The sequence below is a fragment of the Peromyscus californicus genome, unplaced genomic scaffold (genome assembly GCF_007827085.1).
Source record: "Peromyscus californicus insignis strain IS unplaced genomic scaffold, ASM782708v3 Scaffold_23__1_contigs__length_62951481, whole genome shotgun sequence".
Taxonomy (NCBI): domain Eukaryota; kingdom Metazoa; phylum Chordata; class Mammalia; order Rodentia; family Cricetidae; genus Peromyscus; species Peromyscus californicus.
Genome location: NW_026294534.1, coordinates 8,817,233 through 9,794,264, shown reverse-complemented (window position 1 = coordinate 9,794,264; position 977,032 = coordinate 8,817,233). Strand labels below are relative to the sequence as shown.

The window sequence follows — 977,032 nt, the reverse complement described above, 5'->3', positions numbered from 1 at the left end:
AACTGGGCACAGTGCTGAAATCGCCATCGATGTTCTGCCAGGCTTCCTGTCCAGTCACTAAGTTAACGGGTGAGACATGGATTCCAGCAGGCCGGGGCAGAAAGTCCTTTTATTCTAGTTTGCTTTCTATTGATAAAACACTGACCAAAACCAACTTGGGGGTGGGGGGGGGGATTGAGATATTTGGCTTATACATCCCAATCCTAGTTCATCACTAAGGGAAGTCAGGGCTTGAACTCAAGAAGGAACATGGAGACAGGAACTGAAGCAGAGGCCATGAAGAAAGCTGCTTATGGGTTGTTCCCCAAGGCTCACTCAGTCTGCTTTGTTGTTGTTGGTTTGTTTTTAATACAACCCAGAACCACCTGCTCACGAACAGCACTGCCCACAATGGACTGGGTCCTCCCACACCAATTATCAATCAAGAAAATGCCCCAAAGACTTGCCTCCAGGCCAATCTGATGGAGGCATTTTCTCAAACTGAGATTTGCTCCCTCTTCCCAGATGATTCCAGCCTGTGTTAGCTGATTAAAACAAACAAACAAAAAAACCGAAAACTTATTTGACCCCTTGTCAACTTGACACACATCACTATTAAACTCTAACCTTTCCTTTCTTGTTTGTGCCCAAGGTGTCATGTTAATATTAACATCACGAAATAAAACACAGTATAACTTTAAAAATACCACAGCCTTTAAAAAATTCAAATACTTTAAAGTTCATTAAAAAAACAAACAAACTACTGTTTCTTTAAAAGTTCAAGATCTCTCAACTCTCCAAGGGCTCCTATAAAATAAAAAAAGTTAAATACATCTTACTTCAAGAAAGAACCAGGGCACAGTTACAGTCAAAGTAAAGCAAGACTAACATCCAATAGTATAAATTAAATCGCGTGGCTCAATGCCCCTCAACTATGATTCAGTCACGACCTTCTGGGCTCCAAAGTGCCTGGGGAACGTCGCCTCTCAGGCTTTGCAATTCCCCAGCACATACAACTCCTCTCATAGGTTCAGGCTGGCTCCACTCCTTAGCTACTGCCAACCTCAGTGCTTGTCCCACCCTCTTGGCGTCTTCAGGATGCATGGGTTTCCACTGCCACTGAAGTGGCACCTTCACCAATGACCTCCTGGCCTCCCACAGTGTCAAGGCCCCGCTCTCACCATAACCCCGGAAAGTCTCCAGCTTTCATGCCCCCAAATCCAGCTCTAGTACTGCACAGGGGACTCTTAGATGTTACCAAGGTTAGCTGCCAGTTAGAGAGAGAGAGAGAGAGAGAGAGAGAGAGAGAGAGAGAGAGAGAGAGAGAGCAATGGCCACCCTCACACCACAGCTTCGATGCTGCTGGTCTCTTATTCATTATAGCTGATTCTCCAACCCCAGAAAACCAGCACTGATTGTCCCAGTAAAGCAAAGGTTTCATTTTCATTGAATTTAATACAAAACACCACACGGACAACTATGGCATAGTCTTTGCTTCCTTCTGAAACATACAAGCCAGGCCTCTAACATCAGCATTTCTTTTAGAACTATCTTCCAAATTTCCACAACAGCTCATTTCGTCCTCAGCACTCAATGACTTTTCCAGCCCAAAGCTCTGAACATTTCCTTCGTCCTCCCTGAAACAATCATGATCAGGTCTGTTCGAGCAGTATCCCATGCTCTGTTAGCAACTCCTAGCCTAGTTAGCTTTCTGTTGCTGTGATAAAACACTAACCGAAAACAACTTGGGGAAGAAAGGTTTTATTTCAACTTACAACTTCCAGGTTACACTCCATCACTGAAGGGAGTCAGGGCGGGAGCTCAAGCAGGAACCTCAGGCAGGGATTGAAGCAGAGACCATTGCTGTAGAATGATTTTAAGGTGTGCTACTTTTGCTTATGCTGCATTTGTTTAACTCTGTGAAGCTGTGTTACTGTGCCTGTCTAAAACACCTGATGGTCTAATAAAGAGCTGAACGGCCAATAGCAAGGCAGGAGAGAGGATAGGCGGGGCTGGCAGGCAGAGAGATGATACAGAAGGAGAAATCTGGGCAGATGGAAAAGAAGAAGCCAGAGAAGGAGGAGGACTTCAGGCCTCAGCACCCAGCTACAGAGCAAGCCACGGATTAAGAGCCCAGAGGCAAAGGGTAGATGGGGCTAATTTAAAGTTAAGGAAATGCCAAGCTAAGGCCAGGCATTTATAATTAAGAATAAGCCTCCATGTGTGATTTATTTGGGAGCTGAGTGGTGGGCCCCCAAAGAGCAAAAACAAACAACAGACCATAAAAAAAATGCTGCTTACTGGCTTGTCCCTCATGGGTTGCTCAGCCTGGTTTCTTATACAACTTGGACAACTTACTTAGGGGTACTACTGCTCCCAATGGGCTGGCCTTTCTCGCATCCATCATCAAGAAAACGTCCCACAGACATGCCTACAGGTTAATTCGATGGAGACAATTCCTCAATTAAGGTTCCCTCTTCTGTGTGGTGACTCTAGCTCGTGTCCAGTTGATACAAACCAGCGGTTCTCAACCTTCCTAATGCTGTGACCCTTTAATATGGTTCTTCATGTTGTGGTGACGCCCAACCATGAAATTGTTTTTGCTGCCGCTTCGTAATTATAATTTTTCTACTGTTATGAATCACAATATAAATAAATACCTGTGTTTTCTGATGATCTTCGGTCACCCTTGTGAAAGGGAGTTTGACCCCCAAAGGGGACTGTGGGCACCAATGTTAAACTTCAAACTAGTTGATGAAGAGTAAGACTCCACGCCCGATATGCAGAGTATCAGAGTCAGGGTGGGACTCGGTGGGCTGCTTCTGATGGGACAGAAGTTGTGAGGAGGCTGAGGGGTTCTAGGGGGAGTGGCCATTCTGTGCGTCCTGTGAGTTTTTTTTCTCTTTTTAAGATTGATTTATTTATTATGTATACAGAAGAGGGCACCAGGTCTCATTATTGATGGGTGTAAGCTACCATGTGGTTGCTGGGAATTGAACTCGGGACCTCTGGAAGAACAGCCAGTGCTCTTAACCTCTGAGCCATCTCTCCAGCCCTCCTGTCGGTTTTATTAGCCTAGTTCTGTGCCTTAAACTGTTTTTGGTGGTGGTGGCGTTTTTTTTTTTTTTTTGTTTATTTTGTTTTTTTGTTTTTGCTCCCTCAACAACAACAATCCAAGCAAAAGTATAAATGGTTTTTTGCTAATCTCCTATTTTGAGACCAAACACCAATGAGGAGTAAGTGGGAAATAAGAGTTTTAGATACTTTCCACTGTACAGAAGGCATCTGACAGTTTTGTCTCCCCACTACTTCCTGTCTCTACCTCTCTTTCTTTGTCTGTTGTTCCTTAACCCATTATCTCCCTGCTGTGTAGAATGGTAAAGATGGTTGGCACTTGCTAATGGACCCAATAAAATGGTTAATGACTCAGACTGAGACCTCAATCTCATCTGACCTATGTCACAGAGCACAGGAGCCTGTGTGGGGACTCCAGGAGGTATGCAGCATCATGTGTGTGCATCCACCACGCACCCCTGACAGACAGAGTGACTTCTCCTTGGGCAATGGAAGATGCAGAGTGTTTGGCCTGGTCCAGTGCCAGTCAGTGAGCATTTTGCACACACAGAACACCAGGGAAGATGAAGAAATTGATTAGTAGTTTGTTGTTTTAAATCGTGTATGTGTTGTATGTGGTTTTGGCTCCCAGCGCAAGGTTTGTATAAAGGCCAGAGGTCAACATTTGGTAACTTCCTTCATTACTCCTTGATTAGACAGGGTGTCTCACTGAGCCCAGAGCTCACTGATTAGCTAGGCTGGCTGGCCAGCAAGCATTGGAGATCTACCTGCCTCTCTTCCCTGTCACCCGGCTCTAGAGTTACAGGCATGCACCGTACTGAGCTTTTACAGAGGTCCTGGAGAGCTGAACTCAGTAGGCACTTTACTGACTTAGCCCACCCCAGCCCCCCTCCCTTGCTGTTTCTGTTGTTTTGAGATAGGGTCTCCCTAGGTTGACCTTGAACTTCGTGTAGAATCAAGGGAACACTTGAATTCTCGATCCTCTGCCTCCACGTACCAAGGCTGGAATCTTAGGCTTGAGACACCATACTTAGTTTTGAGTAAGAATTAAAATGAAAGTGTTCAGCCACACCTTACTCTTATGTACCATATTTATTTCTTATTATTCTGTCATGAAACTGACTTTCTATGTCAATGCCCATTCCTTCAGACAAGAATTGCTAGTTACTGGAGATACTAAATATTTCATACTTAGCAGGCAGCTGTGACTGGTAGCTTATATCAAAACCACTCATATTTAGAAACACCATGCTATTTTATTAATCCGTGTTTATTCGGGATCTTTGAGCAAAACTCAAAAAGATAAAATTGGCTTATGTAATTGAATTATCTCAGTTCCAGTTGCTGATTGCAGCAGAAGCAGAGATATAAGAAAATATATGGCTTGGGATGTTGGCACAGTGCCCTCTTGTGAGAGATCTTCAGTGTAGCAGAGTTGTTTTTTTTTTTTTTTTTTTTTAAACTTGCATCTAATTTGCACAGTCTAAGTCAGTGGTTCTCAGCCTTCCTAATACTATGACCCTTTAATACAGTTCCGCATGTTGTGGTGACTCCCTCCCTCAACCATAAAATTATCTTCGTTGCTGCTTCATAACTGTAATTTTGCTACTGAGTGGTGTCTCAGCTCCTAAGACAATTAGAATATGTGTTCTCCAATGGTTGTAACCCACAGGTTGAGAACCACTGGTCTAAGTAATTTCTCTGGCCAGGGGCCAAAAATAGCCTTAGGCATCTATGATAAAATGTTTGACTTTAGAGATAACTTGACGTCTATTTCTCAAGTTACTGGCTGCTGCTCACAGCTCTCCCTGACACAGCTTTCTTGCTAGTTACCCAGGTCCAGTGAGATGTCCCTGTGTCTCTTTGTGGTTATGAAGGAAAAACATGGCCCGGCATTTAAGAATGAACTGGGGCCGGGTCGTGGTGGTGGTGGTGGTGGTGGTGGTGGTGGTGGTGGTGGTGGTGGTAGTGGTAGTGGTGGTGGTAGTGATGGTGGTGGACGTGGACACCTTTAATCCCAGCACTCTGGAGGCAGAGGCAGGGAGAGCTCTGTGAGTTCCAGACCAGTCTGGTCTATTGAGTGAGTTCCAGGACAGTCAGGTTATCCAGAGAAACCCCATCTCAAAAAACAAAAGAATGAGTTGGGTGGAGAATGAGACTCAAATCCAGTCCCTTGTCTCATCTCTGAAAGCTTCCATGGATCATGCTTAGAACAGAGATGACCTAAGGATATTTCACGAGCAGTTCCTAGTGCCACTCATGGATATAAAGCCCCTAGAAAATTCTGGAGTGTCTGGTACAGCTCATGTAATTACTTTTTCAAAAAATACACTTAATACTTCCAAGGAAAAAGTATAACAACAGCAACAACAACAAAAACCCAACACAAACAAAATTTAAAACTCACCTCCCTGATACAGCTTGAATACCTTATTGCAACTAAGCTTTGGAAACAATGGATATTTACAGAATTCTAGGCTAATGTCCTTAGGACGCACAAGAGTCATTGAAGGCATGGGCTAGGGTTCCTCCTTCCTCTGTGAAGAGAGAAGAGGCCCACGGTGTATTTGAAGCTGGGAGCAGGAGCCCACGCCTGCAATCCTGTCATTCTGATGGTTGGGGAGGAGACTGTCAAGCTGAAGACCAGCCTGGGCTGCATGGTGAGTCACTATTTAAGTGTAAAAACGAAAGGACCAGAAATGGAGTTCTAGATGTTAGTAAAGGAATCTGAAGCAATCATGGTAGTGCTTGCCTGTAATCTCAGCATTTGGAAGCTGAGGCAGGAAGACCAGTTTTTCCTTCCTTCCTTCCTTCCTTCCTTCCTTCCTTCCTTCCTTCCTTCCTTCCTTCCTTCCTTCCTGTTTTTCAAGACAGGGTTTCTCTGTGTAATAGCTCTGGATGTCCTGGAACTCACTCTGTAGATCAGGCTGGCCTTGAACTCAGAGACCCATCTGCCTCTGCCTCCCACATGCTGGGATTTAAAGGCATCCACCACCATGACTGGCTCCTTGGAAGATCTTTCAAAGCCAGCCAACATAGTGATTTCTAGGCCACCTGTGCCACATGAGACCTTATCTCAAAAATGAACAATCTGGGTCCTTGAGCATTTTCACTCTTGTGGTCCACGGCTGATCTTTTCTATTGCTTTGCTTTGAATATTGTTTCTATGGTACTTTTCAATCTGTTTGGGTTTTATTTCCTACTTGAATAAAATGCCAAGAACCTGGAAATATCTGGCCCAAGCAGCTACCTGACCACAGTTAACATGCCCGTGCAGGAGTCATGATTTGTTTTTAAACTATAGTATTTTTAGTGTAGTGCTCATAACATAAAAGTTGTTTAAAAATGTTCACTGACTCAGCATCAGATCCCCAGGGGAACTGGAGCCATATATCCTTTTCTGGGTAGGCTCTGTTGATGTCTGAGGAACCCTACATGTGCCTTCAGGACCTTCAGACTTACCTTAATTAAGGTGAAGAAATAAGAGAGCGATATAAACAGGAAGTCCATGATGTTCACAGTGGATCACAAGCCAGTTAGCAAAAGCTCCCTGCGTAGTGGGATGCACCGTGGCAGTCATCAGGCTGAGTGACACTATGCAGAGGTTGGAAGTGAGAAACTCACCAACTGTGGAATGTGAGGACATAAGAAGAAGCCATTGAGGGCACTTGCTGAGTCCCAAGGACCAAAGGAGTGAGGACAATTCTCCCAGAGTCAGGGCAGGATCCTGAGACTGATGGACAAAACACTCCGGCGACATGTCACAGCTAGGATATGGAGGTAGTAGGTGCAGGAGGAGGAGGAGGAGGAGGAGGGGGAGGAGGGGGAGGAGGGGGAGGAGAAGGAGGTGAGACATGCTCAAATCTACGACCTCCAGGAGGTACCACTGCAACATCTCAGATCTCAGGCACAGCAAGCTGGCAGTGACTGGGATGAGGCCCATTGCAAGCTGCTGGTTTGTGTGTGTGTGAGGAAGGGCCAAGAACCATGGGCGGCTGTGATCAGGAAGCCAGGCAAGCGAGGAGGGCACAGCAGCTGCGTGGAGCGCAGGTGCCTACCCCATGGCACAGTCTCAGTTCCCAAAGGCTTGGGGACTCAAGATGGGTTCTGTGTTGAGGAGGAAGGAGGCAGGTGGAGCAGTGGCTAAACCAGTAGGACAGACCTTCAGAGACCCAGAGGAGGCGGCTGGCTGGGTATGGTGACATGCCTACTTTTGGGCTCCTCCACACCAGAACGTCTGTGTATGCAGAGACGGGGAAACAGGACAAGGTCCGGCCAGCCAAAGGCTGGCTTAAGAGACCTATAGGGTGGGGGCTGTGAGTTTTAAATGTGGTCGGCCTCTTTACCTAATCCTAGGCATGCTAAATGTGTTGCTAGAAGATTGAATTTCTCTCACTCCAAGTTCAGGGAGACCTTTCCAGTGTCATGAAATCATTCGGAAATGGGTTTTCATCTGTCTTGGACTCTAATTGTTTAGGCAAAAAAAATCTATGCAGTTGATTTTAAACCCTAATGAAGGCTGCAAGGAGCACTGCCAAGAACATGTTATGGCACTGGGCTGCAGAGCTCAAGCCAGCACGCTCTAAAATCTTTTCCTCTTTCCTGCAGCACATCGGTGAAGTGCTCTCCACTTAATTAAGAAGCAAGTAACCATCTTCAGAGCGTAGTAAGTGACAGTAAGGAGAGAGCTCGCAGGAAAGAAAAAAAAAGACTAATAAAAATAGGGGCGAGAAATCCCCAGAGTCCTTGTCTTCACAAGGTAGCCCATTCAAAAATGTCAACTATCGGAAATGAGCGGAAAACCTTGAAATTGCCGCAGGTGACATTTTCCAAACATCGCCTCTTGTATTGCTTCTTCTATGCAATAGATCATTCATGTGGTGGCTTACATGTGTGTAATCCTAGCACTCAGGAGGTGGAGGCAGGAAGAACAAGAGTTTAATATCATCCAGGTGTGTGTGTGTGTGTGTGTGTGTGTGTGTGTGTGTGTGTGTGCGCGTGCGCGCACGCGCGCGTGTGTGCATGCGTGTGTGCGCACATATATGTATACACACACACAGATTAGATTATCTTTCACTACAATAGGTTAGTTCTACAAACAAATTGAGCAGAAAGGTCAAGGGGTATTGGGGTCCACAGAGGTTTCCTAGTGAGACCTGAGCTTGCTTTACACAGCAGGGCTGCATTAGGGAATGGCTTGACCACGTGCATGGTCCAGGTGTCTGAGATGGTCTGCACTTGGCTGTAAGGGGTGTTTTGCTACACCCCTTGGCATTCCTTTAGAAGCCCTTTGGCAGAGACAGTCGGCTCGATGGATTGAGGATCCAGGCCCTCCGGAGGCTATCCTGTGTTTTCTGTCTGTTTCTCTCCCCTCTAAATTTCTAATATTTCCTGCTGTTCCTGCTCGAGTACCCTGGGAAAAAGTGGGGGTGGGATGGCCTCCCACAAAGTGGTTTCTGTTGACCCTTCTCTCTTGTTCTGATTTCATTCCTGTCGCTGTAACAGAAGGAAAACTAGGACAGAAAAAGTTTACGCTAGCTCACACGGAGAAGAGGGCTTGAAGCAGCTGGTCACACCACATCCCACAGTCAAGAGCAGAGATAAAGAAACGCACGCACATCTAGCACTCAGTTTGTGTCTTCTACTCTCACATAGTTCAGGAGCCAAACTGAGAATGGTATGGCCCCCAGCAGTCCTGGTCGCCTCCCCACCACAATTAGCACAAGAAAAATATTTCATGGGCATGCCAAAAGCCAACCTGATGTGATGATCCTTTCTTGAGACTCTTCCCTAGGGGATTCTGGTTATACCAGAGCTCTTGAAAGAAATACCATCCACAGTACATGGGTGTTCTCAACTTATTAGGTACATCCTCAGATTTTTTCTCTTCCCTTTCTCTTCTTGAGGCAGGGTCTCATGTAACCTAGGCTGGCCTCAAACTTGCAATATAGCTAAGAATGCTTTTGAATTCCTGCTTCTCCTGCCTCCCACATGCAGGGGGTTATGGGTGTGCATCACCAGTTCTTCAACTCAATTTCTTACCTGCAAACTTTCAAAAATCACAATTGTAACTGAGTAAAATAAGCAGAAAGGTTTTGTTGATGGATTCATTTCCCTTACAGTCTCAGAATTCATACCCTTCATCCTCTTCTTGCTAGAAATTGTCAGCCAATTGCATCAATCTCATTGGAAGGGATGTCTCCACCCCTCTGACAATCATCTGTCATACCACCATCAAGCTTGGTGGAGTCTGGAAGAGGCCAGGACACTTCCTGTTGGGAGGGCTTTGGAATGGGTGTGGTCTTTCTCCAGAGCTGCTGGGTCATGGTGCCTTGGGGGCTGGAGAGTCATGATCTAGGCTTGGTGACTTCGATAACTAGCAATGGGTAGAAAGGGTAGGAGTCAGCTATCAGAATCCTCATTGGGCTGCTAAGATCAGCTGACAACTGGAAACAGGGAGAGATGGAGGGACCACATAGGGCCCAAGCAACTGGAAGGGATGGAGTCAGCGCTTGGCAAGAAAAATGAACTCCATCTTCGTCCATTAGGAGAGACCTACACCATATCTGGGCAACTTGGGTCCTTGGGTAGTGGAGCCTTTCTGTTCTTCTACACAAAGGCCTGGGCACTGTGCCACCAGCTCCCAACTCTGTCTCACTGCAGCCAGAATGTATGGGTCTTTGCGGTTATGTGACCCCCGTTTGTTCCCCCTGTAACTTAACTGTGTGTGAAAACCATTAACTAAACACTGCAGTGTTAACTGCAGGATTATGTTAATCCATGCCATTTCACATACACATTAAATGCATAGCAATGAGGAATGTCTAGTTCTTTTTATGCATGTGTATGTATGTATGTGTGTGTGGGTGTATGTGTGCATGTGTGTATGCATGCGGAACCCAGAGGTTGATACAAATGCTTTTCTTGATCAGTTTCCACTTTATATATTGAATGCAGGGTCTCTCACTTGAACCCAGAGCTCACAGATTTGGTAGTCTGTTAGCTAGCCTGCCCTGGGGACCCTCCACCTCTGCCTTTTAAGTACCTGGTATTCACATGGGTGCTGGGGATCTGACCTCCGATCATAAAGCCTACTTGGCATATAGCCATCCCTCTAGCCGTCTATTTCATCTTAATAGATATATCAAGGATATTAAAAAGATAATGGAGGAAGAGTGTAATTTTTTTGAATAAAATCCTCTGATCTATATTTTCTGAATTTAAAATAACAAAGAAATTTACTCCAAGAAAAGTAAATACTTTTCTCAAAAAATTTAATCGCAGAACTATTTACAGGAGGTGAATATTGGTGATACAGACATCAAATGAAAGGGAAGTTACCAGCGAAGAGTTCTAGACAACAATGCTTTTCCATGGTCACCTAAGAGTGAAAAGAAAAAAGTCACAGAAGAAAGAAGACACAAACAAAATGAGCAGTCTTTTAAAAATGACTTAAAATAATGACAAACCATTAATGAGAAGGAAGAAATCGTGTCGGCGACAAGAAATACATCCGATAGGGTACTGCATGCTGGGAAGTAGAATTTATCAAAAGAACCCCAAAAGCATGAGTGAGAGAATTACATAAAATAGTTCTGGTGAAGGTAACTCTGTACAGATTTGAATATTTGGCACTCTGTCGATCCTCATCGTGGGTATTATTTTGTATGTATATTTATTTATATATATATTTATATACTTTGAACCTTTAACTAAAACGCTAGTCTCCTGCTCTGGCATTCCTTGAATCCCTATAGGAGGCATTAAACTCAGTCCTTAGGCCACACCTGGGTATTTTGGCACATGGTATGGAGGGAGGGCAGAGGGTTGTCTCTCTACAGAAGGGTACCTGGCCGGAGGTAACCGGCTTATCATTGGGAATAAGTAGCCCCGTTCTCGATGCTGATTGGGGGAGGGAAACCTTCCTGAATGCAGCAAACTAACCGAAAATGGAGGAAGGTGACAATTCTCTGGAGCCCTTTGAAGGTGACCGAGTTTGTGTGATGGCTGGAGTTGGGTGGGGTAGTGAAGAACAGGGGTTATGGACAAGTGGCTTCCTAAGGTCCCACAACCGACCTTGGCTTCCATCCTTGAATTTGCAGACATGTATCTGAGTCCCCCCACGGAGACCACTGCTCAAAAGATAAACACGTGTTCACGAATCCTGCCATAACTTCCTCTGTGACCCTCTCTCTTGCACGGCACATGGGAAGTCTTGGAGCCCAAGTCTTTCAAATTCAGAATAAGCACCAATGATTAAGAGTCTCCTAAAATCTAAGAAAGTTGGGAGGTAAACCACTGTTACCTGGGTTTGTGTGTATACAAAATCCTTTAAAAAGTAGTAGTTTTGTAGGTAACTAATATGTCCTCAAGGAGTCAGCTGTCAGCTGTTGAGACGGAAGCAGGGTAATTTTTTTTTTTTTTAAACATTGGATCAAAACGTCAGAGTTAGGACAACAACTCATAACATAGTGGTGTTTTTCGGTGTGGTGAGAATGGAAAGGCTTCTTCTCAGAGTGTGTGTGTGCTCATCTCTGCAGTGGGCAGGGGAATGATGGCAGAATGGGGGCTTGGGGCGGAATCCACACCTCGGCAGCGACTGTGCTGCAGGTCTGGGTCCATCCTGGTGCTCGTCACATGCACATCCTTCTGTTTACCATACTGTCATCACATCACAGTACAGATAACATCTGTTCCTTTCATCTAGGAGGGAGCTGAGCTGACGAGATGGTGAGAATGTCACGCAGTTCTTGGTGGTGGTATTGGTTCTTGTTCGTGGAAGAATATAGAAACGGAAGTCCCAGCCAGCAGGAAAAGAAGTTCCTGGCACTTATACTTCATTTCTGTGCCCTTCTGCATTCTTGTTTGACCTTGTGCCTAGGCAGGACAGGACCCTAAAGCAAACGTCCCTGCCTCTTGTGCCCTGCCTGGCTCTACCAGCCTCTTGCACAGAGTGGGACCACAGCACACATAGTAGGGCCAGAGGATGAATCCCAAGCAACAATACACATTCACCATAAACCTCTAAGCTTAAAGATGCCAGAGGCTGTATGTCATCAGTCCTTACATTGTGTCTGTCTGTCTATGAGGGAGGTAGGGAGCGTAACACTAACGTCACATGGAAGAGAAAACGGGGGGGGGGGGGCTGAGTGAAGACAGGTTACTAGCCATTGCATGCATAAATTCTGGCGGCTTGGCTGGGCCTCGGGGCTTCTGGCACCTTCTTGTTGACATCTCAAACTTCCCGGAGCCACTCCGTGTAGAGGGCATCTAGCCTGACAGGGAAGTTCACAGCCTTCAGTTTGTGGGACCTTTCCACTAGCCACAGGAGGCACACGCAGCACGAGGGCACAGGGGTGACGTCAGCTGATGTGGCGTGCTCATGACAGGTGGTAATGGGGGATGAGTTAGTGCAAAGTTCATTGCTCACCCATGCAGCTGAGGCCACTGCCAATCAGAGGCCATTCTAGTCTCGCTCTCTTAAGCTTGCGGTTGACTGGATTTAGAACCCTGGGTTTGATCCACACCTACTTGCAAGTATCAACAGCGAGTGGGTAGAAATAAACTTGTTGAAACTTCCAGCAAATATAGTTTGAAAAACTATAAAAATGACGGGGGGAACCGTGAAGGGAGTCATATGTTAAATTTGCAGTAAGAACATGAAGACGCCCAAGGCTGGAGAAGAAAGTGGCTGGGTGAGGCGGGCACACTAAAGCCCGTGACTTGGGAAAGTGTGCTTCAAGTCTGCAGCTGGTGGGGTGAGCATGGTGCTTCAGTACCCCCTCATGCCCAGTATTGCTCCAGCCAGCCAGCTTCCTTCAAGCCAGATACAGGTCCTCAGGGGACTGCTGCCGCTGCCTCCAACATCTGCGGGAGTTCCTCTGCCAGCAACAGGTTCGGTCCTGCTAACCTGTCAGCCTGAGTCTATCTGAGCTGCCACTTGTCCTTCTGAGCTTCTGTCCCTGTGGACATCCTGGAGCTGTGGTCAGGGAACCCTGAGCAAGGTGACCGACACTGTGGGAGAAAGCAGCTGAGACCCGACCTGTGTGCCCCTCAAAGGGTGACTGGCTTCCAGGTCTTCAGAGACACCGGAGGGCCGGCTCAAACCTGATTATCCCGTAATAGATCGCTAAATCCTGTATGCCTCTGTCTTTCATTCCACTCCATCCCTGCTGCCCAAAATTTTGGATCAAGGCTGGGTGTGATGGTGCATGTCTATAATCCCAGCACCCAGAAGAAAGAGGCAGGATAATTGCAAATTTGAGGCTAGCCTATACTATACACAGTGAGACTCTATCTTTAAAAAAAAAAAAAAGGTTTGGCCCAAACCAGACAGCTGTTTCTAAGGCAGGGAGTTCTATGGTTGCTCCAGGCACTTGGGCCATGTGTCCATGATATCACTATTTCCACAGAAATCTCTTCCTTGGGGCCCTGGGGTTGGGGGTGTGTGGTGAACACACAGAGGCAGCAGATTTAAGTTAGGATGGTTAAAAAACAGTGCGTGCTCAATATGCTAATCAAAGGCAGAAATCAAGATGGGGTGCACTGGGACAGACACCCCAAGAAACAGGATCCATCATATGCATTGTGTACTTTTGGTGATCTTCTAATCATAGCTTGGACATCTCCATAAAGGCTGGCTGGAAGATCGCCTCCACTCTGCAGCTTCTTGTTTTGGGTCGTTTTCTGAGGCAGTCAAATAATTTGTAATTTTTTTTTCCCTAAGGATTTACTTCCTATTAAATGTGTGAAGTCTTCAGATGTGGTTTGAAGTTAAAAGTGTGGGCATTTCCTTTTCAGTGAGGTGATTTCTTGGTATAAAACAAGTTGGCTGCTTTCTACACCGTTCTAGGGTGACGATAAAAATATGGCAATGATAATCACCACAGGAACAGATAGAGATGCGCAGGAAAGTACATGGAAGATACTCGTGTTGCTCAGTCTCGTTCTCCCCCCCCCCCCCAGGTCCTGCTCTTCAGCTGCGCCTTCTCTCCCACTGTTCCCGAAAGCTCAGCACAGCAGAGTCCACAGCAGCCTGACGGTGTGAGAAAGGGATTCTGAAATGAGGACATTCAAGTCTCTCCGGTTGTCGGAGGCATCTCTGGGAACACAGGTGTGCTGGGGCGGACAACATGGACGGCACCGGGTTACAGCCACGTCCGTGTACCAGTTTTTCATTAATGTCCTATTTTGGATGAGATGAGAGGCCCACAGGAGAATTCCACACCATGACCCTCCTGAGTGCAACTGAAATATAAAGGAGCCGGAGGGAACAGCGTGCCCACGTGACCAGTGCCGCTGGCCTTTGCTCGGATGACGCAGTGTAAACATGGCTTATCTTCTTGTTCCACGGTGGCTTGTCACCCACATGAGAACCGAAGGTATTGCACTTATGAGGGGACTCGAACAGCTAACACTCCATCAGAACTAGCAGCACGTGTTTGTTCGGTCATTAACGAATAATCTTTGGAACCTAGTGAACCAGATAGGGATACATTTTTTTTTTTTCACTTTGAAGAGGGGCCACCATGCAACTCAGGGAAGGAAGTTTTGTTCAGCTAGGGGAAGTTTAGGCCAAGACTTTGGGTAGCATCGGATGAACAATGAATATAGGCAACATAATTAACTAAAATTGAATGGATACTTTGTTCAAGTTGGGTCCATAGAATTTTGGGCTTAAGACAAACAATGATTGTCTAATGATACAATTTGTTTCTATGTATGTTGTGTCGAGGAAGTGATGGGGAAGGCTGCCAGAAACCTCACGGGTGTGGGCAGCAGGGACATTTGCTTTTTGTATTTCCTTCAGCTAGGGGGTGTACATCAGACCTGCTTACCTCTGATTACTTCTAGATAGTTCCTCTAGGATACATCACTTTCAAAGTCTGAAGTACCAGTGCTTACAATATATATATATTTTAGCACAGTGGCATGAATACAGGAGGAAGCATCATTATTGTACTATTCAGGATTTACGTATTTATTTAGGTAGAAAATGCTTTGAACACTCTGGGGAAATAGGGTTCAGTGATAGAAGAATATTTTGGGGAGTTTTTTTTTTTTGCATTTTTTAAAGGATATACATTCATATGATTTTTGCTTCCAAATATATTTAAGGCTGTTTGGTAAAATATATACCAGATACAAGGCTCGATTTATAGGATTTTGCTATTACAGGGAATTCTTGACTACTCGGCTTAAAAAAAAAAGTAAAACTTTGAGGCTTGACATGCTGTAACATCAACCGTGCCCCCCCATGCGTAGAGGAATGGAGAGGATGAGGAAGAGGCCGGTGTCGTCTTAGCAACACCCAGCTGCAAGGCTGCCTCGATGGGTACCCGCATGCAGTGACCAGCGATGCAGTCAGGCTGCAGAGGGGGCCCTGGGGACCGTTTAAAGTGCAAGTCACGAGAAGAACACAGATGGTACAGGGGATGTCGAAAGCTTTGCTCCTATGGCTGAGTGCATGGGGCTCCTTATGTATTAAGAGGGAAGGCCTGGGATGGGGTGGGACCCTGCCTGAACCTGAACAACAGAGACCTCTGAGATCAGGGCCATGGGCAGTCTGAGCGCTCGGTGTGGCGTCTGAACTTCTGTGCAGATGTCTGGTAACGTCGCCTCTTAACGTGTAAATCTAATTTACACAAAGCCTGTTAATCAGAGCCAACTTTTCTCTTCTCAGCACCCTCAGAGTCATGACTACTGACAACCTTTCTTAGATTCCACGGCTGGAAATCACCATGCATGGCCTTTCCCCCTCCCCTTTTCATGCCTAACACAGGCAAGAAATATATTCTTAACTTCAGCAGTACTGCATAGGACCAAAAGAATTCTGGAAAAATACGAGTATAAACTAATTTTTTTTCTTCTTTACCATTTTAACTGATATACTTACCACTCACATTCATATTTCTTATATGTTTTACAACCATCACAACTGTCATCATAAACAAGCAAACTCCTTTAAAGGTACCCTGGAAAGTCAAGTGATAGCAGTTTGAGAACGCATGTAACATACATAAAAAGTACATGTAGCTTAAGCAGTTGAAGTTTAAGAAAATGCTATGTGTAATGGTTTAGGTTACGAAGGGATAAAAATACCATGACTATTTCTTAGTTTTTTCCCTCTTTGTATTCTCTGGGCTTCTGCCAGCCCTTTCCATGGGTCCCTCTCTTAGAGGAACATACAGCTGAGCTTTGAATATAAAGATTCTATGCTAGATATTTTTTTTGGGGGGTGGGGTGGGGTTCAGCCTTGTCATTTCCTTTTGGAGAACCACGTGGTGGGGACCTTGGAGAGACCCTCTTCTGTCGTCACAAATGTCAACCAAGGAACCGAGTGCTTCCTGTGGTGGCGGGACCAGTGAGGACAGCAGGGTCTTGGGGCAACTGAGCTGGGGAGAGTAACTCAGATGAGAGGGAACAGGCTTGTCTGTCTTTCCTGCCCTTCGAATTGTAGCACCTTCCACTTGGATGTCTAATGCCTCTCGAGAGTGGGGAGATGCACCCGTTTGTAGTGACCTCTGGTTAATCACACAATTTATAAAAATATAAATAACAAAGTGAAAGCTAGGTTCCATCTCAAGAGGCCACTGGGCGGCCCTCTGCGAACAGGGAGGTAAGTCAGGGCTCACCAAGCCTGTTCCTCAGAGCCGATGTCCTTCAGAGTCAGTCTTGCCATGAGCTCAGCAAACTAGGAATCAGAGTGTCCACTGTCTACGGTGCAGAGAACACGGCAAGGGTGAATCCGGTGGAGGGTGAGACAGAAACTACCAGGTAGGCAATAAACTGTACAAGCATTTTGTGTAAAAGAACAAAACCAGGCGCGCGTGGCCACCTCTGGTCCTCAGAGCCGCGTCTGGGCCTCGGGGATGTAGATCTCAATGCTGTCTGCCCTCTCGGTGGCAGAGTTCTGGCGGAAGGAGGCGGCTCTCTTGGCTGCCATGAGCCGACGCCGGGCTTCTTGGCGCTGTCGGTCCGGCAGGTCCAGGGACTTTTCCCTTGTGATGGGGAATTTCCCCTTGGGGGGCTTCTTTGGTATTGGAGGGGGGATCTTCCTTTCTTCCTGAAAAGCATCACAAGTCAGACTAGGTCAGGGAAGGTCATGGAGAGGTCTCGGAGGCAAGTGGGAGGAAGTCTGGGGAAGATCGGGGGAACATCAGGAGAGAGGTCAGGAATGAGAGGGGGGTGTGTGTGTGTTGGGGGGGGTCATGGGGAAGTGGAAGGAGGTCAGAGGAGAGATGGGAGGGGTCATGGCAAGGCCAGGAGGATCATGGAGAGTCATGAGAAGGTAGAGGGGAGGTCATTAGAGGTCAAGGGGGGGGGGACTCAGTTAAGTCAGGGGGAGGTCAGGGGCAGACCAGAGGTGCTGAGTCCTGGAGCCCTGGTTCATCCAAGTTCTGTTGGATCTCCCGCCCTGGTAGGCACTGCCAAATTCACCCCCACCGATGCCCAGTGAAGCAGCTTCATCTTACAGCATTCACTTTTTTTTTTTGGGGGGGGTCACCTTTCTAAACTTCGGATTTTTTAGTGGAGACTGAGGAGTTTAAGGCAGTGTCTGCGGATAAGAAAATAAGCTGCATCTCAACACAGTCAGCCCCCTAGCTCTGGCATTCTACAGTTCCCACTCACCCCCATACTTTCCAAAGCACTGTCCTACCTGAGTGGTAGCAAATGCCTCGAGGGAGTATGGAAGTGGTCGCCTGATGTTTGTGGGAGAGGAAGCATGTTCATGAAAACCATCTTATGCGGACAGGAGCCCCCAAGGATCCCTGAGCTAAATTCTCAAACCACGAGCCTAAACCCACACTGACTTTACTGTAAACACACATATAATTACATATCTATGCACATACAGTATGTCCCTTAGCTTCGATTCTCAATTCACATCCAAAAATATACATGCATCTCGAGAGAAGGAATGTGGACAGACTGGAAACACATGTGATGCAGAAGGCTTTCGAACTAGAGCACAGGGCTTGCACTCTGGGATGGTGTTCCTGAGAGCCAATCTGGACCTCCCCTGGCTATCGTGAGACGACTCCTGCCTAAGTAGAGCGCTGTCACCTGAGTCTCCATGTTTGAGCTGTATGTGGTACAGGAAGCAGAGGAGCGTGTGCCCATGCCCACAGTGGCCTGATGTTGGAAAAAGCGAAACGCTGCCTTGGTGTCTGAAATTTGTTCCTAAGGTCGGAAGCTATGGCCCACTCCTGACTACCTGGTGTGCCTCTTAAGCTACTTAGAAATGCAGCTCTCATGGAGGACACAATTGTTCATCTCTCTCCTCTCACTGTAGCAGAGTGGTGGGGGGAGATATGAACCTTGCAAGGCTTGGAACTCTGTCTTCAGAAGTACCTAGAAGGCACAGGCTTTTCTTTAAGGTGTGCACCTGCCACTCTGCATGGGGGTGAGTGTCCTGAGCAAGAACACATTTCACAGGAGACTTGGTCCGTGTGCCTTTGTGTGGGCTGGATTGGGAGCACTGCTTTCATGGGAGCACTGCTTTCATGGGAGCACTGCTTTCATCATTCCATTCTTGTGCCATCCTCTCATTTCCTCGGAATCATGGGTAGTCTGGATTCTCTTCTGTGTTCCGACACCCCTCCCCTTATCTGGTAGGAGGAGTTTGATCACCGTCCTCAGGGAGATCTATGGCTGTTGGCTTTCAGCCCCACTAGCCCCAGCAGTGTCTTTGAGGAGGTTCAAACAGTGAGTAGTGAGTGCCCTCACTGGCTTTCATTCTAATCACTTAGCTACCCATTCTTGCTCACACGTGGAATAGCACTTCTCCAAACTATGAGTAATCTGTTTTCCTTGTAACTTTGTTTTCTTTCATTTCGAGACACAGTTTCACTATTTATTCTAGGCTGGCCCCAAACTTACAACCCTCCTGCCTCAGCTTCTCAATGTTGGGAATTCAGGCATATACCGCAACATCTAACTGGAACTTAAACATAGTTATTTAGCGTGTGTATGCATGCTTGTGTGTGTGTGTGTGTGTGGTGGGGGTTTGCACATATGCCACAGTGCACTTGTGGAGATCGGGGGACACCTTGTAGGCATTAGTTCTCTCCTCTCACCAAGTAGATCATGGGGTCAGCCTCGGAGCTTCAGGGTCAGTGGCAAACACCTCTCTCTACCCACTGGGCCATCTCACCAGCCCCTCTAGCTGTAACTCCGTTTAATGGATGATATCTGTCTAGAAAATTCAGACCATGATTACTTCTCTGGGGAGCTCGTCAGTAGGTGCATGTACTGCTGACTTAGACCATCTTCCAGTGCTCTCCTGAGATGATCTCATCACGAAGCAGAGAGCCAATATTCAGATTTAATGCAAATTTTCAGCCTAATTACGGCTGGGGCTCCATAGGAAGATCACACCCTCAGACTGCTTGGAAAGATTTAAATGATGCCTTGTCCTTCACTCCCAACATGCACCAGGGAGGTATATTTGACTAGAAGATTGCCATCTTAGCCAGACCTAAGATCTTACCTGTGGGAGATCGTCTAAATACAATGCAAGCAGAAGTCAGATGAAAATGAGCCAGGATTTATCCCTGGAGGAAGCTAGATTGTAGATGTAGGGATTTTTAGTGGTTTGTCTGAGATGTTTGTGTACTGGAGATAGAGCAAGACACCCCTGCTATTCACATACCCAGGACCCCATCCTGTCTATTTGTGTATGCGCCTGCAACACACACACACACACACACACACACACACACACACACACACACACACACACACGGAATTCGATCCTGTATCAATGACTAAAGGTGGAGAAACTGGCCATCATCCAGCACTACAGCAGGTACCAGAAGCCCACAGGCACAGTGCTCAGGACCCACCCAGCACACCGTGTGACTTCATTACCTTTCTCTCTGGTGACTCTATTATCTTCCAGTCATTGAGCTTCAGCTGGTGCAGTTCATCAAACTTCATGCTGACATCCTCCACAGACAGCTGCAGCATATCCCAATAGCCAGCTAGATCCTGCGATGTTGGCCTTGGCATGGCGCTGGGGTCCTGTGGACACACAGGGACATTACAGGGCCTGCTCTTTCTTACTATGTCACTCAAGGAGTCTGACTAGGAGGGACTCCACTCATTGGAGACAAGGCAGGAGACGCTCCATGACCCCATAAACGTTAACCATAGCCCAGGTATGTGCCAACTGCTTAAAACCACGCATCATAACCCTTCAATGTTTCAGCTTGAAAATCCTGGGGGCTAGGATGTAGTTCAGGGGTAGAGGACTACTTGCCAAGTATTTGCAAACTTTCTGAGTAACACCCTTCAAACGGTTTGCAGCTCATAGACACAGTAGAGCCCCATGGCTTACTCAGAAGGGACAGGGCTGCACGTGTCTGGTGCTGAGACCATTTGGATTGCAGCCATTTATTTCATGGTGTTTATTTTGATGGGTCCTAGCTCTAGTTCTGAGGATCAAGTATTACTTCAAAAGGTAATGTGAATGTAGTTTCCTCCCATGTAGAGCCAAGCTGATCTCTTGAAGGAACAGAAGATTCAAGAACACCTCCCCCCGCAACTTAGCCTGCCCAAGGGGTGCCACTCAGCTACCCACAGGCAGCTCCTGGGCTGGTTCTGAGTCCAAGATGCACATTATTTCTGCACAATGTATGGTCCAATCGGTTCCTACTCTGACAATCGAGTGCTAATTCTGCGTGTGGTTCTTTTGATTCAGTGTGAGGCTGACTCCTACTGTGGTCTCCCGAAATCAGACATTTGTTTGAATGCTTAAAGTATCCAACTTTCATCAGTAGTTTGAGTTGAACATTGTTTGGCTCACAGTTTCTTTAGCCCAAGTTGATGCTCACATAGAAATTATACCTGTTTAGGCACCATTTCAGTCTCACAGTTACCCAGATAACAGCTTATGGCACCAGGGAGGGTCACAGGGGTGGGGCAGGGAGAGAGGATAGAAGGTGAACTCACAATGTGTCTGTCCATTCCTCCTAAGTAGGATCCAGAGCTGGACTTTGCTGTTTGAGCCTGTTCTTACATTGAACCACTAGAGGGCGACTTCTGTCCACACTGAAGCAGCGTCTGGCCATGTAAGCTTCTTTCTGAGATACCGGGCTTTCTGTCTGTCTTTTTTTGCTTGAGTGTGTAGAGTGAAGAGGGATAGCTACACTGTAGCTAAATCACGAGCTGCCCACACCTGCACAACTTCAAGACACCTTGTGGGGGGGGCGGTCTGGTTTTCCCTAGGGTTATTTCTTAGACTTAATGATTGGCAAACTACCTAAAATGTCTACCACCAGCAGAATCCCCCAGCAAGCGTGAACCACAGCTTGGAGGGCAAATACCATTGCTCGGTCTTTTGCCTGTGTCTCCTGACTTCACCATTCCTCAACAAGGGTCTTAGAGATCCCCCAAGAGAAGCCAAAAGAAAAGAGCCAGCCAGATGCTTTTGAACTTGAGAGGCATCAAAGATGGTTAGGGTGGATCATTTCAAGCCTAAATCAGCTGCATCCAGTGCAGAAGAGGTGAGCATTTCATAAGCTGAAGGGTGAGCTTGGTCCTGATGCAGCAGGGGCTGTACCAAGACACCTCAGAGGCTGCCAGGCCACCCTGACCACAACTGCACGGCACACAGCGTTCCTTACGATCAAACCGTTCGTCTGGCAAAGATAGTATGGACAGGAAGGTAGGGCTACACATAAGAGCCAAACATTTTTTTTCTACCCAGCTTCATCTTTCAAGGCTGCAAACCTTCCAGATCATCCGTTAAATGTCGACAGAGCTTCATGCCAAAGGTGCCATGATCTAACTCTACACCTCATGATGACCTTTAATGGGCTGGCTGGAAAACGTTAAGAGAAAGCATTATCCTTAATGACCCCAATGAAAGACCCGGATCTGCACCTCGGAGGGGCTGCACTTGCATATGCAGCAGGACATGTAAGTTCACTGTCTGCACACAAGCTAACAAGCAGGGCACCGTCAGAACACCGGCTGCCTCGGCCATGACAAGCCCCACAGCGGCTTTTGCCTTTATGGAAAGTGTTTGGTATTAAGTATCTGGATTGTAAAATTGCCTAGAACTATGAATACGATTCAGCTGTTTCTCATGAAATTATATGCATAATTTAGTCAGACAAAACCCAAACATTGTGTGCGCATACAATAAATGGGTACATGCATATGTTGATATATGAAGATTCGTATGCATGAACATATGTACAGGTATATAAACACACACACACACACACACACACACACACACACACACACACACACACACACACATACACACACACACACACACGGGTTTCTCCTCTCTTTTCCAGGAAGACCCAGGATCGATGCCGAATGCATTCATAAATCTAGCTCAAGACACATCAATTTCTGTTCTGCCTACAAGATATGCAAAGACCAAATGACTTCTAAGATCTCTTCTTAATCTCTTCACATGAATATGTCTTTGCTCAACACCCTCATAGATGACTTTCTTTACTTGTGACCTTGGCCATCATAGCAATGACTTTCCTACCTCCTCTTCTGGGATTTTTCTGGGAGAAGAGCCAGTAGTGGAGGTACACCCAGACTCTCCCTCTCACCTGCATGCTCTACTCAGCCCCAGCCCCAACCCCAGCTTCCAGCTGGATCCTGGGCCTAAGGTGTGAGTTGCTGGGGCCTGAATGTAGAGAACTAGGGGTAGGTGTATGAGTCCCAGATGGGGTGCAGGTCCCTAGGGATGGGATGTTGGTCCTTGGAGATATGTGTGTGGGTCTCCAGAGCAGAAGTATGGGTCCCCAGGGCAAGATGTGTGGGTTTCTGAGCCTTGGGTGTGTCTTCAGGGCCAGAGTATAAGTCCCCTGAGGTGGAGTGTGGGTCCCTAAGGCTGAGGTATGGCTCATCAGGGATTATTTGTGGGTCTCCAGTGTTGGGAAGTGGGTCCAGGGCTGGGTTATCTTCTTTCTCACCCATCTTCCTGCTTAGGGGCATGTCAACGAATGAGGAGTGTGGGGGTCTGAATGAAAACACCCCATGGGGTCGGTCATATGTTTGAATACTTGTTCCACAATTGGTTGAACTGTTTGTGGGAGGATTAGGAGGTGTGGCCTTGGTGGCAGAGGTATGTCACTGGGGGTGGGCTTTGAGGTTTTAAAAGCCCAGGCCATTCCCAGTTAGCTCTCTCTGCCTCTAGCTTGTGGATAAGGATATAGGCTCTCAGCTACTGCTCTAGTGCCCTGCCTGCCTGCCTGCCTGCCTACTGCCATGCTCCCCACCACATGAACATGCCCTCTGAAACTGTGAGCCCCTAGTAAATGCTTTCTTCTATACATTGCCTCGGTCATGGTGCTTTGTCATGAAAAGTAACAAGGAGTCTGTGAGAATGCATGCACACCACATCTCAACACCCACGGGGTGGGACGACCGTGCTACTTACCATATTCTGCTGACAAAGCCAGTAAAACTGCTGGAACTTCTGGGACATGAGCAGCTGGGCACTTCCCACAGCGCTCCTGATCTTTCCTAGAACTGTGAGACACAGGACAGATTAGGACCCGGTCCGTAATGACAAAAGAGAGAATGTGCAGCATCCAGTGAGCTGGGACCAGCACGGCCACCCATGCCTTTTTCCTGGGGTTGGGGCTTAGGGTGGACCATGTTGAACACACCCATCAGCTGAAGTTTCCATTCCTTCCCAGCTCATGAGAATACACAAAGTTAACCAAATGCCAGCTATGAGGGTGTTATCACTGAGGACTGGGGATGGTTTAGCTCACTAAGGTGGAAGGCACCATAAGATCTTCTTTTTAGGCCCTGAGTTTGTTTAGCTTTGATGCTCAGGTGAGGCCTTGTTGAGGAGCCATAGGCTCCAGAAGACCCAGTGAATAATACTGAGATGGTCACCCCTCAATTTTGAGAAAAGCACATTGGTTATCTTCCATCTCATTGAGTTTAATTAAATACTCCAGTGAACTGAGGGTACTGTCTCATGGAAATGACATGAGCTGTGTCTCAAATACAGAGGAGCTACACAGAGGGCAGCCACATATGAGGTCATGCCATACCTCAGAATCAGCCAAAGAGTCATGAGCCACACAGTAGATCAGCCTCGCTGGCTTGTCAGACCCTTTGTGAGGTTAATGTTACCTGACTAACCATGCCTCCAGCAGGACTCGGCTTTGGGCTACAAAGGATTCCTGATCCTCAATGGCTTTATGTGGGAAGCTAAATATTAACTTTTAAAAATAGTAAAGAATGTGTTTTTATCCATGCGGAGGATTTAACACACGGCGACGGCTTCTAGATTTAGACTGGGAAAATGGAAGGCTTTGTCTAGGAAAACATAAGGGACAGAGAAGCTATGGCTCTTGCCCTTGAACTTCCTCATTGTCCCTCCTCCGCTTTCCCGTGAGTGCAGCACCATCCTGAAGGCAGTTGCTTTGTGGACTCAGGCTCACACAGGCCTCAGAGTCATCCGGGAGCCAATGGAAACCTTTCTTCCTGCGGGACCCTTTTATCTCTGCCCAGCTTCCCTCAGCAACTCCCGCTCATATGCCGCCCTCAGAACTCATACAGTGCAGTTTTCTAGACTTCTCTCTCTGTCACTACTTGATTATGAGGCTTAGCTGCCATCTGTGAGTTTCTCCTTCAAGTTTCCATGCAGAGCACAGACATCCACCCCATTCCAAGTACTTGAAACAAATCGTTGCGGGTTGGATCCATTCTCCTAGGCTTTTCTGGAAAAGAGTTGTGATTAGCATCTGTCTGTTGTGTGCCAAGGTTGGGGGGCGGGGGACAGGTGTCCTGGAGTTCTGTCCCTCAGGGAAGCAGAGGCAAAGGACCCAGTGCTATGCCTTGGAGAGCTGTGCAGTTCAACTGGCTGTTCAGACCCTTGAGGTTTTATCGAGTCAAGTCAAAAGAACTTCCAGATCAGTGGAAGACCAGCAAGCAGAACCTATGGCAGTCTATGGTGCTCTCTACCACCACAGCCCAACATCCATCTCCAGGAGATGAAATTGAGGGTCAGAGACAGGGACTGAGTTACTGTAGCTTTATTCCTCACAGGCTAGCTCCCCAAGGACCAGTGGCGGCTACAACTAGTCCCAGGGCCAATTATTGGAGGGCTGAGGATGCACTCGGTGGAAAAGTCCACTGTTAGCATTAAGTGAGGAATGGCTTTGAGTACCAAGAATGCAGAGACAGAAGAAACATCCTACATGTGCTGAACGCTGGCATCTGGCATCAAAAACTCTGACCTCACAGGCCAGCTGGTGCAGCCGCTTCCACACTCTTCCCTAGCCAGACTTGAGGACAGAAAGAGCAAGTGCTCAGAGGGATGCGTGGAGACTGCTGAAGACTGCAATGCTGTAGAAACAGTGGGCTGATAAGCGAGGGAGTGTAAGAGTAGGTGATTCAGAGGGCAATCGGAAAGTACCGTGCAGAAGGCATTCTTCGCCGGTTCAAAGCCAGGGTCGACCCCTGAATATCATGTGCTCTTGAAAGTGATTAAACACTTATTTGGATGTGTTTTCTCCCTCCCTCCGTCCCTCCCTTCCTTCCTCCTTTCCTACCTTCCTCCCTCCCTTCCTCCTTTCCCTCCCTCTTCCTCCTCCTCCTCCTTGTACATTTTTATTCTCTAAAAATTGATCATGGAAAATTCCACATTTGTGGAAGATCAGGAAGAGGAGTCTAGCAAGCACCTCTGTCTGTATCTCTTACAGCAAACAGCCGAGGCTGTGAGTGACTCATTAGCCACCTGAAAGCATGTTTTAACCCACACTTCACTTTCACCTTGTCGAACGGCACACATCCTCACTTCTCAGCACGGATTGATTGCCTGCTATGGTCTAATTCTAGATTGCTTCTAGGATGTTCAAAAAGGTAAACCCCAGAACATTTCATCAGTGGGCGAATGAAACCACACTGGTTTCCTTTCCGCCGCAAGAGAAGGGGAGGTTACAGGTCTTGATAGGCGGGATCTCCATTAGACTGTGACGGGAAGAAAGGAGGGGAAGAAGGGCTGGGATATGGAGGCCCCTGGAGATGGTTCAGGTCCGACATCCCTCTTTAGAAATGCTTGGGGAAGGAGAGAGGTGAACTGCAGATTACCTTGGATTTGGGGATGTTTGCTTACATATAATGAGACATTGAGGGATGGGACCCAAGTTTAACCACCAGATTCACTTAAGCTTCATTATGCCTTCTCCGCATGGCCGGCAGGTGCTTCCTACACCATATTAGCATTCACGTTTTGCCTGTGGCCTGTCCCGTGAGGTCAGGTGTAGAATCTCTCACTTGTCAGCCACTGCTCAAGGTGTTTTGAATTTTCAGATTTGGGTTCAGGCCCGTAGTGGGGGGGGGGTGTAGGGATAGGGAGGTGCGTGTGGGCAGCACTTTGAGCAGAGTCTCAAAGAGGGACAGAAAACACATCATCCCTCATTCACACCTGATGCCCTACAGGAGCATGATGAACAGTCTTGGTGTCCAGAAGATGAATGTTTTGCTTCTGGAAGGTGGAATTTCTGTTTCATTCTATCCTGTAGCACAGGTGATTGATAGTATTTAGAAGGGCTCATTTTAATCAAACTTGTGCTATAAAATTAAAGAAGCCATGAATGCATGTATTTGTTTTACTGCCTTCCTTTCTTTAGATTGTAATAAAAAGCTGATTTGTTCTTCAAAACTTGAGGCTTAAATACCTAATCTTTGTGTTCCTCTTAAAACAGAATTCTGCTGAAGTATCCATAAAGGACTGTGATTTATAATCTTTAGCACAGTGTGACTGTATGGTGATTCTTGGTATGGATTAATGTGGTGCGGTTTTTGTCGCAGGTATAAATTAAACAGTGCCATGGAGATGAAGCATGGTGGAACGGGGCTAATGAGCAGCTGCTAATGGTAGGTGAACTTGGCCGCTTAGTGAATGGGAGTGATCCTATCCGAGGCCTATATTGTAAATAGCTTCCTGTAATTGCAGGGAATTTGAAGCGAAAATTCAATTTATTCTTTACCACTATACTTGCCTAATTTTGTCAGAGTTTCAACAGTGTCCTCTTAAGGGCTGCAGATAAGGACTGGTACTCATCAGAATGCAAATTTTCAAAGAACCTGATGTAACCCTGGCCTTTGGTGTACAAAAAAAAAAAAAAAAATTAGCTAACTTGGCTCTTTGAATTTATTTTTCACCTGTCTCATCTAATTTAATTCTATGAAAATTTCCTATGGAATACTGGCACCACTCTAAGAATCTCAAGTGGACTTTTGTAGAATTTGCAGAGTTGAAAAGGATCGTCTGGTGTTGACAGCCTCTCTTGGGACTCCCTGGCGATTAGTTTTGCAGCACTGGAGGTGGGTACTGCTCCTGAAAATTTCCCTTCAGGCCCCAGGCCTCCTCTCTTTCATGGCATGAGCATGTAACCGAGTTGTTTAGTTCCTTACAGGCTCTCCTCACACCCTTAGTAAGACTCTGACCAGCTAATGACATTGCCAGCTTGACCCTCAAGCTGGGCATACTCTTTGGCCTGGCTCTTGCCAGAAGTCTATAAGCAAGGGGGACCCCATCAGCCTATGCAGGGACTTGCATATAACATGCGCACATCCTCCCCATACTCAATGCGCTGTCTGTACCCTGGAATCTGGTTTGCACAGAGGCCATCATCCCTCTCACCCTCCACTCTGTGTGCTTCAGGTATCCTGGCCAAATGGAGAGGGTTAGAGTTTCTCTTCAGCGCTGTGCTCCTTACCCGTGTTCTGTTCGTCTCACACCTTCCCTGTCATTTGCTTGGTCCTATGGGAATGTGCCCTGTAGCTGGTCATTCCCATCCATAGACCTTTGTACCCTTCATGGAACATGGCCCGGGAGACCCTGTGACAGGCATCTGATCCCACTGTGGTATTATATGACCACACTGGTGGTCATTTGTCCTGACTGTGAGAGGGCATCCCTTGGATAACTGATCTCTAAAGGTCCCTCCGATTGCCTGGAGCTCTCAGCACCCAATGGGGGAATGCTCAAGTGAGCAGATGTTTGGGGTGGGAGGAGTTATTTAGTCAAAGAGCCCCAACACCCATCACAAGACCTGATGGTACATGGGCTCCTGTGTGGGGGTCATGAGAGAGCCCCAGCTCCATGCAGTCATCAAACAAGGGATTTTTGTTTGTTTCAAAAGACTTAGTAAGTTTGGGCTTCACTTCACATCCTTATCCATTTGATTTAGTTAATACAAAAAAACCCCAAACTCTAATTCTCCAGCACTTTCAGTATCTCCTAAATATTTCCATTTTTGTATTGAAAGTAGGAGGCCTGCACGGCAGGACTGAACCCGAACCAGTCTGTATTTGGCTCTGGCTAGCCTTTATTAGCCACACAGCACTGAGTAAACTAGATCCATTCATTCAGTTCAGTGAACTGTGATTACAAAATGATAGTTTGGGCAAAAATGATTTCATGTAATGGAAATTTCAATATTCAGAGCTCAGAGTTTTGGCTTAATAAGCCATTTAATTTAATCTTAATTTTAAAAGTGTGGAGACCAATGACTGTTGCTAAAATAAGAACTAGACTTGGAGGTTATCTTACTTGTAAATATTGTTAGGGAAAGGTGAACTTGATTAACTCTGGGATAGCTGTATGGGCAAGTCATGCAGGTGGGAGACACAGTCAGTCATGTCATCTCTGCTCACAAGGAGACACAAGTGTCCAAGAGATTAGAATTTAGGAATGTACCGGAGTTTGCACTCCCTATCCCCCATGCTCGAGGCTTACAGTGTTAAAGTCATGTTCAGTGGAGAAAAGAACATGTAAGTCAAAACCAATAGCTGCTATTTTAGGGTTAGGACCATGTGATGCTCCCACCCCACACCTGAGGGCACAAACCAATGCCCTGGAATTCTGGAAGGGCATACAGAAGATGGGGTGGACCGTGAATGTTGCTGCTCATGAAGCTTGCCCACCTCCCCACCTTCTCTCTCTCCCCAATTATTCTTTGCAGAGGTCTTTGTTAAGGTACCAAGGATGCGTACAACACACCAACTGTTCATCTCAGCACTCAAAGACCCATAAATCTCCAGGGTGCAAAGGCAACCCTTGAGAAACATCAATCCCATCATGCTACTGACACTTCGGCCAGGCAGGTGTAAAGGGCAATGCTTAAGTGGTGGTCTTCTCAGGAGCCAGGCTAGAGCTTCCTGATTCTAAGCTCTGTGTCTCTTTTGTGTCGGAGTCTCCTTTTTTTTTGATTCCATCTGCTTTCTGGGATCTCAGAGTATAGCACAAGTCCACTTTGTCCACGAAAGCACCTCTCGGATCTCTGAGTTTTTGAAGTATTTTATCCATGCTTCTCTCATTGTCCTGGTGTCCTGCTCCTCCTGCCTATGGCTTCTCCTGGTCCTACCTCCCTCATCCCTACCTTCTATGCTGAAACCTACTCATTCTTGTATCATTCTGGCCTACCAATGGTGGCTAGTCCATGTGAGTACTCAATAAACACCCAATGACCACAAACATCACTGACAAAGAGTCCAGAAGATGACACTCAATCAAAGCCCCTTAAGTGTTAAATAGTACATTTAAGAGAATGTAACCAGGAGGTGGGGGCAGTTTACTCTGATCTATAGTTGGCCTAGAGGGGTGTGCTTTCCCAGAGCCAAGGTCAGTCAGGAACATATCTCATACACGGCACAACTGTGATGATGGATCGTACGGCCACTTTAGTTACACAGAAGTGCTTTTGGGACACAACAGGAAATTCATAGTTTTCGTGGATTCCCCCAGAGAGAAGAAAATTACAACCTGTGGCCACGCCTCAGCCTGGACACTTTCCTTCTCAAGTCTTCATCCTTCATTTAAGAAAGAACTGACCTCCCGTCTCTGTATTTATTCCCACAGCCCTGTTGCAACGACCTAGCAGCCTAGGCATTCTCCATGGACCACACATGGTGTCTCCCCAGCAGTGGTCAATCATAAAGACCTACTGTATAGGAGGTAGGGGCTCCACATTCTCTCAAACAGCAGAAGAAAGTGGACACAGTGAGGATGTCTCCAGAAACGCAGCAGTGAGATTCAGAATTGTAGACATGCGATGCAGACACCCAGCATGGGGCAGGGTGGAAGGTGAGAGGGGACCCCCACTGCCTTCTGTGTTTTGCTGGTGATGTCACCTTCCATCTTATAATGGTGAGCACTAAGATGCGTATGTGACATGGTTAGCACAGACCTTGGCGGGCAGTGCAGGGTCAACAAGCATTGCCTTTAAAGAATGTCCAACCCTTGGGAAGAGTAAAGCGTAGTCTAAGCACGGAGAATAAAATAAGGAGGGATCTATTATTCTAAAAACAGAGCAACCACTGTATCCACACCTGCATGTGCAAGAGCAGATCGGAACCTTGAGGATGTACAAGAAGAGCGGAAGGTCCAAATGGTGCAACTGTCCTGGCAGGGGAGGAGATGTTCTAAAGACATGGATGCCCTTCTCTTTGGTTGTCAGATTAATGGACTCCAAAGAATTGAAAAAAAAAATGTCCTAGGAATCCCGTGATGGCGGAAAGGAAAGCCTGGAGAGCCGGCCAGAGGAGGACCTCACACGCAGTTCTCACAGCTTACACAGGCACACTCACATCTTCTGGTTTCTGTTTCATCTTTTCTACGAATGTGACATTGCTACAGAAAAAGCTGAGAGAAGCCAGGAGCTCTCTCGTCTTGATTTGGCCAAATTAACTGAATCCACTTTCCTTGATCAACGTGCTTACTAATTTAAGGATTGGTGGGTTTATTAGGGTAGCTGCCTCCTAACAACATCAGGATAAAACAGAGGTAGAATAACAGTTTCTGAATCCCACTCTCTGTCCCCCTTCTCCTCCCTTCCCCCCTCTTTCCCTCTCCTCGCCTCTCTCTTCTCTCGCCCCCCCAGCCCTCATTCCCTCCAAGCCTTTCTCCCTCCCCATCTCATTCTTTTCCACCCCCTTCTCCTCTTCCCCTCCCCTCACCCCACCACCCAGCCTCTGGGGAACACATTTCCACCTTACACCACCTGATTCCACTTCTTGGTGGTGGATTTCTTCAAGTAGAGGAGAGGGAGGTGGAGAACGAGTCTTTAACTCTCTCTGTGGAGAAGCAGGGACCTGAGAGCCTGAGGGTTTGGACAGGTCTGCATTGGGCACGCTCAGTGGAGGGTCTCGTGGGTAGAGTCCTACTGCCCCCGTAGTGGGGAATTCTTGCTTAGCTTCAGTGTTCCTTTAGCATAATGTTGGGGAGTATAAAAATGGGACAAATAATAAGAATGCTGCAAATTAAGTGATCAGAGAACTGGTTAGTGGAATAAGAGGTGTAGCACACCATCAGGGGAGAGTTAGTGCGGTTAATCTCATACTCAACCCATAGAATGAAGCAAAAAACCAGTCAAAGGGAGAGCATGCCCCTTGGAGCCTGAGAACTGCCTTTCCTTTCATGGTTTATGTTGCTTCTTGGGATTGGGTGGGGGCAGCAGAGAACATTTTGTTTCCATGGCCTCAAATGCGAAAGAGACATCTCCCTATTGATATACTGGTGTTTGTCCATTTGCCTCACTGAGAAATTACCAGTCCAGCATACTGTGAGGAAAGACAAACTCTTACTTTCTTCCGAGAGGTCGTTCTCCTCCGCCTCCCTCTCCATCTCTTTACACCAGCCTTCCATCCTCTTCGTCTCCGTGTGCAGCAATTTCAGAAACCACGAGCCATCCCTTCGGCATGGAGACATCCTCCCGGTCTCCACTGTGTCCAGTGATGGCTCCAGCCAGGGGTCGGGTGGCGGCAGGGTGGAAGTGTCCACCTGTGTCCTGTAGTCCTCCCTGTAACTGAAGAGGCCCTGCGTCCGCACAGTCCTCAGTGCCCCATACTGGGTCGGGGTACTGGGCTCTGAATGTCGCTGGAAGGAGGATCCAAACTGCAGGCCCTTGTCCTCCATGGTGATATGTCCAGGGAAGCCCTCCAGCTCCAGGTCAGCCTGCACAGCAGCTGTGACGCTGTTTGAGCGCTTGAAACGACCATGTCTGGAAAAGGAGGGAAGGAGAGAGAAAAGATGCAGCCTTTTTTCCCCAGACCCTTCACTGGACACTCCCCAGCCTCAGCGCTAACACCTACTGACAAGTTCAGCTCAGTGTGCTTCAGTGTCCCTGTGAGGAACACAGGGTGTGACAAATGAATGGACCCATTTACCATCCAAGTACACTGAGTGAGAACAGTGTTCAATGGCTACTTTCTATCCAGCACAATGGTTCTCAACTTTCCTAATGTTGTGACCCTCTAATACAGTTCATGTTGTAGTGACCGCCCTCCCCCCAACCATAAGATTAATTCTCTGCAACTTCATAACTGTAATTTTGCTACTGTTATGAATCATAATGTAAATATCTGCTATGCAAGATATCTGATATGTGACTCCCCAAAGGGTCACGACCCAAAGTGGAGAGCCACTAGTCTAGAGACATGCTATGTTTATGAACTGCAACCTATATATAAAGCAATGCCCTCTGTAGATCTTTAGGTTATAATTTGAATTTCTTTGCAGTTCAGATCTTTCTGGTGGGGTCCTGAGACCCGTCGGGAGGACTGTCCCCAGCACAGTACCTGCAGCTTTCAACACAGAGCCTGGTACTTTTTTGCTGCTGTGTAGTTGGCAAATATGTTCCTTAATACTAAGACAATAATTTTTCTGCACTGGTTCAAAATAGTTCACCTAGCTGTTGTGGTGGTGCACACCTTTAATCCCTGCACATGGGAGGCAGAAGCATGTGGATCTCTGTGAGTTCAAGGCCAGCTTGGTCCACAAAGTGAGTTCCAGGACAGCCGGGGCTACACAGAGAAACCCTGTCTTGAAAAACAACACACACATACACATAGAAATAATAATGTCACAGATGCACATGTGTGTTCTATACTTTTAGGTAAAACTTGTGAAATGGGACAATTCCAGGACATGGCTGACATCTGGCTTTCTCCCTCCCTTCTTCCTGCCTGTCTGTGTTTCTCTTTCTCCCTTGTGATTTCCAGCATTAGGAGGCGAGACACACATCTGCCCTGCCTCCAGCCTGTTCTCCTTTTGAAAATGGATTCTGGATAAAGGACTTTGACCTTCCAGGTCTGTGAGCTATGATGCAATTTTAATAGGTGGTAAATCATTTTGAAAAGAATTATTCCCTTCCCTCTTTAAAAAAAAAAAAAAAGAAGACGCGACCCATGTTCATTCATACTTGAGCGACATAAATGGGGAAAGTAGAAATGAATGGCTTGTCTCTGCAGGCAGCATGAATTACTGACGGCCAGTGTGGCGGGATCTGGAATCTTACAGCCCAGGATTAGCGAGCAGCTGGCTTGGGGGACACAGCCAACCTGGGGGGCGGGGGGAGTTACCGCTTTCCGTCTTCGACTTGTACACCAACAGAGTGGTACTCCCGTAGGCCTCTGCTCTCCGTGTCGGAATCCGTGGCTGTTTCTACCTAATTCAACACAGAACATCTCGCTTTAGACCCAAGGCAGGGAAGCTGTTCAGTGACTACTTTCTTCTTGTTCATTTGCTGTAATTAATTGTATATTTGTTTATCAATGCAGAAATGCACTTGATCCGGGGGGGGGGGGGGGGGAGAGAGGCATTCATTTTTGTATAATTATGTGGCTACCAGGGTTTCACTGAATTTTTTCGTAACTGCTTGAACTCAAGGCTGCACTTGAGTCTTTTAGACATATGCAGATAAAATTGCTTAGTTGAGCTCAGGCAAAAAAAAAATATATATATATATATATAATAAAAAGTCTTTGCTGAGCGCATTGTCACAGGACGCGAATGCTCTTATCACACTGTGCAGTGAAGGAGGTGAGGACCGTGTGAGCCAAACACAGCTAACAGTGACAAACAAGCAATTTCAGAGGACCGATGGCTGCAGCCGCACACAGAACGACACAGCACGGGATGAGAGCACCTTCGGGGACATGAGGAAGCCTTGTGGCGGCTGGGATGGCCAGCAGGCTGCTCAAGGTGACAACAGAGACAGGCATCGTGAAGAGGAGGCTCACCATGGCCCTGTTTGCTAAGAGGTTCCCACAAACCCACCAGGCATTTGAATGACTGTCAGCTATGGGAAGCTGTTACACAAGGGGTCCCCGTGGCAGGAATTCTGTGAGGCCAAGGCTGGCAAAGCTGTGGAGATCCTTGCAGACACCAGACAGCCTCCTCTTTACCCAGAGCATCATCGGAGGCATCGGCAGGACGGTTGAGCGCAAATCCAAATGTCATAATATAAAAACACATTTTCTTAAAAATCTAACAGTCACTACCAGGGAGTACAAAGCAGTCAGCACCTTGCCACTGTACCATGTGTTGAGGAGGAGAAACCACTGGCCCAGGGCTGACTGTGATCTGAGGCTGCTCTTCCAGGCCCCATGAGGCCAGGGGATATGTGGTCATGTTTGTGCATAATTTGCTTGGGTAGGAGCCAGATACTGACTCAATGTCCTAAGTTTTTTATCTATTTATCTGCCTGCCTATCTATCTATCTATCTATCTATCTATCTATCTATCTATCTATCTATCTATCTATCTATCTATCTAATCGTCCACCCAAAGACCCCAGTGGTGTTCCTAGAGAACCAGAAAAGGTGAGTAACTTGCCCAAGGGCACTCAGCTTATTAGAGGCAGTGCCAGGATTCCAGCCCAGGTGCCCGTGACCTCAGAGCTCTGCTCTGCACCCCTCATGGCCAAGGAAGTCTCAGAGCTCCCGCCATTTCTAATCAAAGGGTGGATTTGATTAGACTTCCTATCCCCATGAGACAGCTTTACAAGGAGACAGATGCTGGATGAGAGAACAGTGGTGCCAGGTTCTGACAGCTGGAAGGAGGAAAGGATCAAATGCAGAAAGAACATTCTGGAATGTTCTTCCTGTTAGGGGGTCACCCTTCTGCCTCCTATTTCTAAGTGATCATGGCCCTATTCAATTGTATGTGCCTTGCTGGCCATGCAGATTACTGGTACTTCACACGAAAGACTTTACTATAAATGAATATGTTTAAAATTCTATGTCAGGACACAGGGAGCTACCATTTATTCATTCATTTATTTTGCCAGGGGTAGAACCCAGGGGCTCTGCATACACTAGACAACACTCTACTCCTGAATTCCATCCCAGTTCTGCCTTGTGTTCTGACTATGTACAATTCTATGTTGTGAATGAAACCTAATTTACTTATTTAGTCTTCAATGGGGGGATAATTTGGTTAGTTCTAGCTTTCCAACATTGTTTATGATGACTCATATAACTGTACTTGAGCAAACTTTTGAGAACATCAAAACGATGAGAACATCGTATGATGATCTGTGGCTGTTGAGTCATTTTTACAGCTTTTGAAGATTTCACCACTTATTTTTTTGAGACATGGTCTTACTACATCACCCAACCTGGCCTCAAATTTAAGATTCTCTTGTCTCAGTCTCCCAAGTTCTGGCTTATAGGCATGCACCTCCACGTCTGGACTTATATTGCCAAATTTGAGAGATGAATAATGTGAGTGACATGAATTAGCATGAGTCCTCTCAGATTTTTGAAGTGGAAACAGCATACATTTTTATCATAAAAATATTGAAAATAGTTGTCTAATTTACTTCACTCCTGAGAATGCAGCTGAAAGAGATGGCGATACATTCTGACCCATGTGAGGTCTTCATTGCAGTATTATTTGTAAGGGGAAATATAGGAAAACAGAGGCCACAAAAGGACTCTTCAGTAAATCATTATTTAGTCATGATGATGGATGTCCTGCAATTATTTAAATGATGGTTGTAAAGTTAAAAATATAAAAAATGCTTTTGATGGAGTTAGACTAAAGTGTATGGATTGGCAGGCATCACTGGCCACAGTATTAGGAGACATATGTATACACACACACACACACACACACACACACACAGAGAGAGAGAGAGAGAGAGAGAGAGAGAGACAGACAGACAGACAGACATGCACACACAAAGAGATATATCCTACATAGTGATTAAAGAATAATAGCCAGGTGGTGGTGGCACACATCTTTAATCCCAGCACTCCAGAGGCAGAGGCAGGCAGATTTCTGAATTCAAGGCCAGCCTGGTCAACACAGAGAAACCCTGTCTTAAAAAAACAAAACAAACAAGGGGCTGGAGAGATGGCTCAGAGGTTAAGAGTACTGCTTGCTCTTCCAAAGGTCCTGAGTTCAATAATTCCCAGCAACCACATGGTGGCTCACAACCATCTGTAATGAGATCTGGTGCCCTCTTCTGGCCTGCAGGGATATGTGCAGACAGAACACTGTACATAATAAATAAATCTTACAAACAAACAAAAAGAACAAGACTCCTCAAGCCTTCCAATTTTTCCTTCTAATGCAAGTCACTTTTAGGGTGACCTAGAAAGGCAGAGCTTCTGGACACCTTCAGTTCTGCTTAAAGCTAGTGGTATAACTATTAGGAAACTCTCTTCGGTTCTGTTGGATTTTTGCTTCTTTGTTTAAAAACGTGGAACTATCCAATACCTCCCGGGACAAAGACCAGTCAGGGAGATTGGTCAGATGCAAACTCTATGACTTCTCAGGGCCACCAAGGACCCCCAGGAGAGTCACATGCACATGAGGTTAAAGGGATGCCCATTGGATGAGTCTTGCCATGTTTTTAGAAGTTGTCATATGAAATGATTCTAAAAAAAAAAAAATGAAGCTATCCTTGGTAGAAGGCAAAGGCTGAAGGGTCAGGACAACATGCACCCAAAAGGAACTCAACATCTGCCAACATCTGCCGCCCCGAGAGGAGAAAGGCAGGGGAAGGAGAGAGCTGCTATGATCACAGCGAAGAAACACCAAAGAGCTTCCTGAGGAAACTTGCTCACCAGTGTGGATAAATTGAAAACATGGTGCAAAATATCTGCATATATCCATGTCGAGAAGGTTCCCCCTAGGACGGAGAACGAACCCAAAGAAAGACGAATCAATAAAGCCCTTCTGAGTGAGGCTGGAGGCAGGAGCTGTATTGGGGGTGGGAGTTCCCCAATTAACAGTGAAGAACACCACATAAACAAGTAATTCTGAGGTGACTGAGAGGTGCCCTTATACTCCTAGGAATGGCTACTCGTAGTTCTTGCAGGGCTATATACAGAGGGAAGCAGTGAGCGGGGAGCCATGAGGCTAGGGTGAGCATGGCATCTGTGGATATGATCTGCTTGAGAAACAAGGAATTTGATGGAGACGGTCTACACGTGTCTCTGAGTATGTGCATGTATGCACACACTATGGGTGTCTGCAGGCCCAAGAGGAAAAGTGACAGGCGTAAGCCTAAGGCATTCTTTCCTATGCCCATGTTTTCTCTCACACCAGACCAGGTTTGGCACCAAACTGTAGCAAAGCAGTCTCAGCCTGAACTGCTGCTGGATCCTGAGGTGGAAGCCCAGAGCACACCAGAGCTTCCATCTGGAATCTGTGCTCTCTAAACAAGCTCTTTGGGCTCTATCTTGTAAGCCTTCCTCGAAGCAAGGCAGAGGTATTGCTTTTGAGATTAAACTCATGTTTCCTTCAGGGGTCCATTCTAAAGTCCGGGAGCTAAACAGGATGGCTTACGGAGGAGCTTGGGGGTTCCAACATAACAACAATGGAAGCGTGCATGCGTGCGTGCGTGCGTGCATGTGAGCACGCGTGCCAGGTGCTGAGTACAGTATAGGGATAGTCATCTCAGTAGGACCCTCCCCGCCCCCCCACCCACACACACACAGGAATTGTCCCAAAGGCTTCCGGCGATGCTGCTCATTGTGGCAGCTCGGGAAGGACCTTGTGGTGATTGTTCCCATGGCAGAGATATGCCTAGGCCATGGGAACAATGACTTCCTGCTTTCTCCCGAGGCAGTTTCACAAGTACGCACACCCACACAAGATGAAGACCTTTCCACAACAGACACTCCATACACTGATAAAACTGAAAACCAAACCAGACAAAAAGGAAAGGGTTAAATAGGCCCTTCGTGGTGAAGAGTGAGGGAGCCAGATGACAGATAGCTCCAGGTCTGATGACCTGTGAAGACACTCCAGAGGACGCAGCCTCTTCTTCTCACCCCAGGGCTGGAAAGGTCAGCTCCAGATCTGGTTTAAAGTCTAGAGCTCTGAAGAACCGACCACGTGTTCCTAAGGCTGAGTTCACCGTGTAGGGTCCAACCATCTAAGGAACAGGGGGTGTGGAGTGCATGTTTACTCTAAGCTGGGCAGAAAGGGAAGATAGGGTGAGGGACGTGGCCACGGAAAGAGCACTACAGGAACCACACTGTACAGAGCCCAGCAGGCTCCATTTAGATCCTGGACCCTAGTTTTTAAACAGTGTTCCTTTATTTTTAATTCTGTGTATGTTTGTGTCGGTTTGTGCATGTGTGTATGAGTGCAGTGCCTGTGGAGGCCAGAGGCGCTGGATCTCTTGGAGCTGCTCTAGGCTGCTGTGAGTTGTCTGACATGTTCCTATCTTCTACAAGAACAGTACATGCTCCTAACCATTGAGCCATCTCTCCAGGCCCCCGGATCTTAGTTTTGACTATACAGGGTCACATGATACCTGTAGACTAGGAGTGGTTACTCCAGGAGCCAATGGTTCATCATGTTCATCAGAGAGGGCAACGTTTACCAACTGTATGCTGTGTGCATTCACAGGCTCTGCCCAAGTTCCCCCAGAGAAGGAAGGCTCTGGGTATGGTGGTTTTAAAGAACATGGCCCCCAAAGGGAGTGGCACTATTAGGAGGTGTGGCCTTGTTGGAGGAAGTGTGTCACCATGAAGGCGGGCTTTGAGGTTTCTTTCCTCAAGCTTCACTGAGTGTGACAGTCAGTCGACTTCCTGTTGCCCTGAGTCAAGATGCAGGACTCTCAGTTCCAGCACCACGTCTGCCTGCATGCCACCATGCTCCCCACCATGATGGCAATGGGCTGAACCTCTGAAACTGTAATGGAGCCACCTCCAATGAATGTTTTCTTTATAAGAATTGCCATGGTCATGGTGTCCCTTCACAGCAATAAAACCCTAAGACACTGGGTAACTGGGCAGGGGTCTGGGCCAGGCAGGAAGCAGTGTCCTTCAGAGCTGGACACCATGTTGACGGCCCTTCTCTATAAGCCAAGGACAGAGAAAGGCTGTTCCTGGGTCAGGCAGGTTGGATAATCCCAGCAGGGTACATGAGGGATGTGAAGGCAGGCTCCTCTGACACAGAATTACTTCCCAGTTTAGTTTCTAGTCTCTGGGCAGCATAGCTCTGTCAGGGCCGTGGGAGGCCACTTCCGGGGCTTCATCCATCATGGTGGCACTCACAGCCATGCACTCTTAGGCAAGACACTAACCCTCCCTGGTCAACTGTTTCCTCTCCATTGGTTGGGAATAATGACACCTGGTCCACAGGGTTACTAGAGAGGATTAAGTGAGGACATGGCAGAGAGGCGGGGGCAGGGACAGGACACAAGCTTCTTGTTTATGTCCGCTTCATACGCTCCAAGCATTGGCTTGTCTCCAGTACCTGGATGCCTATGAATGGTCTTTCATTTCTTTGAAAGGCTACTCCTCCGAGTCTTCACTCTTACTGGTGAAGCAGGGACCTGGCCACATCTCCTTGTTACCCTGACATTTATGTTTCTCCCACTACATTTTGAGGTTAGCTTTTCAACGGATTTTATTTAGACACCTGTGACGTTCCAGGTTCATGTGATTTTTTTTTTCTTCTTTCTCCACTGAGAAAGGAAGTTGAGTGAGTTTACCACCTGGTGTCATGGCGTTCACGTGTATCCCCACGAAGCATTCACCACCAATACAGCCATCCACTCCATACCCAACATGAACTGAGAGCTGGCTATGAGCCAGGCACTGTGCTGGGTGCTGGGGTACCAAGAGACAGGAGGCATGGGCCCAGCCTCCACAGAACACAACGAGGGAGGGCAGTGCCTGGAAACATTCACAGAGGCACAGACTTGGCCAGAGGTATGTGGGGTCCAGCCGTGAAGGAGGAGACACTGTGTGTGAGTCCAGGTGCAGGCCCAGCTAGGAGGAGCACCAGGAAGTGTTGTGTCCCTTTGGAACGTGACGATCCATCTTTATAAGCTCCTTTTAGCTTCTCAGGGGTGAGACTTTCTCCTCAGTCCTAGGGAGGGCCACAGATGGACAACCGTGGCAAAGAACACCAGGGAGAGTTAGAAGACCTGGTAGTGACTATGTCCTGGTGTATCTGGAGAACTCTGGCTCTTTACTACAAATGTGCCTAGAGAGAGAGAGAGAAACGGCGAATGTCCCGCACTTTCCCCGTTTCTAGGACCCCTCAGGCTTTTAAGTTGTGTGTTTACCTGGGGTTGGGGCTGAGTTATTCCTAAGGCTTGGTGAGGGTTCTGTGCAACTGTGTAAAGCACCCAGCAAAGTGCCTGGCACATAGAGCCAGGACAGAGAGGTGACAAGAGCAGTCATAGGAAGAATCCAAAGAAGAGAGAACAAAAACAACTTCATGCGAACTTGGATTTGGAGATGTTGGATACTTACATCTGACCTTGGGTAGGGTTGATGATCAGGGAATTCAGAATCCTAAACAAAACAATGAAGCCACAGTGTGGAGACCTGGCTCAAGGACCCAGGCCAGTGGGCTGACACCCCCCCTGGTTTCTGCCTGTTCCCCCAAGTCCTGTATGGGGCCGTTACTTCCAGCTCTGTGCACCTCCTCCTTGTGGGATGTATGTGTGTGTGTTTAGAATTAATCGTTATGACTTTAAAACCTGCCAGACACAGGCTGAGCGGAGGTGCAAAAAGCAAGGGGCAAATTCCGACAGCAACGCTTGGCCTGAGCACCCATGTCCCCGAGGGCTTGGATGGAGGAGGTCACCTGAGACCACTCGGGAGGCAGGATCCCTCCTATTCTGTATTAATTAATGCTTCCCTACACCCAAGCCAGGCTCCCTGAGTCAGTGGAAGAGTAGCAGGGCCAGCCAGGTTGCTAGGCCTAAGGGGACTGTGGGGCAACCTTGCAAGGTCTGAAATAACAGGGTGTTGTTGCTCTTATATGTAGAGGTCTCTGGGGCAGATGGCTGTGTGAGAAAGGGCCCAGCCACACGCTGCCCCAGTTGGGCACATCCTTCCCTCACCCCATAGCACTTGGATCTGTTTGCTTCATTATTCTCAACACTCCTTGAGGACTGAAAACTGAAATGTTTTCAACAAATCACTGTGACAGGATACCCTCACCCCCTTTACAGGCATCTGGATAATCTATCCAAATCCTCTACCTAGCTGTCAGCCCTGAGGGCCACACTAGGTATGGGGGCAGTGGACTGTGCTCTGGGCTCTCTCATGCTGTAGCAGGCATATGTGGCCTCTCAGCATTTACTATCCTGCTTCTGTTAAGGGGCCAGACTTGGGGCTGTGACTTGAATTTTGACTCAGCCTACGCCGGTGTTAGAGAGGGTGGTCAGGGGGAGACTACCTGGACCCCGATGGAGGAACAGCGACTTTTAAGGAGCTCTTCAGCCTTGGACACCAGGATCGTCTTATCGCTGGCCCTCGTGGAGCTGCTCTGCGTGTCAGCGGCATGGCGCTGAGCTGCAGCTGTTTCCAGAGCCAGATTCAAGGCCTTGTTGCTGTCCAGGCTGTCCATGGAGTTGTAGAGGCCACGGCTATCTTGGGGCCATGGGGACATCCTCTGGGCACGGCTGTCCTGGTAGGCATCCTGTGTGGATTCTGTGCTGCTCTGGGCCGTCACTGAAATCAGAGGCTTGGAAGTGGTCCTCGGGGCACCGGGGGAGGTGTCTTCTTATAATTTGTGTAGGAGACAGCTGCAGGAGAAAAGAAAAACTCAGTCAGTTGAATTCCTCCATGGAGCTGGTCTACAGCTCTGACATGCGCACTCCTTACAGCCCGGTTAGTCTGCTTCTGGACATCTGGCCTTAGAAAATCAGGCAAAATAGGCAAGATCCTATTGTGCTTAAAGATACCTGTATGGATATATATATATATATATATATATATATATATATATGTATATATATGTATATATATATATATATATATATATATATGTATATATATGTATATATATATATATATATATATATATATATAATGGTAGAAAAAAATTATAAAAGCACCTAAGTATCCAGCAACACCAGTTAGAAACGGGTGTGTATGTGTATGTGTGTGCGCGTGTGTCTGTGTCTGTGCAAGACAGAACAACTCTACACCACTAACTTCACAGAGGTCATGGTGTTGTGCTAAAACCCCCTTTTACCACACTAGGTGAGGCCCCACATCAGAGACAAAAATGCAATACACACGCAGGGAATCACTGGTGTGAGAAACCCGTGTCAGTCCAACAGCTGAGTGACAACATCTGCCGTCTTCTCTCTTCTGATTGTACAGTCTAGAAAGATCTTTATAATGAGTAGTTGTTACTTAACACTGACAAATGAAGTGTAGTGAGCTTATCACGGCAGCGTGTTCAAGTTGATGAGTGGGGATGTTTTTTAAAAGAGTACTGTGGGAAGAGTCAGGATAGAAACTGGTAGAGAGATGCGTGCCACAGATCACCCTGAGCTTTGTCTGCCCCAGAGGAAACACCTGAAGTCCCTTTTCTTTTTCTTTTCTCCAAAGATCTTTTGCTCACAGGGATTCATCATCCCTTAAGGAGAGTTATTAAACACTGAAAACATTCTCGATACCATTTTCAGATTCAGATACGTACATGGTAAGATTCCTGCTCCACCCATGCGGACATTGCCCAGGGCTACCTTTCATAAATACCCCAAGGCTCACACTCCTCACGCTCCACTCCCTTGGCCCCAGGTTCCCAAACTGGAAAGCCCATGTTATTGTCTGCAGTACCATTTCCTGCCTGTGATTCACCCCGTGGGATGGCATCCCGCTTGGAGATTTTCTGGATGTCTCTTGGAATCCCAGCTCTCCCTCGCCTCACACTAAATTGGTTCTGAAGTGTGACAGATGGAGACATCTGTGTGGTGTCTCTTTTGTGCCTCATTTCTCTGGTCGCAGAGTCTGGGGTCCACGTGAGTGACCAGGGTCCTGTGATGGATGGGATGTCCGGGCTTTTGAACCACTGCCCTGTCCCACATCCTCCCCAACCAGCTCTGGGAGCTCCCTGTCCCACCCATGTTCTTCTCACTCTACTCCTTCTCCTTAGAATGTTTCCTTTGCTTTTTCCCGTCTCAACTCTGCCTCTGACAATGCTATCTCCACAGGCCTTTCCTGAGTCCCTCCTCCAAAGACCAACACCCCCATTCATTCCCTCCTTTATTGGTGACCATATTTGGGGTCTGGGCTCTCTTTAGTCTTGGAAACACTGACCTTGGTTTCCTCTATGCCCCATGGGTGGAACATAATTACAGCCCAGATTTGCTGAAGATCCAATAACTTCACAGTACAGCCAAAGTCACCAAGCAGAAGACCACAGGAATCCCAGAGCTTAATTCTAAAATAGAAATGCTGTGCTTTCAATGTGGGACACAGAGAAAAGCCACATGCCTTGAAAGGTGTTTTTTTTTTTTTTGTCTATAAAAATTTTGAGAATTGGTTTGTGCTTCTCAGATAATGAAGGTAAAAGGCAGTAACCTCAACATTTTAAAGCTCATTCAGAACACATTTGGGGGGACACGGGAAAAACACCACAAAAATGCAAAGTCCAGCTAGCAAGCCGATTAGGCTAGAGAGGCTGGCGGCGGCTGGAAACACACTGCTGGTGGGCCTGGCCTTTGGCCTCTCTGAGTCTCCACAGGGTAATATGTGTGTGCGTGGTCTAGGAGAGTAGAGAAGGTATAGAAAGGGCAATGGTGAAACCCTGTGTGATAGGGTCCCGCTTCAGAGGTCAGTCTGAAAAGGGAGGTCACCCCACTCAAGCACACATAAGAAGAGACTTGGGTGAGCTGGGCTCTTCCACATGGATTCACGGGGCTCGGTCACTGGCAGTTTCTGGGACGAGGACTCCAGCATTTGTCAGGGGTTGGAGCAGAAACAAGCTGGGGCTAGCTGCTGGACTCTGAGAGCCCTCTTCGGAAGCCTCAGACACGAGGCTCTAGAACCGCTCTGACATCGGTGTGCCTCGCCGGGGCTCTGGTCTCTGATCAGATTTAAGGTGAGTTAGAAGGCAGCGGCAGGAGTGTAGTGACCTGTCAGAGAGGGACTGGCCCAGCTAGTAGGACACGTGGGGACTAGGCCAGGCTCCACCTTTCATGCACATACAAGGGCACAGGACACATCTTCCAGCTACCACAGTTTCTAATTTTGCCCCATCTCTCACTTGTGAACTTGAGTGGGATCTGGGTTCAGCAGATCTATCTGAGAGGCAGGGTCACTGCCCTGTCGCCAGCTCACTTCATGTGGGTCAGGGAAGGCCCAGAAGTACTTACTTGGTCAAGGTGCAAGCAAACAAGGCCCTGTCCTCATGGAGCTTTCCCGATAGGTCTCTCACCCCTCCGTGTTGGAAGAACGTATGTGCACAGCTGTGGTGTGCCTGTCATTCCTTTCCATCAGGCGACCTTGGGAGAGTCTGGTGACGCTTTTGAGGGTAGAGATGGGGTGCTCTGGCATCTCTCAGATATAGCCTACTGATACTTCTGAATACCCTGGGTGTTAAGATCCACCCCACCATGGGGACTTCTTCATTCCAAATGTCAACAGTGATGAGGCTGAGGACCCCAGAGGAACCAATCGCTCTGTCTTTCTACATGACTCTTGTGCTCTGAGGTCAAGTGTAGGAACACATGTGTACAGGCAAATCACACTGCCTCCTGGCTCTCAGCTTGGTTTACAATGGTCAGCATGGGTCTTGCCAAGTTTGAGCAGACTGGACTGGAGCACATTTATCCATCCTTGGAGGCCACAGTCCATTTAGAGTCTTCTTTTCATTATGCCCTTAATAGCTTTGTAGTTTATTTATCAAGGACACAAATACTACTTGCGCACACTCACAGGAGAAGTGGCAGGTCCACCTTGGAAGAGCACTTAGAGCAGTGGTCCTCAACTTTCCGACAGCTGTGACCCTTTCATACAGTTCCTCATGTTATGGTGACCCCCAACCATAAAATTATTTTCCTGGCTATCTCATAACTGCAATTTTGATACTGTTATGAACTGTAATGTAAATATTGTTTGGAGACAGAGGTATGTCAAGGGGGTCATGACCCACAGGTTGAGAACCACTGACTTAAGCGTGTTCGCATAACAGTACTGGGAACCAAGTAGCCATCCTCATGCCACCCCCTTTGATGTGGTTTGTGTGTAGGAGGAGAGTTGATCCTTTCTGGGTGCATTTCTGTCTTGCTTGACTGGGAGAAAGCCAGCAGAGCCATGTGGAAACATGGAGCCTGATGGTAGACTATGCTCATGGTGACTGTACACAGAGTCCATACAGCCTTGGGTCTCTCAGCGGGAATACTGATTTTAGGGAAATCTCATGTCCCCACAGATGCTGATGGGAAAGAACACAGAATCAAGAAGCATCAGAAATTGGCATGTAGGGCTGGTGAGAAGTCTCAGTGAGTAAACCACCTACCATACAAGCATGAGGACCTGCTTAATCCCCTAGGCCCATCTAAACAAAAATCCAGGTACAGAGGATCATGCCTATAATCCTAGAACCTGGGAGGTGTAGTGACAAATCTTGGGGTCTAGTCAAATCAATGAGCTCCAGATTCGGTCAGCGATCCTGTCTCTAAAAATACAGTGAGTTGAGGAAGGCACTTACTTGCCTTCTTATGGTGATATTTTATTTGTACTGAAATGTGGTTTTATTTGTATGTTAATAAATAAAGTAGCCCGGGGGTCAGAGCTATTAGCAAGCCATAGTGAAAGCCGGGCGGTGGTGGTGCACGCCTTTAATCCCAGCACTTGGTAGGCAGAGCTAGGTAGATCTCTGTGTGTTCAAGGATACAGCCAGCATTGGAGACACACGCCTTTAATCTCAATACCAACCATAGAAGACCTGGAGGTCTGTACAGACAGGCAGTGATAAGGCGGTCATGTGGTTGGGTTTAGAACCAATGAGAAGGCAGACCAGAAAATCTTTATAAAGATAGACACACAGGAAGTAGGTCTCTTGCGGAGAGGTAGGACTACCGCGACAGTGAAGGGTAAGGTTTTTAGCTCTTAGCTATTGCTCTGACCTCTTGGCTTTCATCTCTGTATTGGCTCTGTGTTTCTTATTGAATAGACGGTTACTTCTACACCTTCTTGTTTCCACATGGCTCCAAATCCACACGTGTATGCACACGGACACACACACACACACTGTGCATATCAACACGATTAAATGTTTGTGTCTGTCCTATAATAGTTACATTTATCTTCACACATGCTGGAGAATATCAAACCTCCTATCAGGTGAACTCCAAGAAAATGAAAGTTGTTTGCAGTTGGCCTTTCCAGGAAATTTGAGGAAACACTCAAATTCTACCTCATACCAATCCAAGAAAGCATCCCATACCCCAGTTCACAATGCAGAGCCCATTATGTGTATTTTAGTAAAAACCAACATCGGGAAAATATAACCAAAACTTCATTGCTTCATGGCCCTTTAGCAAATTGGTAACATAATTATGGGGACTCTTAGGACAGACCTTAGAGAGCCCAGAGAAACCGGGCACATGCCTTCCCACTGGTGGCACATTGTTTATAGGGTAAAGATAGGAATCTTGAACCTGGTCTTATAGAATAGGAGCCACATAGCATATGGGGCTAATGAATTAGTGGGCATCTCTCCCTGCTGAACCCAGAGAAGGGCCTGCTACGCTATAGCAGGGAGGCAGGAGTGGTGACCTTTCTTGAGTGACAAGAAAAAAAAATAGCCTGACAGCTTTCAGAGCTGTGTCTGTGCGCTGAAAGTCTGTGTGTCACCGACTCAGGCTGGGACACAATGCCTGTGTAGAGGGGCAGAGATAATGTCTACCTGGGTCCAGTAACACAGTGTCAGGGAATATCCTTGACTGGTTACAGTCAGAACATTTGAAGAGAGATCCTTCTTACTGCAGAAGTAAAATGCATTACTTCAGCTACCATATTTTCCTATTAAACCTTTTTGAAAGTGAATCCAAATGCATGTATTTTTAATTGCTAGAAAGTCAACTGTACTGTAGCAAAACCATATAATTACTAATTTTCACAGTCAATCTACACCTGAGTACTTTTTCAACCCACCTGTGACCATAGATACCATCCCTGTGACATCCACAGACCCAGGTGAAGGGCCCAGAGACGCCTGAAATCTTTGAGGTTTATACAACAGGCCCAGACAAAAATGTCACAGACATCACATGTGGGAATCATGCTGTTGATTTCTAGAAATATTTTTTGTAGGGCCCACGATCCTGGTAGTGCTTCAGATTTTGCTTTGATACAGTTTAAAATGTTTATTATTTTGATATCTTGAATTAATTATTATAATTGTTCAGCATTTTGAAAATGACGTGTTGTTTAATATCTGAAATTCACCTCCATGTAGTCACAATGGTAGAATCAGGCTGAAAGACAAGTTATGACTGTTAGGCCAAAGCTGAGCCACCCTTCAAGCCCTTCAAGCACGCTGTATACACACAGCAGCTTCAGCAAGGCAAGCTTCATGCACCTCCTTGCCTGTGCTATGAGGAATAACTACACCATCCTTTCTATAGACATGAGATGATGTGGTCTTCTGGCCTTGGAGAAATTATCCCCTTCCATCTCTGTGCTTGCCTGTGTTACTGCTAAGCACTCAGAAGAGTAGTTGTTATGCCATGGTCACCTAATGCCTCTCATGATCCATATTCCTCAGTGAGCAGGAAGAATAAATACCATGGCAACCTGGAGCTTGGTCCAAGTCCCTTACTTCTTCAGAGATTGCTATCAAGTTACTATATGTGTATTTATGAAATTCAATCATAAGAAAGAAAATTCTATCCATGCTACTAATGGGATACTTCCAAACACACACGACATGGCTCCCGAAGAACACAGCATGCCTCCACTGGGGATAACCTCATACCAATGTGGTTCCACTTAGGATGCTCACACACATGCAGTGTGGTCACATTAGAGACACCAGCATGCATAATCTGACTCCACATGGAACAACTATGCATACAGTGTGACTCCATGCTTACAAGCATAACTTCACATTGGATTAACCAAGGTCTGAGCGGAGAGTTGAATCAACCCCCTTTGTTGGAAAGAAGTTAATTTGAATGAAATGGAACAAACTGCCCCATTCTCTTTTCCTTATAGCAGTGCCATGTCCTAGCTTTCTAAGTTTATTTAACTATCAATCTACACCCAGACTCCAGGAGACCATTTCCGAATTCAAACCCAGAATGTCATTTGCAAGCCAATTCTGGTGTTCTGTGGTGTGAAGCACAAATATATAATCAATGCAGAGCATACTCTGAATGGCAGGCATCACCATTTTGTCTGGATGTACACACCATCCTGTGAGTCACAGCACTCCCTTAATTAGATCTTTAAGTATAGCAGCATAAAAGGAATTACAGTAATCAAGCCCAAGACTGCCTAGATGAGAAGAGGAACCAGAGAAACCAAACTCTGAAGGGAAAAAAATTGACATAAAAGATTATAGACATTTTGACACTTTAATTAATGTTAGTCTCAAAACATAAGTATAAATCAACCAAGACATTGAAATCACTTCCCACAGGCATTTACACAATGGTCTCCCTAAAGTTTTAAAACAATTATGTGGCCACACAAGTTTTGGGGCCACACTGAGGGTTAGCAGCTAAGATGCCTGTTTAGAATGTGCTAATTAGCAAGAAATTATAGTGTAACCGGTGCTCAGCATCTCCCAGATTGGGAAATGAGGCAATGGCAGCTGCTTTACTGTTGAGACACTTCCTGCTTGTGTTTTAACTATTTGCAAATCAATCACACCACACAGAAAAAGCTTGGACAGGAATCTGTGATGTGAAGAACCAAGCAATTTTTTTTTTAAATGTATAGAATCCACTAAGGGCCAGGTAACCCAGAAGGGACTTCATCAGCATCGCTGGCCAGCAAGGAACTTTGTAATGAGACCATTGCACAACAGAAGTTAAAATGAACAAGCCACATACGCTGTCTCCCTTCCAAACCTACAGAGGGATGAAGGTCATGAGTAGAGACTAGAATGGGTAACACAGTGAGACTGTTTCAAAGAACCAAGGATGTCGAACAGTGGTAGTCATGTGGAAGGTCCTGGGGCTGATCCTTAGTGCTCATGAAGACCTTAAATTTATAAGGGAACATGTGAGAAAATAAACCCAGGTGTAACCCACAGGTTGATAACCGTGACACATTAGGTGGCAGCTGGGGTGGGGGTGTGGACTGTGTTGGTGACAAGTTTTGAACTGTGCGGTGGTGGATAGCCCTGCCAGTTGTCTCACGGTGTGTATCCATGTGCACACACCTTAGTTTCACTCAGACCCTTAATATGAAAGGGGTCTCTACTTGAGTGATTCTGGAATCCTATTTGTCTCATGGGAGTTTTGAGGGAAGGCTAATTCTGTGTGGATCTTTGCTGATTTCAACTCACAGGTGCTACTGACCTACAGAGGCAAATGTATCTAGATATTAACGTCTCTTAATTAAGGAAGAGATGGCGCTCTACAGAATTCACGAACAATAAAGCAAATGCGTCTTGCATGGGCAGACCCAGTGCATACCTGACTTACTGATGTTTCAGAGCAAAATCAACATATACTAAATAAAGTCTGTTTGGAGGCCCCAAGCAGACACCAAGGACTGCATAGTCATAATTCCAAGGTGACTAGAACGGAAAGGAAGATACAGATATTGATTCTCCCTATGGCACAGGCAAGTGTTGATTAGTCTTCTGCCTCATTGAGACTGTCTGGGCAGACAGCCGATGTCAGCTGTGACAACAAATCAGTGTCCTTGGAGTGTGGTCCTCCGAGAATCTTCAAGGCCCGGGTGAATCAATACATGCCATCACTTTGAGTTGGCCAAGCATGGCCGTCCAGTGGTCTGGAGGCCCACAGCTGTTAAGAGAATGAGGGTGCGGGTGTTGGAGGGCGGCTGACTTTAGACATCACAGGCATCATGGCTGCAGACACCTCACTGTGAGAGGCAAAGGGTCATGGCTATCTTGCTGCATCCCACATGAAGTGCTAAGACAAACTCCGTGCAGATCCGGAGCGTCCTCATAATAGATACTTTCTGTACCTTCCAGCTGTTTCTTGGCAATGGAAGTTTATAGGCTTAAAATTCTCTGCTCACTATGGCACCATGAAAAAAAAAACAGAGCTTTTCACAGAATAGACAAGTTCACTACACTCTCAGTCTCTATAAAGTCCAGCCCCTCCCTGGCCCAGGCAAAGGGGACTTGGGCAGAAGATGGAGTCCTGGAGATAGTGACTCATCATGGCTCTGCTTGGTATGGAACCCGGAGGCACGATGTATGGGCCAAAGTGGCAATGTGCTGTGCAATCGAAGGGGTTCTCGGTGCTGTCTGCCAGCTGGCTCTCCTTATGTCGCAAATGCTATTCTTTATTTAAGAAAATCTGCCTATAACCCCAGGGTATATAGAAACAAAGATGCAAATTCATAATGAACTATAAAGAATTTCTACAGAAGCCCACACACAGGAGTAGCTTACCCATAGCTAATCAGCCCACAAATCCCAACATTTAAGGGCAGCCTACTGTATACTGGGTGCTAGAGACAGAATAAGACACTAGGTCTTCCTCTCTTGCTTCTCCTTACCTCCCATCCTCTTTATTCAGAAAACTCATCCTTAAAACCCACAGTACCTGCAGCTTATGCAAGTCTACCCAGAGATGGAGAAATCCCATTCATTCATTCATTCTCTAATCACACATTCATTTATTCACTATTTCATTAAGTAAGTACACAAAAATTTAGTACATCGCTATAATATGCTACATGCTATTTCAGGTACTATGAATGTCGTTGCAAGAAACATCCTTGCCTCACAATGCTCATATTCTAGTGGAGGAGAGAGACGGTTAATAAAGAGGGTTAGTGACCTGTCTGTCCTAGGCTGAAGGACACACCGGAGAGTCCAAATGCCACTGCACCAGGCATGTAGCAGGCACTGGGCATGTAGCACCTTGCTGTCTTCCCTGCTAAGTAAGGGTCTGACTTACTGCCCAGTCAGTCCTAGATGAATGGAATTATTAAAGAAAGAAGGACACATGTTTTTCCCAGTTCCAAAGCTACTTGCCAGTGAAGACGTGATGAAGGAAACCACTTAGTTCTCAAGGCAAAAAGGGAATTAATTACTGAGCAGATGGCTTTGCAACATGAGCTGTGTAGGCATGTTGGCTTTATGCCATGGCTTTATGAAGAGTTATGTTCCACACCAAGTTTGGGGACTAATAAACATCTGGCCAGATGTGGTACTAGCTTGTTTTGGGGTAGTCACACCCTGGAAAGCATCTCATCTTTCTCCTTTCTTACAAAACAAGTTTACTTCTGATAAGCACCGATCCAGACAGGGAATGGCAACAGAGCTCTTTCTATAGCTGGGATTTGTCTTGCAAAGCGGGCATCGTTCCATGCTATTTGACACAGGAAAGACTTCATTTTTAGGAGCTGTATGCATGTATTAGTGGGTATAAAGAAGAAAAGCCACATATCTAAGCAGCTGGTGGCCAGACAGTGGCTCCAAAGGTTGTGGCAGGACATTTTCCAGAAGAGCTGTTTGCCCTGGGGACCACGTGTCTACTCCTGCTGCATCTACAAGTGGGGACAGTGTGATGGAGATCCTATCTGTATTCATCATGTCTGTCTGGGATGGGCTCAGTCCTGAATACATCTAGGAAAGACAGAGATCCTATCAAGTCCTTACATGGAGCAAATGCTGGGTCTCTGAATGATCTGTGGGTTCTGGAAACCCGTGAGAACGTGGCCACATGTGGATGTGAGGAGTATCTGGGAAGATGGGGCCACAAGAACTAACGAGATCATGACTTTCATCCACATTCTTTTGTCCTTCAGCAACTCTGGCTTCTTCAACACTAGCATGTCCTCAAAATGTTCCAAGAGTGTCCAGTCCCAAAGGTTTGTGAGGGGAATTTTCTGAGGTATTCATGATTCACAGCACCAGTAGTAGGGGTCACGGCCTTGCTGGTTTGCCTGGGCATCTTTCCAAAAGCATCCAATGTTGCACCCCTAATGACCTACCATGCCTACTAAGTCCCAACAGCAAAGAAAATAAGCCTTGGAAGATCCTCACAAATGTAGCTCCACTTTACTGCCTTAGGATTTCTATTGCTATGGTAAGACACCATGACCAAAAGCAACTTGGAGAAAAGGGTTTATTTCATCTTACAGCTTGCAGTTCATTGTCCAGGAAAGTCAGGGCAGGAACTCCAGGCAGGAACTGGTGCAGATACTATGGTAGAGTACCATTTACTCCCCCGCAAAGATTGCTCAGTCTGTGTTCTTCTATACTTCAGGACCACCAGCTCAGGAATGGCACTACCCACAGTGAGCTGGACTCTCCCACATCAATAAGCAATCAAGAAAATGCATCACGACCTTGTTCACAGGTCAACACAGTGGGGACATTTTCTCAACTGAGGTTCCTTCTTCCCAAAGGACTCTAGCTTGTGTCAAGCTGATGCAGAACTTACCAGTACATCTACAGAAGGGGGCTGGGAGGTAACACTTGTGTTCTTACAGTTAAAATCCAAGATCTCAGCTCATTCTAAAAATATGCATAAGCAAAAGGAATTTTGACCACATTGTGAGTCCTAGAGCAATTTGTAACAATTGACATTAATTAGAAGAAAAGATTAAATGTCAGCCAGCAAGCATTCATACAGATGTTTCTGAAGGTAATGATTATTATATATATTTGTACATGTCTGCAGCTTCTAGATCTGTCTCAAATCTCATTTGGTTTCCTCTCATTCCATAGAACATCCTTACAATATCTTATGGACATTAGGTACTAAGTAAATATTTGTAAATTTGATTCAATCAACTGTATGATTGATTAGAATGGCAGTGAAGTAATGACCTGCTATAAATCAACACAATGAAAAAGAAAATGTCAGCTCTCACTAGAGAAAGCGAGGAAAGTACACACTGGCATTTACAGACTCAGATGAGCGAGCTTGCTCATTTTTGTGGGAATGGGGCTTTCCTCCTGGATCCCAGCACCCCTTGTGGGTACCTGCATCAGTCAGGACCAGTTAGGTGCCTTAGGTGCTCTTATTCATGGCTGTGTCAACACTCAGATGATTGACTGGTTTATTTTTTCCTATTGCTTTTCTTACTTGGCACAAAAAATAAGCACATAAATGGACGGCTATACAGAGGTGTTATGAATATTCTTAGTAATGATTCCCTGATGCTTTTCAACACTTCCCTAGCACTTGTGTTGAAAAGACACAATGTGCTACTCTGAGGTGACTCGGTCAAGGTGGAATAAATCTGAAGGCTCACTCTAACAAGGGCTGCTTCCCACGTGCCCACAGACACTCCTTTCTACATAACTGTTTTCGTGCTTTGTCTTGCTGCCACCTTTTCGGTCATCTGGAAATATCAACTGTGGCACACATTTTACAACTCGAGTCCCTAAAACTGTTCACCAAGTCACCATGCGTTGCTCAGCACTCTACACATCTGGCATTTCAAAGGGACTGAAAGACGAATTTCAGAGTAATCAGCCTCATTCAGCTCTGGCATCAATCTTGGAAATACTAAGTTGGCTTGAGAGAGTCTGTCTTAGCTCAATATTCTGACTGCCGTCAATAACAGCTGATACTCACAGAGTGTCGGATCTGAGCATTCCTGATGGCTGTCAAACGCAAAAGGAAGTTATTATGGGTTTTTGTTATATTAATGTTTTTATTGAGACATGGCTTCAATGGAGTCAACAATCATCTTACTTCAGTCTCCCACGAGATGGCACATGCCACCACATCTAGCTTAAAATGTTTTTGAAGCATTTGCTTAACTTTTAAACAAACATCTTTTGTTTTAAAGAAAAGCAGTTCAATCCAATTAAGTTCAGAATTCTAAATAATTAGTACTTTTCCAGAGCAGACGCACGACATTTTGAAGGGTCTGAGGCAAGGGTTTTGCATCGAGGAGGCTGCTATGAAATCTGCATCAAAACTCAACCCTGAGTCAAGAGTTGGAGTGGGCTGCTGTTCTGGGAAAATCCCGGCCTTTGGACTTTATGCTTTTGTGTGCCCCCATGGAGGTGTACATATCTCCCTCACAAACCTTCCCGTGTCAACTGGGATCAGGGGCTCCTCGTCTGTGTGCTCTTTTTCTGGGAAAGATGATGTCGGTCCTGGGGAAGATCACCTGATCTTTGGTGAGAATGCAAGGTTCATTGGAGAGGGGAGAGACGTAGAGGGGGGAGGTGCAGAAAGAGGGGTCACAGAGGGAGGAGTGCAGGGGGAGGAGGCACGGAGGGAGGAGTCACGGAGGGAGGAGTCACAGAGGGAGGAGGCATGGAGGGAGGAGTCAGAGGGAGGAGGCATGGAAGGAGGAGTCAGAGGGAGGAGGCACAGAGGAAGGAGTCACGGAGGGAGGAGGCATGGAGGGAGGAGGCACGGAGGGAGGAGGCATGGAGGGAGGAGTCAGAGGGAGGAGGCATGGAGGGAGGAGGCACAGAGGGAGGAGGCATGGAGAGAGGAGGAACAGAGGGAAGAGTCAGAGGGAGGAGGCACAGAGGAAGGATTCAGAGGGAGGAGTTACAGAGAGAGGAAGCACAGAGGGAGGAGTTACGGAGGGAGGAAGCACAGAGGGAGGAGGCACAGAGGGAGGAGGCACAGAGGGAGGAGTCAGAGGGAGGGGATCTTGTGGGCAATGAAGTAGGCTGGGAAAGGCTGCAGTGGAGCTCCTGTGTCTGAGTACAGCCCCTGCAGATGCAGTAGACTCACAGGGTCCCATGCAGAAGGAGGCACTGAGAGCCTAGGGAGGCTGCTGTGGCCAGTGGGCTAGAACAGGAGGTCTCCTTCAGCCTAGAGGCCTCCTGGGGCTCTCGGTGATGATGTCATCCTACATTCACCTGGGATGACTGATACTGAGTTTCTTCTGGGGCTCAGAATCAGAATCAGGCGACTTATAGAAAATGGTCCTATGTTGTTTCTTGAACATCATTGTCTCAGAGGGTCAAGTCATAGTCCTTACAAAGAGAGTCTCTAAAGAGAACAGCACACCTCGAGGTCTGAGACAACCATGGAGGACAGTGGAGTTTAAATACTTGGACACAGAGGGACCCAGAGACAGTGTAAATCTTGGTGTGTCATTATACATAAATTTTCTTGTCAGTCACTCATCTTGCATCGTATGGGTATCAAGAGGAGTTAGTATATATCTATGCATCTTTAGAGATGCCTTTAGCACAGTAATGCCTGCTTAGTGCTATGAGAGATGCTTACCCCCCCCCCAATGATGAGGCCTGTGGCTGTGGGATGGATCATCCACCAGCCTGTGAACTCAGTATTGTTCAGTAATCAGAATGGGACACATTTTCTAAGTGGCCTCATGGAGCCTTGTCGGTGGAGGCTGGATCCACAGCTGCCGGTATCTATAGACAGCTCACTGGCAATGGCATCCTCACCAGAAGCCAAATCCTGACTTTGCACACCCAGGCACTTTATAGCAAGGTGCCTTGAGACCTGGACACACATGCTATGTGTCCGGAGCTGGAGGACCTTGAGATGAACTCACACCACTGTTTTGGTCATTCTGTTCCAACACCCTTAGACTCTAATAATGTTCTGCACAAATGCAACATGCTCCAGTCCTTAGTCCCATCCTTCAAATGCTTGGATAACCCTACAAATGCATCAAGATGGTGTTTGTGTGCAAGAAAATGTGAATGACTTGGGTAACCCTACAAATGCATCAAGATGGTGTTTGTGTGCAGGGAAACGTGAATGACTTGAAAACAAGATTACACTGAAATGTAATGATTAAAATGTTTAAATTTCTGTGACACGTCTGTGTGTATTAATGTGGAAAATGAAGAGGTTGCTATGGACTGAATGTCTGTGTCCCACTAAATTAAGGTGCTGCAGTCCTCCTGAGCCAGGAGCTAGTTCTCCCTAGGTGGTAAGGGAAGAGGACCCATGGTGAGAACTGTAAAGTGCTCACATATGCTGCCATGAGAACACAGGCTGGAGTTACAGGAAGGTTAGGGGTTAAAAGAGCAGAATCTGAAGCACTGAGGAAGAGGAAGGAAGGGACTGTAGATAGATACTAGCTGATTAAACTAGACAGACAGGAAGACAGGGCTCTGGGCCAATGATGGGAGGTCAGTTGGCCCCCCAAAGGCCTTGATGAACACATGCAATGCACTATGGTCTTTTTCTAGATCCTTGCATCTAAAGAAGGTAATTATGACACATTAAATTATAAATAAGGATGGCTTTTAATGAAGATTCCACCTAGGAGATCATCTCACTGACAATGAGCTAAATGTGAGGTAACCAAGAAAGACCACAGCTACATCCTAGTGGCTGGGACAGAATTAACTCCGCCATGATAAAGCTTCAAGCTCATCATGTAAACGTGAGAACATGGGGCTACAAGGTTGGAGGAGAGTAATGCTGACTGAGAAACTAATAGTTAGCAGATGGTCCAAGTCAAAACTGGAGTCACAAATAGACAGAATGGGGCTTCACCTACCCTACCTTGCTGGGAAGTGCATGCACAATGCATTTTAATTTCTCTGGTTGGGCCAGAATGATGGGCATTGGGCATAGAGCATGTGGGCTCTTCATTGCCTTGGCCCATGATAGCCCAAAGAACTAATTAGTCTCTATTAATAGAGATTTTTGTTAAGTTTCTACCTTTGCCCCATAAAACCCCTAGGCATAGGAAATCCAGTGGCTTTTACTCCCTCTTGGAAACCTGTTCCTCTTTTAGAGTTTCTTTCCCTTTTCTTCATTTTCTCACCTTTCTTCAATAATTCTTAATCAAACTTGCTTCCTCTTTGATTCTGGCCATGGCAGTCCATGTCTAATTTTCACTGGTATAAGACAACTGTTTCAGGTTGATCCTTGATGACTACAAACATCTCTAACATCTTAGGTCCTTGGGTAATGTACAGCTGGGCCATGACCATCCCGAGGTGATGGTGTTAGGAGGAGACTTTGAAATGAAGCCACGAGACTGGAGCCTCATTGTGGGATTAAAATGTTAACACAGGAGTCCCCAAGAGCTTCCTTGATCCCTCTGCCACGTGAGGGCATATAGCCAAGGTGTCATCTATGAGCCAGTAAGCAGCCCTCACCAGGTGGTGCTCCGGATGCTCCCTAATCTTAGGACCTCTCCTCCAGAGATGTGAGAAATGTGCTCTGTTGTCCATCAACTGGCAGTCTCTGGCCCAGACGGGACAAAGACAAAGACCTGACCATGATGTAGTAACTGCTGTGACACTGAAGCATGTGTTCACACTCTGAGTTCGCTGCTGATGAGGTACCAGAGTTGGAAGAAGCTAAGGTGAAGTTCACAGCTAGCAAATGAGATATACACTTTTACCCTAGCCAAGCTTGGGTTTGTAGAGTCTTTGGGGGATCTCTATGGGGTCTATAGACAGGGGTCAGGATTCAGTTTGGAAACCATGTACTGCTGTGAGTGAGCATGGTGTACTTGGCTTACCTCAGCTGTTACTGCTGGTGTTGTGGTCTGGATATGAAGTGTCCTCCAAATGGCACATGTGTTAAGTTTGGCTCTTGTACTGTTGAAGCTGTTAGACCATAAAGGAAGGCTCTGACCCACTGTGTGACCCACTGAAGGGTCTGTATTGAATGGTCTCTTTGAAAGTGGGGTCTGGTTGGAAGAGAGGGATCACTTGAGGTGTGCCTTTGAATGGTCTATCTTGTCCTTAGACCTATCTTCTCTCTACTTCTCTGCCTCCTCTCCCCCATGATACTCTGCTCTACCATACACTCTCTGCCAAGATGTTGGATTTGGTCACAAGGCCAAAACCACGGGATCAAGAAACCCTGCTGAATCCTAAAACTCTGACCTAAAATAACCCTTCTCGCCTTTAAGTTGGCTTTTTCACAGCAACAAAACCCTGAGACACAGTCAGAGACCTTCTTGGTAAGGGAAGCAGCCCCTGCACAATCGTTCTTTCATTGCCATGACTTCTGAGCTCCTGTGGCTGTGTCAGATGAGCCACGGTCTGAAGCCTGTGGCCATGGGTGCTGACCCTCCTCAGTGGCTGCTTCTCTCAGTCCCTGAGCTGCAGCCTCTTGCATTCCCCTCATGTGATGGATATAGATTTTCCCAGCTCACCCTGTCACATCTTGTTTCTTAGTAATTTCTGAAGGCCATGCTAAGCCGTAGCCCTGACAACAGGACCTGCCTTGGACCTGAGTTCAGACACAAGAAAGCAGTCAGGTCCCTAGTCCTAAGTATATTTATCTAAACTTCAAATACAGGGGAGAGATTTTAAACATGTGTTTTAATACAATACAAAGATCCTCCTGGAGGCTTCTCAGGATTCCCAGAAGCGATCGGTGCTGGCAGCTTCTGAGAAGCTGAGAGGTGGACCACAGCAACTGCAGAGACACCTTCGACATCCATGGGAACTCTTTGGACTGCCCTCTGCATGGGGTCATCACTTCAGGGTCTATGATTCACCACAGACTTAAGCTGCAGGAGAGGGCAGAAGATGTGGTCGGGGCAGAAGTTCTGATAGAATGAGCAGGAGCAAACATATGAGTTTTACAGTGTGGGCTCTGACCTCACAGGATTTTAGGTTTTAATCCTGAGTGTATTTTCCAAAAAGAAAAATGGGTCCCTACAGACCAGTGTGGGAGAGACAGCAACCCTCACACTTGTCCCGACGTATAGAAGACCTCATTCGTGCACACGCTCACTCACCTAACGTTTCCTGAAACATACTGAGTTAGACAAACACCACCACCCCAAACCTGCCATGTCTACAACCTGGAACCTGGAACTGTGCACATGGGGAATGGTACAGAGGTGACTAAGCACAGGGTCTTGAGATGGCACATGGTGCTGGCTTACCTAGTGGCCCACTAACATTACCGGGCTACCACTTGCAGGGATAGGAAGGCCAGAGTGAGGAAGGAGTGGTGACTATGAAACATTTAGGACCGTGTGGCTGGTGCTGCAGAAGGCAGGAGACTCCGCTAGGTGAAAAGGCAAGGAGGGGTTCTTAGGTTATCATTTGGATCCTAGAGAAACAGTGTCTGGCTATCACCTTGAGACCCAAGTTAGATATGAGATCTCTACAGTGGTCATGGGATGGGTCTGTGTGGCTCTCGGACACATGTTAGGGCATCAAGCCTTCCTCAATCCCAGTGCCTTCTTGCTACTTCAGATTCTGCAGCTGTCCAAGAGATACTGGATGATCCCAGACTGGCTTCATCTCTGCAAAGATCTGCACTGTTGTACAGAGGATCTATGCTGTCCAGGGCCTTTTAGCAATCTTTCCAACTTGTCCCATTGCCAGAAGCCAGTGGCAACCTTGCCTCCTGGCTTGTGATGGGGGCCCTGTGCTCCTTCTGGTAGCCCCATACCTATCTGGGTCTCAGTGCATAGAAGCGGAAGCTCTCTCTTCTCTCACATTCTCTGCCTCTTCCTTGAGGCTGCTTCACGCTTCTAGACTTCCACGCTTGTCACTGAGCATTAGGCCCACCTGATGTGCCACTAGGGGATGTTGTAAAGTGTTCTCTATGAATTTAAATGTTCAGTTCTGGAGGGATTTCTTAACACTCAGAGAGTAGACTAGAACTTCAAGGATTAGGAAGTTCCTGAAACACAAGATTTATGAGATCCCCTTTCCCTTGCACTATATAAGCAGTAAGGACTGATGGAGATTCAGGGAGTGGAGGGCTCTCCTACCAGCTGAGCTGTCTGTGAGTCATGCAGGGGGCTCCAGGGACACAGCTTTGGTGAGCTGTCACCCATGCTGGGCTAAGCTTTTCTGTGATGCCTCTGCCTTTGAGTCCTCATCCATGCTATTGTAAGTTAACACCTTACCCATACTCCTCACAGGGAACCCCGACAAATTTCCTGGTTCACCAAGCTAGGCTTGGATGGATCTTTCTTCTGTCTGTCATTGGTGCTCTGTGTGGGGTGACATCACATGTCAGAGGTGCCTTAGCTTTCACAGATATCTCTCTCTCTCTCTCTCTCTCTCTCTCTCTCTCTCTCTCTCTCTCTCTCTCTCTCTCTCTCTCTCTCTCTCGTTCCTAGCCTCCCACTGGTGCTGTTTGGTGAGGGTACCATCTGCACCCAGCACCCAAGCTGTTCCCCAATCCTTGGCATACCCTAAAGGAATTCTCTTCCCAGGATGGAGCTGCTCCTTGTGTTCCATCCTGTTTCTGCACTCTGACACTTTCAGCCTTGCAGGGTGACTTTAAGAGAGGTTGGCAGTGGGCCAGCAAGGCCAGTCTCTGGATTTAGTTCCTCTCCTGTTTCTCTCAGCATCTGGTCTGTCTCCATTTGGAGCTGGAGCTCCTGCAACTACATCTGACAACCGGGTAATTCGCCTTCCTTGATGACGTCATCCATGTCACCTGGCCAGCAGCCTTTTTGAGTCTCATGGGGGACAGAGCTGGAGGCTAAAACTTCTTTAGTGTGTCCCAGACTGTAACCAATTATAAAGGAGCATCCTCCGTAGGCTGTCCCAGCTGCTCCGTGCTGCCTAGCCCTTGTCCCCCTTACCTGTATGATTAGGTTTGGCAGTCGTCTCTAGAACTTTCCATGGCAGGGCAAGGTCATGCTCTTCAACTCTTTTGTGCCCACTGGCTTTGGCTGCACGAGAAACTATAGCCCTGGGCCATTTCTTCTCACACTAAGAAGCGTGCACTCCGAAGTTAACGTGCCATGGCTGGCTCCTCCTTAGGATGGCATTGTCTCTGTGTTCCCATGATCATTCTCCTGTGTCCTAATATCTTTGTCTCATAAGTACCAGCCCTACTGGACCAGGGACATCCAGGTGACCTCATTTTAGCTTAAGTACCTCAGTAGAGGCCCATCTCTAGTCCCAAGCTAAGAGCCTGAAGGTAAGGTATTCAACAGAGTTTCTGCAGACTTGACTTATCCTGTAATTCTCTTCTGCCGGAGGTCACTCAGCCACCTCTGAACTGTGGCAGTGCTGATCCACAGTGCAGGGTACCTGCTCCATAGCTCCTGAACCCTTTCTGCCATGCTTGGTTCCCCTCTCCTCCTGCTCAGTGCTTCTGGACCCCTGGCATCATGGGCCTTCTTGGCTCCAGGCTTGTGCGCCTCCCTCTGCTGGCTCATACTACCCACTCTTGGACTTTCAGCCAGTCCCACTGCAACTGGAGGATTCTAGATGCTGCCATGGTGTCTCAAGCATCCTTTTGACTTCCATCACCTCCCATACACATCTTCTTGATATGAAGCCGGGGGATGTAGATGACTGGTGCGTCACCTGTAGCTGTTCCCAGGCTTTATGTCTGAGGCTGACGCTCAGACCCAAGACAATTCTACATTCAAAGAAAGTTATCCATGACCGGAACACAGCACACTCCTCATAAATGCTATCAATCTAAACATAGCACAATGTTTTCTTTGATTTGTAAGATGGCTTTATTTTATTTTGGACGTTTGTATCTTGAAATTGAAAGTGACCATGTGTGATCTTTTGTCAATGTTCTCTGATCATTTGTTTATTAAAGTATTTATGATTCTTCTTTACTTTAGTAGGAAGTGCTTGGATTGGAAGAAGTTGGGGGACTAGATCACAAAGCTCCAAGCAACACTCAGGCCAGAAATTTGGCATACCTATCTGTAAAGATCTAATGTTCACACAACAGAGACTTTTGCAAAGAAGTACAGGAAAAAATTCATAGTATTGAGCACAGTTTTCCCTCTGTCTAATATTCAAGACACAAAATATAAGGATTGCTTTCCTCTGGTGTGGTAGCGAAAATCTGTCTTGGAAACAGAGTTATTATGCACCCTGGAGAGAGAAGTCACTGTTGAAATATGAATAATAAGATAAAGTAGGTCTGTGCTGTTCCCTCTGTCATCCTGTGTGGCTTTCCCTTGGTTCTGATGACTTCTAGAATCAGCTGTGACATGTGTGGAGACAATTTCTGACCCAGAGAAAAGCCATTATCACCCAATTTTATACTGCTTCCCTCCACAGTACCAATATTGTTCCTTCCCTCAAAAAAAAAAAAAAACCCGGGTGAAATGAGTATTTAGACAAGCAAATCTACCTGATAAATCATTTCCTAGATGAAAGAGAAACCAAGTGTGAAATGGAAGGTAGATGTTTTCAAAACCACTTTATTTAAGGAGGGGGTCTATAATCAACACCCACTGCTTTTCATAATGAAAAGCATGAGGGCTGGGGATCATCCTACCTAGTGCCATGTTCCACGTTTTCTGGGGACCACAGAGATAGATGAGTGAAGCTTGGTGGGTTGGACTCCCTGCTCCCCACATTGCAGGTGAGAAGAGAGGTGACCTGATGGGCACATGGGCTGGTAGCATGCACCCACCAGGGTCTAAGTTAAGCCTGTCTACTATGCTCTTAAAAATCTATAGTAATTCACTCACCTGTACATTTGACACTTGACTTATTGCATGAGCACTGTGCTTCGAGATTTACATGTTTATAAGGTGAGAGAATCTAATCCTGCCAGCCTTCATTTTTCAAGCCTCTGTAAAGAACATGTTTAAATGTATCTTATACTGCAAAACAATCACTTTAAGATGATTTTGAAAGTAGATTTTCTTGAGCCATAAAAGAAAAGCATTTTTTAAAATCCCTTTCAGTCCTGGGGACAAATCCCAGAGCCTCCTGTATTCCAAATAAACACCCTACTGCTGACCTGCACCCCAAGTACTCCAGGACAATGTAAGAGTGTTGATTCACCAAAATAATCTCCCTTGTGAATGAAGGTAGTCATCAAATGCTAGTATAACAGTTTACAAAATCAAGAATTACTTAAGAATAAAGTTATTTAAATCTGCCTGCCTTGCTGACAGGAAGCTCTGTTCATAGGTGGAGTTCAGCTCTCACTATCGGCATGGGTAAAAAGAAGGCAGGGTCCTAGAAGGAAGCTGATATGGTTTGCCCGCCACATGAACTTTATTAGGAGAGTGGCAACATCAAGTCCACAAGGAGCCATGTGTAGCCCTGAAGGAGAGAGACTGAGCCCTCGGGTCCAAAGAGCAGCTTGATAGGCGGCAGAACTGTCATGGGTAGCCTAAGGGAGATACTGAAGGGAGACACATGCAGTCCCAGAATATTGGAAGAGTTACAGTACCATGGCTGGAGGTGGCCATAATGGGGCCGTGAAGGGAGAGGCAGGTGACTCGGATCCTTCCCTTCAGTTCTATGACACAGGGAGTTTCTCCATCTTACAGATTTCCAGGGATTGAGGGTGGGGGTAAGTTCTGCATGGAAGTCACAGGGCAGGAAGGTGATGAGAACAGGGGAGAGAATGGGCTAGGCAGTTTAGGGTAAATGACTATGCAAGTGCAGTTTTTCTTTGACTAAAAGTGACAGATGTCCTCAGCCCCATGGATACCCTTGCCCTTGCTACAGGCAGGAGAGGCTAGTGGTGCTTAAGACAAATATCTTCGCTTCTGCCTTGGCTAGAGACCTGGGATCTCAGAACAGCCTGAGTTTTCTGTATCTTTCCACCTAAATGGATATCTTTCCTGAAATCCCCATGGGAGGGTGTGGCAGAAACCCACAGACATTGGACAGCTGAACTGGGAACTTGACTGACGGGCTCATCTCCCCTCCCATGTCCCCATCCAGTAAAGCCTTAATGACTCCAAGCCATTGACCTTCAATAGTATCCCACTCTCTGGGGATCTCTCCTGTCATCTTTCTTAAGCTCCCAACAATAAAATGCTTCCTAAAACCCATCTTCTATGAACGTCATCCTTCCAATTGGAAAGGCCAGAACCCGGAGGCTACTGACTCACTCCAAGTTCTGTGTGAACATGAATGTCTGGCACCCTAACTTCTGAGTGAAAAGCCCACCTAAGGCCTGAGAAAGGCTCTGTTGCTCTCCAAAACACCCCCAAATTTTCATGTCTCAAAGGCGCCAGAGAAGAGGAGAGTATAATTCAAGTTGTCTTGAGCTTTTGCACAGCTGCACGGGGCTGGAGAAGGCAAGGCCACAGCTTTCGTGGCTCCCCCGCTCTCAGGAAAAAGACTGTGAGGGCTATGTGAGGGCTAGAGAGGCAGAGCTGCTAGGTCTGCCACGTAATAGTAAATTTGAATTCTGCGACTTGGAGAATTTTCCTCTATACTGCTTTTTCAGATGAACAAAAATCTTTGACATGGTTCATAATCTTATTAACCAGACCATGTCAGGTGTTATCGAGCATCTGGTGAGTGAAAAAAAAAATCCTCAGCATTTAAGGGGCTGTCCTCAGAGTGGCAGCGGTGGGTCTGGGGGTGATCTGAGCTTTGGCTTCTCACAATGGTGCCCATGCTACCCCCATGATGTCAGCACTCCTCTCTCTGCCCACCTTTCTGCTTACCTGACCCCCTGTTTCTTCCGTGATGCGGATATTTATCCCATAGTCTAGAAAAGATTTCGACTCGGTAACTAGGCCAAGATCCATTGGAAACTCGGAATAGAAACATTTAAAAATTTATTTTGTGTGTGGATTTTTGGAATGCGCAGTGTGCCTGGGAAAAGTGATTTACTGTGTACATAAATCAGAACTTCAGCCTGAGTTCGGTACTGATTCTTATATTATCTCTGTGAAATCTGTTCTATTTCCATTCTCTCCATAACGACAGCTCTAAAAACAGCAAAGCCATTTTCTACCACATAATTATTGCTTCAAAGCCTTTCTGAAGACCATGAAAATGCTTAATTGTTCATTTGCTTGTAGGGGGCACTCAACAAACACCAGTGAACATGAGTAATTCTCTTTGAAGGGGTTGCCTTTTGATTTAATTTTTTTTTTTTTTTTGAGACGGGATCTTACCAAGAAGTTCAGGCTAGCATGGGACTCATTATGTAGCTCAGGTTGGCCTCAAACTCTCAGTCCTCCTGCCTCAGCTTCTTGGATGCCAGGGTGACAGGACTACACTGCTCAGGCCTAGCTTCCAAGTGTTGCATTTCAGTGTAGTGATTGCGAATCTCATTCCTTCCCTACGTTTTTAATTAGCTCTATTCTCACTTGTAGGTAGAGGATGAGCAGCAATCTATGACGTCACTAAGGCAGAGGAGCACACGACACAGGACATGTTGACATGCATAGTTCCGCCTACTTCAGGTCACAGACCTGGGCTGTTTCCCTGCTCTCCACAAAGCTGTGATGAGGATAGAGTGCCATGTTCCACTGGACATCTCTCATCAAGGCCCAAGGCTTATGGTTCAGTGCACTGCAAAAGCCTCTGTTGGGGTCACCAGGTCACAGGAGAAGACAGTGAGTTTAAGGAGTTTTCTGTCCTGACAGCCAGCTCTCAAATAATGACATGGAGACTTCTTATTAATTATGCAAGCTCAGCCTATAGCTTAGGCTTGTTCCTGACTAGCTCTTGTAACTTAAACGAACTCATTTATATTCATCTATGTTCTATCACATGGTGTTATGTCTCTTCGATCTTGCACCTCCTGCTTCCTCTCCACGTCTCCTGGCTTCTCCTGAGAGCCTAGATTCCTCCTCCTCTCCCTTTCTCCCACTGGAAATCCTGCCTATACCTCCTGCCTAGCTATTGGCCACTGAGCTTTTTATTACACCAATCCCAGCAAATACATCTTCGCACAGTGTACCAATATCCCACAACAAGTGAGTTTCCACTGCTTCTGTAGAACCCATCATGTTCTCTGGAACACGTTACTCATTGTTATTACTTCTTTTGAAGACCTCAACAACAGACTCAGAGAAATGAACAAGTCCAAGACCTCACCAAGGTAAGCAATGGAAAGAAACTTGAATCAGTTTATTCCTCATAGACTCCAGAAGGAAATATTTCCTCCTAAAGTGCGAACCACAGCACAGAATGTACCCCACGACAGAAATCCTTCAGCTTGTCATTTGGCAGTGTGTGGGTCCATGGGTCCTGGCTCACATCAGCACTGAACAAAGAGGCCTGTCGTGAGCACCCTGCCTCCTGCCTTCTGAGTTCTTGATCCTTCTCGGCACATCCCCTACCTGACTTTCAGCTCCTGACATCATCTAATATGGACAAAGTACGCTCCTTTTCTTCTTAGGACTGTATTTTAAATTCTTTTGATATGGCCACAGCAGTTTGAATCTGAGGCTATCCGAGACACCTCGTTTTTTGACACCGGGATGTTTTACAGCTTCTCTCCCCAGCCTTCACCTGGAGTGTGGCAAACTTTTACTGCTCACTGTGTTTTATGGGTTTCTCTGGGCCATGGATATTCATTGTGTTATATAAATAATAATTGTGCAGTAAACTAGTGGGCAGTGGTGTTTGGTCGAGGCGGTAAATCTTCAAAGGGTGGATGTGGTTTTCCGTAAGAATTGAAGGAAACTGTGACAGTGAATCCTCCAAGCTGAAGTCAATGAGGGAATTTACACTAAGCACTAACTGGCTTTGTAGTGATGAATCACAGTTATGGATCGGCTCCCGAGCAGCAGTGCCTGGGCTCTGCAATGCAGACCCACTGCAGGGGTCATTGCATATTCCACCCAAGCTTCACTCCAGCCTCCTGAATACTGGCGTTCGGATGCAAGTACTGCCCAAATGTCAGTACTTACAATCCTGTCTGCTGCAGAAACCTTAATGAAAGTTTTACCTGATTGTTTTAAAGAACGTTTGATAATTTATAGAGTTCATCCTGAGAAAAAGGCAAGGTTATCTCTGAAAGGGATGCTTCAGAATGCTATTGTGAATGTCGTTATGTGATGCATGATCATTTCAGTGAGTAAACTTTACCTGTGGGTGAAGGTGTATGCCAGCTCCCTTCTAGGAAAAACACTTAAGCACACCTGTAGGTAGGTGAAAAAGGGCATTTTCTTTACCTGCTGTTGACCTGATGGTTGAGGTCATGTTGGAGGGTGTCATCACGGGAATACATTCATCGTCTTGGGAGTAACCAGCTTGGATGGCTCGAAGGTAACTGTGGCTCCTTGTTCGGAAACATCCAGGAAGGTCAAGGGCATCCATGGCCTGAGATTCAACTTCACTGAAGACAGATTCACACACTGACTCGAACTGCCCATTGACCTCTGCTTCACTCATCTAGAAGAGCAACAGCATACACGTGACGCCAGGTTCCATCAGGGTGGTCGCAACCATGTCACACAAGGACCAGGGACAGAATGCACGCACAGTACTCGGTGACAGCTTTCTAGTTTCGGCGCAGCTAGTTTGAAATCCGCCCTGGGAATCCGTCAAGCTTGGGGGATGGCTTCTTAGGTTCTTTCTTACGAAACAGGAAGGTACCTAACTAGCTACAGATGGATGGAAGTTCTGTGGACTCACCAGGCTGACAGCCATCACACAGACTAGGAGACAGGGCTGGCGAGAGCCTCCCCACACACCGGGTACACAGCCAGGGTCCACGCTGTCGGGCCTTCCTCCTTCCCCAGTGACCCTTCTGGCTTTCCCCAGCTACCTACCGCTCAGGCTGACTCTGGGGCGGAGGCTGGAGAAGTAAGCACACACATTCGAGCGCATCAGCTACTTTTAGTTCATTTTCAGGACGTGAGAGTCAGCTGCTGCTCATTGTCATGGAAACGAATCCCAAATTTGGCAGAGGCAACTCCTGCCCTCATCACCATTACAGCATCATGAGCGAAGTCAGGGCGGGGAAGACATGGCTGCCTGGGAGGAGTGCGGGATGCGTGAAACATGGTATGTGGACTTGAATCTCAGGCGTATTTCCCCCTCTATTAGTTTGAGACTTGCAAGTACAGCAGATAAAAGCAATAAATTTTCAGCTTGTGTCTTCAGTTGCATATATCGGTTTACCCTGGGAACTTAACTTTCCCAAATACTCTAGAAGAAGCAACGTGTTGGGCCTGTCAGCCCTGGTGAGACCACAGGCTAAACTGACATGGGCTGGGCCATCGGCTCAGCCGCAGGGACTCTATTTAGGGTGGGCAGCCCAAGAAGACATGTTTTTCTTGAAGTTCATATACACACATCATACACTGTTCACGGGCTGAAACTAGAGATTTTTAAACTGGAAATTCAGTCAAGGGAGCTACAGAAACCAGGCTGAAGGGTTAGGTGGGAGAGGCATGATCGAAGCTTAAATGGGGTTAGTGAACTCAGGGTTCTGTCCGGTGCTGGAGACGAGAGGCTGGGAGCTCAGTCCGTGTTCATCCCGGGGAGTTCTCCCCACTCACTGATTTGGTTTTGGCAAATGACTTCTGAGAAGGTAGACAGAATCTGGAGTTCCCTGGATAATGGGCTTCTGGGCATGCTTGTGGGGGACTACCTTAACTGTGTTTATTGAGTCGGGAAGACTCACCCACTGTGGGTGGCACCATTCCCTGGTTTGGATCCTGAAGTGCATTAACGGAGAAAGGAGCTGAGCGGCAGCAAGTATTCACTGCTCTCAGTGCCTGCTTGTGGACACCATGTGACCAGCTGCTTAAAGCCCTGCTGCCTCGACTCCTCTACAGCAATGGGCTGCACCTTGAAGCCGGAACCAGAACAAACCCTGTCCCCTTGAAGCTGCTTCTGTCAGTGTGTTTCGTCATGGCAACAGGAAAAGAAACCAAGACACAGTCACCCTCCAAGTTCTCACGCACTACGGGTCTCTCTCCTCTCTCAGGCGTGTCCTTCTATAGTGACACACATGTACAGATGGGACATTGGTCAGTGGCATGATGGGGATCTCTGGGGATGCAGCCAGCCAGAGTTCAGGACACAGAATGGCACCCCTGATTGCTATCTGTTCCCCTACCTCTCTAGGTTCCTCTTTCTGTCCCGTCTCTCACACCATGAGCTTAGTGAGGACCTACATTCTGAGATCTGGTGTTTAATCTCAGTGCCTCATGGACACAGGCAGACCCATTTGTCTGTCTGGAGTCTTAGACGGCCATTCTCCATCTTGGCCCTCACCTTTTCCGCTACATCTTTCCAGCTGCCATGACAGAGTCTGTCTCAGTGAAGCATGTCTCAGAATCATGTCACTGCACACAAGTGTCTATAGCTACAGTGATCAGGCTTAGAACAGATTCTTAAGTGCGGCTTTCCAAGATCCAGACATGGCCCACCCCCAAGCAGACTTCCTAGTCTACTCTAACTGAGCCACAGGCTAAGGCCATGAAAATATTCTCCTCTAAGCTCCTCCTCTCTCCCTCGTTCAGGGTTTGAACAAGTCTCCCCTCTCTGTCGTGACCATCGCTACTTCAAATGCCTCACTAGATAGTTGTAGACCGGTTGGAATGTCACTCCACCAGATCCAGGTCCACTGGGTTAGGATTCCCATGCGTTCCCCATTCCAGTGGGACGTCTTTGCCCCCAAGGCCAGGAAACTCTGGCTCCTCTCTATTCAATGTCACGTCCAAACCAGATTTCATCCTGTCTTCCCCCTCCCTTCCCCCTCCCCCTGTCTTCCAGTGTTACCCCCTCCACAAACATACACAAACAGATGAGAACTAAGATTTTTTTCCCTTTCTTGTTCTTTCTGGTCCACTACAGCTGGTCCACCACAGCTTCTCAATACTTGGATCATGCTGGCAGATAGAGTAAAGGAAGATACTACTTTAAAAGTCTGTCTGTCAAAGACTCAGGGACAGGTTGGGGGTGATTCATGAAACCAGTTGTAAGAAGGATGGAATGGATCAGAGCATGGCTGACCATCAAGGTGCATGATATCGGTTAGAGACAGACCTCTCAGAGGGGACAGGCTACAGCATGCCACCATGAAAACTTCAGATCACAGCAAATCAACACCCAGAACACATGGCTGCAACATGGATAAATCTGGAGGACAATGGGCTTAGCAAAATAAGCCAGTCCCAGAAGGATCCCTGCTGAGTAGTTACACTAACGCCAGGTTTCTAAAAATAATACAAAAAGTAGAATAGGGGTGGTCATGGGCTGGGGAAAGGAGATAGGGCTTCAGTTTGGGATGATGAGAGCATTCTGGGGCTGAATGATGGTGATGGTCTGTGTACACCGGAACACGGTTGAAATGAGACACTTCAAATTATGTGGCTATATTATGTAACAACATTCCCTCCTGGAGAACCCAGGGAAGCTCTTAAGACTCAAGCAACAAACAACTAACAAGTCTCAGCAAGTTCCTGAAACTTAAAAGATTTACAAGACTACTTAGCAAGGTTATATAAGTGGTAAGACTTCTCAGGAGAAGAGACTTTCCAACCTATCAAACTGACTGCAAATTGTGCAGGGATCTCCAGGGAGGCAGCATTCCTGGGTCGTTACCCATGCTGAGACAAACATTTTAAAGATGGGGTTGTCTTTCAGCTACCCATGCTCTGGTAAGTAACTCAGATTAACTCATTTGTTCTCCAAATTGGATTTTGGCAGAATTGAAGGGGCGTACCCTTGAGTGTGGAGGAGAGTTTCTCATCTCAGGTGAGTAACCCAGTAGTCAGTGGTTCTAGGTCTCTGCCTCACAAATTGAAAAATAAATTTCATGGAGAAATGACGGGTGGGTGAGACTGAAAGAGGACTTTTTTTATTATTATAGAAAGAAAGTTTAAAGGAGACAAATTAAAGATTTATGGTTGAATTCATGATTCTTCTGCCTTAGTCCCTGAGTGCTGGAGTTACAGGCATGTACCATGACTGGCTTCATAGCACTACTAAAAATTGTATTTGGAAAGCTGGGCTGCAGTGGCACATGCCTTGAATCCCAGCACTCGGGAGGCAGAGCCAGATGGATCTCTGTGAGTTCGAGGTCAGCCTGGTCTACAGAGTGAGATCCAGGACAGGAACCAAATAATTACACAGAGAAACCCTGTCTCAAAAAAAAAAAAAAAAAAAAACCAAACCAAAAATGTGGCTGGGGAGATGGCTCAGCAGTTAAAAACACTGATTGTTCTTCTGGTGGATTTGGGTTCAATTACCAGCACCCACATGGCAGCTCACAACTGTCTGTAATTCCAGGATCCAACACCTTCACACAGGTATACATACAGGCCAATGCCAATAAAATAAAAAACTGTATTTGGAAAACGAATTAACTGTAAGGGAAAGTGTTGTAAGCCGGGCGGTGGTGTTGCACGCCTTTAATCCCAGCACTCGGGAGGCAGAGCCAGGAGGATCTCTGTGAGTTCGAGGCCAGCCTGGTCTACAGAGCAAGATCAGGAAAGGCACAAAGCTACACAGAGAAGCCCTGTCTCAAAAATCCAAAAAAAAAAAAAAAAAAAAAAAGATGAAAGTCTACCTCAGCAATCTTTATCCTGGGATGGGAGCTGTTACAGTGTATACCGACTTCACTTGACCTGTGGGTACCTTCCAAAGCCATATTTGACCCTTCTGTGTGGAAATGGGGAGCTTTGCTGGTGAGTCGGGCCACCACAGTAGCCTAATTCTTAGGATCTGAGCGTGTTCTAATAGAATAGCAGGAGTGGTAGTTACGGACACAGGGGTCCTCTTCCAGGTGGTAACTGAGGACATGTAGAACATGGGATTTTGAGAGCTAAGCCCCCACGGTCCTGACTAGCAGAGCAGGGGCAGTTCTTCTTCCCATGTTAGTTTCCCATGGCAACATGACCTAGTTTCTAAGAGGAAACCATCGCTAAGGTAGGCTAAAGTGTTAAAATCCTCAAATTAAGCACAAGGGCAAGACGCCCACCCCCCACCCCCCAACAGCGTTAAAGGAAAACCACCTGAGTGTAACTTTCTGAAGAGAAGGGGATGTAGGAAAAGACTCATTACCCCGGCTAGTCAGCACTGTCCATAGCCAGGGGGATGGATGTCTTAGTGCCTGGGTTACCTGCCAGGGCGATTCATCATAGTCATAGCAACAACAAACATGGCTGGTATCGAATGCGTACTGTTTGCAGGACTCTCCCCTCATCAATAAGTCCATTGACTTCCTTGTTCTGCCAACTGCAAAGAAGAGGGACCCCGAGCCCAGGCTTCTCTGCTCCTTGGCAAGAGAATCGTGGGTAAAGCTAATGGTAACTATAAACTCTGCCATTTTTCTGTAAAATTTTAAAATTATTGTGAGAATTATTAGTTTTCGAGATGAAGCCTTGCTGGTGGGCTGGAATCTCTGCTCCTCCTACCCCAGCTTCTTGTGCACTGAGGTTATTGGCATTTAACTTCTCTTTTTAATAGCAGTTCCCACGAGTAAGCAGGTGTTTAATCAAAGCTTGGAAATTCAGTTCTTGTTTGCTGCACATCACAGGACACATGACACCAGCATTTCCGGCTAGTTATTAGTGTGTGCTGTTTGGTCCGTTTACCCAAGTGAAAAACCTCGTGCTTCTCCCTCTGCTGGGTCCAACCCCTATGACTCCATGGTGACCCTGGATCCTGCTTTGAGACTAGGTATCTGGTGAGAGATAAGACCTGTCCCAGGAGCAAGTGGGACCCAGTTCCTCTGTCTGCAGTGCTGGGCTGTTAGAAAACCAAGGCCTTGCCTGTGCCAGGAAGATGCCCTCTGTGGTGTCGCACTGCAACCTGTGACAATCACTAGATTGGTGGCTCTGTTAGGAAGGTGTAGCATAAGCCAATGAGGCCATTTTGTTGGAAGAGGAAGAAAGTCCACTCTAAACCAAGAGAAACGGTTGCATGTTCTTTGCAGGAAGAGTGCTGCCCATGGGTGCCTGGGCACTGTCTCCCCATGGAAGCCTCTTACTCAGCACAGCCCCGAGACTGCATCCTACATAGAAAAGCACAGAAGAGGCCCCACCTGGCTCACACAGCTGGCCTGGCTCAGGGTGCTCACGGCCCGCATGTAGCTCTGGTTTCTGGACCGGAACTTCGGGGAGTTGTAGTTGACTGATGGGTCCAGGCTGTGACCAACAGGCACCTCACTGGCAGCTTGCAGGTAGCTCTGGCTACAAAGACAGAGAAAAGAGAAATGTGGTCTGTGAGCATCCGGGGAAGGGTGGGCGGAGTTGGCTGCCAGTAGACACCTTAACTCCACACTGTGGCTGGTGACGCTTCCAGCTGAACATCTTTGTATGGATGACTTTGCTTTATGCAAATGTTATGGGCTTTGCATCGACAAATGTGAATTCCATCAAAAGTTACAGGGCAGGTAATTTAGCAAATTGCTTTGCAACCAATTTTTTTTTTTTTTTTTTTTTTTTTGGTTTTTCGAGACAGGGTTTCTCTGTGTAGCTTTGCGCCTTTCCTGGAACTCACTTGGTAGCCCAGGCTGGCCTCGAACTCACAGAGATCCGCCTGGCTCTGCCTCCCGAGTGCTGGGATTAAAGGCGTGCGCCACCACCGCCCGGCAATTTTTTTTTTTTTTTTTTATGGCTGGGCCATGAGGTTAAGACCAGCATCCGTTAAAGAGGAAAGAAAACAACAACAAAACAAAATGGAAGCCCTCATAACTCAGACAGCAAAATAGCAAACTCAGTGTCTAGATTTAAGCCAGATTCCTCCAGAGCCTCGTAACAATCTTGCTAGCTTACTGGCAACTTTACATACTTGGAATAAATAAAGGCACCACTTTATTTTTTTTTAAAGATATGCATTTACTTTTGTTTCTGTGTGTGGATGCCTACCTGTGTGGGAATATGAGCACCCGAGTGAAGGTGCCCAGAGAGGTCAGAAGAGAATACTGAATTCCCAGGAGCTGTAGTGACTGGTGATTGTGAGTCACCCAACATGGTTTCTGCAAACCGAACACCGCAGGAACAATAATGCTCTTAAATGCTGAGCCATCTCTCCAGCCCCTCAGTTACTTCTAAAGTGAGCAGATTATGCAATGCTAGCAAAGAGGTACAGCAGGGAGTTTGGACCAATGTGTTCTCATGATAACCATTTTCCCCCCAAGCTTCTTTAAAAGCAACACTTCCCAGTTTTCCAACTTGATGTTTTGTAAAACATTCAAGCGTGGGAAAACACCGAGGATGTTCAGCAGCTAGGCCTGCTTAGCTTAAGTTTCTGGAAAATTTGGTACCTTCCCTTTCAAATTCTTTCGTCAAATATTCCACTGTGCCATGAAAATTCATGGAGTAGTGTGGGAAGACATTATCAATCACTTCCCCCCTGATTTCGAGCACGATGGAGCATTTGGTTTGCCGGTGCAGCTCATATGTAGAAATACTTACAAATACTAAACAGATTCTGACCCCACGCCTGGGCAATAAACTAAATACTTTCTTTCTACAGTGGCTCTTTATATAGCTTATTTTATTATTTATTTCTTTGTAAGTGGGGCACCAGGTGCTAATGAGAAGGCTGAGCCAGAAGGGCTGGCCAAGCCCAAAAGCCTGAGTTTGATCCCGAGACCCGTGTGGTAGAAGGAGAGAAACTGTTCCTACAATTGTCCTCTGACCTCCACATGTACCACGCATTCTCTCCCACAAATAATAACAAATAACAGAGAAAACATGATTTTATAAAATCAACTTGGCAGTACTTACTAATTGTAGACTTAAAGTAATTCCGTTAAAAGTAATTTCTTCTTCGTGTCTCTTTCTTCTGAAGTTTCTTTTGGACCTCTCATTTCTTGCTTGTATGTCTACCAAATGCTCCTGGTGTCTTTTCCACTAGATTTCCCTACTGATTGATATCACCATTCATACCATCCAACCATACCATCACTATCCATTCCATCCAACCATACCATCACCATCCAAACCATCCATACTGTCCAACCATACCATCACCATCCACACCATCCATACCATTCAACCATACCATCACCATCCAAACCATCCATAATGTCCAACCATACCATCACCATCCACACCATCCATACCATCCAACCATACCATCACCATCCACACCATCCATACTATCCAACCATACCATTACCATCCACACTATCCATACCATCTAACCATACCATCACCATCCATACTACCAAACAACCAGGTTGTTTTCAAGTCTGAGAACCATAAGAAGAACCAATGTCCTCTGGACCTTGGTACCCACTGCTCCTATCCAGTGTCTGGCACCCCGAATGAGTGTCAGCCTCACAGCACGGCCAGATCCCTGCTGGTGTCCTACACTAGCATCTAAGAACACAGCATTCAGGATGCTGCAATGCTGTGTTTCAGATAAAGTTCTAAGTTTTTCCAAAGTTCAGTGAGCACCTAAAGAGAAGTAGCCACTGAAAAACACTTAATAAATAAATGTACAATGTTTACCATTTGCTACTGACTATCACAACACAATCTCTACAGGTTTTTGGGTTTTTTTTTAGTTTTTTTTAGACAAGGTTTCTTTGTGTAGTTTTGGTGCCTGTCCTGGATCTCACTCTGTAGACCAGGCTGACCTAGAATTTACAGAGATCCGCCTGGCTCTCCTGGGATTAAAAGCATGCACCACCACCACCCGGCCTCTGTAGGCATTTAATTAAGCTATTAAGGTAGGTCTAGAGACCACATTTCAGGAGTCTATGTATGTTCACTGGAGAGTAAATGGTAAAACTAGACTCTGAGCCTGTTCAGACTGGATGCAAAAGCTCACCTTTTAACTCCAAAATGAAAGCTGCTGAGTAAGAGCCGGAGCACTGGTGTCCCATCCTGTCACCACATCTAGCCCTCCCTCTGCACCTGCAGGGAACTGGTCCCAGGACCCCAGGTTACCAAACTCCAAGGATGCTCATACATATTTCCTTGTCCATTCACTAATCATGTCCGATGACTTACATGCTGACATCATAGAAGTGGCCTGGCATCTGCATATAACTTACTCACATCTTTCTATACACTTTAATCATCATCAGGTGAGTAACGTGCCTAACACAGCGTAAATGCTAGGTGGCTGTCGGGCATCATTTAGTAATGCGGAGAAGTCTCTTTATGTTCGGCACAGAGGCCATGACACAGGTGGCCATTCATGCTGGAGTGTCAAGGGGCCACAGCAGGATGTGTCTGCTGGTCGTTTTCCTCTCTCAGTTCCAGCAAACCACTTCCCTTGTGCTAACATTCAATTTTGCTTTTGGAACTTTCTGGAATTTTATTTTTTTTTTTAAATATTTCTATCTGTGGTTGGTTGAATCCATGAATTGGAACCCAGGTAGAGAATGCTGATTATATTTTTAAGACAGCGATAAAGCCCCCTTTAATCCCACTAGGGTTAACAGTGATTTTGAAAGTATTATAATGGTTTACCTTTGTATAATACTGTGCCTCAGATGCCACCATCGGGGAGCTGGGTACAGTGGCTCACAGTCTGTACCTCAGCACATTGGAGGCTGAGGCTGGAGGGTAATTATAAGTTTGGGACCAGCCTGGGCAAGAGCCTATTTCATAAAACTAAAACCAACAAAACCCCAAATAAACAAACAGACATCACATTCCTGAGGACTCAACACCAAGAGCCCACTGTGGGAGGCACGGTGAAGGCTGAGTGTGCACAGGGGAGGGTCATTTGCACATCATGGAGGTGGCAAGTCTCATGCTCTTTCTGGTAAGGTCTTGCCATTGCTCATGCATGGGAGACTGTCTTGGAATCCCTCTGACACTCTGAAGTGGACTTTCTCCCCCTTGGCCTATTCAGAGTGGGAATTTCTACTTTGTCATCTTGGTTGACAGAGCCTTGGAAAACAACATCCTACATGGACGGGTGGTAGCTCTGGAAACTGCAGAAGGAGACCGTTTTCTAGAATAATGTGGGATATTTTTGTTCTAGTTTTTGCCTTTCAAATGTTGCCCACATGAGATCATCATCTATGCATAAGTGAGACAGGAACCTCATTTTGGAAAACTTCAAGTAATCATCTGAAAGAAAATAATGGGCTTTCTAGCATTTTACCATTTTCCCCCATTTGCAAAATTGTTCCAGGTTATTTACTGGATTGTAGGACCACAGACTTCAACAATTATTTTAGATCTTTGTAAAAATGAGTTTCCATAACAAAATATCTGCATGTGCAAGCCTTTGAATATGGCTATTTAGACCCGGGTTGATATCCTTGAAATAAAGACAAAAGAAAACACCCTCTTCGAGTCACCTTAGAAAACAGTCAGGGGTTGTACTAAGGAGAAATATAAGAAAACAAACTTTCTGCCCTCAGTGTATTCATTGCAGACGCAGAGAACACCTTTTCACGTTTATAAATGGAACGGGACAGGAATAGCACCCACTTACAAACAGCCACGCTTCCTCTGCTGCCTCAAATGGAACACATAAACAGCATTAGGTGTGAGTGGGATTCCTCCCAGAAAGCAGAAATTCCTCTGTCTCTTAGCACACATTTTAGAGAAACCCTAGTCAGTGCCGGTCGGTCCTCAGGCCATGGCATTTTCCTATTATCCAGGTGCTTGCCGCACAGGTGGTGGTTGGTCCTGGCTCATGGTCCCTCTGTGAGGACAACCTGCCTGCTGCCACTCCACACGTGACCTCAGGTGAACTCTTCCATCACAGTGCTCAGGGAATTGTTCCACTGTTTTTGCTACCCTTGTGGAGCTTGGGGTGCAGAGTTCACAGAGGGCCTGCTCATTTGATCATTGATCAAAATCAAATGCCTTGAGATGTATGGTTTTTTTTTTCCCTCAAAAGATACACCCCTCCACTCTGGTGATGGCTGCTCTTTGAAAATTGGGGCTTGCAGCACAGGATGAGGGCTCAGCCTGCAAATCTGGAGTGCAGACCAGCTGACACTGGTGCATGTGTGTGTACCTTCCCAATACAGAGAACTCAGGGACTCAGGCCATGTGCTCCATCCACACTCACTGCTGGGACATCTTCAACAAGACTTGCAATAAGAGCATCCTGGGCCTGGGGGTTCCAGCTATGACCAAGGACACTGTGACAGGAGGCCTCCCTGGAGTGCCAGCAGTGGCTATGGGGTACAAATCCTTTGCAGAGCCATCTATGGAAGCTTCGGAGGCAGAGCTTGGAACTAAGGTTTGTGTCTTAGGTGGAGCCTAGACAAGTGTTGGAAGAAGTACTTCACCCTGGAAAGTGCCAGTGATACAGCAACAGAGAGCCTTGTAAGGGATGAGAACCGGTCTCCCATGCTCAGCCTTACCACCCTCCCTACTGATGACCTTAACCCTAAGCCTGACTCTAAGCTTAAACCTACGTCTAACTCTACACCTGAACGAAACCTTAACCCGACCTGAACTCTAACTCCGTCTCTTTGCTATACCTCTCTGGTGCTTCATCTCATCACCTGGCTGTCCTGTTTCTGTGCGTGGCATACTGTGTCACCCCATCTCCCGTACATTCTGTTGCAGTATGCAGAGTCATCTGCCCCACAGAGGGAAATTCTGTAGAGCTGTCCTGAGCCATGTGCCAGGCACAGTGTAGGGTGCTCAAAATAGCTGAAACCATAGAGGTACCAGATAACACACAGGGCTCCAGTTATATTTGGATTTCAGATGAGAGATGGATCATTTTAAAGTCCAGATGTTATCCCAAGCATTGCTTCAAAAACGCCCCATAGAGGACATATTGATAGAACACAAAATGCGTCGTTTTTCTGAAGTTTGAATTCACATGGGCATCTAGTGACTCCATCAACCTGGAAGAGCTAGGAAGGGAGGACGATCTCTCTTCTTAGGGAGTTGACACTGTGTTGGGACTCAGATGGAAACAACAGCAAACGGAAGCTCAGTGTATACTGGCTTGGGCGGGATGGGTATTAGGACAGGGTAAATGAAAATCTACACGTTCGCCCCCAGCCAATGAGTAAAGCAAGAGTATGGGGACTCCTGTGTTGGTCCTGGGGTTGAGGAGGAGTAAGAAGAGGAGACAGAGACCCAAGAGACACTATGGGACCAAAGTTAAAGTCACTTCATACAGGACACTGCTTTGGGGACACTGAGCGTATGAGAGTGCCTTGAACTGGGAACTGACTGGCTGGACATCAAGGAAGACAGGAGATACTTTACATCTTCTAGAATTTCCCTAAGTGTGACAGGCACATCACAGGGAGAGAAGCTGGGCTGAGGTTGAACACCATGGAGCATGCCCATTCTGTTGCAAGATATATATATATATATATATATATATATATATATATATATATATATATATATATATATATAAAATCTGATTATAGAAATTCGAAGGTTTTTAAAAAAAGATGTTAAGCCTTGCTTTCACTGTCCTTCTGTGTGTCCACATCATTAACCATCAAAAATTTGAGACAAGGAGCTTACGAACCTCTGCTTCTGGTTGACTTTTGATGATCCCTGATTCCCCAGCACCTAGGGCCCTGAGGCACAAGCATGCTTAGAAAGGCCCTGTCTCAAGGATGTGCATCACACTCATGCTAATGGTCCCCTTCTCACAATGGTCAAGTTATGAAATTAGTCTGGTTGGCTGTGTATGTCTCTATTGGTCACCAACCAGGCATATGTGTACCTATCAATGATGGAGTTATTCAGCCACAGTGAAGAATTATATCCTCCAATTTAATCCCATCAGAATGGATGGCACTAGAAAACATTATATATATTCAGTGAAATCAAGCAGATGTAGAAAGACAAATACCACATGTTCCCTACCATCCACTGAAGATCAAAAACAAGCTGACTTGGCAATAGGATAGCGAGTGCTAGAGCAGCAGGGTACCCAAGACCAAGATGGGTAAAGGAAGCAGGTAGGGTCAGTGCATGTGTGCACATGTGCTGAAATGCCACAGCAAACCCTAGTAAGTTAGACAGCGACAGCATGCTAACCAAAATAAAGCAATTAGATAACCTTATCCTTTGAGAGCTTCAACTATATAATGACTGTTTTATACCGGCAGGAGATTATAGCACCTGCCTTAGAGTTTTTTCAGTTATTCTCAGATTTGCTTTGATTGGACCCTTGCTTCCTCCTCCCTTCTTCCTTCTTTCTCCCTTCCTCCTTCCCTCCCTCCCTCCCTTCCCTTCCCTCCCTCCCTCCCTCCCTTCCCTCCCTCGCTCCTTCTCTTCTTCTCTCTCTCCCTCTCTTTTCTTCATAACAGATCCATTTGGTAGAGGATGTGGACTTTGTTACTTTCTTCTTATGAATGCTGTCATTCACTCTGTCTGGTGCCTCAAGCTACCTGGGCTTGTGCTATGTGAAATACACCTATGGGAAGCTCCAAGCGTTGCCCAGCAGACACTCACCATATTTTCATTCTCTGTGGCCCTCAACTGAGTCCTAAACTTGGTTTAGTGACACACATTTTTTACATAGGTATTAGGGTCTTCTCCTGTGTGGTTCCATCTATCTGTCCATCTTTCTTGACACTATGGCAGCCCGAATGCCATCCTTTAATACATTAGTCCAATAGGACAGTGGCTTCTGCTCAAGTCCTTGCTGCTTAAACTTCTTGAGAGAGAAAACATGGAGGTCTACGATTGTGGAGAGCAATGAGAGGGTAGGGCTTCTCTCTTCCAAAATATGAGCACCCTCCACTCCCTGCTTGCTTTTGTTTTGAACCAGAGTTTGTCTTCTGTAGGTAGGGTTAGTTCAACACAAGCCATTATTCTAGAATCCAATCTACATTTTAAAGCCATGTTGGCATTTGCTACTTGTTTGGGCGGCTTCATTTCCATTATTGGCTGGCCTGTTGTGTGCTGGTTTTAGGGAAGTCTGTGCTGATTCCTACCAGAGACCGAGATGCTAAACGATTCCTTCTCCTTGTGGTAAAGTTTAGACATGTGCCAAAGTCCCACAAGGTGTGTGTGTGCCCAGGCTTTGACAACTTGTCACACGAAACAGAATTGAGCCATTGATCAGAGTCACACACACACACACACACACACACACACACACACACACACACACACACACTATGGGTGGCTATGCCACCAGCTCTTGCCTCTGTGTCCCTGTGTGACTGAGGCCAGCAACATTCCCTGTGAGAACATCGCCCACACTGGCAAACTGTGTACACTAAACCAACTCCAAGCTGACTTACTTTCCTGGTCCAAAGCCTTCCGGCAGGGCTGTCTATAGAGGTCCCTGGGAGTTTGCCAAGTCCATCACAGGGTCCTCTCCTGCATGTTCAGTCTGTTGCCTTTCTGCTTAGCATCCTGGCAGAGCCCACATGTGCTCCTGGAGGACATGTGTAGGGACCAGCTGGTTTCCTAGACAACAAGCTCTTGAGGAGGCAGGTAACAGCGGGCATTGTCTTGTCTTTGGAGGCCTCTGGGCTCTGCTAAAAGGCTCCCTTAGGTCCATTTCCACTGAAAACACTGTTGACTCCAAGACCTTTTGAGTCAGGCCTCACAAAACCTGTCTCGCCGCTAATGCCTGTTGAGCCTAACTCGAGTAGAAGGCAGAAATTTAATCCTGTGACAGCCATTATTTCTGAGACATTTTGTAAAAATTCAACTTGTGAACAACTTTCCCTATAATCTGTTTTTCTAGGAAGGCACAAAATAGAGAAGGGTGGTATTATTAAACTATATAGTTTCCTCCTTTGAGAGTGGATGTGACCTCAGTGGAAGCTATATCCAGTCTGATTTTGTAGAAAAGAATGGCTTCATTGAGAGGTGACCACATGGTTGAGTCCCTGAGCACAGAACAGAGCTGAGATTTTGGCATAATAACTGTGTAATTTCAAGTTATGTTTTTACACACCTGCAGGGGTTGATCATGGCTACACGGTGAATTAATAACGTAATGGGCAGAGACAAGCCAGCAGGCTGTCCCCAGAGCTGAATGGTACTGGCCTTAGCTCACTGCTGTTCCCTTCTCTGTGGCTGCAACACTCCATTTTCCCCTTAAATAGAAATGTCATGTCCTGGGTCATGGGTTTGCAGATGGAGCAGCCCTGAAATGACTGGGGCGTAAAAATCCTAAGTTGCTAGCTGAACAGTTCATCCTGAATGATACCCTAGGGCAAACAAGGCCACCGCCTGTGCCTATAGCCAAGCATCTAGCGTGTGCTGTCTCCACTTGGCAACAAGCTGCCATGCTAGTGAATTCAGAGCTTTCTTTACCTAGTGCCTAAGTGGTGAGAAGACCCTTGGGAAAAGACAGACACTGCTTGATTCTCTGGATCTTGAAAGATCATCTGAAAATCCATGCCAACGTCTGCTGGAATGTGGCAACCAAGTGCAGAATGGTTTTACTACCTTCTCTTCAAAGGTGCAAGGAAAGGGACCCCTGGGGTGAGGTCAGGGGATATGGGCAAATCTTGATTGCTAGTTCCAGATTCCAAAGAAGGCCACAGTTCCACAGGGTTTACCCCCCCCCCCCCACTTAGGGTGCAGTGTTTGGGTAAAGTAAAGGTGATACTTTTCAACAGTGGAGGCTATGGAACTCCTGCATTGCACGGTGATGGGCTAGCTCTGGCTGGCTCTGGGACTATGGCTTCTGTAGACAGAGGTGTTGGCACCATATCATCTTGTCACAGCTTCCAAGAAGGAACAGGAAAGCTACAGCTCCCTGCAGCAGCACTGTGTTCAGGAAATCCTGTTGTCACACCAGACCTGCCATAGACACTGCCCACTTCCAGAGAGGACCGGGAAGGGTATAGCACGCCCCCAAACTCCTTCTTAAAGAGACATTGCAGGTGGTTTACAGACCAGACCACATGTGAGGAATACATTCTACTTAGATAGACTGTGAGGGAGCCACTTAGGGACTGTTCAGAGATCTAGATTTCCTTCTTTCTTTTTTTTAAATCATGTCATCTACAAATCATAACAAATATGTGGAGTCTATTTTATGGTGTTGGGAGGTGAATTTTTTTTCTGCATTTACAGGAAACAATAATTCACTTAAGATGTTTCCCCTGATAGTAGAGCCATATTTCCTGGAGAGTACGCACATCTGGAGTGGTTCAGAGAGCCACCACAGCACACGAAGAGAGGAGACAGCCACTGACTGCCTCTCCTTGCTGGTCTATGCTTCACTGTGTATGTTATCTGATCCAGCTCTGTCTCAGGCACCTGCAGGGAAGGTGGGCGCTGGGACACAGGCGGGGGTGACGGGAGTCTCCTGGGCTGGGAACACAAGACTCAGAAGACACTGCACACGGAGGTTTAATAACTCATGGAATCTCATCAAATATTAAATGATCAAATATTGAACCACAGCTTCCTGCCAGGAAACTCTTGATACAGAAGCTTCCTACCCCTCTCCAGGCCCCGCTCCTTGAGAAAATATCACGGAGATGGGAAATCTGAATGGCTCAGATGTAGGAGCTGTGATCCAGGCCAATCTGTGTGTGGGACCCCAGGAAGCCAGGCAACCTCTGCTTCCAGGCTAGTGTGTGGACACGATGATGGCTTAGCCATGACATCAGTGTCTCATCTGAAGGTTGTCAGCCTCAAGCCAGGTCTCAAAGTGTGGTGAATCAGATTGGATGCACAGTGAGATATAGTTCTCAGAGCTCAGAAAGGCTGAGGGATGGAGGCTTTCTGTGACCCCCATCCCTCCCTCAAAACCATACTCGTAACTGAGGGCAGCCACAGACAGCACTCAGGAGGTACTGCTGTCGACATAAGCAGTTATGAACCACAGTGGACAGGGGGATGAGCTCACAGAATACTTGTCCCTGATCTTCATAACTGGCTAGAGACTTGGGGTATCCACTCTTTCCATGTAGTTTGATTCCTTTTAACTTCATTCAATCTATAGTGAATGGCTTTGAAAGTTGTTTACTTGGTCCCAACCAGTACTTGAATTGGAGACACAGTCCTAACCATCCTCTACCTCATTGTCCTCCGCATGCTGGAGGCTTAGGTATACTCCATTGTCTTCTGCAAGGCTGAGAAGAGTATGTCCACCCCATTGTCTCCTCTTCATGACTGATACCTGTCTATCCCACTTCAAAGACTGAGACATAAATCTACCACATCGTTCTCTGCAAAGCCAAGGCCCCTGCCTCCTCATGGTCCTCTGCATGGTTGAGACCCTTGCCTGCTTCATTGCCGTTTTCAGGGCTGAGACCAACAGCCATTCCACTGTCCTCTGTAAAGCTGAGGTCCATGCCCACATTTCTGACTATGGTAAGACATCTGCAGTGTCTTCTCCTGCCTATTTAGGCTTTACAAACTGAGCCTGGGCTCCCACATTTCCCACCTAAGGTCTTCGATTCAGGTTGCTGGTCCCTCTATCTCTTGTTTTTGACTGAGGTTCCAAGCCTTGGTATCGTCACTGGTTCTTTGTTTCTTGCCTTCCTATCCAAGACTTCAGGGAGGTCTTCTGGCTTCATGGTCACAGTATCCAGAACACGATACATCCCATTTCTTTGTTGGCTGTGCTGGTGAGGACTCTGTCACGTGAGGAAGTGGGCCTGTGTTTCTGGGGACCCTACAGCTGGCTTCCTTGCCTCTGCCCTTGTGGTTTTCTCTAATGTTTTCACTGGAAGACAGTTCCCATTATAATTGAAACAAGATGCTTATATCAATCTTCTCTAATCACCGGCTCCTTTTCAACCTCCAATGAAGATGGCCATGGGTATGCAAGAACATGACCAACATACTCTGTTCTTCCACCTCCAACCTGCTGTGTTTATAACCAATGTCAACTACAGACTCCTTTGGGGTAACTGTTCTTATCAAACTAGACTCTTCCTCCCTTGAATAGAGAGAGATATTCTTACCTTGGGTCACTGGTTACCATGGACTCTGACTCCCCTGAGTAGTGAGGCACATTCTCATCTTAAGTCACTGTCCACATTTAACTCTACCTCTCATGAAAGGTGAGGTAGGTTCCCACCTTGGGTCACTGGCCTTGCCTGACTCTGCTTCCCCTGAATAATGAGGAGTATTCCTATCTGAGGGCTCTGTCTTCTCCCTGGAAATATCCAAAGGCTCAGATTCCTGTGCTCAATGCCACCTTTATAGTGAGTTCCAGCAAGACTACACTATCTCAGACTTCTGCTTTCCATCACACACACACTCACTTGAGCTAGCTTGATCCCACCACTCTGGAGCTTTCCCCATGCACCTTTAGATTCAGGAATTCTCTGCACTCTATATGGATTGTTCTCACATTCAATGCCTGTTACAGTCAGTGACTTTGATGGCTGAGATTTGTCTATTCATTATATGTAGAGAGCACTCTAGCCTTTGTGTGATATACAGGAGTTTCCAGGAGTCAGAACCCTATGACACATAGGAACTGAGTGGATGCCTATGGGATGAAGGAGCTAGCTGCTGCTCTTTGTCAGTGAAGATGTGCTCTGCTGCATCAAAGTCTCTGAGCCTGTAGCCTGGTGTGGTGGTTTGAATAGGGATGGCCCCCATAGACTCATGTTTTTGAATGCTTGGTCCATAGGGAGTGGCACCATTAGGAGGTGTGGCCTTGTTAGAGTAGGTATGGTCTTGGAGGAAGTATGTCACTGTGGAGGTGGGCTTTGAGGTCTTACATGCTTAAGCTTGCCCATTGTGGGACACAGTTTCCTGCTGCCTACAGATCAAGATGTAGAGCTCTTCAGCTCCTTCTCCAGTACCAAGTCTGCCTGCATGCCATCATGCTTCTTCTTCTTCTTCTTCTGATGATGATGATGGTGATGATGATGATGATGGGCTAAATATCTGAAACTGTAAGCCAGCCCCAATTAAATGTTCTCCCTTATAAGAGTTGCTGTGGTCATGGTGTCTCTTCACAGCAATAGAACCCTAACTAAGACACCTGGGATAGTTAGAGGTACCCTGCCATGGCCCAGGCAGGTCCGATGAAGCAGAAGCATAGGCAACAAGAACTAGGTCCAGGCAGCCTTGTCTGAACTAGGAATTCACACCTCCAGCTGCAGATGCCTTGGACAGTAGGTTGTACGAGCTTGCCTGATTCCTACTTTGTTTGGGACTTTCATTTTCAGAGTAAAGAATCTTTTTTTTTTTTCAAGACAGGGTTTCTCTGTGCAGTTTTGGGGCCTGTCCTGGTTCTTGCTCTGTAGACCAGGCTGGCCTTGAAGTCACAGAGATTCACCTAGATCTGCCTCCCAAGTGCTGGGATTAAAGGCGTGCACCACCACCGCCCGGCTCAGAGTAAAGAATCTTGATAATGTACAACCTGTCTGGAAATGGATTACTTTAAAAGAAACCCACTTTCAATGGCATCTACTGGCCACAACTTATCATTAATAAGAAATATCAACTGCTCTCTAATAAGACAATACCCTACTCTTTATGCCATATTAATACAATCAACAAAATTTGCTGAGCATTGGCCATATGGTGTGAACACGGTGGGCCTCAAAAATTAATTTCTTCTCTTCATACATTTGCTTATTGGATGAGCCCTTACTAAGGGCCTCAGTGCAGTCTACCTGGCTCCAGGTAGACGAGACAAAGCAACAGACATGACAGACAGGGTTTGGAATGGGGTGGGTACACAAGGACAACCAACAACCAGGAAACTAGCAAAGAAGAACAGGCAAGGAGAGAGAGAGAGAGAGAGAGAGAGAGAGAGAGAGAGAGAGAGAGAGAGAGAGAGAGAGAGAGAGAGAGAGAGCAAAACAAAACCACAACTAAGATCTTTATGATAAATGGCCAAGAGCCACAGTTACCCTCTCCATGTTCCATTGACATGGAATATCATTCTCCACTCCTTAGCCTGCGTGTCTTCAAACTGGAGGTGTGTTTCCTGTGAACAGTCCATAAGCACTCTTTACTCTTTTTTTTTCATCCTTTCTCTGACTGAATTATTTGTAATGACTATGTTTTTGGATTTTGCTTGACCTAGTCTGCTGTGGAATCCTCAAACAGCTTCAGTTCAGTTATATTTCATGATGCAGTTTTGTGCTTTTTTTCTTCTTCATGTGTTCACTTTGTTGAAAGTCACATTCGTTTCCCATTTTCTTGACTATGGTGATAGGCCCTTTCATGACACGTATTTTGAATTCTCTGTCCAATAAATCATGTAACTCTTTTTCACTGGTGTTTGTTTCTAGTTCCATTGTTACTTTTACTTTTTGTCTTCCTTGGCTTTATAAGTGGCATCCACACCGTGTGTGTGTGTGTGTGTGTGTGTGTGTGTGTGTGTGTGTGTGTGTGTAGGGGGTGGGTAGGGCTCTTCTCCTAACCTTGACTCACATGAAAAGAACTTCAGTGGTCTTTTTGACCAGAGATTCTGAGCGCCTTTGTCAACCTTCCCTTTCCAGTGAGAAGCAGGCTCCTTTGTCCCTGCTCGCTTTCTGCTGAGTGGGAGGAAGGAGCCATAACATCGATTAGCTCAATTCATTAACTCTCTTCCAAGTTAGCTAGAAGTTGCTGGACCCACCAAAATTCCAAGTGTTGAAGAGAGATACTAGCCTTAGCAAAGTAGGAGCACTGGGAGCATGCACCAATTCTGCTCCCCAGAGGAAGTTGATTGCTGGTATTGCTGCCATGTGCTTTTTGCTAGGCAGGGTGAGGATGTGTATGTATGTGTATGTGTATACGTATGTGTATGTGTGTGTGTGTGTGTGTGTGTGTGTGTGTGTGTGTGTGTGTGTGTGTATGTGTATGTATATTTATGTCCAATCCACCATTTCCATCTTCTCCAGGCAGCTGAACTATGTAGATCATTCAGATCTCCAAGGATTGCAAGTTAGAAGCCAGACCTTTAGGGAACCAGCTGGAGAAGCTGGGGTGGTGTCCATGTCAATCACCCCTTTTATTTCCTGAGATGAGAGGCAGGGAATCTCTTCTGACCTTGTAGTACTATGTCAAGGGCAGGGATTCTAGGGAAACTCTTTCTACCATCTTCCCAGTTTGGTTTGAAATGTTTGTCAGAGATGTTCAGACAACTTTCTCTTAGTTTCTGGATTTCTCATTGAGGGGAATTATCCATAAGTCACTCCAAGATTGTGTTTAGTATAGCGTTATTTAATGACAAATGCTGAATTTAATAAACAATTTGCATAATCCATACCACAAATGTAGGGGCCAACAGCAGGAACTTCCATCCATGCCCTCTATGTTAGATGACCAAGTATTCGCTCACTGCGTGCACATTTAAGCTAAAATGCCATTGTATCACTATAGCAAAGCCACTATGCTGCTGCAGTCACTTAGCAATGCCCCTGAACAGGACAGCCTGACAGTGACTGTGGGAGAGAGAAAGAAATGAGTGCACCCGGACTTTACATCCAAAGAAGTATCAATTTCATCAGAGAGTAGAGGGACAAACTAATGAGCCAGGCATGGCGCTGCAGAGCTGTAATCTTAAATCTTGGAGGCTACAATAGGAGGATAGAACATTCTAGAATAGAAGGGCTATAAAGTGAGACCCTGCTTCAGGAAAGAAAAGGAAAGATGGAAGGAAAACTCCTGTAACTAAAACACTACAACCACACCACATGGAACACTAGGAGATGACAAGGAAAATACTCACAGTAGAGACATCTCGTTTGGAAATCCTGTGTACAAAACAAGGCCCTGGAAGGAAGTCCTTGTGGGAAGCCCCAGCTGAGGACAGAAGGTGTTACTATCCTTGAAGCCATGCCTGGATGGCATTCTGAGATGCCAGGTTGAGCTGTGAGAGACCCTGTGCTGTGGGATCATTTCAGTCTCAGGGATGTCTTTCTCGAGTAAAAGAGCAGGAGTAAAGTCAGGAGAGATGTCATTTTGGGGGAGGAAGGAGAGAGGATTCTGGGACACTCATCATTCCATAAAGACTTGAGAAACTGGGGCTGGTTTCTAATTCCATCATGGTGACGGAGCCAGGAGAGAGCTGGGGGAAGATGGGCATCAAATGGGTCTTTGCACATTGTCTAGACTGTTGAAAGCCCTAGGTTCAATCACCAGGACCGGAAAAAAGAGACACACACAGAAAAAGAGATGATAGAGACAGAGATAGAGAGGGGACGAGAGGGAGGAAGGGAAGAGGGAGGGGAGAGGAAGAATAGAGAAAGAGAGAGAGAGAGAGAGAAAAAGACACACACACAGAGACAGAGATTGGAAAACAATGCGTAAAGAGTTTGCACAGGTTTTTTTTCCCCCCCGAGACAGGTTTTCTCTGTGTAGTATTGGTGCATGTCTTAGATCGTGCACTGTAGCCCAGGCTGGCCTTGAGCTCACAGAGATCCACCTGGCTCTGCCTCCCGAGTGCCGGGATTAAAGGCGTGCGCCACCACCGCCGCCTGGCTTTTGCACAGGTTTTATGATTGGAGAACTTTGCTGAGCACAATTGACCGTAGGGTAGTAAGAACAGATAAAAAGGAGAATTTTGTGAAGATTTGTGATAAATACAAATTGGTCAGAACCAGTATATGGAACAATCAGAGAGCTGTGACCACAAGGCCCCCAGCTGTTTGTCCAATCAGCTTGGTGTGTGCTGAGAAGCTGTGGCCAAGGGACCACCAAAGCTGGACACAGAAGACATCAGGCACAAGGGGAAGTATACGGCTGGGTGGAAGATGATGTGTGAAGATACACAATACACTGATCCACGGTACCATTAGGTACCAGATGGAATGAAGAGGGGGAAGAGTTCTGGTCTAGAAGGCCCACGTGATGCTCATCTTCCCCCATCCATCCTATAGCTCCACTGTCTCATGTCTATGTAAAGAGGTCTCTGCTCCTCTGTGAGACTCAGAGGCTCTTGGCTGTGATACTTTCCAGGGCATTGTTATCTCCAATCAAAGCTTTGTCATCTGCATCATAATTAGGTATATAGATGCCAAGGTATAAAGCCCAGAACTATCAATGCATATTGACAAAGTGAATATAGGGTTCCCTTATTTTGGTAAAGTGTATAGATCTGATCTTGAAGGTGATCGGGGGTCCTGCAAGGTAGGTAGGGACAGGCAAGTGGCCATAGGTACCTGCAAACTTGTCTATGTCCTCCAGGGCACAGCATCTCTGTATACATTCTACAGAGGTCACAACGACATAGAAGAGTGTCTGGGTTTGAGCCACTGCCCCATCTTGCTGGGCCTAGCATGGTGCTGGAAGCACAGGACTCAATGATGCTATGGGAGGGAACGCTGGAGGTAGCAGTCAGGAAAGAGGTGCTGGGCAGGAAGGAGAGAACAGCTTTCATGTTAGAGTATGAAGAGTAAGGAGTGCTCAGGAGGCCATGTGAGCAAAAGACAAGAGACAGACATAGGCAGGTCTTGGGAGATGAGGCCAAGACTCGTGTGCTATGGCTACAAGGCTCTGCTGCTGGAAGGACCAAAAAGGATAATTCCTGGAGCTTGTAGAGGAGCTGGCACAAGCACACCCAGACCTGGGGCTTTGGGACTCCAGAAGTGTGGAGTCTATCCAGTGTAGATAGATGACCATAGAGTAGTAGGGGCTACTCTGCTCTGCAGTCCCCAGAAGCCACGACAGCCTGCCTCCCAAAGGGAGTGGTGGTCATGGAGGCTTCTGGCTCAGCCCCATCCCAGTGTTTATTTCTCTCCCAGGGGAGGCTACAGAGTCACCGTTTCCTGGGATACACGTCTGTCTTTAGTGCTCTCGCACTTTCACAGTGGTCTTGGGGACACAAAATGAGGCTGTGTCCTTGGAAATCAATCTTGTTTTTGAAGCTTCATCACACATGCTTTAAATGACAACTCTGCTCATAGCTTTTAAAATGTAACGTGACTGTCTGGGAAACAGATTTACAGGTTACCCATATCTCAAAAGACAACAGTCTCCTTTTGAGTATCTTGTCTTATGTTAACATGACACACATTTTTGGTAAAATAAATAAATCAACAAATAAATAAATAAATAAATAATAAATTAATAAAAAGGGAAAACAATGAAAAGGAAATAAAACTCACTGGCTAATTCACCACCCAAAGACAGCCATGGTTAGAATTTTGGTACCCATTTAAGTTGATTTCCTAGAGTCAAATATGATTTCAGTAAAGCAGATGACCCTCTGGAATGGACTGGGGGACTCATCCAATACTCATCAGCAGAGTATTTAAGAAAAAAAAAAAAAGACTGGATTGCCCAAGCAAGAGGGAATTCAGTTTCCAAAAAGCCACTGGCCTTCAGACTCAAACTGCAACATCATTTCTTCCTAGGATATTCAGCCCGCACCTGCCCTGTGGATTCAGACGTCAGTCTTTGATATGCACATTTCTCTGGATGCACACTCACCAGCTCTGTGTGCTTCTGTCTCCCTGTGACAGTCATGCCGCTGAGTGGCAGGTTCTAGGCTCTGCAGCCTAAGCTGATCTGTACAAGAGCTCAGTGTTGTAATCCTTTTCTGCACAGGATCAGGGCTCCCTTAAGTCACACAGATGGGAAAAACATTTGCTTTTCTGTCCCCCCCCCCCCCCCCCCCCCCCCCCCCCGCTCCATCAATATGGATGTGCTACTCCAGGCTTATCTGAGAGTTAGTAAACCAGGTCCTTTCTGACCCAGGAAACTCAAATTTTTTTCTACTTGGACACACATCTTTGAGGCAACAGCAGTGGGACACGTTTTTCTCCTGTATGAATATCTACTCCCTCTCTGGCTGCCATGACAAGGCCAGGGTCCCCAGGACACTGCTCATATGTCCTATGGTATACTTAACTGAAGGAGTCATTTCTGACCAAGATGCTACCTCTGTACTCAGTGAGTACCCTCAGGTTCCCCACCCAAGCTTCTCACAAAGCCTTCATAGTTCTGCCAAGCATATCCAAGGCGATCAGCCCTTAGCAAGCTGGGGATGATGGTATCTTCAATATAACAATGCCACAATTTTCTTCATGATGAAAACATTTTGATGACCTTTGGAAATTGATCACAAATAAATGACTCATCATTTCCTAGCCCAATGAGGACTAGTATTTGTAATTCTTTATCATAAATAACAGTGAGAGATTCAACTTCTGTCGAGATTTTCTGCTTTGCTTAAATATTTATTACAGTCTTCCTGCTTCCTTAGGACCCAGAGGGAAATTAAGGTGTGCATTTTAAAACACAGGTTGCCAAACTGCTCACTGGAAGAGACTTTGAAAGCAGTTTTAATTCAAATCAAAACACTTACTTCACAAAGAGAGGCAATTATTAAAATTTCACTTTTTAAAAAAAACTGTGAAGATGGCTTTTGTCATTTTTAATTGAGTATCTTGGTGTGGGTGCCCTGCTGGTGTCCCCACTGCCTTCACACTTCTTTATTGGCTAAAATCATTCATGTGATGATGTACAAAGTCAGTCTTTGACGCATTCTTATGAATAAATACATGAGTTGGTATAACTAGGTATCATACTCCAAAGGCGACAGTGAACTACACAGATCCCATTGTCTTGACCATTCAAGTGAATTCCACATAGTATGACTTAGTAATGCCCACCACTGCTTCCAGCACTGGGTTTACTATCATTCTGACCATGCCTTAATCTTATAGTTTGAGGCTGAATCCTTTCTCAATGTCTCAGCTGGAATCTTGAGGGTCAGGCCTTCAATAACCATCAGGTTACAGGTCATTAACAGAAATCCTAAGTGCATGGCCTCTGGCAGACATCGTGAGGGTCTGTGAAACTAGAACACCTCACCTGTCACACATAAGGAATGGTTGCTTGGAACACTTCATTGTTTGATTTGACTATGTGTGTGCAGCTATCTGCCAGTCATCTTGGGATGAGCCTCCACGGGTCTGGGTCCCCTGGAGAAATATATAAGTTACTAGTAGATGAAGATAAGCCAAAACATGTTCACTGCATGACTGATGGCACAGAATGCATTTTGTAGCTGTGAGTGTCACATGAATGAAAAATTAGGACCTTGAATTGGATCAGAAGAAGAAAGGGAAATTTTATGTAATGTATCTAAACAGATTTCCCTCTGAGAGGGTTAAAAAGAGGCACGTATTAAACACATTTACATTTCTATTGGTAAAGATAATAAAAAAGAAGAGTTATTAAGAGTAACTGTGTTTCTCCCAGTACTTCTAGCTCACCTCCATTCATTCATTTAATTCCTCAGTGAAAATGGACATCAAAATAAAAATTGCAGAATATCTAGAAAATAGAAGCATTGCATGCCAGTGCATCTGAGATCTGCTAAAGATGCATCCCTAGGAAGATTTATAGTCTTTAACTTTTCATAACAAATTAATTACTAAGCACTCACATCTGGCTGAAGAACAAAAGAGATATAAGGAATTCACAAAATGGGTAAATTAGGAAACGGGAAAACAAAAGAAAATTGGAAATTCAATCTGAGCTTGTTATGTGATGTGGTCCTTAGCACTGCTGCTTCCGGCCTCTCCCTAGAAGGCCACTTTTCCTCTTGGGATAACCTCTGAGGCTGACAGATCACTGTACCCAATGTTATCTCTCCTTGGAAGCAAGTGCAGAGGGAGGTTCTAGGCACTACTTTGTTTTTCTATTAAGAAAATTTTCTTAATGAATTTAAAATTAAAATTATCTTCCTTCCTCCTGCCCCTCCAACCTCCCCCCTCCAATCAATCCCCTCATTTCCCACTACGAGAAAGTAAGGCCTCCCATGGGGAGTCAGCAGAGCCTGGTACGTTTAGTAGAGACAGGTCCAAGCCCCTCCCCCTGCCTCAAAGCTGTTCGAGGTGTCCCATCGTAGGTAGTGGGCTCCAAAAAACCTGCTCATGCACCAGGGATGGATTCTGCCAGGGGACCCCTTAAGCAGATCAAACTACATAACTGTCTCGCTATGCAGAGGGCTAGGCACTATTCTTAAGATGGAATGATTTCTATGGACAGATGAATTGACAATGGGTTTCTGCAGAAGGACAGATATTATGTCCAAAGCTAAATGCCCTAAAAATTGAGAGATTCCCAAGAAGCTCTTCAGCACATGTATTTCTAAGAAAGCATCTTGTTAGTGTTTTCAGGGAGATAGGCAGTCGGCCAGCCTGGGATGCGTCTCCGTCCCTCTCCCTCAGGACTTCACAGAGACAAGGTGCTAAGCTGTGGATGCATTAAGCCGTGTGGAATTGCTTCCAAGCTATCCAGAGCCTTCTCCCTTTCCCTGACAAAGATGAAAGATTTGGAGGCAGACACACCCCAGGAGAATTCCTTTGTTGTGTTGCCAAAGAGAACTGTGCAGGTAGGAAGTAGGTCAGCATCATTCACAGCATCACTTGCAGCTCTGTTGGCCATCATGGAAACTTAGAGGCAGTTCCCCAGCAGTGAAGTGCGAACTTACATTACAGCTTAGCTATTCACCGAATCCAGATTGGGGCGAGCTAGATTTACAGGCTGTGAGAGAAGGCTGCTCAGGGTTGTTGAGGTTCTGACCTTATGACCTTCAACTCTCACTGATGCCATCTACAAATGTGCCATAACTAGGTGGCCGGAGGGAAGACAACTAGATGTAACCAAGGTCCTCATCAGCAGACTTTGAGGTAGAAGAATAACCCAGATCATCCAGGTGGGGCCACTGCTCTCTCAGACACCCTGAAATCAGAAGAGGAAGGCAGGAGAAGCAACATGGAGATGGTACAGGAGAGGTCTGAAGGGTGAAATGGGTATTCCCTCTCTAGCTGGCTGTGAGTATGAAGTCGAGGCCACCAGCCAGAACATGCTTCTGTGAGTGCCTCTACAAGTGGGGAGCTAACCCTGGGTGACTGTCAGCAGGGACTTGAGGGTCTCTAGCTTACAGTGCAGCAGCTTGACCTGAGGGAAAACCAGCCCCTACCCAGAGCCTCCAGTAAAGAGTGAAGTGTACCGACACCACCACGGATGCCACCCAGTGGGAGCCGTGCCAGGCACAGGACCCAGCCTTTTCCGATGGTAAGTTTGTTTTGTGTTAAGTTGCTAACGTGGTAGTGTGTTGTAGTTGTAGCTGAAAGTTAATAAAACAGTGGAGAGGAAAACAGTGCACAGTACACTTATGATCCCATCTTAATTTTATAATTTATACCTGCATGTACATGCTTGCATGCATGTGAGAGCATCTAGGTGGTGGGATCCATGGAATGTCAATGACACAGCACACTCAACTTCCTGCAATTATGTTTGTGCAAGGCTTTTACCACGAGTGTAATTATTTTCACAATTTAAACAATTGATTTAATAGTTCATTTAATTAGCTGGCTGATGTGTTCTGAAGCAGGCCCTGATATGGCACAGAGGGCTGACACTGTGTTGAAGAACTCTCATGACCTTGGGTTTCTTACAGACATCCCTTTGGGAGGATTTCTCACTGTGACTAACACATAGGACAGACTTCTTATGCTGCTCTTTTGGTTTGTCCCTGAGTCACACAATGGGTCATATGTGACATGTCTTGACAGACTATAGGTCTGAAGTATGCATCACATACTTGGGTTGGATAGTTAGTGAAGTATGCATTACACACTTGGGTGGGATAGTTAGTGACAACATCTGCTGTAATCAGTGCTGTGGCTCTTCCTTGTATTTTAAAAATGTTTAAATTTCATTTATTTATGTGTGTGTGTGTGTGTGTGTGTGTGTGTGTGTGTGTGTGTGTGTGCACATCAGTAGATGAATGGATAATGAAAATGTTGTACATTTGTACAATGAAATCTTGTTTCGCTGTTAAAAAACCAACATCAAATTTCAGGTAAATGGATGGATGGAGTTGGAAACAATCATTTTGACTGAGGTAACCCAGACCCCAAAAGGCAAATGTTGAATGTTTTCTCTCATTTTTAAGATGTTATATTTGAAACTTCAGATGTGTGTGTTTCAGCTGGAATATTCATAGGGACCAGGAAACTAGTAAGGTGCCATGTGGGGCTGTCAAGGGAGAGAAGATAGAACACAGTGATATGAAGGTGGGTAGGAAAATAATTGAACTGAAGTTGATTAAATAGGGTGGGGTGGGAAGGCAGGGTAGAGGAGGTAATACAGGGAGGGGCAATTAACATTAAATACCTCTAGACATAATCATATGAAAAACAATACTGCAGAAGCTTCCATATACATATGTACACATACATGCATCCATATATAAAAGAGATTAAGTAGAGTCCCTATAACAATGTCCCTACTAGCTACCACAGGCTAACAAATAAAATACCGGGTATCAGGAATGATCTACCTCTTTTCAAGGTTTTGACAAGTGAGGTTCTGTAGACCCTTTAACATTACAGACTAGTGCCATCGCTCTTTGTTACCTTCTAGAACTCGATGGTAAGACTTATTGCTGGAGCCACCATCAACTTGAGTTGCAGAACATGGGGAAGTCAAGCTGGTGCTCACCCTGTAGCTTCAAAACTGCTGGCGAGCTTTCAAAGTGCTGAAGGTGCTGTCACGCTGCCAGAGGAGAAAAGGAAACACCAACCTTCTCCAACAGTGACTCCCATGAGCTGTGACAATGACTGGCCTGGCAATACATGACTACTGGTATAATACTGGCATGAATATCAGAAAAAATAACCAATTACTTTCTGATTGGATTTAAGACCTGCTTCACAAGATAAAATATGTACCATTATCAGTCCAAGAACTTGTGGCTAGACAGGTCATAGGCACTAGAGGAGAACCTACTATTACTATAGCAAATGGCCATAGTATTAATTGACATTTAATGTCTTATTGCTATACTCTTAGATTAAGTCACCTCTCAAATCCCATTAGAAAGGTAAAAGTAAATGGCAGTTCACACAGAGGCCCACAGCTGATGAAGGTGTGCAGGATAAGACTATGGAATGTTCAGTCCTAAATGGGCTATCTCTAATATACCCTGCATCCCGAGGCTCCGAAATCACTGCCTAAGAGAGAGCAGAAGGTGCTAACGACCAGAGACAAGAGGCTACAGTGAAACAATGTTGTACAGCAGAACAGTGTCAAATACACCTCACAGGGGTTGTAAACAGCACAGGGTCTGTGTAAGCTCGCTTCAAACAGACTCCCAGCACGGATTGGGGAGGTAGGCATGAAGTCTACCCCTAGCTGAGGAGCCATTGCTAACTGATAGCTGCTGGGAAGGGGAGACTCCATTTTCTCTAAGGGTGTGACCCCTGGCGGTCAACCACATTCAGGCAGGTGGCCATACACCTAAGAGTATATACACGGCACAAATGGATTCAGAGGGTTGAGAAAAATACGGACACAAAGTTGGTGGGTACGAAAGGAGGAGGTCTGGAAGGAGATGTGGAGGGGTGAATATGATCAAAATACAGTGTATGAAATTCTCAAAGAACGAATAATGTTTTAAAATCAATGAATGAACATATACATGTGTATGTATGTATGTATGTATGTATGCACTCATGTATGTACGGACATCCATATGTGCATGCTCACGTCATGTCATGGACATAGATGTCAGAGGACAACTTGTCGGAGTCTGTTCTCTCCTTCCATAATTACGGTTCCAAAGATTGAACTTGGGTTGTCAGACTTGGTGGCAGTTGCTTTTACATGAGACACCATCTTGCCAGCCCTCTCTCTTTTTTAATTATTTTTGGTACGGGGGATCAAATGCAGGGCCTCACACATGATGAGGACATGCTGTACCGCTGAACTGCATCCCATCTCCAGCCTGTATTTGCTTTATTGTTTAAAACTTAGGTGTGTGTGTGCACATCAAAGGTTGAGGGTTATTTGTATATGCACAGACATGTGTGTGCCTGTGGGTGTGGAGGCAGAGGTCAACATCAGGTGTCGCTCTTCAGGTGCTGTCTACCTTGCTTTTTGAGGTCAGATCTCTCTCCGCTTGGAATTGCTAATTGGGCAGGGCTAACTGGCCAGTGAACCCCAGGTCTCCACCTTTCTATGCCTCCTCCAATACTACAGAAGCAGTGTAGGGTTGGGGCCTCCTGGACTTCCTCTGCTCACCGTGGCATGACTACTGTCACTGTCCATGTCCTGCTTATGTTTAGGCAGTGATGTGAGCGAGACATCACGGGTGTAGCTTCTGACATTACAAGGAGACACAGTCTCACAGCAAACTCCTTGATCCTTTGGCCCTTACGATCCTCGATGCTCTTTCAAAACGACCTCTGAACCTTCGGTGGGGGAGTTGTTTTGGTAGATGTATATCCATTGGGACTGGGCTCCGCAACTCTGCATTTTGATTGTTATGGTTTTCTTTAATGGTTTGTCTATTTCACAGAGACATTTCCTTGATTGAGGACTACACTTCCAGGGCTAGTCACTAGAGAAGGATGTCACACCTCGTTAGTTGATGTAGGTTCTGGGGATTGAACTCAAGTCCTTGTGCTGTGCACAACAAACAACTGAGCTATCAATCTAGCCCGGGGTGCACATGAAAAATGAAGTCAGGAAGCATGCGAAAGATCTACAGAACAACTGGAATAAGGTCGGAGCTATGCAGCCGGGATGCCTGGAACAACCAGGGGACGAGACCCTGGCAGCACAGGACCACATCCCAAGGTGCAGACCCAGTGTCACAGACTGCCAACGGTGCTGAGGCATTGCTTCCTGATGGCAGGGACCTGAAAGACATACGCCAAGTGCTCAGCCTCCTCACAGAAGTCGTGTCCCTGCTGGGGTCATCATGAGCTGCCTGGCATCGGAAAGCTGGACTCAGAGATGCAAACACGGGCACAGAGCTGGCAAGCGCTTCACACGGCCTGGCACTGAAATCCACCCTGGTCTCCAACAGAAATTATGAATCTGGAAGCTATCAGATAGCCATGGAAACCATGGGAGGGGAGCCTTCCACCAGGGAGCATATGGCTTCCTGCTAATTGAAACACTGCCGGTCTAAGGTGTGTGCTATCTGGAAGGCATGGGCTCCCTTGACTAATAGTACAGAGTGTAAGAAGCTGGCAAGTGTGGCTTGGATGCACAGGCTTCTCCTGTCCTGATGGTTACTGACAGGTGTCTCTAGTAACAGTGTATTAGTTAGGTTTACCAGCAATCGTCCCTGCATGTGATTTCTAAATTACTATTTTTATATATTCAGTAATGAGCTGAGCAATGAGTCTATGACAGCAATGCTGTAGAAGATGGTCCCCGCCTTCCTTGGTGTGTGGACTCACGGGAAATGCAGAAAGTAGGTGTGCTGGTTAGCTTTGTCAACTTGACATGGCCCAGAGTCATCTGAGGAGGGCATCTCAGTTGAAGAATTGTCTAGATCAGGTTTGCCTATGGGTGTAACTGTCACGGGGATTACCCTGTTTGATAGTTAAGCGAGGCAGGAAGACCCTCTCGGAATACAGGCAGCACCATGTCATGGGCTGGGCCCTGAACAGGACAAGAATGAGGAAAGGCAAGCACATAAGGATGCAAGGATGCTTTCATCACCTTCGCTCTTGACTCTGGATATAGTGCAGCTAGCTCCTTGAGTTTCTGCCTCAACTTCCCCCAAATGATGGGATGTTACTTGGGCTCATAAGCCAAGTAAACTGATTTCTCTCCTCCGTTGCTTTTGAACAGGATATTTTTATCAGAATAATGGAGAGGAGACAGGATAGTGGATGGATATGACGCGCTGTGTTCCCATGGACTAGATGGCAAGGGAATCTCCTCCAGAGTTTCCAAGAGGACCATCCTGAGCTTGGGGTTGAAAGGAGTGTTCTCGGGAAACAGCAGGGATCAGGTTTGGCAATAAGGACTAACATCTCTCAGATCCTCGGAGGTCAGGCTGCTCATGAAGAATCTGCCATGAATGGTGCAGGGTGCTGCTGGGAGTGTGGCTGGTTAGAAGCACAAAGATGAGAGAGCAGCCTGTGATTCGAGTGTCAGGGTTGGGGGTACCTGGGGGCCGATCTGAACAAGGCTTTCTAAATTTTTTTTTTTTTTTTTTTGGTTTTTCGAGACAGGGTTTCTCTGTGTAGCTTTGCGCCTTTTCCTGGAACTCACTTGGTAGCCCAGGCTGGCCTCGAACTCACAGAGATCCGCCTGGCTCTGCCTCCCGAGTGCTGGGATTAAAGGCATGCGCCACCACCGCCCGGCTAAAATTTTTTTTATAGACAAGAGATAGGAACTCATGTAGCTTAGGCTGGCCTCAAACTAGATATGTAGCTGAAGATGACTTTGAACTTCTGATCTTACTGCCTCCTCTTCCTGAGTGCTGGACTACAGGTGTGTACCACCACTGCCCCCAATTTACATGGTATTGGAAATGGAACCCAGGACTTTGTGAACGGAGGCAAGCATTCTGTCCACTGAGCCACATCTTCAGCTCTTGAAGGTGGCTTTCACAGCCCACATGTACAATGGGGACTCACCAGAAAAAGCAAGTGAGTCAGGGCTGTTAGAATTTTGAAGGGATTGCCAATTCACCTTCCAAGACAGAGTCTGAGCCAGGGAGGAGTCTTTGCAAGGCTGATATTCAATCTGGGATGAAACCCTTCACTATTCATGGCAGATTCTTGACAAGCCGATTCTTTCTCAGTTTTTTGTTTTATTTTGTTTCGGGAAGTCTTCATAGAGAATAATTTTTGCTGGGTCTAGGATAGAGTATGGCTAGTAGACCCTCACCCCTGCCATGCTAGAAATGTCTCTTCCATGCCTCCCAACCTGAACAATTGGCCATGAAATGCTTGCTGCAATTCTTTGCTTCTCTGTGTTCAATGTGCCAGCTGTTTTTCTCCGTATCCTTTGGTTCTGATACAGTGTGATATGCATAACTATGCTGGGGTTTGCATTGGCTCTGGTGTCCATCAGAGATCCTCACAATTGTTGCATCTCATTAGTCTGGGAACTTCTTAGCCATTATTTATTCAGGTGTCCTCTGCCTCACTCCCTTTTTGTCTCTCTGGCGTTCCCACGGTGTGCTGGACCACTGCACATCTCCCACATTTCCTACATGCTCATCTCCGCTTTTGCCCAAAGGCAGTTTTTCTCTTCAAGCTTGTTTGGTGATTTCTTTCTATTCTGTTTGTTAGGTCTCTGTACCCGCTCCCATCTGCTGTTGGAGGGAGCCTCTCTGGTGATGACTGGACAAGGCACCGATTGATGAGTACAGCAGACTATCATTAAGAGTCATTTCATTGATTTCTTTTTCCCAATTGAGTTTGGTTCTATCCTAGGTCTCTAGTCTACCCAGTCTCTGGTTCCTGGCCATCCAGGTAGTGTAGGGCATGGGCTCCCTCTTGTGGTATGGGCCTCATGTTAAACCAGACTCTCACAATTCTGTGCCACCATTGCCCCAGCACATCGTGCAGGCAGGGCAGACTGTAGGTGGAGGATTTTGTGGCTGGGTTGGTGTCCAGGGTTCTCTTTTCGCCGCTTGCAGAGTACCTTCCCACACCAAAGAGACTAGAACATAGGGGTGAAGGCTCCACTTCTCTAAGTTCAATGAGCTGTGTGGATGTTGACCTGGGCAATAGCCCTCCCCCCATCTGTTTAAAAAGTATATGTCTGTATAGGTATGTGCATAGCACATGAGAGCAATTGCATGTGGAGGCCAGAAGAGGGTGTCAGATGGCTGTGAACCACCTGATGCCTGGTCCAACTTGGGTCCTCTCTCTGAACAGCTGAGCCATCTCTCCAGCTCCTGTTTGGATCATTTCCTAGGTATCCCAACTCAGGATACCTTCACATTTGTGCTCCAAGCAGTCTATCTACCGAGTCTTGTCCCCAGTTCCTTTCCCCTTAAATTTTTCTGTCATTTGTGGAACAGAAAAGTAAGGTGAATGGTATTCATGCTTGGAGGTGGAAATGCCCCACCCCCTGCTCTGCCAGGTGCTTGGCGCTTATCAATAGGAGACTCTGGCCAAGAGCTGAGCTGGTAGAGTATGCCATTCCTGGGGTATAGGAGCCAGCTTGCCCATTTCCCTGCTGGGAGCTACCCTGTTGAGGTTTGTCTTCAGCAGCGCGCTCACCCACCTACCCCAGGGTGGGCACTCAGGTATTCCAAAGCATTTTCAGGAGCACACAGTCAAGCAGAGGACACTGCTATCTTCTTTTATGTTTTTATAATCTATAGAAAAATTTTCAGAATAAATTTTAGGCTGGGTGGTGATAATGGTACACTTCAATCCCAGCACTTGGGAGGCAGAGGCAGGCAGATGTCTATGCATTCAAGGCCAGTCTAGTCTACAGAGTGAGTTCCAGGACAGCCAAGGCTACACAGAAACCCTGTCTCAAAAAAAAAAAAAAAAAAAAAAAGAAAAGAAATTTTAGGTTTTTCAGTTCCAAACTCCGTATTCTCCAGAAAGATTTAATTATTTATACTTGTTTTTATATTAACTTCTTTTTTGATTCTAAGATGTCTTTATATAGTAAGAATATGAGCATGTGACTTCCCATGAAGAGTTTCCTCCCAGGTTTTTTGTTATCATTTAGCCCGGTGACAGCACTTTTGGTTTGCTGGCTTCTTTGTTTTGACCTTGAATAAGTTTTTAATTGTATTAAAGTTAATTCAAATTGGTCAGGATCTTATAGCTTTTTCTCATGTAAAATGTTTAAACATTTTTTTCTATTCCAAGGCTATAAAATGTTCGTGTGTGTGTGTGTGTGTGTGTGTGTCTGTGTCTGCGTCTGCGTCTATGTATCTATATTAGGAATGATCCTGTAAAGGGACAAAACTAAAAGGAAATACACACACGCATATATATATATATATATATATATATATATATATATAAATTGCCCATATTACTAATTGACTTTCACATGGGGCTGGATAGCCCAACAATGGCGGCCAAACAAGGACACTCAGTAGGTTAAAGGAAGTGTTGAGTCTGGAAGTTCTCAGAAGAGTCACTGGCGTTGAGTCCACCATGGAAGGTTGGAGAAGCTTGAGTCTGGTGTCTGTGAAGGACTGCTGCAGTCACAGACACGCTTGCCCAGGAAAGAAAGCAAAGCAGCTCACATGCTCTCCCTCAGCCTTTGCTTCCTTCTGAGTTGTTTACTAGAAGTTTCCACCCACCTTGGGGGTGGGGGCTGACCCTCCCAGTCACTGCCCCACATGGCTGTCCTCACCGGTCCTAGTCATGTCTCAGTTCAGTCCAGTTGACCACTAAGACCGAGCCTCATGGGACTCAGGTGTCTCTGAAAACACAGGGATGCATAGGCAAAGACTTTGATGCTCCAGGAAGAGTTCATCTTAAGAGGAGTTCAGAGTATGGCTCTTGAGTATGCCTTCCTTTCTCGGCAGATGTAAAGCGCTGCCTTCACCTCTGAATGGCTCAGGTAGGTTCAACATTATTAGATTTCTGATTTTTAATTCAACTAAGCAAAACAAAGCAAAAGGCTCAAATTAAATTATTAGCTCTACTTTTCATAATAACAGACTTGAATTGGTAATTCAAGTATCTCAACGCTGATACGTAAGCTAATTAAAAAGTGCAGTAAATTGGATTCAGTAGTAGCTTGGAATTCATATTTAAATGAATTGCTAAGAACTCTGGTTGGCACTCTGCACACAGCAGGGGCTGGTGTACAGATGGGCAGGCCTCCACCTGGCCTCAGGCAGACATTCGGATCAGTGAACCCAGCAGCCGAGAGGCGTGTGCTCCGAGGCAAGAAGACAGTGGCAACAAGGATTTCAGTGGTCACTGCTGGTGATACTTTTCTTTGACGAAGACTTTCTAGGATCATGCACTGTTTTAGAGACATTTCTGGGGACGTGAAAGTGCCTTTGTGAATAATGTGGATGCACTGTAACTCAGTAATGAGGGAGTGACTCACTCATGATGAACGACAAGACAGCTTTCAGCAGAATAATTCTGGTGTTGTTCCAAGAGGTACGGCCTCAAAAGCAGAATGTCCGCAGCTTTCACAGAGGGGATTTTCTATTACATAGCTCAAAAGAAGACATATAACTGATGACTAGAGTCCCAGTCTCCACCCAGCCACCCCCACCCTAGGCTAGGCAGCTTTAACAGCCTGCGTACACCTTCTAGTGTACGGGATTGCAAAGCGATACAGGAAGTGCCGGAACACGAATGGTCCCAAGAGCGCAGAAAGATGAAACCATGACAAGACTTAAGACCTTTTCCCAGATAACTGCCAAGTTCATCCCACCATCACATTTGCTGTTTTAAACACTGCCAAAGGTCACCAAACTGCCTGTGCATAGAAGAGAACAGACTCTCATAGAGATGAGCAAATCTTTGTGCCTGTTTCCAGCCTCCGGATCACTCTGTATCTAGGAAGCGTTTGAGAGTCACTCCTGCTGGGAAATTCTATAGTGTGAAAAGGAAACAATGATGAGAGCCCTGTCAGACCTGGATATTTACAATTATATTTTGAATGCCATTTTAGAATAATCAATTGTATTTGAAACAGTCTTTGAATATAAATAAACTCAAGAAGAAAGATGGTCTGTTTATGTAGCTCATTAGAAAATAAAAGCTTTGGTTAACTTAAGTAGTTTCTAGGTCTGGTCTCAATGCAGCCCAGAGCACCCTCCTCCTCCATACCAATGGCTCTGCCCCCAACTCAGTTGGACCTGCAGTTAAGTTGAGGAACAAGGTTAGTTTAAATTACACTAAGCACCTCTATGTTCTCCAAGAAAAAGGGCTCCTATGGGCCACCCTAGGCTGCACGGCTCCCCCAGTAAGATTCTGCGGCAATTCAATTTTTCAGTTTTCATTTTGTAAGCTAATGCTCCTGAGTTATTGGGTTTAACGGGAGAAATGATGATAGTGTTGCCTTGTTATAGTGAGTACCAGGCTAGGTGGAGGAGACACCAAGGTGATTCCTCTGATTAGAGCTTTGATGTCTCACTGTGCAGCGTGGGGAGCTACTCTAAGGACACACAGAACCCTGAGTGGCTTGTCACCTGCTGCTGTCACTCACACAGGACAGGCATCTATCTCAAGATAGGAAGTGAGGTGGCACCGGGAGGCTCTTAGATTTTACAACCAGACTCCCTGACATCCTGGGCACGCCATCAGGGAGATGCTGAGAACAACTGTGGTTTGCATAGTTCAACAGCTAATTTCCCAAGTGGGTTTTAGCTGTTTATATTATCAATGGTATGCCTTTGAACACACAGACAAAGTCTATTGATCTTATGTTTGTGAAAACAAGCCATTTCCTTCACCTTTACAAAAATCTGTTCTCTACCCATGCACTTATGAAGTGAGAGTCTACAGAAAAGCCCCTGTTCAGATATATCCTCAGACATTCACACACCCACACTGTCATTTGAATAGACACATGTCCCTCTTAATGCAAATGTTGGAGTGATGTGTCAGGTCCTGATGCATAATGGATGCTTTAAATCAGACCCAGGTGGAGATAGGAGGATCAAAAGTTCTGGGCCATTCTTGGTACAGAGTGAATTTCAGGACAACCTGGGCTACATGAGATCCTACCCCAACCACCCCAACTCCTCAAAAAACAAAAAGAACCAATCAGACACAAAAATTGCCCAAGCATATTTCCACAATTATGAAATAAACAACCAAAGGTCCGATTGGTCATCCAACTGGTTATCCAATACCAAATGATCAGCCCTTAAAACACACATACAAATAGCATTATATAGACTGAGCAGGTTGTACTTATGAAACAATTAATGAAATCAGAGGGCACAAATTTGGAAGAGAGCAAGGAGGAGTATGTGGGAGGGTCTGGAGGGAGAAAAGGGAAGGAGAACATGATACAATTACATTATAATCCTGCCAAGTAAAAGAAATAATTTTTTAAAATATTGTAATAAAAGTATCATAAGATATCAACGTGACAAAAAGGATGTGGAAACTGAGGGCTTAGGCTCTAACACTGTCAATTTAAATTCAAAGTGAAGATAGCTCACCCACCCACGGCTAACCAGCTGTGAGGAGGGAGAGAGGAGGTCAGGAGAGAGAAGACATCTTTCTTACGTTTGGTGGTCTCCAAGTGGTCTCTGGACAATGGACTTCAGCAGGGGCTCTGGCCGGAGGGCCACCTTTGGAGACGTTTTGGGGCTGGAGTCTGACTCTGCACTCTCCTCATCACCCATGGCTTTGATGTAGCTGCCACTTCGCATCCTACGGCAGGGGATCTCTTCCTCTTTGCCACCTGTGGGGTACGCACCCCAATCATCCTGAGGCACCTGGGAGGGAGCAGAGACAGCACATGTCAACTGTGCCCTCGAGAAGTGTGTCCTACAAGTTCTTGGAGACATAGCTCCTTTGGCTGTTTATCATTTTAAGTCATGCACACAGAAAGATGTGCTTTTTCATAGTCTTCCAAATCCTGAAAGGGTCTTAATAGGAAATCGTTGATTTTTTTCCCCTTTGTAAAAGTAAAAGATAAACATTATGGAAAAAGTTGAGAAGGTACTAGGAACATAGGAAAAATAAAATGAAGAAATGGAAGAGAAAATGGAAAGAGACACCTACATTATTGCTAAATGCCTTTTAGTGGTAAATGTTAATAAAGATGAGAATTAATCCCCAAAGCAGAATCATAGCACATACACAGAACACATGCACTGGCCAATAAAGGAAGACATATCTATCCATCTTATGTACACAGAGCTTCATAACCCTGTACACAGTGAATTCCAAATAAGACTCAAAGGATGCCAACTCCAAACTTCTCTGCTGTGTCCCTGGCCTGAAGGCTGACTTGGTCAGTAGTTGACAAAGCTGGTCAGCATTCTGGCTCCACACCGGCAACTCAAGAGTTGCCTGTCTCCAATAAGCTAAACCTCACAGGAGTGAACATGGTATTTCTCAGAGCAGCAGCGTCCCCTCCACCCCCACCCCTGACCCCCTGCCCAACTCAGTGCAGCTCCTTGGTGAGACACATGGCCCAGTGTGGGCAATTCTGCCAGCAGCTCCAAAGACTGGTAAAGGGCAACCCTGGCTGGAGAAGAGGGGTCTCAGCTGCTAGTGATAGAGGAGAATGATAAAATTTCACACTTAAAAAGTCTTCAAAGTGTTTTTTTTCCCCACTGTAAAACGTTTAGATTTTCTGTAATATTCTGAAATTGGCCTGCGAAGGATCCTGCTTTCCTTCCAGCCCCAACACTGCATGAAGCCAAGCACTCTGGCCCTTCTAACAGGAACCCATATGGCTGATGGGATGGCAGGCTCTTCAGCAGACGGCACCAGGGTTCCTCCCTGGACAGCATGGTGTGTGTTGTGCCTGTAGATCTGATCACTGTGCAGACTGTTCCTACAGCTAGTCTCCACACCCGGAGTCACGGAGAAAGGAGGCTGCGGGCCATGCATGCACCAGCCCCTAGACTCTACATCTGTGTGAGCGCTGATGGTAGTCAACAGGCCTGTCGGGGTTCCAGACCTAAGTGGGGCCATGATATCTTCCATGTTGTAGTCAGGACTTGCTCTGCATTCTTCTCCCACTCTGTACCTCCTGCTAGGCTGGTTGGGCAGGCCTTGTATTTACCACTCATCCTGTGTGGCAAAGTGTAACATAATACTCACAAGGTCTAAGAGGGCGTGCATGATTCAGCTGGCTCTCCCTGATCAGACATAGGCACAATGAAGCCCACCAACTCTGTAGCCAGGCTCGACAGGGCTAGATGCAGCTCTTGGATCGAGGAGAGGGCTTAACAGACAGAATGCTGTGGGCTCCCTACAGGCCTGAGCTGGGGTAGGTGCTGCTGCTAACAGGTTAAACACTTTAACACTGTAATGACCTGGTTCTGTGCCACACTATGCACAGGTCTGAGGAAGAATGCAGACTATCCCAAGAGGGCCTGGAAAAATTTTAATGACCACATCAAACACCAGCCACACAGATCGCATGTTGGAACAGCTGAAGTTTTAGGCAGACTGACACAGAGGCCAATGACACAGAGGGTTTTTTGTTCAGCATGTAATAGGCATTAACCCACCCATGGAGAATCTTGGTTTGTAGGGAGATATCATGTCCTGACAGGGAATATGCCTCAACACTGGGAAAATGACACAGGATGTGTGAAGAGTTCACTCTTGGGGCACCTGAGAGCTCTTATCTGGTGCTGTCTTACTGGAAGCCTCTTCAGTAACCATACACTGGAAATCCAGGCAGAGGAATGTCATCTCTGTGGCACTAACCAGAAGACCAGGATGTTCACACGATGACCAGTGTCCTTGTTTCTCTGGCAAGGTGTGCCAGCCCATTCAAGCTCTGTGTAAACCTTGTGAGTCAGTCACCAGGACAAAGGGGAGAAGCCAGGATGGTAGTCCGTCCTCGGGAATGGCTTCACATGAACTCTATTTGAATTTCAGAAGAATCTGTCCCAAGCTCTGGAAGATGGTTATGAAGGCATCATGGTCTGTTGACTAGCCTGTCTCTGAATATCACAGATGCAGTAGATTTTAAAGAGGTTGATTCAATTTGTAGTTCTGGAGGTTTAGAAGTACAAAAGCATGGTGCTGGAATCTGTTCGGTTTCTGGTGAGGGCCTTTTGTGAGACGGGGCAAGCAAGCCTCTCCTCTGCTCTTCTAGACTACTAATTGCATCATGTGTGTCCTATGGTCATGGCCACACCCAGGACAACTTATCACCCCAAAAGGATACCTCTGAATACCATCAGCATGTGAATTTTGAGGACTCACTTTCCAACTCATGAAGTCTCGGGGATGTATGCAAACGACAGCCAGGGAAACATATAAAGCTGACAGACTTGCCTTCATGTAGGAACACAGTGGTAAGTTGCATGGCAGGTGTCAACAATGGGACAGGGGGAATGGGGACTTTTCGATGATTTCCCCATCTAGTCCCATTTTCTAAGCTTTCCAAGCTTTCCTAAGCTGTATAGTACTTTTGCCAGAGCCCTCAATGTCACAACACTTCAGTGAAGGTGATGACTACGGTGTGGCGAGGCCATAAGCAAGTTAGGGTAAGGGACAGTTCCAGGGAAAGCTGGTGACTGACTGGTGGCCAGTAAAGGCTCCTGGAAGGGAGGCATCGGGGCCACTGAGTCTGAACTTGGCCAGAGGAATAGTGTAGGCAGAAGAAGCAGGATAAAAGATGTGGTGGCCAGCCCCTGGGCTGGGCCAGGGGAGCTTGCACCCTTCATCTCTCAGTGAGCACTCAGGTGGTGGTCACAGAGAAGAGGACAGATGGAGGAAGAGGCCAGCTGTCACCAAAAGAGAGGCTCACACTGTCAGGTTTATGGAGAGGTTTTTTTTTTTGAACCAAAAACATGTTTCCATAAAGAGCAAGGTAAAGATTGTTTTTTATCCAGCAGCCTACAAATTAACTAACAAATGAGACCAGCTTGTATGTTTCTGTTTCTGATTTAAGAAGCCAATTTCACAGCCTTTGACAGAAAAAAATTCAATACAGAAGGAGTGTAAAGCAGTCGATTTCCAGAGCATATGCCTGGGCTATGAAAAGCCACCAAGTCTCAGTAAATAAACCTTCCCCTTATGGTGGAAACATTAAAACCCGCAGCAGAACGCAGAGGAGTGGCCAAGTGTGCACCTGGCACTCGCGTGTAGCAGCTTCTCAGCCTCGGGGAAACAAGCCTGAGGCATCCAGCCTCTGCAGAGCCAACCCCAGCCTTCGCTATGCCAAGGCGATGAGCTACCCCCACCGCCGCCACCAGCATCATACCCCAGTGATGAACAGCATTCATAAGTTCTATAAAAGGGGCATTCTCCTGCGATTGGCATCTGTGTGTGTTGTGATGCTGTGCTTTAAGCATGTCTTAATACTACACATGAAAACGTCTTTCCTTCAACTGGCGAGGTGGAGCATTTTATAATAAGGTTCTTTTTAGGTGAACTAAAGAGAAACGCCATACAAAGCTGTGTTCTCCCTCTGGAAACATTTTCTTCATTCCGTCAGCAACGTGTGTGTGTGTGTGTGTGTGTGTGTGTGTGTGTGTGTGTGTGTGTGTGTGTGTGTGAATGTGTGTGTGAATATGTGTGTGTGTGTGTGTGTGTGTGTGTGTGTGTGTGTGTGTGTGTGTGTATGTGTGTGTGTTTTAAACAAGGATCAAGTACATGAGCCACAGGGGAGAGTAACAGAGCAGGACAGTTGGGCCCTGCAGGCTGTGAACAGAGGACAGATGAATGACAAGGGACCTAGGCAAAGCATCCCATGGCATCACCAGTCATTCTGGAGACCCATCTGAGGAAATTCAACTCACACAGGGAGTTCATTCACATACCCAGGGGTCCAAAGATGCTTGTTATATGGGAGCCATGTGCAACCCCACCCAAAGAATGACTGCCTACATCCTGCACAAACCTGAGTCAGCTTTCCCTGAACCTTGCTATGCTTTGTGTGAAAATCAGGCTTTTTGTTCTAGCTGGCAATTTTAATGAGCGATGGATTTTATTTTTCTAGAGTATAACTACCATGTAAATCAAGGGGAGCGAGAACGCTGCTCAGTTGGCAATTTACCAGGAATTGTTTACCGTTTCCAAATCCCCCAGGGCTGGCAGAGCCTTGCTGGAGTCTGATTCCTCATTACAACACTCCTCTGTTGGTCTAATTTGTAGCTCTCCAATTACTGCGACCCTTCACTCAGAAACAAACGCGAGAACATTTCATTCTGCACAGACTTGCTCTGCCCCAACATTGTTATCCTAAAATACTTTCACTTAAAAGTTACTTTACTTTTATTTCTTTTACATGAGAGATCAGGCCGTGCGTACATATTTATCTCTCTCCTTCCCTGCCCTATCTGCTTCCCCCTCAATAATGTGTATCTAAATAGGTTATATGAGCTTCATTTTAGAATAATCAGAGAGATGCTGAATGTCTGGTAAGTTCGTGAAGAATTATATGGGCAGAGAAGGAGAGTAAAGTGTGTAGATAGCATTAACTGTCAACTTGACACAGCCTAGCATCCCCTGAAAGGGCAGTTTCAATTGAATAATTGCTTTTATCAGGTGGTTCTGTGGGCATGCCCATGAAGGATTGTTAATTAACGTAGAAAGGTCTAGCCCACTATGGGTGCACCATTCCTTGGGCAGGTAGTTCTAGGCTGTATAAGAAGGCTGGCTAAGCACAAACAAGAGAACAAGCAAACAAGCAAGCAGGCAGCATTCCTCCATGGTTTCTTCCACACTTCCTTGGTGGTGAGTGAGTTCCTTGATTGGAGATAATATTACATGGAATAGCAAGTAGCTCTGCCTTCAGATTCCTGTCTTGAATTCTTGCCCTGACTTCCCTCAATATAGACTATGACCTGGGGAGTGTAAGCTGCAACAAGCCCTTTCCTCTCCTACATCACTTTTTATCAGTGTTTTTATATCAACACAAAGGAAGCTAGAACAGGATGCATGGATGTATCCCAAGGGCAAGGAAACTGTGCAGAGCTCCTGCTTGTGAAAAGACTTCCAAGGCCAAGATCTTCCTAGCCAAGCTGAGAAGTGTGGTGGTATTGTATTCCCCAAAATACTGTGCACCCTAATAAACTCATCTGGGGTCAGAGACAGAACAGCCACTAGATACAAAGGCTAGAAAATGGTGGCACTCACACCTTTAATCCTAGCACTCCAGAGGTAGAAATCCCTCTGGATATCTGTGAGTTCAAGGCCACACTGGAAACAGCCAGGCATGGCGACTCACACCTTTAATCCCAGAAAACCAGCCTTTAATCCCAGGGAGTGATGGTAGAAAGCAGAAAGGTATATAAGGCGTGAGGACCAGAAACTAGAAGCATTTGGCTGGTTAAGCATTTGGCTGGTTAAGCTTTTAGGTTTTGAGCAGCACAGTTCAGCTGAGAGCCATTCGGATATGAGGACACAGAGGCTTCCAGTCTGAGGAAACAAGACCAGCTGAGAAGTTGACCAGGTGAGGTTAGCTGTGGCTTGTTCTGTCTCTCTGATCTTCCAGTGTTCTCCCCAATACTTGGCCTCAGGTTTGATTTTATTAATAAGGACTTTTAAGATTCCTGCTACAGAGAAGTGGAGATCTGGTTTGTGCTAGTGAGTTTTGGCTGATGCTGAGAGCTATAAGATTTTATATATATATATATATATATATATATATATATATATATATATATGGCAGAATGTAGGGCATCTAGGGCTGGAAAGGAGGCCTTTGGTACCCATGGGCACTAAGAAATTATGTGGAGAAAGATTATCTATGAAGGCCAGCCTCAGACCCATGTCTGTGTTTCTTTCTACACCATGGCGTGAACAAGCAAGTCTCATCTCCATAGATACACTGGAACTTAAGTGCATGCAGAATTCATCCCTCCAGGATCTGGGCATCATCTTCTTGCTCAAAAGTCATTTTGAGTCATTATATCTTGGCTAAGTGTTCCTTCTGTTCCCTAGGAGCTCTCTGTCTGTCTGTCTGTCTGTCTGTCTGTCTGTCTTTTCCTCTTTGTTTCTATCTGCCCCTCTTCCAGTGCTGTTTTGGAAAGTTCTTTGGGCATCATTACACATGAAATGAGGCCCACTGGAGCCTGTGTGGGTTGAAACTATTCTTGAGACAGTAAATGCAGCTCCACAGCAGGCCAATGCTGAGAGGGTTTGAGTGCTCAACGTCAATCAACTCTTGCCTAGTGTCGGAGGCCTCAAAGCAGCTGGTGTGGTACCTGGGGTCAGAGAGACAAATAAGAGCTTGTGGGAAAATTGTAGGTCAACAGTCTCTTGTGACAAGAGGTCAGCAATGACTGAGGACACAAGCTGAGATCTCACATCTGTTCTTCATGAGAAAAGTGGGCCTTAGGTAGCCTGGGCTGGGTACCTAGGTGGGCTCTATGGAGAATAGGCAGGAAGACAATTGACATGGGTTCTACATTTCTGAGTCAAGGATAAGTTGGGGGCAGTGTTCACATCCTCTTTACTTATTAAGCTACAGAGGAGACCTATTTCCTAGGACTCCAAGGAGAATGTCCAGGAAGAATCTTTGATACGATCCCCATATCTCTGAGCCAAGGTTAAAATGATGGTGCTCATGCTCCAGCTTTTTCTTTCTAGGCCATGTGGGGACACTTTGCTCAAGGTAACTCATTGCTTTGGGGCTTCCCTGTCTTCTTTGCATGTCACCTGACTTCCTCCCTAGGGACGCTACTATGCTCTTGTGTGTTAGACCTGTTTGCTTTCAGTATTTGTGATGGTTTGACTTTCGTGGTTTTGATAGCCATGGAAACACAGCCTTATTCAGGGCTTGTCAGAGCCAAGAGATAGTAACTTTCAAGCTCAATTTTTACAGCAACTTCATAAAACCAGAGTGTCCACCCCAATCTCTCCTGTGGGCCCCACCCTGAGGTCACTGCCCCTCTGCTGCAGACACTCAGGAACAGAGCTTAGTTTCCAAACTGAACTGTCCTCTCCTCACACGACCCACCTTGCCTTTCCTTCCCATGGGATCACAAGGCTTCTGTGAGCACTCCCACTTCTCCTGACTGCCCTGGTGTGGCGCTCTGTGCTGAGCCAATCCCCTTCTGGCATCTGTGATGAATAAGCCATCTTTAAAGCTGAATGCTATTTTTAGTTAAGCTTATTAAGAATAAAAGGAGAGAAGATGAAAATAAAATCAAAGATGAAGAAAGAACACACTACAACTGGTATCCCAGAAACACAAAGGCGTTTTATAAAAAAACTGACAAACTGTATTCCTGACAAATTGGGAAGCTTTTGGGATGTGTATGAATTTCTTAATACATATGATCTACCATCATTGAACCACAAGGACATAGGAGACGTTAATAACCAAAAACAAGAAAGAAAAAAAAAAAAGACCAAACCAGCAGTAAAACATCCCCAAACAAAGAAAAACGAAACCAACCAACCAACCAACCAAAGAAAAAAACTCGATCCAGGACCAGATGGATTCAGTGTTGAATTTTACCAAACTTATAAAGAACAAATGTGAATGCTTCTCAAAGTAATCACAAAATGGAAAGACAGGAAACTCCATTCATTTCGTGAGGCCAAGCCAGATAGAGCCAAGCCAGACAGAGCACAAACAAAGCACCAAGGTCAACATCCCTGACAGAAACACGTGGAAACATTCTCAACACAATAATAACCAAATCCAAACGAACCTCAAAAGCTCATTTAGCGCAGTCAAGAGACATTTATCTCAAGACTACAAGGATGGTTTAACATATGCAAACCAATACTCCACTACATCAACAGAAGGCAGGAAGAAAGCCACGTGACTGACGAGCCCAGTAAACACAACTTCTAGGTCTCTTCATGATAAACCTCAACAAATCAAGTACAGTGGGGACATGCCTGAACATAGTAAAGACTGTGTACGACAAAGCCATAGCCAACATCCTATGGATATGGGTCGGGGAAATGTTGAAAATGTTTCAAGAAGGATATCTATTGAGACTGTTCTCATTCAGTATAGTATATAGTACTGGAGGTCTTAGAACAACTATATCAGTGAAAGGTGTGAAAGAAACCAGGAAAAGTAAAATTATCCCCCTTTCTCCATGTAGAAAAAGCTCAAGAATCCACCAAAATCCTGTGAACACTGACAAATGAACTCGGTAAAGCTGCAGAATACAAAGCCAACATGCAAAAATCAGTAACACTGTTACAAATCAATACAAACTCACTAATAATGAAGCCAAGAAAGTGATCTTATTCATAGCATCTACAAGAAGATAAAATATCTAGGAATAAATTTAGTGAGGAAATGAGTATCTTCTATAATGAAAATTGTAAAAGGCCAATGAAGGAATTTGGAGATCCCTCTCTCATTCTCTCCCCTCTCCCCAGCAATATATGGGTACAGACATTCACACAAATGGAATGACCTCCCATGTTAATGTGTTAGAACAATTAATATTATTAAAACATATATATGACCCCAAAATACACAAACCAAAGCAATTAATAGATTTACTGTAACCATCCCCAGAATATCCATTACTCATTAAAATAGAAAAAAATTCCTAAATTACAAAAGTTACTGGATAGTAAAGGTAGTAATTGTGCAAATGAGCAATGCCAGAAATATCATATATACTACAGAACTACAGCAATCAAAACAGTATGGTAAACTCATAAAAACTGACACAAAAATCAATGAGACAGAATAGAAAAATGAGAAATACAGACTATTGATTTTTGACACAGGTGCAAATAACATATCCCAGAGAAATGGTAGAATCAACAACCAGTGGTACCTGGGGAACTGGATAGCCCCTTGCAGAAGAAAAAAGCTAGACCCCTGTCTTTAACTCTTAAAATACACTCAAAATAGATCAAAGATCTAAATGTAAGATTTGAAACTCTGAATACAGAAGCAACTCTTAAACTAGAAGAAAACACAGGGGTAACTTCAGGTGTCAGTGGGAGAGATGGTTTGTATATGACTCACAGACACTAGAAATAAGAGCAATAACAGCAAATGAGATTATGTGACACAAAGAAGTTTCAGAGCTGCAAAGGAAGCAATCAACAGAGAATAAGAGCAACCCACACACTAGCTGTAAGCTCTCCATCTGTGATGGTTAATATTGATGTTCAACTTGATGAAATCTGGAATCAACCAAGAGACACACCTGTGGGCAGATCCATGAGGGCATTTTCAGGAAGGATTACCTAAGCTGAGAACACAATCCCTCAGAGTGGGCAGCATCTTCTAGTGGTGCTCCAGGCACAGAGACAAGACTCAAGCAGTGCTGCTTGCCTGACCACCTTCACTTCTCAGTGATGAGTGCTTCGACTCTGCCGTCTGTTGCTGTCACTGCCATTATTGTCCTCAGTTGGTATCAGGCTTTAGCTCCTTCAGCCTTCCAAGCAACTCTTTTGGAATCCTGAAGATTCTCATCACCAGGTTGGAACTTTGGAGGCATCCAGCTCTGTGAACCCATCAGCTAATATGTCCTCAGCTTCTGGAGTGTGCAGACAGCCATTGTTGGACTACCCAGCCCCCATGACATAAGCCAATCAAATGGGTCTCCTTTCTAATAGGAGAATATTTTCCTTCCTCCCTTCCTCCCTTCCTCCCTCCCTTCCTTCCTTCCTTCCTTCCTCCCTTCCTTCCTTCCTTCCTTCCTTCCTTCCTTCCTTCCTTCCTTCCTTCCTTCCTTCCTTTCTGAGACAGAGCTTTGAAGTCACTATGCAGCTAAGGCTGGCCTTGAACCTCTAATCCTCCTGCTTCCATCTTATAAGATCTTGGATTAGAGCCATGCAGTATCATGCACAGTGATACATTCCAAAATACACAAATAACTCAAACAATTCAACAACACCCTCCCCAATAATCCTATTAAAAGTTGGAGAAATTAACAGAGCAGTTCCTATAGAGGATAGTCAACAAGTCTATGAAAAAGTGATCAATGGCTAATCATCAGGGAAATGCAAATTAAAACAAATGTGAGATGCCAGCCTACCCTGCCTGACTTTTCCCAAAGGTAAACAAAACCACAAATTTGGCCAAGGGAACAGAAAGGCAATGGTCTTTGCTCACTGTTAGTGGGAATGTAAAACAGTACTGCCATTATCAAAGACAGTGTTGGAGTATCCCCCCCACATCCAAAATTAGATCTACTTATAAAGCAATCACATTACTGGTATATACCCAAAGAGAATGAAATCATATGTTAAAGGGTTACCTATAAAACCATGTTTACTGCAGCCTAGTTCCAATAGTGTGGAATCAATATAGGTGACCATTAACTTATAGATAAAGAAAATATGATATATTAATATAGGTAATATCCAGTGATATACACATAAATAGATACAGTGGAACACTGTTGGCCAAACATGAGGAAATCTTACCATTTGCAACAATATGGAGTATATTATGGTAAATAAAACAAGCCAGGAAAAGAGAGATGCACACCACATATCTCACTCATTTGTTGAAGATAAAAAAAATTGATGTCCAAGATGAAGACAGTTGAGCAGTGATTAATGAAATCTGGGAAGGGAGAGATGAAGGGGAGAGGAAGGACAGGCAACAGGTTTGGTGCAGGAGGAGTAAGGGCTAGTGCTCTGCAGAGCACAGCGAATGCCCATGGCTTACTTCAGCCTCCGATCCTTAGGAAGAGTCAGGTAAAAGGAACCCGAAGGCTATGAACACGAGGTGATGCAGACATGGAGATGATCTACGCCTTGATTTGAACCCTGTCTATTTATATGTGTTGAAGTGTCATACTATTCCCCATAAACATACAGCAACTGCCTGTCAGTTAAAGACAGCAAAACAAGATGAAAGGAAAAAAAAAAAAGGATACAGGAGAGGTTCTGTGAAGGCAACAAACAAGGGGACATGATGTGACCGTGTAGGGCCTCTGCTGGGATGCTCAGAGCTGTCAACAGTCTCCGAGTTCACTTCTGGGCTTTGTGGAAGCCAATGGCCAGAACTGTGTGCTTCCTGATATGTTGATTGAAGCAAATTTAAATATAAATGTAAATGTGAATGTGAATGTAAATATAAATGCTGCTGGGATGAGCAAAGTAACTGGGGAAAATGGGATTTTTAAGCTGTAATTTTTTTTTATGATAAGTGGAGACAATCTTCCAACTGTGTATTCATCCTGGGCCCTTGAAGGGAAGGAGCTGAAGAGGGGCTAAGGCCCTTTTCAGTGTGTAGATATGGAGGGGAAAGAGCTCGGGAGGGCAGCAGGCTGTGAAGACCTGAGAGGAGAGAACACTGAACCATGGGTAGAAGCAGAACGCTCCCAACTGCTCAAAGGGAACGGGCCCCCTAGCCTTGTCCCATCCATCGTCTCTCGAGCTTTCAAAACTTAGGAGTCTCATTTGTTAAAACAAAACAAAACAAACAAAAACCCAAACATCCCCGGCTACAAACATAAGTGAAACAGAAACACTAGGGCTTTTCTTCACTTGGAGGGGCCAAAAAAACCAGAGTCACATGGTTACAGATTACAGGTGAGGAGACAGCCAAGCCAGAGAGAACATGGGGGCCAAAGAGGGAGGTGATGGCGGGCATGGGAGAGACAGGGGTGTTGTGCTCATAAGGGTCAAGGGAAGAAAGTATTTCCCACAGGGCAGAGCAATTGCGACCTCCTTGACTGGTACCAGGTCCTCTCCAAGGCCAGTGTCTCCTCCTCAGGACACAGGGAACCGCTTGGCCCCTAAACAGGATGTAGTGAATCACTGGCCCACGTGCCTGCCACATTATTCCAAGTTTGGCCTTAAGACAGTTTGTCTGCTGAGGCAGAAAATACAAGAACAAAAGCCTTTTCAGAGAAGAACACGGGCCAGAATTCCCCGTCAGTTCTATTTGCTGTGTTTTGACCTACTTACAAACCAGAGTCTTCCTTGAATGTTAAGTACATATTCCATACAAGCCAAAGGTGGGTATAGAGAGGTGTCCTTTTATTCAACTGCAAATCTCTAGTTTGGGGTGAAAAAAAAAAAGAATGCTGCCCCTGGGCACGGACTTCTGGTCCTTTTAGACCATGTCCTTACAAAGCACCATGGGCACATTCCTTTAATTTTTCTTTAATTCCCAATGCTGGTTGTGAAATGAAGTCTGGGCTTGTGAGGCCTTTCCACTGGAAAGTTCAGTGCCTCCAGCGTGAGGGACAGCCCTGTGAGGACACCTTTGAATGCACCCAGACATCAATTTAGCTGGGTCTGGGGACAAACGCTGCCGGAGGAGCTGTGTGTATTTCATAAATCTTTCCACAAGTGACATGGCATGACAGACAGAGGACAGCAAGGAAGGGGAGAAGGACTTCGTGGAGAGGTGAAAACGGATGGAGGATGGTATGTGAGGGAAGTTTCTTCGTAGATGAGGTATTTGGGGCTGGGGGAAGAGGGCCCTGTGAAAGCCATAATTTCCTTCAAGGGTCCTTAAACCTCTCACCCCACAGGTTGACTATTTAGACCATGGTTGTCCATATGAACAGTGGGAGGAGATAGGTCTGTGTCCCCTGCAGGTGCCATGCTTACCAAGGCCCAGCCATGGCCACCACGCGCCACCAAGGGACTGAGGGAGGTTGAAGAGAGGATTTGAGACTGTTGGGGCTTGTAGGTAGGATTCTACAACTGCTGTCCTCTCCTTTTCAGCTGTACCCTGCTAAAGTTTTATGGAGCACCAGGGGAACTTCACTTTCAATGCTGCTTTCTATTGAGTCTCATCCCTTCACAGCACTATGCCAACCTAGTTGTGCTTTGCATGCTACTGTGAAGGGACACGAACTGCTGACATTTCCAAAATACGTTTTGGTAAGGTAACAGCTGGACCTGTCACTGACTGTTTGGCCAACTCTCCCAGTTGGTGTCTAGCTATAGGCAAAGAAGTAGGCAGATCCAGGGGGGAGGGGGAGGGGGAGGGAGAGGGGCCAACATGGCTTTTACCCTCGGGGCTTGGAGAGGCAGGCTGAGAAATGACTGATTACAATACGAGTGCTCAACACCCAAGCACAGCTGAGAAGCTATTGAGACAGGGAAGTCCACAAACTGGTGGCTAGCTCCAGGTCTGTGGAAGCTGGAGGCCAGAGAGGCATCTGGGATGACACCCAGGCCGCAGGGGCTGGCGGAACAAAGACGGGTTCCAAACCCAAGGTTTCAAAAAGAAGTCCCAGAGTGAAGGAGAGAAGAGAGAGGCAGAGGGCTCTATGCAGATCACAAGATGCAGACAACAGATCTGGCCCAGGACAGAGGTCCGTTGTGTGGCTCCCAACTCAGGAGAGAAGTGAGCCCTTGGTGAGGCCTGAGGAATGACTGACATGTGTCCGACAGCGCGGCAAGGTTCTTGCATTTCAGTGCCTGGCCACACAGTAGAGATGGTCTACCTAAGCGGGAGCCTGTATCTTCCAGTGTGCATCTTCTTTTTATATGTACATACATGATGGTGAGTGCTTTCATGTGTGCGTACTTGCACGTGTGTGCACATGCATGGGGAGGCCAGAATTCGATGTCAGGTGTCTCCTTCAATTACTCTCCACATTAAATATCGGAACCCAGAAATTGCTCTTTTGACTAGTCTGCCTAGCCTGCCGACTTTGGGGATCCCTGAGCTCTGTCTTCTGAGTGCTGGGATTATTAGCAGTCCATCATGCTCATGGGTGCTGGGGATCCGAACTCTGGTCCTCAGATATCTGCGGGAAGTACCTTGCCCACTGAGCAGTCTTCCCAGCCCTGTAGCCTGGACTTTTCAGAGACAAGACTGGATGAGATCGTTACAGCTGCAATGATGTCGTCTGTGGAGCCCCTTTCCATCTCAACCGGTAGGGAAGGGGTATGGTATAGAGAAAGCAAAACCACCAGAGTTTAAGGAGGGGGCGGTGGAAAGTAGAAGATGATGTCACACTCCATCTTTGGATACGACTGACATTCCACAAGCAGAAGCACTGGATAGGGTGTCTGGAGGGTGGAGAGAGCACGCGCAGTACTGAACTGGGTGACTGGAGGGCACGGAGAGCATGCGCAGCACTGAACCGGGTGACTGGAGGGCGGGAAAGAACATGCGCAGTAGCAGGGACAGTAAACCCAGGGCTGGAGGGTGATGAGCAGGTGAGGGTGGTGTGCGGAGCAGAGAGCTCAGGACTGGAGTGGGGAGAAATGCCACAGTTACAACCCTGCCTTGTGCTCAGGGAACACTGCAGGAGAGTTCCTAGGCGCAAAGAAGAGGAAAAAAAAAGACCAGATTTTCGCTTGTACAAGAGTGAAAGAACCAGACTGAGCCCCAATTTTACTCACTGTGTTCCCTCAGATAAGCAGAGAGAACATTTTACATTTGGATGTCATTAAGGTTTGCCAACTACAAGCAAAATTTAAGCCTTTTCTACTGCTATAAAAATAATACTTTATCTAACTACCAATTTGTCTCTTTGAATAAATCTGTCTATACAAGCAATTTGGTTAGCATCTCCTTTCAAAACAGAACCAGTGAGCCTTGGACAATATACCAGGAGGGGCTGGCGCTGCTGGAAGCCTCTGCCACCTGACTCCCAGAAAGATTCGCAGTTGTTCATCTGTTTCGTTAATTGGCCACTTGATGACGCAGCCGATGATTAGCGCCATTACTCAGGGTCTAGGAGGGTGTCTCTAAGCCAGCACATGGCCAGGCCAAGCCTTGGTTCTTAGAGGGTAGGGATATGAGATTTGTGAATTGGATATATACTATATATCTCTGAGGAAACCTGAAGTGCTGAGGTTGTGTTAATGCCACCGGCTGGTAGGAGCTGCAGAGGCTCCCTCAGGCGCGGCTGTGTCTTCGGAGGCTAAGGCCTCTCCTGTTCTTGGTGAGAGAACTGTCAGAAGATAGGGAGGGCAATTACATAAAATGCAGAACTGCACAGTGCTCTGGATCCCGCCAGCACTGTGTGTAATACGTTTTTGTCTTCAGTGACGCCATCTCACCCACACCGTTGAGGACAGTTACCCTCACCACAGACAAAACTTCCTGTCATCACCACATGCCACACAGCTTGGGAATGCTGTTGTCACACGACAGGAGTGATCGCGTGCAAATGGCAGACCTGTGGGCTCAAGCATCTATGTGTTCAGGACATTTGTGTTGTTACGCTAAGTCCCTGGCACCAAGGGATGGGTTGTCACATTGGAGCGATGTTTCCAGGGACCTCCCAAAGTCACCCACGGCCATCGGTTGTCAATCACATTGTGGCTCTGTTCACAGAAGCCAAGGCAGGGAGTCAACCTGATGCGCATCAGCGAGTGGCTTGGGGAAGGGATGCACACGCAGCATGGGATGCTGTTCAGCCCCGAGGGAGAGAGGAGTCCCTGCCATTTACAACAGGCACAAGCATGGCGCACAGGACACTCAGTGAAACAAACTAGACTCAGAAAGACACACTCCGCCCAGGCTCCCTCATACCGAAGCTCAAGATCTGGGGTGTATAGACGCAGGGAATAAAGGGTGGTTATCGGGGGCTGGAGCGGGAGTAGGGGGTATGGTTAGAGGATGCTTGATTCCAGTTACACCAGAAGAGTTCATCCAAGAGATCCATTGTATAGCATGAAGACTGCAGTTAGCCTTGCATTACATACTCAGGAATTACCAGACAATCCACAAGAGTATTGGGGGTGGGGGTGAACATGATCAAAGTATTATGTACATGTAGGAAAATGTCATGAGACCCATTATTATGTAAAATTCATATATGCTAATAAAAACTTTAAAAGTTATGGCAGGTTGAGCCAGACATAGTGGAACACACTTATAATCCCAACCAGGCTGAGGCAGGAGGATTGATGAGAGTTCAAAGCCAGCTTGGTTTACATACTGAGTTAAAGGCCCACTTATATTATAATGTGAGATTTAGTCTCTAAAAACAACCAAAACTTTTAGCAGGGTAATTATTAGTTACAATAACTTCTAGTTCCAAACAGCTAGAGGGGGGGAAAAGCTGTCTAGTCCCCATAAAAGTGACCGACACTGAGGATCACCATGCTTGCGGCATGTGTACCAACCAAATAAGATGTGGATGCAACAATATTACGTCTCAGCAACAACATTTTCGAAGGGAGAACCAGTTCTGCCTCCTGTCTCTGGGGTTCATGTGAACTCAGAGAGTTCTAGCTACAGCACAGAGGGATGGAAAGCAAGCACACTGGCTTACTTTGGAATCCTAAAAGGCAAACATGCCTTCAAACTTCACTTTGTATGCCACACGTTGATACGACCCTTTTGGTCAACTACAAAAGGCAGCAATGGCTAAAACCTTCTGCACAAGGACACAGTCACCCGGGCCTTACCTGGAGGTAGTGGCATGGCCGTAGCGAAGGCTTGATCTCTGGGTGGACCAGGGGCTTGTCCAAGTTCAGGGAGCTCTTGCGGTAAGCCTCCTTGGCCTGGCTCACCGTGAGAGTGGACCAAGAGCTACGCTTCATGTACCTGGTGTTTGGCGTCAGGGCCAAGCCTTCACAGGCTGAGCACTTAACGTCACTGTTGCTTTTGGAAGTCTTTAGCGAGAGGTCCCCAAAGGGGCTCTGCAGCGCCTCGGGGTAGCAGTGAGAGATGTGGTCCATGTGGTGGCGGGTGGCCACACTGGGTGTCCGGTATGTGCTGTCACTGTCCAGGTTGTCGTCAGAACTCCACCAGCTGCTCCCGCCGGACTTGTGCTTGCTCTCTGGCTTCCGCTCCTTGCTTTTGCTCCTTTTGCTGTGTTTAGAGTGGTGACTGTGGTGGTGGTCCTCCACCCGACTGTCGCTCTTGGTCCCGTTGATGTTGCTCTTGGACGACCCCTCCAGAGAATGAGACTTGGTGAAGAGCTTCTGGACAGAGTGGACCAGATGCCGGATTCTGCCTGGGCTCTCATTTCTCTGCTCGGTGGCAGCCGAGGCCCTCTGGTACTGCAGTGTGTGGAATCCATCCCGGTGCAGGGGTAGCTGTTTCTCAAACTGGTCCAAAAGGTTGGCGGGGATGCGATTTACCTTCGTGTTTGTGTGGGACATGGCACAGTCATCCCTGGTGTCATAGTGTGAACTGTAGTGCATTCTGGGGAAGGTGCTACTGGACACGTGGTCGCCCAACATTACAGGCATCATCATACACTCCGAGTGGACGGAGCTCCTGGGTGAGCAGCGGTGGTGGTCCATCGGGCAGCTCTCAGCTGGGCTGAGAAGGTAGGGTTGCCGCACATCCGGCCCATGGTGCATGTGATCGTGGGGGTGCTCGCAGTCATCTGGGGGTGACAGGCCGCAGGTATGGCCCGCACATATCTGAGGCTGGTTCCGGCTTCCAGTTAACCCTTTCATGTTCCTGGGTGCGGGTGAGTACCTCTCCTCATTGAAGTGCTGCGTTGGAGACCATGAGTACTGTTGGTCTGTCAACAAAACAGAAATGGGATTTAGTGCCTGCCTGGTGAAGCACTGGGGTGTGACAGAGATACAGGACTCGTTCTCCCAGTAGCCAGCGCCTGAACTGAGTGAACAGCCACATAGTTTAGATTACGGTGACTCCTCGGGATTTGGGGATGCTAAGAAGCAGACACTTGGTTTTCCCCAGGTGAGCATCGGCAGCAACAGGTACCTAACATCTGGTAGATGCACTGAGGTTCTCAACGCGAAGATTATGAGATCTAAAAAACCAGGGGTGGAGAAGACAGCTCAGTGAGTGAATTGCTTGCACAAGAACCCCTGTTCAGACTCTAACACCCACACCAAAGCAGGGCACAATGTGGGCATGTGCTTGTCATCCCAACTTTGGGAAAGCAGAGTCACGGTTCCACTGAGGGACACTTTAAAAAAAAATGGTGGAACCACACACCCGAGGAACCACACCTGATGTTGTCACTTAACAACTATATGCATGTGCATACATGTGCACATAACCGTTATATACATGTGTACTCATACCCACACATGAACAAGCATCCATACACCTATATAATACACACACACACACACACACACACACACACACACACACACACACACACACCACACACGGAAAAATATAGCTGTAGATCAACTATAGTGGAGCATTTTGGTTTAGCTTAAAACATTTGAAAACTAACATCTGATATTTAATTAGTAACACTGACTGGTGAAGTAATGTACAGAACTAATGAATTAATCATGAAATCATTGTTTAATGTCACATGTTACCAGAAAGGTAAGCTGTGGAGGCAGCTTTCTCATCCCCAACTCTCTACAGTTTAGGGTCCTGGACAGAGAGGCCTGACTAGGAGATCACCATGCCTCAGTGCTTCCCCTAGATTCTGTTCTGTGAGTGACACAGCCGGGGACCACTGGGCACCTCCACATAGCCAGGCACCTCCACACAGCCGGGGACCACCGGGCACCCCCACACAGCCGGGCACCACCGGGCACCCCCACACAGCCGGGGACCACCGGGCACCCCCACACAGCCGGGGGACCACCGGGCACCCCCACACAGCCGGGGACCACCGGGTCCCTCCACACAGCCGGGGACCACTGGGCACCTCTACCCTCCACCTACCAGACCGTCTGGCAGCACACTGCGGAAAGCTTCCTTCCCACCCGTCTTCCTCACTGACCTTTGTCCCAGTCTCTTTCGTACTTGAACTCGGGAACCTGAGAAGCATCTGCTTTGGTAATTGTGAGCTGTCCACTACTCCTAGAACATCACCGTGAGTTCTTCCCGCATTCTGACCCCAGGCTGGAACCTCTCTGAGCCGACTCGGTATGGTGGCTGAAGTCAACTGGGCCTCGACACTCAGGCCCCTTCTTGAGTAGCTGGATGTCCCCACCAGCCGATGCTCAGACAGGAAGGGGAAATGGCTTTCATCAGGAGGCATCTGTGACTCTCAAGTGTCAGTCCCCACTGGGCCACTGTCACTCCCCCCCCCCTACCTGCCCCCTGTCTCTCCACGGACTCTTCTCCTACACTGACGAGGCTAGTAATCCTAGCTTGGTCATTCCACCTAGAGTTCACGGGGAGACCAGGGAGAGCCCTACCCACATGCCCGTGAACCCCAGAGACAGCAGGCAGAGGTGGTTCTCCCTCTGGCCATCCCAGCTGCTCCTCTCATGGCTGTGAGGAAACAGAAGTGACCAGCAGAACGTGGCCAAGTAGCCGCTCTAAGGCCTGGCACAGAATGCCCCGTGTCAGCTCCAGAGTTCAACTGTCCAGACCAGCTCAGACACAGAAACGAAGGACGAGGAAGGGGCCTGAGTGGCAAGGCTCAGGCACTGGGACATGAAGGGCGACCATGAGAGTGCACACCACTGTTCTTGGAAGAATCCCAACAGACGGCTGCAGAGCTAGGGACAGGCCCAGCCTCTTGGGGAGACAAAGGGGGCCTTCCCCTTTGCATGGCAAGTGGTCGCCAACTCAGGGGTGATTGAGCTCCAAGGAGGGCTTCCTGGGTGGTGGCCTGAGGTGTCCCCTTGGTACTGCAATGGCTGGAGTGGGGTGCCTCTAAGTACCCTCCTTCTTCCAGCTAGGATCCAGTCATAGCACTGATGTCTCAGGTAGGAGCCACGAAAGAACATCACACTGACAATGAAGAGGAAGCTTTCAAAGGAAACCGAGCTAGTAAGTGGGTAAGTTGCAAGACCATGCTCTGCAATCCGGACTTAACCACGCCACAACGTTGTTGCCCTTTTATCTTTTGCTTTATTTTTCCACTATCGTGTAATTTGATACAGCGCCAATCTCTTTTCACACCAAAAGCAAGCCCATTACTGCTCCACTCACATGTCTTATTTCAGCCCGATCGTCAGCCCAGTAGCTCTGCTTAGGAATGGGGCCACATCAAAGAACAGTGCGAGAGATAAAAGTTTAGCTGGAATAATTAAATTTGATTACGCAACATGTCTGCAGCGCAGTCTCATTTTCGCTGTACGGAGCTGAACTTCCTCATGTAGGCGTGGAGTCCCCCATCACCTTTCATAAGCCTCACAATAACAACAAATGAGAGAGGGATGGGCTGCGGATGACAGCGGCTCTGGAGAGCATAGTGAGGACACACGCTCCAGGTTTTTATGAGTCTATGTAACAGATAATAAAGTCTTAGGAGCCGTGTATTATTGTTTTTTGTGAAGATGAGGTAGCAAGCATAGGGTGTACGAATCTTAGTTGCTTAATCTCCAGCTATTCATAGCAGCATTTTGTTATTAGGAGAAAACAGCAATTAGAGGTGTCATTCAACAGCACACGCTTGTCTCTGCGCATTGGAAACAGAACGTAAACGAGTCTTTTACAGCAGGACTTAGGAGAGCATGGATCCACCCGTTCCACAAGTCTATTGACAGTTTTACAAACATCACTAACATTTCTGTGCACCGGACGTGTGCCACGGGCTTCACTGGGACATCTGCCTGAGCTCCTCTAGGGCACAGAGCTGACCTGTCACAAGCTGAGGAACTAAAGGCTAAAGTCAGGGAGATCTTCCACGAACTCATCACCATACCAACCCTCCTCAGAAGTTTCGCCTGGAGTTGAAGAGTGTGAGGTAGCCTTGGTCGGCAACTGTCACCACACCAACCCTTTCTCTGCCACTCTCGCCTGCTGCTAATGTTATCATCCTTCCTCAGTTTCCCAAGGAGCACATGCTCAGATGAACTGTCTCATAACACCTATCAGCCCCTCCCTCTGGAGACGCGGGAGCAAAACACAGTGCAGACCAAAGAGCACAGACGGAAGCCGCTATGTGAACCTTGTGTTCTTCTCATTGTACTGGCGTGAAGACAAGTCCCCACACACCCCGGAGGAGCCTGTCTTCATTGAAAATGTTTCCCTAGGACCTGGGGAGAAGGGTGCATAAAGTGCTTGCTGCATAACAAGAAGACCTGAGTTCAGATCCCCTGAACCCACGTAAAAAGCTAGGTGTGGCTGTACTTGCCTGTAACCCACTGCAGAGGCAGGCAAATCCTCTGAGCTCACTGTCCAGTCAGTCAAGGCAGTGACCACCAGGTTGAGTGACCCTGTTTCAAATTCTAAGGTGGAGGGCAGTAGATAGACACCCAGTGTTGGCCCCTGGCCTACACACACACACACACACACACACACACACACACACACACACACACACACACACACATGCATGCACACAAAATAAAACCAAATAGGGAGGAAACCTGGAAGTACTGTGCCTATGCCTAGTTAGAAATGTCCCCATTCCACAGGTAAAATGCAGGTAATCCATATACCTACCTCCAGGGTTAGTAGGAACAACAGATAAACAAATTAAACAGATGTTTTAGACCATATCAGGACCACACTAAGCACATAAAAACATTGTGGTCATCTTTCTTCTAAAACTACCTTCATATGTACTACTGAGCTTGTCTGAGACCTCCTATGGGGATTAATGTAGCTGTGTCAAGTGAGGTGTCTGAACTGGAATGCAAATAAAAGGTAGTAAAATGCAGGAGAAAGGAAGTGGTAACTTAGAAAAAAAGGGAGAGCCAAGAATACATATATTTAGATGGAAACTGCTGAGAGCAATAAGGCCAGGGCTGCTCTTCACAGCATTTCTCGAAAGAGTGTTCCTAGGGGCTGCCACTGCCATACATGACCCTCTCCTCAGCCCTGACCAGTCACGCCTATATACAGGACCTTGCAAGTGCTATTCATAGCTCCATGTTTAAACATATTGCTTCAGGTTGAGATGCTGGAGAATCCCATAGCAGTGTGTCCCCTTTCTAAGGTGGACAAAAAGGACCCTCCCTGTCCAAATAGTCATGTCAAGGGTAATGTGTTGAATGCCCTAAAATAACCTAAATTTACCCAAACCCATCATATCTATACATCATCTACAGCCTCAAGCTGATATTTAGGGTTTCATTAACTCTTTTCATTAATACAACTGTATATCATATCAGTATACTCATGTGCTTACACACACACACACACACACACACACACACACACACACACACACACACACACGATTCCTCTTGGTTCTCTGATCAGCAGATTCAATGGCAGTATCAATGATTTGTAAGGTATACAAGTATCTTTAGAAACAAAAGTCCTGGCTGATTCATATATCAAAGCCATAATACAAAAAGAAAACCCTCACCCAGATGTCTCCTGGTAGCACAACGTGAGTCCTGAGAGTATGTGATTCTGAGCTCAGGTGTCCAACCTTTCAGCTGTTTCTCCTAATTGCATTGGTGTTTTCTACTGAGTGGAATAGTGAACGCATTTGCAACATAACTGCACTTAATTACCAAATGACATCTTATTTATGGGCTTAATAAACAGCTTTTAAACAACTCCTCATTGTAACATTAAAAAAAACAATGGCTTCTAAAGCACAATGGAGAATTACTGTTTGCTGTAAAACCTGGTCCCATTATTCTCGAGGCCAAAAGCCAGGATTTACTTTCTGTGCTAGAGAAATCTACTCTGAAATGGAACTTCAGGGTCACAAAAGTAATTATAATCATTTTGTAAACCATTTCTCCTATCTGGATTCCTTTTCTTACAAATCAGAGGCTTCCTCAACTTTAACCCACCAGCCTTCTCTTAACTTTTACTTGGTTTTGGGGATTATTTTACATTTCAGCAATGGGTTCATCCTGAAATGCATGCTCCAGAATCCAGCAGCAAAAGAGGGCTTCTTCTAAGACAGCTGCCCTTCTAAGACAGTTTCACAAGCAAATAGAATTTGGAAATACAATTCACAAAGTGGTGACCCCAACTTCCTTATTTTTAAAACATAAAATTTAAGACAGCAAGCCAATAGTAAGTTTTACTATAACAGATGTATACTACAGTCTTTGGCATAAACAGTGTGACTGGACATTAACATTATTCAACCTGGAAGTAGCTGGATGGTTGTGACTTTCTGTTGAGAAATACACAGTACCATTTTAGAAGCTACATACTCTCTCACTAAACTGAGAAATAACTAGGGGATGTTAGTGTATATTCATATATTCATGCTCTAATCTTATTTTTGTTATTTGTGACTGTTTAAATTTTTCATTTCATCTATCTATTTATCTATCCATCTTTTTTTTGTTTTGTTTTTCAAGATAGGGTTTCTCTGTATAGCTTTGCACCTTTCCTGGATCTCACTCCGTAGACCAGGCAGGCCCTGAACTCACAGAGATCCACCTGCCTCTGCCTCCCGAGTGCTGGGATTAAAGGCATGCGCCACCACCGCCTGGCTCTATCTATCTATCTATCTATCTATCTATCTATCTATCTTTCTATCTATCATTATTTGTGTGTGAGTGCGTGTGTGTGTGTGTGTGTGTGTGTGTGTGTGTGTGTGTGTGTGTGTGCGCGTGCGCATGCATGCGTGTGTGCAGGTACACACATGCCGCAGTGTGACTAGAGAGACGGTTCAATGGTTAAGAGCACTGGGTTTGGTTACCAGCACCTCTATGGGATCTGACTGCCCTCTGCAGGCAGTGCACACATGTGGTGCAAGACACACATGCAGGCAAAACACCTGTACACACATGCCACGGTATGCGTGTGGAGGTCAGAGGACAACTTGTAGGAGCTGGTTCTCTACATCCACCGTGGGTCCCAGGGAACTCAGGCTTGCATGGCAGGTGCTTTTACCCACTGAGCCAGCTCGCTGGACCTAAAGTGTTTGAAAAGGGGAAACTTGTTAGGGAGAGGGCACCTAATTTGGAAACGCATGGGTTAGGCCTGTGAATGCCAATAACTCACTGGAAAATAACTTGGGTGGATGACAGGGTAAGAGGCACACACCTCTGCACCCCAGGATCGTAGGTGCTCCCCCTGCTGAGGGGCGGGAGGAAAATAACTCAGACACCACACATAAAAGGCCATCCTCAGTGTCTGAGTGTGGCTTATATTTTCGTTCTAGAAAGAGCCAGCCTGGGCGTTAGAAGCCTTGAAGATTCTCGAGAGGATTGGAATGGAGACGTCAGGGAGGTGCTGCCATGAGACATGCTTTCCAGCCCACCCATTTAAAAATATCTGTTGTAAATTGAGGTTGAAGCATTTCGTAGAGTCAAACAGGCACATTAAAAATTAAGGTGTGCTCTGAGGTCACTGCGTGGCAAAGCATGACTCTCTTGTTACTTAAGGGCATTTATAACTGAGTGTGACCCAGGAAATAAATGAGGCAAAAATCTGAGACGTTGTAAAGTGTTCATACCCGTTGGCAAGGCAATTACAGTTACTCTATGTTTAAAAAGAAAGAAAGGAAGGAAAAAACCACTCTTAAATGGAACAAATCACTCTGCACAGAGTGTTTCTGTAGGACCAGGAACCAATTTCATGTTGCTTACTTGTTTATACACTGCCACCATCGCCAGAAAATTTAACCTGATCTTACAAATGTTAATGGGAAAGTAAGGTAAACTATTGAAGTGCTTTTATAATGGGGAAGAGAAGGAAGGTGAGGACTGTGCTTCAGAACCTCAGGCAAGACTTGCAGGCGGCTTTCAGCCTTCCTCTTTCTATAGCCAGCGGGAGCAGAGAAATACAAATCACACTAAGCCCAGAGACATGGTCAGAAAAAAAAATGTGGTTTCAAAATCAAAGAGGGTCTTCTTAGAGAATATAAAAATATAAGGAAAGATTCTCAACACTGTTGTTACTGTTTAAAGTGACTATGGAAGGATCTCTGTGAGTTCGAGGCCAGCCTGGTCTACAGAGTGAGTTCCAGGACAGCCAGGCCTGTTACACAGAGAAACCCTGCCTCAGAAAACAACAGCAACAATGAAAATTAAATAAATAAATCGCCCATGGAAATAAGGACTGTGAGTTGGCTTAGGGGTCAAGGACCTAAATTCAGATCCCCAGCACCCATATAACAACAACAGATCACACATCTGTCACCACAGTGCTAGCATGGTAGAGACAGGCAGAACCCTTATGCTCCATGGTCAGCAAGCCTAGCTACTGGCTGAGCTCCATGTTCAGTCAGAGACCCTGTGCTGTGGGATGTTCTGTATGGCTAATGTGTTGCTAATTAGTCAATAAATAAAACACTGATTGGCCATTGGCTAGGCAGGAAGTGTAGGCGGGACAAGGAGGAGAATAAAGCTGGGAAGTGGAAGGCTGAGGCAGAGAGACACTGCCAGCCGCCACGATGACAAACAGCATGTGAAGATGCCGGTAAGCCACGAGCCATGTGGCAAGGTATAGATTAATGGAAATGGATTAATTTAAGCTGTAAGAACAGTTAGCAAGAAGCCTGCCACGGCCATACAGTTTGTAAGCAATATAAGTCTCTGTGTTTGCTTGGTTGGGTCTGAGTGGCTGTGGGACTGGCAGGTGAGAGAGATTTGCCCTGACTGTGGGCTAGGCAGGAAAACTCAAGCTACAACCCTGCCTCAAAAATGACACGGAGAGGGAGCCAGGATGGTGTCTGGCACTGGTCTCTGGCTTCCACAGGTACACATGTGCTTATACACGCACCTATGTATGCATGCACATCCACATGTATGCTGCAAAGAGACAGCTCAGCCCTGGAGGGCGAGGTATCTCAGACACCTTGAGCTGCTCAGGACAGCTCAGCCCTGGAGGTGTCCTGGACACCTGGAATTGCTTAGGACAGCTCTGATGGCTGGAGCTGTAAAGAGACAGCTCAGCCCTGGAGGGCAAGGTATCCCGGACACATATTCACACAAACACGTTCACACACACAGGCAGGCACACATGCACAAACAGGCATTCACTGGAATAAAGAAAGCATTTTCTCAAAAGTGTTAGTAAAGAAAATGAAGGGCATCTTATAGACACCAAGATGATATAAATTACAGATGTGAAGAAGTTTCAACTTCTCCAATACATTATAAAACTATAGGAATAAAGGATTTTTTTTTTTAGAATAGATCCAATTAATTTGTCCTAGGAAAGCACCAGGACGAAGAAAGGAAGGAGCTGTCATTCCAGCGTTATCATTTGTGAAATATTTACCAGGCTAAAAACACAAAGATAGACACGACGTATGCCGGTTCCTGGAAGGCTGGTTAGCGTTTTCCTGTGGCTGCCATGGTTTTACACTGGGACTTACAGTATCTGCTCCACGAGCCCAAATTTTCACATTGTGCAAGCTAAGCATCTCTTGCTTCTGAATGCTCACCGCCCCACAACTCGTGCAAGCTGAGCCCTTTGGGCCCCCCCTGGAGAGGGCACCTGGCAACAGGAGGCCAATTCCTAGCACTTTTCAGACACCAATCAACCACCCCGTTTTCACAGCCCCACGGTGGACCAGTCTCAACTCCCCTATCATCCTGGGGCCTCAGAATCCAATGATACAGGGAGCACAGCTAATACACACACATTAACACGAGTCTAGTAACAAAATGTTTGCTGTGCACATGGCAGAAGGGCACGGCAGGCAGGATGGCAAAGTTGCTGGCTGAGGGTTGAGAGAACAGGTACTGGCATGGCTCTCGCTCTGGGCCTTGGTCACCTGGAGTCCTCCAGGCTGCTCTTCTGTTCCTAAGGAAGCTGGCTGTGGTTAGCTTTGCCCTGTACTGACGAGTGCTGGAGTATCCTCCTTTCCTTGACTTTCTCCCTAATCCATGTAGAGTTCATGTCACTGAGCTGTCATGGGAACTGTTTCCTAATCCCCACAATATAGGCCCAGGCTGTGAGCTAACACTGTTCTAGGCTCCCAGTTCCTTCTCTGAATATGCTTACACCTGGCCAAGATGTGGCCAGAGGTCTTTGGGAGGAAACCTGGCAGGTGTTGGGGAATGCATCCTACAGATCTGGAGCCATAAGGAGGAAGCAGTGCTCCCGCAGAGCAGCGGCATGGGAGAAGGTAAGCAGGAGTGTAGTTGTGTCCTTGAGCTTTTCCTCTTGAGAGGTGATGCTTTTCATGGTTAAAGCATTGGTATATTATTCAGAAAATGCCCAGGAAATTCATGTTTACTACATACAGTCTGCTTCTGCTGAATGCTTCCAAAAACATTTAAAATCATAGGCTCAGACTTAAGGCTCATTGATATCTGTCTATCTCTACACTTAGGCCAGTTCACACAGTTTCCACTTTAGACTGGGCACTGATGCTTCTTAGGGACCAAGCAAGTGTCAGTAATACTGGGGCACCCTTTGTTGGTAGTAGCCGAGTGAGTGACACTTGGCTAAATGGACATAATAGGTCACTATTATAAAAACTAAATCAAGTAATAACTGAACCCAAGTCAACCAGCATAAACCTATGTTCCAGATGAAGAAGGCAACATGCAAAGAAGCCAGTGGCCTGATGCCACACAGATAGCATGGGGCATTTTGTTTCGTATGATGAGGCTCAGACAAATCATTCAAATAGAGACTGAATCAGAGAACACATCCAGCCATTACCCTTGGAGTACAGTTTTTAAGATGCATGCTATTTCTATCACACACTTGTGGTTGTGTTTGGGAATTCCTGAAGTCTTGGGAGAGGCCACGAATTCTAGTGTCATTTCTGTTGCTGTCATAAAATATCCCAAAAAAACCAAGTGGGATAGATGGTTTATTTTAGCTCATGATTCTAGGTCATGGTCCACTGTAGCATGGAAGTCAAGGCAGGAACTTAACATAGCTGGCCATGTCACATCCACAATAAAGAGCAGAGAGAAATGAATGGATGTGTACTTATTTGTGCTTAACACTCTACACTTTAGAGTCCAGGATCCCTTGCCTAGGGAAGGTGCCACTCACTGTGGGTCTCCTCACATTAATTAATGTAATCAAGACAACGCCCCATAGATAATGCACACAGGCCAATCTGATCTAGATGATCTCCACTGAGATTCTCTTCCCAGGTGACTATATATTGTATCACGTTGACAATTGATCGTGTCATGATTTCTGCACAGAGGAAGCAGCAGGTCCTTTCCCTGTGTCACTCGTTGCTAAAAGTGGACGGCAATGATTATGACTGATGTCAGAAGATAACTGCCATGCTTGAAAAAAATGTGGAAAACATTCTTGCTACTCCAAGAGCTTTAACAGAAATATACCTCAACAATCCACCTCACAATCCAAGCAAAAAAGTACCTCACTCAAGGTCATAGGCTTGGATCCTCAACCTGTCCTAAAGTGAGTTTGTTCTTCAGATTTCCAAAGGTACCATGTGAAAGGGGAGTTTCACAGCTCTAGAAGCAAACAGTGAGCTCCCTTAACACCGCTGAGGGGTGGGGACTAACAGTGACTCAGGGTCTTAGAGCTCTGTAAAAGATCAATAAATCTGACCATATTAAAAACACTTTTCTGGGGGGGCACGGCACAGCACAGGGTCCAAGTGGAAGCTAAGTGACAAACACATGGAGCAGTTTGCTACTCAGATCACCCACAGAATGCCAACTCTCCTGAAAGCTGCTGAGAAACTGGGAAGACAGAGCTCAAGGAATTAATTAGGAAAGTAGGCAAAGGGCGTGGCACATTCACATAAGCACAGAAGATCAGTGTCCCTTCAAGGCTGCAAAGAAGTTCAGTTCAGAGACCGTCAGAGCTGCGGATGGTTGGATCCTGGGTCAGGCACACTGCGCAGTCCCATGCTATGTGGAAGGACTGTGGCAAGAGTGACGTGGGAAGACAGCTGCTCATTTTCACCCAGTATCCTCACTCACTCACAGAAATGAAAGCAGGGTTCTTTCTGTAATTATGCGGGAATGGTGGCAGGATTGGGAAGCTGGTAAGAGCAGTGGTGGGATGGGAAACAGCTTTGCTTGCTCTCCCCTGCTGTGGACACTTGTCCTCTGGATACAACATTGGCTCTTCATCTTGCAGTAGGAGGAGCTGTCTACTTACATAGACACTCACAAGAACAAGCCTAGTACATTCTGTCACAGTAGTGGGGGTGTGGCATCAGACCCTCCCCTGAGATTCCAGCTGCATGTGGTCTTCAGAGATTGTTAAGTATCCCACGAGGTAGGAGGTTGACTGGGTTTGAGTATCCTAGAGACACAGTGTCATTACTCAGGTTGGGGTGGGGCTTTGCATGTTGCAGATGCCTGAGTCACCCATACTCCTGGAAGTAAGCTCCATAAATTCATTGGTTCTCCAAGAAACATCACACACTTCCTGAGCCCAGGCTACAGTTCTCTCTGGCTTTTCTGGTCATCCAAATGGCTGTTGATGACATATACCCACTCCGATAGTCATGGAAAATCTCACTGTACAGCCAACACATTAGTGATCCGGTTTCCTGTCGCCACTTGACCCCCCTCTTCATGTTGCCTGACACATTTGCAGGTTGGGGGACTAGGACCAACACCTGGGGTGGGCCTTTATCTGTTACATTGTTTTCATACTGTCATCTCCCCCTTCATACTTCAGAAGCCATTTCTGGGAGTGTCATCATGGAGGCTCCCCCTCCCCCTAGTGCTTGCTCATTCTGCCTGGCCATAGAGAATGATTCCTCTCATGGTGACTAGTCAAGCCATGGATGCACAGATCTGGCTGAAGAATTTCCTTTATGCTTATGAAATACATCCATCAATTATGATGATCAAACACAGTATGCATCTGACCCCAGCAAACCCAGGGAGATTGTCCTCTCTGCAGGGTCAGGAGGAGGCCACAGTACACCTCTTCATCATGCCCAGCCCTGGCAGTTTCTCTTGGGTAGTTGAGACACTGTCTTTCACAGGCTGAAATGGCATAGGATGCTGACACCATAGTCATACCCTAGACTCTGGTGTGAGGACAAACTCCAGGGATCTGCTCTGGAGTCTGGAATTCCCTCACACCCATTTCCAAAGGAAGGGGCTGAGCCTTCTAGAAACATTTCTATTTGTGTGCAAAACATGCATCCAGCCTGGAGTCAGGGAGATGCCAGGGCTCTTCTACCCACTCGGGATGAGAGTCTGGCTTTGCTCAGCCAGCTGTGTGTGAAGTCCTGGTCCATACTGAGCCCACAGACTTGGCTTTTATGGTCCAGCACACTGACCTGTACCTGGAGGAGGCAGAGGGAGTGGCAGAAGAGGGAAGAAACAGTGATCCAGGGTGATGAAGAAGCTGACTGGCCTGGGGTCCTTCCTTGGGACACGAGGTGCCCATGTGGCTTCCTGAGCAACAGTTTTGGTTGAAGGAGAGATCAAATGCCCAATGGAGAAGAGTCTTCAACTGGTCTTCTCAAAGGTTCCAACTGGGATTCCAGAATCCCTGTCTCAGGCCTGCATGGATGTTCCAGAAACCAGGTCAACTAACTTTAGTTTGCACGAATCTTAAATTCAGGTGGAGAGAAAAACTCAAGGCACTGTATGGAACAGTACAGGGTTCCTACCCTGATATTTTGAAAAGATTTCTGTGTAAACAGACCTGCTCACTATGAACTTTTGGTTTTAAGATGCATGTACAGAAACATGTATGCAAATATATTGTTATGGCACAATGTCCTTTGAATGAAACATTTCCATCTTTGAAGGAGGAGGATGTGAGGGTATGGCAGAGGAGGGGGTGAAAGAAGGGATAACATTAAGAATGTTTTAAAACCAAATGGAAACCTACAATAAGCACACATACACACATATAAAAGAGTTTAATTGGAACTACCCTAGCCAGAGGATAATATTTCTATTCCTAGAAGCCACAGTCTGCCAAATAAAAAGCCCACTGCCTGGTATGGGATATCTCCCCTCAAATTGTTTGTAAGGGTTACTTTACTGACCCCCTCAAACAATACAGGCTACTGCCATTGCTATTGGTTGACCATGAGAACTTCACAGTATGTACCACTTGCTGGAGATACCTCATACTGTGGTCACAGAACATGGATAAATTAAGTGGTTTCTGACAGGGAAACCTCCTCTCTTCTGTCTAGCTTTCATAAAGTACCAGAATGTTCGATGTAGTGTGCTGGAGGAGAGAGGTCACAATAGTCTTACAACAGCTATGAACCCTGCCAGCTACAATAATGACCATGGCAAGACATGCTCATGGGTACAATAGCTACACAAATGTTTTGGGGGGTGACCAGCTATTGTTTGATTGGATTTACGGTCTGTCAGACATGAGAAAACACATGCCTGGAACTGTAAACTTGACCAAGAACTCATGGCTGGGGAGATCATAGGCCTCAGATATGAACCTAATAATATTATTTTGCTAAATGGACATGGTACCAAAATGTCCTTAAAATACTATCTCTATACCCACAGATTAGTGCAGGTCTCAGACCCCAGAGAAGTTTCTTTGTGCAGAGGATTGTGGCAAACTCGGAAACTCACAACTGGTCAAAGTGAAGGGAGTTAAGTGTCAGTGGAGTGCTCAGCCACAAATGGGACACCGACATCACATTTACTTCCCCCACTCAGGCTTAGGGAACAGGACAGAAGAGGAGGCAGACTGTAAGAGCCAGAGGTTGGGAGGATCAGGGAAAAACAGTATATTCTGGACCCCACAGGACTGATGTTCTCATGAACTCTCATCAAATATGATTGCCTGCATAAGACTTACACCATATCAAGCCAGTCGACATTCCAGGATGAAGGGAGGAGGGGCTCGTGAGTTCCAGCTCCTAGCTGAGGACTGTTTATTGACAGTTGATGACTGCTTCGTGGAGGATAGTCAATTTTATAGGGTTGTGGCCTATGGGAGGTCAACCATGTTCCAATGGATGACCTCCACACCCATTTGTATATAGATGGCACAAACTTGACTGAGTGGGTTATAAAAAAGAGGGTATGAAGTTGAAGTGGGTAGATTCTGGAGGAATTATGGGGAGCAGTGGAAAGTAAATATGATTAAAATACATTACATGCATACATGAAATTCTGAAGAGTTAATAAAAATATTATATGTAAGACTTAAGATATATACAATTTACAAGTCTCAGGAAGTTCCTGAAACATACAAAACTCACAAGGTTGCTCCCTCCTTAAGGGTATATAAGCAGTAAGTACTGCTGGGGAAACGATATTATATGATCTGTTAAACTGTCAGTGTATCGTGAAGAGAGCTGCCAGGATGAAGCTTTTATGATTAATTACACAGGCTGGAGTAAGCTTTTCAGTCATGTAGCTGCCACTGAGGAATCTATGCTCTTGTAAGTAACCCCAATAAACTCACAGGTTCACCAACTTGAACCTTTGTGGAATTGTTTATTTTGTCTGTTGGTGTTCTATGTGGGGTAAGAAAACATTTGCTCATATCACCCCAGGAAAAGTCACACTACAACGTACCACTAAAACACTAATTAATTAAAATTATTTCTAGTAGCTGAAACTAATTAGAATAGAAATCCTTAGGATTGGTCTGATTTGACTGTCAGAACAACTATAAGTTTATGCATCATTATGACAATTTTCAAAAACTAACAAAAACAAGTACCAAAGATTCAATAATATAATAACTGTAGCAGATGGCAGGGAGAACCAGAGTGTATATAATCTGAGTTCAATTCCACCAAAAACAGCAACGGAGTCAGGAGGCCTGGGTCCAAACCACAGCTTGCTCTCTTATCAGCTGACGGGTATGAGGAGTCACATGACCCTTTAGGTTCCATTCTTTATATGCAAGAGACTGTCAACCCCACCATGTTGCTGTGATAGACACTCCAGCTCTGTTCTGTGCACATCACACAGACACTATCTAAACATACCCTTACTTTTCCCCTTTGTACAACACAACCATATGTGGTCCGCCACGGCCAGAGAACAGGCAGTGAAGACAAAGACCCAGAAAACTCCAGGAATGAACACACTGTACCCTGGCTCAGGAGGGTGTAATTCACAGACCTTTCTGACCAGAATGCAATTTGGGAACGGCAGGCGTTCCAGTGAAAGGTACACATCAGCAAACTTGATTTTGTGCCTGATTGGGAGGCTAAATAGTACAGGCAAGCTGCCTAATGCAGAGATGTCATGCTGCATAATGCTGACATATCCCTCAGCTGGTCTCAACTGGGGCTGCCTGAGATACACCAGACTCCATCATCAGCCAGGCTGCCAGCTTTAATGACTTTTTCTATGGACGTCATTTCAAGGACAGTCTACGAAGCTGCCTTGACTGAAATCCAGTTATTGTGTTGTTACTCAAGATGGGCGGATGTTCCCTTCAGTTGCCTGGAGCCGTCACTGAGTGACCCCTAAGACACATTGTAAATGCTGGGTTTTGTTTTCAAAACAATCTCCTGATCCAATAAGCAACAGGATGTCTACCTCCTGTCTCACTTCTAAGCATACCTGCAAGTCTTGGTCAAGCCCCTCTGCAGAAGTAGGGACAACCATGTGCATATGCCTTCTGTGTTTCAAAACAGGGCACATTCTGGGAGTGTCCCTGTATGCTCTGAGAGGGGTCCCTTGCTATTGGATGGGACAGGCATCTGATTGGAGAAGAGTTGCTATGAGGCTTCTTAAAGGTGAACAACTCTTTCGTTCTTTTTCCTTGAGGCCACACAGGAAAAATCATGAAAGGAGGCACTGCCACCAGGGCTGCAGTTTGAGACCCCAGGTGAAGCCACAAAGGGAGTTACTGTTTCCTAGGGCTCCAGGGAGGAGAGAGAATCACTTTGGAAAATGATGTGTACACATGAAACACAGAGAGGGGCACTGCTCTATGGTGGGTACCAAAGGCTGCAACCTCCACAGTAGCTGCTCACACATCTACTGTATGCACTGGCCCCAGGTCCCTCCTTCTTCCTCATAGACCCTGCCTAGTTCTGATGGCCCTAAGGCTTCCCTTGATGGCTCCATACAAATCAGACTCCATGGTTGCCTCGGTGCCTTCTGCACCATGGCACCAGAGTTCCTGTCCTGACGCAGTTTGCCTTACAGATAGGACACTAGCTACCAGTCTGCCAATGGTCTACAAATCAGTATGAGTAGGCAACTCATCATGTGACTTTATGGCAGGGGCTGGCATGTTTATTCCAGGAGATACAAGATTCCTTGAGGTGATATAGTCTTAGGAACAATTTCTCTAGGTGATTCCCTCTCCTCAGCTGAATAGAGCTAAGGAACTGTGGCCATGAGCTCCATCTGAGACAGATAATTCTCACATGCTGGCCAGGAGGCCAGGAATCCTCCATGATCAACTGCTCAGCTGGATGTGTACTCTGTCCTGATAACATTGGCTGGAAGTGGCTATGACATTGAGCAGTGCTCATGGGTGCTCCCTTGATCAGAGCCATATAAACTTGAACGTAGAGGACTCAGTTTCTCAGGCATTTGGGCTCTGTGTCTAGCGTGAAGAGTCACACATGGCTGATGGTGGCTGTGCTAGATGGTACAAAAAGTATTTCTGCCATCTCAGAAGGTCCGTTCTGGATAGATTTATCTGAAAGGAGGGAACCTCAATTAAGAAAGTGCCTCCATAAGACACAACTGTGAGGCATTCTCTTAAGAATGATGTGGGAGGGCCCAGCTCACTGTGGGGCCATCCCTGGGCTGGTAGTCCTGGGTGCTATAAGAAAGCAGGCTGAGCAAGCCATGGGGAGCAAGCCAATAAGCAGCACCCCTCCATGGCCTCTGCTTCAGTTCCTGCCTCCAGGTCCCTGCCCTGCTTGAGTTCCTGTCCTGACTTCCTTCAGTGATGGACTGTGATGTGGAAGTGTAAGCCAAATAAACCCTTTCCTCCCCAAGTTGCTTTTTTGGTCATGGTGTCTCATCACAGCAACAGAAACCAAAACTAAGACAAGGTCCCACATGGCAGTGCCCAGAGGCGACCAAATTCCACAGAACAGAGAGGCTCGGGCCTTTCTCTGGGTCCAGCAAGTACCTTACACTGTCTTTGGAACTGTACACTAGTAGTGACCCTCTCACTGCTAGCTGGATGGAGGGTGCCTACAGCTGGCCCAAGGTCGGAACCAACTGTGTTTTCACACCAGCAAACAAGACCACGACGGCTCATGGTCTCCTCTGTAGGAGAGAGACTGGACAGGTGTGGCTCTCCCTCAAAGTATGTTGGCTCAGCAGTGCATGTAGCATGGCTTCCGTGTGCAGCAATCTTGGCTGGCTATGTGAGAGTAGAGGACACTTTTACATCTCGTGGTATCTTATTTCTGAATCAAGAGTGATGCATCATTCATCAACTAGGGACTGTAGGCTTCAGACTCACAAAGAGGTTTTATACAACAAAGGCAAGAGCCTGATGGCCATCAATGCCCAGGGCCCAGCAGGGATGCTCCCACAGACAGTGAGGAGGAGGTGGAAGAACTGTCACAACCTTTTCACTTCAGTGAAATGTTTGCACTTTCTATCTTTCTTCTTTTTAGAAAAAGGAGGTTCTTTTTCTATGAGGCTCTTATTACCATGTGTCCTAATAGACACACCAGCCTGGCTCCTGCCTTGTCAGCCTTTCTACAGATGTCCTGTGGCCACACTGGCTCTGCCCCAGTCCCCTCCCCTTATGCTAAGATCGGTGACTGCTCCTGTCCGGGCCACATGGCTCCTTGTTAAAGTTGGGGTGGAACAGGTTGAAGAGACTTCCAGTCATGTTTTCAAAGTGTTTTTTAAAGATCACGTTGAATACTGTTAGTATGAGGATCAGTTAGACATAAGGAGGGAACCAGACACATGCCAGTTACATGTCTTCCTGTCCTCTTGAACCTGAACCTTTAAACAAGTCCAGGCCTTTGTTGACAGCGAAAGATGGGATCAATGCAAGAGCCCATTGCCACACTGGGTAGATAAGAACAGGACTAAGACTAGTGGCCAAGTAGTTAGTGTGTATGTCTGTGTGCCTCTGTGCATGCATGTGTGATATGCCTACATGTGTGTCTTTGTGAAAACATGTGTGAATACATGTACCTCTGTGCATACATGTGTGAGGTTTATACATGTGTCTCTGTGCAAACATGTGTGAATGTACATGCATACATTCAGGCATTTGTGTATGTAAGTGTTGTGTGCATGTCTACATGTTCACACATATATACATATGTGTAAGTGCTCATGTGTGTGCCTGCATGTCTGTGTGTATCTGTGTGTACATTCTAATATACATATGTGTGCATGCTTGTGTTGACTGCTGTGTCTCTTCCTCACTGTGCCTAGGAACCCTCAGTGGTTACTCTTGCTTCATCATTTTTGGTCCATCTAGTAAATGGAAAACACCTTGGCCACTAACTCCCTGCCATGGTTTGGCTGCTCATCATCAGAGAAATGCCACGTCTACCTCCTTGCTCCTCCTATGAGGTCATTCACCACCTTCCAGACAATGTCTGCATTCTCATCATGCTTCCATGAATATCTGACCTTTGCTAATGTCACAGAGGTCTCACCATACTTTCCCCATCATTGGGTGCCAGATACATCTCTCTGAGAGCACCAGAACAGACGCCATAACCCAAGTGCCTCTCCTTGATGCCCTGTAGGTGACCAGAACATCTATCGGTAGAAGCTCTTGGGCCTTAGGGTCACCACTACACAGAAACACGCACATTGCTGCACTTGCTGGCTGTGTGCCAGCCACTGTGGACATGATGAGCAGTGCTGCATTCGGTGGGGTGTTCAGGGCTCTCTACCACGTGTTTTTGATTCCATTGGCTGTATATCCAAGACCAGTTTAGCTGGATCATACTGCAGTTCTCACTTTAGTTATGATGGACGTCTATATTGATTTCCAAAATGTCTGCACTCATTTATATTCCCACCAGCACTACACAAGGGATACATTCCCCTGACTTCCTCAGGAAGATTTGTTGTTTTCTTGATTAAAGCATTCTAACATTTAAGATGTAATTTTAATGTCATTTTGACCTGCAATTCCTTGAAAGCTGAAAGTGTTGCACATGTTTTTTCATATATCGATTGGCCATTTGTATTTCTTCTTTTGATAATGACTGGCTTATTCGTTCATCTTGTATTAATTTTGAGTTCTTTCTATATTGTAGACATTAACCTTCCAGGTGAATATTTGACAAAGACTGTTTCTAATGTCCAGGTTGCATCTCCTATGTTGTCAAAAGAGTTTTGTTTGTTTGTTTGTTTGATGTGGTCCCATTTGTCACTGTTTTGCTATTTTATCTTAAGGGACTAGAGTTCAACTGAGAAAGTGTTTGTCTATCTTCTGAAGTATTTCCTTCTAATACCTTCAGAGTTTCTGGTCTTAAGGTCTTTGACGCCCCTTGCATTGATTTGTGACAGGATAAAAGGCAGCGCTGTAGACCTCATCTTCTACGTGTGGCTCCATTTCTCAGCACCACTTGTTTCTGGTATCTTAGTCAAAAAGCCAGATGATGATATATGTGTGGGTTTCTTTTTTTTTATTTCTTTTTTTAAAATTTTTATTTATGTGCATTGGTGTTTTGTCTGCATGTAAATCTGTATGAGGGTGCCCATTACCCCAGAACAGAGAGCTGTGAGCTGCCATGTGGGTGCTGGGACTTGAACCTGGGTCCTCTGGAAGAATAACCAGTGCTCTTAACCACTGAGCCGTCTCTCCAGCCCATATGTGGGTTTCTTTATGGGTCCCTGATCCTATTTTCTTGGTTTATATAGAATAAAATGTTCGTGTTTTGTGCAGTGCCATGCTGCTTTTGCCCTTGTTTCTGTAATAAAAATTGAAGTTGGGTACCATGTGACCCTTAGCATGGCTCTTTCTCCTCAAGACTGTTTGGGCTCTTCAGTCTTTTGTGCTTCCATAGGAACGTTAGGATTAATTATTTCATTAAAAATTTTAGTCCAATTTTGATGGGGAGTAAACTAAATCCATAGATGGCTCTCAGTAACAAGTCATTTTTCACATTAGTTATGCTTATCCATGAACATGAGGGACTTTCCCACATGGCAATGTGTTCTTCAATTTATTCCTTCACTGATGTATCAGTTTTCGTCATAGGCATCTTCTTGTGTTTACCTTCTTGTGAATACCTAGGACATTTGGGGGTGTCTAAGAGGGATTTTGATAAATGGAATTGTTTTCCTGGTATCTTTCTCATCAAATTTGTTGCTGTTGGTGCACCGAGAGAGTATTTAGTGTTTCTCAGTTTACTTTGCTGAAGATTTTAATATCAGATGTAAAGGACTTCTGGAGGAGCCTTCATGTGTACAACCATCTCATTTGCAAAAGGGATATTTTTACTCCTTCCATTACTATTTTCATTCTATTTATTTTCTTACCTCGTCCCTGTGGCGAGTATCTCAAGTACTACAGTGAATAAGAGTGAAGACCATGCACACACTTCCTTCACGTTGGATCTCAGAGGAAATGCTTCCCATTCCCCCCATTCGGTATAAGATATGTTGCAGGTTTAGGAAATGTCCTTTAAAATCTTTTAATACCATCACTCTATTCTGAGATTTCAGGGTGTTTATCATTGAAAGGATGTTGAGTTTTGTTAAAGGGACTTTTGGCATCTATGGGGGATGATTGTGCGATTTTTGCCCTCGATTCTATTTAATATTGTGTTTATTCATGTTCATATGTAGAACTACTCTTGCATTCCTGAAACAAATCCAATTTGATCACAATGTATCAGTCTTAAAATGATTTATTTTCAATTAAAAATAAAAACATAAATATTAAAAACCTTCAAAAACGTTCTTGAATTCAGTTTGCTAGTATTTTATTGAAAATTTGCATCTATGTTCATAAGGATACTTCTTTTTGTTTATGTCTCTATGTAGTTTTGAAATTGGGCTAATCATGGCTTCACGGAATGGGTTCGGAGGTGCTTCAGTTCTTTAGTTTGTGGTCTTGATTTTTAACACAGGTTGCTAGTCTGGATCTCTTCATTAGAAAAGTGAGATCATGAGTATCTAGGGTTACTATTAAAAGGTATGTGTCAGGCTGGGAAGATGTCTTAGTGGGTAAAGTGCTTGCTGTGCAAGCAGTAGGAGATGAGTTTGGATCCCAGCTCCCACCTAAAAGTGAGGCATGATGTTACACACTTGTAACCCTGGCCCAGGTGTTAAGAGTCAGAGACAAGTGGATCATGGGGGCTTGTTGGCCATTCAGTGTAGCTGAAATCATGAGCTCCAGGTTGAGTGAGAGGTCCTGTCTCATTAAAGAAGGTGCAGAGTGTAGAGGAAGACAGGAGCATACCTGGTGTTAACTTCTAGCTCACACACACACACATACACACACACACACCCCAATCATTTTGTAATGTGTATTTCCTCACGCCCATTTGCTTCTTCTCCAGTTCACTGGGAAGCATTATTCTTTCCAGAGTCTCGTGTTGTTCTGTTCTCTTTGCAGCATTCCTTTAAATAGTTCCTGCGGTGCCAGCATAGCGGTCATGGATTTCTTTCGCTTGTGTTCATTACAGAATGTCTCTATTCTTCCTCCTATTTGAAAAATAGCTTTCCCGGATATAGTAATCTAGGTTGGCAGTTAGATATTTTAGGTCTTGAAGAAAATTATCCCATGCCCTCCTGGTGTTTAGAATTTCTGTTGAGCAATCTGTTGTTGATCTGATGAGTTTGCCTTTATATGAGATTTTATGCTTTGGTTTCCTTAATCTTTAGGTTCAGAAATTTTGCCTAGTTATTTTCTACCCAATATCCGCCTCTGGAGACTGGCTTGTGGTATGTTAGGATAAGCCAGTGGCAAGCAGTGGCATTCAGAGGGTAGACATGGGTTTTCACCTGTCTCCATCTGACATTGCTGAAACATACAGATCTCCCCATGGCCGGGCCTGGGTTCTTGGACCAACTTTATGCACCACCATGGTACATGGTGCATGGGTGGGTTGCTGAGATGCCAAGGCATATCCTCCTAAAAGGTGCAAGACAGCAGTGTTTGAACTCCAGGTACTCACTCTCCAGATTCAGCGTCCTGAGAAGCCATACTAGGAAACTGAAATTTGAATTTTTACCAAAGAATGCTAAAAAACAGCCATGCACTGGTCCAGTGAATCTTCAAAATGTACTAGAGCTTGAGGAGGTCTCTTCATGCACACAGGGTATTCAGGCGTTTGCATTCAGACATTTCAGAATCATCATCAGAACAATTTCTTGGCTAGATCAGTTTCTATGCTACTTGTTCTTAACAACCTGGGGTTTTCCTTATTGGTTCAGGTTGTTTCCAATTGGGACTTCACTTGTTAATGTGTAGGAGTCACAGAACAACTCCTGGGTTTGGAGGCTGGGGTTCAGTGTTCTCTGCTGAGCTTTAGATTGGAGAAGCTTCAGAGGGTCGGATGGAAGTGTCCTGTGTTCACTACTGAAGCATGCCTCCCCTACCACCATCCCCGGCACTCAGTTAGCACACTCTGTTATGATGAATTTGGCTATTTAACTGGAGAGTCTCCTCTTATGAAATTGTGCAAAAAGAAGCAACTTGAGTCATGTTGTCATGGTAGGTTATAAAATTCATGAGTTATTTTAAGAGATTTTATTGCTGTCTTTGAAATGTTTGTGTTGAGCTCAGGTTCTCTTTGCGTGGGATCTGTGCAGTGTGAGCAGGTGACCTCAGATCCGGGTGTCTACTCCCCTCCTTCTCCTGGGAGACAGGGATGAAATGGGCTAAGGAGACCTCAGGTCTCAGTCCTTCCTCTGAGTCAGATGGCTCTGATCACAGGGGACTTCTAAAGATGGTGAGTTAAATGTCCAATTAGTGCTAATTATAGCTGGTTAACTGTTGTTCATCTTATGTCGCAGTCAGGGTTTTTGTTAGACATTAATAAAACTTGGAGAGTATTATTTCTCTTTTCAGTTCCTAACCAGATTTAAGGGTTCACATTTGTTCACATAGCAGATTAGTTATTATAAACTGCAAGTTCTCATTTCCAAGGAAACTGGTTTCTTCCTACGGAAGTTTCATATTTGCAGTGAAAAGGTTGGTACTTCCATTATGAAAAAGGTCTTAAGCTAAATTAACTAGTGGACTCAGATGAAACATTGAGAGAGTTATACTGAGAATTTAGTCAACTCACAGATGCATGCCAAATTGATTTAGCAAGAAAACATGCATTGCATGTATATTGGTTCTGTGTTTGTTCCAAGCACACCTTTTTTTATTAATTAGATAACACCTGATTCAATACCATGTGTCAAATACACTGAATGCTGTTTGTAAGTTGGATACTAGAGAAGTATGGGTACTAGAAGATCCCACAAGGTCTCTCTTAGCTCACACCTGGAATAGTCACTCACCCATTAATGTCCTTGGACAAATCTCTAGTGTTCTACACTCCTACTCTCCTGACTAGTGGCTACTGGACAGTCATTCACTATACTCACAGGCTTGCCTGAAATGGAACATGCTGACCCAGGGTGCCCGGATCATACAGGGTGTTCATGTATTACTCCTTGATAAGCACCTGGGACCTTTTAACCCCTGCCACCTCTTTCATGGAAGCCCAGAAACACCAAAGCTGACTCTACTTAGAGAGTCAGACTCTCAAAATCCACAGAATAGCATCTGCTGCTTTACTTTCCCACACACTACAAAGTTTCCTGGAAGTTGAGGATTTGGCGGCAAATCCTGGCTTTCTCCTCCTGCAGAGACCTTTGCTTGGGTCTGGAAGCCATTCTCCCCAAGCACGGCCAGCATCTCGTACATCATCAAGTATACCATTAATCTCCAGAGAAGGCTCACCCAATTCCATCTGTTTCCATCTGGAGGATAAATACCTTGCACAAATGTGATCTTGGTTTTGAACACTCATTTTACAGTGCCTGCCGATAACTTGTACAAGAAGCAAACACCTGGTTGTAGAGAGTATTCCAGATATAAAAATGCAAGTCTGGGTTTTCAATTTGCAAAGGGCCTCAGTCATCATGGAGGAAGCAAGACAAGTGCCTGATGAGGGCACTGAGCCATCTTCCCTGCACTGTGTCTACACTGTAGTCCTGCAACTCTGATTGCACTGACTGCTGATGATGTCAGAACATCTGGTCATAGGGCAACAGTGGTGCAGAGACAGTGGCAGTGAGCCATACCTTGTCCTAAGGTCTTGTTGTTTTTTAAATCTATCTATCATCTATCTATCTATCTATCTATCTATCTATCTATCTATCTATCTATCTATCATCTATCTATCTATCTATCTATCATCTATCTATCTCTATCACCCATCTATCTATCATGTATCTATGTATCTAAGTATCTATGTATCTACCTACCAACCTATCTACTATGTCTGTCTGTCTATCTATCTATCTATCTATCTATCTATCTATCTATCTATCTATCTATTTATCTATCTCAATCATCTATATATCTAGTGTGTGTATGTACTATGGTGGACAAGGGACAAATTGTAGGAGTCAGTGCACAATTCTTGCTTCATCTGAAATGATGCTTTTCCATGGGAACAGAGCTAGGTGCAGAAGGCACACTTTCTATCCATACAGCTTAGGTGGTACATCCACATCAGAAATGCAGACAGAGGTACCTACCTCTGGTGTTCACACCTGAGATTAATAGGCAAGTGGGTCTCAGAGATGCATGCGAATGTGGAAGTCACTGTCAGGCAGAGTGCACCTGAGGCTCTAATCTGGCTGGCTGACTAGTCACGGAGGGAAAGGGGGTCCCCAGGGCACACACCCTCTGGTGTTAGTCTTGTCTCTTACTGACAAGACAGGTAGAGCTTACAAATTGGGGATCTGTAAACACCAGGGACCTCGCTGACTGAGCACAGTCCACCAAGGACTTGCAGCTTGCATTGGTCTCTCTCCTTTCTGAAGGACTCTAGGGGAATCATATAAAGTTGTTTTTCTTTACTTTGCAAGGGCCCGAGATTGAAAACAGCATCTGGCTGATGCTCCCAAGGAATCCTGAGTCATCTCTCCCTCTTGGCTCATCCTCTCTGTCATCTGTCTCCAGGGCCTGGTGAGCATACAGGCCACCTGTTCCAGCCCTGGTCATGACATGACCTCCAGCAGAGCACAGCCGTGTGTGGTCCCTCTGGAGCTCTGCTTCAGAAGGTTAACCCAGCAGCCAGCGCCACGCCATACCCAGTGTCGTACCGTCCTGAACTCAGTCTTCAACATTCCCAGACAGACCCTGAGATGACTGCCCTACTGTGACTGTGTATACACAGAGCTTATGCATCCATCCCCAGATCAAACCATTGCCCACAGGAGACCCCTTCCACCTCAGACTCAGCTCCGACTGCCTATCTACATACACAGGCCGAGTGGCTTCTAGGGACACCATGACTTCCAGAAAGCCACTCATTCCTGCAACTGTCTTTGTTGCTTTCCTGTACCTTCTTGGGTCTCAGCTCTAACATTGGTTGCTGGAACCTTTTCCCTTCCCAGACTCGACGGTGCGCTAGCTCTCCTTACAAGTCCTCTGGTTGCACTGAGCCGCCAGCCTGTCCTCTGCACCGCCATGCCGACTCTGTAGCTGAGGCATGAGGGAAGGAACCAACAAAGGTCCTGAGTGGCGAACGGAGTCTGAAGCACCACACTGGCCAGTGGCCTAGGCTCAGTGCAGCTGGACACCGACACTAGATAGCAGAGTGCTAGTCAACGAAGATCCACTCTCCTGACTGCCCTAAGCATTCCACATGTCCGCCTCTAAATTCTATTTTAATTTGTTCGCATGGGAACAAGACTGTAAAATGGAGTTATAAGCTGGGTGTGATGGTTTATAGCTGTCATCCCAGCCCTTGGGAGGTTGAGACAGGAGGGTTGCTGTAAGTTTGAGGCCAACACAGCAAGAACCTGCTCCAAAAAAAAAAGTTGAAAATTTAAAAATTAAACTAAAATGGAATAATGAAAATAAGTACTCTTGAATTACCCAACTGGACCTCCCCTGGGGTGAGCTCCTCACTCCTTTTCCATGGCATATGACAATATTGTGTCCCATATCACACACAGAGGAGGGGCTTTCTCTGGAGATAGCTTTCTGTAATCCCACTGGTGGTCTAGGGACCAGGAAGCCATAGAGTAAAACCATTTGGAGGAGGAATAGATGGGGCAGGGCTGTGTGAGGCAGAACTGGGGATGCTTGGCTGCTGGGGAAGAGGCTAAGTGAGGGCCCTAAAGAGGATGGTTACCTTCCTGACAGAAGGATGGCACTCCACTACTTCCACTGACTCTAGAAACTGAGCTGAAGAATAAGTGTGAGCATTAAAAAATGTTACAAAGTTATATGGATATTGTCTTTGTTACTATGATAAAATACCCTGATTACATAAAGAAAGAATAGTTTATTTTGGCTCTTAGGTCACATTACAGTCAATAATGGTGAGGAAGTCAAGCCAGCAGAGGTTTGGTCACATGACATCTATGATCAGGAAAGAGACAGTGATACTTGTATGCTGTTGCTCAGCTCCCTTTCTACACTTACACAGTCCAGGATCCCATCTGGGGAATGGTGCCACCCACAGTAGGCAGCTTTGCCTACCTCAGCCAACACAAGATAACCTCCCAGAGGCCTGCTCTTTGGTGGTCCTAGACTCTGTCAAGTTGTTAGTTAAGGCTAACCATCACAGATATCTATGCCTGCTTATAAAAGAACACTGACATGGATGTCTGAAAGGGTATCCTTGTGAGATAAGGTAAGCATCCTCATTACTGTGGGGCATTCATGCGCTGAGTACTAGACATATTAAGATGAAGCTGTATAAGGTTTCATGGTATGAAGATGTCTCTTGTTCTATTTTCATGTGTGTTATGAGCATGTGGAGGTGTGAGGTGGATGTTGAGACTCATCATTGATTATGCTTCCACCCTAATCAATGAGGCAAGGTCTCCCAATCAAAACCAGAGCTTGCCAGTAGCTTGTTTTGCTAGCCAGCTTGCTCTGGGGCATCTCCTGTTTCTGCCATCTGAGGCTAGATTTACAGGCAGACTGCCATACCCACCCAGTACTCACATGGATTCTGGGTATCCAAACTCTAGTCCCCACACTTAGGCTGTAAGCACATAACCACTGAGCCATCTACTCAGCCCTTAAGATTTCACAGTATGTATGGTTGCCCTAGAACAGACTCTTAATATCAAGAGTTGTCATGTTAATGTATTTCAAAGTTGCAATGTAAGCAAACCCTCCCACTTTTGGTGTTAGGTTTCATATGTAGTATGATTTTAAGAATCTTAGATCTTGAAAGTTCTTTTCCCACTTTACTTTGCAAATAACCTATCAATACAAACTGTGTATGCTCATAACACTCCATTAATATAAGCAAACCACAAGTCCTTTATAGTTCAACACAACATGCCAGAAAATGAAGAAACGTCACTTTTAGAACTAGAGCTAGCCTTCCATATTATGGGGGAATGGCTCCAGGAGCACCAAGAACACCCAGCAAGAACGTTCAAGCTCCAAGTAGGACACACAATGTAAACCTCAAGCAAAGAGTTGCTATATCTATTGTTTTTTGGGAAATGACAAGAAAGGAGTCTGCATGTGTTCATCACAGGTGAAATGATTCTCAAATACTCTCCAGCTGTGGTTGACTGATTCCACAAGTGAGGACGGCCAACTATAACATCTTATGAAATAAGCCAAATCTCACAAAAGTCACTGGGAGATCAGTTTAATACCCGAGGGTGTGTTAGTTAATTTTCTCATTGTTATGACAAAATGCCCAGCAAAAGCAACTTAAGGAAGGAGGAAGGAAGGCAGGAATTGTTGTGTTGGCTCACAGTTTGAAGGCATAGTCCATCATGGTGGGGAAGGCATGGCAGCGGAGTGTAAGGTAAAACTGCTCACACCGAATCCTCAGGTGGAGCAGAGAGATAATGCTGGTGTTCAGGCCACTTTCTCTCTCCTTTCTTCCTTTTTATTCAGCCTGGGATCCTGGAGCATGGGACAGTGCAGTCACATCCAGAGAGAGTCTTTCTCCTCATTCGCAGATATTTCTGGAAACATCCTTATAGATACACCCAGACATGTGATGCCTCAGTGATTCTGGATCCAGTCAAGCTGATAGGGCAGATCAACCATCAGAGAGCAGCTTCCATAGAGATGGATTTTCTGTCTTCATTGCAGTCCATTGTCAATGAGTCCCATCAGTCCCAGTTACCAACACTGGAGGTATATGCTGTAGAAACCTGTATCCTCCTGAACCCTGCAGCTCTGTATCACACGATTATATGTCATACAGGAGCATCAGAGAGTTCAGATACTCTCAAATGGAAGAGACACTTATTCAGACAAGAGTTTTAGAAAATACCCTTTACTAATGTAAAACATAAGAATATCTTAGTTGTTTTTTTTTCCAGTTAATTGGAGTCTTCTCACCTGGAAACATCACATGGAAGGTTCCTCAAGAACCCTGGGTGCATATTATCATCACGTGGGATGGGTGAACCAGTACAATATTTCTGGGTGCCCTTCTAAAGGAAATAAAGTTGGTATGTTTAAATGATACCAACACTTCAGTGTTCACTGACACTGTTCACAATAGCCAAGAAATAGAAACAACCTAGTACCCATCAATACATGAGAGAACCAATAAAATGTATGCGTATGCATCCACAATGGAATACTATTCAGCCTCAAAAAGGATAGCAGCCCTACCATTAGTGACAACATAGAATAACCCAAAGGACATCATGTAAAAAGAACTAAACCAGGCACAGAATGACAAGTACCTCATGGCCCCACATAGATGCGTCACCTTTAAAAGTTGATCTTGGAGAGTTGAGGACAGAATGTAGCTACCAGGGGCTAGGTAGAGAGTAGGGAGATACAATGGCAGAAATCTCACCATCTGGACTGTAACTATAGTGACACATTGTATACTCATAGAAAGCTGCTACAAGATTAGTTCTTAATTTCCTCATCACAGAAAATATTCAAGTACGTGAGGTGACAGGTAAATGGTCTGTATTTAACCATTATTCAACTTAACTATATATTGATAGTCACACCATATGTTGCAATGTATATAATTTTTAATTTTCAACGTTAACTTAGGAAAATAACAAGTGAAGACAAATGCAGGGTTTCCTTCAGCAAAAAGGCAAGTAGAGGGATCTCTGGAGACGACAAGCCCCAGGCACTGCCCACCAGATGCAGCAGGGCACCAGTTTCAGGACCCATGGTCATGATGCCTTAGTTAGGTTTTATTGCTATGCTAGAACACCATGACCAAAGTGACTCGTGGAGGCAATGGTTTGGCTTATGCTCCTGCCTCACAGTCCATCATGGAGGAGAGTCACAGCAGGAACCAGAGGCAGGAATCTGAGGCAGGAACTGAAGCAGAGGCCATGGAGGGACACTGCTTACTGACTGGCTCCTCGTGGCTGGCTTAGCCTGCTTTTTTTTATACAATTCAAGACCACCTGTCCATGGGTGACATTGCTCATGGTGAGCTGGGCCTTTCACATTCATCATTTCTCATTAATCAAAAAATTCACTAGGGACTTGCTTACAGACTATCTGATGGAGGCACTGTCTCAACTTAGGTTCTTCTTTTCAAATAATTCTAGCTGTGTCAAGTTTACAAAACAAAATAAAACAAAAACACAAACTAAAAAAAAACCCACAAAAGACTCAAAAATAAACTCAACAAAACAAAACAAAAAATACCAACTAACTAGCATAAATGATTCCTTGTCAACTCAACACACAAACTTATCACTTATTAAACCAGGACCTTTCCTTTATGATCTATATCTAATATTTGATATCAATATCAGAATATAAAACACATATCAGCTTTTAAAAACCCCATAGTCTCCCAAAATTCAAACAGTTAAAAAAATTCCCTCTCAATTATCCAGAGTCTCTCCACCAGGGCTCCTGTAAAATCAGAAACGGGTTAAACAAGCTCTTCCTCCTGGAGGGAGGGATGAGTGTGGAGTCTCAGTCAAAGCAAAGGCCCATGGGGTAAAAAGCTCGAGCTTGACATCTGGAATGCTTGACATCTGGAATCCACTCGGATCCTCCGGGCTCCAAAGGGCCTGGGCAGCTTCACTTTTCTGGCTCTGCCATCCACAGCACACACAGCTTGTCCCTTAGGCTCAGGCAGGCTCCGCTCCACAGCTGCTGTTGTCTTTGGAAGTCAACACATGGTACTGGCATCTCCAAATGCTGGGGTCTCCGCTGCCACTGGCTTGTACCCTCACCAGTAGCCTCTCCTGAACTCTCTTCAGAGGCTCTGACCCTGACACATGGTGCCAAGCCTCAACTTCTCTCCAGGACCCCTTCAATCCTGGGGCTTCTACTGCAACTGAGGCTGCACCTTCCCTCGTGGCCTCTTGCCACTAATCCAAGTGGCTCTCCATGACCTTGTCACGCCTCCAAGACCAGCAGTACCTGAGTAACTCTCACACATCACCAAGTTGGTCTGCTGATATGTTGCACATCCTTGGCCACCTCTGGACCACAGCTTCTGTGGGCTGACTTTGATGAAACACTCCCCAGAAGATTTCACCTCAGTGATGCTGGACTCTTCTTAATCACAGCTTAGCCCCCACTGACCAGTATCAACTGTCCCAGGAAACCAAAGGTTTCACTTTAATGATTATGAACTCTTGTTAATCATAGCCAATTCTGCAGCCCCAGCTGACCAGAATCACAGATCCTTTTTTTTTCTTCCTGAGACAGGGTTTCTCTGTGTAGCTTTTGGAGGCCATCCTGGAACTCGCTCTGTAGACCAGACTGGTCTCAAACTCACAGAGATCCACCTGCCTCTGCCTCTTGAATACTGGGATTAAAGGCATGTGCCACCACTGCCCAGCTGAACCACAAATTCTTAATCGAAAATATTTTAACAGCCCCATAGGGCCTCTCAAACTTCTCTCTGAAACTTAAGCCAGGCCTCCATTGTCTGTACTACTTCTACGTTACATTCTAAGTTCCTACAACAACCTATTAAGCTCTGTGGTGGTTTGAAAGAAAATGGCACCCAAAAGGAGTGGCACTATTAGGAGGCGTGACCTTGTTGGAGGAAGTGTGTCACTGTGGAGGTGGGCTTTGAGGTCTCTTTCTCAAGCTTCTCTCAGTGTGACAGTCAGTTGACTTCCTGTTGCCTGAAAGATGTAGCACTCTCAGCTCCAGCACCACATCTGCCTGCACGCTGCCATGCTCCCCTTCATGATCATAATGGACTGAAATTGTAAGTGAGCCACCCTCAATTTCCTTTATAAGAGTTGCCATGGTCATGCTGCCTCTTCACAGCAATGAAAACCCAAACTAAGACAAGCTTTGAACACTCTATCTTTTCTAGCCCAAAGTACCAAAGTCCATTCACAAATCCTCTGAAAAACATGGTCAGGTCTGTCACACCAATATTCCACGAATGTTGGACCAATTTCTGCCATAGTTAGGTTTCTATTATTGTGATAGAATGCCATGACCTAAAGCAACTTGGGAAGGAAAGGTTTTATTTGGCTTACACTTCCACAATACAGTCCACCAGAGAAGGCTGTCAGGACAGGAATTGAAGCAGGAACCTGGAGGCAAGAACTGAAGAAGCCACAGAGAAATTCTGTTCACTGGCTTGAGGAGAATGGCTTGCTCAGACTGCCATCATCTACAACCCAGGACCACAAGCCCAAGGGTGACACTTGCACATCAGTCATTAATGAAGATGCCCTACAGACAATCTGCAGGAGGAATTTCCCCAACTGAGCTTCTTCTTCCCAAATAACTAATTTCTTCTGTCAAATTGATAAAAACCCTAACCAACACACATGGGGGGCTGGGATCTGGGGGTTCAGACAGGGCTCCCTAAATATCTACTTCTCCTTGGGGCCTGACAGTGCTGCACAGGCACAGGCTTACCCCCCTCCCCAGACCCCCAGAGAGCCCACTTGTGCTTTTCCTAAATCTGTGACCCCCCACCTTCTACCCCACCTCAAACAGGAACCCTGGGAGAAGTTGGAAATCAGCGATCACCACACCCCCCTGCTTCTTTGTTCCCGAAGCTTCCAGAACTGACTGCTCCTTCGCATTCTCACAATGACCAGTGGCACTCTATCCCTGATCAGAAGGGTGGGGCCTGAGGACAGGGAGCTTAGGTTTATCATGTAGATCCATGAGATGGGAGCAGAGGAGGAGAGATATTGGCACACTGTGCTCATGTAGTTCCGTGGACAGCAGCTCAACTATTGAGACAATCAAATGGCTCTTGATGGATGAGCAGAGGAGCACAATGTAGTCCAGACACTGTGGGATGGATATTACCGGGCTCTAAATATGAAATCCTGTCACGTTACCACAGAATAATCTTGAAGACTTTATGCTGAGTGAAACAAGCCAGTCGCTTAAAGACCAACACAGTGTGATCCCACGCATTAAAGTTCTTGAGAGTAGGCAAATCCATAGACACAGAAAATAAGATGGTTGGTCCTGGGGCTGTTGAATGGGGACATAGTTTCAGTTGGGGACAAGTGGTAAGCTCCATAGACACACAGGGGTGGCAGTTGCATACTGTGAGTGTATCATGCCCTAAACTCTACAACAACAATGGGAATTAATGGGTGTGGTTAATCCTGTTCCATCTCTGGCATCATGAAGTGCTTCTACTCCAGCGGCCAACCTGTGCCGCACTCTCTGCGCGTGACAACAACCCCAGCTTCAGCCTGCTTCAGCCCTCAGCATCGCTCTCTGGGATTCTGGGATAAGCTAATCCTCCTCAGCCAAGGCAAACACTGGCTCCTGGATTTCCTGAGATCCACACTCTAGCTAGATTTCTGTACAGAGGCTGGGGTTCTTGATGTCTCCATACCTGTCCCTGGAGACCAATGCGCCAAGCCACAAGCTCCTGCTGCCTGGAAAACTGGCCCTCGGGGGAAAATTCCCACCTGTTTTGTCTGTCACAGGGAAAACGGGGAATTGCTGCCACAATGGCCACTTCCGGTCTCAATGAGAAAAACCGTGTATCTGATGCTCTTCTGGTGGGCTCTAGAGCCCCCTACTACCATGAGTTCCCATGCTGTTGCAGACCTATACACCTACTCAATAAGTTTAAGCTAAAAAGCAAGCTATTTTGGAATGTGGAGGGGGCAAGGTTTTCTTTAAAATACACCTCAGTTCATGCAAAGTGGGCTTCCTGAGTATCCAGTATTCCTTTATGTCAACAGACAAGCCACACAGTCCTCACATGTGGTGGTCTGAAGAAAACTAAGAAAAAATCCCTATTGAAAGGTTTGCTGAGATTGGGTGTGATGGCTCAAATATGTAAATCCCAGCTCTCTGGAGCTTGTGGTAGGAATATTACATGCCTGGGCTATAGTATAAAACTCTGTCTCAACAAACAAACAAGTTGGGGCTGACTCCACGACATACCTGTGTAGTCTAACGCTCTGGAGTCATTCAGGGAGCACCTGGCCCTGCAGGTCTGCACACAGAATATGAAGTAGGACAGAGCCCGGAGCCACACAGGGGGTCTCTGACTGATGTTTGACGTTGGATTTACTCAACTTTCTGCATCTGTGACAGTGGTGGCTGCCCTGATGAGTGGAAGGCTAACTCCCTGTCAATTGACCAACCACCCAAAGTGGCACCAGCCCCCTGTGCCTGGAGTGACGTCAAATGGTATTCCCTCATGGGGCTGACCTGAGCACTTGGGGAGGAGGGGCCAACAGTTACTCTTGTTCTCCAGGAGAGAAGGGACCTGAGGAGCCAGCATCTGCCTCAGCCTGCGTTGTGCTGGCCCAAGGGCATCAACTTCTTCCAGTGAAGAGTAGTACTGCTGGCTTCCTTAGAGCAAAGGAAGGCAGGTTCCAGCCAGAGTCAGAGGAGGGTTTTTTTCTACATGTGGCCTCTGCATTCTTGTGTCTTTAACCTATCAACATGAGGGCCCAGGGAACCCCTTTCTCATAAGGGATTCACAAGTTGTTTACTATTGAAAAACATCAGCATGGCTTCTTGCTTCTCACTGGTACCATCTCCCAGGCCCGATGTGCTTAACAAGTTTAGCGTGAGTTTCCCAGTGATGGGGTGTGATAAAGTGAGCAGGATTCTGGGCAGTCATTGCAACCCCCAAACCCCCACCATCCGATTTACTCTACCTATGTCGTCTTCTGCTGGTCCCGGGAAGCTGAGGCCCGGCTGGGCCAAGTCTCCTCCTTCTTCCTCTGCAAGACACAAGCGAAGACATGTTTACTATTGTTCCGCTGAAGTTGCAGTCATTCTCCATGCCTGCGACACTTGACAGTCACTGTGGTTCACACACAGAGACACTTTTCTGTTTCTTCTAATATTAGTGCTCAGAGCTCAGTGACAACCTCAGAGCGACTGTCACTTTCTGTAACAGCCCTGAGATCCCACTTGTGCCCCGTTCTCCTTTGAGGTCCCTGCACAGACAGCTTTTGCAAACCCACCTCAGCTTCCCTATATAACTTTGCGTTTATCTTGTTAGCATCGGTATAGACTGTTGAGATGTCCTGACCATTGCTGGTCTGGTTTCCTTGGATCAGTCATGTCCTAAGGAGTCTGAGTCATCCCTAAAGAGAACCCCCCACTCTAGAGATTGCAGTTGTATGCATGCCATTCTTCCACGTTCAAAGTCTGCAGTGGCTGCTGCAATGTGTCCTGTAAGTTCATTCTGGGTGGGTTTGGCTAGCAAATCAGTATCTCCTTTTGTGAAAGGCTAGCCTGGGCTCCTACACTCACTCTTAGTGACGTTCTCGATCTAGTGCAGCAGAGATGCTGCTGCATTAGCATGGACTACCACATGGTCATGACACCAGGGTCATGTCAACTCTCTACCCTGCAAATATGGGGATACTGGGCGGGAAGGTGAATGGATGTGTGCTCATATCCAATCCGTCCCCAGGGAGCTGCACTGGGTGTCTGCACCCCACCTCCATGTCTGTGAAGAACTCTAGGGTCTGGTTTCAGGAGCTGCCATGCACCCACATGTGCTGAGCTCAGTGTCTGGCTGCCCTGCATTGATATGTGATTGGCAATATGCAGTGCTCATCTGAACATGGAGATGCAGCTCAGACAGAGGATCTCCTACACCACATTGCACACATATAATTGTCTCTATACCCATGGGGTGTATATCAAAATTATAGCATCATGCATATACAGATTCTGGCATACATTTAAAAATATAATTGCATTTTTAGACTCTAGTATTTGTGCATTCATGGAGGGCTTCCAACATTGGTGGGGAGGCTCTGAATCTGAATATACACCTCTTCTGGCATTGAACACCACCAATCATGTTATAGTGTGAACAGAATCCATATGAGTGTCTCATGATTGGATCTACATACTTCACTATCATTACCCCGAGTCAGCTCATCGCCACTTGTTACTTCATAGAAAGAACTAGGAAGAAAGAGGCAGGTTTGTCATGGAAGATGCTAGAGTGTCCTCACATAAAGATGAAGTCAACTGTCATTTCATGGGTTCTCCTGACACTGAGAAAATAAAGGTACACAGTAACCACCATTGGATTCAGGTTCAGTGTTTCATTAAAATGGTTCATTGCAACTTTGTAGCCATCTGGGTAGCCTTTCTGCCTGGCCAACTGTGCTTTCTACATGTTTCCCTACTAGCAGGTAGACATGCCTACTAGGGAGACAGTGGGTCCTGAGACCCCACTAAGGACTAGAAACCCAGACCCAGCACCGTAGCCAGTGCTAACCGAGAACAGTCTCCTTGGAGACAACTCCTACATAGCATTATCTCAAAGCCAGAAGGAACTTTGCGACAGACCCACAGACTCAGATCTCACACATTCCCCCATTTTAAACACACATGCATATGCAAAGTAAGAGTTTTAACAAGAAAGATTTGGATGTGAGCTAACATTACATTGTTGAATGCTTAGATAACAACACCACCAAGAAAACAGACAGAGAGAGGGTATGGAAAGGGCAACAGGCCGCACACTGAGCACACCATCACGTTGGTGTCACAGCTCACAGCCCTGAAGGGGGAAAGCCATTGTTTACTCAGAGAATAACACCCCAAGGAGGGTGGGCAGGTGAGTTTTATGGCCAGCTCTGAATTTTAGGCACAGAAGTGACTGTATAATTTCCCTTGGCCCTTGTTGCTCAGGTTATGCTAACAGGAAGTCTTGGTATGTGGTTCATCTAAGGCCACGGGTGGAAGGTGAGCACACAGCAGGTCTTTGTGTCTGGTGTCACCTCACAGCTGACAAAGCTTACCTTGGTGTAGATATGATGGCCCTCCCATGTCCAACCAGGCCTTAGATTTTCAGGCCAGGTTTTATTTCTACCACATTCCTACTCCAAGTCCTGATCTGTGCAGGCAAATGTCCTGCTCTAATGGAAGGCCACAGATAAGATGAGGGTCCTTGTCCTTCCCCTCCCTACAGTCTGTACAGTGGGCACCAATGGGTGAGGGGTGATGGATGACTGAGACAGGAAGGCTGCAAAGGACTGTCAAGTCAAATGGCCATTCTAATTATATCAGGGATCCCATATCTGTCCCTTTACGGGCTAAAAGACTGCAAACACTGACTGATCAGCACCTCTCTCTCTCGGTTTCTCTCTCTGTTCTCTCTGTCTCTGTGTCTCTGTCTCTGTCCCTCCCTCTCCTCCCCTCTGTCTTTACACTTATTAAAGGAAACTGCTTCCCTCCAACTTTAATACAAAAGGTGAGCCATACAATCTAAGAACAAGCTGTGGCCGGGCAGGAGAACAATGGTGCCATTAGCCGGGCTCTCACGCATTCTGAATCTGGGTGATTGCAAGCCTCCTTGACCCAGCCTCTTCATCTTCCCATGTTCAAGGCCAATAGATCTTGGACAGGGAGAGCTGTGAGACTGTGTGTGGGATTAATCAGTGCTATAAAATTAATAGTGCCTATATCTGACACCGTGCTCAATTTTCTATCACATTCTTAATAAAAATAGGAAAGTGCTCTCTACGGAAGGTTCCAAAAGCCACTTACTCATCCATTAGACTGAATCTCATGAGCATCGGTCCACACTAAGGACACGTCACCATCCTGGCTCTTTGAGTTTTTCTCTCTTCACATTGCTCCCTCATAATGTTTTCTGGCGAAGTTTACTTTATATCTTATTTTTCTTTCACACTGGAACTCCATGCTGGCCGTGCTTGGAAGAGTGCAACCTGAGACTCTTTGAGTCCCTTCTGTGTGGGAACAGGCCTTTCTTTTTTTTTTTTTTTTTTTTTTTTTTTTTTTTTTTTTTTGGTTTTTCGAGACAGGGTTTCTCTGTGTAGCTTTGCGCCTTTCCTGGAACTCACTTGGTAGCCCAGGCTGGCCTCGAACTCACAGAGATCCGCCTGGCTCTGCCTCCCGAGTGCTGGGATTAAAGGCGTGCGCCACCACCGCCCGGCCGGGAACAGGCCTTTCTAAAGTTCTGTGTCACAGTCCCTCTTCCAACGTCCAACCTTCCAACTCTGGGAAAAGTGCTTCTCCCAGACGCTGCAGCAGGAAGGAACTGTGGACAAGGTGTTTCCAGAGCATCCATATGACAACAGACAGGTGATGCCATCCTCCAGACTGGTGACATAGTTTCAACTTCTTCCCTCTCTGAACATGTTGGACATTTTCTCCTTCCTTTGGATACAAGACACAGGTGTGTTTTCTCACTTCTCTGAAGCCACCTGGAAGTTACAGGCAAAGGCTCTCCTGCATCACTAAGTTCTCAAGGTTCTCACACAGCTCTGACACGAGTGAAGACCACATCTAACGGGATGCGGCTCCGTCTGGCACTGTAGGAGCACACCGAGCTTGCTTCCACTTTTCACGGGGTGAGGTGTCCAACAAGACTATCCACTCACCTGTGGAGGCCGCAGGCACCATATGTGATGCCTATGCACCATGGGACATCTGAGATGTCCGGGTTGTGAGTCACAGTATTCATCTTGGACACTGGACACTGCATACATCAGGATGGCCACTGTACAGGGAGCAGCATAGAACCAGTGACCAGAGCTATGGGCTGAGCCTGGGTGGCAGAGGCCTGAGCTGCGGTCCCTGGGCCAGCTGTCTCTCAGCCCGGTACAGGCAGCATCTCCTGTGCCCAGAGGCTTCCACAGGCATGAAGCCGACTAACACAAGCGCCACTGTCTGCTCCTTGGTATGTGGCCTCTGGTCATGCCTTGCTTTGGAGAGTCAGTAGAGAAGAGTGACGTGAATAGCCGCTGTGCGCCATTTGCCCCTGATGCCTCTGCTGCCTCACTTTACTGTCTGGTCACTCAGTAGTCACACCAGGAGTCATCACCTCACTTTACTGTCTGGTCACTCAGTAGTCACACCAGGAGTCATCACCTCACTTTACTGTCTGGTCACTCAGTAGTCACACCGGGAGTCATCGACCTCTTTTTACTGTCTGGTCACTCAGTAGTCACACCAGGAGTCATCACCTCTTTTTACTGTCAGGTCACTCAGTAGTCACACCAGGAGTCATCACCTCTTTTTACTGTCAGGTCACTCAGTAGTCACACCAGGGGTCATCACCTCTTTTTACTGTCAGGTCACTCAGTAGTCACACCAGGAGTCATCACCTCACTTTACTGTCTGGTCACTCAGTAGTCACACCAGCAGGAGTCATCACCTCACTTTACTGTCTGGTCACTCAGTAGTCACACCAGGAGTCATCACCTCATTTTACTGTCTGGTCACTCAGTACTCACACCAGGAGTCATCGACCTCTTTTTACTGTCAGGTCACTCAGTAGTCACACCAGGAGTCATCACCTCACTTTACTGTCTGGTCACTCAGTAGCCACACCAGGAGTCATCACCTCACTTTACTGTCTGGTCACTCAGTAGTCACACCAGGAGTCATCACCTCACTTTACTGTCTGGTCACTCAGTAGTCACACCAGGAGTCATCAACCTCTTTTTACTATCTGGTCACTCAGTAGTCACACCAGGGGTCCTCACCTCACTTTACTGTCTGGTCACTCAGTAGTCACACCAGGAGTCATCACCTCACTTTACTGTCTGGTCACTCAGTAGTCACACCAGGAGTCATCACCTCACTTTACTGTCTGGTCACTCAGTAGTCACACCAGGAGTCATCACCTCTTTTTACTGTCTGGTCACTCAGTAGTCACACCAGGAGTCATCACCTCACTTTACTGTCTGGTCACTCAGTAGTCACACCAGGAGTCATCACCTCTTTTTACTGTCTGGTCACTCAGTAGTCACACCAGGGGTCATCACCTCTTTTTACTGTCTGGTCACTCAGTAGTCACACCAGGGGTCATCACCTCACTTTACTGTCTGGTCACTCAGTAGTCACACCAGGGGTCATCACCTCACTTTACTGTCTGGTCACTCAGTAGTCACACCAGGGGTCATCACCTCACTTTACTGTCTGGTCACTCAGTAGTCACACCAGGAGTCATCGACCTCTTTTTACTGTCTGGTCACTCAGTAGTCACACCAGGAGTCATCGACCTCTTTTTACTGTCTGGTCACTCAGTAGTCACACCAGGTGTCATCGACCTCTTTTTACTGTCTGGTCACTCAGTAGTCACACCAGGAGTCATCACCTCACTTTACTGTCTGGTCACTCAGTAGTCACACCAGGAGTCATCACCTCACTTTACTGTCTGGTCACTCAGTAGTCACACCAGGAGTCATCACCTCACTTTACTGTCTGGTCACTCAGTAGTCACACCAGGAGTCATCACCTCTCCTGCAGATGGAGAACAGAGACCTCCCGGTTCCCTGCGGCACAGAGCTGACAAGCTACCATGAAGGATGACCTCCGGGTCCAGATCCAGCCTACTTTACGCTTTCTTGTGGTGTCACCCGTGTGTTGGGTCTACACTAGCGGTTCTCAACCCATGAATCTCAAACCCTTTAGGGGTCAAATGACTCTTTCACAGGGGTCACCAAAGACCATTGGAAAGACCATAGAAAATACAGATATTTACATTATACGTCCTAACAGTAGCAAAATTACAGTCATGAAGTAGCAACAAAAATAATTTTATGGTCGGGGGTCACCACAATATGAGGAACTATTTTAAAGGGTCTCAGTCCTATAGACCATCCTATATATGCTGTGTACATTACTGTAGGATCTGTAAAGAGCCAGAAGAAAGAAGAGACATTATTAGCAGTGCTCTTGAAAAACCGAGGTAAGAAACCGAGCAGTTTGGGACAGCCATTACTCTTCCTGTCCTCTGGCTCCACCACTTCTCTGCTGACCCCAGGGCTGCATGGCGCCAACAACTGTCAAGGATGCGGGCGGGGTCAACCTAGAGACATGATGGAGTCAACCGTCATGGAGAGAAGGGTGAGGTCAATCCAGTGAGACGAGAGTGTGGAGTTGACCTGGGCAGAGTCAACTCAAGGGGGAAGAGCTATAACGCCCAGGTGGAGGGCAGAGTCAGCTCAGGTCAAGGTGATAAGCCAACCCAGGTAGAGGTCAGAGAAAGCTACAGGAGAGGGCATGTCAGCTGAGGGACAGGGCAGAGTCACTGAAGGCTCTTGGCTTCTCTTTGTTTCTAGAGGGTAGGCACTTAATTTAATTGCTGCATGATATATTTTTGGTCCAGTGCCCATCTTTGTTCACACTGGTACGAAGGTTTGGAACTTCTGCTACTAAACTGAAGTGTCAAAACCTGACTGATCTGCATCACTCAGGGCTGGGTGGGCCCCATACCTGACTCAGTTGTATGGCCCTCCCTTTCCTGGAGGATGATTCTGTAAACTGTGTACTCTTGGTGTTTGAGCTTCTTCAGGGCTCTAAGGTGGTAGGGAGGAGAGGCGCCTTTGCTACTGTGGTGAAGCTTCTGGGCCCCAGACCTCTACTGTAGCCTCGGGCCTGCTCAGCACTTTGATGCCTGACTGACACAGCCTACCACATCCTTCAGTCTGGCACATTCTCTGTCTGCTGAGGATTTTGCTGTGACTTTTCTGAGGAATCTCATCTTCTATTTCCTTGTAAGGCAGAGAGGATTGAGGAGGGTCAGGCTGAGGTCAGAATTCTACCCATGAACCATGCCAGCACACATGTGTGACATGCCTCTTTGAGCCGTTCCCATGTCCCTGCCCGTGGTTACCTCACATATCTATTTTCATTTCCGATCTCTCGTGTGCTGTGTAGGGGGTTCTCTACGAGAGAAGTGACCTTACGGGTTGGGGATCTGTAACTACGTATGCCTCCTGGCGTGCCTGCCTGTATCCTTGCCTATGTTCATGAAACTCTCGCCTGGGTGCACGGTGTGGTCCTGGGGACAGGGCCGTTAAGCCCCTACCAGCCGGGGCATCGTGCTCCGGGCGAGCCACATGGGCCGCGGCCATTACCGAGCTTGCAGGGAGCCGTTCACGCTCACTTTGCTGACTCTTTCACCTTGTTCCACAAACTAGTTTCTCTGTGTTCTCTGAAAAGTTTCCTCTGAAGACAGCACCCTCAAGTCTACATTTTGGCCAATTTGCTAATGATAGCATTTGGAGGTTGCTTAAATGAAGGCTTCATCTCGGCTCAGCTAGTACAATGACGCTGATGAGTCTTAATGCTGGCTTCCTCTCGCATCCCAGCCACAGCTGCGCCGCCAGGCTGCAGCCGGCCTCTGCCTCCATGAGAAGAACCAGGGCTTCTTATTTTCTGTTAATTTTTTTTTGACAACACAGAGGGGGCTCATCATTCTATTTTGGACGGAAGATTGAGTCTCAGCTGAAGCTGCCCTGAAGTCTGCAGAATCTTTACCAGGAGTTCAATGTCACTTGAATCAGGCTAAGAGGAAAACTCAAAGGCCCTGATGAGGCCACTCCACTTGGCTGAAGATGACAAGGAGAGGCTCTCTCGCACAGCAGGTGGCATTCAGCACTGACAGCTGAATGCCCACATTCCAACCCACACATGGGAGGGTTGCCTCTGGTCTGGTTTCCTACCTTTGAGGGTGGGTGGGTCTAGTTCAGGTAGCCTGACCTGACTATGCCTTCAAACAGTCTTATAAAAAAAGCTCCAAAGCAACACACACTTAATTTTGAATTTCTCTGGGCTGAAGAGAGAGAGAGAGAGAGAGAGAGAGAGAGAGAGAGAGAGAGAGAGAGAGAGAGAGAGGTGCTGAAGTTAAAAAGGCAGACTTTGTTATTTAAATGTCTAAAAGCTTCAAGAGATTATGTGTCTTCAGCTAAACTTGAACACTATTCACTTGAAAAGTGACATTAATTATATTTTATATAACATGTTTTACACCCAAGTTCCAAATACATGAAGTGTTAAGTTCTTTGCACTACCTCAGTATTTAATAGGGTTTTACATCAAAGACGTTTTGAAGACATGCCTATCATGTTTGGGTAGAAAACACAGGCTCACAGCCAGAGCAAAGGTCATTTCACAAATTCGGGAAGCATGGCTGTTCAAATGGAGTCACTGCTGTTCCAAATGATGCCATGCGGCAGTCTCGGGGACCAGAGTGAGGGGTACTGAAACTGAACTTGCTCCTTGTCTGAGTCAGGAGTGGACCTAACGCCATTCACATTAGCAGGTCTGTCTTAGCCAGGGTTTCTATTTCTGTAATAAAACACCACGACCAAACGCACCTTGAGGGGGACAGGACTTGTTTTAGCTTACAGGTCTTGATCACAGTCCATCACTGAAGGAAGTCAGGGCAAGAACTCAAGCAGGGCGGGGACCTGGTGGCAGGACCTGAAGCAGAGGTCACATTACTTGCCAGCTTGCTCCTCGTGACTTGCTCAGCCTGCTTTCTTAGAGATCCCAGGATGATTAGCCCAGGGGTGGCACCACCCAAAGTAACCTAGGCCCTCCCATATCAATCATTCATTAAGAAAATGTACCATAGGTCTGCCCTCAGGCCAATCTGGTAGGAACATTTTCTCAATTGAGGTTCCCTCTTCCAAAATAATTCTAACTTGTGTCAAGGGGGGCATAAATCTAGCTAGTATAAGGTTCTAGGAAGGCTACTGGACAATGTACAAGACTTCAGATATATCACATTTTAGGGGACCAGGATGAGTTTCAGAATAAGTATGAATACCCCATACAGTATGAGATGAATGTAAATGGGAGTCCATCACCATCAGTGGCTGAATCTTGTCTGGCTCTTCCTGCTTGCATGGAGGAGGGCCTGGGAAATTCCTTTAATGGCCACAGAGAAGAACCTGAGTGTTCAGGGCTGAGAGTCACTAGCCATCCAGGTAGCCTTCACTTTCTCTAGACCACCCCTTCCCTGAGCATGTTTTAGTAGTAACCTGAAGCTAGATGGAGGCCTGAGCTCTCTAGTTCAGTCCAGACCCTCTCTGCAACACTTTGCAGAAAAGCTACCACATGCTCATTTTTCTTTATTACTGTGGTGGTTTGAAAGAAAATGGCCCCCACAGGGAGTGGCACTATTAAGAGGGCGTGGCCTTGTTGGAGGAAGGGTGTCACTGTGGGGGTGGGCTTTGAGGTCTCATATGCTCAAGTTACCCACAGTGTGGAACACAGATTTCTGCTGCCTGCAGATCAAGATGTACAACTCTCAGTTCCTTCTCCAGCACCATGTCTGCCTACATACCACCATGTTCTACCATGACAGTAATGAAATAAACCTCTGAAACTGTATGCCAGGCCCAATTAAATGTTTTCCTTCATAAGTGTTGTTATGGTCATGGTGTCTTTTCACAGCAATAGGACAGTGACGAAGACAGAAGTTGGTACCAGGGACTGGGGTATTGCTGTAATAGGCCTGACCATGTTTTTGTTTGGAGGAATCTGGACTTTGGGAGTTTGGATTAGAAAAGCAGTTGAATGCTTTAAGTGGGACTTAATGGGTTATACTCACAGGAGCATGGCAGACAGTGGTGCTGAGTGGGATTTGAACTGTGGGGGTGTGTGGCTCAAGAGGTTTCAGAGGTTTAGAGAATTTTGGTATGTTGCCTAGTGGTTGTTCTTGTGATATTTTGGTCAAGAATGTCTTTTAACCTTGTCAGAAGAGTCTTCCTGAGGCTAAAGTGAAGAAACTTGGATTAATTCCATTGGCAGTGTATAAAACAGCCTAGTATAGACTCTGTGGTGTGGTTACTAGTGTTCATACTTATAAAGATCTGTAATGAAAAGGAGCAAGTTGAGCATAGAAAGTTACAAAATGTAGAGACTGAGGACAAAAAGGGCACCAGGAAGTGGAACAGAACTAAGTCCTGTGTTCAAGGAGAAAAACAGATTAAAAATGGAATAAAGGAAGTGGTGATCCCAGGGCAAGACCCCACCCAGCCAAGCTTCCAACTTGTGAAAATGAATTAAAGAAAAGCTCAGAGCCAGGTATGGTGGTATACAACTTTAATCTAAGCACTGGAAGGTAGAGGCTGGCAGATCTATGAGTTTGAGGCCAGCCTGGTCTACAGAATGAGTTTCAGGACAGCCAAGCTTAGACAGTGAAGGAAATCATTGGAAACAGAAAGCTGGTGAAGATGTAATTGAATGAGGGGGCCATGTTCCAGACCCAGCAAGCAGCAGAACTTGGCAGCTTCAGCCATGTGGTTCTGGCTTTAGAGTCAAGGATAGAAGAAAGGTGTCATGGAACCTTCCTCCATGACTAAGGAAAGCCAATGAGGCCAGGCATGTGTCACGGGTATCCCTGAATGGAGGCCTAGAGAGCCCATTGCATAAAGCTGTGAACTTGAAGCCTGGATTGCCTTAGAGATCCCAAGATGTTGGAGATGTCAGAGCCATGGGACACATACTGAGGGGAGCTGCTAACAGAGAGTGAAAGAGAGAAAGAAGTGTGTTGCAGTCAACAAAGCTGAGAGAAGTTGAAGATCTGAAGAGCATTTTGACATCAGACATGGAGATGCAGAGTTTGGAGTTTACCTGGCTGGTTTTTGGTCTTGCTTAGGTCCAGTATTTCCTCACTATGCTCCCTTCCCTACGTTTTGAAATGGTAATGTATATCCTGTGCCATTATATGTTGGAAGTACATGACCTTCTTTTTGATTTTGATTTTACAGTTAGCAGATTTCATGAATCTCAGAAGAGATTTTGAACTTTAGACTTTTAAATAAGTTTGAGACTGTTTTAGACTACTGGGACTTCTGAAGTTGGATTGAATGAACTTTTGCATTATGATATGGCTACAAGCTTTTGGGGGCCAGGGAGTGGAATGTGGTGGTTTGAAAGAAAATGGACCCCATAGAGAGTGGCACTATTAGGAGATGTGGCCTTTTTGGAGTAGGTATTGACTTTGTTGGAGGAAGTGTGTCATTGTGGGGGTTTTGAGGTCTCCTATGCTCAAGCTACACCCAGTGTGGAACACAGACTCCTTCTGCTGTCCGCAGATCAAGATGTAGAACACTCAGCTCCTTCTCCAGAACCATGTCTTCCTGCATGTCACCATGCCCTGCCATGATGATAACGGACTAAACCTCTGAAACTGTAAGCCAGCCCCATTTAAATGTTTTCCTTTATATGAGTCATAGGCATGGTATCTCTTCACAGCAACCCTGACTAAGACAATTACATAACATGATTTCTTGAAGTTTTGATTGTGAGCCATAACCTTTAACAGTCGAGCTATCTCTCCAGCCCATGACATGCTTTCTGAAAAGAAAATTTCAAGCTTTTGACAGGAAAACCAACAACGTTAACATCTGAACACACTTGAATTCTTAATTTGAAATACTATAGATATGCTCTTTCTTTCTTTCACAGAAAGATCTCATGTAGTCCAGGCACACTCCAAACCCACTATGTAGCTGAGCATGACTTCGAAATTCTGATGATCATCATGGATTTCCATGCCTGGTTAATATGGTGCTGAGATTTGAACCCAGGGACTCATGTATGCTATGCAGGGATTCACTAGCTGAGCTTCATATGTTAGCCTGGACACACTGTCTTAATTTCCTACTTGAGGATGCCTGGACACTAGCATTGCCTCTTCCACAGGTGTGAGCAACACCAGCCCCTGGTGGTGTCATTGTATGGAATGTGCAGGTCTACCCAAGTTATGTCTCTCTCTGGATTTTGGGCAAGACCTTAGGGTGACTTAGGATGTTTTTTATTTTTATTTATTTTTATTTTTACAAAAACAATGACAAGTCTTGATTTTCAAAGGCCCAATTAAGGCAGAATGGCTAAATAAATGGTAGCATGATTATAGCATAGAATGCCAAGAAGCTCCAAGTGATGTAGAAACTCCCAGCACAGTGTTAGTAAGGACACCTACGAGGAAACAGTTCTTTATGACCTGGCCTCACTGTGAAAAGCAGACCACAGGTGATTCAGTGATGCTCACAGTGATTCTCTCTGATTGGAGGAATTATGGCCATGTTTTACTTCCCCCTTGTAACTCTTTGCAACAAGCCTATATACCTTTTTATAAGTACTGAGAACACTTGAAATCTTTGTTATTAGGATTTGATGGTCTGGCATGAAAATGGCTGGAGGTGAGGATGTGCATGGTCCTTCTCCTCTAACGAAGATCAATATCATCACCTTCTTCCCTCAGGGATGCAGCAGCGGAATTCAGATTAATCAGGAAACTCACAAAGTCAAGGCTGCTCGCTCATTCATCCACCAGGTTCTCGATGCTACTAAAGAGTTGACATTATATCAAGACCTCAGTAATCACCACGGACAGGATCAGGTTTCTGCTCTGGAGCAGTGATGCCCTGTTTTTCTGTGGCCTCCATCTTGCCTATACCAGGCAACATATATGCATGCAGCTCAGAAAAGACGCCTTCCAAATGCTCTCTGCCAATGGCACATGAGAGGGACACAGTTGCTGGAAGTGACCGGGGTTCTTGGGCTCCTTGGAGAGCAGACGCTCCACAGCAGAGGTGCCTGCCTCTGTCTGGAAGGTTCTACCTCATGTTTTTCCAAGGGTGTGTGGAGGAACATGTCATGTTATAGTGCTGGATAACATACTCATCTACCCTAAATCCAGGACCTTCCATGTACCCTTCTTGTTCCAGCTGTCCTGGTACAAGAGTTGACCTGTCACCCTCATGTCCCAGCTGTGGACCCTGGCTACAGAACCTCAGAGAAAAGAGTTCACATCTGAACATTAAAATAAAACGCTATGAAAACCAATTGCAAATGAGAGGTGGTTGTGTAATTAACCTAAACTCCTGTGGCAGACAGCTCGGCACAGGTAAGAAGAGACCCTGAGCTCCAAGTCCACACTTTTCCCTCGGCCTCACATAGGTGTGAGCGGCTCACCTGGCTGCCCACACTGCTGCAGCTGCCCCGGGTCACACTGGCTGTGATCAGGATGAAGCCGGTGTGCTGTCACCTTCCTGTCATGCCTGAGTACTCGGGTGCCTGAAGTCATTTTCTCTTTATTCTTTAAATCATTCTTTTCCCCAGCACTGACATGGCTCCTAAGATGCTAAACTCATCAACACTCACGGACAGGTGGGTCCCACTAAGCCCTCGCAGACCTGAGTGCTGAGGGGATTCTGTGTTGTAGGAGGCCAAACCTGTAGCCCTGTCTCCATGCTGAGTGAGGTGAGGTGGCATGCGCTGTGTGGTGCAAAGCTATGGTATACAGAGCAATGACAGAGCAGATTCCTCATGCCCTTTATCTGGTGCTTCTTCTGGGGTTTCCTATCAGTGGATTTGTTGAAAGAAATCCTGAGAATATCAGGGGCATGGTGTGGAGCCACTGTTGGAACTGAGTCCCCTGACCTCACATGAGGTACTCACAGTAGGTACTAGAATTCCATATAGTTGTGTGTGTGTGTGTGTGTGTGTGTGTGTGTGTGTGTGTGTGTGTGTGTGCCACCACATATCTGCAGGTACCCATAAGGTCGTGGATCCCTTGGAGCTGGAATCACTGGCCGTGGTGGGCTGCCTGATGATGTGGATGCCAGGAACTGAGTTCGGTCTTCTGAAAGAACAGCAAAGTGCTCTTAACTGCTAAGCCATCTCTCTGTCCCCCTGAAATTCCAGTTTGAAGATATTATGTAATAGCAACAGTAATGGCCCTCACACTTCTTAGTTCATGAAATCTAGTGTGTCCTAGAAATGGATGTGGAGAGGGCTCATCTAAAGCATGGCTTTAACCACCTCTGAGGACAGTTGGTTCACAGGGTTTGTTTAACTCTTGGTATCAGCTAAACACATGGGATGTGGTGTGTGTAGGCACACAGTAGTGTATGAGGAGGGTGCTGTTTTGGGGTTTCTGATCCTGCACAGTAGCATGCACATAGGTGATTCTGCCCCAAGCAGACCTTCATGCCACCTGGCAGAGGGGATGACCTCACACAGTGATTGCAGTTTTAAATATAAGCTCTCATCGGTAGCGACACTAGTTAAAATATATTCAGTCATTACATAGAATTGAAGAAACTCATGCAACGACATACAGGATTCATTATATTAAACCTCTAGATTAAAATATCTCCTAGCTAGAATACTGTTGGTTCACTCTCATGTTCTAAAAGAAACCAACTTCAGAAATAATGATTTGTGGCTGTTTCGTGCCCTGAATCTTTGTAAATGGCCACTTTCAGTACTACTGAGCTGAAACCCTGAATTTTGATCTATATCCCCGGGCCTCTCCGTTATTCACCTATTTCACTTTGGATATTAATAAAACGAATAACATTTGTTAAAAAGTGACAGACGAAACTGGTTACCTATTACTCATTGACAAATCATGCCCAGGCCATCATTCTTCTTTTTCTAAATACATCACACACTGGGTTTAGTGCAGGAAACCAAATAAATACGAGGCGGCGCAGGAGCAACAAGACTGCAATTCATTTTTTAAAGTCCTTGGTTTCTGGATCGATTCGGTTTAACAAATTTTATAGTTCTTGACATAAATGCAACCTCCCTCCCCCACAAAAAATAACTGCTCCATGCTGGGGTGGTTTGCTGGTCCTGGTGTGTTTCTGCCTCCTCCTTGTTGGCGATGCTTGAAGGCCACATCAAGGCAGGGGACAACAGAGACCACTTAGAGGCAGAAACCAGCTGCACAGCAGGCGCCTGGGAGCTTGGCAGTCACAGACATGCACATATTTTAATGTCACCTTGTGACTCTCACAGTGGTGTCCACATGGTCAGCTTCCCTGGCAATCTCTGCTCTTTCAGCATCTTATGATTTTTGCCAGTGAAAAGCCCTGGCAGTTTTGGTCCACTTGGCATGAGCCTCTCAGATGTTACTCAGAGCCCCAAGAGAGAGAAGCTCAGCTCTGTTTCCATCTCTGGTCCCCTCTGACTCAGGGGTCACAGAGCACCCCAGATGACCCTGAATTGCTCTCGAGGAAATCAGGTGCCCAGAACCACTGTCTTGAATGTGCAGAGTGGGCAGCAACGCTCTCCTCTTTAATGTAGTTGCCTTCTGGAATTATCTGAAAGCAACACGCTTTATAACCAGCCTGGGCAACAGTGCTGAGTCACAGAGACCTTGCCCCTTCAGGAGCTGTGGCTTTGCACCTTCCCCAGAGACTTCCTGGCCCCACTACTGCTGTGTCTTAACTGAGTGTTCCTGTGACTGGCACAGTTCCCATCTGCCGCACTGGCCAGCTTGGCTTGCTCAGATCCAGGCTGGAGCAGTTTCCAAGCCTCTTCCACTTCAGTTGCCCCTTATCTGTAAAGCCGAACAATTATTACTCCTGTCAGAGGTTTCGGACTGAGGGAAAAAACACACAAGGGACCTTGGCAGAGCAGCCGGCATTTAGCAGACATGTCTCTAAACAATGTCTGCAAGGTGCCGATCACTTCGGAAGTCCCTGCCAGAGTGAAAGCTCAAAAAGACAGGATGTCCTTGGCTTTGGGAAGCCTGGAAGATGTGCATGTATGTGGCTTGCAGATGAGGAAGATGCTCACTGTGCCTTGATTGGCTTCGTGGGGTGCCTGTGCCTTCAGAGGGCTTTCCCCTGCCCTCCATCTATGAAGTAACTCCATGTTCCAGACCCCTGCCCTCCGTCAGGTATCTGCATTCCAGCTCAAGTGTTGAGAGGAAGGAGTATGTGTGGCTGCCACACTGCCATCTTAGTACACAGATGTGAGGTTACAGGCTCCCCCGTATTTTACTGTCCCCAGCATGAGAGTATACGTTGTTAAATAAATTGCATAACCACGTGCTAGTTGTCTTTGCTTCCTGTTCATACATGGCGTTCACAGCTACATCTCTCAAGTGGTTTTCCATGAATGCTGAATATGCATGACCGTTCTTAAAAACATTTTCTGCATTTCAGTAATGATAAGTCCTGCCCTGCCTCTAAGGTGGAAAAACTATATAAAAAAAAATCTGCAATTCATTAACTTCGTTTATAGCAAGAGCAGGCCTGGCTAATCAACCTCATCTAAATTATACTAAAAGCTTATAATTATCCGGCAAGATGAGAAGAAAGAATGCAGAAATAATTTCACAGCAAAATGGCAGGGCAGCACATTAAAGGCATCTCAAAATCCAAACTCGTTTCTGAGCTTTCCTGTCAAGGCATGCTTCTAAACGTCCACATGATTCTCTACAGCTCTGTGAAACAGGCCATGCAGATGCCTGGCGTTAATGCCCAATTGTTCACCCTCAGTGTGTCCATTCTCATGAAAATGTCAGATTACATCTGATGCTACAGCCACAGCAGCCGATGTTGTTCCAGTGCGGCGGCAGAAAAGGCAACAATGAAGTTGAGAGCGACATACAGAGAGCTGGCAGGAGAACTAATCTGATTCCCTCAGGAGAGGTGTGGACACAGCCAGGGACTCAAGGAGATGGGCACGCAGAAGCCACCAGAAGACCTGCTACCATCTCCGTGAATGTTACAGGCGATTCAGGTTGGCTGAATTGTTCACAGATCTTCCACAACAGTTTCTGAGCACGGGTGTTTCCTACCGGGTAATCTGGCCATTTTGGCCTGAAGTTCTGGCCCAGCCCACAGCTCCTATCTCAACCAGTCTCACCCTGATGGTTCCAGACCCTAGGGCATCCCTTCTGAGTTCTATATTGCTGTTCTGCATCCCTATCCATTGATGCTTCCATCATGACCCCTGGAGTATGGCTCCACAGAGGAACCTTGTGGCTACCTGGCAGCGCCATCCCCTAGGTTTCCAAGGTTCCTTTTCCTTATGGAGTGTCTTCCACAAGGAGGATCCATAGACCCCACTTTTAATGTTTATATTGGAATAAGCGTTGGCTAAGTTTCTTTTTAGAACTGTAACTGCTGAGTTCTGGAACCACGAGGGCTATTTTGTGGGGCTCAGGCATTCACACAGGGGTAATACTGCCAAGAGCCACTGGCAGGCCATCCTTGTGGCTGAGCTAGCTCACTGTTGTCTACATGTTCCTGGTCTCCCAGATGCATAGCACATCACCCTCCTCCCGTCTTCCCTTCTTCACCAGCTCCAGCTCCTGTCACAGTTCATTTGGGGACCACTGCTTTGGTCTTCCTTGCATATCTGCACATCTTGCATATCTGGAAAAACATTTCTTAAAGCTCTGGCCTGATGACCACCTTGCAAAGTCCTGGATCTCCATACAGCTCAGACCCCTTTAGCTGCTCAGGGGGCTTTAGACTAACAGAAAACACTTCCTTCAGAGTCTCATACAGCAGCTGTGCTTGTTGAAGATCTTGCTGCTATCATGGCAGGTCACAGAGTGTGACAAGACACACCGGAGAGGTAGTGTGTATTTCCTTGTAATTGAAACATTACTTCCTAAAGGAAGGGAGAGGGATGCTCATAAAAAGAAAGATGAAAGGCCCGTGGAGTAAACAAAACTTACAAGGCACAGGAATATCCTCAAAGTTACAGGATTCACTAGGTCCCTTCCCAGAGTTATATAAATAGAAACAGTTGATGAGAAGAGGGTACTCTAATTGTCTGATCTGCCTGCAACTTGTGTAGGGAACTCCAGACATGCAGCACTTGTGAGTCAGAGACCTTGTTACTGTGGGATTTGGGGTGATACAGATCACCTTTGAGTAAGTAACCCCAATGAACTCAGTAATACACTAAGCTAGAGGGGTGGAATCATTTCCTTGGTCTGTCATTGGTGCTCTATCTGGAGCCAAATGAGCCACACTGGTGAGGGGTATTCGGTGAAAGACTGCCCTGGTTGGGGTATGAGGACAAGGACACACTCCTAGGTGCATGAGTTGGGAGACACTGGTGAAGAAAGTGATCCTGGGGACACAGGGGAACCCCTCTAGCCCCGGGTATCTGTGCCCCGAGAAGTCATGATCTGCATGAGTCACAGACAAGGCCAGCCCAGTGGACCCAGGAAGCAGTGTTGTTTCCAGGGCACCCAGTGAGTCAGACGTGGCTTCATGCATCATCTGAAAATTAAGTACCTTCGAAAATAACATCTAACAGAAGAACATCATCCATTGCTCACTCCTCCCGCCCCCCCCCCGACATTTGTTCAGAAAAGCCCTATTTACTGGGTCAGATCAGAAGTATCTTTCCCATTTCGGCTCAAGGCCGCAGCATTGGTCAGTGGCCAGTCTCATTTGTTCAATGTCACTGCACATCAGCATGCAAGGAGATCGTAAAACTTACTCTGGCGATTTTGAAATGCACCTTCCCCTTATGCTTTATTTCTGTCGTCTTACTGTCTCATTAATGTGAACTCTGCTTGACAAATTATTTATAAATGATTTAATGGATCAGTAAAATGAACTGTTGTTTTTTTTTTTAAACATATTTGCTTGAAAACTATTTTCTTTCTTGGTGTAAACTGTTGTTTTAATGCAAAATGTGTGTATACATTCTTTGCACGGTGGCTGTTATGTAAAAAATATGATCTTGTGCGACGAAGGTGAGTCATGTCAGTCCCCAGATGTCCCCATCATCCATTCTCTCCAACTTTCAAGGAAACGTGGGCAAATTCACTTTTGAAGAGATGGGGGGAAAGCTACAGACAGTCTCTGTGTCATTAAAGGTGACACCATGGTTAGGGGTAGAGTCCCTGCCGTCATCTGCTGGGATCAGCCCTCCACGCTCTTATCATATCCTGGTGGGATCACTGTACCTGTCTTATAGAGTGCTTGTGAACATTAATATATGTAAAACAGTTAGAGCAGGAACAAGGCTCTTAAGGAAATTAAAGTCACGCTAGCATAACTCAATTTAGATAAGCAACTGAGATATTTTGCAATAAATCTTACTGGGACAAATAATTATAGCGTTCAAAACTTCTATCCGAAGAAAGGTTTCCACGCTAAAATTCTGCTTGCTATTCACATTACTTTATTGCAAAGTGCAGACACCAAAAAATTAAGAGCCAGCATGGACCACAGGAAGCCACTGATGAGATCCAGGGAGAAGGCTGGCTGCCTTGAAATCAAATGTTTTCTCTGCCACTCAGCTAACCGAGGCTTGACAACAGGAATATTATGGGAGACAGAATCTGGAGACGTATCAAAAGGAAACAGAGAATTCCACTGCCAACTGTTTCAAATATCAAAAGAAAAGGCAGCACATACTTTTCTGCTCTTGGTGAGTTTCTTCCTCTATCAAGCAGGCATTATCCATCTGCCTTGAGGGATGGGCCCAACTTTCATATCTCCATTTACAGCTCATTAGCAACCACTGTATTTTAGCACCCTGTAAGTCAACCCTGCTGGCTTTTCAGGAAAAACTTCCTCAGGTATAAACACACAGAAGCCATTTTCACAGTAAGGAGAAGTCAGTCCTTGGCAAAAGCCATCCACATTCTGCTGTTTCTGACTCTACATGTCTTTCTCTGCGAGACCTGATGCTGAAATTGGTTTAGGAAGCCCCATTGGTTTTGAAATGGATTTCATCTTGAATTTGATTGGCTCTGAGACCTGTGGTCTCTTTCCTTCAAAGGTCACTGAGAAAATCCTCTTGGATCCTTTGGGTTCTGCGGTCTGAACACTGCTCATCTTCTTCAGTTCTGTCCCTTTGTGCTACTATTGGGCTTTTTGTGTCCTACAGAGCCTGTCTGCTCTAGTTCCTCTGGTTCTATTTAGATGGTCTAATGCAATAATGTTTTTCCAGAGATTATTTTCTATGACTTGCATGGGACTAAACATGCACATGCCGTGCTGGGACCTGCTCATTTCCTGGCGCATACACACCCTCTTCTCCTGAACTATACCCTGTCCCTATTATACCTGCCCCAAGTTTTGCACCCTCCTTCCATTCACCATGCACTGAACAACTGTCACTAGAGATTATGCAAAGACATCAGCCCCACCTTGATGAAGTCCTGCTGAATTACCAGGCAAAATGACATAGGCTTTGTCCACGAAGGCTACCTCAGCCACAACATCATCATGGAGAGATAAACACAGTCAGTGGCCCTGAGGAAGAAGAGTGGTGAGCACTGGGGCCAAGTGAAGAGAGCAATCGCTGTAATGAGCCGGCAGGAATCTTCTGGACTGCCAGGCAAACATGCCATTCCTCCACACCACGCTGCATGTGAATTTGGCAGGCCTTGCACTCCCTGAAGCACAGATGTCCCCCTGGATAGCAGTCCTCAGGGAGGAAGGACAGGAATGTGCAGACAGCACCTAGAGTCTTGACCTGAAACTGAAACTCACTAGGAAGAGAAGGCAGAATGGCTTTTACCACACAAATGCGAAACTGAAGTGGTGGGGTTCGGAGTAGAGAGCGGATCCAGGGAACAGCATTTCTTCTAACCAAAAACTTATAATCAAAACTTCTAGTCAAAATTGCCTAGGCCACACCTGCAAATTTGTACCATTCTGCAGAACGACACATGAGGGTTTCACTTAGAACTGGGCCAGAGACACTGTCAGCCTGAAACAGTCTACTTCCCAATACCATTACCATCCCCATATAAGTTACCATCCACTCAGAACACATTCAAATGGACTCTGTGATTTCAAGTGCTGGGTTAAATCATGTTGATGACAGTAAAGTTTGAACTTAAGAGAAATAACATGGCTGGGGCCTAAAATTTACCTGAAAGATTAGAAAGAGCACAGTGGGTAACGCCTAGGGTAACACCCAGAACCAAGGGCAGAAATGTCTCCTGGAACCCTGATCCACATGCTTGTCTGACCAGCCTGCCCTGGTAGTGAGGACTGAGGACTCCAGCAAGCTTGACACAACCCAGGTTTACTCCACAGGTGCGGGTGAGCATTTTGTTTGGCAGTATTTATTCTTTCCCATCTTTAAAATCACTGCGGCCATATCATCTAATTTCATATGAGATCTGAACCCGTGAACCCACATTAGTCCATACGCTTAACCACAAGGAACTAAGTGTCAGTTAGCTGCTTCCGATCTGCAGCCCCCTGAGCAGATGGAAGAAGACTGCTGTTTGTCACTGCCACTGACAGGTGACTCGGGAGAACTCAGATGCCACTCTGGACAGACGCTCTAAAAGCCATAGTGTCGCCAATGGCTGGTACATATTGAAGAAGTGTTTTTGAGACAGAATGTCCACCAAAGAGTAAGCTTCCTCGGAGACAGGAATTGCTAGAGGAAGTTCTCTTGAGCAGAGCCACAAGGTGGGGGCAGGGGGTGGTGGTATAGGACAGAGGCTTATCAGATGGAAGGAAATCTTGGTTTAAAAGGCAGAAGCATGGGATATAGAGACAGCCAGATCTCTATGGGCTCAAGGCTAGCCTAATCTACATAGTGAGTTCTAGACCAGCAAAGGCTACATAGCAGGGACCTTGTCTCAAAAGAGCAAAAGAAAAGAAAAAGGCAAACCAGAGTGTTGGAGAGACAGGTCAGTAAAGTGCTTGCCTTTGTGAATGAGGATTCCAGTTCAATCCCAAGAATCCACGTAAAAACGCCAGTTGTGCTGGTCCTTGGCTTGTAACCCCAGCACTGGGGAAGGAGAGTCTCTAGGGCTCTCAGACGGGCATACGTGGTGAATTTCAAGACAGCGAGGAACCCCGTCTCCAAACAAGGCATAGAGTACCTGAGAAGTGATGCTGAGGTTGTCTCCTGCCCTCCATATGCACAAATATACATATACAGGAACATGTGTGAGTGTATGTGCAAACACACACAACACAGAGAGAACACGTGTGCATACACACAACTCACAAACACAGAGTGCATGTGCACACATACATACAACACAGAGAGAATGCATGTGCATACACACACACACACACACACACACACACACACACACACACACACAGGAAGAAACAGACTCACTCAGGCACTCATACCAGGTATAAAAGCTCCACGTGTCTAGACTAGATCTAGCGCATCTGTCTTGATATTCAAGTGATAGTCTGCACCTTCCATTCCTTAACCAAAGACTATGGCCTTATCCAGAGGCTTGAATTTGGAAATGAGCATGGGGCTCAGAGCTTGGCTACATGTGGCCAAGTACTTACCCTGCTCTGGGCAGTCTACCTCACTGCACCCCACCCCCAACCTACCATGCTTCCAGTGGGATGAACCAAACCTTCCTTAGCAAAAAAAGGCTCTGTCTAGAGAGAATGAGCAATTCTGGGCACAGCAGATGTTCTATTCTGCACGAGTTACCTAAAAATCAACCTTTCTTTACAGATATTTGGATCCCTGGAGTCCGGCAGGAAGCAAGTAGATTTCCGAGCAGAGTTTGACTCAGCAACACAGCTAGTGAGTTAGATGAGGACTCTCAGCCATCACGCTGGCCCTTCCGCAGGGAAGTCACTGAGGGGTGACATGGACTCCTCAAGAGCATCACGCTGTGAGAACAATACTAAAGTTACTAAATTTTGCAATGGAGGAGGAACCGAAAGGAAGTGCGTGATGAAAATACCCAGGCTGGTCTCAGCGGAAATTAGCTTGACTCAGCTCAAAATACACATGCTGTGCTCAGCTGAACTACAGAAATTAGTGAGAACATAGGGAATAGACCCACGGACATCTCCAGGAGCTAGAAAGAGAAGGCCATTAGTATGACTAGAGTAACTTGATTTTTTAATGTGGCCGAGCATGTACTTGCAAAGCTATTATGGAGATGGCCATGCTTTCCTCTCACAGATCCAGATGTAGACAGGACTGTGGAAGGAGCTTTACAAGCATCTCTTCAAAGGGTTGTTAGAACTGAACAGTAAGTAAGAGGCAGGGAAGGCGAGTTGAGTGCCAGGAGACCTCCAGGGAGTTGTCACAATTGAGCCTCTTCTCTGGTTTTGTCAAAAACTTCCCACCAATGACAAAAAAACTGGGGTTTTTATGTTCCTTTTAAAGGATATGTTTGCCCTTGGGACTCTCATTGCCTCTTAAACTAAAGGAAAATTGGCCAGCTCTGTCTATTATAAGATCAAACTTAGGAAGCAAAACTTAAAATATTTTTCACTATTTAAAAAATGTAGACTTATTTATTTTACATGGGTGAGTGCTTTGCCTACATGAATGTCTGTGTACTACAGGAATGCCTGGTACCTGTGGAGGCCAGAAGAGGGTGTCAGATCCCCTGGAATCACGTACTTGGCATACACTCACTAGCTGTCTTAAGGTCCCTGGGAGCTTCTCCTAACATGCATAGACCATGCAGAGGACTCGGGTTCACCTCTGGTATGGGCTCACCCTGCAGTTCAGGGTTTATGTGGGCCAATGACATTGTGGCTTTGTTGATGAATTGAGTCTGCATGGAAAGCAGTTAGCTCTGGACCTTCATTGATCCTGATGATTGATCCAACAACAAAGTAAAAAGTCAAGCTAAATTTTTTTCCCACCCAACTCACAGTCACCGTGGTACAGCTTTGCATGCACAGGGTGCTTACTGAGAATAAAGATGGCTGGTTGCTCTGTATGATTTTCAGAGAAGTCACTGGAACCACAGCACCAAGGTGACTTCTGGTCGAAGTTATCCATCTATATCATCTATATCACTGAGCTATACTTTCTCTCTCTCTTTTTTTTTTTGAGACAGGGTTTCTCTGTCCTGGATCTCACTCTGTAGACCAGGTTGGTCTTGAACTCACAGAGATCCACCTGCCTCTGCCTCCCGAGTGCTGGGATTAAAGGCGTGCGCCACCACCACCTGGCTGAGCTACCCTTTCTTAAAAACTAAACAATACACCAAAGGTGGATATTAGTGATGAACAAAACAGCTTGCATTCACACAGCTTTTAATTCAATGGGAGAGAGAAAATGCATATGGTGATGATCAACCTGAGTTAAGATGGAGAAAACAGTGACAACACCCATTCATGGGAATATACCAAGAACAGCTGGAGGACAGCTGTCTGTGAAGTTAGCGATGGCAGAGGTACCACTAGTTTCAGAAGCTAAGAAAGGAAGGAAACTTCAGAAAGCAGAATGGAGGAAGAGTGTTCAGAGTACATTCTGGAGTTCAGGCAGCTGCATGCTGGGAGAGGAGCAGTGACCAGAGAAGGAACACCAAAAAAGCCAAGGACTCAGAAAGCACAAGCAACGCTGGACACGTCACTAGGCAAACTTGCTGTCTTTGAGGGTTTTCGATGCTATGAAGAGACACCATGACCACGGCAACTCTCCTAAAGGAAAACATTGAATTGAGGGGGCTCGCTTACAGTTCAGAGGTTCAGTTCATTATCATCATGGTGGGGAGCGTGGCGGCATGCAGGCAGGTGTAGTGCTGGCTACATGTTGATATGTAGGCCACAGGAAGTCGACTGAGACACTGGGCAGATTTCTGAGCATAGGAACCCTCAAAGCACACCCCCAAAGTGACACACTTGCTCCAACAAGGCCATACCCACTCCAACAAAGCTACACCTCCTAATAGTGCCTCTTCCTATGAGCTTATGGGGGCCAATTACATTCAAACTAACATACTTGCATTCCAACCAGACAGAAATCTTGGGGTCAGCACACCATATTAGATGCTGGGAAAATCCTTTCTTCTCAGCATATGGGTAGAGTAGTGGTAAGAAGCAATTAAAAGGAACCCTGATGAATCAGCAGCTAGATGACCCTACAGGCAAAAGTCCTTTCCTGCATGGTCCTCTCTGGGACCTCAGGGCAAGTGTCAAGGGATTACTACCTTAGTCTTGGTGTGTAGAATCCCTCTAACAGGTTGGGGGAAGCTGAGTCTGAACCATACCATGTCCCAACGGGTAGAAATCTGAGCAAAGTGATACTGATTGAGTCTGGAGTGAGACTTACTAGCTTCCAAACTGACAGGTTCCATAGATTCCCATTAGATTCTAATGAGAGTGATTTAGATGAAATCCCAGACAAAGAATTAAATGAATGATTATAACAGACTCTGAGAATTGATGAATGGGATTGAATAGGATTAAAATGCCCTGAAAATTAAAAGATTTAGAGATAGCCTGTAGAATGAGATTAATATCTAGAGTATTTAAAGAGAAAGAAAGCATCCCAAACAAAGCCAAATAAACAACACAATCAATGAATAGGCCAATGAAATGAGCACACAGTTTTCAATAAAAGTCCAAATGGCCAATACACATATGAAAAAATGTTCAACAACCTTAGTCATTAGAGAGATGTAAATTAAAACTATTTTGAGGTTCCTCCTTACTCTTCAGAATAACTATTATTCAAGAATAAAAATAACAGTAAATGCTAATGAGGATGTGGAGAAAGGGGAATCCTCATACAATACTGGTGGAATTAATTGGCCCAGACATCATGGAAATCAGTATTAAGTGTGCCATAAAATGAAAAAAAAATAGAACTATAACATAAGACTCAGCTATACCACTTTTGGGCATATGCTTGAAGGGCTCTAAGTCAGCATGCCGCAGAGATACTTGCACATCTATGTTTACTGCAGCACTAGTTATGATGGTCAACCTACAGAATTAGCCTAAATAGCCATCAACAGATGAATGGCTAAAGGAAATGTGATACACACACACACACACACACACACACACACACACACACACACACACACACGGGGCTTTATTCAAATGGGTCACAGAGAAGAATGAAGTAATACTGTCTACTCGAAAAATGAATGCCACTAGATCATCATATAAAGTGAAATATTTTCTCACAAAGACAAATACTAGACTTCTTAGGGATTCATGAAACCATATATATGGCCTGAAAGCATTAGGAAAACCAGGGTAAGGGAGAAGACTGGTGGGAAGTGGCAGTGGGTGGAAGAAGTGGTGGAGGGTAATGGAGGGCAAATATAGTGGAAACATATGATACACATGAAAGAAATTGCTTTGTGAAACCTGAAGGGTAAAAAGGGCCAGTGAAAGAACACCCTGGCCCTGGGACCAGAACTATGAAAACACACCCCTACCCCTAACCAACTCAAGAATTGAAATCCAACCAGTCCCTGAACACAAAAACCAAGTAATTCCAGAGAATGAAAACCAACCAATCCTAGAGCACTAAATCCAACCAATCTGAGCTTGTCCCAAGCTCAGGAACTGAGATCCTACCAATTCCCCACCCTGAAAATCTCCACTCTGGAAAGCTTCACCCCTAAGAAACCCTATATAAACCCTGTATCTGTTCAGTTTGGGCTGCCTTTTTTCCACCCTGGCAGAGGCAGCCACTCTTCTGGATTCCTCCGTCCCAATAAATCTTTTGAGTGAGGTTTGTTCTAACAACTTCCTTTTTTTGCTGTAGTGGAGCTGTGTTGTAACAACTTTCTCCAGAGCAGAGCAGAGCTGTAAGGGCTCTGGCCAGAGCCAAGCGGAGACAGAGAGCAGAGCTGTAACACTTCTCCGGTCTCTTGCTAAAGCAAACATTTCTCCACAGAGCAGAGTGGAGCAGAGCTGTAGCAACCTGGCTGGGGAAACCCTCTCCTGCTGGAGCAAAGTTGTTACACTTGCATTAAGGAAAACTTTCCTGGAGCACTGTAACACTTTGGGGGGAAACTGTCCCCCACCTGAACAGAGCTGTAACACCTGTGGGGATACCTTTCCCTTCAGAGCTGTAGGTATTCCTTGCCTTCCAATTACCAGGATACCTTTTCCTTCAGAGCTGTAACACTTACTATATACTATATGTATAAAATAACCCCAGGAACTCTGCTAATCTCCATTGTCAATTAGGCTATATTTAGAATCATCTAGGCAATGTTGAGACACAGCTCTGGGTGTCTATGTGAGCATTTCCAGCAAGGACTACCTGAAGGGAAGACATACCTTGGGTGTGGATGTTACTATACCCTGGCCTGGGGAACCACAATAGAATTAAAGAGGTGAAAACTAGTGGAAAGGTGGCCTGGCCCTTTCTATTCTTCCTGGTCTATGTGATGTGAACTATCGGATCCTGATGCACACTTCTGCTGTAAGACATCCTACCCAAGTGCATGGGGTCCAGCAACAAAGAAATGGGATCTGAACCCAGGATCCCAAATAAACCTTTCCAATTTTAACATGTTTCTGTCAGGTACTTTGGCCATAGCAAATCAAAAATAACTAATACACAAAACTGATGCCCGAGTACAGAGGCCATTGCTGTGACTGAACCTAATCATGGGATCCTTAGGTATTTTGGACTGGTTTGTTAGGAATTTCAAGGAGTTTTGGCTAAGTAAACCTTACAACACAAGAGGCAGAGTTTAATAAGCCACTATGGTGGGAGCTCAGCAGACCAGAACACTGATTCAAAAGGAGTCAGGAAGATCCATGCTCATGAGTGTGGCATTCCTTTCCCTCTTCTGGGAACCAGAGGTCATTCATGCTCCACTCTGACAAATAATTCTCCCACATCTTAAAAATTAAGAGTAAAGTTGAATTCAAAAGGAGAGGAGGAAGATTCAAGATCACACAGCAGTAATACTGTTGAGGATATCACTGGATGCTTTTAAGTGAGTTTACAGTGAGGACTGGCCACAAACATGGAGCAGAAGGATGTAACAAATGTACTTTAAGTCATAGAAGGAACTCATCTAAAGCTGCAGCTAAGAGCCCATAGCTGTTAAAGAAGATAAGTACCATTAATGACAAGACAGACACTTTACACTGTCACAACAGAAAAGGTGACAAGAGAACTTTAGGAGGTGGAGAGACACTTACCCATCATGGCTCCAGAGTGTAAAACTGCAAACTCAGTTGACTTTTCTTTGACACGGAGTACCCGTCAGACACTGCTAGAAAAGGGGAGCCTAGAGGAGTATTTTCAAGGGCTCAGCTATCAAAGGCTGCTGAAGCTGTGGTCCAAGGGGTCCTGGCTATTGCTTGAGTGGGCAACAGAACTTGGTATTATCCACATAGTGCTTGTTTTGAAGGCACAAAGAATGCAAGAGCGATGAATTGATGGAGGCATCCACCATGATTCTAGACAAACATCTGTGAGGATAAGCGATGTGCAGTAGGTTAGAGTCCTGGCACAGAGCTCCTGAGAGGACAGTGTAGGAAGCTGTGAGGGTGAAACTCAAGTTGCAATGGAGACCCAAGGATGCAGAGTGTCTGTTGAAGGAAGCTGAGGATACTGAGTGAAGTCAGTCTAAAAGAAAGGGCACGTGGGTTGAGAATGGTAAGGCCACAGAAGAAAGAACACTCAAGTATCCTAGAATTTCACTGATGCTACATGTGCCCTCAATTACGGACATAGAGTCAGAAGATACAGGGCTTCCTCTGCTAGATTTTGGCCTTCTTTGGGTCTCATTATTTCTTTGGATGTCTCCATGCCTCCCTTTTGGAATGGGGATATTTACTCTGGCGCATTGTATGTTGGCGGTGTATAACTCAGTTTTGTGCTTCCATAATTTTTATAGTAGCCCACAGCTAAGAGTTGTCTTGAATCTTAGAGGAGACTTTGAAGTTATGTTTTCTGAATAACAATGGAACTGGTAAGACTGTAGACTCAAGGATACAAGCTGAACCATTTTTGCATTAGAGACAGAGGTAAGCCTTTTGCTTAGGTCAAGTTGACAAGGACTTAGAGTGGCTAATTTCCATTGTCACTTCATTGGATTTATAATCACCTAAGAGACAGTGAAGCAAACATCTGGGTATGCTTGTTAGAGGTTTCCACCAAAGACTAACTGAAGGAGGTCCTTGACAGAATAAAATGGGAAAAGAGGGAAGGTAGTGGAAATCTGACATTCCTTGCTCTGGCCTCCTGTTTAAGTGATGTAAATAGTTGTCTCCTGTCACATACTCTTGATATCATGATGTCTTTCCCAAGTGCATGGGGCCCAGAGATAACAAGAAAATCCTCCAAAGCCATGAGCTAAAATCAGCCTTTTTCTCTTAACTTGTTTCCCTCAGGTGTTTTTGTCACAGAGTATAAAAGTAACTAATGGATCACAGAGCAAACATAGGATGGTGACAGTTCCTGCCATCACAGTGAGGACTATGACAACACCAACTAAGCATTTTCTTGTTCTACATGATGAACTCTGAGCTTTATATGATCTTTGCATGTGACTCATATGATCACCCTAGCACACAGGTTGTCCTTGGTTCCAGGTCGTAGACTGAGCACACAAGGCCAAGAAGGCACATATCTATGTCCAGAATGCACATAGAGACCCAAGGAAACCTGCTGTTCCACCTTCCAGACACAGCCCAGGTGTTCATGGGGTTGGAGCATGACATTCCCTTGAGAAGGAAGATATTGCCAAGTTTCATTTCTGAAATGAAAGCAGCTATCATCTGTTGAAAGACTTCTATGAATCAAGTCCATTATATCATGAGCTCATAATAACTCTCAGATGTCGACATGACCCCACTTATGAAATGAGGAAATTGCAGTCTAGCAAGGGCAGAAGAACTTGGACCTGGGGGACAGTGTGAGAAAAAGTGCAGAGCAAATCATTGTCACCAAGCCTTTTCTTTTTTTTTTTAAGCCCCTCTCTGAAGCTAGCTCAGAGGGTATCACTCCCCAGGTTTCTTGCCTCACAGTAAGCCTGCATCTCCTCCAAGAGGAAGAAACAGTGAAGGGATGGTAGGATATGTTAGAGTAAAGCTTTCCCAGGTATAGTTGAAATATGAAGAGTGTACCTTTTCAGGTGCACAGAGATATGGATTTTGGCCAGTGTAGTCAGTTGGGTAACCACACCATCGTCAAGATCCAGCACATCCCAGAAGTCCCCTTACACATTTTTGGTAGTTGATTTCCAGTTCCTGGAAACCATCAAGATGGGTTTTATTGCTTTTGTTTTGCTTTTTCAAGAACGTAGGCCAGAAGCACATAATCCATAGCCTTCCTGTTCCTTAAAAGCACCCACCACTGCAGGCTTTCCATATAGAGCGTGTGTGTCTCCATGCAGCATATATCAGTGGCTTGTTCCTCTTACCACATTGGATAGGAGCAGTATATTTTCTTACCCTTTCATCTACCAAAGGACAGTGGGTAGTTTTCAGTTGGTGCTTAGAGATGCAGTTATTGTAAGCAGTCACATAAAGGATTTTGTAATGGACATGCCTTCGCTTATTTTCGGTTAAGCATCTGTAGAAGGAATTGTTGGGCTACACACATTAGGGCATCGTTAAACATGGTTCCACTCTTCTTCCTGTGGACACTTACTGGCTTCCATCCCTGGCATCCCTCAGCAGTAGCTCTTCCAATGTCACTTTAACAAGTTCTGTTCTCTGTAACGTGCTCCTGGCTGGCCTCTGACTGTGTCTCTATGCTTAATTTGGAGAAAGTATGTGTAGAGCCTGAATTCTGAAGTCTTGTGAAACTGAACAACTGTCTATATGCTTTCCTCCATGGACTCAGTGTGGTCTCCTCACAGCTCTACTGTAGGTGCTCTGGGCTCAAGACACTGCCATTTGCTGCTTGATGACACATCTCCCCGATTTTCCCTCAACTTTGTTTCTTTAATTCTAAAGCAAATGACATGTGAATCTGATAAAATATAAGCCATACCATATCTTTATTGTTAATATATATTATATATATATAAAATATATATATATATATAATATATATATATATATTATATATATATTCTAAAAAGGCAAAGCAATGTCCAATGTTGGCATTCAGGGAGACCTGATGCTGGTTCCTCATTGCTCCTTCTCCTGTGTCTCTGCTGAGGCCATTCTGCTAGGGCTACTCTAGCTATGATCTCCTCAGGCTAGTGGTACCTTCCACAGATCTTACTTCAATGGTACCTTCTTCTTTTTTTTTTTTTCCGAGACAGGGTTTCTCTGTGTAGCTTTGCGCCTTTCCTGGGTCTCGCTCTGTAGACCAGGCTGGCCTTGAACTCACAAAGATCCACCTGCCTCCGCCTCCCGAGTGCTGGGATTAAAGGCATGCACTGCCGCTGCTGCCGCCGCCGCCGCTGCCACCACCACCACCACTACCACCGGCTTCAATGGTACCTTCTAAGCAGATGCCCAGCCATGTCTGAAACTGCCCCCACCTGCCTGTCCTTCTTTGCACATTCAGGGTGTGACAGTTTGAACAAGAATGCCCCCCCAAAGGGCTCATATATTTGAATACTTGATCCCAAGTTGGTGGAACTGTTTGAGAAGGAGTAGGAAGTGTGCTCTGTTGGAGGAAGTATATCACGGGGTAGGGGGTGATGAGTTTTGAGGTTTTAAAACCCATGCCATTCCTAGTTAGCTCCGTGCTTCTTCTGTGTGTCTCATGCCTATGGATCAGGATGTACGCTCCGGCCCTATGCCTACCTGCTTCCACACTCCCCACCATGGTGACTATGGGCTCCAACCCTCAGGAACTGTGAGCTCCAGAAACATTTTCAAAGTTGCACTGGTCATGGCATCTTATCACAGCAACAGAAAAGTAACTAAGACACAGAATCATGGAGGTCATCTGAGAGGCTTACCTAGTCATATGGAGACAGCTGCAAGGACATGGACTATCTCAACATCACTGCTAGACTGTATATCATGCCTGGCATGGAGTGGGCTGCTAAATACCACTTACTAAGTAAATCAATGACACCTTATTGGATATAGAAGTGGAAGAGACAGAATCATTCACAGAGGGTAGAATGTATGGGGCCTGATATGACCATCACAACAGCCTAGAAGGTGGAGAAAGAAATGTCAAGTTGGAGAGTATATTTGAGTCAACATAGGATAAGGTCCCAGAGGTAGAATTTGAGCTCAGGAATAAGAAATGGACTACTATAACTGACACACTGTCCTTCCAAGACATTGTACCTGTCATATCTTACTCATATGGACAGAGCCCTTCTTGGTATTGAAGTGCTATCCATTGCAGAAATCTGGTACCAGAATCACGAGGGATGGTCCAAGTGGACAGGGAAGCATAGGGCTCACATGATATAACAGGTGCTATGAGAGAGAGGGGAATTAGATACTCCAAAAGAGAGGAACAAGGTAGACCTGAAAAGGTCTCATCTGGAGGTGGGCATGAGACCTTGTCAATGATCTGGTGACATGATGGTGGTGACCAATGTCTAGGTCAGTATACTGATGGGATGGTGGAGACAACGAAGGAGAAGAAATGGTTGGGAGGTAATGCCTTCATCACAGAACCGCAGCCCAGAAGGGAAGACTTGGAAAGTGACTGTCTCACCAGCCACTTCCACTCTGACCCTCTTTAGCTAATATTACCTAGTGACTTGGAGAGTTAGTTGAACGTTGACTATGTAGACTGGTATGAGCTTCTGCAGTTACAGGTTCCCTGGTTTAGTCACTGGTGCTCGCCAATGGAAGCATTCGGAAGGGATGATGTGACAAAAATGGTACATTTGGAAGAAGTGATATTAAAAATATTTATCAACCATTATGTCACAGCGCCAACCTAGTAGATCGAATTCCAGCTCTCCCTGGAGGGGACACTGGTCACAGGGCTGGATGAGGCCATCTTTCATCATGGAGCTGGAGGGTGACACTGGAAATGAGGGGTGGCACTTACCAGACCATCCACTGCTGAGAATCTCATTTGGTGGAGATTACATAAAAGAAAGACAACCCACAGCACAATGGTGGGAATCACACATCCATCACACAGACATGATTAGCTTGACTAGCCAGGGTTGACTCTGACAGGATTTCTTACTTGTATAGTTCTTGGATAAATAGTCCTGGGCCATCTGTTGTTGGGGGGGGGGTCCAAAGTGGAGTTTTCAAATCTAGTTCCTTTTAGTTCTGAAATGCCTCAGCAAGACCTGTTGCTGGGGTTTCCTTCTGGGAACCCAGTAACCAACTGAGCAGAATTACCAAGCAATGAAGAGCAGGTATTTCTAGCCTTGGAAACAGTCTTGGGGTAAAATCAGAGTATGATTATACTGCATGACGTGTGTGTATTGCTGGGGAAACTTGCAGGGAAAATTATCCAAGAGCGGGTGAAAGCCTCAACATTGGCCATTCACGTCCAACCAACTTCTGTTACCCTCTTAAAAAATAAACAAGAAAAAGAAAAGAACACTTTTTCCAGAAGTCTCCTCCAAAAAACTTATCTGGGTGGACCAAGTATGAACCCTAAGAAGGTGGAAGGGTCCCCAAATCCTGCCAGTAGTAGCTAAAAAAAAATAAAAGCCATTCTGTATTATTGGCCAGTATTCTCTCCATACACTGTACATGCAGAGTACATGGCCATTCCATGCTTCATGGAAATCCAGCTGCTCTCTGTGATGCCAACTGCTCCAGTTCCCTGGGCAGGAACTGGCATGAGTTACTCACTCCAACCTGGAGCATCCACCAAGCCATCAAGGGGGTTGGGAGCTACATGGGCTTCACCTCCTTAGCCTTCCCTGCCCAGTATGTCTCTTTCAAAGGGTGAGTGGTAGCATGCCATGTGCCCAACTCTGCTCAAAAAGATATATTGTAGCCTTCATCTCTGGCACCTGTGATACGACCTTGTTTTTTTTTTTTGTGGTATCCAGACAGGACACATAGGACAAAGGTGATTCTGGTTAATAACTGGCATTCTTATAAGGAAAGACCCACAGAAAGGCAATGAGAAGGCAGTGGCAGAGGTGAGGGACAGGTCCACAGCTGAGGGACACTTAGGAAGGTTGCTGAGAACACAGAGGAAGCAAACAGATCTCAAAGCCTTTTAGGTACCACCAGCCAATACATAGTTTTTTGGCTTCTTGGTTTCTATAATTCTGAAGGATTATATTTCTGCTATATAAACTAGACAATCTATGGTCATTTTCTACGGTGGACTTGAAAAGTACAGCTAGGAAAGCCCTGGCATGTGACACAGGTCCTGGGGTTCCTTAAAGAGGACTGGGTATGATGAGAAGCCCAGGGTGCAAAGCCAGACACATGGCTGCGAGGCCTCTCTGCCTTGTGAAGCTGGCCCCTCACATGGCCTCCGGGCTCTTCTGTCCCCTTTGATTGCCACATTCAGATCCAGCAGAGATTTTCTCTAGTCTGTTTCCCAGCCTTCTGAAACTTCAGAATGTTTAGCCTTTCAGCCATGTTTTCAGAAAAGTCTAAAAGAGAATTCCCTAATTAGCTCTAGTTTGAAATAATTTCTAAAAGACAGGTTTAGATTGTAGTTTAAGAAAAAAAATTCAATATATCAAACAAATCTACCTGCCTCAATGTTAGCTCTGATCTACACTGTGGCCAGCACAAAGAGAGTGGCCGTGATACAGATGTTCAGTCTCACTATGATCCCGAGACCATGAGGATTTTCTCCTCAGAACATGCCCTATCTAACAGAGAAACACAAACCAGGTAGATAACACAGCTATTACTTTAAAATTTTACCACTCTGGATTTTGGTTAACTACTTTTCGCTCTGTCTTGGTCACTGTTCTGTTGCTGTGAAGAGATGCATGACTTCTATGACAACTCTGATAAAAGAAAGTATTTAATTGGGGCTTGCATACATGCTCAGAGATTTAGTCCATTATCATCATTGTGGAGAACACGGCGGCAGGCAAGCCGATACGGTGCTGGAGAAGGAGCTGAGAATTCTACATCTGGATCTACAGGCAGCAGGAGAGAGAGAGAGAGAGAGAGAGAGAGAGAGAGAGAGAGAGAGAGAGAGAGAGAGAGAGAGAGAGAGAGAGACTGGGCCTGGCTTGGACTTCTGAAATCTCAAATCCCACCCCAGTGACACATTTCCTCCCAAAAGGCCACACCCACTTTAACAAGGCCACATCTCCTAATTCTGCTCAAGTAATGCCACTCCCTGAGGACTAAGCATTCAAATATATGAGCCTATGGGGGGGTGGTCATTCTTGTTCAAACCACTACACACTCACATCTTCCAGGAAGAGCTAGAACTAAGATTCAGGCAGATCCTGAGCAAAAAAAAAAAAAAAATAAGTTTTGAGGGCTTGGAAGAGTGGATCAAGGTTGACAATTATTATGCCAGGTAGATATTACGCCTCTGGTGCTGCTGCATCTTCACCCTGTCCTGTCATGCTCAGCTCTGATGGGCAGATTTCCAATGCAGAAGGAAAGTGTGTACTTGGCTGTCAGAACATGGAGGCCAAGGTCAAGTGCACCCTCTATTACTGCTTGAGCGGCTAGCATGGTTGGTGCCAAGCTGTCATTTTAAACTGTTCAAGTCAACATGGTACAACCTTTTCTAGGGGAGAAGCAAAGTGCTTCCTACACATTAGTAAATTTTGGAATGCGTTCTTTCACTATCTGGTTTGACCCTCTGACTGCTTTTCCATACGGCTCACAGGATGCATGCTGGGTAAAAGCTGTGCACTGATGTACACATGGCTAATTGATTTCGGCAACAAGCAGAAGGGCACTAATTGTTTTTGAAGAGTGGTTCACTTTCTTCAGGGACACTTGTTCAAAGAGGCCAGCTCTTGAGCTCTAACTAGCACTTTCCTGTTCCTCCACATTTCTCTTTCTAAGCTCTGCATCTCTCATGTTAGCAGGGAAAGGCAGGGGATAGGGCATATAGATGTTTACAGTGAGGACAAAGGAGCTGGAGGAATGCTCTTTCTCTCTGAATCCACCCCAGGCCTGTCCTGTGCTCAGTGCTCTGTTCTCATCTCTGGCAATGAAGCCTTCTGAGGCTGGACATCCACTGCTGCCCCACAAAGGTGACTTGTGGGCACCAACACATCTGCACTGACTTATTCTTCTTTGTGTTTCTCTCCTGAACTTTGGCTGTTTCCTCAACAATAACAAGGCCTGAATGTTTTTATTTCCTTGGAAATAGTATTAAAAGAACTTTCATGTCTCTGAAGGTCTTGGCAGCCTCTTACAGTGTTTAGGCAATGGGAAGAAACTCACAAGATATGAGAACAGTCCAAACAGTGCTATTAGAACACCACTGGCTGGGACTTGTTCCTTCCTCCACCTTCTGCATGTACCACGCTCATCCTTCACAGAACTCTCCTGAACAACATGCTGCTGGCCAGCTGCTCACTGTATAGTCATACCAGTCCTCAGATGGTTCTAGAAGCACTTGGTGGGTGATTTGTGCTATGGTGATATCAGTCCTGTTGACTGCATCCAATTGCCTTGTCTGACTCTTTCATTCTACAACCTGTACCCTCAGTGAAGTCTGAGATACCTACCAGTCCTATGGGGCAGAAATATATGAGAACCATCAGGAACCATGTACTAAAACTGCCCCTACCTGTTTCTGTTCCCACCATGAGTAGATATCACCATACCACAAATCACCCACTAAGTGCTTCTGGAACCATCTGAGGACTGGTATGGCTATACAGTGAGCACCTGGCCATTAGCATGGTGTTGGGGAGAGTTCTGTGCAGGATGGGCGTGGTGCACGCGGAAGGTGGAGGAAGGACCAAGGAGCCCACAGAGAACACCTAAAAGGGCTCCTGGGAGTGGGCACAACCGTGGGATGCAAAGGATTACACCAGTACTATCTCTTGGCTCAGCCTCTCTCAGTTGCTTGTGTGCATGTGCTAGAATACACACACAGCACAGCGGTTCCATGATGCGTGTTACCACCAACAAACACTCTCTTGTTGGACCCCTCATCCACCATAGCCTTGCTAGAGGCTCAGCTGACTGCTGCTTCAGACTTCCTGCCATGGGGCGTGGAGAAACATCTGCATGAGTCACTTGAGAGAAGAAGTATTTCCTTTGCAGATGAAATGGATCCTGCGCGTGGTGGCATCCATAGGGGCCAGCAGCTCCCAAGGCAGGGAGTCTGGAGTGTTCTACAGAGATAATGTCTCTCCCAAGAAGTGGCCAGCGACCCACGCTGGATGTGGTTCTGTGCCTGTTTCTTCATCCTATGAGCACCTGTTGCCAAGCAACGTGGGCTGTGGAGCTGAGCCTACAGGCTGTGTGAGGTGGACAGAAGAAATCAATTGGATGACCCCCACATCTGCCTCTGTGCTGCTGGACCTAGGGTAACAGCATTCTTTTTAATGAGACCCTGACTAGCATCTCTGCTTCGTGAGCCCCTCTAGCATCCTTCATCCTAGGCAGCATTGCCAGTCATTACTCATGATCAGCATGCACGTGACCTCCCTGCGTTTATGAGACAGAAAACCCAGCTGTGGCTTCCCCACATTTTCATGCTCTATGTACGGCTGACTGAGGGCCCCCAAGATTTCATGTGGAGACAGCAAAGAAGGTCACACAGGCTGCACAGCTGAGCAGATGATACGGCACTACAGTCTCTACCTGCAAAGCAAAAATCACTCTGGACCCCAAATTCACTGAAGAGCCTGTGCACAAACTACAAGATACCCGCACTTTAAAGTTGTGGAAATGTTGCCTTAATCCAATGCAATGAGAATACAGATAGTCTCCAAAGCTGATTTATTAAAAGGGCCAAATGTGACATCCCAAGAAATTAAAGCTCTGCCACTAAAACCATAAAGAGGTGTCACCTATGATGGTGGCTGCAACCTGTGTTGCTGGCAAAAGGGGCAGTTGCGGTCAGGTGGGAAAGAAAGGTGCTCAGTCCATCCTACACTTATTGCTGCAGCCCGCGACAGGACACGGATTTTTCACCTCTTCTGACCTCCACTGGCTTTGCCAGTAAACTATACCAGCATGCTTTTCAAGAGGTCACTTTGAGCACTATGCACAATAAGGCATTAGAAGGCCTGGCAAGTGTTTGACTATATATCTGCTCCATAAATATAATACAAGTTTTGGAGTTAATAGTCTGATTCCTTCACAGCTACTCAAAACAATGAGCAACATTCCCCATACTGAAGAGGAAGCCTCTGGGACACGGGGGAATTGGGAAAAGTACAATTAAGCAACTAGTCTTGAATATGACAAGCGACAGACTCCTTCATTATACGGACAGCACTTTCTGTTCAAAGGTAACATGAATGGGACCAGAGATGAGCAATTATCTCTGGCTGTGTGTGTAAGCTTCTTCTTGCTTTGTCATTGTTTATCTTCAGGGTCCCAGTGCTCCAAGGCATCCCACCCACACTGCAAGGCAGAAGCATTCTCTGATTTCTCTATTTACCAAGAGACCTTAAGGGACACACCTCTGTCAGCTCACTTTGCTTCCTATTAAGAAAGCAATATAATTACAAAATGCCCAGAGAGGGACTCCCGTGTGAAACTGACATGTTCTCCCGAGTGCCGCCTCTGTTCATATTTCATATACACATGTGATTAATCAATTTTGCAAGTGACACATGCTTGGTATTGCAGTTAATTTGAGGAAGCAATGACTTCAAGCCCAGTTAAGGTTTTCCTGACAGTGACAAACAAGTGCATGCAGAATAGTGGGTTTTCAAACATTTCTCCATGGTAGTATTCACTGTAGTCTCAATGTCAGGACTTCAAGACAGTTGCAGATATGCCTGGTGAGTGTACATCTTGTTGCTTAAACTTTATGATGCTAGGAAGATGCTGCCCCAGGCACAGCTTTTGTACTTTCAAGTTCTCTCTAGGGCAGGTGCATCTTCCTCCTGGAAGTTGTGGGAAGGTCACCAGGCCCAAGAGCTATGTAGAGCCTGCAAGGTGCATGGTCATTACAGGAGACACTGGCCTTTCATGCCGTCCTAGGCCACCCAGGGCTCTCTTCTTTCTTTCTGGTTGAATTTTTTGTCTCTGAACACATGATCTATGTTCTCTTGATAGTCCAAGACATCATAGTCACATCCCCAAGGCTAAGTGAGGATGCTGCCTCCTGTGGGAACACATCACAACCCTGGGCTCTGCCAAAAGCCTGCACAACACTGAGGTCTACTCTGCTAAAAAGCAGAGGGCCTCTGAGATAGATAAAATGCCACACATGTTACACACCAGTTTGCAGGAAATTTTTAACTTCCTGAATCCCAGCCATTATCCTGAATAGCAGTAATAGCCATTGTATAAACATATTAGGTTGAGCTATAGGAAGCTGCCAAATTTGAAAGTCAAAAAAAGTGAATTATCAGTCATCACATCCTGTCAAAGGCAATGAAAGAGAAGGCATAATACTGCCAGAAAGAACAAAACGCAGCAAAGGTTTGGTCCCTGGCTGTGCAGAAATACACATGTATTCAGAGCAGTAAACCTAACTGGCCAAGTTACTAAAAACTCACAAATTACGTGTTTCCAAACACACTCATAGGAAGACAGCATAGAAGGTCACATGAGGGGCTGAGAATGAATACAGTGTGCGGGAATATTTTGCTTTTATAGTTTCCCTGCACCACCGTGCAAAGTATTTTTATGAGCTATTGAAATACACATGCCTTTGAAAAACAGGATGAATGGAGAAAACGGCAAATAGCAGAGTTAGTGAGTTTCGAGACCCCAGCTATGCTGCTGCTGTGAGCACACGCTGGGAGGACAGGGAGCACCAGGAAGAAGCATGAGACGACGGGCATGCGGGACGTGTTTGGCTTTAGCTGATAACGTTACACATTGCCTCAGAGAGAAGACAAGAGATGTAAATGAAGAGAAGTTGCTTGAAAGATGACTTTTCAGAGTTAATGTCAGTATCATTTTTTTTTCAAAGTGAGGTGGGTTTAAAACACATTTGCACAGATAATCTGTCTCATCAGAACTGAAGTTCTAATGCAGTGCCATCTGCTCATCCTATTTGTGTTAAGGATGCTAGAGAGGCTCGTTAGGACCCAAAACCGTGTTTCTAGAGACAGTATAGACTCATAGCTGCAGCACATCTCTCATTAGAGCCTTCTTCATGCCTTATAGTTTCCCTGCACCACCGTGCAAAGTATTTTTATGAGCTATTGAAATACACATGCCTTTGAAAAACAGGATGAATGGAGAAAACGGCAAATAGCAGAGTTAGTGAGTTTCGAGACCCCAGCTATGCTGCTGCTGTGAGCACACGCTGGGAGGACAGGGAGCACCAGGAAGAAGCATGAGACGACGGGCATGCGGGACGTGTTAGGCTTTAGCACACGCAGCCTCCACGGAGATCAGAGGGCTATTTCACAGGGACAAAAAAGAAATCTACCTGGATTCTATGCTCTCTTTCTGCAAAGACTCTCATGCACGCCAACCAAGGAACTCCTTGTGGGTTATGATTATCACTTAAGAATAATCTCTCCAACTCAGATATTGTTAAGTGTAAATATCTAAAACAATTAAGATGGAGTGGAAAAATCCCAGAAGTGTTCAATTTCATCTATATGCAATGTTTGAGGTCAGGAAATTAGTGAGGGGCTATGAAGGTGGTGGCAGAATTTCAAGGGATGGAGATGGACACCAGTGGTATAAAGGGGTAATGGAGACTAATGGAACAGGAAGGGTTAAATGGAATAGGGAGAGAAGGGCAGGGTAGAGAAAGGAAAAAAGGAGCAGCTAATACTAAAGACATTTTGAAGTATATGGAAGCCTACTACTTGAGCAGCTTCCTAAATACACACATGCACACATGTATATAAAGTGTTTTAAATGGAGTCACCCTACAATGGTTCAACAATGCCCCAACTAGACACTACAGACTAATAAACAAAATACCCAGGGGTTACTTCTTTGGGAGATGCTGGTCATTGAGGTCCCATAGATCCCCAAATATTGCAGGCTATTGCTAGTGATGTTGGCTACCCTCCAGAACTTGGTAAGTCCCTATTGCTGAAAACAACATGTACTTGGGTCATAGAACCTAGAGCTACCAAACTGGTGCTGACCTGGAAGTGTTATTCTTACTAGTTAGCTTTCATGGTGTCGGAAGGTGCTAGTCACATTACCAGAAGATAAAATTAGCCATCAAACTTACACAGCTGTGAACTACCGGTCTATAATAATGACTGGCATAACAAGACATGCCCATGGGTGCAATAATGGCATGAATGTCATCTGAGTAACCATCCATTTTATGGGTAGATTTAAGGCTTGCTTTACAAGATGAAACCAATACCTGGCACTATTATCAGAGCTCAGAACCTATAGATAGATATATCATAGGCTTTAGTGGAGAACCTACTTTTATTACTCTGCAAAGTGGGCATAGCACTAAACCAATCCCTAATGAAATCATTATACCCATAGTTTAGTGCAAGTCTCAACCCTTACCAGAGAAGCTTCTTTTTTTTTTTTTTTCAGATGGGGATTAACACAGAGACCCACAACTGGTCAAGATCCAGAGAATAAGATACCGTGAAATGCTTAAGACATAAACAAGATATTTGCATCATACCCCCCCCCCTAAGATTCAGAGCTCATAGAGGCATAAAGAGTGTAAGAGTCAGCGGCTGTGGATGTCTACAGTGAGACATTGTCTTTCAGATACAACAAAGAAGTCACACATAGGAACTCACAGAAGCTGTGACATCCTATCCAGGACTTGTGGAAGCTAAAGCCAGACACAATTCAGGCATGGAGAAGTGAGGTGAGAACGGAGTGTCACCCATAGCTGAGGAGCTATTGGCAACTGGTAGGTTTTAGGAGAGTCATTTTCCTTTAAGAGTGTCACCCCTTGTACATCAAACTGCTCCAGCAGACGATCACATGACCAAGAGTATACAGGCAGCACAGATTGCACTTGGTGGGTTTAAAAGAAGAGAGGACACAAAGTTCGGTGGGTAGGGAAGCGGGGGTGGATCTGGGAAGAGTTGGGGAGGGTGTCAAATATGATCAAACTATATTGTATATAATTCTCAAAGACTAATGATTTTAAATGTGTGACTACAACACACACATATACACATGAGAGAGAGGTGTGGACAGAATAGGAATCCTGTGTGTAGGACCAACCAGGGGTATAGAGACAGAAAAGAGGCTCCTTTGAACAGAGCTCCTGGTCTATAGGACTGGTGTGGCAGGGGCCACTGAGCCCAGGAAAGGCACACTGCAGCCTGCTAGCCAGCGCTCACTTATCCACTGCAGTCGTGAAACCCAGGACTCCTGAGCCCATCATTGCATGCAGACTCTTTACAGTGACCTCATTAATGCACAGACCATGACAGCTCAATCACAGAGTCATACAGTAGTTGGTATTTACTGAGTACTTCTGGACAATCATTTTATGTGTACGAATGTCTGTGCTGTACATGTGTATGTATGAATGTGCACCACATACATGTGTGTAATGAGGCTGGAAGAGGGCACTTGATCCCTTGAAACTGGAGTTACAGAAGGTTGTGAGCTGCCGTGTGGGTACTGGGAACTGAACCTGGGTCCTCTGGAAGAGCATCCACTGCTCTTAGCTGCTGAGCCATCTCTCCAGTTCCCATTTTCATCTTTCTTTTTTGTTTTTTGTTTTGTTTTTTGTTTTTCAAGACAGTGTTTCTCTGTAAATAGCTCTGGCTGTCCTGGAACTCACTTTGTAGACCAGACCTTGAACTCACAGAGATCCACCTGCCTCTGCCTCCCAAGTGCTAGGATTAAAGGTGTGTACCACCACTGCCCAGCTACATAATGTGTGGGGCTTTCTGGGTTTGGTTTTGAGACAGGGTTTCTCTGTGTCACCCTGGCTGTCCTGGAACTCACTCTAGACCACGCTGGCCTTGAACTCAGAGATCCACCTGCTTCTGCTTCCCAAGTGCTGGGATTAAAGGTTGTGTGCCATCACTGCCCAGCCATTTTCATTTCTTAATGAAAACAATGTATTTCTTTAGATGGGTTTTTCTTTAAAACCTTTTATTTATTATGGTTGTTGTTGTTGGTGGTGTGTGTGTGTGTGTGTGTGTGTGTGTGTGTGCATGTATGTGCATATAAGTGTGCATGTATGATGTGCAGGTATGAGTGCATCCATGCCATAGGATCTGTGTGGAGGTCAGAGGACAACTTTGCAGAGTAAGTTCTCTCCTTCCACCTTTACATAGGTTCTAGGACTTGAACTCAGGTCATTAGGTAAATGCAGCAATGGCTGCATTGGGCCATTGAGCCATCTTGCTAGCCCTTAGGGTATTTTTCTATTACTTGAAATAGCCAATTTACTGGCTGGGCAGTGGTGGCACACGCCTTTAATCCCAGCACTTGGGAGGCAGAGCCAGGTGGATCTCTGTGAGTTCGAGGCCAGCCTGGGCTACAGAGCGAGTTCCAGGAAAGGCTCCAAAGCTACACAGAGAAACCCTGTCTCGAACCCCCCCAAATTAATAATAAATAAATAAATAAATAAATAAATAAATAAATCCAATTTACTGAACAACAGGGAAGATTTTTATAATTTGTTCCCCCTTTTTTCATTTAAAAAAAATGTAGCCTAGGTTGGCCTCAAACTTATGTCCCTCCTATTCCAGCCTCCTAAGAACTTGGGCTATAAGTATAGACCATCATGGCTAGCAACACTGGCAAGTTCTAAAAGAACAGTTCCTACTATTAAATTGGCCACTTCTGAACCCACTCTCTCCAGTGTCCTCTGCTTTCGAGAAATGAAATAGTCATCACGGTGGATTCTGAACAGCTCCGAGGCTGCCGAAGGCATGCTGATGCAGGAGCCACAGGACCATCTCCATTTGGGATCCTGGTAGGGCTACAGCCACTCTTCCCAGGATGCAGCGCATCTAGCAACATGGAGGCTTAGAGAAGCAACCCATGGACCATACCCCGCCCCCTGCCACACTTCTGTCATTGAAAGACACGGTCTTCAGAGGTGAGGGGGCAGTACCGAGCCCTTAGGGAAAACACAAGACAAAAAACCCAATCTTTCTGATTTCAAAATGATGCGATGCTCTGCTCTCTTGAAAAAGAGGTTCTTCAAGAAGCCAGTGGGGTCACTTCTGGAGTAACTGTAATGTGTGGGCATTTATACCATCGATGTCTGCTGGCAAAATCTACCAGCCAACTACCGTGATTCCTCAGAATGACATCAACAAGGAACCCTTGGGCCAATAGTCACAATACTGTCAGCTCTTTCTAGAACCTAGGTGACTTATGACAGATCTGAAGTCACATGATCCAGACCCCCAGTTGAACTTCTCAGGTGCGTGTATTGATCTAGAGCCCAGATGAGGCTCTGATCACAAGTGAGTGGTGTAGAGTGCCTGTCTTCATGGAACCTGTGGTCTAGCTTATGTCAGTGACATCACATGTAAGCAACCATGTAAACTACTATGTAACGCAGCTGAGGCCAAGAGTCACAAGTCCTGCTCTGTGAGAAGTCATTCAACTCAAGGTATCTCTGTGCCTCTGAGCTGTGGTCCCTGGGTGGGGAGGGGGACTGGGGGAACATCCAGTACATGACAGAAGGATGACACTCATTCTGTTCCAGGGAAACCTGGTCATAGGAAGGGCAGAAACAGGTAGGTGCATGAGAAGGCTGGGGCTCACACGTGGTTCTTCTTTTTCTAAAATCAGCTATCACGGAGGACTAGACAAAAGTCCGCTGGGACCTTGTCTTAGTCAGGGTTTCTATTGCTGTGAAGAGACACCATGACCATGGCAAATCTTATAAAGGAAAGCATTTAACTGGGGTGCTTCCCTTATAGTTCAGAGGTTCCGTCCATTATCATCATGGTGGGGAGCATGGCGGTGTGCAGGCAGATGTGGTGTTGGAGTAGCTGAAGGTCCTACCTCTTACAGGCAACAGGAAGTCAACTGACAAACTCACTGGTATCCTGAGCACAGGAAACCTCAAAGCCCGCCCCCACAGTGACACACTTCCTCCAGCAAGGCTACACCCATTCCAACAAAGCCACACCTCTTAATAGTGCCACTCACTATGAGATTATTATGGTATTCCAACTCCCACAGACCACTCTGCTCAAATGGGCACACTTGCTTCTCAGATCCATTTCCCAACTCTTAGGCCTCACAGTCAGGGCTGGCCTGGGGCCTGGGATACTCACTGAGGTTCAGGCAGTGAATGTATGGTATGCTCCTGCTGGCCTCTTCGGTGACTGAAGAAGCTGTCCATAACGGACTTTGGGAGAAACAAAACCTCAGCCGTCAGTCTAAGCATGTAGGGGAAATGTGAGGTTAGCACCACCACTGAGGTATCTGGAATGTCCCATCCATTTCTTTTTAGGACCCTGGAATGGAGCTCAGAAATATGTAGGCATTTGATTTAGATGAATTTCAGGTTTGCTTGGGGTAGACAGGTACTCTAATAGATCTGAACACACCTACCACAAGATAATACTCTGTTTTAGGTAAGGTTTTTACTGCTGCAATGAAAAGCCATGACCAAAAAGCAAGTCAGGGAGGAGAGGGTTTATTTGGCTTACACTTCAGCATTGCTGTTCATCACTGAAGGAAGTCAGGACAGGAACTCAAATAGGGCAAGATCCCGGAGGCAGGAGCTGATGCACAGGCCATGGAGGGGTGCTGTTTACTGGCTTGCTTCCCATGGCTTGCTCAGCCCACCTTCTTATAAAACCCAAGGACTAATATTCTAGGGATGGCACCACCCACCATGGGCTGGGGCCCTCCCCCACTGATCACTAAATGAGAAAATGCCTTACAACTGGATCTCATGGAGGCATTTCCTCAACTGAGGCTCCTTCCTCTGATGACTCTACCTTGTATCAAGTTGACACACAAAACCACCCAGTGCATGCTCCAAGGCTGTTTATTGTGACACTGGGATTTCTGGACCACATTCTGCCCTGGCTTCAAGGTCCTCTTCTCTATGCAACCTCACATCATCTGGATTAAGGGATTATTTCGTCAGGCAAGGCAAACTTGAGCTCTGCCAACTTACACAAGAGCAGCAGGTCTGAGTAGGGTCAAAAAAGGAAAATCAAAAACTTTATGGAAGAAATCAAAGCTCACTGAAATCAAGTGTGGGCCCAACTGGGACTCTGCCATGGACTCAGTCACAGATGTACTTGTCCTATGGACACAAGGCACATACACTACTGCCTGTTCCTGAGACCTACGGTCTACTCTCACGAAGCCTGCAGGGTTTTCATCCTGAGGCAGGTTCTGAAGCTGCCGTTCAACAGTGAGAGTTTCATTGCCTGGCACTGGCTTCTCTAATTGCCACCTCATAGGCTGTATACCACATCTGGCTTTTTGTCTGTGCACATGTCCAAATTCCAAGACATGCAAAAATTCCAAAGACAAAAATATCTGCATGTATCTGAATATCCAGTTTCTATGGAGACTGAAATCAAAGTGAACTGTCTAATGAGAGGTTTTCTCCCATTTTTTTTTTTAAAAAAGACATAATTCTTGCCTGATGCCTTACAGTTTTGGAGCATGTTGAAATGCCTGCTGGTTATTATTCCAAACACATTTTGCTAATATGCAATTGCATATTCTAATGAGAATAGTTGATGACAGCTCATTTTCACGGCTGTGCCCCCTGGGACCCTCACAAATTCTCTGATTACATGGAAAGGCAGTGTTTTCAGAACTTCTGGAACTCTGAAGAGGCCTTCTCTCAGCCTGGATGGAGTACTAGTCTGGGTGGATGCTGTCTTTGGCACAGATTGAATTATGCTCACCTCTTTGAAGGGACCCGAGAGACATTTTGTAAGTTGTCACCAAATTCAGTTTGCAAATGACTTCAGTCAAGAGTAATCCACTTAATTCCTGGGTGCTTCATTTAGAATGCATAACGATTTTCAAAGCCACCCCATGAACATACTGGCGCACGCTCAATTTTGTCACTTGTGTGTAGAGGAATTGGATTGACCCTACCAAGAACCCAGTTAGAAAAGTAAATTTCATTATGGCCTGCACGGCTCTCAAGCTATCTTTGGGGACACGGACAGGGTTGCCCCTCACACTCTGAGGAAGGAATATTCTCCCTATGGCTGCTGCTCCTCTGACCTTGGGCAGCTTCTCCTCTATCTCAATATCCTGATTGCTTGGAACAACCCCGTGCCTATCACAATGCTACAAGCTCGACCTTACATGACTGAAAACCACATTCATCCCCTGGGTCACTAGCTGTCTCCAGATGTCTGCCCAGAATGTCCTCCCCTCAACCCCCTGTGGGTACTGCCAGTCCTCAGCAATGACACATGGTACCTCTCATAGAAGACCTTTTTCTCCCTATTACATGGGTGCTGGTATCATGTGTGTTCTTAGAATACACACAGTGCCTCACTTTCTGAAACTATGTGTGTGCTTCTTGTCGTATTTCACATCAGTACCCAAGTTCCAGCACAGTCTTGATAAATGAAGATTTATCAGTTTCATGGCACAGGTGAAAGTCCATGCTTCCAGTGACATGTCTACCACCCCTCTCACCAACATGGTGGCTTCTGGCTATTAGTTTTCCAACTGGGGGGATTGTTGTCCATCTAAGGAATTCATGGGGTAGTAGGGCCAGTCTAAAGACCCCACTTTGAGGACTCAGCCCAGCTGAGGCACCGTGTTAGAATGCCACACGGGCTATCCTAAACATAGGATGCTACTATAAGCTGGCTGTATGAGGATCTACTGTGGTCCACCAAGCCATCCTCATTTAGATTAGATAGGGGAGCTGAAGAATATGACTGGGTTGGGTTGTTGGCAGGTGTGTTCATTCTAGTGGAGGAAGTAATGGAGGCAATAAGGTCCCCATGAGGGTGGGGCATTGGCCCGTGATGGAACATATAAGAGTTGTGTGATTTCACTTGCCCCCATGGCCAGGGAACTATGGTCCACACTGTACAAGTCCCCAGAGGAGAGGGTGAGAGGCACTGAGCCTGGACAGACACAAAGACCATTTATGAGCGAACCCTGGGCAGACATGAGTCTCAGAGCATATGAGTGTGCCTCATCCTCTCGAGAGGACAGAATTAACTCCACAGTCTTCCCACGGCCAGGCTGAGTCATGATCAAGGGGATGGGAACACGAACACTGCACAGAGAGCCGATACTGAGCCATGCACTCAGCCGGCCACCTTCCCTGCGTTGTGTCAGAGCCGTCCTTCCTGACAGATAAAGAAATGATGGCGCTGTGGAGGGCTGAGCATACTGCAGGAGGCAGAGTTGGCCGAAGACACGTTTACTAGACATAAAGTCAGCCTCTCCCTGCCTGTGCTCCCAGAATGCTCTGCTGCACAAGGCTGTGTTGGGCTGAGCTGGCATGGACCACTCCAGAAGCCCCCCAGAGAGGATCATAGCAAGGGCATGGGCATAGGAGATGAGGAGTCTCATATTTAGCTAGATCTGGCAAGTGCAGAGCATGCTTTAAAAAAACAAAAACAAAACAAAACAAAAAAAAAAACAAGCATCGCTTTGGTTGAGTGGTGGATGGCGGTGGTCTGTCCTCTATACAATTCACCAAAAGAAAAGAAGATCAGGTCCTGGGATAGGTGGGTTAGGACTTCTCTAACCCTGTGGACATGGAGAAGACCTCAGTAGGTGAGCCAGATGGTAGTGGGCACACACACCAAGGAGGCTGGGATGGCTGCAGTGAGGAGGCCTGGTTCTGTCACAGGGCCCCGAAGAGACACTGAGTCTTGGTGTCTCTGGGGATTTGTCCTGGTTTAGGTCAGACTGACCTGGAAGGGGAAGTTTTAAGTCAAGACTGAAATATTGGTTTTCCTCCTTGTAGGATTTAAGGGATTTGGGGTGTTGTTAATCCAGAGACTTAAACCCATAGAGCCCTTTATATATGATCATATCTCGGTGTCTTCACTATAGGCAGCAATAATCCAGACATTAAGACCACACTGCTGCTTATCCAACTTTGCCTGTTTGCCTTGACTATGCTCATGCATGAATCTTGTCTCATTAGCTCTTCCAAGTTCTGGCAAGCTAGCATTTGTTCTTATCCATGACCCACTACAATGGGAGCTGAGATGATTACAGACTATGGGGCAGCCATCCATTCATCCAGGTGGTAAGTGATGCAGCTCCAGCACAGACGAGGCCGCCCTAAAAGGCAAGGGCAGTGTATAGGAGGGGGCTGGAACTACATGCTATACCTGGACAGCGTTGGGAAGGCCTCGGGAAGAGCAGTTCAGCAGTCTAAGCTAAGCCTCTGGTGGCTGAATCAGTGAGTTCCTGGCCTCTCTCTTCTAAGTCTGAGGTCAGACTTCTCAGGAGGCAAGCCATTACCTCTTGAGTCCCTCCATCAATGACTGATTCTATAGACACCAAGCCCTTCTTACGTGTGTGTGATGGATCAAAAGGAAAAGAGTTTAACAACACTTAATGTACCACTAAAGGGACACCTAATAGCTTTGTTTATCCATGTCTGAATAAACAACACTCTTAACGTAATTAGCGCCGCAGTAAGTCCCTCACTTACAATCCCTCTGTGTAAATGAAGAGTTCTCCACCCTCTGAAGTGATCCAGCCTCTCAAGCCATCCAAGAAAAAGCCCCCGTCTTCTCTCCACTAACTCAGTGTGTGTCTGTGCATGTCCGAGCACGGGAACTGGAGCCATGTGGAGACACTGAGTTGGTCTGTTTGCATAGAAGAAGAAGAAGAAGAAGAAGAAGAAGAAGAAGAAGAAGAAGAAGAAGAAGAAGAAGAAGAAGAAGAAGAAGAAGAAGAAGAAGAAGAATTAGGTATGGAGCACGCCAGGCAGGATGGTGCCCATACTGACCACAAGAGAGCAGAGGAGGATGCCAGGGGATGATGAGGGCACTAGTGAAGCACAGGACTCCTGGTAAGGGCTGGAGCACTAGGCACCTGACTTGGGTCAGTTTTATTCAATTGAGCAACACTCATAAGACCACAGAAGAAACCCCACTGCATTCAATACCAGACCGTAGATGCTCTGTGGCTTTCTCTTAGATTGTGTGTTGGGGCTCAGCCAAGCACCAGAATGAGGAGGGCTTGGAAATCCACGCACCATTTCTGCACATCTGTTTTCCAGATGCATACTTCACCACCCCTATCATTTTCCCGATTGAACCCATGTTGCCTCTGTGGCTGGTGATCTCAGTGCATTATCCATCCTGTTCTTCCCTGAGCACCTAACACTATGCACCCATCACAATGCTACACGCACTTCTTCTTCTTCTTTTTTTTTTTTTTTTTTTTTTTTTTTTTGGTTTTCCGAGACAGAGTTTCTCTGTGTAGCCTTGTCTGTCCTGGAACTCACTTGATAGCCCAGGCTGGCCTTGAACTCACAGAGATCCGCCTGCCTCTGCCTCCCGAGTGCTGGGATCAAAGGCGTGCGCCACCACCGCCCGGCTGCTACACGCACTTCTTAAAATGAGTGGCTGATGGTTCACTGGGCAGGGTGGCTCCTCAGGAAAAGCACATGTGCATCACATGTTTAGGGCTTTGCAGGGGCTTCCCGTGGCTCTCCAGGCTCAGTCTAACTGATCCACGTGCAGGGCCCCAGAATAGCCAGCTGTACCTATGACACCCTCTGGATATATTCATCCCAATTAGAACCACCATTATCTTCACCTAGAAGCACGTTTACTTAGGTCTTTCCAGCAATTATCTCCAACTCAGCACCAGTTCTGGGGGTTTGAGAATCAGTGTTCTGGTTCCAATCTTTCAGTCACACCTGGCTGCCAAGGAAGGAAAGACCTGGAGTTTCACGTCCACTGGCCACTGTCGGAGTCATTCATTTACTGCCAGGCTTCTGTGCTCTTCCTGGGTGTGACCGACGGCAGAGTGGGACAGAAGGCTCTCTGCCATTTGGTACTGTCCTTATATAGTTACCTGACAACATGCTAAGCATGATGCAGGGGGCCAGCAACCCTGGAGGGTCCTCAGAAGAAACCTCAGCTATCCAGAGGATGGCAGAGGGCGGCAGCTCCACATGCAGCAGACCACCGAGAGCTCAGCTCCGACAACAGAGAGAGAATCGCCAGCTGCGGCAGCCGATCTCCAAATACACGGAAAGATGTTCTACCGAAGGGTCAGAATCCAGTCACCTTGCTACACGCTACTCAGAAACACCAGGGGCAAAGACAATGGAGGAGGAGGTGCTGGAGGGTGCAATGGTTAAGGGTACAGCTGCAGGGTCAGCTGCACCAAAATTACAGCCCAAGGTTTCCCGGGAAGGGACCTGCAACGGCTTTGCTTTGAGCTTAAGTCCTTGGAGGAGGCCACCACTGTCCCTCTCACCCTGGAGACTGGAACCATTGGATGTCGCGATGCCATGTGCAGCACCAGGTAGACCATGTCCACTGTGTGCGCTGGCCCACCTGCAGGACATGAAGATGTCTTCTGCCAAGGGAAATGGCCACTGACCAGTCCCACTAAGTGGAGACGCTGTTATCTCATACAAGGCCCGGGGGGGGGGGGGTAACCCAGGGTGGGAGGCTCTGTGTAATTCTTCTCTGATTTGTACAGCTCAGGACATGGGTTACTGCTCAGAAACCTCACATGAGTGAGTTCGCTAAAGGCTCTGGAGTCTACACAAACTAGACCTTTAATTTTATAATTCCAAAGTAAAACGATACTCCGCAGGGGGTGGGGTGGGGGGACAGAAATCACATATAAGTCAATGTACCAACTTAAGAAAACAACTCACACACAGAAAAATGTTGCACTAAGCAAAAACTTGCTCCAGTGTCTCTTCTAAAATAAAAACTTTACCCTTTGAGCCTTCTGAGTTCTCTGGCTCTCTCTGAGGCTTCTGCCTAAACAGCACTTTTTCTGTCTCTCAGGCTTTTGAGCAAGAGATAAACATCAGACAAAACATCCTTTGCCACTCGGTGCCATGATGACTGACATCCCCACACAGCTCCACTTGCCAGCATTTCCTCATCTGACAATAGCAGGAGTATCTATTATTTAGAACTACAGCGGCTGGAAATTACAGCGCAGGGCCTGTGGGTGCAGGGCATGATGGGAAGGAAAGCCAGCACCGTGAGGAGGATGGACAGAAGGAAGTTTCCAGGCAGCCTCACGAAGTGGGGAGGGGGTGAGTGGCCGTGGCTGATGTGAAGAGGAGCAGGCCAGCGTGATCTTGGCTGTCTTTGTCATCCCACACCTGTAGACACAGTACCTCTCCGCTTTGACAGCTGCTTCCAGGGCGGGTTCTTTGCAGCTCGCTCTCTGTGCCTTTCTGTGCCTGCCACCACCATCTGCAATAGCCTTGGGAGGCTTATGCCTCACTGATGGCGGCTCTCTGGATGTCCACTGCTGTCCCTTTGCTTTGAGCTTAAGTCCTTGGAGGAGGCCACCACTGTCCCTCTCACCCTGGAGACTGGAACCATTGGATGTCGCGATGCCATGTGTAGCACCAGGTAGACCATGTCCACTGTGTGCGCTGGCCCACCTGCAGGACATGAAGATGTCTTCTGCCAAGGGAAATGGCCACTGACCAGTCCCATTTGTCTCGCAGAGGTACGCAGGAAGCAAGCAGCCAAATGAGCTCCCTCACCCCCCACCCCTCGACACCTCCTGCCAGAACCTGTGGCAAGGCAGGGTCTCCTGAAAGTTGTGAGAGCACTGACCACTAGGTGATGTGCATGTGAGCTGTGGCGCCTTCCTCCACCATCTGCCCTGCGAGCCAAAGGCTCACACAGCTTCATCCATCTCAGGTCACCCTGCAAGGCCCAGCTCTCCTAGCTTCATTTCTGCTGTCATGACAAACACCCTGAAGAAAAGCAACATAATGGGAATTCACAGTGTGGTTTACACTTCCCCATTTAGGGGAAATCAAGGTAGAAACCCAAGCAGCTAGTCACACCACCGTCAAGAGCAAAGAGAAACGGATGGGTCCTTACCTGCTGCTGTTCTCATCCCTCCTTCTTCTATCGTACACAGTTCAGGACCCTCTGACTAGGGAGTGGTGCTACCCACAATAGGCTGGGTCCTCCCACAGCAACTAACAATCAAGACAATCCCCCACAGACTTTCCCAGAGGCAAAACTGATATGGAAACTTCCTTATTACGACTTTCTTCCCAGAGATTCTAGGTTGTGTCGAGTTGACAGTTAAAAACTAACCTGTGCCCTGGCTCTCCGTCCCCTCTGTGAAGGGGTCTCTGAGCTGAAGCTACCTTTGCCCCAGTTATTGCCTGAACCCCATCATTCCCTGACCCTGTCAGGGCAGTTACACCTGCATCCTTGCATGAGGATGGGCTGCCGGGTGACTCTCAGCCTGGGCCTGTCCTGAGGATTATGAGGCATGGTTGGGTGACTATGGAAGTTATTTTCTCAAGCAGGATACACTGAGAAGAAAAGAGCACCAAGAATCATGATGCAGACAGTAGGCACACCAATCTGTTCTGGAAAGCCAGGCTGAATGGTTAACACGTGTATGCTGAGACATAGGCTATTTTCTATTGTTCTCAGGCTGTGTTGCTACCTCCCAATTGAACAGGACCATGGAATAATCAGCCTGGTTCCCTACAGGACCTGGATATATCTATCCACAACTACCACAAGGCCTTGGTTCAGATCTGGCCTTGCTGCCCAGCTGTCCCTCAGTGGCCATATCAGACTCCCGCCCACTGGAGAAACAGGCACAGCAAACCTAGTTTTCAAGTTAAAAATAAAAATACAGGCAGAGAAGATCAAGGCTGGCTGGAAGGTGACCACATGATGACGGGAACACAGAGGCAGTCTGGAACAGGTATATAGGGAAGACACTGTCTAGCAATGGTGATGTTGTCTCCAATATTACAGATCATTATTCTAGGAAATGAGGTGCACACAAAAGAGAGGTGATGGGAAAGGGTGGAGTCTTTCCAGGGTGTTCCTTAGGGGGCCCTCTCCTCCCCCCCTCTCCTCCAGTCTCCTCTCCTCTTCTGTCCCCTCCTCTCCCTCTCCCCTTCCCTCCTCTATCCCTCTTTCCAATGAATCACCACATAAATAGTATCAGATGAAACACACCAAAGAAAACCATCAAATACAGAAACATTTATAATGTTAATTTCCAGAACAGAAAGCTAAAAATTTCCTTTTATGTAACAATGTGAGCATTTGGTAGCATTGTTAATAGTTAAAATGTCAGTGCATGCCAGCCTTGCTAATAGAGATGGGAGGTCCTTTAAGTCACACTGAGACCAGAGCAGATACAGGCTTAGGGGATCTTGTCCTCTTTTCTCCACCCATTAGCTAATTTTGATGGGGACATTCATAAATACAGGGCAAGTCGCAGAGATGCCAGGACCATGCTACTGACAAAGCCCAAGTTACAGCTCTACTCGCCTTATTCAGGAGCTAAAATGAAGGCTTTACAAAAATCAAATTCAGTTTTTGCTTTTTATTGGTGCCACTTCCAAGTAACCTGATCCTGAACACTTTGGACATGCTGTGCACATGTTGTAGGAACATGAAAAGACAGCCGTATTAAGTGATAATAGTAGAAATAAGGAGTGATATGTATGGGATGGATGGTTGACCAAAAATACCAGCATCCTAACGCTAACTGTAGCATTGGGTGGCCCTGTTCTATTTTAATGTCTTGCCCTGGTCATCCATGTTTTCTAAGCTCTTCTGTAATAACTTCTGTGATAGGAAAACATTCTAAGTTATTTTTTAAACTGCACACTGGAGTTGCTCATAGATATGCAGCATTAAAATGATAATTAATGGTTGTCTTGAAAAGTGAAATGCATAAGTGTTAAGTGAATGATAAAAGAAGTCAACTTCAAATCACAATTAGAGGTACCACAAACAAACAAGCACACCAGTTTTAAAGCCCTCACTTCCGGGAGAGGGCCTGGGTACATCTCAGGTGCATGCAGTGAGACTGGGATATTACAGTCCTAGTAGTACAGACCCAAGGGCAGGCCCACCAGTGCCAGGTGGATGTACAAACGGTTAGGTCTTTTCTTTGGCTGGGCCAAGTGCCTGTCTGTGGTATTGTGTTCCCCAAAATATTGTGTACCCTAATAAACTTATCTGGGGTCAGAGAACAGAAAAGCCACTAGATACTCAGTTAGGCAGTGGTAGCACACGCCTTTAATCCTAGCATTCCAGAGGCAGAAATCCATCTGTTCAAGGATACAGCCAAGCATGGTGACTCACGCCTTTAATCCCAGAAAGCGAGCCTTTAATCCCAGGGAGTGATGGCAGATAACAGAAAGGTATATAAGGCGTAAAGACCAGGAACTAGAAGCATTTGGCTGGTTAAGCTTTTAGGTTTTGAGCAGCACAGTTCAACTGAGAGCCATTCGGATATGAGGACACAGAGACTTCCAGTCTGAGGAAACAAGACCAGCTGAGAAGTTGGCCAGGTGAGGTTAGCTGTGGCTTGTTCTGCTTTTCTAATCTTCCAGCATTCACCCCAATAACTGGCCACAGGTTTGATTTTATTAATAAGAACTTTTAAGATTCCTGCTACACCTGTCTGCTCTCCGACCCCAAAGCTTAAGAGCTCATGTGATTGGCAAACACATGGTAGCTTCCATAGAAAACGGGTCCCACCCACTGTTGCTCATGCTACTTACTTGGGAAATAAAAGGACCCTGAATAAGACTTTCCTCTAAGTGGGGCCTTATGTTAACAACTCTTTGAACTAGTGAACACTTAACAAAAGTGGAGGCTTAAAGACATTTCTATTATTTAATAAGCGTCTACTTAACTAATGTAATTTTATGCAAATTTTAAATACAATGATAAATAGTGCATACATAATTAATTCTTCTAGAATTTATGAAAACCAAAAATGCATCTTAATGAGGAGATTAACACAGAATAAACACGGCACATCAATTTTATTAATGCATCTCTTCATTCCAACATCCTTCCTCAAAGCTGCTCTTCCTCGGATTACATCCCTAATACACACTTTCCCTTTCAGAGGTTTCTGCATTCCAAGAATCTAACCCCTGCATTTATTCGGTCTTTCGGAGTAAGTCTCAGCCACCCATTTGGAAGGACCACAATGCTGGGAGGGCTGACTGCAGTCTCAGACGCTTGTATGCTATATTCATTTTCATAAAAGATATCCCAGAAGGTTGCCCTCCAAACTGGGCACAGAAGCAGCAGTTTAAAACAAGTAATTACAAGAATGGTTATCAAAGATCTATGCTATAAAACTGTAATAGGAATTCTAATGAACTTAGCCGCAAGAAGATAAAAGAGTGATTCTTCGGTATAAACTGACCGTCTCCTACTATCTCATCCACAGGCGCTGGCTCATCTGCTCCGAGCACCTTTTGTCCTCACTGGCGGTCACTGCTGTGTGAACAGATGTGAACAGTCACCATGAGCCTGAAACAATGTGCATCTAGAATGTCTTCCAAAGGCCCACGTATTGTAGGCTTCATCCCCAACTTGCTAATATTGGGGGATGGTGGGACCTGGAAGGCACATGGCCTAGTGGGAGATCTTAGGGCCAGTGCTTACACCCCTAAGGAGCTTTCCCTCTTGCTCATGGCTAAAAGAGGGGTACACTCCCACTATAATGCACTGCTTCCCCACAGCCACACACAATGGCCCCAACTGTTTACAAGCTGAACCTCCATATCTGCAACCCATTAGTCATTAGTTCCCCCCCTTGTCACTGTGACTAAATGCCTGGCAGAAATCACTTACAAAGGAAAGGTTTATTTCAGCCTAGGGTTTTGGAGGCTTCCCATGCAGAGAAGGTGGAGGGAAACAGGGCTTCTCATCTCATGACCAGGAAACAGAAGTGGAGTAAGAAGAGGCCATGGGTAGGTATAGTCCCTAAGGACATGCCTTCCTGCATCACTCCCTTCATCTTGGCCTTACCTCTCATCATCCCACTACCTTCCCGGAGCTGGCTCAACTTAAGAATCCATCAATACGGTGAACCACTGACAAGGTCAGAGCCTGATGAGGTGATCTGTCTTGGGAGACACCATCACAGACAGACCCAGAAGTGCACTTCACTAATCTACAAGTTTCCTGATCCAATTCCATGGATCACCAGGATTAACCGACATAAGATAACCCTCTTCTCTTTGTACATGTCTCCATTTCATTTCTCGTTGCTCTGATAACATTAGGGCAGGAAGGGTTTTCCCTCTGCTCACAGTTCAGGGTTACAGTCCATCACTGTGAAGGACACAGGTGCAGGAACTTGGAGCAGCTGGTCATTACACAACCAGAGAACAGTCAACTAATGTATGTATGCTCTCCCTCAGTTCATGTTCTCCTTTACATCCAGTTCAGGGCCCGGCCAATGACATGGGGCTGCCTACATTCAGGGGCAGTCTTGCACCCCAATTAAACCAATTGAGAAGAAACAGACATGCCCACAGGCAAATCTAATCTAGACAGTTATTCATTCTCATTCCCAAATGATTTTAGCTTCTATCAAACTGACAGCGAGAAGTAACGGCCACAGTAGCTATTACCACAGGTGTTGGCTGTAGTGAGCAAAGAAGAGGGACACACAGCCATTGCCACGAGTCTGTTGGCCACACGGAACACCACAGATGGTGGCCCATTCTAGGCTGGTCACGACCCACTGTGTTTCTGCTCAGGAGGCCAACAGTCCTAAGGTGGACTAGAAAAGAAGGTGATGGTAGACGAGGGTAGACCTGTATGTTTGAGTCAGCACAGTGACATAACACCTCTGTGGCTTTGAGAGCGTGACTAATGTGACAGCCAGCTCAGGTGAGGAGGTAGGATGAGACACTTGCCTGGAGGGTACAGGCATATGGGCAGGCCTCAGGAAAAAGGAAATCAACTCAGTCAGCTCAGCTACCCTGGGAAAGCCCTCTCGGCTCTTCCCTCCTGCATCTCCGTTACACGCCGGACTCCCTCATCATGGCACACAGGTATCCACAGGCTGCTTCATATACAGAGGTGGGGATCCAACCTCCTCCACATCCCCTGATCCACAGGCTGTGTGGATTTCACTTTTTCATCTACTTATTTAAATTTCCAATAGCTCAAACTGCCCAGCTGAGGTTTAGCGAACCAGCACAGAAGACGGAGTTGCTAACGTCTAAGACTAGCTTGGACTGTAATTTCCCATTTCTCTCTTTTGTACTTATTAAGTCTAAATGGAGGAGGATATTTCTTTATAACCAAAAGCTATTTTTAAGTGGAAAGCTCTATTTTAACAGAACATTCCTATTTTCATGTTGATGCTTAACAATTGTGGAAATGATGTTATTTCTAATAAAAAGTACCACGGAGGCTATTAATATCAGAATATTGGTATTAGATACCATTCAAATTTGACTAGAGTCTGCCTGGGAACATGGTTCCCATGACAACCAGCACTGTATCTTACAGAAGGCTGTGGTCCCCGTCCCAAGAATTCTATCATCATCACAGTCCCAAATGCAGGGGTAATTTTCTGAAGAAGCTCATATTGTGAGGGTTCAAATACCACCCTGGAAAAAAAAATACTTAGCATTTCCTTCCTCATTGTTAGTTTCCTGAAAATATTTTAGACACAACTAATTATTTTTTTTTTAAAAGAAAAATTTCCCGGTCAAAAGCTGTATGAGTCACCACATGCATGTATTGAGGGTTCTCTTAATAAAGCCATGCTTTATGTGTCTTGCTATCATTAAGTTAGATGAATAATTTTGTTCTTTTGAAAACTCCTCAGCAACCCCTTCAGTGCTTCCTGATTTGGACGAAGGGTTTAGTGGAAGGAGACAGACAGCACGATACAGCTGTTTGTGTTCAGAAAGGAGAGACCACATAGGGTATGAGAAAGAGGGAGGGGCCGTGCTAAAATGTGATGTTAAGTACATGTTCCTCAAGACACCGGGATCATCACTTTTACATCTTTGAAGTACTTCCTCCTCACCTGGAGGGAACCCCAACACCCTGTCCTGCATGAGCACAGGGTGGCAGAAGTGTAGCATGAATTCTAATTGATCTTATTAACAAAAACCTGGAGTCAGGTATCAGGGTGAAAGCTGAAAGATCAGAGAAGCAGAGCAGCAGCCACTAGTTCTTACCTCTACGAAATCCTCAGCCTGAAAGGGATCTGAGCTCCTATCTCCTCCCACTTTATATTCCTCTCTCTGCCCAGCCATATCACTTCCTGTCTCCACCTCCCTAGTGCAGGGATTAAAGGTATGAGATCCTAAGGGCTGGGATCAAAGGTGTGCGCCACCACGGCCTGGCTCTGTTTCTCTTTTAGACTGAATCATGTATAGCCCAGGGTGTCCTTGAACTCACAGAGATCTATCTGCCTCTGCCTCCCGAGTGCTGGGATTAAAGGTGTGTGCTACCACCGCCCGGCCTCTATGGCTAACTAGTGGCTTAGCTCTGCACTCTGATCTTCAGGCAGGCTTTGTGTGTTAGATCACAAACCAAATACCACCACACAGAAGTCTTAGCCAAAGAGAGCAGAGAGCTAAAGAGGAAAGAGCCCAGGATTTAACAAATCCTCTAAACCAAGTGTTTAATTTAGGTCTCTTTCCCTCATTTTGGCAACAATACTCATGTTTAGTGCACAAACTGGGTGCTAATTAGTAGGATTAAGTTGATGGGTGACATAATATTACCTCATACTGTCAGGAGCTGCAGTGAGAGGTGAGTGCCCTGAGGTGGGTCCCCCATGCTCTTGCTCTGTCAGGCCCCGAGACCAGAGGAGTTGTGCTCCCATAACCTATTTCATCTGAACCTTAGGAACACGGTCTCATGAGGAGTCGAATGCTCTGAGGCAGGGTGGCTCCTGCTTATCACGATTAGAAATGATCAGTGTTAATGAGGATGGTTGCAGATGTTATCAAGCTCCTGGCTGCTTTGCCTACACCACCTGTGCCACAGGGAAAAAGACATCCTTGCTTCATCACAGTGCACAGAACTTGCTTAAGCCACAAAGCTACTGTGGAAAATCTGGGGTTTAAACCTAAATACCTTGACCTAGCAGTGCTTCTGTACTTGCTATGAGAAGAAAGAAACCCAGCACAGGGTTACAGGGCACAGACCCCAGCATCTCACAGTGGTCACAGATGAAGGTGCCTTCTCCGACGTTGACAAAGCTGCAGTCTTAGTGAATGAGGGTATTCTGTATATATGTGAAGATGGGATGTATAGGAAGGGAGTCAACACCCCTGTGAAAATATGCTATCGGGATATACCTGCTCAGGTTGATGGGGCAGAGGGGAGGAGAAGGAAGAAGACATGGGGGAAAGGAAGAGCTAGGGGAAGAGTGTAGAGCACACACCATGTTTACAGAATGCCTCTGTTGGTCCAGATACCTCACACTCATGGGTAAGCTGCTCAAGGCCCCGTTACCGGTATGGAGAAGGGTTAAGAGCCCCAACCACAGAAGAGAGAGAGAGAGCTCGGCAGGCAGAGAGCTCACAGTCTGACTGTGTGTGTTCTTCCCATGGCTCTAACTCAGGTGTTACTCTCACATCTCCATCACCCAGCGCTAACGCAAGGGCCCTCTCCATGGACTATGGCTGCTAGGTATCAGAGTAGGTTTTCCTGGAGCGGGTCCACCTGCTCCATGCTCAACAAGAGTCAGCCTGCCTAAGAAGAAGACACGGCTGAGCAGTGCACAGTTCCTTCTGAGCAAACAGCACATCTAAATGCCCCAAGCTTGTCCCAAGGCCGTGGGCAGAGACCCAACTGGGCACTGTTTCTTTAATTACCTGCAAGAAATGATTTGGAAAAATCAGAGGGGCTTGGCGAGGTTCTCATTTCTCTTCTTCTTTTTTTTTTTCTGGTAATATTTACCTACAGAATTTGAGCTTGTTTCCAGAGAGGTAGCATTCCCTCTGTTTCTGACAGCACTAGGGTTCCTGGGAGCCTGGAGGCAGTCCTAGCTAACTACACTCCCCTGGTGAGAAACAGAGGGGACAGGCAGCCTTGCTCTACCCACTGCCAAAGTGACTGCATCTCCCAGAACAAGAATCCAATTTTGGCTCTCCTTTATTTCAGTATCTAATATAATTCTAGGCATCTCACCATGCTTAGGTGTTTGCTGGATGTGTGTCTGAAGACGTAGGAAGAACTCCAAATTGTCTGATCTGCTGCTTGCATTGTCCAGGGGTCAGGAGCTCTGCCCTGTTGATTACAACTCTGCTGTAAGTGTGTGGGCTAGCTGGGTGACACCTAGGGCAGGCTCACAGGTCATCAGGTGCGACTGGCTGGCAGTGTCGATGACCACTTCTTTCTAAGGCAGACTTACTGGTTGGCTATGGAGTCTTTTTGCAAAATCATCTCTGAAATGTGCTCTGGAGGCACCAGGCCCTGGCCAGCTGTGGGGCAGCGAGACACCAGGGAGACAGCCTGTGATTGATTGTTTACTCTCCACTAGGGGCATGTGCTTCACAGCAGAGACTGTAACCCTCTCAAGAGGTTTACATACAGGCACTGTGGTTGGGGTTTATTTCCAAGGCATGCTTCTTTGAGAGTTTAGAACCTAAACCTAGCAGATCTCATGGAATGAGAGAGTGGGGAATTGGAACTCGCTGCACAGGCCCCCTGCTCTGACAGTCCCAACAACTGCCGTTGGAAGTCTGTGGAGTGGAACTTGACTGGATCATAGGGTGCTCTCTATACAGAAGGACAAACATCCCTTGGGTGTAGGAATCTGGGTTCCCTTACACCTATGAGCTTGATGTTTCATGTCCTGGGCACAATCAAGTTGCATTTCATGATCCAGATACCCAGGTCCCAGCACTGGGTTAGGCTAGCCCACTTCCACTGAACCAGATCTCAGCTCACAGCGGGAATTCCAAATATCTGCAGGCAACAGGAAGTGGATGGGCCATGGCTGCCCCATCCTTTTGTTCCCCCAAATCATAACATTACCAAAATGACAGATACAAAAAGGAGCAGCATGATGCAAGTGCTTTCAGTATGATGCTTTCAAATGTGTTTTTTCCTTTTTACCATTAATAAACAGTCCTGAATTTAGAAATATAAAAAGAAGATACAGTTTAATAACTTCAACATCTTTCACTCCCTTCCCATCTCTTTTGTCCCTCCGACAGCAATTTTTAAAAGAATATGCCCCACAGATCTTTCTGGGGCAATTAAAAACAAATGTTTAGACAAGACCCATCTCCTCAACGGGGCTAATCCTTGGACTCTAACCCCCTGAATTCAGCGCGTGCAGCCTGTCTGCATGTTTATCTGAAGCTTGGAGCAGCTCTTGAATGCAGAGGCCATTTCTCAGACTAAATTTGGCAGCTGCTTTTGTGGAGAAAGCAAAATAAATCCATGAAGAATGTTGAGTGTTACAGTCTTCCATTTCACAGCTGGTCTTTACAAATGTCTATGCCAAGGGGGAATGGGTGGCGGATAGACATCTGTGCTGGTGATGAGGATGTGTGTGGAAACCGCACTGCATGTTCAGAACACCAGATTCCAGTCCTTCTGACCTCTGTGCGGTGACCAGCCTGTCTGCAGGCTATGGGATCAGAGTTGCCGACAAGCATCAAAGAGCACATGGGATGGATGTAGCGGCAGCCATATTTTATACATAGAGACATCGCATGCATAGAGAACCATTGAGGAAGGTGACCAATAGTATATAGAGTACAGTATGGAGGGAAGTAGACGCTTGCCTGGCCTTCTGAGTTGTATGGAACTCATATATATGAGATACTAAGACCTCATCTCAAGCATGTCAGTGAGTCTGGTGACCACAAATAGACAGCAGGTCTTCAACAACTCAGAGAATGAAGGCTCCCCACCTCTGCCCTTGGAGACAGCTTGCATGGAGAAAGCCTGAGGCTCACCAACAGAAACAGCACCTATACCCCTTGCTTCTTTCCTTGGTGCCCCACCATTGAGGGAGTTGTTGATCCATGGTATGGTAGACTGAACGTAATTGGCCCCCAAAAGCTCATAGGGAGTGGCACTATTGGGAGGTGTGGCCTGTAGTGGGTAGCCATTCCAGCTTTGATCTGGAAGTTCCAACCCCCATTGAGACTTCGGCAACTGCCACGCCTACAAGGCGGGGCCAAGGGAGGCGCGGGGGGACCCGAGATCTGGATCGGCGGGCGCTCTCTCTGTTGCGGGACCCTGGACTGGAGAGGTGGACTGAGCAGAGCTCCAGAGAACACCGCTGGACTGTGATACACCTTCCCCAGACTCCGCGACCTACCTATTCCTTAATTTGTAAGTTACGCCATTAAATAAATCTCCTTTTAACTACGTGGAGTGGCCTTAATAATTTCACCAATAGTGGCCTTGTTGAAGTAGGTGTGGCCTTGATGAAAAAAGTGCGTCACTGTGGGGGCAGGCTTTGAGGTCTTTTGCTTAAGCTTCACTCAGTGTCACAGTCTATTTCCTGGTGCCTTTTGATCAAGACGTAGCCTGCACCATGTCTGCCTACATGCCACCATGCTCTCCACCATGATGATAATGGACTGAACCTCTGAACTGTAAGACACCTCAATGAAATGTTTTCCTTTACTAGAGGTGCTGTGGTCATGGTGTCTCTTCACAGCAATAAAAACCCTAACTAAGACACAAGGGTAGAACCTACTGTCCAGCAAAGGGACTGAACTCACACAGCTGGATGCTGACAGCTGTTTCTGTCAGCCATCCCATCAATGATCATGGGGAATCAAGAGAAATAGACCCATACTCTGCTACTAAACAATCAAATTTAGTGAGTTTAAGTCTCTAAAACATTTTAGAAATGAATCAACACTTGAACACAATGACTCTAGTGATATGTCAGGCATGAGATCTAACTGTTAGAAAAGCTGATAGCTTGTACAAATGACATTTCAGTTTAGTGATTTCCACTTGAATAACTGGTATTCTCCTTGCCAAAAACTGGAAACTGTAATAAGGTAACGATGGTGGCTACTTTGGCTTAACACCGTGCAGCTCCAGTTACACCTAGGTCTAAACACTTCCTTGGTCTTCCTTCACTGTAATTGCAGTATGCTGGCCTCTTTCCAGATGAATATCCCCAGAAAGCAGCAACAATGCCCTGACAAAGTCCCAAAGATCAGAAACAGTGGAGTGAGGATTGGAAAGCTGGACTCTGACATTTCACTCACTACTTCTCATGCCTGCTCTTCCAGGCTGGGATGAAAGTATACACATGGTCTTTCATTTCAATCACCCACCAAGATCCCATTTCTAACCATTATTGCCATTCCTGTTGTTTGTGAATCCCCTAGTATATATGTCCAGAGGAAATGGGTTTACTCCAGGTGTTGGTGCCAGGGGGTGTGTGGGTCCAGGTTTTCTGAACATCTAAATCTAGGCTCCACCCATCAGAATGCAGTCCACCACCCACAGCCCTCAGTCTCAGGTAGCTGCCTAAGTGACCTTGGGGGAAAATGATGCTCTCTTTGCATGTGAGGAAGCACATGACATTGATGTGTAGAGGTGGCTCCTGTACTGAAAGTAATGAGCCTCTTAACATTTAGTCAGCATTATTATTTCCCTCTTATTTTCAGCAAGGATGATTTCAAAAGCTTATTTAGAATCTAAATTAAAATCCAACCAAAGGAACCAGAGATCACTGATAACATATAGGGATTAAAATCTTTTTGCCAAGAATGTCATTTTGAAAGTGAACACTGAAGCCCATTAATGAGCTGTAACATTACCCAAAGGGCAAAATTCCACTTCGTGGTTTATTTTACCTACCGTAACATAACTGTTCTCATTAAAAATGAATTACACTTTTGTGTATCCACTGAATCTCCCTTGTCTGTTCTCACTCTGTGGTACAAGGGTTTCTGCTGAACATCTCCAAATTAAGAGGAGTGCCAAGTACAACCATTCTAAAGCATTCTCATTGTGCCCCCTCACCCTACAGTCACAGGCTACTCCATGCCAGAATCATTTCTAAATGGACACAGAGGGCTCCTCTGCCTTGGTGGAAAATGGGTATGGGAAAGAAATCACTGAACATGACCCAATGTAGACAGAGGCACCTGACCTGCATCCTGGAGGAGGAGCCTATGGAAGGAGAGGTGATGGAGGACACCTGCCACCTTCCCTCTATACTAGAGCCCAGGTGTATCCGTGCACACAATTGACTCCCTGTTTTCTATCTTCATCTTTGTGGCTGCAAAAGCTCACCCTTAGGAATGAGTCTTCACTAAGCTCTATGCCTTTGAAAGATTAGCATTCCACCTCAGAGTGTAACTTCAGTTCACATATCAAAAAATTATTCTGGGATATCTTCCTGGGATATTCATCTTCATCTCTCGCCTCCTGTCTCTTCAGGACTGGGTCTGGCGCTGAACCACAATCATGAATAAGACAGCCTTGAGATCATGAGTTCCCAGCAGGTGAAAGAGACCACTGTCTTACAGAAAACGTAACCGGGAGCCGATTAAATTGGGATGACTCCAACGACCAAAGCTTCTATTATACAAACAAACCCAGTGGAGACAGTAAATGGAAACTAGGGGTGTCAGCATCAGAAACTGTAAGCTGGCTCCTGACCAGAGCTCTACCAACCAGGACCATAACCAATGACTGTGGCTCTACCAACCACAACCCTAACAAATGATGGGATCTCTATCAACCAGAACCATAACCAATGACTGGATTTCTACCAACCAGAACCCTAACAAATGATGGGATCTCTATCAACCAGAACCCTAACCAATGACTGTGGCTCTACCAACCAGAACCCTAACAAATGATGGGATCTGTATCAACCAGAACCATAACCAATGACTGTGGCTCTACCAACCAGAACCCTAACAAATGATGGGATCTCTATCAACCAGAACCCTAACCAATGACTGTGGCTCTACCAACCAGAACCCTAACAAATGATGGGATCTCTATTAACCAGAACCCTAACCAATGACTGTGGCTCTACCAACCAGAACCCTAACCAATGATGAGATCTCTATCAACCATAACCATAACCAATGACTGGATTTCTACCAACCAGAACCCTAACCAATGACTGTGGCTCTAACAACCAGAACCCTAACCATAGACTAGAGGTCTACTAACCAGAACCCTAACCAATGACTAGAGGTTTACCAACCAAAACTCTATCCAATGACTGTGGCTATACCAACCAGAACCCTAACCAATGACTGGAGCTCTACTAACCAGAACCCTAACCAATGACTGTGGCTCTACCAACCAGAATCCTAATCAATGTTTATGACTCTACCAACTAGAACCCTAACCAATGATGGGGTCTCTATCAACCAGAACCCTAAACAATGACTGGATCTCTACCAACAAGATCACTAACCAATGACTGTGGCTCTACCAATGAGAACCCTAACCAATGATGGGATCTCTACCAATCAGAACCCTAATTAATGACTAGATCTCTATCAATCAGAACCCTAACCAATTACTGGAGCTCTACCAACCAGAAACATAATCAATGATTGGGGCCCTACCAACCAGAAACCCCTAAGTAACAAATGACCAGGGATCTACCATACAGAAATCTCCAAGTAACCAATGACTGTGGCTCTACCAATCAGAAACCTCCAACTAATCAACGATCAGGGTTCTACCAAGGTGAAGCGTTCAAGTAACCAACCCTCAGGGCTCTACAAACCAGAAACTTCCAACAAGTTCTTATTAAGGCTTTCTCAAACAGGACCAACCAACTGCCCTAATTGTAGCCATATCAAAGAGAAATAATAAACTCAACCCCCTAACAAGGCACTTAGTACTTCTGTAAATATATTTTTCTGTGACCACCTTAAATAATGTTTGCTCTCTGTATTTGATGGCACACATGTATCATATTACATTTGTTCATGCTGTCTGAGTCTTCTGCCCAACTGGCCTCTTGGTAAATGCCCTGGATCACTCATCTGCTATTTCTGCTAACTCATTCAAACTACATGGGTGAGCTGGTCATGGCAATGCTTTCTGCACTGCTTGGTCATTTCGGTTCTTTTTGACCCACTGTATTTGTGCTTTGCTAACATCCCTCCTCGGAGGACAGGCATGGACAGTGTGCAGGGACATGACAGTCACATTGAGAGACATTAGGCTTCATGGTTTCTTTAATCACATGGGCTAGCTGCTCCTGCTGCCTGTACCACTCCACGCTTCCCACCTACTTCTCTCCCTCCAAACATTTCCTAAATGTTTGTTGGCAGGATTCATAGCTACTATGAACTTAATTGCTCTGAGCATTCAACTAGGAGAGAGCAGGTCTTGCTAATCTCAGCTACTCAGAATCATGAGCAGTCTTGCTTAGGGCTGAACTTTCTGAACAGCTCAGGGTCAGCACTTCCAGAATATAACATGATAGAACTAGCCTTGAAAGCACTGGACCTTACCTAGATGGGGCAGGGGTACAAGAAGTGGCTGACATTAAGACAGCAGAGCCAACTCAGGCTAGATATCAGCAAGCCAGAAATGGTGGAAGACTGAGATTCCTCAGCCCTTCCTGGGTCAGAAATAGGGTGGGGGTTGGGGAGAGTGGCCAGATCTATGTAAGTTCCCAGGCCTCCCTTATTCAGACACATTGTCTCCAGGAACAGTTGAAGACTGGCATGGAATGGTAAGAGCAGAGGCTAACCTGTGCTTACAAGCCCTGCTCACTTTCATTTATGATTTTAAAAAAAGAGAGAGAGATAAGTTCTCCCAGCCAAACTCTAATATGTAGATAAAATCACCACTGAGGTTTAGTTATTCATTCATTATTTTAAAATAGATTCCCTAAAAGACCGTTCCTTGTCTACATTTAGGGGGGTCACCCAAACATCTTTACCTTGATGATTAAAAACACTTGTGTTGCCATGTTATGAATGTATATGTCTTCAGGGAACCCCTCACTAAATGTAGGATGTGGCATGTTAGATGGTGGGGGGAGCAGGTGAGATGGGAGTGGGTAGGAAGGCCTCTGTCCTCTTCTGGGTACTTATGGGGCCCCTTTGTGCCCAGGAACACTCTCTACTTGCCTTTTCCTCCCTGAGGATGAGAAACTGATTGTCTGTGGTGAGTGGCCTACATATCTATGATTCTTTCAATTTCTTAGGCTCTACCTGGGGATAAGATCTCTAGAAAACATTGCCAGAGGAGGAGAGAGTGCTCAAAATGGGCTTCACTGTGTAGAAAAAAAATACTTTAAATCAAGGAACAAAAAATGCACAAGTTGAAATATCCAGGTCCACAGTAAAATTAAAGAGAAATAAAAACAAATAGGACTTTTTTTTTCTTGTTGGAGACTAAGAAAGCTAAAAGAAATGTTTCAATTAGGAAAATCAGGGTTCTGCAGAAAGAATGCAGTCGCTAAAGCTTATGGGAACTGGCAAGGGCTGCTGAGAAAGCAAAGTGGCTTTATGGGCTCCTGGAGCAGACTTCCTAATGAGAGAAGCCTAGGACTGTATGCAGACGGGATCCCATCCAGGGACATTCGTGAGTTCTCACTAAGGGGAGGATTGTGGACCATCACCCCACAAATTATTTATGACTTGGAGGGATCATCTTTTACCTGTGTTCTAGGAGAACTAAGCAGAAGACTTTAGGATTTATTTAATGTATGCTATCGGATATTTTCAGATATTCAGCACAAAATGCAGCGTATGTGCTACTGTAGACTCGGAGGGAGGCACATGGGTGCTCCTTGAACTTTCCTGAACGTCTCTTTCCATGTAAAAGTTTGGGATCACATCTCCAGGGAGGGGTTTGCTCAGAGGGAGTCACTTCCTCTCCTAGACCTGTCCATGATCTCACAGATTCCTGAGATTGTGAGGTTGGTACTGTCTTGTCTTTTTCAGTGGGTCTTACTTCCCCCAAAGAGTTGTGATTCTGTGGATGTCCACCTTAAATGTCCTAACCAAACACCCAGGGGCCTCATGGCACCCCAAGCCTATAGCCACTAGCAGGAAAGCTTCAGTTCTGGTAGGGGTGCACATTTCACAGAGGAGCTTCTTCTGGTCTGGGATCTAGCACCCTGGCTGGGCTCACTTCTCACGTTCTTGTTGTGAGAATCCCCCACAATCAGCATTATAAGAGTGGAGATCACACGCAGCCTGACTACCTCGGCCATCATCTGGAAAGCTGTCAATGGTTGGTAGGTGGTTCTCCTCTGTATACCTCGGGCAGCAGGCACCCACCACATTCAGAGTTTTCTCAGTCCTGCTTTGAATGTACTCAGTCCAATCCATACACTGCCCAAATTCTACACCCTTCAACCTGTTTGCTCCAACCACTTAGTCATTGAACTTAAAGATAACAGGACTCCACCCTCAGTATCTCCAACCCTCAGCAGTTGGAGACCTCAGTGGGGATCAACACGCCCATCCTAAGCTTTTCCTGTGATGAGACACCATGCCCCTCTGCAGCCCTGCTGGACACTCCTCAGCTTTCCTGTGTTCCTTGAGTACTTAGTGGGTACGCTGTGCCCAGATATGCTGGGCGGTGAGGACACATGCCACCGCTGGTGGAGGTGGCAGCGCATCGACCCCAGTGTACTGTCAATCACAAACCACATACCACTTCCCTTGCAAGCCTTTGTCCAGTCTCTACCTTCATGAAATGAATATGCACAAGGACATTCCTTTAGAAAACTGTGAGTGAAGTTCGTTTTCTTAGCAATCCCCAAGAAGAAGCTTCCCTCAGTTACTGATTCTCAAGGGACCCTGTGGGGTTCCTTTGTGGTACTTGTGCCAATCTCAACTGTCACTGCTTTTCTTCCCAGACATTCATGAGGCCTGTCTTCAAGGGGGAAGGAGGGCAGAGCCCCAGTAATGGCGGACATCAGTGTTGTGCCTTTGGGATGATGGAGATTGGGCTGTTACACTCATCAGGATGAAGTCCTTGTCCTACAGTCTCCATGACTCCCACTCCCCCCAACTCCCCCAACCCCACCCCCGCTTCACATGTGCTAATGAGAGGCTACATGGAGGCTCAGCAGGACTCCCTGGAAAGGGGAGGAACAGCCCCAACAACTTGCACGATGTCCTGGGGGCCATTTGGCTGGTGAGTGTCTTCAACCTAGTGCTGTGCATAGTGGACTTTTAACAAAATAACTGACGCCCTCCTCAAATCATGGAGTATTGTGGGATTACAGTAAAATCAAGTAAATAGCACTAGATTGGTTCTATATTTTTGAATTTTGCTGGCCTCTCTACCATAAGGGTATTGATATATTTAGATGGGTGACTTGTGGCAATGTCATTACCTCTAAGAAGTTGATGATAACTGCTGGATCACAGTCTAAACTTTATTCAAGGTACAGAAGACTGACATATGTAAACAGGACACTCTCGGGTTAAAAAGCACTTGGGATAATTAAGAGTGAATGGCAGGCTCTTCTCACAAATAGCAGCTGCTACTGCACACGGGACCAAAGAGCTCGGATGATAAACGGAGCTTCTAGGAATCTGACTAGGATTCCCACTTCCTAATCAGGAAATGTGAATATCAGAGGTGCATATTTTAATAAATTATTCTGTCATCTTCAGCTTGGAAGTCTTTGGAGTGACTTGTGGTTAGTTTATTGTTATGAGATGAAAAGTTCACAGCACGACTTTCGTCTGCAACCTCTATGAAGAGCCCTTATCTCTGGGAAGCTGATATTCGGCGTAGCCTTAAAATGACTGTTCAAATGTCCAAATGAGAGACAGAAAAGATCCATGCCAAACCACGGAAGCTCAGATAACGGCAAGACCACATGAGACCGAGCATGCTGGGAATGGCCCCGACAGGTTGAATGGAGATGATCACAGAATTTTAATCAAGATGGAATCAGGAAGGAAAGTGAGAAAGAATCAAAACAGCTGTGGATATGGTGCATTTGGGAAATAGCAGGTGGGTTTTGCTTGAGTAAAGGGTGTTTTGGTAGAGAAAACACCACAGGAAAGACCAGTGGAAATGAGAGATTTTTGACTCTAACCCAGGCTAAGGTATCAATGCTAAATGAGAATCACTTAGTATAGACTATGGTTTTCTCAGAAATTTCTGAATAATGACATGGATCTATGGTGATATTTTATTTGTATTAAAATGTTATTTGTATGTTAATAAATAAAGTTGCCCAGGGTCAGAGCTATTAGCAAGCCATAGGAAAGCAGGGCAGTGGTGGCGTAAGCTTGTAATCCCAGCACTTGGTAGGCAGAGCTAGGTAAGTCTCTGTGTGTTCAGGGATACAGCCAGTATTGGATACACGTGCCTTTAATCTCAATACCAACCACAGAAAACATGGAGGTCTATAAAGACAGGCCGTGAGGAGGCGGTCATGTGATTGGGTTTACAACCAATGAGAAGGCAGAACAGAAACTCTGTATAAAGACTTTAACACAGGAAGTAGCTCTGGTTCGGAGAGGTAGGACCACTGCAGGAGGAAGGGTAAGGTTTTAGCTCTTAGCTCTGACCTCTTGGCTTTCTTCTTTGCATTGGTTCTGTGTTTCTTATTTAATAAGATGGTTGGTTACATTTACAAGAGAGAGTGCAGAGGCGGGCCTGGAAAAGGAAGACATCTATGATGGTGGGTGAACAGTGGCACCTACATGGAAAGAGGTTGCAAGAAAGAGGTTTTGTTCACATGCATTAATGCATGCACCCATGACACTGGGGCAGCACAACACACCTATCAGATCTTCATCTCTGTTTTTGACCAGACCTCCAATGTCCTGTAACTTCCTAAGTGGAACCAGTTATGGACGTGAAGGGACTGTCTTGTGTCGTCATAACAACCCTTTCAGCTGTATGTCGTAGGTGGATCCTTTTATTGCCATCATGGATGGGGAGGCAAGGAATGGAGGAGATGGGCTCCAGGGAAACAGCCAGGCTACCTACTGCCCACCTCCAGAGAGGGCAAAGGGTTATTGGCTCAACTGACTCTCAGGAGTAAATCAACCATGCTTTTGAACCTGAAAGTCAATCAACCATACTTTTGAAGTCTCCGTGAAAACCTGAACAATGGGGCTGGGCAGTTTCTTGATTGTGGACCATACAGAAGAAGGTAGGGATGGGAGATGTATGGGTATGTCATGTGTCCTCCCAAAACAACCACTCAAACACTTGCATATATACACTCAATCACCCCAGAGCCAACAATGGAATACAGTTATCATGACACTTAGACCTCATTGAACAAGTTACAGGACACTTTAAGTCAAGACTTGCTGAGAACAAAACCCACTGAAACTTGAGTGGGCACTGAAAGTCCTGAGAATATTGCTCACAGGGCACAGCTTAGCAGGTACCCTTCTCACTTCCATGCTGACACTAGCCTGACCTGCATCAGTACTTGACTGACCCTGACCATATCATCTAGTTGCAGGCTCACCCGGAAGTGCTGCTCTATGGAGCTGAAGCTTCTAGCCTTGGTGTCCCACTGTCCATTCAAGGGGTTGACCACTGAAGAAATTCCAGTCTTTAGTTGCATGCTCAGGAGAAATGACTTTTTAGGAGCCATGCTCTAGCATTTCTTTTCTTTCTTTTTTTAAAATTTTTTTGGTTTTTTGAGACAGGATTTCTCTGTGTAGCTTTGCACCTTTCCTGAATCTCACTCTGTAAACCAGGATGGCCTTGAACTCACAAAGATCCACCTGCCTCTGCCTCCCAAGTGCTGGGATTAAAGGCATGTGCCACCATCTTTCGACTTAGCATTTCTTTCATTAGACATTTTACGCCATCTCTGACTATCCACTTCCGCCTAACCACCCACCCCTGACTCTAGAAGCCCTAATGAACACCTCCCTACATGGAAGCATAAGACTATAGCTGTTTTAAGTCTATCTGTTTGGAAAAGTGGCATCTTTCGAATGACATGTCTTTAGGGAATGGGTTATAATGACTTTGAGATTCTTTTTGAGGAAAATAGGCCACACAAGGGCCCATCATTCAGTAAGCACACAGTTGATTTTGCATGTCTTCAAGGGGCCATCATTCAGTGAACATACGCACACAGTTGATACTGTTTGTCTACGAGTGTTTCTCACACTGTGTCCCTCCTGAGGACCGCCACACATCTGCCCACTTCCTGTAGCTTTCCCAGTCTCTCCACATCATCCTGTCACAGTGTTCAGGAGAACTACAAATCTGGGACTCTATGGTGCCCTTCTGACTCAATAGCATCCTCACTCGGGTGATGAATCACCGAGTGCTTGGCTCCCTTCTGTCTCTCTTATTCACGAGAAAGGACTCCAGCGACTTTGTCTTTCCTGATTTGAAGGCAGTATTTATTTTTTATTTTTTTGCATGGCAAAGTATTTTTAAGGTTTCCAGAACAACTTGTCTGATTTAACATGAAATAGTCAATAGCTTTTTGAGACGTGGAATAAAAATGCTTGTCCTTCATTTGAGTCATCTGGAAAAATCTGTTGTTTTTTTTTTTAATGCCTTTTCAGTATCTCAACTGTATTTTCCTTTCTCTGGTAAGATTCATTTTTCACAACAGTCATTCATTTCTTCATCTGTTCTTATGCATATCCATCCATCTCTCTATTCTTCTACTCATTGGCTGTGTCTTTTATTTACTTTATCCATTAAAATGTATACTAAGAGTAGATAGTGAAGGAACTGAACTAGGCTAAGGGTTGGCGTGGTGAGGAAGACCCCCACAAGGACTTAATGAAAGTACATAAAGAAAGCAGATAGGAAATGGGGTGTTATGCTGTGAATCTTAGAACAGTGCCCCCTGCAGGGAGAGGGTGGGGGCTCCAAGACAGTGAGGCTCCTGTTGGTTGCTAAAGGACAGGAACCTTCCACAGGGAAGGAATACTCAAGCTGGGAGTGAAAGGATGCATCCCCATTTAGAGGAGAGTCCAGACAAAGCAACAGTAACTGACAAAGTACTGCACAGTCAGGAAACACGAGGTCCTGGGCTTTTGAAACCTCAGGCTGGCTGGGCGGTGGTGGCACATGCCTTTAATCCCAACACTTGGGAGGCAGAGGCTGGTAGACCTCTGAGTTCGAGGCCAGCCTGGTCTACAGAGCAAGTTCCAGGACAGTCAGGGCTACACAGACAAACCCTGTCTTGGGAAAAAAGAAAAAGGAAATCTCAGGGTGTAGAAAGGATGCTCCAAGTTGGGGAACAAATACTGGAACAAGAAAGTAAGTGCCAGGCAGGGACTATTTGGTGCCTAGTAGGCTCTATCTGTGTGCCCAAGTCACTGCCCATGTCTCCTCCCTCTATCTCCACACAGAGCCCTAGGACAGGTCAGGACCGGAAGCCAGAGAGGATTCAGGGGACGCAGACAGTAGGGTCAAGGTTGTGAAGGATTTGTATGCAATCTAAGGGATTTCTCCCTCTTGTCTGTGGGCCAAAAGAATCTATGTGACCGGATATAAGCATTTGATGTTTTAGAAAATGACTCAGTGGGAGGCAACCTTCTAGAACCTCTACCTCTAGAAAGAAGAAAGAGGAAGGAGTGACAAGAGATGGGAGGCTAAGAGGGAGGATGGCATCTCCAAAGAATGGAAGATGCAGTGTGGAGGGCAAGCTTGAACTGGAATCTAACGTTCACAGCAAGAAGGCAGGATGGCAATGCCCCCCAAACTCCAAGGTCCCAAGGATTGGACAATTCAGCAGAGGGCAAGGGGAGCCAGCCCATTGCAGATTAGGGGTTGATATAAGGACAAGTAAAAGAGATGTCTGCACAGCTCTGTCTGGAAGGGATGTACTGGCCAGAATGGAGCTAGGCATGACTGGGGGGAATGTCACAGTGGAGTGGACCTATCAGAATGGAGCTAGACACTAACTGGGGGGAATGTCACAGTGGAGTGGACCTATCAGAATGGAGCTAGACACTAACTGGGGGAACCTGAGTGTAGTGGCCCCATCGGATGTATTCACCCTCCTAAGCATCCTTGGAGCTCTGCTGTTGCTCTCAGGTTTTAGGAGCATGTGATCAGGTGTATACACTGGATTTCTGACATGTTCACAAATGGAGCTGGGACCCAGGTAGAAGAGAATATATTACAGGTATGGAGGCAGAGCTGAGCAGGAAAAATAAATCACTGTTAGGCAGAGAGTCATAACGTTTGGCTTTCCACACATTGGAGTTGAAGAAAATTCATGAATAAAATTTTAGAAGGTGCCTAGATGAGATAGATCTAAACCAGCAGGCTTGTAACATGAGCATACCGGGCACTCTCTGAAGTTTAGCAGATGGTTCTGAGCAAAAGGGAGAGCACTGGATAAATTTGGCAAGGAGAGCCAGGGTCATAGCTGCCCCTTGCACTGTCTTACTCAGAACCCCCTTGTTTGATCGGCCAGCACTGACGTCACCAACTTCCTTCTATCCTGAAGGCACCACACCTAGGCTTCAGACAGAAAGCCATTTACTAAAGGAAAACGGCAGGTCAAGTGGTCAATGTCCTCTTCCACTTTTCTTTAAATGTAAGGTATTCATTAACATTAAAACCTCCTGTTTTTCCAAACTCTGTAAAAGTTTTTGGTGCTTTGATTAGCCCTAACTCTGATTTCTTCAAGCTACAATGGTATCTAACCTAGCTATTTGCTGCGCATATTAAAATAAGTTCAGACAAATCTAAGGATCGCTTTTCAAATCAAACTGGAATGAGGGGTTGGTTACTTTTTTTGTTAAGCAGAATAGTTATTCTCCGAGAATAACTATTAAAGAGAAGCACTGGGTTTCAGGGGTGGGCCACCAAGGGCTCAAAGTATGGTTGCACCTGCAGGTCTCCTGGGGGTTCTTGCTCCTCCCATGCTCTGTCCATGCCTCAGAGTCTTCATGTGATCTGTGAATATGAGTGTGTGTGTGTGTGTGTGTGTGTGTGTGTGTGTGTGTGTGTGTGTGAACAACTGTAGTATCATTCACCTTGTGGGTTTTTTTGCTTGTTTGTTTGAGACAGGCTGTCCCGGAACTCACTCTGTAGCCCAGGCTGGCCTCGAACTCAGAGACCCACCTGCCTCTGCCTCCCGAGTACAGAGGTTAAAGGTGCACCACCATTGCCTGGCCCACCTTGCTTTTTTGAAACAAGATCTCTCACTGGGACCTGGAGTTCATTGATTCCACTGGGCTGGCTGGCCGGTGAGCCCCAGGGATACGTTTGTCTCCACCTCCCCAGTCCTGGAATTTCAAGCGTACCACTAAATCTATCTCTTTCACGTGGGTGCTGGAGGTGGAACTCAGGTCCTTGCACTTGTGTGGCAAGCATGTTACTGAGTGAACCATCTTCATCACTTCTCAGAGAGTCTTTCATATACTGGAGCTCAATAAAGAAAGGCCAGAGAAATAGTGGTTTATCAAAGGATGTTATAAAACTATGGAGCGGGGAAAAAAAAAAAAACCTATTGGATATCTTGAAAACCTGTTTTTATATCTCACTAAATCCAAAAAGGTATTTTCAGGGCCGACAATTTAGGACAGGGCAATAAAAATTAATTGCTATGGAGCAATACAAGAAAGTTCAATGAAGGACAGCAATTTGAGGAAATTCACTGAACAAAACTAAGCAAAACACAAAAGGATTCCCAGCAAGTAATAGTAGATACAAGTCACAGGGTATTGGTGTTGTGTGAAGCACAAATGTGCACTACCAGCCCTTCTTACTTAGAGGCTATCGTGGGTTTTTACCTACTATTTGGTTTTGCATGCTGAGGATCAAGACCAGTGAATCTCACATACCAGAAAAATGCTCTGCCACTAAGTGACACTCCCAGAATCATTAACAATGAGTTGGATACATGTCACTCCAAGAAGAGAAATGCTTACTTCTTGACCTTATAATGCCTGTTCATGACTGAAAGAATCAGCCTGCAGATAAGCACTAGGTAGAAGCATTTGAAAGAAGAGGCCATGGGGTCAAAGGAGGCACCTGAGTCAATATCTCCAGTATGTAGAAGCTGGTCAACACGGAAAGCTTGTACTATTTGCTTTGCTGTGAGCTCCTTCCTCACAAGGCCAAAAATACTGAACAGTGTTGTCTCCATAATGCTACTTCTGACATTCTCACAATTATCTCTCAAAAGGCTGTAAGATACTGTTTAAAGCCAGCAGGATTCTGACCATTCTCCTGAATGACTGGGTGCTGACTGAAGCCTGAGGTCACAGGATAAGGCAAGCACCAGAAGGTCACCTCCCTGCCCACTCTGTGTGCCAGCCTGTGATGCTCCCGGGAGAGAAGATGCTTTAGCTGATAGACTCACTGTACTCTCCTGCTTATGGAGGGCCTGCATACCAGCAGCTGTTCATCAGAGCTCTTTAGAGAAATAGCACCCATAGGAGACATAGAGTTAGAGAGAGACATAAATACTGATTCAGGAACAGGAGGGGTGGTGTGGGATCCAGCTCACATAGGTGTGGAAGTGGAAAGGCCCCACTAACTCCTAGCTGCAGGCTAGAGAGTCTGTGAAGGCAGTAGCATGATTCAGTCCTGGAGGGGTGCTGGACTACAGAGCAGAAGATGAATGCCCAGCTCAGCTCAAAAAGAGAGCATGAATGTGTTCTTCTATTATATTATGATGGCAATTTCCACCATATCGGTGAGAGCCCCGTCTACTTAATATTCAATTCAAGCCTTGTCTTTTCTGGAAATCCACAGATGCATCTGAAAATCATGTTTTTTCCCTGTTATCAGTGCTCTTAGGTCCATCAAAATGATTCAGTAAGCTCACCCTCACACAGTACATCAGACTGGGTGGGGGAGGGCAGGCTCAAGCCCTTCCCCTACCTTCCTCTCTCTTCCTGAACTTAGGTCTGGGGAATTTCCGAATTGGTGTTTACAGAGGTTTCTCCTACCCCCATCACAATTTACCCTCCACTCTGTTCTCAGGACAGTGCCTATCAAGAGGAGACCAATTTGCCATAGTGAGAAGGGCAGGGTAGGCCACTGAATTTTGCAACTTCAGTAAATGTGGTCTATTTTCCTTGACGGGCTCATGTCTTAGGAAGAGCTAGTGCTTCAGCAACTGAGGACCATACCATACCCATTTTCTTCAGTACAGCAGTGGGCACCAGGGCCCAACAGGCTATCAGGACCCGTGGGCTGCTGCAGTGGGCCTTCTGCCTTCGGCGCCAGTAAAATCTCAAACTTAAAGCTACAAATCTTCTGATCCACAGGATGCCAGCAGAAGATGGCATCATCCTGGTAGAGCTGTGCTCCCTGGCCTCGATCTCACTGGAAAAGGCTTTGCATGTCTGTGAAGATGCTTAATACGAAACTCGCTATAAGGTCATCAAATGCCTGAGATGTATTTTCAAAGTTGTGGGTCACATGGTATTGGATTCAGCATTTAGATTGCCACTTCCTGATGATCAAAACAGAACACGTGTATGCCAGAAGCCTTGGATTCCAGGAAAACAGCATCTCAAAGATCTTGAGAGCCTAAAGATTCTGATCTGCCATTGCCCCCAGAAACCAACCAGCCTCCGTGATCTGCTGTCAGTACTGCTCACGTATGCATTGTACTAGGGCTCCAGGTGCCTGAGGAACCTAAGGGAAACTGGTACTCCTGGAGGTGAGTGGGGGCATCAGGTGATCTACCAGATTCTGAAGACATAAAATGTCTTTGCAGAGAAAGGAGATCATTAAGCACTAAAAGAGGGAACCATCCAGGGTAACTGGAAGAAGAGAAGGTATGAAAATGGCACATGGATGTTGGGATATGCTGGGTGAATGAGGCTAAGGGTACATGAGCTCTTTTGCATTCCTGGACTCCTGGAAGTAAGTCCTGGGGATGAAGGTGATCTGGAAAACCAGTTACACCCAAGCACACATGGGTTGTTCTGCTGGGGATGGTTAGACCCTGGGGGGTGTTGGTAACCTCTGGAGACAGTTTTAATTGGCACACAGTAGGGTAGCTAGTAGATGGAGTCTAGCAATGGAGCTGCCCTATAGTATGCAGGCAGTCCTTCACAAAGGGTCACCCACTCTTACCTATTGACGGCAGCAGTGCCATTCTGAGAGACCCTGAGCTCAATCAGTCAGTTCTCAGCAATCACTCAATATGTGATTTTCTATGACCGTGATGCTGTATGAAATTTCAACAGGCCCCAGTCCCTCTGATTTATGTTTATAACAAGACTAATCTTTCTGCATTTGGGGGGAGAATAGTTGGGAGGATAACAAAGAAACACACCTAACAAACACACACTTGACAAGCGCACACACGTATAGATGCGCAGTTTGGCGAAATCACACCGCAGATGCCCCATAGCACCAAATTGCAATTGCTCACAAGAAGGAGCATGGCGGGGGGAGGGGTGCGGGGGTTGCAGCTCGTGCTGTACAATTATCCAGCACAAGCCAGTGCGTTTGCAAAAGCAGAGAAGTGCTGACCAAGGGCTTGTGAATCTCTCGAGACGGAGGACAACTCCAGTTCATTAGTAGGGCAGTGTGATGCCCAGTTGGTTTCCACAGCGTGTAAGGTCAAAATTAAAATTCAAAGCCAATATGAAAATTACCAGTCTATTTGAAACAACTGCAGACCAAGTCTATTTGCTTTCACTCAGCTCCATCAACAAAGGTGGTTCTCAGGCTCGGCCAGGAAAGGGCACCACAGGCAGGATCCTGCGACACCGGAGACAGTAAGTACAAGGTGGCTCAGACTCTGTGGTGACAGGAGGCTGATTGGATACGGAATTACTTTCAGAGTGCTGAGAGCTTCCCGGAGCAAGGAACCTTTGATTAGGAACCAAGAAAAGGATACCCATTGTACCCTTGTGACTCAATCTAATTGACAGGCGTCATTCCTCACTCACCTCCACAGGGTGGAAATGAGAGCCAAGCTTGGAGTCGGGAAGGCTCTCTAACCCCTCTGGCTTAAGAAAATGGAATCCCCTCTAATCCAGGAAAGTGATGATCCTCCCATGGAGGTGAATGATTCTCTGAATACTGGGATATTTCAGTACTCAGTGCTGATGCATGTTGGTAAGAGTATGTATGCAGAAAGAAGCCCTGTGTTCTGCCGGTGCTAAAAATCAGCACAGCCAATATGGGGCCAGCGTGTAGACCCCTACAGAAATAAAAAACAGAACTACATGACCCATGGCCCCGCTTCTGAGTGTTGATCCAAGGGGTATGAGGTCACCACCTCTGAAGACTTCCATCTACTCATGTTCATTACTGCAACAGCTTTTTGACCACGATATGGAAGCTGCCTACAGAGAGAGGCATACATATACAGAGGAATATAATAGAGTCTTCAGAAAGGGGAGAGTCCTGCCATTTGTTACCATACAGAGGGACCAAGTGAAAACAGTCAGATATAAGGACAAAGCCTATGTGGACTGACCAATATATGAGAATTAAAGGTTAAAAAGGTGTCAAAGGTACTGAGAAAGAAACGCTGTGACTTCACATTGGGTATATGAACCACTGTTTGTGAACTTACTATATTTGAACGCACTATTCAGAGGGTTCAAGGCAGAGCCCTGCAGGACGGACAAGCTGGAGAGCTGGTGTGCAGCTTGAGAACCACAGGAATGAACAGCACCGTGTGAGAGGGCTTGTTAAACAAATGGATCGCAGCTACTTGTATCACAAAAAGTAACTGTGAGATGATGATAAGCCAGCTGACTTCTCCATGGTAACCTTTTCATTGTGTATCTATATCCCACAGTATCACTTTGCAGCCCTCTAATATATACAATACAATTTATTTTAAAGATACCGGAGTATAATATCAAGAACAGAAAATCAATCCCCAGAGTCACCCATGAATTCATGAGTTTCCCTTTTACCAGGCCATCACGCAGTAGCTGGAACTAGCTTAGTGGTGTGTTCAAAGTTGACTGTGTGGTACCGTTCCTGGTACCAGCTCTCTGCCCTCACAGGTCTCTATTCGATGTTCCACAGAATGTAAGGTCACAATTAAAATTCAAACCAAATATATAAAATAACAATAATAATAACCCCCCCAACAGTCTATTAGAGACAACTACAGAAAGAATGTATTCACTTTTGTTAAATTGCATCCTCACAGGTGGCTCTCAGGATCAGCAAGGAGAGGACCATGCTTATTTTCCCAATTTGCCTCCATGTTTCTCTGTATTTAACATCCCCGAATCTTATTATTCATGCACCACCCAGTGTTCCAAAGGTGAGAACCCTGCTCACCCCCATAGAGTGCATTCTGCAGCCTTTCATGCCTCTTTCCCACTCAAAGATCTTTACCACATCCTGATGTCTAACCCTGAGCCTCAGAGTATTAATCTTTGAAACAAATCGAAGCGCCTTGGTGTCAATACCTACTTTTGAATGACTCCAGTTCCGCACCATACACACTCCAAAACACTCAATGCCTGCTGTACCTAGATTCCCCTGCCTCAGAAGTGAATCCTACTTATAAGGGGTCCTCTTTCTTTTGATATCTTAATGCAACCCATTTCTTGAGGTACCTGCTTCAAAGAACCCCAGCTTACAGCAACTGGTCCATCTACATCCCCTTAAGTTACCCACTGCCTGACGCCTGACCCCCAACCCATGGATACTTCCATCTGGTCCCTGGGTCACATACCTATTCATTTTATGAGAGCTAACTGTTGTGTTACAATTACTTCACCTCTCACACAGCATTCTTTATGGGCTTTGTCTTTTGGCTAACAGAATGACAATATGGTTTTGCAAAGGAGGGTTTTGCTACTGATGGTCTTCTAAGGCAGAGCCTCCGCAAGAGAAGAATGCCCCTGCCCATTGTAATCCTCCAGCAGTTCTGATGTAAATGAGGTGATGAGGTAGAAGGAGGGTCTGCAAGCACAGGGCTGAAGTCCAGTCCTCAGGCAAGTGAAGTACCTACACTGGGCAAGCAGCAGCCCTCTGCCACCTGGACACACAGCTCAGACAAGCTGTTTCCCTAACTCCAGGGCAGTGCAGGATGCAGAGGATTGGGAAGGAGAAGGAAGGGGTAGGGGTGCACCTGAACCCAACCCTGAGACTCAAGAGTTCTTGGCCATCTGTGTCACCTTGAGCCTCCATAAAAACAGATCCATTAACTCTAGGAAAGGGGATGGAAGGCAGGGGGAAATGGTACTATTTTAATAAATTGATTTTCAAAAACACATAGAACAGTTTCAGAGGGAAACAGTTTGTAAACTGTAGGTCACATAAATGTCTCCTATGTCCACTACAGAAGTCCTGGGAGGTAAAACACTCCTACTAACATTGCTACTTTAGGCCAAGATCATTCCAGATTAAATTGGTTTGTGCCTTGATAGCTCACACAGCAGGTCAATTCACTTATTGATTTTGGAATGATTTCTCCTGTAAACCAGACACTCCACAAGAGGGTTGTGAGCTCTGTCCAAGAGTTGAAGTATCTTCCTGCTGACTTCTGCTCTGGGACTTCCAGACAAAAACCGTCTTGACTCCTCCATGGTGCATGCTAGAGTTCTACGGTCCTGTTGCTATGCAGTGATGAGAGTTCCCCGTGTCTCCTTTCCACGGGGCACCTGGGCCCAGCTCTGTGTGTTTCTGGTCCCACCTCTGGGGAACTGGGGAAGCTGATCCCTTAGCAATTATGTAACAGGAGTCTGCTGTAGGTGGCTCTGGGCCCAAGCTCCCAGAGAGCGCTTGCTTTGGATCTCGCTATGACCACAGAGCCTCACATTGCTCAAATGTCACCAAAGGAAGGCCAAAGATAAAGAATATTTGATGGATAAGCAGTTCTTGTCTTTCTGTTCCCTTCATTCTGCAAACTCTGAGGTCAGGAAACACTAGCCATTCAGCACTTCCTACTCGGGATGCTGAGCCAAGGGGATGGAGTTCACAAGCTGTGCAGGCTGATGCCATCCAGATCTGTGGTTCTGGCTGCTGTCAATAGCTCTCCCATCCAGTATGTTCCTGCTAAATGTTCGCTTCTTGGCCCACCAAGGCTCATTCCAAATATTTACCTTTTTCTTTGGTCATTACTTTAGATCCTTCTGAGTTCCAAAGATTTTTGTATGTGACAACCACTGGTCCTGGCCTTTGTCCCTTCCTGTCAAGGAGAAAGCCACCTCCCTCTGAATCCTCCTCTGGCTCAGGATGCCCTCCTGTTTCTTGTCCCTGTATGTTAAAGTCCCTGAGCCATGAGAAAGCCAGTTCTATTCACAGGCCTTTACCCTCCACTGGAGTATCTTGCATTACAAGAAGACTTACCCCCCACTCCTCTGCTTCTCTTCAGCTCAATGCTGCTCTCGGCCCCTCCCCCACCTTCTGGCCCTACCCTAGCTGCATGGAGAGAGTTCACTCTTGGCAAGTAAACACACTAGGACACTCTCTGGGCTCCAGGTACGGTCTGTGTGCGTCTCCTTCTCACCTATACTCCCAATGGGCTCTAGACTCACCTTGTGAGTGCATCAGAGCATCAAAGCTTCGATTTGCCTCTGAGTCTCATGTGATGTCACTGACAAGGGCATCAGATACTTCCCTCTTGCTCTTCTCCTCTCGCCTTCCTACTGCAGTGAGAGCAGGGTTGCGCACAGCTGCCCAATGACACGGAGTAACGCTCCTCATTAAACTTTCCACCTTGGCTCCTTCACCATGGACCACTTCCATGGGGCCATGTTTATTACTCATTTTCTCCTATTTAGTGTAACAACACCAAGGGGCATGCAAACATGGAAGGGGAAAGCTCACAGGGCCTCAACCCTAGACAAAGAACTATGGGCAAGTGGGGAATGCTGAGAGTGGGAGAAATGGTCTTCCCTAGAGAAGAGACCCCCAATTAGTTATACAATACCAAGTGGTCAGCCCTAAGACCATATACATACAGGTGACATCATACGAACTAAGAAGGTTGCATTTATGTATTTAGGAATGATAGAATGAATATATAAATAAATAAATATGCACATACTAACAATTAAAAGGAAAAGGCTATGAATTTGAGAAAGATCAAGGGGGTGCATGGAAAGGTGGTAGGAAGGAAAGGGGGAAAGGATGTAATTATAATTTCAAAACCTAACACACACACACACACACACACACACACACACACACACACACACACACACAGAATGCAACGCTTGCCATTTTTTCCATCTCAAAGCACAAAGTTCAGTGGCACAAGGACATTTGCACTAATGTGACACTATCAGCACTGTCTATCTCCACGTCTGTGTCATAGACTGGAACTCTGTTCTCATAACTGAGGTGTCCCAGGAATTTTCTACTGGACACTGTACACGTCATTCAAATTCACTCTTTCACTTAATCCCGTAGCCACTGCCTACATTCAGCCATCTTCTCACCTTTAAAATTTATTTCACTCTCATTTTAAAATGGAATTTTCATCCTCAGCCTATTTGGCGTATGTGTGCTTTTGCACAAATCCAGTGATACTGCAAGGTGAATGGACTCAGCAAGGCTGTACCCCAGACCTCCAAGGTGAAGTCCCAAGGCTGTGCATCTCCTCCCTCCCAGTGTTCCTCTACTGTCCTCCCATGCCCTGCAACCTGCAAGGCCCTGTCGGTCAGCTCTACTGATTCTTCTAGAATTTCAAGCAGAAGTAGATTCTCTGTACCTTATCCTCATGCTCCTTACACAATCTTTCAAGTTGTGAGCCGGAGTTTACAGAAAGTCATTTTTATTCTTACTTTCGTTTATCTTTGCTTTTCTCCTACTTCCTTCCAACTCTCCCTTGCAAAATTTCTGGAACCATATCTTTAATTTCCAGCAGTACTTGCCTGCAAATTGGTCAGAAAGTAATGTAAGGGTGACTGATGCCCTTGGTGGCATCTCATTGGCTCAGAGGAGTTGGTGTGTACACAGTTAGGTGCTGGTGGGTAGCTGGGTAGGCAACAGGAATTCAAAGACAGGGCTCAGCTCACAGTATAGGCACAAGTCATTCATTAGGCCCCTTTCCCATCAAACAGAAAGTCAGCCTTAGAAAGTCCCATCTGAGGCCAGGATAGCTCTTAATAGCGACAGCTCCTTTGATCACAACAGTAATGTGTACTGTTATATAGAAAAGGAGTGCTGAGGCAATGAATTCACCTCTAGAGTCCTTTGTTTATCTGATTTTCCCTTAATTGATGCTCAAAGAAGAGTATATTCTTTCCTAACATCTGAACGAGCCCTGAGTAATGAAAACCCCTTTCACACTCACGGCTCTATTTCACATTAACCCCAGATGCAGTCACTAAGTTACAAGCAGGCTTACGGAATCTTCCTCCTGAACGTATTGCACCCCAAGAGGACAGTGGGAAGCAAAATGACCTTCTATCCAGCAGAATCCGCTGCCAAAGGCATTTGCAGCTACAGCCCCGTGCCCTGTGAACAATCAATAGGTTTATTAGTTTGCTTTACTGGAGGAGGTTTGCTGGCAGCTGCTGGTGGCCCTCTGACTGCAGATTTACTCCATCTTCCTTGTCCCTGTAGAGTTAATAGGGCCCTGCACTGCAAACACGGGCCATGTTTGGGCGACCTTGGAGGGAGAGTTTGTTCTTCTGCGTGTCCAGGAAGGAAACACTTGGGCCAATATATCCAGATGGTTACAGGCTATGTAGCCCTTGCACTTCCCAAACAAGTCCTCAAAATCAGAGAAGCCAGGACCTGCTCAGGCTGCCCACACCTGTCATGGTCACCTCTCAAGTTGTTTCTGTGACGTTGGTACAGTAGGGGCTGTTCTTGAGAATTCTGGCCATAAAAGCTTCAGCCATCCCATCAACTTACACAGACAATGGCAGTGCATTCTTACACATTGTGCCAATGTCAGGACCACACAAGGCACACGTCTATCAAGTGATCCCACTTTACACTTCTAAAAACAGTTATGCTCACTTTAAATTGCCAAGCTGACCCACAGACATATTTAATGTAGAAACCTTCAACACAAGGCAGCTAGCTCATTTCACAGACTTTGCTAACACTGGCTGTGAAGACTGTTTGTCAGTCTGACAGGCAAACAACAGAATCTCATTTCAAAGCACAGAGGCAATTAGAAGTGAAGTTGACTATCTCCCTGAATGCACTGACTGCATGCGCTAATATTCCAAGGCTTCTCATCATCTGCCTGTTCTTGCCCCTTGGTGGTCTTCATGCAGTTTCTGCTGGGCTCTTCAGCAGGTGTGCGGGATCAATTCTTTTCCAAAATGTTGCTAGCAACTCCTCTACTTGGATCTACCTTTAGGTCTACTTTTAAAAAAAGAACAATTTCAGTATTATTATTATTATTATTATTATTTTTTTTTTTTTTTTGGTTTTTCGAGACAGGGTTTCTCTGTGTAGCTTTGCGCCTTTCCTGGAACTCACTTGGTAGCCCAGGCTGGCCTCGAACTCACGGAGATCCGCCTGTCTCTGCCTCCCGAGTGCTGGGATTAAAGGCGTGCGCCACCACCGCCCGGCTTTCAGTATTATTTTAAGAGGTCAATATAACACCTTCTATCACTATCTTTGGGACCACGCTCAAGGCATCCTGATGTGCTCACGATAGTACAAATGGTCCCACAGTATCTTTCTTAATCTTATTTTAGAGCTCCTGTAACTTAACTCGAGGTTAGTAACCCAGTGTCCCCTCCCAAGTGACTATGCCCTTGTTCTATTTAACAACTAATAGTTAGCATTTTATCGATCATAGTGTGCTTTGGATACAAGGTAAACCCAACCCCCCAGGCAAAGGCTGGTGTGCCGAAGGCTTAGTCCCTAGCTGGTTTTATGTTAGAGTGCTGCCTCCATCGATAGAGTAATCTTTCAATGAACTCACAGCTGAATGGACCATTAGGGGGCATATCCTGGCTGGAAGAAGTAGGCCATGTGGGGTATTTTTGAAGGACATAGCTTGTGTCTGGCCCCTGGGCGTCTCTCTGCTTTCTGGCTGTGACAAGGTGAGCCGCCTCCCCTCCACTTTGCCCCGACTGCTCTAACTTCATCCTCACCACAAAAAACATCCTCCCAGCAACACAGCTCCATGAAGGCATGGACCCAAACACAGCTCTCCTCCTTACATTGCCCTTTTTGGGTATTTTTCACCGTGACACAAGCGGATAATAACAAAGCCTTCTGAAGTAGCTGAGTGATGCCGGGAGGCTCACTGAAGTCAAGTGTGTGGTGCCTTTTATCTCAAGAAGTGACTCCGAACACTGAAGCACGGATCTCTCACACGGCTTCTCGATTCGTGACGTTTTGTAGTTGGGGACAGACGAGAGCTCTGGTCTCCACCATGGAGTAGACAAAGCAGTGTTGACAGCGTATCTTCTGAGCAGATCATCTCTTATAGCCACATGGTGAGGTTTTTTGCACTAAGTTGTGATTTCCCCAAGGCAACAGCTTAATTTGGAGACAGGATATTTCTGAGAGAACTTTTCAAATACCGGTAACCACTGTAACTGCTCACCACTGGTCAGGCATAGCTAATTTGTAACGAGGTAAGACTGAATCCAAGCTCCAGAGCTGCACCAAGCATGCACGTGTCTGGTCTTTATAATGCTCTGTGGTGGGGAGTGTCCACGATTCCTCTCATTCCTGTAGGTGCTCCAGGGCTCTTTTTAAACTCTTTAGACAATTTTGTTTGTTTGTTTGTTTTCTGAGACAGCATTTCTCTGTGTAGCTTTGGAGCCTGTCCTGGAACTCGCTTTGTAGACCAGGCTAACCTCGAACTCACAGAGATCCACCTGCCTCTGCCTCCCGAGTACTGGGATTAAAGGCATGCACCACCACCACCTGGCCCTCTCTGCACAAATTTACTTGAAAGCATTTATTGAGCTATTACTGGGGACCATCTGCTCGGCAAGGTCAGGGACACAAGGAAGAATGAAAGGAAGAAACGGCGGTAGCTCTCACCCCAAGAATTCCAGGTAGGTAGTTGAGAATTTCTTGTAGTCTGGATAAGAATGCTGGCACACGGCAAAGTAAACACACCCTGGAAGTCAGGAGGCATGGCACGGTTATCATGTGTGAGCTTCTTCAGAATGATGGGGCTCTGTATATATGGTTCACAGTACCTCTCCTTCACCAGAAAGCAAACTCACCCAAGGCCCACACTGAATTTTCCCATCTTTGCAGTGCAAGGATCTGGGAAGGCTGTATATGTTAAAGTGGCCATCATGACTACGGAGAGCCAAGGAAGGCACCCCAGGAACCCCTGGATGGTTGAATGAGAGAACTGAAGGCGTTGAAAACCCCAGTGGGCAGAGATCTCTGCACAGGAAGGTCACTCCTCTGCCTCTCTATCTTTCAAATGGGGGTGACGGATGTGACTGATGCATGGGATGGGTGTGCCAAAAGAAGAAGCGATGAAAAAGAGGTGCTCAGGAAGCTCCTGGCCCAGAGTCTGCGGTCTGGTCTGTGAATACAGCGAAACTGGGGTGAGGCTCCTCGGGGGAGGCAAGTGCCTTGGGTGGGAGCCGCTCACTCAGCAGGGGCAGCGCCTGGCGTTTCAGGCAGGGGTGGTAACAAGAACATTTCTGCTAATCTATGCTCCACAGTTCACGGTTTATAGTCATAGAAACTAACTAAACCTTTTAGGGAAAGAAATTGATTTTTTTTTCATTTTTAACTCAAAAGGAAGCCTAGTGTTAGCCAAAGGGAAGGAGTACTTCGGTGGATCCCACAGAGTACCTCAATCTTTCCACAGCTTTGAGTTTGTGGCACAGCAGGAGTCCCAGCTCTGAGCTCAGGGCCAGCCCTACAGCAGGTGAGAAGCTCTGTGTGTGTGCATGCCACAGAGGCTGCTTGGAGCAGCCCCCTCAACAGGCCCACACCACTTCTTTCATGGATCTGCAGCTCCAAAGTACAAGCAAATGGGTAAAAACAAGTACCTTGGCTGGGCCCCTCTACCTAGGAGGCAGCTTTCCTGGGACCATAGACAGACAGGTCTGGATTTGTCACCAAGCTAGGGTGACACCCTCACTCCTGTAGGACTTACCAGTATCCAGAACCTCTGGTGGCAAGCAGTGGCCCATGGTTAGAATATCTGGCTTCAATTTTGGTATCGTGGAGAGGGGACTTGAGGATGTTTCCAAGCACAAAGGGTGTTCTAGAAATGACCATTACTAGGGATAGTCCTAGTGGGCTGAGGTTCCATTCATAAGACGAACATATCATTACTAGTGGGCTGAGGTTTCATTCATAAGTCGAACATATCACCAGAGTACAGAACAGAGCCATTTGACTCCTCAAACTAATGCAAACTAGTCAATTAACTAACCAAGTATTTTTCAGTGATTGCAACAAACTAATAAAACCTTCATATCTGTGTTTTCTTAATATAAGGTGAAACCAATGGACTTAGAGAAGATGAGTAATGGCAGAATGTAAAACCCTCAGAGGTCAACTAGGAGCGCAATTCCTTGACTCCTCAACTGAGGCATATTTATGAGCTATATGTACAGTCACAGTAGAAACCAGTTTTAACCATGAGATACATACAGCAAGTAATACAACAGAAGCTCCTTCTCAATGACCCTGGATCTGAAAGTGGAACTGAGGAGAGGGAGTGAGAGATCCCTCTGCCGAGAGTGATCTCTGGCCACCTGAAGAAAGGGTAGAATCAACACTGCTCCATGGAAGAGTCAACCTTCAAGAGGAGGCTGCCACAGTGTCCCAGACATTGAACACACCCATCTAAGATGGACACCAGCCATAGTGAACACGTGCTTTGGGGAGTTTGGGAGACCAGCCATAGTGAGCATGTACTTTGGGGAGTTTGGAGGCTGTGTCCAGGTCAAGAAGAGTTCCGGGTCATCCATGGAGAACAAATCATCTGCAAGTGTCCCCATCCCATCTCACACCTAGGTGGGACCTGGTGATGCCTCAGTGTGCAGTACAGACTTGGCTGCCCTTCTGCTTGGAATGACTTCTCCTAGAGACTACCCTAGAGTTTGCCCTACACATGCCCCACTTTCAATCCTGTCAAACCTTCTCGAAGCTCTGCTGTGAATATGGCCATGCAGATGAGAAGTAAGGAAAACCCCCATGTGGGAAGAGACCTTCCTCTTAGGTGCTCTGTCTGCTGTATCACAGGACACAGCAAGGAAGAACAGACGGCATAAAGCTGAGCCAACCAACTTCCTGATTAGCAGACATCTAGTGGGTGTAGAAATACTATCCCCCTGAGACAGGGACTATACCCAGAAGCCAAATTTGAGTGAAGACAGGGGAGGGGCTTAGTCTATTTGTTGGTTAAGTAACACCTAAATGTTGACCAAAAAAAAAAAATGTCATTTTGGACAAGGGAACAATCCTCTTCTATAGCCTTGGTGGGAAGGTATGTTCACAGGTGACACGTATCTAATCCTAGACATGGCAAACAAGGTTGGGCCCCAGATACTGGTGCTCACACATGCTGTGTAGCAAGACCCCATGCTGCAGGGACTCCGCTTTTCACCACTGCTCTCCAGTAGGCCCTGGGCAGTCATACATGACATTCTTCAAAGGCAGGAGGCAGATGAGCTTCCGACTTTTCTATGTTCCTGGCCCTATCCCCAGTCATACATGACATTCTTCAAAGGCGGGAGGCAGATGAGCTTCCGACTTTTCTATGTTCCTGGCCCTATCCCCTCTGCGGGACACTCAGATCACACATATTCTGTGTGGTGGATCCCCAAGGTGAGGCTTCTCCTCAGCATGAGCTCATGGCGCACGTTCACTCAACTGAACGGAAGTAGAGCCAGACACTGGCAGAGCCAAGACACTGTACTTCTTAGAGTGTATCCCAGCACAGCCCACTTAACGTGAGCAGGGCCTTGGGGACTGCTCCTAGATTCAGTCCCAGGTCTGCAGAAGACGTGACAGGACAGACACAAATTAGGTCTCCAAGGAACCCGAAATCAGAGCTTTACCATCACTTTGCACAAACCACATACATTTATGTCAAGAAATAACCCTACGGTTGTTTCTTCGCAACACTAACACACGTAGAGCATCTTTTATACATGTTTAAATCAAACTACCATTCACATCAAAGAAGAAAACACAGGCTAAGACATTCTTCCACTGGCATGAATTCCAACGTGGTTGTATTTCCCATGCCTGCTTGTGAAAAGGCACCGCCTGCCTCGCAACACAGAGAGTAAGACCCCAGCAACGAAGGTAAGAGATGTGCTAGAGTTTTACATCTGTATTCCTTGAGCTTTCTCTAACCATTCATCTTAATGGAAAAGAGTTAAGCTTAAGAGTTCTGGGGCCCATAGTCCAGTCCTTCACTGGCCATCATTAGCCACGTAAGTCTAGGAAGTGGGCTAAGTTCTCCACCTTCATAGCCATGTTTGCTCTGAGGCATTCCATGATGTTCATGATGCACACAGGAGTTAAGAACATGCTGGCAAAGCAAGGCTAGAAAGCCCTTCTGTCAAGTGTGCCTGCTCAGTGTCTGTCTGCCTCCCACCACTGAGAACCGGGACTGCTGGTATACCGTGAACACCAAGAGAACAAGAGGAGCATCTAGCCACCTCGCTCTCCCACAGCTTCTCTGGAACCTACTGACACATAGACCTATTCCTCTATGCTGACTGCTCCCCTAAGCACTGGTCTCAGAGTGCGTCTCCTGAGCCTCCAGCATCACCCTCAGGGGATGAATTGGACAAGCCAGCTGGAATCCACAAACGGGTCTTGGTGGGCCTGGGAGTCTGGTTTGACCAGTTCTAGGAAAATTTTGATGTGTACCGAAGACCAGGAGCCATTGACTAGAGTTCTAGACCTCACAATCAGACTACCACATGTCTATGGTATCCTCTCATATCTAGAATTATTCCCTTGGCTCTGCACAAGGAGGTTCACAGTGGTCCCCAAACACCACGGCACTTCCCTTGGGTCTTACTGTGGACAGATCTCTCTGATATCGGTTGTCTTTTCTCCTCGGCAAACCCTGGCCTCCTGTAAAGAGCAAACACCACTCACAAGCTGACACATTACAAGACAGCCTGAGGAGCCACTGTTCCTTCTGGTTTCCTACACTACACATTGGCTCGTCCTCCAAGAAGAAGGCAGGAGAACAGACTATTTAGAATTAAGTAGCATCTGCAAATCTTAGATTCTAGCACTCAATACAAGGGGGTCTGATAACATCCAGGATGACTGAGACACTGGGCTTTAGACAGATACATGAGTGGGACAGACACACAGACATGGGCATTAACAGGACACAGGCACAGCCCACAGAGTATCAACATGACATATATACACAGCATGACATAGACACAGATCTGATGATGTGACCTTCATCACTAGTTTTGTTCTCTGGAAAGGAAGGAGAAAGGGCAGAGAAGGAGGGAGGGAGGGAGGGGAGACTTTCATAAACATAAAATTTAATTGTTTCCATTTAGCTGTGCACATTCATTCATGATATGTTTTGAGCAAAAGTTATAAAACTGGTACCCACAGAAAGTATTTCGGAAATCTGCAGCAAATGAGCCTCATCAGATATCCATTATGACATTTTTGATTGTCAAAATGATTGATGATCCGGACACAGCCTATTAGAGGTCCACGCCAGCAGGTGAGGTCACCTCCGTGCTGTCCACCTGTGGACCAAGTCGCCTGCAAAGCACAGAGCGTGCACTGCTCTCAGAGTGGAATGTGGTCTCTTTTTATAAGAAAGCTTTTGTTTGTTGGCTGGCTCCCGTTTTCAGAGCCAAGGGGCATTTTAAAAGGAATTTGGGCATGTGGTTGGCCATGAGACACTAATTCCAGAGTTCCACATCCTAACCTGAAACAGGACACGAACTCCCTTCTCCAAAGGGTAAAGCATTCTTGCAACACACTCAGAACAGGGAAGACATATGAATACTCACACCCTGATCTTCATAACAGTGACAGGATCAAAATGCTCTTACCCAATCCTATTCTTTCAGTCTGAATCCCTGGATATACTGTTATCCATGATTTATTTGTCTAACGTCGGCATTCAGTCTCATTACCATTAAACTTGAGAACATACAAGAGATCTTTAAATCCCTCCTTTTCCAATTAGTCACAGAAAAAAAGAAAACAGAACTCCCCTGAAAAGATTACATTAGAAATGCCAAGACGTAATAAGAATGTTAGCCCTGGGCGGTCAGGCTGTGAGCTCCCAGGGCCACTGTGGATCTGTATCTCCTCTTCATGCTGCCTAGTGTCAGCCCCTGAGCTCTCTAGTATATAAACACAGTCCACACTGGATACAGGACCCAGCCAGCATCAAGTCTACCTAAGGAAGAAAGTGCACATTTGTGGCTATGGTAATTCTAAAGTGCAGGAGAACCACTATTTCAGTTCCTTTCAATCCTCTTAGGATGGACTGCTGGGTGCTGGGCCATTCTGAGACTCAGGACAGAAAATAGAGGATAGAAGAAAAGTGCGTTCCATTTCTCCTTCAAGAAGCCCATGTGCATTAGGAAGAAAAGACAGATACAGGAAGCAGTGAGGAAACCAAACAGGGTAAGTGTCACTGCAATTGCTGCCCATCTCACGGTGCCTGCTGTCTATGCAAAGTACTGAGTACTTTGTGCTAAGTACTAAGCCCACGTACACACAACATGAAAAAATGTGGTTCTCACAGCAACTCTGCACTGTGGGTATCACTCATTCATGCCTGTATCAAAGATGGGCACTGAGGGACAGAGGGTCGTGATAAATGGCTGAGACCAGATGCCGGTGCAGCAGAGTGACCACACAATAGCGAAGCAGAAAAGAGAAGCGAGGTGGGGGTGGGGGGCGGAGACCATTCATGGGACAGTCCTAGAGCAGATGTCTCTTTCTTCCAGCCCCTTACTTGCTCACATGCAGCAAGGGAGGCAATGGAAGATAACTCTTCTTCCTTCTAAATTTCTTCCTTCCTGTTTGATTGTAAGCCGAGGAAAGAGTAAAATAATAATAATAATAATAATAATAATAATAATAATAATAATAATAAATAAAAAGAAAAAAATCTGTGGCTTCACACTGAAGCTACAGCTAATAGAAGGCAAGGAAGAAAAGAATCCTTGTTCCTCTTTTAACTCATCATCCCAGGCATGCTACAATATGAATGACAGATGGCAGAGAGGTCCTCTGGGCCAGGCAGATGGAAAGCTGGAAAAGTCCCCCTCCTCCAGAAGACAGGGATACTTGACTTGATATTTCAATATCGACCTTTAAGGATCCACCCAGTGTGACCAGGACCTGTGATCGGCTACATGAGTCCTCCATTGTCTGGGAAGTGGGGTGAACTAGTCTGTCACTTTGAGGGACAAGACTGAGGGCACTGGGATCTACCATTAGCAGAAAGACTAGGGCTTATTTCTGGAAGAGCTTCTAATTACCAAAGTGTGTGATGATACATGGGGGAGAATGAGCGGCTCAGCCCATGTTAATCTCCCAAGAGATATCTAGAGCAGGCTGGACCATATTTGGGAAGGATACGAAACCTCTGGTCTGAAGTACAACCAAACTCAAGGTACTTGGTTGCAGCACCTTGAGATGACTGAGATAGCTCCATGGCATGCCACATGGCATAGAACGCTGAGTAAGCCCACAACTACATTAGGCACTCCGAGAGGTATACATTGGACTACTTTTCAATCAATAGCCTCCTGAGATAGGCTCACTCTAGCCCTGAATTGAGAACCCCCTCATAAGTGTTGACTAGGGGAAGGAGGTGCTATCTCTATGTTTGTTTCCACAAGGACTCCACAGGATGAGTGGGAGCCCAGGAGCTTGTTCAATATTCTCAGGCAGTCTATAGAACTCAACACCCCAGAGTCTGTAAAATTTTAATAAACAAATGAATAAAATCAATGCTCATAGGAACCACAGAGGCTGAGGCTGGCATGGTTTCCATATACTAAAAAGAAAAAGGGAAGTCAAATTCAAAATAGAGCAATCTCCTACCCACCACTGAGAGCCCCACCCTGTTCTTCAAGGGCCAGGCTGTGCTCTGGGGATGCTGTAGACACACACTGTAGATACACACTGTAGCCACACACTGTAGATACACACTGTAGACACACACTATAGACACACACTGTAGACACACACTATAGACACACACTGTAGATACACACTATAGACACACACTGTAGACACACACTGTAGACACACACTGTAGACACACACTATAGACACACACTGTAGACACACACTGTAGACACACACTGTAGACACACACTATAGACACACACTGTAGACACACACTGTAGACACACACTATAGACACACACTGTAGACACACACTGTAGATACACACTGTAGACACACACTGTAGACACACACTATAGACACACACTGTAGACACACACTGTAGACACACACTGTAGATACACACTGTAGACACACACTGTAGACACACACCCTCCCCTTGCCTGGTGAACCTCTGTCACTACTGCTTCCCCTTTCCTTTCTTGCCAATTTGTATGTGACTCACATCTGGACATAGGCTAAGTAGGCAGCTTGCTACTTCTGATCAAAATGTGACATTCAAGCTGAAATACAACGTGAGTACTTGCACAACCGTGTGATTTTTCTGAACCCTGGTAAAGAATGTAGATATGAGCTCAGACCTTTTTAAAAAGCAAATGCTAAATGAGACACATTCTCATTCTTTTTGTTGTAAGACAGAGCACAGGTTCCGAGCACAGCAGCCCAAACTGCCTTTCCAGATGCTGTCTTTTTGGACACATGTGAATTGTCTTTCATGATGGTTACCACAGCAGGGACGGCCCTTGAGGGAGTGAGAGTGGTTGCCCTGTCCTGCTCAGTCTCCAGCAGGGAGTATGTCTACTTCCAAGGTTTAGAATTGCATCTCAAGCAAGGCTAGGCTTATTAAGTCCAATTTTTGAGTTTGTTGATCGGTGAATTTTATGAGACAGATGTTTTCAATGGATTCTTAAAGACCTTCGAGATTCAGAAGAGAATCCAAAACAGGAGGCCATGGACCCCCACTCCCACAGGGGAACTGTTAGGATTACTCATCCAGCTGTTCTGTATTGTGTTGTCTCAACAACATAGATAATTCCTACATGGCCAGGCTCTTGAATCTTGTTTTAGAATACAAACTTCTTTCCTTACTAACATGCTCAAAATGAAGTGTGCAGTTAGTACACCTACCAGGAACAGGTGTGTGGCTATACAGGGAGGGAGTAACAAGTGTATTTACACACCCCTTCCTCTAGAATATCTCCTATCTCAATAATGCACACTCCAGTGTTATTATCGATTTCCTCCTCCTCCTCTTCCTCCTCCTCCTCCCCTACCCCTCCCCCCCTCTTCTTTCTCCTCCTCTTCTTCAACTTTAGCAAATAGTTTGAAGAATATTAGGAACCAGGAATCTCAGGGATGGATGCCTTCCTTCAATCTGGACGACTCTGTCCAGCTCACATCTCTTCTCCTCTTTCCCTTCCTGGTGCAATTGCACACAAGGAATTCTGGGTTTCCACGAGCCATCGAGGCCCCCATTCTACAGACCTGGCCAGATATCCAGAAACCCTCAGTCCTTCCGCCTCCTCTTCTTGCCTTCCAGTCAGTGCTGGTTTCTCTCTGAAGCCTCCTCCCCCAAATTCCCGGCTCAGACCGGATCCCACATCTGTTTGGTACAGTTCTGTCACTAACCAACACACCCCTGCAGAATTACACCCTCCCCTCACCAGGTACCGACATGGCCAGTCCAGGAATTTCCTACAGACACAAAATAAGCCCTTATTCTACCGGATCCCCAACCCTTGGCCCTGGATCTGGTACTAGTTTATGACCAATGCCTGTTTTGTGGAGTGATCAATGCACCAATGTCGATAGTTCAGAAAATAGGATACTGGGATTCTTTAAAAAAAAAAAAAACTGAAAAGAAAATAGGAAAGGCTAAAGCTCTGTGGTCTTTATGGGTTTCCAGAGCAGAGTCTGATTGTCCAGACACACAATGGTAGACATCAGACTGGAAAGGAAGGCCTTAACTTAAGGTCCTGCACTGTGGCTGCTGCGGAAGCTGTGTGAGACAGTGGGTCAGACTGGATGAACCAAGAGAGCTGGCCAAGCTCTGAGGCAGGAGTCTAAGCAGCGGCTCTGTACCCCGCCACTTCTTATTTTTCCTGCTGGGCAAACATTTGTTCAGGGCATCGAGGGAAAAGTGACACAAGCATTTATATCTGAACCCCTGCGCTCCTCCGGGCCCGCAGCTCAGCGATGTGGAACTGCTCCACCCTCCCTCCTGTGCCTTTTTATGGGTTCCTCCCTCACCCCTCCTTCAGCTCCAGGAGCAATTCAGCAGAGCTAGCTGCATGGCTTTGTCTGCTGGGACCCGAGATTGATTTTGCTCCGTTTGGCACGCCTGGATACTTGAGTTTGGAGACAGGTCAATGCCGTTAATAGCTGGAGGACATTCAGGCAGCAGCTTTTAGTTTAGTGAGAATTATTTTATATGGGTGAGCAAACTTCCAGAAGCTAAACTCACTCATATCCTGAAGCAGTGGCCAAGCCTCTCCTAGGACAGCTACTCAACTGTAAGAGCTTTGGCTGTCTCAAAAAGGAAGCAGTGGCATTCAAATGAGCTCCCCAGGCCCTGTGGCTCCCACTAGGTGACCAGAAGCTCTTCAGAGACACAGGAGATCAATGTTTATCTCAACTAACTAAGAGTTTCCCATGTGCCTTGCTATTTCCCAATACCTGGGTCCCCTGTGGTGCATTCCCTGTTTCCCAATCACCATAGTGTTCCATCTAGTGACTTTCTTAGTGTCCAGACTTGTTCCCACTCAGATTCGAGAACAGATCTCTTCCACGGTCTTGTGAGGACAGTTTTAGTGAAGAAATAGACTAGACGGCAGGAGGAGGACCTATGGCTACTGAGCATCTGTGCAGCGCTCCACTCTGTACCTTAACCGTGCCTGAGCCAAGGCAAGGGTCTGAGCCTCAAGGAAGGGTGAACAAGGTTTTCACAGGGCTCAGGCAGGAGCGTGGCAGTCAGTGAGGAGTTAGGAAACGGCACCATTGACAGGAGGGACCAGATGTATGGGTGGTGGAGAGTGAGGCCTCCGGACACTACTAAAAAAGGTACAGTTAGGCCTGCTGCACCTGTGGTCCCAGGCCCGGCCCTGGGTGCCACTCCACAAGGGAGGTCAGCACAGACCTACCATGGTAGCAGCTTTGCTTCCATTCCCTCACCCAGGTAAGGAAGCGCAGAGGCTGAGAAGCACTGGGGGTTGCAGCCTGCAGAGCTTGCGGCCCATAGTGAAGCCAGTTGCTTTCGCCTGTATCAGACTCAGCAGAGCATCTCCGACAGTGTTGGCGTTCTTCAGCTAACAAAGCAAGGGGATGCAAGCTGAGAGCTCTGTGGGACAGCCCTCTGTCCAGGGGCAGCACTGAGGGGCAGAGGGAAATGCTTCTGGGTGCAGGGAAACTAAGCCTCCTGTCCTCCCGGCCTACAGCATTGCTCTGGGAGGAAGCTTTTCGGGGCTGCTCCTGGGTCTTTCCCCGAGCGCCATCTCCCCTTCTGGAGCAAGGATGGAAGTGGGCTGGCCGGCAGCCATGTGTACCTGCAGATGGATCTCGTCTGGCCCACTTTTATATTTTAATTACTTGCCAACATTTCAGAGGAGAAAATTTCACATTCAAACAGAAACTAGATTGTCGGCTTCCTTTAAAGCTTGGGGGATCCGGCAGCACTGTCCCTGGGCTCTGTGGGTCTGACGCACAGTGTGTTTGTGTACTGTCCACTGCCCCTTAGGAATGCCGCAACAGCAAACAGACATTTGAAAATCAAGAGGAAGGAGACGCAGCAGCAAGAGAAACCAGTTACACACTTTGAAATTGCACTAAACTAAGAAAAGCCCAGGAATTTGTGAGGCCATGCATCTTAAGCTAAAATAAATATCTGGAAGACATGCATGCTGGTGCTCAAAGCTAAAGTCTTAGCTTCCCTAATTAAAACATAAATCTGTGGAAAATCAATGTGAATACTTCAGTGCTCAGCAGGGCCCCCTGTGAAGTACTTTCCAAGAAAGTGACATCAGTGTTCTCAGGAGAGGGAGAGAGGGAGAGAGGGAGGGAGGGAAGGGGGGGGAGAGAGAGAGAGACAGAGAGAGAGGGAGGGAGGGTGGGAGGGTGGGAGAGAGAGAGATTGCACCTCCAGGCAAGGGTTCTCTTGGTGGGAATGGGAATGTGAGGGAGACAAAAGGTGTCAACAGCTTTGGGAAAACTAGAGAGCTCCACACAAGGATGGGATGCTGCAGGCTCCTTCCACTCCTATTCTTCATCACCACAAGATCATAACTGCCCTCTGCAGTTAAGTTGCGATTATCAGACTCAGAGATGTTATGCTGTGAAGGTGGGCAGACTGGAGCCAGACCTTACTGGGGCCATCAGGACGCAGACTTGATCTCTTCTGTCTGTCCTGGTCCAAGGCTGTGCCAACCGAGGGGAGGAAGGTACATCTGTGGCGGCCTCTTTCTCATCTCCTGTCCCTGCCAGTGTAGGTACCGCTGTATGCGCCTCAGAGAGGTCTCAATACACACCTGGCTGTGGATAACCTTTCCCCTAACTCCCGAATGCTCACTTCTTCTAGACTGCATTCTCCGAAGGTTTCTTGGCATGTCGTCTCAGGACCCACTCTCCTGCTGCTTCTCTTTCTGGTTTAGTGAGAGGAAGCCCACAGGGGCCACCATGCAAAGAAGAGATATCCGTGGTAAACAGATGAGGCGCCTGGCTCTGGCCCACATGTCAGGGTGGGAATTCCTGCCTGAAGTCACGCATTGGTTATTTTATTATTTTAGGGTTATATTTATGAACCAGGGTCTGGAGCGTATCACGTCTCGTAGCAGAGTTCTGAGTGGGAATGCCGCTAACCGAGACTTCTCCGGCAGCTCAGATGCTACGGCATGGGAAGGAGCAGGACGTTGGCTCACTGAGCCGGGTCACCGAGCAGCTGCTGGCAGCTTCCAGATGGATTTCTGTTTCTACTTAAGACTACGTAGCGAGCCGAGGATGTAGCCAGCCAAATAATAATATAATTCATTGGATGCCATTCGCCTAAAATGATTATGGCCCAGCAGAGGTTGAAGTGTTTATGTATCTTGCAACAACAGGCAACTGGCTACAGGGCTGGGTGTTTGAATTAATTCTGAAGATAATAAAAGGAAAAATAGAGATAAAGAAATTTTTAAAGTCAACACACATATTTCCATTTTTTCATTTTTTTATAAATCAGTAGGAATGATAAACATACATTCTAGGACTATGCCCTACAGTAGAAACGTCAGATGAATTTGGGTCATCTTAGAACTTTTAAGTTCTCCCGTGTGGGGAGAAGCTGACCCATGAAATGTCAGCTGAGAGAATAGGGCCATGCTGTCCTTGGGAGTCACCTTGTGTCTGGGGTGCAGTGGAGACTGAACACTTTGGTGCCAGGTGGGGGTAGCAATGCTGCTACAAATTTGCTTGATGAGGATTAGGGGTGGGGGCCCACAGCAGCCTCCACTCTGACAATGCTTTGTCTGTGGTGGTTCCTGTTTCATGGACACCTTCTTACCACCTTACCCAATCCTTCAGAGACCGGGAGCACGTCTGGACACCTATCCACCCTGCCTCAAACAGCTGAAAGAGTAGTTCTGCAAGGGTCCAGGGGACCTTGAGCAGAGTGAGGAGGGGCCCGGGCCACCGGGGAGAAGAGCAGGGCTTCATTCTACAGCTATTCAGGCATCACAAGATGCAAGAGAGTAAAAGACCACAAAATATTCCACTGGAAAGTGCTTGGAAGAGGGGTATTGGGGGTGAGTTTGTCAAAGGACATCATACAGATATGTAAAAAAGTCAGAATGAATCCTGTTCTCTGTATATAATAAAAATAATTATAACTATTGTAATTATAATTAATTATCATATAAAATAATTAAGATCCCTTTTAAACAAGGCCAGGAGCAGAGGCCCCCTTGGAGCTTCATACAGCTATTGAAATGATTCCAGTTCCTCTCAGGTGGACAAAAGCAAAGTGACCCTACAGAGAGGGTCTAAACGCTTTTATTTTTCCAACACATAACCTGAACCCTGGCAAACTTCTCCAGTGCTTGGCAGTTGGCCAAGCAACTTCTAGAAGCCTGTGCTCATTTGCTGTGATTACTAGATGACTTTGCACCACCAGTACTGAGACACTTTTTCAACATTCTGGAGTAGATGGGTAGGTATAGCATTCAGGCCCCCGAAGGGCAGGGGCTGGGCATGTGGGGACATCCTGTCACCTCTGGAACTGCATTGAGAGTTGTCAGAAAGGCTGATGTCTTATGCTGTGAGAGCTGCATTCAGTCAGTGGTTGGAGTTTTTCTTTTAGCTATTTTGGAAAATGCGCGAGAGCTCATAAAGAGTGCTTTCTGTGGAAATGTTGAGTGTCAGGGCACCTGGGGGCAGGGATACTTACTGTCACCACTGAAGCGGCCTCATTACTATCAATAACAGGAGTAGTGATGGTAACTGTGTGGTACAGGGCTCACCATGGTCACAGAAATCGGTCTAATAATAAAGCTAAGGAACACCCCCAGGAAACACTGAGTCTGGGGGTGTGGGTGAATGATGGCATGTGTGCCTAGTAGATTTGACGAAGACTAGCCTGGCTGTGACATCTGGCTCCAGAAGAGCCACCCACTGATGAGCGTTACTTCTCTGAGGACAGAATACATGCCTGAGAATCCCAGTGTCCACACCAAATCCAAAGGACCAAGCCTGACCGGATAGTGACTTACCCTGAGGTCCTTCGAGAGCATCTGCATCAATTTTCTCTGAGGGTATTTTGTGTTTATTTTAACACGGCTTGTGTTCGTTAATGTCACTGGACCGGAGTCCAGAGACAGAACAGGAGCGACGGAAGGATAATTTTGCTTCTTTCATTGGATTCTAAGATCTGTATTCTCTGCCTTGCATGCTCCAGATGTTAGCTGCGCTCCCTCTCCCTGTGCCAAGCCATTGCTCAGCAAATTTGCTGAATAAGGAGTGGAGAATGAGGGAGGCTGGGACAGAAAGTCACCCCTAAAGACAGGCTGCTTCCTCATCACAAGGACCAGGAACAGGGCTGTCTGCTGGCTTCTACCATCTATCACATTTGTTGGGACGCCACTTGAGAAACTCTCAGAGTTCTTAGCATCTGCTGAGGCTCAGGCCTCCAGGTTTCTATTCCTGTGAGAGCTTCAAGGTGTCTCACAGAGAAGACAAGGAGGAAGGGGTAGTTTTGGGTCAACTCAGCCTGAGCAGGGTAGAGACAGAACCAGAGTCTACAAGACCTCGCTGCTCAGCCTCTGAGCTCCATGCCCCCAACTCTCGTGGTTTTGGATGGTTGCTTTGTTGTTTCTTAAGGTTTTTTGCTGAGGGGTGTGTTGGGATCTTTTGCCTCTTTTGATAAGACTTTGTACGGCTGTAGAATATGGCCCTCCATTCTTCCCTGGAAGAAGGGCTGGTATTCTGAACAATATGGCTTCAAAATCTAGGGAAAGGGACTTTGCTTCAGTGTCTCTAACAATGAAGGTGAAACTTCTGGCAGATGAATGTTCCAGAGATGACTCCAGGTACAGTCCTCTGGAGAAGGTACTCAGGAGCTTCTTGGAAAAAAAAAAAGTAACGAGTGTGAGCCATGTTGCCACCAAGCCACGGAGGGCTAGGGAGTCAGTGGAACATGCCAATGAACTAACAGAGCCACCCGGTTTGTTGAGCATGCTATAACCATAGCCCCAAGGCTGTATACTGGGACACTGATTTTTGACCACGTGATAGTTAATTCTGAATGTCAACTTGATTGATTTAAGAAGCACCTAGGACATCTGTGAACCATGCCTTTGAATATGTGTCTGAAGGTGTTTCTAGAGAGGATTAGCTGAGTGGGCACCTGCCTGGAATGTGAGCCATGCTGTCTCATCAGCTAGATTCCCAGAGTGACTAACAAGGGACAGAGGCAGCCTAGCATCACTTTTTTATGTGCCTCCTTATCTGCCCAGATGTGAACAAGCAGCCTCACATTCCCGCGGCCTCATGGTTCCCACCAGTCAAAGCTGATCCTGCTACAATACTAACCGTATTGTGACAGACTTGACCCACTTAAACTCTGAGACAAAACAAGCCCTCTCACCCTCAAGTTGCTTCTCATATCTTGTCAATCATGAGAAAAATAACTACTACAGACTACAAAGCCACCATCCCTGCCCTTAACACAGTGACCCTGAAAACTACTAGCCCTGAGTGCCACACAGCGACCCACAATGCCACTGTCCTCAGGACTCATGGTGATCTGGTTGTAGGGGAAAGAGGAGTGGGGAGGTAATGTGCATATAAAATAAGGACCCCTGGTTTTACAGGGATAAAGGACTGGATTGGGCCACGGACACTGGAACGTGAGGCAGAAGGGAAGGAGAAGGATATCTGTGCTCCTGACAGGCTTTGTGGAGGAATTTGGGAAGTCTGGAGCTGTTTCAGACTTGTCCATATCAGTATAGGCTGTTCTTACTCAGAGCATTTCGCTTGGCCATCAAACAAATGTTTTTACAATCAGGGCTAAGGCAGTGGTTCTCAACCTGTGGGTCGAGACCCCCTTGGGGTATGTGTGTGTGTGTGTTGAATAACCCTTTCACAAGGGGTCATCTATCAGATAACCTGCATATCAGATATTTACATTATGATCCAAACAGTAGCAAAATTACAGTGACAAAGTAGTAACAGAAATAATTCTATGGTTTGGTGCAGTCATGGCAATATGAGGAACTGTAATAAAGGGTCGCAGCATTGGAAAGCTTGAGAACCACTAGGCCAAGGCTTGGCTAAGAAGCATTCCTCCGACATCTCATATATTGAAGGTTTGGTTTGGAGGGTGGACCCGGTCATGGAGAGGTGACTAGATCACAGGCCTTTGACCTCATCAATGGGGCAATACACTGATGGGTTCATACTCTGAGGGCATTACTGGGAGGTGAGGCCACTTAGAGGAAGCAGGTCATCGAGTGTGTGTGTGTGTGTCAGAAGCAGGTCTCATCCCTTACCCTCTCCTGTCTCTCCCTGCTCCCTGACTACCTTGAAGTGAGGAGCTTCCTCTACCACATGCTCTATGATGCTCTCCTTCATCACAGCCCCAGACAAACAAGCCAGTAGCCTGGGATCAAACCCCATGAAACTGTTAGCCAAAATCAATCTTTCCTCCTTTGAATTTGTTTCTATCAAGTATTGACCACAGCGAGGAAAAGCTAATAGTCCATTTTGTTAGTACATACACTAAAACATAAAAGCAAAAAGTATCCCTCAAACCTCACCAGCTAGTCAGCCCATTAGTTTTGGGTGCACTAAAACACTCTTTTTTTTCTCTATAATGTGTGTTCTTATATAAATGTGACTCACCCCATGATGGAATCAGCTTTATTTTGCTCACTTAAAATACCAACTCCCAAGTTTTCCTGATTTGCCCATCCACATACAACATTACCTTACCCCTGCATAGTCTTTCCTTGATATCAGTCATACCCTGGCATTGCAGAGATTATTTTGAACCCATCGTGCTGGCAGAGTGCCCATGAAAGTGAGCTTCTGGGCTTACACCTTCAGAGTCCGGTAAATGAGCATGTGAAAGGCTCTTGATTCTGAACTGTCTCCATTTCCTTCTCTAAACAGTGATAGATGTTGAAGCATCCACAGCGAGTAAGCATTCTCCCGACAAGAGAATGCTTGTGAACACTGTGAAATCTAGAAGGTGTGGGTGAACACTGGTGGTGCTTGGTATTTAAACTATCTTCCATCAAGGTGACCTTGATAAGGTTTTAGGAGATAATTAAAGGCATATCTAGAATGTCCATAGGGGGATGTCACAGGGTCCTCCACGCACAACAGGGGACAGGTGAACACAGCCAGGTGCTCCAGCCACATTCAGAGAGCTGGGTCCACAGGCCACTGCATCAATAAGCCATTCTCCAAGTGGGGCCATTTATAGAATCCCAGCCATGGCAGCTCTGTGGAGTCCATAGCTGGTCTCCATGGTCATATTCCTGACCCTTGGAGAAATTCTACGATTTTCTTCCTGGAGTCATTGCTTCTCTCTCCCTTCTACTTCCTTTCTGTAGAAGCATCATTGACATTATTGATGAGGAACATGCTCATTTAGTTTACAAAACCTCTGAGGGCGGTATTAAGAGCATCATTATAATGATCATTATTTTTTTAAACTTTAGGAAAATTAAATAACTTGCATATGAAATAATACTAGTCTGATTCCAAAGTCTTAGCTCTTAATCACCAAACTGTACATGGCTCTATGTGTGTAGAATCATCGCCCAAGCTTCCTGCCTCACACATTGCTACATACAGACCAAAGAAGGCACATGAAAAACCACAAAAGCAATGGAAGTGTATTTATGCAGTGTGCTGGATTTCAGCTGCAGTGTTATTGCTAACAAGAAACATCTATTTTAAAACTAGTTTTGTAATGCATGATCTATTTATTGAGATGGTTTATCATTTTAAAATGTTTAAAACAGAAAAAAAAATCACCCAAAGAAACATCAAAAGCTATTATCAAGGAGGGAGAGATACTTTTAATCTTCAACTGAAGTGAAATGGTTTATATTTTGATCTCTGTTTAGACTGAAGCGGCATGGCAAATGAGGGAATAATAAACTCTCTACAGTGGATAGAAGAAATCCATAAATGTATTTGTAGAGGGACACAGAAGATCTCACTTTCTACTCTTGGAGGGCTTGACCCTATACCTCCCAGCCAAGGACACAGCTGCAACCTTCTAACTGTTATATAACACAAGTCATCCCCTTGCTCCACCAAGGATACCTTCTAAGACCCTATGGGTTGCCTGAAAATCCTACAATTATAATAATGATGAGAAGGTGAGCTGTGTTGAATAAGAATCTCCTTTATTCTTGAGTGTACACCCCCTCTGTGGCTTCATGTAATGGATGCTGTTAGAGTACAAATGTGCAGTAGTTTATGTTCATTTCCTTACTAATGAAAAAAGATGTTGGGAATTCTACATTAGACTCAGATTCTGGTGGAGACTTTTTGCTCATAGAGCATCCAAGTCTTGCTCCACGATGCAGCTTCTCCTGTGTGTTCCCTACTGGAGAACACACGGGTCTTGAGGACAGCAGGCCTCCATGCTTAGCTTTTAGATACTAGCTCCTATTTCTCTTCTGTGCTGTTAATGTCCTGCTGCTGACTGCACATCTTCCAGAGAGCTCTGGCATCTGTCTTTTAGAAAACTACCCTTTAGTATGGCATGGATATGGTTGAATGTCCATCTGGCAGGATCTCACAACTGCTTGGTCTTGAGAGGATTATGAACACTCACAGTGCCTCAATCTCACCTGAAGAGTGTGGCTACTTCCCACTTTCTTTGGTGGGTGTCATGACACTGCAAGAAGTGATTCATGAAACAGCTGCATGTCTGCAGGGACAAGTGTTACATAACACAGAAGGTTGCAGCTGTGTCCTTGGCTGGGAGGTATAGGGTCAAGTCCTCCAAGAGTAGAAGATGAGGTCTTCTGTGTTCCTCTACAAATACATCTCTCTTTTCTTTTAGTAACAGGAGTGAAGATCTTGTGCCCTGGGTCTGGGTCTTGGAGTGGACCTCCCACAGACAGATTATTTCTCTTGATTGACATGTGACCTCTCAGGAGTCCTATCTTGACCCTCCAATATCTGGACCTATAGGTATCATGAAGCTGACATGGAGCCCTTACAGCTGGGGTATCAGTCCCGCATGACTGTGTCTATGAGGAGCTATCAACACACAGGGACATGACCATGATAGCACGTGGGGAGCCCCCAGTTAGGCAAGACTGGGATAAAGTCCTCTGTGGAAACCACACTGCTGTTCTGTGATCTCCCACTTCTGACCTTCTGAGTAGGAAATGACACTGGCATTGCTTAAGATGCTGGGATGTGACATTTGCTCTGGTGATCCTGGCAGACTCATGTAAACACCTCAGATGGAATAAACATACATGCAACCATGATAGAGTGTCAGTGCCCCTGTGTGTTTCTTTCCATGTCCAACACCACTAGGGAAAAGTATCTCTGATACAATTCCTGGCACTTCCCATGCTTAGCCATGGGAAAACTACAAGAACCACTGTTAGTGCAAGAAGAGAGCCCATTTGACAAGGGCAGGCTCTGAAACCTCTGGGGACACTTATGCACACGTTTCTCTGTCCTAGCATGCTCCACTGCCAGGAAGATGGTGCCTGTGACACAAGGGAGGAGAAAAACAGCCCCCACTCATGAACTGGAACATCCATCTTGACTTGGCTGGCTGGAGAATGGGATATAAGAATGTGCACACAGCACAAGGTGATGAGTCAACTCACAGGACAATCCCAGCTCTTTGCTCTCTTGCTCACTGACACTGGAACCATCTTCTGGTGCAAATCCCTCCGGAAATAAACCATTCAGAAGTCACACTCCCGTCTTCACTGAGGAAAAGCACCACTGGCCCTTCCATGCTGTTACACTTTAGATATGAAGCGTTCTTTCCAAAAGGATAGCTGCCCTAGTGGGTGGTGCTACTGAGAGCCAATTAGACTGTGAAGATGCCAGCTTCATTAATGTGTGGTGATATATTGTGTACCCTAATAAACTTTGCCTGAAGATCAGAGGACAGAACGAGCCACTGGATTAAACACAGTGTGCCAGGCAGTGGTGGCACACACCTCTAATCCCAGTAGTTGGGAAACACACATACCTTTAATTCCAGGAAGTGATGGCTGGGCAGAAGAAGGTATATAAGGCATGAGGAGACAGGAACAAAAGCCTTTTTGGCTGAGGAAGTTCATTCGGCTGGAGGCCTATCGGCTGAGGCTTTTTCAGGCTGAGGGGTTGGTGAGGTAAGAGAGAGTGGCTGTGGCTTATTTCTTTGACTCTGATCTTTCAGTATTTACCCCAATATCTGGCCTTGGGTTTTTTTTTTTATTAAAAGACCTTTAGAAATTCATGCCACATTAATGGATGAATCAACTGAGGAATTCCATAGCGGAATAGACTACTAGTAAGGGGACTGGTTGGGAAAAGAGAGCCACTGAAAACATGCCTTAAAAAGGTATGTTCCCTCCTCCATCTCTCTCCTCTCCTTCCTCCTTTCCTCTTTTCTATATATGTGAGACACATCACTCTCCCTACACCAACCATGATATCCCAAATGGCTTTGGATGGTCAGGGAGGCATCAGACCCAAGTGGCGCACGCCAAAATCTCTAAAATGCTGTGCCAAAAATAAATCCTTTCTCTCTAGCATTGTCTTCTCAGAGAGTTGGCCATAGAAATAAAACATGGTTAGCACATGTGGTATTCAGTAAAGGGTAAATAGAGAAGTCTGGTGTTCACACTCTGCACATCCAAATAAGGCTGCCCACCTGAGGCTTCCGGCTCATGGCATCGAGTATCTCGTGGTTACAGAGCCTCGGACACCCAGGCTGACTTCAGTGACACGGATGATGTGGTGTCAGTTCTGCTCCACTGGTCTAAAAGGCAGGCATCTAGGCTTAGTCTTAGGTATCTGGGTTCAGCAGGTGCAAAAGGCAGCCAAATAAAAGCACTGGCCTCAAGCTGGGTGAGCCCCTGTGGGGTCAGCACTACGAGTCTTGTCTATATTTCTGCAGAGTGAATTGTACTATTGATTTCTCCACAAGGGAGGCCTCTGAACTCTCTGGGGCCCGCCTGCTGCCTTCAACCTCTTCTGATTTTAATTGACATCTGGGCTGTAACAAACAGTTTTTCTGAGTCCTAGCAAAGCTCGAGTTACAGTTGGATTGGTGAGCATGAGTAACCACTTGTCCTGCCTGGATGCTGGCGCTCTGCGTGCTCGTTAATGGGAGCAGGAGCAGAAAGTCAAAGCAGGGATGTAGCAAGAACAAAGTTCTTAAGAATACAAGTTTCCCAGCAGCACCCTGCATGTGTGGATACTTGTCAAAGCCTAATATTTCAAAGAAGAGAAAACAGCCAGACCCATGGCCCCGGTGTGCCACTTCACTTTCATGTCTGACAAGATGGAAAGCAGTTCATTCCATGTGCAAAAGGTAAAGAAAAGACTCTCATAGCACTGTATTTCGAGATACCATGTTAGCTTAATTGATGGAGATGAAATGCCAAACATGCAGCATACGACTCCGTCTGGCATTTTGACAAAAAAAACACCGTATTTTACAAGCTCATTAATTTTCATTTTGAAGTTCTGTTTAGTCACTTTCAATTAATGTTAAGGTGGGGGGGGGTAAAGCTAGAAATGAGAAACCTCATCAGAAAATTCAGCATTCATAAGCGAAGAAGCTCTTACTGAAATTCTACCATAGCCGTAAATCCATCTTTCTCTACCTGGACGTGTAAGGAATCGAGAGTGAATGCTGATGCCCCAGACCTGCCGAGGGTATGGAAAATAAGCAAACAAAACCCAAAGTATTCTAATCTCAGTAAATAGCACATGGGTGCCAAGATGACCAAATTTGAGGTAAGACGGCAGAGGTAAGCCTCCCACGGAGGCTTCCCTTCTCTGCATCTGTTCCCCACCTCAGCATTTTATTTTATACCATTACTGAGTGTATGTGTTGTGTAGACCACAGGGGTGTGCAGATGAAAAAAAAAAACAAAAACAAAAAAAACAAGAAAAACAAGAAGCACTGACCACCCTGCTCTCTGAGCATGCTTCTTCATTATATCCATGCACGTACCCCCACCTCTGGCCCCCACGCCTGTACTCCCTCTGCCTTAACCTTATGCCCTGTTTCCCATGTCTTCCACATTCCAAATGCCCTCCATTCTTTGCTGCCATGTTACAGAGCTCTCAAAACCTGTCTCGGCCTCCTACTTCATCCACTTCCTGCCCCACTGGCTCACCTATCACTCATTCTTTAGTTCCTAGGCTCCGGGAAGCCCACAGGTATGTCCTCACTGCCTTCCCTGGTCCAAGGGGCAAGGGGATCCCCTGAGTCACAGCTCTCTGAGAAAGGGCATATATTTCTTCTTTTCCGTAGAGCATGAGGTGAAGCCCGGGAGGAGCTGAGCACAAGTCTCCTGGGAGCTAGCAGAAAGAACTCTGCAGCCAGCCTCAGAGACCACAGCAGCCCATACTTGCAGACTCCTCCTGGAAGACAAGCCTCATACCAAGAGTACAAAGGTGCCTGGTAAAGACCATGCTGACTCCTTTGCATTTCTCCTTTATTCCTTAGGAAGTCTACAATGGATTTTACTTGCATTTTAGAAGGCTCACACTGATTAGCTGATGAGAAGCTTGCAGGATAAGTATTATAGCCTTGATTTTAATGGGAGTAGGGTATTGGGTCTGATGATATGGATACATGGAGCTTACCCACACCCTTACATAACATAGCTTGATGCTATTTTCTTTATTCCAGAGGCTCCCGGGGGTGTTAGGCTTTAGATAGGAACTCAGTGTGCACCTGAAGTCACCGTGGAAAGCACAGGTGACGGGTCACAAAGTCAAAAGTGACCTCCAGGTCCTGTAGCTGCAGGGCTGATGTGATGTGTGTCCAGAAGTGGCCGTGCTCACTAACCACACGCAAACTGAAGAATTGAACCTACAGAGGTGCCAAACCCGTGCAGGGCGAACTCCAGACTCTGCAGGAGTTACACTGGGTCCTCCCAGCATGCCAGGCATTGACTTGAATATCAGAGCTTCCCTACTTAGGAGCCTGCTTTCGATAATCCTTTAAGGGATAAAGACATGGATGAAAACCTGTATGCACAGTTGAGAAGGCACATTAGCTCGGGGTGAGAGAGGCCTGTTGAGAGGTGTGGATGAGCATGTCTTGCTCAGTTCTCCCCCACTTGACTGGTTCTCCCCACTGTCCTTAATCAGCCCATCATCTGATGTAAGCCCTGGGTCCCCCTTTATTGCCCTTTAAGGTCAGATGCCCTAGCCAGCCAGGAGCTGGGTCTCCTCTCCCCTCATTACAATCTCTTTCCAGCCTTACTTAGATGGCAAGTCTCATCTTTCTCTCCTCTCAGCCTTCTTAAAGGGTGGCCCAGTTTGAGTTTCTGGGTAACTGGGTAAAAAGTAGGTATGACTAAGACTTTGAACCTTCAGGGCAAAAATAATTTTAAAAAGTAAGTTTGAAGATATTCTGTCTATGTAATTGCTTAGAAATACCATACTAATGATGGAGTCTCTGCTCTGACTGCCAGTGAGACAACTCAGCAAATAAGCTTAGGAGCCCCTTCCTCCCTAGGGATGGATATAGTATGAAAAGGAATCTCTTTCTGGAGGGGGTGCCAGGGCAGAATAACTGAGTGCTACGGAGTTTCCTCCTCTCCTCTAGGATCTTCCCATCTCATTAATGGAGACTTGCTCAAGGTGTGCGTGCTTTTCCTCTGGTCCGCCTTACTCAGTGTCATCTACATCTGTCTGTCTGTCTGTCTGTCTGTCTATCTATCTATCTATCTATCTATCCATCTATCTATCTATCATCTACCTATCCATCATCTGTCATCTATATTCTATATACTTATTTTTTATTATCTAGTTATCAATCATTTATCATCTATATCTACCTCCATATATTACTACCCATCCATCCATCCATCCATCCATCCATCCATCCATCCATCCATCCATCCATCTATCCCAATCATCAATCTGTCATCTACCTACCTATCTGCAGGGCCACACATTCACATCCACATCTCTTTGTCTCTCCAACTCTTCCCAAGCATCTGTCCTCTAATCAGGAGGGAGGAACACTTATGGCTGTACTAGGACAGAGGAAGTGCAGCACCACCCACCACAGCTTTGTTTTCTGCAAAGATTTCTCCTGTGTAACTTGATCCTCTCTGGTCATTTAAGCAAAGAGACTGAATAGGATTAAACAGACCTTCAACACGAAAAAATTAAATAACTTTCAAAACAGGATTTCATTCTTGTTTGGAGGAAATGCTTGCAAAGGGATATAGCTCATAACCACAGTGAGACTTACACAGTCCTCTGTACAAATAGTCCGACTCTAGCAGTTCTCACCGTGCACTTGCTGAACCTCATGTCTGGGTACCACCCAGCTCAAGTGGCCTCTGGTAACCAAGATGATATCCAAACATTGTAAACCCCTGCCAGGTCCTCCACCTCACCCTGATCCTGTCCCATCACTAGCCATTCCTTTCCTTTCTTTCTGCTGTTTGGTTTGCTATACCAGTGGCCTTTTGCAGATGAGCCTCCTGACCCAGGCTGTCCTTGGGCTCATTGATGGTCTGCATTGCTGTCCTGTCTCCATGTGATAACTATTCACCTGTACCTCTGCACTTGCTCCCCTGTTCCCATATGTGTTGTCTGTATCTCTTCCTGAAACATAATCCCCATGAGTCTCCTTTGATAGGCTACTCTGAGTCCCTGGTGACATCCTAGACAGACACATATAGGTTACTCAGGGATGTGAACAGCCAAGGGAAGGTTCGTTTTCTTCCTACATCCTGCCAGGAGGGGCATATGCTTCCCTATAATTCTCTGATTTCCATGCTAAGAACTCTAGCTTGGTAGCATCCCCAGCCAATGTAGCATAAGAACTGATAGGTAGTCAATAGTGCAGGAGGTTATCTGATGGGCAAGTGGGTCCTTATAACAGAGAGTTGAAGAGTATTTTATGACACATTGAGGTAGAAATTAAGGAAATGCGACCATTATAAGAACAAGATTACTGCTCATTCAACCATTATACACACTTGACCTTCAACTAAAAGTTCCCTTTGTAGTTTCTCTTGGTAACCACATTAAAACCAAACATTGAAGCTATTTATTCAAGGGCATACTCACTTACTCCCACTGAGTGGAAGATGTTAAAGACAAGACACACTGCTGGCCCTACTGTATAACACATCACAGTGTATTTATAATGGAACATAAAAGAACAGCTCTGAATCATAAATCCCCCTATCCAGAGGATGGCAAACCACGGCATCTCAAGGGCCACTGCTTGTTATTTTTTAAATAAAGTTTTATTATTACCTGGTCATGCTTGTTCACTCATAAAGTGTATAAGCTGTGGATAGCAGAGGTAAGTCAATGTGACAGACTAAAATACCAACTTCATGCCCTTTTACAGAAAAAAATTTGGCTGAGATGTGTGCAATAACACTTTGTAGCAATGGAGGGGTTCTGCTATCATGTATGCTATTCAGAAATTTTAAATTAAGATCTGGGGACCTTAACATTTGTCACAGATTAAATTCACCATGTATGGTTCATTGACTTTCTGGGATTATTCAAGGTTGGGAAGTTTTCAATTCAGTCTTGGATTTATGTAGAGCAAGACAGTTAACGTCCTGAGCACTCATCTCCAGTAAGAATCCCAATGTGCTCACTGATGTAAGCTCTCCCACCATAGTTAATGTATAACCCATGCAATAACCAGCCCATGGCCTCTGCAATATCAGAGCTTTCATGGGGGAATATTCCATGGTGTCTGTGATGAGGGAGTGGTCCTGCTGGTACACCTTGGTCATTTACCCCGGGGAGGCAGCCAAAAGGGTCACCACAAGGTCTGCGTCACCTTCCCTGGAGCTCTTGGCGCTTGTCTGACTGGAGGATGGCCTAAGTTCACAGCTACCTGTAAGAACGCGGGGGACAGCTGACAAAATTGACTTCTGTACTAGTGCAGCACACTCTCTCCTGAGTTTTCTGAGATGTGACCTCTACTGCCACATCAAATCCAAAGCGTGTGTAGAGACACTGAGCAAAGAGCTCTGTCACACACAACTGCCTATGTTCTAGAGAAAGGCACCCAATGAAGAGAACAGTGATGCTCAGGAACTATGTGGCTATAAAGTACTCCTGACAAGAATTATCAGGATAAATTAAATGTCCCGTAAAAAGAGAGTCCACTAGAGGACGGAATATAGCTCTACTAGAAAATGTTGGTGTGTGCAAAATGCACTTAATTTTTTTTAAAAAAGGAAAACATTAGAAAATTCATATGTTACCTTTGGGGTGTCTGGATGTGTTCCCCATCCAGTGTGCACACAGTCATGTGACAACAATGGGTGGCTACCTGTAAACACTCCTGAGGGGAGACTTGTCCTACCTTTGCCTGTCATCAGAACGCCTACCTACTTTCCCCCGACAGAGCTGAAGATCTTCCACACGTCACTCAGGTCTGTACCACGGAGGCCCAGAGGGCCAGCGACTTGCTCATCTGCTCTTGCATTGACCTCACTAAAACTCTACATCCCAAGACACCTCAGTAGTCACGCTCTCACCCAAGTCTTCCTGAGCTCTTTGCCTCACCATGTGAACGTGCTCACACTTCTGTGTAGAGTTTGCTACATCAAGTAGCCTACTTGTGGTATGCCCTGGCCCCTCTCGCCTCCTTATGAGACTCTATGTTCTGTATACTGCATAGATTTAATCTTTTGGTTTGATTTGTAGTTTTGTTTTGTTTTGAGATTTTTTTAAAAACTGACACCTTGCCTTCTTCTAATACGATTCATATAGTGGTTTTAGTGTACTCACAGAGTTGTGTGATAATGCCAACATGACTGTGTTTTTGTTTTTTTTTTCATCAACCCAAAGGAGTATTGTGCTGGTGGACAGTTACTCTCCATTGTTTCCCACCCAGTCCGGGCACCACTGATCTGTGGATATCTGCTGTTCTTCACACTTCACATTAACTAAAACCACACAACATGTGGAGTTCTAAGCCTGGCTTCGTTCACTAAGCACACTGTTTTCAAAGTTTATGCTACTTAGTGAATGTACCATGGTGTGTTTATCCATCCAATGCCGATGGTGTCTGGTCAGTTTCCACTTTCTAGCTGTTAGAAACAGGGCTGTCATGGGTATTTTCATATGAATTTTTGGGTAAGTGTTCTCATTTTTCTTGGTTATAGTCTTAGAAGTGAAATTGCTGGGCCATTGCTCTGGTGACCTTTAACTGTCAACTTTGACTCAACCTGGAATCACCTCAGGAAAGAGATGGCCCAGATCAGATTGATCTGTGAGCATTCTGCTAACTGATGTAGGACGACCAAGCCCACTGTGAGCAGTACCATCCCTAGGCAGGAACTCCTAAATTATATAAGAAAGTTAGCTGAGTAAAAAACCAGCCTGCCAGCCAGCTGGAAGGCAGCAGGCAGCATCCTCCATAGTTCTTGCTGTACTTTCTTGGCTGTGAGTGAGTCCTTTGGCCAGAGATAATGCATCGTGGAATGGCAGGCAGCCTTCAAGTTCCTGCCTTGACATCCCTCAGTGATAGGCTGTAACGGGCAGTATGAAATAATCCCTTCCCTCCCTTAAGTTGCTTTTGCTCAGCGTGTTTTATCAAAGCAACAGAGAGGAAAGGAGAAGTCAGTCGTGATGTAGCCATGTTAGTTTTTGTTTAAGAGGGCCTGGTTATTTTCCAGCATGGTTGCACCACTTTACCTCCCCTGTGTGGTTCCGACCTCACCATCTCTTCTCCAGCAGCTACGGCTGCCCATGGCTTTGCTTAGATGGACTGGTTGGGTATGTTGGATTGGGATTTGCATTTCTCTACTAACTACCAGCGTGGAACATGTTTCCATGTACCTACCCCACTGTCTGTGGGTTTTTTTTTTTTTTTGTAAACAAATGTTCTTTTCAAATAACGTGTCCACTTTTATTTTGATGTGTGCTTTTCTGCTAGTTCACTATTTGGGACATTGGACACTTGTATGATCTGTAAACATTTCCCATTCTGGGTTTTTTTTTTCCCATAGTGCATTGTGTCCCTTGAAGATGATGAACTGCAACCTGGCAGGTTTCCTTTCCCGTGTTCCTGTACGGTTGGCGTCACATCTGAGAAGCCCTCCCTGGTTAGAGGTTCCGAGGACTCCCACCTCGTGTCCTTCTAAGGATGCTGCTGTCTCTCTTCTGTCTACGTCTTGATTTCAGTTCATGTTTGTTTGCATAAAATATGCCCCCTTTTTTTTGCCTTTTATGCTTAATCTCTTCATAAGGAGCAAGCATGTTGGGGCTTCTGGTTGGTATCTGTCGACTATATCCAGACACAGGGACGCGAGGAAGCGGAGTCTGCAGCCATTGCTGTGTTTTGAGTTACTGTTCCTATCGCTGTGACAAAACACCCAGAGACAGATGGATGTGGGTTTACTTGGCTCATCAAGGCAGACAAAGCTGGACAGTGGACACTGTCCACGGCAGTGGGCGTGTGACATGGCTAGCTCAACTGTTGGGAGGTAGAGAAGGTTAGACCAGGTCCAGGACTGGGCTACAGCCTTCAAGGTCTGAACCTACTGACCGATGTCTGCCATTTAGAGTGCACACACATAAGATTCAAGAATTGCAACCAAGTGGGGACCAAAAATTCAAGCACAAAAGCCTGTGGGGGAACATTCTAGAGTCATATCATAATACTAATGACATTTAAATTTGGCTTTTTGAGAGTTTATTACAGATTTTATATATATATATGTATGTGTGTGTGTGTGCGTATTTTATATATCTATCCATAATTTACCCATATATATTTACACTGCCTCCCTATGAATCCATCCATATGTTTAAGAAAACAACAATATGTTTAAGATCCAGATGGATCTCTGTGAGTTCAAAGCCACCCTGGACTACATGAGATTGATTCAGTCTAGGAGAGAAACAGAGCCAGGCAGTGGTGGCACACACCTTTAATCCCAACACTTGAGATCTCATGCCTTTGCTACCAGTATTTGGGAAGCACACATGCCATTAATCCCAGCACTAGGAAGGAAGTGAAATGGCTGGGCGGAGAAAGGCATCTAAGGTGTGAGGAGACAGGAACAAGGGCCTCTTCTGCTGAGGACTCAGAGGCTTGCAGTCAGAGGATTCTTGGAGATAGGATCTCGCCTTCCATTCGGCTTGAGGATTCGGTAGTGGTGAGAAGTTTCTCTAGTGGCTTGTTCCTTTGTCTCTCTGATCTTTCAGCATTTACTCCAATGTCTGGTATTATGATCAGTCCACATGAGTCTAGTAAATGGGTAACGGAATTTATTACGATATAAATTGAGGAAATACGTTCACGAATACAGACCAGAGTAGACGGCAGAAGTCGTCCTCTGATCTGACCGGGAGCGAATCCACCTCGAAGGCCAGAGCAGGGAGGAGGGGCATGTGACCCTTCTCCAACTCCTTATAAGAGGTCACAATGGCAGGAAGCACTGCTTGCCTCCTTTGGGCCATATAGCTCAAGGTCATGGGTGGAGCAAATACCACTAGAGTCTGGATCCGGGTTTTTTAGTATAAGACCATTTAGGAATTCATGGAACAGAAATACGTGTGCAGAGTTTCATATTGCTCACTTGGTTATCATAAGCTATTGGTTCTAAACATCTGGAAGTGAAGCACAGTAGAACCCATGAAGAATGTCTCCTAGCAAGTATTCACACTGGCTTGGGAGGGGAAGGCACCTGCCCTCCTCTGGGCAGCAATGTCCTGGCCCAACGGTTTCTTTCCTCCCATGACTAAAGAAGTAAAAAGCATTTCTTACTTTGTGGCAGAAAGGAGCCCATTTCAGACTCCATTCCAGTGGCAATGTCCCTCTGCGCAGCATATACTGGGTCCAGCCCTTGTGAGTTTCTAAAGCAGCAAATTGAGGGAGAATAAGCTGGAAAATTACCTACAAGTATAGCCGGCTCCTTTCATGTCTGCATCCCTGGTGTGTGAGGGCAGCACCCCTAGAGCTTTGGTCCATCAAGAGGTTGCATCGTCTTCTGCCCTCTGTGTGCTCCAGGCTCTACCGAGGCAGCTGCTTTCTCTACTTTTATCCCTGGTGCCTGCAGCACATCTCTCACACTGATTTCAGGAATGGACCGAGATGCCGGGATAATCTGGGGAATAGCAATGAATTCAGAGCCCTGCACTGCAGCCCTCATCTGTCACTGACGTGGGGACCTAAGAGCTTGCTTCCTGTATTCCTAGTGCCTAACACCACCAAGCTGCTCAGTTAAGTTGACTTGTGCGTGAGCGAGTGAATAGTTGAGGAACTCCAGCATGCTTCCCCTTTCCCCTTAGGGCTATCCACTGATGAAAGGAGATGGCCTCCCACCTCCACTGTGCTTTGGTAACTAACAAACACTGGTTGGTTTGGTAGCAAACACTGGTGCATCTCCTAAGTGGCAAGAGACCGGAGGTGGAAGCACAGCAGGTATGCAAAGCACCGTTTTATATATATATATATATATATATATATATATATATATATATATATATATATATATAAATATATATACATATATATATACATATACATATACATACACACAAGAGGGAGCGAGAGACAGATTTTACTTCTTCTTCACCATCACCTCCTCCCCTAAAGGAAGTACTGAAGAACACTAGTGGTCCCACACAGTCTGCCCTGGGACAGGAGGAACACCCTTGGGGCTCAGCAAACATGCATCAGAAAGCTGTGCTGTGGGCGGCCAGCCTGCTTTGCAAGCTACTTCTCTCAGCCTCCTCTGGGCTTTTCCATCTCCCGTATCTCCCTGCCTGCCAGTCCGAGTGCAGCCATTTAAATATTCACTTTGTTTTTGTCTAGGAATCTCTTACAGCAAAAATGACATTCTACATATTGGGGAGAAAAGATCTGAATACCCAGTGACATCCCATTCCCCATGCCACCACGCTTACTCAGTCCTCATGCAAGGGTCCAGGAAATGTGATAGGCACTGGGGATGGTCAATCTACGTGGTTAGCTCGATCGGATTTAGAATCCATAGGAGACATACATCTAACCATGCCTGTGAGAGTATTTCCAGAAAGGTTTAACAGAGAAGGAAGAGTCCACAGTGAGTGAATGTGGGCAGCACCATCCTCCTGCCTGGGGTCTCAGATTGAATAAAATGGGCAAAAATGAGGAAGCCAGCTGTGTACCATGATTCATCTCTCTCAGCTGCTTGGTCTGCCTGAATACAAGAAAGTGTAGATTGCTCACTCTTGGGAGCTGCTGCTGCTGCTGCTGCTGCTATGTTTTCCCCTTGCCATGCCTACTCTACCACAAAGGACTCAAACCATGAACTAAAACACACCCTTCTTCCCTCAAATTGCTTATTTTCAGGTATTTGGTCATAGCAACACAAAAAGAAACAAATATGGCAGCACGACCATCCATAACCATCATCATCATCACCATTGCCATCACTAAATCACAATCATCGTCGTCGTCATCATCATCATCCTTGCCATCACCGCCAATACTCCACCTCCATCAGCACCATGACTATCATCATCACAGCCCCCTTTTCCTCTGGCTTCTTCCACCTTTCTCTCCCAGTATTCCCTCTCTTTTCTCTCCTCTCCATCACCTTTGCATCATACTCTCCAGGTACTACATACTGACCACCAAGTACTCTCCTGGGAACTTGGACACACTGTATTCCCTTGCCTTCTATCATCAGCCCTATCTGATCAGGAAGATCTCTACTTTAGGATGAAATAACCTGAGGTCTGAAAGTTCGAGGTCTTTTTTTTCCCTAGTGAAAAGCACTTCCCCCCACCCCCCAAGAGAAGAGTCACTGCATTAAAATGACATCCCATATTCACTCATGGAAAAATTAGAAAGAAAACATGTTCACCTGCAGTGAATGGTGTTCAAGAACGATGGGAAGCTAAGTGCCTGAGTCTGTTGCTTTGCTGGTAGACCATGGAGTCTACCCCTTCCTACACTGGATAAGCAAGGACAGGGGCCTTGGACACTCAGGCCTCTGAGGTCTAGAAAGACCCCTGCAGCAAAGAACAAGGCAGTGCCAAAGGGTGAGCAGGGTAGAGAAAGTCACAACAGGCAACACGATCAGCCAGTATGGGTGCTCACGAGGCCCTCTTTTTAAACCTCATCAGCACATTCGTCATTCTACATTACTGCTCCTTTCCTGCTCTGGAATAACAAGGAAAACTGCTGCAAAAGGCATGCTGAATTGTTGCTGTGGCAACCTTTATCTCGGACAAGATCTCATGTTGCAGAGTACTGCATGGGTTATTCAATTAGATTGGCCATATGGTCCTCAGCCTGCGCTCCTTTGTACCAGGCATAGAGGCGGGTGGGAAAACTTCTGCCTCAAACACATCTGCGCTACAGATTCCTCCTTGGGGAGCCGCTTCGTGAACCATACCAGTGGATTTTAAAGATTCAGTGGAACAATAAGGTAAAAATTAAAAATCCAGGGCATGCTGTACCAAGCATTTCGGTAAAGTTTTTCGCTCCTCGAAGATCCATCCTGTAGGTGTAGATGGGTTTGTGTAGTTTCTGAGCAGAAGATGAGCAATGGAAGGGAGAATGCAGAGGAGAAACTAGGTTTTCCACAGCTGGAGGCTTAGCCCTGGCTGAGCTCCTGACTGAATGATTTCTCAGTTTAAACTGCTCAGGTTTGAGGCCAGCAGGCTGCCAATCTCCACCTCACTCCAAGTTTCCCTATAACCTCAAGGTAGCCTGGCAGAGCTTCCAGATGGTGAAGGTTGATTCCATAAAGCCCACTCAGCACCCATGAAGTGTATCTGTATGTGGTCTGCTGGGACAGACATCCCTTCATACAGGGTGACTTCTTACCCCAACATCGTACCATTACGATGGCAGAACATGTAGTTTCTAGGGTCTCCTCCCTCCATCTGTAATGCTGGCATTCTGAGAGGTAAGCTTGAGAGAATGGAGGCCGAGAGATCCTAGAATGTCCTTTCTTTTCTGTCTGGGTTGTTAGAGGAGCCTGGATTGGGGCCAGCATTTCCTTAGCCTTGGAGACTCTAAGAAAGACCCGTGTATAACTAGTGGCTGAAGGAGCTACATAGAGTGGATTTAAGACAGATTTCACAGAGCACTACAATCTTTCCTGTGATTACAAAACCCTAAGATAATCACACACATCCCTATATGTTAATAGGACATGGAAGGGACCTACAACTCAGATGGGGAGCGACAGCTGGAGGAATAGATCCCCACACATAGACATCAAGCAAGCTTGTGCCTTGAAGCACTTGGCAAAGCTGAATCCCTTTGGGACCCTGCACAGGACTGGAACAGACAGGCACTCAGTAAGCATTACTGATTGAATCTCCTCAATGTTTGAACTAGAATTCACCTTCTCTTTAAACACACACACACACACACACACACACACACACACACACACACACACACACAGAATAAATTTATGAAGATAAAATTGTAAAAATTCAAAAATCATCATTACATTTGTGTTAAAATAACCCTTCCAAAAATAATCCACTAATAACTTAATCTCACTAATTACTAAAACACTGAAAGCATATTGGGGTCTACAATGAATACCACTTAATCCCAGCTGCCCAGAGTTTTGATGTTGGTGTACTCCTTTGATGGGTGGAGATTTCCAGAAATCAGAGGCACCTTCAAGAGGAACTCAAAACCTTTGTGCTTTTCATCTAATGTTTCTTTCAGTTCTCCAGGACTCACAACGACTGTGGTCTACAGTTTTGAGACTACAGTCTACCGCGGTTTTCTGGGCTTTCTCCCTACCTATTGCTGCATGCTTGACCAAGTTGCCATGGATGCAGAGTGCTCATCTCTCCCAGGCAGCCACCTTTGCCTGTCCCTGGCTCTTTCTTGGGTCCAGAGGCAGCTTCTGTGTAACTACAGTAATGTCCACTCCATGCAGGGATGCCGGGAGGCCCAGGAACTCACCCTACTTCCTCAAAGTACCTACCAGGCTCCTCAGGAACAAGACCATCCCTAGATGGGCAGTGTTGCCCACATTTATAAGACATAGCATTTGAGCATAAACATTCCCACATGCAAGCCAACATTTGACTCCCGTATTTTGTCTACCACTGCGGTGGGACATTTGGCTCACTTGTTCTGTCTTTATTAATAGCTTTCAAGAAAAATGAAATATGGACTTAGAAAGCATATATATTCACTTGAGAAGGCCTCCACTGCAGAGCATTCTCATATACAAACCTGGAATTCTGCTCTTTTCAGAGCTTCCATGAGCAACCCCCATACCCTGAAATAATGGAGGAAGGCTGGGATAGAGTTTATAGAAGAAGGAGAAGTTGATTTATTTACAAGTGTGGGACTTTATGAGCATTTTAGATCTATTCTTCTGGAAATCAAAGCTGCCAAAATTCTCCCAGTATGGAATGATCTCTGTGACCAGGACTGACTGATTTTTCAGAACTCAATGAGGCATGAGATGCAGGACCCTGACAAAAGTCATAAAAAGTTCCATAATGGCAACAGGAAGGTCATGAGGTCCAGCAAGGCCCTTGAACATGAGCTTTTGTCTACTGTGCAGGCTTTAAGCTGGCTGATCTCTTCTGCATATCTGGGAAGACCAGTGCCTGGGCCTGTGTCCTATAGCATGGGGAATTGCTGCCCAGGAACAGAGATGAAGACACTGTAGTGGAGGGAAATGTTACTTCTTTTCTATGTAGCTGTCATTCAAAGTTATAATCCCCTTATGGTGGTCTGAATGAAAATGGCCCCCAGAGACTCATAGGGACTGGCATTATTGGAGGCATGGCCTTTGGGGAGGAAGTGTGTCACTGTAGGGGGTGGACTTTGCGGTTTCAGAAGCTTAAGCCAGGCCTAATGGCTCATTGTCTCTTCCTGCTGCCATTGAATCTGGACGTAGAAGTCTCAGCTACATCTCCAGCACCATGTCTGCCTGCATGTCACCATGCTTCCCACCCCAATGACAATGGACTAAATCTCTGAACTGTAAGCCGGTCCTCAATTAAATGTTTTCCTTTATAAGAGTTGCTATGGTCATGGTGTCTGTTCACAGCAATAGAAACCCTGTCTAAGACACCTCTGCATTAAAAAAATGATCCACATCATTATTAATTACAAATCATTCTTTAAAGAAGTAAATACATGGAACTCATGTAAAATGCAAGCTGTTTTTTTCCCAGAACTCAGCAGCTCTTCTGTTTCTGCTCCAATGGCAGAGCTGTGTCTTCTTCTACTTCAAGCAAAACCATGACACTCTCCCTCACATCCAATATATTATTTTTTCTGCATAATTAAAGTGGACTATATGGTTTATGTTACAGCACACATATAAATACACTCATCCAAATTCATTGTATTTTTTCCTCTTTATTTTCTGCTTTCTAATGATGATTTGTTCTGCCTAAACCTGTCATGTAGGAATCATCCAATTTTATCGTATATTCGACTGGCTGTCCAGTGACTAGAATTCATGGAAACATCTATTCCTTGCATTTCTCAGGGCTGAGAGGCTATCTATGTACTTCTCTCCAGCACCCATAGAGTGTAACTGCCCAGTAGCTACACATTACTCTGCAGAGCTTCAATACACCACACTCAACACTTGAGTAAAGAAAGAATGTGGCCAAGAAAACTTTCAGCATAAGCGACCAGCCTTCCGAACATACATGGTGAGTCGGGGCTCACACAGAGGGCAGCAGAGTCACCCCAGACTCCCTCGTAGTCAGTGACGATTAACCTACAGAAGGCCACCTGCCTTAGAGGCTTGCCTGAGTGTTGTTGTAAGTGTGGGAGGCTCTGTGGGCTCTGATGCTTCCTTCTGCTAAAGAGTCTCCTTCCAGTTGACCCCATGTGCTTTAAAAAAAAAACTCACAATTTCTCTGTTTGTGATAATAAGACCAGAGTGTAGAATAAACATTGACTTGAGCATGGCTGCAATGAACTCAAACTCTGCTATGACCCTGATGACCTTTCAGGTAAAACCCAATGATATCACCAAAATCATAGGTTGGGAAATCCAGAAGAAAGTAAAATCACAACCTGTCCCATCAGCTGGCTGAGCCTGCCTAATCCACTCACTTGAGCTGAGCGTTGCTTCTAAACCCAGTTGTGTCTTCAGAACAGTTACCACCCAGCAGAACTACCTGGAGGGGTGCCCGACACACGCTCCCAGAAGAGCATCTTGTGTTATCCCTCTATGTTGTGTTTTCTCTTGTCACCCTTGGGAGAATGAGAGTACAGGCTCGGGGTGACCTATATGGTGCCCGGCTCAGCCTGGCAGGTCTGCCTTAGACTCTGGTTGTGTGGACCTTGCTGTGGTGATGTTCCCGCTCGTCTTAATCACCACAGCTGTTTAACTGCTCAAGATTCTTTTCACCTGATCAAAGGACTTAGCAGATAGTGTATCATCATTTTTTTCACCTTTCCTACTGATCTCTTTATTTAAACATTTTACAAAACATTATGCATTAAAAAAAATGGGGATGGGGTGGGGTCTGCACCTTGAGGCTTCCAAATCAAGCCCAGTTCGAGAAACGGGATTTGGGGAAGGCCTCCAAGTTAGTTTTCTTAGATGAAGAAACAAGGGGGCGGGGGGACTTGGAATACCAAGGTTCAAACACTCTCCTTTAAAGCCTTTAATTCCCAAAGGGGAAATTCTTTCCATCAGCGAACATGTATTGAGCTAGTGTTCCAGGTACAACAGGCTGGCTCCACGGGAGCCAGCCCGAGCACCTGTGCTGGGTGTGTGAGACCCTCTACAGCTGTGGTTCTCAACCTTCCTAAGGCTGCGTGCGAACCTTTAATACAGTTCCTCATGTTGTGATGATGCTACTTCATAATCGTAATTTTTCCTACTGTTATGAATTGTAATGTAAATATTTTTGGAGAGAGATTATTCCCTGTGTCCCAGCCTGCCAGCGGTCGGGACAAATCTCTCTCACTCGCATCCGCCAAGTGAACACATAGAGGCTTATATTAATTATAACTGCATGGCCTATGGCTCAAGCTTTTTGTGAGCTCTTATATCTTAAATTAGCCCATAACTATTAATCTATGTATCGCTACATGTTCCATGGTTTTACCTGCGTCCCATTACATGTTGCTCCTTGGGCGTCTGGCTGGCATCTCCCTCGCCGTCTTCCTGTCTCTCTCTCTCTTTGAATTTCTTGCCTGCCTCTAAGCTACCTTACCATAGGCCAAACAGCTTTATTAATCAACCAATCAGAGCAACACAAATTCGCAGCGTACAAAAAGACATTCTCCCATCACTTCCCCTTTCTTTTTGGAGAGGTATGGTTGGTGGCTATCACTATTTCCCTGATCTCTAAGGCTTTCACCCCTATATTTGGCTCTGTGTTTCTTATTTAATAAGACCATTTAGAAATTCGTCTACAGAGGTGTGCTAGAGAAGTTGCAATCCACAGGTTGAGAACCACTGCTCTACATACAGACTCTGCCCTGAGCCAGTCCCTGGGATTTGGGCCTTTTGCTGATTTGAGGCTCTGTGATCACACCTTAGAATACCTAATAATCAATCTTCAATCTTGTGTTTTGTAAATGAAGCTCAATGGAACAATAATGCAGATGATGCAGGCACACCAGCGGCATTCTCTCTCCAGTCCAGAAAGTGTCACCATGGAGACCTCTCCCCAGCAGTAGAGTATATGTCACCAATGTCCTCCTTTTCCCCAAATCTGTGAACATAGACCTACAGCTGTGGGAATACAGCAAGATTTCTGATGAGCAGAGGGGGAGTTCACCCTGGGTCTGATGGTCTGGTGGATGCTCAGTACAGCCCCAGGGTACTGTGCACTCTGCTTAGCCCACCTTCTAATGCTTAGAAAAAGTAATGATGGCCTAAGAAATCAATGACTCTTTTTCTTTCCACCCTGCTTTGCCTTCAGCAAGATCATAGGATGCTGCAAGCAGATGGAACCTCCAGACGTGGCAAGACAGTGGTGAACTTCATTTGGTGCAAACACGGTCCAATTGCAGCCCAGTGATGGAGCACAAATGGCCACAGTTCAGTGACTGGACACAAGTTAAATGGCCTTCTTGTATTTACATTGATGTTGACAATGTAAAGGCAAATGCTAAAATTATGCTAATAATAAAAATGTGAATAATTTAAAGATTTATAATTTTTCTTTATTTAGAATGACATTAACGAGTAAAGGAAGGAAAGAAACAAGGAGAGCAGGAAGGGAGGAAAGGAGAAAGGAAGGGAGGGGGAAGGAAGGATGTGGGGAAGGAAGGGAGGGGGAAGGAGGGAGGAAGGATGGATACCCAAAGGCAAAACCAAACAAAACTCAAAACTGTAACAAGTCAAGAGACCACAGCAGAAAGGATTCATTTTACATGAATCCCTTTCACCGCATCTTTCCCCGAGTACTGAGCAGATGGTGGTCCTGGATCTAAATTGATATTCACATGGCCCCAGGAAGTGGGGGTGTGAGAATGAACCGAACCCATGCCTGGTTACAAACGTAAGAATCTGATTAAACCTTAGAAATCTAGGACATGCCTGGGGAGATGAGAAAACTTCCATCTACCCTGTACAGTTTGTCTTTGCAAGACACCAGGTTCAAGTCTGACATAAGTTTTTTGGTGGTGGTGGGGGCTGTAGAAGGGTGGGTGGTGGGGGTGGGAGATGCCTATCAAAACTGCATCACCTGCCCAGAGACAATGAGTACACTTATGGGTAGGCCCTTGCCCACGGCATCTCCACCTGGCTTCTCGGATACTTCTTCCAGCTGCTAAGAAGAACTCCCTCCTTTTCTGCTACTTCACAAAAAAAGACAAGAACACAGAAACGATGCCAGGCTAAGCATAGTGTGTATTTTAAGCCCCCAATAAGTAAAGGACTGAGAATTGGATGAAGGCATAGCAGAAATTAACCCTGAGCAAATGAGATTTCTTTTCTAGAATAAGTCTTTCTGCTCCCCATATCATGAAAGTTGAAAAAAAAAAAAGGAAAACAGACACAATAATATAATGATTAAGATTGTGATAGGAAAGTCTAGAGATAGCACAGTGGTAAATTGCTTGCCTTGAAGTACAGAGACCTACATTTATGCCCAGCACCCATGACAGGGTGGAGGGCCAAGACTTGATGGTACAGGCCTAGAATCGCAGCAGGCCAATCAGAGACCATGTCTCACAAAACAAGTTGAACTGCACCTGAGGATGAACACAGGAAGGTTGGCCTCTGGCCTTTACATGCATGCAAACATAAGTACATGCACCTGCTCACACGCATAATTATTATGAGAAGAATGTCCTTGCTACACAAACTAGAACACGCTGAATGGATGCTGTGGAATAACTGAGACAGCAGTGTGGGCATAAAATCATATTCTGTTATAAAAGGGCAATCGTCTTATCAGTCCAATTGTCTGGCAGTTGAGTACTCGGGGTCAGGGGAGGAGGCACAGTGAGCAGGAGACAGGAGAGCAAGCACAGACAGACTCCCCTGGGGACACGAGGATATGTGCAGTGGTCTTGTTTTTGAGCCACAAACATTGATCTGTTGTTATTGGGCACAATGAAGGTTTATCCTAATTTAGAAAAGGTTAAGTAATGCTCAGAAATGCAGACAGCAAAACAACATATGTCATAGAGAGATGGAGCAGCAGTCTGCCTCACCCAGTTCCTGTCTCTTAACTCAATTGAGGACCCTAGTGCTGAAGCCTGGGCCTGACTTTTCCTACGGGACTCATCTCAGATGCATGCGTCCTCTGTCAAAAGAAACCCAATCCATCCAGTCTAAAACACACCAGCATCTTCATCTACTGGAACTTCATTGATCCCGTGAAACATCAGGACACAGAGCATCAACAAATAGTGGAAAACAAGGCCTGTGCAACCAAACACATTGCTCTTACTGGGTCAGACCACTGCCAGCAGGACAGGCAGCTGAGCAAAACGGTACATGAAACTCGCTTCAGAGCACCACAGGGAAAACTGTCCTCAGTCGCCAAGACATCCCCAGCCTCCTGAGCAGGCAGTGCCCCAGTTACCTCTGATGATTCTCAGTTGTTTCATTACATTCCACCAGACAACGGCTGCCTATGACACCACAGAGTAAAAAGGCGGCGGTGTGGGCCAACTCAGTGTTCCCCTAACCCTCCCCAAAAGAAACTGTTGAAATGGTGTAGGGATATCTCCTGTCATCCACAAAATGAACCAGGACTTACAGACCAAAAAGTATGTGTGGCTCAGACTTGCTCCTTAGGGCTAAGCTGCATGCCACCGCTGCTTTTAAAGGGTTTTCATTCTTTTATTTTAATACTGTCAAACATCAGCTGCCCGTGAACCACATGGACAGGCACGAAGGTGAATTCCTTCAACTGAAAAGCCTGCTTCCCAGGAGTTTTTTACCTATGGGGGGCAGACACGTATAGTGACCCACAACTATAACTATCATACTGTACTGGGTGAGGAGCTCTGTACACACAGGTGGGAAGGTGAGAAATGTTGCAAGGGAGTAACTGGCTTGGCCAGTCATGGCCATGAGATAGGGCTTGTCTTGGTCTCAGGGTGGGCACAGAGCCACTGCCAGCTGGAGGAATATCACAAAGTCACAGAGTCTCCCTATAGCATGATGGATCAGCCAAGGATTTTCTACTGGATATTTCTTTATTGCTAAAGTTTCTGATGTGCCTCAGCTGTACATAATGTGTGTGTGTGTGTGTGTGTGTGTGTGTGTGTGTGTGTGTGTGTGTGTGTGTGTGTAGAGGGGACTCCTAACAGTGGAAATGAGTGTATCTCTTTGGCCTGCTCTTGAGACTCTTCTCCTTCTATTGGATTGCCTTGTCCAGCCTCGATATAAGGGGTTTGGCTTGATTTATTGTATCTTGTTTTGTCCTGTCTAGCTGTTGACTCTTGGACACCTGTTTTTTTTTTTTTTTCTGAAGAGGAAACAGAGGGGGAGTGGATGGAGGGGAGAGGGGAGGTAGAGGGAGGAGCTCAGCAGAGTGCAGGGAGGGGAAACTGAGGTAGGAATATATTGTATGAGAGAAGAATTTATTTTCAATAAAAAGAGAATGAACATTTTGAGAGTGCTAATGTTTCAGTGTACTCAGCTTTTATCTGAATTATATTTTCAAAAATGTGAAACACCATGAATTCTTCATTGCAATGGCTGTGTGAAGTATTACAGTATAATATACTCAAACTCCCAATGTATTCATATTGTGCAATGGGCCCACACTTATAGTTTAATACATCACACTTAGCATGTAACAGATTCACTCTCACCATGTTGTATTCACACTGTCAAGGGTTCACACTCAAGGTGTAATGGATTCACTCTCACTGTGTAATAGATTCAAACTCTGTGTTCATCCAGTATCACAAATCCCTTTTTATCATTAGCTCAGTCTTACCTGGATCTCTGCTGACTGTGGGTCTGATTCACAGTCAAAGCTGTGGGAAACTATAAATCCTAATCCACAGAATCATAGCACAGCTTAGGGTTTATGCTAGACCTTATGCCATAAAAGAAAATGAATGCCTATATTTATCATCAGTTTGCCTAGATGCCTTAGAAATGAATGAATGGCTGAGAAAATTAATTCCACGAGTCAACATAAAAGAACTCCTACTTATCCAAAGCCCAAGGAACCACCAAGCACTACCTACTACAACCTCCCACCCAGCATCAGAGAAGTGATAAGTTTGGGGTACCAGAGACAGAGAAACTGAGTTTCAGAGAAACTCCACCATGTTTATCTGTTTTTAGTCACTCTGGAAATAGCTAGCTGCTGCTGTTTTAATAACAGTGAATACCTAATCCACTCATATAGCATGAGCCAGTTTTAGTGGCACTTAGATGACCTCCCCACCCATACACTTCTCAGGACCATGTCTGCTTCAGTATGAGCTAAGATGGGTTCAAATCGTATGTCACTGGAGGGAAGTGTAACCCGAAAGCGTAACCTGCCATCCTGTGAGCACAGAGGAGCCGGAAGTGAGCGGTTGTGGCTCTCACTGCTCCTGTCCCTCCTTCACCACACGCTGTCCGCAGAGTGAAGTGCAGTAAGATGTCAGAGAGTGTTTATGTGAGCCACTCCACTTTCATCTCCAAAGTAATGAAGTGGTGTGGTACTCAATAGTGCTCAATGGTGGCCGTACAGGAGACCCACTTCCCATACCCGTGACTCCAAGGAACTCACTGGGAGTGCTGGCTGTGGACAGAGGTCAGCACAGGCTCCACGTCCACGGTCAGAAACGACCTGCTACAGGACGGACCCCTCTGCTGCCAATCCCTGAAACGGCACTCATGGATACGAAGAAGAAAGGTCAGTGGCCATTGGATGTGATGAGCACTTTAGAGAGAGCAGCTCTGTGAGGGAACGCATCATCTATTTGTTTTGAAAAATAGCCACAACGTCATAACACGTGAGCAACAACCAGGTACTGCTCAACGATCTGCAAATCAAGTTTGTTTTCACTCTGCTGCTTTGATTTTGAGAAGTTAAAGGCTGAAATGGGGCCGTTCAAGAATTACAAATTTAAAACAAGAGAAGCCACTTCTAAGCAGCTATAGAAGGGTTCTGTATACATCCTGGTTTTGCAGTGAAGAACCATCCATTTTATCTAGTGCTGGGAATTATTCCAAGTCATTCTTTGGTGTCCAGGAGTTTCCTTCTTCTCAAGATGTGGCTTTTAAGCATGGTCCCACACTGTCATTTTCTGAGAGAGCATTTTTGCAAGGTATTGTTTAAGAAACATTGCAAGAAAGTGACACTCCAGAGTCCATATTAGTAACTGTGAAATAAATGTAGCTCCCGACCTATTGGTACATGAGAGATGAAAAACGAAACCATCTTCAAAATATTTGGGACTTCCTGGAGAAATGTATGGGAGATGGCATGTGTTTCTTCTATACAGAACCAGTGGGTGTTCCTCAGGAGCCCAGGAAGAGGGAAACAGTCAGAGATTATGACCACCTGCCCCCAGATGAAGAGGTGGCTGGGGAGGGAGCCGGCAGTGCAGACACCTCACAGAAGCCAGCGAGGGAAGGATGAGGCCTGTGTACACAGGCTGAGCCAAGCTCTGTAACCTGCTGCAACACAGAGCCCAGTGGGAGGCATGATGGGTCAAAACCAAATCAGCAGGGTGCTGCTGACAGGTCACCGAGCCTGCAGGAAGGCGCTTCTGAGAAAAAATCCCACAAACGTTTCCATCACAAAACAGACAGGTCCTAGTGTAATTCTATTAATGGATTTTGAAAATACCATGTGCCTTTGATCTCTTTACTGGCAGAGAGCATAATGTGCTTTTAAGGTGAAAGCATGTATCAGAGACACTTCTAATGGCTATTTCATGAATGTGGCTTCAGTTTGGGAAGAAATTCCCATTTTCAGAGTGTCATTTACCAAAGTAAGCCATATGTTTAATTAACTTAGCAGTGACCGTGTTAAAAGGCCCATATTGCTAATCCTAACATTAACAAATGCGGCTGCATTGTTTTATCATCTTCTGAAGAGAACTACTCAGCAGTGTTTGGAAGCAAGGTGGATTTTGAACCTCCAGCGTTTAACTACTGGCTTGACAGAAATAGTTACAGAGACCCAGCCTCTGCTCTGGGTGGGTCTGGGTCTGCTTCCTTCTCTCCTCACTGTGTGACTCAGAATTTATATCCTTTTTATCTTAAAAAAAAATAAGCATTTTCTTTGATTGAAACAATCCCATTTACGTATATGAGACTAAAAAACTAAATTCCAGGACAGACAGACAGTAGGCATGACATACTATACAAATTCCCTATCACATCTTCCTGACTGAACTCAGAGTACATCATGTTCCGTGGGTGAAAAAGGAAAAAAAATACCATGGCTCATCTATCCTCACTATTGAGTGATTGTTCCTGATTTTTTGTAAAGGACATTATTAACTTTGAGCCATACCCAGAGTACACGCAAACAGGGCTAGGCTGGCAGTCACCTGCAGAGCGAGGCTGTGTTTACTGATGGATGGAGTCCTGAGGCATCTAAGTGGAGAGGATCAACAGCGCCTTATTCTAAAGTGACAGCGTTTTGCTTTATTTGTTAGCTCAATATTGAATGCTAACAGTGCACGTGCATTGTAAAAGAGGAGACGTAAACAATAATCTGGCTACTGGGGATGGGGGGGTCTATGGACTCCTGGCCACAGGCCACTTTTGTGTCAGGCTCTTGGCTTTTCATTTTCGAAGAAATCCAGAATCTGTGAAGCACACAGATAACAAACATTTCCCCCAAGACATAGTGTTCAGCCTTTGTCTCTGACCTTTCCCAGGCAGGAATAAGTGGTACCGTGAAGAGACCACTGTGCACATGCTCAGTCGAGCCTCTGTCCCATTTACTCCCAAGGGAGCACAAGTCAGGCATTAAGTCTGCATCAAGCTTTAGGAAACAGTATCCGTGAAATCAATCCATGCATTATGGTAGCTTGGCCTCACTCACCCTCATAGTACCAGTACCTCAGCTATCCCAGGAGCGGACACAGAGGAACAGCAAAGTAACAGTTTTTTACTCCATGCACCATGATGAAAGAAAAAGCTCCCCTCTGTGCTTGTGGGCATATGTGTGTTTGACAATTCCAAGTTCACAAGCCTGGTCGAAGGGCATGAGCGTTTCATTTTCCTTTGTAAAACATTTTTCACTGTAGTAAAACAAAATCTGCCGGTTCACCCATTTCCAGTGTTAAGTACATCACAGAGCTTCAGCACTGTCGGGGTTCTCATTCTCTGTAGCACCCCAAATGGAACCTACGTACCCCAATATGCAGTAGACCTTTCCCCTAGAACCAAGGAGCCTCTAAACATCTGCCTGTGTGTTTAATTATTAGCCCTCCAGCTTAGAGTTCTTTGTACATTTTAGGTACCATTCCGTGTAGGATAAGGGATTTACACAGATATCAAACTGATGGTTTGTTCTTTCATTTTAGCAATGTCTTCCACAGAGCAGAGATGCTAATTTTTAATGCAAGTAAAATAGTCAATCTTTTCTTTCCTTAATCGTCTTGGGTATTACAACTGAAAAATGGTCACCAGACCTGAGGTTTCCCCTCCCATCCTCCCCTATGGCTGCTTCTAACACACAGTTGTAGAGTTGCGTGTTTTATGTTTATGCATGTGACCTACTTGGAGTTAATTTTCAGCACTCTGTCTAGGGTCTGGGCCTGGGATATAGTCTATCCTGGTATGTGTATGAAGCTGTCACCAGATGCCCATCAGCTCTGATGATGGGTGGTACCCTCCCTGAATCCCTGGATGTGCAGATGGCAATCTCCAGCCACGGGAACAGAGCCGTCCATCTCGCCCGCCTTCTGTAGCCGCCTACGCTACCTGCATTTCAGTCCCACGTTCTCGGCTGCAGACACAGGGGCGTTACGGTGTTTTCGTGACTGCGTTGTCTTTGTATTGTGCTGAACCAGCTGTAGGGTTTCATAAATATGCTTTCTTATGTTGAAGAATTTCCCTTCTATTCCAGCTTTCTGAGAAAGTGTGTGAGTTTTCTCAGCTGCATTTCCTGTGCAGTTGAGATGTCCAGGTACATTTTCTCCCTCCTAATATGATGCTGATTGATGGGCTTATTTTCTTACGTGGAATCTCCTTCACATTCCTGGGAATGGTCCCACTGGGCCACATATTTCACCCAATCAATAGGCTATAGCACTAGGTCTGATAGTGTTTGGGGGAGGATTTCGGCATCTATGTTCACAAGGACTATTGGCCTGTGGTTTTCTTTCCTGTAATCTCTTTATTGGCTTTGATTTCAGTGCGATGGTGACCTCCAAGGATGTAAGGGAGAATGTTCCTTCTTATTCTGATCTCTGGAAGAGTCAAGGGGGATTGGTTTTTGTTCTTTATAGATTTGGTGGAATTCACCAGTAAAGCCATCTAATCTTGATGTTTGTCTTGGGAGATTTCGAAATGAGATTCACTATCAACTTGTAATATGCCTATTAACATTTTCTGATTATTAATCATGTCAGCAATCGCTCATTTCTGAAGGGATTTTTCCCCATTTAATCCAGACTTATGCAACCGTTCATAACACAGTTTTTCAATCCTTACTTGTATATGACATGCAGTGATATCTCCACCTTTGTTCCTGTTGTGTGGTGCGCAATGACACTGCCACCTTCTACACTTCTGTGTAGTATACAGTGACCTCTCCCTCTTCCCTGTTCTGTTTACGCAATTCTCTCCTTTTTCCTTACCACTCCCACTCTGCTAAGATTGCTAATGTTTTCACCTGCTCAAGTTCTTCTCAAGAACTCTTGGTGAGTTCTTCTTGGTGCTACACCATTTTTCTATGCACTAAAACTGCCTCTGATTTGGAGTCTACCATTTCCTTCCTTCTACTAGTTTTGGCTTCTTTCTAAACGCCACCTTTGGTGTTTGGAATGATGTTTGGGTAGTAAACTGTGTGGCACCTTTAGTTCTACATGATATAAAGTTATCTTATTTGTGATCTCTTTCTTCTTTTTAATTGTAGGCTACTAGTTTCTCTTTGAGAACAACCTCTGTACGAGCCTGCAAGTTTTGGATATATGGTGGGTTTTGTTCGTATTCACCTCTAAGTATTTTCTGATTTCTCTTGTGATGGGGGGATAAGGGATATGGGAATGTGAGGGTGTATAAGAACAGAGTATAATGGCAGGGATATAGGGAAATATCATAAGAAACCCATTACTTTGCATGCTAACCAAATGCTTTTTAAATGTAAAAACAATTTCCTTGTGATTTGTCCTCTCACCCAGGGCTCTCCTGCCATTGTTAAGTTGAATCCCACTTCCTTGTGGGTTTTCCATTTTTCTTTGATAACCTACCTAGCAGCATTTTACTGTGATTGAAAAAAATAGTCTCTATGGATTCGATGTTTAGCTCTTACTTATCTGTCTTTGGCCTAGGGAAAGGATGCTCTCGGGCTGCTGCACACAGAGCCGTGGAGAGCTCGTCCTCCCCACAGAGCCCGTCCAGCCCTCTGCTATTTACTGATCTCTGTGTGTCTCATCTGTTTGGACAGCATGTATCCAAGTCTCCAGCCTTACCACTGAGCTGTGCATTCTCTCCAGTTCTGCCAACATTTGCTTTATACATCCGTGAATCCGAGTTTTCATTTTGCGCATCTACATTTAACATCATGCACTCGGGGTGGGGGCTTGATCCTGTCGCCACTATATAAATGTCCTTTGTTTGGGTTGAAACTATGTTGTCACTTATATTTCATGAGACTTAACTTCAATAGTATAAAAACTTCTGCTCCTATAGTTCAACTTCTCATGTGTTATCATAAGTTATCTTTATACACTGTATGCTCCACAGCAGGCTTACAACAATCTTTGTGCATTTATTTTTTTTAATTACTGTAGTACTTTACAATTAGTCACCAACTGAAACCACAGCAAAGCTAGCTTGCCTGCTCACCCTAATCTCAACGAGGCTCAAGCTCTCTGCCCGCTGTACTGTATTCTTTTATTTAAACTTGGTGCTTTTTTACCCTTTGTGCCATTTCTAGTAGAGTAGTTCTCAATGTTTGTTTGTCTAAAATATTCTAATTTCTCCTTCATTCAAAAGCATGCCTTTAGTGGATGTAGGATTCTTGGTTGACTTTTTTTATTCCCTTAGTACTTTAATTACTTCAAGTATTTTGTCCCATCTTCTTCTGGTATCCATGGCTTCAGACAAAAACCAAGAGGTAAAGTCTTTCCACCAGCAGTCTCTCCTCCTCCTGACTTAAAGCTCTTCTCTCTGACCTGGAGTTTGTTTATGGTGTGTCCTTTTGTAGGCTCTTATATTTATCCTCCTTGCTTTGAGAATACAATTATCTACTGGTAACACAGCTTTCCCCTCTTTTGAGAATATGTCCAGAAGTGATAGTGTTAGACCACAGGTAGATCATTTCTTAAGTTTTTAGGAATTGTATTCCATAACGGACATTCCCCTCAGATGACCAAGTATCCAGTTTTTTCACCTCTGTGCCTACACTGTACCCTTGTAGTTTTCTGGTGTGTGGTGTGGGGTTGTGCACCTATGTGTTGGGTGGTGCTTATATTTAGGAAACCATCCTAATGTGTGAACTGCTGTCTTACTGTAATTTCCTTTACATCCCCTAAGGATAAGTGATGAGTATTTTTCACACAATTATTAGCAATGTTTAAATCTTCTTGGTGAAATGTTTTTATTCTTCGGTCCCTTAAGAACTCTATTTAGTGTTTTGAGACAATATTTCTTTGTGTTTTGTTCTTCTAGACTTAAACTCATTATGTAGCTGAAGATGACTTTGAACACCTGATCCTCATGCCTCCACTTCCCAACAGATGCTCATTGTTAAATCCAGCTGTTTTGTTGTTGGGTTGTGTTCATTGCATAATCTAACTACTTACCCATTTCAGGCAGATTTATATTCGCAGACATCCTCTCCACCTCATGACCTTATCCTCTGGTGACAATGACTTCTCTAGAATGAAAGGCTTACTTTTTTAAAATTTAGATATGATGACGTAAAATATATTTTGAAGATATTTTTTCTCCCCCCTCAAGTTCTTCCAGATCCTCCCTACCTCCTGCCCACTCAACATAAAAGGTTTAAACTTTAAATTCTGATTTATCTTTTCTCTGTTGCTGTGTATATATTGAGGGTCCTAACTAGGCAATCATTGGTAAATCTGATGTACTGAATATTTCCTGCCTATTTTCTTCTAAGTTCAATAGCTTTCAATGCTGTCTTTAGGTTTTTAATCCATCTTGTATAAGTTTTATTTATGAAAGAAAAGAGTCCAGCTCTGCAGCTCTGCATACGGATTCACCATTTCTCCACATTATCTGATGGTCAGACCATCCTTCTCCATTGTATGATCATAATATCCTTGATGAGAGCCACGTGTCCATGTGGAAGTGATGTTCTAGCCATCTGCTCCCCCCACATTGGTCTAGATCAGTCTACACAGATGTCTCCCCTCATACAAATAAAGGGTCACATTGCCCCATTCACCACAGCTCTGGGATACATCCTGAAATTAGGAAGTCTAAATCTCCTATTTTGTTCTTCCGCAAGATGGTTTTTTCTATTCGGGGTCCATGCCAGTTCCAAGATGGCTTTTCCTATTTTTAAATGAAAATGCCATTGGAGTTGACAGGGATTACACCGAAGTTGAACGCTGCTGGGGTTGTGGGGACATCTTAACAGGATTGTCTTCCAATCTGTGAACATGGACACCTTCCTATTTACTGCTGCTCCCTTTGATTTCTCCTAATAGGGCCTTTTAACTCTCAGCAGACAGAAGAACTCTGAGTTTTTCTCCTTCATTATGTTTATTTTTAAGCATTTTCTTTTTTCTTTTATTTATCTGCAATGATGAGGACTGAAGCCAGGGTTTCTTACATGTTAGGTCAGCCCTCTACCACGCCATGGAGCTACATCTCCAGCTTGCATTTCATTCTTTCTGATGCTATTACAAATAGAATTTTAAAATCAATTTCTTTTTGGATTGTTCATTCTCGGTCTTTGGAAGCCACTGTTTTTTTGTGTTTTCTTTCTTCCCTGAGATTCAGCTGGAACTATTTGTAAGAGCCATGGGGGTGGGGATTCTCAGTGTTTCCTATGAGATTTTATCATCTACGAACAAATAGGTTAACTACCTTTCCAGTCTGGATGCTTGAAATGTTTTTTCTTTGTTTGTTTGTTTTCGTTTTAGTCTAATATCTTTGATTAGAGCCTCACTGTTGTGCTGAGGAGAAATGGTCTGAGTGGGAAAACTTGAGTCCCTCACTGTTGAGGACAACAGCAGCTGCGGGGCGGGCGTACAGGTGCTTTTGATGGTCCTAATCTCTAACCCCTCCCTACAGCTGCTGCCCCAGGCCTGGGGTGATGCACTGTATGTGGCCATCTGTCTTTTTATCTCAGGTCTGGACAGTATTTTCGGAGTCTCTTACTGTCTTGGCCTGAGCTCTAGGTAGAAACAGAGACCAGGACCTTGTTAGAGTCCCCTGCCACGCAATGACATAATGGAGGAACATACAGCCTTATGAGCAAAGTTTACTTTCCTCTTGCACAGCAGTGCTGGCCTCTCTCTTCAAGGCTGCCTCTTAGGGACAGAGTTGGGGAACCTGCCACTCCTTCCTTCTATGATACCCTCCCTTTTTTAAAAAAGTATTTTCTTGGGCGATGCAAACTTTGGGTTACTTTTCAGAGTTCTGATACCTATCTTCCAGTGGGTGTTTTTGTTTTGTTTTGTTTTGTTTTGTTTTTGTTTTTGTTTTTTGAGAAGACAGAGGATCACAGGTGTCTGGCACCTTAGACACAGGTGTCTAGGGATATCACTGTAAGTCTCCCTTCAGAGAAGTCATATCAGTCATGAGGCAAGTATGTCTACAGTCTGCATGCATAAATGTAGTACACTAAGAAATATTTCAGTATTTGCCAAATCTAGTTTTTAAGAACTTTCTACTTTTTGTTTGGTTACTAAGAGGCTGAGCATCTTTAAATGGTACCCCATTCAGCCATCCATCTAGAAGCAGATCATCTGCAGGAATGAACCATGTGCTAGTCCAGAGTTTCAGATACCCTTCACAGTAACTCAAAACAGGAAGGACAGGTCAGATACAGTGGATGCAGATACACGGGGGATGGGGGGGATGAAGGGACCATGTTTATGGCACCATTCTAGGTCACCACTTTAGGTGTCCCTCCAGAGAAGCCACATCAATCAAGAGGCAGACTGGCTCCCCATGGGTCTGGAAAGGTTCCAAAGACAGAAACATAGCAACTGTCCTTCAAGGACGGCCAAGGTTCGGATGCAGGAGAGAAATTTGGACTTACTACTGCCCTGCAGTTCTCTCTGTTTAATTTCTCCTCACACAGTAACATCTTTCCATGGAGATTTGAAAAGGTAGTGCAAGTCTGTGTGAGTTGGAATAACCCTGCCGTCTGGCTGAGATGCAAGCCTGAGTCACCAAATCCATCGGACAACTATTGGGGGACCAGAGCTGCCCTTGTGTGGCCATCATCAGCTGATGTCCTCAGGTCCTCATTGTGGTGTGGTCTTGGTAGCATGTCAATGAGACCCTCAGTTGATTGGGAATTTTAACATCACAATTTTCCCCAGGAAGCGCAGAGCCAACGCTGGGTGAAACAATCACATTTACAAGGCCCAAATAGACGTTTTGATTTAACGTCTGTCTCCAGTGTAGTAGCAGCTGTTGGCTGTAAAAACAAACCCACAGCACATAAAATAATCCTCGAGTCAGGCTAGAAGACTAAATTCATATGCAATGTGATAACTGGCTGATAAAAATCCAGTAAATGACTTAAGCATTTAAAGATACATTAACACACCAGCTTTGAACACTGATTATCGGTGCTACTTTGCCAGGAGCTTTGAAGAATATGGAACACAAAGGATACATTTTTCTTAAAGGAACAAAGATGTTATTAGTGACAAGACATGATGATTCTATGACACATACTGTCAGTCACGGCAATGTCACATGCTAGAAGCCACTGGATGTTTTTCCACACTCATCTGCCTAACTTCCCACTTTACTAAGGAGAAACTGAGTCTTAGGTGTCAAAAGAACTTGTCCAGGACAGGGACAGAAGTATAACCCATTCTTCTTAAGGTTCAAATTAATATTTTAAATGAATTATGTAATTTAATACTATGTTTCTGTTCTATGAAATGGTGAAGAATCATTTCTCCTAAGCAAAATGAAGAACAAGTGTGATCTATTTAAATCAGAACAAGATAGTACTAAGACCTCAGCTCAGTCATCCAGAGTTGCTATGTATTGAGACCCCCACAGCACTATGTATTGTGACCCCCACAGCTACTATGTATTGTGACCCCCACAGCACTATGTATTGAGACCCCCACAGCTACTATGTATTGAGACCCCCACAGCTACTATGTATTGAGACCCCCACAGCTACTATGTATTGAGACCCCCACGGCTACTATGTATTGAGACCCCCACAGCTACTATGTACTGAGACCCCCACAGCTACTATGTATTGAGACCCCCACAGCACTATGTATTGAGACCCCCATGGCTACTATGTATTGAGACCCCCACGGCTACCATGTATTGAGACCCCATAGCTACTATGTATTGGGACCCCCATGGCTACTGTATATTGAGACACCTCCCCACCACCTTGCTTACTATATGATGAGACCGATAAAAGCCTAGGACATTTGACTGTGCTGTTCCATCCACCTCTCCCTGGGCCTGATGGCCATCTTCATTGTTCAAATCTTAGAGGTGTTAAGATGTATTTGAGGGCTATGGGTAGGAAGGAATGAGCAGACCTGTATACAAGTCCGGGCAACTCCAAAATCTCCATATGCTTTGATGTGTCAGATGTGGGCATCTGCCCAGTGCTGAGATGGACACCTTGCAGAGCTGTGCTTAGCTATATTTGTCTGACCCTCACCTATCACCTTTCCACTGGGCATGTGTATTATCATCAGTGTGTGGTGACCTGAGCCCATGTGGGTGACAGGTGACAAGGCTAAGGTGATTCGGGAAGCAGGAATTAGGTCTTAAACTGAGCCCTGGGATGTGGAGGAGTCCGGCATTCGGTTAACCATGGCCATGATCTTCAAGGCCATGACCAGTGAGCATGCTGCCTGGGGTGTGTATATTACAAGCTCATATCTAGATCAGTCCCTCACTTACAGGTTTTACTGCATTCTTCTTCTTGAAGCTCTCCTCAAGGTATTTTAAACTTTTATTTATATTTGAAAGATAGTTGTGTAAATTTAATTTACTTTGTGGATTCAGAAGAGAACACTTGTCTCTTCTCTGATCCCATTTTTTCATTTAAAATAAGAATAGCTGAACTTTCTCTGTTGTTAAAACATGATGGGGGCAGTTCTCAAAAATACACCACTTCCTGGAGAGTTCTGCTCTGTTTTGAAGGCATGGGGACTGCTGCTCTCTAAGAAACTCCATGAACTCCTTCTGCCCTGAGTGGAAGCCAGTGAGTCCGGCTTCCCCCTGCAAAGGCTCCAGGTCTAAGGACCAGGGTCTTCATTTTCATGCCCTCACCACCATCTGTGCATTTTCGGGTCACACCCACCTGGTTCCCTGCTGAGTGGCTTCAGGAATGTTGCCACCTGCAGTCTAGACTATTCCTTCTGATGAGCTCTCCAAGTATTTTAGCTCCCTTTTGAAGAGGCAGCGCCAGCTAGAGCTGTCACTTTCCCATGGCTTAAGATGCAATTCATGAATATTAAAATGGCCTCTACGCCAGAGAACATGGTGAAGATCTAAAAAGCTCCTCCGGCTGTGCTGCCGACCTGCCCAGTCTGCAGGAAGCTGAGTACTGAGCGTCTTCTGCATTTCTTTCTCTGACCATGAAGAAAAAGTCTGCTTCTTGTTGTCTTCCCTCGAAGAAGCATTACCACCTCACTTACTGGGATGAGAACCATATCTCACGAGCAGGACAGGGATTTCCAGTGGGAGAGACAGCATGGCTCCCCACACTCAGAGTGCTGGACGGAATCTCTCCATCATCTATGGCACCCCTCAGCAGGTCATGAAAAAGCCAGTGAGACCAGAGGTAGGACTTAACACAGCTCACACCGTTAGAGCATTAACCTCCCAAGGTGGGCATTGAGTCCCGGGGGGAGCTGTGTTCTAAGTAAACTGCTGAGGAAATAGGGGGTGCTTTTACCTTCCAAGGGTAATTTGTCTACCTCAAGACCAAGAACTGGAGAGGACAGCACCACTGTGTGCATGTCATGGATATGAGAGCATAAGGCAGGAACCGTCCGCTGAGCAGACTGTAGGGACTTCTCACGAGGTGGGTCAGGAAGAGAGATTCACTTCCACGGGAAAGACTAGACATGCTACCAGGGGACAGTGTGTCCTGTGGTAGAGGTTCAGGTCTCTGCGGTTCTACGAGCCCATGGGAAACACACCCTTGGCTTAGAGGAGCTGCAGCCTTGGAGGGGATAAAGGAGGCATGGTTAAGAGTGGAGACAGCCTCACCAGTAGTTTCATAGTTCAAAGGGACAAAATACCACTATGGGTTGCTCAGCTTTAGAGGACACTTGAGCTCATACAAAACTACCTTCTACTCAAGAGTAGCAGTCCTCACCCCCAGAGAGCACAGAGAGCGAGTGGGCTGGACAAGCTGCTGAAGTCATTGCATTGACTGAAGAGTCCGAGTTCAGATCACACCCCAAGTTCAGGAGCTGCTTTGCCTGACAGTAGCTTAAGATAAAGCTTGTGAAGAGACTGGAGAAATCTGTGCTGGAGTGCATGTCTGTGCCGTTATCTTACAAGCCGGAGGGAGTGCTGGGCCAGGGTGTGCTGCTTACTGTTTTCCCACAATTCTAAGGGCCTCTCTTGCTCGTGTTGCAGTCCTAAAACAGAGAAGTACCCAGAAAGCACCAGCTAACCTACACACCACAGTCCCCAAGAAGTTAAACACTGGCTAAGCCAGCAGAGGAGTCTCAAAGTTGGACTCTGTTTTCCTACAAAAAATTTGTTCCTTGTCTGGGGCTCTCTGGTTTCTGTGGCATCTTGACAGTACACCAGGCAGAATCTACTGCATTCTGTCACTTAACACCAACAGGAGACATGTACCTTATCTAGCTGTTGGAAAAGCAGATCTCTGAAACACGGCTCCGTGTTTACCTCACACTCGGCAGTGACAAGCTGGGCTTAAAGGCAGGGATCTTGCATCTGACAGGTGCCTGGAGCTGACATTAGCTGGAACCTTGCAGCCCTGAAGGTCCAACCTAGGTCTTTTTCACACCTGTAACTTTAAGCACCCCAAAAGGTCTAGCCAGGACCCAGCTCACTTATGGATTCAGAAAGCGATGGCTTTAAAAGTCCCTCCCAACATCCCCAGTGTGACTGCAGTTGGTATGAAACAGAATTAGATTAAATATGGCCACAGATAGATAAGAACAGTGTCCTTTGGGGAAAGAGCCCCACCCAAAGCCCCACTTTTTCGGCTACTGTGTACACAGCTAGTAGGTGGCCAGGAGCCAGGCCTTGCCCGAGTGAAATCTTCTATGAGTCCCTTCCCCTCCCCCATCTCTGCCTTCTCTCCAGACCTCTGAGAACTATGGCTGTGTTGCCATAGCCACCCAGTCTGGGCTGTCTGTGATAAGAGTCCCAGCAGAATAAGGAGGCTGTATGAGCTGCCTCTGGAATTTTACTCACGACAGCAAAGTTGCTTGGGACCAGCTTCTAACCTAATTCAGCATGTGGTCCAGTGGGGGCACAGATGGGAACCATCACCATGTCATTTTGGCTTTCTACAGTACTTGTCTTCAGGGAGCGCACAGCACTTTTTGAAATATAATGTACAAACATCAGGTAGGGGACAGCCTGATTACTTCTCATTTGTAACTAGCATCAGAACACAGGCTCTTAAAGGGAATGTCCTGGTGTGAACTCCTGTGTTAGTCACCAAGCCAGAGATTCAGATGTTTTCTACAATAGTAGAGTCTATGATGGAATATTTTGCCACACGCTTTTAGGCTCCATTCCACAGCTTCATGCCGCTAAGATTATCATGAGGGGTTTTTTTTTTTTTAAACATCCTTGTAATTTCACAGAACTTTAAAGCCCAATACAGAAGAGAAATGAGCCCCATCTTGGCTCTGGAATCACGTGTACCAGGTCACGAAGGGGCCAGATGGAGAGCCCCTGACACCTATGAGATTCTGGGATGGCAATGTCCCAAGTAATGTAGGGAGTATGATTTGCAAGTCACAGCAGCCATCAAAGAAGCTGGGCCAGTATCATCCAATATGGTGGACACCGGCCCCTTCAGGAATTGGGGTTGTGGGTGGGGAAACTTAATTCTGTCTAGTTCTTTGTATCATTTCTACATGTAACTACCAGAAAATGGAAAGGTATCTATGAGTGCAAGTCCTCTCTCCATGAACAGCAAAGCTGACAGACGGAGATAATCTCTGACCCACCCTGCTTCTCTGGCCTCCCTGGAATCAACCATGTCCAGAGTTGGACCTTAGCCAGCAGCCCCATGGACTCCCACCCCCACTCTTCCTGTTCATTGCCGTGTATGCTCACATTACAGTCTCTACCACTCCTTCAAGGGCTATCTCTCATCTATGAGCTTCCACAGTTAGAATTATGCTGCCATTCAAGACTGTCCTGGGGGTGGAAAGAGAAGACTTCATTTTAAAAATTCTCATAGAGGTCTTTGGTCCCCTGGACGGTGTTCTGATGTGATCCAAATCATCTTGTGTATTGTACATCTGAAGTGATTACAGAGTGAGTCACAGCAGGGGCCGTCACCTAATTGTTCTCTCTGTCACCCTATATGTATCTTCTCACACTCAACGAGCACACTGTCATCTCTGGACATGAGACTGCAGGGTCACACGAGGCTCAACTCCTCCTTGGGTCTTTGATGCTTCCCTCAGGCAAGGTCTCCCTGCATCTCCACTGCAGCTCAAGACACTGTGTTATGTAGAATTCCTGCCTGTTAGAGAATGCAGACATGTGGGGAACGGAAGGAGGGAGGAGTGAAGGGTGAGGTGAGCACATGAGGGCATTTCGAAGGGAAGCCATGAACCACAGGAAAGGTGAATGAGCAAGCAATTTTGCCACATGGGCTTCAAGGCTTTAGAGTGTATTGCTTCTGCTTCATCATTTACAAAGAAGGTGACATAAAATTGTCCCCAAGGACCCTCATTAGCAGTGACTCTCTGCCCTCGTAGCCTTGATGCTTGCCAAATTCCCTACATGAAGTGTGTGATTTAAGGTTTTCAATGCGCTTCACTTTTAGAAGGACAGCCAACAACTCAGAAAATCTTCATCGTAAATGCAAGGGGAGAGGAAGGTTTCCCTTATGTCTGTCTGTTAGCAGTGTTAAGACTTGCCCGAGGATATAAACCACCACCTTTCAATAGGCGCTTGCAGCAGATGCCCGGTTGTTTTAACATGTGCTAATCTAATCTTCAAACTGTTCCCCTTAGAATACCCTTACTGAAGTACCCATCTTTCCTCAAGTTCATGAAGTCACCCATAGAGGTGGGCCATGAGACAGAGGGTGGGGTGGAGTGTGACCCTTCTCAAATGCTTCTTTCAAATGCATTCTTCAACAATCTACATGGTTTCAGTGCTCTGTCTTTATACAGGATCCTACACTCTGCTGGAGATGATTCACCCAACGCCATGGCGGCATTGGTCACACATTTATGGGTTCATGTGTCCCAGCCCTGTGCTACAGGAACTGCTCTCACTCACCACACTGGCTCCCTGGAGGGCTGAACTAGATAAATACACCTGATTATACCCGGGAAAGGGAGCCAGGGTCTACTTCTTTTCGAGTTTCCCTTTAAGACCAAGAGAGAAGGCTCCTTTCTTTCTTCACAGGATCCATCAAGATTTAGAATTCAGAAGACCTCGTACAGATTATAAAACTAGCTTTTATGCTGCTCCAAGAAAATGTATATTCATGCAGACTCTCAGGAGAAATTTCACAGAAACCCACTCTGCAGATAAGCTATGGCAGATTCACAGAGACAATCCCACTGCTCTCCTTCCGGATGATGTCCCCAAACAGAGCTGAGAACTACCAAATACCCTTGACTCTTACTGTAAATGTGACTTTGGGAAGTTACAAAGCACAAGCAATCAGAGTTCTGTATGTGATTAAAGGCACTGTGAAAATCTCCCCAACGCTCATGGAATTCATTTACAGGGTTCTAACTGAGGGTCTAGGGAGACCCTAAGCAGCTCAACACAAAAAGGATGGTACAGAAAGCTTCCCACGAAAATGGACGCCATCAGAGGAGACACACAGTCTGCAGCAGCCACTCATACACCACCAGCCCCAAAGCATGCCAACAGTCAGGAGCAAGCGGCCAGCTTCTCTTCACCTAGCCTGTGGACTCTCACACTGTGGCCACCTACACATTCAGGAATAGGCCATTCTGACATCTGCCTTGACCCCCTGTCAAACACTTGAGGGACCTGAAGTAAAATTATACTATAGACTTGGGTGCAGCATTGCAAACCAGTATGAAAAGGAAGGGCTGGGCTACTGTAGCCAAAAGGGACACAAGGCACGGGTGGACTGTGGTGAGGTAGTTCCCCTGTGTGAGCAGCCTGGCCCAGAGCTCTCATTTTGGAAGGGCACAGGGTCTGGAGCACACTGTCACGTTCAGGAGAAGGAGTTCAACTTCAACGTGCACTTGCAAAGACTGAGGCCTTAAAATCTGTCTCTCTAGTCAGGGATCCTGGAGCCCACTAGTCTCCCAGCTTTAAAGACAAAGAGGCATGCCACCACAGGCAGCAACCTCTAAAGGTCACTCCACAGGACAAGGCCACCTCCTTGTCAAGATGCACCCTTGTTTCCAGAGGAAGGGGCAGCAGACAGGCTGTGTGTGGTGTGTGCCTTTCTGCCTTCTCGCAGCCAGACTGTCCCATAGCCAGCTTCTGGGACTATTTCTCAAGCGAGCAAGTCTTTAAAGAACAAGGATGCCCTGGGGGAGGTGCTGTGAGGGTGGAGTGACTGGAGCACACTCTAAACACAACGACACCGCACAACAGAGCGTGGCTGGGGCAGCACATTTTATGCAATGTAGATGTTTCCTTAATGAAAAAACAATGCCATTCTTGCAGATCTTTCCTCCCTGGAAACCTGTTTACCACTAGTTCTGTGCTACCCCAAGCCTGAGTGCAAACCTTGACGCATAGCGCCAAGGGCCCAAACCACATAGTCTCTTGAATACAAAATGTTCACAGTGTCTAAAATCACTCCAGAAAGCACAGGGGCATATACCAGCATTAGAGCCCTGCCCCCACTGCCAACCTTGGCCTGTCTCCTCTCTTCCATGTGGGCAACTGTCTGTAGCAGCCACCATCTAGTGACCTCTCTTTTCCATAAAGACTAAACTCTGAACCCTTCAGATTGCCTGTGCGGTTACCATCCTGTGCCCCGGCAGCAATCAAAAGCTATTAAGTTACATAACAATGGTTGACTAGCTGAGGTTTGGAGCACAGCTCCGTTCAGGAGATTCTGGAATTAAAGCCGTTGTCTCCTTTGTGACGGGAGAGGGAGATACGTTCAGTCCTGTTCCTCATCCACCAGCTGCGGGGTGCTGTAAGCAAGAAACAGGAACTGCATAAGTGCTGAGCTATCTAGGGACTCAGAGGACATCTTTGTTTCCCTCCCCTTCTCAGCCTTGCCACACTCACAGCATTATTTTACCCGGGATTGGCCAAATCTTCTTGTACGGGTCACACAGGACAGTAAGCCTGGCACTCCGTCTACCGTGACCTTCTTATCTAGAAGGAACAGGTTGTTGACACTAACTGTCCCTACCATACCGTGATAGACTTGCAAAAGCTGGTAGCTCTAGAAATTCTAGGTCATTAGTCCTTTTGATCAGTCACCCCACCTCATCATACCATGGCTTCTCCACTGCTTGGTTATTTCTTAACTACCACGGATGGCCAAGATATTAGATAAAACCGTCAGAACCCATTCAAGTGTCTCAGGAGAGATTTCCTAAGTTCCCTTTGCAACAGAGAGAGACCATGAGCAGACTAGACTGCCCTTTTCCTCACCTTCCTGCCCGATGATGGTACTACCAACCCATTACACCAGGAGGCTCCACTCCACTAGGTGGTAGGACCTGGTACCCCAGAGGCTCTTCTATCTGGATGCCGCATAGTGGAGTTTTGGAAGCCCATTTCAAAGGCAGCAGGACAGTGTGTAAATAGGGTGGTATAGCCTGAGTTAGCAGGTGTCCCGGGGCATACCAGGCATGGGCAAAGTCATGTGGAAGGACTTACATCCACAACCATGAAGCCTCACTACTCTGCATACACGAACACAACCAGTCCTCCACACAGAAGCCTGGAAATGAAGAGGGTGGCCCTACCATACTAAAAGGCCTGAGAGTACTAGCCACACAGCTGCCGATCTCAGGACCAACATGCAAATGCCGAGTTTCAAACTAAAAGTCATGCTCTATGAAGTGTGCTTTACACTATACACGTAAAGTTATACACGTGATTTTTATTTCCTCTCATTTGTGGGTCATACAAAAGATTATTTCCATGACTACTAACTGTACAAAAACTCACTGCTACCCATGGGCTCAGTCCTCAGATGCTTTACCTAGAGATGGCTCCTAAGGTACAAGCACATGTAAACCCCGAGACTCTTTTCCTGCAGGTGGAGAGGGGTCAGCGCCTGGTGCAGCACCTGATACCAGACAGCCCCCTGCATCAATGCAGGGAAGGAAAGACTCCAGGGAACTTGGTCTTAAACTCAGCAACTCTAATGAAGAGAAGATTAGAATCTTCCAAGTCCCTTGCTTCATGTCAGGAAACTTCACACAGCTTTCTACAAAGGAAGATAACAGGCAACATGACTAATTTGTAGATTAAGGAGCAGCGAATATCTCACCATATTTCTTCTCCCACTATTAATAGAACCAAACAAGTGTGACGAAGTGTATGTGCAGATGCACACACAGAGCAAAACATAACCAAACAAATAGTGATTTACACTGCATTTTTTACATATGTGTACATATGTATGTATGTGCTTGGGGAGGACTGAATGTGTATGTTTTGGGAGGCCCGAATGTGTGTGCATGTGGGGACCAGGGGTTCATGTCAGATATCTTTCTTAACCTTTTGTCACATTATCTTTGGAGACCGTCTCTAACTGAACCTAGAGCTTGCTGATTTGGCTGGACTGGCCGGCCAGCAAGCCCCTGGCATCTCTCCATCTCTCTGCTTCCTCCGAGCTAGAATTAAATGGTCTACACAGTCATGCTTCAGTCCAGCTTTTTAAGTGAGTTCTGGGCTCAAAACTCAAGTCTCCACGCTTCCATTGCAAACACTTTTCTGAGCCATCTCCTCATGCCCCACTTCGTGTTTCTTCTAAAAGGGATTAAGGTTGATTGATTGTCTCAAACCTCTGTTGGTAAATTCAATCAGAACCCCTGCCCCCATCCCATGGCAGAGTATTTGCCTTTCTGATAGACTCAAGACCTGGAACGTAGCTGGCAAATAGTGACAGTGTTCAATACTATCTGAAGAGCTCTGCAGCGGAGTAGAAATAGTTGAGTGGGTCAGCAGAAGCTCCTGTCAGGTGCGCTTTATTGCTCACTGGGGGAGAGAAGGCTCTCTCAGCACCACTGCACGGCAGAGTGAGCTTTACGTCACCTGTAGGACACCTTCTATTTTCAGACACGCTCCTCTCAGATGGCCTCCAAGATTAACCCATGTGCACGACACCGCCTTCACTCCCGAGGGTCCTTCCTGAAGTACTGCTTGAACTATTTGGGAATAAAAGAATCACAAGACATTTAAAAGGCAATGTCCCAGCTGCTTTTGTAACAGAATTCTGGTAGGCCACTCCTGGGGCAGATATCAGAGTGTTTCACTGTAAGTCTGTCATTTATGTGAGTTCCTCAGACGCTGATCCCACCAAGAATGAAATCTACAATGGCTCTGAGCACAAGGGGATGCTAACGTCAATCCTAGCTATTACATTAGACCTTGACTGAATTACATATAAAGTCTGGTAGAACTGACACTACGTATAGCCTGTTAGAGAGCCCAAGCATACTAAATGGTGGCCAAGTACCACAAGTCAGGGAAGTAGAACAAAAAGTGATTGAACAGAGGTCCAGCCATGCATAAATTTCTAAGCCTGGGGAACCTGGTTAGCCAAAATAATAATAAGAGAGAAGAATATGAAGATGAAGAAGAAGAAGAAGGAGAAGAAGAAGGAGAAGGGGAGGAGGAAAAGGAGAAGGAGGAGGAAGAAGAAGAAGAAGAAGAATGGTATTTAGTGTTTCGTTGATGAATGGGGGGGGGCAGCAGACACTAGGAGATGGATGAGTTGACCAGTGTCTGATAGAAGGGGCTGCACAGGGCTCCTTTTTCCTTTGAGAAAATCTTACTTGCATGTCCTGATTTTGGAGTTGGCAGCATGCTTGTCAAACATACATGCTCTGTTTTCTTTTCATAGTGAATCCTGATTACACTGATAACACCTCTTTTCTTTTTGTGAGACAAGGTCTCTCCATATAGCCCACACCGGCCTCTCCAGGGGAGAGATGATAGGTGTGTACCCCCACATCCAGCAGATGATAGCATTTTAATGGATTTTTCTGAAGCAATTCAGGAAGCCTCTAGTGGAGCCACAAGCCTACAGTGCATTGGAAGAATAACCAACATTGACGGCAACCCCCTTCATTATGTCTCCCAGATGAGAGCTGTGGATTCAAAAATGTTCCAGTGTATCCCTTCCTGACAGTCGGAGGGTCTTCTCCCATCATCAGGAAAGCCACACACTTGCCACAGTAAACTTACAATTTATGAAACCTAGAGCTGTATTTTAAGAGACCATTGCTTTCAATATTGCTGGGCTTTATGGACAATGTTTCAGTGCTACTTAAAAGCAGAATGTGCACTGTGGCATTTCATGAACTTTCAGAAATGTTACAAAACATAGCATTTAAAGGCCATGTATGATTTTAACAGATGGTGATCATGACTTCTCAGTTATTTCCTTTCTATCAGATACTGGGTTGGCTATAACCATCAGTTTTGATAAGCAGAACCACAGTAAACACAGTGGTACTCGAGTTTTTCCCGAGTATCTGTTTAGTCATGTGGCCAAAGTGCTGCGAACATTTTCAAGATTCATATTAGGTGACAGTCTTCTCTGAAGGAATATTGAGTGATCAATGGAGGTTTCATTAGGGCTATCCTTTTTTTAACTGTGAAACAGCTGGCAGGCCTTAGACAGCGGTAGAGCACTTGCTTTAGATGCATGAAGCCTAAGAGGCTAGGCAGGGAAAGTATAAGCGTAAGGGCCTGAGTGTAGATCCCAGCATCCACATCCAACAAACCAACAAAAACGCGAAAGCACCAGGTGTGAGAGCGTACACCTGCTCCCTCAGTGATGGGGCAGGAGAGGAACATGAAGACTGAGATCCCTGGTTCTCCCTGACCAGCCAGCCTAGCCAACCTGAAGAGCTTTACATTCAGTGAGAGACACAGTCTCAAAAACTAAAGGTGGGGGTCAACCAAAGAAGGCACCCACTGTTGACCTCTGACCTCCACATGCACTCACATATCCATGTGCACACACGCAGACACATATACAACTATGCTATCAAGCCTAAACAGCACACATGTGCCACATACACACACACACACAAAAAAAATTAAAAAAAATTGAAACAAGAAGAAAGCATAACAGAGCAAATGGATCAGCATGGTCACAAGTGACTGTTTTCCACAATAAAAAGGATTATCCTCCCAGTGGATCAAGGAGGATACATCTTTATTGTAAAACAACTAGAATTAAATACATAGAAAGAAATAATGTCCAGTGACATGCAGCTTTTTTCATTATGAACACAAGAGGTCTGGGAAGTGGCTGGGGTGGGATAGGAGAGTGCAAATCCCGGGTACTGAGTGGGGAGCGCATGTGTTCGTCATGGTGTGTCAAAGTACATGCATGCCTCAAGTGGCAGTGACTGGTCAGCACAGGATGCCTTCCTATGGCTCTAAAGCTCCTCCTGGAGCAGACTGTAGACAAATACGACAAGCCAGAGTCCTGGAGGAGTGTCACTAGGGGACGTGCCCTTCTCTACCTGACACAGCTTCATGTGTATAGCAAGTTTCACTCTCATGAACACCTACCATAGTCTTTCCTGAGAACACTTTGTTCATTTGCTTTTAACACCTGCCGAATGCTGTTAAGCCCAAGTCTGTCAGTACAGAGCATCCCGCTTCAATAAACGTCCCTATCTGAAGCAGGCCTAAGGTAGACTGTGCCTAGGACAGAACAGTTTGGAACCTAGACATTTGAATACTTACAGATCATTAATTTTAGGCTACTAGGAAACTTACAGAGCAAGGGGCCCTTCCAATGTCACGGTAACAATAAAAAAAACTTCACCTGAAACGAGGGGACAGAGGTCTCTACATCACATCTTTATCTTTCTCAGAACTAATGGGCACATGGTTAACAAACCATATCTATATGTTTGTAGGGATATGTACCTGAGGTACCAACTGAATAAAAATCCAACACACACACACACACACACACACACACACACACACACACACACACACCGACTGAACACTTATTGTATGAGGAGAACTGGACACCTATAATTTCTTTTAAGCCCAGGAAATCCTCAGTGTTAAAGATCTTCTATCCCAGCTATACCTAGAAGACAAGCAAGTTCAATTCATGCCCAAAGATTCTAGTTTATGGCCATCTGACTCCAAACTCCAGTTCCCCCACAGCTTCTGATACAAACCCAAAACACTTCTTTTCCCAGAAAACTGTGACCCCAGAAACAAACTGACCTTTACCATAGGGATAGACATAAAGATGCCCTGAGCCCTGGGGACCCTCACAGTGCTGCTTAAGAATCATTGCTCAGTAAACAGCCTCTCAATTGGACTCTGAGCTAAGGTCTAACCCATCACCTCCTGCCTTACCAGCTGCAGGACCATACCAAGTTATCTCACATTCTTCCACATCTGTAATCCATACACTTGATGATATCACTCCCCTGTCTAGGGAAGAAGTGCTGTTCTCCATGGGACAAAACCTTATTATCACTAGACACATCGAACACCACTCCTAAGAAGGCCCCTTTTCAATTTTGAGTTCCCAAATCCCTTCTTCTCTAAAATACTCCCAAGTTACGACCTATTCAATGGCAAGCCCTCTAGTCACATACTTGCCTGATTAAACACCTAGATTGGTATGCACTTTCCTGACACAGAGAAAACCAACTGCTGTTCATTTACCAAGTGGAGATAAATAGGTATCATGATGTAATCAGTTTTTTTTTCCCCTCTCAGAAAAATATTCACGGGCCACCCTTAATCTTAAGGAAATATATGGAAAGGTGCTAGGGGTATAGATGGATTGTAAAACAAATGTACAGCTATACTGAATCATTAGTCACAGGACTCATTGAGATGTAACCAAGAAAATTAGAGAAGGAGGAGCCAAGATCTATCTAGCCCGGCCTAACCCAGCTCCAGAGCAGGCATCAACTGAATGGGAGGGATTGTGAATTCCTTGAAACCCCATGTGGGTACCAGAGTGAGATCACTAAGGACTTTTGGAGCAGGAGTTTGCAGAAGTGTAGAGACTACGTGAAAGTTATCCATGCATCTCTCCTCACCACAGTCTGCACTCCCCACAGCTGAGCTACTGATCCTGCTACCTTTTCATATGTACCATGGGCTAGATGGCTGCCATCATTGTGTTCTGTGGTGTGCCAGCCTGTGTAAGTGCAAACAGAAAACCAGGGATTTGCTTGTGACTGTCAGGGGGTGTCAAGGTAGCGAGTGACCCCTGTGATGGTGCTGCTGTGAGGAAGACACTCTCTCCTGTCAGTGGACTTGTTCTAAATATCTGCCTCAGGCTAACAAAGCAAGGGGCCATGAATCTTGTTGCTTAGAGGAAATGAATCATAGGGAAAGCTCCTGAGCTTATAGATAAGGATGTGTAGCCTTGCCACAGGTGGGGCTCAGCTAGGCCAGGCCCCTGACTCTCAGAAGTCACAGGACAGCAAATACGTGTTGTCTTACGCCTCTGTGTTTATGGTGAGTTATCATGCAGCAGCAGAAAACCAATATGACTAGAAGTCTCATTTCTCTCTGCGACTTGTCCTTTGTATACTAATTAAGATGCTTCTTTCTCTCTTGCAGCATAGTTGTGGACAAGTCTAACATGTTTAGTTCTTGATATAATCAATTATAATGGCCAGTATTGATGTCCTCATATTAACATGAAGTCTAAAACAGAGCCTCATTCACAGTGAGCAATTGCTAAATAGGTAGAAGAACTGGAGCTGGAGAACATTCTGGAACAGAGTCAATAAGCATACAAATACTAAGATCAAAACTATCAGAGCAGTGTACAGCTGTCTTACAAAAAGCTTTTGAGGTTGGGAATGCCCCAGTTTAAAATGGCTAAACAATGACTGCGAATCCACAGGGAGACATCTCAATTATCTGCAATTTTGCCTGTTTCAGTTAGAAAAAGACTGTGTTGTTCTTGTTTTGAAAAATTTTGCAGTTAAAATTATTTCTGGGGTAGATATAGTTCATGTCCCTCATGTAGTGCTCATGTCCCATCTGGTCTGAACTAGAAGAAACATCCTCTGAATAAACCCAGCTCAGGGGTTGTCACTGTGAAGGACATAGGTGCACAGTCCTTATCCAAACACCAGACTGACCAAACAGCCATCCAGTCGGCAGCCTTCTCCTTCCCTGAACAGGTCATCGGATAACACAAGGGCGTCTGTGTAGCTCTGGGTTTTTGTTGTCTAGAGAATCTTCTTAGAGTTGTCCATCAAACGCCGCCGGTGTCTGTCCAAAACAAAAAGGCTGATGGCCAAACCACAGAGCACAGATGAGGGTGTCTCTCTAAATACAACCAGCTCCACAGAGATCTCTTTTCTTCAATAAATCCTTGGTTAGGCTGAGGACATATACCATTTTTATTAAAACCATAATTTTATTAAACGTGCCTTTTAAAGAAGCAAGTCATTCACACACCAGGAAGCAAATAAAATGGCATGAGGGTGTTTGTTTGTTTGCTTGTTGCTAGCATAAGGATCTAGTAGTATTGGAATTCATTTATTCTTCCTGGCAATCATTCCTTCAGCTAGCAATAAGAACAGTAATTGAGTATCGACCATGTTCACAATTATGCAAATGACACGAGAGCCAAGCCCTAAAGACTGTGGTCTCCCCAGAGACAGAGGTCATGCTGTAATTTGGTTCATTGAATCACTGGAAGGGACCACAGACAGTATATAGATTTCTTCTTTTACTTCTACATGTAAATGAGTTGAGTCCAAAGGAGCCTCGCCGTTCTCCAACTCTTCAGCTGTGAAGCAAGAACACAACTCCCTGACTGCTGATTTCTGTGTCTTTGTGGGGCCTGAGAATCAAACACACTATGGATCAAGATCTGTGGGGTTTGGGAGAGACATCTGCTTGGGTGGATGGGAAAAGCGAAGACCACACCTTCCGCATGTCACAACTGGAGAAAACAGGAGAAATTATTATCAACTAGAGGAGACAAAGCAAACCCTTTGCTCTTTGGGGATTTTGTTGAGTTTCCTTAAACTGCCCATTTCCTCCTTAGACTTGGCCACAAATCAGGCTTAATCAACTGAGAGCCCTTTTCCAGGATGTGTTCTCCTTCTCCAGACATATCTCCTAAACCTTCCTCATATGACATTTGTTCTATCACTTGGAGAAGTCAACATCCAGAGGGAGATAAAATTGTTGCTTATTGGCCTTAGTTACACCACAGACCTGGCCCTGTCTGGATACAGATAATTTATCTGACTGGCTATCATGTGGAACCAAGACTCAGCCAGGAATCATCTATTTTATAATCATTTCTGTAATCTACCTTACTTCTGGTAAAATTACTATCTCCTTTTGACTCTACAAAGTCATCAAATACTCAAACCATTTAATGCGTGTATAATTTTTAAAATTAATTTATTTTATGTGTATGGGTATTTTGTCTGCATACATGTCTGTGGAGGCCAGAAGACAGAGACAGATCCTCTGGAGTTACAGCCAGTGTGAGCCACAATGTGGGTGCTGGGAATAGAACCCAGGTCTTCCGAAAGAACAGGCAGTGCTCTTAACCACTGAGCCATCTCTCCAGCCCTTTTACTGTACGTATTAATATATTCTCCTTTCTTAATTCCTATACCCCCAATGCTATTTTTAAATTTTTGCTATGCTAATGCAGATTCCATCAAAAAAAAGCTTTCCAGTCAGTTTTGCAATAATAATAATAATAACCTCCAAAACACTTGGGAGATGGATATAGCTACATCTTCTCTCCAGGAAAAGCATAGAGCATGACTCCTGAGCAGCCGACACTTATGGGAAAAGCAACCATGTTTTGAATTAACTGTATTTCTAAATCTCTATGATTTAGCCAGGGGAAACAATCATGAGTGAGCACACAGATAAAGCTATGAATATATTCATAAAGGTAAAATGTATATTAGTGAAAAAAATTAGAACCAGCTTATGTAGCCATTAAAAGGGGATTAATTCAATAGATCACAGTAGACTCATACAATTGGGATAATACATATCCACTAGAAATGATTTTCAAAAGCATCTTTAACGCTGTGGGATAGCTCACAATTCACAGGCAAGTGGACAGTGTAGATCACAAGGGATGGCGTGTGATGGGACTTAGTAGGAAACATATCCATCCCTTGCTGAGACATTCCTAAAAACCCCATGATGCCAGAATCTATCTAATGAAAACTGAATCATATTCATTTTAATGAGAAAATGATATTTCCTCCTAATACAAGACACACAGATAATGTTCACCAATGGAAAACCATGAGTTAAGTAACAAACAAATGTATGCTTGTAATAAACACTACACTTAAAGAACAACAAAACTGGCAAACAAGATGTGAATGAGGCTGTTCACTAAGGTAGAAATGATGGGGGAGGGGATAGGCAGGGTGTGGCATCATGCTTTTAAAACAGTGGTTCTCAATCTCCCTAATGCTGTGACCCTTTAATACAGTTCCTCATGCTGTGGTGACCCCCAACCTAAAATTATTTTTGTTGCTACTTCATAACTGTAATTTTGCTACTGTTATGAATCTTAATGTAAGTATCTGATATGCAGGATAGTGGATATACAACCCCTGTGAAAGGGTTGTTTGACCGACCTCAAAGGGGTTGCAACCCATTGGTTGAGAACCACTGCTTTAAAAGGTCAAGATGGAAAAACTAGACAATGAACTATGGTCACAATGTTTGGAGTGCCATGTCCTCATGCACTCAACCTGTATTTAAAAATCACAGCAAGAATTTCATTTTAGGGCAAAATAAAACATAAATACACTGTGGTGGTTTGAAAGAAAATGCCCCCCCAAAGGAGTGACACTAATGGGAGGTGTGGCCTTGTTGGAGTAGCTGTGGTCTTGTTGGAGGAAGTGTGTCACTGTGGAAGCAGACATTGAGGTCCCATAATATGCTTGAGCCATGCCCAGTGAGTCAGACCACTTCCTGTTGCCTGCAAGATGTAGAACTCATAGCTACTTCTCCAGCACCATGTCTGCCCTGCATGTGTCACCATGATGATAATAGACTGAACCTCTGAACTGTAAGACACCCCAATGAAATATTTCCCTTTATAAGAGTTGCTGTAGTCATGGTGTCCCTTCACAGCAATATAAACCCTAAGATACATACCTTTGTGCTGCTCATATGGCACCAGGAAAAACCAATGAGAGGCCCCTGTCCTGAGATAACCCCCAGCAAAACAGGACAACTTTGCTCAATGGAAGCCCAAGACTCACATGCTCCATGTGATTGTGTCTCATTGAAATCTGCTGTTCCTAGGGAACCCTCATGCTGGTCTGAAACGGTAAAGCTGAAAGGCCACTGTGCATAGTTTTTTTGAGTGGAAAAGTTATGATTTTTTAAAAAAGAGGTATAACATTTCAGGAGCTAGCTGGGTGAGTGGATTAACAGGACTGTAAAGTAAGTCAGTCTGTAAACAATACCTGAGTCTCAAAGGCTTGGTAAGGAGGTGGATATTTCTGTTTCCATCCCTTGCTGAGACACACTGGGCTCCATAAAACCATGATGGCACAGTCCAGCCCCCGGCCTCATTTGGCTAACGCTCTCTTCTCCCCTGTGCGCCCAGCTGATGCAAGGCTGTGGACACTTCCTCTCCAGGTCATGAGCAGGCTTGTTCCTCCCTCACCTCTGTCACCCATGTCACTGCTGTGAGGAGGGAGAAGGAGGGAGAGGGACCAAACTCACATGAATGGAGCTGAAGGCACCTGGGCAAGGGTTCTTCTGCCTGACCGAGGTGTGTGTACGTGTGTGTACTTGTGTTTGTGTGTTTATGCATATGTGTGTGTACAAGTGTGTGTTTGTATTGTGTGCGTGCATGTGTGCGTGTGTGTACACACCTCATCGAGGAAGCTTCTCTTTACAACAGAGACTACTACTGAAAACCACAACCAATCAAAATGCAGAGCTGTGGAGCCTAGTCCCAGTGGATACCTCTCCAGAACACTCCTACACCAGAGGCTCAGAGAACATTGAGGAAGAGGGGGTGGAAAGATTCTAAGAGCCAGAGGATAAGATCGGGGAGTTTGGTGTGAGGGTGTGTCTCCTGGTAACATCAGAAACTATACCCCTACAGTCTCACCAACATGGCCACCCAAACGTGAGCTGAACAAGGATCACACCAATAAACATGCCAAACTGGACATGGAGAAGCCCATGAAGCCTCAACTCTACACAAAGCACTGCAGGAAACTAAGGAAAGCTGGGAGTAGGAGAGGTGCTCCTCGGCAGGGAAGAACACACCAGTGGGCTGTCGAGTGCAGAAGGTCAGACTTGGCAGCCTACAGAGGAGTAACGTTCACTGGACGGAGCAGGTTATATTTAGGAATATACACGTATTTGCATATGTGCAGACAGTAACAGTCGGCGAAAAAGAGGCCAGGAATTTGAAGGAGAGTAGGGAGGGCATACGGGAGAGTTTGGAGGGAAGAAAGGGAAGGGAGAAATGCTGTGATCTGTTATAATCCTAAAAGTAAAATAAATCAATCCTGAATAAAAAGGATCTCTTATCCTTTTCCCACACTGTGTTCTTTTTGTGCTGTTCAATAAATACATAGCAAACCTTTTTGTTAAGGACAGATAGACAGACAGAAAGGCACACACACACACGGAGGCACAACAGACATGCAAACACAACTCCCAGGCAACAGAGATAGACAGACTAAATACACACAACAGATTACAGACACACCGGTAACTACAGACCATAGACAAATGGAAAACACAGAGAGAAGTAGAGAAGCCAAATTTGAGCTCACTCATAGTCAAATTGAAAAAAAAAAACTTCATATATTTTTGTATGTTTATTTTTATGTTTATATATACAATATATAGAAATAGTAAATACATATTGATATGTATTTGATAATGTATTTCCTTTCTCCCAACTCCTCCAAGATCTTTCCCGCCCTCCTACCCACCCAAATTTGTGTTCTCTCTCACTCTCTCGCTCTCCAAAAGAAGCCAGAACAAAGCACAAAAAGAAAAATAAGCAAACAAAAAATAATAATACAAAAAGTACCAAAAGAAACAAACAAATAAAAAGTAGTCATCAAAAGGTCCCATTTTGTGTTGGCCAATTACTCTGGGTCTGGAGCCTACTCTGGAGAGTGGTTGATATACCCAGGGCCACTTCATTGGAGAAAATTGGTTTTCCCTTTCCCAGCAGGTATTAATTGCAGACAGCTTGTTGATTAGGGGTGGGACTCTGTGTCCATTTCCCACATCTTTCGCTTGTTGTCATGGTCTCTGTGAGTTCTAGGTGCACAAGTCCTGCTGTATCTGGAAGAGGCTATTTTCTCTGTTGCCATCCATCACCTGGCTCTTACCATCTTTCTGTCTCCTACTCTGTGTAGACTTATTCTTACATTCCTCCATATAGAGATACATAGGTGTGTCTGTGCATGATGTATAAAATCGCTCCAGTGTCTTTATATTTAAGGAAATGAGCTCCCTATTTTAAATAATTTTGTCTCAAGTATATTTAAGATTTAAGGTGCAAACGTAAAATTAAATGTTAATTTGGATGAAAATTTAATTCAAAACATAATTTAAGAATGTACTATTCATAACGGTAGAGACGTCTTGTTACTGTAGATTGACTGGTGATAACACTATTGGATTGAGTGAACTATTACCATAAGTGATTTTACCACAAAGCTGTTATTTAAATCGACAAGACTTTCATAAAAGGAAAACGGTTTTTGAGTGACTCAGGTTTTGAATTGAATTCAAAGTCATAAAGAACACGCCGTGGCTATATTCAAAGGTGTTGGCATCAGAGAAGTTCGTCTGGGACTCACTCTGATGACACTACTTCCTTCTGAACAGAATTCCAGCTCCCTGGCCTGGACAGCCTAGGTGAATTATCTCAGTTTAACACGCAGTGCATAGCCCCTTCATTAAAGGCAGCTAGCTTCAAGCTGGAGCGCCCACGCTGGCTAGAGGATTTGGATTAAATTCAAATTCAGACCAGCATGTGCATGCAGTAAACTTCAAGGGCTTGAGATGAGCCAAGAGGCCTCCTGCAAAACCTGTGGGATGCTTATGCAAAGGCCTCAGTGCAATATCCAAGTGGACGATGCTAGAACATTCTTCCCACTGGGCACACCTTCACGTAGGGGGGTAGCAGCTGCATACTCTAATCACCTGAGTATGGACTTAGTCCAGATGCTGGGCCGCAGTAGCGGCTGCTGGTGAGGCCTGCTTCCTGCTCTGTAGGGCTCTCTTGAGTTCACAAACCCCTACCTTCCAAACCTCCTCACCATCCCAGGCCAATTCCTGGACACTGGGGCTATGCTTCTGTACTAAGGATCTGCCTCAAAAATGACACCGAAACAGCCTCCAAAGAGAGCTCGCTACAGTTCCGTGGAGGTGTTTCTCTATTTATCCATTTAACTAGAGGGATAAGCCTTAGATAATAATAGAGGTGCCGAGATCAATACTCAAGGTTAAGCACATTTTTATCAGAGGTGGTCTGATGGCCCTGACTTTAATACACAGTATTTCTTCATAGAATTCCTCCATCTATCGGGTAGTAGCCGGTTTCTCAGAAGCAGATGAGATCGCAGCCTCTCGTCCTTCAAGCTCATATAGATGGATGGGTGAGACCTACAAGCAGTTTTTGGTGCTTACAGGTCTCGGGCGGGGTTCTGGACCCCGTTGCAGATGGGGCTGAGCATCCACAGCATCTAAAGAGTCATCCACAAGTGGAGCTCCCAGAGTCTAGCTCTCTGCTATGGCCTTTACGCAGTCTCCTACGCCCTGGTACCCTGGGTTGCAATGCCTTCCTGTAGCCAAGGATTTGCAGTGACTCTCCCCACAGTTGGAGCACCTTGCTGCATCCTGGGCTCTTATCACAATACCTAGAATGTCACAGAACATACAGTATGACGATGACGTTTTCCTGCTAGCTCTCTCGTTTTGCAAAAACCCTTGGCTACTAGCACAGGGCTCCAAGTGCCACAGGTGCTCTGTATACACAGGCCACATGAGCTAAGTCACTGTTTCGATAGTCCCAACTTAAAAAAAAAAACCCTCAACAGACATGCTAACTGCAGCTGCCCACTCGAACTCAATGTGCTGTACATTCGTCCTAAAATGAGGATGCTACAACACTTCTTAAATGTGAGTATAACTTCCCATTTTTATTTTTGTCTCACAATACCTAAGAAACTATCCAGGATTTGACAAAATGGAGCATAATGAATTCACTCTCATTTTATTATTCAAACACAAAATCATCATGACTATTTTAAAGAGTAATATGAGGCCAGCTTTCCATATATATTCCAGTTAGATCACTCAGCAGCAATTTTTAATCAGCATCAAAACTGCACTCAAGATTCTCAATGTAGGTTTGGTTGATTCTAAGGATTCATCTTACATTATATTCCAGAGCCCCTAACCAGACATTTTCAGAAAGACCCAAGTAGAAATCACACTCTGCTCAGGTGTCTCTGGGCACTTGTTCAGAACAGCCCACACCTCTTGTTTGGCCTCTCTTCCACTGCTAGTACACCCTGCCGCAGCAGAGGTGGGGCAAGTCTGGGGCCAGCACCTTCCCTCTGGGGTCTCCATACATGGAGATCCTCCACTCTGCTTTCTAGCCATGATTGTGTCAAAACTTAGGTTTGGATGGCATCTCCTCTCTAGGACTCTGTGGGAGGAGAGTTGCAGGGAAGAAATCTGCAGTGGGTTGGCAAACAGCTGCCATGCTCCTGCTGTGGCAGCTCTCCACACATGGCACAGATGCAGTAATGTGTCTGCTCTGCAACGTTCCTTTTGAATTTTACAGTTCTATTGAGGAGCAATTGTGAGACCTGGAACACATTCAAGGTACATGGTGTGACATTGTTTCACCCATGTCTATTGTGTGGAATTACAGCCACAACTAAGATAAATAGCACATCTGTCACCCTACCTGGGACCTCCTGTGCGTGTGTGTTATGAAAATACAAAAGGTCCCCTCTCTTAGATTCTACACACACAGTCCTGTATTGTCAACCTCCATTACAACATTGAATATTAGACCCCAAGAACAAATTCATAGCTACAGGTTATACCCTCCAACCAACAAGCATCCCCAATTCCTCTGACTCAATCCCGATGGCCACCAGTCTACTCTCAACTTTCTAACATCAACTTTTTCACTTTTCACATTGCTATGGCTTAGACGTGGAATATCCCTCAAGCTCATGCGTTGAAGCCTTGGGTCCTAGTGCAGTCGTATTCTAGGTGAGGCCTTTGAGAGCTGTCGGGTGGAGGTGCTGACCTCATGGAAACATTCATGGTTAAATAGGCTATGTAATGGAAGCTGTAGGATGAAACAGGTCACGGGGCATGTCACTGAGGGCCCACCTTATCCTAGACTGGGCCCCTTCCTCTCTCACACTGTTCCAAGGCTGCCGTGAGGGAAGCAGCTTTCACAGTACCATTCACTCCTGTTGTGATCTTATACCTCACCACAGAAACAATGGGACCGTCTGACCTCTGGAGCCATGGGCCCAAATAAATCTTCTATTTTTAAGTCAGTCTTGGGTACTCCGTCACAGCCATGCAAAGCCAATTCAAGAACAGGCAATATTTCTTTTCCGTGCCTGACTTATTTAACTGAACAAACTGCCCTGGTTCCCCATGATGTTATAAATGACAGGATTTCATCCTATCTGTGCTGAATAGTACCTCTCTGTCTCTCTCTCTCTGTCTCTCTCTCTGTCTCTCTGTCTCTCTCTCTATGTGTGTGTGTGTGTGTGTGTGTGTGTGTGTGTGTGTGCACAAAAGGGAGGGAGGGAGGGAGGGAGGGGGAGGGGGAGAGAGAGAGAGAGAGAGAGAGAGAGAGAGAGAGAGAGAGAGAGAGAGAGATTCTTCCCCAAGGAGAAAAATTGTTCTGAGAGACAGAGGTAAAATATTTTTATGGCTACACCTTAAAGAAATAACAAGTGTTAAAGGAAATGAAAAGAATCCATCCATCTTTCTCCTTCCATACCTGAAGCTTTGAAGTGTATGATTCAAAGACAACCCACCTAGAATCCATATAATCTACTTGGACATCAAACGTCATGATTTGATGCTCAGATTTCTAAAACAACATATTGACAATATTCATCACAGACTAAGAACTGTCCTGTTCACACCTGTTTTCCCCCCCACACCTAAAATGATGTCCAACAGACAGGCTTGGAATAAAGAACTGAAGCTGGTTGATCATCAGTAAGAGAGACATTTATAACAACATCAAACACGGCAGCCACTGAGTCCCACCATTTCCAGTCTTTGCTCTGATCACTAAAACTGTCAAACTGCCCTGACACAGAGGCACTGTGTCCCGTCTTGTGGAGCAGCTCTTAGGACTCCGTGACCCTGGGTCTTTAGGTAATAAAGGGAGAAGGCCGGATTCTAACCAAGCTTGTTCAACTCAGCCGCTGTGTTTGCCTGAAGCAGACCAGGACAGGCAACCATTCTAACATGGATGGAGGAGGGGCTCAGGAGCTTCCAATGCTTCACTGAGGTGCTGGAGACAACCGGCGGCTTCTGCGGAGGAAGAGTTGGGTTTCTTTAAGGGTAAGGCTCCTGGTAGATTGACTACACTCTGGTGAATTGCCTCAGACCCAGGAGTATACAGACAGTACAAGTTAAAGGTGATGGGTTACTGGGGGGACGGGGAGAAAGGGAAGTGTGGGGGGGACGACAAGAAAGTGTGTAGAGGTGGAGATGGAGACAGCCGAGATTGGAGAGGACTAGAGCAAAACATTGTCTTCTGGGAGGAGTTGGAGGAAAGAGGAGGGGTTGAATATGATCAGTACACATTGCATGACATTCTCAAAGAATTAATGAAGATATTATTTTAAACACACACACACACACACACACACACCACACACACACACACTCACACACACACGAATAACCAAAAAATCCCAACAAACTTCAAAATAAAGGCTTCGGTCTGTAGATACATGCAAATACCAAAGGTCACGGCCCCGCAATGTTAAAATAAGAACATGAAGCCTGAGAAGCTATGCTCTGTACCTCGTCTCTAGTTCAGGCAAAGCTGGAACACTGGCTCCCAGCTGCTAGTGCAACTCTTTGCACTACATGTGGGACTTGTGACTGCTCCAGGGAAGGTAATGGGCTCTGACGCGAGGCAGGGAGTCCCGACAGAGGACACAGACAACAGAAGAGATTCTATAGCAAAGCCAGTGTGTGTGTGTGTGTGTGTGTGTGTGTGTGGTGTGTGTGTGTGTGTGTGTGTGTGACTAAGTTCCTAACAGGTGAGTAATCAATGTTCACATTTGGTGGCTTTCTCTTCCTAACATTTTATGTTCTACTTTCCTTTTTGATTTCTAGAACTCTCTCAGTGAACATGCCTAAAGAAGATTCAGGGTTCAGTTCTCCTTGAATTACGCCATTTTTGCCTACATGCTTCAAAGCCTTTCCATTCTGGCACAGTTAAACCACCACTCTGAACATGGCTCCCTGTTTGATGCAGCCACCAAATGGGTGGTTGTATCTATTTCTCTGCACCAATGAAGAGGGGAGGAATATTTAGCTCAAATGTTAGAAAACCAGCCATCTATCCATTTTGCCTTTGGACTGCCAAAAACACCATCCACGCACCACACTAGAAGGATTCTCCTGTACCTGATGCACCAGTGTCACCATTTGCCAGTCTACGTGAGTGGTTTACTTATTCTAGGCTCAGAGCCTGAGTTCTGGGTCCTTAGATCACAAGATTAGCTTGGTGCTGGGGGGAGGTAAGACCAATAATTCTGTGATGGGCTGTTCTCATTCCAAGGTCATTCCACACACAGAGAGATCTGAAAGCCTCAATCATTCAACACTCATATCACCGCTAATGAGATGGAACAATCAGAGAGAAAGCACCACAATGAATATACTTCCATATCAACATGGGACCTGGGGAGGAGGGATTCTCCTGTCTGCTATCACATGAAAAGAGAAACTACATCTAAAGCCCAAATTTATAAATACAAACACATCATCAAGGACAGCAAATAAGAGGTAGATTGAACCGGGCTTGCATCACCTGTCCTTCCAAGTGCTGTTACAACTGATTTGTTCCATGTGGAATGACTTTCTAGCACATTCCATGCACACTGTGGCATTTCATGTAGGCTGTGAATTTCTGAGTTCATCTTCTCTTTCCACTGAATTTTTTTTGTGATTTATATAAAGCTATGAGATGCAGTCAAGAGAACACAAAATTCAAGAGAGGCAGGGGGCATCTACCCAAAGGCAGAAGAGAAGGGCAGGGGGCCCACGATGGTACAGAGGAACAGGGAAGAATATAGCTTAAAATTCTATTTCACCGAGGTTCCCAAACTCTACTGTTTCAACAGGGGTTGTTTCTTTCATCTCCTGTCTCCTCCAAGAGGGTCTCAGGCCAGCGACCGATGCCAAGTTTCTCTGTAGACACCTGAGAGGTAAGGCTGGAGCCCCCAACAGGTCTGTGGGAAGCTGCCAAGGTTACCTATAACGTAAATGCTTCCTTGATTTTCAAAGAGTTCTGGCACCTGCTATGGTACTTGCCAATGGGATGCATCAAGTATTCGGGTGAAAAGTGGAAGGAACACGAGTTGTAAGATGAGACACCGAGCTTCTGCTGATGTCTTCGTCTCAGGTACACCCGGCTTCTCAGTGTTTCTGAGAGCTGAAGATCATTCCTCCCAAGGATGCTAACTGTGCTGATCAGCAAAGCGATGCTGAGTTTGGAGTGCTTTATGCTCACCCTGGGATGTCAAGGGCCACTGTGTTTCCTTCCAAAGTGACAACCTCTGACGCAGAAGACAGAGGTCACCTGCTATCCTGCACTGAAATTCTCTCCAGGGCCACTGCTTTGAGTATTGTGGAAGAGCTTATTATGAATTACTAGGAGTTTCTCTGATACTTTTTCTTTATTATTCAATGGCATCACCTATTCTGAACATATTTCCCAAATATGATTCAAAATGCAACCATCAGACACAGCACTATCAACAAGAAAATGGACAACACTACAACCATTCCCATCCTGAGACCTGATATTTAAATTAGCCCAGTAGCCATGATGTTCTTGAGCAAATGGATGAGGGAAAATAGTCATCGTGCCAGCTGACTGTCTACATCTCAGATTCTGGATATTATTTATAAAAAAGAAAGAAACTCAAAAATCAGAGCTCATTTGTGCATTTATATCATTCAGCACAAATGCATAATTGTCCCAGTCTCAGACACCAGATGCTGTGCGCAATTCATCCTCACTTTCACTTTATCTTACCACATTTAATCTGTGGCTTCAACTAATTCTAAACGTAGCATTTACAAAATTGCCTTGGTTGTTAGTAGGATCAGGTATCCTAGCTATATCCATGTTCCCAGAAATACACAGCTATAAGCAGGAAGGACTGGGCCAGGTACTGTGGAAGTATTCAGTTTAGAAACAAACAAACAAACAAAAAAAAAACATGTTGGAAACGCTGTGCTGAGCTCAGTGTGTGGCACGCATTACACTCCCATAGGTACTGCTGGAAGAAAGCTGGAAGCAATGTGTAGTTAATGTACCGCACAGAGAAGTGGGATGAATCCATGCAGTGCGGTGTATCCAAGATGGAGAGCTCCTGGAAAAACCCACCTGGAGCATGGAGACTGTGCCAGTCAGGAGATCTTTTCCTAGACCATTGTTCTCTACTCTGTGTGCAAACACTAACCTCTGCTGAAGTAGTGTATGCAAAGGGTTCTGTGCATCCTCAAGGCTCTTTGCAAACACGCACGCGCGCGCGCGCACACACACACACACACACACACACACACACACACTCCTTCCTCTGTTCTTTTGTCTTCCACCATAAAAGCTTTTGGCATACCTACTGCATCTGGTAACTGTGGGTTAGCATGTGGCAACCAGAGAACTGGCATCATTTAACAAGTGGCCAGGGAAGTTAGAAGGGCAAGCCAGTTCAAATGGTGACAACTTTGAACATGGAAAACACCCTGTGGGCAAGGAGGAGCCTGGATAAAACTGTTTGATCTGACCTACACTTTAGAAACAGTGGCTTACAGCTGGCCTTAGAGATGCCTTTTTGAGCTAGAAGGGTCTTAGGGAAGTGAATCAAGAGATACTATACCCCACCTTGACACGGAATCCAAGCTCACCTGAGCACCAAGAGACGCTTGAATTCGTGCAAGGGTTCCCAAGAAAAGCATGAGTGCTTAGATGAGTACCTGCTAAATGTCACCAAGCTGCTAGTTCACAAAAGCAAGAGCAAGGAGTCAGGTGAGTGCTTATGGGACAGACTGTGAGCAGGTGACACGGTCCCCCTGGGCTGCTTATCATCTCTCCACTGTGGTGACAAGCTTCCTTCGAAAAGGCCCTGGATCCTTTCAAGGCCACCTCCCCTCACAATTTTTGATTTGTCGTTTTCTCCTTGTAATCCTCTTTTCTTTATCACATATTTTGAGTCAATTAGAACATTTAAAATCGGTGTTGCTCTTCGGAGCATGATCCTTTTATCAACAAATCAAGCTTCAAGTGTCTGAGCACTTGGTGTGGCTGCCTTGTTTCTAGTCCTCTTTTCCTCTTCTTACTCTGCTTCACATGGAATTGTGTCACTTTCTTCAGCCTGGACTCTCTCTGGAAGTGTTAGAAGATCTGTCAACTTGAAGGGAAAGGGTCCTGGGGACTGTTGTCTGTACGTTCTCTTGGCTCTATTCAAGAGTATCTCTTTGTACCACACTCCTCAACTTCACATGGAGGTCCGAGCATGTTTTATTTATTTGGTTTCAATTTCAGGAACCTTCAGATCGAAGTAGCAATACACATCTTTATTTCCAGGTGGAGGCTGGCGGGGGGGGGATCTTAGCCTTGGCTACTTTGACTAATCCTCTCCCTGTTCCCCTCCGTTCTCAGCTTCTCCCATGGTCACATTATAGCATTTCTGTAGTCATCTTCCATGCATTTTTATATTACCTCCTTACTTTCTATGTGGAGCTCTGGGCAATATGCTTATACCTGTTTTCTAGTTTACTAATTCTCCCTTCAGCTCCACCTGCTCCGCCCTACAATTCCCCCAGTCGTCAAACTTTATTTTTCACTGTTTTGTTCTGTGATCATTTCATCCTCGCCACTTCTCACACTGACGTTCCTTTCCTTTGGAAAACCTATTGAGTGGTTTCACACATACCCGATACCTACGCTCCTATTTCTAGTGCTTTGGTTATCTGCTCTACTGCTGTCTCTCCCCTGCAGTATGTTCTCAGGGTTTATAACGTGCTTGTCTCTGCTTATTTAGGGGATGGTTCGTTTGCCGAGAAGGGGCTGTGGTTTTGATCCGGAGCACTTGGGTCCCGACAAAGTCGAAAGAGCTTTCACATGAACTTCATCCCGTTTCCCTTCCTCACCACACAGGTGAGAGAACCAGGGTTGTACTCACGCTTCGGATATCCATTTACGGTGAACAAGATGTTCCACCAACAGCCTCAGGTATGTAACACAAATTGTCGATCTACCATTGGCCAGTGTTTTCAAAGCTCTGTCCTCATTGGTGGGGAAACTTCTAGGCTTACTTTGAGGGGGGCTCGTTTGCATGTCTCTACCACCCAGTGTTCTAAGGCACAGGCCATTGTATCTGCTCAGGTGGTGAGAACTACATCCTTACCCCGGGTCTTTCATTGCTCAGTCTCAGATCATGCTTATTTCCCCACCCTCTGTGTGTGTGTGTGTGTGTGTGTGTGTGTGTGTGTGTGTGTGTGTGTGTGTGTGTGTGCATATATCTGTGTCTTTCTCTCTGTCTCTCTATGTCTCTGTTCTCTCTCCTACTCCCCCCCCACACACACACCCGCGGCATTGAAAGGATTTCTGCTATGTGCTCTGAAGCACCTTTCTGGGCTTTGATCGATTGGAAAAAGAGACCTTGTGCATCAGCCTAGGTTTCCTAAGTCCTGATCTCCTCCAGGGCAAACTTTTACATCCAGTCCCCACACAACCCTAGCAGGTTCCTTCAGGTTTGCACTAAACCACGAACTATCCCATGTTCCTGGAAGACTGGCTGGCTGGCAGAGGCCTCAGTTCCTAGGCAACGCTAATTCTTTTGGAGTGCCTGGCTCATGTCGAGAACTTAATAAAAGCTGGTTATCTTCTATTCACTATCCAAGAACAGCAGTTAAGAAAGGCCACTGTTATCCAAAGCACAGAATTAAAAGGTACACCCTTAAAGAGAGCATACCTACAGCAATCACATCCTCCTCTCTAGTGAGGCAGAATGGGCTGTGGGTGGGACCGAAATGTTTCTGTGTCCATTTCTCAGAAAGCACCTGACTCATTAGCCCCATTGTTTAGAAGTCTTGAAACCCCAGGACTGATGACACCCATTTATTGAGGGTGAAGAGCAGTGGGGAGATTTTCCATTGTTCAGAGTCACTTATGGGGAAAATCTTGGAGTTCTTGTACTAAAAAATCAAGAGTACAATGCTCCTAAGTGCATTACTTCTTAGTCATGCTTTATGAAGGGAGGAGAGCAGAAATAAAAGATTCTGTATGTCTGAACAAAATTCTCAGAGAAATGTTTACTTTTGTGTGTTTGGATGATCATTATTTAATAATAAATAATAATGATAAAACCAGAGAGAAAATATTTTGCCATATGAGTTTAGAGATGATTTTAAAACTTAAAATTTTCCTTTGGGCTGAAATTTCTAACAAAGAACATTACTAAAATGTCGACTTACATGACCGCCACTACATCTTTAAGTTTACACTCAAGGGCTCTTGTTGGAGAATGCTTTGTACTAAAATTCCATGCTGGTACTTTTTAGGATATGCCCGCATGGAAATTACTTCATAATAGCTTGGTTTTCCTTTTTAATTAGGTTACATGGTGCAAGCCTAAGAAATCTCTAGCGCATCACCATGGACCTGACAAGCTCTCCCAGCCCACCATGATGCATTTTCGCAAGTCAAACCCTTAACTGTAAACAGACAAATCCATGAACCTGTGTATTTGTAGCACCTTCGAGCATCCATATTTTTTACTGTGCTCGTGTTAAAAAGCAAAGATTAACACACATCCACCAATAAAGTCTGAAAAGGGTGATATACTCTTATTTTCCTATGTTAAAATGACAGATTATGTCACACGTAGAGTTTGAAATGTCAAGATGAGCTAACAAGCAGTCAAAAAGGCAATTGAGACAGTTTGAGCCTTAGGCTGGTGAGCTATTCCCACCACTGAGATTGTCACTCTCCCTAGTATGCTTACTCCTTTGGGGGAGGTCCCTACATGGGAACACACTGGAGCCTCCACCTCCTGACAGTGCTAGCAGACTCAGGGATAATCAAGTTGCCCTGCACTCAGGTTGCCCTGCACTTCCAGGGTTCACAGAGGAGCCACCTCTCTATTCTTGCTAGGAAGAGGGTGGCAAATAGCAAATCCATACATATCCACCTCATTAAATACACAGCCTCCAAGATTCAGAGCTTCACAATATAGGCCATGCAGGCAATTTGCATATTGAAGCCTTGATCTACATTTCGTATATGATTAAAATGTTGGGTTCTCTGAAAAATCTGGCTTAGTCATTACAGGGACTCACAGCTGGAGAATTCTGAGCCCTCTCAGTCAACTTTGCTCCCAGTCTCATTTGTTTGACAGATACTATCTTCTGAGATGATGCTAATTATTCCATTCCTACGAAGAAACAGCTCTCTCCAAAAGAACTAACCATTAAAATGCAAATAGGCGTTCCCCACTTCACTGGTTAGCCAGGAAGGGCTTTAACAGCTTTCTGACAGGAGGGGGAAGCTCCCTCAGCCGCTTTTCAACCTGGTCCTTTCAAGGAGGCATGTCCAGCTTTGAGCCTTGTACTGCAGAGTCCTCTGGCTCTGATCCCTTCTGTGTGGTGGCATTTATAAGTGAACGCATAGACACCACTGAAGAAAAAAGAAAAAAAGCTGATTCTGAATTCTACTCACTATACCCGGCCAGCTCTCACTTAGACTAATTACTTAAATGATTTAAAAACCTATGAATATTCATATGCTGGTGCTTCTGAAAAACAAAGCCCAGCTGAGCCCAGGCAGCCCCTCCTCCCGTTCTCTTGTTTGGAGCAGTTCGATTTGCACAACTGAATCAGCCCCTGGGAAGGCCTCAGAGGAGTCTGGTCAGGAAGGCAAGAGCAGCCAGGATGCAGACCAGGACCTCCACTTCGGCTGGAGGTTCCTCCTAACCTGCCAGGTCCCTCCACTTGGACAGCTGGAACTACTCCTACATGAGGTCCAGCTTGGCTCCTCTTAAATATTTACAAGTTGCTCCATCCTAGAGCAATACACACTGTGGCGTGTGCTGACAAAATCTGTGATGTGCAGGTTAAACAAGGACAGGCATGGGGTAGAACCCTCAAGTGTCTAGGATTAGATGTGGAGCTACCCTCCAACGTTGCTGGGGGGAGGGACAACTCTTACCACGCAGAGACTTGGGTCCTTCCTGGACACAGTACCACTGTCCTGGGAAATCTCAAAAGGAATCTATCTCCCTTCTCGGCAACCACTCTGCCTGTAATGTTCCAGCCAAGACCAGCCTACATGCAACCTCCAAAGCATGCTTTACCGGAACTGGAAGACGCCCTTGGGGACAGCACATAGCACACAGCGCACTACCCCCAGCAGACGGAACACTTGTGTTATTAGAAAAGGCAGATGAAACTCCTTTGAATCTGCTCAAGCTGCGACACAGGTTTACTTCCTATCTTCTCTAGGGCTCACAGCACACTGGAACTTTCACCAGGAAGTGGGAAAGAGGACAAAGACATCGGACTTGAAGCCAGAACACAGTGACTGCTCCCAGGCTGGGAACAACACAGAAAAGCCATAATGGTAAGAAATGATTAAACTCCTAGTGTCCAAGGACCAAATCAATTAGGGATTCTCACAGTGTCCGTAAGACAGAGGATTGTCCCTTTGAAGGACACACTTTTTATAATCCTGGAAAGACCAGGGACAGAGATTCATGTAAACCACCAGACTTCATCACAGGTGAATCTGTGTTGTACAGTTAGTGAAGCAAAAAGAATTTGGAAAACTTTGTCAAAATACTCTTTTGCCACCAGACCGAAGAAATTGCCTACCAGTTAGAACTTTCAGATTAGCTCTGTATTTGCTGATCTTCTGACACCCAAGGTTTCTGGGGCCAGTAATCTCATACTAGGAGAGGGAATAGGGGCTAGACTCTGACCCCAAGTCAGCTCCTGTGTCTCCCCAGAGCCCCAAGGTGGCTAGTTTTGTAGCTGGTAGGCCTATTTAAAACACAAAATCAAAACCCAGCTTCAGGAGTCCCCACGAATAGGGGCAAGATGGCTCCTGGATTTTCTTTCTTCTTCATCACACTCACTGAAACACTGTGAATGTGCTTTCACTATTTTAAAATGTAGTTTGAATAGCGCATCAGCCCAGGAGCTCCACTCCCAAATGTCTCAACTGTAGGACTTGGCTGAAATTTCTGTTAGGACAGACAGCTTGTTCTCACGGGCACATTCCCTCAGGTTCAGTCACCAGCAGTTAGGAATAATTTCACAAAGCCTCATTTAATGTGAGCTTCATCAGAAGCTTTGGGTAATATTTTTAAAGCTAGCAAATGCATATTGACATCTATTACCTGGAGAAAACTGGCTATAATTTCTAAGTACAATACAGAAAAGAAAATATTGCCAACGGGTCACCATGTTGATTTCTTATCAGAGAGAAACTCCCGCCTACCACTCATGTGTTCTATTCTGTGTCACTCACGTTTCCCATCAACACCACCAACAATACCCTTTCAACTTCAAGACTGTCGCACACATCCATTGAAGCAGTGTGTGACCATCAAGCCAACGCATGGGACACTCCGGTGCCCCACGCACTAGAGCAGAAGTGAGGTACTCACCCTCTGGCTCTCCGCAAAGCGTGCACTGAGACTCTGTAGAGAGAAGAGAGAGAGAGAAGGGTTAGCCAGGACTGTGACTGCAGACTGGTCGTGAATGCAGGCAGCCACAGCCGCCTCACACAACTGGAGCTCCACGGCCCAGAGTCCCCGAGACTTTAGCCCAGAGCTGCTCTGACCGAGCCGTTTAGCAAGTTTTATCTGAAACCCAGACTTGCAAATAAATGCCTTGAACATTATAGTTTATATAAAGATGACAACCTCTTTGTCATATGCATAAGTGCACATCAAATGCATTTTCATAACTGTACAGTGTTCAACACTTGCAAGCTACTTAGATGAAATTAAAATGGTGGCGTTACTATTTTCAACAGCTAATCGTTTGACTACAGTTCTATTAGGCTTGCAGTTGTGATGATGATGATGATCTTTAGATACAGAAAGTATATCATATCTCAACAAAGACACTAAAATCCACTGGTTCTGACTAAGTTCTCCATAAATAAGTCCACCGTTGGTTCTTTAGAATGGACAGAGATGTTTAGGACCATGGTATCTGCAGTATATAACACTGGGAAGTCATAGCACCTATAGTATAGATGTAAGTGTAGGAAGACTGATTACTGCTTCCAGTCCAGAGCTAACCTAAAACACACACACACACACACACACACACACACACACACACACACACACACAATCCATGCCCAGAACTCTAGGACATGAGAAAGTCAAAGATAACCCTGGGGAGCAGGGAGAGGGTCCAAAGTTTGACTCTCTGGCTGAACTATAGGGCACACAAAGCATAAGGGCATCCAGTTGCCCCAAGCACACACAGGGTAAGAGGACATGGTGACCTGTATATCCAGAGAGTTTGAAATGCACAGGCAGGGCAATGTCTGTATCAGTCATATACTTTGGGATACACAGTCATGGTAACCTTTATATGTCTGGACACATGTAAGGGGGTACCCAAGGCATGATGACTTCTGTGTCCACCTAGACACAATGTTGGGGTACACAGGCATGGTGACTTCTGTGCATTCCCCCACACACTTTGGGAGGATACACATGGCGACCTCAGCATGTATCCAGACACATTCCCGAAAGTACAACGACATAAAGACACACAGTGGGGTGCAGAAAGCCCAGTGGTATCCTACGGCACCCACGTGATACAAAAGCAGCAGGCAGTGTGCAATGTGTCGACTCTGCACACACTTTTTGGGGGAGATGCAGATCTGACAGGGACTTACGAGCCCCATTGGAAACAGACGCTAAAACTTACATGGAAGTAGTCGACAAATATGCACAAGGCCATTAGTGGGACAATGCTCCCTTTATGCTGACACAGCCACATGAAAAGCCAAGAATCAAAAACATAACCTATTTCAGCTTCAACATCCACCCCAGCATCCAGGAATTAGAAGCTGTCTTGACTTGTGGCCCTGTCTCACTGATCTCAAGCAGAAATATACAGCTGTAAAAGCCTATGCTAGGCTAGCTCCATAGAGTGGGTAAAGGGTTTGATGTGTAAGCTCTACAGCCTGAGTTCAAATCCCCACAACCCAATAAAAGCTAGAAGCAGTAGCACACACATCTTTGATCCCGGCACACCCCCACAGAAATATGGGGGGGTGGAGATAGGAATCATATGGGTCAGCTATCCCGGCACATGCAGCAGTGAGCAACAGGAACCTGTCTCCAACATGGTGGAAGGTGGGGCCCAACACTAGGCACTGTTCTCCGATCACCACGTGCGCTCTTCTCTGCACTCATGCACATATAGACTCACACTCATGCACATATAGACTCACACTCATGCACATACAGACTCACTCACTCATTCATTCGTCACACACACATAGACACACACAGAACCTAAGCTGCCAGCGTTTTGTTTTGTTTTCAATGCTCAAACTCAGGCCCAGACACACCCCCACAGGAAAGGAACCCCTCAACTTGAGCATGAAGTTCCTAAACTAAACCACAAGAACTTTTCATGATGCCTAGCTAGGTACAAAATGCTATGCACATACAGGTAACAGTCATGCTGGGGCCCAGACCTCAGGAGAACAGTGACAGAGCCCAAGGCAGCAATGTGCCCTATAGGGCACCCACTGTGGCTAACTACAGCCTTATGCATGGAAGAGCAATACCCAGTCCTACCTTCAGCAGTAACCAACCCATTTCCCTGCTCTGTGGGCCTGAAGTCAATGCCGCTGCTTTCCTGGCATGTGAACTGGACCTTAGTCCTGGCTCTGTGTCATGGATTTCAATGCCAAGAATCCACGCCAGCCATGACCCATGGTTAGGATCTTTCCCCAGAGATTTAACCTTATCCCAGCTGATACACTGTGACAGCACAACAAGGTGGCTTTCAGTAAATTCGAACCTACAAGTCAAGATCACCCAGAAGTCCCCAGAATCGAGGTACCAGCTCAGCCAGTGTCTTATTAATGTCCTCAGGACAAAAGTTTCGAGCAGGTGCTACTTGAAGCTGAATTATTAGTGCATCTACATCTCAGGCTTTAAAATATTATTTCCAAGAAGATCCCAAAGACGGGTGATGACGCTCATTACTTCTGAGCACATTTACGGTGCGTGTCTCTATGAAAGCTCACAGCTGGCATCTGACAGTGGCAGTGACAGGTTTGATGGTACTTGTCATCAAACACATCCTTGAAATTTGATTGAAGTAAATGACTCCAAGTGTCCCTGGTTCCATTGTTCTGGGGTTTCCGATGCAGGTGTCATATACAGACATGAAGGGACTATAATAGTCCATATGGAGAAGGCACATTGGGCCAAAACTTGCTTCTACTGTTCCAAGTCACATTCTCATGACCACCAGAAACATCTGGAATAACTACATGAGCCTCGAACCTGGTGCTGACTACATCTGATAGTTGGGAGTCTGGTGAGAAGTTCATAAAGCTTACAGGGAAATGCCCCATAAACAGCAAGGACTTCACCAGCATAGAATAATGAGGCCCCAAGCACACTACACAGAAGCTCTTGGCCTGTGAGGACTTGCAGGGAACTGCTGAGGCAGTCCAAAGAGACTCCGTGGACTTCCTGGAAAGGAGCTGCAGGGAAAGAGTGACAATTGCAGGGAGAAGGTACTGAAGCCATGAGCTGGAGGCTAGGGAGGAGGCAAAGGGCCTTTGCTTCTAAGAGATGCTGGGGCCAGGCTTGGACCTAGCATCACATTCAGTACCAAACACCTACCTGCCATGGGTCAAAAGTAGACACACACACAAAACCTCCACTGAATGTATCACTACAGGTTTCTTCCCTTCCATATGAGAACTTTGAACACTGGTAATGGGAACAAAAAATGTGAAGTACATAATTCCCTGATAGAGTAAACTTAGGATTGAGTAAAACAGTAGATCTGGGTACAAGGTAGTAACAGCCAAGATCGGGGCCTATGGAATGGAGATGCACAAATTAGGAAACATTTAAAAAAAACCTGTCTAAAACCAGGAAAGCTTTTCAGCAAGTGCAATTTGAATCCAGTGGGAACAAACGTCCAAAGCTCCTGGAGTGAGTTGGGGAGCACATTATGTGGTGGGGGACAGAGAGATGTACCATGTTTCCTGTGATATACTGTGAATCCAGACTGCCACCTGAACACCCAAGTGCTGAGGGCTTCTGGGTCCTTGCTCTTGGCATTACTGGATCACAGCAGAACCTTCAGAAGGTAGGGCCTAGTGGGAGGAAGTCGGATGTTGTGTGCATATTCTTTTAGGTAATTTAAGACTCCAGCCATTCCTATCTCTATGGCCACCCTGAGGAGAGACACCTTCTCTACCACGTATTTCCACCATGGAGCACTGTGCCACTACAGGCTCAAGGCAATGGGGACAACGAGCACGGACCTCTCACCTCAGGGCTCAAAGTAAAACATTCCTTTTATCCGTTGATTGTCTTGACTATTTTGACACAGGAGCATAAATCTGAATGCTGAGTTAGGAGGGCTGGGAAGATGCAGGGAAGTGTTTCAAGATGGAGAGAGATGAGCATTCCTGATAAGCTGGGAATGGCCACGTGGTAAGCAGAGTGCAGGTGATAGAGACCTTTGGAGGTCCTTCCCCTAGGTGAATGGCGGCACGGCAGGACAGACACACTTAGTCCACACCTGGGAGGTTCAGCTACAGAATCAGGAAGCCAGGGGCCAGCGGGTAAGACAATAAGATCTGGTCTAAAATGGCAAGACATCTCAACCCAGCCTTGTCTATGCAGAGGGAAACCAGCGTGGCTAACTTCTTTGCTCACTGTAACTCTGTCCTCTGACTCTAAGACCCCAGTGGAGACACTGGGAGAGCAATGGTACTGTCTTTTAAGTATACCTCACCAGGAAAAGTGACCATTTTACATGAGGGTGTAACACAGACGGAGGAGGAGATGGGAGACAAACTGGCTACTTAGAGGGTTCAGCATCTGGCCTGCCAGGGGGACCCGAGATCCTGGCTCAATAGGGATACTGACCTTTCAGAACCTTGACCACTCCTCTTACCCTCATATGGAAGGATGGATGAACTGCCACATGCAAGGCAGTGCACAGGCTGAGCTGTTATGAGGATGTACTTGAATTTGACTCGTATGGTGCAGTACAGGGTGGCCAATACTGGACCTTACTAAATGGCAGCTCGTGTCCCACCAACTAGAGTTACTGAGCAAGGATATGCAAGCTCTTGCCTTCCATCCTTCCCTAGCCCTCCATCCTTGGCCTTTGACTTCCTCAAGCCCAAAAGGTTGACTCCCACAGGAGTCCATGATGATGAACAGTGCCCCCATGGAATCCAGCAGGACAGGGTTTGGTCTGTGGTCATTCTTCCCAAGGAACACCTATTTAAAATATGCAGGGTATGATGAGAATTGATCTGTATATACTGTGAATTCGTCACCATTACTGGACTCATTTAAATAAGGAGACAAATCTACAAGGTTATGGTCAATTAACACAGACTGAGAAATCTGCCCATGATTTCATGTGTGTCTGTACACACCTGCACCAGATGCAGCACCTCGAGAATCTGGTTATTCCCAGAGCTTCGGAGTGTGAACAGACAGAGCCAAACCCACTGTTCTCTGGCATATGGTAAGTACCTTATTTTAATCCCTCAGGAAAGAAGGAACCACCTCTGTGAATTGCGAAAGCACCTATCTATAGAAGGAATGTTAAGTGCACCCACATATTTTAACAGAGGCCCCTTCCAACTCTGTATGGGAAGCAACAAGCATGCCCTCTCCATGCTTCATCATGGCAAGAGCCCCTAGACACCTGCTTTCTCCTGCCAGCCGGGGGTGAGAGTTGCAGGTGGTGGTGGCTTAAGAGACTGGAGAGATGAAGCCACTCTATCCTACCCCAAGCCCATGAGGAAAGAACCTCCGAGTGCACAGAAGCCCCTGTGCATGGCTGCTGACTCAGACGTAATCTCCAAATCCAGAATTTCTGGCAAGGGCCAACCAGGAGCTGTCTCATCCCTGAGGTTATAATCCAAATCCATGTTCCGGTTGGTTCTGCAGGCCCCAGGAGACACTGCTCGGAGCAGGATGCCCCTCAGGGTGATCCCCAGCAGTGGGAAAGACAGAGAAAGGATGGCAAGAGGAGGCATGGCGTCTGGAGGCTGTGGAAAGTGGGTGCACCAGGTCAGACGTTGGGTGCTTGCCGATGATACTAATTAGCCTTTCCCTGCTCTCTCTCATTCCCTGCATCCCTCCTGAGATGTGATGACCAGACATGTGGGTATATGGAATACTGCCGATGTTCTTCTTCATCCTGTCTAACCCAGGCAATGCCCCAGACTGACTGCCCCTGGACATGAAGACCAGGAGTGAGAAACTGCTGCAGACCCCAACTGTGATTCAGCCAGAGATCCACAAGCCAGAAAAGCCTTTGCTGAGACCTGGGGCCAGGCGTCACTCGCCCACGAACTCAGTTTGATACGGTCACATAACACACGCCATGTCACCGCATGGCAGAATGGCTATGTCACACACAATCTTCTAACAACACGATACGATCATGCAACCACGTGACTGCAAAACAAGAGGACTTGACCTAACAAGTCAGGGAACCTAACTATAAATCAATGCGACAGTCCTGTGACTCATAACTGGTTTTTACAATAGGGCCTTTTGGCTCATGTGGAACATTTCAAACATAAAAATAAAAGGAGAAAGGGGCAAAACACTGGACTTTGTTTTCAGTTTCATTTTGAATGTTTTTCTTTTTTTCTTTCTTCTGATCTTTTTTTTTTAACATTGCATCTATTATTTGACTGTGTATGTGTTTATGCGAGGATGTGTGAAGGTGTGTCCAGGCCACAGTGCAAGTGTGGGGACTGTAGGGCAGATTTCAGGACTCCTTCCTTTCTACCACATGGGTCCCAGAAGTTGAACCCGGATTGTCAGGATTGACAGCAAGCACCTTTATCTGCTAAGCCGTCTCCGGGCTCTACGTTGGGAGACATAATCTTGCATAGCTCAGGCTAACGTCAAACACACTATTGTCGAGGCTTGCTTTCAATCTTCCTCCTTCCACCTCCCAAGTGCTGAAGTTACAGGCATGTGCCGCCATGTCCAGTTTACAGTGTTGTGCATGCCAGGCAAGCAATCTGCCGACTGAGCTACATTCCCAGCTCCTGAATGAACCTTCAGTGTTCATTCAGTAATATTTTCATAAAACCCAGTATGTCATAGATGTGTGTGCTGGTGAACATGTGTTTGCGACATGCTCCTGACGTACACTTAGGACATGTGCAAGGAAAAGCCTGGTGTTGTGGTGATATATTGTACACCCCAATAAAACTTATCTGGGCATCAGAGGACAGAGCTAGCCACTGGATTAGACATAGAGGCCAGACAGTGATGGCACACACCCTTAATCCTCTCATTTGGGAGACTGAGATCTCTGGATCTCTGTGAGTTCAAGGCCACACTAGGTAATCCCAACACTTGTAATCTCATGCCCTTGCTACCAAGTATTTGGGAAGCACACACGCCTTTAATCTCAGCACTAGGAAGGAAGGAAGATGGCAGGGCACAGAAAGGTATATAAGGTGTGAGAGTAAACAGGAAGTCTCGCTCTTAAGGCTGAGGATTTCATAGAGGTAAGAATGTGACTGGCTTGTTCTGTTTCTCTGATCTTTCAGCTTTCACCCCAATATCCGTCTCTGGGTTTTTTGTTTTTTTATTTTTTTTATTTTTTATTTATTTATTTATTTATTTTGGTTTTTCGAGACAGGGTTTCTCTGTGTAGCTTTGCGCCTTTCCTGGATCTCGCTCTGTAGACCAGGCTGGCCTCGAACTCACAGAGATCCGCCTGGCTCTGCCTCCCAAGTGCTGGGATTAAAGGCGTGCACCACCACCGCCCGGCTTGTTTTTTTATTATTATTAATAAGACCTTTTAAGATTTGTGTTACATGCCATGGCAAACAGGAGGTTCTCAGAAGCGACCTCTAGGTAAGAGTTGTGGTCCGAGTACTGTGGGACAGCACAGTAAGGGAAACCAGAAAATGAGTGAGACTTTGAGTCCACTTAGCAGGTTCCTTTGACAGTAACTTTACACTTTGTCTATTTTCTGTATGCAACAGGCTTTACTCAGTCATTTACTGAGTCATTCTAGAAATAGATGAGATGATCTTGGGCCCAAACCTGGCGTGTTCCAAGCACTTGCAAATGTTAGCAATTTAAAGACAGAATTCACTGGTTTACAAAGCCACATTTATCTTACTTCAGGAGGTGCTGATGGGAGAGACTCAATCATACCATAGTAAGAGCGAGGACTCTGAAAGACAAGGCATGTTCTCAGGACCCACAAATCCTCCACTGGCACTGGGCACAGCAGGTCTGTGAGGGGCAGGTAGAATCAACTGGAGCTAATCGGAACAGTGTGCAGTAGGCGTGGCCTTTCCCAGAAGAACAGAGCCTGAGTGTGGATGACTAGCGGGTCATCTGTATGGACACTATCTGAGACAGAAAGAACACCAAACTTGGAAAGCTCACTTTAGGACTCACACACAGAAACAGTTCACGTCAGAAAGGAAGTCCTTAGGAAGCTCCAGACAGGGAGGGGCCCCATTGCCTACGGTAAACACAGTGAAAGGAGGCTCATCCATCGTAATGATGGCATGCAAATAAAATCCTAATTTGACTTTTTAAGTGAACTAAAACACCATAAAGGTAAACCCAGAAGTCAGTGGCTCTAATAAGTAACAGCCATGGGAACCAACTGTATAAAGTCCCAGTGGCTGGCAGAGAGGTTAGGCTGCCTTCTCCAAACAGCACCTGTGCCTGGGCTCCAAAGCAGGAGCAGGGAAGCGGACTGGCCACTACAGAGTCGGGCCCTCAGTGAATGACTTCACAGCCCTCCCCCGCCCCCTGCATTCCAACCACTGATTCTGAAATGCCTCATTTGCTGGAATGATTCTGGGGGCACATTTATCTGACTCAGAGTAAGACTGGCTTAAGAATGTTAAATAATTATCAGACTCTCCGGGGGGAACAGCATCCGGTTATTATTCAATCCAAATACGTGCTCCCTCCTGCAGACTGCACCTGGGATTAAAGATCAGCAAAACTAGTGGCTTCCCAAGGAAAATCGATGCTTTATTTTATTTTCACACCACAGTTATCTACAGAACTGGATGGTGCTCATGACTCGGCTGTATCCATCCCAAGATGCTCCTGTGTGAGCAACCAGCACACTTATTTCTCCCTTCAGTGAAGGAGAGGACTAGCAGCTTGCCTGTGGCCAGCCACGGAGTCCTGAAGGAAACTGCTAGTTTCTGACAAGTTTCAAAATATTTCATCCAGCAGAGCACTCTAGCTTCTCGCCAGCCTTTGACAGACACCCCAGAACGACACAAGTGCAATCAAACTGAAGCTGCATTCTGGCCTCCCTGATAACTCACGAGCACAAAGGGTCCATCAAAAGCTATTTAGTCAGGAATTACACTTGTGGTCCTTGTGTCCACTTCTGGGCAGCTGACACAATTGCCTCACTGTCAGCCTACAGGTGGAAGTGGCAGTATCTCTGATGGGCCATGCTGCTCTGGGAAACGGTCATAAAATCTAAGGCTCCTCAATGATGGTAATGCCACTGCCCTTCCCAACCCCTACCCACAAACCACAAAGATATAGCCATCTTTTCCAGTTAACCCAATCATAGTCAAGAAACACACTGAGCAAGCGCCCACCATCCTTGCCTTCTGGTCCCAGTTCCACTTCTCGCTATCACAGGTTGTCCTGATTAGCCTTAGGTCAACTTGGCACAAGCTAGAGTTTCCTGAAAGCAGAGAACTTCACCTGAGAAAGTGCCTCTATAACATACAGCTGTGAGGTATTTTCTTAACCAGCAATTGATGGGCGAAAGCCTAGCCCATTGTGGGTGGTGCCATCCCTGGGCTGGTGGCCCTGGGTTCTGTAAGAAAGCAAGCTGAGCAAGCCATGAGGGGCAAGCCAGTAAGCAGCACCCCTCCATGACTTCTGCATCAGCTCCTGCCTCCAGGTTCCTGCCCTGACTTCCTTCAGTGATGGAGTGTGACCTTAGAGTCATAGGCTAAAGTGAACCCTTCCCCGTTTTGGTCATGGTACTTCATCACAGCACTAGTCACCCTAAGACACAAGTCAACATGAGGAACCTCTCCTGAGGCCATGATCTCTATCCTGATCTTGCTCACTCCTTTGTCGGGTTTACTCACTTGGTTCCATAGCTCTGGCTGCCATTCTCTGAGGTCAAAGGTTTCCAAAATTCACCTTCCTAACCCAGATGCTGGCTGGAGAAGCCAGCGAATCATGACAGAGTTATACATTTGGCTCCATGATGGACCCAGCAGCCTCTCATCCACCTTCTCCTGCCACCTCCTCCTCTGGCATCTCTTGCAAGGATCTACAGCTGTCACTGCTCAAAGATCAGGGCCAGGTTCTCAGTGTTCTGTCTGCCCAGAGCTTCTGGGGAGCACCCCATTGCCCTTTCTAGTCACCATCAAGGTAACCCATCAAATTCATGCAGGGGTTGCACTGGGCATTAGGACAATGGGACTTCCCCTACTTGGAGCTGTTATTCCCTCCCACTCTCCAGCTGATCAAGCCCAAACTAGACCAGAGGTTCTCAACCTTCCTAATGCTGTAATCCTTTACTACAGCTCCTCATGTTGTGGTGATGCCCAACCATAAAATTATTTCATTGCTACTTCACAACTGGAATTTTGCTACTGTTATGACTCATAATGTAGATATCTAATATACAGGACATCTGACATGCAACCCTTGTGAAAGGGTCATTAGATTCCCATGGGGGCTGCTACCCACAGGTTGAGAACCATTGCTCTAGGCTTCGTCCACATCTGAATCATCTCAACTAAGTTGCTGGTTTTCCCTGTATTTGGTGTTTTAGGAAGTGAGTGGCCCAAGCCTCCATGGAAACAGCACTGTCTACACGGTGAATCAGGGATGAATCAGGAATGAGGCCAAGCTTTCTCCCCATAGCCCCTGTGTTGCTAGAGTTTTCCTGCCTGGCCCACAGTCAGGGCAAATCTCTCTCACCTGCCAGTCCCACAGCCGTCAGACCCAACCAAGTAAACACAGAGACTTGTATTGGTTTCAAACTGTATGGCCATGGCAGGCTTCTTGCTAACTGTTCTTTCAGCTTAAATTAATCCATTTTTATAAATCTATACCTTGCCACATGGCTCGTGGCTTACCGGCATCTTCACATGTTGTTTCTCATCATGGCGGCTGGCAGTGTCTCTCTGACTCAGCCTTCCACTTCCCAGCTTTATTCTCCTCCTTGTCCCGCCTACACTTCCTGCCTAGCCAATGGCCAATCAGTGTTTTAATTATTGACTAATCAGCAACACATTTGCCATACAGAACATCCCACAGCACCCCTGTATCCAGCAAATAGCTAGGAACCTCTCAAACCACAACTCAAAAGTCTACCAAACAAACAAACAAACCAACCAACCAACCACTCCCATGTCTTCCTGACAGCACTTTGGTCAGGCTGACACCTGACATTGTAGTGACGCCAGAGCCCCCTGGAAGTCATGTTTCCTTTCTGTTCTCCTCAGAGGGTATCTCACAGTAGGGGTCCTCTATCCCTGGACTCTGGCCCTGGCTCAGAGAACAAACAGGCAAAGCCCGACGTTTCCAGGGCCTGCTCCTTGGCTGATACACAGCTGGACTTGACTTCTAAATATATGTAAATGTCACAAATATAGAGAAAGACACATTGACAAAAAACATGTGTGTGCTGTGATTATCTAAGTTACAAGGGGACAGTCACCAGCTGCTTACAAATTTTATTAATGCTTCTTAAAACATGTATTCAGCTCTCTCTCTCTCTCTCTCTCTCTCTCTCTCTCTCTCTCTCTCTCTATATATATATATATATATATATATATATATATATATATATATTTTTTTTTTTTTTTTCTGGTTATCAAATACAGAAAATAAATACTGATCTCAAGAGACTTGGCCCAATTTTCTCATTATTCTCAAAATAAAAAACTTTGAATTGTAAAAGCTGCCAATAGCCCCCAAGGTCTGTGGCATGCAATGGCTTGGGGTATGCCCCCAAAACCCAGACAGTCGCAGGGGTAAAAAGGAACCCCGGGCTGCACCAAGGTCACATTTGGTTCCTTCTGCCATAACTCTTCTCACACGGACCTCTACATCAAAACTGTTCCCTGTCATCGCCCATCGTGTCCTTAGTTTGTTCCCAAAGTGTCAGCAAAATATCACTTATTTTTCAGGCTTCTTCTTTGTCCGTCGCAGGTGCTCATTTATTACAGCAAGACTCGCAGGACTCCACAGCACGCATGATTTAGTGCTCTGTGTGCAGGCTGTTATTTATCTGTCAGGCCCGAGTCCCTCACTCTGCTGCTTCAGGGAGGACTCCGGGGGAGACACAGGACTTGCCAGTGGCTGTCACACTTCAACTTTACTTGAAGTTGTAGTTTCTATTTTCTTCTCTTTTCTTTTTTTATTTAGAACTTTTTTTCTCAGCACTCATGACTGGATTTAGGGCCTCTCACATGCTAGGAAAGTGCTCTATCACTTAGGTAGCTTCCCATGCCTCTTCTTACTTTTGTTTTTATTTTGGGTCAGAGTCTTACAAGGTTTCCCTGGATGACCTTGAACCTACGCTAGCTCAGGTATACCTTGTACTTTTGATCCTCCAGATCCAACTTCCCATTAACAACAGTATCAGCTCTAGGTATATTTTCTGACCTACCACAACCCATTTTTCCCCCATTTCTCTCACCTTTTCTCATTAGGAATTCAGGGTAGTTTGCCCAATTCCATCATAAAATTGAAAGGCAATTAAACATTCTTGAAAAAGCATATAGTCTTTGGGACATGTTTTAATCTATGCTGAATACATTCGTCAGAGTAAATCTTTGAAATGGCTTTTAACTCTACAAAATACTTTAGATTGGAGCTGGAATCAGAGCTACATTGGGGGAAGTCTTCAGTTCTCAGGAGCCGATACTAGCTTTAAATACGGGTTCCTAACGCTCTAATTTTACAACTTGAGAGAAGAGCATGTATGAGCTCTGGATCCAGGGGCTCTGCATCGCTGCCTTCAAGGAACAGGGGTGAGAAGAGCCAAGGTCAGAAGTCCATGGACTTAGGCAGCCATGGTCTAGGACAAAGACAGAGGAAGTGTGAGGGGTGGGATTTGACTAACTACTAATGTGTTTCCTGAATCTGGTAGGGAAGTAACTTTCCCATTTCCAGATTTGACAGAAAATGGCTACAACTTCACAGTTGGTTAGTTGGTAGGGTCTCTTATGAGTTATAATTTAATTTGGTAAACTACTCAGATCCTAGTCAGATCAAACGTCACAAGGTGGTTACAAAGTATACAGAACATGCCTGCAGGAATTCGACACCAATCAATCACAACGATTAGTAGGCCAGCTGTGCTATCTCAAGTTGTGGGTTACTAACTGGATAAAACAGCAGGAATAGCTCCCACAGAAAGGTTCAATGCAGAAATGAGAAGTGTTGCCATTACTTCGCCTTGTTCATGTCAAAAGATTCATTTCCTGAGGTCAAGCTGTCCCCTCTCACCAAGGACAGAGACACCTCCGCCCTCCTGGAGTAGATTCCAGACCACCTAACTATGTCATGCTCAGATCACACCTGGCTACCACCATCTCTGTCCGTACCAGTGATGCTCAGTACAGGGAGTGTCTTCCTTCCTGGCTCTGCCTGGAAAATGATTAATTTTTAAAAGTATCATTCATTTATTACGTGATAAACTCATTTAAAATATGGGCTCCTAAAACCCATATTCAGTGATGTGTTTTAAAACATCAATTTTAGAGCTTTTCTTCTACTCTAAAAAGGAATCCAGACACTATTAATGTTTTCTACATTTATTTGTGTGTGTGCACATGCACACAATTGCCACAACACAATGTGCAGGTCAGAAGATGACCCTCAAGAGTTGATCTTCTCCTTCTATCATGTGGGTTCAAGGGTCAAACTCAGGCCCTCAGACTTGGCAACCAATCCCTTTATTCACCAAGCCATGTGCCAGTTCCAAATGCATACTCTTTAACCACTTCCAGTCTGTACCCGAGGCCCCCAAACCACCGACTTCCATATGATTCGCCTACTCTGAGCACTTCACTTAAACGGAATCCTACATGTTTTCTCTTCCTGGCTTTGCTCACTTACTGAATGCTTTCCAGGTTCATCCATGTTGAAGTATGCATTGGTATTTCATTCTTTTTCATTGTCAGGTAACACGTCATTGATTGGATTTACTAATCTTTATCCATCCCTCGGTTATTTGATAGGCTTCACTCTTTGAATAATGTGTCCATAAACATTCACACACACATTCTTGGGTATTGGGTGTACAAGAAGAAATGGACTTTCAAGTCATAGGCTAACCTAGTATGTAATGTTTCCAAAGTGGACACACTATTCCCCCCCACCCCCCACAGTGGCACATTAGGCTTCTGGCTTCTCTACAGTGCCACCAACACTTACTGTCTCTCTTTGATCACTTTCTTTCAATGGCTGTAAAGTGGCATTACACAGCTTGGGTTTGCATTTTCCTAGTTGCCCACCATGGGTCTCAATGCAGTAGATGTTTGTGCATCTTAGAGAAATGTCTGTTCAAGTGCTTTGCTTGTTATTTGATTGGCTTGTCCTTTTATGATTGGACATTATGGACACTCTTTGCAATTTATAGATAGACTTTTTTAGATACATGATTTGTCCCCCATTCTGAGGTCTTTTTATGCCACTTTATTGATGGTGAACACAAAACACTTTGACACACAGACACTTTGGCACATGGACACTTTGACACATGGATACTTTGACACAGACACTTTGACATATAGACACTTTGACACATAGACATGGACACTTTGACACACAGACAGACACTCTGACACACAGATACTTTGACACACAGACACCTTGACACATGGGCACTTTGACACACAGACACATTGACACACAGACACTTTAACACACACAGACACTTGGACACACAGACACTTTGACACACAGACACTTCGACACATGGACACTTTTACACACAGACACTTTGACACACAGACACTTTGACATACAGACACTTCTCACTTTGATGACACCAGTTGACTGATATTCTGTTATTGATAATTTACAGTCACAAAAATGTGTGTCTATGCCATTTCACAATATTAGTTCTTACACTTTGTTCCATTTTGAACTAATTTTATGTCAGTAGGTAGGAGCTGAAATTCATGCTTTTATATGTGTCTAGCCAGTAGTCATATGTTAAAGGCTAGCCATTGTTTGAGATTGTTTTTAACACTGGAACTTGGAGAAAATCAGCTCTAACAGTGTCTTTTTACAATGCTCTAATCTCATTGTGTCTTAACTGTTTTGTCTTTCTTCCCCAGGAGATGAGTCAGCTGGCTTCAGGTCGGTAAAGTTTGGTCAACAATATAGTTAAGTGACATGATTTGTAACCACCATTCATTCAATGGTCACTTATTAGGCATGCCACACATTGTACCGAATGCAAGGTTCTGACCATGCAATGCTTGGAAGGGACAGACACACACACACACACACACACACAGAGAGAGAGAGAGAGAGAGAGAGAGAGAGAGAGAGAGAGAGAGAGAGACTTCAGCCACACCAGAGAGCTCCATGATTTGTAGGCTTAGCTCAAAAATTTATGCTGTATCCAGAACAGAAAACTGGACATCAGGAAGCCAGGTGACACTGGAGGTGTGTGATCAGTTTATTTCCACAAAGAAGAAATGACAGGAAATTTGCCTTAATCAAGCAGGCCAGGGTGGCTATGTGGGAGTTACATAATACACTTGGGTTATTGGAAGATTTCTCTGGTAGCAGTGCATGATGGTCCAAAGGGTGACAGAGGAGGTGAAGGATTTATGATGAGGAACTCTGAGGGATGAGGAACATGACCAAGGCCATGGTTGTGGGGATGGACAGTCTCTGTACAATTGGCAGTGAAAAATGGGGAATGTGTGGATTGATTTTAAAATCTGATTTAGAGAAATGGAGAAGACCATATGGAGAAAAGCCAAAAAAAGCTATTCAGTGACTCTGCTTTTCATATCATGGGAGGAAAATAGGGGGAAAAAAAGGCTTCGCAATTTATCATGAGAGGAAGAAGGAGTAATTAAATAACGATGGGACAATTGCAGTGGGAAAGATCAAGCTGTGGGGAACCAGGGGACACAGGGACATAACATGACTCCATGTCAGCACATCCTTTCAAGGCCAAGAAGCACCAAGTAAAGCATGAACCCCACCAGAGAAGGGGCGCACGTCTGGGGTCCCTAATGCCTGAGCTACAAAGTAAGAACCTGTCCCCATAAAATGAAAGCAAAACAGGAAACACCAGTGAAGTCAATCCCTTGGAGGACTCCGAAGAAGAGCCATGGAACTGAGCCCTGTCTTCTCAGGCCAAGGCTGCCTGGGACCACTTGAGTGATGTTATTTGTTATTCCTCCTCAAACAGCAAAAGTCAAAGCAGTTTTCCATAGCCACGTGGCTAGCAAGTGGGAAATTCTCACTATGTGGGAAAACAAGTGACCGACCCCTAAGCTAATGTCTCCAGAGGTACCTTGTTGACCTTCCACACCCTCAGTCCCTAACTGCTCCCCACGGGGTGGAGATTCGGGACAGCTGAATGCAGATAATGACCTCAATGCAAGAGTATGGGTTCCTGAGGGCGTATGGATGCACCAAGGTGCTCATCACATGCACAGACACCCTGAAGAGCAGAAGGGCATCAGCTGTCCTGTTGGTGATGGCTTCTCATCCCGACAAACAAAATAGCAGAGTAGACATTTATGACAACCTGAGCTTCTGGTCCTTATTCCCCTCAGCATCTACTGATGAACACTCATTTCCTCGACCCACAAGAAGTAAGTAGAACCTCCTCTCTCTCTCTCTCTCTCTCTCTCTCTCTCTCTCTCTCTCTCTCTCTCTCTCTCTCTCTCTTTGTGTCTCTCTCTCTCTCTCTCTCTCTCTCTCTCTCTCTCTCTCTCACACACACACACACACACACACACACACACACACACACACACACACACACACAAAGAGTAGAACAAAATTAAAAGGTGTAGGGAAATGGGGGAAGAAGGACCCAAGTTTGTCCAGCAGATCAGAAATATCCCTCTAGAGAAGCACTTGCTTAAGACTATGCCTGAAGCATCAGGGGAAATGCTTCTCCATCCATTTATTCATTCAACCATCCATGCATCCATCTACCCACTCACTGGAGGCCCCTCCTCTTGGAGTATGTATACCTTTTGGTGAGACAAGGATTTATCCTAAGAATCAACTACACAATGTCAACTGGGACAGTGCTCCAAGGGGAGCTCGTTTAAGAGAAAACTTAATTCTGCAGTCAGGACAATTATGTTGAGGATGTGGAGTGGGTGTAGGACAACACATCAGAGATAGAATGTTTAGAAGACACAAGTGGAGTCAGCTCTACAGGAAAGCCTGGGAGAAACTCTGCAGAGCACAACCCCCAGGGGCAGGTAGGGGAAGACAGACAGAGCGAGGCAGAACCATTGCCCAGCCGGCCAGGTCCACAGCCCCTCATTTTGATCTCAGGCTCTTGTGTCTGATTCCCAGTTCTGCCCCCTCCCATCTCTGAAGCCTCTCACAAGTCCACAAATTGGAGAAACTAATTAGCACTTCCATGTTAATTAATTTTCTGTTGCTTATGTAAGCTATGAGATTTCTGTTCTCCTGATGATCTCTTTAGGTAAGTTTATCTACAAACAAATTAAATCCCATTATGTCAAATTATTGTAGAATGTCAATCATGAAAGCAACATCTCAATGCACAGTTTTGCCCTCAGTGCCCCGAGAGATGGCCTCCCGCCATGAAGAACTATTTAAAAGAGAAGAAGTGTTGATACTGAGGGGCTGTACATCAGGACACCAAATCCATTTTTTAATCAGTCATTTTAACAGTGTGACAAGTGCATGTGTGTCTATTTCTCAGTGGTATGCAGGGACTCACCAGACAAGGGTGTGCGTGTCTCAAATATTAGAAGTAAACAAGGTTAGGGATGGGGAAGTAACTCAGTTGGTACAGCATTTACCTTGCAAGTGAGGCTGAGTTCAGGCCCCAGCACAAACACAAAAAAGCTGGAGATGGTAACAAATACTTGCAACCCCAGCACTAAGGAGGTGGAGATGAGATCCCAGGGTTCACCAGTCAATCAACTCTATTTGGTGAGTCCCAGGCCAGTGAGACCTTGTCTCTGAAAAATGACGTGTACACTTCCTGAGGAAAGACAGCTGCGGTTGCGGTTGTCCCTTTTACTCATAGGTGCCCACACATGTGCAACTATACACATAGAACCACACACACAAGGTAAACAAGGCCACTACGGTGCCTCCATGATTGCACTGCCATGGCTTAGACAGGTTCTACTAACCTAAGTCAAAATCACATTCCTGCTGGAGAAATGAACGGCGACCGTGAAACGTCACTTCTGTTGATAAACAAGAGTGTGCAGCAGAGGACTAAGCCCAGGGTGAAGAGTACCCGCCGTCGGTGGGTCCTCAAGGAGAGGACAGTGGCAACCGCCTTAAAGTGAGCCACAGTCTACTTGATTTAGCTGTATGTTCACTGGGTGCGTGGGTAGAGCTCCAAGGAAGAAACGAAACAGAATTGAGTCTTAGAGGTTTGGAATTACAGCGCTAAGTATTAAGAATTCAAACACGAGACTGGAGAAACGACTCAGTGGTTAAGAGCACTGGCTGTTCCTCCACGGGACCTCGGCTCAGTTCCCAGCACCCACATGGTGTCTCACAACCATCTGTAACTGCACTTCCAGGGACTCTGATGCCTTCCCCTGACTTCCATGGGTTCCATGCATGCAGATGGTACAAAAACATATATGCAGGCAAAACACTCGTACACATACAATAAAAATAAATAAATCCGGAAAATAAAAAAAAAAGTGTGAGCACCGTCAGTGAACTGATGAAGGCTCTTGAAGCCCCTGTCAAGGGCCACAGAGATCGAATCATAAGGAGACTTTTCAGGTCATTCCCTGACAGTTTCATATTTCAAAACTAAAACAGCTGCCATGGGCTGAGCTCACGTGCAGAGCCCCAAGTCCAGTCCCGAGATCACAGCCTTTTAGGAAGTCAAGCCACTGCCAACACTCATGGCTAAGACGAGGCCAGGCTCATTTTACTGGGGTGACTCTGAGCCACCATGACATGTGTCCTCAGAAAAGGAGACCTTTAGGAACAGATACAGAGAGGAGCCAGAGAGCATACACTTGGTCTCCCTACACTCTTTATGTGATCTTTCCCACAGCTTTGGCCACCCCCAAGGAGGGGACCTGTCCAGAGAAGGGCACTAACAATGAGAATGTTTCCCTTAAGTCAAATATTTACTTAAGATGCAGGAGCAAGATTGTTACTCACTCAGTAATCCTGAATCTCCCCGAGGGAGCCCCTGCTGGCCATAATCATGACCTGTTCGTTGTATGTGACAAAGTTTATATGGTATTAGAATTTTTGCCAACAGGTTAGTAACTGTGAATCTTCCTGAAGGAGACTCTGCTGGTCACAGTCATGACCTGTTTGTACATCATGCTATTTGTATCATCGGTGTTGTCTGAATTATAGCCATGCACAGACACTCACAGTCGCTACCCTGTGTAAAGAACCACGATGCAGAGTATAAAGCATCACCTTCACTTACAAAGTTAGGTCACTCTGTGTTACAAGAACAGATTGAGCTTGTGGGGACCTTACAATTATCCTCATGGTAGTCAAAAAGTTGACAGACAGGTACTCAATTAACTCTGGTTGACCAAGGTCAATAACTGACATTTCTTTCTTTTTTAAATAACAGCAGCAAACAAAAGCAAAACAGAAAAAAACAGAAAGGGAATTCATCATATTTTCAAAAGTTGTGAGCTGGGAAACATGACTGAATGATTGACACCTGGAATTTGATAAACAACATGATGAAACCCTTAAAAAGGGAATTCCGAATGTTGGCTTGAGTGAGTCTTTCTTTTCTTTCTTTTTTAAATTACTGCAGCAAACAAAAGCAAAACAGAAAAAATAGAAATTGAATTCATCATATTTTCAAAAAGTTATACATCAAATTATAACATTAAGAAAGCAGAAAGACAATCCAAATGATTAGAGAAAATATTTACAAGTCATATATCTAAAACCTGCCAGACGTTCTGGGCTCCACTTTACAATGGTTTGACTTTCTTGAGTCTATGATTTTTCCGTAATTTGAAAATTCATCTGTCCATTTCTTTAAATTTTTTTAAATTTACATATATATGTCTGTGTAACAAGAAAGTATCTGGTATCCTTGGAGGTCAGAAGTGGATGTCTGATTCCCCAGGACTAGAGCTTACAGATGGTTGTGAGCAGCCGTGTGGGTGCTGAGAATCAAACCCATGTCTTCATGTCCTCTTAACTGCTGAGCCATCTCTCCAGCCCTTCATTTGTCCACTTCTGAAATGCAGGTAGACTAGGTCCTCACAAGGACTTTTAAATCTACAGATAGACTTAATGTGAATAACCGTCAATTTTCTCATCTGATCCATGATCATTCTTTTCAATGACTTAATTTATTCTTCCTTACTTTCTTTCAACAATATTTTGAGCTTTTAGAGTATCTATTACCTACTCTTGCTATGTTTTCATATTTTGTTCACTTCTGGATTAGTCAGTGGAATCACACAGGAACAGAACGACTTGTTGAAATCTGATACTTCTACCATGCTGAGGATCTAACTCGGGTCCTCACGCACACTAGACCATGCTCTACCAAGGATCCATACCTCCTAAAACTGATTTCACATGGAGATTTTGTGTCCTACAACCTTGTCGAGCTAGAATACATTCCTTACGGTCTCCACGCTATCTCATGGCTGAGACAGGTGCAGCTTTCTTTCTTCTAGCATGGGCAATGTACTTATTCTGCCCACCTGTCTGTCTGGCCAGGATTTCCAGCACAAAGTGGAACAGAAGGTAGGATCTCCCCTTAAAGCTGAATAACACCCCCACTGTGTGTGTACGCACATAAGTACTACAGTGTCTTTCCTCATCCACTTCTTTGCTGATAGCCATGCACAGTGGGGCCGCATTTGGGCTATCTGTGACTCATGTCATGGTCATACAGTGCAGGTACCTTTGTGAGCCAACGAACTAATTGCCTTTTGTTAGATTCCTAGGAGAGAACTACTGGATGGCCATGTTAAGAGCCACAATTTATAAAGACCTCAGAAAACTCAATAGTAAAAATCAAATGACTTCAATGAAAACTGGACAAGGGATCTGAACAGGAATTTCCTCAAAGGAGATAAAAGTCAGTGCGTAACAAGACACTCAGTGATATTAACTATCAGAGAAATAGAGATTACAACCCCAAGGAGGCACCTCTTCCACCTGCAAGGATGCTGGTTATAAAATGTGAAGATGCCATCTGCAGGCCGGGGTGTGGAGAGAGCAATCCCTTCCCTGTGTGTGAGAGGAAAGGAAGTCAAATCAGCCCCACACAGAGAGGTCAAAGGTACTTCAGCCTCATGTGTGGTGGGTAATGTGAGGCTTGTGCATCTGTGTGATGTAGGACAGCCAGGTGGAGCTGCTTACCCAGCACTGACTGCTGTACTTGCTCTGCTGTGGTGAGAATACCTCCAACCTACTTTCCTAAGCTTTGATCAAAAGGCCAGTGCCACCAGCTACACTTCCTGGTATCTTCCTGTGGACCTCGTGTGTTATGCCCTCTGACAACCGCTGCCCAGAGATTCCTCTTTGGATGTTTGTGGCTGTTGAGGAGATCCATCTGTTCCATCTGGGTTTCATCTCTCATGATTCTCTTTACAAACCGTTTTTTTTTTTTTTTAAATAAATGTAAGCTAAACTGAACACATTATTTGCCATTAGAGTGAGTATGAGTGACACTGTGCCTAGCACATGCCCAGTGTGACTCAGCCTGAGCTCTGCTCCTCCTGAACATGTTGAACCACACCAAGGGAGTCCCATATCTCACTCCCTACCATATCCACTCGGTGGCTAGAATCACCTCATAGGCTCTGGATCTGCTATATAATCTGGGACATTTCGTATCTGGTTCCTTTCACATAGTATAATGTTTTTGAGGATCCCTACTGCAGCATATGCCAAGACTGATTTGTTTTCCTGGCTGTATAATATTTCATCCCATGCATGTGCCGTATGCTGCGAAGCCGCTGTCAGCTCACGCTCAGTTTCCACCTCTGGCTACGGTGTGACTAGAAATGTGTTGCAGGACTTCTATAGGTTCCTTGTTCCGGCTCTTGTACAGATACGTGGGTGTGGGATTCATGGGAAATTCAGTAATTCTAGGTTTCTGGTTTCATGGACAGCCAACACTTGAGCTGTTTTCATAGAGGTAAACACTCAAACAGTCCCCCAGGAGGGCACCAAGGCTGCACCTTCTCCATGTTGCCCCTCATGCTTATTTCTGGGCCTGTGATGCCATCTCCCACTGCAGTTTTGAGATGCACTGCTCTTATGATTTTGATCAACTTATCACAAACTTGCATCGCTGTATTTATTTTCTTAGAGGGGATGTTTGTCCAAGTCATTAGCTATTTTTAAATCGTGGCATTGGAGGCACTCTTCAAAGAGTGTGGATAATACTTTACAATTCTTTTTGTTTCTATAAGGCTGTTAGTATGTCTTTTTTTTAAATTCTAGATTTTAGTCATTTGAGTTGTTCCTCATTCTCTTCACCAGTTAATGAAGGTTTGACAGATTAAAGTAGGTTAATCTTTTGAAAAGCCATACTTTGCTTCACTGTTGTCTATAATTTGCTTCATTAATTTCTGCTCCATACTTACACAAGGTAGCTATAAATGCAAAATAACATCTAGAAGACTAACAGGCCTTTACAATGAAGTAGATACCTTCTGGAAGATCTGAGTTCTTAGGACAGTATAGGAAAGTGTGTTCTAGGCTGTGGTACTTACAAATAAGCTCTCTCACTTGTGTTCCTCCTATGGAAAAGCAAACCTGACCCTCTCATCTTAGTATTTCACCTTGCTGACTACAGTAAGGACCTGGGTACCAGAGAACTGTTAAGTGGCCGGGGGATATTTTTGCCATGTGCTGCTACCCTGGCTATTCTTTCCACACCAGAGGCCCTCTGGGAGTGAAACGCCTCTTAAGACACCATGCAGTTTAAATGTGGCAACCAGGAAGCCTCAACATATTACATGCCAACTGCACCCTTAGTTCACTGCCTCCCTTGAGTCTGCCTTCACATCTTGACATCAAGAGGACAGAGGAACAGGCATGAAAAGTAGTAGATGTAGGAGATCGTCCCTGGTGCTTGTAACAAAGTTGCCTCTTCTACCTCCCTCAGGGCTTGCAAGCAAATCTGACTACAGACATAAACAGGTGTATAGATGCTGGGTAAGTGCTGGTGTAGTCGGCATTTTCTTTGGGCTGCCAACCAGTTCCCAAATTAAGACATTGAGACTTATTATTAATTATGAATGCTCGGCCTTAGCTTAGGCTTGTCCCACTAGCTCTCTTAATTTAACCTGTTTTTCTTCATCTATGTTTTGCCTCAGGGCTTTGTACTTTTCTTTCATTCTGTATGTCCTGCTTTCCTGCTTCCTCTGTGTCTGGCTGGCTGGCCCCTGGTGTCTCCCTGGTGTCTCTTTTTCTTTCTTCCTTTTCGAGCCTAAATTCCTCCTCCTACTTACTCTCCCTGCCCCAAAGTCTGGCCTATACCGCGCCCCCCTCACTATTGGCCATTCAGCTTTTTATTAGAGCAGTCGGGTGCCTTAGACACATCTTTACATAATTAAATAAATGCAACACATCTTTGCATAGTTAAACAAATATTCCACAACATGCCAGTGTCCCCTGAACCACTCACTTCTATCAACTGAGTCAGTACTTGCATACCAGCAGCTTAATTGCCTCACTGCATTTTGGCAGAACGGAGTGCTCTCATAAAACCCCTCCACAATGAAGGAAGGGGAACAGACACCCATAGAGAGGCATGCAAAACAACGTTCGCACTTCCTTTTGAAAATCACTGGGGGAAGCCAAGTGGACCAGTGTCTCTCTGTGTCTGCTTCCCTGGCATGTGGGCTGCATGCCCCTTTTAATAAGTCATATTTACAAAGGAAAGAGGAAGCAAAGATCAACACCCATGAAACTCTTTTCCTCACTACTCCTTCTTATGTAATAGGATTTTTTTCCTTAATATTTTAAACTTTTAGTCATGGTGAGGAGGAAAGAGAAATGTCACCCTCCCACTAATTGGTTCACAGCAATTCTTTCTGTCCCCGCCCTAAGCAGCAGTCTCTGGTTGGGGTTACAGAGCTTGCAGGAACATGGCAACTGTGTTCGATCAGGCCTTTTGTTTACCTTGATGTTTTGACTATTTTCCCCCCAACTAACGCAGAATAGAATTTATTCTGGAATTCTGACACTGCTTTTTATTTCTACCTCAGGAAAATAGGTTTTGGTGAGAAGAGATGTGCAAGCATCCAGCGGTGAGAAACACAATCACTTAGTAATGGGAATTATATGGCGCAGTTTAGGGAGAAAATTTAAATGTATATAGAGAGATAGGTAAGTAAGTAGATGGATGGATGGATGGATGGATGGACGGACAGACGGATGGACAGACATATGGGTGTGTAGTTAAATAGAGGTATTAGTAATTAAAAACCAATTCAGGAACCCAGGAGCCTGAGGCAGGAGGATTGCATGACATACCATAAAGAAAGTCACAGGTTCTCCCACCTGAGGCTAAGACAAGCTGTTCTGTCACTGCTGCTGAACCCCAGGGTGAGGCAGACTTTGCCCCTGACACTCAACCCTGAGGTTGCTTGGAAACCTCATCAAAACGTGTATCAGGCACACACATCACCCTGCCCAGAAACACTCTTAAAGACAAGAAGAGGTGCAGCAGCCTCCTCGTTCACAGATTCAGAAATTCATCGACGGCTGCTTAGGACCAACTCTAGCCACGCATACTGCTTGGTCAGCTTCCAGACTCTGCCCTCAGCGTCCCTCTCCAGGCCTACTCCTGCACCAGGGACCTCCGATCACCCATGACAGACAGAGGGATGCCGAGGTGGCAGCTGAGGCAAACGTTGCTGCAGCCTGAGTCTCTCCTACTCACCAAGTCCGTATCTCATTTCCCAGTTTGATCTGGGTAATTTCTATTCTTCTACCTCTATTTCCACTCGTTCTGTATCAATTTTTATGAAGGCTCCAGAGCATAACCTCCTTCATGATGGTTTTGCTGCTTCCTATATGGATCTAGGTTACTTTCCCCTCCCCCCCCCCATTATTTTTGTTACTTTTAATGTTTCCAGGAGACACGGAGAAGGAAGCAGGGAGTGCATCAGGAGTGGGCTTCTCTCTTGAAATAGGATTGCTCTGCACTTTAAGCATATGTTCTGTGGGAGGAGGTGCGCATATGCCCCACTAAGATTGGGTTGTGGCCATATGTGGAAAACATCAGCAGCAACATATGGCTTTTAATTCATTAGAGACTCTCGTGTGTAACTCTGGGGCAACAGTGGTGGAGAGAGCGGATATTTACGGGCCCCTTCCCGTGTGCAGTGTCGAGACTGCCTCCGCACATGCGCTAAGAGCCGAGAGCGGTGTCAACGAGCGACGCTTCACGTCCTGCAGAACTCGGCCTCATCAGACACAGGGGAAATGGGCCCTGTTCATTAACCGAAAAGGCTGCAAACAGAGAGGAAACCCTCGAAAGAGCAATGAGGGCTTCTAGAATCTACTGGGCTTGCCAGTCTGGAGTCTGACCTCTGCTCGCTGCCTCGGTTTCTTGTTTTTACAGAAGAGAACACAGGAGTGTTTATGGACACTTGCGCAGATGTACCACGGACAGCCAGTGCTCTCAGGGCCTGAGTGTGCAATGCATTATAACTACACTGTCTGCCAGATGAACGGATAACTGGACGCTTGTAGGTTGGGACCACCCCAGGTTCACCCAAGGCCTGCAGATAGATGTTGGTGCTTCTGGGTCTCAACCCAGAGGAAGGACATACCTCTCTTGTGGGACTGAGAACATCTCAACACCATCTTCTGTCAGGGCTAACTATCACATGGACCCTACACAATACGGACTCTTGCCTGCCTAGACTCTGCTGAATAGATCATGGGCTCTAAGGACCCTGGGCCGCAGGGATTTGGTCTGTGAGAACTCTGGGGTATACAGACCATGGCCGTGAGGAGGCTGGGGTATACAGATCCTGAATTGTGAGGACCTTGGGCTACACAAACTCTCAACCCTGGGCTATAAGGACCATGGGAATACATTCCGCTGGCTGGGCAGTTCTATGTAACTTACCTAGGGAAGGTGTCATTAAGTTGGGTCTGACTCAGTACCTGCTTCCTGTAGGATGGAGAAACTTCATAGATTTTAAACACAGGAAAAGGGAAATTCTGGTTCAAGTGTCTTACTGAACATCATGAGCAATGCTGTAGTTGCTGAGATTAGAGAAGTGGTGTCACCCTTCAGTGAAGACTCCAGAAAACAACCCAAAGCTATCAGCGCTGTCCACCTGCCATGAACAAGGGTGGCTGATGACAGGCCTGGCCTTGCACTGTGTAGGCTCCAAGTGTATGGATGGAAACAAACCCATCTCCACACAGAGTCCAGTGGAATGCAACAACTCCGGATGCAGCCAAGAAAACAGACTGTCAACATCACACAAAATAAAATCTCTTTAACAGCTACTTTCTGGAAAGTATTTCAAAATGTTTTTCTTTGATCATTAAAGTAACTCATTTAATCATAACATCTTCAGACTTGAGTAGCTGTGTCTAGACTTGGCCCTCACGCTCCACCCTACCCCATCACCAACTGCAGGCAGGGGATGACAGCCCAGCTAAGCCTGTATGTAGAAAGGCCTATGACTTGTGGGTCACAGGGGCCCATGGCAGAGCTGGCTACCTGCAGCCTTCATGCAGGAGTCTCAGAGTGAGGTTTGATATTTTAGTTACACAAAGGTCTAAAAGAGCTGCTCTCCTTTTCTCCCATTTCCCCTTTACTGTGACAAAGCATAGAAATCTTCTGGTTGGCTTGACAAGCCCACCCACCTGCTCCTGATGGCCATTCCAGCCCCATGCCCAAGAGGGGCCTAGAGGCGAGACAGGACCCCATTTATCTAGTATCTGTCCCTTATCCACATCCATGGCAGAGCTGAGAACAGACACAGTGGAAGAGAACTCCTTGCTGAGGTCACAGGAAGGGCAGCCAAACTCTGTGCCATTCGTGAGCACAAGGTGTTCCTTGTAGCTTAGCTGCAGGGACATCTCCCAGGGCTCACTCCATCCGATCTGTAGACGTCTACATCCAGCCTAGTGGAAGGTGGCAATCTGAGGCACGTGGTCGGTGACTGAGCTCATACAGCTCATCAAAACCTGGTGGCCTGGGGCAGAATGCAAAACTTCCCGAAATTGCCAACCACGGGATCCAGGGAGATTGGTGACAGAGAGTTCTCATTTCAATATGCAGATTTGTGGTTTTCACTTGGTCTTTATGCCACTTTGAGAGATTCTTATACTCACCTCAAATAAGACTCAGGTGGATTTACAGCTACCCCCTTCTCTAGAAGACACTCACTGGAGACTCTGAATATCCTGAATATCGTCTTGGTCTTACTTCCTCCTTAGTGTTCAGTCTATTACAGCTGGGACAAGGTTGAAGTGTCTCCTTCAAAAGCCCCAGGGTTGCTGGGCGGTGGTGGTGCATGCCTTTAATCCCAGCACTTGGGAGGCCGAGGCAGGTGGATCTCTGTGAGTTTAAGGCCAGCCTGGGCTACAGAGTGAGTTCCAGGAAAGGCGCAAAGCTACACAGAGAAACCCTGTCTCAATGACAAAACAAAACAAAACAAAAGAAGCCCCAGGGTTGCCATGTCAGAAGGTAGGGAGACTCTCAAGAGGTCCCTAGGACCCTGGAGTAGGGTGCTTGGTCCCTTGGTGAGAGACATTGCAGAGGGGTCTGTTACTGCAGCCTGAGTAAACCCCTGAGCCTCCTTCAAGCTTGGTGATGTGGTCTTCCCTCCCTCTCAGACTCTGTCCTCACTGCCACAGTCATCAGTGACACAGTCAGGAACAGCACCCTCACCCTCACCTGAGCCACGCTGCTTGAACTGTGAGTCTCCCGAACTCCAAGTGGGAAAAAGCTCCCATGCCTCAGAGATTTCCTGAGACCAAAGGCTGACTAGCACAAATGTATGGTCCCAGTGGGTGTTTATTAATATGAGTGTTTTCATTCTATTTAATGCTTAACTGGCATTCATGTAGCAGGGTGATTTTGGTGTATTTTTGCTGAGAGAGAGAGAGAGAGAGAGAGAGAGAGAGAGTGTGTGTGTGTGTGTGTGTGTGTTGGGAGGCTTGTTCTGTCACATTTGAGATCACAACAACATGATGTCTCCCAACCCTGCATTGTCCATGAACTCAGTAGATATGACTTAGTCCAGTGTCCAGCTCTTTAGTTGAGATACTTCCTCCTCCTTGAGTCAATGTTGGACCAAGGATGCCCCAGCAGATACCTCTCCACAGTGCACTCAAGAAAAGTGGACAGTAAGTTACATCAACTGTGGGCTAACAACTCCACAATGCACTCCAGAAAAGTGGACAGTAAGTTACATCAACTGTGGGCTAACAACTCCACAATGCACTCCAGAAAAGTGGACAGTAAGTTACATCAACTGTGGGCTAACAACTCCACAATGCAGTCAAGAAAAATGGACAGTAAGTTACATCAACTGCGAGCCAGAATAGAAAACAACTATTGACCATTTTTGCTGGAAATTCATTTGGATAGTCTAGGCTGAAAGTAATCTCTGGAGTTGGTGGCTTCAAAGAGTGAGTCAAAGGGATGCAGGGGTGAGCCACAGGGGCCTGATGGTTCAATGACCAGCAAGCCTGCGCCACTGTAGACCAAGCCACACATCTGCAGGGCAGTCTCTCTTCTTACCTGACATCTGCTCATGTACCTATGCACTTCCCTCCCTTCATCCACATTAAGTATGTGCCAAACACCACTGCCAGTGCAACTAAACTCCTCTCTAACAAAATTACCACCAGGTCCTGGAAGAGGTATGACCTCCTGGAAGCTGTAAATGACAGACACAGGAATAAAATGAAGCAATGTACAGAAAGAAGGTCAGCAGCTAGGCTTACATTCTCTTTAAGGAGTCTGGAACCAGGGTCAAAGAGAGGAACCTGTGTGAGTTAGGTGTGAGGAAGGAGGACAGGCACAGTGCCACACACCTGTCATCCCAGCACTTGGGGACAGCGATTGGGTGGGATGAAAATGATCTGGTAAAGATACGCATGTATAAGAGAGGATTCATTTGTTTTCTGTCCGGGATTCCTGTTATACAAGGTCTAAAGCCTCAATGTAACAGACGGAAGGATGTCCCTTCAATTGATGTCCCAGTCCTGATCCCCACTGTACTGTCTGGAGACAGGCCTTGAGAAGATCACCAAAGCCAAATGAGGTCACAAATGTAGCTTCAGTCCAGCCTGACTGAAGTCCACATTGGAACGGAAGGCACTGCTAGGGTACACAGTTAGGGGAAAGGCCATGTGAGGACACAGGCAGACAGTACTGCCACCAGCCAAGGAGGGAGGCCGGAACAGAAACCACCCTCCGTATCTCAGTCTCAGACTTCCAGCCCCAGGACAGCGAGGAGACAAACGACTGTTTATTGAACGGTGCAGGGCACAGTATACTGTCATAGCCTAGCTGACTAGCACGCTTGGAGTTGTGGGAATTGTCTGCTATATTAACGAGTTGACTCACGGTGGCCCCCGGATGTTTCAGGATTGGACTGGTTAACAGTGAGAACGGGAATGTGAGTCGATGAGAGAGAGGGTCATGGCTTTGAACTGGAGCCAGTGACAGGAAGAAGTGGCTGGAGATGGGTTCAAGTCATGTGACTATCCATGTCTACATTCTGGGATGCCCATGAGAAACATGGGCACCCAGCTCTAGGTGCACCCCCACTGATGTACACTGAGGCTTTCTAGACTCTGGAACCCAGCATGCACCTCATCAAGTTCAGAGTAAAAGATTCCCAGTTACAAGCTTCATCTTCCCATGGACTTTAATGATTTCAAAATGTTTCCATGCAAAAATACAATAGAACTAATATTTGGAATGGTTCAGCTCCAAGAAGTGCTACAGAAGGGTTCCACGGGCGTTGTTCGACTTGTATGAAGCAGGTTTTGCCAGCTCAGGCTCCACTGGAGGGAAAGTCAAGTTTAAAGAGGAGCAGCCATATGCCTGAGATCTCCCCATGGAAGAGAACCACTGATGACCTTGACCCCCTGACCAGATCCCAAGGTTAGCATTATTTGCTCAACACAATTTTCATTGATCTACCCAAGTCTGAGAATCAAACACTCAAAATATTTCCATGAGTATCTGCTTTCACGGAAAAGAAGTGTTTGTTTGTTGTCAATTGCAGGTAAGACAGACTTCCTGTCCTTCTCTGGTCCTTTCTCAGGAGCAGCAGAGCCAAGTGGGAAACAGGGCTAGTACACAAGGCAGTGGCCTCCGAACACACATGTGTCTTAAGGAACAAGCCTTTCCTTTGCCAAGGCTGCACGAAGAAGTGCTCTCTGAGTCCTCTCCAAGATGGCGAATACTACTCATACAGCAAACAGTGAGTATTACTTAGAAGATAAAATAAATCATAGCTTGATTCAGTGACTCAAACAAACCCAGAGACAGTGGACACACAGAAACATTTATAGGACTCACGGGATATAAAACCATGATAAGGAAAGCAGACCCGCTCTGCAACATTCACAGCTACAGCACCAAACTGTAAAAAACGACAGGGCACTCAGATCCGTGACACCCAAACTGTAAGAACTGAGATACCCGGATTTGTGAGCCAGACAATGTAAAAATGATGGAGTGCCCAGATCTGTGACACCAAAACGGAAGAAGCGACAGAGTTCTGAACACTGGTGACAGCTGCTAGGGCACCCAAATCCATGGCAGCCCAACTGCCAGAGCTATAGAAAGCCCAGATCTGTGACATCCAAACTGCAAGAACTACGTGGTACCCAGAGCTGAGATGACTAAACTCTAAGAGGTATGGGGCATTCATATAAGCAACACAGATGTACAAGAGAGTCTGATGGATTATAGTCACGGGTGTCACTATCCATTATTTTTCTGTTTAATTTAGAATTTCAGAACACTGCTGTAACTATGTTAGTGTAATATCAAAGTGGAATATAAATTAACTCTCTTTCAGAGTCCTCCACAGATGTGCACTCTCGTGGATAACAAACACCACTGTTGTGGAGGCTGTTTTTGCTTGAGCAGAATGAAGCATCCACATAGGTAAGCTTGGAAATTGCTCACTCATGTTACCTCCAAAGCCTTGTTGTCTGCCTGGAGAGAATCTTCAGGAGGAGCTTGCGAGGCTCAGCTCTGGAAACCCCTGACATGGTTTGGCTCCCGCCAGCTCCGAGCTTAAAACCTGCTGTCACTGTGGACCTCTATCTCCTCCAGCACTGGGTTGTTCTGTGCATTTGAAAACCGGAGGAAATAGAAAATGGAGTCTCTCTGGGAATCTCTGGCAGCAAAAGAGCAGATGGACACCTGGGAGGATGGCTGGCCACAGGCCATCACAGGAAGAGTCCGTGTTCCTCCAGGGAGAGTACCACATCTGGCACCCACTTCATAAGCAGGAAACTGGAGGGGGCAGGGGGAGGCCTCACAGACATGACATCAGTTCGAGCGCTAACCTTTGCAAACCCGTAACTCATGTCAGCAAGAGGTTCCTGGCAACGGTACGCCATGGTGACTGGGCCACATATCTGTCAGAGTTTAAATAATCAGTAATTTACTGTTCAACACAGAACATCCTGATACGGCTTCTTTCCTTCTGGACCAGTGGTGCTGAGCTGGGTTACAGTAGGAGTAGAAGGCAGAGGCCTGATTGTGTGGCAGCCCCCTGGCTGTGTGGCAGCCCCGCCCCACCACCAGCCTGTGTGGCAGCTCCACCCCACCACCAGCCTGTGTGGCAGCCCCCTACTTGAGCTTCAGGGGCTGCTTCCCTTAGTTTTCTTTAAAAAAAAAAAATCGACCACATTTCCCTGGAGGACGAAGGCCACAGAAGTGAGGTGAAGCTCATTCTAGCTCGAAGTTCTCGAGGTCACATCGACCCTGAGCACCCCAGGAGAACAGCCTTAACTCAGCTCCTCAGGGGCCAAGACACCATCCTTGGAAGGACATGTTGCCTCGTTGTGTTTACCAAGTCACAGAGGAGCAATCCCCACACACTACAAATGTTCAGACTGTGTACTCCTTGTGACTGGGCTGGCGCTACAAACATTAGTGAGATTTAGCCATTTCTCCTCTAACATGCACGTGATCCGAACACAAGGCCACAGGAAAATGTATGAATAGAAAAAAAGACGTGATTCAGAAAATCCTATGTATCCACCTCAGCTTCCTGTGAGTCAGGACGTGGCAACTGTTTCCTGACTTTACGAGAGCCTCTCAAGCCGCCTCCCCACCCCTGCCTGTCCTGCCTTCCTCAAGCAGGAAAGGGAGTGCTCATCCAGAGCCTCTGAGAAGAGAGAGAGCATTCCTAGACCTGGCAGGTCCCTGGAGGCCGTATCAGGACACTCTCAGGCCCTGGATTCTCACAGACCTTGTGGACTTGTCCTCATGAAGTTGCTGTAGCACTGGCAGTCCACAGGGATCATCAGTAAGTTGGCATGCCTCAGAATCTTGTAATTGATGAATGCCTTTTACTACCGCCCCAGCCCCGAGACAGTACAGAGAATGGAGGCATTGGCCAGGAGCCTGCCTTGGCCATTCTGAAGATGACAGAGAACAGAATGATAATGAGTAAGAGTAATAACCATATAAAGCTCGGGCAACAACAGATGTGATCTTCTGCTGCATTGATGGGCCGTATCCTTTTCCCCTCAAAACAGCAGGGGCATGTAAATAAAATTAAAGGGGTTTTTAAAATTTCAGACGAAAAGTTATTTGTTTTTCTTTCAAAGCCAGGCACGCTAAGCTTATCTTAAGTGAAAGATAAGTGATTGGAAAAAAACAACAAAAACCATGCCCAGTACTTTTCCAGTCATCTCTATTATACCCCTCCACACATGGGCAAGCATCTGGAACCAAGACGGAGGCCAGGCCATCATGATGGCATTGCCAGGGGTCCTGCTCAGCTCTCTACGGCAGGGGATTATGTACTCCTTCAGCCGTGTCTCACTCAGGCTGAGTGGAGATGGATAAATTGAATAAGTACTTCTGATCCTGGTTCTAAACCAGGAAACTGTAAACACTGAGCTGTCTCATAACAGGAATAAAATGAGTGTGTGTGTACTACAACATGCTGTGCAGGGAATTCGTTCTGTGTATACGTGTACACTTGTGTATGTGCATATATCTATATTCATATAGACAGCTGATATATATGCACGTGTATGTGAAGAGTGTGGGTGTGCATAACATGTGTGGATTTTAAGCATTTATATGTGGTATACCTGCATCTGTGTATGTAAGAGCAAGTGGATTTGGGCATGGATGAGAGTTATGTACATGTGTGCATGAGGAGGGTATGATCATATGTGTGACCACATATGTGCGTCACAAGACTATACATCTCGTGGATGCATTTGTATAAGAGCACATGTAATGGCATGTGTGGGTGTGCATGCACATGTGTGTATTGCAAGTATATATACCTGAAATCCATCAATCTCTATGTGTACTCAGTATGTGTGTATGTATGTATGCACACAGGAGCATGGCTGTACAAATACTTCTTGGCAGAGATTCAGGTCATTACATATCCCCAAGTAGTAACTCTCTCTCCATTCCCCTATTCACTCCAATGGTTATTTATGATTTTCATTATAAAAAAAGATTTGCAAAAACCACTAATCGATCCAAAACCAAATCAGAAATAGTGGTTTCACTTCGCAGCCAGGGAAACCAGCATCACTGCCCTCCTTTTCCGATGAGGGGCCATGCTCATTACCACCCTTCTGTCAGGGGCTGGCCACTTCCTGGTAACCCTGGGTTCCTGTCAATCACATCCCTTCCAAATCTCCTGAAACGAACTCATCACAGAGCAGTAGATCATGGCCTGGCTGGAGAAAGCCCTCCTCTCACAAGGCTACTTAGTTTTATCCTTCTTGCTTCAATAATTCTTTTCTCTTTGTAACCTCGAGGTAGAAGGTAAGGTTTGGGAGAAGCTGACCCTGTCCTTGGATTGATTTATTCAGTTACTCTCATAGAGAGTCACCGCTGAGCACTGATATTGCTACTTTTAAACCACTGTCCAACGTGTGGGAGAGCTGTCTCTGTACAGCAGAAAGAATGAAATTAAGAGGCTCAGGGGCTTGGTTTCAACTCTTCAAACTTTGTCCCAAGTGAAACTCTCCACGGTATGACGGAATGGATTTCTCATGGGGATTCTTAGAATCTAACAAGATTTCAGAAAACACGGGCATTTAAATGACCTCGGCAGGACATGCAAGGTGATGTGGCATGGACTACGGCATGGATCTGGATGATGACCTCACACTGCAGGGTAGATCAGCTGGCCCACAAGCACACTGAGCTGGGGTTTCAGCAAAGACCTTGTCATTGTCATCAGCCCCACCTCCGGAAAAGCAAACAGAAATCTCCCATGGAAGAGATCTGGGACCCCAAACCAGGATCTCAGAATTCTCATGGGTTAAAACCGTGAAACAAAAGCGAAACAAAAATAATATGATGGCATTTAAGATTTTTTAAATGTAAGCTGAAAGAGTCCTGTTGGAAGTGGAAGTTATTCTGATCCCAAAGCACCTGATTTAGCTTTGGACTTCAGTTTCTTGGGATGATCAGATGGTAAATATGAACAACTAGGGACAGATGCTATGAAGAAGAAGCATGGGAAATGGGGGATTTAACTGGGAAGGGGCTGGGAGGGCAATACAAAGGGAGAGATAAAGAATACTAAAGATGTTTAAAAACTTCATAGGGAAATAATACTATTCTATGTTTCATTAAACATGCACATATAATACTATATATACATGCCTATGTATACACACACACACACACACACACACACACACACACACACACACTGTAACACAGATCCTAATTGGTCTTATTAATAAAAACTCAGAGTCAGATATCAGGGTGGAAGCTAAAAGACCAGAGAAACAGAGCAGCCAGCCAGTCATTCTTACCTTTATGAAATCCTCAGCCAAAAGGGGGACCTCAGCTCCTGTCTCCTCCCACACCTTATAGTCTTCTCTCTGTCCAGCCATATCACTTCCTGTCTCCACCTCCTTGGTGCTGGGATTAAAGGTGTGAGATCCTAATTGCTGGGATTAAAGGTGTGTGTCACCATTGCCTGGCCTCTAGGACTAACTAGTGGCTGGGCTTGCCCTCTGATCTCCAGGCAAGCTTTATTTGTTAGAGCATACACAAAATACCACCATAACACAGAGTGAATTTTTACCACTTAGGTGATAAAGCTCTCCCTAAGAGCCATATATTATACAAGAAGAACTCCAGTGCCAGGCATTGGAGATCCCCTTTCAAGTTGTTGGTCAGGGGAGTCTAAGAGACTTCCAGGATAATATAAGCTACTTATATTGTCCTTGGTTGCCTTCCATAACTTGAAGGTAATACACTATTACTTAAGACACCATACACTTTGGACACAGGACTTGGAAATTGAGCTGGAACTGACCTGGAAGCCTTCCCCTGAGTACTATCTCTCATAGTATCCAGAAGAGCTATTCAAACTGGCAAGGGAAAAAGCAATCAATAGTTCTACCCAGCCATAAAACCTACAAACCACAACAATGGCCAGGAAGGCAAGATCTCCCCAATGGTACATAGTGATACTCATATCTTGTGAGTAACCAACAGCTGTCTAATTGGACTTAAGGCCAGCTCATTGGGAAGGAATTCGTGCCTGGTACTGTAAACCTAGCCATCTACTCATGGCTGGTGAGGTCAAGGACCCTAGAGAAGAACCTATTACTGTCACCTTCCTAAACCAGCATAATTCTTAACTATATTCTAAATATATCCAGATATATTTAGCTCTTGCATCTTCTTTTTGCAGCTAATGGTGATTATTACAGAGATATACAAATGGTCAAAATGCAGAAAACTTATAAAGTGATGCCCTAACCTCAACTGATAAATGTATGGCACAACATCTACACTTAAAGCTCAGGGAACATCATGAAAGTGTGAGGGGAAAGACTGTAAGAGCCAGGACGTCTGATGTTGAGATAGTGTCTTCTGTATATGAGAAGGAAGCTAGGCCCACAAACTTTCAACAATACCTGTATATGACAACACCAGTTGACTAGCCAGCGTGGATGGGAGAAATCTCACTAGAGTCCACCCAAGATGAAGAGCTACAGACAATGAATGGCTGCTGAAAGATGGAGAACCCGTCTTCTCCAGAGACAAGACCCCTGAGAGGTTATCCAGTCTGAAGTGGTAAGCCTAAACACATGTACATATGAGCGATACTAAATGCACTCAGCAGGTTGTATTTATACACACACATGTGCACACATAATAATTAAAGAAAAGGTCATCTGTTGGAGAAGGAGTGAGGGCACTGATGAAGGGAACACTGGAGGGGTAGAACTGGTGTAAACACAGTACTTGGGTATGGAATTCTCAGAGTTAAATAAAAAACAAAAACATATGTTAATGAAAATAGAAACACATTGGGCTGCAAGAACAGACTCAAGGATAAATAAAGAATAGACACTTCCAAAAATTAACCAGAAATACTTGGAAAGAAGGTGGTTTATTCCTGAACATTTTAAGAATGTGAATAAGATATTCAGTAGAGATGAGAATGTCAAGTTAGAAATGGCTAGAGAAAGAATTAGAGATCTAGAAGACACACTGAAAATTAAGCAAAATGCAGCCCAGAAATGCCTGGTGAATGAAAGACATATTAATACCTATGCTTTTTAGAAGGAATGCATATATCTAATCTAGGGACACTACAAATAGTCCTTGTGGTGACAGAATTCATGAAACAAGGTCTCAAGGTTTTCCAGAACCTTTGGAAAACATTGAGGCTTCAACCTGAAGAAGTACAACTTCTTCAGATACAAATGGGATCTGTTAACCATTGCTCAGATGGAGCTACAAATGACAATGACATTGAGAGAGAGCCTGAGAGGCAGATCATAGAAGACAAATGGGAGGCTTGATAAAATGTTCCATAGTAACCATGGAAACCCAGGCACAATGACCACAAGGAAAAATAAGCATCAACTCTAAGTTCTGAGTCTAGACAAAGGGTGTTCCGGAAACAAAATGTAATTATCTGTATAATACAACCGATTTTCTGTTTCTAAGAGACTTTTCTGGGGCAAGTTACAAAGAATGGACTCCAGGAAGGAGGATGCCCTAAAGAACGGACCGAAAAGAAAAAAAAAAAACACTTGACCAATAAAACTAGAAGCGAAGTAGATGAAGGTAGATCACAAGTTAGCATAAAACAATAACCATGTCAAGCTGATGGATGGGGGGTAGGGCAAAAGCTGAAACAAGCTACTTGGCCAGGAGGAAAAGTTAGACATAAAATTTCCTAAGGCCATTGTGTGACTTACAGACAGGGAAGAGGAGAAGTAAACAATTTCACTTTTTTTCTAAGATGGGGTCACCTTGACAACTCCATCCAACTAGTCACCTTCTGAAGGTCCTACTTCCTGATGCCATTATACTGGAGCTAGGGCATCAGCGGAGGAGTTGATCTAGTGCAGACATGTGTTCATGAGTCCAAATGACCAAAAACATTCATCAAGCAATTATGGGATATCTGTTTGCCATGTTTCATGAAGGAGGGCTGGTGCTGCCTGTACCAGAATGAATAGCAGGCTCTCTTGTAGTGCCTTTAGAATTCAAAAGTCAGGGGAGGAAACAGCAAGTCCAAAATGGCCATCAACGGGGAAGCGAAGTTGAGCAGTACTGTGAAAGATACCAAGGAGATGATCCTGAGACATAGGCTATGAACTCCACTAGGGGTGTGGCAGCAGATGCCAGGGAGCCAAAACGCAGACCACACCAGAGATGCAGAGAGAAGCAGCAGCTGGAGTTGAGGTAGGAGTGATGGTCCAAGGCCTGAATTAAAGATGACTGACTCTTTTGACCAAGCATCCCTCACTGAAGGACTTGGAGGGAGGGCAGAGTGCCTCACATGAAGCTATGGTCATCCACAGGAATCTTCCTTCCCAATACTCCTGTAAGTCATCAAGATGTTCAAATAACACTCTCTCTCTCTCTCTCTCTCTCTCTCTCTCTCTCTCTCTCTCTCTCTCTCTCTCTCTCTGTGTGTGTGTGTGTGTGTGTGTGTGTGTGTGTGTGTGTGTATGTGTGTAGTGGTTTATAGGATTTTAAAAACTGACAGACATCCTAATTAAAAAGGCTGACTGAACTGTTTGCTTACTTTGCAGATAAAATCCTCAAGATCTCCCTTCCTTTTTGAGGGAAAAAGAAAAAAATCCAACTAAGATTGTGTTTGCTCTCATTCAGGCTGTGAGTGAACAAAGTCCTGGGGATCCGTCTTCCACATAGGCAGAAGAGTGCCACATGAAAACAGAGACATTGACAATGCCTACAAGCATGGCTATGGTCACATCCCCCTAAGCCCCCATCTTTCTAGTGAAAGGGAGAAGAGTCCCACACAGGCTGCAGCTCAGCTCAGTTCCACAAGGGCAGTGCTTCAGGGATGGGAGTCAAGATTTTAAAAGTGGAGCCTGCCTGTCCTCTGGGTGTCAGTGCAGCCTTAGGTCTCCCTTTTCAGTTCCAGACGCTCGCTCAAATATAACCCCACAGAAAAGTACTCAGAGCTTCTCTAGGACACACTCTAGGTCTCAATGGGGCTTTCCCCCCAAAAAAGCCAGACAGTATACACAAGTCATACATGGCTTGGATTCCACCTCCACACCAAAGCCAAGCTGGGCTCAACTATGGCAGGACACTAACTTGTCATCATTAAGTCCTAAACAAAAATAAAATGTGTTCCTCTTGAAGAATCAATGGTGCACAGACCACCAGGCCTTTTTCCAGGACGGACATGCCTGTCAGTGGGAACACGGATTTAGCTCACACCATTGATGGACCAGGGACACACATAGCCCGGCTCAGTCTGATACCACACTGTAGCCACAGACCCTAATGACTGCAATTATGGCTTCATTTTACAAATAAATGGCCATCCATGACAATGGAGCTGTCAGCCTTGCTGGATTAATCTTGGAGGACTGTTGTCATCCATTTCTCCCTGTTCTGGGCGAACACAGCCTTGTTGGCCCTGGGACCAAATCCAACTTCCATAGAGGGTTGGTTTTCAACACCATTCATAATCCAGCTCAGCCTCGTAAATCTAAACTTATCTCTCTTTCCACTCTACTTCCCATATGAACCTCTTCTCTCTCATCTGGATTGTTGTCTTTCCACACCTCATCTATCATATGCCCTGTTTTCAAACACATGTCAAGGATCTCCTGCCAGAGCTGTGGGGAATGAACTTTCCTGGAAAGAGCCTTGTTAGTGGCTAGTACACAGCTCCACCCCATCCCTCTGTCCTCAAAACTATATATAACAACTGTTACTCCATGCTTTTATACATGCATGTACACAACACACATATATATTCTTTGTCCTATTTTCCTAGTTTGCAAATATACCTCCTGTGACACACAACCATTAACTACATCTAAGAAGACTTGAATACAGGTCTACCACAATATATAATCATTGACCTCCAACTCCACAGTTCCCAACATTGTGGTCCCTCTGTGCCTGCCTCCTTCCCTCTGTGGCTCTGCTGCTATTCTCTCCTGGCAACTTCTGATCTCAGAGACATTTATTTTTAATGTTTTACTGTACTTGGCAATGTCTGGACACCCACTGAAAGCTTCTGGAAGCAGAAATCAATTTAGTGTTCTACAGCAGATATATCCAGCCCCTTGCTGTCTTGACATATCACTGACACCCACTGGGTCCTTTTTGGGGTCATGGAAGCTCAGGCCACACCCAGACCCCGTGGTTCAGAATCTCCATTTCAATCAGATCCTTGGGCATCTGACACTATGTAAAATCTGGAGAAGTGGAGATTTAGGAAAGCTTTTTTGTATTTGGCTTGTTTCTTGACATCTGAAATGTACACACCTGTGAGAACTGTTAAAGTGGGTGTGCATATTCTCTACAAGAACATTCTACATCCCAGGTGAACGACCTCATTTGCCTGTGGTAGAGGTCCTCAGTTGAGAATATAATTTTTAGGTGGTGTTGCATCTGAGAATAACTGGTATTTTATTACTGGGACATCAGAACAAAGAAATAATTTGTAGATGGAGTTGGGAACAGGGCCAAGAATAAGAGACTTTTTTATATAGCCCTAACTGTTGGCTCCGTTACCGTTCCTTCTTTGATATAAAAACAGTTCTTTCTGCGTGCAGGGTGTGCTTTCAAATGAGAAAAAGAAAGCCAAAGAAAGAGAGGCGAAGCCACTAGATGAAAGAGCACGTTTAAACCCAGCTCTGCAGGGATCTTTACAAACCTCATGCCTGCTGGGGGCACACAAGGCAGACAGGAAGGCCCTTCAGAGAAGACATCTTGCCTTCAAAGCCTGGATTCTCGGGATTATAAACCTCACAGTTGATACTGCTTGCATCCCTGTAAGATATGCATGTATGTAACTTCAAGGTGTAAGATAAACATAGGTGGGCAGGGACAAGCACCCTTCTCCTGCTGACCCAGTGTTCCTCTTAACCATGTCATCCAACATTGGGCTGCTAGCTGAATGGGGAGGAGCCCTGGAGAGCTGTCAGTAACCCTACCACCATGGAACATAAACATCCCTCTGTGTTGGAGGTTACATGATGGTGTCAGAAGTTACAGGATGGTGCAGTGAGTCCTTCACTAGTGAGGAAACTTCCAGGACAGCAGTGGCTCAAGCATTTGGGGGACCCAAGTAGATCTCATGTTCAGCCTGGGGTATGGTTGTGCCTGCTGCTTCCCAGCTCCTATCCAGACATGGAAAATAGCCTCTGGGCACTCAGCTCCTAAGATCTCACCAAAGTGGCTTCATTTACACATCTGTGGATACCCAGGAATGAATAAGGACACCTCAGACTCTCTGATGGGTTGGGAAGGCCAACCATGCTTACAGTTCCCTCCTGCCGAGCTTGGGAGCATTTGAAATTGAGCCCTAACCCCTTCTTGACCTGGGCGACTGGGTGGCTGTAGGACCTGGCTGGTAGCCTTCTTAGAGGAAAAATTACATCTGCCTCTGCTAGCATCTGCTTGGGGCCATAAGGCCAGGGACAGAAGCATCTGGGGCTTTTTCTTGGAGATAATTAATGTCTACTGACAGAATAACAGACCTAAAAAAAATCCCTAAGAGAAATGATGAGGCCCATTTGGGAGAGCTGATGACATTACAGCAGGCAGTGACGCTGAGGGTGAGGGGCTGCAGAGGGGCAGGAACTGAACCACTGGGGCAAACAGAAACCATGTGTGCTGTGAGCTGCCACTAGAGGAGACAGATGTTTTGTGAAGGGCACTAAGCGCTCAGCAGATCATCGCTGAAGTCTATGCCTGGCACAGTCACCTTCATCTCAGGACCACGTCTGATTCCACTTGCTCCATGTCTTGGGAACTGTTATCGGAGCAGATGTGAGGTCAGTGACTGGGCCATCTGGGCCTCACACAGGCTCTTGGGAGCTGAAGATACAGGAGGATATCTGCTTACAAGGTCCTTGGGGTATAACTCTGTCCTGGAGAACTCATGTGGACCCTACACGCCAGAGCCATGACAACATCCTCATCCTGATTCTTCCACATGTCTGTCCACTGGGGATTCTTGTGCATTCAGTTAAATAACGGAAAACATCTCTTGTCTGTCTGTCATCTCTGTATTTTGTAATATATTGACTCCAATTATCAAAAAACCCAGACCTGCATGTTCCAGCCTACATTTTGCCTCCCCCATCCTGTCCCCAGTGCTTCACTGGTAGAGTGAAGGCCCTCCCTACACACCTGTCTCGAAGTCCAGCTTAGACTTCCTGGCTGGACTGAGCTCCCTGACCACTGCCGGTCACTGCTTCCTCCACTCAGGTTCAGCTGTCTCTCTGTATTGCCCCAGGTCAGGTTATCTCCTTACTTGGTACAGAATTTGAAATGGCTGGTCTTCTCAAAGCCGGGAGCCAATGAGGCAGGCAGAGAAGGGGTAAGACATCAGAGAGTGAGAAGACCTGGTCCTCCAAGTCAGCCGAAGAGCAGTGAAGACCCTAAGTGTATGGTCGGTGGCTCCTTCTCTTGCTTATGGGTCGGTAAGCCCACCTACTACCACAGGTTACAAAGGGCCAGAAGGCCTGTGAGGTTCTAGAAGGGTCAGAAGGCCTCTGACGACACACCATCATAAACTGGTCAAATTCCCACAGACTGGGCAACTGCACTGCTGGCTCTTTCTCCTGAGCACCTCCCAGAATAAAAATTCATCTGCCTCTTGGGCCTAGAGGAATTATCTAAGCTGTCCCATCCAACCCTCTGTCTTGATTAATGAAGACTAGGTGGGGTGTCTTGCCTTGAGCCCTCACAAAGTGGTCAAATAGGATTTAAGCCACCTGTGCTCTGAAGTACTAAGTCATATCCCCTGCTAGTGCTCTGTGACATTGCAAGCCTCGAGGTGTCCTCTGTGGACATCTGTGGGGAAGTGAGTGTCTGTGCACCTGACCCATTGACCTTTTTAAAAAAGCATTTCCATGGGCTTACGGTCATGTGAAGAACATGTGGAGACCATCCAAAAAGCCCGAAGTCATAGCTGGATGATTTATGTTCTGGTTACCACCCCATAGCAGGAAATAGGATTGCTCTCAGATTATCTGAAAAAGCTAAGGTTTCACTTCGTGGAAGAGTATTCAGTGCTGGGACCATGTTGGGGACTCACTGCTAGAAGCTTCCTCATATGGCCTCGGCCTATGGCACAGGCATACACACACATGTGTGCATGCATACACATACACAGTCACACCTTAGCATATATGCCATGCACACTTATACCCATTTTCCAGTCTGTGAGCATCACTGGATGCTGAAGGGGATTTGAGTAACATAAACTATTGCCACTTCAAGCCACGGTGTCACTAACTACCTGGCCTGCACCATATCAGACTCTGATCGGCTGCTGGACCAAGAGCTCAACTGACATAAACTTCCGTGCGTTCTGAAGTCCTCCCCTCTCCTAGGGGTAACAAATCAGCAAGCAGCTGCTTTCCATTCCAAGCCCTAGAGTTCTGGATGGGTCTCTGGAGTAAAACCTGTCATCTTCAGGCTGTTTTCCCACAGTGGCTCAAGGGACTTTTCATCTTCCAAGCTGCCAGAGATGTCTGTCCCTCCTGTCCCTCCAGTCCAGTTCTCTCAGCTGCACTCTAGCTTCTTCCTACATGACCTTGCGATGACAGGGGTGCAGAGGGTCATCCTGCCTTCTGATTACCCAAGTAACCCTGGGTAGTATACTCTTGGGCTCTGGGCTCAGGATGAAGGTGACCTATGTGTTGGAGCCCACTAGGTTTCCTAGTGGCTGTACCCAGCAAGACTGCATAAGAGGTTGATTGGACCATGGACCCAGGTACCAGATATTTGTAAGGGGCTACACTTGACTGTAACTAGCAAGGGGGAGGTCTTTTCCTCCACCCCTTGGTATTGTTATAAACAGACCTTTGGAATAAAGCTCTAGGCCAGTGGATAAGGATCCAGGCCCACCCAAGTCTATCCTGTTTTCTCCTCCCTTCTCTATTTCTAAGTCTCTTATCCCTCATTCCTCAAGAGTTCTTGGGGTACATAAGTGTGGGGGCTGGTCCTCCATACACAGGGAGCATAATTCTGCCTCACACATGGGGAAGCTGCTCATATAACACTCACAATGACCTGGAGAAGCTGCTCACACAACACAACACTCACAATGACCTGGGGAAGCTGCTCACACAACACAACACTCACAATGACCTGGGGAAACTGCTCACACAACACTCACAATGACCTGGGGAAGCTGCTCACACAACACAACATTCACAATGACCTGGGGAAGCTGCTCTCACAACACAACACTCACAATGACCTGGGGAAGCTGCTCTCACAACACAACACTCACAATGACCCTGGGTTCGAGACCCTGTCATTCAGGCCTCATTTTCCTTCTCCATCTGCACTCAACTTTAAGAACATGACCAGGTCATGTCACCCTGGCTTAAGGACTCTGAGACCTAAGTAGAAGTACCCAGAGCTCTGGAAGAGCCCAGACTGGGCAGACACTGCACTCTTCCATGCTGTATAGACAGGGACATTTCTGTCAGGGAACGATGAGGCACTGGGCTCAAAGAGTGTTGGAACTTCCCTCCCTTTCCAGAGAAGACCCCACCGACATGACCAGAGGTCATAAGCATCTACCAAAGTGAAAAATAACCACTAAGAAATGCCTGTCCTTTGGTGACCACAGCATGCCGACAAGTGACAAACTCAGCCCTTTCTCACCATCCTGCCCACCCCAGGGTCTGTACCCAGGGCTCCATCTGTGTCCTGACAAGGTGGTTTCGGAGCCAGATGACTCAGCTACATGGGCAATGATGGCTTTCATGCTCTCATATGTAGACAAAGATTTTTCCATTGTAGATCTCATTTGTTCAGAGCCCGCTGGCTATGATGAGGCTGAGTATCTAGTAGGTGTGGACATGTGATAGAAGGCACATGTTTGTAAAATGTGTGTCATCCCTGTGAGGTACTGACTCTGCTATTCTATTCCTCTGTCATGGCCAGTGAGTCCTGGGCTCCCCATCTGCAGCCTGCCTGCTCACCGCATTCTGCAGACACAGCTGGTCCTTCTCAGTTGCAGGATCTGTATTGCCAAAGTCACCACTCACTAATATGCATTGCCCACCCTCACAGTTCCATGCTGGTTCTCGTGGACCCAATGAGAATGGAAACAACCCAAAGAGCACTGTGCCAACACTACCAGTAGGCCCAGCAAGATAATGCCATACCTCCATGCCAGAGCAGTGTGTAAACACTGCAAACAGGACCAGCAAGATGATGTTCCACCTCCATGCCAGAGCACCATGAAGGCACTGCCCTCAGGGCCAACAAGATGTTCTACCTTTACTCTAGTCCCCACAGGGTGAAGTGTCTCATTGGTTGATAGCTAAGTACCTAAGTACCATGCTGATACTTTTGGTTGTCATCCACACTGTTCAAATGGCCCCCAAGCATAGTGACTAAGATCAGGAAGGTTGCAATATGCTCTATAGAGAAAGCATGTATGGGGGAGGAGCTTTGTCAGTGTGAGTTACAGTGCTGTTGGGGGAATTAGATTCTAACGAATCAAGAGGAAATATTTAATATGATATATTTAAATAGAAATATGGCTACCTATCGATCCACTGATAAAAACATTGTAGCCAGAGGCTGTAGGACATACCCCGAGTCTTCTTAGGTGCAGTGGAACATAGCCACTGAGTGAGTGCCTAGGGGAACCTTACAGAACATGGCCACTGAGCTAATGAGATCTGTGCCTCTGTGGGTACCTACCTCATGCTCATCGATCCTCTGTACCTTGGGGCTTCCCTCTCCCTTCTATTCTGTACCTTTACTCTCTCCTTTCTCCTGATCCTGGGTCAACATTCAACTAGATTGGGACATCAGGCACTGTGTGTGGCAATGGAGCCTTGGAGTAGAACCAGCAGAAGGTGCCTGCTCCTGGCCATGTCTGCATCTCTCGGGGCTTTGTTGGGACAGGCAGGCACTGGTAGGGTGACACTGAGGGTGAATCTTACATGTCAATCTAATCAGGCCCAAGTGGCCCAGACAATCGGTCAAGCATTATTGGCATGTGTAAGTGAGAGAATTTATGGACAAGACTCACATTTCAATCAGGAGACATAATAAATAGTCCTAAGGTGGGTCACATCCAGTCATGCAAATGCCCCTCCTTCAACAAGAGAGCATTTCTCCTAACTGAAGGGCCTACGGTTGAGATACTGGCTATCTTCAGCGTTGAGAAGATGTCAGCATTATGGGGTTTGGACATATTAACCCTCCACAATTCTGTGAACTGACAATTCCTTAATATATATGTACCCAGAAACTCATATACATATATGCACGTAGGACTCTTCCTTGGCTCTGCTCTTGGGAGAGTCCTGACCAATACAAAGGTCTCTCCTTGGAGGATCATGCTTCCCTTGACTCTAAGCAACTTTCCTCTCACTGGCAGGGACAGAATGGCTCCCCACTACACTGGGCTCCAGCCTCACAGTCACTTTTGTCCTCTGCTTCTCACCATCTCCCTCTAAGTGATCCTTCTCAAGGCTTGTCCCATTTGCTCACTTTTTTCCATAAAGGGGAGAAGGCCCCCAGAGAGCTCCACACTTACCAATTTGGGGGGAAGGGCACCACCTGGGGGTAGTGAGGAAGGCAATTTGATCACCCACCGCTGCAGATTCGGCAGTGGACGTCACTCATACTCAACGAACAAAAAAGTCCAGCCACACTGTCTCTGAGACCTCCCTATGCTCAGTTCAGCAAAATCAGCAATAGGTTATAAATAGGCATGAAGGTGTGTGTGCGCTCAAACTCAGCTGTCTGACTTCATCTGGTCTTTAGGAAGGAGCTGGGTTTTGCAGCTAAGCATCACACACTTTGGAGGCATACTCCTCCCACATTCGCTGTTGATGGTCCAAATGAAATGACATCATTGAGGTGGGGGGGGTGCTGCAGTGTGGTACGATAGCTTTTCCTAGGGTCACAGGATATCAGAGGAGGTCAGCGGTATGTGGAACTTGGCAAGAGAACGGCCTATAGTCTCAGGGACACTGTCCCCCAGGGAGCAGGAATCTAGATAGATGGCTTTATGATGAATAAGCAGTGTGGTCTGAGTGGAGGCACCATGAATCATTTCAGAACAACTGCTAGACACTGCCCTTGAGGAGGTAAAGTGAACGGGTTTTATAAGCACCAGGGACAAATGAGGAGCCAGAGGACGAGAGCCACATTAAAGGATAGAAGCACAGAATTCTGGACTGAAGAGGATGAAGATGGGGAATAAATCCTTGCTGGAAACTGAGGCACACAGAGGAAAGATGCCAAAATACACAGAGGAAATTAAAACAAGACTCCCTTACTGAGCACAGGGGTCTAGGGTCAGTTGAATTCAATCTCCACTCAGCCTGCTAGAGACAGTTTGGAAAGTCAATTCCTTGTCTCAGGTTTCTATCCCCCATGGTCTCACCAGGTCTAATTTTCCTACACATTGTATTCTTCTTCAGGGGTCATTTCTGGCTTCTCCAGTTTTTCCAATAAAGTGGAATCTTGCCAGAAAGGAAATGCACAACTTCAACCTCATTACATAGTATCTCCACCAGGGTTGTTTGGTTGGTTGGTTGGTTGGTTTTTTGGTTTTTTAGTTTTGTTTTTGTTTTGGTGGGGAGTGGTGTCATGGAACCACATGTCATAAAGGGCAATGACTCTGGTCTGCTGACACCCACTATATCTTATCTTTAAAACTTTTTGCCATGTGTTTATCACAACAGTTTGTACTCTATCCCACAAGCTTGTATTCCAAGTAAGGTTCTGGAAACCAAACTTTGCAGGCATAAATCCTGTGTGTGAGAGAGGGCTGTTGGGCATGCAGCTCTCTACTGCGGCACCCTTGTCTTAGGGTTTCTCTTGCTGTGAAGAGACACCATGACCACGGCAACTCTTATAAAGGGAAACATTTCACTGAGGTGGTGGCTTACAGTTCAGAGGTTCAGTCCATTATCATTATGGTGGGGAGCATGGCGGTGTGCAGGCAGACATAGTGCTGGCTATATCTTGATCAGAAAGCAACAGGAAGTGGACTGTGACACTGAGCAAAGCTTAAGCAAAAGAGACCTCAAAGCCGCCCCCACAGTGACACACTTCCTTCAACAAAGCCACACCTCTTCAACACGACCATACTTCCCAATAGTGGTACTCCTTATGAGCTTATGGGGGCCAATTACATTCAAACTACCACACTCCTCTACCAGACAGGGACTGGCCACTGGCCTCACAGTGCAAGGACCCTGGAGATCATTGTTTTAAGGTCTCAATTCCTTTCTAAGGAGGTCAGTCCCTGTGCCTCTGATCCAGATGGTGACGCTGGCCCACCTGAGAGCTCTGGACTCTCTCCTTGACCCTTGTGACCCTGACAGTGTGTGTCTGTGCTGTATCCTTTTATCTATTCTGTCCCATGTCAATGGATGATAATATATAACCTATGCTCATTTCTACAGCCTAGAATCCATTTTCTACAATATAAATACAATGAGAAATTGCTATATAAATTGAGAGCCAAACTGTATTACAAGGGAAAGTCTTAACCAGCTCAAATCTTACAACGTGTTTATTCATTTATTAAAGTGAATTCCTAAACGGTATCTGTTCAGCCAGACTTCCAATTACTCCTTCTGAAGGTGAAGGCATTACAATTTCATTTCTATAAAGTTTTATATGCCAGAATTACTTTCAATAATTCAGCTTATGGTGTGTGTGTGTGTGTGTGTGTGTGTGTGTGTGCATTAAAATTATTTCCAGGAAAAGTGTTAGTATTCCAATGAACTAACAACCTTCCCACAATGAGCCATCAGGAAAGGTGACCATCATCTTTGTCCCATCATGTGATCTTTTTATAAAAGATTTCGCTTACTGTTTGGTTGGTTTTGATACAGGGTCTTGCTATGCTAGCCTTCAGCTTGCCATGCTCCTGCCTCGGCTTCCTGAGCACTTAAGGTTATATGAACCATTACACATGGCTCAAGGTAAGGCAAGATTTAAGCAGAAAACCTGAGACTCAAATTGAGGACGGGTGCGTGTTAGGGACACGCTCCTTCGCTGTGAAAGTAGGGACAAGCACTTTTCCATCCATGACAAAAAATACCACAAGTTGAAAATTCATCTCCTCCAGCCCGCTGACCTCCAAGGCTTAGGGCAAAACACACTACAGAGCATCTTCCCCTGGAGACTTACATGGCTGAGGGAGAGTTGCAGGTCTCTGCCACTGTCAAGTGCAGAGATTAGACAGACTATCACACTACATATCACCAGCTACGAAAAGGATCAAAACTCCAAACTCTACTGAGTTCCTACTGTTTTTTCCACCGTGGGAAAGTTGAAGGGTCATTAAGTCAAACCACGTAAATCAAGAGGCATCTGCCAACTTCTATGCCGAGGAAGCCTAACCACTGTTCCCCACCACGCCTCTTTGCCCAATTTCACCTTCAGAGAAAGGTGAATGGTAGGGTTCACCGGTTCACTGGGGCCAGTCACTGCTAGCTCCATGGTGGAAAAACCAATCCAGCATGCTGGGAGGGCAGAGCTCAGACCCATATACACCAGGCCACCCACGCATAAACGTTCTGAGCTGGCTAAACCTCACTCTGTAGCCTCGCTTGCCCCAGACCCCCATATGGATAAGCATGCCACCTTGGCAGAGAGTAGAGATTAGAGGTCCTACAGTGAGGTGCTCTTGGGGCTGGCATGATGACACCAGCCCAGGTGCCAGTCATGCTACTCATAACAAACACTCCAGGGGAGAGCAATAACTACCCTCAAAGAGCTTTCACTGAAAATACCATCAAAGTGCAATGAAGACATCATCAACAACAGAAGCTATATTGGGTGGCATGAACGTGTGGACAGCCTCAAGTGCTCGTGTGGGGATCAGCTAGTTGTCCCTGCTCATGTACTTTCCTTAACTTGGCTGATGGTGCTGTTAATAGCCAGCTGGATCAAAACTCCCAGGCGAGCCCTCCATGGCCACCAGGGTAATTTCCATGTAAACTTTAATTGATTTGTTGACATTAATTGATTGACTTGTCCAGATGGAAAAGGCAGACCTCCAGCTGGAATTATTTTTGCAAAATTCAATAGTGAGAAGTCTGGGCTTCCCATATGTGCAAATATTTCCTTTAGATGTGGCTCAAAGATGCCACTCAGAGCATTGGAACTCAGACTGATCCTTGGAAGTGACACTCAAGGAAGCTATAAGACAATGTCAAAAGCCAAAATCTTGGTGCGACTGGCACACAGGTGGATATAAAATGTGGCAAGATTCTCCCCCTCATACCTCAAGGTGTCCTGCCATTTCTTCTCCATGCATTCTTCAGAAGACCACCCATCAGCCACCCTCAGTAGGGGAAAGACCATCTGGAAGCCTATATGCACCTGTGTACCCTCCTATCTCCTCCTAGCCTGGCTGGGTCCTGAGCATAGCTTTGGAGAGAGGTTAGAACATTTCTCTTTCTTCTCTTGCTGTTCTCTTCCTTCAGGCATTTCACTGCCTTTCTGCTGTTCTTCATGGTTGTATCCTCAGCAGCTCCTCAAGCCTCACGGGGATATTTCTGTGGCCTTCCTCTGTGGGATGTTGACTAGATGATCTTGGTATGTTCTGTATCCAAATAGAACTATTTATCACTGGGGTCCTCTATCCACCCAGGTCACTTGTGAGGATCAGCCCCCTAGCTCAATTCTGTCCCTTCTATCCTGACTAAAGAGGAGCTCATGAGGACTCTTGTGTCATCATAGTCTGTGTGGGGACACATGTCATACTATAGCTGCTCTGCTCTACATACCAGTTCCAACAGGCTGGTTACTGTGGGAAATGTCTTGTTACTGTGGGAAACACTTTTCATTGAAGTTCTGCTGTCCCAGGGTCTGACCAGAGCGTTACTGCAGCAGTAGATCTGTCAAATTAGGTGTGAGGTGTGCCTGCCCCATAGGTGGCTTGAGGCAGGACCTCCACCTCTTCCCCTCTATGGAGTCTGTCTGCCCCATCACAAAGCACACTTCACCTCACTTGCAGACCACAGTTCTTAGCTTCTGCCAGGGTCCTTCACACTCCATGCTTTGACTAAGGTGGGGGAGGGGGAGGAATGAGGCCAGACAGGCAGGCACTCAAACAGCCTAGGTGGCAGGTCTCTGAGGCTCAGCTCAGAATATGATGGCACCGAATGCAGGGTTTCAACACTGAGGCTTTAGTGAATCTGAAACAGAAAGCACTCTTGTTTTGATTTCTGGTTACAAAGTGGATGCTGACAGAGATGTGCAGCGCTGGTGCGGGATTAGACAGGATGGAGGAGTGTGAATGAAAATGGATTTCTCCTCTGTGTAGCTGAAGTTTTCTCCAGTCCTGCCTGGCCCATAGTCAGGACAAATCTCTCTCACCCGCCAGTCCCGCAGCTGTTCAGACCCATATTGCTTACAAACAAGAAGCCGTGGCAGGCTTCTTGTTATCTAGTTCTTCTATCTTAAATTAACCCATTTCTATAAATCTATACCTTGCCACATGGCTCTTGACTTACCAGTGTCTTACATGTTGGTACTCATGGTGGCGGCCGGCAGTATCTCCTGACTCAGCCTTCCTGTTCCCAGAATTCTCTTCTCTGCTTGTCCAGCCTATACTTCCTTCCTGGCTACTGGTCAATCAGCATTTTATTTATACAGAGCGATATCCACAGCACCTCTGACTCACAGCAGCCAGGGTGCTGCTCTATATGACACACACACACATGTAGGTACACATTTACACACTACACACAGAAATGAGGGTGGCAGCTGTCACTCACACTTGCACTTGTCACTCTCCATGGAAAGCTTGGTGGCTTTGGCAGCTAGTCTCAGGGACTCAGTGAGACACCCAGCTTCCCTTGTCTATGCTTTTCTTGGTCACAGCCCCGTCATCACCGGAGTCCAGATGACAGAAGAAGAGCAAGTGTGGCAGAGGCCAGAAGGATCTGTGGCCATTCTAGACAGAGTCCCATCCATCATGCCCTCCTAGTTCCCGCAGAGAGCCTGCGTTCCTATTAGTGCCATCAGAAGTCAGTAAGAGGATACAGAGGAGAGACGACTCTGGCTTGGGATAACAAGGAATTATAAGGAAATGCAATAGAGTGGCAAACACAGGCCAGATGCTGAGGCGCTCTCTGACTTTCAGTGAGGAGCATAAGGAAGGCACAGAACTGCAAATGGGCCAGCAGAGATCTGACGGTATGCTTTTCTTCACACTCCAGTAAATTTTAGAGACTAACTGTACACTGATGCTTCTCCCCACTCCCTGGAAGCCAGATCCCCTAGGCATGGCTGTGAAGGAACCAGGACTCTGAGAGCTGTCATGTGATCAGATGGACACAGTTTACTATGACTTCCTACATCTTAACTCTCAGTGATTCAAATCCCTCACACTACCTGAAGCACAGGCAGGATGCACTCTGCCTGACAGCCTCTTGATTATTCTGTTGAGGAGTTGACACACACCCAAGGTCATGTTCTTTGTTTTTAATAAACTATGTGTGAAAGCCACACTGCTGTGCCATATGGAATGATGCTGCCTGCTTGGCTGGCTTTGAGGGCTGACTCCAGCCCTGTTGCTTCCTGGAGCAAGGACCTCTCAGCTGGCTTCAGGAAGAAACATGTTCAAACTCCAGAGTAATGCTCAGGTCAAGAGTCCAAGCACAATACTTTAGTGACACAGGCTGGCGTGCCCATGTCTTTCTGACGGCTGAGAAAATGCAGATGTTAAAGACAGAGGCTGGATCTACCCAGACAAGAGCAGGGTCCTCATGAGGACACACACACACACACACACACACACACACACACACACACACACACACACACACACAGAGAGAGAGAGAGAGATACCACATGAATATACAAGGGAAAGATAGCATCTATAAGCATGGGAGCAATTTCAGAAGATGCCAGCCTTCCCACACCTAGACCTGTAGGATTGTACAGAATGGTCCTCATGTCTTGAGTTCAATGTAATGTATGTAGTACATTCTTGTAGCCACACCCATGGAAGAAGGACTATGGAGGAGGAGCCTTCCACATCCCTCTTGACCCAACCTCCTTCTTCTTTGATTGGTCTCTGCCCAACCAGTCCTTCCTCTACACCATGTTTTATGTTCTCTTCTCCCACACTGAATATGTGTGTGTGTGTGTGTGTGTGTGTGTGTGTGTGTGTTCACGTGGGTTGTATACACATGTACATATCCATGCACATGTGTCTATACACATATGTAGGACATAGATCAATTTTGGATACTGTTCTTCAGGTCTGGTCCACCTTAATTTTTGATACAAGGTCTCTTAATGGCCTGGAGCTTCACTAGGCTAGACTGGCTAGTCAGTGTGCCCCAGGAATTCACTTGTCTCTGCCTCCTCGGCCCTAGGCTCCCAAGTTCATACCACCACACCTTGCTTTTATTTTCATGGGTTCTAGGAGTCAAACTCGGGTCTTCATGTTAAATAACAAAGACTTAACTAACTGAGTCACATCCCCAGTTACACTTTATGTTCTTTTAATAGATATTTTCTGGTTAAAATCATGAGTTGGTGCAATCATTGTTTCCGTGTCTAGAGCCACACTCAAGACTCTGGTGCCACATAGGTGGTTCAGCTGGCACATCCTTGAGATGGGGATGTAGCATTGTCCTGTTGAGACACTGAGAGACTCAGGTCACTGGACACAATGTCCTTGTTTTCCTGTATTTGAAAACACACCGATGTGTCACCAGACTTGGCTGATGACAATCAAATTTCTGTATCAAGCTGTCTCCTTGTGCCCTATTGCAAGGATGCAGGTCTCTCCGGTCCAGAACACAGGACTCGAGGCAGCAGAAGCTGCTGATCTTCAGGCTGAAACTCAATGTATATGACTCTGACACTGTATTTAAGTGAATATGCCTAAAGGGACACTACCCGTCTTGTCTTCAGGCACCAGAGAGGAGCCCAAATCCACTCTAGAGTTAAAAAGAGGTTCAGTGCATGTGACATGGCAGAAAAAGAACATGTGAGGGCTCTGATGAGGACAGTATCTGGAGACTTACAGACTCCAGACCCCCACCGTGTGTGTGTGCGCGTGTGTGCGTGTGTGCGTGTGTGTGTGTGTGTGTGTGTGTGTGTGTGTGTGTGTGTGTGTGTGTGTGAATGTGTGTGTGTGCACTTCTGTGTGGATGGGTGCACATGTAAAATAAATGTCAAATTTATAAAAAAATACCTACTTAGAAAAGAATTTGAGACAACTTAAAAAACAAACATCCAAGTAGATGCACAGTCTCTAAAAAGAATCAGCTGCTAGGCTAGACAAGAAGTGGTCAGCCCCAGGCCTTCCTGATCTAATTATGATAGATGATTTGAGGCTGTGCCTTCATTTCCCACTCTCTCACATCATAGTGACTGTCTAAAAAGTGCTTCTGTGATGAGCATCCTTCACCATATGCCCCAGATAAGGTGACCCCTATTTCAAGAGCTCATGTTCAGAATGAATCGAATACAAGATGTGGCGGTTCTGTGCCTGGTGTCCTACTGTGCTCCAGCTGATGGGTACAGCCTTGATAACAAATCATAGAGGGCCCTGAACTTTCTTCAGCTAACTCCTCATTCATTCTCCACTCTGGTCATTTAACCCTCCATAGGCATTGTCATCCATTTTCCTTCTTCTAGAGTACCATCCCCTCAACATTCAGTTTTTTACAAATGGTCATGTGTCTTCTATATAGCAGTCTATATGGCCATGTTGATCTGCATCACACATCAATGCAACACCTTGATTCTGCACCTTGTCAGAACTCTAAACTCACCCCACACCTCACTGAAGGCCACTGCTTCTTGCCAGACATCTGTTCTAAGAGAACTTTAAAACTATAGTCCCAGTATCAGCGTGGGGCCCAAACTCCAGGTTCCCATGAGCAAATGGGTATTAATGTCTCCAGCACTAGTTTTAGTGGCTCTAGAGAGCTGGCTCTCAGGTGACTGAGGACCCTGTGCTATGAGGTGCTTTTCTCTTTCCGATGGAACTTGATGACCACAGGAGCTGGGCCGGGGGCTGCTGTGACCTTCAACCACACACACGGGACCACGCACCAAACAGCGGTTGATGAGCCAGGCAACGAGCTAGGCTCTTTCTTTTTTTTTTTTTTTTTTGGTTTTCAAGACAGGGTTTCTCTGTGTAGCTTTGCGCCTTTCCTGGATCTCGCTCTGTAGACCAGGCTGGCCTCGAACTCACAGAGCTCTGCCTACCTCTGCCTCCCAAGTGCTGGGATTAAAGGCGTGCACCACCACCACCCGGCCAAGAGCTAGGCTCTTTCAACAAGCATTCATTTTAATCCATTGCCTCTCTTTTTTGATCAAGGAATTATTGGGTTTAAGAACAGTCATATCAGTAGTGTATGCATTTTCATTTGGATAAAACAAAAATGTTTTAAATGTATTTTTAACATTAAAAGTACAGCCCTTGTATGAAACACAGTGGTAATTGTGAATCAGCTTTTTTAATTGACAGGAAGTCTCGTATTCACAGTCTACAGCATGATAGTTTGAAGTATGTACACATCGTACAGTGGATGAATCAAGCTGATTAACATACACATGGCCTCATTAGCTCATTTTCATTTTGGTGAGCATTGAAAAAAAAATCCACTCTCAGCAACTTTCAAGAATGCAGTTACTAACCATTCACAACTATGCTGCATAGTAGGTCCCCAGAAGTTACTTCCCAGTTAACTAAGCCCTGTGTGTCCCCTGGGGGAAGCTTTCCCTTTCTCAGCTTGTGGTCTTTACTTCTCTGAGTTAGACATTTTAGGCTTTATGTATGAGTCAAATTTTGTGGCACTTACTTATCTTTCTAGCTGACATCTATAAGTTAGGCTAGCGCCCTCCAGCTTTTTTCATATTCACACATAGCATGATGCTCTTCTTGCTAAAGGCCATCACTCTTTCTAGAGACCAGATTTTCCAGTTGCCAACTGATAGGAGCTTAGGGATTCCATGTAAGGATTAACTGGCCACCTCCTCCATCCTTCTGAGAGTTGAGCATCTTCTACCTCACTCTGCACACAAGCTTTGGGAGGCAAGCAGCTCAGCCGAGGTGGATCTACTTGTTTCTGACACAAGGGCTCTGAGGAAGCTGCTGTGCCAACACACCTGCTTGCCAGAAGGAGTGCCACAGAAAAGCTTCAGGTGGCCGTACAGATCACCCACAGGCTGTCCAAAATGAAATGCTTTCCCGAGCTCGTGGTGATTGATAGACCTCTGTTGCATGACTGGAGTTGAGTCCACACACATGGTATGACATTCAGGTGAGTGTGATTCGACATTAGGTTCTACTGTAGGCAACGTGTGGACACTGGAAGCTACAGACTATTAAACATGAATGGGTATGGTCCAAGTTTTCCCTTAAGGGCAGAAATCTTGCAGAAGACACAGGAAATGAAGGAGACCCCTGTTCACAGAGCGGCACAGAGTGAATGTGTGATGGTTTGAACCACACATTCCAGAGATGTTGCTAGTCAACAAGATTAAGATCCCCCTGATGGTGGGGCAAGAACGTCCATGCTACTGAGCCCATCCATAAGTACTGTTTATGACACTCCAGAGGTGGCAGCCTGAGGCGCTCTGGCTGTCAACAACAGACTGGGAACTTGCTATTCGAGGTCACTGTCCTTGGGCCTGGCAAAAAATACCTGAGCACAGGGCTTGAGCTGGCTCTGGACTTCAGGGAACTCCAGAGCATCCCCCACAGTTTTGGGGAATGAGGGTCCATGCCCACTGGGAAAAAGAACAGTGGGCAAAGACAGAGGTTGCTAGTGGGAGGAGCCACTGATCAGCAGAGCCTATGCACTGTGGAGCTTCTGTCATGGAGGGGCTTTAGCTCTTCCTCTTAGTGGAAGTCTGAAGTGGGGCGTAACTCTGTGCTTCATCCAGATAAGTAAGTGTTGTCCTTGTTTTCAAAACAGACAAAGGAAATTCCCAGTGGCCCCGAGCCCAGCCTGGGCAGGACTTATCCACATGGTTAGAGCTGTTTTAGAGGAGTGAGTGGAGCTGGATGACTAAGAGCCGGCACTGCCGTCTATATTTGGAGTTGTTGTTTTTTTAAATAGTTTGGAGTGACAAATCAGTGGTTCCTAAGAAAGGCACATCCTGAGGGTGTGGGAGGTGGGCATCTCAAAGCATCTCTTCCATGCGTAACAGGGGTGTCTCTCCAGATGCAGGCACCTCAGACACGGTGCTGACGATGATGGTCCAACTACTCGCTGAAAAGGGAAGCAGCATACACCGAATCCCCTCCAGACGGCTTGTCAGTGAGTCACCATGCCTCCTGGGAGCTGCTCTGAAATTTCAGGAGGAGGAAGCACCACGCACATCCCAGCATTGTTATTACGACTATTTTTACATTACAGTCAGCACAGCCCAAGCTATTCTGGTGGCACCATGTCATCTCTAGAACAGAGACAACCAGCCGTGTGCGGCACATCAGCCGCTCGGGATGAGTCTCAAGCTCCTTTCCCAGCATGAACACCAGAGCACTGATCTACATTTTCCACAGATGCTCCCCACGGCTTGTATCTTGAAATAGTGATATACAACATGCCATCGGTAGGTAGCACGCCTTGTTTTAATGTTCTAAACTGCATGCTGTAGAATAGTTTGGAATGGTGAACAGTGGGCACTCCCTCATAGAGAGATGACTGAGCAACTCAGACAAAACCAATGGTTCAAATGAAACCAAACATTAGCTTCCTAAGGTCTCCAGGCACCCAATACCAATACATCAGGGAATTTCTTATCAACAACAGTCAAAGCCTCAGAAATCTTCTACCTGCCAAACACTGTTTTCTACACATACGATCTTTTAGTGATCATTAAATAGTAGGAGTTATTGTTCTTATTTTATGACTCAAAGATGTATGATTAAATATCCTGGGGCACATGGTGCACTCCATGGATGATACAGGCAGGCAGGCCTCTGTGCCTGATAGCTTACAGAACGTGTTGTGTACTATGCTGTTCAACTCAGAATTTGGAAACAGTCAGCACCATCCACGAAGACACACCATGAAGAGGAACTTGTGCTCATGTGGATGATGACTTAAAGGGGGTTTGTTTTCCTTACTGAGCTGGGGCTGCAGTAGAAGATGGGTGTACTGTGCTGTTCAACTCAGAATTTGAAAACAGCACCATCCACGAAGACACACCATGAAGAGGAACTTGTGCTCATGTGGATGATGTTTTCCTTACTGAGTGGGGGCTGCAGTAGAAGATGGGTGGGCATCCATGAAGGAAGTCAGAAAGAGCATAGGGTTTAACTGTCACCAGGGATGCTCCACGGCTAATTCCTTCCATTTCTCCCCTGCACATCCCCCTAAGAATTCCAGAAAATGTGTTACTATACAGCGAAGAATACCTGGGAGCGCAGTGGCACCTGCTCAGCACATTTATAAACCTCCCGCCACCTACATCATCACTGTCCCCAAGAACCGCTGAGCACTGTGTCCCAACCCTACCCGGCAGGACGAGGACACTGCTGTACCTGTCCGCACACTGCGATGATGACTGGGTAACAAGCCTGACTGCAGGAGCCTTTGTGGCAGAAAAGCACCACGGCTGCTCAGTGCATCGGATAGCAATATCTGAACTCTCAAAGACATGAAGCGCTGATAAAATGGACATCTAGAAATACATTGTTTGGGGCTGACAAATCTACCATCTTCCCCGCTATAGTTATTCTGTTGGTGACCATGACATTGGAGCCCTCCCCTCCCAGCCCTCCACACTCTCCACCTATATCATGCAAGAGTCCCTCAGCTCCTTCATGGTCCTTTACCACCCAAGGTGGCCCACATCACTGTACTCTCAAATGTCCACCACTGTATCTTCACATATTTTATGGCATTCCTATGTCTGTATACAGGGGTGAGGTGGAAGGTATTTCCCATGGAGCATCCCTGGAAACAGGGAAGCACCATGTTATTTATGCCTTCTTCATAGATGACCACCCATCTTCTACTGCAGCCCTGCCCTGCCAAATCTTCATCCTGAGGCCCGCCTCACTGCTTGTTTGGGACCATCTCAGAAAGCCACAGCTGTTCATGTTCAATATTGCATATTTGGACAATTGTCACTGCTAAGAGTCAAACAGTGTGTCCTCTCCTACATGAATTTCCCCACAGACCACAAGGGACACCACAGGCATCTTGTTTCTTACTTTACATATATGACACATAATTAGATCATCTATGGAGAGGGGACTCAGAAGACTGCTCCTGGCTCAGGGCTTAATCAGGAAGGGCCACAGGGAATTTTCCGGAGTGTGAAAAAGTCTGTACCTGGCTGGTGTGTGGGTAGAGTGAGGATCTAAATACTAGATACCTGGCCATTTTACTGTATGCAAATGATAAGTTAATTAAAAATCAAATCTGACTGTGAGAAAAATTATCATTTAGATCATAATTAGTTTGGAAAAGGGGGGAGCTCATGTTACTGCAGAGGCGTATCTGTTTTGATTTATTTTTTAACTTTACAGAATTAAAAGGAATAAAAGATGAAGTCTCAGCTCTTTGCGAATGTTTCTCCATTAAAATAAAAATAAATTATATGATGTTTTCACTTCGATTCTCTAGTATAAACATCAAATATTTAAATTTTTAATTGCATTTATTCCAACAGGACTGTATCTTTATATCCCAAGGAACATGTTCCTTTTCTGCCTGCTAGTCACTAGGTTTTCAGGACTTGTCACCTGAGCTGATACATACGTTGAATAATTTCCAATCTGTTCCTGGTGCACAGAATGTAAATTTAAGTTCCTGCTATTGTTCTAGTTCTATTGCTTAAGCCCAAAGAGCAGCAAAGGAAACACCTTGTGGTCCCTAAAATCTGTATTTCTCTAACTCCCCCTCTGCTCATCAGTAATTGGTTTTTCTGTTGAGCTGTGAATGACTGAGGTCATCCATTATTCTGGTGAATGCCGGGGTGAAGCAGAATGAGGACTATGGATTCTGAATTTGCTAAACACAAGCTCAGGGGAATCTGCTGCTGGCCACCACACACTCTGTGGAAGTCTATTTTTTGTCCTGATGAGAAAGAAACAATTAATGGCCTGCTGGCCTCACTACCAACCCTGATAAACTAGAGCCTGAGAAATCATTGCTGAGAAACAGCTTGAGTGTTCATCTTTGAGCAAACACACACCTTCTTGAAATCACCTCTCACTGCCTGCAGGTCAGCCTTCAGGTGCTAATGATTCTCTGGAAGGCCTTGTTGACCATCATAATGACACTCTGATGGCCCTTAGATCAGGGTCAAATGCACTGTGTCCTGTGAATGATGAGGCAGCCACCAAACGGGTCAAAACCATAACCTTTACTCACAGACATTTTTAGACAAGCCCTAATTCACTAGCACCAGCTGATACAAGCAGTTTTCTGTGGTCCGACTATTGCTAGGAACCCAAAATTCAAGTGCTGAAATCCAAGCCCCGAAGTTCAAAAGTGAGCCCAATGGGAGGAGAGGACATCATGGGTTGGTAGAATCCTCATAAGTGGGATTAGACCTCTTAGAAAAGAGGCCTCAGAGAGCTCCATGTCCCTCCACATGTGGACACAGTGAGATGTCACCATCTAAGAACTAGGAAGGAACCTTCCCCAAGACACAGAACAAGCGGACTCCTTGATCTTAATCTTCCCAGCCTGCAGAATAAATCGAGCAACACACTTCTATGATTTATAAATCACCCAAATGAAGGTCTATTGCCATAGTAGCCCAGATGGACTAAGGTTTGCTGTCTTATTTTCTAAGGGTAAAGACATAGGCGAACAAAACAACACAATGACAAAGCACTCCTCATGGTTGACAGTGACACTATGTGCTCAGAAGTGGCGAACCTGCCTTGGCTCCAGTTTTCATGAGAGATGACAGATATGCAAGAGGCTTTGAATCAACAGAGGATCCCAGGCTGGGGACTACACACTCTTTAGTCTGTAAACTTGATAAAACAGCTAGGCATATGATGTAATACCTCCCCTGGGCAAAGCCTCCTCTGGAAACATATGGAGGAAATATAAATACATGTATGGCTTTGGCAAAGAATTTGAAAATAAATACCAATGTGAGACAGACTCTGAAGGCAACCATTGCAGTTCTGCATTTAGGGAGTGGTGCTCACACCTTCTACCCAGAAAGCACCACTCTCAGACTACATGCATGATAGATGAGGCTCTATTAATTATAGTTATGTCAAGACAAGGAAATGCTAATTAAAAAATAACAACTCTAATATGAACAAGGGTGATGAGGACTTAGCGATTCTTCCTGACTGTAGAAAGCAGCTCATGACTTACATCTGCTTCGGGTGCTGAGATCTCTCTGAGTGAGCTGCTTGGTTACTTGGGTTTGGAAATGTGGGTCCAGCTTGATTTGGGACCTACCTGGTTCTTGCTTCCTTCTGTCCCCATGAGAAGTGGAAAGTGCTGTGGGGTGGGAGTGTTCCTTGGAAGGATGCTATCCATGTGCCCACCTCACTTAGGAGAAACAGGAAGATTTCATGTACATCAAGTACTTAGTTTAAAATAAATTTCTTTATGATTTATGATCAGTGACTGGCTTTTCAATTTATCTTATATTCCCATATATGTGTGTGTGTGTGTGTGTGTGTGTGTGTGTGTGTAATCATGGAGAAATTCCTCATGCAAAAGGTTTTGAGTGGAAAAAGTTTAAGAAGCCATGCCCTAAAGAAGTTTACTGTCATTATCATTAAAATAAGCTTAAGATTTGGTCAGTGTAGTTCAACTACTAACTCAGTTGGGGCTGTTTATGCTGATCTGATTGTTAGAAATAAGCTTCTAATTCATGCTTAGGATTCCTTGGGGCCACAACAGAGTTTAATTCATTCATAGTTAAGCACTATAGTTAACACTGATAAAATCCTGCTTTGTGAGCAGCTATGGCACATGGCCCATCCAGTGTAAGGCCCCTCACTTAGTACTTTCTCTCAGAGACTTCCTACTGATAGCACCTTAGTTGGCTACATGGTGTGCATGAGAGACCCACACCTGGACAATGTACAGAGAGTAGGAGTCTTTGGAGAAATCAGTCCTAAACGGGTACCTTCACCGAAACCCTCTTCCTAAGGCTTGGGGACTTATGTGGGAAAGGAGGAAATACGGTAAGATGTAGAGGTGGTGGTTAAATTCAAGGCAATGGCCTCTTCTAGTCACAACAGGACTGAGGCACAAATGAACTCTTGGGGACTGCGCAGTATACACGAGACCTGCACACGTTCACATCAGACACAAAGCCCAGCACTGAGAAGGGAAGTGGACACAAAGTCCCACCCCTAGCCGAGAAGCTACTCACAATCAGTGCCTGCTGGGAGATGGAAAAGCACTTCTCTCCAGTGGACAATCACTGGGTGTATCGAAGACCCCTGGGCAGGCCCGGATCAAGGAGGAGTCGGCCAACACAAAACGGACTCTATGTTGTTGTCTTTACGCACTTCTTGTTTCATTGTGTTTTGATATTTTTTGTTCGTTTTGATTTCCATTTCTTGTTTTTGAGAGATCATGAGAGTGGGAAAGTGTGAGAGGGGAGACGGCTCAGGGACAGAGATAGAAAGAAAGAGAGAATGAATAAGAACATGAGGTTGGGTGGGTAGGGGGTGGAGGTATTTACGAGGAGTTGGGGGAGGGAAAATATGATCAAAAGATATTGTATAGAAAAATATTTTAGATAAAAAATAAATTAATGGTATGTATGATCCAAGCAAGCCGTCACTTCCACACTTCCTCTGATACGGCTGTGGCCCAGCAGTTTGGTGACAAGGCCCATGGAACCAAAGCCCTTGTGAAACTTAGTCTTGTGAGTTTTATGTATCTGCTTACCGCCTCCCTCCATTTTTCACTTTGGTTACAGAAGTCAGAAAGCGTTGGTACTTGGAGAAATACTCTTTTTTATTTTACAATTCACTGTTTATTTAAATGCCATTATCCATATCTATTCGTGGACGACCACAGAGCCACGACTACCCTTACTGGGAACCATTTCTTCTTGGGTATGCACTTTACTTATTTTGACACTGGTTTTTAATTGATAAATAATAACTACATTTTAATATAGTGTGATGCCTTGGCAATATAGAATGATCAAATGAGGCTTTTTTTTTCTTTTTAAACTGAGAGACTGAAGTTGTTACGTGATATTGACTGAGGATTCAATGCCATCAGGAAGCAGAAAATAAGTGAAGTAAAGACAATCAAAAGATAATGAAATCTCATGACTATTCTGCTTGCTGTAAAAACGACGCCATACTGGACCAATTAGCCATGTGAAAAGAACCCCCGACCTACTGTTAAAATTTTGGGGTTTCTCATAGGTTGGCCAAGTTCCTTCTAACTATAGCCAGAAAAAAAATCAACAATAATTCAAGAAAGAAAGGAAAGAAATGGTATAACTGATGGTGGCTAAACCTGAACCTAACAAAATGCTATTTTTCAAGTATCAGAAGTTTTAACCTTCTTGATAAAAATGATTGATTTTTTTTTCTAAATTTTAATGTGGAGGAAATTGGGCTTTGGAGGAATAATAGCCACAAAAGAAAGTTCAAAGTAACAAGACCTAAAATTGTGAAAAATGCAATAATAATAATGTTTTCATAAAAATCTACTTAGGAAATCACTCAGCTAAAACCATACTTTTAAGTAACTGGGGGAAAATGAGGATTATTTAACAACTATACCTATCAGCTGACCAACCAACCCCATGAAGTCCGGGACCACCTTCTACTCCGCCACATTCTACTACCATGGCAACAGAGAACACTCAAAGGTGCATCTCATGAATAGATGAATGAGTGAATACAGTTCAAATTCACCAAGACATGTAACCACACACTGTAAAAACTAGGCGTTGTCCTCAGCCTCTGTCCCCAGAGCTCAGACAGATGAGGGTATTCTTGATTTAGGGCTGGCCCTGATGAATGAGGCCTTTTCCTCACCTGGCAGCAGAGAGAGGCGGTCAGGATAAGAACCATTAGCAGAAATAGACTCAGAACAAAAAGAGTGTTTGCAGCACACTGGGATAGAGAGGTGTCAAGGCCTGGCCTGGCCTAGCCTGGGGGCCAATGTGGTGGTTGTGTTCCCCAAAATATTGTGGTGTTCCCCAAAATATTGTGCACTCTAATAAACTTATCTGGGGTCAGAGAACAGAACAGCCATAATATTAAACATACAGGTTAGGCAGTGAAAGCACATGCCTTTAATCCTAGCATTCCAGAGGCAGAGATCCGGCTGGATCTCTGTGAGTTCAAGGCTACACTGGAAACAGCCAAGCATGGTGACTCACGCCTTTAATCCCAGGAAGTAATGACAGGAGGCAGAAAGGTATTTAAGGCATGAGGATGAGGAACTATAGTTGGTTAAGCTTTTAGGCTTTTGAGCAGCAGGTCAGCTGAGATTCATTCTGGATGAGGATTCAGAAGCTTCCAGTCTGAGGAAACAGGATCAGCTGAGGAACTGGCAAGGTGAGGTAGCTGTGGCTTGTTCACCTTCTCTGATCTTCCAGCATTCACCCCAATAACTGGCCTTGGGTTTGTTTTTATTAATAAGAACTTTTAAGATTCATGCTACAGGCCACCATCCATTATCCCTCTGCTAAGGTGGTCCCCACTTCTAGGTTTCACTAGAAAAGCTTCCAGAATGAATGTCCTCTAGTTACAGAACTGAGGATGTCATAATTTCCCACAGTTTTCATATCACATGTGTTTCTCACAGGGTCCAGGAGAAGGTCACGGAGAACAGAGCTGCCCCTGACACCACTGCACTGTGGCAGGATCACACTTCTCCCAATTAGCTCATTTCCCACCCGATGAATCAGAACTCCCTGGAGAGTGACTGTATCTGACATAAATTAATAGTAAGGTTTTTTAATGTATTTCTGTATTTTGGCCTGTAGAGTCAGCAAGATGGAACTGTATAGATCTCATCTGATTGCCAGGATCCCATCTGAAAGATTGTTCATCTCAATCCCTGAAGTAGGAGCATTCGAGGGCTACACAGAGCCTTCAGTCTAAGCCTGATTCTTCTTGTCCAGCTATATGAAAAGACCAGTCATCCTGAACCCTATTCCCAGCAACTCCCTGGAGTGTCCTTGGAAGGATGGCAGCTATTACATAAAGGCTTGAATCCATATCAAGGACCCCCACCTGACAAAGATCCCACTGTGTGGTATTAATAGGGGCCGGCACCTATTAGCTCTATAGCTTTGTTCCTGGGTCTCTACACACAGCTACTAGATACTCAATGACAGATGCAAACCATAAAATAAAGGATACAACAAAGTCCCTGTCAACTCTTCAAGCCTTAGTACAGGATTTCGATGCATGTGTTCACATCTCACATTGCTTATACTAAATGTCATCATATGGAACATACTGTGAATTTAAAACCCATGTAATCCTCTCTTACATTTTTGATCTTTACTCCCAACGATACAAATGAATGACGTGTATACTTTTAGTTAGCAGACTGCTGTAAGATGACTACTTTTCTTTAGAGTAATCCAGTTCTTGGCCGGCATCTAAGATGTCGCCATCATTGATGTCAGTTGTATCTCAGTCAAGGCTCAAATTAGAACTACAAGAAATGAGTCTCTGATGAATTTAGACTCACCCACCCTGACCAACACCGAGACACAGCAAACACTGCACAAATATTTGCTGTGTTAGTTAAGAGGGTGACATGCTCATGGGCTGCAAGTGGATGGTTTCTCCTCAGCTCTCCACCTTCTACTCGACATCTTCCCCAATTCCCCTAATCCTGTTGAAAGTCCTGCACACAGGTTTGTGCACAGTAGTGGACAAAAGACCCAGCCATGGTGTGCACGGCAAATGCAGGTCCCCAGGCTTCCCTCCAGGATGTTCTGCTGGTGTGTGCTGAGGAAGATGTAGAAACTGGACAGTGAAGACCAGAATCACTGCTTGTGTTAAGTCACGGTTGACTTGACCTAAGTTTTTTCTGAGGTGCCAGCTCTGGGAGATGAAACACTTGTAATGTGTTTCACCAGAGAGTTTGCTTATAAACCCATAGAAACTAAAGCCATGTCTACCCTACATGGCCTCCTTCAGGATCCAGGAAACAAGCTAGGAAAGGGCTTCGTCTATGTGGACACTCTATCTGGTAGACTGTGTAGGCTCTAAGGCAGTCACAGGGATGCTGGCTATGGCCTGCAGGATGGGCTTCATTCCTCGGCTCTTTGGGCCTGCCCGCTCACCAGGCTCTACCAGGACTGATGTACGTATCTTCTTAGAAAATTGCAGGCACATCTAGACCAAGCAGCCGAGGGCCACTGCATGGAACTTTCAGGAAAATGTTTCCCACTGCCACCAGCGAGCTTAGGCTCTGGCAAGATCCCCACAGATTGGCAGGCCTTTTAGTTTTCTGATCTCTGTTATTGATACAACCTCTGATAGGTAAGTTGGGAAGCCTAATAAGATTGTTTCCTTGGCCTAAGAAAATGTAAACTCGCCTACCATTTATTCTGCCTTAGTTTCTTTTTTCATGGCTATGATAAAAATTACTCCAGTGAAAGCAGCTGAACAGGTACAGGTGTTCTTGGTTTTTTGTTTGTTTTTGTTTTTCTGGCTCACAGTCCACTGGCACAGTCCATCTTGAGAGGGAAGTCGGGACAGCAGGCGCTTGAAGCAGCTGGTCACATTCGCACTTGGAAGGGAGGAAACAATGACTAGGTACTGTTTCTTACTCCCCCTTTTCCACTTCCACAGTCCAGAATCCAGGCACAGAACAGTACCACCCAAAGTCTCCCGCCTCAACTAACACATCCCCATAGGCATTCCAAGGGAATCTAGACTCTGTCAAGTCAACAGCTGATACTAACCACCACATTCTCCTACCACTCTTAACAAATGCCTGTTAGTTAGGATCTCACTGTGGGTTATTTGAACTGATGGTCAATTTTTATTCTTATGAAATAGATAATGGCTTTTTCCATGATCTATTTTTCCATCTATCCATCTGTAGATAGAGGGATAAAAACATTAAAAACTGATAATAAATGCATGACCCTTCTTATTAATTTTTAGATGATAATTTAACAACAGCAACCCAATCCTACTATAACATACCAACCACCACATCCTACTCCTTCTTTAAGTACCTTAGGGGCAAATTAGATATATTTTTAAAATGCATTGAAATGCTACACAATTACAGAGAATATCTACCAAGGGGCTCAGCTGGCTATTTTTGCTATGGCTCTGGGGAATAAAGCAATAATTCATTAAGTGAAAAAATGATAACATTATATAGGTCTGCACTTACCTTAGTGCTAAGATCAGATTTAAACAACAGACTCAATCAACCTGAAACCAGAGCACCTGCCAGACTTCAAGACAGAGACAACGTTGTGCCTGCCATGCCTGCCACATAAGCATGCCTGGAAAGACCTGGGAGGGGCTCTGGGTGTCTTCAAGCCTTTCCATTTGTAGCATGGCGACTTTACGATCCCCCCTCTTCTGGAGCGAGCCTTATTAAGCACACAGACTTAAGTACAAGCTAGCATCGCCAGATGGAGAAGAGCCGTCCCTCCAGGGTCTGTGTAAGAGCTAAGCGGTCACTACAAAACTGTAAAGGATGGGCACCAAGCAAAGGCATCTACAAGAAATCCTCACTGCTCCTTCCATGTCTCCTCAGTGCACGGCTCAGCCATGACTGCCAGAGCCTCACCTCACGGGCTAAAGAAAATCTCCAAGGCCAGAGAAAGGCTCACATGCCCTTCCACGAGAGAAAGCCTGGGAGTAGAGCCAACCCCTTTCCACCCCAGGCCCATGGGTCCTGCCATCCTCTGATGCCACAGGAAGCTGCAAACTGCGGGTCAAGTGGCAGAGGGTGGGAAAAGCCAGCTGTCTACGACCAGCAGGTCTGCTCAGGAGGGAAGGGAGCTCACCCTGCACGAACCGCCAACTTCTAAGTAAAAGCTTGACTCTTAATGTTGATTCAAACTTCTGGGACCAGCTTATGTGAGCTCAGGGCCTTGGAGACCACAGGTCTTTGATGGTGGTGGTGGTCTTGCTTTGGTTTTGTTGTTTTGTTTGTCTGTTGGTTGAGACTTACACTATGTAAGTACCTCTGTCAGGAGCAATGTGAAAAACATCACACTCCCGCACGTGCACGGTGTGTCCATGTTCTGAGTGCTCTGAGGTTGTGCCCACTTTAAAATTCATTCTAACTTCTGCAGGTGGCAAATGGCATTCTAGGCTGCCTTGACCAGGGGAACCCTGGTCATCTGTGGGGCCAATTGTAGAGTGGTCTGCCGCAGGGCTGGGCCTGTGAGCCTTGCTTGGGGTACTCATCTTCCAAGTAGTCCCTGGAATACACTGCTGGACCGTTTTAGTCTGTGATATAACTCAATAACCAGTCCCCCAACTACTGACTATGTACAGATGGACACAGGACTGGAATCGCTAAAGTAGCCACTACGCCAATTTTGAGGCAGTTTGGACAGAAACTGGTATTTTCATTTCTCTCACACAAATGTAGATACAGCAAGCAAATAAACTACGTGCTGGCTTGTGGGTTAATGACTACTACATGCTGCCACTACATGTCTTTCTGTTCGCTGTGAATATGTATTGCTCTGATTGGTTGATAAATAAAGCTGTTTGGCCAATGGTGAGGCAGAATAAGGTTAGGCGGTACATTCCAACTGGAGAGAGAGAAAGAAGAAAGGCAGAGGCAGAGGAGACGCCATCCCAGCATCCAGGGAACAACATGTAATGGCACCCAGGTAAAACCACAGAACATGTGGCAACATATAGATGAATAGAAATGGGCTGAGTTTAGTTATAAGAGCTTGCTGGCAAGAAGCTTGAGCCATAGGCCATGGCCATAAGTTTGTAAATAATATTAAGCCTCTGGGTGATTATTTTATAAGTGGCTGTGGGACGGCAGGGCCGGGCAGGACTGGACAAAACTTTCGACTACAACATGTTGCCCTAGAACCTCAGATAACTAAAGCACAGTGCAGGCATGCTGGTGGATGTGAGGTAAGCGGCGTGTCTCAGGAACCCAGCCTGAGCTGTGCTTTTGATCTCACAGAGGAAACCAACTCTCAAAGAAAACAACTTCACAGAACTCTCCTTTCTCCTGACACCTTCTACACATTGATTAATTACAACCATTTTCTTAATGGATCAAAACAACAACAACAACAACAAAAAAAAAAAAAAAAAAAAACAGGAGTCGCCTCAGACACACAAAGTGGTAGTTTGATTCTATAGCAGGAACAAGAATGATAATAATAACTTTTTTTAAATCCTCAAGTAGACAGTACTTTAACGAAAATTTAACCCTTAAATTTTTCTGTGTATTTTCAGTACAGACATCCTTTTTTTTTTTTTTTTTTAAAGTCCTACACAATTCTGATAGACCTCAAGTAGCAGGGCTGCTTCCTCCCTCATCACCTGGGACAGAGTGGTCTAGTCTTTCAGAATCAGGCCCTGGTATTGATATCACTCACTGTGTGTGTCCGCTGCTTCATACAAGACAGACAAAGGGAAACACACTCACAGAAAGTTCCATACCTTTGAACAGAGTCAGTCCATGAAAGTTGCCTTTGAGCTTAGTCAACCTCAGCTCCATGGGGAAGGCTCGACCTTCTACACATGTCCTTTGGGAAATGGGAAGTTAGGGTCCCACTACAGTGATCCCTAAAGTGATCAATACACAAGAAAATGAACTGTACAGGAGCCAAGGTGTGGGGAATCTCGAAAGGGGTCTGTATGATTCTGGACCAGTGGTGACCACATGAGTCTGTGCTGAACCACTCTGCACTGCTCACAAGGGGCAGAGCTGGCTTCATCCATATTTGACAGGTTAAAAGGAACATAGGCAGCTTTCTGTGCCTTTAAAGAACTTGGCAAAACAGGACAACTTATAACAAAGCCAATTGTTTTGTGGTTATTGTCCAACAGTCACCAAAAAAAAAAGGAACAATCCCTAGGCATGATAATATTTTTAGAAAGTCATTCATACATACCCCCAGAAGTGTGCAGTCATGTGCTTTAACTAAAATTAAAAATCATTCAAAATATAGTACTAGTAATTGTTAAGGACAAAGCAAAAGCTGGCATTCTCAAATACAAGGTAAGTGAAGTGTTTTAGTTGACATGCATGGTACTTTGAGGGAAATGACAGCTCATATATGTATGCAAACACATACATGTATGCACATATCCACACATGGTGTGTGTATACATGTGATGCAAATATGTCTACATATGTATGCAATAAGTGTACATATATATGTATACATATATTGAGGGAGCATCTGCTTCTTGTCTCCATGTACTGCAGCATGATACAGTCAGTAGTTTTAAACATTGCCATCTTTTAAAAAGAAATTTCAAAAAGTTATGTGTTGGCCACAAAGTAATTATATAACTTAGTTAACTGGACATTTTAGACTGATCAAATTTGACTTTGGTAATGGAAGCGTTCCATGAACAGCTATGAATTCATAGCAGCTGGGCCCTGGGCAGCAGTCACAGCTCACAACATGAGTGGCAGTCTGAGCTCTTAGGCACTCAGTGTTGTCTTCTACAACACGGGGGCTCCCCCGCTTGCATGGTTCCAGGGACACAACCTCAGCTCCATCCTCTGGCCAGTTTAAACACAGTCTGGAGCCATGAGGACCATGGTGTGCTTGCATGGGCATCACTGGCATGTTCTATACATTGTCATGTGCTGTTTGTACTAAGGAACTATTATTATTTTTCAGGCATGTTTCATTGTTTGTCTCCAGCCAAAGAGGGATCATAGTGAGAGCATCTCCAAGACAAAGAGAGTGTCACTGCCCCAGCAGCTGGCCTGCAGAGCAAGCCAGAGCAGCTCCTGGATGGCCAGTGATGCTCCAGAGCTTCGACAGGCCAGAGCACATAGCAACACATCTCAAAATGCAGCTGACAATCACTCACCATCAAGTGCCCCAGAAACTATAACACACCAGAGTAACATGGAGGTAATGACCTCCATTCCACCTTGGAAGTAGGGGAGATGGAAAGGTAAGACTTTAAGAAAAGATGATGAAGCAGAAAAAAACTTAGCCCTTTGCATTAACAGTCTGTTGTGCCTAGAGTCAACCTCGTTGTCCTCATGACAGATGGAAAGATGCTTCTACCTGCACCGTGGGGCTCCTATGAGGGCAAACAATGAGATGCTTGAGAACAGCTTGTATGAAAGGAGCGCACATCAGTATTCATTAAGACCACTGAACTGGAACATGCAGACCCAGAATCGCAGGGCATGGGTCGGCCTTTCTAACGAAGATTTGTATTAAAGGATCTCCTATGCGGCGTAGTTTAGGAAAAGCACTTTGGCATTCAGCAGTCTCGTCTTTCCTGGCTCTGCCACCAATCACCTGTACAACCCTAGCCAAGGGACCATGCTGAACTTAGACAACCTGAGGACAAGTTATGAACACTCAGCTCAGTCCTGGGCACAATATGGGGAATGAAACAGAAAACCTGTAAGTTCACTGTTACTCACTGCCTGACCCGGAACAGTATCTGTAGGAGACACCTGCACTTTCTTCATTGCTTACTAAGTACTCTTGGCTTTGCGTGCTAAGAACTTAAGACTACCTCCTAAGAGGAGGAAAAGACCATTAAGCCCATTAAAACTGTTATATTTTTTCTTTAAAAAAAAAAACTGTCCTTGCAGGGACTTTGAGAAGCCTGTGTGGTGTAATTCACACCAGCAAAGGGAGGGAGGAGCTGGTGAATAGTCAGCCTAGAGTGAAACTATTAATGAGTACCTTGAATGTTGTTCTGTGAGACAGTGCTTTACATGAGTATGTACACACACACATACACACACACAACATACACACACAACACACACACACACACACAGAGAGAGAGAGAGAGAGAGAGAGAGAGAGAGAGAGCGAGCTGCCTTCTTTTTAAATGGTTCTTTACTCTACTGAGAATGCTGCTCCCTGACAGAGACGGAGCTTCACATCATGCAGATTTGGGAAGGAATAGTGGCAGCTGAAGGCCACAGTCCAAGTGAGCTTCAGAAGTGAAGGCCTTGGGGTCCCTATAGAAGAGGGTTTCTCAATGTCCTCATCAAGATATAGCCAAAAGCACTTAGCAGGCACCAAGAACAGAGCCTGGTTAGCCTCTGTGAGGATGAACAGTCTCTGATGATACCCAAACTCCTGGTGTTTTCATCCCTCCTGCCTCTGTCTTCTGGGACACAGTTGCTCTGTCTTTTCTTTCCTCTCCTTGTTAAGTTGTTCCTTCACTCAGTACGTGTTCAATCATTACATATTTCCTGAGCTCCTGCTGGGATGAGCTACACATTCTGTTTGGTGGGGATGAAGACAAGCCCAGTAGGTCTAGGTCTCAAGGAACTCCCAGGTAGAACAGGATGCAGGAAGTCGTTGCTCACATGAGATAGAAAGGATTTTCAAAATGTGAGCAGTGCCTATGCGTAAGTGCCTGTAAGACCCTTGACCTACAGGTGGCCTGAGGCGAGGGGAGTGTAGGGCTTCCCAGAAGTTTCTAGATGGTGAAGTGCTCCTACAGAAGAAGATCCTTCAGAAAGGGAAGAATGACATGTGTGTCTTACAGAGAGAAGAAAAGCAAAGTGCATCTCAACTGCAGAGGCACAGCAAATAGCTATTGAGTTTGCCCAAGGAGTGTACAGGAGCAGCAGGTGGGGAAGCAAGGGGAAATGTAGGCCCAAGAAAGCACAGAGCTGAGTGCCTCTACCTCTGTCTTCCAGCTGTAAAAATATGAGAGCTATATCTGCAGACACAGCTGAGGCATTGGTCTCTAGATCCCCTCCACGCACTGATGATACATCTTCATGTACTCTACAGTCCCTGCAGATTAATATCTGTTGTGCATTGTTAAGAGGAAACCCTATGAAGACTGATGCCCTTGCCAAGTTCCACAGAACAAGTAGGCCAAGTGCTGCCTACGGACACCCTTCATGAGGCTGACAGGGTTTTAATCCAACAATTCTTGGTCAGCATCATGATTAAATCTCTCAAAGCCTTACTAGTTCCTGTCATGTGGCAATAATCTGAGTAGCGTGTCTCTGTCCCCGAGGACAAAAGTTGTTGAAAGCAGGACTTGGCACACACTGTCCACTCAGCCAGCATCACCACCTCATAGTCTTATTCCCTATTCACGTTGATCACCACCTGGTCATAAGGGAGCCCCACTTAGGAAAGAGAGGACAGAACACAGTGGAAAGAGAAGAAGATGAGTAGAAGGGATGTAAGGAAGATATGAAATGAATCCGAATCTTTGAGAAGGATGTGGGCAAGTTAGAGATGGCCAGGTATCTCTGAAGCAGGTGCAGCATATTTGACAGAGAGGAGGGAGAGAGCAAGTGTTGTGGAAAAGCATATTTGCTTAACTATGTAAAGATAAGTTGCACTTGTTTGTGTTGCAGAATCATTGTTTAACTATATAGAGATGTGTTGTATTTGTTTATGCTACATCTTTTAACTATGTAAAGATGTGTTGCTGCTTCACCTTGCCTACCTAAGGCACCAGATGGGTCTAATAAAAAGCTGAATGCCCAATAGTTAGACAGAGGAGGGATAGGCAGGGCTGGTGGGCAGAGAGGAAAGGGGAACCAGACAGACAGACACAAGGAAGCAGGAAAACAGGATGGACAGTACATAGATAAGGTAAATACATCTCAAGAAAGCACATAGAGTAATAGAAATGGGTTAATTTAAGTTTTAAAAAAGCCAGCTAGAAACAAGCCTAAGCTAATGCTGAGCATCCACAATTAATAATGTCTCCATGTCATGATTTGGGGGCTGGCAGTCCAAAAAAGCCCACTATAATTGGCACCCAACATGGGGCACATATTTCTATGTATGGCCTGAGAAAGATGGGGGGGGAAACATGGCTTCCAGTAGCCCAGTGCTCACAGTGTATAGAGGCGTGGCTCTGCCATACAGCTAGCACACGTTAAGTGGAAACAAAAAGTTAAGTAAAAATGCAGGCACCAACTTCCTAGAGCTGGAGCGGTTAAATGCAGCCCCCAGTTAAACACAGCTCATGGCCAGGCCCATGGGGCATAAAGCTCAGATCTTTCAGACCCCAGTGGGGCAGAGCCAGATGTCAGAGTCACATGGTGGAGGGCCTAGCTGCTGCTTAGCAGTTTAAGATTTGGCTCACACAGCGAGAGAATGCTATTGGTGTACAGTAAAGCAGGTCCAGACTGAAAAAAAAAACTCTAAACAGGCTACAGTGCATTTAAAAATATATGTAGGCACTTAAGAAAGGAAAGAAAATTGGTATAGACAGTCATAGGAAAAATAGTTTAAAAATAATAAAGTCTTTAAGAGTAAAGTACTATAAAGGAAAAAAGATACGTAAATATGGGAAATACACAGGGAGTCTGGACCCTGTGTGGTGATGTGTTGACTGTGAATTTTTTTTAATGCTGATGAGTGAATGACAGCTGCTAAAACAAAAACAAAAACAAAAAAAAACCCATTGGTTTCTAAGAGGGACTGCTGAATTAAACCAGCCTAGATACTTTAGGGATGTCTTGACTTTAAAATGGAATTCAGAAAATGTATTGCATGGGGGAAGAGGTTATACTTTTGTTTCTACAGGAAATAGGCTGTGGATTCCCCTCAAGGTTACTAGAGATAAGGTTTGATTGGAGGAGACCTCTTGAAAATCTTAGCTACAGACAAAGAAATAAACCAAGAAAAACTACACGACAGGTAACATATATACTGATCCCTCTGTATGGGAACAGTTCTGAGATTGGACAACAAATGTTACAACTAGTTTTCCTAGGACTTGACCATGATCTCAATTTTCTCAGGGTCCCGAAAGATGCCGTCACCCCCAGACAATAGGAAGTAGTTTAGAGAACACAACATACCTACATTCTCAAGAGGTGGGATGGGTGGGTTTTGGTCATTCAGTGGGTTATAGATGTTTGTCATTGTTTAGGGAGGCTATAGGAATATAGGATAAAAAGACAACTATTAACCTCAAATATTTTATATTGGTATGGATTTTGGTATATTGATACAAATTTAAAGATATTTTTGTTACACTATATATATGTTTCTACTTATGGGGGGTATTGTGCTTACTTGGCTCATTTAAAAATGTAATGTATAATTAAGAAAAGCAGGTTAGTAGCTTAGTCATCTATAATAACCAAACTTGTAGTCATATTAGTTATGTCTTCAAGGTTAAACAGATATATTTTAGATAGATAGGTAATCTTCAAACACTTCAGAGACCTACAGAATATGGCATTTAAGATGTTTAATAATATAAGGCTTTTTTGTGACAGCGAGACCTGTCTGCTCTAGCAGTACCAATCTACTTCATAAAAGGATGATGAGAATCAAAGAACCTCTATATGGAATTTGCTTTCATTGTGTCAAAGCTAGTCATTTGGGCAAGAAACTGTCCTTGCCTTGACTGCTGACAGTATACCATCCAAACTGAATAATCAGGACACAAAGGAAAGTAATTGCTAAACTTTCCCAAGACAAGGTAGGACATTACTTCAAAATCCCTGCTTCATAGAAAAGTCTGCCAGATATTTTGCAGGACATAAAGGAAAGTACAGCCAAACTTTGCTAAAGCAAGGTGGGACAGTACTTAAAAATCCCTGCTTCACTGAAAAGTCTGCCAGATATTCTAGGCCTGTATGCCAAAAATGGTGCCGCAACATTGTAGAATAACCTTGGGGGACTGTCCAGGCAGTCAGATGTCTCTGTCATTTCTACAGTTTTGGAAATAGCTTGCACTATACTTCTTGTTTACTCAGGTAATAGTTTATCTTTTTGGGGTCTTTGATGGACTACATAGTTATAGTTACAGTTTCTGTTAGTTATGATAGAAAGTAAATTAGGTATAAAACTTTACACTCACTAAGATAGGATACATAGTGGAGTGTTTTATCTGAATTTCCCAAATGCAAATGGACTGGATATTGTAAATGTAATTTTTTATTTGATAATTGTTCTTATTATATATGGTTTTACTATGTTAAAGTTAAAACCTTTCCTTTTTATTTAGACAAAAAGTGGAAACATTGTAGAATAGATTATCTGTTTAACTATGTAAAGATATGTTGCATTTGTTTAACTATGTAAAGATGCTCTGCCTGCTGTTTCACCTTGCCTGCTTAAGGCACCTGACTGGTCTAATAAAAATCTGAAAGGCCAATAGCTAGACAGAGGAGGGATAGGTGGGGCTGATGGGCAGAGTGAAAAGGGGAACCAGCCAGTCACCTGGGGGCCAGCCAGCCATGGAAGAAGCAGGAAAGCAGGATGAACAGTACATAGATGACGTAAATGAGCCTTGAGGCAGCACATAGATTAATAGAAATGGGTTGATTTAAGTTTTAAAATAAAGCTTATAGTGATATTGTGTCCCCTAATATATTGTGCACCTTAATAAACTTATCTGGGATCAGAGAACAGAACAGTCACTAGATAGACATAAAGGTCAGAAAATAGTGGCACACACACCTTTAATCTAGCATTCTGGAGGCAGAGATCCATCTGGATCTCTGTGAGTTCGAAGTCACACTGGAAACAGCCAGGCATGGTGACACATGCCTTTAATCCCAGGAAGTGATGGCAAGAAGAAGAAAGGTATATAAGGCGTGAGGACCAGGAACTATAGGCTGATAAGCTTTTAGGCATTTAGCAGCAGTTCAGTTGAGATCCATTTGGATGTGAATACAGAGGCTTCCAGTTTGAGGAAATAAGATCAGCTGAGGAATTGGCAAGGTGAGGTTAGCTGTGGCTTGTTCTGTTTCTCTGATCATTCAGCATTTACCCCTAATACCTGGTTCTGGGTTTGTTTTTATTAATAAGACCTTTTAAAGATTCATGTTACAAAAGCTAGCTAGAAACAAGCCTAAGCTAAGGCTGAGCATTCACAATTAATAATGTCTCCATGTCATGATTTGGGGGCTGGAAGTCCAAGAAAGCCTGCTACAAGGAAAGAGAGAGGAGAGAGAGACAGAGACAGAGACAAAGACAGAGACAGAATGGTTCTCAGAATATCCCCAGAAGTAAGAACAGATTCTTTCCCTGGTGTTTTGTAAACTTGGAAACCTCAGTTAAAAACCTCTGATTTTCCAGTCACCTTTGTTTTCTAGATCACTTACTGTTTTAGAGGAGATCAGGCTCGCACTGGCCTGAAGAAAGGAGGAGGGCAGTGTAGCCCTGTGTGCTCGACATGCACAACATACGTACAGCATCCTGCCTGGAGCCAGAGAGACACAACCGGTCCCTGAGTGTGTGAACAGAGAGGCTGCTTGTGACCATAGGGAGGGCAATGTGCAAGGTTGTGGGAGAAAACCTTGTCAGGGAAGCTTGGGGCAATAGAAACTCAGTATTTTGGCTTGTGGGATGAGAGAATAGGGAACTCCACAGGTCTACTGTTCAAAAGCTGAGGTGCCTTAACTTTCAATGTCCACTTTATCCAGGGATCAAAACCCTATTCCATTATGCCAGCAGGGGGAAGGCACGGCGAGACTCCAGAAGCACGTTCTGACATGTGTCTAAAGAAGCCAGGAGGGTATATACCAGAGATGGAGAGAGCAGGAGGGCTGCTCTGAGGACACCCTGAGGTAGAGGGGAGAAGCAATGGTGAGAATGGATGGGACAAGCTGCAGGGTCACGGACGCTACATTTTCAGCGGCAGAAGCCCACCGAGGTTCAGGGGATAGAAAGCAGCCATAAACATGCCGATGTCTAGTCTGTAACACTGCAGAGGACCAAAAAGGGAGGCAGCCCCAGTCACATGACACAGGGACAGTCTGAGGTAGATGTGAACTCTAGGTAACAGAACAGGTAAGTGGCAGGCAGCGGTGAGACACTCCGCTGTTCCTGGTCTTCCAGCCTCATCCTTCAGCACCTCCTCCCCTGTGTGTTCGCACGGAGGTGCGGCTTAGATAGTGCTTTCCCTCTAGTCCCAGGTCTCTTTGCTACCAGTTGCTCTCACGCGTACCATGGGGGTATTGGGAGCTGGACTAGGCCACATAGTCACAGCAGCCCTAGGACAAGAGAGGCCGCTATGCACTGACGTGGGTGGATTCTGTTATATGTGTGTATAGAAGGTGTCTTCCTTCTCAAAGGAAGGCAAGGGGTTCCCTCCTACCAGTGACTACGGTCAGTGCACATTGTCTCAGAAAGCCGTGGCTGAATGCTCATGAACTTCAGCAGCTGAGCGTCACGTGGAGCTATGACTAACACTTGGATTTTTCAGAGTTACAATGAGAGCAACTATATTTAAAGCAGACACAATCCGCAAAGCATCAGACCTCGCAACTGTCCTGTTTGTTCCTCCTGTCTGTGCCCTCAGTCAGGCTACCTCTGTGCCGTCCCAAGTCATGGGAAGCTACAGCAATACCCACTCACCATCCCCTCACTCCGCAGCTGGTGACAGTGGGAGCCTTGCTTGACGTCAGCCATGGAGGGGGCACTGACTCCAGGGGCACAGGTGAGCCCTGTGAGTTGGCATTCCCTTCCTGGAGCCAGCGATTCCCAGCACACACGGTTCCTCAAGGATCAGAGGCCTTTGTGTGGCTCTTTGAACAACAGGGAGTTCAGAGGAGCCAGCCAAGTTTCTCACTGTAAAAACAGCCTGCGACAGAGTTTTTACAACCTTGAAAACCAAGGCCTCAGGATGTTCCTCTGTCCACATGCTGAGATACCTCCCTGTCACATCAGCTTCTATGTGTGCCCCAAACAGAGCTTTCTGCCTTGCCCAGGGAGTGACAGTCAGGCCATGCCCCTCCCTGCTCTCTGCCTAGAGATGCTAGGGCTGGACCTGGAGGAGTCACAGTTGCCTAGCAACCTGCCCACACTGCATCACAAATCTGCTACCTTAAATATCCGGCTGCCACAGAGGCTTTTTTGGAAAGTTCCGCTGAACATTTTTAGAATGAAGTCTAAGGTTGCCAAGTGAAGTGAACACAGATGCCAGGGAGCTGCACAGGACCCTCCACCCCACAGCAGCTCCCCTAGACACTGGGGAGCTGCACAGAACCCTCCACCTCACAGCAGCTCCCAGAGATGCTGGGGATCTGCACAGGACCCTCCACCTCACAGCAGCTCCCCTAGACACTGGGGATCTGCACAGGACCCTCCACCCCACAGCAGCTCCCAGAGATGCTGGGGATCTGCAAAGGACCCTCCACCTCACAGCAGCTCCCCTAGACCCTGGGGAGCTGCACAGAACCATCCACCCCACAGCAGCTCCCCTAGACACTGGGGATCTGCATAGGACCCTCCATCCCACAGCAGCTCCCCTAGATACTGGGGATCTGCACAGGACCCTCCACCTCACAGCAGCTCCCCTAGACACTGGGGATCTGCACAGAACCCTCTACCTCACAGCAGCTCCCTTAGACACTGGGAATCTGCACAGGACCCTCCACCTCAAAGCAGCTCCCCTAGACACTGGGGATCTGCACAGGACCCTCCACCTCACAGCAGATCCCCTAGATGCTGGGGATCTGCACAGGACCCTCCACCTCACAGCAGCTCCCCTAGACACTGGGGAGCTGTACAAGGCTTCCCTACACACACACACTATGCTAGTGCCATGTTCCACACGGGGTAGAACATTTTGAAGACAGGGACAGAGGTCCTCTGAAACCACACCCTAGAAAGAGACAATATGGTCAAAGTGCTTTGGAGGACAAGTTTAAGCATGACATGAAGGCAGTAGTTCAGGCACCTATGTGCTTAGCTAAGTGATGTGTTCAGAAAGCACAATGTACTGATTACTGCTGGGCCTGGCAGATCCTTGGTGAACCAAAGACATGGCCAGCCCTGCTTAGAAAATTGGCATCAAATCCACAAACGACTCAGGAGCCTGGGTTGTGATAGCCTTGACAGGTAAAAGAGGGTGAGGTGAGCGCTCACACCAAGGATTCTGTCCAGGGAATGGTTATAGATGAAGGATGTAGAGGTTATTTTATATGACATTTGGATTGTTTTGGCAAACTGGCAAATTTCTCAAAAATGCAATGAAGGTATGTTCTTACATACTTTAATTTTATGTGTATGGTTGTTTTGCCTGCATGTATTCTGTGCACAATGTGCATACAGCATCCATGGAGGTCAGAAATGGCACTGGATCTCTTAGAACTGGAGTTACGGACAGTTGTGAGCTTCCATCTAACCAAGGTCCCCTGCAAGCGTAGCCAGTTCTCCTAACTACTGATCTAGTTCTCAAGCCCCAGGAAACACACTTTTCCCCACCTCCCTACGCCCCACAGAGAGGCAGGTGAGAATCAAGAGAAGAGGCAGCCGTCTGAGTCTGGATGAGATTAACATTGGCTCTAATCTAGCAGGTGACAAGAATTTCTCCTGCTCTCTTTTGCAGAGGTATCTGAGTCTAGAAGAAGGGGAGGAAGAACAGAGTATAGGGAGAAAGCCTGGGGACACTTGATTGACACATGAGGCAAAGTCCATGTGATTCTCAGGGACCTAGGAAGCTGACACCAATGTCCACAATGCCACTGTTGTGTTTCCACTGTGCCCTGATCTGTGGGCACTCATGTAAGGCAATAATTCAATACACATGAACAGAAAGTTTCTCTCACATGCAGAGCATGACTATGTGAGTTAAGTCAACATGACCAGTAGCAGGCAGCTGTAGAAGTAACTGTCTTATTAAATAAGAAACACAGAGCCAATGTAAAGATAAAAGCCCAAGAGGTCAGAGCTAAGAGCCTTACCCTTCCTACTTCAGCGATCCTCTTCAGCCAAGAGAGACCTACTTCCTGTGTGTTTGTCTTTATATAGACTTTCTGTTCTGCCTTCTCATTGGTTGTAAACCCAACCACATGACCGCCTCGTCACTGCCTGTCTGTACAGACCTCCAGGTCTTCTATGGTTGGTATTGAGATTAAAGGCGTGTGTCTCCAATGCTGGCTGTATCCTTGACCACACAGAGATCTACCTAGCTCTGCCTACCAAGTGCTGGGATTAAAGACGTGCACCACCAACACCTAGCTTCTGCAATGGCTTGCTATTAGCTCTGACCCCCAGACAACTTTATTTATTAACATACAAATCACATTTTAGTACAAATAAAATATCACCATAGGCAGCTGTGTGCCCTGACATCCTAGCAGTGGATGTATCCACATGGGTTCCAGAGGCTGGTGTGGCTTAGCTGTCCATACTGGTGTCCTAGAGAACAGGAGGGAGAGGGCTAAGCACTACTGCCTCTGTCTACACTCCTCACAGGCTTCATCTGTTCCTCTTAGTACACCCGTATCAGAATCAGACTGGCCCTGATTTGGGGCCAGCAGGTACCCAGTACTCAGAAGTAGGGGGTACATGTCACCTCTGACCAATCCAGTGGGCTGTGTCTTTGGATTTGGTAAAACACTGCTCTGGAAACATGAAAATCACCAGATTTGACCTCAAATCTAGTGAGGTAAGAACCATTATTCCAAAACATAGACTAAATCCAGTTGCAAGGGTGCTCAGTTTGTAAAGGGCACCTGTGTGGGGTGGCATCGGAGGAGACAAGATGATCTTGACCACCCAGTACCCTCAATGAGCTCAAAATCAAAGCTAGATAGCAAGGGAGGCCATGCATGAGCATCCAGGTACAGGCACGGGGATTGAACATCCTTGGCTATAAAAGCCCCTTCTACTGTCAGAACAAGAGCAACAGTTGTGACTCTTAATGCCTGGAGCTCTTCTGAGTGACCTTAGTGTTTTCAAGATGCACTGTAGTCAAGAAAAGCATCCCAAGGAGAGGGAAGGCCTTTCTCCTATGGAGGAGGACAGGAGACATCTAGCACAGACCACAGTGAAAACATCATCAGCCATGAATCCTACCATGTCCACCTCTCCACACAAGGCAAACACTCTAACGAAGGTGGACCCTTGGACAGCTAAGGTCAGTCAACCCTCGCCCCAGGACCGGGGCACTTTGGGTATGTCATTACAGTGACAAAACTTTGTCCTGTCACCCCACTGTTGCACGAATCCTAAATGGTCTTATAATAAAGACTCAGAGCCAGATATTGGGGTAAATGCTGAAAGATCAGCGAGACAAAGGAACAAGCCACTGGAGAAACTTTTCACTACTTCCAAATCCTCAGGCCGAATGGAAGGTGAGATCTTATCTCCAGGAATCGTCTGACTGAATTCCTCTGAGTCTTCAGCCAAAAGGGCTCTAGTTCCTGTCTCCTCATGCCTTATATGTCTTTCTCTGCCCAGACATTTCACTTCCTTCCTAGTGCTGGGATTAATGGCGTGTGTGTTTCCCAAATACTGGTAGCAAAGGCATGAGATCTCAAGTGCTGGGATTAAAGGCGTTTGACTCCCAAGTACTGGGATTAAAGGTGTGTGCCACCACTGCCTGGCTCTGTTTCTCTCCTAGACTGAGTCAATCTCATGTAGTCCATCATGACTTTGAACTCACAGAGATCCAGATGGACCTCTGCCTCCTGAGTGCTAGGATTAAAGGTGTGTGCCACCACTGCCTGGCCTCTTTGTTTAATCTAGTGGCTGGCTCGGTCCTCTGATCCTCAGGCTAGTTTATTTGCCACATCCGACTGACAGGTTAGCTGAGTTGCTGAGCCTAGTAAAATCCTGGGATGTTACATCTAGCTTCCAACTCTCCATACAAGCAGAGAAGAAGAGGGAACAGAGGCAGCTCCCTCATGGCTGTGAGTACAGTTGATCTTGGCCATGCTTCTCTTGGCTTTGGGTCTGAATGTGTCTTTAGAATAGAGAGAAGCAGGCTTAACATCACTCTTGTCCCCAAGGCATGGAGATGTAGCATGTGATAACTCACTTGTCTCATTTACCTTTTCATCTCTCCTCCATCCTAAGCAAGACTTTATCATCAGCATCAGGTCCCCAAGGCCCCTGTATACTGTCACCCTTTCTCACTCACTTTGTAGACCACACATGATGCCCAACATAGCTTTTGGCATCCTATTCCAAGCATCAGAGGAAAGGCTAAGGACAGGGGTCCACATGCTGATATTTCTGCCTCTGAATGGCATCCCCAGTATTTTGGGGGCTCCTGTCTTAGGAACCACAATGTATGAAAGACTGGAGGATACTTGCAATCAAGAAGAAGATTAAGCAGGGAAAGGACAATCTTTATGCATCCCTGTGACAGCTGGGGACCAGTGAGAGACTGTATCATGCTGTCTACCTAGGGTCCTTGGGGACCAAATGACAAAGTAAATACTAAAGGGAAGCAGATGTGAAGGAACAGACTGTCAGTCGAGATTCAGGTCTTCGATGGATAACTTGGCCACTGTCATATGTATCCTAATCTCAGAAGCAAGACAGGAAGCCCGGAGCTGCTTGCTACCTCGGGGTATCTGACCACAAGCCTTGGTGTAGAAGCCACTTCTGCCATTGGCCCAGTGTCTTCCAAGGAAGGAGGGAACGGGAGCTGGTTGGGACCTCAAGGTGGTTGAAGTCAACATGCCAACATTCTCCCTAAATTGATTTCCTGCACTCAAACCTTGAACAACTAAAATGAACATTATGATACAAGGTACAACTTCTTTTAGATAGGGTATTTTGAAATGACAGAAGTAATGGGTAGAATTAAACTTCTGGAGATTCCCCAGTTTTGACAACCAGCAAGTTACTATCATACACTTAAAGGAAAAGCCAGTCCTAAGATCAATTTCTCCATCTCCCTGAGCTCGCACAAACAGAGGTGGCACTGGGATGTTCCTAGCTGGTAAGTCCATTTCTGTCTTTTCTTGTGACTGTGATGAAAGACGGAAGTAAGCAAGCAGAAAAGGGAAGAAAACAGAAGATTGCCTGAGCAGAAGTGTGGCTCTGGTCACTTTCCTCTGCCTTGTTGTGAACAGGGGAGGTGCTCTTTACACAGATAATTCACACCTTGATGGGTGACACCCTGTAGCTGATGGGTCAGAATAAATGTATCATCCAGATAGAATCATGAACTTGTCTGGGGACAAATGCCAGCTCCCCACCTCCTGGTTGGCCTCCATTGCTGTGATGTTTGCTGGGCTGTGTGGGGAGTTGATAAACACAGTCCCCTGTGGGCAAATTGTCTCTTTAAACCTAATATCAACATCATTTGTCTTGTTGTGAGTTTTTATTTTGCTTGAATGACTTTCACAGTCATTTAAAATCACCCTTCCACATTTCTCTGATGTACCCAATCTTTAAACCATCTTAATTGAGCCATCGGCTTGCTATTGTGGTAGTCCACAGAACGCACATTTCCCCTTATTTCCCTTCTCTGCTTGTTTATTTCCTTCTTTCCCTTTCAAATGCTTTTAAGAAAATAAAATTAGTTTTGAATAAGACACACAAAAAATGAAACTGCTCGAAAATGAAATCACTGAGAATATGCGGCAGCCTGTGAAGAAAGAAGATGAAAAATATTTACACAGGACCCAGTGCCACTCGGAAGGATTTCTCTTTCACTAACACTGTGCCAAGGAGAGCCCTAGATGCATTCACCCAACCCTTAACAGGTGCGAGTCTGTCACTTTGTGGCATCACCCCAGGTGACCTAACGATGACTGTCCTAAGTGCCTGCGGTGTCCCAACCTCACAGTAAGGACACTGTACGAGCCAGCTCTCCTGGAGTCACTCCCCACACACCTGTGAAAAGTTGGTCTGGGGGTTGGAGAGATAGCTCAGTCTGCAAAGGACCTGCCCCCAAAGCACAAGGACCTGTGTTCAGATCCCCAGGACCTACACAAAAAGCTGGGTGTCCTCTCACATGCTTGCAATCCCAGGTGTGGAGTTGGGCAGACACAGTGGATCCCTAAAGCTTCCCGGCAGGTCAGCCCAGCTGAAACAATGGGCCCCAGGTACAGTTAGGGAGCCTGTCTCAAAAATAAGGCTGGAAAGCAATCTAGTAAAGGCATTCAATGCTGATCTTAAGCCTCCACACATGCATACACATGCGAATGCGTAACACATACACACACACACACACACACACACACACACACACACACTGGAAATAACATGGTCTGAGGCGTTCACATGGTATTGGCTAATTATTTTAATCAGAAGCAGAAATTGAAAAGAGGATGGCAGGGGTGAACTAATGCAGACAATATCACCCTCATCGGCTTCCTCAGAGCACCATCCTAGGTCCTAGAAGTAGGGGCAGCTCTACACAGAGACAAGGTCATGAGGGCCTTTCTATTCATATACTCCAAGGACAACATAAAGTGCCTGCCCTGCCTACATCTATGCGACAATATGGAAACAAACCATGTAGCTCCAAAGTCAAAAGAGCTGTGTTGTTGGCTCTTGAGATGTCATAGGTTTGATTGAAGCAGAGCCAACCCTAACAAGCTGCCTTCATTGATGAAAAGTGATGTTTCTGAACCACAAGGATTCACTGTCCTGTCTGGTGTCATCCCTTGCTGTCCATAAATTGTGTAGAAGGAGGAAGGATGAGATGAAGCATGTCTATGCTGTGATCCTGAGAACCAGTCTTTTAAAGACATTGAAGTAGCAAAGCAGGTACACTTTCCTTCACGTTCTCTAGAATGGCTTGCACTTCTAAGGACCAGGGTCACTGTGAAGCCTATTGTGTTAGGGTGGGCGAGCCTCCTCAGAGCATGATAATTCATTTCTGAAGTTCCGCGTTCAAGAGCCAAGTGCAGAGTAAGTGCTGATCCATGAAAGAACATGGCAGAAGCTTCTGGACAAAGATGTGACTAGGCAAGCACATCACGTGGTTTTAGAATTAATGATAGAAGCTGGCAGGAAGCTGCTTTAGAAGCTAGTATTTGGAAGGTAGCAAAGACATAAATAGATTGAAAACCTGTTTCTCCCGCCCTCCACCTCAGTCCTGAGAAGTCTGTACAGACTCCTGAGAAGGCTCTTTTGGAGCCAGCCACACAGCCCTCTTGCCCTGAGCCCTCAGCTGACTGCCGTACCAACCTCTCCCTGACCCCCAGCTTGGTATTTTTTTAGTCATCATAAAATAATGCTTGGGGAGAAAATGAATACAGACTTTCCCATTCTCCTAGAACTAGATAATAAACTGTAATAAAAATCACTACATGCAGCTTCCAACAGTATTTTATTCCATTTGAACACTCAATGGCACTTCACTGAGGTAAAACGTTCCATTCAGAATGCTTACATTCTAAGTATTTAGCAAGTGAATGGTATGTTCCAGAGGGAAAGTTAAAAATATATCACAATCCCAATATGTCAAAAACAGTATTTACATAATGAAAAGGCAAAAGTCCAGCTAAGTGGAAACACATTTCTAAAGATAACATAAAATGCTAGCATCAACAATGTATGGAAATTCTTAGAATACAATGAGAAAATGGCAGACCCCCGCAGCACGGTGGATGGCTGTCTACAACTGTAATTCCAGGAGGACAGAAAGAGCCAGAAATGACTGCAGCGTACACCGCACCTCGGGGACGTAAGGAAACACAAATTAAAACAAGATAGAATTACTGCTTTTTATTTTGAAAACCACTAGAAGTGGACTATAATTTCATGTGAAGGAGGTGATGGTGAGGAAATGCCACAAATTTCTCATAGAAATAGAAATGTATTCAAATGTACAGGAAAATATTAACCCTTAGATAACAAGACCACTAAGGTGTTAGATAACAAGTCCCATAGTTTAGTCTAACGACACATCTAGGGAAAAGCCAAAGATTTGTGTGGGAAGGAAGGTAAACTGTGGCAGAACCACCTGAAGGGCTGCTGTGGGTGGAGGCCATAGAAGCCAACCCCAACCTTATCCTGAGACCTTGGAGAAGTTTGAGTATAATAGACAAATCCTGCACAGCCCTGAGTTCATGAGAACAGAGAATCCCTGGGCCCTGGCCCCTGGATCCTCACAGGATGGACATACAACCAAGCTGGAAGAGTGGCAAAATTCCCCAAAACAGGCAAGTCACAGGCAGCAACATAAGCCAGAGGAACGCAGCAACTGAGCAAGGACAGTAAGCACAGAGGATCCCCATCTTCAAGATGGCCACTGCACTCCTATGGCCCAAGGAAAACCCCACCAAAGGCAGGAAGAAGATGCCTCTAGGCAAAGAGAAAGTGAGAACATGTGCAGTCAGGAAGCCACAGAGTAAAGTTCAGGGGAGTCTTTCAAGAAAGGTAAATGATGATTCCTCACACAGGAATGGGATAGATGGAGAGAGGAGAAAAGTAGGCACAAGGTAAGAGCATCCAAGTTAACAGCAACCTATAAAATGCTGATAGTGCCGTCTTCTAAGATCAGAAACATGCATGATTAGTATCTACAACTAAACAAAAGGTGGACATATGCAGGAAGGGGTTCAAAGCATTCCAAGGTCTTATTTAGCTTGTCTGCAAATTGAGAAAAATGCTGCACCTGGGCTAGTGTCTAAGCCAAGAATGGAGACAGGAATCCTCAGAGACTCGCTTAAAGAGAAACACTGAAGCCCACACATCATCCCAGAGAAGAAAAACAGTAAAAACAACTCCTACTTATCACAATGGCATGCAAAGAAATAATACATTAAAAACAGGAATAAAATAAGAGAAGTGACATGGTGAGTTTAAATAACAAGGTGGCAACATTGTATTTAATAGCCCCCTTTGATATGTGACAGTTCATCTTCATTGTCAACTTGACTAGATTTAGAGCCTCCCAGGAGATACAACTCTAGGTGTGTCATCTATGAAAGTTTTAAAGTGAAGTTTAGAAGACTATCCCTATGGACTGGAGGCCCAGATTGAACAAGGAAACAAGAAGAAAGGCAACTGATCACCAGCATCCCTCAGTCTCTGCTTCCTGACCATGTATCACCTGCCTCTGCCTCCTCTTATGGCCACCATGCCTTCCTACCATGTTGCCATGCCTTCTTACCATGATGGCCACCATGCCTTCTTACCATGATGGCCGCCATGCCTTCTTACCATGATGGCCGCCATGCCTTCTTACCATGATGGCCGCCATGCCTTCTTACCATGATGGCCGCCATGCCTTCTTACCATGATGGACTGTATCCCCTCAAACCATGAACCAAATAAAAATTACCACAACTTTTTTTCTGTCAGATATTTCATTCACAACAATGAAAACAGTAACTAACACAATGGCTTAAATATTTGAACAGAGACATTTGGAAATAAAATGATAAAAGAAGAAATACCATGCAAACACCAACTCAAACTAACTTGGCAGGCTTAATGTTGAAGTAGGTTTTAAGGCCAATAGCACCAGGTAATAGAGGTTATTTCACAACAACAAAATGGAAATGTGCCCAGATATAATTTATATGTCCCATTACATGACTTCAACATAGCAGATTAAAACCTGACAAATCTGAAACAAAGAAACAAGATACATTTGATAAAACAGATGCACTAATTAGAAATTTTCAGTTGAAACATAAAGATGAATATTATTGAACCATGAAGCAGAGAACAGGAGGAGAATTTTGTTTTTAGATAGACACAGAGCACTTGCCAGAGACCAAGAACAGAAAAAAAAAATGGGGAAAAAAAATCCCAATTTACAAATCTGATCAGGGCGGGGGAGAAAGCCTTTGGAAAACACAACTTAGAGAAAGCTGACTCGAGAAGTAATGAGCTTCACCTGAAGGAACCGGGGTGGAGGTAACGCCTTCCCGGAACAGTTGCAACACTCTGAGAATAAAGGACGGTGATCACAAGAACTTCGGAGTGGAGCAAAAGGGTTGCTTCCCAAAGTCACTTTGAGGCCAGGGTAATCTTAGTTAAAAACTGAGCAAAAAGATTTAGGAAACAGTCTGCACCGAGCACACATGTAACAACACGGAATTCTGGAGCATTATCAGACACCGCACAGTGCAGTACAAAGAGTAGTGAGATACTGTGTTGTGTTTCAGGAGCTGCAAGCTGATTTGTCACCCAAAGACCAAGTCAATATAACACTGTATTAAAGAACTAAGAATAGAAAATAAGCATCGTGGTAAGAAAAAGCATTAGATAAAAATTGACTAACAATTAAAACCTTTAGGGCCGGGTGGTGGTGGCACACGCCTTTCATCCCAGCACTTGGGAGGCAGAGGCAGGCGGATCTCTGTGAGTTCGAGGTCAGCCTGGGCTACAGAGTGAGTTCAAGGAAAGGCGCCAAAGCTACACAGAGAAACCTTGTCTCGAAAAACAAACAAACAAACAAAAAACTTTTAGTAGACTACAAGCAGAGAGAAGTTTTCTTATCTGAAGATGTGTGTGTATGTGTGTGTGTGTGTGTGTGTGTGTGTGTGTGTGTGTGTGTGTACACAAAACTGTGGGGCAAAAATCCTTCTTAACACAGAAACACTGGGAAGTTTCCCTGAACTCAGGGCTGCAACTTGACATCCTCCATAGTGATCTCTACTCAGCCCAATGCTGGAGTCCTGCCCACTACAACCAAGCTGGACAAACTTACAGAACCACTCTGTTGTGGAATATTTAACTATGCAAAGATGTGTTGCATTTGTTTAATTTATTATAAAGATGTGTTGCTGTTTCACCTTGACTGCCTAAGGTACCTGATGGGTCTAATAAAAAGCTGAATGGCCAATAGCAAGGGAGGAGGTATAGGTGGGACTTCCAGGCAGGGACAGTAAGTAGGAGGAGGAATTTAGGCTCAAAAAGGAAGAAAGAAAAAGAGATGCCAGAGAGACACCAGGGACTAGTTAGCCACACATGGAATAGGACATATAGAATGAAAGAAAGGTAAAAAGCCCCGAGGTAAAATGTAGATGAATAGAAACACATTAAATTAAGTTAAAGAGCTAGCAGGCCAAGCCTAAGCTAAGGCCGAGCATTTATGATTAATAGTAAGTCTCTGTGTCTATTTGGGAGCTAGTTGGCGGCCCAAAGAAAATTCCAATTACACCACTCTAAATCAATCAATCAGTCAATCAATCAATCAATATGGGCACTTACAGTCATTGTGTTTATGGCTGTAGATAATCTTAGAAATCTACAAAATATTAATTAAAATTAGCATATAAATACAGATCAACATACAAAGTTAAAATTTTATTTCTATAAAACAGCAGTAAGCAATCAATTATTTTTTCCCCATTTGTGAGTCTTTATTATGGATATCAAAGTAAAGAATGGAGTGAAAAATAAGGACTTTTCTTAAATTTGATGAAAGATTTTTTTTTTCTTATTTTGTTCCTTTATTTTGTCATCTCCAGACTCTTGATAGTCATGACACAAGGAAACGACACCGAAGTCACTGACTTCTCTCTCCCAGGATTTGGGGTCCAGGCCATAATCAGTGTGTCCTCTTCATTGTGTCCCTTGTCATCTGTGTGACATCCATGGTGGGTAACACTGGGATGATCCTATCAGCACAGATTCCAGACTTCAGACCCCCATGTACTTCTTTTTACAATGATATCTGTTACACATCTGTCATCTCCCAAGATGCTGCAGAACTGAATGCATTCTGTGCACTATTTGCATGTCTGGCACCAGAGGAGAGCTTCAGATGCCCTGGAACTCTGATTCCTGGCCATCCAGGCAGTGTCAGGTATGGGCTCCCTCTTGGGGCACAGGTCTCAAGTTGGACCAGTCATTGGTTGGTCACTCCCACAAGTTCTGTACTACCATTACCCCAGCACATCTTGCAGGCAGGACAGATTGTACATTGAAGGTTTTGTGGCTGTTCCCAATTGGTGCAGGGTGGGCGTATGGCTCCAGGGGTCACTGATGTGGCAGGGGATAGTTAGCTTGGCTGCAATCAATTATTTTTAAATTCCATTTTATTTATACAAAAGCACCACTTTTTAAATGATTTATTTATTTTTATTTCACATTCATTGGTGTTTTTCCTGCATGTATGCCATGTGAGGGTGTTGGATGCCCTAAAACTGGAGTTACAAACAGTTGTGAGCTGCCATATGGTGCTGGGAATTAAACTTGGATCCACTGGAAGAGCGGACAGTGCTCTTAACCACTGAGCCATCTCTCCAGCCCTCAAAAGCACCATTTTTATTTAGATGGCATTTACAAATTCAAATGCCGACAGTGCATCTGATGAAGATGTGCAGACTATGAAGAAATGAATGACAGAGGAGGCATGTCAGAATGTCCAAGTGGAGGAGTGTGAGCCAGTGATGGCCCAACATGATAAAGGTGGCCACTGTCTCCACAGTAATTCACACAGTCACAAACTCCTCACCAGAGGACAGGGATGCATGCTACGTAAAAAGAAAGCTGATGTTAATTTAGAGATGAGATCACAAAGACCACCACAGAGAGGAAAGATTCTATTAAAGCAAGATAATTCAGTGACAGTGATCACGGCCGTGTAAGTGGGTGCAAGGTGACAGCAGGGGCTGAACTGGCACAGGCCGTCCACACGGAGCCACTGACCATGAGAAAAGCTGCACTGTAGACAGTCACCAGCGCTGCACACTGGACTTTCCTGAGGAGAGTCACACACACACACACACACACACACACACACACACACATACACACACACACACACACTTCACACACTTCACAGAGTCACACACGTCACATACTACACTCATTCACCATACAGAGTGCAACACTTGGTATACCCACCCTCACACATACACACACCCTTCACAGAATCACACACATGCTCACATATACCACATACACACACTCTCCATATAGTCAACACACGGTCACATACCACACTCATTCACCATACAGAATGAAACACACAGTGTACCCACTCACACATATACACACGTCCTTCACAGAATCACACACATGCTCACATTTGGGGCCACGTGGAAGGAGGAATGTCTGCCTCACTCCTGGAGGGCTTGAAGTTACAGTGAGAACCAGAGTCTGAGTGGGATCAAAGGAATGAACAGGATCCAGATTATTAAGTATTAACAAGAGCAAGAGAACTGATGGGCCCTGGAGGATCCACAGGATCCAGAGTGCTAGTGGGAGGCCGAACACTTGTGAGACCCAGTGTATCAATGGGACCAGGAGAACTAAAAGGCCCCCACACCACGAGAGCCAGAGCACAGCTTTGGTGGCTCTCACTCAATCAACTACACACTTAGATTCTTTTCCCACATCCTTAAGCCCGGTGCTACAACAAGCGAGAATTATCCCATCTGTGGGTCTGGATGAAAGAAATCCACAATTCCTTTCAAAACAAGAATTTGATGGTGCCATGAAGAAAAAGAGTCCCAGCAGCTGAAGACTCCAATGCAGAGATCCTGGGGGACTTCCCTTCCAGCCCATCTTGTGCACATCTACAGATCTAGCTGAGGAGGATGGCCCTGTGTCAGGACATGTCTCACTGTAGTTCATGGGACCCTTTTGTCCCTTCAAGCTACCCTGCATTTCATCTTTATATCTTTGTGTGAGGAACCATGACAGAGGTGGGTGAAATTACTTGCCCTGACTCCCAGGTGAAATGGGGAATGGTGATGAAAAGTAGATTTGAATTTTCGAGGTCCCCTCTCTACCCCCATGCACCTGCCTTGTCCTCACAGGTACAGTAAGGCATTGTGAGCCACCTGTGAACCACGGTGCAGGAAGAGGGTCTCTGTCAATTCAGCTACAATTAGAAAAAGAAATTCACTCAAATGAGATGTATCCACAGGAGGGGACAGAAGTGGTAACGCTCCGTTATAGGAAATGTTCCCATCTTCCCATTCACTTGATTTCATGTCCTCTACCTTCCCCTCCCACACATCACAGTCTCCTGCCTCCTGACTTTCCCATGCTTCACTAGAACTAAACACCTTCTGTCTTCAGCATTACAGACAGAAATGGTAGAGATCCTCTCTTTCTGTGCAGGTGACAGATTTTAATGGCTCATAGAGCAGACACTACACACCTTACCCTTGAATAGCAGCATGTCACCCAAATATTTCCCATAGGGCTTTGAGAAAAAGCACAGTCCGGTATTTGCCCTTTTCATTCTGATAGGCAGAAATGTCACATCTTATCTACTTACGGCAATTTTACAAAAGACACTCAACTCCAGGTCCAAGGAACTCACCAATATCATCTATCAGAGCCCTTTCATCTCCATGTGTGGGACTTCATCTGCTTGCTTTCTGTCAATCTCTATATCCAGGGGATTTGCTGACTAAGTCCACAGACTCGTTTCTTATTAGATTTAAAATTATGAGATATGTAAGGCTCAGAACTCAAGGTTTAATAATTTATTTGACATTTTTCTTCAGTAAAGAAAGAAAACTTGATGTAAAAATTGATGTATCCCATCAATTTGCTGGTAACCCACCACTCAACACTTAATTTATTATTCAGTTGGTAGACATGAAATCTATATGACCATCTCTCAGAACTTGAAAGATCTTCAGATCCTTGAATTAAAAAAACTAAAGTTTCGCCGGGCGGTGGTGGCACACGCCTTTAATCCCAGCACTCAGGAGTCAGAGCCAGGAGGATCTCTGTGAGTTCAAGGCCAGCCTGGGCTACCAAGTGAATTCCAGGAAAGGCGCAAAGCTACACAGGGAAACCCTGTCTCGAAACACCAAAAAAAAAAAAGAAAGAAAAAGAAATAAAGTTTCTATTCAAAGCCTTCAAAAAGACTCCTTGTGACAGCTATTGTCCAAATTGCAAGACCACAACAAAAGAATATATGTAGACAGAATATGAAAACTTCTCAACCCTTTAGGAAATAGCAACATACTTCAAGATACATATTTTTAAATTACTTTAAAATAAACAAGACTAAGCTACTTATTTTTAATATTTCCACATGTAGCTTTCATAGCATTCTTATTAAATGAAAACAAATATGAGTTCATTTTAGAAAATTCTGAGATCATCTTGAAAATTAAAAAGAACAGAAATCATGTAAGGTTGAAACATGAACATCAGTTTTTGTATCATTAGTATTTATATTCAGAGTTGAGCAACTGTCTATATACATTCAATATTAAACCCAAGTTCCTTCTATATTCATTATTAAATCCCTGCCATCAAATATATCCCCAAATGTGATTTGGGGGTGCCAAGCTCTGGTACTGTTCAGTTACCATTCCTCTAATCCAGAACAACCAAGGTTGTTCCAAGTCTGGCTAGACCACCAGAAAACATTCTAATTTAGGCCGAATCTGCATTAGGCTTGAATTCCTGGTGGTGTTTGTAGAAGGTCCCACTGACCCCCTTACCCTTCACGTCACCATCACTGGCCAGCAATGTTGCCTTTCTTCTGGACACTGAACTTATGAGTATGTTCATCTGCTCACGCCAAGCTCTTCAAATATTCAGAGCAAATCGGTCTATTGGATTTCCTTAGTCCAAATCCCATTTGGCTGAGAAATTTAGTTGTAAAGTTTTAAGACAGTTTCATATAAAATGCACTCACCTGTCAAGGCTCAATTAAAGCATGTGTCTTTCCCTACCACTACCTCTTGTCACTCTTTAGAAATCTTTACCATTTCACACTCCAATTCCTCAAGAGGAAGCTGTATTCCTCTACCCTTTTGTCCACAGCACACTGCACAGCCTGGGACCATCCAAGAAGATGGGCCCAGTGAAACCAAGACACATCCCCACTAAACCTCAATCCAAAACCAATTCAACAGAAAGATCCTGAAACTTCTGGCTACCAGGACATCCAACAGTTATGCCTTCTATGCCCGACACATATTGAATTCAGCAAGGTGACCAAAAGTGACCATGAAGTCTGCATGGGAAGCAAGGGATCCAGGGCTTTGGAAGGTCTTGGAAGGGTGAGGAAGTATGGGGCAGAGGACCTCAGGCCTGGTGCTGAGTTCCCAAGCTGGTTCCATGGTGAGGGAAAAAATGTCCTTAGAGCAAGAGGAAGGGTCTGAGGGAAGACACATCTAGAGTATTCATCTTCTAGATGGAGGGGAAGCCCATAGGAGGACATGGACATGTGGACCAGTGGCTGAGAGACAAGGTCTGGCAAGGGGCAACAAGGCTGTGATCCAACCAGTATATACAAGCCGAGCACACCTGTGAAGAAGTACAGAGAGTGACCAGGCTCCTAGTCTTGAGCTGATTGTGTAGCATACCTGTCTGAATCTTGGTTTCCTTATACAAAAATGAGGAAAGCCCATTTCCTACTGGGCTGATGGCAATATTACTGTGGTTCACACATGTTCCAACTCCAGGTCTGCAGAGGTACAAGGCTAGCTAGATCCACCGTGTGCTAGCTCTGCAGCCCCCAGGGACCCTTCCATCATGTCCTTTCTTGTAATGTGGGGTCATTGAAGGCACCTGTGTCACAAGTTTAAGGTATTTAGATTCATGTCTGGCTCCTCCAGGCCATGAAAGAGCACTCAATGCCATCTTGACACTCTTTAGTGAGGGTTACAAAAGGTAGTGGTATTTCAGGGTGAGACACACCCAGGTATTGTTATTGCCCCTTGATAGATCATATCTTTGCAATGGACTTAATTACAAATTAAGAACTTCATGCTATCTATGAATTGACTCTTTAGGTACCTAAAATTCATATGTTGAAATATTTATCCCCAAGTAATGGTGTTAGGAGCTGGACCTTTGGACAGTGATAAAGTCATGAGAGCTTAGTGACCTTTTAAAAGGAACCCCATGCAGAAGGCACCATCCAGGGACTTCCCTCAATGGGCACTGAGGTCCACACCTTGACTGTGGACATTCAGCCTCCAGAAGTATGAGGAATAAATGTCAGCTGTTTGTAAGCGGCCGGTTGTCATGGCAGCATGAATGGGCCAGGCAGTGATTGTGATTTCTGTTTTTCTTAAGGCGATCTTAGGTGGAGGGAGATCTAGGGAAATAGCAAGGCCCAGCACCAGCATGCCATGTGCATTCCCGTGACCCTCTGCGCACAGGATCTCAGAAGGGAACTGGAGTCTTAATGCACAGTGAGTGCACCAGCAGGCTGCAGGTCAGTGATTGGTGAGTCGGGAGGCTGCAGCTAATGCCTGTGACTTTCAACAATCGCTCTGCAAGTTTACTCCCACAGAACAGTGTGACTAACAAGGAAAAGTGGACGTTTCTCATCCTTAAATGGGGAGAAAACAAGTCAAGTCAGGGACGGTGGACTGCAGCTTAAACCTCAGCCACGGGGGGGGGGGGGGGGGGGGGAGAAGAAAGAAAGAAAGAAATTAACAGATTTCTTCCCAGAACGTGGGATTCCACTTAAAGACATAATTCATAAGGAATTTTATTTAGTTCTCTTTTTTATAGTTAAATATCCCAGAGTCTCCTTTTATGCCTTTAATGAACTTTGACATTTTCTATAATTTCCTGGCCTCTTTTCTTTTGACATAAGGAACCCTATATTGGCCTCTGGACCTTTAGGGACAGATATAGGCTGAGCTGATGACTGGCAGTGTTTATTCATCCAAGGGATCTGCTTCTCCATAGAGCAATGCCTGTTCAGCAGCAGAGGGAAAGTTTGTACTCACTAATTATAACAGGGGTGTCCACAGAGCAGCCATCACAGCTGTACTTTATCTTTCTTTACCAGACTAGCCCAGTCCTGCACACTGCCTCCATGTTTATAGAATCCCCTCTACAGCCTTCACTGAGTAAGGAAGGCTCTGGCTTCCTCCCTATAGGGTGCATTAGAAGGCAGCAGAAGGAACATGTTGGGTGGGGTGGGTGTTGGGTCAGACCTAATCAGCCTCCAGCTTGAGCCATGCATTAAAGGATATTCAGGGTCCCTGACCAACTAGCTGGGAAGGATTTCTGCGTCCCTGCCAACAGAGCATGAGGGAGCTGTATTTGATATGCTGAACATAGATAAGAAAACTTTAGGGATAGTAGGTTCAAGTTTGTTCGGAGTCAAGGCACCATGTTGGGTGCTATCCATACTATTCAGAGTCAGCACCAAACTGGGCACTGACCACACCATCTATAGCAATGGATCTCAACCTTCCTAATGCTTTGACCCTTTAATACAGAACCTTGTGTTGTAGTGACCCCCCAACCATAAAATGATTTCATTGTTACTTCATAACTGTAATATTGCTGCTGTTATGAAGTATAATATGAACATATGATACTCAGGATATCTGATAGTTATCCTGCATATCAACCTGCTCTCAATTCACAGGTTGAGAACCACTGATCTAGAGTCAGACACTGTGCTGGGTGCTACGCACACTATCTAGAATCAGGTATGGTGCTGGATGATGTCCATACCTCCTGGAGTCAGGCACCAGTTTCTGGATACTGTTCACACTGTCTTGACTTGCAGGTGAGTCCAACCTGTGCCCCATGGGCTGTATAAGGCCACATGAGCATGGCTATGAATGTTGCCATACACAAAAACTGCAAACTACTTAAGACATTATGAGGATGTGGGTTTTTTTTTTCCAGTTACATGACAATTGAGCTTGAATTCTGTAGCTTAGAATGTCAAAAGACTGGGCGTATGTGGCAGAAGCAGACACTTGTCTGGCTTGGTGCAGTCTCCGTAGCTTGTAAAGAGGATGGTCAGAAACTGCAGGCAGATTCACGAAGTCCAGCACTATGAAGACCATGAGAATAGCCAGGGGACAGGGCTGCCCCATTCTTCTCAGCAGTTACTTTAAACTGGATGCTTCCTTGCAGCCAAGAGGAAGGTTGATTCCTGCGGTGACAGCAATTTGGGAAAACCCCTCAAGCACAGGGAGTGGATGGAGTTCTCTAACAGGATGGGGACTCTGGAAGGACATGGCTCATTGAGCCCTTGTCGGCAACAACAGGCAAACCACAGGCCGATCCTCATCTTGTTTCTTAATTCTGAAGAGCCACCGCTTCTGATTAAATGACTAAACAGTCTTTCCCACCACGACTCTCGCTGGCTCCCAGAGCGCATGGCAGGGTTTTCTCTCTAATTGTTTCATCCTCATGAACATCCATCTCCATGTAAGCTTTTCTAGCAGGACTATGGCTGGCCACGAGTATCTCTGAAGCGGTTGTTCCTGTGCGGGTAAGCCTGTGCTACGGAGAGAGGTCACTATAGAGAGAGGTGCCTTTCTCCAACCGCGGTCTCCAGATGGCACCCACCGCACTTACATGCGGATCCCAGCAGGGTGGGAACAAAACGGTGCCCACAATGCTTGCACACAGACCCAAGCAGGGTGGGAAGAAAACAATGGTAGCAGAAGGTCTCAAGCCAAGACATGCGGTTTTTCATTTTCCGAAGCATCTTGATGCTTCTTTTAGAGTCCGGTATTACACAACCAGCCAAAAACAAGTTCTCCAAAGCCCAGGTAGGAATGCTGCGGGTGCACTGTTAGTCACATTTACCTAGTTTGTGGAAGCCAATTCTGGTTCCCCAAGCCAGGTAAGCTTTGACAGCTGCGGGTCAGCTGGCCTCACTTGCTTGTTCAGGTGTGCGTTCCCACAGATGCTCATTAATTTCTGAAACTGTTTTTGGGGCTGAATGTTTTGCTGATGTGCCCTGGAAAATACAGCCTGACCTTCCTTCATACAAAACTGAACCAAACACTCCACTGCTCTCCCTGGAAGAAGCACCTGTACTTGTAAATCTGTGGATGATGCCAGCGAGAACTGTACTGGAAACATAAGAATGTCTCACAGATGAAGGTGCTAACGTCGTCAGGGAAGGGGACTCTCAGTGAACGGGGAATAATCATTTCATCGGAAGATTCTCTGATCCTAAAAATCATATTAAAGGTTAATCAAACAAACTTCTCTTTCTCTATAATCCTATTTTCAGATTTCTCTAAATTGTCTTATGTACATTAGTATAGTTGACATTAATTTCTAATATTTGTGATGCTGGCTGAACTAGAAATTGATGCTGAAATAAAATTTGACTTCTAATTATACGACTCATTGGTTAAAGTTTGGGGATCTAGCCCTTTCTAATTCCTACTTAAGCTCATAGTTTAGGTAAAATAGTCTATTCTAGATAAAGTTGGACTTAATTTTTCTCAGAATATAATAATCTATCAGGCACAATGCTAAACGTTTTTGAAAAGGATAGGGTGCATTTTGTTAATGCATGAACATGCATTTCTCAAGATGATTTCTCCTATCAATAGTCAGCATGATTTAATGAACACCTAAGCACAGGTTCCTGGTTTTAAGAAAGATGGATTTAGTCGTGGTATCCTTCAGAGAGGTGCGTACATCCCTGCTACACAAGTACATATTGCCAAGGAGATACAGCAGTTAGTATTGACTACCGACACTCCACCCTGCCCTCTTTTCTACAAGGCAGGTGAACACCCTCAAACTATTAGGATCCACAGTCAACAAACAGCCTTCCCCTTCACCCATTGTGAGCTCGAGGGTGGTTCAGGAGGTTGAGTTTTCGGTTAGTTCAAAGGAGGTGAGATACTGCAATGAAAAACCATCACCAAGAAAATGGAAGTTAAAAAAAAAAGTATCTACAGAATTTAATTGTGAAAAAACATTCTTTATTTGTAATTTACCTCTGTTAAGATATCACAGGATCTTTCCACACCAAGGCTGATGGGTTAGCCGTTAGCAGGTGCTATGGAAGCCATTGCCCCTTGAAGAGACCCCTGCCCCCATCTCTCCACTGGTGGTGGCCAAGGCATCTTCTACTAGACCATTCAAATGACCATTGGCCAGTACGCTCTACAGCTCTGTCATGGATACTCTCAAGTTGACAACAATCTCACTTGTGACACAAAATTTCCAAACTGAGTATTTGCCAGGCAACTGAAGTGGGTTGTTGAAGGACCTGCTGGGTTTACTCCAGACACAGGGTGAAAAAGTAAAAAAAAATAAAAAATAAAAATAAAAAAAAAAAAAAAAGGATGCTTTGTTTGATTGACAAGTTGAGAGTCTTATAAAAGTTCTCCTTGCCAGGCATCGTAGCACACACCTTTAATCCCAACATCCAGGAGGCAGAGAGATGAGGAGCTCTGCAAGTTCAAGGCCAGCCTAGTCTTCATAACAAGTTCCAGGGCAGCTAGAGTTACACAGAGAGGCCCTGAATTAAAATACAACTTTAAAAAAATTGTCCTTAGTTGCAGAAAGAGCTCAACTGGCAAAGCGTTTGCCTTACAAGCTTGGGGACCTGAGTTTGTCTCCAGAACTCCCATAAAGAAATGCTTGGTGTGGTGGTAACACACTTATAACCCCAGCATTGGGGAGGCAGAGGTAGGCAGATCCACGGGGCTCACTGGCCAGCAGTGTGGCTGAACTGGCAAGCTTCTGCCCGACGTGAGAACCTGTTTTAAAGAACAATGTGGATGCTGCCCACGGTACAACAATCAAGACTGTGCTCCTACCTTATTCATGAACATGTAAGCCCCACACACAAAGGTGTTTTTGAAAGTGCATGAAATTCAGAACATATCCCCAGTAACGAAAAAGCTAGAGATCAAAGGAAACAGCTGTAACTAAGGGAAGCAGTCTACAGGGAGATGCTGGGAGCATGGCTTCCCACCAAAGTCACTTTTGTGGATGAAATGTCTGTGCCCCCAAGTTTGTAGGTTGAAGCCCTAACCTCATTGTGAGTTGTGTATAGACAAGTCCTCAGGGGAGTGACAGGATAATGGGAGGGACTGAGGTAGGCTCCCAGGTGAGATCAGTGTCCTGAGACCCACAGCCTCTCACATAAAGGAACACTAAGCGATGCCGACACCAAGGCAGACAGGACACAGCCCTTACCAGGAGCCGCATCTGCTAGGGTTCCACCTCCAGAGCTGAGTGTTGCGTCTAGGTGCCCCAAGCTGACTCAGCTTCCTCTTCCCGTGTTTGAGACCCACTGGCTGCCCTCAGCAGTGGTTACTGACATGGCCTCTCAGACACTAGGGTACAGGTGACAGATTCTAAGTCTCTTCGTGTGGTTTGTATTGTTGCTCTTTATTATTTTTTGATATGAACATATTTCCTATTTCTTACATAATTAAAAGTAAGCACAAAGCTGTCTCAAGATTACAAGTATTGATGGTGAGTGTTAATCATCAACCTGACAAAATCCAGGATCATCCAAGAGAAGGCTTCTGGGCATACTTGTAGAAGATGATCTTGATTTACATTAATTGATGTGGGAAGACCTATTTTAATTGTGGGCAGAACTATTCCCCAGACAGGAGATCCTAGACGATAAAGTAGAGAAAATGAGCTGAGCATGCATTCATGGCTCATTCATGGCTCTCTGCTCCTGACTATCAACTGGACGTGACCTGATCCCTCCAGCTCCTGATGCTTTGATGGACTGTAACATGGAGCTGTGAGCGAAAACCAACCTTTTCTTCCCCACGTTGCTTTCGCCACAGTATTTTATCACAGCAACAGAAAAGAGACCAAGATACCAAGAAACCTGGAGAGGAAAAATCAAAGCAGGCTGAGGCCTCATCAGGACTCAGTCCTCAAGGGTACTTATGCCAGGGTACTTGCTCGGGAGGGCAGCCTGTGGTGCTCAACTGGTCCCTCTCCTCATCCCCAACCTCCCTGCTGTGGAGTCCACCTACATACTGCATTTCTTGTCTTTCTCCCAGATACGGTTGCTCTGAGTGTCCTATTACGAGAGACCTCCCATACAGGCTGGGACACCTGCCTGGAAGACCGGGCAGCTGGCTGCCATGCTTACAGCGACACTGCTGGGCTGTCTTTGTCCTCACAGTATTTTAGTCTTCCACGGAAACTCAGGGACGCACTTCCTTCTTGTCCTGAGACTAACTGTACCTGAGCCACAGAAAGCACAGTATCTGAAGCTATCTTGCAGAAACTATGAATCATGGACCTGAGCCGCCGCCCCCTACTCTGCTGGGGAGCCAAGTCTCATGGCCTGGCCTTTTCCTGACGGTCCCTCTACTCTTGCTTTGTGTCTTCTGAGACGTGGTCTTCCGAAGAGATGCTAGCATGTCTGTGAGTTGCTTTTTGTTTTTGAGTAAGAATGGTCAAAACTAAGTAAATATACACAATCATAAAAACAAAACCCAACGTTAATATCCATACCACCTGAGCATCCACTTTTCCAAACAGTCCTTCATAAATTAAAGTTACGAGCTTATGGCTGTCTGCTGATCAAAGGTTTGTTCTATGCCAAACTAGTTTTTAAAAATTCCTTCATGCAGCCAGTGGAAAGAGCTCCCCACAGTGCTCGGGGACAAAGGTGAGTTGAGATCGTCAGCAGCAGAGTATGGCCTGCTCCATTATTACTTCACTTCTCAAATGCAGGTTAGTAGGTCAGAGTCTTAGGGGACAGATGTCCACACTCTTATACAGAGGTCTTGGTTGCTCCTGATTGGCTGTGCCCGTTGGCAGCGGGAATGTTCCCTCCAACCATTATCAACACATAAGAAAGCACATGTGCCTGTGCGCCATAGGGAAATGTGCCCACAAGTCATAGACAGGATGGCTTAGTCAACTTTTAAAAAATTCAGCTGGTCTCAGCAGATGTCCAGGAGACACGCATGCCATGAGGCACAGCCTCTGGTAGTGGTGTCACCACTGTGTCCCCTTGGGAGTTTTGACATTTCCTCAGAATTACACCTGCAAATGTTAATGGCGGTACTTTCCCAAGTTCCAGAAGAGCATAAAATTGCCTTTAATATTTAATTAGGTTGAAGCGTTATTCTAATGAATCTTATCAATAAGAAATCAGGAGTCAAATATTGGGGTAAGAACCAGAAAGATCAGAGAAGCAGGAAGCAGCCACAGTCGCTTCCTACCTCTCCGGTTCCTCCACCCAAAAGGGTCAAGATCCTCTCTCAGCCCTGCCTTACCACTTCCTATCTCCTCGCTCTACAGTCCTCCACACCTCTATGGTCAGCTAGTGGCTAGCTCTGCCCTCTGACTCCAAACAAGCTTGATGTGTCAGAACACAACCAAAATATCACACAACATCAAGTTTTATTTTTTTTAAAGCAACATTAAAGACAAAATTCTAACTTTAAGAACTTTCATGTCAGGTAGGCCCATGAAATAGAATTCTGATTTGACTTTGATCTGCCACAATCTGCTGTTACTAAAACACATTGCTTTGTATGTTAACAGAATTTTCAAACTGCGAGCACTCTCCAGTGCTCACTGATGTCCCTAGGCACACACATACAGGCCAGCCTGCCACCATATTTCTCAAGTATTCAAGCATGTCAACATACGTTACATCTTCATGGTTTACTTCCAGCACTGACTGACCCAAAACAGGTGAAGACTACCCCGCCAGCTCTTTAGAAATAGCTAGCTCTGATGCTGTGATGTGATCAGTGGACGGTGTGAGAATGAGCGTTGTGAGAACCCAGAAGAGAGTCATTCAGTGCAGGCATTTCACAATGTTGGCATACTTCTAGATATACACATTAGCACATCGCTAAAAATTAAGGCAGAAACATAAAAACGAAGAGCTGCTTTGTTTTATTTGGAGGCTGGTGGTTGATGGTGTTTTTTAAACCCTCTTTAAGATTTACTCATCAGTAGAAAACAGGAATTCTCATCCTCTATTCTTACCACTCCCAACTCTTCACTAAATCTCCGATTGTGAGTCCACCCTACCGCATCCAAACAGTCACACAAAAATAAGTGTTTTTCCTCACACATTGCTACAAAGACCTGGTGCCGTGCTGCTCCCTCTTTTGGCCCTGACATTTTCAGAGTGGCCTTTTCAAGGCTGTGTCTTAAGCCAGAAAAAATGCTGCCCTGCAGAGAAAGGGGACAGGAAAGAATAGCCTATGGTGCTATTTTTCTTTCATGGCCAATGAAGGAAGGCTCTAGAATTTAGCTATGTCCCTTGAGGTCAGGTGGGTAGGGAAAGGTCTTAGGCCATAACCTATCTGACCTGCCTAGGGTCACAGCTATATCCTCTAGGGGAGCTTTAGAGGGTCAGGGTTGGTCAGGGGAAGAGACCTTCATGAGAGGTACAAGTCTAGGACTCCAGTCAAGCTTCCTCCTTAAGAGCCCCTAAAATGAACCCCTCTTGCTTAATTCTGAATACCCCACTATCACTGCTCAGAGCCCCCAGTTATTTTCTCAAAAGGGATTCTTACAAATGTGACCAGGGAACCTCTCTTTCCTTACACCAACACCCTGTCTATAGAGTGATGATGTTCAAAGCTGTATCTAAGCACCAGGAATCTAACTTCCTCCTGCCTCCCCCTCTTTTCACGAACACGAGTGCACCCAGGATGATGTGAACTGCTCCCTGTGGTCTCCTGCTTCTCTACCTTTCCCTGCCTCCAACTAAATACAAATGCATCTTTATTTATGGGAAAGTTTCCAAAGATATACATATTCTTAAAATCAATTTGTTTTGCTAGAATGAAGGTATGCAGTTGTGAAAGCTTGTGCCCTGCCATAGTCATTCACACTAAAGATGGCTCAGTTGGGCAAGGTAGGACTCAGAGCACTCTCTATTCAAATATATGCCAACTCCATCTGGTCTATCAATCTTTAACTCTTCCATCATTGACTCTTTTCTCATCCTAAGATGATGCCTCCTTCCGGCATCATCTTAAATTCAGGCTCAGAACAGAAATAGTAGCATCTGTGATATCTTACCTGGACTGAATTGATATCCACAGTGCTTGCACCATGGGAGACCCATCCTAGATGCATGGGCCCACCTCTAGTCTTCCACAGGAAGTCCAGGAACACAATGTGTTGTCACACTGTGCCATGATCCTATCTCTAGAAAGGGCAAGAAAAGTAACATTGACCTGTTGAGAATCTACTTGGGAACATACTCTACTCAAATGTGTTCAGAGGAAATTTATTTTTATAAGACAGTATTTAGGCAACACAGAGCCTGGATGCTAAGAGTGTGACATTGGCTCTGGAAATCATGTAAGTGGATATTAATGAGTGTTCAGGGCAAAGGTACACATTTCAGGTATGTTCCAGAAGCAAGCAGAGGGAGTATGGAGAGGTCACATCCATGGGCACAGGTGAGATATTTCTATTACTGTTTTCTTTAAGGATGATAATTTCTAAGCTATTTTGGAAAGCTTGAAGGTCGTGCATACCATCTTCCCATGTTTCTGTATTAATAACTGATACTCATTAATGCTTTTCTCCCAGAATCTTCCATGATTAAAAGTCTTCTCCCATGGGATACAGATGGAGTATTCACTGTTCCTGGATACATTTGGTGCTTATCATGTGTCCTGGCTGCTCCTGTGGCAAGGGGGCTCTAGGAATAACACAGTCTGTGGTCCAGAAAACTCATGTCACCCCATAAGCATCCACAGAAGAAACAAAAAGAGCTACCATGTAAGTTTTAGGTTAACATGAATCATTGTTTGCTGCTCCTTTCTTTACACTTGGGAACACAAAAGTCATGTTCAGCTGAAATTGCTGTAGACAAAGCTTAGTGGAGGCACCTTTAGGTTCACAGTTCACAGTGTGGTTCTAACGATCCTTCAGAGCCAATGCCTTTTTCTGAACTCTGAAATAGCTCAGACAGAAAAGTTTGTGCAGTTATTTAAATATATTAGAAGATTCAGTGACCCCCAAGCCAGCCTGTACAATGATTTCAAGGTATGTGATTATGTTAACTGAATCTGTGGGTCTCTATCTGTCTGCCAACCTTGGAAAAATCTCCCTGCAGAGCCCTGCTCTCAATAGCTGCTCTCAATGTAGGCGTCCCTGGGCTCGTCCAGTTCAATTTAGAACCTGACAAATCTTTACCATCAAATCTGAAAGAAACTGCTGGTTAGGGAAAATAAGAGAAATGGTGTTTTTGAGACTGAATGAAACCTACAAAGAGATCTCCCCAAAGGAGGAGGTGAAGGCAGGAGGGGGAGGAACAGGAGGAGGAGGAGGAGGAGGAGGAAGAAAAAGGAAGGAGCGAGAAAGATGGGGCGAAGGCATCATGAAATTCTAACCACTAAAACAAACTCTTAGAGAATGCTGCCAGATTTGACTTGATATGAAAAACGATCATATGCATTTTCGAGAAATGAGCTATATACATACTAAGTAGGAAAATATACATAAATATATTTACCAAAGAGAAACATGTTTACCAGAATAAAAATGGTAAGGACAGCAAGACTGTTTGTTCTCAATTGCTACTCAGTTAAACTACTTCAACAGAAGGAATGTGATCTCCCAGTTGGCATTCTCCTTTTCAGCCCATTGGCGAAACTCAATCTGCCCTAGTGAAAACTAAAATTCTCACATCTCACCAGAGTGCGAAGATCCTTTGGCCTTCACCAAAACTTGATATTAAAAAAAAAAGATGCATTTGAGATGACCTAATAATCCACAACAAAAAGGAAGAAATAGTCCATGTAGTCATATATTTTATTCTTCTCCCCACGAACTGGGACTCCTCTGTAGAGGTAGAAGATACCAACAGCCATGTGCATCCCTGATTATCTCATAAAAGCCATGGGAAAGAAGACTCTGTGGCTGGCTCAATGCAGCCCAAGTTCCACAGGTTGTTGACTCCACGTAAAAGTAGCACTCTACCCAGGAGGGCATGTCACCTGGGAATTTGACTCTGAGCTCTCAGTCATATCGGCAGGGTGTTCGAGACTCTGTAGGGATTGGGAGAACACCAGAGACTCTGTAGGGCAGTGTTTATGGGTCCCCTGTGACTAGGAGGTGATCACTGGATCTGTTACAAGATGCTTGAGGGGGTCTCTAAAGAAGCCCCATCATATACTCCTAGTCAAAGAAGTAAAAAGGCAACTATGAAGTAAAGACCCTCATACATGTGAACTTGCTGTAGATGTTGGTGTCATTTCAAGGAAAGATAACTACCTAAAGGATGTTGCCAACTAGAGTGTGGCCAACATAAGCTCTCACAAAGATTGCATTTCTGCCCTTTGACTTAATTTAGACTCAGAAAGTGTGTCACTAAGTAGTACTCACATATTTAGCTACAAATTCCTTCAGTTTCCAAGTCCAGTGTAGTCATTTTGAAGGATGCTTTAAATGACAACGGATGACATTTAGGAAAGTGGCCTTCTGTGCGGCTGGTACACATCTTTGGGATTCAGAGTTCCTTTTTTTCTAAACACACAGTCCAGGCCACAGCTTCTACAGTCAAGCTCAGCTTCCTGTGCCAACTCTGCTGTGATCTAGCATGGAGCCACTGACCTATGGCAGGCTTTGGGCCCTGAAGAAGGCTTAGGTTTTTACTAGCAGCCAGTGGACAGTTTCAGCCAATAATTGCATGGGACCAGGAGAAAGGCAGCATCTGGTACCAGTCTATCCGTGCTCAGGCCCATGGCAGGGGCTACATCCTGATTGTTGACAAAGTCGTGGCTGTGACCTCCCCAGTCTCTGGAACCTAGCTCAGCTCCTTAACGATCCTAAAGGGAGCCTTTTCCAGAAGCAGAACACTAAGCTGTGCTAGAAATGTGAGCCATGACTCCTGGACGAAGTATGAATGCCCTTTTGAATTGCAGTTGAATTCCCCTCCTTGGCCCATGGAAGCTGAATCATGGAGAGCTGAGTGAATCCAATAACTTCAAGGTACCAACATAGGAAAGGTGCTTTATGATTTCCCTGGCTGTGTTTCATCTGTGAAGGGTACAAACCCATGAGCCTTTCTTTAAAATGCTTTCCATATCTACACCATTGATACTTGCTGTCTGTAAGCACCCGAAAGACCTGTACTGTGTCACAGGCCTGCATCATGAACCCAGGATAGACGGCAGGGAATGCCTTCCCCAACTGCCTTCCTAATACTGGGTGCCAGGGTGACCAGATGGCTGCAGCGGGGAACATTCAAACTCATTACTTTCTGGGCTCTGCAGAGAAGTACTGGGTTTATCTGAGGACTGCACACCAAGATTGTCTTTCAGCTTTCTCTTGGCAAAAGAAATGTTGGGATTCCCCAACATGTTCAGCCAGGAGCTGCAGGGACTGGAAGCCCTGGCTTTGGATTCTGTGCTCACATCCTCCAAGTTCTGTTCCCAGACAACTGTGGTTTGGTCATTTCTATATCTGAGGTGCTGTGTGGGATGTTCCTTAGCCTGCCCCATTCTCATTGTGAGGGTGTGTCGCCCCTATTTTACAGATAAGGAGGCTGAGGACAAAACAAATGCTTAATGAGCCTTGTCTTCCAGGCCAAGATATTGACTCTACACACAATGAAACTTCCCGTCCTTAACGTGGCTGAGAGTCCCTGGAGTTCGGACCAGCTCAACAACCATCAGTAAAACAAAGAAAGAGAAAACAGAAATGCTGCTGGATTTATTATTCTCTTCAGAAATCCAAGAAGTCACGATAGGCCCATAGGACAAGGAATACATCTGTGGACCACACACCCCTTCTCCATGCAGCATAGGCTTGGAAGGCAGAGTGGCTTGTCCTCCCAGAGTGCATGTGAGGTCAACAGGCAGCAGAGGGCCATGGCTGACAAGTGGGCAGGAGATGGTGTCGCTGGCACAATTAAGGTAAAAATGGAGAAGAATGTGTTCCTCAAAAAGCAGGTCACCTGGGGAGAGCACAAGAGGAATGGGAGAAAAGGTCCAGGAGTCCCACACATGTCCTGCTGCACAGAAAATGCCCCCTTTCCTCCCAATCCAACTACCATTGCCCCTCACGTTTCCAGGCTTCAGGATTTGTGGCTTTAAAGTAGCAAACTGAACTTTACACATCCCAGATGCCCTGGCCTTCCCTCCCCGGAGCCCCCACCTTTTCTAAACACTCATTAGTGGTCCACACTTATGGTGAGGATTGCCAAGCACTATGGTGCATCCATCAATTGACCCTGGGACCACCACACCTGGAATGAGGGGTGACAGGGGCAGTAGGTGGATCTCAGAGAGAGACAAGGAGGTCACTCCATACCCAGTTTCCCATCGCTGGAGAAGGAGCAACACTGTGGCATCCTTGCCCCTTTCCATGCCTGTCTCACAGGCAAGAAAAACTGAATCTCAATCTCAGGTCAAAAGTACTAAGGTCACCGAGGTGCACAGCCCTGGTGTCTCCACCACCATGCTATAAACACATCATTAGTTTCTGTTTTTCACATGCATTGTGATGTTTGACTGATGTTAGCAACTCACAAATGTTCGCACTTTGACTAGGTCAAGAAATCCACTCTGGTAGAATACTGAGTAGACGGCAAGTCTGGGTGCCGTGAGCTGATGCACTCAGTGGACTGTCTGTCCTCACTCACTGACTGGCAGGACTCTTCCAGGAGGAAGTGTGTCCCTGAGCTTTGTGCAGACAGCCTCAAGACTCAGTGCTGAGGAGTGTAGATGGCCTCACTCCAAAGTCTCCCTTGAACATATCTGGTCAGAAGGCATTAAAATCGATTATCATCTACCCTATCAGATTCATCCTTCACCAAAAAAGTCACTTGCAGAAAACAACTGTCCCATTACCCATGCATGCCTCCTTCCCTGTGCACCTCTTTGCTCAAAAAAGAAAGTGAAGAGGTTGGGGAGGTGGTTCAGTCAAGTGCTTGTCTTATAAGCATATGATCTCAAAGTCATGTCAAAAAAAAAAAAAGGCATGGTAGCATGCACTTGTAATCGTAACATGGGAAAGGCTGAGATGGGTGGATTCTAGACTTCACTGGCCAGCTAGCCTGGTCTAATCTATGAATTCTGAGCCACTGAGAGATTGTTGCCCCCCCCCCCCAAAAAAAGAAAAGAATATAGTGCCTAAAGAACAACACCTGAAGCCTGCTTCTGGCTTCTATATGCATAAGCACACATGCCTGTATATATGTGTGTACATGCACACGCACGCACACACACACACATACACACACGTTCAGCAGCATCACTCCCCATCAGGGAACAGGGAAATGAGGGTCCAAACCACAGTGGGGTGACTATTTTAAAAGATAACAGGCAGGTGTTGTGAGGGGTGTGGTTTCTTGGAGCCCGGAAGACGGTTGCTAAAGGATGCAGCTGCCATGCAAAGCAGGAGGGAGCTGCTTCAAAAAGTTAAAAATAGAACTACCTTATGTGCCAGCATCCCCACTGTGGGAATATAGTCCAAAGAACTGGCAACAGAGTATGGAGGGATATGTGTTCTCCCAGGGTTACTGTCCCTCCCAATAGCCAAGACAGCAATCAGCTACAGTCCATCAGCAGCTCACTGGATGAAAGGGGAGGTCCATATACAGAGAGGATGAAGCCATGCAGTGTAAACTGAATCACTTAAGGGAAGGAAGGGATAAGAGGTAAGTTGATGGTGGAACAGCCCTCTCAAATCCCGAGACAGTGCCAGTATGAGTGTTGCTGTGGGTAGCACCATTGTGTGGCCGCGGGTCCCAGTCCACATGCTCTGCATGCCCCAGCCCCAAGGAGTCAACGTCATCTCCTCTTTCCATCCTCCTCTTTGTGGCCCTAGGCAGGGTGGTACTAGTCGGAGCATTTGGAGGCCACAGCCAACTGCAGCTCCTCTACCTCTGTACCAGATGAGCAGCGAGAGCAGTCTGCTCAAAACGTTTGCCGCCTCTGGGAGTCTGCGAGCGGAGGGCTCTCTTGAGTCTCCATTCCTCTCTGGTGCAGGCTGAAGCCTGGCTAAGGGAGTCAAGGCAGAAGCAGGTGTGAGAGCTCCCTAAGGCCTCCTTTCTAGCAAGCACTGGGCAGAGCAACAGCAAGAGAGTACACAAAGGGGTGTTAGCCGTGTTGGGGTCCCGTGTCATCAGGACCTCAATCTCCTTGATGAGACCTATCAGCATGGGGACCTAAATACACCTTTGTCTGTAAAGTGGGTGACTCACTCCCAGAGCAGCCCTGAGTAAAATAGATGGTGTGTAAACTCAATAGGGGAGATGGTATGTGAGATATGCTGTCCATCGCTCTCAAAGCCCATTAAGTAATGAGTTCCAGTCCCCCAGAAAGAGTTGGCTGTCTTATTCACTCAGCCCGTTAGCCATCTGCCCAGCCTACACTTGCTGTGACTGTCCACAAGTGAAAAGTTTTCAGTAACTACATAGACTTGCTCTCTTACTTTCTATAAACAGCCTCCACCTTTTGTTCCCAGTTCTTGCCCAGAGCTCTAGCCACTCTCCTGAGGCTCTGTGATAAAGATCCAGATGTCCATTTCCTGCTCCTGATTTCCTCTGTCAACAATGACTTCCCTCATCCAGAGACTCGGTCCTCTATGTATGGCCCAACCTGCAGCACAAAGGACAGATTCGTGCATATGTTCTGTGATCACTCGTGTGGGGGTGAGCAGGCCACGTGGACAGGCTGTGTTGTCTAACTCAAGTGCCTTCACACTCTGATGATAACCCAGGAAAAGGACCAAGAGTGGATGACTGATGCTTAGAGGTCTTGCATGTACTGCCTTAGTTTAGCTTCTCTCTTAGATAGGGTTTCTATTGCTGTGAAGAGACGCCATGACCACAGCAACTCTTTGAAAGGAAAACATTTAATTGAGGTGGTGGCTTACAGTTCAGAGGTTCAGTCCGTTATCATCATGGTAGAAAGCATGGCAGCATGCAGGCAGACATAGTGCTGGCTACATTTTGTTCAGAAGGCAACAGGAAGTGGACTGAGACACTGGGTGCAGCTTGAGCATATGAGACCTCAAAGCCCACCCCCAGAGCGACACACTTCCTTCAACAAGGCCACACCTAGCCCAACAAAGCCACACCTTCTAATAGTGCCACTCCCTTTGGGGGATATTTTCTTTCAAACCACCGCAGATTCTTCCTCATACAACCCCTATTAAACAGTGGGCCATGGTGCCCAGGCATACACTGTGATCTTACCCCTCACAACCACTCCCTCACAACTGCGCAAATTCCACAAGCCCTGAGATACAGCATGCACCTTCCATTAGCAAGCCTTTGAATGTAAGAAGTCTGGCTAGAAATTTTAGCAATGAACATACTCAGAAATCCTGGAAGGTAGAGTTATAGGTCGGGATGGACTGAGAAAGAGCCGTCCCTCTGATGGCTCTCAACACCACCAAACATAACTGAAGCCAGCTCTGTGTGGCAAGGATATAGGCAACTTCCCAGAGATTCTAGTTCTGTCCTCAGCCATCTCCTCTTCCTGTGCATCCCTGAGAGACAGATCTGGAAAACCATGAAGACCTATACAGTGTCCTGCCAAGGGTATGTTTCTGCTCCCTATTCCTCTGTCTCTAGCTTTGGACACACAGGGAATTGTGCAGAGAAGTATCTGCAAAGCTAAGCCTGGGTTTGTTATAGCCAACCCCCTCCAGCTGCAGACAGAGCATGCCGAGCTCTTCTTCCATTTACAAGGCCATGCAGCCAATGGATGGTCCCATTTGCCACAGTCAGTCAGTACACAGCAGACCCAGCACTGAGATGTGTGCTTTCTTGAGGCTGCGGTTTTCTTTTGCAATAAATATAAGCTCTGCACCTGTCTCTACCCCTCAGGACACAGTATTCCTGGGCAGTGGCACTGTAGATAGGAGGAGAAAAAAACCAAGGACTTGGCTGAGGGCTGCCTGGCACTCCTAGGCCCCTTGGGGGCTCACTTTGAATGAATGGTAGGGGCAATTCTCCGGTATTGAACAATTTCACAAACCAAATTTAAACTTCATTCTCAGCTTGAGACTTCACAAAGTAAAATTTAGTGACATGAAATCAAACAGAGAGCCTGGCCCTGCATTTCCTGACAATGCCTTCAGAATTTCATAGAAAGAAAACAAACAAAATGTATGTATAGTCTTCAGAAGAACATGTCTACAAGCTTGTATAAATATACAATGCTAAAAGCAATGATCCACTCTCTGAAATATTGCTGACAGCTTGAATTTCCTGAGATTGGTATTATATTTTTCCCCTGACCCTGTGATGATACTTCAGCTGCTCTGTGTGATTCCATGCTGCTATGCACAGAAAATATTATACATAGACCACATATGACATTAAGCTCTTATTAATCCTATTTTAGTACAAATCACATACATTTATTTCAAATCACATATATCATCCTATAGTAGGGTTATGTTACTTTTTCTTTTAATGATAGATTTTTTTCCATACAATATATTCTGATTATGGTTTCTCCTCCCCCAACACTTCTCAGTGTCTCCCCCGTTCCCTTCCCATTCAGATCCACACCCTTTCTGTCTCTCGTTAGAAAACAGGTATCTAAATAATAATAATAAACTAAGATAAAGCAAAAACAAATCAAAATGGGACAAAAGAAACAAACAGAAGAAAAAGAGCCAAAAAAAAAAAAAAAAAGCAAAAGAAACACACATAGATGCAGAGACTCACATGTTTGCACATACAGGAATCCTATAAAAACACAAAATTGGAAGCCAAGCCATGCTACATATGCAAAGGATCTGTAAGGTAGAAAAAAAAATGCTCGAACACAATATTATGGGGTAAAGAACCTCTAAAGATGCCACTGAGTTCACTTTGTGTTGGGCATGGGGCCTACCCTTGAAAGTAATTTGTTTCCCCAGTGAGACTTCCATGGAGGAAACTCATTTCTCATTGGCCATTGGCTATCAACTGGAGACAGCATCTGGGTTAGGATGGGGACCTGTGTCCACTCCTCCTCTCAGCTCTAGGACCCCATCTAATGCAGACCAGTGCAGGCTCTGTGCATGCTGCCATCACCTCTGAGAATCCAGAGTGCTCTCAGAGACTATGTGCATCAGTTGTATTCTTGCATTCTTTCTGCCTTGTCTTCCACAGCGTTCCCTGATCCCTGAGGGGAAGGATTTGATGGAGACATCCCATTTAGGACTGAGTGTTCCAAGGTCTCTCACTCTCTGCACATTGTCTAGCTGTGGGTCTCTGTATTTGTTCTCATCTACTTCTCTGATGATGGCCGAGCAAGGCGCTGATCTGTGAGTACTGCAGAATGTCAACAGGAGTCATTTCTGCTGCGTTCCTTTAGTAGAGCAGTAGTATTTGCTCTCCCCTAGGCCCCTGGCCTATCTAGTCTCAGGTTCTCAGCTACCTGATCAGTGTCAGGCCTGGGTCGCATCTCAGATCTTGGTTGGTTGCTCCCACATTCTGTGTGCCACTGTTGCATCAGCGTATCTTGCAGATGGGTCATCATTGCAGATCACGAGTCTGTAGTTGGGTTGGAGTTTATCTTTTTTCTCTGGTAGTATACAGAGTACTTTCCAGTACCATAGATATTAGCCCAAGAGAGCAAAGGCTTGAGCTAGGCACCAACTCAATTGGGCTAATTTTTAATTAAACATCTTTAACACAAAATATAAAAACTCTTCATTTCTGTGAAAAGTAATGCGATTTCATTTGAGGTCTCCCTACTTGGCCCAAGCTAGCTGCAAGCCATGGACACCAGCAAGCCTGTGTATTAGGAGGCTATAGGTAAACCACTGGACCTGCCATCCATGTGATACTTTGATGTATAAATACATTATGTGATGTTTAAAGGCAAACAGGCTTGTCTTCTTAAGTATTTGCCACGTCTTCATGGGAAAGACGTTCAATCCTTTCTTTTCTTCCCTCTGGTTCTTTATCAGCATCTAGAATGGCCCTGATGCCCATGGCATCACTTGTCACTCTTGTCTGACTGAAACTTATCACCCACTGGCCTATCTCTCCTCTCCCTCTCTTTTTGCCTAGGTGATCACCATTAACCCTTGTGACATCTATTCTTGGTTGTCAACTTGACTATATCTGGAACTAACTAAAACCCAAAAATGGCTGGGCACACCTCTGTGGGATTTTTGCTTGTTAGATTATCTGAAGTGGGAAGATCCACTTCTGATCTGGATTGTTGAAGCAGGAAGACTCATCTCTAATCCAGATCTTTTGAAGTGGGAAGACCTGCCTCTAATCTGGGCCAGGCCTTTGGCTGGAAGCCTACGTAAAGGACATGAAAGGAGGAAGATTTTGCTCTTTGCCTGTTTTCTCTAGCCTCTCTAGCAAGTCCATTCTTTCACTGGTATTAGATGAGTCCACTTCTTCAGAATTCCAGTGCATAATAAAGACCAGCTAAGACATCCAACCTCATGAACAGAAGAACTTTTGGATTCTTGGACCTTCCATTCATAGGCAGCAATTGTTGGATTAGCTGGACCACACCCTGTAAGTCATTCTAATAGATCCCGTGTGTGGTGTGTGTGTGTGTGTGTGTGTGTGTGTGTGTGAGAGAGAGAGAGAGAGAGAGAGAGAGAGAGAGAGAGAGAGAGAGAGAGAGAAGACAGAAAGAGATTGATTCACTCTGTAAGTTCTGTTACTCTAGAGAACCCTGACTAATAACACTCTGGACTGTCTGTGAGGAGATTACACAGCCGAGATCATGCTCTTTTGCTCACCATCACATCCTCGGGTTCCAGCCACACAGGATTCCATTCTTCTGGATGACTGAATAGTATTCATCTGCATATGTGTTATAGTTTTTATCCATTCACCAGATGATAGGCACTTCGGTTGTTTCGCTTTCTTGACCATTGTGGGTTATTTGACAGTGATCATGGACTGCAGGTGTTGAGCTAACAGGCTGACTCCATTCCTCTGAGTGTGCACACATTAGTGGAAGTGCCAGGTCACATAGAAGTGCCGGTCTAATTGTTGGGAGATCACCACCTTGTGTCCACAAGACTCTGTTGATTCACAGTCACGCCAGCAATTTGTAAGGACTCATCCCCTCCGCCTCCCCAACACCTGTTCTCCATTTAGTAACTGCCGTTTATTGCTGGGACAATGCCTCACCCTGGCTCTGACTGTATTTCCTTGGTGATTGGTGATGTGGAGCAGTTTTCATACACCTGTTGGGCATTTCTACATTTTCCTTTGATAAATATCTATCTCCTGAGGTGTGCAGCCCATTTTAAATCACTTTACTTGACTTTTGCTATTGGGATTTTTATATATGTAGATTTTTTTTTTAGTTTGTTGAACATTCTTCTTTTTGTAGTAAAGTGTTCAAAACATAAAAATTACATTTAGTTGTACAGCTTGGTGGTGATTACTGTATTTACATGTGAAGTCATGCCACCATCCATTTCCAGGACATTCTGCTTCCCAAACTGAAATTTTGCCACATTAAGCCCTAACTCCCCACTCTTCCCTCAGCCTCTGGCAACACTATCCTACGTCCATTCTAGAACCGCCTATGACTGGAGCCGTGTGGAACTTACTGGCTTTGTGGTCTATTCACTCAATGTGCCTTAAGAAACTGATTTTAAATGTCATCACCTATAAGAAATTGGAATCCATTTTTTTCAAAATTAGTCTAATTTTATACAGCTTTAATATCACTTTTTATATTTTATATCACTATCACTTTTCAATTGCATATCTTGGTTGCCTGGCTCTGTGCTTAGTTTTTAACTGATCACTGAGGTCAACAGTGAGGTCAGGGAGTGATATATCCCCAAAACAATCACACAAGTTTACCATGATTGTCCATAATGAGGTCTGAAGTTTTCTCTTTCAAATAACTCTTCAGTTTACTTCTACATCTGAATTTTTCTGGTGTAAATTTCACAGCATAGTATAAGCAATGTGTTTTCATTGAAATAATGAAATTATTTCATTGAAATAACATTTTGCCTGCATGTCTAGGCACGTTTAAAAGAAATTATTAAAAATTAAGAAAAATCCTCTTGAAAATACTGAAATACTGGGTAGACATAAAAAAAATCTGCGTTGTGTATAAATACTGTGCACACTACATTTTAGTACTATATGTCAGGCTACTTCCCACGAGGGGACCACCTGAGTTCAAACAAGCCATCTGCTCACTGCATGTGCAGAGCTAAGGGTATGATGGCAGAAAACACTCTCTACCCTTCGGGGCTGCTTCAACATCCTGTGAGCAACTGTGTCAATCATGAGATCTTTCTTAACCTTCTGGGAGGGGACACACGGCCATTCCTTAAGGAAGCAGAGCCCCGTGAACAGGCTATGATGAGAACAGCAGCCTGCAGGAGGCCCAGCATGGTGTACTAGCTCTCTCCGGCCTCCATGATTTGCTGAATGAACAAGACTTAGAGGTAAACTGCCTAATGGTGGCTGATGATCAAATACTCAACTCTTCACCTTGGGATCACTATACAACAAAGAAATTGTTCCTTGTTTTCTTTTCATCGTCGTGAAGTTTTTCAAACTCCTAACAGAAATATGAATTCCCAGAAGCCCTCCTCAGGAATAGACAGCAGCTGCAGGAGCTTTGACAATCCGCCAACCCAGTGAAGAAGACACAGGCACAGAAGAGCTTTACCAAGCTTGAAGCCAAGATTGGGAGAACTCGGGTTACTCTGTTTAATGTTTCTGCCTTCAAAGAATCTCTTTCAAATGTCATAATAATATTATTTTTTAAAAGTTATGCTAACTCCAGAGGAGCCAGTCCTGAAACACATCCCTTTCCACATGAATGATGGGTGAATGGTACCTGTTTGTGGCATTCCCTCAGCTTTTCTTCCCCAAAGGCATGCTTTTAGGGCAGGGGTGTTCTTTTATGACTGTGGAAAATATGAGGGTATTTTTCAGAGTGTGCTGACAGTGGGCATGTCAACAAGATGATGTGCAGGCAGGTATTCACTGGCTTGGAAGAGCTTCACTGGGCCTGGCTGGGTCAACATACTGCATTGGTCACAGACAAACAGTCTGCTACCAGCCCTTGGACAGGAGTCCTTACTCTGTGGTCTGGACATTAAACAACCCCTAGAAATAATTTTTACCAGTCATATTGCAAGGTGGAATTTTCAGGACAGATGGGGAGGAGCCAGACCGATGTTCCAAGTGAACATGGCCCTCCATGGATGGGCTCCTGTGCTCATCAAGCTATCAAAATGGCCAGAAAAGAGGCGGCAACATAGAGGGCCAAAAGGTAAGTGAGAGCCAGAACAAAACCAGGCACAGCCCTGAGCCACAGAGACACCAGCCAGGTTCCTGTTCAGTCCACAGGCCTGAGTCGGCTCCTCCCCTGAGTGGGAACAAGCCATGCTCCTTCCCCACCCTTTGCCCTGACACATGCTCCAAGCTCCCAGGTACAGGCCTGAAAGAGACTTTCTTAGACACTGTGACCCAACAGCAGCCTGTTGACCAACTTTCCACACAGGGGCCTTCAACTAACAGACAACTTGGAGTTCGCTAAGTGGTCCATGTGTTCCTCAAGAGTTCGAGAAATAGCAACCGAGTTGAGCTGGCTACCCAGCCTAGGAGAGCGGGCCCTCGCACAGCAAGAAAGTAGCCCCAGTTGTGAGCCACACACCCAGAACACAGTGTCTGGGAAACTTCCTGGGGAAACGTCATTTCTAAACAAGCCAATGTTTTTGAACTGTTTCTATTGGACATTTTCTTCACTTACTAAGAAGATATTGATTGTCAAAATGTATGTTGACTTTATTCAAAATATGCAAAGTTTTCTAAAACTGTTGACATTCCTAGTGTGGGCTGGAGCATGCCCTCAAGGGACAGGGAAATAGCATTCATTCAGCAAACATTTCTTAGACCTCACGTCCCTAAGAGTCATACTGAGAAATTAATTAGCTCTTATTAATGTCTTAAGTACTTTATTGCTCTTTTACCTTATGTTCTAGAGTCCTAAGGCTTTTTAATATAAGGGGGGAAAGGGCATGGCTTCCTTAGAATTTTCTTCAGCTCAAGATTCCTCTGTCCTGAGAACAATGACACTGGTCACAACACTAGGAAGCAGCCTTCTCACTGACCGACTGTGCCGAGCACCACCAGTGACTTCCTGACCTCCACAGAGGGCCTAGATGAGAGGCTCCACTCTCCCACCACTGAGTGACAGCAAGCAAGACTCAGCGACCACCAGAAAACTAAGGACTAAATCAAAGCCTTACCAAGCCCTATGCACAGTGACAAGAAGTAGAGGCAAGCAGAGTGGTACAATCCCAGAGACCAGAGCCCTGACCTCCAGGAACGAGAGAGTCCTAAAGCGAAGGCTGATCCCGCACAGTCCCCTGCAAGCTACAGTCCAAAAGAATGATGGTCCCACCCAGATCCCAAGAACCTCCAGCCTCAAAGGGGGTCCCTGCCCAGACACTCCTAAACAAGGAGTGTGGTACAGTCATGAGTACACTGTTTAAAGAAAACCAAGAAATTGAGGATGGTGGGACCCTCATCTCGCCATGAAGTGACAGAAGGGACCCACAGCCTCCATAGAAGAAGAGTTCCAAACTGCTGGTCACCTGCTACCATGTAAGGAGCCACATCTACAGAGACTCTGCTGTTCCTACTCGCATCCACAAGAACAAAACCCCAAAGATGAAGGACAGACACCCAGACTCACGGTATGCTAGATAAGCATATTTTGTGCTTGTCTGGTCCTGCTGTCTCAACATCCACACGCTGCATCTGATATCATGCCCACACGAAGGAGAACCTGGCAACTGGGCCTAGAGAAAGGGAAGGAGGAGTCCATCGTGCACATGGAAGAACACTCCATGGACACTAATGCAAAGCTCTTTGTGAAGGCTCTGGACCAATGTCAAAGGGAGCCCTATGGCTTGCTTAGAGGCTAAGTAGGTGGGTTGAGATGAGGTCTCACTTTGTAGCTCAGGCTAGTCTCAATTCCATGATCCTCCTGCCTCAGCCTCCCGAGTCCTGGAATTATGAGCATGTCTATCATGCTGTAGCTGTGTGATGTAATGAATTGACGAATTCGAGTTGCATCTCGCTTCATATCACCATAGAAAGGAGACAAACTGGAAGCCGCAACACACTGTCAGGGGACTGAAAACGAGAAGCCTCAGCAGAGAATGGGGGGAAGTAGTTAATGGTGGTTTTCCTTTTATTCAGAAAAAAAACAAAATTAATTATTCATTCTCTGTCTTGGTTTCACTACAAGCATTTGTTTCTCAGTGCCTGCAATTAATCACCAGCCACCTTACAAATGTGTACACTCCTACAGCGGACTGGAGAAAACGCATTTTTAAAGCATAAAGTGAAAATGCCTGAGCTTATTGGGCCTTCAGTGGATGAAAGCTCTAATCACAATTGGAAACACCCCTACACCAAGTTCTTACAGGCTTTTGTATCTGGGGGTCCCCGCCTGATAAGGCAGACCCAAGCAAGGCCTCTCTTAAGGAATGAGCAGGTCAGGACCACAAACACTCCTGAATACCATGAGAGTCACATCCAAGATCTGTGCTATAATTCTTGGACCTCAGCCCTCCTCTCCACATCTGATGGCACCTCCAGTTGGTGTCCTTAGACAATCCCTGAGGCCATGGTCCCATCCCTCTTCCGATGCAAAAGCCCAGGGCTGGGAGAAGGGAGCCTCTTCCTGTGATAGTTCCTGCTGCACCCTCTTGGCTCGACTATGCTACCTAGACACTTAGCCAAGCAACTCAATGTCGCTGTGCTGTTTTACAGATAGGATTAACATTTAAGTCAGCAGACTCTGAAGAAAGCAAGGGACCCTCCACAATGCAGGCGGGCCTCATCAAATCAGTGAGTAGAAAGTCATAAGAGAAGAAGACTGAGGTGCCCAGAGGAGTCTGCCCCCCACTGTGTTAAAACCTGAGCCACAAGTCAGATCTCCAGAGATCCTGACTGTGGTCCACCTCATGGACTTCATCCTCTACAGTCCCCACAGTTGTGTAGATGAATTCCTTAAAATCAATCTACCCACATCCTACAGGCTCTGTGCTCTGACCTACAAGGTCTCCAGGTCCACCATGTCCTGTATGACTCCTCATGGTGGCAGGTACCTGCCGTCAGCAATAGAGACCCTTTACACCTCACAGCCAGTTGGGCTCCAGCCCCACAAGAATCCAAGTCCTATCTTCTCAAAGACTTTGTATCCACGAGATCTGAAACCTCTTGTGGTACCAGATAGTTGCCACTCATGATGCAGCCGTGGCTACAGAAATCCCTGGAGGAACACAGGACTTTTTTAAAGCCAGGCCCACTTGGAGACACTGGTGGAGGTAGCCACAGTGACCATACCACATCCCTTTCCCTTTTCAGAGACCTGCTAGACAAAGCCTCAGCCTTGAACTACATGCATCCATTCTAGACCCTTTGGGGGTTACACCTGGCCAGAAAGAAGGGAAAGACTCTCTCATCTTATGGTCAGGCAACTTCCTGGTTATCCATTTCAAAAGCTCTGACACACCTCAGGGGGTCTGAAAAATTCATATTCTGACAGGGCTTGTGTGGCCAGGCAGGATGAACATACCACTCCTACTGGACAATGTCTTGTGAGCCATCCAGAGATGCCTGTTCAGGGGGTTAAGAGCACCCTTAACCCACCCCTGCTCAAAGAGGACAGAAAGCCTGGTGCAGATGTCCTCACAGGAGTCAGCTGATAGAGCAGGTCATGTGGGTTTCCAAAGTGAAAAGAGAGACCCTAGAACACTCTGGTTCTGGGGGAAGTCAGCCATACTGCTCTAGTACCATAGTGATCTCATTAGACAAATAGAAAATGAAATAGAGAGGAGAGCAGGGGAAGAAATGGACTCTGGAGGCTAAGAGCTGACCTGGCCCTAGATGATGAACTATATATCACCAAGGTCAGTGAAGGGGCCAGGCTCTGGCTAAGGCCAGAGAGGGGGGCACAGGGGTAAATACACGCGCAAGCAGGGGAGGAATGGGAAGAAAAACAGACTGCCAATCTGTGGAGGAGGCTCAGCTGTGACCTCACCGTGTGAGAGATGCCAATCACAGTCCAGTCACACAGCATGCAAACCATGACTCGGCCACAGAAGGGGCAGATCCAACAACCTGAACCCCATCCACAGAGCTGGCGGAACATCTCCCGATTCCTCCGTGGTCTGATTTATTACAACATGGGTCTCCGTTCAGTGTGGAAAGGTGATGCTGGTTTAAGAACATAAGCTCCTACTAAGTGTCCTGGCATTTCTTTCTCTCTCTCTCTCTCTCTCTCTCTCTCTCTCTCTCTCTCTCTCTCCCCCTTTCTCTCTTTCTTTCTTTTGATTCAGAGGTATTTATTTAAAACTTTCCAAACTTCTCCAAAATTACTGTAAAAGTTGGTAACAAATTAGTTTAATACTAAACTTCCCCCAATTGTTTTCTCCTCCTCCCCCCTTTTATTTAAAATAGATTTTTCCCTCACATAATATGTCTGGATTACGGTTCCCCTCCTCTTCCCTCCTCTCCCCTCCTTCCAGTCTCTTCCCACCCCCAACCCCCTATCCAGACACACTGCATTTCTGTCTCTCATTAGAAAACAAACAGACTTCTAAAGGTTAATAAAATAAAAACTAACACATTGTAATAAGACAAAACAAACAGAAGGAAAAGAGCCCCACCCGCTCCCCCCAAAAAGGCACAAGAAACAGGTAAAGAAGCAAAAGCAGGGAATCATTTCAACCACACTCAGGAATCTCATAAAAACACTTTAAAAAAAAAAAAGAAAGAAAGAAATTTAAAAATCCTTAAAGCCATAATATATATGCAAAGAAACTGTAGGATAAAAAGAGAGAAAATGTATGAATAAAATAAAACAATAAGAAAAACTAAGAAAGAAAAAAAGCAAAACAAAACAAAAACCCTGACATGACATTATGAGACAAGGATGCCATGGAGTTCGTTTTGTGTTGGCCGTCTACTGCTGGGCATAAAGCCTACCTTTAAGAATAGTTTGTTTCCCCAGGGACACAAACTCTTCTCCCCTTATAGAAAACTAATTTTTTTCATTTCATGGTGATAGCTTCTGGGTTGGAGATGGGGACATGTATCCACTTCTCCTTTCAGCCCTAGGATCCCATCTGGCTTAGACCTGTTCAGGTCGGGTGCATGCTGCCTCAGTTCCTATGAGTTCATGTGCATTCATCCTGTTGATTTAGAGGGCCTTATTTCCTTGGAGTCCTCCATCCTCTCTGGCTCTTACACTCTTCCCTTTGGTAAAACTTAAGTGTGTGTATCCACCTGTGCATGGTGGCTGCACACTGTCTCGAGCCTGAGTGTGTAGTGGCAGGCAAGTTTTTATTTCTTTGTGAATGTCTTTATTAGTCATATTTTGCAATGATTATCTTGTTACCAAGTCAAACAAGAAACAAGCCATGGTTGATAAAAGGTAACCTTTACTTCCCATGCCAACTCCAGGCGGGCAGACAGGCTGGGTTTCTGTCTGCTGCAAATGCCAGGGTCACATGCATTCTCCATCTCTCCCTGTGGAAGTTCCACTGCCTCAGTGGGAATGGGGTGGGATTGGGGAGGGATTAGGGTGGGATTGTGGTGGGATTGGGGTAGGATTGGGATGGGATTGGGACAGGATTGGGGTGAAATTGGGACAGGGTTGGGGTGGGAATGGTGTGGGATTGAGATGGGATTGGGACGAGATTGGGATGGGACTGGGGTGGGATTGGAGTGGTACTGGGGCAGGATTGGGGTGGTATTTCAGAAAGTGATGTTTATAGACCAGCAACAAACTGCAAGACTCAAAGAGAACCACATAGAAGATCTTTGCTTTCTCTGTTTCAAGATTGCAGATTCTGAACATTACCCTGAGACAAACACCCAAAGTTGACTCTGGGAACATGAAGACTGGTACATACCAGGTCTTTGAACAGGAGTTGACACTTTGGTGAGGGATTTAGGATTGAAAAAGAAAAGCAGCTTTCTATGGTGACCAGCTCAGATGGAAACCCTGACAGAGAACCAACATCTTTAAAAACCACAGAAACTATGAAGATGATTTCAACCTGAGTAAATACACTTTCATACAAACTCTCCATTAACCAGAGCCTTCAAAGAAGAGAGAATTATATTGCATTTTTGTTCCTTTTAGCATTTTTATGAAAAAACAAAACAAAACCCTTATGTCATGGAACAAACTAGAAAAAGCAAAATATCAGCTCCTGGAGTAGCCTAGACCAGCAGAAACTGGACCTTGGAACTCAAGGCCTGGAGTCTGCAGTGTCTTCCCTGGGGCCCAGGAAATGCTTAATTAGCAAGAAGCTAAGCCACCAGCCTCCCTACTGTACCAGCTGGCACTAAAAGTGCTCAAGCCTAGCTCTGTAACACTGAGTTTCCTAGGGGACCTGGGAACAAGCATGATCCCTCTGCATTGGTTGCTTGGTCAAAGCATCTTGGTTGGAAAACAGCAGCACATCCCAAGAAAGAACTGAAGCTTAGAGGTCACAGAACAGTGGTCACACTCATGTCCCAGGGAAAGAAAGGATCACCTCTTGTAGACACCCTCCTTCTCTGCCACTTCCTGTGGTGATATTGCATTCCCCAATACATTGTGCACTCTAATAAACTTACCTGGGGTCAGAGAACAGAACAGCCACTAGACAGACATAGAGGCCAGAAAATGGTGGCACACATGCCTTTAATCCTAACAATCCAGAGGCAGAGATCCATTTGGATCTCTGTGAGTCCAAAACCCCACTGGAAACAGCTAGGCATGGTAACAAGAGCCTTTAATCCCAGGAAGTAATGAAAGAAAGCAGAAAGGTATATAAGGCATGAAAACCAGGAACTAAGCTGGTTAAGCTTTAGGCTTTCGAGAAGCAGTTCAGCTGAGATCCATTCGGATATGAGGACACAGAGGCTTCCAGTCTGAGGAAACAGGATCAGCTGAGGAATTGGTGAGGTGAGGTGGCTGTGGCTTTGGCTTGCTCTGCTTCTCTGATCTTTCAGCGTTGACCCCAGTACCTGACTCCAGGTTTGTTTTTATTAATAAAACCTGTTAAGATCCATGCTACAACTTCCTGTGGTCACCCTAGCATTCTTGCCACACAGCCATACAGTGCAGTGTCTGTGACTATCCCTGGGTGGAAACATCATCTTTATGTTCTAATAGTCAAGGTCAACAAACAGGTTGTTTGTTATAAACTAATGGAGCAAGTGTTTGTGCAGTGTTTTCCAAAATTCTCCCCTTATTTCTTTTAAAGTAAATATCCTTTGACTTACTGTGGTAAATGATAAAATCCTTAATAGAGTTTTGTTCCTTTTCTTTTATACTATCCATTCTTCCTCACTGAGTTACTACCAGTGTTTAATAAGAGTGGTATAATTACTTTGTCTACAAATCAGTAAATACCTTTGAGTTTTCAGAACATTTGCAAAATACTTACTTCCAACCCATGTTCTGAACTAAGGCCTTGGCATTGCCACAGACTCAACCAAGAGGAAGTGCTGCCAGAGTGCAGAGACCTGGGGTGAGCTGGAAAGACCACCAAACACAGATACAACTGCCCAAGGCCCAGGGACACTCCTGACCGAAGGAAGGGATGCTTTGGCCAACTGTGGTCATCCACTTTTCAGGAAGGACCAGCAGGCAGCTGCTGGTTAGGGAAAGAAGTCATTTATTTACACATGCCATACCTGTGCAAACCAAAAGCAGTCCCAAGATCTGTAAGACCTAAGGGTGCAACTTTTGGTTCTGCATTGGTTGGTTTGGCTGCAGCAACTGTAGAGACTGTCGGGAAAGACAGGGAGGAAGCCACAGGCTCTTTTGCTTATTTGTCCCAAGAGACTCCCAAAAGGCTGTGTCTCAAGTTCTTTCAGTCTGTGTTGACACCATATCAATCTCCCTGCCTAGACTCTCACACAAGCACAAAAACAGACCCACAGACTCAGCATCCAGCTGTTCCCTTGTGTCTTGCTGCTTCATGACTTAACTCCCAAAGACAGTAGCAGAAGACAATAGCACAGAGAGAGGAAACAGCTGTCTAATCTTGCTTATGAGGTTGTGTATGATCTTTGAGCCCCTATAGTCAGATAGTATAGGTTAACTTTTTGGGACCACAGAATTTAGAGGTCAAGCCATTTACTAAAGTCTGTGTGGAGGGTGTGCAATTCACAAGCCCTACTGGGATGAGAGAAGAGCCTTTAGTGATGCTGGAGCTGGGATTCTGGGGAAAGCTTGCTGCAGAGAGCTGGTTTGGGATGCGATGTGAAGGCAGAGCTAGAACAGGAAGGACCAGACCCATGAGACAGGGACAGCAGCAGAAGTGGGGCTCTATTCCAGGGGTGGTGACAAGACATGGCCAGTCCATCAGCAGGTGCCTGAAGGACAGATGGAAAGACGGATGATGGAGAGTAGGCAAGAAGGACCCAGGGCTCCCAGCCCAAGCATCTGCAGGTGGTACCTACAAGAAGAGGACAGGCTGCGGAGGGTTGAAGGCGGAGGATGCGGGTTTGGCCTAGAGCAACGTGTTCGTGCGATGATGGATAGTCAAGGTGAAAACTTCCACAGACTCTGGAAGGGAGCTGACAGTGCACAGACACGTTAAGGATAGTGTCCCGCTTTGGGAGATGAAAGTCACTGAGGTGACAGCTGGAGAAATGAGATCGGATGAGAGAGAACACAAATGACAAAGAGGACGAGAGGACATTGGAAAGTGCTCACCTGGGAATAAAAGGATGAAGGGACGTGATACATGTGACCAACTTAGTAACTCAAGAAAGTGCCTGGCACTCCACAGAAATCACACAGATGAGATGGAGCTGTGCCCTTAAAAACGAGGGCTGAGGCAGGAACCCGAGAGGGTGGGCACAGTACCTCACAAGGGATCAAAAGAATGGAGGAAACGGAGCTTCGTTGGAAAACAAATCTGAGAGAAGAAAGGTTCAGAGTGGCATGGACTTCTGGGCAGAAGCTCTTGAGAATACTCACAGACCCAAACAAGAGGCTGGAGGCAAATAGAGGTTGAAATTGCCAAGATGGGGTAACTTATGAGATCCCCAATGGAGCAGATGAGAATGTTGATACCAAAGACTGCCAGACCTGAGCACTGTCTGGAAAAGATGTGTCTGCATGCTGGATGGTGGATGGACCGTGTGGTGGTTTAAGCAGTCACTGTCCTGCATCGTCGAAGAGATCTGAATAGTCAGTCTCTAGTAGGTGGCACTGTTTGGATAGGCTGAGGAGGTCTGGCCTTGCTGGAGAAAATATGTCACTGGCTTTAAGAACTGAAGGCTTCACCTGCCTCCCAGTTTGCTCTCTGCTTCCTGTTTGCATTCAAGATGTGGGCCCTCAGCTTGCTACTCCAGCCGCCATGCCCCCTGATTCCCAACATGACCAAGTCTTATACTTCTGGATGGTAATCCCAAATAAATCCTTCCTTGGCCATGGTGTTTAATCACAGCAATAGAAAATCAGCTAATGCAGGCAGAAATCCCTGCCTATAACATTCTGGAAGCTACCAGTGTTTAATGGGTTTTTCCATCCTTGGCAAGGCCAATGAGTTTTCATGACATAGAAATTTTGTTTTATTTTGTCATAAAGAAAGACACTTTCACCATGTACTGAAACCACACTTAGGCAGACTGAGAGGAGAGACCTTTATCAGCCCCTTAGACATGAGTCACCGTTTACATTAAGAAAACAACCTACTGTATGTAAAACAAAACTTTCTTTTCTTGTGGAGGCAAATTCATGGCTTTGGTGTCTAACTTTTGCCACACTGTGTAACTGTTGAGTCACATGCTGCTGCTTGCATAGGAAATGAACTCTTCAATCTCTTTATTGGTGACTACTTCATAACACTATAGTATAAACTGCTCCAGCTTGGCTGACCATTCACCCTGATTCTCCCTATTCATGATGTCAGTACAATTAGAAGGGAAAAGCCATCACTCAACTCATACCTTAAATGTCTGCAAAAATACACTTCATGGAATGAATGAGCTCAATCCAAATATTCAGGTTAGAAAAATTTGGTTTAAAACGATGATATCAACTCAGGCCTCATAAAAATAATGACTTCCATGTCTCCCATGATATCGGCTTTTCATAAACCAGTATGACATGAAGAGTGGCAGCTGACTAGACTCTACAAAGAACCACCTCAGGTCATGGCACCCTTGGCCTTGGTCAGTAGAGACATGTGCATGAGAATGACAGTCCAATCCTTGCTAGAGAACAATGTGTGCCTCCCAGGATCCCCTGAGTTGGGTCTTATGAAGAAAATTCCTTTTAAAATGTAGCATGCTCCTGTCTAAAGTGGCTCTTTTTGAAGGGAAGGTATTTTTTTTCCACTGGTCTCTTGGAGGCTAGACTGACAGTTGAGACTCAAGAGTCAAATCTCACAGCCAAGTGATCAGTCATGGTAAAGCTAGATCTTCCTTTGTAGTGAACTCTGAGGTACCTTACTTTTTCAACATACTTCAAGCCCCACTTTCTCTCAGTGAATGAAACTCGGAAAAATATCACCCAATCACTCAATATCACTCAATCTCACCCTACCCAACTCAATGGCTTTAACAATAATCTGTCTTAATTACATTTTTTCCCAGATAAAATCAGCTATATTGATGATCTCCACTGAAGAGATGTTTGTCCTTTCCGGCTTTTGCATCCAGACAACAGCTTGGAAGACAGAGATCACTAGTCCTTCCTCTGTCCCAGGTGCTTGGCCTCACAGCACCCCATAGATATGAACCTATGAACCTGATCTTCTCCAAAAGATGGGATGCCAGGCAAAACAGGCTGACACCACTTGCAGCCATGCTGTGCCCAGGCACTCATGCCAAATGCTGGCTCTTTGGCAAGCAGTCTCTCAGGACAGGTGCATCTTCTTTGGGATTTAATTGCCCTTGAGAGTGTTGTTACATCTCCCTCCACAGCTCCCTCGGAGCAGACATAAGCTTTTCTCCATGGGTGTTCTAGAGTCACTGTTTCTCAGGTAGAATGGCACAATTAACCCCTAGACCTAATTTTACTTCTGGTTTTCAGAGATATGGTCTCTCTATGTAGCCCAGGGTGATCTCCAACTTGCAAACTTCCTGTTTCTGCCTCATGAATGCCCTAGCATACTTAGGCCTGAAATATTTTTTTTAAGTAAAAGAAATGTAGAAATGTGTGAGCTTAAGTTAAAGAAGGCAGAGAAACAAACTGTTTGAAAAACACTTTTCCTGTTTTTAATTTAAAAACAGGAATACTGTTTTCAAATGATGAACACACTTCACATGGGGGTTCCAATCAACCATTTCAGTGATAGTTCCTCAGAGCATATTTGTTTGTTTTGTTTGTTTTTAATCAAGGACAAGAGGATGTTTGTCTGAACTGCACACACTGTCCAAACTTAAGGGCAAAGGAACTACAGAGCTCACAGTGGTAAAAGTGTGTTGTTACCAACCAAACTCTGTCTTGGGCTTCCTCTTCTGACATCACTCATTGGAGGAGGGTGGTATGACTAGAAACAAGACATAGAAACCGCCTTGATGTCCATGCACTACACAGAGACCAGAGCATGTTCATTGGGTGTTGTCGCATTGGCACTATGGATGACATTAAGTTTAGAGAATGTTCCTAATGTTATGAAGTTCTGGTACAATGAGCATCCTCCACAGAGGAAAGATTCCATAAATAATGAGTAAGTAGAACAAGTGACCCCAAAGGATAAGAAACTGTAGGCATTTTCTCTTTAAAATTCAACGTACTATAAACCAAAAGTTTAGTAACAGAGCAACGATTAAGGATGCATATTTATGCCACTGTGCCATATGTAGGAATCTGTGTGTAGCTCATATAAACTAACATATTCAACATGGCCCATAATCCTCTGATGTAAATATAGTCTTATCACTAATACCTTCATCATTATTTCAGAAGCTATCGGGTATTCAGAAATGTGGCAAGTTCAAATGAAATGATATAAATTGCAAAAAAAAAAAGTGAAACAATCACTTACTGAAAATTTAGTTTGTGATCACTTAAATGAAATTGTACTTTATTTTTTTATTTATTGTGGTACTGGAGTGGATCATACAACCCTGTACATGTTAGGCAGGTGCTCAGCACTATAGACTGTAGAGCTACCCTCTCACCTTCTAATTATCTTTCTTGAGATAGCATCACACTATATAAATTACATAGTTGGCCTTGAACTTCTGATTCTCCTGCATCAGCTTCTTGAGTAGCTAGAATTACAGGCCCATGCCCAACGTCTATTTTAAATTTAAATGAATTAATACCAAACAAAACACTTTTATGTGCTGATGAAATAATACATGTGTCACTTTATATTGTTAACTTATCTGGATAGTGATGTCCTCTCCATCTTCATATTTCGGTTCTAAGAATTACAGGCAATGGATTATTCCCTTAAAGCCTTATTTAATGCAGTAAAATTTCAGAACAAAAGAACCCAAACAAACTAACTGGGTAACTCTTCAGAATACTATGTCAGTGAACTTTCCCCAGTTTTGCCCTGCATAGATTTGCCTCTTGAAGATTTTGAAAAGAAAAAAGAAACAGCATCCATGCTGGGCGGTGGTGGTGCATGCCTTTAATCCCAGCACTCGGGAGGCGGAGGCAGGTGGATCTCTGTGAGTTCGAGGCCAGCCTGAGCTACAGAGTGAGTTCCAGGACAGGCTCCAAAACTACACAGAGAAACTCTGTCTTGAAAAACCAAAAAAGAAAAAAGAGAAACAGCATCCATGATTCATCCCTGTAAGGAGGGAGCTAGTCAGAGACAGATGTATGGAGCCCATTGAGAGTGCTGATCACCACCCTCTTCAGCACAAAGGACAGAGTCTGTGTGTTCAGCACAAAGGACAGAGTTCTGTCCTCACCCCGTTTCTCTAGCCTCAGAAAGCCTGCTCTACTTGAGACTGAGCACAAAGCCCTACAGGCTACCAGCATTCCCTAACCGCCACTAGTACCTCCGTGAAGAACATCTTTTACGAGAGTCCTAAAGGTAAAGTGGCTGAAGGAGCTTTAACAGGACACTTGAGAGAGAAGAGTGCCATGGGAGAAAGCAGCAGACAGCATTCTCAGGATGAGAGACGACATGAGGCCCACAGTCTGCTGGCCTGCAAGCTGGACACAAGGAAAACAAAGACCCAAAGAGTTCTCATCAAAAACCCTACACCTTTCAAAGGTGCTTTTGTCCTAGCCACAGCACGAGAACCTCACTGGTCAGTCACAACAACACTCCTGCCTCGGGCTCTTAGCATGCACTTCAGTCTGCCCTTCCTGCCACAGCCCACACACACGTTCCCTCTTAGAAGTTCACATATTCATCTGCAGAACCACAAGAGGAAAAATTCGCAACTATGTGGGAAACAATGGCTAAGTGTTCTTCAGACTGCCACAAGGTCATGCTTATAGCAAAAATGTCTCTCATCCTGGTATCAAGATTCCACCCACAGGACCAGAGAGATGGCTCAACAGTTAAGAGCACTGGCTGCTCTTGCTGAGGACCTGGGTTTGATTCCCAGCACCCATGTGGCAGCTTGTAGCCATATATAACTCCAGTCTCAGGGAGTCTTATGCCTGCTTCTGGCCCCAGCAGGCTCCGGAAACATACAGTACACAGCCATATATGCAAGCAAAGTACCCACACATAGAAAATAAAATAATCAGTTCTCAAAAACCTAAGCGTATGCTTGCCACGCTATCCAGCAGCTATGTTCCTGGGTATTTACTCAAGTGAACTGAAAACATTCTACCCAAACAGGCTGACAATGGTAGTCCACAGAAAAGCCCATGCACTGATATTGAAAGTCGCTTTATTTATAATTGTCCAAATTTGTAATCCACCAAGATGCTTTCCATGAGTACACAGATGTGATGGTTACTCTTCATTGTCAACTTGATGTTAGAGCATTTCCCAAGAGGAAATGTGGAGAGAAGATCCCTACCTTAACATAGCCAGTAGCATGCCTTGTCCTGGGTCCTGAACTAAAGGAAAAAGAGAGAAAGGCACCTGTGCACCATCACTTCTTTCTCTGCTTCCCAACTCACTGAGAGGTGAGTGAGCAGCTTCATACTCACACCACCACAGGGACACCTGCCACCATCCCTTCCCATCATGGTTGGCTGTATCCTCAAAATAAATCCCCCCTTAAGTCCCTTTGGACAAGTATTTGGTGACAGGAAAAAAGAAAAGTAACTAATACAATTGATAAACAAATCACTGGCCACGGAGAGAATGGAACAAGCCTCGGAGCCAAGAAAAGTCACCAAGGAACCTTCAATCCATATCACTAAGCAAAAGATACCAAACTAAAAAGGCCACTCACCATTTGATTCTGACAGGTGACATTCTAGGTAAAGCAAAGCTCCAGAGATAGAGACCAGCAGGTTGAGGCTAGGGAGATGGTTCAATGGGCAACGGTGCTGGCCTACAAATGAATTGAATCCCCAGGATCCATCTGGCAAAGGAGAGAATAAGTACAAGGGGTTGCCCTCTGACCTCCACACAAGTAGTCTTTGAGAAGGGAACATGTTCTGTTTCGTCTACATCAATTCTTGTCCGTTCTGAGATCATGAGCTAATACCAATGTTGTTACTCGCTCTGTGCCCACGCCAACACTGTGACACTCATAAAAACATTGTTAACACAATCACTGCAACAAAGGTCTGAGCACTTAAGTAACTGTCGGAGGAAAAAAAAAAACACAGAATGACCATTTATTAATCATGTTATCTGTGAAACTTTATAGTACCATATCATTTAATAAAGCAAACAAGCAAGCTGACTACATCCTATGCAGTTTTAAATTCTAGTGTTTAGAATACACTGTAAAAGGAAATGTAAGTCAATGCAGGGAGGATTGCTTCTAACACATTTTTCGGTCTAGAAGGTTGAAAATGCACCTAGGTCTAGAAATTTCCTCAACTCAAAATACTGCTGTGGCTTGCCATTCACAGCTTTCCCCACTTAGGTGAGAGCATCTTCTGTGAGAGGTGAATAAAGGTCAGGGGGCTGAGAGTAGAAACTCTGACACACCACAAAGGAAGTCCTCAAGCCCGGAAGGCAGAAGCATTCCCTTGGAAATGACCTCAACTGCAATCCACAGGGAAACCTCGGAAACACGAAGGGCTGCATCAGAGGCCCCTTGCTTAACATCAGACACTGAAATTCTCTATTCTACATAAAACTCACTGGAGCCAAAGGCATATAGAATGATAGTGTGCATTAATACGAACCATATCTTCCTCCAAGAGAGTGTGATAGTTAATAGATATATCCAGTTTCATGTTACTAAAAGAAGAACAAGGTCAAACTGTACTATGGATCCATCCAACAAGCACTGAGTGTCCAGGAAAAGGGAACTGGGCTCTGCAGGACACTTGGAGAGAAGTTTACAGAGGTTCAGTATTCTGGCAATACCTTAATGAGGGTCTGGCTTTTGTGTTTCAAAGATCTTTCTCACATCCAAGGACACCAAAGGAATAGTTCAACAAAATCTTGTTGGATTTCCATGCTAAAATCACATATGGTAACAGGTGAAAAACTCATGAATGCTGTAGATGAAGAACGAGTGAATGAAAGTCCCCACTTCTCTCCAATAGTCATCACAGAAATGGAGGAGAAGTGGGAAGAACAGGTGCTGGGTTTCAGGTTCAGAACACCATCAAAGTAAGAGGTCTGGGGAGTACCTCACAGTCTCTGCAACGGTGTTTTCTCACAGAGGAAGCTTACTTCGATCTACTGCATCTTCCTTTCATGCATGCGTGCCTCAAGGCTGCTGGGTGTAAGGACTAATTTTGAATGTGATGGAACTAGAATGAGACACTGTCTCAAGGAAGATCTGATTCCAGATCTGTGCGGCATCCAGCACACACTTCTGCCCCCAACGCCCAGGCAGCACTGATTGACCAAAAGACAGCATGCTGGTGAGACACCACACACAGACAAAAGAGTCTGCCAGTATTCGAACCCAAACAAGTTCTCAGTGGGTTCCTGGGACTCACATACCATGTGGCCCTGCTTGTCTTTTGGGGCCATGTTTGAAAAGCACATTACTGTTTTGAAGAGCTCCTTCCTTGATAAAAACAAAAACAAACAAAAACAAAAACTGATCAAACATCTTCATTTCAATGAGAGTCACACAGGCTACATAAAATTAAAACACATGCATATTCATTTCACTGACAGTACACCCACGCACTGAGGCATACATACTAGAAAAATGAATCTAAAGTGCACACCGTGGACAGCACGGTGCAGACCGAGGGAGGAGAGGGACAATGCTCACACATGCTTACAGCTCGGTTCTAAAGACTAGAACTCCTCAGTAAACACGGCTAACGGAAAAGAGAAATCAGATGCAAACAAGTGGAAGCAGAGAGGGAACACAAGCGTCCTGTGTGTGTGACCTGGAAGGGCGTCAGAGTGCACTGAGTGAACGCTCCCTAAGTCAGAGCTGAAGGACACTGCCTGCATCAGTGCCTTGAGCTGCACCTGGATATGAGTGGCAGTGGGATCATCTTCTTGACACCCAAGAAGTCACCTTGAAAGTTGCCAGCAGAAGGGACCCTCCGGTGGGCATTCCTGCTAGATTCCTTCAGGCATCCTGTGAGCTGTGCGCTGGCTTTAGTTCGGTTCTGGGAACATCTACAGTAGAATGTTTCTATCATCAAACAAAAGCGAAAACCACAGAAGAGCACCTAGATTCTCTCCTTCTAAACTGCACCAGGGTACAACCCATAAGAAATCAACACAGCGTGCCCAGCAGGAATAGTCCCTTTGGAACTGTGACCTGCTTTCCAAGCATGGGGTCTCAGTCCTCAAGGCAGCCTGCTGACAGCAAGTTCCACCTTCCCCAGACTGCCCCTCAAACGACTGTCAAAGTGTCCTCTGAATATGAGCAAGAGCTCTGTCCAAAGAAGGACCAATCACCTTGCACCAGGGTCCATGCTGGTGCTCAGTGACTGTCACAAGCCTCATCATGATGGCAAATGGGCACAACCAGAGCAGAGACGGCCCTTGGAGAGCAGCAGAATGGCCTGTGCATGCACAGAGCAGCAGCTTCATGTACATATCCTTCTGCATGCTAGTGAAAGGGTTTAGATGCTATCTTCCCATCCATTGTCTTCTTTAGAAATGAAGGAAATTGTAAACAATGGAGGTGACAAAAACAATGTATGACTAAGTCTCTCTCCACCATTCTCCCCAGAAAGCATAAAAAAATAAATAAAAATAAAAGTTACGTTTTTGGTTTCCTTTGCCTTAGTTTTTCATCAATGTACCTGTGTTACAGCTTACTGCAGTGGGTCTCACCCTTTACAGTTCCTCATGTTGTGATGACCTCTCAACCATAAAATTATTTTTGTTGCTACTTCATAACGATAATTTTGCTACTGTTTTGAATCACAGTATAAATGTCTGATCTGCAAGATACGTGATATGCGACTCCCATGAAAGGGTCATTTGACCCCCAAAGAGGTTGTGACCCACAGGTTGAGAACTGCTGGTCTACTGGCAGGATGGTGGGACCTAGTATATAAGTATTTGTTTCTCTCTTCATGGGATCCAGATGGGGAAATCAGCAGCTCCATCTCCTCCAGCATGTGCTCAGCTCGTCTCTGCTGACCCTCACCTGCCCTCCAGCCGGTCCTTTCAAGAAGACTGGCCTAGAAAATGTGAATAGGGGACCAATCGCTCCTCCAGAAATATCCGTCTGGGCTGCATCGTTCTTCTAGCAACTAAAAATGTTGTCACTGTGTCAGCGGCAACAAATGTGTGTGTCTGCAGCACAGAGCAGGCCTATCCGTCATACTCTAGCTGGGCATTCCTAGGGCTTGTTTTTGCTAGCAGAACTTTATTTCCAGTAGGTATACTCTGTGAGTCATTCAAGGTCTGGGTCCAACCAAGACAGGAAACACCTGAAGAAGATAACAACCTATGTGGAGCCTTGGCACTGTATAGTCCCCCTGCTTTAGATCCACTTCAAAAGCCCCATTCTTGGAGTAGCATCTTTCAAGACTAGTGAGGTTCACTGTCAGAAGGAGCAGTGGCAGTTCCTCTGGCCAGGGGTAAGATCCCACAGTGGGGACAGGGATGGGAGCTCTGCAGCCATTCCACTGGACCTTCTCCCCTTCCTCGTTCTTAATCTCTTCCTCTCCGGCTTCCTCCCTTCACTTCCTTGCACTATAATCTCCCCTTTAGTATTAGAAAAACACTGCCCAAGCAATGAACATGGAAACCCTGCTGTCAAGTGATGCAACCTTAGCTGTGACCACACAGCCAGGAGAAGGGTCCAATCTGAGAATGTGGAGCTGCTCTATGCTAGTGGGTGTCTGTAACAACAGGAACTCTCTTCTTTGCTTATGGGGATGCAGAAGACTATGGTCACTTTGAGGGACATCTTGGAAGACTCTTACAAAACTGGACATGTCAAGAACACAAGTTTGGTATGGGACTTCCAACTGGACATCCTTTAGTGGATGAATGGCAGAATGATATCCATCTGGAGAATAGAACTTTGCTCAGCACTGGAAAGAAATAAGCTAGAGTAACGGGAAGTTAAAAAGGGTTTGACTTGAGCCAGAAGGTACATGTACCAGGCAGCACACGTAGTCAACAGGTGGTCACAGCACCCTGCCCTCAGAACGATGGGAGAGGCCCAGCTCTGGAGCCTTCTACCCTGTGACTATAAAGAAAAAGATCAAGATATACCCTTCACCCACCTAATTCAAACATGAAAAAGCAGAACTGGTTATATACACAGATGCCAGAGCAGCTAGGCTCCAGACCAACATATCAAGGACTCTAGGCCACTTTGTTTGTAGACAAGAAGCCTGGGAGACCAGAGGAAAGAACTGTATACATGTTGGTGGTTATTTGGGAGTGTGACAGAGACCCAGCATTGTCTAGGTTTTGTGAACTTGACACAGCTAGAGTCCTTTGGGAAGAGTGAACCTCAACTGAGAAATGCCCCCACAAAACTGGCCTGTGGGGCATTTTTTTTATTGATGATAGGTGTAGAAGGATCCAGCCCATTGTGGGAAGTGTCACCTCTGGACAGATGGCCCTGATTTGTATAAGAAAGCCAGCCTAGAAAGCCAGTAAGCAGCATCTCCCCATGGCCTTTGCTTCAGTTCCTGCCTGCAGTTCCCTACCTTGAGTTCCTGCCCTGACTTCCCTCAGTGATGGAATGATCTGGGAGCTGTAAGCTGAAATACACCGTCTTCCCCCAGTTGCTGTTGGTCATGGTGTTTATCATGGCAACAGAAACCCTAAGACAGGCTCTGCTGAAACACATCCCACTAGGATTCAGTCTGGGGACAGCCTACTATCTGCTTCCTGCAGAGGATGCACCCCCACCCCCCACCCCGGTAGCAGAGACCAAATGCTAAGGATGAGAGGTTGGAGGGAGTCGTCCTTATTAACCCATTCTGCACCCTGACCCAGCAAGTCACCCAGGTCTAAGTGCATGCACTTCAGGAATACCATCTATGTGCAAAGTCATACTCTTAGGCATAGGACTGGGGCAAGGAACTCAGGAAAGGTCCAAGGAGGCCTCCGCATGCTCACCAGAGCTCTTCCTGGAGTGTCCTCTTAGACTAAAAATCACAAATGGCTTAAGAAGGTATCTTGGAATTCCTGGAGTCCAAGTTATTCAGATATATTAGTGTATACTACTGTAGTGTGTGTGTGTGTGTGTGTGTGTGTGTGTGTGTGTGTGTGTGTGTGTGTGTATCTGCGTATCTATGCCACAGCTCACATGTAGAGGTCAGGTGGAGGTCAGAAGACAAATTTCAAGAGTTAGTTCTCTCCTTCTACCATCTGAGTCCCAAGTATCAAACTCAGATCATCAGGCTTGGGGTCCAGTGCCGTTATCCATATAGCCTTATCACCAGCCCCAGCCTACAGCACTATTTGTGGACTCTAGCAATCAGAGTTCTCCATCTCTGTTATGGAAGAAGAATTTACAAGAATGAGGGAACCAGAAATGGTGGCCCACTGCATATGATAATCTGAGAAGGCTGTGTATGCCTAAGAGATACTGAATTAGAAGGAAGACACGAGCAAATGCTTCTTCCTATGACCACCTATGAAAGGCTGCATGTGCAGTTTTGTGATCAATACTGAGGCACAACCTCAAGGCATGCAATTGCAACTCAGGGGCCAGTGTCTAAAGAAAGTTAAATTCCAAAGCCACACAACAAGATGCAGAGAGTTTTTCCACAAAAGAGAAAGAGTATTGCCAAAAAGATGGCAAAACTGTTTTACTCTCACCCTTTACCAATCAGCATACTTTTAACCAACATACGTGGACAAGAAAGCAATTTCACAATAGCCATTCTTCACGAAGAAATGTTATGACTTTATTCTCGATGCTAGTCATATGAAAAAATGTTAATCTTACTACCCGTCATGAATAAAATGATCAAATTTCAGGTAACAGCTGCCTCTCTGTAAACAACTTCCTGATTCAAAGTGTGAGATCAAGTCAATGGGGACTGTGCACACAAAGCCTGGGGTAGAGAACTGTGTTTTCAACTGCTGGGTGCATAAAGGAAGCTCACCATTAGCATGTGGAGGTGTGATTGATTCAGAAATATCCCACGCACTGTACACTGGCTGGAAACACACAGTGCGTAGGTGTCTGGTTTTATCTCAAGGCTCAACACCAACAGTATCGCCAGCATCCTTCCTAACTGCCTTTTCACCTCTGACGTCTGTACCCAGGAGTCCTTGCTCTTTTCAGAGACTATCTACGCGGGACGTCAGGGACCAGGTGTGTGTAGGGTGAGGCGAGGCGAGGCATGCTTCTGGCAGTCTGACGAAAGATAAGAGAGAAAGATGATGCTAGAGAGACCATATTTCTAACACAGTACAGAGGACTGCAGAGCTCTGTCCCCCCACAGTCAAGGGTATTGGGAGTTCAGTGGCCTGCACTGACTGCATCCCTCACAGAATTGTATACTTCACTGACAGACTCGCTCGCTTATGGAGAAACAGAAAATCAAAGTAGGGCAAGAAAGATGGCTCAGAAGGCAGAAACACTTGCCCCACGAGCCTGATAACCCTGAGTTCAATCCCCAGAACCTCCGCAAAAAGCTAGATGTGCACGTATGTGTAATGCCAGCACTCACACAGGGAGACAGAATGTGGAGCCAGGAAAAATGGCCAGAAACTCATAGGCCAGCTAGCCTGGAGTACCCTATGCACTGGCAGAGACAAGACAGTCCTTGCCTTAACAAGAACTCATTCCCCCAAAGTCACCCTCTGGCCTCTGCACATACACACGCACACACCACTCCACACAGACATGCCACAAAAGAAATTTCAGAAATTAAAAATAAAAACGAAAGCCGGATTTTATTTAAAATAAAAATGACACTATTCCAGAGGACAAAAACCACATGTGATTTTGAAGCCATGTTTGATAGGCTCAGAGTGAACTAAAGTTTGTCCAGAAAATACACAATGGCCTTCAACACACAGCATCATAGTTTGGCTATGAAACGTCTGTCAGCTGTCACGCCAGAGACCTACGTACGCATCCCGTGGTTATGTTTCCCAGTGAACGCTGTCACAATGCAGCACTTCATTTCTACTGTCCCACTTTGTGCTTTAAATGTTTTGAAGTGATCTGGTTTAAAACAAAACAGTACTCATTAGCTACAGACACTTAGCGTGGAATAATTGTACATGCGAAGGCAGGGTTTAAACTTAGTGAAAGAGACTGTGGCCTGCTTCTCTGGCAGAGGTCTAACTGTGCTGTGATCTAAACATCTCTCTATGCTTACCCCCAGCAGCATTCTCTAACTTGGGCTACAAATCCAACCAAAGGCTGGGACATCCATGCGGTTCTGGGATGTCACATGCCATCCTGTGAGCCCCCTCGGATGAAGGGCAAGGGTGACGGGTGATTGTGGGTAATAAAATACTTGTTGCTCGATAAAGCATGACTCACAAGACTGGGTAAAGTCCAAGTGACTGGTCCTAGTATGGGAATAGACTTAAGGCTACAAAATCGCCTTTGGATATTAAGCTCCTGAAGGATGACAGACCTGAGCTCCGGGGATGAAATTATGAATGAAGCAGTCAATATCCACCTGGAAACGGAGAAGCCAATGGCAGCTTCTCTCTGGACATGCTCAGTCCTTTGCAGAGTGCAAGCCCTCCCTGTGATAACTCAGCCATTTGTAAGAGAAATTTGTGCAGCCAGTGGTCACCCAGATGCGGAGGCAACAACAAGTCTCTCTAGTGACGGGCTGGAAAGGGGCCAGATGTGGCAGTCCTATTTAGAGAGGTGTGTGGATCTTTTCCCGTGGAAGAGCAAAAACAAAAGGAAACATGTCAACGGAGCCCAGTGAGAAGGAAGCATGTGGGGAGAGACTCCACCAGGCATACCTCGCCGCCTTCATCCCTATGGCTCGCTCGCCCAAGGCTGGTGGCCAGCCACAACAGCTGTACCAGTTACTCAGTGCCTCACTGCAAAAAAAAAAAAAAAAAAAAAAAAAAAAAAAAAAAAAGAAGAAAAGAAAAGAAAAAAAAAATCCTTCCTGACTGGTGGGTTCTCGGAGCTCCTTGTCACACTGTGCACGCCAAAAGCATGCTTCTTCCAAAGCCTCAGCAATTCCATGGCACTTGCACACCATCTCCTCCCACCAAGCAGAGGAGGGCTACTTGGTGTAAGCACTAAATTAGTGCTTTGGAAGGGGCTTTGGCTATAAAGACAGGCAGAGACAGCACTTCCCAGCAGGTGCCCATCCCGGCACCTCTCTCTTCCCTTTCATCCTATTCAGTGCAGCGGGGAAGAGCTCAGAACCCCTCAGTGCACTCAGCAACACAAAGGAAGCCCTCTCCGCAGGCTCCTCTCTCTTGCCAGCCCATGAAACACAGGTTTAATAACCTCTGGTCCCGGGATTTACTCATTTCCAGAGGATCACAGAACCCACAGCCCAGTTGCCACATCTTGGCTGAAATAAAAAGGCGAGCCAGCCAAAACAGAGCTTGCATTACAGACTGGTCCAGTATTTGGTGGTTATCAAAATGATCGTTAATTGGAAAGAAGACAGAACTTGTCTGTCTATAATGACGATACTGTAGTCCTGGATTGCTGTGCAAGACCATCTGCCCCAAGTCCCCCAGGGCAGGAAAGAGGCTCCCTGGATTGCAGTGATGCTAGTCTCCTGGCTGCCACTACTGTTTACCAAGTCATGAGTATTTCACTTATGAAAGCAGTGCAAACCAGGTCTATGAAACAGGGCAATGAAAGAAAGAAGAAAAAAAGAAAGAAAAAAGAACATGCTGCAAAGTACAGAGAGGTAAGCAGCTACTGGGTTAGCTGGTCGAGTGCTGATCAGTTAAGTATCATTTCCCAGAGGCCACGGCACTAGTAAAGTATACATCCAAGACATGAAAAGTAAGAAATGAGTCATCCTTGACTTACCAAAGCAAGACTCCTGCTGCACGGTTTGCAGCATCCAAATGTGAAGCGCCGCCGACAGCTCCTAGGCAGATGGGGAGCTGTGTATGCAGGGGCACTTCAACCTCGCTGCAAAGGAAGGAGGAGGCCAGGGTGACCAAGTGAGTGGTCACAGCTCCAGGCAGCCTCAGCTTGGACTGGGCTGCCACAGCACTCTGCAAAACAGGCACACTGCAGCAGCACGGTGGCAGGCATAGGATCGCTATGCATGTCCCATATAGTCAAGCGTAATAGAAAACATGGATCTGGAGTGGATTCCATGTGGATATGGGGGCTGCCTGGCACTGAGCGGAAAAGGCAAGCTCTCTGCTCATAACAAAATTAGCCATGGAGATGGACGCCTTGATTAGAGTGCAGTGTTATCCCTCCGGGACATCAATTACCGAGAGCAGGTGCTCTGTCTCCTGCTCTTTCAGATAAATGCCTATAATCTCATTTCACAAACGATCCCTATTTAGACAGGAGCCACCTATTGTGATGATATCATTTGCTCTAGTAGCCATAAATGGGCAACTTCCTACGGAGCGTCACCGAGCTGACGACACAGGTCTTCATAAAAGTGAGTGGGCAGGGTGTTCAGAGAGGCCCGTCCACATGAGTAGCTCATGCAAAGAATCTGCACTCCCTGGCATCTGAAAAGTTGCAGGGGAAAAGGAAAGCCTAGTCTTTCGGTATGCTGACAGAGATAAGAGCCAACTCTAGGCAGGGATGGGGAATGTGAGGGCAGGTCAGAGACCCCTGGCATATCTACATCCCTATAACTGCTTTGACTGGAGGTTTCTTGGTAGAAAATAATCTTTGGTATTCACAACAAAGGTCTGGCCATTTAGTTATTGATGGTCTCTGAAGTACAGAGACTCCACCCCAGGAGGCAAACACTATACACATGACTCCTCAATGGAGACAGGAGGTGGATCTGGAAAGGTGATGAGAGTCTTATGTGGCCAAACTACTATACCTAAAGCCTCACTTTAGCAAAGTAACCTTCTCTAAAATCACATGCAGAATAACCCAAGAGTTTGGATTTATTAGAGTTTTGGATTCCTCCACTGTCAGGTGTACAGAGATAGTGGCTAGTGAAGACCAGGCATAAGAGACTAGTTGCTGAGCCTAGAAACACTGTCTTAGTAAGTAAGTAAATAAATAATAAATAAATAAATAAATAAATAAATAAATAAATAAATTCCCTAAACCTCCGCAAACTACTCCAGAGGCCCAAACAGCTCACATGTAAAAAGTCACGGATTCTACCAAACAATTCGCTGCTCCTAAGACTGGCTTTGTACAGGACACACCATGTTTACACCAACTTAGGCTAGCATGCTCCTGAAAAGCACTTTGTGGTTCCATGACTTAAGCTGCAAAGTTGTAGTGTGCTGCTACTGGTCTGAGGGAATTTGCTTTTGGACCCCATTAGGAAGATGTGTTGTGGTCACTCGGGGCAGAGAAGCGCCCACAACTCACAAAACCCTGCTTTAATATTCACTATAAAAACAGTAACTAATCCAGGCCTCCTTCAGTTTGCCTCAGCACCAGACCAGGGTACTGGAAGGAATAACTATAGGCATGCTTCCTCTCAGCGACACTGAAGGCCTCTTTGGGGAAATTCGGCTGCCTGCCACAGGATGTGCTCATGTCCCACAGCAAGGATGTTGCCTCAACCACTGGAGGAGGCTAAATGCCTTCCCCCAACCCCACCCTGCAAATCTCTGTCTATTTGGATCTTCAGAAGGTGATATTATTTGGAAACAGGTCTTTGTAGACATAATTTGTGGATCTTGAGACGAGATCACTCTTTAATTAGCAAAGGCCAATGACAGGCATCCCAGAACACTGACATCAACGTGAAGACAGGCTAACTGATGGCTAGACTGATGGGTCTACAGCCAAAGAATGCCAATGTCTCCAGTGACCACGAAGTTCTGGAAAGAGGCATGGTATATGGACCCCTAGAACCTGCAGAATAAACCAGTCCCTCAGCCTCCCCCTCAAGTTCAGAGTCTGACCTCCAGAGCCAAGGGAGAATTAGTACCGACCCTTCGTCCACTACAATGTCTTGTCAGTGGCTCCTTCTTGTCTAGATGTCTCCTGGTTCACTGAATACCACAAGATGAGAGGCTCCAGTCATCAAAACAACCGACTCAAAGTCCAAAGCAAACAGCAGTGCTATGACCCCGTGGTCCTCCGTGCCCTGCTGACTGCTGGAGCACTTTTCTGTTTTGGGGAGTCACCTTCTCCTGGTAGTTCATCATTGCCCAGAATCTAGAGGTAATGAGTCCATTCTCCAGTTTTCCACGAGTGGGAGGGATCCCAGATAATACTGACATTGGAACATAGGGCCTCAGATACTGATGAAATGGGAGAATGGGGACCTGAGCTTCTAATGACAGCAGAGGGTAGGTCTGAGGCAAAGCTGACAGAGGAGAGTGGGGTCTTAGTTAAGGATGACAGTGGAGAGTGGGCTCCGGGGTGGTGCATAACTAGGAAGGTGGGGCCTGAGGTAATGATGGGATGGGGAGGGTACAGCCTCGGGTAAAGCTGACACAGGAGAGTGAGCCTGAGATAAGAATGACACTGGAGGGTGCATGGGGTAAGGATGACACTATAGGGTGAGGTTTGGGTCAGGAAACAGGATGTCACATTGCTGCCTTTATTCTCAACAGGTTGTCTATCAAGTGGTGGGGAAAGAGGACAGAAGAGATCAGAGCAAATCTGCTAAGTGTGCCAGGAGGAAGAGGAGCATCCGTCCATGAGGAAGAGGAATGGGCACCTTGTACTAAGGCGTCCGCAGGACCATGTGGTTTGCTCATCTGCCTCCGGGTAGCCTAGAGGACAGAACTATTTGTATCGCATTCCACAGCAGAAGAAACCAAAGCACAGCTGAGCCATCTGGATCAGACATGGTTCTAGAACTAATACGCTCCTGTCCAACACACAATCCCATACAGAAAACAGAGACCAGGGTGGCCCGCCGCACAGCAGGCCTGGTAAACAACTGGATTCTTCCAGAGAGAAGGATCAGGAAATCACTGTAACGAGGGTGGCTTGAGGCACCTGGTATTTGCAGGGCCAACCAAGCACAGCGGAGAAGAGCCGTGGCATTGCTGAGGTTGGGTTCCTCCAAGACCAAGCCAGGTGTATATGAACTCACTCATGGGGACATGGTGAGGAGTTCTGAGACCTCCTTGGCCTGTCCCCCCTAACAGGAGCTCTGCCCACATCTCAGACATTCCCTTTCTCTAAACATCTAGTCCAGCTATAACCACGAGATACTAACTACGGATTTGCCAGGTATTTTCCAGGCTTTTGGACAGTTTTCACTGTCCCTTCTGAGGCAGACACAAGTGCATGTTATGTCAGGGAACCCGACAAAGCTGTTAGGAGTCTGCACAGAGCCACCCAGAGTGCTCCTTGATCTCCAAAGCAGTAGTCAGATGTAGGCTTAAAATATCACCAAAGAGTAGCCGGGGTTTTAGCCTGTCTCCCTTAGATGTGACTCCAAACAGCTCTAGTATGGACATGCTGGTCAATGACCAGTTAAACAGCCAGCTCAGGTGATGACTGTGAAATTGTTAGCTCACTTTAAGAAGCCAGTATGGCCACACCCAAGTAAATCTCCTTTTTTTTTTTTTTTTTTTTTTTTTGTTTTGTTTTGTTTTGTTTTGTTTTTTGAGACAGGGTTTCTCTGTGTAGCTTTGCGCCTTTCCTGGAACTCGCTTTGGAGACCAGGCTGGCCTCGAACTCACAGAGATCCGCCTGCCTGTGCCTCCCGAGTGCTAGGATTAAAGGCGTGCGCCACCACTGCCCGGCTAAATCTCCTTTTTTTGCCCTTTGCTTACCTAATTCCCATTGCTAAAATACCTCCAGATGGTTGAGACTTCACCCAAGGCTGGTTTGGAAATCACTGTTCAGGACTGCACAAAGCTACTCACAGTATTCCATGGATGGATTTCACTGCTCAAAGTGAGTTCTGGAGCTAGATATTCAGTGGAGCAGCCTACCTTAATGTACAGGGCTGTGGCATGGGGGCAGGGCAGGTTTCATCAAGAATTCAGCTGCTTCTTACAGCTCAGCCCAGGTGACAACCTCCCTGTAAAGCACCCATGTTAATTTCTTATTCCTAGGAGGAAAGGCAAAATGAAAAACCAACACCGGTTGCTGGTAAATTAGGTCACAAGCCAACCACCCCTGTGCAAGGCAATCCTCATCTGGAGCCTGAACAAGGGTATGAAAGATCCAGCCTTAAGAACCTCTGAGTTCCTTGGAGCTCGCTATCAGTAGACTTCACAATCAGAGATTCACATAGAACCACAAGGGAAGGAGACCATGTGCTCATGTTTTATGCAACTGCTGGTGTCTGGTTCCTAATCCAGAATGAAGGATTTACAAGCTGGTAAACAAGAGAGTTGGAATGTCAACACCTTTCTTATTTTCTGTAGCCGGAAGCATCGAAGTCTCAACAAGTACTTTGTTTTGCTACATTAAATTAAAGATTAGCTGCTTTTTGTTTTTCTGGCAACACATTTTACCCTCTCCTGTTGGTATCAATGAACATATTCACAATTTTCAAAGATGAAAGGCCACAAGCTGCTTGCAAATAAATCTCACTCGAAGCAAATCGCCCCAGAGGATCTGGTTTTCCTGATCCCTGTTTGCACCGCCAGAAAGGCAGCACTGATGCTCAGAATGGAGATTCCTAATCTTCTTTCAGAAACAGATATGAGAAATCAAGAGCCAGCACAACCAGTAAATAAAAAACACTAAATCAACTACATGGGTCTTAGGACAATGCCTTTTAGATCTATACAGGGAGAGAATAATTAACCAATTAAGATTTATCCCCTTACTTACATACAATAAAAAGAATAATAAATAATAATATGGTAAACTTGAAAATACATACAGCATTTAAATATTTGGTTAACATACGTTGCATATGTAAGTCAACTTTACCTGTGATGATCAGAGTACATTTTAAATTATTTGTGTTTTGTGATCTACTACGTTACCAGCAGTGGCTAATGGCCAGCTCAATTTATCTTAACTTCTTGCATACATAATGAGGAATATGAGTGTCCTAGTATCAAAATTAGTCTCATATTAAGGACTTTCACAGGTTCTAAGCATGAAATTTCACAACAATAGCTCCACAGCTCCAAGATATTTTTCTACAGTAGGGAGTAGGGCTTGTCAACCTGAGAGTGTGAATCTACAGGTTCTTAGGACTACCAAACACCATCTCTCTTCAGTTTCTTCAAGGGTAGTTATAGTTGTGACTCAAAGAAAATGAAGACAGAAGGTTGAGATTGAAGTTAGTACTTATTTATTGAGCTGGTAGTTCCATGCACTTGGAAATTCAGAAACATATCCACATTAATTCACTTGTTGCAAATATGAGCAGACAGTATTCTTCTCCAAGGGGAAAATCAGAGCTGTATGGGGAAAATGCCACTTGTGGAGCTACTATATGGCAAAGACAAACTTAATACCCAGCCTGACCTGGCCAGAAGGTACAGACTAAGGTATGATGTGAGTGGGATTCCTCGGGTATATCAATCAGAGCCCCATTCACCCCAGAGCCTGCCAACATGACCACATCATACCTTTCCAAATATTCTTTTATATAGACAAACAAATCGCCACTCCCTGCATCTGAAGACCAAAAACACCAGGAAGGCATTGGATGATTCCAAATTATTGTCCTGAGTTAAGGTGAAAACATAAATCAGTTTGCTAGTTCAACAAGCTGAAGATAAAATTCTTTTTTCTTCCCTTTGTTTGTTTGTTTGTTTTTGTTTTGAGACAGGGTGTCTCTGTGTAACAGCTCTGGCTGTCCCGGAACTCACTCTGTAGACTGGGCTGGCCTCGAACTCACAGAGATCCACCTGCCTCTGCCTCCTGAGTGCTGGGATTAAAGGTGTGCACCACCAGGCCCAGCTGGAGATAAAATTTTTAATGAACTTGTCTCTACTGTATGCACTAAAATGCATCCTATGATCAAGTAACACATGCTGTAATGATCTGATTTTACTAAGATGTCTATTTCGTGGGGTTAATTCTTAGCACAATGCTTTTGGGGAGAATGATAGTGGTAAACATCTGAAATGTTTCTAATAACATGAGTAACATTTTCTGTGCATGTGATCTTGACATTTGCTGTTACAGGAAGAAACTATATCTAATTTTGTATGTACAATTACTGTTTAGTGAAGAGAAAACTATTTTGTGTGTTATTGGCTAAGAAGGTTGTTGTTATTTTGTTCTGGTACTTTTTCCTAAAGCAAATAAAAGCATTAATGAAAACATTTGATAATAAGAAGTCTAGGTGAATGATGCTTCTCCTCAGTAACTTGGTCATTTGGATTTTCTTTTTTTTTTTGGTTTTTCGAGACAGGGTTTCTCTGTGTAGCTTTGCACCTTTCCTGGAACTCACTTGGTAGCCCAGGCTAGCCTCAAACTCACAGAGATCTGCCTGTCTCTGCCTCCCGAGTGCTGGGATTAAAGGCGTGTGCCACCACCGCCCGGCAATTTGGTCATTTGGAAGTACCTCACTCTCCATACCTAGAAAAGTTTTTTTTAAACTTGACCAACACAGCAGCAGAACAACACTGCAAACACCACAAATTCAAATATTACTAATGATTTCATTTCTGCTGACAACAGTGCTTTTTTTTTTAACCTAAATTGAGCATTTAACCATTATCTAATCATTCAGTGCAAAAGAGGGAGAGAGTAATGACAACTGCTATGTATTTTCTATGTAACTATATACTGATAAAGAAACCCATGGAGTATACGAAACCTTATAGAACTGTAACATAGTCTCCTAACTATAGATCCAAGGCAACTCATTTAATAACAGATTTTAAAGAGGTGAAACTTTCTATAAAATACTGGGTTTGAACACATGACTCAAAACTCGATGCACATATTTAAGTGTGTGAATATGTTTAATATGTGTCTGCTCCCACCCTGAAAACAGAACGTGCACCAATAAGGGAAGTTTTCCAAAAACTAGTGGTGCTCATCTTCAGCTACACTTTCAGCACTTCGAATGTGGACAGCTCCAAGCAGTCCCTTTTTTTTCAATTTTAAAAACTATTCTTTTTTTTTTTAAAGAAATTTTTATTCATTTTACATACCAATCACAGATCCTTCTCTTCTCTCCTCCTGCCTTCGCACAGCCTTGAGGCAGGGGGAGGGTCTTAGACCTGCCTCTACTGAATGTACCAGGCTCTGCTGACTCCCCATGGAGAGATTGGGGGGGTGGGGTTGTCGGGGGAGGCTGGAGGGTCAAGCAGTAATATTAATATTAAGTGAACAGGAAAAGGAGCAGGAGTCAGAGCAAGTTTGCTGATGAACTTACCACACAGTTCATTCCATAAAAAGGTCCCCCAAAGTAAAATTACTAAAAAACAAACAAACAAAAAACAACCCACTTTCCTTCTTTTGAAAAACGTAAACCCAATAGCATTGGTCCTAAAAGTAAAAGTGGAACAGAAATTAAATATTCAAGTTGGAGTTCTTAATATTTTTTTTTTTTTTTTTGCTTACTATCCTGCTACAGCTACTTGCTTTGTTGCTATAGCAACGGGCAACTAGTATCCAACATCTGAGGCTATGAGACTATGGTTCTTGACAATTACATCCAGGAACTATATTGTTTCTTGATACGATACACATTCACCAAATTTCTATGGCTATCAAGTCTCTGCTTAGTGATTTTTCCAAGATAAAACCATCATTCTTGAGTCCTTCTCCCCATGAGTTACATAAATACTTTCCACTTCCTGTATTTTAAAATGACTGCCCTCAAAGACTCCCAGCTACCTGAGACCAGAACCAGGTTTAAAGGACGCCCTCCCTGCAGATTCTTCCTCTGGGGAGGTTGACACTTCCCACAATGCTTCCTTCTAAGTCCATGACTCTCTAACTTTGAGTCATAGGAAATACTTTATTGTATGTTACCCAAACTTCAGTTCATAGCAAATTTATGGAGAGGAATTTACATACTAGAGACCCAAGGGAATCAAACACTGAGTAACACTTTTTCCAAATGGAAATCCAGTCTACAAGACACCATTCCAGGTGCAACCCAGTCCATCAGGATCCATACTATCCATTCCCATCATGATTCTTCCAAGCAAACCTAAATCACAAAGCATGCAGTATCATTTTACCATAGAAAAATTGCACATTTTCTTGTTTGTAAATATATATGCATATTAATTGAAGTGTAGGTGTGAACATCAATTACCTTTACAATGATACAAATGTTAGGAAATAGGTTAATTAGGACCATATATAAATTGATCATGATAAATTCATACATTTGTTTAACCTGCTCATTGCCTGGTTTCTGAATAGACAGGCACTTGGGGAAAGAAAATGAGTCTGAACATTGCAACTATGCATTAATTATAAATAGTCGCTGCTTCCTGACAGTCTCTACTATTGTTCAGTGCGTTTAAGGCACTTTCAGAATTCTTACACCCTCTGGAAGAAGCCATATAGCACATTTATAAACAAGCCACTATATGTAACACATCCGGAAAGGCTTCCCTATAATTACCTAGGTAAATTATTCAAATTGCCGGGTCAGTAACAAAAGGCCAGCCATCCTCTTTCATGCCCAGGAAATGTCCATGCCATCCTCTTTCATGCCCAGGAAATGCCCATGCCATCCTCTTTCATGCACTCATCCTCCAAGCCCAAGTCAGAATGCCTTCTCTGTCTTGGTCTTGTGACTGACTGTCACAATCAACTCTTCCACACAATGTCTACAATGTAAAATTTACTCAAAATATCATGGTCCTTCCTGTTCCCATTTCTTTTCCTAAATCTTGGGGCAAACACTGCCCATTTACAGTGCTGCCTGCCTTGCACTGAAATAACCTATAATGTTATTTCTTTCTCACTGTGTTCTAGGTTGTAGGTTGCAGGACATTGAACCATGAATATTAATGGCACTTCATGTCATACCTTACCAAAAGTAAGTTCTTAGCTTTGGGGAAAATAATAATAATAATAATAATAATAATAAACATAACAACTGAGTATGGTAAGGAAAGGGACAAGGAAAATGTTCTGTGATAGTAGTGTAGCTACTGAGAGGTACCTGACTGCAGACACCAACCAAAAACAAGACAGGCTTGATGAGATGGACTGACAGAGTTCTTCTTCTGGCATGTTGAAAGAAACAACGATCCTGTAACAAGCCCAGCAGCAGTGGCGTGCATTCAGAGTGAAGCCCTCACCTGGGAAACATACCCAACAGAGGTCCAGAGTCCTCAGCACACTGAACATGCACAAGGCCCCTCTGCTGCCAGATTCCACCTCTCTTCATAGGCTGCCTATGACACCCATCAGGAAATGAGAGAAATTTCATGCCATCCCACCACAGATTTCCATTGAAAGGCCTGATGGTGAGCTGGTTCAACACAAAAATCCCCAAGATGATTTAAAGGGCAAGCTGGAAATGGCCTGAATATCAAGATGTTGTTGGGTTTTTTTACTCTTTTTTAGGGGACCTGCCACCCAGCTCCCAAATAAATCACACACAGAGGCTTATTCTTATTTATGAATGCCCGGACTTAGCGTGGCTTAGTTTCTTGCCAGCTTTCCTTAACTTAACTTATCCTGTCTATCTTTTGCCTCTGGGATTTTACCTTTCTCTTACTTGTGTAAATCTTACTTTTACTCCGTGGCTCACTGTGTAGCTGGGTGGCTGGCCCTGGAGTCCTCCTCCTTCTCTGACTACTTCTTATTTCTTCCAGATTTCTCCTTCTATTTATCCTCTCTGCCTGCCAGCTCCGCCTATTTCTCTCGCCTGCTCTATTGGCCGTTCAGCTCTTTATTAGAACATCAGGTGTTTTAGACAGGCAAAGTCACACAGCTTCACAGAGTTAAACAAATGCAACATAAACAAAAGTAACAAACCTTAAAATAATATTCTACAACACAAGAGGTCTGGTTTTTACAAATTATACCATGTACATGGTACATTATATAACCATTAACTTCACATAGAGTAAGTACATGAAAATTTGCACGTCTATGTGTATAACTTAAGGTTAATTTTTAAAAGATGCCTGAAACTGCACACATACTATTAGCTTCTTTGTTCTCTGAAAAAAAAACATTTTTATGGATTTGTGCATCAATATTCGTGTGTGTGTGTGTGTGTGTGTGTGTGTATGTGTGTGTGTGTTGTGTGTGTTGTGTGTGTGTGTGTGCAGGTCTGCACTGTTTGCGAATGTCTGTGTTCATGCATTTGAGTGTTTTTATTCATGTCTGCATTTGTGCATTCATGGTCAGGTGTATATGCGCACATGCGTCATCATGTGTGTTCATATTCACATGTGACCTTATTTGTGCGATGTGCTATATGTCAGTCTTTGTGCATGTATGTGCCTAAGCTTGGTCTACATTCATATGTGCATGTTCAGTATTCATATGTATATGTGTCTATATGCACACATATGTGTTCATGTGTCTGTATCTATATTCATGCATGTGTCTACATTCATGAGGGCTATACCAGTGTTTGTGCATGCATGTGTCTATACCTACACGCATGTATTTGTTCATGTTCGTGGGCCTATGTCCAATTATGTTGGTATTTATGTGGCTGGGTCTATGTTCTTACCAGTGCCTGCATTCACATGAGTTATGTCAGAGTTCATGCATATATGGATCTGTGTACATGTGTGTGTGTATTCATGTGTATGTGTTAATGTTCATGAATGTGTCTCTGTTTACACACATCTGCATTTGTGTGTTCTTGTACTCAGGTTTATGCAATTGTCTGTGCACATATGCCTGTACTTATGTGTTTATATTCATGTATTTGTCTCTGTATACACATGTCTACATTCATGTGTTTGTGTGTTCAGGTCCATGTGCCTGTGTGCACATATATCTACAATCATGTGTTTGCCTGTGTTATTTTTAATTCTGAAATTAAATCTAGCAAACTACCTCTCGCGATCATTTTGTAGTGACAGAATATATAACAGGAAAGTATTTTCTTTTCCTGCATATCTGATCTTCATAAGCTAAGGAATATTTATACAACCAGAAAAAACCCACAAACTTGGTTTTTACAAGTGAGGGAAGGAAGACTCAGTTTTATCTCCATGATGAGCTATGGAGAGTGTTTAGAACAAGACACTCAAGCCCTGTTTGCTGAGCACACAGTGAAGCATCTGAAGATGCCTCAGCTGAGGGGACTTTATGGAGCAAGTCCCAGAAGGAAGCGGCCAGGAGAGCGGGCTCTGAAGACACTAAAGCTGGAGAGGCACTTCCATTTTTAACACATCTCACAATTCATTAGAAACTGCTTTGCCTGAGTGATTTAATGGATGAAAACTATAAAGACCCATGTAATAAAAACAGGAAGATACCTAGTCTGTAACCAATGGAGTGCCTTGCCAACAGTCTCCTAAAGGTTATTCATGACATCCTCCAAATCTCCACCCTTAAAACACTTTTTCGTATACTTCATGAGAATTCATCCCACAGTGGGAAGGAGTTTGTCAGTGACATTCAACTTTGTCAGCCTCTTACTGATGACGCTTGGATATTCTGTAACTCACCACACTTCTTGAAACTCAGCTCCGATTGTGACTCCAACTGTAGAACCATAGCTATTTTCCTACCCTTTAGTCTGCTCTTGTAGTTTTAAATATGGTTGTGAAATCACTTAGTCATATTTATAGGCAGATTGAATTTTAAAGTCAGAGTCCCCTGGAGAATATCTAACAAGTTCCTTATTTTATAGAGAAAAAGAGAGACACACGAGGTGAAAGAATTCATTCCCAGATTTCTTATTATGGTGGCATTACTGTGGGCATAGCAGAACTAGCTGGTGTCCCATCCAGGCCCAGGGTCATGTGGGTCATGTGACCTCCTCTTCCTGCTAGGCAGCCCCTCAGTGCCTGAATGAAAGCATTGGTTTGTGCTTGTTATATCTAAGCTGTTCGGCCAAGTAAGTCAGAATGGATTCACTACTATGTCCCAATAGCTAGAATCATCCTAGGTAAAGAGGCAAGATGTTTTCAGAGAACACAGGAGCTTTCAAGGAGATGAGGGGAACTTTAAAGACTTCAGAAGAGGCTCAGCCAACACTACTGACAGGTCAGGAGCAAGATCATAGGTACCATCACTAGGATAAGAAGCACAAAGGCTCTGTAAGTGGAACCAGATTCTAATCCTACCTTCTTTGCTTTCTTGCTGTAGCTAAGACCACTGCACAGTTTCCATGAGCTTTGGTGTCCATGATACGGGTATAATAACCTCACAGGACCAAGTCACATAGGAACATGTATGCAATTCATATGCTTTTCATATACTCCCCCACTTCGAGTTCAAAGATGTCTGACACTTCAGAGGGAGGACCCCAGGCCACAGAAGCTGAACCACTTGCTCAAAATCAGTTTCTAATTGACCTCACACCCCTGCATCTGGCCTCTGGACTGTCATCAAGCCAGAGGGTCACAATCTGCCCCCAAACGCCCACATGGCCTCAGATGTTTAGCACAGAAGAAAAACCAAATTGCTTCCCCTTACACAGGTCATGGAGATCTGTGGGATAAATCCCAGAGCTAAAAAAAAATAAGACATCAAAGCTGACATGTATTGAATGTTTATACTTCCCAGAAGTCAAACAGCAAAACCTAATCCCCAAAAATGACTTTATTAAGTGTGGGACCCTTGGAAAGTGATGGGGCTATGAGGGTAGAACCCTTGTGGATGGACAAAATGCTTCTTCATCCCTTCCACCTCATGAAGAAGGTAAGAAGACATCATTATGAACCAGGAAGCAGGCCTCTCTAGACATTGGACCTGTTGGTGCCCTAGTCTAGGACTTCCAGCCTCAAGAACTGTGAAAAGCAAGTGTGTGCTTTTTCTACAGCAACCCAGTTGGGAATTCCAACACAGCAGGATGAGCGAACTAAGACAGATGTCAAAGCAATCCAAAGGGAAGAGAGTGTTCTTTCCACAAGCACTTCTGCAACACCTAGAAAAGCATGGGAGGGAAAAGAAGGTTGCGTCCCAGACTCACATAACTTATTTCAAAAAAAGAACTTAGGCAGGCTAGGTGTACAAGCTACAGACCTCAGAACACAGCACAAGAGCTGCCCCTTGTGGATAGAGGTTAAACAGGGAGTTCTCAGACAGGGCACTCCAAGCACTAAGGACAAAAAGCAAGCAAGCAAGGGAACTAGACTTCAGCAAACTCAAAACTCTTATGCTGCAAAAACACCATCAAGAAGACAAAAGAAAAACCCACAACATGGGAGAAAATATTTGAAATTTCTATAAATAATAAGGGACTTATATCCAGAATATTTAAGTTTTGACAACTCAATAACAAAAGACTATCTATGGCCAAAGATTGGAGTCATTTCTCCAGAGATGATAAACCAATCTCCGATAAGCATATGAGAAGACAGTCAACATATACAGACATTATAGAGAGGGAAACTAAAGGTGTAGCAAGGTACCCCACTCTCTCCAGGGTGCTTGTAAGACAGAAGACACACACTAACCAATGCTACTAGTGTATAAAGAAATCCAACTTCATCTACTACCAATAGGAACAAAACTGATGCAGCTGCCATGGGAAGCAACTTGGAAACAGAACAATGAAGCAGAATTGCATCAGAACTTCGAAGATTCCTCTGCTGGTTATTTATCCAAGAAAAAGTAAAGCGTGTATAGGATGCTTTATATAGACCAGCACTGTGGATAACTGGGGGGAAAAAGAAACAAAAATATCCCTTGGCTGAAGAATGAGTAAATAAGCATGGTGTATTAGTACCTGAAATAAGCAACTATGAATGTATCTTAGAGCATAAATTAACTTTACAATACTTTCTTAGTGAAAGAAGCCAGACCCCAAGACCATTTATTATAGGACGCATCCAACACAGAGTATCCAAAATGTGCCACTCTGTAGATACAGGAAGTAGATTTGCCTGCCAGAGTTGCCGGGCAGGGAGAGCAGCAGTGACTGCTAATGGGTCCCAGATTTCTGTTGGAGTTATCAAAAATAGTGATCAAATCTGTCATTTGATAGTGCAGATGGTTGCACAACGTTGTAAATATACTTTAAAAAAATGAGTTTGATATTTGAAACAAGTGACTCTTATATTATGTGAATTAATTTCAAAAATAAATTTTCAAAACAACTTATGCCATCACATAATAGAGACAGAAATCAGGTGCATGCCAGGAGAGCCTCTGAACCTCTCCATACATTTAACAGCACTTACTGTGAACAAGATCATAACCCAAGGGGCTGGGTAGAAACACATGGGAATATGAGATGAAATCCACATTCAGCAGAAAGTTAAACAGACCAGATTTCTCATTCTATAAGCAATTCTGTTAATAGGAAGCTAGATGGAGATTCCACTCTATTGCCATTTGCCAGATGGCTTTAGGCTACCCGTGCAAGCAGTGATTGTAGGCAGAAGCTGGGTTACTATTCGTACACCCACAGGCACTCCCAAATCTTGGCAGCCTTTCCAGGCTATTGAGACCAAGAACAAGCACATGTACCATGTAAGAAGGCCTCAAAATCCTATGTCTGCCTTTGCTTAGGTCCTCTTTAGTTCCTTCTCACTCTTTTTTCCTCCAGCGGGAAGAGGCCTGAATCACCCCTTCTCTACTATATATCTATAGCTGCAAAACAACATGATAGCCAGGGTTTGTAGGAGGATTCAGGGCAGAAATTCAAGTTAAAAGAACAAACTGGACGCATGTAAGATGCACACCTTAGTCATGTACCCTCTTCACAGAAAGAGTTCCAGAGGAAATGTACGGATTCCATCATGCCGAATTAGAGACTGCATTTAAAATGAACAAAATGACAGCAGTTGGAAAATAGAGGTAATTAAACTCACATTATGCTTCAAAAATAATGTTCTTTTAATAACAGCCCGACTTTATTCTATTTGCCGCTAATGAGTGCTTGAATGGACAGTGTTTCACTGCTGGCCCGCTTTTCAGGATTTTTTTTTTTAAACAGAAAAATCTTCAATAAAATCAAATAGCACATTCCTAGCATTCCCCATCCACCCCTCCTTAACTATTTTGAACAAAACAAAAAGTTTCATACTTCTCTTCACTCTAAAATAACTCCGCCCCAAGCCCTGTGAAGTCTGGGTTAGCCCACAAGACTGCTTTCTGGCACTCAGACCTGCAGAAATCCTAGTCACGAGGGTTTGCCTGCAGAACACTTGGGCATCTCACTTCCCCCTCGCAGTGGGTGTTTACTGAGCCCTTTCTTTGTTAAAAATTGGTGTTTATTTACCTAGTGTGCGTATCTGTGTGTGTGGCACACGCTGAGGAGCTCAGACATCAACACGCCGGCGTCAGTCCTCTCCTTCTACAATCTGGATCCTGGAGACCGAACTCAGGCTGTCTGGCTTGGCAGTAAGGACCTTAACCCACTGAGCCACCTCATTGGCCCTACTGAGGACCATCTAGGTGGAGCGAACCCTTCCAGGCACTCACATTCAAAAATGAACGTGCACACACGTCTCTTTAGGGAGGGATATCTGAAAAAGGGACTCTCAGGGGGAGGCCGCAGGTGGTTGTCAGCAGCGGGTGGGGACGGCTGATGTCTATCAAGGGTGCATAAAGCTCCTATTAGGAAGAGTATGTTCAAGAGATTAGCTATGATATACAGCATGCCTTGGTTCACAGTGATTACTGTATGTTGAAAAGTTGTTGGGAGAGTAAACCTGATGTTCTCATCACATAAAAACAGTAAATACATAAGCAAGCCATGTTGATATTTACAGACCAGACATTTCACAGTGCACCCATCTTTCAAAACACATTGAAAAACATAAATACCAATTTATTTATGGTATTTATCAAATTGCAATTTGAACCTGACGACTGAAAATAAATTTACAATTGATGCACGCTCAGAACAAACTAAGCTTTGTGCATACTGACTCACGTAGCTGACCTCCACATCGAGACCGCTCTTGTTCCCTTAGCAACAGGGACGCCAGTGTGCAGAGGAAAAGAATAGGAAGTAGCCTTTGAGTGCGCACCAGGAAGTTGAGTCTAGTGTTCCAGCTGGGAAAACTCAGAGGATAAGCTGGGCTTGGCTGACCCTACTGAGCTTATCAGAGAATAGTAAATGAGATCATACGAGGGCAGATCCCTCCACATTCTGTATTTTTACTCTGAAAATCTTTATCAGAGGTGTGGGTGATGCTCTTATATCTAAGACTAATAACTGTCCATACCAGTTACATTCTGTGAGTACTATGATCATACTCTGTACCAACCCAACACCTTTTCTAAGGCCAACCCTGGGCTTTCAGAAAGAAACTAATATGAAATATATCATGACTCTTATATGACTGATGCATCTATGCAGAGTGTACATTGCATTTTGTTTTACATTTGCAAATTTTAAATGGGAGCTATGTAATAAAGATAGTTGTACTTTCAAATAGGAAAGCTAAATGACTTACCGAAACTATCACATACTAAAGTTTTTATTGACAGCATAAAATGCAAAACTATTACTAAGTGCTAATGATGTTGCCCAATTAATAAGTGGATATTGCATCAGAGTAAAAATTAACAAAATCCCTGACCCACTGAGACAATATTCTAGCTAGGAAAATGAGCAAAAAGCAGCAGGTAAATGCTGAATAAAGTCATGTAGGAAATAATGCCAGGGGTAACAAAACACATAGTAGCTGGACTAGGACTAGGGCTCTTGTGGAGCAGGTATTCCAAGGCCTTGCTGAGAAAGGTGTTGAGTTCCAAAAAAGCCCTGTGGTCAAGCTGCCCTGATACTTAGGGGGAACAGGGAGTCTCAGTCACTGAGCACAGCACCAGGGAAGGCAGTTAGTTGGAAGTTCAGCAGGCACCATACTGAGTCCTAGGATTCTAAAAAGGTTTTGTCTTTCCTGAGAGGGAAAAGAAGACACTGATACATTTGGTTCTTAGGAGTGATGGGAGACATGCCATGTGTTCAAAGGGTACTTGGAGGTATTGCTGGTTGAGAAGAGGAAGGGCTGAATAGGAGAGTATGACCCGCAGGAGGCAGAAACTGGGAGATCCTAGTGAGAGATGCACGGTTCATCCTAAGCTGCGTGCTGCCAGAGTAGGCAGGTGGGACTTAGCCTATGATGTGTTTTAAACTAGACCCAGTAGGATTTGTGGGTGGGCAAGGCGTGGGCTCTGTGATGCACAGCTAACTGTGCTCAGTCACCAAGCCTGAGGGAGAGCAGCAGGGGACCCAAAGCAGGCTCCGGCTTGGGCCAGCTGAGTGTGGCCTGCCTCCCACGCACCCCGAGGAATTAGAGAGGAGCATGTAGAAAGAGGAGTTTGGAGCAAGGGCTGGGCAGAGATTAACAGTTACATTTAAAGCCTTGACATGGGACTCACCTCACCAGCGATGACAGCAAGGTGGAGAGAGCGACTGTATAAACGTGGAGATCAAGACCCTCGGGGAGCTGGAGGCTGAGCAGTAAGAAACAACCAGAAAAGAGCGGAGCACAGGAGGGTCTGGAGGTCAAGGAGCGTCAAACAAGTGGACGGTGATCCACTCCAGAACCCACTCTGGTTTTATACAGAAGGCCACTGGTGACCCTGAAGGACAGGATCATGGAGAAGAGCTGGCCGCAGACACGGGCATGGAAAGGAAGAGTAGGAGGGAGAACTTTTAGGAGGGAAGCAGAGGTGGCACCCAAGAGGGTTGTGAAGATGAGGCAAAGTTCATCGCTGAGTTGTGATGCAGGCCAGGGAAGCATCGACAAGGCAGCTGGACCAGGCTCGCAGGTGATGACTGGGCATTTGTTGCATGGTGATGGAAAGGGTCAGCTGTGGCACAGGCAGGCAGGGAGGGAGACGCAGGGTGCAGTACTGTGGACACCCCACCTGACTGCTGCTGGTTTTTAGTGACATGACATGATAACCAGAGTCTACTTGAGCTTGAAACTAAGTGCCGAGCCCCAGAGCCAGATCAGGAAAGGGAGATTAGCAACCTGGCCCGCCTGGTAGTTCCGGAATCGGGGGCCATGATCCCGGCAAACAAAATCCTGCATTCTGAAATCTCAAAAGGTCACAGTCTGCAAGGGGTAAGCCCTGAGTGCCAAAGTCACAGAACTATCACTCAGGAAGCAATTTAACAATTACTTACACAGCATTTATTTACTGCTAAAAGGACATTTACATAAGAGACAGAAAACCATAGCAGAGCACCGCCTAGTCTACCTGACATGATAATGTAAACTTGAATCGACCGCACATTTGCGAGTCAAACACACAAGTCTCACAGCCAGAGCAGACAAACCACATGCACAGAGACACAGTTCTGATCCAGAAGCTCACTAGCATTCATCACCGTGATTGGTAGCTGCACAACAAGTTTATACTGCATGAAGCACCAAGAATTTTAGTGCAATCCATAAAATAATAAGTATATAATAAAGAAACCCTGAGGTGGAACATACAAGTTCAGACACCCAAAGAGCTGCTGCCTCTGGCTGTTTCTCTGCCACAAGGCCATCTTTCTTGACCTGCTGAGGAACTTTTGAGATTTTCACAAACATGCGTGATGCACTCTGCCTAGTGTGAACTCATCCTGTGCACACCTGGAGACTCAAACTTTGAGTGATCCATCTGTCCCTGTGAGCTGAGCTGTCCTGTCTGTTCACTATGAACTGTGTTCTAGCTCCTCACTCGGAACTCTGTTCTGGTCTTTGGTGTGAGCTGTCCTGTGCCCTCACCATGAACTATGTCCTGTGACCCTATTGTGAGCTATGTCCTCTCCCTTTGCTGTGAACTATCCTGTCCCCTCACCGTGAGCTGTGTGCAGTCCTCCAGCTGCAAACACCCAAGTGTGGTGCAGTTAAGGTACAGGCTGAGTGAGGATTGGTTTGCCACATGAATATGGCAATCAGAGTTTGGTGGCATAGTGTCTGGGGAAAGAGTCCAGTTCATGGACCTTGTCTGTCTGTCTGTCCTTTGCAGTCCTGCACATATCCTTCATTTGTATGAGTGACAGGTCCACCACAGCAGGGTGGTGGCCCTTTAGCACTGACACTCTTTCTCACAGAACAAGAACCTCGTCCCTACACAGGGCTGTGTGAGGAAGTAGAATGAAGGGACAGAGTGCTGAGTCTTTTCTCTGGATCTGAACACCAGCAGGACAGAGACTTCACATGGTCACCCAAGGAGCAATGGGATCCTGTGCTCAAAGATGTTCATGGGCTGGCTCCTTCCTCCAGGAAGCCTCCTGGACTGCACAGACACTGTGATACCTAACACCAGTAACAACACTGCAAGAGGCTCTTCTCCAGCTGAACCTAGGCATTCTTTCTCTATACTTAGCTCTTCCAGCCTGTCACGGAAGCAGTCCCAGGTTTCTAAGTTTCCCATTATATACTGCAGCCTTCGGAAAAGAGTCTAAGAGGCATTTTTCTTCCTCTTGGTACCCAAATCACAAGGAATCTCTGCTTCAGTGAGGTTTGCTTAGCTTACCATTTGCAACCCAACACACCTAAATGTCCCTCCACTCACACCTGACGGACACCCACTTAAGCTGGTCCCAGTCATCTGAGGGTCTTACCTGCCCTGCTCCATGCCTTCCTCTACTGTGGTATTCCCGCTGTCCTCCACTTCTCTCCAGCATTAATCAGGCATCTCTGTTCACTGTCGCTCCCTGGAGATCAGCTTCACACACAAGGTGTAGGGCTGACTTTCCATAGGAGGGCATCACCCTGAGGCACCAGCAATGCCACTCCACTAGATCCTTCCTCACCTGTCCCATTAGCAGGTAAGCTGTCACGCTGGTGCCACCATGGTCCTCAGCCCCCACAGATTCCCAGATACCAGATCTTCCCAGGCACATGATGGACATCTATTTGCCATGTCCCAACCCCGCTTTGTTAATCCAGGAAGTAGTTCCACATCTTTCAAGATCCTGGAAAGACGATCCTCCAGAAAGCTGTTGTCAGGCCTCTCAGACAGAATTCCCAAGTCTTTGCTTCTTTCTGAATTTCATTTCTTAATATAGACTGTCAAGTGCTGTGATGAAGACGCAGGTTTTCTTCTGTATCCAGCCCCTGCCCCAATGTGAGCCCACAGAGCTGCACATACTCCCGCCTTCATCTCCTGGGGACCCCAGCTGGCACTGTCACAGCAAATGCCTCCACAGATGCAGCCTTACTCCCCTGAGCTCAACTCTATGCCTTTCCTCCCACCACCAGCCACACACCCCTTGAGTAAAGTGTGACAAGCCTGAAGTTGTCCTTTGAGAGTTTGTGTTTACAAGATAATAAGTGAAATTTTTTTTGCCACAAATTAAAGTGCCAAAAATTTCACTCTATGAAAACTCTAAGCCATTGTATGTTTTTCCTGATACCTCTAAGAGTTGCCCTCAGATCTTCAGGAGTCACAGTATTGATTTTCTACCATAGGAGCCATGACCTTGAGACACATCACACTCTAAACTGATGTTGCCCCTGCTTTGAGCCAATGACAGTTTGTATCTCTGTGTCCCTGTGCATCTGAGTAGTGAGTAGTCCCCACAAGAAAGCTGATCCTGGCTCAAGGCCACTGTGCAGATAGTGAAGGGTTTTCCACACCAAGCCAGAGCAGATTACATATTTGTTCTCTTGCCCCAGTGTGTGCAGAACCTCTTTTGTCTCTGCCTCGCAACGCGGGCACACGGCTCCATCTAGGGGACAAAGCCACTCCAACAGCTAATACTCAGAAATGCCTAGGGTTACCTAGAGCCTCAGAGAGCAAAATGCAGAAACTGTCAGTCATCCTCCTCCTAGCAGAATCCAGCTGAGACCTTGGAGAGCTCCCACTGGGGCCAGCAGAACAGAATATAGCAGAACACAACTCCACAGTAACAGAGAGGCAGTGCTCCATCATCACCTCTGGCAACACAGCTGTGGTGATTTGAATGAGAATGGTCCCCATATGCTCAGATGTTTTAATATTTGGTCCCCAGTTAGTGGAACTGTTTGAGAAGGATTAGGAGGTGTAGCCTTGTTGACGGAAGTGTGTTACTGGGCATGGGATTTGAGCTTTCCAAAGCCTGATGCCATGCCCATGGTTCCCTCTCTGCCTCGTGGTTTTGTGAAAAAAATGTGAGGTCTCAGTTGTTCCTGCTGCCATGCCTTCCCTCCACCATCACAGACTCCAACCCACTGAAACCAGAAGCCCAATTAAACACTTGGTTTTGTAAGTTGCCTCGGTCATGGTGTTTTCTCACTGCAATAGCAAAGGGACCGACACGTCAACTTTCAGAGATCTTTGACTTCCTTACAAGCTTCTCGGGTTTATGGACATAGAGATGCACACACGGTTCAGTCCATGGCTCCCAACTCAAAAGGAAAACACCTGAAGTAGATGGGAATGTAGGTTTCCATCTCCCCATCCATCCTCAATTCAAATGAGTTTGATCAAGATGTACTACTACATGCACAAGATGTTCTTCGTCAAACTGGTTTTAAATTCATCAGCACATTAAAAAGTGGCAAATATGCTAAAGAAGGCATATTGGCACATGGACAGCAAGATATAACGTGGAAATGAGAGTGAGGAATCTGATGGAAAAACAGACACACCAGGCCACCAAGGACATAGTGGAGCTCCCAAGGTTGGACATCAGCCCCTAGAAGTAAATGAAGCACTGCCTTGAGTTTTGTGTGATTTGGATTGTAGTAGTTCAATTGGTACTGTGCTTACCACACAAGCTTGAGTACATGAGTTCAATTCTTAGAACCCAAGAAAAAACAACCAGGCATGGTGGTCCCTGATTGTAATCCCAACCCTGAGGAGGGGGCTGGAAACAGGCAGATCTCTGGGCCTCACTGGCCAGACAGTCTTGACTATTTAGAAGCTTCAGCTGACTAAGAGACCTGTCTAGATGGCATCTGAAGATTGACAGCTGAACTTTGGCCTCCACACACATGTGACACACTGATACATAAACAAACAAATTATGTCTCTGTGACCCAGTGCCATTTAATCAAGAAACAGTGAATGGCTTCCCTGGGGCAGAAGGGAAGGAACATCTGCCTCCGGGGCAGATGGTAGGCTCTGAGTTTCCCATCGGTGTGCCCTACTGGTGGGCAGAGTGTAGGATGGGGTGTGAGAAAGGCGCCATCTCTCTGGTCAGAGATCGGCCTCGGTTGAGTATAGCAAGCACTGGGCTTCAGCTCACACATTAGTGAGACAATGTTCCTAGCCTTCTATGCTTCCCAGAACAACAACAACAAAAATAATAAAAGGATTCTGACTTGCTGAGCTTGGAGACATGAGTAAGAAGGTTTTCCTTCCTCAGTCATTAGTGAGGCACTAATGTTGGTTCTTTCTGGTTTTGGACAATTTAAATATCTCATGCTTATATTTCACATTTAAATTATATTTAAACCAACCCTATCCAGGGACAGGATAGTTCTTGCCCCTCAGGAGACCGGGGGGGGGCAATTCCACAGCATGTCTGGATTCAATAGTGACTGTTGACCCCTTACAGTGGCACTCAAGTGAGCCTACAGCAGACCTCTGCAAGTGTCCCATAGGCTGATTCATGGGACCATGCTGTACTCAGCAAAACAAGAACACAGGAGTTGTCAATCATAAACCATGTCAAGGCAGGTCACCAGGAGAGAGTTCTTCCCACAGAAGGAAGGTCTTATCTTGGAACTGATAGTGGAAGCTGTCCTCTCACTAGGAAGGGATGTGACTAAACATTCCTTGAGGATTCCTTCACGTGGGTCTCACTCAAAGGCAGCAGTACAGGAAAGATGCTTGAAGCTGAATTTGTGATGTAAAAAAAAAAAAAAATCACAGAAGATCACTGCGTTCTAAGACCTTTGTGCAGGTGATGTCACTGAAGGATTAAATGAAACCCAGAGAACACAAACACCTGACTTGGATGCACAGACACTCTGGGAAAACTGCCAAAATCTCGTGCACAGTGCAGAGTTGTATCCAGTCCTCAGCAGTTTGGTTTTATCATGGTGAAGCCCCTGGGGCCCAATGAACCACATGTGTAGGAGCCTATCTCATTCGGAGACCCCTTAGCACCTCAACCATGTCGCATTTTGCTTGAGTCTTTTTATGCCTTGAGCCCAAGTTTCACATGTCTTTTTCAGAAATACAAACCACAGGGAAGAAAACAGAAATTAAATGACAAACTACAAAGGCCTTTAGAGCTGATCTCACTTTACAAATTCAGAACGGGGCTATTTCTTGAGCACCACCACTAACATGTGATATTTATTCACGGCCCCTAAAATGTCACTCAAGAGTTCTTCTTTCTGAACAGGGTCCCCACTTTCATGTGTGGCAGTCTCCAGTGGATGCCAAAGCCACACATTTCTATCCCTCTGCTTCGGGGAGCAGCCTCCTCTGGTGTCTGATGTTTGCTTTGCACAGTGATTCACACTCAGGTGTCACAATCCACCTTTGACTGAACTGCCCCATGAGTCCAACAGCATGCACAGGGGATAAAACCTGTCTGGCCTAACCATGGAGTAGAGGACCTGCCTGAAGTCTTTGGGGTCCTTATATTAATAGCAACACACCTGAGCTATTCTTCAGGTCCCTAACACTTCTGTGAATATGCTCACAGGATATGCACCACACTTTGTGGAGGCCCACAGAGACCCCATAGTGAGGCCTTATTCCATCTTGACTCAGGGTCAGAGTCTGAGTTTGCTTTGCCCCACAAGGCTGCAGAGTAGGATGTTTTGGCCAAAGGCATGGTTACCAGGTGTCTTATACTTCAAGGCAGAATTACAAGATGCTTTGCTGTAAGGCATAGTTACCAGGTGTTCTGAAAATTAAGGTAGAGTCTACACTTGTTTGTACTTTGAACCTTGACCTTGAGACGGGGAGGTCTTCTGCCTCTCCCCTTGCTCGTGTATAAAAAGCCCATTGGGAATAAACTGGAGGCAACTGTGGTACTGACCCAGAGCCCTCCCAAAGCTATCCTGTGTCTCTTTTCCTTTTACATCTGTTACACTAGGTGTTATCTTTTATGTCTCTATCTTTCATATGTATTATTTCTTAATCCTCATCCCTCCCTTCAAGGACTGTTCCATAGATGGGCTGGTCACCAACAACACCTGATATACTGGAACATGCAAGCTTATGAGTAACAGCTTCCAATGGTTCAAGCATCTCCCTGGGCTTCCCCAGACTCCGAATGAATGTATCTCACTAGGCATGGGCAACCTACCCTCCTTTATGTCCACAAAGCTGTTGATCAGACCCTTGGTTCTCAAACTTCCACCTGGACCTGGTAAATCTGAAAACAGGCCTGAGAGGACACCATTTGGCAGAGTTCAGTGATCTCAGAGTAAGTTAGCATGGTAGAAATACAGATGAATGTTCCTATCTAGTAAGTACCTGCCAGAGGAAGGCAGCTCTCACAAAGCAACTCTCACCCTAATAACCGTAGGTGTGTGTGTGTGTGTGTGTGTGTGTGTGTGTGTGTGTGTGTGTGTGTGTAGTCTTGCTTTGTAGAGATCAGAAGCACTCAGCACACTATGCCTTTGAGGTTAGTGTCCATGTAATCTGGGGGCCCAGAGCTGATGCTGTAGCCCTGGTTCCAAGACAGCCCATCTTAGACAAGTGATACTCAGGTTCTCTTACGTACACACAGCCAAATTCTGCTGGGTTCTGGTACAGAAATGTAGGAGAGGATTCGATAAACTAATAGTCAACCATCACTTAGGAAAACCTGGACCAGAGAAAGGACAGCGAGAGCCACTGAGGGGTGTGGGAATGACTCAAATGTAAGGATCCTTTTGGGTTAGGTCAAGGCTTGAACATAGGGTGACAGGTATGCATAAGTAAACAATGAGGAAGTGGAAAAGCATAAAGGGTTGGGCTCATAGGAAGCTTCTGAGCCAAACCCACAACCCCCCTGGCCATGGGGTGCAAGGGCTGGAAGCACAGCATGCCCCTCTCTGCCTCTACAGTAATGAAGCTGGAACTACTCTGGCAGGCAACAGCAAGCTTGCCGTCATGAGAACACTTCCCATGCTTGATTGAACAAGAACACGCACCAGAAATCCTAGGCTGCTATTAGATTTCAAGACCTCGGCAGTTGCTAGCTTTCTTAGTTGGAGATAGTCACTAACTCCCAGCCAGGACCAGCAAGAAGGTGAGTGTGCAGCCATGTCCAGAAAGGCAGCTTATTTCTCAAGAGGAGACTGAGACAAGCCATGGCTTTCTGTTGTGTTGGGGAACTTAGAATTCTGAGCATGCCACTGGTTACCCAGCTTTCAGCTTCCTCTTTAACCCAACCTTTCCCTATGCCCAGAGACATATTTCCAAATACAGCCTCACATCCTGCCCTCTTCAGGACTCACAAGACACATCTATTCATGGTACAGATTGACATTTGTCCCTGGCCACACTCTCAGTGATCAACATCCAGAGAGAGCTGTTCATAGCTCCCTCATGCCCACAAAGGCCCATCTTGGGGTTACTAGTGGGTCCCCAATCCCAAGCATTTCTTCATACCATGCTCCTCAGTGAGCTGTCTTCATTCTCAAAAGAAAGATATCCACTCTTAAGTCAACACCAAGGGACTGACCTTATTACTTATACTCCTTGACTCGGGCCACTTGGAACCAAAGCCACCCAGCTTGGGACCAAGAGGTGCTAACTCTCACATGGAACTCCCCTGCCTCATAGCTCCCCACACTTCTCACGGGTATTCGTCTCCTCTACAGGTGAAATTCTGTCCTGGGGAAGGGTCTGCACTCTCTGCTGTCCAGCGGGTGTCCACTGGGCTGCTCAGGACATGCATGTGGTGGGGTAGACAGTGCAGTGTCCTAAACCCATGCTGACTCTGATCCAAGTGCTGGGTTTGGCTACAATGCAGCCTTCCCTGAGTCTGTATTAGCCTCCCTTTCTTCCTCCCTAAAATGAGTTAAGATGCCAACCTGTGACTGCTAAGAGAAACAAGGGTTGAGGAGCTTCCCCAGCCTCCTGCTAATGGCCCACAGTCATTCTATTATGGACAGCTGTACTCCACAGCACAGCCCTCAGTCTACATAATGGTCATCCATGCCATGTGTACTAGTTAGTTTTTGTCAACCAAACAGAAGACTGGGAAGAGGAAACTCAATTGAAAAAAAAAATGTCTTCATCAGATTTCCTGTGGGCAAAACTATGGGGCATTTTCTTGATTAATGATTGATGTGGGCAGGCCCAACCTACAAGGAGAGTGGTGCCATCTCTGGAAATGTGGTCTTGGAGTGTACAAGAAAGCAGACTGAAAAAGTCATGAAGAGCAAGTCAGTGAGCAGTGTTCCTCCATGGCTTTTGCCTCGCTTCCTGCCTCTAGATTCCTGCCTTGAGTTCTTGCCCTGACTCACTTCAATGATACATTATGATGTAGAAGGGTAAGCCAAATAGACCATTTCTTCCATGAGTTGCTTTTTGGTCATGGTGTTTTATCACAGCAATAGAAACCCTGACTAACACATGTGGTCAGCCACACCAGGCATCTGTCTGCACAGAGAGACAGAAACACAAAGATACAAATAGAGCCATAGTCATAGATACACACAAAGAGAAAGACTGAGACAGAGAGGCAGATAGAGAAATATAGAGATACAGACACAAAACCTTGATAGAGAAAAACAGAGAGAGAAAGACATAGAGATACAAAAAGAGACAGATACACAAAAAGACATGTGAGATGAACACAGAAGCACACACAGAGAGATACGTATGTAGGTAGGTAGGTAGACAGACACAGAGAGAGACAGACAGAGAAAGAAAGGTAACAGACAGATATTTCAAATCCTCTACACTACATTGTGGCAGAGTTGTGCTAGCTCCCACACTTACAGTACCACCTTCCAAATTGGTCACACACTTGCTATCCAAAGTCACCTGTGCACAGGACACCAGCACACAGCTGCTGAGCAGAGCACATGGTGGCAGATGAAGGCACAGTAATGCTTTAAATGTCACAAAACTGCCCTGCTAAATACAGCATTGTGAACAAGTCTTTCTTCTACATTTGAGCTCCAGATCTTAACCCTACCCCTCCTTAACTCTGCGACACTCCTTTGATAAGGAGCCACAGACACATGCATAGAAACATGCCACATCTACCCAAAGACCAAGGTCTTATTCTACCCTAGCAATAAGTTAAGGTACAACCAAGGCCATGTGCTTAAGTGGAAGAATAACATGAAAATATTCTTGGACTTTCCTTCTTGTCCATTGCCAACATCTTAGTTTTAGGACAGATTGAAAATCCCAGCATGAAACAGACCATAATAGGAAACAGAAACACACACACACACACACACACACACACACACACACACACACACACACATACACACACATGCATGCACGCATGCCTTACCATGCTGTCAGCACTCACACCTTACCATGCTGTCAGTTCTCACTTAGCCCTGTGGCATTTCAGGGTCATGCTTCTTGGCGGCTTAAGCCATTCCTTCAGGAGGCCTTTGCTCAAGATGGGGTGTGTCTCATTTTTCAATCCTGCTAAGCACAGTGTGTGGACTGACCCAGAGGGTGGTCTGCCTCTGGGCAGAGGCTCTGCAGTAAGACATGTGAGCTTTAGGTTTAACACCCTTGGACACCCAAGGCCCTTCAGGACTCCAGAGCTCCCTTGGCCAACAGTGGAGCAAGACTTCACCCACGCTGACCTCAAGTTCCTCAGCTGCTACACACTCTTCAGTTTCTGAAGCAAAGGGCAGCCCCGCAAACACGGCATCCCTAGCAGCCTACGACAAACAGAGTCTGGGTGAGCACAAACTGATTAATTAAAGCTGAGCACACAAGATGCTAAGTTAGTAACTGTGAAGTCGGGAAAGCTTAACTAGATTCTGGATGCAGACAATGGCCACTGCAGATGTCACGGGAGAATAGGGTAATTACGTCTAGCTGCTGGAGCATGATCCTTATTTGGTTACAATTTAAGCACACAATGCAAAGTGGCGTAACAATTCACAGAATTAGCATATTTAAGAAAAGTGGACATTGGAATGTATCTGTTGGGGGTCAGTTACAATATCATTTTAAAACTTGTCATTAATATTGTGGGCACTTTTTAAAAAAAATTTATGTAAAGCACAGAATAAATTAACCTTATTTTATTGAAGTAAAAATTTATCATAACTAATATGTTTTATGTTAATTTCAGTCTTCCATGTTTTCCATTCAAAATATCTAAAAAAGTAACAATTGTCTTGCTTTTTTTCAGCGATTGTGAATGAAGTTGGTTTCCAGACATGAGATAAATATAGAGAGAAATTAAAGTCTTTTCAATGTAAGATGTCCTCTAAAAAAAAAAAAAAATCCCGAGAAATGTTCCTGGTATAGCCAGCCATTCAGAGGGCACACACACACTGTCTACCAAACTGTAGGTATCTCTGTTTGCATGGAGCCTAAACTGCACACAGGACAGTGTCAGTCATGACCCTATGCTCTGCCACCGTGCTGTTTGAGGTCATGTTGGTGCTAGAGAGAAGCAGGAGACACAGTCATGGGAAGGCATCAGCCACATCTTGGGGCTGAGTGGCAGGTGCTCTCTGAGTCCCTGAAACCCCCACACTGACTGGTCTACATGATCTAGGGCCACCCGGCCCAGCTCACAGCTGGCTGGCTTTTCCACACCAGCCTGTGCGAGGTAAAGAGGAGATGCACAACACACCAGGAAGCCAACTGACCCAAAGTGACCCCCACACTGATCCACAGGGTCTGTAGCCACCATGATCAGTTCACACCTGGCTGGTTTCTTCACACCAGCTTGTGTGAGGTAAAGATGAGAAGCACAACACGGAAGGAACCCAACTGGCCTCTGGTGGCACAAATGACCCAAAGTGACCCCCACATGAGCCAAATGCTGACCCAACTGACATACTACAGTGACCTGGCTGATCTGTCTGGCCCAGGGCAGTTTCAACTCCCTCAAGATGGCCACAGTTAAACAGATATGGCCTCAGATGATCCCGAGCTGCCCAATCTGCCTGTGTTTTCTGAAGGACTATCTCACTGCCCACCTCACCAAGGCACTTCCCAGTCCTTGTTCCCAGAGGCTTCGTCCATGAAAAGCAGCATGTCATGTCCCTCTGAATACTCAGATATTCCCTGCTAACACTAAAGCTGGAGTGAGGCTAAATTACCTTACCACATGACCAGTGAGAGCTCAGGTAAGACAAGACATTTGTCTACAGGGCTAGAATTCTGTGCAATCACTCTTGGCCTTTTCCTGACATATCAATCACTTAAATAAAGAAAGAGCACTTGCTATTCAGCTGTCAGGAAAGCCTTCTCGCCGTCCTCTCACAGCATTGATTTCCTCCATACTGAGATTATTTTCTTGATATCCCTTTCTGAGCATACAGTACATTCCCTGGGAGTGGACACGTGTGCCAGCCTGTCCTCTCAGGGCCTGCTGTGTTGCAAGATCACTGTGATTTGTGAGCAGACCCAAAACCAAGATGAGGGCAACCTCAGGCACAGGGCTGTCACTTTACCTGACAGAGTACCTATGTTTGGGGGTCTCAGTGTACAAGGCACAAGTTCTAACCTCCATCTCCTGGGCCCAGCCAATCTTGCCTCAGTCTCCAAGGAGCATGTCTGTGGCTCTTCATGAGCAAAAACAAAACAAAACAACAACAACAACAAAAAAACAAAAACAAAAAAACAAGCCTCCTGGGCTCAAGGCTTCAGGACTCAAGAGGGTCTGCTGGCTCCTTTATTCTGCCTCAAGCCCAAAGTTAGACATAAGTGCTGTTCAAAGGCAATGGGGAATCCTATAAGGTACCCATAATATGGAAGGTACAAATGAAACAGAATTGTATATCCATGATACTAGAGCTTCCAAGACTTTCCTGGAGTCACTGGGCTCACAAGTCAGAGGTTCAAACACACACCCTTGCCACAGTGCATGGTACCTCAGCAGAGAGCAGCCCAGAGACACCAGAGGTAGAAGGATAAGGAAAGAAGGACAGGAGACGGCCATAAGCAACCCCCTTTCTGATAAACCAGGCAGCCAGATTTGAAGTGTTGGAGAGAGTCCTCACAAAAACTACATCTAAAGTTTGAACATTTCATGATGGGAGAGTCAGAGCCATCTAGACAGAGCAGCGAAGGTAGGACTGAGTTAGGTCTGCCACCGCACACTGAAGATGACAGCCAGGTCTGATGGGCCACCTACACACAAAGGTACCAGTACTGGCTAGCCTTCAACAAGGCTGCCTATGTGGATTGTGGACAGCAAGCTGATTTGGAGCCGTGTGTGATTGGTAGTCATCTCTAGGCCCTCACACAGAAGAAAAGAAGGGGTGTATGGTGGTTTGGATAGGTATGGCCCCCATAGACTCATGTGTTTGAATGTTTGGCCCATAGGGAATGGCACTATTAAGAGGAGTGGCCTTGATGGAGGACGTGTGTCACTGTGGGGGAGGGCTTTGAGGTCTCATATGCTCAAGTTACGCCCAGTGTGGTTAACAGTCTCCTGTTGCCTACCAATCTGGATGTAGAACTCCCAGCTACCTCTCCAGCACCATGTCTGCCTGCATGCCACCATGTCCTGCCATGATGATAATGGACTGAACCTCTGAAACTGTAAGCCAGCCCCAATTAAATGTTTTCCTTTATAAGAGCTGGCGTAGTCATGGTGTCTCTTCACAGCAATAGAAACCCTAACTAAGCCATGATGTTGATCCCAAACCTCAGAAACCTATGCACACATAACACTTGCACACAGGAGCAGAACTCTCACTTTAGAATCTCCGTTGACTTGTTTTCAGGAAGTTACCTTGCTGGGTACAAAATGAGATTCTTCTACACACACATAGACAGAAGGTGCCTGCCCATCCCAGGTCACCCTCACTAAAGAAAGCTGATGTCCTAACCCAGGCTCTGACTCATACACTAGAACACACATCAATCCTCCTATAATGGACAGGACCAGGGAGAGAATTCCTGAGCCTTTACAAGGACTTTTATCTGACATTTGTGGGGCCATATCATTCCTGCCTGAGTGATGACTCCCCAAGCGAGCTGCTGCCCATCCCAGACTCTGTGACGACTGTCAATCAGGGTTCCTATTCCCTCTGCCTGGGCAGTGGACAAGAAAATTATTTCCATTGGCAACACTGTATTTGTTGGAAATTTGAAAATCGATTCCATGCTAATGTCGGGGGGCAGGGCAGGCGTGTGGACCTTGATTTCGGCATCCGAACCCTCAACCTCAATGGGGCTTTTGAAAGGTCTCCTCCACTGCAGACTGCTCCAGGCTAAACGGGCCCCCACAGGGCTGAGGGCTTATGGTGCAGCACCAGAGACTGACACAGTTACTTAACATGTGGTTTCTCACTCCAAATTTGCCACTTTGGATACAGGCAGCATTCTCAGGACCGTGGAGATGATGGAGATAAGGGTTCCCACGGTAACCAACACAAGCCTCTCGACTCCCAGGTTGGGGTGGCTATCCTAAGGCTTCTTGAGTTGTCTGGGTTCATCCCTGGCCCTCCTCGGCTATGACATCCAGTTTATTCTGACTATAACTTATACAGTCCTTCTCCTCTATCTGACCACTGCTTTTCCTGTGATGCCTCTGCATCTGTATGGACCATGATGATCTCAGTGCTCAATTCAAGCAGGAAATCTTCCCAGGAGTTTGGGAAGATGTACTCAAGGCAGCCTTTAGAGACAGAAGAGGAGTCAGCCATGTCTCTTCTCCCTGAAGCAAGTGCTACGCAGACCCCAGCCTACCACAGAAAACAGACATTGGCTTCCCCTCTCTACCGCTCCCTGTCTGTAACTGGCTGGTCAGCGGGATGGGAAATCCCTCAATCAGCTGGTCCAAAGGCATCAGTTGAGACCAGTGTGACTAACTGCCCTCCCGTAAATGACCTTTCTACTTGAAGTCAAACAGGAACAAGGCATAGTCCACTCTGATGGTTTCTAGTTCCTCACACACACTGGAACAAAGCAAGTCCACCCAGTACTGCTTCTCTGAACACCACTCCAAATATATCATATTTTTTAGATAATAGCTTATAATTACTGCATCCTGAAACCTGAGAAATCCATGCACTGGGACCCACACATGCTAATAGCAAAGGTAACTCTTCAGTAGTTAAGACATATCACCATCTTTTTTTTTTTTTTTTTTTTTTTTTTGGTTTTTCAAAACAGTGTTTCTTTGTGTAACAGTTCTGGCTGTCCTGGCACTCACTCTGTAGACCAGGCTGGCCTTGAACTCACAGAGATCCACCTGCCTCTGCCTCCCAAATGCTGGGACTAAAGGCATGTACTACCACAGCCCAGTTGCACTCCATTCTTAAAAGTGAAACTTCAGCTGTCATTCTGGATCGCTTCCATTTTGCTTCCTCTTGTTTGAAACATATATAACATGCTGCCCTCCTACCACAGACTGCTCAATTTGCCTGCTGTGGTTAGTTTCAATAAAAATGGCCCCCTCAGGCCCACAGGGAGTGTCACCATGAAGAGGTGTGGCCTTGTTGAAGGAAGCGTGACACACTGTCACTTCCTGCTGATACAGATGTAGAACTCTCAGCTACTTCTCCAGCACCATGTCTACCTGCACACTGCCATGCTTCCTGCCATGATGATAATGCACTTAACCTCTGAAACTGTAAGCCAGCCCCAGTTAAATGTTTTCCTTTATAAGAGTTGTCATAGTCATGGTGTCTCTTCATAGCAATAGAACAGTGAATAAGACACCTTCTCTCAAAGACCTGGATGAGAACTACACAGATAAGGAAGGAGAGGTCAGGCTGACCTAACTGAGCCAGCTGGACTCCCTCAGGAATTCCAGGTGCTCAGACATTCCTTGGCCTCTGGAAACTTGGCCTCAGGTACCCTGACTCCAGAGTTGGCTGGCCAAACTCCTGTACCCTCTTCCTTCATTTCTACAAGACTCTCCCATCACCCAGATGGCCCACCTCCATGGTTTGCACAACAGTGTGCCCAGGTTTTGGTTCCTGTAGGCTTAGAGATTCCTGAGACCAGAGGATCATGTTTCCCAGTGTGGGTAGCACAGTCAGCTAATGCCAACTGTCCCAAAGACATTAATGCCAAGTGTCCCCGGTCACTCCAAACAAGTCAACACTAAGTCAGTTGTCTCCAGCTTATCATCCAGTTCACTGTACAGTCAAGGGAGGCGATGTGTGCAGAAATACTCTGCCAGTTTCTAGGCTATTCTACCTAGAAACCTTTACTATTCTACTATGGAACCTTTACTCAGAAAAGTCAACAAGCACTGGTTGGAGGACAGAGGTTTGTGTGCCAGCCAGAAGGGGTCTTGAGAGGCCGAGCAGACCAGTGAGGAGCATCCGCAGAGGCTCTGAGTTGTAGGCAGTTAATAGCTGCTCTCTAAGACAGCTCAGTGTCCCCATCAAAACCAGCTCTAGAAAAGCCAGGGGCCAATTGCAGTAGGACTCACCCCCATTGCTTCGTCCTTGACACAAGGACATCAGGCAGGGACAAGAGACCCTCTCACTCTCGGTAGCCTGTCTACCTGAGCGCAGGGATGAGCCCATCCCTGAATTTACTTATCACCATGGGTTGAGCTCTTGGATGTAAAAGATCTAAGAAGTGGAAATAAGTAACCAGGTTGTTTTAAAAATGTATTTTATGTATATGACTGTTCTGTCTGCAGGTATGACTGTATACCATGTGCATTCCTGGTGCCCAGGGATGCCTGGAGAGGTCACCGAATTCCCTGGAACTGGAGTTAGATTTGGTAGTGAGCTGCAAATGTGTGCTGGGAACTCAACCTGGGTCCTCTGGAAGAGCAGCAAGAACTCTTACCTGCTGAGCCATCTCGACAGCCCTAACCAGATTTTTACAGATCAGAAGGGAATTCCAAGAGAAATGGCTCTTTAGCTAGGCTGCTCACTGAAAGAAGTCTCTTGAAGTCACAAAACACTCCCAATATGGATAATGAACATGACCTGGAACAAGGTGGCCAGCTAAATAGGAAATCTGTGATCTTTATTTAAATACCTTGAGTGTGCTCACTTAAGTAACATCAATGTGCTTGTGAGGTTAACCTTAGTTTACCCGTAGTGATGAAGCCTACAGACCACATGTGCAGAGAAGAGATCAGAAGCCTGCACTGTGTGCAGGCCTTCGGGCTGCTGGGACTGCAGCCATCTTTGGCAATAATGGGCTGACAGTGATGTGCTCATAGGAGAGCTGGAGGCTGGGTGGTGAGTAAACAAAGGAGTCCACTTTCAGGATGATCTCCTGGCTCCATTACACTCTGGGGTCAAGTTAATTATTCCCATTTCTTCCTCATAACCAAATGTATTCACATAATGAACAGACCTAAGTCAGTTCTGGGAAAAGAAATTCCCGACTGTAAAAAAAAAAAAAGCATGGGACCATGTCTTGACTTTCCAGAGCTAAGACCATAAACTTAGCCAGGGGGCAGGGACATTGGCAGTGAAGAACAGGACTGCCACCACATAGCCTTGAACATTGCTTCATCCTGTGTCTCCACCCGGAAAGCCCACTCCTCGCTTGCAAGCATTATCCGCATATCTCCTTTAAGATCCAGTTCTTGGGTCTCTCTGTGCCGACTGCAGAACCACGGTCACAACAAGTCAGTGCAAGCCCCTCTCCCTCTCCTGCTCCTCAGCTCTTTATGTGGCTTTTTCCCGCCAGCCTACAGAACCCAGGCCTCAGTGTGCTGCTGAAACTGCACAGACACCAGGACATCCCAATGTTTAATCAAAGCTCCTTCACTCTCCCATATCAATAATTCAGCTCAAAAGGTCAAAGTGCAGCATCCCCTTAGCCTCTGGAGATAAAATCCATGGCCTTCCAGATGGCATAAAACCCTGTGCATGTGGATTTTCCTACAGATACGCACATTCACAATAAATCTTAACTTATAAATGAGACACCAAGAGATTAATGAGAACTTATGAAAATAGAGCAGTTAAAATAATATGCTATGATACCATGACAAGTTCATAGCTATTCTTATGCTTTGGGGCCATTAAGTAACTAAGGGTTCCTTGAACTCAAGCATCATGAGCCACCATAGTTCACAGGAACTGAACTTAACACTCAGGGAGCAGCCAATGGGCAGTGTATGTTGTACAGATGCTCTAGGCAGGGTGCAGAGGGTGATGACTACTCTACTGCTCAGGCTAAAACGTATGAACTGTTTATTGCTGGAATTTTCTTCATCTAATATTTACAGAGTAGTTGACCATAGGAAACTAAAAGCAAGAAAACAAAACCTCAGATACTGGGGTGCTATCGTTTTACAGATAGCTCCTCGCTGCTCAGCCTCATGAAAACAGCTGGTAGCATGGTCTCTTCAAGGCATAACTGTAGAACCAGGAAAAAACACCACTGAGGATTAGGAAGAACCCTGGAGTCTCACACTTATTAGGCACAGATTTGGAAAATGCCTGCCTAGCCCGTAAGTTGGACTTTCTCCTTCTCAGAACTGGAACAAAGCTACAGGGATGGGCTATCCTTTGTGAGAATGAGACTGAGGATTTACCTGCTAGAACGTCAGGCTCATAATGAGCACACTATGTCACCATGGTTCTCCTGTACCATGTAACAAGGAGAGGAGGCAGAGAGATCTGCAGCATGGGGCCAGGGGAGCTGGTCACAGAGTACAGACCCGGCAGCCAGAACAACTGACAGACCAGTGACTTCGCCCCTGGAGCCTCACCTTGGTGTCAGAAAGCATCTTGTGCTGTGGGCTTTGTGTGACAGAGGCTCCTAACTTCAACAGGTTTCCAGGAGCCTTCTCATCACGCTTTGAAACCCTGCAATGGAAGGTCTAAAGGGGGGACGCCAGGGGCTAAAGCAATCGAAAGGCAGAAAGCAAGCAGGGAACCTGAGTGTCAAAATGGCCAGTACATCATAGACCAATTACATAGGAAAGAGAAGGCATGTGGTGCTCCTCACGTACTGGCCTCTGCCGAAGAGCCCAGAAAATAGTTCAAAGACCTTTTTGTTCCCAAGCCCATCTGCACCTGGGGCCAACAGGAACCATCTGAGTTCCAGATGCTCATGTCTGTGAACACAGCAGGCAAAAGGAAGGACCTGGGACAGCATACAGCATGGCTCCGGGGAAGCTGTCTCAGTCTCCAGATTCTCCCATGCCACCAATCACTGACTCCTCATCTCAGGGCTTTTCCTGAGCTGACCCAGACAGAGGAAAGCCCCACACATTCAACTAGGCACTCTTAAGATCAACAGGTCTTCAAGACCATCTGGAATTAATTTCTAAAGGAGAACATGGAAGTGAAGGGCAGGAAATCAGCAGCAGTTCTCCTGAGCCTTCACATTGTGCTCTGAGGGGAATGCTGAGGAACAATGCCACACCCACTCTGCAGATAACAGTAGTCCCAGCCACCTGCATTGACATGTGTCAGTTAGCTGTATCATTCTAAGAAATAACCAAAACAGATGACTCAAAAACCGTCAAGGTTCCTGGAGCCTATGGTTTTAGAGGTTCAAAGCCAATTGGGACTAGCATGTCATTAAAGTGGGCCTTTTGATATATTGACTTTTTAAAAGCAAAACCAGCTTAGATTTTAATCAAATCTAAGTCTAACTTTACAGAATTGCCTGTTTGTTTCTACAGTCTCCTTCTACCTGGATCCTGGAGTAACTGAGAGCAGGTCTGATGTTAAAATACCTGTAATTTTGCATCCTAGCATCTTTCCTTCCCACAGAATATTCCTTTCCTCATTATAATCCTATGAAGGTTTTTTTAAAATAATAAACATACGCCACCTCTAAAAGAAAAAAAAAACAGCCAAGGGCAGACTGACTGTATCAGTCATGATGAAGATTCTAGTGGCCATGTCAGAGGAGCAGCAGGTGGCAACTGAAGTTGAAGGTGTCAGCCCACCAGGAGGAAACTCTCTGATAGGTCAATATTGGACAGGCAAGGCCCCGAGACCACAGACCCTGGAAAGTCTTTTGCTTCTGTTATGTCTTTACATGTTTGCTGCTGCCATCTTTCTCTGGTATCTGCCCTGATGTGAATGGGTGAGTGGAGAGCCACACTGCCTGTAATGTAGTGTGTTTATCTCATGGAAACATCCCATTCTACTGGGCATTTTTACCTGTAGATTATTATGAAGATGATTCCTTCCTAAGCTGTACTGCCTGATAATAATAATGTTACTTTATACAGAGTTTTGATGAACAAAAATACAAACAAGGAAGTGTCACACAACAAGAACACATGAGTTTCTATTGAAGAGTCATATACACTGTGGCTCAGATTAATGATTAAGAAAAACAACTGAGTCCCAGTAGCCCAACTAGCTTAAATCTTTTAACCTTAATGTTAGGAGATGCATTCACAGGTTTCAGAGTGCACCATAGCTGAAACAAAGCTTTGAAAATAACTTAAAGCTAGACTAAGATGTTTTTGTTGAACAACTTTGAGGTGAAAAACCCAAGAAGACAATCTAAAGTTTTAGAAAAGGAACCTAGTTGAATGAGGAACTCATTAAGGTCAGAAAACAAGAACAAAGTAGCTCAATTATCATTAGCTGATGCGCCTTTTTTGCTAGGGTTGTTTGATGACCAAAGGTGATGATTAATTCCTTATACCCATTCCTGCCCTCAGGATGATATAAGAGATTATTGATGAGTAGGTATGTACCCTAAAGGTTTAGACTAGAGCTGACTGATTCTTTTTCATATATAAAAGTTTAGGTTTGTGATTCCTTTAAGATTTCTTATAAGATTGCTTTTCACGATAGGTAATAAATTGGCCCTTTCTTTGTAACCGCAATATGCAGCCTGAAAAACAAAAGAGTTGGCTGAGTAAAAAATGCTGTTTGCTCATGTTCTGTTAATCTGTAACAAGTTACTTAGATGTAAATGTATGTGGGTTATTGGGGTGACTTTGTTTTTAATCATGTAAGGGAGATGAAAAACACGTTTTTACATGTACTCATTATAATCATTCATTTGAAAAATAGAGTGCACTCACACTGTAATTCTTATATTGCCTGAAAGATTTTGCTGGGGTATATAAGCTATAAGAGAAAGAATGAGAGAGTTAAAATGAGTTGGAAGGAAAACATCAAGGATGAGAGAGTTAGAAGTGAAGGATGAGAGAGTTAGAAGTGAAACATCAAGAGTAAAGATAGAATTATACAGAAAACATCAAGAATGAGAGAATTAGGAGGAGAACATCAAGAGAGTTAGAAGGAGAAGGAAAACATCCAGAGAGACAGAAGGGACATTTCTGGATAGAGATAAGAAAAGAGAATACAGAACACAGAATGAAGAATAGAGAAGCAAGAAGAAAACCATCAAGAAAGTGTGTGAGTGTCCTTTTTCCCTACGCCCCCTCGGTTAGAAAAGTCATAGAATGCATGGACTCCGTGGATTCCCTTTGATTCCTGTGCTGATGGGGGCTGGCCCCTTAACGAAAGAAGAGGGTAATGGCAGGAGTTCACATTGTGGGGAGTACTTATGTCTAAGCCGGGAAGCAGAGGCAGAGGACTGGCCAAGGTGCCACCAACCTCTTTCATGCTGTGTTCTTAACAGCCTAAGGACTTTCCACCAGGCCCATGTCCCAAAGGTTCACAGCCTCCCAACTGCACCAGTGTGCACACAAAACCTCCAATTACAATGGATCCTATGGAGACATCCCAGCTACAAAATAATAAATATAATCTAAGCCATTGCCAACTTCATTAGCAGAGCCTGGCTGAGGGTCCTCAGCCCTCCCACTACTGTGTGTATACTGTGTGTGTCTGTTTATATGCATACATATCTTAAATAGTTTGTGATTTACCAATTAAGGAGTATTTTTAGAAGTTTGATGAAAGGACTAAATGTTCTGTTCACTGACAGTTACCATGACACAAAAGCAGTGATGCATTCCTGTTCCTTTTGACACAACACCATGCCTGGGAGCCCCCAGAAATACAGCTGTGCTTTCTCTCCTCGGATGCACAGAGGAAAGTCTGCAAAAACACAAACACTTAACTAGCTCAGGGAAAACCTACTTCAAACGCAGCTGTCCAGGCAGGTATTTTGAAAGGACACCGGTTTTATTCCTATAACAGGTAATACTCTAAAAAAAATGACTTTCTTTTTTCTCTGCGAGCACTGGGGGAATGTGTGCAAGAAGCATGCTTAAGGCTGGTGGGAGGTGCTTCACTTTGCACACAGAGGAGTTAAAATGAGGGCCTAAATCTGCCATCATTTACAATGCAAATTCCTAGAAGAACAACAGCTAACCTTGAATGGAAGTCTAGCTCATGGATTTGTCTCCCACTGACAGAGGATATAATTATTTTCCTCCATCCACTTCCCTGATGCGCTGTTTTAGCTGAAAAAAAAGTGCATCCAACGTGAAAGGTGTGAGGCCAATGCCTTCACAGGAGCCTGGAACTTCCAACCCTCTGTCCACACTAAAACATCATTCAGGTCTGTTCTAGGGCATGAACCTTGAATCACAATCTAAAATTTCCTAATATTTAGAACCTCTTTCAAATGTGTAACTTGTTCCCCTGGGTCACAGGGGCCACTGTGGAAGGATCCAGTGTTGATTCACAAGCAGCCCCAAACCATTCATTAACTTCCTAGAGAGTGAGCAGAGTGCCTCTCCAGCACACATTGTGAGCGGACTCACTCACAGGAGCAAATCCATCCCACAGGAGAAGGAGAAGAAAGAGACCTCTGAGGAAGTGACTGTGGAGGAGGCACCTTGAGTGAGGAATTACCAAGCCAGACGCATGTACTGCAGGACAAATGCAATTAGTTACACCATCTGCATAGGAGGCAGGAGCTGAGGCCAGGACCGGTGAGTCTCACTCTGGCAGCCCCACAGCAACATTCCTCATCCTGCCATGAAAATGATGAGTGGGAGTCCCGAAGGATGAGAAATCCACGACACTGTCCCCCTTGCCCAGGGTCTCACTCTCATGGGACAATGGAGCAGAGCTGTAGCTCACATCCCACGCACACGCTCATTAACAGGGCTGATTTTCCACTCACCAGGGAATGGTATATTGAGGACAACCAAAGGGACTGAGGAGTCCGAAAGCAGATGTCCCACTGCACCTGAGATCTTGAGATCATATTTTTATGCATGCCCTCTCCTGTGCAGACTGACCTCTGAAAGTGTACTGTACAAGAGGAAAATGTGACTTCATACACACATATTTACACCATCCCCTTTCAAAGAAAATAATTTTTTCATTAAAGGAGTTGTCTTGTCCTGGAATATAGACACAATTATGTTCAAAGTCATCACAGAACTGATTGCATTTTCACTACTCACAGCTTCCCATGGATGCCTTGAACATGAACTATAGTAGAAATGAACACATGAGAAACTGAAATATTTAACTTCTTAATAACAGCTATGAGAATCCAATTTTCAAATGACCTTTCTTTGTCTTAACAATTGTTCTAAGTAATAACGACTGACATTTATTATTTTAATCAAAGTCATAATTTTTAAAATACTTCCTAATTTCAAAAATAAATCATGTCCAAATGGCACAATATATCAGGATCTTGCCTTCTTAATTAATTTTGATGAAAAGATGGAAGATATTTAGAATCTTTTTCTAGCCTGTTGAGTCCATGTCTTCTGGCCCCCAGCCTGTCACAGTGAGGAGTACATCATGGTACACGTGGCATGTGCCTCTCGCAGACATGTCGGTGCCTGTCCACTAAGCAAGCACCATGGAATGGGCACATTTCTCTCCACTCTTCTTTTTCTTGTATTGAGAATAGGTTTTTTTCCATATAATATATTCGGATTATAGTTTCCCCTCCCAGAATTCCTTTGAATTCCTCCCCATCTCCTCTCTCATCCCAATCTAAACCCTTTCTATCTCTCAATAGAAAACAAGGAGACATCTAAGTAATAATAATAAAATAAAATAAAAACAAGTCAGAATAGGACAAAAACAAGCAAAAAGAAGAAAAAGAGCCAACGAAAAAGCATGAGAAACACATATGGATGCAGAGATACACACATTTGTACATATAGGAATCTCATTAAAATACAAAATTGGAAGTCATAATATATACATAAAAGACCTTTCAAGGTTAAAAAAAAAAACATGTCATGACACAACATTATGAGACAAAGAAGCTCTAAGGTTGCTGTTGAACTCACTTTGTGGTGGTCATCTAGTGCTGGGCATGGGACCTACCTTAAGAGTAGTTTGTCTACCCAATGAGACTCCCTTGAGGAAAACTAATTTTTCATTTATAAGTAGATATTAATTGAAGATAGCTTCTGGATTAGGGACAGGGACGTGTGTCCATTTCTCTTAGTCTAGGATCCCATCTGGTGCAGGCTCTGTGCATGCTGCCACAGTCACTGGGAGTTCATATGTGCCTAAGTACTGCTGTGTTTAGAGGGCCTTCTTTCCTGGTGTCCTCCATCCCCTCTGGCTCTTACATTCTTTCTGATCCTCTTCTGAAGAGTTCCCTGATCCATGAAGGGAAGGATTTGGAGATACCCCACTTATGACTAAGTATTCCAAGATCTCTTACCCTCTACACATTGTCTGGCAGTGGTTCTCTGTATTAGTTCCCATCTGCTGCAGGAGGAAGCCTCTCTGTTGATGGCTGAGCAAGGCACTGATCTATGAGGGTAGCAGAATGTCATTAGGAGTCATTCTATTACTATGCTTTTTATTTTTTCTAGAACAGTGGTATTTGGCTTTTTCCAGGTCCCTGGCCTATCTAGTTTCAGGTTCTTAGTCACCCAAGCAGTGTCAGGTATGGGTTTCATCTCATGAAGTGGCTCTTAAATCAAATCAGTTATTGATTGGTTAATTCCACAAGCTTTGTGCCACCATTGCCCTAGCACATCTTGCAGATGGTACACCATTGTAGATAAAGGGTTTCTGGCTGGCTTGGTGTTTGCATTTCCTTTTCGATAGTGTGGAGAGTACCTTCCTATATCAAGGATGCTGGAATGTAGGAGTGAAGGCTCTACATAGGCACCAGCTCAACATCTTCATGTTCAGTGAGCTGTGAAGGTGTTGTCTTCAGGAATGAGGCCTTGCTCTCAGTTTGTGGAGAGCAGCCTATGTCTTGGAAACAGTCTGGGTTGTCTGGGGATTTCCATGGGACCCATTTGTCTAAAAACTCAATTATAGGTAACCCAATCCCAGTACTGGAAGCTTCATTTGGTGAAAAGAGATGGCCAGTTGGGACTCTGTCTCCCCCACTATTTGGCAATTTCATTAGGTCACTTTCATGTATGTATATACTTCAGGAAGTCTCTAGTGTACTAGGTTTCCATATTGCCACTCAAATTGCCCTTAATTTTAATTGTCTCTACCTGTATTCCCTCCCTCATCTCCCTCTCCCCTCACTTCTGTGTGTTTGATCCTCCTGTTCCAATCCCCCCCATCCATATACAACTATCTATTCCATTTTCCTTTCATAAGAAGATTCATCTGTCCCTTCTAGTCTCTTACTCTATGCCTAACCTCTGGTTCTATGGATCATAGCTTAATTATCATTCTCTTAACATTACCTAACTCAAGATGATTTTTTTTCTAGTTCCATCCATTTACCTGCAAATTTCATGATTTCACTTTTTAAGGGCTGAGTAATACTCCACTGTGTAAATATGGCACATTTTCTTTATCCATTCTTCTGCTGAAGGACATCTAGGTTAATTCTAATTTCTGGGTATTATGAATTCAGCAGCAATGAACACGGCTGAACAAGTGCCCTTGTGGTAGGATGAAGCATCCTTTGGACATATGTCCAAGAGTAATATAGCTGAGTCTTGAGGTAGATCTGATTTCCATAGTAACTGTACAAGTTTGCAGTCCCACCAGCAATGGATAAGTGTCTATCTTACTCCACATCTTCGCCAACATGAGCTGTTTCTTGTTTTATTAATCTTGGCCATTCTGATGGGTGTAAGATGAAATCTCAAAGTAGTTTTGATTTGCATTTCCCTGATGACAAAGGATATTGAATATTTAAGTGTTTCTCAGCCATTTGTATTTCCTCTATTGAGAACTCTCTGTTTATATCTGTACCCCATTTTTAAATTGGGTTACTTGTTTTCTTGACATCTAGTTTTTTTGAGTTCTTTATATATCTCAGATATTAGCTCTCTGTTGGATGTGTAGTTGGCAAAAATCTTTTCCCATTCTGTAGGCTGCTGCTTTGTCCTAACGGCAGTGTCCTTTGCCATGCAGAAGCCTTTCAATGTCATGAGGTCTCATTTATTAATTGCTGACCTTAGTGCCTGTCCTACACAGAATCTGCTTAGTCCCCTGGGGATGGTGGCGGAGAGTGAGGAGGGGCTGCAATAGGCAGTCTGCCAGAGGGTGTGCATAAGACTCAGGGGTTGGACTTCGAGGGACAGAGGGAGAGGTGTGGACCTCAGTTAGCCTACCTGCTTCAGGGCTAGAGTGGCCTGGACATTTCCAGGGAATGCCTGTTGGAGTTTGGGGTGGGAGTAAAGCAATGAATGAGGAGAAGTTAGGGGGAGAAGATCTGTGTGGTTGATGGAGATGGGCGAGGGGAGAGGCTCCAGCAGTTGGTTTGCCACAGAGCTGGGGATGAGACTGGAGGAGTGCATTTGGAGGAACGAGGCTAGCTTAAGGTCTGCAGTTAGCCTACCTGCTTCTCTGTCTTGAGTTGCATTATGCTACCTCTGAAGCTACAAAATCTATGGCAATGATTCACATGACAATTAAATTAGAATTCTGCACCAGCAGGACTCAATTTGCTTGTGCACTGTTGAATTAGTATTGGACAAAGATTCTGTGTTTACTGGGATGTAATCATACATCCCTATGAAAGTGAATTGGTTGGAAATTAGTCCTGGACTATGACCAACTCAGAATCATAGGGGTCATAATTCAGCTCCTTGTCAAAGGATTTCTTTAAAAGTATTTTAAAATGTATTCTTTGTCAACTTGTATATAATGTATTCTGATCACATTTACTCCCTACGGTCCTCTTAATCTCCCTCCTCCTCCTCCCTCTGGACTTTCCTTCTTACCAACAAGTTTTTTGATTTTTAATGACTCATTGAGTTTAACTGGGATTGCCTGCATGAACGTGGGAGGTTATTTGATGGACCATCAGTAACTTACCAGTGGCTGTACTACCAAATAAAAATGATCCCACCCCCCCAGCAGCAATTAACTGTCAACAGCTCCTCAGGGAAGGGTGGGCCTCATGACCCCCATCCCCATTCTCCACAGAATCTGGATGGACCCAGTCTGTGTCGGTAACCACGGCTGTGATTCCAGGAGTGTGATGGTCACGCCATGTGTGATGGCAATGTCTCACAGCACTCCTTCCCATTCTCAGGCTCTTAGAATCTTCTGTTTCCTGAGCCTTACAGAGGGACGTGGGGACACAGTTCTCCTATTTAGGACATAACTCAACAGTCACTTTCTCTCAGCACTTTGACTAGTCACGGGTCCCTGTGTTAACTGTTGCCCACTGTAAGCAGAAGCTTATCTAATAATCTACAAGATCATACACAGATAATCAGAAGGCAATTATCAGGGGATTGGGGAATGCTACTTATGTCCCATCCGATCCAAAATATAGCTGACTCAACATCGAACACAAGATTTCCAATAAAAACACAAACTGCTTAAATGTATTTGGTAAGCCCGACGCTTACCTACTTCATATGGCCAGTAACAATAATCTCAGAATGCATATTAAGGCATAATGAAATGTCACTTTAGACTATCAGAAATTGTGAAGATGAAAGACAAAATTAAAATATCCAAATGCAGATTAGGTCACTGTGTTTGCCAGTGCCAACATGAATCTGCCTGAACCCTGGGGAGTGAGTCAGGAGTGTAATCCATCAGCATACCTGAGCTGCAGCCCCACTTCCAGGAACAATTCCAGGGGAACGTTAACTAATGCAGGAAAAGCTTTCAGAAATTAAATTTTGCTCCAATACTTTAAAAGTCATAAAATGAAGACATCTTAGCTGTCAATTCAGTCCTAACAGCACAAACTCACTGTATGCCAGGGAATAAGGGGAAATGGTTCATTAGAGTTGAAGTAAGTGTCTTTCTAGGAGAAAGGACTCTTTAAAGTCAAAATAAAATAAAATGTAATGGCAATGAGTGAGAAGTCCATATGGCCCTCAGGATGAGGTTTTGGTGAAAGTTGTGTGAGCTTTAACTCGACCACTCCTGTTCTGCACCCAGCCTCCGTACTGATGCAGGCTGTTCAAAGAAGCCACATGAGAGACTAAGGCACCTAGTCGGCAGCCCCAGAGTAGCTCTGAGCCCCAGCCAGGCCTCTCTGGAGCAGCCTTGCACATGATCAATTGATATCACCAGACCTCAGCTAGCCCTCTATCATGAGAAATGATGGACAGTGCGATGATTCTAAGTCAAAACTATACTTCAGCTTGTAACCCAGGAGTGGGAATAGATAGCTAAATGGATAGATTTATTAGGAAAACATTAGGAAAAAAAAAAAAGAAAACTACTACATCCACCTACAGATCCTTCCATCACCGTTCTGCAAATAGGAACATTGACAACAGAGTTCAGGGTTCACTGACATAGGGATGACAGAGAGACTTTCCTGGACTCTTCTAGACTACCTATCAAAGCTGGAAGTCACCCAATGATAACATCACCATGGGGACTGAGGAGGTGGTGTGCTTCCTATGCGGCCAATGCACACTCTGGTGACAGGCTGTGGCTGCTTCCATACCAGGGTTAGCAGAGGCAGCCCTGAGGCCTACCATTTGGTAAGTCCCTCAGGCTGTGTCCCCATACACCTTGCCTGAGGGGCACATTATGGAGGACAGGGTAAGTGTGAACTTGTGAGGCAGCTGTCTCTACAGGCAGAAAGAGGTGAAGGCAGATAGATAAGGAGAGTCCCTGCTGCTGGCTCAGGGGTCTTCGCAGGCCCCAAATCCACACCAGGGCTCCTCCATGGAACACAGATCATAATGACCCAATGCTCTACAAAGGCCTTGTCACAGTGGGGCCAGGAAGACCTTCTAATTGAGTGTGGACCTGACTTATCCACTCCAGCTATTCAGAAACAACAGCAGGGCCTAGCCACATCTGACAATGGCCTGGGTGTGATGAAGGGGCTGTCTCCAGTGCAGGGCATTATTCAAATGCACTGGCTCCTCCTGCTCACCAGTCACTCATGGCTTCTTAGCCCGTGTTTTCTGCCCCCTTTAGAGATGATGGACAGTGAGGTGATGGATTTAAGACTCAGGGGGCACAGGACCCAAGCTCCATGTCACACACCATTGCCACCAGCCTCGGTTTGGTCTCCAGTCCAGATAGCAGTCAACCACAGCCTCTTACACCCAGCCAGGGAAGGAAGGTATACACACAAATGGCCGACTGCTATCGCTCCAGGTATCACCAGGCCCCACATCTGACAGGTTCTGCAGTAATCGCTGAAGAACGTTTCACTGAATAATCTTCTCATTAAAAGCTAGCCTCCTCTTTAGGCTTGGCTCTTTTTAAGTAACAGACTGTTCATTTCTTACCCTTTTCTCAGCGTGCATTTGGTTAAGCAAGTTAAATGTGATGATCTCAATTAGATCTCTTGTCCTTTAATTACACGTGAGGTCAAAGGGCCACGATGAAAAGCTCCTTTGAACAACAGCTGGAAAAATCCTGTCCATAAAGCGTGATCTTTGATCAAACAGGGTGGGAAACAAACAGCCTGTGGTGTAGATTCCAGGGAGCAGGCCCTTGCCTCCCCACCCTCCTACCCCGGATATGGGGCCACAGCTAGGGCTTTACCCCAAGCACCAAGGTTCTTCATTTGAAAAATGGGACAAGAACAGCCACAGGCTTGAATGAGTTTTAAGTACGGCCAGCATAAGTCCCTAGAAAATGGTGGCCTTGTTACGAGTTTCACAGGAAAGCTAGACTCTTTCAGAAAACCTACTTGTTCACACTTGCACTTTTCAAGTTCACAAAAGTGTTTACAGCATCTACTCTCTAAATGAATCCTGTCTGGGGCCTCAGAGCATCTGCAGAATGGTTTCCCAGCTCCCTACTCAGTACCCATGAAGTTATGAATTACAGAAACTTCTGGCTTCTTCATCTTCAACTAGTAACCAGAGTCTTGGGAAAGATTTGAGTTTGTAAACACTCTAGAGCTTTACTGTAAAGGATAAATCGCAGCTCCAAACTCATCACCCTTGATGGTTTGGAGCTATGATAGTTTCCAGTATGCTGAAACTAAACCAATGCTTCAATCTTAATTTGAAAACATCACCTCCAGGTTGGGCCAGAGAACAACCCAGCTCCCTCATGTCTCCATTGCATTCTGCAGATGTCTCTTTGCAGGGATTCAGGATAGTAATGTTACAGAGCTTTATTTCCTAAGTGCTTAAACAGTGTAGTAATTTCACATCACAGTGACTTTTTCAAGGTGAAAAGTTTGGTAAATGATAAATTCTGGTTAAACTGTATCAAAAGACTAGCCTAAAAAGGGTAAGTATTATAGGAAAAAAAAAAACAGAAATAAACACAAAAACATGTCTTTGTGCAGAAAGTGCCTTTCAGGCTTCTGGTAAAAATCTACCAATTGCCCAGGCTTCTGGGCTACACACAGGGTATCCCTGTGGTCATCATAGAGTGAGCACCAAACAGTGATACAAGTTAGCAGTCAGCAGAGGAGATACACGCTCCTGGGAAATGTTTCTATCAGAGAGAAGGGTGGAGAAGTTGCCATGATGCCAATTCCCCACAGTCCTCAGAAACAGGAAAGAGAGTGTGTCCAGTACATTGCAATTCTCAGTAACATATTCTAATTTAAAAAGATACCGACCACTGAGTCCAAGAAGCAACCCAGGCCGACTCCTGGGGCTGCTGGAAAGCATGAATCCATAGGATTAGCACCCCGAGTTGCACACTGAAGAGCAAAGCAGGAGACGATATCTCGCCCCATCTTCATTTTCCTTACCCCTCCAATCTACTGGCATGTGTCTCTAGGAAACAGGGAGCACAAGAGGTCAGCTCTGTCCTCTGTCCCATCCCCGTGCCTCTGGGTACCATCTCCTCCAGGAGGAGTATAAACAAGTGAGCAGCAGACTGCAGCAGAACTCAGGGCAGAACTGAGCTGTCCATGTCCCAGCACAGAGAGACTGAGAAGTGTAAGGTGATAGGAGAGCCCCGAAACAACAACAACAACAAAATGTTTTAATGAGGAAATAAAACACGTATGCAGAGATACATCCTGATGCCAGAGCAGGACACCAGCAGCCACCACCTTGCCCTTCTTGGGAGAAAAGCCTCGACAAGCACATGCATCCCAGAGAGCAAGAGCTCGAAGCTAAGGAGGTAATGTAGGTAGAAAGGAAGCTTTGGAGGAAGGAACTAAGCTGAGAGCCGAGACACCACCAGGGCAGCAAGAGGAGGTTCGGAGCAGCCGTAACGCAGGCATGGGTGGAGGCAGAACCACGCAGACCACACACAAGGCCATCATGGCGAATTCAGAGGAAAAATTACAAGTGTCAGCAACAACGATGGCTGTAAGAAGGATAACTGATGTGTCTACCGAAGAAAAGGCCACACGGGAGTGAGATCAAAATAAAAAGCAGACCCAAGACGGAATGCTCCAAGGACGCGACAGGAGGAAGCAGCTCTGCCACAGAGGAGCTAGGACGACCACAGTTAGAAATGATGCACTCAACTAAACTGAGCCAGCATCCAAAGCCAGCCTGGCTGTGCTTACTTCAGGTGGTTTATTTTCTCTAAAACACCACAGAGACAGCAAGGGAGAGGGGGCAGTGAGCCTGAGCTGTGTCTGCAGAACGATGATAACTTTACAAGTGCTGAGGACAAACACAACCTGAGCATGCACAAGCAGCCCGCCCAACCCAGCCCTGTAGAGCGCTGTAGATGGGCTTTCAGGGAGGAGCCACGGTTGCCAGGAATTGGAAAGGAGTAAGAGAGGGTGGCTGAGTGAGAATAATCAGCACATTAATACATGTATTAAACCGTCAAATCATAAAATTTGTTAATAAAAAAAGGCTGTTTGAGGGATATAATTCATGTCTAGTGACAGCAAATAACTTTTTAAAAGACAGTCCATCAAAAATCATGTTACCTGCTATCGATAAAGCATCCTGACCAACAAATTCATACACATTCATAAGTGTGTGTATTTGGATACATGGATGTGTGTATGAGAACACCCATGTGCATATATATGCATATACATGATGCGTGTGCATATATGCGTGTGTTTACATATATTTTATGGAGGAAGGAGAAACTGGAGACTATCAGATCTCCCATGACTATCATGCTTCCAATACTTTGTTTGCAGTTTTCCTTTATCCTCAGGCCATCTAAGAACTCACATCTCCTGGAATGAGGAGACACTCCCATGAAACACACACTGATTTTCTTTCCACATCAGCTTCTTAGCTGGAATACATACAGTAAAATTAAACGCATTTTATATTTTGCGAGCAAAACCCGACATACACCAACATGGCACTTGTAAGAGGCTCTTTAACCTCACACTGGGTGGCTGCTGCCCAAGGGTGGCTGCTCCTGGGGGTGGGAGGTTTATGACCATCTGCTGACCTCCTAGCAGTCTTCTCTGCCAGTTCAAGGTCTTACCATGTAAACTGCTTCTCATTTTTAAAAATGATCTAAAAGATCGGAGGAGATATCAAGTAAAAACGCTGTAAGCTGTATCGCTTCGTTCCAACGTTTCAAGCGTCACCATGAAAACTGATAAGGGCTCGTTTTTTGAACGTGAAAAGCAGACACCCAAATCCTGCATCTATGTAAAGTTTACACAGAATCCAGCTGAACCCATAGCAAAGGAGGAGAGATAAGTACGCAGAATTTTGATTGGACGTGTCTGTGTCCTAGTGATTATTTCCAGTTAACTTGGATACAATGATTACCACAGTCCATCACATGTGTACTACACTGAGGAACACGGCAGTTACTAACTTCTATCATAAATTCTCTGCATGAAATATCTGCAGATGGATTCCTGGTATACTCTAGAAGTGGCATGACAATAATGATCTACATGTGCATAACCTGGGATGTTTTTTGACAACAAAACAGTAGCATTCGTGTTCAGATAGAGGCTGCCATGTACATCCATCCCACAGATGAGATTTTCTTCCTGTTGTGGTCCATGCTAACAACCATCACACACTGCAGAAGTGAATAGGACAGTATGGGAAGCCCCACCCATGGACAGTCTCATCGGTGAGATATTTTAAAGGTCGCTTCGTCTTCAGGAGACCATGGACACAACTAACTCTTCGAATCACTTTTGAATCTTCCGAGGGTTTATAACAGAGCTTGTGTTTCATCAGGGAACACACTCAGAACAGACTCTCACAAAGAAGACAGTTCACCGATGTGCTACCTCTGCATCTTAGCGCCCAGCTGCGCTTCTGGGTACTCTGTCCTAACGGCACTCCACCAGCACGGAGCCGACCACGAAGACAAGAGCCTTGCACGCTGACGTGAAAGCATGTCCTACAGAAGCCATTCCGTACCACATCCGAGTGTTTCTTCTCTCGGTGGGTGATGCTTACACTGCTGAAATAAACCTGAACTCTAAAGCAACATGATTGATCCCCCAAAGCACCCAGGAGTGGTCTGCAATGAGGAGCACACATCTGCCATTGCCCAGTCAAAGGAAAAAGAGTTAAGTTACTGGTCTAAAGCCTGTGTTTCATCCAGACGGTCCTGCTTCCTGAGGGCTCTGCCCCCAGAGAAATTAGGAGTAGGATGAGGTGGTCCTTGGGCCTGAAGATCTCACATCGCAGGTGTAAGGCACGTGCCAATGACAGTTAACTGTCTGTTGACTACCCACCCACCTCCACCTGCCTTAGAACAGCAGAGTCGAAGGGTGAGGGTGCTGAGATCCCAGTGGAACCCTCGGCATAGTGGAGAAAATAAACATCCCACATTTCCCTGATGTTGTTCGATCCCAAAGCCCATCTAAAGTTTACCCACAAGTGGGACACCCACATCTCATTGCTCTGAAGAACACAGGGCTCAAATGATTCTTGTTGCAGCACCTCTAAACCAGAGAGAACCCCACTTATGACAATCAGTTGAGCTCTTTCCGCCATGGTGGCATTCTTCTTTCTGAAACAGTGAGCAGAGGCAAGCAGCCAGGGCTGGATCCTGGCAATCCTGTTTCTATACGTGTGCTGTTACTCACCTCAAGTCTTAAATAGAAGTGTAAGGTTACAACTATGTATATACACATGAGAAATACTGACAATTACCAGTGGTAACTGAAAGAAAAAGCATTAATTAGAATGAAATTTGGGCTTCCAGTAGCAAAGAATGTTCATGTTGTTAATTAGAAAATTCTCCCAATAAGTAAAATATTTAAGTGTAAGTTCCTATAGAGTTTAACTGATATCCAGTAAGAAATGCTTCCATCAAACACAGCTGCATTTTAACTTCTCAAATTTATTAAAAATGCATGAAGACGGGAGAACTTAATGCTATGTGACAGCTGCTTACTCCTATTTAAAGTATTTTACACAGTAAATCTGAATTGTTCCAATTACCCAAAATAAAATCACATCCACAACAATAAAAATACATGACTTTAATTTCCTGGGTTCTTGTTCATTTTATGAATCCACTCACAGCCAGGCTCACGGACTTAAGAGATTACTGCACTGAGCAGAGTAGCCGGAGGATCTATTTCAGGACTCTGATAGGTAAGTCCCACACATCTATTTCAGGGACTCCCCACGTGGTATGAGTGTGAACCAGCTTCGCTGCTGCCGTCTGATGAAGTTTACACACTCTATTTCCTAAGTCATTAAGGCAAAATGCACTCAAATACAGGATGAACTGGTGTCTGCAGATTAAAATAGAATGGCTTCTTAGTCTGCAGGTATATATAACTTGAATCACACTTTTGGGATTCATTTCTCCACCATGAAGTGACTGGCCTGAGCTAAAAGTATCCTGGCTCCCCTCAACTTCAATGTACCAGATGACGCCCTATGCAGCAACTCTGGGTCACAGCTCATACCAGCCAGCCAAACATCTCTAGAGAGTATAGCGACAGGGCAGAATCCAGTCAAGTATACAGTTCTGTTCAGGAGGAACATCTCCAGGTAGGTGTACAGCACCTATAGGACAGAGCAGCTCTACCTAGGCACATAGCTACAGAGCAGGATCTAGCCAGGTGTGACATTTCAGCCCATGCGGAGCTCTAGATAGAGGTACAGCCACAGGACAGAATTAATCCAGGAGTGCAACTCCTATGGGGCAGAGTTCTAGCCAGATGTGAAAATATCCCTGAGACAGAGGAATAGTCACACAACATTGGAGTAAGCCTAAGTGTAAGCTATGACAAGTGCAACAAGACCATAATCCTTGAAGCTTGTGGAGCCTAGGAGAATTCTCTGAGACAGCTAGTCACCAGAGGGAAGCCTGGGTCCAGGCAGTGTCTACTGACACCCCATCACTCCCCAGTAACTACCCTAATGACACTGTGGGCTACAGTGAGTTACAACCAGCCCATGACTCCCCAGTAACTACCCTAATGACACTGTGGGCTACAGTGAGTTACAACCAGCCCATGACTCCCCAGTAACTACCCTAATGACACTGTGGGCTACAGTAAGTTACAACCAGCCCCAGTAACACTCTAAAGCCACAACAGCATGGCCCAGGCAACTCTTCTGAAGATTATCTATCAAGCTACAAGAGTGTGGCTATGACAGGCGGCTAACAGTCAATGCTCTGTCTTTCTACCAAGTCTCCTTCAGAAGTCACACCAAAGTGTGACCCCAGACTCAACCAGCGGCTTGGAGCAAGCTGGGATGGGAGAAGCTGGAAGAAAGTGCTGCCTGGGGACAGGTCATCTAAGGTACTAGACTGCCCTTAGTCAGAGCAAAGCAAACCCCGGCTCACTGAGGTCTGAGATACTATGTAGAGTAGTAGCATTGTGCTTTGCCTGTGGCTTTGTCAAATGTGTATTTCTCCCCTTGGGAAGAGCTTCAGAAGCACCATGAAGAAGAGCGTAATAAAGAAGAAAGATTTGCAATAGCAACAGGAGCATGGCATGTGAGCAGAGATGAGCTGGAGGCACGAGACCTCCAACAGCGGGGGGCCAAGCTTGGGTCAGCTGCATCATCTAAGGATGGGGCCCAAGTGAATTCATGCAAAAGCTCCAGAAGGTTGGTATCCAAGGGTGGAAAAGTAAGACCTACTTTAACAGCAAAGAAATAATACCAACACAAGTAGCAGGTAGCCCAGGCTTACACTATCCAGTCACCTAAAAGAAGATGGGGACCCAGCAGATGGTCCACTCATGAAGCTCTACAGCAGACAGCTCCTCTGTGCAGACAGAACCAGAATACTACTGCCAGGAATCCAGGAAGGGAGATGAAGGCAGGGGGCCAGAAGAGCTTTCTGACGGGACGGTGAGCACTTCCCTCATCATGCATCCACACGCACTCAAAAACCACATTATTGTATGTGAATCAAAATTCAGTTATGAAAATGTGAGAAAAATAATGGGTAACATTTTTAAATTTTACCCCACAGAATATGCTTGTTCTTGTTTTTTTTCCGACAAGATTCTGCCCCAGATTGGTGACGCAGCCTGAACAAGCACTGGCTCTTGAATGCTAACACACCCTAACATTATCTGTTTCTTCAAAGTCAACTAGACTTGAAATCCACTTCAAATAATGAAACTCATCTTAAAATTTTAGCAGTCGTTTAAACATTCAAGCAATTGTTTCCTAACTTCCCACTGGACTGGGATTAAGCCTTGGATCTAGTGAGAGACAAGAAAGAGAGAAGGTGGCCTAACACTGCCAGGACATGTTGTAAAGATTCTATAACAGCAGGGGGGAGAGATGGAAGAGCCAAGCAGGGATCCTGTGGCCAGATGTTGGGCTCCGCAGAACCAGGGGCATGGGGGTGGGGGTGAGGCCAGCCCTACTGAGCCACTTAGATCAAAGGCTACAGAAAAGTGTGGGAAGGCCACCTGCTGCCACCAGAGACATGTTCCACAAAGAAGGAAATCACATTTCTTGTCCTTTCTGTAAAATGAATAGCTGAGGAAATGAAATTAGGCAGGTAATAAAGCAATTTAAGAGGAGGAAAAAGAAAAAGGAAAAAAAAAACTCTTGAGAACTTACAGCTAGGTTTCCCCAAAGCCTCGGAGAGCAGAATGAAAAGCCATATTCTTCCAAGGGTCTCACCAGGCTCAGGTTTGTGGATATCGGCACTTCCTAATTCCAGGAGCCCCGAACAAAAAAATCGATGTGCTCCTTCAACATACACACCTTTAAAATCCCTGTTTTGCATCTGGAGGGGGCACAGATCGGGACCTGCTTCCCATGGCGAATTCTAAAGAGTGCTGGTCAGTGAAAAATAAATGTATTCCACATGAAAGACACACAATTGTGTACCAATTTGTGAGACTAGGGAGACCACGGAGGAAAATGTAACTCTCACTAGCACCCATGGGACCTGGAATAGAGCAAGAATACTGAGGATGGTAAAACACCTGGCCAGGTCATCTAGGTTCATCTCGTCAACATGCACTCAGAGGTGATCTGAGCCACACACAGGAAGGGTGGCAGAGAGGCAGCCACAGTCCTTCAACAGGATTGTTGTGTGTATAAAAGCCTGTCTCAGAGCAGGGCTTTGTAATTCTACTCCAACCTATAGACCCACAGAAAGCAACTAAATGATGGGCCTCCAAGAGCTTGGGTCTGACCAACCATCTCTGCTCAGGGGCCTTCCAGTTCCCTGGGGTCCCTTTGGGCACTGACCATTAGCAACATCAGTGGCTTTCATGTGGCCAGGGAGCTATGTGGCACCATCAGAACCCAACCTTCAGCTGCAGCAACTCCGTAGGGGGAAAAAAAACAGCAGAGAATTGTGGGACAACAGGGGATGTCCAAACAAGCGTTGGAAAAAGGCCAGCCTTGATTCAGAACAAAACCAGAATTTGAACATAATTTCCATAGCTGCTACATGATGACAAACTGCCTCCTGGTGGATTATGGTGCCGACTGCATAACACGCGTCATTACATACCCAATGTGGTGCTTGGCAGGCAGTGGGCACGCAGCAAGCACACTGTTATCTTGTCCCTCCTTCAAACCACCTCAGCCACATGTTGTCTGCTGTACACACCTTCGAGCCAAAGCTCCTGCCTCTGGGCAGCAGAGTTTGTTTTCATAGTGTTTTCTTCCCATTAAGTCAGAAATGATCATCATCTATCCAGTAGTCAAGATTAGATAGCAATCAGAAACCATACAACAAGGCACTGATGTCTCCAGGGCGATGGTTAATGCAGCTCTCGTTGGCACAGTAGCACTGCACACAGAGCCAGGGAGGCAGAGGCCATCCTGCGGCATTGTGCTGGCCTGGAGTTCCCGGGGGCTGAGCTCCCAAGCTCTCCCAGTCAGGTGCTGCCCCTTGAAGAATAGCTTCAAAACAGTCTGTACCTACAGGGCACCCCAAGGGAGGCAGGGCTTGCCAAGGCACGTAGGGCTTGGGAACTGACATCAGGATATCCAAGGATGAGCCAATGGTACTTGTTTAACCCCATACCAAGTCCACAGACCTGAGGGAGCAGGAGACTCAAAAGGCCAGGCGTAGGGGTTGTCTTAAAACACTTTCTATTGACAACGGGCCATTGGGGGGTTATATTAACAAAGGATGCCCTTTTCTTCACTACTGAACGAATTCTAAAGAATTTTACTTACAAGATATTGTGAAAATCCTATTTTAACGGGATCAATCTTCTCCTTCAAAGCATCTCTCTGTTAACCACAAAATGACTCTGAAAAACTGGGAAAGAGGCATCTTCGAGACTACTTATGAGCTAACTACAGGTCATTCTACTTAATCCCAACAACGCTGTGAGTTCAGGGCTCTGGCCCATTTCATAGCTATTGGAACACAGCTCTGAGGAGATGCTGACATGCCTCCCCACCTCCCATCCCCATCCCCATGTTACCTCAGATCCCAGCACATTCCTGCTGTTGAGTGGATGGGCTCATCAGGTCAGAAGTGAGCTTCAGAGGCCATCCGCTATCAAATGCAGAAGTAGCAGTCACACTAGGCTCCTAACCTCAAGCCTCACCCACAGATCTTTTTCTTCCTAGTGGCCTTCCTGGAGATGGTGCTAAGTGCCAAGGGCAAAGGAGTCATTGGGCCAGAGTCCACATAGAAACCATCAAGACACAAATACATGGAAATACTGGACAGATCGCAAAGCGCTTTGCAAATATTTGCTTTTACTTCCCTCTTGTGATTTATTTGAAAGCAAGTCTGACCCATGCAGCCTCTGCTCCAACTGAGCTTACCATTCAGATGAGAACACACAGGAAGCAATTATTCTGAGGAATGCTCTATTATCTGGGCTCTTCCCTATTAAGATGATCAAACAGAGACAAAGGCTTGTGTAGAAAGACATGGACCATCTCTATTCTATGACCAGAGAAGAGTCAGGTGCATTGTGGGTACTACTTTCATTTACTATTCTTACTGATTGCTTATGAGGAAGATGAAGAGGAAATTAAGAGTCACACGGTTAAAAACATGAACACAGCATGGTGATGGTAGCTCTGTATTTCAATGCACATCATCAGGCCATGCTCTGTAGGGTCAGCACATTGAGTGGGATGCTGTGAGCCTCCTGCTTTTGCTCCTGGGTGAGGATAGGCTTGTCAAACTCATCTTCACTAACACTATTGGTCCTTCCTCAGTGGTTCTTCAAAAACAAGATGTCAGTCCAAGGCCAGTGCCATGGGGATGAGCTGCTGGAGGCTCCTTGGAAATGAAACCCTCCATCAGTAGCCAGCCTGAACTGAAGCAGGCACTCTAAGTCCTCCTAAATTGCAAGGTTGAAAGAATTTACTAGATAATGCTCACATAGTGAAAATGAAAGCAGATGAACCCTGGGACTCATGGACACAGAGTCAGGAGACATTCCAACCATCCTGCCCAGTCAACTAACTTAACTCGGGGAACATGGAGGGAGGAAAGTTGCCATCAGCTCAAGGTTGGACAGTGGCAAAACTAGTCTATAAGCCAGTATGCCCACATCTCTATTTAAGGACCTTTTCGTGGGGGGTCACAGAGGTTTCCTAGTGAGGTCTGAGCTTCTTTTATCCAGCAGAGACACATAACGGGATGACTTGACCACGGGCATGGTTACCAGGTGTGTGGAAGGGTCTGCACTTGGCTATGCAGTGTGCTTTGGTCTAGCAAGGCGGAGGTCTTTTGCCCTGCCCCTTGGCATTGTTATAAAAAGCCGTTTTGAAGAGACAGAAGGGGCTGGTGGATATTGATCCAGGCCCTCCCGAAGCTATCCTGTGTTTTTGTCTGTCTCATTTCCTCTATCTTTCTATCTACAAATTCCTTATGCCTCTCTCCTCCTCATAGGAACCCTGAAAAAAGTGGGAGCTGGCTTCCCACATCTTTTTGCTAGGATTTCTCAAATGCACACCTTTAGAAGCCCTGCCAATGGCTTCCTGATGTAATACATAATTTCTACATCTCAGACACCGCACAAAGCCACCCAAAGGACCACTGACGCAGGTTCTATACATTTGGCATCTTCTGCAGAGACTCTGTTCAACATAGATACCAGGAGAGAATGGTATGGTGCCTTCGTATGGCAGGCACCACTCCAGGGATTACAGGTGCCACCTCCTATGACCTGCACTTTCCCAACCACCGAGCAGGGGTGTGAGCCCCCGAGATGTTTGGACTTTGGCATTCCTATTGAGGATGTGTATGGCACAGGAATCAGGGAACAAGAGTGCCTCAGTACACACATTCTAGGTGCTCAAAGACCCATCCCTGTCTTATTTGTGTGTGTGTGTGTGTGTGTGTGTGTGTGTGTGTGTGTGTGTGTGTGTGTTCACACATGCAGAAGTGTGCCTACACATGTATGGAAGTCAGAGGTCAATTTCAGGTGTTGTTCCTTTGGTGTCATCTACCTTGTGTTTTTAAGACAGGCTCTCTCACTAACCTGGAACTCACTGGATAGGCTAAGCCGGCTGGCCAGCAGAACCCAGGGACTGCCTGCTTCTGCCTACCCAGGGCTGGGATGACATGTGCATTCCACCAGGCTGGCCGGCCTGCTTCTGCCTACCCAGGGCTGGGATGACATGTGCATTCCACCAGGCTGGCCGGCCTGCTTCTGCCTACCCAGGGCTGGGATGACATGCGCATCCCACCATTAAGCACTTTACCAACAAAGCCGTCTCCCCAATCTCAGTGTCTGATTTTGAAAGTGAACAAAATCTAAATGTCAACCCTCAACTGTGTGACTAAGTAGTCAAACACTTAAGCCACCACACACTGACGCTGGGTCACATTAGGAATGAACAATGGTTTTTATTCTTTTATTTCCCAAAGAACTTACTGTCTGAAAAGAGGTCAGATACAGAAATAGAAAAACATTGCATTTATTTGAGGGGGGGGGGGGGAAAGACCGTTACTCCTGTGCAAGAACCCAGGAAGGAATCTGAATATAAAACAAAACAAAACAAAATCCCTCCTTTTAAAAGACTCATGGTATCTGAATGCAGATCAGAGTGGGCGAGGCACTAACCCACCGAGCAAGGCACAATTGTAGCCAGCTGTGGCCAGCAGCAGTCATGGGGCTAAAAGGAGGCCTCCTCTGGGCACAATGAGCCTTTGAAGTGGCCAGCAGGCCCTGTACATTCGTGTGGGTATCAGACTCAAAACTATTCAACTCATGAATTCTGTTGGGAGAATTTTATTTTATAGCAGAGAACCCACACTTACCCAAACCTGCCCACTTCCACATCTGTCAGGAGTACAATCGGTTTTCTTTATAAGGCTGTATTTTTTCCTTACAAAGAAACAGTTTCTCTCACTTCATAAAAACTCTTTACAGGCTCTTTCCGGAAAATTCACAGTGTGCTGCAAGACACAGAGCCATCATTTGAAGCCTTGCTTGACTTAGGAGCAGCTCCTTGTAGTTGCAGGAAAAGGAAGGGGATAAAAGAAACAGTGAAATACCGAGCACTCTTCAGCCCAGCTGGAAACAGAAATAGTAAAATCAGCAGTGGGTCCCGAGTGCTTCCTGAGCGGCAGGTCTGTTGTGAGGGATTTATCTGCACTAGATCATTAACTGGAACAATGATGCGGTGAGCAGGTAGGTCACCACCCCCTATTCGGAGTGAGGAAACTGAGAGAGAGTTTCTCACTCTCGAGGGCAGGAACCAGCATGCTGATCACAGAGTTGAGCTAACCACTAAACCAACCACAGCACAACCCGGGAGTACTCATGCACCTGTACATGAGACCAACCACTGCCAAGGTGTGATGGCAGAAACAAGGAATGCTGTGTCTGAAAAGACAAGCAGAGAAGAAACAGGCTTCAAGACTCCTGCATTTGGACTTAAGGTCAATACTTAAACTTCTCATGAAAAGGCAACCCACAAAATGGGAGAAAACGTTCCCAAAGCATAGACCCAAGAAGAGATTGTTACTCCTAATATACAAAAAGCTCCTGTGAGCAAAAATGACAGACCCACCAATTCAGAAATGGACAAAACACTTGAGCACGCATTTCTCCAAACACACACAGATGTTCAACAAGTCCATGAAGTGCTATAGCATCGCCAGTCTTTAGGGAAATGCACAGCCAAGGCAAGCCCCTGCGATGGCTCCTGTAGGGGAAAAAGATAGACACTAAAAGAGTTGGTGAGGATGTAAGGACTCAGAGCCCTCACTTACTCTGAGTAGGGGTGCAACATGACCATGTCATCCACCACAAAAAAAGTGGCTGATGTTCCCAAAGTCAAGTACAGAGTAACTGCTGATCCTAGGCCCAGGTGAAAGCCTGGCCCTAGTGTTCAGTTACATGACTCACAACAGCCAGAGGCAGACAATCCAAAGCACTCATTAAGAGGTGAAGGGATAAACAGAGTGCACACCTGCAATGATGTGCTACTCAACCTTCAGAGGAACGACTTGGAAACTGTGGCGAATGTACAAATGCTGTAAAGTTCTCTCACAGCAGAGATCCACACCAGTGGGATGCATGGAATGATTCAGAGTGCCTCTGAGGTTACTAAGGATGGGCGAGTTCACCTGGATGGGTACTAAGGAGCATGGGAGTTCACCTGGAAGGGTACAGGTCTATTTGTAAGGATGACGTGATAGAAAGATTTGGTTGGATTAGTTACTTTTCTGTTTCTCTACAAAAACACTACAGACTAAGGATGTATATTAAGGAACAGTTTTAGGAAGAGTTTACTCTTGAAGTTCTGACAGGACAGTCCACAGCGATGGAGGAAGCATGGCAGCCAGCAACCAGAGCAGGAAGCTGAGAGGTCATATCTTCAACCACACATCCAAGCGGAGAAAGCACACTGCAAAGTAGGACAAGACTAAAAACTCTCAAAACTCAATGTCACATTTTCTTCAGCAAGGCTGCATCTTGTAAAGGTTCCATAACATCTGCAAACAGATGTTTGCCATCAACTGGAGACCAATTACTCAAATATGTGAGCCTATAAGGGGCATGTCTCATTCAAACCGCCACAATGGTGGTGGCTCCAAACCACTGTGAACACGCTTAATAGTACAGAGTTATAAATGGGTAACAAGATGGTTTATATCATATATATTTTAATCATAAAATTTCAAACTCCAATCCAGACCTACTGGGTGGTCTCTATCTACCACTTAAATCTAACTATCAATTCTCCTCTGATTTAGATCCAAATGCTTCTATGCCCAGTCTCTGGCAGGTATAACCTAGGCCAGGAATGCAAGGGTGATACAAGGTAACTTAAAATGTTATGAGAGGTTGCCTCCATGTGTTGTTTTGTTTGTGTTCTGATGAAGTTTGCCTGGAGATCAGAGGGCGGTGCTAAGGCACTAGTAAACCATAGAAGCCAGGAAGTGATGGCACACAACTTTAATCCCAGCACTTGGGAGGAGGAAGCAGGAAGATCAAGGGTTCAAGGCCACTCTGGGCTACACAAGATTGAACCAGTCTAAAAGAGAAACAGAACAGGACAGTGGTGGTGCATGCCTTTAGCCCTTATTCAATCTGATGATTCGTAGAGGTAAAAAGTATCTGGTTGCAGCTGCTCTGCTTCTCTAATCTTTCATCTTTCACCCTTGATATCTGACTCCGGATTTTTATTGTTAAGACTAATTAGGATCATGCATCAATATTATTGCCCCCAAGGGCATTTAAAACTTCAATTACCTCCCCCATGCTACATTTCCCTCAATGTGTCATATCTATGCAATGCATGGGTATAGGTATTACACAGAACAAGTATTAAGAGGAAATCTGTGTAGGAAAGGAAGCAAGGACAGTCTAATCAGTAGACAACCCATAGCATTTTCTCTCACTGTTTGAATTGAAAAGAAATAATTTCAAGAAGGGCTAGAAAGGTGTTCAGTGATTAAAAGTGCCTACGGCTCTTGCAGAGGACCTGAGTTGGGTTCCCAGCATCCATGTCAAGTACAACTGCTTGTAATTCCAGCTCTAGGGGATCTAACAATATCTTCTGGATTCCATGGGCATCTGCATTCATAATGCACATACCCACACACAGCCACTTACACATATAACAAAAATAGTAATTATTTTTCAAAGAAATAATTAATTAGGCTACTGTGCAGTCTAATTCCAAAGTCTCAGAGGTTGAATGATGTCTACAAACACAACGTGTTCATCAGTTTTTTCATTGTATCAGAAATACCTGAGAAAAACAACTTTAAAAAGGGAGGTTGTCTTTGGCTCACAGTTTTAGAGATTTCAGTCATGGTCAGCTGGCTCTTTTGCATTGGCGCTGAGCCAAGACAGGGCATCATCATGGTAGGAGAATACGGTAGAGGAAGCTGATCACCTCTTGGCAGCCAGGAAGCAGAGAGTGACAGGAAAGGACCAGAGACAAGACTCCTTTCTGAGGCATGCTCTATCACCCTACTTCCTCCAACCAGACCCCGACCCCTACCACCTCCTTATCAACTGGGGACTAAATCTTACAAAGGAGTCATTTTTCTATTCAAACCATACAAGCACATGCCCCAGTACTGAGTAACTATGGCTATTTAATCATGAAATGAAAATATTTTTCTTTCAATTAACAGACATTTTTAAAGTGGTCACCACTTTGTTGGGTCCTATGAAGTAACTTAGTTGTTAATGTTTGAGTAACTAAGGGCAGTAACATTGGGAACTTACCAGACACAAGGGCATAGGGGGAAAGGTCATTGAAACATGAAGGGTGCACAACACCAAGATAGCCCATGAATCTCTTAAGGACAAAATCAAGAAATTCTCGATGAATGGATGCAGTATAGCAGATGAGAAACGTGCTGTCGTTATTAACAAAAGTATACAGACATTAACCAATTCCCTGTTGGTCAACACAACACCAATGCCTCTTCCTTTCCTTAAGACATTTTCCCTAATTATTGACATAATTAATTCTCTAATAGACATTTATAGACAGCATCTATTAGGACTGCTCTATAAATGTACACACAGTTGCAAACATGTGGGAGACCAGCCCCCACACTTATTTACCTCAGGAACTCTTAAGGATTGAGGGATAAAAGATTTAGTTAGAGAATTAAAAAGCAGAGAGAAAACACAGGATAGACTCAGGTGGGCCTGGATCCTTATCCAAAAGGGCCCAGCACTTTATTCCAAACGTCTATTTATAACAATGCTAAGGCATGGAGCAAAAGTTAGACCCCTCGCTAGTTAGACCCTTACATGTCACCCAGGCCCATGGTCCAATCAACTTCCCATGCAGTCCTGCTGGGTACAGCCACTAGGAAACCTAGTGGGCTCCAACACAGACATGCATGGGGGACTGTTGACAAGCAGGACCCTACATAGAGCACGTGAGCAAGATCAGAAGACTATGGGTAACTTGCACTTCAGAGAACAGCGGGGCATTATGGAAGTAGTATGAAATTACACAATCATTAGTTTTCAGAGTTAGCACTGAATATCTCTTTCTGCTCTCCATCTACACTTACATTAGAGTCATGCATCCTGATGACAGATGACACTAATGCTCATTCATATACATTATTCATGATATCTGACATGCCATGTAGACTTAATGTAATAAAAGTGAATTATTATTGTAGGCATTCATCTCTAGGGAAAAGTGTTTTATTATAAAAACAAAAAGACTTATAAACACTGAGATTTTTCTGGAGGAAAAAAATGAAAATATTTGATCATTGTGAATTTTCACTGAATTCTGGGATCTCCTGAAATTAATTCTTTGAAAAATAATTACTATTTTTGTTATATGTATAAGTGGCTGTGTGTGGGTATGTGCATTATGAATGTAGATGCCCATGGAATCCAGAAGATATTGTTAGATCCCCTAGAGCTGGAATTACAAGCAGTTGTACTTGACTTGGATGCTGGGAACCCAACTCAGGTCCTCTGCAAGAGCCGTAGGCACTTTTAATCACTGAACACCTTTCTAGCCCTTCTTGAAATTATTTCTTTTCAATTCAAACAGTGACAGAAAATGCTATGGGTTGTCTACTGATAATGTGCACCTCACAGAATAATCACGATACTTAGAAAAACTGTCCCTATAACAAGTGAGGTCTCCTGAGCTCACTTTTCCAAGTGAGCTTCAAAGCTGAAGTTCTCCTACACACAAAGTATTCTCATTTTCTTGGATACTTTCCTTACTTTTGCATGACAAGAATGGAAATTACATTAGTAGAGGACTTAGGCATCACTGGCAACGAGGTCAATGCTGTTATCAAAAACCACTACTGAAATTCTGCCAGCTTATCTATTTCCCACAGGCATTTGTTTTCCGCTTCGGGTGCTTCTTGGAGTGGTCAAACACTCAGCGCTTTTTTTGTGTGTGTGAAGAATGGCAGTTGCCCTGTGCCGATACCCTGAGCAAAGAGAGGCAGAGTGAGCACAAGTCCCAGTGGTGGGGTTTGGCTTCTGCCCTTCCAATTAATCCTGACTGGAGATTACCTGCATTTGTTGGTTTAGACAATAAAAAAAAAACAAAAAAAAAAAAAAAACAAAAAAAACCCCACCTCTGCTATTACTAAATTCAAATCAGTTCTCTTGACATTACTTCTTCCTCAGGTACTACAAATGATCCATTTAAATCTTATTTTCTTTGGCTTTCTGTTTCACAACTCTAGTTTTGCTGCCCAGTTCCTGAAGGTCTGAGATCTGTTTCATCCCTGGATATGAGAATCTGAGTGTCATGTTCAATGACCAGTGGGGTTTTTACCCAGAATCTCTGGATATGTGGGCGTTTATGAATATTGTTGGACATCTCCTAAGGGAAAGGTTGGTGAGTGGAATACCCTGGGTGTAGAGTTCATGGCAACAATGGTGTTGGGCTTTAAGAGATGCAAGACTAACGGCCACAGTGAAAGCAGCCAGCCTTTCCAATGACCTCAGCAGGGTCAATTCTTCCAGGGTTGATTCTTTCAAGTCATCCTGTGTGGCAGGCCACAAGTCATTCTAATACAGAAATTAGATCCAGGTGTCAACAAATAACTAGGAAACCACTGTTTAAAGAATTCCATGATCTTCACCAAGGTTGATTATATCTTCTTCTCAATTAACGAGAAACAGTTGAAGTGAATAATCTGGTGCACTTGGGTATACCGATGGAATCAATTTTTAACAATCAATTTTGTGTTTTTAAAACACCTTCACGCCAGGCGGTGGTGGCGCACGCCTTTAATCCCAGCACTCGGGAGGCAGAGCCAGGCGGATCTCTGTGAGTTCGAGGCTAGCCTGGGCTACCAAGTGAGTTCCAGGAAAAGGCGCAAAGCTACACAGAGAAACCCTGTCTCGAAAAAAACCAAAAAAAAAAAAAAAAAAAAAAAAACACCTTCACTACTCAGTATGGCATTTCTTTAGTATGGTTCCTCTGTCCTCAACACTCCAATGCACTATTTTCCAGGTCAATGTATCAATGTCCCAAGATCCCACTGATGTTTCCCTCTCTTGAGGACAGGCCATGCTGCAGAGTCAAAGTCAATGACCACATGGGTAGCCTGTGTCCCATCTGGACTGAGATTCACCAGTTGCTCATTGGCCTCTTGTGGGATGACTCATTCCTAAGAGGCTTGAGGGCCATCCAGCCCAAACCAGTAAAAAAGATACTTTCTGAGAGCCAATCTGGGTCTGCCTAAGGGCCTTAGCAACAGCACCTGAGACATGATCTAGAGATGACCTGGACCAATGAGAGGCAGCCATGTCACACCAGCAGATGCATATTCATCAGACCTTCCCCTACAGTAGGGTGGAGGCTATATAAGGCTTGCCTCTTCCTGAATAAACAGGGCTTGTTGTTTCAACATTCTCCCAGAGTCTATGTCATTGACTCTGCACCTACTGAGCCCCCTCCCCCAAAGGGAACAACAGCACAGGACCCTGCCACAGCCTCTAATTGCTTTTCTCTCAGGGCCCCAGCTTCAGTGACAATGGTATCCTACACAGGGTGTTGCCCTTTCCCCACTGCTGAGGCCACAATGTCTCCATACCTGTTTCAGACCAGATGTAGTGTTCCTCAGAAAAAAGTCAACACAGCCTTTAGGATCTCTACTGTCCTGCATCCCTTCCTCCCAGCTCTTCTCCGGACAGCCCATATATCCAGCTACTGGAATAGGTAGCCCGTGTGATCAGGGCCTATCCCTTCTTCTCCAGGGCAATAATATGAAACACACACATTGATGATACTGCTGACTCTTTCCAAAGTGCTCGAGCCCCAGACAGTAAGCACTGTTTAGGTATGCCATGTGCCAGGTATCACATCTCAACTCTCATAGTCCTTCTTTAAGAATGCATCTGAGCACAGGCTTGCACCTCAGCCTTAAGATAGCAAGTCTTAAGTGTAGATTGTGTGTAGATTAGTGGTTCTCAACCTGTGGGCCACAACCCCTTTGGGATCAAACAATACTTCACAGGGGCTGCATATCAGATATTTACAATCTATAATTTAGCAAAATTACAGTTATGAAGTAACAATGAAAATAATGTTATGGTTGGGGGTTACCACAACATGAGGGACTGTATTAAAAGGTTGCAGCATTAGGAAGCTTGAGACCCACTGGTGTAGATAACAGGGACTCACACCATAGAAATATGTCCAGGAACCCCACTCCTTCTTGGAGCTAGGGGTTATACCTTTCAAAGCAGAGTTGTGTGTTTTCTGATGAGAAAAATTAAGTCAGCATGTGCTTTTTTAAGTATAAGTTTATCACAAAACTATGTGTGGGTCCTTTCTCTAGTTCCATGCTCATGTACATGAAGAAGAAAGTATCCTCTATAACCTTAGCCAAAGCACATTTTCAGAAAAAGAATAAAATGACAAGCCATTTATTTTTGCTCCTCTACCAGGCCCAGTCATACACTCTCTTCTACATGTGGTGGATGGATATTCAACAGGATTCTCATACTTTTCAACTATCTGGATATCAGCATATTTAATGCTGTAATTTCCATTTGCTTAATGTTTTTATTATTTTGCCATTATAATCCCATTAAAAGTGATTCTCACTGTCATTATGGTCCTTTGTGGAGTCATTTTGACTGCTTTTGAAGGATGGCAATAATGCTGAATTCATCTGTATTTGAGAGCCGCCATCACCCCAGATTTAAAATTCTACTAATAATCAGAGGTAGCATCCACAGACTCCTTTCAGAGTCCAAAAAGTGAGGTGGTCTATCTAGAGTGCAACTCAGCTCCTAAACAGAATCTTTCTCAGGTTATGTTCTGTAAGGCAATTCACGATGGTGAGTGAGAGGCACAATTATCATGGGAAGGGGGGGGGGGTACAGTTATTTTTGTTAAAAGATACTTTGCACACTTTTGGCTACCAGCATCTGGAATCAGTGGCATTTTAATCTTGAAACATGTAAAGGAATCTGGTTTTGTCAAGTACATCAAAAGTTGATCTGTTTCCAAAGGCTTTTTAATTTAAGGAGGAAAATTCTACATTTGAAAGCCATAGGGTAAGGATAAAGGCTCGATTATAAGCAAGACAAATACTCCAGTCCCCCACTCTTTCCCAAAGAGGCTTCCCATGTCCCTAAGATTTAACAGGCTTTCTTGGTGGTTTCCAATTGATCTGCTTCACAAAAACAGACAACTTTTTACTTCCTTGGACATGAGCTGAAACTTTCACTATTATAGCTCATGAGGTAGCCCACCAGATGCAAGTCCCTAAACATGACTCCACAGAAGAAAGCCTGGATTTACTTTGCCCATGGCCCCTCTGGGGACCTAGACATGTATCTAGCCACCGGCATATAAAGTCCATTAACTGTACAGAGAAACCCGTGTCAACCTGGTTGTTGTAAGAAGCAAACAGCCTGGAAGCTGCTCCCAGGACTCACCTGTGAAGAAATGTGTATATTCATTTTTTTTCTGGATCTTGAGACCATCTAGGGCAAGAATAGAGCAAAGAAGTAGTCTATGGTTGCTTATCATCCTATTGGGTCACAACAGCTGCAAAAATTTGGGTAGAAAAGGGGGAGATAAAGGAAAGAAGATGCAGTTTCTGTTATTACTAGGAAGGTCAAATTTGCTGACAAATAAAATCATGGTCTTGTTTGCCAATCAATGTCTTACGTTGGTTTTTGTTTTGTTTTGTTTTTAAAAAATAATTAACTGACTCTACCATTCATTCATACAAAGAGCACAACAGTTTTTAGTGTGTCCACAAACTGAGCAATCTTTACTATAGTCAACTTCAAGACATTTAAATCAGTCTACAAAGAAGCCAATACACAAGAGGTGCTTGAGCTGGCCTACTCTGGTGGTTGGATGGCTGAATACCCTAACTGTCATCATAGAACCCGCATCCAGTGACTGATGGAAGCAGATGCAGAGATACACAGCTGGGTCCCAGACCAAGCTCCAGGAGTCCAATCGATGAGAGGAGGTATTCTATGAGCAAGAGATATTGAAACCATGATTGGAAAAAGTACAGAGACAACTAGCCAAACTAGTGGAAATTCATGAACTGTGGACCAATAGCTGAGGAGCCCCCATGGTACTGGACTAGGCCCTCTAGATAAGCAAGACAGTTCTTTAGCTTGAACTGTTTAGGGGACCCCTAGGCAGTGGGATCGGGACCTGTCCCTAGTCCATGAGCCGGCTTTTTTGGAGCCTAGTGCCTATAGTGAGACACTTTGTGCAGCCATGGTGCAGGGAGGAGGGGACTGGACCTGCCTCAACTGAATGTACCAGGCTCTGCTGACTCCACATGGGAGACCTTGCCTTGGAGGAGGTAGGAATGGGAGGTGGGTTGGGGGAAAGGCTGGGGGGCTGGAGGAGGGAGGACAGGGGTATCTGTGGTTGGTATGTAAAATGAACAGAAAATCTCAATAAAAAAAGAAGCCAATACACATGCAGGTACTTTTCTGCCACCTCAACCTGTCTAGACACTGCTCCATCTACTCTCACCACACAGACTCTCCAGTTCTGACATTCCATCTGAAGGAATCCACCAAGGGTGTGCCTTCCTGTGAGCTCTCACTTAGTATGGTACTTACAGACCTGTCCATGTAGGGGTCAATCAACGTTCTACACCATTTCAAGTAACAGGCCACAGAAGTACCATTCCCTACCTTATCTACTGATTCATCAGGCAATGAGCATCTGAGTTGTACACACAATTCAAATAGGCTAGGATATTTTATCCAAGTGTGAGTTAGATATAATTTCTTCTAGGAGAGGTACAGCTACATAACAAGGCGTAGTCATTACTTTTTCTCATTGTTTTGTCCAAACACCTTATGAAAGCAACTCAAGGAAGGAAAGGTTTACTCTGGCTCATAGTTATCAGTATAGTACATCATGGAGGGAAAACATGATAGGAGGAATATGAGGCATCTGGTCATACTGCATCTACATCAAGGAAACAGAGAGAGACTATGCTGTGTTCATCTCACTTTCTTTTTTTTTTCAGTTAGTCTGAGACCAGCCCATGGAGTGATGCTACCCCACAGTAAGTGCAGGGTTTCCCACCTTCATTAACCCAATCTAGAAACTCCCTCATAGACAAGTACAGCTGTCTATCCTCTAAATGACTCTAGATCCTGTCAGATGGACAACATCAACAATCACAAGTGGTAATGCCATGTCTAATAGACTGAGTAAATATGAGACTGTTTAGTTCCACTGTGCATTCCTGTTAGTAATGGACAAGTCTGTAGTGTCTCCATAGTCTCACTAGCCATGATTTGTTTTTTTCAGCTCTTTATAAACTGCCAGAGCTTCAGATGTGGTTCAGTAGGGAAGTACTTGCCTAGCATGAATGAAGCCCCCATTCCACCCCTAGTGCCACAAAACAGAAAACACTGTTTTAGTGTGGGTAGCAAGTGACTTAACGTTTTCCAATGCTGATAAATGTGAGGAGTTCTCATGTACTACTGGTCACTGTACATCTTCTTTAAAGAAATGCTTATTCAACTTTTGTCAGCTTTTATACTAAATGGTTTTAGAATCATGAAAAACTTGATGAGAAAATACAGTTTCTATTTGTCTCCTTGACACTTTGCTTTCCCTTCTCCACAATCCTATTAGTAACATCTTCATTAGGGTGGAATAAAAGAGTTGGTATTGATATAATATTGTTAATTCCAGTTCAAAGTATCCACTAGGGTTCACACTTTGTGTTGTGCCCTACAGTTTGGGGAAAGAATACAGTGACATGTGCCCACCATTGTAGTGCCCTAAAAAAAGAGCTTCACTATCCTAGACTCCCTCCATATCAAAAGGCTCAGATCCAGGCTTCCTATATCAGGACCTCATTTTGTAGTACATGCATATTTGTGTATGGGTGGTTTATAACCTGAAAAAGTCCTGAATTTAATTTGGCTGTATTTTAATTTTCTGTCTCTTACTTTCATTTGTTTTTGTAGTGTGTTGATTCAATAAAATGCATTGATCACCAAAGGAGGGGGGGCTATTGTGTTTTTCCTATATACCATCCTTTCCCAGCCCCTCATCTTTTCACTATTTCTGTAGTTTTGTTATTTAAGAACTTCACATACTTGCGAATATATAGCACATACCTTTAAAGCTTAGGCTTTTTTTTTGCAAGGAGTATACATTTCACATTCACCTGTGTTTTTATGGATCCATATTGAATTTCTTTTTTTGGAACTGATTATTTAACTAGATCTGCCATTGTTTTTTCAGTAACCTACTGAAAATTATCTTGGGTGCTTCCAAGTTTGGGCAATTTTTACAATGCTGCTATACACACTCATGTTCCACATTTTCTGTACATGAAAGTTTTAGAGCATTTGGCTAAATGGTAGATGTAAGAAACAAACAACCCACACTATTTTGCACTGTGGCTAGCAGGAGGTGAGTGTTCCCCCTGCTCCACATCCTCCTGCAGCTGGAAGTCTGCAGGTAGAGGTGTTTCAATGTTTTGACTTGTATTTCCCTGAAGTGTGTTGTGGAACATCTTTCCATATGCATCTTCCTCAGGGGGGTAATTCACAGTCTCTGGTCCTTGAGTTCTTTGTAAATTTTGGATATCGGTCACTTATTGGATCAGTGATACGTATTTTCTCCAGTGTTATCTGTAGCTTGTCATCTATTTTTTGAAGACTATCCCTAACGGAGTAGGAAGTTTTAGTTTTAAAATGAAGTTCCATATGCCAGTTTTAAATTTTCACAGCCCTTGCAATTGTACCTGGAAAGTCCTCACAATGACCAGGTGACCTCAGCAGCTCCTGTTATCTTGCAGAGCTCTATAGTTTTGCCTTTTACATATAAGTTTTAATCCATTTTTAAGGGTTCAGGGTTTATATCTAAATTCACTTTTGCCTGCAGATGTCCAGCTATTTCAGCATCACTGTTGGAAGACCATTCTGTCTCCTCTGGGTTGCTCCTTTTTGAAGAACCAGGGGAGCACTTCTCCTGTCGGGTCTATTTCCAGCTCTCTATGCTGTTTTGTTGACCTCTTGTCTACTATACTTGCCACTATACTATACTACTTGCCACCAGTACTACTATGCTTGGTTACTGCAACCTTAGAATAGTTCAAGACTTACAGTAGTATAGCTTTTCAATTTTTGCTACTTATCACTGGGCTATTCTTTTTTCCTTTCTTTTAAATTTTGAACCAGTTTATCAATATCCACGAAATACTTTACTGGAATTTTGACTGAAATTCCTTTTAATCTACACAAAAAGTGCCAGATTAGCAATATTGACTCCTCCTATGTATAAACATAGAATATTGACCCATTTACTTGGAGCTTTGATTCCTTTTACCTGAGTTTTGTAGTTTTTCTCTTAGGGATCTTGTAATATTGTCTTAGATTTATTCTTAAATATTTCACTTAAGTTTTGATGTTGATCTTGTGTCTTTCATTCCAAAGTCTAGCATTCCATTGCTGATATTTGCGACAGTAACTGATTTATACACAATAACCTTGAGTCTTGCAGCCTTGCTACTACTGCATAATAAGTATGGGATAACATTTTTCTAATTCTTTAAGAATATACATGAATAATCACAACATCTGTGAAAAAAAGATGGGCCTATTTCTTCCCTCTTTATTTATATACTGCTCATTCCTTGTCTTGTTTTATTGTACTATTTAGCATTTACAATGTGATGGTAAATAGGAATGTTTAACTTCTGATATTATGGGAAATCTCTCCATTTCTTACCATGAAGTTTAAGGTTAGCTGTAGGAATTTTTATGGGAGTTTTGCCTACTTGTGCATGCAGTGTCCTTGGAGGTCAGAAGAGAGTGTTGGATTATCAACCACCATGTGTGTTGGGGATCCAAATTGGGTCATCTGGAAGAGCAGGTAATCCTCTTAACCATTGCTCCGGTCCCAACTGTAGGGTGTTTGCAGGCCTTTGATAAATTTGTCAGTTTGAACAAGTTCCTCCCCTCCTACTCCACAGAGTATTGATGATGCATGAATATTGGATTTTTGTCCAATGCTTTTATGAATGTATTGGCGTATCTTTAATTCTTCAATTTGTTGATGTGATTATATCAAATGATTTTTCAGATGGTAAGCCAGCCCTACATATTTAGGATAAATCAATTTGGTCATGATGTAGAAATTCTTAGAATTGATTTACTTGTTATATGTTGAGGCGCTCACCTATGCACTCAGGAGAGGTAGGAATTGGTCATATTCCTGCTGTGTAACATCTTTGTCAAGGCTTGGTGTTAGGGTAATGCTGACCTCACAGGATGCAGGAAGGAGACTTCCTTCTCCTCTGTCTTCTCAAATAGATAGCATAATACTGCAATGATTTTCTTCCTCAAATATTTGATAGAATTCAACAGTGAGCCCATCTTGGCTTGGTACAGGCTATTCTGAAGGGTTATTAATTGTTAATTTGATTTCTTTAATAGATATAGGCCTATTCAGATTATCTTTTTTTTTTCTTGGCTAAGTTTAGATTTGCCTTTCAAGGAATTCACCCATTTCTTTCATCACATATCTGGGCTCAGGGTTATTCATAACACCCGTTAACATCTTTTTAATGTTTGTGAGATTGAAGGCAGTTTTCTTTCATCTCTGATATTAGTAATTCTCACCTTCTCTCTCATTTTTCTTACTATGGCTAGAGGTTTAGAAAAACTTTCACTCTTCAAAAAGCAAGCTCTTTGTTTCACTATTTTCTTTGTTAACTTCTTGATTTAGGATTGATTTTTCTTAACTCATATTATTTATTTTCTTATGTTTATTCTGAGTCTAATTTGATATTTTCTGAGGCAGAGGTTTCAACTCTTTTTTTTTTCATTTATTTTACACCCCAACCACAGTTTCCCCTCTCTTTCTTCAATTCTTACATATGTATTGAACGTTATGAAATTCTTCTCTAGTCAGTGTTTTTTGGGCATCACACAAATTTTGGTAAGTTCTCTATTTTTTTATTTAGCTCAAAATATTTTTTTATTTGGAAATTTGTTTATTGATAAAGTAAATGTATTTATTGACAAAATGCCAGGTTCTTGGGAGACTGATTCACTAAAATGATTCAGCATGAGTCATGAATTACAGTAAGAGAGAATGCAACAGAAGAAACCAGCAAAAGTTCTCAAACAGGTTTGTACTTCTAAAAAGATGAACAACACTGCAACACCTTGTGAAGAGAAGAAAGGTCGGCTGTGGTAGAGAAGGAATAAGAGCCATGTGTCTGAGGAAGAAGGATAGGGAAGAAAAAATATGATACCATGTACAGGAGCAAGAAAAAGTCAAGGCATCATGCAAGTTCTTGTAATTTATGTTGAAGTGCCTTCAGTCTAAGATACATTGGTTGACACTGAAAAAAATAAGCATAAAACTATTATAATCTAAGGATGAGATAGAAATACAGCCTTATTAGTTACTGATGTTGTGAAATGGGAAAGAAATGAACCAGTTAAAAGTATATTTTTGTTTGTTTGTTTTTGTTTTTGTTTTTCGAGACAGGGTTTCTCTGTGTAGCTTTGCGCCTTTCCTGGAACTCACTTGGTAGCCCAGGTTGGCCTCGAACTCACAGAGATCCGCCTGGCTCTGCCTCCCGAGTGCTGGGATTAAAGGCGTGCGCCACTACCGCCCGGCCAAAAGTATATTTTTTAAGTGTATCTTGAGACTCCAACCTCCCTTTAACACGTTATTTAGAAATATTTGATTTAGTATCCACACATTTGGGGATTTTCTGTCTTTCTGTTATTGATTTCTGATTTAGTTCTGTTGTGGTCTGAGAGTAGATACCATGTAGTTTCACTTTTTTTTTTTTACCTTGTTAAGGTGTGTGTGGTCTGTCTTGATGAGCAGTCCCTGGGAGTTTACGGAGAACAGTGTCCTGTGGTTGGATAGAGCCATCTCTGTACAAATTCTACACTGGTAGTTTTCTTCCAACACTTTAAATGACTTTCATTCTACTCTTTCCCACTTGCAAGGTTTCTGAAGACTAGATGTCTGTAATTGTTAACCTTCTGCTGCTGCCTTAGTACTGTGCCTCTTTCATGATTTTAATTCTGATTTTCCACAGATGGACTCTGATACACCTCCACCTAGCTTCGTGGTCTGTGGTTAGTGTGCACCATGTTCATTGCAAACACTTCTGTTAGTCCTTTATCTCTTTCTTCCCCTCCTGGTATTGCTGTCACCTCTGCTATACCCTCTGTCATTCCCTCACTGCTCTTTGAGTCTCTGCTCTGCTTTTCCCAATCTTATTTTCTTTGCTCTTTGGTTTAAAAGTATCTACAGGCACTCCCCAAATTCCTGGTTCTCTCCTTGGTTGAGACTTTGTTGTACCGATGAGGCATTAGAGCTGCTTCTCATTTCCATCATGAAGGGCTTGGCAGGAAACAATCCCTCTGATTGTTCTTAGAAGGCCCATCTCTCCTGTCCATCCTAGTGATCATGCCCCCCTTCCACTACGGTTAGTGTTTCCATTCTGACGGTTCCAAAGATTCTGTCATCTCCCAGCCTATTCCAATATTTGAGCATTGTTTTGGGAGGTCTATTTCCTCTCTGTGTGTCTTGTATTGTTTTATTGTACATTGGATATGATGAGCACTGAGTTAAACAGTCCTTTCATGTGTGGTTCTACATTTAGATGTGCAGAAATCAAGTTGTGTTTAACATTTGCTATAACACTAAGTTAAGAAGCTAAAATCTCCTCTGGGGCCATTCTGTCTTTCCCATTATCTTTTTGTCACTTACAAACCAAGTCCGAATTAGCAGTAACCCCTTCAGCTCTATTTTCCAGTATCCAGACAGGAACACTGTGAAGTAGCTGTAAGATATGGAGAGGCTAACTAGCCAATAATGCTTTAGTCATATCTCAGTTGTTCAGTGAGCCTATGTTCTGGGCTGTGCTGTTCATATGAGTCAAGTGTTTCTTTTTTAACTTTCTCTCCCACCACATGTGAGAAAGTCTTTCCCTCCATCCCATTCTTATGCTTTTGTGAACTCACAGGATTGGCCATGTGGACTGCTATTGACAGCAGGCCATATTAAGAACAACAGAAAGCTCTGGATGTTTGAAGCATGAGCAGATCTGTCCTCCCAAGACTCCCATCAGCTCCTGTATGTGAAATGGGCCTAGGTGGAGACACTTCCTAGACTCTCCCCTCTATGGCCAGTCCATGCTCCAGCTATGTGCTTTACCAACCATAATCTCCTAGAACCACGTTTTCCGGCTGTACTTCCTCTTCCGGAGCTCTGGGCCCTGTGTCCCATCACAGGTCAGGTCAGGACAGCAGTTTTCCTCTGAGCTTTGCTTCTCTGTTGGACGTAAGGGCGGCTGCAGGTTTTCAGCTGTTTATGCTTCCACCACTTGGGTTCTAAAGGAACTGCATAAGCCTTTCCATTCTGCACTGTGAGCAAAGACACAACTGCTAACAAAGCCCTGCTAGTCTTTGGTCTGACAGACGGACAATTCTTTAGATATTTCAGATGTGTTGTTGCTAAGTCATGTCTCCTGTTCTGAGCACTGGTGTGCTGACGTGTTGACATGCGCATCTGGATGAGAGTGCATATTGTCTGCAGAGTGAACTTGATGTTGTGAAGAACTCACAGCACAGAAACTTTAAACTTTGCCCTTTATTCAATATATAATATATCGACAAATTCAGTGTGATGAATATTTCATGCACACTTGCCACCATCCTTTACTTTTTCCTTAACTTAAAAGATTTTTCTCTAATACAATACATCCCTGGCACAGTTTCCCCTCCCTCTACTCCTCTCAGATCCCCCACACACATGTGCACGTATACACACACACACACACACACACACACACACACACACACACACACACACATTTCCCCATGCCCCCTCTGCCTACCTTCAAAAGTGAGAAGTCTCTAAGAGACAACAGCCAAACAGAGCAAAACAAAATACAATAAGACAAGGCAAAAGCCCTCATATCAAGGCGGGACAAGGCCACCCAATAGGAGGAAAAGAGTCCCAAGAGCAGGCAAAAGAGTCAGAGACACCCACTCCCACAGTTAGGAGTCCCACAAAAACACCAAGCTAACAGCCACAACATATATGCAGAGGACCAGTGCAGACCCCTGCAGGCCCTGTGCTTGCTGCTTCAGTCTCTGTGAGCCCATGTGAGCCCTGCTTACTTCATTCAGTGGGCCGTGTTCCCCATACCCTCTGATTCCTACCATTTTTTCACCTCCTCTTCCATGGGATTCCCCAATCTCTGGGGGAGGGACCCAATGGAGACCTCCGATTTGGACTCTCTCTCTCTCTCTGCATAGTGTCTGGCTGTGGCAATGTGAACAGTGTCTCTGAGTAAGGAGATGAGGCTGGCTAACTGCTGACTCAGCAGACTCTCGACAATGAGTGTGGGTCAGACGGGAACCTCAGTGGGTGTTTCATTAAGTTAACAGGCAATGTAACTGTAGAAGTACTAGCTAACCTGGTTTCATTAACTTGTGAATGCTGTGAGATTTTTTGTTTTTGTTTTCACTGAATCATGACTCTTCCAATTGGTTTATTTATACATAGTCTCAAAAAATCAGATCTTAAAGAACTCTACCAGTTGACAGGGCTGGTGGTGTAGGCCTCGAATCCCAAGTACTCATGAGAATGAAGCAGAGGTATCAGAAGCTGAAGGTCTACCTGGGCTACAGAGAAAATCTGAGGCTATCCTAGGCAGTTATTAAAGACTTTGACTCAAACAAAAAGGAAGAGCATGGGATAGGGATATAGCTAAGTGGTGGGTTGCTTGTCTGCATGAAGCCCTAGGTTCAAATTCCCAGAATCACACACACAAACAGACCTTTACCAGTAATAAAAATAGAGGAGAAGGAATAAAAAGCAGACATCTGCTATACACTCTTAGTAGGGAAAATGCTACAAAGAGGTATATATTGTTCAGATGCATCAAAAATACTTACTTGTCCATTTCTGTTTCTTACAGTTGGAAGACCACAAGCTAAATCCTGATGGTGTTATCTCCAGCAGAGCTTCATTACCTTCCATGTGGCGATCACTATTTTCTGAATGAATTATCTACAACAAGCATGCAATTTTCTGTGTAATTAGAGTAATTAAATAATTTAAAAATACTTAACTAAAAACACTGAAGCCATCTTCACAGAGCAAACAGATTTCTTTAGTATTGTTAAGCATAAGAAAGGATGTCTGATCTGCTCCTGAACTGACCTTGGATGCTGGGGTGAGGCTTCAGCTTCCTCAGGGACAAATATTAGAAGTGATCACCACAGTGTGTTATGTCCCCACAGCACCTGCTCTCCCACGTGGTCTGAGTCCCACTCACCATGCAAGCTTTCATCACCCCACTGTACTGCCTCTGGTCAGCCCCTAAACAATGAGGCTCACTCTATTGCTGGCCACGTCGCAGAGTTCGGACCTGACAAGGTCCATAGTCACCTTTGTTGCCCCCTTTCTGCTACAGATTCACAGATGATGCCCAACTCTGCTTCCAAGTATGTGATTAAATAACTCCTTTTGTGCAAATGGCGACATCGGGAGATGGACAGGCAAGATGTCCCCTCTGCAAATGCTTTTCTTCTGGCTTCTCCTGACAGCCGTGAAGGACAAAGAAATGCTCCTTCCCCATGACATCAAATGACAAGGGATTTCCATACAGGGAGAGAGCAGTAGAGAGGAAAACCCACCAGCTCACTCCCTATACTTGGGCTTAGGTAAAAGAGGAAAAGAATCCAGAGTCATTTGGAACTGTGACCGAGACCTCTCTGGGTATCCACCTTGATCATCAGAGCTATCAAGACAGTTAGACTATGTGTGGAGGTCGGGCTTGACCACAGGGAACACACCAGTACATGTCTCATCCACAGGCTGGGCAAAGGATCACTCTGAGGACACATGGGTCCTGCATCTACTGCCAGAAGCATAAATAAGAGGAGAATATATATGGCTGTGGGTTGTGGAAGGGAAGTGTGGGACAGTGTGTAGGGAAGGGGAAAAAGTACTGGGCCTAGATGGGAGGCAGAGAGGCAACATGAGAAAGCTATGGCAAGAATCATCCAGAGGTTGAAACCCAAAGGACAAGATAACCTTAACCTGATCTCACTTGTCCATGAGGCAGGGTAAATACTTCAGAATATTTTTCTAAGGATTTAATTGGCATTTCCAAAGAATACCTGAACTTTGAGATCCTGTCTAGCATGCTAGAAAGGAATGTCTGATACACGGTGGGTGCTGCATAAAAACCCAGATAAGATGGACTTTGTGTGGGGTATGAGAAGTGTTTCTAGCCAGGGAATGTGAGGACATGTCTCTCTTATGGAACTCTGAAGACAGGATAGCACGGACACTTGGAGGACTGGCAAGAGGCTAAGGGTGCCTGTGAGCATGTCTGAATCAGAGCCCCCACTACCCTCAATGCCCTGGTTCATCTTCAAGGTTACATGTATCCAGACACAAACCACTTACTTCAAATTAATATAAGCCCTAAACACAAGGCTGGCTTGAACATTGGAGTTTAAGAACAGCTGTGTCTTCTTGGGTTTACTGCAGTGTAGAATAAGACCCAAACCCATATCTTCCTTTAGACAAGGCTTGACAAGGCTTGACTTGGGTTTCTAATAGACCTGTGAACCTCTGGACTATTCTGCATAGCTTGGTTAAAGTGAGGTTATAAGAGATGCACATTCTGAGTGAACTAAATTGAATTAAATGAACAATCTACAGATAGAGAAAGCAGGAACTAGTTCCTCTGAGCACAACACAACATTTCAGAGCATCTGGGCTGCATTTTATACTCATCACGATTGTGCGAAGACTAATTTACTACTGCTGTGCCACACTTCCAAAGCTCATACTGGTGGTGCTGGTCTCTCACTAACATGTAAGTCCTAAAGTCTGTAAGTGATATCAGGATCTTGAAGCAATCTTGAAGGATCACCAAGTTAATGAATGAGAAATCTTTGGTTACCTTTAACTATTTTAAGTGAATTAAAATTCACACCGTGAGAGAGAGAGAAAAAGGTACTAGATTGCCAACCACCATTTTTACTGCTTAAATTTTCTCTGTGTATAGTTCCAATTAAGACGACAAAATGAATGTGATTATCCTTGCCTACAATATGTTAGAAGTAATTACATTTTTAAAGCTTGCATTACATAATATTGTCACCTAACTATGTGAATATTTTTTAAATGTAAAAAAACACATAAAAGCTATGATATGCCAGGTGTGGTAGCACATGCCTGCAATCCTAGCACTTGGGAGGTGGAAGCAGGAAAATCAGGAGTTCAAGGCCCCTCTCATCTATATAGCAAGTTCAATACCTGGGCTACGTGACACCTGGTCTCAAAAAAAAAAAAAAGAAAAGAAAAGGAAAGAGAAAGGAAAGGAAAGAAGGAAAGGAGGAAAGGAGGAAGGGAAGGAGGAAGGAAGGAAGGGAAGGAGGGGAGTAGGAAGGAAAGAGCTATAATAAAATTAACAAAAAAACACACATAAGTGCCTATATGTGTGCATGTGCAAAAGGAGAGTTGTTTCAGAAGTGGTGCTCAGACAGGAAGAGGTGGTGCTCAGACAGGAAGAGGTGGTGCTCAGACAGGAAGAGGTGGTGCTCAGACAGGAAGAGGCGGTGCTCAGACAGGAAGAGGCGGTGCTCAGACAGGAAGAGGCGGTGCTCAGACAGGAAGAGGCGGTGCTCAGACAGGAAGAGGCGGTGCTCAGACAGGAAGAGGCGGTGCTCAGACAGGAAGAGGCGGTGCTCAGACAGGAAGAGGCGGTGCTCAGACAGGAAGAGGCGGTGCTCAGACAGGAAGAGGCGGTGCTCAGACAGGAAGAGGTGGTGCTCAGACAGGAAGAGGTGGTGCTCAGACAGGAAGAGGCGGTGCTCAGACAGGAAGAGGTGGTGCTCAGACAGGAAGAGGCAATGCTCAGACAGGAAGAGGTGGTGCTCAGACAGGAAGAGGCGGTGCTCAGGAAGGAGGAGGCGGAGCTCAGACAGGAAGAGGTGGTGCTCAGACAGGAGGAGGTGGTGCTCAGACAGGAAGAGGTGGTGCTCAGACAGGAAGAGGTGGTGCTCAGACAGGAAGAGGCGGTGCTCAGGAAGGAGGAGGCGGAGCTCAGACAGGAAGAGGTGGTGCTCAGACAGGAAGAGGTGGTGCTCAGACAGGAGGAGGTGGTGCTCAGGGAGGAAGAGGCAGTGCTCAGGGAGGAGGAGGTGGTGCTCAGACAGGAAGAGGTGGTGCTCAGGGAGGAGGAGGTGGTGCTCAGGGAGGAGGAGGTGGTGCTCAGACAGGAGGAGGTGGTGCTCAGACAGGAGGAGGTGGTGCTCAGACAGGAAGAGGTGGTGCTCAGACAGGAAGAGGCGGTGCTCAGACAGGAAGAGGTGGTGCTCAGACAGGAGGAGGCAGAGCTCAGGGAGGAGGAGGTGGTGCTCAGACAGGAAGAGGCGGTGCTCAGACAGGAAGAGGTGGTGCTCAGACAGGAAGAGGTGGTGCTCAGACAGGAGGAGGCAGAGCTCAGGGAGGAAGAGGTGGTGCTCAGACAGGAAGAGGTGGTGCTCAGACAGGAAGAGGCGGTGCTCAGACAGGAGGAGGCAGAGCTCAGGGAGGAGGAGGTGGTGCTCAGACAGGAAGAGGTGGTGCTCAGGGAGGAAGAGGCAGTGCTCAGGGAGGAGGAGGTGGTGCTCAGGAAGGAGGAGGTGGTGCTCAGGGAGGAGGAGGTGGTGCTCAGGAAGGAGGAGGTGGTGCTCAGACAGGAGGAGGTGGTGCTCAGACAGGAAGAGGCGGTGCTCAGACAGGAGGAGGTGGTGCTCAGACAGGAAGAGGCGGTGCTCAGACAGGAGGAGGTGGTGCTCAGACAGGAAGAGGCAGTGCTCAGGGAGGAGGAGGTGGTGCTCAGACAGGAAGAGGCGGTGCTCAGACAGGAAGAGGTGGTGCTCAGACAGGAAGAGGTGGTGCTCAGACAGGAAGAGGCGGTGCTCAGGAAGGAGGAGGCGGAGCTCAGACAGGAAGAGGTGGTGCTCAGACAGGAAGAGGTGGTGCTCAGACAGGAGGAGGTGGTGCTCAGGAAGGAGGAGGTGGTGCTCAGACAGGAGGAGGTGGTGCTCAGGGAGGAAGAGGCAGTGCTCAGGGAGGAGGAGGTGGTGCTCAGACAGGAAGAGGTGGTGCTCAGGGAGGAGGAGGTGGTGCTCAGACAGGAAGAGGCGGTGCTCAGACAGGAAGAGGTGGTGCTCAGACAGGAAGAGGCAGTGCTCAGGGAGGAGGAGGTGGTGCTCAGGGAGGAGGAGGTGGTGCTCAGGAAGGAGGAGGTGGTGCTCAGACAGGAGGAGGTGGTGCTCAGACAGGAAGAGGTGGTGCTCAGACAGGAAGAGGCGGTGCTCAGACAGGAAGAGGCGGTGCTCAGACAGGAAGAGGCGGTGCTCAGACAGGAAGAGGCGGTGCTCAGGAAGGAGGAGGCGGAGCTCAGGGAGGAGGAGGCGGAGCTCGGGGAGGAGGAGGTGGTGCTCGGGGAGGAGGAGGCGGAGCTCAGGGAGGAGGAGGCGGAGCTCGGGGAGGAGGAGGTGGTGCTCAGGGAGGAGGAGGCGGAGCTCGGGGAGGAGGAGGCGGAGCTCGGGGAGGAGGAGGTGGTGCTCGGGGAGGAGTAGGCGGAGCTCGGGGAGGAGGAGGCGGAGCTCGGGGAGGAGGAGGTGGTGCTCAGGGAGGAGGTGGTGCTCGGGCAGCAGGGAAGCCTCCTGCAGAAGTCTGGGAACGCCTTGGAAAGCACGCCTCCCCACCTTTGAAAGAGTCCACTTTTCTTGTACTGATGGTGTGTTTTAAAACACTCGTTTTCAAGTACTGTATGTCTGAACCAAGCTGGAAAAAAGGAAGCCTGTAGCATTCCTGATGACCAGAGGCTCCTGCCTACACTTGTGCATCCTTCCAGAGTCCCTGATGAGCCCTCTCTCCAAGGATCAAACCCTGTGTCTGGAATATGCCGTTCCCCAGGCCAGCCACGATTATTGCCCACTGCCTCCCTATGGACGGCAATGAGCCACAGAGCCTGCCCAGCTGCTTACTGAAGAAGGGATACAGGGTTACGGTGCTCTTTTGAAGTCTTCCTCTCAGCAGCCCTCCATTCCAAGGCAGCTGGAAAGGTAAAGGAAACCTGAATCCTAGAGGTATGAGCAGGGATAGCTGCTCTATGCCATGGCCCTGTGTGCCTCCAGAGATTTTTACCAGGACTGGTGTGAAAACTGTTGGCATTTGGACCTCGGAACCTTTGTCTCAGGTTTGTGAGACTCTGGATGGCTCACAGCCATGGTCCAAATGTTCTCTGCTATACACTGGCGAGTATGGACACTCCCACCACAGCAGCTATGGCTGTCCTACTGGAATAACTGTGGCCCCTCTATAGAACCGGAGGGCATTCCAAAGTGGACTCTGCCCTGCCCAGTTGGATGGCATCATTGCTATGCCCATTAACAGGAGCTTAGAAGTACCTTTGGGAACAGAACATGAGGCAGGCAAACCCCATGTGGTGGTTTGAATGAAAATGGCCCCATAGACTCATAGGGAGTAGCACTATTAGGAGGTGTGGCCTTGTTGGGGGAAGTGTGCCACTGAGAGCGGGCTTTGAGGTTTCAGATGCTCATGCCAGGCCCAGTGTCTCTCTCTCTTCCTGCTGCCTGTGGATCCAGCCATAGAACTCTTGGCTCCCTCTCCAGCACCATGTCTGCCTGTGTGCCATCATGCTCCCTGCCATGATGGACTAAACCTCTGAACTGTAAGCCAGCCCCAGTTAAATATTTTCCTTTATAAGAGTTGCTGTGGTCATGGTGTCTCTTCACAGCAATCAAAACCCTAACTAAGACACCCCACTGGGGCTGGCACAGCACATGCAGTCTATGACCCCAGGACAGGATCAGAATTCCTGAATGTTTTAGCTTCAGAGATAGATGTCTTCCAAAAGGTAACTGATGTCCCATGATTAGTTCCGAAAGTCAGTGATGAGGACCAGACAAATCTGAGCTGAGCCAAGACAGACTATTTCAATAACATTCCACTTGTCTGGGTTCAGAAGGAAACCTTTACCTCACTTCTCTGTCTACCTCTCAAGCTCTGCTCACTTGTCATTTCATATACTGCTAGGAGGCTGTTCCTCTGTTATTTTTTTTCCACCTAATCCCTTAGAATTCAGCAAAAATTTCCCACAAAAAGCTGTTGCAACTGACAAGATAATGAACTTCCAGGGGATACAAATACAATGGCGATTACAATAAGAATTCAAAAGAAATGCTTTTTGCAAGCGTTAAACTTAGAAATCTCATTAACATGCATGTCTAAATTGCACTCATTCTAACTGCTGTTTATCTCTAACAATCAAATCTGTTTTGTGAGTAGCAGCAAGCCAGTTTGTAATGATTCCAGAAAAAGTCCACAGGTGTTGACCAGCCCAGCTGGCACCATCTACCAGGGCCCCTTCAGCCTGTGCATCCTCAGGATTCTTACAGTATCAAAGAGGACCTAGCCTCCTATCTATCAGAAGTCAATAAAAATATAGAACAAGCAAAATATGTAATCATAACAATATCAGAATGTCAGTATAAAATTCTTCTTTCTTACATTTCATATTCTTGAGATACTTAATTGTTACCTATATGGTATGTTCATTTTAATGTCTTCTTTTCCTTTTTGGTAACCCTGTGAATCAAATCGACAGCTCCATGAATGCAAGGCAGGCACTCTACCAACTGAGCTATAGCCTTAACTCTAACGCTAATGTCTTAATAAACAGAAATGTTCATGTATAAAGCAAGTAAACAAAAATCTAATTTAATAACTGACAGTGGGGACCACCTGTCCCAGCAGAAATGAGTCTCAGGAAGTCCCAAGAAACAGTACCACCACTGGGGTTACATTTAAGCCTAACAGACACAAAACAATGTCCCTGTTGTAGATTAGCTCTGGGATCTAGAAACCTAGGAAAGGAAACCCACCATCAAAGGTGAAGTCGGCAGACTCTAGCAGGACAAACTGGAGTCAAATTTCATAGAATCAAAATGTTAAAAATGGGCTCACAGAGCTTGTTCTCATGAGCATCTACTTCTGGCATCACCAGATGAGATTAGCCTAATGAGATAGTCCAAATTCTGCATGATTGGGTGATGCCTATACCAGGAGGCACATGGACACTAACTGGCCCCTCTCCAGGTATGTGCACAAACACATCAAACCTACCAGGACTCATGGGACAGTAAGGCCAAGGCTCACAAATGAAGCAGTGTGGGCCAACTGAACAGACATCACCACGGTTTTCGCTCAGAACTCCTTCCCCAAATCAGAAAATCTGTAGTATGGGGAAGTATCAGTGGCTGTAGAATCACTCGTGGGAATCATGAATGAATCAGTTTCATACACTGAACTATCAAATGTCTGCCCCTCTCAGGTAGACATGCTTACTCAACACTGGTCATGGTCGGCTCTCACAGTGAAGGCAGCCTTTTGTCATCATGAGTAACTATTAGAGACCATGATCACAAAGACATACTTGAAGATTACCTAGCATATAGAAGTTAAGTGAAATACGATGCAGGACCTTCTAGTACTACTTGAAGATGTATCCAGTGTCCCAACACAGGGTGGTGGGTCATCTTTGGAAATGTAATTTTGACTGGCATGCACGGCCCTGACACCTTCAGCCTGTCCAGTCACAGTCTACCTAGCAAACACAAAGAATTGATGACTATTTTCTCAAGACTGGAGTGGACAGTAATCCCCAATGGTCACTCGCTGCATTCCAGGAAATGAACTAGTTCTATACCATCCTACTGCAAAACCCCTTCTGCACTGCTTAAGTCCTTTCTGAGGGAACTGTTCGCTCAACTATTTGCCTGGCAATGAGTTGTTTTGTTTTTTTAAACCTATCATACACAGATATGGAAATCAATGTGTTTAACAACTTGAGGATGATGTTTTTATGTGCAAATGTAGTCATATATTTATTATTGTAAAATAAAAATAAGCAGTATATGGATGAATTATTGGCTCTTAATCCAGCCAAACCACCTATATTTCATCCCCTGCAATCCAAGCTAATACCTGTAATATCATATGATAGGTTATCATATGGCCTTCCCTGATAAAAAGCACTTGAGTTCAAGGGACTAACACTGGTATGGTAGGCAAGTGTCCTACAAGGAAGCCAAACTCATAACAAAAGGCTCAGTGGTCCTGGTTCTTCTAGGTTGCTTCCTCTGAATAGATGTACAGCAGGACCTTTGGGCTCTTAAACATTATTTTATAATAAGTTTATCAAGGCACTCCTGAATCTAAGGCTGCACAGTATCAGACAGGAGAGAGGCATTTCTGGACAGTGAACAGTCTTCCATGCCAGCATCGTGCTCCACAGACATCACATCTCAACAGAAAGTAACAGAAACATCTAAACATGATCAGGGACTATATCACCAACTGCTGTACTTTCCTCTGAAAAGGGTTTCCTGTCCATCTGTCCCTCTGAAGATAGCTCAGAAAATTTATACAAAATAAGAAATGGTGTTTCTATCTATCACACCAATAATAGTCACTGCTTAACATATTCCTTAATAGTTTGGGGTCATATGCAGACATCCCCCTGGAAAGCTAGAATTTAAGTGTACAGAGCTATTACCCATATCCTGATCTTTACTGAATTTGTATAATACACACAGAACAATGTTCTTGTTGCAATGTCAGCTGCACCATCCACATGTCAAAGCTTCCCGCCAAACCATCTACTTTTAAACTTTATTTGGTAAAATAAAGTTGTGATGATATACCTTATACTTCTACTGCATAGTTTATCAATGTTATTTCATCAATGGGATAGGGAGGTCTCCCCTGCTCAGCAAACCCCCACTAACCAGCAGCAGTATGCTGCATTCCCCTTCCTCTACCACTAATCCATTCCTGTTCTAAATTCTACAAGGTCCTAGGTTCAACTACACTCCTGAAACTCTGCTTAGATTTGTCAGGTCAGATATACAGACATGCCTACACATATGTGGTTTTGTTTTCCTTAGATCCCTCTTTCCATTATTATCTCTGGGAAGATCTCTGAAATTTTACTCTAGTGATAGCGTTATGATTATTTTAATACCTAAAAAATATACTTGTAGGAAAATGCCACTGCATGCTACAGGAGGTTCTCCTGGTGCACACCGACCCTGAGACAGAATCATACTATGAATGAGTAGCCCGCTCCTTGGCATGCATTTAGAAGTGATAACAAAGGCTCAAAGACATACTGATGTGCCGATGGCCATTGCTGTGCTGTGCATAAAAACCAGCTATGGAAGCAACCCAAATATCCATCAGCAAATGAACAGATAAGAAATAAAAAACACAACACTGGGGGAAGTTCCTCCCCACATAAAAGGACCTTGAAAATATCATGATATTCAATAAGCCAGACAAAAACACAAGTATTATCATGAACCCACTTATACAAAATAAAAAGAGCTGGAAGATCCATTGAAGAACAAAGCAAAATGGGACTTGTCAGGGCTACAGGAGGGGACTATGAGGAGCTGTTTGATGTGAATTTTCTGTTAGGGACAATAGAAAGTAAAGGAACAAACGGGGGTGATCTTACACCACCCTGTGAAGACATGTAAAGCCGTTCAAGTGTTTACTCTAAGGCAGGTAGGATGGCAAATGCTGTGTTATATATATTTTACCACCATAAAATTATTTTGAAAATAATATGAATTTTCATGCATATAATCTCCTCTCCTAGTAAGACTATTTAGATGCATGTAATTATCAGCCTACATCCTCTTTAAAATGTTTCACTTATGCCAGGAGAAAAGAGAAGATTTCCTGAATAGCGGGTATTTCTGAATACAAAAGCTAGAAAAGGTTTGCACTACTGATAACAATTATGTAAAACTGTTCCTGACACCATTTCAATATTTAAACCTTATGGAATTCATGCTAAAGAAATGCACAAAGATGTTCGATGCTGCCTTGTTTATAATGTCACAAAGTGACAACCTAAACATAACCAACCCAAATACTCATCAACAGTCGCCAGATTCCTTGACAGGATATTGAGTCTGGCATTTGTGGAAGCGAGATTATTCCGAGTACAGAGATGAATTGCAGATGAAATGCCTTTTAGCCCATTTCTAGACCACAGCATTTCTTTAATCATCTATAAATCTATGAAATAACAACTGTTAGTCCCTGACTTCATAGGGTCAGTGGAAAACCCCAGGTGTCCCCAGCTCCTATCCAAGAACTTCTGAATCCTGTAGGAGCCTCCATGTACCCTACAGTGCCATCCCTAGATTTAAAATGACAACTCTCCCGCTTCTTCCACTCAGACCTGGGTCAAGACTCTCTCCATGGACTATAGAGGTTCTACCACCTGGACCATCATAAGCCAGTTCCCACCAGAAACCTGGGCCCCTCTACTGATGAGAGTCAGGCCCCAAAGTCCCTCCCCAGAGCTAGACAGAGACTCATTCCCTCCTCTTCCCAGTGACTTTGATTCCTCTCCCCATGCCTCCCTCAAACTGTTGGGAGGCCTTGATGGTCAGAAGCTGCAGTCTACCATGGGCTAGCAGTCCTCTCCAAGCTTGGCAACATGGAGGACTCCCTCCCCATGGCGGGAAGTGGGGGAGGGGAACTTCCTGCTCTCTACCTGACTTTATATGAAGAATGTTTCTAGGTCAGGAAGCCTGACATCTCAAGTGTGACCCTTAACATAGTCCCCTGCCGAAGCTTTTCCCTGCTGTCATTATGGTAATTAGACTTGTGCTAGCAGCTTTATGATAGGAGCATGCTGTTTAATGTAAATTAGGTGATGCCCCAGTCTCTGTCCCCATCCTTTATTATCTCTCCTCTCTCTGGAATAAAGCTGAGCTGTCTCACTGCAGGTGTCTCCCAGAAGGCTATTTCCACTGTGTTCACAGGCTGTACAAAGCTCTCTGTCACTGCTTCTGTCCCTTCCCTCTGCCCTCGTAGACTGGTGGCCAATGGACCGTGAGGAAAGAGGGGATCACACAACAAACCAGCTGAGCTCTCTTGGAACCGCAGCCAGATGTCTGGCAGTAGTGATACTCCTGTCTTGACTCACACCAGCCTGGAAAATAGACAGCAACAGGTTTCAGAGGACAGGAAGGAAATATGAAAAGATTAAAGTACACTGAATGCATGTATAAAAGTGGCAAAATGGAATCCCATACTCTGTATAATTAATATGCATTAATTTTAAAAAAATCAAAGTCCATCCATTTACTCATGGAAATGTCTAAGCAGGGACAAAAGCAAGTTCTAGGCCAACCTTTGTAAGATAATCTGCTTCCCTGAAACAGTGCTCAGATAATAGTGCATGTGCACAAAGATATTTTTTAAAAACCATAAATGTCAGTAATGATTTTACCTCAGGACAGATGGGAAAGGACTCTTCCTGTCTTAGACACTATGATTTTTGCAATGTTTGTACTGTTTTACAAAACCATGAATTGTATTTGTAAATCCAGTGTTTGTGTATAGATAAATCAAATATATGAGCCCACAACACCAGCTTTAAGGGACAATGTCAAAAGAATGGCCTTATGGCTCTCTTGCTTACATGGCACTGATCTATGAGCCAACAGCTCTATCCATGTTAAAGACAGGCAGGAGGGCAAATCACTTCTCAGAGTAGAAAGGATGAGGTCCATTTAGCCATCTCTGGCTACTTTTGTCTAAAATGACCCAAGTCTCTCTTCCAACATTCATCATGACCCTGTCAATACCATTCACTCGCCAACTACTACTATCTGTCCTTGCTTTACCAGAGCTGCTACGACCTCGGCCTGGATCTGTAAGATAGCAGCTAGGACCTTGAGAAGGGGAGGAGAAGGCAGCATGCTGTGCATCCCCCAGTGCCACGTGAACTCTGCATGCGGCTGGAGTGTCACATCTGCACAGAACAGGAACTAAAGCTTGTTAGAATAGCCACACCAGACTGCTGGCCCCATGCACAGAATACACCCTGTGCACTCAACCCATACAGATTCACAAATACAGCTTGCATCTATAGTATCCTCAAAATAGCCCTGCAAGGAATTTCCTGTCCATGTGTTTTCTTCTACCACTGACCCCGTTTGGGGCTAGGGGGATGAGGAAGACAGTGGAGAAACAAAGAGCCAAGAAATCCAGAAGATTAAAGCAGGTGATTATCTATGTCCACGGCAGTGCATGCCGCTTGTTCCCATTCCCACAGACTTTCCAGAAGAGCACATACCAGACAGGGAGGTATATGCACAAAGCCTAGAGCCTGTGGGTGGTGAGGTCAGGTAGAATTGATAACAGCTCTCCCTGAGGTGGTAAAATCAATATAATACCAGGTACAATTCAAATAGGGATGTCTAAGGAAGTTGGTATGGTCATTCATCTGGAAGGGTGAATAGGTGAGGAAAGCCTCCATTTTCCTGGAGAGAGAGAGAAGGGGAGAAGCACCAAGCCAGACCACAGCATGTATTATAAATGAGTCACACACAGGTGTGCAGTGGCCTCTGGAGATGAGCAGTCATGAGAGATGCCCTCTTCAGAGACCCTCAAAAGCTGGTCTGGGTGTTAAGGAACCCAGCACAACGATGCACGTGGGAAGAGACTTATTTTCAATGACTTGAGGATGAGTCGGTTTTGAGGAGGAGCGGAGGTCATGGTGTGCCAGACACGAACTCAATGAAACTCGATGAATGAAAAAGTAATTGCTTACTACTCATGACCCAGAGGAGGGCTCTGAGCCACAGAGAGGTGGTAAAAAAGACTCATCTCACATTGAGTAACACAAAGATGAAATGTCTGTGCGCTGAACCGGCAAGGATTATCCAAGGAAGCGAGTGTCTCAGAGCTCTGCGAGCAGCCTCACAGGGCACACTCACACACCACACAGGCTACTGAGCTCTCATCACCCAGAGACCTGCCGGGCAACATGATAAACCTCCTTACATCCTTCACAGACGTCCATATTGATCAAGCACTCACGGGTACAAGAGGCTCTGGCAGCTAAGCCTTGAAAAAGACTTCTGGAATACTCTTGCTTGCTTGTCTTTAAAAACCTTCATCCTTGGTAAGTACTTAGTGAGCAAGGGAGACAATCTGAAAAGTTGAGAAGGTTGAGATTTTACCGTCTACTTAATTAAGCTCAGACAAAAATGAACTGATATCTGCATGTCTAAGGAACTAAAAATAAGGTCCTACCCGGGGGTCTCCTGGATTGACCCTGCTGTAATCCCTTGGTCATCATTCCCTCTCCTTCCCCAGCCCACCTTCCAGGCTCATGTGTTTTGTGCCAGCTGCTCCCCTTGAATGCTATTATAACCTTATCACTCAAGTAACCATAATTGGTGCTTATTCTCCAGGCTCTTGGGCTTAATCGGATCCTGTTCCATGTCTGCTATCCAGTCTCCATTGTGAGATCTGAGCTCTGCCCTTCATGTACACATCTTTGCATCATGTGCTTGTGTGTCCCTGCCAAGTCACACCACACTCAGCAAATAAAAGGCTGCATTCCATCTCCTTGGATCTTTTGGGAAATATGTTTCAAGAATTGTACTGTGATCACAAATTAACATCAGCCAGTATGAGCTGGGAAGCCCAGAGCTGAAGCGGGGTTTGGCCAACCTTCCAGCTCTAAGCATCTCGGCTTTAGTTACAGTGCATCCCAGGGCCCAAGAGAAGCCACAGGGCAGGTAAACCAAGACCCACAGTCCTCCAGACAGCCATAGGGACTATGTTGCTGCATATGTCCACCCTCACCCTCAGTGCCTTGCTTAAAACATGTGTCTTTTAAGAGCAAGGTGGTCTTCCCCAAGAAAGAGCATACAATTGGTTGACCATTACCAAATGGTCAGCCCTGAAAACAACGTACATACAAGTAACATATACAGACTGAACAAGTTATATTAGGAATATGTGTGTGTGTGTGTGTGTGTGTGTGTGTGTGTGTGTGTGTGTGTGTGTGCATATACATATATGCATGCAACAACAACCAGTGGGAAAAGAGGCCATGGATTTGAAGGAGAGCAGGGAGAGGTATATGGGAGGGCTTGGAGGGAGGAAAGGAAAGGGAGAGGTGCTGTAATTATAATCTCAAATATAAAAAAAGTTAAAGCTGTTGGATCTTCCATGGCTCCTATGTTCTCTTAGCAGAAACTGCTATTTTTACACATCTGTACCCACAAGGGAAGCCACCTGGTTAGAAGGAGATGAAAGGCCTTGAGTGGCCTATGCTCTGCAGATACCTGGAAGTGACTCTGTTAGAACCCACAGCCCTGCTAGAGCTCATGTATATCTGTTCACATGTGTGCCCTTGTGCTCATGTGTCTACATATGTGCATACTAACATAAACATACATGTTCACTGTGTTATGAACCCTTTGTTCAAACCCCCACCTTTAACTAAAAGGTGCTCCCTGCACCTTTAACTAAAAGGAGATTCAGTCTGACTAAAGTTGTGATATATGTTTCCTGAGTACATATGTTTCCTGTTTCCTGAACAGGACCATGTACACATGTGGCCAGCACTATGTACACAGAGACAGTATCAAAAACACCACATGCAGCTCCAGCTACACACACAGAGGTCACCAAACATACCTAGACATCCTGTGTCCATGCACCTAAGTACCTGTCCAGCTTGCCCTCTGACCGCACCACCTCTCACCACCAAAGCCATCCCCTCCTCACCTCTTCTCCTCACTGTGACGTGCACTATCTCTTGGCTTTCTGTGTGCAGACCTTCCTCGCAGAATGTGAGACCCTCAAGAGCTGGCACTCACTGGATGTGCTATGCTGTGCCCGGGAGTGGGGACAACTGCCGGACACACAAATTATCAGTCACTCCATACTGCATAAAACACAAGGTATATACATTTACCTAAGGCAATAATTGGCTCTGGGTGAAACAGATGAGCATAGAAGCCAGTGGGTGGGGTGTGTTATGAAACAGCTGGCAGAGGAGGGAGTGGATTAAATGTAGTTTATACCCAATTCACATGACCCTGCATCACTGAACCGTGGTGATATTGTGTTCCCCAATATATCGTGCACCCTAATAAACTTATCTGGGGTCAGAGAACAGAACAGCCACTAGCTAGACATAGAGGCCAGAAAATGGTGGCACACACACCTTTAATCCTATCACTTGGGAGGCAGAGATCCATCCGGAGCTCTGTGAGTTCAAAGCCACACTGGAAACAGCCAGGCGTGGTAACAAGAGCCTTTAATCCCAGGAAGTGATGGTAGAAAGCAGAACGGTATGTAAGGCGGGAAAACCAGGAACTAGGGCTGGTTAAGCTTTTAAGCTTTTGAGCTAAGTTCAGCTGAGATCCATTTGGATGAGGACTCAGAAGCTTCCAGTCTGAGGAAACGGGATCAGCTGAGGAATTGGCGAGGTGAGGTGGCTGTGGCTTGTTCTGCTTCTCTGATCTTTCAGCGTTCACCCCAGTACCTGGCTGCAGGTTTGTTTATGTCAATAAGCCCTTCTAAGATTCGTGCTACATTGAACTGTCTGAGCATATGGTGCCCTGGGTAACAAACAGGCTCATTTAAGCAAGGTGGTGTTTGAAGGCGCCACAGTTCTCTTGGTGTCTTATCCCATTATACTTGTTCTTGTGTATGCTGGCTGTTGGCTCTTTCAGGCCTTCTCTGAGGGTTCCATTTACTCTGCTTATCCACAGATGACTGCTGTTGCCATGACTTACCTTTGTCATGGCTGCCCAGATACATGCAGTGTGCTGCTGGGATGGCCTCCAGGACCTCTGGACCAGGCCTGGCATTCAGGCTTATCAAAGTCGATACACCCTGCCGTGGCCTAGGCCAAGGCCCGAGACAGCAATGGCTCAAACTTTGATGGCTTCAACAAAGTGCCCGACAAGAGTCTGAGCCTTGCTGCCTGTTCACTGCCACAGTGCCTGTGTGGCAGCTGCAGGTCAGAGGCCCTTTCCTGACCCCACAGAGGCTTGAAGTAGAAAATGGCTGACAATTGCATTACCTAGAGCCCACTGCACGGGCATGAGCCCAGAGGAGGTCATGATGGGAGTAGTGGGTGTACTCCCTACAGATCGGTGATCGGCTGGAATGCCAAAGTCTGCTAAGGTTTGGACATCAAAGAGGAGGAGTTAAGGTGGATGGGCAACATAACGATCAACAGCAGCACTCCGGCTGGCCATCCTGCCATTTCTCCCACAACCTGAGGATGCAGATGACAGAGTCGGATCCTGACAAACTAACTGTAGACACATAATATAAAAGACACTTCGTGCACTGGTCCCCACCTGCCAGGTGGAGCAACTGAGGTCCACAGGACAATGCTGTGGGTCCCAGCAGAGCAGACAAAGCAGCACCCTCATTCGGCATGCTCAGATGAGCTCTCTGCCCCAAATGCCTGCAGGGCTGAGGCTGAGGAGCCAGGCTTCTGAAGCTCCAAACCCCAGACCTCTTGTGTTTTGAGAATTAAGGTAGATAACAAGTAAGCCTCAGTACGTGGCACATCAAAAATTCCCGGGACAGCACAGTTGTTAGGCACACAAATATAAATTGGCATTTCTCTGTGTCCAACTGGCATTATGAATTCTGCAACTGGAAATCCTGTTGACAGGAACTTTCAAGGCCTCCAGGGTGCTGGGTTCCAGAGGTCTTGTGATATTCACAGAGCTATACATCACCATTTTAAAAATCTATCTAGTCACCATGCCACACAGTGCACAAGAGCTGATGGACAGGATTCAGAGCCATGTGAAGGGAAATACTAACTTATCCCAGCAACGGAAGCCCACACCTCTGCAACTCAGATGCAGGACTGCTGTGCATGGCTCCCACAGGCTGAGCCATGGAGACCTGCTGGCCTCTCCTAAGGACACAGGTCACAAAATCACACTCCATAGCCATCAAGGGAGCACATCTACATGATCCGGACATTCGTCTGTGATGGGAAAGACAAACTGGTGCACACTCGGGAGGTCCAGAGTGAATTTGGGTGGGGCCTTCCACAGCCGGACCCCAAGGATGCCCCAAAGGAGGAGGTAAGCGCACAGTGCCCACAGACTGTCTGTACCCTCTGATAAAGAAGAAATGAAGCCACCCAGGGACTGTGTCACAGTGTTCATTATGGCTACTCAAGGATTTCTAAACAGGGCATGAGCTAAAGCAAGGCTCACTCCTTTTGGTCACAGTCGTGTCTTTATGTTTTTAACTAAAACCTGTGTGTGTGTGTGTGTGTGTGTGTGTGTGTGTGTGTGTGTGTGTGTGTGTGTGTCTAAGAGAAAGATAGAGACAGAGGCAAAGAGACAAAGACAGAGAGACAGAAAAGGTGATACAAAAGGAGACAGAGACAAAGAGATCGTCACAGAAGGAGACAGGGCAAAGTGACAGAGGAAGAGTAACAGAGAGATACAAAGACATGAGAGGGAGATAGACAAAGAGAAGAGACACAAAAACAGAGACAGAAAAGCAAATAGATTGAAAGACAGACAGATACCGAGAGACAGACATAAAAAGACAAAGGAAGTGAAAGACAGAAACACAGACACACAGAGAAAATGTGGATAGGGGAAAAACAGTGAGAGAACTCATTAATGAACTTAGGGAAATTAGGAAGCATTCCCTGTAAATTCTCCTATCCCGGATACTACTAGAAAAATGACTCTGGATCAATGGTCCCCTTTGCAACATACAGGTGATGCTTTAAATCGGTGGTTCTCAACTTTCCTATGTTGTAACCCTTAAGACAGTTCCTTATGGTGTGGTGACCCATCAACCATAAAATGATCTCATTGCTACTTCAGGACTGTAATTTTGCTACTGTTATACATCGTAATATAAGTATCTGATTGCAGGATATCTGATATGTGACCCCCAAAGGGGTCACGCCCCACAGGTTGAGAACCAATGCTTTAAATGTTGATTTTTTTTTTTTTTCGGATGTACCAGAGTTAGAAGAAAAGATGGGGGTGATGAGAGAAGGGAGTGACAGCAGGAAGAGGCTGGGCTCAGGCTAAACTGTGACTGCTCCTGAGTTCAGTACTTCAAGCTGCAAGAAAACCAGGAAAAAGTGACTAGGACCTGGCAAAGGCACTACTAAAGCACACGTGTGATCAGGGTCAGCTAACGCATGTGTGTGCACAGGGTAAAGGTGAGACGTGGCATAGGCACTAAAACATATGTATGATCAGGGTTGGCTCAAGTACAGTCCCAGAGACAAGAGAAAACCCTCCCCAAACCCATGACCCAAGAGGAGAGAAGGCCCACAATAGACCACAGAAAGGCCTGAAGGTCTGGGCACCAGGAGGAGGAAGGTGGTCCAGCTGCAGGAATTTGGGAATAGGAGCAAACAACGGCTGATGTCATGGCTCTGCAACACCAGTCATGCCTTTCATAAATCAGTCCGAGGAAACATTAAAACCAGAAGTAGGAATTTCTGAGCACCCTTCCTCGCTGTCTCTAGGGTAAACTCTTATCACAGCAGCTCCCCTGAAGAAACTTTAGAAAAGAAAGCTTGAAAGATAGAGCAGACTGCTCTTGAATTGGCCGGATCCATGCACAAGGCCTACAGGATGTGTCAGATAAACGTCCGGGAAGGATCGGCCACCCCAGCAGGTTGCTACGAGGCTCCTCACCACCCACAAATGAGGAGAAAAGTATTTTTGATCAGCTCAGTAATTCCACGTTATCACTCTGAGATGAGGAGAACCAACTCTGTGTAGTTAAATGCCAAATGCAATCAACGTCCAAACAGGTCACAGATGTGGAAAACAAAGCTATGTTTATAGTAAGCTCAGAGCTAATCATCTGCTTAATCACCAGGAAACTTCCAGTGCTTTCTCTACTGGCATCAGGGTGGATTCGTATACCGCTCTCCAAGACTCAGGCTGACTTCCTGGAGTTCAACATGCTAAATTTAGAAATTGGTTCAAATATTCCCATTGACTTCCAACCATTTCCAACTTAATCTATAATCTCTCACTAGACATTTGTGTTAACTGTGCATTTTTAGTTCTTTCACATGCTCTCACAAAGTGGTCCTCGGTGCTCATATTGAAGTGTTTTCTGTTGGGAAACACACACTCTACAGCTGTACTTTCCAGTCTCCATGCAGCTACTGTAGCACACTTGACATGTGGCTTCTCCAAGCTGTGATATTACATAATGAAGACACACATGGAATTCCAGAGATGAGCAATGATTAAACACCTGCCAAGTATTATCTTCCATTTCTCTCTTGATCACACATCATAGAGAGAGGGGGGAAAAGGAATACTTAAACTGGGCATGGCAGCACACACCTGCAGTCTGGCACTTGGGAGGTTGAAGGAAGAACGATTTTGAGTTTGATACCAGCCAAGGGTACACAGCAAGTTCTAATTGGGTTGGACTACATGGAGAGACACCATCTCAAAATCCAAAAAGCAAACAAGCAAGAAACAACAACAACAACAACAAAATCTTCCATGAAACCAAAGCTACGATGACTTGACTAATAAATAGTCCTCATTGTAGGAGAGGACACAAAACGGTCTTTAAACATGGTGGACACCTGCTTTCCTCCTAGCTCATCAGACAGGTACAATGTAGACATATGGTCAGTTCCAACAGAATCCCACGTTCTAGGCTCAGGCTCAACTGACCTCCTTAAGACTCCTTGTTCAGGGTCTGGGACTGCCCATGTGCAGTCCCCCACCCCCAGGAGAGGCCTCCTGTCTTCTCTGGACACTGTCCATGCACCTATTCCCAGGCTGGCTTTCCTTCCGTCCGGGCACTGACAATCATGTCATCTGTGAGTAATACTGCAAGTGTGGGCTCACACATTCTCCCAGCAAGTCACCCGGGCTCCAGCTGATCTCAGTGGTGACGGGACAGTTGCCGAGCAGTGGGAGGAACATTTGATGAAAAGGATGAAGGGTATGGGTGTAAACAATAGAATCATCCATGGTACAAAACAGGAGCTGAGCTGCCACCTACCGTAAGCGGGAAAACCACTTAATGACACTTAAAAAGGACAGATCCAAAACCAGGGGAGTTGGTCCTGTGAGTGCCTGGCCTTGACCATCCCGGACAATACGTGGTACCTTTGATGTGTTTCTCCTTCAAGTGGTTGGAGAAGGAGCCCAAATATTCTTCAACTGAGTTTTGGGTCTACCAAAACTACTAAAGATTCGGGGTGACAGTCCCTTCCTAGCAAGAAGACTAAAGGTTAAGCCAGGTCACATGACTGGAACAAAGCTCTCAGTTAAGGAAACAAACAAGAGGAAGGAAAACCCTGCAGCTGATGATGAGTCCAGCCTGTACACAGAGCAGTCCCACTAACCTTGTAAACCCTAAAGTCAACAGCACATGTTTGGGTAAATATACAATAAAGGGAGGGAAAATGAGGGGACTTGGAAAGTTTTATTTTGTGGCTATTTAATCAAAATGTAAGATAAAACCAATATAAATGCCATATGCTTCCAATCCCACAAGTGCTGGAGGGCTCATCCAAACCAAGGAAAATCTGTAAAAAGAAAGCAACGACAGACTCCATTCCTTGGGCCTGTCACTGGCGCCGTACTGAGATTTAAGCTTCTTGAGAGCTGGAAGGAGACAAATCCCAAGAGCTGTGATACCGGCTATTTTTCCCTGTTGAGTCTGCAGAACGGTAGTCTCCAGATGGAGACCACTGTCTTTGGAGTTGTCAAGAGCGGCTCTGAGCTGCTAATGAGCTCTGCTGAAATCAGATCTCTCATTCCTAGAAACTGATGCTTTTCTGGCCCCGGCATGCTTATGTTCGAGTGCGTGGCTGCAGAACATCAGACTGACAAATGGAAAGACCTCAAGGATGCCTTGTCCATCACCCCAGCTCAGGATACACTGTCCAGTGCTGCTGCAGCTAGCCTCAGCTATGTGTAAGAAAAGTGCCATGTATTGCCCAAAGTTCCTTGGACCCACAGATCCAAAGCGCCCGGACCTCACTCTGCTAACACCTGGTAGTGTCTGCCATGAGCAGTCCCAGTCTCAACATTGGCTGTGCCAAACTGAAATCAAAAGAAACAGCTCCACTCCACAGACACAGCTTGAAGTGGGCCAGTTAGCAGATCTAAGCAGTGCTTTGGAGAGTGCTCAGCAACAGGGTGAGGACAGGCTCATCACGGCCACACTCACCCTCAGGGTTAGCCAGCTTGTTGACAGCACCTCTGAGTCACACTACAGACCATCTCTACATTTCTGACTCAGACCTCCAAATCAAGGCCTGGCCGGACTATGCTCTTCTGTCCACTGACAGCTGGCCTTCTGCTGCCACTGTCTGGTGCGTTCAGTTTACCCCCAGCAACCAGGAAAGCTGTGGTCGGCTGTGACCCCTTTGGATCTTTTCTGACTGTGCACTGGGTAATGATCAGATCCCTAGACGTGAGCTGAGAGGTTATGAAAAACAGTATTTTAACTATTTGTGAAGATGCAAGGTTCATGATGCTCCAGTTCTTTTCCTTCTCCCCCGCCCCACCATTTTTGTTTGTTTGGGTTTTTTGTTTTTGTTTTTTGAAGATAAGGTTTCTCTGTGTAATCGCTCTCTGGCCATCCTGGGAACTCACTCTGTATACCAGGCTGGCCTCGAACTCACAGAGATCCACCTACCTCTGCCTCCCGGGTGTTGGGATTAAAGGCGTAAACCACCACCACCCAGCTATTCTGCTCCATTTCTGAGCATCATATGTGTGTGTGGCTAGGTCATCTGAAAATCCAGTCTCCTAAAGATGCTTTCTTCCCCTGCCTTGAACATAATCTTTTCTGATGAAAGGCCTGTGTGAATAAAAATAGTGAGAAAACATCCAGAATTATGGCAATAGAATGGGGAAAATTTACTTTCTGGTAATGAAGGTCTGGCCTATGAAAATCAGGGGGAGGATCAGGGCCAAAGGCAGAGAGGACTCTGGGCAAACAGCAGGCAGGACTCTGCTTTCCAGTAGCTCCTAAGGCTGTCTCTTCCTGCCACCTTTCCAAACCTTGAGTCCTAAACACAGCAGCCATGGAACCTCTGGTCATACCTGAACATAGAAGGCAGATGTGGCTGTTCCTTTCTGCCCATACAGAGCATCAGCAGACATCAACACGTACAGTAGATGAAGAAGTCTGTCTACCACAGGCTGCCTTTTCAAACCAGGGTCTAAACTCAGCAATCACAACTGGCCCAGTCACCCAGAGGAGGGCCTCGGTGGGAGACCACTTAGGCCCTGCTGGGCTTAGAGTAACCAACACTAGAGAGACTCTGATTCCAGAATGCTGAGTCACTCACAGGTGGAGTCCCTCAGCATGTCTCCCTGGCTGCTACAGCAAAGCATTATGGTCCTAGGAGGCAGGCTTTGCCTAAAACAATTCCTGGAGCCAGAGATAAAAAGTGAAAGTTTACCTAACAATTTATAGTCAGGAATGATGAAGAAAATGCCCATAATCCTAGCATTCAGGAGGCTGAGGAAGGACTATCATGAGTTCAAGGCCAGCCTGAGCGACATAGACCCTATCGCCAAACAAAAATGATGTTAATAATAACAATTACACCTTGGGAGAAAGACCCTGGAACTTCCAAAGCAGAGCTTGGTGACTAGCGGGCTTGTTTTCCCAGCCCATTCTGAAAAGACTTGGTGCAATGGGGTGGGGCAGCCCTGATCCAAAAGTGAGGGGGGATTTGGCAAACGGCTTCCTACAGGGACACTGAGTTTGAAGACTGCAGCTCACTAGAACTAAACGCAAAGAAAGATCGTGGGCCAGGACTGCACTTCCCTTCTGGGCGCCTAGTATTCTAGAAGTGAAGCCCTGGGCATCTCACATGTGTGGTCCTGGATTATAGATAGAACATCAAGACTGACCTGTATGTATGCTGTGGGGCGTTTACCCAACCACCCCCACAGTTCCTCAGAGTTTTGTTGAGTGCGAGCAGCAGGAAATATTAGATAGAAGGATTTATTGCGGAGAATCTTGCAGAGATAAACAGATAGAAAATAAAGGATAGCCTCGAGAGGACCTGGAACCTTTCCCAACGGGCCCCGACTGTCTCTGCCCCAGGGTTTTTATAGAGACACCAAGGGGTGGAGCAAAAGACCTCCTCCCCCAGCACAGCCAAGTGGAGACCATCCCAGACACCTGCACTCAGGCCTGTGGTCCTAATCATCCTCTATGCGGACCTGCTGGGTAAAGCCACGAGGAACCCAAGAACGGGCTCCCACAGTATGCCTCCTCAGAGAAGGGACTATAGCACCTCTGTTAGCCCCTCTCCCTCAATGTTAACTCATGCCTCTCTTTCCTGGCAGTGTTTTGTGTCCCTATGGTAATAACTCCCTATATACATGTACAGTATAGACCATATGTTGATATGGATGGTAAAAATCCAGAGTCTGTGGGAATCTCAAAGATCAAGTGGCAAAGACCTCACGCTGTGGATCAGGAATCTGAGCCTGGTGAGGTAAATGCTACCCAGGGTAACACCACACAGTGCAGCTGAGTCTGACTCACTACGGAGTCACTAGCTGCCCCCACACAGTCTGCTTCTGCTCCCAGCTCCCTCAGCCTCATACCAGACACCCAAGGCCGCCCTACAGCGTGAGAACTGTCCTCTGTGCACTTCCCCATTCATGGTGCTTGGCCATCTCCTGATACTGCCATCATTAACCCAACTCTAAAGGTAGAATGAAAACTCAGAGAATGTAAGTAAATAGCACACAAGCATTGGAGCTCACACACTGAGCCCTGTCTTCAGGACCTGAGTCCCAGGGCCCCTAGGCCTCTGCAGCCTTCATTTACATTCCAAGCACCTCAGTTGCTAAGAAGCTGCTGAAGGCATTTTGATCATAAAGATGAGCCTGACTCCCTCAGACTCTGGGATTTCTTTAGCCTTTTCAGCCTGGAGGTGTGCGCTGATGAGCACAGATAAACACATGCCAGCACCCACAGTGGTCTCAGATGCCGCTCCATATCAGGACCACAACACAGACTGCAAGTACTTGAGTGACTGCATCTGCACAGCCCCGTCCTTACACTAGGGTGACCCTGACAGTAGCAAAGATCCACCAAAGACGCTCCTAAATGTGAATATTTCTACACCCGGAACAGACCTGCATTGCATTACACCTTGATCTCGTCTTCACACTGCCCTTAGACTCTACATAAAGGTCAACGTGGGTCTCCAATGTGTTTTCCTTAACAGCTCCCAAATCCTCTCCCCAGCTCCTTGCTGGAGATGGGAAGAGGTGTGGGGCTTGGGTTTACTCTATATGCCGACTCACTTGGGCCCAGGGTCAACGAAGGAGAGCTATATGAACCTAGGGCCACATTCAAGGCTTCACCTCTAGCCTTAGGGTTTCTGAATCTGAACCATTTTTCCTCCCCATAGGCTGAGAACCCCCCTGAGCTTAACACTGTTGTTCTCTCCAGACTGGAGTCTCCTCTGTTTCTCCCAAGAAACTTGCATTACTCTCACAGCCTGATTGATCTCCGTGGGAAGTTCCTGTCCAAGTAGAAACGGCACAGGGTACTATGTACCACACCATCTGCCTCTCCCATGTGCTCATCTCAGTAAGAGCTGCTGTTGTTTGTCCCCAGAGGCCCTGAGCTCTTTGAGAGCAGTGGTGCAGGACATGTATTACACTCCCAGATCCTGGGACAGAACAAAGTGATTCCAACCCCATGCTCATTTCCTGTCTCACGCCAACCATCACCACAGTACAGAGCCGCCTAAGTGGCAGCAAGGCAAAGAAGGATGGTGTGGAAGAGGCACCCTGCATGTATCCTTTACTGTATGTGAACATGCAACTCTTCCCACAAGCCCGGGGACCCATCCTCAGTGGCAGTGTTTTCCCAGAACAGGCAAGCATCAGCATCAGCACCCACCTCAAGTGAACTGTGCTGGACTCAAGAACAGAGTTAGCAGGGGGTCTTACACAGACCAGACTGAGTCAGGCCCCCATGTGACATTTTCACTGGGAGATCCATGGACACATCTTTCAAATGCAATCACCCCACACTGTGGACACACAGGAGAAACCACCTTCTTTGGAGTCCTGCAGAAAATGTAAATGGGCAGCATTTAAAAAGGGCAGTATCGATCATGCTCCACCCCTGCACAGGAGAGAGGCTGGCAGAATGTCCAGGAGGGTTAAAGTGGCTGACTGGCGCACCACAGGAAACACTTTCCCCCTGTGGTCAATACTTTAATTTGATTTTTTTTTTAAATAAAAAGCTGATAAAATGTCTTTCCCTTCATTTTCAGGAATCAGCAGGACAATCATCCAGGCATCCATCCCCTCAATCCCATACTAGCCCCATTGGCTTAACAACTCAGAAATTTAAAAAAAAAAAAAAATATCCAAACAACCAGCTGAAGCCTGTAATCATGGCCCTTGGGAGGCTGGGGCAGCAAGTTCAAGGCCACCCTGGGTTATACAATGAGACCCTTTCAGTGAGAGACACCCCCCCCAAATGCCATGGGCCTTCCCTTGAAGCAAGGCCTGTCTGTGAATGCATATGACATGTGACATCAGACCCCTCGCTCAAATTCTTCAGAAAAAGTGTCCCATGGAGGGAGTGCTGCAAGGGACCCTCAGTCAGCATGCAAACATCCTTCCAGATTCACACCTTGCCTGGTGTCAGCAGGCTTCACCTTTTCAAATTTGGAAACTTGTGCCAGGACAGGCCCTCCCTGGGGCTTGTATGGAAACTGTCAACTGCAGCTGTCATGACCCTGGTCTCCACTGATCAGTCCCCCCAAGTCTTGTTCAGAGGACTGCTGTCCTAAGAATACCATATACACTTACCATGCATCTAGCACACAATACGGGCCCTATGTACCCAGTCAGGCCATGCTGGCAGGTGTTCATGCCTCTTTGGCCTTCAGCAGACTCTACTACAAATCCCAGAAGGCTGGGATAGGGCACCTGGACAGCAGCAGAGTCCTCTGTGAGGTCCTCCTTCTCAGCACATTGTCCCCTGCCTTTCATGGCCCCTCCTGGTCTCATTAGGCAAACGTGGGAAATAATTTATAATTTTTTTTTATTTTGAACCTGGCACCTAGCACATGTTAGGGTAGCATTCTAATACTGAACTATATTCACATCCTTTAATTAATTAATTAATTTGTTTGTTTGTTGTTTGTTTATTATATTTTGAGACAAGTTTAGCTACTCAAGCTGCCTTAGAACTTGTCCTATACTCCAGGTGGGACTTCAATTTATGATCCTCCAGCTTCTGCCTCATGAGCAGCTGGGATTACAGGCCAATAGTTCCAAATATAAGTTTATGAGCACAGAAATTCTATCCTTCTCAAAAAGAAAAAGACCTAACCCAAATGTAATATTAAGTGCCATCTTATTTTCAACAGGTGAAAAACGTATTTTGTATGGAGGAGAGTTATGAAATGGAGCGATCAGAAAATCTAGGCTCATGGAACATGCAGAATGCCACAAAGGTATCCTGCTGTGATCTGTGCTCTGCTGGAGGGATCCATAACTGGAGCTGCACAGCCAGAAGGAAGATCATCAGAGCTATACACATTCTTCACTAACCACATTCAAAAGTAAAGGGATACAGTGATAGATTAATTCTAGTAAGTTTTATTTTAACACAATGCATTCACTATATCATCATCTCTTCCAAAATTTATTTTGTATGTATGGAGTGTTTTGTCTGCATGTATGTATATGCACCATGCCCATGCCTGGTGCCTACAGAGGCCAGAAAGGGGGTGTTGAATTTCTTAGAAACTATAGTTACAGATGGTTGAGCCATGTGCAAGCTGGGAACTACATCTGAGTCCTCTGCAAGAGCAGAAAGTGCTTTTCACTGATGAGCCATCTCTCTAGCCCCAAAATATCATCATTTTAACATGGAACCTGCATGAAATATTACTACTTATATGTTTCCATGCTAAGTCTTCGGAGGCTGTGTGTATTTTGTCCTGATAGCACTTCTCAATCTGTGGGGCCATGTGTCAGGGCCCCCATAACCATATGATGCTGGCAGTCACCACAATGAAGTCCAGGTGAAGTGGTTATCTTTCTGGCTACAAGACCCTAAAGGAAAAAGAAGAACTCTGATCTACACCTAGAACCCAGGAGGTGATGGCCTTAGAGTGGAGGTGTGACCTAGGCACTCATATCGCCCAAAAGGACACAGCAGAAGTCACTGCTACAAGTATGGCAGGCTTAAATATCACACAAAACCAAAATCAGAGCTCTGAAGCCTGAGGTTCTGTCCCCTGGAGTAAACTTTTATATAGTAGAAGCCTACAAAGACTCATTCTTGGAAACCACCCCCATTGTGGGCAGCATCATTCTCTGAGCTTGGGATCCTAGAGGGAATACATTAAAAAGAAAAAGATGATGATGATGATGATGATATGATGATGATGTGGTGATGATGTGATGATGATGGTGATAGTGAAGAAGAAGAAGAAGAAGAAGAAGAAGAAGAAGAAGAAGAAGAAGAAGAAGAAGAAGAAGAAGAAGAAGAAGAAGAAGGCATGTTTGAGGAGTCCAGGAAGGGTTACATAGAGGGAGCCGGTGGCTATCATCAACATACATTGTATACAAGTATGAAGTTCTCAAAGAATAAAAAAACTATCATTTTTAAAAAAGAGAAAACTAACCAAACCCTAGCATATATGCATTCATTCATTCACTGCTTTCCACTCTTGACTGCAGATGGAGTATGGCTAGCTGCTTCAAGTTCCTGTTGCCTCAACTCCCTCACAATGATGGTCTGTAACTGGGAACTGTGAGCCAGATAAACCCTTTGTCTCTTAAGCTATTTCTGTTGGGGGTATTTTTTTTTATCACAGCAACAGGAAAAGAACTGGGAGAGAGGACATCTCACCATGACATCTATGAAGGGCCAGGGAGGGTCCTAGAGAATTTGAGGGGGCGGCGGGGAGGGAGGGAGAAAGTCCAAGCGGATCTGCTCATCAGAGAGAAAAATGCCAAAGTCCACTGAGAAAAGACATCATCAGAAGCAGGGGGTCTAAAAACAGCAACAGTCCTTAGGACTCCATGGCTGCTGGCACCCTTTCTGCCACACATGCGCCTTCCTGGTTATGTCAGTATGTTCAAGTGCTGTGTGGTGACCTAATACACCTGACCGTGACTCTGTCCCCTTGATGGCTCCATATGTTTGTGTTCTGGTCCTGTCTGTGAGCAGGGAAATTCTCAACTCTGACCCACATCTCCATGTCTCTCCATCTGCATATGTGGTGAAAATACAGAGCAACAGGCAGTCATGGCACACTTCTCTGAGTGATAATACCTCACACCTTGCTCTCACAGCCCCAACTCCCCTGTTAAGAGGCAGGACAGCCCAGAGATCCAGGATAGAACCAAACACAACTGGCAAAAAAAAAAAAAGTCAATGACATGGTTCTTAATGATATTCTGCTATACTCTGTGCCTAGCCCAATTGTCATCAGAGAGGCATCATCCAGCAACTGATGGGAACAGATGCAGAGCACAGCAAAACGCTAGGTAGAGCTCAGGAAACCCCAAGAAAGAGGGGAAGGAAGGATTGTAGGAATCAGAGGGGTCAAAGACACCAAGAGAACACAGCCCACAGAATCAACTAAGTGGGGATCACAGGGGCTCATAGAGACTGAACTGACAATCAGGGAGCCTGTATGGGTCTGACCTAGACCCTCTACATAAATGTTACGGTTGTGTAGCTTGGTATTCTTGTGGGACTCCTAACAGTGGATGGGCGGGGGTATGTCTCTGACTCTTCTGCATGTATTGGAGACCTTTTCTTCCTATTGGGTTGCCTTGCCCAGCTTTTATATGAGGGTTTGTGCCTGCCTAGTTTTATTGTAACTTCTTATGCCATGTTTGGTTGATACCCTTGGGAGGCCTGTTCTTTTTTTTTTTTTTTTTTTGAAGAGAAACAGAGTCGGAGTCAGAGACAAGAGGTGGGGGCAGGTTGGGAGGAGTAGGGGGAGGGGAAACTGTGTTCTGAATGTAATGTATGAAAGAAGAATTAAAGGAGGAGGAGGAAGAAGGAGAAGGAGGAGGAGGAGGAGGAGGAGGAGGAGGAGGAGGAGGAGGAGGAGAAGAAGAAGAAGAAGAAGAAGAAGAAGAAGAAGAAGAAGAAGAAGAAGAAGAAGAAGAAGAAGAAACAACAACACTTTGCTGATATGTTCCACTTAGGGAAACCTCAGCTGCAGAGGTCAGAACCTCACCCAGGGATCTGCCTGAGTGGGGGAGGGTTAGAGTCAGCCCTCAGCTGCTCTGAGACTGAGCCAGCTACCCCGTAGTGGTATCCTGCTCATACTTTTCCCGAGTGTTTACCTTACACATGCAAGCAGACTCAAGAGCCTGAAGACCTGCTCCTTAGCACCTCTGGTTACTTCCAACCATTCGATTAACACAGTTAGGTAACCAAAGATTTGCTGCAGCAACAGAACCTACCGAGTTCAGTGACATTACCATTTCACTGTTATTTTCAGTCAAGAAAAATTCCCTATAGTAGATTCCTTTTGAAAGCAATGTGCTAACCTCCAAAAGGACGTTCCCACAGAGCATCCACCTTCCTCAACCTTGCCAGCCCCGGGAATGTCCATCACCCACTTCTTTCCAATTCCCTGGCCGTTCTTTCACAGTATGCAAGCCCTTGGTACTGGGCTCTTCACTCAGCTTAAACAGAACAGCTTTTACTCAAGTAAACCCCACTCCCTGTTCCTGGCTCGGTCCTGACAGGGAAAGTGCTGGGCCCCCTACATCATGTAGCTTCCTCACAGTATGTGTGGAGCTTCCTGGGCTGCAGCCTAGAGCCAGCCTGGCTGAGGAGGAGATACCTTCTCTCCTTTGATGCCAAGTCTTATTACCGGCCTTGCCCCACATGCCAACACCAGTGGTCTTCCTGACAGGCTCACAGACTCCACCCCCACATGGCACAGGAGGAGCCAGCTAGTCTGCCTCCTCCTGCCCACTTGCTCAGCTCTGATCCAGGCTCCTGGTCATTGGCCAGATACCCACTGTGACTTCCTGTTTGTCCACAGCAAAACTTCTCCTGAGGAGGGGGGCCATTTAGACCACATGGGGAAGCAGGAGGCAGATGGGAGGCAGCAAAGAGAGGGGAAATGCTGATAAGAGCCTTGCCCATGGCTTCCCAGAACGGAGTGGGTAGAGCAAGGCTAACAGGCAGGTGGGACTATCCAGTTGAATAGTCTCAGAGGGATATGAGGAACTGGGACAGAGAAGTAGAGGCCCCAGACAGAGGGCAGGGTGAGCACCATGGGACAAATAGACAGTAAACCCTAGTGTACTCCCACAAGGTAGGAAGAGGTGAGTGTCCTGGCTAAGGGTGTTGCTGTGAAAGACAATATTGTAGACAGTCCCTTGGGAATCTCTGGGAACCAGCTGACCCAGGATGAGCCCACCCCAGAATCAGCAAAGCTCTGGGCCTAAAAGCATTAGAAACAGAAGATTAAAGGCATGTTACAAGCTGCTCTTGACTGACCAGAAGACCCAGGCTCAAAGGACTCTCTCTGCTGAGCTGGGGTTGGATTGTAGCAGCAACGATATCAGAGACAAACCCCTTGCTCCCTCTAGGATGTGTACAGGTGTATCACACACAGATATATACAAGCACACAAATTTCACACCCTCCCACACTCCCCCACTACACACACACACACACACACACACACACACACACACACACACACACACACAACCTTGGCTGCCCCACTTCTCTCAAGAATTCTGACCAACACACTTTCAAAGAAAGGTCACGGGATAATCTTACCTACCATGTGGACATCCTGGGTTCCTCAGGGAACTCTATCTACCAGATCCATAGGGCTGTGCAGGTTCCCTGGTCTCCCTAGTGACATCTCTTCCAGCATCCCACATGACAGCTCCCTGCCTTGGCCAATGCATCTCAGTCCAGATCGCTGCCCACTGACATGTAAACATAAAGAGCAAAGCTACCTACACTGCGGCATGCTAGCCAGCATGCCCTTGCCACTCCATCATCATCAAAATGAAAACAGCTCACAGTTGTTCCCAGGAGCCCAAATATAATAAACGGAGACCTTCCTGGGGCCAACAAGATATACCTAGAGGGTGCACTTGTGAACACCTCGGCAAGTAATCCCAGTAGGCTCCACTGCACCTGGCTGCTGTTCATCCTAGTGATGCCCCTCCCTCCTTAACTCTGACTACCACCCAGACCCCACAAATACATCCTGACTGCCTCCACCCATGTCTACGCACAGGGCTCTCCGTCACATCTCAGGACAGCACCAGCAGTCACGGGTATTGGTACAAAGGTCTCACTATGAAACACAACCCCAAGGACAAAGTCTCATCTGAGGTTAACTCTCTAGAGCACCCACCATCAGACAGCTCAGCACTCTAGGGCTAACGTGGCTCCCAGGGACAGTCCCCCATATATGACTACAGAGAGGCACTTTCTTTCTGCTAATGCTTACACACTGATTGCACAAAGGCTTCACTGACGTCTTTGTATCATTCTCATCCCTGATACCCCTTCCCCTCCCATCTCCCACTGATCTTCTCCCCTATAGTCCCCTTTCTACTTCATCTTTCTTTTTCTATGTGGAGACTAAATATGGAAAAATACATGGTACTTCTCTCTCTGAGTCTGTCTGATTTCACTTAACATGATAGTCTCTACTTACATCCATTTTCCTGTAAATGACATAATTTAGTTCTTCTTTATGGCCAAGTAATGCTCTATTGTGTGTGCATATGCCACATTTTTCATTCACTCTTCCACTGACAGACACCTAGGCTAGACTCCATGACACGGCCATTGTGAATAGCGAAGCACTAAACATGCAGGTGTCTCTACTGAAACACTTCAATACACAACGTGAACGGTGACTTACTGAATAGGACTCTGATAGCTCACAAAATCATAGCAAGGGCTGACAAATGGAATTTCATCAAATTAAAAACCTTCCTTACAACAAAAGAATCAAGAGAACAAAGAGACAGCCACGGAACAGGAAACATCATTGCCAGCCATTCATCCAGCAGAGGACTAATAGCTAGATATAAAAAGAACTAAGAACAATTTAGTAACAAAAGAGCAGGTAATCCAATTATTAAATGGGTAAACGAACTGAACACTTTTCAAGTTTAGACGTACAGATGGCCAAGATATATATGAAAAAATGCTCAACATTTTCAGCTAGCAGGGAAATGAGACTCCATCTCCAGCAATCAGGATGGCTATGATCATGAAAATGAACAGCAAATGCTGGAAAAAGAGGAATCTTCACTTACTGCTGGTGGGAATGTAAACTGTTGGAGACGCTGTGGAAATCAGTTTGGAGGTTCCTCAAAAACCTAAAGCTAGGATGACTCTATGACCCAGCTAAACCAATCCTGGGTGTATTCCTGAGGGAAGCGAAGCCAAGAGGTCTCACTCTGAGTCCTGCTTCTGAGTGCACATTCTCGTCGGCTCTCACATCTGAGACACTCGATGCAACTGATGCTCGAATGTGACAGACACTGGCAGCTGCAGATCCCAGAGCAGCATTACTAGTGCTGCTCATTCTCTCTAAGAACATGTAGGTAAGCCCTCTCTTTAGAAGAGGATGGTTTTTTTTTTCTGATCTGAACTGAAATACAGGGGCAACTTCAGCCTGCCCCAAACCACTATTTCACTCCACAGCATCCAACAGGCTCCTGATGCTGGCCATCCCAGACTGTTTTTGTTATTCTCAATGCCCTCTCTACAGTGCCTTGCCATAATTAGTTCACTTTTCTCCCACACCTCACTCTCTAGCATCAGGCCCTGGGCCTCTGTTACAAGCACCTGCTCTATGTGGCTGAGTTAAAATGCTCCTAATACCTCCTCATATGCCTACCTCCAGGAGTCGAGCAAATTAGTCAGAAGCCTCTCAACTGTGGAAACCCTGCTTGAGACTTTCCAGAGACACACCTGAATGTCATCAACTGTTTCCTCCCAGAAAATATCCTACACAGCCTCACAAGCACCTTCAGAACCTGGAACTTCAGGTAGAGACTTCATTCTGGATGTAATGAGAAGCCGTTGGGCACTGCCACATCCTGGGTGAAAGGGACCAAGTGATGACACGGGAAGTTTCTGACATCAGTGCAGCACTCCTGTGCCTGGAGTGACTATTCTCCTCCAGGTCCTTCTCTGAACTCTCCAGAGACATCGGACTGTTGCAACAGCTTCAGAAAAGGCTGTCTGCCAATTCAGATATAGACAAATCCCATCCACAGCCACAGGGACACCTGAGGGAGGTCTCACAATTTCTTCCAGTCTGTGCCACAATATAGGATTTGTCACATAACAGATTCATGGTAACATGCCACACAGTTACCACACATACTAGACCCAAGGCTGCTAGTGCCCAGACCAGGCCCACTGCCTTTTAACTTCAAAAGTCTCGGCTTCACGTTGCCATGAGAAACATTTTCCTTTCTCAATTTCATTATTTGTGCATCAGTCCTTAATATCTCTGCAAATTAACCCCAACTCCTACCTGAGGAAATGGCTGCTATAAATCAAGTGGTGTGAGTGTGATTTATGCGTCGCCTGAAAACTGTTGAGCAATGAGACTGTGCTATTAAATAAGCCAGCCCCTGTGGGAAATCCATCACTGTCTTTCGGTGAAGCTGCAGCTCAGTTGTAAAGGAGGGAAGCTCAGCATGCTAAGCTGGGTGTGGCCGTGGCCATGGCAACCAAGGTTTCACCATTCAAGGAATCTACAGTGGCCATCCGGGTCTCTATACCAGGTAGTACCTAGGGCCATTTTAAGCTTATCTATAAACTGAATCAAGGAAACTAGAGAGATGGTTCGAACACTTACTGGGCTTGCAGAGGATCCAAGTTAGATTCCTAGCACCCCACATAGAGCACCTATAACTAGCTCAAGGGGACCACTGCCTCTGGCTTCTGTAGGCACCTGCACCCACATACACAGATACATACACATAAATTTTTAAAATATAAAAATATTTTTTCAAATCCTGATCAATATTTGGTTTCACCAAAAAATGAAAGAGTTATAGTTTTTAGAACTTTTTATTTAGTATAGTGTTTTTACAATAAAATGCTTCCCTGGCATTATTATAAAATGTTTGAGTTGAAGTTTTTTTTTTTTTGACAAATATTCAGACTTCTCAATCTCAAAAGAAAGAATTCAGTGACTTTCACTTGATGGCTCCCTTTACATTATTAGGATGTCAGGAGGGAGCCAGCCACTCGCGACACTAACACCCTCGCACGTCAGAACACAAGTGAGAAGGACCCTGCAGTGGCGGCCACGACAGGGTGGGGAAGAGGGGTGTGGTCAATCCCAGAAGTCATGCTTCTGACTTCTACTCATAAAAAAACAGGACCACCCCAAAGGTAGATGGTCTCTTGCTACAAAAATCTGGTCATCTCCAGAAAAACCTGATCCTGCAGTGTTACCTACATACAGCACCTCACAGGTCACTCTGCTATCCCTCCTCCAACCTCCACTGATACAACCCCAGATCTGCTTCCACCCAGAATGTGAGATTACCAGGTAACTTTCCCTCCAGCTCTCCTGGTCAAAACCCTTGGTGTTCATGGTGGTGGTGGAGGCACTGTAAGGGTGTGTGATATTCTCAAGAATAGAGAGGGAATAACAAGCTCACTCCAGAAGAGCCAAGGTGAGTAGGAAGAACTGTGCTTTAACACCACAGCTCAACTTATCCTGCATCTTAAAAAGAGAGGCAAGAACACTCTCTACCCCAACTCCCTACCAAAACAGCTGAGCATCATACAGAGATCCCAGCTAGGCCCTAGTCCCAACTGGACAGCAGCTGGGCACAGTGATGGTGGTGGAGGAGCCATCCCCATTGCCACACAGGTGGCCAGACTGCAGAAACAGAGATATCACACATGTCCTGTCTTATGGGAACAACAGAAAAGGCTATCAGAGCACCAGAAAACCCATAAATGTCCCATGAAAGACCATGTATGACATGGGCCTGCATACCCTCTGTACAAATGTGTACACAAGGACCACACATGCAGACAGTCCTGGACAACACTGGAACTGACATCCCGGGCAATGTACATCACTGGCTTCTGACGAGGAATCCCAGAGGCCTGTGGAGCCCGAGGAAAATGTGAAGAGTGTTGGCTGTGACCACAAACAGAATAGAGCAAGACTGCAGACCCAGGTGAGACACCTGAAGACAGAATGAAGGGCAACAAAAGAATGAGGGCTTCATAAACCCGAACCAAGGCATCCAAGGAAGGGCTGAAGTGGAAAGCCGTGGTGGAGAAGGCTAGACAGTGTGGTGGTGGTGGTGGTGGTGGTGTGTGACAAAACGTTTCCCAGGGGAGACATGTCTACTCACTCCAGACAGGAAGCCCACGACAGACCAAAGCACCAATACTACCCAAGTCCAATTTGGTGAACCATGAGTTTTACTGGGGTTACTTACAGGGGTGTGGGTAAGAAGTTACAGAGCTGCATCACCAAGGTCCTCCCCGCATGGGCGACAGTTCACTAAGCTGTGAGCGTGGAGTACACTGCACAGCCCACAGGCAGCTCAACAGCCGGAAGAGGGTCCTTTCTAGGTGACTCAGTTGCTCTAAACCTCTTCCAGGTGGCTCAGCTGGTTTCTGCTTCTTGCAGGCAGCTGGTCAGGTCTCAGTCTTCCTTGGTGCTTAGCTTCTCTGTGAGTCCCCTCTGCAGTTCGGCTTTCCTAGACTGAAAGGAGCTCTCAGCTTTGATTGCTTACCCTGGCAGGGAGGGGCCTAATGAATCTAGCCAGTTTCAGGGACTTTCTGAAGTTGTTTTGAATTGTTTCTCTTCCTGTTTACAGAGCTTCCCTACAGGATGGGATGTTTCAGTCTTGGAGGAAACTGCTATCAACAGGCGTCTCATGATATAAGACAGTATCTGAACAAACAGCAAAAATGCTGAATGTATGAACAGGCAGAGCTCTAGCAAGCTAATTTGCAAGTGTTAAAAAAACAATCCCCGCCAGGCAGTGGTGGCTCACGCCTTTAATCCCAGCACTCGGGAGGCAGAGGCAGGTGGATCTCTGTGAGTTCGAGGCCAGCCTGGACTACCAAGTGAGTTCCAGGAAAGGCGCAAAACTACACAGAGAAACCCTGTCTTGAAAAACCAAAAAAAAAAAAAAAAAAAAAAAAAAAAACAATCCCCTATTAAGTCATCTCCTAGCAAAGGGGAAGCTCTCCATGACAAGAAGGGAAGTTAGTGGTCCAGGTGAATCATACACTAGGAGCCTGTGTCCCTTCAGAGGAAACTCAGGTGTGTGACACTGTGCAGGACCCTTGCTATGGCTGATATTTTCTCTACATTTTCCCCAGGGACAAGGGCCATATCAATACAACATTTCTGTTCCATGATGAGCGCAACTGTAACCTGGAACATGTTGGCAGAGGATGAGCATCACTGAGTTCAGGACATCCCTGTTTTTGGTTCTCTGGGCAGGACATTTGGTCAAGAAACTTCTCTTGCCTTGACTGCTGATAATAGGTTGTATAAACTGGACATACAGGACCCATAGGAAAATGATCACTGAATTTGCCAAAACAAGGCAAAATGGTCCTTCAGGTTCCTGCTTTGCAGAGGAGACTGCCAGACATTATACAGGGCACAGGAAAAAGTAACTGAGAGACTAAACCTATGGGCTAAAATTGGATGCCCCAACGTTGCAGAGGAACTTTGAGTGACTGTCCAGGCAGCCATCTGTCTCTGTCATTCTAGATTTTTGGAAGTTGCTTACAATGTACTTCCTGTCTACTTAGGTAATATTATATCCTTCTGGGGTCTTTGATGTAGTTGAAGACTAGATAGTTATAATTTTCCTTGGTTATGATAAAAGATAAATGAGATATGAAACCTTAGACTCACAAATATAGAATAGATAGAATACTTTCTTTAAATTTGCCAAATATAAATAGACTAGATATTGTAACTGTAATTTTTGCTTGATAACTGTTTTGTTATACGTAATTTTACTATGTTAAAGTTAAAACCTTCCTTTTTGATTAGACAGAAAAGGGGAAATGCTGTGGAATGTCTTTCTGTATGCTGTGAATATGTGTTGCTCTGATTAGTTGATAAATAAAGCTGTTTGGCCTATGGTGAGGCAGAATAAGGTTAGGTGGTACATTCCAACTGGAAAGGGAAGAAGAGGAAAGGGGAAGCAGAAGAGGTGCTGCAAGCTGCTGCCAGGAGAAGCAAGATGTGAAAGTACCACTTTGGACGTGAGTGGGAGAGATTTGTCCCAACCTTGGCCAGGCAGGACACAGGAAAACTTCTGACTACAAGGGAGTCTTGAAGTCTCTTGCAAAGATCTGTGCTCTACCCAGCAGCATAGGCAGGAAGTGTCAGAACTCTATGTGGACTGCTTAAATGCCTATAAAGTGAGTCAGATTGTCAGACAAATGGTTGGCCCTGTTTCCATAACAGGCTTAAAACTATCACCAACACTCATTGTCTTAGGGAGTTTTAAACTGACTTCAACAAATAATGCCATTTGAAAGCAGGATCCTGCATCTAAAACCTTTGAATTTTCAGCAAGTACACATGCATGCACACTTATGCCCAAATGGCAATGGCAATAAAAACATTCTCAGTACTTAGGAAAGATTGCTTTTCCAGATCAGATCTGGGAAGTCAATAGGCACAATTATTTCAAAAATGTTTAAATATGGAACATCCAAATGGCAGTACAAAATTCCTTAACATCTCATCTAAGGACTAGACTCTTCACGCTACAAAGTAAAGGTTAAATATGTCAGAAAGTCAAAGCATGGTCCTATGGTCACTCAGACTGTCTTTGTTCACAAAGGCCTGGCCCTCCTGGGGGCAGTCCTAGAAGAACAGTTCAGAGAGAGAATCCAGATGAGAGATAACGTTTCCTAGGAGAACACATTTTGGGAGGTACAGAAATAGGCTCAGAAGTTTAGGTCCCAATAAGAGAGTGTCAGAGTCACCAGTACAAACATGAAGACAAACACAGACACTGTTGACTGAGGCATCTTCACACATCCACAGCAACCTCATCCTGAATCACAGGACTGTTTCTCCTACACCTTACAAAGCCGGCAGGCTGGGTTCTATGCTGCAGGCTCCTGTATGGTACATTCATGGGGATCCTGTGAGGCCCATGATTACTTCATTCACATTTTATCACAGGTGCCCCCTCAACATATTTTTTCATGCCTGCAAGGCCAACTTAGCTTTCTTCAAACACCACAATTGGCAGTTTTGCTCAGTCAGGGTAGATTATGCCTGCCCTGTTCAACACTCTGAGGCCAATTCCTACCCATGGAAAGTGCAGTAATAGTTCAAGGCTTCTAACTATGTGTGTCCCACGAGGAAGCCCCCCCTTAACTTTAAGGGGACCCTCCACATCTGGAAAGTGCTGTGGATATCGTTCTGTATAAATAAAACACTGATTGGCCAGTGGCCAGGCAGGAGTATAAGCAGGACAAGGAGAGAGGAGAATTCTGGGAAGTGGAAGGCTGAGAGAGGGATACACTGCCAGCTGCCACCATGACAAGCCACATGTGAAGATGCCGGTAAGCCACGAGCCACGTGGCAAGGTATAGATTTTATAGAAATGGTTTAATTTAAGATATAAGAACAGTTAGCAAGAAGCCTGCCACAGCCACACAGTTTGTAAATAATATAAGCGTCTGTGTGTTTATTTTATAAGTGGGCTTTCGGACTGCCGGGGCTTGGCAGGACCCAGAGAGAAAACTCCAGCTACAGGAAAGACTTGGTAGCAAGAGTTTGAGCAGCCTCTAGCATTCCATTATTGTATTGACCAATAGAAGAAACATTTATCTGAGTATAAAGTGGATCAGGGTGTGGAAGCCATGCCACAGCCAGAGTATCACAAAAACCAGGGATGTCTTCCACCCACCCTGGGCCCACACACTCCTCTTCTGTTTCAGTGCCCATTACTCATCCCCAGTAGCACCTTTGGAAATCATGCTCATATGCAAACCCCAAAATCTTTAGCAGTGAATTGAAGCCATTTTCCAACTTCAGTGCTCCAAACACGGAAGGATGTGTGCTTCCTACTCTTCCCTGAGTGGCAAGCTATGAGAAACTGGGAATTCTGAAAGCCCATGAACACCCCCACATTTCCTCTTAGCCCTTCCTTCTGCCACAGTAGCCAAGTCCCGAAGGACAGCCCCTCCTGCTCCTGATGAGGAACATGGCCAAGTCCTAGGATGGGCCGCTCGAGTCACCTGTGTAACCTGACTAACCCAGCTCTCTGGGAGCTTGGCCCAACCAATTAACAAGAGAGAGAGAGAGAACTGCTAGGTTTCCATTTTATATCCATGCCTCGAGAGACCAACATGTTTTGTGCAATAATAAGAGACACTTGGCCTAAGGCCACCCCCCATCTTTGGTGCCTTAGACCATGCCCAGTGACCTGCCATAACGCTGGTGTCATCCCTCATCTTTGTCACCAGTTGTGTGTGTGTGTCTGAATGCACGTGATCTTGATGTACACTAGCATGACTTTAAGGTAGCTTGTAAATGAATGGGTAGGGAAAATACGGTATACCTAGGAGAAAGAATAGGGAGTGTTCAATGAGGCAAGGAGATGGTTAATGCACCATGAACAGAGGTACAAAGGTACAGAGCGGTGGGTGATGTAGAGCATGGTAGACATGGAGAAACTGCAGACAGGGTGTATAGAGTGTATGCTTACTGTTTATCTAGAAGTGAGTTGCGTATCAGCCACATGGCACCAGATGCCAGCAGGGTGGGGACGAGCCGTGCAGTGCTGTACCAAGATGCTTCATAGCATTCTCCCTGGAGCAGAGAGCCTCCTAAGATGTTCCTAAGATAGCAGGGGCATCAGGAGCTCTGAAAGAGCATGCATGCAAACAGGGATGAGACTCCCGGAGGAAATCTGTCAGCCACAGTGGACTTCAGAGCATCCAACTACAAGGATCATCCTAGGAAACCTCTTGCCTATGTACTTTTTTTTTTCAGCCTAAAGAGCTTTGAAAAACTCTAGAGCACCTTGAACTGCATGGTCACTTCCTCTCAATTACCTGGAGTACATTCTGAGATGCTAGTTAAACACACGGTGCTAAGATTCGCATTCATCCACTTAGGCTTGGAAAGAACAGTGGCACAGGGTAAGAATCATCTTCTCTCACTTTCTCAAACAGGAAACTGTAGGCAGGACAAGCTGAGAGCCTCCTCAGGAAGTTAACTTGGCTACTCCCAGCCGCAGAGAGCTCTGGTGGCCTGCACAGGGTGGCCCAGTGACCTCATGGGATATTATTAAGGCACATTGTTCAAACTACAGGGTGAGACTGAAACCTCTCAAAGGAGAAGAATTAAGAGCATTTGGCCTTGGGCCTCATGGCTTCTCACCTTCACACCAAGCCACCACCAACAAGGACCCTAAGTGAAGAGTACACAGATCTGTGGGGTCAGCCTCTCAGGCTCCATATAGGAGACCATTGCAGAGACGCGGCTGAACGCAGTTCACTCTGGGCTGCATTTCTACTGAGGTACACAGTTCTCCACTTTAATGGAAAACCACCATATAATATACAATGAAACCCTATAGGTGGCAAAAAGCCACATTGAATAAAGCAACTTTTGTCCTAAACTATTGACCTATAGCCTTACATTCTGGCAGTAATTTTGTAGCACAAGCAATTTTCTGATAGAGTCATTGGCAGTTTATGAAATTAAGGCCTTTGATGCATGAGAGGGTTTTCTTCTGTCTTTGGCTGGTGGACAAAGGGAGGAAGAGCAGAACATGGGTGTTCTGTTCACTCAACGACGGCACAGAGTGCTAGGAGACAAGAGAAGGCGAATCTCCACAGCTTACAGCGTTTACTTTCTCCATTTAGCTCAGAGCTCGTTATTCTTAGTTTATGAATCATATCATATGGCATTCTCTTTGTACAACCTCAATTCCTTTTTTGAAAAGGAAAAGGTAGTATAAATAATTGCAGTAACTGGGGGAGAAAAAGCTCACTTGAAGCATTTGGCCTTTCAAAGGATAAACCTTCAACCCGTAACATTAAAATGGCATCACTTGGCACTTTGTGTCCTTGTGTGTCCACTCTGTCCATTGTGCACCCTTCCAGGACCCTTCCACGCACGGTACTTGCTGCACTTGTCCCAGGAGCTTCACCAGTCACCCTCGGCCCCTCTTCTCCCACACCAGCAACACTCTTCCTCATCCACATCATTTTGCCCTGTACTTGGTTAGCAAGGATTTCCTGAGGATCCTGTAGCATCACAGACCAACCCAGAGTAAGATGCTGCCTGAGCTGCAGCAAAATGTTCAGCAGCTATGTGGAGGAGAAAGACAGGAACTGAGGTCTGCGTCCTGATCTTCGGAAGAGGGTGGTGTCTTTCCTACACAGGCAATAGCCAAAGCTAATGTGAAAACCCTAAACCAGAAGTCCTGCAAGACCACCATGCAGGGTATCCATTAAAACACCAGGAAACAGCATCACTACCACATCTGTATGAGCCAGGTGCATTGTGCCTACCGCCAGTCACTTCAAGTCATGTTCCAAGCTGTGGAAAAAAGAACACACTGACTCATTGGTTTCCCCTTATTTCTTTACTGTGAAATTACACGCTGTTGAAAACCTTAGACTCACGAGAAAACCAAGAGATGTAAAATTACCACCCTTTCCTGCCATTTCAACAAAGATGTCTGTCCCCTCTTGTTTCCTGAACTAAATATGCAAGTTCACTAGCAGTAACTCTAATTTCAACAGCCCTCCTATTCCTTGGATGGTTTGATGATGCATAATTTAAGCTGACTGCCCTGTAGGCCTCTAAAGTCCTATGGAGTGATGCATATACTATATATGCATTATATATATATATAATGCATATACTATATATGCATGATACACACACACACACACACACACACACACACACACACACACACACACATTAAAAAAAAACCTATGTGCTCAACCTATGTGGATATTGTAAAATTAGGGATCCTGTTTCAGACACTAGATTTTAATCCAAGATTCCATTCAGCCCAAATACACTAAGCAATTTGCACCACATAGAGACCATGTTTAACCACAGTCAGTACCACGTACCAAAGACCAGAGCCTCCACCTGCCCAGAGGACTGATCAGAGTATGGGCACCTCCCAGTCTCTTCCCAGGACCTTTATAGGAGAGCTGGGAACTGGCCATGGTAGGAGAATTTGCAACACAGAGACTGGCAAACACTAGGGACTAGGCTTCTCCCCTCCCCAGCATCACCCTGCTGAGGAAAGCTGGTTGACCTCATCTCACCCGCCATCAGGCAACCTCAGAGACAGGAATGCTCAGGTGTGTCAGGAATGCCACTATGAACTGGCAAAGGAGCAAGAATCACGGCCACACACACGTGAAGAAGATCATAAAACTCTTTCTGTTCAGCTTCTACGGGAACATATTTCACAGTCACCTTTCTGTGACTTTGGAATGAAATAGAGCCCAAAGCCTATTGGATCTCCCTGCGCGTGTAGTCTGTGAGGGGCCTGTCACTCCGTTATTGTCAAGGCCTGTGGGGAATGAATGTTTTTGCCGTTTTACAAGATGAATCTGTCCCCAAAATGTCTTCATTCTTGGTGGCAGAACAGGCTGTTGTCTTCTGGTGGGCACAAGTGAGAGGTGCCCTAGACTTCTCTAAAGCATGTGACCACACTGAAACAAACCGCTGACAACCAAGTAGTTTTTACTGTGTGCTACATTTTCCATCAGGAATCAAAGTTCCCATGCCCCAAAAGTTAAGGGCATGAAGTGTTCAAAAGAGACAAGAGACAACCATGGCTTAGAGTGCTGAGACCAGGCTGCCTATGAAACTGTAAAGACAGGTTAACTTTTATCTTGGGAATCGTCAGCTATAATCAAATAATGTATGTGAGGAAGCTGCTGTTCAGAAAAGTTTATAAATTCGCCCAGGAGTCAGCATGCCCTGTAGGTCTGCACTCGCCTAAGACCCGCCAGCTTGAATATAGGTACATAGGAACCAGTCCTGAAGGGAACAAAGGTGGTCCCCCAGAAGTTGTGGCCACGGATGCTTCCAGTTAGTAATCCTTTTACCAACAATGAGTTTCAAGGGAGAGACCCAACTGTACTATTTTGGCAGCAAATTCTAACAAAAGGTGGCTAGATTCAAGTCAGAGGCATCAACTGGAATCCTAGTTATCAACAGATGTCTCTGGCCACCTGGGTCAGCTGCCATAGTCCAGTGCACACAGCTGTTTGGCTCTGACCACCTGGGTCAGCTGCCATGGTCCAGCTGCCATAGTCCAGTGCACACAGCTGTTAGGCTCTGACCACTTAGGTCAGCTGCCATGGTCCAGTGCACACAGCTGTTTGGCTGGGTTTACAAGGTACACAGGTCTCAACCTAAAGGCAAAATAAAGGTTTCATTACTAAAAATCACTGGAATTGGAAAAGGGGAAAAGTGTCTGAAAGTAAAAACTTAATTAAAGCCAGGGCCACAAACACACTGGGAACTCTACCACCACGCCACACCTCAGCTTCAGCGTGTTCTGGCGACGATATGCAGCATCCACCTTTGTGCCTCGAAAAGCCTCACGCCCGTGGTTTTCCTTCACAAAACAACAAAGGCAAACAACCGCGCAACTTGTGCCTCAGTTCTTTTGTGAACGAAATCCAAGTGAGGTAGTAAAGAGAAAAGAGGTCAACAAAAGAATAAATCTCCCTTTTTAACTCATTCACCAAAATTAACACAGGCAATCGAATTAGGCCAAAGCCGTGATGTATGTTATTTCAAAACCAGCCATGTTTAATCCAGAAACACTGAGCTCAGTGTAGGCAGCATTCCTGGGTCTAGGAGCCAATAAGCAGCATTCTTAGGAAACGAAAATAAAGCATCTTGAAAACCCTGTCTCGGAAAACCAAATTAATAATAAATAAATAAAGTATCTTGAGATGGCAACATCTTCCAAACTCACTTGAAGCTCTGCACACAGCAAAGTGTCTCCAAATACCTGAAACTCATCTCAGTCCTAAAAATCCACTGAGATCTTCATGTACCAGAGCTTAGCTCGTCTTCATTGCCTTGATGATGCTGGCAGGACAGCACAAGCGACTTGGCCCCTGGTCCTCCTCACACCTAACACTGTGCTTCTTCACAAGACGTGCCCTGCATCTTCACTACTAACCAAGCCTGCCAGAAAACACAGGCTTACAAAACATCCAACTGTGTTGTAAGTATGTTTCTCTATAAATATAGTAAATAAGATACAAATCTGTCTCAGTGGCAAGAAACAAACTCTTTGGAAAAGGATGACATCAGTAACACAATAGATCCACATTTCTTCATTTTAAAAAAGGAAAATTTGTTTTCCCCAAACCTTTGTGTTTACATTGACTATGTAACATCAACAGGACCCTCAGTGACCATGCCTATTTATATGCATAATGTGGCAGTGGAAATTTCACCAGAGCAAGCCCTTGTGTATCATCATAGAAGACAAACACACTATCTGAAAACTTCTGTTTCATACCCAACAAAAATATCCTGGAACGAGCCAGGCATGGTGGTGCACACCTTTAATCCCAGCACTTGGGAGGCAGATGTGGTGGACCTCTGAGTGCAAGGCCAGCCTGGTCTACTGAGCGAGTTCCAGAACAGCCAAGGCTGTTCTACAAAGAAACCCTGTCTCAAAAAACCAAATATATCCCAGAACATGCACTTGTATTTGCAGAGACACAATGGATTTTAAGGACGTACAAGCTGTGCAAAGCTCTTTGGAGGTAGCAGCCATATCCACTGTCTGCTCCTCGCATTTTGAGACTTTCATTTTGATGAAAGTAACTTCAGTGAGAGGCTATCTACATGGAATAATCAAAACACAGATCCACAAGACAGCACACCTTACATTCTCATTTTTAATGTTAAAACAACCAAGTTCCAAAATGGCTCTTAGACCTCTTTCTCCCCATCCCATTTTCTTAAAAGCAATGCAGAGCACTTACGCTCGGCCCACACCATCCACCCAGGATGCAAAGCTGCAGAACAACACAAGTGCCCACTGCAGTATCCCTACTCTGCCCGACTCACGCAAATCCCAGAGAACATGCATATGGCTAACTCCACCCTGATGACCAATGGACATCAAACACCCCATATTAGCCAAAAAAAAAAAAAAAATAGTGCTGTTTCTAGTAAATAAGTATAATAACGAAACAAAACAGCTTTGGAGATGATATATTCAACTTGATTTAAATAAAACAACCAACCAGCCAACTTCCCATAAAAATCCAAGATTATAAACATCTGAATCCACTTCTTTGGCCAATAAAAACAGCAACCTGAACTCAGCTTGTAACTCGACACAGAACTGAGTATCCCAACTTTCAAACAATCAAGTATACACACGAACGTCAACTGCAAAAAGCCCACACAACATCTACCTGAAGCACCGAGCTTCTTTGTGTCCCTGACACAGAACCTATGGCCTCTTTCCAGGAGGAGGTAGATCATACCTGTGTTCCTGTCTGGTAAGATGCAGCAATGCTTCTGCAGGATGCCGGGCAGAACCTGTTCCAAAACAAATAAATAAAATGCACTTGGTTGTTATTCAGGCAGAGGTGAAAGCATCTCATTAACTGCTGTGAGAGGTTTTCTAATAAGATCATTCAGTGTTGCACAAAGTCATTGCACCCAAGATGGTCTCAATAATCAACCCTTACGGAAAATGCTGATAACATACATTTTTCATCCAACAGGTTAATCAAGTAAGTGTGTTGATTGTATATGGTTCTCCTGGGATGTGGCTGCCACTGGGTAATGTACACCCTAATGGGCCCTAAGAGATCTGGGACATGGCTCTGGAGGGACTGCTGTGTGCGGGGAAATGGGCACACCAATTTTCCCGGTGGCTTTTAAAATATTAGGTGCAATTATAGCCTGACAATGGAGCTTTGCTGGGACACTGTGCCGGGTCTTCGTTGAGGACCTAAGCTCAGCGGCTCTCGTCCCTCATCCAGAATATTTGTGAGGAAATAGAAAACAAAAGCTGTGTTTAGACTCTAACCTCGGTAGCAAAAGGTGAAGGAAGTGTCTCCTTGGATTGGAGGGTGAAGACAACAGAAACCTGTTTTGTCAAGAAAATTCTACAACGCAAAGCTTCTGCAAAGCATGGGCTGGAAAAAAAAAATCCACAGTGGGGATTCTCAACAGGACACGTACGTTCCTGCTTCCTAAGCCACTCAGAGAAAAGCCGACCTCTCACATGCTCCACAAGACCTCCACGGTGGGCCCTCAGCCAGCAGTGGCAGCTGTCCAGAGCTGTCCATCAGCCAGGAAGGCTTGTGTTGCCTCAGAGCAATGAGTTCCATACAAGGGGCAGAGGTGTCCCAGGAACACACCAGGAGCCTGACATCCACTTCTGGGGACTTAGATGAATTTTTCTCTGCCTTAGCCAACCTGACTTCCTCCACTTCCTCAGAATACCTTGCATGCAGTAAAGAATGCTTTTTATCCTAATATAATTGGCTGCACATAACAGCGTGGACAATTTTTTGACTCTGGGTAAAATCTGATAACAACAACAAAAAAAATCAAAACAAATAAAGCAATAAGCAAATCTGTATCTAGCAAATGCTATATAAAACGTGGAATGAGAATTCAAAAACATATTCTGACATTCGTGTGACATGTGACCTTAGAGACTGATCAACCCTTCCCAGGGGCAGCCACTCTGAGTCAAGCTCTCTGGGTCGCCACGTGGGCACCTGCTGTGGGATGTTCTGTATGTCAAATGTGTTGCTCTGATTGGTTAATAAATAAAACACTGATTGGCCAGTAGCCAGGCAGGAAGTATAGGCAGGACAAGCAGACAAGAGAATTCTGGGAAGAGGAAGGCTGAGGCAGAGAGACACTGTCAGCTGCCACCATGACAAGGGAGATGTAAGGTACCGGTAAGCCACGAGCCACGTGGCAAGGTATAGATTTATAGAAATGGGTTAATTTCAGATAGAAGAACTAGATAACAAGAAGTTTGCTGCAGCCATACAGTTGGTAAATAATATAAGCATCTGTGTGTTTATTTTATAAGTGGGCTGTCGGACTGCCGGGGCTTGGCGGAACCCAGAGAGGAAACTCCAGCTACAGGCCCCCAGTTCTGGAGCACTGGTGACTTCATACTAAAGCATCCTGCATCCCCCAAGTGCTCCCCCAAGCTGCTGCTACCCCTAAAAGCCACTGGCACACTCCAGGAATCTCACTTATGATCCCTTTGAAGCAACACTCCCTGCCACAACCTCAAATCTTTTTTTTTTTCTTTTTTGGAACATGTCAAGTAGCTTTCATTGGATCCCAAACAGGAAAATATAAGGAGCCAGAAGAAGTCATAAACAGTCTACGGTAGAATTCACCTTGACTTTCCCAACGGCAGACGATTTGTGTTCAAAAATGGCGCCCATATCTAATCTTGACAGTCTCCTCCCAGCCGTGGTCCTGGGTAAGACACCTGCACTAAATCTTGGATACAGCCTCAGGCTCTCAAATGCCAGGCACACATCACTTCCTCGCAGCCAGCTTAAGGGAACAGCCAGGCAGGACCGTAATGGGTTTATTTCCTTCTCTCTGAAGGATTTACAGAAGGCAGCAAAGGAGAATGAAATTATCTTGCCTGCCCAAAGGCACTTTAAAAGTTCAAACCTGCCTATTCTTTGAGAGCATTTAACTGCTGAAGATAATTGGAGACATTGTGCTTCTGCTCTCCAGAGTCAGGAGAGAGGGACCAACAAATTCAAAGACCCCAAGAGTCCCCATTAGTACCACCCAAGGTCTCAGAGTGTCCATCATTCCACATTTCTGAGGAGACCACTGTTGATAACCATGATTGTAGGTACAGATTCTTCCAAGCAGGAGATCCGCTTCCTAAATAAGAACTCCAAAGTCTCAGTTGTCTGAATCCTGCTTGCTCTCTAGGTGCCTTCTTAGGTCAAAGACAAAAACATAACCCCACAGGGAAACTGATACTTCTGCAATATTAGCTGAAGGAAATTAAGAATTCATGTGTCTGGTGACTCTGGCTGCATTTCACATACTCCAGCCTACACTAGCCATGGCCTGATGTTTAACAGTACAGACACCGAACACATCTTTTCTTTGGGGAGGTGATGCCCAGAGAAGACACAGGGCTCTGGTCACCCAGGCAGTAGCTCTGGGCAGTCTTACCTCATCCTCCTCTCTCCAGTCCCAGGTGACTGTAGCCTCTGCCTGTCCCTAGATACCCAGAACACATGCTTTCCTCTGTACCCCCATTGACACCTTTAGGGACTCAGTGATCCTCCGACCTCTGACCCTCCCATCACCTCTGGCCTCTGAAGTAGGGAACATAACAGTTCATCTGTTTGAAGTCCATGTGCTCTGGGAAAATTCTACTGAATAAATCATCAGTCTCTCGAAGCGGATGTGACAGGTGCCACTTATGGGTGGCTTAGAACATTTAAACATATTGCCACAGAGTCTGTGGGCCTGAAATCCAAGGCCAAGATATAGGCAGAATAACATGCCAATTAAAGACTCCAAGAATGGCTGTTTATGCTTCTATACTCCTTATGGCTCCTGGGACCCTGGGTTTATCGCCACATCCTGCCAACCTCCACTGTATCCACATGGCCTTTTCCCTATCGCTTTATATGGTCTTCCCTCCACAAGTATGTGCCAGCAAAGTCTTCTCTCCCCATGTATGCACTAATATGGCCTACTATTCACACTTGCTCATGGTCTTCCCTCAATACATAGGCACCCACATGGTCTTCCTTTCATTCATGTGTGTCCACATCCTCATGGTCTTCTCTACACACATGTGTGTTCACACTCACATGGTCTTCCATATATGTGTCCATACCCACATGGTCTTCTTTCCATACATGTGTGTCCATACTTACATGGTCTTCCATACATGTGTGTCCACACCCACATGGTCTTCTCTCCATACATGTGTGTCCACACTCACATGGTCTTCTCTCCACACATGTGTGTTCACACTCACATGGTCTTCCATACATGTGTGTCCACACTCACAGGGTCTTGCCTTCACATGTATGTCAACCATACCACCTCCTCTTCTCCTGCATGTACTCACATGTTTTCTCCTGCATCTACCCACATGTCTTCTCCTGCATGTACCCACGTGTCTTCTCCTGCATGTACCCACATGTCTTCTCCTGCATGTACCAATGTGTCTTCTCCTGCATGTACCCACGTGTCTTCTCCTGCATGTACCCACATGTCTTCTCCTGCATGTACCCACGTGTCTTCTCCTGCATGTACCCACGTGTCTTCTCCTGCATGTACCCACATGTCTTCTCCTGCATGTACCCACGTGTCTTCTCCTGCATGTACCCACGTGTCTTCTCCTGCATGTACCCACGTGTCTTCTCCTGCATGTACCCATGTGTCTTCTCCTGCATGTACCCACATGCTTTCTCCTGCAGGTGTCCCTGTGTCCTTCTTGCAAACAGACATTCCAATTCAATTAGAGCCCACCTTCATGGCCTCATCTACCTTGGTAAAGTCTTCTAGGACCCTGTATCCAAATTGAGTCATATTCTGAAGTGCATAACGGGGAAACAGAATCCAACCCATAATATGCTAAAACACTGCAGTTAAGGAGGAGTCTTGGTGTCATTGATGCCACTTATCGGCAAGTCATGGAGTTCTCTGTGCTTGAATTTGCTTCAAGGTAATAAACCTAGGGCTTCTGCAAAGTGTAGCTTGTCCTCTGCTGGCCACCAGGAGCCTTTGTTCTCTCTGCATCACAGAACTCTCCAGTCAACCTCCTGTTCTCTCAGCCCAATCTCCTTGTATCCTGATGCTTTCCCTTCACCGTGCCTTTGGGGTGGCAACTCACTCACTCATTCCCACATAGGCATCATCAAAAATAGAGCACAGCCCAGGCTTTCACCCTTCCCATGTCCACGTGCAGCAAATTCTCTTGCGTGTTCTTAGGTTCGTCCCCTTCCCCTGCTGGTGTGAGCTCATATTTACCTTCAGACTGCCTACCCACGATGAGCCCTCACACTGGACAGAAAACCTCACGAGTGGGTGTCGGGTATGTTCTGGGGACTCGGAAGTCATGTGTACTGGGTGTGTGCTGAGTAGAGCTCAAGAAAGGACGGTGGTTCTGGCAACAGTCAGAGGATCCTTGGTAAGCAACCTGAAGATCTTACCATTGTTGTGACAGCTTGGCCTGCGTGCTGGAACCAGGACATTCCTGACAGCCCACTTGCCCCTGAACCCTCCTCACCCAAATAACCACAGGGTACTAGAGTTTCCTCAGGTAACCATCACAGGAAAGTCTTAATGGAGATAAGTGTAGTTGTTGTTTTTTTACTTTTTGGGGGGCCCACCACCCAGCTCCAAAATAATCACACACAGAGACTTATTCTTTCTTATGAATGCCCAGCCTTAGCTTGGCTTATTTCTAGCCAGCTTTTCTTAACTTAAATTACCCCATCTATCTTTTTCCTCTGGGCTTTTATCTTTATTTCTGTATACCTTCCTTTACTTCCTTCTCTGTGACTTGCTGTGTAGCTGGATGACTGGCCCCTGGAGTCCTCCTCGCCTCCCTTTCTTGCTCCTTGATCTCTCTCCTCCCAGATGTCTCCTCCTCTTTATCCTCTCTGCCTTCCAGCCCCGCCTATCCTTTCTCCTGCCTTGATATTGGCTGTTCAGCTCTTTATTAGACCATCAGGTGTTTTACACTGGCACAGTAACACAGCTTCACAGAATTAAACAAATGCAACATAAAGGAATGCAACACATCTTTGCGTTGTTAAACAAATATTCCACAGCATAAAAAATGTAACACATCTTAAATTAATATTCCACAACAGATAAGGGGCTCCCTGCCTCCTTCCTTCATCCATTCCTCTGACCAGACTTCCTCCTGCCAAGTTCTCACTATCCCTGGAGATTCTCAAGGATTCCCGTAGCCTAGCTCCAAATTGGGCCCTGGGACCCAACAAAACACTAACAGGAATCTGTTTCCCTTTGTGAACTGGGAATAAGGTCCTGGAGCGTTAAGGGCATGGGGCACATGTGACACTTGTGAACCACCCTGGCCTGAGTTAGATGTCCCCATGTCAAAAGATACTACTATGTGAGGGTGAATAGCCTCAAAGGGGGTTGGGATCCTCCATATGCTCATTAGAACCCATTCCACAAACCTAAACATCTGCTCCATACTGTCTATGTGTTCTCTCCCATCCCGTGGAGTTACCTCACTAAGGTTCTGAATCTACATCCTGATGACAGGTGATGACCTGATTCAGCTCCTCTCTGTGGTGATATTGTGTTCCCCAAAATATTGTGCACCTTAATAAACTTATCTGGGGTCAGAGACAGAACAGCCACTAGATACAAAGGCTAGAAAATGGTGGCACTCACACCTTTAATCCTAGCATTCCAGAGGTAGAAATCCCTCTGGATCTCTGTGAGTTCAAGGCCACATTAGAAACAGCCAGGCATGGTGACACATGCCTTTAATCCCAAGAAGTGAGCCTTTAATCCCAAGGAGTGATGGCAAAAAGAGAAAGCTATATAAGGCATGGAGACCAGAAACTAGCAGCATTTGGCTGGTTAAGCTTTCAGGCTTTCGAGCAGCAGTTCAGCTGAGACCCATTCGGATATGAGGACTCAGAGACTTCCAGTCTGAGGAAACAGGACCAGCTGAGGAACTGGCAAGTTGAGGAAGCTATGGCTTGTTCTGCTTCTCTGATCTTCCAGCATTCACCCCAGTAACTGGCCTCAGGTTTGATTTTTATTGATAAGAACTTTGAAGATCCATGCTACACCTCTCTGAGACTGCTGCCCTCATACCAGGGTCTAGTCTCTTCCAAACAATGAGCACCTCCACACTCACTCTGTTTCTCAGTAGAGGGACAGTCTACTTCCTATTCATAAAGAAGTTATGCGCTCACCCTGAATTACAGCTAGAGTGGGCCAGGTAAGGGACTGTCACCCTGTAATTTAAGCCTGTGGGCCTTATGGACCTGCACTCCGAATCTACTTGAGTGATGATGGAGACTCGCAGCCTCTAATTCTCAGAAACTCTAATATTTCTTTTCTGTTTCCTCTTCCTGGAAATTCTATTACTTAGGCACAGGGATGGGTGGGTCTAATCACTGTTACCACTGTTCCTCTGCTTTTTTGTTACACTTCCATAAAATTCTCTGTTTTGTATTCTAACCCTCTAGTGAATGCCTCAGGTCTGGCCATCCACTGTTATTTCTCGGAGATTTTCCTTTCTGTCAATGTTACTTCTGTACATTAGCTTCAGCTTGGCCCTGGCTCTTCCCTCCCCGAGGACAGGAATATTGATGACTCCCATGCTTTTGGCACAGTCTCTATTCTCAGTGACATCATGGCTGTAAAAGTTGATGCTCTGTGGTCAGCCACCTTGCTTAGTATCAAGGCCGATGTGTTATCATCTGATACCCACAACTGTTAGTATGGGTCAAACCAACATCCTACATGCCCAGTCTGGAATAAATGAGTGATGGGGAGCCAGGTGTCTGTGTGGCCTCTCAAGATTGCTAGGGCCACAAGGGTAGGCGATAACTGTCAACAAAGATCACCTGCTCTCTGAGTTACAAAGTTAACCTCAGAGGTGAAAGGATGTAGCCTCAGGGCCTTTGATAGGTCCAGTGTACATGGCATTTTGTCCTGTTTTTTAATCCTCTTAAAACATTAGTAGATATTATCCCCAAATATAGGCTCTTAGGAAGAATCAGTCTTTCCCATCCTCCTTTCTCTCTTTCTCTTTTTCTCTCTGTCTCTCTCTCTGTGTCTCTCTGTGTCTCTCTCTCTGTGTCTCTCTCTGTGTCTCTCTCTGTCTCTCTCTCTGTCTCTCTCTCTCTCTCTCTCTCTCTCTCTCTCTCTCTCTCTCTCTCTCTCTCTCTCTGCTTTGATGCCCTTCCTTCCTGGGCAACAGGATGCTGAGCCCAATGGGCCATGATACTTGGGCATTCCCGACAGTCTGAGTTTTTTCAATTTGTACAAGAGATCAGCACTGTGGCATTTAAAAACTAGAAGTGACATTACACAGTTTAACAAGCTTCTCAGAGGACACAGGCCCCAGAGACATAGACACATTCTTTAGAGTGTCAAGAACATAAGTAAGTATTCAATTAACTGTTCCCAACCAATTGAACTGTGAAGAAATGGCCTTAGGTTTCTTTTAGAAAATGTGGTATCCCATGCCTCTCAAGAGAGGACACTCAGCAGCATCTGATTTCCATCTGGAGACGCTGGTCTTCATGTGTGTTGACCCACCCTCTACTTCTGCCTTCCTCTTGTAGTATTGACAGAAATGAGAATACTCATCAAAGGCCAGTCATAGACAGGACAGGACAGATGCACACCTCGGGATTTCCCTGTATATCTGCACATGCCTCCTTCATGTTCAGCATAAGATGGACAGAGATCCTTGACTTTGTCATTGTAAGCAGTCGTACATGCACTGGAACCATTTACACAATTGCAACCTCTGAGTTGGGTGTGGACACCAAGGATGGGCTGCCTGGGTACTGTACAGCTCCTTCACTTACAAGAACACCTGTTGATCGGAGGCTCTGCCTCAGTGCCCAGCTCTGGGTGAAAACACTCCTTCCAAGCTGACTAAGAGGAGTAAGGAGTGAAATAAAAAAACGTCAGCCAGGCTCCACTGCCTCAACATTAGGCATTTGCCTTCTATCTCATGGTTCTCACGCAGAGTGTCATGGGGAGCAAAGCCAGAGTCTAGAACACAAATAAGGACCTGACACTGGATAAGCTGTCTTCATTGCCCTTGTCTGTGTCATCTGTGAAAATGGGACCACTTCAGAAACCAAAGGGCATTATGCTCCATGAGTCAGTAGTGACTGTAATCTACCATGACAGACTCAAACCTCAGCCTATACCAGTGCTACTTACACATACAAGGATCACTCACATGGCATCCTGGTCCCCAAATGTGGCCAGGAACTGAATTTCATGTTCCCTGGAGATGCTGCACCAATAATCCAGGAAACAGTTTGAGAACCATGAAAGCAGCATCTCACCACCAGCAACATCCGTCCATTGACTTCTCGTCCATCGACTGTCCCATTAGAGTTCATGCAATAGAATCATCACGTCAAGCTGACAGAGGGGCTGACGGGGGATGGACAGCAGAACTGATTGAGAAATCAATCTCAGTGTGCTTCCATAACATAAAGAACAGATGGATGTAGTGGGTAGCTCTTCCTGCTTTGTCCTCGAAAAACGGCCACACCTGCCTATGACCTGCCCCTGGAGTATGGCCAAGAGGGACCCCTTAAGACCCAAGATGTGTTCATGTTTGCTCTCATAGCTCTTCATGGTCTTAGAGGCTGGATTTGCAGACCAAGTCAGAGTACCCCAGAGAACTATGCTAGACTGTACCTCATCTCTCCCAGATCCTATAATCAACCCCTTATTAGTTGTAAGTTACCCCTGAAATAAACCTCTTTTAATTACCAGATAAACTTCATGGAATTGCATCGTTAATTATAGCAATAGATGGAGGGCTACTCAGAGAAGCTGGAAATATGGACCTGTAGTATTTCCAGAGCAGACTGCAGTGAGGACCCTTAGCTTAGGGGTACATGGGATCCCAAAGGGCAGGAGTGATGCAAACAATCAGAAATCTACATCTAGACCTATGTCACCTGCCAAGCCCCTCACTAGCATCAGTACCAACCCCTCTGCACATGGACAATCTACTGCTGCCTCCTCAGACCTAGACTGGTCATGCTAATTTGGTCCTGTCAGGTTCTTATCATCTCTGGGTCTTATACGTGCATGCTATAAACAAAAGTAGTCCTAAGAATATCCAGGAAACTAACAGGAAGAAACAATATGTACAGGTTTGGACACAGAACCCAAAGACGTCAATACACATGAACCTCAGAGAACCCAAGGATGCAAACACACATGACTATCACCCGGGTACACACCCAGCAGGGCCACCCTCCACCAAAGCCAGCATTCCCAGAATGAGCACAGCTGGGCTTCACCTGCCTCATCCCTCCCCTATCACAAACAAGAGATGTGAAATGTCCTTTTCTGTGGGGGACCAGCCCCCACACTTATTTACCCCAGGAACTCTCGAGGAATGAGGAATAAGAGACTTAGTTAGAAATAGAGAGGGGAGAGAAAACAGGATAGACCTGGGTGGGCCTAGATCCTTATCCACTGGCCCAGAACTTTATTCCAAAGGTCTATTTATAATAGCACCAAGGGGTGGAGCAAAAGACCTCCCCCTTGCTAGTTACAGCCACCTGGTACCCAGGCCATGGTCCAATCAATCTCTTACATGGTCCTGCTGGGTACAGCCACTAGGAAACCTAGTGGGCTCCAACACTTTCTCAAACCATTTTAAGAAAAGCACCTACAAACACAAGTTTCCCACTCTGCTGCCAGCAAGCCCCACTTGCTAACAAACAAGGGTCTCCCAAGAGACCTTCAGAGCCTCACAGGGAGTCGGGGCATTCGAGGATCACCAGATATTAACAGCAAGCTTCCACTGTGAGAAAGACCAAATTTACAGTAGCAAGAAAGAATTTCTGTAGGAAATGGGGAATTTAAAACAATGTAACTAGCAACATTTCAGAATTCTAGAGATGGCATGGATGATGTTGTTGTTGAAGCAAGGCCTCGTCACGTAGCCCAAGCTAACCTTGAACTCATGGCCCCCTTGCTTCAAATTCCCAAATGCTGGGATTAGAACAGAGGCAAGGCCCCATGCCTAGCAACACTAGATATTTATGTCTGACTAGAAAATAGGATGTTACACTCACAGAAGCAAAACCCAGAGAAAGACCCGTTGGAAGTCAGAGTCAACCAGCATTCCAATAAAATGCTTTGAAAAGGCAGATTCAAGACATTATCTCAGAATATATAGAGAAAAATGTACTAAGAATTGACAGAGATTAAAAAAACAAACAAACATAAAACTCCAGAAACTTAGTTCTGGAGCTTTCTACCTCACTGTGGGAGGTAGAAAGAGACCCAGTGGGGGATGAGCCAAGTAAGCCAGCCTAAACCCACAGACACACGGAAACAGACTCAGGACTTAGAAGCCCACAGAACGCCCAGCCACATCTTGGTGACCAACCCAGTACACTACAGTAAAAATGCTGACTAGCAGGAAGACCCTAAACACAACCACAGCAAAGAACTCTGCGAGCTGAGAAGCAACAGAGCAGAGGAGTGGTGCTTTGGAAAGTACAAAGTAACATCTCCCCATGACAGGCTATCCATGGAAGAAGACAGCGCCGGACACATCGAGTGAGAGCTGGGGCTTCACACGATGCCCTGTCTCTGCTATCAGGAGGCAGGTGGAGAGCACGCTGCCCCACTATACAGGAAAAAGAGAAAAGAGTATTTGGTAAGAGTGGCTGGGAAAGTGACCAATACAGAGGCCAACAGAAACACTGGTTAATTGGTGTAAAAAACAGTTCAGCGCAGACACACCTCCATCCACCACTGCCTGCGATCACATGGTCAGAATGTCAGCACAACAGGTCAAACCAGACTCTGTCCACTACTACAGGAAAGGACACTGAGATGTCCACAGAGTCCCAACAGCCACAAAAGTACCCCTGCCACACTCACAGCCCACAGAACCCCTTTTCCCATGACAGAAGTGACATTCCCATCTTCAGAGAAGCAGGCTTCACATAATCCAAATGACACCAGCAGGGGATGAAATTCTCTAAGGTCAGAATGTTCAATTCTGCCTCTGGAAAAGAAGCAGAAGCAGCAAAGCAACTATGTGTCCTGGGAGTATAGTAATGCCTTCCATCATAACCATGTGTTCCTATGACACAGACAGCTACAGGCTTCACAAATCTTTAATGTAGGCATTCAGGGACCCACCACCCCATGCCTGCTATTAAAAGAAAAAGAAAAAACCCTGCTACCTGGAAAACATGAGCAAGCAGTGTCTGAAGATGTAAGCAAAGAGAAGCAGCAGGATTTTGACTAGCTTTCTGGTTAGAAATACCATCTTCCCCACGCCCCCCCCCCCAGCAATATCAATCCACTCTCATCCCTGGACCTCTCCCTCCAAGGGCGCCACTCATCCCTGGAGATTCCCCATAGTCAGAGGCATATCCTGACATATATCCTGCAGTTAGGAACACAATCCCCACAGGTTTTTCTAGCAATATATCAACAGATCCCCAACTCTGTTGACCCAAAGCCCAGGTCAGCAGCTTCCAGCCAATCAGAATCCTCTGATCATCTGCTGATGGCCCAGAAAAAAAAAATCTGCATCTATAGAAGAAGCCCTTTTGGGTCTCAGTCAAGAAATAAGAACCTTTGCTGGGTCCTAGTGGGTCAAAAAGCCAAGGCTCTCCCAGGGAGGGATAGGAGGAGTCATCTCTGATTGATGCCACTCCTGTCCTTGATGGACTGGTAGTACACTCCTCCGGATGTGGCCGAGACAACCCCTGGCTTACAAGACTTTGGACCTGGGCACTGCCCAGAGCCTTTGGGCATAGAGCATTCTGCCTCACCTGCAGCTCAGGCCCAGATCTCTGTCTCATGGAGAAGGCCATTCCGCCTTCAAGAGTCAGATCCAGGCTACTCTTGGCAGCCCTGTGCTCTGTCTATACAGAGGTTACACAGTGAGAACATCCACAGTCAACCTGGTTACTTCCGTTATCTAAGAATTCCCATCATCCTCATTACAGATGGGGGAAAAAAAAAAACTCCATAGACATTTCTCTTCTTCTGAGAGACCATTATTTCACAGAAGATTTTTCTGAGCTTAACAGTAGCAGAAGTCGGCATGTAATGATTCCCGACGGCGATAACACAGCCTTTTCTGAGTTTCAGAAACCACAGGCGGATGAAGTCAAGAACTGGAGAAGAGGCTGTTTTCCCATAAACAGATGTGAAACAATTCAGATCATGAGAGAAGTCCCATTTCTGCTCCTTCTTAAGTTCCCTAGAAAGGAAGCTATGGAAGCCCTAACTGCACAGCTACTTCTAAATCCATGCAGTGGGGCTCTGGGTCCATTCACCTCCCACCACAGACCCTGGACTTCATGCTCTCTGCTCTGTTTGTTCTCTTGTCTGATTTCGGAAGCATGCGTTGAGTGGCCCACTTGTTCCCAGCACTTAGACATCTTTAAATGAACATGTTCCATGTAACCGAACCCCAAATGACACGCCTTACTATCCTCCTCATCCCAGCCTCTATATCAGGTTCCTCCACCTTGCCCGTCTCCTCTCCATGCCAGCCCTCAGCCCACCAAGTCCAGCTCCAAATCCTCAAACCAAATAAGCACCCTGCACCCACCACTGCTACCCAGACAACATCCTCTCCTCCCTCACCTTGAAGAGTCAACTTTGAAGAGCCTCCAGAGCTCCTGAAATATAGTCTTTGGGGATCTGCCTGAACTAGTTTCTTTTGATGAGTCTGAATCGTCAGCTTGCCACAACTCAGAATCACCCGAGAGCACCAGCTGAAGACTGAGGAATCAGATTGGTCGGTGGAAAAACTCAGGGTTGGGGGTGCTATCTTGGTTGTTAATTGACAGGAAATATCCACACATCCACACTGAATACAGGCAGTACTATTTCACTGAGCTGGACCCTGAACTATGAAAGAATGAAGAAAGCCAGTTGAGCAGAGGTGCCATGCATGCACAGATCCACACATTTATTCTCTCTGCTCTTAATGATGCATGTGATCCAATAAGTTCCTGCCTTGAATTCCCAGCAAAGATGAACTGTAACCTGAAACTGTAAGCCAAATAAACTTTTGTCTCTCAAAGGCTGCTTTTGGTCATGGTATCTATCATCACAATACAAACAAAACTAGAATAATCTTTCCATTTAGAAGTCATGTTCTACTAGTCTTTTGCCCAAAGCCTAACAACACCCCAGAACACCTAAGAACCCTTAGTCCTTAAAGAACCAGAAGGCCGGACATGACAAAGTCAGGGCTGCCAATCACGGCCTTGCTCAAGTTCTGCTGCACCAGTTCTCCACTGTCCCTTGCACATACTACATGTATGACCTCAGGTTCTTTGCAGAAGACATTCTTTGTGTGGGAAGACACTACAGGACACCTCAGCTCAGTTCACACAGGACACTCCAGAGACTTCCTCTCTCATTAACTGTTCCTGGTCTCTAACCCTGCTTCTGCATCCTCCCTCACGGTGGGGGGTCCTTGACATGTCTTGTTCTTTCTGCCTTCCTCTGACTCTCACAAATGTGAGCTCTGTGAAGACCGGGTCTTGTCTGGGAACTGAACTCAGATCCTTGGGAAGAGCAGGGCGTATTCTCAACCACTGAGCCATCTCTCCGGCCCCTTCACCTTTTTTTTTTTTTTTTTTAGGTAAAAGTTGCTCACTGAATCTGGAGCTCACCAATAGGCTAGGCTGGTGGTGTTAAGTTCCTGGGATCCCCATTTCTGTTCTTTTAACATCGGGGTTGCAGACTCATGCCATGGTTCCTGGCTGATACATGGGATCTGGAGATCCAAACTCAGATCCTCATGTTGGCATGGCAGACCCTTGACTGAGACATCCACTCCCTTGTTTTTACTTCCTGTGGTCCCGGGGCCCACTACAAACTAGGCAAAGCTCCTCCATAGAGCCAGGATTCTGTTACACTACAAGGGTCTCACTCCGCAGCCACAGCAGCAGCAGTCAATGCCCCAGTCTGGGGGCTGAGAGGCATGGAGCCCTGTGCCCATTTCACCGCAAGTGGTCATCTTCGGCCCAGGTGGAGCTGAGCCACGGCGTGCTCGTTTGAAGCACCAAAGGAGAGGGAAGGCTCAAAGGAGTCTCAGATCACATGGTAGCACATAAGACTCCTATACAAGGACATTATATTCCAAGTTATGAGGGAGAAGGGCCACCCTGCAGGCTGCAGAGGAAGAGAACGGGGAGCCACAGAGGGCGCCTACAGCTCCTGGAGCAAATACACTGTGGATCTGTGCTTCAAAAGCTGACTCTCTAATAAGGAAATGCCTAGTCTCCCCAGTAGATGCCCGCATCTCCCTTGGCTTGTCAGTTACCATGGGAACCCCACACTCTAGGACATCTGGGTACCACATCATCACAGCCTTTGTCCTAGTTAGGGCTTCTACTGCTGTGATGAAACACCATGCCCAGAAGCAAACTGGGGAGGAAAGGGCTTATTTGACTTACACTTCCACATCACTGGTCATCAATGAAGAAAGTCAGGGCAGGAACTCAAGCAGGGAAGGAACCTGGAGGCAGGAGCTGATGCAGAGGTCACGGGGGGGGGGGGGGGAGTGCTGCTTACTGGCTTACTCCTTGTGACTTGCTCAGCCTCCTTTCTTATAGAACCCAGGAGCACCAGCCCCCAACGCCACCACCATGTCCTGGGAGAGCAGAGCAGAGGCTGTACTCTACAAATTCTACTCAAAAGAACAAACAGAGGACAGACACAGGGCAGATCTCCGTACCCTGCTATGAACCACAGTGTCACCACCCTACTGCCAGCAGACTGAGACCCTAAGAGCTTCCCCTATGGCAACCTGGGCTAGGAAGACTCAAAGTAGCAGGAGGGCAGATGCCCCGCCCTCCTCAGAGCACATGGCCTTTCCTGTGCCTTCCCCTTCGCTGACACTTCCTACTTTTCTGCTGTAGAAAAGGCAGACCATATTTGCTCCATCTATTTAATTAATCTAATTAAATTTATTGGCAGCAAGAAAATCTGGTGCACAAAGAATAAATGCCCGCGATAAATCATGAATACGTCCTGAGTGAATCGATCATATTGGCAAGAGTCTCCAGGCTGGATCCCACTGTTAGTCTCCTTCCTTTTTCTGGGGGGGGGGGGGGGGACAAGAAATGAAGAGCCTAGAGTGGGGATTTATGAAACATCATCACTGCACTCACAGAAAAATGACCAAGTCGCCATGCTACCTGAGAGTCCACATGCTCAGCTCTACAGTTTGGTAGGCCTCAGAAGTGGCATTATGCAGGGCTCTGTTCCTGCATCCAAGGATATCATGGCTTGGGTCATTGTAAAAGGCAAAAGTACAGGAACTTGCCAAAGCCTAAACCCTGACCCACCATGGGTACACAGAAATTCCACATACTTCACACTTCTGCAGCCTGGCGGCACTGGGCACCAACTGTCTCATCTACACAAACACAGTTAATACCGCAACTCCGTGTATGCACAGCCTTTGTGACCTGTGCTCAGGCCCTGGACAGGGAGGTTATGTTCCTTCTGCATTAAAGAAGCAGGCTAGGCTTTGAGGGACTTCAGGCAGCCAGGTGTCCTGGGTGACAGAAGATGGTAATTCCTTTCTTTATAAGGAAATGTCTTGTTTCTCCATCTAGACATACCCCTTTACATTCCCTGCCCCCCCCCTTTCCCTGACACCCACCATTCCACTCCCAGTAGCTACAGGTCCAATAATGGTTCTAGGGATTCCAGCAGGATTTATCCTCTTGTAACTGGCTTATCCCACTTAGCACAAGGCCACTGAGGCCCATCTACACTGTGGTTTGTATGGGGATGCCCTTCCTCTGTAAAGCTCAATAACAAACACACCGCACAGATGGACACAGAGGCTGCTTCCACTTCTTCACAAACAGCGATGCTACAAACCCAAGTGTGCAAATATCCCGAGACTCTGCTTTAGTTTTTGAGCGGCTACTCGGGAGTGGAACTGCTAGATTGTGGTGACTCTACTTTTAATTCTTTGACTTTCGAGTTTTCCACTGCAGTTGTATCGCTGTGTATTCCCACCAACACTACAGTCTCTATCGAGTCTCCCAGTTCCTGCACATCATCCCCAATTTGCTGTGTAGCTTTGTTTTGTTTCATTTGGGGAGAGGGCCAGTTCTTCCATGAGGTATGAAGTGGTATTTGTCAGTTCTCTCAAGGGCACACTTACACACTCATGGGAGAAAACACCTTCTGCCGTGACATGATGTACTGTCAGGCCAGGCCCTCCCATCTCCCATCACAGAGCCTTCAGGATGCTCCCAGGTCTCTGCATTCCTTGGCTGACCAATGTCATGATACTTTTTGTTCCAGGATAGAGTTTAGAATTCTCACTGGAGCATGGCCCCTGTATGACAAGAATTCTTTTTTTTTTTTTTTTTTTATTTAATGTATGTCTGTATGAGGGTGTCAGATCCTCTGGAAGTGGAATTACAGACAGTTGTGAGCTGCCATGTGGGTGCTGGGAATTGAACCTGGGTCCTCTGGAAGAGCAGTCAGTGCTCATAACCTCTGCGCCATCTCTCCAGCCCCAAGAACTCTTGTTTATCACTGCTTTAGACACCACAGTCCTTACAACTCTCCTGCTTTCCAAAACCGGACACCTCTGAGGTGTCTCAGCTGTCCACACCAAGCTTCTAGACTGCTGGGACACAGGCTGACCTTGGCTCCCCACAGACAGTCTACCTCACCCCCCCCCCAGGCCCAGCCCCTTGTCACACCCCAGTTCACAAGTGGAGAATGGGAGTCAGGGTTGGCACCAGCTGATAGACACTAATCACAGTTTCAGACAACAGGGAATCCCTTGTCTTCCTGTCACATGCTCATCTGGTTTCATTCTCATACTCTGCTTCCACTCCAGCGGCCACTAGGCACTTGCCGTGTTAGTCCCACAGAGGACTTTTGTCCCACCTTTCACAGAACTCTTTGAGCACTGTACAGAATGAGAAGAAACAAAGAGTCCTCCCTCACCTCTCCTGTCACGTGGTCCTCAACACCTGAAACTTTCAAATGTCATCACCCGCAGCAGGCTGTGTGAACTGTGTCCCTAACAAAGAGCCTACCTGAGGACAGGAATTATGGCTCACCCATGTGTTCCTTAGAATGTCACCTCAGCTCTAGACAGGGGCAGCCACACTTCATCAGCATGGGACGGGGTTACTCATTAGAGTATAGAGACACAAAATCACATGATCTCTCCAACCCTCTAGGAGGATCCCTCCTCCTCTAGGGAGGAGCTAGAGTGGAGAGCATTGGTATAGCAGCCTGCAAAACCAATAACAGACAGACTGTTGGGAGGTAACGAAAGAAGTATGTTGTTTGGGGCCTGGAAATGGAGTAAGGTCCCCCAGGGTCACCGTGAAACATCTAAAATTATAGTTTATCTACCAAGGATATCTTTATAGGAGAAAGACTCTGGTGGCAGAGTGTTGTAGAATATGATTTTAAGATGTGTTACATTTGTTTATGCCTTGGAACATTTGTTTAATGCTGCAAAGATATGTTGCATTCTTTTATGTTGCATTTGTTTAATTCTGTGAAGCTGTGTTACTTTGCTTGTCTAAAACAGTCTAATAAAGAGCTGAATGGCCAATAACAAGGCGGGAGAAAGGACAGGCAGGGAAGGCAAAGAGAACAAAAAGAAGAAAGAACAAGAAAAAGAGAAGAGGAGGATGCTAGGGGCCAACCACCCAGCTACACAGCCAGCCATAGAGTAAGAATGAAAGTAAGATGTACAGAAGTAAGAAAAGGAAAAAGCTCAGGGGCAAAAGATAGATAAGAAGAGCTGGTTAGCAACAAGCCAAGCTAAAGGCCTGGCATTTATAATTAAGAATAAGCCTCCGTGTGTGATTTATTTTGGAGCTGGGTGGTGGGCCCCCAAAGAGACAAAAGAGTAAAAACTACACACAACAGCAGAGTCTAGGGATTGTGAGTGAAGACACTGTTGAAGTCTCATTTTGAGAACCTGTGAAGGAATCCATGGAACAACAGAAGCTGATTTGTGTCTAAGAGTCACAGGGGCGGGGGACAGAGAAGTGGGGACTGATGCTGCAGGGACTCTCTGGAGACTGACATAAGACAGAGTGAAGGAGTGCTGGGGAGCAGGAAGGGAGGAAAGCACGTGGGGTTCCCAGGGAGATAACCATGAAGGGAGGAAAGAGAATGGGAGGAAGGTAGGGTGGTCTGTGTCCACAATGTCCCAGGGGAATGGAACCATAATTCCTGAACTGTATCAGCATGGCAGAATTCCATGTTCATGGAAGCTAAAGCACTGAGTGCTGGAGTGTGATGGCCATTGCCACATCAAAGGCTGAGCAAACCTGCAGATGGATCAGTAATTCCTGAACTCTACCATCATGGTAGAACTCTCTGGAGTGTGATGGCCATCCATCCACACATCAGACTGAACACGCCTGCAGAAAAATCGGGCTATGTGTACTTTTCCTGGACAGCTTTTCCTTATATCAGAACCTAAGTGTACAAGGGACTTTATTCTAGACTTTAATGCAGGCAAAGAACCCAAGCAAGATAATCTTGAAAGTACACTCCCCCAACCCTATAGAACAATGGCCACCTCCAGGGGTGCTAAGCAATCAAAGTTACCCATGGTGGGAGATGGCTGCTCAAGCCATGATCAACAGCTATTTTTTCATGAGAAGAAGCAGGACAGAACCCATGCCAGAAACACAGCAAGCCCTGCTCAAACAGGTGACTGATCCAAAGGCAGAACACTGAGACACAGGAAGACAAGGTGACTGGTCAAGGCACCTGGATGGAGGAAGAAACACCACCAACAGCATCCCCAAACATGGAGTACCCTAGAATAATCTGAGTGGTTACGCACACTCTGAATGAGCAGAGACTGCACCAGAGAGAAGACTGTCATAATAGAGCATCCAGAGTAGCAGTCCTAAAGAACAAGATCCCAGGCAGAGAATAAGAGCCTGGGGAAACAAGTCCATGGAGAGGGGGCAGATGATGATAGAGAAGAGCTGCAACATTGCTGCACACTATTCTCTGTGGGTCTCACAGCTCTTTCTCAACATCCTTGGGTGCTGGACTCAGACGGTGGGGTACAAGCCAGTGGATTCTTGTTCTCCCTTTGGAAAGCGGCATGTAACACAGTGACAAGTCTTCATGTGGAGGGATCTACATTTCTGAAGGAACCAACCAACTCAAAAATACCAGGCAGTGGTGGGGAATGTTTTCTCTGCCGCAGGGGAATGTTTTCTCTGCTGCAATTCACAGTTTACTGCTGGGAACAAAAGAGAGATGGGAAGGAGAGAAGGGGGTGAATCCATGTTCACTCACACTCATCTCTACAGATGGGTAGGTACACAAAGGTGCTCCAGTTGCAACACTGTTTGTAAACTATAGCAAGAGCAAAAAGAGAACCAGGTCCCATGGTAAAAATGCCCTGCAAGTGGTGAAATCATGAGGACAAGTGTCTTATGTAGCAAGAGACAGGAGGCACGGCTCAGCTGAGCTCCACTCTCAGAGATCTACAGATGGAGTACTGACGCTAAGGCAGATGCTATGGGTGAATACCAGGTCTCTGCCCTCAAGTACCCAGTGTTCCTCCAGCACAGTGTACCACTACAATCGGGTTCCAAGAGCAGAACAAGTATTTTCTGCAGACTCACAGTGAATGGATAGGGCTTCAGAAACACTGAGTGAACAGAGTCCTCCTCTGCCCAATATCATTGAAAATCACTTTGGTTCTCACTTGTTCTTGGGGAATAAACTGGTCAACCCAATGGCTTCTGAATCCCTGCTAAAGTTCCAGACATCCTATGAACACAAGAACCAAACATAAAAGGCATAGTGGAATTTTTCACACACCTGAGTCAGCACTGATCAAAAATAACTGAGGAATAAGATCACTCCAACCCCAGGATTCTACTTGTCATTTTGGAGGACTGAGGCACGCCTTGGAAGCAGTAACCCTAAAACCTTCCCGAAATGTACCACTTATTCCTCCCTTGGCTGTAAACCTCACGTTCAGAGTACCTATATGTAACTTATCCACGTCTTATAGTCATGGCACCTGTGTGTGATCTACCATGATCCTTGACATCATACATTCAGAGTACCTGTGTGTAACTCACCCACACTTCTCTAATCCTGTGTGTTCTGGCTGTCTGTGTGCGGTTTTATGTTCCATAAGTTTAGGAGATCTTCCTTTGGCACACCTTCTCTGCTGCCTGCTCCTGCAGTGCTGTAGCTCCTGTGTGCATATTCTCAATTTGGGAAACATGTCACAGTCCACTTACTCCAAAACTTCAAATTTTCCCAAGGAAAACATAGGCAAAGAGATCTACAAATGCATAATACCACAGGAGAAAGTAAGAGGAGTCAAAAATCATGAAAGCTGTATAAGAAAAATGACTTGCTACTCTCAAGAGAAACCCAATCAAGCTGATGTCTGGCTTCTCAGAAGAACCAAGAAAGAAAACGGTAACAACAAGAAAAGGTGACAGGAATGTTCAAAGTGCCCAGAGCAACGAAAAAAAACTACCAAATGAAGATCCCACAGAAAAGCTTTCCTTCAAAACTGAAGACAAAATAAAGCATCTCCTGAGAAAGCAAACACTGAATTCATGTTAGCTGATGTGCTTTCCAAAACACTCTGAGGGAAATCCTTCATGCAGAAGCAAATGAACCCTGTAGGTAATCGAAGTCCACATGGACAGAGAAGAGAGCTGGTAGTTAGTTAATTACAGAGAGAATAGGTGTTTCTGTCTCTTCTCATCTCTCAATGAGTATAAAATAAAATTGTATAAAATAATGTATGGAAAATATTGCTAAGCCTATAACACAGAGAAATGAATGTGTGACATTTTGCCAATATCAGCACAAAGGGCATGAATAAAAGCAATGCTGTTTTACTGTGGAAATGAAAACAGATGGCAAAGTGAAAATTTAACAAGGTACCACTGGGTTTATAACAAAGATATGTAAATAGGTATATAAAAATACTACAAAAAGGTAAAAACACAGAGACATGTAGGAGTAATGTTTCTAAATATGACTAGAATTAAGCTAGCATAAGCCGAAAGTCGCTGCTAACAAGTTAAGATATACATAGGGAATCCTAGCTAAACACAAAAATACTCAACAGTAATTACCTAAATTATAATGCTATATTATAAAGTATTCACTTAATCCAAAAACAAGCCATAGGAAGAACAAAAGAATGAAAAAGATATGAGCACATGGGAATTGTTAAAAGCAGTTTAAGTACATCTCTGCTGACAAACACATTAAATATAAATGGATTAATAATGCAGCCAAAAGGAAGAGACTGCCAGACTAGTTTTAAAAAAAAGCAAAATCCAAAGACCCAACTCTATAGTGCCCTAAAGAGATACACTTTAGATAAATTTAAAGTATAAGGGATAGCAGCATTGTAACATGAAAAAAAAGAAACAGAAGGAAAAAATGGATGGCTATACTGACAACAGACAGAATACTCTTTGAAACGAAAAGTGCTACTAGAAACAAAGAGGGCCCTTTCAATCAACCCAACAGAGATATACAGCAATTATAGAAATACATGTATTCCCCATCACAAAGATCACAGGTCACAGGACTCCACACACCAAGCAGAACAGGAAAAACCATGACACAGAGGTGGGCTGTTGACACAGGGGGCCACAGGTGAATATGAAGATGGGAACTCAGCCAAAGAACACAGGCTCTCTCTTAGGAAATAAAGATTTCAAGTTGTCTGTGGGGGTGGCTGAACACTTATCTGTGAACATACAGGAAGGCTGTGAACTGCGCTTTTTTATTGCTTTTATGTGTGCATCTCATTTTAACCTTCCTCAATAGAAATGAGTTTGTAGCTAAAAGGTTAGTGTAATATTTCTTCTGGGTTTGAAATTAATCAAAAATAGGTTTACTTATTTTACTCAAAATAAACTTTAAATATTATAAAAGCTGTTTTCCAAATTCCTGAGGCTTGATAAGAAAAAAATACACTCAATACATACATAAAAGTTTTTTTAGCTGGGTGTAGTGGCATATGCCTTGATCCCAGCACTTGGGAGGCAGAGGCAAGTGAATCTCTGTGAATTCGAGGCCACCATGGTCTACAGAGTGAGTTCCAGGACAGGCTCCAAAGCTACACAGAGAAACCCTTATCTCAGAAAAAAAAGTTTTTTAAAGTTTTTAAGCCATAAATACAATGACATAAATTTGATAAGGAACAATTCAAAATATAAGTTACAATCAGACATTAAATAGGATGAAATAACTCAGAAAGAAAAGACACATAGTATGTCAAAAACTGAGATCCAATTTTAATGTTTCCAAAATAAACAGACCAAGACAGAGTTGAGGTATTATCGTGAAGATCCTAGACTTCAGGGAAAAACTGTCAAACAAGGGAAAGAAATTCCATAACTGGTAAATAGTAAAAGCCAAAATCAGTCATTAATCTAGATGTACTGAAATGGCTAAGGTATAAACTGTAGAATATGTAGGAGGAAGATGAGCAATTGATATACAGAGCACAGAGAGGCAGGACGCACCACTCAGTTCCCAGGCTGAGTGACAGCAAGTAGACAGCATTCCCTGAGGCAGGAAGGAAAAGTAAAATGCCCCTGATAGATATGTGAAGACATAATGAAACCAAGCCACTTCCAGGCCAAATTTGGATGACCAGGTCCTTCTGACTGAATCCAACACAACACAACCAGGTTCCCAGCAGAATACTTTGACTCTAAAGTTTACCTTGATGAATAAATATGTAGAGAAATGAGGAGAGGTAGATTAATATGGAGGGTTATTCTGTAAATATAAAACTAATTCTTAAAAGAGTATGGCATTGCCTACCCACTGGGCACTGTCCATCAAGACCCACTCTGCACGCAACCTCAAGCACCTAAACATCCTCCCCATGACCAGCCCTCACCCACAACCCCAACAGACTACGCAGGTACAGGAGCAAACCACACCAGTTGGAAAAACAGGTGAGTGACTGGCCTCTCAGCTGGACTGCCCCAAATCAAGACCCTAATTAAATCCCAGGGTATATTCTGTGCCCCTCCCCCTCCCATCCCAGCACCAGGAGCTGGACCCTGCCCCTACCTCTGGTGGAATTCCACTGCTCTGCTGCAGTCCCCACCAACCTGCAAGCAGATGAGATACCTGCATCCAGGTGGCACCCCCACCCTCGCCACCCACTGAACACTGTCCCACCAAGACCTATTCTGCCACCCAAACCCGAGCACCTAAATACCCTCCCCATGGCCAGCCCTCTGCTGCAACCCCAGCAGACTACATAATCACAAGTGCAAACCATGACAGTTGGAAGAACAGGCACAAGCCACATCAGTTGGAAGAAAAGATGAGTAAACGCCGGTGTAAGAATACATTCAACAACCAAAAGCAATATGGCATCACCAGAACCCAGTAATCCCATAACAGCAAAACCTGAACATTCCAATGCATCTGAAACACAAGAAAAGGACCTTAAAGATTACTTTGTGAAGATGATAGAGGGTCTTAAAGAGAAAGTGAAAAATCACCCTTAAGTCAAGGAAAAGAAAGAATTGAAAGCAATCAATAAATCCCTTAAAGAAAGCCAAGAAAAAACAATCACACAGGTGAAGGGAACGGTTCAAGACTTGAAAACTGAAAGAGAAACAATAAAGAAAACACAAACCAAGGAAATTCTGGAAATGGAAAATCTGGATAAACAAACAGGAACAACAGATTCAAACATCACCAACAGAATACAAGAGATGGAAGAGAGAATCTCAGGCACTGAAGATACAATAGAGGAAATACATTCATCAGTCAAAGAAAATGTTAGATCCAATAAATTCCTAACAGAAAACATCCAGGAAATCTGGGACACCATTAAAAGACCAAACCTAAGAATAATAAGGATAGAAGAAGAAGAATTCCAGCTCAAAGGCACAGAAAACATATTCAACAAAATCATAGAAGAAAACTTTCCCAAACTAAAGAAGGACATGCCTATAAAGGTATAAAAAGTTTACAGAACACCAAATAGGCTGGACAAAAAAAAAAGGTCCCCTCACCACATAATAATCAAAACACTAAACATACAGAATAAAAAAAGAATTTTAAGAGTGGCAAAGGAAAAGGGCCAAGTAACATAAAAGCAGACCTATCAGAATTACACCAGACTTCTCAATGGAGACTCCAAAAGCCAGAACGTACTAGAGAGATGTTTTACAGACTCTAAGGGGCCATAGATGCCCTATCAAAATCCCAACATAATTCTTCACAGACTTCAAAAGAATAATACTCAACTTCATATGAAAAAAAAATATCCAGGATAGCTAAAAAAAAATCCTGTACAATAAAGGAACTTCTAGGGGTATCACCATCCCTGACTTCAAACTCTATTATAGAGCTATACTAATAAAAACAGTTTGGTATTGGCATAAAAACAGACAGGTGAATCAATGGAATTGAATAGAAGATCCTGACATAAATCCACACACCATGAACACCTGATTTTTCGACAAAGAAGCAAAAAATATACAATGGAAAAAAGAAAGCATCTTCAAAAAATGATACTGGCATAAATGAAGAAGAATGCAAATAGTTCCATATCTCTCGCCCTGCACAAAACTCAAGCCCAAGGGGATCAAAGACCTCAACATAAAACTGATACACTGAGCGGGGCGGTGGTGGCGCATGCCTTTAATCCCAGCACTCGGGAGGCAGAGCCAGGTGGATCTCTGTGAGTTCGAGGCCAGCCTGGGATACCAAGTGAGTTCCAGGAAAGGCGCAAAGCTACACAGAGAAACCCTGTCTCAAAAAACTGATACACTGAAGCTGATAGAAGAGAAAGTGGGGAAGTAGCCTTGAATGCATTGGTACAGGAGACTGCTTCCTGAATATAACACCAGTAGCACAGACACTGTGATCAGCAATTAATAAATGGGACCTCCTGAAACTGAAAAGCTTCTGTAAGGCAAAGGACACTGTCAATAAGACAAAATGGTTGTCTACAGAATGGGAAACTTCCACATCTGACAGAAGACTGATGTCCAAAATATATAAAGAACTCAAGAAACTAGACATCAAAATACCAAATACCATTAAAAAATGGGGTACAGATTTAAACAGAGAATTCCCAACAGAAGAATCCTGAATGGCAGAGATACACTTAAAGAAGTGTTTAACATCCTTAGCTACCAGGGCAATGCAAATCAAAACTACTATGAGATACCATCTTACACCTGTTAAAATGGCCAAGATCAAAAAATGACAGACTATGTTGGAGAAGATGTGGGATAAGGGGAACACTCCTCCACTGCTGGTGGGAGTGCAATCTTGTACAGCCATTTGGAAATCAGTATGGTGGTTTCTCAGAAAATTGGGACTCAATCTACCTCAAGACCCAGCAATACCACTCTTGAGCATATACCCAAAGAATGCTTAACCATACCACAAGGACACTTGCTCAATTATGTTCATAGCAGCATTATTCATAATAGCCAGAACCTGGAAACAATCTAAATGCCCTCAACTGAAGAATAGATAAAGAAAATGTGGTATATCTATACAATGAAGTATTACTCAGTGGAAAAAATGGCACCATGAAATTTGCAGGCAACTGAATGGAACTAGAAAAAAATCATCTTGAGTGAGGTAACCCAGACCCAGAAAGACAAAGGTATGGAGTCACTCATAAGTGGATAATAGATGTAAAGCAAAGGATAACCAGACTACAATCCTCAGTCCCAGAGAAGCTAGGTAACAAGAAGGATCCTAAGAGGGGCACATGGATCTCCCTGGGAAGAGGAAATAGATGAGCTGTCCTGGGTAAAGTGGGGGTTGGGGAGTGAGTAGAGGGGAGAAAATGGGGAAATGGAAACGAGAGGGATCAGGATGGTTGAGTGTGGGACAGAGGGGGAGAGTAATAAAAGCGATATCTTAATAGAGGGGGCCATTAAGGGGTTAGGGAGAAATTTGGTGCCAGCAAAACTCTCAGGAAGCCACAAGGATGACCCCCAGCTAAGACTCCTAGCAATAGTAAAGAGGGTACTTGACTATCCTAATTGTCATCATAGTGCCTTAATCCAATACCTGATGGAAACAGATACAGAGATTCACAGTGAAGCACTGGGTCCAGCTCTGGGAGTCCAGTTGAAGAGAGGGTGGAGGGATTATATAAGCAAGGCGGGTCAAGATCATGACAAGAAAACCCACAGAGACAGTTAACCTGAGCTTGTAAGTGCTCACAGACTCTGAACAAACAGCTAGGGAGCCAGCATGAGACGGACCTAGGCCCTCTGAATCTGAGTGATATTTGTGTAGCTTGGTCTTTTGTGGGGCCCCTAGCAGTGGGACCAGTACCTATCCCTGATGCATGAGTTGGCTCTTTGGAACCTGTTCCCTATGGTGGGATGCCTTGGTCAGCCTTGATGCAGAGGGGAGGAGCTTGGTTCTGCCAAAACTTGATATGCCATGCTTTGTGGATTCCCAAGGGAGACCTTACCTATCTGAATGGAGATGGAAAAGGAGTGGATGAGAGGATAGAAGGGAGGTGAGGGGAAGGAACAGGAGGAGGGGAGGGAGGGGAAACTGTGGTTGGTATGATAAATAAAATAAAGAAAACAATTTTAAAGAGAGTATGGAATTGCTATAGAAATGGGAGGAAAAGGAAATTCAGAAATAAGTAAAAACAGGAGTGGAAATGGCCTTTCTGTTAAGGTTCCTTCTAAAGCTCACAGTTTGGACAGAAGAAAGTCTAGTCAATTAACTCTAACTCAGGTGTGAAACAACAGAAGCACCAATGGAAGAAGAGATAGTGGATGCATGTGGTTCCCAGAGGTGTGACTGTCCCTGCTTTAGTGAAGAAGAGAGAAGGGATCCATGCCATAGGTGCCAACATGGACACCTATGTTGTCACACCCTGATGCTAGAGTCATGAGATGTCTTTAGCTATCCAAGTATTTTGCTACTATCTAGCAACATAGGGGAAATCAATGGAGCCATATATTCACTCTGAGAATCAAGGGGAACATAGTACTATGCTTGGATGCCAAACATGTCTGCTACTGTCACAGAATTGCAAACATGACTGTAGGGTGAATGTTGGGACCCACTAGTAACCATGAAACCATTCTCAGATATCTCAATGTTCCAAGTAGGATACAGACCCCAGACCCAGGCCTTCTTTCAACCTATTCCCTTCCTTTCCTACTCTCCACCACTGACACTCTATAGTAGCAGGAAAGAGCATGTGGAGAGCCATATCAGAGCTCGCAAGTCAACAGTAGTGCTGGGATGTGGAGATGGTTCTAAAACTTTACAGCAAAAAGATGATGCACGGGACACAGTGATGACAGTGTCTGGGTCTAAAAGTGTGAGGCTCCTGTGGAGACTATGGGTAGCCAGAGGTGATAGGAAGACAAGAGTAGAAAGTACAGAAAATATATAGCAAATTTGAGGTATCAAAAAACAGTTCCATCAACACAAGGAGGTGGCTAATGGCATCAGAGAGAGATGACAGGTACACTAAATGGAAGGCACTTCAGATGGATGTTGAGTCAGAAGCAGATGCTCATTATCTGTAAAGAGGTGATGTCTCAGACTGTGAAAGAGTGAAGAGCCAGGAAGCCAATGTCCAGAGACACAGGTTTGGAATTCTGAAATATCCAAAGATATAGATGTCCTGAAAATATCCACATTTTGGAGAGTAGAAATGAGGTAATGGCCACGGAAGGGGCAACACAGTGTTACAGATGGATGGGGAACACCCTTAAAAAAGAAATAGTTCTGTATATATGTAATGGCTTGGTGTATAACAAGGAGACCCAGACCAGAAACCTAAAATTAGCATCGAAACATCTGTAAATTAGTCATGACACCTTTTTCAGGTTACACCAAACCTTGTGCCTCCCAGGAACCCCTTCTCCCCTTGTTCTGAAGTTCTGGATTAGTTCCCTTTGGGGATCAGAGCCCATACAGTCCAGACCTGATGGCTTCTGGGGGCCCATCAGAGATCACCTCATCTCACTATATATCACACATTATGCTGATATTTTATTTGTACTGGATTGTGATTTTAATTGTATGTTAATAAATAAAGTTGCCCGGGGGTCAGAGCTATTAGAGCCATAGCAAAAGCTGGGTGTTGGTGGAGCACGCCTTTAATCCCAGCACTTGGTAGGCAGAGCTAGGTAGATCTCTGTGTGTTCAAGGATACAGCCAGCATTGGAGACACACGTCTTTAATCTCAATACCAACCATAGAAGACCTGGAGGTCTGTACAGACAGGCAGTGACGAGGCAGTTATGTGGTTGGGTTTACAACCAATGAGAAGGCAGAACAGAAAGTCTATATAAAGACAAACACACAGGAAGTAGGTCTCTTTCAGAGAGGTCTCTTGGCTGAAGAGGCTAGCTGCAGCAGGCGGGTAAGGCTCTTAGTTCTGATCTCTTGGCTTTCTTCTTTGCAATGGTTCTGTGTTTCTTATTTAATAAGACAGTTGGTTACATCTACAACACATTGCCACATGTGCAGATACAGCAACGTGGATCAGGAAGGAACCTTCTGAAAATCTCCAGAATATCCCCGATAGGATGCAAAATCCTTACACATTCATTCCTAATGCAGAGCTTGGTTGTAGTTGTTGTTTGGACGATTAAGAAACCTTTGCCATTCTGAAGTCACTGTTCCTCACAATTAACTGTGACTGACCAGCATTCCCACAGAGGAAAATTAAGAAACAACTATCTTAATTACTGTACATTCAAGCTCTCAGAATACAAATATAAACCAAATTTTCTTTACAAAAACAAAACAAAACAAAAAAATGACCATTCCCTTGGTTAGAGAAAAAGAACTAAATGTGGGTCTTATGAGGCAGAGGATTTGAAGGTACCACTCCCATGATGAAAGGCTCCACCCCCTAAACTATGGGAAAGCATGCCAAATACACTGATGAGCAACCCTGTCACAGGAAGACACTCTCCTGTGAGTCTCATGTCTAGGACATACCATCCTTTTCTACAGACCAACTTCTTCTGGACTCATAGAGCACATTCTGAGTCATAAGTGACAGTGGCAATAGTACCTGATTATATGAGTATAGCATGTGACAATTTAACAACAGTCACAATATGGGTCTCCTGACAGCGAGCCAGGCCTAGAGCTGTCCTTACTGCAAGAGACCACATGTCACTGGCTAATGGAATACAGTGTGAGGCTGTGCAAGAATGCACAAGCACAAACAAGCATCTAAGGATAAGCAAAAACAATCCTCTTCCTCGCCTATGTCCCTTTCTTACTGCACACATATAGGTTGATTACATTCCTTCAATGTAATAAGGGACAAAATGCAGAACCATGCTAAGTATATGAAAATAAGGTATATGTTCATTTTGAACACTGACATCTATAAATAGTTACCGAGTATTTACATTTGAAGCAACCAACCTGTTGGGAATGATTGTGAATTTTTAAAAGGCACCATCTAAGATATAAACAAAGCTTTCCAAAATCAGTACAATTACCATAAGGAAGTTGATCAGGTACGTTCACTGTAAACACTTGAGTATAACCAAGGTACTATGTGAATAATTGCAGAACACTGAGTTTTACCCACAGTTTTACTCACAGAATCTATCCCATGATTCCTTTACCCAGAAACCTGCAAAAAATGAGGCCTGCTTTCAGAAAACCTGAAACAGTTGCCACAATGTGAGTTGCAGATGCTCAGGTGGCAGTGATGCTGTGATAACCGATCTTAATCGTCAACTCGACTGTCTCTAGAACTCACTGAGAGATGTGCCTCTAGACAGGACTACGAGGGCATCTGCAGGGATAATCATCTGAAGCGAGACCTTCCCTGAGGATGAGCAGTACCTTCTGCCAGGGGCCTGGCTACAAAGAGGCAAAAGGGAAAGGCAGAGCTGCTTGTCTCACTTCTTTACTTACCTTGCTACTGAATCTACTTTATGGCTGCCGCTGCTGCCATTCCCCTCTGCTAACGTAAGATTCCAGCTTCCCAGCTGGACTGAAGACCAGTGGCTCTCTGGGCAATCTTCCAGGCCTTCAGCACCAGACTTGGACTGCTGAGGCCTCCAGTCTCAAGGGCTGAGAAGCTACCAAGTTCTCAGCCTCTCCAACGTGCTCTTGGTCATTGCTGAACTCCCCCGCCTCTGTCATATGAGTCAGTGTAGTAAATCCCCATTGATAATATATATTTATCCTATTGGAGATATTCTTTTAGAGCAGTGGTTCTCAACCTGTGGGTCATGATCCCATTGGGGGTCAAATGTTCCTTTCCCACGGGTTTCCTATGAGACATCCTGCATATCAGACACTTACATTATAATTCATAACAGTAGCAAAACAGTTATGAAGTAGCAATGAAATAATTTTATGGTTAGGGATCATCACAATGTGAAGAGCTGTATTAAAGGGTGACAATATTAGGGAGGTTGAGAGCCACTGCCCTAGAGAACCCTGACTGATATAGACACCTTCCATTAAGTATGGAGCTAAGCCACAGCCAATATCACTGTGGCTGGTCACAATCAGTAGAGGCCTGCTCTGGAATGTCCTTCTGTATGCTGTGAATATGTGTTGTTCTCACTGGCTGAAAATAAAGCTATTTGGACAATGGTAAGGCAGAATAAGGTTAGGCAGTACTGTAGTGCGTAGCTGTTCCAGCTTTGACCTGGAAGTACTACCCCCACTGAGGCTTCTGTAACTGTCATGCCTACAAGGCGGGGCCAAGACAGGAGTCCTTAAGACATGAGATCCAGATGTGCCTATGCTCTTGGTTCCTGGATCCTGGACGCTGGAGGTAGATTGAGCAGAGTTTTCCAGAGAACACCACTGGACTATGCTACACCTTTCCTGGACCCTGTAACCTATCCCTTTACTTGTAAGTTACCCCACAAAATAAACCTCCCTGTTAACTACGTGGAGTTGCCTTAATACTACAACCAATACAGTACAATCAAACTGAATATGGAGATAAAGAAGAGCAGAGTCAGGGTAGATGCTAGTCAGCCACCAAGGAAGCAAGACATGCAGAAAATGAGGTAACAAGCCATGGACCACGTGGCGATTCACAGATGAATAGAAACTGGTTCATTTGAATGTAAGAGTTAATTAGTAATAAGCCTGAGACATTGGCCAAACATTTATACTTAATACAAGCCTCTGAATGATTTTTTTGGAAGCAGATGCAGGATGGGGTGGGACAGAGAAAAACCTCTGGTTACATATGGTGCCCAAGGTGGGGCAAGGATTTCCACATAAAACCTGAAAAAGCTTTTTTTTTTTTTTTCAAAAAAAAAAAAAGGTTGCTAAACACAAAAAGAATAGAGTCAAGCACAGCTTCATGGTAGCAACATTTTCCTGGGTAGGCTCTATTTGCTAGTAGCAAGCAGAGGCACAGCTCCTTTAAGACACAGCTTCTTGGTTTGTGCTGGCGGCATGGCCAGCTCTTTTGGGAGGTCCTGCTATGGAGCACTTGAATAGGGTCTGTGAGTGGTGGACTGCATACTTCTTGGTGGCATCATGGAGCCAACAGCTTCCTGGAGTTGGAGTGGTAAGCGTGACTCTTGCTGGTACCTCCACCATGAAACTAGACTCTTAGGAGGCCTAATGGAGCAGAGCCAGCTGTCAAAGCTGTCAGCTTTGGTCCTAGCCATGCCCACTTAGCAGTTTAAAGACTCACGTGGTCAGAAGAGGATTACAGATACACAATAAAGACAGATTCAGATGGAGGAAACCACTAAACTGGTTACAGTGTGTTTAAAAACTGTGCATAGGCTTAAGAGAAAAAGTATATACAGTCTTAAATTAAACATATAGATTTAAAATAATAAAATAAAGTCCTTAGAAAGGGGAGTAAAATAATATAAAGAAAATGAGATACATGAGGATGGAAAATGCACAGAGAGTCTAGAGGACATATGTTGATGTGTTTTCTTTGGATGTTTTGATGGTTAACAAGCTAACTGCTGAGAGACATTTGACTGTGGGGACTGCTAGGTTAAACCAACCTATATATTTTAAAAATATATTGACTTCAAAATTTGATTCTGTGGATATGTTGCTTTGGGAAGGAGGTTCTGCTTTTGTTTCCACAGAAGGTGAGAGGCTGTGGATTCATTCCTGAAAAATCAGGTTTGATCATGGAAGACCCCTGGAAATCCTAACTACAGACATGAGAAAATAAACCTAAAGTAACTATAAGACACATAACATGTATTTTGCCTGCTCAGACTTATCTGAGATTATCTTTGACTGGCTTATGTACAATGCACAGTTTATATTTGTATTAATACAGACATATATGTTACCTTTAAAAGTTTATATATTTTCAGAACTAGGGGACCAGACACCAATAAAAACAGATGACTCAGATGTTCCAATGTTTCAATACAGTTTCCTCTGAGTTCTGTATCCAAAACAGCTTTGAGGCGGCTGGCTGAGATGAACCGGCCACACAAAATACTCTAGTCAGGACTTGACCATAATTCTAAATTTTCTCAGGGCCCCCATAAAATTACTAGTGCCTCTAATCAACAAGAAGTAGTCTAGAGAACTATGCCAAAATTCCCAAAATACTATTTATGAATGTTTGATTTCATTTAAGAGGAGCTGGTTATAAACTGTTAATGGTCACAGTCAATATCTTTCTAAAGAAGAAAGGGGGATATGATATAAAAATGATGGGGAAAATGGTAGATTATTATGATGAAAAAAGGGTAGATTCTTGAATCTACTTTACTCTAAAAAACAACTGCTAATCTCAAAATATTTTACATTGGTATGCATTTTAGTTTACTGATACAAATTTAAAGTCAATTTTGTTATACTGTACATATATTTCTACTCTTTTTTAAGGTTGTATGTTTAAAAATGTAATGTATAATTTAAAAATACAAATTAATAGTCATCTGTAATAGTCAAACTTATAGCCATATTAGGTAGGTTTTCTAGGTATACAGATATATTTTAATTAAATGCTAATTAATTAAAATATATTAAATATTTTTAATATTTTAATTAATTGAAATATATTATATATTTAATATTTAATTAATTAAAATATATTAAATACATTTTAATATTTTAATTAATACAAAGATATATTTTAATTTTTAATTCTTTAAACACTTCAAAGACCTACAGAATATGGCATTTAAAATGTTATAAGAACTTAAACTTTTCTCAACAGTGAGACATGTCTGCTCCTGGCAGCACCAATCACTTCAAAGAGGATGATGAGCATTGAAGAAACTCCTTATGGAGTTTGCTTTCAATGTGGCAAGGCCAGCCATTTGGGGAAGAAATTGCTCATGCCTGGACTGTTTGACAGTATGTTATATAAACTGGACATGCAGGACCCACAGGAAAGTGACTGATGAACTTTGCCAACACAAGGCAGGAGGGTCCTTCAGGGTTCCTGCTACACAGAAGAAAATGCCAGACATTCTGCAGAACACAGAGGAAAGCAACTGATGAACTTTGCCAATATAGGCAGAACTGTCCTTCAAATTTCCTGCTTCACTGAAAAGTCTGCCAAATACTCTAGGCCTGTAGGCTGAAGATGGATGCCCCAATATTACAGAAGAACTGTGGGTGACTGTCAAGGCAGCCAAAAGTCTCCATCATTTCTAGAGTATTGGAAGTTGTTTGCTTTGCATTTCCTGCTTACTCAGATAATATATCTTTCTGGGCTCTATGATGGAGTTGAAGATGAGATAGTTATAATTATAGTTTTCCTTAGTTATGATAAAAGGTAAATTAGATATGAAACTTTAGACTCACCAAAATAGATAATTGAATGCTTTCTCTAATTTTGTCAAATACAAAAAGACTTAAATATTGTAACTATTATTCTTGCTTGATAACTGTTTTGTTATATCTAATTTTACTATATTAAAGTTAAAACCTTTCTTTTTGATTAGATAGAAAGGGGGAAATGCTGTGGGATGTCCTTCTGTATGCTGTGAATATGTGTTGCTCTTATTGGTTGATAATAAAGCTGTTTAGCCAATGGAGAGGCAGAATAAGGTTAGGAGGTACAATCAAACTGAAGACAGAGATGAAGAAGGGTGGAGTCAGGGCAGATGCCAGCCAGCTGCCAAGGAGGCAAGACATGTAGAAAATGAAGTAACAAGCCACTGGCCATGTGGCAATATATAGATTAATAAAAATGGGTTCATTTAAACATAAGAGTGTTAGTAATAAGCCTGAGACATCAACCAAACATATTATAATTAATACAAGCCTCTGAGTGATTATTTTGAAGCATCTGCAGGATAGTGCATGACAGAGAAAAGCCTTGAGTTACCAATCCCAAATCTAAGTCCGACAGACACCTGTGGATGTCCCTGAGACCACAGTCATCAGACACAGCTGAATAAGCTGCAGGAGAATCCATAAAAGGGCACAGATATGACAATACTGCTATTTATTCATTGCTCTCTGGTCCTTGTATATCAGAACAAGATAATGAAGCATGGGCTGGAAAGATGGCTCAGTGGTTAAGAACACTCACTGGCTGTTCTTCCAGAGGTCCTGAGTTCAATTCCCAGCAACCACATGGTGACTCACAACCATCTATAATAAGATTTGATGCCTTCTTCCAGCACACAGGCATACATGCAGAGCATTCATACATAAAATATAAATAAATAAATAAATAAATAAATAAAAAAAGATAATGAAGCATAAGAGCTAGGCACCTGTTAGGAGAGGCTACACTTTAACTCTGCCGCCTCCTCCAAAAACTCTGTCACCTTCCCACACCAAATGGGGGAAATCCAAGCCATAAGTTTTATATTTGCTAAGGAAAACTATCAGAGAATAAAGCTTATATAATTATACACCCTTGAACTCCACATATTCTTAAAAAACTGTGAAAAGCAAAAGATGGCTGTGCCTAGAAATTCTTCCCTTGCACAGACTAAGAAAAGCCCTGATGGACGAAGTTTGACTTAGGGTTCTCCCTTTGAACTGAGCATTCACCAAAGGTCACCTATTCAATGGGGACTGTAGTAAATCAGTCACTAGAGTTTCCAAGTGAGATGAATGACAGACAAATAAGACAGAATGCAGAAACCCAGCTTGCACGTTCCTCATGTGGGAAGGAGGAAGGGTGTCACACTGAGGGAAACAATGGCCAGAAGGGAAATCATGGTGCAAAACCACTGAGATCACAAGGTACAAGGGATCTGTTTCAAGCTCAGGGAAACTAGCCTCTATATATAGAAGCCAGAGAATCACCACTGACAGGTTCTCCCAGAAGTCACAGGGATAGAGTCACATGGAGCAAGAATAGTTACACAGAGCAGGAACAGTCACACAGAGCAGGAACAGAGTCACACAGAGCAGGAACAGAGTACACAGAGCAGGAACAGAGTCACACAGAGCAGGAACAGAGTCACACAGAGCAGGAACAGAGTCACACAGAGCAGGAACAGTCACACAGAGCAGGAACAGAGTCACACAGAGCAGGAACAGAGTCACACAGAGCAGGAACAGAGTCACACAGAGCAGGAACAGAGTCACACAGAGCAGGAACAGAGTCACACAGAGCAGGAACAGAGTCACACAGAGCAGGAACAGAGTCACACAGAGCAGGAACAGAGTCACACAGAGCAGGAACAGAGTCACACCACAGAGCAGGAACAGAGTCACACAGAGCAGGAACAGAGTCACACAGAGCAGGAACAGAGTCACACAGAGCAGGAACAGAGTCACACAGAGCAGGAACAGAGTCACACAGAGCAGGAACAGAGTCACACAGAGCAGGAACAGAGTCACACAGAGCAGGAACAGAGTCACACAGAGCAGGAACAGAGTCACACAGAGCAGGAACAGAGTCACACAGAGCAGGAACAGAGTCACACAGAGCAGGAACAGTCACACAGAGCAGGAACAGTCACACAAAGCAGGAACAGTCACACAGAGCAGGAACAGTCACACAGAGCAGGAACAGTCACAGGGAGCAGGAACAGAGTCACAGGGAGCAGGAACAGTCACACAGAGCAGGAACAGTCACACAGAGCAGGAACAGTCACACAGAGCAGGAACAGTCACACAGAGCAGGAACAGTCACACAGAGCAGGAACAGTCACACAGAGCAGGAACAGTCACACAGAGCAGGAACAGTCACACAGAGCAGGAACAGTCACACAGAGCAGGAACAGTCACACAGAGCAGGAACAGTCACACAGAGCAGGAAAAGGAACAGAGAATGAAGAGATGAAAAGACAGATGGAGAAGTTAACGATCCTGGCGAAACACACAAGATAAACTTGATTCTAGGAATGGATGACCTCAACTAGCTGATGCTCACTGTTAACCAAAGTCTGCATGGAATATTTGGAAACCCTTGAACATGTCCATGAGAAGCTCCACCAGCTCAGCTGAGGGATGTCACAGCTGGGTGGTACTTGTCCTCTCAGACGGGTTGTACCAGTACTGTCATCCCCATGCAGTACCAAGGACACACTCTCAGTGCTGTGATCCTGTTCTTCATACACTGTTTCCAAATAAACCAGTAAACAAGGCCTTTGAGAACCGGTTTTTCCCAAGGCAAAGGGACAACAAAAACCTCAGGCAGTCGGGATTTAGGCTGAGGTATTAGAGACATACCTTTGAACAAGCTGCCTCTGCCCTCTCTCACAGACATAAAGCCACATCAGGCCTCACCTGCCCGGCACCTGCCACACTGCAGGTGGCCATAGAGGCTCCCAGAGGAGAAAAACGTGTCCCTGCAGAGCCTGGGACACTGTGCAAGAGGGAGCAGGTGCGGTGGCCTAGTTCAGCATCACAGACTCGCAATAAACCTCAAACAAAAAAATTAAGCTACTTTAAGAGACGGCTGAAGAGGCGCCAGGAGCTAATGAGCCAGAATGCTGAAGAGTACAGGAGACTGAAGGCCTTGTCCCATCACTGTCCTGTCCTGAAACAGTCAAATGCTATGGACCCTAACCTTACATCCTGTTCTGAGAACAAGTTTCCCTTGTGCTATAAAAATTAAAGAGGAACACCTGGGAGTGCCTCATTAAGTGCTGACCCAGTCACAAGGTTTACACACAGTCTCCCATTCTCATACACAGCCATTGCCAGAAGCTCCTCACCAGAGCACAGGTGACATTGGTACCATGCCCTGGAGCCTCCAGGACTAAGTAAACCCTTCTGGTCATCAAGTTAATCTACCTCAAGTAATTCATTACAGTCACGAAAAGTGAACTACTATGCCTCTTAAGCATTCCCCTTAGCCCACTTTTAGCGTAGATTAACAGGGAGGTGGGGTCAGAAGGAAAACAAGGTTCTTATTTTAAGTGAGCACGTTAGGCAGCCCCGTCCTACTGTGTGCCCACCACCATGCTTCTGCCTGCCTTTGAAGAAAGAATCCTGGAGAGCAGCCATCTTGGCAGAGCCAGCAGGTGGGTGACAATGTCCGGGAAAGCTCATCCCTGCTAGGAGGGAAAGGACCCAAAGTTAGATACCCAGGCAGGTCAAAGGTCACATGATGAAAAGAAGAGCAATGGTTGGTAACGTGTCAGCCGCCACCACGATCTTAAAGCTAAAGTGAGCTCTGCTTTACTCCTTCCTAACAAGGAAAATGGCATAAATACACGTGTGCGCTGAAGCAGCAGAGCAGGCGAGGGGCAGGATGAAAAGACAGATGGAGAAGTTAATGATCATGGCGAAACACCACCACACAAGGTAAACTTGGCTTTGGGCATGTTACAGAAGCCGATCAGTGCAGAGACGAGTACAAAGCTTAACAGGGGCTTGAAGGTAGAACCGGCTCCGTAAATCAAGGTGAGCCCCCAATGTCCAGCTCTAAAGTGCAATCTTAGAATCAATCACCACCTTCAGCAGCCAATATAAAAGCATTAGCTCACAGCACGAGATCAGCATTTCGAAAGGAGCAATAACTCTGCTCCGAGGCATTCTGTATTAACTAGGCTCCCAAAGAGACAAGCAGAAGAGCCACTGAAGGAAATTTCCATGCCAGGACCCTGCTGATGCCAACAAGGGTGAAGTACATCCATGAAGGTCAAGGCTACCAGGCAGGCATGTCTTGATTGGGTATATGTGAGGGCTCATCTGGTATCTGAACACTGAAAAACGTATGTGAGAATGGAGAAACTATATTCAGGTTAAAAGTGTCAAATAATCATCCCACTGTCCAATTGTCCTATAAACAGCAATACACGATTCAATTTCAAGGAAGAAAAGAGGTCTAAAAAGTAGTATCCAATTTATCCATTCACTGTAAATGACAACACTGACTGGTATAAATACTAATTGTTATTTTATAATGCTTTAGTATTTTAAATAAACCCTCAGGGGAAAAAATAAACTACTGATGTTAATGCATGGTGGAGCCTGCCAGCAACTGAGGCTTCCTGCCAACGGGTCAAATGTGTAACAATATCCAGGAAGTACTTTGTGACTGCATTTTGATACTTCTTACTTGTAGTTCTAATTTCCAATGACTGAAGGTATCTTCATTCAGTCATTGTTAAAATTTAACATACCATAGAACAGCAGTTCTCAAGTTTTTTTTGGGGGGTGTCAAATGACCCTTTCACAGGGGTCACATATCCAGCATATCAGAAATTTACATTACAATTCATAACGCTAGCAAAATTTGAAGTTATGAAGTAGCAGCGAAAATAATTTTATGGTTGGGGGTCACCACAACATGAGGAACTGCCAATAGAGACTTCTTGATAAACTGCCAAGCTTCCTCTGCAATTGCTAGCTCAGCCTCAGAAGTTTTGCTGCCCCAAAGATACTCCAGAGAACCAGAATTTTAATTAAGAAAGAGGTAGGACCCCACCAACCACCAAAACAAAACAAACATAAAAATAAAACAAAACAAAACCAACTCTGTGTCAGTCTACATTGAAAGGAAGACTGGACAGCCATCTACCTCCCAGACCAAGAACATCAGTCCTGAAACACCAGAGACTTAATTGCTTGCTATTTGTGTGGAGTACCATCAGCCACTCCATCAATGCCAGGGCTAGTTAAAGTTCTGGTCCACTGAAGTCAGAGAACAATGCCACTAGTGTCAACTGCAACCTCAGGCAGTCCTGGTAGAGAAGCAAAGGAAGATAAGATCCCAGCATTCACCTGCTCCACAACTGAGTATCCATGAACAAGAATAATGTGTGTCTACGCACTCAGGCAGGATGGTGCACACATAAGCAACTGAACTCACAAAATGCTAGACTCTGAAGCATATATGCCACACTAGCCTTCAGCTTTCCTGATACCTAACATCGCTGTAGAGAGTGTAAGATGTCTGACTTTCTGAGTCCCTGAGTTCACCTCCAGAGATACAGTTTACATGGGAAGCTAATGCTGATCTCGGAACAGTGGAGAGTAGAGCTGAGGATCCCAGAGCCAGAGTGCAGACATCAGGAATAAAGAGAGAACAGTTACAGATAGGAAGGCAGCCAGACAGGGGAATGACTTCTCATTGTGTAGCACCGTGGGTAACTGGTATCAACGCAACCAGTCAAATATCTCAAAGAACATGTGAAGCAGATTTTAATTATTCTCAACCAAGGACATGATAAAAATCTGAAATGATCATATGCACCCACCTATCACCCCACTATCCACATTCCTTGAAGGGTAACACTGTCTTCCACAAACATATACAATGACTATGAGTCAATCAAAATGACGTTTTAAAGCCGGGGCTTCAAATCAAATCATTTACATGTGTAGCTCAAAACTACATTGTCACAGAGACAAAGTGCGGCATGGCCTGTTCTGATTCTCCAGTTCACCAGATGCAGACACTAAGGCTAACACAGAATACAGTGAATTACTCAGACTTCACAGCTACTTCTAGAGTAAACCTTGAGTGCAATCTCATCAATTTTTCTGTATTCAGTCCTAGACAGCCTACAAGTCAACAGTCAGTCATGGGACACAGAGCCTCTGCCTTAGTGGACAACTTAGCCTAGGATTTACTTCTGCTTCTAAATAGGCTCAGAGGTCTCTGCTGCCCATAGGCCAAGGCCTTCTCATCCCTTCTGCAGACAAACACAAGCTGACCAGTTTCTAAAGAGTTGTATGTCTTACTGAGACATACATTTCCACAGCTCAAATAGTACTTTTAAATATTTAATTTATTTCAAATTCAATTATATTTGGATCTACTGGCAGAGCAGAGCCACAATTACAATAAACTCTTTGAAAACATGTAATGATTATTTACACATACATCTCAGAAGGACTATGGAACATTAAATTGAATACACTGATACAGAAGGCTGGGATGAGATGAGAATTTACACAGAGCTTCTCTTTGAAATAATGTCCCAATGATTTCAAAGAAGGTAATTTGAGTTTATTTATACTGAGCCACATATTACTACCTGGAGAATAAAAACCATGTGAATCACTAGCAGACATGTAAACAGCAAAGTATCCAGCAGTAGAGTCTTCCAGAAGCCAGATGTGCCCTACTTACAAAATGACAGTCATGACACCTCTTCATCTGTTGGAATCGGTGTGGATATTCCAGTACTTCCGCAAACAACAGACATGCCTAGAGCTGTCAAGCACATGTTCTGCTATTTTCTGAACATTTCCTTACCTGGCTGGAAGTTCTATATTGGTTTTATACTAAAAGTAATAGAGTTTGAAAAGTTACTATAATAAAAGTTACTATAATAAAAGGCACTTAACTGAAAAGAATCTATTCATAGAATCCCATTAGTGTTATAGCCATTTAGCTTGAATCTCTTCTTTCTGTATCAACTTTATATATTCACCTTGAATTGTTTCTTTATCCTACATATATTTATTTATTCTCTTACTCAACAAGGCCTACAACACCACAGCACTACTTACAATAATGTCTATAGCAATGCCTATAATGCCTGTAACAGTGTCTATACCTTTGGAAAAACCTACAGTAGTGTCTATGATACCTACAGCAATATCTAAAAGAAATGCCTACAATGCCTTCAGCAACATCTAAAGTAATATCTACTGCAATGCTTATAATACCTTCTTCAATGTCTACAGAAATATCTATAGTAATACTTACAGTACCTTCATCAATGTCTACAGAACTATCCAAAGCAACACCTATAATACCATCACCAATGTCTACCATACTTATAGCAGTGTTAACAGCAATATCTATGACAGTGCCAGTAATATCTACAGCAAGGGCTATGAGAGATGCTATAGATCCCAGAAATGTTCTTTTTTAAAAAAGGCAAATCCATCCATCATTAAAGCTTTGGGTTCCTTATCTAAGTACTAGACACACAGCCACAATGTAAGAGAGAATCATTGAACTCCAAGCTGAGTAATAGATGAACGAAACTCCCGTGTTCAAATTCCTGTCTTGTTTTACATTTCTGTTGTAAATTAATTTTGGGAGCAAAGATTGCTTTGTTTGCAAACGCTACCTGCACCCATGGTTCTAACATAATCTGTGTGCACACAAATCAGAGCAGAGCCAACATCTCCTCCTAAAAATAAGAAAGGAAACTAGCCAACACTGTGTTAGAGTACAAAACCAAAAACCTGAAGCCAGCAGATTACAGAAATATGTGCACTCTCCACAATAGCCCAGGTGTGGGATGAGCCTCGGTGACCTTCAACAGATAATGAAGAAAATGTGATGGACGCCAACGAGGTTTTATTCACTCATGAAGAAAGTATGTTGTTTGCAGGAAAATGGATGCAACTAGAGGTCATCAAAACCACAGATATTGCATGTGTTCTCTCATATGTGGAATCTAGGGGGAAAGACACAGAAAACCAGGGAAAGGGAAAGACAGTGGCAGAGAATGGTTAACAAGGGAGTTAATGGCAAAAATGATCAAATCACATGTTAGGCATTTCTGAAAATCTTGCAATTATATGTGTTTTGCATGGCTAGAAAGTGCCAATGAAAGACACAATCCTGGTGACTACAGTTTGTCATCTCAAAGTCAGTGACTATTCCAATGTTCTAACACTATTCCAATGACCCTTTTCTGCTCTTTCAGTGACAACTTGAGTTCGATTCAGTTTGGTTCTGTGTTTTCTACAGAACAGGGTGGTTAGAAGAGTTGTCTCCCAGACTAGGTACTTACAAAAGCTGAATCAGCTCCCCCTAGATGATCCTGTGACACCTCCTCTTCTCCTCCTCTGCTTGTTCTGAGACCAGGAGCATATTTGGAACTGGTTTTGTTTTGTTGGTTTGCTGGGTTTGCTTTGTTTTGTTTTGAAGTTCTTTGTAGCCCAGGTAATACAAGCTGTTTCTGAATCACTGGGCCCCGTTTTATTTGTAGTAACATCCGAATGAGTGGGTGGTATCTCTAATCAGTTTCATCAGCAAGTTATCAGATGGGCACTAAAATGGTTGCACCAGCTTGTTTTTAACACCGTTTCGAACAGCTTCGGCTGCCCATAGATCTAGGAAATACCACTTCAATGAGTCAGAACTATTCATTTAATGAACCTCATAACCAATATTTTTTTCTACCATTAATACAAACTTCTCTAGAAACATGAGCTCACAGCTTTGTGATTTTGGGGTACTGTGGACATTAGAGTTTCATGAGTCAAGTCCCTGAAGTGAGCTCTGCCCAGTAATTCATGGGATTTAAATCACTCATCCAAGGAGTTCAATTCCTCTCTAACAACATGAAATAAGGAAGATAATCAAGGAGACCGGTGACACATTGTCAAGGTGCCCACAAGGGCTGCCACGCTATGCTCACTTCATGTATGATCCCCTTTCAGCTCTGCAATGTGTGTAGAATAAACTCCCTGTGAATCGTGGCATCCAAGGACAGTTCCCAGGGTACTATCTGCTCAGGTTGGCAATGCACAGCCCTATCCAGCTCAGGCTCTAAAATAAACACACAGGAAGACAGTACTGTGGGCTCCACTCAGCTCACTACTTCCTTGCTATATACTTAATAAACCATTCCTCCTAAAATAAGTGAATAAAATAAATATACAACAGGCAAGAGCTTTGCCTGGTACAGAGGGGCGTTCCTCCTGCCCACTTCATTACGACTCACTGGACACAGTCCCTGACTCTCCTCTATCTGGGCTCCAAGGGAAGCTGCCTGGACTTGTCAGAGGTCTGAGGTCAGCTTCTTACACTCATTCTTTAGCTTTCCAGCCAGAAGCAGAGAACGGTGATCTTTTTGTCAGTTTTATATAATGACAAAGAAAAAAAGCTTTTTCTCAGTATACTTTTTATTCATAAGGATTATATTCCTAAATAATGCTTTTTAAAAGTATAGTGAAATGATTACCTAAATCAATAGTAGTCATTTTGATGTCTCCTGAGCACTAGGAGCTGCACTTAATTCTATGTGTTATAGATGATTACAATCATTCATACACATTAACGGTCCACATTGATGGGTTAACTGTGACACTGCCACGCATCTTTTTTTTTTTTTTTGGTTTTTTTTTTGTTTGTTTTTTTCGAGACAGGGTTTCTCTGTGCAGCCTTGCGCCTTTCCTGGAACTCACTTGGTAGCCCAGGCTGGCCTTGAACTCACAGAGATCCGCCCGGCTCTACCTCCCAAGTGCTGGGATTAAAGGCGTGCGCCACCACCGCCCGGCCTGCCATGCATCCTATCTCACCACTTTCTCATAATCCTTTACTATCTCTTCTTGTTCCACTTATTCCCTTCGTCTTCTACCTTCAGTCCATCTTTTAATTCTACCTTCCACATTTCTAAGAAGCTATGTGATATTTCCCTTTCCAAGTCTGGCTTACTTTTGCCCAATATTTCCATTTCCACTCACCTTCCTAAAGAAAAAACAACACAATCTCATTCTTTTTGTCTGAATAAAACTCCATTGTGCATACTGTGTATACATATAATGTATAATGTGTACATACAATTATCCATTGATGGGCATCTAGGCTGACTCCCGACAGCCACTGTGAACAGCACAACGATAAACCTGGCTATGCAGATGTCACTACTGGATGCTGACTTCACTTCCTCAGATACTTTGGTGTTTTGATGGAGAATGGCCCCATTAACTCATATGCTTGAAAACTTGGTCCCCAGTTCATGGAACCATTTGGGAAAGCCTAGGAGGTGAGGCCTCGTTGGAGGAGGTGTATCACTAGGGGTGGGCTCTGAGGTTTCTAGGCTCATTAGATTGGCAGTTCTCTCTCTCTCTCTCTCTCTCTCTCTCTCTCTCTCTCTCTCTCTCTCTCTCTCTCTCTCTCTCTCTCTCTGCCTCGCGGTGGTAGATCAGGATGTGACTGATATCTCAGATGCTCTACCACCACGGAGTATAACCCTTTGGAACTGTAGGCCAAATCAATCACTGTCTATTATAAGCTGCCTTGGTCATGTGTTATCATAGCAATAGAAGAGTAACCCAGACAAATGCCTACCCAAGAGTGGGACAGCTGGATCACATGGTAGCTTTTTGAATGTTTTTGAGGTACTTTCATACTCATCTCCTTGGTGGATGTGCTAATTTATATGCCTGCCAACAGTGTAGAAGGTTTCCGTATTGTGCTGGTATGGGTTTGTTTATATACTATTTATTATGTTGACATATGTTCCTTCTGTGTCTAGTTTACTCAGAGTTTTATCACGAATAGGATGGTGAATTCTATCAAAGGCTTTCTCTGCATCTATCAAGATGATCATGAGTTTTGAAATTCTTTATTCTATGGAAGTGTTGCATAATGCTTATGGATTTGCATATTTTGAACTATCCTTGTACCCATGAAATGAACCAATTTGATTACTGCACATGATTTTTTAACTGTTGTTGAACCAATTTGTAAGCATTTTATGGAGAATTTTTGCTCCCATCAAGGTTATTAATCGTTAGTTTTTGTCATTGTGACTTCATCAGATTTTGGTAATTCTGGCTTCACAGAAACTATTTTATAAAGCAATTTGAGGAACACTGCTATTAGTTCTTCTTTAAGTGTCTGGCAGAGTTCTCAGCTGTAAATTTTAATGAATTACCAGCTTGATTCTACTCAAGCTTCAGAGAATTGTTCCCATCTTTCTCCTACCAGCTTAATCAACTGTCTGCTTGCAATGAATAAGCAAATTGACACCTTTCAGCCTTGGAAGCTGTAATGGAAATTGAAAGCAGAGTATTATGCTTTCAGCAAACAGTCTTTGCACTGATTATTTTACCTAACGCCATGTGAGCACCTTGGCTACTTAATCATTTCATGTTCATGAAGGCTACAAAATGTACCAAATACCAACAAAGCTCAGTGAGCTCCCGGGAGAATCAAAACTACGGCTTTACTTCCTTAACACAAAGCTAGATTATTTTACTTTAACTTTGTGTCATCATTGCCCCTCTGCAACAGGGAGGTAGCTACAGCACAGATGTTGCCGCACACTGGAGAGGGCTCTTCGGTTAAGATAAATCCACCTGTCACTACTTTTGCATCTCTGCCTCTTTTGCCTTGGTGGGATGCAAGAGCACCAAGAAATTCTGCTGGGGAGACACGGGATGCAGCTTGCTCCAGGAGGGTTAGAGTGAGAAGAATGTGACAGAGGCAGGGGTGGGGCACACTCACCACTGGCTGCTTGTCAGAGAACATGAGAATTCTCCCAGATCGCTGAAGGGAAAGGAGGATTGCTGCTTCCACATTGAAGAAACAAGGAAGGGTAAGTCTTTCTGGGCTTTCTGTCCTCCAAGGTTTCACCAGTTTCTGTGACAGCACCGACCACAACCTTTCAAGTATGACCTTCGTTATGCCATTTCCCAAGTGTATTGATTAGAAGAGCATCTGGGGACAACTTCCAGGTTTTACAGAAAATCACTTTCATTACCAGTAACTGGTCATTGCTGGTGGGTCCACTGATACAATCAAATGGTAGCTCCTGTCTGTTTTGCTGCCGCAGCAAAACAGCCTTGTTCTCCAAAGATCTTTCCAGGAGTCACTGTTCCTCTATCTCCTTTGCCATGCTGACAGGGTGAATGTTTTGTCATGCACTAGATGGCTTCACAAGGGTGTGGAGAGCAGGAGGGACTGGCTTCCTCATACAGTTCCAGCCCTGTGTTCTGCTCATGCGTGACGAGAGCAAGCTATTACAGAGCATCACCTCATTCTCTTCCGATCTCCAACCTGTCGCATTATAGTTAAGTCATTTTCCTCTTTCCCTCCTTGGCACAACTATAAAGATAATATGTACATCTTCTTTTGTATTCTCATTTATCCCATACTCGTTTATTACTGATCCGCATGCTGGTTTGCTGATGATGGGAAGAGGGAGGTGAGGCTGCCCGCCTATATACAGTGTAGCCGCTGAGACTGGCCAGGGTTCAGCAGACAGAGGATAAGGTGGTATCACACGAATTGCAATGTGTCTGGGGAAAACGTGGACGAGAAGGGTGGGAAGACTTGGTCTTAGCCATGCAGAAGGCATCTGACAAGAGCCCTCAGTGGTCTGAGAAACTCTGCCACAGCACATGAGTATGGCACCCAGAGGGAAGCTGGTGTGCTAAGAGCCGGGAGCTGACTGTGTGTGACTAAAGAACACTGTAGACCAGGGGTTGGGGAAGGTGCGGCCAGAGAGCACAGCCCTTCCCGTGTCCTGGGGGAGAACTAACTTTTAGTCTCCTCTTGGCAGCCTTCTGCAAGGAATGCATTGCCTGATTCCCCTTTATCCCTTTACCATTCTGATGAATGAGCCGAATGTTAAACAGCCACAGAGAAGGGACCCACAGAGCAGCTGCAAGGGTAGAAGGTGGAGGACAGTTGCCTTCCAGCTGCCTCTGGAAGACAGACCTTCCCTCACCTGACTGACTCTGTATGGGGCTACCTCCTGTGATGCTCATGGCTGTGCCCACACCTGGTCACCTGACACATCTCCCTCTTCAAAACTCGCCTTTGAAGCTGCATCTCATTCTCATCTTGCCACATTTTCCACGAGGAGCTTCAGCGGGTTGCACTCAGGCTAAGCACCCCCCGCCTCTGCTTTTTTCCTATCATTAACACCTCTAAGTTCTGAGGATTCAGGCCTGCTTAGCTAGTGGCTCTCTACACCTAGGAAAGGTCATGACCCAGCTGTGCCTGACCTGGAGTCAGAGACTGAGGTTTGCATCCGTACAAAGGATGAACAGTATCTGTGCCCTGACATAAGCTCACTTAACAAAATGCTCCTTTACAAAGACCCACTCACTGGTGTGTAGTTAATTCTTACACAGTTAACCAGGGAATACCGTTTTCTTCCGTTGGCTTTAAAATATTCCAAGTACACACTGAAAAATAAAAATTCTCCTAAACTGGCTGCTTATATTCATTAACTCTAAACAAAGTTTGTATCCCTAAGACACCAGGTATTTTGTGGACATGCAGATCTTCTGTCTCTTCAACCCCATTACCTTATTCCTCTACTGGAACTGACCTGAAACAACAGGTACTCGCTTCCAGTCATTCCTGTGCATGCTCCAGGATACAGGCGACTACTTATGCTTCTACAAATACTGTGGGAGCTTCCAGGCATGCACATCAGAAGTGCATGTTTGTATGGACACATTTAATTTAAATGTAGATAGATGCATAGCTGTGGCACTGTGGGAGTGATGCAGCCACTGCTTCCTCTGGTCAGTTGTTTACAAAGCTCCAAGTTAGGAGCTGCACTACAGTGAATCAGCCTGTGTCTCTGGAGCCCCCCACACAAGTCCACAGTGTAATAATTCTCAAGGTGAGGCGTGGGGCTGGCAGCCTCCCCAGCGCTGTGGGATGTAGTTGGAGTTTTCTCCAGTCCTGCCCAGGCCCGCTGCCACTCAGACTCAAGTAAACACACAGAGACTTATATTACTTACAAACCATATGGCTGTGGCAGGCTTCTTGCTACATAGTTCTTCTATCTTAAATTAACCCATTTCTATAAATCTATACCTTGCCATGTGGCTCATGGCTTACTGGTATCTTTACATCTTACTTCTCATGGCGGTGGCAGCTGGCAGCATCTCCTGACTCAGCCTTCCACTTCCCAGAATCCTCCTCTCTGCTTGTCCTGCCGATACTATGCTTCCTGCCTGGCTACTGGCCAATCAGCATTTTATTTGTCAATCAATCAGAGCAACACATTCACAGCATACAGAAAGACATCCCCAGCAGTGGGGATGTCTTTCTGTATGCTGTGAATATGTGTTGCTCTGATTGGTTGATACATAAAGCGGCATTGGCCTATGGCAAGGCAGCTTAGAGGCAGGCAGAAAATCCAAGGAGAGAGACAGAAAAGAGAAAAGCAGAGTTGAGAAAGACACCAGCCTGCTGCCCAAGGAGCAACATGCCAGAAGACAGGTAAAGCCGCAGAACACATAGTGATACATAGAATAATAGTTATGGGTTGAGTTAAACTATAAGAGCTAGCAAGCAAGATGCCTGCCATAGGCCATACAGTTTGTAAATAATATTAAGCCTCTGAGTGATTATTTTATAAATGGTTGCAGGACCAGAGGAATGCAGGACTGTGGTGCAGGGTGGGACCTGAAAAAACTTACAGCTATACCCCAGTCTCAGCGCCCAGTAAGAACTGAGACTCACAAAACAGAGACCTAACTCAGACTATGGACTTGGGAAATGTCTGTGCTTTATTTAACAAGCACTGTTGGATTCTGATCAAAGTTCAAGTACCTGGTTCCAAGTCACAAAACACGTCAGCAGTCTTGAGTCTACTCCATTGGATGGAGAGCTCCATCAGAGACAACTGGTGGCTTGATGTTCAGTTCCCATGGTACCCATACAATGTATGCCTTCACAAGCCTGAATGTCCTCCAAATCTAGAGGACATTTGTAGTTGAAGATTTCCTGTGTCCTGCCTGGCCCATGGTCAGGACAAATCTCTCTGACCTGCAGTCCCACAGCTGCTTATAAAATGATCATTCAGAGGCTTAATAGAAAAGAAAAGCAGAGTTTGGGGTCATGTGAGCCAGCCACCAAAAGAATATGTAACGGTACGTAGGTAAAGCCGCAGAACACGTAGCAATACATAGATTAATAATTACGGGTTGAGTTAAGTTATAAGAGATAGCTAGAAAGAAGCCTGCCACAGACCATACAGTTTGTAAACAATATTAAGCCTCTGAGTGATTATTTTATAAGTGGCTGACAGACCGTGGGGCTGGACAGGAACTGGAGGAATGTGGGACCACAGGGCCAGGTGGGACCAGAGGAACTTTTGACTACAGACATTCTGTTGAATTCTCCACTAGTCTTTGTGCATCTTTTGCTGGGTTTGCACATGTCTTAGCTCCGGCCCCCGTATAGTGAATGGGATATAAAACTCTCCTGCCACTCAGGATGTCTGCTCCCTGACATGTGCCTTCTAGAATGTCTCCTGATTCAGTGCCCAGCCACCTTGGCTACTAATTTAGTTTGTCAATAGATTGTTCTGATCTTCTACATGGCTGTATCATGTGTAATTTTTTTTTTATCTCCTTAAAGATGCTGAGTAAACTTGCATTGTGTATATACACCAACACTACTTGATGGACACTCAGGCTGATGCTATAGCTTGACTTTTTGTGAAAAGTGCAATGAACAGAGATGCACAGGAATCTCTGTGGAGGGCTGCCTTTGATCACAGGGATTATTTTTAATTAAGGTATTTACAAGTATCTCATAGCTGGAAGCCACAACAGCGTGACAACTTCTCATCCACTAACATCTCCTTTATTAAGGTGGAAGATAAGAATTAATAAAATTAAAATGAGACTGGAAATATATAATGCAAAGAAAACCTCTGGGCTTTCACACAATAAAAGAAACATTTTCAGAGCTTCCCCAGTGGTCAGCTCTGGGAGGGAAACATCTGCCGGAGAAGAAACAAAGGTTAACAAATGAGAAGGTACAATTCTGACATGTGGATCCCTGGAGTGTGGGAGTAAACCTTCTACTATCTGCCTGCCCCAAAGGACTGAAGGGCACGGCTCTGCCAGAGGCTTCGGCAAGACTTTCATGAATCTTAGCTCTTGTATGGATGAAAACATAGGTCAAGGGGTATTATAAGAGGAAAATTGTGACGCGATTTCATTAGCTTGTCTCTGGGCTGTTCAGGTGAAAAATCATTCTTAACTTGGTCTCCAGTGTCACTGAGAAAGTTACAGCAAATTAAACACATGGCATATTTTCAGAAGGAGGCTAAACACAGTCAGGTTAATTTCACATTATTGGGCCAGTGAGATGGCTTAATGGGTAAAGACACTGGCTGCCAAACCTGACCACCTGAGTTCAATTACCTGAGCATGCTCAGTGTCCTCTGACCTCCGCTTGCTCACCGTAGTACAGTACATTCTCATTCACATCCTCTCTCTCTCTCATAAATACATGTAAAATAATTTAAATTAAATTTTCACACTATTGTAAAACAATTACAAAGTATACAAAGGCCAACAATGTGTACATTGTTCCTTCTGGGCTCTGATTCTGTCACACAGATAGAACGCAGCGGGGTAATACCCAGCTGGATTACTCAAGCCCCAGCCCTACTCCCCACACACGTCACCTGCATGTGTACACACAGACAGAAACCAACCTGAAGTGTTAAAATACAAGTCATGGCATGCCAATATAGCTATATGAAATACATAAAAAAATTTCTGTGAAATAGTAAAATTTGATGGGTTAATAAAAAGAAAATAGCATAACTTAAAAATGAATTTTCCAGGGGCCAATAAGATGGTTCAGAGGGCAAAAGCACCTGCCACACACACCTGACTGAGGTGGCTTTGGTCCTGAGTCCATGTGAGGATGAAAGGAGAGAACCAACCCCACAAAGCTGTCTTCTGACCTCCACGCACACTCTGTGCCACTAAGCACGCATGCCCACATGCACAAAACACACATGCAACAATAATAATCTTCAAGTTTTTTTGAAGTCAAAATTTCACACGGAAGAGTGATTCCTGTAAGAAAGAGGAATAACTTGTTCCTTCTCTTATCATGAGACACATCATCTCATCCCATGTCACCAACCCACCCAGATCCTAGAAACAACATCCAGAGGATGTCGAGCCACATGAAGCCGCTGCTTCAGATGGGGTGGCCACACCAACTCCAGGCTAGACATCTCCCTGCCGCAGAGTCAGATCTTCAAGGTTTTGGACACACGAGGTGTTAGCAGGTTACTGTAGAAACTCCAGGAGGAAGGCTTTGGGGAAAGAGGTGTAACATGCATACCAGAAGAGAACCAAAGCACAGAAGCCGGACGAAACCGTGCCCTCCCACCTACCCTCTGCCTCCCTTTAGACAGTCCATTCAGCCATGATGGGTCATGTCCATGTCACTGCTCCAGGCTTCCTTCCCTTACTAGGGTGTTAAAAAGAGGGAAGAAGAGACACAGATAGACATGAAGCATCCAGCTGGTACCAAAAAGCCAGGACCAGCTGCAAGGTCAGGCAACATGGAGAACAAAGTAGCCCCAGAGCTGGGAGGGGACACTGGGGACGAACAGCAGCAATAGTGAGGCCGGCTGGGAAGGAGCCAATTCTTTACAATAGCTGGAGTTCCTCACGGAATCCCAGTGAGAAGAATAGGAGGTGCTTTAAGAAATACACAACTGAAATCCTGAGGAGAAACAGAACCAAATGTCCACTTACTGATCGTAACATACACACACACACACACACACACACACACATACATGCACATATACACACACATACATGCACATACACACACACACACTATATATATATATATAATTACCCCATATATATGGGGTAATTCTTTCTTCTGGTAACACTAGTCTGCTCAGAAATTAAAATTACTTTCTCATGTCTAACTTGAAGAGCAGAAACTGAATTAAGGTTTGAGAGATGGAAATATATTTTGAAAAAGTGGAAGCCATACAAAAGCAGAAAGCATCAGCCATCAGCAGCTCTAGGAATCACACACATCTGACCAGATGGAGGGCCAGCCCAGCACTGCATCCAGTACATATGTGCTAAACTACCACAATGTACCCCATAAATATGCATAATTAAAACACCAATCAGTGTTAACAATGAGTGGCAGTAAGGTGGCAGACACCAGCTGTCACTGAAGGAAGTATGCTAGAAAACGACAAGCCAGAACAAAATTATAAAGAGGTATGTTGTGGAATATTCCCTACACTGTATGAAGATGTGTCACTGGGATTGGTTTAATAAGAAGCTCAATGGCCAATCTCTAGGCAGGAGGTATAGGTGGGACTTCTGTACACAGAGTGCTCTGGGAAGAGGAAAGGCATAACCAGGATGGGCATAATAGAGATGAGGTAACAAGCACATGGAAGAACATAGATTTTAAAATATGGGTTAATTTAAGTTATAAGAGCTAGTTAGAGACAAGCCTAAGCTAAGACCGAGCTTTCATAATTAATAGGAAGTCTCCACGCGGTTATTTGGGAGCTGGCTGTTGGGACAGAGAAAGACTGGTTACAGAGGTAAGCTAGCTACATTAATTCTACCCCTAATTTTTAGGAGATAATCTCTAAAGGGATACCCTGTTGTAATAGAGATTTTAAATTTTATTATCATCATTACTATTATTATTATTATTACTATTTTATGTGTATGAGTACTTGCCTACAGGTATGTCTGTGCACTATGCATGCAGTGCCTGCAGAAGCCAGAAGAGGGCATCAGATTCCCTGGAACCAGAGTTACAGACAGTTGTGAGGCACCATAAAGGCAATGGGAACTGAACCCCAGTCCTCTGGAGAGCAGCCAGTGCTTAACCACTGAGCCATCTCTTTAACTCCAATAGTGTGAAAAAATCTTGTCATGTTAGCAGCCCATGTCAGAACATTGTAACATGTAACCACCACCACCCCTCCCTGCAGAGAAAAAAATAAATAAACAAATCCAAGCATCAACTAGCAGGAACATGAAACTCTCACAGTGAACACCAACTTGGCTACATAGATGGATTAATGGCAATAGCTGTGTCTGAGTCCCCAGATCCAACACAGAAGGTCCTTCACCTATAAGCTGGCCACCACCTACCCCTGCAAGTGAGTCCTTGGGAGACAATATACTTCCCTAGCAAACTTAAGTCTCCGGCATTGTAAATGCTGCATAAGTGCCCCCAGCTCCAACATTCTGACGGGCTGTAAAATAGGAGGGCTTAGAAGTTTGGAAAAAAAAGAAAGAAAGAGAAAGAAAGAGAGAGAGAGAGAGAGAGAGAGAGAGAGAGAGAGAGAGGAGAGAGAGAGAGAGAGAGAGAGAGAGAGAGAGAGAAAGAAAGAAAGAAAGAAAGAAAGAAAGAAAGAAAGAAAGAAAGAAAGAAAGAAGAATCTGATATGTGACCAACAGTGCAACATTCCACATCTTTATGCATCGCAATTCCGCAGAGATGCTCTGGAACCCAGAGCTGGTAAGAAGACTTTCCAAGCTGAACACAGTTTACACACCATGGCAGAAAGAACCTGATATGGAGCTTCTCCTCTGTAAGTGACAGAAGTTCTGACAAAGCTATGAACTCCCCACGGAGGTGGCTTCAGCGGAGATGTGGGAGGAATGGGCCACAGGAACCTGTCCAGGGAAGCTCAGGAATCCAGAGGACACAGAAGGACCATGTAGGCATATATAGACACAAACATGTCTACCATGTTTCCTAAAGAATTTTGTTTCTTCCAGCAGGGGCCCTCCATCTACCTCATGTCCCTTTAGTTAAGAATCTGGGCCCCCAAGTTCCAGCTGCCCCTTTGAGTCACTAATCACAACATAAATGACATTCTCTTCCATTGCTCTGCTGGTGCCAGGTTGAGTCCCAGGCCCTGAGCATAGAACTCAGAAAGCACAGATAATGAAATTCCTCCTCTATGCTCTCTATTGGCATGAAAGGCACTGTATTATTTTTGTCTATATTTGTAAGTTCAGAATACAGTGCTTAAGAGAATCTATTCCATGAGAACAACCAATTAAACATTAACAAATTGCTAAGCGTTTTAATTGGTAGTTAAATGTTTGCAAAAGTTTTCTCTGTGAAATCCATAATCCTTTTATTAACCATGTATATAATGCATGGCAAAGGTTGACTGCTTAATGATAAAATAAAAATCAATTATTTAATAAGTGCATTAAAAACTGAGTATTAGATTAAATAAAAATTGAGTAATCAGTCCTCATCTCAAACAAATCTCTTACAAATGAAAGAGTCTATGAATAATTAATGAACATTCTCTTCCAGCAGTATAGCAGGCGAGACACGCTAATTAAACCTTATATTACAGACAAACATTAAGGATAAGACAACTTTTAAATTGTTTAAATACACTCATGTGTTAGAAAGTAGAGTCCTAAAAAGATCAGAAAGCACCTGAATAATTTTCAATAAATAAATATCAAGAGAATGAAAAGTAGAATGAGAAAAAAAAAGGGCACATCTGGGAGAGGACAGGTACTCAAAATTTATAAGAAAGTGTTAAAATTTAACAGTGTGAAAACAACCCGATTCAAAAAAAATGGTCAAGGCCTTAACAGACACATCACCAAAAAATAAAATAAATTTAAACGGGTGGATGGTATATAAGCATAGGAGAAGTTACACCATATCCTATGTCAACAGGGAAATCTAAATTAAATATCTCTTGAAGAGTCTATAAAAAATGTCCAACCATCCAGATGGTGCCAGTACCAAATGCTGATGAGAACCTAAGACATAGTCTTGCAGTTACAAAACCCAACACACTCTTACCAAAGGAGGTAAAAACTGGGAAACATAAACACAATGAACACATAAAGCATTCATTGAGGCTGCATTTGATATTGTGAAAATGTGAAATATTTTGACACTTGCCAAAACCCATAAAATGCACAGCACCAGGAATGGACCCTAACATACAGCACTCCATACACCATAGACTCTGGGTGATTAACAGGCTACTGCAGATCCATGTATTTTCTATAAGTCAGGGATCCTGCAGAAAGAGACTCGGCAAGCTGGAGAGACATGACTAGTGGTACACTGGAGGCAGGCAGGCCAGAGGAGCACTGGTTATGGAGGCTGAGGCAGAAATGTTGCCCAGGAACCAGAAGCCATGACTCTTCCAGAGGGTCCCTAAGTGACTGGCCTGAAGAAGATCTGGAAACCACCCTCCCTTCCATGGTCTAGGCAAACGACAATATGAGAACATGGGATGAGCGCTGAACACGGCAGTCTCTCTCTCAGACACAAGTACAGGCAGGAACTGTGAGGTACTGGTGAGGCCAGCCAGGTCCCAGGTAGCAAGAAAACATCCAGAAGCAAAGGTAAACAGAAGTAGCAGGGTGCCTTCCACACCCACTGCTCACAGCCTCCAGAAGCAGGAAGCCCCGCATGGCACCTACAATTCCCAGAATTCCAGAGAGGGCCCCACATAGAAATACCTCTCAACAGGGAGGACATTCACACTTTCAACCTGCTTGACTGACTAAGACTTGCCTTCTCTCCAACTTCAGAATCCACTGCAGAGGAAGAGGTGGCGCCAGGTGGAGGCATGTACATCCATCCCCATCACAGCACTGACTGGTGTGTTTTCTTTCTTGTTTCTACTCTTGTGTTTCAGTTGTTTACTTATTCTATTGCCGCTTACATCTTCTCTAGGCTTTATGATGGTCTCTTTCCTTCTGCCCCATGCTATACTTTCTGTTGATTTTCAGGACTCCTAAGTCTCTCACCTGCCTCTCTTTCTCTTTCCTCTTTTCTCCTTTCCTTACTCCCTCCCGTTCTTACCTCTTCTTATTGATGTCCTTAGGTCTAAAAATCTATGAGCTATGTTTTCTCCAAGCAGTGCTCTAGGGCTGCTGTCTTCTAGGCCTACTGGAACACAAGGGAGGCACACAACTGTCCTGCAGTACACAGAAACTCTGGGTTTGATCTCAAATTGTCTAGGTCGTCACTGCGATCCATTCTTCAGAACAGTGACGCAGAACATGTAAACGAGTGAAGATAACTCATCAGAAATGTGCCACATAAAACAAACAAAAGGAGTAGAAAAGGAGAGTAAACCCCTCAGCCATTGGTTCATAGTTCATGTGTTTCCATTCATTTGGCTATTGGCTTGATCTGTTTGGGAGGCATCCAGGCAGTGGGACCAGATCTTGTGCTCATTGCATGAGTTGGCTGTTTGAAACCTGGGGCCTATGCAGGATTGTTTGGCTCGGCCTGGGAGGAAGGGACTAGACCTACCTGGACTGAGTCTACCAGGTTGACCTCAGTCTGTGGGGAAGGCTTTGCCCTGGAGGAGATGGGAATGGGGGGGGGCGGCGTTGGGGGAAAGGTGAGGGGGACGGGAGGGGGGAGAACAAGGGAATCCGTGACCAATATGTAGAACTGAATTGTATTGCAAAATAAACTAAAATAAATTAAAAAAAAAAAAAAAAAGAAAAGGAGAGTAAATAAAACAGGGGACACATCCATCCTAACAGATATGCAACACACACACACACACACACACACACACACACACACACACACACACACGACACACAACCAGCAACTATGACACTTCTAAAAACTCACAACTCCGCCGGGCGGTGGTGGTGCATGCCTTTAATCCCAGCACTTGGGAGGCAGAGGCAGGCGGATCTTTGTGAGTTCGAGGCCAGCCTGGTCTAGAGAGCGAGTTCCAGGAAAGGCACAAAGCTACACAGAGAAACCCTGTCTCGAAAAAACCAAAAAAAAAAAAAAAAACAACTCACAACTCCCCAATATTGGAAACCAGAGAGGAAAGCTGAAATGCTAGGAAAATTTTGGTGCCTGACTTATTCAATGGATCAGTGACCACACAGAAGACTCCCATGAGCAGATGAGCAGAGTAAGAAAATCAATACAAGACCTAGATGTGAAAAATTTTAAAAATCAATTAAAAGGCAAGCAAATGGAGGACGAATCTCTTAAAGGGAAGAATTCATCAAGGACCTGAAATTCTGAAAAACAACAGGAAGGGAATATTGGCAATGAGTCAATCAATCAATCAAAAGGACGTGGGAAGCTCATGATCAAATGAGAAGATTCTTTGGTTGTCCTAGGTCTTTTCCATTTCTGTGAAATTTAACAGTATTTTTTTCAATTTCTGTGAAGAACTGCACTGGGATTTTGATGGGGATTGCACTGAATCTACAGATTGCTTGTATAATGACCATTTTTACAATATTAAATCTGGCCGGGGCGGTGGTGGTGCATGCCTTTAATCCCAGCACTCGGGAGGCAGAGCCAGGCGGATCTCTGTGAGTTCCAGGCCAGCCTGGTCTCCAAAGCGAGTTCCAGGAAAGGCGCAAAGCTACACAGAGAAACCCTGCCTCGAAAAAAAAAAAAAAAAAAAAAAACAATATTAAATCTGTTAGTCATGAATGGGGGAGGTCTTTTCTTCTTCTGGTATCTTCTTCAAGCTCCTTTTTTCAGTGTCTTAAAGTTTTCATTTTATTTTTTTCCCTCTTATTGAAAATAAACTTTTTTCTCACATTATATATCCTGATTATGGTTTGCCCTCTCTCTACTCCTCCCAGTCCCTGCCCTCCCCTCCCATCCAGATGGATCCCTTTTTTGACTCTCATTAGAAAACCAACAGGTTTCTAAGGGATAAAAATAAAATAAAACCTAACATGTCAGAAGTGGATAAAACAAACAAAAGCAGAAAAGAGTCCAAGAGCAGGCACCAGAAACAGAGACCCACTCATCTGCACACTCAGGAATCCCATAAAAGCACTAAACTGGAAGCCATAATGTATATGCAAAGGACCTATAGGGTAAAAAGAGAGATAATATGTATAGATATAGATATATATTATTTTTAATGCATGTAAAAATAATAAGCTTTTTTTGAAAAAGGAAAATCACTGACATGATGTTTTAGGACAAGGAACCTCCAAAGATGCCATTGACTTCATTTTCTGTCAGCATCTTCTACTGGACATGCAGCCTTATCCTTAAGAGTAGTGTGTCTCCCCAATGAGACACCCTTGGAGAAAACTAAATTTCATTCACAAGGGGATATAAATTGGAGATAGCTTCTGGGTTAGGGGTGGGGGCATGTGTCCACTTCTTTCAGCTCTAGGACCAAACCTGGTGCAGACCGGGCAGGCCCTGAGCATGCTGCCTCAGACTCTGTGAGGTCACATGTGTTCAATCTTGTGATCTTGTTGATTTCAATGCCCTACCTCTTTGGCTAGCTCCTATCTCATCTGGTTCTTACACTTTGAAATTTTCATTCTATATACCATTCACTTCCTTGGTTAGACTTATTCCAGAAAAATTTTCAAGGCTATTGTTAATGGGATTGCTCACAATAGTCAGGAAATGGAAATAGCCTAGATGTCCATCAACGAGTGAATGGGTTGAAAATATGGCATATTTATATAACAGAAGTATTATATTTAAAAAAAAAAACAAAATTCCAAAATTCACAAGGAAATGGATGGAGCTGGAAACAATCACTCTTGAGTGAGATAACCCAGACTCAGAAAGATAAACATTACATGTTTTCTCTCATTTGTAGATGTTAGCTTTGGATCTTCAGATATGTGTGCACCATTTGGAACACCCATAGAGGTCAGGAAATTAATAAGGGCCTGAGTTCTCAAGGGAGGGGAGTTAGAATGCACTGGTATAAAGGCTGAAAGGGGAATAATGGAACAGGCAGAAAAGACAAAATTGGGGTGGTGGATGTAAGGCAGGGAAGGGGAGGGAATATGAGGAGAAATAAACAACACTAAAGACATTTTTAAAAGTCATATGGAAACCCACTACCGTAGAAACTGCCTAATGCATACACACACACACACACACACACACACACACACACACACACACACACACACACACTTAAGATGGAGTTACCCTATGTATGGTTTAAAAGAAAATGGTCCCCAAAGAGGGTGGCACTGTTGGGGAATATTAATTTAAGGTGTGTTATTTTTGTTTATGTTGCATTTGTTTAACTCTGTGAAGCTGTGTAACTGTGCCTGTCTAAAATTCCTAATGATCTAATAAAGAACTTAGTGGCCAATAGCAAGGCAGGAGAAAGGATAGGCAGGGTTGGCAGGCAGAGAGAATTAATAGAAGGAGAAATCTGGGAGAGGTATGAAAGAAGGAATGAGAAAGGAAGGAGTACATCAGGGGCCAGCCACCCAGGCACCCAGCCACCCAGCTACACAGCCAGACACAGAGTAAGAAGGAAAAAAAAGTATACAGGAATAGAGAAAGATAAATGCCTTGAGGCTAAAGATAGACAGGATAATTTAAGTTAAGAAAAGCTGGCTAGCAATGAGCCAAGCTAAGTCAGAGCATTTATAATTAAGAATAAACCTTTGTGTGTGATTTATTTGGGAGATGGGTGGCAGACTCCCCCCAAAAGAGTAAAAAACAACAACAACATGGCACTATGAATTGTGGCCTTGTTTGAGTATGTGTGTTCTTGTCGGAGAAAGTGTGTCACTGTGGCTGCAGGCTTTGGGGTCTCATATGTGCTCAAGATACTGCCCAGTGTTTTAGACTACTTCCTGTTTCCTGTAAGATGTAGGACTCTCAACTACCTCTCCAGCATCAAGCCTACCTGCATGCTGCCATGTCCCACCATGATGATAATGGACTGAACCTCTGAACTGAAAGCAGCCACCTCAATCAAATGTTTCCTTTATAAGAGTTGCCATAGTCATGGTGTCTCTTCACAGCAGTAGAAACTTTAACTAAGAACCAGGTGACAACACCTCTACTAGACACCACAGGCTAGCAAATAAAAAGTTCAGTGCCAGGAACAGGTTATCTTTTTTGGAGTTGTTGGCCAGCGAGGTCCCATGTCCCCCAACTATTACAGGGTATTGTCAGTGCTCACTGTCACTCTCCAGTATTGAGGGTAAGACCTTATTGTTGAAGATACCAACAAACCTAAGTCATGGATCATGGAGAAATTAAGTTGGTACTCACCTAGAAGTTTCATACCTATTGGCTAGCTTTCATAGTGCTCGAAAATGTTATACATACTACTGGAGGAGAAAAGTAAGAATCAGTCTTACCCAGCTATGAACACTGTGAGCTAAAATAATAACTGACCTGGCAAAAATAAGCCCATTGGTAGAATAGTGACACCAACACCATTAAATTAACCAACCACCTTCTGACTGGATTAAGGCCCAGTCCACAGATGAAACCTTTATCTAGCACCATTATCAAGGCCAAGAACCTGTGTCTAGACAGGTCACAGGACCTATAGGAGAACCTACTATCACCATTCTTCTAAATGGACTAGTATTAAACTGAATCCCTAAGACTTCTTGTTATAGATTTATGTGTCTTTCAACATTCATCTCAGAAAATTCTATTTACAGTAGATGGTGATTAACACAGAAACTTACGACTAGTCACAGTACAGAGAATAAGAGACTGAAGAATGCCTAGACTTAAGTGGGACATCTATACCAGACCCCTTTTCTCAAGGTTCAGAGATCATCATGCAAGAGCTGGAAGAAAGAGTTTAAGAACCAGAGGGAGAGCCCAGCAGTGGTGGCACACACCTTTAATCCCAGCACTTGGGAGGCAGAGGCAGGTGGATCTCTGTGAGTTCGAGGCCAGCCTAGTGTACAGAGCGAGTTCCAGGACAGCTAGGGCTGTTAACACAGAGAAACCCTGTCTCAAAAAACAACAACCAAAAAGAACCAGAGGTAGTAGATGACTATAAGGAACAGTATCTTCCATATACAACAGAGTAACTGCACATAGAACTCACGAGTGTGTGCCCATTTTGCATGCCCACACCAGACAAAATTCCAGCACAAAGAGGGGAGGTAGGCACAAAGTCACAACCCTCTCACAGGAGCAATTAGCAATTCATAGCTGCTGGGAAAGGGAGAGTCAATTTTGTTCAAGAGTGTAGACCATAGTAAGTCAACCACTCTACAGTGGAAGGCCACACAGCCAAGCATATGGACATAACAAATTGTACTCAGTGAGTATTAAACAAACAAACAAATAAAAACAAAGAGGACACAAAGTTGAGTGGGTAGGAAAGGCGGGGTGGACCTGGGAGGAGTTGGGTGAGGGGGTGAATATGATCAAAGTTCATTATATGAACTTCACAAGGAGCTAATAAAACCATTTTTAATATGTTTTAATTAAACAAACAAATAAGATCAGAAGTAGAAAGAATATCAAGAACATGGCTGAGGTAATATATTCAGATTAATATAATGTAAAAGGTAAATGGGCATGACCAGATATGACCAAAAATCCTAAGAATTGTGGAATCTGTTCAAGATATTAAATTTAAGAATCTGCAGTGGAGAAAAATGCTGATAAAATATAAGTTACAGAGAATCTACTCAATGAAATTACAGAAAAAAAAATTCCAAAGAGAGAGGAAGAAATAGGCATCCAATGCCAGGGTCATTTAGAACCCCTCTACAACACATAGGTCAGGATGTCAAAAATACAAAACTAAATATCAAAGGCTGTAAGAAGTACAAATTTATATAGCTACTACAGAAACCAATATGGCAGATCCTCAGAAAATTGAGGCTCAATATACCTCAAAACAACTCTTAGATGCTCTATCCTACCACAAGGACACTTGCTCAACCATGTTCACTGCAGCTTTATTCATTATAGTCCAAAAACTTGAGACAACCTAGACGTCCCTCAACTGAAGAATAAAGAAAATATGGTACATTTACACAATCAAGTATTACTCAGCTATTTTAAAAAGTCGCATCATGAAATTTGCAGGCAAATGAATACAACTAGAAAAAAATCATCCTGAGTGAGGTAACCCACATCCAGAAAGGCAAATACCATATGTATTTACTTATAAGTGAATATTAGCTGTTGAGTAAATGATAACCAAGCTACAGTTCACATACCCAGAGAAGTAAGTAAGAGGGGGGCTCTGGGAGGAGGGGCGCATGGACCTCCATGTGAAGAGGAAATAGAATAAATTTTGCAGGTGGACTGGGGAATGGGAGAGGGATCAGATGGGGGAGGGAGGGAGAGAAGGAGAGAGGGAGGGAAGGGACAGATAGCTAGAACTAGGGAACATTGAGGGAGTGGTGTGGAAACCTGGTGCAGTGGAAACTTTGGAATCTATGAGGGTGACCCTAGTAAGAACTCATAGTTACAGAGGCTATGGAGTCAGAACTGGAGTAACACAAGGCTTCCAGTGTTGGGACTGGGTTGCATTCAGTTCAGTTGTTGACTAAGGGTGTACCATGGAGATTCCTAAACAACCCAGGCTGATGCTAGGACAGAAGGTCACTCTCTGAAAACCAACAGAGCGTCCCATTACTAGGGACAACACCCACACATCTCACTGAATGAAGAGAGGTCCAGCTGGTGCTTGCATGGAAACCTCACCCCTACTTTCTGGTCTCTTTGGCATAAGAAGGTGCTTTGCAGGCTGGAAAGATGGCTCAGTGGTTAAGAGCACTGACTGATCTTCCAGAGAAACCAGGTGCAATTCCCAGCACCTACATGGCTGCTAACAACTGTCTATAATCCCGTTCTGGAGGATCTAGCATCCTCATACATACACGCAGGCATAACATCAATGCACATAAAATAAAAATAAAGCTTTAAAAAAAACCAAAGTGCTTTGCAGGCTACTGAAAGAGAAACTTTTGACCACAATCTGCCCTGCCTGTAAGATATGCTGGGACAATGGTGGTGCAGAACTTGTGGGAGTGGCCAACCAATGTTTGGTTTAACTTAAGAGGGAGCCCATGCCCTATACTGTGTGGATGGCCAGGAACCAGAGACATAGGGTGGAACCAAACACCACTGGCAGAAAAGATAAAAAATTAAAAATAAATCAATGAAATGATTCCGAGTGATAGTCTGCTATACTCATAGTTTGGTGCCTTGTCCAGTCGTCATCACAGAGGTTTCCTCCAGCAGCAGATAGGAGCAGGTACAGAGACCCACATTCAGATATTATATGGAGAGAGAGAGAGTCTAAATTGGAGGTCTCCATTGGGCCCCTCTTCCCAGAGATTAGGGGAGCCCCATAGAAGAGGGGGCAGAAGAATTTTAGGAGTCAGAGGAGATGGGGGACATGAGGAGAACACGGCCCACTGAATGAACTAAGCAGGGCTCACATGGGCTCACAGAGACTGAAGCAGCAAGCACAGGGCCTGCAGGGGTCTGCACAGGTCCTCTGCATATATGTTGTGGCTGTTAGTTTGGTGTTTTTGTGGGACTCCTAACTCTGGGAGTGGGTGTCTCTGACTCTTTTGCCTGCTCTTGGGACTCTTTTCCTCCTGTTGGGTTGGCTTGCCCAGCCTCGACATGAGGGCTTTTGCCTTGTCTTATTGTATCCTGTTTTATCCTGTTTGGCTGTGGAGGCCAGCTCTTTTCTGAAGGGAAATGGAGGGGGAGTAGATCTGGGGGAGAGGGGAGGTGGGAGGAGTTGGAAGGAGTGGAGGTAGGAGAAACTGGTTGGGATGTATTACATGAGAGAAGAATTTATTCTCAAAAAAAAGCTGTAAGGGAAAAATATTAACTTACAAAGGCAATCATATCTGAATAATATCGGATGTCTCATTAGCAATTCTAAAGTCCAGGAATACATGGAATGACATATGTCAAGCCTTGAAAGTAAATTAACTGTCAACCACTATTGCTGAATCCTAAAAGTTATCTCTCAGGACATTATGTGGCACACACAAACTCAGGCAATTCATGACAATCAGGCCAGCACTGGAGAAATACTCCAAGGAATAATAAACACAGAAGAGAAACAAAAGTAGTCTCCATCACCAGAGGACAGGAAATATGGTGATATTTTATTTGTACTAAAATGTTATTTGTATGTTAATAAATAAAGTTGCCCGGGGTCAGAGCTATTAGCAAGCCATAGGAAAGCAGGGCAGTGGTGGCGTACGCTTGTAATCCCAGCACTTGGTAGGCACAGCTAGATAAGTCTCTGTGTGTTCAGGGATACAGCCAGTATTGGATACACATGCCTTTAATCTCAATATCAATCATAGAAAACCTGGAGGCCTATACAGACAGGCCGTGACGAGGCGGTCATGTGGTTGGGTTTACAACCAATGAGAAGGCAGAACAGAAACTCTATATAAAGACTTTAACACAGAAAGTAGCTCTGGTTCATAGAGGTAGGACCACCGCAGGAGGAAGGGTAAGGTTTTAGCTCTTAGCTCTGACCTCTTGGCTTTCTTCTTTGTATTGGTTCTGTGTTTCTTATTTAATAAGAAGGTTGGTTACATCTACAGGAAATAATAAACTTCACGAAAAGAAAAGTGAAGGAGAAGAACTAAGGAGTCCATCATGTCCCAGCACAAATGCTGGTAAGAATGCAGCATATATATTCAATGGAGTTTTATCCAGCAATAAAGAAAATGAACTTAAGTTACTTAGAGGGTAGAGTTGGGGAAAAGTTGGAGCTGGACATTATCGTTTTAATTGAAATACTTGATACTTATACGTAGAATCTCGATTTAAACAGTGTGACTGTGTAAGCATGTATGTCTGTGAATGTATGTGGCTGTGTATGTAAGTACAAGTATATGTGGGGCGAGTGTGTGTCTGCATATTAATGAGGCTATGTGAGTGTTATGGGGATCTGTGAATCTATGAGTGTGGCTCTGTATGAATTCTTATGTGTGAGGGAGAGTTGCAACTGTTTGTGAGTCTGCCTGTGAGTATGTGGGAGTGTAAATGTGTGTGTGTGTGTGTGTGTGTGTGTGTGAGAGAGAGAGAGAGAGAGAGAGAGAGAGAGAGAGAGAGAGAGAGAGAGAGAGAGAGAGAGAGAGAGACTATGTGAGCATGCAGGGAAAGATACAAAATACTGAGCTCTGAAGAACAAGTCCAAACTCACAGAAAACACAGACACTATATCCTAACAACAGAGACCATCCAAATGACAATGTACCTTATGTAATACTCCCATCCAGCTAAAATAACAAGATAATGAATAAACAAGGAAACTAAGCATCCAAACATCTAGAAAAGTAATCATGGACTATCATAAAGTAAGTGAAGTAGCCGGGCGGTGGTGGTGCACGCCTTTAGTCCCAGCACTCAGGAGGCAGAGCCAGGCAGATCTCTTTGAGTTCAAGGCCAGCCTGGGCTACCAAGTGAGTTCCAGGAAAGGCACAAAGCTACACAGGGAAACCCTGTCTTGAAAGACCAAAATAAATAAATAAATAAAGCAAGTGAAGTGAGATTGTAATAAAGATTAAAAAAAAATAAATAGAAAAATATACACAATAGAGAGGAACCAACAGCAAAAATGATGGTGAAATTCTGGCCAGCCTTACTTAGGCAGAAAGAGAAGTGTGTAAATAATGCCCCATTAATCCGTTGCTACAAGACTGCTTCATTTTAATGAAAGCCTAGGAAGTTTTACTACAAAGTAACAGAGACAAATGGAGAGCAACTTAAAATGACGTGAAGATCAGCTGCCCCTAGACACTCTAAGAAACACAGTGATCTCCCCGTAAGTTTGAAAACTAAGCTAAGTGTTTAGATAATCAAGGTTTCCCTGATATGTCTTGAGAATAAACAAGAAATCTGAGAATCCTATAGTCCTGCATCTAAAGGTTCTATAACTTTACATAGTCCAAAACACCAGGCCCATGTGATTTCAATGACAAATTCTACCACAACACTTGAAGTGCCTCTTAAAAAAATTCAACTGAAAAAAATATATATATACATAAATAAATAAAATAGAAGTATTTATTTTAAAAATCCAACTGTACAAAAATGATTTCATAGTCAGCAAAGCACCAATGCACATTTCACTCCATGTATCTGGATTAAATTTAAGAGTTAATACTAACAAAATGAAAGCAAAATTAGACACTAATATATTGAAAGAAAATGGATTAAAAGACCTTAACAAAAGCAAGCCAGATAATATGCATCAGTTTTAAGTTGGTTCAAGTAGAGCTATATCCCCCAAACGCCAATTTAAGATTAGAAGATGTACTAACATTCACAACAGTAACAGACGGAAAGAGAACACTCTATAATCCACATCAGGAATCAAAAGCATTTGTGGGAATTCAGTATCCACTCATGACCCCTTTGGAGGACCCAGTACCTAGGAAAGGAGAGGACTTTCAGACGCGGTGAATCACAAACAATGTTCTCTGTTGATGAGAAATCAATGCATGTGTGCCCACAAACAATAGTGTAGGAGCAAACAACTTAAGGATTAGATTCCACACGTACCACAAACACACGCCTGGCTTCTGAGACAGGCAGGAGGCCCTGGTGTCTCAATGGCTCCAGCACCCACCCTGGAAGCTGTTCTTCGGGAGCATCCCTCTCCTTGTCTCCAGCTCTAGCATAAGGGACAGGACGAAGCAGAACTAGAGAGTCATTTTGCTTCCCTCCCTGGAAGTCAGCAGGTCTGGAACAGCTTGTTACAAATTCAGAAGTGTCACTGACACAGGCTAGACCCACAGCCCCCTCCTGAAGCACCCTCCTCCTCAGACCACTGACATCTTGGGCTCCTCACTCATTCCTTCCATCATCCAAAGTTTAATCAGAGTGCTTTCAGAAGCCACCTGCTTCCCAACAAGAGCTATCCTCTAGCCACAAAGTAAAAAAATCAGCAAGTAATTTCTTGCTAGGAACCTCTGTTCATAGAAGGAAAAAAAAAGGTGTTAAAAAATGTCTATTGTGGCTTGTATAAATGATGCACGACTCGAACCCCAAACATTAAGTATTTCGAAAAGTCAGCAGCAAAAAGACAGCCAAGTAGAAAAAAATAGACAAGTGTTCAGCCATCCCCACAGTTCAAAAGAGCTATTGGCAAAGAATTCCAAGTCAACATATCACAGAGATACCTGCACACCAATATTTATCAAAACACTAGTCATAATAAATAATGGGACCATCCTAAGTGTCCAGTAACAGAAGAACAGATAAAGAAAAGGTGGTTGACATACACAATGGGGTTTTTTTTCAGCCACAAGGAAGAAAGAAGTTGTGTTGTTGGCAGAAAAGTAGATGCAACAAGAGATGACCTTACAGAGTTAATGAAGACAAATACATGTTTCTTATTTGCAGTTCCTTGGTAATACATATGGTTACATTAAAACACGTGTGTGCATTCGACATAACTGCAGAAGTGAAACTGCCTGGGAGAAGAAAGGGACTATTGGGGGCGGGGTGGGTATAAGCATAGTGTGTACCTGAATGTAAACGTCCTTATGCAACACAGTACCATCTATAGAGGATACATACAGCGACACTGTTTTTAGAGAGGCGTTTGGAAAGGTACAGTGCAGATGATGGAAGAAAGAGTTCTAGAATAAAGAAAGTAAAGAGGTAATTATATTGGTGAAGCTATCACTATTTCCTAGACCACTGAAGTGGCCCAGTACACTCTCCCCAGTACCCGAGTCTCCTCTGCTATTCACTTCATGGTCCAATTTTGTTTGTAGTAACTCCATATCTTTAAAAAAATCTATTCAAATAAAGTAAAAATGTCTACTCGATATAGCTCTGGCCAGAAATTAACACAGAGAGAGACAGACAGAGAGACAGAGGCAGAGAGGCAGAGAGAAGAATACCCACAACAGCACTGAGTGTGAGGTCACTGGGGACATTTTGAAGGTTCATGGAGCAGGCAATGGGGATTAAGTGTATTCAACTGGAATCCCTAATGAGCAAAACTCACAGGTGTATGTTGAGAGCAAAGCACTGAACACACCAAGTCAGAGAAGAGCAGTGTGAGTCCATTTATATGGGACCAAACATTTGTCCAATTCACTCATTCATTGAAGAAAAATGCTTTTTTTTTTTTCGAGACAGGGTTTTATGGTGATATTTTATTTGTATGTTAATAAATAAAGTTGCCCGGGGGTCAGAGCTATTAGCAAGCCATAGGAAAGCAGGGCAGTGGTAGCGTACGCTTGTAATTCCAGCACTTGGTAGGCAGAGCTGGGTAAGTCTCTGTGTGTTCAGGGATACAGCCATTATTGGATACACATGCTTTTAATCTTAATACCAATCATGGAAAACCTGGAGGCCTATACAGACAGGCTGTGAGGAGGCGGTCATGTGGTTGGGTTTACAACCAATGAGAAGGCAGGACCGGAACTCTATATAAAGACTTTAACACAGGGGTAGCTCTGGTTCGGAGAGGTAGGACCACCGCAGGAGGAAGGGTAAGGTTTTAGCTCTTAGCTCTGACCTCTTGGCTTTCTTCTTTGTATTGGTTCTGTGTTTATTATTTAATAAGAAGGTTGGATACATCTACAGGGTTTCTCTGTGTAGCTTTGCGCCTTTCCTGGATCTCGCTCTGTAGACCAGGCTGGCCTCGAACTCACAGAGATCCACCTGCCTCTGCCTCCCGAGTGCTGGGATTAAAGGCGTGCGCCACCACCGCCCGGCCGAAAAATGCTTTTAATGTATCTAATCTCTTAAGGCAAGAAGTTACCTGTAAAAAGCTCGAAGGATCAATAAAGGGCCAGGGAAAGCTTTGACAAAGTCATGAAACCTCAGTTGTTTCTTAAATCACTTCCTTTACCATATGAGCTGGCTAGCTGACACAAGCTGGAGACGTCAGAGAAGTGGGAGTCACAATTGAGAAAATGCCTCCATAAGATCAGGCTGTAAGGCACTAATTTTCTTAATTAGTGATTGATGGGGGAGGGCCCAGCCCATTGTGGGGGAGGTAGCTATCCCTAGGTGGTGGTCCTGGGTTCAATAAAAAAGCAGGCTGAGCAAGCCATGGGGAGCAAGCCAGAAAGCAGCTCCCCTCCATGGCCTCTGCTTCAGCTCCTTCGTCCAGGTTCCTGCCATGTTTGAGTTCCTGTCCTGACTTCTTTGATGATGAACAGTGATATGGAAGTGTAAGCCAAATAAACCCTTTCCTCCCCAAGTTGCTTTTGGTCATGGTGCTTTCATCACAGCAATAAGAACCCTAACTATGACACAATACTTCATACATATTTCAGAAATACTTGCATATATGAATAGTACTTAATAGAATATATGAATAATGATTAAATGGGAAAGATATTATTGCCATCACAAGAAAGAGGTAAATATAAAGACAGGCAAGAAAGCAAAAGCAGGTAGTAGGCATCTCTAAAACTAAAAATGGAAAGAGTGGAAGAGTAAAAGTGCCAGCAAACACAGCTGAAGAAAAGTTGGCTAAAATTGAAGTCTGAATATGTACTGAAGGACCACATCATATACCATGTACCAGAGAAACTATGTCAGAACAGTAAGCTCTGAGACACACAACAAACACACAAGTTACTGAGCACGCAAAGAAAGATCTGTTGGTATCTGAACAATGCAAGCCCTAGCTATTCCCCCAGGAATGTCTAGAGACAAAAACTACTCTAGCTACAATTGTTATGTGCCTTTGAAGTGCTATTTCCATGTACAAAACAGGGCTCTTCAGACACAGGTCAGAAAGTGGCGGTATAAATGGGCCACAGACAACCAACACTGTGTCAAAAGGACTCAGGGGCAAAGAGAAGCAGTCACACTGATTGATGACAGAGAACCCTCTGAGGATCAATATGGCTAAAAACTATAATGTAGTTCAAAAGCACAGCAGCTACATTGAACCATGAGTGTATAATACTCTCCTACGAGATCAGGCCTCAGTTCCATAGCTGAGGTTAGCCTTAAGTTCACAAACCTCCTGTCTCAGCCTGAGTGCTGGTACTGCAGGCATATGCCACCATGCCCAGCTAGAACATTTTTAATGTACTGATAAACTTTTGAAGGTGGTTGGGAATTATTATTTGATACATGTTAATATAAGGGGAGAATATTGGCTCTCCTGTATGAAATGTTTCTACCTGATGATGAACTAGGTGAAGGCACATCTCATCATACAATCTTAACTTTCAAGTTATAAAGCACAGGCAAAACTGATTGTACCTTGACTGACCCCAGGGAATCAGTGAGTATAAATGCATTGACCATCAACACTTCATCACAGCATGGGAAATGCCTCCCGCCATTCAGACCTGCCCAGTAAGATGTTTGGTAGCCAATGTGTATCTCTCAACACAGCTGATAACACACAGGACACAAAGACACAGGAGTACAGTGGAGTCACGTAAAGGCACATAAAACAGATACAAGACTATAAGTTTGGTTCCTAGCAGCCATGTTGAGTAGATAACTATCTATAACTTTAGCTCTGAGGGATCCAACACCCTTTCCTTACCTCTGAAAGCACCCACACGTGTGTATGTCAGACAAATAAACATACATATATACCCAAAAATAAACATTTAAAAAGTAATTTCCTTAAAATGATGCTTAATGCACACTCCATCCATTTATCTCCTACACCTTTCTATTTCTGTCTTTAAATCTATCATTCTCAGTACTTCAAATTGATGTCATCTGTGTATTTCAGTTTTACTATCCTAAAACTGCTCACACTGATGATCACATAACCACAGAGAAGCAAGTCGTGGTGTCATCAGTGAACAGGATGGGAGCTGCCAGGTTTCCTTCTCAGCTGTCACCCTGTGCGGCACTTTAGATCTCAGAACTCACCCATCTCACACCTAAAACTTTGTGTCCTTTGACAAACATCCCCCTTCTCCAACCTGGCATCTCATGGCCCTCCCTATGCTTCTGTGAGGCCAGCTTTGCTAGATCTCACCAAGAGCGCAACCATTTGTCTTTTTGTGCCTGGCTTAGTTCACTTAACAGTGTCCTCTAGCCCATGGATGAGGCAAGGGACAGGATTTCCTCCCCTGTGAGCTACATCCCTTACCCATTCATCTGTAGCTGAGGAACACAGGTCGATTCCATATCATGGTTGGTACAAATGATGCTACAAATAAACAACCGTGGAAGTGCAGATGTCTCTTCCATGCACTGACTCTGTCTCCTTTGGATATTCCTGATAGTGGAATTGCTGGATCACACGTTACTTCCATTGGTGTTTTGTTTTGCAGGAAATTCCATAATGTTTCTATGATAGCTGTACCAATTTACATCCCACCAACAGTGCACCCAGGACTCCCTCCCTACACCTCCTCACTGACCTTGGAGTTTTGTTTTTCATAACAGCCTTATCAACGGGCTGTAAGTGCCTCCATAATTGAATACAAACTTTGACTTAGCAAAATACTGTATGAACTCACCAGTGAGTGTCTGGGAGCATCTGATTACTAAGGGAACTTGTACTCATTCATAGTGGCTGCAAGCTGGTCCTCACCCTGCAGATACCAGTGTTGACAACATCACTCTTGCTCCCTGGATGCTGGGGCAGAGGTTGTCACTGTCCCACTCACATCCATCCGCTTCCCCCAAGAAAGGCATAAACAAGAAGCCCTTTCCTCCCAGCAAGGAAAGTTTTTCACGGCCAGCTCTTCTCAACCACAAGGGACCAGGTTGAGGTCACAGTCCTGCTGCATTGAAAAGACAATATTCCGGGGAAAAGCCAAGGGGTCACAGGGCCTGGTTCTGGTTCCTTTTCCTGGTCTCAGAGAGCATGGGCCAAGCAACACACTCTGGGTCTGCTAATCAAACACACATCCTATAGTCCTATAGATTGAACAAAACCCCCAGACACACACACATGTCTGTTAACACACAGTGCTGGCCCACAGGCCTGCCCAGGTCCTATAATGCACACATTTCTATCTGTTAACACACAGTGCTGGCTCACAGGTCTGCCCATGCCCTGCAATGTTTAAGGAAGTGTTTTTCAAAATGAACTGATACTGGATGAAAACCCCAGAACAAGCAGATCTGCTCTATGCAAACAGAACACTGGGAGTTACCTTTGTTTCTCACCCCAAGAATCCTATACAGCACAGGGGCTAAGGACCATTCATACCAAAAGGGGAAGACTCTGATCACGTCTCATTTTTTTCAACAAGTCAACAAGTTAAAATAGTAACTATAACCAACAGAAAACTTTAATTTTAAGGGCTATACTCTAGTCAGAGGGGACCAAAAGAAAAAGGAAGAAGGAAGGAAGACAGGCAGGAAGAGGAGAAGCGAGAAAGTGAGGACGAGAAAAAGATAAATGATGAACATGAACATGGCTGGGGTTTTTTAAATATATTTACACCACATTCATGAGGACGTAAGCACTTCAGTTTCCATCATTTCCTACAAGTATGTACATTCGAGGAACTCAATGAAGATAAATGATGAACATGAACATGGCTGGGGTTTTTTAAATATATTTACACCACATTCATGAGGACGTAAGCACTTCAGTTTCCATCATTTCCTACAAGTATGTACATTCAAGGAACTCAATGAACATTCATTCAGTAAATACTGTGTTTGTACACACCAGCAATGTGGTAATGATTCTGACTACAAATCAGAAGACAGGCATGGATCCTGGCCTCCTGGGTCTCACAAAATCAACAACAGAGTCAAGCTCAGTAACCAAAGGAAACCAAATCTCGCACCAACATCCACTAAGGAAGACGCGGTGATGAGGACTGTGGCTGTTCCCAATTTTGAAAAGGAGAATTCTCAGAAATCAAAAAAGAAAATTACATTAACCAACATTCCGTCACTGAGCTTAAGAGTTTACAGTATTGGTCAAAAACTTAACAAAGTCAGTGTACAGAATTATTTACCTATCAGCACCAGGGCAATGCTAAAAGTCAAAAAAAAAAAAAATGAACCAAGTCCAACCATATCTATCTGTAAGGCACCACACTCACCCTGCAGGAAGTCGTAGAGGCTCCCTCACAACAACTCACAAAGCACGTGGCAGCGTAGCTTTATCATGTTAACCCATTCGATTCTCTACAATGTCAGCAAAACCACTTCGGCTCCATAGAGACCGTTGTACGACAAAAGCTTCCCCAGGGAGAACCCACTCACATGTCTACTCAGCCAAGACAGGGAGCCCAGAACAGGCCAAAGCACGGGTACCATCCAAGTCCAACTTGATGAACTATGAATTTTATTGGAGTTATTGACAGGGATATGAGTGAGGGGTCACTTACAGGGGTGGAAATGATCCCAAGACAGCTGCAAGGCCCACCCCAGCATGGGCTCACAAAGCTGGGAACCTGCAGCAGACTGCACAGTGGGCAGGCAGCTCAACAGGTTGAAGAGCATCCTTTCTAGATGACTCTTTATGTCTAAACCTCTTCCAGGCAACTAGGCTGGTTTTTGCTTCTTCCAAGCAGCCGGCTGTACTTCAGGGTCTTCTTTGCAGCTTGAATTGTCTCAGAGGGACTCTCAGTTTTTATTGCTTACTCTGTCAGGGAGGGGCCTAGTGACTCTGCTCAGTTTCAGGGACTTCCTGAAGCAATTTTTAGTTGTTTACCTTCCTCCTTAAGGAGCTTCCCTGATGGATGGAATGTTTCAATCTCAGAAGAAACATACACAACAGAGGCCCAGATGGGGAAATTATCCTGTGGAGAGATATAACTGCAAGACATAACACAAGCCTAGGTAACTTGTCAGATCTGTGTTTCGAACTCAGCACTATCTGGCCTAACGAGAGGAGTTGGACAGTCAGGAGCAAGAGCATGGGGTAAAATCTCCAGGATGACAGTAGGGCTCCACATGGCCCATCAGACAAGGAATGGCAACAGGGTGCCTCTGTATCAACATGGGAACATGGCACTATGCCCAATGCCACCTGTCTTAGTTAGGGTTTCTATTGTTGTGAAGAGACACCATGACCACAGCAACTCTTGAAAACATTTAACTGGGGCTGGCTTACAGTTCAGAGGTTTAGTCCATTATCATCACAGCAGGAAGCATGGCAATATGTAGGCAGACATGGTGCTGGAGAGGTAACTGAGAGTCCTACATCTGGATCCGTAGACAGCAGGAAGAGACAGCCACTAGGCCTGGCTTGAGCTTCTGAGACCTCAAAGCCCATTCTCAGTGACACATTTCCTCCAGCAAAGCCACACCTACTCAAACAAGGACACACCTCCTAATAGTGACGCTCTCTGTGAGCCCACGGGGCCATTTTCTTTCAAACCACCATACAATCCCCTAAGCCACACAGCTCTAGCACTTGGACTTATTTCTCTCCAAGTCCTCTCAGGTACATCTCAGACTCTAGGAGCGTGTATGCCCAGGTCAGCCTCCTGAGAGACCTTGAGTGGGCCTCAAGCATATACATCTCTACTGAATGGGAACACACAGAGTCCATACTCACTGGTTCTTAGAAACTCCGTTCCCGTGAGACCTCCATCAGCATAGCTGCACAGAAGTGCCAGGTCCCGCCTCCCTGCCAGGTCCAGTGTCAGGACAGAGCCTCCTTCTGACCTAATCCCTCTCCCTGGCTGGGCTTGTGGGGCCTTCCAGACCCTGTTGTCCACTGATGCACTTCAGGACTTTGGAGGACTCTCCTCCAAAGGCCCAGGGCCAACCCACCTCCACTGCCTGTCTGCCCACTGTTCTCACGAGAGTGTGGCCAATCCCTTCAGCCATACTCCCAAACTGTACCCTAGCTCCTGCTTCAGAACTACAGATCTCAGACAGCACAGGATATCCCTGCTCCCATCATTCTACCAAGTATGCCCCAGAAAACAATGTGTCTTAACAGTTTCTCAGAGCCAGAGGGAACTGGATCACCCTGCCTTCACATACCCAGACCACAGTATGGCTTCCAGAGCCCACAATGTGTCATCTCTCAAAATCCCCCACTACCCTTATGACCACAGCCCAGGCAAAGAGGCTGAGCGCGAGTCTGCCCAAGAAACTTAAAAGAACAACCTATATAAGCGTTCCTATGTTGGTTCTGAATACCTGCCATATCCTGACCCTATGGTAAGGCCAGCACACAAGACCTGGAGTTGGATATGGCCTGGCCCAACATGGCTACCTAGAGCCATTCCCTGAAACATCATCGGGACATCATGGAGGAATCCATCACCAGAGGAACAGGGCCTCCGTGGACAGCATCAGTGAAAAACAGTGTTTCTCCCAGTGCTATGTATCCACGAACCTTCTGGATAGGGAGCAGTGTGCTTTTTCAAAAAACCGAACAGCATGCATCTCAGGCTTTGAGGGACTCTGCCCCAATCTGTTGTTGTCTCCAGAAGCTGGATGCCATGGCAACAAGTAAAGGAAACAGAGCCACTGGACCTTGGGTTTGTTTTTAGTTTTGTTTTGCTTTTAAGAGTTCTTTTCAATGGCTTCCTATTTAGGCTGTTGCTTTTTTTTTTTTTTTTTTTTTTTTTGGAAGGGTGGGTAAGGCAGGGGTAGGGGTTGTCACAGAGGCCCTCCATGTCCCTTTTCTCAACTGTGCATCTGCAGTCATCAATGTCACTGCAAAAGTAGCTTCCTTGCTCTTCACAGTCAGTGGGAGCACGGATCATGGGTTTCCACATGGTTTCTGCTGACAGCACAGACCACAAACACAGCCCCAGGTTGCAGCTGGACCGCAGACACCACCATGACTCAGGTGGCAGGGCAGCCCACTCACATCAATATGGCCCCCAGTGGCAGCACAGACCACAGACATCTGCATGGCCTTCAGTGGTAACACGGACCACAGACATCTACACAAACCCTGGTTGTACTAGGACCACGGACTCAGATGTGGCCCTCAGCAGCAGCATGGCTCCAGACATGGACATGGCCTCAGGTGGCAGCACAGGCCACTTACATCAAATGGCCCCCAAGGCAGCATGGCCCAGGGACATCAACATGGCTCCAGTCAGTGGCACTGACCATAAACATCCACATGGATCTGGGGTTTCATCACAACCTGGTACAGCAGCTCAGACAACAGATACCAACATGGCCTCTGGTAGCGTCATGGACCACCATGGTTCTTTGAGGAGGTCCAATCCAGAAAGAGAACTGTTCCTCATTTAAGGCCTCTGCTGTTGCCCAAGCCAAGGTGATCCCACAGCCGGCGACATGTTGGGGGGTTGTGTTGGGGGGTCTTAGTCTGCATCTGCATAAGCTCCAGGCTGCTGCACACCACCCTGCTGACACTACTGGACAAGGACACGTCCCCCTGTGGACCTCAGCCCTCTCTCATGCCTGTGACTGCAGTCATATCTACCGCCTCTCTCTACAGCACATACCACTCCATTTTCCTAGCTTTTCCCCCTCTCTATTACACATTTGTTCATCGTAGTGGTACCTGCCTCCCTTGAGAGACAGGGAGGCCTGGACCTTGGCTTTGAAGTAGAAGAAGTAGTTAGATCTGTCCAGCTTGCCCACCTCTGGGCCCTCCATTCCAGGGCCCCCTAAAATACTGTATTCTGTCATCTCCTGCAAGCCTTCCTATTCCATGGTGTCTCACAAACCCTCCTAATCTAGAACCTGCTCACAGGTCCTTCTCCAGAAAGGATGTCCATAGGCTGTCTCTGCAAGAGTCAAACTCAGCACTCTTCATTGAGTAGACATCAGTACCTGGGTATGAACCCTCAAAAGAACTCTATGGGTACGCAGGGGATGTGGAGTATCAGCAGACCAAGGAGCAGAGCTCAAAGGAGAAGCCCTGCCATACCTCAGTGCTGACCTTTCAGCCTTGCAGCCTGAGGACAGTGTTTCTTCCTAAGTCACCAAGTTATGTAGTTTGTTTGTTTGTTTGGTGTTGTTCCAAACTATTCCGTAGCTAAGGCCACACCTCATAGCAATTCTCTTACCTCACCCTTTTGAGTGTTAGAATTATAGATATGAGCTACCAAACCAGCCAAACAGGCTATGATTTCAGACTGGAGCTCCAGAAGATCAGTATGAGAGGGAACTATGTGTTAGGGTCTGCAATAAGTCCCGTAAAAGACCACCAGCCACATATGTCATCAGCAAGAGCATTTAATAAAAAAATTCCAGCACACCAGGGTCAAACCATCTGACAACGTGGCAAATGGTGACCCCAAGAGAGGCTCACAGGCTCCTTTTAAGCAGGATTAGGGGAATTCCAGCTGTGGTCAAGTGTGCTTTGAAATGACTGGGTACAGACTCTTACTGGTACAGCAATCATTTTACAATTGGCTCATGACATCTGGTCAGTAACTGTGTCAGAAGTCTGTTTGCTGTGTCAGGGGTCTGTTTGCTGTGTCACGGGTCTGTTTGACTGAAAATAGCAAGAACAGTTCCTGCTTGTGGCCGGGTAGGACCCTGATTGGCTACCATACTAGACATACTTCCTGAGGGTCTGATCGAAGCCAGACACGATTCAACATAGGATGGTAGGTAATATGGGGCAGAGGTCTTAGCAAACTGGCCCCTGGGACGGGGAGGGGGGGGACAACTGGCCCTGTTAGGTTCAGTCCTGTTTTAAGAGGGGCTGGCCGCTTCACTATGATCACAGGATCCCCCCTGGGTAGGTCCAACCTTCAGTTAACTAAGCTTCCTGTTCCTTCATAACTTCTCATCAGAGTTGAAAATATCTTTAAGCACCACTAAGGACAAGTGCTCATTGCTTTAAAAAAAAAAAAAATTTACTTGTGTAGCACCAGGCAGAAAGCTCCTTTCTCGGAGGTCTGTGGTTCTTTTTCACACAAAATATGCAAGCTCTCACTACAACAGAGACCTTCATTTCTCTTTTTTTGCCCCAGGGTTCAGGCCAAATTTGCTAACCTTGTTCTCTGAAATTCCCTCTACTTCCTACCCAATCTCTCTTTGGGAACTTCCACCAACTACCTAGTCTCCCAACCCAGCACGTGATCTGACAGACCCACACACCATAGATGGCTAAAACCCACACACTATGACAAATGGAATCTTGCATGCGTGTAATTCCAGTCATGTGAGTGTTAAGATGACCTTAAGATGCATTGGTGGCTCCTGATAACTGGAGGGTCACAATGACAAGTAATGGCATATTATCTGTTTCACAGGAAGGAGGGTCCCTGCAGACATGGTCCCTAAGCCTCTCTCAGAGCCACAGAGTCCTGGACACAAAAGTATCATGGCACATGCTGAGTTAACAATGCTGCATCCCTGGCCTTCTACTTTGGTTTTTCCCTGGGAGTTCACAAGATCGACATATCTAAACCAGGACCAGAGAGAGAGCCTTCTGGACAACATGGCTGCCATGCTGTGCTCTGCATATGCAAATGGGTTTCAAACTGGCTGCTGGTTTTGCTGTGTAAGATCTACTCACCCAGGAGAAACAAAGGCCTCGGAAGACAAAATCCTCATATACAAACATATGCCTCAGACCTAATATAAAACACTCTTGTTTGATAGATTCAAACAATGAAGCCTGCTAGGGCAGGCACCAAAAGGAACCTGCAAAAAACTACGAAGGTGCCATGGACCTGAGGTCAACTGACCCAAAGACATGTGAAGGTAGTGATGTGAGTTGTGAATTATAAGATGTTACGAAAATCAGAAACACAAGCTAATTACAGCAACATTTTCTAAGTATTCAAAAACCTGAGGAGTTGACCTTGCATGGACGAATGCATAGGAATTCCAGTTGACAAGCAAAGCCTGAACCTTGATGTATCTGTTTGCCCACAACTCAGGGAGCTCAGTCAGAACTTTAAACACAGTATGATCCTGTCTCTAAAAACACAAAAGACCTGAAGTTCACCAAAGGAGCTTGTTCTGTGCTGTCCTTAATCCCACACAAGATGACTGCAAGTAAAAGTCTCTGGGCTCTTAGCCTGGGTGGCCAGAAAACAGCTGGCCCTGTTTTAGAGACCCCAGAGGGACTTTTTACTGCAAAACTGCTACAAAACACTAACATTTTAAGAGCTCGTCACTTGCTTGACAGAGGAAGGTTGAGAAATGAGCAAGCTCAGGAGATGTGTGACACCAGCAGGTGGATTATGGAATCAGTGCCTGACCCAGTTTGAATCCAGCTGAGCCCATGATCTGAGTGGAGATAACCACCATCCAATGAGAAAGTACCACAGGACCACACACATGCAAACACATTCACACACACACAGACAGACATGCATGTGGGCAGACACACGGCATGGAATATGAAGTCATGCTTGGGTCCACCAAGTCTTGTTCTTAAATTTTAGATTCAGCTGTCTAAAACTAAACATGTGTGCACTTTTGGCTAGTGAGGTCATGGATCTTAGAGAGGAACATACAGCTGCCAACTCCCCTAAAACAACTATAATTCCTCACATTCTAACTGCGTGTCCTTATATTCATAGATATGGCTCTCGCCTTGCCTGTATCAGAGAAGCTTCTTTTTGCAGCAGCTGGAAACCCGTGCAGAAAGTTGTCCTTACATTACAGGAAGAATCAACAAATAAAATGGACGGAAGAGAGCATCCCAAGCCACAGCCTGAGGAGAACCCAGCCAAAGGGAGCCACAGCCAAGCCCTGCAGCTCTGGCTGTTTCCTTCCCTTACACCAATTTGATAAAGGCTTTTTCACTTTTAGTATAAAAATCATTCTTTTTTTCCTTTCATATTAAAAAGTTGCAAATAAAAAAATACTTTTAATTTCTTTTGTAGCTCTTTTTTAAGGAAGAAAGTTGTAAGTATACTAAAAAGGCATGAGTAAAAAGGCAAGTAAGTGGAGGACGGCAGTGAATTGAAATTTACAGTTTTTTAAACTAAAAAATTGTTCATTCTATTCAACAAAACATGTGCAGAATCAAGTGCTCTTGGCACTGAGGGATAACGAACTGGCCACCTTAGCCCACGCTAGCTCCAGCTACCCTACCACACACCTCCCAGGACTGCTGACTGACTTCCGGCTTGTCCTGTCCCTGTGGTTCATGTTTTACATTCACAGGACGCATTGAAACCACTGTGCTCTGCTGTGGGTGGTAAGCTCACAGACCCCAGGTGAGACACATCATTCCTCGGTGAACGGTCCTGCCTGCACTTTGCCCCAGACTGCTTCCTTCCAAGGGGAAGGTGCAAAATGACTTAATGCAATCATACCTTCAAATGGCACTCACACCTGCCAATCCCAAGCTGTTGAGGATGTGGTCCCACTGGGCTTCTGTTTCTGCCTTCGTGGGTCCTATTCATTGGCTACTGACTAATTTTTAAGTGGGAGACATTCTCATTATGACTGTCTATGTCCAGGAAGATGGTGCACCCATTGTACCAACAGCAAACATGCCGGTCCAGGAATAATGCAGGGACACTGGTCTCTGTGAATAATGCCTATCTTTTCACTGCTTTGAAAGTCCCCACCTGCTTCTCCTAAAATATGGAAAAAGATCAAAAGTAACTATTCACATAAGAAATGTAGAAATTTTGTTCAATTCCGCAGTAAAAGCAAAATCTCCAAAGATGAAAGCTAAATGTGGATTTAGATGGGGGAGGAGGAACTTCAGTAGCAGAGTAATGACACCAAAGGGTCATTATTACCCATTATAACCATTATCATTACCCATTATCATCCAAGTACCTGGAGCCTGGAGACCTGTGGAGTCACATGATAAAGACTTCACAGTTGTGGTGAAGGATCTGGAGATAGATGTGACTCAGCCTAGAGTGTCCCTAAAGAGAACAAGAGGGACCATGTGATAGAAAGTCCCTGGTTTGCAGACAAGATGTCCTAGAGGAGGACAATGCACAAAGCAAAACCCTCCAGGAGGAGACAGCCCTACAGACATCCTGACTTCGTCCCACACACTCCAAATTGACCTGAGCTGCAGAATAGAGATAACAGCATAATGGATGGATGATTACTAGAGGCTCATGGGAGCATCACGACAAGGTCTGAATTAAGTGTTTACTTAGCAGCTAGCCCTCCACCAAGGGCTTCTCTCAGGATGTGACAAGGTCAAAGCCTCCCTGACCTCTCAACAGAAGTGACACAGGAACCACTGAGGCCCCGATCATCATGCAAGGCATGTCACTCCAGGCCTGTGACTAGAAAAACAAGGTGTTTTCCAAGGAATTGGCCAGCTGTACAGCTATGTAAACTTAAAGTGTAGATTAATGAAATGGCTGATGCTACCTCCACCAGTGCTTAGAAAAGAGAAAAAACAAATTGTTTACCCAAATGTCAATGAAAGGAAATGAGATGAGGGAGAATATGGGCTCAATTAGCAAACCAGAAAATGTCACAGCACTATCCCTAATCAATGGTGTGATGATAGATGGCCAACCAAATTGGTGGAAGAATCAGCAGAGACCCTACTTTATGTCTATATATAAAGAGAAAAAGACTGCAGATAGCAAAAATTAACAAAAGTGTAAAAGCTGAATGTGTATGTTTTTTTTCAAAGAAAGGTTTTTAAAATGTAGCATCAAAGTCAGAAGTTGCAAACAGGTTTCTAGATGTGACTTATAAGATTTATTATGTATAAAAATGATAAAGTGGCCAGGCAGTGGTGGCGCACGCCTTTAATCCCAGCACTCGGGAGGCAGAGGCAGGCGGATCTCCGTGAGTTCGAGGCCAGCCTGGGCTACAGAGTGAGCTCCAGGAAAGGCACAAAGCTTACACAGAGAAACCTTGTCTCGAAAAACCAAAAAAAAAAAAAAAAAAAAAAAAAAAAAAAAAAAAAAAAAAGATAAAGTGAAAATCCAATTACAATTGGAAAAGAAAAAATCCTAGTAATGTTGAAATGAGCTAGAACACCATACTATACAACTCCTTCACTGAAGGAGAAGAAAAGCAGGAAATGTCACCTTGCAGCTCAGGAGACAGCATAATGGTGCCTTTCAAGTCATAGATGGACCAGAGGTCACAAGCAGAACCCAGGATAAGGCTGCACCTCAGTCCTGGTTGGAGCGCAATGGCAACGAGACACACTTCTCTGGAAACTGTATGGAAATATACACTGAAAAATCTTTAAAATTGTCATACTTTCTACAATATTTGCATAGCCAAAGGAAGGGAATTTGTGAAGGATCTATTACCCCAGACTCAGACATTCATATGGGGCTTGGCACACAGTTGCAGTAGCTCCACACAACAGTGCGCTTGGTAGCTTTAAGACATTTTGATTGTGTTGTGAAGAAGAGTTACTCAGGAGTTGGGGATGCATCTCACTTGGTAGAATGCTTGCCTAGCATGCACAAGATCCTGGGTTTCATCTCCATATAAAACAAGCGTGCTTGCCTGCAGTCTCCGCACTAGGGAGGTTGAGGCAGGAAGATGAAAAATTGTTTAAGGTCATCCTCAGATACACAGCAATTTTGAAGGCAGCCTGGGCCACATTAGAACCTGTCTCAAGAAGCAAACGAATCAGCAACATGTGTGCTGCACAAGCATGAAGAGCTGGTTTTGGATCTTCAGCATCCATGAAAAAGTCAGATTTGACAATGCACATCTATAACCTGGGGATAAAGACGGGCATATCCCTGGAGTTCCCTGGCCAGCCAATACAGACAACTGGAGAACTCCAGGTTCAATGAGAGACTCTAGATCCAAAAATAAGGTGGAGAGCAAGTTAGGAAAATAACCAGTGTCAATGTCTGATCTCTCCGGTACACACATGTGTGCACTTGAACATGTACTTGTACCATATTCAACTCCCCCAAAAAATACTTTTAAAAGTTATTATGTTATTAATTTGTCAAACATGTTATTGTAACAATGTATGCAGTTTTGCTAATATAAACTAGAAAATATATAGATGCAAAGTAGCCAAAATGTCATAAATACCACCTCTGAATTTTTCTTGTTGGGTAACTTTTCTATGGTTAGACATATTAGATTTTTTTTTGTTTAGATTTTGTTTGTTTTGTCTAAATATTTATTTCATTTTTCCTTATGTGTATGTGTGTGTTTGTGTATGTGAGTGTCTGCCGCATGCATGGAGGTCCCCTCCGAGGCCAGAAGAGGATGTGAGAGCCCCTTGAGCTGGGGTGACAAGTGGTGATGAGCACCTCGACACAGGTACCATGAACTGAACACAGGTCCTCTGGAAGAGCTGCATCTTCTTCACCACTGAGCCATCTCTCCAGACTGTGCTTAGATTCTTCTTAAAAAGCGAACAAGTAATGTGCAGATACACAGTGAATGTTACAGTTCTACAAGGCAAGCCTGGGTCGACCTGATGGAAGAAGACACTTCTGCAATTGACTTGGATGATTTCTTTTTAGATGGACATCTACCTCCTGACTTGTTGCAGTGAAGAGTTAGAACTGTTTGATTGTGAACACAGTGGTATTATTGTCCCACAGCCCAGAGATCCTTGCAAGAAGACAATATAAAACTCAGGGCAGCAAAGAGGAGGAGCTAAGTTCAGGGCTCATGAACACAAGGATGTAAGAGACACAATGGTGTGAACTCCGCCATCATCAAACAGGAAATGCCAAGGGACCTGCCTTAGAATGTGGGTTTCCACATGCTGATCTACATGTCTACATCCCCCACACCCCACTGAGCTGCCAGAAGCCCCCGCCAGTGTACTAGCTATAGCTGAGCCTGCAAGGTTTCCATTAGGAGATGCATGGGCAAGGTACTGCCTGTTTTTCCTGCCTAATCAGTGCTGCCAACCTGGATGTGGGATCAATAAAGAAAACCACCAAGCTTGCCAAAGTTAAACAAATTTTAAGAATCAGAGGATTTTCTCTAAACCCTAATTAAGAAAAAAAACAATGATTTTTCACCCAATGGAAACAAACAAAGGTATATGTTCTGGACGTGGCTTTCTTGGCCTTGAATCTAGTGCATTTGCACATTGGGGATAATAAATGAGTCCTACTCAGTTTCTCTTCCTAGGCAGTCTCTGATCAGCCCACCTCTGTTCGTATTTACCTTGAAGACTAGACATTACATTTACCAAATAAGTTGCATCTCACTCTTCAGGGTTATTTGTGATTGGACCTGCAGTCAATGCTGAGAATCCTTTCTGTAATGTCTTACTCTAAATGAGACAAAATCCCGCTGGTGTAAGCACAGCGGAGCTTACTCACTATCCCAGCCCCCATGAGGATGTGACTATGGCATCACTGGTGGGCGTCTGCAGTATGAGCTCACAAATACATTAACCACCCTCAGTGGATGATTCAAAGACCCCCCCCCATGTCAAATGTGCATTTTAATTATAATCAATTTAAGTGACCCTGCATGCAAACTTGCTACACTGTCATTTCCAGGGGAAGAGAATACCCAGACACTGAAGATAAACCATTCTCTGCCAGGATTACGTTATTTCCTCATTGTCCTTATTTAGACCCGGGGAACACCTGAGAATCAAGAGGTTAGGTTATAAGTATAAGACAATGTGTCTTTGACATTTTGATCCTGGTAACTCTCTGTTTTGGGGTTATCCTGTGTACCACAGGCTGTCCTTGGCATCCCTGACTTGAAACTACAGGACACTAGTAGTGAACTCTCTTCAGAGTGTCAACCACAAACGTCTCTAAACACATAACGGTGTTTCCTGGAGGAAGAAACTGCTTCTATTTAACCATCACTACAATAAGAAAAAAATGAAGGCTTCCCTATGGAAGATTTGGAACAATCCTGTCACCAGCCCTAAAACATATCCCCTCCAATGAGAAAGAAGAGAAAGACTGGGTCTTTCTAAGGAAACATTTAATGAGAAAGGTAGGCTGGACACAGGGCAATGGGACACCCATCTTGGCTTCCTCTCCCTCCTTAAATCCATGCAAATGAGTAAGGCTTTAAAACAAGCGTAGGTCCCAAACATGGCTGGAAAATAAGAACGTACCACCCAGTAAGCAGTAGGGTCACTCTGAAACCAGAAAACAGATACAGTCACGGTAGCTAAGTGAAACCCACATCCCAGAGCCTGGGTGGAGGCTGAGGGGGTGAGGACCAGCAACATCACAGGGAACGAGAAGGGCTCCCGCAGATCCTACCCCACAAAATGCGAAGAGATGATACTGTTTCCAAGCAGCTTTGCCACCTCTCCGAAGTATTTATGGAAATACAAAAATATCTAGCACCCAACAAAGTAGAAAACCAAAGATAAGTCTACAGAACCTGGGGCCTCTTTGGAAAAGAAATCAAGATCCAAATCAATGGCTGAATTTTTAATCTTCAAATTTTTTAAAAAACAAAGAATGAATTAAAACCAAAGGTAAGTAGAAGAAAGGAATAAATAAAGAGCAGCATCAACATCAGCTGAGCGGAGAATATAAACTCAACAATGAAAATCAGTGGAACAACAGCTGGTTCCTTGGAAGATGAACAGTCAGCAACCTGCAGAATGAAAGACAGGGAGAGCCGGGCGGTGGTGGCGCACGCCTTTAATCCCAGCACTCGGGAGGCAGAGGCAGGTGGATCCCTGTGAGTTCGAGGCCAGCCTGGTCTACAGGGTGAGTTCCAGGAAAGGCGCAAAGCTACACAGAGAAACCCTGTCTTGAAAAACCAAAAAAAAAAAAAAAAAGAAGAAAGACAGGGAAAGAAGACTCATGTCACCAGCACACAGAATTGGAGGGGTAAGGTGACATCATAGATGCCACAGGCACTAAGGGCAGAACCAGGGAAAATTATAGGCAACTTCTCACTGACGATGATGTTTCTCAGTGGATCAGAGGCCTAGCGATGTCTTACTACCCAGCGAGAGGCCAGAATCTTGAGGAGACAGGGATGCCAAGGTGATAGCTTGCTGTCAGAAAAGCCCCATAACACCAAAACCTAATCCACATGTGTATACCAGATCCTCACCCTACATCTTTATGATCACTCTCAGGCTCTAACAGGACATCTCGATCTTAAATAAGGCCAGGAAGCAGGCCAACAAGAAGCTGAGAATCCTGGGTGGGCCATCCCGATGTGCTGCGCAGTAGAGGGTCCTGCCAGACCATTCAATGGCCCTCAGAGGAGAGACTTGCAGCTCCCTTCCAAGTCAGATTTCTATGGAGTGCTAAGAACTGACCTAGAAGCCTAGAGAATGGAGTTGTTTTCTCCTACAGCAGGAAGAAGGGACCTAGGAACCAAGAGGTAGACAGAGTCTTCAAATTCCTGCCCTCACTGCCTCGCCCTGATGCTCTGCTGCTTCAACATCTGAATTTCTAAGAAGGAAACGCACTGGGAGATTCTGGACACTCCAGTGAACCCAGCTGGCCTGGAGCTGAGGTCTAGCTGCAGGACCCACAGGACACCAGGGTCTCAAAACCTAAACCTAAACAACAACAAAATGATTTTACCATCAAAGCTCACCACCTCCCAAAAGAAAAAACCAGACCAGCAGCACCACCGCAGCAGAGACCTCAGCAACCACAGCTCTCCGCGGCATCTGTATGCCACGTCACACCTACATTCATTCATGAAAACTAAGCCGATGTGCGCCCTGCTTCCCAACGGGATCACTGACAATGCTTTCATCTGCACCAGGTCCTGGGGTTGCAGAGCCAACACTGCAGACCAGACAAGGATTTAGACTAGGATTAGTACCCCTTGGGAAGCCCACATGAAGACAAAGGAAGTCACTTGAAAGTCTGAGGAAGAAAGCAGGGGGTCGGGAGATGCACAGCCTCCAGTGATCTCAAGGACAGGCCTAGAGGCTGCCCTGCTCTTCTATGCCCACCTCCCTAAGCCCCTTTTTCTGCTTTTTCACTGATTTCATTCATCTCTATACCACTGAGGGCTTCCCCCACACTGCCTGTAAACCCCTCGCAGGGTATAATAAAAAATAAAGGTGAACAACACAAAGGTTTTTCCAGCCTTTCTGGCAGCTGAAGGCAGCATGGACTGTATGCTCTTTCTCCCACATGCCTTTCCCACAGGTAAATGAACCCAGGACTAAGCTCCGTGCTAAGCAACTTTATCTGGTGTTGTGAGAGATGCACAGAATGTCAGTTTCTGTTTAATGAGTTTCTTTTCTGGCTAAACCAACTGGTGAATTTTGTTTAGTATTGAGAAGCCTTATTGAAGAGCTATGGTTGGTCTTGGCAGCATGAGGGAGGGAGGGAGGGAAGGAGGGAGGGAGGGAGGGAGGGAGGGAGGGAGGGAGGGAGGGAGGGAGGGAGGGAGGGAGGGAGAGAGAGAGACACACAGAGACTTAGAGACAGACAGAGCCTGCCTCACAACCCTTCCAAGCCTCTCTGCAAACCTTCCAAGATCCCAGCAGACCCAGCCGAGTGCTCTGGCTGTGGAAACTGACCTATAGCCTGAAGTCAACACCAGTTTCTGAGACTAAGAAATCCTTAAGAAAAGTATTTGAATCCTGAGTCAAGAATGTCTGACACCAGAGAAAAGGAAGGAGATTATCAGTCAGGATAGTAGTGGCAACAAGGATCCATCCAAACGCAGGACATTTTTCATCACTCTAAATCTCTTCTGGAGCAAGAAATAAAATTACATTCTGCATAAGCATCACTGCCCTTTGACAAATGAAAGGAAATGCCTCTCCCATGGAGATTCACCGGCTATCTGATTTACTCCCTGGCACTGAGGAGCCATGAAGTTACAACTCGGCCCTAAACTATGTTCCAGAGGTCTGAGAACTGGGTGTCCTGTTCCTAGAGGTTCCTTGGGTTGCCCCAAGATGAGGCACTAAAGTCAGCAGCAGCAGCGGGAAGGATGCTATCATTTAAGAACTGTTTTCCTGCCATATCACAACCCACCTCTATGAATGCAGAACTCCACTTACCTTACACACACACACACACACACACACACACACACACACACACACACACACCAGCACAGCTACAGCCACCAGATCCCACAGAACAGCCTTTTTAAAGCCAGTAGGAACCTGTGTTTAGATCCCTGTCATCTCTACATATTCAGCTCCCCTGAACAGACCAATCAGCAGGCAACACAGCAGTAGCAGATACTATGGAGGGGCTTCACCAATGTCAATATTCCCTTGGCCCTTACTTAACTATCACACAGACACAGACACACACACACACACACACACACACACACACACACACACACACACAGACACAGAGTTTCTGATAACATTATTAATGCACCGCTATTTGATTAGGAAAACATTGCCCTGAAGCACCTGGAGGGTTTGGGGTATGCTATGCTATCATTACAGACATCCTTGGCTCACCAGCTCCTCACCTGTTTCCCTGGGTCCTTTAGCAGCTGGACTTTGGCCCATCCCCCTTTATCCCCTTCCTGTGACAGGGGCCCTATCACAGCAGGCAGTGAGGAATTGCTTGAGAATGAACACACACAGAAAGGAAAGAAGGAATAGCGAGATCTCACGGTACCTGAGCCGTCCCCATTATGGCTGGCAGGGTGCAGGCTGGGGATCCAAAGCTGCTGGGAAATCACGGAGTACTATGGCCGGGCCTCAGATGGTGGGGAATCCTAAGATGAGGAATGGATAGAAATGGGGATAAAATGATAAAAAAGGGTAAACAACCTCCCCCCAGGGGAAAAAAAAACATGGAGTATACATTAAAAATAAGCAACTCAGTAATAATTAAGTAGATTAAAAACAGCCACAGCGAGAGCTACACTGAGTGCACACGGCATGCACAGTTGTGAAAAATATCTCAATTTTAAAGCAGGATTTGAAATGATAAATGGGTTTAACAACTTCAAAATATTAAACCAGAGAGGAAAAGAAAAACTACACTTTAAATCAAGATTTGTAACTCCTTCTGCAACTTGGTGATTAAACCAGCATTGGGAACCAATCCGCGAGCCAGGCAAATGGAGAGAAGGGAGTGATATCAAGTGTTAGACACAGAAACGGACTGTAACCCCCAGACGACATGGAAGGTTGCGCTGACTTTAAAATAAGTGCTAATCCATGTGTTTGACGGAGTTCAAAACTCCTGACTTGTTTCATCCCTTGCATGCTAGCACATGAAGTTGCCACTGTACCAAATACAAACCAGATAACAGAGTAACCGTGGCTCCACAATATACTAGAACATATGACATTCTTTGTCTGATAGGATCACAAAAGACTCTTCTATGTGTACTTTACGTGACCCTTAAAAGTCATAATCATGACACATTATTCTCCTGAAATTTATGAATGCTGTGTGGTGTACAATGCCTTCTGTAAACTATTTTGTCACCTGAATCTTGGGCAAACACCAGTTTGATGATGGATTACTAGGTGCTAAGTAAATACTTATAAATGTACAATGCTAATCAGCCAAGGATGTGAATTTTTAACAAGTACATTTGGGGCATATTCATTACATAATAATGTACACACTCAGGGTCAGTTTCACTCATTTCTCCTTACCAGTTCACACAAACCTTTCATGGCTGTCTATCCATGTCAACTCAAGTCTAGACATCAGTCATCAGAACCTTTCATAGTGGACCATTACTTGCCCCATCTACTTTTCTCCACATTTGTGAACACAGAACTACTTGGTGTTTTGTTTTGTTTTGTGTTTTCTTGTACTAAAGGGTCACAGTTGGACTGGGGAGTTGGCTCAGTGAGAAAAGCACTAACTGCCCAAGTGTGAGGACTTAAGCTCGGATTCCCCAGAACCTACACAACGCTGGAGCTGGCATCGTGTGTCTATAATTCTAACACTCCTACGGAGAGATGGGAAACAGAGTCAGGCGAATCCCTGGAGGGTCATGGGATGATGAACAAGAGACCCTGTCCCAAACAAGGCAGAAGGCGAGGACCAAAACATGAGGCTGTGTCTGACCTTCACACATGTTCCACACATGCTTACCCTGATAAGAGCATACACACACCCATGTGTGCACAGAGAGAGAACATGCATCATAACTGACCCTGCAAGTCCCGTGGTCTTGGGTTTTGTACTGTGTCCAATTGCTAAGAACTGTGCAGAAATTTTTATATGCTTTTCAGTTTCGTTTACCCAGAACATCTCTAGAAATGCTACTGTGGAGTAAAAGGATATGCACACTGTTCACATGGTAGTCTACCAACATTAGTCTCAATTTACACGGTCACATATTATAAATCTTTGTTTTGTTTTGTTTTTTTGTTTTGTTTTGTTTTGTTTTTTTGTTTTTTTGTTTTTTTTTTTTTCGGTTTTTCGAGACAGGGTTTCTCTGTGTAGCTTTGCGCCTTTCCTGGGACTCACTTGGTAGCCCAGGCTGGCCTCGAACTCACAGAGATCCGCCTGGCTCTGCCTCCCGAGTGCTGGGATTAAAGGCGTGCGCCACCACCGCCCGGCAATCTTTGGTTTTTTTCTCTCTAGTGGAAACCAAGTTTCTTGTTATTTTCATGGAGTCTGGGAATTGTTTAAATTGGTTATTAAGCAAGTGTCTTTTTGTGCAAACTGTGTTCCTTTGGTTTTCCTTCAGGGTATACAGTTTTAATTACTGTGTAAGATATATTTATATATGTCAGACCACTCAACCATACTATCAGTTGTAAATGTTTACCTTTTATTAGGTGTGTGTGTGTATGTGTGTGTGTGTGTGTGTATGTGTGTGTGTGGTGTTTGCATATTCATATATATGGGACACATGTGTGTACCCCACAAACATGTATGTATGTGCCTACAGAAGACTGAGATTGATGCTGTGTCCTCCTCTATTGTCCGTGGCCTTGTATGCTGATGCAGGGTCTCTCACTTAGATCCAGAACTCAGCTAGTCTAGCAAGCCAGCTTGCTCTGGAGATCTGTGGTGGACCAGCCCCCACTTTTACAACCAGGGTACTCCTGAGGAGGGAGAAGAGAGAAATATTTAAACAGAAAGAGGAAAGACAAAAACACAGGATAGGCTCAGGAGGGCCTGGGTCAAAACCCACCAGCCCAAAATTTTATTCAAAAGGCCTTTTTATAACAATGCCAAGGGGAGGGGCAAAAGACCTCCCCCTCGCTAAATATAGCCAAGTGCAGACCCTTCCAAACACCTAGTACTAGACCCATGGCCGAATCAGTCTCTTATGCAGTCCTGCTGGGTAAAGCCACTAGGAAACCTCAGTGAGCTCCAACAGAGATCCCTCGTCTCTGCTAGGTGCTGGGATTATGTGCTGGGATTGCAACGGGATTACAGGCAGGTTGTCATGTCCACTGGCATTTACAGCATTTACATGAGTGTTGCAGATCCAAATTCTAGACACTGTGCGTGTATAGTAAACATTGTATCCACTGAGCTACCTCCTCAGCTCCATGCAAATGTTTTCTTTAAGTTTGTCATTATCTACTGACTTCCTTAATGGCATGTTTTCAATAACTGAAAAGACATAATGTTTATTTGAGTGTCCGAATCTATCAATTATGAATTATGTCCTTGATGGCATTTGGGGTTATGGAGATATTCTCCATGCTAACATTTAAAAAGCACATCATATTACATTTTCTTTTTGTTTACTTTCTCTCCAGTCATTTACTATATCTCCAGTGTATGTGTGTGTGTCTGTCTGTGGGTAGGTGCATGCATGTGAATGCAACACCTTGCAAGCAAGAGGTGTCAGATCCTCTGCAGCAGGACTGGGTGAATGTGAGCCACCGGACATCAGTGCTGGGAACTGAACTCAGCTCTTCTAGAACAGGCTCTGAGCTGCTGAGCTACCTGTCAAGCCCCTAAGTTTTCTTTTAAAATTTCTATAACTATTTTTAATTACTATATATATAATGTACTTAAAATTTTTAAGCTGTAAATTAGAAATTAATTCTATTTTCTCTCCAGTAGACAACCAATTATTCCAGAAATTTTACTAAATAATCTGCATTTTCTTAATTTGAAAGTACCATTCATATAAAAACATCCACAGATTTATTCATTGCCTGTAGCATTCGTGTTTCTCCTGGCACTGAACCCACGATTCAGGTTTTTTAAAATCTCTTTGTTGAACAATCTTGCGAATTCTTCTCACGAGTCAGTTCTCTTGCCCCTTACTCAAGTAACCTCTTACCCACTTTCAGTGTTGTTCACAACAGGAAAATCATCTGCCGTGAACTAACCCACAGATACGCACACGTGCAATTACACATGGGGACAAACACCCCTCAGAAGTGACATGTGTTCACAGTGAATTTGCCATTTAAACACCTCTCTATTAGCTATAGTTTATACCCCTTCCAAATGGTCCAAGGTGCTCCTTTTTCATCCCACGGCATTTTGTGAGGCTATGGTTTCTGACATGGGACCCAGTTTCCCATTATCTTATGTGCAATACCATTGGTGATTTTTATCTAGTGATATTGTATTGATCAAAGTTCCTATTATCAAATAGATCTTATATAGACTTCCATCTTCCAACTGATTATTATCTAACCTCATATATTTTCCCAAAACAACACTTGTACTGGAATCGTATGGGTTTGCAGAAGCAGTCCTAAATTTCTCAGACACTCCACAGCACTGATAAAATCCCTACTAGATTTGCTCCTGTCTATGTCAGGGACACTTTCTGTAATTGCCAGATGCTACATCCATTTATATCATTTATATTCATTTGAAATGTTCTCAGAAATGGCTATTATACTATATCAAGGTCCTCCATTATCTAACGATATAATTATGTTTTTTTCTCTAATATGCTCACTTCATGCATTATTACAACCAAGTTCTTACTACCGAAGTAATATTTCACTTATAGAGCAATGCCTACTTACTTACATTACACATCTAGATAGATTGAATTAGCTTGTATTTTTAGGATATTATCTACAATCTTAAGTGAGATCATCTTTTTCTGCTAAATTTACCCAGTTTTGAAATAACTAAAAGACAATGGTGTTTATCACTTGAGGAAAGATTAAATAACATAAAATTATCAGTTCATAAAACCTCATGTAGAATGTATGAATCATGAGACGGTGATTTTTATAAGCAGGCCTAGGAAAACTTGTGTCTCCGGCTATGGACCATTAAAGTCAGCTGACTTTAGTTGGTGCTCATCCCTTATAGTCAATAAGAAAACCAAGCATTTCACCTCGACTTTCAAATTTTTACAAAATAATCCCTACAGATTATTTTCTCAAGGCCCTGGCAAAATTCCTGTAAATCATGCTCTGTTGGTCCAATCCAGTCTGAGGATGCTCTGAAGCCATGGGTGACAGGAAGTTACTTCTTTAGTGATTCCAATCAGCACAGTCTTCCCAGGCATCACTGGAGAACGCCTCCTTGTGTGTGATGTGCCCATGTTTTGAGAGTAAGAAAAATCTCTAATGACTTTGCAAGCATATACATGTGTACTCAAAATCATCATTCAACTGAATCAACATGGTTTAAATAGCAATTTTACTAAGGGTACATTACCATGGTCACTATTTTGTCTTGAGTTCAACAGTCATCTGCTCCGAAGCTGGCCATCACAACGAGGGTCTGACTTTACAATTCAGTTCTTCCTAACAGCTGAATGCTAATCTGTTGATCGGACTTTAGCATACAACCAATGCAAGGCTCTCTAGCCACCTGAATTCCATTTGTTGGCTGTCTGATTAGTTTGTGGCATGCTACTCTGTAGCTATAAATCCCACTGAAAATATGCTGGGCATCTAATTATCGGCAACAGACTCATTCTCCAACAACCCTATGTCTCTAACAACAACAGGCTTCTATGCCCTGCACTGCCACACTTATTTCTTCCACTGCTGTTTCCTGGAATTCTGTTTCCCATGGGAATAATTCGTGCCAAGTCACTGGGAGACTGGGACAGAAGATGTCCTCTGAGGACACTAGAAGACAGAGGCTTCCTGTGGCCACTGCCACTAAGTTCAGGCCTCTCATGACTTCACGTGGGATGAACCAAACAAGGTCATGGGGAAGCCAGCAAATGCATCAAACCACAGCATCAACAACTCACCGGTCTCCTGGAGACCCTCCATGCAGATTCTAGACCCCAGCATCTGTGACCCCAAGAGGCTCCTCATGATGAATCCCCCTCTCACTTTTGTTCTCCCAACAGACACAGAAACAGATGTGCATCTTGTTCAGCACCGTCCTTTGGGGAACCCTGACTGACAAAGACAATGGCAGGCATCTGGAGAACCCACTCCCTGTGGCCCTTCCAGATCCTTGCAATGAACTGTAAGTGATGGAAAAACTAACTCGAGCTCTTCACTAATGTTAATTCGATTAACTGCTTCCATAACTATCCAAGTCTATAGCCCAGGGCAGTCTGATTCAGTCACTCCATAATGCTGTGGAGTTGTTCCCGCCTCCTCCCACAGACTGTCCTCATCTGGATACTAACCACACCCACAAGGTGTCAGGAGGACCGACCAGAATTCTCAATGATTTTTTTTTATGTCTTCCAAAAAGTGTAATCATGAAATTCACATGATCAGAAATGGCCTTGGAGGTAAGAAGAGATCTTGTCTGTCCCTTGTAAAAGGTCTGCACCTAGTACAAACCCCATGGCCACTAGTACAGCCATCTTCCTCCCAAGTGCCCAACAGCATGGAGACAACGGTACAGCTGTAGACCACCCAACTGTAATCTCCAAGGAAGCAGGATGGATGTCTGGAGGATGGCGCAGGGTCTTCTACTTGCTTTATATGCATCTGCTTTGACAGGTCAGCCAGCCATAGACAGCACTCACAAACACAATACCCCTAGCTGTTAAGAAGGACAAAGATCACCTCATCATTTACATTCACACATGCATCCCTAAGTAATGCAACTACCTCCCCAAATATGAGAACTACTGGGAATTGAGTTCAGGCACCTTGATGGCACAGTAAGAAAACCCGCACAAACAGCAGCATGAGGAAATTGATTCACAACTTGCTAGGAACCATTTTTCTTCCTCTTCTGTGCAGTTTTAAAAGCCATTGATAAACAAATTGGACAAGAAAACTCAATTATGCCCCTTTTGCTGTTGATTATCCTATTGAAAATACCAATATGACTTAGCAAACAAAGGTTAAGAAAAATTACAAGATGTCATGTGCCATAAATGAGGATGATAGAAAAACAATTTAGAGTGCAGTGAGGTTTTCATTTACAGAGCATGCTTCAAAAACAAGGGGTGGCAAAGAGGCTTGTGTGAAATCCAATTATACGAGATTGGCCATCTACCACTTCGCATCTGCAACTGTTTCATAAGTACTGCACTGCCATTGGCACAGGCGTGCAATGGTTTATACCTGATTGGCTACACTATATTTTGCCAAATATTTTAACTAATGACTAAAAAAACATAATAAATAGCATTTTGGTGTAATGTGAATTTGAACAAAATCAAATTTCCAAGTGAAATAGTAAAATTGGAAGAATCAGAAGACAGGATTGAGCTATGGAAATGACGAGTGGGCCACAGGTGCCTGGTGGGAAGACCAGGTAGTTCACAGAGAAAAGAAGGCCAATCCAATAGCATGAGTCCTACAGATCCTGAACGGAGTGATAAAAAGGGTGTGGGAGTGGGTCCAACTCCAACCCCACGCTCTGGATACATTGATGCCTCTGAGAACAAGTATTTCCACATGAACTATGTCAGCTGTGAGTCAGTCCCAGACTCAGGACTTCCAGACTTCATGAGCCAGGCATGTTAGCACTGGGGGCTGTGCAGCAAACCAAGCAGACACCCGGCATTGCTTCCTGGATGAGTCACATGACAGAGAACAAGGCAGACAAGGAAACAGACAACTACCCCACAGCACCTTGAGAACTGTAGGCTCTCCCTTCCGTGGGGAATGTGAGGAGCCATTCCGTCCAGCAGCTTGTTTCTTACTGAGGAGATACGGTCACAAAAGTTTTACTAATTTCAGTCAAGTTGACTCATACTGGAAACAGATTCTTATGATAAAAAGAAGAGATTTCCTCCCCCTCCCCCCCCCCCCCCTCAATGCCACATCATCAAGGAACCACCCTGAACTAGACAGGATCATGCAGAGCAAAAGTCAAGCCAAGAGTACCTAAGACATTAGGGCTACATGAAAGAGCTGCCCCAAACTGTGAGGGACAGAGGGGAAGGTATGAAGAGAGGAACAGAAAGAGAGATAGACATACAGATGACAAAGACGAACAGAGATGGGGGCTACAAGCTCACCTCCAGAAAGTTACTAGTGACAGGTCTTTAGCAATAAAATGGACATAAAAATAAATGTTCTAAGCAAAGGTCAACAGACTGATCAAAATTTCAAATAGAAAAATCCTGGAAGTCCACTCCAGCCAAACTGCCTTGGACCAGGACAGACAGTCCCTCTACCGCTGACTGCCTGCAACCCTTCCAGCCCTGGAAACCCTCACTCAGTTTGGCCCATGGACCAACGACCTGTAAGACAGCCCCTCTACCCCGAGCTCCTCCATCTCCTCCCCTGCTTCAAGAGCCCTCTTTATCCTCTAGCAGCCCAGCTAAACAGACCTGGTAAAGCAAGCCCCTCATCCAAAACCCTCTCTGCACCTTCCTTTCCTCCCCAACCCACCCAGACTGACACTCACTCTACTCTCCGGCCTGGTGGGCTAAAAACACAAAGCAAGACTCAACCAAAACCTAACTCCAGATGTCCAGGTCTCATTAGAAAAACAAAATCTATATGAAAAACTAAAACACCCCCCCTAAAAAGAGAAAACACCAATCCCATAATAATGGTCCTCCATGACAACAACGTAGATGAAATTCAAAACACAGAATTCAAAAGAACAATTATAAATACATTCAGAGAATTTAAAGAGGACACAAGCCAACATCCAAATGAACTGAGAGAGGCAAGAACAAATTGATTAAATCCCAAGGAAACACGAACAGCTAAATGAAATAAGGAGGGCAATTCATAATATGAAAATAGAATTCAATAAAGAGAAATACTGAAGAAAACACAAGCTGAAATGAAGATGGACATGAAAATTTTAATTTCTTAGATAAAAAGATCACTAGAAATTCTCCCCAACAGAGTGCATTATGAGGAAAATAGAGTACCGGCGCTTGAAAGCAAGGTAGGGGAGTTGGATGAGTCAGTCATAGAAAATGGCAATTATTTTTCTAAAATACACAAACAGAACACCATGAAAACACCAGGGAGAATTGAAAAATTGTGGACATAAAAAGAGATTAAAAAGAGGAGGCATAACAAATATTTTCAATAAAATCATGAAATAAAACTTCCCAAAGCTTGAGAAAGCGATGCCCACACAGGTACAAGAGACCTACAGAACATCTGTTCTCAGGGTGCCAACAAGTCTCTGTGAAAGGCACCGCATCTGCCATAGTCAGGTGAGCCTGAGACCAATCACACAAAATGACACGAATTAGCAAGAGAGATTCGCTACTTGACCCTGTGAATGGCAACCATGCTGTCATCAGCTTCATTAGCTGTCCAGTAGTGAGCTTCCTACACCCCATGTCAGCACTAGCCCATCAAGCCTTTGGCCCTCCTGCCTGAAGAGAGTAGTCAACGCCTCTCTCCTCCTCCACCTCCTCCTCCTGAGACGAAACCCTCCCATTCCAAAAGAAGCCTTAAGCACAAAGGAAAAGGTAGAAAAACATAGCCAAGTGGCCTAGGAACCACAGAGTGTATGCATCTAACAGATGTAAGACAGATGAGGGGGAGAAACAAGATGAGAAGGAACAAGGATTTGTCTACGTCTTCCTTCGACGCAGAGCGGAGAGGGGACAGCACAAGGGCTTTGTGCAGCAAAACATCTTCTCATCAAGAACTGTTTGAGGACGAGCAAGATGACACAGGGCATAAAAGTACATTGAGTTTAACCCCCAGAATCCATGGTGAAAATAGAGAACTGACTCCTTCAAGTTGTCCTCTGACCTCCACATCTGCCTGAAATTAGACAGTCAGTCAGTCCGTCCCTCCCTCCCTCCCTCCCTCCCTCCCTCCCTCCCTCCCTCCCTCTTCTTCCTCCCCACCCCTCACATACACACACACACACACACACACACACACACACACACGCACACACAAACTAATAAAGAAAAGAAAAGAAAAAAACAAAAAGAGAACTATTTGAAGGTTCTCACTGAAGGCAGGAGACCACAGTCAGGGGCATCCCCTGCAGAGATCAGAATTCTACAGTCCCAACCATGATGATGTTAAGTATCATTTTTTTCCATTGCTGCCAATCTTGTTATGACACATGCAGGTGATAACTTAGTATGTGTTCTTTCAGGTATTGTTCTCTAATATCTATAACCTCTTAAGCAAGAAGATTGATGTTACATTGAGAAGGATGCAGAAAAGCGGGACAGTCTACAGTTTCACTTAATCATGGTCCTGGAAAGAGAAACTGCTCAATCAATCATGCTTTCTCAGCACATACGGGAAAAAAAATACACCAGAGGAATAACTGAGCCAACATGCCAACCCACACTCCAAAACTCAGAGCAAAGACCTTGATAAATAACCACACAGTGAAGACTGCTGGCAAGGATGTCACCCCACCGATAGCCACCACCTGCAGAGTCAAACCCTCCTCCTGTGGCCTGCTTCAACCACCCTTGAAGAATCACCCCCTATTCCACCCTTGGGGGATTTGCCATGTTCATATGATCCAGAACTAGACATTTGATGTGGCCTGTCCGTCATCCACAGGGACTACTCTAAGTTATGCACATCACATAGTGACGTAAGGACAGTCAACAGTGTGGTTTCTACTGGGAAATTGGGGGAACACTGTGAAGATACTGGAAGTAGCAGCTGCCACAGGCTCCCATGTGACAGTCACTTGGGTGCAAGCCACAGGCTATGATGGAGCACAGTACTAAGAGGAGTATGAGAGCCCACACCCTTAACATATCACTGCAGCCTTCAGACCCTGTATCTACAAACACCATCTGCATTTATAAGCAGGATGAGGATGTGAGAGCAATCTGGCTGTGACATCTGTTACCCCACTGATCACCAGGGTTGACTCAGCTAATCTGGCCGTCTAGGAGGGTGTCCCCTTCCTCCCTCACTGTTCCATGTGCATCCCTCCCAAAGCTGCATACTAGATCAAAAAGGACAGCCTTCCTGGAATAAAGGAGGACTGGTCTTGAGTTAGGGGTACAGGAGTAGCTGTGCTCCCCTGCTACAACCTCCAAACAAGCTCTCATAAATCAAATGAGCTGGGGCTCTACCACATCCACCCAAATCAATCCTAACTGATTGCACAAGCTTCAGCTCTAGCCCAGTCACTGTTGCCCTGCATCTTCCTGGAGCTGTACAGTAGTGCCATACCCAGCTTTCCATAGGGTTTCCAAATGGTCTTGGCAAGTGTCATGTGATAAATTGGGAAACCATTGCATTCTACCATTTTCTTCCTTACAAGGGAAGATCTAGTAGAGTAAACCCAGCAGAAACTAACAGACCATGCTGAAATCCTTAGTGTAGTTTTATTTCCCATAGAAACAGGATTGTAAGTGTTGGTTATGTCCCCAGGCCAGATCACAACCAAACAAGGTTACAACAGGATGATCCATAACACATTTGGCCATGATGGTTATAAATGGGTACAGAGACTTCTTGAAGCTAAAAAAAAGAGAAAAACCACGCAGGTGGTGTGGGAATTCAAAACCAGGTACACCGAAGGACATTCTGAAACATGACTCCACTGTAAGTAGGGAACCATAATGGGTGTGGGCTGCAGTTTGGAGAAGGGCTGAGAACAGTGAGCATTCAGGGAGACAGCTAAGAGTGGAACAGAGGCTGAGGAGGGGCTGTGGCAGAGAACCTGAGCCCCACCGGCAATCCTCAGCACCAATGTAGACAGCTGTACCAACCTGTAAGGATGGTTTCTGAGGAAGAACTCCCCTGGAAGAAATGAGAGACACATGGGAGGAGTGTGGGGAGGAGCAGGTTGAGGAGCTGGAGCAAGCCTTCTCCAATCTCCTCTATGGATGCACCTACCCTTCGTTATTTTGGATCTCCTAAAAGGGAGAGAAAAACACATCTCCTGCGAGGCAGGTGTCATTTGCTGGGGGCAAATCACTGATGGAAAACTGCTCAGGCCAGAAGCTGGATTTCTCCATAGAGGAAGGTGATTTGATAGAAGTCTGTGGGGAACCACCAGGGCTCTTTCTGGATAATATAACTGAGTTTGAACTTTAAAAAAGTGTCTAAGAAATTTTCAAACATTCTTGGGGAAAGGAGAATAATTAAATTGATTTCTTCTCATGGTCTTACGCTGACATCTTCCTAGTCAAAGTGCAGGCTGCTGAAGCCAGCACGGATTTCCTCAAATGTGCACAAATTGGAGATTACAGAACACACTGTAAAATATCAACCATTTCTCCTGTCACCGACAAGACTTTGGGGCGGAGGAGAATCAGAGGTCAGCCTGGGCCCACAGAGCCGGCTCAGCTCACCAGATCACACTCAATGCTGACTGGCAGACAGTCTAACAAATGCGTGCTTCTTTAGAGCCATGGAGTGCCCACCGAGATTAGCTTCTCCTTCAGATAAGCTAAGAGGATTAACACGGGAGCACCAAGGAGGTAAAGAAGACAGGGCCTGCTCCAAATCAAAACCAGCAGACCTGGAGCAACTCTGACCCCAGGAGCCGGGTAATAGTATCAAACACATGCGTGGCCTTCCCACAGCCCACTGTGAGCATGCCTGACTCCATCGAAGTCACATGGAGAGGATGCCGTTCTCTGTTCTGAGCCAATATCCCACTTGCTGCTGTTTGAATTCACAACACGTGCCTCTCTCTACCCTAGCAACCAAAGAGCAGCTTCAGCTCGCTGGGGCTGCAGGTGGAATGCATTTAGCAGGCCTGTCTTTTTTATCCACAATCTAGTGTCAGATTCCTCATGAAATCCCTCAGTTCTTCAGTGGCACTTCCTTCCTGATGCTAGCAAAATGTTAATTTTTAATCAATAATGCACAAATTTAATGTGCTCGTTCATTACGCTCGTAATTTTGGCATAAGTATGGCAAAATCCAAGGGATGGTATATTTCTCTGGCTGATTTAGAAGGCAGTCCTTTTGGCCCAAGCATTTATATTTCTGGGGAAGGCTGGAGTCCTAAGAAAATTGATATAAACTGGATTTTGTGGTATCAGCTTTAGGAAAGAAGAAACTGGTCACTAACAACAAGGAAAAAAAATTCTCTGGCTGTGGATACTGTACAGTCCTTCCAGAAGGCACCTCCCTGGCAACACAGCATTGGCTGGGGTTTCAGCAGCTATGGGGCCCCAGGTTCTCAGAACCAATGCATCCCCCCTAGGAGCAGCTGAGCAAGTGGTAGCCTGGGAAACTGTCTCATCTTCCACCAGTAATCCTGTACCTTGTCAGACTGTAATAGGTAGATTTTAGGGGCTCTCCCCGAACTGATGGCTATGCTAACCTCCTTTTGTATACCAGCCTTTGGCCACTTGTGATCATGAAATTGTGCTGTAAACTTCAGATGTGTACAATAAAGTTTATGGGTAAACATTAATAATAATTACTGCTTTGGGGGCTTATGATGTACCAGACATGATGCCACATGGCCTAAAAATCTCAACATTGTCACAACACGGTCCAAGGAATGAAGTCCTGCAAAAGGAATTCTGAGGGCTTGTGAGAAACTCCAAGAAAATAAGACAAGAGTCTTATGACCTCAGTGTCTTCAAAAACACAGAATTGTTCTTGGAATGTATCTTCTGTGGCCCACCCAGGTGTATTGGATAGGAGTGAGTTTACTTCAGATTATTCATTACAACCAGCTATTGCTATTTGTTTATATGGCTCTATGGAAAAATATGTTTTGTGTCACGTGAAGCTTGTCCTTGTGATTACATACAGCTTGAACTCATGAGAACTTTATTCATGTGACTTTTCTTAACCCTCAGAGTTGAAACTGACTGAGGCTCTGAATAAAGTTAACTATGGCATGAGACTCTAGTCTGCCTCATTTTTAGGCTCCATTCTCCCAGGTTCCAAGGCCTCTAGAGCAGTAAACAATACATGTCTAGAATTCCATGGCATGAAAAGGAAGTGCCCAGAAGAGGAGGAACCAGATGCAGCCTTTTGCTTGGTATATATGCACACAAGCAGAGAACACCATTATCAAACCGCCTCATGAGAGCAGTGAGCCTAGAGAGATGATGCCTTTAAAAGACACCCTGCTGCAGAGAGGTGACAGGCATTCAGGATGCCACCAGGCAGGAAGAGTAGGCAGCACTCCAAGGACAGTGGCAAGGCCAGGCTGAGGGGAACATCACATGGAAGAGGTAGGACTGTGGACTCTGACCTCCTTCTAACAAATGCCACTTCCAAATACAGCACCACTTATAGAACACACATGTACACAGACACACAAACATACAAGTACATACACATATGTGAACACAGGTACACAAAGACACCCCCACCGCCACCCCAATACAGACTTTTCATTCATCGACAAGGCTTCCTTTTCTATCAGCCTGTTTCCAAGGCAGCAGGACTTGGGCCCAACTCAGCTAGGGTGGACAATTTCCATTGTGGATGGAGGCCACCCCACTATAGGAGCTAAGAGCCAATACCTGTGTCCCCTAGTCACAACCATGTGTCCTTGGCGTTTCCAATTGTCAAAAGCACAGTACAGATGCAGCCCAGGTCTCTCAACACAGACAATCATGAGCAAATGTCACAGAGGTCCTTCAATGAGCCTCTCCACATAGGCCTTCCCATCTTTGCAAAACACCATCCTGGGGCATCTTTGACATGTAGTTAAACAACTCTGGCACTTCTTAAAACCACGTGAAAAATCCTCCTGGGTGTAGAGGTGCTGAAGAGCCTCCCACCCAAATGCCACACAACTGCACCTACAGATCTACTTGACATTTGTATGGATAGGATCCAGCAAAGGACACAAACAGCAGCCGGGGGGGGGGGGGGGGGGGGGGGGTCTCTAGGAAGCAGGCCCATCTCGAAGGTTGTTAATAACATCCCGAAGTTTTCAAGGTTTTCTCTGTCTGCGATCACAATGGCTTTAATTAAGGCATGTGGGAGTGCTCATCCAATCACCATAATTACAGCCGTAATTTGAAATATTTAACTCCTTTTAATAATTCAAGTGAGTTCACAGTCAGTATCGATTATTTGATACGTATCATTAGCAAAATGCACTCCTGCAGAATACGCCTCGTCGCCGTGATTGCAATCAGGCATGCCCAGCCAGTCCGGAGCAAGACTGGAGCCAAGCTGGATTCACAGCCTCAGATCCCAACCTATCTTCTTCCTATTTACCAACTATTGGAACTCCCTCAACAATACGCCACTGCCCCTGCCGCCCCTGCCGCCTCCGCCTCCTCCTCCTCCTCCTCCTCTCCCCTTTGGCAGAGGACCCAAGGTAACCACAAAGTCATGCTTCATATGACACTTGCTGAATATGCTGGGAGCAACCACATGCTTAGCGGACGGAAAAGGGTTGGAGGTAGTTTTCGGAGTGCAGCTCCCCCAGGATTCATATACCCTGAGGAAACCAGCTAACTCAAAACAAGTCACTGCTGAACATCGACAGGTAGAGGGTAGGATGCCAGGAGTGATGGGCAGTGTGTGACCTCTTTCATCAACGCATATCCACCTACTCCAGTCACTTGAGTCCAAAGTCAAGATAGCATCCTTCAGAAAGATTAACAGTAAACACTTTGGGGGCACAGAAAACTGCACCTATCATGCGCTCAGTGTCAGGTATGTGTGGCCAGGTACTCAGTACAATGGTGCTGAAGTCAGGGGAAAAACAGAGCTGTCATTGTTTAGGTAGTCTGGGGGCTGACAATGAAAAACTACATGTAAACAACTTCATGGAACCATGATTGCTCCGGTCCTCTTGAGCAAATAAAATAAACAGACTCGTGCTTCTGAATGCTAGTGAGAACTGGAGCTCCAGACAGTCCCCTGCATCAGTAACAGGAACATAAAGAAAGGCACCTGCTATAGTGGACTGCTTGCCAGTTTCTTAAATATGGCTTTGCACACTCACATCCACGGCACAGAAATCCCACTCCTTTGTAGTTACCCAAGAAGAACAGCATGACCACAAAAGACCTGAACAAGCATTCAATTGATGTTACTCACAGAAGCCAAACATTGGTGCAGCCAGGAACCCATCAACTAAAAGAAAAATCCACAAACAGTGTCTTATCCTGAGTTCACTCACTGGATATTAATTAGCAGCAAAAGAAAAGCAACAACTGATATATGTTGATATATGCGTGTCAATAAACTTCAAAAATACTGTGCTGCACTTAAAAAAACTCAAACATACTTAGTGTAAGAAAAGCCATTTTTCCCAAGAAAGAGGCAAGACTGTTTGACAGTGCCCAGTACAGTTTGTATCTGAAGAGTCCCCAAAGACACACGTGTTATCCGCCTGGCTCTGGGTGCATCTTCGTAAGAACATCAATTACTAAATCCTTGGGTCCCCTTAGATACACAGGCTAGAAGTCACAATATACCAGTTTGTCTCCAGGCTAAGAGAGGCATTCAAGACAGGGCAGTAATGATGCCCATTAGCTGACCCCTCCTTTCCCATAGAGATGTGGAAGGCCACACCACAGGACATGTCACTGAAATCTTGTAAACATTATCTATCATTGGGTCAACAAGAGGTCATCAGAATGAAGCAACATGACCATCCAGCCATTGAGGAAGGCACCTCTGTGGAGAATGCTTACCTACAGACCACCTAGCCATTGAGGAAGGCACCTCTGTGAGGAAGGCTTACCTACAGACCACCCAGCCATTGAGGAAGGCACCTCTGTGAGGAAGGCTTACCTACGGACCATCCAGCCATTGAGGAAGGCACCTCTGTGAGGAAGGCTTACCTACAGACCACCCAGCCATTGAGGAAGGCACCTCTGTGAGGAAGGCTTACCTCTGGACTGAAAGCATAATAGACACAGGTGGCTGACAGGAGCCCTAGGCTGCTGCAACCCTGCAACTGTTACCCACATAGAGGTAACAGTTAAGAGCAGAGAGTGGGACAGGACAAACAGGCCACACAAGAACACAGAAGACAGTATAGGTCTGACCCAAGGTTTCAATCAAAACAACCCCACAAAAGACCAACATGTGATACATGCAAAGGAAAACGCCAGAATGTCCAAGGCCCATCAAACAGTGTCAGGAGGAAAGACAGAACTCAAGGAGAAAAGTTCCCAAAACTAAAGAGAGATGAGTGTAAGTGAGGTCCACAGAGGACCCCAGGGCATAAACAAGCAAACAGGCACAAGGGTCTCAACCAAGCTGAAGGATGGGAGGGTAGGCTCCTCACAAGGAAGGACAGGGTGACTAGGAGGATCCGTCCCCTCAGCTGGGTAGCCACAGCTTTGAGGGAAATGGCTGTGAATTGAGATTCCAGCACTCGGTAAAATTAGATTTCATGTGAGAATCACGTATTTTTAGACATCCAAGGATTCTGAAAGCTTACCCACCCACAGATGTTAACAAAGAGACTCTGGAAGACATGCATCAGAGAAATGGAGAGAAAATCAAAGTTAACAGGGAAGACACAGGAGATGAGCCAGTGTTGAGAAGAGAGGGAAACAGTAAGCTACAACTAAATCCAAGTCACCGCGAGCTCCGCACAAGCCAGCCACACACCCTGCAAGCAGCTCATGTCCCCACACCAGGCAGGGAAGAGATGACTGTCCCGGGATGGAACACGTGTCCAGGCAGGACACAGACAGGAAAACTAGACTCAAGAGCTGCTGAACTTAAACACACTCTCCATCATCACAAGATGCAGAAACTGTCAACAAAAAATACTAGCGAACAATCTGGCAGTGGATTAAAACGACATGTCATTGCTATGAAATAAGAGCATTCTGTTAACACTAGCTATAATTTTATTTTTAAAAAATGTACAGAAAAGAGAAACCCATTTGGACCGGTACTGAATAAGTACCTGAGAAATCCAACATCATCCCTTATCTTTTGAATAATTTGTAAACTGGTATTAAAGGGACATGTCTTTAACGTGATGAAAAACCATTCACCTTATCGCTACAGCAATCACCCTGCGAAGAAAGATGGAAATCATTTTTTATTACAATCATAAGCAAAAGGACACTCGTGATTAATTTTAGTATGCTGCCCAAGGCTGCATGCTCTAACTATAAAATAAGACAAAAAGTAGGAGGGTAACAAAGGTCATACGGAGACCGTGACCCACAAAGGTCAAGGCTGTCTATCCCGCTTCTCCCTTCATTTTCCAGTATTTTCTGAATGTTCCATAATGGGCTTATATTCCTTTGAAAACTAGGTAAAAGATGAAGTACAAATTAAGAATATAATAAAGGTTGGGGGTGGAAATAGAGGTGGCTGGGGGAGGGGGGGAGAGGAGGGAGGGGAAACTGCAACCAGGATGTAAAATAAATAATTTTTCAAAACAAATAACAAAGGTTAGTTCAAAACCACGCCAACCAAGCAGTACAAGTGCCCATGTTCGAGGCTCAACACTGAGAAACGGAAGTGTGAGGAGACGGTGAGAGTGAAAACATGCAGGCAGGAGTAAGATCAAGTGATCAGATACGGAGTTCCCCTCGGCACATGTCAAGGGCCACTTATCTGTCCCGGTCTTAAACAAGAGATGAGGAGGAGGTGACATGTAAGCCACGGATTCCTCTCCTTCTCCCTGTAACTATTCACACAGGTTTCAATGCATCCTGATGTTTATGTTTCAGCTTTTTATGAAATACTCTCCATAAACGAATATAATAAAAAAGGATGCAAAAAATATATTGCTGCACAATTGTACTGCTTGCTTTCCTCGTTGTTGTGACCAAATACCTTACCAAAACCAATATAAGGAAGACAGAGACAGTCCCTCACAGCAGGATACGGCAGCTGGAAGGCAGAAGCCTGAGGCTGGTCACACTGTGTCTTCAGTTAGCAAACAAAGAAGAGAGGAAATGGAGCAGGCTGTGAAACTCAAGATCTGTCTCCAGTGACCTGATGCTTCCAGTGAGTCTCCACCTCCTAAAGGTCGGACGATCTTCCAAACAGCACCACCTGAGTCCGAGTGGTGAGCATGCATGGGCCTATGGGGCCCACTGCACATGCAGACCACTCTACCCAAGTGTCAGAGAACTGGAACTAAGTTCGGGATATTAAAACGCTAAAAAAAATTCCACCCTCGTCACATCCTCGGTCATCACTGTCAGTGGGTCACACACACTGCCTCCCCCTCCCAGGGAGACTTTCCCTTTCTTGCCTTGAAATATTCCTGATGGTTCTAGCCTCTGAGGCTGCCCTGCCCAGCCTCCACCCCCTCCTCTTCCTCTGAAGTTCTTCTCTAAGGCCAGAGAGTCCATACTCCCCCAAGGTCCTCCCTGTCACTCCTCAAGTGATTTCTGGGCTGGCTCTAAGGAGGAAAAGAAGGAGAGATGTGAGATCCCCATCACACATGCTGCACTAACCCATCCTGCCAATTCCTTGACCTTCACAACAGTCGGAGTGAGGTGAGAATCTTCCTATTCCCTACAGGGAAAAAAGAAAAAGATCTCAGAAGTAAGAGTGTGATTGCACGGGGCAGCGAAGGTGCTAACTGACTTCATGTTTCCAGCTCTCATGACCACAACAACTTTTGAGGAGCCCGCCATGTTCTGCCAAGCACAGGGCTTTGCCCTGTACCACACCAGGCTGGGGCCAGTTCTGCTCTCTATGTAGTCAATGACGTCCAACGGCTCCTAAGACTCTAGAAGCAGAAGCGTTCTCTGTTTTGCATAAACAGAGTACGTACTCACGTGCTTCCTGTAAATGAGTGAGCATTTTCTAACTACAGGTTCAGGTGACCACAGCCTGCAGGTGCTTCTTCACAAGAGTCAGTGAAGAGAATAAAAGACAAGCTCCTGAGACCGGGGGATATCTGCAAAGGAAAGTCCAGGGACATCATGTCTACAAAGAACATGAAGCACTCCTAACTGGAAGTCAACAGACAGCCTGACCTTCAAACATGGGCAAAAGTTTTAAATCACTTCTTCAAAAAGATGAGGTAAATGGCAAGGGAAGCCGGTGCGGGCATCAGGAAGATGAAGAAATCTCCGACCAGGCAGAACCCACCTGCCTTGGCTAAAACAGTGAAAAGGGGGATCACCAAAGGAGGGTACTGTTGGCATGTTTCTGTCTGTCTCTCTGTTTTTGAGATGGACATGTACCTCTGTGGCTGGCAAGAAGTATCTCTAAGAAGCCTTCCTCACTGAGCTGAACTTATGGGTGGGTACACTATGACAACTAATGAGAAAGATGGTCTCCTCGGCATTTAGAGTGCCGATGTCGCTGTAGAACTGAAACCACACGCACCCTCAACACGACAGTTGATGAGAAAGCCCAGTCATCCTGCACACACGTCTACTGTCCACTCGCAAAGGAGGCTGGGAAGGCTATGGCCAGAGTGGAAGGAAAGGCCTTCCATCTCAAACTGATCCCTTAGGTCCCATTTCCAAACTAAGACAAACACTGTAATCCTGGGAGTTACTATTCCTCCCCACCTAGGTATTTCTTCTTTTTGCGTGTGTGTGTGTGTGTGTGTGTGTGTGTGTGTGTGTGTGTGTGTGTGTGTGAGTGAGTGTGTGTGTGTGTGTGTGTGTGTGTGTGTGTTAAGGAATACAGGTGGCACTAGCTTTCCGAGACATTTGCCCAACACATGCATTTTTTCAGGATCTAGGAGAAATATTACATATGTTTCTAACCTAATTCGGGGTAAAAGTTAAATTCTTTTTCATAACTTTAAAAGATATGAAATCTTGTGCAAAATTCACTTGACATTTTGAGATGCAACTGTTATATAATCCTCTAAAAAGTATCCTCTGGGATCTAAACACTGTATCAAAAGCTGTCTCCATTTTTAAAACATAAATAGGACTCTTATACATGGGCCCAAACATTACAGCGTTCAGGTCTCTCTGTAAGCTTTCTCTTTATTTCTTTTACCTTTGTCCTTCTATCTCTTTACCCACAAAGCTGTGCTCTACCCAACATATGCTTGAGTTCTGGGGTATAATCTCCAGTCTTGTTCTTGTTCTTGTTCATGTTCATATTCTCTCTCTCTCTCTCTCTCTCTCTCTCTCTCTCTCTCTCTCTCTCTCTCTCTCTCTCTCATACACACATACACACACACACACACACACACACACACACACACACACACACACACACACACACAGGAGATAACAGCAAGAAAGTATTTTTTTAACTTTCTGTGACAAAGGTGGTGTACAATATAAAAAAAATCTCTGACTTACTCTTAGAGGTAACCCTTTAATAGAAATGTTATACATTTTGAAGAATAAGTATCAAATATAGCTACAAAAGTTGAGTTAGAGAAATACCTCATAACAAAACAGAGACTCAACCCAGATCGTTAATATTTTCACGGACAACCGTTGCTTTTGAGTGGAAGGAAATGGTCCCACTTGCCTTTCTGTTGTAAAACACCCCAACCAAAAGCGACACCAGGAAGGAAAGGGTTAATTTGGTTTACAATTCCAAGTTACAGCCTGTTTTTGCAGGGATGTCACACAGGCAGGAGCTTGAGAGTGGTGCTCACACTGTATTCATGGTCAAGCAGAGAGGCGCTATGTGCCCACACTGGTTTCTCTGTTTGCTTACTTCTTAGGATCCACAAGCTTTCTTTACTATGAAACATGCAGTTCAAGACCCAGCCCACGAAATGATGCCACCTACATCCAGGGTGGGTTGTCCTACTTCATCAAGGCAGCCCCCGCCCCCGCCCCGCCCCACAGACATGCACATAAGCCAACCCAATCCAGATAACTCATTAAGACTCTTTTTCCAGGTTGTTCTAGGTGTGTCCAGGTGAGAGTTCAAACTAACCAGCAGACACCGAGGACCACATGCTGGCTTTTCAGCTCCAGGCTTTTCAGCTCCACCACGGCAGAATTCGGGCACGTTTATACTTGAGTGGTAATGCAGCATTTTGCCACAGCAATAACACTTTGTTCTTGGAACTCCCAGAGAAACCAAAATGTTTATTAGTGATTTGCTGATCACTTTATGATGCCTTCTTTCAATTAAGTTGAAAGGAATAAATTGGAGGCCAAAAATAAGTTCTCAATGTTCCTCAGCTTCGAACCTATGAGCAGCAAAACCATGCTGCAAGCCAGTCTTTCCTTAACACATCTCCACCCAGGCCACCACACTGAGGTCCAGGTGAGATAACAGCCTCATTCCTTCCTCTCAGGAAGGAGAAGACACTCACGCTCAGCTCAGTCATTTCCCCCAATGAACACTCTAGGAAGAAGTGTGTGGACATCACAAAAACCCCGACTTTCCACTGACGTATGAGCACTATGGTCAAAAGATGGCTGTTATGACAAGTAATAAGGTCCTTTGCACATAGCATCAAGAAAATTGCATTTGTCTTTTGCACACAGCTATTCAGGCTCAGTAAATAGTCATATGAGGCACTTCACCACATATATAACATTGCCAGATTTCTTCTAAAATCTGAAAACAAGACTAAGCCAAGATGAATGGAGGAAATGTTGGTGTACATTTTAATATCCTTAACCTTGCTCTCTTGAAAACAAGTTTCCAAGGGAACAGAAGAGCAGGTAAATCACCTTCTGTACCGTGTTTGAACAAATGTAGGTTTGATCCGTCCCTCCGCAGCAGCATAGACAGACGCTGTCAACACTGGGCTTATCTTAGGAGGTCAGGGGGTCAGTGGTGAAAACCTACACCAGCCAGGCGATGCTGTCACCGTAAAATGATTCCAGTAAGCGGCTTCTTTCCTGTAACTTTGGAGAATTGTACATCATTTCTAAGTGCAAGGGCAGGCCCCCTGAGGAGCTTCAGACCCAAGGCTCTCTTCATTCTTCCCTCCTCTTAGGCAGCACCAACAATAGTTTCTGAGCTCCAACATGGTGCTGTGATGTGTGAGATGGGCACCTTATTTCTTATCAGTTGACCTCAAAGCAAATACTGAAGGGGACCTAGAGAGAGATGGAGACTATGTAAGATCCCTGTAGTGGCCGGGCAGTGGTGGCGCACGCCTTTGATCCCAGCACTCGGGAGCCAGAGCCAGGTAGATTTCTTTGAGTTTGAGACCAGCCTGGTCTATAGAGCGAGATCCAGGACAGGCAGCAAAGCTACACAGAGAAACTCTGTCTCTAAAAAACAAACAAACAAAAAAATCCCTGTAGCTCAAAATGTTGAAGGCAGAAATGGGTTTGGGAGATGATGGATTCTTGGGATTAGCACATTATGAACAGCACATTGGGCAAATGTCATCCATCAGATAATTAGCCAATAAAACTGGGGCTCGAGGATGGGCTGTTTGGGACCCTTATTACCTTACTGCCACATGTTGACCATGACAAGGAAGGGCCAGTGGGAGCCTCGGCACCTCATCCCCACATACAGTCTATGGCTCCATTTTTTTTTCACATATGCTGATTGGAATTGCCCATCACAGTAATTTAAGCCAAATTGTTTCTCAACTCTCATTATTCTATCAAGAAATCATAAAATATTTTAGCAAATATTCAAAATTAATTGATGCATACAGACAGGCAGGTAATTGAGGACAGTTGACCTTAAAATATTGACTCATTAATTGATACTGTATCTTAGTATAATATTTAGCTATTCATAAATAACTGACTAACACAAACAATATTAGGTCCAGCCTATGTTGTTTACTCCCAGGGTCTGCAGAAAAGTCTAACAACCAGCTGAGGATTCTAATCTGAGGGATATTCAATGAATCTAAGCACTCTGATTCTTTAGTCCATTCACTTTATTCTTCTATGGCGATTTTATCTGCACAGTTTCTTTTCTGCTCTCTTACTTAGCTCCTCTCGGTCCCTCCTGCTCTCGGTCCCTCCTGCTCTCGGTCCCTCCTGCTCTCGGTCCCTCCTGCTCTCGGTCCCTCCTGCTCTCGGTCCCTCCTGCTCTCGGTCCCTCCTGCTGTTCCCTCATCATTCTACCTAGTTCTTTCCATCTCCGTCCTCATCTTTGTTCTTTTCCATCAATCCTCCACGTGCTCTCAGAGAGCCAGTATATGTACCCAACACAGTAATTCTTTGGTAAAGCAATGCGAGGCCTGAAGTTTTCAGGGTCGCAGAGAGAGGTGATAAGGACCCACACATAAAGCAATTAATTGTCAGCTTCCAATTACAACCCAAAGGGGGAGTGACTAAAGGGGAGTTCTCTGGTAGGGTCAACTAAAGGCTAAGATCAATTAGGGAATTTATGTGCTCAAACTATAATCTAGAAATGGCTAGGTAGAATGTTAGGGGTCAATAAGTCACAAGAAAGTAAACTGTCTTTGGCGCCTCTTTTCCCGATTGTCCTGGCTGCAGCTGCTTTCTGATAGGGAGGGGGCATATGCTAGGTGGCTGAGCAACCTATGTCAGAGCATGCAGTATTTGGTTAACAAAAGCACTTTCGCTCAGAGGAGAAAATCTAGGAATAGCACCTGGCTGAGGAGGAATTAAAACTTAATTTGCCCACTCTTGGGCATATACCCAAGGAATGCTCAATCATACCACAAAGAAACATGCTCAACTATGTTCATAGCAGCACTATTTGTAATAGCCAGAACCTGGAAACAAACTAGATGCCCGTCAACTGAAGAATGCATTAAGAAAATGTGGCACATATACACAATGGAGTACTACTCAGCAGAGAAAAACAATGACAGCATGAAATTTGCAGGCAAATGGATAGAACTAGAAAAAAATCATCCTGAGTAAGGTAACCCAAACCCAAAAGGACAAACATGGTATGTACTCACTCATAAGTGGATTCTAGATAAAAAGCAAAGAACAATCAGACTGCAACCCACAGAACCAGGGAGGCTATATGGCAGGGGGGACCCTAGGATGACTGTGGCTTAGAATAAGTTTTGGTTTTACTCAAAATAAATAAATAAATAAATTGTTAAAAAAATAAAAAAATTAAGACTTAATTTGCATAATAATGAAACTTGGCACCTATCACCTGCCTGGTCTTGTAGGCAATCTCCTTGGGCCTGTGGGAAGTAACTGCCTTAACTCAGTATCTAGCAAACGGCTAAAACATCATCCCAGGAATGGGAGCAGTAAATCTCTTAAGCTGGGGTCTTGTGTGAATAACCCGGGGTGAAGGTAAGGGGTTGAGGATTTAATTGTTGGTGGTTCATTTCTCTGTGAGTGAGATGAGCTAATGTTTATCTATGTGCAGTTTTGTCCTTGGAAAAAGGTATCTTTGCTGAAATACTTTTATCTGGACAATGGCCCTGGCCAGATATATGTTAATGAAAAATAAACAGAGCTGGGGACAGTTATCCAGTTACCCCAAATGTATAGAGAAAGTTGTGCCCAAGATTGACATGCAATCATGAGATTACATGTACACATAACATGGAGATGCACAGTAAATGGGGAGAATCACAGCTGTTAGTGCACAAGACGTTTACAACTAGAGACAGCCAGTTCATTCAAAAGGCAGTAATTCCATAACGCCTTGTGTGATGGTTTCCTCTTACAGAACCCTTAGTTCTGATAGGTTGACCCTCTGAACTCTAGTTGTCACTGCTGCATAGTCTCATGGACTTTTGCTACCAGCGGCTCTCAATAATTGACAGTCTAGTAGCCTGGGATATTTATTAATGTCATTTGTCATCAGTTCCGGGTGATCTGCAATCATGCATGGTTTACAGGAAACATTGAGGATGCAGTCCTATCAGATACCTCTGGGTCCTAGGAACTGTGGCATTCAGCAAGCAGAGCTAGTGCCTTCCCCTCAACCAGAACAATCGCCATATTAGCTCCTAAATGCATTCAACTTCTTATTTCTGAGCAAAAGAAACAAAAAATTATAGCACAAATCTTGGGTCCAATAATTGTTGCTGCAGAAAATTCTAACAAACTTCTGTCAAGGAATGAAGCCAGGGTTCCCATAGCAACTATCTCAGGGCCATTAGATGGACTCCATGTGAAAGTCTGTGTGGCTCTGAGCTGGATTCCTCGGCATACCTCTGAGTGTCCAGCACAGCCATCTCAGATGGATTTCTTCTCCTTTGTGCTGACAGTGTTCAAGCTCATATCCCTTCATCTTCGGCCACTCAGCCCTGACAGACCTCCTAGCAATACCTCATTTGAATGGGGCTCCAAATGCCAGTCTAGTTCTAGCACTTATGGTTGGAGTATGTGTCCAAATGCTTTCATGTTTTCATTCATAGTTTGCATTTTTAATCAATTTTTTTTGGGGGTTTCCAAGACAGGGTTTCTCTATGTAGCCCTGGCTGTCCTGAAACTCACTCTGTAGACCAGGCTAGCCTTGAACTCTGAGATTCACCTGCCTCTGCCTCCTGAGTGCTGGAATTGAAGGCGTGTGCCACCTATCAATTAATATCTTTTAACCTTGAGAAAACAGTACTTATTTTCTTTAAAGTTCTTTCCCTTCTATCAATAACATTAGGAAGTAACTCTTGCTGGCAACTTCAACAACTTCTTATTGAATTCAACAACTTCTTATTGACAACTTCAATTAATAATAATAATAAATGTCACAATGACTGACAGAGAAGACAGAAGCAGAAACTCTGAACAACAACAACAAAAAAAACTTAATATCTAGTTGATCTAACACTATTATAAATGTGGTACTCTGGTACTACTTCAAGCAATAAATGGCTTGTTGATAACAAACATTTTAGGAAAATTAAAATCAAACACAAACAGATTGAAGTATCTCAAGTGACTAGGCCAAGAGGACATAAGAGGCCTGACTCCATCTCTTGTACTTCCGGGTAAAACCCTGACCCTGTGCAGCAGTGGTTCCCAGCACACACTGCAATCCCGCCAGGCCCTAGCTCACGACATCCAATAGTTCACATGCTGAACGCTGTGGCTTTCACAGTGGCACACCCATGTCCCAGAAGCATGGGGTCACAGGAACCTAATTCCCTTCCTTTGTCTTTGTTCCTGCTCCTGCTCCCTTCCTGGGACCCACCTTACAAATATTCTTACAAGACAGCTTGCTACCCCACCTACATCTTCCTAAATACTTGAGAAACAAGGATCTGAGAGCCGTTGCAGCCAGGTCTGTGTGGCAGAGGAGTCCCTGGATGGAGGGCCGGAGAGCCCATTACATAAAGCTGTGCAAAGTGAAGCCTGGATTCAACAGGAGAAATTCTGTGTCTAATATGGAAACCTAGGTAACTACACACAGCTGGAGGGGACCCTGGGTCCTAGAGGAAAAGCTACAGCTGCCATTTTCCTAAACCAATGCAATCCCTAACTGCATTCTAAACATTCACCCTTATGCCCACGTAAGTGTGGCTCTCCCCTCTCATCAAAGAAGCTTCTTTTTGCAGAAGACGGAGACTGTTACAAGTGCAGAGAAGAAAAGACTGTGGGGGCTCAGATACACATCTACAAAGCAACCCCGACACCTAAGGCTCTGGGGAAACCGAGGAAGAGGGGACGGAAGGGTTGTAAGAGCCAAAGGGTCAGGGTGCCTGCTGCTAGGTAGTGTCTTCTAGACATGGCAGAGAAACTGAACCCGTAAAATCTCCACGTGGTTGCCTCAACAAGACCTACATAATGACAGCACCAGCTTGACAAGCCAACCTGGATGTAGGTGAATTTCTGAACAGCCTTATTAGATAAGAAACACAGAGCCAAATACAGAGGTAATAGCCAAAGAGATCCAAGAAACAGCGAAGAGCCACGACTAGCCTTATCTTACCACCTCGTCGCCATCGCTTCCCCAGAGAGAGGTTCTTCCTGCCTGACCTGTGCTTTTATTGCCTTCCTGTTCTGCCTTCTCATTGGCTATAAGCTCAGCCACATGACTTCCTCGTCACTGCCTGTCTATACAGACCTCCAGGTCTCTATAGCTGGTACTGGGACACGCTTGGCTGTTTCTAGTGTGGCTTTGAACTCACAGAGATCTGGATGGATCTCTGCCTCCAGAATGCTAGGATTAAAGGTGTGAGTGCCACCATTTTCTGGCCTCTATGTCTATCTAGCAGCTGTTCTGTTCTCTGACCCCAGATAAATTTATTAAGGTGCACAATATATTGGGAAACACAGTATCATTTTTTATGATACTAAATTTTATGTCTAAAATTTAAAAAAGCTTATAACTAATACAAGAAAAACTATATCCAACAAGTATATACAATATATACAGTAAAAAGTTACATTAACAATGTCCAGTCCATTAACATATGACAGATTCAGACAAAAAACTCCATTATATACATTAACAATGTCAAGTCCATTAACATTTGACAAAATCAGACAAAAAAATTTCATTACTTATCCTATTTAAAACAAGTAGTTTCTTTTTTAAAAGTAGAGTCAATAATCTCTCTTTTTATCTTATCATATCCATATTCTCTTCTTTTTTTGAGTAGATCCAAAGATCTACCTTTTATCTTATCATTTCTATATCTTCCCTTTTTTCAGAGTAGATTCAATGATCTACCCTTTTCTATATCTTCTTTTTTCTTTTCCTTTTTTTAAAAAACAAGAACCCTGTATCTAATCTCCTTTGTTTAGCTTTTTTTTTTTTTTTTTTTTTTTTTTTTTTGGTTTTTCGAGACAGGGTTTCTCTGTGTAGCTTTGCGCCTTTCCTGGAACTCGCTTTGGAGACCAGGCTGGCCTCGAACTCACAGAGATCCGCCTGGCTCTGCCTCCCGAGTGCTAGGATTAAAGGCGTGCGCCACCACCGCCCGGCTAGCTTTTTTTTTTTTTTTTGACCATTAACAATTAACAACTTGTAACCAACCATCGTAAACAACAACAATTATCCATAAGCCATTGAACGGCCAAAAAACACCCACCCCACCTCTTGGGAATATGGGTGTCGTCTTCTTAAAATTACTTCCTGCTTTCTGGGGTCAAAGACATCTTTATTCTGTGGAAAATGTCACAAGGCCATATCCCCTGATAAGATATACAGGCCATCAATGGCCGTGAGAAGGAGACTCTGCTTTCTTCAAGGGTGAACTCCCTGAGAGGTTATCCAGGCCCAAGTGCTCAGCCCTAAATACATGTCCACGACACTAAATGAATTCAATAGTGTGTGTGTGTGTGTGTGTGTGTGTGTGTGTGTGTGTGTGTGTGTGCAAATAATAATTAAAGAAGAGGTCATCAGGCCGGGCGGGTGGTGGTGGCGCACGCCTTTGATCCCAGCACTCGGGAGGCAGAGGCAGGCGGATCTCTGTGAGTTCGAGGCCAGCCTGGGCTATAAAGTGAGTTCCAGGACAGGCTCCAAAAGCTACACAGAGAAACCCTGTCTCGGAAAAAAAAAAAAAAAGAAGAAGAAGAGGGCATCAATTAGGGAGAGGCTAAAGGAGACACGGGAAGAGTTGAAAGGGGCGGGGCCCCAAATTGATATTAATACCATATTCGTGTATGAAATTCTCAAAATAACTAAAAAGTTTAAACTAAAAACAAAAAGTAAAAATAAGAATACACAAAAAACAAGTTAGTACAAAAAAAAAGAGAATAAACTTTCTTAATCTTTTTATAGTGACACAAATGAAATTTTAAATATATTGGTCTGATAAAATATGTGACTTAAATTGCTTATTTTAACTTTTTAAATTTTGGCAATCAGCAATCTCAAAATCGACAAATGCCTAAAATGATGTCTCTGATGGTGTCAGGACTGGAGGCACTGACCAGGCTGTTAACAGCAGTGCCCTCTGTAGAAGGGAATTTGGGCATGCTCTAGTCTGTGTTTTTATGTGCTCTTTTAACTTTTATGCTAAATATTAATTGCTTTCATAAGTATTTTTTTTTGCATTCTGGGGATGAAACCCAGAGCCATATATATATATATATATATATATATATATATATATATATATATATATATATATATATATTTGAGACAGAGTTTCTCTGTGTAGCTTTGTGCCTTTCCTGGAACTCACTCTGTAGACCAGGCTGGCCTCGAACTCACAAAGATCCGCCTGCCTCTGTCTCCCAAGTGCTGGGATTAAAGGCGTGCACCACCACCGCCCAGCGGGAGCCCTATATTTAATAAATAAATTTACTGAGCTACACCCCAACCCCACTCCCATAATGGTTAAACCAAACGGCTCTTAATAGAGGTTTCTGAAGGTGATTCTGTTTTCAGTCAATACTGGGACAGATCCCAGAGGGACCAATACTGTGTCACACTGGGCAGCAGAGAGACGCATCTCACTGTCCAGTGTCTAAACCACAGTTAACCAGCACTGGCAGGCTTTTATCTTTGGACCAATGTTATCCCTGTACTCCATAAATTGGAGTCTGAGAAAAGCTTGTAGGCCTGGTTTAAATGATGCTGCTGTATTAACTATAAACGCTGCTTTGGATAACTAAAGAGGGTCCAAGCCAGTTAGTGAGTCTGTAACGGCTTCGAAGGGCATTTCCATCCACTCAGAGGGAGATCTACAGAATGTATGTCAATTTGGACGGCAGCCAGGTCCTCAGAGTTATGAAAAAAAAGCATTTTACAGCTGGAATTAAGAACTTGACCTTTGAGTTTTGAGCATTTTCAGAAATTCCCTGTAGTGTCTGCAGGTAATTGTGGCCAGCAAAGTAGGAATAAACATGATGTAAAGTTTAGAGTTCGTGGAGACTTAAACAATTGCCAATATAAATTGATTTTGCAGTTTCTGCTGAATCTCAACCCACGCACAGGAGGAGCAGCGGAGTAGAGGGATGCCCACAGGCCCACATCTGCTGAACAACACAGCTACGTCCTGTTGTTGGTACTTTCTTTGACAACACTTTTAATTTTTTTGTGCAAAGCTTCACAAAATGAAGGATCACTGAAGACGGTATTTTCAGGGGTCTCTATGTTGGCTGGGGAGCCAGGACAAGACAACTCACAGAAAAGCAAGATGCTCCATCCGGTGAGAGCGCCCTTCCAGTTTGCAGAACATGTCATTTCTAATGATGAATGTCATGTGGGACTCCAGAAAAGAGAAATGAAAACCATCCTGCCCGTGCTGTGCCTGAGCCCAGCCACAGTTGTCCCGCCTCCAGTTCAGGTTACAAAGCACACCAGCCCTTGAATTGGTCACAGAGTCTATGTTCCCACACAGCCAAATTAGCAAGGAAATCTTCCCCGCCAATAGGAGACCAGCACCAAGACGGAGGAGACGCCTTTGGATCAAAATGAAACACATTCCAATGTGGCTCAGAGCCCACAGAGAACACCATCAGCCCCCACGGCACTACACAGCACATGGCCTTCTGTGACAAGCGACACACACCTTCAGTCTCAAACACGATTTTGGGTACGGTTCTAGCCATGCAACATGAAGATCTGGTTCAGTCCCCGGAGTCCACATTTTAGAAAATCCAGACATGGTGCAGGGACTTGTCATCTCAGCACCAGGGAGGTGGAGACCCGCAGATCCCTAGAGTTCACCAACTAGCCTACCTATTCAACTTGGTGAGTCACCAGCCATGAGAGAAGATCTCCATTCATTCATTCATTCATTCATTCATTCATTCATTCTATAGGGAAAGCCATGCCAGATGGAGGTCAACCTTAAGTCACAAATAAACTCACCACACAGGCACCACAATCCCATTCAGTGGCTTTCTGCTTGCAGGGGAGAGGTGAGAGGCACGAGGGAGCCGGCTCTCTCTGAACTGGGCATCTGGTGTGGAAAGGCCATGGGACGCTGTGTTCAAGAGATGGTTGCAGGCACAAGCTGCAAGCACCTCTTAACAGTGCACTAAACTGGACCCATGGTAGGGGTCTGGGCTCTTGCTACAGAACAGGACTCAGTCTCCATCTATGGCAGGTAGTGTCACATCCCCTTTACATCTCCTATTTGGGGGCCGGGGTGGTACCAGTATCAAACTACTAATGACCAGCCTGACTCAGGAACCACCTGAACACAGGACAGGTTACTAAATCCCCTCCTCCTCCCACAGCACCTCTCACTCACCATTCAGCACCACCTTTTGGAAGGGAAGCATCTTCAACTGTCCTCCACCCTTGTGAAACCAGGAAGCCCAGCCTCTTAGGACCAAAATGAGACAGCGCCCACTTCTTTGTCACATTCCATGTGGCAAAGGATGAGAGTCACCTTACATTTCCAGACCTCGGTTTTCCGACCGTCTTCCTGTAGAGCGGGATGACTTCTGCATTCTAGAAAGAGACTGTCATACTCCTCTGTGACGGAAGTCCAAAAACATTGTTGCCCTGGGTATTCTTGGAACTTTCTCAATTCCAAATATACTCACAAGCTCAGTGCCTGCTTGCTGTAGTGCCCTGAGTCCCCAGAGTTTGCCACAGCGGGAAGCAGAGCCAGATGCTCTGGGCTCTGAGGGGAGGGCACTAGGCTCTGCCTGGTGCTAGGATGATTCTTCCCCTGGTGAGGGATCATTCCAGGCATTTGCTCCCTTGAATCCCACGCTGAAGAGACAATAATGGGTCTGTTCAATTCTCTCCTAGGGTTCCAGCTGCTGGTTATAATGAATCTCAAGTTCGTATTTCTCCAGAGACCTCCTAAAGAAGTCACAAGAACCTTCTTCACATTCCATAATTAGCCTGGATCCTGGGTTAGGTGCTCTTCGGCTCTGCGAGTCCCCCACCTGGATCCTGGGTTAGCTGTTCTTCAGCTCTGTGATTCCCACCTCCTCCCTGAACCTGGATCCTGGGTTAGCTGTTCACACACACACACACACACACACACACACACACACACACAAACACTATGGCCCTAGGCCAGGTCTCTGTCCAGGACACCTTGCCATCCCTCCAAGTGGCCACAACCTACACACTAGGCTCTTTAAAAAATACTGCACACCATTTTCTGTTCATGAAAATGAGTGCGACAGCCAGTCTACCTCTTTAGACCTGCTTTGAAAAATGGTGAATGATCACTGAATGAATGCACAGAAATAGGAGACTATTCCCACCAATGGGAAAAAGTGGGAAACCCAGAAACAGGCCCAATGAAGTATCAAGTCATACCTTCAACAATCTAGTTCAAAGTCTATCAAATCAGACACCCGGGGTAAGGCCAGACGAGGGTGAGAATCAGCTGTGAACAAATGACAGTGTCCCAAAGAGGCAGCCTGGCCTGTTTCCACCACAGGACTTAGAGACAGAAACTGTGTGAAAGGAAAGAGGGGCCCAAAGGACCTCTGCAAACCATCACAGTCCTACCACTACAGACACACAAATGTGAACCTGCAGAATTTGTCCTTTGTTCTAGTCAATTTTTAAAAAGGTTTTAATTGAAATAGAATTATGTAGCTTTCCCCTCTCCCTTCCTTCCCTCTACCTCTCCCAGCTACCCTCCAACCTCTCCTCTGCACCCCTTACACACACTCAAGTTCACAGCCTCTTTTCCTTTATTATTGCTACATATGTATGCATGCGTGTGCATGTATAGAGATCACCTGCTGAGTCTGTTTTTTTGTGGTTTGTATGTAAATGGCTTCAGGGATGGCCACTCTGCAGTGAACAATCAGTATCGGGGTTCATCCCTGGAAGAGGCTAGTTCAGCACTTCCTTGTCTAGGGGTGAGACCCATGAAAATTATCCCCTCCTATGTTAATATATCCATTTATATTGCCATTTTCCAGTCTTGTCTGTGCAGTCATGACCAGGACAGACTGCTTCACTGTAGACTTCCTGGTATATTGGCTCTTACAATCTTTCTGCTCCTTTTCAGAGCTATAGATGCAGGAGGTGTTATCTGTTAGAGCTGGGCTTTTCACAATCTGTTGATCTCTGTATTGTGTCCAATAGTGTGTGTGTGTGTGTGTGTGTGTGTGTGTGTGAGAGAGAGAGAGAGAGAGAGAGAGAGAGAGAGAGAGAGAGAGAGAGAGAGAGAGAAAGAATGAGAATGAGAATGTTGGTCTCCATTGGCTGTGAAGAGAGGCTCTTTGATGGATGGGGAGTTGGTAGCTACACTCATCTGTGAGCATAAAATTAAGATGTAGAATGTAGTAAGCAATTATGCTGGTCTAGCGAAGTGGTGGGAATAGGTTTTCTTCTACGATTCATGACCTCACCAGTCCCAGGAAGCTGGCTAGATGTTCAGTACCAGGCCTGATTTTCTTCCTGTTGAGTGGGCCTAAAGTCCAATTAGTCAGTGATTGGTAACCACTGGCATGTGAGTACCACTTATACAGATGACCTTGCCATGCTGGTCATTGCCGTGGCTCACTGGCATTACAACTGGGTAGGACTACTTTAATTTCCTCCCTCACCTGACAGCTTGCATTGGGGGAGGGGGTTGGACTTCAGAGGAAAACACCAGGAGGAAGGTGATAGGAAGCAGAAAAGCAGGGAGGGGATTCCAACTGCAGAGGAGGGAGGGAGTCAACACAGACAGGGAGGGCCAAGGGACAAATGACACCAAGGTTGTTTGATAAAACCTTAAGAGATTGTATTATTTTATATCTACCTAAAATAATTATACATCATTCATGTAAGTGTACATACATATATATGTATACATACACAAGGCATCTGTGTGTGTGTGTGTGTGTGTGTGTGTGTGTGTGTGTGTGTGTGTGTGTGTATTAAAAGAAGTTAAACCACTTGGGCTGATAATGTTTCCTACAAGAACCAGGAAGAAGAAACCTCCTTTCATTGGTCAGGGTAGTTCAAGTAACTCCCAAAACAATATAAACTATCAACGTAGCCCTTGGTTACCAATCAGAGGTAGAGGGTGGGCCCCAGTTGCTGAAAACACCACACACTTAGGACATAAGGATGATTTGAAAATTATACTAGGCAGCTTTCAACATGAGCTTGCTTGGAATCTGATGGTTTTGAGAGACTGATGACCTGTGAATTCTCAGGTCCCTTTCTGTCAAGGCTGGAAGAAACAAACACATCTTCTGATAATGGTGCTCCTTTCTCTGTGGAGAACTGCGTATTCGGTCTTTCAGTAGATTACACCCTTGAGTCATTTCCTATGAACTGAGAAGCATCAAGAGCCAATGACATGACTATCCCTGGTCTCCTTGGAAACCAGTGGTTGTTACAACCTTTCCCCCGATCGTGAGCCCTTCAGGGCCTCTTTGGTACCTAGCAGCAGGGCACATGAAGAGCCACCACAAGGAGAAAGAAGTATCACATGTGGCAAGGAGTCACCCTAGTCTCAATATTTCTGCTGCTAACTTCAGGCTTCAATGGGATCTTATATTTTCAAATTTTAAAACAGACTAATGTACAAATAAGATACCACAGTGTATGATATTGGACAAGAGAAAACATCTCCTGATTTCTTCTAGGGAAAGAAGGGAAATAACCCACTCCGACACACATGCTTAGGAGGTAGGCTGCAAGAAAACACACTTCACTACATAGTCTCACACCCAAATTCAGGGTTCGTGTCCAGGAAAAGAGGCTCAGTTCAGGCCTACAGACATGTTCATGTAGACATGAACTATTTCTGGCAACTCTCCTGTAGCTTTTCAGTCCCTGGCATAAGGCTTGAATCAACTTGGCTAATTCCCCTAGACAACAAATTCTAAGGAACCAAAATAAAGCCATGACCCGTTTTTAACTCCAGCACATGTACCCTTGCTTTGTGGACAACTCCACTAACGCACAGAAATTCACAGGGATGGTGAACACACATGGTCCTCCACAAGTGAGCGTAGAAGCCATTTCATCTGTGGAAACCCTAAGTACATTCACCAGTGTGTGGACTCAACTACATCCTCCAGGAAGCCCTGTATTCAATCTCTACCGGCCAAGTCACCATACTTGAGACATGGCCTTTAGAGAGATAATTAAGGTTAACTGGGGACATAAAGAAAAGAGCCACTAGCCCGGCCACACTTTAATGTCAGACATCTAGTGCCCCAAGCCTACAAGAAACAAATATCTAACATCTAACAGGTAAAAAGAAAAATAAACAGATTTCCTTTACATGGCATTATGTTCTTAACAAGCCTGTCTGGTTCCATTGACTAGGTATTAAGAACAAAAAAAAAAATAGAATTGGGGCTATAACTCAGTCTCAAAGTGTTTGCCTAGAATGAATGATGCCCTGGGTTCAGCTCCCAATACTACCCAAAAAATGAACAAATAAAATGAAGAAAAAGTAATCTTTTTAATTTAAAGTAAAATTTTAATTTAAAAAATGATCACTTTTGTCCTCATTTTCTCTATTATTAATTTTTAATTAAATGTGCCCAAACTGATAGCCAAAGCCAAAAGTCATTTGAAAACAAACTTCTGTCCTTTGAACCAGCAAAAGTCAGAGATACTTTAAAAAAAAAATAAGAACAGTATGCTTATGTGATGATGGATGGGAACCAGCTGTCAAGAGCAGGTGGATCGGCTGTATCGCCTCACCCCCCCACACCACCCCCACACCACTCCTGCGCTGGTGGCAGGTAGAAAGATGCTTTCCGGCAGCAGAGGGCGCCAGCGGCACACTTGCCACTCTGCTGCAGACCTCAACTGTGCAGGACCCCTGCACAGCCCTCCCCAGAACCTCCACACAACAGCCCATCCTAAGAAGGCAGGACCCCTGCACAGCCCTCCCCAGAACCTCCACACAACAGCCCATCGTAAGAAGGCACCACTCACGGCACAATGAAAACCCTCCCCTTTGCCCGTCCAGCCAGGATCACTACAAACAACTCTGCACCAACTTAAAAAGGGGCCGATTGTTAGCGATCCATAGCACGTTAAAAGTGAAAAAGGGAGCCGGGCGGTGGCGCACGCCTTTCATCCCAGCACTCGGGAGGCAGAGGCAGGCGGATCTCTGTGAGTTTGAGACCAGCCTGGTCTACAGATCCAGGACAGGCACCAAAACAACACAGAGAAACCCTGTCTCGAAAAACCAAAAAGAAAAAGAAAAAAAAAAGTGAAAAGGGGCAAAACCAGTGACAACGAAAGGTAGCTTCACCCACGTGCAGTTTAGGTACGAATGCCGCTTGTGTAAAAAACGCAGCCTAGGATCCGCCCTCCTGGATTTGCTCAGAGCCTCCCCAGGCAGTGTTGAACAGCAGATTACTTCCTGATGAAGCTTCATCCCATCCCCTGGCAGCCACTACACCACTCCAGTTCCACGAGTCTACATGCCTGCTTCAGAAAACTCACCATGTGGTCCTTTTCATGGCTGCCACAGCCATGTGGTCGTTTTCGTGGCTGTCTCTTTTTGCTTAGCACAATATCGCCTTCCATATATGGCTTTGTCGTGAGCTTCCTTTGCTTCTCAAAACTGGTTTTGATTCTCAATGGCTAGACACACAGAGAATTCACACGGGACACTTGAGTTTAGGGTCCCAAAGTCACATACCAACAACATCATTCACAGTCAAGCCAGCTCACAAAGGCACACAGGCACCATCTCTGTGTCATTAACTCATACTTCGCTCCTACCAGGGACGAGTGACCAATGTCAACTGCAGAAAACAAGACAGGTGTACTGGCTAGTTTGATGTCAACTTGACACAAGCTGGAGTCATCAGAGAGGAGGGAACCTCAATTAAGAAAATGCCTCCATAAGATCAGGCTGTGCACAATCCTGTAGGGCATTTTCTTAATTAGTGATTGATGGGGGAGGGTCAGCACATGACGGGTGGTGCCATCCCTGGGCTCGTGGTTCTGGGCAAGCCAAGTGAGCCAGGTGGTGGTAGCGGCGGCGGCTGCGGCGCATGCCTTTAATCCCAGATTGCAGGAGGCAGAGGCAGGCGGATCTCTGTGAGCTTGAGGCCTGCCTGCCTGGACTACAGAGTGAGTTCCAGGAAAGGCACCAAAGCTACACAGAGAAACCCTGTCTCAAAAAAAAAAAAAAGAAAGGAAGGAAGGGAGGGAGGGAGGGAGGGAGGGAGGGAGGGAGGGAGGGAGGGAAGGGAGGGAAAGGAAGGAAAGGAAGGAAGGGAGGGAAAGGAAGGAAAGGAAGGAAAGGAAGGAAAGAAAGAAAGAAAGAAAGAAAGAAAGAAAGAAAGAAAGAAAGAAAGAAAGAAAGAAAGAAAGAAAGAAAGAAAGAAAGAAAGAAAGAAAGAAAGGGAAAGAAAAGAGGAAAGAAAGAAAGAAAGCAGGCCAAGGAAGCCATGATGAGCAAGCCAGTGAGCAGCACCCCTCCATGGCCTCTGCATCAGCTCTTGCCTCCAGGTTCCTGCCCTGCTTCAGTTCCTGCCCTCACTGGCTTTGATAATGAACTGTTATATGGAACTGTGATGGAAATGAACCCTTTCCTCCCCCAGTTGCTTTGGGTCATGGTGCTTCAGCACAGCAATAGTCACCTAACTAAGGCAACAGGCAAAGACTATTTGAGGATCCCTAGACTGAGGCCATCTTGATATAGGAGCTGGGCTTTCGCAGACTAGAGGAGGCAGAGTGTAGCGTGTGGTTTTGATATGATAAGTGTCGACCATCACAGAGCATTCATTAAATGGCAAGGGTGTACCTCAGAGGTGGAAGGCTTACCTGTTGTGCATGAGGCCCTGGGTTTGACCTATTAACCAAAGGCAGAAACAAAATGAGAATATCCCTAAAAGAACTCAGAAAATAAGTTATCATTTAGTGGGATAAGTAACTAAGGCATTTTCCAAAATTCTTAATATGTGTCTAGAAGTGTGATATATTTTGATGGTATATATTAAAGATTGTACCTTTATATAATAATATGAATAGAAGTGTAACATACAATTGTAGACCACACAGGCTGTGTCTGTCAGCAATGTATCATATATATGATGTGGTCCCATGAGGTAGCAATGGGACTAGAACAGGAATGCATACATGAGAAAGAGAGAAGAGGGCAGCACGTGAAAAGAAAAAGAAAAATCCCTAAGTGTAGCAGAGTTATTACAGTTCTCAAAAAGTTCCTGGTAAATGAGAACCCCAAACCCAACCCTGAAAGATTTCAGGACAGAAAGAACACTTACTTCTGCTGCACTGTCTGCTGCCAACCAATCCATTCAGAAAAAAACGAAGCAAAGCAGGCATTGGCATATTTCTGGAAAGAACAGTTGGTCCATCTTCAAGAGGAACCTAAGCACGCCCCACAGGAACGACTCCCAACACATGGCTGTCAACAGGAGGCGAACGTTTCATGTATGTCCTGTTGAAGGCCTCCTCTGGAACAGGACATGGAGGTGGGAACCAGGGACACAGGTGACCCTGACTTCTATAACCCAGACTTGTGGAAGCATGTATGTCGTAGTTATTAAGAAAAAGTTAAAGTGATAAAAACAAAAATAATACAGAAAAAGAAAAAATGTATAAAATAAGGAGATGAAGAAAAATATATTGTATAACTGTGAACAATGTGTTTATATTTAAGGCTGTTCTATCACGAATAACTTAAGACATTTACAATTACAGAAAGCTGAGGCTAATTTATTATTAAAGACAGAAGTAGTTTACGATAGGATATAGCTATGTGTCAAGTGCTTACAAACTCCACAATAACACAGTCTCATCTCACATCAGACCATCACTCATTCACCAAGAGCAACGCACATCTACAAAGACAGGCACCCCAAGTTAATTCACCAAGAGCGACCCGCATTCTGCAAAGGTAAGAACCCCAAGAAGGTGTGCCATGTTTTCCTTCTATGCTGTGTTATCATTGCACTTTTGTGCGTGTGTGTGTGTGTGTGTGTGTGTGTGTGTGTGTGTGTGTGTGTGTGTGTGTTTAAGGTTTAGGTACAAATACCACTGTCTCTGAAGCCGCAGCCTTCAGAAGACTCACATGCTCTGTGTGTGTTTCCGGCAAGTTTTGCAGTGTCCTGTATTTCCCAGTGTGTGTAACTCCAGGATTACACCCATGAAATCTCAGAATGTATCTCCATGACTAAGAGATGAATGATTATAATATGAACTTAAGAAGCTTATGCTGAGAACAGAAGACAGAAGGCCCGTATGCATACATGAGGATATGTCAATTGTACTGACGAAGGGTTTACGTTCTTGAAGATAGGAGACCAGATTCACTTGCTTTTGTCCCTGTCTACATTTTCTGTGCATGACTCCTTCATAGACCCCTTAGAGAGGACTGGGTTTCCATCCACACATGCACCATCACTGTAATAACATTCACACTGGACACTATCTGTGTTCAGACCACACTTGAACCCACAGGGTTTAAATGTGAACATGCTTAAGCAATGAAAATCTGTGCTGCCTCACACACCAGAGAAAACCTAATTTATGGTTCCTCTTTCAGAGAAAGGAAGGGAAAGAGATTGGCAACACCCAGCTATATCACAAAGGCCAAAGGTGATTGCCTGCAGCCTCGTTATGAGCCTCTGGGAAACCTGCCATCGCATAGAACCTGCCAGCCAGGGGTAATCTTGCCCGCTTTGCTCTATCACATGCCTCCTCCCCTTGGTCATAAGCAAATCCCAGGGACACACAAAACATTTGTTCCCTCTGGGTGCTTTGGAGATGTTTTAAACTTGGGGTGGGGGGAAGCATGGCCAAATAAAGAGCTTTGAAGTCAAACACGCCTGGACTTTTTAGTTTTCCATCTGTCATTTCCTGGCTTCATGGTCCAAGTTACCCTATGACCTCAACCTCACCAACCTCATACAAACCAAAACCAAAACTCTCTAGCCCGTGGTCACCAGCAGCATCGCCACTGTTCCCTATGCTCCTGCCACCAAGACCACCAGGGCCAGTGCATTCAGAGGGCACCAGCACAGACAGGGACATGTGAATGAAGAGCTTGGTGGCCCTTTCACTGTGGTTTCCCTTTCTATGGTTTCAGTTTCCTGAATCAGAACATATTAAATGGAAATTGGCAGAAGTAACAGTTCTGAGTAGTGGGACAGAATCTCATGCTTACCTGCTCTGACCTGCCCAGAATACAACTCGCCACATTGCCCCGAGTCACTGAACACCAGACTCTGATATCACACAGACTGCTACAGTCACCTCACATGGCCACGTGGTACCCTTACACGATGTCACAACACACAAGTAACAACTCATCTCCATCATGTTGACCCTGCAATCTCCCCATCACAGAAGGTGACGCGAAGGACAGAGGAGATATTTTGAGGAAGAGACCATCTCACACAACAGTATACTCTTCTATTTTATTAATTGTTGCTAATCACCTATGTATCGAGGATATTAACCTAGTTTATTAAACTACCACAAGCATCTATGTAGAAAAAAACACAGTACACATGGGTCCAGTACTACTTAGAATTTCAAGCATCTGCTGGGGTCTTAGAAGGAGTCGCCCACAGGTCTAGGGGTAGAGAAAATTACAGAGCAAGAATCCCTTGAAATACACACTGGTTACTGTTGCTCATCTAAAGGTTCTGCACCTGGGGTGGGCAGGACAAGTCACACCTCTGTCCTACTCCATGTTGTTGCCCTTTGCCATCAGAAGTTATTAAAACTGATGAAACACAGACATGTTCACTTCAGATAAACTGCTTTTCCTGGTGATCAAGAAAGCCAAAGCTAAGGGACATCACATAAGCTCATGAATCTCCTGTTAGATTTGCCAGGCTCAAGTCTCCTTTGTGGTCCTCACAGTCTGGCAGGAAGGCCGCCACACCTGAGGACAAACAGGCAGAGCCATGAAAGATGCAGTGGGGAAAGTATGCATGCATAGGAAGGCCAGATGTCAGCATTGAATGTCTCTCATCACTCTTCATCTTAGTTTTGAGAAAGGGTCTCAGTGAACCTGGAGCCCACTCATCGAGGTAGACCGGTTGGCCAGTGACCTCCAGTCGGCCTCTTGTGTCTGTACCATCCCAGCTCCAGCATTGCGGATGTGTGAAGCTACATCCAGTTTTCTATAAGGGTGGCAGGGATCTGAACTCGAGTCTTCATGCCTACATGTCAAATACTTTACCAACCGAGCTATCTCCTCTTCTTCATTTTTTTTTAATTATTAGAAATACTGGGGGAGTTCCTAAAGTGGGCTCTGTGCAGCTAAAACTCAGAAACACTTTTAAAACCATGACGACATCAGCTGGGAGGTTAACATGGATGGAGAAGTCTCACCAAGCCCTGCCCCCAGATAAAGAGCTTCCAAAATAGGGAGAATCAGTCTTCCCCAGGAAAAAGCACCTGAATAGGTCACCCAACACCATTATAGAAGTCAGTATGGAGGCTCCTCAGTAGGCTGAAAGAAGACCTGCAATAACAGCCAGCTCTACCACTCTTGGGTTCACACCCAAAGGACTTGAAGGCTGAACACCAGAGACACTTGCACGTCTACATCTACTGCCAGACTATTCACAGAAACTAGAAAACAGAACTGGGCTAGATGTCTATCAACAGATGAATAGATGATGGAAACGTGGTACCTGTGCACAGTGGTATTTTAAGAAGAACAAAATTATGACATTAGTATCTTGAGATCATTAAATAAAATAAACCAGACTCAGGGGGATGAATAGCTCATTTTCTCTCATGTGTGGACCCTGGATTTTATTCTTCTTGCATACATGTGTACGAATGAGAAGGGAGAAGGGGAAATCGACAGAGGCTAATGCAGTATGCCCACATCAGAAAAGAACATAGGAAACTATTGGGAGAAAAGGCAGAATCAGTGGGTATTGGGGACAGGCATACTGAGAAGTGGTGTGAGACAAGGGGATCCATAAAAAACAAATACATGAAAAATGCCGTACTAGAACCCACTACTTTGTATGCTAGCAAAAAATAACAACAAACAAACAAACAAAAAACCTAAAGGGCAGAGGGAGAAGAAGAAGAGAATGAGGAAGAAGAGGAGGAAGAGGAGGAGGAAAAGGAAGAAAAAGAGGAAAGGAAGAAAGGGATGGAGGGAGGAGGGCGGGCAGGCACTTGGGAAATTAGTGAGACATTTAGATTCTCTTACTAACAGATAACCAAAGAATCGCTGTCATTATTGGACATCTAAAGTTTTTAACAGGAGAATAACAGGTTATCCTCAGAATCAACATCACCCACATGAGTCCCAATGAATACTCACAGGGCAGACCTTATCAGCAGACTTCAGGAACCCTGAGACACTGAAAGTTGCCCCCGCCCGCCCCCCCCCCCCGGCATCCTCTTCCTTCTTTTTGTGGTGGTGGCAAATATAAAGAGCAGAGACACGTGCGGTCAAGCATGCGTGTAATCCCAGCATTTAGGAAGTGGAGGCAAGAGATTAGGAATTAAGGGCCAGCCTCGGCATCATGAGACTCTCAAACCAAACGAAAATACCAAGCACGACTCTGTCACCTTAATATCCTCAGCTTGACCCGTGATGATGTATAATCACAGCACCCACTTGTAAAGTTGCTTTATAAATAGGAATTTATAAATTCCCAAACAACAGGAATTTGCCATCTCTCCATTCCCAGTTTCTGGCAAACTCTATTATACTCTTTTTTGAAAAAAATTATCTATTCTAGGTTTCTCCCACAGCTGAAAACATTCAGTATTTGTCCTTTTGTGTCTGGCTTCCTACATTTGCATACCTTCCAGGTTTATCCATGCTACAACGTGTGCCAGAATGTCATCCTTTTTCTGGCTGAATAATATTCCTTGACACTCATTTACTCTATTATGCTTATGGCTTGAGGTTTCATCCCCTAGTGGGCACCTGAGTTGATTCTGTCTTTTGGATCTGTGACTAAAGCTGCTCTGAGCACTGGTGTTAAAAATATTGTTGCATCACTATTACCAATCCAGGGGCAACACTTCCCAATTCTCGGTCCCCTAGCCCAAACTTATGATGTTTCAGCAGCTGCTGGAGTAGGTACAGAATGGCATCTGCGATGGTTTTGTTTTCATTTACCTGATGGTGCTGAGCCTGTGACCATGAGCTAAGTGCTAGCTGGAAGAAATGTCTATTCATGTCCTTTGCTCATTTCAATTGGGTTATCTGCCCTTCTGTTCTTGAGTTGTAGGGGTTATTGCTATATTCTTAACATTAAATCTTTATCATATGCGGTTCATAAATGTCTTCTCTCATGCGTTACACTGTCTTCTTAGTACCCTTTATTCTCAAGCGTTTCCCCTTTCTGAGTCATGATTTCATTCTTTGCAGCTGAATAAAATCCCGTTGTGTGTATGCTCTACTTTCTTTATCCACTCATCTGTTGCTGGGCATCAAGGCTGGTTGCATATCTTGGTTATTATGAATGGCACAGCCATAACCATGATATTCCAGAGTCTCTATGATGTGTTGGCTTGGAGTCTTTTGGGTACACACTCAGAAGTGATATAGTGGGTATATGCTAGTAAGGATAAAAATATCCCATGATTTATCTCATATATGAATCTAGATCTAAAGTTATGTATGTGTGTGTCTATAGGACATAAAAACAGGACAGAACCTTTATCAAAGATAAACCTTCTACTGTCATGGCACTGGCCTCCTCCTCAGTGTTAGGAGTTTGGGGAAGCCAAATTAATCCCTTTACATGTGTGGGGTTTACCCAGAGCTGCCATCGGATCTTGGGGCCTTCTTCGGTCAGTTTTTGATTCCTGATTTAATCTCCTTAATGACTACTAGGCTCTTCAGACTTAAAAACCCGTTTCACATTCAATCTTTTTTTCTTTCTTTTGGTTTTTTGAGACAGGGTTTCTCTGTGTAGCTTTGTGCCTTTTCCTGAATCTCGCTCTGTAGACCAGGCTGGCCTCGAACTCACAGAGATCCGCCTGCCTCTGCCTCCCAAGTGCTGGGATTAAAGGCGTGCGCCACCACCGCCCGGCCACATTCAATCTTGATGTACCTCTAGGCATCTGTCTACCTCTTTTAGGTTTTCCAGTTTGGTGGTAGACCACGATTCATGGTATTCCCTTACAACCCTATTTGTTTCTTCCACCGATAGATAATGCTGCCATATTCTACTAAAGTAATTTAAATAAACTTTCCTTTTTTCTAAAGAGCAAAAAAAATTTAATTAAAAAAATTAAAATTAAAAAACCACCTTTGGTTTTGTTCATTGTTGTCTATCATTTTCTGCTTAGTTTTTTTAATTTATCATATTTTCTATTTATTTTGTGCATGCATGTAGGAGCGTGGGTGGGTGGGTGGGTGCACATGTGCCACAGCAGCATGCATGTGGAGGTCAGACGACAATCTTCAAAAGTCCCTTCTCTCCTTCCACCCCTCAGATGCCAAGGTTCAACTCAGGTCATCAGGCTTGGGGACAAGCGCCTTTACCTGAGGAGCCATTCCAAGCACTGTCTTTACCTCAAATCTTACTTCCCTTCCCTCTTCTAACTTGGAGCTGAGTTTTCACATCCCATCCTAGTTCTGTAGTTTACTGACCTGAGATCTCCCTCGTTTTAACACAGGCGTGTGCAGCCAGGTGAGTTCTTCCAGGGTGCCTTGTGCTGCATCCCTGTGCCTTATTGTCTGCTTTGGGCACTGCGTTTCCTCTGCAATTTCTATTTTGATCCATTGGTTATTTATGAGTAGATTGTTGAGGTGGGAACAGAGGTCAATGGTACAGCACTTGTCTAAGCATGAGTAAAGGTCACAGTCTCTATCCCCAGCTACACACACACACACACACACACACACACACACACACACACACACACACACACGTGCGCTGATTCTTCAATTTCTTTATATTTATGGTCATATCATTTTTCTCTTCTCTTACTGATTTCTATTTTCATTCCACTGTCCTCAGAAAGGATACATCATATCCTTAGATAGGAAGAGCATTCTTCTTCAGCATCCTTCCTCCTGATGACTAGGAAACTGTAGAGAGTCGTGCACGGCTGTGCCTCAAAGATGGCGCCGGCGTCCGGCTTCTGCCTTCCCGATGGCAGGTGCTCCTTATTTGGCTAAGGCTAGGATTTGACTTGCTTCCGCACACCTGGACCTAATCTGGCTTGCTTGCGTATGTCTGACCCTATCGGCGTTGTCCACGTGGCACTACGGGGTTGATTGCCCAGTGGCTATAAAGGGCGTGGGCTGGCTTTCCCCAAGAAGAAGAGCGGAGGAGATAGAGATAGAGAGATAGAGAGAGAGAGAGAGAGAGAGAGAGAGAGAGAGAGAGAGAGAGAGAGAGAGAGAGAGAGAGAGAAGGAGGAAGAAGAAGAAGAAGAAGAAGAAGAAGAAGAAGAAGAAGAAGAAGAAGAAGAAGAAGAAGAAGATGGCTTTCCCCGGGGTCAGAAGATTGTCTCAAGGTTCCTGAATAAACTGCTTGGAGAAGAGCCTGGTGTTGCGTCTTCCTTGCTGGTCGAGGCGGACGCGACAGGAAACAGTGGGGATGGTAGAAGCCACTGCATCCTTCTTGGTCAATGAGATGAATGATCAAAGTTAAAGACAGGCTAGCAACAAGATGAAGTCCAACTCCCCAGGGGTGAGGAGTATCACATAGTCCTTCACCCTAGCTTAGGTACTTGCTTATATTTCAGAAACAATCTCTCCCTTAAGTCACTGTTATTTCTGACTTTCTCTGGGGGATGCTGCATAGAATACACTATATAAGGTATGCACTTACATACCTTAAAAACTGCTGTGCATTAATGTCATTTAAGTCAGTTAAGTCAAATGCCACATCCTTGGCAAGTACCTGTTTTGTTCCTAATATAACAAACGAACAGAAATTGCCTCTGCCAGCGTGTGGCACCCACACTGCAGGAATCACTTAGTGGAGAATTTCTGTTGTAAAATTTTCCATTCACAGCATGACAGGCCTAAGGATGTTCTCAGCACACACAGACACAAAGGAAAACCAAAGCTTTTCTAAGCAGAGAAGTAAAAGGCATAGCCTGGGCTACCAGGGTGACTCAGTGGGTAAAGACGCTTGCCACCAAGCCTAATGACCTGAGTTCCATTCCGGAGACCCACAGGATGGAAGGAGAGAACCAACGCCCAGAGTTGTCCTTTGACCTCCACGCATGTACCGCGCTGCGGCATATGTGTGTACATAATATATACACATACACAAATTAGTGCAAATTTAAAGCTTTTAAAGGAAAATGTATAGATTATCGAGCCACTGTAAACTCAGCAAGAGTCTTAGGAAATTACACAGCTCATGTTACCATGTTTATTGCGATGAGTTATATTTCATCTGCACTTGTGTATAAAACCCCGGTATGAAGGGCAGAAGGAAGCTGAGAAGGCCCAACTGGAATCCAGAAGTCAAGAGAGGTTTGGTCCCAACTCACCTGGGCTCCAAGCTCCTGTGAGATGGTAAAAACTTAATGCATTGCTGGCCAAGCTTTCTAACAAAGTGTGTGTGCCACTAGTTACGGTCAGATTATACTAATGAGGATCCAAGTTTAACTGAATCTATTCTGGACACTGAAAAAAAAAATATCTCTAGTCTTTTACTTGGCTTTGAGCGGGATACATATCTGGACTCCTGGGTAGATTCTGATAGGTTTTTTTTTTTTAATTTTCGTAGCTAGTATTTAGGTGAGTACTACTGTTCTGTGTCCAGGGTCTGCTTCCATCTGTGGGGTCACACTGAAGTCCCAAACAGAAGGCAGCATGACACTTCCTCACTGCAACCCAGCCCTGTGCCGAGGTACTTACAGATAGGTGATGGGCACGTCATAGAACTGCCAACTAACCACCTAGCAATGTATGGGGACATCTCATCACTTCACACCATGTGAGCCATGTGAATCCTGGGTGACAAAGCCCACAGCAACAGCAGCACAGGGACTCCACAATCACAACCACTAGGCTGTGTGTCCAAAGACACACTAGGGGGTTTTAGAAGAAACTACGAGCCCTTCTGCAAGGGCATGACAAAAGTCCATCATAGGCATGTATGTAAGCTTGGCCTCCTTCCTTCTTCCAGACAGATAGAATCATTTATAGGAAGAAAAAAAATAACTAAGTAGAGGCCTTCAAAATATGGTGATGTACGGGATCCAGGAGATCTAAGCTGGATCTGGCCTGAAAATTACCCCCTGAGTACTAGCTTTCATAGTACCAGAAGGTTCCATGCAAGCTTCCAAGGGAGGGAAGCATCCACTAATCCTACCCAGCTATGGCACCTGTAACTATGGCATTGACAAGCATGGCACTGTCACCCTAAGGGTGCAATTGTGGTATAAATGCCCTAGAAGTAACCAACAGCTCTCTAACTGGACTCTCTAACTCAACAGAGGGAAATCAGGCCTAGTCCTGGAAACCTAGCCAGCTACCTTGGACTAATGAGGCCGTGGATCATTGAGGAGACCCTACAGATGCTACTTTACTAATCCAGCATAATTTCTAAGTACATCGTAAAGATTTATCCTTATACTTGCAGATAAGTGTAGTCCTCTCTCCTCTCATGATAGAAACTTCGCTATGCAACAGAGAACGACCATTACAGAAAACCACAACTGATTAAAATCCAGAGAACAACTGACTGGGTGGTATCTAGCCCAAAGGATACATCTACAATAGAACTCATGTTCCAAAGACTCAGGGGACGGTGCCCAAGAGAGAGCAGAAAGATTGTAGGATTCGGAGAAACAGCTGTGAGATTGTGTCTCCCAGAAGTATCAGGGAGTTACACCCATGAAGTCTCAGCAATATGGCTGCCTAAACAAAACCTGAATGATGGCACCAATAGGTATTTAACATAAAAGAGGAAAATTTCATGGGGCCTTGACCCCAGACAAAGAAATACAGCAACTAAGAAACATCAAAAGCTGGAGAAACAATCTTCCTCGGGGAAGAGCACTCCAACTGGTTATCCAACGCCAAGTGGTCAGCTCTGAAATCATACACAGACAGGTAATTATATGTGGACTGAGAAGGTTGTACTTGTTTATTTATGAATATATATATATATAAACACAATATATACATGGGTATATATATTGAACAAAAATTAAAGAAAAAGAGGCCACGAATTTGAGAGAGAATAGGTCAGGGGGTACGTGGGAAGATTTGGGGGGAGGAAAAGGAAGAGGGAAATGCTGTAATTATGTTTTAATTTCAAAAAATTTTTAAATCAAAAAAGAGATTGGTGATGGAAGTAATTCCTCTAAATTGGAACAAAAATAAAAATGTTGCACCACATGTTCCTCCTCTTTATGAGGCAAGGAGCCTTAGCAACTGTGCAAGCTGAGCCCACACCCATGCCTGCTCTTTGTCAAAATGAACCAACATTGGTGGCAGCAACTCACACGGCAGGACACACCCTGGATTCTGCACTTGGGCAGAGAGTCACGCCTTCTGAAGGAAGAAATCGTGACTCAGCACCTCACCGACACATTTAAACCATAAAAACTAAAGCTGGGTATATATTAAGGACCCATGAGACATAAACATGCCATGGGAACAAACCATGGCCCCCACATGAGGTTCTCCAATTAAAATCCGGAAGTATAACCAGAGATGCAAAGCACCCGGCACTCCACCGACCCTGGGCCACCTCCAGATACTGATGCTGTGGCTTTTGTCTTAAAGTAAGAAAGTATCAGACGAGGCTTAAGCTGGAATTGGGGCTTTCCGTTTCATGGTTTCCCAGAATCCTTTGTGTTTCTAACTCAGCTGGCATGCATCAACTCCTGTGCCTTACATGTATACCTGGCATTATGCTCCATAATCATTTCCCCTATGAGACTCTGATGGACCTTGAATGGGGAAGCACGCCAAGCCCTCTGTACTTTTCTCAGCAAGATCCACATCCCTTTGCTCCATCTGTCCCTTGGCTCAAACAGCTCCTGCCATTCATCATGTATTTCTATAATTACAACTTATAACTCCGTATCTCCTATTCTTAAGGAATCCTTTCTACAAATTGGACTCGCGGTGGTTTCTGGAAAAGGGAATTATATAATGAACAAATTGCATCACAGACTCACACACCCTCCTCTCTGCATTCTCTCCCTTAATAGGTCTGCTCCTGTGAGAACAGGACATCCAGGTGCCCACTGAGGCCCCCTAGGACTACAGCATTCTCATCCCCTGTCTACACAGAGGATGAGCCATCCTGACACCGCGTCGCTAGGAAACAGCAGCGCTGCTCTTTGCTGCCATACCACTGACTCCTTTAAAATGAACTTTCTGAGCAGGATGCAGAGAGAAAAGGTGGGGGTCAGTCCAAACCTCCTGCAAACCCAACCACACCACTGTCTCCCCCCAGTCTTGAGCATCACATCCCTTCTGAAGCATAGCAGCCTGCTTTGGTTTCCAGCGTCCTCTGTACTGTTCTCCCCAGTCTTCAAAGCCCCCAGGTTCCTGAATGTCTCACTCTCTAAGCCATCACACTGTTTCTCCACTCTGTAAACATCACACTGCTAAGTCATTACCCTCGGAAGAGTTGTGGGTAACCTGGTAAAACCTGGCAAGTGACTTGCTCCCTAGTATATTGTAATTACTGACATTTTAAATAAAACTACTGCTTTATTCACTTAATCTCTCCCCATACCCTCTAAAGACACCTCCACTGATGGTCCCATCTTGGAACTGTTCCCTTGGTGAGATGATTCTGCCCTGCAAGTTGATGGAGAGCCCCCCGGGGAACATCAGAGCAGCTGCTATGAATGCAGGTCTTTGGTTAGAACTTTTACACTGCTGTCTTTCACTCTACTTCAGCTTTTTCTTTTTATGTGCACTGGTGTTTTGCCTACATGTATGTCTGTGTGAGGGTGTCAGGTCCCCCGGAACTGGAGTCGCAGACAGTTGTGAACTGCCGTGTGGGTGCTGGGAATTGAGCCTGGGTCCCCTGAAAGAGTAGTCAGTGCTCTTAAGCCCTGAGCCATCTCTCTCCAGCCCCTCTGCTTCAGTTCTTAACTCCAGTCCATTTCCTCTAAAGAAATCCATCCTCAAATGAAGCCTTACATGCCTAAGATTTCACTGACCATCATTTTCTACTTCTCGCCACACAAGTAGCTTAAGAAGCCACGATTTAAATACCTATGCCACAGGCTCAAGGTGTTTTATACAGATACTGAAAGAATAGTGAATAGCCCGGACAAGAACATTCCAGAGATTAGCAGATGAACAGTAACAGCAATGGAAGACTGGGACTGTTCGATCACACCTGGGCTTCCTTCAACCACGGGAGCATGCTCAAAAGCAGCCTTCATTATATGCGCTCGGGAGAGAGAACCACTAAGTAAATGACCCACACAAGTTCTCAAACACATCACACACACGCCCCATCCCACCCCAATGCCCGTCCTGTCCTCTCTGTGGCCTGAGCCAGGCCACAGGCCACATATAGCTGGTGCACCTCAAAGCTGGTTTATAGGTCTCCTTCAATAAACTACCTCCCTTCCTGTAACTATCCATGCATCTCTGTGCAGCTCAATGTCCAGAGGCACAAGAACCTGGAAACTCCAGTAGGTACCTTCCAGATTAAAACACACACCTGTAATTGAACTCAGTACTACATTAGTAACTTACACACAGAACGGAAACATTATTACCCAACAGACAGAAAAGCACCTTTTCCCCCCATGAATCCTTGGTGAATGTTACTCCTTGTTGGACTGAGAAGGGCTCAGCGCTGCTTCTTGACTCGTTTTTTGTTTGGTTGGTTGGTTGTTGTTTTTGTTTATTAGTTTTTTGGTTTTTGTGGTTTTTTGACATCAAGTCTGTAGCCCAGGCTGGCCTCGAACTCGATTTTTCTGCCTCCTCTGGGATTACAGGGCTTTTATTGTGTTTTCCCAGATGTAAGCATGAGAAATCCTTTTCACATAAATGGTGCCAAATGTACTTTTGTTATAGGAATGCCTCTCAGACCTCTGACTCACCGAAATCATGAGATAAAACTCACTGTGCTTATGCTCATAAGTATTATTAATGGTCCTCCACTGACAGCCTTATTTAGACCTGCCTTTGGTGTTATATGAGCCAAGAACCTAAAGTCACCTGACTTTCTACGGAAGTCCCCAAGCTCTCACAACGCCTTCTGGGGTTCTTCTGGGTGATGTCACCCCAGGTTCCTACGGGCAAAGCAAGAAGACGGACATGGAAGGAAGGGGGAGGTGAGGTCACCTCAAGCACTAGTTTTAGGGAAGAGAGAAAAACCTGTGTTTTGTTATAGGCTTTACCATGGCCTGTCTTTTATGCACAGAAATAATTCTACACCGTGGCTTCAAATCTATTTCTTTTCCACTATCAGACAATGCTCACAGAGGGAAGCATGTGTACAAATGCCTGCTGCTCATCCAGGTCAGAACCATCGCACACTGACTTCTCAGCAGTCCGTGTTCATTTATGCAATGATAAAATCCGCAGATTATTTTCAACGCCAGGTAGAGATAGAAAAGCCCATAATCTAACACACTGTCTGGCCATTATCATTTGAATAATGTCAGAGAATTAGATTACATTTCAACCCCCAAAGCCATGATAAAATAAAACTCTACTGGGCTTCTCATTGGAGGTGGCAGAGAGGCCATATAAATTCACCTTCTCCTCCTTCTGAGATGCAATTAAGTGACAGTAGCGGAGTTTAGGAAGAAAGCAAACAGCAGGGTTGAAAGAACAGGAGTGGGCAGGACATACAGCACCAGTAAGTCCAGCTACTCTGCAGGAAATGTCAAGTACAAGGTTAAGACGGGAGGTAATCTGTGAGGCAGGGACGTGGCAGGACAGAGAGGGACAAAAGTACCTGTACAGATGGCGGGACGCCTGCCCCAGTCACTCAAGAACACAGCCAATGGGTGGAGAGCCTGAGCTGGGGGAATTCAGGCACAGACGGGAACAGAGCCTAGCGGCAACAAGCACTCACAGCATGCCTATCAGCATCCCTAGACAGGCACCCAAGACACCCATTGCCAGGCGCCTCCCAGCTCCCATGGCGCTAGAATCTCCTTCCCTTTTAAAACAATGGCAATTTACCCTAAACAGAGACTTGAGCTTGGGGGTTAGACTCTATAGCAACATGGTCTGCTATTTGTCCAAATACCCTAAAAATTAACCCACATGACAACACACAGCTAGGGTCGAAGTGAACACAACAGACTGCCTCGGTGTAAAGGAGATGTACAGAATCCTAAGAGTTTTGATTAGAAAAGCAAACAAACACAGAAGCAAACAAAATCATTTGTGCTGAGAAAATACTGGCCACCTTAAAAAGACATGGGGAGGCATGTTGGAAATTTAAATAAAATTGTTGAGATTGAAATTGTAATTGAAGTGTTGGAAGATAAAATCAACAAAATCTGCCAGAAAATGTGGGGAGGGAGGGGATGCACAGTGGGAATGTCTACGTAGCACAATACACAGTGGGAAGATCACATGCCATCCTCAAGGTCGTGAGCATTCCAGACACAAATGAGAGAAACTGGAAGTACCCAGAGTGAAGAACCAATTATATCAAAGGAGCGTCACAGACTCTCCAGAGCGGACACTGAAACACAGGGAAGACAATCTTAGAATCTGGTAACTCAACTCGACTTTCTAACGTAGAGTGGAACTTCCAACTGGCAAGATCAGAAATGTGCCCTCCACTCTTACTATTCCACAGCACCACTGAAAGATTTTACATCCACAAAGTGAAGGTTTGTGATCTTCTGAAGACAGAAAAAGGCAAACTCAAGAAATTAAAAAATATGACCAGAAAAGACATGAAAAAAAAAAGCAAGCTCAGGTCTCAGAAACTCAGTGATTTATCAAAACCAGTCAGTCAGGAAGAATGGAAACTTGAGGGAGTTTATACATGAGACATATAAATTATCCCCTGAGCCTCTGGGATAGCTTTAACGGGCAAGAAATGCAAGAAGCTGGGCTGAGTGACAGACACCTGTAATCCCAGTAGTGAGGAAGCCAAAGCAGAAGGACTGTGAGTTCAATGACAACCTGGGGATACACAGTGAGATGACAGAGGGATAGGGAAGAAGGAGGAGGGAGGGGAGAAGGAAACACCTTTAGGAATTCCGGGGATCTGTCTGAAAAAGAAAACAGCCATTATGCACTGGGCAGCCCTGCCAAGTACAATGAGTACCATGTAAACATACGTGCTTACTTCTGACGTTCAGCCAATAGCGAATGCACCAAAATTAACCATGACTGCTAAACATAACACGCACAGCATCGACCGTGGTGAACGATGGGCCGCGAAGGGACACAGGAAGTTAAGTGAGCTCAGAGGAGCTGGCATCTCTTCATACACGGGCTGGCTGTCAGGTGACACTGCCGAGAGTTGACAGGATGGGAAACCAAGGTACGACTCACCGCCAGAGCTAAGGAGTTAGCAAAGCAAGAGTCCAACCACACGCTAAGCAGCCGACAGCAGAAACACACTGGTGAGGAGGCAGGGAGCTGCTGCCCCATGGCGACAGATCAGCACCCGGAAGCAGTCAATCGCCAGAAAGCCAGGCAGTGCATATACCCGGCTGAACCCAGAGTATGGGCACATACTTCTGGATGCCTGTCCAAGTCCACAAAACAAGTAACACAGCAACAGCGCAGAGTCCCCTTGTGTCCTAGTTAGGGTTCCTATTGCTGTGATGAAACACCATGACCAAAAGCAATTTGGGGAGGAAAGGGTTTATCTGGCTTATACTTCCCCATCACTGTGCATCACTGAAGGAAGTCAGGGCAGGAACTCAAGCAGGGCAGGAACCTGGAGGCAGGAACTGACGCAGAGGCCATGAAGAGGTGCTGCTGACTGGCTTGCTTCTCATGGTTTGCTCTGCCTGCTTTCTTACAGAACCCAGGACTGCGAACCCAGAGAGAGCCCCACCCACCATGAGCTGGGCCCTCCCCCATCAACCACTAATTAAGAAAATGCCCTACAGGCTTGCCCACAGCCAGATCTTATGAAGGCATTTTCTCGGTTGAGGTTCCCTCCTCTCAGATGACTCCAGCTTGTGTCAAGTTGACACAGAACTAGCCAGTACGCCATGTGAGCCATGGGTTCCAGTTGGTGAAGCTGGTACAGGAAGACTCTCTCAGATGGGAGAGGGACATTGCAGGAGGGGCTGTCCACTGTGGAGGCGGGAAAGTCCACTCTGGTATGCGATGAACTGAGAACTCTTCTAAAAGTTTTTATTTAAAAAAAAAAAAAAAAAAACAGTACCCACCCACCTTGGGCAGGCAGAGAAGCAGAGCAAGGCGTCCGCCCTTTTCACTGTAATTCCTGGTGCATTGTTGCAGTTTTTAAAAATGAGCAAATGGTGGGGCGGTGGTGGCGCACACCTTTAATCCCAGCACTCGGGAGGCAGAGCCAGGTGGATCTCTGAGTTTGAGGCCAGCCTGGTCTACAGAGCGAGATCCAGGGCAGGCACCAAAGGAAATCTTGTCATGAAAAAAAAAAAAAAAAAAAAAGCAAATGGCTAAAACTCTCTCACAAAACACATAAATATATATATATATATATTATATATTTATATATATATATATAAAATGTTATCTTTGCACTCTTTCATTCAACACACCTAAAATTGAACAGAAGGAAAACAAGAGCTAAGTTTTATCACCCACCTCCACTGTTGTTTCAATTTGTACAGGAAGCACTAAAGATGCACTATTGAGTTTTTAGCAAGGAAATCATAATAAGGCCTACAACATTAGGACACTTCATGATGTCAGGATGCTTCATTACCCCTCCAGTGGGGCAGATCACCTGGTCCACTAACCAGCTCAGAAGCCGGTAGTCATCACCCTGGGGCTTTGGTGCCTCCTCTGTGATCCAGGCTGATGAACCACTTCCAAAAGAGTTGGGAAACAGGGAGATGCCATATCTGCAGCCTTTAGAAGCAGGCCTGTACACTCACTTGTTAAATGGTATGGCATTTGAAAATAACTTCATCACAGGAAAAGCAAAACAGGGACAATTTTGCTGAACAATTAAATCCAAGAAATGTGGAAGAGAAACCGATGTTTAGAACGGTAGCTGTAGGCATCAGCCAATCCAGTTCTATCTGCTTGTGCACAGGGAACACGCGCCCCCAAGTGAGGCTGACTTGCAGATAACCATGGCTCTTCAGGGGAGAGGCCATCCTAAAAGGAAGTGGGAATGTCAGTGTGAGTACTAACTCAGCCACCTGCATACTGACAGACGTGCCTTGGAAAATAACCTGTCCTAAGAAAATGCAAGTTAACATACACATGGGAAGAGAAGCAGCATGAACATCAAAGAGCCTCTCAGTGATGTCATCAGAAGCTACACCTGTCAAGTGCAATAGGATACTTGGCTGAGTGGGACAGATTCTAGGTCACCCTTGTCTGAGGATACAGTTGGGAAAGAGAGACATCACAACAAGAGACATATAGGCACTGTGACACTACTAAGTGTGGCCTTGCTGGAGTAGGTATGGCCTTGTTGGAGGAAGTGTGTCACTGTAGACACAGGCGTTGAGGTCTATCCTCAAGCTACACCCAGTATGGCACACAGTCTCCTTCTGCTGTCTATGGATCAAGATGAAGAACTCTCAGCTCCTTCTCTAGCACCATGTCTGCCTCTGTGCCACCATGTCCCGCTATGATGATAACGGACTGAACCTCTGAAACTGTAAGCCAGCCCCAGTTAAATGTTCTCCTTTGTAAGAGTTGCTGTCGTCATGGTGTCTCTTCACAGCAATAGAAACCCTAAGACAGACACCAAACTGAAACACTCATTAGACTCAGGTGCAGCAGCAAAGGGGACCCTGGTCTGCTCACTGTCTCCCCCGATCTAGATGAAGAGGTTAGTTGGACATAGGCACAGCACTTGGAGATCCAGATTTTAGGAGATAATGCGAGTATATATATGTTGAAAATCTCTAGGAAACTCATATATAGATTGAGCATTCCTAATTACACCTGACCTCACAGACAACACAGAATCAAAATTCAGGCACAGTGAAAATATGACAAAACTATTACTTGGGGTTATGCATATATGAAGCATAAATGAATTCTGTACTTAAAGTGTAAGTCTCACTCCAGAGTACCTGATTATATTTAAATAAATATCCCCAAATCTGAAAGAAAAAAAAAATGAAGTTCAAAACTCCTCTGTCACAAGCACATTTTAGAAAGGTGTCATCACCCTATGGTAAGACTTCAGATATGCTGGCTGATCATTTCTTCACTATTTATGGTTTGTTTGTGTATGGTTGTATTAGGTGAGTATGTGAATCCATGCAGTATGAGTACCTATTTACATACAACGCATGTGAGCGCCAGACTACACCTTAGCTGTTCATCTTCAGATGCCATCAACCTCAGTTCTTTTTAGACAAGGTTTCTCACTGGCCTAGAACTCAAATAAACTAGGCGAACTTGCCAGCAAGTCCCAGGGATCCTCCTGGCCCTGCCTCCTCAGTGCTGGGATGACAAGTACACACCACCATGCCTGGTCTCTTCTCTTCCTTATGTTGAGTTCTAGGAATCAAAGTGAGGTCTTTACTTCCTAAGCCATCTTTCCAGCCCCAGTTCTGATTTTAATAGCAAGATACAAAGATTCAAAAGTATAAAAGAGCATGACACTCACAGAGGCAGCTGGGTTTAAACAAAGAACAATTGGAAAGCAATAAAACTGTCTTCTCTATGAATGAAAAGATGCCCAGGCCTGCCTTATAAATACAGTTCTTCATGGTTTACAAAGCTCTGTCATTGGGCACCTGAAAACAAGAATCAGAAATATACTATATACATTGAAGTGCCGAGAGGATCCTGGTAAGAACAGCCCCCAGCTGGCTTCCACCAGCCTCCACAGGCCTCAGTAACTTCAGCTTGACATTGATCCTTGACAACCATGTGTAGGGAGAGCAAGACAATCCTCGTGCCTGTTTCATAGATAAAATAACTGGAGCCCAGAGACCTTAAAAAGCACAGCCAAAGTCCACAGAGCCCACCTTACACCATGCAGTCAGACCCATAAACTCAAAAATAAGGAAGATACTTGAGGACGCATGGTCCACATGCCCCAAGAACTTAATAAACAAATAGACTCAGCCTCTGCTCAGTGACTTTGATGCACAGATCTGGGCAACTCAATACAACCTCACTACCACCCAAATTCTGCTAAAATCATAAATGCAAAGGAAGGAAATGAAAGACACATGGCCTTTAAATCAGAGCCAGCTCAGATGCAGAATGGTGTGACTCCAAACACCTTCTCTTCCTGTGGGCCACTCAAAGTGACTCAGCACCATGAACTGGCTGCTGGGAACAGCATAGGATGCTGATGGAGCACCCATGGATCCAGAGGAAGAATTTGCTGCAGTAAGATGCCATTCTTGGGAATCTAAGGAATATGCTACCAGCCAGCAAGGCGTGGGTGTAGCTTAACCACAAAGCACCCCTCCTTAAAACTCTGGTGAGACAAATGGCCATGACGTGACCACACTATTACCAGCACACATAGGAAACCATTTTCCAAAGCAGTCTCACAGTGGTGTTCTACGGAGCATGTGTGGTTTTTGTTGTGTCGTTGTTTGTCTGTTTCGGCTTTTCGATTTAGGTAATCATATGACCACAGGTTGGCTGGGTGATTATGTTTTCTATAAGAGTCTGTAAGCTCAGTAACTAACTGCTAAAGAGGACCACACGGTAAAGGAACGATTAGAATGAGGGGTGAATTTGTAGCAGTGAATTCAAAGAAGAAAGGGGCTGCGAGGTGAAAAAAGACATGGAAAAGTGAAGGAAAGTAACACAAGACACGGGTTGTTAGAGAACACTTCAGGAGGGTACAAGGCTCATACAAAGGCCCGGCAGCGGGAAATAGCAAAAGGCACGGGGAAACCACACTGAGCAACAATACGAGGCGGCTTCCCATGAAGGCTCCTAGCGAACCCTAGGAAAGAGGACATTTTGCAGAAAGCCCTAAGAGCCAGAAAGGAGAAATCTGGATGTGACAAAAGGCAACAGAAAACATCGTGCCGAGAAGTGACATGATAAAAATGGCTTTAGAAAGATTATCCCAGCAGCTGTGTGTAGGATGGTTTCAAGCCGAGAGAGACTGGAGGCGGGGAGATCTGCTGAAAGAATGTTCTCCTAATTCAAGCACAGTGTGGGGAGGCGTGGTCGGGCGCAAAGCCTGGGTGGGAGAGCAAGGCATTCTGGGATCCGACCTCAGTTTCCCTGCCTGTAAAATGTGAGGCCTGACCCAGCCAGGGCTCGGCTGTGTGTGCTTTTTGACTCAGCAGAATTTTGTCCTGAGATGTCAGTGAAATCTCCTGATGCGCAGAACATGAGTATCACATCAGGAAGAAGAAACACAAAATCTCAACTTCACACCTTAACATCAAGTCCCGCTTTGGCAAACTCAAGTTCATGCATTTTTATTATATCTTAAAAATCTCAAATATACAAGATTGCACCATACTAAATAAAAACAGTAGAGGACATTCTCAAAGAGTAGGTAGATGGCCGCCCACCCTCCTCTTGCAGGCAGAGGCCAGGAAGCCCTGGAGTGATTCCCCACCCTGTGCCTCCCCCCTGTCTTAGTGCAACCACGTCATTCCTTAAGTAGTGCTCATCCATCACCCTCCCCCACCTCACTCACAAGCATCACCCACCGAAGGTGCCACTCATCTTCTAGACCTCAATGTCCCCACCCACCTGTTCCTCACACACCCACTAACATGAGAGTCCGGCTGTACCAGCAAGAAGTCCTCATGATCATCGGCCTAAAAACCCCCACGAGAAGCACATCTTGGGTTAGGGAGATGGCTCAGTCTTGTGAAAGCCAGAGAACCTGAGTTCAGATCCCCAGCACCCACACACAAGCCCAATCGAGGCAGCATATGCCTGTAGTCCTAACGCAGAGACAGGCAGATCCATGGAGCTCAATGGCCAGCTAGCCTAGCCAAATCACAAGCTCCGTGTTCAGTGAAAGAGCCTGTTTCGGAAAATAAACTAGGGCAGGCAAGTTGGCTCAGCAGGTAGAAGCTTTTGCTGCCACGACTAATGACCTGAGTTTGACCCCTAGGACCCATATTGTAGGAGAAAACTGATTCCTACAAGTTGTTCCACACATGTACCCTGGCCCATGTACACACACACACACACACACACACACACACACACACACTTTTAAAAAACAAATATAAACAAACAAATAAATAATAAACTAGAGAATGACTAAGGAAGACATCCAACATTGATGTCTGGTTTCTGCATGCACATGTACCTGAACACACACATAAGCATGCACACACACATACACCACATACACACACACAAGAAGCACACACTCAAAGGTTCTCCTCAGCCCAGCATCAGCCTCACCCCTCAATAATGATTAAAATTTAGTGATGGATGACCCTCAACTTCCTTGAGCCCTGGTCCAAACTCCCAAGCATAGGTGGAACCTGTGTACATTAATCCTGAACCCCACCACACCCTGAGGTACCCACCCTTACTATCTAATACCACACTACCTACCAGCTCCTAACATGATTTGTGACGTGTGCACGGCATAAGCCTGGGTGTGCTGTTCCGACCACAGTCTGCTTCAAAATTCACAACTACAATCTCCTGGTAAAAGTTCCAAAAAACCAGCAGTGCGAGACATCCAAACATCAGTAGCCAATGTCCTAACCTAGTGAACTGACACATTTTTCATGAACTGAAAATTCATCTTGAACCGATGAACCACAAAATAATTCATAGCAGCTCCTAGGCTGGTCCCCTTCTGCGCCTCCATCGGATGTTTCTGAGAGTACATCACTTCCTCAGTATGTCACCCACAATGCTGTGCCTTACATGCCTGTCCCAGGCTCAATACCCTCTGTGCCCTCTTACCTTACAGTAATTCTCTCAATTTTTTCCCTAAATAAACATTTCAACCAAGTATAATTGTGATTTAGTTCCTGTTCTTCTATTTAATAGATACCCTGATCTCCCCCACCTCCCCCGGGACCTCACTGTAAATAAATCAGAGCTGGATTAACCAAAAATACACAGAAGAAAAAGAACGGCCCCTAAACGGGATGGTTTTCTGAAGTATTTTTAAGTTATTGTTCCGAGGTACATTGCAGCCACTCTTCAGAGAAATAAGCCTTATCCTTTCTCTATAGGAAAGTAGTAAGATCTACACCGTATTGTTACACCAGGTATAAATTTTCAGATTCATGCCCCATCATAAAGATTGCATTTTCAATGTGTCTGTATTCCTATCTGTAAAACAGAGAGGGCCATCCCTGACTCATGTCCACCAAGGTCCAAGTCTCCCTTAGTTTGGAACCACTTGCTCTTTTGAGGAAAAGAATATACAGGAGAAACAATCAGCACCGTGACTGCTTTTTGCCATATTTCCTAAATTAACAACTGGGAACAGGGATTAGTATGAGTATATTCTCATATTTACCCATCACCCTCTCCCACCTCATGCACAAGGTGCCACTCATCATCTGGACCTCAGTGCCCCACCACCTGTTCCTCACACACCCACTAACATGAGAGTCCAGCTGTACCAGCAAGAAGTCCTCATGATCATCAGCATAACCCCCCCATGAGAAGCACATCTTGCATTAGGGAGATGGCTCAGTGAAATATTTGATGAGCACTATTTAAAAAATGACGTGGTGTCTTGGGAACACAGAGTGAGCATCCTCTTTTAAGACGTTGTAGAGGAGGACACAGAAGGGTGGTTGCTGTCTGTCTGGCCATGCTGTCCAGGAAGGGTCTCAATGGACACAGGCCTAAGCTCCCAGATCACCTTACTCCAATACTCCTAGCCATCACTTCCATCTCATTTATAAATTTCAAAGGAGAATCCAAGACCTGAACCTCCTTGACAGAACTCGATACACTCAGCACAGAACACATGGTCAGAAGTTTGAAGCCAGGAGGACAGGGCTCCTCAGTGCTGCCTCCCACACAGGAACAGGATGCCCAATACTGATTCTCTACAGCAACTCTGCCAGGCCGGGTCTCCTGGCCCTGTGCCCAGGCAAGCCTCCAGGCCCCACCCCTCTGCTTGCGACGGGCTGTACTTCATACCTTTACTTCTCACTGGACCATGGGATGTTCAGGCCAGGGATTGTTGGATTCATTTTCTAACTACTACTGTGTGAGTCCCCTGGATGCTTTTCTCATCCAAGGGGTACAAGGGACAGGTGTAAAGCATCAGGGTTCACTGCTCATCATCCTGCTAGCTGCAACAGGAAGTCAGGGACGGGTCAAGGCCCAGCTCTTGATTCTACAGCAGAGTCACCAGAAACAGCCTGCCCACGGAAACCCAAGCTGTCAACGCGACAAACCTGGACTGTCAAGGATGCAATACCGTAAGAAAGGTACAGGACTCAGCACCTGTCCCACCTGAAGTAGCAGGAAGAAAAAAATGGGTACTCCAGAGCCTAGTACTCATTCTAGCGCTATGTACAGAGATGAAGGTGGTGTCCCTTTTGTATAGTAAGAGTAAATGACTAGCTCTTCATAAGGAAACAAAAAAGCCTGAGAAAAAGAAGCCAGGCATAACAGAAACTTAAAAGTTAGTGGATGAACAACGCCAAGGTCTAAGAAGGCTGATCCCTCACAGCCTTCTAACAACATTTTGTGATGCCATCAAGCAAGAGATGCCAGGAAGTGATGAGAGTCAGAAGAGAGCCAGGAGGAGGTAGAGAGAATGACCCCTGCAAATACGCAGAGGGCAGAGCACCGTGGAGACGATTTACAAGCAGCAGGAGCCGTCCAGAGGGACCCGGGTAAGCAATACCTGTTGCTGGCAGATGGGAAAGGAAAGAAACTTCAGCTACTGACCATCTGGCCAGGGCACCTTCCCAGGTGGAAGAGTGGGGCCCTGGGATGAAGATTTCAAAACAGATTTGTTTCCAGACTGGACACTGTTCAGAAACTAAATTTAGCCAGCTCGAATTCTTTTTTAAAAAACGCTATCCCATTAAGCCTTTTCATAGAGGAAGTCTACATTTCATTACAAAACAGAACACAGCGTTCTCAGATCAGCTGGAGGCACAGGAGGGGAAGCTGTAAGGTGCACACAGTTGGCAGACTCACAAGTGGATCCGGGGAGAAGGGAAGTCTCCAGGCAAATGAACCAAGGGACTCTAGCCCTAGTCACCTTGAACGTCACACATGAATGGTCGTTATTTTTAAAGGTAACTCATTTGATAGTTTAGACAAAGTAACTCTTTACTTGCCTCTCTGTTGCTATTCCTATCTGACTCAGACCTTTCTCAAATGCAGATCAGCTCCTTCCTTACCTGCCGGTTTAAATTCTTTGATCCTTTACTGATAGATAAGCCTGTTCTCCTCCCAACCATAAGGGTGGTGCTGCAAGGGTCACACGCATTATGGCCTTATCTGGTTCAGCACAAAAACATTCTAAACATTCTGACATCTCTCCTGAGCTTTTATTCTGTTGCTCAGAGCCTGGGCTTCCTTTGACACTTACGGAGTCCTTGCCTATATTCATATTGGCCTCTGTTATCCCTGTGACCGCAGAGACTGTGACAAAATGGGTATTCACCTGAGGGAATTGCTGGCCTAGGACACAGTTGGGTAATAGTTTCAAGGTTCTTAGGAGTGGCCGTGTCACGGGACTGACCAAAGTTGTCTCCCGTGAGTTTATATCAAATTCCTGGAACCCATAAATGTGGCTTTATTTGGGAAAAAAGTCTCCACAGGTATGTGCATTGAGGACTTTGTGATGACAGGCTAATCCTAGGTTGCTTGTAGACCCTACATAGACTAGAGGTGTCCTGTGTCACAGAGATCTACAGATCCAGAAGGAGAAGGTGTATGAATGGAGATGCTTAGGAGATTAGATTGATGTTGTCACAAGCCACAGAACACCTGAAGCCACCTGAAAGACACTGGAAAGATCACAGCTTTCGGACACCTGGATTTAGACTCCTAGTAGACATGTTTATGTCACTGTAAGCCACCCACTTACTGGCAATTTAGTGTAGCAACCTCATAAACTAAATACACCCTTAACCAATTTACTAGAGGAAGATTATCTAGAGTTTCAGAAAATAACCAAAAGAATCACAAAGTGAAAAACAATTTTTGATATAGTAACTTAAATTTGAACAAAAAAGAAATGGTTGACCTATATTACGTACTAGAATATTCAACACAGGCTAAAATCAAACTGTTGACAATATTTTAGGTCAAGTTCTTAGCAAAAAAAAATATGAAAAACATAGTTATCAACTTTGATTTAAAAATCAAGAAGATAATTGTAAAGAAGTATACCAAGAAACAGATTATACTTATTTCTAGGCCACAGAATTAATGGTGACTCTTAACACATTAATTTATGCTTCTATAAATATTTAATGGATTATGGAACCAGAAAAAAAAGAAAATGCATGGAAAGAGCCCAAATGGTCTCCTATCCCATCCCCAGATAAGGGTGAGAACAAAATACTTCAGAGGAGAGAGAACTCAGAAAGACAGCATGAGAGAAGCTAACAGGGAAAAAAGATCTGGCAGCTAAGAAAATCCATTATCAAGTTGTACAATAAAATACTGACCTCTGGGTTCTCCCTATTCTTGTTCCCTTGAAACATACAAATGCATTTCAAAGAGTAGCCAAAATGTATTACAGAAGAAAGATTTAAGGAAACAGAGCAAACAGTCATAGGCAGAACCGAGAGAACTGCACACAGCAGGTGATTAACACCTTAGATGTCTGTTGGCAGTGCTATTAGCAAAATCATATCACTGAGTATCTGGACTTTACCCAGTGCAAACTCAAGAATTTTCTTTTAAACTACAATGTTTTAAGATGGCACAAGACAAGGATCTTGGGGCTCATGAGATGGCTCAATCGGTAAAATGCTTGCCATGCACACAAGAGGACCCAAGTTTGGATCCTCAGCACCATGTAAAAAGTTGATAATGGTAACACGTCTGTAACTCTAGCACTGGGAGGGCAGAGACAGGCAGATCCCCAAAGTTTGCTGGCCTCCTAGTCTAAGCAGTGAGTGAGCTTCCGGTTCAGAGAGAGACCCTTTCTCAACAACATAGAGGGATACTGAGGAAGACACCTGACACTAACCTCTGGCCTCCAAACACATATGCATCTATCATCACATGCATGTGGATGCACATAAAACACACACACACACACACACACACACACAAAGTATTTCTTGTCCCTTCTGTCATTTGGACTCCAATGCTCTACAAAGAAGAGAAGTAAGGGCTCCCTCTCCCTCTCCACTCCTCCTCCTCCTCTACTTTGTAACTGGTTCTCTTCCCTCAATCCAGCATTCCCTGCACTCCTGTAAAATATGTGACTATTGTATCAAGTTTTCTCTGACATTGAAACATTCCATCCAGCAAGGAAACTACTTAAGCCTGAAGGTAAACAACTCAAAATAGCTACAGGAAGTCCCTGAAACTGACCAGATTCACTAGGCCCCCTCCACGCCAGTGTAAGCAATAAAAGCTGCAAAGAAGACTTGGAGAAGCTGAGCTGCAGAGAAAACTGAGACCAGACCTGGAAGAAGCAGACACCAGCCAAACTGCCTAGAAGAGGTTCAGAGCAACTGAGTCACTTGGAAAGGACACTCTCTAATCTGTTGAGCTGCCTGCAGGCTGTGCAGTGTGCTCCAGGTTCCAAGCTTTTGTGAGCTGTCACCCATGCTGGGGTCAGCCTTGATAATGCTGCAGCTGTCTCTGAGTCATTTCTGATCCTGTAAGTAACCCCTCACCCATATCCCTGTAAATAACTCCAATAAAACTCATTAGTTCACCAAATTAGACTTCAGTGGTATCTGTACTTTGGTCTGTCATGGGATCCATACCTGGGATGAATAGATATGTGTGTGTTGTGTTTCTGTAGGAAAAGTTTTGCCACACAACAGTGACACACAGAGCCAGCTTTAGGAAGTTCACAGACGCAGAGAATGGTGCTTGTCAGTTCACCCTATGACTGAAATGTCAGGGACCTTCTCTGCCTGTACCTGGTCCCCAACATGAGCCATGTCCTTCCAACATGTTCCCCCACTAGCAATAGAACTACAGGTTTTTAGCTAGTGAATCCAATCATGTGAATGGGCAAATGGGAAATCATGAGTTTATTACAGTGGTTTAATGGACTCTCAAAGGAAAGTTCTACTTCCATATATATATATATATATATACTTATGGTATTGAAATCTTCCTTTAAAAAATGCATACACAGAAGCCATTCATGCAAGACCTCTTTAAATTACAAAACCATCACTTGCCACAGGTGGGAGATAAATTCACAAGTGCATCAGGGTCTGCTGGTTGTGAACAGGCCCTGGTCTTCCTGATGTTGAAGAAGCCCAGTTTCCCCCAGGGATCTGTCCTCTACACAGGTACAGGGGACCGAGGGACAGTTGAGCGTGGAAGCAGATTAAGATTAATGAAAGCCCCAAACAGTGGCTCCCAGTTTGGGCAGTAACTGGTGTAGGTGTGGAATATGAAACAAAGACGTGCAGAGATTACTATCAAGGTTTCTTCCCTGCAGAGGTGAAAAAGACGACTACCCAATTGTCATGGCCAAACTCTCTTCTTCCCCTTCTGGGTCTGTTCAGGTCTCCACCCTGCCACATCTGCTCATAAATGCGACAAAGACAGAGGCTGATAGAAAATGAGAAGGTTGGGCATACATTCTTCCCACACCACACTCTGCACACTCTCCTCCCCTACTCAAGATACACTAGATGCCCATGGAGACCTCTCCTGACCATGTCAGAGCCACCAGCTACAAATGATGGAGTACAGCATGTGCACTCTGGGGGAGTCACCCACAGAGACAGGCCTGGGGAGCCCGTGTGAAAGTTTAACAGAGCCAGGGGCCTCCTTGCATCACGTTGGCATCAGCTCGGGGTGGTTCCAGCACTTGAAAACCAGATGGCTCAAATGCTGCTGCTGGCTGTTGTCACGCTTTTCAGTGGGGATGACACCAAGACCATGGAAGACACCACCGATCAGAAGATCCATGATAACACTTTGCAGCAAACCTACCAGAGCTAACAAATACTCTTATTCAAATAGTTTTGGTGGGGTTTTTCTATACATGAAGCCAAATGTATTTTGATGTGGACCAAAAAAAAATATGAATCACTATCAGTTCAGCATTTGTATATGCATGGTAAAATTTCTGTCTGAATCTATTCATTTATCAGTTCACTCATTCAGCAAATGCTGGGATGCCTCATGCCCAAGAATGTGTTAGGTGTTTGGGTGACAGCAGTGACCAAACTAAATGAAACCTCTGCCCTCTCAGGTCATTTATCCCAATAAGAGGCTACAGATTTCAGCTGTGGAGCCAGCCCACCACACTACGGTATGCCAGACTATGTCAATGACCCATAAAATGTAATGCATTCTCTCTTCCTCAGCCTCCTATTCAGCATTGTGCAGATGTACTGACCTCACCGTACTCTGCAAAAAATTAATTAGCACTGGTAACTTATTTAAGTAACATTTAAATACTTGGGAAACAGTAAGCACTCAGTACACATTACCCATTACTAGGCAAATATTACAATAAAGTAAGTTACACAGCATAAGAGAAAGAAGCAAGGAAGAAGGGCTCAGAGCTTTGGTTTTTGACCTTGCTAAGAGGCACAAGTGTAGGAGGGAAGGAAACAGTGTGGCGGGGAGATCACTGAGGGTGGCAGGCCATTGGTGTTAAATCCTTAACTATGATGATCAGGGAGTGTGGCAGGCTGTTGATATGAAGTCCCTAACTGTGGATGTAGCCATCGGTGCAGACTAGCCAGGAGGCCGTGGTGGCAGAGGGAATTGTTAAGGATAGCAGTGATATGGCTGATGGTTGTGCAGACTCCTGACAAATTGCCCAGGAGACAGGACTCATGGACCTGAATCCTTGCTCTGGCTGCAGGGCACCCTCCAGTCTTCCTTCCAGGACCAAGGACAGGAGCTCTGAGACATGGAGGTTGGAGCATGCTACCTTGTCCTCTGTTTGCTTTACTTCACGGTATAGGGAGTTCATATTGTACTATTAAATATTTAAGTTCCATCTTTTTATGGCTGTACATTTTTATATTGTGGCTGTGTTGTAGCAAATTTATCCCATCTCTCATTTTTCTTCCATTCCAGTATCATTCCAGGAAGCAAAGCTGTAGTGAGTGTTTAATAGCTAATCATGCTAGTTCACGATTATTTCCTTAAGATAAGCTTCCAGAAGTGAACATCCCAGAACTAACTACCTCGATTGAGTGTTGTTGATGTTTAAGAAATACCATTATAGAAACAAGAAAAAGGGTAAATTGAAGAAATTTACTAAGTATTTCTACTGTTTGTTTGCCTGGAAAAAAAGGTGCATAACTCATCTTTCACAACAAAAATAAAACCTTGATTCTAATGATAGTGATGAACCAGAACATTTTGTTTTAGATTCAGAAATGATGTATATACTAAAATGGCCCCAATATAATCTTGAGGCTAACTTTCAACCACTTACGAAAATTTCTACATTTCCAATAATATAGCTTCTACATTAAGCTTTTATCAGAAAAATAGTAAAAAATATTTGTTCAGAAACTGTTAAAATGGCAGTGTCATAAAATATAAATTATTTTAAAGAGCTAGGTCAGCGGCTATGGATTTACTTATCATTCTGATGTTTATTGAGCAACAAGGTCCACAGCACTATGGCAGATATTGAGGACTGGCAGTTACATACCTTTCATAGCTGTCTCTCCAGTACCAAGGACAGGGAGTGGCCCAGGCACCCCACTGTGCTTTCCATGGTCTGTGCCCTCCTAGAGTACAAAGCAAGGACTATAAGGATGACATGACGTCATCTGGCATCAGGCCTGGGAAATATGCCACAGGGAAGCAACTGGGTCTGGAAAAGGAAGTATGAAAGATGAAAAATAAACCATTATTAGGAGTGGGGGAGATTGCTCAGTGATTAGGAACACTTGCTCTTCCTCCAGAAGACCCAAGCTCAGTTCCCAGAACCCATATGGCTGCCCACAACTGTCTACAACTCCAGTTGTTCTCAACGATCTGATTCCCTCTTCTGGCTCCAAAGGCACCAGACATGCACATGGCACACACATACATGCAGATAAAATACATATAAAAATATTTTTCTTAATGAAAACATTAAGTGTGGTTTAAAAAAAAATGTGGTACTTATGGCCAAATCGGGGACAAAGAACAACACAGAGTTACAAGATGGAGTGGTCCAGGGGTGGGAGGGGGATTCTAAGCACCACAAAAGATAGAATGGTAACAGAAGGACAAAAATGAATTCCAAGTCAGAGCTGGGAAAATCCTGCCCCCGTGCTCAGTAGAATGCAGCTCCTAGGCTCGTTCACAGCTGCAGCAGAACTTCCTGAGTCAGGAGCGGTGGGTAATTAAGACCAAAGCTACCATCTTGGCAGATTTGGAAACGACCACAGTGTAAGGCATGCCATGGGACACATGCTGGCCCAGGGAAGACTTTCTGAGACAAACACCTCCTAAGCTTCAGTGGGTGAGATGGGAGAGCAAGGGGAAGTGGCAACAAGCCAGAGATGAGTCAGTGGGAACAAAGCTTGTCTCTAATTGGCGATGGCTGGGTTTACAACTTTTCAACCTCACGATGATACAGAAGGGTACCCATGCCACTCTTCCATTTTTTGCTTCCAGTAAAGCTACTGGATGTGTTATGATACACCCAACCCTAAAATAGACTTTTTATTAGATAATTTTGCCCAGCTGTAGGCTAATACCAATGTTTTGAGCACATTTAAATCAGGCAAGGCTAATCTATAACATTTGGTAGATGAATTAAATGCATATCTCGCTTTTTGGTACTTTCGGTTAATGAAGAGCCTTCAGGTGGTAGGCTCATCTTAATTTTAGAAGCACTTGTTAAACATAAGGACTCTCTCCACATGCTGTTACCATCGACATGTTATGGCTTACCTTACACTAAAACAGCATGTACCAAGACTTTAGGAAATATGTAGATATGTAAAACTCAAAAGCTTGAGCTCTCCACAGGATAGATATGTATCATGGGTCACATGTATCTTTAACATTAACTGTATTTGTGAATGACACAAAAGCATGAAGACCCAGCTCTGCCTGTCTGACGGTCTTGTCACTGAGATAATGGATGACTAACGGACAAACACGTGTGCCCTCTTCTAGGTTATACTTGTGGGTTTTGTCTCTGGTTTCCATCTTAGCGTATCATAAGACAGGACTGGGAAGACTTCGGCATTTACACCACAGCTGCTTTATTTCACCCCCAACCCTCCTGTATATTATCTGCTTGAGAAATAACCTTCATGATTTAGCACTAGGGAAAGATTTTTTTTAATGTACTTGTGATGTCTACCCAACAAGGTAACCAATCAGGTAAGGGTTTATGTATTTTAGGTTTTGCTGATATGACTCCTAGGGAGCTCGTAGTCAAATATAACATTCAAAAACTTCTTTAACAGTTGTCATTTTGTTGGCCCTTTCTACTTTATTAACATTTCTTCGATGCTGTTATTGGTTAAGTTCACTCAAATTAGTTCCTTGAAGGATTGACAAGTAAATATATAAACAAGCAGAGTGTTACAGTACTCTCGGGGTTATCTGATAACTTCCAGCACTGGTGGCCCAAACTGAGCTGGTACTGGCTTTGTTTCCCCACGATTGAAAGAGTCAAGACATACTGAACAGTCTACACCATTCTTGCCACAATGCTGTCGCCACCAATTCATTTCATCCATGTGGTCATCCCACCAAGTAAATATTACAGTATCCCCCTTTTGGTGAAGGGTAACTAAAACACAGCAGGGCCAACCAGATTGCTAAGTGCCACCCAGTTGTGTAGGCAGGTGACAGCAGATCTTCACTCAGTCATTCTTTACACCAACAAGATGAAATGCCACTTGTCACCTTGTGCAGAAACAGCAGGATGAATGTTGATTAAGCACAAGAACATCCGTTTCCAGTACTGGCTACTCTATTGGCTCTACGGGAAAACTCCATTCTTTTCTTTTCCAGCCACATTTTGGTGCCTGTTATTCAGCCTCTCTCTATATGCACAACATGGGATATCATTTTAAACCAATGGCTAATTATGTACACAAAGTTATTCTAATTTTTTTGCTATAATTTTATTGATGGGGTGTTTCCAATCGTCTATTCCTTTTAAGAAATAATTGGTTAAGATTTTTCTTTTTGTTCTGGTAGGTACATATAAGAAGTATACCAGACAAAAACATCACCTAGTAATGAACAAATCTTGCTCCAAGATTAAAGTTTTTACTTGGCAATTTCTGAATAAACTAAAAACCTACCTATACCACTTGACTGTCAGGGACAGAAGACCCCACTCAAAAGGAGAATTTTCACATTTACATATCTGGATCAATAGGTTAAGAGAGTTCTCTCAATTACCTAGCCCCTCTCTCCTCCTCAGATAGGGGCTAATTTTTTTAGAGAAGTTGTAAGTTGGCTACAGCAACTTCAAAGTTTTCTATCTTTTCATTCTTTCTTCCTAAAATGTCTCTTTCCTTAAAAGTCACATAAGATTTTAGGTTTGAGTAGAGTTCTGTGTTCTTTAGTGATCCAAATACCTGATAAAGTCATATGACCTATGACAGGCCCAGCCATTCATTCATCCCACTGCTGGACAGAGGTGGCCCACTGAAGCTATACCCTGAGCATGAGAAGAATCATCAAAGCATAGGGAATAAATTCAAACTGCATGTCTGAGATACTGGCAATCACTAAGGTCACTAATTCTTGAAAGGTCAGGCAAGAAAGGCTGGATAGTAAAGCACTGGCTTTTATCACACAAGCATGAAAACCTCCCCAGTAACACCAGATGCAAAAGCTCTCACAGGGCCCTGCCTCTCTAGGGCCCCTTGAAGGACAGAGAACAGCAGTTGTTTTCCTGAACCTATAAAAAGGGACACTATAAAGAAACCCTGTGATTGCTTTTGGTAAGATGGCCATTTTTGCTATGTCAATCCTGCCAATCTATGAGCATGGGAGATCTTTCCATCTTCTGATATCTTCTACAATTTCTTTCTTCAAAGACTTGAAGTTCTTGTCATACAGGTCTTTCACTTGCTTGGTTAGAGTTACACCAAGATATTTTATATTATTTGAGGCAATTATAAAGAGTGTTGAGTCTCTGATTTCTTTCTTAGTCTGTTTATCATTTGTATATAGGAGGGCTACTGATTTTTTTTTTTAGCTAATCTTGTACCCAGTCAATTGACTAAAGGTGTTTATCAGTTATAGGAGTTCCCTGGTAGAGTTTTTGGGTTTACTTATGTATACTATCATAACATCTGCAAATAATCACACTTTCACTTCTTCCTTTCCAATTTGTATCCCCTTGATTTCCTTTAGTTATCTTATTGCTCTAGCTAGAACTTCAAGTACTATATTGAGTAGGTATGGAGAAAGTAGACAACCTTGTCCTGTTCCTGATTTTACTGGAATTTCTTTGAGTTCCTCTCCATTTAATTTGATGTTGGCAATAAGTTTGCTGTATATTGCTTTTATTATATTTAGGTATGTCTCTTGTATCCCTGATCTCTTCAAGACTTTCATCATGAAGGGGTGCTGGATTTTGTCAAAGGTTTTTTCAACATCTAATGAGATGATTATGTCGTTTTTTTTTTCTTTCAGTTGGTTTATATGGTGGATTACATTTCTTGATTTTCATATATTGAACCATCCCTGCATCTCTGGGATGTAGCCTACTTGGTAATGGTGGATGACCTTTTTAATGTGTTCTTGGATTCAGTTTGCCAGTACTATGTCTCTCAACTGAGGAATGGATAAAGAAAATGTGATACATTTACAAAATAGAGTATTACTCAGCTGTTAAAAACAAGGATATCAGAAAATTTAAAGGCAAATGGTTGGAACTAGAAAAAAAATCAACCTGAGTGAGGTAACCCAGACCAAGAAAGACAAACATGGTATGTACTCACTCATAAGTAGATGTTAGCTGTAAAATAAAGGATAACTATGCTACAATCCACAGATCCAGAGAGACTAGGTAACAAGGAGGGTTCATAGGGGAACACCCAAATCTCCCTGGGAAGAGGAAATAGAAGAGATTTACTGAGTGGACTGAGGGCAGGTGGGGATGGGAACATGAGCAATCAGGTTTGAGGAGAGGAAGAGTACTGAAAGAGACTACTGGAAAGGGGGGGCCCTTGGGGGTGAGGTAAAAACCTGGTGCAGGGGAATCTCCCAGGAATCTACAAGGAAGACCCCAGCTTAGAGTCCTAGCAACAGGAGATACATAGCCTGAACTGGCCATCTCCTGTGACCAGATTAGTGCCTAGCCCAATTGTCATCAGAGAGGCGTCATCCAGCAACTGATGGAAACAGATGCAGACCCACAACCAAACATTAGGCGGGGTTTGGGGAATCCTACAGAAGAGGAGGAGAAAGGAGTGTAGGAGCAGGGGGGGCGGTCAAGGATACCACAAGAAAACTCACAGAATCAACTAAGCTCATAGGGGCTCTGAACTGACAACCAGGGAGCCTGTATGGAACTGACCTAGGCACTCTACATGTATATGACAGTTGTGTAGCTTGGTCCTCTTGTGCGACTCCTAACAGCAGGAACGGGCTGTTTCTGACTTTTTTACAGGCCTTTGGGACCCTACTCCTCATACTGGGTCACCTCGCCTAGCATTAATTCAGGGGGAGGTGCTTAGTCTCACTGACTTGATGTGCCATGTTTTGTTGATACTCATGGGAGACCTGCCCTTTCCTAAACAGAAATGGAGGAGGAGGGGATGGGAACAGAAGAAGGATGGGGGGAAGGGACTTGGAGGAGAGGAGGGAGGGGAAACTGCAGCTGGGATGTAAAAATGAGTAAATGATTTAAAAAGAAAAAAGAAGAAGAAACCCTGTTACTAATGGAGAGGACTTCTCATTTCAGAGAAAATGGCAGGATCAAGGAAAATCAGCTGGTTAATTCCCATTGCTTTTGCCAAAGAGATTAATTAAGAACCAGATATACTGCCTGCCACTGCTCTGAAGCCCTGGAAGGCAGAGCTGACCAAGGGCGGCTGCAGGATTTACACCAGCATGGGAACCTGCAATCCCACACCTCATCAGGATTAGAGCCCAGACACTTGGCCTCCTAAAAACCCGGAATACTTTAGTTATGAATACAAGTGAATTGCCATGCTCGATATTTCCGTACACAGATAACAACAACTGAAAATATTTCAGTAGATGTTAATAAAATGTGAGTGCTTATAAGAGGAAAAACAAAAGCTAGTTAAAACTATGGTTGATTAAGAGCAATTTTAACTGCATAGAATGTTTTGCCCACTAACTTCCTGTGTGGTAAAGCTCTAATTCTTTTATAGCCAACATACTGCACTGCTCTAAATATGACTTCCATCTGGCCAAAATGATGAATCACAGCTATTTTTATTGTAGCCAATGCATGATCATGGCATATCCATTCCAAGGGTCAATAAATAATATTTAATTAACTTCCTCATAAATTCTATAATCGAAGTGTACATCATTCTATTCCTTGGGTGACTGAGATGGGAGTTTTTCCCCCTCAAATATAATTACAAAAGAATACTATAGCATTAAAAAATCCTATAACACTTAATAAAATACTAGAACTTTTTAGTTTGGCAATTGAGCACGTTCTTGGTACACGAATTACATCCTAAGACGTGGATTTTCGCTTCTAATTCAGTTTGGAATTTCTATCACTGTCAAAAATGAAGTGAGCAAAAATAGGAGAAGCAACAGATTGCCACAGAGGAACATGCTTACGTCACTCTGGAGAAGTCACAGCCCTGCTGCTGAACTACCTGAATCCCATGTGCCCTCAACCACAGCACATCAGGTATCTGCACAGGAGGCTCCGGCCTCCTCCAGCAGCACCCACTTAGACCACCTTCACTATGGCTGCAGAAGGCTGGGGGCTGCAAAGGGAACAATGCTCCACGCTGCTCAGCCTGGAAGGTTGCTCCAGGGAAAACCAAAGTTCTGGGCCGGTGTGGGGCGGGGAATAATTTTAATTATGTTCCTTTGAGTTATTTGGCATAGCAGTCACCATTTGGTGTATTACCCTTTGACCTAAAAACGCAAGGTATTTACAGGCAGGTCAGAGCAGGAGCATATGGCCTGCTGACTTAACGGAAGAGATGGTTTCAGAAGAGAGCAGAGGAACAGGACGTAGCACATCTCGGAGAACAATCCCCACATTGACTAGGTCATCCCTGTGGAGTGGCTGGAGAGGCCGAGCTCTATCTGGGGACTACACCCCGTCTCCCTTCATTAGGTTTATGTTTTCTCCCAGCCCAGATGTGTTTGAGCAGAGGACTCCCTGTGGCCTGACAGCCATGCCTGCCAGATGTGGGGCATAAAATATTCTCATTTGTTCTCTTCTAAGTAATGAAAAAGTCACATCATCTAAAAGGAAGTGGTATGCACACTCTACAATTACCATGGAAGCCAAATCTGTGTGAGTCACCCAACTGCCTGCACAAGACAATTTGGCTACTGGAAAATCCAGATTAATGGCATTTTTTAAACAACAGAGTAACAACCTGAGCTGCCAAAAAAAATATTATTTTTTCATCATATCACCAGTATTTTTTTTTTTTGGTCTTGGCTATGTAGTACCTCCCACAGAGAATATGAAGACGAAAATCATGTTATACTGCATCTTAACTTTAAGTCTATATATTGATGGGGAGGTTGAATTAAGTAAATCAGCTTCGGACTTATACCCTGCCCTGAACCGGTTGTGGACTACTTTGGACCACGCTGAGACTCCAGGTTCTTTTCTCATTCCAAATGCAATTAGTTCATGGACTGTACAATAAGACACTCACATAGGTGACTGGGATCCAAGGTAACGGTCAGATCTCAAGGTTGTAGGCTGATGTACCCGCACTGGCCACTAACAGCAATCCCAAGGCTCCAAGTCCAGATAGCTCTCTCTCGCCTCCAAGTATGAGACACCAGGAGGAAGAACTGCTGCGCTTTAATCTCCAGCCCTGAAACGCCCACAGCCTAGGCTGGCAGAGTTCATCAACACCGAGGGCGAATTCGCTGCCCGCTGCTTTTATTTTCTCATGGATACAACACAGCCGATGCTGATTAAGTCAGTCACGCATTTGGATTTCGACCCGGGCCGGAATCGACATCCATTTGAAGGAAAAGCGACCTGCGGGCGGCTAGCACCACATTCCCGAAGTGTAGGAGCGCCACACAGGGTGTTGGGAGTTTCGGGTGCGAATCGCCAAGCAGCCGCGGCGCTCCGGGTTCCCCTCCACCTGCGACACCCTGCACCCGCCTAGACGCCGCCTGCGGCCCTTGCCCACCTCTCCGAACTCGGTCTAGAGCCCCCAGCCCCATCTCGGGTCCCAGAGGAGCACCTCCCGCCGCCCAGCCGCTCCAGGAGGGTGGGAGAGGAATCCCCTGCCCCGCCCGGCCCCACCTGGCCGGCGCCAAGCCGAGGAGCCGGTGCCTGCCGCCCCCCAGCCCTTCGCGCGCAGGGCTGTAATAATTACATCCTCATTATTTCTTCTGCGATCGTTAGGGAAAGAGCCCGAGAGCAGCAACAGCAGCTGCCGGGGGAGGCTTAGTTACAAAACCCAGCGCTGGGTAGCGCTTCGCTTAGCAACCACCCCTAAAAAAGCCCCCGTGCTCCCGGCTCGCACTTGGAGAGCCCAGCAGCGGCTACCCCCTCCCAACCCCTAGGCCCAGGCCCTGCTCGTCGCGACGGCTGCAGCAAAGGGCACAAGTGGCCCCTCCCCGCCTCCGCGACCCCAGCGCCCTGTAGCACCGGCTCCCAGCACCTTCCATTCATTCCCAGTCTGAGTCCCGGGGGGCCACCTAGGCTTGGGGGAGGGGGAACTCGGGTCGCTCCCCACTGCCCCACCAGCCCCCTCGCTGGCCAGCGCCCCAGGCTGCACCCCGTTACCCGGCCTCGCGGAGCGGGGAATTTCACACCTCCGCCTCGCTCCTGTAGCCGGGGAGCCCGTGTGCCAGCAACCCTGCCACCGGGCCCTGCAGCCGGGAAGGAAGGACCCCAGCCGCGGACCCCGGAGCACCGGCCACCCCTAAGGTTATCTCACACTCCCGGAGCGTGTTCCTAGTGGACTCCTACCCCCAACACAGCCGCCTAGGCAGGGCCCACGCGGGTCGGTCTCGCAGCACCGCCCCCTCCCTGCCCCGACGGCTCTGGCCACTTAGCGCCCAGGTCCCCGCATCCCAGTCCCCGCGGCCCCGCGCGTCTCGCACCTTCCTCAGAGCGGACATCCTTGGGCTTTTCCTAGTTCAGAAGATGCCGAGCGACATAGCAAGGTGGCCACCCTTCAGGCCAGGCGGCGCGCACAGCACTGCCGCCAGCTCCCAGGCTCGAGAATCCTTGGGTCCGTGCGTCGATCCGCAGTCTGTCTGTCCGCCGCCGCCGCTGCCGCCGCCGCCGCCGCCGCGCGCTCCAACCCCGTTCGAGCCCAGCGCACGGTCGGTCCTCACGGCCGGCGCCTGCGCACTCGGCGCCCGGGGAGGCACCGGCGCACTGGGGGGCGGCCGGTGCGTGGCTCCATCTGAGGAAGGGCCCAGCGCCGCGCGCCTAGGGGGAGCGCTCAGGCCGCTGGGCGGCTGCCAATGGCAAGCCTGGCCCGGAGATCGCAGGGCGCGCATGGCCCGGGAGCCCGCGCACAGCAGGTCCCAACTGTTGCGCGCAGAGCACTGGGTCACTCGAGGACAGTGAAGGTACCGGGCGGGGGAGCAGAGAGGTCCCACACTGCAAGTGCTCGGCGTGTTTGTAGGTCAGCGTGCGAACCCACACACAAGCCAATGCGCCTGGAAAGGTCTAGCTCAATCTGAATCAAGATGTGGCATCTGCAGGCGCATTGGGTGCACCGGACTCTGCCCGGTGAAGTCCCCCACATCTGTTGGGCTCCAAGGTCAGAGAGAGGGAGCGCTAGAAGACAGATCTGTTACAAAGCTTCTTACAGCCACTGAGAGTGCGCACACAGGTGCTCTGGGCTCTGAAATACAGCCTGTTTCCACCTGTTACCTCCCCGCCGGTAAACTGCTCAGTGCTGTGCTCAGAGAAATCAGGGATCCTCCAGTGGCACCCCTGGCACCTCGAATAGCAATCCTTATTAATAAACCTGGTACAGACACAGGGAAAAGAGATGGTGTCAGCCACTTGTTTGCTGCAGCAGCATATAGATAGATGTATGAAGTGCGAAAGTGGAAGCGAATAATAATAACAATAATAATAGTTTATCCTTTTATCTCGGAGAAGTCAGGAAGGCAACCAATAACAGTCTGGCAAACTTAACAAAATTAGCCACGCTGTGATGGAACCTAGTTAGATTCATGGGAACATCCCCCTCCTATCTGTCAGCCTGTCAAGAAGAAAAGTTATTGTGGCCTAGAGTAAAATGCCCTGGCAACTGAAGGCATAGTTTGACACTGGACTCTGGGGCTCTACCACTACACATAGCTAACCTCGGGCAAGTCACAGGGCTCCATGTAAATGTGAACGTAAAAAGGGGCTTTGTCTCCATGGTTAAGACGTTTAAATGTGGCCAAAACTTAATCAGCAAGATGAATATTTACAGAAAGATGGACAGGTGTAGAATGGAAGAGAGGCACATGAACAACCCAATATTTTCCAAAATTCCAAGATCTTTACACAAAAACAGTCTCCATAAAATGTTTTTCATATAATCAGTCAACAACTTCAGTGTACTTTAAAAGCAAAATACAAATTGTGTGAGAGATACATAAATGACTCAAAGAAACCTGACATACCACCTTCTTAGTGTTTTTTTTTTTAATATTCCAATTGGTTTCACAGTGGAAAGCCATATTTCAAATAATTTTCACTTATTTGAAATGCGGCTTTCCAAAAACCTCAAACCAAAAATCTAGATGGCATATCAAGTTTTAAAATTCTAGTAACCATTTTCTCGCCTCCTCTCCACAGGTGTCCCCATCTTTCCATTCATTTACTTGCCATCTCATGCAGTGGTAGCAACCAAAGAAACACAAGTGGTACTTATAGTGAGTGCTTACTTATGTGTTGTGGACGTGTGAACAAAACAGGAAAATAAAAAAAAAGATTGTCACTGGGCACACATCCCGTCTTGGGATGGAGCCACACTACAGTTATGGGAGTATACTCATGGATTACATTTGCTTCTGTGAAGGAACTGTGCTGTGTTATTGGAAAATGAAAAGGACAGTAAACAGTTTACGATGTTAAGGAGGTATTAATGAGGGTGCCATTACATGAAATCTTCCTCTGGTTTGCCCCACAGGAGGTCCCAAGACATGGTTTTGAGTGTAGGTGATTTATTTGAAAGCCTTATCTCTGGAAACTAAACAGGAGGAAAGGTAATAAAAGGTGTGTCATCAGGGTGATCTCTCCTTCAGGCAGCTGGGGCCAATCCTATTGAAGATTCTTTGAGGAACAGTCTGAGGTGTACTTCAGAATTGCTTCCATCCTCCCCCTCCTCTCTGCTTCCCCTGCTGAGCAGCTTTGATAATGTCAAAGGAAGCCACCTTCAGAGTTGACTATGGATGAGGTGAAGCCAGAGGTTGGCTTCTACCAAAGCTCCCAAGAACAGGATGGGGGGTGGGGTGAAGTGGGGGAAAGTTCTGGTAGTAGGAAGAACAGGCCTGACGACCCAGAGACAACCAAAGACTTGCCTTTTCTTGTAAATGACTAGTTAGATTAGGAACTAAGAGACCTTCCTGAATGTGGACTGACAGACAGTGCATTGGGAGGTTTTGTAACACATTTAAAGGACTTGGAATAATGTCTTAGATACAATGTAATTTTATGTGGGATTTTGACCAGGACATTAGGACTTTCTTCATGGCACTTGCAGACAAAAAGACATTTTTGTATTTCTTCCTTCCCAATATATGGTCTTTTTATTTCCTTTTCTTATCTCATTACATTAGCTAGCATTTCTAGTATGATATTGAAATCAGTGGTTAGAGGGACTATCCTTGCCTTTGTAGGAAAGCTTCTAATTGTTTTTCCCCCTTGATGGTGATATTTGCAGAATTTTTTGGTAAATGTTCTTTATTAAGTAAATTATCTTTTATTTATTGGTGACTGAGAAGGTTTTTGTTTGTTGTTTGCTTTGTTGTTTTTATAAATCATGAACTCGTGTTAGATTTTGTCAAATGCTTTCTCCATTTTTTTCTTTTGATTCTGGTCCTGTAATGAACTAGAGTGAGTGAGTTTTTAAAATGTTTATTTTATGTTATGTGCATGAGTATGTTTGCCCGAATGTGTGTATGTGCACCAGCGTGCATGCCTGGTGCTTTCAGAGGGCAGAAGGTATCAGAGCTCCCGGAACTTCAGTTCCAGATGGTTGTGAACCACCATGTGAGTACCAGAAACTGAACCCAGGTTCTGTGCAAAAACAGCAAGAGTTCTTAACCAGCGAGCCATCTCTCCTGCTCCGCAGTGATTATTTTAGATTTTTAAAAAGACCTTCTTGGTTGCTAACCGAAGAGGTGGAATGGCAGTGGGGTAAGAGCTGGGAAACAGCAGGAGGAATGGAGAAGAGATCAGCGTTCAAATGGAATCTCCATGAGAGGTGGGGACACAAATTAGATGTGATCTTTCTGGATAGGTCTGTGGGGGAAAGAGGAGAGAAGGAAGTAATTGCATTTCCCAAGGCTAGCCTGGCTGCCCAGTGGATGGCGCCTGTGGCTGACTGGGAGTGATACAGGAGTGCTCCTGTCTGCTGGAGTTCTGGGAGACTGTAGCAAGCAGAAGCTGGTATATTGGTCTGCATCCAGGGTCTTCTGTTTTCTTGAACCATCACACTTTCGTGTCTTGTAGTCCAATGAAATTCACTGTCACCAAAGACCGTGAAGACCTGCCCTCAACAAATCCAGCTGTACATTCAAACGGGTAAACCCTCCTTTGACTTGGCCGCAGGACGGTTGTCATTTCTTGTCCCCTCTAGTCACTCCTTCCCTTGGGCCAGAGCTGGACCCTCTTCATCTCTCAACTTTCCAAAGGTGAGAAGCCGTCGTGGCTCAGCTCTTAGCCACTCCTCTGGCCACATTCATTCCCTCCACGGTCTCCTAAGCTTATGTATCAAAAGCTGCTCTGCACCGCTTAACAAAGGGCCTCCCAAAGGATCCCCGTATCATCCTGAAACCCCAACTTTTCAGGTTCTGAACCCAAATCCTGAACCCATTCTAGATTTCCCCTTTTCTATCACAGACCAATCTGAGGACTTGGAACATCTCGTTTGCTTTGCCTTCAAACACATCCACACCCTGACCATCTCCTCTTACAATCTTCAATGTTACAGCTCAGATGCTAACCACCAACATTTTCCTTATTGCAACCACCGCACAGTGGTCTCTTGCAATGCAGTTTACTCTCAGTAGAGAAGCTGAAGTCACTTCTTGAACATTTATATCAGATCGTTTCACTTCTAGGCTCAAAACTGATCAATTTTCCACATCTCCGCGAGAAGTTCAATGTTGCTTCTTCCATGATCGTCACCGGTGAAGCAGAATAAGGCAGCAAAGACCAATTATTAGGTACTGATCTATTGATTTATTTCGTGATTTACTCAAAGCACTGCTTGTACTGTCTATTTGCCAAGCATGCCTTTGCCTCCTACCTGGAACAGAATGACCATGACCAGGGTAAATAGTGGTAACATTGGGTCATGTTGCCCTTAACAATCTGCAGACTGCCATTTAGGCATCTGTACAATATCACTCGCTTGCCCACCCCACCTTGTGGTTTTAGAGTATAAAACGCTAATAGAAACTGTACCCCAACCGAGGCCTTTCAGGAACTATCCTGGCTTGAGTTCATCAGTAACATCTCTGCCCTTCCACTCTCACTGATATAGGAGAGCTTATTCCAAAGAGTCCTGCAACACCCCGAGGCCACGCCTTCTCTCCTCTCTGATCCCTACCGGCATCAGATTTCCCAAACACAGGCTGGCAGGCAGGCTCTTTACTTGAACCGTAGTTTGTCTTCTTCTCTGTTTTGAGCATTTTCTTCATAATATCATGTCTTCCTCGTTCATCTCCTCAAGTCTGTGCTTGTTAACCTCCACTAACCAAAGTCGTCTGCGTTGTGTCTTTCGTTATAAACTCGCTCCTTGTAACCCTGCATTATTTCTCTACGAAGAGCTCGTCTCTTTGGGATATGGTCCTTACAGTCTTCTTTGTCCTGCACCTCTCTTGTCTGACCTTTCACGGACGTTTATTTCCAGCTTGCAGGTCGTGCAGACACTCGGCAGTCATGCTTCCGAAGAAGCAATTCCAAGGACGGAAGAGTCAATGTCAGCAGGGCACAAGGGTCCCAGCGCGGGAGCACCGCCGGGCTTTAAAAGCAAAGTGCCTTGGGTGGAAAACAACACAAAGAGAGGGACCGGTAGACGCGAAGCAGAGGGGAGGCGCTGTCGGTGGGTGGGCACCGCTGGTGTGCGGGCGCACCAGTCCCCCTAGCAGACATAGTGAGGGGGGACGCGGAACCGAGAGCAGGTCTGGGCCTAGAGAAGGACCTTGTCTTGCCTCAAGCTTCCAGGTCTTCCTTCTCTCCTCAGCAACCTTTCTCCAGCTTGCACCCCAGGTTCCGCAAGTGTGCAGAGCCGGTACCGTCCCCTTCAGTGTCTTCGCCCAAATCCATCAGAGACGCAAACCCTGGAGCTGCCGCTACGGCGCTCCTTACCTTCCGCGCAGGCTCCGGAGCCAGGCTCCTAGAGGCCGCGCTTAAGCCACGCCCAGGACCCATAGGAACCAATAAAACGCTATATAGGGATGATTGGCACCCAGCGGCGGGGAATTCGGGTCCGGATTAGGCACTGCTAATATTGTGGGCGGGCCTACACGAGAGGAATCCGGAAGCGCCGGGCGCTCGTCTGGCGGCCGCTGGGGCCCAGGATCCCGGCTGGGGTCCAGTATGTCTGCTCATCGGAAGCACGGTAGGCAGGAAGGGCGGGACGTGAGCGGAAACTGGGTCTGAGACCCACAGGGGTGGAGGGTGTCCTCCTGTTGTGACCTGCGGGCGTGGTGGGCTGATGGGGGATCGTGGGTCTTCTGAGATCCTTAAGTATCTAGCGCACGGCTGGCATGATGGGCCCTGAGGGGACCCGGGGTGTTGGGGGACGTGGAGTGTGTGGGGCCCGTCTCCTGCGGTGGGTTCCTCCTGCTGCTGCCTGGGTCGGGAGGGTGTCGCAGCCTTTCAGGGGTCTTCATTGTCTCTGCGACCTCACTGATGGAGAGTAGAGTCCTCCAGAACCTGATGTCCTCACTTGTCTCTAGGATAACGCTGGGGCGAAGCTGGCGCGTGGGAATGGGGGGGGGCGGTGGGGAAATAACACAAGACCTAGCGTCTGGAGGGCTGCCTCCACCCACCCAGGGCAGCCAGGCCAGCCCTCTGTTCCTGCGGTCCTCATCTCTGGGTTAGCGTCTGGAGGTCCTGGAAATGCAGAGCTTGTAATGGGAGTAGAGACTATCATGCTTCTCTGTGATTAAAACATGCTTCTCCTATGAAATGAAAAAGGAAAAAAAAAAAAGCCAGTGTCAACTGTATATAGTTAATAAGTATCTGCTAAAAAGTAGGAAACTAGTTTCTCAGCAAGCAAGAAAACCATGAACTAGTTAGTAAAAATCCCCTTTCTGTGTATTTTTTTTTCCTGTGTAGAAAATTGTACTAGTGACCACCCACTTCAGCCCCAGTGAGTTCCCACTTTCATCTAATTGCCTGCCCCCCCCCCAAAAAAAGTAAGACCATCTCAGGGGTTAGAGAGGACATAACCATTTCGAAACAATCAGATGTGGTGTTCCAAAATGGGCATCAGAGTTCTCTATCGTGTAGCAAAACCTTGCTCTAATCTTCCACCAGAAGAGAGTCAAACAGTGTACTGTTATGTTCAGCTGTCTCCTGCATTCTGAGTTGGTGTCACACCCCATGCTTCATCGTCTTGCTTTCCCTTCTGTGTCTAAGGTGCTTCTAAACCTGACATTAAATGCTTTCTCCTGAACAAAGTAAAGCAGCTAGACAAATCTAAAAACCTTTATAGCCTCACTAAATTCAAATACAATGAAGGGAATTTTTCGGTTGTTTTCATCAGTCAATAAACTACCCCCTGAAAATAGTCTCTTTTTCTATTGGAGAGAATATATGACAGTATTATCAGGTAAATTTTAAGTAGTTTAAGAATGTTGTGTTTGAGCCGGGCGGTGGTGGCGCACGCCTTTAATCCCAGCACTCGGGAGGCAGAGCCAGGCGGATCTCTGTGAGTTCGAGGCCAGCCTGGGCTACCAAGTGAGTCCCAGGAAAAGGCGCAAAGCTACACAGAGAAACCCTGTCTCGAGAAACCAAAAAAAAAAAAAAAAAAAAAAAAAGAATGTTGTGTTTGAGCCGGGAGGTGGTGCATGCCTTTAATCCCAGCACTCAGGAGGCAGAAGCAGGCAGATGATCTCTGTGAGTTCAAGGCCAGTCTGGGCTACTGAGTGAGTTCCAGGACAGGCTCCAAAGCTACACAGAGAAACCCTGTCTCAAAAAAAAAAAAAAAAAAAAAGATGTTGTGTTTGGAGGGAGGAAGATAGATGATGAATAAATCTTGAAAGTACAAAGTGGAAGTGGAAGAGGCTGGAGACATGGCTCAGTGGTTAAGAGCACTGGCTGCTCTTCCAGGTTCCCAGTATCCTCATGGTGGCTCCTAACTTTCTGTAACTCCAGTTCCAGGGGATATGGTGATATTTTGTTTGTGATCTAACAAATAAAGCCTGCCTGAAGATCAGAGAGTGTGGAGCTAAGCCACTAGTTAGCCATAGAGGCCAGGCGGTGGTAACACACACCTTTAATCCCAGCACTAGGGAGGTGGAGACAGGAAGAGATATGGCTGGGCGGAGAGAGGAATATAAGGTGGGAGGAGCTCAGCTCCCATTCATGCTGAGGATTCCCTAGAGGTAAATCTTTCTAGTGGCTGGCTGCTCTGCTTCTCTGATCTTTCAGCTTTCACCCTGATATCTGACTCCCAGTTTTTATTATTAAGACCAATTAGGATTCGTGCTACAAGGAAATCTGCAAATCTGGCCTCCCACATGCACCAGACACACACATGGTACACAGACATACAGAAAGGCAAAACACTCATATATATAAGATAGATAGATAGATAGATAGATAGATAGATAGATAGATAGATATGTTTATGTGTGTATGTATATATTTATTTAAACATATACAAATACATATGTATATCTGTATTTTATATAGCTATAATGGAATGGAAAACAAAATGTTAACTTTTCTTCTTTTCTAAGCATGATTGGCTGAAGAGCCCTAATGCTGGGAAACAAGCTCTGAGACCTGAGTCGCATTAAAATGCTAAGCACTTGCAATTTGTTAAAGCAAAAGCATGGGACCAGAGCTGATCTGTCTTCAGCCTGTCACTCGCGGACCCTGCCTTCCCACCTTGTGTGTAGACATAGATAGAAAGCACCTGGCCGATGGAGACATTGTCACTGGTGTCCCTCATAGGCCAGGTCCAACTGTTCCTCGGGGACATTGGATCTCAGCGGTGGGGAGAGGGGTAGGGTCTTTTTACCTTTAGAGATGGCATCTCATTCTGTGGCCCAGGCTGGTCTTGAACTCACGGTAATCCTTCTGCCTCAGTCTCCCAAGTGCCGAGGTGGTGAGCAAAGGTGCCAGACTGTTCTGTGTGCTTTACATAGAGGCAGGAGATATACAGAATGCTGAACCAGCGTCCGTTCGGCCAGCTAGTGTTGGTAGAGCATCCAGTGCTAATGTTAGCTGCCTTGGGCATTAGGGATACTGCAGGAAATCCCCCTCCCTGTACAGAGGCACTGGTGTAATTCAAGGCTATGCCCTAATGTGGAGAACGGTCTAAGGGTGCCAGACTGTTCCTTCTCTGGGCCCTAGAAGAGGCAAGAAAGCTTGTAAGGCATAGGGGTAATTGAAGAAATGACTGTAAGTCTTTGATGGCTCTGTTGCTATCTTTCTTGCTTCTGTAATAGGCCTGCTAATGCATCAGCTTCCTGATGGAAGAGACTCAGCTCGGGAATGAGTAGGATACTGGGACTGAGAGCAGAAACTCAGGCCAGGTGCCAAGTTAATACTGGTATAGCTGGAGACTGTAGAAGGAGCCCTAGAGAAGACAGTTGAAGAGCCACAGGCAGTCCTGTCTCCACAACCCCCCACCCCACCCAGACCAGCACCTAGGGATAGGAGGTGGAGTTAAATGAGCCCTGACTTCAATCTCACCTGAGCTACCGCCTCAGAGCTAATTGCCTCCAGTCGTTGGGGCCTTCATCTTTTACACAGGGATAATAACAGCTGTGCTTTGCAAGGATCAGGCGGGTAACCCACAGATGTATGTGCGGGTCTGTAGAGACAGCTAGCAGGTGGGTATCACAGTACATTTCTCAGGGTGCAGAAAGAGGCAGCAGGTTCCTGTAGGGCAAAAGCCGTCAGGTGATGAAAGATACCAAATGCATGAGGCTTCCATGCTGGCTTGTTTAAAATGAGGTAGATGACGGCTGGGCGGTGGTGGCGCACACCTTTAATCCCAGCACTCCAGAAGGCAGAGGCAGGCGGATCTCTGTGAGTTCGAAGCCAGCCTGATCTACAGAGCGAGATACAGGACAGGTGCCAAAACTACACAGAGAAACCCTATCTCGAAAAACTAAAAAAAACTACGTGTTTGAGGGACAAGAGACATACAAAATGCCTGAAAAATACTATAAAGTCCTGCCCTAAAGTCACAGCCTAGGGAGTTGAGTTCATAGGACAGTGTGGATGTTTGGGGAAGTGACACTGTACGAGCAGTCTTTTTCCTTTGATAGCCTTCCCATCTGCCAAGCCAACAGAACCCCCACGTGAAAATAAGTGATCCTCAGCCTTCCTAAGGCTGCTACCCTTTAATACTCACCCCCAGCCGTAAAATTACCTTCATTACTACTTCGTAACTATAATTTTGCTACTATTATGAATCGTCATGTAAATATCTGTGTTTTCCAGTGGTCTTCGGTGACCCCTGTGAAAGGGTCATTGGACCCTAAGAGGTCATGTCCCACAGGTTGAGAAACACTGATCTAGATGCTTTTCTAGTCTCTGCTTCTTTATGTTGGACTGAAAATACGTCTAATGTAAACTAGAGTTACTGGTATAAAATTATACTTTATCTCATGTCTTCATTTCTAATAAGTACAGCTTACTGACTTGCCTTCAGAGCAGCGGCTGGCATTTCTCAGCTCAGTCTGTTTCGGGGAGAAGGCACACTGTGAGCTGAGCAGTTGGTGACGGTCCATTATGGCCTGTGACAGAACCAGCCCATCCTCCTGGAAGTGCCCTTTGCTCTCTCCCTGCTACAACTTACTTACCAGTCTTAATGAAAAGTTAGCAGCCTTACCTGGGACTTAACTTGTTTATAGGTAGTTAATTGTGTGGCAGGTGCCCTTAAAAACCTCTAAGAGAAAAAGCTTTGAACAAAGCGTGCCTGGAACATTTTCTTCCAATTTTTTAGGCACTAAAGTATTTGTAAGTGGATTTTGGTGTTTGTTTCCGAGACAGGGTTTTGTTGTGTGTTGTCCAGGCTGGCCTTGAACATGATTAGAATCTTAAAACCCACAACCTTCCTGTCCCAGCCTTGAGTTGCTGAGTTGCAAGCATGTACCACAGTGCCTGGCCCTCTAGTATATTTCTGCTACTTAGAGATTCTAATCATGTTCCATCTGAATCTTTTTCTGGAGTACTGTTTTCTTTTAATTAATATTTCATAAAGCTTGCCAACTCTCGCTTAAATCTCACCTAATCATTTTCTCCACCTATAATTCTATCATTTATTGAATTAACATACTGTACTGAACTTGTGAAGTGACAGCGTAATCAGTTTATTCATTTTTTTCTAGATTATAGGCAAAGGTTAAATACGTTGGCTTTTTATAGGAATAAAATGGGGGAAAACTATCATTTTCAGGAACTCTACATAGGGCTGGCATATATTCTGTCAGCACGTTTAAACTAGTTTTTACTGAAAAGAAAGAATTGAAAGTATCAGGTTTCCATAAACCACAACAAACCTGGACAAATTAAAGTGCCCTGTAAAATAAGGGGTGTGCATGCATGTGTGTGCATATATTACAAAGAAAAGAAAAATAACCAAAGCTCATGTTTAAAGTAGAAGAACTTTGCAAAGTTTAAGTTGGTAAAGTAGCTTGATTTGTAATTTATGTTGTAGCTTTAGTAATAATATTTTAAGAGCTTTTTCTTCATACAACAGAGTGAGGTGAGAAGGAGACGTTGTCAAACCAGGTGAAACTTCCTGTTTCTGTCAGTTCTGATTGTTAAAAGCCTGATGACCCTGGTTTTCTCATCACAAATCTGTATTAAGTGAAAAGGGTCTGTCATAAACCCATTTGTTCCGGGTGGTTTTCTCTGAACATGCAAGACCAAGAAGTTAGATTTTAAAGGTTGTTTGTTGGTATTTGCTATCCGTCTCTTTGACCTCACTGTAATTTCTGTGAGCATATGGCTCTATCAGTGTTACCCCGCTTTTCATGAACATTCCATTTTGAAATAACTCTCTCTGAACTGATCTCACTCCTGATATCTCTAAATCAGCAGCTGTTGTGTGACCAAACTTGTCCTAGGGAGACAGAACACGCACGTGTACTCGCCCCAGATGGAGACCCACAACACACCAAAGTATGGATACCACTGAAGTCCAACTTGATGAACCAAATGAGTTTTATTGGAGTTACTTACAGGAGTATGGATGAGGAATGTGGTTGTTTGAAAGAAAATGGCCCCTAAAGGGAGTAGCACTGTTAGGAGGTGTGGCTTTGTTGGAGGAAGTGTGTCACCGTGGAGGTGTGGCCTTGTTGGAGTTCTCTTTTCCTCAAGCTTCCCTCAGTGTGACAGTCAGTTGTCTTCCTGTTGCCTGCAAGATGTAGCGCTTTTAGCTCCAGCACCACGTCTGCCAGCATGCCGACATGCTCCCCTTCGTAATCATAATGGACTGAACCTCTGAAACTGAATGTGAGCCACCCTCAATTAAATGTTTTCTTTATCAGAGTTGCCGTGGTCAGGGTGTCTCTTCACAGCAGCAGTAAACCCTAAGACAGTTTTCCATCACTTTTACTTTCTAGATGTATAGTATATCTTCAGTAAAGTGAAATTTCTACATTTGTTCTCATTTTAAATAAGGCAAATTATACACACAGATAACAAGGGGCAAATAGTTTTGTGATCAAAATACAAAAGATTTAAAATATAAAAATATTTATTGAATTTATAGGATATGATTTGGTGCTCTTGAAGATTGTAGAATCCCCTTTTCTGTCATACAGTTTTTATTTTTCTTTTTGCAGAAAAGAATATTATAAAAAAGGAAAATTTGTATTTCTATATTTGGTTTGTTTTTACGTAAGAGCTTTTCAAATCGGAAGTACACACACTCTTATGATGAGTGAAATCCTGCCACTAGAATCTTCATGCTTGGACATGGAGGGCGTTGTGCTAAGTACAATAAGCCAAATACTGTGCGTGTGTTTTCACTCACTTGTGACATCTGAAAACAGTTAATAGCACAGGAGAGTCAATAGTGGTCATTGAGGCCAGGAATGAAGAGACCTGTGAACTGGAAGGTGGCTAGGTTACACAGCAGGTATGAAAATGCAATCGGGAGGAAGAACAGATTTTTTTAGGGTGTTCCTTTTGTTTTCTATTATGTATGTATACATGTATTTCTGAGTGTGGGTTTGAGCATGTGAGTGCAGTGTATGGGAAAGCCATGTTCCTGAGCTACAGTTATAGGCAGCTCTGAACGTGGGTCCTTTGCAAGAGCAGTACATACTCTTAACCACAGAGCCATCCCGCCCCCTTAGGAAGAATAAATTCTATTTTAGGACGCAGCAGGATAGCTATGGTTTACTCTGCATTGTGAATTTTACAATATCCTATCAGATCCTTTATAAAGAACAAGAGGTTCACTCAAAGGCCCCGAGCACAAAGGAATAACATGAAGATATTTACTTTGGTTTGACTATTATCTATTTATATGTATTGAGATGTTGCAGTGTTCCCCATAAGCATAAGGCCATTATGTGTAAGGTAAAGGGATAAATAAAATAGAAAAGGAAGTTCTGCACTCATATTCTGTTTTTAATATTAATAAAAATGTAGGTTGGGCTGTGAAGTTTTACAGAGTGATGTGACACTTTCTTATTTTCTCTTCTTTCTTGGGGAAACTTGTTAGGCCAGTGGTTCTCAACCTTCCTAGTGCTGTGACCCTTCAGTACAGTTCCTCATGTTGTACTGACCCCCAACCATAAAATGATTTTCATTGCTACTTCATAACTGTAATTTTGCTACTGTTATGAATCTTAATGTAAATATCTGATATGCAGGACATCTGATGTGCAACCCCTATAAAAGGGTCATTTGACCCCTGGGGGTTATGACCCACAGGTTGAGAACCACTGTTAGACACTTGCTCTCTATACTAGCACCACAGTTAAACAGAAAAAAATAATTCCTTGAATAATTCCATTAACACCTTTGTTAAAAAGGGGGAAATGTTCAGTTTGTAAGCCACCCCTTAGAGTTTTAAATCAAGAAACTGCATTGAGCAAGTAGTTAGGGTCCATAGGTTTGCCCCTGGCAATCAAGTTTCCTGCTCCTCTATCTGAAATGTATGTACTTAACAGTTTTTCCTAAGTGTCTAATTTCCAAAGGACACTGAACTAGGAAGGCTTATTTTCATTTGGTTTCTGCCTTTAAGTTGAAATAGAAATATAGAGAGCCTTTAGTTCTTTCTGAAAATTATATCAAAATAAATCAGTTCCCCTGTGGGAAGGAGACTTAATTTCTGTGTTTGGTGTTAGAACATATTAATTTTAACTGGGATGTTTTCTTTCACATTGGCCTTTTTCTCTATCTATCATTTCCTGATTCCGATTGCTCGGTCAGCTTGGTAATTGTGTTTTTTTCCCTGCAGGCTGTTTTTGTTTTTTTTTTTTCAATTGGTATTAAACACCCATTCCCCTGCTCTTCATTTTCCTGTGATTGCTTTTTGACAGACACTAGAGTTTCAAGATAAAACTTGTTCCCACTGCTAGAAAAAGAGGATGTTGATGAGGTGTGAGCAAGACAGAAGACACCCTCGCCTCAGTGCCTAGCCGAGGCTTAGAAGGATCTCTTATGGCTACTAAGCAATTCTTATTTCATTCACATGAAAACTGAGAGCTTTTGAGCCTTCTGAGTCCTAGGACAGGAGCCTGTCTCCCAAGGACTAGGTAGCTCATCCAGCTCTGCTTTTGTGGGAGTACTTTAATTTTTTTTTAAGCACATTAGAAATTTTTTTGGGGGTTTTTTGTTTTTGTTTTTTTTTTTGAGACAGGGTTTCTCTGTGTAGCTTTGCGCCTTTTCTTGGAACTCACTTGGTAGCCCAGGCTGGCCTTGAACTCACAGAGATCCGCCTGGCTCTGCCTCCCAAGTGCTGGGATTAAAGGCGTGCGCCACCACCGCCCGGCTGCACATTAGAATTTTAAACAAAAGAGATTCTTAACCATTCACTTAATTTGTAGGCCCATATTTATAGTATGTAAACACACACACATATGTACATACATACACACATATATACATGCATACATACATACATACATACACATATACTCAACAAACCTGTCAAAAAGAAGCATTTCAACAAATTTAATAATACTTTTTTTTTTTTTGAGACAGAGTCTCATATATCACAGGCTGGCCCTGAAGTTACTTTGTAGTCAAGGATGAACTTGAATTTCTGATAATTTTGCCTCCATTTCCTAAGTGCTAAGGTTATAGGTATGCATCATGGTACCTGGTTTTATGTAGTGCTGGAAATTAAATTCAGGGCTTTGTGTATGCTAGGCTACCATTCTGTCAGCTGAGCTACATCCCCTGTCTAGTGCGCGTGATTATATGCACCGTGGACTTACATACTAAGGCTCAGTCTACAAAAAAGGATAGCATCCATTTATGTCTGTTTTTAACGTTAATCAAACAGTAAGTTAGAAAACATACATTGTTTGCTAAAGAAGTTCTTATTTATAGGAAATGGTCAAGCCGTTTATAAGTTTTGTTTTGTTTTAACCTGGAGGTTCAGTGTTAGTAGTGAGTACTAAAGTGTCTGTTACAAAGTCATGATCTAAAATAGCTAATTATTCTGTTTTAAGTTCATGGCCCAAACACTGTTAGTGACGGAACCGTGATTTATTTTGTCTCACCCTTGTAGACGGTGAGTGCCAGCCTGATGCACTGCAGTGGCATCCCCGCCCCTCCCCCCGCCTTGAAAATCTATAGAATTATGTTTACTGTTGTTCTTAAGCATTGTAGGGAGAGAGGCAGCAAATCAGGGCAAAGCACAGAATGTTTTGTTTCAGAGGACAGGGTTTTTAGATCGCAGGTCCAGTGTCCACCAAACTTTGTTTTCACGTTCAGCATCCACCCTGTGATCTCAAGTGCAAGAGTTCAAGTCCATGAATAAACCTTCCAGCGATATTAGTTGGTAGAAAGTAACCAATGATACTTTAGTTTTGCTCTATAAGCTTTGTTCTTTTTAAGTGATTTGCACATTAAGATCACATAATTTTCAAAAATACTTTATGCTTTCATATTGTGGCACTTGAAAATATTTAGACATTTGTTAGCAAAGTTATTTTAGATGTCAAGATATTAGGATTAAATTGGATTAATGTTTATTAGTTAAACTTAATGCTAAAGACAGAAACCTCCCCTTTAGTAATGGGATACCATTTTGACATCGCTCTCAGACCATCCGCATTTGTGCTTCTTCACAGACTTACTTCATAAATAGTGCATGAAGCTGTGTGTTAGCTGCTTCTCTCATCGCTCTGACAAAATAAGGAGCAAAAACAACTGAAGGGGAGTTGTTTGGGGTCACAGTGTGCGTCTGTGGCAAGAAAGGCAGGGCGGTGAGAAAAGGTCCGGTTGCCTTAGCAAGAGCATGGGATGGTTAGTGAGGATGCAGCTGGGTCTAGGAAGCGTGGAGCAGTAAATGACTGCTGTTGGTTAGTTCACATTCTCGTTTCCTTTAGTTCAGTCTGGGATCCCTGCCCATGGGATGGTAAGTACTGTCCACATCAGGGTATGCCCTTCCTCCTCAGTTGTACCGTTCAGAAAAGCCTTTCAAAGACAAACCCAACACGAGTCTCCTAGGTACCTCTGAATCCGAAGTTGATAATGACGGTCGATAATCACAAGTTCCCCCCTTGTCAGTTTGATGCCCAAACACATCAGCTTTCGTTTACTTATTTTTATTTTATGTACATTAGTGTTTTGCCTGCAGGTCTGTCTGTATACCAGCATCGGAGCCCCTGAAACAGGAGTTACAGACAGCTGCGAGCTGTGGGTGCCGGGGATTGAACCTGGGTCCTCTAGAAGAGCAGCCAGTGCTCTTAACTGCTGAACCATCTCTCCAGCCCCACACATCAGCTTTAAATGATACCATTGCCCTCCTTGCCCCCTTAGGCTTATGGCCATTTTGTAACATGCATTCATTCCAACTTCAAAAGTCCCCATATTTTTTAAATTTATTTATTTTTATTTTCTTATATGAGTGTTTTGCCTGTTTGTATGTATGTGTACCATATGCATGCCTTATACCTGCAGAGGCAAGAAGAAGGCATCAGATGGTTGTGAGCCGTCACATGGGTGCTATGAATCAAGCCTCAGTCATCTGTAAGGGCAGCGAGTGTTCTTACCCTCTGAGCGTCTCTCTGGTCTCCAGGTCCCCATATTCTTAAGTCTCAGCATTATTCAAAAGTACAGACTCTCAGGGCCGGGCAGTGGTGGTGCACGCCTTTAATCCCAGCACTCAGGAGGCAGAGCCAGGTGGATCTCTGTGAATTCAAGGCCAGCCTGGGCTACAGAGTGAGTTCCAGGACAGGCACAAAGCTACACAGAGAAAACCCTGTCTCGAAAAAACAAAACAAAACAAAAACAAAAAAAAAGTACAGATTCTCTTCTGACTCAAGACGATCTCAAGGGGGAAATCTTGCATATTTCCAACACAGTGGCATCAATGAAGCAGTTCTGTTCTGAAAGGGAAGACATCTAAAATGGAGGACATCCAGGGAAGACAGGACCCAAGCAAGGTGCAAACCCAGGAGAACAAACACCAAATGCCGTAGGCCCGTGTCTAGCGTCTGAGACTTGCAGGGGCATCATCTGGGCCCTCAGCCTTGGGCATCCCGCCCCTCCAGTTCCACCACCTCTCTCGAGTCCTAGAATGTATCCACACCTTTCCTTGGTGGACTTCCTATGATCCTGGCATTTCTGACATCCTGGAGTCACCATTGCATCTTAGACTTCAGTTCTGCAGCTGTATTTAGTGACCTCTGAGGGTTTTCTCGTAGGAAATTCAACTCTAGCACACATTGTTTGTCCTTAGCTGCTTTCTGGAATCTTGGTACAGGCCTCCACAACCCCATCAGTGCTGTATTTTATATACTTGCAAAACCAGCACCATGTGGAAAATCCTGTCAAGTTCTCGTTATTTTGAGATGTAATCTGGCCTCCTACCATATCTGTAATGGTCTCTGGATGCCTTTGTGGATGACCCTGGGACTCTCCCAGGCAGTTTGTTTGTTTGTTTTGTTTTTGCTCTTAATCCCTTTAACCACATCTTCATTTCAGGCTCTCTGAAATAAATCTTCGTTTTTAGAAATTGGATCTTTTGATGGGTGAGGTCTTTCCTTCAGGACACATGTCTTGTTTTCTCAGTGCAGAGCATTTGAGTTTCTCTTTAATGGCTGCTTTCTTCTCACCTGCCTTATTTGCAGCTTTAAACTGATCCATGCTCTCTTCCTCACCAAACTTATATACACAAACCACACACCACACACACACACACACACACACACACACACACACACACACACACACATACACACACACGTACGTACGTTACATTCTTCATCAGAATATAACATAGTGGGATCTAGTCTTGTTACAAATAGAGCCCTTATTCTCCTATAAAACCTCACGACCTGGGCCTTCAGTATCAATATTTCTCTTAACGTTCTGTTTTTTTGAACTACTGGAATGGCCATTTAAGCTCTACTTACAGCACTTTCTGACTTCTCTAGCCCAGAGCTCCAAACTCCCACCCACACCCTTCCCACCGAGCTGTTCCAAAGGCCCGTGAACCAGATGATCAAGCTTGTCACTGCAGCAGCCCCACTTCTGATACCAACTTTCCTCATTTCTGTGAGAAAATGCTAAAAGCAACTTAAAATGGAGGGATTATCTTGGTTCACTCTGTGAGAGTCCAGTCCATCCCAAGATGGGAGTTACAGCTGCAGAAGGAGGCAGCTGGTCAAATGGATTTGTCAGGGATCGGGGAGACGTGAACACTGATATTCTGTTCGGTGTCTCACTTCCCACGGATGGATGGTACCCTGACATCAACGTGGATCTTCCTTCCTCACTTAGACCTCCATGGACATGCCCTCTCAGGCAAACACAGGCATGTGTTTCCTAGGAGATTCTAAATTTTAGTCATGTTGAACCTACGAGTTAACCATTACGGATAGCAAGACACAAAGCCATCATCTGCCAACATTTAATATCAGCATCATGCCTTAATTCCTGAGTTAAATGTTCATTTTGCCATAACGTTTACAGCAGGATGGTGGTGGAGATGGATTTCCAGAATGCATGCCACTTACAGAACATGTCCCTCTTACAGAGAGGTGACTGGAAGTCAAAGATAAGCTTGTGAGTGATAAAAATCCTTGCATGTCATGGAAGTCACAGTAACCACTTGGGTTTACAAAATACTTACTAGTATAATTTGGAGCAATGAAAGGTCTCCTCTTTGGTCTTTATGTTGTTTTATTTTGTTTGAACATTGTTCAGTTTCAATTCACAAAGAACGATTGCCCCTCAGTCCTGTTTGGTTAATGTATATTTAGAAGATGTCTTGACTCTTGCACTCCTGAAGTTATATGACATTTTCCCATTCCTATCTTCTATATAAAAACTTGAGGTGTAAGCGTTAAGGACTTTCATACTTAAATTGTGTTTATGCTTATTTTTAAAATGTAAACTCATTTTCCTGCGTTCTTACGTCCTCCTATGGTCTTGTTGATAATCCAGGTGATACTGGCAGTATCAGCTCTGTCTTCCTACATGATGAAGATTGGCAGGGCACGGGTGAGCCTCTTTTTGATCCATCAGCATTTTTGCTGTTAGTTATGTCTGTGCTACCTCAGTTTACTGTCCAGATTTCTAGGGTTTTTTTTTTTCTTTTTTAAAGACTCCTTTTCTTTTGCATTTGTTCATTTGTTTATTATGTGTGTACACACTTAAAGGCACACACACACATACACAACAATACCACACAACAACTGTGGGAGTCCTTTATCTCCTGCTATGTTCCAGGGAGCTACCGAAGGTGGTCAGGCTGGGCAGCAAGCACCTGTACCCTCTGAGCCATCTCACTGTCCTTGTGGTTTGCTTTGGAGACTAGACAAGGCTTTCTGGGGCCTGCAGCTGCTTATCCCTGCAAAGCAGTCAGTAGTCTTTAAGCAAAGAGTACACAGGAATAGATTTGTATTAAGAAATGAGCAGTTATCTCCTCCTGTCCTGGTGGCAGAGAAGGTCCTGACTGCAGGTCCAGGCAGAGAATACACTGCTGTGGCCTGTGGAACGTGGTGGCTTGTGTGTTCACTACAGTGGAGCAAACCAGAGAGCACTGGCCCACACTGAGGGAGCACGCTGCTACCACAGAGCAGTCTGAGCCAGAAAATTTGTGAAAATAATGCAGAGCTATAACCCTCAGAATAAATGAATGTCTATTAGTGCATAAATGGATGAGTAATAAAAAGTAATAATCCCTACTGTGAAAATGTAAATAGCTTCCTTGAAGAAGAATCCCATATAATAAATATAGAAGGAATGAGAGCATGAAGCCAACATTGAATCCATCGACTGTGCCACAAGCAGGACTCACAGTTGATTTAACTGACTTAGTGGAGAAGAGGCATGAAGCCCCAGAATCTCTCCCCCAAGATAATTGTCCACCGGGAAGGGAAACACAGTAACTTTGCAGGAAGAAATCCCAGCAGTCTTACCCAGGCATGGTGGAGGTTAATGTCAGAGGAAAGGAGACAGGCTAACAGCCCTAGTTGATGCCTTGAAAACAGCTCCCCATAAATAACAGTACTGTCCAATTTTAAAACTTCAGTCTGACACCAGACAGACCAAAATTAGGAATAATCTACAAACTATCTGACATTGGTCTTCAAAAAGCATCAAGAACATAAACAACAAGGAAAATAAGAGAAGTGAATGCTGGTTTGTAGGACATGGGAAGGAATGAGGGCCGGAAGAGGTACTGATTGTGCAAGCTAGTAAGATGCATCCGAGCCTGTACCAGCACATGCCAGTGTTGACAGTGGCACCATGTAAGGTAGGAAGTCTCAGGGGACACTGAGGTGTACACAGGGACCCTCTGTTGTCCATGGTTTTGTAATGGAAAGTGGAAAGCAAATCATAGCTCTTGAAGATTTCATTATGGTCATGGGGAATGATCGGTTAGTGAAGACCTGAACAGATGGATGGCATGGTGGTTGCATTGGCCAAGGTTCCCGTTAAAGATGTAGGGGACAGTGTGGGCTGAGGTCTCTAGACCACTGGGAGCCAGCAATGCCTTAGTCAAGGGAGACTAGCCTAGGAAGGCACAAGGTTTGAAGAAGAAAAGGTAAGTTGAGGCTTGGTTGTTAACATACCAGAGAGTAAGGGGGCTGTGAAGTGTGTTGATGGGCTGGCTGTTAGAAACAGGGGCCAGAAGCAGGCAAGCCTTTGAGGAGATGGTCAAAGCATGTGAGGACTCGAGCAGGCAGAACATACAGAAAGGAGTGAGGAACTCGGGCAGGGTCCAAGAGCATCCTACCACTCCTGGGGGTTACGGTGGGTGAGGACAGGGCAGGCAGACAGACTGACCTATAGAGAATGATACAGAGTGATGCGGAGACTCCTGGCATTCGGAAACTCTTCCAGGGTCTCATACATGACCCAGACCACCCCTGCCTGTCTCAAAGTTAGTCCTGAGATAAGAACCATCTTTTCTAAACCCCTAGAAAAAGTGCAGCCGGCTGCAGAAGTCACACAGGTGAAAAGTGAGAAATAAAGTGAGTGGAGAAGCCAGGAGGCCTTAGAATTCTCTGATCTTGACTGTGGTAGCAAGTTCATTCTTGACTTCCGGGTCCTGCGGGCACAGTTAGAGATTGCAACTCACCTCTTCTGTCTTCTTTACTGAGGAGGCCGCAGCCATGGTACCAGTATGGCCTAAATTGTATTGATCACCCTTCTCAAAGAAATACCCACCGTCAGTCATAGCCTTGTTCCTTACTTTTATCTTATTTTTAAAATTTCCTGTGAGATTGACACATCTGTATTAATTATTTTTATTCGGAGCATTTAATAGTTTTGTCACAAAACTGCCATTAATTAAATTCTGTGGAAAATGCTTCCTAATCTTTGCTCTTTAGCACATTCTTATCATGTTGTTTGTGTTTGTGTTGACCCAGAAATCTATATTAGAAAGCCCTGACAGGTAAATTGATCTGGAGGTTTCACACTTCAGTCTATACCTCGTTTCGTGTGTGTGTGTGTGTGTGTGTGTGTGTGTGTGTGTGTGTATTTAAATATGTATATATATTTAAACATCAGCTTTATGGTTTAAACAGACTCTGGTCAAATGATTATGAAGTTTAGCGTGTCCTGGAGATGGCCTGATTTCTCCTGCACGGTTGTCCACCTTTGGGATTGTTTTTCTTTCTTTGTGGCATCCTTTTGCTGTGGGCAGCTGCTTAGCCAGTGGCTTCCATGGCATTGCTTGGTCCTGCTAGTATGTGGCGTTTCTTCATAGTTCTAATGTTTTCAGGCCTGCGCAGACACACGCGCACACCTACCGGAAGCTGTGGCTTTAAGGTGATTTCAGCTACATGGCCGGATTGCTTTTTTTTCAGCCCTGTACTCCTTCATGAAACACAGTCTTTAGTAGCAATTTTATCTTAGAATTTGTTATAATTTGTGAACACGCTTGTTCATTGACCATTTATAAACAAAGTATGTTTTATCTGCCTTTTGTTTCCCTAGAAAGAACTACCATAGTTCTTGTGATAAGGTACTTGCTCCTTTACCATTTGAAAGAAATACCCATGACAATTTGGTTTTTTTGTGAAAATTTAAACTTCCTTTTTAACTATGCTATAGTATATTGTTAGAAATGTTTCACAGACTGCCTGGCTCTACCCTATAGCCTAAAACACTCTTTGCGGCTTGGGTGGCCACAAAGGTATATTCCATATGGGTTGTCCCACACATGGCCCTTCTGCACAGAGATCTTGGTTCTGCTCATCTTCAGTAGATTATATGAGAACCACACTTTGTCAGGGTCCAACATGCTAGTTATAATTTTATACTATACGTAAAACTAGTCTGTAGGAAATCTCTTATTGCCAGGACCTCACAATCCATGGTCCTACATGACAGAGTCACAGCTCACAGTTTCCACCCCATCCGAAGTGTGAACTTCCACTAAAAGGAACCGTTCCACACTGAGAGGTGCTGCCCTACGGAGACCTGCGCTAGTAACAGCTCTGCTCACACAGTGTCGGTTTGCACGTGTTCCCTCGATGAGCACTGTTTGGGTTTTGAGAAATTATATGAGAAACCACTGAGAGTTGTAGTTATAGGATACAAACAGCCTGCCTGCTGTCTGTCTGTCTAGCTAGCTAACTATAATATTTTTGTTAATTCTTGGAGGATTTCATACATGCATGTGTGTTTTGATTATATTGCTCCTCACTCTTCCTGCTACCTCCCAGATTCACCTTCAACTCTCCCAATTCTGTGTCCGTATCATATATATACATATACATATATACATACACACACACACACACACACACACACACACACACACACACACACACACACACATATATATATATATCCCACCAAGTCCAGTTTGTACTACTCATGTCCAGAGCCCCAGCCTCTGATTCTTACAATCTCTCTGCCACCTCTTCCTTGATAGTCCCTGAGCCTCAGGGGCAGGGGTGTGATATATATAGATGCCCCAGTTGTGACTGAGTACTCCACAGACACTTAACTCTGCAGTGGGCCAGTTGGAAGTTTTTGCAGTAACTTCCTCTACTACATGAAAGAAACTTCTCTGATGAGGTCTGAGAGCTGTACTAATTGTTGGGTGTAGAGATGGGACTTTAGAGAGCAGTTTGGTACTGTGTCCATTTAGCAGACTAAGAGAAGGTTCACCACCCCCCGCCCCCCACCCCCGTACCTGTGATTTCCCTAACAACAGATTCTTGGCCAATACCAGGCACGACTTTGCTCATGTGGAATGGGTCTTAAATCCAATCAGAAAGCAGTTGATTACTACCATAATATCCATGCTTCTATTGTACCCTTGGGCATATCTTGCCATGCTAGTATTATTGTGGCCCTCAGCGTTCACTGCTGGGTAGTAAGACTGTTGATGACCCCCCCACCAGCAGCCTACATAACTTCCAGCATTATGAAGCTAGTCAGCAGTCAGGAAGCTTCCTGGCCCGTGTCCTGTGACCGAAGTATGTGCCGTCTTCAGCAAAAGGGTCTTACCATCGAGTTCTTGTGGGCAACCAAGAGTGAGGACAATAGCCTGTGTTGCTTTGGGAGTCTCTGGGACAACCACTGACCAAGAACTCGGGGAGAAGTCACCCACACCGTGATCTGTGCTATTCATTTGGCAACCTGTGGGCTCTGGGAGGAGCATGATCCCCTGTGTAGAGTAATTTCAATTAAACTGTGAGAGCTTTTCCACTAAGATCAGGATCATGACAATGATGTTCACTTTCTACTCCTGTTCAATGTAGTGCTTGAAGTACTAGCTAGAGCAATAAGACATAGGAAGGAAATAAAAGGGGTAAAAATAGGGAAAGAGGAAGTCAAAGTATCCCTATGCACAGATGACATAATTCTATGCATAAGAGACCCCAAGTGCTACATCAGGAAACTGCTGGAACTGATAGGCACTTTCAGCCAAAGTGGTATGTAGTTATGTGGGGTTTTTCTGGTTTGGGGTTTTTTTGTTTTGTTTTGTTTTTTGTTTGTTTTGTTTTGTTTTGTTTTTTACTCTTTGGGGGCCTGCCACCCAACTCACAAATAAATGGAGACTTATTCTTACTTATGAATGCCCGGCCGTAGCTTGGCTTGTTTCTAGGCAGCTTTTCTAACTTAAATTATCGCATTTCTCTTTAACTACATTTTATCTCTGGGCTTTTTACCTTTCTTGATTTTATGTACCTTTCTTTCCTTCTTACTCTGAGGCTGGCTGTGTGCCTGGGTGGCTGGACCCTGGCATCCTCCTATCCTTCCCCTTTTCTCTCCACTTCCCCTCTTCCCTAGATTTCTCCTCCTATTTATTCTCTCTGCCTGCCAGCCCTGCCTGTTTCTCTCTCCTGCCTTGCTATTGGTCATTCAGCTCATTATTAGAACAATCAGGTGTTTTAGACAGGCAAAGTAACACAGCTTCACAGAGTTAAACAAATGCAACATAAAAAAATGCACCACATCTTTGCCTCATTAAACAAATGTTCTACAGCATAAACAAATATAACGTATCTTAAACTAATACTCCATAACAGTGGTAGGTTACAAAAGTAATGTCTAGAAATTAGTAGCTTTCCCATAGAACAAGACAAACAGACTGAGAAAGAAATCAGGGAAACACTTCTGTTCCCTAAAAACAAACAAAACACACACACACACACACACACACACACACACACACACACACACACACACACACGGGAGGGAAAGAGAAAGAGGGAGGAAGGGAGATTGCATGGTGTAAAACAAACCAAGAAAGTGAAAGACTCACACACTGAAAACTTTAAAACACCGAAGACACAATTGAAGATACCATCGGGTGGAGAGACCTCCGTGCACATGCATTGGTAGGATTAATATTATGAAAATGGCCTCCTATAAAAAGCAGCCTACAAATTCAATGCAGTCTATCAAAATTCTAACACAATTCCAAACAGAAATTGAAAAAAAAATCTTAAATTCACATGGAGACACAAGAGACCCTGATAGCAAAAACAACCTTGAACACTAAGAGCACTATGGAGATGTCACCATTCCCAATTTTAACGCCACTGAGTCTCAGTGGCAGAGCACCGTGGTACCTGCACAGAAACAGACACACCGACCAAGGGAATAGAGTTAAGGACCCAGATCTAAGTGCAGCCACCTGATGTTTGATAAAGATGCCAAAAATACACATCCAGGGGAAGACGGGATGTTTACATATAGAAGAATGAAATGTGGTCCTTTGTTCTCACCCTGCACACAAATCAATTCCAAATTGATCAAAGATCTCAATGTTAAACCTGAAACAGAAACTTCTGGAAGAGAAAAAGAATAGCAAGTACCTTTAAAAAAAAAAAAACAAAACCAACTTTGTATTTGCTACCACTGAAATACACACTCAAGGGTTTTCTCAGCACAAATTCTCTGAGAGTGTGATGGAATGTTGAAGAGTGCTTTTGTGTGCAACCGAGGAAATCTCCATCTCCTAGCCACTCTCCGTATCTGTTCTCATAGTTCACATTGCAGATCCCTGTCCTCGGTTGTTTTGAGTCTACACCTTCTACTGCCCATCTGAAGTTCTAAGATGCATCATAAGAGTGCAAGCTAAAACCAAGTAAAGAATTTCCACACTCACGCTAAAGCTGTTAGAGCTGTACAATGATACTTGTCAGCCAGTTCAAAGGGGAGAGATGTTGGAGAGTGTGTTGGTCTCCTCATAGCTGGTCTGTCACACCTCAGACTACAGGAGATGTCCAACCTGCACGTGGACTGTCCAGCCTAGCTGGTTTCTGGAATGATTGTCAATTCCCCTGTGTGGTGGCTCATTGACTGTACTCAGTATAGGAGAAATGCAGTGTAAGGCCGACCCCCATCAGGGAAAAGTAGGGTCACATAACAAAGGTGCCTCCCTGCAGGTGCAGTAACAGGTAAACCCCTGAGTGCTCTTCATCTCTGACAGACCTAGGATCCTTCCCTATCTGCAAGTCTGTGCCTCGAGAAGGCCAACAAACACAAAAATGGATCATCCCCTGAGCAGTGGGGTCATTTGAGGGGCAGAGGCCATGGAAGTCCATTTGAAGCATGGGGTCTGGGAGGTCGCCTGCCAAGTAGTGTCAGCACAGTGGCCTGAGAGTATGTGCCTAGGGATTTTCTGAGGGCTAGTGACCAGTGTTGGAGCCAGTCACTTGGCTTTTGGGTAGTAAGGATGCCTTTGTTTTGAATGAAAGCCGTAAGTAATTTAAGTAAATATAGTAAATCATTTCTATGTTGATCTGTTGCCTTTGTAGTGTTTACTGAAAAGGTGCTGAAGAGACTTTTTCCTAATGTTTCAAGTGGCGGAGATAAGGGGACACCTCAGACTCCTGCCTTGGAGACACCACCCAAGAATGTGACCCCTGAGGCAGTACAGCACAAACATGATCATAGGCCGACAGGTAAGGGCGCATTACAGGTATCAGTGTTTCTCTACACTTAACACTGGGTGTATATCCCCTTAGCCTGGGGCTTCTGTGGAGAACACACTTCAAGTCTTGACAGTAGTTTGGGGGGACAGCCCCATTCTCTACACATACTGTCTGAGTATATAAATACAACCTGCTTCGTCCGTGTACTGTTACCTATAACAGCCCGGGAGACTGGCTCCATGGCTGCAGGACAGGGCTCTGAGAGAAAGCCGCAGCATAGTGAAACCTAGGGCTTTTATATGAGGGCTTTTGTAGGAACGGAATGAATTCACATGCATTCTGGTGGTTCCTTTCTTTATTCTCTCATGTTGGTTCCTCTGCATCTGTTTGTTCTTTACAGCTGTACATACCCAGCAGAATCTTACAGGCAATATAGAAGTTCATCTGAAGGTCACATTTCATTTGCTCCCACCGACAGTGAAGGAAGGTTCCCTTTCCCCTCTATCCTCGCCAGCATTCATTGTCTGTTGTTTTGTTGATCTTGGCCAGTGTGACTGGAGTAAGATGAAATCTCAAAATTGTTTTGATTTGCATTTCCCTTATTGTTAGGGATGATGAACATTTTTTGAGGTATTTCTAAGCCATTTTTATTTCTTCTATTGAGAATTCTCTGTTTAGATCCAAAGCCCATTTTTTATGGGGCCATTTGTCTCTTTGATTCTTTGTTTCTTGAGTCCTTTGTACATTCTGGATATTCATCCTCTGTCAGATATGTAGCTGGGAAAGATTACCATTTTGTGAGCTTCTTCATTCAATTATTTCTTTAGCTGTACAGAAGCATTTTAGTTTTATGAAGCCCCACTTGTCAATTGTTGGCTTAATTCCTAGGCAAATGGGGTCCTATCAGAGAACCCTCTGCTCTGCCCATATCCTGTATTGTGCTGTTTTCTTCTACCAACTTCATTGGTTCAGGTTTCACATTAGGTCTTTGATCTATTTGGAGTTAGTGTTTGTGCAAGAGGATAGATTCCAGTCTAATTTTGGTCTTCCACGTGTGGACTCCAGTTTTCCCAGCACTGTTAGCTGAAAATGCTGTCTTCTCCAGTACATGGTTTGGATGTCTTTGTCAAGGGTTAGATGGCTGTAGTTACACGTGCTCATGGACACAGCTAACACAGTGTTGTTGTTTGTGTGTTAGTAATTATAGTTTCATTTTTTTCTTTCTACACCTTCTTGGTTATAGTCATTTCTCTCTTCAGCCCAAAATACTGCTTCCTGTGTTTTCTTTAGGTTTGGTCTATGGGATGTAATTTTTTCAAGGTTGTTTGTATCATGGAAAATTTTCCTTTCTCCCTTAACTATGGCGGGTAGCTGGTACTGTAGTCTAGGTTGGTCATCATGGTCTTTTGAATGCATTGCTCATGCCCAAACTATCAGTCATGTTTCATGTTCTATCAGACCACAGGTACCACAATCTGCATACCTCATTCTGGCCTCTAGTCATAGGAACCTCTGAACTGGAAGCTGGTTTCCCACTTAAGTGGTATACTTGTTGGAGTGGCTGAGGGTGTGAATCTTGGTAGGGACACAATTTTTTTTTAATGGTTAGGACAATTTAACAAGATGTAGGAGGAGAGGACTTGGAGACCATAAATGCAAAGTCTGAGCAGGACATGATCCGACACCTACTCCACAATGGCCCATTAAAATCACACAATGCTTCAGAGGCTGAGCAGGACATGATCCGACACCTACTCCACAATGGCCCGTTAAAATCACACAACTCTTCAGAGGCTGAGCAGGACATGATCTGACACCCACTCCACAATGGCCACTCCACAATGGCCCGTTAAAATCACACACCGCTTCAGAGGCCGAGCAGGACATGATCCAACACCTACTCCACAGCTGCCCGTTAAAATCACACAACGCTTCAGTGTGGGATAAGTGACGATCAGCATCTGCACTGACAGAGCACAGGGAGGAACAGCTTCTGTAGCCAGGGACAGGGCAGATGATGAGAAAGTGTTGCCTGGAGGTGTTTGCATCTTGTAGGCGGCTTTTGACTGTCATGGTCTTGTAATTGGGAGCCTGAGCCAACTTTCCTTCCTTCTCTGAGATGTGGGAGGGGAAAGAAAACTATCAGACTACTCTCATTGGAGCTTCAAGTTATAAATCTGAGTACTCAACATTTGAAATCGGTTCTCTGTGGTGTATTCATAGGATGAAATGCTCTCCATGCATTAAAGTCAGGCTATTTAGTATGTGAGTGGATATCGCTTGATAGGAGAGAAATGCATTCCAACCATGTGAGCAAATTCAAGTTTTAAATATTCTATTGAGTTTTAATCGTGGCTGTTTCATTGATGGAACTGTGGGAAATGTTTACTCTTTTCCCTGACTAATGGCCACGCTTGCTGTAACATTTTGAACTTTCATTGTTATTATTGTTCTTTAAGGTACAGTAGCCTGGTCCTCAGCCACTAGGGAAATACAAAAGAAGGTGATGCGGAGGGAGAGAGGCATGATATTGCATGTTTTATCCCATGCAAAGGTATATTTAATTGCACACACGTGTGTAGTGTGTGAGATGAAAGCGAAAGAGGGCTCTCGGGGAGGAAGTTCGGGGAAGACTGTGGAAGTGTCTTAAGGGCGGTGTGCAGTGATCTGTATGTGTGCAAGGAGGGATGCTAACCGAAACTGTTTTAAGAACTTAAAAATATTTACATGAGGGAAAACCCAAAACTGGTTTTCAATTTTTCTTGAATAATCCATGATAATCCTGCCTGCCATTAACATGAATAGTAAATGGAGAAATTAAATGCAATATGTTCATTTAGAAGAATGTTATAATAAGCTCTTTAATTCCTTTGAGCGTCACATTAAGGATGACTCTGTTGGAAAAGTAACCACAGGATACATGTAAGCATTTCATTCTCCTACAGACATATGCATGAAAACGTATCACTTGGGGTTTAGGAATCCCCCCTGGAATTGCATTAAGTCACAGTCATGTAAGGGCTAACACCTCACAGAGTCTCCCACAGGGTAGTGTGTCCATCTTCCGTTGCTACATTGGATAGAAGGTCACCTTGCTCAGAAGGTCAGTGTACATACTCATTTCTGCATCTTCAGAAGTTCGGGTCTGTGTTGTAGAAAAGTCTTGACCATCCTGATCCTTATGGTCTTTCCTGGTCCCCTGAAAAAGGAGGTACTACTTCATTAGTGTATTCAGTAAATGGCACGTGAATTTGTCTGGGGGGGTGCAAGCAGCTAGAAGACAAAGGGACACCAAGTGTGAGCTTGCAGCAGCCACAGAAGGAGACAGAGTTCCCCCCTCCCCATGTCTTCCTGTACTCTGCTGTCATTGCCAGTGTCCTCCTGAGGGCACTGTTAACACTTTGTAGTGTTTGTAGTGGGTTAATTTGGTCCCTGGTACAACCTCCAGCATAGGGATGCTGTCCTTGGTGCTGACTCCAGCCTAAAGGAGCTGACGTTTATTCAGGGTGCTGTCCTTGGTCCTGGCCTATGTCTACAGTGCTCTCTTTGCTGCTGAGCCACTGGTGTGCACGTGATCCAGTTCTCCAACAGCTTTTTCAGGGAGACACTTACTCCAAGAATGAAAAAACTGGGACTCACACTACATGGCTAGTCCTGATGAGTCCCATCCTAACCTCGCTGTGATGTTAGTGCTTAAAATCATGTTGGGCCCAGCAAATGCTTTTTCCTGCCCAAAATGGTGCTATAGTTCCTGGATTTATAAATTCTGAGCAGTTTTGGTAGAGCTGTAGAGCTCCATGGATCAGAGAGTCTGGAATCCATCACTATGTTACAGAAGCAACACTAGGAATTGCCAATCAGGCAACATTTTCCCTTATAAACATATTTATGATGATTGTAAATTACAGAATAGCAAAACAGACACATTCTGCCAAGCTCAAGCTCACACTTTACTGGGGGACATGATCAAACCTGTGAATAAGTAATAGAAAATACGAAAAAATGCAATAAAACTGTGCCCAGAGTATGATTGGCTACAAATATTTCCATAGTTTCTGTAAAGAGGAAATTGATGAGATAGCATAATGCAGGAGGCGACCCCAGAGGTGCATTTGAAATACAGTACACACTGAGGCCCAGGAGCAGACTCTAAGGGAAGGGACATTGTGAGGACGGTCTCAGCTGAAGAACCAGCGTGCAGACGTTATGATTATAAAGAACATGGTGTACAGCGTGAAGAAGGAAGAGCAGTGTAGACAGACAGGACGAGAGTGTGAGACAGACAGACCCTCACCCAGTGAAGTGACATGCCACTCTAGCCCTTCTTTTGTTCAGGGTGGTTAAGTACTGACTCCAGCCTTTGTCTCCATTCAGATGTTTAAGTTGAAACTTCATTTAGTTTAAATTAAAATTTCTGTCTCCTGTCATGCTAACAGTGTCCAGTGCTCTCCATCTGCCTGGGATGGCTGAGGCGATGGACACTCAGCTATAGGGACACTTGGATGTCAGAGCAGCATGTCCTGCTGGACCTCTGATCCGCAGAGCACAGTGGGCCTGATGAGTCAGGGAGTCGTGATTTTTTTTTTCATTTTGTTGAGACCACCTACATAGCTAAGGAAAAATGAACTAACTAAATTCCAGAAGCATACAGAATTTAAAACTGAACATGAAAATATGGAAGTACTCAAGACAACATAGGAGAATTCTTTCCCTATAAAGTTATACATATGGCCCAGGGTCATAAAATTGTTGTTTATACTTTATAAGACTCAGAAGTATACATGCCAACCTGCCACGTGTGAAGTCAGAAAATAAATAGTGAGCTAAGAAGACAGTGGCAGCTGATAGCATGGACAAAGAGTTCATTTATTTAATATGTAAAACTCTCATGTGTTAGTGAAAAAATAAAAGGTCAGTACCTCAGAGAAAAGTGGACAAAACAGGGTTATTGGCATTTCACAAAACAAATAGGCAACTCTCTCAACACCAAAGAAAGAGAGTGCTTGGCTTCTACTGAGGAGAGAAACACAAATTAAAAGTGAATTGTAATCCCCTTTTCATCTGCCCTGTTGTCGTGGAGTCATAGATCCATGTCCTTTGTCAGGCTTCCAAGTCTGACTGTCATGACTAAAGACAGACAGAAAATATGGTCAGCTCCAAATACACCCGCCTGGGCCCAGAAATTCTACATCTAGCCAGTTCTCCTGTGAACTAACTCCTATGTACTAAGATTGGCATGCTCTAAGTTATTAGCTATGATATTGCTCACAATAAAGAGAGATTAGAAGTCTAAATCTTCACATTGAGGGGGCTAGTTCAAACCTTTTTTACGTTTATTCATGTTTACATGGGCAGAGGGTGTGTGTTCATGTACCACAGTGTGCTTGTAGAGGTCAGAGGACAATGTACAGAGTGTGTACCACAGTGTACTTGTAGAGGTCAGAGGACAATGTACCGAGTGTGTACCACAGTGTACTTGTAGTGGTCAGAGAACAATGTACGGAGTGTGTACCACAGTGTACTTGTAGTGGTCAGAGGACAACGTACAGAGTGTGTACCACAGTGTACTTGTAGAGGTCAGAGGACAACGTACAGAGTGTGTACCACAGTGTACTTGTAGAGGTCAGAGAACAATGTACGGAGTGTGTACCACAGTGTACTTGTAGAGGTCAGAGGACAATGTACAGAGTGTGTACCACAGTGTACTTGTAGCGGTCAGAGGACAATGTACGGAGTGTGTACCACAGTGTACTTGTAGAGGTCAGAGGACAACGTACAGAGTGTGTACCACAGTGTACTTGTAGCGGTCAGATGACAATGTATGGAGTGTGTACCACAGTGTACTTAGAGGTCAGAGGACAATGTACGGAGTGTGTACCACAGTGTACTTAGAGGTCAGAGGACAACGTACAGAAGCCAGTTCTGCCCACTGTGTGGGTTCTGGGATTGAACTCAGGTTGTCGGGTTCAGCAAAAGCACTTTTACCTGCTAATAAGCCTTCTCGCCAGCCCTGGGGTGGGAATGGGGTAGAAGGCTGATTAAATGATTTGTGGCACACTGTTCCTGGGAGGTTGCACTCTTCAAAAGGCATGCAAGCCCCTAGGTGGTCCACTAGAATGAGAGCCAGGGTGTGTTAATCAGGTGGAAAGCAAGAGACAATGAGTTTCCCATCAGATCCACTGCAGAGGCTGAGACAGGAGTAGCGTGTCATTCATTCAGTTTGCGTGTTCACCAGTGCCTTGCAGAAACCCACAGCATATGGCAACATTCATTGCTTTCCAGGAAAGGACCCAAGAGGTCAGAGTAGGAGGGGACTTGCCAGGCTCACATGTGTCCTCCTGAACTGTGCCATGGTGCCTCCTACGATGTAAATGTAGAGTGACATCTTGTAGAAGGGAACACGTGAAGATATTTTCAGACCTGCATCACTTAGGCATTTTTCCAATCACATGCCTATCAAAAGAACATCCTGTATGCTTCAGCAAAAACAAAATTCAGCCTACATCAGGAGGCAGAGATGATGGGGAATAGCAGTGAATATAGAAATTGGTTTAAAAATTTTAGTGATGTGACCAAGTGTTGACTATAATAAAGAGATATAATAATCTTCGTATGTTTCACGGGGTGTATAAGCCACTGTAGCTGCAACAGCAAATCTCACGGAGGAAAGAGGAGGGCCACTGGAGCACTAACTCTGGATGGAGGTGGCCGTGGCTGGGGCAGATTGGACGGTACAGCAGTATGACCAAAGGCATTGTGGCCGCTGTTCCTGTGGTTGGTAAATGGCTGCAGAACTCCTTGGTTTATTTTCATGTTGAGGCAGAAGGGCGGGCCACTAGAGAGAGAGGAGAGCAGCAGTGTTTGTGGGCAGCACCAAGGACAGCAGGATGCCTGGGCCCGCTTGGTCTGGGTCCAGGTGGCTTTGGGGAGTTTCTGCTTAGACATTAGCTGCTGGGGAGTCACTCAGAAGAGGTGAGGGCTCTCTAGTCACCAGTACTGTGATTTTTCTGGGTGCCAAGACAAGAGGGGAGTCAAAGGAGCCGTGTTCTCTGGGCATAGACAGGGGAGGAGTTCTACTAATCCACAGCCAGGAAGAAAAGGAAAAGTGGGTGTGACTCCAAGTGAGGATACGTCCTGGCAGTATCCCACAAGTAAATAGAGCTACTCAGTGCATTCCTTCTGCTTAGGGATTGCCAACCTCACCAGCCTCCCCTGTGTGTTATTAGAGATATGGGAGCTGATGGCTTTCATTAGCAGAGAGGAGATGCCCACTTGCCTTCCTGTGTCCTCACTCCGCTCTTGGGGAGACCAACAGTCCAGGGAGCTATGCATATAGAAGCAGCATGTGCTGCACCTCATGAAGATGATGGGATGCAGAAAGAAGTGTCCACTGGCCATGCCGTAAAGTGTAACCCATCTTGTCCTTGCTTCCGCCCCAGCAAAAGGTCTGACACCTACCGTTAGAGTGAGAAAACGTATAGAAAATTGGAATCACACACTGTCATAGGTGATCTGAGCAAACCAAGGCCCAGGTCAATGCTTCCTTCCTCTCCTGGACATCCCTGGCTATGGCGGTGTTATCATTTGCAGCTTAAAACCATCTGTAGAGTTAGCATGTGGTTTCCAACCAGAGGAGGACTGTCTCCTGGCACGTTCCACTTCCAGATCTGTTCTTCGATGTGTCGTTATTTTTCATTGTGTGACTCATCTCACGCTTCACTTCCATAATACTTCCTATATCCAATCCAATAATTTAAGTGAACAATGACATTTCTAAGTTCTATTTAACTTTCTTATTAAAAAAGATTTAGTGGTTAAAAGCTTCCAAAAATACCCTGTGAAAAATGATCAAATGTTGATGTTCCATGATAGGATTAGTATACATAGAAGCATATCTCCATCTGCCCTTGATTCTAGCAGGGAATGGCGTAGTAATTAATCAACTGTGTGAATCAAATTAACACAAGAACCAGAATTCTGGCAACATTCTGAATACTTAGCCTCCAGAGAGTGGAATATATTGATGGCAGAGGAATTTGAAAAGGTTTCATGCTTTTTGTGTTTAAATGTCTTAAAAGCACATCTTCACTATGTTGTTTTGTTCTGTCTTGATCTTTGTTAAAATAAAGTTTTATTTAACAAAGTTTAAAATAAATTGGTAGTTGTTGGTTTAAAAGAAAATGTTAGTTACTCTGTGAAAGACTAGCGGGAGTATCCATTTGTGTTTGCCGTGTGAATGAGAGTCACTTTAACATATTATAAATGAAAAGACAAAACATAGGAGGATTGAAAGGAAATATTGAAGACTGTGGGAGAAAAGATCCCTTATCTGGTTTATAAATATGAAAACACAGCAAAAGGTTCAGACTTTTCAAATCATCAATTCCATTTCCAAGAATTTGTCAGAAGAAACGAAATGGCCAAGCCCGCAAAGGGATGGAGAGCAGGGTGAAATTGTCATTCAGGTGTCTGATACAGGTTCATCACCTGATGGCACTGTTGGGGACCCTGTAGAAGCTTTGAGAGGTTGGGCTAGCTGGAGGAAGTAATCTCTGGGGGACAGGCATTGAAGTCTGCAGCCTTGTTTCTCTCCGTGTCCTGTTTCTTCTTCTTGTTCCATGGAGGTGTGTACAGGCAGCCTTATTTTCCTGCTTCCATGGCCGTGAGCTACTACTTCTCCCCCTTGCAGTCATGACAGACTAACCCCTTTAACTGTGAGCCAGAATAAATCCTTCTTTGCTTCAGATACTCATCAGGTACTTGATTACAGAAGTGAAGAAAGTGACCGATGCAGATGGCCGTAGCCACTGTTCATGACAGTGATTGTTCAAAGCCACCTCCCACACACACAGAATTTCAGGACAGGAATCAAAAGATCAATTCTAATTTGTCCATAGCATAGAATATTTTGTACTATTAAAAAGAGTATGCTGGCTAAAACCCTATACACTGTGCTGTATTATTTTATGATATTATACTCAATTTTAAATTCTCATGTAATACACATAATCCATGTGAATTATGTATTGCGTGATGTCAGAAGGATATTATATGTATAATGGATCTTTTAATCACTGTCCTGAATTCTACATGTCTGTGAATCTGCAAGTACTTGTGTCTTAGAGTGTCTGTGTGCACATGTTGATCTGAGAGGGTGTCCATGTTTGTGTCTATACATGGTTGTGTCTTTGCATGCATGTATGTGTCTGTAGATTTGTGGGGCGGGGGGTGTTTTAGACTGTATCCACATTCTCTGCCCATGTTACAGAGAAAACGTGGAGACGAAATTCAGGGGGAACAAGGTACAAAAATGTTAGAAGGTTCATGTTATGATAATAATGAATATGTTGTTTGTACTGTTTATATTTTTCACATTCCTGAGTTAGTTATAGTTCATATCATCTTACAAAAACTCACAAGTTTACATTTTTACTAACTTAATGTGAATTTAAGTAATTGTAGATGGTTCACTTGTCACAACTGGTCATATAGCTAACTTGCTTTACTGACAAAATACTTGGCTTTTTAAATGTAGTGTTTATGACAGTGATTTGGTTTTATTGAGTTACTTGATTTCTTGTGTTCACTGAATTTTATTGGAGAAACAGCGCTAATGTGATCAAGCCAAATAACTGTCTGCTTGTGTTACATGATATTCACCAGTGCACGCCGCGCCCCTTCTCTGCAGATGGTGACATTAAGACCCAGCCTGAACGTCGGCTCTACACTGTGAGTTTGCCTCCTCCAGGGTACATTCCTAGTTTGCCAGAACCTGCCAGCTGTGCGAACTCTGAAAATGCTTCCAGTGGTGGCGACACAGAAGGTAAGCAGTCTGGGCAGAGGAAAACTGAGTATTGTTTCCATCTTCATTTTCTAGTATTACGCCATTTTTCAGTCTTGTGAATTAGCTTTTAAACTTATAATTTGATGGATCTGGGTAAGCATAGCATTGTGTAACCAATCATATAGTAGGCTGAAAGAGCTGAACCAAGCTCATAGGTGCTCATAAACCTTAGACCGACAGCTGTGGAACCTGCATGGGACTGGACTAGACCCTCTGCATGTAGGAGACAGTTGTGTAGCTGGGTCTGTTTGAGGGGCCCCTGGCAGTGTGATCAGGATCTATCCCTGGTGCATGAAGCAGCTTTCTGGATCCCATTACCTATGGTCAGACACCTGACTCACCCTTGAGGCAGAGGGGAGGGACTGAGTCTTGCCTCAACTAAATGTACCAGGCTTTCCTATCCCCCCATGGGAGAACTTACCCTTTTGGCGGAGGGGATGAGGGGTGAGTGGGTGGGGGTGTTAGGTGGGGGTGAGGGGAGTGGGAAGAGGGATGAGAAGGGAATCTGTGGTTGGTATGTAAAATGAATTAAAAAAAATTTTAGATAAAAATTTAAAAAATAATAAAAAATAAAAGTCCAGCCAGGTGGCAGTGGCACATGCCTTTAATCCCAGCACTCGAGAGGCAGAGCCAGGCAGATCTCTGTGAGTTCGAGGCCAGCCTGGGCTACCAAGTGAGTTCCAGGACAGGAACCAAAAACTACATGGAGAAACCCTGTCTCAAAAATACAAAAAAAAAAAAAAAGATTACAAACTTGTAATAACAGAAGAGAACTTGGGACAGAGAGTTAAAGCTTGGCAAGTTTATGAGCCTATTGGGTAATGCATGAGCAATCTGGAATTAAATACATCACAGTGCTAATACTTGGTTTAGCAGAACTTTTGCCATGCTTTTCTAAGCTTTTCAAATTTTCTAAAAGTTATAAAGTCAAGGAATTACCATGTTCTCTATCTCTTTTGGGAAAAGATTAGCCTATTACAATTGTGTTTATTGTTGAATGTCTTATTGAAAGAGAGTATTTCAATACTACGCAGTTCATTATTGATGTAGAAGTACTGGTGTTTCCAAATGTTATGTTTTTAATCCTAACATCAAAATGGTTTGGTGTTCCCTTTGAATATTCAGTTTGAAAACTTTTAAAAGAGGAACTTATAGTCTTTGAATGAAGATTCCCCCACTCACCCTGGCATGATTCCTATCAAGTATAAAGAAAGTCTGTACTCTAATCTTAGTTAATTTGATTATCAAGAAATTGTGTTTTCCTAACACATTGATCTTTCTGGTTTCCTAATTAAAAAATCAGAAACTGGCCAGGTGGTGGTGGCGCACACCTTTAATCCCAGCACTCGGGAGGCAGAGGCAGGCGGATCTCTGTGAGTTTGAGGCCAGCGTGGTCTACAAAGCAAGTTCCAGGAAAGGCGCAAAGCTACACAGAGAAACCCTGTCTCGAAAAACCAAAAAAAAAAAAAAAAACAAAAAAAAATAAAACAGAAACTGTAAAACCAGAGTTGGAATAACTTAGAAATAATATAGTCATTATTTCAAGCCCTGATTAATTATCAGATAAATAAATTACTTAGGAAATTTAACTGTGCACTTATGGAGATGGATTATTCTGGTGAATATGTCATTGTGAACTTAATGTGTTTCATGAGAAAGTGTGTTGGGCTCATTCATGTGCTGTTAGTGCAATTGTCTCTCATTTATGCATCCCTGTGTACAGTTCATTCACTCCCATGCCTCCACGTAGAGTGGTTTTATTGTATGTGGTTGATCCAGATGCTGTTGCTTACCATTGACTCCCGTGCTTTTATACCCAGGGGACACTCACTCAGACACCATTGCATCGAGTTGGCTCTCAGTGTGCTGCTGTGTAGCTGGCTGTCACCATGTCACTACGTACATTTAGTTCTCATTCACATATCATTGTATAGCGAGCATTAGCTCTCACTAACTCCCCGGTGCGTTTAACTCTCACGCGTCTCTGTACAGTTTGCTGTCGTTTTTGTGATGTTGTGTACAGTTTTTTCTCACGTATTTTTATACACATTTGGCCCTCACGTGCTGTTGTTACGTAATTGACGTTCATTCATGTGCTGCTGAATGTAGTTGCTGTTGCACGTAGTTATTTACTCTCATGTATTCAGTTGGCTCCATTGCTGATATTCTCGAGGGCGGCCTAATGCCAGGAACTGTGTTAATCAAGAACGCCTCCCTTTGCTATGACCATGCGGTCCATCCTTCTAGGCTGATGGTTGAGACCATGCTTGGGTGAAACACGTTGGTGCCAAATTGGCAAGTAAGTCTTTTTACAAAGGTTTTTCTGTGTGATGAGTGTCCCTGGGCCCTTAAATAGTCACCTTCTTCCTGTGGCTACAGCTCTTGCCACCTCCTGCAGGCAAGATGCTGGAAACTGGTGTAGCCTGGTGAAAACAAGGTTGAATTGAGGCCTGGCATCCAGGCATTAGGGTTCATTCCATTGAAACTACAATGGCAGTTAGACAAAGTCGATGGTGTTACTGTAGCTTGACTAGCTATTACAAGTGACATTTTTAGTTGGTGTCAGAGTATTTCTGCTGTTCGTTTTCCTCTCTGCTTCCTGTCTCCTGTAAGGTAAACAGAGTCACCTTTGTTGTAGATGGGAAGTATGGGTGAGGATCACACCTGCCCTGGAGCAAGGGGGCCAGGGACATGGGTGTTGGAGCAGGCCGGGACCCGAGTCCCAGACTTCTTCTTCTGCTCCTTTTGTTGTTGTTGTTTGTTTATTTGTTTGGGGGAGAGACTTGCTTTTCACCCGAGCTAGTGTCAAACTCACAACCTCTCTTCTCAGACTCCCTAGTAGCTAGGATTATAGGGTTGTACTACCCTGCCCAGCCCTCTGCTGGTTCTCTGATGGGGCCTCTACTTCCCTAACCCAAATGCCACCTCTGTCCTGACACCTGGCCCTGCCTGCAGAGGTTCTACCAGAGACTAGACTGCTGCTGCCTGCTTCACACACAAGTCCCTGCTAGAGGCCCTAATAGTCTATTCATGAGTCAACACAAACTAAGAACATCACCCCAGTTTCTCAGGGTGCCCTTGAACAACTCATGGCTCTAACTCAGCTGGGAAGTTGATATCTCAACTTAGAATGCTTATAACTTATACCCAAATGTTTCGATTCTTTGCTTTCAACTTATTTAAGTATGCTTTTCATCAGAAATTCCATAAAATGAGCATTTAAAGATATTTGAAGTGATGGGGTTGGAGAAAACATACGAATCCCCGCTGTCTACTCATGTTGACTGTGCCTGTCCTCCATAGAGCAAGGATGTTAGGAGTCCTGGCCTGCATTGCACCAGGCCAGGGGAGATTGAGTAAATCCTGCACCCCACACACTTGGCTTCAGTTAATACATGTGAACTCCTCATATTCATAAGGAGGTGCTGTGCATTAGGGACGAAGGCTAAAGGACCTAGCTCAGCTTAGTGCAGCGTGGGGTTGACAAAGCTGAAGATGAGGTGATGTGGTAGGTACTGTTTGCTGTGGCCCAACTGAAGACTTCACTCAATGTCCTGTGGGCACAATGACACAAGAAGTAAGGATTCCAGCATGGGTGCAGCCACCAGACTTACCTCCCTTTCCTGGGACTCAGGGCTTCTGGGAGTCTGGAGGAGTCATTTTCCAGTACCTTCATTTTCTCATAGTTAGCTCTCCCTCCATTTCACTCTTCTTAGAGTGTTGAAAAGGTTAAGTTTCCTGAGCTGTAGCATATCCTTTTTGGAAGTACAGAGTAAGCAGGGTTCCCTATGACTAATCACTTCATGAAATGCCTTTTTCTTTTTCTTTTCTTTTCTTTTCTTTTCTCACGTTACAGTTTGATTAGGAGTCTTAAGTTAACATGTAAAGCAATGGGCTTCGTTATGACGCTTTCATACACAGCCTGTTCTCCTTTGTCCCCCACGCTGTCCTCATGCCCTGACTTGCTGTCCCCTTCCTCCCTGCCGCAGTCCCCCTCTGCTCTCACGTCACATGTATTGTCCAGGAATAAACTATTAAATGCCTCTGGAAGTCTGTGTTGGGGATTGCACTCAGGTCCCAGTGTGATGAAGGCAGTAGGTAGGGCCCTTGGCATCCTGACATTTGTCGTGGTTGGGGCTATTCCTATGCCAGCTGCCACAGTGGTTGAGTTGTCTAGAATAGTACTAGGGCCAGCATAAGAGAGGCAGGGCAGAGCGCGTGGACACAGAGCTGGTCCTGAAATACCAGTGGCAGCAGTTAGATGCGGGGCCACTGGGACCTCCTAACACAAAGGTACCAAGAAGACACCCAGCTAGTGGGTGGGGACAGTTAAGCAGGGAATGAGTTATTTTGGACCAGATTTTCAAGCACCACATAGCACCACATGCTTCACTGAGAATCCATTGATGGCAGATCCAGATTTGTGGTGGTCATTCCTCAGGGAGGGAATGAGGAACTTAACAAGTGGAAGAGAAAATGCAGGGGTGTTTTGAAGGTGCTTCTGCAGTGTGAGCCATCAGATTTGGCAATGCTCTACCAGCATGAGATGATGGGAAGGATTGGGTGGTATACCAGGATTTCTCAGTTGAGCAGCAGAGAGGTGCTGGCAGCTTATACGTGTGCTCAGACAGGTGAGACTGCTCTTGAGGCAGAGATGTCCATAGGAGGGGGCTGGCCAGAGCCACCTCTTCCCGTCCCAAGAGCGTCTTGTCTCTGGATAAGCTCACCTCATGTCTGACAATCTCACAACAGTGACGGCCAGAAGACATGAGACTCTCAGCAGTTAGGGTCAGGTCTGTTGAAAACCTTGTAAATCATCTGGAGCCAGAGCAACTAACATATTCCAAGAATGATATGACCATACTTGTATTTCATGTGGGGACGTTGTATCTGTTGTGGTAAGTTGGTCTCCTGGCCTGACTCTAGCCTTGGACTCCTTCCTCCAAGATCCTCATGATGTTTGTTTGAAAATCTGCTCCTTCCCCTCCCATTTTGGGGTGTCAGTCATGTGGTATTTGTTCCCCCCACCACATGTCAGCCTTGACCTGCTCACACTTGGTATAGCACTCAGCATGACACCATGACTTCTATCTAGATGTCTGCTCATCAACCAGAATAGGCATGTACTGGAGTACATGAACACACTCGATTATCCGAGAAGCCAGGTAAGCATGGTCACATCCAAAGCCAATCTTGAGATGCCTCACAAGACAGAATACAGCTTTCCGTTTAAGCTGTCACTGCGGGCCAAATCACAGTTGTCTTGAAGACAGACCAATACTGGTAAAATGTATTTTGTTTCAAAATTGAAATATCTCTTCCTGTCTCTTTTGTAGATTTCTTGTGTTCTCTGGCACTGATTTAAACTATGTAGATCCATGTTGTCTAACTACTCCTCCCAGTAAGAAAATGTCAACCTTGTGTCACATTAGCGTTTTGAGAAATCCACCTTTCACTGTTGAATACTGATGGCTCAGTTTCTGACTCTCATGCCCTACATTTGCTAAACGCTTAAGTAGCTGAACCAAGGATGCAGCTTTGCAACAGATAGCAACAAGCCTTGATGCCTTGCCCCGTCTCCTTAGAAACAGCATTGTAACTATGCTCTCAAATTTCAGTCCCAGCTCTCCGATGAACCCCCAGGCATCCAAGGAGCCTGCTGTCTTGCACGTGCATTACAGGAAATACCACCGGGTGATGTCTGGAGTGTGTTCAGCTGGCTGCTAACACATCTGTCCTAGGCACCACACTCTTCACTTCAGTCTTCGTTTTCCTTCTCTGTTTTCAGGTGTCCTCATCTCGTTAGCAAGGATGTGTCACTTGAAACAAAGTAAAGTGACAGTTATTTGAGAGGGTGGCAAGCTCCAGTGGCTCTAGAGCAAGCCTCCTGACCCACCCATCGTGGGCTGTGGCTTCTGTGTGGTCTAAGGAGGACACAAGCCCCGCCTGGTGGTGGGACCAGACCAAGTCCCAGAGCATCAGCATCTACATAAAAAGTCTGCATTTGCAGGCCAGGCGGTGGTGGCGCACGCCTTTAATCCCAGCACTCGGGAGGCAGAGCCAGGCAGATCTCTGTGAGTTTGAGGCCAGCCTGGTCTCCAAAGCGAGTTCCAGGAAAGGCGCAAAGCTACACAGAGAAACCCTGTCTCAAAAAACCAAAAAAAAAAAAAGTCTGCATTTGCAAAGTAAAGAAGTGGAAACCTCGGTTGTGTGACTAACTAGCAGGCCAGTCTTTGGAAGAAGCGCCTTTTTTGTATGCTCTAATATTTGGTATTTTTTCCTAAATTAAAAAAGAAATGTCTTGGCTATAAGCAGTGCTAGTCAAAGGAAAGTCAAACATTATAAAGATGTATAAGACATAAACATCATCTCAGAGCACAGCACTAGGCAGGTAGTAAATATCTATTAGGAGCTCTCCCTGTACACACAGGTTTCATACAAACTGTACTCTTACTATATTATGGAGTTGTTTTACTTTTCAGTGTATATAACTATCATTTTACAAGAAGAATAAAGCCTACTTTATGAGCAACTTCTTTTCTAACTAGTCTCCCTTTTCTCTTTGAACATATAGAAGTTTATATAGTGCTACACTAGCATCTTCGTACATGAACACTATTGCATATTCACATATATCCCATTGCATTAAACCTGTCGGGTCAGCTCCTAAAGATAAAGATTCTTGAGAATTAAAAGTTCCATGTTGCCTTAGTTAGGGTTTCTATTGCTGTGATGAAACACCATAACTGAAGCAACTTGGGGAGGAAAGGTTCATTCAGCTTACACTTCCAGGTAACAGTTCATCACTGAGGGAAGTCAGGACAGGAACTCAAACAGGGCAGGAACCTGGAGGCTGCAGCTGATGCAGAGGCCATGGAGGAGTGCTGATTACTTGCTTGCTCATCATGACCTGCTCAGCCTGCTTCCTTATAGAACCCAGGACCACCAGCCCAGGGATGGCTGGGTCCCCTCCCCCACCCCTGTTGATTACTAATTAAGAAAATGCCTTATAGCCAATCTTATAGAGGCATATCTATCTATCTATCTATCTATCTATCTATCTATCTATCTATCCCTCTCTCATTCAGTATATCCCAGCTGCAGCCTCCCAGTCTCCCTCTCCCCAGATCCACTCCTCCTCCGTTTCTTTTCAGAAAAGAGCAGGCCTCCCAGGGATATCAACCAAACATGGCATAACAAGATGCAGTAAGTCTAGGCACAAACCCTCACATCAGGGTTGGACAAGACAACCCAATAGGAGGGAAAGGGTCCCACAAGCAGGCAAGAGTCAGAGACACCCCAACTTTCACTGTTAGGAGTCCAACAAAATCCCCAAGCTAAGCAACCACAGCATGTATGCAGAGAGCCTGGTTCCGACCCGTGCAGGCTCCGTGGCTGCCACTTCAGTCTCTGTGAGCCCCTATGAGCCCTACTTAGTTGATTCTGTGAGCCATGTTGAGGTTCCTTCCTTTCAGATGACTCTAGCTTGTGTCAAGTTGACATAAAACCAGCCAGGACACAGGTTTTAAAACCACTAGCAGAGTCTTTTATTTTATTGTTACGTTATGTGTGTATTTTTGTGTGTATGTGTGTGTGTGTGTGCATGTGTATACACGTACCTATACATCTGTGTAGGTGCGTGTTTGCCATGGCATGTATGTAGAAGTCGGAAGACAGCCTGCAGGAGTTGGTTCTCTCCTTCCACCATATGGGTTGCAAGGATCAAACTGAAGTCATCAGGCCACATGGCCAGGGTACCTACTGAACTGTCTTGAGTGTTCCTAGCAGAGTCTATAAGACAGTTGCTGCAGTTCACATTCTTACAGTTGGCCCAAGCATTTTCAACCTAAGTTTTAGCCAAATGTTTGGATAACATACCTCTTACATCTTCATGTCAGGAAATTATCCATTAGGGAACCTTTTTTCCTAAGCCTATCAACTATAACTTACATATTTGAGTATGAAGAAACTTAAAGTATCTTCTTGACAAAAGACCCTAAAAAAGTTGAAAAAGGAATAAGGCAGGGAATGTTTGACCATTACATGATTTATAAACCAATGAGAAGAAGTGTGCTGTCTGGTAGACTGACATAGACTGAAGAGCTGTGCACTCTTTATATTAAATGTATAAGCCATCCTTTGTGGTACCTCATTTTTACATATTTCACATGAAACATTTGATCCACCTAAAATAAATAAATCCTTTCTTTTAAAAAAATAAGCTTACTTCTTTGAATCCAGTGCCTTCTCTTGGACTATCTGTTCATGTTCTTTGGCATATTTAGAAAACATCTGTATAACCATTAGTTCTTCAGTTCCTACATCTTATTCTTGACTCTCTTCATTCTTGTTCGTCATAACCCAAGTTCCTCCCCAGATGAGCTCCAAGTGTTTGGGACAGGGATGTGCACATGTGAACATGGCCCGCTTTGCATTCCCTGAGGTGCCCCAGCCCATGCCTGCAGGAGCCATATTTTACATCAGTGTTCAGTGAACCGAACTGAATAACTATTTATACAAACAGCCTGTTGGGCAGGTATCAGTATTTCCCTCGGTTCAGAATCCAAGGGCATATGAATGCATGGCTTGCTCTTTACACTCAGATGCAGGTTCCTGTGGTTATTGTTCCAGAAGCAGTTGCCAGGTAAAATGGGTAGTTCACTGCCTGGCTGGAAGCATGAACAGTGCACATTCCCTGTGTGTGTTCTGAGGGTTAGCTACCCGTCTTTAAATATGTTTAGATTCCCTGTGTGTGTTCTGAGGGTTAGCCATCTGTCTTTAAATATGTTTAGACAGAATCAAGCCTTGTTTTAAGACAGACAGGTTTAAAATCTTAATGGTTGTGCTTTGGCCTTTGTCTCATTTCTTGTCTTTGCTGAGGAGAGCCTGAGCCAGGACTTTGGCCATGCAGAGGGTCAATAGAAAGGTCGGTTTGCCCAGGTACAGCCAGGCCCAGCAAAGCCCTGGCTTGGCCAGGAGTCACATTCCCAGTGTATGAGAACAGTTCATTCTTACTGTGTGTGGACACGAGACAGAACATGTAACTCTGTTAACAACACCTGGCTTCTCCCTCAAATGAGGTGAGATGGCTGTGAGTGGGGCTGCCGGTGGAGACATCCCCAATGAAGTCATGTGGTTTGAATGAGAATGGCCCCCATAGGTTCATGTTTTAATACTTGGTCCCCAGTTGGTGGAACTATTTGGGAAGGATGAGGAGGTGTGGCCTTGTTAGAGAATGTGTGTCGCTTTAAGGTTTTAAAGCTTTCCTCTCACTACCTGCCATGGTGTACGTGAGGAAGTGAAAGGGCAGCTTTGGAGAGATGGTTCTCTCCTTCTATATGGGTTCTAGGGCTCCAATTCAGGTGGTCAGGCCTGAGGACAAGCACCTCTACCCACTGGGCCATCCTGCCAGCACTGTGCATTATTCCTCTAAATCATCCATGAAATATGGAAGAAGAGATACCAGGCAAGAGTATATGGTTGTTATCAGCCATAGACACAGCAGAAGCAGGGCCATGGTGTGAGGATCGCTGAAGATTCTGAAGTGCTGAGAAGGAGGGGGGAACCTGGAGTATCAGTCACCTCCGTGGTCTCCATGTGCCCTGACAGCTCTTCCTATCAGGGTAGTCACAGCTTAGCAAGGAACACTACTGCTCAGAAAACACTGACTAAATCAGCTAGCTGCTGTCCTTGAGCTTACCCAGCCGACTGTGTGAAGGCCTTCCAGTCCACTTCCACCAGATGGCTCTCTTGCCCTCCTTTGACCATGGCTCCTGGGACTTCCCTCCTCCTGACAAGGGTGAGCTCTAAGTTGGTTTCTAGTGCAGAAGTCGTGGGATTTGAGTCATAAAAGAATGTGTTTTTTACAAGATTTCTGTTTCGAAGCTTTCCACACAAATGGCCTGCTTGGTTCTATGATTGTCATGCCTGTATCCACTGAACTATTCAGCCAGGGAATCTTGGGACTCCCTGTTCTCAGGGGTTGTAGAAGCCACTGGCTGTGTGATATGGATTGACTGACTGGCAGCTCAAGGGTTCCAATTTTCAATTCACCCTGATCTCTGTGATTGCAGGCATTAGAAAGCCTGAGCAAAAGAGACCCTTTTTGGTGACAGCTACCAAGGAGTGACGCTGATGTCCAGTAGGTCTAAATGGACCAAGTTTACTACTTTGGGCTCCAGAAGTCATTGGCTCATGTTTATGGGGATAAACAAGCCTATCCTATATTTGGTTTTCAGAATACAAGGAATTCTGCTGTGTGCTCTTTATTTCTGCCTCATCTAAAGTCCACATTGTTTGAGAGCCTCCCATGCAGATGTTGGAAATGCAGAAACACCTGTGACAGGACCCGTCCTCGTAGAGAGCTCAGAGTTAGTAAGAAGGAAAAACAACACACTTCATTGGTAACATAGGCCATGTGTTGTGGCAACACAGACAGTAAGTGAGGTCGACTTTGGGGAGTTCAGGCAGGTTTGATGAAGGACTAGAACATTAAGCTCATGCTGTATAGGTAAGAAATTGTCAGGTAAACAAGAGGAATAGTTTGAGTGTAGACAAATAAAGCAAATAATTGTGAGTGATACCTTGTTTGGGGTGAAAACTACCCTGAAGGGTCAAGCTCTAGGCATGTCTCCAAGCCTATAAACTATCCTCCTTTGCCAAGAGTTCATGGTACATAGGACCCAGTACAAAACTATATTTAAAAAAATAAATTGAAAAGAACCTTTAAACTATTTTTTAAAATAATGCTCATGTGTAAGACATGAGTTTTGCTTGACAATGTAATATTTAACACCAAAGGAAAAAATAAATGGGTCTTGATATAGGATACATGCCGTTTATAAACATAAAATACTGTGTGCAGAAAAACCATTAAACCATGTGTCTAAACTAATGAGGAACTCTTCAGACTAAATAGCACCAAAATGTTAAACTTAGGAAACAAATATTAAAGGTTTCTCTCTAGAGAAATCATTTCTAAGCACCTGGCAGGAAGACAGCACTTTGTGAGAGGTGGGACACAGGGGTGAGTCTGGGACAGTTGGGTTTTCCTACAGTAGTGAGTGTCAGAACTCCACATGAAGAAGATGAGAATCAGAAACAAGCGCAGAGTATTGAAGGGCCTTGAGGATTAGCTGTTATTTCTGATTAATTAGTTGGTTCAGTTTACTCCCAGAAAGAGGGAGGAAATGCAGCTTGGCAATCTAATAGTCAATACCAGGAAGAACTCAAGTGTCCTCTAAGTCTAACTGATCAGCAGCTAAAGGTGGTAGAAGAGCCAGTCACATCCTCCTAGAAAAATGAGTATAATGGAAGAATCTTGAAGTTGTTCTCCAGAGTTGAGAAAAAGTACCTGAGCAGTTGTAGTGTGTCCTAGGGTGTGAATGTCACCTCCACCGTTCTGGGGTATGGACATTATTACCTCCAGTGCATCAGCAATAGGCAGGGACCCAACATGGCAGGTGCACAGCTTCATGCTCAAGAGATGTAAGCTGTGTAGGAATTGCTCTGGCCTGGGCCTTTCTTGTTTCAATTCTGATGTTTGTTTTGTTTGTCCGTATTTTGCCAATGCCCCTTTCTGGGGATATTTTTACCTCTGCTTAAGTCCCTTGTGGTCCAAGACCTTGTGCTGGCAGATGTGGAGTTGAACATCATTCTAGATTCCCCTGATAATGTCTCTGGAGACAAAAGAGATAACCTGGTTTGTCCTACTTTATTCTTGAACTCGAGAATATATTTGTCCTGACTAGTTTTATGTCAGCTTGACACAAGCTAGAGTCATCTGAAAGGAGGGAACCTCAGTTGAGAGAATGCCTCCATAAGATTGGGCTGTAAGGCATTTTCTTAATTAGTGGTTGATGGGGCATGGCCCAACCCATAGTGAATGATGCTATCTCTGGCCTGGTGTCCTGGGTTCTATAAGAAAGCAGGCTAAACAACCCAGGGAAAGCAAGCCAGTAAGCAGCATCCCTCCACAGCCTCTGCATCAGCTCCTGCTTCCAGGTTCCTACCCTGTTCCTTTGATGATGAACACTGGTATGGAAGTGTAAGCCAAAAAAACCCATTTCTCCCCAACTTGCTTTTTGGTCAGGGTGTTTCATTGCAGCAATGGAAACCCTAACTAAGACAACGTTCTTTAGAGTTGCATTCCTGTCAGAGCATTATTCTAGACTCCCCTGATAATGCCTTTGGAGACAAAAGAGATAACCTGGTTTGTCCTACTTTATTCTTGAACTCGAGATGCACATAGCACACCCAACAACACCTGGTGCATCTCCATCAGAGCACAGAGCACACCCAGCACCAGGTGCATCTCCATCAGAGCACAGAGCACACCCAACACCTCGTGCATCTCCATCAGAGCACAGAGCACACCCAGCACCGGGTGCATCTCCATCAGAGCACAGAGCACACCCAGCACCGGGTGCATCTCCATCAGAGCACAGAGCACACCCAGCACCGGGTGCATCTCCATCAGAGCACAGAGCACACCCAGCACCAGGTTTTCTGTACACATAGCTGTGTGTCTGTCCCTTCTTCATCATTTTCCCAGTCAGGTCACGACCTAGGTGCTCAGGTCTCAGCACTCTATTGTAGCTGGATTTTCTCCAGTCTTGCCTGGCCCACGGTCAGGACAAATCTCTCTCACCCGCCAGTCCCGCAGTTGCTCAGACCCGACCAAGTAAACACAGAGACTTACATTGCTTACAAACTGTGGCAGGCTTCTTGTTATCTAGTTCTTCTATCTTAAATTAACCCATTCCTATAAATCTATACTTTGCCACATGGCTCATGGCTTACCGGTACCTTACATCTCGCTTGTCATGGCGGTGACTGGCAGCGTCTCTCTGCCTCAGCCTTCCACTTCCCAGAATTCTCTTCTCTGCTTGTCCCGCCTATCCCTCCTGCCTGGCTCCTGGCCAATCAGCGTTTTATTTATACGGAGCGCTACCCACAGCAGTCTCTAACAGCTTGCCTCTGTGCTCTGTGTCCTGTAGTCTAGAGTGGCAGTCCCTCCAGTATCAACCATTTTACTCAGGATTGTTTCAGCTATCTGGGGTCTTTCTGGTTCTCTATGCATTTAGGGATTTTTTTTTCCTTTTTCTGTGAAGAATGTTGTAGGTATTTTGATTCGGATTGCATTGATTCTGTAAATTACTTTTGTACCAGCTTGCAATATTGACCCTACCAATCCACAAATGTTAGATGTCTTTCCGTTTTCAGTGTTATTCTCAATCTCTTTCTTCAGAGATTTGAAGTTTCCTTTGTAGAGATCTTTCACCTCCGTGGTTAGGTTTATTCTAGTCTAGTCATTTCAGTGAACTTTAGGTTCAATGAGAGACTCTGTCTCAAAAAAACAAAACTAGATGAAGAATTATTGAAGAAAGACATCTAATATCAACCTCTGGCTTCTGCACCCACCCTCACATACATGTGTACACACCCATAGTAACAAATATGTACACCACATATAAAGCCACACACACACACACACACACACACACACACACACACACACACACACACACTTTTATTCATGCATTTAATGAGTGTTTGTTGAGCAGCCACTATACATATGGGGTTCTCTTCTTTTTTTATTGATTCCAGTTTTCATTCCCCTCCAGCAACTCCTCCCAAATCCTCTCCCCACCTATCTCTCTTCATATTCTTTCTCCTGAAAAGGAAGGAAGGAAGGAAGGAAGGAAGGAAGGAAGGAAGGAAGGAAGGAAGGAAGGAAGGAAGGAAGGAAGGAAGGAAGAAAGAAAACCCCCAAACAAAATTGAACCAACAGACACGGAGTCTCTTTTCTGTTGGTCGACTGTTCCTGAGCATGCGGTCTGTCCTGGTTGATATGCCCGGTGCCACTCCATTGAAGACAGCGGATTCTCATTCTCCCAGCAACTACTGGTTGTAAATAGCTTCATGGTTAGGGTGGGACTTTGTGCCCATTTGCTCTTCTCTGTCATGGGATCTTGTCTAGATGAGTTTCACACAAAGAGAATTAAAATGTTTACATAAATATTAACCTAGAAAAAATGGACCTTACTTCAGCGTATCAGAGCTTTTTCAGGAAAGAATTCAAGAATTAATCTTATTGAAAGTAGTTAAATAGTATATATCTGTGCCCATAATTATCAAATATTCATAAAGTAAATATTTAGCTTAGCAATGAAATCATGTTTCTTCCTTAATAAGAGCTAAAGTCAGTCTTTCTTTAGATGTCATGTGTCCTAGTTAGGTTTCTTGTTGCTGTGATAAAACATTGATCAAAACCAGCTTAGAGAGGAAAGGTTTTATTTGGCTCACAGGTTACAGTCCCCCATCCAGGGAAGCCAGAGAAGGCACTGAAGACAGGAATCTAGAGCCAGGAGGCTGGAGGAGTACAGTTCACTTGCTTCTGGATTTCTCAGCTGCCTTTCTTATACAGCCCAGGGTTACATGCCTAGGGATGACCCCGCCCACAGTGGACTGGGCCTTTCTGCATCAGTGAGCAATTGAGAAAGTGTCCCAGAGCTTTGCCCACAAGCCATCTGATAGAGGTAGTTCTTCAGCTGAGGTCCTCCTTCCCAGTGGTGTCAGCAACAAAGCTAACCAGAACAGTATCTAATTATTGTCAGGCATCAGCATTTAAAATCATAAAAAGGTCAGTATCTAGACTGTCATTTTAACTCCCGCTCCCTTCTCATATCCCATATCTTCTTTCAGTGTCGTCCAGAAGTAAGAGCTGAATTGAATTGTATCCCATAACCAAGGCTATTTTAAAGTAAGCTGTGAGAGTTGAAATGATCAAAAGACTGTGGATATTTTTAGTACCTGGTTCAACCCCACCCAGCAGTTTATCCAGAGTGTGGGTGCCAAACAGCAGCTAAGAGAATTGCAGCAAATTTTGATTATTATTATTTTTTAATTATAAGGTCTTGAGAGGTATGTCTTGGGAATAGCATCATTTCAAACTTGATGCTTCAGAAATTATAAATAGCCAAGCTTCTCTGGTTCCCTCATATACATTTTCTTACAGCTTTTATTTGTCTTTTGTGCAGAGGGTCGGATTGTGGCCCTTTGGAGCTTTGAGTGGACACGTAGATAAAATCCCCTAAGAAGGCAAGCCAAAAGGCTGCTTAGCGCAGCCCACAAGCCCCCGTCTCTTAGAGAGCAGAAGAGAAGGGCTGGGAAAGGCTTGGTAAGTCGCTTACATGAAGCTTAGTTGTTACCACCTCTTGACTCTTCTTGCTCTCTGCTGTGACCTTCCTGGCATCTGGAACATGGAGTCTTGGATGCTTTTCTTTCATTCACGTCAGCTTGACTCCATTGGCAAAGCTTAGGCAGCTGCAATAAGGAGTCAAGAATGCACATCCTAATGGAGACCATTACAGAGAGCCACAAGTGGTCAAAATGCAGAGAAAAACTGATTATGGGGTACCTGACCCCAAGTGATACATTTACAACATGACCCCCACACCTGAGACTCGGCCATAGAGTAAGGTATGGCTTTGTACTGTGTGCTTTTATGGAAAAGGCTCCAGTGGGCTCCTGTGCAGCCAAGGCGCTCAGCTGACCTTCCGTGGTCACTGCCCCGGAGCACTTGTTATACAGACAACAGGAAGAGCCTGCTCTATAGTACAGATCATCTTGTCCACTTCTGTGTCCACACTGGAAAGTATGAATTGTCCAGCCCTATGTGACCTCTGGTGAATAGTGTGAACAGTGGTGGCTGGTGACTAATGTGCCTTCTGGGGTTTTGTTTATCGTACAGATGGTGAGAACAGCTACTGCCATGGTGGAAAAGCATACAGTCCCATCTTGGCAATAGGAGTGGATTGCAAAGAATAACAAAGAACCGGAAATGGCTTGACCTTAGCATTGGTGTGTGCTGATTGCCCCTGTGGATTCAAATGCACAGGGTAGCCAACTTCCTGGTCTCATGAGATCTTCCTTGCACAGGAGTTCCTCTTCTGCGTGGAATGTCCTCACCCGGCTCTGCCCACCCTGTCTCTCACAGCCGGTCCCTACCTCCCAGGAGCTCTGAGAGCCTGCTAGCAAGTGTCTCCACATTAGGTCTTAACTTGTGCTGCTTCAGTTGGAGAACTCCCATGAGTGTTCTCTTGATGGAAAAAGAGAAGTCCAGAAAGCCCCTGCCTACTTCGTAGAGTCCTTGAGATGGTTACCATGGAGCCATCCCTCCATTTTAGCAATCAAATAAAACAATGATTTTTTTTCTATTTCATAATATTTTTATCAAATAGGCTTTGTTTTCTGAACACCAGAGGAATGCTGTATAATTTATAATGAACAGCTATGTGTTTGCCTCATGTTTCTGGAGCCTGGGAACTCTTTTTTTTTTAAGATTTATTTATTTATTATGTATGCAGTGTTCTATGCATGCCTGTATGCAGGAAGAGGACATCAGATCTCATTGTAAGTGGTTATGAGCCACTGTGTGGTTGCTAGGAACTGATCTGAGGACCTTTGGAAGAACATCCAATGTTCTTAACCTCTGAGTCATCTGTTGTATGTTTTTGCCCTTTTGGGGGCCCACCACCCAGCTCCCAAATAAATCACACACAGAGACTTATTCTTAATTATAATTGCCCGATCTTACCTTGGCTTGTTTCTTGCCAGCTTTCCTTAACTTAAATTATCCTATCTACCTTTTGCCTCTGGGCTTTTCCCATTTTCTTACATCTATAAATCTTACTCTTACTCCATGGCTAACTGTGTAGCTAGGTGGCTGGCCCCTGGAGTCTTCCACCTTCTCTGGCTATTTCTCCTTTTCCTTCCAGATTTCTCCTTCTATTTATCCTCTCTGCCTGCCAGCCCTGCCTGTCCCTTCTCCGGCCTCACTATTGGCCAGTTCTTTATTAAACCATCAGGTGTTTTAGACAGGCACAATAACACAGCTTCACAGAGTTAAACAAATGCAACATAAACAAAAGTAGCATACCTTAAAATAATATTCTACTACAGCCATCTCTCCAGCCCACCTGGGAACTCTTAAGATCAAGAGGCCACAGGTGATGAAGGCATTTGTGTTGTACTATCCATGGTGGAATGCAGGGCAAGACGGCCAGGAGGGAGAAGAGGCTAGACACATCCTTTTAATAGGAGCCTCAATAAAGGCAGAGTCCACTCTCAAAGGCAGAATTCTCATGGCCTGACCTCTTCCCAGAGGTCCTGCCTCTTTATATTGTACCAAGGGTTGTTTCCAACACAGAAACCTTGGGATACAGTCACATCATTTGGAATATATTTTAGTTATAAGCCTATTTCTTTTTTTTCTGAGTTTTGCTTTAAAGTTTTACTAGAGAAATTCATATTATGAATTTATATGGTATAAATTCATGTATATGGTTATTTAAATGATACTATACATGAGAAGGCTATATATAAGAAAAAGTATTACAGTAACTTTGGATTTTGCACTAATACACAGGAACTAACCCAGCAGCACCCAGAAGACAAAGTCAGGGGGACCTCAAGTTCAATACCACGGAGCTGTGTAGTATATACACTCTGTCTTAAAATGGGCAAAGCGAGGGAGGCTTGTGTGAACACGGTGGGGGGTTGTTTTGAGGAATTAGAGAACAAACCCAGGACTTCACAAGGCTAGAAAAGCACCCCTTCACTGAGCATCACCCCAGCCCTAGCTAACACTGTAAATGCCTCTTTACTCTACATTTGGAATGTTAAAAGTCAAGATGTATTAAATCCAGTAATGATGGTTTTATCCTCCGCAAATATTTTTTACTGACTGCATCTCGTGCCCCCTTTGTTTCTAATAGTCTACACTTTCTACCTCTCTCTCTCTCTCTCTCTCTCTCTCTCTCTCTCTCTCTCTCTCTCTCTCTCTCACACACACACACACACACACACACACACACACACACAGCCTTCAAATGTGATCTGTATTTAGAAATGATAAAGGCGCATTCAGACACCCTTCTTCAGGATTCTGACAACGTGCTTTTCCTCCGACAGCTCGTCTAGAACGAGTGCCAGACCCCTGGCCAGGGTCAAGTGCGTCTCGCAGCAACGCTGTGAGCTCCAAGGAGAGTAACTCACAGATGCCCCTGCAGAGCCTGGTCAGGGATGGTGCGTTAGCTGCTTTTCTTGTCACCATGACCAAACACCTGAAAGACGCAACTTAAAGGAAGAAGGATTTGTTTTGGCTTACAGTCCAGAGGGCACAGTCCGTCACGTGGAAAAGCACGGCAACAGGAGTGGGTCGGGTCTGTGGCAAGCTTGCGGTGACAGCTTCTCACATGGCACCAGCCAGGGGACAGAAGCTCTGGCCAGAAGCCGGATGGGCTATTGTTGTAGAATATTATTTTAAGGCGTGTTACTTTTGCTCATGTTGCATTTGTTTAACTCTGTGAAGCTGTGTTACTGTGCTTGTCTAGAACACCTGATGTTCTAATAAAGAGCTGAATGGCCAATAGTGAGACAGGAGAAAGGATAGGCGGGGCTGGCAGGCAGACAGAATTAATAGAAGGAGAAATCTGGAAGGAGAGATCTAGGAGGGAGAGAAGGAGGAGGACATCGGGGCCAGCCACCCAGCTACACAACCAGCCACGGAGTGAGAAAGAAAGGTGTACAGAAACAGAGAAAGGTGAAAGCCCAGAAGCAGAAGACAGGCGGGTTAATTTAAAGTTAGGAAAAGCTGGCGAGAAACAAGCCACGCAAAGTCCAGGCATTTATAATTAAGGATAAATTGTGATTTATTTGGGATCTGGGTGGTGGGGCCCCCAAAAGAGCAAAAACAACAAGCTATAGCTCTTAAAGCCCTGCCCTCAATGACCTACCTCCACCGCTCATGTCCCTTCCGCGAAAGTCCCATGACCTCCCAAAGCAGTGCCACCGACTATGGGGAACAATGTTAAACATGAGCCTGTTGGGAGGACATTTGACATTCCAACTGTGAACAGGTAGGGAGTATAGTGGATCACTGTCACTGTGCAGACCTGTGTGCTCATCTGGCGGCATGGTGGGCCACTCACTTTCTGGGCTGTGTTTGAGACCTCCCAGTCACTATTTGTTCAGTAGGAACTCAGCAACATTAGTCGCTGAGGCAAGCATTTAAAGATGAAAATTGAATTCAGTGATGTAATTTATAGAATGAGGTCTTTTACTTCTGTTTATTTTATCCTCTCTACTCTCTGTTTTTAAACAGTCTTCATGTATTTGATTAATGTTGTTTCTTTTCTGTGTCATCCGCTTGATCATGCTCAATGCTAAATGAATGTTTTTATCACTTTGTCATTGTAGATAAAGAAATGCAATTTGTTAGCCTAGAAATAGAGTCATCTGATGTTCGCCTATGAATTACAGTGGAATCACCATTTGGTACCATGAGCTTCCTGGTCAAACTTCCCGTCCTCAAAGCTGAGCATTTCTGAGATGTTCTTTTAAAAGAGATGTGTGTAACTTGCTATTGGGGTGAGGGTGGGGTCCCTTGAGTATTTAACAGTTTTAATTAGAACTTCCAGAAAAATTCTAAAATTTATTTTTACATTTAAACTGAGAGAAAGCATCAGATAAAAGTTTGTAAATACTATAAAATAATCCTTCTTTCATGATAATAAATACTTTCTAATCATTTTCTGTGATGAAACTAACAAGCAAATTTCATATTCTAGTTAGACACACAATTAATTTTATAGGATTTTACCTGTAAAATATAAACAAGCAAATAAACCAAATGACTATTAAAAAAAACTTCAGAAATGATGGCTTACCACAGAAATCCAGATGTGTGGTTATACTCAGAGGGTGGACATTGGTGTGCAGACCCTGGGACAGTGAGTTTCAGCACAGGAGCCGTCTGGGCACATGCTCTGCTGGTGTGAACCCACTCCAGGAGCTCAGTGAGTGCCTGTTGTTCATCTTTTCATGTTTACTTCCATCTGAATGGTGAGATTCTGTCAGGCCCTGACAGTTAGGCCATTGGGTTCCTGTAAATGTCAAACAGAAGCACGCCAGTTTTAGTTCAAGCTCCGTCAGCATTAGGTGCTCAGAGTACAGGAAACAGTTGAGATCCTTTGGTTGCTGTTCAGGCAACTGGAGACTTAATAGGAGGTTGGGGAAGCGGTAAGCATGGGCTCCATAGAACTAGGGTGGGGAGTGAGACTGGGGGCTCTGCATCTCTGCATACATCAAGTAAGGACGGCCTTGTATGCCAGCTGGCCACTGTGAAAGTCAGTCCCCTGCCTACCCACAGTGACTAGGAGACGTGACAGAGCAAAGTTTCCTCTGTCTTGTCTCAGCTGGAGCCATCTTTGGTTGAACCTGAAACTGACTCCCACACACACCTTTTCTACCCCCATTATGAAAAGTCCGGTGGGAAAGAATCCAACCCCATTCTGAAACTCCGGGTCAAAATGCCCCGGCTATCAAGGCAAACCCACTTTCTCTTCTGTCAGTGTATCTAGTTTTATGTGTAGGTCTTTGATTCATTTGTAGTTGAATTTTGTTCAGGCTGATAAAGATGGATCTATTTGCATTCTTCTACATGTGGACATCCAGTCTGACCAGTACCATTTGTTGAAGGTGCTGACTTTTTTCCAGTTTGTATTTCTGTCTTCTTTATCAAAAATCAGGTGTTCATATGTGTTTGGATTTATGTCTGAGTCTTTGGTGGGATTCCATTTATCAATGTGTCTGTTTGTATGCCAATACCATGCAGTTTTGATAACTGTAGCTCTGTGGTACAACTTGAAACCAGGGATGGTGATACCGCCAGCAGTTCTTTTATTGTTCAGGATTGTTTTAGCTATGTTGGGTTTTTTTTTTTTTTTGTTTTTCCATAAGAAATTGAGAATTGGGCTGGACAGATGGCTCAGTGGTTAAGAGCACCGACTGTTCTTCCAGAGGTCCTGAGTTCAATTCCCAGCAACCACATGGTGGCTCACAACCACTTGTAATGAGATCTGGTGCCCTCCTCTGGCCTGCAGGGACACATGCAGGCAGAATACTGTATACATAATGAATAAATAAATCTTGAGAGAGAGAGAGAGAGAGAGAGAGAGAGAGAGAGAGAGAGAGAGAGAAAGAGAGAGAAAGAAAGAAAGAAAGAAAGAAAGAAAGAAAGAAAGAAAGAAAGAAAGAAAGAAAGAAAGAAAGAAAGAAAGAAAGAAAGAAAAAGAAAAAGAAAAAAGAAATTGAGAATTGTCCTTTCAAGGTCTGTAAAGAATTGTGTGGGAATTTTAATGGGGATTACATTGAATCTGTAGATTGCTTTGGTAAGATTGCCATTTTCACTCTGTTAATCCTACTGATCCATGAGCATGGGAGAACTTTCCATTTTCTGATATCTTCTCCAATTTCTTTTTTCAAAGACTTGAAGTTTTTATCATACAGGTCTTTCACTTGCTTGGCTAGAGTTTCCCCAAGATATTTTATATTATTTGAGTCTATTGTGAAAGGTGTTGTTTCCCTGATTTCTTTCTCAGTCCATTTGTCATTTATATATAGGAGGGCTATTGGGGGTTTTTTTTGGGGGGGGGAGGGTTGTTGTTGTTTTGTTGTTGTTGTTAATCTTGTATGCAGCTGCTTTGCTGAAAGTGTTTATCAGCTGTAGGAATTTTTAGGGTCATTTATGTATATTACCATATCATCTGCAAATAATGATACTTTGACTTCTTCCTTTCCAATTTGTGTCCCCTTGATCTCTTTCAGTTGTCTAATTGCTCTAGCTAGGACTTCAAGTACTGTATTGAATGGGTATGGAGAAAGTGGACAACCTTGTCTTGTTTCTGATTTTAGTGGAATCGCTTTGAGTGTCTCTCCATTTAATTTGATGTTGGCTATAGGCTTGCTGTGTATTGCCTTTATTATGGTTAGGTATGTCCCTTATATCCCTAATCTCTCAAGGATTTTTATCATGAAGGGGTGTTGGATTTTGTCAGAGACCTTTTCTGCATCTAATGAGATGATCATGTATATTGTTTGTTTTTTGTTTTGTTTTGTTTTTGCTTTTGGTTGGTTTATGTGGTGGATTACATTTCTTGATTTTCATACATTGAACCATCCCTGCATCTCTGGAATGAAACCCTCTTGATCATGGTGGATGATCTTTTTGATATGTTCTTGGATTCTGTTTGCAAGTATTTTATTGAGTATTTTTTCATCTATGTTCATAGGGAGATTGGTCTGTAATTCTCTTTCTTTGTTGAGTCTTTATGTGGTTTGGGTATCAGTGTAACTGTGACCTCATAAAATGAATTAGTCAATGTTCCTTCTGTTTCTATTTTGTGGAATAATTTGAGGAGTATTGGTATTAACTCTTTTTTGAAAGTCTGGTAGAATTCTGCACCAAAACCATCTGACCCCGGGCTTTTTTTCAGGTTGGGAAGCTTTTAATGACTGCTTCTATTTCCTTAGGGGTTATAGGTCTATTTAGATTGTTTATCTGATCTTGATTTAACTTGGGTAAGTGATACCTAGTGAAAAAATTATCCATTTCTTCTAGATTTTCACATTTGGTGGCATACAGGTCTTCAAAGTATGTCCTTATGATTCTCTGTATTTTCCTTGGTGTCTGTTGTTATGTGACCTTTTTATTTCTGGTTTTATTAATTTGGATATACTCTCTCCATCTTTTAGTTAGTTTGGATAAGGGTTTGTCTATCTTAATGCATTGACACAGGACATGACTTTCTGAACAGAACACCGATAATACAGGCACTAAAATCAACAAATAATAAATGAGACTTCATGAAAATGAAAAGCTTCTGTAAGGCAAAGGACACTGTCAGTCAGTCAAAGTGGCAGCCTACAGAATGGAAAAAGATTTTTACCAACTCCACATCCAATAGAGGACTAGTATCCAAAATATATAAAGACCTCAAGAAACTAGATATCAAAAAAAAAAAAAAACAAATAGTCCAATTTAAAAAATGGGGTACAGAGAGGAAACTCAAATGACTGAGAAACACTTAAAGAAATAGTTAACATCCTTAGTCATCAGGGAAATGCAAATCAAAACTACTTTGAAATTCCATCTACACCTTCCAGAATGGCTAAGACCAATAACACTAGTGCCAGCTCACACTGGCAAGGATGTGGAGCAAGATGAACACTCCTCCATTACAAACAGGAGTGCAAACTTGTACTGCCACTTTGGAAATCAATATGGCAATTCCTCAGAAAATTAAGAATTGATCTACCTGAAGACCCAAAGGTAGATATACTACCTTTTGGTATATACCCAAAGGATACTCTATCCTACCACAAGGACACTTGCTCAACTATGTTCATTGCAGCTTTATTCATAATAGCTAGAAACTAGAAAAAACCTAGATGTCCCTCAACTGAAGAATGAATAAAGAAAATGTGGTACATTTACACAATGGAGTATTATTCAGCTGTTTAAAAAAAATGACATCATGAAATTTGCAGGCAAATGGATGCAACTAGAAAAAAATCTTCCAGAATGAGGTATCCCAGACCCAGAAAGACAAATATGGTATGTATTCATTTATAAGTGGATATTAGCTGTTAAGTAAATGATAACCAAGCTAGAATCCATAGACCCAAAGAGGTTAGGTAAAGATAAGGGGTTTGGGGGAACACAAGGATATCCCTGGGAAGAAGAAATAGATTTTATGAGTAGACTGGGGGCAGGTGGTCTCCAGAGCAGGAGGATCAGGTAGGATGGAGTGAGAGAGTCCTGGGAAAGATGCTAGAATTGGAGGACATTTGGAGAATGTTATGGAAACTTCCTGGAATTTATAAAGGTGATCCTAATAAGAACTCCTAATAATAGGATATGAGGATACAGAGTCTTAACTAGCCATCTCTTATAACTGGGCAAGGCTTCCAGTAGTGACACTTCATTGCATTCAGTTGAGTTGTTGGCAAAGGGAGCCCCATGGAAATCCCCAAGCAACCCAGACTGATGCTAAGACAAAAGGTTGCTCTCTGATAACTGTCAGTGGGCCCCATTGCTGAGGACAACAGTCACACAACTCATTGAACATGGAGAAGTCAAGCTGGTGCCTACATGGAGCCTTCACTCCTAAGTTCTAGTCTCTTTGGTGCAGGAAGGTACTCTAATGTGTACACTAGTAGAAGAAACATGTCCACTAATCCAGCCACAAAACCTTTGACCTACAATCTGTCCTGCCTACAAAATATGCTAGGGCAATGGTGGCACAGAATATGTGGATGTAGGCAACCAATGTCTGGTTTGACCTAAGGCCCACTCCATGAGAAGGAATCCATACCTGACATGCTTGAGTAACCAAAAACCAGAGACTAGATAGCCCAGAGGCCTAGGGTAAAACCAAACATGACTGGTCAAAAATAAAATAAAAAAATAAAATTGATCCTAATGATATTCTGCTATACTCATAGATCAATGCCTTATCTAGTCATCATCAGAGCAGCTTTCTCCAGCAGCAGATAGGAACAGATGCAGAGACCCACAGCCAGACATTATGTAGAAAGAATCTAAATGGTATGTCTCCATCAAATCCCTCCCCTCAGAGTTCAGGAAACCCTGCAGAAGAAGAGGCAGGAGGATTGTAAGAGCCAGAGGGGATAAAGGACACCAGGAGAACAAAACCCTCTGAATCAACTAAGCAAGGAGCATATGAGCTCTCAGAGACTGAAGCAACAAGCACAGGGCTTACATGAGTCTACACAAGACCCTCTGTGTATATTTTATAGCTGTTAGCTTAATATTTTTATGGAACTTCTGACTATGAGAATGAGTGGGTCTCTGACTCTTTTGCCTGCTCTTGGGACTCTTTTCCTTCTGTTGGGTTGCCATGTCCAACTTCAATATGAAAGTTTTCGTTCCTTCTTACCATATTTTATTTTGTCGTGTTTGATTGTTATCTCTTAGAAACCTGTTCTTTTCTTTTCTTTTTTTTTTTTTTTTTTTTTTTTTTTTTTTGGTTTTTCGAGACAGGGTTTCTCTGTGTAGCTTTGCGCCTTTCCTGGAACTCACTTGGTAGCCCAGGCTGGCCTCGAACTCACAGAGATCCTCCTGGCTCTGCCTCCCGAGTGCTGGGATTAAAGGCGTGCGCCACCACCGCCCGGCAGAAACCTGTTCTTTTCTAATGAGAGGCAGAAAGGAAGTTGATCCGGAACTGGGTAGGAACTAGAAGAAGTAGAGGAAGGGAAGACTATAATGAGGATGTAGTGTGTAAGAAAAAAATCTATTTTCAATAAAATAAATAATTAAAAATAGTAATAATAAAAGAAAAAGAAATGCCCCAGCTAACTGCATGTTTCTGGCTTCTGTTAAACTTCTTGCTTGCTTTACTCTCCCGGCAGTTGCCAACCAGAAAGTAGTTTTTCTGTTCTTTGCCATTAAAAGCTCCCTGTAAAATGCATTTGACACTGCTCTGTGAGAAGTGTTCCTCTCCAGGCAGTCACCTGAGGCTTAGTACAGACTCAATTCAGACTTTGGTCCTCTGAGTAGTCTCTGTAGCTCCTCCTGTAACAGAAGACTGGCTCATCCTTCATTAACAGTTCAAAGAAAAGATGCCCAGGCCTGGAGAAAGGCCTCTGTAGTCTGAAAGCACTAGGGAAGGAGGCACACCGGAGAACCCTGCTGGAGTGGCAGCAAAGAAGATAGGACCGTCGCCCAGTTTGGGTTGGACCAGCTGAGTTCTTCTGATAGCAGATCATTTCCAGAGGAAGAATCAGGAACATGGCTTCCAATGTTAGAAGCACCAGCAGTTCTCATAGGGCTCTTAAGATAAGTCAGTATTTCTATTCATATGCATTTAACGTGAAGGTCTGCTATGAAGAAATATGAGAAAACCAGAGCAGAGTTCCCAGGTCTGGGTTTAAAAATGAAGACTGTACTCAGAGGCTATCTGCTGAGGAGAAGGCCACCAGTCCCTCTGGGACAAAACAGGAAACTCTTTATTGTGGCTGTATCTGACACTTCTGATGTGCAATGAGCAGGAATTCCAATCTATCATTACTTTAAAAAAAGAAGTATGCTATTAACTCTGCCTTAAAGGCCTGTAGTTAAGTGAAGGGGGTTATAATTTCATCTCCTTTGTGGTCAGAGTCCTGGTGACTGTCAGCCCAGGCTTCCTGTCCCGGGTTCTGTATGCACTGGTTGTGTTCCTTGTCCCAGTGCTGGGTCAGTACCATTGGAAATTCACATTTCAGTTTGTGAATTACCTGATACTTAGTTTGTGTGATTGCTAATTTGTATTATCCTAGTTGGATTAAGAAATACCTAGGGCGTTAATCAAGCAAACGTCTGGGTGTGTCTGTGAAGGGGTTTCCAGAGACAGGTCTGAGGGGCTCTGAGCTAATCCGTTGATTGATCCTTGATGGGTTCATATGATGGTGTTATTGGGAGGTGGAGAAAGGTAGGAGGTAGAGCCTTGCTGTAGGGGTAGGGGGTGGCATCCTTGGAATAATATCTTACTCTGACACCTTCCTGTGTCTCCAGACTTTCTTTTCATACTGTCTGCCAAGAAGTGAAGAACAGCTTCTACCACATGCTCCCACAACCACGATGCTCTGCGAGAGCCCACATCTCTCCTCTGAACTGTTGGTGGCGTTGGTGGTAGTGTTATAGGGGCACAGAAGTAAGCAGTGCACTTGGCTTCTCACATGCTTTTAAAACAGATACCTGTAACACAAAATTTAAACGGTCTTTTAATAAAAAACCTGGAGCCAGATATTGGGGTAAATGCTGAAAGATCAGAGAGACAAAGGAACAAGCCACTGCCACGTCTCACCTCGTCAACTCCATGAATCCTCTGACTGAAATCCTCTGAGTCCTCACATGAAAGGCTCTAGTACAAAATGCTTTCAATTCCTGTCTCCTCACGCCTTGTATACCTTTCTCTGCCCCAGCCATATCACTTCCTGTCTCAGCCTTCCTAATGCTGGGATTAAAGGCATGTGACTTCCAGATACTGGGATTAAAGGTGTGTACCACCACTGCCTGGATCTGTTTCTCTCCTAGACTGAGTCAATCTCATGAAGTCCAGGGTGGCTTTGAACTCACAGAGATCCAGACAGATCTCTGCCTTCCGAATGCTAGGATTAAAGGTGTGTGCCACCACTGCCTGGCCTCTATGTTTAATCTAGTGGCTCGTTCTGTCCTCTGATCTTCAGCCAAATTTTATTAGGGTACACAATATGTCACCACAGACACCATCTTTAACTGTATGGTGAAAGTTATTCCTTAATTGGTCACGCAATTATCTTTCCAACACTTATTTTGTCTCTACTCAAAACTCTAGCTAGTGACCCAGAACAGAATTCATATGGTTTCACCCATCAGCCTGTCCAGCATAGCTGCCTCTGGCCACCTGTGGCTCTCGTACTCGACTAGGAAAAGTGAGATCTACAGGTTGTCCCTCCTGTCACACAGGCCCTCCTTGAAGTATGCACACATTTACTTGCAGTCAGTGGCTACTGTGAGGGCAGTTCCCCATTACAGAAGGACAGCACTGTTCAGACATTTCAGAGCTGATGGGAGGCCACACTGGAGTGAGGTGCTTTGGACACAGTGCGCAACAGAAGCAGTGATATAGTTGTTGATGTACTTATTGAGGCTCTTGGAGTCACGTGGAGGGTCAAAGAAGGATTCCTGATGAGGGCCTGTCATTAAGGCATGTGGACACAAAGCTGAAGAGGGGTTCAATGTGGCCTACAGTCAGTCAGTGCAACTGGACTCAAGAATTTGACATGAAGACCACAGGAGTGATGCTTTGCCCAATAATGCCTGATGAGCAGAGAGATGAGGGAGGCAGATGAACCCATCCCCACTAGAGCCCGTGGAACAGGGCCTTTCAGTCCAACACTTCATATAGGTGTCAGCCATGACCATCCACACACAGACCCACTGTGGTACCTGTGACCTGTCCTTTAGAAGCAGGCTCCTGAGCTATAGTCCTGATACAGAAAGTTCACTTTGCATTGCTTGACTTCTTCTATGGAAACCTGACTTCCCAGGAATCAAACCTGTGACTTAGTTTTTCCTTAGAATCCCTGAGCAAATGACCCTGTCAAAGGTTATAATGAAACATTTAGGATCTACAGGATTATAAAAAAGCCTCTTTAAAAATTAATGATTTTCCATGATTAATCTTACATGAAAGTTTTTTCTTACATGAAAATACTTGATACATAAGTATTTGCATCTGACGTGTGTGTGTGTGTGTGTGTGTGTGTGTATGCACATATATAATCTTTCTTTGAGATATTTAAAGCATGAGAGAGGAAATTACATCAGAAACTAAGTTGAAATTGAACTGTGTCATAATCCTTAAACATCTTATTTTTGCAGTAATTCTTATCTTGGGTTTATCTGAGAACATAATTGTGGTCATTTCCCTCTGGTGAGACTTTGGGGAAGCCATGGGTTGTGATTGTGAGTTATGTCCATAGTATTAAAGAAAAAAAAATCATGAATGATGCTTATTTATGCCAGACTTGTGTTTAGGACTATCTTAATGGGTACAGGGCCGCTCCACAGGAGCCTCCCAGGTGTGGGGGAGGGTAGACTTAGCCTAAGTGAGGGTTTAGAGTTAGGGAAGGGGGGGTGAAAATATGAGTGTGGGGGTGTGTGTCACTAAGAAAATATGAAGGATGAGAGGGATTGTGGCCAAACCAACCTAACAGGATTCTTGCTGACATCATCTTGGAGTTGTAGAAGGTAAAGATATGCAAGGTGAGCAGGTGTGAGGAGGGAATTATGGCCAGTCCAGCCTAGCAGAGGTCTTGCTTGGGTTGGATTTTAGGCAAACATTTGCAGGCGGGCTCTGGAGGAGGGTCAGAAGACTGCCTACAGTCTGGCCAAGCAAAGAATCTTTGTCAAAGGGCTTTTCCACCGTGGTGAAAATATGACTTGTATTTAAGGAGTGTCTTCAAGGTCCTCGTGGAAAAGGGCATGAAAAGCATGGTTGTAAGGCATAGGCTTGACCAAGTAGACTGAGGGTCAGAACCACAGGTGAGTGAACTGTGCTTCTCTGACACTGACTGTCACACAGCTTTGCCACCGTGCTTATAGTTTCTTTCTTAAAGTATTTTTTACCCTTAAAGACTTTCTAAGATTCCCAAATCCCAAGGAAGTGTTTCTCCTTTAGCTAGTATATGAAAATTATGCACACACATCTTATTTTCTCAGTTGCCAAATGTGTGTGTAAGCCACACTGCTGTAGGCATGTGTTTTAAATAAGATAGAGGCTACAGCTTTCCTGTATGAACGTATATGTAGTATATTTTATATACTGTGTGATGCTCTACAAACCCGGGAAATTCTACAACCTAGGGGATGCATATCCACAGCAAATGCAAATGATAGAGCCACATCATTGAAATCTATGATGCAGCAATCCTGTGGGACCCCAGGACATTGCAGAAGCCAAGGTACAATGTGTCACTCCTAAAGTCATCATTAAGGTCTAAATAAACATACTCTGTAAGGACCTTGACCTTGATTCTGCCAACTTGGGAGCCCCAACTCAGCCTTCTGTCCTTTGATCCTGACCCTGGAACTTTCAGTGGGGTTGTGGTGGTTGTTTGAAAGAAAATGTCCTCCAAATAGAGTGGCACTATTGGAGTAGGCCTTGTTGGAGTAGGGGTGGCCTTATTGGAGGAAGTGTGTCACTGGAGGGGAGCTTTGAGGTCTCCTATGCCTAAGCTATGCCACGTTCATTTCCTGTTGCCTGTGGATCAAGATGTAGAACTCTCAGTTACTTCTCCAGCACCATGTCTGCCTGCATGCTGCCTTGTTTCCTGCCATGACAATAATGTAGTAAGCCTCTGAACTGTAAATGAGCTACCCCAATTAAATGTTTTCCTTATAAGCGTTTCCGTGGTCATAGTATCTCTTCACAGCAATAGAAACCCTAAGACAGACGTTGGTACCAGGGACTGGGGGATTGCTGTGAGAGACCTGATCATGTTTTTGTTTGAAGGAATATGGACCTTGGGACTGTAGATTAGAAAAGTAGTTTAATGCTTTAAGCATTGCTTAATGGACCATACTAGTAGGCAGATTTGGACTGTGGGAGCTGGCCCAAGAGTTTCAGAGGAGAAGAATGTTAGTATGTGGCCTGGTCTTATGATACTTTGGTGAAGAATGCAGCTGCTTTTTGCCCTTGTCCGAAAGTCTGCCTGTGGCTAAAGTGAAGAGTTTTAGATTATATCTGTTGGCAAAGGAAATCTCAAAACAGCCTAGGATAGACTCTGTCTTGTGACTGCTAGTGTTCATGCTTATAAAGATTTATAATGAAAAGGAACAAGCTGAGGAGAAAAGGAGCACCAGGAAGTGGATGGAGCTAAGTCCTGTGTTCAAGGAGATGAACAGATTAAGAAATGGAATAAAAGAAGTGGTGGCCTCAAGGCAAGATCCCACCCAGCTAAGTTTCCAACTTGTGAAAAGGAATTAAAGAAAAGCTTAGAGCAGGGTGTGGTGGTGGTGGATGCCTTTAACCCCAGCACTCAGAAGGCAGAGGCTGGTGGATCTGAGTTTGAGGCCAGCCTGGTCTATAGATGGAGTTTCAGGACAGCCAAGCTTAGGCAGTGAAGGAAACTATCAAAAACAGAAAGCTGGTGAAGATGTAATTGAATGAAGGGGCCATGTTCCAGCCCCAGCAAGCAGCAGAACTTGGCAGCTTCGGCCACATGGTTCTGGCTTTAGAGTCAAGGATAGAAGAAAGGGGTTTTGGCTTCCTCCCCAACTAAGGAAAGCCACTGAGGACAGGCACGTGTCAGGGGTGTCTCTGAATGGAGGCCTAGAGAGGCCACAGTGTGAAGCTGTGAAGGTGAAGCCTATATTGGAAACCCCAAGATGTTGGAGATGCCAGAGCTGTGAGATACCTGCCGAGGAGAGCTGCTAACAGAGAGTGGAAGAGAGAAAGAAGTGTGTTGCAGTCAACAAAGCTGAAAGGAGTTGGAGATCTGAAGAGCATTTTGACACCAGACATGGGAGATGCAGCATTTGGAGTTTGCCCAGCTGGTTTTCAGTCTTGCTTTGGTCCAATATTTCTTCACTATGCTCCCTTCCTGTTTTGGAATGGTCCTGTATATTCTGTGTCATTGAATGTTGGAAGTATGTGATCTGACTTTTGATTTTGATTTTACAGGGGATTTCAGTTAAGAGACTTTGAACTTTGGACTTTTAAGTAAGTTTGAGACTGTTATAGACTATAGGGACTTTTGAAGTTGGACTGAATGCATTTTTGCTTTATGATATGGCTACAAGCCTTTGGGGGCCAGGGAGTGGAATGTGGTGGTTTTAAAGAAAATGGCCCCCAAAGGGAGTGGCACTGTTAGGAGGTGTGGTCTTGTTGGAAAAAGTGTGTCACTGTGGAGGTGGACTTTGAGGTCTCATATATGTTCAAGCCACACCCAGTGTCTCAGTCCACTTCCTGTTGCCTGTGAGTCAAGATGTAAGAACTCCCAGTTCCTTCTCCAGCACCATGTCTGCCTGCACGCTGCCATGCTCCCCGCCATGACAATAATGGACTGAACCTCGGAAACTGTAATCCAGGTTCAATTAATGTTTTCCTCTATGGGAGCTGCCATGGTCATGGTATCTCTTCCCAACAGTAGAAGCCCTCACTAAGAGTTGCTGGGAGTTGGTCTGGGGTCTTCTACTCCATCTCCTTACTGGGGATCCATCTAGGAATGCACCGGCATCACATTCTTTCTCCTGATGAACTATGCCGTTCACACTTATTTGTGCCCTTACCTCTTAGGAAAGAGCTTGTCCACACACTTTGGGATTTTCTTTATATGCAGCAGTATGAGTCTCATGCACTCTCAGTTCCCCCTTTTTTCTGCCTGGGTCCGTCCTGAGATAGAGCTGATCCACAAGCACGTGGCCTGACATCATTCTTTCTTTCTAAGTCAAGGAAAGATTTTAACATGCCAGCATGGTGTATGGCAGTAGCAGGGATCTTTTAGCTACTCCTTAGCATGTTTTGAGTTTTCCTTCTTGATTTTTTTTTTTTTTTTTTTTTTGGTTTTTTGAGACAGGGTTTCTCTGTATAGCTCTTTGCCTATCCTGGAACTCACTCTGTAACCCAGGCTGGCCTCGAACTCACAGAAAGGCATGCACCACCACCGCCCGGCCTTCCTTCTTGATTTTAATTGGACCTAAGACCTTGTCATATAGTAGTATCAAAATTTACCAAGTAGTTGCTATCATGGGAATCTTTTTATTACTATCATTAAGATTTTGTTCAAGTTTTTTTTTCTTTTCTCCCCTCCTGTGGTGCTTTGAACACGAATTGCCCCACAGGCTCATGTGTTTGAATATTTGGTCCCAAGTTGGTGAAACTGTTTGGGAAGGATTAGGAGGTATTTGTGGCCTCGTTGGAGGAGATGTGTTACTGGGGGTGGAGGTGGGGCTTTCACAAAGCTCCCAGTTAGCTCTCCCTGCTTTGTGATTGTGTCTCAAGATGTGAGCGCTCAGCTATTGCTCCAGTGCCATACCTGCCTCCCTGGTGCCATGATGCCATGATGCCATGCTGCCATGCATGATGGCCATGCACTTTGACCCTCTGGGACTAGGAGCCCCACATTAAAAGCATTTTCTTATAGGTTGCCTTGGTCATGATATCTTACCACAGCATTGAAAAGGAAGCAAGACATCTCCCTTGCAATGTCTTCATCAAGTTTCAGAGTGGGGAGCAAACTGTGGGTGCACTGTCTTTTCTACTCTCCAGTAATAGTTCTGCAAGGTGGACATAGGCTTTGTTGTTGTTGTTGTTGTTGTTGTTGTTGTTGACGTGTTCAATAGGATTCACAGACGAACCTAGATTTGGCATTCTTTTTAGTTTTGATTTATGTGCATGGATGTTTTGCTTTCACATGTCTGTGCACTGCTTGCATGAAGGGCCTGTGGAGGCCAGAAGAGCACTGGATCCCAGGGAAGCAGAGTTACAGACAATTGGAGCCACCATGTGGGTACTGGGAACTGAACCCTAGCCCTCTGGAAGAACAGTCAGTGCTTTTAACAGAGTTACCTCCCCATCGCCACTCCCCCCTTTAATTTTTAAGAACATGCAACTATTCAGGTTTTCTGTTTCTTCATCTCTTTGGTAAATTGTTGGTAAATCTGAATTCTCTGTTTCTTGCAGATTGTCTAGCCTGTTGTATGGTATAGGTCAAAGCATCCTTCCGCTGGGTTGTCGACAGGAATGAGGTATCCTCTAGGGTGCTGTGTCCTGATGTTGGTAGCTGTGCCTTCCTCCCTCTCTCCTTGACACGTCTCAACAACTATCAGTCAGGTTTTCTTTAAAACGTCAATGATTATGGATTTTTCTCTATTTGCTATTCCTGTGTTTGTTTTCCTTCTAATTTGCTGTTTGCTTGCTTATGTTTCTTATTTATTGTTGTTTTGAGGTCAGATCTCCCTACATAGCTCATACTGGTTTAGATACTACCCACTGTCCTTCCTTAGTGTCTCAAGTTCTGGAATTATAGAGATTCATACCACACCATGGAGAAACAGCCATACACCTACATACATATGTGTGTGCATGTATATATTTATAAACATATTTTATATATATAATATATATATATTTGTTGTTCATTTTGCTTTTCAGTGCTGGTGATAACCCAGAGCCTCGTTTATATTAGGCAGATACTTAACCATTGAGCTATATCCCTGTCCACAGTTTTGTATCCCTAGACCTCTACCTACTTAAGATAAATGCTCACTATTGATTTTCTTACCTCTTGACATAGTTAACATCTACATCTGGGAAGGACTTAGTGGCAGTCTATACATTTTGAGATGGCATAATTTTAAAATAAGTTTAAACTTAGTATTAAATAATAAGTTTGAACTTATTATTTAAATATCAAGTTTAAAATAAATTTTCCTCATTGTAAAGCAGTGTATGTTCAGTATTCCAGACATGGAAATAATGTAAATACAGCAGGGTACAAGCAAATCTGCACTCATCTCATCCCGAGCGACCGTAGTGGACTTCCCAGGTCTGGGTTAACAGTGACTTTTTAAGTTTTCCATTTCAATAGCACACATATATTGATTTGAAAAAAGTATAGTAAATACATCACTTGAGAGCTGTTTTGCTGCTGCTGCCTTTTAGAACGGCTACTTTATCGTCTTTTTTTAAATAGCAGATCAGTGTTGTAATCGTTCTCAGTGTGACCGCCATTCATACTATGGTATGACCACTGGGAAAAGAAGCCACAGAGGACAAAGCTGGCAGCTAGCTGTAGTTCTGGAGGTGGCCGCAGATAGCCTGAGGAGAACTGAGGAGCCTCTACCCACCTCCTTAGTGAGCAGTCAGGACTCACATACCAGAGACTGTCACACTGGCTCCCAAATGTGCCCTTCCTTTGAGATGGTATCTCTGGATTCTCTTCTCCAAATTAATGACATTAAATATTTCTAAAGATACCAGTAAGAATTTTTTTTCCTGTTATGAAATAAACCCAAGAAAAACGGTTCCACAAACAGCAGTCACTTTGGTGCTATGAATATTTAATAGACCGTTTCATGGTCAGGAATTCAAAGATACTTGAAATCAACATTGATCTGTAGCCACGCTTAGCAGGCCCCTGATGTCAGTGCCTACTTGCAAATGAAATGGAAAAGTACTCTATTCAGAAATCCACCCATGATTAAGGGAAGCAATTTATGAGCTAGACCATAATCTAATACCCTGATTTTATGAGGAGTAGTTCTGGCCTCGTGTCAAGTTTGAGATAGCAGTAGGTTTCATAGATACCGTTGCTAAGTGTGTCAGGAGAAAACTGAGAACTTTCATTCAAAAATAGCAATGAGATTTGTTCACCGTTCCCACAACACAGCATCTAATCCGACAAGGACACAAAGCTCAGGGGTGATCCATGTCAGGTGAGAGAGAAGGGTTCACGCTCACTGAAAGACATCTCTTGACATTTTCAAGGTGGATGAGGCATACTGCAACTGCTTATGCATCTCCATGGGAGTTAGCTGCACATAAGGATTCCAGTATGCAAACAGAGAAAGGGACCCTCCAGGTCATTTCCTGTGGGGTCAGTAAGCAGCACTTTGGTTTATCTTGGTTTCTTAGGAGTATACAGCTCAGAAATCTCAAACAAGAATTTTCTAAAATTCAAAATTGTCTGAAAAGCAAAGCTCAAGGTATAGGCAAGCTTTGCACTTGTGGATATGGTCAGGCAGGGAGGACCCGTAGTGCATGAGTTACATGTGATGAGAAGAATGTGGCGTCCATGCCTGTATGCTTAGACCTTCAAACGTGTAAGATAGTGTGTGATGGAATGCAGAATTTTGTGTCATATTTTTTCACGGTCCCCATGTATATTCTCAAGAGTCTCCATATACGTTCTTCAGGAGTCTCTATATACATTCTCCAGAAGTCTCCATATATGTTCTTCAGGAGTCTCCATACATATTCTTCAGGAGTCTCCATACACATTCTTCAGGAGTCTCCATATACATTCTTCAGGAGTCTCCATATACATTCTTCAGGAGTCTCCATATACATTCTTCAGGAGTCTCTCCATATATGTTCTTCAAGAGTCTCCATATCCATTCTTCAGGAGTCTCCATACACGTTCTTCAAGAGTCTCCATACACGTTCTTCAGGAGTCTCCATATACATTCTTCAGGAGTCTCCATATACGTTCTTCAGGAGTCTCCATATATGTTCTCCAGGAGTCTCCATACACATTCTTCAGGAGTCTTCATACATGTTCTTCAGGAGTCAGTTCTGCGCTGTCAGACATTCCTCTCATTAGTAACAGCACATACACTGGGTGTTCTCCCACCTAACTCCGTGTGCGATATTTCTTCGCTGTCACTGTGTAGGGCTGTGCTGCTCGTGAGATAGCTCTGTGTTTCTCACTGATAGGTCACTCGTACTAGCTCCTGCAGTCAACTGTAAATGTCTGTTCCCGTTCAGCATTACAGCACTCACATTCTGAAGGCAGACAGCTAGAGACTGAGGCAAGACGATCTCAAATTTAAAGCCAGCCTGGTGTCAGCTATATAGGAAGCCCCTATCTCAAGAAAAATAAGTAAATAAATAAGAAGACTAAGCCGGGTGGTGGTGCACGCCTTTAATCCCAGCACTCAGGAGGCAGAGCCAAGTGGATCTCTGTGAGTTCAAAGCCACCCTGGTCTAAAGAGCTAGTTCCAGGACAATTAGGGCTGTTACACAGAGAACCCTGAACCCTATCTCAAAAAACAAAATAGATAGATAGATGATAGATAGATAGATAGATAGATAGATAGATAGATAGATAGATAGATAGATAGATGATAGATAGATAGATAGATAGACAGATAGATGATAGATAGATAGATAGATAGATAGACAGATAGATAGATGATAGATAGATAGACAGACAGATAGATGATAGATAGATAGATAGATAGATAGATAGATAGATAGATAGATAAATAGATAGATAGACAGATAGATGATAGATAGATAGATAGATAGATAGACAGACAGATAGATAGACAGATAGATAGACGATAGATAGATAGACAGACAGATAGATGATAGATAGATAGATAGATAGATAGATAGATAGATAGATAGATAGACAGATAGATGCTTGATAGATAGATAGAAAGAAAGAAAGAGAGAGAGACTAGTTCATACACTTTTATTCCAGGACCATGGGAGATTAAATTTTTCACTAATAAAATAACAATTACATCCCCAAAAACACACTGGATGTCCCAATTCTAATTGCTGTGAGTGTGTATATTTGTTTTGTAGGGCGGGGGGAATCAGCTAGTCATGTGAATTGTAGTTTATACTAACTAAGGTTTAAGGGGTGTGATCACTTAAGGTAAAGTAATCACTGAAGTAAGTTGTTCAAATTTCTGTAAAAATCATGATGGAAAATGTATTTAAATTAAATGTGGTTGCTATGGTTCTATTATACTAAAAATTACCATATTTGAATTTTTTAGCAGAGCTGGATCATCATGATCAACCAAAAAGGAAAAGAATAAGAAAACGCAAATCCAAGAAAAACATTAAAAACCTCAATGATGTTGCTATAAAGCAAGCAGAACTCGAGATGCAGCCAGGTCTCTCACAAGAGAAAGTGCATCCAGAGCATCCGGATGCCCCCAAGATGAGCAAAAACAAGAGGAAGAAGCTGAAAAAGAAGCTGCAGCTGAGGAGGAAGAAAGCGGCTGGCCTAGTTAAGGCCGTCGGGATCACTTTCCTGTATCAGCCCGAGAGCAGCAGCGAGGCAGACGGGGACTACGTTGAGAGAGGAGAGGCCGAAGGCGACCAGGAGGGCTCAGTCTCAGGCCCCACCCAGGAAGACATCGAACTCGCCAACAGTAAGGCAGACAGCCTCCTGAGTTTCCTCAAGTCAACACAAGAAATTTATTTTTATGATGGTAGGTGTCCTATCCATGTTTTCCTTTGAATAATGACATCCACTTAGTATTAGGAAAAATAACTAAGTGTAGGGCTGGGGATTTAGCTCAGTGGAAGGCCCTGGGTTCAATCCTCAGCTCCAAAAATAAATTAAAAAAAACTAAGTATAGTAAAATACTTAAACTGTTACTGTATAAAACACATGCAAATATCAGTCTTAGTTATTTTTCTCATTGCCCTGATAAGATGCCTGACAGCAGTCACTTAAGGAAGAAGAGGGGGCGTATTGGCTTTTACATATTATTTTACATATAATGAAGAGAGTTCTTCACGGTGGGGAAGTCGGAGCACGGGGCTTTAGGCAGCTGGTCCTATGGCGCCCACCGTCAGGAGGAAGGGACAGAGGGACAGTGAGTGTCTGTCCTCATCTCTCTTTCTCCTTTTTATACAGTCCAGGGTCCCAGTCTGAAACAGTGCCCACCCACAGTGGGTGGATCTTCCCATTTTAATTAGCCCTAATCAATAAATCTGCCATGGGCTTGCCCAGAGGGCCATCTCACAGCTGATTCTAGCTGACAGTTTGGACTAACCATCACAATATTCCAAGTCAATAGTTAAGTTTCAAGTCAAAACCCAGAATATTTCAATTCTTTCCAACATGAAACTACATTAGCCCATGGCTCCTACATGTTATTTCTCCTGTTTACCTTGTGGGAAACTACAACCAGTGCTGTGAAGTTGGGGCTCCCACCGTGAAGTTGGGGCTCCACATGTGGATTGAGCTTATGAGCGTTACCTCTCTAGAGTTAGGCTTTGGGATATGTTGGTGTTCGAGGCTGTGTTTCTAAATGAAGAACATCCCAGCTGGCAGCCACCAGAAAAATAAAAGAGCCGTGGCTTTTTCCTGGAGGCACACTTACTTTTATTTTTCATGTACAACTTGCTGGCTTGAGTTTTCAGTAAGCATTTTTTAGTAACTATATATATATATTTATATAGGATCTGAAAAATATAAAGGTTTATCCTCATAGTTGACAGTTGTTCATTTTCATACTATTTTATTAGCAATTGACCTAAGGACCAGAAAGAGCAAGTGCCAGTCAGGATCCACCATGATCACACTCAGAACAAGCTGCACTGGAAGTTTGCTCTCCCATTTGGATAAGCTTCACTGGGGGGTCTAGGAAAAGGTAGAGGGTATACTAGATGCAAATTTCAGCCAGATATGAAATGTTCTTAAGAGTACAACTGAGAAGTATATAGTCATGTGAGAAGTGACTGTTTAAACACTACTGTAAAAATATTCCTGTAATTGTTTGTGAAATGCCCCCAACACAGCAGGAGATCTAACACCCAGATGACTGTAACTCAGGAAGAGGGTAAACAGGGCAGGAACTGTTTCTAGAGATGATAACTGGGCTTTTCAAAGTGATAAAGGACATACATACTCCAGCAGGACCATCTTAGTCAGTGTTCTATTGCTATGAAGAGACACCATGACCACAGCAACTCTTATAAAGGAAAACATTTCATTGGGCTGGCTTACAGGTTCAGGGGTTCAGTCCATTATCTTCATGGTGAGACATGGCAGTGTGCAGGCAGACATGGTGCTGGAGAAGTAGCTGAGAGTTCTATGTCTGGATCCTCAGGCAGCAGGAAAAGTGTGCCACTGGGTCTGGCTTGAGCTTCTGAAACCTCAGAGCCCACCCCGAGTGACACACTTCCTCCAGCGATGCCACACCTCCTAATAGCACCACTCCCTGGTGACCAGGCATTCAAGTCTCTGAGCCTGTGTTGGCCATTACCATTCAGACTACCACAAGGACTAATACAGACACCATCACATATAAGCACACCGTCAACCACAGAAAGCTGGTGGCAAAGAAAACCCTGATACTGGCCGAGAAAATATGGTGCCTACTACAGTGGAATTGTGTCCCGCTGCAAAAAAGATTGAAACTGTGACCCTTACAGGAAACTGGAACTAAGACCTTCATGATGCTCAGCGAAACAAGCCAGGCTCAGATATACAGACGTTGCCGTTGTTTTTCCCATATGGAAATATGAATTTGCATGTGTGTGTGTGTGTGAGTGTGTGTGTGTCCAGGACATGGGAGTAGAAAGGGGACCATGAGATGAAGGAAGTGGGGAGGGAGGACAGCAGCAGGTGTGGAGAGCATGTGACATGGAAGCAGAAGGAGGACTAGTTAGGGACCAGAAAGAGTGGTGATGTCTGCGGGCAAAGGCAGCGGTGAGGCAAGTGAGAACCGGGTGTGCATGGGAAAAATAAGGGAGATCCACACTTAGTGTGCTAAGTAAAAATAATAAGTAAATAAATGGAAAGTTTAAAGACCTTTAAAAGAGCCAAAGAAAAAAGACCCATTATCTTTCTAAGACAGACACCTAGATCAATGGGCCCTTTGGAGAACAAAGCTGGCCTCTTGGGTGGCTTTCCTATTCGTGCTGAACAGCAGGAACTCTTGCTCTATTGCCAATGGTTGTAAAGCCCCATAGCATGACTTTGAGCTTGGTTTCCTTGTCTGTTTTTTCCTGCTGTTGTCTCTGACTCGGAGCACTGTGTTATGCTTGGAAGGTGTTTAAAAGATCAGACACACACAAGCTGACTCTGCAGTGTCGTTCCAATAGTGGCACGTTATTGTCTCTTTCCAGAGTTCTATTCCAGTTCTCCCCTGGGAGCTTGTTCTATCTCATGCATCTCATCACAAGCGGAATGTGTGTTTGAGGACTCTTAAGGAAGTGAAAGTTTATCTTGAATCTCAGATCGTGCGTGACTTCTTTCAGATACTTCCAAAGACATCGATCCAGCTGTGTGTGTAGAAACGACAGAAGAGCTGCTGAGCCTCCTTGAGTCTCGGAGCATGCCTCCCTCGGATGTGCTCATTCTGGACCACATGAAAACTCTGCTGCTTCTGCAGGACACTGAGAGGCTGCAGAGCGCTCTGAAGATGTTCCCAGAGCACTGTATGATGCCTCCTGGTAAGTACTGCAGTGTCTACTCAAGGACTTCCTCCGGATCTGAGCATAAAAAGATACTCATAGAATAGAACATTCAGAGAAAGGGGCTTCATGTGCTTCTGGTTGGCATAAAAAGATGCCTCGTCATGTATGCAAAAACATAGATGCCATCTAATTTTTGGCCTTTGAGTTATCAGTTTTGGGGGCTCTGAATTTAATTGGGAGTGGAATAATTCATTTTTCTTCTTTTCTTCCCTGTCAGTTTGGCAGAGGGTGAAGTTTTCTGTCTTCTGAAGATCTTGATGCTGTATTAAAATCTTATCATTGGAACGGTTAGGACGAGTGTTGGATTACTGTGGTGATCTTTCCTTTTCTCACTTCTCCGATCTTTCTCGGTCCCCACTCTATGCAAACTGTAGTATGTGGGTATCAGGCCTGGTGTGTGGTCCTGTCTGTCCAGAAGGGACGGATAGAGGAGTATGGGGGTCTGTGGTCCTGTCTGTCCAGAAGGGACGGATAGAGGAGTATGGGGTTCTGTGGTCCTGTCTGTCCAGAAGGGATGGATAGAGGAGTATGAGGGTCTGTGGTCCTGTCTGTCCAGAAGGGATGGATAGAGGAGTATGGGGGTCTGTGGCCACCTGGATACAGCTGAGGGGAGACGAGAGGACAGAGGCTTCTTTGTGACGATGACTGAGGAGTCCTGAGGGACTTGAGCAAAGATGACCTGCGACAGGCCAGAGAGGAGACAGAAAAGAAATGGAAGGAGGCCGTGGGGCCGAAGAAGCTCCTGGGAAGTCCGGGTGTTTCCTGGGGAAGACGAGGGGCTTCAGATGCTCCCCTGAAAGCAAGGACCACCGCCTGACAGGCCAGCGGCCAGTTGCCCTTATCATGCCTATTGGATTATTTGGCAAATTTAAATATCCATGTTTAAATATCCATAAGAAGGTTTTATGCTGAACTGCAAAAGGTTCTATTTTTTTTTTTTTACAACTTTTTTTTTTTTTTTTTTTTTTTTTTTTTTTTTTTTTTTTTTGGTTTTTCGAGACAGGGTTTCTCTGTGTAGCTTTGCGCCTTTCCTGGGACTCACTTGGTAGCCCAGGCTGGCCTCGAACTCACAGAGATCCGCCTGGCTCTGCCTCCCGAGTGCTGGGATTAAAGGCGTGCGCCACCACCGCCCGGCCAAGGTTCTATTTTTTAAAAAGAAAATCAAGGTTAAGGAGATGGCTCAGCAGGTATGAGCACTTGCTAAATATTCATGGGGCCCAGATGTGAATCCCCAGCCCCCACCTAGAAGGATAGCAATGAACACATGTGCCTGTATCTCCAGGAGCCAGCATAGAGATACGCAGATCCCAGATCACTGGCCAGCCGGCCTATCCAAATGATGAGCTTTCATTTCATCGAGAGGTGTTATCTTAAAGAGTAAGGTGGGAACCATCGGGGAAGACTCCTGGAGTCTCCCTGCGGCTTCTGCATGCACACGTACAGGTAGACACATGACCACACACACCACATTTACCACACTACACACCACACCACACAACACATAACCACACACACCACGCCACACACCACAAATACCACACTACAAACCACACCACACAACACATAACCACACATACCACACCACACATCACACATACCCCACCACATACCATAAATACCACACCACATAACCACACACCATACACCACACCACCAACACATAACCACACACACCACACCACCTCCACATGAACCACACACACCACATCATACCACACCACACACCATACCATACCACACAACACATAACCACACATACCACACCACATACCACATGACCACACACACCACATCACATAACTACACACACACCATCCCACACCACACACCACATAAAACCACACACACCACATAATCACACATACCACACACCACACCACACCACACCACACCACACCACACACACACTCCAAAAGTGTTTTTAAAAACAAACTATATAAAGCTAGGTTTATTAGGTTAAACCAATTGGATTTTTTTATGAGATGAAATTAATTTTACTTGTCCTGCTCTGGCATAAAGACCTTCATGTATGTGTCCTGAACACATCTCGAGTGTGCTCAGGGGTAGGCTATGCACTTAAAATTGTTTCAGTGTCAAGCTATTTTGTGAAATAAAGTTTCACAAACAACTAGATGTTATTCTTAAATACCAGGTTTGCCTACGGAGATTTGGCCTGTGTCACTCTTTGGGATTAGGTTTTATTATTTATAAATGAGCCTATGAAGTCTGATAGCTGTGTCTGCCATCTCTGGGGTCTGAACTTGAAAGCAGGCACATGTATCCTGCCCACCGTATCACCTTTCTCTCCCCGCAGCTTGGGGATTCTCTTCTGAAACTACAGAGGCTTTACTGAAAAAGAACTCGGATACCTTTCACAGGCTTGCTGCCTTCAGGTTGTTAGGACCATACAGATGCTAACGAAAACTTGGACTCACACCCCCTTGTTCTGTTGTTATCGTAGACCCCTTTATGAGCCAGGCTGCCATTTGCTGAGCTGGCCTCTGTCACACTCAGACACTTAGGGACAAGGTAGGGATGTTTACACTCAGTTCCCTGTATTCACTGTGTGGACTTTCCTTACATTATCCCAACAGAGAAAAAAAGAAACTTAGAGAGGTCAAACACCTTATCCCTAGGCAAAAAAAAAAAAAAGTATTAGGAGGGGCTCAGAGGGCTTATAGGAAATAAAGGGGAAGTTGGACCCCCCCAGCACCAGATCTCCCAGATACTAGGTGCTACATGGTTTGGAAGTAAAGCATCAGATGGACCACATCAAGGGTAGCCCAGGGTTTGGCCAGGCGGGGGGAGGAGTAACCTCTGCTCCCACCCTCCACCTCCAGGCTTAGGTTAGCTTGTATTCTCTGTAACTGTGGGCTGCAGAAGTAGAACCGTCCTAAACTAAACTCTAGATGTGTCTGTTCTGGGACCTGTGACTCACATGCAGCCAGGTGACTATAAAGGCAGGTATCTGAGAAAAGCCTTGAGTCCTTCGGCAGGAACGGGACGGCTGGCAGGTGATGTTGGCAGTGTACTCTGTCTCCTTAGCCGAGTTTTGGCTGTCCTAGCACAGCTTTGCCACCATGAAAGCCAGAGGCTGTGCGACTCCCAGTACACACCACTTGGGATTCTGATTCTTTCCATGACACAAACTGCTATTTTCTTTCTATTTCCATTTGCAGTGTACCATCGTCAACTGATTTTTATACCAAGATGGCTTTTTGTTAGATGTTTCAGGGTTTCTCAGGGTTCAAAGAGCTAAAACCTATAAAATAATCATTATTTATGATTTTATTTTTTGCTTGTTCTGTTTCTGTTTTTGCCTTACAGACCATGCCAGAGTAATCTCAGCTTTCTTTAATTATTGGATCACACATATTCTTCCTGAAAAAAAAAACCAGTGACTAAAACAGTACCTTTTTAAGAAGAGCTACCTACTATTTAACAAGAAGATGTTAAATACAAATATGACCTGAACTGAGACTTCACTCTTGTACATAAAGGTTTATTTTCTTTGTGAATCAAACGCGGAGACATTGAAGACATTTCTACCTTATTATTTATTTCTGTGTTTGTGTATAGTTGGTAAGATATTAAGTGAGAAATTGGGGTAAAATTCAAGTGTTTCACTTGCTGATTGTTACATATGTATTGAATTACTACATAAATAGATTTTTCTAATGCCTGTAATAATTAAAAACAGACATTTTATTAAATAAACAATATAGTTGAAAGTTATCATATTTGTTATAAAAAAAAAATCACCTTGTGTCTGAAAACCATAATGCCTAGGGAGGTGACCCAGCGTGTAAGAACACTAGCTATGCAAGTGATGCCGGAAGTTTGGTCCCTGAAACCCAAAGCGCTTGCCATGGCACACATCTCTAGTCCCAGCATGCCTATAGCAAGATGGGAGGCGGAGATGGGAGAATTTCCTGGAGGTTCCCCAGCCAGCTCGCCCGAAGTCTGCAGCGCAGCAGCAGAAACAGAGACCCTGCCTCAACAACAAGGAGGAAGGCAGGGACCTGCTCTCAAGAGCCTGCTCCTGAACATTATTCTCTGACGTCCACTGTGGAGTGTGTGCACCCGCACTCACAAACACACATGCACATGCGTGCACACACGAAACAATACTTCTTAAAATGCTGTATGGCATTTTAAATACTTTTTAAATACCTTATTTATCACAAGTTCTACATGGCTACCAGAAAGTTTAAATAGTTTGGTTATAACTTAACTTATTCTCTTCCCTCTTGTCTACATTAGAAATAGTATAAAGAATCTGTTTTTCTTGTTTTATCTTTCTTTGTATCAAGGGAACAGCCACCAGTTTCTAAACGTTGAGTTCTAAAAGCATTAGTCACATGACCGCGCAGGTGCTGGGGAAGACACAGATTCACCAGTCGGTAGCTCTGTCCGTGAAATATAACATGAATAAAATGAACTTCATGTCTACTCATTTTGGAGTAGTAATGAGTCTTCCCTGGCACCACGGTTGACCCCTCCCTGGCATTATAAGTCTGTGTCACCATCCTGCTCAATTTGAACCTTTTTTGTTGTTGTTGTTGTTGTTGTTGAGACAGGGTTTCTCTGCGTAGCTTTGCGCCTTTGCTGGAACTCACTTGGTAGCCCAGGCTGGCCTCGAACTCACAGAGATCCGCCTGGCTGTGCCTCCCGAGTGCCGGGATTAAAGGCATGCACCAACACCGCCCCACCTAAATTTGAGTCTTTTAAAAGTGAAACGTTTATCAGAGGTGTCCAACACATAGCTCAGAGACTGGCTGCCCAGGACAGCTCGGAAGGTAGCCCAACACAAAATTGTAAACGAACTAACTTAAAACAATAAGAATGTTTCCTTCCTTCTTCCTTTTGTTTTTGTTTGTCATTGTTTTTGTTTGTTTGTTTTTCAAGACAGGGTTTTTCTGTGTAGCCTTGGCTGTCCTGGAACTCACTCTGTAGACCAGGTTGGCTTCGAACTCACAGAGATCTGACTACCACTGTCCCCCGGGTGCTGTGATTAAAGGTGTGCACCACCACCACCAACAGACTTTTTTTTTTTAACTTGGAAGCTTAAGTGTGGACACTATAGATGACAATATGTGTCACGGTGTCACATGTTGTACGTGTTCTTGACACCTGGACACATTGACGGTTTTAGTTCTGTGGTGGTGTGCAGCTTCCCATGTGCTGTCTCCCACACACAGACAGTTGGGTGAGCGCCGTCAGTGTCACATGTCTCCTGACACCTTGAGAGTGGGATGCAGCCGTTATAGGTGACGTTTTCATCGACTGGTGCAAACGACAGGTGTTCAGCGTTAGAAGACAGATAAATGTCCTTATCTGAGCAATAAAGGTATTTCTGCCCTGCAGCCACGCCGTGCATCGTCCACCGCACTTCACAGACAGCCCTCACTTGCCCAAGCCCTCCCTGCCTTCCGTTTCCCTGTCAGTTAATTCTCATAATAAAATTACGTGTAGTCCCTTACCTGTTGTCGTTTTGTTGACCCCAGCACAGCGTCTACGGCATCTCAAACACAGAGGAGAGATTACACATGAAAGGAGTTTGTAAACAGAGGCCAGGTGACTGCTTTTCTCCTTAAGTCAAATACTCAAGTGGGAACCCTTTGAGGGAATATGTTCAGATTCGCAGCAAATAGCACTGGCGTGCTCGCCTGATACATGGCTGTGCCTGGTGCCCGTGGAGGCCAGAAGAGATCATCAGATCCCCTGGAATTGGAGTTACAGAGGGCTGTGAGCCCCTGTGGATTCGGGGAATGAACTCAGGTCCTTTGGGAGGAAAGAGCAGCAATTGCTCTTAAGCACTGAGCCATCTTTCCAGCTCCTTAACCCACCCCAAAAAAATTAAGTTACAACTCAAACAGATTCAATTGTAAAAGCTAGTTAGATGGTTAACAACTTTAATGTCGAAGGGGAGTGGGGGCAAAACCATTTTCTGATATTGAATTTGTTACTGTAGGGAAATCTTGGTAGATATGATGTGCAGTGGGGGGGTGTGTTCCAAAGTGAGTTGGTCTCACTAGACTACAGCCAGACAGACTGAAGAAAGGGGAAAGTCTCTTGAGAGAAGTCTGGAGAGCCAGGGTGCTAATTTTACATCAGCTTGGCGATGGATGACCATATTAATGCTGCCAGTGCCACTCAACTTGACATTTTTACTAGAGGTATCGATACTTAGTATAATACCGTGAAAGAAACGGCTTCTTTAGTTATGTTAAAGGACACAGCTAAATCAAAAGGTTTACATGAAGCAATAAAACATGTTGAAGCAGGTGCTGGAGAGAGATGGCTAAGCAGTTAAAAGCAGTCGATGATCTTCCAGAGGACCCAGGTCCGGTTCCTAGTACCCACATGGTAGCTCACAACCATCCATAACTCCAGTTCCGGGGGATTGGATGCCTTCTTTTGACTTTTGCAGGCACCAAGTGTGCACATGTTTTATATATATATATATATATATATATATATATATGTGTGTGTGTGTGTGTGTGTGTGTGTGTGTGTGTGTGTGTGTGTATGTATATGTATATATATATATGGAAAACATTCATGCACGTAAAAAGTTAAAGCAACAATTTTTGTCCATGGTCAGCGTATCTTGTATAGTTATTGTTAGTGTCCTGGTATGACCGATAAAAGAGAGGGCCTTATAAAACTAATCAAAGATGGCACAATTTCCACCCAAAACTCACATTTAATCAAGTGTCATGACATAATACATCAAGAAAATGTTTACACAGAATCGTTAAAAATGGACAACAGCATACAAATCATCATCAAGACCGACTTTCATAAGAACCAAAGACTAAGTCGTGGCTGGTTCCAGAAGTGCCTTAAAGCTGTTGGTGCTGACTGCCAATATCACTTGCGTTTTGGAAGTAAGATAGCTAAGTTGAGGCCGAATGTTAAAGATATTTATGACTTGTAACATATCATCAAGTCTTTCATGATATCAAAACAAAGTTGGTGCCAGAACTTGACAATGAAAACAGGTTTACAGATTTAGGGTTTTTATTGGAGTTAACTGTTTGTCTAAATGAATTAAGATGAAAACAACTTACCAATATATTTCAAATCATGACAGCTTCCAGTGAAACTGAAATTATGCCAAGTTCTAATTAAGGCCAGCAGTTTTATGGATTTTGATACACTGACTAAATCTAGTGTTGTGGGTGGAAAAATGTAACCTCAGTCTTTTGATATTAGATTTTTAAAACATTTGATATACTCCAAGAAATAATCAGTATTTCAGTATTAAATATATTACCTGCCAATTTTCAAATAAATTTCAAGTGATTTTCAAACCGCATAGCACTGCAGTCTAACATTCAAACTAAAGAAAAAAAATTGAGACAAAATGGCCTAGAGTTCGCTCTGTAGACCATGCTGGCTTGAACTCAACGGAAATCCATCTGCCTCCTCCTCCCCAGTGTTGGGATTAAAGGTGTGGGCCACCATGCTCAACAGGAAAAGTTTTGTGTCTCTCTTTATTTTAAGTTCCATCCTGGAAACAAATACTCTTTCCTTACTTCACAGTCACGCCTTACTCATGCCATCCCATTTTGCCAGCACATGTATGTGAGCAACTGTTTTCAAGAATGGAACATACTTAGAGTGAAATTAGAGCAAAATATCGGATGAGAATTCAACCTGGAGAACTCACTGAGAACTGCAACTGTCAAGTCAGATATTGACGCCTTCAATTCTCAAATGTCACGTATCCCACTGGTTTTATGTTGCCCTCTTTTATAATAAATAAATGAAGTTTTATCAATTATATATATATATATATATATATATATATATATATTTGTTTTCTTTATTAGTGATAACAAATTTGGGACCTGCTTTCTGTACAGGGTGCTTCATAATTAATTATTATTTGGGGTCTCTTATCTGTGGTGGTGATAGAGATCCTGAAAATTATACACAGACCTTTGCATTGGTATTTATTAGTATTTTGTGTATTTAATATATGCTCCAAGACAGGTCATCCATTGTGGCCCAGAGAAGTCGAAAGGTTGGACACCCTGATATATATCGTCTTGCCCAACAAATCAATGCACTGTTGACAGACAGGGCATTCTAAACCATGGTCCCTTCACTTGATTTTGCAGAAGCTTTGGGTTCTCTTCTTCCTGTATCAAACCAAATGGGATTTGTTTGTTTTGTTTTGTTTTGTTTGTGATGCTTTTTCCACCCTCCCAACTCTAAAAATGTGAAGACAGCACTTGGAAAGAGGAATGGGATAGCAGAAAAGGGAGGAGGGCACGAAAGTGTTGTGGGATATTTGTGCACTGTGTGAAGATGTATTGCTGTGGTTGGTGTAATAAAAAGCTGAACAGCCAATAACTAGGCAGAAGAGATAGACAGAACTTCCAGGCAGAGAGAGATCTCTGGGAAAGAAGAAAGGCAGAGTCACCAGCCAGGTGCAAAGGAAACAGGATGAGCACTACAGAGTAAAGGTAACAGAGTGAGCCACATAAAAGAACATAGATTAAAAGATATGTGTTAAGTTATAAAAACTAGTTAGAAACAAGCCTAAGCTAAGGCTAAGCTTTCATAATTAACAATAAGTCTCTGTGTCATTATTTGTGATCTGGTGGACCAAAGAAAAATCCATGTATATATGGCGCCTAACGTGGGGCTCAAATATCTAGACAAAGGGCCTGAGAAAGAAAAGTTCTGGACAAGGAGCTGGATGTGGCTTCCTAGTTCTGTAATCTCTCAGGCAGGCAATGCTCAGTGTACAGATGCACAGCTACCAGCCTTTGCCTGTGGGCTGGAGCCAGAGCGCCATGCACTAAACTGAACAATGTGGCAGCTGACATGGCACTTTAAGATTTGTCTCATGTGGTTAGAGAACACTACAGGTGCTTAGTAAAGCCAGGTCCAGACACAACCGCTTAAAAGGTATAGTATGTTTAAAAATATGCTTGGATGCTAAAAAAGAAAAGAAAATGGGCATAGACAGTCATTTAAAAAGTTTTAAGTTGCTGGGCGGTGGTGGCGCACGCCTTTAATCCCAGCACTCGGGAGGCAGAGGCAGGTGGATTTTTGTGAGTTCGAGGCCAGCCTGGTTTACAGAGCAAGATCCAGGAAAAGGTGCAAAGCTACACAGAGAAACCCTGTCTCAAAAAACCAAAAAAAAAAAAAAAAAGTTTTAAGATAATGAAGTCTTTTAAAAAAAGAATAAAGTAATATAAAAAGAATAAGCCACATAAAGATGGGAAGCACACAAGATGTCTGGATCCTGTATGGTGTTTTGTTGACTTTGAGTTTTATAAATGCTAATGTACAAAAAACAATAGCTACTGAGAGACATTGGATTATAAAAACTGCTACATTAAACCAACCTATATATTTTAAGAATGTCTTAGCTTCAATATGAAAGTCAAAAAATATATTGCCTTGGGGGAGAGGTTATGCCTTTGTTTCCACAAGAAACAAAAAGTTATGGTTCTCTTCAAAATTAATAAAGATCAAAGTTGGGGGAAACCTGAAAATCTTGGCTACAGACATGAAAAAAGAAACCAAAAAAAAAGACTACAAGACAGGTGACGTATATGCTGACCCCTCTTCTATAGGAACATCTCTGAGACTGGATGAGACATGATAAATCTTGTTGGCCTTATGACTTATTACATGCCATCCTTTCATACGGCATGGATAGAGCTTTGGTTATATAATCCTAACAAACTTATAAAGTTGAAAGATACCTTTTACCTGCAAATACATAGAGCAAAAAATCATCTTTAACTAACTTGTGTACACCACACATTCCACACTTGTGTTAATACAAATATGTATGTTACCATTAAAAGTTTATGTGTTTTCAGAAAAAAAAAGGGGGGGGACCAGACATCAATAAACACAAGTGGCCCAGGTGACCCAGCCTCAATAATAAGTCTCCGTGTCATTATTTGTGATCTGGTGGCCCAAAGAAAAATCCACCTACAGGGAAGGGTTTTGGGTGGGTGCCCGTGACCAAGGTACAGAATATACATGCATGTGATATCGTATGACTCCTATTGTTCTCCACACTTTATGCTACTTTTTAAAACAGCTTTAGAAAGGTGGGGGTAGGTTGTGAATGATAGGAAAGAATGGTGAGCTAAAGTCAGTACACCTGGACCTAGTTTTTAGCCATGAGTTCCTTCAAACCTCAGTCTCTTCTATGCATAATGTCCCATTTTTACTTCTGACTTAATACATTTGATTCTCAGTTTTAGCCTCTGCAGCCTTTGTCCTTGATAATGTCTAGGGAACATCTCCAATTTAAAATGAGGTAACTCTGATGACTTCTTTCCTGGTGGCTGCTGGTTGTCTCTTCAGGCATCTATGCAGGATTACACACTAGTTTGGAGTGGGGGAGGGTGTAATGAGACAGGGACAGGTGCAATAATTATAACTCATATCTTCTGCACATAATTCTATTCCAAACAGAAAAATATGTAGAAGCAAAGCTTGTCAGTACAATGTTAGCATAACCATGGCTAATCTGTTTATCCTGCTATGATTGAAGTCAATAGTAATGAGATCAGTTTCTGTCCTACAGTGTTGCAAACTGCCTAGAGCCCTCTTAATCTCTACAAACCTTTCAGATGACAAAGAGAAGGAAGCTCTTAAGAATACAGGGAAATCTTATGAGATTTCTAATGATGATTATGATTCAAAAGCATACCAAGCTTGTCCATACTCAGCTGATTGATGTGGGTGTTATTTGGAGCCGTAACAGCAGGTGGAAACGCCTCCCCAATTGTGCTGGTGCCCAGCGTTGCTGCTTCCATAGATGAACTGTGCTGAGCCCACACACACTAGTACCACTTGATCCATTCTGAGTTGTCCTCTACCTAACCCTGAGTATGTCTTCTCCTTCCAGGACGATGTATTCTGAAACCCTGACAAATGCATTTCTCTTTCTCCAAACACGTCCGTGGAGCATGCCAGAGTTCTTTGCAGTTCCAAGGGGGCTTTACATCCCCGCACAGAGCCTTTAAACAGTGTAGTGTTACAATTTCTCTTCTGCTACCTAATAAATAACCAGAAATATCCCGTTTTAGACAACACTGTTTTGCACCCCACAGTGTCTACAGGTCAGGTCTGGTCACAGTTAGACTAGATGCTCTGCTTGGGGGTCCTGAGAAGACTCACAGGATTGTGCATGGCTGCTTTAGATTCCACTCCTGTGATTGTAGGACTGGGGTCCTGTTCCCTGTTGGACTCTCAGACCTCCTCTCTCAGCTTCTTGAGGCTCAGAGTTCAGCCACGATGCTCTGGGGAGACAGTTCAGTCCAAAGCTCTGGGAAAGGCTGAGAAAAAAGTGCAGATGGGAAAGAATCGGGCTCTGGTTAGCAGCTTCCATCTGCAGGCCTCCCCTTTCTAGGCTCATGTCGCCAGCGCCAGATATTTTACCCCTTGGCCACACAACAACCTCAGACTGCTCCCATTTTGACTGGGTGCACCCACTTTGCTCCTCTTTCCCTCTTCCCTGTATGGCAGTCACTGTGTTCTCATTGGACTTTGGTCCTTGGTCCCTCCAAGCCCCAGAGTCCCCATGAGGGCCTCAGGCTGATCTATTGATCTGGTCTCTGGAAAGCTGAGGTTGCCCAGAACTGTGCTGTAGTTCATTTCCTAGGCCAGCCTACCCAACAACTCCTGATGGGGCGTCTAGTTGGAGAGTATTTTACTTGAGGCCCCTAGTGCATGATCATGTGCCCCACAGTACAGCCATGTTATCAGTGATGCCGAACGAACATCCCCAGTAAGCAAGGAAGGCCTCCTAGTCCAGAGGCCACATGCCAGCGTAGCAGCTAGGGAAGACTGGCCTCTGTAAGATGTCGTCTGCCGGTTTCTGACAGAGTTCAGGTCCTGGTGCTAACATCTGCTGTGGATGATTGATTGATAAATAAAACACTGATTGGCCAGTAGCCAGGCAGGAAGTATAGGCGGGACTAGCAGAGAAGAGAATTGAGAGAACAGGAAGGCAGAGAGGAGACACCAGTCTGCCATCCAGGGAGCATCATGTAGAGGCAGCAGGTAAAGCCACGGAACACGTGGCGACATATAGATTAACAGAAATGGGCTGAGTATAAGAGTAAGAGCTAGACAATGGTAGGCCTGTGCTAATGGCCGAGCAGTTTAAATAATATAAGCATCTGTATGTTTATTTTATAAGTGGGCTAAGGGACTGCCGGGGCTTGGAAGGACCCAGAAAGAAAAACTCTAGCTACAAACATCTTTCCACTTGTTCACAGCAATTCCATTTAGCACCCATGTCTCCTTTGAGACAGGACAAGCCACTTAGCTTCTTATCCTTTTCCCCCTAAAACATGGCTTTATTCTTGTCAAGTCAAATCAGATCATGTCCATTCCTATACAGCCCCCTCCAGAAATAGAGTTCCTTGGGGGCTGAGGTGATGTTGAATGAGACAGACTGGTACAGAGGCAGGGTATATGAGCCAAAATTCCCCCCAAGTTGTTTGTGGCAGGCAATTTGTCCCAGCAATGAGAAATGTGGCTAAGACAGGACAGGGAAGGAGTGGGTAGAAAGTGTCTGGATTTGATCTGTGGCTATGCCTGTGTTAAAATGTCACACTGAAGCTCATCAGTAGGTACAATTGACACATTACTCAAAATAGCATAAGATAAAACAACTGTTGGAGTTAGTACTGTTTATGTCGTTCCAGGAGGAAAGGAGGATTCTAGGTTTTTCATCAATGGAGAAAAAGTAATTTTTGACATTTTGGTGGTTAACTGTAGCCTTTAGCAGCTGAACCATTTCTCCAGGACTAAAGAAATTTGGGGGCAAACTGATCAGATAGTACCTTTCTTAGTTCCTTCTTGTGACTGGAAAAATAAGCTAGCCCTAAGGTATAGCAGCTTGTTAATAGAAATCCTTTGAGAAGAGAGCATGCTCACTTAGGCTTCTGTGGGCAGCAGGTGTGGATAACATCTCAATCCCAAGTCTCTGCATGGTTCAGACTCCTGACTTGACAGCCCCCCAAGTGTGTTACTCTGAGTCTATAAAGAGTGTGGTTCAGTGTGCTTGCTTGTAACCACACATCTTTTTTTTTTTTTTTCGTTTTTTTTTTTTTTTTTATTAATTTATTTTGCAATACAATTCAGTTCTACATATCAGCCACGGATTCCCTTGTTCTCCCCCCTCCCGTCCCCCTCACCTTCCCCCCAACGCCCCCCCCCATTCCCATCTCCTCCAGGGCAAAGCCTTCCCCACAGACTGAGGTCAACCTGGTAGACTCAGTCCAGGTAGGTCTAGTCCCCTCCTCCCAGGCCGAGCCAAACAATCCTGCATAGGCCCCAGGTTTCAAACAGCCAACTCATGCAATGAGCACAGGACCTGGTCCCACTGCCTGGATGCCTCCCAAACAGATCAAGCCAATCAACTGTCTCACCCACTCAGAGGGCCTGATCCAGTGGGGACCCCTCAGCCATTGGTTCATAGTTCATGTGTTTCCATTCATTTGGCTATTTGTCCCTGTGCTTTATCCAACCCTGGTCTCAACAATTCTCGCTCATATAAACCCTCCTCATTCTCGCTAATTGGACTCCCAGAGATCCACCCGGGGCCTAGTCATGGATCTCTGCATCCAGATCCCTCAGTAGTTGGATGAGGTTTCTAGCACAACAATTAGGGTGTAACCACACATCTTTGCTATCAAAAGTGTGGTCATAACTAGTGGTTGTGAAATCACCACAGGTTGAATGTGAAAACTTTTTTAGAGTTAGGGTGCCTTGGGAATTGGAAAACCTTCTACCCATCAAGACCAATAATAAGTGCACTGCTCCCTCAGAGGGCGTGTGGCATGGAAGCCTCTACCCCATGTGCACACTAGGCCTGCTGTAAACAGCCCGTTTGTCCAGACAGCTACCTGAGCTTCGGTTCCCACACAAAATGTGGGACTAATAATAGCCTAAGGTGTATGTCTTAGTCACTTTTCTACTGCTGGGTTAAGACTCCATGACCAAGGCACCTCATGGAAGAAAAACATTTATTGGTTTAGTTTCTGAGGGTTAGAATCTGTGACCATCATGACAGGGAGCATGGCAGCAGGCAGCAGACAGGCATGAAGTTAGAGCAGTGACTGAGAGCTCACATCTTGATCCACAAGTAAGAGGCAGAGAGAAACTCTGGATGGCTCAAGCCCTTTGAAAACTCTAGTTCCACCCCTAGTGGCACACCTCTTCCCACAATGCCACACCCTCCTGGTCCTTCCCAAACAGTTCCACCAACTGGGTACCAAGTATTCAAATATAGGAGTCTATGGGGGCCATTCTCATTCAAACCACCACAACTGGAGTGGATCAAATAGGCAACTCTAGGGATCACTGAGGCTGTTGGGAGGGTCTGAGACACTCTGCTGCCTTCCTTCCTGGTTAAGCTTTGGCAGAGGAACACCGTGTTTCCCCAGCACGGCAGAGTGTTTGGAGCCAGGCCCTGCTCTTGTAACCTCTAGAGAATCTCATTCATTTGGTGCTGACAAAAAGTTCTTAAGAGGTAATTCGGTGACTTAATGTGTTTCCTATAGTACTCTTAGCAGCACACCCACAAGCCATCACATGCTGTTCATATCTTGGTATGAGAAAGCTCTACCTAAAACTGGTTTCTAGTCTGTATTTTGTTAAATGTCAATTTAGAAAAAAATCTTAATCTTTGTGAGAGCCAGGAAGCTTTTCCAGGTCTCTTCTTGTCACTCTTAATAAGAATCTTCTTTCTAGTTTGTGGAGAATTATCCTGAATACATAAGGTTATTGCAGGTAGGGAAAAGAATTCGAATTGTTTTCTCCTTTTTAATTAGAGCATTTGAAATGCCGTTCTGCTCAAATCATTCTGGCTTGTAAAATGCTAAAACTAATTTGAGTCAGCATGGACTTCACCTAGCTAAATCTCGTAAGAGTTTAGGGAGGTTTTAATTAAGCACCTGCTAAAAAGTAAATGGGTTATGATCATTTTTGATAATAGCTATCAAACAGATAATGCCAAACACTTGGAAGAAGAATTGAAGTATCTCCCACTTAATTATACATGTCTCCACTGGACTCCCAGTAAGGTCACTGAATACAGGAGATGGAGGAAATTCAGAAACAGGGCCTAGAGCCCAGAAAGTTGGGTGAACATATCTCACCCATGTGCAGACCTGGCATTCACCTCTTGAAGTGGCATCCACCTGAGCAACATGATAATTCAAATTACTGCAAAGTTGCATTTCACACACAGAAGACTCCAACACAAACCTAGCTTGAAATTGATAATATGGTGCCAAACTGCAATGATACCCTAAGCAGGAAGTTGAAGATACTCAAATCTTACCAGCTCTGAGGCCTCCTCTGCCCTTACCATTTGCTGTCCTCACCTGAGGTCAGCCTACCCTGGAGTTGGAACTCAAGAACACAAGAGTCAGACCACAAAACACCCTAGGGGTCACAGTGAACCTTCCATGGTGTCAAGGAAGGGAACTGACCTTGGGTTCCTGGTTCCCAGGAGTGACACCCGCCCACCCCCACGCCCCTCAGCATGGCTTAAGGCAACTACAAGTCTTTGACTCTTGACTCACCTTATGTAGATACCTTGTTGCACAGCCAGCCCTGCCTCTCTTCACTGAAGGCAGAACTTGGACAGTATTTGACTTGGGCCTTTTGGAGAGAATTCACTTTCAAACAGCAAAGGGAAAGATTATGTAGAGAATGGCTATGGGAAGAAAAGAATCCATGCTTCTTGGCCTCCAGGGTCTTTATCAGCAACTATCTCAAAGTCAACCATGCCTCCTTATACACTACACAGCTTCCAGTAAAGTTCAATATTTCCTCCACATGCCTGAAGACATTGCTTACCTGATATCACTGAATCTTTCCTTCCCACCTGCCTTACCCCAGGACTGAACTCCCTACTTGGGGCCCAGAAGACCATGGGCATTCATGGCGCATAATGTCCTCTCCTGCATTCAAATTACTATAACACTTTTAAGCAAAGAGACATTGACATTCGCAGTACTGACGGGCTCTAGCCCAGCCGCCCACCAGATCCACTTCTTTTAATTGCCTACCAGAGGTTCCATAACCATATACCCTGCTTGTTCCCACATCCTCCAAAGAGAGGTGTACATGTGTTTGGGGTAATACTGGAAACAAGAGCCTGTCCTATGGTCCTGCAAGGTGTTCTTGCTTGTAAGGGAGCAGTTCCCATGTGCCAAGTCCAGGCAGAGATCAGGGCTCCTGATCAACCAGCCAACCAACATAGATAAGGGCCTAGGCCTACAACCACTTGAACGCATCCTACTCTGCTCTACTGACGTCCTGGTATCCATTCTGAGACCTGGCTGGGATCGCCAAGAGCTGCACTGTACCTCATTTTTTTTTTGACAGGGTTTCGCTGTGTAGCTTTGCGCCTCTCCTGGAACTCACTCTGTAGCCCAGGCTGGCCTCAAACTCAGAGATCTGCCTGGCTCTGCCTCCCGAGTGCTGGGATTAAAGGCGTGCGCCACCACCGCCCGGCTATACCTCATTCTTGAAGCTGACAAAAAAGTACTAGTATGTGGGGCCCTGAGCTGCTCCACACCTCGGAGGCAGCAGCCCTTCCTCCTATAACCTCTCCTTCCTCGCCTGCCCTCTTTGGCAGCTGCATTACACCTCCATAGGTCTTCACAGGGGGTGATGCTCAAAATGTCCAACAGAGAGAAGCGCCGAGCAGCTGAAACAGTCATTAGCTTAGGTACAAGAAAGTATGGGCTGACGCCATCTCCTAGAACCAGGAAGGGCCCCTTTCTTGCTGGATCTTCGGGTGACCCAGGGTCCTAGGTGGTGATAACTCCGGGGATTCCGTCTACAGATTATGATGCACCAACAGACATTCACTGGGCTGGAGTTCAGCAAATGCACTTGGGTCTCACCAGAGCTACTGAGCTCTTCAGTCCTGCCGGGTGGCCTGAGGCTTTGATTCAGTTATCTACCATCACAAACACTAATGTGTTCTGGGGATGCAAAAGATGTCACTGATTCAAAAAGAGGTCTGTTGGTTTTAAATGTGGTGCTTGTTACTCTTTCGAGAAAGAGAGTGTGGCCAGGCCTGTTGGAAAGACACGTGGGGAGGGGGGAGAGAGGAGGGAGAAGGAGAGAGCAGAAGAGAGAGGAGTCGTCTGTGACTGACTTTTTAAGGATTTCCCTGCACATGTGCATGTGGACTTATGGAACTACGCCATGCATGCGCATATTGTGTGACCACACAGTGCATGGATGACGTAATATGTAAGGCCACTTGCTTGGCTACTAAACTGCGCATGTGCGGTCCTACAGCTGGAGGAGTGGCAGAATCCTAACAATGTCACCTCTGAACAGGTGAGATCTACAGTGACAGGAACCAGTACTTCACAAGGACTAACGGAGGATAACATGAATGTGAGGAAAATGGACTGAGACCTCATTCTAGCCCCCACGTGCACTAATCAATGTTTACTGGTTGGTAATGTTATGAACGTTGCTTCCAGACTGTAACATCCTTTTCAGGAATGTTCTCATGCGCTGAGATGTTGGAGCAAGCACAGCCCGCTGTGTGGCTCTGTGGGCTGCAGCACTGGGTGCCTGGGTGTTGCGGTAAATGCCCGCTCTACCACCACCCGTTCACCATATCCGAGCGAGGGGCTGTGGATTGAAAAACAGAGACAAGAGACAGCGGGTCATTCGCCTCAGCAGAATGCCGAATGCCGTTTATTGAAAGAGGGAGGAGACCTTAAATACAGGCTTACAGCACAATGGGAGAAACCCAGAGGCAGAAGTTCGCTACTGATGTTTACAATCTTGCATCTAAGCTGTTAACGCCCAATATGCAGGATACACAAACAAGGAACTTCCCTTAAGCATTCAGGAGGGTGGAAACTGGCAGGGAATTAGCATAGGGAGGACATCAAGGTCAAGGTCAGCAAGCAAGACAACAGCTACCCAAACCGGGGGCCAGGGCCCTACACCTGGGCTCTTGAGTAGAACTCTTGCCTTCTGTCTCCCACCACTCAGACAAGGTACAAAAAGTGTCCAAGAATCCCACACACACTTTGTAAACACTCAGCAAAAATTAAGTACTGTCTATGGGCTCTTCCAAAACGGCCCCTTAGTTAGGGGTCTGAAAGGATGACGTTGTATCTGGAAGCTTTTCTCACGTAGCATGGCAACCCTTCCTCTCCCTCAAACACTCAAGACAGTGTGTCTTGTCCAGAGCCACAGGGCTGATCCCAGTGGATGGTGGAGGAGAGAGTAATCCTCTGTGAGGGAAAGAGGAAAAGAGATTATAGGAGATGCTACTGAACAGAGACACTCCATCTGCTGGGCTTCTGAAGGCTTCACAGAGATGAAGTGTTGGGGGAAACATGGAGATAACAGAGTGCCAGTAGATGGAGAAGAGGGAGATTCCAGAAGATGATGGAGCCAACGCCAACAGGTCTGAGAGTGCTGCCTCTATGCATAGGAGTTAAACAAGCTCAGATGTGACACGTTTTTTTCCCTATGCGATAAAGCACTATTATTGGCTATAATTGGGATAACCCTCAGAAGAAGGTTTTGTGGATAAGGAGTGAGTGGGGCATCCTAAGAAGCACTTTAGAGTGTGTGCTATTAACCTTCACCGAGCTAATGAACGCCTTCCAGAGTTCTAAGTGTGATGTTGCTTCCTTTCGGTTTCCTAAGTAATACTGCTTCAGGACACTTGGAGAGTCCCTTCGCTTTTATTTTTAAGTTTGAACGTGATACAATGCAGCTTGTATTTAGTCACAAAGGGGCATCCATCCAGGCAGTGAACTCTATTTCAGGTTGTGGGTCTTGTCCATTGAGGCCCAAACCAAGCTGACAACTGTACCTTTGAAATAATTAATTGAAGAAATTTTGAAAAATAAATCTAGTTGGCTCCAAAAGATTACCCACTATTTTACAGTAGGGGAAACGTGGGTTAGAGGATGGAGTAACCGCCTGGTCCTCTGCCTCCTGTACCAGGTGAATGAGAAGTCAAATGTTTCTGGAATGGAGCCTGGTTCTGATTCGGACAATCAGTTTGCATTTGTTCTTCAAGGACAGAACCCAGACAAACCCCCACTAGACTGAAGGGGGGGAACTGGAGTGCTTTTCTGAGTGTCAAACATTCCTCCAAGCACTCATTCTCCCCAGAGGAACTTGGTTGGAAGTTTTGTCGAAACAAAACTGAATTTAAAAAAAAAAATGTCAACTATCTCAAGGTTTTATTGGATTATGTTAGAATCTAATTGGAACAACTCTATAACCCATCTCCACCCCCATTGTATATGAAGTGTGAAAAAAAAATCCAGTCTGTCTCCAGGTGACGTGAGCCTCTGAGGTGTGACCAGTGTTGTCTGTCTGGGTTATATCATCATGTCTTAGGGCTTGATCAGCTGAGCACATGCCTGTCCAGGGCCTGAGGGTAGGAGGACTGAGTCCTGTACCAAGCAGGATGGCACCACCCCACAGATCCTACCGTATCTTAATTAAACCCAAAGTGAATGAGAAGGCATGGAACTCCTAGTCAGAGAGACTCTTCAAAGAGCTGAGAAGGGAGCTAATGACTCTGCTCATGGGGTGAGTTTGGACTCACTAGAGAATCAACGCATACAGGTATGAGTACCTTTTACCACAGGGTCTCTGTGTATGAGGTAAAAGCAAGTCTCTGTTAGAGCAGCATCTTGCTGACTCCTATTCCTTGGCTTTGGTATTTTTAGAAGAGCAGGAGTGGGAAAATCCTATAAACATGAAGAGGCCCCCACTTGGACACTCCAGGGTGTGCCTGACTCTGAAGGAAATGAGCTAGACCCAGGGTAAGACATCTTGATTGGAGAAGAGCCTCTGGAAGCACTTGGCTTTCCTGATGCCCGTGTGAAAACCAGACTAGAGCAGAGACCTGACCAAGGGATCAGTGCTGAGGCTGAAGGAGCTTGCATGCAGGTCAGTGACCCTGGAGAATAATCAAAAAGAAAGCTTTTCAAAATGCAGGAGCATATTTTGAGGTGTTTGCTTCATTTTGTTTCTTGTTTGTTTGTTTGTTTGTTTGTTTGTTTGTTTGTTGAGACAGGGTCTCACTATGTAGCTCTTGCTGGCCTAGAACTTTCTTTGTAGACTGGGCTGGCCTCAATCTCAGAGATCTGCCTGCCTTGGCTTCTGGAGTGCTGCAATTAAAGGTGTAGGCAACCACACCCAGAAGTTCTTGGTTCTTTAAGCAGTGTCTTGCTCAAATATTCAAATATTCAGCTGCAATGACCTCTGGCCTTCTTAAGCAAGAGGTGACTGTTGCCCCCAAGTCATATCCACACAGTCCAACAAGTACCAGTTATCTGTGTGTAAACGGTTCATTGCAAGAGAACAATGTAAGGAAACAGCTCATCTTGTCAACTGTTGCTTTGACCCACCAGCTTCTCTCCAGATCCAAGCCCTCCAGGAGACCTACTGCTTAGAATTTCAAAGCATGTTAGGAATGCAAATTCTCCACGCACTTGCTGGATCATTGCCTTCAGTAGTAAGATGTATCCCTGAGTGTTACAGAATGCCCAGATGTCCACAACCACCTTGTCTATGTGACAAGGAATACTCAAGCTGTGCATCCTCACACTTGGCTGAATTTGAATCCTGGTTGCCCCACGTACTCAACACGTACCCAACAGCGGCAGAAACCGAATTCTCCTTGTCTTCTCGGCATACAACACAACCAGAATGCTCCCAGTTTCCTCAGTTTATCATGGCCATGCAATAAAGCTGTAACCAGTAGGGGGAAAGAATGCTGCCCATCCAGACTCACACCCAAGCGTCCCTGCCCTCTGCTCTTGGGCTTAGAAAATGCTGACCAAGGTGAGAGCAGCAACAGACACTCCAAGGTGACTGATTCTGAAAGCAGGTCCCCTTCCTCCAACTGCTCTGTGAGTGACAAATCATCCTCTGCAATTAGAGCTAAGATGAAGTTGGGGTCTGTCTGACAGACCATGTGCCAGCCATAAGGACCCAAGAAAATTAGGATTTGGAAGTGGCAAGTGTTAGTTTTTCGGCTGCGTTGTGTTCTTACCCTGCAAGGAAATGCCACGAAACACGACAGAATCCGCTAATAAGAGTTTTATTAAAGGTAAAGGGACAGAGAGTGAACAGGCCTGCGGGAAACACGTGTGTGGAGAAGAAGAAGGAAGAAGAAGAAGAAGAAGGAACCGGGAACATGGCGCCGGATTTTAAAGGCTGGGTGTGGACAGATCAGCGTCACTACTACACGCAAGCGTGTAGATCACATGGCCACGTTGCGTGCCTACGTAGCCAATGGAATGTCACGGATCTTGGTCACGCGAAATGCCCTGACCCGGAAATGGCTATCCTGACCTGGACCTGGCGGAAGTGTCCGCCAGGCATATGCGAACACGCCCGACCGTGTGGGCATGTTGTAAACCTTTCAGCAAGCCACTCAAGAAAATCTGAAACGCGGGACACTGACAGCTCTGGGCAACTGAGTATGAGAAGACTGATCAGCTCTGACAGTGGAAAAACGCCTGGTGACCCTAGAGCTGGCTCACTGGGAAGGCAGGGAGAGGCCTCCAGGGCCGGGGTTCTGCAAAGGTTTGGTGAGGCCCAGTGTGCAGACTGTTGTCAGGGTAACATGTTACTCAACAAAGATGGGGAGCCACCATCTCTACAGACTGCTAGCACTGCCCTGTCTAAAAACTGAAACCCTTAGAGTGGGAAGCCAGAGGAGCAAGACTTGAAAAACACCTTTACTGATGTGGACTTTCGGGATTCACAGTAAGGAAACAGTAGTCCAGGGTAAAAACCAAGTTAAGAATGAGTAGTATAGATTTGGGGTCTGGTTAATTTTGGTGCATGATGTTTTCATTTATTTGCAATTTTTTTTTGAAAATAAAGTTTATAAATTTAAAAAAGAATGTGGATGTACCCTGCCCAAGCCTGATTGTCTCAGCTGGAGATGAATTTAATAAAAAAAGGAACCTGAGGTAGGAAGCAGGGGCAAAGGAGGAAGTACCCAAGAAGGCTAAGAGACATCAGCCCAGCTTGTCATCACCCCAGGAGCCTACTTAAGGCTCAGCGTGGTTTTGGATTCTGGCGTCCACCCTAAGTTAACTCTCGGGCCCCAGCGGAATATGGATTTCGATGGTTGTAAAGGCTCTCAGAGTGTTTCCCTGGAGTGCTATCCAGAAGTCAAGCTGGACCCTGGAAAAGAAAGCAAAGCCAAAAAAGGTCACCAGCTGAAGTGTCCTGCCGTGGACCTAGGATCCATGAAAGAGTCCACACTCGAGATTGTGTGGCCACTGTGGCTCATGCCCTCTATTTGGACTGGGAATTTATGTTACAAAAAAATCTTGTTCCTGCTTCACTACTTATATGATTGAGCTGGGAGCTGAGAGTAAACAGTAGCTTGTGCTCAGTTTAATATGCCCTTATCCAGAAGAACTACCATGGACCTGATCAGGACCTGAATTTGCTGAATATTGTGCAAATGGCCTAAATTTTTTAGCTAAATGCAAAAATGGGAAAAAAAGAAAAAACCTCTGGGTTGTCTCCCTTGTCCTGGGGACAAGAGATGGGCATTCAGTGACCAAGTCATAATTGAAGGTGGAATATGCTCCAATTTCTCAGCTTCCTGGGCACACAGCTGACTCCATCTCCAAGCTTTCTTGGCACCTCAGATGGTCTTCTGACGCAGTTCCACCAATAAGCTGCAAGCAGAGCAAAGTCGGGTAGGGAAAGGTCTCGAGTGGATATGGGGAGTAGAGTTATCATAACTAGAGTTATGATCAGCAGGTGCTGCATGGGAGCCTTGGCTTGTGTACTGTGTGGAGGCCGTCCACAGAGAATGCCCCTCCCTTGCTCCTGTGAACTCTCCCTTTCTATGTGTTGTTCACAGACGATGCCTGACTTTGGCAGGGAGCTGCCTCTGACTGGAATTTTGCCTTGTCTGCTCATCGTCGGAGAACGTAATTGCTCTGGATGCTTTGTCCGCTGAAGAAGTCGTCTGAGGTAGAGTTGTAACAGAGCTGCCTCTTTAGAGCCTTTGTCCTGAGATGTCAGAACAGCTTTGCTACACAGGGCCCAGAGCAAACACATCACTCAGCTGTTAATGCCGTCCTCCGTGCTCAGGAGAACTTGGCATTCCTTGTGTTCAATAGTTTACCAGGGAAGCTGCAGGAAAATGCAAGGTAGACATATTATACAAGAAAAATCCGTCTTCCCACATTCTGGAGCAGGAAGACCAAGATATAGGCAGGACTGTTTTCCTCCCTAAGGTCACACTTTTTGGCTCTCCCTTACAGTCTCCTATGGCATTTCTCTGGCACATCCTGCCATTAATCCTTCTCCATTGCCAGCATCTCCTCCCCCTCCCCATCTTCCTCCTCTCCCTGTGCCTTCTAAAAGACACAGGATATCAATCTGTTGGATCAGGGCCCACTGTAACATCTCATTTTACATCGATGAGCTCTGTAGAGATGCATGGTTGCATTCTGGGAGACTAGGGGCTAGAATTCCCACGTCTCTTGTAGAAAGGACACAGCTCAGCCCGTAACAGTAGGACATTGAGTTCTTGAACTTGGGCCAGGGGAAACTTGGTGAAGGAGGCAGAGCGAAGCTCTGTGGAGCACTGGCTTGCTCCAGCCCTCCATCTGTCCCTTCATGGACATTGCTCAGCACCCCACCTAATGCTGAGTATGTTCTCCACCTCACACACATTTATAATCTCAGTTCTCGGGATCTGAGGAGCTAAGATTTAAGCTCAGGTGTGTGAGTCAACTGAGGACCCACGATTGTGGCCTTAGGCAGTCAGCCCCTTCTAATGACACCTTTGATTTCTTTTCAGCTGGAACATCTAGGAGACTGGGGCGGGGGGAGTCATTGTTGTTGTTAGTTTGAAAATATTATCAACCCGTCAATAACTCTGTTGAGGAAAGTCCCAAGCTTGGGCTTCAATCGATGTTTTGAGCCTGTCAGAATAGCTAATAATCTAGTAATCATCTCACAGAAGCATCTTATTTATTGGAGCCCAAGTTCTGTTAGTTTGAAGATTTACCTTTCCTCAATGTAAGCGGGGTTGTAAGTTTATATACCAGGTTTTCAGATACAGTTATGTTTACATTTTGAATCTATTCTGTGATATTTATATGAAATGGCATCGTAGATTTGTTTTGGTTTTGGTTTTGGTTTGGTTTTTGGTTTTTTGTTTGTTTGTTTCATTTTGTTTTGGTTTTTGGTTTTTGGGGTTTTTTTTGTTGTTTGTTTTTGGTTTTGGTTTTTGGTTTTGGTTTTGTTTTTTGGTTTGGCTTGGTTTGGTTTTGGTTTTGGTTTTTCAAGACAGGGTTTCTCTGTGTAGTTTTGGTACCTGTCCTGGATCTCGCTCTGGGGACCAGGCTGGCCTCGAACTCACAGAGATCTGCCTGGCTCTGCCTCCCTAGTGCAGGGATTAAAGGTGTGTGCCACCGCCGCCGCCGCCGCCGCCGCCGCCGCCGCCACCACCACCACCACCACCACCACCCAGCTAGCATCATAGTTTTGATATTCAATTTTTAAACTCTTTAAGTCAAAACTGAGTGGGTAAATTTCTCTTTCTTGTGTAGCTATCTCAGTGACTTTGAAAAATCTCCTGAAAAGAAATGAGATATTTTCCTTTGGAAAATCATTTAAACACACTCTCCCATAAAAGAAGAAGAAGAAAAAAAAAAGACATCCCTAGTCACATAGAAAATGTGGAAGGTGGTTTAGCACAAAGTAGAAAGAAAACCCAGAGGTTATTGTGTCTGTTTGTCTGGACACTGTTGTGTTGGGAGGCCCTGCTGGTCAGAGGTTACAGTCTGCTGTGGCCTGGCAGCTCTCTCTGAGCTCAGCGCAACATGGAGGACTCTCTGCCCCCTCTTCCCCCTCCCCCCAGGCCCCAGCGAAGACTTCCTGCTCTCCACCTGACTTTATTTGGAGACTGTCTCTAGGCCCAGATGCCTGACTTGTGACCCTTGACACCATTCCCTGCAAGAGTTTTCCTCCTGCTGCTCATATGGTAATCAAACATTATGAGCTTTGCTGTGGGACTCTGCTGCCACATATGGAGGCCTGTGATAGGAGCGTGCTGTTTAATGCAAATTAGGTGATGCCCCAGCCACTGTCCCCAGCCTTTATAACTCCCCTCACTCTGGAATAAAGTTGAACTATATAACACTGAAGCAGTCTCCAGGAAGGCTATTTACACCGTACCACAGGTCATACAAGGCCTGGCTTGCTACTTCTGCCTTAGTGGCCCCGTGGCCAACAGACCATGGGGAAAGAGGGGGCCCGCAATTGCTGCAGACTATCAGGAGAAAGTGATGGCCAGAGGTGTCTCAGCTCCCAGCCATGCATCTCTTAACATCCAAGTTTCCACTCTGGTTCAGGTTAGAGTGGACCTGTCACTGATCTCAGGACCCTTGTGGTCTTGGGAAATTGGCTGGACCTTGGGCCTGTACCCTGAACTCATATAGGGCAGGTAGGCAGCACACAGTTCTCCCAGACTTTTCAGATGGAAGCAGGAAGGTTCTCAACCAAAGATCATTGTTTGAAGACACTGGGCTAGGACAGAGGGGTCTCTGGGGCTACCCAAGTGAAAGACCCAAACCATCTCTAGGCCAAAGGAAGGGGAGAAGGGAGTTGAGTGACATCTCCCATCTCCCCTCTTAGTTTAGCTCTGCTTCCCATGGCTCAGAACCAGCCAGCTTCACCCACATGGAGACTGGAACTCTCAGCCTTAGTAACCCCACATCTCACCATGCTTGTGTGGTCACTCTGCTGGGTATGACCTGGGTCAGTGCCTGGCCATGGGACCATGGCACGAGAAGAAGCAGCCACATATCCAGAGGACATGGAACAAGTAAAGCCGAGCTCTTCATCATCATGTTACCATCTAGGAGACGGTCTCTTGGGAGATGCAAAATATCGAAAGCCTTCAAGCAGCAGCCCAGGAAAGTAGGAGTTTTCTCAGAGGGTGGGTTAGGATGCAGCCCTAGTTACCAGTACCACAAGGCTGTCCAGGATGCTTCCCACTCACCTCTGCCTAACAACATGGTGTCGCCTTACCTCGGGGGCCTGCAGGACTCCAAATAGCGTACCCAGTAATATTCTGCCCAAGGACCTTCCCAATGATATCACAATTAGGCTTTAAAAAAGATCTCAAAGCTTAGTTTTGCTTCCTTAGAGCATGCGGCTCTCTTTCTGACCTCCATGGAAAAGACAACAGAAGAGTCACATCGATGAAAAGAAGAGGGAACACAAACTATCTGCTTCCTCTAAGGCTGTGGGGTCCCTGTGTGCCCAGGCCCTGCCTTCAACCCCTTGGATAAGACAGAGCTCTTTCTGATGGGAGTCTGGTCCTCTGTCCCCCTCTCTGTATCACTGGTTTATCCAGCACTTGCTGAGCTGACTTATCGCTATGATGCCAGAGATGTATCAAGATGTCATCTGAACAGAGGCCAGAGGCCAACCCTCATGCCGTACATGGACATATGGGTAGAGTCATGCCTCTCAGGAGGATACTGACGTCAAGCATGAGGATAATGTTGTCAGGTCTGTAAGGTTACACATGCCTTATCAATCCTAGAGGGCCAGTCCTGCTGTTTACAGTTGAGAAATATGAGACCCAGGAGGCTAAGGTCCCACAGGACTTAGTGACGAAATGCTGACCTAGACCATTCCTGAGATGACACCAGCTATCCAATAATACTCCTGCAACTAGAATCTCAGAGCACTGCTTGCCACTTTACCAAAAAAAAAAAAAAAAAAAAAAAAAATCATGAGAAGGTGTTGGGGAATATTATTTAAGGTTTATGTTGCATTTGTAACTCTATGAAACTGTGTTACTTTGCCTGTCTAAAATACCTGATGGCCTAATAAAGATCTGAATGGTCAATAATGAGGCAGGAGGAAGGATAGGCAGGACTGACAGGCAGAAAGAATAGATAGAAGGACAAATCTGGGAGAAGAGATCGAGGAGCCAGAGAAGGAGGAGAACTCCAGGGGCCAGTCACCCAGCTACACAGTGAGCCACGGAGTAAGAGTAAGATTTACAGAAGTAAGGGAACAGGAAAAGCCCAGAGGCAAAAAGTAGACAGGATAAGTTAAGTTGAGGAAAGCTGGCAAGAAATAAGCCAAGCTAAGGCCAGGCATTTGTAATTAAAAATAAGCCTCCGTGTATGATTTATTTGGGAGCTAGGCAGCGGGCCCCCAAAAAGAGCCAAAATAAAATCCCCAACAACAAGAAGGGACTTTGTAAAGGATATGGGTTTATGTATAGTCCTGACTAGAACTAGGGAGAGAAAATTTCTCAGTTTCTCTCCACCTACAAATTATAGAAGTACATTGCAATTTATAGAGGAAGAAAACCAGAAACCAGAAAATACACATACGTAGTTTTGGCTGTTAGAGAAGTTATCAGAGTTGTGGGATGGTGTGGGTTTACTGGGAGAGCATCTACCTCTGGGAGCTCCTTTGGCTTCAGCCCATCTCCCCTTAGCATGGAATTTTCTGGAGATAGTTTGTTTCGTTTAGGACTCTTCACCTGGGTGGTGAATCCTTGCACCTCCTTTGAGACAACCACCAAGCCTAACAAACCACTGGGACTAGAAACTCGGCTCTTGCACTTGGAGGATTTATACAAAGAGAGAAAGCAGAGGCTCACAGAGAACATTTGCTACTGTACATGCCTAAAAGCTGAGGAAAAATACTCTTCTAGGCAGTATTTCTATACACCGTATTAAAACAGTGTGTTACTTTCTGAGACACGAAAAAAATGGAGCATTTTTTTTTAAAATGGTATTTCTGCCACAAGTCATTAGGGGGAAAAAAATGTGTTCTTAGCCCAAGGTAAAAGGTACACTTGGTTACAGGAAATATATCAGTAGGATGCTTATTTCTCACTAGGCTAACAGAACAGGCCAAGGAGTCCTGAAACCTTTGGAAATGGGATTAACGTTTGGCACCATGTGAAGCAAGTCCAGATATATTTGCTGTTGTGAAATCAAGATCTTGTCTAAAGCTGCCTGAGCCCCACTTCCACCGTTACTTATACACCTGTACCTAGATATGCCTTGCTGACTATAAAATCCACTCAGAGTGTCAAGTTCAAGGACATTTAGCATGTTCACAGAACCTTGCAATTAGTGCCACAGTGAATGATGAACCTTTTCTGTTGTCCAGAAGTTCCATGCAGCATAGGCATCACCAGTCATCCAAACCCATCCCCTCAGCTCTCTCTACCCTTTTCTAATTTCTTTATCTATAGATATATCTTCTCTGGACACAATGGCCTCTACAATCCCTCCTCTCTCTTGCCTATTGAACTCTCGGAGCTCCACCTGGGGCTGGGCTGGCTGTTTGGAACCTGGGGCCTATGCTGGGACACTTTGCTCAGCCTTGGTGTAGGGAGGAGGGGACTGAACCTGCCTTTCCTGAGTCTACCAGGCTGAGCTGAATCCCCAGGGGAGACCTTGCCTTGGTGGAAGTGGGAATGGGGGTTGGATTGGTGGGGAGGGCCTCCCTGCTCCTGGTCTCCTTTGAGTCAGAGTGACCATGCAAGGCACCTGAATTTTTGTGAGCCATGGGAAAGATGAAATTATTAATCCCCTCATACAAGATCCTTAGTATACTGTGTTCATCATCAGTATGAAACAAATCCTTGACTGAGTCTGTAATTCCCTGCCAAAGAACATTGAGTGGGTGGATTTGGCCCCAGGAAAAATAAAATAGTAGAAGCATCTTCACAATTAACACTGTTTGCAGTGTTGGACCTGATAAGCACTTGCCAAAAGAGCAAAACCAGGTGTGGTGGTACACTCCCTGTTCTCTGGGCTGAGGGAGAGGGGCCTTGAGCTTGCAACTGGTTGGAGATGTACAGCAAGATCAAGGCCTTTGTTATCCATCTCAAGTCCCTGGCCAGAAAGCAAGAGCAAAAGAGACTCAAAAGGCCAACTCAGTATGCCTTCTAAAGTTGATCCACCTTTGGTGGCCCCTGTAGACACGGAAACTGAGAAATAAGGAGGGCACAGAGGGATTAAGGTGTAGGAAGACTTTCCAGCTCTTTCGAGCAGATGTGTTATGCATTCTTTTGTTCCTCAGTTTTGACTATAACTTTAAAACATAAATAACTTTGCCTGCCTTTCCCCTTTAAATACATTACTAGATTGTGTCTCAGGGATATTAATATTCTAATTTTAAAACATTTATTTCTGTTTACACATATGAAACTCAACTTGTCATGCATTTTACAGCTTAATTTTTTCCCACATAAGAAGACCAACATATTTAACATCTACCTTATTTTATTACTATGCCTCGTGAAAAATGTTCTTTCATTTGGGGACTATTTTGAGCTTCAAACACACTTTGCATATATAATGAGGTCCCTTATTCATTTTCTAAGTAATGCCTTAACTGTGTCTCAGTTAACATACTTAGCTGATTTCAGATTTCATTCAATTGCCATCTTTCTTTAAACAAAAACTGGAAATCAAGTGAAAATAAATCATCTCACTTAGGTAAGTGAACACTAAAACACAGCAATTTGCAAAGATTTCTTTCATTCATGGAAGCAGGGCCGAGTAACTGGGTAACACCTGTGGGGTGATGCTGGTTATCTTGTCTAACAGTTGGTTCAAATCCAAGTCCCTTTTACCTGTGGTGCTCACCCTGCCTTCCCGAGAGCCGGGGTTGAAAACTGTTGTGTTTCTGGTTTTATTCTGCATGTCATGAGCAGAAAGTGTATACCTCCCATGGATTGAGAAGGCTAAAACTAGCTCGTCCTTCTGTCCCAGCTGTCCTCTCTCTTCTGATTGAAACAAATTAAATTGAAAGAGAGAGGGCTAACTGGGCAGTGGTGGCACACACCTTTAATCCCAGCACTCAGGAGGCAGAGGCAGGTGGATCTCTGTGAGTTCGAGACCAGCCTGGTCTACAAAGCGAGTTCCAGGACAGGCTCCAAAGCTACACAGAGAAACCCTGTCTCGAAAAACCAAAGAGAGAGGGGGGCGGATTTCTAAGAAGGAATGAGCTTCTACCTTAGAAAACTGGTTTATTTTGAACATCTCTTGGTATTAGCCATTGAAACAGATTGGGAGAGTTTCATTCACACAATGTAGTGTCTTCATGACCCTCGGAGAAAGGCCACTTCCACTGCACTGAGAGGCCTGGAGGTAGCCCATAGCTCGGCAGAGTCTTTCTCCAGCATCCACCAACACACGGGCACTGTCCTGGTTTGATACTCAGCCCTTGGGAGTTCTGCAGCCTCACCAACAGCACCTCATCCAAGGAAGCCTCTCTCTTCCTCCTAAGGGCATCTTCCGTCTCCACATTTGCACAGATGGACAGGGCGGATAACGTGGACTTAGTAAGTTGGACTTAGTAAGTTGAGCTTCATGGATGCGGGGCAGCAGGAAATACTTGGAACCGAGCTAGGCTTCTCCGTCAGTGTGCTCGGCACAGCACCAGCCTCTGTGTCTTCTCATGCCTCACCCTCTACCCCTTCTGAGCCATTGCTCCTGTCCCCGAATCCTCTCCTCCCTTCTGTCCTATATCAGGGAAGGACACCTTCAGTTTACAGTCCCGCTTTCTTTCTGTACCCCATCTCACCTCACTACCTGGGCTGTGCGACGTCTGTCCCTGCACGAACCTGAAAACCGGTGGTCTCTGAGGCTCTGCCTCCACCTCTCACTCTCCCACCTCTTTCTCTTGAAAGAGGGTGTCTTATCCAGTGGCCCCCTCATGACATCCCCACAACAGCATCCTGGTTTCTTTCCTTGTGAGGCAAATCCCTGAATCAGTCACCTTCACTCTGCTTTATGTTGGCATGCCCTGCCTCATGCTTCCTCTCCCACATTCTGCCTCGTCCAAGTGATACCCAACTTTTACAGTCACATCCCCGGAATGCACTCAGAACTAATCTTGCCTGCCTCCCGGTGACCTTGGGCCTGCTCTGAGCACAGCTTCAAGGACATCAGACTTAGTGTCTTTCCTCCTGCCTCTGTTGCGAACATCCCTCATCTTGCCCATCCTGACGGACACTGGCGTTCCTTCGGACTGTGCACTTACTCCTCGCAGAAAGAAACAGCATGACCTCATTAAAGAAGGAAAAATACATCTTAAGTGCTTAATACGGGGAACCGAGAACTGCTTCTCCCTGAAATAGTGGAACATACTGGCCGGATGCCAGTAATGCGCAGCCAGGCAAACACCAGCCCATGGCAGCAGTAAGCGTGGCTCAGTGCGACCCATGTGTGAGTTTTCAGCATCCTGGCTTCCTTGGTCTACGCCTGAAGGCCCTTAATGAAGTTCTTTCAACGCTAAGACTGAAGAGTGCCATTCATCATCCACTTCACCATGGAACATCCTCCAACTTAAAATCCATATCCTCTCTGACCGACTGATTGTCCTCCCCCAGGACTGTGCCACAAACCTCTCAAATCTGTTCATTTAACATTCCTGGTCATGTTGGATAATCCCTCTAGACTTGCCCCCGTGAATCTCTCTTCCCTGGGCAAAGCAGAAGACCCACTACATCATCTTCCTTCACAAGTTAGAGCTTTCCCATGGCCCAACAAGACTACTCGTCGGAAAATACAAACTGAAAGTCTGTGTGTACAAACGAATCTGCACACTACGGAAGCCGGGCAGCGATACGGAAGAGTCACCACACCAAGCACAAGCTCCATAGAAACATCTGAAAAAACAAGGAAAACCCGTCAGAGCCAATTTTATCAGAAGGCCTACATCAGCAAGGACTTGTAGCACCCAAAGAAAGGCGTTGGAAGGTGTGAAACCTCTGGGTTTTTACTTACGGAACTCACAGAGACGGAAAAAAGAGCGGGAGTGCCAAAGCCTAGGAGAGAAGAGTGGAGAGTCTGTGCCCCGGGAAGTGAAAAAGTCCTGGCAGTGATGGTGACAGATGATGGTGACAATTGCAAGGCTACGTGACTGCCTGCAACGCCACACGCTTGCATGTCAACAGGCTTCGGCAGTCTGAGGATATACAGGAAGACGTACTCACGAGCTCAGTTCCTTCCACGGCTCTCAGAACAGACTTTGGGCAACAAGCGTGTGGTTTTTTCCCTACATATCAAGCAGGTAAGCAGTTCTTGGCAAAGACCAGCAGGGCCGCCTCCAAGTCGATTCTAGTTTGATTCTTCCAGGAGGCAAAGTCGGACACCACAGAGCAGGGTGCGGGCCTCCAGAACTTCTGACTTACCAGCTGTCAAGGTTCCCATGGCCCTTCTTCAGATCGGATTAATTTGCTAGACCTGCTCATAGAATCAAGGAAACATGCTTTCTTATTTATTATGAAGAGTACTTTAAACAATACAAATAAAACAGCTGAGGAGACATGCAGGTATCCTTCTAGAAGGGTTCTTAGCATAGGTGCTTCTATCCCCCAGGGTATCTTAGCCCTCCTGGTGCATGAGCAAGTTCTTGCTCACCTCCTGAGAGCCTCCCTGTATTCAATGTCCAGATCTTCATAAACACTCCATTGAGGTCACAACTCTTCATGGACAGATGTGTAGAAAGGTTATTGTGCAAAGGGGTGTGGCTTTAAACCAAACTGAGTGGAAAGACCCAGAAAGTCCTGTCTGTTCAGATTCTTGACCTCTGCTCAGCATTTCTTCCTCCTAAGTTTGAGGCAGGAGCCTATGAAATGGGGTCTTGTGACACGCTATCACTCCAAGTAGGTCAGAGAATTTCTTTACGGCTAGTCCCAAGACAGAAGGCAGGATCAAATCGAGTGTGTAACTATACCCTGCCCTCAAAAGAGAGCAGAACTGGTGCAGAGATGCTGAGGGAGAGTTTGTGCTTTCTGGGGCTGCAACACTCCAAGCGTTATCACAAAACACTTTAACCCATCACTTAAGCCTGCCAGAGCTGCTCCAGAGAGCAAGGACAAAAGGCAGAGCTTTAACAAAGACGCACTGACTGTTCCAGTCATTTAGCAAATAACCAGAGCTGTAGAGGTTAGGACATGGACAAAACACAACTGTGTGTGTGTGTGTGTGTGTGCACCTGCGCATTCTACAATTGGCCAATTGCATGTTATCTATATTGTTGTAGCCTAATTGCTTGTGTCTACTCCCAAAAATTCTTATGTTGACCTCTTACCCTCAAGTAAGGCTAAGAGGGCGGGTTCTTTGGAGTGATTTGGAAGTAAGGGGGTTACAACCTTATGATTAGATTACTACTTTTATAAAGGAGACCCTCCCTCATGTGAGAAACATTAGACATGGAACTTGGTCCCTTGATACTGCATTTCTGTATGCAGGACTGTGAAAAGTAAAATGTCTATAGCTCACAAGTCTATAGTATTTTATTATAGCAGCCCTGAATGGACATAGGAATGTATTTCATCACAGTAAAAATAATTAAAGATTAGGAAAATAAGGATAGAGATAAAGGTATGACATGACAAACCACCCAAGCAATAGCTACAGCCCCTGTATTCACTTCAGATGGAAGCTCAGATGCTCCTGGTGGATAATCACGGATGTTCCCCAAGAGCCCATCCAGGACCTTAAAATCCTGGGCTTGTCCTATCCCTTGGTCAACACCAGTGGCTTACCTGTGTAGCCTTCATCTTCACCATCCGTTCAAGGCCAATAAGTACTAGTTACAAGTACTTTGCCCACTGTGGCTGCAAGGACACTTCTACTAGCTGGGGCTTCACTCTGCCGAGCATGAGGCTCTCTGATAGACAGAGTTTTGACCCAGCTGCACAGGGCTCCTGTCAGAGGTCAGACATGAGCTGTAAGAGTTGAAGGACTGCCTGCCTACCTCATGACCCACTACAGACATCACTGGGAAGGAGAAAGCCCGCCTCTTCCAACCTCTGTTCTGCTCTGCTGTCTCATTCCATAGCACTATAATCAGAATAGAACACTCTGCAATAGCGACTTCTGATACACTCATAGCATCCCACTGTTAACAAAAAATACATTTCCTGGAATGACGTTTGCACAGAAAATCTGACATCCCCCACCAGCATTTCTCATTTGTGCCTGACACAATTGTCCTGGCGGCAGGCCACACTTAGGGACAGGGGAGCAGAGTAGAGTATGGGTGATGTTATCTTGTCCCAGCAAGGTCCTTCTTCGATCTGAGTTTACATTAAAAAACAAAATCACACACAACAATCATCTCTCAGCCTGAAAAACAGAAAACAAACAAGTAAAATGTTTAGACTCATCAAAATTCATGAATGTGACCAGACTAGCACCCTGTTTTCTCAAAACTCACTTTGGGACACTTGATATCCCCATATCAGGTGAATTTCCTCAGTATTCTTAAGCCAACACAAGATATCTAAACATTGCTTATAAAAGTTTTAAAAGGTCATTTTAGTCTGGCATCGTGACACATACCTGTGACCAGCCCTTGGAAGGCTGAGGAAGAAATACACTAATTCTAGGCCAGCTGGTACATAATGAGACCCTCCTTCTCAAAATACAGTTTTTTTAAAATCTTGATAATTTTGCAATTAAGTAACCTTCAATCTTCACAAATAAGAAATTCAAACACAGAGCATCTCCAATTCAAGAGAGGTATTATCAATGGCTTCTCCGCATAGAATGCTCTAGAGATGGGCCATGCACTACACAGAGCCTAAACTGTTGGGTACAGCGACGCTGTGGTAAGGTTAATTTGCATGGTAATTCCCTTTTGAAAATCAACTTGAAGACTGAAGAAGAAAAATCAGCTTTCACCACAGCTGGCCAACTCCAGCCTGCATGTTTTCAGACTGCCAATCTAGAAATCTGATTGCAAATACTTAATTGCAGGGCCCTTTATTTTAGGAAGTAAAAGCTAGGCTTAACCTTTCTTTTACAGGAAAAAGGGAGATAAATTTGATGCTTTGAAAGTTGGGTGATTCATAGAGAATAATTTTACTTTGTTTTAAGGGTGTGACTGTGCTCAGGGCAGGCTTCACACTCAGGAGTGTTTGTGTGACACAAATTGGTGACTGTGCTCAGGGCAGGCTTCACACCCAGGAGTGTTTGGGTGACATAAATCGGACTCCATGGTTTGGAGAGAGAAATGACAGAAAGACAGAGTTGAGTGGGTGGGGAGGGGAGGAGGGGAGGGAGAGTCTGGAAGGAGATCATGATAAAAGTATATTAATTTCACAAACAATTAATAAAATATTATTTTTTTAAGAAAAGGATTAAGAGCTGGAGAGCTAACTCAGAGTCTGAGAGCATGGGCTGCTCTTGCAGAGGTCCTGAGTTCGGTTCCTAGCCCCCTCATTAGATGGCTTACAAACCACCTATAACTCCATCTCCAGGGGATCTGACACTTCCTGCCTCTGTGGCCACGTCCACTCATGTGCACATACCCACGCATAGACACATAATTGAAAAAAATAATGAAAACAAATCTTTTCTCAAAAAGGATTAATTATCACCCTAGTTACGTGTTGTAGTAAATGTTCAGCAACAATGTTAACTACAGGGCAGGTGGAGAACTGCCGAGGATCCAGGTTCTTTGCTCACAGTCCCTGGAATGCACCTTCTTTTTTACTTATCCATTTAAAACAATTGCTATAATCATTGATAATATGCTTAATTGGGTTCAAATAAAAAAAATAAATTATTTTTAAACACTACTTCAAAGAGAGAGAGAGAAGAAAGAAAGAAAGTTACCCTCTATACAACCAATCAAATATCTTCTACATTTAGGTTTGTACCAACACTGTTTGCTGAGCAAGTTGAATGAACCTAACATTTTACTAAGTTTAAAAATAACTTGAGAGGGCTGGGATACAAATGAGTGACAGAGCACTTGTCCATCACATTCCTACTCTGGATTTGTGTCCCAACACACACACAAAAAGAGTTTTGCCTTCTTGACAGTTCTAGTAAACTAGCAGAATGAACAGTGAACCACAGGAAAGTATATGAAAACTACAGACATGAAGAATCAACTGCAGACAGGTAGACATGAAGAATCAACTACAGACAGGTAGACATGAAGAATCAACCACAGACAGATAGAGATGAAGAACTAACTACAGACAGGTAGACATGAAGAATCAACTACAGACAGGTAGACATGAAGAATCAACTACAGACAGGTAGACATGAAGGTAGACAGCATCAGTTTACAGAGCAGAAATGGCCCTGGACTACGATGAGAAATTCAACTTTACGATATAACTGACAAATTTCCAGTTGTTCAATGCAAGTCAGCTTGAGGGTTGTATGGAGAACCATAGAAATCCACATTGTTATTGGTTTTACCTCCAGGAGCTATTCCAGGTTGTCCCGGTAATACAAGAAAAAAATTCCTTCATAGATTCAGCATCAGGAGAAAAATAGACACATTGTAATACATATAGAACACTTTGACTTTTAAAAATTGTTATGTTTTACTAGAGACCTGTCCTAAAAGATGGTGTGTGTGTGTGTGTGTGTGTGTGTGTGTGTGTCTGTCTGTCTGTCTGTCTGTCTGTGTCTGTGTCTGTGTCTGTGTGTGTCTATGTGTGTTTTCCACTAATGGGGGTCAATATCTGCCCTTTGCATATGCTAGATCAGCACTCTATACCTCTAAAGCTTGTTGTGTTAAAACAAATTATTTTCCTGGTATCCTGTGGAAAGCCAGAGTTTCATGTGTGCTAGACAAGCACCCTAGCAGCTAAGCTACACCCCCAGCCCAAAAGCCCGTTCATTTTCAAATGCAGTAAACAGAACTATAGGGGGACTGACCTCAGTCATATGTTTAGATCCTGGAAAAAAAATACATTCAAATGGTTACTTCTGATAATGGATTGTTTCCTATTTTCTTCTGTGTATCTTATTGAATTTTAGTATTTTTTGTGCAATGAGTATATGATTCTTCAATCATTAAAAAAAAAAAAGTTATCTAGCTGGGCAGTGGTGGCTCACGCCTTTAATTCCAGCATTTGGGAGGCAGAGCCAGGGGGATCTCTGTGAGTTCGAGGCTAGCCTGATCTATGAGTGAGATCCAGGACAGGCACCAAAACTACACAGAGACACCCTGTCTCGAAACGTCCCCCCCCAAAAAAAAATTATCTGATGGGGAGACACCATGATTGTAAGAGTGCCACCACCACCACCACCACGACTGTCAATGCAGAGGGTACACAACTCCTGAGATGCTCCCAAATGTGTGAAACTTGATTGCCCGCTTTGTGTCTGGGGACTGTACTCATGCCCGCCCGTTTGGGGGGGGGGGGGGGGAACTGTTAATATTGCTCTCTCTCTCTCTCTCTCTCTCTCTCTCTCTCTCTCTCTCTCTCTCTCTCTCTCTCTCTCAGTATAACTGTACTTGGGGGAAAATATAGTCTCTCCAGTGAACATTCTTGGTTAACAATAAGAGTTTTTAAATTGTTGGTGACTGGGAACATATAAGGGTGGTGTTTCCGCTATGACGTAGATACCAGTTCACGTTCTCCAAGGAACAACACTAAAGTGAGAACACATGTTAGACACTCACGTGTGTCTCTTGCAGTTTTAAGGCAGATGTGGGGGAATACGAGAAATCTCAGTTTAGTTGTTCAAACTGTACTAGAGAAAAGGTCCAGGATCAAATCAATAAAAATGATCTTAAATTTCTTTGAGGGTGCGTCTAGGGCTAGAGAGAGCCTACATGATTCCCCGCTGCTCGTTGCTCTGTACAAAACAGTATCCCAGGCATTGTCTTTTTTTTTTCCTAAGAGTTAGAACTCTGCGGGTTAAATGTTTTTCTATTGTTGCTGTTTAAAATTGTTTGGGGTACAGTGAGAGGGTTGGTCAAAAGCTGTCTTTTATTTCTTGCGTTGAGTTTTTCCTGTCCTTTGATTTCCCTAAGTGACTCCATCGACTTCAGAGGTCCAACATGTACTCTGCAGATGCCATTCTGGGCTTTCAAAAACTGTAATTTTCATGGCTGTGGGGCTCTGGCTACAGACAGATTGAACTGGTGACCTTGGGTAACAGACACAGAATGTTAGGTGGAGTGGGAAACATTCGGAGTGGAAGGAAGCAAAGTGCCCACGTAAGAGCTGAGAGGACTGTGTCTGGATCTTCAGTCTTGGGGAGCTGCTGGAGTCTGGGTGATACTATTAATGCCGCTTGACCTGGTCTTGGCAGCTCTAACAGGCCGTTTGCTCTATGACCTATAGTAAAGCGCGTTCCCCCAGGGAGCAACAATCAGAATAAAGAAGTTGGGCTGGCTCAGTGGTTTCCACAGTGGCATTCTGGCCATGGAGCCCTGTGTTTAAATGAACTTAATTGTACAGCAAACCAGTCAGGCACAAACCGAAGAGAAGCCACGATACTTCAGGTGGTGGCAAGAGTCTTGAAGTCTGGCACCTTACTGTCACAAAACAGTCTGGACCCTTGTTTTTCACATGGCATGTAGATCTCCCTTCAGCTGCGGTACAGCGGAGAAGGGGGCCTTCATCCTGAGTCGGCAAGGCTGTACATCCGGCCAGCCACACAAAGCCTTAGGCAGTTACTTTCTTCCAATTTAGGCACTGGACAAAACAGTCAAGATGGTAATAAAAGGGAAATGTGGGGTCAAGGTGGGTGGAAAACCGCTTCCTCTTACCACTCTAGGTTCTTACGCTGGTCTATGAATTCATTTTAACATGATGTAGTAATAGGAGAAAAGCATTTTAGTCTACACACATGCATGGAGGTTCAGGTTGCTGGAGCTTGACTGCTACCCAGTACTACAGAGAAGGTCAGGGATGCCTATGCCTCAAGATGAATTCTCTCGGATGATGCAGGTTGTCTGGAAGTCACTCTCTTCCTGGCTGGACACATTTGTTGGCGAAGTTTCTTTTACACATGTGATCAAAGGGAAACCATGTACTTTATTGAAGGCAAGAGAGGCAGAAGTAGAATTTGTTCAACAGTGACTGGTTCTCACTTTCTTTTAAATCAAAGTCATCGATATGCCAAAGAGGCAAGTTTGGGGGATGACATATTTGGATCTTCTTCCTGTCGAGATGGTTGGGGTTGGTCCTAACCCAGCCCCTGAACTCTGATGTTTGATAGTGGCATCAGCTTTTCCTCACTCACCAGCTCTTCTGGAGAACGCAAACAACAGCGGTCCAACCTGCCAACCTCACAGATGCAAGAAGAGACTCCAGTCAAACAGATTCATGAGCTCAGCTCCGTCAGCATCTATTGATTACTTGCTGCATGAGGTCTCGCGCTAAGGACAGAGCGGGGTTCTGCAGTCACTAAGTGCAGCTCAGCTCCAGGGTGGCTGCCATGGTAACCCTTGTGTGATTGTCGGGTACCAACCTTCCTTACAAATCAGAGTATGCAGGGAGAAAAACAACAACAACAACCTCACCTCGTGAAGTTAAACTGAAATCACGGAGCACAGGAGAAAAATCAGGAACATTTCTAAAATTGCTTCCTAAGAAAAATCCAACCTGTGATCAAGATTATAATATACAGGAAGGAAAAAGAAGTAGGTTGGGGGGTGTGGCTCAGTGGTGGGGTAGGCAGTTAGCAGGTGGAAGCTCTGGGTCTGAGCCTCGGAGCCACAACAAAACAAAAGGAAAAATCTTTATTCTGAATATCAGCTGTCAGTGGAATTCAAAGCATTCTCAATAGCAAAGGGCCTTTTCTGAAGAAATGGATGATTATGCCCACAAGAAAATGACTCCTAGGACTTCCACCAATGAGAAGAAGGAGTAGAAATGTCTCTGCCTGTTCCTAACACTGAGTTCAGCTTAAAAAAAAAAACTAACATAAATGAAATGAGAAGGCTGGAGGGCAGAAGAAAGCAGTCCGACAAGGAACTCCTTCCAGGCAGGATGGTACTATTCGGGCCTTTAATCCTAGCATTCCAGAGGCAGAAATCCATGTGTTCAAGCATACAGCCAAGCATGGTGACTCACGCCTTTAATCCCAGAAAGTGAGCCTTTAATCCCAGGGAGTGATGGTAGAAAGCAGAAAGATATATAAGGTTGAGGACCAGAAACTAGAAGCATTTGGCTGGTTAAGCATTTGGCTGGTTAAGCTTTCAGGCTTCTAGCAGCAGTTCATCTGAGACCCATTCTGGATGAGGACACAGAAGCTTCCAGTCTGAGGAAACAGGACCAGTTGAGGAACTGGCAAGGTGAGGTAGCTGTGGCTTGTTCTGCTTCTCTGATCTTCCAGCGTTCACCCCAATAACTGGCTTCAGGTTTGATTTTATTAATAGGACGCTTTAAGACTCATGCTACAAGGCTCGTACATTTTTACAGGTGTGGATTTTCTCTGGGGACCTCATATTAGCACCAATAATTTCTATACAGTGGAAGCGGTTGCATGTGTTCGTAAACCTTTACAGAGCTGGAGCGGGGTGCTTATATTACTGCAAACAACCAAGATGGTGTTTAAATAGTTCCTGCAAACCATCAAGAAAATGACAGGAAATCCAACAGAAAAAAAAAATGAAATGATGTAGAGAGAATGATGATCCCAGGATATCTGCATTTGGAGTCTGGAATCTAGGAATACATAGTTTCAGGGATTCCACAGATGTGGTCAAGTCGGTTTGGGATGAGATTATTAAGTATCATCCTTTGGGCAATGTGATTGCCAGTGTCTCCACAGAGGAGGCTGGTGAGACCAGAAGCATGAGGGTGGAATCCAGCAGATGCTACGCCACCTCCAGGAATGCCCGCTTGGAGGCTGTAAGAGGCAGGAAGCATCGATGGCTGCAGGTCCCTCCAGAACCCAGGAGAGCCTGTGATTAGAAGAGCAGCCAGAGGAGGCCAGATGGGAAAATAATGCTGGCTGTGCAGGGCGCTTCACCAATCCCTAGAAAGAGAAGAAAGGCAGAATTTAAAACGACAGGGAAACGCCCCTGCTCTGTGTTATGAAAGCTGTGGGGAGATAGATCCAGACCATCTGCAAGACGGTAGCCACTCAGCTGTCCATTTCAAGCTGTGCAGCATCCTCTGTGGTTCCATGTAGGATGTCCATGAAATTAGTGTGCTGCTCCGGGAGTTTCCAGCATTCTTAAATGTGCGCATGTATGTTGCTCACTAATACGGGGAAGCACCTGTCCACCTGGGAGGAGGCAGCCACCTGACATGTCCAGACTGAACTCAGGAACCAGGTAACCATCTCCTCAGACGGCACAGCCATGGACACAGGCAGTGACTCGACCAGGCCAGGCAACAGGCGGCAACAGCAGCCAGAGTGTAGACGAGGTGTGTAGGGTCAGTCAGAGAGGAAGTGAGAAAAATACCTGCCAGTGACTACGATCCCCTGGAACTAGATTTCCAGGGGATGCGGGGGGGGGGGGGGGGGGCACATGCTGTTTCCTGGGTCCTTGGTGCCTTTGGATCCGGACTCCTTTACAGTGCGCTTTGACTCCCACTGAGCAGACAAGATATTCATCTTTACATGTCTTCTCACTTATAAAGTATTGTCTTGTTTAATGTGAGTTCTATCGTGGAGAAATTCCATTTGGAATCAAATGGCCATCCCCTGCCCCTCATTTCCTAGCCCAGTTCCTCCCATGGCAGGGACTCTGCAGACCTAGAAGAAGCAGCCCCACTGTTTTTCCAAGAAAATCTCAGCTGTCTTCTCCAGTACTTCTGGGTCCCTTTATGTACTGGCTGGTTTTGTGTGTCAATTTGACACAAGCTACAGTCATCAGAGAGGAAGGAACCTCAGCTGAAGAAATGCCTCCATGAGCTAGAGCTATGAGGCATTTTCTCAATTAGTGATCAATGAGGGAGGAAGCACTCATGGTGGGTGGTGCCTTCTCAAGCAGTGATCAATGAGGGAGGACTCAGCCCGTGGTGGGTTCTATAAGAAAGCAGGCTGAGCAACCTAGGGGAAGCAAGCTAGTAAGCAGCACCCCTCCATGGCCTCTGCATCAACCTCCTGCCTCCAGGTTCCTGCCCTGCTTGAGTTCCTGTCCTGACTTCCTTCAGTGATGAACAGCAATGCTGAAGTGTAACCCAAATAAACCCTTTCCTCCCCGACTTGCCTTTTGGTCATGGTTTTTGTTGCAGCAATAGAAACTCTAACTAAGACACTTTATGATAGGCATGACTAGTCTTGAAACATGATCTGGCCAAGGTAGGAAAAAGTCAAGCATCAAGGCCTGCTCAGCTATTCTTACAGATCACTATGGAGTGGACCTGACTTCCCAGGCATTTATAAAACTCTTGAGAAGTTTAAGTCAAAGATGAAGTCACCTGCAAAGAAAGGAATTTGTAGACGGTGCCTTCTTGCTGCCAAGGATAACTCTAGTCTCTTTCTCTTCACATTGTGAAGGTCCAACCATCATGCTTTCATCCGGCCTCTAGGAACCTCCCAAAGCCCTGTCTCAATGTGCTATCCAATACACATACCACAAAGGAAACCGGGGGAAAACGCAAACACCAGATCACGGTCGTACTGTTACCACCTCTGTGGATCCTGAGCTAAAGCATGGGAAAGATCCATTTCATGGTGAGGGCAGCCACTGAAAAAGACCATAGTGACGAGGATCCCGGAGTCTGTGAGCCCCATGTTCTGCTACAGAGCTTCAAGGCAGGCACTTAGCAGACTCGTAGGGTAATGGCACCACGAAAGGAGCTGCTGTGCTATACGCAGCACTGCTACTCACAGAGGACAAGGTCACTCGTGATTTCATCTCGGGGTGTGTTACTGTTGATGTCTTTGGTGATCCTACATCTGTTAACTGCTGAACTCCACAGTCTATAGCCTACCAGACCAGGGGCTGCTGAAAGTACATGGCAGCCTCCTGAACAGCTACAATAAGATACAAGCAGGGCATCCGCAGTGTTCATTTCTAGTTAAGACACAGGTCCATGTGGCCAGGACAGATTACCTAAGGTTCCTGTGCAATGGAAAAGGGCTGAGTTATTTGAAAGAGGACTGTGCTCATGGTATTATAAGACTTGGACAAACAGAAGCATTCATTACATGAGGGGCAGAGTGAGGGATGCTTTTTCTGCTTGAGTTTAAATAATGACCTTGAATACTGGGGTCTGCCATTCCTTGCCCTGCAGGTTGTAACCTTAGCTGCTTTTGGGGGAGACAGATCTTGAATTCACCATGGAAAGTATTGTAGACGCCATCAAAGAACCTTGCCAAGATCTGATGGATTTGGCTCAGAGGTAGCGCACTTACCTAGCATGTATGAAGCCCTAGGGTCAATCCCCTGCACTACAAAGACACAGAAGATGTGAAAATTAGCCATGTGAAAAAAACTCTCCCCACCCCATTGTGTGACACTGTTCTGGGGTTTCCTGAATGTCAAAAGTACTATTGGGTGTTGTGTCAAATGTCCATGTGCCTCTATTGTCTCATGTCTCACCTGGGTCCCTTGTTGGAGCCTGAGCACTTGGGCTGTGGTCTCCCTGGGATGCTATAAGGTCATGAAATATTGCATTCAGCTGTGGGCACTGAATTGAGATAAAGTCCTGCTGCCCCAGAGCACACTGCCAGGGTAAGAGTCTATGGAAATAGTGAGTCTGGGGCACTTACATCCTGAAAGACCTTCTGCATCTTAACATGTTCTTGTAAAGCATAAGTAAACAGGACAAGAAGCCTTTTAGGCACCCTCCAGGCCAAAATGTCCTTGAGAGCACCTTCTCATCACACACTCAGAGGAGAGTGCATTGGTATCTGGAACAGCAGGTTTGGGGATGTAAAATGGCAAAGTTTCCAAGTGGGCAGCAGGCCTCTTGTGAAGGCTCCAAACAGCCAGGAGTGCCCATGCAGTTCCCTGTATGAGTCCGGAAGGCCAGCTGGACAACAGTGACATGAGTTGGTGCTCTCTGTAGGTCACACTGCCCTGCTGGTAGCAGCACGCACAACTTCCCAAGCAGTACAGCAAGAAAAGCCATAGAAACAAATCCAGCATTTCTGTGTCACTAAGATGCTTAAGAGTGACCTACCTATAAGACCCCTGGAGCCAATGTTGACTTTCCATGTCCAAGAGAAACCTTCCCAAATCACAACTGATGTGACTTGTTCCAGCAAAAACAGAGCATGCAATTGGGGGGATACACATTCCGGGTTTCTGCAGTCATGTTTTGGAGTGGTATGTCTGGAGCCCAATCATCCCATCCCATACACAGAGAGAGAAAGAGAAAGAGACAAAAAGAGAGGGAGGGAGGGAGAGAGAGAGAGGGGGGGGGGAGGGAGGGAGAGAGAGACTACTTCTGCAGATATCTTTGGTCCAAGCAGATGACACTATCACAGCCATGGGTCAATGTACAGGAAACTGTCACATCACCACACTGCTCACCTAAATGCTCCACTGACGTTGACCTTGCTCTGGGGACACTTGCTGGGTAAAAAAAAGGAGAGGGGAAGAGTAACTATTGTAAGACAGAGGAAACCCATGGGGGGGAAAATGGTGCTGTTGGCACAGAGATAAAAGCCCTGGAAGCCATGGAGTATGATTTTCAAACTAGAAAAGTGATTATGGTTTCTTTTGAATTAAAAAAAACTGTACTTTAATGTTGGTTCTGATTATTCAGTGCACTTCATATGCCCCTGCAGTTCTCGAAAATTATTTATCGTGAAAATAACACAAACATAGAACTCTAGGGAAAGAAAAGCCACCAGGCATTGCTGCATTCATGGCTGAGACCTCTATGCCAAAGGCAGATTCTATAGGAAAACAAAGGCAACCTCATGTTCTTGGGAGCAAATGAGGACATCTATGTGCCTTAATGCTTCAGTCTGAGGGAGAGTAGACAGTCCTCCTGAGGACAGATAATTCCGATCTAGCAGCAGCAGCAGCTTGAGATGGAGCAAGGCCATGTGTGCAGATCCTATCTGCAGCACTGTGTTTGAACAAAAAGGCTGTGTCTCGGGGAGCTATGCAGGGGGAGTAGGGAAGTCCAGATCTCTCTGCCTGTTTCTGGCTGCCTTGAGCTAGCTGCATCCCGAACTCCTTGTCTTCCCTGTGGGAGGCATGTGCTCCTCAACCACAGAGCAAAGACCTCATGGATACCTGGCACCTGGGATACTCGGCCTCAGTGGCCAGAGCTTGATCTAGCACTGACTTTTGCCCTGTTTGCAACATGATGAATCAGAGAAAGGTAAACTGTTTGTTCCATCCACTCTGAGGCCTTTCCAGTGAGGCCCCAGCCCAGGGCAGAGCACCCACCAGGACCATGGAGCCCTCGCTACTGCAAGCCTTTAGTTCAGGTTACAGACTCCAGGAGGCCCTGGAGCTTCACCCTCTGTGGCTCCCCGCCACCCCAGCTGGCTACAAGAGTCTGCCCAGTACCAAGCATGATATTAATCTCTTTCCCTGGGGTCTGTTCGTTTTCACACTCTGGAACACATGACTAAACTCCGTAGGAAATCTTAGTGAAGCCTGGGCAGGTAAGATAAAGACAATAAATAGGAACCTAACTAAAAATAGTGGCCCTTCCATGGTGGCCCTGCAGCCCTCTGGGGCACACTGAAGTTGCTTTCATTCCTGTATTCATGATTTCTCCCAAGACATTGTCACCGACACAATAGGGCCCTAATGTATTGAGTCAGCTTGTCCGACGACGACGACTATTCCCTTTAATTTGGGGGCATGGAGTTTAGTTGCCTCTGACCACCACAGAGATAGTGCAAAGAACTTTCTCGAGAGGTGTTTCCTAGATTTTAACCACCAGGAGTACTGTTAGTATCCTGGAAGAAAATGAGCCTGTCTTTAGGAATGACTTAGACAGCTGTTGGGATACAGAGCCCCTTTGTAGGTTGATATTATAGGTGTATAATTTCACAACATTCCAATCTGCAGATACAACTTCCCATATTTGTTCTCTCTCCTCCTCCCCCTCCCTCCCCCTCTCTCCCACTTCCTCCCTCCGATTTCTCTACTTTACACGGTTATCCAGTAGGAACTCGGAAGGGAATGAAATTGCGGGAGGGTCACCCCTTGCCTTGGTTAGGGTGACTACTGCTCTGACAAAACACCGTGATCAAAGCAACTTGAGGAGGAAAGCGTTTGGCTTATATGTCCACATCACTGTTCATCATTGAAGGAAGTCAGGACAGGAACTCCAACAGGGCGGGAACCTGGAGGCAGGAGCTGATGAAGGGACCACGGAGGAGTGCTGCTTACTGGCTTGCTCCTCACAGCTTGCTCAGCCTGCTTTCTTACAGCACCCAGGACCACCAGCCCAGGGATGGCTCCACCCACCATGGACTGGGCCCTCCTCCATCATTCACTAATTAAGAAAATGCCATACAGGCCTGCCTACAGCCTGGTCTTACACGTAGGTTCCCTCCTCTCCGATGACTTTAGCTTGTGTCAAGTTGACACAAAAGCATCCAGCACAGTCCCGAAGCGGCTGGGTGAGAGCTGTCCAGAATCTCCCACACACAGGTGGGAAGGGCTGATCAGAAATGAGCCGCACTGTAACTATGAGCAGGGGTTTCCCTCCCGGCAGAGCAGGGGTTCCCCTCCGAGGCAGGTCCTTGGCTCAGGACCGGGAAAGGAGTTGTTCATTTTGCTTTGCTTTTGTCCTGTGCCCCGGAGGCCTAGCGCAGGCCAGGCAAGCACTTCACCACGGAGCTACACCCTCAGTCGTAAATTACAAGAGAAACGAAGTCATCACAGAAGCGCCTATCGAAAAGTCAAAGACACAGCCGTCGGGGCACCGGCCTGGGGTGAGCCTCTTGGTCAGGACACACTCGGCTTTGACTCCCCTTCTGACGGAGCTGATTCCCACCTCTCCTCCCAGAACCTGGGTTTATACAGACCAGCGATCTTTTACAGGCCATCTGACCACATCAAAGCCCGCGACCAAACAGGAACCCCCCACCCCAAAGGCTTGCAGTCTGCTTAGATACAAAAACAGCAGGCGGCAGGGGGTCCCCACCCTGCAGTTCCTCAGATACCGACTTCTGAAGGTTGCTTTGCCTTTGTCAGAGTCGCGGATCACTCGGAGAGACTCCCTTAGTTCCCTTCCCTGTCTCCTTTCCTCTCTCCCTTCTTCCCTCCCAGTCAGCCTTCCCCCTTTCCTCTCTGGAGATCCCGGGGATCAAAGGTCTTAGGAATAACTGCATTTCGTTCAGCTTTGTGAGCCGACTGACCTTCCTTCCCTAGACAAGACACAGGCAGCTGACTGAAGGAGGAGGGCTCTTGGAGCAGGCCTCCGTGGCTTGCTTCAGAAAAACCAAAGCTGTCTTGCCTCAGACGACCTTGGCTGTTTGTACCCGCCAGAGTCTGCTATCACCAGATCCGTGTCACTAGTGAGACTTCAGTGCGGCTATGGATTTCTGCTTTTTACCTCTTACCTCTTTTTTTTTTAATTCCTTTATTTAAGGGAATAAAAAAATCTAAATGTCTATTTTTATATATTTTTTTACAATTATACAAAGTATTTTTCTAATTATTTTAGAGCTAGCTTCTTGTTAGGCCTCAAATCTGGGACAAATGGCTGAGGTGCTGATTGAACAAATCAACGTGGATCTGTCTGCCAGGGTCTCCCAGCATTCCTCAGTCCCCACCGGTTACAGGGTATGTACCCTGCCCCCACTACCCTGAACTTCTCCAGCCTAGGGGCTGGGCTGCCCTTCCCATATAACCCAGCCATTTTGGTTGCCCGGACCTTTTGTCTACCCTTTACCCTCCTGGTCTCCTGGCTCTCCCCTTCCCCCTCTCTTCTCATGACTCGGTGTCAAGAGTCATGTTCACTCTTGACTCTCCCAAATGTCCCTGCCTCTGACTATGCTGTCCCTTGTATCTACAATAAACTTTCTCCTCTGCCATATCTAGGAGCAGACAGGTCCTCCTTTTTTATTTCTTTTTTTTTTTTTCATTCACTTCTAATTTTGTCAGTTTGAGGGCATTTCAAGATGTTTCCCATGAAAGACACTGGCTTACAAGTTTTCATGGATGCTTACAAAGTATCTAAAGGTACTATTATTGTGACAGCTTACTATGAAATTCCATGAATTTGGAAACTTTGGGGTTTTTTTTTGTTTTGTTTTGTTTTGTTTTGTTTGGAGCTGAGGACTGGGAAACTTTCTTAAGAATTACTATACTTTTTTTTTTTTAATTCCTCTGACATAAATAGGTGTGTAAACTTAGGTATTGGCTAAACACTCCTGGTTTAAGCTACTTTAGTCAGAATTTAAAAAAAAATTGGTCTGAGTCCCAGAAATGAGACCTAAAGGAAATGCAGTTTCCTTTCAGACATTTACAAGGAAGCTCAATCTCTACCTAAGCCAGAGAGCATTCAGCCCTATGCCGCTGTGAGCTGCTTACCTGTGGGAAATCCGAAGTGCTCCCAATTATCATAGCTCTGTTCTCACTCACCACTTCAGTTACATGGCAGCCCCTCTGGGAAGTAACATACCCATCCATATGATGAACTCATCGGGTGCTCATGATCTGCTGCTGATCTCTTTTTACAAAGACCATTCATCTCATAATAAGTGTGTCCTATTCTATTGCCAAATTGTGAGTAGTGGTTTCTCCCCTGGATGTACACTCGGCAGCCCTCACCAACTAATACCCTGATAATAGGTTTCTCCACTGACGCAGTAAGCCAGATCAAGCTGAATTGAAAACGCAAAAGAACAGGTTTGTTTGAGCAAAGCGACTCCCGGGTGACTCCTCCAGCCCCCCAGAGATCCAGGCAGGGGAGGGACAGGAAAAAAATCACATGCAGATCTAAAGGAGGGAGCTTAAACACCCTGTCGTCGTGTGTGTGTGTGTGTGTGTGTGTGTGTGTGTGTGTGTGTGTGTGTGTGTGTGTGTGTAGGGGGTGACGAAGTGTCTGCCACAAGCTCGTTTGTGCCCAAGTATGATACGCTTGGGCGGGGTCTTGGGGTGCTGGCAACTTCAGGGGCGGAGCTACCGCTAAGAATGCAGAACTGGTCTTTGGAGGCTTTTCTTTATTGGAGATTCTCTGAGGGCTGGGCTTGGAGAGAGAGAAAAATGGGGCTTCCCAGAGCGAGCTGGAGGTCCAAGCCAACACCAACACCCACAGCTGCTTCTGTTCCTGTTGTCCCCGAGTTCTTGGTTGGATGGTCTGGGCCTCACAACAGCCTGGTCATCAGACTTCCTGGAAGCTAGCAACCTGGTTAGGTCTTGGTGTTGCAGAAGGTGGATGACAAAGTACAGCAATGCTTTTTTTTTTTTTTCTTTTAACCTGAGTTTCAGAGCCACCAGGAGCTTCTTCAGACAGACTATTGCCCCTTGAGGTCCTGATATGTGGACCAAGGTGGGCCCAGACAAATTGATAACAAGCCTGAAGCCATCCCAGCCATGTGATCCAAATTGCTGTCCCAGGAGTTTTATGTTAAGGAACTATTTGTCTTAATTAACCAACTAAAACATGGATATCAGATAATCCACTGGACCTATTGTGGGAGTTTGAATGATGAATATCCCCCAGAGGCTCAGTCATTTGAACACACAGTCATGATGCTGTTTGTGGGTAGTTTAGGAGGTAGGGCCTTGCTGGAGGAAGTCCATCACTAGAAGCAGGCTTTGAGACTACACAGCCCATGCTACTTCCAGTTCTCTCTGCTCTCTCTCCCCTTCCCTCTCCGGCCACCGTCCCTGCTGCTTGCTGATCGGCCTTACCGCCATGATTTTTTCTTAGTCCTTTGTAAGCACAAGCTATGTAACCAGAGCTATAAACACTCCCTAAGCTGTGCCGGGGTGGGGGGTGGGGTGTCACAACAGAAAAGTAACAAATACATCTATACTTGCAATGACTTTTCTGAACCCAAATCCTAGACACAGACACGACAAGCATGCATGTCTCAGGTGACTTCCGGTTGCAGGAGGCATCACAGAAACAAAACCCCATCCTCAGCCTAGTCCTATTGAAGGCAGCCCTGGGCAGTACCCTAGTCTGCAGAGTTTACGTTCTACTCTGGGTCCAAAGAGAAGACACCGCACAGCCGTCTGCCTGGCTAAGCTCAGATAGGGCAACTCCACCATGGCGGTGGGAAGGTTTCTTGACACTGTGTGACTATATACATCATAAGGAGTAGAAGCAAAAGAAAGAGCCCCTCCTCCTCCTCTTCCTCTTCCATCTTCCTCCTCCCTTCTCCTTCTTTTCCTCCTCCTCTTCTCCCTCCTCCTCTTTTGGCTTTGAAGTATTTCTTATGGTATTAACTGATTTCAATGAAGTCACCAAAGTATCTTCAGCTGGTTTTTTGTCTGGACAAAGGTCCTTTCAACTGCATTCTAGAACTTCTGTGTTATCTTATCCCTTGAGGCATCCAGGGACATTCCACTTTTCTCTAGAGTAGGCTTCAGTATCTACTACCCCACCCAGGTTTCTTCCTGAAAGACTGAGCAGAGGAGAGGCAGGCCAGGAGGGGGCCCTGCCTTGAGCCATGCATTGGAATCTTCCTGGAGCACCATTCAGTAGCAATTGTCTCCTGCTACAATACTTGACTAAAAGCAACATATGTTGGCTCACCATTTGAAGCTCTAGTCTCCCTTAGTACCCTGACTCACCCACAGAAACACATGGACAAACACCGAGGGAATACACTCCAGCTCCCTGGAGTCCCCCACTCAGTCAAGTTGACACCCAAAATGAACCTTCATAAGACCACACCAAGGGACCAACAGAAACAGGAAGGTTCTGGTTTTGTCTGCAAAGCTGAGAGCTCTTTGATGATTTCTGTTAAGCTGCTACACTATTGTAAAAAGAAACAAAACATTGGTCTTTTCTCTCTTCCTGGTCCCTCCAAAACTGAGCAATTCCGGAGCATTCTTCTCCTATCAATACAGCGGCTTGCTTGAATGCCGTGGGAATCTCTTGAAAAAGGACATAATTAGAAACACTGGTTGTATTCTCAAGGCTTTGACTGGAATGGCTGTAGGAACGAGGCCAGTGTGAGTAGACTGTCACTTTTGCAGCTCAACTGACATTATAGAGTGAATGCTTCTGCTGGTCTAAGTGGTAGGCTCTCAGCCTTGCGTATAGCTCTCACTTGCTGGCAGGTTGAGGAAACTTCAGAGTCCTTGGGACCTGGTGATAAAACAGGAATCCATCCAAGTTACTTGTGCTAAAGGCAAAGTCTGGTGCTGAACTCTTCATTTTTGTAGTCCCAGGTAGCTTTTCAAAAGACGAATCTGAGATTCCCTAGATAGATAGGGATGGGAAGTGGGGTTCCCACAAGCAAATTTAAAGCAACTTTCTGATAAATTACTTCTCTTGCTACGGTCTGCATGTTTGTGTTCTCCTGAAATTTATAAGTTGAAGTTCTAATCTTCGAGGAAATGGTGTGAGGAATGTGCATGCAGCCTTCAGTCATGGGCCAGAGCCTCATAATGGCGTTGGTGCCCTGAGATGGGAGCACCAGAGAACCGCCTGCTCTTTCCCACTAAGAACACAGAGAGGAGGCAGCAGACTTTCTGTGACCAGGGAATCTGCAATCTCCAGAACTGTGAGAAAAAAAAAAAAGTACTCCTTTAGGCCACTCGGCCGAAGACGCTTTGTTATAACAGCCTACACAGCCCCAGGTACCGCACTGTGTAAATGATTAGTGGAAATCGAAGGAGGACGGATTTATTTTCTGAGTGGAAGTAACTGAGGCTGTGCAAGGACAGTGGTCCAAGTCCCACAGTGCAGCGGCTTGGTTTATATTTGACCAACAAGGAGACTGTATGGAAAGATTTTGTTTCCGTGGAGAACTGTGGCGCTCTGCAGCGTGGAGCCTCAGTTTCCCCCACTTCTTCCCACATCCGCTGTAGCACTCCAAACCTTCTCCTACTTTACTCCCTCCTAACTTGGTGACTGTGTGAAAGCTGCCATTTTCCCAGAGTCGTAAGCAGAGGCGGGGCCTGGATATAAGCATACCAGGTAAGCATAGTAAGCTCCCTTTAGACTACCCTCGTATCCACCTCCGGGGCATGCAAACCCAGTCTCAGATGTCCTATGGACTCAGATAATGCTTGACAACCACTAATTGCGATTTTTTTTTTTTTTTTACATTCCTGGAAATGCCTTTCATTAAATGCCTGGTCACTGACAAATCCCAGATAATATCCCAGACACCAATCCCAAGGAATGTTTAGCTGGTCCTTAATAAATAAAAGTGGCCTGATGGGAAATACATTCGGAAGGAACCTTGGATGGTGGATTCTACCTTGCCAAACTCCAGCCAGCATCTCTGAACTCTTTGCTTCAATAGGTCAAACCCTGAGCTTCACCCTCCAGCCTTTTAGGGTCCCATATTAGCAAGAATCCTGTTTCAAAATTTGTATGTTGGGGTGGGGAGTGTAATTTGGGATGCAGCTCAGAGATAAGAGTCTGCGTTTATTATATGCAGGTGCTGGGTTCCATCTTCAGCACTGAAGCCAAGAATCCTGTCGATTCTGTTTATCCAGAAGCCTCATTCTGGACACCCGATCTATTTCCTCATTCTTTACAACCCCCCAGGTAGTGTCTTCTCCCCTTCCCCGCCTTCAGCAAGAATCCTATAAGGTCTGTTTAGCTGGAATGTCATCCCACCCACTCCCACCCCTACGTCTCCTCTTAGTGACTTTTACACGTATGCATGCACACGTGAGCACATGCAGGCTCTTTGTATCTAAATCCCTGTTTGTTCTCACTGTATTGGGTTGGACGCACACTTTCCCTCTGTGAGACCGCCCCCCCCCCCCCCCCCGAATACAGCCGCCTCACTGTTTTAACAAGTGCCATGAGTAATTTTTTACACTTTTCAAATGATTATGATTTTTTTAAAAAGGAATAAATATTACCCTTGATAGTGAAGATTTGAAAAATGATTCATATAAGACACCAGGCACAAAAGTGCTTTAAAAATAGCATCTGCTAAGGAAGGGCAAATGTAGTTACTATTCTTCTTGGTATTTTATTATAATCATATAATTTCCTGAGGAGGAAATGGGAAATAATGAAAAGGCCTTGGCCTTTGGCTGGTCTGGGGACATGAAGGGAGTCTGAGTTCAAGGAGGAAGCCACTGGCCCTGGCTTGCTGGGGGAGGAGGCCTTCAAAGGATGTGGGGGACTCTTCCACGCTGCTTTCAGACTGCTGGGAGTCAGTGCTGTGAAGAATAAAGCGGGGACCCCTCACTGGCCGGCAGCCCTCGGCGCTTGCTGAAAGGGGAGGCCGGCTAATGGCCTCGGTGACTGCACTTCTGTGGTCATGCTGGTCTACGGGAGATTCTGTAGGGAGCAGAGGAATCACGCTCAGGTTACCTCGGAGGGAAAGGACCTCTGTGCTTCCCAATAACTGCTCATGTCCTGTTGGTGATGGCTGAATCCTCCTAGCTTTGAACCCTAGTTCTCCGAAGACGCTGTCTCCAGATTAAAGATCCTGCAGCTGCTGACCTTGACTTTCTAGAGTGTCATGACTGTGGAAAGAGGGAGCGTGGCGGGTTGAGAACCGACTTTATCTTGGGTTATTGTAGTCTTTTTAATAATCATTTTCCTTTTGTAGCTGACCTAACATTTATGGGACTAGGAACATTCTCGGATGTATCATTGAGCTTAGCAGACCTGTAGCCTCCTCCTTCAACCCTAAGCTAGCAAGGTCAACACCTCAGACTTTTAGAAGACTCATCCCGGGCATGTGGTACCTTACCTCATACTCCACCAATATCGTTTTAAAAAACCTGAATGACTTATGATTTCTTTTCTTTGTGACTTTGAAAGTTTGTGTCATTTCTTCCACGGTGCAGCATGTCAGTCAAGGAAACATGAATCTGTATTCCGAGCCATGTCCACTCATCTGCCTCAGCAGAAATTCTTACTGTCTTTGGAGCAAGGGCTGTGTTGTACCAATTCATTAATATCTCAGTAAGTGGAGTCTTGTACCTTTTGAATTCAGAGTGAGGCAACACAACTGATATTCAGTTAAGTAAAACGAATTTTGACCCCAGTGAATTCTATTTCATTCAATAAAGGCAATTCAGTCAAAAATTCACAACAAAAAGCTTCCTCCAACTGAATGTTCAGGAAAAGATTGGTTAGCCAAGATCATTCTGAATCCCAAAATGAATTTGCATGTGTAAAGATTGTTTTCATGATGCTGTATAATAATCCTCTTACAAACTTTGACAACAGGATGGCCCCAAGACGAGAGAACGAATGACCCACATCAAGTTCGTGGAACCTCAGAGAAGTCCTTCACAGAGCCAACCATCTCTACTTCTGTGTCTCCCCCGTCTCTCTGTTCCTAACCCGTGGTACTCTTCCACAAAAGGAGTTTAGTGATGTTTAAAGTGTTTAGAATTTAGCATTTCGGGTACTAAGCCTGGCCTTCAGTTCTCTGGGAAATTTCGGTGTACTTTAACTTACTGTAACAGTCCTGTTCCTGACAGATGTAGCCTCAGGGGAAGCCCGTGCTGCATCTGTAAACAGGCTGTGTGGACCGTGGCATTGTGTTTTCCTTGTTTGCTGTATTTATTTGAAAGTACCTTGTGACTACTTGCTCTTTGTTGCTGCGAGCCCCGAATTGTCCTGGGCAAGCCAGGCCTGAGGTGACGTGAAAAAGTCCTTGACTTCTTGAACACTTGGAGAGCATGAGGAAGGAATTTCTTAGTTTACCCACAGTACTTGTCTTTTCACAAAAACACACACTTGTGGATAGTTTATTTGTTATGTGCGTATAGTGTACGACTGAGTGTAAGTATAAGCGCACATGCGAGTGTTTGTGAGGCCGAAATCAAATTAGTGTCATCATCGCTTTCCACTTTTTTTGGGGGGAGTGGGGTTCGAGACAGGGTTTCTCTGTGTAGCCCTAATGTCCTGGAACTCGCTCTGTAAACCAGGCTGGCCTTGAACTCACAGAGATCCACCTGCCTCTGTCTCCAAAGTGCTGGGATTAAAGGCACGTTCCTACACCGCCCTTACTTCCACTTTATTTTTTAAAGATACGATCTCTTGGCCCAGAACACACCGATTGGCTACACTGACTGTACACCAGCTCTGGGCATTTGCCTCTCTTCTGCCTACCCCGTTGTGCCACCATGCCCAGAATTTTTATTTCTATTTTATTTTATTGTTTTCTGCTGGGGATCTGAACTCAGGCTGGAGTTGCCTGAGTGGCACCCTGGAAATCAAGGGTGAGGACCAGGTCCAGCTGGCACAGCCAACTCTCCGACCTCGTCTCTTCTGGGCCCCTGGACCCTTCCCTGAACTCTGGTTGACTCTTTTCTCCTTTGGTCAACATCGGTCCGTCACCCCATCAGTGTAGGCCCAGGGCAGGCCCCATAGCAGTGGAAAGTGACCGTTGCCAATCCAGGAACCGTTCTCTTTCCCTAGTACCCCTTCCCCTCCCCAGGTGCCTCCCCTCTTCCAGTGGCCCATATCCATTAATATTTCATAGACTTTGAGAAGCAGCTCAGACCGGCGTCCCTTAGCCTGCAGTCTGCGAAACCCCGCCCTCGGCCCCCGGAGCAGAAACGGGGCGAGCATGCGTATTGCGCGGCCCCACCTCAGCGTTGCCTTGGTGATCCGGGATGGACCACGCCCATCGGGCTGAGTGAGCGGAGGGTCGGGGGTCCCAGGGCCACGGGTGTGACATGTCACATGCTTTTGGTGCACCCGGGTTCGTGGTCCCTGGGTAAAGGACTCGGCTGGCTGGATTACCCGAGGGGACCTCCTTAAGGAGGTTGGGGCGGTCCTGGGGAGGTAGGGGAGGTCAGAGACTGAGGGGACACGGGCTGAGCGTCAGGGTGGAGGAGGGCTAGGGGACAGGGGACTTGAGGGAGTCGAGCCGGCAGAAGGGCTGGAGGAGGGTCTGGGGGCGGGCCTGGGGGCGGGGAGGGGACGGCCGCCCGCAGCTGACCGCCCCTCCCCGCCCAGTCCTCCGCACCGTCCCGGAGCCGCGGGCCGAGCGTCCTCCCCCAGTCCCGGAGCGACGCTGCGCCGAGCGGTCGAACCCCCGAGATGTGGAAGCTGAGCCGGAACCGGGTGCTTCTGGACGAGCCCCCCGAGGAGGAGGACGGGCTGCGCGGGGCACAGGCGGCTGCAGCAGCCGCCCCGGCGCCGGTGAGGGCACGCTTGGGGGCGCAGGTGCGGGCCGCGCGCGGGGTGCTCCGGGGGCGAGGTGCAGGTGGATGGGGCTGAGTACCCGACGCTTCCCGGGGCTATGAGGTGACTTGGTCCTGGAGGACCCCTCGGATTAGTGACTGGATCCTGCAGATCGCGGGCCCCAGAGCTAGCCTGCGTGGGTTACCGCGGGGCGCGCACCCGGGGCACTTTCCGCACTGGCTGGCGACGCTGCCCTTCGCTCAGCTGCCAAGGGCTCTAGGGTTCGCCTGAGACTCCAGGGACGCGGGGTGACCGCTTCCAGGCCAGGTGTTTCTATTCCGGGGTGGGAGAAACAGAAGTCCTGAATCATGGTTCCCCGGGACGGCGGTTCGCTCACACTGAAAAGCTTTTGGTGACCATAGCACACGCAAAGTGTGCTAAATATTTATTTGCATAATACGTATTTCCTTTTTTTTAAGCCTTTGATTCTCTTCTCCTCCCCCCCCCCCACGCTCCCCTCCGGAAGAAAAGATCAGAATCCTTTATACAGAAAAGGCTTTGGCCCGACAAGTGTAGAGATATGCTTGGAATGTCTAGAATTTTTTAATTAACGTGATTCCAGGTGGATCTGTAGGAACCTTCCCCACCTACTTTTTCAGTGCGGGTTTTCATTCCCTTTCATGTACTATGAAATTTAGGTCACAAAATAAGCCAATTTTAAAGCACAGAACTATTTTGTTATGTTTTTTGAAATACATTGTGAAAACTGTGGATGATATAAATCTTTCAAGAACTTGGAAATAGTCCCAAAACTGCCTCTTCCCTAGTTGGAGCAAAAGAACATTTGTTAGGAATGAAGTTTCATTTAAAACATTTCTTGGGAATTTAATAACATTGCCAACTCACAGACATCCAAGTTGACGACTGTAAGCGTTTAAGTGTGGTTTCTATCGGAATTTACGTTTGAGAAGTTACCTTTTGGTATTCCTAGTGCTTACCTACTTTGTATTTCTTAGCCTTCAAATTTTTATAGCTAAACGGCAACTCTTAAAAGGAGTAATGAACATTTGCTTGTGGTCTTTGGGTTTTTTAATTTTCTTCTAGCCAGTAATATGTGTTTAAGATTGCTTTGTGTGTCTTTGGTTCAACATTACATTTATTTTTGGTGCTGGATAATATCCCATTGTCTCTGTAGACCAATTCCCCATTTACCTGCAGAAGGACATGACATCTCTGTTGCTTCCAATCTTGGACAGTTGGTACTGGAGCCTCTCTAAACGAGCAGGGTGGACTTTCGGTAGATGCACCATTTCAGCTCTTAGTTAACAAGAATGGGATTGTTGAGTTGTGTGGTCAGAGTGCATTTTGTTCTAGTCTGTGTGTGTGTGTGTGTATGTGTGTGTGTGTGTATGTGTGTCTGATACACGTGTGAGTATGGACAAGTGTGTATGTGGAGGTCGGAGGTCAGTTCTTGCTTTCTACCTGCTGGAGCTGGGTCTCTCTTCACGTTTTTTACCATGTCCACAGCTTACTCCAGTCTAGCTGGCCTGAGAGGCACTGGGCCATTCTCCCATCCCCCATCCCCCATCCGAGGGATGGAGGTGCAGATGCACAGCTCTGCGTCTGAAATTGACCTCTGGTCATCAGACTTGCACAGCAGACACTTTGACCTGCTATGCCATCTCCTCCACCCCGGATCTCCACCATCAGCAAATGAGGAGCCATTGTTGCTCGGTCTTACCTGCATTTGGCATGTCAGTATTCCTGGACTTCGGACATTGTAGTAGGTATAGAGTGGTATCTCACTGTGATTTTTTTTTTTTTTTTTGGTTTTTCGAGACAGGGTTTCTCTGTGTAACTTTGAGCCTGTCCTGGATCTCACTCTGTAGCCCAGGCTGGCCTCGAACTCACAGAGATCCGCCTGGCTCTGCCTCCCGAGTGCTGGGATAAAAGGCGTGCGCCACCACTGCCCGGCCTCACTGTGATTTTTAATCTTAACCCCCACCAAGATGTGGTGCATCTATTCTCATGTTTGTCAGCTCTGTGCCCTATTTTCAAATCTGGTGATCAGTTGTCTTAAGACATTTTTTGGATAATGATCCCTTATCATATGTGTATCTTCAAGAATTTTTTCCTCCTCCACAGTTTATATTCTAATTTTCTCCACAGTGTCTTTTGCAAAGTACAAGTTTTTCAGTGAAATCCAACTTACCAATTATTTCTTTCATGGGTATCATGCCATTGTTATATCCAGCTTATCAATTATTTCTTTTGTGGTGCAAGCCATTGCTACGCCCAGCATCAATCTAAGTTAGTTCCTGTTATCGTCCAGTTGTGAGCTGTGATTTTGTTTGTTACGTTATTAAGGATGCATATAGTATAATGTGTTGAAAAGATGATGCTGTAGAAAAATAGGTAGCTGGGATGGGTGGTGCTGGCCTGTAATCTTGGCACTCCAGGGACGGAGGCAGGAGGATCACAAATTCAAGACCAACCTAGGTTATTATACAGCAAGATGGAGGCAACTGATGTTCTGAGACAGATTTGGAACTTAAGGAGCACTGATCTAAACCAAAGCTAACCTCTTTTAGAATGAAATTTTAAAATCCATGACAAATCCATCATAAAACTGCTTCCTACAAAATGTTTAAAGTGGAGAAAAATAGGAATTAATATGTGGATAGGATTGACGTTTCCTCTCATGTTTAAAATATGTTTTCTGATGTTTCTCTTTTAGTCCTTCGTCTCTTCCTCCCCCTCTAGAGAAAGTTAGTTAGTTCATTGTTGGAGCATGCGGATGAAGAGCAACATTCTGATTCTAGAAAGTGCTCAGTTACATCCGTGTTTGTCCTGTGCACTTCCTTGAAAAGCAGGCCAAACAACTATGGTCTGCTTCTGGTGTGTGTATGTGTGTGTGTGTGTGTCTGTGTCTGTGTCTGTGTGTCTGTGTGTCTATGCCTGTGTGTGTTGAAGAAAAAGTAGAATAATGCTCTGTTCTGAATAAGTGTGAAGCCAGACGGTGGTGGCGCACACCTTTATTCCCAGCACTTGGGAGGCAGAGTCAGGCAGACCTCTGTGAGTTCAAGGCCAGCTTGGTCTGCAAAGAAAGTTCCAGGACAGGCTCCAAAGCTACACAGAGAAACCCTGTCTAAAACAACAACAACAACAACATAAAAATAAAAATAAATAAATAAATAAGTGTGAAATGTGGGAAATTCAGAGTTACTAACTCCAGCTAGTTTTACACGTGGGAACCAATTCTCTGCACTTTAGATTACTGGCTTTTTGTTGTCATTGAAAATAAATGTCTTATGGGTAGCACTAATTGGACTTTAGAGTTGTCAAAAATATGGACATAAAGTTGGGAAGGGACTGTATTGGGTTATGAGCAAGTTAGAGGGGAATTGGGTGGGTGATATTGCACTTCATTGTTTGCATGTTTGAAATGTTAAACAATAAAAATTATAATTGAAATAGAAAGTAAAAGATTAAAAGAAAAGAAACATGTTTGCATTAAAATATAAATGTAATTTAATATAAATATATAAGAAATATAAATTAAGTGAGGCTTATAAGGAAGACTATTCATTGTAGCCACTCCGTAATGGGAGATATATTTTAATGAATCTGGTATTTACTTTAAAAATTAAAATTGATGATGTGTATAGTACAAGATCTCTGAATCTCGTCAGGCTGTAACTCTTTTTTCTGTCTCAACAGATGCATTATTAAGGTTTTTTATATATCCATTAAACATTTATGCAAATATATAAATATATTTAGAAACATGCATTTGCTTTTCAACTGTAGACATTTATATGTATCTTGAATTGCTCTTTCTCAGATAACTGATCTTATGAAACACTTCCTGTGTTTAGCATCACTAGCTAAAAATCACTCAAGACTTTATGGTACCAAATATTGTTAAATAAATTTGCCCGTATCTGTTTAGGTCTCTTCTCAAAGATTTGAGTCAGTTTTTAAGACTCCTTCCTTTCCTGACAGTTTTTGTGGACCACAAACAGGGGTATGTAGAGATACCCAGTATCAGCATGATTTAGACAGGCTTCTCCCTACCTCTGAGCTAACTGGGAATTCACCACTTAAGCTATAAATTAATGAATGCCCTTATAAACAAGCTTTGGGAAAGCCATGACACATTTTCATGTTAATTCTTTGAAGGTTGAGGTGTACTTACAAGCATTGACATAAATCCATCAACCAATCAGATATTTTAAAATTAGATTTGGTGATGGGAAGAACCAGCATGACCATCTTTGTTCAGGTTGTACACACTATCCTTTCCAGGTGCTCCAAGGGCTCTGCTGAAGGAGGCTTATGTGGATTTGGGACGGAAGGATGGAGGATTGTAAACTGTAACGTTTGTGCTTGACTTGACTTCTAAGTCTAGTAAACCAACGCTTGTGTCCCTTTTGATGGAGTAAAGTGTAAGATAAGGATAAGACACACAGTTGTCCTTCTGTCCTCCCCCCCCCCCCCCCCCCCCCGCCTCTACAGCTTACACTTTATTCCATTTTCCATGAGCTATTTTCAAAAGCAGAAGTGAATACAAGTCCTTGCCAATGCAAGATCAACCTACGGACGCCAGTTGAAGATTTCCATCAGTGCCAAGTGCCCCTTCATTCTCTGTGTGTTTCTGTTTTCATGGTGTATGATTGTCTTGACCCATCTGGGTGGCCTCAATAAGAAGATAAGCTGAGAGCTTACATAGCAAACATTTATTTCCTGGGGTTCTAGAGTTTCCAAGTCCAAGATTAAAGTGTTATAGATTCTTCCTATTTATGTTGTATGGTTCTTCATATAAAAAGTTAGCAAGGCATAATTATCGTAGCCCTCCTATAACCTGCTTTTCTCATGTAGCTTAATATTGTTAAATAAATGTGACAGTAGCTATCTGTTAGGTCTCTTCTCAGGGTTGTTGAGTGTACTGAGTTGGTTTTTAAAATTGCTTCCTTTACAGTTTTGTGGCAGTAAAGACAAGGAACCACTTGGCTCGAGGTGGCCAGGCTGGCCTAAGCCGTGTATGTATTGCAGGGTGGATTGGAACTCCTGCTTTCTGCATTCCTCGTTGCTGGGATGACTGGCTTGCACTGCCGCACCGAGAGTCTGTGTGGCAGTCTCCTTTCTAGACTCTGTGTGACTTCTGCATCAATAAGAGCAAGATCCTTTGGGGGCCTGGACCCCTCAGCATCCCGTTTGCCTGCCTGCACTTTCTGTAAAAGCACTGCTGAGATAGCGTTCCTATAACATCCTGTCTTACCATGCTGTGTAGCAGTGCCGTGGTTTTTTAATGTGTTCACCGGTGCAGTCAGTTTTAGAACCTGGAGGAATGCTGTGCTCCATAGCTGTCACCCTGAGTCTCGCCTCTCCATCTCTTCCCACAGTTCTGCTGCTGAAACTTTTTGGGAATTTCATCAACCTGGAATCATGCGGTTCTGTGGGGTCTGTGACTGGGGTCTGTGACTGGGGTCTATGACTGGGGTCTGTGACTGGGGTCTGTGACTGGGGTCTGTGACTGGCCTCTTGTACTTCACATGTTCTCTTACATAGTCAGCACTCCATTCTGCTTTGAAACTGAATACTCCATTGTGCTGATGTACTACGAGCTTTGTTTACCCTTTATGTCCCGGTGGGTGTTTGCATTGTTTCTTCCTAATTGTCTATTACAAATACTGTTGGTATAACCACTGTGGACAAGATTTTGTCTTGACCCATTTTCATTTTTGTAGCCATGTTCCTAAGCATGAAAACAGCCCTGAGTCAGGGTTTTTGCGACTTCAATGAAACACCGCGACCAAAAAGCAAGTTAGGGAGGAGAGGGTTTACTTGGCTTACACTTCCATATTGCTGTTCATCATCAAAGGAAGTCAGGACAGGAACTCCAACAGGACAGGAACCTGGAGGCAGGAGTTGACGCAGAGGCCATGGAAGGGTGCTGTTTACTCCCCCTGGCCTGTTCAGTCTGTTTTCTTATAGAACCCAGGACCACCGGTCCATGGATGGCACCACCTACAATGGGCTGGGCCCTCCCCCATCAATCACTAATAAAGAGAACGCCTTGCACCTGGATCCTGTGGAAGCCTCTTTCTCAGTTGAGGTTCCTTCCTTTCAGTTCACTCTAGTTTGTGTGTCAAATTGACAGAAGACTAGCCAGCACAGGCCCTGTGGTGATTGCGTGTGTGATCATTGAGGAACTGCCATCCTCTTTCCCAAAGGCTGGACCAGTTTCCATCCCCACCCGCAGGGTGTGAGGATTCCGAGTGCCTTGTGTTCTTACCAACCCTGGTTCTTCACTGACTTTTATTCTAATGATCCAATGTGTGTAAAGTCGTTTTCGGTCTCATTTTCTGTTTCCTTCACGACTATGGAGGCTTTCTATTTGGTCTTTACTTTACTCACTGAGAAGATTGAGTGGCTCATATTTTTGTTGTTGAATGATAACATCCCTATATGTTAGAGATGAAAGTCTCTTGCCGCGCCCGTATCAAATTTTGCAGTTACTTCTTTCACAGTAGGTTGCCTCTTGATTCTCTTAATATCATTTGAAGCACGTTTTAAGTCTTGTTGTTTTTGGTTTGAAATATCTCTTCTGAGAATCACTTTCCAAATGCAGGGCCATAGTTACCCTAATTGCTTTTCAGAGTTTCAAACCTTGAGCCTCTTCACCAAGGCCTTTGTGATATCGGGAGCCAAAGGATCACTTTACCATTTATTAACAAGCAAAATCCATGCACAATTATCACAAGACAGAATGGGGGATCTGACTGCACATTCCTCATTCCAAAAGGTCCCATGCATCCCTGAGCCCCGCCTTATCATTGGGCCGCATCCCTTCCCAATGAAAACTCCGCCTCTTGGACCAGATGCTCTCTTCAATTGATTATCCGACCAGTAACAGAATTCCCATAACACCTTTGTTCTTTTGTTTTTGTTAGTGGAATGAAGGGTCTAACTGAATTCTTTGGCAGGTAGGTTACTTGTCACATTTGTTGAAAAGATGTCTCCTTTTTTTTTTTTTTTTTTTTTTTTTTTTTTTTTTTTTTTTTGGTTTTTCGAGACAGGGTTTCTCTGTGTAGCTTTGCGCCTTTCCTGGAACTCACTTGGTAGTCCAGGCTGGCCTCGAACTCACAGAGATCCGCCTGGCTCTGCCTCCCGAGTGCTGGGATTAAAGGCGTGCGCCACCCACCGCCCGGCTGATGTCTCCTTTTTTAATGAATTGTCATGGTGCCTTTCTGAAAAGTCAGTTGACCATGTGTATGCCATCTCTTCTGGACCTTCAAGGCACACTTGCTGGTACCTCAGTCTTGATCACTGCTCGTGGTATAGCAGATCTTGAAATGAAAACCTTAGCTCTTACGTGTTCTTTTATAGGCTGTTTTTGCTGTTTGGGATCCTTTGTTATTCCGTGTGCATTTTAGAGGCAGTGTATCCCTGTTGCAGAGAAAGCAGCTGATATCCCATAGGGACCGTGTTGAGTCTGTAGACCAGTTTCAGGAACATTGCTATGTTAGCAGTGTTTTTAGTCCTCTGATTCATAAAATGATTTTGAGATGATTTTTCATTTGTTTAGAACTCACAAAACTTTAAAATATTGTCATTTTCATAAACTAAAGATGAAATCTTGCCATCTTTATTTCTAGTTATATTATTTTAATGCAATCATAAATAGAATTGCTTTAATTTGATTTTTACATTGTTCATTGCTGGTGTATAAGAGCAATATATTTTTATATCTTGTTGACTATCTGATGATCTTATCTCTTTTATTAGTTGTAAAAGATAATGCTTCTACATGGCGGGGCGGGGGGGGGGGGGGGGGGGGGAGGGGCGGGGGACGACGACACAGTTCTACTTCTTTTGCAGTCTACATGCCTAGTTTCTCTTCTTGACTAATTGTCCTCTGGGGCCCTCCAGCATTCTGCTGAGCAGGAGTGGCAAGAGCTAGCCTTCTTTGCTCATTCCCGATCCTACGGGGAACGCCTTCAGCATTTCACCACCGAGGGGGAAGCCAGCGTTGGGCTTTCCTAAATGTCCACTGCCAGCTTAGAGCTGAGTGTTTCTGTCATGAAAAGATGGTAGATCTTGTTATGGTTTTTCTGTGTCCGAGCATGTGAATTCTGTTTCTTATTTTCTTGCTATGGTATATAATTGAATTCCAGATGTTTGCCCAACTTTACAGTCCTGAATAGCCACTTCACAAATGCAGGATGCTTTTAATAATCGTTAGGTTCAGTTTACTAGTTTTTTTGTTTGGTTTTGTTTTTGAGACAGGGTCTCACTGTGTAGTCCTAGCTGGCCCTGAACTCTGTATATAGACCAGGCTGGCTCAAACTCACAGAGGTCCACCTGCCTCTACCTCCTGAGTGCTGGGATTAAGGGCGTGTGCCACCTCACTTGGTACGTCACTAGCATTTTGTTGAGGGTTTTTTTTTTGTGGCTACATTTATGGCATATGGTCTATAGTTGGCTTTTCCTGTAATGTCTTTGCTTTGGGTATCAAGGTAATACTAGCTTCACAAAGTGAGTTAGGAAGTGTTCCTTTTCTATTTTCAGAGACTTTTTGAAGAATTGCTGTTAAATCTTTAGATCGTTGGTAGACCAATACTGAACAAGTCCGGCCTTGTGTTTTCTTTGGGGGCAGTTGTTGTTGCTGTTGAGTTTTGTGTTTGTAGCTTGCTCCCTTTGCTCTGTTCAGCTTTTCTGTTTCTCCTTGAGTCATGTTTAGTCCTTTGTGTGTTGGCAGACACTTACCCACGTTGTCCGAGTTCTCTGTTAGTGCTCAGTTTCTTACCGTGTTCTGGAGTAATGTTTGATTTCTCATTCTTAGTCTGAGCAATGCGAACCTTTGTTTTTTCCTACTTTAATTAAAGCTGTCAGTTTTCTTGATCCATTTTTGACTCCGATGATCCATTTTTAGCCAGGTTGGTCTTGAATTTATGGGCTCCAGTGACCTTCGTGCCTTAACCTCCCAAGTAGCTGGGAGCACAGGTGCATGCCACCAGATTCACACACACTTTTTTTTTTTTTATTTAAAAACTGTTGGTTTTGCTGATTGCTCCTGCATTATTCTCTATCCATCCACGGCTGTCCTCATCTCGGTCTCTTCCATCCTGCCTGCTTCTGGTTTCATTTTCTCTTCCAGATCTTAAGGTAGAAGCTGAAGTTACTGGTTTGAGATCTTCCATTTCCGTCAGGATTTGCGTCTGTCTGTTTGCTGTGAGATGTCTCTGGCACAGCTCTGATCCAGGACTGAAGGGCCTCAGTCACCAACCGTTCTCCAGTAGTCTGCTGAAGAACTGGAGATGGGGTTGCCATGGTGGCTGTGCCTGTATCCTGTGGTTTTTGAAGGGCATGGAGGATTGTCTGAAGATGTGTGATTATCCTTACTCCTCTTTTGTCTCATAAAGTGTGCGCGTCTTACCTTTTCAAGTTCATTTTGTAATAATAGATTATTGCTGTGATGGGTAAACATAAGCTACCTTTGGTCTGTGTTTTAGATGTGATTTATTTTCGCATTTTTATTCAGCTGAATTCTTTGTCTTACAGTACAATTGGGTTCGTGTTCTAACTCTTTATAATATTGTGGTTGCAAATACTTAAAATGTGGGTGTAAGTGAAAACCAGTTCATCTCTCACGATGGGAACTGAGAACAGAATGTAGTTTGTTTTGTTTTGTTGTTTTGTTTTGTTTTTGGTGAGAGTACAGTTGATTTGTGCTCTGAACGGGCTTGCTCTTGCACAAGGGGCCTGGAGAAGAGGAAGCGCGTGTGTTCTGCCCCTGCCATTTGCTGTGGATGGCGAGTCCTGTGAGCTCCCTTCTCCTCTGTCTGTCTCTCTAAACTCTGTTCCTTTCCGGTTCCTGCCTAGGTACCCTTAGAGGGGGATGGAGCTTGGCTTTGCTAGAGCAGGAAGACCGTGTGGATGGCTCAGGACACTGGGGTCTGGGCCAGGAATGTGGTGGTGTTTTACAGTTGGAGGAAAGAAAGAAAGGATCCTGCCAAGGCAAAGTAAGTGGCCTGCCGCCCCGCGCAGACATGTCAAGTAAAGAAAGCAAGTCATTTTAGAAAGCTCAAACTAAGTTATACCCTCCATGCAACTTCAGCAAGGGTGTAAAACGGCTGGGAACACAGGACATAGGAAGAAGAGCTGCAGATGAGGCCAGCCCCGTTGGCAGTCAGCCCTGCCTTGTGCAGATCACTAGACGTCTGCCCGTCAAAGTGGCAGGAGGTGGGCCCAGAGGACCTGGAGCTTCAGTCTGTAGGGAGCTCTGGTCATCATCAAGGCCGAAGGTGTGGGCTCATCTTTACCAAAGGGTTTTGTGAGGTTGGAGCCACTGATGCAAGTTTGTGGTCCTTCTTTCCTTCCTCCCTCCCTCCCTCCCTCCTTCCCTTCCTCCCTCCCTCCCTCCCTCCCTCCCTCCCTCCCTCCCTTCCCATTGTTGGTATTGTTGCCTGATAATCTCTACTTTTGGGCCCCAGAGCTGCTCTCCCATTGGGTTTCCACGCTCCTGTTTTGTTTGGTTTTGTTTTGTTTCTGCTTCTACCTTACCTGGCATGCAGAACCCCTTCCATTCATCTGACCCCCTCCTCCAGCAGTTTCGATTTACTGTTCCCAGCTCAGGAAATCTGGATTCTTTTCCTCTCTCTGTGTTTTATCTTCTAGTGAAATCAGCCAGACCTATTTACATAATGCTTTGTTTAGAGAATGATATTTATGATCACTGGAAGCTCCTGAGCCTTCAGTGCTGGCCTTGCCTTGGCCCCAGGCAGTGAGGGGCTGTGATGGGCATCTGGTGGTTTCCCTTCCACACTGGGTGTTGCTCATTCCTCAGTTCGCCCCTGTTTATCCTCTTCCTCCAGATGCCTGACTCCAGCTTCCAAGGCTGCCAGGTCTTCCTTCGATTGTGAAGCCTTGCAACCCTCACATCTTTGCCTGTTTTACACTTGCTGCACACTACCAAACGTGGCCGCCTTTCCTCGTGTGCGTCTCACATGACAGTTAATGTAGCAAAAAGCAGACGATCCACAGTTTAAAGATCAAACACAATGAAGGCTTAATTCTCGCCTGGGGCACAGCCCCAGTGGGCCTTCTAGGTCTGTGGTGGTCCTGGCTCACTGGGACTGGCTTGCCAGACTGGTCTAGCCTCAGGGGAGCAAGCGCTTCCCAGGGCTGGGCTTTGGAATTGCACACTCGCTTGCTCAAGAGGGCATGCAAACTCCTGAAGCCTTGGCAGCAGAGAGGCTGGATGAGAACTGTGGGCTTAGTTCCCTCTTAGTTATTTCCATGTTCTGAGTAAGGAGAAAAATGACCGGAAAAGGGAGAGAGATGCTGTTCTCTTCTGCCTGAATCTGTCTGTCTGTCTGTCCTTGGCACTCGTGTGCATCCCTCTGTGATCTTACTTGGTCACTTTGTTACTGAGCAATTTCCATCTCCTCTCACAAAAGAAAGAGAATTCTAGAACATCCGTTTCTGAAAAAGTAGCTAGTTTGAATCTTCTCTATCTGCCTCATAGAACAGAAAGGACTTGTGAGTGTTCCTACTGGAGGTTGGGGGATGGGCAGGAGGAAGCCCAGAGTTCCCTGAACACCCAGGAGCTGTCTGCAAGGAGCCCAAAGCCTGTGGCTTAGGGACATGAGGTCCTGCCTGAGCCTCAGGACATCCCTCTGACTCTGGGTGTGATGGCGGGTTTCTGTGACAGCCTGTGGGTGCTGCTCCTGCTCCAGGCAACCTTGGAGATACCCTGGAGCAGCCTGGGTTATTGATCTGAGGGTGTTTACTCTCAGTATAGGATTTCTCTAAGCAACACGGAAGCCTGGGCTTTGAGAAGAGCCCTTTGGTTGTTCCCAACCTAAGTGTCTGTGAAGTGCTGGTTCTCTGTTCACACTCTGTTTCTGTTTAGTCTCTTAGGTCAGGACAGGGCTGTGGCACACCCCAGTTTGCGCCCCTGTTAACTTGCTTTAATAACTCAATAGAAAGCAGTATCTTTAGTGGACTGCTTTCTCTGCTCTGGAGGATTGAGTAAAGGCTTTCTGTGGGTTATGGTGCTTATCTACTTTCTAACTACCCCCACCCCCACCCCCACCCCAGACAGGGTTTCTCTGCGTAGCCCCAGCTGTCCTGGATCTCGCTCTGTAGAGCGGGCTGGCCTCGAACTCACAGAGACCCTCCTGCCTCTGCCTCCGGAGTGCTGGAGTTAAAGGTGTGCGCCACCACCACGGCCCGGCGCTTGTCTGCTTCCTTAGCTACTTGTACTCTGTGGGTTACAAACATGGCTGCCGTTTTTTGTTGTTTCTCTCTTTCCCGTGTTACCTGTGGTATAGAATTCTATTCCATAGACCAGCCTCTGTTTACCAAGGGAATATTGTCTGACACCTCATAGCTCTCCTGGTACACATGCCTTCACTCTCACCCTTGTGGTCTCACCAGCACTCTGTACTATGGAATTTGGAGACACTTGTTGTGACTTGGGGGCTGACCACATCCACCTTCAACCGTAAGCCATCCCAATACTTCTTACGGAACAGGACTTAGCTGAGGTCTGCCCCAGTCTTTGTGGGTTATTATCAGTGCATCTGTGTATCTGGTCCTTTCCTGACCTGGGTGCTGGGAGCTAACTTCATCTCACTGTGGTCTTTGCCCCTTCTGTCCTCAAAGAGTGGGAGCTACTGCTTCTCTCTAGCTGCAGCTGCCCCTCCTGCCCCTCCTGTCCAAGGTTGATAGGGCACCATGAAGGCTGAAGTGGTAGGAGTCTGTGAGTAAACACCCCCGTGCCTGCAGCTCAAGGGTAGACATGGACGTAATCCAGCAGGTGCCCGCCCGGGGACTGGCTGGTTCTGTGTGTCAACTTGACGCAAGCTAACATCATCGGAGGAAGGAGCCTCCGTTGAGGAAATGCCTCCTGGAGATCCAGCTGTAAGGCTTTTTCTCATTTAGTGAGCAGTGGGGGAGGGCCCAGCCCGTGGTGGGTGGTGCCATCCCTGGGCTGCTGGTCCTGGGTCCTATAAGAAAGCACTCTCAGCAAGCCATGAGAAGTAAACCAGTAAGCAGCACCCCTTCATGGCCTCTGCATCAGCTCCTGCCTCCAGGAGCCTGCCTTGTTTGAGTTCCTCTCCTGACTTCCTTCAGTGATAAATAGCAGTGTGGAAGTGTGAGCCAAATAAACCCTTTCCTCCCCGACTTGCCTTGTGGTCATGGTGTTTTGTCGCAGCAGCAGAAACCATGACTTAGCCAGCCTGTCACAGAGTGTTCCTCTAGAGAACGGGTGCACTCATATCTTTTTGTTGTTGGCCGCATGAGGGCTTTGCTGAGAAGTGCTGCAGTTACTTTGTTTCCACGGAATGACCAGAGCTGATACATTCCCGCAAGGTATCAAATTGTCCCTCACCTCTCTTCTCTGGTCCAGGCCTCCAATTCTCTGCAGCTAGCCATCCTGTTCATCTCCCAGAGACACTATGCACAGGAGCTTTGGCTGGCTGTAGAATTTCTCTCTCTCCCCTCTCCCTTCTCCCCTCTCCTCTCTCCCCTTTCCCTCCCTCTCCCCCTCCCCCTTCTCCCCCTCTTTCCCTCCCTCTTTCCCTCCCCCTCTCCCTTCTCCCCTCTCCCCTTTCCCTCCCTCTCCCCCTCCCCCTTCTCCCTCTCTCTCCCTCCCTCTTCCCCTCCCTCTCTCCCTCTCTATCCCTCCCTCTTCCCCTCCTCCTCTCTCTCCATCTCTCTCTCTCCCTCTGTCTTTCTCCCTCTCCATCTTTCTCTCTCTTGTGTGTGTGTATCTGTCTCTCTATCTCTGTCTCGTGTATGTGTGTTAAACACACACACAGCCGTAACCATGAGAGCAGGAGACAGCAGACTCTTGGGTGCCCGCTCTGTTGAGCATCTTAACCGTAAGCCTCACTCATATCACGAGGCACAGCTCTTTCCCTGTTTGAGCTGCTCACATCGGCTGTGTGTGCGTGAACCCGGACACAGGTGTCTCTCATGGTTTATCTCAGTAGACAGGAGTCTGGAAACAGCCTTCTCTGTCTGGGGTCCAGCACCACCTCTTGTTCTGACCCTAGCTTCATTCAGTCAGTTGTAGGACCACCCCACTCTTCTTTCTTCTGAGATGTTCCGAGCTGGCCAAAGTCTCGTGAAAACTCGCCTGTAGCCTGATACTCCAGTTCTGATAAAAGGGCCTTAGGTTCAATTTCACTGTTGACCTAGAATTCTAAATTTCTCCTGAATACCCGTTTCTCACTAACTTGGGTGTTTTATCGTAAGATAATCTGAGCTCCAAATTCAGAACTTGGGCCGGCCGTCTCGCTACATCTCTCTTACATCATGATCAAACACAGCCTGCCTGTGTAGGTGGTACAGCCTGCCTGTGGTCTAAACATTGCTCCCACATAACAATCATGTCCACATTGATCCTAGAGGGAATGAGGATGCTGGCAGCTCTTGATGGAAGTCTCCAGGAAGGCTTGCTTCTATTCCCACAAGGTCACTCCCCAGCACGGGGACCCTTTCCCTGGGCATATATAAACATCTACCTCCTTCTGATAGTGTGCCACCAACAAACCAAGCTCCAGTTCCATCAGAGTCAGTCTTGGGGAACCAGTAAGTTTATTGGGGCTCACTTATAGGCAGGGGTGACTCCAGAGAAGCCAGCTAAAAAGTCCCACCCTAGCATGAATGATGCCTTGATGGAGTCCCTCCCCAGTCAACTTTAAACACTATGTGTATTTCTGCACTTTCTGAGACCATGAGGCTGTGGACACTTAGGGCAAAATCACATACAGCTGGCTGGGAGCTGCAGGCGGGAGAGGCCCAACTCTCAAGTGAGAGTCTGTCCCATGACTTTCCCACTCCCTCCTTCTGTGAGAGGTGTCAACCCTCAACAGGCTCCGTCCTGAGGGTGTCTTGCAAGTAGTCAGCTGCTTGGATGAAAACGATGGCCGTTATGCTTGGAGGATAGTGTTCCACAACATCCCCCAGACAACTGGTCCTGGTGCCCAGAACAAGCTGCAAGATACATTTCTGTCCTCTCCTTGCAGACAGGAGGCCTTGTATAGAAAAGTTCTGGAGTTGAGAGGAACCCTAGCACAGTGTAGTCTCGGGCAACTTTAGCTCCATGTGGCTGGACTTACCTCTTGGCCATCTACGCAAGGAAGTGTAGTAACATCTCATGACTGTGGGACCAGGGCATTCTCTGGAGGTATGTGAACAGTGATCCCGTCACACACCTGTCCTTGGAGGATTCCCAAGACCTCCAGAAGATGCCTGTAATAAGGTTTAGCCTACCTTATCGGGATATTTGTTTATACTTGTGTGAAGATGTGTCACTGTGATTATTTAATAAAAGGATGAATGGCCAATAGCTATTCATGTAATCCATACAGCATGGACATGTTGGAGGAGGGACTAGTCCCAGGGCTGGTGGGTAATCCATACATCAGGGACATGCTGCAGGAAGGGCTGTTCTTATCCCGGGGTTGGTGGGTAATCCATACAGCATAGACGTATATAATACTGGAGGAAGGTCTGGTCCCGGGGCTGGTGGGTGATCCATACATATGGCATGGACATGCTGGAGGAAGGGCTGGTCCTATCCCCCATGAGATGGATTGGAGCTTGAGACTCAGGCGAGCATAATTTAGAACGATGACTGTTTATTTCTGGATTTCTCCATTTGCTATCTGTAGACCACAGGGAACCTGTGGAAATCAGAACTTCTGATGAGAGAAGGTTGCTGTGAGCCATGTGTGTCTGATGTCCTGGCTATGATATGAGGACCATGTTCGTATTAACAATTGAGACCATGTGGCTTGAGGACTTCCCAGCTGACGTCTGAACTTAAATATCTTAAAAAGCATACTTAAGTTAGGACCATTAGTGCATACCTGTAGTCTGAGTCTCTCAGAGCTGAGGCAGGAGAATTACAAGTTTTAGGTCAGCCTGACCAACTTAGCAGGAGCCTTTCATAAAATAAAAAAGTGAAAAATGGCTAGGGCTATAACTCATCAAAGAGTGTTTACCTAGCATCAAAGGCCCAGATTCACAGTGCATACACACCAAACTATAAACATGAAGTTACTCTTGTTGGTGGCACTGTTAGGCATTAATGAGTTGCATGGTACTCACAGGATGACTAGAGCATCATGTTTGAGTCCCACCTGGACTTCTGCTCACGTGTTCAGAGAGAACATGGCTGCCTTTGTCCGCTGTGTTGAAGCCGCTGTCTTGCAGTCTTGATGTACATAGTTTGCTGTGGTAGTATATACCTGGTACTCTGTGATAAGCACCACATGGACCTGCGATGCTCTGTGGAACAGACTACTAGCCACCATGAAGTCTCAGGAAGGGGCACCACTGAGATCCACCTTCACATACACTCCACTGAAATAGTTAACCCCTAAAGTTAAAGTTTCATAGTTAAGGGAGAATAGAAAGACATGCTGTTCTGTTTTGAGCTTTGAGTAACCTGGGGATATTTTCTTCAAAATGTTGATTAAATTTTGGTAGTGGCGCTACATATGATAAGTAGCATAGTTTGAAAAACGAGTTTAGTAGTGCTTTGTATGTGAGAGAGAGAAAGAGGAGAGAAGAAAGAGAGAGAGAGAGAGAGAGAGAGAGAGAGAGAGAGAGAGAGAGAGACTCATCTTGAGTTGAGTCCTGGCTGGCTTTGCACTTCTCCTTAGCTCAGGCTGGCCTGGAACTCTCAGCCTTCCTCGGGGCCAGTTTTGAAGCTTTCTTGGCCATCTCCCTGTGGCCTGTGTTGGTGATGCACCCTCGGACTTGCAGGAATCTCCAGGGCTCTTCCGCATCCTTGAAAAGGCCCGTGGCTTCACCTCCAGCAAGAGTCCCCATGAGCTGAGTGGCATCCTTCCACTCCCCCATGTCAGCTTATCTGCTCGGACTGAAGAATTGCTAGAAGAAAATGGTTTTCCATTCCTCTGATGGGACTCACCCCCTTGTTTCTGTTGCCTCCGTTCTTCTTCCTTGCTGGCGTCAATGTCACTGATTTCCCGATTTGGAGGCTGCTGCTTAGGTGTGTCATATCTTCCCTAAGAGTAGCCAAAAGGCAGAAAGCTCAGAAGAGACTTTCTTAGTGGCCCACACAGTAGAGGGTGCACACTTACCCCACCGAGGCCAGCCCCACCTCAGGTCCACATCTTAGGCCCCTGAACTATTAGTGTCTCCCCCAAGGCCACCTGCTCCACCACTTCTGTGGGGTGTTCCTGTGAGATTTTTCCTTGGGTGAAACACAGGGAAGGCTCCTCCCAGAGGGGAGGTGTCTGAGCTTGGCATGCCCTTCCAGGATCACTGGGGCAGGGCAGACGGGCTCGCCTGATCAAGGACACTGCAATGCCGTCTCTCCCCCAGCAGTGAGAAGGGTCAAGATCCATCACCTCAGAAGCCCTTTCTGCCTCTGTGTGCACCGTGTAGGAGGAATGTCACAGGACTGGGTAGGGCCTTGGCTACTGGGCCGACTCAGAACACACAGTTGCTGCAGCGGGGCAGTGGATACAGGGCCAATGATGTTCCCATAAGCTGGGACGGGGGGGGGGTGGGGGGGTGGGGGGGGGGATTCATAGATCCACAGAACACAGCATCCAGGGGATGGAGCTGCCTGGAGCCCCTGAAGATGAGCACTACCCTGTTCCCATAGCAGGTGAGAATGATGCTGTAATGGAAGTCTTCCGTGCCAGATGGAGATTGGAGTGTGGTACTTTAGAGCTCGTGACCTTCGAGGGATCCCGAAACTTGTGCACCACAGTAGTGGAGGCACCCAGAAGGAAGAAAGGACAGTTCTTCTATATATCTCCACCCTCTGGAGAAGCTGTTCTGCAGCTCAGGGCCAGGGAGTCAGAAGCACTGCCCTGCCTGGCAAAGTGCTGGGTACTGATGTGTGGTGAGAGGCCCTCGCTCTCAGCAAGTGTGTGGGCGAGTGCTGTGGTTCAAAACCCTCGATGGTGTTTCATTGCCATCCCACCGTATAAAGTACTTAGCCATTGGACTGGTGGTGGAATCCAGACTTTGCTGGATGTGCCCTGCATAGGGACCAGGGAACACCGGTGCCTTGTTAGCTTTGTGTAAGTTCTTGTCTGGTATGTTTGGTCAGATTCAATGAATTGATGTATTAACAGATCTTCTTATGGGGCAGGGTAGGTATGATACAGCTGCATGCTTCTTGCTAAGATGTACTCTGTTCCTGACTCCTGGGAGACTCTTGCCCAGTATCCTCAGGTGGCTAGGGCATTTATGTGGCTTTAGCCTCAGGGTCAACTGCTTCCCCAAAATGCTTTGAATGACTAGTATTTAATACTTGGTGTTTCGGTCAGGGCTTGCTCATGGTGTAGATGTGGCAAGCTGCTGTGGGGTCTCCAAAAAAATAGAACTAACCCAAGGGAAAAACACCAGCATTGAGTCCTAATCCAGGAAGATGTATAAACTTAACAAATGTGAATAACCCCTTCAGCCTGGGCAGACTTGACACCACACAGGATGTACCAGCTAGCAATCTTGGAAAGAGTGTTCAGCTGAGGTGAGGGCACCCCTCGCTGAGAAAGGACCCAGAGAATGTCCAAGTCCAAGAGATGATGGGAAAACTGACTGAGATGTTTCTAATGTTTGTGGAGTTGATAAAGAAGAATGCTAACAGGCCAGAAGAAGTGAGAGGAGACTTCTAGCCTTGAAACCTGCCCAGGGTGGCCTAAGCCACCCTGTTCTGCGTGTAAACTCTGCTACCCTTGGCATGGTGCATACTTGAAGTCACCCCAGAGGGCTCTGGGAAGGCCCACCTTTAGAGAACTCTAGCTGGTGAAGAGGCAGGTGGACAGGAAGTGCTGCAGGCTCCAGCTGCCCACAGCTGGCCACTGGCCCTCTTAACCTATCTGAATCAACTACAGCTGTGACATCCTATCACAGCCCCAGGGCTCTGACTCTGTGTTCGCTCTTCAGACTCTGAGGGAGGAACATCCGCTCATCCTTCCTGAGAAGTGCTTTACCATTCGCTGTATTTCTAGGAAGCTTTCCTCTCTGGGTGTATTTTCCCTGCATTTGTTCCGTTTCCCTCATCAAGGCTACTTGTTTCAATCCCATTGGCTGCTGCAGGCTCCGTCCTAATAACACCAATGCAAACAGGCATTGGGCGGCAAGCAAAGCTCCCGAGTTCCCTCTCTTGCTGACTTGTCTTACGATGCAGACCGGCTCCCTGGCAACCATGGTCAGGGATCCCTGGAATGTGCAGCCCCAGCTGGGGAAGGGCAAGCAAGTGAGTCAGCTGGCCTGGCTTGGTGGAGGTTTGTGCTTTGTGGTGTCTGCCCTGGAGGGTCTGGGCTTGCTGGACATAATACCCCCAAAACACTTGGTTCAGGCTTCCTGTGTTTTGTAGATACTGCTTCAGTCAAGTGACTTGAGGCCCCACAGTTTGTGTCCTCGCGGGGAGTCACGGTGTTTGTTCTGCGGGTCTCTGACTGGATTCCAGAGAGGTGCTTTGGGGACAGTTGGTGCTAGGCACAAGTGGATCAGACCAGGACTCTGTGCCTGATTCATGTAGACTGATGTGGCCCCCTCGCCCTGATCTGAGGAACACAGGACAGACGCAAGCCTTCCCCGGCAGTGCCGTGACTTCCGTGGCTCCGTAGGTGTCTGCATCAGGCACCTGGAACAGCAAACCAGCGTCTCATGCCTAAGTTTTTGTTTCTGTTTCTGCTGCAGTGATTCTTCGGCATGGCTACACCACTTAGGATTCTAACACAGTGGGTTTGGTGGAGGGCTTGACGGTTGGAGACAGACCTCTGCCCAGAGGGCATTCCTAAAGTCTAGACTGACCAGGGCACAGTGAAGTCGTGGCTCCTGGGTGTGTTTTGACGGCTTTCTACTTGTGCTGTCTTGATGGGTTCACTGAAAATTTACATTATATTGTCTCACATCAGAGGTCTCCACAGCCTCTCGGTTCCATTTTTATGGCTCTCTTTCTGTATTTTTAACATTTCAAAATATTTTAGCCAGGCATTGGTGGCCCACGCCTTTAATCCCAGCACTGGGGAGGCAGAGCCAGGCGGATCTCTGTGAGTTCGAGGCCAGCCTGAGCTACGGAGTGAGTTCCAGGACAGGTGCAAAGCTACACAGAGAAACCCTGTCTCGAAAAACCAAATATATATATATATATATCCCCTTGCCCTATGACAGTTCCCTTTACTCAAGCCAGCAGGGATGCTGATGTATGAGATATAATAAAGTCAGACTTCCAGGGAACCTGGGTCTGTGCATATTTCTTTCTGCCTAGTAAGTTACTTAATAGATCTACAGTGATATTGGTTGTACAATCCCGATTTCATAAATGAAATTGTATAAAATGACTTTTCCAGAATCAATAAAACACATCGTTTCTTCTCCAAAGCTTGTCTTTGTGGAGGTTGAAGCAAGCATCGCCATCCCCTCAAGATGCTGGAGCCTAGGGCTAGTCAGAGCTGCTGGGGCCGGAGACCCCTGAAATAGCATTAGACTCCTTCAGTGCCAGGCTACCTGGCACCAGAGACGAGATCCCTTCCTGTACTGGAATCTTCCTCAGGCCATAACTAAGCTTCTTTCACACAACCTTCCACAAGTGGAACATAATTAGTGGCTAGCACATTACAGGATGTGGTTTCCTGGAACATGGATGAGCAGGTATTGTGTGTAGATGTGGAAGGGTCAGGGTGTGCTTGGCCCTGGACATTCCTGTCAGCATGTCCATGAGATTATAATGGGGCTGGAAATGCCCTTTGCCAGTTATGTTGTGGCCGTGGTCACCAGCAGAACACATTCCTTCCATGTTGGTGGTGATGGTGTGGGCAACCACGTAGTCCAGCCCACTGTTGCAGAGCACAGAATGCAGGTAGTCATGTTTGAAACCTGACACATGAGTGTCGCCTGTTGTGGTGGTATTGTGTTCCCCAAAATATTGTGCACCCTAATAAACTTATCTGGGGTCAGAGAATGGAACAGCCACTAGATACAGAGGCTAGAAAATGGTGGCACTCACACCTTTAATCCTAGCATTTCAGAGGCAGAAATCCCTCTGGAATCTCTGTGAGTTCAAGGCCACATTGAAAACAGCCAAGCATGGTGACTCACGCCTTTAATCCCAAGAAGTGAGCCTTTAATCCCAAGGAGTAATGGCAGAAAGCAAAAAGATATATAAGGCGTGAAGATCAGAAACTAGAAGCATTTGGCTGGTTAAGCTTTTAGGCTTTGAACAACACAGTTCAGCTGAGATCCATTTGGATATGAGGACTCAGAGGCTTCCAGTCTGAGGAAGCAGGATCAGCTGAGGAATTGGCAAGGTGAGGTAGCTGTGGCTTGTTCTGCTTCTCTGATCTTCCAGCATTCACCCCAATACCTGGCCTCAGGTTTGATTTTATTAATAAGACCTGTTAAGATTCCTGCTACAGCCTGTTATCTGTTTACTGTGTTCAGCCCTTGTATTTTAGTGGGTTCATCCACAGCCTTAGGAGATAGAGATAGATAGATAGATAGATAGATAGATAGATAGATAGATAGATAGATAGATATCCACCATGTGGTCTAAGTGTGCGTCATAAGCTATACCATTTAGGTGTGAGAGAGCCACTCTATGACATTAACATGGTGATAAAGTCACCTGGTGCTGGATCTTTCAAGGTGTATCGCCATCATTAATCCATACATTGACTTGTTGGGATAGGAAACTGAGATCTGTGGATTCTCGGCATCAGGTCTGACATGTCTCCTTACTTTTCACCTATTCAGGGAGCAAGTCTCAGAGGTTGGAAAGAAGTAACTTCTCTGTTTAATAAAGATGACGAACAGCATCTGATCCAGGCGTCCAAATCTCCTAAGTCCAAAGGGTGAGTCATAAGCAGCCATCTTGAGAGGGTGACATTACCAGCAAGGCAAAGAGATTGCTGTGGTAACAAGAAGGGCCCACCATCGCCTCAGGAGAGGCCTCTGCTGCCCTAGGCTGCAGGTCTAGGCGAGCTGTGAGATGTGAATGCTAGAGTTCTCTATTCTGTGAACACAAAGAAATGGAGTGCACTCTGTAGAGTGAAATGTACTTTGGGTCGGGGTTATGTAACCAATGAAACATTTTGAAATGCTAAAGCAAAGGAAAAAACTAAAACTTGTAAGTTGAACTCACTAGCCATAGCCACCCTGCAGCCATGCTTACGAATTTTCAGAAAGTGAAGGGAAGCTCTGTTGATATGTACAGGGTTGGTCTGAGGCATGCTGTGGTGGTAGAGCACTCACTGGGCATGCCCACGGGCCTGGTTCCATCCCAGCACCATCAAAACTAAGCAAAACCACAAGCATTGTTTGGAAACCACAAAAGATTCTAGAAAGTTAAACCAAGTATAAACTGATATGTTGTTGCTACCATATTATAAATTCATCAGAATGTTAAAAGTGCATTTAGAGGTAAAAATGTAACTTTAAAAAAATGTAACAGGACTTCCTGTTGATAGTAAGATTGTGACCTTGGAAACATGTAGCTGTGTTTCCTTCTGGTAGAGGACCACCTATGGCTGAGGATGTCAGCTCTTCCTCACTGAGGCAGATGAAGGGCTCCTATGTGTGTGTGTATGGCGGGGGAGAGACAGTGGCTTCACAAAAGGTCCTCTCGGTCATTAGGTGATGTGCTGATGGGTCTAGGACAGCTGTGTCCCAGTGTCTGCAACAGTGTCCTGAGTGACGCTGACATGTAGTCAGTCAGGACACTAATGACATCTTTGTATGTTGGAGATTAGCTTTCTCTATGAGCATCCCTACTGAAAACCCACTTCCTGGATAGAATTTCCCCTTTATTTGTAACCTAAACTAGTCCTTGGTTTTTCGTGGCTGGATTGTCTGGGTCCTCCCTCCTGTGGCCTTTGAGAGCTGGCTCCTTTTGACAGTGGCTTCAGTCTCCTGTCTGGGAACTGGCCCTTGTTCATGCTTCATGGAAAGCCAAAGTGTGGCTTCTATAAGCTTACACTGGCTGACTTCCCCCTGTTATTTTTAATGTTTATCTCAAACTCATGCACAGGTTTCTATTAGCTTTCTAAGCACTTTAAGGTTTTTAGAAAAGGGCTTTATTTATCACAGTGACAGATTTATGAGATCCATGTGACCCAAACTAAACTTTTTACCTACAGAAGCAATCTGCGACTAAAAGAAGAATTGAAGGCCGAGAAGAAATCAGGATTCTGGGACACTTTGGTTTTGAAACAGAATATCCAGCCGAAAAAACCAGACCAGATCGAAGGTTGGGAGCCTCCCAAACTTACTGCTGAAGATTTGGCAGCCGATGCTGAGGATGGTCTAAGTGGCTGCCCACCCTGGTCTGGCTGGGAAGATGATACCAAGGGCTCTACCAAGTACACCAGCCTGGCCAACTCAGCTAGCAGCTCCCGCTGGAGCCTCCGGTCAGCAGGGAAGCTGGTCAGCATCAGGCGACAGAGCAAGGGCCACCTAACAGATACCTGTGAGGAGCTGGAATGAACCGAAGGAGCTTCACTGTGACATCACATTGCTTTTAGGGTTGGCCAAGCCCGGTGGCCTTCTACTAGTGCACCATTAATCTGTTGAGCCCTCTCATAGTCAAGGAACGGGATCCGCTGAGTTGCTTGTGTTTCGTGCTCAGTGACCCACATGCGCCATGGCTTCCCGGTGACGTCAGGTTGCCTTATTGCGGAAACACCCACCCACTGGGTGGACGTACGCCGAAAGGACATGTGCATTGCAGACACTGTCCTGTGAGGTCGAATAACGACTCGCAGTCCCCTCTAGGCTTCAAGCCAGCCTCAGTCACTTCTCTCTGAAGAACCTCCACATCTTGTCCGTGCATGTGACCTGAGCGTGAACGTGGCCTCTGTGGTACCTTCTCCCTTTGTCAGAATACGAGAAGCACCTTCCAAAGTTACAGTAATTCAGTTGAACAGCAGGTTCATTTTTCCCTTATTAAGATCAAAACAAAACAAAAATCTAGATGCTGGAAGCAACCAAGGTGGTTCGAAGTAGAATGTCAGGGCATTTTGAGTGGCCCATCTGCTGCTGAGGAGGAGTGAGTGGCCTCCAGTGTGAGCTTGGGTGGCAACTGGTTCTCTTACGGAATTTTATTTTTACTTTTGGACTTTTAAATACGGATCTTTGTTTTCATCAAAAAAAATGTTGATTTTCAACTTAAAGATTAAAGAAATATATGAGTGAATGTTAGTCACCCAATAATCTTAGCTTTGCTCAGAAAACATCAACCTGCTCACTGTAGAGTTAAAACTGTATATAAAATACTGAAGTGCCTCTTTTCTAGTATCCTCAGATGTTTAGTTTTTCAAAATGAGATACTTTTATGATTGACATTAGATCTATAAGAAGTGTTGTCTCCTTCCCCACCCTGCCTGTCTTACGCTGGTGACTGTCCTCGCTCGCGGTCCTGGGTGTTGGCAGGATTGGTGGCTCTGTAGGGGACAGTCCACAACAGGTCTTGCACGTGTTTTTGCTCTTCAGTTACAGTGCTTTGACAGAGGAGGTGTATGTCTCTTTGTTTTGGTTAAAAATTAATAGCCTCCCGTCACACTGTCCTTGAGCTTCTCAGTGTGGTCGGTCTGCTGCTTCATGTAACTGGATGTCCCTCTTAATGTCCTGTGGCACAGTGGAATGGCCTGATGCATATGTAGTGTCCGAGTGCTGATGTCTTTAATGGAACAAGTTTACAAGATCTGTCTACAGCTACATGTCTGTCTGTCCACCACCAAGCCAGCCAGCCCGGTGTCTCCATTCACCTGTCCACCTGTCCACCCATCAGTCTAGCCACCCATCAACCGAGCTGTTTATCTTTTCAAACTAGAGTAAGTTTACTTACTGGGTTTTGAGAGGGCTTTACACGGTGTTCAAATAAAAAATTCTTAACACCTGGAAATTGTGAAATTATGGAGATTTTGATTTGTAATGCAAAGTGTACAATTTTTACTGTAACACGTGGGTTAGGAAATCTTTAAGTATTCTCAGGTAAACAGTTGAGTGCATGAGCTCTGACTCTCTCGTCATCTTCAAAAGCAGTGGGTAACCACAGGGTAGGACAAAAGAGCAGTCTCCCGCTGAGGTCCACAGCGGAAACCACTGGTCTGTCTGGCTCGCTGCCTGTGGCACAGGAATACAAAGCCTTGAGAATGTAGGGAATGAGCTCTTGGACACACAGCCTCTGCCTTCACCGGGGCCTGTGGAGAGTGCTAAGTGCCTGTCGCTCCCTGTGGCCCTGTGCCTGAACACAGTGACGCATGGCGGCACAGGACCTGTATGTACACTGTGCCTCTCAGAAGGTGAAGACGCACTGTACACCAGACTTTGTTTTTTTAATATAGAAAGGTTAACTGAAAATGAATTTTTCTCCTGTTGTATTGAATTAAAATATCTTGTGTTTGAGATTCTTTCATATAAATATTTATTGGTATGCTTTCAGGAGGAAATCTCTTGAAAGACTTCAAGGAAATTTGTTCTTTTAAGACGCAGTTTGCGGCATAATTGTGATTCTGGGGCCGGGAGAGGGAAGACACGGTTTCCAAAGTCTCTACCTAGCACTTTGTTCTGGTCTTTTTAACAGGGATGTGTTTGGCTTCGGGGAGGGGCAGAGTCTTCCTTAAAGCTAAGGATTAAAGAAAAAACAAAAAGATGTGTCTGTCTCCTTGATGGTCAAAGCTGACAGACGCTTCCCTGACCTTGTAATCTTCAAAGATGCAGCAAGTCACCGCGTCATAACTAAACCAACAGTTTTGCTGAAATTATGCACGTGGCTCTTTTCATGTTTGAGCTAACACTATTAGGCTGTTTCCTGGAGGGTGATGGGCACTGGGTGCCCTGGGCTGCTTCTGGGCTGCTGCCCTTGGTTAATGAGTTAAGTAAACCCCTAAGCAACTTGATACCTTGGCCTGCATCCAAGAAACATGAACATACCAGAGATAGTTTGCCCTACTTTTTCCTTCACTTACCTGCTCTCTGTTTAATACATGAACAAGGACCGGGCGGCAGTGGCACACGCCTTTAATCCCAGCACTCGGGAGGCAGAGGCAGGCGGATCTCTGAGTTCCAGACCAGCCTGGTCTACACACTGAGTTCCAAGACAGCCAGGGCTACATAGAGAAACCCTGTCTCAAGAAAAAAAAAAATTAATGCCCACAAGGACTGGACCCCATGGGGGCTCCCGCAGACCCATGCCCCTTTCTTGGCTATAGATGCTTTGGGGAAGAAGTGAGGTTTTGAGCGTCCCTGTTTCTCTCAGGCCAGCACCTCTGCCATTCACCGTTTACCTGGTCCTAGAGAGACTCATTGCAGCCCTGCTGGGAGGCTTGCACTCAGGGGGTTGCCTCAGTGGTCCCAGGAGACTCCCAGCTGGCTCTGGTGACTTTACTCCTGGCTCTCTGGCTGTCTCGGCCCTTCAACAACTGGGATTTGATTGCCCGATTCACCAGGAGACAATGTTGACAGGAAAGGTGGCTTCTTCTCAGGTTTGAGGAAGGACCCCCAAAATTCACTTTAATGTGAGGTTGTGAAGTGATGCCCACACCTCACGTGCCTGGCCCCGGCCCACCAGTCAACCTACTTGAACTCATTCCTACCCAGGCTATTTCAGACTCAGCTCAAGGGTCAGTTCCAGGGTTCCCATGTACAACCCCGGAAGTGCTGGTCAGGGGAAGCATGCTTCATTCCTTTCAGGTAAATGACTCCAGTAGGGTGACCCAGCAGGTGTCCTCCTTATTTCAATGATGAGGCTGCTGGCTCTTGCGTCTGGGATTTCTTGGAGCGTCCAGGAGTAGGATGAGTCCCTTCCTCCCTCTGGCATTGGTCTTAAGATACAGTAACCGTCAGGGAGGCTCACTCAGAGCCAGGCAAATGTATCATTCAAATGGAACATGGTACTCTGTTATTGAGCATGCTGAGAGGGGAGAAGATGCTGACATTGTTATCTAATAGGGAAACAGCATATAAACTACCGGTTGGTAGCTGTGTTAGTAAGTGCAGCGGAAGGAGCATGCAGTGGGGCTCAGAGACCCTTTCTCCAGCCCTGGCCTGAGGTCCCAGAGCTGGGAAGAGGAGGCATATACAAGCCTGCATGGAGGAAGCGGTATCTAAGGCTGGTAAAGCTGTGAATGTTCCCTGGCTTTCATCATAAATTAGCGTTGACGATAACCAATCGCTTTGTCCACTAACGATTAACCACTATGGCCGGGACCTTGTGGTCTGGGAGGATACAGCCCATACCTGCCAGCCTCTGTGTAGTAACTAAGAACTCACTGGTTTAGTTTTGTTTGGCTTTTCGCCTTGGATGCTTTCTCTGACCCTGTGCTATAGTAAAGGTGTGGGGAATCCCTGGTAGACTTCATAGCAGAGCATATGTTCAGTCCGTGGGCAGCCTGTCTTCATGACCTTCCCATCCTTTCTGGCTCCCACTGGGGACAGAAGGGACAGGCCTATAGGTACTCTCTCCTCAGGCATCTACAGAGAAGCCCAGAAATGTGGATGCTGGGGAAACGCTTGCCAGGGAAGATCGTCCATTGCAAGGTCACGGTTTGGCACCCATGTGCGCAAGGAAGGCTTCTTCCTAACTGAAGGGGTCTGGTGCTGAGCCTTCCCCTGGCATCACAGGGATCCCTTTCAGTTTCATTGCAGGGAGGAGTTTTGCCTACTGCTCTGGTTTATGGTCTTTCCAGTTCTATTGGGAAAGGAGACATAAACTGTGTGAATTACCACCAGGCATCACATTTACGGAAAGCCTGCATCAGTCAGGGGAACCCTGACAGCACATCCTCCTCGTCTGTGTAGACTACATCTTCAGCATCCCAAGGCTTATCAGAAGTTCCTCCCCGTAGCTGACATCCACCAGGGGCTGGTCCTGCCTTGATTGACAAGGCTGACACTATGGCCGCAGCAGGCGGGTCATCCACAGAAGAGGGAACAGAGCCGCAGGGCCTAAGGACGACAGGGTCCATCTGTTGGTGTCGCCAGCCTATACTTTTACTTCTCTGCTACACAGAGTCCTGAGACCAGAAGAAAAAATGCTGGTGAGGAGTTACTTTACTGATCTTGCTGCAGCTTATCGTTAAAACACAAGCTCCTCCCATTGCAGCTAGTGTACCTGTTGCTTCTGCGTTCTTCCACACATTCTGCTCCGATGTGGACGCATCACAGTTGGAACCAAGAGCCCCCTACTTATATCAGACCCACAGTGAGCGGAAAACAACACCGGACACACAGCAAGTGACACACGGAGGTGTAGGGGTATGGGGTGACTTTTTCCTGCTTTTTTTTTTTTCTGGAATATACTAAACATATCCTAGAAAAGAGCACAGAAAATACTAAGTGCAATGCGTTTATAACTTGGAGTGTTTATTTAAATGTGACATTAGTCACTTCAACAATTAAGCAAATGAATGAAGAGGTTACAGGTTCCCAGCACTTCTTGAGACATGGCCCCACAGTCTCCTCATCGCCATAACCCAGAAGGCTTTGCACAGAGCTGGGTCAGGCTGGGCTGCCTCTGTAGTGCACATACCTGCTTCTGTGTTCTCCCTGTGGCTGTGTGTGGCAGGTATGGTGTTCTAGATTCTCCAGCAGTCCCATCTGCCTCTGCTGAGTCCTGCATCCTACATGTAGGATTCCCTCCAGACCAGGCATTACCCTGCACCAGGTAGTGTTCTGACCACACCCTCTGGGCTGATCCAGTGCAATGAGACCATTTTATTTCTCCTTAGATATACTGGTTTTTATGGCGCGTATACATAAAAATGAGTCTGGAAGTTGGAAAAATCTCACCACATCCAGGGAAGGAGACCTTGAAGGGTGAAGCACCCAGTCCCCACACTTGAGACTCCACTAGCTACCATGTCTGACATCACCTTCCTCCAACTACTCCTGGGTTCAAAAGAGAAGTGCATCTGCACGTCACATTGTGGCAAGCCACCAAACCACCAAGCCCAGTGTGTCTTCACAGTGAGAGGCAGCATGAGGCCACTGGGGCAAGACATAACTGTTAGGACCTCGCTTGGGTTCAAGTGAAATCAGCAGGTCAACCTCTGAGGTCTGCATTCTCCTTGTGGCCCTGTGTGGAGATGCTAGCTGTGAATAGGAACAATGGCCGTGACATGAGCCAGTCGTCCAGCAGGAAATCAGCAGCAGACAGACATCATAGCCAGCCCTAACTTTTTGTGGGTGTGGCAACTCCAGGGAGCTTCCTATCTGAGCAAATCTAAGTGACTGGCTGGACTTGAGAGGCTGAGACAGGATTATGAACTCAAGGCCAGCCTGTGCTGCATAAAACCTATCTGGAATACACAAACAAAAACCAAAACCAAATAAGGAAAGCCAGCATTTCATAAAATGACTTTTTTTTTTTAGGAAGTATCTAGTATAGGAACAAGAATATGGCGCCCACTGCCAGCTTCCCACAGGTTGGTCCTCTGTAGTCTGTTTTGCATTTTTGGATGGGCAGAGTGTAGCAAACGTGGCCTACAAACAGGGCTGGGTTAGTCCTTGGAACTCAGGGGACACTGGTGAATGTTAAATGCTTGCAGTGGGGTCTATGAGCTTGCAGCCCCGTGCTTCTCATACCATCAGGTAGGTGATGGGTATGTTTCACTACGGAGTCTGGGACTACTGTCTTCCTGTGAGTCACAGAGAGCTCCGAAACTCACTGGCCACTCCCTGGGTTCTGCTTGGTGACCTGATGCATGCTGGGAGACCTCTATGTTGGTTTCCCTTCAGGTGTCTAGAGTCTCTGCAGATCTGGCTTGGTTTTACTTTGCCCCTTTCATGGTTGTGAGCCATCAGTCTGGAGGGATGGGGCTTATGTACTTAGAAACTAATGTCTTAGCATGATTTTAGTTGCAAATGAGGTACTCTTAGTCATAAGAACTGGGTAGAATTTTAGCTTTCGAAACAAATGGTTGCATTTGTCTTTTTGAATTTCTATTTAACAGTTAATTTTCTTACAAAGTCAAAAATTAGTATTGGAATTTTAGAGAAATGCTTTTGTTATTTTAAAAACTAAAGAATTTAGATATCTCAACTATTTTCAAGGGAACTAAAATTGTTGTATTAGTCAGGGTTCTCTATAGGAACAGGACCAATGTGATGGAAAAAAAACCCATAAAATAATTTGTTAAATCAGCTTATGTTAAAATAGTAACAGCTGAATCACACCTGGAGGCTGAGGAACTAGCTGTTGCTCAGTCCTTCCGGCTTGGTGCCTCAGCAGTAGGAATGAATCCCACAGTAGCTGTCTCTCAGTGGGGGCAGCCCCATGGTTGCTCAGTCCACAAGGCTAGGTGTCTTGGCAGTCCCTGTTTGGCACCAAAAACCTGGGAGGTTCTTGGAGAGCCACTGGTTTCTAGTTCAGGACGGAAGCCTGGAAGCTCTCTTCTGTGATTCTAGACAGTCTCTTAACTGTGAGTCCCTGCAAAGTCCAAACAACGCAAAAAAAAACAAACAAGTTACAGTGTGTCATGGCACAGATGAAACATTCCCGTTCTAAAAGGGAGGAGCACAGCAGGGAAGGTTTAGACCAAAGCAAAACTGAAACCCAGTCGGGTAAACAGTGACCCCTGCAGCGTCGTGTCCGGCATCTGGAACTCAGGATGGTGTCCTGCATCTGGAACTCAGGATGGTGTCATCCGGGTTCCGAAGGGCTAGGGGTCAACGTGCCTGCAGCCCTCTTGCGTGTCGCTTGGTCACTATGGCCTTCTCCAACTACCATCCCCTCCACACTAGCATCCCTACTACTTCTTGGGCTCCCCTGTCACAGCGTCACACAACAGTGCAGGGAATCTGACCCTGCTACGCCTTCCTTGGCCTCAGCAACTCTCTGAAACCTTGGTGAAAGCCTCCATGATCCCATAACCCTTGCATTTTGTGTGTCTGAAGGATCTGCACTGCTCGAAAGTGCCACCTCAGCGACTGTTATGTGTCTTCCAGGCCAATCCTGGAAAAGTACTTCTCTAGTGGCCCTGCTAAAGCAGGTGCCCTTGAAAGGTCTCTCCATCCAGTCACACTTCCCCCTTTTTTACACTTTTTAAAATTATTTTATTTTTATGTATACGGGCATTTTGCCAGCATGTACGTCTGTGCACTGTTATGTGCTTGGTAGAGAACAGAAGAGACCTATAGGAACCAGAAGAGGGCGCCAGATCCCTTGGAGCTACAGACAATTGTGAGCATCCATGTGAGTGCTGGGAAGGTCCTCTGCAAATGAGTTTGTGTTCTAATATCCTGGAGCTCAATGGGCAGAGCTTTGCCTTCATGGTACCTTCCCTACTGTCCTGTGCACTGGCGTGGTTTCTGGTTTCTCTTGGGTTGTATCAATCAGTCTCCACCGTTACAGCCGCTTTCTCAGTCTGGCGCTACTCACAACTTTTGTCCCACTCATGACTTCGGTCACTGCACATCTTCACCTTTCTCCTTTCTCTCACTGTGAATCTACCTAACAGCAGTGACACCACTTAGATGTTGTGCTATGCCAAAAATTTCCTAGGAAAAACTAAAATTTTGAATTTGGTCTCATTTTAAAATTTCAAGATATGAGCAGAACAGAGATTCTTTGTCAGACCACAAGGCGAATGGCCTGGAGTCTACTTCTGGCAGAGTGCTCCTTTTCCTCCGACTTCACAGGAGCCCGGCCTTTACTCTGTGTCTCTATCAGCATTCATAGCTCCTGTGCAGCTACCAGAATGACTCATTAAGATCTGTTTGTAGCATTCTGGGATTCTGAAGCCTAAACTCCACTCTTCCACCATCTTGCAAACGAGTCCCAAAGACCCACAAACCACATGGTCAAGTTTATCTCAGTAATAGTCCCACTTCTTGGCATCAACGTACGTATCAAGCAGAGTTCTGTAGAGGAATAGAATCAACGTGTGTGTGTGTGTGTGTGTGTGTGTGTGTGTGTGTGTGTGTGTGTGTGTGTTATAAGTGACTATATGGATGGTTTATATAATTGGAGCTGAGTTGTCCAAGGATGGCCGTCTACACACCGGAGAGGCAGGGAACGCCGGTAGCTGCTGACTACAAGAGGCTGGATGTTGCAGCAGTCCCAGAATGACTCCCAAAGTTTGGTTTGCTGCTGGTGAATCAACATTTGAAAGGCCAAAGAAGCTGGAGTCAGCAGAGGTTCCCAGCAGCAGTGACAGACACACTCACTCACAGAAAAGTCACAAGAGGGCGGTAGTGGCACACGCCTATAATCCTAGCACTGGGGAAGGAGAGGTAGGCAGATCTCAGAGCTTGAGGCAAGTCCTGGTCTACATAGTTCGAGGACAACCAGAGCTGTACAGAGAAACCTTGTCTCAAAAACAAAACAAAACAACAAAATGAGAAAGAAAAAGAGAGAGGGGGGAGGAAGGAGGAAGGGGAGAAAAGGAAGAGGAGGAAGAAACGGCACAGGCATACTGCACTGCCCTTTATTCTCAGCCTCCTCTGGGCCTCACACTGGGGGGGGGGGGGGATGATAATTTCTAAGTTCATTCTTTTAAGGCTGTTTTTAACCTGATAGCAAAACCAGACAAAGACATCACAAATAGAAAAATACTAAAAGCCAGGCAGTGGTGCATGCCTTTAATCCCAGCACTCAGGGGGCAGAGGTAGGTGGACCTCTGTGCATTGAGGCCAGCCTGGTCTAGAGCTAGTTCTAGGACAGCCAAAGCTACACAGAGAAACCCTGTCTCAAAAAACCAAACCAAACCGAAAACTATAAAACACTAGGGCTTTTTAGAAACTGTTCGTATAAAATCTCTTATGAACATATATGTAAAAATAAAATGCCAGTTAACCACCCTAAGCATTAGCACAGTCTTAGAATATGGGATGCAGGGCGGATGAAAATCAGGGTGATAGCATTGAAAATGATAAAGTCCTTTAGCCTACGCTTATCATGGGAAGTGTTTATTCCTCCTTTAATTATGACAAATAGCCTCGCTGGGTGTAGCGGTCTGGGTTGGCAGTTACCTTTCAGAACCGGGAATGCTTCTTCCCAGGCCCTTCTGGGAAGCTTCAGAAGCAAGTATCTTATTTTTCTTCTGACAGACACGTCTTTATATGTGACTTGATTCTTGTGTCACCCCAACACACTTTTTTGCTTTGTATATTTAGTGTTTTAATTTTAATATGGAGAGAGGTTCTCTTGGTGATCTCTTCTGTTTGGTGGTCTAAAACGCCTCTTGTCTCTGGATTGATATATTTCTCCCTAACTCTGGGAAACTTGGTCATAGTTCTTTTGAAAATGCTTTCTACGCCAACTGAGCTCATTCCTATGCATTCAGAAGCCACAGGTGTGACTTTTATAGAACTGTGTATTTTTGTTTTTCGAGACAGGGTTTCTCTCTGTTGTTTTGCACCTTTCCTGGATCTCACTCTGTAGACCAGGCTGGCCTTGAACTCACAGAGATCCGCCTGCCTCTGCCTCCCGAGGGCTGGGATTAAAGGCATGCGCCACCACCGCCAGGCAAAACTGTATGTTTTGACATCCCACTTGTACATTCCCTTTGTTCCTGGTGCATTATCTCAGTTCCTCTACTATCTTCAAGATCAGCTATTCTGTTCCATCTTCACTCCACTCTCTGTTAAGACTTTCCATGGGGTTGATTTATTCTCTCCCCAGCATTTCAGAGGGGTTTCCGTCAGCAATCCTTTCTACTGAATCCCGCTTTCCTATCTTGTACCATTCTCCTTACTTCATTCGGCTCTCTGTGTTCTCAACTAGCTGACCTTTGCCAGGTATGGCGGGGCGTACATCTTTTTTTTTCTCCTGATTAAAACAAACTGTATTTAGAACTAGCCAGCTGGCTGCCTCCCTCTCCCAAAGTCGGGCTTTCGGAGAGCAGCCCCTCTCTGGCTTTTGAGGTCCCTTTTATGGGGAAGGGTTAGGGTTGATAGAAAACAGCTGTGGAGATGATTGACTGTTAGCACCTGGACAGAAGAGTGGGGGGACTCAAGGCTCAGGGCTGCTGCCTGTGGGTAGATAAGTGCAAGAATCCACCATGGGGAAGGGGAGTCCTCAAGGTATCAGAGAAGACACATTTTGGTTAAGCAAAAGGGCAGTCATGTATCACAGAGACAGGATTTCTCTGTGTAGTTTTGGTGTCTGTCCTGGATCTCACTCTGTAGCCCAGGCTGGCCTCGAACTCACAGAGATTCGCCTGGCTCTGCCTCCCGAGTGCTGGGATCAAAGGCATGTGCCACTGCCGCCCAGCAGTGTGTACATCTTTAATACCAACATTTGGGAGGCAGACAGGAGAATCTCTGTAAATTTGAGGTCAGCCTGGTCCACATAGTGACTTCCAAGTCAACCAGAGCTACAAGTGAGACCAATGAGACCCTGTCTCCAAAAAAAAAAAAAAAAAAGAAAAGAAAAAAAAAAGAAAAGAAAAAAAAAAAGAAAAGAAAAAAGCTCCTCTTCTTTAAACACGACTACAGCCATTTTTCCAAGTTCTATCCGGATTATCATCTAACCCACTTTTACTGAATGCCATTATTATAGGATTAGTAATTTTTGGAGGAGTTATACTGGCTGGGTTTTCATGCTTCTTACATTACCACACTGGATTTAGATTTACACATCAGGGATTTCATGTTTATCTTATTGTTTAATCAGCTACATTCTTTCAGTTGAACTAGTCACAAAATTCAAGTGGAACTTGGATGGGATATAGTTAAAGTGTACAGTTCAAAAGTGGTTCCTCAGTGTAGGAGCTAAGGGTGCCTGGTGAAACCTCTGTGTTCCCTGAGTATCGACTATTAACCATAGCTGCTGGATACTCCTACTATGTATTGTCCTAGCCAATTAACAAAGTGGCACCCTGGACTTCAATAGCTAAACAGGGACAGGGAGGAGTGGGTGAGAAGGGTTGGGGAGTGCATATCATCAAAACATATATGAAACTCAAAACTCTCATTAAAGAATATAAAAGATGTTTATATTTATTTTGTCCCAAACATGATTTTTTTTTTATAACCCTTGTCTTATTCTATTGCCATGAGGAGATACCATAACCAAAGCAACTTAGAAAAGGAAGCATTTAACTGGGGGCTTGCTCACGGTTTCAGAGGGTTAGCCCATGATTACCCTGGGAGGAGCATGGCAGCAGGCAGGCAGGCATGGCACTGGAGCAGTAGCTGAGCGCTCACATCTGATCCACAAGTTACCGGCAGAGAGACAACGAGACTGGGCCTGGCATGGGCTTCTGAAACCCCAAAGCCTACCTCCAGTGACACACCTCCTCCAACAAGGCCACAACCTCCCAATCCTTCCCAAACAGTTCCACAGACTAGGGACAAACATTCAAATCTAAGAGCCTATGAGGGCCATCCTCATTCAAACCACCAGAGACCTGTATTTTCTTTTCTTTTTTTTTTTCCTGGTTTTTCGAGACAGGGTTTCTCTGTGTAGTTTTGCACCTTTCCTGGAACTCACTTTGTAGACCAGGCTGGCCTCGAACGCACAGAGATCCTCCTGCCTCTGCCTCCCGAGTGCTGGGATTAAAGGCATGCGCCACCACCGCCGGGCTGAGACCTGTATTTCCTCACTAGAAGTTGTATATCATAATGATTGAAAAGTATGTTTTTTTTCAATCTTTTGCATAAATCATACTGAAGATTCCCAAAGGGGTGAGATTATAAAATGTTTAAATACAGGGTAGATGCATGTTACACCCATACCTGAGAATCTATGTGGTTATGTGCAAAGGTAATTTAAAACAAATCTTGTACATATTTATAATAATACTGAATAAAATAGTTTTGTTACAATCCAAATCCTTGTGTGTGGCCTGTGTGTTCAACAGCTAAAATTTAGTACTAATAAGCAGGGAAATTATGCTAATGAAATACATGCTTCTTTGGTTTAAAAGAGTTAAACCCGGTATCAATGTGGATACTTTTTTTTTTTTTTTGGTTTTTCGAGACAGGGTTTCTCTGTGTAGCTTTGCGCCTTTCCTGGGACTCACTTGGTAGCCCAGGCTGGCCTCGAACTCACAGAGATCCGCCTGGCTCTGCCTCCCGAGTGCTGGGATTAAAGGCGTGCGCCACCACCGCCCGGCAATGTGGATACTTTTTAATGCTGGCATGATATTTAATAAAGGAGGGGGAAGACAGAAATTCACAACTGGTCAAAGTATAAGGGACAGGTGTCAGTGGAGAGCTCAGCCACCAATGGGACAGCTATGTCACAACCGGTCCCAGGGCCATCCCAGAAGAGGCGGGAAGACCATAAGGGCCAGAGGCTGGGGAGGACGGGTGCAAACAGGAAGACCGTAAGGGCCAGAGGCTGGGAGGACGGGCCAGAGGCTGGGGAGGATGGGTGCAAACGGGCTTCTGAACAGGACAGAACGGGCTTCTGAACAGGACAGAAGAGAACCGCTGACGTCATGAACTCAGCAGCTGTGGTTTCAAGGACTTCGACATCCCAGCATGCAGTGGGAAGGGGTCATGAGCTTCCACCCCTAACTGAGGAACTATGGACAGGTGATGGCTCGGGGGAGTCGGTTTTCTTTAAGGCTGTGGCTCCTCGTAGGTTGACCAAGCTCCGGTGGACGGCCCCACGCCTGGGAGTACATGTGCAGCACAAATGAGGAGTTGGTGGGTTATTTAAAAAGAAAAAGAGAGCCGGGCGGTGGTGGCGCACGCCTTTAATCCCAGCACTCGGGAGGCAGAGCCAGGCGGATCTCTGTGAGTTCGAGGCCAGCCTGGGCTACCAAGTGAGTCCCAGGAAAGGCGCAAAGCTACACAGAGAAACCCTGTCTCGAAAAACCAAAAAAAAAAAAAAAAAAGAAAAAGAGGACACAAAGTTGGGGTGCTGTGGGGAGCTGGGGCGGATCTGGAGGAGTAGGGTGAACAGGATCAAAATACATGTGTGCAATGCTTGAAGAACTGACTTTTTTTTTTTTTTTAAGAAGAAAGCAAGCAGAACGTGAACACTTCTGTTTCCTGACTGATGTGTCAGCGGTCTCCTGAGCCTCAGTGGACCAATATAAACCTTCCTTCCCTTATTTGCTTGACATGTACATAGTCACAGTAATAAGAAAAGTAACCAATAAACCTCTTCAAGAAATTAATATCAAGCCAGGCAGTGGTGGTGCATGCCTTTAATCCCAGCATCTTGGAAGGCAGAGGCAGGTAGATTTCTGTGAGTTCAAGGCCAGCCTGGTCTACATAGTAAGTTCTAGGACAAGCAGAGCTGTTACACAGATAGAAATAACTCTTTCTCCAAAAACCAAAAGAAAAAAATTAATATATAAAAAAAGAACAAGTCCCTAAAGAAAGCAGACAGGTCCACAGGAAACACAGCCAAGATATATGCAGACGGTACATTCAGTTGGTGTCACTTACAGAACATCTGATGCACCCCACCTGCTGCGCAAACGCTGCTCCATCATGTGGTCCTGTGAGGTCAGTGGAAACAGGTTCTCAGACAGTACTGAATTCTCTGGCTATGAGTGGCAGAGGATGTCTATGGTTTTAAAATGCTGAGTAGTGTGCGTGAGGAGACCAGGCGTCTGCACTGTGTCAAAGGAACTAAGTTGGCAATACAGATATTCTTCTTGGCTGCTGTCAGTTGAGGACAGAGGATGAGGTTGGAAAGTGACACTTTTGATCTGTGTCTATAAATACACAGCTCTAAATTGTAATGCCCTGAGAAAGTGCTTGGGGCTCCTGACTCAACTGAAGATGAAGGTCACAGCAGTCCGCTGGGGCCACCGCTGCTGAGGGGACACTCTACAGCCTTTAGCCACCGCTGCTGAGGGGACACTCTACAGCCTTTAGCCACCGCTGCTGAGGGGACACTCTACAGCCTTTAGCCACCACTGCTGAGGGGACACTCTACAGCCTTTTAACAAGCACAGTTATCTTTTGGGGAAGAACTATATAATTTTCTTTCATATACCTTTATTTTCAAAAATTTCTAAAGTGCACATGCATTATTTTTAAAATAAAACAGCAATATTTTAAAGACAACACTATTCAATTCAGTTAGATGTAAATTTGATGAAGCTGAATCAGTAGATAAACATGGTTTATTACTTTACTGTGGAAGTAATTTCTACATGTCAAGTTCAGGCTTCCCTAGGCTGTTTCCAGCTCCTCGGCAGAGGCTCTGTTCTGGTTTGGAGCCCACATTCCATGTACGGATATAAGATGGCCTCATGGCAGGGCAATACACACCGTTCACAGCCCTGCCCACTGTAGTGAGATAGAGCCTGCCAAGCATGTTCCTCGGGTTATCTTGTATTCAATGAGGACTCATTTGGGCACAGCCACAGAGGTTGTGAAAATACATTTTAAGAAAAATAAATATTCTGCATAATGTATTTACAAGGATCAACTGTTTGGTTCTTCATCCCAATTACTCTAAGATGGAAAACTACCATTGACAACTAAGAACCACAGTCTTGTTGTTCATGTCGGTTCAGTACAGGATGTGGGGCTGAATATCCAAAACTTTTTCTGATCCATATTTAAAAATATACAAAACTGCAAATTGTATATGCTTAGAAGAGGTTCCAGAAAGAAGTACAAATGGCTTCGCGGTCTCCACTCTCTCAGGACGCTGCACAGCTGCCAGGGCGCCCTCCGTGTGCTCTCGGGTTCTCCCGGAAGCAAGGGCCGCACAGGCACAGCCAGTCCCAGACCCCCGCCATCACTTTGTGTCAAAGAATACTTACACCAACTACAGGACACACAGAACGCACAAGGGGCGGGTGTGGACAAGGGCACAGGGCTGAGGGCACCATTAGAACTTGAAGAGGTCGATGAAGTGCTGAGGAGACACGGGGGTAAAGCAGCTGTCAGGGTCAGCCGCGGTGCAGGGGTGTCCCGAGTCCTGAGGAGAGGAAGGAGGAGGTGGGTCAGGACACACCACGACACTTCTACAGAAACAGCATCTGCACTTTAAGTGGATCCTAGTCCCTTTCATGCCAGATAGATGACTTAGCTGGGATGGGTACCTGGGTGGCCCCAGGGGTCTAACAGTGACAATGCTTCAACTCTAGTCACCCCGGAAGACATGGACGCCGCCGATCTCTGCCTCCTCCTGCCCACCCCTCCACACCCTGCCCCCCTTCTTCCTTTGCAGGCTTCTGGGGTGGATAAGCAGTCTCCTCCCACACACAGAGAGGATGGGGCGCCACAAGCATGTCCCAAGGCTAGGTGTAGAGTTGGCAGGGCCACTACCAAGGAGCTGCACTCAGTTTAGCAGAAGTGACAAGAGAAATGTAAGATGTGCAGACAGAAAACTGGCCCCGTCTGGAGAGGCTCAGCGTGCTGGAGCTGCTTCGATGGCCTCGAGCAGACCACCCTGAGGTGCGTGGACGGCCTGTCAGCCCAACAGGGATAAGTCTACTGTTGCCGACCAGAGCTGAACCTTATCAAAGATGCCCCCGACAGGACAAGGACAGTCCATGAGATGGACCAGCACACCGCACAGGAAGTACCTTCAACAACCAAGCAAGGTGGTAGTCCTGGACACCGTGAAGAGGCAGCGAGGGAGCAGCACAGGGAGGAAAGAGAGTCAGGGTTAGATGGAGAAGGAGGATCCAGGCCTTCAGGTCTGAAGCACACACTGTGAAAGTAACTGAGGCACCGAGCAATATAAAATGTCATCAAAAGACAGCACCGCTACATACCTGACATTCGGATATTAAAGACAGCCTAGGACAAAGCCAGGCTTGGTAGCCAGTGCCTTTCACCCCAGCACTTGGGAGGGAAAGACAGGTCGATCTTGTATGAATTAGAGGTCTACATAAAGAGTCTCAGGCCAGCCAGGGCCACAGAGGGAAAAATGTTTCAAAAATAAAGGAAAAGAAAAAGGAAAGAAAGGAGGAAGCCCAAGGGAAAAAAAACAGTCCCATTTCCACTTAAGTTTCCCAAACTGACAATCTGGAAGGCCGTAACACTTAAGTATTAGTTAAAAATGCACAAAACAGTCCTCATACTTCCAGGAAAAAAATTCTGGGGTTGAGGAAACGCCTGTCTTTTTTGCTGTCCTGGGGTCTGCTCTGTGATTAACTACATAACTAACTGCAAACTACATACACCCTGAGGCCCTCCATCTATTTCACACCTCATTTCTTGCAGCCCACTACCATCTGCTGTGGCTTCCGTGTGGTCGGCAGCCCTGAGCTCTAACTGGAGGAGCTGTCTCTGCCCTGCTCAGGAGTGGGACAGCATTTCAGCTCTGCTCATTCGGGGTAGTTCACAAAGACAGCCAACAGAGAGAGTCCGGAAGCTCCGCCTCATCACTGGTTCTGGTCGGTCTCGCTTCTACTGCCTCCAGAGACCTCAGGGTCACTGCTAAGTGTCCAGCCCTCTCTTGGCTGCTGAGATAATGAGACAAGAACAGAACGCAGAAAGGCCAAGTCCCCATTCTGGCTTCCCTAGCTCTGTCTCTGAGCCCACACTTCTGACAGGGTCTACATCATCAGGAAACTGAGTAGGGACGGAGAGATACATGTGCACACTGACTGGCCTTCTCAGTGTGCTGGTCACCTGGGTGGGAACAATGACCGGGTCTTGAGCAGTAGATGGAAAAATTAACAAGAATCACTCCAGTATAGTGGAACTAGAACAGATGAAAAACCAGCTTGGGAGGAGGCACAGGGTCCCCACAAGGACAGGTGGTCCCTGTGGAACTTGCCAGGCATAAGACAAGAAGCAGCTCAGCCACAGTGTGGCTCTTGACCATATCCAGGCCCCGGTGAAGACTAGCCATCCCTCTTCGACATTCCTAATAGACACTGAGGCTCCCTCAGTGCCTCAGTGCCTCAGTCGAGAGTCCTGCCCAGGAAGCTGAGGCAGGCATACATGGTGCATGGTGCCACACCTGCAGCACACTGGTCACCTGGGCCTCCAACTGCACACCACGTTCTCCCAAGGAGAATGCTGCTTCTGGACAGTTGTATACTGTGGCAGAGGACTACCTGCCAGCTGCAGGGATTAAGGAAGGTGGCTTCCTTACATTTTCCCACTTCTGTTTGGGAATGGATCCTCAAAGGAGCAGGGTCTCTGGAAGGATGGCAGGTGGAGAAACTGCTAATACGGCTCCCCGAAGCCTCAGACATCCTGCTGGGTGATGCCACCCTCCATCCATTTGTCTCTCAGAATGGCAAAGACCAGCAGGGTCTGCTCTGTAATGACCTGTTCTGACTGTTCATAATGTGATCACTATGGCAGGAGAGGCCAATTCTCTGGAAAAATAAGTCATTTTATTTTTTTCTGTTAAAAATAACCAGAACTTATATATTTCAGGAAAGCTGAGCAGTCCATTCTTACACTGCCCAACAACAGAGATGGTACAGAGAAGGGAAACATGTTCTTTGTGCTGTTTTCTTTAGCAGATAAGTGCCAAATATTCTTAGATACTTGTCCAAGGAAAACACTATCACATACAAAACTAAAAGCCTTCAATCCCATGATTAGTATCGTCCCTCGTACAAGCATCCATATCTTTAATGTCTCTATAGTCTGAAATAATCTTGGGAGAAAACAAAAAGACAGTCTCTAGGAGATGTATTAATTTACACTGAACATTACAGTCTCACCTGCTCTAACCGGGACACAGATAGGTCCTCGTCTTCTCAGGGCACCAGTGAAGTGTCCCCTGCTCTGACTGGGACACAGAAGAGGGCACACCAGAGGGCTGTCTTTTGTATATGCATAAACTCACCAAGGAACTGAGGACAAACTGAACACCAGCTAACCCTGTTCTAGAGAAGTGTCCTAGAGAACAGACTGCGGCTGCAGTCACACACACACATGTCACACACTGGCAGTTTTAATTCTGAGAGAGAAGGGACAAGGTCAGGGAGGACAAGCCTCCTCAGCTGTCCCTGCTGGAGACATCAGCAAGTACTGCTCAACACCTGTCGAAATACCCCAGCAACTTCAGCATCGACTCCTCTGCTCGGTCTGGACCATCGTAACAAAAAAAGGATACGAATTAGAAATGGAGTTTGAAATGAAAAAATGTTAAAGTGGTCCCTTGCCAACAATTTAGAGCTGGCCTTGTATTCATTTGCTAACAAATGTAGATGGGTGTAAAGCAAAAGTAAACATGACAGCAGCTACCAGGGAAAGGAAGTGACACACAGGGCTCTGCTGGCTACGGGAAACACGTTACTGTCACCAGAGACAATATGGGGGCGCGGGGATTTCAAAACAGGCAACGCAGCAGGATGGAGGACTCCTGATTTACTGTTTGGATATGACAATTTGCTGATAGGGACATTTAAGTTTTTCACTAAAGGATCAGTTTGTGCGTAAAAAATTATAGTCTTGTTAAGTCTGCTCGTTTCCTTTGAAGGCCGCGCTTGCTGTGGCCACACTGCCTAACCTAAGAACTTGGCTTTGAGGGAAGAGGCCGAAGGCCGGTCCTGATCCCCTGCAAAGAGCGGGCTGCCTCCCAGGTGTCTCAGAGGGCGGGCACAGGCAGACAAGGGCAGCTTCTTCAGGCTGGGTGTGAGGCTCCCAGAGCCCCAGTGAGGAGCAGATGCTCAGGAGCCTTATCTGCTCCATCAACCTTCTAGACCTCCATCAGCAGCAAGGACAAGCATGCCCCACTCAGAAGGACAGCACTTGCGTTTCCAGCAGTGATTACTACAGCACAGCAGTATCTAGTGGAATGTATTTCAGCTATTCCCATCATAAACGTCGTTTCCAATTCTTTTCTGACCTTTCAATGTAAGATCTAAATGAATAGTTTCACTGCATCCCAGTCCTCACACGCCAAGAGTACATTTTAATCATTACCTTCCAGAAGAGAATGCTGCAGTGCCGACAGAAATGTAAAGTGTCTCCGTACTGTTCTTTAGTCGGGTAATATTTCTGAAGTGTGAAATACATCAACTTCCATTCGATATGACCTTTTTCTGAAAGGATCAAGTGTCTACAAAACTAAAAAAAGAAAATTCTGTTCAGAATTATTAGATGATTTTTAAAACAGGCACTAGGTACATATTTTTTTTTAAGACAGAGCAGAACACGAAACGTTTTATGATCTGAAATTAAAGTCACTTGGATTAAATCAATGAGGAACAAGTTGAGCAAATCATGGTGTTCCCACACAGCCACACAAGCAGCTGTGAGGAGACAGTCAACACCTGTGGAATGAGGTCTGCGATAGTTGAAGATGCCATGTATTTGCTAAGAGATTTGTATGCAGGATAAATAAAGAAGACCTCCTACTTAACTTGAGAACAATAAAAAGCATTTTTTTTTTTTTTTTTTGGTTTTCCGAGACAGGGTTTCTCTGTGTAGCTTTGCGCCTGTCCTGGAACTCACTCTATAGCCCAGGCTGGCCTCGAACTCACAGAGATCCGCCTGGCTCTGCCTCCCGAGGGCTGGGATTAAAGGCGTGCGCCACCACCGCCTGGCTGATGAAAAGCATTTATACTGCCAAGACACACAAATGGTTAATGTCCTTACGACAAAATGCCAAGCACCTGAGGTGGAAAGCTACGCCACCTGGTACCACTGGGACAGTGACAACTAGAGGGTCAGGCAACGGCAGGTGCTGGGGAGGATGCAGGCAATCAGAGGCCTCGCACACTTCTGGTGGGAGTACAGAACGGTGTGGGCACTGTGGGGGCAGTGCGGCTTCTCCAGGATCAAACACAGCAACGCAACTGTAATTCCACTACTGTAAAGGGACGAGAAAACATGTCCACAGCAACAATCCTAACAGCCACAAGGTGCAGGGTCCACAACCAGATGAATGGGCACACAAAACATGGTGTGTCCAAAAAACGGAATCTTTAGTCCCCAAAGGACTGACGTTTTGATTCCCAATATAGATGCATCCTGAAGGGCGTTATGCTGATAGGAAGGAGGTCATTACAAAGCCTGACTGGTGCATATTCTGCTCACACCACACACCCACAACAGGAAGTCCAGTCAGAGAGTGGTTGCTTAGAGCAGGAGTGGGACTGACAGCCGAAGGGCACCAGGCTCCTTCTGAGGCAACAACATGTCTGAAAATGGACCACAGTGACGGCGATATAAGCTGGATAGCGTCTTGATGAAGGTATTCCCAAAAAATGTCTGAGCAATATAATGGTCATGAGAAAATAAAGCAGAAGGCCATAAAAGTTCTGTGTGTGTGGTATGCACACAGAGAACTGTGGTCCTGTGTGTGCGGTGTGCACACAGAGAACTGTGGTCCTGTGTGTGCGGTGTGCACACAGAGAACTGTGGTCCTGTGTGTGCGGTGTACACACAGAGAACTGTGGTCCTGTGTGTGCGGTGTGCACACAGAGAACTGTGGTCCTGTGTGTGCGGTGTGCACACAGAGAACTGTGGTCCTGTGTGTGCGGTGTGCACACAGAGAACTGTGGTCCTGTGTGTGCGGTGTGCACACAGAGAACTGTGGTTCTGTGTGTGTGGTGTGCACACAGAGAACTGTGGTTCTGTGTGTGCGGTATGTACATAGAGAACTGTGGCTTGATAGGCCTGTCCTTGTTCATTTATGAACAGATGCCTTCATCTACGTTTGCTTCTGCTCTCTCTTAGGAGTGTCTGGCTTTATATACCTGAAAACAACCACTTACACAACATGTCATCAGCCACACCTTCTAGGGACTCTGTTTGGAAATGATAATGGAACCCATGAGGGAGTCTTACTTCTACTACAATTTGAAAAGAAGAGAGTTTGAAAAGCCAAGGAGACCAATCAGAGGTCTGATTTCCGTATTTCCATATCCTTGAGGCACCACGGAAACATCAGTTTCTAGAGACAAGATCGCCTCTGCCTTGTCTTCTCCGCCCTCCTCACCGCTGCAGGCCCCCCCAGCGTTCACAGGAGGAACACCTACACTCCTGGAGCTTCTCTTCTACCTAAGGTCCTGTGGCCTCTTTGTTCCTCCAGTCCCGTCCACAAGAGTGCTCACGGCAAACATGTCTTGCCAATGGCTCCTTCGGATGTCACTATGAACTGTTAGTCCAAGACCTACACAGCCTTCAGTTCCCACTGAGGTGCTTCCTATACTGCTGGTTTGACTGACCCTAATCTACCGCTAATCCTGAGAAATCAGGGTCCTACTGTTAGTCACTCAGAAGAACTATAATAACATCTTACAGATGCAGTTTTGTGATTCAATCAAGAAAATATGCACCAAAAGGTGTCCATGTAGGTGCTAACCACAGATTCTAACCTAACTTCTTATGGGGCATGATACTGGTGCAAACAGACCTTTAACCTCTTTAAAGCGCTTCATCAAGGAACTCAGGGCTCACAAATGGTCAGCAGATATTCTAACAGTGTGTTTGAAATCTGGCTCTCTAAACACCTGCCAGGCACTCTGGTAGCCCAGCCTGAACGGAAGATTCAGGTTGTTGGGGGTCCTGGTCCCTCTCCCTATGGGTATCCTTGAATACCCATATAGAGCAACTGTGTGATGCATAAGCTCCATCCCAGACATACTTTCATCCATCATTTTGTCCCTGGTTCTAAATCTTCCCTCCAAAGGATTATTCAACCTCTCCTGCATTTCTGATGCCAACCCAAATCCAATCTCCAAGAGGAGAGAGCAGAATCATGGTTGCCAGCTGAGAAAAATGGTAAGACGGGTATCAAGAGACAGGATGGCTGGCGATCCAGGGGTGCAGTGGACGTCCCCTCCTGCTCAGATGAACAGCCCACCCAGCAGTTCTCAGGCCCAGCCTCTGCAAACCCCAATGCAACGTACCATTTGTCATCCTCATCCATCTCTATGTCTAGATCCATATCTTCCTGAGCTCTCACAGACCTGCTCTAGGCCCCTATAGGCACTTCCTCAGGTCTCTGCTTGGCCTGTCCTGCTCAGACCTTCCCTGGGGAGAACCAGCTGCCTCACCTGGGGTCCTGGCTGGACCTATACATACTCTTGACCACCACCTCTGCTTCTCTGGGACAGTCTTAATGGGCCTCCTCATGCCCACAGTGTTTCTCTCAAGCAAGATTCAGAGGGTCATTTAAAAGGTGCCACGTGTTCCATACAATTCACTGGATTCTCTAAGCCAGCTGGATGGACTCTTGAGTGTGTCTAAGACTCTTGATTCTTCCTTCAAATGGGACCTGCTTTTGCTACACTGCCCATGCTTGCCATGAAACGGGCACAGTTTTACCCCCAACTTCACAATGCTCCTGTATCTCAGTCATGTCCATATCTACAAGATATACAACGTATCACCTGCCCCTTCTTATCCATGTATGGAATGGGTGCCGTTCTGTGCAATAGGCCAGGGACGCTTAGACTCTGCAGGAGCAGAGCGGGGATGTCATTATGTAGAAGAGAGTCGACTAGCAAGACACTGAGGACCTGGAAACAGTGCCACCAAGTGGGAAGCACAGGAGCTACAAGGATCCACTGATCTTCCAGGACAACAGGCTGACAGGAGACAGAGCTAGAACGTGACTTAATAGGTAAAAGAACACAGTTGGTGGTGGTTTTTTGGCTCTTTACTCTTTCGGTGGGCCAGCCACCCAGCTATACAGCAGCCACAGAGTAAGAGTAAGATTTACAGAAGAGAACAGGAAAAGCCCAGAGGCCAAAGGTAAATGGGATAAGTTAAGAAAAACTGGCAAGAAACAAGCCAAGCTAAGGCTGAGCATTATAAGTGAGAATAAGGGCTGGAGAGATGGCTCAGCCGTTAAAGACTAGGCTCACAACCAAAAATATAAGTGAGAATAAGCCTCTGTGTGTGATTTATTTGGGAACTGGGTGGCGGGCCCCCCAAAAAAGTGAAAAACAAACAACAGAAAACCATGACCTGTGACCACTAAGTGTGACACAGCTCAGCTAGTTAAGTTGTTCAGTACCAGGCCATTTTTAGAACTATGACTGCTTCTCAATATGAAAAATGAACCTTGCAATTGACAGAAGAGAATTCAGAAGCAACTTCAGTATACTCTCGTACTATCAAGTCTCCGGATATGGCGTCCATATCCTCCCCAAGTTCATTTAAGCACGAGGGACCCTGGATGGGGACCAGCTGACCTGACTCACGGGTTCTGCACCCCACTTGCCTGCTTCTCCGCAAAGTGGTACTGACAGAGCTTCTTCCACAGCCGCCTGTCTTCACTGAGCATATACAGGGTCGGTGTCACCTGGCCCAGGGTGACAATGTCCCAGCCATCTGAGAAACGGTACAGGATGTTGTTCAGCATGTGCAGGGGCAGGTCACTGAGTGTGAGGCCAGAGTTGACCTGCTGAAAGGGGACACGACAGTGTCAGATGGAGAAAATACAGTGACTTCCTCCCACGAAGAATAACAGCCACGCTAGACAGACAACTTCCATGTGACCACAAGAAAGAAGTCCGTCTTTTAATAGCCACTTCAATCTTTCCTCACTACTGTGCTTGGTGGTCTCAGCAGGGCTGGCACGTGGCAACTTCCTGTGCTCAGGAAGCTGCACCCTTGGACATGCCCCAGCTCTATCCTAACTAGAAAACTACCCAGAAAACGGTGGATCTGAAATGTGGAACTGGTGATGACAGCAATGGAAGTAAGGGTCACAAGGTGGTCCACACCGTGACTCATCCAGCGACAGACAGGGTGTCTATAAGATCTCCCCAGCTTCATCTGTCTTTAAATCTGAATTTTCTCTTCATTGACAGTTTAACACATATTTATGATACAAAATGAATGTAGTGTCTGATTAACATAAAATAAGCTTCTGTATCAAAAAGAAAGTAGAGATTGAAAGGACACCCAACATGGAAGAGAATGCTTGCCAGCTATTCATCTGACAGGGGCTAATTTACAAATGCTAGGGAATCACAGAACACAATGATGAAGGACCCCAATAAACCCTATTTAAAAGTGGGTGAATTAATTGGACATTTCAAGGAGGATATGCAAATAGTCAACAAGTATATACAAACATTCAATATCACTAATCATCAGAGAAATGCAAATCTAAATCACAGTGAGGCACCCACCCACACCAGTTAGAATGGCAGTTATTAAAGGAGCAAAACAGCAAATGCTGGTGATGGAGAGACAGGGGACTCTCATAGACTGTTGATACAAATGCTGGTGATGGAGAGACAGGGAACTCTCATAGACTGTTGATACAAATGCTGGTGATGGAGAGACAGGGGACTCTCATAGACTGTTGATGCAAATGCAATTTAGCAAAGAGAAGAGCAGCCTGAAAAAAAAAGAGTTCCTGAAAAAAACAGAACCAGAATTACCATAGGACCCAGCAAAGCTGCTAATGGGTATGTATCCAAAGGAACTGAAATCCTCCATTTATGTAGCGGGAGTCACAGTAGCCGAGACATGGCATCACCCTAGTGTCTACTGACACAGAACTTAATAAAGAAAATGTGTTATATATGATTCAGCAATAAAAATAATGAAATGCTGTCATCTTCAGAAATATGATGGAACCACAGGTAATCCTGTTACGCGAAAGAAGTCAAGAATAGTAAGACAAAAACATGTTCTAAGTTACGTGTGGAAATGAAAAGGCGGGTCTCAAAGCAAAGAAGTCGACAGTGGTTACCATAGTCTGGGGAAAGATAAAGAGAAGAGGGTAGAGAGTAGATGGCGAATGGGTCCAGGAACACAGCTGGATAGTAGGAAGAACTTCTATTGCTCATTAGCACAGTGGTATATAACTATGGTTGGCAACAATTCATTGAGAATCTCAGAACTGGTAATGTATGAGGTAGTAGTCACCGACTACCCTGACACAGTTGTTACACATCACAGATATGTAAAGTATCACACAGCACCTCTTAAGTACATACAATTACTGTGTCAATTAAAAATAAACTCAAGCCAGATGTGGTGGTGCTCACCTTTAATCCCAGCACTGCACAGGTAGAGGCAAGTGGATCTCTGTGAGTTCAAGGCCAGCCTGGTCTACAAAGCCAGATAGAGCTTCATAGTAAGATCTTGTCTTAAAAAAAAAAAAAAAATCAAACCCAAACCAGGAAAACAAAGAGACACATACCTTAGTCATCTGAAGATTCTGCAGCTGCTGTTGCCAGTTGAGAACAGTTTCTAAGCGGCAAATCCAGATGTTGATGTTTCCCACCAACACTGACTTCCCCACCCCTCTCACCAGGATACAAAGGGTGGAGCTTAAGTCTTGGAGAAGGTCTTTGATAAGGCGAGGATTCTGATGGTCGTCAAGAACTGAAATAAATAAAACACAGACTGATACAGCAAATACCACTTCTAACAGTCTTCTAGTTTTATAACCCAAGTGTCCATCAACTGAAGGAGGAGAGCAAAATGTGATCCAGTCATATGCTGGGATACCACAACCTAAAGTAAAGGAGATTCTGACCTGCTCCATGGGGAGGAAGCTTGAAGATGCAGGACATGGGAGGGAGCCAGTTACAGAAGGACCAACAGAGCATGACCCAGAGCCACAGACAGAGATGCAGTGATGGAGCAGGGGCATGGCACTGGCCATGGGAAGCTGGGTGTAGTGTGCAGAGTGTTAGGACAGAGCAGCAGCTCTGGAGACAGCAGCAAGGACTGCACAATGTACCAGCACCCAATGCTTTGAACGTGAACTAAGAATTGATGAAAATGATACATTTTATGTCGTATGTATTTTTATCACATTAAAACCAAGGACCTAATTTCATGGCAATTTAAAAGTGGCATAATTTTTTAGATATCAGAACTATTAATAAGAGTTTTTAAAGTTTTAAAATGCTTTCTGGCTAAACTTTTAGTTGAGTCTACAATTTTAAAGTAGTCAGTATACATTTTCTTTTGTGCTTATGATAAGGAGAATATTTAAAATGGCTCATATACAAGGTCACAAATTACTAGATGTGTATAAGCTAATGGTATAAAATAAAAAGTTCCTTTTACTAATAGCCACTAATTGGTAAAGGTAAGCCTACTAAACTAAAAGGAAAATTATGACTCATATGGTGTCTAAGTCAAAAAGCCGCAATCTTACTGATTCCAGAACCCAACAGTTGAATGAACCATGACTGGTTAACCATGAGAGAACAGAGTCTTTGTAGGACTGGGTCGCTCTTTCCTGGCACACATCTGCACTTTTAGCAGCTGGTGGGATGCATCTTCTGGCCTGGTGTCACAGTACTCACATTATTATTTTGAATGCATACATACTGTGGAAAGATAATAGAAAAAAGCCCCTCTCCTTGTACGAAATTTCCAATTAACATCTAGACTTAAGATTTCTGGTGATGCTGGTGTAGGAGTGGCATGCCTATCTTTTGGGGGACAACCAACTCCTTTCTAACTGGCCAGGCATACATGCCTGGTACTGCGGCTAGGGAGGTCCCTAAGCCCTAGGTGGGAACCTGCTACTGCTGTTCTGCTCAATGAACACGTCAAACTGTTTCTAAACATTTATGTTTATGTCCACCGCCATCGCCGAGTGCTGCTCTCAGCCTTGGTCAGAGGAGGTTGTTTTTGCAGTGGGTAGTAGTTACTACAGAGACTCTTCACTAGTCAAGGTGATTAAGACTATGCAATTATGAAGTGCTCAAACCTGAAAGAGAAGCCTGTGAGACCCCAGGGGATAGGAAAGAGCACCCTCAAGAGCTGCCCTCTGGATAAACCACAGTCACTGCTATAAACACACATCATCAACACACAGCAGATATGGTCACTGCCTAAGTATGAGGGGAACTAGTTGGGAAGAAGGGGTCAGCCGGTGTCTTAGGCTTATTATTGCTGTGATGAAACACCGTGACCACAGAAACTTGGGAGGAAAGGGTTTACCTCCTATTACAACTCTAAGGTCACAGCCATCACTGAAGGAAGTCAGGGCAGGAACCTGGAGGCAGGAACTGATGCAGAGGCCATGGAGGAGTGCTGCTTACTGGCTTGCTCCTTACAGCTTGTTCAGCCTGCTTTCTTATAGAACCCAGGACCACCAGCCCAAGCAAGGATGGCACCATCCACAATGAGCTGGTCCTTCCCCGCTCAACTGCAAATTTAAAAAATGCCCTGCATTTCCTATGGAGGCATTTTCTCAATTGAGGTTCCCTCCTCTCAGATGACTTTGGCTTATGTAAAACTGGCATAAAACTCTAGCACGGCAGGGATGGGAGAGGGTAACAGAAGCAAATACAACCCAATACAGTGTCAAATTGTCAAAAATATTATAAAATTAAAAGCAGCAATGGCTGCCCAATCCTATGAATACACTGCCCTGAAAACTACTGAACGGTATCAATGGTCAAGTTGCATACTATGTCTTATTTATCAATAAATATTTTATTTAAAAAATATAACAAACGTTCAATAATAATCTTACCCTTCTGAACGATTTTATCCAGAATGTTGAAGTAGTTCTTCTGTGCCACTCCACTCAGTGAGGTTAACTGGGACTTCGCAATGAGCTGCAGTAGCTAAAGGTAAGAAAGGAAGAGCTGAGCTGTGGTCCGTGATCAATGGAAGCACCATGAGCACACACTGGAGCACAGTGTGAAAGGGACTGAGGTACTGCAGCGAGGGGGCTACAGAAGGACTGCTCTCTACGTGAACGGAGGGACCTTACTCCAGCTGCTGAGGCAGCAGCAAGTCTGTTTTCCTGTCCTGCACAAGAACCCAGTCGGAGACACTCACTCTCAACAGGCCCGCTGCAGGCCAGGGAGATAAATAAATGCCTTCTAGCCTTATACTTCACCTCAGCAGGGAACTGTGGAGTATCCTGGTCACTAAGAGACTTTCATCATGCTCCTTCATGCTCTGATCCACTTTCTAAAACTGCCGAGACAATCAACAGATCAACAGGCCCTTCCTTTCATGTTGAAATTTAAAAACACCACTTCAAACATATCACAGAAAACCTAGGAACCAAGAAAGGTCACTGCAATGGAAACTAAGTGGTACCAATCCTGTTGATACAGAGACGGAGGCTCATCCTGATGCCTGTGCCTCCCTCGGCCCTACAACCCTCTACTACAACTGACCCCTGTTGGTGCTACACCGGGCAGTGTCCTTCCATGCTTCTTGTTCCGCGCCATTTTGTTCACATTTTCCCCTGTATCTTCCCCATTCTTCTATTCCCAACTTCAGATCTCTACATTCTGGGGACTGACTGTATAACCTGGAGTTGGATTGTGCTTTTGACCCAACATAGAAACACTTACTGATACAATAAAGGTTTGGTCTTAATTCTGACATGGTTTTATAACTAAAAAACAAAACAACAACAACAAAACTTCTTATTCTTTTCCTATAGTTCTTTCAAAACTTAGGGGGGCTTACATTCCTTTGTCCTGGTGATACTTTGGTAATGTAGTTCTACATGACACTCACCCTCAGGCCTGTTCTAAGTCATAATAAATCTGCCGCCTTCTTTTCCCTCCTCCTTTCCACAGCTCCATTTTAGGGAATCACACTTGTAATCACAGGTAAAACAGCCAGCTAAGCATTTCTCCTCTCCCCTCCTGGTCCAGCTGGCTACACTACTCCTTTATCCCCAGGGTCTAGGACATTCAGCACATTCTGCTTGGCTACCCTGGTCCACAGTTTGCTATCATCTTAGACCAGGACTGCATCATGAAGAAAGAGAACCTCCATAGACTTGTATTGGGTAACAAGCAGTGACGAAGGACCTCATCGCTGAAAAGCCCAGGACCAAATGGCTTTGCTCTGAAGTCTACCAAACACTTACAGAACCAATTTCTTCTCAAATTGTTCCAAGAAGGGGAATTCTTCTAAATGCTTACCATGAAGCTAGCAGTATTGATACCAAAAGCAAATCAGGATACAGCAACAAAACACTACAGGACAAAATCCCTGATTTAAAAAACAAAAACAAACAAAATAGATGCTAAAATCTGTTCACCTGCCCAATTCCAGGAAACAGAAACCAACAGGACATCAAGATTAATCACCACCACATGAGGTTCATTTCAAGAACAGTTTCACACAGGCAAACCAATAAGCCTTATACACATCAACAGTGAAGGAAAAAAAAAACCCAGCATAATTGTGGGAGCCCACAGAAGTTTCCTAAGTGAGATCTGAGCTTGCTTTACCCAGCAGGGCTGCATAAGATGGAATGACCACGAGTGTGGTTACCAGGTGACTGGAGGGGTCTGCACTTGGCTGTACTAGAAGAGGTCTTTTGCTCCACCCCTTGGCATTCCTATAAAAAGCCCTTTTGAAAAGACAAAAGGGGCCGGTGGATAAGGATCCAGGCCCTCCCGAGCTATCCTGTGTTTCTGTTTCTCTCCCCTCTATCTTTCTATCTAAATCTCTTATCCCTCTCTCCTCAAGAATACCCTGGGGTAAAAGTGGGAGTGGGTCCCACACACACACACACATAATCATCTCAATGAGCATGTAAAGAGCATTTGCCCAAAACCAACAACCTCTTATGAAAACAAATGAAGAAGGGGCAGGAGTAAACTTGGGGAAACAGAAATAAGCCCAGGGTTTCCAAGATGTCCCAATGAAAGGCCTACCTGTTCTTCTGCCCTGTGCATTCATCTTTTCAGTGCAAGTAGGGCAACTGTTAATGATCTATTTTTCCTAGAAACTTGCCTTCTCTGCTTCCTCAAGAAACAGATGCCTGAGGTCTCCAGGATGACAATTAACTGGATGCTCCTCCCCTCACACCTCCTGCTGAATGTGAGCCCACCAACTCCCAACTCCCAACTCCCCCCTTCCCCATGTCGTCCCATGCCCACAGGAAGTAGCCAGACTTGAACCAGTGCCCCTATACCCAAAGAGTCTGGAATGTTCTGGTGGAAGAGCCACCTCAACTCCCCTCCTCCATTTCTTCCACCAAACCCGCCACATCAAAGCCCACCATACACAGCTCCTCCCCCAGAGAGGCTCAAGACCACTCCCACACGGTATATAAGCTGCATCCCAGAAAACAGACACATGGAAGAGGAAGAGGAGGAGGAGGAGGAGGAGGAGGAGGAGGAGGAAGTCCAGGGCAGAAGCGCTCTATGATCTGAAACAAGATGTTTTCATCCTTCCTGTCGCTTCTGCTGGGCACTTCAGCAGAGCAGCAGGACACTGCTGGCTAGCAGGGCTAGGTGAATTCTATTCTGGATGGGTAGAAGTAGCAACTCTACTAAGGAAACTTGCTACTTAGAAACAGAGAAGCCACTTTCACCTGCAAGAAGGTTCTTTACAGAAGTGTTTTAGAGCTGGTAGAAACGGTTCTGTTAGAACCGGCCTGGGTCCTCCCTGGATACTAACTTCCTGACACCTGACAAGCCAGAGTGGACCTGGGTTTCATCCCTAGAACAGAGGCACATGGACAGATGCTCTGCAAGAGCTCAGGAAATGTACCCAGTGCAGACTGGGCACAAGAAGATCCTGTGACTGCTCCTCCTGCCATCCGCCAGTGCCTCCTAGAATCCTGTTACACATCACACTAGCTGAGCCCGAGCAATTCACCTCTGTCCTTACACTGACACTTGGAAACGCCTAGAAGGCAGTGAGAGTCTGAGCACCACTGGAATCAAGGCTGGCGGTGTGAAACCCTGCTTGTACTTTACGTATGGTGCAGTGGAGTGAACGTGCCACCAAAGCAAACCCCACGGCAAAGATCTGTTCCCTCTGAACGTAGCCCAAAAGAGAATCTTCTAAAAAGCTACCGACCATGCAGCGAGGCTTATCTGGAGTTCTAGTTTGTGTAAAATTCCTCTGGACTACTAGCCAGTTGGTCCTTTGTATATAACAAGGCTCATTTTAAGTGAAAACATGAAGTAAAAAAATGCAGATGGAGTAGTCATCAGAGACCCTCCTGAGCTCAACTGTCTGAAGTGTGTCCAAGAAAGAGGCCCTGGAACATCTTAGTTCCCACGGCCTCTGAATAGGAAGGTCTCACCAAGCTTGAGACCTGCACCTGTGCCCTCAGTGTGGCAAGCCCCCTGTCTCCTCCCGAGCGCGTTCCTTCCCTTTTCTACTGTCAACAGCTGAACCTTATGCAGCTCTCAAAGGCACCTTGAATATCTCACATTTATAACCCTGAAAAGTAACTCAAGAGTCATCAAAGCTGTTTCTGAAATAACACTTACTTTGACCACGTACGTGAACCTTCTAATATCCTGAATTGCACTTAAGAAGTCTAGTCGGTTGAAGGCTTCTCCCAGGGTACAGTAGCCATGCCTCTAGAAAACATTAGACCAACAGTGAGCTCAACCAGCCAAGTAAAATGAGCTAACAGGTGATGTCGGTTAGGGAACATAAAAAGCATTGTATTCATTCTAAAAATTTATGTCAGATATAAATGAGAATAGAGTAAAATATAGCAACACTAAATTTAAACCAATTGTGAGTAACTGAGACACGAGGCACTGACAATTTGTTCACACTGCTGGTATAATGATAAAGAGAAGTAAGGATTCATGAAACACCATTCTGCTTTCCGTTGCTGGGGACAAGGTGGGGTGACCATGAGGCCTCAGGATGCTGATGTCGTACACACACAGCCATGTGTCTGCAGGGAGCTCTGACTGCCATAGTGGACATGTGCTTGACCACCAAGGAGTAAGCCTGAGAGGGGCAGCTCTAAAAAGGAGCTATGAGTACGGCTGAGGTTCTGTGGCCCAAGCCTGGCAACGGCTGATTTCCAGGCTGGGATCACAGGCACTGAGCAGCCGGAAAGTCAACTGCTATAATGAGATGCACAGGTCTGGGAATCAAAATGAAACGTAATTTCTCCTCGGTGTCATAAAGTTGGCTATTCTGTCTGAGAGGTCTTCGGTCTTCTATATCAGTCTGTCAGATTTCACCTCAGGTCAGGAAAGCTCTTAAATCCTACCTTCTGCATCTAAAATACGTAAATCTACAAACAGATTTTCAGTTCAGAGTCACAGGGGCAGATAAACTGGAGGACAAGAAGGAGCCACAAGGTTCCTTTGTGACAAATGACTTTGGGTTTGAAACAGGTTAGTGGCTGTGGAGGAGCAGCATGGTGTCTGCTGGCCTCGAACAGTCCTAACGTGTACAACCCAGTTACACACTCACACGAAACATATACTGCTGTGGAGCTGTGGGGAAGCAGAGAACAGAGTACCAGGTATAACCTGAAATGCATCTCACTTCAAGGGACAAAATTCTGATGGTGGTGAAGACACCTCTTTGGGTTAACTACTGTTGCACATGGAACAGGTTGGGGTGCACACTCAAGGGCATCTGTCTTCAAAGGCTGCCTTGGGTCAGAACCAGAGATAAAGAGGATGGCACAGGCCCAGATACAGATCCGACAGCTAGCCCTGGATTCTTTGTGAGCCTGCCAGACCCCATCCCAAGAAGCCACAGGATATCCTGGCATTCTCCTAACATAGTCCTCTTCCTGCTTTGCCCAGCTAGAATCCACATGACTCACAAGATAGGTGAGATATTTAATCAGCGTGGCTTTGTACAAATTATGTTAACTCCGTCAGTCTTTCAATGGCGTGTTTGTCAAGGACTGGACTCATGCTATGCCCACTTGACACTAACCATCACCAAGTCAGCTTTCTTTCTCACACCAAGTATCTTCAAGGAAGCTGAGATAGTTTAAAGATGTAATTGGGTAAAATGCCTGCCACCAAGTCTGAAAACGAGTTCAATCCCCAGGACCCACATGGCAGGAAAGAGCTGACTCCTACAGGCTGTCCTTTGACCTTCCTTTCCCTGGCCTAGTATTTGCATGCATGCATGCATGCACGCACGCACGCACGCACGCACGCACGCACGCACGCACACCCACACCCTCTGAATAAATGTGATAAATTAAAAACTATAAGACTATTACTAACATTTCTGGAACACTTAACTAATCCTAACCACATGATCATGTAATATGAAATTGCACCCTTGGTTTCTTTCTCCCCACAGCTGTAAAATAAAGCAAATGCAGATGTTCAAGGTCTATAAAAGGATCTAGGTTTACTTAAAACTAAGCAGGGAAACAAGAAACACAGTGTAGCCAATTGGTTTGTGTGATGACTCCTAAGAGAGCTTTAGTCAGCTTGGCAATCAAAAGCAGAGAAAAAGTCCAAAGTGTCCTGCAGAGCCAACCTATGTTGTTCCTATGAGCCACTTTGCATTAGGGAAGGAGGGCTCATGGGCATCTCAGTCCCCAAACACACGAGGTAAAGGAAAAACAGCAGCAGCTGCTGCAGTTCACATTGCCAGAGCATGGATCAAACACACAGGCATGTATGCTTGGTTATAAGAAACACACACATCCAAACTCATGGACCACACACACTACAAATGCCACAATCACACACGTGTGTGGGGCACAGTCCATAAACAAACATATCACAAATATGTAGTGCATACTACATGTGTGCGTGCCATACATGTTACAAAAACATGCTACATGTTACATAAACATGCCACACACCACACACATGCATGTATCACATATACATTATATACCAAACACATTCCATATATACTATATATACAAATATACAACACAGCACTCACAGGTATATAGCATATACCATATATATGCCACACACCAGACATATGCACATATCATACACATCCATCATATTGCACAAACATACACCACATAGTTCATAACACAAACATACTACATGCATTATACCACAAATACATCTGACAGCACACACGCCTATACCACACACACCCAGTGCACAGTCATACACATATCAACGAATACATGTACATAATTATAGTCACTGCTGCAAAAAGCTGTCATTTATATATACACACACACACACACACACACATATTCACGGGTTAGAATGTGATAGACCTTGTATTACTAAAGAAATAAATTAGTTTACAAATTCAGCAGAAACAACACAGTATACACCCTTCTAATGACATACTTACTTCTTTTGTGCTTTCTTTATGGACATAGATCCATTTTTCACGATAAAAACCTATAACAAAAATGAAATGTCTTTAAAATATGGCAAACCATTTCGACCTCCAGATTTTAAGGAAGCTGTGAGGCAGGACAGACTAACAAGATGATCTTCCTGATTCAGTCAGAGAAGCGTCAGCTTGGGTAAGTGCAAATAGTACACTCTGTTCCCTAAGATCACCTAAGTTCTCAGACACCTCTTCAGGAAAAACATTTTTTCATAGTGCCATATCTTATTAACTTAGAAAAAATTGATAGTTATATCAAATGTAAATGCTGATAAAAATCCTATAATATTAACTCTATACCATTATACACATAACAGAAGGCTCTGGTCTTTATGACCTGTTACGGCCACACATGGTACACGTAACTAAGGGCCTTGTGCTCTCTACCTTCTTCACACTTAACAGGCAGGCTGTGACAGAACCCACAATTCCCTCAAGCCCTTCTACCGGTACATCATAGCCCCTTGTCCTAGCTCTGCTCGCTTCTGGTTCCTGTCCTTGCTCCCTAGTGGTCCCACATCCAGATCATCCCTCCGAGGGGCCTTTCTGTTTAGGAAGGAGCTCAGTTCGGGACTGCATCTGGCTACTCAGAAACGTGCTTCAGGCTTGCCGTCTTTGACTGTACAGACCTCACCGACCAAGAGCTGACTGACAAACTGTCTGGGTACCAGACAGATGGGTGGCACTGGGCACAGAGCTAGTTTGCACACCTCTATCACCCTGTACCTAGTGAGAGAGCACTGCCAAGCACTTCATCATGGCAACATATATATCCCACAAATAAAAGATTATCAAGTTATCAGTGTGTAAAACACTCTTACTGTGAGCAGCTGTGTTGTTTCCAAAATGTTCCTTCTTCCTCTTTTTGGCTGCATATTCACACTCATTACTGAATATTTCTTCTTCACCATTATTTAAGATACTGAAATAAAGATACTTCATTAAAGTAAGTTTTTCACAGAGAAATTCATTTAGCTTTTGTAAGAAAATAAGTATTTGCTTAGTAATCTGGGGAATCAAAATAAAGACTCTGTTAAATCCTGGCAAGTACTAGCTAAATTTCAGGAAGTCGTGAGCTTGGGACTCAAAGAGTAATAGCTACATTCTCTTCATTTTGAAGGAACTAAGATTTATTCTTATTTCTTTTTAAAAATGTTACTCCAGAACGCGCCAGACATGCTTAGACTCTCCCAAACACCAAAACTCTTTAAAACCTGAGCATTCTAAACAAAACCATAAAAGCTCTGAAAAGAACCCAAGTAGCATCATGACTATGGGACTAAAACTTGCTACGTCCCTAATCAAAGCTGAGTAAACATCAACGTTCCTGTTACCAACTAAATGTTTCAAATATCTGGCTGAAGCTGGCTCTTGCTGCACTGTGCATTTTCTTAAGAAGCTTCTATCAAACATGCCAAGGAGCCAGCAGATGAAAGTTATATGTATAATGTTTAAACACATTTAAAGTATTTCAGTATTTTTTTCATTTTATGAAACAGGAATTCAAATCAAGCAGTAACAACTCAAACAGCTTTTCTTTATTTTTTTTTTTTCCTCTTTGTAATAAAAACTATACCAGCCTGGTCTACAGAGGGAGTTCCAGGATAGCCAGGGCTACACTGAGAAACTTTGTCTCAAAAAAACAGACAAACAAAAACAGAAAGAAAGAAGAGAGAAAGTATAAAAAGCAAACCACATTATAAACACTAAAAATGCACTTTTTTAACACACTTAAAAGCTAGTTTTCGGCCCAAAAGCAAAGAAGAGTAAGTACTGTGGAGATAAGCAATCCTCAAAACCAAGGATCTAAAATTGCTTATTTCCCCCTCACTGGTCTTTTTCTTTGTTTAAGGGGTTTTGAATTTTTTAATTTATTTTTATTTAATGTGCATTGGTGTTTTGTCTGCATGTATGTCTGTGTGAGGGTGTCAGATCCTCTGGAATTGGAGTTACAGACAGTTGTGAGTTGCCATACGGGTACTGGGAATTGAACCTGGGTCCTCTAGAAGAATAGTCAGTGCTCTTAGCCACTGAGCCATCTCTCCAGGCCCCCATCACTGTTATCTGATGAGAATTGTACAAAAGCTACTTTTCATTCACCATAAGTATGCACTTCTAACAAAACAACTGAGTTTACCGTATCAAGTCTGCTCACTGCTGTCACAACTAAACAGCACAGACATGACAGCAGATTGTCCAGGCAGCCAGAGAGCATCTAGATCTCACAACTGCACTGTCACAGACATGGAAAGACCCTCTGGAAACATAGGGGTCCTTGACTCTTACAACCTCACATTACTCTTATCTTGGTCTGTTATCATTGACTCAGACACTAAACAGGGATACTTTTGAACCTGAAAAAGCTTTAACTAAAATCACAAACTTATCAAAGGAAAAACAATACTATTGTTCTCCCGTGTCACAGAAATGAGAGACAACAGAAAAGGACGGCCAACCAGCTTCATAAGCTGGGTCTCCCTGTAGTCCAGCCATGGGAGGTATGAGGCAGAGCATAGCTTACAGACACTCATGGACGTATCTGACACTCCACCGTCAGATGCTCCTACGGGGAGAAAACAGCAATCCCAGACCTGGCTGCAGCTCCTACATCAGCTGACTCTGCTGATAGAATGCCCTCCTTAGGTACTGTCGTGTGTTTCCTAAACTGCCCAGGGTTTGATGGGAATCAGGGGACTTAGGAATGAGCCACCTGGAGACCCAGGTCACAACCAAAGGAAAATGCCCGAGAGACTGCAGGCCTAGGAAACCACACCCAGCTCCTCTCCAGAACTTTGCTTAGCTTTCTCAGGCCCTTTGTCTGGATATGTGAGCCCCACGTTGGGCACCATATGTAATGAGTCTTTCTCTGTCCCATCAGCCAGTTCCCAACTAATGACACAGAGACTTCTAATTAATCAGGAAAGCTTGACTTTAGCTTAGGCTTGCTTCTAACTAGCTCTTCTAACTTAAGCTATTTCTACTAATCTACGTGTTGTCCCGTGGCTCATGGCTTTTACCTCTCCTTCTACATGTCCTACTTCCTCTGCGTCTGGCTGGGGACTCCCCCTTTGTTCTTCCCAGAGTTATCTTGGTCCAGAAGTCCTGCCTAGTTATTAGCCATTTGGCTTTTATTAAACCAACCACAGTGACATATCTTTACGCAGTGTAATTAAATATCTTGCAATAGCGAATTATTAACTAGTTGCTATTTTTATGGGATATTTTAAGGTAGAAAGAGGTCATACTTTTTGGTGATGGTTTTTATGCTGCCAGGTATATAAAAATGAAAAACTGAAGGGAAAAAATGCTTCCAGGATTAAAAATTTAACCTGGACAAATTTAATAAAAGTATTAATATTGTACAAACTTTTCAGTTTTTCATGTATATAAACTATCAGTCAACTACATTTCAGAGCAAACACTTCCTATTTTTACAGCCTTTGGTTTTTATGATCAATATAAACAGCCTTTATCCCACTTAAAAAAAAAGAATCTTCAACAATAAACCCCCCAAAGGACAGGCAGAGAACTTTAATTTGTCCAAGGAAGAAATGCAAATGGGCTAGAGATGTATGAAATGTGTGCAACATCATTAATTCCTAGGGAAACACAAGATAAACTGCCATAAACTTTACACTCTTCAAGACGGCTACTGTCTAGAAGTGCAGACAGTAAGTGTTGGTGAGGACGTAGAAAATGGAACCTTAAAGCACTGGTGGTGGAAACAGAACACGGTGCAGCCAGCATGAACAGCATGGTTAAGAACCTGTATATTGAGATTACTGTCTAAACAGAAAGAACTGAAAGTGGGGTCTTTAAGAGACGTCCACACTCCTACACTCATGGCATGTCTAGGCATTCCCCATGTCTATCAACAACTGCACAAATAAACAAAACATAACCAATCCATACAACAAATACTCAGTCTTACAAAACAAAGGGACTTTACCAGTACACGCTAAACACACCGGGATCTGAGGACATTATTATAAAACATAATCTAGTCACAAAAGGACAAACAGAGAAAACATCAAGAGTGGTATCAGAGTCTGAGGGAAAGGAAGGAGTTAATATTTACTAGGGACAAGGCACTTAGGTATGTTTCCGATGCAAGCCTGGTGCTGGAGCGATGGCTCAGTGGCTAGGAATACTTGCTATGCAAGCATGAAGATCTGAGTTCAAATCCTCAGCACCCACGTGAAAGCCGGGTATGGCTGAATGCCCCTGTAATCATGACTGTTGGGTGGAGACAGGCACATCACCAGAGCCGTCTGGACAGCAGGCCTGGCCAAAAAAAGGAGCAAAACTGCAAAGGACGGAGTGACCCGAGACTCACATGCTGTGGTTGATGGTGCACTGGCTATTCTCACCCCTGAGCTCCTGGCTACAGGAGTCACACCTTTTCCATCCATCCTCAGTTTTAATCCAGCTCCACCCAGGGGATCTCCAGTCCTGACCCAGAAATGGCATAGTTCTCCTGTAAAAAAAAAAAAAAAAAAAAAAAAATTAGTTTACATTAAAAGTATATAGACGCATAATGAACACCCATTTCTTCTCACTGGGTGGTAGTGTCGCAAGCCTTTAATCCCAGCACTCGGGAGGCACAGGCAGGCAGATCTCTGTGAGTTCAAGGTCAGCCTGGTCTACAGGGCAAGTTCTAGAACAGCCAGGGCTACGCAGAGAAACTGTCTAAAAAAAAAAAAAACCAAGCAAAACAAGTAAATAAAAACCAAATTTCTTCTCATATGGAACCAAAGTCTTACTTAACATGTAAGTGTGTATCACTTAACTTGGCTAGCTGTGGTAACCAACAGGGATAACTATATAGTACTCTGGCCGTATAAAGTGATAACTGGGTGGGCCTTACTACGCAATAACGTGTGGTGAAAGTCTTACCCCAGGACACCGGAGTTTGAATCTGAAGAAGCAAGTGAGCTGAGGAATACCACTCTAACAGCTTCCCCCACCTTCCACCCTGTGCCGGAGTGTGAGGCAACGTAACTGAACCACAGTCGAACCTCACTCCGGAGAGATCACTATGGGTGAAGGCAAAGAATACAAATGGGATACGGTCAGGAAAGACGGGGAAGACATGATGGCCAGATGAGGAAAGGAAGGAGCTGGGCTTCATCCTAAGAACGACCAGGAGCCAAAAAACCAGGAGGCAAATGATTTGCTCAGACAAGGCAGTGGACCTTCAGCGGACTGGAGGTACAGCCACAGCCACGGCCACACCAAGGCAGTAAGGCAAAATGCTGCCGCGTAGGTGCTGCCAGGAACCAAATGTTGGTCTTCTGGAGAGCAAGTACTCTTCCCACTGAACGCTAGAGGCGCACAGCAGAAGAGCAGGCTTGGGAGGGGCAGAGGAAGGGATGCTGGGCAGAGTGTTCTGAAGGTCCAAAGGTGATTCTCAGACACAGCGAATGTTAACAACCGTTCCAGATAGTCATGTTTCCATATTCAAGATGTCACCTCCCTACAAAGGCTTCATGCAAACAGCTCCCTTCTGACATCTCTACCCGATTCATCAGTGTACCATCAACGACCTCTGCCACTGTCCATTATCTGAAATTATTTATGGACTCACCATTTGTTCTCCTCCAAGATGACAGAATGACTTGTGCAATGTTACATCCTCATTACCCAGAGCGATGTCAGGCATAAAGCCAGAGCTCAATAAACATCTATCTATTGACTGAATGGATGACGATATAGACCCATATCTCAGAAAAGAGCTACACTGGAGAGAAAAATTATCAGCATTCAGAGCAGTAAAAGATACGGACATAATATCATATCAAGATGGCCAAAGGAAGAACTCTAAAGAACACAGACGGGAAATGGGCAAGTGGATGAAGACAGGCCATGGAAAGAATCTAGAGGAAGAGTGAAAGCGTGGAGTGACGGGTGGGAAGTGAATAAAAAATGCATTTTAAGAAAGAAACATAGAGGAAATATTAAGAGCCATAAAACACAGGAGTTGAAAGGTGGGTATTGTTTATATAAAGGAAGGAAGCTGACCTTTGCACAGAACTTCAGCAGAGCATTTACATCAGAAAGGAATGCTCTTTTCCCATTCAGAGCAGACTGGGAAGGTGTAGCTTAGGGGCTGGGTCTTTACCTGGTATACTTGAGGCCCTGGGTTTAACATTCCCAGCACTGAAAAAAACAAGGGAAGCAAGGCAGGCTTGCTGTGTGTCATGACGTGCATGTTCCACGGCTTTGAGTACTTGGGGGACCGCAAACTCTATTTAAAATAACCAACCAATGCCAGAGTATCAAAGGGGCATTTATACCATCTAATAAGAGACAAACAAAAAGGAAAACGTGTAGATTCCTGGCTTAGTGTTTGAAATGCATGCTAAAATAACTTTTGTTTTTTACACCAAAAGGGTCATAAAACCTTTCTAAACTAGTTTATACTCAGAACACATCTTTTTCTCTTACATCGATTATAAAAAGAGCCGTCGTGGCATTTCCAATTACATTTTGTTGTCAACTCAATACATATTGTAATTCATCGACTGGACAATTTGGTGATAAATAGTTTGGTATAACCCTTTCAACAGCTAAATTGATTTTTTTTTAAGGCCTGGTAGCTAGTAAACCACAAAAACCAAACCCTTATGTCCCAGATTTTTCAACCTAGAGGAAAATATTTGTTCGTTTAAAGATTTATTTCATAGACTTGTCATGACACAATCTTGGGATCATGGTATTAGTTCACTATTTTATAGCATAAGCTATACAGTTCATAAACTAAGGCACAGATTCTAGAAGCAAATTTATTAATAAACAGTAACAAAGGCCACTAGGATACGGGGCTATAGGTCAGTAGTATAGCGCTTGCCTAGTGTTCATAAGGCCCTGGGTTCAATCCTAAGCACTACTTAAAAAAAAAAAAAAAGCCACTGGGGCTAGGTAGGGTGGCAAATACCTGTCCACCTGTAACCCTAGTATCTGAGGCAAGAATTCAAGACCAACCTGGTCTCCAGAGTGAGACCCTGTCTCATAGAGCAGAAGGCAAGCTGCACTTTAAAAGGTGACCAGTCTGTTTTTAATACAATGTGAAGCACCTGTTTGTGTATCAGAAAATAGTGTTACTGAAAGATTTTAAATGACAACAACCCCCTTTTTACAGGAATTTATCTGCTTGGCTAAAAGACATGAATTGCTAGAATTTCATTAATATATTTAAAATTAAAATTAGCTTTATTTTCAGAATTTGCAAATGTTAAGGCTGTCTACTTTCTTTTCTGTTGCTGTGTTAAAATAATCTGACTAAAAGGTTGACACAGGAAAGGGTTTATTTCACTTCACAGGTTATAGTCCACCCTCCGGGGATGTCTGGGTAGGAACTCAAGCAGAAACCACACAAGAATACCACTTACCGGCTTTGCACCTTGTGCCTTGCTAAGACAGCTCTTTTCATACAGCCCAGTCCCACCTACCACCTAGGGCTGTACAACCCACAGAACACAGGGCCATTCTACAACTATTAGCGATTAAGAACACAGCCAACAGACATGCCCCAGAGACCAACCTCATGGAATTGATCCTCAACTGAGGCTCCCTCTTCTTAGGTGTGTCGGGCCGACAACCAAGATTAGCTATCATGTAAAGTAAAAACCATAAACTATTTCTGAAAAATTAATATGTGTATGCGTGACGTCTCCAAGTCTGCTCGGCTGAGTCACAGCTTGTATAATCTGCGCTTATTTTTAATATATTTAATTTTATTTTACGTGGATATGAGTGTTTTGTTTGCATGGCTGTAAGTGCACCGTGGTCACGCAGCACCCAGACAAAGGCATCATATCCTCTTGTAACTGGAGTTAGATACAGTTGGGTGCCAGCACGTGGGTGCTGGGAACGGAACCTAGTCCTCGGCAGGAGCAGCAAGCGCTCTAGACTGCTGATCCAGCCAGCCAGCCCCTATCTGCACAAAAATTTAAGCAGAGTAATTGCTAACTAACACCAGAACACACTTGGGATTCAACACCTTTACATCTTTTCTGGGTTTCTATATCACACAGCAAGACACGAAGGTGGGGTACAGCAGGAGAACAAGATGAATTCGTTAAATTCACTTCCTAGTAAAAACTCCTAAAGCCAAAGAGCCTGAACTAAGGAAAAAATAAGCTTTTTTTCCCCCTTCTCCTTCAACAAACACATTTTCTCCTACTGAATGAAAACAGTAACAATAGAACTCAGAACAAGCCGGGCACTGTGAACGACTCACGTGAATTACACCTAGTTTAGTCCCTCACACTAACCTGTAAAGTAGGAACTACCCTCATTTTACAAATTTAATTCTCTATTTCAAGGCTAAGTGCGGGAGCACTTACTTGCTTAGCATACCTGAGGCCCTGTGTCCACCCACCATATCCCCACAAAAACTCTCTATTTTATACATGAGAGTACAGAAGCAAAGAATTCAATAGGATGGGATTCAAAATTATGGACCCTGATTCCACAATCCATGCTTTTAGCCACTATATTTATAGCAATCCTAACAGCCTATGAAAAGAGATTCCAGGAAATTACAGGTTTGGGTGTTTGTTGTTGTTGTCTTTTTCTACATATATATGTGGTGCTCTATTTGTAAATTACATGAAAAAATAATTAGAACCTACATCAGTTATGTTTAACACGCCTTTAATCCCAGCACTCAGGAGGCAGAGGCAGGCAGATCTCAGTGAGTTCAAGGCCAGCCTGGTCTACAGAGCCAGTTCCAGGAAAGGCGCAAAGCTACACAGAGAAACCCTGTCTCAAAAAAAAACAAAAGAAGAAAAACAAAAACAAACAAAACAATAAAAGCTTCGAGTGTATGGCAAGCGCATTACAATAAAACAAGTTGTAACAAAAACAGAAAGGCAAGCTAAATTCTGGAGGAAAAAGCTTCACTCTTCTTTTTCATTTTAAATTTTGAGAAAGATAACTTCCATTGTTCTGTGGTAAGAATGAATGGATGGTCTGGGAATAGAGAGATGGATCAGCAGCTAGCAGCACACACTAACTGCCCTTGCAGAGGACCCCAAGTTTGGTTCCCAGCACTCAAATCAGGCAGCTCTGAACTGTCTGTAACTCCAGTTCAACAGTATCTGACGCCCTCTGTTCTTCTTGGGCACTAGTGCGCACGCCACACACAAAATTAACAATAATAAAACCCTTTTAAAAAATAATGAATAGCCTTCACCTAATAAGCATTTGATTTTACCGCTGATCAAGTTTTCTTACAAAATTTTTAAGTAAGTTAAATTCAAACAACTTGGATCAAATGTGAAGTCTGTAAATGTGGGTAAATGTGACTGTGAAAGATCCTGAAAAAGCAAACTGCATATTTCAGGGTGAATGTCAGAAATGGGGTTTACTCCAAGGAATCCGGAGAGATCATCACAGATGAGTCGAAGGAAGACAGCACGCCCCCGAGCGAAGGAAAATGCATGCAGGGGGGAAAAGGCCCTTCATAGGGACAGTTCTCCAGATGCTTGAGTTCAGGGGAGTTTGAATAGGCCCAAGGATGGAGATGGAACTCCACTGGAACAGAGGCAGAAATCAGCTGTGAGGATACAGATGCAAACCGTCCTGCGTCTAGCGGCCAAAGCGCGCGCAGGCCTCAGGGATGGTGCCCTGACAGGTGTGCTCGGGAGGAGGCGTGGACCGGCAAAAGGCAGGCCGGCGGGGGTGGGGGGCAGGCCGGCGGGGGTGGGGGGCGGACGCCCGGACCCCCGGGAGGTGGGCGAGCCCAGAGCCCGCTCGGGGCCAGCGGGCAGCACGGCGGCCAGCGAAGGGTGGCCCGGGGACGCCCTGCCTGACAGCCCCTCCCCATCCCGCGTCCCTCCTCACCTGCGGCTCCCTTTCAGACGAGACAGCTACGAACCGCACCGAGCTGCAGCGTCCAATTATTGCCGGAAGTCGTCCGCCTCCCGCCGAGGTGCACCGCTGGACGCCCCGCCCCGGGGTCCCGTTGATTGGCCGGTGCGGAGCCACGTGACGGTTGTGTTGCTACCCGAGCTTGGAGGCCTCGGTGCGCGCGTGCGCAGTGAGCGCAAGCCCCACCCACCCATCCTAGCCGCTTGCGGGCCCATTGTGGTACCCTTTGACTCGCCTTGCTGGCGTTGTCCCGGTCGTCTGGCGGAAACCATTTGGTTAGCCACAGTCTCAGGACGGCCGCTCCGGACCTACAGACCGCCCCGGCGCCGGGCTGCTGCGAGCAAGGACACCCGCTGGTATACACTCACACCCCTCACCTCACTGTCCCATTTTCCAGCCTTGCTAGCTGGGCAGCTGTGGATGCAAAGGCCCGGTTTGGGCTGCTCCAATACACGCCAGTGTCTTCCCGCATGTAGCCCTGGGGCTCAAAGAAGGTCTTGCTGACCTGCCGCCTAGAATAGCTTTCAATTCCTAGAAAGCTGAAAAAACCCTAGAAAAGCAGTACTAACCAACGGGCGGAATGTTTTCCAAATAGGTAGTGTGGGGTCTGTAGGAAGAAGAGAGCAAACTGGACCACTGCAGATTAGAGGGGCTGCAAGCCAGCGCTCCTCAACCAGGGCTTGCTTGAGTAGCAAAGCGAGCTAGGAATGGTTCTTACCCGAGTAAACAAGTGCAAAACATTTCAAAGTGTCTGGTTCAGTTTAGTCTTTCACGCTTTTGAATGATGTAGGTATTCATATTTGGAAAATATTTATGTAAATCACTTCTGATGTGCTTATTCTCATAGTGTTTTTTCATTACACACTTTTTAAAATAATAGACCAATTAACGGGTGGAAGTCGGCATTATTCCGTCCACACACCTAATTTAGGCACCTGCCTCTCACTTCTAAACCATGCCCAGTGGCTCTGTGTTTTTGTTTATAGAACTTTGCAAGGAAAGGATAACCGTAATTCAGACTGTATGGAGTTTTTGTTGATGTTACCAAGCCAAGATACTACCAGAACTGAGACAATAAAATATAGCTGCTCGACTTCCAATGGGGTTTATCCTGATAAGCCAGGCAAGGTGAAAATACTAAGTCAAAAATGTATTTGGAATACACCCTACAGCAGTATAGGTTACATTACACCTAGCCTATCATAAACAGTCTCAGATCATGTATAAACCTATGATCAAGCAAAATTAGCTAATGAGGTCTGTTTAAAACTTAGTTTAGAGCCAGTGAGACGGCTCAGCTGGTAACAGAGCTTGCTCTGAAAGCCTGATACCCTGCGTTCAATTCTGGACTCCTGGGATTGATGCGGGGAGAGAGCACGGGCTCCCAAAAGTTGTTCTTTGTACACCTTGGCTCGCACATGCCCATATTCACACACACACACACACACACACACACACACACACACACGAGAGAGAGAGAGAGAGAGAGAGAGAGAGAGAGAGAGAGAGAGAGAGAAGAGAAGAGAAGAGAAGAGGAGAGGAGAGGAGAGGAGAGAGAGAGGGAGAGAGGGAAATTAAAAAACTATTTTTTTAAGTATGTTGAATATATTCTATAGCTAGCTATTTCCTCTGAATTGAAATCTTCCCTCCTGGAAAAAGGGCACCTAACACTCAGGTGTCAGGGTCATGGTGACAAGGTGGGTATTGCTGGGCACAGGTACCTTGGTGCTCATGCCTCCTGGGCCTTAGTGTGGTTGTAAGCTAAGGACCTGTGTGTCCTGAGGGTGACTTTGCATGGACTTTCTTGGCCTTTTTTTCTTGCACACAGGCAGGGGCACATCCTTGCCGGTGGGGTTGTACCTTCTGGACTCAGGAAATAGCCTTGTTTTGTGTTTCCTCTCTGGAACTCAGAGCATAGCATATTCAATGGAGTCTTTACTCAACATGCAAAGGCTACATCTTTCCATATTACATTAATGCTGTGGCAAAAAATAAACCACCCACATGACCCTGACCCCTTGACATGGGATAGGGACTCACGTTCCATGAGCCCCATATTGGGATTCTTGAGGCATGTTTAGCTAATGACACCAACTTGAAACCCCATCTAAACAACACACCTGTTCCTGACATGCCAGGATCACATCTGGATTTCAAGGTCACATCAAACATGGTATCAGCCGGGCGGTGGTGGCGCACGCCTTTAATCCCAGCACTCGGGAGGCAGAGCCAGGCGGATCTCTGTGAGTTCGAGGCCAGCCTGGACTACCAAGTGAGTTCCAGGAAAGGCGCAAAGCTACACGGAGAAACCCTGTCTCGAAAAACCAAAAAAAAAAAAAAAACATGGTATCAGTGTTCACTTGTGTGTTTACAATTGTTTCCATGGCGATGTACTCATCTTGTTACTGTGTTGCCTTGAGATACAAACAGTAAACTAAGGAGCAGACTCCTTTGAACTGAAAGGGACCATTGGCACAGCCTTGTGGCAAATAAAGCTCCTGGCTTAGTGGAGTACGTGAGTTCAGGGACAGCAGGCTGCTCAGAGCTGGAGTCTGCACTTCAATGTGGCTTTCTTCCTTCATACGCCAGACCAGACGGGTTCTTCTCTGTGGCCACTGATCCTAGAGTACAAGAGCCTGCTCCCGTTACATAGTTACTTGGCACCCTCGGTTGGGCTTTGTGGCTAAAGTTATTGCGGGGGTTTTTTTTGTTTTGTTTTGTTTTGGTTTTTTTTGTCTTGTTTTGTTTTAATGAGGCCAGAACTTCCTTCAGTGCATATAGGACCCAAGTTCATTTTTCATGGCCAATGGCACGGAGGGAGGCACTGCCAGCCTGGTAACCAACCCTCCACCTCTGGTACACAGAGCCCGCTGTCTAAGTATTTTGATCCACCTCTGGTGCACAAGTAAAACAAAGAACAACAAGAAGTCAACCATTTTGTCTCTTTATTTTTGCCCCAAATGTAGAACCCAGGGCATATAAGTGATACAGTCCAGCAGTGAAGGCATTACTAGTGAAGGTCCAGCATGTAGGGCTAGAGAAAGACAAATATCAAGCGTAGCTTTGTGAGTTCTCTGCTAGAATATTCTAGAACTTTTCCACTCTCCTAAACTAAAGCAACACTAGGCCAGGGGCCCAAATACATCTGCATGTTTCTTAGCTATCACAGAAAAACTTTAAAGCAAGCCAACTTGGAGAACCCAGGGAACTGAGCTTTGCCGGTAGGTCAGGAAGCTACTTAGACCAACTTCAGCTTCCATTCAAAGGACCTCTTGAGAGCACAGGCTGTACCCTGCTCCAGGTTACCCTGTCTTATATAAAAAACTGTTTTTTTTTTTCAGGTCGTACCCTGCCCTGAGAGACTCCATTTTAAGGATGGAAACTAAGTATGTACCTGAGCACACAGGTAAACAACAGCGTCTGTCCAGGACCACCCAGGCAGCAGAAACTGATAAATGACTTTTTTTTTAAGAGTCAAGTAGGGCCGGGCATTGGTGGTGCACGCCTTTAATCCCAGCACTCAGGAAGTAGAGGCAGGCGGATCTCTGTGAGTTCGAGGCCAGCCTGGTCTACAAAGTGAGTTCTAGGAAAGGCGCAAAGCTACACAGAGAAACCCTGTCTCAAAAAACCATAAAAAAAAAAAAAAAAAGAGTCAAGTAGGTTCTACTCTATGAATTTATCAGGGTGAATTGAGGCAGTAAGACTACATGGGCATATTAAAGTTGTATCCGGGAAATTAGGCCCAGGAACTTGTGGGACACATCAGATGGAAGAAATGGTATGACTCCCTCACCTGGACCTCATAAAGAGGTGGATACCCAACACTATGATAGTGATGGCCCCGACCTGTCTTCTGACCATCCAGGGCAACTCATGACTGTCTTGAGTGTCTCTAGAAAGTTAGCTGTTCTTGGTCCCTGCTACTGATGTGGCCTATTGAAGTACTATCTGCCTTTCTATTTTCCTCTCTGGACCTCCCATCTATCCATCCATCCTTTCATCCATCTGTCTATCATTCATCCATCTGTCCATCCATCCATCCATCTGTCTATCCATCTGTCCATCCATCCATCATCCATCTGTCCATCCATCCATCCGTCTATCCATCTGTCCATCCATCATCGTCTGTCTATCCGTCTGTCTATCCATTTGTTCATCCACCCATCCATTCATCCATCTGTCCATCATTCATCCATCTGTCCATCCATCTATCTGTCTATCCATCTGTCCATCCATCCATCATCCATCTGTCCATCCATCCATCATCCATCTGTCCATCCATCATCGTCTGTCTATCCATTTGTTCATCCATCTGTCCATTCATCCATCCTCCTCCTCCTCCTCACTGTACATTCATTTGGTCCAGGTCCTTCCCTTTGATCTCTGCAGCTGAAGTAAACTGCACAGCTGTGCTTCAGGCGCAGCCTGACTCCACAGGAGCAGCTTCTTCACCGCAGCTGGTGTGGATTATTTTCTTATCAAAACAGACTAGTCAGCCTACATCTGAAACCAGGTGGAACTTACAGGAACCTTCTTCACGTTTTGCACACATTGTATAAGCCACCCCCACCCCACCCCACACACATACAGATACATTTGCTGTGTGATATGTGATATGAGAGTTAACGTGAGGAGTGGAATGAAAGAACACGGGTCAGTGCTGAAAGCCAGATGACCCAGGAAAGCAGGATTAAGTAGACATTGATGCCATCCAAACTGCTGTACCTTGTGAATTTATTGTTATCCAATAAACTCTAACATTGTTGAAAGACGGAGGATCTTTGTTTCTGACACAGCACACTCAACACTAGGAGCACGAAATGACAGTTGCCATTGTTGACTGCCTAATTTTTGTACTTAATGCATCTAAAGCAATTTGCATATCTGATTAGCTACTGACTGGCAGTTCCCTCTAGCCATGAGGAAGTAGGTTTATCTGCTGAGATTTAGCTATGAGATGTCTTCCCTTTCTTGCTTTTTATTCCCACATGATTTTAACAAACCATATTTACTCCTGTTTAAGGAGAGAAAATGCATATGACTGGATCTGCTCAGGGCACTGACATCACAATATACTTTGTTCTCTGACCATCGAAGAGGAAATGGCAGAACAGTGAGAACATAACTCAGGGTCTCTTAACAGGTCACCTTGAAATGGGCAGACTGATACAATATGTTGGTTCCACCTGAATGTGAGGATTATCTGTGAGCATCCCCCTGATGTTAAAAGACAAAGAAATAGGAGGAGAAAGAAAGTTGGATTTTCTCCAGCTGAACTCCAGATAAGTGTCTCTTGGTATCAGGACAGGCTTCTGAACGTCCCAGTTCCACCTGAGCACAGGGAGAGGCCCTAAGCCTCAGTTACTGGGAGGGGACTTAATGGAAATGCCAAAGTTCAGGACTGCAGAGAACAAGCAGGGTGCAATAAGGAAGTGGCCCCGGGAGTGCCCATGTATGGAGAAAGCCAGGCCTGCTGGGTGCTGGCTTGCTTCCTCCTGTTGACCTGTTCCTGGCTGGAAGCTTAAGGAATGAGACATTAACCCTTCCCAGTTGCTTTTCATTTCTCTAAGGAGTCTACTTCTTCTCATGTAGTGTGGCTACTCTGTCCATAGTGAGAGCCCCGTCATGTGATAAGAAGCAGAGGCAAAAAGCAAAAAGGAAGATGAGTATTTCCAGATACGATCTCGCCTTGCTAAAAGAAAAGTGCACAAAGAATACTCAGCTATATTTAAATCTAGAGAAAGTAAATAACATACTTTGTACAGATGTTCCTCCTTTGACTGAAGGGCAATCGAGCCATTAAAGCCAACGTACTTTGAAAGGGCGTTTCTAAGAAGGCATCACAGCTTGTTGCGGTTCCTACTATTACAAGTGACATGTCTTCCTGTGTTGCCACCTATTAGCCTGTCATGGAGGGAAACTCAGCAGCAGGCTGACAGACTCCGGGGGAGAAAGCTCTGCCTCCAGGGGAAGCCGGTGTGAGAGCGGTCCTTTCTTGTCTCATTCTCATCTTTTTAATTTTGTTGTTGAAGTTAAGACCAAGTTTCCCTAGGCTGTCCTAACTCAATCCCTTCTGCCTTAGTCTCCGGAGTGCCAGGATTTCAGGTGTGCACTGTGATGTCTGGCTCATACTTGCCTCTTTTTAAGTCCATAAACTCTGTTCCAATGTCTGAGTTTTCAACTCACATGTAAAGAAAACGAACAAGTAATGGAAAAGGAGCTGGAGAGAGAGCACATTGGTTAAGAGCGCACTTTGCTGTAACAAAGAATCCAAGTTCAATTCCCAGAACCCACTTCAGACAGTAAACAATTAATTACCTGTCACTACAGCTCCAGGGATCCAGAGTCCTCTGCGGGCACCTGCACTTGTATGAGCATACCCTCAAACAGACACACACACACACACACACACACACACACACACACACACACACAATTAAAAATAAAAGTCTGGGGCTGGAGAGATGGCTCAGCGGTTAAGAGCACTGACTGCTATTCCATTTGAGAGGACCCGGGTTCAGTTCCCAGCACTCCCATAGCAGCTCACACCGGTCTATAACTCCAAGATCTGAGACCCTCACACAGACATACGTGCAGTCAAAACACCAATGCATATAAAATTAAAATAAGTAAATTATAAAAACATAAATAAAAATCTAAGAAAGGAAACTAGGGTTTGGATGATAGCTTATCCAGGAAAGGTTTGTTTTTGTTTGTTTTTCCAGACAGAGTTTCTCTGTGTAACAGCTCTGGCCCTCCTGGAACTCACTTTGTAGAGCGGGCCGGTCTATGTTGCTATGTGAGTTCCCTGAACTCACAGAGATCCACCTGTCTCTGCCTCCCAAGTACTGGGATCAAAGGTGTGTGCCACCACTGCCCACCCATCCAGGAAAGATTTGATCCTTGACCCTACCCTCACCCTCACCTCACAGGTGAAGCTGTTTTCGGAGTCTGTCAACAGTTGATGAGAGCATCGTGCCCTAACCCACAGCTAGGGCTGAGCTACAGCCTTCCTGGAGTCTGTACTCCACCTCAGTCTTTACCCTCCACACAAAACCTGTAGAAGCTGGGAGGGTAGCTAAGCAACAAGCACTTGGAGTGAATAAGGTTCACTCTAGGAGTCACCCAGTTCTAGAGCCTGGCCAGGATGGTGCCAGGACACACCACGGACAAAATGACAATGCTTTGGACACTAATAACTTTCTCGGTGCTTCGACAAGACCTCTATCCGGGGTCACAGGTGGAGAGGGCATTATAGCCCATCATGATGGGGGCCGTCATGGCACTGGGAACGTGAAGTAGGTCATGTTGTGTCTACAGTCACGAAGCAGAGGTAACTGCCAATGCTCAGCTCATGGCCTCCTTGTTCTTTAGGCCAGGACCACAGCCATGAATTAATGACTCCTACATTCAGAACATGTCTTCCCTCCTGAATTAAACCTCTCTGGAGAAGCCCTTATAGATGTGCTCAGTGATGTAATTCTAACTACAGCCAAATGGGTGATACAGATTAGCCATCGCAGTTAGACTGTGCACATCTCGGGTAGAACACATTTGCTCGACCTCTGTCAACATTAGTTTCCAGAGCAAAGAAGTGTAGTTCCAGCAGATGCTACACGTAACACCCTACCACTCTCTGAAGCAGCTAAACATTGCCTGTCCCTGAGTGCTGACCCATAGCCACCTTCCAAAAGGTCTCTCATTGTAGAAACAGGAAAATGGTCGTGTGCTTTAGGTAGTGTTTTTATTGAGAAAGAGGGAACAGGTCTAGGGCAGAGTGATGTTGAAACATAGCAAACAGCCTCCCGCCAGTCCTCCAGCTCTGGCCCAGGTGTGGTATCTTGTGGCTTTGGCTTTGGCTTTGATGTCACCTTTGACCTCCCTTCCACAAGAGGGGGTGGAAACAGTTCAGTGAAATTGCACATGCTTATGCCAATGAGGTCATGCCATAGTACCAATGGATGTGTGATCAACCAGACAGCTCCTTAAATGGAATACAAAGAGATCTGGGTCACACGTTGAACTCTGCCTTTTTAGGAGCAGCCCTCTTAGCAGGAAACCAACAGACATTCAGGTTAGGGTGATGTGTAAAAGGCCTTTTAAAGGAACAAAATACAAACGTAGGGCAGAAATGGAACAGTTAGGGGCTAGTCCTTGTAAGAGAACTCAAGCAGAAACACATCAGGGTAATGGGGGAACGTGCCAAGGATACTGCTGAGCGCAGGTGACATCACTTCCCTATGGACACTGAGTACAGGGAATTTGCTTACGTTTCCTTGTATGCCAGGTGTGAACTTTGGTTTTTTTTTAGGGCTTTCACCTGGGCAATGTGCAGAATGTGTAATGAGCAATTTAATCTCGGGTCAGAGGGGAGATCTCTGTCCCCTCCACGCACGCTCCATATAAGGAAGGCAGCTGCCCTGGGATTAGGAGAGTGGCATTTTTATTATGGTGAGTGTCAGGGTGGCGCCTACCCTCCTGCACAGTCAGAAAGAGCCCTTGCGGTTACCTTCCAGGTATTGGTGCATCGAGGTTGAACAACTTCTGTGGAAAGCAGTTCCAGTTAAGAACCAAGTCTGGTGCCGTTGTTCGGGGTTGGGGGGGTCCTCCCCCTTCATGGAACGTGACGGCACTTTTCTTCTATTTACCACAAAAACTTCAAGGGTCAGAAGGAAGAAAAATCAGAGAGTGTGGAATGGGACCCCTCTACAAAACTGCATAATTAGTTCAGTAATGTTTTAATGTTTTTATTTTACTCGCCATCAGCACATCTTAGCACGTTGTAGCTTTATGTAGGCAGATGCACCTGTAGGTGAGCTCTTTCCTTAGCTAGGCTAGGAAACAGGAAATACTTAGCTGCCTTTCTGGTGAACAGCACTGTCCCACCAAAGGAGAAGCATTGGGCTGACATTTGAATGGTGGTGCGTGTTCGACCAAAATCGATGCCAAAGCTATCTTTCCATCCAGCCTGTTACTATAGTGATTGAATCTTGAGGAAACGAAGCAACAGGGATGAGCCATGCTAGGTGACAAGGCCAGAGCGCTTCACCCTCTGTCCACAGACCTTCTTAGAGCAGCAGGAGGTCAGAGGGGCAGCCATGTCCACAGACCTTCTTAAAGCAGCAGGGGATCAGAGGGGCAGCCATGTCCACAGACCTTCTTAGAGGAGCAGGAGGTCAGAGGAGCAGCCATGTCCACAGACCTTCTTAGAGGAGCAGGAGGTCAGAGGAGCAGCCATGTCCACAGACCTTCTTAGAGCAGCAGGAGACCAGAGGAGCAGCCATGTCCACAGACCTTCTTAAAGCAGCAGGAGATCGGAGGGGCAGCCATGTCCACAGACCTTCTTAAAGTAGCAGGAGGTCAGAGGGGCAGCCATGTCCACAGACCTTCTTAAAGCAGCAGGGGATCAGAGGGGCAGCCATGTCCACAGACCTTCTTAGAGGAGCAGGAGGTCAGAGGAGCAGCCATGTCCACAGACCTTCTGAGAGCAGCAGGAGATTGGAGGGGCAGCCAGAGCTCTTCATCGCCCTGTAGTTGCCAACATTAGCTACTGATGACTAGGCTTACGGGCCACGGCTCTTCTCAAACAGCTCACAGATCTCTCCTCACAACATTAGTCTTTAAATCTCCAGGAAATGTGTTTTCAGAAACAATTTTATTTCTTAGAGAGGCTATAGGACAAAGATGACCATAAGGTCCATTCTTAGATGACAGAACCCAGTGTGACCAGACCAGTAAAGCCATGCTGGCGGACGGAGGCTTCTCTCTGCTGTCTTCACACGACTGTGGCACCTGCTTCCTCCCTGAGGCTGAGAAGAAGCAAATTTTGAGCATGTTTCTATGGTTTGGATGTAAAATAGGATTGTAGTTCTTACACCTTGTCTAAAGTCTAGGAGAAAAACAGTAATTTGTTTTTATAATTCACCATTTTTTAAGTTGAATGGTTTGGTGTTGGGCACACTCAGAAACGTGCTTGGATTTGTCTGTCTTGAGGATCAGCAGATATTAGACGTCTTTTCGTACTTGAACCTATTGTCTCATGTACAAATCAGTATGATAATGTAATAATGATAATAAGTCAAGAAGGAAAAGAAGACCATTGAGCGATGTGTTGTTGGTTTCCGGTGGCCGCTGTAATAACCCCCAGTGAGCTGTATGGCTTAAGGCAACATACCTATTATCTTGCAGTTCTGGGACTGGAAGACTAGAGACGTTCCTGGAGTAAAATTAGACACATCTGTGCTCTGTCGTGGAGGAGCCCAACACGAATCTGTTGTCAGAGGTGCCCGAGGTCTGAGATGTCTCCAGTTAGAAAAGATCTCAATGCTGAAGGACAAACACATACAAGACATTACTAAAATTAGCCCTTTACCCAGTGAGTCAGCTGCCAGCGTGGTAGCCAGGGGTTGCCAGCTTCACAATAATCGACTATTGTGACCCCTGGAGAGCTCTCCTTAAGCAGAACTCACCTTAAATGCACAAAACATCGGAAGAGAGGTCCAGACTGTCAGGGAACAGTAGCCACCTCTTCTGACAGACAAGCATTACAGCCACACGTGCGAGGCGGGAAGAAACCCACCCGCTAATCCTCCCTTTTGAGATATGCTTTCTGATTGTATCTACCCGAGAGCGCGTTCCCCGACTGTTGAAATGTTTACTGGTTGATTAAATGTTCCACTATGGAAGAACAAAGCATGGTGGTCTTTTGACATAAATGGTCAGACAGCTAGAATATGGAGTGTCAGCGGGGGGAATGTCTGCAAGAAATGAAATAGAATCGTTCATTTTTAAGTCAAAATACTCAGTTAGTTTAGGAAGAGCCACCAGTGAGCAGGAAACGCTGGCCACCTACTGGCAGCTTGATAAACTGGCTATCCCAACTCAAACTCCACTAATACCCTCCCTCTTCACCATCAAAACTAAAAATTAAACCAGGCAATGGTGGCGCATGTCTTTGATCCCAGCACTCGGGAGACAGAGGCAGGTGGATCTTTGTGAGTTCCAGGCCAGCCTGCTCTACAAAGCGAATTCCAGGACAGCCAAGGTTACATAGAGAAACCCTGTCTCAAAGAAACAAAAAAACAAAAAACAAAACAAAGCCCAAAAATTTAGAGTAAAAGACTATTAATGGCAAAGCTTGCCTGGACAATGTCATATGGCTATCGGCTTTAAAATAAGTGGCATATAAAACACAGAGATGAATCTATGCATAGTTGTCGTCAAGAAATAAATAAACGAGTGACAGAGGGAATGGTAATCTGTGGATGGCACGTAAGATTGTACCTGCCTTGTTAGTCAATGAAGAAAAAAGAAGTGTTAGCGTTGTAAATACGAATCTCTGTGCTCAATAGGTGTGCCCACCCTTGTGGTCTGATGCCTAATTTACGAAGTTGGAAAATCAGCTACTGGTCTCCAGGGGTCTTTTTATGGCGTGTAGGGAGGGGTCCTCGCTCCCAGTGATGCTTAGGGGAATCTCAATTCAGTGGGCCTTTGGTCCCAAGCTCCTGTACTGCAGAGAAAGGGACTGCATCAGAGACACATGCTTAGAATAGAAATAAAGACACTTATTAAGAAAGGAAAAGTACTCCCAGGAATGGAAGTTGGCTAGTGAGCTGCGGAAGAGCTCCTGGAGCACAGACCCATGTGGTGTGGATCCTCTCAAACATACTTCATAGCCCCCTCTCCTGTTCCGTTCATGGGCTCCTATGCCATCCCCTACCCCCTAGCTGTTTGATAGACGAAGCCAGGTAAAACAAAGGGTGTCCAGTCTTGCTTTAAAAACTGGATTATTTGGGGTTGGAGAGATGGCTCAGCGGTTAAGAGCACTGGCTGCTCTTCCAGAGGACCCAGGTTTAATTCCTAGCACCCACATGGCAGCTCACAACTGTCTGTAACTCCAGTTCCAGGGGATCTGATACCTTCACACAAATGCACATAAAATAAAGTTAAATAAATTATTTTTTTAAAAAACTGGATTATTTTATAAATTAAACTTGATGTTTCAATTCTGTCCCTATTTTTTTTTCTTTTGCCAAACTCTCACCATAAGATCCAGCAATCATATCCTTGTTAGTAATGTAAACAAGTTACAAGCAAACTAATATCTGCATGGAAAGCATTGGGTTGATTATGGGAGCATTAATCAGGACGGCTGAAATTCAGAAGCAATGAAGACGTCTCTTAGTTAAGAATGAGTAAACTATGGTCCACCCAGATGAGGTAAAACATTATTTATCACAACAATGAAAAAAACACAGCAAGCAATGGAAAGAGAGAAAACCAAAAACGCATATAATTCTGGAAACTTGTATTCTAGCAGGGGGCGGGGGTAGAATTAGAGAGTTAGGGTTAGAGGTTAGGGTTACAGTGGGTTAGGGTTAGGGTTAGAGGTTAGAGTTAGGGCTGGGCTAGGGGTTAGGGTTCCAGTGATTTAGGATTAGAGGTTAGGGTTAGGGTTCCAGTGGGTTAGAGTTAGTATAGGGTTAATTCTAGAGTTAGGTTTAGACAGGGTTAGAGTTAGGGTCAAGATTAGGTTCAGGCTTAGAGTTGGGATTAATGGTTCATGTAAGGTTGTGTTTAGGATTAGAGTAAGGGATTAAGGTTTAAACTAGGGTTCTGCATTATGATTTGACTTAGGTCTAGAGGGTAAGGTTCGGCTTAGTGTTTTAAATCTATACATGTTAATCCACTATACTTGGATGTTTTTTATGTCAACTTCACCGAGCTAGAGTTATCAGAGGCAGGAGCCTCAGCTGAGGGAATGCCTCCACATGATCCAGCTGTGTTAAGATCAATCTATGTGAGTCTATTTAATAGGTAATAGGGATTTATTAAGATATAAATTGAGCCGGGCGGTGGTGGTGCACGCCTTTAATCCCAGCACTCGGGAGGCAGAGGCAGGCGGATCTCTGTGAGTTCGAGGCCAGCCTGGTCTACAGCGCGAGATCCAGGAAAGGCGCAAAGCTACACAGAGAAACCCTGTCTCGAAAAACCAAAAAAAAAAAAAAAAAAAAAAAAAGATATAAATTGAGAGCCTGTCGATGGTGGCGCACGCCTTTAATCCCAGAACTCGGGAGACAGAGGCAGGTAGATATCTGTGAGTTCAAGGATAGCCTGGTCTACAGAGGAAATACCAGGACAGGCACCAAAACTATACAGAGAAACCCTGTCCAAAACAAACAAACAAACAAAAAAAAGATGTAAACTGAGGAAATATACTCATTAATACCTAAGGGAGTAGACAACTGAAGTTGTCCTCTGATCTGACCAGGAGTCAATCAACCTGGCAGTTCCATCAGACCAGGAAGCAAGTAGCAGGGAAAAGGGTCTTGTGACCCTCTCCCTTTCCTTTAAGAAGTCACGTACAATGGCAAGAAGCATTGCTGCCCTTGGGCCCTATAGCCCATTGTCATAGGAGGAGCAAGTACCACTACTCAGCTGTAAGGCATTTTCTCATTTAGTGGTCAATGGAGAAAGGCCTAGCCCATTGTGGGTGGTGCCATCCCTTGGCTGGTGGTCCTGGGTTCTACAAGAAAGCAGGCTGAGCAAGTCATGTGAGTAAGTCAGTAATCATCACTCCTCCATGGCCTCTGCATCAGCTCCTGCCTCCAGGTTCCTGCCCTGTTTGAGTTCCTGTCTTGTCTTCCTTCAGTGATGGACTACAATGTGGAAGTGTCAGTCAAATAAACCCTTTCCTCCCCAACACACTTCTTGGTCACGATGTTTCATAGCCGCAATAGAAACCCTAACCAGCATGGGATATTGTTGTGACAGACTTTACCATGTTTTGGGAGAATTGTTGAAGGACTTTGAAACTTTGGGCTGGAAGAACCATTGAATGTTGAGAACTCAGTGGGATGTTTCATGAGAACTTGAAAAATAAGAATATTGGGGCTGGAGAGATGGCTCAGGGGTTAAGAGTGCTGACTCTTCTTCCAGAGGACCCGAGTTCAATTCCCAGCACCCACATGGCAGCTAACAACTGTCTGTAACTCCAGTTTCAGGAGACCCTGACATCCATGGTAAAAACACAAATGCACATAAAAATAAAATAAAATATATATTTAAAAAAAAGAAAGAAGAAAAATAAGGATATTAAGTGATGATGGCTTCAGGGGTCAAGATTTGAATGTACTTCCATTTCATAGCCTGTTTCTGATAATTTACTAAATTATGTCAAACTTCCTGGTCTACTTAGATAGCTTACATTTACTAATATAATATTATTTTCACTCGCATCCACAGATGATCACAAACCCAAACTTTAATTTAAAAAATACTTCTAAACCAGTGTTTCTCAACCTTCCTAATGCTGTGACCCATTAATACAGTTCCTCATGTTGTGGTGACCCCCTATCATAAAATTACTTCGTTGCTACCTCATAACTGTCATTTTCTACTGTTACGAATCGTAAATTTACAATTTCTTTGGAGATAGAGGTTTCCTAGGGGCTGCGATCCACAGGTTGAGAACCAGTGTTCTAAACCTTGAGTTATTACAGGTCTTTTTTTAGTGGGAGGAAAGTATTGCAGAAGGTAAAGTGGGGAAACATTTACTGCTCGTCTGTGTTTGCCTCTGACACACATGTGACCATTAGCCCAGGCTGCTTGTGTTACTTGTGTCATGGGTCCCAGACAGCAGACACAGCTGGGTAGCTGTGGGTCTCAGTGACAGCAGGGCCTCCTCAAAAGAACTGTCACTGGCAGGCGAAGGATCTCTGTGAATTGGAGGCCAGCCTGGTCTACAGAGTGAGTTCCAGGACAGCCAAGGCTCCCCAGTGAAATCCTGTCTCAGAAAAAGAACCAAAACCAAACGAAAAAGAGAACTGCAACCAGGATGGATCTAAGAATAGTATCGGGCTGGTGTCACTCAGTGTGACTCGGCCAGAAGACTGACATGCCCTTCCTGCAAGGCAGTGAGAATCCTCTCCTAATCAGCACAGACTAGAAGTGAAGCCATATTTGATTGTCTCGGGAAGAACCTGTCTTTACAGTGATACATCTTCAGAGCACGACGCTGGGCGGTTACTTTCTGACATTTTCTATTTTGAGCATGTTCTTCCGCCCTCCAGATTTCTTGGGCAGAGTGGGGCAAAGGTGCCAAAGGCCCAACAAGATGTGGAAGCAATGTGTAAAGTATTGGCTCCTGGTTCAGCGCCTCGTAGAGCAGAAGCTGTGTAGATCATCGTCAGGAGTCCCCAAAGCACGACCAACTGGCGTGGAGTTTCTGTGAGATTCTCTCTCTCTCTCTCTCTCTCTCTCTCTCTTCTTTCTTTCTTTCTTTCTTTTTTTTTTTTCTTTTTTGGTTTTTCAAGACAAGGTTTCCCTGTGTAGCTTTGGAGCCTGTCCTGGAACTCACTCTGTAGCCCAGGCTGGCCTCGAACTCACAGAGATCCGCCTGCCTCTGCCTCCTGAGTGCTGGGACTGAAGGTGTGTGCCACCACCACCTGGCTCTCTTTTTTTCTTTTAAGATGTAGAAGGCTGGGTTGGGGATTTAGCTCAATGGTAGAGCGCTCGCCTAACTAAGCGCAAGGCCCTGGGTTCGGTCCTCAGCTCCAAAAAAAAAAAAAAAAAAAAGATGTAGAAGGGCTGTATTAGCCCTCAAGGTTTTCAACATAGTAACTGATGGATACATACTTGAATTTTGTTTCTCAAGTTGGTGGCTGTAATACAGGCCAGAGGAGGGTTGAAAAAGCCCTCACATTTGAAACCATGTCTAGTCTTTCTGCCTGCACTCAGCCCTTCAGTACCAGGTTATATGTATCATAGGTAGGATGTAAGGAAGAGCCCTCGGGCTCTTTAAAAAAAAGATTGTGTTTCCTTGATTTTTCTTTTTATGATCAGTAAAAGCCATTCATTTCCATTGTTGTCAGAGGAGATAACTAAGAATTTATTGTTATTGATCACTGTAATCTTATCAAGGAGAAAAGCACTATTTATATCATCTTGAGATATGTCTTATATGGTTGAGATGGCACAATAATCACAATTGTGTATACTGCGTTGTGAATGGACATTTGCCTGTCCTTTTCCCCTTGCAGCAAGAATTCTGATGAACATTTATGGCTGCCATGTTGTCTCACACCTGTAACTCCAGCATCAGAGAGGCTTAGGCAGGAGGATTTTTGTGAGTTCAAGACCAGCCTGAGCTACAGAGTGAGCTACTAAAACAAAAGTAAACCAAGAATCACTCATTAAACATAGTCATATGGAGTCACATAGTGGCACACACCTTCAGTCCCAGGTACCAACTACTTGGTAGACAGCAGCAGAATTGTTTGAATCCAGGAGTTTGAGAAAGCTTGGCTGATATTTGGGAAACCCTGTCTCAAAGAACAGCAACAAAAACAGCTGTATACTATAACAGGCTGTGAATGTGCCATAGCTTCTTTGTACACAGGAAGTAGAAATACTGTTTGTCCATATTGGAAATTGACTCCTTATAATATATTCTTAGAAATGGAATTATTGGTCTCCCAAAAATGCCCTGAAATATAATTGGATTAAGATTCTAAACATGAGCCAGGCAGTGGTGGCGTATGCCCAACGCTCAGGAGGCAAAGGCAGGAGGATCTCTGAGTTTGAGGCCAGCCTGGTCTACAGCGTGAGTTCCAGGACAACCAGGACTACACAGTGAAACCCTGTCTCAAAAAAAACCAAAAAAAAAAAAAAAAAAAAAAAAAAGATTCTAAACATGAGCAAGAAGAGAAGAAGAAGACAAGTGAATAGACCAGATTGTTTCAGAGGTGGCTAGGGTCACTAAACACTGAGTGAGGCAGGGGAATGACCAACTGCCAGTCCCATTCCTTGCACTAATTTGCAGCTGGGTCCGCATTAAACTGTCTGCTACAGAGTGGCCTGGGTGTTTGCTTATATATATGAGCTGCACAAGGCTTTCTGTCCTTGTAGAAGAAAACATTTCATCCTTTAGTTTACAGGAAAACCGTCTATCTTTAGTCTTTTTATTTCTTTTTCAGGAAAATCATGTTGTTCAAAAAGAAGCAAGTAAGTGATCTAGGCATTTCTTGTCTGGGAAAATGGATTCGGAGTTTCTATGTTACGGCAGCGCTTATTTTTAAACCTTGTTATAATTCAGTGCAGATTTCTGCTTCAAGCAGAGTGTGGTGGCTCACACTTGGAATCCCTGCACTTGGAAAACCCAGACAGACAGGAAGATCCAGATTTCTAACTGAATTTGGGCTATAGAGCCAGACTCCTGTCTTAACGTAAAACAAAAGGTAAGTGACTATTTCAGATCCCTTAGTCCAACCCTCTCCCTGTAGAGCGGCTTTAGGAATGGTAATCACACAGAGGGGCACAAGGCACTCCCTGGGGAACACGTGACTCAACGTCTCCTGTCACAGGCCTTCCTTGCCAGGCCAGGTAAAGTACTGATGCAGCCGCCCCTTCCCTGTGCTCCTTTTGTCTTGTCTTCTCTGCTGGAGGAAGCAAACGGGCACTCAGTTACTGTAGCTAGAGTTTTCCTGCCTGGCCCACAGTCAGGACAAATCTCTCTCACCTGCCAGTCCCACAGCCACTCAGACCCGACCAAGTAAACACAGAGACTTATATTGGTTACAAACTGTATGGCCATGGCAGGCTTCTTGCTAACTGTTCTTACAGCTTAAATTAATCCATTTCCATTAATCTATACCTTGCCACATGGCTCGTGGCTTACCGGCATCTTCACATGCTGTTTGTCATCATGGCGGCTGGCAGTGTCTCTCTGCCTCAGCCTTCCACTTCCCAGCTTTATTCTCCACCTTGTCCCGCCTATACTTCCTGCCTAGCCACTGGCCAATCAGTGATTTATTTATTGACCAATCAGCAACGCACTTGATATACAGACCATCCCACAGCAAGTTACTGTTTCTGTTTAGTTTTTTGTCTTTGTTTTATGATTTATTTATGGTTTGGCTACAATGTAATGGTGCCTTCAGAAGCCAGAATCCCCTGGAACTGGAGTTACAGACGGTTGTGAGCCACCATGGGGGTCCTGGGGATCGAACCATGATCCTCTGGAAGAGCAGCCAGCGCTCTTAACCACTGAGTCATCGTCCCATCCCCGGTTTCTGTTTTTATAAATGGAATCCATGGGACAGTGGATGGGGAAGACTCAGATAGACACTAATGCACAAAAAATCCAAATGCAGGGGTCAAGGTTGCAGCTTCAATGTAGACTGACTGACCAACACCCAGGAAGGGTGGCTTTGATTTCCAAGACTGAATAAAATCTGGTCTGGTGGTATACACCCGTAACCCCATCATTTGGGAGGTGTTAACAGGAGGATCGGAAGTTTTAGGATGTCTGAAAAAAAGCAAATGTGTTTGCAATCCATCACATTCCTACAGCCATACTGTAATTGTGTTTACATGGGTGTATATGGTTTTATATTGTTATATTTCTGTTTTGTCTTGAGATAGGGTCTTGGGTAGTTGAGGCTGACCTCGAACTTGTTAGGTAGTCAAGGATGACCTGGAACCCTGATCTCCTACCTCCCTTCCCTCCTAAATGCTGGGATTACAGGTGTGTGCCACCACACCCAGCTTGTGTTGCACTAGGGATCTAACCCAGAGCTTCATGCATGTTAGGCAAACGTTCTACCAACTGAGCTACCTCCCGAGCCCCATGTATACTTACATTTCTAACTTTGGCGTCATATGTGGGTTACTTGTGTATGTGTGTGTGTGTGTGTCTGTGTGTGTGTGTGTGTGTGTGTCTCTGTGTGTGTGTCTGTGTACGCATGCATACATGTATGTTTATATATGGTACATGCTTGTATATGAGTTTGAGCATGTCTATGCCCTGGCCCACATGTAGAAATTAGAAGGTAATCTTGTGTGTTGGTCTTCACCTTCCACCTTATTTGAGGCAGGATTCTTTCGTTACTTGCCTTCAGTACTCCAGCAAGAATATGTTTCATAAAAAAAACCTTTTTTGTTTGTTTGTTTTTCAAGACAGGGTTTCTCTGGGTAGCTTTTGGAGCTTGTTCTGGATCTTGCTCTGTAGACCAGGCTGGCCTCAAACTCACAGAGATCTGCCTGCCTCTGCCTCTGAGTGCTGAGATTAAAGGTGTGCGCCAGCAGCACCAGGCCGAAATATCTTTTTCAGTTTTAAACAATTTGCACATACATAATGAACGGTCTGTGTTAATTATCCATTTGACAGAGTCTAAAATAACCTGAGAGGCAAACCTCTGGCCACATCTGTGGGGAGTTGTCTTTCTTAGGTTAACGAAGGTGGGAAGACCCAGCTCAGGAGTGTGCAGAGTCATGCCCCAGCCCTGGGCTATACAAAAGGAGAAAGTGAGCCAAGCTCAAGCTGTCACTGCTTTACGCTCCTTGAATGTGGGTGTTTTACACAGGCACCGTAACACAGCTTCACAGAGTTAAGTAAATACAACATAAAAGAACGCAGCACCGTTAAACAAATGTTCCACAGCATAAATGATGTAACACACCTTAAATTAATATTCGACTACACGGAGGTATTTTTATCCTTGTTCTCCAGGTGAGGAGGTGTTGAAGTGCAGGTCGTCATCGTCAGATTTAAAGAGCTTGCTAACACTCACCTACTAGGGTGTATGCCTTACTGCCGTAACAGTTTAAGATGGACAGAATGACTATGTGCCAGAATTCAGATACTAGAAAGGAAGAAGTTGTTGGCTGTGGCAAGTAGAACTTTTTCCATTTATTTATTTAGATCCCACTCATCCTTCAGACTTTCAAATATTGTTTCCCACG

At 45.2% G+C, this 977,032-nt stretch overlaps 5 protein-coding genes across 16 annotated transcripts; 3 read left to right on the top strand and 2 right to left on the bottom strand.

Moving 5' to 3' along the window:
* Nucleotides 1-10,311: 10,311 nt before the first annotated feature.
* On the bottom strand, nucleotides 10,312-757,344 carry Dlgap2 (DLG associated protein 2). The gene is given in 17 exon segments (XM_052751752.1): nucleotides 10,312-17,119; nucleotides 19,927-20,079; nucleotides 23,471-23,562; nucleotides 31,645-32,060; nucleotides 33,421-33,506; nucleotides 40,570-40,611; nucleotides 41,504-41,811; nucleotides 41,814-41,852; nucleotides 66,994-67,213; nucleotides 72,822-72,969; nucleotides 105,531-105,742; nucleotides 122,223-123,292; nucleotides 157,647-157,712; nucleotides 329,676-329,708; nucleotides 592,494-592,548; nucleotides 680,650-680,749; nucleotides 757,126-757,344. Coding segments are annotated over 16 exon segments (3,174 nt in total). The 5' UTR covers nucleotides 680,665-680,749; nucleotides 757,126-757,344; the 3' UTR covers nucleotides 10,312-16,900.
* A 5,320-nt stretch (nucleotides 757,345-762,664) lies between these two features.
* On the top strand, nucleotides 762,665-837,369 carry Erich1 (glutamate rich 1). 6 transcript variants are annotated; one of them, XM_052751759.1, is made up of 7 exons: nucleotides 762,665-762,824; nucleotides 776,036-776,092; nucleotides 783,328-783,474; nucleotides 793,133-793,267; nucleotides 830,193-830,633; nucleotides 833,416-833,610; nucleotides 836,962-837,369. In XM_052751759.1, exons 1-7 carry the CDS (start codon nucleotides 762,803-762,805, stop codon nucleotides 837,033-837,035), a joined length of 1,071 nt encoding a protein of 356 aa, XP_052607719.1. In that variant the 5' UTR covers nucleotides 762,665-762,802; the 3' UTR covers nucleotides 837,036-837,369. The 6 variants fall into 6 exon arrangements, with proteins under 6 accessions (XP_052607719.1, XP_052607715.1, XP_052607713.1 ...); XM_052751753.1 differs by having other exon boundaries at nucleotides 762,788-762,824; nucleotides 830,196-830,633; XM_052751754.1 differs by lacking the exon at nucleotides 836,962-837,369 and adding an exon at nucleotides 833,852-833,925 and having other exon boundaries at nucleotides 762,788-762,824.
* Nucleotides 837,370-888,988: 51,619 nt separating this feature from the next.
* Tdrp (testis development related protein) lies at nucleotides 888,989-915,007 on the top strand. Of its 5 annotated transcripts, none has more exons than XM_052751749.1 (4): nucleotides 888,989-889,100; nucleotides 889,424-889,633; nucleotides 911,360-911,457; nucleotides 912,742-915,007. In XM_052751749.1, the coding sequence occupies exons 2-4, from the start codon at nucleotides 889,508-889,510 to the stop codon at nucleotides 913,085-913,087; spliced, it is 570 nt and encodes a 189-aa protein (XP_052607709.1). In that variant the 5' UTR covers nucleotides 888,989-889,100; nucleotides 889,424-889,507; the 3' UTR covers nucleotides 913,088-915,007. The 5 variants fall into 5 exon arrangements, with proteins under 5 accessions (XP_052607709.1, XP_052607711.1, XP_052607707.1 ...); XM_052751751.1 differs by having other exon boundaries at nucleotides 889,073-889,181; nucleotides 889,424-889,609; XM_052751747.1 differs by having other exon boundaries at nucleotides 889,073-889,181.
* Nucleotides 915,008-926,690: 11,683 nt separating this feature from the next.
* Fbxo25 (F-box protein 25) lies at nucleotides 926,691-957,383 on the bottom strand. 3 transcript variants are annotated; one of them, XM_052751744.1, is made up of 11 exons: nucleotides 957,263-957,382; nucleotides 951,750-951,890; nucleotides 948,235-948,335; nucleotides 947,372-947,421; nucleotides 944,590-944,682; nucleotides 940,857-940,950; nucleotides 938,556-938,740; nucleotides 936,618-936,800; nucleotides 932,366-932,509; nucleotides 929,053-929,079; nucleotides 926,691-928,442 (listed from the first exon to the last, which is right to left on the bottom strand). In XM_052751744.1, exons 2-11 carry the CDS (start codon nucleotides 951,881-951,883, stop codon nucleotides 928,353-928,355), a joined length of 1,101 nt encoding a protein of 366 aa, XP_052607704.1. In that variant the 5' UTR covers nucleotides 951,884-951,890; nucleotides 957,263-957,382; the 3' UTR covers nucleotides 926,691-928,352. The 3 variants fall into 3 exon arrangements, with proteins under 3 accessions (XP_052607704.1, XP_052607705.1, XP_052607706.1); XM_052751745.1 differs by having other exon boundaries at nucleotides 936,618-936,797; nucleotides 957,263-957,377; XM_052751746.1 differs by lacking the exon at nucleotides 929,053-929,079 and having other exon boundaries at nucleotides 957,263-957,383.
* Nucleotides 956,990-961,999, top strand: LOC128119448 (uncharacterized). The gene is made up of 3 exons (XM_052752835.1): nucleotides 956,990-957,645; nucleotides 960,631-960,695; nucleotides 961,656-961,999. The coding sequence occupies exons 1-3, from the start codon at nucleotides 956,990-956,992 to the stop codon at nucleotides 961,667-961,669; spliced, it is 735 nt and encodes a 244-aa protein (XP_052608795.1). The 3' UTR covers nucleotides 961,670-961,999.
* The last annotated feature ends 15,033 nt before the right edge of the window (nucleotides 962,000-977,032 follow it).

Coding starts and splice junctions, on each gene's coding strand:
- Fbxo25 (XM_052751744.1), bottom strand. CDS start 951,883: ATGCCATTTCTGGGTCAGGACTGGAGATCCCCTGGGTGGAGCTGGATT. Junction 932,510..936,617: donor ACCACTTTGCGGAGAAGCAG/GCAAGTGGGGTG, acceptor TTCTTTTTTTAG/TTTTGTAGACACTTGATCCT. Junction 928,443..929,052: donor ACCTTGCTTGGTTGTTGAAG/GTACTTCCTGTG, acceptor TCCTCTCCTCAG/GACTCGGGACACCCCTGCAC.
- LOC128119448 (XM_052752835.1), top strand. CDS start 956,990: ATGCAAACCGTCCTGCGTCTAGCGGCCAAAGCGCGCGCAGGCCTCAGG. Junction 957,646..960,630: donor GCGAGCAAGGACACCCGCTG/GTATACACTCAC, acceptor TTTTTTTTTCAG/GTCGTACCCTGCCCTGAGAG.
- Erich1 (XM_052751759.1), top strand. CDS start 762,803: ATGTCTGCTCATCGGAAGCACG. Junction 793,268..830,192: donor CAGTGGTGGCGACACAGAAG/GTAAGCAGTCTG, acceptor TGAATTTTTTAG/CAGAGCTGGATCATCATGAT. Junction 833,611..836,961: donor GCACTGTATGATGCCTCCTG/GTAAGTACTGCA, acceptor TTTGCCTTACAG/ACCATGCCAGAGTAATCTCA.
- Tdrp (XM_052751749.1), top strand. CDS start 889,508: ATGTGGAAGCTGAGCCGGAACCGGGTGCTTCTGGACGAGCCCCCCGAG. Junction 889,634..911,359: donor GGGCACGCTTGGGGGCGCAG/GTGCGGGCCGCG, acceptor TCACCTATTCAG/GGAGCAAGTCTCAGAGGTTG. Junction 911,458..912,741: donor AAATCTCCTAAGTCCAAAGG/GTGAGTCATAAG, acceptor TTTTACCTACAG/AAGCAATCTGCGACTAAAAG.